A 927,093-nucleotide genomic window follows, 5' to 3' on the forward strand; every position below is an offset into this window, starting at 1 on the left:
CATAGCGACCTGTTTCAATGTCCGTCTTTAACTACTACCAGGTCTGAGACCCAGATGAAGCAGCCCACTTAAAGCTCAGCTTATATGACTGACTCACTGTCAGGGACATCTTAGGGATTTCAGGGGCCCCAGGCCAAATATAATATAGTGCCCCCTACACAGAGCAACTCTGAATTTATTAACCATTTTTTGTTCATCCACACCCTCTACAACTATGGTCAGTCCATTGGAAACCCTCTTCCTAGGCCATCTTCCATCTGGGTCCAACCCTGGAACAATCAATCTCTATCTGTATGGCAACATGGAAGCAGAAAGACTATATTTGTGAACAAGATAGCTACATGTGGACTGGTGCCTCACTTTTGGGCATGCATATACTGTTCCACACCTTGACACTTGACCTGCCCTCTGACCCTACATTTGAGAAGCGATCTCCAGCTGCACTGCACCGCTAAAGCAGGCGGTTAGTGATTCAACTAAGCCTGCTGTGCACAATGTGTAGTAGTGTAGCTGCCTCTCTGCACCGTTCCGGCATACAGTGGTGATCAGTGCCTTTGTTTGCTGCACTGTCTGACCTGGATGCGACTGGTATTCGGAGGCAGTAGGAATAGGCTGTGATCACACCAGTCTGGCAGCAGCTCTACATGGTCAATGCAAGCACAAAGGGAGCACACATTGTCAATTTCCACTGCACATTGTGGAATATGTCGCATAAAGGCAAAGACCTATGCAGTTAAACTGGGGCTATGAACTCTAAATGGTTAAAGTGCTTGCTGAATCTAACCAGAATCAGCGTGGGTTAGCAAAAAATTGGAAGTAAGCTAACTTATTATTTGAAAACTCTAAACAGTTTGGGACTGCTACAAAAGCTTAACAAGGGGATCCTTGGACAGTGGGGCTCTGGGCTAGAGCCCTCTTTGCCTATGCCTTAAACTCCGCTACTCATTGTCTCTGTAAATGTTTGCGATGTGACGCGCTACAGATTCTACAGTCGGATGAGTAGCACTATAGAATAAATGTGTGAGAGGGGCTAGGAAGAGAAAAGGTGCGCCACTGAAGGGTGGCAGTGAGGAAGAAAGAATTCAATTTGTGGGACGTCAACACATATTGTCCATCCCTTCATATGGGCTTGAACGGCTATACCAAGAGCTACAAAACAGGTTAAAAAATCCTTAGATCATGCGTATATTGTTAATGTTCTTCGAACAGAGTCGCTTGTGTAGTGATTTTTTTTTTAGATAGTAGTAGCTACAAGTGTGAGATGCAAACAGCACAGACTGGCCACAGGGGGGCGTCTGGGAGTCACGTGAACTCGGCGGAATTCCCCACACTTTTGAGAAACTTCTGTACACGTCTTTCGAGCAGAGAGGACTGCGGGAAGGGCTGGTACATTCTGTGTAGCCTACACGGAGGAGGAGGGCGGGTAGTTCTCGGGTTACAGTTTGTGCAGCAGCTACACAGCACGTTTCACAACACTTTGACACTGGCAGTTCCCACACACCAGGGTCGGTGGGGACAGGCAGTCTGGCTGGTGTGCTGCTGCAGGCAGCAGCGAGGAGGAGGGGCGAAGAAGTAAACACAGCCCCCGGTCCCTCACCTGGAAGCCCAGGAGCCCTCCCGGCGGCGGCAGCAGGGCGGCTGGTTGGCTGTGCGCCTCCACATGTGCTTCGCCTGCTGGTGTGCCTGGCTAGCTCTTCAACTGCACACACAGAGGGCATTTTGCAGAGGCTCGTCGGGCAGGGGAGTGTTCGCATATAACGCTGCTTCTTCGCGTGTTTTTATTGCTTTTGCGTGGCTCAGAAGGCTGTCTTGGTGGAGGCTGGGGGAGCCAGAGTGGGACGCGAGTGCTGGCTCTTGCAACAGGTTGCAGTTGAGACACCGGCGGCTGACGGGCTGTGGAGACTTTTTATGATGATCCTGGCAGCAGGGGGTGGCCGAGACCCTCCGAGCTTCTAACAAGACAGAGCACCAGTGTCCTCTGAGGGTATGCAGCCCAGCACACGCCGCAGATAGGACCCAAAGGCAGCGCCTCGGGCAAGAGGGGAAACGTTCCGGCGCCAACATGAGCGACAGCAGCGAGGGCATTACCTTCTCCGTGCCCACGTCCCTGCTGCTCGCTATCCCGCCGAAGGAGGAGTCGGGGCAGCCGCACCGAGGCGCCCCCCTGAAGACCCCGGCGGCTGGAAGTCTCTGGCAGGAGGTGGAGGAGGGTGGCGGCGGGCACGGGCAGACCGGGTGTCCGGCCCCGCTCCGGTCCAAGCCTGGCTACAGGGACACCACCGTGGTGTACGTGATGAAGGAGGCCAGCGCCGGGGTGCAGGCCTGCGAGGGCGCCGCGCTGGAGAGCCTGCGGGAGGCGTGCGAGGGGGCTGGCGTCCGCCTGGAGATGCTGCCCTTCGGCAAGCTTGACTTCGGGGAGACCAGCGTGCTGGACCGCTTCTACAATGCAGGTGAGACATAGGCCCGCCGGCGGGCGTGCCACCTAACTACTGCGAATCTTACCTACCCTGCAAGCCACCGTGGCCCTTAGATTCCGTGCCTACCATTCTATCCACATGGGTATCGATGGTGCAGCGGCACCGAGACTCGGGACCCTAGGGCCCACCTTTCCATGATTGTTATTGTATTTTATCACACAGCCAGTAATCAGGTGGCCTGTCTCAGTACATGCACGGGGCCCTTAGCACCTTACACATTGTCCAGCCTGTTAGCCACACTTCTGCACTGCTAACCAGCCACCACTTCCCTTATCTGCCATGCTAGCCTCTGCCAGCCTGCAGCCGTACTGCCCCTTATGTATGCTTACAACCAAGCTTCCCTGACTCTTGTCCTGCACCCTGTGCCCTAACTAGCCTGTTAGCTACTGTGTCACGACCCCGCCTCCTGGTTCCCGCTAATCACTTGCCATGCTTCGCTCACCTTGCCGGATACCCTACCCTGCACAGCCTAAGATTTCAAAGGCTGCCTCCACGCTGGTTCAGCATGCTCTGCAGCGTGTGCCATGCGTCGCATCACCTCTGTCCTGCTGCACGTAGTGCCACTTGTTTAGTTACCATAACTAGCATGCTCTTTGACCCACTCGCTGCCTGCAGTTTGTTTAGCCTGCGCTCCGCCGTGACCTGCAGCTTGCTTAGCCTGTGCTTCACCCCTTCTGGCTGCTAGCATGGCATTCACCGCAGCGTGCATCATTCTTCCTGTCACATACAATGTTCTACGGATACGCTCTGCCCGTCCCACCACCTACTTACCACCTACTTACCACCGACACAGTCAACAGGGCGCTAGCTACCGTTTTCGTGGTTGAGAGAAACGAATACCTGCAACACAGGAGCTATCCCTGGAGGGCGGTGTGCCCCACTTCCTGCAGGGGAGCTCAGATAGCGCGGTTCCTGCAGACCTCTCAGGGTTCCGCGACAGTCCCATTACTTATTCCCTTACGAGTTGGCAGGGGTGTAGCAATGGCCTTTTCAGCCTTATTATGTTTTAAAATAAAGATAAAGACGAGCTCATATTTATAGATACTCTCTTTCACGTGTCCTTAAGAGCCTGGTCATTTTTGTCATATGTGGCATATGCTTGCATGATAATGACAACAGTAGTGCATTGCGTGCGGCCTGCTGAGGCCAGAACATTCGGAGTGTGCTGTGCCGGTAGAGTCGGCGTTGTCTTGGCAATGGCCTCGCTATGCACAGTGGCTGACAGCTAGCATGCGTGCAACATGACTACAGTCTATCGTACTGGGTCATCGGGGGTCACCGTGGAGTATTTGGGGGAGGGACGTGAAGAGAGTACTATTCTGGCACAATGGTCATTCTGTTCACAGTGGCTGTGCAAACCCTACTTTATCTTGTCTGCATGCTTATAGTATCTGAGGTGGGGGAGGAGATGTGGAATAACGGCCATAGCTGCCAACTTTGGGTCTGAGGAACCAGGTTCGAGCCACGGTGTCTGCTGGGCATCCTGCGATTCTGGGTAAAAGACTTAATTTTCCTGCGCCAAAAAAATCTGACCTTGTGTAATGAAGCTTGATGATCATGTATAGCGCAGGGCCACGTATGGACTTTGCAAAACTGCAAACAATAATAATATAGGTGTCCAAAAGTGCTGAATTAATCATCTATACAAAACAATATCTCTCGCTATCTTTCACTCTACAGGGGGGGAACCAGCGCGCCTCCCGTTCATTACATAATGGGCCTAGTAAGCTGCCTTTTGCATAAGGCTGAGGATAATGAATGGAATGTTACATTACATTTGAAAAATAAAGGAATGTTTCGGTACTCAACTATATTGGAATTCTTAGTTGGAAAAATGCTTTTGTGGAAAGAGCCTGCTGTTGTGTTACTACTGGGATAATACCCCCCAAATTCTGACTGGCCCAATTCGCAATCGGGAGGCAATACTGCACCAGTGAAAATCCAACCTTTGTATTGTTGATAGAGGTATTACGCCACTAATAGGAATGAGGGCCTAAGTGTGCTGGCGTGGTGTTAGTGGAGGGTGGAAGGGGATAGGGTGTCCACACTTGTGATGATACAACCCTCATGTTGTGTCACTAGGTACTAGAGTGAACTCCAAACAGAAGCAACTGCAAGGTGTTTTAGTGCAAAAATCAATGCGCATGTGTAATACAGTACTGCAGATTAAGAGCCAACTCCGTATTATACCGTGGATTTTGCACCTGCTTTTTTAACAAACTTTCAGACTCATGGTAAAATCAATAACAAATGTAAAAATCCTGATCTAATGCAAAACACAGTTTGTACCAGATCGTCTTTGTTTCGCCTCAATGTGTACGTCAGGCACAAAATGCGCTGATACCCGTAAATTGTTTAGGTGCGTTTGTGCCTTTTTCTTACATTTGGCTGTACATACTGCACTTGGTGTGCAGAGTCAAGCACCCACAAAAGTTATCTAAAAAGCACCTTAGCTAAACTGCAGGTCTTAACCAAATGCGGGCTGATTGCTTGGCATGATTTTTTTGTCTAGAGCTTCTCTGTTTTGGATGCAGTCTCCTAAAACCTATTTAAAAAAAAAAAAACTGAAATAAAAGAAGATCAAACATTTATCTTGAGGGCTCTGTGGTTATTGTCATAGCAATGTTTTTAGATGTGTTGGAGCTGATGGTTGGATAGGTCTAAAATAACTGGTTTTACTTCACTGATGCGTTAACACCAAATGCAGGTACCTTTTGATACAGGTCGAGAGGCTATGATGAATGTTACATTAGAATCTCCTTAGGACCACCTGTACACTAATACGCCCTTGCAGCGCGCACCCTACATTTTTTCTATTCTCGCTTGTATTCATTCTTTTAGGTATTACAAGTCACTAGATGTACCAAACCTATCCTCTTGCACCAGGGGGGGTTTAAAACGATCGTTTTCTTTGTGTACTGGAAACAGGGAAGCACTTAGATGTAGATGAAATGTGTACACTATGGAGGAAATCCTTACCCTGCGTGGTAATGATTCCATTCTAGTATTAAGCACCTACATCTTTCTTGTGTCAAATGCTACCAGAATATTCATAATTTCAGTATGTCAAGATTTGCCATATTTGTATTGGTACTTATTTACTTAGATTGTATAAAAATGATAGCCCCACACCGGTAGATCCTCAGCAGAAAATAACCCTTGAGAGCAAATGTGACTAGAACACTGTCAGTCTGTTTTGATGCTGCCAACACCCATATATTTGAAAATAAATGTAATGAACCTTCTTGGAACATAAAGGGTGCAGATCTGGATCTAGCAATGGAGTGTAAATCTTTAGGATTAGCTTTGACTGCTCAACCGAGTTTGAGCTACTCTTAGTAGTGCAGCAGAGCGTAAGTCAAAGTAGGCAATGAAGGAGTTGTTGCGGCTGAGCAAAGAATTTGGAGACCTTACAGCCATTCTTTTTATGGTGGCCTACAGGAAAAAACACTATTGGCGTAGTGAATAAATGCCTGGTCAGGAGGCACCCAGATGAAACACTCGTGTGGCGGGTTAATGCCGGACGAGTGCTTGGTCTTCCCAGTTGAGCGGCATGACTGTCACAAGACAAGATGGATGTAGATCCCTTTACCATGATTATTCAGAAATTATATAGTTCTTTAAAATCAGTTAATGATGAAGCGATGGCAGTGCACTATTTAGAGCTTGCTTTGTAGATAACATAATGTCACATGCTGGCTTTTTCGTCTTAAATTCAGCCCACACTCTCAACATAGTGACTGACTATGGGTACAAATCGATCTTCTTAACTTCTTTTCCGTATCAGTTGAGGAATATGATTAGAATATTTTAGTGTTTACGTGCTCGCTACCACATACACACCTATGGTTCTGTCAATAGACTGCTTTAACTGTGCCCCACTGAGTATCTATCACTGTGTGAAATCAGAAAAAATTGTAAGTAATAATGAGACCATATTAATAACCTGTATATAAAAGGTATGTATGACTGTTAATACAAGTCTCATTGTGGTTGCTTAAAGGCTTGAAAAAGGTCCTGGCCTGTGCCTTTAGGGGGCAAAACACGTGTTGGCTGCTCACTCACAGATGCTTGCTAGAGACACTCTCAAGAATTAATGTGTCATATTCTATCAATGGCATTTTTACTGTTTATTGTGCTCGCAGACATAAATGTTCAGGCTAAAATAGTTGGCCGAAATAAATGTTACTTGAGTGAAGGCATTGTAAATACTTCAGAATACCTAGTCAGTCGGTGAAAGATGAAAGGAGGTTGAGAATGTGTTTTTCAGGGGCTGGAATGTGAGCCTAGAATGATGTTGGCATTGGCCAACTGCTTCACCACAGACTTGCAGAAAGTCGTTGTGAAATACCTTTAAAAAACCTTTGATGTGACGTTTTAGCATTTAGGCTGAGTCAGATGCCAGCCGAGCTGCATGTGAGTTTCAGGCTAAGAATCAAGTGGGTGAGTTAGTGTACCTATGCTTGTCCTGGCCAAAACCTGGAGGACCCTTGATATCTATCCATGAAAAGGTGTGTACAGTGCAAGACCTCAGCAATGTAAAAGAGAAATGTCAAGTATATGGCGGAGTAATAAGACAGCAGAAGTATGGAATATGTAACACTTGGTGCTCTTGTACAGTGAGCAAAGATCATGTACCAATAAATGGGGAAGTGTCGTGGATTTGTTGCTTTACATTCTTGGCATATAATACTGTAAAGCTGAACGATGTACATTATCTAACAGATGTGCTAGGTAATCTAGGCATCTGACGTTTGCTCCTCTGTTTCTGCATAATAATTTCTTTGTGGAAAGTGACTCAGAATCGAGACTCTGCATGCAAGACCTGTGTTAAAAATTGGATTTCTAAGTGGCAGAGGAATGCGCCCTTTCCAAGTAGGGATTAAAATCCTAGTAAGGGTAAGTCGGTTACACTCCCTATATTAACCTGTGCTCACTCTCTGGTAGTTTGACATAGAGCAGTCAGATTTAACTTGAGGCAATGTGTAAAGTGTTTGTGCAACACACACAGTAACGCAATAAAAACATCACAAAAAGTACTCCACACCAGTTTAGAAAATATTTATCTGAGCAAAACAAGACCAAAATGATAAAAATCCAATCAGTAGAAGTTGAGATATTACACTTTAAAGATTACATCAGAAATAGTGCTTAGAAGTCACTAGCTGTCAAAAGGTTACTTAGGGGCAGGAGGGACCGGGGTAAATCCAGTGTTCAGACTGACTGCGGTGGAGTGTAGAACCCAAGCAGTGTCTGCTAAAACAGTACCTTTAATGGAGCAAAGTGTTGATGTCGAGGGCACGATGTGTCTTTTACGATCCTCGCAGTCGGGTCCCACGTTGGTGTCCAACTCAGTTGAAGTGAATGAGATGTCGCCGAGTAGAGCATCATGATGCGTCAGTTTTTGCAGAAATCAGGTGAAAAACTCTCTTCTGCGGCCCTGAGCTAGAAGGGCCACCTCAAGCAGAGGTAGGACTCACAGATGGCAGAGTAGAGCAGTACCAGGAGAGTTGCAGGGCGTCTTTGATGTTTCTGAGACTGCGGAGATCAGGGGGCAAGCCAACAAGCCCTCGGAGAATCTTGGGTTAAATGATGTAGAGAACAGGTCCAGTCCTTCTCACTGCAGACAAGAAGCAGCAGGCCAACACAGCAAAGCGAGTAGCAAAGTGGCAGACCCTCTACAGCACAGCACTTAGTAAGCCATAGGTCAACAAAGCAATGCAGTTGCAGAGTGGCAGTTTCTCCTAGCAGCACAGCAGTCCTTCTTCCTGGCAGAGTGTCCTTGGTTCCAGCAGAGTTCTTTCTGATTTTGTGGGGTTTGGATTCCAGCACTCTTACCCAAATGTGCCTTTGAAGTGGGGGAGATGCCAAAGAAGCTTTTGAAAATCACAAGGAAGAAAACCTTCTAAAAGTGGCATTTTCAGACTTACAATTTAAAATCTGACTTCATTATAAGTTGTGATTTTAAATTGTGAGTCCAGAGACTCCAGAATCCAAATTTCTATTGTTCCCAACTGGAAGTTAAACTTAAAAGATGCTTCAGGGTAACCCCAATGTTAACCTATATAAGAGATAGGCCTTGCTTTATTGAAAAACACATTTAGCAGTTTTCACTGCCAGGAAAAAGTACATGTCCAATGTTCAAAATACACTGCACCCTGCCCTCTGGACTAACTAGGGGCTTCCGTAGGGATGATTTATATGTAATAAAAAGGAAGGTTTGGCCCTGGCATGTGGGTGCACTTGCCATGTTCAAATAGCAGTTTAAAACTGCACTCACAGGGTCTGTAGTGGCAGGCCTGAGACATGTTTGAATGGCTCCTGTAGTGGGTGGCACAATCAGTGCTGGAGGCCCACTAGTAGCATTTAATTTACAGGCCCTGGCCACACAAAGTGCACCTTATTCAGGATTAACAAGTAAATTCAAGATGCCAATTGTGGATAAGCTATTGTTATCATGTTTTAGAGTGCAGAGCACCTGCACTTAAGCACTGGTCAGCAGTGGTAAAGTGTCAAGAATCCTGAAATCAAGGTTGGAAAACGAGGAGGAGGAAGGCAAAAAGTCTGGGACTGACCCTGCAGAAAGGGCCATTTCCCACAGCCTGTAATTCCAATCTGTACAAACTCAGAATGGCACAGTATTGTCCGGAATTGGGAAGTCCAGTCCCACCGCGCCTTGCTACTCATAATCAGCCATGTAGGGTAAAACCGTGTGCTTTAGGGAAGGGCCACTGATGCAGGCGCACCTGGCGCTGACCTGGGGAAGGGGGATAAAATAACTCAGTTTTAAGCACTTGCTTCAGAGTTCCTTTCATATCCAGCAGTTTTCAGGCAACAGTTGTGTAGGAGGCTGGCCTGGGTTGTAGTGGGGTACCTTGGGAACTTATACCAGGTCCAGTTATCCCTTATTAGTGAAGTAGTAGTGTTCTAGCAGCTTAGGCTTATAGAGGTAGCTATAGTAGAGCAGCTTAGGCTGAACTAGGAGGCATGCAAAGCTCCTGCAATACCACTACCGTTAACCAGTACTTATACACAAGTAAAGACAATACTCAGTGTTACCAAAAATAAAGGTATTTATTTGGGTGACACAGTACCAAAAATATCTTAGAGACAATACTCCTTCTGGAGGTAAGTATTATACACAATATATACACTAGACACCAAAATTAGACAAGTAATTAGTCATAGGATTGTGCAAACAATAGGAAATGCTATAGAATGCAGTGGGAGAAAATAGGTCTAGGGGCAGCACAAACCATATACTAAGAAAGTGTAATGCAAATCAAAAATTTCCCCGTAGACAAGTGTAGTGTGTGCAGAATCTCTGGGAGAGTAAGAATTCAGTAAAGGTAAGTAAATTACCCCACCCCAGAGCCCAGAAAAGCAGGAGTAAAGTACTTCAAGTTTCCTTAGGACACACTACAACTCATGATAGGGATTATTGCAGTAACCTACCAAGTCTGCAAACAACAACAGCTGGATTCCTGGACCAGACCTGCAAAAGAAGGGGACCAAGACCAGAAGTCAAAAAAAGTTCCAGGAAGGACCTGAGCCCCTGCCAACCCAGAAGAGGGCGCAAAACAAGAGTCCCTGGTTGGACGAAGACTGCAGGAATGTACCCTAGGAAGATGCCAGCGGGTTCCTGCGTGATGCAAAAGATGTCCCACATCGTGAAGATGGATGAAGACGTAATTTGTGTTTGAATTCGCCAATAAGCCTTGGTTACGACAAATGTGCGTTTTGCATCAAAATGGCGCTGGCTAGACCCAGGCGGGACTTGGGGGCCTCAACTCTGTGTGAGGAGGAAGAGGGGGCTCTCAGCACTTTAGAGAGCCCTCAGGGTGCCAGGCAGCACCCACGGGAGTCCCAGGACACAGGGACAAAGGAGGTGCAAAACGTGGTTAGTGCAGCACTACAAAGAAAGGTCCTACGCCGCCCGAGGTCAACTCAGCGAGTTGAGCGTCGCAGGATAGAGTGCTGGGGACCTGGGCCAGGCTGTGCACAAAGGAATTTTGAAAATAGTGTACAGATGCCTCAGGAGGTGAAGAAGATAGGGTGCACAGGGGTACTGTCGCTCTCAGGGAAGGCAAGGACTTAACTCCTCCAAATTGTGTCAGCAGGACCTCAGGACAGTCTGTGTCAATGGGTTCCACACTCTGTGCTTCTAGGAGCACGCTCGTCACTGTGAGAGGAGTCCAGGAGTACCGGTCGTCCACTTGGAAGGTGCGTGCATGAGCAGGGGAGTGACTCCGTCTCACCATGTTAGATTTCTTCGGTCCTTCTGGTGCAGGGTGAAGACAGGGAATCCCCAGAACGTGCACACCATGGAAACTGTTGCAGTTGCTGGCTGGATCTGAAGTTGCAGAAGAAAAGTATCCATTGTGGATACTTTGTTGCTGTTACAGTGGTTCCTGGAGCAGGCTGCCAATTGATCCAAGGTCAGAGGGTGAAGTAGTAGTTGCAGAGGATTCCTGCTGGAAACTTGCAAGTACAATCTGAAGCGAACCTACAGGAGAGACCCTAAATAGTCATGAGAGGGGGATTGGCTACCTTATCCTGTAAGGACCTATCAGGAGGGGTCTCTGATGTCACCTGCTGGCACTGGCCACTCGGAGCCCTCCAGAGTGCCCCCACACCTTGCGAAGCAAAATGGCTGAAGTCTGGGACACACTGGAGGAGCTCTGGGTACCACCCCTTGGGTGGTGATGGAGAGGGGAGAGGTCACTCCCCTTTCCTTTGATTAGTTTTGCACCAAAGCAGGGGACAAGGGGTCCCTGAACTGGTGTAGACTGGCTTATGCAAGGAGGGCACCATCTGTGCCCTTCAAAGCATTTCCAGAGGCTGGGGGAGGCTACCCATCCCCAGCCTGTAACACCTAATTCTAAAGGGAGAGGGTGTAACACCCTGCTCTCAGAGGAAATGCTTTGTTCTGCCTTCCTGGGACTGAGCTGCTCCGACCCCAGGAGGCAGAACCCTGTCTTTGAGATGGCAGCAGCTGTAGCTGCAGTGCAAGCCTCAGAGAGCTGGTTTGGCAGTACTGGGGGTCCATAGTGGAGGCCCCAGGATGCATGGAATTGGCTCTCCGATACCAGATTTGAAATGGGGGGACATTTCCATGAACTTAGACACCTTATATGGCCATATTCGGAGTTACAATTGTGAAGCTACATGTAGGTATTGACCTATATGCGGTGCACGCGTGTTATGGCGTCCGCGCACTCGCAAAGTCTGGGGAAATTGCCCTGAACTATGTGGGGGCACCTTTGCTAGTGGAAGGGTGCCCTCACACTTAGTAACTTTGCACCTAACCTTTACCAAGTGAAGGTTCGACATATAGGTGACTTATAAGTTACTTGCGTGCAGTGAAAATGGCAGTGAAATAGTGTGTGCACTATTTCACGCAGGCTGCAACGGCAGGCCTGTGGGAGGGTTTGTCTGAGCTCCTTGTGGTTGGCAAAAGAAATGCTGCAGCCCATAAGGGTCTCTTGGAACCCCAATGCCCTGGGTATCTAGGTACTAGGGACTTATATGGGGGGGGTCCAGTGTGCCAATTGAAATTGGTAAATGAAGTCACTAGCCTACAGTGACAAATTTAAAAGCAGAGAGAGCGTAAGCACTGAGGTTCTGATTAGCAGAGCCTCAGTGACACAGTCAAGCACTATACAGACGTACACATTAGGCCATAAACTATGAGCACTGTGGTCCTGACCATCAGGATCCCAGTGACGCAGGCAAAAACATACTGACATACAGGTAAAAATGGGGGTAACATGCCAAGAAAGATGATTCTTTCCTACAACAGTAAAATGTCAAGATAGCCCTGGTGATTAATGTTCCCACTGGAGAGAGATTAGAGATCTGTTTAGTGGCAAATTGTTCACATAATGTAGCACAGAGGGTTATTGTGCCTTCTGCAAAGAACGTGTAACATGCAGATCACAGATTTGAGTGAACTATGAGTAGCACTATTAAAAAAAAATAAAGAAATGTATGCCAGAGTGAGGCTATGGAGCAATTGGGGTGGCGGGCAATGTTGGGGGTGTTAATGAGGGATCTCAAGAAGGAGGTCATTGTGGATGCCAACAAAGATTGTCGCACTGAGTGCCAGAAGCGCTACAGAGGGCCCTGGGGCAGAGTATGGGCATCACCTGTGTCCTACTGTAAGCACTCCCAGTGGTCTCTAGTTTGACTGTTGTGGGCTGCTGCTTGCGGGAAGTCCGCAGTTCAATGCTCTTCTGCCATAATCACCTATTCCTATGAGGCTGAGCCTGGGCGACAATGAGGGAGGAGGGAAGGTGATTACGTGCATCTTACGCGAAGTACAAGAGTACTTATTAGCAGGTTTTTGTTGGACAAGGCGGTTCAGTAGTACATTTGGTCAATTGGTTTTATGTTGCACAAAAGTACCACAAGGTTTGCTCTGCTGGGTGTGTCTATAATGATGATGGTGACGACACCACAGATTGAGGCAGTAAACATTTGGTGTTTTCACTCTGTAAGTAGTGTCTATTTTATCAACTTTAACATTATGGTTCCCCTGCGGGAAAGTGAGCCTGTGACCAGCAAATGGAGGAGGGTGAGTGAGGACTGGGAAGGTGATCTGGTTGTCACAGTGGATTGGTTTAATGGATCGATTGAAGTGTCCGATGTTCTGGGAACTGTTTTACTGCGGGGCGCAGGTAGGAATTTTCTTGTTGAACTGAATGGCTGAAGAAGTGTTAGTATGGGGCTTTTCAGTAGTTCATTGAGGACTATTTCATGGAATCCGGGGGCATTAAGGGGCCTCTGACCCCCCAGTTGTAGCAATGTAGGCCTTTTGCCACTGGTGCCCGGGGTCTCAATACCATGGTTACCACAAACTGAAGACCAAGCACACTATATAAGCACTGTACAGGGTATTGGCAAACACAGCTGTCCAGTGCTCCCTCAGTGAGTTGATGTGGGTTGGAAACTCAGAACGCATTAACAGTCATAATAATCCTCAAGAAACCGTTGGTCATTTTTCTTTTAAAAAGGAAAAGTAGGTAAAATGCATAAGGATAAATACTAGGTGTAAAATTATAAATCTACACAAAATACAGTTGGCACAACAGTATGTGAAATAGTCAACAAGTTCAGTGCGGATACCATTTGCAACCCTCTCACATGCATGGAGGCCTCACAGAACAGCCAGGGTGCAAATCACAGGCCTAAAAAGTTATCATGGGGTAACTAACTTTATCTATGTTGTGTGCTGACTTTATTTGCGAGGTGGTTTGTGGCAATTTTTGTGGACGCAAGCTCTGACACAAAAGACTAGTAATATCATTATAAAGGCCCGTTGCAACACGTATGACATTCCATATGGCATTCGGTGAGACCTACTAGTTTGATCAGAACATTCACAAGGTAAAAGAAAGTCCTACTGATTTTGACAGGGACATGTCAGTGATTGACATCAGCGTACATACAGGCTTTGTCATAAGCATTGGGTTTCCTTCTTGAGTGATGAAGCAGGCATTCAGGCAAGCCTAAAAGTCTGTTAAAATATTAATGAAAAATCTCGCTGAGCAACAACAAAACTTTAGTCAGACTTGAAGATACTTTGTTATGGGATCCAGGAATCCTCAGATGATCTCCCTTTATTTATCCGGTTGCCTGAAAACCCTCCACAGACAGGTCAGTTTTCCCCAGGCCTCCACAAAAGTTAGACGGTATGGAGGATAATTTTTTACAGAGGCGCTTTCTCCATCCTGGAAGACTTACGCCAGAGAACTTCTCCCTGTCGCAGAGCAGTCTGTGGCATGCCTCTAACTTCCTTGTGGTAGCTCTTGCTGGGCTAGTGTTACCTCTGTGCTTGAGTGGGAGCTCTGGGTTTTTTGGGGGCAAAGTAGGGAATCAGCAAGGAATCCACATGAAAAAGGTAATTAAAAGGCACATAACTCCGCTCCAACCCACCACATCCATGTGGTTTGGAGCGTTTTGCTTCATGCAGAAGTCTTACTCTCTTTTTTTAATTTAAAGCAAAGCAGGACAGACAAATCATTAGAAAAACCACAGTTAATCATTGTTCTAAACAGCAGAAGAAAGCCCCTATTATGCTTAATCACTCTTTACTCTCTTAGGAGTCACTGTATATGGTGACAGCTTCTTTCTTTTTCCTGGACCACTGTGACTGCTCTTTTTAGACTACGCCCTCCTGCAGTGCAAACTTTAAGATTTTTTTTCTTCATGGTAAATCAGCCTAATTCCTTAAGCAAGGTTAAGATGTAAGTCAATTTTAAAGGTCCTTAGGCATCAGGCTGGTGGGTTAAAGAATCTTCTTGGGATGCAGTCCAGCAGTCGGTGCTTGATTTGTGAAATAAATAGTGCCAGTGCCTAATGTTCTGTTGTGGCGGCCCTGTTAAAAATTGGTAGACCAACTATCAAGGCTGCAGTCTCGAATTCGCCGATTTAATCCACTACCATACACTGCTTTCTCCCCATTTGACAGTGTTTATGCCTTTCCCTTCCTACTCCTTTCCTGTTTGTTTGGTTTTTTTAATCTCTCTTGCTTGTGGTCACTATCTGATGTAGACAAATCAGTGCTGGTCCCCAAAAAACAGTGCTGGTGTGCTTTCTGTCTCAAATGAATCACTGCCAGCAGTTCTCTTTCTCCAGGATGGTAACTGCTCCTTCTTCAGCTCACGTTCATCATCTTGTCCAGGAAGCCAGCAATCAGGGTTCCTGGCTGTGAAGCTCAAATATTTTTCATTCACACTGAAGTGTGAGCCTGAACACTGCTGAATATGAATGTTTGTAGGTAGTATTTCTACAACACAAATGTAGCCAAAAGACTGTGAAAGACCAGCATAGAGTCAATGGATGAGACGATTAAAAGCTGGGTTGGATGATAAATGCATTGCGATGTAGTGTTCTTTAAAGAGTGAGCCTTCAACACTTTCACGAATGGGAACAGCATTCAAATGGTCCTGATGGATACAGGATTGTTGTTCTATCTCCTGGCTGCACTGATGGTTTTAATTTTTGACACTTCTTTGGCTGCAGTCTGATGGTGTCCTGGTTGCAAGTGATCTGAGATCCACCAGAGATGCTGAGCTTGTGTGCAAGATATGAAGGGATGTGATAGTAAATTGTGAGAGCTTTGTAAATGCTGCAGCTAGGTTTGAAGATGGTGCGCAGGCCAGCAAGGGAAGCCAATGTAGTTCCATCACAGTGGGGGTGATGTGATCATATTTCTTCAGGCCCTGGATGAGTCGTGGTGCAGCATGTAGGATTCCCCTATGGGATACTATTATGGAGTCGACAAGGCAATAGAGTAGGGCATTACCGCCATTCAGTAGCAAGAGTATAAGGGGCTTGGCAAGAAATTCTGAAGTTGTTTTCTGGAAGAAATGGTTTGGCTTTCTGTAGAAGAGACGTTGGTACCAGGCTATGTTTGTATTTTGTCAGTGTGTTTCCTTAGGGTGAGGTTGGTGTCCAGGTGGATCCAAGGGACTTGATATTTGGTAAAAGTTGGGATTCAAAGCCATCAAGCTTCATGTTATTGAGCCAGGTTTGTACTGTATCTTTGTTGTTCACAAATAACAGGAATTCTGTCATGGTAAAGCACAATAGAGACCTGCTATGTTCAACCTAACTCATGCCCGCTACATGCAGAGTGTACACACACACACACACACACACACACACACACTCACTCACTCCCTCTCCCTCATATATTTTCCCAGTTCTTCTCGTGAGTGTGACCGCAGTGGAGAAGTACATAACACAGCAGTGTTCCAAATACCAGACATCAAGAAGCAAAGAACTGGGAGTGGAGTGTTCATTGGCCAGAACCCACTTTCTTACAAAGATCTCTGAAGGTCATTAAGTCATTTGACTATCGAGATGGGGTCGTTCTAAATGCGGGTGGCTGCTGTTCCTGAAAATGGTCTCTAATAGATACAGTTTTGTTTCATTGATAGGTGTGTGCCTAGTTGTGGAGACTTTGTGGTTTGTTAAAGTTGACCAGAGTTAGTTTGTACACAAAGTATGTTGATTTCTTGATCCTAGTGTAATGTGGATGATGCATGTGTATTCAAAGTCAACCTGGAATATATTGGTGAGCTTCCCAGTTGGAAAAGTTCGAGGGTGATATTTCTAGGACTGGCATTTGGATACTACGTTCGCCATTTGAAGTGTGAGAAGCTTACAGTTTAAAATCTAGGAATTGAGGGAACCAGCATTCCGATTTAGAGGGGTCAAGGCCTTGTGATACTGAAAGGACTTTGCAGGGCTGGAGGCTTCAGTTTGCTCGTACCTTTAATGTTCCAAAATGGAATCCTGTTGTCTTTTTGGTGTGAAGGGGTGAGGGAGAGATTTGGTTCATAGAATTCTTGACTGTAGTCCTGTGGAAGAAGCAAGGACAGGGCGTGTAACTTTCGCTGCAGGTATACTGTTATCTTGGGTTGTAATTAGAAATTATTTTTAACACAGCAAGTAGGAAAACGCCCTTCTGGGGATGGCTTCCACATGAGTTCAGTGAGGGAATGTCATGGTGTCTCCAGGTCTAGATAGGCCTTTTATTTGACTGGGCATTTCCCCTATGGCTTGGAGCTGGTTTAAAAAGCCCAGGACCGCTCTTGGTGCCCCTGTCACCTTCCACAGCTGCCACAGTATAATTGCAGCAGGCAGAGGAGGCTTCAGGAGAGAGGGAGGAAGAAAAATAGGGAGGGGAAGGTAGAGAGAAAGCAATGAAAATGAGAGAAGACGAAGAGAGAGAGAGAGAGAAAAAAAAGCGGGCTAGTTTGAGGATTTTTGCAGGTACTGCATTTGGTTCTCCAGTCCGGACTTGAGTGTCTCTTTCCCCATCAGTGACACCCCATGCTGAACTCCTTGCAATGCACGGGGTTTCCTCTCTTGACTGCTCTTTGTACCCCAGATGATCTTTTCAGTGAATGGCATGTGCTCTGTTTGAATCATCTCCTTGTTCAGGGTTCTTTGGAATATGTTTTGCTTCTGTTTTTCTGTACTTCTCTAGCCCTTCTTTCTTTCCTGCACGAGATCACTACTACTTTGATTCTGGGGAGCAGCCTTCCTGGCCATTGCTGCCCCGCAATAGAAATAAATATGATTGCATCCTTGTGGCCCGATGTATCCACCCCCTTCCTGCTGTGCTGTCTACTGCAACACTAATACAATTGTAACAGATTCTGTAATGATCTTTGTAGGAGGCTGGCCTGGTTTGTAGTGGGTACCTAAGGTACTTACACCAGGTCCAGTTTTCCCTTGTTAGTGAAATGTAGGCAGTGTCTAGCAGCTTAGGCTGTTTTGGGGTAGCTGTAGCAGAGCAGCCAAGGCTAAACTAGGAGACATGCAAAGCTCCTGCAATACCACTATAGTTACAAGGTACTTGTACACAATAAAATACCATACTCAGTGTTACCAAAAATAAAGGTACTTTATTTTAGTGACACAAGGCCAAAAAATCTTGGAGGCAATACTCCTTCTGGAGGTATTATACACAATATTTACCCTAGTAATCAAACTCATGTAAGTAATCAGTCATAGAATAGTGCAAACAGTAGAAAATAAAATAGATTGCAGTAGGCCTAGGGGCAGCACAAACCATATACTAAAATAGTGGAATGCGAATGTTGAATTTCCCCCCCTAGGCAATTCTAGTGTGTAGAGGGACGCTGGGAGTGTAAGAAAACACCAAAGGTAAGTAAAGTACCCCACCCGGAGCCCAGGAAAGCAGGAGTAAAGTATAGCAAGTTTCCACAGAACACACTACAAGTTGTGATGAAGAATTATGCAAGACTGCAAGCAACCAACAAATGGATTCCTGGACCTGAAGACCTGTGGAGAGAGGAGACCAAGTCCAGAAGTTGAAAATAAAGTCCAGGAAGAACAGGAGCCCCTGCCCACATGGAAGAAGTTGCAAAAGTTGATTCTCCGGTTGGAAGAAATGCACCAAAGAAGATAGCTGCGTGTTCCTGCTTAGTGCAAGAGATGTCCCACGTTGAGTTGTTGAATGCAGGCTGTTTGCATTGCTGGATCCGCCATCAAGCCTTGGTTCACGCAAGTACGCGGTTTGCATCAAAGAGGAGCTGCCTGGACCCAGGAGAGACCTGGGGGTCTCAACGAGGACTGATGAGACAGAGGGGGCTCTCAGCACTTGAAAGAGCCCTCAGAAGACCAGGCAGCACCGACGGGAGTCCCAGAACACAGGAACAAAGGAGTTGCAAAATGCTGTCGTTGCAGCAATACACTAGAGGATCCAACGCCGCCAGAGAAGAACTCGGAGAGATGTGCATCGCAGGATGGAGTGCTGGGGACCTGGGCTATGCTGTGCACGAAGAACTTTTGGAGGAAGTGCACAGAAGCCCAAGGAGATGCAGAAGACGCGGTGCTCGGGGAGGCAAGCACTTATCTCCACCAAATTTGGACAGCTGGACCTTTGGATAGTCTGGGTCACTTCAGTTCACCACCTGTGTTCCAGGGATCACGCTCGTCAACAGAAGAGGAGTCCGAGAGTACAGGTTGGCATCTCTGAGAGGCGCCTGCTGAAGCAGGAAAATGACTCCGTCACTCCACAGGAGATTCATTCAGTTCTTCTGGTGCAGGGTGAAGACAGGCAGTCCTTAGAGCGTGCACACCTTGGAAACTGTTGCAGTTGCTGGCTGGATCTAAAGTTGCAGGTCACAGTCCTGGATACTTTGTTGCCGTTACAGCAGTTCCTGCAGCAGTCTGTAGTTGATCTGACGTTTAATAGCTGAAGCAGAGGATGCAGAGGAGTCATGGAGGAATCTTGCAAACTGAATCTAAGGAAACACCCAGAGGAGAGACCCTAAATAGCCCTGAGAGGGGGATTGGCTACCTACCCAAGTATACACCAATCAGGAGCAGTCTCTGATGTCACCTGCTGGCACTTGCCACTCGGAGGTCTCCAGAGCGTCCCCACACCTTGGAACCTCTGGGATGGTGATGGAAAGGGGAGTGGTTACTTCCCTTTCCTTTGTCCAGTTATACGCATAAGCAGGGACTGGTGGTCCCTGAACAGGTGTAGACTGGATTATGCAAGGAGGGCACAGTTTGTGCCCCTAAAAGCATTTCCAGAGGCTCTGAGAGGATACCTCTCCCATGCCTGTAACACCTATTTCCAATGGGAGAGGGTGTAACACCCATCTCCTAAAGGAAATGCATTGTTCTGCCTTCCTGGGATTGAGCTGCTCAATCCCCAGGAGGGCAGAAACCGGTCTGTGAGGTGGCAGCAGCTGGGGCTGCAGTGGAAACCTCAGAGAGCTGGTTTGGCAGTACTCGGGGTCCATGGTGGAGCCCCCAGGGTGCATGGAATTGCCCCCCCATATACCAGATTTGGATTGGGGGTTCAGTTCCACAGTCCTAGACACCTCACATGGCCATATTCGAAGTTACCATTGTGAAGCTACATATATGTATTGACATATAGTGCACGCTTATAATGGTGTCCCCGCACTCACGAAGTCCGGGGAATTGGCCCGGGACAACGTGGAGTTACCTTTGTTAGTGCAAGGGTACCCTCACACACGGTAACTTTGCACCTAGCCTTCAGTAAGTGAAGGATAGACGTATAGGTGACTTATAAGTTACCTGGTGCAGTGAAAAATTGCTGTGAAATAGTGTGTGCAGTATTTCACTCAGGCTGCAGTGGCAGTCATGAAGAAAGGTTTGTATGAGCTCCTTATGGGTGACAAAAGAAATGCTGTAGCCCGTAAGGATCTCCTGGAAACCCAATGCCCTGTCTACCTAGGTACCATAAACTAGGGACTAGGGGGTCCAGTGTGCCAATCAGAATTGGAATATGGAATCACTAAACTATAGTGACAGATTTGGTACACAGAGAGAGCTTGGGCACTGGAGTTCTGGTTAGCAGAAGTCCAGTGACACAGTCAAGCATGCTTATAACACTTATAGGCCACAAACTATGAGCACTGGGGTCCTGGCTAGCAGGATCCCATTGAGTCAGTAAAAGCACACTGTCTAACACTGACAAACAGGTCAAAAATGGGGGTAACCATGCTAGAAAGAGGCTACTTACTCACAATCTTAATGTGTTTTTTTAAGGCTTGCATTGTTTAGAACGAGGTAACCTACAACTGGCAAATAAACGATGCCCATGTAATTTTTGCTATGTGCTGACACAAACTTACGTTATCACCTCAATATTTACGTGGATTATAGGTCGTGTTCCTATTGTGTTTGTGCTCCTCAAATACGAATTTGGCGAATGCAACGAATGCTCAATGTCATGTTGACCATGGCACTTAAAATATGACTGTATTTACAGTTTCATAGCTTGGGACTATGAGCATTTTCCGATGACGTCATTCATGCCACTTCCGTTAGGCATTCTGTGCCACCTTCCAAAGATAGCCTTGCTATAAAAATGGAAAAATTGCCACGTCCTCCGAGCTCAAGCTGAGATTGGTGGCTGTGGGGGCACCGGGCCAGGCTTGCTGTTGTGTCTGGCTCGTCCCTGCTGTAAAAACGCAACTTTGGAAGACCTTTTACTCTCCACCCATAAACTGCTAGTCTGAAACTTTAACGGAAATTGGACGCGCATTTTATTTAAAATATTTGCATTGATTTGTGGGTTTTAAATAATCCGATGTTTTAAGAAGGGGCATAGTTGCCATTAATGCAGCGGGTACAGTGGCGTTCGGGCCCGATGCTCTCCCTTCTTGGAATTGTTTTTATTTCCTAACAAAGCGCTAATTTGTTTTCTCACTAAAAGTAATCTAGACTATGGGCCTTGTGGTGTCTTAGTTGACATATTTTCATTTCCTAGCCGCTGTGGCTAAAAACAAGGTACAGGAAATAATAGCAGGACCGATTCGTATATTTTTGTAGCGTAAGTTTCTAGAAAGCAGTTTGAAACCCCGTCAGTTCGTCATGTGATTCACCAGTGTTTTGGCTAAGGTAACAGCATCACGTTTGTTCTTGTTGAGCGCCGAGAAGGTTATGACCGGTCAAACTCTTGAAATAACGAACTACGTCATTTCTACAGGCACGAGCACGGCACATCTGTTTGAATACCTTCTGCTAGAATGTGTTTTCCAAGAAATGTTGTATGCAAAATGACGCAACTTTTCCCGTTCGGAGCATGACGTTAATAACAATATCGGTGTCCTGATGCAGGGCTGGCCCGGGACAGATTTTATGCGTGGGCACCAAAAATAAAAGTTGCCACCATTAGCGAATCAGACACCTAAACAAATGTGCCGCTCATTCGGAAATAACCCTTTTATATAAACTTGTTAAGACACGTTGCATAGTTTTTTTTAGGTTTTCCATGCAACCTATGGACGACTGCTTATATGTGTTGTTGCTGCGGACAGTGTTTGTGTTAATATCAAGGAAATCAACAGTTAATAAAAACCGACCAAGGTGGCCATAAAACAGACACACAAACCGCTAAAAACAGCTCACACACTGACCTGTCAGACCAGCCGTACGGGCACTACCTGCCTGCCTCGTGGAGCTCCACTCTGCCCTGGTGCCAGTAAGACCCACTTACCGAGCGTGGCTGGGGAGCCTGCACGGACCACTGTACCATTTGGTACTGATACTCATTGGTGCAAAAGGGCAGCCAAAGAAAATGCATTCTTAATTGTTACATGAAGGTAAATCCAAGTTGGGGGGGGGGGGGGAGGTAGGTCCTTATTGGCCCTGACCCACCTCGTTATGGGGAGTAGGTGCCAAATTGCAAAATCGCTTTCTTTGAGAGAGAACCATTCGTTTGGTGGCGATGGTTGACCCTACTTTATACAAATATATCTGTGCAAGATATGGACGGGCATAGTGCGTACTATGTTTACTTAATGGCGTTGTGTTTCTTTATACATAATTAAAAAAAAAATACAGAAAGTCCGAAACCCATGAATGTGGACACTAAATATTGTCAGAACAACAGAGGTTTCTATTTGAACAGTATGCATGTTAACCACAACAGGCAAATGGGGGGATTCACGGCCATGACACAATACCCATTAATTATACTTTTTAACACCAATGTTTGTGCAAAGGCAAGTGAAGATTGTACTTTAGCCTGATAGCGCCTATTGTGAACTCACTAGTGGCATGTTAAAGTGACGTGTCAACATTTGTAAAATCAAATAGCAGCGGTATCCTGCCATTCCAAAAAATGAAAGCACGTGCTCTGTGAAAGTTACCATTTAAATTTAAAACCCCCAGATGTCTGGACGTGTAAGGCTGGAGCAGCTGTACATTGTTGAAGTCGCAGGTGGGCATGGGGCTTGTAACAACACGACCTTCTGCATGATGTCTGCTTTCAAAGCATTAGTTGTGGTCAGCGAGCTCCGGAGAAAGGCACTCATTTCTAAGCTCAGTCTGTGCCCCAGGCGGCCTCTGCGTGTTTTTCACATAGGACTGAATGTCCCGAGTGTGTGTGTCGTTTCAGATAACCAGCATTCCAGGGATCCCCTCGAGGTCATTCTTTTGGTTTACGCATTGATGTCATACTTGAAATGCTTCATTTCAGTGCAAAGGCGGGGGATTCCTTCACAGAAGTTGCTTCATGGGCTTTCTCGTGGTGAAGAGCCTGGTTAGAAGTTTGAAGTACAGGGCAGTCCACCACAAACGCAGCAGGATACTCTGTCCTTCAAACTATCAGTCCACCCCCTCCATTTGGAATTAGGCAAACGCCAGGTTTCTGCTAGTGGTGCCCATGCGGGCTCTGGCATTGGAAGCCTTGTATCCATGGCTGCTAGAGTAGGGGCCATCCTGTAACAACAACTGCTTGCCCGCACTGTTTACAACAGTATTCGGGACCATCCGGGAAACCTTATGGAACTTAAAAGAAAAAGCACACTAATGCCCAGTCCTAAATCAGGCCATTAGTATTTTTACAGCAGCTAAGACACCATTACGACAAAAAATAAAATGTTCTGCACCAGCGATTTGATTTAATTTACTTGGTGTTCTGAATACAAAGGTAAACTTGCTGCGTTTGAGGAATATTTCTTACCCATGTAAGTGCCCCTCGAACCCCCCCCCCCCCCCCCCCCCCCAAAGTTCCTATTTACAAATTTAACCTTATAGGTACACCAGGATTTTGAAAGCTGTTTATCATGTAGCACTTACTTGACTTTGGACTTTTAAATATGAACCATATTTTAGATTTGCAGTTAAAAATTGTTTTAGTTTGAAAAAACATTAGTAAGGCTTATTAAAAAATAACCTGGGAAGAATTATGTAATTTTCATACAGTCTGCTGTTCCAAAGGCCTCACAAACCTTAACAGAATTCTCAGCAAATTGGAAAAATACACTGTTAAAAAAGCCAACGAAACAGGTCTGTTGCCTCCTTTTGGTGGAAAGTTTGAGAAGCTTTTGAAACTAACGAGGGGAAGGTCTCTCCTTTCGTTTTCCCGTCTGAGGAATCAGAATTATTTGAGATCTTACCTAAAACCAGTTGTTAGAAAAATAATAATATGGTTTAGGTTTCTACTTTTACTTTTTGGGATAAGGGCAGGTTGGAATGTTCTAATAACTCTTTTATGCAAATGTTGCTGATTTTGTGGCTACAGGGCCGAATCTCCAACGCACCTAATTTGTTCTTCTCCCAAGTTAACACAGCGTAGAAATATTTTACAACTTTGGTTTGTATTTCTGCGACTTTTGACCATTAATGAAGCCAGTCGTAAATGCTTCCTGGGTGAATCATTCAACTGATTGATAGACTTATGAAATTCTTAGTCTTAGCCGTGATAGAATTGGAAAACGTGAGGTGACCTTGCATGCTGTGCACTCAGATGCTTATGAATAATTTTACTGAAAGGCTACATGATATTTTAAATGGTAAATTGATTTGGTTTTCTATTTGTATAGTATATATTTTAATTTATTTATTAAGATCTTTTAAAATATTCTAATCGGAGCTTTACACCGATTTTAATCAACCACCAATAAAGAATATATATATATATATATATATATATACACACACACACACACATATATAGTTCTCTCTCTGTACATATATATTTTTATATATATATACCTATATATTTATGTGTAAAAATATGTATATAGTGAGAGAGCACAAGAGAGATAAATCTGTCACATTTGAGGTGAGCAGATTGGGTCTCTGGTGTTGTAGGGTTCTCTATATGGGAGCTGCTCTTAGACTAAACTTAGGAACTAACTAGATGTCTCCCCTTTGTGTGTGTGTGTGTCTGTCTGTCTGTCTGTCTGTGTATATAAAATCATATGCAGTATATATACATATTCGTTGCTAAGGCCCTCATTACTAGTTAAAGGCTAAATTCTAATCCCTGTGCAAGCCAGAGTTTTCACAGAGATCATAATTACGAGCTGAGTGATAATGATATTTACCAAGTGTGGTAAATACCCACCCTCTTCCACCCAACTCCTAATGGGGGCTGTGTTTTTTGCTTGCTAGCTATATGTAGATATCCCTTCCCTGTGAAATGTAGCCCCACTCTCGGAGGAGTTGAGAGGCTTTCAGACAGGTGAGACGATAATCTTCAGCTGTGAAAGTCCATTATTTACAGTCACCATCACATTTTACATTACCTGCATAGGTAATAAGGCACCCATTTACATCTGCATTGCACACGGCGGAGAGGCTGATCCAGCTGACGCTTTATGACTTTATCATTCTTCAGGCGTGATTTTGAGTTTGGCGACCGGATACTCCATCACAAATATGGTGGGATACCAGTCTGTCTAATACTAGTTCATTATAGCCAGAAGCATTTGTAATACGGTGGAGGGGGCATTTGTCCCATTTTGGCAGGACTATTCTATCCACCAAACTTAGATAAGGCTCTTAAGTCCTTTTAGCCACCTCTTGCAGCCCAACCTCCCATGATTCACGCCCTTCTTCTGTATCCATAACAGAGTGCGCTTCTAATTACCCACTCAGCCTGACCCTTGTCTCAGAACAACTCATATCATTGCCCAAATGCTATGAACACATCAGTTTCATACACGTAGCTTTGTTACTCCCTGTGAGATTGGCATACCTGTAAAAATAAGGACAAGGTTGAGTATAAGAGGGCTTCCTTTGACATCCATCCAGTAAATAATGGATGTGTCCACGAAAACATGGCAATCAGTGATGAAACATGTAATATATTTCCATTAGATTAAAATGGAAACAAACATTAATAAAGCCAGTAGGCCCGACTTTAATACTGACATGCATGTGAACGTAAGCAAACACAGGCGCCGTTTGCATGATTTTACCAGTGCTGGACTGGGAACCCAAAGCAGCCCTGGCAAATGTTGTTAGACCAGCCCCTGTACGTTGTGTAGTGAGTGAGCGAAGTGAGCTCGACCACTACACGGGGAGTTAGGGGTTTTTAACGATGCCAAGCAAATTTGTGGCAAAATGGGGGCATTCTACAACACATTATTCTTTATATATTCAACTGTATCAGCATTAAAAGCATAGTAAATGATGACCTTACAGTGCACCAGGTCACAGCCATCTTTGTGGAGGGGCCTTCAATGATTCCTCACTATCACCCTCCGACAGTGCGCCCTCACCTTTACATAGCCCCTGTCTTACATGTAGTTCCTTTGTTTTATAGTGCCTGCCATACCAGTGTAGAGTGTTGAAGCGCTTTATATCTCACTCACTCTCACACACGCACACACATACACAGACAAACACACACATAGAGGTAATGGATAATAGGTGTATAAATCATTGTATAGAAAATGTTACATAAGACAAAGGGTTATCCGTACTGGTAGGCATGTTTTTCAGTTTTTCAGAGTGCTTTTTCTGGGTAAACACAAACTCTGGATTAAAAACGTATAACAGTGGCTGAGGTTGGCTTAACTAATAAGAATTTATTTCTACCCAAACCTTTTTTTGTAACTGGAGTATAATGAAAACCGGGGGGAAAAACACAACTTTCTATCCTTGAATGCAGCTCCTTGCTGGTAGTTTATAGCTTAGTATGCAGTAACCCATCAGCTATGTACACAAAGTACAGCTCTGTGATCTGTCTGGTACAGTTTGTTGCAGCAGTCACACTAATCCTCTGCACTACCCTAGATGAGTCAAAACTGCCACTAGACAAAACTCTGATTTCTCCACAGCAGGAAGATTAACCACCAGAGGTAGCCTGACTTTTTTTATTGTTGCTTAAAATCGCTGGCTATACAAGGAGCTCTGCAGTGGCTGCTTTAAAAACCATAAACTATTTCACATGGAGGCTGGAAACCAAAATGAGTGCATTTTGCTGGCCTGCTTATTTTGAAACTAGGACAGATATTGCTGCACTTCCTCAAAACGGGCCCCCAGTAACAAAACATTCCCCTCACCCTTCAAGCCTCCCAGGGAAACACCCAGTGCCCGGTACAGCTCGTTCGGCCTTGGGTTTTACCATTCCAAAGTCAGTCCTGTTAGCTTGGGAAGTGCCTGGTTTGTTTTGCTTAGCAAGTGCTAACGATGCTGGGGAAAATGGAGGGGCAAGGTATTCACCGGTAAAACCCACAGCAGTGCATAAGGCCCGTTTGACCTTGAATCGAGTGATGTGGTGGAATGAAGCACTCCAGACAATGACACATTAGTAGGTCTTCCAGGAGGGGCATGCAGGGTGCCCACAACATCGTTATGTTTCAGAATGAGAGAGCATAGGTGGGTGAATGGGCCTGCATGCAGGGCTTATGGCTGAAGTCTGAAGGCCTTGCCCCCCTTGAAACATCCACACCCATGTCGTAGTGGAGGTTCTCCAGGCATTCTGGAATGCTTAAGCATACTCAGTGCACCATCACAGCATACCTTCACACGAGGACTCCACTCACTTGTGGTAGGACTCGATTGGGCTGGGAGTATTGTTGTGCAGTCCCACCTGTAATACCCGGAAGCGCTCTCCAGCGCACACACCTCCACAAACAACAAGCATTGGCAAAGCCATTAGACCCGACACTGACTGACAGCGTTATGGCTTTTTCAGTGCCTATTTTGTAATTTCATTTAAACTTTATTGTTGGGGGAGCGGCTGGCCTATTGTCAAGATGTATAAAAAAAATAAAAAATGTATAAAAGCAAAAATATGTTTTGGCCCCGAAAGCACTTATTGCTATAAGAGTCCCTGGCAATGTAGGGAACTTTTTTTGTGTTTGAATGTTTTCTTGTGAAAGAGCAGATAGTCTTCTCTCATACTGAAGTTAGCCAGTGGCTGAAGTAGGCCGACCCACTGCACCAAGCTGTAAGCTGCAGCGGTTGGGAGGAAAATGTGAATGAAAAAAAAGCCGACCTTCATTTGAAGCCGAACTTATAGGGGCTTTCAGCCAGCAAATCCGAGCAGGGGTTTGCTGGTTGAAAGCCCCTATAAGTTTGATTTTATATACATATGTATGTATAATTTCAATAAAACGAAAAGGTCTTGGATAATGCCAGACCTAATATTTTTATTATTCCACTAAGAAATGCATGGAAATTATAATCTGCAACATGGTGATAAAAATGATACCTTGATAACGGCTCTTGGAGGGTTTAACACCACAGACGAATTTGTTAGGCTTGTAATATGCGGAGGGAATGCACGGGAACATGAGAGCACTGACATTGACACTGGATTTTTCGATTTTGCCCTGCTGACCCCATTTGCCTCTAGAGCCCAGAATCTGCAAACAGTTTAAAATAAAGTTGCAGTTTCTTAAAATTGAAAAGCTAAGCTTGTCTCAAAATCATTTGAAAGACACATAACACCATGTGTCAATTAAGTGAAGTAAGGCCTCGGTGTTCCAAATTGCTAAAAAAATTGCCATTTCTTGTGTATTGGGAGCACTCCAGCTGAGAAAATTATATCTTGCCTAAATGCTGAAGATCTTCGCACTATTTCTGAAGGATAAGGTGCATAAACAGTACAGTTTTAAAAAGGCCAGGCGCACTCTGGCAGTACTTGGAAGTAATCCCGGTGATACCCTGGGGAGATTGGCTCATCTGTGTTTGGTAATACTATAAAATGTATTTACAGTCAGCAATATCACAACTTCTGAAAACATTTTTTTTTTAAATAGGCACATTTGGTGCGCTCCCCCTTTCAGACAGATAGAATAGCTGTTTTTTTTTTTACTACATAACAGACAAGTGCAAAGTTTACGAAAATAAATTGAGATTGTAGTTATTTTACCAGTAAAATCCTATATGGCTTTTGCCCCAGAGAATCTCGGTTCACAAATTCAAAAGGTAGTCACAGAAAATCAAGATCTGTTCACAAGAGTTAAGAGAACCGCATGTTAAAGGATGCGTCTAATGTCTTAAAGCTTTCAAAAATATGTAGCAAGGTTAACATGATGCTGGCTTAATATATCCCTTTTCATTTCTATTTTTTCTTTACAAAAACACAACCTACTAGAGTAGTTAAAAACACAGAGTTCAAACCTTTCCTGCCGGAGTAGGGAACTCTGTGTGCATACAGCCAAGAGAATCTAAAAATGTGACACTTCAGACAGACTCTTTGACAGATCTAGGGACTATATCTAACATGCACTACTGGGTCCCAACAATATTGGTGGGACTTCTGTACACATCCTTCTGTGTCTGACAATTAGTTCGTTTCTCGGAAAGATTCTTGTGAAGCACTTGGCTTGACCTTAGTCCGTGAAGATTCAGCATAGTTTATTCAGAAATGTTTTGGAATGTAAGTTGTGATGTTGCATGTTACCACTCTATTTCTAGCATGTAACCTGGCCAGCCAATGTCTAATAACTCAGCATTCAGTCCTTAACTCTTACACGTTGTTTATCCAGTGTAGCTGCCATGTTTAGCAAATCTTTTTTCCCATCTATTGATTGCAAGATTTCCTGCATGGCCTGCAAAGTGACCGCAAGCGCCGTGGCCCCCAAGGCTTGTGGATCGTGGTCCTGAGATGTCTCAGGATTGTGGTGTGGGCTGGCATTTTTTTGTTTGTTTTTGTTATCAAATGTGATACGGGACTGGGTTTTGCCCGTCTTTCCCATCATCAGTTGTGTGGAAGGTAGGCTTTCCAGCTCCTCGTTGTTCTTTTGCCGTTCAGAAGACGGCGATCTACAGTTGTATACCGGCAAGATGAATGCACTCTCGGAAACATCTTTGGGTTGCTTGATTGTCTAGTCTCTTAGCAGCGTGGGGGGGAGGTGGGGAATGTGGGCATGCAGACGTCGTGCTGGATTCTCAACTCAGTGCATCTTGCAGTCATACTGTATAAGCTATCTGCCAGTCCCTTTATATATAGAGTTTTAAGGCCTGGATGTAAGTGCGCACTGCACAATATTGTTTCCCATTTTTGTCCTAGCTGCCCGTTGCTCAGTGCTGTTGTCCCCTCTTGCAGTGTATGCGTATGGCACAGCTCAGTAGGCCGCAAGCCTCGTCCCAGGTTTCTTCCTCGTCAGCGGCTCGCTGTCCCTGCACTGTCTTGTACTGATGAGTACACTTTGTTTCAAGTGCACTTTGTCAGCTGGACAGTAACATTGATTCGCCTCTCATGCTCTCCTCAGCCTCGTGTGCTATTATTGGGAGTCTGCCCATCCGTCGCTCCATATACGCACCACCTCCTACTTTGGGGTCAGCCCATCCACCATGAGGCTCTCCATATGCATTCATGTAAGTACTCCGCAGAGGATTTGCCGCCTACTCACCAGATACATCTTCTTGTCATCCGCCGCTCAGGCGAGCGCGGGAGAAGGCCAAGTAGACCAACAGCCCACACCGCTGTCCTCTCCCCAGCACCTCGCGGCGAATTGCGGGCCAATGCGCAACGCAGCCCCTAGCCCAGGGATGGTGTTTTTCTCTGCTCTTGTCCCCAGCAAGCCAGCAACCTCCAAGCCACCGATTAACCCTTCTGCTGCCGTACGCCCACCCCAGGTCCCCTCAGATCCTCAGTAGCCGTTACGAGGCTTTACATTTCGCCAATGGCCGCATCCCTCTCTCCACTCACAGGTGCCATTTTGAGCTCCAGCAGCCAGCTCCGCGCCTTTCTGCGCTAAGTATTGTTTCTGCCTTCTTTTGCCAATGTCGGTCAGATGGCAGTACGCTGTTACCTTTCATTTTGCAGCTGCTTCGTTTGTTGTGATATTTGCTCACTGATGTGTCGGATTATTGGAGGATTATGTGCCCCAGCCGGCAGAGCTGCACTGCTGTGCGGCCATTTCACTTTGGGCTCTCTCCAGTCCTTAATTCTTTAACTCGTCCATGTCCGTGTATATTAACATGCTGCGATACCACTGGCATTCTGGGTTTGAGGCTTTCTCTCTTGTGGGCTCTGGGCACTCGTCAGTAATCATCTCCAGCCAGGAAAAATCAATCAATCTGGCAATAATGCACCACGGCCCACCATGGTGCTAGGGTCTGTAGGCTCCACCAGTCTTATGTGCCTCTAACTTTTCACCTTGCACTATGCTTTGTAGGGTCAATGTCAGAGATACCAATGCAATTATCTTTGTTGGGGGTAGCCAAGGAATGTTACTCTGCATACTGCACTGGCTAACTAGACACTCTTCCCTAAAAGATATCAAACCAGAGAAGGTTTTCAAATATATGCACAGCTTCATTGCAACTACTGCTGGGTGGTTTGCAGCTTGGAACTTTCGGTTGATCAGAGGCATGTTAATGAAGGCACCCTGGTCTTAGTTGCACAGTTTCAAGCTTCAGCTCCCATAATTAGGTCTGCGTAGGGGGACCATGGTATAAGTTCGTCTAAAAATGACATCTATGCTGATCACTTACAAACCATGTTTCCATACTCAACAGGGGAGAAAAGTAAATACTGAAAGGGTAAGGAGACTTTATATTATGTAACAACGTTCCTTTAAACTTTGCATCAAAGAGCGTGTCAGTAAAGTAAACATCCTAGAATGGAAATGAGAAAGATCTGGTAGAAACAACAAACTGTCTAACGCAAAGTCTTGCAAGATAAAGAGAAGAGGTCTTCAGGTGAAGTGTGTCCCTCTTTCTTCAAACCTTCTGTTCAGTAGAAGGAAAATTGTTCTCAACTTTTTTTATCGTCTAACACGTTTTCATATTCTTTGATGATAGTGTGCTTATTATCATGAAGTATCCCCTGAGTCAATTGTAGCAGTTTCCATTTTTCAATTGTAAAAGTAATGTTTACTGGGAGCATATTAACATCGTTGTTAACAATAAAACTATGGTTTACCTTCATAGCATCTCGCAATGTGAGTCTAGGTAAATAGGATTCCACTAGCTAAAATCTATCATCCTAAATTAGATGACTGCAGGCCACATTATCTCTTCTGAGCTAGCTCCAGTAATGACCAGGTTTGAAGGTGTCTTCGGGAGGCATCCTTACTGTTACCTGCTTGCTGTGGTTAAGCAGGTGACAGTTTGAAAACCATTGTGCCAGCATAGGACAACAGACTGCCGAAAATAATAACTGATAAGCAAGAGAATATACCCCCTGTTTCATCCAGTGAGCCAAATACTGCTAATATTTTGGCAGCCTAAAGGCATGGTCATATTAAAGTAGATTAGAAATTAAACAGAAAATTAAAACGGAGCAGATGTGCATAATGGTTACATATGTTCTTTGGGTAGGGATCAGATCCACTTTGAATTTAAAGCAAAATCATGCCCTGATATTCTTTTCATACATTCAACCAAACACTTTTAGCATGAATTTTGGGATGGAAAGTGGACAATAGCAATGTCTTTGTTGGGCTATTAAAGTGGACCCCACTTTGACACATTTGATCTATTTCCTATGGCATAAGTCTTTAAGTCTAAAATCTTCTGAAAGAGGTGAGACGAAGAAGCATTGCAGTTTTTTAAACATTGTTTCTGATCCATGTTCTACAGGACTGACCAGTCACTGAAAAATGTGACAAAGGTTTGGGGTTTTCTTTAATATAATCATGGCCGGTAGGTAAAAGTTGGTCTAATATATAAAAACGTGTTTGCATTTACGTGAATTTTGAAAGATAATTAACATATTCTGTTATTGGTGATAAAGAGGAATACAGATCTCCTTCCAGGAATGTCCACTTCAAGGAACTGAACACAATTTAGGCAGACATTACACGTTAATACTTGTAAGATGACTCCCAAGGACATTGGGGTAAATCTTAGAAACTGGTGGTGTCACAGTTATATGCAGGAGCAGCTAGTGCTTCAGACCCCAAACCTGGTGTGTTTGAGTCGGAGTATACACAGCTGACTCCCAGTTAACTCTGAAATGTGAATCTTTGTTTGTCCAGCAGGCAGTTACTTTGGTCCTTTGAATAACCGGAATATCCGTCTTTCACATCTATCACCCATGTAGATGTTCTTCTTGAAAGGATTTGAGTCTCTCTCTAGACCAATAGCTCTTAGCTTGGGATCTGCAGCCCCTACCCCTGGGGTCCATGACCGTTTAGAAAACGGAATAGTAGCAGAATAATAAGGTGTGTATATATACAAAAAAAGTAACATTTGAAAAATGTAAAATGTTTGGTGAATGTGAAGGAATTTGAAATTGGAGGCTAAAATGAAGTTGATTCCCTGAGGTTGATTCATGGAGCAGGGTAAGCAAGGCAAACTAGTCTAGATATTTGGGGTCTTACCTGTAGCACTAGTATGTGTCGACAAAGAAAAGGGCACGTATCAAGATTAAAAAAAAAAGACAGTGTCTTAGCTAAAGTCTAGCATATTGCTTTGTATTTTAGAAATAACATCACATTTTGAAAAGCTCCACCTTTCCCATTAAAATGTCGATTTTTGTTAAATCGAGTTTGTGAGTTCAATAAAATATTCCACAGTTTGATTAATAAAGACTTGTTTCTGTATTGTTTTGAGGTTCAAATCATGGAAATTGCTTAGGCGGAGGTCTCCAGCTCCCAGTAGTGATTGAGTAAGGGTTCACAAAAATCAAAAGGTTAAGAACCATTGCCTATTAGACAATAGGCCCTCTGTGTTGACCCTGGCAAGGGAGGCAACAGTTTTTTTCTCCTTGCATTCCCTTCATTGTACAGGCAGGGTCCAAGGCTGGTAAACCTAAATGGTTTTGTGGTAGTGGCTGCCTAATTTGGGCATGGCCAGGCAGAGACTGAGAATATTGCTAGCCAATGATGGGTCTTCCCCACTCTGAGCTGGTGGTGGCACCTTCTGTCGCCCTTCCTGGGCCTAGGGAACCCCAGAGATTGCAAGGGGACACCCTGAGTCCTGGGGTAAAAAAGAGATAAATCACATTACCCGCTTCCCTGCATATCCCTTACTGTTAGGGTCTCCTACGAAGTATGCAAACAACTGCTTGAAAAAGAGAAATTAAAGGGATTCTCCTTGTATTGGTGCCTGGGAATTTAATCTCAAGGAATTAGAATTATTTATTTTATATTATTGGAAGTTCAGAATATGAACACTGGTGTGCTCCTTAATGGTCTTGTGCTTGGGCAGCAACTCTGTCACATGATGTGTTGTGGCACTCTAATTGTGCCTCCCCGTGTGTCTTTAAAGATGAAGGGGGTATTCTTTTCTCTACTAGAGGTCTGGAGTGAGGCTACATTATTTAAAGATGTACTCTCTGAGAATTGGGCTGTAGTGCCAGAATCATGGCACTGTGCCATATCATTATTGAGGTATACTCAGTTGTTCTAAATTTCACACTTTGTAAAGTATTTATTTTTTAGTTTAAATAAAACAAAGGTGCCTGCCTTTTATATTCGAGGACTCTCGGCACGAGCATGGTCTAGGCTAATGGATTTTCACTTGAGGGGGGCTTTGTAAACCAGATCCCAAGTATAGGAAGACTGAATCCATACAGATTTTTCAGGGTATCCTCAGCCAATACATGTGTATAGATTGAAACTAAATTAAAGTCAATTAGATAGCCACTGATTATCTTGGAAATGTGACCAGGATCCTGCCCTCCTGTAAATATGTCAAACTAGTCTTGCTGTCAGTACTTGATGACCTGTGGATCTTGATGAGTAGTGGTTGTGTCGGGCTTTGGTTTTATTGTCCCTGTCTGTGGCCTTTTGTATCATCAGTCATACTATCTTACTACAAAGCCTGACAGAAGCAGGTTTTGCAGGAATGGTATTGGTGTAGTTAAAATCATTTCTTGAAGATAAATCTGTCAGTCAGTCAACATAACTACCTTCACCTCCCAACCCCCAAAAAAACATCTGTAGGTCCCCACATGTTTTCATTGTTCCACTTTCTTTATAACATATATAGATATTTAGCTGCTGGGCAAAATCGTCTTCGCAGTGTATATGTATGTTTACATTACTGTTTAGGTTTGGCCTATCTAAACAGCGTAGAGGAAAATGTCTAGTTAATAAAGATCTTCCGGGGTGCCCAACCTTAATTAGGTTTTGGATGGCCAATTTTTTTTTTAAACTGAAGCCTGCTAAAGGTGAAATTCGTATAACCACCAAGGGTTCCAAGAGCCTGCTAAATCCATGCAAAACCTGGGCTTCCATCTGGATAGATTCGTTCTTGCTTCCTGCAAATGACATATCTAAAACAGCTGCTTCAGTTGATCAGTTCTAAATGGACCCTCTTTGTGGTAAGTGCCCTAATTCGATCAACTAAACAAGAGAAGGAAAAACACCATTTGTTTGGAACCTCGAGCCAAGCTTTTATGCAGGTTTTAGGGCAAAATAACACAGCTATGCTCGTTACCGGCCATCACAGAAGAGAACGTCTTACTGCCACCTTTAGGTCTCTGCTTTGTCATCGGTTAGGCAGCAAATAGTATTCAAGGCTATGATAATAGTGCATAATGTTGTATGTTTTCATACACCTCAGTTGTGTGTGTCCACATTTAGCAGACATATCCAAATTTGGTGCCTCTACTAAGTTAACCAGGCACTACTATGACAGGCGAGACCACAAATAGAACATTTTCAGGGACTGGGTAAAACAGTGGGACGCTCTGTCACTTCCTTGTAGTGCATGCCTCTTCCATTTTGCAGTAAAGAAAACTGATTGAAATTTAGACCGCTTTTTGAAGCATTGCTTTTTAATAGATGTGCTATTAACTCATAACTGCTTATATTTTTGTAGTCCTCTTTTTTTCTTCTTGGTTATGTTCGTTAGCACAAAGCAGCATTGTATTGTGTGCCAAGCAGTATTCGACTTATAAACGTATTTGTTGGGATGGAAAAGGTCCTCTGGAGGGTGTGTTCTCGAGCCCTTAATACTCCTGGTAGAGAGAGACTGGTGTTTTTTGGAGGAAGCATATAACAATCAAGCAGTTGGTCCGAGGGCCCACTGTGACAAGGAATGCAACCTAGAGCTGGACTCTGTGATGTGGGGGGGCACACCATGTAAGTGCCTGCCTTCTATGAGAGTGACTTTCGTTGGCCCATCAGGCAATGGAGGACTTACTGGTGGCAGCAAAAGATTATATCTGCAGGAAAGTTACTGGTGGCAGCAAAAGATTATATCTGCAGGAAAGGCATAGACCGAGTTGCCCGCTTTTTAAATTATTGCTGCCCCTTGCAGCTGGGTCCTTTGATTCACCCTATAAGGGGCATGGGCAATGCATGTATGTTTAGCCCGTGTGTCATAGAATGAGCATGTGCTATGCTTGACTGGCAGTGCAGGAATCCATTTTGGATCACCTGTGCAAAAGCATCACATATAATGGAGGCACGGACAGTGCCTATCAGGCAGTAGTGTGAATTGCACAGCTTCTCCAAAGAATTAGTTCAGTCCTTTGATGTGGACCAGGCACTAGGGAGTGGAGTATAGTGTACAGGGCGTCAATTTCCTGCTGCAGTCTTCCCCAGAAGTATTGCTCCCAATGGGTCAGTAGATAGCTGCGTAAGGATGCTTCTCCCTCTTTTGTGCCTTTTTGTTTTGTGTTCCTCCAGGAGTGTGCTCCTAACCAGACCCCTCCTTCCTTTTGACGCTAAGGGACATAGACTGTGGTTTGAACAGTCGGGAATGGGGATGGGTGGGGGGGGGGTAGAGAGAGAAATATTTACAAAATCAGGAACCACCCAGACGAGTCCCAGGGATCGGCTGTGATCTCCACAATCTCTTTCCGCAGATGTTTTATAAGTATGGACAGATCCAACCCCCCACCCTGTTGGACATTATATACATTTATCACAAATCAGGAGTCTCACAAAAGTGGTTAATGAGATACAAATTTTAGCTCCAAGGTTGGGGTCCCTGACTGCCAACTCTACATGTTCGATCCGGGAACAAGACCTTGAAAATTATGCATTCTGATATGAAGAGCAGCCTTGGAACTACCTTGTGATGGAAGGAACCCACCGCCTGTTGGAGAGGAGCAGTGGAGTCATCCATGTTTAAAACAAAGGTTGGTTAGAAGAGGAGGAATGTGATGAGGTGGACATGAGGAGCAGAGTGTTGGCTCATTGAAGCCAAGCCTTGTGGCACTAGTCCCCTTGTAGTGTTCCCAGAGTGAAGCAGCGCACTCTCTAAAGATGCAGAAGTGCCTCTGATGGCTTGGCACTGAGCAACATTTTGATTATGATGTGCATTTTCATAAAAACCTACATTTCATATAACCTAACATGTCAAGCAGGCTAAAAAAAAATGTTATTAAAGTGTAATCAGTGAGGATTCTAATTTTAAAATCATCCAAGATTAATATTTGACTCCTGCACCCAAACTATGACCTCTGAGTCCATTGCGCAAAACAGCAGAGCTTAGGCAGTTGGTGCACCCGTCTTCATCCCAAGTTTGTTCAAATTAACAGTGCTTAATTTGTAATATAACTGCAGGTGACCAATATTTTGTTTAGAAGGCCACAGCCAGCGTTCTTGACGGTCAGGTGCCAAACACCACTACTACATAGTCCTAATTCCACTCCAGGCCTCTTTAATCCACCACCAGACACTCTCTGCCACTGCATTTTACTCTTTCCGGTTTCATTTCAGGTTGAGCATAGCAGTGCGCAAGCGCTGCTTTTCTGACGTGTTGGTATGTATCTGGGCTTTTAACCACGCCCCCCACATGCCCATCACTTTCATTCGTTCATGGGCTTCCCTTTCAAAAATCCCTTATTATCATTGGTAAATGCTATACGTTTGTCCTTCCTTGGGGCGGTTTTGTTACCGCCTTGGCCATTGACCCTGTTACATGGATAATTGCACTTTTGCCGATAACTTTGACTGCAAGCAAACTTCTTTTTCCTTTTGTGTCGCTCCTTCGTGCACACGCTTGTGGCGGCTGCGGCGCATTGAATCGGATCGTTTATGTCAACTGTTATACTTTTTATTTTCAGTTTGTGTGTCAAGAAAAGTCCAGTTAGGAATTTACAACGCTAATAGCTCTAACTCGAGCAAACATGAGATCCATTGCATTGCAAATGCTTGTGATCCCTACTTTCTCCTTTTATCATTTTTTTTCTCCATTTTTGTCTTCTTTCTCACTGTAAACCAATGGGAGCAGCACCTCCTCTCAGCTGGCCAAGTCTAATGGAGTGACCGCGCTGCATCCTCAAGGTAGAGTGTTACCAGGGTTGTTAAGGACGCAGGAATTCTGTCTTATACCAGGGCAATTCGTGAAACATAACAATACCTTATCCACTTTGGTGGTTAAAAGAATACGAACCCGAGGACAGAAAGGCTAAATTGTTCCGGACAGTCTTGGGAAGCTTAATAAGGCGAAGCACTGACTTCTGTCCTACCACAAGGACCTGGGAGTAACTTCAGGGCAGAATTATTCCTCTCTTTAGCTGTGTGATGGGGATACAATAAGGCCCTGCGCCAGTAAAACCAGTGACGGAACCATGATTTACTCATTTTAATTAGATGTTTTATTGAGTACTGACTTTTTACCCCACACCACCTCCCTGAGTAAGCTTTGTGCTAACATGCCAGATAAAGCTTCAAGTGCAGCTCAGCTAGTGACCGTCAAAGCAGGGCTGTACTGGAACACTTTCTCTCGCTGGTTGTTTCTGCATCAGTGACTGCTCGGACTTGCAGCCTGACCATGCAGAACTGAGTTCAGCTAGGGACACAGTGGCGGGAAGTGCCAGGGACCCCGGTAGAATGCACGTGGGAGATGCAGCTTCCTGAGGCTTCGCCAGCGGGATGACCCCGAGCGAGGTAATTCGGCATATACATAAGTACTACATTTTGTTTTTGCAGCAGAGGAAGATGAGCTGTGATGAGGAAAACGAGCATTTGCAATGCAATGGGTCTCGCGTTTGCTCGAGTTAGAGCCAATAGTCTTGTAAATTCCTAACTGGACTTTTCTTCCCACATAAATTGAAAAAAAAAAAAGTAAAACAGTTGACATAAGCGAGCCGATTCGAAGTGCCACGGCCGCCAAGAGCATGAGTGCGAAGGAGAGACACAAAAGGAAAAATAAGTTCACTCGCAGTCAAACTTATCAGCAAAAGTAAAATCCATGTAACAAGGTTGATGCCCAAGGCTGTAACAAAACTGCCCCAAGGAGGGACAAACAATTTATTGACCAATGATCACAAAGGAATTTTTTAAAGCAAGCCCATGAACGAGTGATGGTGATGGGCATGCGGTGGGCATAGTTAAAAGCCCACGGATAGATCAGAACATGTCTGAGTGCTTGCGCGCTCAACCTAAAAACAACTGTTTAAAAAATTGTTCAATAGATGAGACCATCTCACTGTTAAGGTCTTTTAAAGCCTCCCATGGGACAGTCAGGTGGTATTTGGAAGATGCTCACTTGCAACTAACATAGGCTAGATTGAATTTTAACTTTGGAATGACTGTGTTCTATCTATTTTAGCCTCCTCGGAGGTCAGTGCCTCCCGGACGTAGGTATATTTCCAAGTGCCCCCTCAAAAGATGGAGGTAGGGCTAAAATTCCACTCAAATATTCGAGGACCCACTAATTTACTCACCAGTGCCGGCTTTAGGGCAGGGCGACTGGTGATGCTGCACTGGGTGCCAAGCTCTAGGGTGCTGCATTTTGAAATATTTTACAGGGTTAAAGGCACAACGAGATCTTTGTGTACCCAGTAATATTAAGGGGATATTATCAATGTTAAGATGACTCTGGCAATCAACTTACCTACTGGCTAGACTTCTGTTTTGTCTAGTCACAGTTCTGTCTCGTTATATAGTAGCAGGAAAGGCTAATGTGGCTGCTGCAAAGCACCAGTATAACACGCAAATCTCAAATGTCTATTTTATGCAGATAGCACAGTGGGTTATTGCTTTTGTCAGAGAGATCCTTTGTTGCTTGCAGTCTATAAACTGCAATCCATCTCATATACCAAAGTGAGCTACGAAACGGAGTTGGATAGAAACTGGAAGACATAGGATTAGTACCTTATTTTTTTTGTCAATCTGCCGTTATCAAGTAAGTTGGCTGAAAAAAAGTTTCATTTGTGTAATAATAAATTTGTATAAGTTCAGACAACTTCAATCACTGCGTTTTGTTTTGACTCCGAGTTTGTGCTTCTCTATGCCAAGCACTCCACATATGTCTACCGGTATGAATAATATGTGACTCCTACACCTTGTAGGTGTCATGTTTTATATAACATTCCTCATACATTTATTTACACACTTGTGTGACTCAATGCCTCTGAATGTGTGGGTGATCTAAAGTGCCCGACACCTTTCCCTGGTAAGAGCAGCCCTATAAAAGCAATCAAATGTGAGAGTTGGCTATGAAGAGATGAGTGGCACCACTAGAGGGTGACAGTGAGGGAATCCGTAGAGAAAGAGGGCATGGAGTGGTGGGGCAACACAGAGTGTCACACTGGGTGTCACCAGTGCTAAAGACGGCCCTGCTACTCGTTACAGTCTTGAATGTTTTGGAAATGGCATTTTCACGTGTCCTTGCTGTGGTGTTGTCAAGCGTAGGGGCAAAAGGTACAGGCAGGTTGGTATGCATGAGTCTGCATGCCCATTTAGCTGTCTTGAAGCATTGGCATTCAAGTGGCTTGAACATATTAAACACTATATTACATACAGAAAGGTTCTGATTGCCCCGGGGTTTCACTGGTCAGTGTCTAAATATAGATATAAGGGTGGCCGGCCTACTCATTGTATTCGGTTGCACACAATATTATTACTGCTATTCCGCACCGATACGAGGCTTTGGTAATGAAGCATTGATGTTATGATCTAAACATACATAATTGCACTGAGCAGACATTTTGAATCGTTGCCTTGGGCAGTAATTACATTTATTGAAGAAGACTCCAGTGTGGGTGTACAGTTATGTATGAGAAAAGGTGTTCGGACGGATTCTTTACTTTTTAATAAGTAATTGTAGATTGAACATTGTAGTATTGTATTTTATTTTTTCATCCATTCACTTTCTTTTTCATTGTTCCTTAGAATCCCCCTAACTTTTTAAGGCTCTTGCGTCACTCTCGTTAGCAGTTTCTACCCAGAGCTCTGACTTGCTCTGCTCTGTTATTCACAACAGTCTAAGCCAAGAGGGTCCAATGAAGGACCAGACGAGGCCAACACTTGCCAGTTTTTATGATTAATAGTCTTTGTAAAATTCTTCTAGTTAAACATCTTGTACATTTATCGAATGTCTAGATCCTGAAATTTTGGCATGAATCATGCTGTCCTTGAACTACGTTCCGCACCCTTCCAGACCTGGCAACTCACCGGGTGCCACTTATGTGCCACACAGCATCACTAAGCCAACAGGAAAATTGCTGTTATCACTTGGTGAGCAGTAAAAGGGAACTGGAAAACCCGTTCCCATAATTTGTTTCACTATTATGCTACCTGATTACATTTAAGGTTATACATCCTCACAAGGGCATGGGAGGGGACTACATCAGACTTTCTGCTAGGTGAGACTAGGGGACAGTCAACATTTTTGCTGAGTCAGGGGAAAGTGCAACTCCATAATGGACATAAATGCTATGTCGTGATACTAGTAGCATATTGTGTGCTACACAAATGCCAGTGACAACTAAATGTATGGTCGCGGGCTCTAGAGGTCTGCTTCCATGTGGTGTGTGAGAGAGCTGGACTCTTACTCTGGGCTGCAGGTCTAGTGATCATAACTAAGCAAGGATTGGCAAAGCCACTAGGTGTCAGCTACATGAGAGCTATTGCCTTTGGCAGTGTCTTTTACCCAGGTTGTACAACAATGTGGAGTAGAGTAGAGTAGAGTAGAGTAGAGTGGAATGGCATGGCATAGAATTGTGTGGAATGGCGTTGAGTGGAGTGACTTGGAGTAGAGTAGAGGGAAGTGAAATAGATTAGAGTGCTTGTAGAGTGGCTTGGCATAAAGATGAGTAAAGTAGAGTGGCATAGAGTGGCATGAGGTAGATTAGAGTAGGGTGGAGTGGCGTAGGGTGGAGTTGCTTACAGTGGAATGGCATAGTGGCGTTGAGTGGCGTAGAGTAGCATAGAGCAGCATGGAGTGGGGTAGAGTGCCATAGTGGAGTGTCATGGCACAGAGTGGAGTGGCATAGAGTGGAGATTAAGAGTGGACTGGCATAAAGTGCAGTGGCATAGAGTAAAGTGGTGCAGAGTAGAGCACATAGTAGAGTTGAGTGCAGGTGTGTAAAAATTAGTGTGACGCTGAAGCTATCAATTGGTACATTATTGACGGGCTGTAAGACCATTGAATGTAAACAAAATGGGGGTTATTACAACTTTGGAGGAGGTGTTAATCCGTCCCAAAAGTGACGGTAAAGGGACGGATATACCACCAGCCGTATTACGAGTCCATTATATCCTATGGAACTCGTAATACGGCTGGTGGTATATCCGTCACATTTGGGACGGATTAACACCTCCTCCAAAGTTGTAATAACCCCCTATGTCTCGCAGACAGTGCATGCTCTGTTTATGCAAAACCTAAAAAAACACGTTTCACCACTATGTTGACATTACCAGACTTGTTTTCTCCCAGTGACCCTTGGGTGCATGGGCAAGGCAGTTATTTAACTGGATTCCTGGCAGCAAAGTTGTTTGTGAGAAGCGATAGTCACGCCAGCAGGAGAATAGCTATGTTTCGGACAAAATAAGGAAGTAAAAATGTTTCCTTGTTTACAGTAAACTTACTACTTTGGCTAAATGAAAATTCTTGTCATCATATTGTATTGTGTCATATTTTAATTGCTTTTATAAAGCAGTCACTACCTCTGACGAGGTGAAGAAGTGCTTTACACCAGGCAGTAGGCTCCACTTCACTTTGCAAAGTCGCTGTCTGAGGGACATTTCCGGTGCCATTTATTTTCTGAGTTATTGAAGAAGCAGTTTGACAGTATCTCAGAATCGATCCAGGATGAGGATATGTGGGCAGGCCAACAACAATACTCCAGGCCAGTCCTTTACAATATTTGCAATTGGGAAGTTTTTATGTGCTACCTTTTAGGTGACCTAGAGTAGGATCCAAAGAGTATGTACTGCAGCACTGAACCATGGCGTAAAAGTATCTGTTATCAGTGAATCTACCACGTGGAAGAAAAAAATGAGGGTTCTAAGTGATCTTGGGTAATGCCATCACAAATTTTGGTGAGCAGATGTGAGAATAGATAGGTGAATTGCTTTATTGGAGATCCTAAGTAGTGTCCCCCCCAATAACATGGAAAGATATAGCGTTTTCGCTGTTGACTGAATTGACCATGGGAGCAGCAGTATGACTATTATCAGTGGTGTAAGAAAGGCCTCCGCAGCCCCTGCTGTGCCAGGGGCCCTCTTGCTCCAGGAAGCCCCCTCAGCATAGTACACTGTGCCTGGGTGGCAGGCCCCTGACTGTGTCCAGGGAGGAGGTAGCCCCTTCAAGGTACTTTGCAGGATGCCCCTCCTCATGTTTCGTTACACCCCTGACTACCATCCTGACTCATGACTGTTCATGCTCCTCTGGAAGCTGGCTATAGTACCTGCGGTATTGACGTATCTGCAAGGCAGGTCCAAGGAAGATCATCTGGTGCTGAGAACCAATTAATAAGTTGCCCATGATAGTCTATAAGGCAGAGATGATTCAGATGAATGCTTATGGACCATTTAATAGTTCATGGGCTAGTAAAGCAGTGCTAGACTTGCATCCATCTTGAGGGATGCGAATAGTGAGGAGTCAGTTCCTATTGGGACATTAAAAAACCAAAAACACAGCCATTAAGCCTTTAATCTATGCCCACATTGGCTTTAAAAAGTACAACACAATTTGGTAGTGATCCTGCAGTTTTTTCAATACTGTATTGTTGGAGGGAGAGGGCTTAAACTGATTAGTTTTTAGTTGGTTTGGATCAGGAAACGAAGTCTGCTGCTCATTGAGGTTTTGATGATGGGGCTGAGTATTGTGTTAGGCCATGATTTGGAATGGAAAGTTTGCCTTGAAGATGGATGCCATCTTGTGATTACTTGAAAAAACACTGCCGTTGCTCTAATGTAGGATACTGTATCATAGGAAGCTATTGTGTTGACAATATTCTCCTCCCAATGGTCAGTTCAGGTTAGGCTGGCTTACATAATTTATTGCTCAATATATAGACTGGTCGTTATTGCATAATTAAATGGCATTTAGAATAATTCAGACGAATTGAGGATTATTAATTATCAATTGATTGTGGTTAGTGATATCAATACAGACAAAAGTCTTAAGTTCAAGGTTGACACATGAACAGGTTAAAACTGTACACCTTACATCTACACAGACAAAATGAGTAAAATGAAAAAAGGAATTGTAATTTCGCAAATGTACATTCATAACTTTAATTCATCAGTAATGATCTGAGCTTCAACTCAACTATTTTAAATGTATTTTAATCAGTTACGTTAAAGACATGTTTGGATTTCATTTAGAGCTGTTCCACCATGTGAATATAAGGACGTAATGTAAAAGGGAAGCTATCCCTTTGAACAATACCGCCTTAGTGATACCGCTTGTTGGGAGCTGTACTCGATTGAGTTATCGAGCCTGCCTGAAGCTTGGCACCCTCTCAGTAAGGCCTCCTCACGAGCCCGAATTCGAACGGGACACAGCCCAGGCTGAATGATACCCTTCCTAAACACAGCTGCGATCGAGGGCCAGGAAACACCTCTAGGTACCAGGGATTTCACTTGGGGTGGGGTCGGCCCCCTAGGAAAACGGACCGCCCGTGGGCAGGGCGACCCCCTGTGGGGGCAATACTTTTTTTAGTTGTATGGTTTCCCTGGGGGCCATTTCAACCCCTAAGGAAACCATACAACTACTAAAAAATATATATATATATATATATATCTATAGATTTATATATATATATCTATAGATTTATATATATATTATATCTATAGATTTATATATATATATTATATCTATAGATTTATATATATATATCTCTATAGATATATATAGATCACTTTTGTCAATGCATGTGTGGTTTCCTGGGGCTGCAATCGGCCCCCAGGAAAACCAGACCCACATATAAAAGTGATCTATATATAAATATATATATATATATATATATATATATATATATATTTGCCACCAGTTGTCTTGCAGTTGCAGCTTGCGTCTTCAATGCAATGCATATACTTCAACTGACGCATTTCAACTGTAGCTTTTAGGCAGCAATAAAAAAGTCAAGTAAGTCTTGTGATTATGTTTCTGCTACAAAAGGATCAGACTTTTGTCTAGTGGCAGTTTTAGTGCCATAAAGAAGCGCAGAAGGTTTATATGCCTACTGCAAAGAGCAAATCTCTATTTTATGTAAATAGCTGAGTACAATAGTAAAGTCAGCCATTACTTGCGCTATAATACAAATGAAATGTATGTGCGGGGTGGGGGGGGCTATGGAGAGATGGAGGGCACTTTTGCTGGGTGGTAATGAGGGAATTCAGGGAGGAGGACATGGGAGTGGGAGCACCAATAATGATTGTTGGACTGGGCGCAGGAGGTGCTTAAGACTGTGACGAATGGTATGTGACAAGGTGTTTTTTGAGTGTCTTGAAAGAACGTGCTGATTGAGGGAAGAAGCGCAGGTAGGGTGGTCTCTACTGTTGCACGTATCACAAACACACACCAGCAATTTTGTGACTGTCTATGTAGGCTAGTGTTTTAGAGCAACAGTTTAGCCAATAGCAGAGATGGCATCTTGATGGATGACTGCTGCTGACGCCGTCACTCGGATTATAGAGGACAGCTCTGACATAGGATCAGAGACTGAGACAGCAGATACTGAGACAGAATCTGAGGGATAGGACATTGTTTTTAGTCGGGGAGTCCCACTGAATAACTCCTCTTCCAGTTAATTATGAGGGAGGTGATGAGGACAGTCCTGCTGTCCCTTCGCAAGCACAGTCTGTGCAACGGGGCAATAGTGAGTTAGCCCAACCCAGAGAGCAGGTGAATGCGGCCGCAAGCGCAGAGAGGGTGCTCTCTTGGGAGCTCCCCAATTTAGTTCAGCCCCACATTCCACCGCCCAAATCGTATTGTGGAGACATCAAAATTATCTATCACAAAACAAACTGGTTTTGTAAGGCAGGCACCTGTGTTTTTGGTCCTGGTTCGGCGGCCATATAGGGAAACATACTAAACCCAAACATTTCTGGAAACTAGACATCTGGGGGAGTCCACAGAGGTGTGACTTGTGTGGATACCCCAAAGTTTTCTTACACAGAATACCCTGCAAAGCTGAAATGTTGAATAGCAACTTTTTATTTTTCTTGCATTTCTGTCACACAAACTACAGGAATATGCTGGGATCCACACAGTTCCTACCACCCAGTAATTCCTCACCTTTCCCGATAAAAACACTACCCCGCTTGAGTGCCTATACCTAGTGCCTGCGTCAGGAATGGATCACCCCAGGGTCAACAGTTGCCTCATGTAAGGACCAACATTGACCGTTGTGTGATCTATTCCTGTCGCAGGCACTAGGCATACCTACACAAGTGAGGTACCATTTTTATTGGGAGACTTGGGGGAATGCTGGGTGGAAGGAAATGTGTGGCCCCTCTCAGATTCCTGAACTTTCTGTTACCAAAATGTGAGGAAAAGGTGTTTTTTTTCCCCAAATATTGAGGTTTGCAAAGGATTCTGGGTAACAGAACCTGGTGAGAGACCCACAAGTCTTCCCATCTTGGATTCCCCTAGGTGTCTAGTTTTAAAAAATGCACAGGTTTGGTAGGTTTCTGTAGGTGCCGGCTGAGCTAGAGGCCAAAATCCACAGCTAGGCACTTTGCAAAAACCAGCTCTGTTTTCTTTAGGAAAATGTGATGTGTCCACATTGTGTTTTGTGGCATTTCCTGTTGCAAGTTCTAGGCCTACCCACACAAGTGAAGATACCATTTTTACCGGGAGACTTGGGGGAACGCTGGGTGGAAGGAAATTTGTGGCTCCTCTCAGATTCCAGAACTTTCTGTCACCGAAATGTGAGGAAAAAGTGTTTTTTGGCCACATTTTGAGGTTTGCAAAGGATTCTGGGTAACAGAACCTGGTGAGAGCCCCACAAGTCAGCCCATCCTGGATTCCCCAGGGTGTCTCGTTTTCAAAAATACACAGGTTTGGTAGGTTTCCCTAGGTGCCGGCTGAGCTAGAGGCCAAAATCTACAGCTAGGCACTTTGCAAAAAAATTCAAAGATTTCAATGTAAAAATGTGATGTGTCCATGTTGCCTTTCCTGTGACGAGCATTAGGCCTACTCATGCAAGTGAGATACCATTTGCAGGTACCCAGCAGCTAAGAGGTTAATTCCATTATGAAACATCATTGTGATAAAATGTCTTATCTGTTCATGTAGTTTTGGCTTCCTGTCTTCAGTTTTTCTGAAGCATTCTTCAAGATTAACCGCTCAATATACAGACTAGTCCTTAGTGCATAATTTAATGTCATTTAAAATAATTCAGGCGAATTAAGGATTATTATTTATCAAATGTGGTTAGTAATATCACTGCAGACAAAAGTCTTTTAAGTTCAAGGTTGAGAATTGAACAGGTTAAAACTGCACACCTTAGGTACACGCAGACAAAATAAAATGAAAAAAGGAAAATGTAAAATCATAGCTAATTTATAAGTGCGGATCTGAACTTCAAAAAGTACATAAACAGGTACAACTCAACTATTTAAAATGCATTATCAGTTGGGTTCCTGTCTTCAGTTTTGCTGATTTTCAAAGGAACAATGGTCTCTTAGAAGAAAACCTTTTTGAAATTAAATACAACATAGAGCTACAATGAGGTCTATGAGAAATAAACAGTAAAAAAAAATACATTTTTATTTTAAAAATAAATAAAAGCAATATAGTGGGAAATCAAAGCAACTTTAGAAAGCAAAACCCAATTGTAGGTACTCGGGCATATCACGTGACCCCAAAGTATATACATACAACCGAAGTCACAACTATACAGTACTGTTGCTCCTATCATTTCATACATTTCTCTTTGAGAGTCAAAGTACTATTGTTGGCTACTTTTCAATCCCCTTTACATGAATATTGGGATCATCATTAAGACATGACATTTATGCCTGAGGTATACACACAGGTGGTTAAATAACAAAAGACCAGCACGCCCGCAAGCAGTAGGGCACTGCTGCCTCAGAACCCAGAAGCATGCGTATAGTAGACCCATCCAGCAATACAGGAACCAGTGGGGGTGCTGATTTTCTTTATTCAACCTCTGTTTTACTGGTTGCCATGACCATATCTGGGGGCATGTATTGTTGTTCTGGCTTCATTCGTATTCCAAGCAATAGTGCTTGATTATGTTCCCGCTGATGGACAAGTCAGGGCTCGCTATATAAGAATTGCTGAATTGAAGAGATTTTTGTGTAACCGATGCCCGGATACAGACCAAATTGGGTCTTCATTATTTAAATGAATTATACACATATTTCAGACTATATCAACATTTGGAAAGCACAAATGCAGCAAATCTTTTTGTAATTCTGAAATGTGGTGGAAACAAATACTTTAATACAATGAAAACAAACCAATACACCAGATGATGGCAATTTCTCTGCATTATCAAATTATCATATGGGATAAGTAAAACAGTATGTCTGCAAAAGAAATGGTTCTATTCAATTGAAAATGTGTTGTCTGTAATGGCAGTGTGCTACCACACAATATGTACTTCATTCTACGGCACTCCACTATACTCTACTCTATGCCATCCACTCTAGAACACTCTACTTCACTATATGCTACTCCACTCTACCCCTCTCCATGATGCTCCACTATACCCTACTCTACGCCACTCCACAACACTTTACTCCACTCTGCCTACTCCACTCTATGATGCTACACTCTATTCTTTCAATCTACGCCACTCTCCAACACTCTACTCCATAACACTCTATTCCACTCTCCAATACGCTACTCCATTCTACAACACTCAACTCCACTTCTCTCCACTCCACAATACTCCACTCTGTGCCACTGCACTTTATCCTACTTTACGCCACTTCACTGTGTGCCTTTCCACTCTATAGCGTTCCACTCTGTCACTCCACTCGACGATATTCCACTGGATGATACTCCACTGGACGTCACTCTGCAACACTTTAAGCCACTCCGCTCTATCGCACCCTACACCAGTCCAGGACACTCTATTCCACTCTGCCTTGCTCCGCCTCTCCACTCTTTGCCACTGCACCCCACTTAATCCTACTCTACGCCACTTCACTATATGCCACTCCACAGCACTCTAGTCCCCTCACAACACTCTACTCCACTCTACCACATTCCACCCTGTCACTCCACTTGACAATACTCCATTGAACGCTATTCCACGACACTCTAAGCCATTCCGCTCAATCGTACCCTGCTACAGTCCATGACACTCTATTCCATTCTGCCCCTCTACACCTCTCCAATCTGACGTGCTACGCCACTCCACTCTTCACCACTCCACTCTAAACCACTCCACTTTATTCCACTCCAGTCTACGACACTCTACAACATTCAACTCTGTGGCATTCTACGCCACCCTATAATACGCTGCTACACTCTACTCTATTCTACTCTAGGCCACTCCATTCTACCACACTCTACTCCATTCCAGTCTCCAACACTCTGCTTCACTCTATGCCATGCCACACCACTCTATACCACTCCACCCTAGGTCACTCCACGGCACTCTATACCACTCCACTGTATGACACGCCACACCACTCTGTACCACTCCACTTTACACCACTCCAGTCTATGTCAACCTACTCGGCTCCACACCACTCTACAACAATCCATTCTATGCCACTCTACTCCATTCTGTGACACGCTAGTCCACTCAATGCCACTCCACTCTTCCACAGTGTGCTCCATTCCAATCTTACATATGCTACTTCACTCTACACCAATCCAGTCTATGACACTCTACTCTACGCCACTCCGCTCTACCACACTCCACTCCATGCCACTCTCCTCTATACCACTAACTTTTAGCCATTCTTATTAGCAACCCTGCTGGTGGACAACATGGCTACAACAGATTAACAAAGCCAGTAGCTCTCGCATAGGCTTGTTGATTGAAAATAAATCAATGACTGATTGAAGGTAGTTGGTGAGGTGTCAGTATGCTGATATACGTGTCTGAGTTCAGTGTCCATATACCACCAGGATTTTAATGTCTACGCTTTTGTGAGGAATATGCATGCATAAGTGCACTTTTGTCATGATCCAACAGATTTTTTTTCACCATTCCCGGATGGTGGACGCTCATCTTGCAGTGGTAAATTTAAAAAAAAAATGAAATGTCTGAAAGCACATTTTCAAAAAGGGCCAGCCTAGTAGACATTTCAGCTACCAACATCCTCTAAAAATTATTATTTTTTTTTTTTTTAAACACAAGAGGTAGGGTAGCAACATAAACGTGGGGAGTTGAAGGGTTCAAGTAAAAGCGGCCAACAGGGCAGGGAGGGATTTCGAGACAAAGGATAATTACAAAAACAAATGCTAAGCTTGACAGGGAAGCACAGGGAAGCAGCTGACAAGCCCAGGGGTAGGAGAGAAACACAGAAAGCACAGAGGGGTGGGGTCTAAAAGGGGGATAAATAACCTGAGAGAAAGTTAAAAAATCATATTTGTTTCTAATACAAGCCATTAAATGAAAGGGGAGGTAAAGAAGTTATTCTCCAGGGGAGGGACAAACAAAAGAAGGGGAAGGAAAGTGTCAAACAGCAAGCAAGAACATTAGATTGACAATAAAATCAAATGTTAACAAGCATTGGGCTGACCAAGAGCCCACTGCAAGTATTTTTATTGTCCACAACAGGTATTGTGACAACCAACTAAAGCCAACTCTTAAAAATAGGTGCTTGCAATGGCCACGCCTGTTGGTTTAACTAATGCTTGTTCAGTATTCCCTATCTGAAGTTTGTTTTCATTTTACCTCATGCACATTGCAGTACTTTGGGGAGAGTAGAACGGGCTCTTTGCAGCTGCTTTAGAGAAGTCTAATGCTATATTTATAAGCTCACTACGTATCAGGTAACGGCAGAGCTGGACATGAGATTGCATTTGTCCTGTGAAGCGGGAGACTCCAAGTTGTTGCTGATGGAGGCAGCTTTTGGCGCCTCCATAATTGAGTGTCAGCACTTTTCACTTGATGAAACTTCCAGGCAGGTTAATGAAGTGTTCAGTTGTGCTCTCTGAGGTCCAGCTGCTACTGCCTGTGTGGCATCGGAGCGGCCAGGAATTCATTTCACGTAAATAAGGTGAGGCATTACATGTAGCTGAATGACGAATGTGTAATTCCGTATTTGTGACTAGGCAATTTTCCACACGTCTTCTCTGACACACAAGTACAAAACACCGTTTTTATTTTTAGTTAGTGCAAAGGTAATTTTGCAGAGGCTAGTCAATGCAAATACGGAGCAAAAATGCTGAGTCACTGGCGTGATGCATATATTACACTAATTGTACTCTAAAGGTGCTTGCTAAAAAGGCCTTTCCACATTAAACGAGCATGGCAGTGCCCTGCTTTTCTGACACTACTGCAAAGAATCTAGAAAATACTCTTCCACCGAAAACTGGGATACTGGTGTTATAATAGTAAATTATTCTATCTGTTTGCGGCTAGTAATTTGAGCAAGGGTGACTGCAGGCCACACATGCACACTCACTCACACCCTTGTATTCACACACAAGTACATACTCTTTCACAGCACACACAAATACACATGCATTCATACATACACACATGCACCAAATATTTTTTTTTAACTTAGTGAATGCAGAAGAGACTTGATGGTGGGAAGGAAGCCTCAGTGGTTCCTGACTGACTGCCACCTCCTCTCACTGGCCGACCTAGAGGAGGTGGGATAGGGTCAGTTAGAGTTGCTGACTCAACTCCGTGACGGTTAAAACTGAAGCAACCTGGACCGAGGCTATCAGTCACTCTTCCATTGGCCATAAAAAGGAGGATGCATCAGCCACCAAGGTTCAGTTCAGGCAGCCAGGTGTCTGTGCATTTAGCGCAAGTATAGCACCTCGCTGCCTGGCCTGATTATGAAGTGCGCCTGCCAGGCTGACCTTTGCTCATCCTGACAGACACACTTCATATTTGGAATGCGGCAGAGGGGTCTCTACCCGTAAGGACCTGCTTTCGCTGATCTGTCCTTGAAAATTTGGACATATTTATAGGCCGCCCAGCAATGTTCAAAGGGAAACATGGAATTACGCTTTATTGTGGAAAGCACAGACATAGTGGGAGCGGAGTGGTTAAAACATTGGCCCAGAGATGAGCATCTTGATTGGAAGAGGAATTTTCATGCCAGGGCCTCAGTAACTTATAGCTGTGCATACCAGTTTTAAAACCGTTGCTATCCTCAGTAGTACAATTGCCAAAACAAACACCAGCAAAGTCAGTAGTCCTGGCTTGCGGTTTGTGCTGCGTCAAAACTTGAAAATCCTGCTGCCATTAATAGTGATTAATCAAAAACTCCAGGAGTAGCGAAAGTGACCACTTAGGCTCTTTTTTTTTTTTTTTTTTTTTTACCTCCGTGACATCACGGGAAATAACATCATGTGCCCTCGGACCCTCAATTCCAGGAAATAGTACCACAACACGTGATGACATCCTATCCATTCACATCGTTAAACCCTAGTGTATACCTCAAAGAGAATAAGTACTGATAATCAGAAGGAGATGCACAAAAAAACAGTTGGGGTCAGGCCCACTACTTCTAAAGTATGGGGATTATAAATTGCATGTGAACCATGTTGTTGGTGTGATTTACTCCTTATCATTGTTAATACCTTTTGACTTATAATTACTTGTAAGGAACTATCGCACTTGTGAGCATAGAAGTGACGGTTCGGTTCAACATGTCTCTACCTAAACAGAGTTACCATGTATAAATATGACATAATAATGAAGTAATACTATCACGAAATGTGCCTATTACCTCACATTATTTGCCTCTTCTTGCTGAATAATTAAGCCGACTAATTTGGTTTTCTCTGCCGCAACATTCCGATGGCACTGACTATATCGTTCTGCATCTGGCAGTAACAACTTGCTTTCAGAAACGTACGTATTCGAGGTATAGCAAATGAAAAGAGGGGACGTACAACAGATTAAAACGGCCTCTGCAAATTTTACATGACCAACTAGATTATAATCTGAGCCTTGGTTATTCTAGTCTCGCCTGAACAGAGCACAGTGGACTTCCTGGTCGCATTCCCTGCCGCTGCCAACAGTGTGCTATTTGGTAAATCCAGAATGAATTAATCAGCATGGGTACAGTGCCTCACGATTAGCTTCATTTTGAAAATGTTCTGTTCCTAATAATGAATTTGAAAAACAAAAACTGTTAAAGAGCAATTGAAATGAAAGTTCAAGTAGTAAAAAAGAGAAACAAAAATACAATAGCTGCCTCCACTTTATAGATATGGTAATGCACCCCATTAGCTTTGATACCAAAGCTCTGAGGATTGTTTGAATTTTCCTCAACAATATTTTTTTCGCTATAAATTTAGTTAGATTAGTAGCCAACTAGGTGCATGTTGGACATGGCCCTTCCTAAGGGATTTCCCTGAAACTTTTAGCTTTTTCCTCACAGTTTTTTGCTGACTTGTTGTGTGGCCTTAAGACTCTGGGCACTTTCTCACTGTACTGCAGTGGGAAAGTGTGTGCATCCTTCCTACACATGCCAGGAAGGGGCGCTTATGTGATTGGTTCAGGTGCTGTACCTGTAAAAAGGTACACCACATTCTAGGAGTGGGCACTGCCCTGGCTACTAATGGGACATTGCAGTGAGTGTGCTACCCACCAGAGTAGCCTGTCAAGCATGTATCCAGGCTGACCAGGCAGGCCTGTGGAGGCACAGTTGCGCTTGTGACCTGGTTGTCACTTCTAACCCCGTAGCTAATCCTGAGATGGCCCTTCACTACCCCTAGAGCACACCCTGAAGGGCAGGTGGGAGACGAAAGGCTGGGCAGGTACGCATGGGTGTCCCATGCCCTGGTAGTGAAGAGCCCCCATGTGGGTTTTCCTTACATATGGGATCGGCTCTTCCCATAGGTTTTGCTGATTCTCAATCCTGTGGCTTTAGGGTCCTGGGCACTTACTCACAAGTATAGTGTGAAAGTGTGTGTGCCTTTCCTCCTTATGTTAAAGTGGCGCAGACCACTGTGTGCGCACGTGCTCACTGGTGGTTCAGATATGGACTGAGCCTGTCATAGCAGGCGTGGGTTCTTAAACATGAGTCCACCCTGTTACAGCAGGCCTGCGTGTGCGCACTTGCACCTATGGTGCTCTTAAATATGTGTCCAGCATGCCAATGAAGGCTTGTTTGCACGGAATGGCAAGTATGCCCAGATAATGAAGAATACTCGTGTGTTTTCACTACCTATGAGAGTTGCTCTGCCCATAGGTTAATATGGGAGACGTTTACAATTACTCCTAGTTGCAATAGTGGGTTGCAGCGGAGCAGACTCATAATGTTTACTATTGTTGGATTTGCCTTGACAAACCCCTTCCTATGATAAAGGTGGTTTTGTCAATAATAACTTAGATATACCACTACCAGAAATTGGACATTTATGTGCTCTAAAACACTTTTGTGTGCCTTTGAAATTCAACTCTAATCCACACTGGAGGCTGGGGGAGCACATCTTTGCATTCCCCACTGACCGCTATAAACCTTGGGCACACAACTGGAACGGCAGACCTCTGCCATTTAAGGGCCTGTCAGGATAGGAGGAAGAGGTTTTGACACTGGCCTCTGGAGCCAGATCATGGCCCCACAAAAGATTATGATCTGCATTCCACAGCCCCTTGACTGAAATTTAGGGGAGATATCTGTGGATCAGAGGGAAACTCTTTGAACCTCCCTCAACTTCAGAGGCACACTTCATTATAACTACTGGTGCAGAAAACTAGAGATACGCTTATGGGGACGTAGGACCGGAGATACTGGACTGCGTAGTCCACACTGCCAGAGGAATCTGTTGTGCACGAGGAGTAATTACTGCCCTTGGAAAGGACTGCGCACCCTTCCTGAATAATAGCTGGCCAGGGCTGACTGCCTGTTGCTGTGTGGCACCCTGAAGGTTGCTTGTTGGCTTGCCCCCTGTTCTCTGGTGAAGGTTTCAGGGACATCAAAGACCACCTGTGAGGAACCTACACCTTCTATCTATGACAACTGGAGAGCGGTGCCCTCTTAAGTGCCCACACCAACTGCTGGATCCCACATGGTAGTAGCGGTGTGAGTGTGGAAACAAGTATTGTGCCTGGAGACCAGATTGCCTGGTGTGGAGCCCCAAGGAACAGCTTGCATTTAAGGAGGGTGGCCCTGCATCGTAGGGCCTCTACACACATTAGTGTCTTGTTGACAGTGAGCGGATTCACCAGTTGCGGGATTCCGCGTGGCCCGATTAATAGTTCGTTGTGCATTTTTCTCATGCGTCATGCTGAATGCATGCTCATTGCATGCGGTGTCCGATTTACAGGTTGGGATCCTCAGAGGGGGGCATACCTGTAGGAGTGCTGCATTCCACCAAGGGCAGCTCCTTCGCAGTGGCGAAGGAGCGTCGCCCCCTTGGGTAACAGCCAGGAGCTTTAAATAAAACAATATTCAATTATCGTTTTATTTTACAGCTGCTGGCTCAGCCGGCACTAATCGCAGGGAGAGGCGGGGCTGGGCTTCGGGAGGGGGGGGTGGAGTGGAGACTGTGCACTTTAAGTGCACATGTATGTTTGGCTGGTTGTCTCAGGCCGTCCAAACACACATGCGCACTTAGGATCTCTAACCTGGCTGTGTAGAAAGCTGGGTTGGAGAAACTGCACAGACTCCAATGCTCTGTCTGAGCAGCAGGCCAAGCTGCACAGACCAATCCTGGTGCTGCTCTAATGCTAGGTTTAGCATGAAAGCAGCACCAGGATTGCTGGGGAGCCTGTGGTGGTGTCCCAGTGAATGCTGGAACATCAGAAGAGAAGAGGAGTGTGAGGGGGCCGTGAAGGTAAGGCTTTTTTTTTGTTGTTTTTTTTAAATATAAAAAAATATTATATTATTTTTCCCTCCCCTCCCCCCATCTCCATACCCACCTCTCCCGTTGAACTTTGCGGCAGCTGCTGCTGCATTCTACCCCATGTGGTACCACAGAACTTGTGTCTGAATGTATGACCGGAATTGTGTGGTTCGACTCAAGTCATCGCGCACCAGACATGCCTCATTTCCAGAAAGGTATGGAAGTGGAAACTCTGTTTGTGTGATTGGAAATGTCTGGTGCAACTCAACTAAATGTGATCCGGACGTTGTGCCTCATTTCCAGGGCAGTACGGAATTGGTAACTCTTTATTTGTGTGACCAAAATTATCTGGTGCAGCTCAAGTAATCGCGCACCAGACTTTGTACCTCATTTCCAGGGAGGCGCGGGGAGCGAATTTGTGTTCCATAGTGCCCAGATTGCCTGGGAGCGACTTGGTTCAACGAGTGTCCTAAGGGGTGCCTCCTCCTTCCTAGAGGCTCCCCTGCTTCATCCCTCATTCATGGACTGCTCCTTTTGTTGCCCTTAGTGCAGCGGACCAACTGCCATCTCCTCACCCAGCCTTGACAACTTATTACCTTGTTACCATGTTGTATTGATGGAGCGGTTCTGTGTGGGGGTAGTATGTGAGCGGACTACAGAACGCTTCTGAGAGGGGTCAGCAGCAGGTCCCAAGATGTGGTGAAAACCCCATTCCCCCTGCCCTCCACCTCCCAAACTGTGCCTCACAGAACTAGGCAAGTGTCTGTCGACATTGTGAGGTGACCTTTGATTGAACTTCCCGAGCTGTGGCCAGACCTCTGTTTGTTGAAGGCCCCCTGAATCCGCCTGTTATCTCTCCTCCCACCTTTTTCCCTGTGACTCTGAATAAGTGTGACTCCGGTCAGGATTGGTCTATTGTCTGGGGAGGGAAAGGTTTCCTTCAACTCCAGTCCATGGGGGGTGGGTAGTTGAGATTTTGCTGAAGGGTTGAGGAGGGTTTGGGCCACGGGGTCTGCGAGTACAATGTCTGCTGACCTGCCGGATATCCGTGCACTGCATTAGGGTGCTGTGTGTGTGTGTGAGTGCATGTGATATGAACCTGTTTGAAATCCGGAGCACAAGGTATCAGTGCTGTGTGATTGTGTGGGAGTGGCTGCCTGTGCTTTATAACAGTGGTGTTGCCTTACACGTTGATTCTTGCCAAAAGTGTATTACGTGCGATATTGGTTTTACCTGTACGACCTCCGGCCCACAACACTATTAAAAAGTGTTGGAATTACCTATGTGTACATATTACCGCTATTGTTGTGATCCGAAGTGCACTCTATAATTGTGTGAGATTGAATTAAAATAACTGTTCGGGTGGGTCTTGTGCTGACAATATTTTTTACCCCATGAGGTTGATGGGGGCTAAAGTAGGATCTTTCCCAAAGTGTACATATTACTGATCTCCTTTTAACTCGGTTGGGCCCCGTAATGCTAGTGATACTTCCAAATGTGATTTATACCCAGAGATCCATGATGTGCATGTTGTTTTAACTAATGTGTGTTGAATACAAACTTTATGTGAACTCTCTTTTGTGACACTCCGTATATTTTTTGTGTGCTAGTGCTGTGCCAATGCTTTACACATTGCCTCTGTGATAAGCCTGACTGCTCAGTGCTAAGTTACCCAAGGGTGAGCACAGGTTATTTTGTGTGTAATCAGCCACCGCTGACCGGGGCGGTAAGTTCTGCCTGGCTAGGGCCTTGCCTCAGCCAACTGGAGTGTGCCACCTCCAACCGTGAAATTGAACAACCAGCTGGTAATGCATAGATACGATTTGCATGCCTAGTTCTTTAGAGCACATTCGAGGCACCCGTATTTGCATTGATATTTTCTCTATTGAGATTTTCACATGCAGCTTTTCCAGTTGGAATAAGCTCCCAATAAGAACAATTATAATCATTTGTTTTGATTACATAGCGCACTTCTGCCTTTTCTAAGCTCTGTACTTCCACTTCAGTAATGCTCAATCGCCCATCTTAAAAGGAAGGATGATTGAGTCAGCTTCGAATTGGGCTAACCCACCTCAAACACAGCTGGACTACACAGTGAGGAATCGAACACCTTTTTATACTTGGGTATAAGCATGAAATGTCCACTGAACAATAACATCTACTTAAAATAATAATAATAAGGCTTGGGGCACATTTGAGACGAGGTATGCTTTTAAGTGATGTGTGGGAAAAATGACTTACAAGTGCACCAGAAAAAGGAACGACCTCAAAGCAAAGAGGTATGCATAGAAGAAAGAGTACGTAATTGTGAGGTAATTAGAGGCCACATCTAAACTGCAAAAGTCTGTCATTCTTCCATTATCCCTTGAAATTGTAGAGCTTAGTAATTACTGTCAAAGCTGGAAAATCCAGTTCAACACAATTTAACCAAAAGTTGTTCATCTAGTTTTAACATTCAAAATAAGCGCCTTAGGCATCCACTGTGTCTAAAAACAGACTGTGATCATATTATGTTTAGAAGGATTATTTTTGCATTTTTGTTTTCTATGGCAGTAAACCGCCTCTTCTTCGCTCCATCTAATTGTTAGGCACACAGAAGCCCCATCCCACCCTGCTCCTCAAAACAGAAAACAGAAAACATAACACATAAACATAAGGCCTATAAAAGCACAACAAAATGACACACAATATCGTATTACTTCACCAGATCCTCCACCAAACAGGTCACTGTGTCGCTCATCATATGCATCACATAACAGCTACGCATATCCCATATACAGCGCTACAGTCAAGTCCAAACCACACCACAACTGGTGACAACATGTTTTACAAATCAAACTACAACTTACAATAGCATCACAACCCCGTGTGACATATCACCCATCACAGCCTCATCCCAACTACATGGCCATTGGCATAGTCAACAGGCATACCCACCAGATCACAGGACACAATCCAACCAGAAATCATATCTCTCTATACTGCTTCACACCATGACATTACAATGGACAACATCCCATAACCACCCACCCATGTGACGGCATATCTCGCAAGTCAATGCACCAGTCCACACTGACACACCGTAAGCTGTAATGAAAAAGCACCATGTTAGTGTCTTATCTCCTCTTCACGTTTAAGTGCATCGCGTTTGGGCCTCAGCAAGCTTGAGGGTCAGCCATTAAGCCCAGCTGAAGCTCAAAGAATGACACCCCCTACTAAATGCTGCAACTCTCTCTCATTCTGATTTGCAGGGACGATAGAGGGGAACATGTTTTTCTGTCTGTTTTGTTTCTATTATTATGGCGTCATTTTTGGATAGCTGGTAGTTAAATGAAGATTCTGTCGCTGCAAGGGATTTTTAAAGTGAAATCCGCAACCTTGAATTATTTTACTGAGTGAGGCTTAAAGGTTTTATCCATACATCAGGTTAAGTTTCAATCACCTCAGAATTAAGGTGTGCACTTACAAAAGCCAGATCTGCGGTATGTCACACCTAGTTCAATAATAATTTTATGATAGATGCCGGAAGGTGTTTTTTGATTGTTAATGAAATGGCACAGAAACTCTGCAGACTGAATCATCAATATTTTCCTTCCATTTGTCATCAATATAGAACTTTCAAAAGAGGAGGAATGGTTGCCATTTTTGCTAGAACCTGTTTTAAATTCAGACTCTTCATGGAATTCTTTCTTGCGGAGCAGTTAAACACATTTATGTAAAGTGGAAAATCCCATCACTGTTAAATTGCACCTGGTTTCATAATCATCTGCTGCCAGGCTCAAACTAATAATTCTCACATAATCTTTTCAATTATCTTGCATGTGTCGGACAAGCCATCAGTCTGCAAGTATCACTGGGAACTTTAATTTCTGTAGGGACCCTAACTGAGCTTAGCCTAGAGGTAAGTTATTCAATATGGCTCATTTTATGGGGCTTTAACAATTATCTAAAAATGAAATACACATATAGAGACAAATTCGGCCTATAACTGTTGTAAAAACATCAATATCTTAGATTGTGAAACTTTGCCCTAAGTTGATCTGGCCCTTCTATTCTAATTCATCCCCGCTAAACAAATAAGTCTCCTGGACCCGGAAAGAATTTAGATACAAACAAGACTGAAAACGTGTAAAGAACCAGTGTGTCCCTGGCTGCCTCTCTACTACTTTTGAATATTTGAACAAATGGTGTTGAATCTCAGCTGAGCTTGTTTTCCAAGGTATGCGGAGATGCTCTAAAGAATCTGGCACCATACCAACATATGAGGAAAGGGAGACACCGAAAGAGTTACTATACTGTAGAACTGTAAAACATGAAACTAAAAGATGCAGTCTACAAAACAATAGCACACACATTCTTTAAAAGAGGATAAAGGGGAGTATAGGACCCAAACTGTAGGAAAGAGCCCCTTTTGGTATGCTTAACTCCCCCCTACATTTTGCCTAATATTGATGCTGACTTGACTGAGAGTGTGCTGGAATCCTGCTAACCAGTCCCTAGCACCAGTGTTCTTTCCCTAAAGCTGTACCATTGTTCCCACGATTGGCACACAGCTAAGTCCCTTGTAAAAGTACTGTGGTGCCAAGGGCTCTGTGACCTGGGAGAGTCCCTAAGGGCTGCAGCATGTATTATGCCATCATAAGGGACCAAGCACATGCACACTGCCATTGCAGCTTGTGTGTGCTGGTTGGGAGGAAAAAGGTAAAGTCCAAATGGCATCCCTCTCGGGATGCCATGCTCACCAACCACTGCCAGTTGCATAGGTACCTCACCCCTCTAGCAGGCCTTACAGCCCTAAGGCAGGGTGCACTATGCCGCAGATGAGGGCATATCTTCATGAGCAATATGCCCCTACAGTGTCTAAGTCCATTCTTAGACATTGTAAGTGCAGTGTGGCCATATAAAGTACATGGGCTGGGAGTTTGTCATTACGAACTCCACAGCTCCATGATGGCTTCACTGAATACTGTGGCATTTGGTATCAAACTTCTCAACACAATAAACCCACACTGATTCCAGTGTTGGGTTTATTGTACAATGCACCCAGAAGGTATCTTAGAGATGTATTTTAGCCAAACTTCTAGTGCAGGACTGACCAGTCTGTGCCAGCCTGCCACTTCCAGACAGGTTTCAGACCTCATAGGGTGAGAGCCTTTGCTTCTCTTTTACACCTCCCCCTGCAGGAACTGTAATACCTGGCGGTAAGACTCAAAGGCTCAGGCGTCCTGTTGCAGTGCCCCAGGGCACCCCAGCTAGTACAGAAGCCAGTCCACCAGACAAAGCTCCACTTTTGGTGGCAAGTCGGTGGAAAAATTAGGAAAACAGGCAGAGTGACAAGTTCATCTGGGACCACCCCTAAGGTGTCCTCCCTCCCTGCAGAATTCTCCATCTTGGTTTGGAGGATAGGGACCAGTAGGGTTAGTTCTTTGTCCCCCTCTCCAAGGGGAGTGGACACCGGAAGGGTGTAGTCATCCTCGGGGACAATAGCCACCGGCTACTGCCCCCAGACCCATGTAACACCCCTAAATCCTGAATTTAAGGACACCCCTGAACCCAGCTCCCCAGATTCCTGGGGACCTCAAGAAGACAACAAAGAGAAAGGAGGCCTGCTACGCTTACCCCCAGCAGAGAAGACTGCAGACACCAACTGATTTGGCCCCAGCCTTTGCGGCCTGTCTCCAACTACTGAAGCCCGTGCTACAAAAAGGCGATGCATCCTGCAGGACAAGCGACCTCTTACAATCCCCAAGAGGACTGCCTGTCCACCATAGGACCAAGATTCTCCTGAGGACAGCAACCCTGTCCACAAAGAAACTCCAGAACCGCCCCGGATCCGTGAGCTCTGACAACTCTGCACCCGATGCCCATTGCCCTTGTCCAGATGGCCCAGCGGTCTAGAACAGGTCCCAAGGCAATTCTGACCTAGTGTCCACCCTGGATTGGCCTCTCCTGACCAACACAACTACGCCTGCAGGCTAAATTCAGAGGACCCCCTGTGTGTAAAGGATCCAGACAAAGAAACTCCATGCCAAAAGCTACCCTGCACCCGCAGCCCCCTGGCCTTGGGGAACCCAACATCCGGTGCAGCAGTGTGCAGCAGTGTGCAGCAGGCGGCCCTCCTCCTTGTCCAGCCTGAACCGAGTTCCTGGACCCAGCATTCGGCCTACTTGTGACCCTTGGGGGTCCCCCTATTCAAAAGCATTGGGAGCCCGACACTAAGTTTGCACCCTGCACCTGGCCGCCTCTGTGCCGCTGAGAGTGTGTGTTTGGTGCTGACCTCTGCCGCCCCAGTGCTCTCCAAACCCCCCAGGTCTGCCCTGCCAAGACGCGGGTACTTACCTGCTGGTAGATCTGATTGCGGGTGCCCCCAGTCTCCATAGGAACGCAATTTAAATCTTACAGCAACTTTGATCTCTGCACCCGGTCGGCCCCGTGTTGCTAGTGATTGGTGTTTGGGGTTAACTTGAACCAAGTCTTGTACTTACCTCGAAACTGTACTAACTTTTCTTCCCCCAGAACTGTGTGTGAAAATTGCACTGTCAACTTTTAAAACAGAATATTGTGATTTACTTGACAACTGTTTAATTTGCCAAATTGAAAAGTGGTGTTGATACATATGCTTATTACTTACTCGTAAATGTACTTCCTTGCAAACAGAATCTTGTAGTTCAAAAAATAAAATAATAAAATATATTTTTGCTTATATAAAAACAATTGGCCTGGAGTTAGTCATTGAGTGTGTACTTCATTTATTGCCTGTTTGTGTAGAACAAATGCTTTGCACTTCCCTCTGATAAACCTATCTGCTCGACCGCATTACCACAAAAGAGAGCATTAGTATTATCTACTTCAGCTTCTCTAAAGCCTCTGGGAACCTCTGGACTCTATGCACACTAAATATCATTTTGATACATTATATATAGAGCCAGCTTCCTACACAAACTAAAATATATCATAAAATCTTGGAAGTTAAGAAGCATTTTTTCTGACAACAAGAAATTCTGGATGGTCATGGGTCATATAAACCTGAAAGGAGTTTGTGACTCAATTTGCACAGATGTTCAGGAGAAAATTCAAAGTATTAGATAAAAAACTCCAGGCAACTGATAAATCTGGAACAACTTTATCACAGTGTTCTTACCAAACTTTTCAACTTTCTTCCAGTTACTATTGACAAAATACACAATTTAATTACAAGAGTAAAATAATCAGATCCATCCATATTTTAAGGATTTTGTGATCCCTGGGTCGAATGTATTTTGGGGGCCACTTTTTGGAACAGCTTTGAATGTGTGATACAATTTGATTTCTCTCATGCCCTCTTTGGCCAGGTCACTGACAGTGCATAGGCACACTCATCAAAATTCTAAATATGTTTACATCTAATATTCAGGGAAAGTGACTTATGTTTTCAATATTGTAACACAGTGGCAGCTCACTAATTTTACTGCAAATAATCTCTGTGACACCCTCCCATTTTTCATATATCATGTCCTGTTTTGATCTAAAAATCTTTTTTTTGGAAGTTGCATGAAACATAAACACAACATTTCTCTGCAAAATGTTTGTAATAGGCTCTCACACATCACCCACATCAAACACAATATAGGAAAATTGTATTTAAAACAATCAGTTTAAAACTATTCAAGGTCATCAATGCAAGACTCTTGGCAGAACAGAGTAGGTTCTATCAGGGGCCCACCTGAAAGGCTGGGGCCCTGGGCCAGAACCCACTTTGCCCATGCCTTAAGACGTCTCTGCATCCATCCTTGACTTGATTCCATTCCATGATTTATTTGAGCGTAGTTATAACACTGAATATAGTTTGTCTTACCAGGAAGAAATGGTTCCAAACACCTTAAACAGAACATTATGAAATCCCTATTAAATGAGCCCTTCCTAAGGCCCCAGTAACTGCCAAATTGCTGGGCTCACCGCCTTATGTAAAATTCTGGAAAAGATCACCACAAAACAATTACAGTTCTATGTGAAAACACAACTTAAATTGAATAACAGTCAGTCCGAAATATGGAACAGAAACAGCCTTGGTCGAAGTAGTTAATAAGCTACCTTGGGTCATTGATAAGGGCAACTTCAATCTTTCATATCTTCTGCCTCCCATGTAGAGTGTGGAGTCTTGCAGGGGTCCCTGTTATCACCACGCTTATTCAGAATCTATCTGAAACCAATCACTTATGTTCTGAGCAGTGCTTTAAATGGAAAAATAGAAGTGCAGGTACTCTGTACCAGAGTACCTGCTTGTTTCTGAGAAGTGCCGGTACTCTCCAATTAAAAGTATTGCGTTTTTCTTGAGATATGCCGGTACTCTCCCTCTCAAAATAAAAAAGTGCCGGTACTCAGTACCGGAGAGTACCGGCCCATTTAAAGCACTGGTTCTGAGGAGACATAGACTAGAGTTCTAGTTTTGTACCGATGATACACAGATTCATGCTTGGGAAAAGTAACCAACAAACTGACCAGGTCCATCATTGTCTGGGTGAAATTGAGTCATGGGTGAAAAATAACTGTCTGCACCATAATAGTAGCAAAACTTAAATTGTACTAGTTGGTGATAAAGTTTGACTACTAAACAAAGGCTAATAGGAAATACAAAGGCCTGGATTAGCAAATGTAGACCTTGTTGCTCCACTGGTCAAAAATGTGTTAAGAGCAGTATCACGATATGCAACCCCCCCACCTGGCCTACCTGGACCCAGTTGGTAATTGTGCCAATCTATAAAAAGGGGTGTAAATCTGAGCCTAGCCATTATAGACCCATCTCGTTGCTGGATTCAACCTTTAAAATAGTGGGCAGGATCGTGCGGGCCAGATTCGAAGGGTGGGCAGGGAAAAATACCATTATTTGTGATGTACAGGATGGCTTCCATAAAGAACTTGGGACTGTGGGTAGCAATGCCTGAATTTACACCTTCTGGTGAGCAAATACACTAGAGCTAAAAATGAGCCTTTTTATATGGCTGTAACGGGTCTCTCATTCACTTTTGACTCAGTGAATCGATCTATGGGCTTCCGTCAGACCCGGCGTGGACAAGCCATTAATTGATTTCCTGCATCAACTGTATGGTGATACGAAGGTCAGAGTACGTCAGGCAAGGTGAATGCAATGAATTATTTGATGTTAGTAGAGGCATTAGGCAAGGGTCCATCCTCACACCCTTTCTGTTCACACTGTATATTAACAAGTTAGAAAGCTTTTTGATGGGCAGGCTCGAGACATTTCACAGGTACAAGGCCGCCCCCTTCCGATCCTACCTTTATGCTGATGACGCAGTTCTGACGGCATGGACAGGAAATGCCCTCCAGTGTTTGATTCTTTTTTTCCCACTTTATGGGAGTATTGGTATGCCTAACTTTTGAGAATCCAGAGTCTATTTGGGGAATAACTAAAGACCACACTACCATGGTCTGCAAGGTGAGAAAAGAGGTTATCAATAGAAGTACATGGTAGTTCACGGTCCTCTAGTCCCTGGACTTTTTTTTTTTTTACTAGATTTCGGTTGAACCCTATTAATTATTTATATACTTTTAACAATAATAATTCTTCTTATAGGCAAATATCTCCATGCCCATGTGATAACTTTACAGAGAACAGTGTACACTTCATTTAGTTTTTTTCCAGCAATTGTTTGGCTGTGCTTAGGAAACGATATATTATATTGCTGTTAAAACCTTTACATTTTGTACAACGTAGGCTGGCTTTGATGTTTTTACAAAAACTGAGTTCTTGCCATACTTGGTGCACCATCGTTAATTTTTACTGCAAGACAAGAAAATAAAGAAGAAGGGTATTGCATTGTAGCACAGGGCTCTATTGTTTTATTTATATGTGTTTATTGTGATGTTGTTACTATTAGGAGATGGAAGTAATTTTTAGGAGATGTATGTTTTTACTGTACTTTTTAGTACTGTAACATTGATTCTGATATTAGGTGCGGGGCAGGGGAGTCAAATATGCATGCACTGGATAAGATATTGTAAAATGAATTATGTACCTTGTAGTTGTTAAAATGCTGATTTTAATTATGTACGTGATGCTTATGGCTTTTATGGGTTAGTAAACTGAATAATGTTTGATTTGATTACTTAACACCAACATCAACCCTGCGGACCCCTCCCTTGTTCAGACAGAAGACTAAAAATTGTAGGGTGCTGGACAGCACCCTCTCGATGGAATCTAAAGTTGGAGGTAAGTTGAATAACATTATATTCCACTTAAGATGTTCAGAAAAATGTCCTTTAATTTCTTCCATCTAAATTTGATGAGATGGTAATTGGGTCAGGTGTCACGGCTATAGTTCACTAAGGCAATACCCTGTATACCGGACTCACCAAAGATAATCTTGCACAGATTTAGAAAGCACGTCATCAGATCGCTCACCTGGCAGCAGGTCTGAGAAGAAGGACCATGTTTCCTCACCATGGAAAGCCTTCCACTTGATCCCTGTAGAGGCAAGGATGAAATATAGTTATTAGATTTATTTACAGATGTATAGAAAGTGTAACCCCACAATACCTAATTGATAAAATAAAATTTTAGAACTCAGCAATCTAAGGTGTAAAGTTTCTAAAAATAATAATAATTTCAGCTTATCTCAGTAGGTAGTTGCCGGCCTGGGATATTTAGTTGTTATGTCAGAGGTGGAACAACAAGCCTGATTTCATTATTCAGGAAGCAGACTTTAACGTAAAAAAATCTTTAAGAACCATATATTCTAAGTTCTCCTATGATAGGTAATATAGATGGTGGTCACTCATAAAAACTTAGCAGTGGGAAGTGCATAGAAAATCTACTGCATGATAATACTAAAAATGATAATGGTCATAACAGTAATGACAAGAATCAGTTAGTAAACAATAACACTTTTTGTGAGAAAATGGGTGACTTATATGGCAAGGTTCGGCCCTTGTGGTACAGTACACTTGCATTTGTCTTCTTGGGTCCAGTCGGAGTTATTTGCTCAGCCCACAGCTCAATCCTTTCGTAGCTATGGCACAGAGCAGCAAGGCTTAGCAAGGGATTAATGTGTAAGGATTTTTAAGAGGACCAAGTAACAAAATAAGAAAGTCACCAAATGAGAGAGACACAACAAACATTTATGACGATAGAGCATATTTTTATGAATTTTTAGAGTCCTTGATGACTAAAATTTACCAGGGGCTTCCGGGGATATGAATATGAATTTTTAAAGCTTTCAAAAACTTTATCATCAAGTGAAAACAAGCATTGGCAAGTCAAAACTTTGCAAACTTTTGAAAACCTTGTCAAAGTTTGGTACACTGAGTTTGGTAACTGACCTGGGTTGGGTGACCAAATCCACAAGGATTGAGGTCTAGGAGTCTAGAAAGTAAACTTTAGACAGTTAACTGGCCACCAGAGTGTCTCAGAAGCACGTTCCAAACATTGCAGGACAACCTCCATTGACTTCTATGGAGTGGTCCTGAGGAATACAAGCTTAAGGATGCTCTATGAAAGCTCCAGATGTTGTGTGGTCCATGGGGGTAAAGTCCGGCTGAGTCCTCGGCCTACAGGTAAGTGGCGGTGACTTTAGCCACGGATCTTAGGGTACCACGATGTCCTCTATGCATGGGTCAAAGGGCTGCTGGTGCAGACCGTTCGTTCGTGCAACACAGCGGTTCTGGTGCAAACCTTTGGTGGAGGCTAGTGCCTTTGTAGTCCAGCAAATTCGGCTTCTGCCAGCTCTCCCAGGTGCAGCAGATTTGGATGCAGACTTTGCCTGTCTCGGATTCCTTTGCTGGTGCACTTAGCGATTGGTAGCATCCAAACTTCAGTGAGGGCTACTACTTAGCCGTTTTCGGCTCTTTGCAGTCTTGTGTCCATGGAGCAGGTTCCAGGGGATCAGCCACCAGATCCATGGAGCCTCTGCTGTGGATTGGGGCCGGAAATCAAATCCTCGGGTGCCAGGGGTGCCACTTGTATCCCAGTAATGTGCTCTGAGAAGACAATGCGGTCACTAGCCAAAGGACAGTAGGCCCCTGGTGACACAGGTCCGGCGATGTGTGGCATATGGCTATCCCAAAGTGCACTTTGCATGCCGCAACCAACATGGCTGAGGTCTTCTTCAAGTGTGAGGACCTTGGTAGCCCACTCCTGGGCTACCACGGGCAGCACAACCAGTGCTGCGATGCTTGTGTGGACAGATAGCCTTACGTGCCATTGGTACCTGGGTACCATATACCTAATAAGTAATCAGCACATGCCAATTGGGGGTATCCAATTACATATACCATTTGAAAAGGGGAAAGAACACTGTCACTGAGGTCTGGACAGCAGGCCTCAGTGCACTCTCAGAGTGAAAACCAGCAAGCTACTAGTCCAAAAAAGGGGCAATAAGTTGGGGAAAACGAGCAAAAAGACAGATTTCTTACCCTTTTCATTACCCACACAATTTGGGTGATATTAATCTTCCCTGTGAGTGGAAGCCGCAGAACACTATTGCTGGCCCCAAGGGGCTGCACTGCTCCCCACTGCCATCCGTGGAGTAAAATTATACATAACTAGATTAATCAATCTGCCTGCTAATGCAGAAACCCTCCTCTGCTCCTTGCATTGCGAAGCCAGAGAACTTATTCAAAGAAACTGTGGTTGAAAAATGTAAGATTAAAGAATGTGAAGTAAAATAAAGTTGATGTTATGGTTTGCTAAGGTAATGATTAAGTCTCTTTTTGCACTGGGGAATATTGGTGAGTAGAAAAGTCTGCCTTGCGAGGGCGATGCCACCCTCTATGCTGGCAGCCCGCGATTCACAGATGGCCTACTCTAGCTGAGCAGGTCATCGGTGTTTTGGAGCAGCTTTTTCCGTTGTCACTTGTAAGACTGTGTAAGGTGGACCTAGAACAACTCTTAGGAATGGATTACTGGTGATCTTTAAATTACAAGCGTCCTGATGCCCACTTTGATAATACTCTGAATATGAGGCATCACATTAATGTATACGCAGGGCTCCCTATATCCCCCAAAAGCAAAATGAAAGAAGTCGGTGGGTTATTGGGTAAAATATTGAGAAAATTATAAATACATTTATTTAGTAGCATATGTTGTAAGGGAATTCTTTTAGAGGTGTACGCAGTTTTCAAGACTGGTAAGAATGTTTCTTAGAATTCGCTTTCTTTGAAGCCCCACACTCGGCTCTAGTCAACTTGAGCCGAAGGGTTTTTTCGTCGCCATGAAATAACGCACTTCAGAATGAAAGCCTTTGCCAACAACCCTCTCCAGAACAGTGCACACTGCAGTTCCTAACGCGAGTAATCAGGTTATATCCACTAAGAGTGTTTTGCAAAAGGTTTACGTCCCAAACTTCAAAACTGCGTCTTACAGACGTTGGGGGAGGGAAGGAGCCATGCCAGTGTTTCCCACCCTGTGGTCTGGGGACCCCTGGGTGTCCGCGAAGCCTCCTTAGGGGGTCCGCGGCTGCTTAGAAATTTTCCTAATTTTAACAGATTAGGTCCCCAGCATTCAGTAATGACACACTGGTGGGTCCCCAGATTCCAAAAATGATTCTGTGGGGGTCCCCGGATTCCAGTACTAATAAAGTGGGGGTCCATAGAGGTCAAAAGGTTGGGAACCACTGAGCCATGCCATTTGGTTTATGCGCTCGGGGGAAGGTATTGTTTAGTTTAATAGACAAAAGCCCAGAAAACCTAGACAGCGCAATCACAACAAAAGCACTTGCATACCTATCGCGTTAAATACGCATTTATACAAATGTACATTATATGAAACAACTTTGACATGACATTTACAGTTCAGCACTACTGAATGCGTATTATGCAGCTACATTCCTAAAGCTCCATCCATGTCTTTGTCCTTTCTTCGCACAAGGAAACATTTCATTCTATGTACAAAGGCATTTTGTAATGGTCTAAGGGTGTAATATGTCTTTTTCACCCGAACGCCAGCAGAAAAGATCTCAATAAGAAATGCTCAGCGTTGCATTTTACCCGTCACCACATACGCTCAGCCTAATATTATCTCACTGGAATTATGCAATTCTGCGTCTGTGGTGTTTTCTGCTTAATTATGGATTTGCTCATAATCCATCATCTGCAGTGTAATTTTCAGATTTTAGAAAACAAAATAGTTTCCAGCTCAAACAGATCAAAAGTTAGGAAAAACACAGCAAGGAGTGCTACAGCTTTGCAATAAGACCTACTCAAAAGTTGACTGGTCACCTTTCAATCGACTATTGTCACCTCTTAATTGCCTATTGTTACTAATTAAGTGGAACCTCTGCCCAGATAGTGTTAATATGTGTAAAGAAATAATGCAGTAATACTATCACAAAATCTGTCACCAAATAATTTGCGTTTTCCTACTTCATAATTTAGCCAACCATCCGCCATAATTTGGTCCTCGGGGTGGCATAATTCCAATGGTTATACCACGGCTTTATATTTTGCAGCCCCATACTGGTTGTATAACTTTTCAGAAAGGTAATAGCACCAACCGACGGTCTGGATCCGTAGTTTGCAAAAACATGAATGATTCTGATGCTGCAAAACAACACACGTTACCGGAGATATTGATTTCTTCCGAAACCGATATTGTGCATCATTATTTCTGTGTACTTCCACAACACCGTTAAAGACAGGTGGCTTGGCTAGAGGTATGACAACGGAGGCATGTCGCATAATGTAGCCGCTGAGATCCTTTTATTGCGTACGGAATAGCATGAAAGTGGAGTGAAAAGATGCTCTCTTCTGTATCTTTGAAAGGTTGGTGCTTTTAAGCTACCAAGATCAGATTGTTATCCGCAGTTATTCATCCTGATGGAGAGCCATAATTATGCAGAGTCCCGAAGCGTCAGCGATTGATATGCCAGAGGGGATTTGCATAAAAGGAGTGAGATGATGAGGTCAAATATAATGGCCTAGAAAGAGTGCGAGGCTTTTCACTCTAGAATTCAGTGCTCCTCTGGCATTTGATACATCATGAAATAACTGCATGTTCATGAGGAAATGGATTAATAAGGCAATGTGATTTTTTAGCTGATTTGGATGTACTTTGCTGGCCTTCTACCACACTGAAACTAACACACGCCTACCCTCAAATGCACAACAAATAATGCTGTAACATTTTGAGTTACTTAACGTTATTATGGTACGATAGCAACATGTCTTGCATAATATAGTCTGAGTTTTGAGCACAGCACAATCCAAGACCCAGTCCTTCAGCCAGTCTCCCGAGAATGCACTCCTGGTCAGGTTTGAGCTACTTAGAACCATGCTTGTTTCGAAGATTTATAAACCTGGTTGCTTAATGTTATGTTGCACTTACTACCTATCATTTGCATAGCATGTGTCTATAACTCGTGTGTTCATTCAGCTTGCCTTTCTTGCCCTGTTGGTGGGTGGGTGCCTGCTTACCTAGTTAACATAGGTATGGACCACTTTGCTGGTGCTAAATTCAAGTTTCTTGAAAATACTGCATATTTCTTTGCAGTCACTGGTCCTGAAGGCAGTCAGTCGTGTGCAGTACTCTTGTGTGTCCAGCCACGTGTACATTGTATTGAAATTGCAATTATATTGTCCTTACTGTCCTTAAGAAGGCATTGAAGCACTTTATGCCACTTAGTAAAGGCATCCTACACACCCCAGTATGCTCCATCAAAGGCCTGAAGAAATATGACATTATCCTCACCTTGATGGAACTCCACTTGCTCCCTTTGCCCCACCTTCAACGCCTGCTGCATCATGCAGGAGGCCATCCAGACCAATTCAATCAGGCAGGCTGCACCCAGCCCCACTGTGCATGGCCTCTGGCCAGGCTGGGCACCCAACACCACACTAAGCACAGCCTTCAGCCATGGGCAGCAGTGGGTTGGCTGCATGACTTGGCTTATGGTCAAGCCCTGTGCCGAACCTCACACTGGCACACACTCCCCTGCTGTTCATAACTTTACCATGTGCAGTGTTGGTTTGGCCTGGCATCCAGCTCACCTCAGGCAGCCAATTGCGGCCTGCAAAGTGGCGTTTGACCACAGCGTTTGGTCTATGACCATGTCCTTCTTTCTTTTTTGTTCTCGGTACCGTCAGTACGTAACTGAGGGGCTCACTGAGTATGGCGCTACTGGGTGCTGGTGACGCTTTTTTTCAGTCCCTCATTATTCTGAATGCACTGAGCTACAACGGGGGTACCTGACTGGGGAATGCGACCCGAAATATATATATATTTTACATTTTGACTTGGGGGCAGGAGGGGTCTCTTTGGGAACACTGCACATGGCCCTGATGGTCAGGGTGTGCCCACCCTGCCCTCTTATGTGGCCTTTGGATTTTTTCTATTTTTCAGAATTCTAGACCCTATTCTATGGAAACTCTGCCCTAACTATAACTACACACCGGCGACTGCCACTATGTGATATATTTTGGGGAGTGGGCTGTGCTGCAAGATTTGAAGAGGGTGGGCTTTTTCGTTGCTGCGTCAATGCAAAACGGATCTGGTATTAAAACATTTCCTCGGCTGTCTGACTGCCGGTCCAGGCCTCCCTTCATCATCTATATCGTTCGTTTTTTTCGGACTAAAATATTCCTGGGCTGAATTCTTTGTATATGCTTCTTAACAGGTATGGTTCAAAGGTCTTAGATTAAAACTGTGAAATGTGTACTTTATTCATTGAAACGTTTCTAACATCAATAGACAAGAGTAAAGGTTTGCCCTGCGGTTAAAGCGGATCAAAAGCCTGCCTTGTAAGCGTTGGCTGGTCACTTAATTAAGAAATTGCAGCTCTTTTAAAACAAATAAAGTCCTGCCCGCGCTATAAAAAGAACTGCTAAATAAATATAGGTAAATAAAACAGGTCATTAAATCGTAATAAACTCGAAGTAGCCAGAAAGAAATCGACGGATAACTTTTTTTGTGGTTTTGTCAAATTGTCATGGTTGCCCTTCGATTCCCAGGAGCGTCCATCATGGAGCTGCTGCGTTCCTCACTACGTATTATCTAAATCATCTTTGAGGCTGAAAGACAAGCCAATCGGCACACTGAGGTGGGAGTGCATTTAGCGATGGTGAAGGCAGAGCTCAACAGTTCTCGTCTTGCAAAGTCTGTAGAATATACAGTCGTTGAGCTCTGGTTGGCAGCTCTTGGCCTTAAATGCAGCCTTGTGATATACATATGTTGACATCAGACATTTGGCAGTCGCAGAAACCCTTTGGAAATTTTTCCGCCACTGTACTGGTAAGAAGTTGTGTTTGGGTTGCATGGAGCATTTATTTTTATAATCGGACATTTTTTCCGAGTAAAGTATGCTGCATACCAGAGATAGACGAGGCAGCCCTATACATGTCTTTACAAGGAAAGATGATTGTAAAAATATACTCCCTTCATGACTTTGTTTGTGGTTTGTATAACTGAAGTATGTTGGTCTTGAAACTGCAGTAGAATGCAGTTGATCACAGGCGAGTAGCTCCCTCCCACACACAGCCTGGCTTTTTAGGTATCGCTTAAAAATAGTTTAGCTGCCTGTGTTGAGAGACCTCTTGTGTACTTTACCAAGAACATATCGGGCTTAAAACTAGGCACCTCCTTTACCGTAGGTTGTCTTTCTTGTTTCCCTTATTTGCTTTCTTCTGATTTGATGTCTTTACTTGCGTTTCTCCCTCCTCCACAGCATGTATACTTTAGCCATCCTTCCATTACTCACATTCAGGGACTTGTTTCTTTGTTTTCCTTAAGCACTCCATGACAGTGTGTGTTTTTTCTTCTCTCGCTTGTGAGCTGCTTCCCCCTTAAATACCTGCTCCTAGGGACCCCTACTCTCCTGCGCTCTTTGTTGTTCCCCTGTGCCCACATCCCCACCCCTTTCTCATTCTTTCTCCCAGTCAGGATTTTCTTTGCTTTTTTCCCTCCTCCTCCCCATGCCTCACGCTCCCCCACATGCTCCTCTGTTGCCGCCCCATGTATTCCATCCTAATGAACTTTTTTTTTTCACTTTTTTTTTTCAATGGCCAGCAGCTGCCATTTTCAGCGTGGTTGCTCAGTTTTCAAAAAAGAGATTTGCTGCAGCTGAAAACTCCTTTTCTTATTTTCACTAAATAAGAGAATGAATAAAATGGTGCCCATATCATTCTATATTCGTATATAATTCATCCCCATCCACACATATTAAGAATCATAATTCCGTCAGCAGTGCACATTCACGTCATTGGTCTTTTTCGCTTTTCTTTCTTTCTTTTTTAAAATGTTCTTTGGTATTGCTCTACAGCAACGGCAAAACACTGGCAAACCCAAAAGGTCAAAGAGTCGCAACCTATTGGTCTTGCCAGTGCTTGCTGAAATTAGCTATGAGGGCCATGAAATTAGAATGCAGAACATTTGAACTTCTTGCATCCGCACATTTAAATTGCTTTGCAAATTGCATCAAATTTGTTATGCAGGGTTTACATTCACTAGCCCTTAATTCTGCATTTTTTATGTCACATGACAGAAACTTTATTTTTGGACAGAGCAGGTTTTGTTCATTAGCTTGGATTATCATCCAGTGCAGACTCCTTCTCATATGCTGATATATTCAATGGAGGCCCGACACACTCTAGGCCCTCCAGTCAGTACCCTCCTCTGTATGCTCCTTGTATGGTGCAGAGGATAGGGGTCACTCATATGAGGGTAGAGACAACTACACCTCTAAGTCGAGTTGGATTTTAAAATACGATGAGTGTTTCCTCCAAAAGCTCGGATATGGTACTTCCAAAAGTTTGATTATACCATTATAAAGTCGGCTTTACTGGTTGAAACAAGACCAAAGATCTTCTCAGATCGGTATCTTTTAGTATTATTCTTTTATTGCTTTTCATAGTAACATAGATAAGCCAGCACGTTACACCCTGTCAAGGTGTGCAAGCCTAGGGCTTTTTCAAGGCAAAAAAAATTAATAACATTAATCATATTTGTAATATGAACAATATTCTACATAGTAAGAGAAAAGTTATTTTCAGAGAGGAAGACCCTGTGACTTTGTGAATGAGATTTATACCATCCATACCACTGTGAAAATCAGTGCCGAAAAAGAAGCAAAGAACCAGAAAAAAGAAAAGATCCTGTTTATTTTGAAAAATGAGGGTTTGGAAGACAATAGAAAAGAAGTTAGATGTGCTAAAGCTATTTTCGCTATGCAGCTCATAGTGCACTGGCAGGAAATACAGTCATAAAATGTCTTAAACATCGTGCCAAACACAAAGTGGGCCCAAAGGTAGTCAATCAACTGACACCTCATCAAATTAACAGGGCCCTGAGTTCCGATAGTCATGATCTCCTTGCTGTTCCCAGAATCAAGAGACCTAGAAGCGGAGGTTGGTCATTTACTTATCTTGAACCCAAGTTCTGGAACTCCTTGCCTAACAACCTGAGAAGGGAAAACAATTTCATGAGTTTCAGGAAGCAGTTAAAAACTTAACTTTTCCCATAACCAGTTTTTCTCTCCTCACTTTAGCAAATACCACCAATAATGGGAATCCTGAACGCACTTTATAAATCTGAGAATAGAATAGAAAAATCTAATATTTACCTGTGTTAATTATAAATAAATGCAAAAGGTCTCTGTGGTCACTGAAGAAAATTAGAATTTCCCATATATTAACTTAGGGAGGAGAAAGGTTAACTAGGGGTACAGTTTCAGAATAATGTTATTGGGGATGAAACTAATGTATAAATTTCATACAGACTCCATATGTTTAAAGGGCGGTATACTGCTGACCATGCCAAACTTCTTTGCATGTAGTTTAAAGACTAAAATTAAAATTATTGCTAGTTACAGACTGAAGAAAGATCTAACGCATTGGTCTACCCTGCCATCGTCTATTAGACGGAGGAGCCCTGTTTAAAATGGTAGCTCTTCCCTAGCTATTATATGTCTTGCAGAACACATCCCATACATTACCAAAAATCTTCTTCACCTGAATGGACTCCTTGCTGAGAACGATTTTATGGGTGAGGGACAACCCCAGATAGTACTAAAAATCCTCCAGCACTCTAAATTTGAAGGCAGCATCGCTTTCCCCAAAGTTAGGAAATACTTTGAAGGCATACAGGTTGGGTTGGTGAATGACTGGGTGTATGCAGATACCGCCGAGCCGGGATTTTGGGTTGACAGATAGGGGATGGTTGAACATAGCTACATGCATATCCTATATGGAAGCAGACTAAGTGAAAAGGCATGTCCGATAACAGTTGTGGTCTTCAAAATGTGGCGGAAAATGCTCAGAGAAATGAACTAGGATACACAACTTATGCGTATGACTCCACTCTGGGATTGTCCCAGAGTGCCCTGCAAGGTTTCCAGGGTTGGGACAGGATAGGCGTAACCACACTAGAAGACATATGGGAAGCCAATGGAGAGGTCCATTTCACCTCCTGCAAGAAGAGTATCAAATGCCTTCTACAAAATGACTCAAGTATAGAGAGCTGAGGCATGCCTTTATACACAGTATCACCGAAGAAGAGGAGACCCAAGAAGGATCCCCACTAGAGAACAGGCTGCAAGATGGGCAGATTAACCGAAAACAGATAACCCTGATTTATGGAACACTAATGCGAAATACCCAGGGAGACCTAGCACACCTCAAAGATAGATGGGAGCAAGACATTAGAGAAATTGAGGAAGAGGATTGGTGGGACGCTTTGAGCTTCCCAGCTGACGTGGTGATAAAGGCTAGCTATAGACGTATTCAACTGAAGCTCTTACACAGGGTGTCCTATACTAGAATGTAGCTACACAAGATTGGAAAGGCAAAGGATGCTCTTTGCTTTTAACACCGTGAGTTGGAAGGTCCCTTAATCCACACATGGTGGCACTGCCCCCGCATACGCCCTTTCTGGGACCGAGTGACAGAAGCGCTGGAAGGAGCATTGGAAGTACTATAGAGCGGACGCCAGGCCTAGCCCCATTGGGTAGAAGACCATCGTTGGAGCTCATCAGATACCAAAAAAATACTGTTGAACCTGAGCCTCTTAGTAGACAAAGAGACATTGCCCAGAAGTGGGGAAGTAAGAGGACACCCTCCTTCCTGCAATGGGAGGAAGAAATTAATTACTGTAAAATTGTTGAACACGTGGTCTACAAGGGTAGGGGCTGTGAAAAGCAATTTACTAAGCTCTGAGACGCATGTGACCTGGGGGTATATATACAGATGCCAGGCGAATAGAGCTGCATCATCAACAATAGCACAGCTGGATAGTGAGTGTGGCGTGGGTTGAAGCTGGTAATTAACGGTAGATGGGATGGCCTGTGAATGTTTATTTGTTACTGTTTATAATAAATGCAAAAACATTTTTTATATATAGATATATATGTATGTATGTATATCTTGCACATATTGCAAGTTTTCGATTTGCTCATTATAAGACTGTGTCCAATGTTCACACGCTCTGCTGGATACTGCTGGCCATTGCCCAGCAAGCCATGACAGATTCATTGGGCGTAGTGCTACATTACATATCAGTTATAGCATGTGAATACACTTTTTGCAGTATAATGCAGTTACAAATGTTGTAACACATTGTAAGACTGGGTTATATGCTGATGCATAGGGCAGGTTGCCTCGAAATACACGTTCACTCCTGCCCATTCTATTACATGATAGCACAATGAAAGACCTAGCTTCTTGTAATTTGATATAGATATCATATAGATTTCAGTGTTTATAAGTGCATAATAAGTGGTTAGATCGGGTATCGGCATGCAGGGCGAACTGTCAAGTAACCTCCCACATAGTTATATTGGTAGAGGCAAAAGTAGATAAATGAACTCCTTGCAGATCGATGCAAGTTAACATGTTTAGTGGCCCATGAATGGGCTGAATCTAGAGTCCTCATCTGCTGAGTGGTACTTGCTCTCTCACTTTCTGTCTGTGCCTCCAACTCTGCCTGTCTTTCTCCGTGTCTCTGGCTGTTCCCCATCTTTTGCTATTTCTTCTGCCTCGATAATAGGACTCTGGGCCCAGTCAAAATTTGCATATTTCACTTAATGCAAATTTGACATTTTATTTCATTATGTGATTGCGCTATTATGGTGCTTGTGGTGCCCGGCTTGTTGAAAAGCCACTCCTGAGCACCTGACCAAAGCGGTGACTCCAGATGTCAGTTGGCTGACCCCCCTGGTCCAGCACCAGGGTCATAAAAGCTGGAGTAGCCTCTTCTGGCTAGTCACTTGCCATAGTCAATGTGCAGCCATAAAGACCTTCACCCTCCATAAGTTGTACCTGTAACTGCCAGGACCGACAGTCACCTGAGTGTGCACAGGAGAGACTAGTTTGAGCAGAAAATGTCCAGCAGGAATGTTAAAACCACCTCACAGGGACATTTTTTAATTCAACCAATTTCCTGCTGGTGTCTTGCAAGTCTTTTTTATGCAAGAAATGCCTTTCAACTTTCATTCAAGATACCATGATATAAAATTTCACATAATTTTTTCCCCACAACTACAGGGGTTTCACAAGAATTATTTGCAGTTTTGGCCCATTTCAAAATATATGCAATCCTTAAAACTGATATGACACAGCAAGACAAAGTGAACCACAGGGCACTGGCAATAACAGTGCCAACGTTCCTCTTAAATAACAAACAACCAGTTAGAACAAGTTTCGGTTACACACACAGACTGTTCACACAGCAGCTGTGTAGGATCCCTCACATGCAAGACCGGTTCAGCACAAGCGGAAGCTGTTAAGTCTTCCGTCATGCACACATGGAACAATTGCCACACAAACATCATCAGAAAACACACCACTCCTGTTTAAAACTGGTTAGTTTTCTGTTTGACATTTTCTTACCAATTCTGTAAAATATACAGTTACTATGACCACCATCGTTACTTGCTATTGCCACCATTATTTGTGTGCTATCAGCAATAGAACAAGCACTGAAACTGAAAAAAGGAAGCCTCGCTTGTTGGCGGAGCTAGTGTTTGTTTTCCAAGCACTACTCGCACTTCGGGCAGAAAATGCAGAATAACTCTGACTCCCAAACACACAATTTAGCCAAGCAGTCAGGGAAAACCAGACACCAAGTATGCACAGAACACCCAAGTTTTTTTTTTTTAGCATTTTCTTTGCCTGCCTGCCTGCCGTAGGTAGTGTTCCAACTATTCTTGTTAACCTGAAAAGGACAAAAATGTTTGGGGGTTAACTTTGTTAATTAACAAATTTCACTGTGGATTTTAACATACAATAATATTGTAGGGACATTTCACCCAACTGCTAACCCACCAAACTTACAAGGATCTGTATGAAAAAACTACCAATAAGCTTTACACAAGTAAGTTGCTCCATCTACTATAGGGATCTTCAGAAGCCACCTCCACTCTGGGTGCTACAGTGTATATAAAAACCCTGGTGCTAAATCCATCCAAACTTCTGACTCCCTATTTTCCAGTATGTTTTAACACGTTTCTTAATGATATAATACAAGTAAAAAAAACAATATCGATCATTGTATACATTTCTGACATTTGTGCAGATATTGAAAACTCAGTAGATTTTCTGACTCTGTGATTGCAAGAATTTTGCACTTATCTGTATTTGCATGCCTTTATGTGAAGAAAGTCATAATTAAAAGGTAGCTGAATAATTCAGCGCAGTAAGCCACTCACAAAACAGCAGCGTCAATCTGCATTCAAAGCAATCTGTGTGCCATGTTGGCTGTGAGAAGCAATGCGAGATAATCCCAGGCCTCACTCTTGTAATTCCACTACAATAGTTTTACTCTAGAGACATCAGATTGCCTATTCTGTGTACATTCCTTTCCCGTCATAGGCAAATGCCCGTTTACCTATTTATTCACCCGCCTTCGCTGCCACGCTGGATCTGGGATGATGTACTGGTTAATTATTGAACGTGCACTTAAGATTCACCCACTCGGTACAGGTTAAACTCTGTGAAAGGCTTTGTGTTCCTTTACTAAGAAGTGATTACATAAGATACCTATCTATTTCTGTCCAGGATTCATCATGTCTGAAGGTCATGTGCAGCTTTCAATGTGCCTTTCCTTTAGGCTCAATATTGTTCTGAAAGCCTGTGATAGAAATGCTGCTGCATTTGACTCTTGAGAAGAAACTCAGTGTCTGTATCACACAGTGCCATGATATGGAAATGGAAGAAGGCTGCACGCCCCTGCATTTATGAAGCTTAACGTTTTTCATCGGATACCCTTTCTTCTAGATCTCTTTTTTCTGGTGCACGTGCCAGTATTAGAGTGTCTTATGCACTTAATTTTATTGGTGCATTGATTCACTTGAGCTCACGAATGAGACCGCCATTCAAAAGATCCTGTGAACATAATATTTCACCACTCCGGTCCTCTGACCCCCCTGGACTTCTAAAGTTTTAGATTTTGTTTCCATTCTTGTGACCTTGTCTTCGGTGTTGGTGCAAGATAAAAAGTACCAGAGAGCAGATGATGGAGCATATTGTGATGGATATTCTAATCGGGCCTACTAGTTTTGATGATGGCTCCCCCCTATAGTACCATGTGTACACTGGTGGAAAAGGCTGTTGAGTCCTTTTGAGCACATCTTTATTAAATCACACATATTCCTTTCCAATCTCTCAGAAATACTCTTACACCTGGGAAAGTAGGTTTCTGGGTAGTTGACAAAATGTTCTGCATCTGCAGTCTGGCCCATCAGGTGTGATGTCTTGGTGCAGGGAGATCTACATGGTCTGCATTAAGAGTATCTTGACCTACCTGGGGTTGGACAACTTGGAGAGGATCTGCTTTTTGTAGTTCATGTGCTTCGTTTTGGAGTAAAAAGTTGTCTTACGTTTGAAGACTGAGACCTTGTATGACAGCTGGGGACATAGTTTTATGGTGTCTTCAGAAGATGCTCCTGCCCAAGGGGACAGCCAGAGGCAGGATTATGATCATAACAACTGTGACTAATCTGGCAATCCGGAAGCCTCCTATGCCCTTTTCGTTGTCTTGGATGGTGTCATTGATGTTGCCTGTTCATTAAAGCCCCTGGCAAATAAAAAAACAAAATCAACAATAGCCTATCATAAGAATATTAAATATTCATCAATTCAATATATTTTATGAATCTCAACATTGTACTTAAACGGTCATACAGTGATATTGAGTAAAAAAGTGTATAAACAAAAACAAAGGGGTTTATTGACTAATATGACTAATGAACGTAGTGGGTGAACAGAATAAATCTCAGACCACAAACATAGACTCTTCATCAAAATGTTTGTTTTATCAAACGGCGATGTCGATGGCCTATCAACCCTATCTATATTACTCCCAGGGCAATTAACAGAACAAACAATTTTTGAGTCCAAGCATCAGTATCCTACAAACAATTTACTATCAATGTCTGCCCAGGGAAGTTCGGTAGCGCAGAACGGAATGATTAAAGACTTAATTAGGTGAAGAGAAGCTGAATACTAGTGTGCCAGCCACTACGTAACCCGAGAATCATGGTAAACACACATTAAGGGTGAAAATGTAATGAAGGTGTCCCAAAAAAGTTGAACAACACAGGTGACCATACTTAAACAGGGGAAGGACTTAATTGTCTACACACTCAGTGGGAGAGATGCTGAATACCAATGTGTGAGCATATCACATTGTAACCTAAAATGTATGGGAAAGACACGAAATTGGCAGAGAAAAAAGGAGTGACAAAGGAGTGCAAATGGAATACCGACAGCATTGCCAGAAGAATGTAATTCATGATGCACAGACTTGCACTAAGAAGTTGACCCAATAGATACTTAATTCTTCCCGAGTGTAAGTTCGATATTCATAAATATTGCTTTAATGAATATTAAATATGTACTCTTATGATGAGCTTGTTGATACGCGATTATGAAAACAATCATAGAAACATTGCACAGAAGACACACAATCGGCCTGAGCACATACAAAAGGTTGTCTGTTTTGAGGCCTATGTTCTTGACCTCGCTGCAAAGGTATCCCAGACACCTTTATGTAAGGGCTGAGAAATGGGTCCCCAGACATTGACACTGCCACCGACCACCATGATCTATCTCTTGTCATTCTTAAAGTTCAGACAGTGATTACTCATCTAGCATCTGTTCTCCACAAGTTTCTAGAGAAAATGGTTCCCTGTGATACGTGGTTACACATCGATTAGTAGAGATTCTAATTGCCCCTAGCAAGCGTGTAAATGTAGAAGTTCAGGATCGAGATGAGGCAAGACAGAGGCTGGATACAGGCATTTAACAGGCTGGTCAAAAGAGGTGAGCTCTGAGGATCACCACATATCACGTACCATAGGAGTTAGAAAAGTGACTTACTGGAAGTGATCTGTCAGTGGGGCTGAAACCAGCCCAAGCTAGATCCCTATCCATCGAGTTTAAACCTCTCTGCAGGATCTAGTGAGAACCACGATTTAGTCCTACTCAATGAAACTGTAAAATAAGAGGAATTATCTAGGCCACGAGGAGAGGAGTAGGTATTTTGCGACATTGTTACAGAGGCAAGCTCCAGGTCCTGACCTGAACCGTCCTCATGTGTTCGTGTGCTGTCACTTCAGAAAGTAAGAGGAACATTGAACAGGTTCACACTAAAGGCTTTCTACTTCAGCTAGAAAGGCCCACTTCTTAAGTGTGAGCATAGAAGAAGGCTGTTATTGCTTGATCACAAAAAGTACTCCTCACTTTTTTCAAGAGATAACAGTTTAAAGAAACGACCTGCTGAAAAGATTTAAAGAGCATGTGCTCTACAGCTGATGAACTGTCTGGAGGTTGGAACACAACCTGATTCTAGAGGGGTGCAGAAGTATTACATTGTTCCAGGTTGGACGTGCTCCATGGTATTTGCAAATTTGCATCATATGTGGCGTGTTGAAGCATTTGTATATAATGTGCTTAGGCCATTACAGTGGGTTAGAAAATCTTAAAAGGAAGAACGAGTTGCTGGGAGTTAAATGTGGGGGCTCCAACCCTTTCTGTAATAAGGGCAACTTGTGTTTAATGAAATGTACCCTAAGCTACTAATATTAGTGATGCAGTAATGACAACCCCACCCAAGGTTGTCAGCAGTGCTCATATCAGTGCCTCAGGAAGGATGATAGTAGTAAAATTAATATGTTCATTTTAATCAATTTGGAATGCCTCTACAAGGGTAATACATAACAGCCATAGCTGCAGTACCCCTGGCAGCAAGGTGATAATAGGGTAATAAGTCTTTCCAATGCTATGTAATCTATCACTCAAATTATACCTTTAAATACATTTTAAAAATTCATTCACTTTTCTCCAAGAATCAGCTCATGAGACCATACTTTTAAATTTTGGTATACATATGTTATTGCAGCCAAACAAAAGCTTCTAATTTGATATGCTGTGCTGCACGCAAGAACGTTACGTGCAGGGAGCTGGAGAGCTCCCGGTAGCTTAGGAGGTACTTGTTGGAGATGCCAGATATAAATAAAGGTGGGGCGGAGTAACAGTATCCAGAATGAGGTGCATCAGTCCTCTGGGCAACCGTGGCTGTGTGTAAATTTATAGAAGCGTCTAGCCACCAGTCAACCGATGACGAGTTAAGTGTGGGGCAGGCATCAGAGGTGCATGAAGAAGGTACATTGCCCTAGGAAGTACTGTCATTTTCATCAAGTTCACACATGTAGTGACAGTGGTAGTGTCACCACCTCCGTAAATGCCTGTGCATTTCAAAAGCACATTAATACAGCTCTTTATCTGATATTCCGTCTGGTTATACCAAGTAGGCAATGTTTTTGGTTTTCACAGTGGTGCAGTGATTCTATCAGGGCTCAGGCTGTAGCCGTCTTTAAAGCACCTCAAGTTAATGCAGATCTTTCAGGGAGCAAGTATTTTCAGCATTTCCTTTGCTCTGTCGTTAATCCTAGGCTCAATGATAGGCTTAGATGGATGGGCTTCTAAATGGTCTGAGTGCCTAATTACAGGTTGCACTGTGCAGGTGTGCTATAATGTTCAGTTCTGGAATTATTGATTCCATGCAGTAATTGCACTGCCTACACGGCACAGTTCCCGGATTTGGGTCTAACTTGGACTTGAAATTACCTGGTTCTTTTCTGCAAGAGCACTCCCATGTACTACGTGCTCGGAGAAGCTACTAAATAGAAGCAAGAGGACTGGCTTTTCCAGCTGGTAAAATCAGCCTTGGTGTTACCACGCCCTCTAAATTTAGATGCAGAAACAGAGTCCCTTGTGGTCATGTGGAGTGATATTTTTTTTCTGCCCACTTCATAATCGGGCCCTATGAGGCACATCATCCGCCCTGCAAACCCGCCATACTTGCAGAGTTGCTTACTAAACAAGGATTGAATTCCTGCGGAAAATATTTTGTTCCACTGCTCCAATCTCTCCTCCTGAATACCTGATTAGCTCCTTTGGAGGTGTTACACTGCCGTTACAGGTTAGGAGTAAATCCTGATTCGGTTGAAAACTCTACTCTTGGTCAAATAAGAGTTTCCAGGGGCAATTCCATATTTCCCAGCCCATCCTAAGAGTCTGGGTGGCATACAGGGATATTCCTTCATCCCAAAGTAACAGTCCCCACAGTTTTGCAAATTCTAGGAACAAAAGACAGGATTGGTATTCCTAGCTTCCTTGTATTAAGGGCCGTCACTTCATAGAACAAGCAGTTGTTGTCATTGCCCGGACATACCATTTAAAACTGTCAGTTTGTGTTTTTGAGGGTAGAATTTGGGGGCACAGCTAATAAAAGCCTAGGTTTTGGAGTAGCAAAGGAAACGGGTCGGATGGCAACTTATAAAATTTTCGCCAAAGTCCAACAAAAACCTGTCTTCCCTATGAATTGGAGAAATAGAAGGATGTTGGGGAGGTTTAAGGAAAATTATTCTCCTGTATTCCAATCTAAAAACAATTTTTATATTCCATTGAAGACGCAACAGTTGTAATTGCAGAAGATCTAGATTGGTGTTAGGTTTTCAAAAACAGCTTGTGTACTCTTCTTAGGAGGATCTCCCTGATCATCCAGTCGAATAGGTTACACTAAGAAATAAAGAGACAGTTTCGAGGCAACCCTGTGGCCGGATATAGATCCTAGCTGAACACAATTCAGTTTAACGTGAATTTTGATCGTGGTTTTGTAGCTTGGAGCAGTGATACTAAGCTACAGAGAGATAGGTGACTGAGACACAGAAAGAAGTATCGCAGGGTCTGGGCGTGTGTTGTTGTTAGGGCATGTGTTGTTTTAACTTAATCTCCAGACACTTCTACGGGTTTGTAATGAAAGACTGCGAGTGCGACATTTGCATTGGAAATATTCAAAGAGAAGCTCCTAAGCTCTCGCAATGTGCAACCAGCTCTTAGCTGTTGATTAAGGTTAGAATGTGCCCGAGGTCGAAGAAAACTCAAACTTGCGTTACTTGAACCTGTGACGGCTCTTCCGGGAAATGTAATTTGAATATGCAGATATAGAAAAACTTGCATGGCTAAAATCTTTGGGCCACCTGATTTTGTAGTTACTCCTACAGTGGAGCAACGTTTTTACTTTGGCCGTTTTCAGAGGGATTCACAAAGCATATCAGGAAGTTTAAGTGAATGTTTAAAATTTGCACATACTGGATTTCTACATTTGTGGCAATTCTGCATGTAGAAATGTGATGCTTTTGCACATTTCACCTTTTTCAGGAGGGGACATTGGGATTACCCTTGATTGGAAAACTCCTTTCACTGCACCCCCATCAAATGCATTCCCCCATTCCAGTCCCACCCTGGAACACAATTACTCCCTCGATGCAAATTTTTGTCCATGGATAGGAAGCTACCTACAAGGGATTTGTGAGTATCCACAAGCTTAGTGTGTGGGTGTTCGTCTGCATTGGTAGGGTGGCCAACACAGAAGCTTACACAATCCGTCCCGAACTTAAACATTTGAATGTTATAATACTGAGCATATTTTATAAGCTTTATTTGATCATGGGCCCCTGCACAATTAAAAAAAGCGCCTGGCTTGTTTTTACAGTTAAATATTAGTTGGAGAACAGAACAGCTGTCTCCAACCTTATGGAAGCAACAGAAAAATGGCTAAGACGAACTGCTGAGAAGAAGGGCTTTAGCTATGCCCAAGTGTTGACTCCCTAATATACCAGTTTTGATTGGGCCGAAGGTGTGTACCTTTACTGAAAAAGAATGCTTTTGTGGCATTTTTTTGCCTTGTGGGGAAGCTTATGCTCTATACTGCAGGACTAGGTGGTTTGATGACCAGCCAAGCATTACAGCTATAGGTCTGATGTATTTGTTATTAAACATCATGACAAAAATCAGTTGGAATGACTCACTTAGTGTGAGAAACAAATGTTAAAGTGAGTAGATGTTCAAGGATGGATTGTTATATTTTTGTGCGACAGCCTGTAGACAAGGAATTACATGTATTATCATAGCTTACTACAGTAGACAAGGATTTTGTTGTTTGTTTTCCCATCTGGTTTCCTACTGTGACATACCCTGTGGGTAGAAGATTTGCATTTTGAGAATCCAGCCTGCAAAAATTCACTCACCAACTCACTATGGGGAGTCCATTTTTATCAGGGTGTGCTAGTTTGTAGGCCCATTGGCCTGTTCTGGTAGGAGAGCTGGGGCTAGCAAAGAAAAGGTGTTCTGTTCATTCAGAAAGTGAACGTGCAGTAAAAATGCTTTCAAATTTTGTTTTTATCTTGTCAAATTTGTTGTGCTTTCAAAGACCAAGATCAAATGTCATGTCCAATGAACTCCCATTGCCACTGGACTGAGCCGTTCCTGCTGTGGGCACTAGGCTAAGCCACACAAGTGGGGTCATGTATTTATTGGGACATGCGAGGGGATGATAGATGGTAGGAATTTTCTGGATCCTTGCTGACTCCTGAGGTTTACATCCCAGAAATACAAGGAAAGTTTTTGGCAAAGTTAGACGTTTGCAAGAAATAGTGGGTAGAAAAAAGTCATGGGATCCATGCATGAGAGAATAACTATAAGGGGGTTCCCTAAAAAGATGCAAGTTGCTCATTCAGGGAAAAATGTGTGTAGAAAATACTACAACGTGAGCTACAATAATAATATATCTGAAGATATAATGAACCTCAGAAGTAAATCCCTGTAGGGACTGATACATACATTATGATAAATTCAAGTCAATCAATAAGTAGTGATACCAGACTGCTAAACAAAGACGAATAATAACAGGGGAAAAAGGAACAAAGTCACAATAAGGAAAACTTTAATTAAATAATGTAAATAAACAAATAATCAGGAAATATGGAAAATATCGGAATACAAAAAACAGAAAATCTAATTCAAGCACACCACATTCAGACTAAACAACAATAGAAAATATAATGAAATGAGAAGAAATACAAATACAACAATATTAGTACAATAATTCATAAGGAATAGAGAATATACAAACACAGAGGAACAATACTCAATAACTGATAAATATATATATATAATAGTCTAATACAAAAATAATCTATATTTAAAAGAGAACGGGTCAGAGTGGCGTCGCTACAGCAAGAATGTGGTGGGGGAACCGACGGCCATACCTCCCTGGACTCCTCCAGGTACCTAGTCTGGGTTTGGTAGGTTTCCTTGGGTGGCCGCCAAGCCCAGTCCGTACCTACCCCATGCTGATTTATCCACATTGCTTTTGGAGCCTTTATTGTTGTGGGCACTAGACTTACCCACATAAGTGAGGGTAGTGTTTTTATAGGGCTAAGAGAGTTTAGCTGGATGTTAACAATTATGTGGATCCCTGTTTATTCCGGAAGTTTATGTCACAGGAATACATAAAAAATGCCCAATTTTAAGCAAAGTTTAAGGTTTGTAGAGCTTCATGGATAAGAAAACTTTGAGGGATCCATGCAGTAAACAGGACTCCCTTCATTATCTAGGTTTCAGAAATGTCTGGGTTTGGTAGGTGTCACCGTGGGGCGACCAAACCAAGCCCAAAAGGTACAGCCATTCAGCATGGAAAGTGGGACGATATTCAAATTTAGCACCTTTCTGCAGGCTCATATTTAAAAACAATGCTCGAAAGAAGCAAAATTTCCTCTATCCTGTCATACAGATGTGAATGTATTAGTCCCCCGAGGAGCAGAAAGACTGAGTCTTTTGGCGATGCAGGTGGAGCTTGATGTCAGCCTGAGCCGGACCCCTAGCATTATTTACTTTAAAAAAATAATAATAATGTTGCTGGCATTCAGGAAGCTTTTATCCCCCACCTTCCTATGGGGCAATTTGGGATAAATCTTGTGGGGGTCCAGAAAAGACTTTGGTACATGTGGGTTAGGGGCTCTGGCCGAAGCCTGAGTTGGCCGTCCATACCCATGTTTATAATTAAAAAGCCTCCCTGGCATCTAGTGGGCTTTCTGACCCCCTTCTTGCAAGGAAGATTGGAGGTAAATCCCTCCCGTCTGCCACTTGGGAGGCAGAAAGAGTTTTGTGGCCTTATGGAGGAGGAGCAGTTGTCCATTGTAAGGGTGGCTGCTCCTTACCTAAAAAAAAAATGTAATCCCTGAAATTTAGTGGGCTTTTTTCTCTCCCCCGAGCAGATTGGAGGTAAAACCCTCCTATCGACGCAAGGGGGAGGGTGGAGGACTATTGTTATTAAAGTCGAAGGGGAGCAGCAGCTCATTGTGAGAGGAGCTACTCCCCACCTCAAAAAAGTAATCCCTTGCATCAAGTGGGCATTCTGCACCCTCAAGGCACAATTTAGGCAAAACCCTCCTATCTTTTTTGGCCTAGTGCGGGGGGGAGCACTGGCTCAATGCCAGCCCCCCCTCTTAAATCAATAATCCTGGTGTCTAATGGGCTTTCTGTCCCCTCGGTGGCAGATTAGCAGTAAAATCCTCCGTCCTGCATCTAGGGTGCTGTGGGGTGGAGTCAATTAAGAAATCCGTTGCCGAAGGGATGGTAGGAGCACTAGATTATTGCCGCTGGAGGTACCACCCTCAAAACCTACTCGCTGGTTTCTAGGGGGTGGATCCCTGCTTGCAGATCGCCCTCCTGCAGCGATCCCCAAGAAGGGATCCACTAGGAAGAGAGAGACACTATTGGAAATGGGAGATTTCCACTTTCCAACGGTCCCTCCCCCTTGAAAATCAATGCTCTTTGGGCTGATATATACCCTGAGCACCGATAAAGTGAAATGAGCCGGTTGTCTCATTTCACTTTCAGTGATATGATGACGGCACGCAATGGGCGCTGATCGTCATTCCACAACAAAACAAAAAGGCTCAGGCTGCTGGGGAGGCTCTTCTGCAGCAGCCCTACCTCAAAGTTAATAAAGGGAAACCATATGGTGCGAGCACCAGAGGGTCCTTTAAAGCCCTCTCCAGTATCAGCCAGTGGCCAAAAGATGCACTGGGGAGGGAGTGCTGCCGATGGCTGACAGCTGCATTAAATAGGATAGAGTAGTCTTTCACCACAACTGCTATGGGCTTTAATGCTGCTATTTTTTAAAGCTTAGCTTTGCCCATTACTTATCATTGCTTGGTTTCCATGTCACTCTCGTTTCCTTGCTTCTTGGTCATTGCCTCCTTCTCACCTTAGGCCTACTCCTGGGGAGCATGGACTAAGTACAGTTTCCTCTCTGCAGCTAGAGTCCTTCCACAGGTCGCAGACCCCTAAAGGCCCTCTTTTATTTAAAAATCAACAACTTTTTAACATGCACCCTTATAGAGATAGAGTGCATGAGTCTGCAATCAGCCTCTTTCCTCCCGTTGTTACTGCTCCCTCCCTCATGTTGCTCTCACCCCTCCCTCATGTTGCTCTCACCCCTCTCTCCTACCACTGTTGTTGTTACTTCCCCCTCCCCTCCCATTGTTCGTTGTTTGTAAGCTGTCCTCTTCCTGCTATCCATTGGTTGCAACTGCTCCTGCTGTTTGTTTGAAACCCACCCCCACTCTCCTCCTGCTTTCCGTTGTTTGTAAACCCACACCCCACCCTCCTTCTACAGGCTGTTGTTTGTAAAACTACCCCAACCCTCCTCCATTTATCCATTGTTTGGAAACCCATGGGCTGTTTGTAAAAACCCTCACTACCCTCCTCCCACTGTCTGTTGTTTGTAAACCCACTACCGCCCTCCTCCTGTTGTTTTTAAACAGACCGCTGTCCTCCTCCTACTCTTATTTGTAACCCTACCCTCGCCTTCCTCCCCGTGTCTGGTGTTTGTAACCCACTTTTCTCCCTCATTGTTTGCCCCATGCCCGTGCTGGTTTTACACACATTGCACAATATCAGGGGCTTCTTAAAGGGGGCAAAAGTGCTATGATGCTGTGAACTCACACTGTTGTACAACATCTAAAAAAAAAAATAAAAAAAAATTGACAAAGCCAATCAATCTTGCATAGGCAAAACCTACTGGCTTTGTCAATGCTTGTTAAATGAGATTCCATGTACATTTTTGAGCCTCCGCTGAAATTCAGAATGACCCCTGCCCCATTGATCAGCAGCAACTGCTTTGGATGCGCAAGGATCCAGGCTTCGTATGAGCTAACTTTTGGATCTTGTTACCGAAGATATCTTGTTGATTCCTTTTGTGTTTATTCATCTATATGTAACATTTGTAGTAATTTAAAGCCAGCCCAGTGTTGCACTCTTGGTTGTATCTCCCAAAGCCTGGGTTTACCAGTTCTAGTCTTCTAGACCAGGGCAGATAAAAGATTCTAGACCAGTGATTCCCAACCTGTGGTCTGGGGACCTCTGAGGGTCCACAAAGCCTCCTCAGGGGGTCCGTGACTGCTTAGAAAATTAAATAATCTTAACGGATTAGCTCCGCAGCTTTATGTAATGACTCAGTGGGGGGGTCCCTGGATTCCATTACTGATTCAGTGGAGGGTCCCCTGGTTCCAGTTATGATAAAGTGGGGGTCTACAGAAGTCAAAAGTTTGGGAACCACTGTTCTAGACAATTATCCACAGCCAAACCCTTGATCCTAGATTTAAGGGCCTACTTTGCTACTCTACTGCTGAACTTACTAGTAAGAAGAAAGACTGTCTAGCTGACAGTGTCAGGTGGAAGTGGACATAAATGTAAAGGGTGAGACAAGGGTGCCCTGGTAGCCATTACATCTTGATGCATAAAGTTAGTGGGGATCACTCATGCAAGGAAAGCAGGAATTTAAGGGTGAAGGAGGCACAGTACCATTTTGCAGCAATGATTACATGAACTGATGTAAGACGATATGTCAGATTTTATTTGAATGGGTCAAATGGTCTTTTTGTCATCTTGGTCGGTCTTCCTCCTTGCCAATAAGATACAGTGGTACCTAGTGCTTGATGAAAAGCTTACTCCATCTGTTAATGGCACGAGGTTCAAAGGGTATTTATTTCAAAGGACGTCTATGCTTATTACACTAGCAACCGTGTTACATCTGTGACCGCAACAGCCGAGAATTTCTCCTTCACATTTTTGTGTTGCAGAAGTGAAGTAGAATGGGTTTGTGACATGTTTGTGCTAACCCTCTGGGCCACCGGGACACAAGCTGCACCTCTCTGAGACTTTACAAGACCATGAGTGCACAGTTTGAACATTTAGAGAGGGCAGGTCCAGTCGTTTGGGCTGCATTTTCTTTTTGTGGCTGATTCCTGCCTGTAATGGTACAGACAGGCTAAACACAATTGACTGGACCAGTTAACAATTACCATTGGTTCAGAGAGATTCTGGCATTTCAAACCATCACATTTGTATTGTCTCTGCATATCAGGCATATTTTTAGAGCACCAAGGGCCAGATGTAGCAAACACTTTGCGACTCGCAAACGACGAAAATCGCCGTTTGCAAGTCGCAAATGCGTGTTTGCTATGTAGAAATGCATTTTGCGAGTCGGAACCGACTCGCAAAATGCATTTCCGAGTCGCAAATAGGAAGGGTTGTTCCCTTCCTATTTGCGAGTCGCAGTGGTATGCAATTCCATGGACTCGCAGTTACCATCCACTTGAAGTGGATGGTAACCCACTCGCAAACGGGAAGGGGTCCCTTCCCCTTTGTGACTGGACCTAAAAATAATTTTTCAGAGCAGGCAGTGGTCCAGTGGACCACTACCTGCCCTGAAAAATACCGAAACAAAAGGTTTTGGTTTATTTTTCAAAGTGCAGCTCGTTTTCCTTTAAGGAAAACGGGTTGCACTTTGGAAAAAAAAAAACTGCTTTATTTAAAAGCAGTCACGGACATGGAGGTCTGCTGTTCCCAGCAGGCCTCCATCCCAGTGAGTGCCCTGATTCGCTATGGGGTCGCAAATTGCAACCCACCTCATTAATATTAATGAGGTGGGTCTTTGCGACCCCATAGCGACTCGCAGAAGGTGTCTGCGACACCTTTCTGCATCCCAAATTGCGACTCGCAATTTGCGAGTCGCAGGGACTCGCAAATTGCAAGTCGCAATTTGGGAGTTTCCTACATCTGGCCCCAAGTTCGCTGTCGGTAGGTTGTTCACAACCAGTTTGCTTGAAGCCGGGCCAAAAACTATGCTGCCAAAAATTCCACATTTCATCTCCTTAGTAACTTTTTCTCGTGGGCTGATGACCTTTTGTGTAAGCTTTCCTTTTCACGAAATGAATTCCAATTTGTCTATCGTTCCCTATCAACAGTGATGTCCCTCTCCCACCACACCTAGATTCTTTCATCATTTGTGTTTACAGAGTAGTCTGTGAGATAACATCTGGCAGTAAGTCATTCATTTATCGTTATTGATTAGTTTTGTAAAGTGCTTCCAACCTTCAATGGACATCTAAGCAAAAGTAGGTAATGACCTTCAAGTGTTTTTAGGTTTCAAGTGATAGGGGACAGTGGAAGGGGATCACACGCATATCATTGCCCTAATCTTAATAGGTCGTGCTACTGCTAAGTTAATACAGTAGTCTAATAACTAAGAGAGAGGGCTTGAACAGATAGCACACTTCCTATTTCACAAACTGCTTTCCCCGAAACAACAGAATGATTCACAGTTCTATGCAGGGACCAAAGACTGGAAAGTGCATAGATTCTGATAATTACAAGAAAGAGGTTTAGATACTTGACCTTTGTCTTCTTTGAACCATACCAGAAACAAAGTTTGTGTTCCTGGATGTAGGATGCGTAATGCCTATTGTTTCTGCCAATGCTCTTTGCTAACTTAGAACACTGCTTCTCAGTGAAGCATCTTATCCTTTTAATGGACTAATAATAAGTGATCAATCAAAATGAAATTACAATATGATTGAAAGGTAGATGCTTGTTTTATTTTAATCACGGCGGCTCCTCCCAACATAACTCTGTTTGCTAGCATTCCATCATGCAATGCTCAAGTTTTTTTTTTTTTTTTATTACAAAAAAAGGGTGTTGCTGGATGACGGCATTGCTTAATACCGAGGGTACCTACTTTTGATTTTGATTCCACCCCATGCCTCTTTCTTCTATCTCATACGCTTCCTTTCTCTTTATTTCACTCTTGATCTGATCTCGATCTTTTGATGAAAAAATAAATGAGTGCCTATGCGATGATTCCTCTTAATCAGTCTTCCTGTTCTGCTGTTTCCTTTTTCTTGCCTTGGCATGTGTTACTTTTTCCTCTTCGTTTCCCTGTACTTAGTATGCTGCTCAGCAAGTTCAGGCAGCTTCTGCTGTTCCATTCATACCAAAATAGCTGCAATTTTCGATTTCAGTTTCTGGAGTGACTAGGCGGCGCATCCCCGTGGCTGCCAAAAATCATTCGGGTTACTATTTGCTCGCTCTCCGGTGTAATTTCAGCAGACACTGCAGAAGTTTCTATCGGTGGAGATAGCTATTGACAGCAAAAGACACAGTGCGCGTTTTTGCAGCAACTACTGCTCACGGTTTGTATTTTAGTTATGAAATCATGCTCACTTAAAATAAGTGGGCTTGATTAATCATGCGTGGGGAGGGTCTACAAATTTAGGGTGGAAGAGTTGCTATTTAGGTGTTTAAATTATATAAAAATAGTAAATTGTAAATATATATATATATATATATATATATATATATATATATATATATATATATATATATATATATATATATATATAATTTCAAATCTGTAGGGTGCCTGGGGCTAGGTGGCCTCGTCCTCGCACATGGTTCCCCGTGTGCCGGGTACGAGACCAGCTGGTCCTGCACCCGGCCCACACCCCCGTCAGGGATGGAAGGGGAATCACTTCCACTCACACCCCTCCTGTGACGTTTGATGACATCAGCACACTTTTGCGTGCTGACCTCATCAGAGGTCACCTCCCATTGTGCTGGAAGCATGCTAAGCATTTCTCTTCCGCTCGGGAGGAGGGGACAGGCAGAGGCATAAAAGGAAAGTAAAGGCCTTTCCTTTCGTGTCTCTGCAAGCATTTCTGCAGCCCGATCACAATGCGATTGGGCTGCAGAAATGCCCACTAGGCACCAGGGAATTTCTTTTTTCTTTTTTCTTTTTTGGTTTGTGTGTTGAGACATAAGGGTAGCAGCCCCTTGGGCAAGTGCTGCTCCCCAGGGGGGCAAATAATTATTAGACCTTTTCTGCCCCCCCTGGGGGCAGAGCCAGCCTATGTTGATTGGGCCGATCTGCCCCCCAGGTGGGGCAAAAGCCACTAGACACCAGGGATTTTTTTTTTTTATTGTTTTCTTTTATAAGGGGAGCAACCTCTTAGGTAAGGGTCGCTCCCCAGGGGCCAGTAATTTTATTAGGCCTATTCTGCCCCCAGGGGCAGATCGGCCTATATTTATTAGGACGATCTTCTCCCAGGGTGGCAGAAGTCACTAGACACCAGAGATTTTTTTTAATGACATAGGCATAAATAGAGCGACCCCTTTGGCAAGGGTCGCTCCCTGGGGGCAATTTATTTATTAGGCCTTTTCTGCCCCCAGTGGCAGATCGGCTTATATTGATTAGGCTAATCTACATTGATAAGGGGAGCAAATAGTTTTTAGGCCAGTCTCCCCCCCCCCCCCCCCCCCACTCCCTGATCAGCCTATTGTTATTAGGCTATTTCTGCCCCCCTTTGGGGCAGAAACCACTAGACACCAGGGATTTCTTTTTTTTGCACCAATTTCATGCAAGGGGAGCGACCCCTTAGGCAAGGGTTGCTCCCCTGGCGGGTGAATTTATTTTAGGCCTTTTCTGCCCCCTATTTTTGTAAGGCTCATCTGCCCCCAGGGGGTCAGAAACCCCACCAGACACCAAGGAAGATTTATTTTTTTTTTTAAACGAGGGTGGGCCATACCCCCACCCCAAATAAATGGGGACAAAGTTGTTCTGCCCACCAGTGGGCAAATGGGGCAATTACCCCAGATCCACTCCCTGGAGGGGGGGTCGAAAGCCTACTAGATGCCAGGGAATTTAAAAAAAAAAAAAGTGGGCTGGTGGCTACCAACCACTATGGGCATGGTTATGCCCCACCCCAACTGAAGGGGGTAACTGTCTTTCAGCTCTCCCCTGCACGCTAAAACATGTTATCCCACGGCAAGCAAGAGGACATTTGATTATTTTGGCTTTCAGTTTTACATTTGGGCCCTGAGAGCTTGGCTAACTCTCAAAATCGTCCCGCTTGGAATGGTGAGGGCTGCTATTTTTGGACGCTGCCATGTAGAAAAATCCACAAGAGCAAGACACACCTGAAAACTAAACATCTGGGTGAGTCCAGGGTGGTGTACTTCACATGCACCCCACACCAGTTTCTTACCTTCAATGCCCTGCAAAACTCAAATTTTGCTGGAAATCACACATTTCCCCCACATTTTTGTGATGGAACCTTCCGGAATCTGCAGGAATCCACAAAATTCCTGCCACCCAGCATTGTCACATCTATACCGATAAAAATTCTGCCCCACTTGTCTAAAATATATATTTTTTTAAACTGCCCTTTTGAATTCTCTTTGGTTCCCCCTCAATTTCGACATGTTTTTGGCCCACCTACACAAGTGAGGTATCATTTTTACCGGGAGACTGAGGGGAACATTAGGTGGTAGGTAATTTGTCCCGGTGCAGTGATCCCACACAGAAATGTGGGAAAAATGTGATTTTCTTATGCAAAATTTGAGCTTTGTTGAGGATTCTGGGTAAGAAAACACTGGGGGATCCACGCAAGTCATACCTCCCTGGACTCCCTCAGGTGTCTAGTTTTTAGAAATGTTTGGGTTTGGTAGGTTTCCCTATATGGCTGCTGAGCCCAGGACCAAAAACGCAGGCGCCCTCCCCCCACCAACCACACCCCTGCAAAAACAGGTAGTTTAGTATTTGATCATTTTGATGTGTCCAGATAGTGTTTTGGGGCATTTCCTTTTGTAGGTACTAGACCTACCCACACAAGTGAGGTACCATTTTTATTGGGAGACTTGGGGGAATGTTGGGTGGAAGGAAATCTGTGTCTCCTCTCAGATTCCAGAACTTTCTGTCACCAAAATGTGAGGAAAGGGTGCTTTTTGGCCCAATTTTAAGGTTTGCAAAGTATTCTGGGTAACAGAACCTCGTGAGAGCCCCACAAGTCACCCCATCTTGGATTCCCCATGGTATCTAGTTTTCCAAAACGCACAGGTTTGGTAGGTTTCCTTAGGTGCCGGCTGAGCTAGAGGCCAAAATCCACAGCTTGGCACTTTGCAAAAAACAGCTCTTTTGTTTGGGAAAATGTGATGTGTCCACGTTGTGTTTTGGGGCACTTCCTGTTGTGGGCGCTAGGCCTACCCACACAAGTGAGGTACCATTTTTATTGTGAGATGTGGGGGAATGGTGGGTGGAAGGAAATTTGTGGCTCCTCTTAGATTCCAGAACTTTCTGTCACCAAAATGTGAGGAAAATAACCTGGTGAGAGCCCCATAAGTCACCCCATCCTGGCTTCCCCTAGGTGTCTAGTTTTCAAGAATGCACAGGTTTGGTAGGTTTTCCTAAGTGCTGGCTAAGCTCGAGATCAAACTCCACAGCTAGGCACTTCCCAAAAAACACGCCAGTTTTTTATGTAAAAATGTGATGTGTCCATGTTGCGATTCCTGTGGCAGGCATTAGGCCTACCCATGCAAGTGAGGTACCATTTTTATTACCGGGAGACTTGGGGGAACACAGAATAGCTAAACAAGTGTTATTGCCTCTGGTCTTTCTCTACATTTTTTCCTTCCAAATGTAAGCCAGTGTGTAAAAAAGACGTCTATTTGAGAAATGCCCTGTAATTCACATGCTAGTATGGGCACCCCGGAATTCAGAGATGTGCAAATAACCACTGCTTCTCAACACCTTATCTTGTGCCCATTTTGGAAATACAAAGGTTTCCTTGATACCTATTTTTCACTCTTTAAATTTCAGCAAATTAATAGCTGTATACCCGGTTTACAATGAAAATCCATTGCAGAGTGCAGCTCATTTATTGGCTCTGGGTACCTTGGGTTCTTGATGAACCTACAAGCTCTATATATCCCCGCAACCAGAAGAGTCCAGCAGACGTAACGGTATATTGCTTTAAAGCATCCGACATCACAGGAAAAAGTTACAGAGCAAAACGTGGAGAAAATGGCTGTTTTTTTTCACCTCAATTTCAATATTTTTTTATTTCAGCTGTTATTTTCTGTAGGAAAACCTTGTAGGATCTACACAAATGACCCCTTGCTGAATTCAGATGTGTATCTACTTTTCAGAAATGTTTTGCTTTCCAGAATCCAGCATTGGTTTCACACCCATTTCTGTCACTAACTGGAAGGAGGATAAAAGCACAAAATACAGTAAAAATGGGGTATGTCCCAGTAAAATGCCAAACTTGTGTTGAAAAATGTGGCTTTCTGATTCAAGTCTGCCTGTTCCTAAAAGCTAGGAAGATGGAGATTTTAGCACCACAAATGCTTTGTTGATGCCATGTTCAGGGGAAAAACCACAAGCCTTCTGCAGCCCTTTTTTCCAATTTAAAAAAAAAAAAAAAAGGCGCACTTTTTTGGCTCATTTCTTGGTCTCCTCCAGGGGAACCCACATAGTCTTGGTACCTCTAGAATCTCGAGGATGTTGGAAAAAAAGGACACAAATTTGTCATGGGTAGCTTATGTGGACAACAAGTTATGAGGGCCTAAGCGCGAACTGCACTGAATAACCAAAAAAAGGCCTGCCACCTGAGGGGGAAAAAGGCCTGGCAACGAAGAGGTTCAATGAGTTTTCTTTTCATGTTTTAAGAGTAGGAAGTGGTTAGTTGGGCCACTGTCTGCTCTTAAAAATGACCTTTACAGCCATTCCCAAAGGGAAAGGGGTCCCTTGGGTACTCCTTCCCATTTGCAAATGGGTTACCACCTACTTGAGTTAGGCAGTAAAATGCGAATGTTTAGCAACCGCGTTATGGTCGCAAAACATTCATACTTACCAGTGCTATTCGGTATTAGGAAGGGATGCCTTATACAAGCGCCTTCTAAATACCAACTCGCAAACCCAATTTGAGATTCAGTAATAGTTTGCTCAATAGCAAATTGGGCTTTTGTACATGCCAAAGAGGTTTTTAGCGGCCGCAAGCGGCTCAGTTATGCAATTCGGACCGTTTGCACTACTAAAAAGTTTTGTACATCTGGCCCATAGTCTCTACTTTCTCAACACATGTCTTCCAGATAAGTTTGTTGTAGTATGTCTACATGGAGAGTGAGCTGAAAAGAAAATTGAATTACTGAGTTACTGTCTTGATGAAAATAAAAGTGCACAAAAGCGTAATACACCCTTTCTAAAATAAAGTGAAAAAGTCTGAGAACTGTTAATAAAAATCTAAGAACTGGGTTTGCAACAGTTTACTTTTTTTTATAAAACAGAAAATAACTGTTACTATGTTTGAGGGGTAAAGAGTCTGTTCCGTTGGTTTTCTGCACTTTTTTGTGTTGTATATTATCAGATGGTTAGGGCTGCAACGGGGCATACATTGAAGAAAATATGGAGACACGTTGACCCTTAATATTATGAGACACGGATTTTAATATGTTGAAACCTGATTTTCAACTCAAAAACTGATAGGTAAGTTTGAAAGATGGTTAGTTTAGGACTAGGTGCATGAAAAAATAAAATTAATAGTGTGCAATAGATTAATACGTGTAGGGGCATGTTCCAGGATGTAATATTGGCATCAGGAGTGTGTACACATTCCACTGTTGCAAAGATCTTCCTTCCCTAGGGCTATCTGAGTCATGAATAGGAAGGCTTTATGACCGATTAATCCACCCCTTAGAAGATGAAACCCCTTGGCAATACCAAGGTAAACTCACTCATTTTATTACCCCACAGCATGTGCTTCTAAATCGACTGTCACAGCAGCAGGGATCAAATAGGACAAAACTATACAAAGATATCTAAATGTAGACTGGCTTGGATCGAGCTAGGTCGAGTTTACCCTAACAGTGTGGTACTAGGAGATGTGTCCAAAACGCTTTAGCTACGAATAGGGCTATTTGCCGTGCCCCTTGCTGCATGTTATTAATGTAATGCGCCTGTGGAAATGTAAGGGTTCGATCCAGAAAGCTTTGAGTACATAAAGTACACCTCCTTGGAATTAAAAAAATAAATAAGTATGATTTATAATTTCTCACAATTGGGACTGATGCAGTTTTGGAATCGGAGACGGCACAGACGAAAGTGAAATATTTGTTATTCACGAAGATTTCCCAGGGTTGTACATTTAGGGTCAGTGGCGGGAAATGCGGCATTCTAAGGCGGATGACCATACTGAATGCCCTCTGTGGAAATGTTCGGACAATTAACTGCTGTTGGGCCTTTTTTGAGGGTGCAGTAAGAAAGTGTACTTCCCGTTGTTTCAGAGGATCTCTGGGAAGATGTTTCCCATAGAGAAAAACAACTGAAAAAATGTTCACCTATATGTTTTTGCCTTGTGTACGTTCGATGAAAATGTCACAACGCATAAAGTTCACTTGACTAAACATGGTGGTCAGGAGTTTGCAAGATAATCAATTATCTGTGTAGACTTACTCACCTTCAGTAAAGTATTCTGAATCTGATTAAAATGTTGTGTGTTCGGTCCTGAATGATTACATTTCATGAAAGTACTAAGTTGTTGAACATTAGCTTTTACTGTAGTTGAGTCAACTAATGAAGTTATTTCTCTTGAGTAAGTACTTAATATTTATTGATAACTGTTATAATTATTTATATTCCATTATATTCAATGTCCATTATCTCCATTGTCCTTCTGCCCCTCCCCTTTCGTGATTAGGCTCTTCCCGAAGCAGGTGTTCCCACCCCTCATCTAGTTCATTAGACCTGAGATTTTTGTTGCAGGAATACTTCGATTGTCGCTAGAAAATATCCTGTCCTGGCTTTTTCTTCTGACTGATTTCCCCTTTTTATCTACCCTATGTGATATAGATAGCTAAACACAGACATGCTACAGCAGTTTACTATTTCCACGTTGCTATGTTGGTCTACACCCATGGTCCTCTACTGCTTTTTGCATCATCAGTTCTGCCACTTCTCCTACAGACTTCCTGCTGCCTTTAAGTGCCTCAAAGCACACTTCGGCCATTCTGTTTTCTTGTGATTCATTTGACTGTGTTCCTTTAATTCTAAACCTGACAGTCCATTGTTGACTTCTTCTGGGAATCTGTTTCAGATATTGTGTTTTATATGGTACCTCCCCCCACAAGTTTACTGTTTATTTTGCCTGCCTAACCCATAGAAACATGGTATCTTGTTCACATATATTCTCCAAGCATCCATTGGGCGGGGGGTCCTTTTTATCCATCCTTATCTTCAATTCTGTGCTTCTCCTGTAGCTGCTCATTTTCTCCCTACCTTTTGTTATTCACGTTGACCACTGCATTTTACTAAGATTCAAATGTTTTTGAGGTGTTAATGCTCCTTTTCCGTTAATATTAAATGGATTTGAGATCCTGCATGCACAGGCCGGTTACACTGGAGGTAGTACAATGGATTTCTAATCAGGTCAGACAGTTTGGTTAATCTGTTCAAGTTAATTGATAAAACACCTGTGTGGCTCGTACTGATGTACAAAAAAAAACATTCAGCTGAGGCACAAACACCTTCAAACAAGAGTGAAAAAATCTTTCCTGAAGCACGCCTTGCTCCTTCTATGTGATCCTATACGTGTACAACATCTCTGCCTTAACAGCTGTCTACTGTCTTTGCATTATACCCAGAGGTCTAGCAATCAGTGGTGCAATGACACTGGGACCCAGACAACTTAAGGGTCAATTAAACTCTGATTATTATGTATTTTGCTATGTGAGGGGCAGTCGGGCCCGCTTGCTTGCATTGAGCCCCCCACCTTCCACCCCAGCACTCTTGCTACCCCACTGGCTCAAGAGATGCGAGTAAAGTGTGTATGCACTGACCACAACTGCTGTAGCCCAGGATTGTTTTTTCTTTTATGTTTTTCAGCCCAACAAGACCACAAAGTCCTTGCCTGTGAAATCACTCTACTTGGCTCGGTTGCGAGATGACAGAAACAAAATTCATGTGGCAGCAGAGATTTTTATTGATTTACTCTTTTACAGTTTTGCATATGTAGAAATAGGTGGAAGCTGAACCTAAGTAATCACCTGAAACCCAATATTTTGCAACCCAAAAATATACTTAAGTATTTCAGCTTAAGTTGATGTATTGGTTAGAGACTATACTCCTCATTGAAGTAACACAATTTAGCAGAGTTAAACAGAATATAATTTAGCATCATAAAAGATTGAGGAAAAGAAGGAAAGAAGAAGAGGAAAAATGGATTTTAGTACAGAAATAGCTAAAATGCGATAGAGAGAAAATATGCATGAAATGTCATAAAAACTCAAATTGCAGAACTGAAATGAAATAAATGCAAAATCATAGAATAAATTAACGCCTGGTTAACAGAATCTAGGTAAGCCTCCTAAGCATCAAACTAATAAAGAGCATTGAAACATAAACTTTCCAGGAGCAGCAGTCCTATTTACAGCTGTAAAATCCAACAGGACCCCAAAAGTACCAACCTAATGAAGCTTAAGACTAAACTTGAACAGGTGAAGGTCAACAGTCTTTATACACAAATACCACTTTCTATAAATGTATTCTGCAAATTCAGCATAATATGATCATGGTTAGGAACAACTACGTAGTTTTCTAATATATTAGCCCTAACCCATTGCTTAAAATGAGAAAAATCTTCCATCTTCCCTCTCAGCAACTGATCTCTTGAAATGTTCAGCACAACAGTGGCTCTCCAACAGTGGCTCATTGAATTAGCACATACACAATAACACTTCCATCGGAAATCCTGGAAAATGATACTTTGGGTACACAGAAAAATCTTAATTCACAATACAGGCTTTCTAACAACTTAGTACATCATGTTTACTTGATTCACTTGGTGCTCTGTGGAGACGAGGGGAACTATGACTTAAAGCAGGACACTGATTGGGAGGGGAATGAGCAAGATGAAGTTGAACAGAATATCAGAAACTACATCCATTTTAAAAATAATTTGCCTTGCCCGAAAACGTGACATATCTATTGATCTTATTATTTACTCTTTTAAATGATCGAGGTAATTAGTTTCAGGTGCAACTTCATTAGATAATTACTTACAACTCAATGCAATATTAAAACCTTAATAAAAGGAAATAATTTTCATCTCAAATTTGCTCATATTGTATATTTTCAATAAACAATTTAACATAGGTTTGCAGTCTCTGGTGCTTCGTGCTTGTTAATGTTCAGGCCTGACCTCGGGCTCAACTTGTCGTGCAGAATCAGGGGCAGAATTCTTATGCAACTTCACCGTTCAGAAAAGACAGTCAATTATGATTTTTTTAGGTTCTTTGTCTATCCCTGCTTAAGTGAATTTTATGCACATGCTTGCAGTTTCAGGGGGTAACAGAAGTTTTAAAGCATGGACAAAGTGAGCAACTGACAAGGGACCCCACCTTGTATGGGGGCCCTGGAAAGGTAAATATTATCTCTCTTCAGCTCACATCTGTCTATTTGTATAGCTGACTTTTCTCTCTGCCTACCTCTACTTATGTCAGATTGCACAGCTCATATTATGGATGTTTGGGGGTCATCGAATGTTCTGCTTCAGACTGAGAGGGAACACAGTGAAAGGAACGCAAAGAGTGCAGCACTCAGTCTGAGTAATGCATTTATTATGGCACCTTACAAGTTTCATACACTGAAAGAATAACTTGAGCTTTTATTTCAAATGCAGTAACACACATGCAATTCTAAAAATAATCAGAGCAGTAGAATAATGATGAACACAGAAACTAAGAAAATGCATTACTTCCACAATGGATATGATATATGTAGACCAAGTTGTACCCTGCTTAACCATAAACATTCTCATTCTGGTACATCATTATCTCCCTTACTCCCACCATGTTATGTTCCCATCATTGGTGAGAAAGAGCGAAAAGAAGTTCACAAGTTGTGCGGGGAAAAATACCTGTGCCACTAAATTGAAGCTAAGCTAAGCACAAATTGGAGTCAGTGGTCAATATGGAGCAGGTGGTTATATACAGATAGCATTACACTCCACCCTTTGACCAGTGACTCTTATAACATACTGGTCTAAAATTAACTCTTTTTGGTTTAAACATTGTAAGCAGGTTAGGTATGCATTGTACACAGCAACCTAGTGTTATTATAATACAAATCACTACAAGTATCCAGCCTAAAACATTGCGTAACTGGGACTGGATGGATTTAGAGTGGTCTGACAAATTGAAGCAGCACAGACCTTCAAATGCCGAGCAACCATGATCGTTCTTTAATAGTAAATAATCAATAGCGGCTCTGTTTTGCAATGGAGCTTTTCCAGTACCTCGTATATCTAGCAATAATTGAGCTAAAGCGATAGAAGTATGATTGATATTCTTAACCATTAAACATGCTAATTTGTTAATAACTTGAGTATTATAAACAGCTAATCCTCTAACTCATACAATGGAAAGACTTAAGCTTATATATATTCTGATTAGATAATAATTGAATTTCAGCATCGCATTACTCGCTAAATGGAACTGTTGCTCTTGGATAGCGAGGATGTACAGACTGAAACAACTTGAGTCCTAATCATGTAAAGGTACACAGTCTACCAGTTATATAAGCAGGAATGTTTGTAAAGGTGGTATTTCCACAAGAGAATAACCATCCTACTGGCAATTTGACATGCTTGATGTGACTAGCAGCAGTCGTTAGGTGGAGACAGGACATGTCATAAGTGATCATTTTGCAATGTTTATTGGTTCAGTAGTGACACAGCTTGTTGTTCCCATGGTATGGGAGACGCTGTTGTTACCTCTAGGCGCAGCTGAGCACATTTTCTGATATTGTGAGAGGTGCATGACATCGCCAGTAGTAATCGCCTGGGTTAAATTATCTAATTTTTCATCAGCTGTTTCTTGGCAAAACCTACAGTACTCTTAGGGACTAAAATGGGTGAAAACATTACTTTCCTGGACATCTCTATCTTTGTTGGTAACGAATATCTCTAATAAAACTTTTGCAGGCATTGGGTTTGCCACCAGACAGGTGGATATGACGTCCACCGTACTTTGCAGAGCTCCCATGCAAAAGTCCGATCTGTTGACTCGTGCCAGATGTGTCCAGACATTTTGGGTCAAGTGCAGTAAAGGTGTCGATCAGCATGATCGATCAATCATTTCAGAGCTGGGGGTTTTCGGACTCACCTGATCCCACATGCACATGCCCAAAAGGAGACCACGTAGCACAGCTAGCACACAGAAACCTCGTAGTATGATCTGTAAATAGACAAGTATCTCAATTCTCACAAAATAATGTTTGTCAGCTGGTATGCATTCCTACTTTTGGTTTCCCAGATTCATGACTGGCAGTATGGGGTCCTGGCCTTTCGCTATGATTTCTGCTGGTTCAGGAGGACGATTTGGGGATTCTACCCACACCTTAGCTCCACAGTTTTTGTCAGTTTAATCAAAACCTCCCTCCCCAAGTACTGTAAGAAGGGCTGGGGCAGTCCCCTTTTTCAGGATTCCTACATACACTGGGATAATCACAATCTGTCCAATTTGGTCTCCAGATTGTATTATCAAGTCAGTGTCTGCATTATCCAGGAGAATGATTTTAATTTCTCCTTGCTAATCTGCATTGATCACTCCCTCCAAAACTTGAATATCTTTGAGTGCCAACCCAGATCTGAGAGCATTCGATCCGAAATGCTCCGGGGGAATCTGTATTCCAACACCTATATCACAGAGTTACATGTCTTTTGGTTTCAATGTGTAAGCTTTTAAATCAAGTAGATCAAGACCTGCAGATTTGTGTGGCTCGGTAAGGAGCTAGGACTCTTGGTCTTATTTCCCAATACATGATAGTTTTGGTCTCCACATAGGGTTGTGTCTGTAATGCTAGAGTTAACATTCTCATCAATTGAGTCTCTGCATTTGTTAGTGGCCTGTTGTTCAAAATTTGAGGGGTTTAATTTAAATGCACTCTCCAGTTTTTCAAAGTTCTAGCTGATAGTTTTTGTAATTGGGCTTTCAGGAAGCTGTTCATTCTCTACATCAGTCCTACAGCTTGTGGATAGTAAGGAATGTGATCAATCTCCTCCATAGTGTTGTAAACAATAGTCTTGTACCAATTTCCCTTTGAAATGTGACCCACTGTCACTCTGGACTTGGAGTGGGACTCAATAATATAACATTAACAAGTCCAGAGTCTCGATAATGTTATATTGAGGGGCAAATTTACAAGGGACTGCAGTCAGGTAACCAGAATAAGTGTCCACTACTGTGCAAGCTTATTGACACCTGAGACTAATCTGTAGTGGCCCAATGTAATCAATTTGCCATATCTGTCCCCTTAATTCCTTCCAACCAACTGACCTTTAACTGTTTGCGGGAGAGATCTCTGTTGTGTGTGTTGACAACTAAGACATTGCATGATCACAGTTTTTATCACGTCTAGGGGAATGTGCATCCCTCTAATCTCTGCCCACCTGTAAGTGGCTTTCTCTCCCAGGTGTCCACATTTTTGGTGCGCCCACTCAGCCAGCCCCACCAAGTCAGAATCTGGTGTCGCTACTTCTGCCTCTGAGATTTTGGATCTTATCTGCAAGGGGATTGAACCAACGTTCTAGTGAATCAGTCAGACAGTGGGCATCTGCATGATACACAGTAACTGTACTTTGCTCTAGCATTTCCCATAGTTCTCAGCTCTTTGCCTCACATCGTCTTAGAATGTATGTGCAGTTATGTGCATGCCATATGGGAATCCAGGTGGCTAACCCATTGGGGTAGACCAAGAATCATTGTAAATGTGACAAGTCCCAGGTAATTCTTGTTTCAGTGCTTGATACACAGCGTACAATTCTGCATATTGATTATTCTCCCCTTCTCCTGTAGTAGTTAACTTGGTGACTGGGTTATATGACACTGCTTTCCAATGTCTTTTAGCCCCCACATACTTGGCTGAACCATCGGTAAACCATACATGCTTCCTATTCTCAGGGGGCAAGGGCTCAAACGGCTCACCCCACCTCACTGGTGACTCTCTTATTTGCGTTACCTCCTGCACCCTCTCCTCACCCCGTACAGGGGCTTGTGATGCCTGTTCATATAGAGTGGCTGTCCCTGCTGGTCCCACTCGGGCCCTATCCTGTATGTACCATTTTCAGCGTATGATAAAAGCTTTTTGTTTGTGTCCTATACAGTGAGTTTTAGGTGAGCACATCACCCACTGCATTATTAGAATCTCAGGTCTCAGAATCACATTATGACCTAGGGTAATTTGCTCAGTATCCACTAGAGCCCAGTAACAAGCAAGTAGCTGTTTTTCAAAGGGAGTATATCGTTCTCCAGCATCAGGTAGCTTTTTAGCCCAGAAACCCTTCCCTGTTTTTGCCACATGCTCCACTTGGCATATTGCCCCTGACTGGTTGGTTACATGCAACTCAATGTCTCCTTTCTGTACTGGCCACAAGTCTAAAGCCTGTTGAATCACCTCCTTTGCCAAGTCAAATGCACACTGCTGCTGTTCACCCCATTCAAACTCATGTTTCTTTCATGTCATGGCCAAATTTTGACTCAAGCATATGCTGTCTCCAAAAAAAAAAACATTTCAATAAATCGCTGTCTCTCCTGCTCAGAGTGGGGAGTAGAAAACTCTAAAAAATATTTTCTTTTGCTTGCGGCAACGCCTCTCTATGTCCCTGATTCCACTGAATTCCTAGACACTTGACATTTTGAGAGGTCTTTGTGTCTTGTCTGGATTAATCACCCACCCTTTTCTCCGCAAGAGTTCCACAACCTGCTCCAACTGAGTCTGCACCTGTTCTTGTGTCTCTCCTTGAATCATCAATGTAAGGGGTCAGTTGCACCCCTGGAATGACAGATAATTTATCTAGGTGCTCTACCACCAGCCGGTGACAGATGGTGGGGCTATCAATCAATCAATCAATCAATCATAGTATTTATAAAGCGCGCTATGTACCCGTCAGGGTTTCGAGGCGCTGGGGGGGGGGGGGGGAGAGAGCGCTGCAGATTTAGCGGTAAAAGAGCCAGGTCTTGAGGAGCCTTCTGAATGCGAGGAGGTCCTGGGTCTGGCGAAGAGATGTGGGGAGAGAGTTCCAGGTCTTGGCGGCGAGGAAGGAGAAGGATCTGCCGCCGGATGTCTTGCGCTGGATTCGGGGTACGAGGGCGAGGTTGGCGGATCGGAGTTGACGTGTTGGAGTGTAGAAGTTAAGTCTGGTGTTGAGGTAGGAGGGTCCGGTGTTGTGAAGTGCCTTGTGAGCGTGGGTCAGGAGTTTAAAGGTGATCCTCTTGTCTACCGGGAGCCAGTGGAGTTCCTTTAGGTCAGGGGAGATGTGACTTCGGTGGGGTATGTCGAGGATCAGTCGGGCGGAGGCATTTTGGATACGTTGGAGTCGTTTGATGTCTTTGGTTGGGATGCCTGTGTAGAGTGCGTTGCCGTAGTCAAGTCTGCTGCTGACGAGGGCCTGGGTCACCGTCTTTCTGGTTTCTGTTGGAATCCACTTGAAGATTCTGTGGAGCATTCGAAGGGTGTTGAAACAGGAGGAGGAGACGGCGCTGACCTGTTTGGACATGGTGAGGGCGGAGTCCAGGATGAAGCCGAGGTTTCTTGCGTGGCTGGCAGGGGTGGGCGGGGGTCCGAGGACGGAGGGCCACCATGAGTCGTTCCAGGCCGAGGGAGTGCGCCCGAGGATGAGGACTTCCATCTTGTCGGAGTTGAGTTTCAGGCGACTGTTGTTCATCCAATCGGCGATGGATTTTAGTCCCTCGTGGAGGTTTGTTTTGGCGGTGAGCGGGTCTTTGGTCAGGGAGAGGACGAGCTGGGTGTCGTCGGCGTAGGAGATGATGCTGAGATGATGTTGGCGGGCCAGTTGAGCGAGGGGGGCCATGTAGACGTTGAACAACGTAGGGCTGAGGGAGGATCCTTGGGGTACGCCGCAGATGAGGTTGGTGGCTTTGGAGCGGAAAGGGGAGAGACGGACTCTCTGCGTTCTGTCGGAGAGGAAGGATGAGATCCAGTGGAGGGCTTTGTCTTGGATGCCGGCTTCCTGGAGGCGGGTCAGTAGGGTGCGGTGGCAGACGGTGTCAAAGGCGGCTGATAGGTCGAGGAGGATGAGGGCTGAGGTTTCGTCGTTGTCCATTTGATGTCTGATGTCATCTGTGGCGGCGAGGAGAGCAGTCTCAGTGCTATGTATATACCCCATAGGAAAAGATAGCATCTTAAATAGTCAGCCACAATGTCAGAAAGCAAATTGTTCCTGACATTCAGGGGCCTATGGTATTGAAAAGAAAGCATTAGCAATATCAATGGTTGCATACCAGGTCGCTCTGTTTTTCTATTCTTTCAATCAAAGTGATGGCGTCGGGAACCGCAGCAATCAAATGGGTTGTGTATTTATTGAGCTCACTGTAATCAACTGTCATTCTATAGCACCCATCAGGTCGAGGAACGGGCTGCAGAGGATTATTCCATTTAGTAGTTGAAGGTATCACACTAGCTTCAATTAATTCTTGTATAGTTTTACTTATTTCATCATGCCCTCCTGGAATGTGGTATTGCTTTAGGTGAATTACCTTAGTTGCTGGGGGCTCTTTCAGCGGAGGTGTCTTCAGATGGCTCACCCTCATGGCTGTGACTGAAATGTATCTCTTTGATTTAAATTGATAACAACCATCGTCCAAATATAAAGCCATCCCCTTTAGAATGTCAATTCCCAGTATATGTTCTAGGAGGGGCACAATCAAAACATTATATATTCTCTTTTTTGGTGTTCTTCCTACTTTCATCGATAGTCTGCACGACAGGGGGTTGTTTTCCACCCAGCCCTATGATGGTGTACTGCTAACTGGTAAACATTTTAGGATTTCTGTAAATTAAAGAGGCCTCCGCTCCGGTGTCAACTAATGCTTGGATTCTTTGAACATTTTTGTGTTTCCAGTGTATTTCTAAATTAACATGGAGTCTGTTATCTTTACAAGCCCATCCCTGTACCAGAGCTTGGCCTGTTTCCTAATCTGATTTAAACCTGTCAACTTTTGCCCAATCAGGTCTGGATATATGCTTTCATATCTGCGAGTAGATTCTCCTCCTTCTCAGTTTTCAACAGTTAACCACTCGCAGTCCAAATCTTCCTCCTCTTTCCCTTGTGAAAAAACATTATTTTCCCTTTCTTTTCCATTTTCCTGCATCTGTGGCTGGCTCTGATTCACTTGTTTATTATCCTGCTTGTTTACCTTTCTACTGCCCTCTTTTCGGTCCAGCCCTCTCTTGCGGTACATCTCCCACAAGCTTTAGTATCAATTCCATCAATCTGCTCCTTGCTGACACCATCCTTCAGTAATGCCATAAACATGTCTCTCCTAGCTATTATCTGTACGACCCTCAGACCTTGAGGCTCTCTCAGGTTTATTCCAATCTCCAACCTCTCCTAGCTCGCAAACTGCCTCCAGAACATCTTTTATTCTCTGCCCTGTCTGATTAATCTGGAGAGTCATTATTACTTGCTTTTGAAGCTGGAGGAGCAAGACAAATTATTCTATTTCATACTGAAATTGTCAGTGGAGCATTTAACAAATTTTGAGCTTCATCCAAGAATAGCAGTTTTCATACTTTCTTTAATTCTTTGCATGGCGCATTTCTCAACATATACCAAGGATTATCATTTGGCAGTCAATGAGATTCAGTATAATATTTTTGATTACATCTGATGACTGCCAATTGTAACAAATATATTCACTCCTTGATTCTCATAACTCCTAAGTTGTACTTGTATTAGGGGGTCAGAGCTAAGAGTACAAAACTTCTTTGAATCCCCCCGATCTAGGGCCACTGCAGAGGCACTAGTGTCAAACAACCTTACCATCCACGCAAGTACTGCTTCCCCAGATTTCTGTTTGAATCTGTCTATATCATTAACTTCTTGCTCAGTGTATTCTTCTAGAGAGTGCCTTTCAATTCCTGCTGGATTCTGTAGAGTGCCCACTCTTGTTTTTGTCTAAAAATTGGCTGTGCGCAAACCACTTTCGGCTCGCCTGGCTCAAACTGGCCGCAACCTTTTTAACCTCTTCATCAATGGAAGTTGAAAAATCTGTACTCTCCAAAATATTCATATCCCATTCTTCAGGATTCCAGTCAAACCCAGCTTTAACAATTGCTAAATGAACTTTCTTTTTTATTTTATCCCTTCGTTTTCCGATATCTGTTTTGAGCTACTTGTAACAGCTGCCTTTCCTGTGACAGACTGATAGGTATCGGCTTTACCTAGCAATAGCTTATTCTGACAAGACAGCACAGTTACATTGTTTCAACAAGTTGTCTCTCTAATTGCTGGTTTTCATGTTCCAGCTGCTTACATTTTTCATGCATTTTTCTACAAGCAGAAAGCAAAATCCACCACTTCTGCCTAAAACAGATAAATCACAGCCCTGTTCAAGATGTACTTTTTGTAAACACATTAGTGCAATCTTGTGCTCAGCTTCACAAAAACAATTAATCCCAACATTCAACGACCACTCGTTCCCAAGAACATTATAAGGTACTTTGATCCACCCTGGAATCTCACATGAAACTTGGGAAATTGCTTGTGAGGCTTCTTTTGACTTCTTGCCAAACATTTTTCACTTACAAATCTTAAATTTTTTGACCTTCCCCCTTCGTACAGCTCGACTACGCCAATTTGTTTTGCTTCAGACTGAGCGGGAACCCAGTGAAAGGAATGCAAAGAATGCAGCACTCTTAGTCTGAATAATGAATTTATTAGGCACGTCCCAATTTTCATACACAGAAAGGTGAGCTTTTATTTCAAGTGCAGTAACACAAGTTTTTCTAAAAATAATCACAGCAGTAGAATAATAATGATCACAGAAACAATAAAATGCAATACTTCACCAATGGATATTCTATATATATATATATATATATACTACGTATTCATGCATGCACAACGGAAAGCTAAAAATAAGAAAAATGCATCACCATTGGGCTTGACACCGACATCATCCCTTTGTCTGCGAACTTTAGGTCGTGGGACCCTGGATAACCGAAAAGAGGGAGAATGCCCAAAATGGGATAATTTTCTGAGCAAGGGCATCCCTTCTTTCTAGCCATCAAATTTCCCCCACCTTATATACTTTAACCCCTTCGCTGCCAGGCCTTTTCCCCCTCCTGTGCCGGGCCTTTTTTTGCCTATTTGGGGCAGTTCGCGCTTAGGCCCTCATAACTTTTTGTCCACATAAGCTAACCAAGCCAAATTTGCGTCCTTTTTTTCCAACATCCTAGGGATTCTAGAGGTACCCAGACTTTGTGGGTTCCCTTGAAGGAGGCCAAGAAATTGGCCAAAATACAGTGAAAATTTCGTTTTTTTCAAAAAAATTGGAAAAAGTGGCTGCAGAAGAAGGCTTGTGGTTTTTCCCCTGAAAATGGCATCAACAAAGGGTTTGCGGTGCTAAACTCAGCAGCTTCCCAGCTTTCAGGAACAGGCAGACTTGAATCAGAAAACCCAATTTTTCAACACAATTTTGGCATTTTACTGGGGCATACCCCATTTGTGCAATTTTTTGTGCTTTCAGCCTCCTTCCAGTCAGTGACAGGAATGGTCATGAAACCAATGCTGGATCCCAGAAACCTAAACATTTCTGAAAAGTAGACATAATTCTGAATTCAGCAAGGGGTCATTTGTGTAGATCCTACAAGGGTTTCCTACAGAAAATAACAGCTGAAAAAGAAAAATATTGAAATTGAGGTGAAAAAACCATCAATTTTTCTCTACGTTTTACTCTGTAACTTTTCTCTGCAATGTCAGATTATCGAAAGCAATATACCGTTACGTCTGCTGGACTCCTCTGGTTGCGGGGATATATAGGGTTTGTAGGTTCATCAAGAACCCGAGGAACCCAGAGCCAATAAATGAGCTGCACCCTGCAGTGCGTTTTCATTCTATACCGGGTATACAGCAATTCATTTGCTGAAATATAAGGAGTAAAAAATTGCTATCAAGAAAACCTTTGCATTTCCAAAAAGGGCACAAGATAAGGTGTTGAGGAGCAGTGGTTATTTGCACATCTCTGAATTCCGGGGTGACCATAGTAGCACGTGAATTACAGGGAATTTCTCAAATAGATGTCTTTTTTACACACACTCCTATATTTGGAAGGAAAAAATGTAGAGAAAGACAAGGGGCAATAGTACTTGTTTTGCTAATCTATGTTCCCCCAAGTCTCCCGATTAAAAATGGTACCTCACTTGTGTGGGTAGGCCTAGCACCCGCGACAGGATATGCCCCAAAACACAACGTGGACACATCACAGAAAACAGAGCTGTTTTTAGCAAAGTGACTACCTGTAGATTTTGGCCTCTAGCTCAGCCGCCACCTAGGGAAACCTACCAAACCTGTGCATTTCTGAAAACTAGAGACCTAGGGGAATCCAAGGAGGGGTGACTTGCGGGGCTCGGACCAGGTTCTGTTACCCAGAATCCTTTGCAAATCTCAAAATTTGGCTAAAAAAACACATGTTCCTCACCTTTCTGTGGCAGAAAGTCCTGGAATCTGAGAGGAGCCACAAATTTCCTTCCACCCAGCGTTCCCCCACGTCTCCCGATAAAAATGATACCTCACTTGTGTGGGTAGGCCTAGCGCCCGCGTCAGGATATGCCCCAAAACACAACGTGGACATATCACAGAAAACAGAGCTGTTTTTAGCAAAGTGACTACCTGTAGATTTTGGCCTCTAGCTCAGCCGCCACCTAGGGAAACCTACCAAACCTGTGCATTTCTGAAAACTAGAGACCTAGGGGAATCCAAGGAGGGGTGACTTGCGGGGCTCGGACCAGGTTCTGTTACCCAGAATCCTTTGCAAACCTCAAAATTTGGCTAAAAAAACACATGTTCCTCACATTTCTGTGGCAGAAAGTTCTGGAATCTGAGAGGAGCCACAAATTTCCTTCCACCCAGCGTTCCCCCACGTCTCCCGATCAAAATGATACCTCACTTGTGTGGGTAGGCCTAGCGCCCGCGACAGGATATGCCCCCAAACACAACGTGGACATATCACAGAAAACAGAGCTGTTTTTAGCAAAGTGACTACCTGTAGATTTTGGCCTCTAGCTCAGCCGCCACCTAGGGAAACCTACCAAACCTGTGCATTTCTGAAAACTAGAGACCTAGGGGAATCCAAGGAGGGGTGACTTGCGGGGCTCGGACCAGGTTCTGTTACCCAGAATCCTTTGCAAACCTCAAAATTTGGCTAAAAAAACACATGTTCCTCACATTTCTGTGGCAGAAAGTTCTGGAATCTGAGAGGAACCACAAATTTCCTTCCACCCAGCGTTCCCCCACGTCTCCCGATAAAAATGATACCTCACTTGTGTGGGTAGGCCTAGCGCCCGCGACAGGATATGCCCCAAAACACAACGTGGACATATCACAGAAAACAGAGCTGTTTTTAGCAAAGTGACTACCTGTAGATTTTGGCCTCTGGCTCAGCCGCCACCTAGGGAAACCTACCAAACCTGTGCATTTCTGAAAACTAGAGACCTAGGGGAATCCAAGGAGGGGTGACTTGCGGGGCTCGGACCAGGTTCTGTTACCCAGAATCCTTTGCAAATCTCAAAATTTGGCTAAAAAAACACATGTTCCTCACATTTCTGTGGCAGAAAGTTCTGGAATCTGAGAGGAGCCACAAATTTCCTTCCACCCAGCGTTCCCCCACGTCTCCCGATAAAAATGATACCTCATTTGTGTGGGTAGGCCTAGCGCCCGCGACAGGATATGCCCCAAAACACAACGTGGACATATCACAGAAAACAGAGCTGTTTTTAGCAAAGTGACTACCTGTAGATTTTGGCCTCTAGCTCAGCCGGCACCTAGGGAAACCTACCAAACCTGTGCATTTCTGAAAACTAGAGACCTAGGGGAATCCAAGGAGGGGTGACTTGTGTGGCTCGGACCAGGTTCTGTTACCCAGAATCCTTTGCAAACCTCAAAATTTGGCTAAAAAAACACATGTTCCTCACATTTCTGTGGCAGAAAGTTCTGGAATCTGAGAGGAGCCACAAATTTCCTTCCACCCAGCGTTCCCCCACGTCTCCCGATCAAAATGATACCTCACTTGTGTGGGTAGGCTTAGCGCCCGCGACAGGATATGCCCTAAAACACAACGTGGACACATCACAGAAAACAGAGCTGTTTTTAGCAAAGTGACTACCTGGAGATTTTGGCCTCTAGCTCAGCCGCCACCTAGGGAAACCTACCAAACCTGTACATTTCTGAAAACTAGAGACCTAGGGGAATCCAAGGAGGGGTGACTTGTGTGGCTCGGACCAGGTTCTGTTACCCAGAATCCTTTGCAAACCTCAAAATTTGGCTAAAAAAACACATGTCCCCCACATTTCTGTGGCAGAAAGTTCTGGAATCTGAGAGGAGCTACAAATTTCCTTCCACCCAGCGTTCCCCCAAGTCTCCCGATAAAAATGATACCTCACTTGCGTGGGTAGGCCTAGCGCCGGCGACAGGAAACACCCCAAAGCGCAACGTGGACACATCCTAAATTTTGGGAAAAAACAGAGGTGTTTTTTGCGAAGTGCCTACCTGTAGATTTTGGCCTCTAGCTCAGCCGGCACCTAGGGAAACCTACCAAACCTGTGCAGTTCTGAAAACTAGAGACCTAGGGGAATCCAAGGAGGGGTGACTTGCGGGGCTCGGACCAGGTTCTGTTACCCAGAATCCTTTGCAAACCTCAAAATTTGGCTAAAAAAACACATGTTCCTCACATTTCTGTGGCAGAAAGTTCTGGAATCTGAGAGGAGCCACAAATTTCCTTCCACCCAGCGTTCCCCCACGTCTCCCGATAAAAATGATACCTCACTTGTGTGGGTAGGCCTAGCGCCCGCGACAGGATATGCCCCAAAACACAACGTGGACACATCACAGAAAACAGAGCTGTTTTTAGCAAAGTGACTACCTGGAGATTTTGGCCTCTAGCTCAGCCGCCACATAGGGAAACCTACCAAACCTGTACATTTCTGAAAACTAGAGACCTAGGGGAATCCAAGGAGGGGTGACTTGTGTGGCTCGGACCAGGTTCTGTTACCCAGAATCCTTTGCAAACCTCAAAATTTGGCTAAAAAAAACACATGTCCCTCACATTTCTGTGGCAAAGTTCTGGAATCTGAGAGGAGCTACAAATTTCCTTCCACCCAGCGTTCCCCCAAGTCTCCCGATAAAAATGATACCTCACTTGCGTGGGTAGGCCTAGCGCCGGCGACAGGAAACACCCCAAAGCGCAACGTGGACACATCCTAAATTTTGGAAAAAAACAGAGGTGTTTTTTGCGAAGTGCCTACCTGTAGATTTTGGCCTCTAGCTCAGCCGGCACCTAGGGAAACCTACCAAACCTGTGCATTTCTGAAAACTAGAGACCTAGGGGAATCCAAGGAGGGGTGACTTGCGGGGCTCGGACCAGGTTCTGTTACCCAGAATCCCTTGCAAACCTCAAAATTTGGCTAAAAATACACATGTTACTCACATTTCTGTGGCAGAAAGTTCTGGAATCTGAGAGGAGCCACAAATTTCCTTCTACCCAGCGTTCCCCCTAGTCTCCCGATAAAAATGATACCTCACTTGTGTGGGTAGGACTAGCGCCCACGAAAGGAAAGGGCCCAAAACACAACGTGGACACATCACATTTTTTTATAAAAAGCAGTGCCTACCTGTGGATTTTGGCCTGTAGCTCAGCCGACACCTGAGGAAACCTAGCAAACCAGTGCATTTTTGAAAACTAGAAACCCAGGGGAATCCAAGATGGGGTGACTTGCGGGGCTCTGACCAGGTTATGTTACCCAGAATCCTTTGCAAACATCACAATTTGGCCCAAAAAACACTTTTTCCTCTCATTTCGGTGACAGAAAGTTCTGGAATCTGAGAGGAGCCACAAATTTCCTTCCACCCAGCGTTCCCCTAAGTCTCTCGATAAAAATGGTACATCACTTCTGTGGGTAGGCCTAGCGCCCACAAAAGGAAATGGCCCAAAACACAACGTGGACACAACATATTTTTTCACAGAAAACAGAGGTGTTTTTTGCAAGGTGCCTACCTGTGGTGTTTGGCCTGTAGCTCAGCCGGCCCCAGGGGGGGGGCAGAAATGGCCTAAAATAAATTTGCCCCCCCAACACCCACCCCCCCCCCGGAGCGACCCTTGCCTACGGGGTCGCTCCCCCTGCGTGACATTGGCGCCAAAAAACAAATCCCCGGTGCCTAGTGGTTTCTGCCCCCTTGGGGGCAGGTTGACCTAAACTCAGCCAATTGCCCCCAAGGGGGGCAGAAATGGCCTAAATACAATTTGTCCCCAAGGGGAGCGACTTTTGTCTGATGGGTCGCTCCCCATCTCTAAAAAAAAAAAAAAAAAAGAAAAAAAAAAAGAAAAAAAAAAAAATTTCCCCTGGCGCCTAGAGGTTTCTGCCCCCCGGGGGGGCAGAAATGGCCTAAAATAAATTTGCCCCCCCAACACTCCCCCCCCCGGGAGCGACCCTTGCCTACGGGGTCGCTCCCCCTGCGTGACATTGGCGCCAAAAAACAAATCCCCGGTGCCTAGTGGTTTCTGCCCCCTTGGGGGCAGATTGACCTAAAATTGGCCAATCTGCCCCCAGGGGGGCAGAAATGGTCTAAATACAATTTGCCCCCCCAGGGGAGCGACCCTTGCCTGATGGGTCGCTCCCCATCTCTAAAAAAAGAAACAACAAAAAAAAAAAAACACAAAAAAAAAATTGCCCTGGTGCCTAGAGTGTTCTGCCCCCCCCCCCCCCCCCCGGGGGCAGTTCAGCCTAATAATAGGCCGATCTGTCCCCCGGGGGGGGAGAAATGGCCTAAAATAAATTTGCCCCCCCAACCCCCCCCCCCGGGAGCGACCCTTGCCTACGGGGTCGCTCCCCCTGCGTGACATTGGTGCCAAAAAACAAATCCCCGGTGCCTAGTGGTTTCTGCCCCCTTGGGGGCAGATTGACCTAAAATTGGCCAATCTGCCCCCAGGGGGGCAGAAATGGTCTAAATACAATTTGCCCCCCCAGGGGAGCGACCCTTGCCTGATGGGTCGCTCCCCATCTCTAAAAAAAGAAACAACAACAAAAAAAACCACAAAAAAAAAATTGCCCTGGCGCCTAGAGTGTTCTGCCCCCCCCCGGGGGCAGTTCGGCCTAATAATAGGCCGATCTGTCCCCCGGGGGGGCAGAAATGGCCTAAAATAAATTTGCCCCCCGAACCCCCATCCCCCCCCCCGGGAGCGACCCTTGCCTACGGGGTCGCTCCCCCTGCGTGACATTGGCGCCAAAAAACAAATCCCCGGTGCCTAGTGGTTTCTGCCCCCTTGGGGGCAGATTGACCTAAAATTGGCCAATCTGCCCCCAGGGGGGCAGAAATGGTCTAAATACAATTTGCCCCCCCAGGGGAGCGACCCTTGCCTGATGGGTCGCTCCCCATCTCTAAAAAAAGAAACAACAAAAAAAAAAAAACACAAAAAAAAAATTGCCCTGGTGCCTAGAGTGTTCTGCCCCCCTCCCCCCGGGGGCAGTTCGGCCTAATAATAGGCCGATCTGTCCCCCGGGGGGGGCAGAAATGGCCTAAAATAAATTTGCCCCCCTAACCCCCACCCCCCCCGGGAGCGACCCTTGCCTACGGGGTCGCTCCCCCTGCGTGACATTGGTGCCAAAAAACAAATCCCCGGTGCCTAGTGGTTTCTGCCCCCTTGGGGGCAGATTGACCTCAAATTGGTCAATCTGCCCCCAGGGGGGCAGAAATGGTCTAAATACAATTTGCCCCCCCAGGGGAGCGACCCTTGCCTGATGGGTCGCTCCCCATCTCTAAAAAAAGAAACAACAACAAAAAAAAACACAAAAAAAAAATTGCCCTGGCGCCTAGAGGTTTCTTCCCCCCCTGGGGGCAGATCGGCCTAATAATAGGCCGATCTGCCCCCAGGGGGGGCAGAAAAGGCCTTCCCAAAAAATTGCCCCCCCTGGGAGCGACCCTTGCCAAAGGGGTCGCTTTGTTGCGTGACATTCGCGCGCAAAAACAAACTCCCTGGTGTCTAATGGTTTCTGCCCCCCTTGGGGGCAGATTGGCCTTATCAAAATAGGCCAATCTGCCCCCAAGGGGGGCAGAAATGGCCTAAATATATATTGCCCCGTAGGGGAGCGACCCTTGCCTAAGGGATCGCTCCCCACCTAAAAAAAAAGAATTCATCACAAAAAAAAAAAAAAAAAAAAATTTTTCCCTGGTGCCTAGAGGTTTCTGCCCCCCCTGGGGGCAGATCGGCCTAATAATAGGCCAATCTGCCCCCAGGGGGGGCAGAAAAGGCCTTCCTAAAAAAATGCCCCCCTGGTAGCGACCCTTGCCCAAGGGGTCGCTCCCTTTTGCCAATTTCAAGAAGAAAAAAAAAAATCCCTGGTGTCTAGTGGGGTTTCAAAAGCCGGATTGCAAGCAATCCGGCTTTTGAAACCTGTGAGAGACTTCAAAGGGAAGGAAATACATTTCCTTCCCTTTGAAGCCTCTCGGGGCCTCCCCCATGGGATTGAAAAAGAAATGCAAAAGCATTTCTTTTTCAATCGCGCTGGAAGCTCTGCTTCCAGCGCGATGGGGGAGACCCTGTGACTAATCAGCGCGCACTCGCGCGCTGACGTCACAGGGGGGGTTGGGGGGGTCGGGGGTGGGAGGGGAAGGGCTTCCCCTTCCATCCCTGACTTGGGGGGGTGGGGGGGGAACCCCACAGAGGGAGCGAGAGCGCTCCCTCTGGGCTCTGTGCACAGGACGTAATGGTTACGTCCTGGGCACAGCAGCACTGTGCCTCAGGACGTAACCATTACGTCCTGGGCACAGAAGGGGTTAAACAAAACTTAAGAGGAGGGTTCTAGAAACCTCCCTCCTATCGAGTAAGTTGTTGTTCAAATGCCGGCCGTACCAGATCAGTGTTGAAAGAACATGCTATAGACTGGCCAGATCCCAAAGTGCACTTCCAAGACCAAGCTGTACTCTGCTTAACTATAAACACTCTCAGCCTGGTACATCCTTATCTCCCTTACCTCCCCATGTTATGTCCCTGACCTTGGTGAAAAAGAGCAAAAAACATGTTCACTAGCTCCACGTGGAAAGAAAACATGTGCCACTAATGTGATGGCGTTTGAGGCTATGCACAAAATGGAGTCAGTGGTTAAGATCGAGCCAGTGGTTAAATACAGATAGCATTTCATCACAAAGACATATTTAGACTTTTTTTTTCAAAACCTGTTAACAAAAATGTGTTTGGCATCATGCAGGGTATATAGTTAGCACAAAACATGGTAATATGATTCAAAGTTCTTGTGAATGGGGTCCCCAAAATATGACTTGCACTTGACCCTAAGAATACCCATGGCTACACTTAGGGATAACTCTTGCTTCCAAAACGTTGTAGTGCAAAATAGGGTAAATGGGAAAATAATACAGTGTGACTGACCTCCTACACTTGGAGAAACGAAATTGGCAGGTAGTAAATGCTAAAATTATAAATGTCGAATTACCCTAGTGCGACATTTATTTTGTATCAATTTTATATATTGTTTAAGAAATGCAGAAGAAAGTTGTACAGCTCCGTTCTTAGAGGATTTTTTTTTTGTTACTTTGAAATGCAGTGAATTCAGTTGTTGATGCTGATTTTGGTCTGTGTTTTGATGTTAGTATGTTTAATGTTTTAAAAAAATATTTTTATTCATTTTGTGTTACAGTATAACAGCAAAATAAAATATCATGTATCATCTCAACGTTTGTGTGAAAGAAAAAAAAACATAAAATGTTGGTGGGGGTCCTAGGTGGAGGCCAGGAGACAAGAGGCTCAGACCAACATCTGGCAGACACACTCCCTCCGGTGTCTTAAAAGGATTACTGTGCAGGGGGAGCCATCCATAATTTCTAGGGGCAATCACTGGTGGTGTAGGGAGAAGGGGAGTTTAGGCAGAGGGGCCCTGTTGCTTGTACATCCAGCCTGGTCACACTACTGGACAGCTGAGGTGGTGCAGCATTGTCTGCGGCTGGTGTGTCGGAGTCTTGAGTCGTCACCTAGGTCCTTGCCCTGATTACCCAACCTGTCAAATATGTTACCCCATAGCTCAAGATCATGCTCTGCATTGTTATCAGTGCGGACTTTCCAAAGTCTACATTTTTCCACTGCTACCCATTCCAGGAAGTTGGCGAGCGATTTAGACTCAGTTGGAGGGGTTTGACTAGCTCAACGTATGCCTATGCGCCATCTCGCTAGTACTAGTCCCAACTGTGCAGATCTATACCGCATTTTTATTTTACCCTTCTTGGCATGAGGCAGCAGTCCCAGTAGGCAGAGTCGGACCATTAGTTCTACAGTCACCCTTGTCTCTCTACGCACCTCCTATACTACCTCACCCCAGAACTCCTGTGTCTGCATGCAGTCCCATGCGACATGTCCAAAATCTGCCGGGAGTGTCCCACATTGAGGACAACCCACAAATGCATTGAATCAATCCTACGTAGGCGCCTTGGCATCAAATAAGCTTTGTGTAATAAAAATGTACCAATTTGAATCATGCATTTCTGGCTAGGTCACTGATTTATGCCAGTGCTCTTTCATTCTCCATCCGTGAAAAGGGTCTCCCACTCCCCATCCCATGCGGTGTAACTGGGTGCAACACTCGTCTGCCTATCGCTATTGAGGGCAGCATTTTGCTGGGATGTAATGCCTTTGGAGGAGGTGGGATCTAGGGTCACCTGCAGGACTTGGGATGCACCCGGCTCATCGGGGAATGATGTCCAGATCTCGCGGGTCGTGCAAGATATGCTTGCGTACTGCAAAAATTGTCATTGATCTATGTTGTAGTGCGTTTCAACCACCCACGCCGGGCGTCTTCATCCACACATGAGCAGCTTGGGAAGCTCCGACAGTACGGTGGAGTTAGATAGCAATGTCTTCTCCCAGTTAGGCCCGTCATCACACTATAGAGCAGCATCCTGCAACAGTCCTGCCATGTAGAATAGTTTGAGGCCCAGGAAACCGAGTCTGCCCACTCCAGGATACAATTTCAGCATCTCGAGGCAGAGCTTGCACCTTTTCCATGCCCATACCAGAGTTTCCAACAACCCATTAATCTGCCACAACAGCGTGGTCTGCAGCACACAGAACAAATTTTGTATCACTTAAAGGCAGTGGGGTGAGAGGACCATTTTACTTAGGGTCATCCTGCCTATCACTGACAGTGACAGCGTGATCCAGAACTGAGCAGAGGCTGTGAGGCCGTCCAGCACCCTTTCCATGGTCAAAGCAGTACTGTAGGTGGGATCGTGCAATATTTGCATACACAGATAATGGAAACTCTGTGTCTCTCATGCTAAACCTACCTGAGGGAGATCAAATGCATCCACTTTAGCTAACCTCACCAGGGGGAACAGCACTATCTCATGGCGATCAACTCAGAGCCCCAATGCCGTTCCAAAATCTGCTGTTAGTCTTTAAAGAGGAGGCACTGAGCGTTCTGGGTCCGTCACATGAATTAGCGTACATAGACACAACATGTGTCTCATCTCCCACCCGCATGTCCCAGTCTCTTAGTTCGGCTCTGAGGGGTACCGCCAGTGGCTCCATAGCAAGAGTGAACAGGGGCAGCAACAGTGGGCAGCTCTGTTGCATACCCCTCTCTAGATGGAAGGAATGGGACACCTCATTATCCATGCGCACCCTCACACTTGGCACCATATACAGAAGGTGCATCCACATCAGGAATTCCTCAACAAAGTGTTTTATTATATTATCATAATTTGGAACCTAACATGAATTGGATTGAGTTTAAGAAATGACAAGTAGCCAGTAATACTTTCAGAGATCTTTTCAGATTATCCGCTAAAGTCTGCCTTTGGTCTCCATGGCATTTATGTGGTTCTCAGGAGTTGTTTTTTTTAGCAGAGGCCTTGTACAGATGTTGGCTGTTATGGTCAGAGCCTGGTAAGCTTTTCTCTTGTTTCTGACTCAGACATCTCAAATGTGAAGATAGAAATGCCTACACCAGTTGTAGCTACTGGCAGTCACTTTGGGTGTACCATTCACTGTTTGTAGCTCATCATCACACAGGGATATTCTAGAATGCTATCTTTGGTCATTATTAGTAATGATGCACTAAGTAAAAAGAATTGTTTTCAACTACACTGGGTGGTGCTTTGGTGTGGAACTGATGCACATATTTTGGATACTTATTAACCTTTTCAGCACTTAAGAGGAACACAGGCTCTCACTTATGAAAGTCCTGTGTCCAGAGAAACCCAGCAATGCAGCGGAGTTTAAGACCTTGTGATTTCTGAGTGAAATCAACATGCCATGCCAGTGGCATTTCTTACACAATGTGTAACTAAAGAATTATATGTATGTATAAACAATTATTATAAGAGTTGTTTCCCCCATGTGAAGTAACTGTTACATTCAATGTGTGAAGCAATAAAAAGTGTTTATTTCCTGTCAATTTTGCTGTATTGTGGTAATAAACAGTGCTGTTCCCCCACTATAGTAATAAATGTGTGAATGCAGCCCTGTTACATTTTTAATATAATATGTCCCGAGGGATAGGGTCTCTGGGACCTTATAAAGCTCAGGGAGGCGTGCCATGCTGCCCCCTCTCCCTTTTCATGTAAGTCATAGTCCTGGGGAATGGGATCTCCATGGCCTTTTTTTATGGCTTGGGGAAGTAGCGGGGCTTTTTAGGGCCACACGGCCCCTGTTCCTAAGTTATTAAAGGCCCCAGGGAGCCCAATCCTGGAGCAGTAATCATTAAGAAAGAGAAGGGGGGTGCACTGCGCCCTCACCACCAGCCCTTAAAGGCCCAGGGGATCAAACCCCACGGACTTTGAAATTTGCATGTTAAGGGAGGGGAGGCACACAGCCCCCCTCCTAGAGTCTCCATAGGCCCCAAGGAGCCCGCCTCTGGGACCGAAATTAGTTTATATGGAGATGGGTGCATCTCAGCATGGGGATTTCCCCCCCACCCCCCACCCAAATCACATATGCAAAGACTAGTAAAAAAAAAAAACAACAACAAAAAAAACACCTTTTTGTAAAGCTTCTTGGAGACATTTCAAACGGGGCCAAAGCTATTAGCAACACAAAAAACGAGTTTCCCATTGAACAGCAGACCTATCTGTTACTACCTAGCGGCGTCTATATAAATATATATAGATAGATAGATAGATAGATAGATAGATATGTTGTGTTCCACGTAGTCCTTGCAGACCTATGTTGGACAACCCTGACATCTGGCTGTTTGACATATTTGTACTGCATATGTTGAGTGCAGGGGAAGAACAATTGATATTATACTGGTTAAATAATATAGCATCTAGACCAACAGAGACCATGAAAGATTCAACTAAAAATAACTGATTATTTTCCCCGTCTCAGAGGTAGGTGTACAAAAATCTGAAGGTCTCCAATGGGACCTTTTAGAAACCATTGGTAAATAGAAGTGCTTGATTTGTAAAAGAAAGAGTGTCAGTTACCGTAACTCCAGTCAAAAGCCCTTGGTGGGTGCAATTAATCGTTGCCGTGCTGAACACCAAGGCTGATAGTCTTAAATCCACCATATTCCTCTTTAATCAGCTACAAGACACTCCCTGTTCCTTTAGCTCACTCTTGCAGGTTCTTGCTTTCTTCCTTTGTTATGGTTTTGCAGTCTTTCTCTTCTTCCGTCTTTCCGATTTTTGCGTTTTTCCCTCTCTTGCCCTCAGTCAATATCTGATGAAAAAAATAGGTGCCTTTGGCCCCTCTGGCTCAAAATAAGCACTGGTAAATAGACATCTGAAAATTCCACCAACGACCAGGTTGCAATGGTTTGTTAAAAACAAGCTGTGAACTGAAGTGTTGCCTCTAGTGAAATGCAGTTCTGTAGTAACCCTCCTCAGGTGTGGAGTCTCAAACAGAGGCTACTGAGGTTGAAGTGTAGCTTGATGTAAGATTCAAACAGAATGATGAATAACTGATATCCAAGGCAGTAACTCAAGGGACAGGTTTCTTGTTACACTTAATTGCACTGGATTATGTCTCATGACCCGAGGAAGAGTTTTACCATACGTAATACAAGTCGACCACTCCCACGTCAACAGAAGGTGTAGTGCTGTGGACTCGGACCCTTAATACCCAGATGCTCTGGTGTAGAATGACCCTGTTTATATTTTCATAATAAAAACAAAATTCAAAAAATGTTATTTGAAAATTGGTCATCTCTGCCCAAGTTGAAGGAAACCCTTCTTTATATTGGTTTTCCTCCATAAAACGCCCTTTTCAGGGTCAAGCCTGCAATTGCTTGCTCGTTTCTCGCTTGTGAGACTTTATTGTGTACAGTAAAGGGCTTGGAGCTCGTCGGTTGCCTTTTTACCATTTGTTGGCTTGTGTGGCACTGATTGATTCAACTTAATCAGTGCCTGTTCGCTGCTCCCGACAAGATTGAGGTACTATTTTATTCTTTTTAACTTCTAGCTCCCTGCAAACAGGCGGTTTGTGACTGGCAAAAAGGTGCCCATCAGGACAAACAAAATTGCTTAGGTTTATGTTTTATAGCAAACTTCCTTTTGTTTTGCCAAGTCGTCTTTTATTGTTTTGCACTCTTTTTTTTTTTTTTTGCCTGTGGGTTCTGTTCTCAAAAGATGACAATTATCTTGTGGTAAATATTGCAAATCAGCGTTGTTTCCTTATTATGTATAATACTTGAAATGAGGCTTTAACCCAAAATCATGCAGTACACCCCAATCTGCCCCACTACAATCCACACACGTCACCCTAATCAACTCCAATCCACTCCAACCCAATCTAATATTCCCCACTCCAATCCAAAACAACCTACACAACTCCAAACCAATCTGCTCTACTCTAATCCAAAACAATCTGCCCCACTCCAATCCAAAACAATATGCCCCAGTCCTATCTACCACAATCCAATCTGCTCCACTCCCAATCCAAAACAATATGCCCCACTCCAATCCAAAACAATTTGCCACATTCCACTCTAGTCCAAAACAATCTACCCCACTCCAATCCAAAACAATCTGCCCCACTGCGACACAAAACAATCTGCCCAACTCCACTCCAAAACAATCTGGCCTAATCCAACCTGCCCACTCCAGTCTGTCCCGCTCCAGTCTACCCCACTCCAGTCAAAAACAATACGCCCCACTCCAAACCGATCCACCTCACCCTAATCCAGTCCACACCACTCCAATACAATTCACCCTGCACCAACCCAATCCACCCCACTCTAATCCACCCTAATACAATGTGCTCCATTTCAACCTGCCCCACTCCAACCAGACTCTGCCCTACTCCAATCCCAGTCAACTCCTTCCAATCCAAAACAATATGCCCCACTTCAATTCACTGCACCCCAATCCAAACCATCCCACTCCACCACGGTCCATCCCAATACAATCCACCCACCCCCAATCCAGCCGAATTCAGTCTACCCCAATCCATTCCAATCCACTTCACCTCAATCCACTCCACCTCACCCCAGTCCACCACACTTAAGTCCAGTCCACCTTATTCCAATCCAATCCACCCACTCCAATCAAGTCCACTTCTACCCAATCCACCTCACTCCAGTCCACCCACACCACACCAATCCATCCCACTCCAATCCACTTGCATCCACCCCACTCCAGTCTACATTAATCTATCCTATTCCAGTCCAGTCCAATTCACCCCACTCCAACCCACCTTGAACTTCCCCATCCTGCACCAATCCACTCCATACCAATCAACCCACAAAATCCAGTCCACCCAACTCCAATCCACCACACTCAATCCAATCTTCCCCACTTAATCAAGTCCACTTCACTCCTGTCCGATCCACCTCTGTCCAATCCACCCCACTCCAGTCCGCCCCACCAGGCCAATCCAATCTACTTCACACCAATCCAATCCACCTCACACCAATCCAATCCTTCTCACACCAATCCTATCCACCCCACTCCAATGCCCCCATTCTACCCCAATCCACACCACCCATCCCAGTTCAGTCCACTGCGTGCCAATCTAATCCATCCAGCCTAACCCACTCTAATCCACCCTGCTCAAATGTAATCCAACACACTCCACTCCAATCCACCACAGTAACCCAATCTACCTCACTTCAGCCGACCACACCCTAATCCAATCCACCCCACCCCATTTCAGTCCACTCCACTGCAATCCAGTCCACCCCACCACATTCACTTAAATCCACCACATTCTATCCCAGTCCACTCCACCCCATCCCTGTTCAGTGCACCCCACTCCAATCCAACCCATCCAGCACACCCCACTCAAATCCACTCCACTTTACTCTAATACAATTCACCCCAATGCAATCTACCCCACACTCCAATCCAGTAAATCCAATCCACCCCTCTCCGTTCCAGTCCAGTCTAATCCACCCCTTCCTACCCACTCCATGCCTTCCTAGCCCTGTCACTCCAATCCAAACCACCCACTCCAATCCAGTCTAGTCCACCCTACCTTAATTCACCCCAATCCAGTCCACATCACCCCATTTCAATCCACTTCACCCCATTTCAGTCCAACCCACCCTACTATCTAAATCCACTCCCATTCACTTCACCCTATTCTACCCCATTCCATTCTAAAACACACACTGCCACTGAACTCCACTCCCCTCTATTCAATTCTGCAACGCTCTACACCCCCACTCCACTTGGACATTCCACACCACTGACTTTTAGCCATGGTGATCAGCAACCACACTGGTGTACAAAAAGGCAAAACACATTGCCAAAGACAATGTGTAGGCGAGACCTATTGGTTTTGCAAGTGCTTGGTATCGTGCATCTTGTGCTAATGGGGCATTGTGAGATCGACCTATTGCTTGCTGCCTGCCGTTCACCCTGGTCGGAATTCTGAAATGTTGACGAGTGTGAACCTGCCTTGCACAGGTCTCCATTTAGTGCACCTTGAGGGTGTAGATCTGTTGAATGCTCCTAGACTGACATCTAAGAAAATGAAATAAAGACGAATATCTCCTAACTCTAAAGGAAGCTAGAATTAGTGTGCCAATCTAAAGGAATTGTGACATTTTTCATATCACGAAGGAGTGCATTTTAGGGACCAGTTTTCGTTAAACACCGACAAGTGTTGTATTTACACAGATATTTTGTGTTTCCTATGCAACAGCTTAGTGGACTCACATTCCAAACTGTAATTCCTTGCTGTCTTTAATTGGTAGGGCGTTTTCTTAAATAAAAACACGAAAATTGTGTGTGTTTTCGGTTATTCTATAGGGACTTCCGTGTGGGAGATAGGACCATAGGTCTGTTTTTTCGGTAAACGCGGCCAAATTATGTTTTTTTTCCGATTGTACAATGATTATTGAAACGTGCTCTTTGTATTTTGCGACAGATACAACAATGTAAATAAGGTACGGCGATTGTGTGTTAACGCCTTCTGAGCTCTCGTTGTTTCTCAGGCCCCTGCATGTGTATAACACTTTTACAAGTTTTCTTGTCACATAGCAGGGCTTGTTGTCCCGATTTTTTTACATTTGGATAAACAGAACCACGTCTCACACATTGCAAAGCAAAAAAAAAAAAAAAAAAAAAGAACTGGACAGGATAAACTGCTCATGCATAGGCCTGGGAAGCTTGAGAGGCTTACTAAATCCAGCGTCTTCCTCAGATGTCACTGAAAATATACGACTGGTGTGGAATTTAATAAAATATCTACTTGTCATATATTTGTAGTCACATTTCCCGCTCCGCATGTACATTTAAACTTAAATATGTACACAATAACATATACTTGCGCAAATCTGCTAGCTCCTACATGGTTATGTTTAGGATAACACTCAATCAGTTGAATCCTCTTTTGAGCTTTGGAAATGCTTCCCAGAACTGGACCACAGTTGAGATCGCCAGCCCATTAAGTAAAAAAAAGAAAAACTTGCAATGGATTTCAGTGAAAACCTGCATATGTGCAGTTAATTGTCAAACCCCGACTGCTTTACCAGTGTTAATGACCAGATCCAGTCTTACCGAAACCTGTACTATCTGGCATAGTTTTGGATTGGACATAGATTGTTTGGCCACTTTTATAATAATTGTGTAACCTCTGCCTTGTCGCATTATAGGAAAATCATTCGGAAGTGCCATACGCACTCAGAAACTGCAGCTGTTGGAGCATAACTACTTTGTTGCAAAACTCAGTAACCTTAGCCGTGGTGTAGAAAGTTACCAGAAAGTTGGATTGATGTTTTCGGTAACCACCAAAGCCCTTACACACGACCCGCAGATTAACCCGTAGCAGCCAGCTAATGTAATCAGATCGCGCGCTCTCTCCGACTCCTCCTTACTCTGTCACCCTGCTAAACGCTGCGACTCATGACACGCGACCAGTGTGGTCACTCATTCACGACACATCGCTTCCCAGACAGTGTAGAAGCAACGCCAAGGGGTAGCTGTCCCATAGTGCACTTCGGCGCCTCGCAGAAGCATGAGCCAGCGCACAAATCCAATTACAATACAGTGGCCCATCGACAGCCTAGAGATGCTCTTTTATCTCATCATTTTCCACGTCCCTGTGCAACTGCTCATTATTTCTGTTCCGTTTAGTTACAGATAAGGGATTTCCCCAGTTTGACACTTATGAGTCACACATTGCTAGTAAGTTACATCATTCTTAGCAAACTGCTGTGAAATATTTAGCTCCCTGTACACATCAGTGAAGCCCTGAACGGGTGACTTGATCTCTCATCTGAATGGTATGCAGTTCAGCAGTGTCTGATTTTCAATAACGTGAGGTATTTTCCACAGCGCTTCCTTTCTGCCATGCTAGGGCTGTGTTGTTTAATTCCAACCCGAGACAGACCAAACAAAGCAACTCTTACGCAGTAGCATATTTTACATTCTAATCTGCTGAATGGCTGTTTCGGTGGGGAACGCAGGTTTTCCACTCCTTTCGAGGTGGGGTGCTGCGAAACCATCAGCGGACCAATGCACAAATGTTTTTTGCGCATTCAATGTCGACTTGGGTGCGCAAAAGGCCATTTGCAAGGCTAAATTCACAATCTTGATGTGCACAATCGGGAATAGTGTAGTTTTCAAACTCGCGGTGGGCCTCATTTGCGAGTGTGGAACTTCCAGCAGTTTGGAGCGATTCCTGTGGCCACAAATTTAGGGGCAAGGGTGGGTTTTGGGCATTCATGGGTCGGTCCACCTATCAGAGTAGGGGAGCACCTAAAAACCTGTAAGCTGATGATGGAATAAACACAACCCTTTGCCACCTTAGAGGCACCCATTTATTCCAGTCAGGAGCTGGAGTGAATGTATTACCAGAATGAGAATGGGGAGGGAGCAAGCTTCCATTTATTGTAGCACAGGGTGTGGGGTTTCTCCATGGTGAAAATGTTTTTCCAGTGGAGAAATAAATAAAAAAAAAATGCAGCAGGTACACCTGTTTGACTGTAAAATGTACAATACAAACAGAATTTCAGTCTCCTGGAATGGAATTCTACAGTTGGCATAGATTTCCTGGGGAATACATTTGCTTCAGAGGTCTGAGTGAAATAGGGGCGCAATGTCACAACATTCCAAGCTAGACACTTTTGGATCCGGCACAAATATTTGCGCAGTTTGTATGATTTAGTATGCTTTATATTTCATTATCTTACATAAGGCTGATTCTTTTAGTGTTCAGTAATGGGCACCTGAGTATTAAAATGTTAATAAACTTGGCAGAATTCAGGGTACAGCTTCAAAATTCTGCTTTTGCAGGGTTGAACGTCTATGAGAAAGACTTCCAACGTAGGCCTCATTTAGGTCTTGACAGATCAAAATACTCTGTCACAAACGTGACGGATATCAGTCCGCCGTATTACGATCCCATTATCTCCAATGGGGATCATAATACCCTGGACGGGATATCCCTCACGTTTACGACAAAGTATTTCCCTTCGCCAAGACGTAAATCAGGCCCTTAGTCATTTTTGGGGGATCATTTTTTGTTTGGTGGACATGGGCGGTAGAGGCAATGCCTCGTCTAGCCCAATCACAACTGGACTGTTGAATGTAAAGTGTACCTCCTCCCACAAAGCATCTCCTGCATCCATGACAGGAGCCAGTTGGAGAGAAGAGCTCAGTAGTAGACACAGCAGACTCAGATAGGACGTTGGAAGGGCTACCTGAAAACTTTGTTTGATTTGTCACAAGAATCGAGTGAAAGTGTTGTTTGACAGTCTTTGAGTATACAGTGAAATGAGGCCACATTCCTGGAACAAGGAGTTCAGGTCTGTTGTTGCACTGATCACTATTGCCCTGAGATTTTACTCACTTTGCAGTTTTCTTAGGTTGTGTTTGGCTAATACAAATGAGTTTTTAGTGTATTTTAAAAAATGTGCCCTGTGAACTTGCCTGCCAATTGTTGGGGGGTCTGTGATGACTGGTTGCACTGTAGCGTGGGTTTTATATTTTTTTCTGGCTGCTGTGAAGAGTAAATGTACAGGATACTGGCCCACATCCCGTTCTACTATGGCTCTGCAAACTGGGCCAGGTACACACTTTCTGGCTTTGACACTCAGGGATGTGCGGACAAGCAGTCAAATAATTTTCACTGAGGTAGTGTGTTTGGGGGTTGGGTGTAATGGCTCAGAATTAAAACAATCAGACAAATATAGTGTCTTGCACTCCGGCCCACTGCTTGCCTTAGTAAAAGTAGAAGTACTTTATATTCATAGCAAAACTGAATACTTTGACAGGAATGGGGGTTCCATACAGGATTCTGCCAAGGGAAAAGCGCCCGCCCTGAAGTGGGGGGGCGCGGGCCGTTAGGGGTTGGGGCCTCCAAGGCCCTGGGGCACTCCCCCCCCCCCTTTTTGTCTGGTCAGCCCCTCCAGCCGGGGGTACGCGGAATCGGGCGCGTTTCCGCCCTGGCGCCTCACGAGGTGTTGAGGGCGGAAGTAGACAGGGGGGGGCGTGTCGTGGGATCGATGTTGGTTGCTGGGGCTGGTTCCGGCCGCTGCATACCGGTGGGGGGCTATTTAAGAGCCCCCCAAAGAAGGCTAGTCCTTCTTTACCTGGGTGCGACGGCCGGGACCTGCGCGGCGACCCGCGATTGTAGCTGGAGGTGGCGTTTGTCTTCGAAATTGGAAGTTATTCATTCTTCGCCCGATGTCCTCTTCACCTGATCAGGCCGTTTGGTTACTCGCGCAAGGAGCGGAAAGCGGCGTCTGGCGTGGTGAGTACATAGAATTGGAAACGCCGTGATTCCTATCGTAATGTGTTTGCTATTGCGATCGTAATAACTTTTGGCGCGTTGCTTTATTTACTGCGGAGCGCGCGTTGTCGAGTGCAGTAAGGGTGGGGGCCGTCGCGTATTGCAGAACACCGTAATTACAGCTTTTAAGAAGTATAGCGGCCCCCCTGTTGTAGACTGCGCGGTTTGTTGGAGCGGGGAGCGCGGGTTTGAGCTCTGCGTTCGCTCCGCATACTGGGATTCGGGCAAGTCCCTGCTTTATGCAGCGCTGAGTTGGCAGCGGGGAGCGCGGGTTCGTGTATCGGCGTTCGCTCCGCAGACTGTAATTACGGGCAAGTCCCGGCTTTAGACAGCGCTGAATTTGGGGCGGTGGAGCGCGGGTTCGGGGCTACGCGCTCGCTCCACATACTGTGATTCCTGGCAAGTCCCGGGTGACGGGGAGAGAGTGTTTGGGTGTATTTTAGGCAGGTCACCTGGCGTGTGGAGTGCGCAAAAGCAGCTGGTGCCCGGGCGCATTTTTTAAATAATTTAGTTGTGTGTTCAACTTGACACGTTTTTTTATTTGGCTTACGGCACAGGTGCGGCCAAGAAAAATCACGATTGCCTTTCCGTGTTTTGACTGTTTGTTGTATTTTGCTTGATTTTACAGGCCTCTTGTCAAAAAAAAAAAAAAAAAAAATTACAGGTAAATCGTTCCACTGGTACCTGACTATAATTGGCATACCTATTGGCCAGCATGCCTCCTAAGAGAACTAGTGCACAAAAAGGGCCAGGTCGAGACCCCGAGTTGTCTCAACTCCTAAGATTGGTATTACAGAAATTGGGGAGCGAGGACTCAAGTGAGGTCACTGGGTCCCCTGAGGAAGAGGGGGGTAGTGTTGGGGGGAAAACGCCCTAAGCAATCCCATGTGGCCCCTGGCGCTGCCTTCCCGCCAGTTAAGCGCAGAAAGAATGGGAAGGCGCTGGTGCCGGCATCCATCAACCTAACGCCTCCCACAGCTGTTAGCGTGCCTGTACAGATTACCCTTCCTGATACCCCGGCCCCGCCTACAGGGCCACCCCCTGTGCCTCCCGCAGCTATCACGGGCATTGCGTCTCCGCTGAGCATGGGCATGGAGGGGGTTCTAGCGGATATCCGCAAATCCTTAGCAGCACTGGCGCCCACAGCTCAGCCCGGGGCATCGCCCACTCCACCCCCAGGGTTAGTCGCTCCCGCGTCATCAGGTCCCCCGCCGGTGTGCGTGCCCGAACAACAGGTGCAGGAACAGAACCCTACAAGGTTGGCACTCTTAGAGGTAGCTAAGTTACTGGCTGGTATTAATGCTCCCTCTCCCACGGTACCGCCACTTGCAGCGCCATGGGGGTTAGGTGACCCTTGGCAGAAGGCTGTATCAGACCTAAAGCGTCAGGTGGATTTGCTGGTGGCAGCGCATACTTCTCCCCCTCTGCAGCCTGCAAGCAGTAGCTCGAGCGCCGCCCCGGCTCCGAGCGCTGGTCTCCCTTCTCCCCCTGGGGCTCAAATCGTCTTGCCCAGCACCAGCAAGGTTCCGGATCAGGTCAACCCTACTAAGGAGGGGACTACAGACTCGTTACTATCCAGACCAGGTAAGCTGGCAGCTAACGTTAGTGCTGAAGTTAAGGAGAAGATATGGAAGGGGGAATTTGTGGACATTTTTTCATTGATAAGGGCAAAAAGAAGGGAGGTGGAAGTGAAGGAGAAAGAAACTAAGTCATCCTTCTATGGGGAAAGAAAGCCCAAAGTTGAGGAGAGCATCACAAATTGGCTGTTTGGTTTCAACGTTTTTATGTCCGTTCTGTTGGAGAAAAAACCAGAGTTGGGCACCTCCTTGATTTATTACGCTAATAAGATTATGAAAGCTCAACATACATATGGGGGGACGGCATGGTTAGAATACAATAGAGATTTTCGTTGGGCTAAGGTTGAGGACCCATCCATCGGGTAGGATCAGACTGAGGTGAATGTCTGGCTCAAATGCGTTAACAACAAGGGATCAGGGAAGCTGCCCTTTCGGCCTCAGCTGTCAGGTGAGAAGAAAGGGTCATGCTGGGCTTTCAACAGGAAGATGTGTACACGTCCCACCGGAACCTGCAAATTCAGGCATAATTGTTCCTTTTGCGGTCACCCCTCCCACCCTGAAACAAAGTGTATCAAGAAATCAAAAGAGCGGGGGAAAGACTCTGTCAAATCATCAAATTGAACACCCCCTGCCTACCCCGGTTAGATCAGAGGTGTTATGCGCATGGTTGCAGGCTTACCCCTTATTGTATTCAGCACTGATACTTCTTCACAGATTTTCCTCCGGTTTCCGGATTCCCACCCCTAACGTTTCCCCCGTAAGTCACTGTAGGAACTTAATATCTGCTTTCCAGAACACTGCAGTGGTGGCCAAAAAATGTTGCCGGTCCTTTCAAACGCCCACCGCTAGCGGGTTTTGTGTGTTCACCATTGGGAGTAGTGCCTAAGAAAGAGCCAGGACAATTCAGGCTGATTCACAATTTGTCTGCCCCTCGGGGGGTCGTCGGTCAACGATGCCATTGATCCCCAGCTTTGCTTGGTACGCTATGCATCGGTGGACAACGCCATAGATAAAGTGAGGGCATTGGGCCGGGGGCCTTTGTTGGCAAAAACAGACATTGAATCGGCCTTCCGCCTGCTTCCCGTCCACCCCGCCGATTACCACCTTTTGGGTTTCCAATTCCGAGGTGAATATTTTTATGACCAATGCATGCCTATGGGTTGTAGTGTATCGTGCAGCTATTTTGAGCAATTCAGCTCCTTTCTTCAGTGGGTTTTCTCTATGCGTACTGGTCACCGCGAGATCATCCATTACCTGGACGACTTCCTGGTTCTGGGTCCCCCGAGCTCTGATAGGTGCAGATGGGTCCTGCAGGCATTGATTACTTTGTTCGAAGAATTTGGGGTACCTTTGGCACCGGAAAAAACGGTCGGCCCTTCTACCTGCATCACTTTTCTGGGAATTGAAATCGACTCAATGGCAGGGGAATGTCGCTTGCCCGGGGATAAGTTACTGGCTTTTAAAGAGTCCATCCGGGCCATGTTGTCCCAAGAGAAGGTGACCCTGCACCAGTTACAGGTTTTAGTGGGTCAGCTGAATTTTGCTCTGAGAATCATCCCCATGGGCCGCCCCTTTTCCAGGTCAATAGCTCGCTCAATGGCGGGACTGAAGGAAAAACATCACCACACTCGATTGTCTAGAGAAGTTAGGGACGACTTAAGATTATGGGACCTGTTTCTCAGGACTTTCAATGGATCTGTCATTTGGCCTCATAAAGCGATTCCCAGCCCCACGCTGGGCCTTTACACTGACTCCGCAGGGAGCATTGGTTTAGGCGCCATTCTGGGCACGTTATGGTGCAGAGCTGATTGGCCTGAAGAATGAGCTGGTTGGGGGTGGACCAAGAATATAGCCTTTCTGGAATTGTTTCCAATAGTGGTTGCTGTCAACATCTGGACGGAAGAGTTAAGAAACAGGGTGGTAGTCTTTTGGTCTGACAACATGGCGGTGGTAGAGGTTATTAACCGCCAAGGGGCATCCTGCCCTTTGGTATTACGCCTGTTGAAACACCTGATTCTAGCTTGCCTTCAGCATAACATTACGTTCAAGGCGAAACATGTTCCTGGAGTCCATAACAATGCAGCTGATGCACTGTCTCGCTCATTAATGCAGGATTTTATGCGGTATCACCCTCCGGCGAGGGAGAAGATGACGGAGTTCCCAGAATCTCTGTGGAAGATTGGTGTCCCACTCTCCCCGACCTAGTAGCATTGTCCCTGGCGCCACGCACCAAAACAGCTTACGAGAACAGTTTTTTCCTTTACAGGTGAATTTTGCACTCTCAGCGTATTGCGGATACATTTTCTGAGGCAGCAGTGGGGGTATTTCTGCAACATTTGCGGAATACAGGGCGCCCGGTGTCTTGCGCGAAGGCCCACTTGGCGGCGATACGTTTCTTTGCAAAAATCCGCAGTGTGGAAGGGCCACTGAATACGTTTTCTTCAAGACAGGCCCTGGTTGGTTGGGCCAGGAATTCCCCGGGTAGCACAGATGCTAGGCGCCCCGTTACCACCCCTCTGTTGGAAAAACTAGTAAAGGCACTCCAAGTAATCTGCTCTTCCCCGGCGGAGGCGGCGCTCTTCTCCACGGCATTCGCTTTGGCTTCCTGCGGGGCTTTTCGCGTTAGCGAGTTGGTGGGTTCTTCCAAGGGGGACGATCTTGGGGGTTTGCAGCAGAGCGACGTGCTGGTAGGCGCCGGGTCACTATCCATAACACTGCGCAAATCAAAGACGGACCAGCTCAGGAAAGGGATGTGCATCACACTATATGCAGCACCTGGCTCCCCCGTCTGCCCTGTGACACTTACAAACAGTTATCTGGCAGTCCGTCCGATGACAGGCTCTCCGGCCTTGTTCGTCCACCCTGGGGGGGGAATGCCTTTCACGCTACCAATTCTCGGAAGTTTTTAAGTTAGCCCTGAAAGCAAGTGGAGTGGACCCAGAAGGGTACTCGTCACATTCATTTAGAATTGGGGCAGCCACGGTAGCGGCGGCAGCGGGCCTTTCAGCAACCGTGGTAAAAGCCATAGGTCGTTGGTCTTCGGAGTGTTACAAGCGATACATCAGGCCAGAATTGGTGTAATGGTAATTCAGATGCTTGTTGGTGATGTCTCACGCTCCTATCTTTTTCTTTCAGTTCAATGTCTCAACGCGTGGTCTGGGTTTTGGGGCACTCATTTATTCGTCGGGCGGCGTACCGGTTGCAACAGCTCCGTGGGTCGAAGCCGGCAGACATGCAGAACATAGCATTTCGCTGGTGCGGCGTTGGTGGAGGAGGCATCACGCAATTACAGCATCTGGTCGATCTGGCGAGAGGATGTGGGGGACTGCAGTCTCCGGATCTAATCATCATTCACTTGGGGGGCAACGATTTGGTCCATTTAGGCCAGAAGGCCCTGAGGGAGACGGTATTCCTGGAAATCACCAGGGTAGCAAAGCAATTCCCAGGGGCAGCATTTGCCTGGTCCCACATGGTGCCTCGTCGTAAATGGGGACCGGGGATAAGATCTAGGACCATCAATGTGTCAGTATGCCGGCTTAATGGCGAGATGGCAAAACTGTGCCCAGGACCAGGGCGCCTATGGAACATCCCCCACAAACTGTTGAAGGGTGCCCACATGTTTCATAAGGACCAGGTGCATCTGTCTGATCAGGGAACTGATCAGTTTATCCGTGACATATGGGGTTTTGCCCGCAGCCTCTTTTTGGGGGGGGAGGGCGAAGGACTTTTTGGGCCCTGGTCACCCTTGTGGCGGAAATTGAGATATAAATGTGACTAGAAACAATAGATGGGGGTCCCCAAGGTGGGGCCCTCGGGAGGACATCTGGGATGGGATCCTGAAGTTCTGAGCCAACCAGCGGATGGATACACCAGATCAGGGGGTAAGAGACCTCAGATCGCTGGGGGGAACACAGGGCTTCAGCTCTTAGCTCCTCCCATTACACCCCAGGGCTGATTGGTGGTTGGAGGGGGGGGCGGAACCCTAAGCAGGAGGACAATGTACGGTGTAGTCAGGGCAACCGCCCCTCCTACGGATACAGGTGAGGCACAGGTCACCTACGTGGTCCAATGGTGGTTCAGGACAGGAAGGGATCCTGTCAGGTTGAATTACGGTCACAATAAATTCTCGTTAGCATGTAAATAAAATTGTTTGCTGAAATTATTAATTTTGCTACACTTGCTATGAACAGTTGTACGTGTTGAGTTATGATATGTTTTAATATATGTCTTTGAAAATAAAGATAACCTCTTCCAACGATAACAATCTTGTCGCTCCGTGTATTCCTGGCGGGGGGAGCATGGGCCGTTAGGGGGCCTCCGGACCCTAGGGAAAAGCGCCTGCCCCGAAGAGGGGGGGGCGCGGCCCGTTAGGGGTCGGGGCCTCCAAGGCCCTGGGGCACATCCCCCCTCCCCCTTTTTGTCTGGTCGGCCCCTCCCGCCGGGGGTACGCGGAATCGGCCGTGTTTCCACCCTGGCGCCTCGCGAGGTGTTGAGGGCGGAAGTAGACAGGGGGAGCGCGTCGTGGGACCGACGTTGGTTGCTGGGGCTGGTTCCGGCCGCCGCATACCGGTGGGGGGCTATTTAAAAGCCCCCCAAAGAAGGCTAGTCCTTCTTTACCTGCGTGCGACGGCCGGGACCTGCGCGGCAACCCGCGATTGTCCCACCCACCCTCTCCTGTATATTAGCAGTTGGAAGTAAGGTTTGGAAATTGAGATATAAATGTGACTAGAAACAATAGGAGGGGGTCCCCAAGGTGGGGCCCCCGGGAGGACATCTGGGATGGGATCCTGAAGTTCTGAGCCAACCAGCGGATGGATACACCAGATCAGGGGGTAAGAGACCTCAGATCGCTGGGGGGAACATAGGTCTTCAGCTCTTAACTCCTCCCATTACACCCCAGGGCTGATTGGTGGTTGGAGGGGGGGCGGAACCCTAAGCAGGAGGACAAGGTACAGTGTAGTCAGGGTAACCGCCCCTCCTACGGATACAGGTGAGGCACAGGTCACCTGTGTGGTCCAATGGTGGTTCAGGACAGGAAGGGATCCTGTCAGGTTGATTTACGGTCACAATAAATTCTCGTTAGCATGTAAATAAAAATGTTTGCTGAAATGATTAATTTTGCTACACTTGCTATGAACAGTTGTACGTGTTGAGTTATGGTATGTTTTAATATGTCTTTGAAAATAAAGATAACCTCTTCCAACGATAACAATCTTGTCGCTCTGTGTATTCCTGGCGGGGGGAGCATGGGCTGTTTTGGGGACCTCCGGACCCTAGTATCACTGTGGGGCTTTAGCCACGTTCTATAGTTCCCACACCAACTATAGCGGTCTTGCAGCATAGAAAAGATCATAGGAAGGAATCAGGCAGTTGTGAGCTCAGTTAGGATGTGCGAACATCTACTGTGTTCGGTAATCCATAAGTCAGTTTCTAAAATACACTTTTCATTTAAAAGATAAGAGTGAAAACTAAATTACACCATTTTCCGACTAAGAACGGGTGAAGCCAAGTCACATTTCTGCGAAGGAGGGAACGTTTAATTATAGAATGCAGTTGGTTCAAATGGAACATTTGGACTGCCCCAAGAGGCCCATTTGGGCTGATTATCTGTCCAGTCCATGCCCAATAATTGGTTTGTTTACTGCACTGCATACACTAGGAGCTACCCTTACTGTCTTCTTTAGCCAGACCACATGCTTATCCCACACTGCAAAATTTCCATGTGCACGCCATTGAAAATTATTACAGGGAAGTTTGTCTAGGTGGCTGGGATAGGTAGGTAAGGGTCAGGGAAAGCTCTGTCTAGCTAGCTATTGTCTACCATATTCTATTTTCTGTGCATAAAGACCTCCAGGAAATTTTTCATCCAGGTCACAAAGTAAGTGACAGGAAATGCATCTTTTGTACTAAAGGAAGTGTGGTTTTATATATGGGAATTAGAGAGCTGTGACTTTTGAGTCAAAGGACGCTACTTTGTACAGGGAAATAAAAAGTAGCTTCCTGTCTTGAAGCTGCAATGAACTCAAATGTCATAATGGGCCATTTCTGATCTGAGTAATTCAAAAAAGTGATGAGTGGAATTCTTGAATTAATCTCACCCACTGTTAATTAGTCTGAGCTACATCCCAGTCCATCTTTTTCTTACCCACCATACCACCTTACAATATAAAATGAGCCTTGACCCTGCTCCAGTAGAAACAATCCAACCCACACTGCCAAGCAAGGTCCTCTTTGAACACAAGCAACTCAAGACCAGCTCATACCATACTGGGGCTCTTTGGTCAGGTGCAGCTTGGTATCAGTGACTCAGTGTGCATGGTCCCACATTTGGGCCATATGCATTGCCCCGAGGAATAGAAAAAAGTGATAAATGCTTGAATTAATCTCAGCCACTAGTAACTCCTCAGGCCGTACTCAGTGGTTTCTGTCCACCGTGCCACCTCAGATGAGACCCAGCAGTATGCAAATCAGCCTTTATCCTGTTCAGTTAGTAACACTCCACTGTGAACTGAAGGTCCTCTTGGAACTGGATTACAAACAATCTAAGCAGGTTTCTGTCTAATTGGACCTCTTTAATCAGGTGCATCTTGGTCCCTGTGGCACAGTACCCTTGCCTGAGAATATCCGTTACAGTATTTTTTTTTAAACTATTTTATTGTGATTTTAATATAACCACCCCAAGGAGGAGCAAACGTAAAGCATTTACCAATGATAACAAGGGATTTTTGAAAGGCAAGCCCACGAACCAGTAATAATGCTGGGTGTGCGGTGGACGTGGTTAAAAGCCCAAAGATAGATTACAGCAGGTCAGAGCTCATGTGCGCTCGACCTAAAAATGCACGTGATCTTTAGGATGCTGCACCTTCATTACTCACCTGGAACCCGGTGGCCAGTGCCAACTGTTAGCCACATGTCCACCTCAGCGAGGCTGCCAAATGGAAACGGCCGTGTACCCTCCACCGGAACAAAACTCGCACATAACTTAGTCATCAACCGACAGCATTTAAACATGTTTGCCTTGGCCTTCGTTCTAATCTGCCATGAAGTTCTATTAAAAAATGACACCCTAGCTCAGCGCGCATCGTCGAGATCATGTTTGCACAGCTCGTTAAATGATTCACTCGCAGGAGTGGGGTTGCAACAGGCCGGTGCCTCGTGGCCTTGATTACCGACGACTCGGCGTTCACGCGCAGCGAAGCAACGGTAACTGCGTAAGTGGTTTAGCGCCTCTCCTGCAGTCGGACAGCATTAGCCCAATTTAGGGTGTTATTACTGGACGCGGGAGCTACCGACCTCTCAGTGGGCGTTGTTACGGAAAGTCCATCTCGGTCCTCGCCGTCGACGCTAATGTGCCCGCTGCAAAGCACACGGCTTACTCGTGAATCTCAGGTTTGTATTTAATGTAGATAGCATAGCGGGTTACTCCTTCTAACACAGATATCCGTTTGTTACTTGCAGTTTATAAACTGCAATCCTAATATAGCACGAAGAGCTACGCATTAACGAGCTGCATGAAAACTCCTAGCCATAGGTTTAGATCCTTTTTGTTTTTTATCAATCTTTTGTCGTTCTGAGGTTGCTAAAAAAAAGTTTCCTTTGAGTAGTAATACATTCATAGTAGTGCAGACTGCTACAACCATTGTTACGTTTTTCATTCTAAATTTACGTTTCTCCAGACCAAGCACTCGTAACATATACCTACCAGTATGAATGTGACTCCTTCGTCTTGTAGTCCTTGTTTTATGTAACATTTCCCATACATTGATTTATACACTTGAAGGGTTCATTGATTCTGAATAACGTGTGTGCTGTGTGAAGCGCCGTACATTGGGATAGTTCGCATTGAAGGGCAGTAATGCAGGCATCCTCGGAGAAGGAGGTAATGGGGGGCAACGAAGGCTGTCGTACTGGAGGCCACTAACGTGCAAGCCGGCAATGCCCAATGCCCAATGCTGTTTCAGCGTGCCCAGTACTGTGGTACCGCTGTGACACCCGTGACAGAGTAGGGCCAATGACCAATGTTTGACCCCTGTAGGTGTCTCTGGTGGAACCTGCGGTTTGATGGCTTGCTGCCTGTGGGGACAGCTTGCTCCCTGGGTTTGGTGTAATAACAATTCATCTTCAGTACTTGGAGGGAGCTATTAGCAGAGGTGAAGGTTTGGTCTTCTCCTGAAAAATAAGATCCTTTGTTGTGAAATACAGGTCGGAGTGAGAGAGTACTGTTGCTGCCTCTGGATATTATTGCAATATTTTCAACGACCACATCAGTAACTGGTGCTTACCAAACCTGATGCTTAAAGATGTTTTCGCATTTATGTTCAACCTACAAGTAAAGTAACCCTTTTCACTAGTGTAAAACCAGTTCTGCCACCTACAAAATAGGGGTTTATGCTCGCAAATAGATTTTCTCACATATTCTTTGTAGAATTGATCAGCAGTAACGCAGCCCCATTGCCATTGGCTGGAGTTGTGTGCCCCTTGCACACTGGCTGATGCAGGCACACTGCAGTACCCTAGGCAAAGAAGCGGGTGTATTCCTGCAGAAATGCAGTGGTTCTAATGGTACTCTTTGTGACGGGGTCCAGTTTCTGATACCCTCAAATAGTATTTTCACGAGCACAGTTAAAGACAAATAATTCCTCATCAGCATTATTTCTGAGCCTGTACTTTATTAATGCTGAGCAGATTTCAGGGGTATTGGTTTTAATGGGCACGGTAATTCTGCTTGCCATTGGTATAAATTGAAATGGGCTTTTATAATACATGAGCGCCTGCAGTCTCTTAATTAAAGCGTGCCTCTGATTTTCTTCTTACAGGCAACTTGTGACGTCTCTAGTCACCTGTAATAAAGAACTAACATAGCTGTTCAACTGTAATACATTATTACAGCTTAGCTCTGACATCATAATGCCTGCTGCCAGTGGCCAAGATGAAAGGCACGAGATGAAGCATTATTAAAGATGCAGTTTAAGCAGCAAAAACAAAAACTGGCATTTTCTAATTGAACGATGGTCAGCAGAAATGAGGCATTCATTGCAGAATATGTATCTTTATGCATGCATTAGAAAATTATAGAAAAAAATCTGTTTTCCTATGCATGCATGTTTCGTCTTTAAACAAAGTTTAATTTTGTAGTACCAATTCTAATTTTATTCATCAGATCAGCAAACATCCTATTTCATATGAAAGAGCAACACCCCAAGAAGTTTAAGCAGCGTGGAGGAAGTTTGATGAAATGATAATGCATTACAAGAATTAAACTACTGTCGGACTTACATTAAAAAAATATTGCAAGGCACCTCAGAGTGCCCAGACCATATAAAGAAACTCTGCCTTTGGCCTTATTACTCTAGATGGTCACAAGACTCTTTGGTGCCTTGCTGTATCTGTATAGCGGACAGCATGGGGTATTTTATCCCACCTATAGCAGAACCCAACATATCTGATAGGTACATTACAATTCAGCGAATATTTATAAATGCATATAGCAATTAAGAAGGAAGATGTCTGAAAAGGAACATATTTTAGATTGATCTCCGTGTGCCCTAGAGATGCCCACCCATCGAGCCAGCCTCAAGGGGCGTCATCGTTCACCAAATCCGAGTGAAAGCCTCCTTCACAGGGTATTTAGCATCCACAGGCACCGGGAGCGCCACCTAGAAACTAGGGTGGAGGAACCGGTAAAGGGAGAAGGCACCGGAGGGGAGGAGAGAACATTACAGGAAGGGACATTTCAGCACGTGTTTAAGGGGACACTACTCTGTCTGGAAACAGAGTGTGGGTCTGAAACAATTAAAAAGGTGTGTGAATTATTCTGGGGCCGGTTACTAGAGAGATGCTGTATATATGGGTGTGCCGGAGTAGAGGTGATGCAGTGTTTTCAAATGCTATTAGTATGCTGGGGCGCTGTGTAGAGCGTTTCCTTTATGGTGTTTGTAGGTTAAGGGTGGTGTGCTGGTAGGATTGCTTGCTAGTTGTCATTTGCTCATGAGGGGTGCTGGTTTGGTTTTCTGCTCATAGGGCTGCTGTTTGTATGGTGTGATTTGTAAAACATGCTCTTTGAGGTGTGGGTTCTCCATCCTAGCTGAAGATTTCTGCTAGGAAGGGGTGTAGCGTGACCAGTGGATACACTGCGGGGTCTGCTTCTGAGTGTGCTCGATCCTCTAGCCTGAGGTGCGCTCTCCTCCTCCCTTAGACTTAGTCACACGGTGTTGGTTTCCAAGCCTGCACTCGAGAGAGAGAGAGCAGTGCTCTTCAGATGAAACCACTGACCCTCTCTCTTCTATTGTAATTCTATTTATATAGCTCCTACTACCCCTGACGAGGCGTTGAAGCGCTTTTTGGTGAGAACTTCGCTGTTCCATACTATTGTATTCAGATTGTGGCAGGTAGCTTTTGGGAGTGTTTGTGGCCACTTGTGTGGGTTTTTTTTTAGGGATAAGGAAGTATTTATATTGGAGGATGCTTGCGGGAATCGAAGTGGACATTTGTTAGATGCCTACCAGATGCTTTGACCCCATTAGGTCGTTGCCCCTAACCTTGCCCCCCTTCTTCTGTTTCCGCCTTGTGCCCCCCCCCCCCCCTCGGGTCGGGCCGGAAACAGGGGGCAGGGTGTTTGTTTTGCGGGGAGACCGCTTCCAGTCCCTCCCCACCGTTCTTTGTTTGCGCGCCCATCCGGCGCGCTTTTTGCTCCGGGGCCTCGGCGTGGTTTCTGCTCCGGGCCCCTCGAGATCCCTCTGGTCACGGGCCTTCGCCCAAAGTGTCATTTGATTTATGTCGAACAGTGGACATTCTTCTGCCAGGAGCAGCTTTATAGATGCATGTGGAACACTATGGGCACCACAGATATACATTGCACGTGGTATGCTCCTTGACACACACTTCCTGCTTTCTTATGTGTTTTACTTGTAGCTTAAATTGGATTTCGGTTGTTTTTGAAAATGCTGTACAGTGCACTGAAGTCTCGTGGAGTGATACTCTTGCTGAAGCAACAAAACATACAAAAACATTATACTAAGATGAAGCAGCTTACAAAGTTTGCTTCTTTTAACAGAAAAGTACACCCAATGCCCTGCAGCTGATGTTTCAATCAGCAGGCTGAGAGATGAAGGAAGGCAAATCTCACCATAGAAAGTGCATCCAATGTCTCATGCTGCAGAACAGGTTTGGTTTGATTCATTATCACGCTCCCTGCCTTTGTGCTTGGTGATGTTTCTCACAGCCAGTAGCACTGGGCTGGCCCTAAGCTGCAAATCCCACAATAGAAGCACAATGAGGTGTGAGATCTCTGCACCTGGCTTTCATTAACCTTTCTGAAGCAGAAATTATGGACAGACAAATGGTCGGCCTGGTCTAAAAACTTCATCATCCAACAGAAACTACAGTCCTACCCTTCCATTTACCAAATAACAGTGTTCATGAAGAAGCAATCACCACCCCCTTGCTAACACGGTTCATGGAATTGAAAAATGTAGCCCCTTCTACAGCTTTCTTACTTCATTGTGTGGGTCTGTACTCTTCAGTTAGAGGAATAAACTCTTACTTGCACACTTCTTTATCCATTATTACACATCACGCTGCATCCCATAATCCGATTCCAGCATTTCAGTGGTCATCACTCAACATGGAAACACTTCCCACATAGAATCCAAAGCAGAGACGACACCATATCTCCTCACACCATACTCAGTGTACCGTGCTACCTCTGTTGCCAACTGCTTCAGCACCTCACATAGGGATATTAAGCGCTATGTAAAATTTAAAATGCAAAGCAATACAATACATTCAAGGGAGAGGGAAGCTCCATCATCTGACAGGGTTGTGAATGTTATCACCAGTTTTCATATGTTAGACTTTCTGTTTTTATTTGCAGCTTTAACACTTTGAAGTGGCAAACTGAAGATAATCTCTCCAAGGCTCTCAAATACTTGGGGACTGATTCATAAATGTTGCATACATCCATGTCTTGTAGGCTTATGTTTATGATTTATTTAGGCACACACTTTTCTAGGGATTCACAAAATTCCGCTGAATACTTGTAGGAATTAAAGCCAATTGTAGATATCATGGAGTTTACTTAATGCCCTGTACTTATTCCTGAGGTCGTGTGGTTAAAAGGCAACATTTTCTATAAATGGAAAATATTTCCTTGTAAGGAAATGGATTGTCTAGAACCCCTTAATATTGTAGGGGTGTTCCAATGAATAAGGATACCTCACACTATGATCTATTCCACAAGACTCTGCTAGGTGGTATCAGGTAACCTCAGTTGGGACTCCACCCTGAATATGATAATATATGAAGCACCAACTGGCATGGTGCCACCAGTTCCTATTTTTCTACGTCTCATGAACACAGGCCCACATCTCTCTCTCAGTTCCTCATCTCTCTCTTAGTTTCTCGTTGACTGAATTACTCAGAACGTTTACAACAACTAGTTCCAATGTCTCTTTTAAAAAGTTCTCAGTTTAAACCCTGTCGCAGATGTTTGCAAGAAGATGTCCTTTCTGAATCCACATGACATCTGCATGTGATGTCTAGCTTCAGGACATGATGCCACAACTTGAGACTCCTCTGCCTCCATGCATCAGAAGGCCATCAGCGAGCCTGAGACCAAGTTGTTTTTAACCAACGCCTGCAGGGTGATGCTCAATCATTTTCCCATTCTTGCAGGTAAAACATCCGTTGGGGAACATTCTCCTAAAAGATCTGCCCTTAAAAACCACAAAAAGCTCCACAGAAGGAGAAGATTTGGAGACTGATAGACTCCTTCCCAGTTATAAACTGCTGCTCGTTTGTACCTGGATTTACAAAATGAAAGTGGCGTGGACACTTAACAAGAAAAGGACATTCCATATCCTTCTGGCACACCGTTAGAGGAGACTCCCTAATTTAAAACTCTGGTACAAAAAACAGATGGCGTCTTGAAACTGACCTTGCCATCTGTAGAGGGGGAAGTTTAACACTTTGACAGAGATCATGCCCCCCCGCCCTCATTTGTGGAGTCCTTGCAGATATTTAATGAGGCTTTCTCTGATCCGGACATGGCTGCACGGAAAAAGCCCTTCTCAGGCCAAGGGGGCCCATTGGCAGATAATCATAGGCCAAAGAGCTGCCTCTGGGAGACCAACACTTTTTGTCCTCTGACCCTCACAAAGTTTTGTTTGTTCAAGGTCCATTGAAGAAAAATATGCCTTTCTTCTGGCATCTCCTGACAGTTGAATAAAGATGATGCTATGGACAGCAATCTTTCATTCCGTTAGTCTTGTCCTCAGCACTATGAATGTAACCTGCTTTTTGGCTGATATGTTCATGACCTGTGGAACGGACACACTTTCCGTTTTTGGAGTTGGATGTTTACCTTGCTGAGTACAACGAAGTGTTTCCTCTGCAGAAAGCCTTCAGGGTTTTCAAGACAGATGGAGGTTTGAGTCAAGTCCTGGATCTCCATCTTGCAGTACTAGATTAAGATGCTGTTCCTAAGTCAATTTATTCTGGCCCTTAAGGAAAGGGATTGGTTGGTGTTCCTTGATCTCGTGTTTTTTTTTTTTGTAATAATTTTCACAGTTGTCCCCCACCTGAACACAGTGGATGATAACTCTCCTCCAGAGTTTGAGGTTTTCGATAACACCCACAAGTATCACCTCTTAGTCAGACAAAGATTACACTTCATAGGAGTGGTGTTTGACACACATTGCATAAGCTATTTTCCTTCTTCTCAGAAAATCATGGATATTCACAAGATGATTCCACTGTTTCTGACTTAGACATGGGTCCCAGGTCTGTGAGTTTTATGCCTGCTTGGACCATATGACCTCGCGCATCCTTTTGGTGTGTCTCCAGTATGAAGGGAGCCTCTCAAGTCAGCTGTAGATCCTCGGTCGGTACATCAGAACTGCACGGTTGGATGTTAGGTACTGGAAGACTGTGACTTCAGTGAAAAAAGAGCACGGTTTCACAATTTCTTGTTTTTGTATTATAATAATTCGGGTAGACAGAGCAGTGTGAATGCAGTTTGTCTGGAAATGAGTTATGTATTGCACCGGAGGCCATATGTCAATAAGAATAAAGTTGAAAAAAAAAATCTAGTTTAGTGTGAACCTTCCTAAAATGGGTGGAAAAAACACCCAACGCTGATCCACTGAAAGTTGACTGAGGTGAAACACCCTGTCGAAGCCTGAACATAACACACAAGAGTCCATTGCCCCTGAAGGTACAGTGTGGGACTACTCCTGATTTTCTTGTGCATACACCGAAATCCCAGCCTTGGGAACAATTGGTTCAAATCATTGGAAAGTATGAACCACTAGTTGTGTTTGAGTTTTTAAGTTCTATGGTCCCCACTGGATGGGAGACTGGCCATAACAAAGCTAGATATAGGCTAGCCCTTGAGATGTGGACTAAGGGGTCAAATGCTGATATATTTTGAACCATTTTACGGATTTACTTGCAGTTAAAGGCTCCTGAAGCGGCTTAGTGTCAATGAGACGTATCTCTGACTTCCTCGGACCAGATGATGGAATGGAGGAGGGTCCTTGAGATTTCCCTGCAGCAGGGATTGGGTCAGGGGCAAAGTACCCTCACTGTTGAAATGTGAATGTCCCCAGCATGGTTTTCAGAGATGTACAGTTCTGCCCGATGTAACTGAACTTTAGTTTTCATTGATAGCCTGCTTTTTTGTGTGACAATAATGCACATGCATTGTAGTCTGAGTGAAGAGTTTGAAGGCCCAAAGTGTGGCTCAGCGACCTGGAGGGACGAACCAAGTGTGCAGGGGCTACTGTCTGTGTCCTGGGACGTATTCATGAAGTGGTGGTGGCAGCATATTTTTTTCTGATCTGTAATTTAGGACAGGTCTCTTTCCTGTCCTTGAAGAATTAGATGCCTACTGACCTTACATGTCAGCTTCTATGAAGTTACTAAACCCTGAGATGAGCTTGGTTAGAAATGGGGTCTCCAGTTGGCAGTGGTTTGCACTTTGTCCAAGTAGGGACCCTCACTCTAGTCAAGGTAAAGGAGTCACACAGCTAAGATAACCCCTTCGCGCCCCCTTGGTAGTTTGGCACGAGCAGTTCGGCTTATCTCAGAGGCAATGTGTAAAGTATGTGTGTGTTCACACACACACACACACACACACACACACACACACACACACACACACACACACACACACACACACACACACACACACACACACACACACACACACACACACACACACACACACACACACACACACACACACACACACACACACACACACCCCACCACCCCCCAAAAAAAAAACAACAATATACACAAGTAAAGATATGAATTTTGAAAGATGAAATGTAGTATAGCGCTTAGAAACTGAATAGCTCCAACTGGGGCTCTCAAAACGGCTTGATAGAGTTGCTTCCAACAGTCTGGCCCCAACTGCGAGGGAACACGGACCAGCTATGGAGTCGTATAGACCCCAGTTACACTATCTTGGGAAACAAAGACGTTGCACGGTGTCAGGCAGGTGAGGCGTTGCTAGAACTGCTGCAGTGTCAGTTCCTTACTGCCACCAGGGAGGTGAGGCGTCTGTTTCTTACTGTTAGGCAGGGAGGTGAGGCATCGGTTCCTTACGGTTGCAGGGGAGGTCATGCGGCATTGGCGGTGAGGCGTCCATCCTTTACGCCCAGGTGGCGATCAACGAATATAGCAGGTCAAGACGCGAGGCGTTGACTTTGTGTTGTCACAATTACGCCACAAGTGCACCAGCGGAGTCAGAGTTGGGTGTCACGGACGCTGGTGACACGCACTCTGGACTCAAGCTATGGCAGATCTTCAAAGGCACAGTGGCGTTGGGGCCTGCGCTGTAGGTCGTGGTCGTTGCACTCAGGAGGGTCCACGACTCCGGTGCAGGCAGCGGCGCTAGGTCCGAAGCTGCTTAGGACGTTGATGTACCAGTTTCTTCCTGGTGGCACCAGGGCTCACTCAGTCGGGCCAAGGAAATTGATTTGGCACCACTTGGAAAGTCAGGACTCTTAGCAAGTGACCCTTGGTCCTGGCAGATGAACTTCTATCAGTAAAACAGTGCTTATGTAGCTATATTATGTTATTCAAGAAGACCTCTGAACGCACAAGGCATGGCAGGAATAAAAGCGTATCCCTTGAATGTGCACAAAGCATGAATATGTACTGCACAGTATTCTCTCTTGTAAGTATGTGCAAGATTCCAAAACCAATCCAGAATGCGAATGCACACATGCTGCAACATACATTACCCCCTACATGGACAACCACATCGCGTAGACCAACGAGAATCGAAAGAATGTTTATCTTTCCCGAGGCCATCTTGCATGTATTAATCTTGTGGCACCAACAGAGCAAAACCTTTAAAGGCCAGTGGTATCTGACTGAAAAGAAGCTTCGAATTTGTGCTGCTGTGTTCTTGTTTGGATCCGTCTTTTTTTCATTTGTGAAAAAACACCTGTTTCACTGGGGCAAACAATCTGTTGAGGCCTGGGGAAACTTTAGTTAAGTTGTGTTCCCCTTTGACCTGAAAAAAAGTTATAAACCTAAGCATACTGTGTGCCCTGTAAAATTTCAGGTAGATCACTGTTAATTTGAAAATATTAAGTAAGTTAGAAAAAGGAGAGGTTAAATAACCCCTCAGAATAGAGTGTAGCAAATTGAGGGCCCCATTCTAGTCCAAGTGCTGTAAAGTGGTATGGTTTTATTCTGCTACTCTTACCACACCCCCTGCCCTTCGAATGAGTGAATAAAAACTGAAATATAGTAAAATAACCTTCGCCACATCAGCCATGTACACTAAACTATGCCGATATCACTGGGACAAAAAAAATAGCCCCAGGCACCAAAATAAAAGTAGCCCCCATTAGCGAACCACATAGCTAAAACAATATCCCACTTTTGCAAACCAGGCCAGTTTTAAACCTGTAAGGACACCTTGAATGGGTTTGCATGGGTATTGTGCAAGGTATGTGAAATTGTACTAATTCTTGTTTGTTGCAGGTAATGTTCATTGTAAAATCAGGGAAATCAACAGTTAAAAAATGGCCCACCTGACCTTAAAACAGGCTCACGAACTACTAAAAACGGGCCCACACACTGATCTAAGCTTTCCATGGCAACATTTTATTAGAGGAAAGTGGGTGATTTAAAAACAAAAAAGAAATCGGGAGAATATATTTTCCCCATTTTCTCCTATTGAAGCACAGATAACTTCAGGAGGGATATGACTAAAGTAAAGCCATTTTTAGCTTCAAAAATTGGGAGTATCCGCTCTGAATCGGATCTGTTGGCGTGTATGCTGAGATCAGGCACTGTGTGATTCCCTAGTGGGCTAGTCTCACTCTGCCTATAGGGCCTTATTGCACACAGGCATGGATCGTGTTCTAAAACATGCATCTCTTGTTTTCCTTGTCAGAATATTTTTACTTCATACGTAGGCTTCTTATACTGAATGTTGCCTCTGTTAGAGGTGCTTGATGTTTGGCCTTGGCTGTGTGGCACTGAGTGGTAGTACAATGCAACACTGTCAAACTTGGCGAGCAGTAGGCTAACTCGAAGTTCTCGCATCAAATTCTTTGGTTTCTACGGTCCCCTTCTTTCCAGACTCTCTGCAAGTGCTGTGAAATAAACAACATTCCTTGGCTTCACACGCCAGACTTAATGTAGTAAAAAACATATTCGCAGTAATTTGCTGTATTTCTTTTTATGATTCTAGCAGTGTTATAATGTGATGCCCCAGCCAGGCTGGGCTGTAGACTTTAGAACTGAGGAACCTGTTTGAGGCCCAGCATTGGCTCAATATCCTGTGATTTTGGACAAATCACTAAATCTCCCCACTCTTAAAAAGAAATATGAATGTGTCCTTGTGTGTTGTAACTGGTGCCCTTGTAAAGTGCTACAATACCTCAGGGTCTAGTTTGCGCATTATAACAACTGCATACATGAATACGTTTTAGAGCAGGCAAGTGGGAGATTAAAAAAATATAGTCTGAAGAATGTATTTTCCCAATTGACTTATAATGAACCAGAGGCAAAATGTCTGAATTGGGTCTGTTGGTGTGTATGGTGACAGACAATCAGCATTTCATTTTTGGCAGAGTAATAACATAATGCAAACAAAAACGGAGAGAAACTGTTTTTGTATGTGCTATGTAAAACTGCCAAAAATAAAATGTTGTGGCCTGTCACATGCTCTAATCTCACCCTCCAAGAATTATTTACCAAGTGTTAACTTTTCATGACAGAGGTAATTGTTAGAGGGAGATGGGAGAGTGCGTGACAGGCATCAGCATTTCACTTTTCCATTGTTTCCAGCAGATCCATTATTCAGCATTCCCAATCGGGTTTTTGCCTGCTAGGTTCGGGAGGCGGGAGACTAGTCTTAAATCTTTAGTCTTCCACCTGAATCGGGAGGGTTGGCCTTTATGCAATTGCAATCAAAAACTCATGTGAAATGCGATGGCATTTTGCTATTCATGTGGGCTCATGAAGCTCATTTTCCTATCACAGTGATTCTAAGCAAGCACTTCAAATGCTCATTAGGTGATGTCAACTTATGATGTTGAAAGGCCGCTTATGTTCCTACTGAATAGTGCTTTGTACAGCCCACACTCTTTAGTTTATTGTTTTATTTAATATGTTGTGCAGGTATACCTGCCTGTAATTGGGTGAGTGAGACAAATCGAGGTGGGAGTTTTCGTCCCATGGTTGCTTGGCAAAATCTGATAGACCCAGCTTTTGGAATGATATGGTTAATTTCTGGATTTTTGATGCTATTGAAAAAATTAGATTACAGCTAAAGGAGAACCATTTTTTAGATTAGTACAGTAGTATAATTTCTTCATTCTTAGTTGTAATGGAAGTGACACCACACTCCCTTTGACCCCAAGAGCGGGTCAGTGTGAGCCTGTTTTGTAATTCAATCTTTATTGAAAATGTAGATTGCAACACTTACTGAAACAAGCACACATAACAGACTATTAACCAAAGCTAAAAGTATGGGAACTGTGATCCTGAGTGCAATAGGGCGGTGTCAGTGAACATGGGGGTGGGATCAAAGGCATAGTTAAACAGAACAAAATATTCTGAAACAACTTTTTGGGCTTTTATCTTCAGGGAACTGCATATATAATAACACAACCTTAAATGAAAAATAAATGCAAGTTGAACTAATCAGCGACGGATGCACTGTTTTACATTATGAAAGCTCAGTTGGTTAATGCTATTACTGCAAATGCTTCCGAAATGTAGATCTAATTAATATGCAGACCATACCTAGTGCAAACATGTCCATTAAAAGCATGCTTTCTGAGATTGCTACACCCTTAATATAGCTCTCAAACAGAATAAATCTTTGTCATTACCAAGTTTTCAAGTTTCTTCATCAATTAAATACAATTCTGGCTTGCAAGGAGTCAGTTACATGAGCACATTTACATTTCCTTTAGGCTGCAGCTCCCTAGGAGAGAAGGCATATTTGTTGATTAGCTGTCACTCTCAAGGCTTCACAATACTGGAGTTTCCCTCATTTCCACTTCAGCTGTGCCATCTCTAATATTGGAATTCCCCATCCGGGATGATTTTCATTTAACATAAATGAGGGCACCAGTTTTTCTGCAAATTAAAAAAAAAAAAGGTATATGCACGCCATGCCCCTCTGAGTCAGCCCACGTCAACATCTGGGCAAACCCTGGGGTTTTTAAAACAGACCACAGGGGTCACAACAGGTTGGGACTGGGACAAAAAGTAGGCTTGGCACCAAAATAAAAGGACCTCCATTAGCGAAACAGATAGCCCAAAAAGTGGGCCCACATTTGGAACTCAGGCTAGTTTGGAACCTGTAAAAAGACACTGTATGGGAATTTTGCAAGGAATGGGAGACTGCATACATTTATATTTGCTGACGGCAATGTTTGTGCTAATAGGTAAATCAACAGTAAAACATAGCCCACCAGGCCATAAAACGGACCCACTGCAAAAAAAATAATAAAGTAATGACCCACACACTGATCTGCCACACCAGCCCATCGGGCACTGCCTGATTGCCCTGTATGCGAGTCCTACCATGATCACAAGAAGAAGCATCCTGTCAGTGATTCTTCTGCCTAACCTCCTCTGAATCAGGGGTATAAAATTTACAGGAGGGTCACGCCTTCACTGGGTTTTCAGAATAGTCATTTTTGATATACAGTATAAGCAGCTTTATCGGTTTCATCCTCATTTTTCTTTCCACTTTGCTGACAACAAAGCAGTGCGCATGACAGCCAATTCGACCTAAACGAGCAGCTATGATGCAGTAAACTTAACAGATTGATAAGCAGCTTGCACAATCTAAGAAGTCTGTACACACTTTTTAGGGGTCAATAGCATTGCAATATATTGGACACCATAACTGCACACACAGCTGGATGGCTTCCACCACAGGAGCACGTGGGAAACTGATTACATTTGTAGGCTGTCAGGATAATTAATTTATAACACAGAAACAATCTTTGCTTAAATTAATACATCATCATTTTGCACACAGTGCATTACATGAATCAACTTATGACTATTAATGGCTTTCAGGCTAGTCATTGACTATGTTAATACATTCCATTGAAATTGATTGCTTGCAAAATTAATTTCTATGGAAATCCTGAAAATGTGCCATTGATTTGGCATTTCTTAACCTACACTAGGTACCACTGCTGTAGATGTTACAGTGTGCTAGTTGCATTTTTCTCCCTCTCATTCTGCCTTTGGTACAGCTGCCTAGTGGTATTGGCAGTTTAGGTCATTTTCAATATGGTTCTTGGGATTTTCAGTCATAGAGTGGAATCTGATGATTCTAGTTATGAAAGGCACATTAGCCACTTTACACGTAGTACTCTGTTATTTGCTCATAATAAGGAATTTAATGACAACTAGACATAACTGAGCGAAAAATCCGCCAGGTACTTTCCAGGGGGAATCCCTAAAGTTTTGTTACGCCACTGCCCAGGTTCCCCAGGATAAACATCGATGCTCCAACTCTAAATTAGACCTTGCAGCAGCAGTGTCATGGAAGTTGACTGTGGGGACCAATAAGTTAAAGAATGTTCTTCTGAGTAGTGCTGTTTATAACCATTCTTAGTTCAATTTTAAAATTTTGAAGTCAGTCCTGCAATTCATTTTGTAATCACACACAAGAACCACTTCTCTTCTTCCTTACCTAAAAGAATAGTAGGATGTATAGTTTTAAATGATGGCAGTAAATGCTAGTTAATTAGCTTCACCATCTTACAGATGCAGACGTCCAATAGCAACTAATCCAAGTAAGTAATGCATTTTTTGTGCTTTGAATGGTGCTTCCTAAGGGGTGCAGTAAAAACAATTATGGGAAAAGTAGACTGCAAAAATGTTGCCTTTTCAAAATATAGAACGAAAAAAATGTGGGTACAAAAACATTTCAAAATGTTTTGCTCTACATAGCAAAGATAAGTGTACAAGGACCAGGTGTAACGGTGAATCCTTCTGCTAAAGAAGAGAGGAGCATTTACATTGAGATAGGGAAGAGGGTGGTGGACAAGTGTGGATTTTTTTTTTATTCAGTGAAGGGTGTTGTTAAGCAATAGTAAGAGTGTGAGAAATTAGTTTGTTTGTTGACTGAGGTGAGCCCTGGTCAAGCAGCAACCACAATCCTTGCCACGGTGAGGCACAAGCCAAACCTAAATGAACATGTGCTCATCCCTCTGGTAGCTTAGCACAGAGCAGTCAGGTTTAACTTAGAGGCAATGTGCAAAGTATTTGTACAGCTCTTCAAACAGTACTAAAGTGAAACACCATACAAACAAGATCTGAGAGCAAGTTAAAAAATGCAATTTCCTTTGATCAATAAAACAAGAGCAACATGACAAAATTCCAATCCGTAGAACCAGAGATATGCAATTTTAAAGATTTATGTGAAATTACCACCAAGAAGCCCAAACACAAACTGGAAATCTGGTCACTCCAGACTGGGACAAAGTCACAAGTACAGGCTGACCACGATGAAGCATGGGCCAGCTACAGGGACCCAATTAGGCCTGCTGAATACAGTGCCTTAAATCCTGGTTTGCATAGCTTAGCTAGGATCTGATGTGTTGCACAGCTGACTCTATGCGTCAGTTTCGAGATGCATCAAGGCTGTGATGCCAGGTCCTGCGTTGTCATTGAGGATCCTATGGACGGAGCTTGTGATGTGAAGTCCGGCGTTAAGGGTGTGGTGCTTAGTCGAGTTGATGGGTTGGTTGCGAGGTGCTGCGAGGCTGCAAGGCAGAGTCTGGCAGTGTAGTCGAGGCTGCTGTTAATGAGAGATGCTAGTGCCTTTGCTAACAATGCGTCACACAGCAGCAATTCTGAAGGTGAAGCGGGCAACAGTGGCGATGCAGGTCTTTGCGATTGGTCTAATCCATGTAGCAGCAGAAATGTGTCAGTTCTGCTCTTGGTTGTGTCAGGCAGCAGAGGAGATGCTTCAGTTCTGCTGGATCTACAGAGGCTGGCAGAGCACCTAAAGCCCACTTCTAAAGATCCAGGACTGGGGTGGCACCACTTGGCAGGCTAGACTCCCAGGTGACAGAGTCCTGGTGCAGATGCAAGGTTGTAGGAGGCCTGCTATGCCTGAGGCTTCAGATCAGGAGAGCGGAAAACTAACCCTTGGAGTCACTCGGATTCAGGGTTCAAGAGATAGAGGTTCAGTGTTTCACACCCAAGCAAGAGGGCAGCAGGCATGAGGTCAGCACAGCAGGTCCATGGTTCCTTCGAGCAGCAACCCAGCAGAGTGGCAGTCCTTGCAGCAGCACAACAGTCCTTCTTCCTGGCATAGTATCCACAGGTCCAGAAGTGTACTGATGTGGCGGTGTCTGAGGTCCAGTACTTACACCAAGTTGTGCCTTTGAAGTGGGGAGAAGCTTCTAAAAGCATCCTTTGAAGTGCACAGGTGCCCTGCCTACCTGGCCGTGGCTCCATGCTAACTACAGGAGGTATGCAGCCTTTGGAGAGAGGACACAGCCTAGTCAACTGTAAGTGGGGCTAGGCCTGACTGCTCCCTACCATCCTGTCAGTGATGGCCCAATCAGTCACACCTAAGCTCCCCATTGTGTGTGGCTCTATATGATGCACACACAAAGCCCAGCTGTCCCCACACACTCATGTGACCTTGAGACAGACTCCAGGCACAAGTGGCTAAGGCAAGAAAATGCAACTTTCCAGAAGTGGCATTTTCAGAATTGTAATCTAAAATCTGACTTCACCCCAATTTAGGATTTTAAATTGTGATTCCAGATACACCAAACCTAAAGTAGTTACCTGTTCCTATTTAGAAATAACACATAAAATAATAAGGAAATTCCAGTGTTATTCCTTGGGAGAGGAAGCCCTTCAAGTAGGGAACGAAATTAAATGTTTTGCACTACCAGGACATGTGAAACTTAGAAGTACACGCCCCACATTTTAAACACACTGCGCTCTGCCATTGGACTGTCAAGGGCCTACCCTAGGAGTGACTTATAAGTATTAAAAAGGAAGGTTTGGGCTTAGAAAAAGGTTTATTTTGCCAGGTCGAAATGTCAGTTTAAAATGGCACACACAACTAGCTGCATGGCAGGCCTGAGCAAGACAGATTTAAAGTTCTACTTAGGTGGGTGGCACAACCTGCAGGCCTACAAATAGCATTTATATTTAAAGGCCCTGGGTACAGGTAGTGCCTCTTCAATAGAGGCTTAAAAATAAATTAAATATGCCAATTTGCTGTTAGCCAATTCAACATGTTTTAAGGAAAAGGCACAAGCATTTTAGCACGGGTTAGCAGTTGTAAAGTGTAAAGTCAGCAAAAACAGGAGGTATGAAGGAAACGTGTTAAGAGAGAATTGACGCAAAGTATGCCAGGTCTAACAAAGGGGTTACAGACTTTCCAACTCACACTCTGCCACCGTTTCACATGACATTAATTCTCATCACAGGTCACCATGCTGGAAACCTCTAGAGAGAGCAGGTTTCTAGTTAATTGTTTCAGTGCTCTGCACAGCATATGTTTATTAGGGGTTATGAAACTTTCCCAGGACTTCAGCAACAGCCTTAGAGCCCTTGTTTTGTTGGTGTTGGGGTGGAAGGAGGGAACTTAATGTACCCCAGGCTGTGCCCTGTACATGGCCACACCTATGCCAAGGCCCCACACACTTCTCCCACTGTGAAAAGTTTGCTTAGTTTGGCAGGTCAGGGGTTCGTAGCGTTCAGGGATTGGTGGTGTTAAAGGGGAGTTAGGGACTTTTCTGATTCAGGGGAGGGTAGCTTTAAGGAATAGAAAGGGTTTTTTGGGGGTTCAGGGAAGGGCGGCAGTAGGTGGGGCTCCTAGTTTTTGGTGTTTAGGGGAACTAAGGGTTATTAGGTAGAGTTAACTTCTAGAAAATGTAATAAAAGATACTGCTAAAATTAAATATATATCTGGAATTGTCTTGGTAATAAATGACAAGACACTATTACCTCAACAATTTCAAAACGTCTTTAATGTAATTGACATTTTAAAAGTTGAAAATATATCATACAACCCTTGTTAAATGGGGTGACATCAAACATGTTCATGTTAAGGACTGTTGCAGGTAAACACAAACAGCTTTTTTGTGATTGCCTCCTCTAAAAATTAATTTAGCCCCTTTGCTGTTATATTTAAAATGATTATTTTATCTGTGCTTCTGTACTCTGGAGGGGCTTAAACTAGAATGCCTTATGATTAAGATGACTCCTCTTCCTATAACTGGAGTTAGCAACTGGTATTCCAATTGAATATGCAAAACTCTCAACATCTTTTCAACAGCAGGAGATAGAATTCAAAATATACTGTGTCATCTTCAAAGCAATCAGCTTAAGAAACCAATTAAGTCAGTGAAAATTGACAGTCCTTACATGGAATGGTCACACATGCACCACTTTATCACGGCTAAGATCTGAAATGATATGTGTTTAAAGGAAAGGCCAGAAAAGAAGCCCAACTCATACACAACCAACAAACGCTGGAGCAAATTTCCTGGCATTCCGAATAGCTTGTTCCTCCACAAATAACGAAGGAGCTAAAACCATTGGTTCACCCAGTTCTTGACTCAAGAATATTTATCCACTCAAGACTTTTGCCACCTTCACATTGCGACGCTTTAGTACATCCGGTATGAGTGTCATAGTGGCCGGATATCAGTCAGTGCCCTCTCTCCCCTTAATGTTTCTGTCTGTGCTTTGTATAATGTGCAGTGTGTTTTGTTGGGAGTTTCGTTTGTCCACCTTTGTTTTGTCCAATGCTCTGTTGCCCATTGAGACCAGGCTCCTGCTTTGAATATAGGATAACTTAAGTCAAAGCACCTCGAGAAAAAGAATAGCTGGTTATTTTATTCAACAAAGTATGCCGTGTGTTCAGCCACATATACTGAATAAGCATTTGAAATTGAGCTTCAATATTAAGGGCAATAATCCTTGAGAATCAGCATCCGTTAAGTGAACAGGCTCAGTACAGTCGGCAGCTATCTTGGCTACACATATTAAATTAAATTGCAGAAGTTATTTTACAATTTAGATTTGGAAATGTAATATATTTGATTGTAGTAAGTTCTGAATATTAAGATTTAAAGCCAGGAGCTATTTTGATGTCACTATATTAGGAGTGAAAGGAATGTCTGTTGAAACGGCAAGAACCCAAACGACCCGAAATGCCTATACATAGCACTGTTTAGTACAACCCTTTAGCTATTCCAGATTGCCGTCATATTACTGAGCAGCAGCCTAAAAATCTTTAATTGTGCGCGTTTCGCCAATGAAGATCCGAGTCTCTGTCTAATAGTAATGATTTATTTTCTGGGACAATGAATTGGTGAAGGCATCATTTGTTAGTCACCTTGGTGTCCGTTTTTCCACCTAAACATGCTGAAGTTGAAGGATGAATCTTACGACTTGCCCTGCACAGGGTGGAGGTAGCCTTTGACTGTTACGGCTTTGAATCATTTAGTCCTGAAATATAAATACTTCCCCTTGAAGCTCTCTTGCTTCCCATCAGAGCTGAATATCCTACCACGTTTTCCTTTTCTGTCATGCAATTTTGCATTTACTTTAACATATTCTCTACTTACTTTTGAAGCTGCACATCAGTTGAAATCTGGGCATGGTTCTAAAACAGGTTCTGGATCTATGACTGTATCTCGTCCCACTGCTCTGCTTAGGATGTTTTTTATATGTGACTGATTACCCACCCATTTCAAAGCTCACCTTGATTTTTGAGATATACTTTTTGTGTGGATGAATGTTTTCATGAATCTTGAGAAGGTACCTACTGCATTAGCATTTAATAGAATATTGAAGTAATTCATTTATATATAAAATTAGCAAAGCACATAATTGTGTAATTGCATCCTTGTGCCAGAAGCCTCTTGAAATCCTTCTTAGTTAGTAAAACTGAAGCTAAAAGAGCCACGTTTTTAAAGCGTTTCAGAAATGTGAGCAGTGGGTGATTAAAGGAGGTTCAGTAGTAAGTGAAGTGCAAAGGTTAGCGACCTGTGAAGAGAAGGCTCGGCCACCGTAGCGCACCTCCCAAGCCTTAGGAACCACTAAGAAGTGAGCACTGGCACAGCACAAGTGTCGCTCTTTGGAGTACCAGTTAAAACGTTGCCATATAGAGCAAGGGCCTTCATTTTATAGTACCTTGAGTCCTTTGCAAAGGCTCTTAGGGATAGAACGCACTTGAATCTGGAGGTAGTGCAGCCTTTTAAATGTCCAGAGATAGAAGACTTGTGTAGACGTTTCAGGAGAGGACGAGCTGCTGTTTTTTTTTTTTTTTTTTTTTAATCAACTAGAGAGACTATGCTAAAGATGATGGAAGCCTCAAGTAAAGAGCATTGGCATAGTCAAGACGTGAGCCAACAACAGCTTGCGGAATGTTAAAATGGGCGTGCCCAGGCAAGAATGGAACCATTTTATTCAGAGCCTTCAGATGGAAGAACCATAAAGTGAAAACCTTAGCCTCTTCAAGTTTAACCGATAATTTGTCATCAGAGTCGACTCCCACATTATTTTACTGTTTGGGAGTGGATAGGACTCTGGCCCAAAGTATCCGGCACTCAGATGGATGACCAGAGTGAGGGAGGGTCTCCCAATACACCACCTCTGTTTTGTCTATGCTTAGTTTCAAACAGTCGTAACTCACCCAGTTACAAAAAGCTTTAAAATAGCTGTGATCCATTCCCAAATAGCTTTAGGAAATGCTGGGTGCCCCCATCTTAGCTCATGCAAGACATATTCAAGGCTCTTATAAGCCTGAATAAAGGAGCCACATGTAGCTTGAAGAATATGGACCTTAAAGTACCCTGAGGCACACCACAAGACAGTTTGTAATCAGGGAATCTTTTTGACGCCTGTCTCCAGTTTAGTAAGGAGGAGGAAATCTAACTAAGTGCCCTTAATCAGATCTCCCATGCAGCGTGTCTGAAAGTAGTGCATGGGGCACAGTAGTAAAGGCCTCAGAAATATCAGAAAAGATTTGAGGGCAGTTTACTTTCCTAATCCAGAATCATACGAAACTCATTGTGAGTGGCTGCTAAGACCTCCTCAGTACAAAAGTATGGTCGAAGTTCTTCTTGAGCAGAGCCTGGTAATTCGCTATAATAAAAGAGGAACTTTGAGCTTTGACTTCTCTCTCTGCTATTTTTGCATTAAATACTATATGATTGATAGGTTTACAATTACTTATAGTGGTGGTATTCATCACAGTCCTATATTGTATGGATGAGATTTTTATATATATATATATATATATATATATATATATATATATATATATAGAGAGAGAGAGAGAGAGATGTAGAAATTGTTAAGTATATGTGGCTATTGTACACCTTACTTAATCTTAGAATTAAAGAATATGATAAATCGTGGTGACATTTACTAATCTCCAACCACCAACATTTAGCCTCTGCTCCTAGTACAAATATCTCGGAAGCATGAATATCCCTAATAATGTAGGGATTATACCATCCAGCGCTGGGTATTAAACCTTTATAGAGTCACTCTGAGTTCTACAAGCGCCGGAGTTAATGCACTTGGCTCTTCTAGTGATTATCACTTACAAGCAGTCAAAGTGCTGTTTCAGTAAGTATAAACTGAAAGTGCAATACAGCTATGCTATTTGTTGCAAATTTACTTAAGGAAGGTTGACAGTTAGCTGTGCTTCACGGAATGTATTATTTCTTTAAATAAGGCAGCTGGTGTCCATCTGTCTGCTATTTTATCTTCTTTAGGCACTTCTGTTCCAGGATATATTCGTTTTTTTTGCCACACATTATTCGAGCCCCTTTCTATTTTTCGGGGGGGGGGGGGGGGGGGGGGATCAAAACATGTTCCAGTGTTCCCCCATGCCAGATTAATCAATATTTAATCTCTTATTGTGATGAGCGTGTGTAGGGTTTAATACGGGGTGTGAAGCATTTTATGAGGATGAAGTTCAAGACGATATTGCTTTACATTGAGCATTATCTTAAAAAACAAACAAACACGCATCTCATGTACATTTAGCTTTGTTGTTAGATTATCTCAACTCTGCATTGTTACATGCCCAACCATACCTTACATGCTTATTTTATTGAACCTTTGCATTTCATGCTGCAAATGCTGCATGTTCTGCTTGTACTTGTGCTTGTATGGATTTCCAAATCCATAGTCTATAAGATTATTAGCAACAACTACTGAAATGTGGCTCTGATGGCACAACACGTGTGACAGCTGCTTCATAAAATCCACGTCTGTCGTGTGCAGGTAGATATTCGTTTTACTAAATGAAATATTAGTTGACCTCTCCCTTTTAGACTTGCTAGCCGGTTCCACTGTGGATGGAGATTTGTTTTATAAATCTGTTAATATCCACACAGTTACCCCACCAAAAACAGAAAGTAAGCTTTAGCATGAAGATCTGTGGGTTTCACTCCATCACGAGGTTTCCCTCACTTCTGGACTCTCCAAAGCAGGGATAGTAGGGTAAAAGTACTTTAGTTGCCTCATTGGCAGCAGACCATTAGAATTAAGTACAGGCTTCTAATCTCCACTGCCCCTCCCAAGAGCACAGAAATCCTGCACACAGATTTTCAACCTCATTCTCCCCAGGTATCCGACTGGTCTCTCCACTCTAAAATGTGCTACGGTTCCTGATGTCCTCCTCTACGCCACGTACTTTGTTTCACAGTTATGGAGTTCCTCCTATGTGTTTGGGGCTGTCCTCGGCCCTCTGAACCATTGGTTCATCAATAGGTGTAATCCTCTCAATGAGTCTCACTGGACGTTTGTTGTGTTTGGTATAATTGCTGTGGTCTCTGTGGCCATATAGGGTTAATCCTTCTTATAATACACAACTTGGCTAGATGAAGCTACCACTTTGCACTAATGCTACGCACAACCTTTAAATGACTTCTAGTTCTCTCTTAGGACAGTCCCGGACAGGTAGTGCTATTAAAAAAACAAAACTAACACTAACCAGAAATCTTTTAGTTAAACTTGTCATCTGCCCTTTTAAATATTATAGATGTTCTCAATTTTCCAGTACTATTTTGCTATCCCACAACAATCCTCAGTAATACCATTACACCTTTCAGGTACGCACTCAGTTTCAATTAGGAGAATAGCATCTTTGCTTTACTGTGACTATAGGATATTTACATGGAGAGTTTGTCGGCCCACTCGAACCATTGTCTAACTAAGCTGTGATTGAAGTCATTCTGCTATTTCACAGGGAGCCCACCCTCACACAAAGTAATTCCTTTCAGTGCAAGGGTCTACTATGATGATGTGGGTCTTTGGGGACTAAAATAGTTTTGTTGCTAGCGTTTGCCTTTATTTTATATTTGTGAGGCCCCCTAGCTACTCGTGCATTACAATTTTAGAACACAAAAATAAAAAAAAACAAGCATTAACTAAGCCCAAAAGCTGGCAGCCAGTGGAAGCTCTTTTGACTTTTCCAAGCTTGTTGTTATAGGCTTTGCTTGTGGCCATGGAGAAAAGCAGACTGGCACGCCCCGGAGTGAGGATAAAAATGGAACAGTGTTCAACTGAAGTATCGTGGTACTGCACGCTCATTCCTGTTTGCTTAATGAGCTTTGAATTGTGCACACCAAACATGCCAGTAAACTAAATAAATGCATTTATATAAAAAATCACAATAATGGCAACATATTAGGAAAATCATTTCTTTATTCTTCGTTAGTTTTACTTGAAGAGGATGATGATTCATAAAGCAGCTTAGATACAGCAAGGGTTGTATGTAAAGTTGAGGTATTCAGCCAACATATGTTTCCCCTCATATAGCGTGTGTTAACAAAATCATCATGAAAGCATGATATTCTAGGAATCTTTAAAACAATTATTATATTCATATGTACATAAGCCCTAAAGAAGTAAGAGAGTAAAGGAGGTTGTTGGCTAGAAAGCAAAACCTGTACCCATACCTTATGTGGATTAACGTGTTAAAGCATGGGCATGTGTAAATGATAAGGCTATAGGTGGGTCTGAGTAAAATGAGGAACATATGGGGGTGTATAATAGGACATGAAGCCCAGTAAAGAGTCAAATGTGGAGCTAGGAGCAGGTCTGATAAAAGCAAACTATGAGGTGGAGTATTGAGGTTGGGCCCAAGCAGAAAACGGGAAGAGTGAGCTAATGTAGTATTGTTTAAAGAAAAAATACACATCCTGAATATACCGCACCATTGTGTGTAGAAAGTTTATTTACCGTGGTTGCCTTACATTGTCAGGTGTGCTAGTCAGTAGCGCAAGTTGCAGCAGGGGAAGAGGACACTGGAGAAGAATAAAGTGGTAAGCATAATGTATCCATTAGCCTGGAGCAGAAAATTTGCTGCTCAGTTCAGGTCATCTCAGGACATCTTACCTCATGCTATCTAAGAACAGAAAAGGCGTTGTGTTTGTTGTGCTGTGGGGTTTGCCTGGGTTCTGTTTGTGATAATACATTAATGTTCCTGGATCCTGCATTTAAATTTAAGACTGCAAGTGGTACCCCTGAGGTACATTTGCTGCAGAGACAAACAAACATTGGTAAATGCACTAGGTGTCGGCTAGGTGATTAATAATAAGCTGTTTTTTGTTGTAAGTTGTAGCTTGGTGAGGAGGTGCGCAATATAAATTACTGAAACTCTGTGAAAGTGCTAAGACTTGTTTATTGAGAAAGACAATAGATTGTGCTGTTACTGGTGCTACTATAAACCAGGGAGATCAGGTAAAGGGCGGAGGACAAAGAGAAAAAAACATTTCCCCAGACAAGTACGCTTGAAATGGGTGCAGCTATGGAGAGATTAGGTAAAGGGCAGTGGAAAAAACGAACAACACAGAGAGGGGCATCAGGAATATGAACAAACAACACAAAAGAAACTAGTCGGTAGAAAAACAATATTGAGGCTTGTGGTAGTATCTGATATGGGTCGTAAGGAAATGTAGGGTAACGGATAACACAGTGGGGATTTCTTCACGCATAGCACATTACACAAAATACTTTTGCAATGTGCATGTTGTGTCAGCGATCTGCATCTGAGGGGAAAAACATCAAACTATCAAATATGCTTGCGAGATAGGCAGTTTCATATAATAATCTAGTTTGCAGAGAGGTGACAGATTCACCCAAAACATTTTGATTAGTATGAATCATAGTATATGTAGAACCTGCTGTTCCATATCTGAGAAAGTGCTGGTAAGGAATCAACAAGAGTGAGCTTGGCCAGGAAAAGAGAAGGCACCATAATTGCACTTACAGAGAATCAGAATCTTCCCATTGACGCTCAGAAGCATGCTTTTGTGAAGCATGCTTTTGTGAAGAGAATCAGGGATCACATTTGTAGAGGGAGCCTCATGAGAGGGCAACATGTAAAATCAGGCAGATCTCACCTTGTGCCAAGCATGCTGTGTCTGATAAGAAACTCATGCCGGGGATGGTGTGATTATAATGGGGACTACTGTATTCGGTCCTTGTGCAATGCACCGCTGGTATGTTGTGCAGATGAAACACCCCCCCCCCCTCCCCCCGAGTGCTATCCTGCTGCGTTGGTCAGAAGATGGTGGTGTCAGAGCTTTGGAAAGCTGGGCTGCACCACTGCAGTCACAGCATTCCCGGGATCTGAAAAGGAGCAAGGGACCACCATTGTGCAGGTGCTTTGGGCACAGACAGACACATGCTCAGAGCACAGACATGTGACGGCTGCACAGGCTCAGAGCCACTGCTACTAATCGCGCATGCTCAGTGCACAGACATTGCTGACACGCCAGCGATAGAAACGTGAAGGGGAAAATATCTTAAAAGTACGTCCAGTATGAGATTTGTACGCATGTGTGGAACAAGGATACCACCATACAGAGCAGGCTCAGAAACATAAAGGGAATGATCTGCGCATGTTACATGCGCAGAGTACAGATGAAAGCGACTAAAGGAAGTTCCACCCACCAACGTGTATGAAAAGGAGTACTTGGGCCACAGGGCACTGATAAGAGAAGCACAGAAGGTAGAACAGGCTACAACCAATAGAAACTGAGAAAAAGTTAATAGGCAAGCACACAGACCAATAAGAAGTGAAGGCGGTATGTAAGCCCTTTAAAAATGAATTAAATACAACAGATTTCATAAGCACAGCGCAAGCGCTTTGCAGGTGAAACCTAAAAATGAGTTAGCCCTCATATGTACTGTTGCAGATAAGCCAATGGCTTATGCTGTAGTCCTTTCCTTTATTGTCTTAGATTTGTAATTTTACTTAATCAAAGTTTTCAAACAGAGCAGTGATGGTAGGTATGTGGGCTTGCAGACAAATTCTGGTCCTTTGATTCTTGCTGTATCTAAACTGCTATATGAATCATCACCCTGCACAATTAAGTAGAAAGAACAATAGAAAAAAAGTGTTCTGAAGAAGATTAAAGAACTTCTTTCTGTTCTAATTGTTGCGGCTATTACGATACTATTTGTACTAGAAATAGCTTTATTCAGTTTGGGCATGTAAGGTGTACGTTGTGTGTTTGCAGTCCAAAGCTCAGCGATCAATCTATGTTTTGCTGAATAGTGGGTTGAACCTGGTGCACAGGAGGATGGTATAGGTGACACCTTACTTATTATTGTACTTATTATTGGTTTATGATTGGCTTATTTGGGAGTCTAGAGACCGTACAGCCCACTCCAAATACAGCATTCTTCTTATGTGCCTGAAGTGGCTTCGTTCAAGTAATGTGTTTTCCTTTGAGGCTCAATACCACACGCCTGCCGTCCCTAACCTATTTTAAGGGAATGGGTTAGAGTCGAATACGTTTGGTGGGATGTTTTTACCAGGTCAGTTGATAAAAGTGAAATCTGTTCCTCTATTACCAGTTAGTGGAACAGTAAATTGTTTACGTGATAACTTGACTCTGGCATTCTGTCAAAAACAACGTTTGTACTTGAAAGCAATTATAAGAATTTGAAAAACAAAGATTAGAATGTCAAAGATCGCTTAGTTGATTTGGCACATACGAAAGAATGAAGAGTCTGAAAAGAAATAATTTAGGGAAATATGAAGCTACACAGTTGTTTTAAGGATGTGTACGGTAACTGATTTGCTGATTAGAGATGTGCCTTTTACTTTATTATTTTTTATGTCAAGTCCCTATTGTCTGTTCTTATTATTATTGTCCTTATGTATGTTTTTATAGGTAATTACGTTTTTGTGGGTTAGTCTAGTATCACTTCATTTATTATTTCTAGTTAGTTAAAACTACTGACATATCAAAATTCTGTGACTAAAAATACAGTTTCTTCGTTGGGTTTGATTTATGCTTGGCAAAGTGTCTTAAAACACAATTGTTACTATTGACCAAATTAATGCTACTCAGTTTGCAAACTGCAAAAAGATGGAAATCTGAGTTGGTCTTGCAGGGCTTTTATCTTATGATGTGCAGATAAATGCATGTCTTAGCACAATAGTTCAACTCATAAGTCAATCAGTACGGCGATCATATACCATCCATCCGAAAAAAGAAGTCTTTAAAGTTGATGCATAAATGTTGTTTATGATGATCAAACCTTACATTGATTGCTGTATTAAGTTGACAATGTGATAGCCACTGTTGTGACTATCTAATGAGGATACAAAACAACAGCAAGAATTTATAGAGCGCAACAGATGCTCCGAAGAGTGTCTCAGCGCTATAAAAGAGAGCAATCAAGAGTAGTGTCTGCAAGTTTTATAAATCTTGTCTTCAAGGGTTACCAGCTGAAGCTAACCTCTGCTAGCAGGTGATAATCACCTTTTCTATAACACTTGGGAAGAAAAGGAGGCTGAAGCAAACCCTGTGTCTGTCTCAGGTTAACTATCACGAACACATCATGACACGGCGGTTGAATCATATGAGACTATGGGGGTTATTACAACTTTGGAGGAGGTGTTAATCCGTCCAAAAAGTGACGGTAAAGTGACGGATATACCACCAGCCGTATTACGAGTTCCATAGGATATAATGGACTCGTAATACGGCTGGTGGTATATCCGTCACTTCACCGTCACTTTTGGGACGGATTAACACCTCCTCCAAAGTTGTAATAACCCCCTATGTCTTATCTTTAGCACACATTTCCAAGAAGCACTTTCCACCCCTGGAATCTGCCTAGTAAATTGCATTGCAATTCTTATAATTGGATGAGGTGGGCTCACTCACACAGTGTGACATGCTTCATTACTGGCCACCTCACCCCCACCCTGGTAAGATAATACTACGAGGGTGGACTCAACCTCAAGGGGAACTACCTTGAAGGTGTTCTTATAGATTACCTGTCTGGATATTTCTCTGGGATCCAGTTACTTGATTAAAAAAATACCTTGGGATAATCCACACTGGTTCCATTATTTGGTGGTATCCTGGTATGGATAAAAGTACTAATAAAAAGTATTTATTCGGGACAGTAAGGGGTATCATGGCATGTCTAGCTGTATCCTGGGGTATGGTAGGAATCTGGAGGGCATTATCCGTGCTGAATGTGTGACATTAGGAGCCACCGACACAGACAATAGGGCAAGGTGCCCACCTGGCTTAGGGGTACCTACTTTGACCTATTAAGGGAAGGTAGGCCTTTTTTACTCATACTCTCCAATGGCAGTAGAAGAGGGATCCTATTACCCAGATGAATACCTGAGACCTAGTATAGGCTTTGTCGAAGGGCAGAAGCATGTCTGAACTATAGGGGTACACACCGACCATAATACCCCTTACTGCCCCGAATTAATACTTTTTATTAGTATTTTTATGCATACCAGGATACCACCAAATAATGGAACCCTTCTGGTGTATCCCTGGGTATTTTTAGTCAATTATCTAGATCACAGATAAATATCCAGACAATTAATTTATAATAACTTCCTCAAGGTAGTTCCGTTTGAGGTGGAGTCCACCCTGGTAGTATTATCTTACTATGGTAGGTTGAGGTGGCTGATGATGAAGCATGTCACATTACGTGAGTGAGCCCACCTCATCCAATTCTTGGAATTGCCCTGAGATTGACTAGGCAAGTTCCAGGGGTGGATAGTACTTCTTGGAGATGAGTGCTAAATATGGGACATAGTACCCTATGATTTAATCGTAACGTCATGTTGTGTTTGTGATAATCACCTTTTCCCACTGGGTACCCTCATTCGTCTCTGAGTGAACCATCCACAGCTATGCTTGCTCTCCCTACCGTCACTCATCTATACTGACCTTTCTCTGCTAAAGTGTTGTAATGCTCATGTTGAGGAGTGGGTGATCATGTGTGGAGCTTGTCTGGTCTTTTTTAAGTTCTAAAGTTATTCCTAGGTCTCTTAAGATCATGGGTTTATGGAGAGAAACAATTCATCTGGGAAAGCAGTGCTACTGAACGATAATACCTGTTGGTTTCTGTTTGAGATTTTGTAGGCAGAATTAACAGAGCTGGTTTAACGCAACTATTACCTGCTAAACCCCATTTCCCACACTGTCATGCTTATCTCAAAACGCAATTAAAACACCAGCTGTAACAGATCCGGTGAGGATGATTTCAGCTGACCCATGTGGTGACACAGCAGCCAAGGGAACATTAGTAATCCCATTTCCCACATGAAAATTGTTTTTGTTTTGTCGTAGTTAGGCTGAGAAAGTGGGACATCTAACATTTTTAAAGTTTGTTTGCGTGTTGTTTGCAGTATATTTGGGTCTCTGGAAAAGGCCACAAGGACGGCCAACACTAAATTCAAAATTCAATTCTTTAAACGTTTTCTCAACCCTCTACTCGTGGGGTTTAGGACTCCCAGTTGACAACATTCTTCCCGACAGTCCTCAGAAATCTGCACAGTGCTCTGTAGAGTGCTTTCAGGTGATGCGTTGATGTAATTCGCACAGAGGATGACCAAATCTTGGTAAACTATTTACACTATTTACTTTACATTGTCATTGTACATTAAGTCTGCCTGTACTGTGTCTGAGGATGGGAGAACATGCCACTGATCTCTAGCCCTCTTATATATGTGCCCAAGCCCACCAGTGGTCTGGGACGTGGACGTAGTTTCCTACATTTGCAAGTGATCTGGATTAATGAAGTGGCCTCACAGTGGTAACATTGCCCAAGATTATATTTTTTTGTGAAGCGCAATTGGAGAAACCTACCTACCTGAGAAAATGCAGTGAATGGAAAAAGTAATCTTTACCAAAGTAAGACACTTCCAAAGAATCAAGAACTTTGAAGGGCAGAGGCCGGGTGGAGACTAAGGAGGGATTCTTGGTGTCACATTGGGCATTATATCTTGGCCCTGTGGTCTGTAAGTTTACATGAATATTTTAAACCAGAAGCACCTCTAAGTACACCATGATGCGCAACCTTAGCTCAAACCACGACTTGTCCCCGTGGTGCAGGTGCAGGTGCAGGTGTAAAACCCCAGGCTTTCCCATAATGGTCCCTACTGATATGCCCATGGAGTGACCATTCACTCTATCTTGCAGGAGGGCCTCTCAAGTTTCGTGCCACTGAAATGTACCCCCTTGAGCCAAAAGGGTCACTCAGTTTGTTTCGATTATTAGTAATCGGTGAACCCCACTACCATTTTTGTGTTAATTCGTTTGCTATGTAGTAAAGGCCTCTGAGGCAGGCAATATGCGGCATTTCGACACTTTATGAATCTCCTAAGTAAATGCACACATAAACGCATGACATTGACCTTTGTGTTTAGGCCCATTTTATCAATTTTTATACATAAATAAAAACAGCCTTTTGGGATTTTTCGATTGCTAATTTATTTCTCTCATTCGGCCTAATCAATGCCTATGAAAAGTTGTATTCTTGACAGGTGGCCATATTGTTTCCCAAATATAACCACCCCTATGCATGTGACCAAAATTGATGTGGAAAACATGCTCTTAGCATGATATATTTATATAATTATATATATACTCTTCTCTCTCTCTCTCTCTCTCCCTCTCTCTCTCTCTTCAAGAATGTGCAAACTATGCAATCAATCCAGTCCAAGTGGACTATTTTAGTATGTTTTCTGTGCCTAATCAAACTTTCATAAATTAACTTAACTGCATGAAATAATCAAAGTCATAGTGGATATTCCGCCCCAGTGGGCTAGTAATGCATTCCATGTAAGGTTGCTTGAAGGAGATGAGAAAAGATTACTGTTCATGAATGACCATAATATTTTTTTAATTGCACCCAAACCAAATAAAATGGAGCATACCTTTTAGCAAGGTACTACGCGCTGTGAGAAGCTGCAGTAATGGTAAGTTGTTACTTAAGAGACAGTCGTTATAAGTAGATGGGACAGTGGTTCCCACTCAGCTGTACACCAACCCCACTCTGGACCGGACGGCATAACGCAAACTACCCCAGGAAGGGAGACAGAACATATTTTATTTTGTAATATATTACGTGTTCTATTTGTAATATATTGCCTGTTTTGGTTGTAATATTTATGCTGAGGCATAGGGTGTAACCTGACCTTACCATTAAGTGTGGATAGGGACTGTGACTCACAGCTGCTCTAAATAATATGAGTTATTATGCCACATTTACTTTCACTATTTTCACCGACATGGCATACATTTTTGTGTGTGTGTATATGTGTATGTGATGTGCATATTTGTTTTCTTTTTTTCCCTAATGCTGATAGAACTGGAAATTGACATATCACTACTTGTAGTCATACATCTTTATGCTGTTTTGGTCTGATTATGCATGATAATGAAACAGCATATGTGTGCTAACTTCGTATAGTTTTAAGTGAAATTTTCCTGCTGTCGTCCTTCAGATATTGCTGTGGTGGAGATGAGTGATGCTTTCAGACAACCTTCCCTCTTCTACCACCTCGGGGTGAGGGAAAGTTTCAGCCGTGCCAACAACATCATCCTGTACTGTGACACCAATTCTGAATCTCTGCAGTCCCTCAAGGTGAGCAAATCCATTGTTGTTTGACGTTCTGCACCACTGTGATCTGATTGTCCGTTTCTTTCAGTCTCAAATGGTATTTTATACCATATTGTGCATTTAGTTGTCGGATGACCACATGCCATTAGAGACACCATATCCTAAAGCATTGTAATCCATAGCTTTAATCAAATTGGTTTCATTGAAGTGAACCAGGAGTGTAATTCCCAGAATACACTGCGTTCTCAAATAAATGCCCAGGACTGGAAAATGGTGACCTTCCTGACATGCGGGCATCTGGCAACAGTAGGAACACTAAACTGCACATGGAATCCATTGTTACTCTCTTGACCGCTGCACGTGCCTCCTTTATTGTGCTAAAGGAAGGCACACTGACTATAGGTTAAAACGGGAGCTATTATTTCTTAACCCCAGAAGATGGCTGTGCTTTTAATGCTCTGACATTTTATGGTTTATATTCCAAGAGCTTAAAAAAACAGGTATAACAGTATGTTAAAAAAAAAAAATACACCTATCACGAGTAAGTGATCCTCTGATGGAGGGTCTTGGATGCAAGTTTCCCCCTTTAATAAAGGGTTGACAACTGATTATATTATGCATCTCACGAATGTTCCATTGTTCATTATTCAGAAAGCCTAATATGGAGAAGATTTTCCGATTCTGTTTAGTAACAGATTTACTTCAGAAACAAGGAGGTGAATTATGAGAAAATTCCAGCACTGCTGCTTATAAGAAATCAACTTACGAAGATGCAGGCTTTGTGATTTTGTGGTAGAGCACGATAGAGTACAGTATTATATGTGTGCATTGGCATAGCTTACACAAGCATGCACATACATATAGAGAAGCAAAACACCTTCAAACATCCATGTACACACAGATCAATGCCCTAGATATCCGTCTTGTTCCCTCCAGCCAGCAGCAAGAGGAACATCAAATCCTCAAAGTGAGACAGCTCGTGGTCTCCTTGATTTTTCCGGTATATGTGACAGGCATTGAAGCCTAGCTGAAGGGAGGTGGTCTAATTCAGGTACAGAACACCACAGTTATCACACGTGTAAATGTCCGGTCGCAGTGGTTGGGTGCACAACACTTTTAACAATAAGCAGTACACAATAAACAAAACAATTAAGATAGTAGTTCTGTAAAAACAAAGCCCACCTTGCAGTTCACATTCTATAGTGTTAACAAACAACTGCACAGTCCTGCAGTGAAAAAAACAGTAATACAGCATTGCGGTTATAGAACCATTAAAAGGGTTAAGCAACGTTGGCAAACAATACAATGATCATGGCCAGTTCACTGCAAAATGGAGGATTTATAGTTCACTGGCTCCAGAAAGGTAAGCCTACGTTTTTGGATTAAGGGTTGGTTAAGAGCGAGGGTTGCCTCGCAAAGTGGATATCGTGCTACCAAGTGCTGTGAAAGCTCCGTAACATTGGCTCCTTACGCTAACATATCATTTTTTCTCTTTTCAATCACCTTTATTGATTTCTCAAGGTCTTACATTAAATCATTTACAGAGCTCTGCTACAGTAGCATCTGTCCATAAACAAAACTGCAGTAACTCAATTACTTTGTCATTCAAAAACTTAACATTCCCATGTCTGTTCCTCTGATTAACATAAGAACAAACAGTTCTATATAACTAGAACTTTACTCAGTACCATTAACCTGTAGAGACTAGATTCCTCAAAGTCCTATGGTTATATATTGGAATGAGGTTGTGTGTATTGGAAGGTCAGGACATTAAGATACACACTTATTGATTTATGTGGAGAATACCGGTCCAGCTAATCTAGATCAGCTGTGGACCACCAGTGAATCATTACTGGAAGCCAGGGACCCCCATCTAACAAATTCATATGATTCAAATCTCAAAATAATACACAAAAATACAAAAACAAATACAGACGTTGTGGAATAGTTTATTTAATTCACAACAAAAAAGGGAATTCTCGAATCAAAATTTTAATTTTAATGGGATACTTGGAGCTTTTCAAAATTTAGTTTTATTTTTGTTATTCTAGATGAGAAAGTGATATGCTAGACAACAGCATATCACTGATGTTTTTGCTACTAATGCATGCTCTCTTTTTGTCAGCGCATACCCATGTTGTTTCAATTGAGGACCCCGGTAGCCCATAGGAGATTATTTTTGCTGTACTTGATCTAACCACACGATTCAGGATAATAATACTAAAGTAATTTTTAGCTTCTAGTTTCAAATTTTGTCACATTTACAGGGCCAATGTTGCTTTTTTATGTATATAAACTTTATTAAACAGCCGTAGGTGCTTCAGACCTCCAGGGGTTCATGGACCCAGGATAAGAAGCACTGACGTAGAAGGTTTCTGACCAGCTAATGGAATATGGGTACGCTGTATCTTATGTAAACACCTAGAGTCCACACTGGCCGGGTCACCTGGGATTCACGGTGGCTTGTCATCTTTGCTGTCGCCAAATAGGACAATTGCCCATCCCAAACCATTTACACACTGTTGGGTGTTTCCTTAGTCCTCTTTACTCTTCTCTTTGTAGTGCAGTACTTTTGGCTTCTGCCCATTGGAGTATGTAGTGCTGCTTTTTCTTACGTAGCGGTGGGTGAGTGGGAGCCTGAATTGACATTGATATGGCTTTCAATGTTATAAGAAGGGCCAGGTCTAAGAATTTAGACCCTGCCTTGTGCACTTTAGGATGGCCATTGTGTTCCGGTAGATTAGCTAATGTTTTAGTATTTTGTGATTTTTGGGCATTCCCATATCTTGTGTAAGAACTCTGCTTGCACTTCATGGCATCTCAGGCGTTCACCGGGGGTCTCTGGGTACATTTTAACGAACTTGCTAGGGCTCAATATGCCGCGCATAGACAATTAAAATAAATGTGTTTGCATCTGCCGTTGTGTGACACTTTCACGTGGCTAGGCAAGGGCTTGCTTCCATTTATTGCCTCCCAATTTACTCCCAGTGTTAGTCGCCCTTTTCTCCTGAAGGGAGGTTAGAGAAATTACATTACCCTGTGAAAGTGAACTCAGACCAAGAAAAGGTAGTAGTTATCCTTGTCCACTGCACAAACCTAGCTAAATCAATTAATTTCACAAATCGGTGATCACTCCCCCTAGTTCCACTGCCCTAAAACTTCCTTTCCCAACAAAATTTTAAACTGACATATGCAAGAGGTATAGGAGTTCTCCTCTCACATGTTAGTTCACAATGTAGTAGAGGTGCCCTCTATAGCCTACCATCAGCTATAGTGCATATTACTTGTGCCAGTGCGTGTATTTGTAGTTTGTCTGTAATCTCCCTTTTTATGTTAAGAATTATGTCTCGTGTAGCCTATTTTCCTCTGCCCTCACCTGAAATGGAGTTAGTGCACCAACCCTGATCAAGTCTCACAGAACTGTAATTCCCACTCTCTTCCACTGAATCAATCATTTTGCTGTAAAGTATCCTTACTGTTTAGGTGTGCCAGTCAGATATATCACTGAGTATACAGCAAGTTTTGGTGCAGTAAGAAGGTGTGCTCCCTAGGCAGAGATACCACTCTGCACACTTTCACTTGTATCAGTAGGATTCCTTCGCAGTCTTCCTCTTGTGTTGGTCGAGGGTTAGAGAGGCCTTTAGGGTGATGAGCCAAAGTCCGCATTAGAAGGTCAGATCTGCAGAGATGGGAGACTATGGGCAACAATCTGCTCCATGGTGAGAAAGCACCAAAATCAGGGGCCATGCAGGTCTCTGCTCAAGGGTGTTATTTTCCCACAGACTGGAGCAGCTTAGGTATCCAAGTTGTTGCAGTTGGGCAGAGACCCACTGTTGATCAGTCAGTTCATCCTCCAATTTCAAATGCCCGATCAGTCTGGCTGGAGTGTAGATTCCATCCTCAGGGAGAAGGCTGAGAAGGTTCCTCAGAACATAATGCAAAGATCACTGTGTACATGCTGTGTGCCAGGTATACTCTACAGCTTCAGGGGTTGCTCTGGTAGTAACTCTTCTATGTTTCCACAGACAGCTCTGGAAAAAGTAGATGAAGATGTACTCAGCGATGGTTTAATCCTTTTTGGGGACCTACTTATCCTTTGATTTTCAATTGACATCACTGAAAAGTAATTATTCAGGAGATGCTCTTCCTGACAGAGACCTAGCTAGCCTCCTAACCCCCCCCCCATCACCCTCCATCACAACAGCCATTCCTCCGGGCTGCAGTATATCCCACCAGGACAGACCGAAAAAGCCAGGAGTAGCACTTGCTGTCATCACCTGCACCACCTCCACTGATGAGAACACAACCTTTATGGATTCAGCAAACAAATCACGATTAAAGGCACCTTGGCTTGCCAATCTCCTAGGCCACCCACCACCTTCAGCAATCTTCTGACAGACTTCCTCACCCCTGTTGCCATCAACTCGAACAACTTCATCTTACTAGGCGACCTCAACTTCCATCTCAACGACCAAAAAGATCTTAACTCGACTGCCCTGTTCGAGATCCTGGGACTTACCCAGAGCGTCCAAGGCTCTACCCACAATGCAGGACACACCCTGGACCACATCTTCACAGCCAGCAATAAGGTCAAGTTCAGCCACCCCCATCCCATTCTCCGAACTTGGACAGATCACTCCACATTCCCCTTCTTCATTGACGCACTGCATCCCCCATCCCTCCCTCCCCCAACAGCCAAGACCACTAACAACCTCAGGCCTCAGGCGTAGCTGGAGCATGATAAAGGACACAGACTGGACCAACACCCTCAATGCCTACCAACCAAACCTCATCGGCGACCTGCATGCCAACATCAAAGCCTTCATCAACTGGATCACCACTGGTGCAGGCACCCTAGCCCCCTGAAAAACGTCCGACAATCAAGAACCAACACACAATCCAACTGGGTCACCGAAGACTTTAGAAACTCCAAACGCTTCTACAAACAGCTGGAGGGAAATTGAAGAACCAGCTGGGATACTATCGCAAGAAACACAAGTCCGCACTCAGGAAGTACTACGCCTGACTCATCAAAGCTAGAAAACCAGCCCTAGAACTGAGACTGAAAACCAGCTCCAAAAACTGCTAGGAGCTCTTCAGTATCGTCAAATAATTCTCCAACCCCAGCTGCCACCAACTCTATTACCCCGTTGCAAAATCTCTGCAACAACCTTTCTGACTTCTTTCACAATAAAATCTTCAAGCTCTACAGCAACTTCGACCCTGAACACAAGACACAAGAACTCATCAACCAGCTTCCCACTAATACTAGATTGGACCACCAGATCACAAACTGGAAACCTCAAGACATCGCTAAAATCATGAGAACAATGCATTCTGACCCCCTCCCCCCCCACAACTACAACCTAGGAGGAACTCTGATCAGCTCCCACCTCGCCACCATCAACACCTCCATCCAAACTGGAATGTTCCCGGACAACTGGAAAATAATAGCGCTCCTGAAAAAACCCACGCCACAACTAAAAATGTTTGGCAGCTACAGACCCATCTAACTCCTGCCCTTCCAATCGAAAATCATGGAGAAAGCTAGCAACAAACAACCCTCCACAAAAAATGAAAGACCTGGCTATTCAGCTAGGAGCCTGACCAGCCTACTTATCTACTACAGCGCCCGGATACCCCTTGGGTGATAAGAGCGCAATACAAATCCACATAACGTAACAGCTAGTGGTAGTTTTACAACTTAGGCATCAGTAGTGTTGGGGGAGTTATACCATATTTACATGTTGCGATTATTGGTATAAGTTTTTGGAAAATATTTTCTCATAATGCGCTTCAATGCCCCAAACATACAAAAACAATGAACACAAAAGACTTTTCCATGGTGAGTCCTATAGGCAGTGTCCCTAAATGTGTATGTGCACCCAAAAACTAAACATATATGTTGCCAGCAACCATGGCTTGCTAGAACTTGAGAGGCTAACTCACTAAAAAGCAACGGATGAGTGGAACAACTGAAGGTTAGTGGATGACAAAAAAAAAAAACACAAAAATTAAATCAGTCGTTTAAACAATGAGTCTACATTGAGTAAAATAGCTTTCAATGCCCAAATCAGTAATTGCAAGTAATCCAGTATTTGAAGTAAAATGTCTTGAATTAAATAAGTGCACAGGGAGATAAGCTTCAATGTCGAGGCACACATAAAAATTTCATCATAACTTACATATAAACCACATAATCAGAGTTCTTCTAATATTAAAATATTACAACCTATTATACATTTTTTTTATTTATTTTATTTTCACATTTTGATAAAATCAATACAATGAGCATGCCAATATGGCAAAGCATGGCATAACGGCTGGGCAAAAAAAGCAGAGAAACTCATATTCACAGTACACAAGGTTGTCAAGTGAAACATCAGAAATACTGAGTTATAAACGTACAATGAGATCGTAATACCTCACAAATCAGGATTATACAAAACACAAGGCAGCAGGCTATATTTCCATGTACCTACCTCCTATCACTTAGCGTATACTAAAGATTCAATTGTAATCACTAATTTACTGACGTGTGCACTTGTTCCAACACCTGCTGCCAAGGTGCAAGCTCGCCAGGTAAAACACTTCATTCGTTATGCCCCCCCTTTTTTCGTTTCTTTTTGACGTTCAGAAACTTCTTCATGCATCTTGCATGGACTGTCTGAGGTCAGGAAAAATAATGTATGCATCCCTTCTTGATGAACCTCTTTTGCCTCGCGGGCCATTCAGAGCACCTGGTCTCTGTCCCTATAGTTGAGAAATGTAACAATGATGGGCCTGGGAGGGGCTCCAGGGACCGGCGCCAGAGACCTATGCACCCTCTCGATTACAAATGACTAGGAGAACTTCTCAGTTTCAAATAACGTCAGGAGCAATTTTTCAAAATAGTCGTCAGTGCGCCTCGGTGCTGTTGTTTCAGGAACACCTAATATAAATATCTCAGTTCTCCTAGACCAGTCTTCCAAATTGTTTTTTTTTTTTTATTGAACTTTGCGCAGCTCTCCTTTCACCTCCTTTGAAGTTGTTGCATGTGCACATCTTCGACATTGGAGATACACTGTTCAGCATTCGTTAGGCGCTTGTGTAGTTTTTCCATGCGGTCCTTCATGTCGTCCAGGCATCTGTTCAAGTAACCAGTTTACAGCTATGGCGGGGAGACTGGTTCGCATTTCAAGTAGGATCCATTTAATGTCCTCTCTTAATGTCTCACCCTACGTCCCCCCCCCCTTCACCTTTCTCCCCTGGCAACTGATCTGCGAACAGTGCTACCAGGTGCAATTGCCTTTTAGATTGTCATGTAAGGCGCTGTTGCTTGACGTCTTTTTTTTGCCCATTTTTCAATGAGGGTATCAGGTGTTTAATAGTAAGCACGCTGGGCTGAGCAAGGCTAGTGGCACAGCAGAACAAGCCTAGGAGATATCCAGCAATGAAGTCTCCACTTATGGTGCAAGTGATGTTTCAGCCAGTGTCTTACCTCCAGCAGCAATCCTCTAGTGTCAACAGTTGTCACGCCTGTGTTGTACAGGTGCTTCTCGGCAGGCGGAGGAGACATGCAGTGGTAGGCTGAGGTCAGGCCGCAATCCCACTTGGGTGCCAGCGTGCTCCCTCGGCCGTATCTGGCACTTCCGGCACCTCCAACAGTCCCCCCGGTAGCATTCCGGCAGTCCAACTCAGCTCAGCACAGCCCACTGCCCCACAGGTGAGGACGTCGGCCCATGCTGCCTCTTAAGCCCGGGTCCCCAGGTGGCACAGGCCCATGCAGGCAGTCCTCCTCCAGGTCTCGCTCGCCAGGCGTAGTGGTGGGCCTTGGCTGTGTCCGCTTCGATCATTTTAAGTCCTGTGGCTGGCCGATGTCATACGCCAGACTGGGATTACATTCAGGATGGTTGCTCGGTTTGGCTTGGTCAGCTATACCATTGGCATTCCATTTCACTATTGTGTACCTCTCATCCTTTCATTCCTAGCTCCAGGCGAGTGTGTGTGTGTGTGTGTGTGTGACTGTGCAAGGCAGTGGCATCTCATGGTCCTGCATTTGTCGCTAAGTGGTTGAGTCACAAACCGTCCTGCCTTCAATCTAAGGGCAACCTTCTCAACACTTTGTCATTACAGGACCAGGTATCCTATTTCCCCATCAACCATTTCTCAACCTAGCTTCACATTGCAACTATGAACCTGTCAGCTGTAATTAAATACAAATGAATAATAAAGCATTATCATCATTGCTTAAACTTATGGCATTGAAGGCAATTTTTGTGAAGTTCAAGGTAGCGAGGACAAGGGAGGGTATTCTTGTTTCTGTAGTACTCTATCTTACATCTCTCCTCTGGCCTTTTGCATCAGTGTGGATGCCTTAAGTACGTCCAAGACTTTAGGAAGCAGTAGAATAAATTGTGTACATAATACACCAGGGCAAGTAGCCTTTCACCTGGTAGATACAACATTTATTTTCACAGTTTCATGAACCAGTGTTGTCTGCAGTCATCTGTTTTACCACAGCTGTCTAGCTGCACTAGCTTCAGAGTTCTCTGAATCTAAATCTGTAGAGGGGTGAACAGTCTTCCTCCCTTCTTTCTGGCAAACCCCATTGTATCTGGATCAGCTGAAAAGTCACTACACGGGTATCTTTTTCTGATTGCATTGCTGTTTTTTTCTTCTTATTTCTAATTCTACACCTATGTATTGGCTTTCACCACTGCCATTGGGTGTTGCATCGCTTTGCACTCCCTCGCTGGCATCTTTCGCTGTGTTGAAAAAAGAAAAAAAAAAGAATTTTGGTTTTACTGGAAATAAAAACCTGTATTCAAGGCACATACTACAGAACTTCTTCATCACCAGGTAGTAGTTTAGTTCATTTTGCACAGCCACTGTGTACTCTGGAAAATGTGATCAAGATTGATTTTATGTTACATATGGCCAATAAGCTTTGATCTTTGAAGGAGGTGATCTCAATCTTTGTAATTCAGAAGCCTCACTATTGTGGGTTGTGGTATGGACCCTCAAGGTGGTGGAGGAGTTAGTGCTGTGCATGGTTATTTGATGAAACAAAAGGTTGACAAGCATTTAGTAGCCACTGCTCTAGAATGCCAGTCATCAAAAAAACAATTTCTTGAATAAGCCCTCAGGTTTCCCAGGGAAGCAGACAATCTGGGTGTTATTTCTCCTAGGCTGCCACTCTGCGTCTTCATCCCTGTCATCAAGGAAAGGCACCATCTCTTAAAGGTCTTACAACTGTTTGCATAGTTACATGGCCCCTAGTTCCATTGTGGCCACCTTTGATTGTGTATCAGTCACTTTGTCTTGGCTTCTAGTTTGTGAAAGTCTGCTCTGGTGAGATTCATCTCAATAGTGACAACGTTGATCTAGTTTGGGCCACCCATGTCCGTTGGTTAGCTTGGAGTAGGCGATAAGACTTGTCCTCAGTGCTCGTCCTTGTGTGGTCTCACACTACTCATCTCCATAAGTGACCTCGTTTGGAAGTATTGTATTCAACTGAGAAGGAGCTGCACTGTGATTAGTGGCAGCAGACCTTGCGTTTCAGGATCACCCAGTGATCATTGCAGACTTGAAGTACAACAGTTGAATCCCAGGCTAAGTCTTTGTCGCAACTGCATAGCAAGGGCCAAAGTACTTGAAAAATAATGCTCATAGCTTGGGTCTTTGGATGTACCGCTCTACTAAAACCATCTGATTGATCCTGAAGTAATTTATCCATTATAATAAAGTGACTGACATCCCCTATTGGGCAGAAGAGAGCTAGATTTCAAGTAATACAGAGAAAATGGCTGGAGTATTTCAAAGGGTATATGTCTTCCCAGCATGAGTATTGAACATTTTGTTGCAATCCACAGGCTCATCCTCAATTAAGCAACACACAATCCATAAAGAAAACCTGAGAGGATGGGTAAAGAATAGGCCCCCAAAAATAAAGTAAATAAAAAAGAACGGTTCACCCGGCCTCAGCTCTAGTGCATTGTTTAGTACAGTCTTCAGAAATCCCAGTTCTGCTCCATTACATCTGCTGTGTGGCTATCTGCGTATCCCACATGTTGTGTAGCCCTCCTTACCCAATCTTGTGCTTGTGACCGAACTTTGGTCTCACCACTAGAGCTTTGCAACACTCCAGCTGGTTTTGTCCTGCCTTCCATGGATACATCTATTTTCACTTATTGTGGTGACTACTGTTTCCACCTGCACTGCCAAGAGGTCTGCCAGAGGTCTCTGGGGCAGTTCTCAGTAGTTGGTGACTTGAACCATTCACCAGGCCAAAGTTCCAAGTCTCAATTAGTTGCCCTGCTTTCACTTTTTTCCCCTTCTAGACCAAAGAGGCTTCGTCTTCTTTTAAATAGTTAATGCAGCACTCCAGCCAGGGAACTCCAACACCAGATCTTCTCCAGAGTCCCCAGCACAGGCATTCGGGCATTCAGCTGCTCCGACCGGCAGTCCGACTTTCTGGATTTCCACTCCATAGGCGCTGGAAGTGGGGGTGCTACGGCACCTCCTAAAGTAAGTATTCTGCAATTCAGACGGTGAATCGACAATAAAGATACATTTAAAAAAAATAATCTTGTCACATTTTAGAGAGCCTTCAAAGACAGAGGTCAAATGTCTTCTGACAAATTGTTGCTTATTCTTTGAATAAGGAGACTGGTGTTTACTTTTCTTTCTCTGACTTAAAAGAAAGATGATTTTGTGAAGTGAAAAATGTGGCAATCTTGCTGCCGTTCAGGGAGTGTGAATGAAAAGGCTGTAGGCTGTCAATTCTTATCTAACACAGCAAAATTTACACATGTGTAGGTAAACTGTGCATTTATATGCGCAAAATATTGCAGCAGTTCATAAAACGCAATTGAAGGACATTTTAGAAGGATGAAAACAAATCACTTTTCCTGGTGATGTGGAAATGATAAATATTTACTGTCACAGTTTGCGTGCTACATAGTTTTATAAATAAAACTACTTGTCACTGCAAATTTAGTGGCCATTTCAATGGACCAAGTGTTGTCTGTAAATGACAGTGTGCTTCCACACAATGGTGTAGTAATATATTTGCTACAGTTTGCTCGAAAAAGCACCAAAGCCTACAAAACAGACTTGACACTCTCCTGCTGAATGAACATGACTCTTTTGCTACACTTGGTCTTTGTGTGACACTTTTCACACTCCCTATGACTTCAGTGATGTAACAATGATGGCAGCCCCCCCCAAACTGAAAATCGTTAAGCAACACTATTCCACTCCTATGATTAGAGAACTGTTACTGCTCCATCAGCTTGCAGGATCACTGTAAAATGTTGGCCTTCACAGGAGCGGTTAAGAAACATCTCTTCACATTGTTGTAGCAGATCCGGCTTATCAATAGATTTTTACCATGACGTAAAGTACAGAAGGCTTCTAGTCCACCATCTAGTGTGTCCCGAAATGGTGAGTTTGCTTCACTATTATGACATTACACTTTTAGCTTTCGTGTGCACAGCGCTTGTGCTGTGCTTGAGAAATTGCTTGTAAGGAGATTTTTTTTTTTAAGTAGCTTAGAGCCCTCCCATTACTTTTCTTTACTTACTGGAGGTTGGCTCCCACGTCACTCTTGTTTCCTTGCTTCTATTTTGACAGTGCCTCTTCCCTTCGGAGCTTTGTGTGTGCTTATACCTGGAACATGGACCAAGTACTGCTTCCTGTCTGTGCCTGACCACATACAAAGGTACTTTTTTATTTTGTAGTGTAGCTGTCCATCAGAGTGGACGTTTTGCAGCCTCTTTCTGTAGAGACCCAGACCTCGAAGCCATGGTGTCAGTTTATGAACTGTCCTGTATTTAGGCTGCTCTTATCCTCCACAACGACAATGTGCCTGTCACTGTGAGCCCCCAGGAACCGCAGTGCACAACATGGGAGAGCACACGTTGTGGATCAGTCGGTGTATTTTTACTGCACAATTATAAACCCAATGAGTCACAAAAGTGCAACCTGGCCGGGCTTCTCTTAATTTATCAGCAGTTCTTTTTCCACTTTCGAGGTGGGCGCTGTAGTGTTCTCTTGTCTTTGAGAATTGCATAATGATAAACCAACCTGATAATCCCAATAATTCTTCACAAATGTGAGCCTCTTAAGTACATGTGTAAGTAGCACCTCTGGTTCTGCAGAACCAACTCGACCCGAAGGTGTTGAAGTGCTTTAACAGGAGCACCAGTTGTCAGCAGCTCTGGCTGTAACACCACATCCTCTTGCCCTGAAATCTCTCCTTCAGGTTGTACCCTAATTCCAACCCCTCCCGTTCAGGGCCAGCTAATATTTCAGGCACTCCTTAAATTCCTGTAAAAGGCTGCACACTCAAGCACTCCTTTGGGGTTCAGTCAGTGCAAAAGGTAAGTGTTTTTAAAATATTTTCACTGCTGCTTTTATCTCTCAGTGCAGCCATTACTTGAGGCATAGTATTAATTTATAGCATAATTAATGTGTAATATACAGCATTACCTGAACTGAGTAGGGGAGCAAAAATCGAACTCGTCAGTATTGAAATCAGGTGAATAGAAGACTATGGTCCCCATCCATGAAGAAAGTCAGGAAACTTCTGGAATTCGTAAACATTTACAAGAGTACCCCTGAACATGTGGAAAATAGTTTTCCTTTTGAGGAAAGCCCTTCACCTACAGTCCCACCAAATCTCAGGTATAAGTTCCCCTCTCCACTGTGGAATGGGGTTTACATCAGCCTTGTGCTGGAGTTTAATTCTGACCCATTGGTGGAAAGGGAATGGATTAGAGTTTGGGAATACCCCCAAAAGTACAAGTTTGTGAACGTTTCTAAACTCCCAAAGTAACCCCTGCTTTGTATATTCATTTTAAGTTTTCTGAATGTTTATAATGTGAAATAAAGTATTTCTTTGTCAGCATCAGATAACTATTTTTGTCTTACTTGAAACAATCAAACTATTTCTTGACTAAATTGCTGTACTGTAATACATGATTTCCAGACATGGTATAATTTAACACATTTCTTGATTTTCCATAATCTTGTGAAACACACCTTTACGTGTACCCCTACTAGAATACTTGGGTCCTCTGCTGGAGAGCTTGGAAATGGTAAACTAGTGTCTTCAGAAAGTCTTGTTTGATGTTTACTAGTGAACATTTCTAAAGATACTTTGTACTCTCTGAGGATAGATTGATTACCAGCTTGCTTGATAAAGAATTTATATCAGACACTGCGAAGGTCACGAACTGCTTGGCCCATCCCAGGGTCTGCACACAACTTTAGAGTATATTATAACTTCTGCAGGATATTAGCTGTTGAAACCAAGTTTAGACACGGTTCCCATGTCTGATATAGATGCTTTACATTTTTATTAAACCTTTAAATGAGTCTTTCTTCCAATTAGATGTTCTGTTCTACTTCATCTGGTAAATTGTGACCCAATTCTAAGCACTATACCTTGCTGCCCTTTTCGTTAAAACATTGTGTGTTTGGAGCCACAGAGGCGGAAGACAACTAATGCTACTGTGAAAATATTATGTTTTAGCCTTTCGAAGTTTAGATATTTTATAGTTGAATGTATACATGTAGTTAACTAGGAGTAAGTTTGCAGTCAGTTCATCATCTAATATATATGTCAGCATATTTTTGGAGGTGCTTGAGAGGCTGTGTGTTGGAAGGTTTGGGGATAAAGGTGTTGACACGCCGGGTAGTTCCAGAGAGAGAGGAATGAGGAATACTCGGGTCATTCCTGGCTGGGTACGATCTGTCTCAGGGTCCCCCATCCTGTCCCTTTAGAGAGTGCATGTTGCCTGCAGTCCCTCTCCTTAACCCCTGCTGCTCCCCTCTGTGATATCATACCTCCTCCAGCCGTCTGATCTTTTTAACCCACCCTCCATTATTTTTAAAACATCCCCCCTACCTTTCTCTTTAAGCCATCCCACAGCTTTTACAGTATACTCTGTCAGTGGCGTAACAAAGGTCCCTGCAGCCCCTGCGGTGCAGAGGTCCCCTGAGCACCAAGGGGCCCCCTCAGCATAGCACCTGACCTGAGTGAGTCCATAGGGGCCCCCTCCATGTTCTTTGCAGGGAGGCCTCCCCCAGTTTCGTTACACCACTGTATTATGTGAGGCACATGAAAGGTATATGAACCTTTTTTTATTTTGCTTCATTCAGGAAAACATCCCACTTAATAAGAATTAAGATATGTGCGAAGCTTTGGCTCGCTGTAATATAAAAAAAAAAATCTCACTCCATGCCATTGGTTTAGGCACTGGCTGTGTTGTTGCATTTCATACAAGATTTTCCTCCACAGCTGTTGAATCTAGCTCTGTCCCATGTATGCTCTGAAGGCATTTGGCCCGTACACCGGTGCTATACCACCTTCACACACACGATCATTTGACACTCAGATGGGCTCATCTGCCTTTACACACCTGCACACACAGTCACTTCATGTGACACCCAGGTGGGCTCTGCCGTCTTTTTATACACACAAGCACAAAATCAGTTCATGTGACGTGCTGCTGCTCTTACACACACACACACACACACCCCCCATGTACTCCCCCCACCCCTCCTCCCCCTCTCCTTCAGGCTGCATGTATGTTTGGCCGGCCGTCTCAGGTCGTCCAAACACACATGCGCACAGGGCTCTCTCCAGCCCAGCAACACAGTTACTGGGCTGGAGAGAGCCTGCACAGGCTCCCAGTCTGCCTGGGAGCGCCCTGGCTGGGCGCTCCCAGCTAATCCTGATGCTGCTCTTAGCAGCGCCAGGATTGGCTGCAGGGCAGGCTGGGAGCCCGTACCTACAGGCTGTCAGCAGAGGAGAGGAGAGGAGCAACGTTGTCGTGAAGACGGCAGCAGCACAGATAAGTGTTATTTTTAATTATTTTTAATTTAACCCAACCTTCCTCCCCTGTTAATCTCCCCTCAATCCCCCGCGTGCCGCACCGCCCCTTCTGCGTCGCATGAGCCACGACTGATCTCACACTCTCTCTCTCACTCTTCATGTGACACCCAGGCAGGGACTACCACATTTGCATGCACGCACTCAACTACTTCATGTGGCACCGTGGCTTAAAGTCTAGGACAAAAGCACCCAACATTGACCTCGTCATAGCTTTTCTTTAAAAAAAAAAAAAAAAAACTTTGTTCGCAGTGCTGTGCAGTCTGTCTGAAAATAACATAGGCAACCCCAGTAGATATTACATAGACAAAACCTATTGGATTTGTCAATGCTCGTTTTAGACTTGCAGGTTTGAAACATCAAGTTAAACCTACTCTTTCATTTTTTTTTTTCAAGTTAATGCTTGAAGATGTAGGTTGCATAGCAACTGGTCTAAGAATGCTTGGTCTGTAGCGCAATGGTAAACCTTAACACACCAAAACATAATGTGCTTTGAAAATAATATGTCGGCCTTGTCCTAGTCTTTAGCTGAAAAAGTTAGCACTTCGTTGTTTTTTTAGAAGAAACTCTGAGATGTTTATATTTTTAACATTTGTTTTGTGATAACATTTACTTCGTTAAGGAAGTACCTCAGAAATAAATGATATTTGATGAACCTGCCGCTCGGTACTGATATGACTAGGTCTCATTTCCGTTCCTGTTATTCAAAGACACCAAAAAGGGAGTTTCCCATGGGTAAGCATTTGCATGACTGACTTTATCGTTCCCTTATGTGGTTTATGTATGTATATGTATAAATGTATATATATATATATATATATATATATATATATATATTCTAATTTAGACATAATTAATCTTTTTGAGCCTTTGAGGCAAGACTACCTAAACCTTTACATATGTTTTAGTATAAAATATGTCACATCAGGCAATTATGACTGTTTAGAAAAAGATGTGATGCAATAATCTGTAAAAAGTTCTTGCATCACATCACAGAATAAATATGGAATTAAATATCCCCTTCTGTACATTAGAAGAACATTGCAAGGCACAGAGGAGTTTGGTGACCATATAGGGGCACAAGGCCGCAGGCTGAATGCCTTTATTAGTCCTAGAACTCTGAGGGGACTTGCAATATCCTTATTATGTATAGTTAAAAGGCCATTGTATCCCACATAATATTTGGTCTTTGCTTCCTCCTTTTGGAAACACAACAAATGGCCAACAAGTCGCCATGTGTTGTGTGATGGTCTTCTGGTCCTGTCACTTTAGCCTGCGGCAGTTTGCTTGTCCCAGAATGTAATCCGCTTTAGGCTACAAAGCCAGGCATTGCTGCTGGTACAGCATGTTGTGGGGCCCATTAAAAGCTATGCTCGGGAGGCCTACAGGAATTGGCAGCTCTGGCCTGTCCAAAACACAGTCCATTATTTTAAGGGGTGAAAAGTAGAGGATTAAACAAACAAGTTCCTTTAGCCCTAGCACGTGAAAAAAAAATCATTTTTCTTTCTTAGATGAAGCAGCTCTGTGCCGACCTGCAGGCAGCCTTAGTCAACAAGCATTCCTTCCCGGAGACAGTGAGGGAAGTTGGAATGCAGCCCTTACTTAGCACTGTCTCTGTGAAGTGACACTGTGGCTACACACAGCAGTGTTTGTGCTCACACGCGCCAGCTTCCTTCAAACTAAGCGAAGGTCGCTGTGCCCCTTGAGCACTGTGACTGCACAAGTCACTTGTACTAGCTTATTACAAGCAAATGGGTGCATAATTTTCTTATTAGAAGCGTGTTACAACTTCTGAACACACCTATCATTAGAGTATAAGATACCGCATATTATAGGGAGATTACGAGCTCTCACTTGTTATGAAGAAGTTAAGGTTGTTGTGAGGCTCGTCTAGAACCAAGCCCTTGGAACTAATGCTCCAGGCACCACAATCAAGTGACTATTTCAGGAGAAGTATGGAGGTAGCGTCTTCTCAGCATGCCGAAAAACTGATGGCAACCTTCCTAGCCGCTTCTATTGTCATATATTACAAGATCGCGAGTCAGTTCCCTGGGGGCCGTATTCAAATTTAAATGGCTATCTTCCACCATTCTTAATATGTATTTCAGTCTGTTAGTCACAACCCTGGCAAAGAGAAAACATACAGAATGTGTGGTACAAAACTGTTACAGAACTTGAAGGCAGATTCACAAGAATATCACAACTTCTATTCCGATCAATTCAAATATGACTATGTTATCCACTTCACGTTTCTACCTACCAGTCAGCGCCCAGTGCCCTAATGCTTTGTTTCTCTGAAATTTTGCAAAAATAGCGGATATGTGTCCTTGTGATGACACATGCATCTGTGCATTGTTCACTGCCGCAGTGTGGAAAGTTCCCACGCTGCTCCTCTACGCCGTCCAGCTTTTTATTTACGCCAGTGCTTAATTTGTAAATAAAAACGTGCCCGGTGTCCAAATCCCTCCTCTTAAACACGCGGCTGATGCAATTAAATATGGGAACACGGATTACTAAAGCAGGTAAACATGAAGCCATCCAGGGCCTCTTCAATCCATTTAAAGCCACTCCCTGCCCCCTCAGCTCACTCTAGCAGTTTTTTGCTTTCTCCCATTATGACGCTTTCTCTTCCTCCGTCTTTGCCATATGTATGGCAAAAATAAGTGCCGGTGCTCAGCACCGGAAACAGCAAGCACAAATTAAGCAGTGATTTACACATTGGAGCCCCTGCATCACTGCTCACATTTAAAAAGATGAAGATTCTACTGTCATTCTGGTTACCTCATAAACACAATCACGGTCCCGCTCCCTATGAGTAGTTCTCGGGAGAGCGTATACTTGTGTCACTTCCAATCTTGTAAAGGTGCATGGAGGTTGTGGATTCTCCATGGTGAACAGGAAATGAATCTTTTCTGTTAGTCTTTCTCTGCAAGCTATCCAAGACTCACTCATTTTACAATCGTCCCGTTTTCAAACTTTCGCCTTTGCCTTAAGAAGAATACTAGAGGGTGTTACCGGAATGTGAAACTTGTCAAAGTGCTTACAGTCCTCGCCTAAAACTCTGATGTTGGTTCCAGTTTGGTCGACGCTTTTGTGGTTTCATGTAACCCCGGTTTGATCTTGTCAGTACCTTCAGTAGGGCTTTCATGACCTTGGCTTCTGCTGCACGATTGGTATCTGATGTTACCATTTTTGCATGTTCTTCCTCTCTTGAGGCTTAGGTCATGCAAGTAAATAAATCTTCTGTGCTAGTTTTATTTTTTCCAAACCTTTAGTCAGCCTTGTGGGCATGTTATGCCCTTTCTAAGAAGCAGCTCTGCACATTTTAAATAAGGATCGAAGTGCACCGACAGCAGTGCTCTTCCACGGCAGTGCACCCTCTGCGTTGTGGGTGTTTGGACCTCCTTCCGGTCAGACTGCATTGCTCCCTCTGCTTGTATATGGCTCTCTTTTCTGGCTTATTGCTGCCTGCTATTGCCAGACGTAGCATACGACCTGCTACAAGTTCACAGCACAGTGCGTCGAGAGCATAGTCAGTGCCATCTTGCGTCTCAGTGATCCAGAAATAGAGGTACCACAGTGGTTGCTGCAGGTCCTGCTTCCAGCTAATGGAGCACAGCCAGTTTCGACTTTTACTGCCACAGAACAGGGCCCAGTTCTTTGCTTCTGCACAGAGCCAGTTCCAGTGCTGCCACTAGGGTGGCAGGGGAAGGAGGTTTAAGAGAGCCTGTGCCCAGGCACATTCGTCCTGGCCCCCTCAGCATCCCCACCCACATGGTTCTCCCGCATCTTGATCTTTATTCCTAAATGTGCTGCTATTTGGTCTCACTGTTAGTTTATTTTTTTTCTCTATAATCAGTGTGCAAGTTGGCAAGGCTCAGGTTGGCTCTGGACCGTTCTGTCTACACAGCTGACAGCGGACAGTTAGAGCATTGGTCACGGGATGCACCCAGGCCACATGGGAATTCTGGAAAGCTTTGTTTTCCCAGAGTATTTGCCTCTGCAAACCCCCCATGCACACATGTGAACCCACCCAGCTCTCGCAATACTCTGTGACTGAAGGACAGGTTGGCTACAACGGCACCACCACAAAGAACATAAGAGGAGACCCTAGCCTCTACAGACCATTCAGAATGTAACCAGTATTGCAATGGCTCAGTGCTGGGAGGGGCCGTGGATTCTGGCAAGACAACCAGGTAGGTCAAGGGTGCAGCCACCACCTTGAGCTTTAGGCTAAGTCTTGTGCTTCATTAGCAGAGATTAGAGTGGATATCAACCAGGAAGTTCGGGCTGCTGCAAATCTCAAGGGGAGAGGCAGTGGGAGGGTTGGGGATAAGGGGACAGGGACAGAGGGAACCCCCCACCCCCGAAAAACGTATATTATTGCCATCTCCTGCCACCTCGCACTCCTCTTCCCTCCATGTGGCTCCCCAGCAATCCTGGCACTGCTTACATGCTGAACATAGCATGTAAGCGGCGTCAAGATTAGTCTGACTGGCAGTCACTGCAGCTCAGACACAATCCTGGGGTCTGTGTAGTTTCTCCAGCCCAGGTGCATATACAGCTTGGTTGGAGAAACCTAAGTGTGCATGTGCATTTGGCCAGCTTCAGACGGCTGACCAAACACACATGCGCACTTAGTGCGCTCTCCTCTCCTCCCACCTCCCATGACCCAGCCCGCCCCTCCCCTGTACTGCTAGCTGAGCCAGCAGATGAAAAAATTGATAGTGGAAGTATCTTTTTATTTTTCATCTCCAGGCTTTTGACCAGGAGGGCGACGGTCCTTCACCATAGCAAAGAAGCCGTCCATGGCTGTTAAACTGTATACCCTTTGTTGCAGTCACAACTGAGGTATCCACACACTTTGTAATGTATATTATCTATACATGTAAGTGTATTCATAGTTTGGTAATGGTTCCCTAAGAGCAAGCAAAGAAAGCACTTTTGTTTGTATAAGCCAGAATTTTGGAACAGAAAAGGGAGATTCACAAATGTAATTGCATGTGATAGCCAAAACTCATTCTTGTTCCATATAGGGTTTCAGGAAAGGGGCACCATCTTTTTATCTTCTGTAGGTTTCCAACCATCACCGGTAGTCCCTGTCATGTTTGTAAGGGTGTGCATCTTTCCCATTTAGGTTGAGTGTAGAGATGTTGCCACCTATTGCACTCCTACCGAGTGCATTCAGTGGGGAATGCCCTTGTCAGATAGGTATGCATGTGTGAGTGCCTACTTTGCCATCTTCAAGTTCTTGAGTTTGTTGTACAATATTGTGTGGCACATTTAATACAGTGTTGGGTCATCACTTTTACATTGTTTGTACCTATAATACTTACATTACATTCTTATACCTTGGGATCAGTAGCTTTGTTTTTAAATAGGTATCATATGTGCATCAACATGAAATACGTTGCTACTCCATATGACACTAAGATGCACATTATGTCACGGTGCATCACAGTATGACATGATGCAGCCAGGTATGAAATACAGGGCTCTAGCATGAGACAGCGCTCACAGCTGAGATGTGGTTGCTGTAGCTCTACTTAAAATAATTAACATGATCAATATATAGGATTGGAGCTATCAGAGCCTTCATAAGACTGAGTCCAAGCCAAATAAAACAAACTTACTTGAGACAGAGTCCAAATTAAACCTTATAAGTTTTTTCAAAATGAAGATCAGTAGAGAACACAATGCAAAAAGTGGTTAGTAATTCAATAACAATCAATAGTTCAAACATAAATTTAAATCAAATAATGTGAGAGGTTCAATGTAAGGTCATCATCTAAAGAAAGCAAATAACCAAAACTAAGTAACGTTACGCAGTAGGACTGAAATGGAGTCTGTCTCCAAAGACAGCCAAGAAAGAACTATGTGTACATCAACTAACAGACTAGCATAGAGTCGGCACATTTAGAAAGGCAAAGAAAGTCTTGACTAGCAGTTTGTCTTATGAAAAAGCACAGAAGGAGCTAAAACGTCTACAGAAGTTTTTTTTAAACACAAACTTAATTGCATTTCTAAATAGTAGGCATTACAGAAGAATGATTTTTAAGTAGCGAATCAGTACAAATAGTTAGAGTCAATGGTATATGAATAGAGTGTGGCATACAGGTCCATTCTCAGTTGAGCCAATGTCAAAAGGCAAACAAAGGTTCAACAACATAATCCACTCCCCATGTGGATCCCAAACCATGACAAGAACCCTTGATGTGTCACCTAGGAGCCGCTGCTCAGAACAGGGAGGGGTAAGTGTACGTGCAAGTGTGACGCAGTCCAGATATGGACCTTTTTGAACCAGTGGATATAGAGCTTCTGCAGAACACAAACCCCCTAGGGTAGATCGGTGCCAGACCAGTGTGGACAACCCCACTATGAGTCCGTTTTTCCCCATGAATTGGGCTCTTGTGCCTTAAAGACTTCCAACCAGTGCTTAATTTGTGCTTGTTGTTTCCGGTGCTGAGCACCAGCACTTATTTTTGAAGGCTGGGGCTTATTCTTCTACTTCAAGCATTTACTGCGAGCAAAAGACACATATGGGACAGACGGAGGATGGGAAAACGAAAAAGCGTCACAAAGGGAGAAAGTAGAAAGCTGCAGTAGTAAGCTGAAGGGGCAGGGAGTGGCTTTATATGGATTGAAGAGGCCCGAGATGGCTCTAAGATTACGCTGCCTCAGTATTCCATGTTCACACATTTAATTGCAGCAGCCGCGTTTTTAAGAGGAGGGCTTTGGGCACCAGCACCTTTTTATTTACAATTAAGCACTGCTTCCAACAGTATATCCCGTTCCATAGAGACTTGCGATTTACGGAGCCCCCTATACTCCTCCCAACGTCTACATCATTTTTTTTAAGGTTTCAGAGTACAGAAGTCGCACACTTGACATAGCACGACTTGATACCTCAACAAATTTTACGAGTCCCCAGGCCAGTCAGTATTCAAATACATCAGATATGTTCAATTAGATAGATTTAGAAACGCTGGCTTCTACTGCATATTAATGACTCAGGTGTGCATAGGAAATGAGGCAAATTACATGACGTTGATATAATACAGAAATACATGATAGTTCAACTATTGAATGCTGTCTAGGATAGACTCAAGCAAAGAACATTGATAGTCACAAAGACAGGACAATCCGCGACATCGCTTCTTTGAGGAAAAAGCACATTCATACAATTTATTTATAGAGAGGATGGAATAGGCTTCTATTTTGCGGTTTTTCTGAAATGAAAAAGCAGACAGCAAACGCATGCGGAAAAACTTGTTACAATTCTTTCCAATATCCCAGTTTTCTACATATCTCAGTGTTTCCCAGTTTCTACCAGTCATGCCTTGTCTCACGAGACTGATCCTTATTACACAGCGCAGCCCAGCAGCCATGTTGAACAGTTTGATGGTTGATGGAGAGGTGTGATATTGTGTATTCTGTGTGTGTTTTCTGTCAATTCCTGGTGGTTCTGATCCCCCCCCCTTGCAACTAACTAATCAATAAAAGAAGCAAATGGAGCATGACATTAATGAAATACTTAATGCTCGTGTGTCATGCGTGGTTTCTTCTCCTTGCCTGGGTAGGAGGTGGGGGGCAGCAGCATTCATTCTTCCCATAGTAAGGGAATGGATCCCAAGCCATACATAGGTCTCAGTGCTGGTATTTCTGTTTCCCTTAAGTGGGAGGATTTCTTATTTCTTATTCTGTTCTTAATAAATACCTGGTACATAGGAGCTAAGGACAAGCATGCAGCAATCAGTATTATTGTTGGTTAATTACGGGAAGTACCCTCTGCCTCCCATTGCTTGGACATAGAAGCTTATTCCATCTGCATTTTAAAGAGCTCAGGGGCCACTTCTCTTTAAGTTGTGACCCTGACCTCTTTGAGCACACCCTGAGTTCTTATTGACCAAACTCTATATTTATTAAATCACACCTGCAAAGCAGTGAATGTTTTAGGTAATACATGTCTAGCTGACAATTTCAGTGGCTAGTGTGTTAAATATCTTAGCGTGCTGAGTCACAGTACTTATTGTTGACTCTTCATTGTGTTATGTGCCAGGTGGAACAAAGTTGTTTGGTGCATGTAATAAGATGATTCCGTTTGTGGAATGTAATGGTCTAGAAAGGTCTTGAATACTGGCAAAATCCATATACCCAAACACGTTCACAGTCTTCACATTTGTCCTCCACCCTCAATGTTATCTTTAGCCCCTTGTGTTACCCCCAAAAAATCACTTTTTAATACCTAACTGGCCCTTTCTGGTCATTATCTCAGCTCTCCCCCAAACCCTTTTAGGTCGAGTCTAGAAGCGAGCGCAAGCTGTATGGTTGCAAAACAACTATTGCATCTTTCCAAAATCTTGCAGTGGGTTTCAAACCCACCTGTTACTTACCGCTGGTTGGCGTTAGTGTCACCAGGGCCACTGCAATCATGCGGCAGGAGAGGGCCAAATTATGTAGCAGGGTTGAGTAAATCATGCTGCTAGCAAATGCAAATTATGCTGCATAATGCAGCACATTTTGTAATAGTATTGCTCCAATATTATGTCATTTTTAGGTCGAGCGTTAGCATTCGGCCTGCTGTATACTAAAGTATACAACAGAGTGTGTTCCAGTGTTTTGATTTGTTAGTTGCAGTGTCCTTCAAAAATCCTTGCTTGCTAGTGGTCAGTTCTGCCTCTTTGTCCTGCCTTTTTTCACTTTGGGAGCAGCACAAAGTACTGTGTAATTACGCTATGTGCTGTTTATCTCTTCTGTAAGAGACTTTTTTTTGGCATTTGCCTTTTTCACCTCAACAGTGTGGGTGCTGGTTCACTCCCTTCTCCCCACCAGCTCCCTCTGCAAACATAATAAAAACAGAGGGGGGCTTTTCCAGGGCCAGCTCACCCTTGCTCTCTTCCTTTTGTTATTTTCAGTCTGTGTGGCAATAAAAGCCCAGTCAGTAATTTACAATGCTATGAGCTGTAACTCGAGCAAACATGAGACTATTGCATTCCAAATGCTTGTTAGACTTGGTAACCTTCTGGTCATTTGGCTGCACCTCAATAGGCCCATTTTAACACCCAAGTTAGCAACAAGCAACAGAAAGGTAATCATTCCCAGCTTTGCAAAGGGCCTTCCACTGTGTGGCAACACTTGTTGCAGCATTTATAGTAACATTTGAACCGTTTGAGATAGAAACAAAATATTTTTTTGTTAAAAGTCTACAGAGTATGTGGCAGATGATGGATTAAGTGGCAAATCTATAATTATGTGAAAATCACTGCAGCCGCACAATCGCATAATTCTAGTGGGCCTGATTGTCTCTCTAATTTGCTTGCTTGCTTATTCAATAACTTGCTTCGTCCATCCTGTGCTTAACCCTTCTCTGGGGCATAGCATCTTTACTTGTGTCCTTCCATTGATTCTGTTAATTAATGCGTTTTTTCTTTATGCTTAACTACCCCACAAGAGTGCACATGTTCTTCAGATGTCTCCCTCGTGCTTCCCTCTCCCTCTACATGTAGCCCTCTCTCAGCCATCTGCTTTTCTCCCCATGCACTGCACTCTCTTATATCCTTCTGCTTTAGCACTCTGCGAGTGCCCGTGTTTTCCAGCTGTCTCTCTTATGTGCTTTTTCTCTTCCATTCTCTGGTTGGTGTTGCACTGTCTCCCCTGCGCACTTCTGTGGGGTTATCTCCTTCTTGTCTACCCTCTGTCCTCCATCTGCTGCTTCCCCCCCCAATACTCACACCCCCAACACCCAAACATTTGCGCTTTTGTGGTAAAAAAAATAATTACTGATAAATGCTGTGTCCTCCAATTTGGATTGGTAGACAAACAAATAAAGTAAAAGGCTCCTGCTTTGTTCTGCTGCAATTGGCAAAGATAATAGGTCTCAAAGGCACGATTTTCGGCCATTTGCCAGTGCTTATTTTCGTACATTTTGTTAGCTAATTACTCTCTTTTTTTTTTAACCTTTAGGTCAATAGAGCAGAAACCAGACTTATGTGGGGGCCTCGGTCAGCCCTGCCTTTGCCAGCACTTGTATTTGTGTCCTTGCCAATAATGTCAATTGTGTGCTATGCATGTATGCATTGGTATGCAGTGCAAGCCTAACTGGGAAGCAATGAAGCCTAGTACGTTACATCTGGGAGCTCGGAGAGAGTTCATCAAGTGCGGATTATACAAATAAAATTCACACGTTACACTTTTTAGGCACAGTGAAAATAAGTGATTGCCAGAATCGCCAAATCCTGGGCCTAGGTCTGAGGCCAGGATTCAAACCTGTATCTCAGGTTCCAAGGTCGGCAGCTCAGGCCACTTCTCTTCCGCTTGTAAAGCTATTATAATTACTGTAAGGAAATGCCTCCTTGGCATGGTTGCCCCCTGACTTTTTGCCTTTGCTGATGCTATGTTTACAATTGAAAGTGTGCTGAGGCCTGCTAACCAGGCCCCAGCACCAGTGTTCTTTCCCTAACCTGTACCTTTGTATCCACAATTGGCAGACCCTGGCATCCAGATAAGTCCCTTGTAACTGGTACTTCTAGTACCAAGGGCCCTGATGCCAAGGAAGGTCTCTAAGGGCTGCAGCATGTCTTATGCCACCCTGGAGACCTCTCACTCAGCACAGACACACTGCTTGCCAGCTTGTGTGTGCTAGTGAGGACAAAACGAGTAAGTCGACATGGCACTCCCCTCAGGGTGCCGTGCCAGCCTCTCACTGCCTATGCAGTATAGGTAAGACACCCCTCTAGCAGGCCTTACAGCCCTAAGGCAGGGTGCACTATACCATAGGTGAGGGTACCAGTGCATGAGCATGGTACCCCTACAGTGTCTAAACAAAACCTTAGACATTGTAAGTGCAGGGTAGCCATAAGAGTATATGGTCTGGGAGTTTGTCAAACACGAACTCCACAGCACCATAATGGCTACACTGAAAACTGGGAAGTTTGGTATCAAACTTCTCAGCACAATAAATGCACACTGATGCCAGTGTACATTTTTATACACCCCAGAGGGCACCTTAGAGGTGCCCCCTGAAACTTAACCGACTGTCTGTGTAGGCTGACTAGTTCCAGCAGCCTGCCACACCAGAGACATGTTGCTGGCCCCATGGGGAGAGTGCCTTTGTCACTCTGAGACCAGTAACAAAGCCTGCACTGGGTGGAGATGCTAACACCTCCCCCAGGCAGGAGCTGTGACACCTGGCGGTGAGCCTCAAAGGCTCACCCCTTTGTCACAGCCCAGCAGGGCACTCCAGCTTAGTGGAGTTGCCCGCCCCCTCCGGCCACGGCCCCCACTTTTGGCGGCAAGGCTGGGGGGAACAAAGAAAGCAACAAGGAGGAGTCACTGGCCAGTCAGGACAGCCCCTAAGGTGTCCTGAGCTGAGGTGACTCTGACTTTTAGAAATCCTCCATCTTGCAGATGGAGGATTCCCCCAATAGGGTTAGGATTGTGACCCCGTCCCCTTGGGAGGAGGCACAACGAGGGTGTACCCACCCTCAGGGCTAGTAGCCATTGGCTACTAACCCCCCAGACCTAAACACGCCCTTAAATTTAGTATTTAAGGGCTGCCCTGAACCCTAGAAAATTAGATTCCTGCAACTACAAGAAGAAGGACTGCCTAGCTGAAAACCCCTGCAGAGGAAGACCAGAAGACGACAACTGCCTTGGCTCCAGAAACTCACCGGCCTGTCTCCTGCCTTCCAAAGATCCTGCTCCAGCGACGCCTTCCAAAGGGACCAGCGACCTCGACATCCTCTGAGGACTGCCCCTGCTTCGAAAAGACAAGAAACTCCCGAGGACAGCGGACCTGCTCCAAGAAAGGCTGCAACTTTGTTTCCAGCAGCCTTGAAAGAACCCTGCAAGCTCCCCGCAAGAAGCGTGAGACTTGCAACACTGCACCCGGCGACCCCGACTCGGCTGGTGGAGATCCAACACCTCAGGAGGGACCCCAGGACTACTCTGATACTGTGAGTACCAAAACCTGTCCCCCCTGAGCCCCCACAGCGCCGCCTGCAGAGGGAATCCCGAGGCTTCCCCTGACCGCGACTCTTTGAATCCAAAGTCCCGACGCCTGGGAGAGACCCTGCACCCGCAGCCCCCAGGACCTGAAGGACCGGACTTTCACTGGAGAAGTGACCCCCAGGAGTCCCTCTCCCTTGCCCAAGTGGAGGTTTCCCCGAGGAACCCCCCCCTTGCCTGCCTTTAGCGCTGAAGAGATCCCGAGATCTACCATAGACTAACACTACGAACCCGACGCTTGTTTCTACACTGCACCCGGCCGCCCCCGCGCTGCTGAGGGTGAAATTTCTGTGTGGGCTTGTGTCCCCCCCAGTGCCCTACAAAACCCCCCTGGTCTGCCCTCCGAAGACGCGGGTACTTACCTGCAAGCAGACCGGAACCGGGGCACCCCCTTCTCTCCATTCTAGCCTATGTGTTTTGGGCACCACTTTGAACTCTGCACCTGACCGGCCCTGAGCTGCTGGTGTGGTGACTTTGGGGTTGCTCTGAACCCCCAACGGTGGGCTACCTTGGACCAAGAACTGAACCCTGTAAGTGTCTTACTTACCTGGTAAAACTAACAAAAACTTACCTCCCCCAGGAACTGTGAAAATTGCACTAAGTGTCCACTTTTAAAACAGCTATTTGTCAATAACTTGAAAAGTATACATGCAATTTTTATGATTTAAAGTTCCTAAAGTACTTACCTGCAATACCTTTCAAATGAGATATTACATGTAGAATTTGAACCTGTGGTTCTTAAAATAAACTAAGAAAAGATATTTTTCTATACAAAAACCTATTGGCTGGATTTGTCTCTGAGTGTGTGTACCTCATTTATTGTCTATGTGTATGTACAACAAATGCTTAACACTACTCCTTGGATAAGCCTACTGCTCGACCACACTACCACAAAATAGAGCATTAGTATTATCTCTTTTTACCACTATTTTACCTCTAAGGGGAACCCTTGGACTCTGTGCATGCTATTCCTTACTTTGAAATAGCACATACAGAGCCAACTTCCTACATTGGTGGATCAGCGGTGGGGTACAAGACTTTGCATTTGCTGGACTACTCAGCCAATACCTGATCACACGACAAATTCCAAAATTGTCATTAGAAATTGATTTTTGCAATTTGAAAAGTTTTCTAAATTCTTAAAAGACCTGCTAGGGCCTTGTGTTAGATCCTGTTTAGCATTTCTTTTAGAGTTTAAAAGTTTGTAAAAGTTTGAATTAGATTCTAGAACCAGTTGTAGATTCTTAAAAAGTATTCCAACTTTTAGAAGCAAAATGTCTAGCACAGATGTGACTGTGGTGGAACTCGACACCACACCTTACCTCCATCTTAAGATGAGGGAGCTAAGGTCACTCTGTAAAATAAAGAAAATAACAATGGGCCCCAAACCTACCAAAATACAGCTCCAGGAGCTTTTGGCAGAGTTTGAAAAGGCCAACCCCTCTGAGGGTGGCAACTCAGAGGAAGAGGATAGTGATTTGGAGGAAAATTCCCCCCTACCAATCCTATCTAGGGAGAACAGGGTCCCTCAAACCCTGACTCCAAAAATAATAGTCAGAGATGCTGGTTCCCTCACAGGAGAGACCAACTCCTCTGAAATCACTGAGGATAGCCCCAGTGAAGAGGACATCCAGTTAGCCAGGATGGCCAAAAGATTGGCTTTGGAAAGACAGATCCTAGCCATAGAGAGGGAAAGACAAGAGATGGGCCTAGGACCCATCAATGGTGGCAGCAACATAAATCGGGTCAGAGATTCTCCTGACATGTTGAAAATCCCTAAAGGGATTGTAACTAAATATGAAGATGGTGATGACATCACCAAATGGTTCACAGCTTTTGAGAGGGCTTGTGTAACCAGAAAAGTGAACAGATCTCACTGGGGTGCTCTCCTTTGGGAAATGTTCACAGGAAAGTGTAGGGATAGACTCCTCACACTCTCTGGACAAGATGCAGAATCTTATGACCTCATGAAGGGTACCCTGATTGAGGGCTTTGGATTCTCCACTGAGGAGTATAGGATTAGATTCAGGGGGGCTCAAAAATCCTCGAGCCAGACCTGGGTTGACTTTGTAGACTACTCAGTAAAAACACTAGATGGTTGGATTCAAGGCAGTGGTGTAAGTAATTATGATGGGCTGTACAATTTATTTGTAAAAGAACACCTGTTAAGTAATTGTTTCAATGATAAACTGCATCAGCATCTGGTAGACCTAGGACCAATTTCTCCCCAAGAATTGGGAAAGAAGGCGGACCATTGGGTCAAGACTAGGGTGTCCAAAACTTCCACAGGGGGTGACCAAAAGAAAGGGGTCACAAAACCTCCCCAGGGGAAAGGTGGTGAGACAGCCAAAAATAAAAATAGTCAAGAGTCTTCTAAAGGCCCCCAAAAACCTGCACAGGAGGGTGGGCCCAGAGCCTCTTCACAAACCAATCCTGGGTACAAGGGTAAAAACTTTGATCCCAAAAAGGCCTGGTGTCGAAACTGTAGTCAGTCTGGACACCAAACTGGAGACAAGGCCTGTCCCAAGAAAGGTTCCACTCCAAACTCCCATCCAGGTAACACTGGTATGGCTAGTCTCCAAGTGGGATCAACAGTGTGCCCAGAGCAAATCAGGGTCCACACTGAAGCTACTCTAGTTTCTGAGGGTGGGGTGGATTTAGCCACACTAGCTGTCTGGCCGCCTAACATGCAAAAATACAGACAGCAACTCTTAATTAATGGGACTAGAATAGAGGGCCTGAGGGATACAGGTGCCAGTGTCACCATGGTGACAGAGAAACTGGTTTCCCCTGGCCAATACCTGACTGGAAAAACTTACACAGTCACCAACGCTGACAATCAGAGAAAAGTACATCCCATGGCAATGGTTACTTTAGAATGGGGAGGGGTCAATGGCCTGAAACAGGTGGTGGTCTCCTCAAATATCCCAGTGGACTGTCTGCTTGGAAATGACCTGGAGTCCTCAGCATGGGCTGAGGTAGAACTAAAAACCCATGCAGCAATGCTGGGTATCCCTGAACTGGTGTGTGTGAAAACAAGAGCACAATGCAAGGCACAGGGTGAAAAAGTAGAGCTGGAGTCTGGAAAAATAGCCCAGCCTACCAAGAGAACAGGAAAGTCAGTTGGGAAACCAACTGCAACACAGCAAAAGAAAGGGAACCTCTCTTCTCAGGAAGAAGTTCTGCCCTCTGAGGGAACTGAGCCTTTGGAGCTTGAACCTTATCAGGTTGAGCTCTTAGGCCCAGGGGGACCCTCAAGGGAGGAGCTGTGTAAGGGACAAGAAACCTGTCCCTCTCTTGAAGGCCTTAGGCAGCAAGCTGCTGAAGAGTCCAAAGGCAAGAAAAATGGAACACATAGGGTCTATTGGGAAGATGGACTCCTGTATACTGAGGCCAGAGACCCCAAACCTGGTGCCACTAGGAGAGTGGTAGTGCCTCAGCTGTTCAGAGAGTTCATCCTAACATTGGCCCATGACATTCCCCTTGCTGGACATTTGGGACAAACCAAGACGTGGGAGAGGTTAGTCAACCACTTCTACTGGCCCAATATGTCCAACATGGTTAAGGAGTTTTGCCTCTCCTGCCCCACCTGTCAAGCCAGTGGTAAGACAGGTGGGCATCCAAGGGCCCCCCTCATCCCACTTCCAGTGGTGGGGGTTCCCTTTGAAAGAGTGGGTGTGGACATAGTTGGTACACTAGAACCTCCCACAGCCTCAGGAAATATGTATATCCTGGTAGTAGTGGATCATGCTACCAGGTATCCTGAAGCTATTCCCCTTAGGTCGACTACTGCCCCTGCAGTAGCCAAGGCCCTCATTGGTATCTTTACCAGAGTGGGTTTCCCTAAGGAGGTGGTGTCTGACAGAGGTACCAACTTCATGTCAGCATACCTAAAACACATGTGGAATGAGTGTGGAGTGACTTATAAATTCACTACACCATACCATCCACAAACTAATGGCTTAGTTGAGAGATTCAACAAGACATTAAAGGGCATGATCATGGGGCTCCCAGAAAAACTCAAAAGGAGATGGGATGTCCTCCTGCCATGTCTGCTTTTCGCTTACAGGGAGGTACCACAGAAGGGAGTAGGATTCTCACCCTTTGAACTTCTGTTTGGTCATCCTGTAAGGGGACCACTTGCTCTTGTTAAAGAAGGCTGGGAGAGACCTCTCCATGAGCCTAAACAGGACATAGTGGACTATGTACTTGGCCTTCGCTCTAGAATGGCAGAGTACATGGAAAAGGCAACCAAAAACCTTGAGGCCAGCCAACAGCTCCAGAAGTTTTGGTATGACCAAAAGGCTGCACTGGTTGAGTTCCAACCAGGGCAGAAAGTCTGGGTTCTGGAGCCTGTGGCTCCCAGGGCACTCCAGGACAAATGGAGTGGCCCTTACCCAGTGCTAGAAAGGAAGAGTCAGGTCACCTACCTGGTGGACCTGGGCACAAGCCGGAGCCCCAAGAGGGTGATCCATGTGAACCGCCTTAAGCTCTTCCATGACAGGGCTGATGTGAATCTGTTGATGGTAACAGATGAGGATCAGGAGGCAGAGAGTGAACCTCTCCCTGATCTTCTGTCATCAGACCCAAAAGATGGCACAGTAGATGGAGTGATCTACTCAGACACCCTCTCTGGCCAACAGCAAGCTGATTGTAGGAGAGTCTTACAACAGTTTCCTGAACTCTTCTCCTTAACCCCTGGTCAGACACACCTGTGTACCCATGATGTGGACACAGGAGACAGCATGCCTGTCAAAAACAAAATCTTTAGACAGTCTGACCATGTTAAGGAAAGCATCAAGGTGGAAGTCCACAAGATGCTGGAATTGGGAGTAATTGAGCGCTCTGACAGCCCCTGGGCTAGCTCAGTGGTCTTAGTCCCCAAACCTCACACCAAAGATGGAAAGAAAGAGATGAGGTTTTGTGTGGACTACAGAGGGCTCAATTCTGTCACCAAGACAGATGCTCATCCAATTCCAAGAGCTGATGAGCTCATAGACAAATTAGGTGCTGCCAAATTCTTAAGTACCTTTGACTTGACAGCAGGGTACTGGCAAATAAAAATGGCACCTGGAGCAAAAGAGAAAACAGCATTCTCCACACCTGATGGGCATTATCAGTTTACTGTTATGCCCTTTGGTTTAAAGAATGCCCCTGCCACCTTCCAAAGGTTGGTGAATCAAGTCCTTGCTGGCTTGGAGTCCTTTAGCACAGCTTATCTTGATGATATTGCTGTCTTTAGCTCCACCTGGCAGGATCACCTGGTCCACCTGAAGAAGGTTTTGAAGGCTCTGCAATCTGCAGGCCTCTCTATCAAGGCATCCAAATGCCAGATAGGGCAGGGAACTGTGGTTTACTTGGGCCACCTTGTAGTGGAGGCCAAGTTCAGCCACTCCAACCCAAGATCCAGACTATTCTGGACTGGGTAGCTCCAAAAACCCAGACTCAAGTCAGGGCATTCCTTGGCTTGACTGGGTATTACAGGAGGTTTGTGAAGGGATATGGATCCATTGTGACAGCCCTCACTGAACTCACCTCCAAGAAAATGCCCAAGAAAGTGAACTGGACTGTGGAATGCCAACAGGCCTTTGACACCCTGAGACAAGCATTGTGCTCAGCACCAGTTCTAAAAGCTCCAGATTATTCTAAGCAGTTCATTGTGCAGACTGATGCCTCTGAACATGGGATAGGGGCAGTTTTGTCCCAAACAAATGATGATGGCCTTGACCAGCCTGTTGCTTTCATTAGCAGGAGGTTACTCCCCAGGGAGCAGCGTTGGAGTGCCATTGAGAGGGAGGCCTTTGCTGTGGTTTGGTCCCTGAAGAAGCTGAGACCATACCTCTTTGGGACTCACTTCCTAGTTCAAACTGACCACAGACCTCTCAAATGGCTGATGCAAATGAAAGGTGAAAATCCTAAACTGTTGAGGTGGTCCATCTCCCTACAGGGAATGGACTTTATAGTGGAACACAGACCTGGGACTGCCCATGCCAATGCAGATGGCCTTTCCAGGTTCTTCCACTTAGAAAATGAAGACTCTCTTGGGAAAGGTTAGTCTCATCCTCTTTCGTTTGGGGGGGGGGTTGTGTAAGGAAATGCCTCCTTGGCATGGTTGCCCCCTGACTTTTTGCCTTTGCTGATGCTATGTTTACAATTGAAAGTGTGCTGAGGCCTGCTAACCAGGCCCCAGCACCAGTGTTCTTTCCCTAACCTGTACTTTTGTATCCACAATTGGCAGACCCTGGCATCCAGATAAGTCCCTTGTAACTGGTACTTCTAGTACCAAGGGCCCTGATGCCAAGGAAGGTCTCTAAGGGCTGCAGCATGTCTTATGCCACCCTGGAGACCTCTCACTCAGCACAGACACACTGCTTGCCAGCTTGTGTGTGCTAGTGAGGACAAAACGAGTAAGTCGACATGGCACTCCCCTCAGGGTGCCATGCCAGCCTCTCACTGCCTATGCAGTATAGGTAAGACACCCCTCTAGCAGGCCTTACAGCCCTAAGGCAGGGTGCACTATACCATAGGTGAGGGTACCAGTGCATGAGCATGGTACCCCTACAGTGTCTAAACAAAACCTTAGACATTGTAAGTGCAGGGTAGCCATAAGAGTATATGGTCTGGGAGTTTGTCAAACACGAACTCCACAGCACCATAATGGCTACACTGAAAACTGGGAAGTTTGGTATCAAACTTCTCAGCACAATAAATGCACACTGATGCCAGTGTACATTTTTATACACCCCAGAGGGCACCTTAGAGGTGCCCCCTGAAACTTAACCGACTGTCTGTGTAGGCTGACTAGTTCCAGCAGCCTGCCACACCAGAGACATGTTGCTGGCCCCATGGGGAGAGTGCCTTTGTCACTCTGAGACCAGTAACAAAGCCTGCACTGGGTGGAGATGCTAACACCTCCCCCAGGCAGGAGCTGTGACACCTGGCGGTGAGCCTCAAAGGCTCACCCCTTTGTCACAGCCCAGCAGGGCACTCCAGCTTAGTGGAGTTGCCCGCCCCCTCCGGCCACGGCCCCCACTTTTGCCGGCAAGGCTGGGGGGAACAAAGAAAGCAACAAGGAGGAGTCACTGGCCAGTCAGGACAGCCCCTAAGGTGTCCTGAGCTGAGGTGACTCTGACTTTTAGAAATCCTCCATCTTGCAGATGGAGGATTCCCCCAATAGGGTTAGGATTGTGACCCCGTCCCCTTGGGAGGAGGCACAACGAGGGTGTACCCACCCTCAGGGCTAGTAGCCATTGGCTACTAACCCCCCAGACCTAAACACGCCCTTAAATTTAGTATTTAAGGGCTGCCCTGAACCCTAGAAAATTAGATTCCTGCAACTACAAGAAGAAGGACTGCCTAGCTGAAAACCCCTGCAGAGGAAGACCAGAAGACGACAACTGCCTTGGCTCCAGAAACTCACCGGCCTGTCTCCTGCCTTCCAAAGATCCTGCTCCAGCGACGCCTTCCAAAGGGACCAGCGACCTCGACATCCTCTGAGGACTGCCCCTGCTTCGAAAAGACAAGAAACTCCCGAGGACAGCGGACCTGCTCCAAGAAAGGCTGCAACTTTGTTTCCAGCAGCCTTGAAAGAACCCTGCAAGCTCCCCGCAAGAAGCGTGAGACTTGCAACACTGCACCCGGCGACCCCGACTCGGCTGGTGGAGATCCAACACCTCAGGAGGGACCCCAGGACTACTCTGATACTGTGAGTACCAAAACCTGTCCCCCCTGAGCCCCCACAGCGCCGCCTGCAGAGGGAATCCCGAGGCTTCCCCTGACCGCGACTCTTTGAATCCAAAGTCCCGACGCCTGGGAGAGACCCTGCACCCGCAGCCCCCAGGACCTGAAGGACCGGACTTTCACTGGAGAAGTGACCCCCAGGAGTCCCTCTCCCTTGCCCAAGTGGAGGTTTCCCCGAGGAACCCCCCCCTTGCCTGCCTTTAGCGCTGAAGAGATCCCGAGATCTCCCATAGACTAACACTACGAACCCGACGCTTGTTTCTACACTGCACCCGGCCGCCCCCGCGCTGCTGAGGGTGAAATTTCTGTGTGGGCTTGTGTCCCCCCCGGTGCCCTACAAAACCCCCCTGGTCTGCCCTCCGAAGACGCGGGTACTTACCTGCAAGCAGACCGGAACCGGGGCACCCCCTTCTCTCCATTCTAGCCTATGTGTTTTGGGCACCACTTTGAACTCTGCACCTGACCGGCCCTGAGCTGCTGGTGTGGTGACTTTGGGGTTGCTCTGAACCCCCAACGGTGGGCTACCTTGGACCAAGAACTGAACCCTGTAAGTGTCTTACTTACCTGGTAAAACTAACAAAAACTTACCTCCCCCAGGAACTGTGAAAATTGCACTGTGTCCACTTTTAAAACAGCTATTTGTCAATAACTTGAAAAGTATACATGCAATTTTTATGATTTAAAGTTCCTAAAGTACTTACCTGCAATACCTTTCAAATGAGATATTACATGTAGAATTTGAACCTGTGGTTCTTAAAATAAACTAAGAAAATATATTTTTCTATACAAAAACCTATTGGCTGGATTTGTCTCTGAGTGTGTGTACCTCATTTATTGTCTATGTGTATGTACAACAAATGCTTAACACTACTCCTTGAATAAGCCTACTGCTCGACCACACTACCACAAAATAGAGCATTAGTATTATCTCTTTTTACCACTATTTTACCTCTAAGGGGAACCCTTGGACTCTGTGCATGCTATTCCTTACTTTGAAATAGCACATACAGAGCCAACTTCCTACAATTACATATTCTTAATTTGGGAAAAGAAATCCGCTTTAAAACGTTTACATGTGGTCAAAAACTACAGGTGCACGCAAATTGGTGTCTTTACTTAAACGTGTATTTTTTATTTTACAGGAAATTATTTGCCAGAAGAACAATGTAAGTACTGTTGTTTCTTTGTATTTTGCTCTTTAAAATGATCTCATTTGTAGTGCGTTTTGTGTATCTTTTGTTTGTATTCCCTCTCCTCTCCTCATCGATGGAGCAGATTCACACGGGAAAGTCTCAGCATAAGTCCCCCGCTCAGACTGGCTTGACTCCAGGCAGCTGACTTCACAAGCGTCATGTCAGACATTGTGCCAGATGCACTAGAGGCGCTTCAGACTTAGAACTGGCCAGTCGCATAGACTGTGGTTACAAAGCCAAGTTCCCCAAGCACATGACCTCAGGGAAGTGCACGAATATAAAAGGAAGAAATGGCCTGGGATTTATTATGCTAAGCATTGCCTGGCCATTCAACTCTGGTCCCAAAAGCCATCACTAAATACTTTGTGTGACCTCAAATACCACAGCCAAATTGTCACAACAGTTTCGACTTGCAAAAGCGCGAATTAGCTAAAAGGCTTCAAGTTTTCTGTTTTTACTATTTTGTTTTTGCCATTAAGGACACACACACACCTATCTTTTTCCTTGTCTGTATGTAAAATGAAAAACTGCAAAAGACCGGATACACCTTAATTTTAGTATATTTCTATTTTCATGCAAGACCGCATAATGACCGCATGGGGTGGGGGGAGGAGAATTTCCCGATGAACATTAAATAGCTGTAGGTGTACTACAGTGCTGATGTGTTCATGTGAGTATATCGTTTTATTTCACATGACTACTTTGGCACTAAAACCCACCTGTACATTTACCTGTAACATGCAGTTGTAAAAATACTAGATTCAAATTACTTTTGTCACTGACCGAAAACAAATATGGATAAATATCTTAAAAAGGTAAATATAGATGCATACAGACCGAAATATAAAAAATGAAGCAAAAAAATAATAATAAAAACGAGAGCCCTGGTCCTGACCATTGAGAATAAAAACCTCTCCCAGGGCTTCACCATCATGTACGTTCACGTGTGGAAGGAGTTATAGATCCAGCAGCAGATGAAGGCATTTGGGACCATGAGATTTCTGTGTGAGGATGAAGGCCCGCATCCTTCCTAAGGTATTGAAAAGGCGATGAGAGCCACTATAATTCGTAATGCATAGTAGGTCAATACTGTTTGCTGATGTTGTGCAGCATAGTCCAATACATACATAAATAAAAGGCCTGATAATAATAATAGTGGCTATGTCATTGCTTAGGCTTGCCCATGCATGATGACATGTGCATGCGTTATCACACATGCATGTGTCTACAAAATGATGCAGGATCAGTAATTTAAAAAACAATTACATTTCAGTAGCACCAAACCGATTTTAGTGAGGCGCTGGCTCTGACAGCAATTTGCTGCCTTACTCTACGAAAAAAAAAAGAAACTTAAAAGGGCTGCGGGGTATAGATGGGGAACAATGGCGGGTGCGGGAAGCAGTGCTAAGTGGGTGGCGGAAGGAGGGGAAAAGCAACATGAGGAATGAGGGAAAAGCAAGTGGGGGAGAAAGGAACATAGAGCAACCTGGTAGGAAAGTTTGGAGCCGGGATCAGCACCTTACGAAAGAGAGAACAACACAGTGTGGAGGTAGGAGGGGTTTGGTAGGGGAGATATACACAAGTGAGAGGGAGCAACCCAGGCTATTTGGCAGGAGAGAAGCACATGTGAGAAAGGGTTTGAGAACACATGCATTCTCATGGAATGTTTAACCAAAAAGCAAAAGTATTTCCATAAAAGTGAGCAGTGGAAGGATACAAGTCGTCCAATCAAAAAGATGACAAAGAGGCTATGCTCCAGGTAGGAACAATCGCAAGAAGAGGAAGGCAATCAGTTTGAATAAGCAGCAAGCAAATAAGAGACAATAAAGCCAATGAAAGGGTAGACTGAAGTCCACTGTACGTTTTCGGTATGCGAACAAAAGGTAGGATGGCTCTGTCTGGTAGGCAAGAACGTAAAATAGGCACAACAATATTTAGCTCATAATTTATTGCAAACATTTATTTTAAGCAGTTGAATGTAAGTCGGTTTCAAAACCAGCAATAGAGTAGATGGTTTGGTAACACACAGAGGATTTCCTTCTATTTTGTTCTAGGATCCAGCCATGTAATCATTAAACATACTAATCTAAATGCCACTTTAGACTTGACTATTGCAATTTTTTCAGTAGAAAAAAAGTTCTGAACAAATTGATCTTAAAAACGAGACTTTCTTGATCCAGCGGCAGATGCAATACTGGTCTATTATTTGCCTGTCTGCATTCCCAAGCAGGATACAGCAACACCCCTACTAAATTGTAATCCATGTTATAGTTAAGTAGTCATGGCATTTATATACTATACGTGAGTTGTAATGTCACAAATCGACCAGAAAGTATAGATGTATTTCAGGCTTCCACATACTGTACAATATGTATTGGCCACATTTGAAGAATATGCATTTAACATTTTCCCCAAAAATACGACCACCTAAAGTTGCTATTCATCCATAATTTGTGTGGTTCTATAAATAACTGTAACTAAGGACTTTATTTGGATTTCAGACATTGGATTGTTACCATACAATTCCTTAAATTTACCTTTTTGCGGGAATTCAAAAGTTTTTTTTTTTGTATTAAGTTGGTTAGTGATTGATATTAGTAAAAAAACTGTAATTTTCCTTAAAGTCTTTGCGCTTTATTTTAATATAGTTTAACAGTTGCGTGTAAGCTGCCTGGGCACCTTTTCTTAGCACCACTGGGTATAGAGAGTTGCTTTCCATCTGTTCCTGTGGCCAGTGGTCCTTTTTTAAAGTACCTGCATTGACCCCATATCTCTACCCTGGTATCAGATGCTATGGTCTGTGACTTGTGTCCAAGTGACATCTAGGGAACAGGAGCAAACTAGAGATATCCATGGTATCACTCTAAAATCTGAGAAGAAAATCCCTCTTTTTTACAGTAACATTTTTATGTAGAAGTCTCCTTTCTAGTCGACATTAAGGAAAAGTTAGTTTTTCGGCTGACGTTGAAAAATTGATGTACAATGTTTGTTTATGTAAAAATGTTTGTGTACATGGTTGCGAATTTGCGCCTTATAGTTTTAAGTTATTCATTATTTTGTGATCTTTTTATAATCGTTTATTTTGTGTGCAGTTTAACATCACTTTCTTAGTTTGAAATATCTTAATTATTCTTTGTTTACTAGAACAGGATATTTTGCTCTTTACTCAGGTCTTGGGTGAAAATGTATTTTCCTTTCATGCCCCTCCATATGTTTTGTGGAAAAGTGGGTTTCTCTTTTAGAGTTAGGAGCCAAACCCTATTCAGAGGGGGTTACTATGGGTCTGTTATGGCGTTTATTCGGTTAAACCCCAGTTTATTTTCTCACTGCTATTAATCAGAGCAGTAAATAACTTGTTTTTTAAAGATGTGTTGTTGATAAATAAAGTGTATGGGTCCTTGCGTCAGTGACATACATCGTTTCTTTCTATACAGCGCTTTGAAAGTTATTTTGTATTGTTTTTCTTTCATCTCTGATTTAATTGGACGTTTTGTATGCTTTCGGCTCAATTTTTTTTAAAATTAAATATTGCATAATATACCTCCTAACCTTTTGAAAAGTGTTAACACAATTCAAGAACATCCAGAAAGTATTAAACATTTGGGTGACTTGGTCGATTGGTACATCTCTATTGTCTGAATGCAAGCACCAGTCAACGCAGCATTGCTACTATCAGCTGAGCCAAGGCTTGAGTGGGAATGCAGAGAAGCTGTTGTAATAATTTCCCTTTGGAAGTTCCTCCCTAATGAATTTGACCCTTCAACTATCTCAAGGTCAAGGAAGGCCTGCTAAAATTTCTAAATCCTGATCGGTATATTATTTGAAACTGCATTTTTTGGAATTCTTTGACCTCCATTGCACTCCTGTGATTCAGAGAATTTCCTACTCCTTAATTTGTTGAAATTAAAGCAGGGGTCCTCATTTTTTTCTAGCCCGTGCTAGCAAATGCCTAGTATGCCGATTGCGAAGGGTGCCTATTGTTGATTCCACCTCATACTTCTTTTTCCACTAACCAGTACCTTTTGCCTCGTCATCATTCTTTCTGGTTCTTTTGCTATCTCTGCAACCACACTTTGTTACTGTTTCCCTATGCATGCCTTTCTCTCTCTTAACAATGGAAATCAAGTACCAAAAATGAGCGCTGGTACTCACCACATGCAAACGCCAGAACAACAAAATCACTGTTGTTTTTTTTCTATAAATGTTACCTTGGAGCCCACCACCACCCAGGCTATCAGCATTTCCCTCTAAATTTAACACTGGTTGTCGAGTTTAATGTTTTTGTATCTGAGCCACCAAGATGAGCAAGTGCTAGCAATACAGAACTATAGATGGGTAACTGGGAATAACAAGGATGTTTTTCACCAGTGGGCTCTGAGAGACATCAAATGGACATTGAGAATGAAACTTGAGTTATCTATGTTGTAACTCAGGACCTTGAGGTGAAAAACAACTCTATTATTCACTTTTTACCCATCTAGAAGTTTATGTTGTATATGCACCACCCCTAAAATTATCTGTCCCTGCTTTCAACATTAATATATAGACAGAGTAATGCAGGAGCCTTAAGTAACGTTAAAAAAAAAAGTCTGGCCATCTGCTGCTCACTCCCACTGGACCCAAGATACCATAACAAACTAAATAAGAAATACCAGGACTCCTGCCACCCACCCAGACCAACTTCTACATGTACCCACCTGCCACATCCCCCTGCTTAAACAAGGAAATCAATTCTTGGCCCTCAGCTACCCGCACCACGCGTCTCTTTAAACCCTCCCCTTCCACTCACACTGGAAAATAATTGTCTGACTCCCTGCAACACACCTCACAACCCTCTGCGCCTTCCCAACCCCTTCCAGCCCGGAGCTGTGGTCCCCACTTTCACACTGAGAGGAGAGCTGGCACCACACTGACAGCAGCTCTGTGAGCACCACTTACTAGTGCTTCTTATTTTCTTCTCTAAGTGTGCGTCTGCAGAGACCAGTTCTGACAGAGGAGAAGGAGGCTGGTGCACGCATAGCTCCACTTATGTTATACCATCTCCCTCAGGTCTTTTGAGGTGCAGGAGAAGGATGAGGCTCACCTTCTTCCACGGCACTTTGGTCTCTGGAGACCCTGGCAAGAGGAAATAAGTGCATCCCCTGGTGACGTCCCAAGAATGGGTAACCGCTTTGGTTAACTGCTGTTGTGGTATCAATGCAGTGAATAACCGGATTTCAGTCTGGTTGTTGACGATAAAGGCTTCTTAAGGAGGCCACATAAGCTAAAGTTTGGGATCTTATCTTGCATCTAAAATGCATCAATTGCTTCCTGATTCTTTCACGGAGTTGCACACATGTACTGCAGCCGATAGGCTACCTTAAAAATAAATATTTACAACGCTGTTAAAATCACTGTCATCTAAGTTACCAGCAATATATGCTAGTTACCCAGTCACAGTGAACTAAAAGGACATCTATGCCTTCATTGCCTACGGCCTCTTCCAAGTGAGTTAAAATGTGAGCCTTTGACACTTTTGAGCAGTGAACATCTATTGCTCATTAGACAGCTTCCATGTGACCACGGACTTCCATAGGACCTTGGGAAATGCCTGATAACTGATTGAGCCTGATTTGCTTAGATATTTAGTCTACTACTTTCTGTAACTAGAAATTGTTTTCCATCCTTTAAGGCCTGATTGAACATCTCAAAGTCTTTGCAGTTGTTTCAGTGGTGCTTTGACAGATTGTCTAAGCCTAACTCCAGTATTTTTTTTTTTACAGCAAAGGTTTGGTTTACTACTTTTTAGAAAGTATTCTGAATGCCTGTAGTGTTATATATATATCTTATTATGTATTCTGATAAAGAAAGCATAGTTGGAAATGACAGATGAATGAGTAAATGGTATGCTCGGTGTAGACTGTTTCCCCCCCCCCTTTTTTAGGTCTGGCTTGACACCACAGCTGTCACTAGCCCTTTAGTGATCAACCTAAGAAAATACTATTAGGAGTATTACAGAGAAGGGTCTTGGCTCCTTCCACATGTTTATAGACAGGCATACATGTTTTGATTGGGCAGGGCGTGTGTGCTTACACACAAAAAGTGCTTACCCTTCTTGAGGTGTTTTCCATTTGTTTATCACATTGTGTGAGCCACAGCTCTTTATCAAGTCTAGCTATTGTGTTACAACAGAGCTTGACCTTTAGGTCAGACACACACCACTGGAATTATATATGTCTCCTAGATAATCAGGTAAATATGGGGTTTGTTCTTCTCTGCCAGCCCATCAGATAGGAGGGCAGCCAGGAAGAATGTGTTGCTGTGATGCAGTCCCAGCCAACCCTCCCTTCCCTTTCCATCGTCATCTTTGGAGACACCTTAACATGGCAAAGCTTGGTGTTTTTTCTTTCTAATTCATAGTTATGGGCTGGGAAGATTTTATTTAAGCTCCTAGGCTCCTAAAAGTCAATTTTATTATTAATTGTAATGTATTGTTATTTTTTTAAAACATTTCATTGCTAATATTACATTTAATTTAAAAAGTAATATTTTAATATTAAATTCATTTACTTATCCATTATTCTGTCATTTTTTTATTTTCCTACTCTGAATCCTATGAACCTTTTAATTCACCTTAATTCTACTGCTCCCCTGAACCATAAAAAACATTGCTTTCCTTTAAAAGTACCACTCCCGGAACACTAAACACCACTTACAGCCTTGAACGCTACCATTCTCTGAACCCTAAATACCCGTACTACCCCTTAATGCTACATATCCAAGAGCCCCTTATTACCTTAATGCTACCCTTCCCTCAACCCTAAAAATGACCTACTGCGTCTTAACACTAACCTTCCTTGAACCTTAAAACTCGTTACTACCCTTAAGGCTGCCTTTCTGTGAACTCTAGATACCCCTACTACTGCTTAGCCCTCCCCTTCTTTGAACCCTAACAACATTTTACTACAACTTAATGCTACCATTAAAAACCTCTTATAATCCGTCGATGCTACCTTTCCCTGATCCCTCTAAACATGTTACTATGTCCTAATGCTACCTAACCTTGAATCCTAAGTATCCCTTACTCCCCCTTACTACTACTTATTCCCAAACCATAGAAACCCTTACTATCCCTTAACACTACCCATTCATTAGCCCTAAAGAATTTGCAGTCCCCCATAAAGCCACTTCTCTCTAAACCATAAAAACTATTTACTACCCCTTGACTCTACTCTTGCCTGGACACTGAAAACCCCTTGCTGTACTGCTTGGTGCTACCCATCTCTGAATTGCAAAAGTCCCTAAGTACTCTTAACTCTACCCTTACCTGAACCCTAAAAAACTCTTTGCTACCCCTTAACACTACCCTTCCCTGCATCCTAAGAATCCATTACTTATCCTAAACACTATCTTTCCTGAACCCCAACAACTCATTACTTCCCTGTAACACTACACTACCCTTCCCTAAATTAAAAAAAAAAAACCTTTCTACCCCTTATACTACCCTTTCTTGAGTCCTATAGGGCCTCATATTGCTACCCTTGCCTGGATCCAGCAGTTTCTTTACTACCCCTTAACTCTTCCCATCCTTGAACCCTAATCTCTAAATATCTCTTAACCCAACCCCTCCTTGAATCCTTAAAAGCCCTACTGCCTCTTAATGCTAAACTTCCTTGAACCTTAAAACCCCTTAATACCCCTTCATGCGACCATTTCCTGATCCCTACAAGCTCCTTTCTACCCGCCAACGCTGTCCTTCCCTGAACTTCAAACTCTAAAAAAATATATATATATATTACAACCCCTTAAATCTATCCCCCCTTAACCCTTAAATCCCCTTACACCAGCCGTTGCCTAAGCCATAAAAACCCCACACTAGTGCTTAACTCTACGCTTCCCTGAACACCCCTTGCTATCCTCGATCATGCGCCTTTCCTTAACCAATTTAAAATCAAATTACTGATTATGTGGGAATTCTTAATTTCAAAGCCAAACCTCAAGAGTCTCACTTGTAATCCCTGATAGTTCTGTTGCCTCCTTCCTCCCACAACTATCAATTCCCTGGGTATTGGAAACTCTCAGGAGGAGTAATTGGGTGATATCGAGGACGTCATTTTAAGGCCCTTAGTGGTGTTCAGTAACACAGAAAAGCTTACCCCTTCAAAGAGTTGGAAGAACATTTTAGGGCATCAGTGGAAGAACTTTTTCACACTACCTTCTGCAGTGGTGTGAGAAGTGAGCTCCACCCCGCTAATGGAGTCGTTTACGGAATGTTGGATGTTTACTGTTACACCACAATTTGATAATACTATTGCCACAACCCGTTCTCCTGACATTTCGTCAACTTTTGAAATAAATGTGCAAGAGCTCTTTAAATATCTTTTTTTCACAATTATTGTTTATGCAGCAGCATCTTTTTGCTTGTTCTGCTACTAATATCATGGAATGCAGTACGTTTGTCTTAATACAAAAATAATTTTAAATGCACTGAAAACCACTTTTATATTAATTTCACTCGCTTTGCTACATTCGCCCACAACCTTTAGCTGACACTCAAAGTAGTATGTCCTTGAGACAAAAATACACCAAATATTAGTTCCTGAATATTATAAATTGTTCTTAAAAATACCTTATTTAGGTAAGATAAAGGTTTCTTTTTAGATCTGACTTGACAGTGCAGCTGTTTGGCTGACATATATTTTTAGCAATTGTTTAAAATATGCATGGTGTGGGCTTTTGCTTGGTTCCACCCAGGGTAATAATTACTTTCTCACCCTAAGCTATCATCCAGCGATGCATCATTCTGGCTTCTAGGAAGAGCTTTCTTTATTACTGCATGAGAGATTATTCTAAATATGAAAAATAAACAAAAATATCCTGTTTATCATTCTCATTTTCCCACTAAATTGGTTCTACAAGTGTAAGCCATATTTTTGCTACTTTTTCACAGCATTGGCAAAGCCAGCAGGGCAGGTTTAAATGTGATAAACCCAGTCTGAGCTTAAATGACGCGAAGACGCATTTGTGAATGCCTATGTTAAAGTCAGCACTGTTGCCTTTGTCAGTGCTTGTTTACTATCCTCTGCACTCTGAGTTAAAAAAAAATGGTAAGGGCCAATAATTAGTGAAGTAATGTAAGAAACGTAATTAAATGTAAGCAATATAAGTAAATATAATTTAATGTAAATAATGTAGTGGAATGTAAGTAAACGGAAGCAGGCAGTGTAAGCGAGCAGCCTATGTTGGGTTTTTCAGTGATATTCAAGGAGCCCGTTGCAGTCGCCAACAGATGCAAGTTGTTAAGTGTGGTGTTAAGGGGTTAACATGTCGTTTGTTCTGTGCTGATAAGCACGAGCTATTCGGAGCACGTGCCTCGCACCGAATCAAAATGAAACTTGCAAAAGTGCGCTGTCATGCCCGCGTGTATGGTGGTGGCCGCTCATTGTCATGCGCGCCATGTCTGAGGTTACGAAAAGATCTGCGGAGTGAAGAATGTGCTACGCACCGACGAGATCTGGAGACATGATATGCCAGGGAGCCATTTGTCTTTCCCTCCGTGGATCGTTGTAGACGAGTGAAAGAATGTTAGAAAAACAAACAAGTGTGCAATGTGTTTAATTGTTGATTATTTAGCAAAGATGAGAGAGGCAATAATGCTGACAGGCGATTATTGAGTCCCATTTTATGAGATCTGGAAAGTGGACTGATGTACAGCTACTTGAGGCTGCAAATCAACATACTTATAGGAACGGTGAGCCAGTGGTCTGACATGGTCCTAAGAGCTAAAGCATGAGCTCAGTCTACAAAACGGTATTCTTTTGCGTTATTTACATAGTGCTTACTACCCGTTTGAAGCATTGAAACATTTGCTTACAAGGACAGCAAGTAGGGTGTGTGTTTAGAATTGTGTGTTGTTCCATGTCATGTGTGATGACCACCGAGTTGCAATTATCATGTTATGTGATGCTTTGGTTAACAGTGTGGTGGGTGAATAGGTGTGATAGATGCACTGTTTTAAGGAATTTGGCAGCTTTGAGCAGCTCCGCTGGCCTTTTATGGAATGTTTTATGCTCACGGTCTACTTAGATGGTTATTCAAGTACAAGAGGTTCAGGTTGGTGTCAGCACTAGGTGATCTCGAGCTATTAGTTAGTGGCTGAGTATCGAAAGATGACATTTTCCCCTTAAATTAACTAAATGTAAGAGGACTCAGTCATTTCTTCCATTTAGATTGGGTAAAAAAGTGGGTATCTCTTGAATTCTCACAAGCGAGCTAATATGTAGGGGTTTTCTTTGAGGCCTTTTGATCCTTTCAGTGAGATTTTTCTTTTTATGACAACGTTCCTATTTTTTAATTTTTGATTGTCATATTGCCAGTTAGTCAAAAGGCTCCCCTGTATTTATACTTCCTAATTGAATGCCCCTGTCTAACATTATATTGCCCCTTAATTCTTTGGGCCCTACCGTACGTCCAATCCTACTTTCTGTGTCTTATTGACTCAGCGACCAGGGAACTAGGCCAAATCCTGGTACATTTATTAGGTTTACAAAGTTTATTCGGGCTATACATAGGGTTCTACAAAGACTTTTAATCCTGAAGCTTGGAGGCTATTATGGTGGCTTATTGCTGGATAACGTTCAGAGCTAATAACAGCTTTGTACTTCCTAGTCCCATGTTGCTGCATCACGAAGTAGAAATATTCCTCAAGATAATGCAACACTATTTAGTGACCGAAACCCATGCAACATTATAGGATATACAGCTGCTTCCACTGCTTATATGCTTACGTTGCCTCCTCACCACAAGGTTAGAACTTGAAAATGATCTTTCCATGGTACGCCACCAACCACTCTACTGCGCCTTAACTCATCCCCTCACTGGCAACCCCTCACCACAAACTCTTCTGCAGCCAAGTCATCAGTACCACAGCCGACTGACTTGTCACACAGCACAGCTATCCATATGTGCTCACTGTCCTTGCCGGCAGCTTGGGCTGCACAGAGGGAGCGGAATCCGGAGTCAGATGGAGGCTGCCCCAATGAGGTTCCAGTGTGGCAGAGAGCGCCTCAGCTCGTCAGTGGGAGAACTGAGTCAAGGGTATTCAGCTGCTTCTAGTTTTTGGGGCGTCAATGCTTCTCATAATCCTCACTTTTTCCTCAAGCTCCTTGATTCACCACATCAGATGTCCATCACAGTTTCTTCCATTTGAGAAGAAAAATCTGTTCTGACGTTAAAAGCTTCAAAGGAGACAAGTTAGAAATGGGGATTTGTGCCAAAGAGTGCCCAACTTTGTTCCCAAAGCAGCTCTCCTGTGAAGGTTTATGAACAGGATTAGTTGGAGTGAGAAGTGTTCTTTGTTACAACCATCCTATATCTCAGTGTCTTTTTGAGATGTAATGAAGTGGTCATAGTATGCAGCTAGTTGTGATCTGCAGTGGTGGGCTGGGTTAGAGTACTCAGATTGACCAGCACTATTTTTGCAAATCAATTTTATTTTTCAATTTCTTTTCAGTAGGTGAAGCTGGAGGCCCATAGCAAGTCTATTGTATGTGAGTGCAAGAGGATTAAGCAATATAAGGGAGTTAATGTGAAGCCTGTATGAGATACAATTGGTTGCCAACCATTATATAATAGCTATGCTAGCTATAGCTCAAGCCCTTTTAACTTACCTGGGTAGAGAAGGTAGTCTGCTGGTTGGGCTGTTCCATATCTGTGGGCTGTAAGCGTAGATTGTAGTTCAAAATGTGATTTTTTTTTTCCCCAAGGTTTTATTCCAAGATTATAGAATGATGTAGTTATCTTGGAAAGGACAATGTTTTCATTTGCCTTCTGATGTGTGTATGCTCCATAATGCTTTGAATCTTTGGCCAGTAGTCCGTTCAAGAGCTTGGCAGCTTACACTGAGAAAGGCGTGCTTCCTGTAAATTTCTTTAAAGTAAGGTGGTTTGGTGATCTGTGGTGCAGGGCTGGAGTAAACTGAACTTTTTTTGTGTTGCCTGAATTTAACTTGTGGGTTCAGTGATCCTTGTCCTTTGGTGGCTCTGTGGATAATGTGGACAACGCAGAGTGTCTTGAATATTGCTCTTCTAGATTTAGGTAGCCAGAGGATTGAATGCACACATCCTCTTGGGTAAAGGCAGAGAAAGTGTCTTGTGCCCGTGTCTTGTGATACAGTGTCTTCACTGTGAAGAGGTTGCTCTTTGGAACCTCGTTGACATGTAGTATCAAGGAAAAGTTTAAATTCATGGTAGATATATCATGACTGCTAGACATATTTTCACTTTCTTGTTCTGCGTTTAATTTAAACAGAAAGTTAGAAAAGCTCACATTACACATTTTATTCATGTTCATACTTTCTTACAAGAGCTGCAATTCGTTTTTGAGAATGCTGTTTGTCTTTTTCTTTTTCCGAGCTGCATAATGGAGCGGCAGAGGGTGTCTCCTTAGCTGATCCTTCAATTGGGCCCCATAGCTTGGCCAGAGTCACAACTTTGACCTTCGCCAGCCTTGGCTAGCCCATCCATAGCACAAATATCATAATGGCCAAAGTGTTGTCTTGTGTAAACAGGCATGGTAGTTCCCTGAGCAGGAAGATTCATTAGATTTAGTATGTGTGAGACCCAGGGGGTGGGGGTTAGTAATTGGGTAGGGTGAAGGGGACAGGGGAGACAGGATCAAATGGTACCATTTGCTGTCATTTAGGTTGTTTGCCAGCGGTGTCCTGAGGTCCGTCCTACTATCGCTCGGCAAACTGGGCCAAGCGCAACCTTCCTGCACCACTCCAGAGTCACAAGGTAAGCAGCCAAAGGCTTCTCAGTGTGATAGTGCAGAGACTCAGACCTCAACAGTCAGACAGTAGACGCAATAAACCACTGTCCAGCCCAGTGCTCATCTTTTCAATAAAAGAAAGTACCTTAATATTACATCAATATGGGATATTACACAATTAGATAGGGGTACAACTGCAAGGTTAAATTATTTAATCTATGGAATATCAAACTGCTAAATCTTTCTTGTTTTGCGGTGTATCCCAAAATCTATGATGAGATCCCCCCAAGTTTAGTTAAGGGAAAATTAGGCGCAGGTGCAAGTTTCACTAAGCGACCACCGCCCCCGTAACTTGTAGGTCAATAGTAAGGCAAAATCTCAGAGATAAGGACACTTTCCTATCGTCGCTTTCCTTGCTTTGCATTACAAACTTTGTCTTCGGTGTCTTTGCCTGCTGGTTACCTGATCAGCTGAAAAATGGTTTGGCTAGCTCTGGAAGGTGCTCTTGTTGGCTTGCACCGTCACTGTCTTCCTTAGCTTCTTCTAGGTGCTAGTAAGATCCACAACTTCTCCAGCAAGTTCCACAGACTGCAGGTGATTTTCTGTCACCGCTGGGAGACTGGCTGTCATTCAGAAACCACTGGTCTGATAGCAGCTCTTCAAGTACTCTGGTAGGAAGAACGTGGAACTGGGAAAAAGTGGGGTGTTTTTGGTCCCACTTGCATTCTCATTTTTCAGACAGGGGATGTTGATCCGCTATTTAAGGCCCTGTAACCAGTTAGGAGATGTTCTCATGCAAATGTTATTTTCTGGCTGTAGTGCAGAGACAGTCTGATGCAAGGTGATGCCTCTCACATCATTTTGTGATGTAATCTGTACATGCAGGAGTATCTGAAACATGGACCCAAAAAAGTGTGAAGACTGTGCAGCTGACTGACATCATCCTTCCTGCAGTAGCAATCAGAAACAGACGAAAGGACAGGGCCTGGCTAGAAACTTCCTCATCTTGAACAACGGAATCTTCTGACTCATCCACTCTCCCTACCACCCACCAAATGGCAGTGCTCAGGGAAATCTAATAATCAATCTATTGCTAAAAGGTCCTGATAGAAATTTTAAGGGCAGCCCTGTATCCATCTTTCCTTCTGTTGTCTGATTCTCCACCTTCTCGCTTTAGGGATGCAAGTAATACACTGTCATTGCCCAGGGCAATCTGTATCCATCCTCCATTGAGTGCCTCGGTAAGTTGGGGGCCATCTAAAGTGGATCCCACTGTTCCCATTAAACATACATTTCATACAGTCTCACTGTCATGTATGTCCCACATCCTCACGGTGTATACACACACAGACTGTTAGCGCAAGTGTCTGGGTGCTGCACTGAAGCAGAACTTTTACATAATTGGGTTCAATAGGCTACTTCCTTTCTGATGCAGAAAAAAGGTCTGGCCAGGACCATTAATTCTCAAACATCGGTACACTGCCACCACTGCTTCTTGTCAACATCCCAGGACATGGACAATATAGTTGTTTGTCAATGTAAGAGGCACGCCTCTCTAGGCCAGAGAACCACTTCTTGACCGTGGTATTATGCCACAGCACTCATGCTAGATTAGCATGTTATCTAATGCTGTATCTTTTTACTGTGCAGGGGACAATCGCATTCCAACAAAATGGTTAGAGGTGTGAATTAAGTCATGACGTTTTAACTTGTGTATATTTGACATTCATCATGTGCACTGAACTTTGAGTCCACAGTGGATTGAACATGGCGAAGATAATACCAAGATGTTCCATTCTTTCAGTTTCAAATTTGTAACTGTGAAAGGCCTGTGGAAAAAACAGGGAAAGTGCCACTGCGTTCTTTGTGGTTTCCCTCGTGATTTGTGTGACATATGAATTTATGACAGGCTTTTGTGCCATCACTTGAGAAACGACTAGCAAAGATGAATAGCACAACTTTCTTGACTAAAGAGAATTGTACTGGTAAGCATGTGTGTGAGATTACGGACTAATAATTTAGAACAGGATGGCCCTGCCAGCATCATAAATACAGTCTGACTAAGCCAAAACACAGTTCTTACAGAATCTCTGTTGAACGAACCTTTGTAGTCTTGGCACAAGGAGCAGTCAAGCCTTAGAGAAATGCATGTTATGTTGAAGCACTACCAACAATTTTAAAGTAAAGAACAAATTACAATAAAAATTCCCAAACGAATTTACAAAAATTGAGAAACGATTAGTAAGTGGCACCAAACAAATAAAATCTAATAAGGAAAGCCACCAATAGTATTTTTTAAGTTTTAGGACAACACATAGACAAAGTAAAGCACACTTGAAAAATATCAGGAGTTGATGGGGATCCAGGTACAATTCAAGGTTGATCCTGATGGAATGGAAGTCAGACACACGTAGGAAATTACCCCAGCTTAAAAAAATTCCTTGGAACTGAGCTCAAAATCTTCCAGCTGGGCAAGATCCAAGCTGAACCTGGTGAGGGTCCATCAAAGTCATATACATCATTGTTGTTCAACTCCTGCTGAAGCTGATTGTTTTGCCACAAAACGCTTTGGGCTGATTAAGGCAGGATTTCATAGCTGCCAAGTTCAGTTTGCCACTGGAATAGATTTAAAGCCTCACCCCTGTCAAATGTTTTACTTAGTAACGCAGTGACTTTTTTTTTTAGCTCTCAAAGTCCTCAGTAGGGCAAGGCTGCAAGCTCTACGTGGGCATGGCTCCATGATGCAGGACTCTTTTACAATGTGGTCCTGCTAAACCAGGTCTCAATATGGCAAAAAACTACGAGCAGTACAAAATGAGTTTCCTTTTCTGCCTTGAGTGCATCTGCCGTGGGCAAGTCTCAGCTCCTTAACCCACCCACTGGAAATGAAAAAAAATGACTAGCTACCAATTTTCTTCAACTACTGGGCACATTTTGTCAGGTCACTCCTGCAGCTCCCATGTCCTCTAGTGAGGCCAGTACCCATCCATCAGAGCTTTTTGTGTCAGGCCAACAGGAGGTGAGCCACTCAACTTTGGAGAGCAGTTACAGTCTCTGGGTGCCTGCAGGAGTTATGTATCCTTCTGTTCTTTACTTTCTTGCAGGGTCTTCTTTATTAAGATGTTGTCTCTCATCATCTAGGAAAGCCCAGAAGAGGTGCCTGTGAGGTGCCAGTCTTATCCTTTGCAGTTGCCGGTGACTGGAGAATTTTTCCAAATCAATTTTGTCTACTCTTTTACACATTGCCCTTTTTGTTTGTAAGACATCCTATTCTCTCTACTTAAAAATTCTCAGAATCCCCAAAACCAAAATTGCTAAACCTCTCTCCCGTCACAGGGTTTTTTGGCTTTCTCTTAGCCACTCTGCTTTTCAGAGGTGTTTTATTCCCACTGCAAGGGTTAAGAACTGGTTCTGTACCACTACTGGTAATGGAGACAGAAAGTCAAGGGACAAGTCAATGAATAGAAGCAGACTTTGTTAGCCCTATGTAGCATCTCAGCCAAAAGAGTCAGTGGAAAGGCTTTAATTTGTTCTGCCAACTATTCTTATTCCCATCTAACATGACTAATAGCTGTGAAGTGTCCTGTTAAGGACCACATTCTTGCCTTCATTGGCCAAAAGGTCAGGCCACTGTCCTCTGGAGAGTAGGAATGTTAATGCCAGCCTGGAATGTGTAGAGATGAGATGAGTCGCAAAACCGGTTCTAAGCCTGTTTTAACTCAGGCAGCGCAAAGTACATTTTCATAAAGTTACTTTTTCACTAAAGGAATCAAAAATATACTGTTGGTTTCGATTTTCAGAGCTAAGAAGAAAATAACTTTGAGTCATTTTGGTAGCATTTTCCATAGTGAAGATATAAAATGCAGATTTGTGTTTATACCAAGGCCTGTTTGTGAAAAATCTTGCTTGAAGTAGGCAGTAAAATGGTCTTTAAAAAACACAACTAAATATTAGGAATATCTAATGTACTAAGCACACAGCTGTTTAGGCTTAGAGGGGGGCACACTTTAGAGGAGACTTATTGTTGTATCAAACTAGGTTTTCCTACATGGCAAAGCAAGTTTTTCCAGTGTGTCACTGAAAAGCACTGCTCTTAAATTGTAACCTAGCAGGCACACATTGGTGCTGCTGGCAGCCATTTACATTTGTCCTATATATGATGTAAATACACACAGCAGACCACATATGACATTTACCTTCAGTGCTATTTGTGTATTTTCTGTGCCATTTAACATGACACTACAGTAAAGGTACACCGCAGTGTTACAGCCTAAAGATTCATAATACCAGTAACAAAATCAACCATTTGCAAAGTGATAGGTCTCATGTTAACTTGAGTTAGGGCTATTGGCATTGTAAATTTATTACTGGACTTCTTTCGACACATTAATTGACCAACTCTGCCGCATATTTTGGTCTTTTCTGCCATATAATTCTAGTGGCTCTGCATGTAACTAAAGGGCTTAGTAGGCCTACTGGAATATTTTTTCAAACAAGGCCCTTAAAACACAAACTACTCCCAGGCGCAAGACAAACGTTCCAGCCTTAAAAGAGCTTACAAATACACTGAATGGTGGGATGGGTTATTATTTTGGGATCCCCACTAACCTAGTGTGGGGACCTACAGATGATCTAGACAGAAAGAGCACGCGCTGGTGAACATATCTTGAAGGTGGTATTATTGTTCTAGGGCCACCACAGACTGAGGTATTAGGGAAAATGTTTTGAAAAAAGAAGGCCCTGCAAAGCATTATAGGGTGAGTTCCTGAGTGCTGCAAATATTGTAGTATGTTGACTGTAATGTTCAAAACAGCCCCTATAGGACACCATAATAAAAATAGAATTTATAAGAAATTATCATGTAACCATATAGCTAGCCTCTAGCGGGCATTACCACATGAAAACCAAATGGCAGAAAATAATGCAGTGCATGCATATATTTAGCCCCTAGAGGGCATAGTTCATTACACATTTTCATTGCTGGCAGGCCTACTGCAACGATATTACAAACAAGGCCCTTAAAACTTTAACAACTCTCAGCTGTAAAAAAAAAAAAAAAAAAAAAAAAATCCAATCATGAGAGAGCTTAAAAAGACACTGAATGTTGGGAGGGGTCATTATTTTAGGTCCCCACTAACCTAGTGTGGGGAACCCCAGATGACATAGACAGAAAGAGTGTGTTGCGTTGAACGTTCTGATCATGGTCCAACTGATCTAGGACCACCACAGGCTGAGTTATGGGCAAAACTATTTTGTAAGAGAATGCTTGCAAAGCATTATGGGGCGAATTTCCCGAGTGCAGTGAATATTGTTGTATCGGCTCTCCCACTGTGTCGGGAGAACCGCTTTGACGATTCTGTAAAGCATTTATCAATTGCAAGTGTTTTTGTGAAAGCTGTAGAACGTGAAAGGGAGAGCAGAAGGAAATGACTGATTGGGTAACAGTGTAAACAATGTAACCAGTGCATAAATACCACCAATGGAGTTCACACTGCTGTTCGTGCTCTGAGCACCATGGCCGCCATGGAGCAGGAAGTGGAGAGACAAAATAAAAAAATAGTTTGTCCATGCTAAAGTATATCGGCAATCGTGCAATAATCCATGTAACAGGGTCAGTCTGCAAGGCGGTAACAAAACCACCCCAAGGCGGGACAAACGTAAAGCATTTACCAATGACATCAAGGAATTCTTGAGAGGCAAGCCCACGAACGAGTGAAAGTGATGGGTGTGTGTAAAAGTGCACGGAATACTCACAAAAGGTCGAAATGCGCTTACGCGCTCGACCTAAAAAGGTTCCAGACAAAGATTCAAAAATCCGGGATGTCAACACAGGAAAGGTGGATTTTATACAAAAAAGCAATAACTGTAGTTAGTTATGTTTATGTTGTGGTCATTACACCACCCCTTTTCCGAGCGTGTGTCTTGAACAATAAAGAAAGCCACATCCTGTGCATACCTGCACTTGTTCTTCCTGCTGGTGTTGCAAGTTGTTTTCACAGAGATCTGAAAAGTGAAGTACAACCACCAGCTAATTACATTTGTAATTTATGGGCCTATCTCTCACAGCTCTTCCCCCACCATACTGCTGTGTGATTAGTCTGAAACCAAGAGAAGAGCACCTCCTTGGTCAGTCATGCCTGGCACCAAAATGTTTCCCACAAACGATCATAATAAATAAAACACTGCCAATCATACAGTACCCCTTTATCAGAGCTTGCTGCCAGTCCAATAATACACTTCTGTGCCACACAAAGGGGCATGGAGAGCAATATTAAGCTAAAATACAACACATTAAGCACATTTTTGTTACCATGCGTGTCCCAAATTAATTTTATTCTATTAAGTCTTTATTGCATATCTAATAAAACCCATTACAAACCGGGTCAAATAGATTAAGCTGTTTAAGAATATTAAATGAAAGTCTGAATAAAATGCAATAATTGGTATGTCAGTCCTAAAGTTTTGTCCAAAGAGAAAACTTGGAATGAAAAAAATGTAAGTGTGCCTGAATTAGTTTAAAATACAGCATTTTTGTTAACTGATGAATCGTCTGGTCAAGCAAGATGTCGGTGATTGTGAATGTGAACGCATTATTCCTTTGGTTCTGTTCCTTCCTTTATGAGGTACAAATCACACAAGTTATCTACCTGCACTTTGCGGAAATGGAAATTATTGTAATAATGGTAATGTGGAATTGTTGTGTCTTCAGTCTAAAATATTCTAAGTCCCAGGCCCCTCACCTGTGCTCATGCAGCTTATTCAAAACTTGGGCCCATTACCTTAAACTTTCTTTCTCCCCTCTGGCATTGAAGCGAGGGCCGTTGACTTTATTTTGGGTTAGTAAATGGGAGTGTAGTGTTGCCCTTGGTCACTCGTGAACACTGATGTGGTGGCGCCTTTGACCAGATGCTTTTTGCATCAACATGGAGGCAACCTGAAACCAACAAACGCAAGAATCTATTTCAAGGATGGTGACTTTGGAAATGCCGTAGCCTCCAATTCCCCCTTCAATTTCTGGCACTGCTTTCACTACCCAAGCTTTCTTATGCAATCATTAGCTGCTTTTTGTCCCCATTAATTTAAAGCTAGTTTTGGTGGATCCAGATTTCCATGACTCTTTTGTCGTCAACATTTTGAAGAAGAATCACTGGCTTTCATGTTAGTGGGAAGGTAGCAGTTATTTATAGTCTGCAAAAAGCTAACATCAAAACAATCAGACTAACAATTGACCTTAATTAAAATACATACTAAAAGTAAAAAACAGAAAAATGATTGTTTGCATTACTTGGTTGTACACTTCTGTAGTTCTAAAAGTTGTACGCCCTTGTCAATTAATCTGTAGTGTAATGTTTAATAGCCATTATTCATTACTGGCTATGTTTTTGTGTTATGATATCTATTTATTGTTATCCTCCAAGACTTCGTACCAGCTCTGTATGTCTAGACATTTGTTGTCAACTCGATTCTGCAACTTTGTTTTGGTGATTGTGCTTGTAGCTGCAGTTTGTAACCAAATTATAGGGTGCACCACTCAACAAAATAACAGTTGAGCCCTGTCAATTTATCTTTGTTTGCCTTACTCTATATCAGGATGTGCTAAACTGTTTTGCTCAGACTTCTACATGCTTTTCCCTCAGGTTTACATATTTGTAGCCCTTAGCTGAAAACACTTAACATGGAGTCAGAACCCCTTCCAGAGGGCCACCAGACATGCAAGGGCTACTGGGCCCAACAGTGGGACTTGAGGACTTTTACTTCTGATGTCCAGGGACCCGATTTACTATGCATTCTGACTCACTTTGCTAAGTAACCCATCTGCACTTTGACTCTCAGGGTTTGCACGGTCTGAGGAGTTGGAAAGAGTGTGGGGATGTAGGTGTGGGTATAGTTCTAAATAACATGGGCTCACAACTCGGAATGCGCACAGTATTATCAATAAATCATTGTCCAACCAAATACTCACTATCATGGATAAAGAGAAGTCTTTTACTTTCTGCCGCTACCCACACAAAGGAAAAGTACAACATACACAACAACTACACAGTTCACACTTGAGGATAGGGCTCTTGTGTTTCAATGGAGATTCCCTGTCCCACTCCATCCTCGCATTAGCGATAGTGGTTCTTCCCTATTCGCTATTGGTAACGGTCAGGATATGCCTTACTAGCAGTCTGAAATCTGAGTGAACGTCAACAGCATTCTAGCTCTGCAGCACTTCTAGCAGCATGTGCCCCCAGGTCCTGTATGCCCGACAGGGAAGCGTTCAGAGTTCCAGTGTGCTCTCCATCTGTAAGGCAGCTACACTAGTCGGGTGCAGGATCTCTCTCTAGCGGTTGTGCTCCACTGGGCACTAGAGGTTTGCTGCAACTTGTTCTTAGTTTTTGAAGGGGGAGGGACTATGACGAACCTGTCCTGGGTTCCTCTTCTGGGTGGCAATGGTCTTATGTTGTCAGTTCTCCAGCAGGGTAGGACCAAGTCATAGAGGTCCTCCCCTCCCCAGTGTGTGCATCACATAGCATACAGTAATGCAGCAATCCACAAATCTGTCTGGGGGGATTTCTCTACCTCCTGTCCATGTTTCACTGTGCAGGCCTGGGTCTCCCAAAATGGAACCCAATGTCCACCATGTATTGTAGCATCCACCGGCACACATACACTCAGTACATGTGTACAGCATACTTGCATTACATAGCACTGTATCCTCCATGTAGTGTACCACTCAAAGGCACACATACATCCAGCATATGCATTCAGCCTGCACACACTGTCTAGCACTGTATCCCTTGTATATTGTCCCACTCCCAGGTACACATACACCCAGCATAAGCTTTCAACATGCGCATGATCTACAGTACTACATCGTTCATGTGTTGTGCCATTCACAGGTACAAGTACGCCCAGCATATGCATGTAACATGCACACATTGCATAGTACTACATCGACGTTACTCAAAGTACGGCCCGCGGGCCGCCAGCGGCCCCACGGACCGACCTTGGTGGCCCGCGGAGACGTACAACAAACACCATATGATAATGGCCTCAGTATGTAAACATAGAGGAGGGCCGCGGGAGCAGTCGCTTCTTAGCGCATGCTCCCGCGGCCCTCCTCTATAATTACGTACGGCGGCCATTATTTATGGAGTTTCCGTGACGATCCTGGAAGCCAAAGCCCCATAAAAGTCAGCGCTTGCAGCTAACTTTTACGGGGCTTTGTCATCTGCTTACTCTCACCGGCTCCACGTCTGCTGCCCGCCTGCCTGCCGTTCTACATTTATGGCATCTTTACAGTGCTTTGAGTCAGGTAAGGCTCTTTGGTTATTTATTTATTTGTTTTTAATGTAGTGTGTGTGTTACTGGGGTAGGGGTGAGAGTAGATTGCGCTGTGTTTGTGCGCTGTGTGTGTGTGTTACTGGGGTAGGGGTGAGAGCAGATGGCGCTGTGTGTGTTACTGGGGTAGGGGTGAGAGCAGATTGCGCTGTGTGTGCGCGCTGTGTGTGTGTTACTGGGGTAGGGGTGAGAGTAGATGGCGCTGTGTGTGTTACTGGGTTAGGGGTGAGTGCAGTCGGCACTGTGTGTGTGCACGCTGTGTGTGTGTTACTGGGGTAGGGGTGAGAGCAGATGGCGCTGTGTGTGTGCGCTGTGTGTGTGTTACTGGGGTAGGGGTGAGAGCAGATGGCACTGTGTGCAGATGGCGCTGTGTGTGTTACTGGGGTAGGGGTGAGAGCAGATGGCGCTGTGTGTGTTACTGGGGTAGGGGTGAGAGCAGTTGGCGCTGTTTGTGTGCGCGCTGTGTGTGTTTTACTGGGGTAGGGGTGAGAGCAGATGGCGCTGTGTGTGTGCGCTGTGTGTGTGTTACTGGGGTAGGGGGTGAGAGCAGATGGCGCTGTGTGCAGATGGCGCTGTGTGCGTTACTGGGGTAGGGGTGAGAGCAGATGGCGCTGTGTGTGTTACTGGATTCAAAATGCAGCATTGTTTAGCAATGTTTTGAAAAAGGGGGCGGGTGGTTGTTCCCCCTCTAAGCCGCCCCTCCCCCCCCCCCGCTGTCACTTCAGTGCGGCCCTCGGCCTCAAACCATACTGCAATTTTGGCCCCTGAGAAAAAGTTTGTGAGTACCCATGTACTACATGATCCTTGTACTGTAACCTTCCCAGGTGAACGCACACCCAGCTCAGACACATCCCCCTTGCAGTGTGCAGCACTTTACTCCAAGCTGATGTAGCCAAAGGGTGAATTAACCCCACAGCAATGGAACTTTTAAAAGTGAGTGAGCATATAGGCCTCACTCCAGTTACACTGGTTAAAAAGGACCTGTTCGCGCATACTGATCGTTACACAGTAGGCTGCCACCACTGCGCTCATGCTGCTTAACTCCTGGTAAAGGCAGTAGTCTTACACCACTGTGAAAGTAGCTCTTTGGGCGCCCCTCCTGGACGATATAGGCCCAGAAGTACTACAATGAGTGGGCCTGGTGATCACTGTTGGTTGGGAGAGCATTCTGTTGCGGTGTACCTTAAAAGAATTGATAGATGTGCGGAGGCGGGTGTCTTCTGGGGAACAGAGATTCTATGGGCGATGTGGTCGAGGGAATGTACCAAAAATGGAAATACCTTCTCCATACATTTCATGTGCGGGGACATACTACGAGATTCTCCACAGCTTAGAGCCATAGCTCTTATTTACCCTTTTTACTTTAATCACTTGGGTAAACTGTCTCCTCTTATATGTGGACATTAGGTGGTAAAACAAATGTGATGCAAAAGCTTATAGTGACTTCAGCTGACTTACACTTGGTCTAGCTGGACTTCAGTATGGGTTTGGGTGTTTGAGGTCAAGGGAACCGGTCTTTGCTGAGAGTGTTCTCGGATCAGGCTTTACAAGGATGGTTGGCTGTCCTTGGTTTCTTGGCAACAGGGTTTCCATATTGCACAAAGGAAAAAAATGAACATTATTAGACACATGGTGTTCATCATTGATAAATGATAAGGGGAGCTAAAGTTACTCTAAACTGTACATAATGTTATTTTACCAATGACGCTCTCTTATGTATTATCTTGTCATGTCTTATGCTCCCAAGTTATTGCTTTCAGGTTACAGTTGGCAATTATTTTCATCTGGTAATTCCAGTGGTGGATGGTGATCTTTGAAAGTTTTGGTGCATAATGTTTCTTAGGAGTTCACCCTCTTGTTTTCAAAATTCTCTTTGAGTGTTCTCCTTATGTTAAGAATTTAACTCCAGCGTGCAAGTACCAGCATTTTGTCATTTGCAGCCCGTTATGGGAAAGATTACATACAATATACCAGTATTAAAACTGTGCCATCATTACCGTCCATATACTATGGCTGAACCGTATGTCAAAAAATACCTGCAGTATTTCAGAGCCAGCATTATATCATGGTTTGCTTGACCTGACCCAGTCCATCGCTTCTGTATGTCTAGGCTTCCCTCTCTATGGCCAAGGGTTACCTCCAGAATGCCAGCACGAGGATTTTCCCATCGGTGTCCCTATATGCCAAATATTACTTCCAATGTTACAGCATCTGCCTTTTGGCAATGGTGCCACCGCCATACTCAAACTGCCCCCAGGGGACCATTGCCAGCATGTTGTCGTGGGAATTTCCTTCAGTATGCCAACACCAGTATTTTCTAAGAATGGCTTATGGCAAGAATTACTTCTAATATGTCGGGGACCCAGAAATGACCTCCAGTATACAAGTGGCAGCAGGTTACTTTGGGTGCCACCATAAGCCCAGCATTACATTGAGTATGCCGTAGCCAATTACATACTCACAAGCATAAAACATGCAGACAGCACAAACTTACACTCTTTCACTCTATTCATACTCCCTCCCTCATTTGCTGTCTTTACTTCTCACTCACTTTAACTTATACTCTCACAATTACTCATTCCCACTCAGTCACTTCTACTCACACACAACCCACTGGTTGGCTCTGTCACTTACAAACATACCTACCACACTCATTGACTCTCACTCAGAACTCCCAATGTCTCTGGTCCCTGGTGAAGCTGCACCTGCTGCATCATGGATAGCTACACCCCTGACTCACTTCCACTTCCTCTCACAAACTCCCCTCATTCCCTCAAATCTTAGTCACATTTCTTCACTCACTCCCATGCACTCACATTCACGTATTCATACTCAAACTCTCTCTCACTGAATCTCATTCACTGTCACTTCTAGCTTCACTCTGTGTCGCTTGAGGAAGTTGGAATATTTTTGGAAGCATCGGAAACTGAAAATGTATGGCATCGACCATTACGTTTACCAGTGGCTGACACTAGCAATAACAGTATGCCATTGAATTGTTTCACTAAGGCCATGTGCAGCGGTGTGATAAACTTAACAATTACTCCCTTAATCTGTATAGTTTGATTTCATCACTTATCTTTTCCCCTGTAGAAGTTGTGGATGATCTTAGGAAAAATAACACACCATAGATCAATACCACTCTAATTAAAAGGCGAGTTATGTAGACCAGTGGCGCATTCTGCATTCCAGGCCTAATGAGGGGTTTCGTCTTTAATTTGAATCCTCTGCTAGTCTCCCCCTAACACCTATTACAAAAGGCCAAATTATAAACTCAATTATGTTACTTCTACAACTGTTGGCTTGTACTGAGAGTCCATCTCTCACAGCGTTATACAAAAACGTTTTTATTTCCTTTGTTGGATCACAAATCTTGCAGTAACCACACCTGTGATGGTATGGCCATTAATGGGCGGTATACAGCACATTGACCTCTGATCTTGCCTTGTCCCTTCCCAACAAAAAACAAAAATAAATAATACTCCTATAACCGAATACTCTAGCTAGGCCTTGCAGTCCATGAGCAGCAGTCTTAGATAAGGTGAACAATGTAGCAGAAATTTACTTATGACTTTTTCTGCCCTCATGGACTCCCATCACGTTTGAGTACATTCCCCCAAAGCCTCGCTAACAAGTCCTTTCAAGGATTTTCTGTCAAATCTTTTGTTAACTACCAACCTGAACTAGCTGCCCAAATTCTCTTGCATGGATATCTTCAAAACATTTGTAATTATTCAGTTAACAATAGCATTTTAATCAGAAGTTTTCCATAATAAACGGTGGTACCTATAGCTATGGGGTTGAGGTGTTTCACATAAACTACAAAGAGCCGCAGTTAGGTGTATATAAATTCTATTAGTAGCGTGTGTAACACTGAAGAAGACATACACATAAGTACGTAACTACATGTTTGAAATTACGTAAGCAAATATGCAAGTCGGGCAGTATTTACTGAAATCTTCCCAGCTGCAATAAATAAACTTTCAATCCAGTGTTTTTTCTAAATACAGTTATTTGTCAAACAGTTAAAGAAAAACGTATTACAGTCATGCGCAAAATGTGCCAACATCGTCAAATACAGTAGCCAAAGCATAGTATGTGGTGTGCCAGGGGCAAGACATCTCTCTGTACAAACAATACACTTGGTAGTAAAGGGTATGATTTCAAGAACACAATACATTCGACTCTGGTCTGAATTGTGGTGTGGTGGCAACGAGGTCATGAAGTGTCATCTTGGAGTCTATTGCGATGCCTAACCCAGAGTATGTTCTCCACCAGCCCCAAATTTTAGCAAACTTGCGTGGACAACCTCTGCTACGGTAGACCACCTTTTCCACTGTCATATAGATCCATGCCCCATAATAGCCACTTTTTGTGCCCCCCCAGTGTTTGGCCATGTCTCTCTTTGCCACTACCAGGCCCAGTGTGCTAAGTAGGAGTTTATGTCGAGGGATGTCTGTGTCATTTGGGATCCCCAGCAGCACAAACTTTTGCTCAAGCTGAAGGGTGACCTTTAGTATAGCTGTTAGTTCCTTAATAATAAGCTTCCAGTAGTCCTGAATTTGGGGACACTCCCATAATGTATGTATAAAGGAACTATTTACTTCCGAACAGCGCAGGCAGTTTGGCATGGGGGCCCTTCCCATAATATGTAGCCGGTGGCGATCATAGTATGCCCGGTGTAGAATTTTTTATTGGATCAGGCACAGAAGTGATTTAACGGCTACCTGACGAGGGTGCATCAGCGCTGCCTCCCAGTCTTCATCCTTAAGCTCCCCTACATCCTGTCCCCATCTTTCCCAAAGCCTTCCCAGCATGTTAGGCATGTCATTGTTTAGTGTTTTATATATGTATGAGATTGCACCGTTACCTAGGTCTTCAATCAGTAGCTGCCCTTCCAGTGGGGCATATTCTGGGATCTCAGTATCTTTGAGCCTCTCAGTTTGTCTTTCGTGGCACAGCTTCGCATATTTCAATTATTGGGGCGGGTGTAAGTTGTTTTGCTGCTGCGCCGAAGAGAAGGGCATGATGGCCCCGTTAATCGAGGATCTCTCCTACCGTAGAGATGCCTATTGTGACCCATAGTTCAAAGTCTCTCAGTTTTGACAATTCTCTCAACCATGTTCCTTTCCACAAGGGAGTCCTCCTAGTGATCTTAAGTGCCCAACTAAGGGTCTTCGTAGCTTTGGTCCAGGCCGCAAGCGCTACTTGTGTGGCTGGGGGGAGGGGGCACTAGAGCCCTGGCCATCATACATACAGGGAGTGCAGAATTATTAGGCAAATGAGTATTTTGACCACATCATCCTCTTTATGCATGTTGTCTTACTCCAAGCTGTATAGGCTCGAAAGCCTACTACCAATTAAGCATATTAGGTGATGTGCATCTCTGTAATGAGAAGGGGTGTGGTCTAATGACATCAACACCCTATATCAGGTGTGCATAATTATTAGGCAACTTCCTTTCCTTTGGCAAAATGGGTCAAAAGAAGGACTTGACAGGCTCAGAAAAGTAAAAAATAGTGAGATATCTTGCAGAGGGATGCAGCACTCTTAAAATTGCAAAGCTTCTGAAGCGTCATCATCGAACAATCAAGCGTTTCATTCAAAATAGTCAACAGGGTCGCAAGAAGCGTGTGGAAAAACCAAGGCGCAAAATAACTGCCCATGAACTGAGAAAAGTCAAGCGTGCAGCTGCCACGATGCCACTTGCCACCAGTTTGGCCATATTTCAGAGCTGCAATATCACTGGAGTGCCCAAAAGCACAAGGTGTGCAATACTCAGAGACATGGCCAAGGTAAGAAAGGCTGAAAGACGACCACCACTGAACAAGACACACAAGCTGAAACGTCAAGACTGGGCCAAGAAATATCTCAAGACTGATTTTTCTAAGGTTTTATGGACTGATGAAATGAGAGTGAGTCTTGATGGGCCAGATGGATGGGCCCGTGGCTGGATTGGTAAAGGGCAGAGAGCTCCAGTCCGACTCAGACGCCAGCAAGGTGGAGGTGGAGTACTGGTTTGGGCTGGTATCATCAAAGATGAGCTTGTGGGGCCTTTTCGGGTTGAGGATGGAGTCAAGCTCAACTCCCAGTCCTACTGCCAGTTCCTGGAAGACACCTTCTTCAAGCAGTGGTACAGGAAGAAGTCTGCATCCTTCAAGAAAAACATGATTTTCATGCAGGACAATGCTCCATCACACGCGTCCAAGTACTCCACAGCGTGGCTGGCAAGAAAGGGTATAAAAGAAGGAAATCTAATGACATGGCCTCCTTGTTCACCTGATCTGAACCCCATTGAGAACCTGTGGTCCATCATCAAATGTGAGATTTACAAGGAGGGAAAACAGTACACCTCTCTGAACAGTGTCTGGGAGGCTGTGGTTGCTGCTGCACGCAATGTTGATGGTGAACAGATCAAAACACTGACAGAATCCATGGATGGCAGGCTTTTGAGTGTCCTTGCAAAGAAAGGTGGCTATATTGGTCACTGATTTGTTTTTGTTTTGTTTTTGAATGTCAGAAATGTATATTTGTGAATGTTGAGATGTTATATTGGTTTCACTGGTAATAATAAATAATTGAAATGGGTATATATTTTTTTTTTTGTTAAGTTGCCTAATAATTATGCACAGTAATAGTCACCTGCACACATAGATATCCTCCTAACATAGCTAAAACTAAAAACAAACTAAAAACTACTTCCAAAAATATTCAGCTTTGATATTAATGAGTTTTTTGGGTTCATTGAGAACATGGTTGTTGTTCAATAATAAAATTAATCCTCAAAAATACAACTTGCCTAATAATCCTGCACTCCCTGTATAGTAAGTGGGATTTTCGTCCCAGGAGTTTTCCTTTGAGGCAAAAAGTTGGGTGATCTTGTGCGGTATACATCCAGTCATTGGGGGTCAGCAGTGGGGTATGCAGTTCTCGTGTGGTTCTCGTGGGGCATACAGTATAGATTTGTCCCAGTTGATTCTGTATACCGAGCAGGTCCCGTATTCCTGTAGGGTCTGAACGAGCAGTGGGATAGTATTTGTGGGGTCTGTTATGTAGGGAAGTATGTCTGCGTAAAATAATATCTTTTCCTCCTCCACATCTATTTAGGAAATCTGAATCCATGTATTCCGGGATTTTGTCACACTGTACAGGACAATGGCTGCAGCGTGAGGGCAAACAGGAAGAGCAACAATGGGCATCTCTGCCTGGTGCCCCTACTAAGTAGAAATTCAGTCAAGGTCCGGCCATTTACCCTGACAACCGAAACAGGGTTGTGGTGTAAGAGTGCGATCCATTTTCTAAACTGCGCGCCAATCCGAACCTGCACAGCATCTCCTCCAAAAAGGGCCAGTGGACTGCATCAAACGCTCTTTCAGCGTTGATGGACAGAAAGATGTGTGGTGGGTTTCAGGTCTGCACCGTGGTAAGCCAATTGTGCTTTTGCTGGAGGTTAAGTCAAGTTGACCTATCTGGCATAAAGCCTGATTGGTTATGGTTATTCAGAGGGGAAATAACCTGCAAAAAATGCGTGGGTAGGACCGTAGTGAGAAGTTTTGTTTCTATGTTTAGCAGGGAGATCGGACGATAGGACTCGCACTTGTCTCTCTGCATCCCCTCCTTGTGTAGTGTTACTATGATTGCATTCTGGGGGGGGTTCTCCCGTCTCTTTCCATTCCTGGAACAGATCCAGTAGGTGTGGCCCTAGTAGTTTCATGTATTTCTTATGAAATTCAGGGGGAGGGTGTTCGGCCCCGGTGTTTTCCCAATGTGTAATTTTGCGATCGCAGCCTGTATCTCGGACAGCATTAAATCTTGTTCTCAGGATTCTCTCGACAGTTCTCCTAGGCAGGGGTAAGGTATTGTCTGCAGATATCGTGCAATCACGTCAGGTCCATTTAATGGATGAGCCTTATAGAACTGTTCATAGTAGCGAAAAAAGTCTGCTGTAATTTGAGCATCACGGTCATAGGTTACCCGTGTGTCAGTCCGGATCACCTGTACCCATCTAGTTTCTTGCTCTCTCCTACTGAGCCAGGCCAGCAATCTACCGTCCTAGTCCCCTCATTCATAAAACTGGGGTAATGACGCCAGCATGAGGGTTTGGGTTCCTTGTCCTTAGACATGATTTGGTGTCTGTTCTTTATTGCAGCGTAGGGTGCTCCCTGGGCAGCACCCTCATGAGTGGTCTGCCGCATCGATAGCTAGCGGCCTGTGTGTCCAGCAGTCCATGGTTCAAATCCTGTAGGGTGTTGCCCCATGTACCACTCCATCATAAATAGGGTCTCAGTCTGTCAGCTCTAGGTCCAGTACCGTGTGCAGTTCCAAGACAGAGTCCTTAGAGTCTCTCCCCATGACAACCTCGGGTGGGGTGAAAAGGTGGGAGTGGGTGGGGCCGAAGGAGTTCCCCTCGTGAAGTTTCTCCAAAGTCAGGGTGAGGGGGGCCCGTAATCGGCACGTTGTGGTGGTGTAGCTTGTCAAGAAGGGGGGGGGGGTGTTTTCTCAAAGGTAGAGCCGATTAGGGCTTCAGATCAGCCAGAATATAGAGGGCTCAGTCAGGCGGCGTTACTTTCAGGGACGCTCGCTGATGACCCCCCTCAAATGGGTGCCGTCAATGTTTGGGGAATCTAGTGGAGGGGGGGCTTACCCTCTCTCGGTGTTGAGAATGGTGGGAAGCGGCGGTGCGACTCTGAGGCCGTAAGACAGTTAATGCACTACTCCCCCCAGCCGAGTTAGCGGTCTCACAGATAACCCATAGTCTCCATAGGGGGTGGGGTTCAGCATTGCAAACATTCTCCCACTTGTGGGTTTTCCAACACCCGATCATTTAGCAGCACACCACACGTGTTGAGCCCCAGTCGTAGCAGCCCCGGGCCCGCAGCCCCCGGTGACTTAGCCACCAAGCAAACAGGTCTGTGCAGGAGTCTGGGAGGCCAAAGGAGTAAGCATCAGCAGGGCCCGGGGACCATAGGCACCGTTTCTGCCTCCATGGGCTCGGGCCCCTGGTCGGACCCATCTCAGTTGTGTTGTCAGCTCCTTGTCCTCCAGGACAGTCCGTGGGCTAGTCGCTGCTTTCCCCCTCCGACAGGGCAGGCAGATGTGTTCTGATCCTTTCTGGTCTTTAGTACTGTGGGAGCAGGCGTATCACCACCCACAGATCTCCTCGTATGTCCGTGAGCTCAGACGTCACTATTTTCCTCCCACATCTCGTGTAGGCCTCTGACTTCGGTGGTCACTTTTTCTCTGTTGCTGGACCTCGTTTTGACCTCCCGAACATTTGCTGTGTTAGGGCAGCAGCTGGGAGGGTGTCAATTATGAGCGGATGGCAGGATATCAGCAGGACTAAGAACAGGCTGCAGGAGCATCCCGCAAACACATCTAGGCAGCCATCTTGCTGGCCATGCCCGACTTTCAATGCAGTCTTGAACTCCTGGTTTCAAAGGGCTACCTAATTGCTTTGCTTGAGGTTAGGGAGTTTCTTTGGGTAAGACCTTGACAGTGGAATTTGTGGATCACATGCTGTTTTAGAAGAATATTTTTCTTGATTGATCTTAACTAGTAACATACATGGGTTAAAAGTGGAATTTTGGGTAGAACTTACTTGTGGAAAACAAACATACTTCACACTTGCAAAACATCTTCAAGCAAATTATGTTAATTTAAAACTTGTTGGTACACACTAAAAACATATTTTTGTAAGGATTGAAGATAAAGTACAGAACTGTCAAAAAGGTACATGAGTAATTGCAACCAATCACGAGATACAAAGCTGTGGATTGCAAGACTCATTAGACTGAGTTATAAGCAAAGGATAGTTTACTGTGCATTATTATGGAGGCGGTCCATCAAGTCTTACATGTCCTACTGTGTTTTCTAAGACAAGCCGTAGTGCAATTTGTTGCAGCTGTTGTCTAGAACTCTGGGTCAATATAAGCAAATTCCTCATACCGGAATTCTCTATACTTTTGGTGCAAATTCCCTGACTTCCGAGCCTGTATTTTTAAATACAAAATTCAACACGAGGTACTCTTTTACTGGCGCTCCTACTGCCCTTGGAAAATTCTACAAAAATAACACAAGATCATTACCTTTTATTTATGTGTCATTGCAGGAAACCTGCCTTTTCGGCATAGTCACCCCGAATTTTTCACCTTTGCTGAGCCCTATTTTGATTGCTTGCTTTAGAACTTGTGCACTTTACCCATGCTAACAAGTAGTAAAGTGCCTGTGCTCCCATTTTAAACTGGGTTGAATTGGCCTTTTCCTAATTACTACATTTGACTTTCCTGTAAGTCTCTAATAAATGGTGTGCAAAGTGTACCTAGGGCCTCTAATGGGAAGTGCCACTAGTGGACTGCAGTACATGTTGTGCCATCCACTACAGTGTCAGGGCTAACATGGATTTAGACCTACCCTGTGTAGTCTAACCGCTGGAGACCTTTTGACAGCTAAAAACCTCTTAAGTATTAGTAAATTACCCCATGAAAGCCGTGTAGCCTACAAGGTAGGATGCATGGTATTTAAAAGTGGAACATGGAGAAATTATATTACCATGCCCCTACAGGGACAAGCCCTAAAAGCTATTTTTGCTGTGACAGACCTAGCTGAATTATGTAGAAAAACTGATACAGATGCAAATACTAATAATGTATCTCGAAAATGGGACCAGCTAGAAATACAAATAATAGTTATTAAAAACTCCAATTCAGTGGGAAAGTTAGATGTTTAATAAATACTAAGGGAAAGTAAGTTTTACCTGCCTAAACTGTCACTTTTTCATATTGTTTGCTCCTGGAAAATGCCTCCCTGGAGCAAACAGACTGACTGGGCAAAGATGACTCCTCTGCTCCCTAGAGAATATACAAGGTGGGGGATGTAGGCCTCCTTTTTATACTAAAGTGTAAAATTTTGTATGACAAGGATGTTGAACCATAGGTATGTTGAGAGGGAGAGAACAAGAGGCCAGGACAATTCTCATGGATCCTCTCTCATTGCAGAAGGTTCCTGCTTTTTCTACTACCATACATCAGCCCCTGGGTTTCTTGTGGGTGTAGCTGGCTTCTAACTGAATCTTAGTGTTGCATGTTTGAGGATACTAGGATGCCATAGTACACTACTCCCCACACACCCTCAGCCATCAGAGCCTACGTTTTGTCTGGCAGACGACTCCACGAACTCGGATTTGCCCTGGCACATTGCATTTTGGGCTTGTTTGCAGTAAGGCAAACAGGAACTACTGAAAAAGTGGATAGGGTTGCCCCGTGACCTTTTAACCCATTGGTTTGGGCATGCCCAGGAGACTTTCCCGCCCTCTAGCTAGTACCATGCTTAAATGTGGCACCTTCAAGCACCCAAAAAAAAAAAAATGTCTGGGCCTACATGTTAAAGGCTGTTTCCCCCTCAGGCAGGGTCCATCTCTGCCCCCTTCTTAAACACTCTCCTGCTTTCACCTTAGTGCCTTTAAATGTTTTGGGCCACTGCCGTTGTTTATGCCCTTCAGTATGTGTGCCAGGCACATTCACCTCTTTAACAGTTAACCACCTTCCCTTACCTTCCCATGTCCACACTCTATACTTTACGTTTTCCCTAAGACGGCACATGCACTATTGCTTGTAAGAGATTTTGTTCACTTGCAGGGTACTAAGAAACCTCATTGCTCACCATTGGTTGGCTTCATCGTCACTCTCGTTTTCTTGCTTCTCTTTGGTCAATGAGTGCTGGCTTCACTGGAGCATTGGCCCAAGTACTGCTTCCCTTCCCCAGTGTACTTCCACTGCTTACTGCTTTCAGAGGTACTTTTTTTCCTTTTACTTGTACCCCTTCCTCTCTCCCCGCTCCAGCATTTTTGCTTGCCTTGCCCCTTATCCTTCTCCTGTACTGTTGCTTGACTGGTCCACCCCATCCTCAGTTGTTTCTTGCCCTATCCACCCCAGTCCCTTCCACTTCATTGGAGTGTCCCCTACTGCCCAGTCACAAAATAAAAGCACCCATAAGCATTGTCAGTGGGTTTGGAGGTATTACAGAGATGCGTACCGCGATGCACTACCTGCTCTACATTGTCCTTCTGATGCAGTATTGATGCGGGGCCAATACAGCTAGCTTCAGCTTGGACGGAACATAATGAGACTTTTTCTTTATGAAGTCTGAGAATAATCCCATGCTAAGAAAATGGATCACTGCCCCTGGGATCGGCACTTGGCACATCTTTTCGCTTTTATTGTAACTTTCAGCCAAGCTGCGCAGCAGGTCTGCTGTTGAACAACATGATTAGGAGAAACTGACAAAGCCAATAGCTCTCCCATAGGTAAGACTTATTGACTTTACCAGTGTGCCAAGGCAGCTCAGAGAAGAAGTAAATTCACGGGCCACGAGCAATGTGCTAAATGTTTGAACAACATAGGAAGCAGCAGATATATATTTCAGCTCACACCAGCTCCTCCTGTGGAGATGGGCAACCAAGAGGTGCTCTGGCCAAGCGATACTTAAAGATAACGGGGTAAAGGCTCAAATGAACGTTTTCACTAACGGAGTAAAGCAATTTTCTACCTAGGCAGAGTGTTCACTTAGAGGAAAAAATATGTACTGAAGTAACTTTGCTGCAGAAGAAGAAACTTTAACGAAAAACTTCTCTTTTGAGAAATATACTACTTTGTTAATGAATTTGAAAGTACGTTTTACCGCTTTTCAGTGCAACAAAGACATTATTTCAGCAGGGCAAACAAGGGCAATATAGACAGCCAGAACATCAATAGTTACAACTGATCTGTTTCTGTACGTTGGCTTCTGGGTAAATTCTCCTAGCTCATTACATGAATTGGGTTGAGAAATATTTAGATGCTGGTGTTAGATCGCTTGCATGGTTCCATACTGGTCATGTGAAGAATTGTAGATCTTTTGATGGTCATGTGAAGAATTGTAGATCTTTTGATGCAGTGACACATGTATTGTCTGCTGCGAAAGTGTTACTCCTGCCTCTGGTTGGGTGAAGGAGATTTACATACAGGGAAGGTTTGGCCCAGGGCAGACGGCAAGGATAAGACTTGCAGCGCCAACATTGTCGACTTGATACTTACAATTATAGCCTCTCAATCGCCCCACACGTCTTCCTTAAACAAATGGGGAATTCACATTTTTCTTCTGCAGTAAACTGAACAAAATTCATCACTTCCAGATCGGGAAATGTTAGCAACTTAAGATGGCCAAATCGTTAGGCAGAGTGGCTGATCGTGATGCGCCTCAATGAGAGACTTGCTGTTTCACATTAGAGGTACAGTGCAAAACTATTTGTGCAACGTTGTCTGGATAAGCTTGTCATCGGGGTGAAAAAAAATCCGCTAGCACATTTGTACTTTTGATGATCAACACGGTCACAAACTGCATGCATCAGCCACTTTCGAAGGCAAAAAGGTGAGTAATTCTCTTACTCTGTAGCCTCTAAGTCGAAAGTGAAAACGTGGAACCTTTATTCAAAAACTAACTCAGTTTCCCTTTAATCACACTTCCTGATTGAGAAATTGAGGGTTCCTCAGGCCCTTGTGCCCTTATATTACCATGATAGAAGCAGTGCATCACGAAAGGGAGAGGGCATTGCAGATTGTAAGGGACATAGGGGATGCAATATGTTTTCATGTGCGCTTCACATACGCCAAAAGCACGAGGAAAATATAGGTCTTGATAACAGCCCAAGTGAGAGACTGAGAAAAATAATTTATAGTGCTGTTCCCTCGTAATGTGAAGAGAATTTGATAAAAACACTGCTTTTTGTATAAGTGAAGCAGTTCCTAGAAAGAAATTGAACCAGAGTCAAAGGGCAATGTGAAAGGAAGTTCTGACAGTGGCGGCTGATGACTTTTCAAAGTAGTGGGGCATAAAAACTTAAGGGGCAAGGTTGATTTAGGAATGGAAACCATCTGATTTAAGGGAGGCTCGGAGGAGGTTCTCATGTGGAGAACAATTTGAAAGAAAGATGGGCAAATGTTGCATTTTAAAAGCTTATTTCGTTACAGAATTTGTTGAAAAGCAATAAGAATCTAAATCACATGTAGAAGAGCACATGACAACTGACTTGCCACTTAGTTCATTAATATTCACAGAGCCATCACGCTGCAATCGCCTGCTGCAGGCGGGATGTTTAAATCTTAAGCTTGAGTTGGAGTTGACCTCCCAAGGTGTGTGGCAGTTGTTTCGGCGGTGAACAAAAAGGCAGCGATGAAGGGCTGTGGGGGATGATTCCTGAGCAGCAGATGTAGTGTAACCTGCTATGAACACCTCAACAAAGCTATGCCTACAGTACCTTACAGCTATGTGGGATTTAAAGCAGGCCACTCCATCAGTGGATACAGCAGTAGTCAGCATGTCCTTAAGTGTGCGTTGGGCCCACGCTGACCACTTACTATGGTAACACGGCTCCCTCCCATCGCCGACATGCCGTGAATGCTGAGCTCTAGCTCCGACTGATTTCCGGGAGAAACTCATCATCCACGGGAGCAGCACTATCTTGTCAGCACCAGGCCAGCAGCATTAGCTGCAGGGCACTTTAACAGCACCCCAAGAAATCTGATCACAATCACTGGATGAGCTCCTCCTTCCCCAGGACCTGAGGAGTGTTTATGGGGCCCGAGCTCCTACAGCGGCCTGCGTCTTACTCAGTGTGTGGGACTGAGTTCCGAGAAGCAAAGGGCGGTGCACCTTATTGCAAGGGTCACCCTTCTGTGGGTCCTGTTGCTCTAGCGCAGGGCTCCTCACTCCTCGCTGGACTCTCCTGCACTCCCCACTAGGCGCTTTCACTCCTCCCTGCTTGGCCTCTGGTCTCCACATCTTTAGTGCTCTCCTCTAGCACCCCATTGTCTCTCTCCATAGCCGTCCTTACTCTCCTCCTGACCCTGCTGCATTCATCCTTCAGGCATCTTCTCACGTGGTTCTGTTACACCGCTTCCTAGGCCCTTCGCTTGTACCTGGCTCCTGCTGTACCTCCTCCCGGCCTCAGGGCACGTTCCACAGGGACCTTCACTTTCCTCATCACCCTGCTGCCCTCTCTCCTGGTGCCGTCCTTCTCCCCCATGGCCTTGGTGCACTATCCCCGGGGCGCACGGCACGCAGCACAGCATTGTTACCTAAGCTCGCCGGGATAAACGGGCCGCTCTGCTTTGCACGGTTTCCCCAGAAATTAGGTTCAGGTTTTCAGCTCTGCAGCCAGAAGTGGTTTGGCACAAAAAAAACCTCAGACATGTATGCATGCCAACATTTCAGAAGAGGAAAGCTTGGAGATTTGAAAAACAAATCGGGAGAATGTATTTCTCCAATTGGCTATTCTATATTGTGTTTCTTTCGAGCCAGCACTGTAGCTAAGAGCCCAGGCCAGGGCTCAAGGCGAGGATTGTTGCTACGTAAGTAGAAAAGACCTGGAGGTTTCTGGCCTTTTCGGATCATTTGTATGTCTGTAGAAGTTGGAGTGCGTGTTGCAGCTAGTTTGCGTTGTAAGGACAGAGAAAAACGTAAAAAGGGAGACAGTGTGTGTTTTGGGCTAAATAAATAGCCATTCACCAGGGCCTGGAAACACATTCTTGTTTCGAGAGGACACAAAAAACACCCAGGCTTTCTTCAACCTCTCGTGGAGGAAGTGAAGCAGGGGACTCCGCAAGTAACACAGACATGACCAATCCGTGTGGTGCTCTCATGCTCTTTTCAGCAGTAAACAGAATGAGAGCAGTGCAAGGATTGGTGTGAACAGGTGAGGCCAGGGTTCCAAAAGAGACTGGGAGAGCTGTGCTGTGTTTCCCCTGGCTCCTTAATGTGGGTTCAAGAAGCCTAAAGTGTACATGTCAGATTGGGCACAGTAGGACACCTGCGCTTATTAGCTGCTGACTGCCAATCAGCAGCAATGTGTGTGGGGGGCTTGCCACAGGGTTGGGGAGCAACGCCCCAACGCCCCAATGGAGAAACCGCCCCAGAGTTCTTGGTGCCAACAGCGGAAATAGAACCCAATCTCGTGGACCACCACACTCTTTTCCAGGTTCAGTGGACACTCTGGCACCCAACCCCACTTTCATTACATTGAGTTCTGCATTAAATTGTTGAATGAGGCGTATCATGCCGCTGCTGCTCTCATAGTTTCTGTCAAAAGTGGGGGAAAAAAAGGATGCCAAATGTTATAAGCACGTTTATTAACATCAACAGAAACATCATGTAAACACAACAGTTTCTCCCACGACTCTTCACTTCACGTCATGATTAAGCACTACCTGCAGTCTGCCCAACATGACTTGAGCACACCACCGAGCCTCATACAGGACATCAAGCGATTTAGTGCTGTGTAGTTTCCTCACGTTTTAGGGTGCTTAATGAAAGCCTTAAATTAGCATATGTCTGTTTTTAGCACAAATCCACATTTTGGTAACCAGTTTGTCTCTGCTCTCCTCCTCCCTTGTGAAAGCTTGACAAGAAGACTGGCATGGATGGTCTCTACTTTTGTTCATTCGAATTCTAATTTTTCAACTTCAGCTTTTGCCCCTCACTTCCTTCGACCCCGTTTACTACCAATGACAACAGTTTAAGATACAATTTGTGCCTTGTACTTGAGCTGGACTTCGGAAAAGGTCTATAACTTGGTCCCAGTTAGAGCAGAAGTTGTCCTCCTCTTGAACTGTGTCCATTGCCTGCTCAAGATTGACTACCAGAGGCTGCCTAACTCCCCACAGGAATGGACTTGGACTAATTTTATTTTGGCAAATTTTTCGGTTAACATGGATCCCAGTTCACTTTTGGATTTGAGGTCCCTGAGAGCTTACAATGTGTGTGTTTTCAGACATTTTTGGGAGATTCACAGCTGTGAGCTCAATTCCTTTGAGTGTTCTCCCTTTTGCACTCCTGGCCTCCGAAAAACTAAGACAGTGGGCAGGCATGGCGTGCCGTACCAATGTACATTTCCTTCTGGCACTTTTTATTCCATTTACTGTAGAAATTAAACAAAGACGTAGTAAGAGATCCACTGCTTCCAGAAGATGAACAAACACTCACAAACCCCCTTCCGTAGCATTGTCGGTAGAGATCTATGTAATCTGAACTGTAGTAAACTAGTGAGAAAAGCAGTATAAAACTGTTGGGCCATATGTCAGCCTCAACAGTTACTAGGCGTATGTGCTGTTCCTTAATGTAACTACCATTCGTTTCCTGCATGCGATTTAAGACTAATCTTTGTGAATCAGACGCCACTCAGCCCATACTCTGTCTCCCCAAACTAGCTATGCCTTCTACCACTATTCCTAAATTCTTCTCTTCACCAGAATCCCGCTGAACTGTTTTTGCTCCTGCAGGGTAGTTTGTGGTGCTGTTAAGAAGCAACCTGTTGTTGGCAATGGAGAATGTTTTAGGACCTAGAATAATGTCGGTGGCGCTGCCATCCCGACCATGTCTCCCTTCACCACTCGGGAATGAAGGGACCCTCCTGGAACCCTCACTTTTCTGCTGTATTGCATGGAGTGTACTATATAAATGACATTTATTCGTCAAGGGTGTCCGTTAGCCTTCATCCTTACACCTGTGAGGCAGGTAACCGGTGAATACAAAGCAGGGAATTCTCTGGTACAACACAAGTTGTGCAGAATTTACTGCATGTATATCTTTTCCAGGTTCCAGATGTAGTTTTGTCTTTGTTGTAAAACTATGATGAACATATCTCATTGTGGACTAATTTCAGGGCCCAAACTTGTTTAGTGTCACTTACTTTTCACGATCTGGAGCCAGGCAGATGGTTTCTACATTTAAATCTATTTGAAGCAGGGGATTTTATAGTCCTTGCAATCACTGCGTTAAACCCAAGCCTCAATCAAAGAGTAATGTATTTCTTGCTCAAAATCAGTCCTGGTTTCCTGGCATTCTATCCAATGAAAAAGCCACTTGATTGCCTAGTGATGGATACTGGAATCGACGTTCTTCTTCCTGAAGTGTATCTAAAGTCCAGCTGCCTCAGATAAATGAGCATCATTTATTTTTCGAGCTTCCTCTCTCCCTTTCACAAGACCTTCTGAAACTCAGTTTCTTTTCCTTCTTCATCAAAACTGCGCCCTCTTGAAACATTGAGTTTAAGATTTTAGGCTGGTTCTGACCAAGGTGCAGCAAAAAACGAAGTACATATTAGGATTTATTTTTTTAACTTCCCTAGTATAACGTTTATCAGTCGCAAATAAACAAAAGAAAGAGTCAAGCGACATTGTATTGTGTACTATTGCCATCATACTATTAGTTCATTTATATTTGAACTACCAATATAGTCATTTAGAGGTTGGTGGATGTGGGCTCCTCACCAGAAAACTGCAGTTTCCTCATCGTTCAATATTGTGGTTCACCTGCCCCAATTGGAGGTGCACCTCAGCCATCTATGCCAGGGGAAACCTTTGGCCCCATGGCTAACTCCCTGTTTAGGGAGAGGCAACAGTCAATGAAAATTCCTGCCTGGACCTGCCATGCAAAGCCCCGGTGGGAAAACAAGCAATGGGGCTTCTCAGACACAAACTGACACTTTGTGAGTTTATTTGAGGAAAACCAAAACATAATGCCGAGCAGGCAAAACAAATAAGGCTGTTTGTCCTCATCTCTCATATAACACTTCCCGTTTCTCTGATTGGTATTCACATATATGTGGCATCAATTGCCATTTTTATGGCAATGTAGCATATTGTTGGTCTGCCTTTCCGGTTCTGGGAAGGCCATCATTCAGAATCAAACTTTGATGGGGTCTGTTGTTTTGTTTGTGTTTGGTTGTGTTAGTTTAGATGGGAGTTTGCCAGTGTGTATATTCGAAATGGTTTGTGAGTTAGTGTGATCAACGTAGATCTTTTTGGGGTTAGGATTGATGTGTTGTAGCACTTTGCTTTTTTCTGTTAATCGAGGGAAATTAATTGTCTTCTGCTCAACCAGGATATAGCTAATTGTAGGTTTGGATTTTTATAGAGCAGTTGACACACAGGCCGATAGCTTACAATACACACAGACTATGCCTTAGTCCACCCCTTTTAACCATTGGCTTTCTTCAACCAGCCTCTGACAGCCATTGGCTTTAAGCTTTATCACAAACTGGCTCAAACAGTCAAGTATTCGTTTCTCATCTAATACTGTTGTCTGTTCGGGTGTATCCTTCTGCCTCCACTCGAGTGTTTGCATTGAACTGGATGACGGACTGCTTTACAGTTCTAACCCTCTCTATCCACCCCTGCAGGCCTCCCTCCTGCGTGACTTGCCATGTTCCTCTCCTTTTCTTCCTTTCTATTTCCTTGTACCCCTTCCTTCTTCCTCTGTGTGCTCCTTATTTGCCTCTCTGATCTACCTCCAGCCCCTCCCCTCTATCCCTCTGCCCTCCTCGCCCCCCCATCGACTGCTCGTTTGTATCTCTCTCCTCTCCCTCTGTCTGGGGACTCCTGGATTTCCCTGCCCTCCACCCTGTTGGGTCTCCTTCCTTCCCCTCCCTCTATATGCTCCTTTTTCACTCTGCCCTCCACCCTTTGGCATCTCCCTCCAGCCACTCCTCCCACTGCTCGCTTCTTGTGCCCCACACCTGCCCTTTCCCGCCACGCATCTTCGTATAAACGCCAACAAAACTGGTTATTTGCATTTCATGGGAGCGAATTGCAGGCCATGCTGAAGGCTTCCCATGCGTTCAATATCATACTTTTCTGTTTCTTTGTTAAAAGAAGTTCCAGAGGAACAAGGGAATGTTTGTTATATTCTTTACTTTCTTTCTCTGCCATCGGAACTGAAGTCGCACTATAATGGAAGCTACACTATCATCTAACCTTTATTTGAAATAGGCAGAAACAGGACTATTTCGAAGGGAAGGGAGAATTTAATGCAGTCCACATTTCGTTTTTCAACTTGGCTTTAATGTGTGTTAGTACATTAAACCCAGACCTGCTGGCTTTGGCACTGCTTGTTATATTAGTTTCGCGAGCCAGGTCAATGTCCTGTGATTAATTATTGCGCATATGTGGGTGTGTAATGTTTATGATAATATGAGCTGAATGTTTACAGGGTGTTTGTGTGATGTCATGAAAGTGCATTGATTTGGCCATGCTTTGCCATCTGTAGGGTGACATGTTGTGTGCTTGATGGTGATTGGATACTGTCTTACCTGTGCAGTTTGACCATGACCGTTCATATACGAGTTTGGAATGATGGTGTGTGTTATTGTTGGCCTTAAAGTGCTGTTGGATGGTCAAAGAAAGGCCACTTATGACCGATGCTGATTTAGTGTTGGTTTTCGAATTGGACGGTGAGGGAAGTCAGATTAAAGCTGGTTATTCTCAAATCAAAGAGCTCCTTTTGTTCATTAGTGTGTTGTTGGGTGGTGCTTTCTGATTGAGTTGTCAACCTTGAAAGTCCTTCGGGAGAAAAGCACGAGTAGAGTCAGTGCAATTTTCACAGCCACAGACCTAGAAGTCCCAAGGCAGTCATATGATTAATCTTAAGGCATGAATATGAACTCGATAATAACAACAGATACATGCTAGGTTACTGCATTTTGATAGTATCCTCAGTCTGTAACATGTCACTCTAATCCTTTCCTAACCTGGGCATCCTTTTAATAAAGTTGGTGTGCGGGTATTAGAGAAGGAGCGAGAGAGAGAGATGGAGCCAGTGTGTGTGTGAGCGGATTAAAATGAAAGGTTGCCTGTTAGAAGAACACATGACCGGTATATAAACATAAAAATGGTGTGTATTCTGCCATTGATATGGCCAATCGGTGCCAATTAACATTTAGATTACAGGAATTCCATTACAGATTGGAGGCTGGCTGTGTTGTGGGCTTCTATAATTATCTGGTAGCGTGAGTATATTTGATATTTTTCTGTTGATAAAGGTATTTGTTTGTTTGATGTGGTCTTGTTTTGAAGCTTAAATGTGGTTTGACTTGCATGTTGGCCAGCAGGTGTGTATTGATGTAAAGTATCTGGAAATAGTGGAAAATTCAGCGGAGTCCTGATATGTGGATTGTCATTGGTAGGTGGTCTGAGATCTGTTTAGATATATAGGATTGTATGATGGTGAGTGTTGATAGTATGGTTGAATGATGTTTGTGCACATTGATAGCCACCTAAATGGTCTGTCTCTGCAGTTTTGTGCGTGTTTATTGATGAGTTCTACTGTGTAGTACACTTGTTTGTAAGTTCTTGTCTGTTTCTTATTGGAAAGTACTTTGGAAGGTGTTGACAGGGGGCTAGATGGAATGTCTGTGTTGCTTGTTCCGAGTTCTGCATAATTTGTTCTGTCAGAGGTCATTTTAGTGTTGAGTGCTGTGGCATAAAGGCAGGCTTTTACGGCATTACTGAGCTGTGATGGACATGTGGGTTATGTTCTGTTGTTGTTGCACTCTTGAGCTAACATGTGACACTTAGTCCATTGATCAGTGTCCTGGTACTCTCTCCTCCCCAAGTAATCTTTCTCTACTTTCTTATCTCCTCGGACTTTGGTTCTCTTCTGCCTGCTTCCCTCTTCCCCTTTCCTCTAAGTCGTTCATGCATACCTCCCTGTCCCATCACCGTTGTATGTTGGTCTCTAGTTCGCTGTCCATAGTACCAATATCTCTCCTGCCTCTAGAAGCATCTCTGTTGTCCCACGTGTTATCATTTTTCTCTCTGTCTTCCTCACCATGCTTTCCCTCTTTCATAGTGTTGTTCCGCCCTCTTACATTACCTTCTTTTTCTAGCCCTCTTACAAGTGCATCGATGACTCTCTCCCTCTCTCTCTCTCTCTATATATATATATATATATATATATATATATATATATATATATATATATATATATATATATATATATAATTTATTTAACTGGTGCCTCTGCCGTTGTCCTTCCTTCATTCATTCTTTTTGTCATCATTCTCATCTACGATTTCTCTCTTTCTTCAGTCTGTCTCTTCTTAGTCTTCTTTGTCTCTGTGCTCTACTATGAATTTTCTCAACGTAGTTTCCCTTTCATGTCTCCCTCCATGATACATTAGGGTCTGCTGTCATGTTTAGTATATCATATTAGTCTGTGATGTAAACCCTGGAAGCCTTTGAAACAGTTAGCCCAGGACTGCTGAAGATGCTGTGATTTCGCTGTAATGACAGATGTTGCCCTATAGAAATTCACAAAATCTGCAACAACTGCATATTTTCTGATTCCTTCATTTTCCTTTAGTTTTTAATGGATTTATTTTGTAATAAGTATAAAATTACAAAAATCTATGAGCAAGTTTCATATGTTTCTTGTACCAGAATACATTAAAAGCATACAAGGAGATACAGTATGGGGTTAGAAGAATACAGAGGAAAACACAAGAAGTGTCGTGGAATGGTAGTAGTCAGAAGGGATTAGAAACATTGATAAAATGTTATGAGGAAGTAAAAAAATAAAATAAGCACATGAGAGAGAATAAAATAGAAGGGGTTACAGAGGTTCAGAAGGAGAAAAAAGTGGTGAATTTAATCGCCAACATCAAGGAAAGTAACAGTTTCACATCAGTTTTTTTCCACGATCGCCTGGTTTGACAAATCTGAGATCCAGTTTTCAGTAGTTGTTTTTTGTTCAGCTTTCCAGTTGTTCAAGGTATTTTTGGGCTTTGAGATCCAAAGCTTGGTATTCTAGTCTGTGTTATCAAGATGGCATAGGTTAGTGAGAATGATGGAGGGTAGCGGTGAGTAAAAGTTGCTCTTTGTGATTAGCAATAAACATGAATTAATTTCTGCCCACCAGCTGGATTTACAGGTTATTTCCCCTCATGAAAATACGAACTTGTGAGCAACAGTCTCCCATGGCATCTATTTTCCCTTTCTCAAGAAATTATTGACTTTGCTAAACATATCCCTTTAACTTCCCCAATACAAGCATTTTTTAGATTTTTTTTTGGACTTCTTTCAGTGCCTCAGTCTTTTAATAAAGTATTGCTGATCAAATATTTGTTCTACGTCATGGATTTACTAATCAATGGCTTTTTGCAAGTCCGTTCGTACCAATAGCTGTTTGCTTACATTTGGCTAGTGTATTACTTTGTTTCCTTTCTGATAGTTTTCACGGAGTTATTTGAGTTCCCTTTTTTATTACAGTGATATTTTCTTTGCAATGCTGTCATCACAGGTGCCACTGTTCAGTATCACTTCTAATTCCTAACATTTGTGTTACACATTTGTGATTACTTTTGTAAATCCCCATTTCCTTTTGATCCATTTAATTTCTTTGTCCATGTCTCTTAATCCTTCATGTAGACTTGGCATTTTTATTTTTCGAGGGATCAGTTTGTTGGACAATTTAAACTGATAACCTTTTTTTATAGATGCACAAGTCTTTTGTTCATATTTTCCCTGTTAACATTGTCACTGTTGTCAAGCCTTCAGCTAGTAGCCACGGTGATGACTCAAAAGCAGCAAGTAGGCGCCTGTTCATTGTCTGTGGGACACTCTAGTTTGGCAGGGGTCTACCCTGCCACATTGCTACGGGGCTTCCAGCAGAGGAGTCTGTTCAAGCTCGAACTGTTTCCTTCATACCGTATTTATCTTTTCTCGGTTTTCCCTTCAGTGCTGTGAGCAAGTGTTTATTTTCACCACCAAACTGAGGTTGGTTGTTTTCCACTGTTAGGTAGACTTGGGGACAGCTGCAACAATAGTTGCTCAAATTGTCTTTTAATATCATTTCTGGTTCTAGTGAGATGTCTGGGATTGCCTTAAGTATAATATTAGGAACAGTGGTCCCTATGGGAAACAATAAAAACCCTGTTTTCGCTGAACAGATTGCTGTGACGAGAAGCCGTTTGGAATACCCAATTGTGGATGTTGGCCATGCACAGACTTTAAGTCCCGAGCCTTCTCCTCTGACGACTGACCTAATTTGGGAAACTCTGCATTCTTTATGATGGAGACTATTCCGTTGACACATGCCTCTTCATAACTGACAGTCTAGTCTGGGACACGCCGCTCTCCCTGTTGTTCAGCTCTCCACACGGTTTTCCCTACGGTGAAGGGAGAATTGCTCTGCCTCGAGCTGCTGCTATCCTCAGTCCTGGTGATGATCCTTTCAATTTGATGGGATTGAAACGTCGTCAACATCTGACATTAGACCCATGTTGATTTTCTCACAGCTATGTATATGTGCAGTGCCAATAAGTGATGGTACATAAATTATAAGGCACCAACGTATAACTGTTTGAGCACCAAGTACCTCTGCATCTTACTGGAATTCATATTTTGATGTACTTATTCATTTATATATATATATTTATATTTTTGAACAATATAAAGAGTTTGTGAAAAAGGAAAGAATTCTCTTCTTTTTTTTGTTTTTTTTGTTTACCCATAGAGACCTCTGTTTTGAATGATATGCTATATGCCAAGTCCCTACGGTATCTTGGATTTTCCCTTGTCTTGTATAATTCACTGAGATTGCCTTAAGAGCTTGATTCCTATAGCTATTTGTATGCTTAAAGTATCATTTTTCCAGAAAGTGGTTTTATATTTTTTAAAAGATGTATTTATTTGAAGAGTTTAATACAAGTAAATTCCCATCAGTTGGGTGTAGGTGTTCTATCACGGAATTGCTCTGAAAGGCTGTGCATATCCCTGAAGGTACTTGTTGTTGATTATTCACAAACGTTATCTCCGCCCACTCCAGAAATGTTTCAAAATGTGCTCTTGCTGAGACTAACCTTTTCAGGGTGGAAATAGGCATGGAAGCTGGTGTATGGGAAAGGATTTACCCGGGATGAAAAAATCTATCCCCTTGTGGAGATAAAAAATGCACGTATGTGAAGACATTTTTGCACGTGCTGGTAAAGTAACTGTGCCATTGCTCATGATGAAAGCCATTCAAATAGTCACAGCAACCACTTGTCGGTCACACACTCCTTTTAGTGACATCACCATCCTCGGATTAGTCATCTGTGAGTGATTCCAGTTTGCAGTTTTGGAATTAAACATGTAAATTACATATCGTATGAAGCTGTGTGGCATATATATACACAAGAGGCCTGGCTCTCTCAGCTCACTGGGGCTACACAAATGAGCCATTGTTATCATCTGTTCGAGAAACCTGTTTTAGAGCGAATATGCTCATAATCGATCTACTGAGTCCACTTTGTCTCTTGAAAGAATAAAGTATTAACTACACAGTGACGGGCAAAGGTATCATTGTTGTTCTGAATTCTCACTCTAAAATTTGTTTCATTGACCTCCACAAGATAACTATGAATACAATTGTCTTATCCAGGTGGCTGGTTGACACCTGTTCGGTATAAGTCAATAAGGACGCTCAATGAAGGACCACACGCCAATTATGAATAAATTTAGCTTTACTATAATTTCAGGTAAATGCAGGCATTTAGCACATTAACAATAGTGAAATAAGAATGGCAATGAAAAGCATCTATTCATATATATGTACACTACAGATAGTATCTATGTATACGAATCAGCAAAGAGTTCATTGACAGAATAAGAATAGTAAATAAAAAAAACATCTATATAAATGTTTATATATATAAGTACACTACAAAGAGCATCTATGCATACATCTGAGTAAAGAGTTAATTGACAGATATAAACTTGGAATAACTGTATACCAACATGTGATACACTATGATGTTCAGGGAGCAGAATATTAACGAGTTGAATACTTCAGATAAGCTTTGATTTACTGCACACAAAAATGCACATTTCAATTACTGTGGCAGACTCACACTACGATGTTCAGCAAGGCAGGAAAAAACTATAAACAAGCTGAATTTCTCAGATTATAAACACAGTGCAAATATAATAATCAATCATAATAATAGAGCATAGAAAAAAAAGCCTTTCATCCCTGGGTGGAACTTAACTTAGTCCACGAATGCTGGGAAGCCCTCTACCGCCCGCTTGGACCTCTCTCCCCCTCGAGCGTCACGGTCTTGGAACAGCAAAACAGGGAGGCAGCTCTGGGTCTGAAGATGACAGTTTCATAACTCCATCTGCGAGCTTCAAAATTCCCTCACCCACCTTTCAGTGTTTAAATAACCTGAAGCTTGGATTCTACCCCCTTCCAGTATTTTCTAGCTATGTTATCAGTATATGTCTCTTGCCTGCCTTGCCATTCCCTGGCCATTGTTTTCATTCCATCTTTTACTCTGGTCTCGTTCTCAAGGTTGAGACTGACTCTCCTTTACAGCCTGTTTCTCACACATGCAGCTGCGAATAAGTTTATCTACGGAATGTCAGAAGAAAACAAGCTTGAAAGCGAACATCGTGAATTTCTTCCACGTTGTTCTGGCTTCGGCAGGCATCACGCTCGTCTACACTGTTCAAGCTAATTAACCCTTTGCGTTACAATGTCTTCCGCATCTTTCCCTACTACTACACTGATCAACAATAAAGCAAGATGTCTTAACCTGTAGTTAGTTTAGGATCAATCAACATTCTTTAGATAAAGCTTAGAAATGATATAAGTCTTGCATTGTCTTACTTTCGTTTGTATCATGCTCGTTTGTAGATTTCTGTTTTATTTTCGGTATTACATAATTTTTTATTCTTTTTTTATTCCAATATTGAGATACTGAAGAGTGGAGTATGATGATAATTTAGGATGGGCCTTCCAATCAGTTAAATCCATTCAGCCTCACGCTTGCCATTAACATCAGTCCTAGGGCTTATGTGAGCTATTGCATATCAGAGCACAACAATCGCTGCCATCTTTCCTCACCCTGTATTTAGTGGTACTTTATATTCAGCTGATCTAATCACAGTTGCGGTGTGTTTCGCTCATTCACTCATTTGCTCAGTTTTACTTGCAGTCTCCATGTCAAAGTCCAGGTCCTTTCTAGAAGATCCTGATGGTTCACTTGGGTTCTATTAATCTCAGCATCCACTCTCCACTCGCAGTCTTACTACGCGGTAAGGACTTGACTTAACCGCTGCAACTCATGCCATTGTGAGCATGGGACCCCTCTCAGGAACGAGCTGACAGAGGTACCCCAGCATTTAATTTGTAAAAGAAAAAGTGCCGGCTCAAAGTTTTCCTCAGAAGTCCATGGCCGGCACTACTGTGGATTTGGGTCTAGACACCAAGGCTGCGTAGTCTTGATTCCATTTAATGCCTCTTTCATCCACTACCAGGCTCGCCCTGCCCTTTATCTCACTCTTGCAGGTTCTTGCTTTCTCCCTTTTGTCACATATTTTCTGACCTTCTGTTTGGGTGATTTTCATGGTCTTGCTCTGGGTAAAAATCTGATGAGAAACAATAAGTGCCGGTCCTCAAAAATGAGGGTCGGCGGGCCCCACCTGCATCCACCAGCTCAAAATCATCACTGTCCACACATATTACTCTGAAGGTTAAGTCCTACCCTGAGTGTCTTTTTTCAAAAGCATCCTCAGAAAAACTGGAACAACAAAACTCTTAGCCTCTAACACACGTGGGAGCAAGCTGAAACCTTACATTCTCCCACTTAACTTCTGTAGGTCACACTTAGTTTCGGGTCAGCATCAGCCTAATATTGTAGGCTGACATATGAGTTCCTCAGCCTTGGATTCCACTTGCATGTTCTCCAAGTGAGCGCATAAAATCACACGTACTTGCAAACAGAAGGAATCTAAATCCCTGGTTAAATGTCTTCTCAAACAGTACAGATCTTCAAAGTGGCGACTCCTGGTCCTTCCTGGGCCTGGGCAGCACCCTTTTTCTTCAACCGCGACTTTTGCAGCTAGCAAGGCTTGTTTGCGGTCTTTCTCCAAAGAAACAATGCTGCATCCTCCAGCACTCCGTGGGACATCTCCTGCACAAAGGAGAAGTTCCTGGCACCTTTCATTGTTGCAGAATCTTCAGCTTCTTCCATCCGGAGGCAGCCATTTTGCACCTTCTTCCGGGGTTTAATGGGCTCCTGCCCCCTGGACACTTTCGTGACTCTTGGACTTGGTCTCCTTCATTTACAGGTCCTCAGGTCCAGGAATCAGTCTTAAGTGCTTTGCAGTCTGTTGTGGTCTTTGCAGAATCTCCTATCATGACTTTAGTGTGTTTCTGGGGAAGTAGTATCACTTTACTCCTACTTTTCAGGGTCTTGGGGTGGGGTATCTTGGACACCCTTAGTGTTTTCTTACACTCCCAGCGACCCTCTACACACTACACTAGGCCAGGGGTCCCTAAGTGGTTCGCATTCCACTTTTAGTATATGGTTTGTGTTGCCTGTAGGCCTATTGCATCCTATTGTATTCAACAGTGTTTGCACTACTATTTTAACTGTTTACTTACCTGATTTTGGTTTGTGTGTATATTTTGTGTATTTTACTTACCTCCTAAGGGAGTATATCCTCTAAGATATTTTTGGCACATTGTCACTAAAATAAAGTACTTTATTTTTAGTAACTCTGAGTATTGTGTTTCTTATGATATAGTACCTATATGATATAAGGTGGTATAGTAGGAGCTTTGCATGTCTCCTAGTTCAACCTAAGCTGCTCTGCTATAGCTACCTCTATCAGCCTGAGCTGCTAGAACACTACTAATCTACTAATAAGGGATAACTGGACCTGGCACAAGGTGTAAGTACCATAAGGTACCCACTATAAGCCAGGCCAGCCTCCTACACTACGCCACTGATGAAAAGATTTATTGCATGATCCAGTTGTCATCTGTTTGTAATGTGAGCTCAGATTAAAATTAAAAAAGCAGTAACACAATACAGCTTCTCTTATGTCCGCAGATGTGCACTGGAAATTATAGCTTCGTGCCTTACATGATTACGCCGCACAACAAGGTGTACTGTTGTGACAGCAGCTTTATGAAGGGCTTGACCGAGCTAATGCAACCCAATTTTGAGTTACTTCTGGGACCGATCTGCTTACCTCTTTCAGATCGCTTCACTCAGATCATAAGGGAAGCGCAGGCTACTTCAAGGTAAGACTTCATTGGGCACTCAAGTAAAAATGTGAATTTTACTGTGTGCTTTTAGAAGCAGTCTTCGTTTAAAAAAATGTGCTTTACATACCCATATATGATCCCTTTGGTTGTTATCCTGCTTGATGAACACCTGGTGCTGGATACGGATAGTTATGAAGCATAGAGTACTTTGAAAATAATCATTTCCCGTTCCCTTTGCTGACAAACCTATTTCAGACTTTAAAAAAAATCTGATGGAATCATTGCACTTCTTTGAGCCACTTCTGTGGGCTATCTATTGATATAGTTTCTGCATATATTTAGTAGGAGCAATGCTTTTATTAGTTTTAGATGCACTATATACCCTACATTACATACCGGTAAATTTGTCGACATTGTAAGTAAAATATCGATCATGGCCATGTTGGGTATACATCAAGTGTTGCACATGAGCTTCCAGTTGCGTAATCTACATGCATATTCTAATCTATACTATATATGTTTTTTTTTACTTTGTTTATTGGCTTTTCCAAAAACATTACATCTCATGGTCAATATTCATATGGTGTAATACTAGTTTCATCCACAGAATCAGTATTATTAGCTCCCGGCTGGCTTTGCAGTGGGTCCAGGCCCATGGCATGCAATTGCAGTAATTCAGGATCAATCATATAACATGTATACGCCCGCACCTCATAACTTATAAGAAGCATATCAGAGAACAAAGATACCTCAGTGTCCCATCTTAACTAATCAGAACTCTAAACAAAACTCTAAAATAGCGCCTGTGGGTCTTATCCTTATGGGAGCTCTTATGGTATTTTGTGTTGGGGGGAGGTACCAGTATGGGAACCATCACCTAAGGCAGTGTAGTCTCTAGTATTAGAGGGTGTCCACGCAAGCTGATTGTGATGAGTATTCAAAGTCCACGCGCATGGCTCACACACCTGACTACAACGTGCAAACTGTGAGCACCACTCATTTGTCACTGCCACCTGTTGCGCAAATGTGTACCTGTAGGGTGTCTACTAGGTGTGTCCCTCTCTAGGATCTTGTCTACTCAGGGGTCAGGCCTAGGTCTCTCAAGGGTGCCCGCACCATAACTTCTGTCTCTCAGTCCTTATTCTGCTCCCATGACTCCCACATCTCCAGCACCTTAGACCACAGAGAGACAAAGGGGCGCATAAGCACCCCCCATGCTTCCTCCCTTCTCAATGAGCGTGTCTCCACCTGTGCCCACTTAGTCACGTCTCGCCACCAGTCCTTTTGTGTCGGGCCCACAGGGGATTTCCAGGCCATGGCTATCCGGTGTCTGGCTAACACCAATGCCAGGTCCAGGACTCTGTTGCCAACCTTCTTAGAGGTTGGCCTAGGGATCAATCCCAACAGGCAGAGAGCGGCCAGTCGTCAACTGTCGATTCAAAGCGTCCCCCAGTAATTCTAAACTATACTATATAACTGTAAGTATAACTTTATTACCTAGGTCAACATACAGGTGGGATGGGCATCGTTGTGTTATCACAACATAAATGGATGGAAAAATCAGTACTATATGCAGCACATTCATGAACCATGTGAACGTCCCTATATGATGTTTTATTGGAAAATGTTTTTAAGAAATTTCAAGGAAAGCAAATTTCATGGGGAAAGTTCGGATTAGGAGGCACACGGGGCAGCATTTCAAGAAGATTCATACTTGCATTTAGAAACTAGAACCCTACAGTAAGAATGCACAATAGTATTTGAAAGTTGACTCTTCCTTGTAATGTGTTCGTTTCCTGTATACTCTATTTTTCCCCATGAATAATAGCGTTTCTTTGGGTGTTGCTTTTTCGTTTTCTTTACTGTTAAGTCCAGATATTCCCTAGGAAGTGTCATGTTCTACTTGGCAGAGCTACAGAAGACATGGTCCGCTTTGAGAAATTATATAAAGTTGTTTGTACTTTAGGTACTTTACAGCTTTGTTTCTTCGTCAGTGCAGTAATAACTGATGACAGTACCTCAGGTCAGCCAGACCTACTCGTTGGTAATATGAAACATTTATCCTTCTCAAACATCTTGTGAGATTGTCCTTTAAAGCACTGGCCCTACATTAGCTGACCGCCTGATGGCTACCTATTCACGGAAGTCACCTTATTATCAGCAGCGCGAAAGGTAAAGCATTGATGGAGAAACCGATTAATGATTGTTGGTGTGTCTCATTTGATCGTCACTCAGATTATGCAATCGAATGATGAAATTCCTCTGTGTGCACCTTGCCCTAATTATTGTCATCATCAGTTATTTGTGAGTCTGGCTCTATGTGGTAACAGTTTGTTGCAAACTCTGGGTTGGGCCTGCATCCTCCTCACCCTCCTCTGCTGCTGACTGATGGCTGTTGGTACTGTCAAGGCCTGAGGAGTACGGCTGCGTGAGTGACAGGTTTTAAATATGAAGTAGCATGTCGGTGCCTTTAACACTTGCGCTCAGCCAGTTTATAGATTTTTCAGGGTAAACAGTGAGAGGTAGAATAGGCTCTGGGGTGCTTCTGTCGAGGGTCTGATGAAGGGGCTAGTCTTGTCAAACTTTATGACACCCTCTATTAGTGCACACCCTCGTTAAGGCAAACTCATATACGAGGCATCTAACATGAAGTACCAAAACGTAGAGTTAAATGCTTTTGTAGTATCCCACTTGTGTGACAGATCACAGCCCACTTGCATCAATCCCGTCTTCCAGTTTTAAAGAATAACACAGATTTCATCAACTGACTTCTTCCATATGTTCCACCCACATCTTATCAGTCTGAGTACCTCGATATAAATCCTTTACCGTCTCGTCAAAGTACGACTGTCTTCAAAATAAAAAGCATTTTTAAAGGGATCTCAAAGTTGAGTCGACTGCTTGAGTTCTTTTGGAGTGGCATGCACTGGCTGAGATACTTGAAGGATGGGCATCCTTCACCCTCTAGGTTCACCTCTGTATCCACTAAGAAATGGTGGAATTAACAGTGAACTATTTTTACTAAAAGATAAAATAAATTATATTAATAATAATTGGCTGGTCACAACAGCGATAAGCAACGTATTTAACATAAGTGGTCTCAAAAACGATCCCCTTTGAAAGGGCTGAAGAATGGCCTAAGTAAGGTATCTTAAGAGAAAGAGTAGAAGGCCAGGACTTACCTGGGAATTTTAGGAATTATTGTTTTCTATTAAAGATAATGCTGTCGCTGGACTCAAAAACAACTAGCCAAGAAAACATACTAGCTTTTAATTAACGAATTTCACTGTTGTCAAAAGACCCTATATTTTACTGTCGTCATATTCCGTTATCTGTTCATTAGCCTCATTCTCACAAACGTAAGGCCGTGAAAGAAGTGCCATTTCCAAATGCATGCAGGAAATGCCAACATTCACTTACTTTTGCCATTTCCTAAATATATTCAGAAATTGTAAGACCGACAAAGATTTATTTCCCTTAAGTTAAAAAGGTGAAGTGGTTCGAGCGATAAATGTGATTGTTGTAAAGTATTGGGCCTTTAGGCATTGTTGTGGATCATCTAAGTATGACCATGCTAATATGAATTCTTAATTATGAAATGAAATTCTAAATAAAAACAATCCAAATTACAATTTTGACAGCACTTTCCCATCCCCTGTGTTGATTTTCAGGACCAGGGTTGCTGGGGAGAGCTTGATTATTTATTCTCTGTTCTAGACCTTATATGTTTTGATATAGACCTCTTCAACACCAGGCTGCGTTACAGATGAATAGGGAGAAAAATCCATTGAACATGTCCTCCTTCTGGGATGCTAGTGCATTCACTCCAATGGTTGCATCCAAAGCACAAAGTGTTGAAAGTACAACTCATGATGATCAACTGCAATCCTGTTGGTCAGGTCGGTTGTAGGTCATTGACTTCTTGTACTCATCCCAGTTTTTCATATCCTTCACAACTGAGCAATAACCTTATATGTGCGAAGATTCAGGTGCTCCAATCAGCCGTTCGATGTTCTCCCTTGACAGCTTTATTTGTATAGAGTTGGCACATTGAATGTTTAACCCCTTAGCTCCTGGGGCGTCTGCTGACCTTTGTGCCGAACAATTTCTCCAAAGATTGCATTGGTGAGTTTTACCTACTTTGGAGGACCACATACATGACATTTGTGCCTCAAGCCCACAATGTATTTATAAACCGTAACAGCATATATTGGCTCTACCTTTTGAGTACCTACCTGCCACTGTAGATCTGTATCAGCAATAGAGATCTCTGATCCTGTCATTGTCAGTTAAGTATCTGGGAGTTTCTTAGGACGTGTCAAATTTAGTGTGTGATCACATGAATGTGTGTTTTTATTTTGGATACCATGCAGACTTTGAAAGTGGGTAATGTAATTATTATAAAACTAAACTGTGTTTTAAGTGTTGATAAACACACATTCAAATTAGTGCTTATTATTTTTTCTGTTCTTTATTTAGCCAGTTTTTCCAAGAGGCCATTCTCAGCGACATCCGTAAAGCACGGAATCTATACACTGGTACAGATCTAGCCGATGAGCTGTCCCGGATACGACAGCGCATGGATAACATTGAAGTGCTATCTGCAGACATTGTCATCAATTTGATTCTCTCCTACCGTGATATTCAGGTACGGGCAAACACAGACTTGATAGCAAAGGCAAATCATATTTGCATATATCCCTGAACTACTTGATTCAAATGGAATGGTTTACATAGTACACAGTCCAACCTTTGCAATCAATCCAATTCGGCGAAGTCCTGTGGAACCTTAGAGCAAAAGTCCTGATTGTTTTAATTTTATATTTTAATTTGGGTCGAATGCAGTGCTCTTTATAAATTCTTTAAGATGACCATTGAGTAATTTGGGAGTCACTCTTTAATAGCGTTTACTAGATGTCCCAGGATACTGCTGCAAGACGGAATGCATTTTTAAGCCCAGAGAACGCAAATGTGGGGTATTGTAAGAGAAATTAATAAATATGTATTCATAGTTTTTTGCGAGTCTTTAACAGTTTTTGAAAATACATTTCAGCCATTGCTTAAGTACACTGTACAGAACCATGAGTTTGTTGTTGATTGCTGTTTATGGGCAATCCGCGTATTAATCTGTGACACATTAAATTGGGCAGTGTCGTCCCTTTTAAGGACAAAACATTTATAAATAAAGCTAAATAAGTAAGAACGCTGGACTCGGGCACCAGATAAGGGGGCAGGTTACATGACAAACAGCTTCATAAATATAGACTCAAAAATAGATTGCAAAAATAAAGATCGTGCTAAAATATTGACTTGTTAAATATTCCCAAATTCAGCCAAAGGAAATTGGCACCTATAGTTGGAATGTTAGTTACTTTGATTACTAGTGTACCTCCAGCTCTTGATTGTTTTGGGACCAGTACACTGTATTGAGGTTAAAATAAATCCATGTTGATATTTTGGTAGGGTATATATGTTTCTGTGATCCCTATGCAGTGCCCAATATGGGGATTTTATTTTTGTAGTATGTAGTTAGGAAATCTATATTTTCTCTACAGACTGGAGGGCCAGCAAATAACAGGGAGATCAGAGCCAGTGGTCTGGTTTGGCTCTAAAAGCCCGTGCACAACTTAAGCCTTGAAAATATTCAGCATGGAAATCGAGCCACAAATATGAAAAAAATATCTTTAAAAAATTCAGAAAAGTGATTTCTTTATCACATGGAAACTTTTCACCCTAGTATACCAGATCATATCACCGCGTAGAGAGGTATGTATTAAAACGAAAAGCTTTTGAGCATGAAACTAGAAATATTCAAGCTCTCCACCAAGATGACAGTCTCACTAGTGAACCAAGAAGCAAGTCTTTTGTCATACACACCTTATCTGTGGCCTAGATCCTTATTAACTTGAAGCAACATTATAGTCTATTAAATAAAACGTAAGAGACTTTTATTCAGGTTTTTATTCAGCGCAATCCTGAATTCACATATTTAAAAATGGTCTTTTAAGAGATGATGAAGACAAGTATTGGCAAAGCCAATAGGTCTGGCATATGCAAGAGCTGTTGGCTTTGCCAGTGTGTTTTGGTTATGTTGTACTCCAGAGTGCCTGCTGTTCAGCATGTCTAAAAGTTAGTGGTGTAGAGGAGTGCCATAGGGTGGAGTGCTATAGAGTGGAGTGCCGTGGAGTGGTACAGAGTGGACTAGAGTTAAGGGGAGGAGATTATCCTAGAATGGAGTAGAGTAGAGTGGAGTGGAGTGGAATAGTGTTGTGGAATGGTGTACAGTTATGTAAAGAGTGGAGGGGAGTAGTGTGTCATAGAGTGGAGTGAAGTGGTGAAGAGACAGTTGTTTAGAGTGGAGTAAAGTGTCGCAGAGTGGCATGGAAAGGAGTAGAGTGTTGAGTGGAATGTTAAAGTGGAGTAGAGTGGTGTGGCGTAGAGTTGAGTAGTGTAGAATGGTGTAAAGTATTGGGCAGTGGCATAAAGTTGAGTGACAGAGTAAAATGTCATGGAGTAGGGTGGAGGGGCATATAGTGAAGTACATTCATAAGACAGTGTGTAGTGGCATAGTGTGTCGTGGAATGTCTTGGAGTAGAGTGGAGTGGCATAGAGTGTCATGGAGTGGCATAAAGTGGCGAACAGGGGAGTGGTGGAGAGTGGAATATTGGAGTGGAGTAGAAAGGAGTGGCATAGAATGGAATAGAGTGTTAGTGGAGGAGAGTGGTTTTGAGTGGATGGGAGTGTCGTGGAGTGGCATAGAAGGAGTGGCATAGAGGGGATTGTGTAGAGTTGAGTAGAGCATGGTAGAGTGGATTAGTGTAGGGTGGAGTAGTGTTGTAGTGTGGTGTGACATAGAGTGGTGTAGAGTAGAGAGGTCTACATTGGAGTAGGGTGTATAGAATAAGGTGTTGTGGAATGAGGTAGAGTGGAGTGTCGTAGAGTGTCATAGAGTGGAGTGTCAGTAGAATGGAGTGGCACAGAGTGTCGTAGAGTGGCATAGAGAAGACTGTCATGGGGGTGTTGAGTATCATAGAGTGTTGTGGAGTAGAGTGGAGGGGCATAGAGTGGAGAAAAGTGGAGGAAAGTGTTGTGGGGTGGTGTAGAGTGGCAGGGTGTGAGCGGAGTGGAGTATAGGGGTAGAGTGAAGTAAAGAGTCATGGAGTTGCGCAAAGTGACTTAAAAGGCCATACACTTTCGTAGCGTGGAGTGGAGGAGAGTGGTGTACTATTGAGTACAGTAGAATACCATAGAGTGGAGGGAAGTGGAGTGGCATATCAAGGAGTGCATGACATAGTGCAGAGTGGCGTAGTGCAGAGTGGCAAAACGTGGAGTGGCATAGAGTGAAATGGCATGGACTGTCGTAGAGTAGAGTGGAGTGTCGTAAAGTGGCCTAGAGTGAGGTGCTGTAGAGTTGAGTGTCACAGAGTGGACAGAGTGGAGTGCTATAGAGTGAAGTGTTGTAGTATGGAGTGTCACAGCGTGGACTGTTGTGGAGTGGAGTGACGTGAAGTGTCGTAGAGTGGAGTAGCGACATTTTGAATATGCATGGTGTGGTAGCCCGATGCCATTACAGACAACACATTTTCAGTTGAAATGACTATTACATTTGTACATTCAGTTTTACAGATAAAACTACACAGGACGCAAACAATAATGTGTGGCAATGGCATCACTAAGTTTACTGATTGTTTTGATAATATTAAATTATTTGTTTTCACCACACTTCAGAAATATTAAAAACGTGCTTTAGTTGTGCTTTCCTAATTCTGATATTTTCACAATTCATTAACAGACATTTAAATGTTGTTGTGTGCTAAAATAAAACATTTCCTTTCCCATTCTTAGTATCCAGCAAAATTGGCAATAAATCTTTTGACTTTGAAGTTAGTGAAAGGAAACATCACACCCCTTCAGAAGACAGTGTCTGACATTTGACCTCTGTCTTTGAATGTACACTAGCTATTTAAACAGGCTATGCTCCATGGAGGGGACAAAGGCATGCTGGACAGCCTAAAACAAATAAAGCCAGCAAATATAAAGCAAGCAAATGGAGAAGATCTGTGAATGTCCCCAAGAAGTCTTTTTGCAAACAGACAGGCTTCGACCAAAAAAAAAAGAGGCTCAGTGACATAAAGTGTTTGCTAGGGATCGTGCAGTTTGGTTAAGTGGGGAGCCGGCTTTTCTGGTTTTGCATTGCACAATTTTGCCACTAGGCCAGTGTCTCTTTCTCTGCCACTTTTTTTTAACATCACAGGTCACTGCTTGATTTGTAATTATTTCCTTGTGCGTGAGGTCGGTGCGTGGGTGGCAGGCAGAAGCCAAGTGAAAGTTCGGCTTGTTTTGGGCTCGATGGTCCAAGAGGACCTTGAGCTGAGCCATGGACAGGAAACTTCCTCGAGCTCTCAGTGGCTCGCCCACCCCTCATTTTTACATTCTATTGAGGCGTTCTTTGTCAGACAGTGTGCTGATAATGATACCCTCGCCTTTTCATAAACTGAATGATATTTTGTTTCCTTTGATAGAGAATCAAAGCAACTAAATATGCGTGATGAGTCGGAGGCGAGTCATATTCCTTAACAATTGATTTTTTTCCCCATAAACACAACCACAAACTCCAACGCAGCAATTTTGAAAACGTCATTAGGTTCTCATAACCATCCTCATCGCATTTTACATTTACCCATGTTTTTTGCCTTATGTACCTGATTACATTTTTCAAAGGGTGGGCTTTCCTCTGAGCCTTTTTTTGAAACCTCAGGGTTCCTTCTCTCCTCCCAATGGTCCCATTTTCTTTTTTTACCTCTAAAATGTTTTGTTACAAGCTCAGCTGCCCCAAACAACAGACTGCTTCGGAACCCCGTTGATTGACTTCCAATGTCCTTATTGCTAGAAGGGAGTCAATTACGCTTTTCGTTATAAATTTTTTCCACTTTGGAGGTTGTTTTTTCACCCACTTCGTGGCAATTGTGCTCTTGTTATGCCAGTGATTTTGTGTGCATCAGTCTTCGATGTGCTTTATGCCTTTGCTGCTCAAGTCCACCAGATCAGTTGTATTACATGCAGTGATTTAGGGCCAGATGTAGCAAAGTATTTGCACGTCGCAAACAGCGAAAATCGCCGTTTGCGAGGTGCAAATGCCTCTTTGCTATGCAGAAATGCATATTGCGAGTCGGTACCGACTCGCAATATGCATTTCCGACTCGCAAATAGGAAGGGGTGTTCCCTTCCTATTTGCGAGTCTGAGTCGCAAATGGCATCGCAGTTACCATCCACTTCAAGTGGATGGTAACCCACTCGCAAATTGGAAGGGGTCCCCATGGGACCCCTTCCAGTTTGTGACTGGACCCCCAAATATTTTTTCAGGGCAGGGAGTGGTCCAAGGGACCACTCCCTGCCCTGAAAAAATACCGAAACTAAAGGTTTCGTTTTTTTTTTTAAGTGCAGCTCGTTTTCCTGTAAGGAAAACGGGCTACACTTAAAAAAAAAAAAAAAATGCTTTATTTAAAAGCAGTCACGAACATGGAGGTCTGCTGACGACAGCAGGCCTCCATGTTTGCGAGTGCCTATACTCGCTATGGGGCTGCAATTTGCGACCCACCTCATGAATATTCATGAGGTGGGTCATTGCGACCCCATAGCGAGTTGCAGTCGGTGTCTGAGACACCGTACTGCATACCAATTTGCGAGGTGCAAAGTGCGAGTCGCATGGACTCGCACTTTGCACCTCGCAAATTTTAAATTTGCTACATCTGGCCCTTAATGTGTTAAATAAATATATATAGGGCTCAAGATACCGCTAATGGCACAGCTGCAAGCTTGTTCCACCCACCTCTGAAATTGATGCAAAATGCTAGTACTAATGCTTTGTGTAATCTCAGCTATAACTATTCCCTCTATATTGGATTGTTAAACTGATACGCTCTAATGAAAATATGCAGCCAGCATGGCAAGCCTATTGAGTGTCATTACAGTGTCAATGTTAGAAATAAGGTGCCAGTGCCAAGCACCGGCACAAATTAAGCACTGGTTAAATGCAAAACAGCCAGCACAAATGGACCCTTGCTTGCTAGGCAACTGCAAAGCTGAGCATTGTGGATCTGTGAGTATTCTACTGACCCCAAGAAGCTTTGGGTGAACTACCAAAAGCAAATCACATCCATTTTTATTCCCAACCCACTTTCACAGCACCTGCCGAGAATCTATGGGAGGTTCATGGTAACTAGCAAAAGGTCAACTTCTTACTGACCTAATTTCCTAATTTGGAACATTGGAAGGCAAAATAGATTTAAAAAAAGCAAGGGTCAGGCAGAGAGTAAAAAGGACTGTTTATTGAAGTACATCTCAGCAGATTCAATGAAGTCATTTGGTTACTGTTATAATGCTTTTCTCCAGTCACCTAAGGCATTTCCCTAATGTCTTCAGTGCCCACTGGGCCAAAAGGAATGTTTGCAGTTTGGTCATTTGGAAGATGCTGTAAGTTTAGATGTTCATAAAACATACCAGTGATAGTGATAACACTGGAGGTGATTAATGATTTTCCATGGGGTTATTACCCTAACAGGGAACCAGAGACATGCATTCTAGTTCATGGATAGAACACCTAGCAAGGTCCTACTGTGAAGTGGATCCCATCCCCAGAACATGGCGTACATCATGGCAAGTACTGTTCCAGTAGGGATTTCGCAGAATGAAGTGGGGTAGAACTGGATCACTGATAGAAGAAAGCAACACATAAAAGGCAGCATTACCTCATGTCCTTCCAGACTGTGGGTTCGCCAACTTAGAATCCAGCCAGGCAATTTTGCTGCCAGTACAATGACATGTTAGTCCCCAGTGCCCTAATTCCAGATAATTAAGCTTTAGATTTAATAGTGGTAATCAAGTCAGTGATGGACCAAAAACAGTAATTCCCCAATGAAGTAAGACTCCACTGGAGTGCAGATCCTGAATCTCCCCTTCCATGATTAATGTAGGTAGTTTTAAAATTATTGATGTGTGGCTGTCCAAAGCTATAGGGAGAGGGGTAGATGACAAGTAGATGGGCTTAATCTGGAGCAGAACATTATTCTGAAATTCCGTAGGCTGTTCTTCTTAATGTAGCAACTTGTAAGAGGCTCATTGCTCCATGCACCAGTTAACCTTTATCCCTAGAATGCATTTGATTCTGTGAACTGGCTTATCTTTGGACTTGGAAATATTTAATCTAGATGCAGAGTTTATTTATTGGGCCTCACTGCTGTATTAAGTGTCCACAGCTTGGATCAAGATAAATTATACCAGTCCCTAAAACTAATTGGTATAGTAAAGCATCTCCTCGGGTTCTCCGGAATATGTCTGCTGTGAAGGAGTGGTAGTTGCCTATGAGTACTAAGTTGCCACCTTGTAGGCTGATGACATTTTGCCTTATGTTAGGAAAGACTTTTCCCCCCGCAAACGCTAGAGCAAATACTGACATTTAGTATTGTTTTAGCCTCCAAATTAATTGATCTAAGACATTTTTGTAGCCTTTGGATGATGCAGACCAGTTCAGCATCATTCATAGATCTGAAAAAGCAGTCTCTAGTCACTGGCTATTATCTCAACAATCACAATGCTTCCTACATGAAGCTTATAGTCAACAAACAAAACCTAGCCCCTTCCCCCCCCACATTTCTCAAATGTTAGAATTATCCCAATCAGATCCTTCCTAAGCATTCTCATTGAGAGGGCAACCTGCATGTACCCATATAGTTTTTGAGGAAATAACACACTTCTCAATTACCCAACAAGTTCTGCTGCAGAACAAATTATTCTTTAGTCCCCATCTTGAACACCCTCAAAACATCTACTGTCTTTGCTAGAGCTTTGGCTGGTGATACAGGACACAACCCCACATTACTATATACACCAGGTCATCTTGAAGAACAAGGCATCATGCTGGACTCGATCTTGTCATATACTACCGAGAGATCTCAGATAATTTCCTTACCTCTGGTACTGTCCTTACCTGTCCTCTCTGACGCAGGTATATCTCATGGCATCACCATCATATTACTTCTCTTCTGGACGTCCGCTTGCTTCTCAAAGACATAATTAAATCCTTCAAATTCTCTCCTGCTACATTGACAATGATGTCACATCACTAAACCTCAAACTAGAAAAGCCTTCAGGCCTAACACTCTAGGTTCCTTGTCTTTAGCACCAAATCAATCCGTGTCACACAGCCACTGTAAGCTCATCTGTTAAAAACAGATATCCTTACTGGTGGAAACTGCTCCAGGCGACAACACTGCAATATTGTCCTGTAGGCTTGGATTGTACCCTTCCAACCCCCAAAGCTATCACCCAAGTGAGGACCTTTGGGTGATCACAGCAGTGACAGCTCTCCTTTTCCCTAGGTAAACCAAAGGGTTAATCTTCACCTTGAGGACCTTCTGTTTCTTCTTCTTCCCATATCTTGAGTCTCCCCTACAGTGTACAGACAGTGCCTGTCCATAGCGCACTACATCATATTTGTAAGGCTGTTGCAATAAAGGTACTATAGGCAGCTGTGATCACATTACCTTTCAAGCATCAAGTGCATCCCTTTCAGGGTTCTCTTCATTACATATCTAGCCATCCATGGTGCTTGCTTATGCACTGGGCTTTATACAACACAACATGCTGATAAGGAATTACCCTCTTATCAAGACTAGCACCTCTTTTAACCATCTCCAGAGTCAGGAAATCCGGCACCAGTGGAACCTGCCTCTCAGCACAGACACATTCTAGAACTCCCTGAAAGCAAGAATCATAAACCTTCCTAAACTCATGGAGTTCTGAAGTGCAGAAAACACCCATTTATTCCCAGCTGAGCCGGTCTTTCCACACAACTGACCATCCCACCTGACTGCCCTTTTATCCTCTAACCAGGAGAAGTCGCAACACAGGCATCACCAGTAGCCTGACATCCAAACCACCTGCCTTGAGCCCAGCTGAAGAGGGTTAAGAAGCAACAAGCATGACAATATCTACCTCACACTCCTCTGCATTACTGGCCTGCTTAGGGACAATGCTAGAGGCTTAAATATTGGAAAGATAAGGATATTCATCCAGTTGATATTTTGGATTTACTTCGTTCCCCATCTTACCTGATGCTTCTCTGAACCTCTTTGAAACACTGTTTGGACAGTTATTTTAAATAGAATACAGCACAACTATGCTCCACAACATCATGGTTAGTAAGCAGCTCACCTGTTATTGATGTATACTACCAAATTTGACTATTTATGTACATGGTATTTTGTCCTTGTCAATTGGTGAATCGCCTGCAATGTAGTGTGACACACACAATTTTCTTCTTTTTTGATTATTTTGTCTGTAGTGTTTTTCTCTATACACCAAATAATGAATAAAGTGGGACAAATAAATTCAATTATCTATTCGAGTGATCTCTTTAGACTGCACTCACCTGGTGTGTGGCTATCAACAGAGAATGTGACATAGCATAACACTTATGTGTGCAGGCAATGCACGTCACCTAGAAAAACCCTGTACTGTAAGGCATAATAGTTGAAGAATTACTTTTTATTGCAGTGATAAAAATGTACTACATTGATAACAATTTATAATGTAAAATAATTAAACATCAGTAAGTTTGACATGTCACACATTTTTAAATTGATTGGCTATAGCAAACACTATTGATTCTTTTACATGACTTTTTAATATTCGTAGCGCCTCCCAATCGTGCTTTACACCCTCGAGTTTGCAAACAGCAGTTATCCACTTCTTACGTACCTATGTGTAATTAGGGCAAAATAACAAGAAATGTTCTGCCGTTTCTCTTACCAGCGGGCAGAAGGGGCAGGACTCTAGGGCGCAGGCTGATTTGTCCCATTTGGATGTGAATACTCTTGAAGGGAATACACGTATCTAAACTTGACATATGGGCATTTTGCTAGGGGCGCGTAAATTTCTGTCCCCATATACTTCAAAATTAGGAGTACATTTGAAGCTCAAGAACTGCCCTGTTAAACTTCCATCACTCTGGTCAGACCAAGTCCGTAGTAAAAGTTTTCCCCAAATGCTTTTTTCAGTTTCTGTTTAATACGCAAGGCACCCTAAGCGGCTGCAGCCGGCGGGTTCCAAATTTCTTCCTATTACAGGAAATTAGATCTGCTAGTGAATCCCTAAAGGGAATCACCTCCAAGGTAGACCAAACCCAGTACAGGAAAGGACAAGTTGGATAGGGTTTAAAGTTAAATATAATCTCAGTGGAACTAAGGGTATGCCCACTGGCAGGTTAATCAGGCCCCTTATAATTTTATTGTACGTAGATGTGAGGACAGGGGCATCCGCATACCCTCATATCTCAGCCCCATAGCTGGAAGCTGTCACTGCAATGACTTTATATATTTTGAGGGCCGGAGACACCACACCACCTGCGGTAGCCTTGTGTTTCCTTCCAGTGTGCACTGCACTTTGGTTAAGGGCTATTGTACTCTTTTCTGTTTGATGACCCCAGGTCATATTGTCTGACAGTCTTATTCCTAGGTAGTCAAATTGTTTGACCTGATCTTTCGGGGAGCCCTTGATCGCCATTGTAGCTCTAAAGGACCTATGTGGGTTTATTCCTATATATTTCCTTTTTGATTAATTTACTACCAGTCCCCTCTCTTTACAAAAAGCGCAAAGGTGTCCAGTTCCGCCTTGGGGCCCATAGGAGTTCTTGAAATAAGAAGAGCAGCATCCGCAAACATTAAAATTGGGACTGGTACTCCTACTAATTTAGGTGCATCATACCTGCACTTACATAACAATTTAACTACCCCTTAATATAAAGACTAAAATGTGTTAGGGCTCATATGCATCCCTGCTTTACACCCGGTTTGATGGGGAGTCTACCAGTTAGGTCACTGCCCCTATTCCACCTCACCATTGTGTTGGTGTTAGAGTGAAGGATTCTAAGGATCCAAAGGAGGTCACCAGGAATCCCAAAGGCATCCAGTATCCTCCTTAGATTATCTCTCTGAACCAGGTCAAATGCCGACCTCAGAGCTACAAAGGCAACGTACAAGTGATCCCTCTTCGGGGTGTCATACTTCCAGAACATCACCATGAATCGAAAGACCTGATCGATGGTACTGACTTTTCTTCCTAATGCCTTCCTATGTATCCTCTAAGATATTATTTTCAATAGCCCAAGTTTGTAATCTTGCCAGGACCTGCTTACGAAAGATTTTTTGGCTAATGTCCAACAGGCTTATGGGTGTATAATTAGAAAGTGAATATAACATTTCCTAGCTTTCATAAAGGCAAGATTCAATGATAATATGGACTCAGAGGCGAGGATTATGCACAACATTCTATCCTTTAATACTTCCAACCGTGTCTAACAACAAACTATCTTTCCCATGATACCACTGTGAAGGAAAAACAGAAAACAACATATCATCCATCAGATATCAGAGCCATAATCCATGTAAGCAAATGTCCCCGAGGCACTTCCTCTCTCTCTAGTGAGACCTGAAGAATCAACAGGATTCACTCGCCTTCGTTGCAGTCTGTACCTGGGCAACGAAAACCCCCCATAAATGAATGATTTGTTGTTAAACAAAAACCCCCATAAGCAGCAAACAACATTACCATACATTTATAACCATAAAAAATTGAACTTGTAGGGCATAATAACCACATGAGATACATGAATGTGTAGCCGCAACACAAATCAATGACGTTTACTCACAAGTAATAGAATATCCCTTAATTTTCTGTCAGAAAAAGCCATCTAGGGGTAGGCGAAAAGGAGGTCAGATGGGAGGGGATACTCCTCGCTTCCGTGTCCTTAATAGGATTGAAACTTTCCTTTACGAAAGCTAGGAAATTTTACATTCTGTGTCAGGACTGGAGGTGAGGAGTATGCTCGTTCAGAGCTTATCCACCGCCAGAGACGCCATGTCAACCACTGGTCTAAAATAAAACTGTTTAGACGTAGAGTCTGAAGACCAATCCACCTCATTTATAATGTCCTCTAGTCTAGCCCCTAGGGAAAACACTTTTGAAGCCCTTGCCCTTCTCACGAAGTAGGCCACCAAATTGTGACACCTCAGTGCCCACATCATGCATGACACAGCAGAGCCAGCGAGCAATGGAGGGGAATTAGATGGCATTGAAAGGTTTTATTAGTGATATTAATAACTGTCTCTCTTCTGGGGGACGGAACGCTTCCGTCAGGTTTCCATATACTTTGAGACACCTAAACACACAGAGCTTAGGATGCAAATCGAAAGCCGGGTAAGAGATTGTCCTAGAATCTGCTTTGGTTCTCCTAGAAATATGGAACAGGACCCCTTGTGGAGTGAATACCCTACTCGAGGCCAGTTTTGCAGATAAATCCTTGCACAAAAGGTATTGGTTCCTTTACCATGATTGAAAAAGGATCAGTACCACATTGACATCCCAGAGGGCTTAGTACATGGGTTCTGTAGTTAGAGACAACAGGATGCCTCTCAGCAACTTACAAACCAAGGGGTATTCCCCCACAGGAGCCCCTTGCACTGGTCAGTGGCCTGCAGAGACAGCTGAGCAATATGAACTAATCACCCTGTATGCTAAATATTATGATACCAAGGATGCCATGAAATTCAAGATTGGAACAGTTTCGCACCCCATGGGATCTGCTTGGTGTTGCACGCACGAATGTACCCCTCTGGACCACACTGACTTGTATAGTTTGGTGGTCCCCTCTGCCTAGGCCCTGGCCAACATTCTTTCAGCCTCCTGTGAAAGGCCCGGCACTCGCCATCTCTCCCAGTAATCCACCATGCCATGAGAGGCAGAGATGGACTTGGAGGACTAGCAGATGGCAATAGTCTAGGGAGTTCCAAAGAATATCTGGCGCTTAGGGAAGATAGATTGGAAAATCCCAGGAAAGTTCCAGAAGAGCCGGAAACCACACTTGCAATCTCCATAATGGCCTGATAAACACTACGTCAGCCTGTTGCCTCCTGAATTAGATAGACAGTCTCATTAGCATGACGAAGGGAGGAAAGGCATAAACCTCTCCTTCAACCAGCCCTGCATGAACGCATCCATCTCTAGAGCTTGGGAATCCGACTCCCAGCTGAAGTATCTTGGAAGCTAATGGTCCAAGCGGGGAGCAAAAAGGTCTATTGAAAAAGGGCCCCAACAACTGTTTAATTGAGAGAAAACTAGAGGATCCACTTGCCACAAACCCATGTCTGGCCATTCCTGTGAGCACCAATCCGCAATTTGGTTGGACACTCCTTGAAGATGTTCTGCCGTGACTGATACGTTGTTGTTGAGGCAATATGTCCAGACTTCTTTGGCTAGGTCCGACAGGACCTTTGACTTGGAACCCCTAAGATGGTTTATATAGCGCACTGCTGAGACGCTGTCCATCTTTAGTAACACCTAGCAGCTCACCTTCTCCTTGGTCCAGCATTGGACTGCGAAAGAGCCCACCATGAGCTCCAAGCAATTGATGTTGAGAGATCGTTCTTCCATGGACCATTTTCCTCCTATGAATGACTCTCCACACTGAGCTCCCCAATTGGATTTGCTGGCATCTGATTCGATAATGAGATCTGGATCTGAGCAGAATATGGCTCTGACGTCCTAGACCTCCATGTGGGAAAAACCACCATCTAATTTCTTTCTTGACTTCTTCCATTAGAGGGACATGCTCCGAGTACTGGAGACCTTTGCTCAAGTGGAACGCCTTGAGCCTCTGAAGGGCCCTGTAATGTAATGACCCTAGAAAAATCGCTGGATTTGAGGTTGCGAGAAGCTCCACTGTCCTTTCCAGCTGGCATAAAGAGGTCGAGGGCTTGGAGAGAATCTTTTTCAACTCTCTGTGGATTTTTGCCATCTTCCTGGAATGCAAGCTAAGACTCCTGTCCGTTGAGTTGATGACAAAACCCAGGAAGGTGATCTGCCTAGAAGGGACCAAAACACATCTCTTGATATTGATGAGGAAGCCCAGATTCTCTAAGAGATTGATGGTCAGTTGCAGCTGATCCCGTATCTTGGCCGGGCATTGGTGCATGAGAAGGACATCATCCAAATATATTAGATGAAGCCATTGAGCCCTCAGGCCTTTGACCACCAGTTTCAAGACCTTAGTGAAACAGCAAGGGGCCGAGGATAGACTGAAGGTAAGGGTTTTTAATTTGTAGATGGATCTGCGCCATTGGAATTGTAAGATGTGTCAGTGCGGAGGAAAAATGGGGACCGTTAATTACGCATCCTGAGGTCTAAGTGCCCCTTCCAATAGTCCGGACACAACAGATCCCGGAGGAGTTGTATCCCCTCCATTCTGAAATGGCAGTAGATCAGCCAACCGTTGAACTCCGGCAGGTTGATGACAAGATGATATCTGCCATCCTGTTTCTCTACCAGGAAGAGGTTCCTGAGAAATCCCCAGGAACTGAGTAGAGATGAGCTAATAGCTTCCTTGCAGAGCAGATCATCCACCTTCTGATCTATTAGAGACCTTTGAGCTTCAGAGAATGCTAGAGGATGTGGGAGCGAGTGCTGAACTGGGGAACCTTAGAATTCTATTTGGAATCTGTGCACCATTTGAAGTACCCAGGTGTCCATGGTAGTGACCTGCCAGGTGTGCAAAATGAGCCAGACGACCCCCTACTTGAATACATGAATGGAAATTGACACTCACCGGACAGAGATTCCTGGAATTGGCCCCTGGAGGAGCCTTTGGTGCCTCGTCCTCGTTGACCCCTTCTGGTAGGTAAGAAGTCTCCTAGTCGGGACTGTTTATGGCCTTTATGGAAACCTTGTATCCTTGGAGGGCCTTTGTAGTAGAAACGGCTGGCCGAGCGCCCCCTACCACAGCTGGCTTGAACAAAAAGGTATGGATGGAACACTTTCTTTATGGAGGTCTGCGCTTTACTTAGAGAGGTGAAAGAAGCAACAAACCGTGCAAAGTTCCCACACAAAGGGTTCCCCTAACAGGCTTCCTTGAGCCACCATGCCCGCCTAAGTAGAGACAAGGTTCTCCAATTTCGAGTCCACCTTGTTTAGAAGGAACCGGCTCTGTTCTGTATAGAGTTCACATTTGGTGTTGCCGAGGAAGATAATGGTGCGCTGAGCCCATCCTGAGATAGATTCAGGGGACAGTGTGTTGCCTGAGGCTTTAGCCTCCACTGCCAATTCCAAAGTTTTTGTAAGGGGACCTACGATGTCAGAAGGTCATCCTGACAGGCCTGCCATGACCTGTCTATGCCCTTCTTGGGGTCGCGGATACATTTCTGAAGAAAGATAGCCATATGGGTGTCGATTTCTGGGGTGGCAGATACTTTGCCAGCAAGGAAGGGCCTTGGCCATTCAACCTGGAACTTAGCATGAACCTTTGTCTCCAGAGCTTTCCTGAGCTGATTGGAGATGTATTTGCCCACCTTGTCCGAGGGGAACCATTCTGTGGACCTGGGGTGAACCAGCTCTTTGTGGCCCAGCATTTCGGAGAGATCCCCCGCACCTTAGGAATATGAGGGGGCAAGCATAGCAAGAGGTGTGGGTTGGGAAGGACCAGCCTCATCTGCGGAAACCACAAGGGACTCATCATCAACTGAGGGAAAGGGGGCAGGAGTGAGTCCCTGGGCGATTAAAGTATCAGCTGAGGTTTCTATGCATAACTGAGCAGGGCATGCTAAAAACACCTTTTTAAGCTGGTCAAAGGCTGGCAGATCCACCCAGGTTTCCAACTTGCATTTGAGGGGTCGTTGTACTTGTTGTTCGAGCCCCAGCAAGGGAGCCTTTGTGAAAGGGCTCTTGAGCTACATTAAGTAGAACGGGGCAGGAGTAGGCCATTTCCAGCAGGGGCCGCTTTAGAGGTTCAATGGCAGAGGCTATCCCTTGATGGATGTGAAGCATCCATTGCCTGACAGAATTCCTCATCTATGGGCAGGACCAAAATGGTCTCCTCCTCCAGATATTCCCTGTCTTCCTGGGTTTGCATAATTACCAGGGGTAAAGTACTTCCCACTTAGTAACCAGCAGTGAGTTTCAAAATTACGGGGGGAAGCCTGTTTGTACAGGAGGGGAGAAAAACCCACAATTTTCAAGCCTTGCAGGCCATTTTTATACTGGTAGCTGGCCAGGTAGAAATTTGGGTGTGCAGAGCACTAGTATTAGATAATGTGGGTCAAGAATAGGCTGTGCACTCCTTCATATCAAATGGGTAATTACTGCCTAAGCCACAGCCCCTGAACTCCCTTAGTTCGTTGCGCGCCGAGTTATGCCTCATTAATATGCATGGACCGCAATCCAGTTCCCCTCCTTGCACCGACCCGTATCGGGCGCCCACCGCTTCCTTTTAAGTATTATTGACACTGTCGGTGCAGGGCGTCAGGCTTCCAGGCAGCTCGGGTGGCTGGTGGCAGGAAGGCTTTCGACTGGGAGGCGGTCACTCTGCAATTGCCAGAGACCCGCTCCTGTAGCCGAGAGTTGCGCGCACAGCGTGCCGATTACCTGCCCTACCAGCCTTACCGTAGGATGCACTCCCCCGATGAAAACCAGTAGCAAATTGAGTGGAAAAAGAATGCGCTCCCACGACTAATACCTGTATATGGATGGAAAAAGCTTATGCTCACATTTCCAGATGCATTGAAAAACAATAAAGCAAAAGGACACTTATCCCTGCTGCAAGCAGGAGCGAGAGAGGAAGTGCCTCAGGGGATATTTGCTTATATAGACTATGGCTCCAATATCTGATTGGATGATATGTTATGTTCTGTCTTTTCTTCCAAGTGGTATCATGGGAAAGATAGTTTGTTTTTGAACACTGCTGGAAGTATTAAAGGATAGAAAGTTGAGCATAATCCTCACCTCTGGTCCTGATGTAGAATCCCTAATTCACTTTTTGAAAATTAGAAACATAAAAGCTCCATGCCAAGTAGGAGGAATTGTATTTTCCTTCATAAAGGCAATACTCAATAAGTTGAGATAAGGGACCCACACTTCAGGGTGTGACAAAAAAAGATCGCCAAGGATGCCATCCAATCTGGGAGTCTTTTGTTTCTTCATTAATTTTAAGGCATCCGCCGTTTCAGTCAAAGTAAAATAAAATAAGAACTCCCTCTCAGCATTATCTCCTCTTGCTCTTGTGGGTGTGCCTTCTCCATAATCACAACTTATTCCTCTTCTTGACCCCCCCCCCCCCCAGCTATACAGGGTGTTAATGTGGATGACCCACTAATCTGGCAGTACTGCCACCTCTAAGTGATTGTTGATTACCTTAGTACCTGCAGCAACTAACTTCCAAAAGGTCCTTGGGTTCTCATATTCAAGGGCATTAGTAAACACAGCCCAGTGAGCTAGCTCACAACACCTTTCGGCTTTAGTCAAGATAGTCTTGTAGTTTTTCCTAGCAGTAGCTATTTCTGTCTTGCCGTCCTTCTTTATGATGTTCAAAAGGTGAGTTTTGCGCTTGACACACAGACTTATAATGACTCTTCCATGCCTTACTTTTTCAATCAAAGGCCTCAACTGATCCACTGATTGGCAATGTACTGTAATAATTTATGTCTTACTTATAGTTGGAATACATGGCAAAGATACATTTTCCACAAATAACTCCTATAGTTGTGCTTATAAAGCTGGGTCCGTCAAAACATCGGCCCATTTAACATTTCTCCTATTATTGACTGTTTCATCAGGGGTATGAGAGATAAAAGGTAATAGATTTAAGCTAAAGATAGAAATTGTAGATTTGGCACACAGTGCTTGATGATAACTATCCGATCTTGGGACAATAACCATACTGCAACCTCTTGTAAAAGTTGGGTAGGAGGGAAATCTGAGTTGGTGTTGTCAGTAACAATTCTCAGTCACTGCTCTACAATTAAGTCACCCAGCTGTGTGCCACTGCAGTTCCTTTGGTTGGAAACAGCTCAGGCATCCTTGATCTAACTAATGCATCAAAGGATTCCAATAAATGATCTACATTTGTGAGTTCGTCCGTAAGTCTTGTGTTACAATCTCCTGCAGTGTGCTTTTAAACATTTCTAAATAGATGATCCAAAATATCTGAGAGGTAGCCCACTGTGTGAGATTAATATTGGGAGGGACTCATCTAACCTAGATATTAACAATAGCAATCCGTCTCCCCCCATGAGAATTTTTTAATTTTATTACCAGCCCCAACAGGTCACTACTCTTTGGAACTACTTTCACTCTATGGAAGAAATCCAGCCTGAGCCAAATCAACAGGCCTCCTGAGGCTCTTCCCGGCATAGATGGTACTGCTTTAGATCAGAATGTAATAAAGCCACTTCTGTATACTGTCTATACCGCCAGGTCTCCTTTAAAAGGACAGTATGGTGCTGGTCAATAAAATACCCCCACTTGTGGTCTGAAAGCTTAGCTCTGACCTCCACTAAGTTCCAAGATAGTAGTCTAAGAATCTTTTTGACTTCCTCTTCCTTATCTTCACTTAACCTTCTTGGGGTGCAAGGCTGACCTTCCAGTTCAACTCCATTTTGCCTATCACACATATGGTTACCATGCATTCCCTCTGTTTTGTTTTATCTAACAACTAAATCTTGTGCTGGTCCATATGAAGTAACAGAACTTCCCTGTAATAGTACACTGGTAGCTGTCATATCCACCAGACACTCTTGAAGCCAGTCCATCTCAGACAAGTTGGAACACTCAGCTGGGTTGAAAGAACCTTGTTGAGGCCCAAGAGGTTGGCAGATCACTGCCTCCATCGGCACTCTTGTAAGTATTGAGGCATTGAGCTTGAGTTTAATTTGCTACTTTATTTTGAGTCTGAACTTCGGCTCCATTACAATTAAGGCGTTTGCCATATTATGGCTCTTAAGCTTCAGCCCTATATAGTCAAATTACAGGTCGTCACTACACCGTACGACAAGCATAATGTCATCCCTAATTATAGATTTGCACCCTCTTGTGTATTGTAACCAGTGAATTGGTTATTTACACTAATCAGTCAACTAATTCGATAACACCCACTAATCAATGTACATGAACCCTCCTATGATCTTACACATCGAATACTCTCCCACGTCCAGCACGGAAAGAAACAGAACCATCCAGATTTCAAAGAACACCTTACTAAAAGGCCCCCATTTACAGTCCTTTCTCAGCCTGTGTGTTCAGCAGCCCACAATGCTCAAAGTCTGGTAAGTCTTCAAAAATTGAGTACTAGCTCCCGCGTCATGGATGGGGTAACCACAGCATGTTTTAAGAAACAACTCTACCCGGATCAGTTAGCTCTTGCCCAAGACGATGATACAAATGACAGGGCCAAGGGGGTAGCCCTGCCTCTTCCTGTTGCTGATGGGCGCAGGACAGGCACACCTTTTGCCCGGGCTGTGCCCAGGTGCGACCGGCATCCATCCCCCACTGCAGGGTGATGTGACACGCTGTATAGGGCTAAACACTGCCCAGGTGCAGCAAGTGCCAGAGACCGCCTCCTGGGGCCCTGGCAGTTATGGGAGATGTAGTTACGCAAACAAGAGTCTCAGTGAAGAACCACACTGCAGGGTGATGTGACGCGGTTTATAGCGCCAAACACTACCTAGGTGCAGCAAGTGCCAGAGACCGCCTCCTTGGGACCTGGCAGTTATGAGAGATGTAGTCCTGCAAACATGAGTCTCAGTACAAGGTAAGTGACTTAAGAACTGTACTTTGATACATGTACAACTCTTGAACGATCACTTGCCCATTTGTTTAGCCAACAACTTCATTAACCTCATCACCTTACTTACAGTTGTTTTTCACCTTATAACTCAATGCAGTAGCTGAAATGACTTAGCAATATTTTTTTGAATTGTTCTTTAATTGTTGTTTGCTCGATGGATTACATCTACACAGAACAAGCGGCCGACTCATTCCTGTTCAAAGAGAAAACAGCAAGTTGCAAGTAACATATCCCTGTCTTCCACATAGCGACAAGTGGACATAACTGTCCTTCCTCAGGTGTACCATGCATATCCTCGGGAAGTGAGAGGATCTCAAAAGGAGAACTGCCCCCTGGACATTTCCCAATCCGGATTCCGCAGCAACAACCACAGCACCGAAACTGCCCTTATTGTCGCCACCGACGACATCAGAACCATACTGGACTGCGGCGAAACCGCGGACCTCATCCTCCTGGACCTCTTGGCCGCGTTTGACACAGTCTGCCACCACACCCTACGCTCATGCCTCAGCAATGCTGAAATACATGACAGAGCCCTGGACTGGGTCACCTCCTTTCTCACTGGCAGAACCCAGAGAGTCCGCTTCCCTCCATTCTGCTCGGAGGCCACCGAAATCATCTGCGGCGTACCCCAGGGTTCGTCCCTCAGCCCGACCCTCTTCAACGTCTACATGGCCTGCTCGCTAACATCGCCTGATCCCACAACCTCAACATCATCTCATATGCTGATGACACCTAGCTGATCCTCTCCCTCACCAAGGACTCAGCCAAGACCTACCTCCACAAAGGAATGAAGGCCATCGCCGAATGGATGAAGAACAGCTGCCTCAAATTCAATCGGGACAAGACGGAAGTCCTTATCTTTGGCTTCACCCCCTCCGCATGGGATGACTCGTGTTGGCCTGCCACTCTCGGAACCGCTCCGACCACGCACGCAACCTAGGATACCTCTTGGACATGTCCACGACCCAGCAAGTCAATGCCATCTCCTCCTCCTGCTTCAACACCCTCTGCGTACTCCGAAAGATCTACAAATGGATATCCAAGCAGCAAACTGGACTACGGCAATTCCCTCTACGCAGGAACCACGGCCAAACTCCAGAAGAGGCTGTAACGCATCCAGAACACCTCCGCACGCCTCATCCTGGGCATCCCCCGCCACTGCCACATTACAGACCACCTAAAAAACCTGAACTGGCTCCTAGTCAACAAGAGAATCATCTTCAAACTCCTCACCCACGCTCACACAGCACTGCACAACACCGGACCAGAATACCTCAACAAACGACTCTCCTTCTACACCCCGACCCGGCATCTCCGCTCCGCTGACCTCGCAACTGTCCCACGTGTCCGCAGAACTACAACTGGCGGTAGATAATTTTCACACTTCGCTGCCAAAATGTGGAACACTCTTCCCACCCACCTGCACCAGACCAAAGACCTCCTTACCTTCAGGAAACTTCTCAAGACCTGGCTGTTTGAGCAGTAGCAGCACCTTCCCCCACCTTCTCCCTCCTCAGTGCCTTGAGACCCTCACGGTTGAACAGTGCGCTTTGCAAATCCCTGATTGATTGATTGGAAACAAACTGTATATATCAAAAACAATTGAACTACTTACCCTGTCTTTGCCTTATAGAGTGCATAGCACACACTTGATCCACTCCGAGTTGTGAACTCCAGCTATGCCCATGTCTCCCCAAACCTCCCACCATGGTGGAACCACCCATCTTCAAAGAGTTGCAATGCTAGTGGCACATGCAGCCTTTCACACCCGACAGTGCAGCACCCTGGGGTTGGGGGGAAGGCAGGAGTTTATGCTGTGCCTCACGTAATTAGTGCCGTCAGTGGACGTTCGTCTAATATTGTTATGCTGTGCACCTGTCCCGCTCGCTGACATGAAGAGTATGTGGTTGTCTGTTATGGTTTTGCTCATTACCGTAGGTCAGAGAGCCAAAGTGAAATTGGTGGGGGTTCCGAGGCCTTCATCGCAGTGCAGCATTAACATAGGAGCAGCGCCAAATCTATCATGCAACATTCCAACCTGTTCTTTTTGTTCCTTGGCATCCTGAATGTGGGGTTATTTCCCTGAGCACAAGGTCATAGATGTGTGTCAGTACTCCGTTTAGGCCCCTAGAATGCTAGAAAGAACCCACCTCGTCCCCCACCGATGGCATACTAATGGTGAGCCTGGAAACAGCTGGCTTATGCGCCTCAGTTAAAGATATGTTAGGTTTAAATAATTATACTGCTGCAAGAGCTTACATCTGGAGTTTCGAGAGATGTGCTTAGTATATTTCTTGGTTTTTGCCCATTGCTTGTCTGATACCTCAGGTTGGAAACACTGGGCCTCTTTAGTACTCACATCGACCAGGACCTCACCAATCGGGCCTGAGAGAAATACAGGACCAAGTGCCCGTCCATCCACTACCATGCGTCAGCAAACAGTGAAGCACCACATTAGTCAGTGGCTTCCATGGGTCCAATATGGCGGTCAGGGCATGCTCCATTGCACCATGTGCAATAAACTTTCCCAGCCCAAGACCAAAGTTGTCCATTAATTGTGGGCATGTGCGCAGCCTACCCTTCTCACACAGGTCATCTATACGCTCAATGCCAACCACCATCCATGATCGGCTGTTGATTGTGGTGACGCTTACTCTGGTGGCTGTTAGCGACCATAGTGGGAGTGAGGCGGAGTATCGAATTGGGTCACCTTTGGCGCACAGATATTTAGCCCCGCAGTCTCTTGCAACAGTGTAGATTCTTAGAAGCTGTGCCGGAGATGGCCTTGCACTGAAAAGCCACTCCACAAATCTGTCATGCCCTAGCACACACACACACACATACAAATGTTTTACATTCTGAACTGTTGGGATTCTATATGCACCACATTGGCCACTGAACTTGTGCTGCTGAGTAGTATGCTACTGTGTAGTACCACTCATAGTTGGAGGCCCAAGTCCTCCCTCAACAAGTGGGAGCTGCATCTTGTGGAGCACTGCCCCTCTGTCCTGCTCCCAGATAAGGTTGACAGTAGTGTGTGCAGTTCCTTGAAGAAGGTGCAATATAATTGGGCTGCAAGCATGGAAAACAGATACAGCCGTCACAGGAGGAAGAGAGTTTTGACGATGGCTACCCAGCCGGGGCCAGAGGGAGTGCACACCAAAAAGGTATGAACTGCTTCAATGATGCCAGCACTCTTCCCATGTTATGTCATACTAAGTCATTGTTGTTGTGGTAAATATGCACCCAAGGTACTTGAATGCATCACCCGGCAACATCAGCCTGGTGCCAATAGTCAAGAACCCCGTTCCATGCCAGCCGCTTCCTGAGGGAGAAGAGGCAGGACTTAGACCAGTTACGTTTGAGACCCAAGCAGTCCTTAAAACTGTTCAGAGCTTCCAAAAGGCCTGGCAGTGAAATGCTGTGGCTTGGCAACTACACCACTGTGTTGTCCCCTTATAGCAATAGCATATGGTGGTCATTTCCGTGGGGAATACCCCATACAGGAGTTCTTCAATTCAAAAAGCATGCTAACAGCTTAATCGCCAGAGCAAAGTTGATGGGAGATAGTGGACATCCTAGGTTTGTGCCAGGCGCTATTTCAAATTCTATGGAGATTACCTGCCCAATCTGCACCCTTCCCAAGGGTTTTGTGTGCAACAGTCTGTCCCAACGCAAATATTCTGGGCCCAATCCCATGTGTTTATCACCAAGCACAAGTAGGGCCAGCTGAGTGTGTTGAAAGATTTTTTCGATGCCGAAGGACACTGCAACTTCATTGCCTAACCGTGTACCCACCACGTTCATCAGGGTGAACAATTTTGATCGGTCGCGGGGGTATGCCCCGTGGGGAGGGTGACCGGGCTCCCTGCGGCCACATTTAACAGATAAATAGTTTTCAGGTCTTGGAGCACAACCAAGGATAGCCAGTTCTCTGTAAATAGGCCAGTGCTGTGGCCTCCTTTCGCTCTGGCACCCACAACTATGCACACTTTATTGCTCCTTGAGCGAACTTCTGCATCTTCAGCACGGAGTTGAAGGGTAAGTATCTTGTCATGGATTTCCTTAACTTAACCATGTAGTTTTTGTACCATTAAAACGAATTGCATCGAGAGTGGATTCAGCAACTATCCACTGTTTTCCTGTAGTCCTCTCCCAAGAGGCCGACATCCAGGGCCAAAGCATCAATTTTAGCTTCCAAAGTAGATTTTGCATCTTCTATGGCATGCAGGATGACGTTGAATTTGCTTGACCGGGATTCCAATGTCATCTCCACATGACTGAGTTATGTGGTAACACCGCCTCCCCTGCAGAGCCTCAGGATGGTTCACCAGTGTAGATTTGATCTGCTTGCTCTTGCTCAGTGTGCCAATTGGAGTATTGTGGCAGGAACTTCTCAAGAGACCCTTTCACTGGAAAATTGTATTGGTATTGTTGGGGTAACTTACCCCTCCCCCACTTGACCAGGCACACCCCCACCACACCTGCCCAGTAGAGAGACCTCTCCCAGTGGCGATCAGAGCCCCAGAGAAACTTACACATAGGCCGCCACTGTATCTGACTATGAGGGGGGAGATTTTGGCCTCCATGCAGACTGGGAGTGGCCCTTCCAGGAATGGGCCAAGAGGGCCCCCACAGGAGCCACAGGCGGTGAGCCCGGCAGGGCTGTAAAATATTCACCAGTGAAGCCACAGCTGACTTTTACAGATGATGGTGGGCGGGGCCGTACCTGCTTTGAGACTCTGCAGCCAGACTCCTGCTTTCCTCTCACTGCAGCAGCACCTCAAGTCGTGACCCCAGGTTGGGACGAGGTCTCCCTCTTTGAGATGGCCTCAATCAACCCCCGCCAGCTCTAGCACATCAGACAATGTAGGGACACCCATAGTTAAAGGTGAGTGCCAGAAACGATTGCCATCTGTTCCCACACCATCTGGAAAGCACTGGATTGGCTGGCAGTTCCCTGGCAGGTAGAGAACCAGGATAGATGGATAGGGCCCAGTAGAGCACGCTGGAGCCTCAGAGCAGCACACCTGACCTTGCTTCCATCTTGGCGATTTCCCTGAGTTGGCACTATTACACATCAAATTAAATAGTTGAATCCTGTATTGGTACTACATGAGACAAATAAAGAGAAAAGGATTGTCTCTCAGGCCTGCTTACGCAAGATACATAATTGCAGTTTGTTGAAGTGGCCTTGCTCCATTGAATTGTATATCTGTGAGTAGAGTAACCGAAAGAAAAAACTTTCTAGCTTTTCTCTCGCAGGGAGATTAAAATCCAGATAAGGCTCCCTGTTTCTTATCTGGCTTCTGTGAAACAGCCCTAGTTCAGCTCTCTAAGTACTGGTCAAATTGTGACTTGTTCAATTCAGTCAATTCACGCAGTAAATCTAAACAGTTGCTTTTCAAATAATCTCATTAATTATGTGCCTGGGATATAACACTTGGACATGCATATGACCTAAAACATTTGCTTGTTGCTTTTACCTTAAGTGAACCCTTTGCCTCTCTTTTCAATTGCACCAAGGGAAAAAATCTTTTTATCTGCCAGTGTGAAAAATGCAATTATTCCATACTAAAGCTGAATCCCAGGATAAGGGGGTAGACCCACAGAATTAAGTAGTCTGTGAATATATTTCACAGACCATCCAGATTTCAATTCATTTGTCCGAAAGAGGCTGCTATCCATATAAAAGAATTGTCTCGACCTTGCTTCAGAATGTGGATAGTGCTTCACCGTTGGCTTCCTTCTCAAATTAAGCCACTGATGTCCTACCACACTTGGACAGCTCTGTTGTAGTTTACTTAGCTATTCCTTCCAACTAAAGGAAACATATAGATACATATTAAAATAAGAGCATTCCTTTTATCTGTTGGATTTTGATGTTAACAAGCAGGTAAACCAGTGCTTAATTTGTGTCGTATTTGGCACCGTCACTCACTTGTAAATGCCAGTCTGTATTAATTAGACTCCACCACATGGGGGCACTTTCTGTGTATTTGTTAGCAGAGTTCATTAGTTGGGCATTTAAATATTTAACATGAGAAAGCTAGGACATAAACGCAATTTAAAGTAACATCTGGTTAGGACCAGCTGCAGTGACTGTGGGAAGCACCTTTGTTCTGGATACTTGCTTTCCTACAAATTAAACACTTTATTTTTGCCTGAGTAAATAACATTGCTTCCACATGGGCATATTGACAAATGGAAAGTGTTGACTGTTTCAGGTTATGTGTTCAGTAGTCTTTGAAGACCAATCTGGGTGGCAGCCATCAGTGTATTGGGGCTTAACACTTACTGGATTGAAATCCAAGGTCGAGCAGACTACAAAGTAGTAAAGATCCAAAGTAGATGTTCAGGGGAAGCCAGAATGCCCCAAATACTTGGGAATTGAAGTGTGGCACATAGGGAAGGAATATTTAATGCACAGCATGGGCAGTTGTCCAGGGCTGAAAACGTCTGTGGTCTGGAATTCATTGTTCTCATCAGTAATGAGTTTGGTATTGCTGGCCAAAATGGTCTTTTTGCCAAGGTGCCTCTTCTCCATTCCAGGAGCAATGAATCCAGTACTACACAGTTGTTTAAAGAGGTCAGTTAGTGATTTAGTTATCATAGGCAGCAAAGCCAAGTAGGCTTAGGCCTGAAACAGTGAAGCTTTCCAGAGAAAAAAGGTGACTTTGGTGCTGCAAGACTTTGAATGTGGCCTGGGGTTTAGTGATCTCCAACTGGGAGAGAAAACTGCTTAAAGACTCGCGTATTCAAAGAGAATTTTGACAATGCTTGGTGGTATTCACTGGAGCTATCAATTTATAAAAGTGTTGAAGGATTTGTAAAAGATTTCCCTTTGCACAGGGCATGCAGTTGTGGTGCCAAGGGAGGTGGCTGCAGTAACAGACCCTAACAATGGTGCTCAGCTTGGCCTCTGGAGATAAGAAGGTTGCATCCATATATTTCATGCAGAGGAGCGATAAGGGGGTGAGTCGCTTAAAGCTAGAGATCAGTGGAAGATAACTATGCTCTGGGCATTCTGTGGAACAGAATGCCTACAGTTTAAGAAAAGCTCAGTTCTAGATCAATGTATTTACTTACATAGAGCATATCTCACTCTTGCTGAAGAGAGTAATCTGGGAGTGCCCCTTACTGTTAGAACAATGCAGGCGTCTTGCAAGTGGCATGGTCTTGCATGTTAGTACAGAGGATTTGGACACACGTTCTAGCTAAACTGTGACCAATAACTGGCCAGCAGGTCAATAATTCCAAAGAACTGCTTGTTTAGAAATATACCTAAACCTTAAAGGTGGAAAATGCAGATTACATTTACAACACTAAGAGTAATCTTGGTGAAAAGGCGCATTGTTATATGCAGGTGGAAACTAAGGGAGCCACAGTTGAGCAATTTGTTGAAAGACATACTAGATAACGAAAAGTCATAAGAAGCTTAGGATCAGACTTAGCAGAGTGGACAACGATGATTTAGCAAGGTACAAGACTGCCCTGGAACTGAAGTATCAAGTGTTGCTTGACAGGGATAAAGCAAGGCTGTGAAATGATGCAGTTGATCTGATTCGGTTGTTGTGATGGCATGGAGGGGAAAAACTGAAGGGAGATCTGTCTAACTGATCCCTTCTTACCAATGTACATTGGACTCACCTCTAGGAATGTGCAGTCACAATGGTTAAGTAGGGGTGGCTGTATGATACATGGAAGTTTACACTTCCTGTCATGTGATGTAATGATATGCTGTCAACCTGAGCTTAACATTGCTCCTGTAACGTCTTAGGTATTGCTTCTCTAACATTGCATTTTTCATATAGTCACATGTTTGAATCCTTCCCTGTCATCAGGCTCGGAATCCGTGGAAAAAATAAAGACCAGACAACAGTGCCTGAACAACAGATTAAAAGCATATCCACCTCATTTGAAGCATCCTGAACTTAAGTCAGCTCTCCTTCTCCTCCCCCAAGAGGCCATCGTAGCTCAGATTTCTACTGCATTTCAGGTGTGAGGGAGTCTCCAGACAGAGCTGTGCTCTACCCTTTCAGTGACCTCTCAAAATTGATATTTTTTTGGTCTACTCTAGGACTGATCAAGAACTGTTTCCTGCTTCTACAGCACCAAGTGGTTTTTAGTGAAACAGTTTTTTGTAGTTTTTTGCTTGGGAGGGGGGATGGGTTTGGGGGGAGGGGAAGGAGACACTTTGGCTCTTTGACCAATGGTCATGGCCGCGATGGCTGACAGAGTGAAATCGCTCTTCAAATCCTGTTAACTTTGTGGGCACAGAAAGATTTACACTGATCTGCATTCTCAGTTTATCTGCTGTGGTTATGCTGACCTTAGAACACCACCATACAAGAAAAAGACTATAGGTGGTACATCCTTCTCCGTTCAAGCAGCCAAACTATGGAATTCATTACCCCCAACTATAAGAGCCACAGATAACTATCTTGTCTTCAGAAAACTACTCAAGAGTTGGCTCTTTCGTTCATAACCACCGTATTCAAACAGCTATGGACTGCATATGCCTATGTTGATAAATATTTTGTATCTGATTATATGTATATTCTAGTTATATATAGTTCTTTAGAAAATATGTATCACTACTATGTCATAACAATAAACTACACACATACTCTTTAAACCTGTTTAATGTATATTTACTCAAGGTTTAAATATGTATATTTATGTACATATATGTGTGCGTTTGTGTTTGTATACATATAAATATATATATATATTTATGTGTGTGTATGTTATTCTATGCTTAAAATGTTCATAGGTCATTGCATAGCTCCTAGATAAGTTGTTACATTAGTTACTTATGAATCCCTGCTCTCATTTTATATCACACTCTGTCTACCCATCACCATATGTCTTGTCTCTATCAATCTATCCTCCATTCCCACTCCGACTCATTCCAAATCCATTCTACTACTTTCATCTCCTAAATAACTCTGCCTAAGTTCTTCCCTCCTCTTCCACATCTAACTTACCTAAACCTCACTTTACTACCATGATCTCCCAAACAACCCTACTAAATTCTCCCTCATTTATCTCACCGTTAACTCATCCAAAACCCCTCCTGCTACTATGATCTCCCTAACTCTTTCCACAGACTCTTCCCTCTTTCATCCCAGGCCTAAATCCTATTAGTGTAAACTCCCAATTAATACTTCTGGATACTTCCCTCCTCCACCCCTCCATTACTCCAGTCAATCCAACTAACAAACTCACATATCTGCGGCTCAAATTAACTCATATTAATGCTAAAGCTGTACTCATATTTCCCTATACTAATCTACCACTAATTCCTTTTGGGTTCCGGAGTAGCGTGCTACTCGCCAAAAAGCGCTTTGATGCCTCGTCAGGGGTAGTAAGTGCTATATAAATACTATTGCAATACAATACAATGTTTGTGTAACTCCAGCTGCTTATTTTGATGTTGCCAACTTCCACGGATTTACTACCATTAAGTGATGGAAAGGTCAAAAATGTAAAGTCATCAGAACATGCAGCCCTGTCTAAAAATGCCTGCTGTTCTAATCCTAGGACACTGGCCTTGGCTGCTCTTAACTTTACTCTTACCCTGGTTTGCTAAAGAAGCTGCATAATTAGAAGTAAAGTGACTCATCTCCATCCCACTACCGACGCTTTATTTACAACCCACTAGATCAACTTTATTGAAGACTGACCTGTAGTCTATGAAACACAGTGCCTTGTAGAGCATACAACCCTTCATTCGGAAGCATGTATAGGTAAAGCCAATTAACTGTTTCTGCTAAGCCTTGATCTCAAGGTTTGTTTGCATTATTCTACCACATATCTTTTCTTCACCCCTAAACGAGCTATCATCCAATAACTTAGCAGATTAACAATGGAGCACCATTTACAAGAAGCCTCTGAAAACTGAACATGCTGCCATAAATGTCTCTCTTCTGCTTATGAGTGCTCATTGCAGGGAAATAGACCAGAAGAGCTCAAAAGCTAGTTCTCGTTTTAATTCTTTAAACGGCAGATGTAAATCAGCTTGTTGACCTTCTGTTCACACTAATTACAGGCTTCCATGTATTGTATTGAAAATATTTACCAACTGTCTATTGTTATTGGAGGGTAGGTCTGAAAGCGATCTGGTATGATTGAAAAAGTTAGAAAGTAATCCCTACGTCTTTGTCAGTATCAGTTGTTCTTAATAATGCACACGTACCCCACAGATTTCTTGGCTCTGGCAGTAGGTAGAGATCTTGCTATTAAGACGAGGATGCCTCTGTGAAAAGCCAGGTGTTAAGAGATCTTGTAAAAGAGGACCGGTCCCTCTCAGCCCAAAGTGGGTTCCACAGTGAGGGGCCACACACGGAAAAGCTGTGCCACCCCCTCCTGTTTTTCTTTTACCATGACTAGATACTAAGAGAGGATGGAAGCAGAGCTTAATGCATGGGAAGGTACATACCTACACTGTGACGTATTTTAAAGGTTATAAAAAGAAATTTAAATTACATTCTGACCGGCAGCCAGTGCAGATGTTTAAGCAGAGGTGTTACATGAGATCTTTTGGGACCTTAGGAATTATCCAGGCCCCTGTCTGCAGTCTGTGCAAGGAAGAAAGTAAACCAGATTACAAAGAGCTGGCGCAATCCACCCTAGACTCACTCAGCGTCTGCACTACTGTTTAAGGGGTGTCTGATGGAAGAAAATGGTCCTAGATTTCTATAAATGTCCTAGAAATTACCCAGAGATCTGGGGTTTCAGTGTCAACCTATTATCAGTAATGGCTCTCAGACATTTTGCTGTGTCCTAAGGCAGTGGTTCCCAACCTTTTGATTTCTGTGGACCCCCATTTTATCAATACTGGAGCCCGGGGACCCCCACTGAATCATTATTGGAACACAGGGACCCCCGAGGAGTCATTACTGATAGCTGGGACCTAATATTATTAAATGTTTTAAGCAGCCACGGACCCCCTGAGGAGGCTTCGCGGACCCCCAGGGGTCCCCGGCCCACGGGTTGGGAACCACTGTCCTAAGGGATGGGCAGGCACCCATTTTATAAGGCTGCTATAAATCTTTTCTGAGGTATAGTTTGCTGTAAATTACAACAACCTTGTTCTTTCCTGCATTCACTACAGGCTGTTGTTGCCCATCCAGTTCCAAATATAGCACATCTCATTTTGAAATATCGAGTTGCGACAAAAGATGAGCATCCAGACGCAGTAAGACTAGCAAATTCTTTGTATACATATAGAGTTTGCTGTGTTTAAATGCAAGTTCCTTAACCAAGTGTTGAGCCTAAATATTAAAGAGCTGCAAAGATAAAAATACGCCGTACATAACTCCACAGTAGACTGTCTATCTCTTAGCCACAAAAGATAATGATTGTACCGCTGGTGAGCTGCCTGACAAGGATCAACCATAGATCCCCGGTCTCTAGCTGCTTCCACACAGTCTAAGAAGATCTTATTGTTGACTGTATCGAATGCTGCCAACAAATCAAGTATCACCGTTCCATGGAGCTACCAGAGATGATAAGCTTGGTGAAATTGGAGCTGGGGGATGAACTAGTGTAGAAAAAATGCGCTCAAACCTTGACCATAGCAAGCGCCCACAGGCAGGTTGGTTCCAACTAGCAAAACAGTGGAAGGGGTTCTGTGACTCTGGTGTATGTAACCAGATAATTGCATGCTCAATAGAGTTGTAAGACTAGGGCTTGTCTATTAGACTTGAGAACTTTCCTGAGTGAAGTGGGTAGTCGATCAAATGTTAAGGGCTAACATTGCTTTGTTTCCTCTGTGACAGCTAATGTCGTAAAGACGCACCCATCTCAATAGCTGGGGGTTTGAGAATGCTTGATTCATTCTCCCCATTCCTCCACTCCAAAAGCAATGTTTGTTGCAGAGTAGGGCTGAAGCATGTTAAAGTCCGACCCATTTACAGGGTTGTCTCTGTAGTTGGGTGTTTGGGGTGTGACAGCCCTCAAATTCATTCTTGGCTTGGTAGTTGGGTCTGGGGATCCTGAGTCCGGGTCTGTTATTTCTGTGTCAGTTTTCTCAGGCTGAGCCAAGAATGAAAGACACTACAATGACCTTTGATGTAAACAAGAGAGAGAGGGAGATAGATACCCATGTTCTGATCAATTTCAAATTGTGAAGCAAGATAACCTAGAATCAATAGTGACTTCTCAGCTTCTCTTTTTTTCCATTATCACATAGGCACACTTAAAATACTTGAGTTCAGGATTTGGGCTATACAAGCATCTCTTATGTTTGGTGTAATGACTATAACATTGCTCTATCGAAAATACGAATCTAGGCCAGTTTTAGGGTTCACATGGCTACCTACTTGCCTCTTCGTTCACTAGTGGCATTGTCATTGGGGGAGAGCCCAAAATGGAAATGTTCTAAAAACTACATCTTTTAATAAATATATGTCAATGCAGTGATATAATACAATGGAGTAGGGTGAAACGCTTCCGCATGTTAAATACCCTTTTTTGAATTTTGAAGAGATTGTGTCATATTTTCATAATCTGCTTGTTGCCTCATATATATGCCAAAGTTTTGTATGGCTCAGCTTGTAAACGGACTTGTAGAGGCGAGCTAGACCCATGGATTGACCAGTTCACCCATTTGCTAGTTAAGCTTAGTACGTCACCAGTCACTTGATAAAATGATTTGTAAAAGTCGTGGAATAGAAACATGGGTCACTGCTCACAGGCAACAACTTAACAACTCTACCAGCTAGGCTTCTTGAAGAAGGAGAGTGCATGGAGTGAAAATACATTTAATTTAACGTATCCCATGGCAAGGACCCCAGGCCGTTCTGGTGTATGTGAACATAGTTACAAGTTCTTAGCGAGCACTACCAAACCAGGTACGACAGGCAGGGATATGGCTTCTTGCGGGGGTGTTTTGGGTGCGACACCTGGCAAATGCATTCTTAGCTGGGTAGTTGGGTCTGGGGGCCCCAGTTGGGTCTGCTATGTCTGTGTGGATTTTTTTCTTCATTCTCATTTCTCTAAGAGGTTTTAACTTGTTCATGTTTTTGGAATGGATCTTAAATATATATATTGGTTGGTTTATCAAAAAGAGAAGTAAATCTGCACCCTTGGAAATACTTCTTGATTGTGTTCAGATTTACTACTTTTGGGAATTCACAAACTTTGGCAGTAGTAGACTTGGAAAGCTATGCCACTTTCAAGTTTCCAAGCATACTACTGGCAATCAAACACCCAAAAGATGATGTGATGAGTGCTTGCAAATAGTCTAACCAGTGGCAATCGATTAGAGTAGCATTTAAGCCCATTGTTTTTCGCATTGTTTTTCGCCCACTGTGCCACTTTACCAAGAGGATCCCCCCTAATGCAAATCAGTACTGACCCTGTTCCTAATGGAAACATTCCATTCCCAAACATTGGACATTTCACCTCCTCACCCTTGTGCCTACTTCTTCTTTTGTTCGGTCATTTGAGATTCACTCTAGGGACCCAAAGAACACCATTGATTACAGCTACGTCCCTGCCCACTGATTGTTGAAAACTGCAGGGGGTGAAGGAGGAACAGCTCTGTTTTAATGTAGAGCCAAACATTAAAGCTTAGAAAAATAAATAGCTTGATTTTACTTGAAACCTTCTGTCCTACCAAGTTCTTTTGCATTCCATTACGCCTCCTACTTGCCTCCTACTGCCTTCCTTTTGAATTAATGACCAAGCACTGACTCTTAAGAAAAATTAACATTTTGCACCATAATTACAAGACTGTTTTCTCTTTTTTGTCTGTTATATGTGTGAATAGGAGTACGACTCCATCGTGAAGCTCGTGGAGACTTTGGAAAAGCTTCCGACATTTGACTTGGCAAGCCATCACCACGTGAAGTTTCATTATGCCTTTGCGTTGAATTGGTAAGGGTTCTTTCAGATTTTCAGACACGCAGTCGGTGGCCATCACCAGGGCCTTAAGGCATTTCTGCATGAATCTGGGGATTTGACTGGAGGTTGTGGCATATATCGCTTCTTTTTCTAAGAATATATATTTTTTAATATATGTTTATTTTATTGCATTACTTATGAGCTCATTTATTGTAATCACTAAAATTTTCATAAATCACTTTGTACATTTACAAATTTCAATATTTAGATAAAGGGGAAGGGAGAGTCTGGTAGTGGATTCAAGAGGCATGAAGTGTATCCAAGACTATGCAGCCTTTCGGGCCAATATTTGATGGCACTGGCCTCAGGTTTCTGAGAAGAGCTTTAGGCACCACACTCATTCTTTTACAAATTAATCTCTGCAACCAGCTACTATCGAGCCTGGGTAACTTCTGTTCCACACACGTGTTCCAGAATATACGTCATTAAAACGCAATTAGTATTTAGTATTAGTATTTGAGATAAAAGAAGGCAATTTTGTGATATTGAGTTGTTCCCTGAAGGGCACTGCAGAGTCATTTATTTTTAAAACTGTGTTTAAAGATGATTGTGTGCTTTCACATAGGAAACGTACCAGTGTTTCACTTCATGTAAAGGGATTTTACTGTTACTCTTCCAAATCTAACAAGCATTTGAAAAGTCAGTAGGTCTCGTCTATGAGACCTATAGGTTTTGGGATGTTTTGTAGCCATGTTTACAGCGAGCGGATGCTTTGTGATGTGGCCAAAACTAATTTGAAAACGTGCTATGACTAGGCCGAGGCTACTTCCTTTTTATTTTTAAAAGTGCTTTAGCACTGTGTTGAGCAAAGATTCCACGCTCTTCTTTGTCAAAGGTACATTTATTCATATAAATTGCCTGAAGGATGTTACACCTCTCCATTCCTCACCCTGAACCTCCATCCTGCATGACCCCAGGTTCCACATCCGGAACCTCATGTCATCCCATTCCATACAACACCCCACAACACACTAGTTGCAGTATCGTCATTTTTTAATATAATCTTTAGCCACGCCACACTGCTATACAGCAGCCACACTGCTATACAAGCAGGCTACAACTCATTGTCAAAGTCAGACATGCCCATGCTGTACAGCATGAACAAAAGGCATTGGCAAAACCAATTGACTTTGACTATGCCTGTTAGGTCTCGCCACAACACCCCTGTGATTCTGAACAAATCAGTTAACCTCTTGATGCATGAAAAAGAAAAAAAATTACATTTGGCAAAAATCCTGTCACATCAAGAAATAAATTGCACCCATGTCCATGTCTTAGTGAAAATATATTTGGGAGCAGATAACCTCTGTTGTCACAACGAAAGCAGATAACATCTACTGTCACAATAAACGTCCATTGCAAAGAAGGGAGGAGCTTCTTTGAGGTGTGTGTGGCATTGTAAAACATAGCTATAGATCAGTACATACTTGGCCCATGCTCCAGCCAAAAGGCGAGGACAATTAGAAAGCAGCAAATAAGAATGCCAGTAAATATAACAAATGTTGAGCAATTAGCGGGCTGCAAGCCCCTTGTATACAGTATCCCTCGCAAGCGAGAGCACATGGACTGTCACAGGTGAGACCTAAAACCCCTGATATTCACCATTTATGGTGCATTGCATAACCATAACATTTTTTACTGAACATGTTTTGATTATATTTGACATTACAAGTCAGACAAACTTGCCTAACAAAACCTGAGGACTGTTTGAAACTGATTGATTGAGTGCCCAGCAAGCTCTGGATGCAAAGCCTGCACTTAACCATTATATATCGAACACCCGTACGTACCCCTTTAGAGGAGTCATCAAAAATGAAGTGCAAATCTAGTTTGTTGACATGAGGGATTCTGACTTTATAATCCATCTGCTCAGTTAAACAAAGGGTTATCTATTAGCATTAGCCTTTACCTTTAGGCCTAGCATGGTGTGCTTTTCTGCAGGCACAATTTGGAAATCTCCTTCCCTCTGCCCCACTGGAGATAACTTCATTGTCTCCTCTTCTTGAGGTGAGATGGGGACCTCAGGGAAAAGGCTGGTCGATTATGAGTGGTGCATGCTTTACTAGGACCGTAATACAATGTTGGTATTTGGCCTTTGGGTATTTCCTGCTGGCAGGAGTTAGTGCCTATCATCGCTTTTGATTATGTAATAGTTTGATATCTTCCTCCCTTTCAGTGACATAACCACGTGTCATGTAAGGCTGCTATTCTCTGAAGACTAAACCCATGCCCTGTGCAGATGAGCATTTTTTTCCCCTGGATCTCCAAGCTGCAGGGCAATTGTATGCTAAACAAGGTATTCTGTCACCCCTTTCCCCAGAATATCCTGGTTAATTCCACACCTAATATATGACATGGCACAAACTTAGCTGTAAGTACCATTGTCTTCACTTTAGTATAAAAGTCAACAAGCATTGGCAAAGCCATTAGGTCTTGCCTATGTGAGAACTATTGGCTTTACCTATTTTATTTAGCCATGTTGCAAATGGCCGAAAGCAAAGATAAAAAGCTATATGACACAGCTAGCCTTCACTGCTTTATAGCAGGTTTTTTTTCTTACAGCTATGCTGCACTGAAGCCACCCCTGCTGTATAATCTGTACTATAACGTTCCTGTTGAGCTATAGTCCGGGTACCACAAGTGCACTTCTGATATCTGCATGCAGCCCCCTGTTTAAAACGGGCACTCATTTATTTACAGGTTAATCAACGTGAAAGAAAGCACGTAACTAGGGTATTGTGCAGAGTTAACTTTTGGGCCACCTTCTTTTTTAAAGATATCCTGCCATAAACATTTAAAATATGAAAAAGACCCTTCAAAAATTTCAAAAATATATTTTATTCACATGCAGAACTGTTTCATCTTAGTAGTAGTAGTACATCAGACTAGATCAGTGCAAGTATGTTTTTTTACGGAATAGTTTTTTAAACATGAATTTTGAAACGCTCATGCTTCCAGCACTCTGTCAATTCCAATAGTGAACTAACAGGCAAGTCATTTGTATGCTCTATGGGTGGGAAGTGAGCTCTGATCCACTTGCGGAGTTAATGGAGTTTTGGCACTCTGCACTCCGCTTGGAGCGCTGAGTTTGGCCAAAAACTCTGTTAGGCCCGGCCGGCAGCGGAGCTGAGCTCACCGCTTGTGCACTGCAGCCAAGTTATGGGCCACACAGTGCAAGTGCAGACAGTCTGCACTTAGCTGTGTGGCTCATAACTGGACTACACTGTGCGCACTGAGCCCAAAGATGTTAGCAGCGGCCGGGCATGGTCCTGCTACTAACTGCTAGAGTGCTAGTGAGGGGCTGCAGTGGCGCCAGCACCAGATCCAGGGACCTCTCTCCTTTCACTGTCCTCAGCTGCCGGGAGCAGGTGGGCAGAGGGACACAGAGAGCCAGACTGCTGGAAAGTGGCAGCAGGAACCTTGGAGTCAACCTGGACTGACCCTGGTAAGACCCTCATTTCGCTTTCTCTTCTATGTGCACACGGGGGCCATCACTGGGCATGGACAGTATTTGCGTATGACGGAGTTGGAGGGGTCTGCATTAGAAAAAAAGGAAACTTGCAGTCAGAGCTCCACTTAAAAAGAACCTGTCTCCCCAGAGTCTCTGGGAAAGAATGTGGTATTATGGGTTACGGTGCTGAAGCCAGCCGGTAGAGCAGGAGACCGGGGAGCATTAGTTGCTGAATGGTAGTCCCGGAAGCCCCCGCCAGATAGAGATGTTTATAGCCTGAGAGAGTGCCTTAGAGCCCAGTGGCAAACCAGGCTAAGCACTTTATGAAAATACCAGTCTGTTGGTGGTGAGCTGGTTTGCTGATGCTAGTGCTGGGCCCTATAGAAATGGTGGTCTGAGTCTGTGTGTAAGTGCAGATGAAGCGATTGCAAGGCTTGTGCAAGACAGGTGTTGTGTTTGGCCCTCCAAAGCAAGTTTGAGAAGCAGGGCAGTTGGTGAAGGTAAGTGTCATGCAAGTGTGGTTAAGAGTAAGAGCAGCAGGCTCCAGGCTGGTGGGATGTGTCAGCACAAGAGGACTGAAACAGCAGCTTTCGCTGCTGCTTTGGCATACTTGGCCTGGATGCGCCCGATCTTGGAAGCGCTAAGCAGGGTCGGGCCTAGTAGTACTGCTAACCATTTTAGAACATTCAAATGTTGGAGAAGTTTTTGTGCAGTGGACATCTTGAAAGTACGTATTTCAAGATCGTAATATACGTAATGATAAAGAACAAGCATTGCCAAAGCCAGTAGGTTTCCCCTATGTGAAATCTATTGTCTTTGTCAATGTTTTTGTACATGTTGCAGATGGCTATAATAAAGATGTGAAGCAATTAAAGAACTGTCGACTTGGGGAACTGGGTTCAAGTCTCGACGTCGGCTCAGCATCCTATGATCTGGCCAGAATATGTAATCCCCCAGTGCCATAAAAAAGCGTCTTTGTGCAATATGACTGGTGCTCTTATAAAACACTGAAATACTTTAAATCACTTTTAAGTGCATTTTATTAAAGCTACACGTACTGTGAAAAAAGGTGATCTGTACACCCTTAAGGTGTGCCAGTGTCCTAGGTGAGAAGAAGAGGAAACCTGCGAAAGGGAGAGAGGAAGGGTCCAGAAGCACAGCGGCAACACTCACACTGCATCATAGGGGGCACTGTGATGGCCAGTGGTTGCTAGGGAGTGGGGAGGTATTGGCCATAGCAGGTTCTGAGTTGGGGTAGTAGTAAAATATAGCAATCATCTGTATTCAGTGGGTTTTCTAGACTTTTTGGCCCTGTGCCACTGCACCTTTCAAATCATGACCCTAGTGCCTGCAAGGTAATTGCACTTGTGACTGCTTGTTTAGTAGTAAAATAGAACAATAATCTGTGTTCAGTGGGTTTCCTAGATCTGTGGCCCCTGTGCCACTGCACCTGCTGCACCATTCAAATTATAACCCAAGTGGCTGCAGGGTAATTGCACTTTTGACTGCTTGTTTGGTAGTAAGATATAGCAATAATCTGTGTTCAGTGGGTTTCCTAGATCTGTGGCCCCTGTGCCACTGCACCTGCTGCACCATTCAAATTATAACCCAAGTGGCTGCAGGGTAATTGCACTTGTGACTGCTTGTTTAGTAGTAAAATATAGCAATAATCCGTGTTCAGTGGGTTTCCTAGATCTTTGGCCCCAGTGCCACTGCACCTGTTGCACCATTCAAATCATGCCCCCTAGTGCTTGCAAGGTAATTGCACCTGTGACAGTTTGTTTAGTAGTAAACTGTAGCAATAATCGGTGTTCAGTGGGTTTCCTAGACCTTTTGACCCCTGTGCCACTGCTGAGGTGGTTAGGAAAGTACTCAATGAGTTTATTGGCGCTACCTATGCTTAATTCCAAATATGACTAGCTCCTAAGGTGCACTGGTCAGGGTGAATACCTTCAAAAGACCCTGTCTATCAGCAAATATTTGCTGATAAGCCTGCAGTTTAATATTCACCGGGCACACATCAAACCAGTCACTAACACTAAGTAAGATTACAAATTAAAGAACATTGTTGCAACATTTAATAACATATTTATTATATTTGTTTAACAAATCAAATGTATGCCCAACTGGCATCCGCTCAAGTCCTGTGAGTACAAATAGAGTCCAGTAAAAATTCATTAGTTGCTAATTCAATCCATATCAAATTAATTCCACAATGAATCTGCACCAAATAATACTAGGATGTTCCTCAGTCCAGCCTAAGATATTCGTCAGTCCAGCAAACACGTGTTTCGTCAGGGATATCTCCCATTAGACTTCATCAGGGCTGTAATAATATATAACACAACAATCATTAGGTTCAGAATAGAAACTAATTGTGTTATTGGTATCAATAAACATGCGGTGTTACGTGGGTATTAGTTGAATAATGTCAAGCTGGTTGTAAATAGATTCTGCATAAGTGCTATTTCATACTTGCATGTTATTTGAAAATAGTAACAAAGTATGTATATTGAAGTGGTTATGTGTCCAACATCTGAAAGCATTAAATGTGAATAGTGCTCAAATCAATCAGGTGACCCAATCTTAACAAAGCAGTGCAAAGTCTTTTTATCCCCACACATATCCATGTGAATAGCGCCCAATAAATTCAACAAGACTGGCCTGAATACATCAAATGGTTACTTTTTTCCAAGTAAGCTTCTCTGATTAACATGAATTATTGATTCTAATTAGATTGGCCCAAAGTATCAAAGTATACACCAATGTCTGTAGTCCAGCTGTCTAAATTCTAAGAAATGTTAAATGTAATTATCCTAAATATTATTATCATTGTCTCATTTATCTTAGTTATTCATTCTTATGCTAATCGGTTTTACCACTATTACGTTAAGTGAGATTGCTGGCCGAAAGCAATAACTAAAAGATGATCTTTTAAAATGCTCAAAATAATTATGCCCCCATCTGGTTCAGGACCGTTGTTAATAATCCTAAATTTATATCATGGCACTGTCGCTGTCACTCATACAAACCACTGCCGTGTTCACACTTTATAGTGGAAATCGCCATGAGTACGCTTGTTCCCTAGGTGCGTTATGCACACCACGTTATGTCTCGAAGTTAGGCTCGCTTTGCGTGACCACTATTTATACCCGGTCTTTGTATTGCTCTCAATAACCATGTGCCCCTTCAAGTCAGAACCAACAGGATTAATCTCGTATTCGTATCGAGACTCCCTCACCTACCTGCTATGACTGCTCCCGTTCTTCTCTATTTAGATGTGATCCGATGCGAGTATGCTCATCAACTGGGCGCGTACCGCACCCGAAGTTAAATAGCCGATTTACCGCGTAACACGCGGGTTTCATGTCCCATTTGTCCTACTTTAGTTTCTCTCTCTGTTTCTACCGTATGAAAATAGAGATAGGACTACAATCCGATGCCTATTCTCTATATGTTAAGGCATTTAACTTCCTATTAAATCGATATGATCATTAAATAACTCAAGCGTCTTACTCATAGTTGTAATACTGATATTTAAAAAACAGAAATGGGTAAATCCTACTGTTAGGTAATTCCGTGAAGTAAAAACTGGGCAGAATTAGTTCTGGAATTATTGCTCATGTTCTTATGTGATTATTTAGTTGCGCATTCTACTTCAAATCAGACATTTTGGCTAAGCACAGTGATGTGCAATAGTATTACCAATGAGACAATGGTAGGCCATCTACATATTGAACATCCTGTCTATAAGTATTAATGTCTTAGTCACATGCCTATTGTAACATTAGCTCGTTTGTAGTCATATGTGTACGCCGTCGGCTTTAAAATATGAGACCGTGTGAACACGAATACCAAATGGTTACTTACTATTCACATAATAATAAAGATCTTGAGTCATGTTCCAAGAAAATATTCCAATTCATGGTGTGTATTCAAACCCACCTCTACCGCCTGTGATTTCATAATCCATAATGATTCTCTGCGTCTCAACTGAAGCTCCCTATTACCACCCCTGGGGTCCACAGGAATATGTTCTAAACCAAAAGAATTGATGGTTTTACTTGAGTACATTGATTATTACAAGACAATATATGTTGTACTATTGGATATCTCTCATCCATTTGTTTTAACGCCCTCAAATGTTCACCAATTCCTATTCTTAATGGACGTATTGTGCTACCTACATAAATGCGTTCACATTTGCATTTGATAATATAGACAACATATTTTGTATCACAAGTCATATGTGATTTTAATTGATAAACAATTCCACAATTCCACCCCTGTCAACATATTCTGTGATGCCATGGCAAGCCCATTTACAACACCACAATGTCCACTATTGTAAAAGCCTAAGTTCTTAGTTGTGAGCCAGTTGTCTGTTTTTAAGTCTTGGATAGGTCTGACACAGTAGATTCTTCAAAGATCTTCCTCTTCTATATGTAAGTAGCGGACCTGACGATAAAAAATTGTCCATCATGTTGTCCTGTTTTAGAATATTCCAATATTGTCTCATCCTCTTCTGCATAATAAGTGCACTCTCATTGAAGTCTGTAATCAATCGTACCTTCTTAGTGTCTTCATCCCTAGATTTTGATCGTGGTAATAAAGTCTCTGTTCTGTTAATTTGATATGGATTGGATTAGCAACTAATGAATTTTTACTGGACTCTATTTGTACTCACAGGACTTGAACGGATGCCAGTTGGGCATACATTTGATTTTTTAAACAAATACGTTATTAAGTGTTGCAACAATGTTCTTTAACTTGTAAACTTACTTAGTGTTAGTGACTGGTTTGATGTGTGCCTGGTGAATATTACCCTGTGCCACTGCACCTGCTGCACCCTTCAAATCATGACCCTAGTGCCGGCAAGGACAAATGAGGAAATTGTTTATATCCTGTCATGTGTTCAGAAAAAGGCACAGTTGCAGACGGAATACATAATTATTTTATAGCTAAACATATGCACAAAAGTTTTCTTTAAAAGTGCCTTTAAACGTATCAAGCACACCGATGTCTTCAATAAAGCTTTTACTTTAAGTGAAAACCAAGCATTGTTAAATTGCATTACAATGTGGCTGGCTGTTTCCTTGGAAAAGATCTTATCCTGTGCTTGACAGTGAATGGGCCATAAACAGCGTAAATTGCCCAAGATCACCCTATGCTAGACTGAAGCCAGAGCTGAAATGCAGTTTTGTACTTTGTTCCTAAAAAAGCAGTTTCACAAATTAAGTGGACTCACCAAAGATGAATTTTGCAAAGAAGTCTCTGCAAAAATTAAAAAACATATATTTCATTCACTTGCAGAACTGTTTCATCTCTAGTAGTACTAGTACATCAGAATAAATAAGTGCGGTCCGCAAGTACCCTCTTCAACTTTGCATGTGCCCACCCCCCCCCAATCCTATTGAAAAAAGGCAAACACGTATTTACAAGTTAATCGACATGAAATAAAGCAAGTAACAAAGATATCCTCAACACTTCTGGCAATCTTCGCTAGTAAAGACATTTTGCAAAAAACTTGTTAAATTTGAAAAATTCTCTGGAAAAATTACAAAAGTGTATTTTATTGGCATGCAGAACTGTTTAATCTTTGTAGTACTAATACATCAGACTAAATCAGTGTAAGTTTTTTTTGGTAAGTAATAGTTTTCAAACATTATTTTAGAAACGTTAATGCTTCCACCCAACCTGACTATGCCAGTAGTGGACTTCATGCCCCAAGAAACAAAGGCAAATATTTTGTGCAGCTGAAGAAGGAGATACCTTTTGAGATGGCCTTGTCTAAAATAAAATAAATAAGGGCACAAGCAGGCTCCATGGAGAAAGTATCCTGCATTCTTATTTCCTGTAAACGCTCTGTTTGAAGTCCGTCAAAAGCAAAAATAAAAGCAAGGCTCCCTAAACACACAGCCAGACTCCTTCAACACACAGTTTGACCTTGGTCTTTAAACGCCCAGCAAATGTGACGAGAAAAGAACACAATTTACAGGCCTGTTCATTACAGAAAACGAGTTCATTGAAGAATAGTGTAAAATTGCTTTGGTATGGGGACGCACAAACTAGATCTGGGGAGCCTAAAGCGAATGAAGCCAACAAATGGAAAGCCAGAAACCATGAGTTACAGAGAAAACAACAATCAACTGACAGATGCATTCCCAGGTCAACTTTCTGAAACTCCCCAAGATGACTTTTGCATACCACACAACTGAGCTGCCTGGAAGGCTGTTACCTAAAAACAGCACCTTGTGCATTCTGCGGTTCTTTTTTTTCTTTAGAAAGTAGCACAGGCTCCCAGAATTTCATCACTCAGCTACCAATAGCAAACCTTCATATACTTAAGTACTCGTCTGGCAGTAAAATAACTGTCTCTGAACCGTTAGAAACCATGGAAGTTAATTCACCAAAATTCAAGCGGTAGCAGAAGTCTTCCCCAAATAGGTTTACGTTGACCCCTTGTTCCGCGCTTAGTGACTCAGCAATTTGCTGCTGAAGTAAAAATAGAGAGGGTGGAAGCTGAGAAAAGTTAATATCACTTTTTAAATCTCTTTACTTTTTTGGTCAACCCTTCTAGACAGCATAGCTGTCTGGTTCAAAAAGGCCTATTATTTGCTTAACAGGAACTTACAATGGGCTTGAAGGCTGCCCATGGCTTACCAATGGATGGCTTTGTCATTCTCATTTGCTTGCATCTCATTTGAAAGCTTGTCTCGCCCATCATGTTTGTCCTTCCACTGGAGCACATACTCTTTAATTGTGTCCTTCCACTACTTGCATTTTGGGAACTACTTTTTTCTTTTTTTTCTCAAGGACTCCATAGGAGAGTGCATGTGTTTTCCAATTGTCTACCTCTTGTGCTTCTCATTGCCAGCTCTCCATGTTGGTCTCTCTCATCTGTTCTTTCCCTCTGCCTGCCCAGTTTCGTTATTTTGCTGGTCTGCTTCTTGCCCCTCCTCGCTGCATGTTGCTCTTGCACTCTTGTGTGCTTGTACCCATCCCACACCCACTCCCCGGTGCTTCCCGACTCAACTGCTTTTATCTTCACTCTGCAGTTCTATTTTTTTTTTAAAGTTATACTTAAAACATGTTTTTGCATTACAACTTGATTTATTTACTGATCCTTTCATTTTTTTAAATGTATTTATTTGACCTTTGGGGAAAACAGGCTCTCACGTCACTATGGAAGCGTGCACGCATGGCTACATGCATACCTGCCTAATTACACATGTGCTTATGTTGTTTGCATGCACATGCATGCAGAATGATGCATCTACCAGCTGCAGTGTCCTCATGCTTTTTCCCCACTTGTTCATGGTGTAAGGCAAGACCTATTGGCTTTGCGAGTGCTATTTGTTCCAGTTGCTGCATTTATGACATCTGAGACCAGGGTAGGAAGGCCAGGGGTACCAGTGAACATGCCCGGGCGGGATAGAAGCAGCTACACCGTGGTTTGCCCAAACTGACGATCAGTAAAAAAAAAAATAAACTGATTTGGAATTCAACGTAACAATTATTGAAGCCAAAATCGTACACTGTTTTCTGTTCTGTATCTTAATGAGAGAGAAATTACACCGCAATATGTCCTTCTGTACTTTTTTGAGTCTCTGCCTACCAGGCAGTACAGCGGTCTGGTTTGCTAAAGGCATTTGAGAACTTACAGAAAGTTGACCTGGGAATACATTCCGTTGTGACAATCCTCCTAGATATTGGGGCTAAGAAAGAGGTATTTTCTAGCACATGACAACATTACATGAACTGTGTAAATATTTCAAAATATATCCGAATCAGGAACACAAATGAAGCACATTTTTTGTTATTTCTGAAATGTGTTGGAAACAAATACCTTAATATTATCAAGGCAAATCATTACCCTAGGTGATGCAATTTCTACACATTTTCGTTTGTGCACTGTATGGTAAAACTGGGTGTCTGTGCAAATATAATGGTCATTTCAATTGAAAATGTGCTGTCTTTAACGGCAGTGTGCTACCACACCATGTATACTCTGCTCTATTCCACTCCACTTTTCTCTGCACCATTCCACTCCACACCACTGCACTCTACTCTACATCACTCCACTTTACACCACTCCACACCACTGCTCTCTACTCTACTCCACTCCATGTTACGCCACTGCAGTCTATGGAACTTCACACTACGCCTCTATTCTACCCTGTACCACCCTACGCCAATGCTCTCTTCGCCACTGCACTCTATTCCAGTCTAAGCCACACCAATCTACTCTGCACAACTGCACTCTATGCCACTCTACTTTACACCACTCTTCAACACTGCCCTCTATGCCATTGCAATCTGTGCCAGTACACTTTACGCCAATGCACTTTACACTGTAACACTCAACTTTATGCCCCTGCACTCTACTCCAGTCCATTGTATCACACTCTAATCTACTCTGCACCCTACACCACTTTGCTTTACGCCATTACACTTTATGCCCTCTACGCAGCTGCACTCTACCGTGCACCCTTCCACTCTGTCACTTCACTCTACTCTGAAACAATCTCCTCTTTGCAACTGCACTCTGCACTACTCCACTGCGCACCACCCCATGCCATTGCACTCTATGCCACTCTACTCTTAACCACTGCACTCTACAGCAGTGCACACTACACAACTGCACACTGTCACTGCACTGTACCTGCATTACTTTACTCTATGCCACTCTACTCTACACCATTACACTCAGACACTACAACACTACTGTCCACCACTGAACTCTATGCCACTCTTCTCTGCAATACTCAACTCTATGCCACTACACTATATGGCACTATTTGTTACTCTGCACCACTCTATACTGCTCTCTTTTGCACCACTCTCTGCCATGCACTGTATGCCACTCAACTCTACTCTGCACTCTATGCACATCACTCTGCCACTTGACTCTACCCTGCGCCACTGCACTCTGCATCACTTAACTCTGTCATTCCACTCTGCACCACTGTATGCCACTCTACTCTGCGCCACTTCACTCTACTGTGCGTCACTCTAATCCATGCCACTGCATTCTACAACGTTGCATTGTATGCCCCTGAATTCAGTGCCATTACACTCAATGCCACTGCACTATACGCCACTGTACTCTGCAACACTATACACCAATCCACTGTACTCTGTGCCACTCTAGTGTATGCCACTCGACTCTACTCCACACTATGCTACTCCAGTATACAACACTCACTGCCACTGTGCTCTACAACACTTAGCTCCACTCTTCGCCATTCCACTCTACGACACACCCAGCAACTCTCCTCTATGCCACTAATTTTTTGCGATGATGAATAGCAGCCATGCTGGTGTACAACATGGCTAAAACACATTGGCAAAGCGAATAGCTCTTTTCAGAGGTGAGACGTATTGGCTTTTCTAGTGCTTGTCAAATGTGCCACTGCAGTAAGATTTGAAGAGCAACAGGACATCTTGCAGCGCCGTCTCCTCAGGCGATTCCTATTGCTAACCACGTTTTCTGTTGAAAATGCAGAACACAGTTGAATAATCATAAAAAAATTATTTTGTTCTGAATTTTGAATCAACACAAACAGGAAAGACATCCAAGTGAGTTACTCATCTGGGTGCATTTACTTTCTTGCCTTACTTTTATTTACACTTGCTACCCTGATGGCTTAACCCTTATTGGAACATAGTACTTCATATTCTTTAATGGGTTTATTTTGGCATTTTGCAATTTTTTTTTAAACCTTTCCTGTGACAGTGTGCCTTGTGGGAAAGTGACATAGTAACAAAGTTAGACGTTTATGCCCATGGCATAGAACACTTTCAACCTTGTCCATCTCCCTGTGCTATTTCTGAAATAATTCTATGCCTGCCACATTTTGGAAAACGTCGGCGTGACAACGGTCTCAAAGTACTTCCTATCCGTTCTTTATTACAGCATTGTATCTTTGCTGCCGAGGCATAGATTGGTAAACCACTGACTAGAGTACATAGAAAAGGTGTGGGCCTTTCACAGGCACTATCGCCTGGAGCTGGAATGTTGGGAGCAAGCCACCCAATCACAAAGCTCTCTTTGCCTCCATGTCTAACGTTCCCGACCCGCAGTGGGATCAATCTGTCCCTGGCATCTCTCATCCTCTGTCTCAGGTGGGCAAATAGTGAACACTTCAACAGCTGCCTCTCACTCAAATATTTGTAGGAGATGGCTCCATTCTCCTACAGCGCCCCATCAGACTCTTTTCAAGTACTTCCGGGTCACAAACAAATGTCTAGTCTTCTCTCCATGCCTTTGCGTGGGCAGCCCAATCAGGCACAGAAAAACAACAAATAAACATTTACTATTTTTCTTTGGCTGATTAGGCAGCCATTTGAAAAGCCTTGGAAGCGGGCAGCTTTCTCAGCATGAGCGCATGTTAGCCCACGGCAGCAGAGGAAGCTACTAGCTCGTGTTGGGGAAGAAGGACGCCATATCGCCTTATTGTGTGTAGAAGGCCGCTTTATTGGAAACAGGTGCACTTACAACCATCAATTTTACCCTTGGCCTAGCGCCTCATAAAACTAATACCTCACTATACATCGAGTTATCCTATCATACCTCCCCTTCCCCCTCCCTTTGCATACCACATGGCCTCTAATTAACCTTTCATTGTACTGTATCATTGCTAAAGTCCATTGTCATATCCATAGTCTCCTGCTGCTTCGTACCCATTGAGCGTGCAAATCCGCAAAAAACCCTGAATGTCTGCCACATGCTGTCTGAGTTGTCCTGCTGCCGTCCAGTCCTTTTCCACCTGCCAATGCCTTGTCGGTTCTGCCGTCCCCCCCCCGTACTCATAGCCCTGTGCACTGTTTCAGTTCCCGCCACCAGAAAAAGGAACTACCTCCTTTTTCTGCCCCACCCCCACAAAAGTAGGAGGGTGTCACCACGAAAAAATACTTCATCTCACCGTTCGCCTAACAGAGCTTTCAAGACTTCCCTCACCTGGAGCAGGTACAACTCCATACCCATGAAGGATAGGTGTACTCCGTCGTCCCTAAAAAAACTCACGATCCTCAAAACGAAGATCCTCATGCTCCAACACCAAAATACCATAGGACTTGCAAAAAACCTTCATCTCTTTATTAATCTTACGCCGAGCCTTCTCAATGGCTCCTGGCTTGTGTGCCCCTCTCCAAATCCTACGCGGTCCAAATCAAATGACAACCGTACCATTGTCTCCGTATTTCCAGCAAGTCGGCCTCCATGGCTTTCAGCACATCCAAACCCGTCCTTTCAACCAAATCATTCTCACCCAAATGGATTAACAAAACATCAGGGCAAGACCCCCGCCCTTTTTCCGCCTGCAAGGTCCGCAATAATTGATCCCATCGCATTGCCTCTTTCCCGCACCAACGCACCCTATAACGCTCTGTGTCCAACCCTAAATTAACCCCCATGGCTGTGCGCCCTGCTTGTCATTGTTCCCACTTCACAAAAGAATGTCCGAAGAACCAAGTGTAGAGGAAAGGTGTCTATTGACCAGACACCGAACCTGCAGCAGGAGAAAAATATGTTAATATTCATTCTCCACACCAGGACCCCCACATCTCACATACCGCTTAAACGCATCTGATCTCCACATCCCCAACTTCATAATTCGCCCTGTCCGCCAGCCCCGTAACCCAGCCTCAGTCGCCATGCCAATACGAAAAGAATGCGTACCAAAGCGGGATGCATCCTGCCCCAAATAACGCAAACTTGCTCGCAGCACTGCTAAAAGCTGGCGCGCCGTTGTCCTACTCCCATTGTGATGCTGGAACACCTCCGCTCCCCCATGCCATCCCCGTCTTAGCGCTCTACCCAGACTTACCGGGCACAACTCCGACACAGGATACCGTGGCAACACCACATGAGTACCCAAACCGACCTGATCTGTCTTCGAACTCCGAAGCCTCAGAAGTACCGAAGACTCCTGAAATTCCACGTCAGCCCAACGCAAACCAGGCTTGTGTCCCAACCCCAAAAGCTCTGACACCCTGAACGCCCCGAAAAACAACCAAGACATCAGCGTCTTGAAGAGGAGAGATTCTTGCACGTCATAACACACCGTTTCGAGACTATTCACGACTCTTCTTAAGAGCCTCAATGAAATGGGCTGTCTCCCGTTGCCTCTTTGTCCTGCCTCTTTTTCCCATCCATCAAGAATCCGCTGGCCGAGTTCACCAGCGGATGGGGCGTACCCCCAAAATAATTTTCCCCAGAACGCAACGCCCGCTAACTTCCCTGCAATTGTTATCCACGACTGGCGTCTCTCAACCAGCGCCATGATAAAGCGCACCACGTCCTCCACTCTCCCTTGTTCATCTGCATGCTACCTCGCCCCTGACTGCCTGAACTCCCTCCAGGCCCGCACATACGCGTGTCTAGTAGATGGAGCAAGAGAATTCAAAACAAACCTGAACATCCTCTCTTTCCCACCAACCATAAAGCCACTGGCATCCTCGTTCTGGACAAGATCTCGCCCGTAACGAGCCCATGGAATCGGTCCCACTGTGAACGAGACAAAGCATCAGCAATGTCATTGTTCACACCCGGCACATGTCTCGCCTTAAATCGAATATCGTGACGCAGGCAATGCAACACAACAACGCGCAGCAACCGCAGTAACTGCGGATCGCGAGCCGACTGCCTGTTCACTACCTGCACCACCGCTAGGTTGTCCACTCTGAAAAGCACTCTTTTATGTTCCAACAACGACCCAAAATTACTGCTGCGACCACTAATGGGAACAATTCCAGGAATGCTATGCTCCTCCCCCCTCCCGTCCATAACGCCGGCCACGTCTCCGCACAGAACTTCCCTTGCCAACACAAGTAAAAAACCTGAAGCCCCCGCTGCATCTGAAAAAATCTTCACATCCCACTCCATTATTTGCCAAGACCGTAAGGGAATACCATTGAACTGCTCCAGAAAAACGCACCACATCCCCACATCCTCAAATCCTCTTTCACACCCACTTTAAGCTGAATGTGATGGTGTGGCAACTGCTTCCCAGCCAGGGAAAGTGCCAAACGCCTGCAAAAAGTCCGACCCGCCCGCACAACCCGGCACGCAAAATTCAGATGCCCGAGCAATACCTGCACCTCTCTCACCGTAACCTTATTTTTTTTTGTACCATCTGTGAAATCGTCAGAATCATACTCCTTTGTTTGTCCAGTGGCAACCTAGCATCATACTGGTATCCAACTCGATGCCCAAAAAAGTCAATACCGTAGCAAGTCCAACTGTTTTTTCGGTGGCCAGGGGCACACCCAGGTCCCCCATAAGGTCTTGGAACTGCCGCAAAGTGACCGCACAATGCTCCGATTCCGCCTGTGCCACGAAAAAGAAATCATCTAGATAATGCGTAACCTCCTTATGTCCCGTGACGCAAGAAAAGATCCACTACAAGCAAGTACTGAAACGCTCAAATAAAGAGCAAAAAATGGAACAACCCATCGGCAACATCTTATCCACATACCAGCGCCCTTGAAATTGAATCCCCAGCAGCTCAAAATCATCTGTGTGCACCGGTGACAGGCGAAAAGCAGACTTAATATCTGTCTTAGCCATCATGGCCTTCTCACCAAAAACTTCCACCAAGCCAATCGCGATGTCCACTGATGCATAGGATACCCTGGTCAAGTGCTCCGGAATGAAATCATTGACCGATCCCCCTTCCGGCCACGAGAGGTGATGAATAAGCCGAAACTGACCAGCCTCTTTTTTTGGGACCACATCAATCGGAGAAACAATAAGTTTATCCAAAGGCCCCTCATCAAACGGACCCTCCATCCTACCTTCAGCAATTTCCATATCCAACTTCTCCTGCACCAATGCCGCCCTGCCCGCGATCGATTTTAGGTTGTCCGCCCAGCAACGCACCCACGGACCCATGTACTGCAACCGAAAACCTTCAGCAAAACCACTCAACAACAAACTCGCCATGTCTACATCATCGTATTGTGCCAGCCAAAAACGCAGCCTGTCCAGCCTAACCGGCGTACGAGCTCTTTCCCAGCGCACCCTGAGCACCTCGGTATCTGCTTGCTGCTTGGTTCGCGGAGCTGGCATACCGCGAGCATTCGTGCCGAAATTTGCAATATTCCCTTGTACACAGCCCTTTGTTGTAATCCCAACAAGCCCCTGACTTGACATTCCCTGAGGTCCCCGTTCCTGTGGTGCCATTAGCCGCTGTCCCTGCCGCACCCTGGGTGGGGCGATCCCGAAAGGGCCGGTAGTTGATGGGGAGGCCACTAGCCGTAAAAACCGTCTTGCCGAATTTAGCGGGACCCATAGTATGCTGCCATAAGTCAGCATCAATTTCGCCCCACAAAACAGAGTCGTCCGCTGCTAAAAGCGCTCGAAACTCCTCATCATACTGTACTCACGCGTAGCCGTCATAATTCAAGTGGGCCTTCCTAATAACGTCCATGTATTTCAGCAGCCCTTTCTGGGAAGCGCTCGCAATAGACACTGGCATAAATCAAAAATGCCGCCATCCAATTTTCAATAGTTGCCGGTATCCTTGGCCGCTTAGCCAACTCATAGTCTTCTTCCTTCGACCCTTCTTTAGAGAGCACCTCTCTATGCAGTAACTTTAGCATTTCAACATACTCTCCGCGCCAAATCTTCTCCTTTGTTGCCAACATCAGATGCGACCCCAGTGGCTTAGCTGTACCCATGTAGGGAAGCTTTTTACCCTTTTCCCCTCCTGTACCAGTACCTGGGTCCGCTTTTTTGTCCTCCTTCTCCCACAGAGGCGCACTCAGACCCCCCGTCTCACCAGGCCCCACACCTACATCCGACACATAAACCCCTTTATGCAGGCACTCCTATCCCTCTTCCACTTTTGCCTCCACTGAAACCACAGGGGCAGGCCTCTTACCTGACAACAAGGGCCGGTGCCGCTCCTGAGTCACTCACCCTTTTCGAGTCCGTCTGTCCATCGTCATTGTGGTGTCCTGAAATGACTGAACAACATTAGACACCCCCCCTCACACCACCATTCATCCTCTGCACTCTCCCTCAACTCTCCTTCCTCCATGCTGTCCTCGTCACCCTGAAGATCATCCAACCGTGGGACAGGCTCCACAGGCAGGACGTCCCCCAAATCCCTTGCCCGTGCGTTACCCATCTTACCTCCGGGGTGCACCACCACCTTACCCCATGAGGCACCTCTCCGTAACAGTGGTTCCGAGGTAGGTCGCCGCTCCTCCACGGGTGCGTCACCAGGGGGCGCAAAACCCACTCTGCCTCGCCGTCCCCGCGGAGCAGCCATACCTCCACCAACCTCAGTATTCGCTGTCCTCCTCCCCGCCATCCGGCTAGCGGCTCGTGGCCCCGCCTTCACTTCGTCCTGGGGTGTACGGGCCGCCCCTGCCCATCCCAGGTCCTGCTGCCCTGCCTCGTCGCCCTGTCGTGAAATTCCCGTTGCCCCGGTTAGTCCTTCGCCGCGTACCGCCTGGCGCCCCGTACCTGCCTGTACCCTAACTTTCTTACCCTCCTCTGACCTAAAGGGCCCCACGTCACGTAGTGCCTGCTTCTGAAGGCACTTACCTTTTCCATGAGTGCGGAGGGGAGGACGTACCTTTAGCATAATACTGTCCTCCACCTCCACTTGCTCATCCTCCTCACTCCCCTCCCACAAAAATGGAGTATTAGCCTGAGCCCTCCAACTATCCCCAGAGCCCTCCCCCCTTCCCCAAGAACCATCCTCCGACTCTCCCTCCTGTACCTCTTACTCCAACTCCTGCCACTGGGAGCCATCATCCTCAAAATCTAACATGAGCCCTTCTGGGCTGCTGGCCGGTGAAACCAGCTCCTCTGAAAAATCCCGAATGAACAAGGCCCCACCCCATTCCCCTCCCTCCCGCCCCCTGCACTGGTGCCCTCCATGGGGCTGTCCTCCCCAGAAGAACTGTGCCCATTACCTTGCCCGATCACTCCCTACTCCTTATGGAGTGGCCTACTCCGCCCCTGCCACACCTCAACTGTGTAAATGGCGCCTGCCGCGGCAGCCGAGGGATCCTCACCCCGTCCCGCGCCAATCCGCTGAACGTCCGTGCCTTCCTTTTTCCTAGGGGACTCACCTTCTTCACTCCGGTCACGTGGCGCGGAGGCAAGCATGCCATGACGGCTGCCCCCACACCGCTCGCCGCCTTCCTCACGGGCCGAGCAGCCGCTGCTGCACCTGGCCTCACTAAATCCAAGCGGCCGGCCTCCTCCAGCAAGCGGAGCGCATGCTGTACCTTAGCTTCCGCTGCCATAACTCTGCAGGAGAAGAGGCACTCTGGAACGAGAACTCCGGCCGACGCCGCACCAGAACCCAGGCAACGACTCTGCACGCAGAAAACGGGTAACACGAAACGGCGCTCGCCTTCCTTCCTAACTCACTCTCCTTCTTTATTTATTTATTTTTAACAACCCTAAAAGACCAACTAGCAAACTTCTAGCGACTAAAACACCTAACTCGAAACTACCACAAAAACTGCTCCAACCTACAAAAAGCTGCTCCGACCTACCCGGGGCTTAATGTAAAATGCCGCCTAGGGCACAAAATGGCTCCCTACTAATACCTCCCGCCATAGCCCAAAGTGCCTAAACGGCGCCCAGGGCTATTCCACTTCCCCAAACACCCCGGGGGTGGGGGGGGGAATAAGCCGTAAATCGGCCATCCCTCCCTGGGACCTCCTTCTGTACAGTTCAAGGAGCAAATAGCTTGAGAGCAAAAGACGGCTATCTTGGCACACTGACAGTGGAGGCGGGATACATACCTTACGGTGTTGACATGTTTTGCACACATTGGTTAACAGGTATGGGTTACAGGCTCATGTCCTAAAGGAAGTATACGGCGGGACCTAGCTCGGAACGTGATGACGTGGACTTGTGTGTGTTTGTCTGTTCATCTAAAGCTTGATGCACTGGAAGTCTACATACGTCTTACTGAGTGGCAGCTATGTTGAGTGGAGCAGGAGTGGGGAGATGGTCTTTGTATAACAGTGCATCATCTTCATGCACAGAATAGGACCAAAACAATTTGCTTCAGCTGGCAGGTGAAATCACATCTCCCTGGGTTAGTTTAGACCGAGGGAGCTCTTTGGAGCCTTAACTATGTAAGACAGCATTGGATCCCAAAGGAGCAGTAGCAAGGAGTTATGTTTAGAAGTGTTGATGTGCAGTAAATACCGTGAATTGTAACAAGTGCAACCAGTTAGCGCGGTTTCCAGGCAGTGCTTAATTTGTGCTTGGTGTTTCCGATACGGAGCACCGGCACTTGTTTTTGAGGACCGGTGCTTAATTTTCTGCCTCAAGCATTTACTGCGAGCAAAAGACTCATATGGGAAAGGAGGAAGAAAAAAACGAAAAAGCGTCACAAAGGGAAAAAAGTAGAAAGCTGCAAGAGTGGGCTGAAGGGGCAGGAAGTGGCTGTAAATGGATTGAAGAGGTCCGAAGTGGCCCGAAGTGGCTTCAGGATTACAGTGCCTCAGTATTCCGTGTTCGCACATTTAATTGCAGCAGCTTAAGAGGAGGGCTTTGAGCACCGGCACGTTTTTATTTACAAATTAAGCACTGCTTCCAGGCTGGCCTCTGGATGGTTGCGGTTTATGTTCTATTTTTTTAATAAATGGGGTCAGATAGTGCATTGCCTTTTACAGTACATTTACCATACACATTTGCTAAAAACCTCATTGGCTCTGAAAGAGCAGTCATTTAATATTCTAGTCATTTTGCAGTGTATCAAACAAGCTTGACCTTTCCCTTGATTCTTGTTGGCTTGCTTTCCCTAAGATAATTTTGAGAAAATAACAAAATGGTGTATTTTGTTGGAAAACAATCTAAAAAGCTGTAAGTGATGCAGGCTTTTTATAAAATATATTTTCAAATGACCTATGCTACACCCCAGCACATATTTTAACATCACTTTCTTAGATTATTCAACCCTGTTTATAATGCAAAATTTCCTTGGGAAAGTCCCTGTGGGAAACTAAAATTAGACACATTTTACAGTCTTTTAGACAGTGTAGTTAGACAGATGATGAGCTATACTAACCTTACAGATAATGGTTTCTTTCAGAAGTAGTGATTATTAGTCCAATATCTGCTTTAAATATATTTTTGGAAAGGCAATCATTTGTCTTCAAAGGTGAATATGTACCTTTATAAAATGCATTCTTTTTGTTATCACATCCACATTTTTCATGTTGGACAAATACATTTAAAAAAAAACAAAAGTATATATTGGAATTTTCACTGCTAACATGAGTAGGTTATGCCTACTATCACCATCTTATGCCATGGATGCCTGTGGTCTGCCAAAAATTACCACAGTTGAATTATCGACAGGGGTACACCAGTGGTGGATGATAAAATCCAATTTATGAGCACAATAGACAATTACCATCTCTGTGCTAAGGTCAGCACCATTACCGCAGGCAAGCCCTTAATACACACACTTGCCACCATTGTTCCAGAGCCAACTTTATAGCAGTTGTGGGTCATGTGTCAGGGCCAGCAGTTTGCCAGAGTTGGCCAACATGTAACTGTGGATGCCTACAGTACATCAAGAAGGACCTTCAGTATGGCAAAGCCAACACATTCAAACATATACATGCATGCACTGTCGTACGAGCACTCACACCATAGACTAACACAGATACATACACACCAGTATCTGAACCACATATGTATTTTTAATGACATTGTGGTGGCTTGCTTCATAAGTCCTGTTTTAGCAGCATTACCCCTTTCCCTCAGTCTTCCCTTCCAACCACCTTTAGTTGCATTTGCTGAAACATGGCAAGCACTGTGTCACATGTACAATGTGATTGACACTGCCGCTTGTGACTGGACCTTGCGTTATCAATCACACTAAATCTTCTGGCAGACACAGCTGTTGGTGAAGAAGGTGTAGCATACCATGGTCCGTTAGAGAGGTGTGGTACTTGTTTACAGGACCCTCCTTGTTTGACCCTCCTCTTAAACATGACATTGTCAATCATCACTGTAACATACACTACACATGCATGTCAACTTGGCCAAGTATGGAATGCCACCCAAACAGACATGCACATCCTTGGTGCGGTATTCCTCCAAATATTTTGTCTTCACTCCCTAAACATGGCTGAATTAGTTTTTGTTGGCATTTGACCTCTGTGCACTTTACTCCTGCTAACTAGTGCTAAAGTGCATGACCGCTCACCTTAAAACATGATAAAACTGGTCTACCCCTAATTGGCACATTTAATTTACTTGTAAGTTTCTGCTGTATGCTACTGCATGTACCCAAGGCCTTCAAGTTAAATGCTTCTTGAGGGCAGCAGCACTCGTTTTGCTACCCACTAAACTAGTCTTTTAAACCTGTCTCAGGCCTGCCACTGCACCCTGTTGTGCAGTTTTAAAACGGACATATCACGCTGGCAAAATAACCTTTTTCCAAGCCTAAACCTTCCTTTTTCATTACTTATAATTAACTAAGGTAGGCCCTAAAACCTCAAAGGGAAGGGTGCATAGTTGCATAGTGCTTAAAAAGTAGGACATGTGGGTTTTAATGTTTACTTGTCCTGACAGTGAAAAAGTACTAAAATAATTTTTCACTTTTGGAAGGCCTATCTCTTCTGTGGGATAACACTGGGTTACCTTATTTAATTAAATAAGTGTTAACTTCAGATAGGGAGCCAATAGATATATGCTGTTTACACTCCAATGAATTCTAATTTTTAACCCACTTTAATGGTGAAATCAAATTTTAAGTTACTGTTCTGACATTGACACTTTCAGAAGGTTGTCATTTTCTTGTCCCATCCAACTGTGCCTTTCGGCCATTGTCCTGGTTCACATGGCTATGAATGCCTCAGCTGTTGGGAGTTGTGTATTGCTTCCAGACAGTGAGACAAATGGGCTAAGGTGCCGATAAGATGGGCCATCCTGATACGGTGGCTTGGGAGGGGCTGTACCCAGCCTCACTTACACTTCAAAGAGCTTTGCTACAGCACACACAAAAGAACCCAATACTGGCCTGCCTGCCTTTTATCACCTTACATAGTTTAGAGCCTGGGCCAAGGGAAGCTAATGAACTGACCACAACTAATTTTGGGGTAGTACAAGAGAGTCCCCCACAGAAAGGCTGGCACCAGGTATAAAATAGGATCTTCAAAACCACTCTTCAGAACACTCCTTGACCTGTGGAAGATGCAGAAGAAGGACTTTAATACTGCTAGAAAGACAGCCCTTTTGCTTGAAGGACTGCCTGTCTGTCTGAAGAAGGAAAACTGGACCTGCTTGCCTTTATCCCAGGCCATCCAGATTGACGTAAAGGGTCAGTTGGCTGACCTGTATGAGCTACAGTGACACAACAAGCTTCCAGAGGCCTCCCTCTGACTGACTGGCAAACACTGGACCTGCTTGAGCCCTGCTGCTGTCATCTTCTGGAATGAGTCCTGATCCCCAGGAGGTGCCCCCAGGTCCTGGACTCTTATCTGACATCATTGAGAGGCCCCCCCCCCAAATAAAAAGGTAAAAAAACTGAAGTGTGTGCTCCTCCTGACTCTGAACGGTCCAGATCGCGCCAAGACTCTGAAGCCAGTGACCACCGCCAGCTCACCTTGCCAGCGACTGTCCGCAATACTCGACTGTCCGCAATGCTTTGCGAAGTGAAACCTGCACTTGCGCTGACAGTGACCATCCGCAAATATCTACCATCACAAGGCTCCAGTGACAACGAGCTGTTCGCCCTACAGCCGTGACCATCTTCGACACTCGACTTGCTCTTCACACTGATCATCGCCTCCTCCAATGAGAATTTAACCTTTGTGCCGAACTTGAGCATGTAACTCTTCAGGGGACGTAACCTTGTCCTTGTAACTGTCCTGCGCTCCATCGTTGTTGTCCGAAACTTGTGACTTCCCCCCAGTCTGGTGTGACCAAATAACTGCGAGTTTCGCTTTTTGCTTCTAGGAGCAGTTTCCACTTTAATCTTTAAAATTCTACCAAATTGAAATGCCAGTAGCTGCAGTGCAGTGGAAACTAGAAGTACTGTACCATCGACATTTAAGGGATGAAAAAACAATTGCAGAAATTTAGGAATTCGAGATCCAACTGTATCGTAACTTCACTGTGCAATGAACTCCTCAGACACTGTGCAGTAGATGCACAATGCACTGAGAGCAACTTACTTAAAGATCCTCAACATTAGCAGCAAGAGAAGAATGCCACTATTTCATGTGTTTTCATGGATGAATACCCCCCCTTATCCAATACATTGCTCTTGAAACCTGCTGTTTAGAGACTTTTTCCCGAATATGGGATGGTATAGTTCCACATTCACTCCAACAACAATCCTATTAAAAATACTTGATTGAAAGTATCTAGAATTATGACTCTATCTCACGAAATATTCTGTGTTTTTAATGAGTTTGTGCTGTCCTCAACAACAAAGATATATGTTCATTATGTCAGTATTGTACTTGAACATTTGTTAACTATAGTTAAAAAAAGAAATGCAAAAATGTATGCGTGAATACTGGGTGAATCCCAGATCTTGCTATTCACAATATATTAACAAAGTTCCTACACTCACCATTTAATAAAACATTACAGATCTCATTCACCCTGCGATTTGAAGCAGTAATATTCTTGATTACCTGGGTATGTTTTTCACAGGATCATGATTATGGGCAGTAAGGGCCACTAGCAAAATTTCCTGTAACGATTTTATGCATTTGACTCATCATCCCGCTTAGATTGGATGCAGCTAGTACCTAAAGTGCAGAATACATTGGATATTCTGACGCATGGACCCCACTACACCGTTCTGTGAATGCTGAATTTATTAATTAACATTTTTATATATTATGGGTTAAGAATTTGCATAGAATTAGGCTAACGGAGAAAATAATGTGAGACTTGGAAAATGTGCCCGCTTGAGTGGCCGCTATGAAATACGTAATGCATTTATTCAATGCATTATATTATTAGCTGAAGTGCATGCATTAAGAAAATCGTGATAGTATGTCATGTTAATGATTTACATTATGTGTTTAGCTTTATTAATTATAGGCCTTAAGTTAGCGCAGTTAGGGCTTAGTCTTCACAGCTTCATATTAATCTGCAATGTTTAATAAAATTGTGGGAATGTATGTCCAGAGAAATCAATGCATTTATTATCCATACTGTGTTGACCAAACAATAGCAGATGTCTTTGACTTTCTCATGAGAACTGCTTGCTAGAATGTCTTGTATTAGAAGTCGCACCTTTGTTTAGTTTGATGCGTGAGACAGTGATTTTCCCAGGAACCAGCAATGGATGCACTGACTGGAGTACGAATTGCTACAAGACGGTTACCTGACAAGTCTGACGATGTGAACAGGAGAAGAGGAATCAATCATCGACATGTGAAAGAGAGTTTAGTTATATCTTAGATTTGGGTTTCTATTTCTATTGGACTAATTGTAAACGTATGATTTTCTGACCAATGACAAGGTGGAAAGTTCTTTAGGACATTTTAACTTAGCCCGACTGTACAGAGGGAGGAGACTTTCATTCTATTCTGATTTTTCCCTGTAGTGGTTCTGTTTGAGGAGCTGAACAGTTCCTGATGACTTTATTTCTATCTTTGACTTTATACCTTACATTTTCTAATGCTGAATGCTGATCCCTTAGATATTGTTTCTTAAATGGTTCAGATAGCTTAGAGTCCCTGTCTCTGAACGATCCCCTTTCACTGCCCGTTGCTGAAGCTGACCGAACAGATGTCCAACTGACGAAGATAATCGCAGCTTGCTGATCCATATGAGGAGAGGTATGGCAAAATGCTATTGTCCTTGTTGTAGGTTTTAATCTTTGTTTCTAGGTACCAACCGCTATTTTGATAGAGCCGTAGTTAGATGTTTTTCCAAATTAATTTTAACAAAAAATTTTGCATGAAGCCCAAACATGCTATTGTAATCAGAAGGCTAGTTAGGGAGTCCTAGAAATGGTAACAATTTGCTCTTAACAAATAATTGATGTTGTTCAACTGTTGCATCTAAATGTATGTCATTTCTATTACGCAGATATTCTTGCTATTCATTTGTACTGTGACTCGAGTGCTTAATTGCTAATGATTTAGTTAAGTTGAGATTCTTTAGAAGATTTGGTCAACCTGTGTTATTCGTGTATGTTTACCATTTGGTTTTGAGACTAATTTATGTGACATTAGCATTGTTAATATTAGGAAATAAACTTTGAAATGTTTACATAAAGGTGTAGTTATTCGTGGCCAAATGGGTCATGGTGTGTAAAGATCACTGACTCCAAAGAGTATTTGATGATGCTTATTGATTATGATGTGATTGCATTGTATTAAGGACTTATGGTGGAACCACTCTCAGCGTAGTCAAAAGGTCTGTCGAACCTCTAACGCGTCCCCTTATAAATTAACAGTAAATGGCCAAATAAGGACAGACGCGCTAACAGTTCCAATTATACAAGAGATATCAGAGCCGTTTTACAGAGACACAGCTTTATATGCAGCATATAGTTCTGAAACTGACACACCAGGTCATCTGATCCCCTGAGACCTATTAGCTTGCATGCTATTGAATACTGAGGACAAGGCACTTTTGGATAGAATAAAAACAGAACATTTTCTTTAGAGTGAGTAGGTTATTAGGTGTAATATTACTCTTGCTGCTTTTGTAATAATACGCCAGTGTAATCGGATCAGCGTGGGAAGTACAAAAGTAATAAAATGATCCAAAGTTGCAGAACATATCCAAGCAACTGGAAGCATTGAATGGAAAAATTGGTATTTTGTATTATTTGATCAGGAAGGATTCAGTAAATCTTAAGATGTTTTCTACAAATTTGGCCACAATTTTTTAGGGAAGACCAGGAAACCATGTTTGGCATTTCAGAAATTGTGTACAAAAATCCTCCGGATGCATGTTTGTATAGGTGAGAATACATTGCTGACCCCTTATTTGGTTTATTCGCAGTACTCGATTATGGATTACTTGTTACTATTTTATGGAAATTCTTTTCATAAGAAGTTGGAATGCAGATTTTTGGACTGAATAACGTGGCATGATAATGGCTGGTTTAGTATTCTTGTGCCATTATGCAGTTTACTACCACATGTTCCTTTGTCACGATGATAGTACGTGTTCCGTAGCTGCATCAGTTTCAAACATTGTGCATGAGAATTTAAGTTGTAAATAGGAATAGAATCAACAGATTATAAACGCATTGAATTGAGGCTTTGCAGACATTTAGGAACACTGATGGAATAATTTATTCACGAATGTACTGGTAGCCCCGACTCTGCTAACGGCGATTTAGACCAGGAATATGGACCGGTGTCAGCAGGCAAAAGAGACAATCTACAGAGTGAAAGGGGCCTAAAGAAATCCAACAAGATATGGAAAGCACGGGTTAATTATAGAGAGACCATACCAGAGGTGGGAGGGGCGTGGGGGGCACCCATAGGGCATCCACACAGTCCTGGCCACCTCCGAACTTGATGTGTTAGAAAAAAATGGGCCTAGAAGTCGGGAATGCGGGGATCGGTGTCAGACCGCTGTATCATATGCGTTTTCCCCATTTAAGGGACCAGTTGTAGAAAAAAAGGTGCTGGTAATTCGAATGGCAATCTCTGTAATGAAGAGCTTTCTGTGTTAGAGGTATTGATTGTGCCCTCTCTATGAAGTCCAATTCGTTGTTCATGAACTGAAAACAAGCACACCGAGGACTACGAAGGAGACTTTACTTGCTGACTGTCACATTTGTTGGAGTGGTGTCAATGGCAAAGGAAGACAATGTTAAACAAAAATTGGCAAAACCACGAGCTTTAGCTGGCAGTCGTTAGGCTTTGCCAAAATGTTTTTTTGTGCGAATCTTTATTTGTTATGGTAGCTGCCAGGACCCTTTCAATTGATAAAAAAAACATTGGCTAAAAGCAACACTAATTTTTGGTCTCAGAAAGTACACATTGCCACAGTAGGTCCCTGGCACAGAAGGGGACTGCTTTGTAAGTGGACTTGCTCCTTGTGAAACGGTGGAATGCTATCACTGACAGTTCAAGTTAGCCAGTGGCTGAAGTGAGCCTATGTTACATGCCGTAGTGGGCGAAAAAAAGCTGCAAAACTTTATGGTTGAAATACCATCATACAAAAATATTATTATAAAAATACTGAAAAATTTAAAGTTGACACTAACGAATCAACAGTATAACTAGAATGAGCAAAGCTAATAGATCTGCCTTGGCAAGCTGGCGTGGTATAGCTTTTTATTTTTAGTTGCAAGCATTTATCACTAAAATAAAAAAGTAGAAAAGAAAGAATGCTGCCTAAATGTGGCAGCTGCAGGCTTGCATTAAAATGTTAAAATAAAAAATAATAATAATCACAGCATAGAATTTTTAACAAAAAATAATGTTGGTGCTTCCTAGCTGGCACATGTACTTAAAACTGATTTAGAAACCCTTTTCCGTTTTAATGCACATCACAGGAAAGTATGATTCTTATTGGCATATAGAAAAGGTACTGTTGGCTTTGAATTACTGTTACCCGAAGCAATGTGTGCCAACGCATAATGGGTCCTAATAACCTCTGCCTAAAGGCATAGTTTAAACACAAGGTTAATTAAAGTAGGATTTAAAAAGGAAAGGAGAAAAAAACATTGGCAGAGTTAAGTATTGTCCCACCAGCCTGGGCACTGAAGTGTTCTTTCTGGCGGATGGGCACATGGAAAGACAAAATGTCATTACGTAGACTATTAAAAAAACACAGGCTGAAGGAGGCTGACCCCTTGCTTTGTGGTGTATGTCATGGTGCAAGTCAACAAAATATAAATTACATTTGAATGGGACCAGTGGACCAAGGGGGCTGATCAAAAACCATTGTATGGTTATTTCCTTAAATTTTGTAATGATTTTTTTAAATATAGGATGCTGTTGATATAGCTAAAGCTGTCTACTGGCTATACCTAAAAACAGCCAAATAGGCAATCATAGACCCTGAAAACAACGGAGAGCATAGCATGTTGTTTCCTGGTTGTACCCAGATACCTGTTGCCGTCAACTGTGCTGCACAGAGGGAGCGGAAGAAAGTGCTATTGAAGCACTGACCTAAAGGGCAGCACATCAGAGATGCAGAAGTGTTCCGCCAATGACTGCCTCCATTTCATGTGTCTGACCACCCTATTCTAATCCAGGATCGGTTGGTGATGGAAATAGTGTACCATAAGGAGACTACTTTATTAACATAATATCGATTATATTGTGCAGTCAGCGGTTCGGGTGTTGCACCAGGGTAAAACTGTCAGTATTTTACTGCTGTTCCTCTAAATCTTTCCAGCAGTAACTAGCTCACATGGCTTTTCCCAAATCCGCATTTGTGGCATTTCACAAAATGCATTTTCACGCATCTGGAAGCTAGCATCCACACGGCCTGGACAGTTGTCAAGTATGTTTTTTGAATGTCCTTGTGTGTATCACCTGTACAACTAATGCAACCCTTTCCAAATCCAAAGAACATGTTTTCCAGAACATACAGTTAATTCAATGTGTGGAAGTCCTATATGATGCCAAAGTATTATTTCCTGTGTTCCCTTCCTTGAATCGAACTATAATGCAATGCTGCTGTGGTAGTGTTGAATCCCAATTCAAATGGCACCATATCACCTTGTCAGTACTTTTTCCTATGATTGGCACACACCGAGGTAATGCAAGTGATGTACTAGCATATAATACACACTTGGTCTGGAGTGGCATGCGCACTTGGCACCATCAATGTATACATAATATTTTGCAGAACAGATAACTCATGAAAAGACCATCAAGCAAAATCAGGTTGTTTGAACCTCAAGCTCCCAATCTTTGCTCATTCTGCTTAGATTTTGATAAGAGTAGAGTCTGACCTCCGATGTTCTGATCATACTTTAATTTAGAGTATGCAGGTTATGCAAGTTTTGTTGCTGTTATTTGTTCTGAAACTGTATGCTTGGAGTCTAAGGGAAGCACTCACCAATTGTGAGTCAAGACATGTATCTTGGCTGCAAACACTGACCCATCCTTGTTTTTATATTGCAGGAGAAACCTTCCTGGGGACAGACAAAAAGCTCTTGATGTCATGATGCCTCTGGTACAATATGAAGACCAAGTGCCTTCGGATATGTACTGTCTTGTTGGACGTATCTATAGAGATATGTTTTTTGATTCTGGCTTCACGGACACAGAGAGTAGAGACAAAGGTGCTACCTGGTAATGAATAAAACATTTACTTTGTGTATATTTTAATGGTTCATGGTCTCAAATAAGCTGACTCATGTTGGTTGTGCCGGGCTTATAAATTACTAATAATACTGACATGTTTAATGGAGAAAATGTCCAATGTGAAATCTACACCCTCCCTGAATAAGATTCCATATTTTCTCTATTTTTAAATGTCTCTTTTTATGTTTGCTTATGTGATATAGTTGTTAATTGATGCTATTTTGATGAGTATGCATTTTTTTCAAGATATATGTGAATTGTTAGTTTATAGTTCTGTGTGGTTCTCTATTTGTTTTCAAAATTGATAAGTAGACTTTCAAACATAATAGCCTTTGAGATCGATTGGCTTTGCCAGTGGTTTTAGCAATGCTGTACAGGATCCCTGATGCTGTGCAGCATAGCTTTTAAAAGGGGAAAACAAATCAGCATTTCCAGCTGGTTGCGTCACTTTTTATAGGGAAGCCTCCTTTTCCACGCAGTATTTACCACGCAAATGCCTTTATCACGCATGCCTTTACCACACGAGGCAAATATAGTTTAAGTATATATATATATATATATATATATATATATATATATGTGTGTGTATGTATTTCTGATTTTAGGTGGGTAGTGGTATAGGGGACTAAGGCTACGTTTAGGGTTTAGGTGTGGGTAAGGGTATAGTGTGTTAAGGGTACTTTTAGGGTTTAGGTATAATCGTATAAGGTGGTAAGAGTATTCTCAGGGTTTGGAGTGGATAAGAGTATAAGGTGGTAACTGTATTTTTAGGCTTCTGGGGTGGCAAGTGTATAGGGTGGTAGGAATATTTTTAGGGTTTACAGGTGGGTAGAGGATCATGGAGGTATTTGAAGGGTGAGAGGTGGGTAGGCATATACGGTTATAAGGTTATTTTTAGGGTTTAGGCTTAGGCAGGGGACTAGGGTCGTAAACATTTTTTAAGGTTTAGGGGTTGGTATGGGAATAGGGTAATAAAGGTAATTTAAAAAAGGGAGAGTCACTTAATAAAGTAAAAACATGCATTTATAATTTAATTTAAAAAAATAAAAATAAAATGAATTTAGTATATATATCAGGCCTCAAAAAATCATAAAATTGTTACTAGACCTGCAAGTCAAGTAGGTTGAATAATCTACTTGACCTAACTGTGATGTAATTGGCCCAAAATCAAGTCTCAAATTGTGTGATACTAGGCAAATATTTTATTTTACAGTTACCTTTTCCTTCATTCTCACATATGAGTGCACCTTCAAATATTTGAGTTCAGCATTTCTGCTGTACAAAAAACGTCTTTTGTTTGGTTAAATAGACTAAACGTTTGCTCTATGTATAATAAGAATCTCGCCCACATATAGGGTACATATGATCGGTGACTTGTCTTAGTTTACTAATAGCATTGCCATCAGTGCAGAAGTATTTCCTAGGTTATGTTTAGACACTCACTTTTAATAAATATATTACCAAAGCATGATGTGGTAGCACACTGTCATTTACGGACAGTAAATTTCCAAGAAATGTCCACAAACCTCACTAATTTGCAGCTTTACTGATAAAACTATGTAGTGTATTAATAATCTGTGAAAACTGGGTTTGAGGAAACATATTTATCATTTGCACTTCACTGAGTAAAGTATTACTTGTTCTCATCCTATTAAATATTTTTTCATCACACTGAAGAACAGAAATGGGCTTTCACAGCCACTGGCATGTATTTTAAAATGTTTGTACAGTTGACTTCGTTATTTAAATGTTGTGTGCTAGAAAACACCACACAGCCTTTCATTTCACACCTTACAAAATCCTGGAACTCTGCTGTCAGAATGAAAAAAGACAAACTGACTTTTGACCTCTATCTCTGAACACAAAGCAAATGTAGCAAGAACTAGATTTAAATATGTCTTTTTTTATTTTAACTGAACAGAACACTTATCTTTGTCAACTCGCCAGAAAGGGCGAGTAGAAGCTAAAAATAACTCGATTTGATAAAACATTACTCGCCATAGCGAGTGTTCCAGTAGATTTCTCAAAGTATATATATATATATATATAACGAAGAACAATTCCTGTAGTTCTTTCTGACTCCACCACCCGAAGCCAGTGCACGATTACGGGCACAGGACCCGTAAATAATTATAAAATAAACTGAATAATCAGACTTTGGCACTCCAAACAACTTGAATGTTTACTTCAGGCTGTTACAGTCTTTCAGTGAAAACAAAATGTCGACTTGCGATGGCTGCGTGTTTCAACCATTGCGGTTTTCTTCATTAGCCCAGATCATTAAAGAGGCCCCCTCTCCCTTAGAAAATATTCCCTTTGTTTTCCTAGTCATGGAAAACAGATAATTGTATAAAAGAAATACCATGAAAACCCAACCAAAAACATCACAATAAACCAAAATCCTATGTATTATACAGGTATCTAAATCAATATCATATACATTTCAAAATTCTGTTTTCAAAGTTCAATTCTAAAATGAATTTAGATTTTTTAACAAAATATACTAAACTGCATGGCATAATAGTCATCACAATTTCTGGCCAAGTGGCCATTTTTTAACCATCTAACATTTGATATCTTCTAAATACACTCCATCAAATTCAGATCTTATTTGTAAGTATTCTCAGGAGTACAGGACAACAATCGAATGCAAGGTTTAAGTAATCCCAAAACCCCCAACCAAACTAACATTAGGATAATCCAATCTACGATTCCAATAAAAATGAAGTGTGACACTATTTGCATATTAAAGCAAAATACAAACGCTGTGGGAAACTGGAATGGCATGGGCAGCAAAAAAACAATGGATTAAACCCAGATCTGTGACTGGGGGTGAATGTTTGACAATGTTCAGCATTCCGTCCATCACTTGTTGTTTTGCATTTGTCGCCCTAAGTGGGAAGGGTATGCCCAGACGTGGGTCCCGTGCTTCCCATGCCACTGGATTCAAGCTAGCCTGGCTGATGAGGGGTGAAACCCCGAAACCGGTCCCAGGATGCTTGTTTCCAGTCCAGGGAAGACCTGGCCTAGCAGTTCGGGCTGGACTGTTCCCATGGGGAACAGGGTCAAGACTGATTTGCATATGGCTGGGTCCAAACTGGAATGGCATGGGCAGCAAAAAAACAATGGATTAAACCCAGATCTGTGACTGGGGGTGAATGTTTGACAATGTTCAGCATTCCGTCCATCACTTGTTGTTTTGCATTTGTCGCCCTAAGTGGGAAGGGTATGCCCAGACGTGGGTCCCGTGCTTCCCATGCCACTGGATTCAAGCTAGCCTGGCTGATGAGGGGTGAAACCCCGAAACCGGTCCCAGGATGCTTGTTTCCAGTCCAGGGAAGACCTGGCCTAGCAGTTCGGGCTGGACTGTTCCCATGGGGAACAGGGTCAAGACTGATTTGCATATGGCTGGGTCCAAACTGGAATGGCATGGGCAGCAAAAAAACAATGGATTAAACCCAGATCTGTGACTGGGGGTGAATGTTTGACAATGTTCAGCATTCCGTCCATCACTTGTTGTTTTGCATTTGTCGCCCTAAGTGGGAAGGGTATGCCCAGACGTGGGTCCCGTGCTTCCCATGCCACTGGATTCAAGCTAGCCTGGCTGATGAGGGGTGAAACCACGAAACCGGTCCCAGGATGCTTGTTTCCAGTCCAGGGAAGACCTGGCCTAGCAGTTCGGGCTGGACTGTTCCCATGGGGAACAGGGTCAAGACTGATTTGCATATGGCTGGGTCCAAACTGGAATGGCATGGGCAGCAAAAAAACAATGGATTAAACCCAGATCTGTGACTGGGGGTGAATGTTTGACAATGTTCAGCATTCCGTCCATCACTTGTTGTTTTACTATTTGCATATTATGAGGATTAACCTATATGAACATAAAGTTCCTCATCCTTGTTCAAACCCCACAGATGTCTGCTGTTGAGTTGAATTATGTACTCGAATTCCATTCTTGTCAGGATCTGATCCCTATCACCCCTTCTTGGAGTTAGCTGCACCCTGTCAGTCCCAAAAAATGAAATTTTTTCAATTTTCCCTTCATGTACCAAATTACAGTGGCGGGCCACCGGATAAGATACATCATTGTTTTTGATGGCACGCCAATGTTCCAAAATACGTTTCTTCATAGGAAAAATTGTGCTTCCCACGTATCCAAGCCCACATGGGCAGGTGGTCACATAAATAGCAAAATCGGAATTACAATTCAATAATTTTTTTATCTTGACTTCCTGTCCTGTGGGTAATAGGTGTGTTTTGCAATTCACATTTAGTTTGCTGATGTTACCAAGTATTTTTCTACACACTAGTCCAGTTTCAGCTAGTATACAACCTTACTTTGCTGAGCAAAGCAGAACATGAAGGCACACTTAGCTAGCTGCTGCTTTGGTGCATGATTTCCATACTATGAGGGGTCTGTTTCCTTCAAGGTTGGGAGGATCCACCTCCAACTCTGAGTGGTCCCTGTTGCTTGTCAAGCTCGAGATGATTATGTTGTTTTTGCCTCCAGACCAGAATGTATAATTTGGTAACTGATTACACAGATAAGATTTGCCAGATGGCTGGCTTTCACATGTGAAGTAGGGATGGGAGAACTCACTGATACCCTGAGGCTATTAGACCATCCTAAGCGCCACCTCCTTTCTTTTCCGGTATGTATTTTTTATGTGTATGACTAGGAAGATGAGAGTAATGATTTCAGATGCTCTTTTGTGTCTGATCTCGAAGAAACCTGATCTCACTAACTGTGGGTTACCCAGACCACTTGGCTAGGTAGCCTGGCCGTAACCTGTGTGAGCTGTGGCCTTATGGTATGGCAGGTGGGCACATGTGCGTACATTGGCACACTCTCCCATGTCAAAGGACCCAGCAAAGGGATATCCCTCAACCTGCCCCATTAGCCCTCTCCATATACCATACTAGTGTATGGTAGGTAGCAAGAGAGTAAACTTGACCAGCCATGCCCCAACCTGTGCTTGCAGTGTTATGTGAATATGGGTATCTGGGCATGCCCAGAGCTAACGTGGCCGTCATATTTAGCATATTGTGTAATTTATTCAATACTGCATGAGGAGCCCCCTAGAAAAGGGTATTACAATAATCAAGCCAACTAAGAATAATAGCCTGAACCACTAACCATTGAACAGCAACGGCATAATTTTCCTGAGAACCCTCAACAGTTAAAAAGAGGAAGAAGTTAAGTGATTAACCTGCTTCATCAGCGTCAGATTCCAGTCCAACAGAAACCAAGGTATTTCACAAATTGATTTGGGAGAAGAGGATAAGATCCAATCGGGGGCCACAGCGTGGAAGGTAAAAGTCTGGGCAGCCTAAATGGAGCCATACACAAAACCTCCGTTTTGTCAGTATCAAAATTCAGACCATCGAAGTGGAGCCAAGATGTATATATGGGTAACTAAGGGGCCCATTGGCCAAAGTTCTGAAGGATAACATGAAGGGAGCGAGATATGCCGCTTGGTGTCTGTCCTCTAGAGACCTACTTTGTTGAAGGGCTGTTCCACCAATCTCCCTAAGCCTGGTAAGGAGAATGGAGTGGGAAACGGTGTTAAATGTCACAGACATATCAAAAAGAACTAAAACTACCAGGTCCACTCAATCAACCTCCAATCATCTAAAACTGTTGCCAATGCATAATCAGTGCTGTGAGCTTGACCAAAGCCAAATTGTACCTGCTTGAGGATATGGTGATGTTCCAAATAATCTGAAACCTGTGAATTCACATATTTCTTCAAGATCTTGACCCCAAAAGGAAGAAGCTAGTTGGAATGATTGTTGGCGAGAACAGATTGATATTCTGCTTTTTAAAACTGGGGACAAATAGTGCTGGTTTCCACTCTATTGATATCCAGGCAATGCTCATAGAATTGTTGCTCACTTCCAAAGGAGGCTTTGTCAAGGCTGACATTCCCTCCTCCTAGAGCTTTGAAGGGATAAGGTCCAAGAGAGAACCTGACTTAATCATAGCTGTAATAAAGGTACATTGTTCCAGGGACAATATTTCAAAGTGTTCCAACCAATGTTCCCTCTAATTACTTTTCTCTGTGGGCAGCAAAAAATGTTGGTGTGCACCCTTTTCTTAGGCGTGGGCATCACCAAGTATCAGGTGACCCACAATAAGAGTCGTTATTTGTTTTTTGGAGCAGGATATGCATTGAAGATTTAAAAAAAACAATTTATGAGCAACATCGAATACATTCTCCGTAAATGCAGTCAAAAATAAGAACACCTTAATGGAATCACCCTCATGATCAGTGTCATTCAGCATGTCATGTATCTTCTGTTGCCTATTTTTCAATGTTCAGCCCGGGCATCTCCTCAGTCTCATTAAAAGCTCTCAATATTAGGCAATGGTCCTTAATTCTAGCTTGAAAATGTAGCAGATAATGTAGCCACATTACTTCGTGCTTAGCTCACATGTTTGATAATGGGAGGGGCATAGTCCAACTCACTGTCCTTCGTCTGGACACGAGGCCTCAGTTGACTTCTTTGACTTTAGCAGGGACCTTCAAAGGTACCCTAAGAACTCTGACTTATTGCTCCCCTCTGCACCACAAATCAATGCAGAGGATAAGGTTTACAAAATGCAACCCTCATCCCTCCAGAAAATCCTCCCACTACTCCATTTTGTACCGAATGGAGCTCAAGCAAGCCCCAGCCTTGGCATTCCTTCAGTACTATCAGGACAACCGGAATTTCATGATTCAGTTGCATTTGTTACTTAATTATGGTTACAATACTCTAGCAACTTGATATCGGTAATAGACTAGTGAAGGGATTGAATGTTATGTTTAGAATAATATCTGGGATCATCAGTTGTTGGATGAATGGAGATGGGGACACAAGCTGCCTACTCCCTGCTACTTGTAAAGAATAAAAAATAAGAATTTGAACTTTTAACTAGATGGTTTATTCTTTCTGTGTACATGTCACATACTGTCGCCACATAATACACCTTCTGCTTCATAGTTGCTAGATGTGAGGAGAAATACGTTGGTTTCTAGCTTATACAAATCAAAGGTTGCTAAAAAGGCTTGATCGCAGTATCCTTATCTACACAAAAACTTTAGAGAAACTCATCAATAAGCTGCAGAGTTTACTGCATAAATCAGGCTATTAGACTGTGCGTGAAAGGTGAAGTTCAAGGTCACCTGTACAATTGCTACTGGGACATGGACCTACAATACCCCTGCAGAATGGCCTCCCATATCTTTCCAGGCAGGAACTTACACTTGCCATCTGCACCTGGCATCTGCACATCTAATCCACACACAAACCTTCAGACATAGGTATGCAGAGGCCAAAACTCTGGAATGCCTAGAACTCAAATCTGAGAAATAAATCGAACCACATACTGTTCAGGATTCATCTAAAACTACTTTTGGGCAAAAATTCGCTCCAGTAGGAAGGATGTCCTTGCAAGGGGATAAGGTCAAAATACGGTAGACTTGTTGTCATTTGTGCTTGCTTACACAATTTGCCGCTCCCTCCCGCCTCCCAGTTGCTCCTCCCTCCCCCCTCCCTTCTTAATGGCTGGTGCTGCGCGTCCGCGCCGGAGGCGCGCCAGAGGCAAGCCTGTCTGCGCCCGTCCGCGCCTGGACCGCGCCCAGCGCCACCCCCCTGTTCCTCACGCCCCCCGCATCCCCACCTTTCGCTACTCGGCCAGCGAACTCCTCGCCCTCAACCCTGGCCCCTCCACAGAATGCTTCCAGGCCACCCCGAAGCACACCAAAGGACCTTTTTCCTGCCGCACCTGCAACTTCACCTGCAACAGAACAACGAAGTCTGCAACAACCAACACAAACCACCTGCACTGCATCCTCCTTAACACACGCTCCGCACGAAAGCACGCCATCGAGCTCTGGGACCTGCTCGACAACACCGCCCCAGATGTAGCCTTCCTAACCGAAACCTGGTGGAACGACTCCTCGGCCCCAGACATCGCCATCGCTGACGGCTACAAGATCAGCAGAAGAGATCGCACCAACGGAATCGGCGGACGAATAGCCATCGCCCACAAATCCACCCTCAAGATCCACACCCACACGGACGACACCCTCAAGACAGCCGAACACCTCCACTTCCAGATCCACATGGACCCTAACACTACCCTCAGAGGAACCCTCATATACCGTCCTCCAGGACCAAGAGCCCCCTTCAGCGACACCATCTCTGACCTCGCAAGCACCCACGCCCTCGCCTCCTCAGACTACATCCTCCTGGGAGACCTCAACTTCCACCTGGAGAACAACAATGACGCCAACACCGCATCACTGACCACCAACCTCTCCAACCTCGGACTCCGTCAACTGGTCAACACACCCACCCACATCGCCGGCCACACCCTTGACCCACTCTTCACTGCAAGCAACCACATCTCTTTCAGCCACACCTCCGAACTCCACTGGACCGACCACCACTGCGTCCATTTCACCTTCAAGAAAAACACCGAACACCACAGCACCCCACTACCGCCTCACCGCCGCTGGGGAAAAGTCACCGAAGACCAACTAGCCAGCACCCTCGACAAAAACCCACCACCCGACCCCACCGACCCGGACTCCGCCGCCATCAACCTCCAACAATGGATCCTCAACTGCGCCAACACCCTAGCACCACTCAAGAGACCCACCGTCAACCAAGAAAAGAAAAAACCAGCCTGGTTCACAGACGAACTGACCACCTCCAAACGCACCCGCCAGAAACTCAAGAAAAAATTGATCCTCGAGCGCACACCCGACTGCGAACACCACCAACTGATCCGACTCGCCAAACGCTCCCACTTCACAGAACGCTTTAACAACAACGCACACGACTGCAAGGAACTCTTCTGCATCGTGCAGGAGCTCTCCAACCCCAACGCCAACGTCAACGACGTCCCACCATCCCAGAAACTCTGCGACGATCTCTCCACCTTCTTCTACCAGAAAATCGCAGCCATCCACGACAGCTTCAACACCGCACCTCCGCCTGACCCCACCCCCAACAACTCCTCCCACGCCGACCGCCTCACCACCTGGACCCACGTAGACGACGCCGAAACACTAAAGACCATGAACTCCATCCACTCAGGATCTCCCTCTGACCCCTGCCCACATCACGTCTTCAACAAAGCCGACGTCACCATCGCCCACAAACTCCGCAAGATCATCAACCTTTCCTTCAACACCGCTACCTTCCCGGACAGCTGGAAGCACGCAGAAATCCAACCCCTCCTCAAGAAACCTAAGGCTGACCTCAACGATCTCAAAAACTTCCGACCGATCTCCCTCCTCCCTTTCCCAGCGAAAGTTATCGAGAAGATTGTCAACGCACAGCTCTCCCACCACCTCGAAGACAACTCCATCCTAGACCCTTCCCAATCCGGTTTCAGACGCAACCACAGCACAGAGACTGCACTCCTCGCCGCCACAGATGACATCAGACAACAAATGGACAACGGCGAAACTTCAGCCCTCATCCTCCTAGACCACTCCGCTGCCTTCGACACGGTCTGCCACCGCACCCTACTAAATCGCCTCAACGAAGCCGGTATCCAAGACAAAGCCCTCAACTGGATCTCCTCTTTTCTCTCCGGCAGAACCCAGAGAGTCCGACTCTCACCCTTCTGCTCCAAAGCCACCAACCTCATCTGCGGCGTCCCCCAAGGCTCCTCGCTAAGCCCAACGCTGTTCAACGTCTACATGGCCCCCCTCGCACAACTGGCCCGTCAGCACGACCTCAGCATCCTCTCCTACGCCGACGACACCCAGCTCGTCCTCTCCCTGACCAAAGATCCTCACACCGCCAAAGCCAACCTCCACGAGGGACTGAAATCCATCGCCGAATGGATGAGCAACAGCCGCCTGAAACTAAACTCCGACAAGACGGAAGTCCTCATCCTCGGCCGCTCCCCCTCGGCCTGGAACGACTCTTGGTGGCCCACCGCCCTGGGCCTCCCATGCACCCCAGCCAGCCACGCACGAAACCTCGGCTTCATCCTCGACTCCGCTCTCACCATGTCCAAACAGGTCAACGCAGTCTCCTCCTCCTGTTTCAACACCCACCGCATGCTCCGCAGAATCTTCAAGTGGATTCCAAAAGGAACCAGAAAGACGGTGACCCAAGCCCTCGTCAGTAGCAGACTCGACTACGGCAACGCACTCTACACAGGCATCCCAACTAAAGACATCCAACGACTCCAACGCAACCAGAACGCATCCGCCCGCCTGATCCTCGACATACCCCGCCGATGTCACATCTCCCACCACCTGAAGGACCTCCACTGGCTCCCCGTGGACAAGAGGATCACCTTTAAACTCCTCACCCACGCACACAAGGCACTACACGACACCGGACCCACCTACCTGAACACCAGACTCAACTTCTACGTTCCCTCACGCCAACTACGCTCTGCCAACCTTGCCCTCGCCATTGTCCCCCGAATCCAGCGCAAGACCTCTGGCGGCAGATCCTTCTCCTACCTCGCCGCCAAGACCTGGAACTCACTCCCGACCTCACTACGCCAGACCCAGGACCTCCTCTCCTTCAGGAGACTCCTCAAGACATGGCTCTTCGAACTATAGCAGCTACCTCCCCCCCTCCCCCCAGCGCCTCGAAACCCTAACGGGTACATAGCGCGCTTTATAAATCTAATGATTGATTGATTGATTGATTGCATGTGCAGCAGAGGCTACAATAGGGCATGATAGATGAGAAGCTAAATACCGCACATTGAGCTAAACTGGTGCATTGCAGTAATGCAAGCTGGTCCAGAATAGATGCAGAATTAACGGTAGGCACAGAAATATAGTTCTCTGCAGATCTTTCTAAGATGCCATGTTTCCATTACATCATTACACTAACAATAATTTCAGAATTTTAATATTAGTGTCAATCTTTCTTTATTAAACAGAAAAAATGCATTTCGGGCAGGGGTGCTACTTTTTAGTGGTCTTGTAACAGTGAAATATTACGACTCTTTAAACATCAGCTAAGTGATTTAGAAGCTTTGTCGTAGGTCTTTATTGCAGAGGACTGCACTGTGAGGCTGTAAGTTCTTGGTGGAACAAATCACTACTGAGGGTGCTGTACTCTTGCCTGTCACTAGAGGTTACATTTGAAGCTTCTGTTTCAGCAATTCATTCAGTGCAGGAGTAAAGCCCCCACGTAACTCAGAAATGGGTTGTTCCATTGATGTCATAGTGCCAAATCTAAACAAGGGAAATATGGGATGGTGTAGTGTATAGCAAGACAGCATTATTACCGACAAGAATATGCTTTGAGTTATTTCTGTGTTCTGGCTCGGATTTGCAGCAGAACTGCTTAACTCTGACATCTGGCCTTCATGGGAAGCTGACTGTTTCACAAAACAATTGAGTGCATTTACATATGATCAGTGCAGGTGTGTTTGAGCAGCAAGGCCAATGCCATTTAACAACCACAAAGGAAGCGGCAGGCCAGTCACTGAACAAGCTGCTGGTTTAAAAATTGTAGTGGTTTTACTATGGAATCATTTTAAATGCAGAAACAATCTGTGAAGACACACGTGCACCAGTAGTAAATAAAAACGTTTGTGTATCAGCCCCCAGAATAATATTGTAAACTTGCAAAGGGCTATGCAAAGGTGTCATATGCCTTGGTACAGGCAAGAAAAAAGGGCCCCTGACTCCCTGACTGCAGGTTGGTGATTGAAATACAACAATCTGGGTTCAGTGGATCTGTAGGCCTCCGGGTCTAGTGCCTCTACACCTGCTGCACCATTGATAGCTACACCCCTGGAGCTGTAAGCGCCTAGACATCTGCATCCCACCGTTTTTACATTCTTGCCTCAACAATTCTGTTTAACTTGCAATCCGGTCTACTTGGGAATGAAGAGAAACTGTTTTTCTGGAGTGTGTTTTGTCTTTGAAGCTAAAAAATAGTAGGCGTGTCAGGTTTATACTTTTGACTTTTATATGCGTGTGCGCGTGGAACATTTTACTGCGCAGAATTAGGTGGGAATCTGGGTGGGCGTGCAGGCGCTCAGGCTAAAGGGAATGTAAGATCCAACCAAGAAATCCCAGTTCCTTCCTTCATATCAACAGGCATACCAGGAGCCCCCAGCAGACAACCACTTAAATTGGCAGCAGACGCCTCCTCCAAGTTAGATTAGACACTTTTTTCAAGAAGCCAAGTGAGGGACAGATGAACCTAGTTTTGTCTTCATGTACAAAGAGAGTTGATCTGCAAGCTCCTGCCGATGCTCAATCGAGGAAGACACACAACTGGATGAAATAATTGATCTCACTAATTTAAACATTTCCTTAGAGGAATGTTCAGCAGCAATAATGTGTTTACCCTAGAATTCTGCTTTAGCTGAGGCAGACAATTTTTTGTAGTTCTTCAGCACTTGCTTTATTTCCAATATACCCTTTATAATCCACACGCCAGACTCTCTCAAGTTTTTTGCCTCATATAAGGCAATGGTGTACCACGAGGCAGAAGGTTCGGTGCGGTTTGGATTAAGCCAAAGTATGGTAGTTAGGGGGTCTCTCACCCTCTCCAGCTGACAAATGTGTTTGGTAATGGAGAGTTTACACCAAAGCCTTTTAACAGAGGTATCCTGGAACTATGTTTCCCCATGGAATTTCTCAGACAAGGCTTTAAGATAAATTTGATAAGATAGTGATCTGTCCAGGCCTGTAGCATGGTTTCCACTCCTCCCACTAACTTAGTCGGTCTAAAGATCAATTCCAAAGTATGGCCTTTAAGATGTGTGGGGCAGGATATTTTATGATATAGCTCTACTAACACCAGACCATCAATAAATAAGTGAACAATAGTTTGTGAAAGACGGAGAGCTCATTCAATATATTAAAATGCCCCCACACAGAATTTACAGTGGGGGCAAGACAAAGGCACAATTAAATCAAGAAAAGAACAAAAAAAAAGTTTGGGATGTCCCTGGGGAATGGTAACAGGCTAGCCCACTGAACAACATGGTAGAGGTGGAGGAAATTAAAAATCCTACTAACTCAGCTAAAGGAAAATCAGTGACAGAGTTTTTTAACAGAGTAATCAGAACTAATGATTTCAGTTACCGCCCCACCTCATTGAAAAAGAACAGGCATGATGGAGCAACTGAAAACTTGGTGCTAAATCCTGGTGGCTATATCAAGGGCAGATGATTCAAAGAACCAAAGTAGCTCCTCAAACGCCCCATAATATGAAGCTCAAAGATCTCAATGCATGTTCATCTGTTGAGCAGGAGTTAATCAAGGCCCACTTCTTGTGGTCTGTTGTGTTTTTTTACAATGTTTCTCAGAGACACAGCATGGGAGGTGCTGTTAACCTGATGCGCAGCACCCTTATGTGCTGGGTCCACCTTCAAAACAAATGGTGATGGGGTAGAGTAACCTTCATGGTGCCCTCTTTTAAAAACATAAAAACTCTTCAATCAACCACATTATCAGGTGGAAAAGGAACAAAGGCAGAAACTTCTCCCAGAGTAATTTCCCCCAGCTGCCTCTTCCCAGTAGTCAGTAAGGCTTGTCTAGAATAACTTGAGCAGTCATTTCAGTAATCAAAAAGGCATCATGGCTCGCGCGGACTACAGGCAGAGCATGAACAGTTGCAGACAGGTTTGCCTTTGGTGTGACCATGCCTTTAGTCTGCTTATGTAGCCACAAGTCTGTCTGCACGCTGCACTTTACAGCAGCAGAGTAAACAAACAAATACACCGTGAAAACAAGATGATGTCCACAAGTGTCCACGCGACAAGAGTAAAAATGATGCCCAGAACAAGCCAGCACAGTCTGTTCCAGTGATCACAAAAAATATATTAGCTTCTTCCTGTTTTAAAAAGTATTACCAAGCACAGAGCTTTAACACACAACATATACCATCATACCCCCGCCTTGAGCCTATTGTGGCCCCACGGACCCCATTCCCTGGGGCCTGTGTTCTTTACAGTGGGTTCCCTGGTGCACATCCAGGACACCCACGAAACTGCAAGATGGGTTGAGTTGCGTTTATACGCAGTGAATAATGGGGTTGCAATTTCTAATTTCTTGACTAAACTGTTAGCTGCGTATTTGAGTGAGGTTTGGTTTCTTAATGTTTTTTTTATTCTTTTCAACACACCTAACTATAAGGTCACTTTAACAGTTGTAATATACATATATATTTTCACTAAAAAAACAAAGGTTAAAAGGATGTTATAGTTAGGTTCAGATTTTACACGCATAAACCCATAGAAATTCAGCTGTTATTGTTAGTTATTTCAAGTAACTATAACTTGGGCCCTAAAGTAACTATAACTTGCCCTTCACCATACACAGTTTTCTCATCAGTAATTTTACTCCAAGTGTTACAGTGATCTTATTAATGATGTCAAAGACGATGTCATGAGTGATGGAGGGCCAGATGTACCATCACGGCCCATTGCGATTTGGTAATAGCGATTTTTAAGAAATCGCTATTACCGACTCGCAAAGGGCCATGAATCACATTTGCGAATCGGTAATAGCGATTTTTAAAAAATCGCAAATGCTATTACTGAATCGCAAATTGCGATACCGGCCCCATTCGCAGCTATGGGCCCGTTGGCCCATAGCTGCGAATATTTTGCATTTCCAAAATTGCGATTTCTGAACCAGAAATCACAATTTTGGAAATGCAAAAGGCCAAGGTGCTGGGGGCCTAAGGCCCCCTCTCCTGCACCCCCAAAAAAAATTTTCAACATGTAAGGTACAAACATGCCAAAAGGGCATGTGTGCTTTACATGTTGAAGTTAAAAATGCAGTTTTACTGCATTTTTAAATTTTGCACCAGGTTGCCACCTGGTTGCAAAGCATGGTATTTTGCAAGTGCAAAATGGCATTTTTGGAAAAATCGCAATTTGCGATTTTTTTTCCAGAATAGCCTTGCGACCTGGAAATTGCGAATCGCAAATTGCGACTCGCAATTTCCAGGTCGCAACGCAAGAAATCGCTATTTTAGCAATTTCTTAGTTGTGGTCTGCGAATGCATGAAATGCATCGCAGATCACGGTTTTGCACTCGCAAACGGCCGATTTTACTGTTTGCGAGTGCAAAATAATTTCATACATCTGGCCCGTAATGCCTTGGGTAATTAGCAGTGCATGGCAAGGGTGCAAGTTATAGTTAACTTAGGGCACGAATTATAATTACTTGAAATAACTTTAACTATAATAGCTGAATTTCTATAGTTTTGTACGTGTAAAATCTAAACCTAACTATAATGTCCCTGTAACCTTTGTTTTTTAGAGAATTTCTAAGGTTTTTTTAAATTTTATTTCCTAACTATAACATCTCTGTTACCTTTTGTTTTTCCAGTGAATTTTCAAGTTTTTTTTGTTTAACGTTAAGTAAGGTGCCCATTGCAGTGCACGTTGGGAGGGTTAGAGGCAGGGCCTGGCTCCCTAATTTCCTTATTTACGGCATGATACTCAATGGAAAATACTTTCAGTTTTCCACCTCGATTCCATCAAGATGGCATTTGGATGTGCAATACTTTTTGGTAGCACTCTAGTTGTACATTAGAATACTGTAAGCTGCTGATCGTCAGGGAGTCAACCAGCATTCTGCTGCTGGTGTTGAAAGTGCATGTTTCAGTCTGCTTGTCAGAATGTTTTATTGAAATAGAAGATAAAGATATTTGAGAACTCACTTAAAACATGCTAATTTTTCTACAGCGCTAACCATAATTTCTTTGTTTCTAAATTAAATGTTTTACAGTTTGATTCAATCAAGATGGCTCCAGGTGTGCCACACCTTTGTCATAAGTAAGACTGTTAGCGCACTAGTTGTTGTTTAGAACACTTCTGGGACCCTGCAGTAGAACACTGGAATCAACTGACAGGCTGCTTCTGTTGGAAGTACATGTTTTACTGAGAATGTCAGACTTCAATCTCATAAGGCTGAAAAAGATTGTGTGAATTTACAGATAATATGCTCTAATTTTAGGTTCTGGAGCACTTTCCATAACCTCCATGGGAAAATCATGAGAAAACGCTACTCTCCCAAACATGATTCATGAAATCCCAGCTGGGTAAAATCACCACCTTAGAACACACCACAATTCCTAAAATTAGAAAGGTACCATCAACAAATTATTTTTATTGTAACTAAAATTTGTTATCACCCTTTTTATGCTGTCCTTTTTATGACCCTCAAAACTTGCAATTCACGCATTTCAATGGGGTGCTGTCATGTATATTGGTCTCAAGATAGCTGCAATCAATTTCTGGGTCAAATACTGACAGCCAATCAGATCTCACCATGAGATCTGTGCTTGGGTTTCACCCAGATATAAACTTTTCTTTTCCCTTTAATATCTCAAAAGCTACTGAACTAATTTACACCAAATTACTAAACGCACAATCTGATGAACAAAATTGCGATTCTTATAGGTTTACTGAATAAAGAATCTGAATTTTATTAAAGGCAAGGAGGCTCGCATTATACATTTCCTTTTATGCATTACCTTTTATTCACTAACTTCTGAGCAGCACCTTTAAAAGCTTACAATAGAATGAACACACATCACAATGGAATATAATTTTGAGTCCCATAAGCGTAACTTGCCCACCGTTTTCGCCCTCCTTTGTCTTCTCCTTGTCAACTTGGGAAATCTGTTGTATATCTTTAACCACAAGAATCAATCTGAATTTTAAAAATATTCTATTATAATACTTCCATTATAAATTACAAAATAAAAATATTTGAGAAATTTACTAAAATGTATATAAATGTCATTAAAAATCATGATACACAAATCACATATGCAGTTATAACCATCTTACAGCTAAGTACATTATATAGCTTACCCCACCTTGGTTGGTTGGGTGGGTGGGATGCTAGCCTCCTTGTCCTTAATAAAATTCAAATTCTTTGTTCAGTAAACCTGTAAGAATCACAGTTTTATGTCAAGACAGGCTAGCATCATGCATGTTTAAAGTTGTGTAAAGCACATTTTGAAACATGCTCAACTTCCTTGAAATAAAACTTCCTGAATGTCTCTGTGTTTGACTAATCCACTGCTTTCAAAATGTCTTCCAAATGACCCTCCATGAAACATCTTACTTATCATAGCACCTCTTATAGAATGTGCTGTAAATCTGTTCAGATCCACCCTAGCATCACTCATAACTGTCTTAACCCATCTAGCAATAGTTGCATTTGCCACATGTTTAAATGTTTTCTCATATGAAATTAATAATGGAGTATCTCCTGTTATCTGACCCTCTAACTTCAAACTCTTGCCACCATCGCACCACACAGAATTTCAGGTCATCAAATCTTGGATAGAAAATTGATTCAGACTTTGACTTGGTTTGTTTATATACTTGGAACATCACTCCTGGTTGAAAAAAATCTATGAAGTATTTCTAAAGCTCCCACATCAGAAATTCCAAAACGAAATTAAACATAACAAAGTCACCAACTTCATGGATAACTCCTTAATTTCTAAAAACCTGTTGTCAGGACAGGAACTTAAAAAGTGTAAAACTGAATCAACATCCCACACTGACTGATATTTTGCTTTTGGAGGCCTCCTCAGTCGAATTACTTTCATAACTTTACACACTAATCGATTCCTCCCAATTGTTCATCCTTGCTGCCATTGTGGACCTATAGCCATTGACTGTTCTATAAGAGAGGCCTTTTTCAAAAAGTTCCGCCCAAACATGTGCCACCTCTAGCTCATCAACTTTCACAGGATCGAAAGCCCTCTGTAAGCACCAACATGCCCAGACTCTCTATGCTCCCCTATACTTCTTCCTGGTGCCCATGAATCATGTAGTAATCCCAAAGCTGTTCCAGAAAGACCTTTGAGTCTTCCGGAAAACCTGATATCTTCCATACTAGAAGGTTCATACAGCGTGCATCCACAAATGGTTGTTAATTTCCTTCTGCCCTGACAAGATGACCTCTGCATGAGTATTTGTACAGCCATTTCCATAACTATTGGTGGAAACCAAACCAGAGTTTTCCAAAAAGCAGTGACTAGAACCAAACAACATCTGTCTCCTCACCTGAACTAATACCCTGTGTACCATGGAGAAAGGAGGGAATGCGTAACCTTTCATTGCTGACTAATCCTGAGTGAATGCGTCTATTGCGACAGCACCCGGGTCTGGTCTTCAATTGAGTTAACTCTGTAACTGATAAGTTACCCTTGAGGCAAACAGATTCACCTCCATAGGCCCTAAAAACATCTGAATCCTCATGAACAAATTTTCCTCTAGTTTTCAGTCACTGAAATCCCTTAAATTCAGCAAGTACCAATCTGCCTTCACATTGCGTATCCCAGGAAAATATTCTGCCTTCAATCCTATTTGGTGCTCAAAACAAAACTCTCAGATTTATTTAGCCAAGTCTGTCAACCTCCTGGACCTGCTGCCTCCCAACTTGTTTATATATGTTACTGCTGTCACATTGTCTATTTTTAGTAATACCGAATTCCCCATTCAAAACTTCTTGAAACTCCGAATTGGAAACAAACCCACTTGCATCTCCAGAAAATGTATTTGTTCTGTCCTCTCTGACCAACTACATTTTCCACCTGTCTTTTGGTCTAAACAAGCTGCACCCCAGCCTAGTCAACGGGATCCAGATGCATTCCAAGCCTCTAAATTTTCCTTCCACCATCTCAACTCTACTTGCGCTTCCTCTGACATGGTCACTTTATCTCCGTACATAGACCCTTTCTCAGACCTGTTGCCTTCAAACGTTGAAGAATGCTGTAATGAAAGGGCCCCGGAAATACTGCTTGAATGGGTGATGACAACAGACCTATTACATGAGCCAAGTCCTTCAGCTTCACATTCTCCTTTCTCAACATTACTTTTACCTCCTCTCTTATCTTTATTACTTTCTTGCCTGGTAGTTGTAACTGACTTATCTCCATATGCACCATAAATGCCCAAAATTATATTCTTCTTGTCGGATCTAAAATGGATTTGTCTGAGTTTATTATGAAACCCAAATTCTGGAACAAATCCATCACCAGTTTTAACTTTTGTTGTAATTCTGATTAATTATCCACAAATGTTGTAAATAAACAATCAACCGTACTCCTCTTTCTCATAAAATAACCCACAGTTGGTCTCACAACTTTTGTGAAACACCATACAGCCAACGATAAGCCGAAAGGAAGGCAAATAATTTTTCCAACGTAAGTGCAAACATTTCTGATTTTCCTCTGCCATTGGAACTGTGAAACAGACACCTGTGATATCCAAATTTCACATCCAGTCCAAATCCTGAAGAACATCTCATAGTAAATGTATGCCTTCCATTTTGAAATGATGGAATGTCACAAACTGATTAAACTCCTTCAGGTTTACAACAAGTCTCCAGCCCTTGTCTTTCTTTTCCTCTACGAATAAAGTGCTTCCAAAACTTTTTTCTGCTTCTATTTCTACAATTGCTCTTTTTTCTCACATACATGCTATTTCTTTCTGTACAGTGTTTTCCAAATCTGTTTGAAATACCAGTTCTTTTAGCTGTTGCAATTGGAAAGGTTCTTGATCAAATTCTATATGGTAACCCTATATTGTTTGTGAAACCCACACATCTTGGGTTATCTTCTCCCATTCTTCCCTGAAAAACTTAAATCTTCCTCCCATCCTTGTGGGAATAAAAGTGGAAATAATCTTTGTACTCACCTTGTCCTTGTGCTTGGGTATCATTCTATCCTCTACCTCCATTCGATCTACCTCCTCCTCTCTCTCTATCGGGATAGAATTGAGACCCATATACTTGGTTTCTTGTATACTGCATTTGATATTGGGCTCTGCTGTAACCACGGCTAGAAGGGTGCCCTCCGTGCCTACCCTGCCATAAAAAGTATTGTCGTTAAAGACTCTCCTCAAAGAATATTTTGCCTTGTCCAGACTAGTAAAGGTCTGGACATATTTGGTTAGGGATTTAACCATCCCTTCTCCAAATAGGAGACCTCTTGCATCATCTGAAATCTTTCTTTGATACATCACATAATTTTGGGTTAATGCTCATTAGCACTCAGTAACCTGGCATCCGTGTTCCATAGGAAACATATTGCTCATTGACATCAATCTCACAATTCAATAATTTCTAAATATGTGCCCTTAATTAGAGCATCTTCTATAGAGTCAAATATATTTAATACCTTGTCTTGGAATTGTTTCAAAGATTTCTCAAATCATTTTCTGGGATCTTTCCCCAGTTTAAACAAATAAGTGATCAAATCAGGGTCCAAATTAGATGTAATTATTACCTTTTCATCAATAATTGGACATGAGCATTCAGCTCTTATTACATTTCTTTTGTCTTTCTCTAAAGGTTTTCGCAATCTTGATCAATTTGGTCTGTAACATGTTCCAAGGGCTCCTGGATGACGAATATCTTTAGGATCAAATAATTTTTCCCCAAATGGGTCAATCACCGGATTCTCCTTTTTTTATTTTAGGTTTCACTGTAACCTCTTCCTCAACATCTAAATCATCTTTATATTTTAAATCGAGAATAAATTAATCCAAATCTGACTTTTAACTAAATTATCCCAGTTCATCTAGTGAATCACATTTATCTTCAGTATGTAACTGACCTTTAATCATGTCGTGTTGGACACCTTTTTTGTTTGAACCGCTTAGGGTTCCACTCTTACTATGCCTTTCATTCATGTGCATATGCTTTTTTTTTTTTTTTTAATTAATTTTCCACCTGGACCCCAGTTTAGATCATCGTCTTCTGATATTAAATAATATTCTTCTTCCTCTAAATTTCTCTTTACCCTATTTTTGTTCAATACCTGTTGAACTGTTTCTTGAACTACACACTGCAGTTCTTCATTCAGATTTTTTTCTTATAATTTATTCCTGAGAACTATTTTTTGTATTAAGCTCACTCATACTTCTAGATTTGAATTAACTTAGTATTTTTCACAATTATTGATGCTACTATTTATAGTGTTTTAATTAATATATTTTCAGTTTTTATCAGCTCTTTCAAAGTTTCCTTTGTGAGAGACAAAAAATGCGGATGCCATCATTACGAAAAACTGACCTCCGATCGCAACGACTACAACTTTTCTCTTGGAAACGATCTTAGACCTCGAATTCCTATAGAAAGCATAGGCTTTTTTGAAAAACAAGTCAATTTTCTTTAAAAAAAAAATGGTACATCGCACAGCGTGCACCATATGCCCTATCGCCTCTCAAAAATGGCCCAATAGTGTTAAAGATGTCTACTTGACTTGCTCCATTCCATACTACTGTCACGAGGCGATAAAATGTGTGCTCAGGATTCACGTTCTCTGTAACGGTAAAATCTTTATCGTTATTGTAAACATCCTAAATCTAAGGTCTAGATTACAAAAAGATTCCAGAATATTTTACTTCCTTACCTCATTTTTATCATTCAAAACAAAAAAAGAAAATCTATCACAAGCTTTATATTTTACCGGATATTTAAACTAAATCTGAACAATATCAAATATATAGAACATTAAAGCACTAAGATAGTAAGTACTAAGATACATTACCCATAAACTGGGTTAAAAAGATGACTATACATCCACGCAAAAAAAGATGGATTTACCATACCATAAATTTATATTTAACATTAAACATAAGAGTACTTATCTGCTCAGAAGCAGCGAACAAAAGAGGGAGAAAATGGTGTACAAGTTATGTTTATGGGACTCAGAATTCTATCCCATTGTGATTTGTGTTCATTCTATTGAAAGCTTTTAAAGGTGCTCCTCAAAAGTTAGTGAATAAAAGGTAATGCATAATGCTAGCCTCCTGTTTCGACATCAAATCTAGCTTTCTGCCAAATATGGTGTAATTCCATCCAGCAGTTCTGGCTGTAGTTGTGTTTAAAGCTCCTATTGAAATTAAAATGGGAAACACACTTTTCTGACTCCCCCCCCCCCCCCCTTTTTCACTGCCCCTGCTTGACAGATCACCCCAAAACTTTCCGTGTGAAGCAAGAATCACTGGCACACATTTTTTGGGGAAAATGTTGTGATATTCGTCAAAGAACGCCAAAGATATGGGCAAGTCAAAAAATGCTTTTACTATTGAAACATGGTCCTAACTATAACTACCTGCTGGCGACTTCCAGTAGGCAATAAATAATAGCTATATATAATATATATAGGTGTGTATACACATAGCATATATGTATACGCCCACACATGCACTAACATGTAACATATATATATATATATATATATATGTTCAATGGCATGTGTGGCTGTAGATACACATGCTTTGCATAAGTCCGCCATCTAGTGTTGGACTTGGAGTGTTGCAAGTTGTTTTTGTTCAAAGAATCTTTTCGAGTCATGAGTCCTCCTCTCGGTGATGCTGCGCATGGGCATTGAGTTCTTTGTTAGATTGTTTTCTCTCCTCCATCTGGTTTGGACATGTTTCCTCTCGCTCCGGTATTCCTCGACTCGGTCTATCTCGAACTCTTCTCTTCCGTCTTGCTTTCAGTGACGTTATAGTATTTTGATCGAGTTTTTCCAAACTTAATGTACTCAAACCGAATTTCTGCTTCAGGAGTCGATTTACCGCATTGGGGGGCGTTGGCACCCTTCTTGGGCCTACTCCTTCACGTTCTGTCAAAAAGTGGGCTGATGGAACGGATTCCATTCAGGTTCTGTCCTCGATGTCATTCCATATTTCCACACACTGATCAACACCTGGTGTGTAACTTGCACCTGTTCCCAGAACATAAAGAAGAGAACTGCGACGCCCGTAGATCTTTTCAATCTAAGAAGACTGTCCGGAACCAAAGAGTGCGTCAGTTGGAGATGGCGTTGCAAACACCCAATGACAATCCCGACATTTTGAGAGAGGAACATGCACAGGAGTAAATTGGACATCAGGCAGCCCTCTCTATTCGAGATTCTGAGTTGGACGTTGAATCTGACATGGAGAGTCACCCACTCATCGCAGCACAACATGTGAGTACACCAGCCCCAACTTTACATCTAAAGACTTTGAAAAAACATCTAAACTGGTCGTCGGTCCACCACTGCCTAGGAGCCATGGTCGCATCCAAATGTTACATTCGGATGCCCTGCCCTCCGGCTCGGCACCAACATTTGTCAAGGCCAAGATGTCGTTGACATCGACCACAGATTCAACAACATCCCACACAGTCTTGGGATCGAGCTAAATTTTCGATCCGAGCATTCCTGCTCTGAGAAAAAAAGCCATCAACATCAGTTTCGGAGCCAACGCTTTCCGTTTGAGAAAAGGCTTCCATTCCAAAAACTTTGGTACCGAGGAAGGTAGCTTCCAAAGACTCCACTCTTTCATCTGGAGCAGTTTCGCCAGTAGAGGCAATTCTGGAAGTCATGGACGCTCGTCAGCACCAGCTCTACATACAAAAGGGAACTAGGAAAATAATTGCATCCCCCCCTGTTCCTATTAAAATAAAACTAACTTTCCAAGAGACATTGAACATTGCTCCTCCTCCTAAAATAGTTTCCAAGGATAAAGACAGGGCTCCAGTTCACCCTCCGCCTTCTCCACCTCACTCTCCTGTACTTCCTCTTACTCCACCACCACCACAATCTCCTGCCACAGTTCTCTCCAGAAGGGTCACCACCACGTGGAGATGACTTAGGTGAAATTCCACAGAACGTAGATCCATGGGATTTATATGACCCAGATCCCATATTCCCTAATGACCCTGATTTGTACCCAGCACGGCCTTCAACCCCTGAAGATACAACAGCATACAATCAGGTTATTGCACTGGGAGCTGCATGCTATAATGTTCACATGCACACTAACCCGATTGAAGTGGATTTCCTCTTTGATACATTGACCAACACTCACAAAGAGAGTCTGTTCCTCCCCATTTATCCAGATTCGCTTAGACATACCACAGACATCTTTAAAGAACCTGTTAGGGCAAGGGTGATTACCCCAAGGGTCGACAAAAAGTACGAGGCAGCACCCTCAGCCCCTATATTTATCAGATCACAAGTACCTCCTGACTCTACAGTTGCAAGCACACCACGGAAACGTGCTTATAGTCAATCCACAGAAGAAGCTCCTCTTCCTGATAAGGAGAGCAAAAAACTTGATGCAGCTGGAAAAAGAGTAGCTGCGCAGGCTGCTAATCATTGATGAATTGCTAATTCACAGGCACTTTTGGCAAGATACGATAGGGCCCAGTAAGATGAGATGGAAGTACTGCTTCAGTACTTTCCAGAGGAACATCAGAAAAGGGGACAGATAGTCTCAGAAGGACAAGCCATCTCCAGCAGCTCTATTAGATGTGCCATTAATGCAGCGGATTGTGGTGTAAACACCAATGTTATTATGAGAAGGCAGGCTTGACTGAGATGCTCAGGCTTCAAGCCAGAAATACAACAGGCAGTTTTCGGCATACCTTTTGATAAAGAATACTTGTTTGGTCCATAGGTTGACGCCACCATAGAGAAGTTAAAAAAAGATTCAGAGACAGCTAAATCTATGGGAGCCCTACTAACTACACAAAGTAGGGGTACTTTTCATAGGCCACAATTTAGGGGGAGGTTCAAAACATCATCCACTGAGCCTTCCACCTCAAGACCAAATAGGGAACACACTTTTACAACAGAGGTTCCTTCAGAGGTTCTTACAGTGGCGCAAATAATAAAGGCAGCGGTAAGGCATCCACCTCTAGAGGTTCTGCCTCAAACACACACCAGTAACTGCCTACAGATTCCTTAGTACCCACCTCTCCAGTAAGAGGAAGATTAGCACATTTATATCCCCACTGGTCCAGTATCACAACAGATCAATGGGTTCTATCAATTATCCAACATAGTTACTGTCCAGAATTCATTTCTACTTAACCAAATATTTCCCCTTGTGCTCACAAACTTTCACACAACCATTTCATTCTTTTGAAAGAAGAGGTACAAGCTCTTCTCAATGGGGCTGTAGAACCAGTCCCCCTGTCTCAACATAGGTTAGGAATATATTCCCTATACTACCTTAAACCAAAGAAAGATGAGTCACTAAGACCGATTTTTGGATCTCAGACTTCTCAACCTATACATCCTCTCAGCATTTCCATATGGTCACACTTAAAGATGTTATTCTCCTACTACAGCAAGGCGATTTCATGAGAGCCTTAGATCTCAAAGATGCTTATTTTCACATTCCCGTACATCCAGCACATAGCAAATAACTCAGATTTGTAATTGTAGCAAAACACCATCAATTCAAAGTCTTACCATTCGGGGTAGCAACCGCTCCCAGGGATTCACAAAATGTCTAGCAGTAGTTGTCACATTCCTCAGAAGACAACATAGTCATGTCTTCCAATTCTTGGACAACTGGCTCAACACAGCCAGTACCATCCAAAAATCTCAGAATCATACTCAGTAAACAGTAGACCTTCTACACGCTCTGGGATTTACAATAATTTTCTCAAATCCCATCTCCAACCCTCACAGATACAGCCTTTTGCAGGAGCAATTCTTATTACTAACTCAGGGCTGTCATATCCATACCCAGCCTGGATTCAAGCTTTCCAGACTCTTCTGTCTCAATTACAGGGGAACCACACTTTCACAGTGAGACTGGTGTTGCAACTATTAGAGATGATGGCTTCCTGCATTGCCATCATTTCTCATGGCCGACTACACATGTGTCCATTACAGTAGTGCCTATCTCGTTAATGGTCTCAGTCACAGGGTAATCTCCAGAATCTAGTGTTGTTGGACAGCCAGGCTCACCGCTCTCCGCAATGGTGGAATCCCACCAACCTTTCCATGGGATGGTCCTTTCAAGACCCTGTGCCTCAGAGCACTCTCTCTATAGATGCATCAAAGATAGGTTGGCAAGCTCACCTTAACAACTTTACAATACAAGGCAGATGGGATCCCAGTCAGCAAACTTATCACATTAACTACTTGGAGTTACTAGCAGTCTTTCTAGCGCTCAAAGCATTTCTACCACAGCTCTCTCACAAAGTGGTTCTAGTTCATACTGACAACATGACAACCATGTGTTAGCTGCAAAAACAGTGGGGGGCACACTTGTCTCAATTGTCCCTTCTTGCTCAGACAATTTGGAAGTGGGTAATTCACCATCACATTCACTTACTGGCAGAATATCTCCCAGGAATGGACAACTAGTTTGCAGACCTCTAAAGCAGGATACAGCAACAAGCCCACGAATGGGAACTTCACCCACAAGTACTTCACCAACACTTTTACCTGTGGGGAACACCAGAAATAGACAGCTTCACCACCACAGAAAATCCCAAATGCCAAAACTTTGTGTCCAGATACCCACACTCTCAATCCAAGGGCAATGCTCTATGGATGAATTGGTCAGGGATATTTGCTTATGCTTTTCTGCCTCTCCCACTCATTCAATTTCTGGTTCGCAAACTGAGACAAACATCACTCACCATGATCCTTGTAGCTCCCTCATGGGCACGTCAGCCTTGGTACACAACACTGTTGCATCTGTGTTTGGTTCCCCTCCACAAGCTTCCCAACATACCAGACCTTCTGACTCGAAAACAAGGTCAAATTAGACATCCACACCCCAAAACACTCTATCTTGTGATATGGCTCCTGAAGTCATAGAGTTTGATTATTTACAACTCCCCTCTGAATGTAAGGACATTGTTAGAAAAGCACTTAAACCTACAACTAGACAGTGTTGTGCTGCAAAATGGAAACGTTTTGTTTGCTGTTATTAACCTAAAAACATTGATCCATGTAAAACATCATTACAAGACATTGGGGGTGATTATGACCTTGGCGGACGGCGGACGACCAGAAAAAAAGGTGCTTCTATGTCTTTTATAGGAAACATTCCAATAGCAGATATTTGTAAAGCTGCTACTTGGTTTACACCACACACATTCACTTAGCACTATTGTGTAGATGTTTTAGCTCGCTGACAAGCAAATGTTGGCCAGGCAGTGTTCAGGACACTTTTTCAGGCTACCCCAACTCCTACAGGCTGGCCACCACTTACTTGGAGGGTACTGCTTTAGTCTATGCAAAGCATGTGTATCTACAGCCACTCGTCATCGAATGGAAAATGTTACTTACCCAGTAGACATCTGTTCTTGGCATGAAGTGCTGTAGATTCACATGTGCCCGCCCTCCTTCCTGGAAGCCTGTGGATGTTGCAGTAGAATTAATTTACTATATATATATATAGCAAGCCAAGGGTTTCGACGCGCCTAACAGCTGGTGCAAGGCAGGAGAGTTGGCTTAACTCTCGAAATATGTAAAAAACAAAAGAATTGATTGCCACGCACTCCGCTCAGCCACAGAATAAATTTAAGTGATTTATTCGGTGCAAAAGAAAAAGAACAACGCGTTTCGACTATACAGTCTTCTTCTTAGTTAGTTAGAACTAAGAAGAAGTCTTTATAGTCGAAACGCGTTGTTCTTTTTCTTTTGCACCGAATAAATCACTTAAATTTATTCTGTGGCTGAGTGGAGTGCGTGGCAATCAATTCTTTTGTTTTTTATATATATATATATATATATATATATATATATATATATATATATATATATATATATATATACACACTCCTTAACTCACCCACCTGCGGGGGGACCCGCATCACCAACAGAACAAAAACAACTTGCAACACTCCGAGGCCAACACTAAATGGCAGGCTTATGCAAAGCATGTGAATCTACAGCAGTACAGGCCATGAACAGATGTCTACTGGGTAAGTAACATTTTCCTTTTTTAAACGCAATGCCATTTCAGGCTTAGAGCATCACACAAATTATGTAAAAAAGGAAGCAGAAACCTCTTGATAGTTCGCAAGTTTAGATGAAAAGCAGCTCCTTTACATGGAGCATCCTGCGTTATATGAGGCATTCCTACAACACCACCAACACTCTGAATCTGCTCACCTCAAATGTCTGTTTTTCTAGCACAGTTTTTAAGCATAGGATTAGCACAGTGCCAGCCATGTCGAGCTAGAGAGTGACAAGCCCTTTTGCCATTTTTACAGCAAAGTCTGTAAGCCTTAGGATTAGCAAATTCCATCCACACCAAGCTGAGAAGTGACGAAAACCTTTTACCACTCCAGATACAGCATTACAGCTTTGGATCAGTAAAAAGCCATCTAAGCCAACCTAAAATTAATAAAATAAAAAACAACCCTTGACACAAATGTTTCGCTCTAGTTAGAGCTCATCAGAGAGGTATAACTTTGTCCAGACACGAGGGAGCACCCAGGAGAAGTCTAGACTATACCCTTTCAGGCTTAGGATACCACATACATCATGCAAAGAAGGAAGCCGGGAACTCTGGGTAGTTCCCAGGTTTAGGTGGAGAGCATCTCTTTTTTATGGAACATCCTATAGCACCACTGACACTCTGAATCTGCCCATCTCAAATGTCTGTAGCAGAGTTTCTAAGCAATTATTTTTTGTATATATGTGTGTGTGTGTGTATATATAATATATATATTCACTGAAAAAAACAAAGGTTACAGGGACTTTATAGTTAGGTTCTGAATTTCCTTGCTCAAAAGCATAGAAATTCAGGAGTTATGGTCAACTCAAGTAACTATAACTGGCGCCCTAAGGTAACTAAAACTTGCACCCCGAACATGCACAGTTTTCTCATCAATAATTGTATTGTAAATATTGCAGCAATAATATCAATGATGCCATAGAAGGTGTCATCAATCATGTAATAAGTGGAGTAATAGCTGTACATGGCAAAGACGCACGGTATAGTTACCTTAATGTGTGAGTTATAGTTACTTGAGTTAACCGTAACTATGCTGAATTTCTGTGGTTTTGTGTGAGGAAATTCAGAACCTAACTAGAACGTCCCTGTAACCTTTGATTTTTTCAGTGAATTGCTATATTTGTATTTATTTTTTAAGCAGGCACAGATGTAAATACAACCAGTGCTGCGCACCGCCTGTAGGTAATATATATATATATATATATATATATATATATATATATATATATATATATATACACACACACACACACACACACACACACACACACACACATCAGTATACCATAACCAGCGTAGTTGTGATCAAGTGACACTCCTGATGTAGTTATTCTCAGTGTAGTTTAATGTGACTGAATTACAACTGTACAGCTCTCACATATCAGGTTTGGTTATTTACTGCACTTATGTCTCATCTCTACCGTAAAATTACTACCTCTTAGTAGTAAAAGCATACTCTAGTGTGGACTATTTATCTTCCTTTTAATATTCGTAGTCAAGTAATTAAAAGGACACATCAGATCATATTTGCATGCCAAAGAAGGGGCTAATGTACATATGTTCGATTGTGTGCACACAGGAAATGCAGATGTAGGTTGTTTTTGTAAATAATGATCTTTTAGGAGCCGATGAACAGCAGGCGTTGCTTTGGTGTGTATTTATCTGTACAGATTGTGATATGAGCAGCGAAGTAGGAAAGCTGTAGAGAAGAAATCCCAATTTAATTAGAGTGTGTTGAAGCCTCACAGCTTGCGCTGAGTCTTAAGCAGCATTCTCGATGCCTCCCCTCTTGTTTAATATTGTATTTGAGTCTGTAAATATTAACTTCATTAGTATGGCTGCCCTTGCTTGTTTCACGGAATCGCACAGCACGTTGGAAAGCAAAGACTGTGCTGCACACTCCAGAGTGTGCCCATGGTGCCGCTCAGGACATTTGGTGTGGTAAAACACAGTACTTCTGTGAGCCTTCCTGAGGTGCGGTATCTAGGACACACACCCAGTTATACTTCACTGCAGAATACTGGGGGCATTTCAAATTAAAATGTGTAAAATGGCGTCTGAGCAAACGCTGGGTGACATGTTTATTCAGACGGCCATGGTGAGATCAACTAATCCCCACCACATAAAAGAAAAAATCAGTAGGCGCCTCTGTCAGGTGACGGTGTGCTTTAGATCCCATTTTAAGATCTGCCCAAAGTAATAAAAGGATTAATACTGATGTAACCAAGAGTTGTTTTTTGCAAGAAAAAGGCACACACCCTCATCACATTTGCCACTGCTGTATTTCGAACGACAACATTTGATAATACATGATACCGCTATACAGAACATGGACACAGCATATCCCTTCCTACACCACACTACACACATACACTGAAACGCACACACTGAAGCACACACAGTGTCATCTTCCACCAAAGGCAGACTTGAAGCTCATCTCTCTTTACTACATATTCCACACTATGATACAGAATTCAATTTTTCCTCCATTGAGCAATCTTGATTTATATCACTCACATCACCCTAGCCTGCAGAGTAGCCTTCCCCACAGATTTTAATATATCGGTCCCTAAAAGTGACACAGAAACACAGGTCCATTGTAGAATACAAAAAGCTGGCATGGCCCCAGGCTCTACTGACGTATTCTGTCACAGACAGGAATGCAAACGGAAGTTGGTCACCATAGACCATGTACAAATAAGTGGAACATAAATCAAACTGCACAAATAGCTGAAGGATTCCAGACTCTGTTCGACAGCTGACTGAATAGATTCAGGGAAAATATGTCAGCACAGATATCTGAAGTTCTCTTTGTTGATGTGATTCTGTTTCTGTTAAGTTATGGCTCATGTGAGAGCATTTGTAATGTCTGGGCATGGGTTGAGATGCTGTTGGCATTGGCAGCTTGTGTTCCGAGAGGTATCCTCCTGGGTCCTATGACTTTATCTCAATAAACTGTAACCTACATCGAACTGGATTTGTCTTCCTACTACTTACTGACGTGTTGAACGCAAGAATCTGCAGACCATCCTACAAAGCAAAGAAAAAAAAAACATGACAACCAGAGGTACAGACCTAAATTCCTTATTTGGAGTTTGGCAGGTGGGGTACTCCATCTCAAACTTGGTGGATGTCCTGTGCACATTATTATAAGTGCATATAGCCTATGAAACGTATAAAATGGTAGATGGCATATCCATCACATTTTGACAGACTATCTAATCTGCTAAACTCTAAATAATGGCCTTCATCTTGTTTTATGGACCACGTGCTAGATAACCAGCACCATCTTCGCTACAGCTGCTGCTTCAGAGACTATAACCCATAAAAAACATTTGTCTTATTTCATAAGATTGTACACACTGACACACACTGAAAAGGAAAATAAAGAGAGCCCTATTTAGTGTAAGGCAATTGTCATTCACACGGCCCACAGCAACCATCGTCAGAGGATCCACAACAAACAATTCTCATTCCACAATCATGTCCCAAAAGAGAGCATAAAGGCATAAACATAGATGCAGTAGAAATATGTGGGAGTGTAGGGCACCACATTCATGCCTATTCAGATACTAAATACTTTAGTTCACTGTAAAGACATGTTTAACATTAAAATATACATGTTCTACTTTCAAATACCATGCATCCTGCCATAGGGGCAATAAGGCCTCTACGGATAGAGAGAGATATAGATTTTTAGGATTTTTAAAGGTAATTCATGCCTTATTCCAACACCTAACTACATGGTCATTTTTACCTTTGTCTTCTTCATGTGAATATGTACATTTGTGTATTCATTTATCTATACTAGGTGGCAACTTTGCGATGTGGCTGTACTTCTGATGAAGTTATGCTTATTGTAGTTTACTGTGAAGTACAGATGTACTATCCTCACATTTTGTGTTTATTTATTTACTGCACTTAAGTCTGCTCGCTACACTAAAACCACCACCTCTTACCCAGGAATACGGACCATGTTCTAGTGTAGATTACCGCTTTGTTTGTTTACATTTGTACTTATGTAGCAAAACGAAATATAAAATCATATTTGCATGCTGAAAATGCTTCTAATATACATGTTTGATTGTCTGCACATGCGAGATGCAGACATAACTATTCTAAATTACGAGTTCCTTTGATCTGACGAACAGCTGGCGTTGCTTTGATGTTTATCTGTGCAGCTTGTGATATGAGCAGCGAGTAGTGTCGCTGTAGAGAAGAAATCCCTATTTAATTAGTGTGTTGAAGCCTCACAGCTTGTGCTGAGTCTTAAGCAGCATCCTTGATGCCCCCTTTCTGTTGAATAGTGTATTTTTTTCCTGTAAATATTAACTTCATTAGTATGGCTGCTCTTGCTTGTTTCGTGGAGCTGCACAGCACGTTAGAAAGCAAGAAGCGCGCTGCACACTCCATGGTGTACATATGTTCCCATTCGGGACCTTTGCTGTGATAAAACACAGTACTTATGTGAGCCTTTCTCGAATGCGGTATCTAGGACTCGCACCACTTGGTCTGCCTTACTCTCGCATGACTTAGATGGGAGTACGAGGGGTGCCTAGATAGTCAATTGTGTAAAATGGCACCTGCGCAAATGCTGGGTGACATGGTTATTCAGAGGGGCATGGTGACATAAAATAACCCCACCTTATTGAAGGAAACTCAATAGGCGCCCGTGTCAGCTGACGGTGTACTTAGGTTGTCATTTTGAGCTCTGTCCACGGTGCCATACGATAGTACCTTAACGAGAAGTTTAGCACGGATGTACCCAGAATTTGATACATTGTAAAAAAAACGGCAACACTCAGTCGTAACAGTCCCGTTCGAAAAGACCAGGCTGGGTCTGTAAGATCTCGGCACTGCCTCCTGTAAACAAGGGAACACAAGCAGCAGACAGAACCCCGAATGCGTTAATATTCTCGCAGCCTATTGGCCCCTGGCGAGGTATGAGCAAACCTACCCGTCTGTAACTCATGTGGTGGGGTTCATACACTAGAACTGTGGTTCTCAAAAGTTTTTATGCCACGATCCAAACGCCCCCATAACCCCCTCCCCCCCCCCCCCCTTTGTGGAGGAAAAAAAAATCTCCGGGGCCCCCTAAGAATTGTTCACAATTATTCAGTTAAGTTGGCAATGTTTAAATATGTCTACACTTAAGTAAACATTGCAGTTAAGTTCTATTACCTTTTTTAAAATGCAATAAGTGTTTTCCTGCTTAAAAAAAGCAGTGTTCTCTCCATAATGTCCTTTTTGACCAGAGCCTGGCAGCCCCCCTGGGATTACCCGAGGCCACCCTAGGGGGTCCGCCCGCCAGTTTGAAGACCCCTGCACAAGAGGAAGCGTAGGAACCCCGTAATTCGCCGCCTCCCCGCGTTAAAATGTAATTTAAAGTGACAAAAAAAACTATTGTGTCTAGACTCTAGAACAAAAGTGCCTGTACTAGAGGTGGGGATTTACTTCAGTGATTAAGAATTGTGACTAGAAAGACGGACGAGGTGGTTGAATAGTGTTAGTTGAGCCTGAAGCTGTGTGTGATCTTGCACAGCCCACAGACCGACTATGGCTGCAGTACTAAATAAGTGAACTGTCTGCCCTGTCCGGGCTTGGTTGAGTGCATGACGGTGCCAAGTAGAGTTAATATCCTTGATCGCTGCCAAAAGATGCAGGAGCCTGAAAGCTGTGCCAATCGGAAGGAAGCAGCCAACCCAACAGTGAGTGGCAAAAGCCCTGACGCCCTGTCTGGTGTTCCCGCTTCAGTTTACATTGCAGTAGCCTCTAAATCTGCCGAACTATACTCGATTTTCCTGCAACCGCGACGCAAGAGTCCAAAAAGAACCCGCAACTATTGATTTAGAAAACAACCCTTGCTCTTTTGTATTTACTAATGGCTGCTGCTACTCGAATGCACAATGGAGGCAACTTGCTGTTCTTGTTTGGGTGTTGCTTTCTTTACATGGTCTGGAACTGAAACTGAAGGAGGACGATGTGGTTTAAGCCCACACAATGAAACCGAAACACTTTTCCAGAGATGCTGAGTCATGGTGCAAGTAATCTTAGACAAACTGTTGAAGAGCATTGTTGTACTGTTAGGACACAGATTAAATGGCACCGTGGCAAGGTTGGGTTTCGGCTGACACTGGCAGAGTTGTCAACTGGCTTATTCAGCCAACACCACAAAGCATGCCGTTACTTATAAGTTTATTGGTTGGGAGGTATGAAACTACAGGTTCCAGCTTGCTTACTGATGTGAGCTGAAAATTCAAGGCTTAAAAAAAAACCCTTGTGACATAGGGAAGCTGGTTTATGTGACTTCTGTTTTCCAGGTAAGCGATTTCTTATAACTAGGGATGTGCAAAGTAGCAAAGCAGGCTGCTTTACATCAAGTAAATTGATGAATTTTGGCGAAATTTAAACAAAAAAGAGGAGGGGCTGAAGAGGAAAAAAGATTTCCTGCCCGGCTACAGAAATGATCCTGCTACCACTCAGGGTCACGAGCGTGCCACCGAGTAGCCACTAGCCGTATCATTAGAATGCCTTGGGTCCCGGGCTCCCTACATCCCATTCCATGCTGGCAGAAATTCTTGGGTGGGTCTCTTGCAACAGGAGTAGGAAGTACTGAAAACTATTGCGTTTGCGCACTGCCACTCAGAGCGAAGTTGGTATAGCCTTGTCTAGGTCTCGCCTGCAGGCAGCTTTAGTGATTGTTGTTAAAGACTATTATATCAAATACATTCAAATGTATACATATGGGAGGGCTTTGAGTTAGCCGTGCTCTTGATTAGATTACGTTCTTGTCTGCCTCATTTCTCTGCTTATTCAGTGGCTTTCCTCCTATTCTTTTTGTCTTGGATGTGGAGCATTATTCTGATTGGATGGCGTGTGTCCTTCGTCTGCTTACACTCAAGAAACTATGTTTTCCTTTTAGCACTCCATAGGTGTTCATGTGTTTTCTTGCTGTCCTCCCCCTGTCCTCAACTCATGCTTTACGGTTGCTCTCCCACCCCAGCTCATCAGTTGCTTACCCCACTCCTCCCTGTCCTGCTTGGCTTGCCTCCCATCACTTGCTCCCCACAACCCCTCCATGGTCCCCACATGTGCTCGTCAGTGGCGTTTATTACTCCTTGCACACTCCCACTCTATTGCAACCCACACACACTCTTATTTCAAGTATTTTGTTTTCACTTATTAGGCTGACCCAACAGCTTCAACTGACTACTCTTTTATGTGAAGGATCTTTCACACCCCCTTCAATATTTTGATTTACTTCTCCAAGATTAGTTTCACAATTTTGGAACAGTGTATTGAAAAAAGGTCACTACTTGATGTATGTGCATGTATGCATGGCGACAAATGTCTGTGCATATGTCAATTCGTTGCAGCTGTTGTACTGTCATGATGCATAAGCCTGCATGCATAATAATGCATTTGCACTGACACATTATCAGACTTGATTTGCTTTTTGGCTATGCTGATTTGCATCAGCAAAAAGAATTGGCCTCTGCTAAAAAAGTAAACATTGGCAAAGCCAATAGCACTTGTTTTGTAAAACCAGAATGATTTATTTTGCCAACCCTTGTTGGGTCCGCCTTTATGAATAGTGCTTGCTGCATTCATTAATTGCAGAACATTTTTGAGATTTAGGAACAAGGAGATTTGGTGTGCTGCATTTCAGTGACAGCTACATGATTGGTTGAGAGGGAGTTAAATGCCAGCACTGAGCTTCAAATAGAGTTCACCTTATTCAGAAATATAATGTTACATCTGATGTTTTCATTGATTTCTGATGCCTTTAAAGACTAATTGGAGTCAGTCCTTTGCTGTAGCAGTCTGTCTGTGGTTTACGAGCCTAAGTACCCCACTGGCAGGTAATAAGCTATATGTCCCCTTATCATTCATGTCCTATTTGAAACAATTTATTGCATGGGGCAGTTGTCTGCAAGTGAAATTTATAGATAGGCTTAGTAGTTTTCATTGCAAACCTGCCTGGAGTTCTTGAGAGTCACGTTATTGTTTAGACTGTAGAGAACAAAGCAGAAAGTTGTAAATGTGTCTTGCAGCAACATTTTCTACATAGTAACTCAATTAAATAAGCCAAAAAAGCCAAACAAAAACAAGACACGTCGTCAGCATCTTAAATGGCAAATGTATGCATTTTAATTTCAGGCCCATTTGCCAATGTATCGTTATCCTCATGAGTGTAGCTGCTAGGTGGCCCATATCATATGTAAAAACGTCGGCCAGTTTGCAGCTTTTAATCAACTAAAATTGGTTTGACTTGTGGGTTTATTTTAACAGTTTTAGCCATGGTTTTCAAAAAACTGTCTGAATGTCTCGTGCATGACGTAGTGCCACATTACATCTTTGTGACATTGATAAGTAATTGTATTTAAGTTAAGTAAGCTCTGTGTTTTGTGAGATCAGATCAGTGATGATCTGTTAATGGCATTTCTCTGAAGAATTAAAGATATACAGAACTGCATCCCAGTATTTCTTAAAACCCATTAAATAAGTGCATGACCTGTAGTAGGCGTTGTGACATTATGTAATAAGCAAAAGAAACAACGATCCTCTACATTAAAGCGCCATTGTTTAGAAAAAGAAGATGGGAAAAGTGACCTAAGCTAACCGGCTGAGGACAAACAGAACATAATGAAGTTCTTACAAGCCACTTGCATCTAAAGGACATGCTCGTTGTTTGGCATGGCCTGTTTTAGCAAAGTCCCCTCTGCCATTGTAATTGACAGAAGCCAGTTGAAAGTAAAGTTAGGAACACCACACTTGCCTTTATGTTTAATTATTTATAAAAACAGGATTCCAACACATTATATTTTGAAAAAATGCCCTTCTTTTCACAAATATCATGATTGATTGCTAAACCAGCTATTTTTGCTGACTCTTTCAAATTATTACTAATTGGAAAATTAAATGGAAGAGTAGCACTTTGTAGATTTAAATTCTTTGTGAAATTATGAACATTCAGTAGAAAATGTCAAAATGAGTATCTTAAGTAACCATATCAGTAAACAGATATTTTGAAGTTGCTACCCCAGTTTCTCTTAAACACTGCGAATACCTTAAGAGGTACCAACCTTTTTTCAATTGTATACCTTTAAGTACAAATTAATGTCTCAAAGCCTGTGGAGAAACAGATTGCTGCAACCCAATAGATTTACTTCAGATTACGTCTTTGAGACTCTGACATTTCTGAGCAATTATTCAGCACATAGTCCGATGCGGAAAGACGGATTTATAGAATTTTATTTTCGTATGTCTTCTTCAATGATTTAGCAAATTCTTCCACCCACAACTTTTATATGTGTTATATATTTTCTATTACATAGTAGCTATGACATATTTGTGGAAACCCACACACCAAGATACTTCCAGATGAACTTTAGGATTATGGAATTGGTTTTAGAAAAAATACTTTTCTCGTGGGCATAGATCTGTGAAGATAATTGAATCCTCAGTATTGTTTGCTTAGTACTTTGAATGTTTTGCATTCAAAATAACAACTCTGCAATTTATAGAGCTATGGTCTTCCCTAACTAGGCCTCAACTCCTTGGTTTTCAAAGTTGCCATGTTTTCTTCCATATTTTTCATTTCTCATTGACACCACATGCATAATGTGCACGTAAGCTTGGTGATGATATGCTGTTCTGATGAAATCTTCGAGTTAATTTGTACTATTCCAACATCTCTTCCTGTTCTGTCCCAGTAGGCCTATTCAGTTATGAAACTTCCATTCTTTTTGTGTAACAAGCCTTGTCATGTTACATTTGATGACATGAGATCAGAGAGGAATTAATTATTGTTCATTCAGGGAATAGTGTTAGGATGGTGGCATGTGTTCACATTGTATATGTATTGTGATTCGTTAAACCTTCCTCACTTTATGCTGCCTGAGCAATATACTTTGGTTTCTATTGTGAATTTTGTGATTAAAAGCCAGGAATCCTGGGGGAAACCAGATTTTTGCCTTGAGCCTCTGGGAATGCTGCCAGATTTGTTATCATATTGATTTGCTGCATACCTTGAACTTATACTTCTTTTTAGGTTTCCACTGTGAGTCTTTCTCTTCCTTACTACCATACAGCTAACAGAGCCACATGGTAGTATGAAAGCGAAAGACTCGCAGTTTAAACAAATCAAACTTGATGGGGTTTACAATTTACATCCTAACATTGCAAAAACCTAACAAGTTTGTTTTATTGGCACTGCTATTCTGTCTCTTTCATACTACCGCACGGCTCCATTCTAAAGACATGTTACATTTAGAAGAGAGCCGTACCGTAGTCAGTATGAAAAAGAAAGAATCACAGTGCACATAAATTAACCTTGTTAGGTTTTTGCAATGTTATGTTGTAAATTGTAAAACCCATCACGTTTATTTGGTTCCAGTCAGTGCATAATTTGTAAATAAAAACGTGCCGGTGCTGAAAGCTCTCCTCTCAAACATGTGGCTGCTGCAATTAAATGTGCAAGCACAGAATACTGAGGCAGCGTAATCCTAAAACCCTTTTAGACCTCTTTAATCCATTTACAGTTTCTACCGGCCCCTTCAGCTCACTCTTACAGCTTCTGATTTCTCCCAATGTGGGGCTTTTCCATCCTTCTGTCCTTCCCATATGTGTCTTTTGATCGCAATACATGCCTGATGCAGAAAACTAAGTGCCAGCTCTCAAAAATAAGTGCTGGTGCCCCCCACCGGAAACCACTATCTCAAATTAAGCAGTGCTTCCACTGCAAGTATTTCTCTTTCATACTACCCAACAAAGCTGCTCGATGATATGGAAGAGAAAGACTTACAGTGGAAACACTGCAGAAATCGAACAAGTTTAATTTATTTGCATTGTGATTCTCTCTTTCATACTACCATACGGCTCCATTCTAAACACGGTATGTTTAGAACAGAGCTGTACGGTAGTATGAAAAATAAAGAATTGCAGTGCAAATAAATCAAACTTGTTAGGTTTTTGTAATGCACAATTCTGGCCTCCAGTAACCCATGTGGGAATGCCATGTGGGGGTGTTATGGAAGTCACACCTGTCTGCGTCTGGAAGGGCTTGGACCATTGATTGATGTCTTGCCTAATAAATAATGAGCGTGTCCACTTAGGCAGGGCCAGGCACAATCAGCACAATGATAAAGTGTTATTGCTGTCCATATTCTTCGGCTTCTCAGGAAAAGCAGGTCATCATGAAATACAAACATGCTAACATTTAAGAGGAAAGTGGGAAGTTTTGAAACAAGAATTGGGAGAATGTATTTCTCCCATTGAGGCCATATTCAGGTCTATTGTGTGTGGGACTTACAAGTGTGGGTGGTGCTGCAGGATCCGATATCAAAAACCACACTAGGCTTTTTTTATTTTAACCTGCCAGGAGAATGGGGAAAGCACTATGGCAGGCAGAAAGTGTGGGTCACAAATGTTGTGCACTGGCCTGCAGCATCAGGTTACTGGCAGTGCGTACTCCATGTCACTCAAGACAAGTCCCTGTCACAGAAGCCCTTTATCGGCTTCGTCCCAGTTAATTTCAGGGAGAAAAATTGAAGTGCTCCTGATGCCTGGCTTACATTGCCCCACCTGTTAAAAAAAAAAGTGACATAACGGGGAGCCGCGGTCAATGGCCAGTAGGCCAAGAGAGCCAAAGGTCAAAAAAGTTTGAGAACGACTGGATTAGTGCATTAACGTGATTTTAGTGGGTATCTACTGGAATTCATACACAGAGTCTCTAAGTGCTAACGCCTTTTCTGGGTGGATGCTATCCCGCCCCACAGTGTCTCTGAGGGTCAGTAAGCAATAAAAACTAGAGACTGCCTTTTAAGTAGCTGCGCATATTCCAGGATCAAAACGCTGCAGTGAGATTTGCGTTGCGGATTAAGAAATGTGCTTAGATGTACAGGAGTGTGTGAGAGCCAGAAGGGCGTTGAAACTTGTATTGAAGTTATGATTTTACTATTTTCTGAAGATACTTTAGTCTATGCTTGTTTTAAGTGTAATGTCAGTTGTTGTACTACATATATATATATATATATATATATATATATATGTTCGGTGGCATGTGTAGCTGCAGATACACATGCAGTGCATATCTCGCCATCTAGTGTTGGGCTCCGAGCATTACAAGTTCTTTTTCTTCGAAGAAGTGTTTTCGAGTCACGAGATCGAGTGACTCCTCTTCGGTTCCATTGCACATGGGCATCAACTCCATTGTTAGATTGTTTTCTTTCCACCGTCTGGTTCGGACCGTTTTCCTCTCGCTCTGAGATTTCGATTCGGAAAACGTTGAAAACACTTTGTTTTCATCAGTATTGTATCGATCGGGTTTCCATCTTCCATCCTCACTTCAGTACCGTCGGAGAAGTCAACCCTACTCGCCCTTCAGGGCGCACATGCGCCCATCTTGGGCCTATTTGGGCCGACTGCGTGGAAGACTCATGGATCGGACTCCATTCCGGTTCAGTCCTCGGTGCCACACAAAATATCCTTATACAGACCAACACCTCGTCTGTAACCTTTGCCTTTCCCCAGATCATTGGGAAGAAAATTGTGAGGCCTGTCGATCCTTCCGTTCTAAAAAGACTCTTCGAGACAGGAGGGCATGAAGACTCAAGATGGCTTCCAGAAGCACCGAGCATCTCGACGTGGAGGAGAAAGAAATCATGCAAACGGCAGTCTCCGTTTGAGGTTCCGACTCTGAACAGGAATCCGAGGAAGACAGACCGGTCACGGCGGGACAACATGTGAGTACGCATGCCCAAGTACCCTCACAAAAGCAAAAGCATAAGGCCTTGGGTACGCCACTGGTAGAAGGCCATGGCTCGGCCCGAAAAAAGACTACAAGAGACCAAACTACCAGTTTGGCTCCGAAAAAGGCCACGCCTCCCAAAACATCGGAGGGAAAAAAAGGCTCTGTGTTCGACTCTGGGAAACACAATTTTTCAGAGTCGAATATTCGAAAATCACTTTCAGAGCTTAGAGCATCAACCGCCTCATCTTTTTCAATACCGAAAAAGTCAGCTTCGGAGCCGAAAAGGCCAGTATACACAGAGGCGCATGGACTTTCAAAGAGACTGAAAGAAAGCCACAAAACCTTGGAGTATCAAGTACAATCAATACTTGAAGTTATGGACGAAAGGCAAGCCACGATTCACATACATAAAGAAACAGGCAGGATCCTATCAGCACCTCCTCTAAAAAAGAGAAAGCTAGCCTTTCAGGAGGAATTGGACACTATGCAGCCTCCAGCAAAAGTGCCAAAGCAGAAGGAGAAACCACCACCTCCTCAATCTTCTTCTCCTCATTCTCCTCCTCACTCTCCACACCTGCCTCCCTCTCCTCCTACTAGTCCTACACCAGTGAAGTCACCCACACACTCTTTTGACTCACAACAGGACATTGTAGATCCATGGGATCTTTATGATCCAGATCCCATTCCTAGCAATGACCCAGACAGCTATCCCTCTAAACCTTCACCACCTGAGGATAGCACTGTGTACAATCAGGTTCTAGCTAGGGCTGCAGCACACCATGGGGTCACTGCATACTGAACCACTAGAAGAGGAATTTTGTTTAATACCCTATCCTCAACTCACTCAAAATACCAATGCCTTCCCATGCTCCCAGGAATGTTAAAACATGCCGATCAAATATTCAGTAAGCCGGTTAAGGCGCGTATAATAACGCCCAGGATAGAGAAAAAGTATAAACTTCCACCCTCTGATCCTGATTAGATAACACATCAAGTACCTCCAGATTCGGTAGTAGTTAGTGCTGCCAGAAAAAAAGCAAACTCCCAGTCATCAGGAGATGCTCCCCCACCTGATGAAGAGAGCAGAAAAATTTGATGCTGCAGGAATAAGAGTTGCATCCCAGGCAGCGAATCAATGGAGAATAGCTAACTCACAAGCACTGTTAGCTTGTTATGACAGGTCCCATTGGAACGAGATGCAAGACATATTCCAGCATCTGCTCAAAGAACACCAGAAGAGGGCACAACAAGTAGTGGAAGAAGGACAAGCCATTACAAATAATCAAATTTGATCTGCTCTAGATGCAGCAGACACTGCTGCTAGAAGTGTCAATACTGCAGTGACAATAAGTAGCATGTATCGCTCAGGTATTTCGGTTTTAAACCCAAAATACATCAGGCTGTGCTAAATATGCCATTCAATAAAAAACAACTTTTTGGCCCTGAGGTTGATACAGCCATAGAAAAATTACGCAAAGATTCGGACATGGCAAAGGCAATGGCTGCACTATACTCCACACCATACAGGGAATCCTTTCGGAAACCTCAGTTTCGAGGTGGATTTAGACCACAGACAACAGAGGCATCCACATCTCAAGCAAAACTAACCTACCAACCACAATACCAACAAGGTGGTTTTAGGGGCACGTATAGAGGGCAGTACCCCAAAAGTAGAGGGAAATTTCAGACCTCTAAGCAACCGCCACAGCTCCCTAAGCAGTGAGTTGTCTCATCCCCTTCCACTCCACACACCTCCTGTGGGGGGAAGACTACAACAGTTCCACACAAATTAGCAAAAAATTACCACAGACAATTGGGTACGATCAATTATTCGCAATGGCTATTGCCTAGAATTGATACGCACTCCTCCAAACATACCACCAAGGTCACACAATCAATCAATCAATCAAAGAGACTTATAGAGCACGCTACTCACCCGTGAGGGTCTCAAGGCGCTGGGGGGTGGGGTGGGGGAGGGGACGGGAGATCACTGTTCGAAAAGCCAGGTTTTAAGGCTCTTCCTGAAGAGTAGGAGGTCCTGGGTCTTGCGGAGGTGGGTGGGGAGGGAGTTCCAGGCTTTGGGGGCCAGATAGGAGAAAGATCTGCCTCCAGTGGTGGTGTGTTTGATGCAGGGAACTGTGGCAAGAGAGAGGTCGGCGGAGCGGAGGTGGCGTGTGGGAGTGTGGAAGGTCACTCTTTCGTTAAGGTAGGTTGGGCCGGTGTTGTGGAGGGATTTGTGTGCGTGGATGAGGATCTTAAAGGTGATCCTTTTGTCTATGGGGAGCCAGTGGAGGGATTTGAGGTGTGGTGAGATGTGTTCATGGCGGGGGAGGTCGAGGATGAGGCGTGCTGCTGAGTTCTGGATTCGCTGTAGTTTGCGCTTGCGCTTGAGTTTGAGTGTGGTGCTGGCGTAGAGGGCGTTGCCGTAGTCTAGCCTGCTGCTGATGAGTGCGTGGGTGACTGTCTTTCTGGTCTCTGTGGGGATCCATTTGAATGTTTTTTTTCAGTGTGCGGAGTGTGTTAAAACATGAGGAGGTGATGACGTTGATTTGTTGGGCCATTGAGAGGCAGGGATCCAGGATGATGCCGAGGTTGCGTGCGTGGTTTGCGGGGGTGGGTGCGGGGCCTAACGTGGTGGGCCACCAGGAGGAGTCCCAAGTGTTTTTGTGTGGGCCAAAAATGATTATCTCGGTTTTGTTGGAGTTGAGTTTGAACACAGAACACATCAGTCTATTGCAGGAAGAAGTCCTATCTCTATTAGTCAAACAAGCAATAGAATCAGTACCACAATCTCAAATAGGAACAGGAGTTCACTCACTATATTTCCTGATTCCCAAAAAAGATGGCACCCTCAGGCCAATATTAGATCTCAGGACCCTCAATCTTTACATTCTGTCATGGTAACTCTACAAGATGTTATTCCACTACTCCAAAAACACAATTTCATGGCAACATTAGACCTCAGAGAGGAGTACTTTCATATACCCATCCATCCTATACACAGAAAATATCTCAGGTTTGTCATTCAAGGAAAGCACTATCAATTCAAAGTGTTACCCTTTGGAATAACAACAGCTCCAAGTGTATTCACAAAGTGCCTAGCAGTAGTCGCAGCCTACCTAAGAAGACGACATATGCATGTCTTTCCATATGATTGGCTAATAAAATCAAACAGTCATACGCAGTGCAAAAACCATACGGATTACGTAATAAAACCTTGCACACACTAGGGTTCTCAATAAATTACCAAAAGTCACATCTACAACCAGCACAAACATAACAGTATTTGGGTGCTATACTAAATACTCAAAAGGCAATAGCATGTCCAAATATGCAAAGAATACAACAAGCATTCCAAAATAGTCACACAAATTCAGACAAATCAACGATACACTGTCAGATTTATCATGAAGATTTTAGGAATGATGGCATCATGTATTGCAATTGTTCCACACGCAAGACTAAACATGCGGCCCTTCCAACAGTGCCTTGCACAACAATGGTCACAAGAACACGGTCAACTTCAAAATCTAGTGTTGATAGACCACCAAACATGCATGTTCCTTCAATGTTGCAATTCCACAAATCTAAGAAAAGGGCAGCCATTTTAAGACCCTGTGCCTCAAACCATAATTACAACAGATGCATCAATGATTGGTTGGAGAGCTCACCTAAACAATCACAACATTCAAGAACAATGGGATGCCAAACACTTACAGCTACACATAAATCACTTAGAGTTGTTAGCTGTCTTCCTAGCACTCAAAGCTTTTCAGCCTCTTCTCACACAGAAAAATGGCCTTATCAAAAAAGACAACATGACAACCATGTATTACCTAAACAAACAAGGAGGGACACATTTGTCCCAACTCTCCCTTCTAGCCCCCAAAATTTGGAAATGAGCAAGCCACAACCAAATACACCTGTTAGCACAATACATCCCAGGGATACACAACCAATTGGCCGATATCCTCAGCAGAAATCACCAACAAAAACACAAGTGGGAGATTCACCCCCAAGTACTTCAAAAATACTTTCAACAATGGGGAACACCAAACATAGATCTGTTTGCCACAAGCGAAAACGTAAAATGCCAAAACTTCGCATCCAGACACCCACATCCCCTATCCAAGGGCAATGCTCTATGGATCAATTGGTCAGGGATATTTGCTTACGCTTTTCCCCCTCTCCCACTCATTCCGTTTCCAGTCAACAAGTTGCGTCAAACCTCACCCAACATGATACTCATAGCACCCACATGGGCACGTCAACCGTGGTACACAACATTGTTAGATCTGTCAGTAATACCACACTCCAAACTCCCAGACCGACCAGATCTGTTGACACAAAACAAAGGTCAAATTAGGCACCGAATCCCAAAACACTCAATCTAGCAATTTGGCTCCTGAGGTCATAGAGTTTGGATATTTACAACTCCCATCAGAATGTATGGAGGTTATTAAGCAAGCAAAAAACCCTGCTACTAGACAGTGTTATGCAAACAAATGGAAAAGATTTGTCTATTAGGGTCAATCTAAACATATCAACCCTCTTACAGCATCAATACAAGATATTGCATGCTATTTACTTCATTTACAAAAATCTAATTTAGCATTCTCTTCCATTAAAATTAATCTAATTGCAATTTTAGCATATTTACAAAATGTACAGCACAGCTCCTTATTTAGAGTTCCTGTTATTAAAGCTTTCATGGAAGGCTTAAAACGCATCATTCCACCCAGGACACCTCCGGTCCCCTCTTGGAATTTAAACATGGTGCTTACACGACTTATGGGCCCACCATTCGAACCCATGCACTCTTGTCAAATGCAATTTTTAGTATGAAAGGTTGCCTTCCTAGTGGCAATTACATCTTTAAGGAGAGTAAGTGAAATTCAAGCCTTCACTATTGAAGAACCATTCTTCCAAGTACACAAGCATAAAGTTGTACTAAAAACAAACCCCAAATTTCTTCCAAAGGTTGTATCGACTTTTCATATAAATCAACAGTGGAACTACTAGTCTTCTTCCCACAGCCAGATTCTGTAGCAGAAAGAGCTCTACATACATTAGACATTAAAAGAGCTCTAATGTACTATATAGACTGAACAAAACCTTTCAGAAAGACTAAACAACTGTTTGTAGCCTTCCAGAAACCCCATACAAGTAACCCCATATCAAAACAAGGGTTAGCAAGATGGATTGTAAGATGCATCCAAACATGCTACGTTAAAGCCAAAAGACAACTCTTAGTTACTCCTAAAGCACATTCTACAAGGAAAAAAGGTGCTGCAATGGCTTTTTTAGGTAATATACCAATGGCTGGAAAATGCAAAGCAGCTACTTGGTCAACACCACATACATTCACTAAACACTACTGTGTAGGTGTTTTATCAAGACAAGAAGCCACAGTAGGCCAAGCTGTACTCAGAACATTATTTCAAACAACTTCAACTCCTACATGCTAACCACCGCTATTTTTATGGGAGGACAAACTGCTTTGTAGTCTGTGCACAGCATGTGTATCTGTAGCTACACATGCCACCGAACAGAAAATGTCAATTACCCAGTGTACATCTGTTCGTGGCATGTTCCGCTGCAAATTCACATGCACCCTCCCACCTCCCCGGGAGCCTGTGGTCGTTTAAGTTACATACATACATACATATGTACAAATGTTTTTATGTGTATATATATATATATATATATATATATATATATTTGCATTAGCATGGACATATCTTTACTTTTACCTATATACTCTATCACTCCTACCTTACCCTTTGCGGGAAAACAGTCTAACAATGGAGTCGATCCCCATGCGCCTTTATCAACCTGCGGGATGCCATTTTGGCCCCCTTTATATACCCTGTATGTTTGGCTATACTTAGTTCACTTCAAGCAACACCATGCATTGAAATCTAATGTGTAAATCTAATTCCGAATACATCATAAATAAATAGATACATGATTCCATAAATCTCGGAACCACATTGTATAAATACCATATAAGAAATGAACAATATCTGAATGGAATATTAATCATCAATTGAAATTATATAGTTCATGCTGAAACATGGAGGTGACAGGGAGAAACATTTGAGAAAATTTGAATCCATATACATATTGGCATTAGATTCAAGAGAACCAATGGGGTTAAATTTAAGTGAAGAGTTATATATACATTTGAGCTAAGATGTTTATGTTTATTTTCATTTTTACTTTCATTTGTATTTTCATTTTTCATTTTTTATTTTTCAATAGTTGTTTGTATTTGGTGATGGGAAAAGCTCAGAATTATTTCTGTAACACTAAACACACTTTAACTTTATGTTTGTACTTTTAGGGATACTTGACTATGGTAGTACCATCTGGTTTGCCATACTTTAATGATGTCGAGATAGATCCTTTAGATGTTTCAGCATGAACTATATAATTTCAATTGATGATTGATTAATATTCCATTCAGATATTGTTCATTTCTTATATGGTATTTATGCAATGTGGTTCCGAGATTTATGGAATCATGTATCTATTTATTTATGATGTATTCGGAATTAGATTTACGCATTAGATTTCAATGCATGGTGTTGCTTTAAGTGAACTAAGTATAGCCAAACATACAGGGTATATAAAGGGGGCCAAAATGGCGGCCCGCAGGTTGATAAAGGCAGTCAAGCCGAAACGCGTTCCTGTTTTGTGTAAATAAACCTTTGGTTTGCCAATCGCGGAGTGCTGGTTGCCTTAATGATTTTTAAGGTATCGTGTTTTATGTAAGACGCGGTGGTGCGCGTCCCATTCCAGCACCACTGGCGTTTAGGTGCAGAGAGGGAATTGCCAAATGAAGTGTTGAGATATATATATATATATATTTATATATATATATATATATATATATATATATATATATATATCGATGCAATGACAGAAAGAAGCAGTAAAATAACAGTTCATGGCACACTATGCTAAACACAGATTTTGAGATTGTTTTTTAAGTGGCGCCCTTAATTATATAGGCCACGCCCCCACGCAGGTTTACAGAAACTATTTATTGTCTTACTAGTGAGGGGGCTGTTTAATGGAACAACTTGCTTTATGGGGCAACAGGTATTTTTTGTTCTCATGTTACCCACATAAAATCTAAAGTTATTTGTTCAAATTTGACAGTTGATTTACAGTGTGTATTGACTCCTAGACTATGGCTATAGACCCAGCTAGGGTGACCACCTTGCACTGAGGCAAATTCTGGACAGGACTGTAAAAGAATTAAGGACAAAGGGTCAAAAATCAGGACAAACATTCGGGACAAAGGGTCAAAATTCAGGACAAAAATTCAGGACAAAGGGTCAAAATTCAGGACAAAAATTAAAGTACAAACGCCAGTTTTACAGACACACCAAAGAGAAGCATTTATTTACTCTTTTTCAGCATAGCTCTATTTATTCACTGTGGTGTTTTTGTGATTGCCTTCTGGTATGCTACATTCAGGTGTCACATTACATCCCTGTTTAGTAGTAAATGAATGCCCTTCAGCACTGTGTCAAGGCCATTACCCCTACCCAAATCTACCCAATCTTTCTTGAAGAGAAAGAAACCTAAAAATTTTGATTATGTTTCTGAACATTTAAAAACCCCTGGCAAAAAGTTTGGGAAACATTAGGGTAATTGACCTTATGCTGGTTTAAACAAATTGAACAAAAATATCTGGCTCACCCCAATCGGCCATGGACTTTCAACCAAAATAAATGTAAGGAAGTAGGGCAGATGGTGTGGGCGACCGTCTCACACCTAATGTCAGGATGTGAGGTACCCACAACTTGTCTGTAGTCTCACAGAACTAAAGTGTATGTCTGGGACTCTACATTTATCTCAGAAATTGGAGTCCGGAAAACCAATCAAAGATAATAAAAGAGGAGGATGAAATTGAGATCAAAGGAGAGATCCACAGCAAGTGATTCAAAGCGTTGTTGCTAATAACTGGGTAAATAAGGAAGAAAAGAACAAGGTGGGAGAGTTCCTAAAATCAGACAAGATGGGTCCACCAAGACTATCGCAAGGTATTGGGTAACTGGGGAGTTGTCTCTGCACACAGGAGAGAAACGGAAGAGGCACTCTCAAGTGGTTGAACAAGCAACACTGATCCTCCTTGGCAAACTATTCTGTTGCAATGGTCCGCTGTTCGTGCTTGTGAAGGGTAAGCAGGGGCCAGACCCCTTCCAAGGTTGTGCAAGGCAATTGCCCGCTTTGTCCATATCTTTAAATGGTTTTTAAATTGAGCAAAAGCCAAACTAGTGATCTGGGTTATCCCTAAGTTTCAAATACATATAGACACTTCAAAATATTTGAGATGTAAATTACACAAACAAAAAGTAACAATGTTAAAATGTAATTAGTGTTTCTTTAACATATGGCACTGTTTTCCCATTTATATACAATTAGATCTCAAATTGAACTGGGAACCAGTTACCTTTTCATACCTAGTGATTAATATCTTCCATTCTCCCATTGATTTGCAGGATGGAAATCTCGGCAAAGCATCATGGTCCCTCCAAAGTCAGTTTGCATTTTGGTCTTCTCTTCTGCTTTCTGTAGTGGGCCTCGTGGCACTAGAGAAGATGGTGTGCTACCCCAATGATAGTATTATTTTGCAAACCTTAACCTGCTCGTCCTTCATTCCTTCTTCAAACATGCCACACATCTGATTTGGTTGCTGCGGTGCCGTTGGGTAGCTCTTTACACTGAAAGCTACCTGTGACTAGGGGGAATTAGGTCCTGCACTATCTTACCCAAGCCTTCCCACTCGCAGAGGATGAATGTGCTCAGAACAACTCCATCAGTGGCATGCTGCAGGTGTCTTAAAGCTGGGGGATTTGTTTCTGAACAGCAAGCTACTAAATTTCAAAACCCTTGTGGCAGACTGCCACTTTCACCCAGGTCACCTCCTTATATACAACCACCTCAAATAATCATTAAATGCCCTATTTCATGCCTGCCGCCTAGCACTAACCCTATAAGAGGTGTGCCAGAAGCTCTACACCATAGGAACTTGTGGCAAATTGATAGAATTGTTGTATGGGACCTTTTCTGCAACATGGAAGCCACTCCAGGTCTTCTCGTCATACTACCTGGGTGATTGATGTGGCCAAACCTCTGCAAGATACGAACTGGACTAAAATACTGGACTTTCCCCACAAACTATCCCATGGCTGTCACTTTAAGTACATTCATAGAGCTTCCTTGGGAATGCGTTCCTCCCGTTGCTTGCCGTTGGCCTTGTGCTTTGTAACTCACATTTTGTTGCTTTCAATTTCCTGGCTTTATTTGTTTTAGGCTAATTAGCTTGAGTTTGTCCCTCCCTTGCCTAAACCTTATTTATAGTTTCCTTCCAAGTGTTCCTTTTCTGTAAACAGGCATGTAGATCTTGTTCTTATCACATTTGCTGTGCATTCAGAGAAAAAAGTCAAATGTCAGGCTATATCTTCGGTGGCAACTTAGTGTTTACTTTTCTTTCTCTGAGTTCTAAGTGAGAGGATTTATGGGACAATCCTGCTGGATACTGGGGTTAAGAAAGAGTTTTTTTTCTATCACATAACAATATGTAAATAAACTTCAGAAAATATCAGAATTAGAAGAACAAATGAAGCACATTTTTGTTAATTCTGACCTGTGCTGGCAACAGACACCTTTATAGGATTAAAACAAATCATTGCATTAGGTGATGCAATTTCCACACATCATCGTCAGTGCACAGTATAGTTTGATTAGCAAAACTGTCTGTGCAAATGTAATGATCATTTCAATCTATGTCACTCTATGGCACTGCTCCACTCTGCATTACTGCACTCTCTGCCACTCAATTTCATGCCACTCTACTCCACTCTGTGCTACTGTATCCCATGCCACTCAATGCCACTGCATTCTGCGCCAATGCACGCTAAACAGTTGCACTGTATGCCACTGCCCTCTACTCTGCACCACTGTACTCTGCTCCACCGCTCTCTGTGCCACTCTACTCCATTCTACATCACTGCACTGACACTGTACTCTGCCACTGTACTGTACACCAGTCTACTCCGTACTACTGCATTCTATGCCACTGCACTCTATGCCACTCTACTCTACATAACTTCACTCTATACAACTGCAATCTACAGTACTAGAATCTACACTACTCCACTATACACCACTGCACTCTCTGCCACGCGAGTCTACGCTGCACTCTATGCCACTGTACCACTCTACACTACTGCACTCCTTGCCACTCTATTGTATGCCACTCTACTCTGCCCCACGCCACTCCATTCTATTGCAATCTAAACCACCAAATTCTATGCAAATGCACTCTAAACAGCTGCACTGTACCCTGCACCACTACCCCACTGCTCCTATGCCACTGTACTCCACACCACTATGCCACTAACTTTCAGCCATGAACAACAGCCACTCTGGTGTATAACTTTGCTAAAACACATTGAGCCAATGACTCTTGAGTAGACAAGACCTATTGGCTTTGCCAATGTTTGTTAGTACTAGGAGGTACCGAGGTCCCTGAAAGAACTGTGAATATGTAAGTCCTTATTTTAAACATGCACTTGACACCTCGTCAGGTGTACTAAGCTCTATATAAATACATTTATATTATAATATAGGTTGCCACAAAATGCACAAATACATTTTGGTTAAATAAAAAAAAGTACTTATCAATTACAGATTTGAATAATATACAGTTTATACCTAGTACTAACATTTTTTATAACACTCAATTAAAACCACACACTCCACAGCTCACCTTCGAACACCATTACAGTACCCCTCTAAAAGAAAATATCTTTGCCATCAGAAAGCTTCAAGTGACTCATTTGATTAAAGTAAATGCAGGTTTTCAAGCCCCCTTGCATTTGCAGATTTACCAGTTGCACACATTTGCATTTTTTGAGGGAAGGAGACACTGGCAAGAAGGGCTTTTCTTATCTGTCTGCCCTTCCTTCCCTCAGAGCACATGAGACTCCCTGCCCTTCAGTCCAGCTGGGGAAACTGATCTGCCCATAATTTCGCCCTGCCTCGTTGTTCTTTTGGTGAAAGGCTAGAATTACGGACAAATGCCTTCCATTAGGATGGCAGGGTGAAATTACCGGAAGTCTGTGAAATTTAGGGATGGGTGGTGACCGTAACCCAGACATTTATGTATTGGAACGCTTCTTGCTTGCGACAAAAAATGTGCCATTACAGAGTTTTCAGTTCCCGGAATTAGCTGCAGTTTTATATCAAGCAGTCAGGCAGCTTTAGTCCTTGTTGCATCAGACGTTGCTGGGTTTTTCCCGCTCATGCTTACTTCCGAGCTAGCATCTTGCTCGGTGTGCTCCAGTAGTAAAAGGGTCTTCAGACTTCCCTGGCATTCGAGTTTACAAATACTCGACACCACCCCCTCTTGCATACAAAAAATGTAGTAGGCATTAGTTTGGTTTATGTAAACTGTCCTCACAATCACCCCAGGAACCCCCCGGATCACCCCCTTCCCAAACACCCTCTATGCAGTCGTCTCAGAAATATGAATCGGTGCGCGGCACTTTCTAGTTCTCCGTCTGCATTGTTTACCCACAAACGGAACAGACTTCAGCTCACTATTTCCAGTTTGGGGGCAGCACCTACTTGTTCTCAGACTGACAAATACTGCACAATTACCCCGGCCCCTATACAAAAGGTGTCTGCCACACATTCTGGGCTGCATCTACAAGCTCTGCATACTTACCTATGCAATATCAGATAGAGTGCATTTCGGGCTCACTTTTGCTCCTCGTATTCTGACCTCTCTTACAAGCTTTTCCATTATGTGTACTTTTACAGGGATCCCCCTTTTCTACTATTTGAATTTGTTTTATTTAGTGATTTTCGTTCTGATTTGAAGCAGATGATCACTGCCCATGCTGATGAGTTTGGTTACCCAATCTGGTCATGCTCACCCCAGTTTTGGCAGGAGGATGTACTCACTCTACTGATAATTGTTACTTATAGAGCGCAAATACTCATCCTCAGAGGAATATCACAGCACTATATTGCTGCAGGCCCTAATAACTAGGGTACTTGTCTTAATCCAAGACGAGCCAGGTTTTTAGGTTCTTCTGAATCTAACATAGTCAGTGGTTAGATGGAGATCCATGGGCATTAGGTTCCAGTGGCATAATGAATCTTGAAGGGTCACCCCCTGCAAAGTACATGGAGGGGGGCTTCTACTTTTGCTGCAGGCGTCCTGGAGCTTGCCCCTGCACCGCAGGGAGTGTGGTGCCTTTTGGTACGCCACTGTCCAGTGGGCATCTGCCAGATGGGTGAATGAGCGACTACTCATTCTCGTTTTTAGGGCGAGCCTAGGCAGCGCCCATTCTCTGTCTGCAAGACCTGCTGTCTTCAGTAAAGGACTTTCAGGCTCCTTGCCATAGGTTGACTGCAGTCTCGCTCTTCTGTGCTGCCACCCAACTGGTTCATGCAGCCAATACCTCACTTCCGTTCATGCCTGAGGAGCACCGGCCAAGAACAGTTTCCTTACGCCTTGATTGTTTTTCTGTTTGGAGGAAATCTTTTTTTAATTGTTTCCTGCCTCGGCTCATGTTCTGTCAGTAAATGTTTGTTTTTACACAAGCTATTCTACGTTTCCCGTTCACTTGTTTTCTTTGATGGGTGCTTTTCTTCTTGTTGCTTTCACCCCATCCTGCAAGCATTTACATTCACCAAAGGTAGTTTAACCACTGCCAGTAGTGATCGCATTTGTCATTTTATTTACTGCAATTTGTTAATTTGAATTGTTCCGGGGAATTCAACCATTGTATCACATTTATATATATTTTTTCTGTCATTGTTTAATTCGATTTGTGTGATGCAGCATGTTTTTTGTAGGCACAGGGAGAGCCGAAGCAGGGACTCAAACCCAGTTTCCGAGTCCCATAGTCATCAGCTCTGTAACTTATGCCACACCCTCTCAGACCGTGTGATCTCTGTAACCAGTCTTATTTCTCCATCAGCATCCTTTTTTTAACCTAGACCCAGTGAAACACAGTTGAGCATGCTAATTTGCATCAATAGTGATATTCAGGATAGACGCTTAGATTGGTGGGATAATGATTCTGAGGCTAATATGGAGAACTTGTTTTTTCAGCCAGCACATTACACTTGTCACCCCTCCCTCATAACCTATTGCCAGTTTTCCGGTTCTCCAGCATTGTAAAATCATACGAATGGCAATAGCGCTATGCAAATATCATCACTCCACTGCATACCAAGAACACAAAAGTAAAGAACATTGTCATTTTCAAAGTTTGTAGGCTTGCTTTTCAGAAATCCTCTGATGTCTTTGGCAGTTGCTTTACTTTTGTTCCACCTTGGTGCAGATTTGTTCTTGCCTTACAGACTGACCCTGTTACATGGATAATTACACAATTACCAATATACTTCAGCGTGGGTGAACTATTTTTTTCTTTTGTCTCTCCCCTTTGTGCTCCATGGCAGCCATGGCCCTCACAGCACCAAAAGCACAAAGTCCATTGGCGGTGTTGGAGTGCTGGCCACATTGTTCACATTGGTACCTAATCAGAATAATTTATTTTGGCTCCCTTCATGCTCAATAGCTTTGTGAAAAACATTTATAATTGAAAAATGCTTTACTAAAAACACACAAATTCACAGTGCAGCTTTCCCAGCACAGCTGGATAGTCGATACTACAATATTCACTGCACTCTGGAAAAGTCACCCCAAAATGCTTTGCAAGCATTCTTTTTCAACATATTTTTGCCCATAACTCAGCCTGTGGTGGTACTAGGACAATGGAACCACGACCAAAACATTCAGCATGATGCACTCTATCTGGGTCCCCTCACTATGTTAGTGGGAACCTCCAAATAATAAACTCTCCCTCTGTTCAGTCCCTTTTTAAACTCTTATGGATGGAACGTTTGTTTTACAGCTTGGAGTAGTTTGTGTTCTAAGGGCTTTAGTATTGTGGTAGGCCTAAAAATGTGTAAGGCACTATGCCCTCTGGGGGCTAAAGTTATGGTTGCACTACATTACTTTGTGCCATTCTAGTTCCATGTGATTATGCCCTTTAGGGGCAGATTATATGGTTAAATGACCATGTTTCTTACAAGTGACATTTTTACTGTGGTGTTCTCTTGAGGCTGTTCTGAGCATTTCAGTCAACATACTGCTTATTATTTGCTGCACTCAGTCGTCCCCTCGTGCTTTGCAGGGCATTCTTTTACAAAACATTTTTGCTCATAACACAGCCTGTGGTTGTCCTAAGACAATAGGACTATCTGGAAACGTTCACCACAACCTGCTCTTTCTGTCTGGACCACCTCTGGGCCCCCACACTAGGTTAGTGGGGACCCCAAAATAATAACCCCTACCTCCATTCAGTGTCTTTTTAACCTCTCTCATGGCTGGAACTTTTGTCTCATAGGTGACAGTAGTTTGTGTTTTAAGGGTCTTGTTTGTAATATCATTGCAGTAGGCCTGCTAGCCCTGAAAATGTGTATTGCACTAGGCTCTCTAAAGGCTAAATATTTGGTTGCACTGCAGTACTTTCAGTAATTTTCTTTTCATGTGGTTATGCCCTCTAGGGGCTAACTATATGGTAACATGACCATGTTTCTCACAAATGCTATTTTCACTGTGGTGTTCTCTAGGGGCTGTTCTGAGCATTACATTCTAATACCAAACGTTTATTTATGATAAAGGTTTTTATTGGGTTTATATTATAATTGTATATGTTTTATTAATCTCTCCTTATTGCAGTAATGACCATGATGCAGGCCAATTTAACATCCTTAGTACGCTATGACTGTTTGAACACTCTTGATATGTTTGGGTTACCCTTCTAGTTTATTTCTCTCGTTACTCCATGGCTGTCTTGTGTTGAAAATTGTGTTAGCCAGTCAGCAACTCTGATGGGGTGGGGGTGCTGAAAGTGGTATTCTATTGGAATTATCATAACAGATTTAAATTAGGATGCTAAATTGCAACATTTTCATTTTTGCCTGCAGATAGAGGAAGAAGGGAAGTGGAAGTGCTTTAGTTATATGCAGGGCCACTGGAATTAATTTACAACACCAATAGCTCTAACTCAAGCAAATGCGAGACCCATTGCATTGCAAATGCCTGTTCTCCTAACTGCTGTAAAATGAAAAAGTTATCTATGATGGTTTTGCTCTGATTCCTGTATGTTCAATGGGAATTAAAGTAAGGGGCTCAACCAAGTCATGGAGGTGTAGTAGATGATATGAGGCAAAAGTGGTCCGCCTTATGTTTAAACGCTTATTTATGTGATAATTCTCATGCTTCAAGCTGCAGTCCCTAGTGTCAGTAGGGGCTATCAGACTGCCCTTCTGAAAAACTGGTACCATCCAAGACAGTAGATAAGCTTGAAATGCACAAACCACTCTGAGCCAGAGATTGTGTTTTTTGGTGAGTGCAGACCAAAGGAATGTTGTTTGGTATTTGGGCACCTAAGGAATCCGCTTCAGAAGTTAATATTACAATGCACTACAAGTAATTTTTTACTATATTTTTTAGTCGAGTTAATCCAAAAGGTGAGTCATGCTTTTCATGTGAAAGCACATCTTACAGTACTTTTCCCACCATAGAGAGAATACTGATACTGGATCAAGTTAACCTCAATACCTTTCATGTTGCATGCTTATTCATTTGCCCTGTTCCTTCGTAACACATTTCCAAAATGTCCGAGTGTTCCCTTTCTTGGAGGCTTTAACGGTTGACCTTTTTAAGTCTGGTGGTATTAAGCATCTTTGGTCATGGACTTGAAGAAAATGGGCTCCTGGGTCCACATCCTTCATATACGACTTGCTTTTGGTCAGAAACCTTCCACTATACTTGTTTGAAGGGTCTTTTACATTTTAGATCAGCCTACAAATGGATTAGGCACAGACAATATTGCTTATCTCCTGTCAGTGGTCACATTCTGGGAACTACTTTTTTCTTTCATCACTCCATGAAAGTGCATGTGTATTCTAAATCGGTCCATCATCGTGAGCTGCTTCTCCCTTTTGCGAACACCCATTCGTACCCTCCGATTCCTTCAGCAACTCTGGCATTCCATAGCATTGGACAGTGGTTCTGAGTAAAAGTTTGGGCACCATCACTTATTCCTTTACCAGTTAAGCACTGGGGCACAGCATAGGCCAAAAGTCACCTTCTCAACCTAAGTGGACAACAGCAGCTTCCTTGTGCTCTGCCAAGTGTTTAATTTATTCATTCATTTTCATCAGGGTTATGGGTATGTCGCAACCTCCACCCTCCATGTAGTCAGACCCCATGTGCTTGGCTGTGAATGTGAAGTAGCAGTTAAACTTCTAATGGTGACACCCTGGTTGGATGCTCATGTACCGCTCCTCTCTGTAATAATAAAAATCCAGGTTGAAAGACAAGATGTCCTAACAGCTTGTGCTACAGACACAAGTGTCTCTTTTCATTGTTCCAACCCAGCTTATTGGCAAAGCCTTCTTTGCAGCATCTGTTCAGTGAAGACAATAGCACTGCACAGTAGCTCCTCGCAAGTATTTTAACACTCGTTCTAATTTGTTTAAAGCAGTGCTTTAAATGGGCCGGTACTCTCCGGTACTGAGTACCGGCACTTTTTTATTTTGTGAGGGAGAGTACCGGCATATCTCAAGAAAAACGTAATACTTTTAATTGGAGAGTACCGGAACTTCTCAGAAACAAGCAGGTACTCTGGTACAGAGTACCTGCACTTATATTTTTCCATTTAAAGCACTGGTTTAAAGTAGAATAGCACAGTGTTCAGTGCCCCATGACATTAAATTATTCTACTTAGTATTGACGCTAAAAGGGGCTTTTAAATGCAGACATATTGTCCCCTGGATTACATGTATGAGACTAAGGTACGAGTTCGAGCGATCTTCCTTTGCTTAACCCCTTCGCTGCCAGGCCTTTTCCCCCTCAGGTGCCAGGCATTTTGTGGGCTGTTTGGGGGCAGTTTAAGCTTAGGCCCTCATAACTTTTTGTCCACATAAGCTACCCACGCCAAATTTGCGTCCTTTTTTACCAACATCCTAGGGCTACCAGAGTTACCCAGAGTTTGTGGTTTCCCCTGAAAGAGACCAAGTAATTAGCCAAAATACAGCAAAAAATCGTTGTTTTTTTTGTTTTTTTTAAAGTGAAAAAGTGCTGCAGAAGAAAGCTTGTGTTTTTTCCCTGAAAATGGCATCAACAAAAAGGGTGTGTGGTGCTAAAATCACCATCTTCCCAGCGTCCAGGAACAGGCAAGCCTTGAATCAGAAAACCACCTTTTTTAACACAATTGTGGCATTTTACTAGAACATATCCCATTTTTACTATTTTTTTTGTGCTTTCAGCCTCCTTACGGTTAGTGACAGAATTGGGTGTGAAACCAGTGCTGGATCCCGGACAGCTAAACATTTCTGAACAATAGACAAAGGGCCAGATGTATCAAGAAGGCCTTTTGCGAGTCGGAAATAGCAATTTTTAAGAAATCGCTATTTCTGATTAGCAAAATGCAATGTATCACATTTGCGATTCGGTATTAGCGATTTCTTAAAAATCGCGAATGCTATTACCGAATCGCAAATTGCGATACCGGCCCCATTCGCACCTACGGGCCTGTAGGCCCATATTTGCACATTTTTTGCATTTCCAAAATTGCCATTTCTTAACTGGAAATCACAATTTTGGAAATGCAAAACCCCAGGGTGCTGGGGGCCTAAGGCCCCCTCTGCTGCACCCCAAAACGTTTTTTAGGACATGTAAGGTGCACACATGCCAAAAGGACATGTGTGCTTTACATGTACATTTAAAAAATGCATTATAAATGCATTTTTAAAATTTGCACATGGTTACCACCAAGTTCAACTTGGTGGTAAATAGCGATTCTTTAATGCCCAATTCACATTAAGGAATTGCTTCTTACATGTGCTTAGAAATCGCAAATAAGGAATCCTTATTTGCGATTTCTTATTTAGAGAGTCGCAATTTGCGACTCTCTAAACAGGGTTGCAATTTTAAGGAATCGCTATTTTAGCGATTCCTTAAAATTGCTTTCAGAATGCCTTTAATACATTCTGAAATGGCTTTTTGCATTCACAAACGGGCATTCGCACCGTTTGTGAATGCAAAAAGCTTTTATACATCTGGCCCAAAATTCTGAATTTAACAAGGGGTCCTTTGTGTAGATCCTTTAAGGTTTTCCTACAGAAAATAACAGTTGAAAAAAAAAGGTATTGAAATTGAGGTAAAAAAACAGCCATTTCTCTCCACGTTTTACTCTAACTTTTTCCTGCGATGTCAGATTTTCAAAAGCAATATACCCTTAAATATGCTGGACTCTTCTGGTTGCGGGGATATATAGTGCTTGTAGGTTCATCAAGAACCCTAGGTACCCAAAGCCAATAAATGAGGTGCACTGTGAAATGGGTTTTCATTGTGTACTGGGTATACAGCAATTTATTTGGTAAAATATAAAGAGTCAAAAATAGGTATCAAGAAAGCCTTTATATTTCCAAAATGGGCACATGATGAGGTGTTGAGAAGCAGTGGTTATTTGCACATCATCTCTGACTTCCTTGGTCCCCATACTAGCATGTGAATTACAGCGCATTTCTCAAACAGACTCCTTTTTTACACGCTGTCTTACATTTGGAACGAAAAAATGTTGAGAAAGCATGTGGCAATAACACGTGTTCTTCTATTCTGTGTTCTTCCAGGTTCCCCGATTAAAATGGCACCTCACTTGTGTGAGTAGGCCTAATGCCCGCGACAAGAAACGCAACATAGAAACATCACATTTTTACATTGAAATCAGATGTGTTTTTTGGAATGTGCCTAGCTGTGGATTTTGGCCTCTAGCTCAGCCAGCACCTTATAAAACCTAGCAAACCTGGACATTTACGAAAACTAGACATATAGGGGAATTCAGAATGGAGTGACTTGTGGGGCTCTCACCAGGTTCTGTTACCTAGAATCCTTTGCAAACCTCAAAATTTGGCAAAAAACACTTTTTCCTCACATTTTGGTGATGGAAAGTTCTGGAATCTAAGAGGAGCCACAAATTTCCTTCCACCCAGCATTCCCCCTAGTCTCCCGATCAAAATGGTACCTCACTTTTGTGGGTAGGCCTAGTGCCCGTGACAGGAAATGCCCCAAAACGCAGCATGGACACATCACATTTTCCCAAAGAAAACGGACCTGTTTTTTGCAAAGTGCTTAACTGTGGCTTTTGGCCTCCAGTTTAGCTACCACCTAGGAAAACCTAGCAATCCTGGACATTTCTGAAAACTAGACATCTAGAGGAATTCAGAATGGGGTGACTTGTGGGGCTCGCACTGGGTTCTGTTATCCAGAATCCTTTGCAAACCACAAAATTTGGCAAAAAAACAAATTTTCCTCACATTTTGGTGATGAAAAGTTCTGGAATCTAAGAGGAACCACAAATTTCCTTCCACCCAGCATTCATCTAGGGAACCCTACCAAACCCAGACATTTTGAAAACTAGACACCAGGTGGAGTCCAGAGAGGCGTGACTTGCATGGATTCCCCAATATTTTCTTACCACCCTCCCCCCCTCCCCAGAAAAAGAGGTAGTTTTGTAAAAGATCATGTTGATGTATCCACATCCTCTGTGAAGTTCCAAACACTAAAATTGTGAAAAGAAACACACTTAGGTTATGCTAAAGAACCCTCACCCACCAACCAAGTTGGTGGCATGCTTCATCATCGGGTTTCCACCTGGGACACCTAGCATGTCACGGGTGTGCTTCGACGCCTGATTACAGTGGAGCAGGTTTTGTCATTTTTACCACACATACTGGTTGGATTTGACACAAGGATGAGTGATGGTTCAGTAGATCAAATTTTATAACTAGATATTTCACAAAAATGAAATGCACTGTTAATAACTGAAAGGCCAAAAAACTGAACCATTGACTCACAGCTCGTGAGCTATAAAGCCACGTCAAGGTACCAACCGCTTTACAGACCATTCACACACCTTTTGTACATGACATGCACAGTGCCATTCAAAGGCCTATCACTTTCATACACCCACATTGCTTGATACAGCAATCACACCAGCTGATGAGTGTGTAGAATGGCATTTGGCTAGCAGTGTGTTGCAGTGGCCAATAGCAAGTCACTATTTACACTGCCAGCCAAGTGCCACTCCACGCACACCACCAGCCAAGCGCCACCCCACGCACATTGCCAGCCAAGCGCCACTTCACGCACACCTCCAGCCAAGCACCACTTCACGCACACCTCCAGCCAAGCGCCACTCCACGCACACCTCTAGCCAAGCGCCACTCCATGCACACCGCCATAACTTTTTTTTTAAACAACAAAGAAACCTCTAATTATAAATAAGTACAAATCTTCAAGTGTGAAAGCTCTAACTGTATACATGACAGCAATCCCAACCGTGAAACTGAACATATCAAAATATAAAACAGGCAGTTTACGCTCCCGGGAATTCCCAGTAATTCGTCTGGGTGTGGTAACCCCTGAAATAGCCAGCCACACACAGCCTAGGCTTTGAAGGACAATCCGGGAGGTACATCCGGGTCTCCCTCCAGATACCTCTTCGGGCACAGACTCCACATTTGTTAGTGGGCAAGTCTTTCAATGTAGCCACATTCTCCACCACTGCTACTCTAGGAACTCTTGCCTGTTCCACCACAGTAAGACTATCTATCACTGACTCCTGAAATTTAAGCAAAGTTCATCCTTGTCTCAGGGGAACTTTCCTTGAACACAGTAAATGCATTAAAAGTTGCTAGATTTAAACAAATGGATGGCCAACTTTTTATACTGAATGTAAGATTACGAACAGCACTGTGAGGTTCCAACCTCTGATCTACTCTATCAACATCACCCATGTGCTTATTGTAGTCCAAAATGCCAACAGGATTGCACACTTCTGCAACCTGACCCCAAACAGTCACAGGGGAAGTACGGATAGTAGTTAGCATGTACACATCCCTCCCTGCAAATGTCAGAGCTAGCAGCTCATTATTACGCAAGGCACTGCACTGTCCCCTCTCACGTTTTTTACAGACAAGCTCCCTTGGATAGCCTTTGCGGTTATAACAGATTGTGCCACAAGCAAGTGTCCACTCTCAACAATTCCCTGAACAACTGCACTCCACTGTAGAAGTTATCTACGTACAGATGGTGACCTTTGATAAACAGTTGTCTACAAAGTTCCCACTCAATTTTCTCACTAACTCCAAAACTGGGCGGACAACCAGGGGGCCAATCCTGGAATCCCTACCAGTGTAAACCTTGAAATTATACACATCCTGTACTATTTTCAGATTGCACATACATCTTAATTCCATACCATGCCTTCTTGCCAGGAATGCACTGCTTAAAAACCAAACGCCCCTTGAGAAGGACCAAAGACTTGTCTACAGATATTTCTTTCGCTGGAACATAGACCTCTGAAAACCGATCTACAAAATGATCAAGGACCGGCCTAATCTTAAAAAATTGGTCACAATCAGGGTGATCTCATGGCAAGGCAAAAGCATTGTCAACAAAATGCAGCATCCGAAGAAGCAAATACTGATTACGAGTCACGGTTGCCGGAAATAGAGCATTTGCCATCAAGGGACTAGTAGACCAATAACAAGCCAGTGACGGCTTCCTTATTAACCCCATCAAAAAAGTAAAACCCAGTAACGTTTTGAACTCTTCCAGATTTGTGGGAATCCACGGGGTAGCTCTAAACTGAGGCCTGAGTCTGGCAGCGTTGTCCCTCAAATACTGCTCCGCATACAAATAAGTCTGCTCAACAATCTCCTCCAAAAATACATCATCCATAAACAACTGAAAGAAATTGACAGGCAAAATGTTTTTAGTATTCACTCTACACCCTGGGAGACGAGTAAAGGAAGGCAACTGTGGCTGCTCCATTTTTAGGGCAACCCAGAGTTCAGGTCTTTCAATGGGAAACCTTTCAGCCCCAGGCTGCTGCACTATTGGCACATCAGTGTCCTCCTCCAAAACAGTCCCTTCATCTGCACTGAGAGTGGCTTCCTCATCAGAAGATTGGTCTCGGACAGAATATTCACTGCCAGAATCTCTCACTTCCTCCTCTGCCTCAGATGCAGAGTCAGTCTCATAATCCTGGTCAGAAGATGACTCAAAGCATGCCAACAACCTGTTGAGCGGTCACTCTGTGGCTAGCCATGATCCTTTCTAAGAAGTGTAACTTGACAGATGCGCCAACAACAACCAGAACAGTCTAAAATAAGTAATAAACAAAGTGTAGCTTTATCACAAAGAGTTATGTATTCAAAATCTATACCACTCACGTGCCTGAAAAAGCTAGACTCAGCAGCAACTACTCTGCACAGACTTAGCAATCACCAATCATATCCCACTAAAAAGAGAAAAGAAAAGCAAATCAGACATAAGACAACACAAATATGATTGTGCACAAATCTAAGGACAATTTCACACACAGTCCTGCATTTTAGTACACCACCTACAAACATGTCATTCATGCATGGCAACAATACTCTTTTGGAGTCGATTGTTTTTATGTACATAAAACATGCAACTAAGCAAAACGCATTCCAACCACGGCCAAAACCACATGAAGCCATAGCAAAGGAAGCAAAAGATTTGAACTAGAACAAAAAGGAGAAATAAAGTGTGTTAATCACAAATGCAAATACTTCGCCAGTTGACAAACACCCCGCCACCAAGCATTTAGAAATGTTCCCTGGTGTCCAAGTGGATTTCGCCCCCCTTAGGGCCAGATGGGCCTACAAAAATTAGGCCGATCTGCTCCAAAGGGGGGCAGAAATGGCCAACAGTTGTATTCCCCACTCGGGGGTGACCTTTGCCCAAAGGGCCCCCCCACACAAAAACAAAAAACGTTAAAAGAAATCACTGGTGTCTTCTGCCCCCCAAAGGGGCAGATGGGCCTAAATAAAATAGGTTGATCTGCTTCCAAGAGGGGCAGATGGGCCTAAAAAATAGGCTGATATGTCCCCAAGAGGGGCTGAAACGGCCAACAGTGATATGTCCCCTTTGGGGGGCCGACCCTTGCCAAAGGGGGTGCCCCCCCCCAACAAAACAAAGAAAAACAAAGAAAAAAACATCACTGGCGTCTTGGTGGCTTCTGCCCCCCTTGGGGGCAAATGGGCCTAAAATAAATAGGCCGCTCTGCCCTCAAGCGTCACTAATATGCCCCTTTTGGGGGTGTGACCCTTGCCCAAGAGGTGCCCCCAAGACACAAAAAATACACACATGCACACACAACACAATCCTTGGAGCCTAGTGGGTTTCAACCACCCCCCCCCCCCCCCGGGGTGATATTGGCCGAAGACATGGCCGATTTAGCCCCGGAGGAGCCGAAACATACAAAACAAATCTTGCCCCCAGGGCAGCAAACCTTGCCCAAGGGGTCGGTCCCCTAAAACATTATTCTAAACGTAACCCCTGGTTCCTAGAGGATTTTGTACACCCCCACCCCACTGGGGTGCAGATCGGCTGAAAAAACAGTCAATCTAGTCCCAAGGAGGTGAGGTGGTGGGGCAAAACACGGATACAATAAAGCCCCCAGGGGAGTGACCCTTGCCTAAGAGGTCACTCCCACAAAAAACCATCCCTGATGCCTAGTGATGGATTCCTTGCCCGCAATCGTGGAGCAGGAATCCATTGAAAACAGGCACGGGGAAAGGAAAAACTCTCTCCTTTCCCCCTGTGTCTATTCACGCCCTTGCACTGTGCACATGCTAACATCATCAGATTGTTGGGGGGGGGTCGCGGTGGAAGGGGAAGCGATTCCCCTTCCATCCCTGACAGGGGGGTTGTGGGTGGGAGGCCGTCTGCTGGGCCGGGTGCAGTGGGAGCTGGTCTTGTCCTCAGCACACGGGAAATGTGGCTGAAGACGAGACCAGCTCGTACCTGGCACCCCTAGGGGTTAAGCCATCTGTACCTTATTCTTGTTCACACAGAGCTATGACGGGAAAGCCTTCCTTGTTCCTAGTGTTTTCTGTTTCATTATCATTTATGAAACCTGGTATATAGTTTTTTCCCCATACCATAATTGCCTGTGAGAAAACGCACAGAAAAGGAAAACATTTTGTCCCTTCTGTTGTTTATTATGTGTTGTTTCAGATTTTCCAGTTATTTCATCACCCTCCACTACTACACCTACTGTGTGAAACTCCATCAGAGCTGCAACTAACAGCAGCACATAGCAGCAGCAGTGAACATTATTATACTAAGCCTGCTCACAAGCTACAAGTGCTTACTGATCCGCATTCCTTGGTATATTCACTACTTGACACACTTGAAGTTTGACAGTCACAGCCTAGAGGAGCTCAACTCCACAGCAATATCTGAAGTGTGGGTATTTTACCCGTTTGTATTACACAGAGGTGGAACCTTGGGCTTTTCCCTGCTGAAGGAGCTCTTCATATTTCTTGTTCACAATGTGCTGTGATAGCAAAGCCCAGTGAACGGCTATGTACAGAGATATGTCTTGCCGGGAACGCATCAGCCTAATTTTTGATTGGCATTTACTACAATCCCAGCTACTAGTCCCTAGAAACGAAAACTGAAGGATCCATCTCCAGCCACAACCTTGCAGCAGAGTGCAGGACTCATGTGGCCGTGTTACTGGTGAGCAGGGGTCCACTGTGTCCAGTTGGTATTTGAACTGGCACAGCCAGTAGGTTTGGCTTTAGCATTCTAAGACTCTTCATGGCTCTGTGCAACCTGCCTCTTTCTGTGTCTCCTGTGTAGAGCTTGGCGAACCAACAAATTACCAGGAGAGCCGAGCCAAGGATCGGCTTTGCATCTACGAACCCTTGCAAGAGCCAAACCATTTAATATTTTTAATGAAAATCCTGCAACAAACATCATGTTAGAATATGATAAAGTGTATTCAGAACTCAAAAAAGTGTATTTCGGTAACACATGGAAATGTTTCACCTCAGTCTGTAGTTTTTTTGTTCAAGTGTTAGAAGGCATGGTCTTGGTTGCCGCTGCTTCTACCCTTTTTTTTTTTGTACCTTAAACGCCGGACTCTGAGTAGCTGTGCCGTATGCATGAGCAATACTAATTCTGTGAGATTATTTGAAAAGTCTTTAAGCATGAACTGGCAAACATTCCTGTCTACACCCTTATGATGACATTTACTCGTGACCTGAGAGGCACGTCAGGGGTCATGTGTACGGTATATGTGGCCCAGATTCGTATCATACATAGATGCTGCAACATTTCACCCTACTAAATCAAACACTAGAGTTTTCTGCGCAGTAAACATCCTGAACTCGCATATTTGAAGATGCTCTTGTCTGTGATAATGAACGTGGACAGTGAAATAAAGTATTTTGCTTAAAATCACACAGTTTGATCAAGGAGGCAAACCAGAATTGATTCCAGATTTTCCAGACTCTGCAATTCATCCGCTAAATGGGTGTATCTTTCTGACATGAAAGGTTAATGTTTTGTCTTTATTTCTTAAAGGATGAGATTAGAGCAGGTGGGAGGCAGAATCCACTTTTTGTGGCAGATTTACATAGCTTAATACTTGCAAAAGGGCATAACATTCACAGGCTACTTTATATTTATTTTTCAGCACAGTGGGATTTTCTGAGATTCACAGAATGCTGAGGCCAGGATTTAAACCTTGTTCCTCATGTTACATGGTCAACAGCCGTAGCCACTAGGCCACATCAACTGTTGTGAAAGCTCAGCTCGTTTTGAGCTAGAGGTTCCAAGAGTTCCTCAAGCTGAGCCAGAGCTAGGCAGCTGGCTCAAGCCTGGCTTGAGCTTTCAGTGGCTCGCCCATCTCTACACCTATGGCTGCACCCCTCCTTTTTTTAATTACCAAAGCTTGAGTTGATAATAGGGCACAGGTGTTAGGCACAGACAATGACATAGAAAACTTTGGGAGAGCAGCGCTTGGAAAGGCTCCAGCGGGGGGGGGGAGCAGAGCTGAGTCAGTGAGCAGCCATCAATGGGCGGGACCACCTACAGAGATCAAGCACCCAAAAGCACTCACTTTATAAACATTGTAGCACTCCTGCAGCGCAGAAGACATTTTTGGGAGAGCAGTGCTTGGAAGGGCTCCAGCAGGGGCCTAAGCTGAGTCAGAGAGCGGCCCTCAGGAAGCGGGACTGCCCATGGAGATCAAGCGTGGGATGTGCCCGGGTGAAGCCTGGGCAAGTGCGGGCCTATCTGTGCTCATCGGCGCCTGGTTGTGTCCGGGCTGGGCCCACCCTCTGACGTAGTGCCCCCAGGGGAGGTGCTGCTTCAGCTACTTATTTTTGTCCATAATGCTACTCTTGTTGACTGGGTGTCCTGTTTGTTTACACTGTGCCTCTCTAGTATCCTATTTTCAGTACTTCGCCTCTCGGTACTCAGGATGCATTGAGCAGTAAAATAAACAAAAAACAATATGGGCAAAAGAAAAGCTTCCTGTGGCTCTGTTGCCCTGAAGCTCCCCCCTCCCCCCCTTTTACAACAAGCATTGATAAGATGCTGCAGCGCAGTGGGGATCATTTAAACAGCCATTGTCTTAACAGAGAGGAGGCTCTCTCGGGGCAGGTGCGACCTTGTCCTCCGAGGGCCCCCTACTTTACTGCCCCACCAGTATTAATACAGCAGTTGAACTTCATGATGACATTGACTCCTAAACAGAAATCCTTTGCTCTAAAGCTGGTCCTTTTGCTTCTGTGCCACGCCCTCAGGATTGTATTCGACCCTCTAAGTCAGCTAAATAGTCCAGAGGTCGCCTTCTGACTAGAGCGACCGCTAGTGTGGACAATCCTCGACCAGTTTGTGCTTCCCAGGACCCTATCTGTTCAGGTCGGGAGTAGGCCTTGCCCACTCTACCATTGGTAAATGATCTAATGGAGGCTTGTTTAATGAAGGTCAAAGATAATGCAGTATTTAAACTCTTACCGAAATTGGTTCGATTGGCACCTATCAAAAAGGGGATCAGTGACATCAAGCTAACACACTGTAAAATACTCAAGTCTCCTAATCCAGCCTTGGAGGGTACCCATGATAACATCTCAACTCGGTTGGCTAAACTAGCCCATGAAGGATCAACTGTCTCGCAGTGTATGGCTTTGGATACCCGGCACGCTGCAGCTGCATCTAACATCGCAGGTCAGTCAGAAGTTACCAGCCCTCAAACAATTGTCCATGTTGCTGCTGAGTCTGGGGATTAATCGAACTGCTTAGGGGGCGGTGTGGGCAATTCACAGTCATTGGTAAAACTGTCTGACTCCTTTCAGAAACAACCTGTTATTGCTCTTCCCCCTGCAGCTTGCCCTTACATGCTCATTTTAACACACGTACCTTGCCTGCATAAGGACCAGAGGGAGGATCATAAAGAGCTCACTAATAAATGCCTGATTAGTCTGGCTCAGCACAGAATTTTCCTCTTTCAAAGTCCAGCAAAATCCTTCTCACTCATAGGGTGGGCTGGTTGGGGCAAGGGCCGGTGGATCGACAGGCGAATTGCTTTGTGGTCAACTTTAGAACCCCTTATATACTGCAAAGCCTACTTATTAGCACCACTAGGGGCTTAAGCGCAAAAACCTCTTGAGTTGCTATCACAAGGATATTTTTGTAAACCAGGCTATCCCTGGAGGCATACTCCAAGCACATATAAAAGTCAAACACACCCAGGTCCGGTGTTTCCAGATGACTTCAATGCTCAATCCAGTCAAATAGGCACATTTGGAATTCCTGCATTTAACAGTTTTGATGTACTGCAGGGAGTTGTCTGGCTTATTATCCCAAGAGCCCCTCCTGTAAGAGTAAGTCCCAGAGCTCTAGGGGTAGGAGGTAGGGGAGCTGCAACAAACAAAGCAGGTGGTAGGGGCAAAATAGGTAATGAGTCCGCATTGCAGGAAGCACAAAGACTCTGCAAGAAGATGGCACCCTCCCTTAGGGACACAGACTATTGCAGAAATAAATATGGACATGGGGCTGGCATATCCCAGACCTTTGAGTAGACTTGAGGTCATAGTGGCTCAGGGATTGGGTAAACAGAGTGTTCCAATTGAGCCTATACAGAATGACTCCAGGTCTTTAAACCCCCGAGTATCAGTGGCAACCCCTCCACAAGATCACCCTCCCACCATTGGGACTATGCCATTCTCTTCCATTCCTTCCGTTCCGTGTGCTGATTTTATTATTAAGTCTCCTGTCACCCATGTTCGACTGCTCTCATGGAATGTCTCGGGCTAGCCTCAAACGCTGAGTCCCCGGAATAGGAGTGAGTTTATAGATACACATTTGATCTGCCTTTCTCAAGAAACTTGGTCTTCCAAGTTAGTTCACCATTCTAGCTATGCTAACTTTAGCAAAGTAGCTGTCTCAGAAGGTAGAGGCAGACCCTCGGGGAGCTTAGTAACTTGGGTGAGCACTGCACTTAATTGTAAGGCACAATAAATAAGGATACCCTTGTTGGATAACCCGTGTGTACTGCTAGTTTTTCCATCCCTGTGTGTTTATATCTAAAATGTTTACTTGAGACCAGGGGAGGAGTTTGAGGGGGGCTAATAGTGACTGCCCAGTGATTGAGCTATTTAATACACAAATGGCTACTGTCCTAGTTGGATTGCTTGCGGGTGAGAATTTTAACTGTCAATTTGAACCCATGAACGCTTGTGCAATTGAATTCACACAGGATGAGGATCAAGTTTAGTCTGTCCCTCCCTTGGGAATTCCCAAGAAGTGATCCACTCTGGCACTACAAATTAATGCTTTAACAACGAACCAGGGACTGCAGGCAGGGAATGGTAGGACTCAGTCTGATAGAGAAGGAATGCATACATTCAGCCATATCTCAGGCAGCCGTCTCATTGACTGTCTCCTGTTGGATGTAAGGGCCTGGCCATTTATAAAAGATACAGTAGTACTCAATAGAAAGCACAGGGATCACAATGGACTTGTTCTTGCTTTTGAGCTTCCCGCAGGGACTGAGAGGCTGTGTTGATGAGCCCTTTGACCGCAGGTTGCAAACTTCTAGCAATAAGCATAGTGTCAAGTGGTTTACTATGGCTAGCTCTAAGGAGCATATCCGGAAAATATACAAGCTTGTCGTGTGCTGCATAGAGGAGCTCCAGACACTGGACTAGGATACGGATCGGGGAGCATCTAGACCAGCTGTGTACTTGACATAATGAACTTTTTGCACTGCTAACAGATCACTTTTATGTGGCCACAAAAAGGTCTTTTAGGAGAAGGCCCCCCAAGTCTTGGTATAATAAGGCCTGCAAGCTAGCCAGGATTCCCTTCATGTCTGCCATACAATGCCAAAATAAGGGGGTAATAAAAGAGATGAGGGAAGCATACAAGAGGTCCATCAAAACTGCAATAAAAGAATGGGAAATGGAGAAATGGGAAAGTCTGCTTGACGCAGTAAGGGAGGGTGATTAGCGTGCCCTTTAGAATCTGCTCTCAACGGGAAGTAACAAAGGATTCTGCCCAATTGAGGTGAATGTCCCTGCTGCAGACTGGGTTGCCCACTTTTCCAGCCTATATGCTGTAAACTGTGCTGAGAGCATCCTTCTACCTGCCTGGAAGGCTGGAAAGCAAGCTGTTGGGCCAGTAAAAGGGCCACCAAGAAACCTGTGGCACTTTCGTTGGCTGAAGTGAGATCGGCGATCTCCAAGATAGCCCCTAATAAAGCTCCAGGACTTGACAAAATCTCAGGAGAGTTGTTCTGGGGAGAGGGTAAAGTTTGGAGCCCCTATTTTTCAATTCTATTTAATTCTGTCCTGCTAGGGGCACCCACACAGCCAACATGGGCAGGGGCTGAGATAGTTCCAATTCACAAGAAAGGTTCCTCAGTAGACCCACGTAATTATCGGCCAATTAGCCTGATTGACTGCTCACAAAAGGTGTTTAGTAGAATCCTTCTTGAACAGTTACTGGCCTAGATTTCTGATAAGAGGTATTATTCATTTAGCAGGCAGGTTTCGTGGAATGTACTAGCCCAGTGGACCAAGTCTTTAGACTTCAGCTTATTTTCTGGAAAACAGTGATATTGGGAGGTGGCCGACTCTGTCGCATTCGTTCAGCATTTGATTTGGTCCGTAGGCAAACACTCTGGTGTGTTTTGTCTAATATGGGGGTCACTAGTGACCTTCTGGCAACTGTAGAAAGAATACACAGTCATAATTATGCCTATGTCCGCTGGGGTAAGTTGGGTGAAATTACAGAACCATTCCCTCTTAGCAGAGGAGTAAGGCAGAGTTGTGTCGCTGCCCCAACCCTTTGTGCCTTCTATGTTAATGATTGAATATAATTTCTGACTCAATATGAAGGAGATGCGTCTTGTTTAGCTAACATTAGGGCTCTGCACCCGATGTTCACAGATGACACCTTACTGTTATCAAAGTCACCAATGGTGTTGCAGAAAATCCTAAACTGCTTTGTGAATTTCTGCGGTCTGAGAGGTTTAGAAATAAATGTGGTCAAAATGAAATATATGGTTTTGAATCCTTGCCCCTCCACAAACCCAAACCCAAAGATCCTAAGGGTTCCGAAGGAACAAGTGCACATATTTGAGTATCTTCAGCTGACACTCACAGAGCAGCTACATTGGAGATGTGACATAGATAAGTGTAGTCTTAAATTGATGCAAAACACACAATGGCAATGATCAGAATGCTGAAAAAGTCACATTTTTACCCGACATCCCCAGTGATTTAAATTTACAAACAGCAGTGGTTAGAATCAGCCCTCTGGAGCAGAGTTGTGGGGCCACAAGGATATGGGCACATTGCTAGTTGTGGGGAGCTGTTTCCTACGACAGCTGACACGACTGCCAACTAGCACACCCTTACTCCCCCTAGGGTTTAATATGGGTCTTAGGCCAATTTCCGAGGTGGTTGGAGTCAGGCCTGTTCTTTATTGGAAATTTACCTGGTCCACACCAGAGCTCATGTCTTATCGTGAGGGGCTGAAGGAAGTTTTGGGCATTCCGGGCTCAGGTAGTCTCCCTTCGACCAAGTATGTAAAAGACACCCTGGTGAAGATTGGGCTGCAGCAATCTTTGGGACAATCCCCTGGGATTCTCCCCAATTAGTAAATCTTTCCTGAAGGTGAAGTATAGGTAACGTTTTGTGTCGCAACCACTGGTGCATGCTTCACGAGGCACCTTTACAGATTAAGGTGGTCATTCTGACCATGGCGGTCTTTGACCGCCAGGGCGGAGGACCGCGGGAGCACCGCCGACAGGCCGGCGGTGCTCCAATGGGGATTCCGACCGCGGCGGTAAAGCCGCGGTCGGACCGGCACCACTGGCGGGGTCCCGCCAGTGTACCGCGGCCCCATTGAATCCTCCGCGGCGGCGCAGCTTGCTGCACCACCGCGGGGATTCCGACCCCCCCTACCGCCATCCAGATCCCGGCGGTCGGACCGCCGAGATCCGGATGGCGGTAGGGGGGGTCGCGGGGCCCCTGGGGGCCCCTGCAGTGCCCATGCCACTGGCATGGGCACTGCAGGGGCCCCCGTAAGAGGGCCCCCTACATGTATTTCACTGTCTGCTGCGCAGACAGTGAAATACGCGACGGGTGCAACTGCACCCGTCGCACAGCTTCCACTCCGCCGGCTCGATTCCGAGCCGGCTTCATCGTGGAAGCCTCTTTCCCGCTGGGCTGGCTGGCGGTCTGAAGGCGACCGCCCGCCAGCCCAGCGGGAAAGTCAGAATTACCGCCGCGGTCTTTCGACCGCGGAACGGTAACCTGACGGCGGGACTTTGGCGGGCGGCCTCCGCCGCCCCCCAAGGTCAGAATGAGGGCCCAAGTCCTCTTATTTAAGGATGATTTTACATTTGAGCATTTCCTTGACGAGATTGCGCCCCCTCATGCCAGGAAGTTGTATTTGCAATTTAGGTATAGTACGCTACCTCTTGCACCTTTTACTGCTAAATGGGGTAGCACGCCCACGAAAGCAAGGAGTGCATGCCCTATTTCTGGGGCAACAGAGGAAACTAAAGGGCATATTTTGTTCTTCTGCCCTGCCTATCAGACGGGCATAAGAAAATGGCTTGTACCGGTTTGCTGTAACCTTGGAGTGAAGAAATTTGCATAAGCTCTGAGAACTTCAAAATCAGAAACTAAACAGAGCCCAGTCTTCGCTGTGTCTCGCTGTCTGCTATCTATGTGGAGAATGAGCCAAAAGTCATACCTAAGGCATCATCCAGCTGTGCAAAGATTGGGAAATTGTGTCTAAATTTTGTAGCAATTTCATAAACTGTTTTATATGTTAATTATATTTTATCATAAGATTTAATTGTGAAGTATCATATTTACGCTTTTATGGCAGAATTGCCGAAATAAAGTGTTTTTTAATTGAATTGTTTGAAAAAGCGAATGGGTACCAAAAGTGCGACCTAGTCCTGTTGCTTGTTTAAATAGTAAAACATTATTGCATTCCCTTGCACTTACTATTTCGATAAAACTAATTAACCACTAGTTGTTAAAGCTCCCATATAATGACTGTAATGCAAACCCTGGCTGTATGAATAAAGCTGCACTCCCCCAGCAGGCAGTTCAGTAACACCAGGACGATTTATATGTCTGGTATGGAGCACTCCTGGGTATAATCGGCCCTTTAAGTGTGCTTCATGGGACTGGCCTATATTTTGTTTTTTAAGCACATACAGGTTCCAACTGAGACATTAAACAGGCCTGGGCACTAAAATAATAAGTGCCCCACATCAGTGAATCCGATAGCTAAAAGAGTGACCCACATTTGCAAAAAGGAATTGTTTTGAACTTGCCAAAACATGCTTTATGTGTGTTTTGCAATTCATGGAAGACTGTATGAATTTGTGTTTTCTGCAGGCAGTATTTGTTGTAATATCAAGGACATTAATAGTAAAACCAGCTCAGCAGACCATAGAACAGAGTCACAAACAGCCCAAAAAAAGAGCCACATGCTGAGACTGTCCTTTCTAGCACTGCTAGATTGCCCTATAGGCCACTCCGACCCTGAGCACCCGGCCAAGGAGCAAACATCTGCAATGTCTAGTCACTTAATCATCTCTAGCTTCTGCCCCTCCCAACTGAAGAAAGGGGTGATAAGTCCCTCTTGTCACCAAGACCCTCTCATGTGCATAAATGGCCACATTCATTATACTAAAAGTAAAAGCAATTCATTATGCTAAAAGTGAAAAGAAAATCTAGTGCTTCTGTTAAAACCATTGGACAGAAGTTTATAAAACTGAAATGTCATTAATAAACTGCCCTAAAGTAGTGCAGTGGGACAGAAGGCAGGGAAACGAAATGACCAATGGAGGATTGTGAAAATGAAATACATTAAACTATTGTTATTACCATGATGGCTGTTTTTCACCAGTGGATTTGCTTCGGAAATTAAAGAGAAGATTTGCCTTTCTATTTTTCGTTTTTCTAGAGGCTGGAAGAGTCCAATATAACTTTGATTAAGTGAATAAATAACCATATGCACATGTGTGAGTGAATCTCATTTTGAAGTTGTTACTCCTTTTACATGTCCACGCTCAGCTAACCATACAATTTTCGCCTTCTCTTTTACTTCGCAGATGTAATTGTTTCACTTTTTTGATGAATGTCACCAATATTGCCCCATTGGTTGGGCTACATGGTTAAACCAGGGCACAAAATAGGCCGGGTACCAAAACAAAATTGGCCCCTACTAGCGAATCAGATAGCTAAAAAAGTGACCCACATTTGCTAAAATGAGCATTTTGTTTAGTTGTAAAGACACCCTGTATTAGTATTTTGCAAGGTATGGGATACTGCATTGTTTGTTCTAAAATCTGGAAAGTAAGATCGGCCCACCAGGCCATAAATTAGGCCCACAATCAGCCGGAAATTCAGTTTGCTAATTCACCTGTCCGCCAGCCCTTCGGGCAGTCCGGTCCTCTTGGACTGTTATGTACCGCGGCTTCTGCGTTGTGTGCTTTTGGGAGCGGTGCTCGGTGACGGTAATCGCGGTGCCAGGCTGGGCGGTGTATTTTGGCCGCAGGGCTCCGTATTGTTTTCTAGTTACACACACAACAGCGTGGTTGCTTGTGTGGGAACCGCATGGCGGCCCGCTGTTCAAATATTCATCGGGTGCAGCGTATTGTGTGGCACGGCTGACGCGCCTGTCAGTTTATCCGCACGCAAACTTTCTAAATATAGATCTGTAGGGGGTGGAGTTTACTGCATTGTTTAGAAAAAATGCCTCTTCTGACATAACACTTTGATAACTAATGAATGATTCAACCAAGATAGTTGACATATTGACATATCCAGGCTGAAATACACTCGTAACCTAATTCCGTTTCTTCCAGGTACAAGAAGTCGTTTGAGTCTGAGCCAACTTTACAGTCCGGAATTAATTATGCCGTGTTCCTGATGGCAGCCGGTCACCAGTTCGAGACATCCTTTGAGCTGCGGAAAGTTGGTAAATATAACTCTGTTTGGCATGTCGCGAAAACAAGCAAGTGAAGGTGTAGGATTTACCACCAAAGCTGTCTCTGTCTAAAATAAATTGCTGAAGTTGTGATGCCTGTGTACCCGTTTCTTTAAAAACGAGGTGATTCCAGGCATTATATTTTCGCTTCAAATTAGTTTTTGTGGACTGGGTCTCACCTTACAGACAGCTGTTAAGCAGACCTATCGTTTTCAGTATACACAGGGTCAGCCCCTTTCCCTCCTTCAGATTTCAGTGACTTTCTGACTTTCCTCTCTATTCAAGTGTATGTCGTGCCAGGAACGTTTGGGTCTCACAGTGTTCTGATTGGTTGACTTGTATTCTTCCACTGCTGTCCTTGTTTGGATTCAGGGCTTTTTTTATTTTTCTATAACCACTCCAAGTGAGTACGTTTATTTTCTTCTTCTCTCCCTTCCTCCCCCACACCGCCCCCCCCCCACTGCTTCCCACTTCACTTTTCTCCACCCCGTGCTTCACTTTCTGTGTTGCTTCTCTGTGCCCTCACAGCTCGTATCCTAGCGCTCCTTGTTGCTTCTTCACTCACCCCCCCCCCCACCCGCTCGTTCCATTGCTTCCCCGTCCCTCCCCAGCTTGCGTTTTTTTGGATTTCCTTCCCTACCATCGCCTTCCCTCCCCACCCCAATTCAGTACCTTTTCCTTGTTATTTCACATTTTTTCTTTAACATTTGGGCACACACTGCAATTTCAGCTGGCTTACATCTTACAATGATTTTTTTTCGCATTTTAAGGTGGATGATTGTAAGTTCGCAGACAGGCAATAGGCGCCTATGAAGGAGTTTTTATTATTTCACATAGGTGTCCATTTTAAGGTGATGCATTAGCATCATCTCAAAATGGGCAAATATCCATTGTAAAATATCATGAATGTAATAATTTCTTTAAAATTATCATACCAGTTGTATTAATACAGGGGAGGCTCCTGTAAGTGGCATTTTCTTCCTGTCTGTCTTGCCAGTGGCATAACTAGGGTGCCATCATCCCTCGTGTAAGAAAGGAAATTCATAAATACCAACTCACTCTTTGCCACAGTGTAACACACAATATTGTGTCCCCTCACACGGTCTCCCAATGAGGAGCCAATATCACATGGTGGCTGGGAAAACGAGCTTACAACCACTGTGAACAGTGGTTTTCAGCTCGTTTTTGGAGGCTTTTAACTGCCGACGTCCATTAATGGGTGTGAAAACACCCCAGGACATCGTCAGCAGCCTCAGCATGCTATTGTTTTATTTTTTTATTTTTAGAGGTGGGGACGTGGGGCCGGGGTGGGGATAAAAGTGCCTCTTAGGTGCTTAGCACAAGGCCAGGCCCCTTCCAAGGCCCTGTCCCCTCCTCACACTGAGATTTTTGGTGAAGTTGGCAGGTCTGGAAATTGTGGAAATGACTGCTATTTGAGCAATGAAGTACAGCAATATTTCATGTTGGGTGAGTCTCTCAGGCCTCTGGGCCCAGCCCGACTGCACCTGCTGCGACATTGATAGCTATAGTCAGGCGTCCTGCCTCCTCCTTCAACACAATCGACTGTCATCTACATTATCTCTTTCTGCATAACGAGACATTGAATACCTGGTAAGTGGCAGTGCTGCTTATCAGGCATTCAGTGCCCGACCATGCATTATCTTTCCTCCCTTCGCTGTATTACATTAAAGAAGCACATTATAATAATGCAGCAAGGGCCTTCTACTGAATATTTCAATAAAATTGAAGTATGCAGAAAAGTAATGGATGAAATGCTTGAATTAATCTCAGTCACGGGTAATTACTCAGGCCGCTTCCCAATCCATCGTTATTTTGCACACCATGCCTCCTCATTTTGGACTCTGCTATATGCGAAGCAGTCTTGACTTTGCTCCTGTGGGAACAGTCCAGTCATAAATGCCAGGCCTCAGGTAATTACTAGTAGCTAAGATAATGTAAACCATTTCATCCATCACTTTTTTATATACTTTAATTCAATTGACGGTCCGTGTAACAACTCAATATTGTCTTGTACTGCATGTTATATTATACTGTCCTAGACATACATACTCACTCACTCTGTCCAACTCTCTCCTACATGTCACACACAAACATAGACACATTCAAAAGTACTCTTTAAAGAGAGACCGTATATGATGTAAACAGTCAGAATCTGAGATACCTGTTTTAAAAGAGGAAATCGGCTTTCTATTATGCCAATTCGAAGGAGTTAGAAGTGTGCTAATAATTTACAGAATGAAGACATTTTTACCTAAATACTGAACAAATAGGCATTGGGAAAGCCAGAGGCATAACTGTTACTATAATGGAAAGACCTACTGGCTTTGACAATGGTTGTTTTTAGAGTGACAGAATAGGAATATGATTCTACCACCATCCCGGCTTTCTAGGCATACTCATTTAGACACTTTTTGAAATGCAACTGATTATCCACTGGGCTACAAGGTTCACATTAATGGCTATACGAGGTGTACAATGTGCCTTTGTATATACTCTTTTTCTCCTATTTGACTCCACCTGAAAAGCATTATATTAAGATGGGGAATCCCTCACCTAAACTTCTTAAAAATGGTAGTACTTGTAGGACATTCCTATCCTATTTGAATACTTAATTTTTTTTAATTTAAAATTAGATTCAAACTTAGGTTGTGAAAACCCCTTGGAAAAGATTGTGCTATCCTCAAAAGTATAAATTATTAAGTGTTTCCCAACATTTCCGGAGGTCACTACTCAATATTACACTGGAAATTCCATGTACTCACCCTCATGCCTAAACATCTGACTGTTAAAGACAGGGACCCCTAGTGTATCTTCTGCAGGTGTTAATGACTTTTCACCAGTAAGTATTTGTAGATTCTGATTCTTCGATTAAGGAGCTGTCATTTGCGCTTAAAGAAAATGCTTTTTTACTAACAAAAAGTTTTATGAATCTGTCTGTGGGTGTTGGCTAAAGTTTAGAGGAAGGGGAGTTGCATATCTTTGAAATAAACATCTTTGTGGTGTTCCATGGTTTTACTTAGTATTAAAAACCATGGCTGTCTCTTTCATAGTGTAAATTCTCTTGACTTAAACGTGTTTTTTTGACATCTCATCTCTCAGGCACTCTCTAACACTCTCAAAGCTTAGCAGAGTGTGATAAAAGGTTTACTTGCTGCTAGTATTTATTACTGACACTTTAAAAATATGTCTTCATTGCTAAATATTTAAGTGCATGGTTTCAAAATGTTATTATACTTATTAAGTGTTCTTGTTAAAGGACTAGAAATGCTCTACAAGTACATATACCAATTTATTTTATATAGCGCCTACTGCCCCTGACGAGGCGTTAAAAATATTTGTATTCCTAGAATAGTACTAGGGTTAAAGGAAAGGGAATGTTTTTTTTTTTGGAGGGGTGGGGGGGCTTAACAGTGGCACAAAACCAAACCTAAAAAAGATCACGATTTCAAAAGGTAATGTAGTGCCTTCAGATAATGCTACACTGCTGCTGAATTAGCTTGTCCTCAACTCTTATCCCGGCCATCACCCGTGAATTGTGGAAATTAGCTGTGAGAAAGACAGTGAGTATGTTTGAGTGAGTTTTAGGTGGGGTGTGGGTGTCTGAGGCTGTATCTGGGGGTGTCTGTTGCTGTGTAACTGTGTAGCTCTCATTGTATAAATGCGTGTGCTTGCATCAGTCTTCGAAAAATGTACTCCACCACTGACTATGGCACCATTGACTGGGTTATGAGATTTTAGCAGGTCGAGCTATTTTTAGACCTACTGCTCCTTTCTGGCAAGTGAACTTGAGCTGGAAAGGAACAGGTGTTCTGTTAATTCAGAAACCAATGAGTAAAGAAGATGCCTTTAAATCTTGTTTTATCTTGACACATTTATTGTCTGTTCAAGGACAGAGGTCAAATGTCAGTTTTTCTATTTACTAAGTGCTGCTTGTCTTACCCTGAAAAATTGTGTTTACTTTTTTCTCTTACTAAAGTTTAGAAGATTTTGTAAAATTACCTTTCTGGTGATCATGGTGAAACAAAAGGCTTTAGGATGTCAGTTTTTTATAACACATTTAAATAGCTTGTAAGTAAATAGTGCAACTATTTCAAAATATATCAGGAATTACAAATTAACTTTTTTGTAATTCAGAAGTATGATGCAAAGATTTAAGTAGCAGCAAAACCAATCAGAACACTTTACTTGGTGATGCCCAAATGAGAAATATTTGCAGAAACTCGATTTCCAAACATTACTGTTTGTACATTATATAGTTTTATCAGTAAAACCACGTCGGTCGCTTGGACATGTTGTGGCTATTGTAATGTAAAATGTGCTGATTAGAAATGAGGATATGCTACCGCTTTGTGCTTTAGTTGTATATTCGTTAAAAGTGATAGTTTTGAACCTTGATTAGAGAGTGTCTTGCCCCACCCAAATGACAATGCTGCCAATGAACTGAGAGCAAGGCCAATGGAATTATGCAGCAGTAGAGGTCCAAAATATATGGCAGGGTTGAGTAAATTATGTGGCAAAAAAGGCAAATTCTGTGGCATAATGCAGTACATTTTGCAATAATATTACTTCATTATTTAGTCATTTTTAAACTTGGTAACACAACTGGTAATTGTGTGCACCTCATTAGTACTAATTTAACACCCAAATATGGCAATAAGCAACAGAAAGGGCCTTGCAAAGGGCCTTTCGCTGCAGGCAAGACATGTTGTCACTTATTTAGTAACCTTTGAACCATTTGAAGTAGAAACAACATTTTTTTGTTAAAATCTGTTGATTATGCAGCAGATAATGGATTGTGTGGCAAATGCGGCAAATCTACAAATAAGCAAAAATTGCACAGCCACACAATCGCATAATTCCACTGGCCCTGATTGAGAGGCAAGACAGGGGTCATGTGCATCCTATATGCATCTAGATTTGTATTATGTATGGAACAAACATTTAGGCCCCCATTTTGAGTTTAGCGGGCGGCAGAGGCCACCCGCTAAACTCTTTCGGTCGGAAGACCGTCACTCCGGTTTTCTGCCCGCTGACCCTATTAAGAGATTTCCACTGGCCCAGCGGAAAACTCAACACAACATTGCGGCTGGTTCAATTACGAGGCGGCGTCAATGTTGCAGTGCACTGGGTGCGACAGCACCAGTCTCGCTTTTCACTGCCCGTAATTCAGGCAGTGAAAAGCGCAACAGGGCTGTCCGTGGGAGCCCCTGCACTGCCCAGGCAAAGTGCATGGGCAGTGCAGTGGCCCCCAGCGCCCCGTCTCCGCCAGCCTTTGCAAGGCGGTGGAACCGCCATGCAAAAGCCAGCGGAGAGGGGACTCGTAATCCCCAGCGCTGCCCTGGCGGATTAAGATCGCCAGTTTGTCGACTGGAGGCTCCGCCAGGGTCATAATGTGGAGGCCAGACTGCTGCTTTGGCGGCGGTCCAACCTCCAGTACACCCTGGCTCATGACCACCAGGGTCGTAATTTGGGGCTTAGTCTATTGAACAGGAGTTTTTGGTACAGCAGACATGCTGCATTAACACATTTAAAAGTGCCATCATATGTGATAATGGAGAAAATAGCGGCTCCGTTAATTAAAATATTTGCCCAGATTATGTAATTTGAAACCAGTTTACAATTAGGTTGAGTAGATTATTTAAGTCCCTAAAACTACAGGTCTAGTAACATTGTATTTTTTTAGGCCTGTGCATGCCTCAATGTGTGATGATGTGGTGGGATGTCCATAGGGGTGTGTGTGGGATGAGGATGGTATATTGGTGGAATGCTGATGGGGTATTCATGGGACACCTTGGTATGTGCACAGGCAGCAGATGCCTACATGGACAAGTGATGATGTGTGGGCAAGCAATATCATGCAGCAGTTGTGTCTGTCTGTGTGTTTGTGTGTGTGTATGGGGGGGTTCTTGTGATGGATCTAATCGTGAGATTGGATCTGATCGTGTGTCTGAGTATTTGTACAAGTGTTTGCTAATGTTTGTGGTTGTCTAATGATTTGTGATGGTGTCTGATGTTTGTAGGGGTTTGATGTGTGGGGCTCTGCATTATGGGTGTATATGGCATAGGGTGGTGTGTGTAGCCATTTGATGGTATGTGTGTGGCTGTATGATGGTGCATGAGCACCTGAGGGTGTTTGTGCGAATCTAATGATGTATATCCTGTTGTGGCGTGGGGTTTGCAGTCATCTATGTGTGGGTGCCTGATTATTTTCTGGTGTTCTTAAATGATCTTGTGCCTCAGTATTTGATCAGGTGAGAGTCTATAATTGCAGGTGTTGGGGCATGAACATTTTTATTTTTATTTGTCAAAGTGATTGCAAACACCACGAGAGTAATGGCAGTCGTTTCTGAAGTTCAACATTTTTTATGGCAGTGCTTTAAGTCGTCAGCTTTTCAGAATTTTTTTTTCTAATTCCATCCGTCTGTTCAATAACATTCTGTGCCGGTTTTTCACCCTCCCACCTTGGGAAAGGAGAGGGGTCCATTCGTAATTTGTAATCATATCTGCTTTGGCCATGGGCAGAAGAGCATGTTTTAAACCTTCCTAAGCCAGAGGGGAGTATGTTTTCCTATGGATAAGGAGAGACTACATCACACCATCCTTATGTTAGCCAACGTCCGGGTTTAAAATAAAAATTAAAAAAAAGACGAGGAAATGCTTTTTTTTTTTTTTTTTTTTTTTTAGTTTCCCCTGATCTGTGCTTCTGGAAAATGGATTTGATAAACTTAGAGGGCTAGGCCTGAGTATATACAATCAGGGCCACCTTCAGGCTTATCAAACAGAAAATCCTATGCAGACCATGGTGCAACAGGTCACGGTTGTTCAAGATACATTGATGCTGGTCCCCAATGACATACAGACTAGATCAGACATCAAACGAGAGAGGAAACATTTATGGATTTATGTCACGGGGGCGACTGTTTGGTTGGACTTTTGAGAATTTGTCAGATGCCCTGGACATCGACATTCCCATAACTGCACACTTTGTCGATACTAAATGACATAGACCTCCTCTGACATAGGTTAAATCCCTGAACGTTTGGGTTCATGGTAGCAAAAAAACATCACGAGGGAGTGAGAGAATTGAGTTGAATCGGCGAAGGGGAATGGATCACTGCATGGAGGCAGAAAAAGTGGTATAAGAGGGATGTGGTCCCTAACAAAGTATAAACAAATTTGGGTTCTGTGGAGTGATCATCTGGGCCTACCACTTGGGACACCAGTAGGATATGCACAAATTTGAAATATAGGATGGGGGAGGGTTCACGTAAAATGGAGTGATGTGACATCTGCAGTCTTGGGGTGTCAGACTAGATGCAGCACCACCAATGAGATGATGCCCACCTGCATTATCTGTATGTTTTGTTTAACGAAAAATAAAATAAAACAAATCTTTAAAATAAGTGTTCAAAATTACCAGATTCTGTGCTGTGCCCTGTTATGGTCTCAGACGGGTAAGCAAGCACCCAGTAATTTGTAACGAAGAACGTATTGATTTGATTTAGAAGTCACACATTTTTCAATGCATAGTTTTTGAACTCTAAATGTTTTCACACCAACAGCTGGTGCAGAAATCTGAGGGCTGGGGTGGATTAGTCTCGAGCCTTATAGTTCTGTTAATAAGATAGGTGAATCTTGCACACCACAGAAGTGGTGACGCATTCATTCCGGTAGTTCAGGGTAAACGGTTTTTGTAGCCATTGTGGCTTTTAACCAAGGAAATGCCAGGAAAAAAAAAGAAAAAAATATCTATTACAACAGTTTTAGTTGAGTTGAAAAATTCTGTTTCATTACTGCCTGCAACATTATAATCAGTTCTGTTGGTTCTCTTACTACCGTTCTGTTGTGATAGTCAAAGAAGCCTGCATAAAACAACGATTTGTGCGCCGTGATGTATTTTGAGATTTTTAAGTGAATGTATCAAATATTGGACGCAGTTAATTAGTGCGAACTCGCTTTGTGCAGGGATATACGTTCCTTTGTGAAATTTTTGCAACTCTCTAGGTCATAAATATTCCCATCCAAAGTGGTTATGTGGGATTAATTTAAACACCGGTGAAACAGCGTGTAGACGCCAAATATTGTGTTTCTGCTCTGAAAGGGGAGCGCTAGCACGTTAGTACCGGTATGAATCATGGCTGATATCCCATATACTGATGTCCTAGACATGGATCTCCTTCTTGAAGCCCTCCAAACCTTTTTCTTCTGTTACTTCAGTTTATTTTAGCCGTTGGTGAATTGCAAGGTTCAGGGTAAATTACTGGTCGTTTAAGCAACGGGGCCTGTGCGGCCATCTTTGACTAGAGTGTGTCTGCTCTTGTCCCAGCTAATGTTGTGTAATTAACAGAATTAAACAAATGTAACTGTTTACATCACATAAGTATAAGGCCTGTTTTGATAAGTTTCTTAAATGCTTCTTTCAGGTGCTTGAGTTTCATTTAATAGGGTAGTTCACAGTATGCTCTTGGATTCCTCAGTGCAGCATTTCCCAGACTGGGGGTTGGGACTCACTGGTTGTCTCAAGCGATCTTTTTATGGATTGCAAACGTCCTGGTATATATCACATGAACGCTTGAGCATCATTTGTAACTCACTCCTTTTCCGTCCTCACTGTCCAATTACATTGTTTGCAACGTAAGTGCAATATGACACCAGCTGATAGGTGCACTCAGGTCCCCAGCCATGTGTGTGCTCTCAGCATTTCCCTATTTAATTCATGTTACAGCCAATTAGCCACCGTTCCTGTTCTTGTTGGTGATGGAGAGATGTGAAGCCATGGAAATAAGTCAGTAGTAAATCTGCTGTATTTTCAACATTAGGACACCTAGGACTGGGATAGAGTAAGTTACAAATCAAGCACAAGCTTTAAATGTGACTGGCTCTGAATCAGCCCTTTTATGCTTTTAACAGGACTGGCTTGCAAGTTATTACATTAAATTGTCTAGATAGCCCAGCCCCCTCTGGCCCTGAAGCGCGGCATGTGCAGATGACCAGAGAAAGACATTGCAGGCTGCAGGGGTCAAGGCAATTGTTATGCAAAACAACAGTAAACAAGATGCAGCAAATTAATCAAGGTCAGAAATATCCGTGTATCATCTTTCGAAGGAGCTCAATTTCAGCTTTCAGAGATTAGCAGCAAACTAAACCCATATTTTATTGTCTGTAACACAAGCCGGAGAAAGTCTATGGGGCTCAAGTCTGCTTATGTTCCACCACACTGCATTATTGTGCCACAGGGCAAATCCTTGACAAAGCAAACTACTGCCCCAGGCACCAGCCAGCAGAGGGGTCGTTATTGCAGGCAACATATCTTTCTTTACAGATAAAAATTGCCCTCCTCATGGCCATTAAAACTAGGTGGGTCACGAAATATTGCTATTTTAAAAATTGAGTCCTGGTTTTGAAAGTCTGGGAATCACTGCCTTGGTGCTTTGATAGTTTTCAGTAGTTCATTTATGCAAATGTACAAGTGGTCCGATATAAACCTCTCTTGCAGCGTCTTTGCCAATCACGGCCCTGCCCTGGCAGTGAGCAGGAATATGCCTACACCAGGTCCAGCCATCACCAGCCACTAATAGACGCCAGTGCTACTGCTTCAGGCCTGCCTCCGCCCACTACCCAACCCATATTTGGAGTGAATGGCAGTGTTGCAAAAACTTGAGCCTGATGTCAAGAAGTTGTTAAAAAGGAAGAAACAATACCACTTACAAAAACGCCCTTTAAAGTACTGATCTTTTACTAACATTACTCTTGGGCAGACTCATTCACTGATAATTTTAATAGTTTGTGACAAAAGAAGTGTTTACGCTCAAGCAAGTTTTTCATGTAGGACCTGTGACGCCATTCTCCCTGCTCGGCCATTCACACCAACATTTGATTTACTCTCGTTTAAAATATATATTTCTTTCTGAAGTGGCCTACGGGGCAATCTGGCTGTGCCAATTGGGCCAGTCTGATAGGTGTGTGGGCTTGGTTTGTGTGGACATTTTTGTGGTGGTGCACCAGATTTGCTGCTGAATGAGGGGCTACTGTTGTGTGCATCTTCACGTAATGTGTAGGATGCAGCAGCAGACCGAGCTGTGCAGGCCACGCTAGATTGCAGTGGGCCCACAATGCAGCGCTGGGTGGGTGTCTCACATTGTACGGAAGAATCTTCATAATGTCCTATCAGGTGTGCTGTGGCAGGCAGTTCAGTTCTAATTCGAAAAAAAAACTGCTACCACCTGACCCACCGTAGTTCCTACAAAAATAAGTTCCCCAAGTTACCCTCCCTCCAGCTCTACGCTTCCTCCAGTTACACAAGCGCAGAATGCTTTTTTCCCCTGCAATCCTATTATTCAGACTCCCACTTCAATTCAAACCCCTTACTTCCCCACCAGCCAGCTTTACTTCTTTTTTCCCCCCTCAATCATCCACCCCCCCACCCCCACCCCCCACACAGCTTTTTAGTCTCTTTTTACAAACCCTGGTATTCCCTATCCCACTTTACTCCCATGTTTTACTTTTTTAACAAACCTCTTTTTCTTATTCACATCTCCGCAGTCCTGTACACATGCACCTTATTTGCCTCCCTCACACCTCTGTCATGCTGTTCTATAAAATGTAAGTTACCTTTTCCACTAAAACGTTATATTTTCGTGGTGAAGGTATTTTGTTAAATTTTCTCTAAAATAAAATTTTGACAGAATGTTTCGGTCAGCCCGACTTTCTTAATTTTAGAAATTAATCAAAGTGACTGATTACCTCGGTAGGAACACATCATGTTGGCTTGCCACTGAATTCGTACTGGAGATTCACTTGGAAAAAGAAATATCTCGACCTAATGGCAGTTTGAGTTCAACCCCCGACTATTATTTATGCAGTTATCTGTTTGCCACATTTTATAATCCCTCATAAGGGCAATTTTTCCTTTCATGCAGCTCAGGTCAGTGAATTTAGTACCATTAAATTGGGCAATCGTAACACCTGCTATTTATAGTGCTTAGAATCGGAAGCAGTGTTGGGTAAAGCACTGTATGAAAAACTAGCTATTATTTTCATTGTCTCTTTACAAATCGGTGCCGGCGATCCATCTTTTACAACCGCTTTAGCAATAGGTCACATCTAGGTATTTTGTTACACATCCAATATTGATTCCATCAGTGCCTAAGGATTGTCCCGCCATTTCTTGTAAGTCCATAAGACAATGCATTTATCCTCTCTTTGTCCAACATACCTAGGGCAATACATGTGCCTTATTTTGTGCAGGATCTGATGATTTTTCCTACTATTGGGATTTTGCTTAGGTAACCTCTGTGGGTATCTTAATGATCTGTGTCATAATTTTAACATCCACTCGCATTCCATTGCTTTGGAGAAAATAGGTGTGAAAACAGTTAAAAAGATTATTTTAGGCAGGCCTTTCAGTACCCGCCCTTCCAAGAAATTGGGACCATATAGCAAATGTTTATTTACTGTGTAGGAGGCTTTTCCAAGCAAGTAATATATTTTGAGAACAAACACCACACCCACTGTTGGATGTAAACTTGTTACCGTAAGGTTCCATGTTGGTTCTTGGGGACCATGAGAAAAAGTTTCACTCTGGCAGGATTTCCCCCAATAGTTGACTAAGGAACCGAGGGTGGTTCTGATAGCTAACACCTTTGACATTCAGAAAAAGAAATAACGAATGAAGAGGCAATACTGTTGACAATACTGTTAACAAATGTAGGGGTGAGTCTTGACTTACTAGAGTTATAACCAGTCCCACTCAGAAATGATTAATGCATATACCATTCACAAAAAAAAAAAAAATGGTGTTGATCATCTGGGGTCAGACTTCAGTAGTACTTACACTGGATAGGTAACCAAAGATAAGGTCTGACACAACCTCCTTTGCATAGCTCGGTCTGTGTTCTTCTCAACTCACAGCCACCTCACATAAATCTCCATCTTTAAGTCATGATCTAGTTCTAGCTTGTTGGAAATCTGCATTTTCTTCGTGGTCACCCTGTATTTTCCCCTTTTGCTGAATCCTATATTTTTACTTGCTTTAGAAATCTAAGCACTCTAGCCCTACTTACCAGTGGTAAAGTACCCGTGCCTGCGCTCCAGTGTGGCCAGCCTCAAATTGGAGTGGCCTGTTCCATAGTCATGGTCTAGGGAGGCCTTTAACTATTATTGGCACTTTATGCCTCTTGGCGCTATTCCTACCTAAAACATCAAAAATTCATATCTCCGGTCCCTTTATTGGATTTGTGTCATTTTGTTGATTACATTTTACTCCACTTTTCAAATTGGTTTTGATTTTTAATTGTTTGTCATTTTGACTTTATTTTTTATTTTGGTACTACATAAATATTTTACACATTGTTCTAAGTTAAGCCTTTCTGCTCTGTGTCATAGCTATGAGGGTATGAGCTCATGTTAATTTAGTGACCTTGAGGGTTCACCCTGACAAAGTTGTGTGATTATTTCACCAACACCGAATGTTTTTTAAATAATCACAACCTTTTGTGATTGTTTCACCAACACCAAATAATAATGTGATTTCTTACATAGCTTTTGTTTATTCACGTTTCTCTGTCGTTTATCATCTTCTTTTGTCCTCAGCACTACTTTGGTGCAGGAGGACTTCCACATTACTAAACCACTCTGGATGAAACTTTTGTCTTACTGTACTGACTTCCCGTGGTCATGTAACTCTTTCCCAAAGGTCATTTTATTGTACCAGGCACAGTCCCTCTTCTTGTCCTCATTAAAAGCAATTGACTTCCCAAGACACCATTTGGCAGCTTCAGTGGTCAGTGTATCTTTTGTCATGCCCTACTCTTAACTATAGTTCTCTCTTTTGGCCTTGTTTTCAAGTGCTTGCTTGGTTAGAGAAAGTATTCAGAGTTTCACATTGGTATTACTTACTTGTGTTACCAGACAGGATATGGACCTACCCCAGTAGCATCTATCTTTTGTTGTGGGACTGTTTCTCCCTGCTTTCTTCCTTTCTGCGTCCCAGGTATAACATCGTTTTTCATTTCCCAGGGATAACCCCGCAATTTTCTGCCAAATTCAGCACCAGAGTTGAGCAGTGCTTCTTTGTGAGGCTTATAGTCTGGTTCCAGATATTCTCATGCTTCGACTAGGCAAATCCAAAATTGAAATTGCCCTCACTTGGGAGTGCAGGGCACATTAAAACATTTTTATGGGGAATGGCTTTTGAATTCAGGACATAAACCTAAGGTGTTTCCTTTAAAGTTTAATGGCACAGTAGATTGGTGTGCAAGACTGGTGCACCTTCTATCCAAATTGTGTAAATATAATGTTGATTAACAGAAAAAGTAAGAGCTGATTGTTCATCTAATTTTCCTTGTCTAGTTGAGCGGAATCAGACCTATTGAAAGTAATGGAACAAGGTAAAATCTTGCATGAGGTTAGTAGACTTATCAGAGTTGGATGAACAACATATCATGGTATTGGCTCCAGAATGTCTGGTTTACTGGAGTTAGACCAGAACTGTCTCTGGACGGTGGTGATGTTATTATTAGAAAGGATCAGATGGTTTCACCTTATTCTGCAAGGGATAAGACTATTAGGTTTGCCCAGAGAGTCCTCTACTAAGGAAATGATTGGGGCACCTTACTGGTGACCAAAAATCGATAGTGGCATTGTAGATTTTTATTTAAAAAAGTTGTGGTTGTTGTCAGAGTTCAGGCAAGCTGATGAAATTGTGTAAGTTATCCCATGAACAGTCTGTTTATTCCAAAGACCATTGACAAGAGGTAGTGATTCATATTTTGAGTCTTTGGATTTTGCAAAGGGATTAAAAATATGTTAGTTACTATAGATAATTTCTCCAAGTGTGTTGAATGCAAATTGTTATTTGACGCAATGACCAATAGATTCATTGAAGATTTAGAAAAGATGTTTCGCAGAGATGATTTTTTGATTACAAATGCCATGGATAATGCGGTACAGTTTTATTCATGTGGGATGAAACTATTTTTAAAAATTAGAGGATTTAGACATGGGGGAACTATATAATACTGACCTTGCATGTACAGCCCATTTAAAAGTTTTCAAATAACGTAATTGTGGAACCTGTATAGTTAGCTGGATCGTCCGGGTTCAATGTGGTTGAAAAGCTCAAAGGCAGGGTTTGGGGGTATCATTTCTTGCCTCTTAGTTCCACTGGAACCTCTCGCTTTGAACAAGTGAAAGGGAGGAAACCCACCAATTAAAGTTATCATGGGTGAGTGGAAAGCAAATCCAAGTTGGTATCGAGCTTGAGAAGGTTGTATGATCAAGCCGGAAGTATTGTGGAAAAAAGGTTAAGGCAAGGTTATGGATTACCTTGTGTGGAAAAATGCTAAATTGAAAAGAAAAGAGTGGCTAAGGTTGGAGTCCTTTTTAAGGTCAAGTTGCCCTGTTTTGTTGAAAGAGTTGTTTGAAATTTGCAGGTACCAGCCAAGTAAAATGAATAGGGGAAACCACTGTTAGGTTGAGAATAGTTTGTTTAAAAGGGTGGTGAAAATGGATCAGAGATGTGTTTATCAGACGGTTGTTTGAGGTTTTGTAGAGTCAAGTATTGAGCAAAGTTCAGTGGGTGATTTTTGGAATCCGTGCTGATTTTAGTGTTGAGTCCTGGCCAGCTAATACTTCTACTTCTAAGAACAGCTAATTCTATTTAGTTTTAGTGTGGGTGGGCAAGAGTTGTCGGAAGATAATGACGATAGTGACTTGCACACTGAAATTTCCCCTCAAATTTCCGCTGTCTACATTGTCCGTGTTGCTTGCTTTCTGCCCCCACACCTATTCCATTGCTCTCCCTGCTGGCTTATTTTTTGCTGTCAAATTCTAACCTTCCAACCCCGCTTCTCTGTTGCTCCTCTGCCCCCTTCTCGACACTTAGAATCATAGAATCTATCCCCTGACCCCACCTGCACCTCAGTTGATCGCCTTCCCCTCCCCTATGCTGCTCTCTGGCTCCTCCCTGTCACCCATACCTTACTTAATATGAGCTTTTACTTGCATTTTGTTTTTCCATTTACAGCTCCGAGGTAGGCTTCTGTCAATATGGGATGGTTAATAAAAAACAAAACGGCAGCCAAATCATGCCATATGTGTGCACATGCAATGTGGTGCTTGCATGATTTTATGTCACCATGCATAGGCATGCCTTTTCTATGGCCTAATCATGCATAGACTTTATGGAGCATTTTTTTCTTTCTTTTTTTTTTTTTAGCCAATGTTGTTCAGCGTTGGAAAAAAAACATTTCCTTCTGGAGAACAACATCGGCAGAAGACGTTGGTAAAGCCACTTGGTCACCATTGCGTTTTAAAGGTGAAACCGATTGGCTTTGCTACTGCTTGTTTACTGAGTTGACCATATATGTCAAGTGCGAGTTTTGTGTTACCCACTTTGCTGTCCATCTCTGTTTAGTGTTATGCAGAGACGTTCATCCTTACCCCGCTCTCCGTTGCTCATAACCGGGGCCTGCATCCTCCCCTGCTTAATTGTTGAGTTGTGTTCCCAGTCGCCATCGTTTTAGGTTTGTTTTAGTTGAAACCAGGCTGCGTTCATTGTGTTGAGCCAAGACAACTACTCTCACTTCGCCACAAAATTCCGCAAGCTAGAGTTTGTCTACTTGATGTGACGTGCTAGTTTCGCCGTTCTTATGGTTGGCGTATTATGTAGAAGTTCTCAGTTAGCCCTAAATGAAAACTGGCATTTATCAATAATGTTTAGCTCTGTCTTGCCCCGGTTTACCCCATCATTTATCGGTGAAGTAAAAATTCACATTTCATGTGCTGCAAGATGTGGAGTGTGTATAGTTTTTTTGTTCAGCACATAGGGTGTTTGCTTTGTGTTTACTTGTAGCGAAAGATTTTACATCGTAACCCTGCGTGTGAACCAGAAATGTGAAACACATTGTTGTGTATCGGACGCGTGTGTTAACTTGAGTTTACACCGCTGGGACGAGGGTAAGTGTGCCCGTGTGTTCCTGGGAGGGTCACCCTCCATTTTGACAAGACCAGACATGGGATCCTACTTACTTTACCGTTCTCCAAAGAAGCCTCGTTTCCTGTGAATTGTCATAGCAGAGCATGAGTCACAGATGATCTGGGCACTTTCTGCAAACATCTGTGTATATCATGCATCTGCATATTTCTCCGACTGGTCCGAAAAACGGTTTCCTGCCAGCTGGGATATGCGCAGAACAGAATTTGTAGCTTTTTTTTTCTTCAAACAATAAGCTCATATTGTTCTTCAGAGTGCGACACCCCTCTAGTTTAAAACATGTCTGTGATTGTTAAACAACTTTGGGAGAGGTGCCTAACGGAGACGATGACGCCTCCGGTGGCAAGGCCTTCAAAACAGTCCTTTCATAACGCATGTTTCACAGTATTCTGGCCACTTCCTTAGCCAATGTGGGCCATATAGTCGCACAGGACACGAACCCTGAAATGTAACGCAAACCTTTTATGAATGTCCAGTGAGAACAGGGACGGAGCTACAATTGGTGCAGAAGGTGCAGTGGCACCGGGTCCCAGAGCCACGAGGGCCCTTTGAATCCTAAAAACTGCCGTATTAAACAATGCATACCGCAACAGTCAAAGGGCCCTGCCCTCTTCCTTCCGTGCACCGGGTCCCATGGCATCCTTGCTACGCTACTGAGTGAAAACAGGAAGCAACCCCAGATTGCAGTGTACCTCTTGACTTCTACGGACCCCAATAATTCACAACTGGAAACCAGACACCTCCGCCCCCAAGCCTCTTCTACAATTTAAACCTTAAAAATAATGGACAAAAATACACAAATAAGTTTCTACTGTTTGAACTAAACACATCTACTTTCCTCTGCAATCTCATGTGTAAATATGAGAATGACCACACACGGGTGTAAAAACTTGGTTGCATCCTCAAATCAGGAGGCGATCTTGGGAAATCATGGGTCTCCGAAGTGGTGCGACAGAGTCAGTAACTGGATTAACGTTAACCTTGCGGAGACCAGGACAGCAATCCATCTTGGTAGAGACAGCGCTGGATGCCATGCAGAGTCTTTGTGTCAAAAGCTGACCAAGACAGTCATTGTATAAAAGCCATATGACCATGGTCAAATTACCGGAAGATCCTAGTTTTCTGTTACCCCAGGGCACTTTGGTATTACAGAAAGGGTCCAAAGGGACCGCAGATAGTTGTGATTCCCTGCTCTAATACTGATAGCACCAGTGCTATAGTGTGGGGGCATTTCCTAATTTGCATGGGACATGCAAATGAGGGAAATACTTTGCTTCTACACCTGCGCCTGATTATTATTGAGATAGGCGCAGAGGCAAAGAAGTTGTCAGCAGATGCACTGACTGTGCACCACAAAGAGGGAGTGCACAGTGTGTCCCTGTCCCCCAAGGGCAGCCCCCTGGAGGAAGTAAAGGGGTCCCATGAATCTTGTGAATTCACCCCTCTAGGTCACTACCGTCACTCATTGTACCTACCTGTAAGGGGACCTCTGACCCCGCCATGAAGTGCAGACTGGGTGCCATCAGCATTGCTAAAGAGAGAGCAGGGCCTTCAAGGAGCAGCTCTGCTTTTTTCTGATGAGCTGCCCACAGGCAGCTGTGAGTCTGCAGCTGCCCTGGGGCAGCACATTGATTAAAATTGGGTGCATTACTCTGGCTTGAACCCAACGCACCTTGTTAAAGGTGTGCTGATGTGCATATCAGGGCATCGCACCCTTTCCATCCTAAGTGCTGATTGTGCCAGAACACATGCTGGCTACTCAAACGTGGTATTCAACTGAAAAGTGCAGGTACAACGCTATTCCATTACAAGAAGTGTAGGTGCTTGGCATTCCAAAGCGTCTTAACTTGTAAATGAGCCCGAAAAGGCCCGTTGTGCAGTCTACCTAAGTATATGTGACTAAATCACTGGGCGCGTAAAGCACTGTCTCTCTAAGGGTGAAGATGCGTATGATTTTCTAGAACATCCTTGCAGCTTAAAAAGTGTTTTTAGTCAGAACAGGATTGCTCGATCAGTTTGGAGCGTGCTTGAATAGGGACAGTGACCTTGCACATTCACATTTGACTGTCTTTAACTATATATATTTTTTTAATTTTCAGTCTCCGGTGGGAGTGCCGACATCTCCCGTTAGATTTGTTACCTATGCAACAGTTCTCTCACCATGCGGCAGTTACAAGACGTGGAAGCAGGGGGCGGCAGGAGTGCTCACTTCATGGATGACACTTTTAAGGACTGTATTTTGTGCTCTCAGTAGCGTTGGGAGCTGTTTTGTTCGGGTTGAAAGTGCAGCAGCAGCCCCCCCAACTCACCTTGCTGAGAGCACCAGAGTGACTGCTGCACTGTTCGCCCCAGGGGCATTTGTTTCTGTAAGATACACTGTTGCCCATTAGTTTCAGGCAGTGATTCCCAGTTTGGAGTGTAGTGGCTGCCAGTTGAACTCCTTTCACAGTGGGTGCCACATTTCGTTTGTATCCCATCTCCATTACAAGGCGTGTCCGGGGAGCTGTTCTCATACATTCTTGTTAGCCAAAGAATGGTTTGCAGAATCCAGTCTTGAGAAACTGGCTCTGTGGCGTGCGCATTACTGGCCTGGCCTCTCGCGCTACCCCTAGTCTCTCGCCCATCTCTTCCTCGTGATCTTATTACTATGAGAAGTCAACGGGTAAAGGAAAAGAGGAGCTAGAGTGTGGTCTGGAGCATCTTGTTGCCCCACAAAGAACAACCGATAGCTGCAGCCTAGGTGCTATACTGGAAGTCCCACTAAGGCCATTGAAATCATGCAGCAGGAGAGGATCAAATTATGCGGCAGGGTTGAGTAAATTATGTGGCAAGAAAAGGCAAATTATGCGGTATAATGCAGCACATTTTGTAATAGTATCACTTTATTATTTCATATTTTTTTTAACTTGGTAATACTGTCTAATGCACTTCATCAGCACCTGTTTAGCATTCAAATATAGCAATAAGCATCAGAGAGTTGACCAGCCCAGCTTTGCCAAAGGGCCTTTTATTGAACAGCAAAGCATTGCTGCATTTTTAGTAACTTTGGAACGTTTGAGCTATAAACACAGTTTTTTTGGTAGAATCTGCAGATTATGTGGCAGATAAGGGAGTACGTGGCAACTGCAGAAAATCTATAATTATGTGAAAATCACCGCAGCCACAATCCGATAATTCCAGCGACCCTGAGTACTAATAAGGGACGGCAACAACTAGTCATTTACTGGCTTTTACCTAATCAGCTTTGCTTGCGTCAGAGAGCTGCATTCTATTTACAAAGTAAAAGTAAATAAAAACAACTTCCACCCAGATCCACTAGAACGGCCAAGCTAGGCCAGATATCAAGCTCAAGCCATTTGGGTTCTCAATTGAGCTCTTTCATCAAAAGGACTGATTCTTTACCTCCAGGGATAGTCACTGAATTGAGTTAAACTTTTTCAGTGCACTACTCTTTAACGTTTGATTAGATCTCTCTTGAGGTGAACTCAGAGGATCCAGGAAAGTTTGACAAGTCTACCCGTCTATGAGACACCAAGAAAGCTGCCACCTTAGGCTAACCAGAAGATTCCCATTGTCCCTCTTCTACCTCTCTACAAATTAGCGGTAAAGATGTTCAAAACCTCTCCAGTGAATCATACCCCAAGATTATGATTTAAAAAAAGGTGCAGTTGCACCTAGTCTGGCTAGGATTTCATGGGTTTGGATCAGTTTTAACTCTTCAGGAAACGCTATGCACTATCTAATCTTTGACCATTCAAGCCTTCAGAAAGATGTACGCTAAGCTTTTTAACTAAATCTCAAACACTCTCAAACAGTGAACACTGGCGCAATCTCCAAGAACACAATGTAGGCATAAACTCTATCCTGGGATGGGGTAAAGATAACAATAACATTAAAAGCTGAGACTGGCCCTATTTCCATGCTCAGTAACAATGCCGAGGTGCACCTCCTCCATTGTGATTCAACAGCTAATCCTCAGATTCTTCAAGTACTCCATCACCAACATATACAGGGAGTGCAGAATTATTAGGCAAATGAGTATTTTGACCACATCATCCTCTTTATGCATGTTGTCTTACTCCAAGCTGTATAGGCTCGAAAGCCTACTACCAATTAAGCATATTAGGTGATGTGCATCTCTGTAATGAGAAGGGTGTGGTCTAATGACATCAACACCCTATATCAGGTGTGCATAATTATTAGGCAACTTCCTTTCCTTTGGCAAAATGGGTCAAAAGAAGGACTTGACAGGCTCAGAAAAGTAAAAAATAGTGAGATATCTTGCAGAGGGATGCAGCACTCTTAAAATTGCAAAGCTTCTGAAGCGTGATCATCGAACAATCAAGCGTTTCATTCAAAATAGTCAACAGGGTCGCAAGAAGCGTGTGGAAAAACCAAGGCGCAAAATAACTGCCCATGAACTGAGAAAAGTCAAGCGTGCAGCTGCCACGATGCCACTTGCCACCAGTTTGGCCATATTTCAGAGCTGCAACATCACTGGAGTGCCCAAAAGCACAAGGTGTGCAATACTCAGAGACATGGCCAAGGTAAGAAAGGCTGAAAGACGACCACCACTGAACAAGACACACAAGCTGAAACGTCAAGACTGGGCCAAGAAATATCTCAAGACTGATTTTTCTAAGGTTTTATGGACTGATGAAATGAGAGTGAGTCTTGATGGGCCAGATGGATGGGCCCGTGGCTGGATTGGTAAAGGGCACAGCGCTCCAGTCCGACTCAGACGCCAGCAAGGTGGAGGTGGAGTACTGGTTTGGGCTGGTATCATCAAAGATGAGCTTGTGGGGCCTTTTCGGGTTGAGGATGGAGTCAAGCTCAACTCCCAGTCCTACTGCCAGTTCCTGGAAGACACCTTCTTCAAGCAGTGGTACAGGAAGAAGTCTGCATCCTTCAAGAAAAACATGATTTTCATGCAGGACAATGCTCCATCACACGCGTCCAAGTACTCCACAGCTTGGCTGGCAAGAAAGGGTATAAAAGAAGGAAATCTAATGACATGGCCTCCTTGTTCACCTGATCTGAACCCCATTGAGAACCTGTGGTCCATCATCAAATGTGAGATTTACAAGGAGGGAAAACAGTACACCTCTCTGAACAGTGTCTGGGAGGCTGTGGTTGCTGCTGCACGCAATGTTGATGGTGAACAGATCAAAACACTGACAGAATCCATGGATGGCAGGCTTTTGAGTGTCCTTGCAAAGAAAGGTGGCTATATTGGTCACTGATTTGTTTTTGTTTTGTTTTTGAATGTCAGAAATGTATATTTGTGAATGTTGAGATGTTATATTGGTTTCACTGGTAATAATAAATAATTGAAATGGGTATATATTTTTTTTTGTTAAGTTGCCTAATAATTATGCACAGTAATAGTCACCTGCACACACAGATATCCCCCTAACATAGCTAAAACTAAAAACAAACTAAAAACTACTTCCAAAAATATTCAGCTTTGATATTAATGAGTTTTTTGGGTTCATTGAGAACATGGTTGTTGTTCAATAATAAAATTAATCCTCAAAAATACAACTTGCCTAATAATTCTGCACTCCCTGTAGAGATCAAGACCTCTCAAGCCCATATGTTGATGTCTATTCATCTCAAGATTGATAATATTATTCGCAAAATGGAAAGCTGCTCAGGTCGCATGGCTGAATTAGAGACTCAAATCTCTGAAATTTAAGATGCCTATCCACAAAGCATAACGTAGACCTCAGCGCTTTCCAAGCAAATAATTCCCCTCAAATTCAATCTTGTAGAACTTGAAAATAACTCTTGGATATCTAATCTTCGCATTGTGGGAGTTTCTGAAGGCAAAAGAGACAGAGAAAACATTATCACATTTGTCACAATGTTGGTGAAAAACTCAGTGATCAATAGTAGTCCGAGGATCTTAAAACAGCTAGGGCATACAGTGTTCCATTTAATAAACCCAGATCAGGTTCATGGCCCTAAACCCTTCTTGATTCATTTTGTGGACTGCAGAATTAAAGAGTTTGTGGCTTTTTTTTCAGGTTTTCAACAAAAATGTAATATGTCTCCATGAGTACCATGTCTCTATCTATTATGACATTTGTTATGAGTTATCAAGAAGACAATGGGAGCTTAAACAGATGATGAGCCAGATCAAGAGTAAGGGTGGACAGGCACAATTTATACAACCAACAAAGCTTAAAGTGATTTGGGCTAACCAATTTCATGTTCTGTCCAACATCCATTCAGCAAAAGACCTGCTTTATGAGATGAAACATGCCAAGATATTGCATTAACAATTAGGTATGTGACTGTCCCTGGGTGGAGCTCTTAATCCTCGGAGAATAATAATTCCAAGGCACCTATTGCTGTTCATGGGTTTGAGGTGTACTTACTATAGCAGTGGTTTCACACCCATCATGGAGTGGTTTGGGGAGGTCATATTCAGGGTCACGGTGTGTTGTTTCAGAAGGGAGGGGTGGATGATCCAACAAAGGGGCCAAAGAAAAATGTTATGGAGTAAAGATTTAAGAGGTTGATATGTTTAAGGGTGGATATATAAGCTGTGGTAGCACCAGTTTTACATATTAATGTCAGTGGTTTTCATAATGGAGGCCAGTGAAATGTAATTTCACAGTGGTTGTAGACTGTAAATCCTACATCGGTTTTATTGCAAAAAGTTCATTTAGGGTGTAGCAAGGATAACTCCCTTAAAGCTTTAAGGTTCTAGCCTGTTTTTCATGGCATCATGTGGGTTAATTATTATGATTAATAAATATGCAGGTGTTAACGTGTTAGAACAGCCCCTGCATGGGTCATATAATAGAGGGATCTTTGTTCCCCTTATCATGGGTCCTTATGTGCTAATATTGCTTCCCATTATGGCCCAATCAGGAATGAGCCATTTCTTACCTTTCTGTCAAATTAATTACTCTAATCCTGCTAGTACTGAAACTAAAAAAACATGCTTTAGCTGTGTTTCACCAAATTACTGCCACGCAGTGTCTTATTGACCGGTGGTGTAGATCAACCCACACGGAAAAGTCTTTTAATGTGTTTTGGAAAGATTTAAACCAGCTTAGCGGATGTACTATTTTCTAGTCTCAGCCACTGTACTAGGTGGCAAAGTTTCCAACCATGCATTAGTGGCACCTGATGAGCCTTGACACAATGGTCCATTTAATTAGATGGAGATTAGAGAAACCACTGACCAACGAACAAAGAATCATATTCTAATTGAAGGCCGAGATAATAGAATTCTTTGTTCTTAATCAGAATACTACTATTCATATTCCTTGTTTGAAAAGGATTATAGGCTACTATTTGAGGCATCCTCATATCTTTCAAAGCATTCAGATGTAACACTGAAACAGTTAAAACCAGAAAAAAAAACCAGCTCATAGTCCAGTTAGCAAGGGATTTTGCTTAGACTCCAGCAACCGAAAATATGTATTATCAAGACTCCCTAAAAAAATTGCACAACTATTGTTTTTTTAGAGACATTAATAGTTAATGAAAACACAGCTCAGGCCTCTGTTTATGAAGAAGGGGAAAAAAACGGTTCATTTTTGGCAGGGTCTGGTAAAGAGAAGGCTAATCATATACTTTATTCACAGCAATCAAAGATCCCACAAATAGTATAGTTACCCAGCAGCAGTAGACCATTTTAGCTCAAACAATCTATGAGAAGGGTATCCTGTCCATCAGCTTGAAAACTGCCTGAACTCGAGTTAAAGAAAGTAATATCTCAGTTAAGCCAATAGAAATACTTTGCAGTGTAGACTGTTTTGACTCAAAATGTTGCATTATATTTTATTCTCAATTGATCTCCCCTCTAACTAGTCTATTTAATCTGGTGTTATTAAGCTAGTCTTTGCCACTCTCATTTGGCAAGGGTATGATTGTTTGTTTTCTTAAGCCTGGTGAAGATCCATTCGAACTGGGTTCGTATCACCGTGTTTATCTTTTAAATGCAGATTATAACGTATTGTCAAAAGTTATAGTTAGTCGGCTGCTAAAACTATTGCTTTCTTTATTCCAGCAGTACCATACTGAATGTGTCCAGCTGCAAATACTTATTTCCTTGCAGAAGCATCAGATATTTTTCAACTAATAAAATTCTCACTACTGACTTTCTACTAGATGTGCTAAGAAAAAAAACCTTTGACTCGGTACTGTCAGGCTCTTTAAATCCCAAAGAAGCTCTACTATAAGTCCCTAGTTATATCTGAGAATCGAGCTAGGCTTTTTAAAGTACCAAGGATCCCATCACTCCATTTTGAGATCCCTCTCACTGAGATAAAAGTGTTTCTCGCAGCTTTTGACAGCAGGTTGGGCCTCACTGGGCAGAAGGGAAATTGGGGCAACAAAAATAAAATACCTCCCTTCATTTCCAACGAGGCTTTGGCTGTTTCTGCTTGGCTTGCAGATTATTAAACATTGGTCCGCAACTGAGATCACACAATCACAAAGTATTATGGACCCCCCCTTTTTTTCAATTTCTTTTTTAGCACTAGATCCCATAAATACGCGTTAGTTTTTTTATTAGAAAAAATGCCTAAAGAGGTTGAATCAGAAATAAGTCAAATCAAATCTAAATGGGCTAACTTTAAAGTCGGTATGCAGGAAAAGAGAGATTGGGATAACATTAATACTATCACTTAATCATCACTGCATAGCATTCATTTTCATGGAGGGTGTTATGTTCTTTACAAAATGGATACTTTATTACACACCGTGTGACCTCCATAAATGTTCCTCCACTATCTGTTTCAAATATCAAATACGTAGCTATCTTGTAAATAAATGGGGATTGGCAGCATGTATTTGTTACCTGTCCTGTGATTGCATAATTTTGGCCTGACATTTTCCTCTCTCTTGGTGTAAAGTTTAAGGTTTATTTAATGCCATCTCCCAAAGCCAAATACACTGGCTGGCCTAAGGATCAACTGTTGGTGAATATTCACAAATTAACCATGTTTTTATTGCATTATTCATTACATACTCTTTAATAATTACTTATTAGAGAGCCCCTTTACAACCAAATTGTGATAAATGGATACACAATCTTCAGAAAGTTGAGCAGGAACAGTATTTTTATTTTCTCAACGTAAATCTAAAGAGACACATTTTAAATCCTGGGGATGTTTATTAGTGTAAGGATATTTATATAAAAACGTCAATGTCTGTCATTGGACTCAAGGTGACGGTATTTTCAGGGTTTTTGTTCTTTATATTTTCTGCTTTATCCAATAATAAATTAAAATGCATATGCTTATTTTTAAATGTTTCTTTATTAGTTGAATTAATACATATAATCAAATACATTGGACAGTCAGTACAGTGGACTTAAATTATTATTGTTACTTGATAAATCTATTTTCCTTTAAGGATGAACCATCTGTATGGAGTTATTTTGTTCAAAATGGTTATGATTATTGACAGAAAATAATGAGTCCATAGACCCCCTAAATAGGCTCAGCGGACCTCCTGGGGTTCACTGACTTCAGGGATGGAATTGCTTGTGCAGATTAACCAGATGGCAGCTTTGATATGTTTTCATCACTGGGGAACAGAAGAACTTCAGATGCAGTTTGATTGTTTAGCAGAGGAACTGATATGCTTATAGATTATTTCTAGGTATGGCGTTAACGTTAAACAAGACGTTTTAATTTTACTAAAATTATTTTTATAATATACACACATAGAGGTGATTTCAGATGGTCCTCTTTGTCTGTTGGTATTTTATTGTCATTCATCCTTTTGTTGCGCTTGCTACAACATACAGCTTAGGAAAGTGGGTCAGCCAGCTTCAGCCATTGCCTAACTTCACTCTGAGTGATGTCATTCTGCCCTCTTAAAAGGAGCTCAGCTGCACACAAAGTAACTCATTATAAACCCAGGGGCTTATATGGCAATGTGTGTTTTTTTCTTGAACCAAAAAATATTTTTGCATTTAGCCAATGTTTTTTTTAATTTTTTTTATAGAGTGATGAGGATTTGGCTGGTTTCCACAATGCTAAATTTTTTGCAAAAACCTTGGCAAAGCAAAATAGGCATTTACAATGCCAAAAGGCTCGGTGGCCAACAACAGACCAACATTTTTTGCCAGTGCTTGTTTTTAATTGTTGTATCCTCTCACTGTTTTGTATTATTTTCCAAGGAGAGGCTCAACAGAAAGCCTTCAGTAGAGGAAGCAAAAAAAGTCTGAAAACTCTCAAAAGTAAAACGTTTCACATGAGAGTGAGTAGAATGTGGAAAGCCTCATATTATCCGTATCTTTACACATTTTTCAAACTGCAAATACAAGGGGCCACTAAAATTAGTTTTATTTAATAATCTTATTTCTGGGAAAACCTGTTCAATAAAGGTATTGGAGTGCTATAAATAGGGCAACTAGAATTATGAGATTATGTGGCAGTTTTTTTTTCTGCATAATCATAGACTACATTTGCCACTTCATCTAATGTATAATCTACATATTTTAACAAAAATACGTTTATTTCTTGCTCTTTCGGATCAAAAGTTACAAAAAAAGTGACAACACAGTGGAAGCCCCCCTGCAAAGGTTGAATGTTCATGTTTCAGTAGTTTTATTTCTGTATTTGTTAAACTGGTACTAATGAGAAGGGGTAGCCAATGAACTCTGCTCCGCTCGTGGAGTTTGCAGTTTTTTTCCCACTCCGCGTAGAGTGTGGAGTTCAGAAAAACTCTGCGTAATGGAGTGAAGTTTTTTCTGTGCGGTGAGTTGACGAGCGGAACCAAGGGAAATCTTACTCAAAACCACATCCCGGCGAGATTTCTCAACGCGAGCGATCGTAGTATGGTTGCGTTGAGAAACCTCTGTTCGCTTTGAGGTGGCTGCCCCTCAAGTAGAAAATCAACTTGATACGGCAAAAAAGAAGCAGAGCCCTCTTCTGCTGCGCACAAAGCCGTTTGCGCTGATTTTGTAGCACAGGACAAACACCTGCCACTAAAAATCAGCGCAAACGGCGCAACCAGATGCACTCTGCCACTTGCGGAACTGCGTGTAGGGCAGTGGAGTTTTTTGGGCACTTTGTGGAGCTCCGCATAGCGCAACTCTGCAAACTCCGTCCAGGCCTACTAATGAGCTAAACTCTTAGCCCAGACATTATTACCATATGTCAAAATGACAGCATAATGAATCCAGTACTATCATAAAAAGTGTCAATTTACACCGCACAATTTTCCTTTTCTTGGCGCATAATTTAGTCAACTATGTTGCGTAAATTGATCCTCTGTCGCATAATTCTGGTACCACTGTTCTTCCAAAGATTCAAATATGCTTAGTTTCTAGAAGTTCAACATCTGGGGGGTTTGTGTTGCCCGAGCAGCTCATTTTCAAAATAAATTTGTTGGCCAAAAGTAGAATGATATAACGATAAGCTGCGACAGAAAACAGGAAGGATGCCCTGTGCTGGCAGGAAACATGGTATTACTAGTGTCAGCTGCAAACAATGTTTTCTCAGGCCATTTCTCTTCATGTTATAAATAGCCGTAAGGTGAAGGATGTGAAATTTGAAAATGTGGCGCGTGAAGGTGTCTGGCCGGAGCTCGGCCTGAATTGAAGTAACGAAGCAAATATAGTGTCGACTGTTCTCGGCGCTAGTTAAAAAAATGTTGTTTGTTAAAATCAGTTGGCGAGTTACAAACTGAAAAGAAATTTGGATTTTAAATCTTCTCAGGAGCAAAATTAGAACTAGCGGACGTCTGCCCCGCAAGGGGGAAAAGCCTCAAAGAAATGTAAGTGTTGAAATGTCTGGTTTAAAATAAAATCGTAACGAGAGAAACCATATGTTGTTTTTAATGACACGTCCTGCTCCTCGTTATTGTTTCTGGGAATTTTAATCCTGTCGACTGTTTTCCCAAATGCTGTGTTGTCGACTTAAGAATGTTACTCAGATAAAACAAATAACTAGTATACGAGTGACAAAGAAAAATGTCCATCTTTGGACAGCATTTACCGCTGTCATGCGATGGGAGAGTGTCGAAGAACTACCCCTGTGCCCTCACATCACCTGGTCTTAACCTTGGGTGCGTAGCCACAGTTTGTCCATGGATGTGTAAACAGAGCCTCTGGTGCCACTCTGTCCCCTACTGAAGGGGCAGCTCTTAGGACCCAAGGTTTGGAAGTTGTCAGCTGAACACTTTGGCAGATCTTTGAGAGATCACTTGTCTCCCCTCACACACCACGCACCACCCAGATAAGGCCAGCAGCATCGTAGTCTTGTCCATGGTGAGATGAGCTCGCCTCTTCTGGCACATATATGAATTCTTTGACTGTACTGGTGGGACTATATTTTCAGAGGGAAATCATACCATTAAATGTGGTACCTGCAGAGGTAATGTACTCCATCTCTGGGTCTTCACAGCCAGTGGAGCATACCACTTAGCTGCCCCACAACCTTTCTGCTCTATGTAATGCACACCACCAAGAGGGAATGTCGGTAACTGACTGGTTGTAGTCTCTCTTTCTTTTTGAAATAATTCTCGATGTCTCTAAATGCATGACTGTTTTGAACGTAGAGATGAATCTCTACAAACCCGGGTACAAAAAGGCTTTATTACTTTTGGGCAGAGGAAGGCCCTCAGTATGGCTTAGGACAACATGCTCCATGCTACATTCCGTTTATAATAGCAAGCTGTAGGCTTTGTGGCCAGCCACCTCAGCACACACAACAATCATGTATGTATAAGGGGGGCATTGGTGACACTGGTTGACAGCCAGAGCTGGGCTATGTAGTGTGGAGTGACATACCAGGCCTAGCTCCTGAAAGTGCATGGCTACTGTCTGTACACAAGACTATAGGGGAGAGACAGTGGATATGGATGATAGTGGCAAGGCAGACAGTTTTACCTGCTCCTTCTTGAGAGAGACGACTGCAGGCCTGTCCCGCATATTTGAAATGGTCTGCTCGTTCCTGGCAACTAGGTCCTTCACCTATCAGTATTCACCATGGATTGGTCTATACGTATCTGCTTGTGTAGAAGATGATAGTGGAGTGTGTGGAACAGCTGTGATCATAGTCACTCCAGAATTCTATTTTGTGTTTCCTACATACAAGTGGAACCTGTGATAAATGTTTGCAGAGAACGCCAAGACAGCATAAACACATTTCAGGGCTCCTTTAGGATCTTCGAGGTATCCATTGTAGTTGGTCAGACGTTTGGGTGCGGAAGAGAGTTTACTGCAGCTTAGAGAGTTCCCCATGCTCTTTCCTGGCACATTGTTCTCTGTAATGGCTATTCCCAACCACCACAAGTTAATAAATGGGGTAGTAAGGGTGAACTACAACAGGCCCCCAAACACAAACCTACCCGTAGGGGTGGGAAGAAACACAGTGGGAGACACAAGGGAGGGCGTGACCACTCGCTCCATTGCCAGGACACAGAGAACTTGAAGTGTTGCAATGTTTCCTCACTACCCTCACCCATGACTGATTCGGTACAGGTTATTAATCTGTCCAAATTGATATTGACTAATGATGAAATAAATGTTCTACAAAAAGGTTTGGGATTCTGTCCTGTCTTTAGACCAGATTTTACAGATATCCATATAGATTTATTTAAATACATACTTAGACTCAAATTGAAAAAAAAAATCTCAATAAAGTTACACATAATAAAGCACCTAATCTCATTCAATGCACTTGTAATAGATCTATAAGTGATACACGTTACATCCAGACTGTTCTATCTCTTGATCCCACTACTCCTGCTGGAGTGAGCATGGAGGAATTACTCTCTCATTTGAATATTCAATCTAAATTGGACCTTGACAGTGGTCTTAAACCTAAATCGACCTTTGTTCCCATACTACCTCCTGACAATAATATTGATGTCTTTTATAAAGCTGTAAGTACTGATCTGTTTGAATTAGAGGACAAACTTAGGACACAGACCTGTAGAATGAGAAACAATCTTAACCACAATGAGGTCCTGGCCCTACAGAGACTCTCCATGTGTACTGCCATCATTATTAGAGAAGCTGATAAAGGGGGCAATGTGGTGATTATGAATAGATCGGACTATGTGTGCGAGATTGAAAGACAGCTAAGTGACACTACAGCCTACTCCTATTTACCAGAGAACCCCCTACATAAAGTTGTTGACCTGATTGAACAAAGACTGATGCATTGGAAGAATATGTGTCTCATCTCTGACCAAGAATTTAGATTTTTGTTTAACAGTACACCTAGGGCACCGTGTATTTATATCCTGCCTAAAGTTCACAAATCTGGACTGTTCCCACCTGGTAGGCCCATCATCTCTGGAATAGGCTCACCTACTGAACAAATTTTGGAATTTATTGACTCATTCTTACAACCCCTGGTACGAAATCTACCAGCATATATACAGGACTCTAGAGACTTACTGTGTCAGTTGGAGGACATTGACTGGTCAGAGGAGTATATTGTTGTAACTTTGGATGTCAGTTCATTATACACTTCCATTCCGTTGGCAAAGGGTTTGGAAATGCTTGCCATTACACTTGCAGACCGTGATGCTACCCTATATGAACATACTCAAATGCTTTTAGATCTCACTAAGCTATTTCTAGACAATAACTGTGTTTTTACACAATGGACGTTGGTACCAGCAATGCCAGGGGGTAGCTATGGGTACAAAGTTCTCACCTTCCTATGCCAACCTTTATATGGGTCAATTTGAAAAACGCCATCTTTGGTCCAACTGCCCCAATCAGATTACCCAACATATTTTATTTTGGGGCAGATATATTGATGATATCTTTATGATTTGGACAGGCGGCATCCCTGACCTGAAAATTTTGATTGACCATCTGAACACCAATGACTTCAATCTTTCCTCCACTTACAAAAGCAACAGCACCCAAATCGAATTCCTTGATCTCTTTCTTTATGTGACCGGGAATAAGATTTCATCTAGATTATATAGGAAACCCACAGCTTGTAATTCTATTCTCCACGCAAATAGCGCACATCCCAAATCTCAGATCCAGGCTATACCTTATGGTGAAATGATTCGGATACGCCGCAACTGCAGTGACGATAACATTTTCTCAGAAGAACTTGGAGACCTGGCACAACATTTTCGTGCTAGAGGATATTCGGAAGATCTAATTTCAAAGGCCAACAAACGTATTACATTGAAACCTCGTCAATCTTTACTTATCAGAGGCCGTACCAAAGGCACACAGTCTGCCAGGAAGAAAGGAATCATTCCTTTCGTTACTAAGTTCAGCCCCGCTAGCATGCTAGTGTATCGGATAATAAAAAAACACTGGCATATTTTATTACTAGATACGGGCTTGACTTCTGTGATCAATAAATGCCATCTATTAAACACAGCAGAGGTAAAACGCTGAGAAACCTTCTATGTCCTAGTTTTCTAACACCATTGACTAAGACATCACAGCCTACTTGGCTCCCTGACAAACTTATTGGTTTTTATAAATGTGATTGTTGTGTGTCTTGCTCTATGGCTCTTAACAAAACCACATCCTTTTCTTACAATAGTGATCTCTCTTACCACATTAGACACTTCATGAACTGTAATACCAAATATACTGTTTATTGTATTATTTGTGTGTGTGGATTAATATATGTGGGCAGTACCATTCGTCCACTAAAGGAGCGAATACAAGAACACATTAGAGCGATTAGGAACCATACTTCAACCTACCCTCTTGCTACTCACTTCAACTTTCTACACGGGGAAAATTACATTTTGAACATCAGATTCCATGGAATTGCCCATGTGGATCTCTCTCCCAGATTTGGCAACAGGACTAAAGACTTACGCAGATGTGAGGCCAAATGGATAATAAAACTTCTGACTGTAGAGCTGGGCCTCAACATGGACCGAGAATTACATGTCTTCCTTAGTTAGCTGTATTGGAACCTGTTTCCTCGTACCTTACTTTGTTTTCTTACATCCCCGGGCTATTTAAGATTTATTGCCCAACCGTGTTTATGTAGTAGTAATATTTTTGCTGTTAGAACTTATAAGTGTTTGTACTCTGATTTGAATTCCACATTCACTTATTATTTTCTTATATTGTCTATGTTCTTTTTCCAATTCGAGATGTTGTACTCCTACCCATATTACTCTGTTTGCTTATAATGGTTCTTACTGTTTGGTTCTGTTGTGTTTGTGGTATTACACATGTATCTCCTATATTATATGCATATTATTTATTATGGATCTATGCAACCTTTTTGGGTTTTCTGTTTCTTCTCTCCCAGTGTCACCAGACTGTCTGCCCTGCTTTATTTTACTTTTTGGTTTGGGGTCTTCGTTTTAATCTTGGACTTGCATGTGTTCAACGTTTGTTACTAGTACGATGGTGGCTTTATGTATTGAATTTTATGATTTCTTCATGTGCTTTTTGCTATGGCACCCACATTCACCTGTACTTACACACTATTTTCCTTTTTGTAGCTTGCATCTGATTTAGGCGTTGTTTTCATTACCTCTTTAGTTGTACTATATCATCCACTTCATCCAGTTCGGCAATTCAAGATGGCCGCCACGCAGCCTGGTGTTTTTTGTTGACTTTGTCCCCGTCTACTACTTCCACTGTCCTATGTCGATCTCTATGGATCCTCTTTCTCGCGCGTATTTATATTTCGCGCTATTCGTGATGCATAGATTGTTTGTCGGCACGTCATTTAGTACTCGGGATCGCTGTTTCTCTACAGTGAGTTTGGAATTTGGATTGGCATATTATACTCCGTATGGAGTTCCCTTTCTGATACGGGTTTTTTAGACACATGGGGCGCCCTGAGGGGAGTTTTTTCGTTACATTTATTCCCTCTTTTGCTAATACTATGGCGTTCACCTCGTACTCATTGATCTCTGACTAGCTCATCACGGCCTCTGCCTTTGCTTTGTTTTCCCCTATTTAATAATTGGGAGGACAGAAACTGCCGTCACTTGCCATAACTGTATCCTTTATTACATTAGAATTATTTCAGACCTCTACTTGCTTACTACAATCTTTGTGTGTTCTCTACTTTGGGGATACTTAATTTGGCTCAATCGATTTACACTCATATTTTTTGGCCTTTTTGTGATTAGTAAGTTATTTTGACTCTGTCAACGTTATCCCTTGCTTATTTGGAATTTTTAGAGGCACATATAATTTTTCTACATCCTCAGCACAATTAGGTATTACACTTTAGTTATCTTTTATTTTACTTTCATAAATAATACATTTTTCTCTTAGGCACGGCTTTTAGCTATGATTTTTTATTTTCTTTTAGAACTTGTTCCTGGACTTATCATGGTCCATGATATTGACACACCTGTACTTATCTTGGAGTTTTTCGTGCGATAGGACTTTCGGATTTGGACTAGCCCGATTTCAGATATTTTCGGATCTTGAGGGTTTTTTGGGGGTTTTAGTATCGTCTTTGTACGGTGTGGTACATCTGGTCTTGCTTTTTTTTGTAGTCATTATATGTAACCATTGGTGCTTGTATTATTTATTTTTCCTACATTTCCAGACGCATGGACTCGTATTACTTTTTTGATTGATTTATTGACTTTGTCGTGCCAGTATTACGCCCAAATAGGTACAAACATTTTTTGTAACTACCGTTTCACTTTTGGCTGGTTTTCTTTGGACTCTTCAACTCATTTGGACTATTTGTTTTCTTGACTTCTGCCTATGGAGTTACACTGGGTTTCATTGCATGTTCCCTAACTTCACTTATTTCCTTATCTCCGTTCATGTCCAGCATTATGTCATTATTATCCTTTTCGCCGGGTCTTCGTTTGGCACACTACATACGGTGTATCTTTGACAGCTCTCTGTGACTTTTGGTTGTTTGGCCATGTCCTGTAGTCTCACATGGTTGCTTATTCCTTTGGGATATTTTCCTTTTCTCATGTTGGTTACACTGAGGTCATTGACTAAACAAAAAATTATTTTATCATTTAAACACTACTATTTGTTCATGTAGATGTGTGTATCAGTTGTTACGTAAACGGTATTACATATTATGTACATATGTGCTTTTCTACAGCCTTGAAAAAGTCACCAGCGTGACGAAACACGTGTTGGCTGTGTCTGCAGTGAAGTACTTTGTGTACCCCAAATACAACACTCCTGACAATAAAGACATCACCTGTAAAGAATTTTGATTTGGACATCATTGTATTGTTTGTCCCATCTATCCAATGGAAACTAGACATCACATGTTGTAACTAGACTTGTGTTTTACTAAAATTTGATTGTGTGCGGTGTTCTATCCTTGCTTATCTTCACAAGTTAATAAATAGTTAAGTGGGTTAGCCTTCCTTTCTTTAATAACCTTGTTTTGGGTGTCTCCTGACAGGAGGCTCCTATGTTCTCCCCACCGTCCCTGTTTTCGTGCTCTGGATTGGGTAGGTGTGAATAGCTTGTGAATGGCTTTTGTGCCATTTGTACAGGGAGAAAAAAGGAATCACAGTATGCTAGGAAAGTCAGTCCCCCAGAGCTTCCCCACTTGCTTCCAAGTTTATCTTCTGTGGACCTGGAAGATTTTTTCTGTTATTCAGTTTTATATCTATCTAGATAATTGGCATCAGCTGACGAGCGGCACCATATTACGGTGAGAACCAGTCCAGTCTCAAAACTCATTCTCCCCTCTGTACCTATGCCCATGGCTGTGCACTGTGTTCAAAAGTGTTTCGACTATGTTTGCTCTACACAAATACCCAAAGCATATCCATATACATATTATTCTTATTTCTTCTCATAAGGTCCTGTTTTGTGGGAGTCGGTGGTCTTGCAGACTGCAGAGCACAAAGAGAGACCACCTCTGCCTTTCTTTGTACTTTTCTTTTACTTAGGATATGTATAGGCTTGAAAAAGAATGCTTTTTGTTTTAAAAATAATTAGTTCATTTGTTCTTGTGTAGAGGATATAAAGAAAAATTGATGGAAACTGTAATTTACTGGATAATTTTTAATACAGCGCGGCATAGGAATCACTGAAAAAAATTGATTAGATAAGTTGTCAAAATAGGTACGACTTGAATGTCGTAAATACAAAATAGAATACAATTGTTGCAGATGTAAATGTTGTAGTGTTGTACATCCAGTGGCTTCAAATCTGAAGGCTGTTTCTTCCCCAGAGATATTCCCTAGTCATGGGCGGCAAAATGTTCTCTGCAAGGTTCCCAGTTAATCTGAAATTTTGGAGGGCACCATACGCCTTCACACAGCACCATTTCTCCCTTTTCACTATCAATATGCTTACTTTTTATATTCACATCTTTGGGGGAAGTAGCCTGTACCACAACGGCTGAACCTTTCGCTGCAGCTACAACGCGCCCATTACATTGATTGCGCCTTTACCACGCATTAATCTGACGTGCCTGTTGTTAAAACAACATGCTTTAGGGAAAGCAGCTGTGGATTTTAAAGTGCACTACTATTTTGCAGACTGGAGTTGGAATAGTAAATTATACCGCTCCAAAGTCCAGCACTTTTCCTAAGGCATGTCGTTGTAACCTTAAATGTGGTAAAGAAATGCGTGGTAAAGATACATTTATAGTAAAGACTGCGGAGTAACGGCTTGCATGGTAAAACCATGCATTGTTCCGACATGGAACCGTCTTAGGGAATGCCTATGATTGTAAACTGTGGCATCAAAGAGCCAATTCTATTCCCAAGACCTTAGCAGGTGTATTGCTTGCTTTAATCCAGAATGTTTGAATGAAGCAACTGTCCCATAACATGTGGGGTAAGTGCCTTCCCTAATACTGCAGTACTTATCCCATTTTATGCAGTCTGTTTTTTTAAATAATATGCTGTATGTAGTTTCTTCATTTGGATGAGATACAAGCCTGCTCAATGCTTAAGTCTCTGAGGAGCATTAGTGCCGCCTTTCCAAAATAACTTCTAGGTTTCCTAGATCATATTCCACCCTGAAGGTCAAGTAAGCAATGACGCACTTTAATTACATGGGTCTTCAATATGGCCTTTTTGACCATCTTTTCTGTCACAGACTTATTTTCCAGAGGGCTATCCTTGAGTATAATTGACAGTTAAGCAAGTAAGCTGCCTTGACCCCTGAGAGTTGTGCATAGCCGTAGGCCTGGGTTGCACTTCCTTCACTGAGAGAACATAGAGGAAAGCCAGTTCTTGGTTGAAGTGGGAAGACAGGCAACTGCTGAATACATGGAGGTGTGCCGTGATGAATGAGATCACCAGGTGAAAGTTGTTCTTGTCACAGTATGGTGGCAGCTTAGGCTGGAGGGATCAGTTCTTGACTTTGAGTTTAATGTCAGTGGGCTCTTCTCACCCACCCTCTTGAATTAACTGGGTAGTGTGTCATCCAATCCCTTGCCATTCACCACAGAGCCTTTGGCAGTGGAGACCGTTTCTAGGCCAATCGTATGTTAAAGGCTTACAGTACAAAAATACCAGAGGAAAACTGTATAATGCTCAAAAGACTTACTTGTGTAAGTTGTGTGACTTTCTGATTAGTTTGGCGAGTTTCACAGCTCTGTATGTCAGGAGCCATTACATCATTGTAGGGAGTGTAGTTCTCCTTTTTCTTCACTGCCAAGTCCTAATATCCACACCTCATGGATTTCAGTCATAGGTAAGCAAGTGCTGCATTTAGCTTTTTCAGATGCCTTCTCTTTCCCACCTGGTCTCTGGATGAGCGGTTAAGAAATACACATGGAAAACACATTACATTACCGGATCGCTCCAAAGACCAGAGGTTTTGCTCTGACCATTTCATCCTATGAAAAACACGATCAGCATGTCCCATCCTTTCAGGAAACATCACCTATTGTTACTGGTCTTAATTTAGTGCAGTGATTCTCCTGGATGTGGTCATGATTTTGAAAGAGGGCTGACTTTGCCCAACCAATCATCTTGACATCCCTGCGTTAGGTTTTGAACTGCAAATGGTCAATGCGACCGAACAAACAAGCACAGGGGGCTTCAAACCAGTCAGCATTTTATTCCCTCTTTCCAACCTGCATTTACAATTCGTATCTTACTTGAAACCCATGTTGGTGGATGAAATGTTGCATTCCAGACAGATTTTCAGTGAGCTGAGAGTTCTGCATACTATTCAAAAGTCAGAGCTCTCACCTCCATTAAAAAGCATCCTTTGGTCATTCATATGAATTTCGAGTTCATCGGTGCTGTCATTGTAACAAATCAATGCATGGCCTTTGATATACCTGAGAGCACCCTGGCTATTATGAGACCATATCTAACTTTCTGTGATCACCAGACAGTTTGAGGATATTAGTAGTAGTTAGCTTTGTGAGTGGCGGCATTGTGTATTTCCGTGTAAATCCAAGCCACAAATGAAATGCATTGTACATTTACATTCAGTGGTTTGACAAAGAAAATGGTGTGCCCCAGCAGTAACAGAACAGTTATAACCACTTTCATACACAGCTTCAGCCTTGGATGTACACAGTGAAGCTATAAGACTTTAGGTGGTGGCTACCATGGTAGCTCAGACAAGCCATGGCCCTTGAACAGAGTATAGCCTATTTCTGTCCTTCCCTGTGTTTCTAGTAATGGGTGTGTGTTTGTGAACCGATAGCACCATTACCTTCATCTGTGTACGGTGGTAGCACATTACCACTACCACTATCTTTGCTTGCTGCCTGTTTAGACTGTTAGCACCTCACATTATATCTGGCATTACTATCCAGCTTATGAAATTCAGGAACTGTGCCTTCATGGAATATACGAAAAGGGTCTTACTGTTTAGCTCACATGGTATACCACAAGCCGACCTCTTATCGCTGATATTCTTTAACTTGAATTGTATGCAGTATGAAGCCTAAATACAGTTAAAATATTAATATGTGGACATCGTTGTCCTGGGTGCCCACCTGTGATAAAAGGGCCAAAATACATTTTTAAGTCAACAATAGCACTCACGCTCATTCACTCTAAGACCGTTTGCTAGGTTCAGTGTCCCGAGTATATTTTCCATTCACCCACCATTGGCAGAAGAGAATGTCTAACATCCCCTATAAACTCCGCTCACACCATTGACTCAGTGAATGTCAATATTTAGCATTTCATCCTTGGACCTTAGTCAGAAACCAAGCACAGTTTTAGTAAGAACTCAGCAGTTTGTCTTTATCCTTCCTAAGATGTGGCCACCAGAGCTGACAAAGTTCTCTAGACGCGTTTTCGCTGGTATGCACAGCCAGGCTGGCTCATTATTCCTAGAGATTTTCGCTATGCTCCTCTCTGTGACCTATACTTAACATTTGTATTTCCCTTCCACCAACTCCCACAATACTTATGTCTTTCAGATCGTCAAATGTCATTGAGACCTGATCCCCTTTTCAATTTTAACATTTAAAATCTTAACTCCGATCTTTACTGCCTCGATAGGGTGCATACAACCACAAATAATCATAAGTTAAGACAGTAGAGGTGTGCTGCATAGTAATAAAGCACATGTGGTGTTAAGAAAGTAGCAGGAACTCCCTACTCCTCCATTTAATCAGATCTTGAAAGTCTCCCTCTGCATGAATTAAGGGCGATATGCATATTCCCTGCTTCTTTGCCAGTCTTCCCACATACTTCACATCTCCAATCTGGCTGACTGCCAGGGTCCTCTCCTTTTCTAATACCTGGTATCCCCAATTTAACATTACTTATATGACTAATCTACCCAGACTTGTGCTTTCCTTCCACTTCTGTTCAAAATATTACCTTGTCTCATTCAGCCTTTTTGTAGAGTCCTGCCTTCTTTCCGTCTCCTTAAGGTTTTTGATACGAGCTGCTCCTAAACAGTCCTTTTTCTTATGCTTTCCATCTGAAGTTGGAGTGTATTGCTGTTACTGATCACATTCACCATCTGTTGCTCAGTCCTTTAACCTGTGGGTTTACAAGACACTTTCTTAAAAGTGCACATCCAAAGAGCTTTAGATACCTGCAGTTGCAGTCTCTGATAATCACATTCGCTGTTGAGTTTTTAGTTCTGTGGTGGTTGTTTTTGTGGCTGGACTCAAAGTTTATCTTTATTTCATGGTACAGGAGTGAAGCTCAGCAGCCTGCTTGGTAAAAAGGGGAACTTGGAAAACATTCAGAGTTACTGGGACGTAGGATTCTTCCTGGGAGCCAGTGTCCTTGCCAATGACCACATGAAAGTAATCCAAGCATCAGAAAAACTCTTCAAGCTGAAAGCCCCCGCCTGGTGAGTAACAACTAATGCTCTGTGTTCCACTTCTCAAATCTTGTAGGCACAGAATTCTTACTGTTGTACATTGGTGGCACATAATCTTATAAATAGGTTGTTTACGCATATCTGTTTCCCTCATGAAATAACTTTTTTTTCTATTTTATTGAGTTCTCCGAGGAACGCTTCAAACGCACTGCAATTGAAAGGCAAATTGGTCTTAAAACCATAAGATAGAACCAAAAGGAACATTATTCACAGCTATGGGAGAGTTAAAGATGCAAGGGCGTCTAAAAATACTGAATCCTCAGGTGGGCAGTGTGACCCATATCAGATTTCACTGGATTCCCGTGGATTACTTTAGGTTAGACAAGTCAAGACCTGTCCAGCCGATACCAATCCCTCAAAGAAAAACAAGATATGAGATGAATAAATGTGCAGTTGAGCATCCAAGGAATTACTCTGTATGGGTAAATCTTAATACCTCGTCGTTTAGCGGTTGGTGTATTCTCAGTCTTTTTCGAACATGTTCTCTTTTTATTTATTGTGTTTGTTCACTTCTAAAGCCCACTTTAACCCTAAGGTGTCACAGCTGTAGGAACCACTAGAAACCCATGCATGGCTCTAAGAAACCAAGCTCGACCTGACCAAAGACAAAAAAACAACCAAATGACTAACACAATTAAAAGTGAATGTCATTCTTTAAATCTCTGAAAAAGTGACTGTGACATTCGTAAAGTTTAGTTCATTCATTGTTTGCTACAACATGAGCCAGTACAAGCACCACTTGGCTTCTGATAGGGTAAAATGTATTTCACTTGCCAGTCTACTGGCCATGTTGTGAATCAACAGAGGAGTCGTTATATCATATTCAGGAAGGGTGAGGTACGGGGTAATTTGTTTCTCCATGTTACTAAGAAAACAAGCCACAGTGGCCTTAGAATTCGACAGCGGATAAAGAAAAGGCACGCTGTTTCATAATGAACACTTCCACGTCTTTCACATGTCTCACTGGCCCCTTAGTGGAATTCCTGCATTTTCCCATGTTTTTCACCCCCTACCTGCGTCCAATGTGCTACTAATTCTATTTGTTTCTCAGGTGCTGCCTGCCGTCCTTGCATTGTGATTTTCGCCTTACTCATAGACTTGTGGAATAGCTGTAATTCTTGGTCCCGTGGACGCTGCCATCAGCGTAGTTACAGCTGCACATGCCAGCACCAGCACTACCAAGGAAGCCAAGTTCAGCAAGTTTAATGTACTACCAAAGACACAGAAGTTTGGTTTCTCCCATTAAATGGGTCGCCGTACCTTAATAGGATGTGACAAGTCGCAAGCATCTCGCATTGTCCTAAAGACTGTGCGAATCATATCAGGGCCGTGTGTTTCTTAAAAGCATTGTATATAGAATGATTGGTTGGTAACCAAGCTCAAGGAGAACTTTTGTCACGTCATTGCATCAGATTTTGCAACGTTGTGGTTTCCAGCTCTGCTCACGCTGTCTGTTGCATATTACTCCACTCAATTCTGCTGCTGACTTAAGGTGCATAATTCTGCAGCATTGAAAGCCTTAAGCTCCCACTTCTGCAATGTTCTGTAGTCGCTCTTGAATGCCTCTGCGGTCACCTCGATGTGGACATAATCAAAGTGGGTGATAACAACACACTGTGTGTACAAAGTTCTTTGGTATCTGGCCAGAAAGATAAGATTTATTGTACATGTATCATTTGTAGAAAGAACTCCGGCATCATCTAGCCTCCTGCAGGGCACAGGAGTTATGATTCATTTTCAAAAGAGAAGTCGCAAATTTCTGGAGCCATCACAGACCAAAGCTCACATCCGCCTGAGGAAAAAAGCTGTGAAAAATCCCTTCTGCTTTTCCACTTCTTGCTAACGTGCCTAGCGCTGTTTATTATTCTGTGAACTTGTGAGGCAGCAGGGGCGACACATGCTAATTTGACAAGGTTCTATAAGCAGATGCTTCTACCCAAGTAACTGTTTCCAGTTTGCTATGCAGTGGTGTCAATGTACTGTCCTTTACCTTTCCTCCACCAGCAGATTGTCCTCCTGTTTCATATTCTCATTTTGTCTACTTTACCCCCTACTTGCAACTTCTTTTGTGTCCACTTTTTTGTAGACTCTTTCTTGTTGCTTGCACTCTGTGCTGCACCTTTGTCTTGTATCCAATAGTGTTGCCATTATCCAAAGGACGTGTCGACTATACCCACGTCCTGTGGATAGTGGTCAGGCTGACCAGAACTGTTTGGGATTAGTTTGTGTAATAGTCATTTCATCAATACATCTGTTATCTAGGGTTACGAAGAGTCAGAGTAGAATGAGATACCGAGCTAAGGGCCAGTTGTATGAAAGCATTTTGCATTCGCAAACGGTGCGCATGCCCGTTTGCGAATGCAAAATGCCAGTTCAGAATGTATGAAATACATTCTGAACGCAATTTTAAGGAATCGCTAAGATAGCGATTCCTTAAAATTGCGACCCTGTTTAGAGAGTTGCAAATTCCGACTCTGTAAATTAGAAATTGCAAACAAGGATTCCTTATTTGCGATTTCTTAGCACATGTATGAAGCAATTCCTAAATGCGATTTTGGCATTTAGGAATCGCTAATTACCACCAAGTTGAACTTGGTGGTAACCATGTGCAAAATTTAAAAATGCATTCAAAATGCATTTTTAAATTGTACATGTAAAGCACACCAGCCCTTTTGGCATGTGTGCACCTTACATGTCCCCCCCAAAAAATTTGGGGTGCAGCAGAGGGGACCTTAGCCCCCCAGCACCCTGGGGTTTTGCATTTCCAAAATTGCGATTTCTGGTTCAGAAATCGCAATTTTGGAAATGCAAAAAATTCGCAGATATGGGCCAACATGCCCATAGCTGTGAATGGGGCCGGTATCGCAATTTGCGATACGGTAATAGCATTTGCAATTTTTAAGAAATCGCTATTACCGATTCGCAAATGGGATACATGGCACTTTGCGATTCGGAAATAGCGATTTCTTAAAAATCGCTATTTCCGAATCGCAAAGGGCGGTGATGATACATCTGGCACATCATGTCTTTGAACTGAAAATGTCATTGAAAAGCCTGTGACAGAAGAATCATTGTTAGAAAACAGGCTGCTAGACACTACCTTGATAATCACGGATGATATCTGTGACTGACAGCACCCTAATAAATGACACATGCATGGACCTGATCAAATTGTGAAATAGATAAGATCAGAATGTCGGCACAATAGAAGATGATATATGGCAGGAGGCCTTACGTTTCTCCAAGAAGTGTTGATCAAGATTAGTGTCAGTCTAGTTCAGCTTAAGATTCTGCTCACGGTATACTACTCCAGAGATCAAATGCATACATTTGGGACAGCCAAAGACTATAAATGTATGAAGGGATGTGGGCCATGGACACATTTTTCTACACCTTATTGCAGTGTTGACTTATTAAATCTCTTAGACAGGTGACTGTGGTGAATTGTAGCAAGTGAATGGTAGAGCCCTGGAAATGTGATCTTCAATAATACGAACAGGTACCAAAAGCCCTAGTGAGTCAAGGTCTTATTTTAGCAATAAGTGATATAGTCAGAAAATGGGACAGACCCATACTCCATGAGAGGGTCCATGGTGTCGAGACATACACCCTGAGATCATCCACTTGGTAGACCCACACACCCTGAGAGGGTTCTCTGTCGAAGGAGGTAGGCCCAGTAATGTGCAATGTACAAGGTGGAGAGCGGGTATCGTATTTCTCAAAGCCATGTGGCCAACTGCCCCTTCCTTCTCCCCCCCTGCAATTACAGCAAGCTTGATCGTCACCTGGAAACATTCCTCACACATCGCAACTCTCATATTGAGAATAGCACCTGCAAATTAAATTCCACTTTAATTTTGCCTCTCGCAACTAGATGCAGCCATCTTGAAAGTAGAAATTCGTAATTGTGGCCCAAATTACGTTTGGACCTTGCCATGGTTACCATGGTTGTCCCACCATACTCTTCACAGCACATGCAATGTATTTTGTTTTGACAGTCCGGCTCATTCCCCCTCATTCGAATACTTCACAAGCTTCCCTCAAAGGTATTTACATTTTTGTGCAACAACACTTTTATCATAGAATCATTGAAAACAAGATTAATAGTATCAATTTGCGAGAAACTCAAGATCCATGATCCCAAAATCTTAACACCCGTAGAAGAAAAAAGAAATCTTTAGACTCATCTTGGAGCATCTATTGTTTGGGGCTAATTAGAATCACATTCTGAATCTCATTCAGGGAGGTTCACAGGGCGACTGTCCATGACAGACTAGATATTCAATCTCCAATACGTCATCTACAAATTCTCCACCAAGAGACACGTGTCCCTGTTTGCAGCCTTCCTTGCTTTCTCAAATGCCTTTGATCATCTGTTCAATAGGCGAATTCTTTGGTCCAAATTCCAAAATGGATAGTATTGGCCTGATTCAGCAGTCATAATTTAGAATCAAAAGTATAAGACAGCATGGTTATTGAAGGCACACTAACACAGCAAATTCAAAAGTTATGACCTGGGGAACAAGAACAAAGGAGGAGCTTAACAGTAAGTTAGTTATGAACAACCAGACTCTAAAAGCAACAAATACCTTTAAACGGCTTGGCCAACCAGGGCCAAGTGTGCTGCAAAGAGAATAGTTCAGTTTATTAAAGAGCATGGCAAGGTGGATTCAAGGATCATCAGTTGAGCTGAGCTGGCAAAAATAGGTGGCATCTTATGCCACTGAACAGAGGCCTGAGGCACCTCAGTCAATCGGTCATCAGTAGGCTACCTGGAATAAAGCCTCTAGAAAAAGATATTTGACCTCCCTTATTCTACATCCACTGCCTCTGAAGAGACTTATGCTACACATACATTGGGCACAAAGTCACACATGCACCAGTGGCGTCTGGTAATTTTAGGAGGGAGGTGGGCAGGCGGAAAGCAGACTCACACTCATACTTATTCATTCACACACGCACGCACTCACATCCATTCACAACACACACACACGCGCTCTCTTTCTTTCTTTCTTTCTTTCTTTCTTTCTTTCTTTCTTTCTTTCTTTCTTTCTTTCTTTCTTTCTTTCTTTCTTTCTTTCTTTCTTTCTTTCTTTCTTTCCCATAGGAACTGTGACCTCTTCAGCCCAGCAAAGTTCAGCTCTGGCAGCCAGGAGTTTGTGCAAATCACGCATGTCTCGCTCCTGGCTGCCTGAGCTGAACATGAAGAGTATCTGTCAGGCTGTCCTTTGCTCAGCCTGACAGACACACTTCATGAGAGGCAAAAGTTGGGGGGGGGCATTATGGCCACTCTGCCCTAAAGGACGGGCCACGGCTGACATGCACCTCTATTTTACTCCATCAAAATTAAATTTGGGCAACTAATCCTTGAATTGGAAGCCCTTGGAAAGAGACTATTGTATAAAAAAAAACAAAAAAAAGTCAGTGTCCCACTGGTGAAAAAAAGCTTGCTGAAATGAAAATGGAATGTACAGTGGATCATTAAGCATACACAAACCCTACTAAAAAGCAGGTCACAAACCTACTTAAAGAACCCTAAATGTAAGACGAACCCCAAAATTTGAAATAGAGCTCAAATAAAAAAGAATATTCCATGGCCCGAAATTTTCTCCACCACGCTGTAGGCTGTTTTGTTTCTAAGGAGATATGATTACTAAAAAAAAGGTTGTTCTTGATGGCTGTCAGCAACACCCTGCTCGTGACACACATCTAGTTGATAAACATCAGGTTGGTTCAAAAGCATTAGCCTTCCTATAAACCCTTTCCTTCAGAGTGTCCATCAACCAAGGATGCTAATCTGAAAAAAGGTGGACTAAGGGTAGTACATCATCGGATCTCTCCCCCCACAGGTTATGAAGTGTTTTTGTTTCTGGTTAGATCCTGTGAGGGCACCAAACCATCAAGAAAATAGGCCCGTGTGCTGACGTACATCCAGTTTGTAGTTTTTGTTCATGTTCAGTCCCAGGTGAGAACTGATCTTTTAATAATGCCATGGGTGCTACTGTCCGTAAAAGGCCTGCCCGATGTCTACAGATAAGGGTGGAAGAGATACTGGAGTACATGGAATCCTAACACTTTGGACGAGCCCCCATCTCCTTCAAAAAATGCCCAAGCTGGGAAAAAGATACTCATAAGAAGATGTTGCATTGGGCCTAGCCTCACCACCCTGACCATTGAGTACATGGTTAACAGAGTAAGTCCATCGTCGAATGCCCCTGAGCCACTTCTTAGGAAACCATCCTTATAATTGTATAGAAAGAGCTATGTCTTTAAGGAAATCCAAATATAACAAAATGAAAATGTTTGTGAAGCAAGTAGTCTATAGGAATTCCTTCTTTGTCAAGTACATTTCATCTACGCAGTAGGAAAAATGTCAACCTAAGTAACTATTAAAATCTCACCAGAAACATGCAAAACAAAAGCATATTGAATTGTCAACAAATCAGTGAGGGTTACCTGGCCCATCTTTATTGTGAAACCCATGAGAACGCTGCAGGCTGTTTTGTTTCACCCAAGCATCCCATCTGCTCCTAAGTAAACTGAAATCTGTATTGAACTCTGGAGGAGAATAAGAAATAACCAGTTGAAATTGAACGCTACATTACTGATTTGTCCTGTAATTCCTAATTTCCTAGAGGAACCTGAAGTAATGAACTGTAATCCCTGGTAATTCCTGTCCCCTCTTCTTCCCAAAGAATGAACAGGACCTGTGGTATCAAAATTCAAGGGACATGGAAATACCACCTGACAATCAGGGACACTCATAGTGGCCTCTTGTTGTACTTTTATAATGAAAAACAAAGTATGCTGTAGTGAGTATTCTTGAAGCAGTTCATGTAACACCTCTGCAGTGTTATTTCATACCAGAGGTTTTGAAGGCAGTATGGCCATGCAGGATTTAACTACGGCTTCTTGATTGATTTATGCCAATCAGGAAGAGGGGTAAGGGCCAGATGTATCAAAGGGTTTTGCCTATTCTGTGTATATTGGAAAATGTGTTCGTAGATATGGCCATAAGTATGCATACATACTGTACTATAATGTTTCATAAGGCGAATGATTCCAAAGAGCAAGGATTAGCTTAGCATGAAAATAAAAGTGTTGAAGTCTTCCATCAGTTGCTAGAGATAATTGTTCCAGTGAGAAGCCAGTATTGGTGAGGGCGTTCAGATTCTATTCACCTCTGCTTAAAGCCTACATCTCTGTAGTCTTTTTATTTTTCTCATCTTCCCGTGGGCCAACCTGTTGTATATTTTTGTTTGTGTATACATGTATGTTGTCTGGTATTGCATGTGTGTTTGTATATTTGTTGTGCATGGGTGCCTGTGTGGGCATATTTGCCTGTTTCTGTTGTTTGGGACCCACAGGGGCATTGAAGTCTGTTGGTCTTTGAATGGGTGTATTTCTTTTGCTGTGTGCATGGATGCCTTCATGTTCTTTGGTCTGTGTGCATTATATGTCTGTTGGCATGTTGTTCGGCAGTCGCGTGTGTGCTGTATATGTCCTCTCTGTTCTGCCTGCGTTAGCACATGCTGCATAAAAGCTAACCTTATTGGCTCTTACTTGGCTTGTTTACTAAGGCCTTCCTCCTGCCCGTTCTATGGCAGTGGCCCAGGAAGTGTTGAGGAGATAAAGTTACTTACCTGCCACACTCCTAACAAGGATTGTCATGCCCAGTATGTGTGAGCTTTCATGGGGAAAGTGTTCGGTAATATTTGGGCAACTGTGTGTGTGTTGCCCACCAGTGTCCTAGAAAGAAAATCTCAGAGTGATACAGTATCTGGGGCTACAACAATGTGGAAGATGGGAGTAGGGTCCCTTGTGTTGAAAAGGCTTCATTAGTAGAGTTAAGCTGTACCCTCTAAGAACAGTATTAGAAAAAATGAGTTAGAGGATGAAGGTTGCATTGTAAGATGTGAACTTAACTGGAATACGCAGCAAAATATTGCATAGTAGATACATTTGGCAGACAGTTTTTTTATTGCATCTTTAAGAGAGTTAAATTCATACACAATTTTACCTTGTGAACAAAAAAGCCTAAGTCCAACAACAAGTTTATTTGACAGCAGAGTGTAAACAAATGAATGTGGAAAGATGATTCGTGAATAGCACTATCTCTTTGTTAAGCTAAGACATCCAAAAAGTATGATCTTTATAAATTAAAAAGCCACAAATTAGCATGTAAGCTGTCATACAAAGTAAATGCACGAATGAACTCACAATAGGTCTTAAGACACATATTGCAGCTGCCCGCTATCCAAAGGACTAAGTGATGCAACATCATTAATGGATACTGATATAGAACAATGTAACCATCCTCAGTTTAAATAGCAAAGCCAATTCTAGCTGCGATTGAGGACTGTGGGAAGTGCGTAAATTGTGAATGCTGTCCTGACATCAAACCTATTAATTCCTTATCTAGGAGTTGAGTGAGGACTGGTATAGTAGATGGGGACTGTTATTTTCTCATTTTAATAGTCATGTAATAGAAAGCGCATAACACAAAATTCTTCACAGAGGGTCAAGTTGTTCTAATGAAATCCGGCTTACGCTTTACTATTTCCGGGGGGCGTGGATAAGCGCCAGCCAAGATGGCCACCACTTAGTGGAGCACCGCAGTTAATCTTTACAGTCCCCCAAATATCCGCTTAAGCATCCAAATCGCACGCTGGGAGCGGGTATCCGGCTGCATTTGCAAGCGGCTGAGTGGCTAATTCTGGGGCCGCTGGGTGCCGAGCCCTGTGCGCCTACGAGGGCACCTTCTGTGTGACCTGCGGCCTGGTGGCGGTGCACGGCCGTGGGAGGCCTGACACCTGTGTGTTGGGCCCGGAGGTGTTGGAGGAGGTGGGGTGCCCGATTGGGGCTCCCTGGGGAGTCGGACTGGGCTGCAGATTGAGAACGGCCGCGCAGCCAGCTCTGCGGCCTGAGACAGGCGTGGGGCGGGCTGTCATTCCACCTTGTCACATGATTGGAGCGTGAGGAGCCAGAGACGGCAGTAAGTGGTGCAGGGTGGATGGACTGGTGGAAGCCTGCCTCCCTGGTGGAAGCCTGCCTCCTGTGTGGGGCCTGGGGCAAGGAAGGCTGGAGTGAGTGACACGGCCTGGTTTGTTCTGTGGTCGGGCCCCTCTAATCCCCCCCCCTCCACTCAGCATTCATGAAGGGGCTTCGACGGTCGGGCCTCTGACCCCTCCTCCTCCTCCCCTCAAGAGGAGGAATAAGACTGGACCCCGGTGGACCAATGCGCGGCGCGGGCTGCCCCCCACTACGGCTTTGGATTTGGGATCACTCCTGACCCGAGGGCGGGTGGGGCCCTGGCTGCTTGCTAGTTGGCGCTCACCCAGCATGGTCAGGAACAAAGGGCAGCTCTCGCAACAGACCAACAAAATGGACAAAAATGCTGTTCCAAGACAGTCAGGGTGACAGGACAGGATCCCCCACGTGAGCCCTCCCTGAGCGTAATCATGGCTGCTATTCACGAACTGAAGGGATCTCTGGAACCCAGGCTTGACGCAGTGGCAGTGGATGTGGCCCTTCTGCGAGCCGATCTCATAAAAGTCTCTGAAAAGGTCACGACTGCGTAGACAGATATTGCCTGTCTACAATCTACACCCAAGAAACTCGAGGACCAATTACGGTTCCTCACTACGGAACACGAGCAATTGGCGGCGCATATGGAGGGTCAGAAGGGAAGGGTGTGGAGAAATAATATCAGAGTTTTTAGGGTGCCAGAGGGAGTTGAGGGCCCAAGTGTTGAGCTTTTGATGGAAACCCTGATCGCCGACTATCTTCACCCCAAGAGACTATCCACGATCTTTACAGTGGAGCGTGCGCACAGGGCCCCGGTCCCTCTTCTGCGTCCAGGACAGTCATTGCTCACATCTTTAATTTTAGGGAGCGTGATGCCATCCTACTGGCTGCTAGATCCCAGGGGGACCTAGAGTATGAGAATGCCACTGTTCGCTTCTTCCAGGACTTTACATTGAAGGTCCAAAGGCAGCGCCAATGTTTTTGTGAGGTCAAAAAAGCTCTGCGGGACCGTGAACGTAATTACATGGTGCTCTTCCTGGCGCGGCTGAGGGTAATCGCTGATGGCAAGACATGGCACTTCGCCGCGCCGAAGGAGGTCTGGGAGTGGCTGGAGGGGTGAAGAGCTGTGGGCCGTGTGGATAATCAGTGCGACAGAGGGGGGCCTGGTAGGAGGAAGAAGATGGCCTCTCCGACACGGCAACAAGAGATGGGGCTGGGACAGGTGGGAGCTCCAGCATCATAGTGGACAGGGGAGCTGGTGGCGAGTTTGGTGCCTAATTAGAACTGGTGGGCAAACCAACATACGAAGCACAGTAATGTACAATGGGGGATTGATTTTAATTGATTGTCTACATACTAAATGGTGGAGGTCATCAATGATGGCGCTGGCCCACACGAGCAAGAGTTAGAAATGTTTTGGGCAACAGGCACTCCACTGTTTGGGGGGTGGGCAGTTTAAAGCCCGCTATGCAGGGTTGCAGGGTGGGGGGAGTTATCATCAGGAGATTGTTGACCTACAGTTCATGGTTATACCTTGTTATTATGCTATTGCACAGCACTGCGATGTTATGGGACATCACTCGGGGTGGGGAGCCACATGTGGGAATACAGAACTGGGGGACATTCAATGGTAGAACTAAGTACTCGCACCCTTAGGGTCATGACATGGAATGTCAATGGTCTGGGCAGTCACATCAAACGGACTATAGTCCTTCAGTTTTTGCGCAGACATGGCCCTGATCTCGTTTTATTGCAGGAAACGCATCTGAAAGGGAATTATTACAAGGCTCTGAACAGGTTTGGGTATCAGCTGGTTGCTCATGGGGGCTACACAGCGGGGTCCACTGGAGTGAGTATCCTTCTAAAAAAAACAATACCATTCCTTCTGACATGCACCTGGTGGGACACACTGGGACGTTATGTGGCAGTCTCGGGGATCTGGAAAGGGCACACTTTGAACATTTGTTCCGTATATGCTCCGCTAAGACTTCAGAGGGCTACCGTGGCGGACCTGGGCGCTTTTTTGCTTGATTTCCCGACATGTCTCCTATTCTGGGAGGGGATATAAATCTGGTGGCAGACCCAGGGGTAGATAGAGTTTCACATGCAAGGACACCCAATGCCTCAGCGACCCTGAAGTCCTTTATGGACTTATTTGGCCTGGCGGATTTGTGAAGGGAGCAGAATCCAGGGAAAAGGCAGTTCACTTATTCCTCGATCCCCCATGGTGGCTCATCGAGGCTTGACTATTTATTCATGACCTGGACTCATGTGGGCAGGTTCTGAGAGGCTGTGCATTACCCGGGAGGTATCTCCGACCATTCCCCTGTGGGAGTTACTGTGCTGGGTTCTTCACAGTCATACTCACAGCGGCCTCAACTGGATCCCTGGAATTTAAGAGATAAATCCTTTGTTGACAGGGTGAGGGCGAGGGCGAGGGCGAGGGCGACCCAATACTTTGAGAATCTGGGTTCGGTGGACTCTGCATGCATATTGTGGGAAGCCTTAAAACAGTAATAATGGGTTATGCACAAGACAAGATCGGGGGCAAGAAAAAGGAACAGCATTTGCAGGCCACGGAACTTGAGTGAAAAATCGTAGCCTTGGAGGCCCGCTGTCAGGCAGAGGGAGGAGAAGAGGATGGTCTCCCCCCAACCATCTGCGCCTCAAACGATACAAGCTGCGCACTCTGGTCGAACAACATGGTAGGGCATATGTTCTGGCATCTCTGCGATGACTTTATGATGTAGGTAACAAAGCCAACAAATTATTTGCATGGTTGAACAAGAGAGACCGAGAGCGTTCTTGGGTCAGGGCGGTACTGACTGAGGAGGGGATCACATGCGAATCTAACAAGTCCATAGCAGAGGCCTTTGCTGCCTATTATGAGGAGGTCTATACCTCGGTGACTCGGAAGACGGGGCTCTCGGAGATGGAGAGCGGGGAGTTAGATGTTGAGCTGACGGAAGAAGTTGTCGCCGCAGTGCTGCAGGGGCTTCATTCGGACAAGGCGTCAGTGCCCAATGGACTCTCGGCGGAGTTATTTAAATGCCTGGAGAGTAAAGTGGCTAAACACTTGTTGTCCATGTTCCAGGAGGCACGGGAGGAGGGATTGCTGCCCCAGGATCAGAGGACCGCACCTGTCGTGCTGATCTCGAAGAAGGGTTGACCCCACGGAGAGATGTGCTGCTTCTTAAAGGCCCAACTCCCTTCTTAATACGGAGGTCAAGGTTCTGGGGCTAGACTACACGCAATTATTGCTAAATTGGTCCACTCAGACCAATCCGACTTCATGCCGTCCAGATCCACGCGTCTGAACTTGCGGAGACTATACAGGGTCTTGCACATGATGGAAGGCCAGCATAAGGAACAGACGGCGCTCCTGTCTCTCGATGCCCGGATGGCTTTCGACAGTGTGGAATGGCTTTATATTTTTGAGATCCTCAGAAGGTTCGGAGTGGGTCTTCGGTTCTTGTCCTGGATTAGACTGCTGTATCAGGAACCGGTTGCCCGGGTGTGGGTCAATGCTATGTTGTCGTGGCCCTTTCCCCTACACAGGGGCACCCGGCAGGTGTGCCCGCTCTCTCCCATTTTGTTCGCCCTGGCACTCGAGCCCTTGGAGGAGTGGATCTGGCAGGATCTGCTGATTCGGGATATAGACTTGGGTGCAACATGGGAGGAACGTATCTCCCTGTACGCGGACAACATTCTGCTATATGTCACACAGCCCCGGCGGTCCATCAACAGGATAATGCAGGTCTTTTGCATCTTTCGGGACCACTCCGGTTACCAGATTAACTGGGATAAATCGCTGGTCTTTCCCCCCTGTCATGCCCCCGGCTGCAGCATGCCGGTCTGTGTGGAGGGTTTCAAATACCTTGGGATATATGTCACTAAGAATCAGGAGCGCTTTCTACAAAAAATCCTCCAACCGCAGCTTGATAGATTCCACGGGGATGTGGCCCATTGGAGGACGTTACCTCTTTCTTTCATGGGTAAAGCAGCCCTCTCCAAAATGATGGCACTGCCCCGTCTTCTATATGTCTTCGAGAACACTCCCTATAAGATACCAGCAGAGGTGTTCCGGAGTTTGGACCAGGATATCAGACTACTGTTGTGGCATGGTGGCTGTTCGGGTGTAGCATTGTCAAAACTGAAGCTTGGGGTGTATCAGAGTGGGCTGGCAATCCCAGATCCCCTTCACTATTACTGGGCAACTCAATTGGTCAGTGTTAATGATTGGGCCTTTGCGGACCAGGGGGACCTGCCGTTTCGGGTTGACAGACAGATGTTGGGCGGGAGGGATATGAGCCTGCCCTTTGAGCCTGCCCTTTATGCCCACACGAGTTCGTAATCACTGCCGGCACACACTGCAACAGTGGTGAAGGCTCGGCATGACGCTCTCCCTTATTTGGGATGGGATCAACCTTGACAGCGTGGTCTCCACTGTGGAGTAGCGACCTGCTCGGGGACATAAAGACCTTGTGTGGATTCTGCCAGTGGTCTCTTCCGGGACTCGAACACCTGGGGGATGTCTGGAGGGGTCAGGCACTCGTGACGCTTGAAGTCCTACAACAAGGATATGCGATGGCAGGAACGGAACAGTTCAGGTACCTGCAGCTGTGGCATGCACTGAGTTGGTATGTCCTGGAGTATGAGCAGTTGCTGGAAGCAGCTCCTCTGGAGGACCTCCTTTTAACAGAACCGCTGGAGACGAAGGCCATATATCTATTATACAAGAAACTGTTGAATAATTCCCCAGACCCGATGACAGCCTTACGGGACAAATGGGAGGCTGATCTGGGTGCATTAAATAACGAGGACTAGGGGAGGCGAGATGGGATTCCCAGGGTTGTGGCGATCAAAGCACGGTTTAAATTGATCCAGCTCCGCATTCTACACAGGAGGGCATACTATTCCAGGGTGCTGTTGCATAAGATGGGTAGGGCATAGACCGCGCAGTGCTTGCAATGCTGTGTTTCGGAGGGCACCTTCTGCCACATTCTATGGACTTGCCCAGCGTTTAAGACTTACCGGCAGGGGGTGGCTGGGGAAGCAGCCCGGGTGCTGGGAAGGGTGGTCCCGCTGGATCCCAAGCTGCTCCTACTGAATATAGTGGGGGAGGAACACTAGCCGAAACAGCAGGCTAAATGGTTGGCCATAGCAGCAATAGTAGCTAAACGCAATATAGCGCAGTCGTGGGTTACCGAGTCCCCGTCTAGTCTTCAAGAATGGTGGACAGACCTAGACTGGTGTCGTAGTGCAGAAAAAGTTATCTATGAGAGTAGGGAGTGCCCAGGAAAATGGATGAACATTTGGGAAGGGTGGAGGGCTTACAGGGACAGGGAGTAACCTCTGTTAGCAATGCCCTGGTGGGTGGAATGGCACCGAGCTGGGTATACCACTACATGCTACCTGGGGGATGTTTGATTGCGATGTTATATTTCAACACCTGATTAGTACTGTACTCCTACTCTATGTTGTTGATAAATGTTCTTTTATGGTCGTATGATACATGGCTCAATGGCTGTTTTTTCGTTCAATAAAAAGATTAAAAAACAAAAGAAACTTTAACAGGCACGCTGATCTTACTAATTCCAGTCATTGAAATAGTAATTTAAGTATTTAATGCCAATCCTGACATGTTTACTGCATAACTCAACAATGAACACCTCTGTCCTTGCCGCCGCTTCAATATTACCTCTATCCTAAGTGAATAAGCCATGGACAAAGGAAATCCCTGATGATCCACTGTGAGTCCAAATTCATGGGCCCAGTCTGCTGTTGATGCTGTTGTTCCTATTCTAAAACTGTGAACTTAAGCTTCACAGCAAATTGTTGCTTCAGCCAGGTCACCAGAGTGATGAGGTACTATTACTTCTGTAGTGCTTCTCAGCTTTGCTTAGAGAGTGCTGCCTTGAACACGGTGAGTGACTTCACCGTGCTTCCTACCTCATTCAAAGCGCTGCCTTCTTTTGCAAGCACTCTATGGACATGATGCTTCCGGCGATGCTTAGACCATATAATAACTAATCCTACTTGACTAATTGAACACGTTTGTTCATGGGAACAGTACTGCCACCATTTCTGGAATCACCGCAGGAATTAGGATGACGTCTCCGGTGCTGTGAATGATGGCACATTGAGTGATTTTTCTCTCCTGTTATATTCTCATTACTCCTGAGACTATGGTAAGCTTGAAACAGTAATTTGATGTGCTCGCAGGTACCCCTCTATTATAAGCACCTGTTTAAATGGTACAGCCAGGTACAGTCATCAAGTTATTTTAGATATCCATGTAATAGCTTAAAAGTTATGGAAGATGTTTGTTTAACTTTCAACTCACCATGTAATATATCTCACTGGTTCATTCTAGGTACATCAAGTCTGCTGTAGAGGTTATTTTGATGCATCAACATTTTAAGAAGCAAAGCCCTGAACAGCATTTTGCAAAACAGGAACTTGTGGACTTCTGGATGGACTTCCTAGTTGAATCCACGAAGACCGATGTTGCTGTAGTTCGCTTCCCAGTAAGTGATTTACATTTTTTTTTTTTTAGGTCTTCCACTGTGTAGTTTCCCTGTCCTAAACCATCCAAATTCCTATAACTCTAGCAGTTGAGCAGCTACCAATTATGCATGTGTATGTAAACACGTGAAAAACAAAGACCTATCTACATTGGATTTTGTTTGCAGCGCATACACATTTATTATTTTGTTTGCATTCTTATTTTCTGACTGCATGGCAGCTTTTTCTGTGGAGCCATTCTCTTGAATATATTCCCTTCTTACGGCAAACCTTTAGTTTTAAAAACACAACAGCGAATGCAGAGGAGCAAACGTGCCACAAGGTCTGCAGCACTGGAATGTCGATTGCTTTATTGGTAAAGGACCTTTGAACCATGCCCGTTCGTTGATTAGGTTTGTTCTCCAACCAGTGAGGAGTTGCATATACTTGGCCTTCTGTATTTGCGCTTAATCAAAGTTTCCCAAAGTTTAATTTTCTCATTCTGTTCAGGTTTCTCCTATATTTAATGTGGGTTACACTTTCTTTCACTCAGCTGACAAATAGTCGGTGTCACACTATGCAGTGAATTATTTTGCTGCTCTACTTAGTACAAAGGCTTTATCCAGAGGGCACATGGATTGAAAACCCCACTTTGAAAACTTTCCTCTTCTATTATTCTCGGTTGAGTGATGGCTTTGTTGCCTGCACTTGCTGTCTTTTCTCGGAGGAAGCAGTGCTACCCTCTTCAGCATTACACCTATTTTTTGTAAGAGGCATCCAAGCTTGGCCAACCTATCAGGGTACAGGTAGCATCGGAGTACCGGGCTAGCTATTACTGCCCATCTGGTTGGAGACAATCTGCCAAACACAACTCCTGAAAGCATACTCACCGTAGGGAACCAATTTCACAAGCTCACGCAGCTGACTGCCGGCCACTTATTAAATACAAGGACATCTTAAGAACTTCGGGGGCCGTGGGTCAAACGTATTTCAGAGGCCCCTGTTCAGAACAGTTTTGAATTTATGATCCAATTTCAGATTGTTCATGTCCTCTTTTGCCAGGTCACTTAAGGTGCACAGGCACACATGTGTAAATTCTAAATGTCTTTACCTCGATTCAGGGACAGTGAGTGTGTTTTCAGTATATTTAACACAGCAGCAGCTCACTAATATTACTGCAAATAATCTTTGTGACACACTCCTATTTCTCATATGTCATCGTATTATGGATGTTGTATGACGCATAAACACAACATTTTTCTGTACAGTATCTATAATATACTCGCATCACCCACCTTAAAATAAATTAAAGGAAAACGGTATTTAAAGCAATCTGTTTAAGAATTTTTTCAAGGTTGCCAGGGCAAGCCTGTGTGCAGAACGGAGCTGGATCTATCTGCCCCAGCTCCCCCACCCCAGTAACACTGGGGCCCTGGGCCAGAGCCCACTGTGCCCATGCCTTGAAACGTCTCTGATTAAATATACTTGACCATTTTTCAGTCCTGCTTACCGGGTCCTGGTACGAAGTTGTCTAGGGTGATAGCTCAAGTAACTAAACGTCCACATACAGCCATCATTTCTCTGATGCACGTTGTCTGCTGATGTCCCAGAAGTACCTGTTGGTTCATCCACATCTTGTTATCTATAGGGATAGACATTAAATCCTTGGCCAAATTCTCCCTAATGAATATGACAACAGCTGCCTAATAATTCACCTCAGGAGGCTAAAGTGTCTATTACAAATATTGAACTGGAAGGTGGTCAAATAATGCCTCTTTTACCAGTAACTGTGCTTTGAAAACGAATACTTTCGGTGGTAGCACATTGGTCCTGTATATAAAACTCACAACTCGTAAGCACTTTGTAAAAAATGTGATTGATGCCTCTGAGTGTCACTTACGAAAGGCAAGTTTACGTCAAGAAACTGCTTAATTTAGCCTCCATTTTATAGTAACACCAACTCCACAATAAACAAGCATTTGCAATGCAACGGGTCTCGCATTATGTCGAGTTAGAGCTATTAGCGTTGTAAACTCCTAACCGGATTTTTCTTGCCACATTAAATGAAAAAAAAAAAAAAAGATTGTGATCACACTGTGTAAAAAACAGCGCGATCGCGCTGCGAAATAAAGAGAAAAAGTAGTTCAGAAACCTTACGGAAAACATGGAGCCTCGTATGTTTCCAGTAGTTTACTGGTGCTTTCGAGGAGGGCTAAACACCGGAAAAGGTATGACGTATGCATGCCTTTCACGAATGAAAAACAAGCGTATTTTAAAAGGCAAGCCCAGGAACCAATGAAAGTGACTGACGTAACATGGGCATGCTTAAAATCCCTCTAAAGAGAGATTAGAAGAGGGACGGAGCGCTTTGTGCTCGCCTCTAAAAAAGGGCAAGGTAAGGCACAGGGACCGGTTTGCCAAATTTGCCTTCTTTCACTTGTCTGTGCTCATCTGTTGCTGTGCCTTAGTTGGTCTCAGTCTTTCTGATCATCCAGCTCATAAAGCAAGAACTTATTTCATTTGTAAACGTGTATTTCCACCTGTCTTACAGGTTTTAATTTTGGAACCAACAAAGATTTACCAACCGTCCTACCTCTCAATCAACAGTGATGCTGACGTGAAGACAGTCTCCATATGGCACGTGTACCCTGATGACAAGGTAAACCAAAAGTCAGGAGGTAATTCAGCAAGGCTCCTTGATTTGTTTTGTACATCATGGTCACCACATGGTAAAAAGGACTCTCTGTCGGGGCTGAAGATAAAGAAACAAGCATCATTTACTTCACAGTGCTAAATAACTTTTGCTCTTAACAAGGCTGTTATTGTACTCGGTTCAGTTGGTGTCCACTTCCTTTTAATTCGGTTCTTGCAGATAATGAAAAGTCCCGTACGAAATGCACGTTTCTAATCTGTTGGAAATGCATTTTTGATGGGGTAACTTTCATGTCACAAGACATGACAAAATGGCTGACCCTATACTCTCATCATTCACTATAAAATACACAGGCAGCATTATAAATTCGCTTTCTACCAACCAAGCACAACCGAGTGCCAATTTGCTTGTCCTCTAAAAACTCCTCCAGGTCTTTTAGGGATGTGAGGCAACATCTAAATCAATGCAGTACTAACTGTATTTCGATGGTTGACAGTTTTTAGCCATAAATTAGGATATAAAGGGGGTGGGCCCATATACCTCCAGGAATTGATTTTGTGACCCACAGGTAAGGTAAGCTCCCCTGTGTCTGTCCCACTTCAGGAAAAGAGACTACCAAATAACCTTGGGACGCGTTGAACAAAGGCTGTGACCCACCACACAAGAGTTGAACCCGGTCATCTTGTCCTCACACCCTTAGCCATATTCCATTAACAAGGTGAAGTGAGTTCATTAGAAGGACAGCCCTCCTCTTTGGTCTTTTGCAAGACTTGTTGGTTTTGGTAGGCTGCATGCATGTAATACCAATTTTACTTAATAGTGCTGTATAAAATGAGGTTTTTATTGTGTTTCTGTTGAAAATCACTTGGAACCAACCTATGTGTATGGCTTCTGGAAAGCCTAATTACATAATTACATTTTTTTTCCCCCAGACTCCTCGTTCTGCATGTCTTAACACAGGTCTTGTGTTTGGAGAAAGCCAGTTCGCCCTCTAAGTTGTCACTGTTTAGGTCATGCAATTCTTATTCATACTTCCTGAAGTGTCATATTTGCATTTGTTTGACCCGGGTGTGGGCCCGCAGTCAGGGAAACCACATAATCATCATTGTTTAAAACATGGAGATTAAAATTGCAGAGAATGAAAGCATTGTGTTGAGAGACCGGTACTTCTGCCAAACGACACCACTTTATTTTTAAATGCAAAATGAATACTTAAAGAATGCATTGATTTCATTCTAATTGCCGCTCAGCTGTGCTTTCGGCCCTTTTTACGTCGATATTTTAAGTTGAGTACAATAGAAACATTGGCAGAATATAATAAGGAAATTGGGGATTATAAATGATTTATGTCTGAAACTTACTTGAGTCATCATTGTGCCTTTGTTACAATGAAGGCAAAATACAGAACAATGAGTCATGCAGTTGTCGGTTCCTTGAATATATCGTTTTCTTCGTACTTCCAGGAGCCTAGCTTCATAAATGTGCGTTTCTGATAAATAGTTGGGTCCAGGTGCCCTCAGTCGGGTATGGTGAGATGTATGTTGGATTTCACCAGGAATTTTTACATACACAGATAAAAATGCACACACACTCTCCCTCTCTGTTTTGAAAGTCTTAAAAAATGTAGGTTATTATTCAAAATATTGTGTTTTCTCTCCTAGTGCTCCTACCAATCCGCATTCCTCTCCCTTTTCACTGCCACTTAGGCCCCTCTCATGCACCCTGCTCGTCTTATAATGTATTTAAACATTATGTGTCAGCTTGATTGTCACAGTCTGAAGCTCACACACTCCCAATCCCACTGACCAAGCTACGCCCGTGTACTCCCTTATCTCGAAAATGGAATCCATGTCCTTTTATTGGTTATGCAATCAACTCATAGCAGGTGCATGGTGCGATCTAGAAAGAAGTCAGTAAAATCTTGCATACAAGCCAATCTATCCAAACGGCAATGTGGTAGCCACAGTGCAGTCCTTGTGGGGTGCGAGAAAGGCACATAGACGTGAAATTATACACCCAGATAGTTGACCACTTATACCATATTGTAAATGTGATGGTACATCTGTTGTGCTTGTACTCAGAAATATTAACAAAGAAATACACAGAGAGGTAGGGATAATTAGCCATCAGTAGCAAAGACTAATCAGAGCTTATTGATCAGGACAGCGGCTTATTCTGTTGTAAAAAACCCAAGTTATAGTGCCGAGCCACAGGGTAGATTGTTCTAAATTAAACATGAAGAAACACAAATATTGAAATGTTGGTGTAGATGGCCTGCGTCTTCCATTATTGGCCCTCTGCACTCTTTTGTGTTCAATGGAGCCCTCAACATTACAACAGTCCACTGTATAATAAAGAGGTTATAGACATTATTGCCTTGCAGAGAAGGGCTGGGAGGCTATTAGCAACCCCTAACTCAAAACAGAAAGAGCAGTGGGAACAGGTGTTTTCTCACCTCAATCATAGGGGAAAATAAACTGTTCCCATCTCCCATGGCGCTCATTCCGCATGCCTCTCCAAAGCAGATGTTTCCAGCATAGCTCTCTAGTGTCCTCTTTCGCTTTCTTAAAGGGGAGTGTAAACCTGATTGCTACAGAGAAGTAGTAAAAATAAACAAAGTTCGTTCGTTAGGTCAAAGCCTACTAGACCGCACAGCTCTCTGGTTTGCTAGAGGCTACTTGGGGGAAAGCTTCCCTTGAAATTTGTCATTGGATTTGTGTTTTGTAATTTACAGTTGCATAATTTTATTTGCTGGCTCTATCTGTTTTAGGCTGTCCTGCTTGGGTTAGTCCCTCCCGTGTGTAATGTATTGATGCTCTGCACAAAAGGACCGTTGTGGTTCTGGGCGGAGTCTTACACAGGAACCAGGTGATATTCGAGGTGATGTCCACATGTGGTTCTGGGAGATATGACGTAAGGTGTATGTGAATGGATGTTGGTGAATAAAGACATGTTGAACTGCAGCTCCAGTGTGTGGTGTAATCTATTGACATGCTTTAGTGCAGGGGAAGATGCTACAATTGGCGATGAGCAGGGGATTGCGAGCCCGTGGAAAACAAGACTGCTCCCCCTGAGAGTTTGCAATGGTACAGCAAACTGCTTGTGCGTGCCACGTGTTCCCAGAATCAGGGCAAAGCAGTCTGTGACAGGGGAGGTTGTCAGTGAGACCTACCCTGACCCAAACAGAACATAGAACAACTCTTCAGATCAAGCAAGAAAACAACCATAACACCAGTAAGGTGCTAGAAACAGAAAACCTAGTTACATTCAGGGACTACTGAAGTATATTCAGCACAGGCCTCTGCACACAGCTGTGCTTGCAGAGGTTGTTGGTGTCATCCTACACAGCGGGATCAGCTGAACGACACGTGCTAAGACAATGGCGGCAGAAGGGGGTGCAAAAGGCAACGCAGCTGTGTTCTTCAAGCCACCACTGCCATTCAACACATCCAAGAAACAGAAAATTTGTGCCAGGTGGTCTGCGTTTATTGAAGCATTTGATGACTTCATAAAGTGCTAGATGAGGTAGATAACAAAATCATGAAATATTTGAAAAACGTTCCAGGTGATGGAGTAAAAGAAGCACTAAAGGAAGTTTCTAATGAAACATTGTACTGAAAGGTGAAAGAATCTCCGGAGCCAGGTTAAAGCGAATGCCGAATGTTGATCATAAAAGGTATATCTTCAACCATGCACAAAAATAGACTGGTGAAACGATGGATGAGTTTGTTGAAAGACTTGACACACTTATTAAACATTGCAAGTTCTGTGACTTTACCAGTAAAGAAGCCAGGCACCTCAGAATAATTAATGGCTGTCCTTCAAATCCTTTTAGAAGGTGCATGTTGAGAGACACTCAGTCTAGAGAAAATGCTGATGGCCGTGAAAACAGAGGAACGAGCAGAACAACAAGCTGCTGACATGGAAGCTGGGACAGCACACAGTGAATCGATGCTGATCATGAAAAGCAAGAATAAGCACCAAACAGATTCACGTAAGTCGACGTAGTTGAAGAAGACAAAATTCTGCTTCTGATGTAGATTGTTGTTTCCCCATGGAGGCAAACTTTCAGCCTTAGGACAAATCTGCGAGGTTGTGGGAAAGAGAACCACTTCATAACTGTGTGTCAAGCTGAGGAAAAATCAAGTGTGTCACAAAGCAGGGATGTGGAATTCCTATCGCCCAACGCCCGGGACATATTGTTTGGGGTCAAGGGCAACAAGTTGTCATCTTTATTTTGTCCTTGAGACAAGTAGGCCCAACCCCCTGCAGCACAAACCCTCTGGCTGCCAGTTTACAGAGAAAGGAACTGTCTGCATTTGAGGTAATATGTGTGTCTATATGTTAATGCTGTTCAAACTGGTATTTACGGTTCATTACTGAAAAGCCTTCATTAGTAGGGTGAGCGCTGTAAATAAATGTTTTATGGTCACACTGCAGCACTGACAGTGGTTCTCGTAAAAAAAAAAAAAAGTGTACATACATGTTTGAAGAGTTTAACAATGTGAGGCTAAATATAATGCTCACAGAATGCTCTCTGATTAGATACTAATGTTTGCAGGAGCTTGTAAGCAAGAGTGGTGATTCTTTGCTTTCAAAATAAAATGTTCAGAAAAAAATGCAAGTTGGAAAAGAAAGTTTTGCTACCATGAAGTTTTAGGTGATATTTCTTTCAAGCGTCATTTAGAAAAATGTTTTGATGAATGCTAGTATTTCCCAAAAAATATTCCTAATGGAAAATGAGTGGAACCATTTTCAACAAGATTATGGGAAGCATGAAAATAAACAAGCACTGGCAAAACCAAACGATCTGCCATTTTTTGAGTCTTTTGGTTTAGTCAGTGCATGTCTTGTTTTGACATGGCTTTTGTAACCCTCTAATGTTGTGGTAGCTGCCAGGGCCCACCATTGTAACAAACAATGGCAAAAATACATTTATAAATTTTTTGGTCTCAAAAAGCACCCATTGCCACCAATGGCGTACCAAAGGCCAGCAGGCCCCGGACAAGGGGCCTCCTGAGAACAGCACCTGCCCCAAGGGAGTCTGGAGGGGGTGGAGGGTCCCTTCATGTTCTTTGCAGGGGGGCCACCTCCAGTTTTGTTACACCACTGATTGCCACAGTAGTTCCTGGCACTGAACAAAAATACTTTGTGTGCCAATATGCTCCTTGTGGAAGAGCAGGATGTGATCACTCAAAGCAAAGCCAACGGATAGAGAGAGAAATCAAAGTTTAATAAAAAACAAAATGTCTTTGTTAATGCCAGACCTAATTAGGGACCCAATTCATAAAGAAAGTCACAAAAGTACACCCATGGTAAATGTCTTTGAATTAGTGGCTTTTATGAATTCACAAGAACTTACCGAAGAAGACCAAGAAATTGTACTCCTAGAAAATATTTGTGAACTGTATTTTAGCACGAGCAAATATGCATGTGTAGATTTGCTCATGTGAAAATCTATTGAGCGTTTACAAGTTCATTTTCCCTCCAACTACCATTTTTCCCAAGCCTGGATGAACTTCGACTTCTGACATTGTCACAAGTAAGTTTTCAACCTTTCTGATTATGGGAAACGATTAGAGAAGAGCTGGTGAACATCCTTAACACATGCACATTAGTAGTTTTGCAGACTCAATGACATTCCAGCCCTGGAACTAATGCTTACTGCTTCCTCCAGTCCCAGTATGTAGATTTTCGGGATAGGTGGAAAAATAAGGAAATTGCTATAGTAGGGATTGAAATTGCAAGTATTCAAGCCCTACTATATGAGTAGCCCTGGCATAATCCGATAGGCTATTATCAGAGCTCTTACATAATGAGATTGCTGCTATAATGTGTCACTGCACTGCATGGCACCAAAGGGACAAGTAGATTGTTTTACAGGATAAGTAGATTTAAGAAGCAACCTGTCCCAAGGGCAAGTAGATATTTTTTAAATTCCACACCCCTGCACAAAGGAAAGAACAAATGGATGTGAGAACGTACCAGAAGTAGTCTTGCCACGCCCACAAAACCAAAAAGCAGCATCAGCTACGCCAAGTGGAGACTAGGCAAAATCAGTCATGGGCCAGTTTGTCTTACAAAGGTTCCTCACTGTCTCTATCAAGTACAAGTGGAGAAGATGGGTGTGCGCTGATGCTGTCACCAAAAAGCGGTGTGCACATGTGGGACTAGTTGCCTGTGAAGACCGAAGTAAAAAAATGGCTCACCAGGCACAGTGCCAAACTTCTTTCGGACTCTGTCCCAAGATTACATTGAAGGTGAACAGTCACCCAACATCCCTTATCATCGACAGTGGGGAGTCAATTAATGTCATGCCTGTGAAAAAATTCAACAGTCTCACACCTGTGCCATGCTTTACTCCTTCAGACATGAAAACATAGAGCTGGGCAGCTTCCAGACTTTTTCAAAGCCAAGGGTCGTTCACAGCTGTAGTGCAACACAAAACAACTTCAGTATGAGCAACCATTCATGTTGTACAAGGAACGTCCTCTAGTGCATGTTGGCTCAGTTTTTCCAGAGCAGCTTACATGGGGTTTATATCTCTCAGCTATAATCTCTGTGATCAACGTGAGATTCTGAGCCAATTCCCATCGTCATTTCATGGTTTGGGAAAACTCAAGAAGATAAAAGTACAACTTCACATCAGCAAAGATGTTCGTTCAGGTGCACCGTAGAGTTGCTTTCCATCTGCAAGAAGCTGAAGAGAAAGAGTTAGCAACACTTTTGAAATATGACATCATTAAACATTCCACAGAAAGCATGCCATGGGTTTCGCCCATAGTAGTTCCGCCAAAAAAGGACAGCAGTGGAGCAATGCACATTTGTGTTGCTATGCGCCAATCAAACAGAGCTATTGAGAGGGAGAGACAACCTGGTCCCCATATAGCAGACATGATCATGCAACTGGATGGAGCTAAAGTGTTTTCCCGTTTTGCCCTAAAGCAAGGGTACAACTAACTTGAGTTAGAAGAAAAATGCAGGTATATTACCACTTGTTCCACTTATGTTGGTTTGTTATGATACAAGAGACTGAGTTTTGGAGTATCTTCAGCTACTGAGATATTTCAGGATGTTGTCTGCAGAGTAATACAACACAATTTAGTGGCAACAAGCTGGTCTTTGGGAGAAACCAAAGAGAAAACAATGAAGCCCACACACAGGTGCGCAAGTTACTTGCTGATGCAGATCTCATTCTGAATGCAGCAAAATGTGAATTTCACAAAATCAAACTTAAGATTTTTGGGCACATATTCTGTGAAGTGAGAATGACTCCAGATCCAGACAAGGTGCAAGCACTATCATCCACTTGACACCACTCCCCCCAAAAGATGTTGCCATCCTGCTATCCTTTCTAGGCATGGCCAGTTACTGCTCAAGATACATTCAAAATGTTGCCAAAGTGTGCACCCCACTGAGAGATTTGACAAGGTGAAATGTTCCATTTCAGTGGGCTCCTCAATGCGATCAGAGTTTCAAAGTAATAAAACGGGATTGAGAACGCATCTGAAATGGCCTACTTCAACCACTAGCTGCATACCGAGGTAACAGTAGATGCGAGCCAGGTAGGGCTGGGTCGATCCTTGTTCAACACAACAGCCATCCGAATGCTCAGAGACACATTGTGGCTTATGCCAGTTGAAGCATTTCTGAAACCGAACATGCCTACACCCAGCCGGAGAAGAAGAGTCTGGCTGTGGTGTGGACTTGCGAACATTTTCATGTATTCCTCTAAGGGAAAAGATTTACTGTTTTACTGTCATCATGGACCACCAGACGTTATTCACCATTATTAGTAATCGGAAGGCCAAGATGCATCCTCACATCAAAAGGTGGGGGTTGAGGCAGGCAAGAATACAACTATGAGATTGTATACAAACCAGGGAAGGATTAGAACCCATCAGATTACTTTTCATGAGCACCACTACATCATCCAAGCTCAATATCCAGGGGGCCAAGGACTTTATTGTGAAGTCCAGCACACCAGCGGCTCTATCTGTAAATCAAATTATTGCTTCAACCAACACTGATCCCAACATGACTATTGTATTTAAAAATAAATAAATAAAGGAAAACTAATTGAGACACAAGCATGGAAATAAAGCACAGAGCCATTTTTTGGGTGATTCTAAATTTCAAAAGTTCAAAAACGTACAGGATGAGTTAGCCATCACACAAAGGCATAATACAGAAAGGCTCGAGAATCATCATACCTCAGAGCCTCTGGCAACAGGTCATTGAGTTGTCCAGGAAGGACATTGTGATATTGTAGCCACCAAATAGCCATTGAGAGACAGTGTGGTTCCCTCGATTAGATGAGTGAGTATAAAGGGAATTGAAAGCATAGCACATCTGCAGTTGCCAGTTCCCCAATGTGATGCAGCACACAGTGACTGTGTCTGAATTTCCTACTCATGCCTGTTGGAAAGTTGCAGTTGAATTCTTCGATCATTAGGAAATGGACAGAATCTCATGGTAATCATATACAAATAGTCCTGTTTTCTGTTGGTGAAAACACTATCCTCGACAACTCATGATAAAGTCATAGAAACACTTGATGACATCTTTGCAAAGTGGGGTATCCCAGAGACCCTCAAATCCAATAATGGCTCACCCTTCAACAGAAAAGTGTTGAAAGAGTTTCTTATATGACTCCGCATCAAACACCAAAAGAGTACACTACTACGGCCTCAAGCCAGTGGTGTAGTTGAAAGATTCAACAAGCGTCCATTGAAGAAATCTGTTTGAACCAAGCTATGTGCCAATCAATCATCTTGTCAGTCCACAATGGGTGAAAGCCCAGCTACCTTTTTGTTTGCGAGAGCCATCAGAACAAAACTACCTCAGTGGACATCAGATCGATCAGTGAATGCTGACAAACTTTGACGCCTACGCTGCTCATAAGAGCAAAATGAAAGCATATGCAGTTCAATAACAACACACCCAGGAAATAGTCTTTAGCAAAGGGTACTGGGTACTGGTAAAACTAAGACAGAAATAAAAGACTGACACTCCTTTCGCCACTGACCCTTTACAAGTGGTGACTTGCAAGGGACACGTGGTGACAGCACATCGTCGTGGAAAGTCCATCACTTGGGACACATCACACTTTAAACACCTACCTCAACACTTGCTCCTGCAACTATGCTGAAGGTGACCGTACCTGCAGGTCCAGCTCCTGAGCTTGAACCTCTACCACTGTTGCCAGATACAGGTGGATCGCAATCACCTCAGATCACCTGAGCCAGCCACCCAGTGCGAGCTTTGTGCAGACTGAGGAGATGTGATTTTAAATAATGCCGGCCACCTTTTTATTCAACAAAGGATATGTAGCGTGTTGATGCTATGCGCACTAGGACCGTTGTGGTTCTGGACGGACTCTGAAACAGTAACCATGTGATATTTGGGGAGGTGTCAGGGTCTGGGTCTGGGAGATATGATGAAAGGTGTGTGTGAAAGGATGTTGGAGAATAAAGACCTGTTCAACCACTTGTGCAGTCACGGCTAGCAGGAGTTACAGGGGGCGGGGCAGCACGGGGAGGGGGAATATTAATAAAATTAAAAAATACATTAAAAAAACTTACCTCTACACCGCACCACTGTTCCTCTGTCTTCTCAGCAGCAGGCAGGCACAGGCTCCCAGCCTGCCCTGCGGCCAATCCTGACGCTGCTCAAAGCAGCGTTAGGGTTGGCTGGGAGCACACAACCCGGACGCTCCTAGGCAAACTGGGAGCCTGTGCCTGCTCTCTCCATCCCGGCAACACAGTTGCCGGGCTGGAGAGAGCTCAGTGCACACATGTGTTTGGCCAATCTGAAACAAACGGCCAAACAGTGTACTCCCCTCAGTTCTCGTCATCCCCAGTGCCCCGCCCCTTTAACAAAGAAAGGATAATAAACTTATTTTATGGCGGCTCCTCCGCCATGGCGGAGGAGCCGCCACTACACAGCTTCTGTGTGTGGTGTAATCTTTTGGCATGCTTCAGGGCTGGGGAAGACGCTACACTACGAGTGCTCACTTTCTGTAAAAAGGCCTTTAAGTTATCTTTTCACATTTGCTGTTCATTCAAAGACAGAGGTCAAATGTCAGGCTGTGCCTTCAGAGGGAGCTTGATATCTTTTCTTTTTCTGACTTCAAAGTGAGAGGATTTATGTGACCGTCTTGCTGGGGTTGTGAAAGGAAAGGCTTTTCTCTAGAGCACATCAAAATGTAGATGTTTGTGAATGAACTGTGCAAATATTTCAGAATATATTGCATTTGGAAAGCACAAATGAAGCACATTTTCTGTAATTCTTAGGTGTGGTGCAAAGAAGTATTTTAATGCTACCAAAACAAACCAATGAACTTAGTGATGCCATTTCCACACATTGTCTGTGCACTGCATAGTTGTATCAGTAAAACTGTATTCTGTGCAAATGTTATGGTCATCTCAGTTGAGAATCTGTTGTCTGTAATGCAGTGCGCTATGACACCATGCATACTTCACACTGCACTACTTCACTCTAGGCCACTCCATGCCACCCTACTCCACTCTGCGCCACTCCACTCTGCGCTACTCCACACACTCCATGACACTCCACAACACTCCACTCGAATCTACTACATCCCCTCCACTCTGACATGCCCCACCACTCTATACAACATGCCATTCTGACATACCACTTCACTGTACGACATGACCCTCCATGCCATGCCACTGTGCACCATGGCACTCTGTGACTCTTCGCAATGACACTCCACTCTACGACACCCTACTCAATCTATGCCACTCCACTCTGACAATCTACTTCACTCTACCCTACTCTTCTGTATCACCACTCACTCATGCCCCTTTATGCCGTGCCACTCCACTCTGTGATGCTATGTCACTCCGTGACGCTCTACGCCACCCCACTCTACAAAACACTATGCCACCCTATGCCCCTCCACTCTATTCCCTCCATGACACTCTACACCACAACACTTTAAGCCATCCTACCTCTCTCTACGCCCCTCTACTCTACACCCCTCCACTCTACGATACTCTGCTCCCTCCATGACACTCTACTCCACCATGACACTTTACTCCACTTTATGCCACCCCACTCTGCGACAGTCTACGTCACTTTACTCGACTGTACTCATCTCCATCTACACCACTCCACTCTGCGACAGTCTACTCTAGTCTGCGCACTCTACTCGACTGTACTCTACTGTATACAACTCCATTTACGCCACACCACAACACTCTACTCCTTTCTGCATCACTCTACGCATTCTATGCCAGTCCAGTCTACAACACTCTGTGCCACTCCACAACACCCTGGGCCACTCCAATCTGACACGCACTGCTCTCTATGATGCTCTACCTCACTCCACAACACTCCACTCAGTTCGAGTCTGCGCCACTCCACGCTGCTCTCCTCTACACCACTAACTTTTAGCCATGCTGAACAGCAGTCACACTGGTACACCACATGACTAAAGCTCAATGGCAAAGCAATAATTCTTGCAAAGGCGACACCTATTGGCTTTGATAATGCTTGTTATACTTTTAAGTTGTTGCTTGGGCTTCCCTCTGAGCAAAGCAAGTGAAGTAGGCAGTGCATCTGAAATGTTTGCTTCAGAATAGAAGGCTGAAGGAGCATTGCAGGAGAATGAAGTCATTTTTTTCACCCTAGTTTCAGGTGAGAGCCAGCATCTGATTTCAATGCGATCCCTATTTTCGCTATTGTTTGCCCTTTACCGCATGGCAAGGGGGTGCTGTGGGGATAGGCTTGAGGTCCACACCACGCTGGTGGACATGGAACGGGATGCCGACATTTGTCCATTTACTACCATGTAATGGTAACTGTAGCTTGCAAAGAGAGCATTCTAATTGGTGGCCAGCTCACTACAGTCCATTGAAGTTACTAATAGTTATTTCTTTTCTGGCACTAATCCCCCTTCAGAATAATTGAGCTTAGCTTAGTCTGCACAAGAGACTTAATAATGTTTACCTCTGGGGGCATGTTCAGATACTTCGAAAATTCTTAGTAAGTAGTTGAACACAGCATCTCCTAGCAGTGAAAACTTGAACTTCTCCAAGAGGTGGATTTATTTTAACCCTCTATACGTGTGCATTCTAATCTCTCAAATGATGTTGCTTATCAATGAAATCCATTCTATATCCAGTGGCTAAATTGGTTGAGGTTTTGCCTCTCTTGGAAGCAGGGTGTGACCACACTAGGTCCTTTATCACAGTTTTCCCCTCCCGTCCTATCTTACAACTTGAAAATGTTCTTTTAGAGGTTAGTGGAGCTGCTGTGACAGTTGTTTGGAGTCTCTTCCACTTTCAAGTATTATGTACAAATTGTATTTTTTACTCCGTATGTGCAGTCTATGACTGAGCAGTAGGAATAGGACACTCATCAAAATGATTCTTAATTAGTATTGTACTTATATGGTACATTTCACCCAGATGTGGCCAAGTCGTGTTCACCATAGCACCTTGTGTTTAAATACTTTGTTTTATTAAAACTGTCTTTTTCACAGCACTCTGAAACCCTTACGGCCCACTTTGTGTTACTCAAAACTATGTAAATAAATGAAATAGGATCACAATTCAATTCTAATTGTTATCTTGCCTGCCTTTATTGATGCTCGGTATTGCTGTAACAGCTGTGCACCATCAACAATTCTGTTCCAATACTTCTTTAGGATTTTTCATTTGCCACTGTTTGTTGCTGTGCTGTAGCACATTACTGTCACCTAGCAGCCACTTTCGAGCAATGCTTAATTTGATGCAGTTGTTTCCTGTGTTAGGCCTCAGCACTTAATTGTAAACACCGGCACCTACAACACTTTACTATATTGTAGCTCTGTTCGTCTAATTTAGAGATGAGCACAGCAACAGTTGTATATTGATTCAATATTCTTTAAAAAGTACTAATCAGCATTTTTGTAGCCCTAGAGTAGACTGAATTGTCACACTTGTAAGAGTGCGATGGTTAGTAGTTGTGCGGGTACCATCATTGTCAGCTCTAGCAGGGGCAATGAGTGGTGCAAGCTGCAGTGGCCTCCTGATGATGGTACAAATTCTGCACTGCTTTAGAGGTCTTGTTTGCACTGAATATGTACAATGTGTGGAGGGCACACTGTACCTGCAGAGGTATCTAGAATCATACGCAGAGGGAGATGTAGATAAATAATGGTCTGATGGCATACTGTTAAGTTGAGTAAGAATACAAGGTCCTGTGGTGGAAATGAACCAGTTACTGTGGAGTTTGAGATGATAAGCACGTTTGGGACTCAGCAAGAGTTGATAATGCTCTTTAGAAAAACAACAACCCCATGCAATATGTCGTAAGTAAGTAGATTAGAAGTGGGGTAGTAAGCTGTGCAGAAACTGCGATTAAAGTCCAGCCAGTGGCTTTACGTATACACCGTAATCACATCCTTAAAATTGTTGTTCTGAAAATCTTAAACTAAGTAGCTATTTTCTAAGAAATTGTCTAGGACATGTTAACTGTAATCATCTCTGTAGTAGGATCCACACTTAACAGTAAGTCCCTATACTCAAATAACTGTCTTCCTGTGGGCATCTACTTTCTGTGAACAAACGTTTTGTTACCTCCTTTGTTGCTTCACGTTTCAGGCTTTGCTCTAGCTGTTGGATAAAGCTACATTTTGTAAACATATGGGTTGTCATTAAGAGAGGTAGCACTCAGACAAGGCAGCCTATGGAAAGGGGCAGCAGTGGCCTTGAGGAAACCTCCCTGCTGTAGTTCGGATCCATTCTCACAGCCAAATCCTCTCATATTTGGAATGAGTATCGCACAGCAGCAACAGGTGATAAAATGTAATACTATTAAATGCTAGAGGTGAATTGTGATCCGCCTGTGGCGGTGACAGGATCAAAGGTAGACCATATTCAATGAAGAGGTGGCTATTGCGCAACACCGGGTGACACTGGCATCACAGTGAATCAAATGTCAGATATCATCCTGGTAATTAGTGACCCACTTCCTCGTGATAGTACCATAAGGTGGAGTTTAAGAGAGACTAAATTAAGTTAAGTTAAATGGACAGATGCAAAGGCTCCAAATCCAGACTGCTGAACTCTGCCTGCATCTGAAGGTGGTGACACATGATTTTGGTTATACCATCATGCATTACAGGAGAGACATAATAATGTAATCGACAATACTTATATTGTGTGCCTTAGTGTTACTAATGTAAAGTGGAGCATCTAAATGGTATTGAAGATGCATTCACCGTAGAGGACTAGTAATTCTTATGTGTGTGTGTTCTAATGTGTGACCTTAACATACTGAATCATGATATTTATGCACATTTATACTCCTGTATTTAGATTAGGTATTAGGATAAAACTGCATATAACCATGTTTCATTTATAATTCTTTTTTCATTTATAATTGCAAGATGCATGTATAATCATGTATTTCAAATGTGCATTGGATGCCATTTTAAGTTAGCATAACCAAGTACCTGAAATATTCATTCTTTTTTAAATTTTCTTTGTGTGTGTGTGTGCAACCTTCAGCATGGAGTTTTGCTCGTGTCGCGAAATTCTTTATTTGCAGATACATCTGTGCGAGACCACAGTTAATGAAAGGCATATTATGTATCTGAAATAGTAGAGTACATGAGGAAACAAACTGAGAAGAAACGACTCCTGTTTGTGTACCAGACACCAAGAGACATTCAGTTTTGTCCTGGTGTTCGATTCGTGGGATGAGAACCTGATGGGAGCTGCCAATTTCAAATGTGCAAGGAAGGAAGATGGAAAACTACTGGTGTTGATGACTTGAGTTTCTCGAAAGTTCTATAGGTTTAATGGTACATTTGAAATTGTTTAGGAGAAAACTGAATCATGTGTTTGACAATTTCAAGGGTAATCCCAGTCGTCATGAAAATTATGACAAATTCCCAAAATAATGCACAAGATTGAATTATATTTATTTCAATACAGGTGAATCCTCAAATTAGACCATTAAAACCTCCCAGTATAAATCAGCCAACACATGTTTCACCCATCCTGGCATGGAAGCTTTGGGCTTTTTCAACACAAAATGAAGATGTATGGAGTTCTGAAACTTTGCAAACACTCACCCCCAGTCACAAATCTTGGGTCACCTGCTGAAAGCTACTGGAGATGGACTAATGGTGCATCTCCAGAAGTCCAGTCAGGTTTTTGCTCTGGTTGAAGATGTGGGCGAAGGTTGATACACCCATCATACACTGCAATGGGTATGAACATTTCTCACTGCTCATGGTCGGTGTTATTGGCACCGTTATAACTAATCTGGTCTTGCCAATCAATTCAGTATGGATATCTCATTAAAGGCAAAATCATTTTAAAACATGGGCTAAGTGGGCAGTTCCCTAGAGCCCTTGCCTTCCCAGGAGCACTTGGGGGAAGTGGACCTTCTCTAGGTCTCAGTTCTGTCTATTTATGTATGCAAACCTTCCTCTAATTCTGTCTGTGTTTGCCCATTATCATGTTATTTATGTTTTTGGGATACTGGGCAAGGAATATTTCATTTTGTTTCATACACAATTTTTTGTTTGTCTTAACTTATTGTCAATAAGATTAGCAAGCATGTTCCTCCTTATACAGGGCAGGCTTGTTTAAACTGTTTTTGACTGACCCCATTTCTTTACAGGTTTGCTTGGCATCTCCCTGGCTTGAGTTAGCAGAAAATGGATAATAGAATTCAAAGTCGTTCCCAACAGGGGCCTCAAAAGTATGTTGTGCTTTGAGCCCCAAACATTCCCAAGAAAACACTGGTTATAGGTTGAAGGCCTGGCAAGTAAAATCACATCACTGACTCTCAGCCTTTTCATTTTAAAACAAACATACGTGTGTAGTCAGTTAACATAATCACACTGTTAACTGAATACTTGGATTGAAGAAGCATCATTTGTCATATCACTCGGGATATTGAACAGCACAAATTGTATCTAGCAGCAGCAAAGACAATGCAATTTTCCTTTTTGTTATCAGAGCTGGGGTCTCATTCCTTTTTTTCGTGGTTTCCATGGAAACACTCTTTTTATCTCTGATTGGTAATAAAGTAGATTTACAACCCATGAGTAAGAAATAATTGAGCAAAACTGTATCTGAGAGACCATGAGCACACAAATGTTTTAATTTTGCCTATCCCATATCATCTTGGCCCCCACGGTTCTCAGGAGGAGAGGTGTTGAAATATCAAGCCCTTTGGCCTGTGTAAGCAGTCTCCGCATTGGAAAGAGGGGATGGCGTTTGGGAATGCACATCATCTGAAGTAGCACCATTGGTGCCTGCCATTTTGAATTCTTCAATGCACAGAGGAATCATCTTTTAGCCATCAGAGATTTCAGAGGTTAATCATTTTAGAATTTTATGCTGAACATGTTTTTTTTTTAATCTCTTGAAGTGCAGGCAGCGTTGCCTTTAAGTTAATGTTCTTGTCTATTCAGAATTCACCCCTACGTCAACCCCATGGTGACTTTCACCCCCATATCTTCGGTTACTACTCTAATGACTTGTGGTTCCATTGTAAGCGACCACCAGTCAGCAAAGGGCCTGTTCTTGACTGATAACTCCGCTCTCCAGTGATCTCCCTCTAGAGATGATCGGAGTTTTGGGAGCTACCTCATTATTGTTTGCATGCTTATAGCTTCACTTACCTTCATTTGTCAGCACTGTGCATTATCCATTTATAACTGTATATTTAGCGCTGTGATGTCACTTATGGCCAAGTCGTATTCAAGAGCGAACGTAAATCCAAATGTATGTAACATGCACATCTCTATTTGTTCTGATTTCAAAACATGCAAAACGTTGCCACAGGATAGCAGTCCTAGATCACACCACCATGTGAGTTTAACTGCAGTGGTGTAATTGAGACATTTTGTTGGCACCAAAATGTCGACTAACAGATTAGGAACATCAAGGATTCTAAGGTATGTACGACTATGGAATTAATTATTATACAATTCAGAGAGAAAATTGAAAATGAATTGCACACAGATGATGAAGTTGCTAGTTACTTAGAATTCTTAGAAGAATCCATAGGCTTCATTCCATCTTGGGTGGTCTGATGGCAAGAATGCTGGGGTTGCAGCAGCCAAAAGATCAATATGTTGGCGGTCAACCAACAGCCTTATTAAGAGATACACAGCTCAGACCACAAAAACACAGCCAATGTCCCGAAACCGCCAGGACACAGGCGGACGGAAAAAAGGCAGTTAGACCACCAGCACCGCCAGCCCTACACAACTCAACCGATCTAATTACAATCCACAAATCACTGTGCGAACCACGGTGGTCTGAACTCACATCAGTCAGAACACCACATTGGATAATTTGAATACCCCACACCTGACACACATTCACACACCCGACATACAACCTACATTCCTTTGAAACCAGAACCCACATTCCTTTGCAACCAGAATGCCATTCACAGCCAGACACTACAGGGGTGTGGAATTTAATAAAATATCTACTGGGCATGGGACAGGTTGCTTCTTAAATCTACTTTTCCTGTAAAAAAAATCTACTTGTCCCTTTGGTGCCATGTAGTGCGGTGACAAATTATGGCAGCAATCTCATCATGTAAGAGCTCTGATAATAGCCTCTCTGATTGTGCCAGGGCTAATAATATAGTAGGGCTTGAATACTTGGAATTTCAATCCCTACTATAGCAATTTCCTTATTTTGCTACCTTTCCGTAGATCTACATACTGGGGCTGGAGGAAGCAGTAAGCAATAGTTTCAGAGTTAGAATTCCATTGAGTCTGCAAATCTACTAACTTGCATTTTTTAAGGATTTTCACTAGCTCTTCTCTAATCTTTTCCCAAAATGAGAAAGGTTGAAAATTTACTCCTGACAATGTCAGAAGAAGAAGTTCTTCCAGGGTTGAGAAAAAAGGTGGTTGGGGGGAAAGTGAACTTGTAAACGCTCAATAGATTTTCACATGAGCAAATATACACATGCATATTTGCTCGTGCTAAAATATAGTTCACAAACATTTTCTAGGAGTATGATTTCCTAGTCTACTTCTGTAAGTTCTTGTGAATTCATAAAAGCCACTAATTCAAAGACTTATACCACGGTTTCACTTTTGTGACTTTCTTTAAGAGTTGGGTCCCTAATTAGGACTGACATTAATAAAGACATTTGTTTTTATTAAACTTAGATTTCTTTCTCTATCAGCTGGCTTTGCTGTGAGTGATCGCATTCTGCTCTTCCACAAGGAGCATATTGGCACACAAAGTAGTTTTGTTCAGTGCCAGGAACTACTGTGGTAAGCAGTGGTGTAACAAAACCGGAGGGCCCCCCCTACAAAGAACATGGATGGACCCCCACCCCCTCCAGACTCCTTCAGGGCAGGTGCTGTTCTCAGGGGATCCCCTGGAGGGGGGCTGCGGGGCCTTTGTTAAGCCACTGGTGACAATGGGTGCTTTTTGAGGCCCAAAAACTTTTTTTTGCTTTTTGCCATTGTTTGTTACAATGGTGAGGATCTGGCAGCTCCCACAACAATAAAGGTTTCCAAAAGCAATGTCAAAACAAGACACGCATTGATGAAACCAAAAGACTCTAAAAATAAATGTCAGATTGTTTGGCTTTACCAGTGCTTGTTTATTTTCATGCTTCCCATAATCTTGTTGAAAATTGATCCACTGATTTTCCATTAGGAATATTTTTTGGAAATAACAGCATGCAACCACACAGTTTTGTCTTGCATGTTCACTCATCACCTTTTTTCACCCCCAATGACAAAACCATTTACCACCCCTGCCCAAATCTCCAAATACCCCTCAATGCCATGCCACATGTCAAGTAAACTCACCTTGGGCCACAGTGTTTGAGAAGGGCATGTGAAGTCCTGGGAACTGACAGCACTACAGCTCCCAGAAGCCACTGTTCCAACATTAGCAAAACCAGAACCTTGCACTAAATTTGAAATGTCTTGTGTGTGAAAATAACAATCTAATTAAACCGACCTGAATGGTCCACCATTTAACAGTTAATGGCAGTGACAGCTATGCAAATGCCCACTACCAGTACCATTACAAGCAAATCACAGGGTCAGCTGTGTCCCATACATGATCTGGACTCAAAGAAAACATCCCTAACAACGTCAAATACTCACCTGGGGGGATGAGGGGTGTGTTACCTAAATGGCAAACTGGACGCACTTGCAGTACATCCAGATGGAGGCCCGGGGCAAATTGTAACACCAATTTTGTGTGCCGGCTCTAACACCATTGTGCATTGTTCAGCTTTTAGTTGGCTCAATAATACCATACACCTTACTATGAGAGAAATGTACATTGTCATGTCTTCACTCAGACAAGATATGGAGGTATTTGCAGCCATTTAAAGACCGGCATACTCCAAGAGCATGGTGAATGCTGTATGGAGTAGCAAATCTCTGTGTCCCACATTGCACTAACCCAGATTAAGTAACAGCTGTCATTGTCATGTCAGGGGATCATGTAAAGGCAGTGTGTGCATCTTGCATACCTTATTTAGTTGTCTAATTTATATATCACTTGTTGCACCACTTACACAAACTGTGAGTTCCGCTTCTCCTGCAGGTAACCTTGCCATCCCCAACATGGAGAGGATACCAGAAACAGACACTACCCCTCTGGATGAAGGCACCAGTGAGGAAAAGAGCCCTGGATGTCTGAACACTGAGTACAAAGCTGGCCCATCAGGGACTCCTGGTCAGTGAACAACTGTCAGTCTCACCCTGCCCACAACTACTCCTCCCAGCCCTCTTGCAACTACATCACAGGCAACCATTCTCCCCCAAACCTGTGTCCCAAGGGCAGTCTCTTCCATCGGGTGCCCCCGTACAGGTACCTGAATCTCCTAGTGTCACCCCTGACAATGATGGTCGTGCCACCAGTGGGAGTGGGCACACTGTGACGGGGACACAGGTACGTGGGGGGATGGTGTGGGCCAGAGGATGGGGGCTCCAAGGGACACAACTGACCAGGAGATCATCTCCCAAGTCTTGTGAGCCTACCAAAATTCCCAAGGCATGATGTGCCAGGAACTGACCATGATGGAGGAGATCAGACAGGTGCAGAGGGACAACCACCAGGACGCCATGCAGCAGTGGCACGCCCAAAATGCCATCCTGGCTTCCATTGCTGGGGTGCTGAGGGACATCAACACTACCGTGAGTAGCTTTGGCACCCAACATCAGCCCTCTTCCACTAGCCATGAGACATCAGGCCCCTCGACATCTGTGGCTGCTAGTGGAATTGAGGCCCTGCCAGGGGAAGGTAATGCCTAAGACACCCCACCCACTGTAGCAGAAGAACCCCACCCCCGCAAACATGGACGTCCACCCAGACATCCAGGAGGACCAGATGCCAAGACTAAACCCTCTACCAGGAAGTGAACCTCTCCTCATTGGTTCCGCTTGTGTGAGACTGATACGCCCTGTTGACTGTTCTGATACCTTGCTCTATTTTCCTATTACGCAAGGACACTGGACTTGTGTTTCCAAATGGTGTAGCAGCTACCCTGATGATTTCATTCACCATGACTGAACCCTTCACTGTTAACTTAATTTCATTTCTGTTTCAGTTCACTCATTTTGTTGTTCATGCCCCAAAAAATACCAATAAATCACATGTCCTGTGTAAGTGTGATGTATTAACCATATACAACTGTGATGTATGACAAATATTGTACCAAAATGTTCCTCTCCAATATTATACCTTTGTTATGGTCATCACACGTACTGGACAACCAGGATACATATTGAATTGGGATTGTAACTTACACATGACACAAGTCACCTGTATTGTACATCTCCACATATTATTTGGAGAATGGCAATCAGCACATTGTGAAGTCATGCTGTGGACTTCAGTTTTGCAGCTTAGGTGTCATTCACTATCAACCCACAGAATACATAATTTGGGGGCATGTCAGTCTATTACCATCCCAGAAGGCAGACAGGTTGATTCAATGTATCATCAGTTAAAGCCTTATCACATACCCATACCTTATCCTCCCAAGTGACCATACCCAGTGAAACAGACGGACCTCAGTACTAATCTCCCCAGTCATGGGACCCTCCACTTACCATGGTCAGGTATCTGTAGGCTTGCCACTCACCTATGTCAGTCTTCAGACACATGCACATTGGACTGTAGGGAGGAAACACACTGACAGCTATGCACAAGTTAGGTCACATACAACACAAACCATAATGAGATTAAGACAAAGGTAGAATGTCTGGATACCACATTATGAAATGGTAGACACAATGGACATACATGTCGCCATTTGAGCCACCTCCAATACCACGCTGGCCTATTTTGTGGAAAAGGGCACTTCCAAACCACTGTCCTGACAGTATGAGCATAGAATATACACACCACAAATCTCATGCAAAACAGTACCTGGTCTAATCCACGTCCACTCCTCATGTCCGTCTGCGAATCCCATCCTGATGTGACACTGTTTGACAATGCCAAATAAGGATGAGCCAAACAGCCAATCTGCAAATCTGTGATTGAGAAAGATAAGGTATAGGCCAGAGTGGAACACAAACATCTTATTGTCTATTCATAACTACCAATGTGACTTTGATTGTGCATTTTCTAAACAATAAACTTATGTACATAACAGTTCTGTACACCACTCGAAGGAACATTCAGCATGCATATCTGAGTCATGGGCTTTGGACCCACTCAAGACCATGCTGATGGTGATAAAAAGAACATCACATGCCATGCATAACCTCAACAATACCCCCAAAGAATCTCTATTTTAACATCACATACCTTGAGTCAGTTGAAGCACTGACTGATGACATCTGCCCTGATGTCTCTAGCATCATCCTCACCATGCTCATCCTCACTTGGCATATCAGCATTTCCACCTACAGGATCTGCTGGCTCCCCCTCATCTGGCATGAATGATATGTGACGTCTCAGGGCAAGGTTGTGGAGCATGCAGCAGGCAACAATTATTTTACATACCTTGTAGGGGTGAGTAGAGGAGGGCTTCCTCCAGATTTGTCTGTGCAGTGAAATCTTGCCTTCAGGAGCCCAAAATTGTGCTCCATGACATGCCTTATCCTTCCTTGGGCCTCATTGAAGCGGACCTCCCCTGGCGTGGTTGGGTATCTCATAGGTGTCAATAACCAAGGATGGTTTGGTAGACAGATTCCCCTGTAAGGTATAGTGACACCAATCCAAACTTTAATCATGGACATTCATTTATATGGTAGCAGGAAAAAAGGTACAGCCACACATGACATACATAACCTGCAGTGGAATATTGCTGTTCCGCATGGTGAAGGGATCATGAACTGATCCTGGATACCTTGCACAAACTTGTGAAAGGTAGAGGTCAACCAAACAGACCACTTGGACGTTTATGGAGTAGAGGTTTTTCCTGTTCCTATATATCCGTTCATTTGCACTTGGGGCAACCATGGCTACATGGGTGCCATCTATAGCTCTAACCACATGTGGAATGTGTCCCAAAGCATAGAAATCTGCCTTCACATGGGCCAAATCCTCACGTTGGAGAAATCTGATGTAGGTTTCCAGGTGTTTTGATAATTCAAACAGTACAGCCTTCAAAACCAGACTGAACATGGGCTGAGACATCCCTGCAGTTAGGGCCACTGTATTCTGAAAGGACCCAGCAGCCAGGAAGTGCAGCACTGACATGACTTGAATGATGGGGGGTTTGCTATGGGGATTGCAAATGGCAAGCATCAGATCTGGCTCCAACTGACGACAGAGATCAATGATTGTATGCCTATCCAGGCAATATATTTAAACTACATGTTGCGCCTCCATGGTCTGCAGGTCTACTAGTGGACGGTACAGTGGAGGTTGTCTTGCTCTCCTCAGGCCAGGGTAACTGTGTGGGACAACACCAGAATGTATGTGAATGACTCAATCTATTCATAATAAGTATGACCACAAAAACATCACGCATATATCTAAATCATGTCACATGAAACAGTGAATATGTGGTATTCAGCTCATAGCGAGCCAAAATATAAAAGTGTACCAGATTCTGCCTCCCTGCGGCCCCGCCCCCGTGATTCCATTCGCCGGACCGCTCCCGCCACCCAGCTGCTCCTCCCTCCCGGCTCCTTACTTAAGGGGACCGTAGGGGACCACAGAGTGTGACCGCTCAGCCCTCCACAGGGCTTGGTCGCCCCACTCACTGCTGCCGCTCCTGCCTGCCTTTGCCGCCTCCTGCCTGCAGATTCCTTCGCTCGCTGCTCCTGGGATTTCCCGCCGCTGCCTCCCTGCGGCCCCGCCCCCCGTGATTCCATTCGCCGGACCGCTCCCGCCACCCAGCTGCTCCTCCCTCCCGGCTCCTTACTTAAGGGGACCGTAGGGGACCACAGAGTGTGACCGCTCAGCCCTCCACAGGGCTTGGTCGCCCCACTCACTGCTGCCGCTCCTGCCTGCCTTTGCCGCCTCCTGCCTGCAGATTCCTTCGCTCGCTGCTCCTGGGATTTCCCGCCGCTGCCTCCCTGCGGCCCCGCCCCCCGTGATTCCATTCGCCGGACCGCTCCCGCCACCCAGCTGCTCCTCCCTCCCGGCTCCTTACTTAAGGGGACCGTAGGGGACCACAGAGTGTGACCGCTCAGCCCTCCACAGGGCTTGGTCGCCCCACTCACTGCTGCCGCTCCTGCCTGCCTTTGCCGCCTCCTGCCTGCAGATTCCTTCGCTCGCTGCTCCTGGGATTTCCCGCCGCTGCCTCCCTGCGGCCCCGCCCCCCGTGATTCCATTCGCCGGACCGCTCCCGCCACCCAGCTGCTCCTCCCTCCCGGCTCCTTACTTAAGGGGACCGTAGGGGACCACAGAGTGTGACCGCTCAGCCCTCCACAGGGCTTGGTCGCCCCACTCACTGCTGCCGCTCCTGCCTGCCTTTGCCGCCTCCTGCCTGCAGATTCCTTCGCTCGCTGCTCCTGGGATTTCCCGCCGCTGCCTCCCTGCGGCCCCGCCCCCCGTGATTCCATTCGCCGGACCGCTCCCGCCACCCAGCTGCTCCTCCCTCCCGGCTCCTTACTTAAGGGGACCGTAGGGGACCACAGAGTGTGACCGCTCAGCCCTCCACAGGGCTTGGTCGCCCCACTCACTGCTGCCGCTCCTGCCTGCCTTTGCCGCCTCCTGCCTGCAGATTCCTTCGCTCGCTGCTCCTGGGATTTCCCGCCGCTGCCTCCCTGCGGCCCCGCCCCCGTGATTCCATTCGCAGGACCGCTCCCGCCACCCAGCTGCTCCTCCCTCCCGGCTCCTTACTTAAGGGGACCGTAGGGGACCACAGAGTGTGACCGCTCAGCCCTCCACAGGGCTTGGTCGCCCCACTCACTGCTGCCGCTCCTGCCTGCCTTTGCCGCCTCCTGCCTGCAGATTCCTTCGCTCGCTGCTCCTGGGATTTCCCGCCGCTGCCTCCCTGCGGCCCCGCCCCCCGTGATTCCATTCGCCGGACCGCTCCCGCCACCCAGCTGCTCCTCCCTCCCGGCTCCTTACTTATGACGCCCCCAGAGCGACCGCGCAGCGGACGCGTGCAGCGGGAGCACCGACTGAGCGCCGAAGGTGCGCCAAAGGTAAGCCCGTCTGCGCCCGTCCGCGCCTGGACCGCGCCCAGCGCCAGACCCCCTGGTCCTCGCCCTCGCCAGCACACCCTGCACAGCTACGATGCCAGAACCCTCCACGCACTCAACGCCGGCCGAAACACCGCCTGCTACCGAGCCACCCCGAGACGCACTCACGGACCCTTCACCTGCCTGACCTGCCGCTTCACCAGCCTACGACCCAACACTGCACCTACTAAACCGAGCCCCAGCAACAAACACCTGATGTGCATCCTGCTCAACACCCGCTCCGTTCACAGGCATGCCGTCGAACTCTGGAACCTCCTCGACTCGACAGCACCAGACATCGCCTTCCTGACGGAAACCTGGATGAACGCCTCCTCAGCACCCGACGTCGCCATCGCCGTCCCAGAAGGCTACAAAATCACCAGGAGGGACCGCGTCAACCAGACAGGAGGAGGCATCGCCATCATCCACAAGAACACCATCCGCATCACGACCAACTCCGATGACACCTTCCCCTCCGCCGAACACATCCACTTCCAGATACACACCAACCCCAAGACCACGCTCAGAGGCACCCTCATCTACAGACCACCGGGACCACGCACACAGTTCAGCGAAGACATCACAGACTTCGTCAGCCCCCACGCCATCAATTCCACCGACTACATCCTCCTGGGGGACCTCAACTTCCACCTGGAGGACGACAAGGACCGCAACACCACTGCTCTACTGGCCAACCTGGCCAACCTCGGACTCAAGCAACTGGTAACCACCCCTACCCACCACGCCGGCCACACGCTTGACCCAGTCTTCTCATCCAGCAAATATGTCACCTTCAGCCACTCCACCAATCTCCAGTGGACTGACCACAGCTGCGTCCACTTCAGCTTCAGTAAAACGACGACCCACCACCACCCTCAACAAACCCCCCGCAGGAGCTGGAACAAGATCACCGGCGACCAGCTCACCACCTTCCTCAGCCAGAACCCCCCCACCAGCTCAACGGACCCCAACGAAGCCGCCAACAACCTCACACAGTGGATCACCAACTGCGCAGATGCCCTCGCACCACTGAAGAAGAACCCCCCCAGCAGACGCAGCAGCAAGAAAGCCTCCTGGTTCACCGACGAGCTCATCACCTCCAAGAAGAACTGCCGCTCCCTGGAGAACACCTGGCGCACCAACCAGACCACAGACAACATGACGGCCCTCAAACACGCCACCCGCAAACACCACCAACTGATCCGCGCCACAAAGAAGACAGCCTTCAAGGAACGACTGGACAACAACACCCACAACAGCAAGGAACTCTTCAGCATCGTCAAAGAGCTCTCCAACCCCGACGCCGGAAACAATGACATCACTCCCTCGCAAGACCTCTGCGACTCCCTCGCAGCCTTCTTCCACGACAAGATCGCCAACATTCACAACAGCTTCGGCCCACCAACCACAAACCCCACCACCGAACCGATGCCCCCCACCGCCACCCTCCGCACCTGGACCCCAGTCAGCACCGAAGACACAACACGCACAATGAACACCATCCACTCCGGATCCCCTACGGACCCCTGCCCACACCACATCTTCAACACGGCCGACCACATCATCGCACCCCACCTCCGTGACATCGTCAACGCCTCCTTCAACACCGCCACCTTCCCGGAGTGCTGGAAACACGCCGAGATCAGTGCCCTGCTGAAGAAACCAACTGCAGACCCCTCCGACCTCAAGAACTACCGCCCCATCTCGCTCCTCCCGTTTCCTGCCAAAGTCATCGAGAAGACCGTCAACAGACAGCTAGCTGCCTTCCTCGAGACCAACGGATCCCTCGACCACTCGCAATCCGGCTTCCGAGCCAACCACAGCACGGAGACCGCCCTCATCGCAGCCACAGACGACATCAGATCCCTAATGGACAATGGGGAAACTGCGGCCCTCATCCTCCTGGACCTCTCCGCAGCGTTCGACACTGTCTGCCACCGCACCCTGGTACAGCGCCTGAACAACACCGGCATCCAGGAGAAGGCCCTGGAGTGGATCACCTCATTCCTCGCCGGAAGAACCCAGAGAGTCCGCCTCCCCCCGTTCCGGTCAGCGGCCACCGAAGTCATCTGCGGAGTTCCACAAGGGTCATCGCTCAGCCCCACCCTCTTCAACGTCTATATGAGCCCCCTCGCAACCATCGCACGTCAACACAACCTCAAGATCATCACCTACGCCGACGACACCCAGCTGATCCTCTCCCTCACCAGCGACCCGGACGCTGCCAGAGCCAGCCTACACGAAGGGATGAAAGACGTCGCCGAATGGATGAAGAACAGCCGCCTGAAACTGAACTCAGACAAGACGGAGGTCCTCATCCTGGGATCATCACCATCCGCCTGGGACGACTCCTGGTGGCCCCCCGCCCTGGGAGCCACCCCCAAGCCAACGGACCACGCTCGCAACCTAGGCTTCATCCTGGACTCCTCCCTCTCGATGACCAGACAAGTCAACGCCGTCTCATCTTCATGCTTCAACACCCTGCGCATGCTTCGAAAGATCTTCCGGTGGATCCCCACCGAGACCAGGAAGACGGTCACCCAGGCCCTCGTCACCAGTCGGCTGGACTACGGGAACGCCCTCTACGCCGGCACCGCTGCCAAACTACAGAAGAAACTCCAACGGATCCAGAACGCCTCAGCACGACTCATCCTGGACATCCCCCGACACAGCCACATCTCCGAACACCTGAGAGACCTGCACTGGCTCCCCGTCAACAAAAGAATCACGTTCCGACTCCTCACCCATGCACACAAGGCCCTCCACGACCTGGGCCCCAAGTTCCTCAACAGCCGCCTGACCTTCCACAAGCCCACCCGCCAGCTCCGCTCCGCCAGCCTCGCTCTCGCCACCGTCCCCCGCATCCGCAGAACCACCGCCGGAGGAAGATCCTTCTCCTACCTGGCTGCCAAGACATGGAACTCCCTCCCCATCCACCTCCGGACAACGCAAGACCATCTCGCCTTCAGGAAGCAACTCAAGACCTGGCTGTTCGAGCAGTAGCGTTCCCCCCCCCCCAGCGCCTTGAGACCCTCCGGGTGAGCAGTGCGCTATACAAATGCCTTTGATTGATTGATTCAAATCCCCCTAAACCCTTGCATGTACTCTCCATGGAGATACATGTCACTGAAAGTTACATAAACCCTCTAGACGTGCAACATGCAACACATATTTGTTGCACCTATACCCTCTTCAGATTGTAATTGGTATGGTGACAACACTGTTTCATGCACATAACCCAAAATAGCTAATTTCACTTCCTCTACTAATGACATGCATAATAATACTTGTAAACAGTAAGTCTGCACTTCATACATTGTCATAGATATGAGTTTTCAGTAAATGACGCAACTTTCATTACTACATCATACATATCTGAGCCCTAAAATGGCTGCTGCCTGACCTCCTGTACTGGACATCAGGAAGTGACCTGACTCCGTCGGCGGATATCGTCATGGCGGTAGGCGGTTACAACCACTGTGGACATTGCCATTGGAATACATTGCTGCTTTGGCGGACTTGGGCCAATAGCCATGTCCGCCGGCAGTGACAGTCCTGTACGTGGCGGACGTTACCTCCATCTTCTGCACAGTCCCTCACTTGACTCCTGACACTGCTGCCAGCAAGTCCTCCACGACCTGAGCTGCTGTGTACTGCCTCTGGGAGCAATCATGCCATGTCCTGCAAGTAATAGGGCCCCTGCCTTCTCTCTGGAAGAGCTGGACAAGTTTGTGGAGGATGCCGTACCCCTGTATGGACAGCTATATGGACATCAGAGGAGCAGGTGAGTCCAATGCAATACCAAGGGGTGAAAAGTAGAGTGTATGATGAAGTAGATAAAATGTGCATGAATGAGGGATTGAGCTGTCATGTGTGGGTAGATGGTTATGTGCACATGTGCATAGAAAGACTGTTACCCTTGATACATGGTTAGTGTATGATGTACAGGGAGTGCAGAATTATTAGGCAAGTTGTATTTTTGAGGATTAATTTTATTATTGAACAACAACCATGTTCTCAATGAACCCAAAAAACTCATTAATATCAAAACTGAATATTTTTGGAAGTAGTTTTTAGTTTGTTTTTAGTTTTAGCTATGTTAGGGGGATATCTGTGTGTGCAGGTGACTATCACTGTGCATAATTATTAGGCAACTTAACAAAAAAAAATATATACCCATTTCAATTATTTATCATTACCAGTGAAACCAATATAACATCTCAACATTCACAAATATACATTTCTGACATTCAAAAACAAAACAAAAACAAATCAGTGACCAATATAGCCACCTTTCTTTGCAAGGACACTCAAAAGCCTGCCATCCATGGATTCTGTCAGTGTTTTGATCTGTTCACCATCAACATTGCGTGCAGCAGCAACCACAGCCTCCCAGACACTGTTCAGAGAGGTGTACTGTTTTCCCTCCTTGTAAATCTCACATTTGATGATGGACCACAGGTTCTCAATGGGGTTCAGATCAGGTGAACAAGGAGGCCATGTCATTAGATTTCCTTCTTGTATACCCTTTCTTGCCAGCCACGCTGTGGAGTACTTGGACGCGTGTGATGGAGCATTGTCCTGCATGAAAATCATGTTTTTCTTGAAGGATGCAGACTTCTTCCTGTACCACTGCTTGAAGAAGGTGTCTTCCAGGAACTGGCAGTAGGACTGGGAGTTGAGCTTGACTCCATCCTCAACCCGAAAAGGCCCCACAAGCTCATCTTTGATGATACCAGCCCAAACCAGTACTCCACCTCCACCTTGCTGGCGTCTGAGTCGGACTGGAGCTCTCTGCCCTTTACCAATCCAGCCACGGGCCCATCCATCTGGCCCATCAAGACTCACTCTCATTTCATCAGTCCATAAAACCTTAGAAAAATCAGTCTTGAGATATTTCTTGGCCCAGTCTTGACGTTTCAGCTTGTGTGTCTTGTTCAGTGGTGGTCGTCTTTCAGCCTTTCTTACCTTGGCCATGTCTCTGAGTATTGCACACCTTGTGCTTTTGGGCACTCCAGTGATGTTGCAGCTCTGAAATATGGCCAAACTGGTGGCAAGTGGCATTGTGGCAGCTGCACGCTTGACTTTTCTCAGTTCATGGGCAGTTATTTTGCGCCTTGGTTTTTCCACACGCTTCTTGCGACCCTGTTGACTATTTTGAATGAAACGCTTGATTGTTCGATGATCACGCTTCAGAAGCTTTGCAATTTTAAGAGTGCTGCATCCCTCTGCAAGATATCTCACTATTTTTGACTTTTCTGAGCCTGTCAAGTCCTTCTTTTGACCCATTTTGCCAAAGGAAAGGAAGTTGCCTAATAATTATGCACACCTGATATAGGGTGTTGATGTCATTAGACCACACCCCTTCTCATTACAGAGATGCACATCACCTAATATGCTTAATTGGTAGTAGGCTTTCGAGCCTATACAGCTTGGAGTAAGACAACATGCATAAAGAGGATGATGTGGTCAAAATACTCATTTGCCTAATAATTCTGCACTCCCTGTGTATACCCTGATCCACATATGTACATTACAGCATTTACATCAATGTTGATGTGACAAATAGCTGTAGAGATGTACTATTTTAAGGACATACTTGTGGTATGATCCTATGTTTCTAGCCAAAACCCGGTACTGGGTATGGAAAACGCCTTGAACAACAACTCCCGCACAACGATTATGTCTACAGCGCAAGCGTAACCACGCTTGCCGGAACAACGACTGCATTTTTCTCTGCCTTAACCATGCATGTGCTGAACTACGCATATGCGTGGTTAAGGCACAGAAAAAGGTAGAGTGGATCGGGAGAGGAAAGGTAAGTGGGGTTGGGGGTCGTTTTTAGGGTTTGGGGTGGATTAAGGGCTTGATGCAGGGGTGGGAGAGTCGGGGTAGTTTGGTTTTTAGGGGCTGGGGTGGGGGGGATCAGGGTAGTTTGGTTTTTAGGGGGCAAGGGTCGGGGGATCGGGGTAGTTTGTTTTTTCGGGGTGGGGGTTGGGGGATCGGGGTAGTTTGTTTTTTAGGGGCAGGGGCAGTTGTTTTTAGGTGGGGTGTCGGGGTTGGGGAAGGTTTTAGGGCTCAGGGTTGGTGGGGGTGTCAGGATAGTTTTGTTTTTCGGGGCGGGGTGGGGGTGTCGGGGTAGTTTTGTTTTTAGTTGGGGCATCGGGGTAGTTTTGTTTTTAGGAGTTGGGGGGTCAGGGTAGTTTGGTTTTTAGGGGCTGGGGTGGGGGGATCGGGGTAGTTTGGTTTTTAGGGGTGGGGGATTGGGGTAGTTTGGTTTTTAGGGTTGGGGTTGGGGTAGTTTGTTTTTTAGGGGCAGGGTCAGTTGTTTTTAGGCTGGGTGTTGGGGTTGGGGAAGGTTTTAGGGCTCAGGGTGGGTGGGGGGGAGTTGGGGTAGCTTTTCTTTTAGTGGGGGCATCGGGTAGTTTTGTTTTTAGGGACGGGTGGGTGTTCGGGGTAGTTTTGTTTTTAGGAGTGGGGGTCAGGGTAGTTTGGTTTTTAGGGGTGGGGGTCGGTTGTTTTTAGGGCTGGTGGGGGGATCAGGGAAGGTTTGAAGGTTTTAGGGCTCAGAGTAGGTGGGGGTATCGGGTAGTTTTGTTTTTAGGAGTGCGGGGTCGGGGTAGTTTGTTTTTTAGGGGCTGGGGTGGGGGGATTGGAGTAGTTTGGTTTTTAGGGGCGGGGGTTGGTTGTTTTTAGGGCTGGTGGCGGGGTCGAGGAAGGTTTTGGGGCTCAGGGGCTGGGGCTATCTGGGTAGTTTAGTTTTTAGTGGTGGGGGTCGGGGTAGTTTGGATTTTTAGGGGGAGGGATGGGGGTCGGTGGTTTTTAGGGCAGGTGCGGGGGTCAGGGAAGGTTTTAGAGCTCAGGGTGGGTGGGGGGGTCGGGGTAGTTTGGTTTTTAAGGGTGGGGGTTGGTTGTTTTCAGGGCAGATTGGGGAAGGTTTTAGGGCTCAAGGTGGGTGGGAGTATCGGGATAGTTTCGTTTTTAGGGGTGGGGGTTGGGGTAGTTTTGTTGTTAGGGGCAGGTGGGAGGGGGTCGGGGTAGTTTTGTTGTTAGTGGCAGGGGTGAGGGGGTCAGGTAGTTTTGTTGTTAGTGGCAGGGGTGAGGGGGTCAGGTAGTTTTGTTGTTAGGGGTGAGGGGGTTGGGTTGTTCTGTTTTTAGGGGTGGGTGGTGTCGGGTAGTTTTGTTTTTAGTGGGAGGGTCGGGGAAGTTTTGTTTTTTGGAGTGGGGGTCAGGGTAGTTTGGTGTTTAGGGGTGGGGGTCGGTTGTTTTTTAGGGCTGGTTGGGGGTCGGGAAAGATTTTAGGGCTCAGGGTGAGTGGGGGTATCTGGGTAGTTTTGTTTTTAGGGGTGCGGGGTCAGGGTAGTTTGGTTTTTAGGGGCCGGGTTGGGGGTCAGCGTAGTTTGGTTTTTAGGGGCGGGGTCTGTTTTTAGGGCTGAAGGTTTTAGGGCTCAGGGTGGGTGGGGGTGTTGGGGTAGTTTTGATTTTAGGGTTGGGGGTCGGGGTAGTTTGGATTTTTAGGGGGTGGGGTAGGGGGTTGGTGGTTTTTAGGGCGGGTGGTGGGGTGAGGGAAGGTTTTAGGGCTCAGGGTGGGTGGGGGTATCAGAGTTGTTTTGTTTGTAAGGGTGGGGGGTCGGGGTAGTTTGGTTTCTAAGGGCGGGCCGTTTGTTTTTAGGGCGGGTCGGGGAAGGTTTTAGGGCTTAAGGTGGGTGGGAGTATCGGGATAGTTTTGTTTTTGTTTTTAGGGGTGGGGATTGGGGTAGTTTTGTGAGGGGCAGGGGTAAGGGGGTCGGTGTAGTTTTGTTGTTAGGGGCAGGCGTGAGGGGGTCGGGTAGTTTTGTTAGGGGCAGGGGTGAGGGGGTCAGGGTAGTTTTGTTGTTAGGGGCAGGGGTGAGGGGGTCGGGTTTTGTTTTTAGGGGCAGGGGTGAGGGGGTCGCGTAGTTTTGTTTTTGGGGCAGGGGTAAGGGGGTCGCGTAGTTTTGTTTTCAGGGGTGAGGGGGGTCGGGTAGTTTTGTTTTTTAGGGGTGGGCAGGTCGGAGTAGTTTGTTTATTAGGGGTGGGGGTCGGGGATCAAGGTCGTTTGGTTTTTAGGGGCAGAGTGGGGGGTTGTTTTTTTTAGAACTGCTGGGAGGGTTGGGGAAGGTTTTAGGGCTCAGGGTGGGTGGAGGTGGTATTGGGGTAGTTTTGTTTTTAGGGGTGGGGTCGGGAAGTTTTGTTTTTAGGGGCGGGGTGGGGGGGTCAGGGTAGTTTGGTTTTTAGGGGTATGTGGGGGGGTCAGTTGTTTTTAGGGTGGTTGGGAGGTGGTCGGGGAAGGTTTTAGGGCTCAGGGTGGGTGAGGGGTGTTGAGGTAGTTTTAGTATTAGGGGTGGGGTACTTCTGGGCCTTAGAGGGGGTGGCATGCTAGAACCACGCCTGCTGTTCCCACACATGCCTTTACTAGGCATGCTTTTACAACGAAAAATCATTGTACAGGCATGCATGGTAAAGGCATTTGTGGTAACAATGCAGTTGTTGTTCTGATTGTGTTGTTCAGGCATGCATGGTTCCCGCATTCTTTGTTCCATCATACATTCTCTGAGTATGCATGTGGTATGCCTGACTCCACTTCACACATGACCTGACTGCAGAAGGTGACTTGTAAAAGAGTTTGAATTGTGAGAAAGGTATGTTTGACTAACTTGGTTGTTCACAATACTTGTTTTGGGATAGAGCACGTGTACATGACTTTCTCCTTTTGTCTGTGTCATCCATGCAGGTCAACCCCGTCAGAAAAAGGGAATCTGGCGTGCCATCGCCAAGAGAATGCGGACCCTGGGGGTCCACAGCCAGCGGAACATCCACTGTAGAAAGCAGTAGGACCACCCAGGACACTGGGCCTGTAAGACCACTGAGGCCCAGCTGGGGATGTCCTCCCAAGGATGAAGGGGTGCCCGTCAGACCTTGACCCCGCTAAAGGCCCCCATATTGGCGGTGGCCTAGCCTGAGTTGAATCGGCATTTGAGGGCAGCACAGAAGCCACAAGGGGATGAGAACTGACTGCTCATTTACATTCCTCCACAAGGTCAGTGTATGATGTGAAAGACTCTAAGATGTGACATTGGTAAGGGCAAAAGGTAATATGTCGCCTAGGTACAGCTAGATGTAGAGTCCTCAAGATTGGTACATAGGTTTGCACTTTGTATTGTGTATAGGAATATATTACTCACCTATGTCATCCCTTCTGTACAGTAGCATTTGATGATGCACATATGACTGTGACAAATGTGTGCCACTATATTGCTCTTAATACCCTGCTGGTTGTTCCTTGCCACCAACAGATCCATACTCCCAAAATCCTGATTGTAAGTTGTCCTGGTTTTTGCCCTCTATCCATTCAAATGCCCCTTGATCCATCTCTACGCGCAACACTGAGTCTGACAAGTTGAGTACATGTCTACTATTCCTGAGGTTTCCAAAGAGTGTCAACTTATTGTGAGGCTGTGATCTCAATTTGACATTTCACATGCCACAATTGCTGCACTTACTCAGATCTGTTAGGAGGTGTCCCGATTGGTAAGTGAGGGCTAACCATTGGCAGATATAATGTTTCATCAGAATAGACACCCTGCATGTACTAAACAATTACACTATAATTAGACTCCTAGTGCAACCCATATCATTGATATGAGGGCTCAGAATATTAGTACCATATGCATGTTCTTTGGATGGTAAGTGGCTACACAGCAATTTCCAATGTGTTGTGGGCATGCTAAATAGGGCACAACATCTTGGTACAATCTAAACTGGTTTTTACCAACATCATATGTACAGTGTTAGGTTCAGACATATATCAACATTTTGATGCAACTTCCACAAACTTACTTTTGCGGATATGCTTTGAAGAGTTTTGGTATGGAATCCTATAGTTTGTACTGACTGAATTGTGTTGCAGGTGTGGTATTTCACCTTCACATGTTGTTGGAATGGTATTTTGTAGTCAGTCATTTGACTTGCCTCAAGGTGTATGTCTCTATCATGTTAGGCTCAGAAGTGTGTTGTGGCATTTTAATGTTCATATACAGATGTAAGAGTGTTCATGTCTGAAGTGTGGATAGTGATGTTACCACTTGATTAATGGGCTATTGATGATGCCACTCATCATGATTAGTTGTACTGTATGTGTCCTTCATGCACATGACGGGTGTACATTGTACTTAAGGTGTTGATATGGTACCTGGTTTTGTCTGTGGGTAAATCCTTTGGGCTAAGTTTGCCCCTATAAGTGTACTTCTCTTTGTTTACAGGTGGAGAATGACTTAGATCAGTAGCTCCACAAAGTATGTATCATCCTCACCTACATGACTAATGGGACATGTGTTACTGACATGTTTATACTCTATCATACTCCAATGTTTGAAAAGGCAGGTATAGTTGTTGCATGTTTTCAAAATGTCATTTGTGAAGGTTGTGGACTGTGTGACATGAAATGGTTTTGGCTTGTATGCAACATGCTATCTTGTGTTTGGCACATGATGTGGTTCCTTTCCTACTACATGATATCATCAAAAAATGTAGGTATGTGTGGATTTTGTGTAAATGATATGCTGAGCTTAATGTTACCACTATTTCCCATTGCTTGGTTGTTGGTTGACTATGTTGTCGTGGCTAGGGACTCAGATTCATGTTGGCAAGTCAGGTTGTCATGGATTGGTTATTGTGATTACTCTACTGGTATGATCGTTTAGTAGGTGTACGATAGGTGGTTTAGCTGGTGTGTGACATTGTTGTAATGTAGGGGTGCAGGTGGTATCTAGTTGTGACAGGATGTTGGCACTAACCTGGTTCTACCTGGGGGTATAGGTCAAGTGGTTCTAATGTGATTGATGCGTACAGTGTGATGTTAGTGTTTGAAACAAATATGATGGCCCTACCTCTCTTTCTGCTTTTGAACATCAGCATCGGCAGGCGTGGGAGACTGGGCACAGCAGAGTGGAGAAGCTGCTGGCCACAGGACCTCAAGGCACGATACCACCAACACTGAGGCACCCAGTGGCCCGGAGGGCAAGGAGAGTGCCACGGGGAGGCAGGATCCAGTTCATCATCACCAGAATCCTCCTCCAGTGGACACTCCGCGGTGGCAGACCCATATGGGACCACCCCAGCACCATCTCTCTCTGCCACCCCCCTTTCCGCCACCGCCCTCCCTGTAGCTCCCCACCCAGTTGGCTGTGCGCACACACCCACATGGGTGGGCATCTCCTTTGCTGCAGGAACCTCTTCCCCAGCCCCTGTTAGCCCTGCTGCCCTCAGTGAGGAGGGTATTGTCCTCCTGAGCTCCATCTCTGTGGGTCGGTCATCCATCCTGAATGCCACCCAGGGACTGGCAACTCAAAGTCCACAGAGTAAGCGGTCCTAGAGAGCATTCACGTTGCACTGGTTAGCCTACAGGGATGCTTTCAGGCTCTGGCCTCCACACTGAGGGCAGCCAGTGATCTTTTGTCTACCATCCCCCTTCCTCCTTCCCCTTCCCTTCCCAATCCTAAAACCCTCTTCCCAGACCCAGCCAAAGCACACAAAACAGACAAGCATGCATTTACCTCAACATCCAAGGGTAGCTTAGACAGATATGAGCACCACAAGACACACCACCGGCATGCACACAAGCAACATTCAGATGCACACACACAGCAACAGTTTCAACCTGCCCTGACACCCCCAGCATCACAGACAGCACACCTGACACATCTGCAGACAGCACACCAACAGTCATAGATCCAGCCATTACACCTATCCTACCACCAGACAGCACTACAACAGACCCTCAGACATCCACCCCAGTCACCACACCTGCAGACACCACAACCACTGACAATCCTACATGCAGCATATGCACCATACCTGCAGTCACCACCCCAACAGACAGTCACCCACCTACCATGGCATCCCCCAGCACCTCCACCTCCCCTCATCCCAAGACACACAAACATCCACACTCGCCCAGCCAACAGATATCCAGCACCCACAAGTAGACCTCGCACAAACCTGCACCCAGGACATCCACAACAATACCTCTTACAACCACTTCCTCTCCCTCCACACCCTTTTGCTATGACCATCGCTATGTGTCAAAAAAGGCTCTCCTTTCGGAGTTTGTCCTTTTCTCTACTCATCTCCCACCTTGGGACCCCTAAACGTTTTGTTTCCCTCCCCAAGTATGTCCCTTCCACCCACAATGCTTCCCTTGCCCCTCCCCCTGCCAAGAAGTCTACCCCCCAAAAAAGCCAACCCTCCCCTAAGCCTAAACCTACCCCCCTCCCATGCCACATCCCAAAGGCCCCCTCCCAAACCTAATCCCAACCCATGTGATATGTGTGTGTGTTGGCTGTAGTGTGTGTACTGTGTCTATGCAGGTGTGTGTGTGTGGCTGTATGTAAGTGAGCGTGTTAGTGTGTAGTAGCTTGTGGTTGTCGCCCTCGCACCCCCTCCCCAAAGTTATATTGTATGAGTGTACATACATTGAAATATACAACAGTTACAGATAAGTATGTGTGCTTAAGTTGCTGTTGTCGGTGAAGATTCCATTGTCTTTGTGAGAGCAGGAGCAGCAGGATCACGTCTAGTTCTGGTTCCATGGCAGCTCCGGACGAGTATGGCTTCCTGAAGGTGAGTGTTACCTTTTATGCAGTTCATTTCCGCCTGGGTTTCCGTGGTGGCGTTGGAAACCCTGGCGATGTGCTGCCTCGTAATCTGTCCGGCGGTATCAGGGTATCTGCCAGCCTGCATGTGCCTTACGTTGTCTGTTGCGGTCTGACTGCAGTGGCAGTGCTTTGGCTGTATTCTGTTTCCGAATACCGCCATGGCCATAATTTGGCGGTCTTCTCTGCACGCCTGTTGGTGGTATGTCAAAAATGATTGATTTTTGCCTTGAAACACCACAAGAGCTATTGCAAGCTGTTGCATCGTACAATAGTTAAATTGGACACAAATAGGGAACCAATTTATCAGTGATTTGTGAGTAGTTATACTGTACACTTATTAAGGCTCTTTGCTTTCTCCCCGTGAATGCACCCTTTCTAGGTCTTCACAGCCAAAGACTACTTCAGTAAAGTATCGCTCCAGGCGCCATTATCCAGTTAGAGAGAGCCTTCTTTGCCACTGCTCAAAAAAGTGTCATTCACATTTTGAAGAACAAACTTTAGCTTCTGAAGACTCCTCCTTTTCAGGCTACATTAAAAAAAAATACTTAGGTTGCAATTTGTGCGGGCACAAAGAAAACACCCTGATACTTCTTTATGCGAATTGCTGTTGCTTCCATGTGATTGGCTGTATACTCCTCTGACTAAAACAGCCATCTTTCAAAGGTGCATTTCCCTAAGTACAACATTACCATCCTTATGAGAAAAGATGGCATGCTCTTACAAACTTCAGGTGTCAAAAAGTCTGACTTTTCGCAATTTGGATAAGTATCAGTAATGGTTATTATACTGTCAAAGGATTTACCATATTGGTTTGGCTTCCAGTCCGAATGCGGCACGGATAGGTGTCACACATCATGTTTTTAGGAATGTACCCGTATTACTACATGTTCTGAGTAACATCACACAAATCAGCCTAGCTCATCTGTTGGGGAGATCTTAAAGGATTCCAGTCTGGCCTTTCCTCTGAGACTGTGCCCCAACTCCTTCTGGTATGTGGTTACAAAGAAAGGGAGAACACTGCCTACACTCCAGCAACAAGGTCCATTCCCAATGCATCCTGGTAAATGCAGTCGAATAGTAGTCGTTCAGTAAGTAATAAAGTATTTTGCCTCCGTAGGCGCAGCAAGTGCTGTATATCTCTGTACACATGTTTCTGGGCATAGCTCGTCATCAGCAGGGAGCAGCAGGGTATAGGGGCTTGCTTGAAATGCCGCCAAATGTCTTTCTGGGTTTATGTACCACTCATGGCGCACAGGTGCCTCCCAAGGCTATTCAGCCGTAGCTCAAGGTAGCCGTTTTAAAGACAAAGTTACAAAGAAAGGGAGAACCCTGCCTACACTCCAGCAACAAAGTCCAACCCCAATGCATCATGGTAAATGTATTTGAGTAGTAGTCCGTTCAGAAAGTAATAATCGTTCGGTGGCATGTGTAGCTGCAGATACACATGCTGTGCATAGTCCGCCGTCTGGTGTTGGGCTCGGAGTGTTACAAGTTGTTTTTCTTCGAAGAAGTCTTTTCGAGTCACGAGACCGAGGGACTCCTCCCACCTCGGTTCCATTGCGCATGGGCGTCGACTCCATCTTAGATTGTTTTCTTTCCGCCGTCGGGTTCGGACGTGTTCCTTTTCGCTCCGTGTTTCGGGTCGGAAAGTTAGTCAGAATCTCGGAAACTACGTCGGTATTGTTTCGTTCGGTATCGGGGTAGTTAGAACCAATCGACACCGAATCTTGAAGAGCTTCGGGAGCCCTTCGGGGTAACTTCGGGCATCCGTCGGGGCCTGGTCGGCCCGACCGCGTGCAACATCGAGACTGATGGAACGGACCCCGTTCCGATTCTGTCCTAAATGCCATAATAAGTATCCTTATACGGATCAACATTTGGTCTGTAACTTGTGCCTGTCCCCCGAGCACAAGGAGGATATGTGCAAAGCCTGTCGCGTGTTTCGGTCGAGGAAAGCGCTCAGAGACCGAAGAGCCAGGAGGTTGCAGATGGCGTCCACGCCGACAGGACAACAACGGTTCGAGGAGGAGGAAGAAGAATCTTTCTCCATCCACGAGTCGGATTCCGAAGAATTCGACGTCGAAGAACAACCAACCGTGAGTAAGACGTCGAAACAAACATCACACGAAAAGACTGACAAAGCCCAGGGGACGCCACCGCCAACAGGCCATGGCTTAACCCGGAAAGTAGGTGACCGTCCAACGGCACTGAAAAAGGGCGAGCTGCTGTCGAAGTCGTCCGACTCCGGTCGAGATACAGGCACGCAGCACTCTCGGGACCGAGAGAGTGACGCAGACAAAATTCGGCACCGACACAGCGGCTCCGAAGTTGGTCGGCACCGAGAGGGCACGACGCCGAAAAGACAAAAGATCTTGTCGGAGCCGAAAAAATCAAGGGACACGGTTTCAGTGCCGAAACGCCTGGCAACCGAACCGAAAACTGGTTCCTACTCAGAGGAACAGGGACTGTCCTCTCAACTAAAAAAACACAGATTTGAGGAGGAATTACAACCAACTCAGCCAGATCACATGCAAAAGCGGATCTTTATTCAAAAGGATACAGGGAAGATTGGCACTCTTCCCCCAATCAAAAGGAAAAGGAAACTTGACTTCCAGCAAGGAGACAAGCAACCACAAGCGAAGGTGGTAAAGAAGGTAACTCCACCACCCTCTCCACCACCATCAACTCATGCATCACCGGCACAAACTCCACCATTAACACACTCACCAGCTCATACCACAATGATCAGGATGCATGGGACCTCTACGACGCTCCAGTATCGGACAATAGCCCAGAGTCGTACCCAACTAAACCGTCACCACCTGAGGACAGTACATCATATGCACAGGTGGTAGCTAGGGCAGCCGAATTCCATAATGTCTCGCTACATTCGGAGCCTATTGAGGATGACTTCCTCTTTAACACCCTGTCCTCCACCCATAGCCATTATCAAAGCCTTCCCACGCTTCCAGGAATGCTAAGGCACTCGAAACAAATATTTCAAGAGCCAGTTAAAAGCAGAGCCATAACTCCAAGGGTGGAGAAAAAATACAAGGCTCCGCCCACAGACCCTGTCTTTCTTACATCACAACTGACACCAGAGTCAGTAGTTGTGGGGGCAGCTCGTAAAAGAGCCAACTCGCATACATCAGGCGACGCACCACCTCCGGACAAGGAGAGCCGCAAATTTGATGCAGCGGGAAAAAGGGTTGCAGCACAAGCGGCAAATCAGTGGCGCATCGCCAACTCGCAAGCACTCCTGGCGAGATACGACAGGGCTCATTGGGATGAGATGCAACATCTCATCGAACACCTCCCCAAAGAGTTCCAGAAACGAGCGCAACAGGTGGTGGAAGAGGGACAAAGTATCTCGAACAATCAGATACGGTCTTCCATGGATGCAGCGGATACAGCTGCAAGGACAATAAATACTTCAGTCACCATAAGGAGGCACGCATGGCTGCGCACATCTGGGTTCAAACCCGAAATACAACAGGCTGTGCTCAATATGCCGTTTAATGAACAGCAATTGTTTGGGCCGGAGGTCGACACTGCAATTGAAAAATTAAAAAAGGACACCGATACAGCCAAAGCCATGGGCGCACTCTACTCCCCGCAGGGCATAGGCACATTTGGCACATTTCGTAAAACAACTTTTAGGGGAGGGTTTCGAGGTCAACCCACAGAAACCAGCACCTCACAAACAAGACCACCAACCTACCAGGGACAATATCAAAGGGGAGGTTTTCGGGGACAATACAGAGGGGGCCAATTCCCAAGAAACCGGGGAAAATTTCAAGGTCCCAAAACCCCTCAAAATAAACAGTGACTCACAAGTCACACAACCCCTTCACACAACACCAGTGGGGGGAAGACTAAGCCAGTTCTACACATCTTGGGAGGAAATAACAACAGACACTTGGGTCTTAGCAATTATCCAACATGGTTATTGCATAGAATTTCTCCAACTCCCTCCAAACCATCCCACCGAAAACACACAATATGTCAAAACAGCATATAGACCTTCTAGGACTAGAAGTTCAGGCATTGCTGCAAAAGGACGCAATAGAACTGGTACCACGTCATCAAAAGAACACAGGAGTTTACTCACTGTACTTTCTAATACCAAAAAAAGACAAAACTCTAAGACCAATACTAGATCTCAGAACACTAAACACCTACATCAAATCAGACCACTTTCACATGGTCACATTACAAGACGTAATCCCACTGCTCAAACAGCAAGACTACATGACAACATTAGATCTAAAAGATGCGTATTTCCATATACCGATACATCCTTCGCACAGGAAATACCTAAGGTTCGTATTCAAAGGAATACATTACCAGTTCAAAGTGTTGCCATTCGGAATAACAACTGCGCCAAGAGTCTTTACAAAATGCCTGGCAGTAGTAGCTGCACATATCAGAAGGCAGCAAATACATGTGTTCCCATACCTAGACGATTGGTTAATCAAAACCAATACGCTAAAACGGTGTTCACAACATACAAAATATGTCATAGAAACCCTACACAACCTAGGTTTCTCACTCAACTACGCAAAGTCACACCTGCAGCCGTGTCAAACACAGCAATACTTAGGAGCAACAATCAACACAGCAAAAGGGATTGCTACTCCAAGTCCACAAAGAGTACAAACATTTCACAATGTAATACAAACCTTGTATCCAAAACAAAGAGTACAAGTCAAAATAATACTGAAACTACTAGGCATGAAGTCTTCATGCATAGCCATTGTCCCAAACTCAAGATTGCACATGCGGCCCTTACAACAGTGCCTAGCATCACAGTGGTCACAGGCACAGGGTCAACTTCTAGATCTGGTGTTGGTAGACCGCCAAACATACATCTTGCTTCTATGGTGGAACAGTACAAATTTAAACAAAGGGCGGCCTTTCCAAGACCCAGTGCCAACATACGTTATAACAACGGATGCTTCCATGACAGGGTGGGGAGCACACCTCAATCAACACAGCATCCAAGGACAATGGGACATACATCAAAGAAAGTTTCACATAAATCACTTAGAACTGTTAGCAGTATTTCTAGCGTTGAAAGCATTCCAACCCATGATAACCCACAAATACATTCTTGTCAAAACAGACAACATGACGACAATGTATTATTTAAACAAACGGGGGGGGGACACTCGACACAGTTGTGTCTCCTAACACAAAAAATATGGCATTGGGCAATTCACAACCATATTCGCCTAATAGCACAATTTATTCCAGGGATCCAGAACCAACTAGCAGACAATCTCTCTCGGGATCACCAACAAATCCACGAATGGGAAATTCACCCCCAAATACTGAACACTTACTTTCAAATTTGGGGAACACCTCAAATAGATCTCTTTGCAACAAAAGAAAACGCAAAATGCCAAAACTTCGCATCCAGGTACCCACACAGGTACTCCCAAGGCAATGCTCTATGGATGAATTGGTCAGGGATATTTGCGTACGCTTTTCCCCCTCTCCCTCTCCTTCCATATCTAGTAAACAGATTGAGTCAAAACAAACTCAAACTCATACTAATAGCACCAACATGGGTAAGACAACCTTGGTATACAACACTACTAGACCTGTCAGTAGTACCTCATGTCAAACTACCCAACAGACCAGATCTGTTAACACAACACAAACAACAGATCAGGCATCCAAACCCAGCATCGCTGAATCTAGCAATTTGGCTCCTGAAATCCTAGAATTTGGACACTTAGACCTCACACAAGAATGTATGGAGGTCATAAAACAAGCTAGAAAACCTTCCACTAGACACTGCCATGCAAGTAAATGGAAAAGATTTGTTTATTACTGCCATAATGAGCAAATTCATCCGTTGCATGTGTCTCCAAAAGATGTAGTAGGATATTTACTACATTTGCAAAAATCCAATCTAGCTTTCTCTTCCATAAAGATACATTGCGCCGCAATATCTGCTTACCTGCAGATTACTCATTCAACTTCCCTGTTTAGAATACCTGTCATTAAAGCGTTTATGGAAGGCCTAAAGAGAATTATACCACCAAGAACACCACCTGTTCCTTCATGGAACCTCAACATTGTCTTAACAAGGCTCATGGGTCCACCTTTATAACCCATGCATTCTTGTGAAATGCAATACTTAACGTGGAAAGTTGCATTTCTCATTGCCATCGCATCTCTAAGAAGAGTAAGTGAAATACAGGCGTTTACCATACAAGAACCATTTATTCAAATACACAAGAATAAAGTAGTTCTAAGAACAAATCCAAAATTCTTACCAAAGGTTATCTCACCATTCCACTTAAATCAAACAGTAGAATTACCAGTGTTCTTCCCACAGCCAGATTCAATAGCTGAAAGAGCACTACATACATTAGACATCAAAAGATCACTAATGTACTACATTGACAGAACAAAAGTAATTAGAAAGACAAAACAACTATTTATTGCCTTTCAAAAACCTCATACAGGAAATCCAATTTCAAAACAAGGTATTGCCAGATGGATAGTTAGGTGCATCCAAACCTGCTATCTTAAAGCAAAGAGAGAGCTGCCTATTACACCAAAGGCACACTCAACCAGAAAAAAAGGTGCTACTATGACCTTTCTAGGAAATATTCCAATGAACGAAATATGTAAGGCAGCAACATGGTCTACGCCTCATACATTTACTAAACACTACTGTGTAGATGTGTTATCTGCACAACAAGCCACAGTAGGACAAGCCGTACTAAGAACTTTATTTCAAACTACTTCCACTCCTACAGGCTGAACCACCGCTTTTGGGGAGATAACTGCTTACTAGTCTATGCACAGCATGTGTATCTGCAGCTACACATGCCACCGAACGGAAAATGTCACTTACCCAGTGTACATCTGTTCGTGGCATTAGTCGCTGCAGATTCACATGCGCCCACCCGCCTCCCCGGGAGCCTGTAGCCGTTTGGAAGTATATCTTCAACATTTGTACATTTGTAAATATATTACTTTAACCTTCATTTGGTACATACGTATTCATTCCATTGCATGGGCACTATTACTAGCATACACAACTCCTACCTCACCCTCTGCGGGGAAAACAATCTAAGATGGAGTCGACGCCCATGCGCAATGGAACCGAGGTGGGAGGAGTCCCTCGGTCTCGTGACTCGAAAAGACTTCTTCGAAGAAAAACAACTTGTAACACTCCGAGCCCAACACCAGACGGCGGACTATGCACAGCATGTGAATCTGCAGCGACTAATGCCACGAACAGATGTACACTGGGTAAGTGACATTTTCCTTTCACCTCCATAGGCGCAGCAAGTGCTGTATATCCCTGTACACATGTTTCTGGGTTTAGCCCGTCATCAGAAGGGAGCAGCCTGGGTTAGGGCCTTCTGGTATGTGACCCGTCAGGAGAAGGAGTACAGCAAATTTCAGTAGTCTGGTGTACAAAGATCAATGAAAGGTGGATTTTTTTTTTTTTTTGTCCACTCCTCCATGGTATAGCTTGATTCATTTGAGTGGTTTTCTCAACCGGCTTCTTACATGCTTATGATTTCGATTCAGCCTTCACGGGCTGCTGCTCAGTCTGCTCACATTTGTGTAATTTGTGATTCTTAATGGTGTTCTGAGACCCAGGGCTCCAAGGCTGGTTGCAGTGTAAGCCTCCATCATGGTCTGGTAATGTGCTTGCCAAAGTATGTGATTGATAAAGAGAACTAGGAGCTCCAGGGTTGCGAAGAGAATTACAGTGAAGGAAGATGAATTGAGACTGCAATTCTCTTGATGGCCCCCATTAGCGGGATCATTTCCTCTGCAATAGCACAGGCATTAACTTGCATCCACAAGTGAAAACCCACATTAAGTACAGACAGAAACATCATTGACACCAAAATACAACATGCTAAGCTAGCTCTATATGCTCCTGCAGGCTAATATGTGGGTAATCTACCATCAGTATGTACAATAATACCAGTGTACATGTCTGCACTTGGTTGCAAGCATAGCTGCACAGTTCACGAAAAACTTGACTTCATTTAGTTCTCCAGCTTCTTAATATATTGCTTTTAATTTCGAAGAATATTTTATCATGTTGTTTCAGCAGCATACCATCATCATCTGTTGAGCAATAAGTAATTCCACCAAATCTCTGTCATGGTTCACTAACACAGTATTGTGGGAAAAAATGTTATCATCAAAAATATTGTTAACCACAAAATCATGCTCCAATCCTTATAATGGTAAGTACAAAAATATTGTACAAATTATATATATATATAGTTAACTCCAATATCGTCTAGAAACAGACAAAATATAGTTTTTTTTAATGAGTTTAAAGTCGTAAATGTCAAATATTTGAATCTATATATTTCATATAATAATAATGTAAATTAAATATAATCAACATAAATATATATAATGAAGCATAAGTGATAAAAAATATTTTCCACATTATATTAATTTTCTTTTGTGTTGAATGTCTTACTGTGGAGATATATATATATATATCTATATAATTAATACACATAGTTTGTTATATTTAATATTTTACATGTATTAATATGAGAAATATATGTATATATTCATAGTAAATCTGAAATATTAAAAAAATTAATATAGTTTAAAATACAAAAAATGTATTGATTGCTAATGTGTGTATGCATATATATATATATATATTTATATATATATGTGTATGTATATATATATATATATATATATATATATATATATATATACACACACAAAATACATTATAAAGCCTTAAAAAAGCTAAACAATTGAATAAAACAAAATATACTAATCAATGTAGGCATTTAATAAAATCTTAAAAACACATTTATTAAAAATACTATAAACATTAAAATAATATTAGAAATAAAAAATATATAAAGTATAAAAAGATAAAACAATTAGGGGGTCATTCCGACCCTGGCGGTAAAAACCGCCAGGGTCGCGGATGACGGAAGCACCGCCAACAGGCTGGCGGTGCTTCCTGGGCCATTCTGACCGCGGCGGTAAAGCCGCGGTCAGAAAACCGGGTCCGGTGGTTTCCCGCCAGATTTCCCCCGGTTGCCCAAATCCACCATGGCGGCGCTGGAAGCAGCGCCGCCATGAGGATTCTGACCCCCTTCCCGCCACCCTGTTTCTGGTGGTTTTTACCGCCAGGAACAGGATGGCGGGAACGGGTGTCCTGGGGCCCCTGGGGGCCCCTGCACTGCCCATGCCATGGGCATGGCATGGGCAGTGCAGGGGCCCCGTAACAGGGTCCCAGCCTGCTTTTCACTGTCTGCCTAGCAGACAGTGAAAAGCGCGACGGGTGCTACTGCACCCGTCGCACACCAGCAACACCGCCGGCTCCATGTTGCAGGCCCCTTTCCCGCTGGGCCGGCGGGCGCTAACTTGGCTAGCGCCCGCCGGCCCAGCAGGAAAGTTGAAATGGCCCCAGCGGTCTTTTGACCGCGGAGCGGCCATATGGCGGTTACCGCATGGCGGGCGGCTACCGCCGCCAGCCGCAGTTAGAATGAGGGCCTTAGTGTTATAAAATCTATTTAACCAATATTATGAAAACTATTGGAGTCTAAGAATACTCAATATTCTATGCTAACTCTAGTTTTTGCAACAGTAGGGAAAATGTTAAACTTCAGAGAGGTTAGATTTACTGTTCCCACTCCAGTGACTTCAATGATAGGGAATGTGTTATACTTCAGAGGAGATAGATTTACTATTTCTACTCCAGTCAGTGCAACAGTAGGGAAAGCATTTGACTTCAGAAGGGTGATATTTACCATTCCTACTTCAATCCAAGGAACATTTGGTAAAATGTTGGACTACGAAGGGGTGAAATTCACTCTTACCACTCCAGTCGCTGCCACAGTAGAGAAAGTGTTGGACTTTGGATGGTTAACATTCACTATTCCCACTCCAGTCTCAGCAACAGTAGGGAAAGCGTTTAATTTCTAAGGGGTTAAATTTACTATTCTGACTCCTTATAGGGCAACAGTAGGGAAAGTGTTGAACTGCGAAGAGGTTAATTACTATTCCTACCACAGTCTAAACAAGAGTAGGGAAAGTACTTCACTTTCGAATACAGAACATATATGAGGAAACCCATGTAGGTAAAAAAGAAGTTACAGTCTTAATTTTAAAAAAAAAGAACATAAAAATGTATATATTTTTTTAAAAAACTAAAAACAATGAATTTGCAGAATTTCTATTTAAAAAATCAGTTAATAAATAATTGTAACTTAATTATTTATTCATTAACTTCCCACCTGGTACTGCAAACCTAGCAGCCTGCATATAAAATAAAAAATATAAAAAAATCTATTCAATACCTTACATATTTAAAACAAATTAAATAATTAACAGTTAATTGTAATTATTACCTAATTTGCTGCCCAGCCTATACCCCTACAAACCTGCCATCCCAAAACTGAAATAAAATGAAAAGAAAAAAGTATTCCACATTTTACATATTTAAAATTCAATTAAATATTTAACAATGAATAATAACTTGTTAATTATTTCTTAAATAACTTACCATCCTAAACTCCTACAAACCTAGCAACCTGCAAATAACATTTAACAAAAATAAATCAGTATTACATAAAATACATAATAAATATCAATAATATAATTGAATAAAATGTATGTAATGATTCTTAATAATCTTTACCTAATTAACTCGTACCCAATCTCCCTACAAACCCAAAAGCTTGCTACAACACTATAAATTACTATTAAAAAATAATAAATTCTAAGTCACTTAAGATTCTAAGCTATATTTGAAAAACAATGAATACATTTTATATAAACAATAGTAAATAGAAATAATATATCAACTAAAAGAATAAAATATTTAAAATATATATTTTTATACTCTATATTTTAAAACTATGTTAAAAACGTACATTTTATTCAAAACAATATTACCTCAAAAAACGATATTCTTGCCTACAATATTTGTGCATCACAATATTTGTGTGTCACAATAATAATTTTCTGATATTTCTGTCTCCCGATATTTTTTAATTGATATTTTGTCCAAACACCCTTGGTCATTCCAAGTACCACTAAAAACAAGGCTAGTTCTTAAAGTGATTTGAAAAAGATAGGCGCCTCTGAAAGAGGCATGACCTAAGAAGTGTACCTAGGAAGCCTGTACAAGAGACGCCGTCAGTGTAACTGAGGGTATGGCCTAATAACTGTGAAATGGAATCTTGTGCTTGCCAAATTCATAAAGAGCATTTTGCTGGACAGGAGACAAAACTTGCAGGTGAAAAGATATTTGAAACAGTTTATATGGCACCATTATTCTGATAGATTCTTACAACCATAGCTTCCTCACTTTAAAATAACTCCCAGGTGCCACACTGGATCCAGAGTCATTTCGTAGCACTGCTTCTGCACTCCACTTGGAGATGCCTTGCCGCTCCACACTGGCTGTGCACAACACCGAAAGTGACAGGGCTGGTGCTTATCCTGTCTGCTCTGGACCCAGGTGACTGGATGGGGTCCTGGACTTCCAGGATGTATATTTTCAGATACCCTTTTGGCAGACCCCCCATAGGCATTATCTGTAGTACAAGGTGGGTCAGGATCGTTTTCTGTTTACTGTGCTCCCCTTCAGCTTCACCAGTACCACTCAGGTGATCACAAAAGAGATGGTGATGGCTGCTGCCCATCTTCTGAGGTTGGGAGTCCCTCTAGTCCTGTACCTTGACACCTGGCTGCTGAAGGCGGACTTGCCACAGTCCGTCATGGACCACCTCTGGACAATGGCGGAACTCTGTACACTATTCGGCTTCACTATACACGAGCTGAAGTCCCACCTGACTCCTTTCTCAGAGGCTTCCGTACACTGGGGCAATCCTGGACATGGTGTAGTTCAGAGCTGTTCCTCCACAGTAGCAAGTTCTGGACATTCAGGCTATGATCCTGATGTTTCAGGCTCATTGCTGGATTACTGCTACAGTGGCTCTGAGGCTTCTTAACCTCTTGGCCTTATGCATCCCCTGTGCTGCTCTGCAGTGGGACTTGAAACTCCAGTAGGTCCAGCATTAAGGTTGCTGTTGTGACACCATTTAAGTTTCAGAGAAGACAGCTGAGGATCTGCTGTGGTGTCTGTTTGAACGTAGTTAGTCCTGTGATAGGCCCCTCTCACTTCCCCACTCGGAACTGATAATTGTGACTGACACATCACTGCTGGGCTGGGGAAAACATCTGGGGTGACTGGAGATCAGAGGACTGTGGTCTCTGACAGAAGACCAGCTACACATCAGTCTGCTGGGGCTGCTCGCCATTCATTTAGCTCTGAAGGCCTTCCTGCCATCCATCAGAAGTAAGCTGGTGCAGGTTCTCACAACACCACTGTGCTGTGTTACTACAACAAACCGTGGAGTAGGGTCGTGGTTCAATGTCAGGAGGCATTGTGTCTCTGGTTTGTTGGAGGGCCTGGCAGCTTCCTAATCACAAATATCTAGCAGAGTCCCTGAATGTCAGAGTGGGCAAACTGAGCTGATGTCGCTGGAAGATCACCAGTAGCATCTGCATCCCAGAGTGTCACAGGGCATCTTCCAACAGTGGCAGAACCCTGGCTAAATCTTTTCGCGACCACTGACACGCAGTGTCTGTAATTTTCAGTGTTGGAGTTAGAACAAGCAGTATAGCTGGAATGGAACGAGGAACTCCTGTATATCTTCTCACTTGTACCTCTCCTGCCCCAAGTTCTGAAGAAGATCACAAACGTCCAGGTCTAGGTTATCCTAGTGACTCCTGATTGGGTCAGAACAGTGCGGTGCCTGGTACCTGGAAATCATGGTGATGAGTATTTGTCCTATGACCAGTCTGTCACTTCACAAGGACCTTCTGTCTTGGGAACACCTCACACGTGAATCTGCACAATCTATACTTCCATTTGTTGTGACTGAGCAGTGGCAATTGAGTGCATTATATTTGCATCCTGAAGTAGTGGATATCATCCTTCTCCCAGGCGGCATGCCACAAAATCCATTTGTGACTGGCAGTGGGACAAATTTGTAACCTGGTGTGGTTGACCCAACCATCCTTGTTCAATTCACCTGACGTGGGGCCTGATTTAGAGTTTTGCTGATGGGTTTGTCAGTCACAAACGTGATATATATCCCGTCCGCCGTATTATGTTGTCCATAGGCTATTAAGGCATTGTAATACGGCAGACGGGATAGTGTTACGTTTCTGATGGAATAGCCCCATCCACCAAACTCCAAATCAGGCCCTTGGTCTTTACATTTCTCATGTAAACTCCTTCCACTCACTCCTCTCTGTGTCTCCTGACCTTGAAGAAGGTCTTTATCATTGCTATTATGTCCACTCTCCATTTGAGAGAACTACAGACACTTTTAGTGCAGCTGCCCTGCACTACCTTTTTCCTTTACAAATTGGTGCTAAGGAGTTTGGCAGCCTTCTTTCCAAAAATTGTATGAAACTCCCTTCCACATTTGGCAATCTATCATTCTGGCAGCCTGTTTTGCTTCCCATCACCCCTCAAAAGAAAAAGAGAGGTTCCTTCAGTTGGAACCCAATGAGGTTTTAATGTTTTACATCGATGAGCCAACGGACCATTTTATTAGGTTCTCTGGTAAGGGAAGGCGGTGAAAAGACATCCTTGTTGAGTTGGCTAGTCCTCTGTATTAAGATCCGCTATGCACTGACCAAGAAACTGCCTTGAGCAGGTCTGAGAGCCCATTCCACTAAGGCTAAGGCTGATTCCACACCATTGGCACTGGGAGTTCCTGAGCTTGACATCTGCCAAGCTGAGCCATGGGTGTCCATGCATATGTTCACGGAGCACTACTGCCTTGAAAACCAGGTCCAGCTGGAAGGACATTTTGACAGCTTGTTCCTGCAAAACATTTTGGTCTGAGCTCGCTCCACAGATCCTTCACCTTGGGGAGGCACTGCTTTGGTATCTATTCAGAGGTGAGTAATCTACGGTTAGAAGTGTCCATCAGAGAAACAATTTGCTTAACTTTGGTAATGCTCTTCTGGTGGATGCTCTAGCTAGCCGCAGGTTTCGCACCTCCTCCCACCTCACCGTTCTTTGGAGTGGCCTCTTTTTAACTTCTGTAAAGGTCCCTAGTTAGTATTCAGCACACTGTTACCAACTATTGTTCACACTCTGCATATGAGGTTGCAGAAAGAGAAAGGTAAGAAACGGATATCAGTGCCCAGGGGTGGCACTTATATAGGGCTCCACCTTGTCGTTTTTGAGGCAGTGTGGGGCCAGCGCAGAGCCAATAACACCACTTAGAGGCATAGGAAAGCACCGCTCAGAGAAAGTCTCCAGATCCAGTCTGGTGCCTGGGGCATTATCTAAGGTAAGGAATCTGGGGTTACATAGGGTATCTGCCAGAAGGAGAATTATCAAAGGTAAATAACTTTGTTCTCTTGAATCATAAGCAATAATACGCTTCCGAGGGTAAATTTAGAATGAAAAAGGGTATTCACTTAGAATGAAATAGTATCTTATTTTCTGGAAACACCGCTGTTAAGCAACAGTATGCATCCCCCCGCTTCATTCCAACTTCACAAAACGCACTCCTGGGGACATTGCGTCTGTGCTCCTGCATGTTTACAGGCACAGTATTGGTTCGCTAGAGTACTGAATAACACTTCAAAACTCCATCACTAATGAGGTGCATCACAGTTGTTTAATTTGACTGGACATGCAAGTTATGTTGTTTATCAGCTTTCAATCAAGAGCAGGTCATCAGTGTCTTAGAGTGGTGAAGGTTCAAGGAATTTCCCATCTTTGACTGTTAATTTGGAGTGACAGGGATCTGATAAAAATGCATTTTGCCAAATGAAGGTTGTCATTCTTCCAAAGAAACATTATTCAGGCATTTGTTGAAAAATAAAACGCAATATTTCAGGACTATGGAGTAATAAAGTAAGAGGTTTTTTTTTTTTAGCAACTGGGTCTGTGGGGCTCTTTCTTGCTATCAAATGCCAAAGTGTAAACTGACATTTTTAAGCTCATCCATAGCGAGAACACAGACATTCTATACATACAATCTTTAATAAGAATGTAGATCTTGTACCTGGTTAAATACAATATTTTCCTCTGATGTTGGCCACAAACCCAGCAGTATGTATGCCAGATTATGGGCCTGATTTAAATATTGTCGGAGGGATTACCCCATCACAACGGTGATGCATATCCCGTCTGCCAAAATCTAAATCCCATTATACCCAGTGGAATTTAGATTTTGGCGGACGGGATATCTGACACGTTGTGACAGACCAGTCCCTCCACCAAAATCTAAATCAGACCCTTAGTCACACCAGTGCGAAAATACAGTCAAAGTGAGTTGTTAATGGCTAGATTGATGCTTTTAGCATCCAGCGTTTAACTTTTAAATAAATAAATGTCGGTGCTTCAAATGTTTCATATCTGGTGGCGGCAGGCCCTTTCCCCTCCACTCCCAGGCACTCTTAACATATACATACACCTGCTAGAAGGTATTGGAGTGTGATGCTTCTCGGTGTCACATAGCTTTAGGCCTCATTTTCCCCAGCCTCAAGTGTAACTCACGTAGCCCGCTCCACGCTGCCCACTGGTAGTGGGCCTGACTTCGAGGGGCCAGCCTCCATGAGCTTGCCTCATCTGTACAGGCCGAATCAGTATGAAGCAAACCGTGTGAGAGTGCCCGGAACAAGTTCTGGACCCTTGGAAAGTGTGCAACTATGACCCAACGGCAACCATAGGAGCAAATTAAATGTTAGCATCAAAAATAGGGTTTATTCTGCAGGTCTCCACTACTTCAGCCTAGTGTTTAGCATTATACATACAATGTGTGACACCTTTAGCCAGTCCTTACTTTGTCGCCAGCCAACCATAATAACCGCATTAAAAAGTAAAATGAAATATCACTCTCCTAAGATTAAAACATAGCCACCACTTGGTTAGTTATGTTAGATCGTCATTGTATGTGTATAAAATAAAAAGTTTTCTTCTGCATTGGCACCACTGCATTAGAACCTTAGCAGATAGCACACCAAACTCCCATGTTACATCAGCCCCCAAACACCACCAAATGCCTAAATTATACAAAATAATAGTACACCAGAGTCCCCAGTACGCTAAAGCTCCCTGACTATTTAAGTACTAATACATATCATGTCACACCAAAGCTTATAACCGGGCTGTTAGCCATACAGCACTGTATAGCAACTCACCGTAGCACCAAAAAGCCATTATATCATGCATCTTCTCAAATCACACCCTAGAGCGAGACACCCCTCCCTTAACACTCCACCTGCTGACTGCACACTGCCCACTCTTTCTCACATTTATCTATGCATACAAACTCACATGTAAAGGACAATCTTTCAGATATAAACAAACCTTGGTAAAGCCAATTGGTATGGTTTTTGCTAGGAAAGGTGTTTTGGAATAGACATTTGTTGTGTGTAAGAACCCGAAACAAATGTAGTGTTGAAGGAATACGTTTATTCTCTCGTAAAACGGCACACGTCCCAGGTCGACTCACTTTCTTCATGGAACGTACTCCTGTGGCAGCATTCCAAACCCTAAGTTCTATAGGTAAGGCTCTTAATAATAGCAACTCATAACACATCTTCCCCCTTAACAAAACTAAACATAATAGAGTATAATTTAATCAAACATCTAAACAGAGGCTAAAAATTAAACTAAGGAAACAGTTCAAATAGAACATTCTCTAACTCAGTACAAAATATTAATGCAAACATGCAGTACCCTTCCCTTAACAAAAAAAAAAACTGTTAAGTCACTTTTCATTCAATTCAAAATATAATCATGCAAATATGCAGGAACAGCAGTATTCCTCGCATTGCATACCCTCCCAGTGACAGACCTAGTACCAATTGGATCAGGCGCTTTACCCTGGTCATCCTTAGTGGCTTCCCCAGATGGACCAGCATCCAGACCAGGGGATAACCGATTTTTTTTTAATGCATGAGATGGGAATCTCCTGCTTCATGATTATAAAACCCAAGGTTGACTCCAGTTACCCCGGTTCGACCATCCTCACTCAAACCATCCTCCAACCATCATGCATTCTCAGCTTCAGAAACTTCACCATGCGGCATTATTACAGTTGTACCAGAACCACAGTCATGTTCTCTTCTGACTAAAGCTGTTTCTGTTTTATTCCACCACTTGTCATTCTCAATCAGTATGGCATGATTAGAAACTTTTACCATCCATGTGGCAGAGAACAACTTGGAACCTAACTTCTTTTGTCTTTGAGGTCTCCTAATCTTCACCAGATCACCAACCTGGAAGACAATCCCCTTAACATTTTTAAGAGCATGATAACTCTCTATATCTCTCTTTTGTTCTTTTATCACCCTGCTTCGTATCTCCTGCTTCAGTCTTGCTTAATACCCATGCAGGAGACAAATACAAGAAGCATGCTTGCCTTTCAACAATACAAAAGGTGAAACTCCTGTGGATGAATGCAGAGTATTGCAGTAGCTCCACGACCTGTCTTGAACTGCTTTAGATACATATACCCCAGCTGCGAACACTAACTGAACAGTTTCTTTCAACACTTGGTTAACTCTTTAACCATTCCCTTGCCTTCTGAACTATACAGTGCAACGATGAGATGTTTGATACAATGATTATTGATTCATTGTTTTATGGCATTGGATTTAAATTGCACTCTATTGTCTGTTACAATAACCTGAGGATAACCCTCTCTTTCAGATAAAGATGACAAAAATCCTAATACTGCCTCAGTACTGGGTTCATTTATGAACTTGCACTCCACCCACTTAGAGTAGTAATTCACAAATACTAAAGCATGTCTCATACAGACTGGTAAATCAAACATAGGACTTTGTTGTCCATGGCAAGCCACAAATAGAAATCACACACCCTTTTCTTTGTGTCAGTTATGCCAACATGACCTTGATGGGCATGCTCAACCAGACACTTTCTTAAACATCTGGGGGAATTAGTCTGTTGCCACACAACACCAACTTATCTTCAAAAGATAGTTCATTTTTGATCTTGTGAAAATATTTAATTGCCTCACTTATGTTCCCTTCCTGTGGCCATTAGTGATAAACCAGCTTAACAAGTTTTGACAATCGTCTTTTTCAGTACATTCCTTCCATTCCTTACACAAAATAGTTTTATTGGAAATTTTCACACCGTTCACTCTTCTGACCACACACTCAACCTTATCATCCATAATTTCTTCCACAGCCATAGGACACCTTGACAGATAATCCGCCCTAGCTTTCTTTGCACCTGGAATATATTGTACATCAAAGTTGAAGTCATACTTTCTTGAAAGTAGCCCAACTAAACAAGGACTGGCTTACTCAAATTCTTCTCAGATAGCAAAGGCACTAAAGGTTTATGGTCTGTAATGAGAGAAAAACTGCATACCCACAGATATGTGGAAAAATGCCTGGTTGCCCACATGCAGGCCAATACCTCGCGTTCAATCGTGCTGTAATTGCACTCCGTCGTGGACTGGCGTCTGGAAGCACAAGATTCAGTGCCTTCTTTTCCTTCTTTCAATTGTGATAGTACTGCCCCAGCCTAATTCTGATAACATCAACTTTCACTATTGACTTGGCATCATCTTTGAATGGAGCTAAAGCAGGTGCATCTACAATTAATTGTTTAAGTACCTTATGCTTCATTTTCCTCAGACCCCCATATATATTCAGCCCCCTTGCGTAACATTCGCCTTAGGACTTCAGTTAGTATTGCAAAATTCAATCTGAATCTGAAATATTATTCACATAACCCTAAGAAGGATCTTAATTGGTATTTATCTGTAGGCTCCAGGCTCTGTCTTATAGTATCAACCATATTTAACTTGGGTTTAATACCTGCCTTAGACGAAATGTGTCCCAAGTACTCCACTTCAGGAGCCATGAAGTAGCATTTTTCTCTTTATACTATTAAACATTGACTTTTGTGTGTGTTTAAAATATTGTTCAGAACGTCAAAATGTTCTTCCTCATTGCTTGTGAATATCAGGATGTTGTCCTGATATCCGAGAACCTATTTATTTTCACCCCAAATTTTAAACATTAGTTGCAGCCGAGGCTAAGCTGAAAAGTAGTCTTAGGAACCTGTAGGCACCAAAAGGTGCATTAAAAGTAGTTAATGGTCTAGAATTGTGACACAGTTCAATTTAGTGGTATGCAACTCTAGGGTCAATGGTAGAAAAAACTTTAGCATATCCGACTTGTGCTAACATTTCCTGGATTTTGGGGAGAGGAAAACAATCTACTAAAATGCTGTTGTTAAGGTCCACACAGAGTCTCATATCCCCATTCTTCTTCTTGGCAACTGCAATGGGGGACACCCACTCTTAGGCATTGAAGGGCTCAATGACTTTTTCAGAACATAACTTGTCAATGTGATCCTTTAACTGACCGCTGATACTTAAAGGAACACTTCTCATTTTGTGCTCGACTGGCACAGCATTTAAAAAAATAAAATAACTTAATGCTTGAACCTTTTTACCAACCCAAGTCTACCTTCAAACAAAGACTCATGCTTCTCAAGCAATTCTGTTAAACTCTGAGGTTGAGTTAAAAGACCTTCCTGTGTTTTGTGGTGTTTAAGGTTTGTACCGCCTGATCTACTAGAGAAATGGGATATCTGGTGTAAGTACCATGTAAGTGTTTCTTGATCTCTCCACCCCAAAATATTGTAGCCTTTTACTGTAACTTACATTTTTGTGGAGATGGACCTCCCTTTAAATGACAATTCATCCATGAAATAGCCCATCAAATCAATACTATGCTCCCCAAAAGCTATGGTGGGTATAGCAGGTGGCAACTACCTACTCTGAATGGTACAATGTGTCAGTAATAATAGTGAGGGTGATCCTGAATCCAATGTAACCTTCAATGTAATCTTTAATGTACTAATTTCACAAATGGGATCACCACTTTCAACATTTCCTTGTGGATTCTTAATCATCTTAACGGATAAAACAAGCCTGGTGTCTAATTCTTATGGAGCACGAGAATCCTCTTCTAACAACCCCACTTTTTGTGTGCCCTTGCAAACTTTTGCGAAATGACCCCTTTTTTTATTTTTCAAAAACTGTTTATTTGACGCGGGCCAATTTTTAGCATTGGCTAGATGGTTGCTAGAACCACATCTAAAGCATGAGTTGCAATTTCCACTAGGTCTCCCTCCCTCCCTTTGTATCTTTATCAAGAGAATTTTGAGTCTTAATTTTAAGTATGATTGCATGCACCTGTTCTGTACAAGTTTGTTCCTTTCCTTTGTTCAATTCTTTTGAGGCTTGAGTTGACCTTTCAATTTCTCTAGCTATTTCTCTTGTTTCCTGCAAATTGAGATTACAACAACATAATTTCTGATGGCTGCGTCTGTTCCTGAAATAATTATCCAGGTTTCCAGCAATGTCACATGTTGAGGCTAATACTCCTTATGCCACTAAGAAATTATCAATAGTCTGACATTGGGATTGTGTTTTACTAAATTAGTCTGTGTCTTTCTGCTATAATACTTGTATTATTCTTGAAGTGAGCTTTTATTCTATTAATAGCTTCTGTATAAGCATCTCATTCTATGTCAAGAGGTTGGGGAACTGTATGTAAATGGCCAAAAATACTTCAACCTTCCGCACCTAGTCATTTATAAGGCAGAGCAAATTTTCTTCTTGTATTAAATTTATCTACATCAATAGCAAATAGATAGCTGTCAAAATGTTTGAACCAATAGATCCATTTGTACTTGTGGACACCTGTTTCTGTTAAAAATGGCGGAGGAATATTAGCGTTTTGCATATCGTAAAAATTCTTGAACAAGAAAAGTAGCAACCAATACTAGCTTAATTTATAATACCTCTTCCTTCTATTATACACTAAATGACACAAAATGTTCACAATGGTACTATGTGACTGGAAACGCAGGGATTGAAGTGTTATAACGGACAATGACTACATAAAATAAAAAAATATACCCATCGCTGAGAACAGGCAACTAATCCAATCAATTATGCACAGGAACTTTGATGAAAAGGCATGCCTATTATCGAAATGATAAGCAGGTAATTTGGCAAATAATATTAAGGGTGTGCTTATCGCCGACGATAAGACTATAATCCAATTCAGAAACTATGATGGCAATAAGTTCAACACTATGAGACTTAATGATAATTTATTACATCCCAAAATATGGCCACCACGTGTGTATAGACATAATTTCAGCAGGCAATAGGGCTTGCAGGGTTCTTCTACAGCATGTGACTTGATGCTGAAAAAGAACGCTAAAAGCAGCCATGACTCGTGCCCTGTTCCTCGACTCTATGTGGCAACGGCAACCTCGTTGAGGCCAAAGCAAAGGTCCTCAATGGACTTGCGCTGGCCTCAACACACAAATCTCTGCTCGCGTCTGGTTGAGTGAAAATCAGCGCGTCTCACACCGGCAGCGACAATATGATGGCACGCGTTAAAACTGGTACAACAATAATGAAATGTGCGCTGTTTCTTAATCTGCTGAGCAAACAGTATGCCACTCACGCCCTGCGCCAAACTTGCCTTAAAGTTACTCAACTGCCATCTCAAGTAGCAGAGTTCTAGATGCTTGTTGCCAAAATGTGTTGTGTGTAGCGACACAAAACTAATGTACAGCACACGTCCTCTCCAGTCATTTGTCCCCAGGTCAACTCACCGTCTTACTGGAACGGACGTGGCGACATACCAAACCCAAAGTTCTATACCTAAGGCTCTAATTAGTAGCAACTCATAACAACGTCTTTGTCTGTTGCCTCCAGCTGTCTTCGAAAGAAAATTTAATAATGAAGCAAAATCTTGGGTTAAAACAATAAGGAAGCTGGGAGTAGTGCCCCCATACAGAACAGACTTCTTATGCAGATGTCAGCTGCCCAGGGCCCTGGAAATCTTAAGGATTTCAGGGGCCCTGGGCCAAACTTATTTTGTGGGCCCTGAATCGTAGCAGCTTTGAATTTATGGTCTAATTTCAGCTCCTTCATGCCCTCTTTGGCCAGGTCACTCACAGTGCACAGGTACATTGGTCTAAATTCTATGTGTATTTATATCTACTATTCAGGGATAGTGAAATGTGTTTCCAATATTTTAATACAGCTGCAGTTCACTAATATTACTGCAAATCTTCTTTGTGACCGCTCCAATTTCATTTCTCATATGTGAGGTCCTGTTTTGATCTAAAAGAAACTGTTTATATGGATGTTGCATGGTGTTGAAAAACGAACATTTCCCTGCCAAATGTATGTAATAGATTCTTATACATCACACACATTAAAATAAATTAAATTGATATTTAAAACAATCTGTTAAGAAATATTTAAGGTCAGCAGGGCATGCTCTGCAGAACAGAACTGGCTCTATCAAGGGCCCTCTGAAAGGATAGAGTGTTAGTCAGTAAATAAAGTTTATCTTTTAAGGTATGAACTTCAAAAGCATATAAGAGCAAAATATTGCATAGTAAATACTTTTGTCAAAGGGCTAGATTTTCCCTCCATCCTTAAGAAAGCCAATTTGTGTATGCACATCAGTGGCGGCTCCTCCATGTGGGCGGAGGAGCACCCCCCCCAACCTCCCGCCTGCAGCGGCATCTGCAAAACCTTTTAAAGAAAAGAATAGTAAACTATGTTTATTATCGTTTTCTTTGAAAGGGGCGTTGCCACAGGGGTGACGTGCACTGCGGTGGAGTACTCAGCACTCCCCCTTCACAGCGCACGTGTGTTCGGCCGGTCGTGTCGGGCCAGCCAAACACACATGCGCTGTAGGCTTTCTCCAGCCCAGCAACATAGTTGCTGGGCTGGAGAGAGCCTGCACAGGCTCCCAGTCTGCCTGGGAGCTCCCTGGCTGGGCGCTCCCAGCCAATCCTGATGCTGCTCTGAGCAGTGTCAGGGTTGGCGCAGGACATGCTGGGAGCCTGTGCCTGCAGAGGAGCGTTGAGGGACAAGGAGCGGCGAAGGAGACAAGGTTTTTTTTTGGGTGGTTTTAAAATTAAATTTACAGTTTATTCCCTCCCTCCTCCCCCCTCCAGCGCCTCAGCCCCTTCTGCGAGCCGCTACTGATGCACATCTTTACTTCTTGAACAAAAGAAAGCTGTTAAATACTATATATTATCAGAACAATGAAAAACAAATTAATAAGAATGGTCTATTAGTGAAGAATAGTATGTCTTTATGACAGGCTGAGGCTCTCAAACTATTAACACTTCTTTAACAAACATAAACCAGCAATAAAAATGTCAGCAAAGTAAAAATAAACAGAAGCTACTGGATTTGGTCTAGCTCAGGGACTACTTAATACCCTATCACCAAAACCTAGTAGGAATGCAAAAGAGCCAATACAAGAAATGGGAAACCATGCTAAATTTACTTTATATATGTTTTGTGCAGTAACATTTAAGCTAACATTTAAGACTGGCATATGGGATTTTCTGTAGTAATGGTGTTGTGTGTCCCTGACCTACAAATCTCTCCTTGTGTCTTACAGAAAGGGATTCATGAGTGGAATTTCAGCGCGTCCTCTATCCGGGGTGTAAGGCAAGTTTTCATCTGTATCCTTAATTTCTTGCATGTGTAATGTATTTCTCATGCAGGCTGATCTCTTTCTTAAGTGGGTACGGTCTGTCAGGTTAGTAGACCCAGCAATAAGATTGTGGCTCATGGAGCAGATTCTGGAGGTGGCCCACATGAAAAGGAAATGTCACAAAGTTCTTTAGGAAACAGATATTTGAGTAGCATTCAAAATATAGAGTTTGAATAGTAGCGCATGAAGTGGTAAAGAATAAAAAAAAAATATAATAATCTAATGAATCAGTCCACAGAGAGAGCAAATACTTTATAAAGCACTAGCCATGACTAACGTCAAGATGAATACTCCACAGGGCTAAGTCAAGAATGACTAAATGGCTGAATTAAGCTGTTTGACTAAATTAAGTGATTGAAAGGGGCGGCCCAAAAGCCCTCTCCATGTATTGCTAACAGTAGGTCTTTGTGATAGCTGTGCTGTCAAAACCCAGATCGAAAAAGGAGTTTCAGGGTGCATGATTTAAATAAGATGGAGCCAAGATAAGGGTAACATTAGCAAACAAGTTTTTGCCGCTTAGAGGGGTATATAGCCTGACAGTATGATGAAGGGAATAAGGTAAGGTCACATCCTTTCCTGTTAAAAAAAAAACAAATAATGAAAAGCTGTGTTTAGCAGTTCCGGGCTGTTGAAAGTGGGTGCTTAGATATTTTTGATTTAGAATCGTGAACCCAGCTGTGGAACTAGGGGCTCTAGTTATGGAGCAATAACTCAAATATGCATTTAAAGGATTGGCAAGAGGTGAAACACCAGACAGTGACAGACAGCCATCTGAATTATGTTAAATGCATCTGGAACTACAACTTCCACACCTGCTAGAAATATGCCAAACTGCTAATGAACATGGATATTTGCCCCCCAAAACCAAAGAGGCAATCATGGTAGCTATTCCTAACACCAGACAGCGACTTGTTAGATGCTGTGAAATGCCGAACTTTATCATTGATAATTTTGGATTGAAAGACACTAGCAAAATCTTAATGTTTCACCTAACAGTAGCATCTGTCCAAGCGTAAGGAACTGTTCCATACATTAGCAAATCATTGACACCAACACCTTTGTCTGCATTTTTCCATCAACTTGCATAGTCATTTGACTCTTTAAGATGAGACTGGAAATGTGATTTAAAAATTAAAGGCGCTGCATAAAACTTGTACATCCAAAAAAGACTCCTTGAATCAGAACGGATAAGTCATTTAGATCGCCTGGCTGGTGCAAAAAGTGACGAGGCTAGGATGCCTATTGTCCTCTCCCCTTTATGCACTGGGGAGAGAGCCACTGGCTTCACTGATGAGGACTGAAATCATAAATAGAGGCATACAATTACATGGATACATAGTTTACATTTCACTTTGAATTTACAGAGAAAGTCTAATAAATACATCTGTCTGCAGATTCCTCATCTTATGAATACTCCTCGTCCTCAGGCTGGTCTGGAAAACATTTTCCTAGCAATAACTCTCCAGCTCTGCCCGGTTTCACCATGCGGCTCGAGCTTTGCCTCTACCACTAGATGTGACATCACTGGAGTATGCTCGGCAACAACCAGCACGCTTGCATCAGTTCCCTGTTTTATTGTTCTTCATCAGTGTGGTCCAGATCTGGCACCCAGAGTCTCACTGACAAATTCCTCAGCTTCAGTCTGTGACTAGGTCATCTGTTGTCTTTAGGTATTGCAGAAGGTGACGCTATGCTAGATGTCCCTTTCAGGCCTCCATTACATCTGGGATAGGGTTGAAATATGGCAACACAGCCTGCAACTTGCACGTCCTTGCACCCAAATTCTGTTAGAAAGCTGGGCCAAAATATTTTTTGCTACTGCCTGAAATGTGTCTCACCAGCAGACTGCCTTTCCCAGTGTTAAGTCACCTTCCATGGAATGTTCTCTTAAGAGATCTTCGCTCAAAAAACACCAAAAGTGCCACTGAAAGAGAAGGTGGCTTCTCCCTTGAGGAAGAGGTCCTATTCTTGACACCATTTGATGTTTTGTGCCATTCCCAAGCACTGAACTCTTCCTCAGCGCCCTGGGACCTACTTTAAACTGTCTAAAAAGATGAGAACTGAGTTTTCCTGGCCTTTTGCCGCAGAGGTTGAGGCCTTTTAGCAAGTGAATGGTGGGTCTTTTTTGAGGGCAGCTGTGCAAACCAATGGATTCCCCAAGAGATTGGGAGATTCATTCCAGCAGTTTTGGCAGCTCCAGCGTCTCTGACTCGTAACACCTCAAGACAATACCCCTCCACGGATTTTAGCCCCAGCATCTATGGCAAAATTGACAGTGGGTAGTGCACTTTCCCTCATTCACCAAGCCCTCCTTCTGTGCCAGTTTCAAAGCTATTGATAACAAGCATGAAGCAGACTCTATCGCTGGCCAAGGAGTCAGTAGCGGAGAGAATCACCAGTTTGGCAGAGGGAAATGTCAAAGCTAGTTTTAGGACTAAACCCTATTTATTGTTAGAACTTGCCGATGTCCCAAGGTTCTGCTTTGGATATTCTGCTTGGAGGTTTATAGTTCCAATCCAACATCATGGGCTTTTGAGGATAATGGCTATAGTTGCACAAAGGATGATGCCCCAGAAGTGGATTACAACTTGCCAGCTTACAAAAATGATGCCGGCATCTTTTTGCACTTACCAGATGACAGTGTCCAAAATACCTTTATCAGCAGGAGACACTTCCTACTTTTCTGGCCCTGATTTGAACTAGATGTTATCTTTTACAGTAGTCTTTCAGAAGGCGAGGAAGGCCTTGGAATCGAATTAGCCTTCTGCAGAAGTGATGTCCAACATCCTGAAATAAATCTTGCAAAGTTCTACAACTGTTGCAGAGCCTTGTATCAGTTCAGGGAGGCTCCCTTAGTTGCTATAATGGCAGCATGTTAGAAACCGTTTCTGGGTCCAGCAGTCCACAGGTAGAGCATCCAATCTCATAAGCCAATTCTGTATAATCTGCATTTTTTGTTTTCACATCCATCCCTGGAGAGACTGGATTTTTGGGAGACATTAAGTCTACATTTGTGGGCATGTCCTTAGATGATAAGCAGCTCTTCGGAGAGTAGGCCAACTCCTTCTTTAGACATTTCAAGCTCATGTTGTGTAGCCCTCATAATATTAGCTGTCTCAGCTCGCCCAATCACAATAGCCACTGTATTGGCTTGAAAGATGGGGCACATCCACTAGGTGTCATCAGTAGCAGCAGATCCAGTCTCCACCATCCTCTGTGGTCTCTGCTGCCTTCAACCCCTCCAATTTCTCCAGGTAAATACATGTTCTGGTGGGTGTAGGGTCTCCCACTGTATCACTTGTTGGGATGTTATTTCAGTAGATTCTAGATAATACAGCTGGTCCACCTTGACTCTGCCTCCGACCCCAGACCACTCCTTTCCTTCAGAGCATGCTAGCAGACTCCTGCCTTGATTCTGAAGATGGCTTGCTGGACAGATGTGCCATATAAGGGTGCTTCCGGAAAAGAGGGCATGAGAGTTTATTCCCTTTACATCTTGGTCCCCAAAAAGGGTGCAGACTTGAGAATCTTGGATCTCTGCCTTGCCTTCTGAATCTGGTTACACAACAGGAACCGTTCAAGATGCTGTCCCTGAGTCTGGTCATGTTAAACATGAACCTGGGAGATTGGTTTATGTCCCTGGACCTCTAGGATGCCTATTTTCATCTTTTGATTCTCTCCGTTCACAGGTGTTACTTAAGGTTCACACTGGAGTCACAACAGGACAGCACTTTCAATTTGCAGTCCTCTCATTCAGACTAACTACAACCCACATGTCATGACAGAGTTGCCAGTGGTCATGGCAACTGCGCTGCAGGAGTTGCGAGTCCATGTATTTCCCTATTTGGATGACTGGCAGGTGAAGGTGGACTCCTCAATGCTGATCCATGAGCAACTCCAGTGGTTGATGTTTTTATTTCATGATCTGTGCTCTATCATCAACCCCCAAGTCTCACATCATTCCCACATCGAGGCTCAGCTTTATTGAGGTTGTGCTCGAGACAACCTTTCTGAAGGCCTTTCCTCCTACTCTTAGGGTGCTCAGCCAATGATTCCAGTGAGTCTGAGTCATGCTCCAGTCCCAGTCAGACGGTTCTGTGCCTGCTGGGCCTTGTGGCTTTGTGCATAATGTTGGTTTCTCATGCCAGGTTGTGGATGAGAGCCACCAGCGGTGTCTGAGGCTGCAGTGGCTGCAGCACCAAGGAAGTGTCTTGGCTCAGTGACTGGTCTGGTCTTCAAGAATGCACCAGGATCAGCACTGGTGGATGGGCCCTTTAAACCTTCTAAAGGGGTGCCTAATCAGCATTCCACAAGCTCAGGCTACTATGGTCATTAATCTCTCCTTGCTGAGCTATGTTGCTCATCTGGGTGACATGACACAGTAGGATCATTGGTCCATGGCAGAGCAGCTCCTGCACAAAATTGTGCTCAAAATGTCAGCTGGCTTTGCCATGATGGTCTTTTTTCATTCCATCCTAGGAGACAACCTCCAAATTCTGTCAGACAACACCACTACTGTCTTTTCCATCAACAAACAGGGCAGTGTGGATCCAATTCTAGGAGGAGATTCACCTGCGGACACTGGGGCTGTGACGTGGGGCTTACAGTTGCAGGCCATTTCGTAGACTCCCTCAGTGTGAGATAAGATGCCTTTGATTGGCTGACCCTGGTTGACCAGTAATAGGAGCTACACTCCCAAGTGATGAAGGAGATCTTCTCCAGATTGAAGTTTCCATTCATAGATAGATTTACCAAAGTCTGAAACAGGAAGTGCTCTCAGTTTAGTGCCATATACTTCTCGCATGAGGATTCTATCTGGGTTGCCTTTAGGTTAAGCTGGTCTCAGGGCAGTGCTTAGGTTGAGCCTTTGGTTGCCAGTAGGGGCCACCAACGCACATTTTTATGGATCAGCTCTTATTTTTCCTCCCTCGCTAAAGATTTCCAGAGAACAAAGAGAGGGAAAACACACAAAAGAGTAAAAAGAAGAACGAGAGACTGAAAAACTGTCACAACGAGAGGAAGCAGGAGCCTGCAAGAACGAGATAAAGGGGCAGGAAATTTCTGATAGTGAACTAGAGGCATGAGTTGGATTCCAGACTAAGCAGCCTTGGTATTTGGTGATGTCATGTAATAGTGCCTGGTTACAGCTGCTAAGCAGAGCATTGTGTACCAGTGCTTATTCTTTTACAAATTAGGAGCTGTCTCAGGGCCTTCTGTACACGTTCCACCCAATCCCACTCTGTTCCAGAGTGCTGTAGAATGTGTAGAAGGATCAGACACAGCTCATCCTAACCTTTCTGTCGACTCTGCACTCAGCCAAAAATGTCAATTCACCAAATTGCCAGGTGTAGCAGAAACGACATTGCACGTCCATCACACGCCCTTTGTCCTCACGCATGTGCTTACACACACACACTCACACACACTCCTCTCCAGCCACACCGCCTCCATCACACTTTACAGAGGGGTCTCCTCTTTCAGCCTCTCCTAAGGCAGCCCTAACAGACAATAAGGCAGGGCCCCCCTATGGACCCTTGAGAGATAATAAAGTAGACCCACTGGGGGTTCATAACTTAGACCATTATCTCATCAGAGCTTCTCCACCTGCCTTTCCCTCAGTGACACAACTGAGTACCACAAGGTGATTCAGTCAGCAGCCACATACCACAAAGTGGGTATGCGTGTAATACATGAAGAAGAAAATATTTCCATGGAAACACTGTTCAAATTGGAGCAGTCAGTCCACTTTCTCCCAATGCTAGAGGTGTTGGTAAAGGCTTCCACAGAGCTCCATGTCAAGGCTTGAGTAGAAAGCTCCCATCCCCCCAACTGGGTGGAAAATCAATTCAAATCCTCCCCCAGTCATCCGTTATATATTAGAGGGTAGGCACACTAGATTCCCTAGTAGTTTACAGTGCCTGCAAACCTGCCTCCATCCAAGCCTCTGGCAATGCACCTCCTCTTGCTACAGAGTGAAAAAAATATAAACACTGTGGGCAAGAGGGTGGCGGTGTGGCTTTCTTATTGTGATAGGATAAGCCACAATGGGAGGGATATGAGGAACTTCTTTAAACACCACCCGGACCAGCAGCATTGTTTGTGCATTGGATGCCCCCAACACGGACACAAGGGAAGTCAAACCAGGGTCATACTTCAGTGTCTCACCTGGCTCTGTATCTTTAGGTTTAAATCCAAGGTGCAGTAGTATTTGATCAACCTTCTGTTTGACAGGAAACACATTTTTTTCAGGCCACAGGTAGATGAAATGCTGGTAAAGATCAATTAAAAAAACAGACAGCCAAGCCCATGGGACTTTCCAGGCTGAAACCTTTAGGGGCTCCTTTCGAAGGTACCAACCCTGAGGTGAGTCCAAAACTGCCACCAACAGCCCCACTCATATCAAATGTAGCGCACAGTTATACGTCTTTTGGGAATGGTGGCATCTTACATATCAATAGTTCTCTGTGCTAGGTTGCACATGCCGCCCTTGCAAGAGTGTTTTACAATCCAGTGGTCACAAGCCCACAGTCAGTAGGAAGATCTATTGTTTGTTCAGGCCAAGGCGCACCATTCTCTGCAGTGGTAGTTTCCCCTCAGCCTGGTGCAAGGCAGACCAAGTTCTGACTAAGACCTTTACCATGGATGCTTCTCACACGGGCTGGAGCATGCATCTCTCACAGTGCACTTTTCAGGTCAACTGAGAACCAGGACTGCTTCATCAATTTCCGGAAACTGCTAGCCATCCAGCAGGCCCTCAAAGCCTTTCTTGCCCTGTTTTTCGGAAAAGAGGCCCTGGTCAGAATAGATAACACGACAGCCATGTGTTACCTTCAGAATTAGTGTGCCACACACTCCCCTTAGCTCTCTCACCTAGCCCAGCTCATCTGGCATTGAGGTTGTGCTATAACAGTCACCTCCTGGCAGAGCATCTACTAAGGAAGCCAACAATTTTTGTGCATCAACAAGTCCACAAGTGGGAACGACAACGCCAGATCCTCCCCAGATATTTGCAGCATATGGCAGTCCACACGTACATCTCTTTGTTAACCTTGAAAATGCAAAATGCCCAAACTTTGCCACCAGATACACACACCCACTGTCCACGGGCAATCTACAACAAAGGAATTGGAAAGGGATATTTGGCTGCCCTTTACCACCTCCCCTGCTTCCATTCATGGTCAAGAAAGTAAGGCAACCATCTCTAGCTCTAATGTTAGTGGCAGCTCCAAAGTACGCTAGGCAGCCTTGGTTTCCCACTCTTCTGGAGCTATCAGATAGCCCTCACAAAAGGCTTCTATTCAGGCTGGACCTTCTCACATAGAGACATGGTCAAGTCAGGTATTTTGGTCTTGGACAGTTCACAGTTCAACCTTGCGATTTGCCACTGAGATCCTAGAATCCGAATGCCTTCTGCCTTCCTCAGGAATATATGTCAGTCAGGAAGGAGGCCATAAGGCCTTCATCAAGCTCATGCTATGCAGCTAAGTGGAAGAGATGTGTCCATTACTGCAATTTCAACGAGTCTGTTCCTTAAAACCATACAGGGCAGGAATTTTTTATCTGCCTTCTGTAACCCAAGAAGGCAGGCTTGTCCTACAGTTCCATTCTCCTCCACCTAACTGCAGTTGCTGCTTACATGCAGAATAGAAAGCACACATCCTTGTTCAGGATACCAGTGGTTAAAGCATTTATAGAGGGACTAAAAGGAGGCATAACCCCCAGTGTACCCCATGCTTCCATCTGTAACCTCCACATATTACTTACAGACTTTTGGATCAATCTTTGAGACTATGCACTCATGTCTTCTGCAGTTCCTTTCCTGAAAAGGAGCCTTCCAGGTGGCTATCATCTCACTTGGGCACATTAGCAAGCTGTAAGTCTTTACCATTCAGGAACCTTTCATATAGGTTGACATGGATAGGGTGGTTCTTAGAACCAACCGTAAGTATCTCCATAAAGTAGTGTCACCCCTCTATCTTAACCAAATGATAAAAATTCAGGTCTTCTTTCTGCAGCCTGATTCTGTGGCCGAAAGAGCATTGCACACTTTAGAAGTTGAGCAGTCCCTCGTACTGCACAGATAGGACCAAATAATTCCACAAGTCAGACCAGATCTTTGTCTCCTTTGCTAAACCTTGCAAAGAGCAGCCTCTCTCCAAGGCTGGCATAGCTAAGTGGATTGTCATATTCATTCAGACTTGTTACCTCAAGGGGAAGAGCGTCTTCTGCACCCCTCCTAGTGCACATTCTACTCGCAAGACGGGAGATACTTTTGCCGTTCTAGGGAACATCCTCTTAGCCAATATTTGCATGTGGTCAACACTACAATGTTTACTGAGCATTATACTGTAGATATTTTTGCCTGTCATCAAGCTTTAGTTGCCCAGTGTAAAGGGCATTATTCCACTCATCTGCATCATAGATATGCTAAGTATCACAGCTTGTAAAGTACAGCTACACAGTCCATGCTAAGCTGTTGTATCTACAGCCACACATGCTTCAAATGGAAAAATGCTACTTACACAGTAGGCATCTGCTCGTAGCATGTAGTGCTGTAGATATGCATCACCCACTGTCCTCCACGGATGTGTGTGCATTTGACTGATCTTTTTATAATCACTAGATTTACTGTATGCACCGTACTTTTCATTCACACTCCATACCACCTTCCACCTGCAATGTGGAAAACATTCTAATATGGAGTTGGTACCCTTGCCCAGTGTATACTGAGAAGAGGAGTTGCACCACATCTCATGACTCTAGAGACTTCTTTGAAGAAAAACAACTTGCAAACCTCCGAGGCTAACACTAGATGGCAGGATAATGCTAAGCAGGTGAATCTACAACAGTACACACTACAAACAGATGCCTAGAGGGTAAGAAGCATTTTCCTTACTACATACACAAGCATCGCAAGCACAGATCAGACATTAGCATGTCATGCAGCTTTTGAAAAATGTGACCCAAATTAAGCAGTGCCATGCACAGATGTTTAATCCTGTTTTATGGGAGGTGTTAGAATCAATCAGCCCTGATAACAGAAAGCCATGGTGGTAACAATTTGAATCCACCTTGGAAAATGTGAATTTGAAAAACCTTTGGGAAATGACAGAGCCAAAACTTGTTAAAAAAAATCACTAGCAAATCCATAAAATCTATCTCTTGCACAGTGGCAGTGCCTGCATAAGTCAAGGGTGGGGGGCGGCGCGGTCTGGAAGGAGACAAGGTAAAAATAACAAAAAAAAAGCACTTACCTTGCCTCTGTCCCTGCCGCCTTGCGCTCCTCTTTTTCTGGTGTCCCAGCATTCACTGCTGGGACACCAGCACAGGCTCCCCATCAATCCTGGCACTGCTTTCATACAAAACCTAGCATGAAAGCAGCGCCAGGTTGGTCTGAGCAGCAGTTACTGGGGTCTGTGCAGTTTCTCAGCTGGGCTGGAGAAACCTAAGTGTGCATGTGTCTTTGGCTGACCCCAGACAGCCGGCCAAATGCACATGCGAACGTAGGTACACCCTCCCCTCCTCCCCTTCCTACCTCCTGTGGCCCAGCCCCACCCTGCACTGCTGACTGTGCCAGAAGCAGAAAAAAAAAATTATAGTAAAGTATAGTATAGTAAACTATAATTTTATTTTTCTGCTTCTGGCACAGCAAGTGGGGCGACGCTCTTTCACCCTAGCGAAGGAGCTGCCGCTATTCTTGCATCAAGTAAAATCTGAGCTGTGCAAAATATTCAGCGCTTGGAAGGTCATTAACTCCTTCAAATTCAGTCACTGGCAACCCTATCTTTAAAAATACCTTCATGCGCACATTAAGTTCAAACTAACCGGGTACAGATTTGGCAAGCACTTCAGTAAAGATCTACTCCCACCATGGGCAAAACCTGTAGAAAACAACAACCGTAGACCTTGTAATTACAAATATGAGTCAGGCTTACACATATTATGTGTTTGTCCATTACTTGCTGAGGAATGAACGGGACACATCTGTGCATCGCTGGCTGTTTGAATGGAATCCATCTACACTTAAACATAAGATTCATTACATTAATGGCCTTCGCTGAAATGAAATTCCAAGAGAAGCAGGCAATCGGACCTTCACTGGTTACGGGCACACCAGAGACATGATCATTAACACAGCCAATAAGCCACAAGTGAAGGATGAGAGAATGATAACCTGTGCTGTGCTGCAGAGGTGTCTCTAGTTACCATGGTATTTTTGGCCAGACTGTTGCACCCTCTTATTGGGCAGAGAACGAAATAACCTCCACAGAAGCATGAACAACATTAATAAACTATACATTTTTGTCAACAAAAAATAATCCTAGCACATACACAGGACCCTCTAATGTTGGCCACTCTTACTGCACATGATAATTTTATATAGTTGCCCTTTTTTTCATTAACCAGATAGAAGTATTTTTATGCATGTTGTTTTAATGATCTTTTGATGCATTTTCTATTTGACAGATTTATAATTGTTACGGCCTCCGTGTAGATGAGGCAACATACCTTTAGGATCACACTGGTTAGGTTTGTGCATCAGTGTGATCCATATTATAGAAAGGGGGGGCTGTGCAAGTGTCTGCGGCCCTCTCTGTAATCCCAGAGTGCCCCAGAGAACAGAAGGCGTGTACACGCCATTACACCTCCAGGGCACTTTATGCAATACGACTCCTGTTAGCATTAATTTAACAAAAATGCTAATTTGTAATTTTTTTTTTTTTTTTTTTTTACAAAAAGCCAACTTGTGTTTGAAGCTGACAAGCAATACTATGTATTGTAGTCTTGAGCTGATAATAGACTTTATAATAGATTGATTTAAGAGTTGATCATACGAGCCTGAATTTAGATTTAGAAGATTTTATAATTATATATGTTTTGAGAGACTTTTTTTTCCAGTTTTGTTCAGGCAGCAATTGCAAGCCACTATTCACTAAACAGTATCTGGTTCGCGTACTTTGTAGCCTCCGTCAAAGCAGTCCTGACAGACCGACGCATTCCAAGAGCCATATTCTAGATCCAGATGATTACAAGTCACAGCAGAATATTTTGACAAATGTGATCATTTTACCATTATATGAGAAGGAAATTATAGTTTTGCAGTCAGTGTTGTAGTATCAGAGCCCCCCAAATGTAAATAAGTCTCTCCAATTGTGGTGTATTATCCTTACTGGCTATGTACGTTTGAGTCATATTTATCTAAATAAATTAGCAGATTTACAAAGTAGAAAGCTTGCATAGGAAAATGTGAGTGCCCGTGAGTACCCTTTAATTTGGTACAATAATTGAATACATAAAACATTTTTATAATGACTATAGTGTTAAGCACAACTAATAATCAAGTCCCAAAAACCTCATTAGCTATTTTAATATGGCTCAGAAAGTTTGACATAAAACTTAATGTCAATATTCTATATATAATGTATAGCTGACCTAAAACTGTAGAAACCTGAAATGAATTGAAAGAAAGTAGAGTAAAATAAAAACATTTTTGAGAGAAATAGGGTTGGGCATCTTCTCTAGGAACTAGCTGTGAATACATTTGGTAATCTCCATAAGGAACCTCTGAAAGTTTTGGAAAATTATTAGTAGCTGAAGTAGATCAAATAATGCTGGGTTAGTATGTCCTGTTGGTGAGTTCCTGTGGATTGTACGTTTGACTAATCAAGCTGATTTTGTAGGTTCTCCTCTTCATATTTTGGGTGATGAGCTGTACTCATCTGATGGGGAATTATTACCGTTGGTGACCCATTAGAATATGATTTGCAGATATTTTACCGCAGGACAAACATCAACACACTCTGAACACCAGTGTTTGCCCCGCAATGATTGCCATTCTTATTTTATTTTATTTTTAAGGGGAGTGCCGTCCTGTGCCCCCTCTGCCCTCCCCACTCTACCTACAGGTATTTTGCCACCTACAACTGCAGCACTGCAGCACTGTTGAATTAAGCCCTTCAGTGCAGGCAGCAAAATGTTGTTCGGCATAATTAACACAGGCTAAAGTCTTCATACCGTGGTGGTAATCTTTTTAATAAGCTTATCAATATCCTTGTGTGTACTTACGTTATTATGTAGCCTGGTGGTCTATGCAATTGGTTAAATGTTTTCTGTTGAGTAACTCTCGTAAACGCAATACCAGATAATCGAGGTGGAGCTATGATTAGGTTAATGTAGGAAAGTACCATCTTGCCTGGCATGTTACCCCCATATTTCACTGTATATATGTTGTTTTAGTCTATGTGTCACTGAGACCCTGCCAGGCCGGGCCCCAGTGCTCATAAGTATGTGCCCTGTATGTGTTCCCTGTGTGATGCCTAACTTTCTCACTGAGGCTCTGCTAACCAGAACCTCAGTGGTTATGCTCTCTCTGCTTTCCAAATTTGTCACTAACAGGCTAGTGACTAAATTTACCAATTTACATTAGCATACTGGTACACCCATATAATTCCCTAGTATATGGTACTGAGGTACCCAGGGTATTGGGGTTCCAGGAGATCTCCATGGGCTGCAGCATTTCTTTTGCCACACATAGGGAGCTGTGACAATTCTTACACAGGCCTGCCAGTGCAGCCTGAGTGAAATAACGTCCACGTTATTTCACAGCCATTTACCACTGCACTTAAGTAACTTATAAATCACCTATATGTCTAACCTTCACCTGGTGAAGGTTGGGTGCAAAGTAACTTAGTGTGAGGGCACCCTGGCCCAAGCCAAGGTGCCCCCACATCGTTCAGGGCAAATTCCCCAGACTTTGTGAGTGTGGGGTCACCATTACACGCGTGCACTGTACATAGGTCACTACCTATGTACAGCGTCACAATGGTAACTCTGAACATGGCCATGTAACATGTCTAAGATCATGGAATCGTCCCCCCAATGCCATTCTGGCTTTGGGGGGACAATTCCATGATCCCCCGCGTCTCTAGCACAGAACCCTGGTACTGCCAAACTGCCTTTCCGGGGTCTCCACTGCAGCTGCTGCTGCTGCTGCTGCTGCCAACCCCTCAGACAGGTTTCTGCCCTCCTGGGGTCCAGACGGCCCTGGCCCAGGAAGGCAGAACAAAGGACTTCGTCTGAGAGAGGGTGTAACACCCTCTCCCTTTGGAAATAGGTGTGAAGGCTGGGGAGGAGTAGCCTCCCCCAGCCTCTGGAAATGCTCTGATGGGCACAGATGGTGCCCATCTCTGCATAAGCCAGTCTACACCGGTTCAGGGATCCCCCAGCCCTGCTCTGGCGCGAAACTGGACAAAGGAAAGGGGAGTGACCACTCCCCTGACCTGCACCTCCCAGGGGAGGTGCCCAGAGCTCCTCCAGTGTGTCCCAGACCTCTGCCATCTTGGAAACAGAGGTGTTTGTGGCACACTGGACTGCTCTGAGTGGCCAGTGCGTGACGTCAGAGGCTCCTTCTGATAGGCCCTTACCTCTCTTGGTTGCCAATCCTCCTTCCTAGGTAGCCAAACCTCCTTTTCTGCCTATTTAGGGTCTCAGGTTTGGGGATCTCACCAGATAACGAATGCAAGAGCTCACCAGAGTTCCTCTGCACCTCCCTCTTCACCTTTTGCCAAAGGATCGACCGCTTACTGCTCAGGACGCCTGCAAAACCGCAACAAAGTAGCAAGACGACTACTAGCAACCTTGTATCGCTTCATCCTGCCGGCTTTCTCGACTGTTTCCAGGTAGTGCATGCTCTGGGAGTAGCCTGCCTCCTTTCTGAACCAGGAGCTCTGAAGAAATCTCCAGTGGGTCGACGGAATCTTCCCCCTGCAACCGCAGGCAACAAAAGACTGCATCACCGGTCCTCTGGGTCCCCTCTCAGCACGACGAGCGTGGTCCCTGGAACTCAGCAACTCTGTCCAAGTGACTCCCACAGTCCAGTGACTCTTCAGTCCAAGTTTGGTGGAGGTAAGTCCTTGCCTTCCTACGCTAGACTGCATTGCTGGGTGATTTGCAGCTGCTCCGGCTCCTGTGCACTCTTCCAGGATTTCCTTTGTGCACAGCCAAGCCTGGGTCCCCGACACTCTAACCTGCAGTGCACAACCTTCTGAGTTGTCCTCCAGCATTGTGGGACTCCCTTTTGTGACTTCGGATGGACCCCGGTTCTCTTTTTTTCTAAGTGCCTGTTCAGGTACTTCTGCGGGTGCTGCCTGTTTCTGTGAGGGCTCCCTGACTTGCTGGGTGCCCCCTCTGTCTCCTCATCCGAGTGGCGACATCCTGGTCCCTCCTGGGCCACAGCAGCATCCAAAAGCCCTAAACGCGACCCTTGCAGCTAGCAAGGCTTGTTGGCGGTCTTTCTGCGTGGGAACACCTCTGCAAGCTTCTTCACGACGTGGGACATCCATCCTCCAAAGGAGAAGTTCCTAGTCCTCATCGTTCTTGCAGAACACCAAGCTTCTTCCACCCGGTGGCAGCTTCCTTGCACCCTCAGCTGGCATTTCTTGGGCTCCTGCCCACTCTCGACACTGTCGCGACTCTTGGACTTGGTCTCCTTGTCCTACAGGTACTCAGGTCCGGAAATCCACTGTTGTTGCACTGCTGGTGTTTGTTCTCCTTGCAGAATCCCCCTATCACGACTTCTGTGCTCTCTGGGGGTAGTAGGTGCACTTTACACCTACCTTTCAGGGTCTTGGGGTGGGCTATTTTTCTAACCCTCACTGTTTTCTTACAGTCCCAGCGACCCTCTACAAGCTCACATAGGTTTGGGGTCCATACTTCCTATTGCTATTATCTGCATAATTTTGGTTTGTGTACATATATCTTGTGTATATAACTTATCCTCATACTGAGGGTACTCACTGAGATACTTTTGGCATATTGTCATAAAAATAAAGTACCTTTATTTTTAGTATATCTGTGTATTGTGTTTTCTTATGATATTGTGCATATGACACCAGTGGTATAGTAGGAGCTTTACACGTCTCTTAGTTCAGACTAAGCTGCTTTGCATCGCTACTTTCTATCAGTCTAAGCTGCTAGAAACACCTCCTCTACACTAATAAGGGATAACTGGCCTGGCACAAGGTGTAAGTACCTCTGGTACCCATTACAAGCCAGGCCAGCCTCCTACAGTTAATCCAAAAGAAATTAGACCAGGATAGCCGATTTAATTACTGTTTATTTTCTACTGTAGATAGTTTAGGGAAGTATTACACAAAGATCGGGTTAAATCAGTAACAAAACAAGGACAGATGATAATAATAAATGTATTTATTTTGTCAAAGGAGGGTTTCATTGGCAGCACAGTGTCGTTGCCCATGGCTTTGCCGATTGGGCTACAGCCCGAATGTCAATGAAACTTGTTAGACAAGGCTAAGGTCTTCGACTTGGATATCCCAGACGGACGATTGATGATCCTACAGTCAGTCCATCTAAACAGGGTACAACTGAAGTTGGATTCCACTGAGCGGCTGTCCGAGTGTTTGCAAATAATAAATAACACATTAAACGAGGCTGTGTGTTGGCTTCTGCCCCTTTTGGGATGAACTTGTAGAATAAAATCAGTTTTGTTTCCTATAAATATATAGATAACATTTATTTAACAGTCATTTTTAATTCTAAATTAAACTGGAACAATCACCTAAATATATCAAAGCAAAATCTATGTCGGTGATGAGAGATGTATCAACATTTGACAGCACCTGGAGTGGGTTGTCTACTCCCCTGCGTAAAATATATAAAGCCACAATGATCCTGTTAATTTTACGTTGCAGGATTTAACACAGGAAAAAAACGATTGGTCCATATTTAGAAGAATTTATTCTAAACTAGTTATGAGGTCCTAATTTAAATGCCATGTTGAACGCATTACGTTTGAAGTTGATTCTCAAAGCTTGCTAGAATGCAGTTCATGCTCATTTTCCTAGATTTTGTATCCCAGTGAGGGGAGGCAATCAGAATAAATCTACAACAATCTGTTGGCATACTCTTTTAAGGCGAGGACGTTTTAATAATGCGTTACTCAAATAACTATCCCATTTGTAACGTGCAACACCCTGAGCACAAAAATATTTTACCTGTTACAAATACTTAAAGAAAGGATATTTGGCTTTGACTGAAATGTATGGGAGGTGACATGGTTCTATGTTCATGTAACGTTCTACTCTACCAGTTGCAGAGATACTAAGAGGTTCGATTTGGGATGAATCCAGGAGGGCACATTCAAGAGCTTCTGGCTTAGGGAAGAGAGAATAAAGGTGGTACATACGATGTGATTCATGCAAGTTAGCTATTTTATATATTATCATGGATTGTCCCTGCTATGCAATATAAAGCTGCAAGATTATGGGCATTGTATAAACAGGGCTAACCCTTACACCAACATAGAACAAGGGTTCCAACCAAAATATCGAAATGTGTGTTACGTTGATCTCATTGTTTGGAACTATATACAAAAATTATACTATGATCCCCCACTTAATTTGAAGTGAATCATTACATGCACCGATTCAGTTGTGTAAAATATAAAAGCAGAAGCCTCATTTGATATGTTTGTAATTAGTATTCTATTTAAACATCAGACAATGTGTAATCCCACCTAACATAAATAATAGTGCAGAAAGCACAGAGTTCAAAGTGACACGGACAATTTCTCAAATACAATAGATTCAAAGAAAGGACCCAGTGTTGATATAGTGCAATATGGAATTCATCCATAAGTCATGGGATGCAGCAAATGTAATTACGAACAACCCCAGGTGCACTGTTGACGTTTCAACCTATATACTATAAACTAGCAGATCTGTTCAGAACAAGATGCCATCTGTCTAAACACCCATTTGCTAAATAAATATTTGATCAAAAGCATAGCTGGCGGAGCAGGCGAAACCAATGCCACATGTAGCCTGTAAATCCGATGATACACAGGGCTCTGCGTGTTGGCCCTGGACTCTTCGTTCTCTACGATGAATACATGCAACAACTACAGGGGTGTCCATTTTCACATTATGCCCAGTGAAATAGCAGGCCCAAGCACTGCAGGTGGGGGATTGGATAATAAGACTGTACACACTGGAGGAATATACACCTCTCTACCATTGTTAATTCCTCAATTCGGAAGGTACAGGTTGTTTCCGGCATCCATGTCAGTCCCTTTCATCTTAACATCTACTTCATTATTTGCATGTCTAAGGGCTAAATGCAAGGTTCAGCATCATGACTTTAGCACACAATCTAGATTTTCGTGGAAAGACAAGTATATTTAGCCATTTGGACGCCTGGAAACCTATTTCCTGACCCCTCTGAATAATAAGTTCACAATGTTTATGGTGATGCCAGAATACACGCCTCTTGGTCTTGTTTTATTGTGTCTTTCCTTGTTCAAAGCTAGGTTTGCACATCTCTCCCTGCATGCATGGCAAACCTGTCCACGCTTTTGTCCAGCTGCCAGTCTGTCTGGCTTGGTCTCCGTACCCAGGGGACCAAAGGCGGGCGAGAGGGCTAGGCAGCAGCAGATGCTTGTATAGGACTGTAGGCTCTAGGCTACTTCTGGGAGTTCCAATAGCACATAGGAAACATACCTTCTTCTGCTCCTACTGTCAAGGAACAGTCTGTGCCTTGCACTGGTCACGACCATGTTTCACGTAAGAGGTTAAGGTTCCATTAGGGAGCATTTATTGACATAACCAATGTAGACCGTAGCCTTACATATCTAGATTGTAACCAACAAATTGTATATAGGGGTGAAGAAAAAACAAAGTGATAAAAAGGCAATTAGATAATAATGATTCAAGAAACAGATCATCATATACAGATATTTACTCTGATTCATCATATCTTAGTAAGTCATTTGTTCTGATGTCACTTTCTTAGAGCAGTCTAGTCTTCGGTTTTCAACCTTTTTTCGTAATTTCTTTAAGTACACTTAGATTGCATCGATAAGTGAACTTGGGAGGGGCAGATTTGACATATAAATATCTAACTAACCTACATCTAGGCCTCGCCAAGTCCTAACAGTAGATAAATATAACCTAGTTTGACAAGCATCATACACAAATTTCACTTTATCACCCTTGCATTTGGAATCACCTATAGTCAAGGTCAGGCACAATTTCATACGTGTATACTGACAACTTGCAAATCCATATGCTAATTATGGACGAAAGCTGGTCTGGAAGCAGCCCAACGTAATGATCAAAGCTTAGGTGGCTGTTCATTGTAAGGTAATGGCAGGGTTTGTCCATTATTCTGCTAAACCGGTACTGTCAAGAACTGGGTACTTATTCTAAATTCACTTCACATGCTGAATGATTAACCAACTTACCCCTCCAGTTAAATCGTACCCTGAAAACCCAATTTGTCTTATGGTTACAAAACTCCCTTCTTTTCTGGCCCAACCTCAAGGAGGTAATCTGGTAATATTCTATAGTGCACCTAAGCTGCCTTTGATGACATGCTGACACTACACAAATACATACAAGGAGCACACCAATATTTCTTCTAGATGTGCAGCTGTTCTTCTTTGTCAGCACCTTCATCTATGGATAACTTACATAAGCTATTTAGTTCCCTAATATCACAGGCCGCACTTATCATACCATCCATTCGAGCTTTCATTCATAAACTCGTCCCTGTCACCTATTAAATATTAATCTCGGTCCACTTAAATTACATTGTACTGGCAAACATTCTTCTTACTCACCCCATCACTAATCTTTTCCTATGTTGACTCATAGATTAAATTCTTACTCTGTTCATCTACTTCCTGTTTCTTTATTGAGTCAGTAAATGAAGACTGCTGTCCTTGCTGCCTGCACATATCCTTGTCTCTCTCTCCAACACCACAACCAATCGAGCTTTCTATCCAACAACAGTGACTCAAGGGGCCGTATTACAGAAAGTGCTCCAAGGGCGCAGCAGTCCTTTGCGTGCCCGGGGCCACTTTGTTATTACAGAAGGGGCCACAGACTCTTGTGGGCCCCTTCTGTAATACTCATTGTACCTGCCAGGAAGCTGATCTCTTTCCCCTCTTGAAAGTGCTGGGAGGTTGCTGCCTGCACCTTGAAATACGGAGCAGCGTTTAAACAGCTGTAAGGAGTCATCACGGCTTAATTTATGCAGAAGTTTCAACCAAGTAAACATACTTTTCCTCATGAGTAGATGGCTTTTTATTAGTGAAAATCAGATTTGTACAAATCAGAGTATGATTTTTTTCGATTACAAATGCAACTCTCTATGCACTTAGGTCTTCCATAGAAAAGGGCCACCTATTGGCTACCGTAGAAAAGGGCCACCCATTGTACTTGAAGGATATGCATTGAGCCTGAAGGATGAATAAAATTAGAATATTCATGAGACACGGCTGTCTAAACCTAGGTAACTTCTGGATATCACTTGTGTAAGTGTAAAAATGTAATACACAGGATCTGATAACAGAGGTTGCTCTAGCAATATAGGCAGTAAAGAGAATGAGAGAGAGAGTTGAACACTTAAAGAGCATTATACAGCAGAAGATGTGGTTCATAACCGAAAGTAGGATCAGCCACCTTACAATGCAGATAGATGCTGATTAGATGAGGCGAAATCTACAAAATTCCGCATTCTTAATTTGCACAGGCTGCAAAGTAGTTATGGGTCAATTGTGGCTTAAGCAGATGAAAGATCAGTGAACATATCATATCACCTTCAGTTACAAGGGACACCGATGTAGCATTCTTTTCCAAAAGTAGATATCCCACTTGAATTTAACTCAGTTGACAGGCTTTCCTCTACGTTTTTCACAGAATTTCGCAGAGCAAAAATTAGTCTAATTTTGAAGGATTCCTCGGGCGACGTAGTTGAGAACTCTCCCTTGACACAGGCTCTAAATTTGCTAACTTGCAATTCCCTTTGTTTTTGATACAGTATTTCAAAGTTTGAAGAAAGGTGCTGTTTTCTCTATGTGCTGCACAACTCCGATGATTTCCAGATATATTTCTGCACGGAGCTTCACTGCAAAAAGTAGGTGTCGGCCTCAAATTCGATGTAAACATGTTATGTCATGTTATGCTATGTTATTGCCCTGTGACTGCTATTTGCTCAAATGCATCCTATAATATTGTAGTTCTGGTGTATGTATTCACTGTACATGGTTGCACATTATAATGGGTGTCAATCGTCTTGTGTATCTTGCTTGTGCTATGTACTTGATACTGTAATTTGCCCACTTAATCTTAATCCAGTCGCCTCTCTATACGATGTAGTGTGCATAGTTGCTGTTATATACATTACTGCCTTAACAATAGTGTGAAAACTGGGTAGGGATTTTGATTGTCATTTACTGAAATTTAGGTTAACTTAACCTCCAGGTTTCTCTTTGCTTTTTATGAGTCCTGGTCATAAATTGTAGGTGGACACTATGCCCCTAACCCCTCGGTGTGCCTTTTTTGCTCCTTTTATCCGTTTTCACACTGCTTGTATTCACAATTATTTTTATAGCAAAGACCTAGGTGGAGAGCTGCAGAGCCTTTTGTCGGCGGAGGTCTAACACTAGATGTAATTAGTGGAAACTGTAGAGGACTATACACCTAGCTGTAGCGGTGAAGTGAATGCCATCACCCAGCTGTGTGTAACCATTAGCAGTGGGAGAGAAAAAACCTATTTGAAGATCTTTGTCTTTGGTGCCTTTCTAAACCACAAGAACTAGTTAGTGAGGGTGAATGGCTGTTAGATGGTGTTCAACATTCTGGGTGTGTAGATGGGGGAGTCTACCTCCTTTTTTGTTTTCTCTTCCTCTATTTCTTTATTGCTAATCTTGTGACTCGTTGTCACCATAACTAACCAGTTTTGCAAGCAGGATTTTCATTACTTCTTTGCACGTGAGATTATTGTGCTTTGTTATTCTGCTTTGGAAAAAGGTACAGCTTACCTTTAGTCAATTCTCTTTAATTACTTGTACATCCTTCTCATTAAGCCAAACATCCGTGTTCTGTGCATATAGTTTAGATTTTTGTGGAGTGCTTCATTTTAGCCGGTGGTTGCTAGTAGGGCCCACGGGGCACTCATTTTTTGGGACTGGCACTTATGTTTCCTCATTAGGCTTTGATCTAGATCAATTGGGGAAAAAAGCACAAGAGGCGGAAAGAAGGCCAAGCAGAAAGATGGAAAAAACGTGACAAAGGGAGAAAGTGGGGGGAGTGAAAAAGAACCCGGACAAGTGAGATGAAGTGAAAGGGAGTTTCCGGTGGTGGATTAAAGAAGCATGAGGTGAAATTAAGATTTATCTACCTTGCTATTTGGCATCTCGACCTTCAATAGTGCTGGCCATGGGCTTCTAAGCAAAACATTGGCACCAGCACTTGTTCTTTTACACAGAAAGTGCTGCGTACCCCAAAGCAAATGTATTTATCTAAATAGATTGAGTGGGCAAGCATTTAAAATTCCCCTATCACTAACCAAGGCATCCCTAGGCTCAATGAGACTCCTAATCCAACCTTTAATCAAAGAACTGTTCACTAAGCGAGTAGGGTAAGAGTTCTGAAAATGAATAGATAGATAATTCAAAGACATTCACCTAGCAAGGAGCAGTATCTTTGCCTTTTTTGTAATCAAATTTTACCAGAGTTACTAAGAAGAAGGAGTGCAGGACTTTAGGTGGTAGGTAGGGCGTATTTGAACTTAATATATTATTTAAGAGATACTCCTGAAAATATCCGTCTGCAGCAGTGAGATGTTTATGATGGTGACTTGCCTTATTGTTAGCCAGTTCATTGGTCAAAGATTTCCCATTGCAGCCTAAAATAAACAAGATCCATTTGGAATCAAACTATTTACCCTGATATTTTGAGAAATGTTGCCCACTGCAAGTATTCCAGCAGCGTGGACTTAAACCGCTCTCAATGCGCATTTCTACCATCCTCACATGACCTGCTTCCTCAGTCTCCAGGAATACATTTTTTGCCCCTTAAATTAAATGTGTAGGTGGAAATGGGGGAAAGAGGGTCACAAGTTCTATCACTGACTGTTTCAAGCAATCTTAAATCAGTTTGTGAATGAACAATATTATTTTGCAGGAACATTTTCAGAGGAGAATCTCTGATACTTCCCCAAACAACTTTGAAAACAGTCAGTAATTTATTTTAAAACACTTATTCTCCAAATGTTTTATAGACCAATAGCAGTGTTCTAAAATCACACTCCACTTCCAGTGGAGCGGAACTGCCAGCAGTTATCCTTATGGAGTGGATTTCTGATGTATAAAATAGCACAAGTGGGGACAAAAGGAGTCCATCAGCGTATTCATCAGCGCAACTTATTTAAGTTGCACCAATTCTTGGTCTTTTGAATGAACATCAGCTTCCTCTAGATGGAGTCATGGCCACCTCTAATAGTCTCTCCCCTGATCCATTAAATCAACCATCTGGTGCGAGATAGTAGTAGTCTTGATTGTGATCTGTATCACTAACAGGAGCGTCTCCTCGGCAATGGTGAAGGAGCATTGCCCCTCTGGCTACAAGCCAACAGCTGAAAAATAAAACAATATTTTATCATCGGGTTTTTTTCAGCTTCTGGCTGAACCAGCATGTGTAGGGAGAGCTGGGCCATGGGAGATGGGAGGAGGAGTGGAGTGCACTAGTTGCACGTCAGTTTGGCCGGCCATCTTAGGCCGGCCAAACTGCCATGTACACTTAGGTTTCTATAAACTGGCTGTGTTTCACAGCTGGGTTGGAGAAACAGCAGACTCTAGTGCACTGTCTGAATGGCAGACCAAGCCACTCAGACAATAGTGGCTCTGCTCTCATGCTAGGTTTAACATGAGAGGCTGTGCCAGGATTGCGCGGGGACCATGTGCTGGTGTCCCAGGGACTGCTGGAATACCATCCCCATCAGGAGAGAAGAGGAGCGAGGTGGGCCAGCGACAGGACCAGAACGTTTTTTTGTTTTTTTAAACTTTGTTAAGCACACCTCCATCTCCTTTTGGATTTGTGGCAGCCGTCAATGATCACCAAGAACATATGTACTCTGTACAGGTACAGATTCAATGTGTGCCCCTTAAACATTAGCACTGGTGCCCTAAAATCACCAACCATGACATTTGATCAGTTTACCAGGCTATTACTGAAGGGACAGGAATGAGGTGCTGTTCTCCGGTCTTTTTTAGGGCCACGATACACAGACCCTTTGGCTGAGTACGGACACTGGGAGGGCGACCAGTTAGCTACATGTCACTGGTACACCACTTTTTCATCTCTCAGCTTTCCTCTGAGAAATCATTATCATCAAATATTTTTGTCCATTTGCTTCAATTCAGATGAGCCAAGACTATAACTCTCATATTGCACTATTTGTTAAATGAAAGCCCAGGACTAGAAAAGAAGTGTGATTGTGAAATGGAACATCTAGTCACCACCATGCATAAAGCAAAAGCAAGCCCTACATCCCGCCCAAGGAGAAGTGGTGACTCAGTCGCCACTTAGTGTACAATGAAAAAAGAAAAAGGTAGTTTAAAGAAATATATAACCTCCTTTATTCATCTGTTGTGATAAATAGTATAGGGACTACACAATATCCTTCTTGGATTTTCTTTATACAGTTTTCACCAGTGGGTCTCACAATTTTAATAAAATGTGCCATTTTACACATCCTTTTGAAAGTATGTTCGGGGATGGTCAATCACCCAATGAAATTTTGGAAAGATCGAGTATATGATGCATTTTAATGCATTTTATTACTTGTGTTATCAGGATAGACGTTTCAAAGAAAAAATTGCAGAAGCAGTAGTTTCCCCACACTAGGCTGTAATTATGTCATGTGCCAGTAGCCACCTTTTATCAGTCTGTAGCCCCAGTCATTGATGAGCTCTTCAGCGTAATAAATATCACTTGTTGTCCATCATCAGCCAGCAGCCCCTCAGTAGTACAGAATCACCAGCATTAGTCTCCTTACCACTTTCAGACCCCTACCAGCTGCCTTCTCAACACCATTTGCAACCACCATGCAGTAGCTCTCTTTCCCCCATTCTCTCTCCTGACTTTAGCTAGTGGTCTTTCTGCAGTCTCTTTCAGCTTTGTAAGTCCCCTCCGTCCACCACATCTCTGATGCTAAGCCCCATCTGACACGTTAGTAGGTAAGGCGCTGGTCCCAGGCAGAGCCGGACTGATGTAGCAGGCATCAAGCGTTTTCCCAGGGGGTTGGAAGGGTGGGGCTGGTTTAGCAGCTATGGGTACTGGTTTTGAGACTGGGGCCCGGTTTTGTAGAGATGCTGCAATATCGACCCCCAGTAATAAAAACAGAAGTGCTTCGCATTTGCACTCCTACCAAATCCCCAGCTAACACCCCCCGCACTCTGGTCTGTCAAAATTGCTTTGGCTGCTTCGCGTTCCCAGTCCGGCCATGGTCGCAGGGCTTGCTATGCTGTTTCACTCTGTAGTCTGGAACCGGCAGTGATCTTTACAGGCCTCCAGCCTGGATTGCGGGCATGAGATAAAGGCCGACACAGTCGACTGTCTGAACAGTGCCAACCTGGCAACATTGTGCAGACTGCAGCTGATGCCAGTGTTCTCATGCTGCCCAAGTTTTGCCAGCCTCCAAGTCCAGTTACTCCTGCAATTATTTCGCCTGCCATACTGTCTCAACTCTACATTTCCTTGGCATTCAGTTTAATTCCCTATTTATTGACTCAGTATCAGCCCTTTTGAATGTTGTTTTAAACACTGAGGCAAAAATAAGCATCGGTTGTTTTTGTGACCTTTGTATTTATACAGTTATCACCTTTGTCAAGCAGAGCTTCTTGACCTTCATTAGTTTTCCCCTTTCCACCTCTGTGCATAGAAATGCTCTTCTCGCTTCCCCTGGCGCCACTTGCAAGTGTTACCTTGTTTCTTTTTTTGGTTACAAACTGCTCCCTTCCGAAGCAGTGTATTTCCCATACTTCGGTCTTAACTACAAACAGGCGTCCTTTGGGTGATGCCTTCTTTGCACCTGCACAAAGCTTACTTGCTTCTCCAACTGCTGCTTTTTTTTTCTTAGTGGAGCAGACAGTGCAGTCTTTGAAACAGAACCCGAAAAACCACAACCATGCTGTGCTCTGCTTGCTGCAAGAGTATTATGTCATGGGACATTTTCCACAAATGTTATCAGATATCAACATCCGGTTGGCCATGTCAACTTCCTAGTTATGTTATGTTGATGATTTCATTTATTTCCTAACAACTAGCGTTCTTGTACCACTAAGTATTTATGGATCAAATCTGTTTATTGATTTTTCAATTATAAAACATTGCATATAAACCACATCTCAGTGTGCCAATGGCTCATAGTTAGCTTACTTCATGCTAAACAATAAGAAAGAAAAACAAAAAATATTAAATACAAAATACAACTATATTTCCCCACGGCTGGCTATTAGTGCAAAAATCAAACAATCTCAGGCTCCTTTACAATATGGTCCTGGTCCTATATGTACCTCTCCTTAAAAGTTTGCTCCCTGCACTCAAGTCAAATTCAGAACCCTCAAATAGGTTGGGCATGTCAGTTCAGAAAACTCCCCGGATAGAATACGCAAGTATGGTTGCCAGAGTTCTTTAAAATCGCCGCTCCGCTGCTGAGAAGTCAGGGTGAGCTTTTCCATAGCGAGGATAAACCAGAGCTTGTGTAGCCATGAAACCGTTGTCGGGATCTGTACAGACCCCCACACGGATAGCAACAATTGTATTGCGGCATTTAAAGCTAAAGCCATCTGTCGTCCTCTCAATGACCTCAGGGGAAAAGTGAGAGGGTTGGGAAGGCCAAGCAAGATGTATGCAGGGAATCTGAGTGTCAAAAGCCATGTCAACAGTGTCTATTATGTACTTCCAGTAGCGGTGTAGTTTGGGACAGTGCCATAATAAATGCACAAGTGACAAGTGACGAGGGGCGTGACCAAGCTGCCAAACATGGCAGATGCGAGCTTTTAGAGCGCTGTCAACGGCCCCTCGGCACCCCACAGAGGTGAATCGGCGCTGCGGCCACAAAGGCCGCGCTGGAAACTGGAGCCCTGGGCCTCGGCGCTAGAGAAGCGAGAAACTCATTAAATATGTACAAAAGTGGCCTTGCGACTCCGCGAGTCACACCCGACCCCTGAACCGCGAACTGGAGCGGCTGCAAGAAGGAGGCGACGCGTGCCACGGGACCCCTCCAACTACACGGACTCCGTCCGGAGCCCGGGAGTAAGATCGGGCCCTGGGGATCTGGGGTGCTGGACCTGCCGGCGGTGGATTCCCTGGCGCCCTACAACAACTGGATAGCGCTACGCCCTCGATGGTCAGAAGAAGAAGAAGAAACCGAAGCGACCCTTTACCTACGCGGGCCGCACCCGGACCCTAAGCCGCGAGTCGAAGCGGCTCGCGATCGCGAGGACATCGCTCGAGGGCCCGAGATCAGAGCGGAGCGACAAGGTGATAAAGAACGGAAACCTGAGAGCCTGCAGCAGGGCAATGACATTCCGCCCCGAGGACCGCACTGGAGGCGAGTGATTCGAATGCTTGAGGAACCGGTGGCCCACTAGGATAAAGAGGCTCCCGGGCCGGCTTTGCGACCACGTGGGCCGTGACCGGTCTAAGAGACACAGTGGTTTCCAGGTGAGAAGCGGCTTGCGCCGAGTGAATGAACGTGTCCGCACGGGCTGCGATCTGATGTTTGGAGTCGGAACGGGGCACCCGGGGAAGAGGGGACACTTGGGGCGGCCTGGGCGTCCTGGGCCTGGGCTGCGGACCCCCCCCCGAACTGCGCATGAGAGGCAGATACAAGCTTGGGCAACCCGTGAGGACGAGCGTCCCATCACAACACCACCATATAAAAGGACCAGACCGTGAAGCAAGCCAAGCCAAAAGGCGAAAACAAGCAATGCAGTTTTGGGCCAAAACATGGGCCTAAAACCCCCCCTGGAGACCAGTGAAATTGACATAGAGGGGAGAGGCAACACCCACCTGGCAATCAAGTAGGAAAAAAGAACAATCGGCTTACCCGTGCCCTATGCTGCCAACACCTTGCGCAAAAAGAAGACACCCCCCCGGGCACCCGGGCGCCTCAAAGTGATAAACAAGCAAAACCTCCTGTGAAATCAAGGGAGTCATTCGATCTCCACTCGCATTAACACCAAAACACAGCCGCCTTATTCAGACCGCGCAACCACATAAAACACCAACTGCAAACAATCGGGTCCCCAGGTGATCATACAGAGTGAACCACCTAACCGGGCTGCTCGTGCTGTCGCAGGGGGGCTGTCATCCTCTAGACAAGCGGGCCCGTCCATGCCCTTCCAGCATCCGGTGTACAGAAACTCCATCAAAGATCACAGTGCAAACTAACGAACATGGACGCGCAAACTTTACGCTGGAAATGTCACAAACTGCGACTCCTTACTAGGTAAGCCACCAGGGAAGAATATTATCACGGAGCGGTGGAGGCGTGACTCGGAACAGAACTGTGTGATCCCGTTGGCAAACTACTTAACTAACCCCCCCTTGCCAGCCTAGATGAAACTAAACTAGAGCGCAAAGCTTGTACGGTGTCTGACAAAACGGTCATCAACGACCTGAGACTAAGCAGAACCTTCATTCCTCCCTCCTCAACTAAACGGGACCATGGCCGGAACGGGCTGACTGCGCTCGGGAGCAGGAACTGGGAAAATACAAGACTCACCAAACCAAGACAGCCAAAAACTTGACGCAGTGCTGGCAGCGGTGGAACGCATTGGAGACTCACTGGAACGCGCCCGTACGTCACTGGAAGCCAAAATTGATAAAGTAGCGGGTGACCTTGTCCTTCTCCACGCAGACCATCGCAATCTCACAGATAGAACCAAAGAGATTGAGGCCACAGTAAACGAACTAATGCCCACGACTACCCAATTGAAGACAGGACTGGAAGACATGCAGGACAGGGTCACAGCACTAGAACGCCGAGTCAAAGACGCAGAAGGCCGCTCCAGAAGAAACAACATCCGGGAAGTGAATCTACCAGAAGGCATTGAAGACCGTGACCCTGTGACCTACTCCGAGAGCTGGCTGCGGGGATTGGTACCGGAGGGCGAACTAACTCCTTTCTTCTCTGTGGAACGCGCGCATCGCATCCCGGCCCGACCAAGGCCGCCGGGCAACACTCCACGCCCATTCATCATTCGCCTACTCCAATACGCAGATAGGGACATCATACTAAGAGCGGTGAGAGCCGGCCCACCCCCCCAAATAGACAACCTGACGATCTTGCTATTTCCTAATTATACCTTAGCGGTACAAAGAGATAGAGCCTCCTACTTGCCCTTGAAGCGCAAGCTGCGCTCCCTAGACCTGACTTACTCTCTGTTATTTCCCGCCAAGCTACGTGTTGTGGCAGGAGGAAAAACACACTTCTTCTCCACCCCGGAGGCAGTATGGGAATGGCTTGAGACATCTGGGCTGTCACCTGGTGGAGTGTCAGAACGAGCAGAACCACCACCTAGACCCAGGCGTAGCCGCATCAGGAGGGATCGGAGGAGAAACACGATCCGCACTGACTTAACGAAATGTGCTCCAGACTTAGAACAACTAATTCAGGAGAGAAGAGAAGCGATTCACACAGCAGCAACGATAAGTGCATCACCCCTAACTTCGGGATCCGACACAGAACTTTTTCAACCAAACAGTGACCGCCCCCTCACGCCGGATCAGCTACTGGAGCCAGATCATGCGGGAGGCCCCTCCGTAACACCGGCAACTGCTGACGAAGTTTTTTAAAAAGGGGGGAAAAAAAGAAACTTAGGACAATGCTTAGAAATTATGCACAGCAGGAGTCACCAAGCCAATGATACTCGTACTGGCGTAATCTAAGAGATGTGAGACATTTGACCTACTCCCTGAACACACACAATAGCCAATAACCAGTAATATAAGCGTCGGGTCCCTGGCCTCCGGCCCCTGGACACTAGACTCGGAGGATGGGGAGCCCCCCCCTTACACACCCTCTATCTTCTCACTTTTATCTGCCACATCCGGACCAGATAAGGTGCACGTCTGAGACAATCCCCCCTCTCCTCTTTTTGGTCTAATATTGACCTACCCCCAAGCTCCTACCAGTGGAGACAAATAATGTTCAGGTGTGTGTTGACACATTGTCGTTTCTGTTGGTTAGTTTGGGCGGTGACCTGCTGTCTATCTGCTCCAATGGCATTAGTTATGTTTTGGTCTTGCCGGCCGACACTTACTGAATCCTTTACACCTAGCGGAAATAGGGAAAATAATGACGAGTTCCGACTCGAAAGGACAGGGCAGGGAGTTATATCAGACAGTCCAGAGTTTCCAGTATGGCCACATACACAACAATCACCTGGAACGTGAGAGGTATTCACACCCCCAAACAGCGATACGCTATTTACCCTATCTCAAACGTCACTCTGTTCACATAGCTCTCCTACAGGAGACACACATAATGAGCCTCGAGATCCCCCGACTGCGCCGGCGCTGGAGAGGACAATTATATGCGACAGGGCACTCAGCATACGCTAAAGGTGTGCTAATTTGGATTAGAGCTGGCACCCCCTTTAAGGTAGAGGAGCAGATCGTAGACCCACAGGGCAGATTTGTACTAGTTAGAGGAAAACTAGCAGGTCATATGGTTGTACTGGGATCAATATACGCCCCAAACACAGACCAAACCACTTTCCTTCACGGGCTTTCCCACCAATTGGCGGGTTGGAGTGGCCTTCCATGGCTTCTCGGAGGGGACTACAATAGTGTAATTGATGTGACAATGGACCGCTCCTACCCCCCGCTGCCTACATCGCCAGTGGTAGCGGCCTCAAAGGGCCTGGTGAACTGGACCCAACAATGGCAACTGGTAGATGTGTGGAGAGAGCGACATAAGATGGACAGGGTTTACTCCTTTACTCTGCAACACACTCCCTGCACGTACGCCTAGACAGAATACTCTGCACCATGAATCTCGCCATGATAGTGGTGGATTCGGAATACCTAGGGCGCACGCACTCTGATCACAATCCCCTAATTGCACGTTTGTGCTGGGGTTCCCCCCGCGTGGCTATTCCTACATGGAGGTTGAGGCCGGAGTTGCTGGAAGATTCCGCTTTCCGAGCATCGTTAAGCCTTGTAATCCCAGAATTTTTCTAACAAAATGACGGCACAGCCTCGTCGGGTTTGATAGAATGGGACGCATTTAAGGTCTTCATACGAGGACACTGTCTGGGCACTCAATGCAGCCTGCGCCGCTCTGTTCAATGGGAACTGACCAAAATAGAGCGGGATCTAATACAACCAGAGAGGGAAGCAACCAACAACCAGCCTGATCACTCGAGATTGCCAGCAATGCGCGATGAGCATCTATCACTACTAGAGCGTCTGCGTTGTTTGAATTACTCCGCACACTCTGCAAGAACTCACACATCTGCTGATAAGGCAGGCAAGGTCCTGGCCTGGCTGATTTGACAGGAGTACGAGAGGAAACCAATATTGGAAATCCTCTCACAAACAGGGGAGCTACTATACACGCCACAGGAGATACAAACTGAATTTGCAAGGCACTACGAGGCACTTTATGCCTCGAGGGCAACCTCTGACAACGACTCCAGCTTAGAATTCCTCACCGGAGTAGTACTACCATACATAGAGTATGAACAAGCCGAAGCCCTTGAAGCGCCCCTAGACCTCGAAGAAATTCGATCTAGTATCCGCAAGCTTGCATCTGGCAAAACCGTCAGGCCCAGACGGACTCCCAGTCGACTTTTATAAAGCCTTCGCGGTGCAGCTGGCACCCAAATTACTTGAACTCTACAAGACAGCTGAGCGAGAAGGCTATCTTTCAGCCACTCAGAGAGAGGCACTGCTGGTCTCCCTTCCTAAACCTGGAGGTAACCCAGTAGACGTGGGTTCATATAGACCATTGGCAATGTTGAATACCGATTATAAAATATTAGCTAAATTACTGGCGACGCCTGATACACTCGGACCAGAATGGATTCGTCCCGACCAGAGATACCTCCCACAACATTAGAAGATTATTCCGAGTTATGCAATATGCGAAACGGGACTGGCCACGAGCGGGCTGTCTTGTTTTAGACCTGGAAAAGGCCTTTGACTCCTTGGAATGGCCCTATCTTTTCGGAGTCCTTCGACAATTCGGTGCGGGACCATTCTTCACTCGCTTGACTAAGTTATTATATACTAGACCACTAATCCGAGTGAAACTGGGGTCTGAAATATCGGAACCAATTCGAGTAGGCAGGGGTACGAGGCAGGGTTGCCCCCTTTCACCACTGCTGTTCTCACTCGCTATGGTGCCCCTGGCAATAGCCATGCGCAGAGCGGGGGATGGCTGGGGTATTCCGTTAGGGGATGATACACACATAATCTCACTATATGCTGACGACCTTCTTTTATACTTCCGAGACATTACGCGAATCCTTCCTGAGGCTGGTTTACTTCTACAACAATTCGCCCTTTCATCTGGCCTGAGAGTCAACTGGTCTAAATCCTGCCTCTTCCCATTCGACCCGGGACTCCGTGACCCGGGACTTATTATTGCCAGAAATCCCATCCCATGGCAACCCCATACATTCAGATACTTGGGTATTCGAATATACCACCGTGAGGAAGACATATTTGAGGGCAACCTTGTAAGAGCCGTGTCCTCGGTTAAATCCCAAATGGTCTTCTGGAAAACACTACCGTTGTCAGTAGCAGGCAGGATAGCACTCCTGAAAATGGTGGTCCTGCCCCGACTTCTATACTTCTTCACTAATCTTCCGCACTATGTTCCTCCTGGTTTCTTCAGGGCTCTGGAGACGGGACTAGGGGAATTCATTTGGAACAATGGCCGCTGTAGGGTTGCCTTAAAGAAACTGTACCTGCCACCAGATGAGGGCGGACTAGCAGTTCCTAACCTGGAACAATACTACCTAGCGGCTCAACTTCAATGGATAGCCAGATGGTTGGCAGATCTTCAGAGTGTAGACACGGCATCAGAGAGCAGACCCTGGACACTCCCACAGATACAACATTTATTTCACCCACTCACACAGACACAAACACCCTCTTTCTTCTCAACTCTTTCTTAGGGTGGCTCACAAATGCTTTCGTTGCTCACTTCGCCTTACAAATACACAGCTTCCCTTTGTACCGGCCTTGGTGTTATTAGGCACACCAAGAGGTTCCAGAATCACGTCAGAATCCGAACTGCACGCATGGCACGAAATAGAAATAGACACACTGGGAGACCTGTACGAAGACTCCCAACTGCTCCCCTTTGCCAGGCTTCAAGAAATGGGGCTACCACCAGGCCAATTCTTATTGCATCGCTTCCTGATAGAGGCAATGAGAACCAAATGGGGCGACATCTCTGTGGCCCCTCCCACTCACTTATTGATTCAATACTTACAGGTGGTGGACCGAGGGCATCATTTAATTAACTGGCTAGCAGATGCTTTGAGATCCCAAACTGCTCTTGACAGCGAAGCGCTACATATGGCATGGGAAACAGACTCAGGTGTGTCAATCACAATACCACGATGGAAAGCTGCCCTTTCAGGCCACCTTAACATGCCTCGCAATTCCCGATTCCGCTTAATCCAATACTACATATTGAATAGAGCATACCTCACACCGGCTCGAGTGAATAGATACTTTGCTCGCACAGATGCAGCCTGCCCCAGATGCCAGGAAATCGGAGCAGATCTGCTACACATGCTCTGGTCCTGTCCTACCTTGAGCTCCTACTGGAGAGCAGTAAATGAAAGCCTATCCGACTGTATAGCACTACAAATACCCTTTACATGGGAAGCGTGCATATTAGGTTTATTTCCCAGAAGCAAGCAACATAGAGCAGAAGTACGCTTCGCCAACCTGGGACTTATAGTAGCAAAGCGATTAGTGACCCGCAGATGGAAATCACCTGACCCGCCACCGACACAGGCCTGGAAACGATCTCTCGAGGTGTGGGCGGGAGCTGAAGGCACAGCACTGGCGCGGGAAGAGGTTTTGGGGTTGAGACAGTTTCTATTGTCTGCTAGCTGGGAGGGAATGTTACTGCGGCTGCGTGATGAGGGAATGCACACATCAGAAGAGGGAGTGGAGTAATGTAGGTGGACGTCCCCCTGGCAAGAAAACACAATGCATGGGGGAACTGAATAAGTAAAGTTAGCCAGATATACCCTGTCACTGGAATTAAAAATGTCAATGCCTGCTTAACCTGATACCTGACCCAACCCTCCTATTAATAAACTGTCCTGCAACAATGTAATCCCATTCCGACTGGAAATAATCACATAAGTGTATTCTACATAAGTGTCCATTGCCGGCAATTGTTGAATGTTAATCTTTTTCTCCCTTATTGTTCTGCCCCTTCCCCCTTACTCTCAAATTAGCATTTATACATAGCTCATGATCCCTTTCCTTTTCTCCTCTTTGTACCTAATCAGACTACTCCAATTGAACACACATACTAGAAATAACTTTAAACCAACATACACTACACGAGCATGCTGATAAACATCAGAAACCCTATGGGGCTCTCACTCCTGCAAATCTATAAAGGGTTGACAAAGTTAAAACACAACAAGTAACAGGTACAACATGGTACGATAACTTTGGATGTCATAACAACGGAAATGTATAACAGAATAACTGCAAATGTATATCAAGTGATATGTTGCAGCAATGCATAATATATACAATGCTAGCTATGTAACGATTTAAGAACACATGCTATATTGTATGAAGCGTAAACAAATGTAGAAACATGAAGCAAAGTAAAGATGAAAAATACCAATAAACAAATTTGTGAAAAAAATAAATGCACAAGCGACCCCCCTCCCCCGCACCCCCTCCAGCAAAGACTACCACTAAGTATTTAATGCTTCAATCTTGTATTGTAGTTTTGAGGTTGAAAATGGTACCCCACTTACAGTGTTATATACTTGTTCCGCTACGCAGTTAATCCACTTTCCATGAATGTTTTGTGTGCATTCATATATAAAGCTGGCATGTGCTATCAGTGGATTTAAAAAGTGCTATGTAACCCCTTATCTGACAACAAGTAGTAAAATTAACACTGAGACTATAAAGCTGCAATGTTTTAACAAATGTTTACGTGGAATTTAGTATGAAAAGTGCTAAACATTTAGCAACCAGAAATTAATAGGTACTGTCTAAGTCTGCCAAAATTCGTCCTTCTGTCAGAGTTTTGAGCACAGGCTAATCGATTTGTGCATCTTTTAAGTGATATGTTTTAGAACATTTCAAAGCCTTCAGTACTGGACTCGAACATAATGTCTGTCACAATGGGTTTATTTTCTTTTCCTCATCACATTTTTAATTTCATAAAATATGGCCTTTAAATGACCAAGAATTGAAAACTCATTGTGATGTTTTCACCCTCCACTACAATGTCTTTTCATCACTCATATGGAAATTCATCTTTTTACAACAGTTTAAAATACATAGTATTTATATTACCTACAAGGATTATTGTTTATCTGATAAGTGATCGACAATGCATTTCAACTACAAATACATTAAAATCATATTCAGTGATACATATTTTAGGAAAGATGAATCAATCAAAGTCCCAGCTAAGGCTTCATAAGTGTTGTACTCCATAAATTGAGCCCAAAATGCATTGGCATAATAGAACAACCTGACTAAAAGAAAAAGGAGGCGTGGACAAGAGTCCTTTCCCCCAGCGGGATAGATTATTTACCTAAAAAACTGCCACCTGTTGTGATTGAAACATGTTCTGTGATGTCATTGCATCATACAAAACTCCAGTCCTTGAATGCTTAAATGTTCTAAGCTTGCTAGTTGATGCTGTGGTAAGCTGGTAGCCTAGGCGTTGTTTTGTGACTACAATAAATGTGATGCTTCTTTTGGAAAAAAATGTCTTTGAATCTTCATTTCAATTAGGTGATGGTCACCCAGTTCCTTAGGGGTACACGGAGTTTGGTCCAGCAAACGTGCAAAAATCTGAACACTTATTTGAGACTCCATACATTTTAGATTTGAATCAAAGTTGCTCTGGCGAGCGGTTCTATTTTCACCCAGTGTTCACCATGTTTATCTTGTTGATCCAATTTTGGTCTATCAGTCCGTTCACCGTACTCATCACTTTGGATGCCACCTCTTTGTTGTACAGATTCATAACTCAAGCCTACCTGGTACATGAGTGAAACATGAGGGACAACACCAATCAGTTTAGGGGACGCTGGACTCACTGTCCTAGACTGCACATTCTTCTTTGCCCCCATAGGAGGAGAGGCTCTTCAGGAGTGCTATGTTAGGAGCGCATTTCTCTCACAGTGTGGGACACCACCAATCAGTCTGGGGGACGCTGGACTTGCTGCACAGACTGCACCTTTTTTCTTTACCCCAAGGATCAGGAATGGCTCTTCAGGAGCGTTACTTTAGGGGTGTATTTCTCTCGAGCGTGGGAAACCACCAATTAGTTGGGGAACGCTAGACTTGCTGTCCCAGACTGCACCTTGTTCTTTCCCATAAGGAGGAGGAGGAGGGTCCTTGCAGGAGCACTATTTTAGGCGTGCATTTTGCACGGACGTTGCCCATCAAAACCAGTCACAGACTGGAGGAGGCTGGGCTGGGGCACCCCTCTTTGTCCCTAGATTTTATACCCAAGAACAAGCAAAATTCACTGGGGCAATGTCTAAGTGGAAGGCAGCCATGATATCTGTAGGTAACAAAACTGTTTCAACTCTTTCAATTACATCTTCTTTGTCTAGCTCTGTTGTGGCAATAAATAAAGAGATGTCTGTTGAGGAAATTTTTGGAGTCAGCCAAAATAATATAATCAAGTGTGTTTCTAGCCTTCCTGCACTTTCTAAACCTTGTGTACTTGACAGACCTTTAATATTTGACTCCACCAATTCCTACGTTGCCTCCAACTCCCCTCCAGCTAGGAAAAAAAATTAGAATGTTCAAGGAAGAAGATAATTCCAAAGCCTGTCTCTCAAAGGCCCAAACAAGGGGCAAAACAGGTGAACAATGTAGGTCCCGACCTATGAACAAAATATTTTAATATGTGTCTGGACTCCAACCCTGAACTTCTTTCTAAATAGTATGCATCAATTGAGGGTTTACTTAAGGCTTTACTTAATCCTATTCATCAGAGACTGAGTAACAGCAAATCCTCCTTAACTCAGGTCAGTGTTGAGCTGTTGGGTTTGAAATCTTATCTCGTGAAGGCATGTGAGGTGAAAGGGGGTAAGCCAGTTGGCACACTCTAGAAGTATGCTACTGAAGGTTCCATTGGTCTGGGTAGGGTAGGCGTGGCTTCTTTACAGGGCAGAGCTATGGTGGAGGGGAGTGCTTCTACACAGTCCTCCCATTCTGCTTCTCAAAGAATAACATCTACTTCTAATGTAATAGGGCATTCTGGGCAGGGTGATAGTAAAGCAGTTGGGTTTGGAAAAAAAAAATAGAAAGAGGTGGTTTTGTAACAGAAACAGCTCCACCTCCAATGGTCCTTAAAGAGCCAGTCTCCTTAATTTCACCTTTCGTCCACGCAGCACCATGTTTGACTTGCTAACTTAAAGAATTCCCTGTCAAATGATAACGTATAAGATACGAAACAAGCCTCCATTTTGACACAGAACTCATTTTAGAATTTGCCGTTACACAGCATCTCAAAATCTGCTACACCTCAACGATATTCTACGAAGTTGCACGACTATGATACTTTAAGGTGCACACATTTAGGTCTCCAAGGAGATTGTATGAATATTTATATTTGTTGTTCTCAATGCCAACACTAAGTGTCTGCATTAGCATCTGTTGTATATATGCACATTTGTACCTATTGCAAATACCAAGAGATTTACAAAGGAGTTCAGGAAACATTTATGCCAAAGTTGCCTAAATCTGACATCAATAATATCCTATTGGGATTGGGTTTCATGTTTTATACCTGCTCCAAATTGATTTCTATGGATGTTCATTTCTGTTGCAGATTCTACGAACTAGTTAATAGTATAACTGAAGAAATTGGCAAAAACGCAGAAGACGGAGAATGTGAGGGAGAGACAATGGAGGTAATAAGAAGCAGGTCTTTATGTAAAAAGTTTGTTGTGAGATTAGATGATTTAAGTGCAGTGAAGACTAAAAACTAGCTTCAACTTTCAGGAATGAATGCTCAATGTGTAAAAAAAAAAAATGGGTGATTGTTTTCTTAGGGAGAGTGAGCGGTAGAGACAGTATAAAACCATGGCAAAACTCTATTTCTAGAAAAGAATACCTTATTTAAAACCTATGGCCATGACTAAATGTTCAGTTCAGTGGATGCAGCCTCATGTATGAGCAGTATATCCTGTAATTAATATAAACCAACGTTTCCATATTGTAGCTAATTGTTGCATCTTGCTTCACATATTGTGACTGATGTTATTCAGAAGGCCTTCCTAATCCAAAAATACCTTACTTCCTTCTGCCCTGCTCTGAACCCCTTTCTCAGAACAAGTACAGCTACTGAGCCCCATTAAACCCCAGGTGGTGTGTCTAATCATTTCTGCCACTGTATTCCACTAGAAGACATTTTGCCAGACTTTTCCATGGGGTTCCAGGCTGGACATATCTGTATAAAGATAGCCGTTGGTTTCTCAGTACAGCACAGTATGTTTCTCCAGATTACGAAGATGAATCCTCAACTTTGCCAGGTCACCCACAGTTACTTCACAAACGTTGATCCTTTTTACAAAACAGAAAAAAGTCTTCTATTTGTGTCAAACTGCCTCTCCCTGAGTAGTTTATGAAACACCTCAGCAATTTAATTTGTGAATCAAATCTGTTTTATTGGTTTAGTTTCAAGCAAAAGAACTTGCTACTGAATCACCTGCAGGCTGGAGGCCAGCAGAGGAAGTAAACAAATGCAAACATCTCCCCCCCCACCCACCACTATCTTGGCCCCCTTGTTGATCGTATCCACGGTACCACATTTACATCTGCACAGCTTCTCACTAGCTATTGCCATGTGTCTCTTTTGATGTTCCCCCTCTCACCAAGGGCCCATCCTCAGGTTCAGGTGCCACTGAGGGTGTCAGGTGTAGCAGCTTAACCTCTTGCTGCTGGGCCTCTCCCTCCTCTCCTCCCCCCCCACCCCAATGCTGAGCCCTTTTTTGGCTATTTGGGGTAGTTCAAGCTTAGGCCTTCATAAGCTATCCACGCCAAATTTGCGTCCTTTTTTTCCAACATCCTAGGAAAGGTACCCAGAGTTTCTGCGTTCCCCTGGAGGAGACCAAGAAATTATCCAAAATACACCTAACATTTTGTTTTGTTTTTAAAAATGGAAAAAAAAAAGGGCTGCCGGAAAAGGCTTGTGGTTTTTTCCCCCTGAAAATGGCACCAACAAAGGATTTACGGTGCTAAAATCACCATCTTCCCAGCTTTCAGGAACAGGCAGAGTGGAATCAGCAAAAATACATTTTTCAACACAATTATGGCATTTTATTGGGACATACTTAATTTTTACTATTTTTGGTGCTTTCATCCTCCTTCCAGTTAGTGACAGGAATGGGTGTGAAACCAACACTGAATCCCGGAAAGCGAAGTATTTCTGAAAAGTAGACACAATTCTGAATTCAGCAAGGGGTCATTTGTGTAGATCCTACAAGTTTTCCTACAGAAAATAACAGCTGAAATAAATAAATATTGAAATTGAGCTGAAAAAAAACAGCCATTTTTTACAACGTTTTACTCTGTAACTTTTTCCTGCAATGTCAGATTTTTTAAAGCCATATACCGTTACGTGTGCTGGACTCTTCTAGTTGCAGGGATATATAGGGCTTGTAGGTTCATCAAGATCCCTAGGTACCCGGAGCCAATAAATGAGCTGCACCTTGCAATGGGTTTTCATTCTATACCGGGTATACAGCAATTCATTTGCTGAAAAATAAAGAGTGAAAAATAGGTATAAAGAAAACCTTTGTTTTTCCAAAATGGGCATAAGATAAGGTATTGAGCAGCAGTGGTTATTGCCCATCTCTGAATTCCGGGGTGCCAATACTAGCATGTGAATTACAGGCCATTTCTCAAATAGACGTCTTTTTTACACACTGTCTTACATTTGGAAGGAAAAAATGTAGAGAAAGACAAGGGGCAATAACACTTGTTGTGCTATTCGATGTTCCCCCAAGTCCCCCGATACAAATGGTACCTAACTTGCATGGGTAGGCCTAATGCTCGCGACAGGAAAGGCAACATGGACACATCACATTTTTACATTGAAATCTGATGGGTTTTTTCAAAGTGCCTAGCTGTGGATTTTGGCCTTTAGCTCAGCTGGCACCTAGGGAAACCTAGCAAACCTGCACAGTTTTGAAAACTAGAGATCTAGGGGAATCCAAGATGGGGTGACTTGTGGGGCTCTGATCAGGTTCTGTTACCCAGAATACTTTGCAAACCTCAAAATATGGCCAAAAAAACACTTTTTCCTCACATTTTGGTGACAGAAAGTTCTGGAATCTGAGAGGAGCCACAAATTTTCTTCCACCCAGCATTCCCTCAAGTCTCCCTATAAAAATGGTACCTCACTTGTGTGGGTAGGCCTAGTGCCCGCGACACGAATAGATCACACAACGGTCAATGTTGGTACTTACATGAGGCAACTGTTGACCCTGGGGTGATCCATTCCTTACTCAGGCACTAGGTGTAGGCACTCAAGTGGGGTAGTGTTTTTATCAGGACAGGTGAGGAATCACTGGGTGGTAGGAATTTTGTGGATCACAGCATATTCCTGTAGTTTGTGTGACAGAAATGCAAGAAAAATAGAGTTTTTATTCAACATTTCAGCTTTGCAGGATATTCTGGGTAAGAAAACTTTGGGGAATCCACACAAGTCACACCTCTGTGGACTCCCCCAGATGTCTAGTTTCCAGAACTGTTTGTGGTTAGTATGTTTCCCTATATAGCCGCCGAACCTAGGACCAAAAACACAGGTGCCTGCCTTACAAAACCAGTTTGTTTTGTGATAGTTAATTTTGATGTCTCCACAATACAATTTGGGCAGTGGAATTTGGGGCTGAACTAAATTGGGGAGCTCCCAAGAGAGCACCCTCTCTGTGCTTCCCCCCACATTCACCTGCTCTTTGGGTTGGGCTAACCCACTATTGCCCTGTTGCACAGACTGTGCTTGCAAAGGGACAACAGAACTGTCCTCATCACCTCCCTCACAATTTACTGGAAGGAGTTATCCAATGGGACTCCTCCAACTGAAAAATCACTCCCAGAGTCTGCGCCATTGTCCTATCCCTCAGATGCTGTCTCAGTATCTGCTGTCTCAGTCTCTGATCCTATGTCAGAGCTGTCCTCTATAACCCGAGTGACGTCAGCAGCAGTCATCCATCAAAATGGCATCTCTGCTATTGGCTAAACTGTTGTTCTAAAACACTAGCCTACATAGACAGTCACAAAATTGCTGGTGTGTGTTTGTGATACGTGCAACAGTAGAGACCACCTTACCTGCGCTTCTTCCCTCAATCAGCACGTTCTTTCAAGACACTCAAACACCTTGTCACATACCATTCGTCACAGTCTTTAGCACCTCCTGCGCCCAGTCCAACAATCATTATTGGTGCTCCCACTCCCATGTCCTCCTCCTCGGATTCCCTCATTACCACTCAGCAAACGTGCTCTTCATCTCTCCATAGCCACCCCCCACCCCGCACATACATTTCATTTGTATTATAGCGCAGGTAGTGGCTGACTTTACTAATGTACTCAGCTATTTACATAAAATACAGATCTGCTCTTTGTAGTAGTCATATAAACCTGTGCTTCTTTATGGCGCTTAAACTGCCACTAGTCAAAAGTCTGATCCTTTTGTAGCAGAAACATAATCACAAGACTTACTTGACTTTTTTATTGCTGCCTAAAAGCTACAGTTGAAATGTGTCAGTTGAAGTATGTGCACTGCTTTGAAGACGCAAGCTGCAACTGCAAGACAACTGGTGGCAAATATATATATATATATCTATATGTATGATATAGATATATATATATAGATATATATATAGATATATATAGATCACTTTTATTTGTGGGTCTGGTTTTCCAGGGGGCCGATCGCAGCCCCCAAGGAAACCACACATGCACTGACAAAAGTGATCTCTCTCATATATATATATATATATATATATATATATCTACATGGATATATCTATAGATCTATATATATAGATATATCTATCTACATGGATTTATATATCTATATATAAATATAGATATATATTTGCCAGTGGCTGACGCCCGCACTTAATGGGTTAAGATATTTGGGCCATGTCAGTTCGTTGAGCTTCTGTGTCAGCAGTTGTATGAAAGGGGCACACAGCTCCTGGTATGCATCTAGTTTATGTTCAACAGTTAACGTTAGCCTCTCCGTACCCAAGATATGTCATAGCTGATAGTGCCACAATGTATAGTCTGGAAGTTTGTCTAAACCCATAGTGCTAGGATCGTCTGGTGTGCTGCGCCCAAAGCTAGAGCTATGAGTTTGCCCCTCTGTGATTTTAGAGGGTACGTGAGAGGGTTAGGCAGCCCTAGGAGTGTGTAGGTGGGAAAGCAGGAGAACTGTATATCAAAGGGGTTGTCTGTGTCCTTAAGGATCTTTTACAGTTTTTAATTTGTTGAGGAAAAGTAGCATCTAGGCAGGGACTCTCTCATTTTAGACAGCTTTAGCCATGCTCAGTCTAACTGGTCTTTTATAACAACTTTCTTCATGAATGGTACCTACCTAAATGTGGGGCCAGAGGGATGTATATTTTCAAAGGTGTCTGCAGTCCTGCCTCTTGAGAATAGACTATAAGAATTTTAGACTGTTCATCTACACATGTGCCATGCTGTATTGGAAAAACCCAGCGTCTTTTGAATTATATAGTGAAGCACAGTGATACCACACATCTGTGCCATATCATCGTGGGCTGCACACGTTGTGCAACAGGCATTACATGTTCCTCAGTTTGAGGCTTCAACAGTCATAAGAGGACCTGCTAATGTCTAGAAGATCTCAGGAGAGTATAAAGAGTAGGGTGAGTTTGGTGATTCGGTTATGGAGGCAGTGAGGGTTGGGTGATGAGTCTTATGGATTTCTTTCCCATGAAGAACTCCTTATGTTTTCAGATTTCCTTAATAGAATTTCAATCACGCAATCACTTTCAATCAGAAGCAGAAAGGAGTGCAGTGGTTTCAAAAAGTTTAGTTAGAAGACCAGGTTGCTCCTCTGGATGTTCCCACAAGGAGGCACTTGTCTCAAAATGGCACTGTAATGGTGTGCGGTAAGTGAAATTTATCTACCAGAAAGTGCATGTCAAGTTCAATAGAAGTAGTATGTCATACCCAGAAAAAGCTTGGTCAGTCGCTGAAGTAGCAGGAACGTGAGTGACAAATTAGCTGTGTGCTAGCGGGCCAGTACGTTGGGGTTATATTGAACATAGCTATTTTTGCTTGTAGCAGATGCACTTGCTTTATACCACCAGACCTATTCAGATGTGCAGCAAGCATGGGAGTAGTCATAACAGCTGCCACGCCTTTTGCAGCATGGTAGCTTGATAATACAAGGTCGGATGGCACTCTGAGTCACCAGTTGGTAGGGGTGAAAGTCCAAGCACTGCAATTTTTTCTGAGGTATTTGTGCATACACTGACCCTCAAGTTGGCTTTTCTGTAGCTGTCATGACAATGATGCAAGCCCAGAGACTCATGTATGGGTTAGTGGTTGATCCAGATTTGAGTATCAGAACAATACACATATTTCAGGGAGTGTGGCTGCTCATTGCGCCTTGTAGAGCTTTAGAACCTAAGATAATGGAGCCACACTGTTCCTTTTGTCTCTTCTAAAGTCATGCTGTTCTTGTAAGCTGTCTATCAAATCACAGTTTTGTTCTTATTTTTTATGAAAATATGTCAAGTACAGCTTCCTCTCTGTCTGCATCGTTTCTTACTTCTCCTAAAGCGGCAGGTCCTTGGCCACTTACTTAACTGGTAGCCAGAATAGTTTTTGCTTTTGTAGTTATTGGGCAGCTCTTCTGTAACCTCTGTCAGTGCAGCAGTGAGTTCTCAAAAAAGAGAATGAAATGTGTTCAAGAATGCTGAAAGGCAATTTGATTATCTTGTTTCATCTGTTTCCAGTTCGATTATGAATATGACGAAAATGGAGACCGAGCAATTTTGGGAAAAGGAACTCATGGTGTTGTATATGCAGGAAGAGACCTAAGTAACCAAGTCAGGATTGCGATTAAAGAAGTTCCAGAGAGAGATAACCGGTAAGTGAGCCAGGCATGAGTTATTGATCCGCTGTGCATGTGGGAAAAATAATGTAAAAAACTTTGGAGGTGATTTTTTTTCCTTTGGCACTTGTGAGGTATTTATCCCATGGAGCCACCTCACTGATAATTGGACCTAGAAATTGTAGAACTTAGAAAATAAAATGTGCTTTTCTTTTGTGTTGAAGATATGGTAAGTACATATCTCCTGATACTGGGAGTGGTGTTGCAAGAAACAAAAACAACACTTCAACTGGTTAACTTTTATCTCGTTGTGGACTCTGTGACAACTAGAAATCTGGGAGAGGTATATGTATGTGGTATTTCTATAGCTTGAACCTAGCCAAAAGTCAATGAAGGGCTGTACATAGTCACGGCAAGCTTAAAGTCGGTGAGTAAACACAAATTCTGAACTTGAAGGGTGAGGCACAGGAGCTGCAGCAGCAGAAAGATGAAGAAATGGTGCCTCACCTATGAGGTTTGGGAAACAAATATTAATGCCAAGAGCAGACAAAATCATCAGAATGCTCAATGACATGTTGGGTTATTGTCTCGTTGAAAAGGAGTAATGGAAGTGTGGAGCACAGTTGCGACATCTAGGGTGGTGTTGTGATGCTATTTTATGCACCACATCAGTGCTTAAGGTGTGTGAGGGCTTCTTTTTGCCCTCTTGAATGCATGTATTAAGTCAAAAATATATTGGGGTTAATGTAGTTCTGTCCGTGGTGCTCCAAAACACAGAGGCAATTATTGCCTCGTGTTTCCGAGCTGTGTTGTCAGCAAAAAAAATGCATTAAACTTGGAGATATTTCAAGTTGTGTGATTGTATATGCTTCAGACACCAAAAACAACATTAGCCTGTCCGTAGCATTCGGTGTGTCTACAGTGTAGGAAGACGATACATCAAGGCATTCTTTCTTTCAGTATGCAAAAACTTAACCGACGATGTTGAATTGCAAGCAGCTGGTTCTCAACAGGCCATCCTTTTTTAAATCCCCAGGAGATGTTTATTGCCTGTTCTTCTTTTATCAAGACCTGTAAGTGTCACATCATTCTCAGGATAAGAATTTTCTAATCAATATCAATCACACTGTTTATTGTGGACTCTGTAAAAGTTTGTTCTCTTGCGAAAACGTATAGCTTTTGTAAAGTTCTTTATCTGGCATTCCTTCGGCTTCACAGAGCACTTTGGCAGTAGTAAGTTCCATCCTTGTGCGTACCTTTTGTGTTTTCTTGCTCTCTGCCTTGTGTGATCCTTCCCTTCTCTAATACCCTCTAGTCTATACTCTGTGTTGCCCCCCACCTCTCTCCCAGCTTGTCTGTAGAGGTACAGCAACAGGTACATTTTTACCTGGAGATGACCAGAGAGCAGACTTCGAGGGTTGTTTTGTTTTGTTACCCATGTTCCTTATAGGGTATAAAAGTTCACGCCTTGGCACACAAAGGCTTTCAAGGCACTGGAAGAGGGGAAGGCTGCAGCACATATGATCACCTCAGGAGCTATATATCATTAGAAGGAAGCATTGATCATAGATACCAAAGCTTATGTAATATGCAATGCTACTACAGTGCATAAAGAGTCAGGCTGACTAATTTTGTTTCTTCTAAATGCTCTAGTGACCTGCTTGAGGTTTTGTGAGAATGCTGAAAAGTTGAAATACGAATATTTCCATTCTGGGATATTATGTTGACTGTTAAGAGTCTCTTTCCCAGGAGAAATAGTCGCTGTGAAGCCGTCTTAGCCAGGCCAGGGGAATGAGTGAGTGTTGTCGATGGTCAGGCTTATTGTCATCATTTGTCATTTTAAATGCTTTTAAAACCGACAAAACAGTGGAGTTGTAGCTGGAAGCATAGGAGCTCTAAGAAGGGAAGAGCTGAAGATGTGCTGATGATATGGAAATCGTGACACAAATCTATGGTTGAAGATATGTGCAGAGCCTCAAATATGGCACCTGGTGAAAGAAGACAAAAATGGTAATGTGGAATCATTGAATTTTGATATTGGTGCAAATTTGAACTCAGGGTTTGAAATGTGAGAAAGAGTTGGCAATTTATTTTAGGAATGCTGGTGACTTGTTGAAGAGAGGTTGGAATAATGGAGAAAACCAATTTAGCTATTCAAAATAAATTAAAGAGTAGAAGTGGTCAAAGGTAATGATGAATATGAATGTGCTGTACAACAAAGGAAAAGCAAAAGCATGTATGTTGGCATAGGGAAAAACTGACGCACAGGTTATGAAGGAAGAGCTTTATTTAAGAAGTAACACTTACGTAGATGCATGTAAATGTCCTTAGCCACCCCTTTCTAGCAAGAACAAGGAATGAGTATTCCAGTAATGAAAGATGAGCTATCTTGCTGGCAAGATACCACAAATCCCTCTCTTAATGAGTTTCAGTAAGAGATGAAATTAAGAGGAAATAAGCAAGGAATACTGATAACAATACAATAATGCTCTGCTATTTTACAATAGCTGGAAATAACAGAAGGAGCTGCTTTAAGAAAGCAATGGCTAATTTCCTTGCATAGTTTAATCCTCTGTGGCATACTCTTTCATCCTTGAAGACTTCGTCTAGAATCTAGCCATCCTTATCATTTCTACATTTTCACCTACATGGTCACTAAGCTTTCTCTCCACCAATCTTTCACCAACATGGATTTATTCCATGTTTACCATCTTCGACCTCAACAGGTATGTCACCTTTCACCTGTGGTCTTCATCCCGCATTACCCTTACCACACAGGTGGGTTAAAGCAAAGGGAGGTTTTAAGGGTAAATTTAGGGTTAAGGGGAGGGTAGAGGTAAAGGGGCTTTAGAGATGAGAACAGCTGTCATGCACAGTGTTAAGAGATATTTAACAAAAACAACAGTGTCGGCCTCAACGCGTTTTAGGTGGAGGCCAGCCTATATATGTTCGGTGGCATGTGTAGCTGCAGATACACATGCTGTGCATTATCCTGCCATCTAGTGTTGGGCTCGGAGTGTTACAAGTTGTTTTTCTTCGAAGAAGTCTTTTCGAGTCACAAGACCGAGTGACTCCTCCCTTTCGGCTCCATTGCGCATGGGCGTCAACTCCATCTTAGATTGTTTTCTTTCCACCATCGGGTTCGGACGTGTTCCCCTTCGCTCCGTATTTCGAATCTGGAAAGTTAGCTAAATTATAGAAAATTCGACGGTATTGTTCTCGTTCGGTACCGGGTTAGTGTTATTGTATCGGCACCGACAGCAAGAGCGCTCTGGCGGCCCTTCGGGGCTTCCGTTCTTCACCAGGGCCTGGTCGGCCCGACTACACCCATCGTCGAAGACTAATGGACCGGACCCCCTTCCGCTTCTGTCCGAAGTATCCCTATACAGACCAGCACCTGGTCTGTAATCTGTGTTTATCACCGGAACACAGGGAGGATACTTGCGAGGCTTGTCGAGCGTTTCGATCAAAAAAGACCCTACGAGATCGACGAGCAAGAAGACTGCAAATGGCGTCGACACCGAGAGAGCAACTCGACGTCGGAGAGGAGGAAAGCATTTCCATCCAGGGATCGGACTCGGACGAATCCGAAAGTGGCCGAACCTCGACGGTGCAGCGAACAGTGAGTAAACCTGCCCCGTCCAAAACTCACACAAAGATCTTTAAGGCCAAGGGGATGCCACCGCCAACAGGCCATGGCTTAACCCATCGAAAAGAAGGTGACCAAACATCGGCACCAAAAAAGGCCAGGGATTTGCCGAAGACTTCCGACTCCGGTCGAGATTCCGGCACCGAACGCTCTCGACACCGAGAGTTCGACTCACCCAAGGTGAAACAAATATTATCGGAACCGAAAAAGACTACATCTGAAACCTCGGTACCGATAAAAGCGGCTTCGGAGCCGAAAAGAAGCTCTTACACAGACGAGCAAGGACTTTCCAGCCAAATGAAGGAAAGACATAGATTTGAGCAGGAATTAAGTATGGACGAACCGGACCATACACAAAGGAGGTTGCATATCCAGAAAGAGACTGGAAAAATACAAACTCTGCCTCCAATCAAGTCTAAAAGGAAACTGTCATTTCAGGAGACAGAAATGCAGCCTAAGGCGAAGGTGGTTAGAGACAAATCCCCAACACCAAGGTTTTCACCACAACCGTCCCTACCAGATTCACCACAACTGTCTCCAGTGGGAACACCTCCAATGCAGTCACCTACACATACAGGGATGACACAGGATGATGCTGATGCATGGGACTTATATGATGCACCAGTATCGGATAACAGTCCGGATTGTTATCCAACAAAGCCATCACCTCCAGAGGACAGTACTGCAGGTATACGCAGGTACTATCCATGGCAGCTACGTTCCGCAACGTAGCAATGCACTCCGAACCAATAGAGGATGATTTCGTATTAAACACCTTAGCATCCACCCACGCTTCGTATCAGAGTCTGCCAATGCTCCCGGGTATGCTCAAACACGCAAAACAAGTATTCCAGGAGCCAGGTAAAGGAAGGGCTATCACGCCTAGGGTTGAGAAGAAGTACAAGTCTCCCCCAACGGATCCTGTGTTTATAACACAACAACTTACACCAGACTCAGTGGTTGTAGGAGCAGCAAGAAAGAGAGCAAACTATCAATCGTCAGGAGACGCTCCACCGCCTGACAAAGAGAGCAGAAAGTTTGACGCAGCGGGCAAACGAGTGGCAGCACAAGCAGCCAATCAATGGCGGATTGCCAATTCGCAAGCCCTACTTGCTCGCTACGACAGGGCACACTGGGACGAGCTGCAACACATTATACAGCACTTGCCTAAAGAACACCAGAAACGTGCCCAGCAAGTTGTGGAAGAAGGACAGGCCATATCCAACAACCAGATAAGGTCCGCATTAGACTCGGTAGACACGGCTGCATGAACGGTCAACACGGCGGTAACCATTCGCAGGCAAGGATGGTTAAGAAGCTCTGGATTCAAGCCAGAGATCCAACAAGCGGTGTTGAACATGCCATTTAACCAAGAACAATTGTTTGGGCCGGAAGTGGACACAGCAATTGAAAAGTTTAAAAAAAAGACACGGACACGGCCAAAGCCATGGGCGCACTCTACTCCCCACAAGTCAGAGGCACCTTTAGGAAACCACAATTCAGAGGAGGTTTTCGACAGCAAACACCAGAGCCTTCCACCTCTCAAACCAGACCCACCCATCAGGCACAATATCAGGGGAGGGTTTTCGTGGTTCCTATAGAGGACAATTCCCAAGGGGAAGGGGAAAGTTCCAGGCAACCAAAACAAGCCAGACCAAGCAGTGACTTCAATGTCACAAAACCCCAACACTTATCACCAGTGGGGGGGGAGGCTAACCGCATATTATCAAAACTGGACACATATTACCACAGACGCATGGGTCCTATCAATTATCCAACATGGTTATTGCATAGAATTCACAAATTTCCCTCCAGATGTGCCACCAAGAGCACACAATATGTCCAAACAACACTTAGACCTATTACAAATAGAAGTGCAAGCATTATTACAAAAACAAGCAATAGAGCTAGTACCCAACCTTCAGAAAGGAACAGGCGTCTTCATTATATTTCCTAATTCCGAAAAAGGACAAAACATTAAGACCTATCTTAGATCTCAGAACACTAAGGGGGTCATTCCGACCCCGGCGGTCAAGGACCGCCGGGGCCGGGGATGCTGGAGCACCGCCAACAGGCTGGCGTTGCCCCGCAGGGCATTCTGACCGCGGCGGTTTGGCCGCGGTCAGACAAGGAAAACCGGCTGTCTCCTGCCGGTTTTCCGCTGCCCTGGGAATCCCCCATGGCGGCGCAGCTTGCTGCGCCGCCATGGGGGATTCCGACCCCCTCACCGCCATCCTGTTCCTGGCGGCTCCGACCACCAGGAACAGGATGGCGGTGAGGGGTGTCATGGGGCCCCTGGGGGCCCCTGCAGTGCCCATGCCAATGGCATGGGCAGTGCAGGGGCCCCCGTAAGAGGGCCCCACTTTGTATTTCAGTGTCTGCTTTGCAGACACTGAAATACGCGATGGGTGCCACTGCACCCGTCGCACATACCCACTCCGCCGGCTCCATTCGGAGCCGGCTTCCTCGTGGGGAGGGGTTTCCCGCTGGGCTGGCGGGCGGCCTTTTGGCGGTCGCCCGCCAGCCCAGCGGGAAAGCCAGAATGGCCTCCGCGGTCTTTCGACCGCGGAGCGGCCATTTGGCGGCTCCCGCCGCCCACGGGGGTCAGAATGACCCCCTAAATCTCTTCATCAAATCAGACCACTTCCACATGGTAACACTTCAAGACGTGGTTCCCTTACTTAAAAAGGGGGACTACATGTCAACATTAAATCTCAAGGATGCGTATTTCCACATACCCATCCATCCATCTCACATAAAATACTTAAGGTTTGTAATAAAAGGCGTACACTATCAATTCAAAGGGCTACCGTTCGGGATAACAACGGCCCCAAGAGTGTTCACCAAATGCCTAGCAGTAGTAGCCGCTCACATTAGGAGACAGCACGTATTCCCATATTTAGACGACTGGCTAATAAAAACCAACACTCAACAACAGTGTCTTCTTCACACGCAATACATCATAGAAACTCTACACAAACTAGGGTTCTCTATAAATTACCAGAAATCAACTCTGCAACCATCCCAAATACAACAATATTTGGGAGTAACACTCAACACACAAAGAGCAATTGCCACTCCAAGTCCACAAAGAGTCCAAGCGTTCCAAAATGTAACATCAAGCATACAGTCAAACCAACACTACCCAGTAAGGTTTGTAATGAAACTACTAGGCATGATGTCTTCATGCATAGCCATTGTCCCAAATGAAAGATTACACATGAGGCCCTTACAACAGTGCCTACCAAAACAATGGACACAAGCACAGGGTCAACTTCAAGATCTAGTGTTGATAGACCGCCAATCACACTTCTCGCTACAATGGTGGAACCCTATAAATTTAAACAAAGGGTGGCCATTCCAAGACCCAATGCCTCAAGCTGTTATCACAACAGATGCTTCCATGCTGGGGTGGGGAGCACACCTCAACAAGCACAGCATACAGGGTCAATGGGACAATCAGAAAAAACAACTTCACATAAATCATTTGGAACTGCTAGCAGTGTTTCTAGCATTAAAAGCATTTCAACCACTGGTAGCCCACAAACACATCCTTGTCAAAACCGACAACATGACAACAATGTATTATCTCAACAAACAAGGGGGGGGACACTCATCACAACTGTGTCTCTTAGCACAAAAGATTTGGCATTGGGCAATTCACAATCACATTCGCCTGATAGAACAATACATACCAGGCATTCAGAATCAGTTAGCCGACAATCTCAGTCGAGATCACCAACAAACTCACGAATGGGAAATACATCCCCAGATCCTACAGGATCACGTCCTCCGCTCGGGAACACCGAACATAGACCTATTTGCAACAAAAGAAAACACAAAATGCCAAAACTTCGTGTCCAGGTACCCACACCCTCAATCCAAGGGCAATCAAATCAAATCAAATCATTAACATTTATAAAGCGCGCTACTCACCCGTGCGGGTCTCAAGGCGCTAGGTGGGAGGGGGGGGGTTACTGCTGCTTGAAAAGCCAGGTCTTGAGGAGTCTCCGGAATGCGGAGTGGTCCTGGGTGGTCCTGAGGCTGGTGGGGAGGGTGTTCCAGGTCTTGGCTGCCAGGTAGGAGAAGGACCTCCCACCCGCCGTGGAGCGGCAGATGCGAGGGACGGCAGCGAGCGCGAGGCCAGAGGAACGGAGGAGACGGGTGGGGGCGTAGAAGCTGAGGCGACGGTTGAGGTATTCCGGTCCCTTGTTGTGGAGGGCTTTGTGTGCGTGGGTGAGAAGTCGGAAGGTGATCCTTTTGCTGACTGGGAGCCAATGCAGGTGTCTCAGGTGTGCGGAGATGTGGCTGTTGCGGGGTACGTCGAGGATGAGGCGGGCCGAGGCGTTTTGAATACGTTGCAGGCGTTTTTGGAGTTTAGTGGTGGTCCCAGCATAGAGGGTGTTGCCGTAGTCCAGGCGGCTCGTGACGAGGGCGTGGGTCACGGTTTTTCTGGTGTCGGCGGGGATCCAGCGGAAGATCTTGCGGAGCATGCGGAGGGTGAGGAAGCAGGCGGAGAACACGGCGTTGACTTGTTTGGTCATGGTGAGAAGAGGGTCCAAGATGAAGCCGAGGTTGCGGGTGTGGTCTGAGGGGGTCGGTGCGGTGCCAAGGGCCGTGGGCCACCAGGAATCGTCCCATGTGGTCGGGGTGTTGCCGAGGATGAGGACTTCCGTTTTGTCCGAGTTCAGCTTTAGGCGGCTGAGCCTCATCCAATCTGCGACGTCCTTCATGCCATCTTGTAGGTTGGTCTTAGCGCTGGCGGGGTCCTTGGTGAGGGAGAGTATAAGTTGGATGTCGTCGGCGTAGGAGGTGATGATGATGATGTGCTTGCGTACGATGTCGGCGAGGGGGCTCATGTAGACATTGAAGAGTGTCGGGCTGAGCGAGGAGCCTTGAGGTACGCCGCAGATGATCTCGGTGGGGTCTGAGCGAAAAGGTGGGAGGTAAACTCTTTGAGAGCGGTTTGAGAGGAAGGAGGCGATCCAGTCCAGGGCCTGGCCTTGGATCCCGGTGGAGCGGAGGCGGGTTATTAGGGTGCGGTGACAGACGGTGTCGAAGGCAGCCGAGAGGTCGAGGAGGATGAGGCCGACTGTTTCACCGTTGTCCATCAGGGTTATGATGTCGTCTGTGACTGAGATATGAGGGCGGTTTCAGTGCTGTGGTTGGTTCGGAATCCGGTTTGTGAAGGGTCGAGAAGGTTGTTGTCTTCCAGGAAGTTGGTAAGCTGTTTGTTGACGGTCTTCTCTATTACCTTGGCAGGGAAGGGGAGGAGCGAGATGGGGCGGAAGTTTTTCAGGTCACTTGGGTCAGCCGTAGGTTTCTTTAGTAGGGCTTTGACTTCGGCGTGTTTCCAGCTTTCGGGGAAGGTAGCAGAAGAAAATGAAGAGTTGATGATGGCCTGGAGGTGCGGGGCGATAATGTTGTCGGCTTTATTGAAGATGAAGTGAGGGCAGGGGTCCGATGGGGCGCCGGAGTGGATAGAGTTCATGGTAGTTTTGGTTTCTTCAGTGTTGATGTGGGTCCAGGCGTTGAGGGTGATGGCCGGGGGTGTGGGTTCGGTGATGCTTGGTTGGGTCTGGTGTCCGAAGCTGTCGTGGAGGTCGGTGATCTTGCGATGGAAGAAGGTGGCGAGGGAGTTGCACAGGTCTTGTGAGGGCGTGACGGCGTTGGCGTTGGGGGTGGAGAACTCTTTAACGATGCTGAAAAGTTCTCTGCTGTTGTGGCTGTTTTTGTCCAGTCTGTCGGTGAAGAAATTCCTTTTGGCTGCGCGGATCAGGTGGTGGTGTTCGCGGGTCGCGTTCTTGAGGGCGGTCATGTTGTCAGCGGTGTGGTCCTTTCGCCAGGTTCTCTCAAGGGCTCGACAGGTTTTCTTCGATTCCTTAAGGGTGTCAGAGAACCAGAGAGGTTTTTTGGTGTTGGCCTGTCGATGCGTGCGTCTGAGGGGTGCAAGGTTGTCTGCGCAGTTGGTGATCCAGTTCGTGAGGCTGAGGGCTGCGTCGTTGGGGTCGTCGGTGGTGAGGGTGGGTTGGTTGATGGTGAGCGCGGAGAAGAGCTGTTCTAAGGGGATTTTGTTCCACTGTCGACGAGGAATGGGTTGAGTGCGGAGGTGGCGGGTCTCTCGTCGGTCCAGTGTAGAGCGGAGGCGTGGCTGAAGGAGACGTGTTTGCTGACGGAGAAGATGGGGTCAAGCGTGTGTCCGGCGATGTGGGTGGCGGTGTTCACCAGTTGCTTGAGGCTGAGGTTTGCGAGGTTGTTGAGCAGAGCGGTGGTGTTGGGGTCGTTGTTCTGTTCCAGATGGAAGTTGAGGTCGCCTAGGAGGATGTAGTCCGGCGAGGCGAGGGCGTGCGGGGAGACGAAGTCGGCGATGGAGTCGCTGAAAGGGGCGCGCGGTCCGGGGGGACGGTAGACGAGGGATCCTCTGAGGGTGGTCCTGGGGTCGGTGCGAATCTGGAAATGCAGGTGTTCAGCGGCGAGGGGGGTGTCTTCGGTGGAGGTGGTGACGCTGATGGAGTCTTTGAAGACGATGGCGATTCCTCCTCCTACTTGGTTGGTGCGGTCTTTCCTGGAAATCTTGTAGGCTTCGGGGATGGCAGTGGCGATGTCAGGGGCCGAGGAGGCGTTCATCCAGGTCTCCGTGATGAAGGCGACATCCGGTGCTGTGGAGTCCAGGAGGTCCCAGAGTTCAACAGCGTGCTTGTGGATGGATCGAGCGTTGACCAGGATGCACTTGAGGTGGTTGTTGGCGGGTGGGCTGGTGGTCGTGGTAGTTGCGTGGTGGAAGATGCGTTTGCAGGAGTGGCAGGTGAAGGGTCCATGGGTGCGTTTGGGGTGCGCTTGGAAGCAGGTGTTGGAGCGCCCTGGGTTGAGGGCGTGGAGGGTGGTGGAGTCGTAGCGGAGCAGCGGGGTTTGGGAGAGCTGGGGACCAGGGGTCGTGGCGCTGGGCGCGGGCCAGGCGCGGATGGGCGCAGACGGGCTTGCCTCTGGCGCGGCCGCTGCGCAGTCGCGCAGCGGCCGCCATAAGAGGGAGGAGGGAGGGGAGGGGTCAGCTGGGGGCGAATGGGAGCTGGGGGGCGGGGGCGTGCAGGAGGTGGCAGCGGGAAAGCGGAAGGGAAGGGGGGACAGGTAGAGGGAGAAGAGCTGGGGGAGGGGGGTTTAAGGGTGGTGGGGGGTGAGTTTTAGGAAGTTTAGGAGTTTAGGGGGAGAGATAGGAGTAAGGTTGGGAAGCTAGGGGAGGGGGGGTTGTAGAGGTGGGTGAAGGTGAGAGGTAGAGAGAAAGGATAGGAAGATAGGGGTGGTAACGGAGGGGGTGGCGAGTGGGGGGGGAGATAGAGAAATAGGTAGATAGGAGGAGGAGGTGGTGAGTGAGGGAGATAGATAGTGAGATAGAGAGATAGGTAGATTGGTAGATAGGAGGAGGGAGGGAGGCAGATAGCGAACGGGGTAGATAGGGGTGATACAGAGGGGGAGGCGAGTGAGGGAGAGAGATGAGACAGGAGCAGGAGGGCAGGCGCGGGGAGAGCAGAAGACGGAGGACGAAGAAGCAGAAGAACAGAAGATGAAGAGCAGAAGACAGAAGAGAAGACAGAAGACAGAAGACGAAGAACAGAAGACAGAAGACCACAGAAGAAGGTACAGGAGACGAAGAGCAGAAGACAGAAGACTACAGAAGAAGCTAAAGAAGAAGAGGAGCGCAGAAGACAGAGAAATACAGATGAAGGTGAAGAAAAGGAGCACAGAAGAGTACAGATGAAGGTGAAGAAGAGGAGCGCAGAAGACAGAAGGATACAGATGAAGAAGGAGAAGAGGAGCGGAGAGCGGCAGAGGAAGGAGCCAAGAAGAGGGACAGAGAAGAAGAGGCACACGTGGGTCGCGGTGCAGAGGAGAGGCTGAGAAGCACACAGATGAAGAGAGAAGATGGGGAGCAGGAGCGAAAGAAGAGTACAGAAGAAGATTACAGAAGAGGAGCGAGGAGGAAGAACAGAGAAGGAGAAAAGAAGCAGGAGAGAGGGTGAGTAGTGCGGGGCAGGGCGAGGGGCTGGGAGGTGGGGGGTACTTACTGCGAGGTGGCTGGGCGGTCTCAGGAACCTGGAGGAGCTGCAGCGGCAGGGGCAGCGACCTACCCTTGGGTCAAGGGTCGCTACCACTGTCGCGCAGCGGCTGCCATAAGAGGGAGGGGGGGAGGGGTCAGCTGGGGGCGAATGGGAGCTGGGGGGGCGGGGCGTGCAGGAGGTGGTGGCGGGAAAGCGGAAGGGAGGGGGGGACAGGTAGAGGGAGAAGAGCTGGGGGAGCGGGGTTTAAGGGTGGTGGGGGTGAGTTTTAGGAAGTTTAGGAGTTTAGGGGGAGAGATAGGAGTAAGGTTGGAAAGCTAGGGGAGGGGGGGTTGTAGAGGTGGGTGAAGGTGAGAGGTAGAGAGAAAGGATAGGAAGATACGGGTGGTAACGGAGGGGGTGGCGAGTGGGGGGGAAAGATAGAGAAATAGGTAGATAGGAGGAGGTGGTGAGTGAGGGAGATAGTGAGATAGAGAGATAGGTAGATTGGTAGATAGGGGGAGTGAGGGAGGCAGATAGCGAACAGGGTAGATAGGGGTGATACAGAGGGGGAGGCGAGTGGGGGAGAGAGATGAGACAGGAGCAGGAGGGCAGGCACAGGGAGAGCAGAAGACGGAGGACGAAGAAGCAGAAGAGCAGAAGACAGAAGATGAAGAGCAGAAGACAGAAGATGAAGAGCAGAAGACAGAAGATGAAGAAGAGAAGACAGAAGACGAAGAACAGAAGACAGAAGACCACAGAAGAAGGTACAGGAGACGAAGAGCAGAAGACAGAAGACTACAGAAGAAGCTAAAGAAGAAGAGGAGCGCAGAAGACAGAGAAATACAGATGAAGGTGAAGAAAAGGAGCACAGAAGAGTACAGATGAAGGTGAAGAAGAGGAGCGCAGAAGACAGAAGGATACAGATGAAGAAGGAGAAGAGGGGCGGCGAGCGGCAGAGGAAGGAGCCAAGAAGAGGGACAGAGAAGAAGAGGCACACGCGGGTCGCGGTGCAGAGGAGAGGCTGAGAAGCACACAGATGAAGAGAGAAGATGGGGAGCAGGAGCGAAAGAAGAGTACAGAAGAAGATTACAGAAGAGGAGCGAGGAGGAAGAACAGAGAAGGAGAAAAGAAGCAGGAGAGAGGGTGAGTAGTGCGGGGCAGGGCGAGGGGCTGGGCGGTGGGGGGTACTTACTGCGAGGTGGCTGGGCGGTCTCAGGAACCTGGAGGAGCTGGAGGAGCTGCAGCGGCAGGGGCAGCGACCTACCCTTGGGTCAAGGGTCGCTACCACTGTCGCGCAGCGGCTGCCATAAGAGGGAGGGGGGGTAGGGGTCAGCTGGGGGCGAATGGGAGCTGGGGGGCGGGGCGTGCAGGAGGTGGCGGCGGGAAAGCGGAAGGGAGGGGGGGACAGGTAGAGGGAGAAGAGCTGGGGGAGCGGAGTTTAAGGGTGGTGGGGGTGAGTTTTAGGAAGTTTAGGAGTTTAGGGGGAGAGATAGGAGTAAGGTTGGAAAGCTAGGGGAGGGGGGGTTGTAGAGGTGGGTGAAGGTGAGAGGTAGAGAGAAAGGATAGGAAGATAGGGGTGGTAACGGAGGGGGTGGCGAGTGGGGGGGAAGATAGAGAAATAGGTAGATAGGAGGAGGTGGTGAGTGAGGGAGATAGTGAGATAGAGAGATAGGTAGATTGGTAGATAGGGGGAGTGAGGGAGGCAGATAGCGAACGGGGTAGATAGGGGTGATACAGAGGGGGAGGCGAGTGGGGGAGAGAGATGAGACAGGAGCAGGAGGGCAGGCACAGGGAGAGCAGAAGACGGAGGACGAAGAAGCAGAAGAGCAGAAGACAGAAGATGAAGAGCAGAAGACAGAAGATGAAGAGCAGAAGACAGAAGATGAAGAGCAGAAGACAGAAGATGAAGAGCAGAAGACAGAAGATGAAGAAGAGAAGACAGAAGACGAAGAACAGAAGACAGAAGACCACAGAAGAAGGTACAGGAGACGAAGAGCAGAAGACAGAAGACTACAGAAGAAGCTAAAGAAGAAGAGGAGCGCAGAAGACAGAGAAATACAGATGAAGGTGAAGAAAAGGAGCACAGAAGAGTACAGATGAAGGTGAAGAAGAGGAGCGCAGAAGACAGAAGGAAACAGATGTAGAAGGAGAAGAGGGGCGGCGAGCGGCAGAGGAAGGAGCCAAGAAGAGGGACAGAGAAGAAGAGGCACACGCGGGTCGCGGTGCAGATGAGAGGCTGAGAAGCACACAGATGAAGAGAGAAGACGGGGAGCAGGAGCGAAAGAAGAGTACAGAAGAAGATTACAGAAGAGGAGCGAGGAGGAAGAACAGAGAAGGAGAAAAGAAGCAGGAGAGAGGGTGAGTAGCGCGGGGCAGGGCGAGGGGCTGGGAGGTGGGGGGTACTTACTGCGAGGTGGCTGGGCGGTCTCAGGAACCTGGAGAAGCTGCAGCGGCAGGGGGAGCGACCTACCCTTGGGTCAAGGGTCGCTACCACTGTCGTGCAGCGGCTGCCATAAGAGGGAGGAGGGGGGGGAGGGGTCAGCTGGGGGCGAATGGGAGCTGGGGGGCGGGGGCGTGCAGGAGGTGGCGGCGGGAAAGCGGAAGGGAGGGGGGACAGGTAGAGGGAGAAGAGCTGGGGAGGGGGGTTTAAGGGTGGTGGGGGGTGAGTTTTAGGAAGTTTAGGAGTTTAGGGGGAGAGATAGGAGTAAGGTTAACTATGGATCAGTTGGTCAGGGATATTTGCTTACGCTTTTCCCCCTCTGCCACTCATTCCTTATCTGGTCAACAAACTAAGTCAAAACATACTCAAACTAATACTCATAGCACCAACCTGGGCTCGCCAACCATGGTACGCAACACTGTTGGACTTATTAGTAGTACCCCACATCAAATTACCAAACATTCCAGATCTGTTAACACAACACAAACAACAGATCAGACACCCGAATCCAGCATCGCTCAATCTAGCAATCTGGCTCCTGAAGTCTTAGAATCCGGACATTTAAATCTTACACAAGAGTGTATGGAGGTCATTAAACAAGCCAGGAAACCTACAACAAGACATTGTTACGCAAACAAATGGAAAATATTTGTTTGCTACGGCCACAATAATCAGATCCAACCACTACATGCCTCCACAAAAGACATTGTAAGCTACTTATTACACTTACAGAAGTCTAATCTAGCATTCTCTTCCATTAAAATCCATCTCAAAGCAATATCTGCCTATCTGCAGATTACACATACAACATCACTTTTTAGAATCCCATTCATTAAAGCATTTATGGAGGGACTAAAAAGAATCAGACCCCCAAGGACACCACCAGTACCTTCGTGGAACCTTAATATTGTATTAACACGACTCATGGGCCCACCATTCGAACCCATGCATTCTTGTGAAATGCAATATCTGACTTGGAAAGTAGCCTTTCTAATAGCTATCACATCACTTAGAAGAGTAAGTGAGATACAAGCATTTACTATTCAAGAACCCTTTATACAAAAACATTAACATAAAGTGGTTCTCTGTACAAATCCAAAATTCTAACCAAAGGTCATATCACCATTCCACCTAAACCAAACTGTGGAACTCCCAGTCTTCTTTCCGCAACCAGACTCAGTAGCCAAAAGAGCCTTACATACATTGGACATAAAAAGAGCACTAATGTATTACATTGACAGAACAAAACAATTTCATAAAACAAAACAATTGTTTGTAGCCTTCCAAAAACCTCATACAGGTAATCCTATATCCAAACAAGGCATCGCCAGATGGATAGTTAAATGTATTCAAACTTGCTATATTAAAGCAGAAAGAGAATTACCTATTACACCAAGAGCACATTCCACTAGGAAAAAAGGCGCCACAATGGCTTTTCTTGGGAATATACCTATGACAGAAATTTGTAAGGCAGCCACCTGGTCTACGCCTCATACATTTACTAAGCATTACTGTGTAGATGTGTTAGCAACGCAACAAGCCACAGTAGGACAGGCTGTATTAAGAACATTATTTCAGAGAACTTCAACTCCTACAGGCTAAAAAACAGCTTTTTAGGGAGATTACTGCTTGTTAGTCTATGTACAGCATGTGTATCTGCAGCTACACATGCCACCGAATGGAAAATGTCACTTACCCCCAGTGTACATCTGTTCGTGGTATGAGACGCTGCAGATTCACATGCGCCCTCCCACCTCCCCGGTAGCCTGTAGCCGTTCTTAGTTGAATGAAAATTGTAAATATGTAAATAAATATTCTCTTGATACACATTAAGTACATACATAACTACTCCATTGCATTGGCACCTCTAGTATACTCACAACTCCTACCTCACCCTCTGCGGGGAAAACAATCTAAGATGGAGTCGACGCCCATGCGCAATGGAGCCGAAAGGGAGGAGTCACTCGGTCTTGTGACTCGAAAAAACTTCTTCAAAGAAAAACAACTTGTAACACTCCGAGCCGAACACTAGATGGCAGGATAATACACAGCATGTGAATCTGCAGCGTCTCATGCCACGAACAGATGTACACTGGGTAAGTGACATTTTCCATATATATGTTCGTTGGCATGTGTAGCTGCAGATACACATACCATGCAGAGCTCTTCCGACATCTAGTGTTGGCCTTGGATTGTTACAAGTTATTTTTCTTCAAAGAAGTGTTTTTGGAGTCACAGGATTGAGTGACTCCTCCTCTCAGTTACAGCGCGCATGGGCATCGACTCCATTGTTAGATTGTTTTCTTTCCGCTGTCGTGTTCGGACGTGTTTCCTCTCGCTCCAAGATTTCGAATTGGAAAACATTGGAAAACGTATTTAATTGTCGCGTCTTCCACCTAGCCTTGAACTGATAGTACTGTCGGAATCTAGATTTCGCCCTTCTGGGCGCGTGCGCCCGACTCGGGTCTGTTCGGGCCTTCCGTGTGGAAGCCTGATGGATCGGACTTCATTTGATTCTGCCCTCGGTGCCACGCAAAGCTTTCCTGTATAGACCAACACCTGGTTTGTAATTGGTGCCTTTCTCCGGACCACCGAGAAGAGGATTGAGAGGCCTGTCGATCGTTTCAATCCAAGAAGATCTTGAGAGATCGGAGAGCCCGAAGATTAGAAATGGTGTCGAAAAGTACAGAGCATCTCGACGTCATGGAAGAAGAACAGGCGCAGACAGCAGTCTCCATCCGAGAAACCGGCTCCGAGCAGGAATCTTAAGAAGATAGGCCTATCACTGCTGGCCAGCACATGGGGACGTCTGCCCCTACACCCACATATAAAAGAAGTACAGAAGTCCTTGGGTACACCACTGCTGGAAGGCCATGGCTGGGCCTGAAAAAAGAAAGTCGTCAACCGACCTTGGGGTTCGGCGCCGGAAAAGGACACTCCTCCGTCCACTTCGTAGTCGAGTAAGGCGGTTAAAAGATCCGCCTCAAACTCCATTAAGCGTCCTCACTCCTTGGAGTCGAAGATTCGACGCCCTGCTTCGGAGCAGAAACAGCCGACTTAATTTTCGGGACCGAAAAAGATTCAGACTTCGGAACCGAAAAAAAGCCTCTTACACAGAAGTACAAGGACATTCGAGCCGACTTAAACAAACCTCGAAGACGAAGCAAGAATCGTACAGGCCTTCTGATGAGGACACTGATATTCAGCCTATATTGGAGGTCATGGATGAAAGACAATCCAGGATCCATATACAAAAAGAGACTGGCAGAATTTTTACCGCACCTCCTTTGAAAACTAAAAGAAAGCTGGCCTTTCAAGAGGAATTAGATTGTGTTCAACCACCAGCTAAAGTCCAAAAGCAAAAGGAGAAATCAGCACCTGTCCCTACTTCTCCTCCTCATTCTCCAGAGCTTTCTTTTTCACCTCCACACAATAGTCCACCACCATTGCCTTCTCCAACACACTCACAATACTCTCATGGAGATACAGTGGATCCTTGGGATCTATATGACCCGGATCCTATACCAGATAATGATCCTGACCTATACCCCTCCAAGCCTTCACCAGAGGACACTACTGCCTACACTCAGGTCATTTCTAGGACATCTGCTTATCATGGGGGTGCTTATGCATACTGAGCCCCTAGAGGAGGATTTCTTGTTCATCACTCTGTCTTCCACTAACTCTAGATACCAGTGCCTTCCCAAGTGGCCTGGAATGGCCAAACATGCAGACCAAATTTTAGTGAGCCGGTCAAAGCTTGAGTAATTACTTCCAGAATTGACAAAAAATACAAACCTGCTCCTACAGACCCAGACTACATCACACACCAAGTTCCTCCGGACTCAGTAGTGGTGAGTGCAGCTAGGAAAAGAGCTAACTGCCTATCCTCAGGGGATGCTCCTCTACCTAATAAGGAGAGTAGGAAGTTTGATGCTGTTGGCAAGAGAGTAGCCACGCACGCGGCCTACCAATGGCGAATTGAGAATTCGCAAGAACTTCTTGCCAGATATGATAGAGCCCACTGGGATGAGATGCAAGAAATCATATAGCACCTCCCAAAAGAGCATCAAAAGAGAGCATGTCGTAGTTTGGACTCTTGCTCTAGGCAAGACTGCTGGTTTAAGGATGACAGTACTTTTGTTTGTAGGCAACTATGCCTATCCTACAACAAGTCGCAACTGTCGCCCCAACCCTTGCGGCTCACTAGCAGCACCTCACCAAAAACTCAAATAGTAAAAGGTGATTTGTGGCAGCTGTTACGCATGGACTCAAGAGTATGACATCTCAGGGAGTGTTGTGGTTAAACGGAGATTACCCCTTTCTCACAGATATACCATGTCTCATCCAACACAGGCAATAAAGAAGATGCAGTAAAGTTTCAATAGTTTTTATTTAACACAACTGCAATTTGCAATAAGTTGCATGGGCTGCAATGATTAGGATAATGAACAGTGCAAGAAACAGAATTGTAAAGGCAAGAGTCATTATTACAAAGACCCCCACCATCTTGCAATAACATGAAAAGACATAAAGTGTGTAATATGTCCTCATACTCTATCATGATAGGCCTAACCTCCTACCTAAAGGAGAGCTGGGTATGTTAAACCTAATCTGCCAATGCCATGTCCATGAGAGGCGCCCCCAACCCTCGTTACCTTTGAATGAGGTCTCTATCTCCGACTCCGTAGGGACACGAAGACTGGGTCAGCGTCAAGACGATGTACAGCATCGATATCAGCGATGGTGGTGATGCCCTCTGGTCAGGATCCCTCTGATTCTCTGTCTAAAGTGTGATGTATTTATACAGATCTACTTGGACCCCTGACGTAGGTGTGTTCCCAAACAATAGATAACAGGCATGCTTGGGGCAGCAATTAATATAAACAATTCCCTTGAAAGCATGGAGAGGGAAAGTCCCTAAGTGTGAACACCTACTGTTTGTTTGTCTTTGTTACTTGATCTTGACACCTTAACGCAGTGGCACTGATAATGCAAATCATAACAAGTGGCCTAACTATAAACAAGGCAGCCATCTTAGAAGAATTAAATAATTAAATGGGCTAAAACAGAGCAAGCTAAGTAGGTTAAAAGTCACTAGGTGACGGGGGCACGAGTCTGCAAGCCAAAAAGCCAAAGGCTAAGCTATCTCCTGTTATCCCAAACTAGGATTCACTACAAGCACAACAAGATGTAGAAGAGGGACAGAGCATAAGTAACAACCAGATAAGGTCTGCAGTTGATGCTGCTGATACAGCCTCAAGGAGTGTAAATACTCCCATTACAATAAGAAGGCATGCATGATTACGCTCTTCTGGTTTTAAACCAGAAATTCAACAGGCAGTACATAACATGCCTTTTGATAAACACTTATTTGGGCCTGAGTTCGATATAATCATAGAAAAGCTGAGGAAAGACTCAGATACTGCCAAAGCAATGGTAGCATTATATACAACACCGTATAGAGGCTCCTTTCACAGGTCACAGTTTAGGGGAGGTTTCAAACAACAAACCTCTGAAGCTTCTACCTCCCAGGAAAAGCAGGGACAACAACAACAGCAGCAACAATATCAAAGAGGGGGATGTTTAGAGGGTCTTATAGGGGACAATATTTTAGAAACAGAGGCAAGTTCCAAGCCTCAAAACAAGCCACTACACCATCCAAACAGTGACTTCTTTCCTACCTCTCCACCACACACATCTCCTACAGCAATTCCACTTGCATTGGCAAAATATCACCACAGACAATTCGGTGTTATCAATTATCTGCAATGGCTATTGCCTAGAATTAATCTCCACCCCTCCAAACATTCCACCACATTACCACAAATTGTCCCAGAACACAACATTCTGTTGAAACAGGAGGTACAATCTCTACTACTAAAACAAGCAATAGAATTGGTCCCCCATTCTCAGCAAGGAACAGAAGTATACTCACTATACTTCCTCATTCCCAAAAAAGATGGCACTCTAAGGCCTATCCTAGACCTCAGGACTCTCAACGTATACATCCTGTCAGAACATTTTCACATGGTAACTCTTCAGGATGTCATTCCACTACTACAGAAACAAGATTACATGACTGCTTTAGACCTCAAAGATGCATATTTCCAGAGGCCCATCCACCCAGCTCACAGAAAATACCTCAGGTTTGTCATACCAGTTCAAAGTTTTGCCATTCAGCATAACATCAGCTCCAAGAGTGTTCACAAAATGCCTAGCAGTAGTAGCAGCCTACTTAAGAAGGCAACACATTCACGTCTTTCCATATCTAGACGATTGGCTAATAAAATCAAGCAATTTTACACAATGCCAACAACACACCCAGTATGTAATAGAAACCCTACATACACTAGGGTTCACTCTAAATTACCAGCAATCTCACCTTCAACCAGGAGAGGTACAACCTTACCTAGGTGCTGTTCTAAATACTCAAAAAGCCCTAGCATATCCAAATACACAAAGGATACAGGCTTCCCAAAATCTCATACCACACATACGGCCAAATCAACAATACACTGTAAGATTTATCATGAAAATTCTAGGGATGATGGCATCTTGCATAGCCATAGTTCTACATGCAAGACTAAACATGAGGCCTTTACAACAATGCCTCTCACAACAATGGTCTCAGGCACACGGTCAGCTTCAAGATCTAGTGTTGATAGACCGCCAAACCCACACGTCCCTTCAATGGGGGAATCTCAGCAATCTAATGAAGGGGTGGTCATTTCAAGACCATGTGCCTCAGACCATAATAACAACAGACGCATCAAGGATAGGTTGGGGAGCTCATCTCAACAATCATACCATTCAAGGGGAATAGGATCCCAAACGGAAACAATTTCTCATAAACCACCTAGAATTATTTGGCTGTGTTTCTTGCCCTAAAAGCGTTTCAACCCCTTCTCAAACACAAGACTGTTCTGATAAAAACAGACAACATGGCAACCATGTATTACCTCAAAAAACAGGGCAGGACACATTCATCTCAACTGTCCCTGCTAGCCCAGACAATATGTAAATGGGCAATTCACAATCACATTCATCTGTATGCAGAATACATTCCAGGAATACACAATCAGCTAGCGGATCTCCTAAGCAGGAATCGCCAACAAACTCACGAATGGGAGATTCACTCCCAAGTACTTCAAAAGTCCTTTCAAAAGTCGGGAACACTAGAAATAGACCTATTCGCAACATGCGAAAACGCGAAATGCCAAAACTTTGCATCCAGATACCCACATCCCCTATCCAAGGGCAATGCTCTTTGGATCAATTGGTCAGGGATATTTGCTTACCTTTTCCCCTTCTCCCACTCCTTCCCTTTCTGGCCAGCAAACTACGTCAGACATCTCTGACCATGATACTCACAGCCACAACATGGGCACGTCAACATTGGTACACAACACTCCTAGACCTGTCTGTAGTACCTCATTCTAGACTCCCAAACAGACCAGATTTGTTAACACAAAACAAAGGTCAAATCAGGCACCCAAACCTCAATGCTCTTAATTTAGCGATTTGGCTCCTGAAGTCATAGAATTTGGTTACCTAAAACTTCCATCAGAATGTATGGAAGCGCTTAAGCAAGCACGTAAACCTACTACCAGACAATGTTATGCTAACAAATGGAAAGGATTTGTTAGCTACTGTCAATCTAAAAACACTGATCCACTTACAGCATCTATATAAGATATTGTATGCTACCTACTTCATTTGCAAAAATCAAATTTAGCTTTCTCATCCATCAAAATCCACCTTACTGCAATATCTGCATACTTACAAACTATCAAACACACTTCTTTATTCAGAGTTCCTGTTATTAAAGCCTTCATGGAAGGATTAAGACGCATTATTCCACCTAGAACACCACCTGTTCCTTCTTGGAATCTCAATATCGTACTTCCCAGACTCATGGGCCCACCTTTTGAACCCATGCACTCTTGTCAAATTCAATTTTTAACATGGAAGGTTGCCTTCCTTGTAGCTATTACTTAATTACGAAGAGTTAGTGAAATACAAGTGTTCACTCTTGAGTAACCTCTTTTCCAAGTTCATAAACATAAAGTTGTACTTAGGACAAATCCAACATTTCTACCAAAAGTAGTATCTCCTTTTCACATCAACCAAACAGTGGAATTGCCAGCCTTCTTTCCACAGCCAGACTCAGTTGCAGAAAGAGCTCTTCATACTCTAGATCTCAAAAGAGCTCTTATGTACTATATAGGTAGAACTAAAGACTTTAGGAAAACAAAACAACTTCTCGTTGCTTTTCAACAACCACATAAAGGCAATCCTATATCTAAACAAGGCTTAGCAAGATGGATTGTTAGATGCATACAAAAATGCTACATCAAAGCAAAAATACAACTTTTGATCACTCCTAGAGCACATTCTGCAAGGAAGAAAGGTGTGTCAATGGCATTTTTAGGAAACATACCTATGGCTGATATATGTAAAGCTGCCACATGGTCTACTCCTCATACATTTACAAAACACTATTGTGTTGATGTTTTCTCACAGCAACAGGCCACTGTAGGCCAGGCTGACTTAAGAACACTATTTCAAACAACTTCAACTCCTACAGGCTAGCCATCGCTATTTTTGGGGCAGACTAATTGCTTTGTAGTGTATGTGTAGCATGTGCATCTGCAGCTACACATGCTATCAAATGGAAATTGTCTCTTACCCAGTATACATCTGTTCGTAGCATGTAGTGCTGCAGATTCACATACTCCCTCCCCCCTCCCCGTAAGCCTGTAGTTGTTTAAGGTTATCATTTGTACATATGTAGATACATTTACACTTGCATGGACATCTCTTTATATTCGTATACTCTGTCACTCCTTCCTTCACCCTTTGTGGGAAAACAATCTAACAATGGAGTCGATGCCCCCGCGCATTGTAACCGAGAGGAGGACTCACTCGATCCTGTGACTCTGAAAACACTTCTTCGAAGAAAAACAACTTGTAACACTCTGAGCCCAACACTAGATGTCGGAAAAGCTATGCATAGCATGTGAATCTGCAGGCAGTGCCAGGTATACATGGTATTACAATACATTGCATTGTAAAGGTCAACAGGTTGTAATTTGTAATGACTGCTGGTTAAAAACCCACGTAACATTTGATATTCACCTCAGCAACTTTTTGTCCAATTCGTACAAGTTGCCATTAGTCGAAAAATCAAGGACACCGTTATCTCCTCCATCTGCTTGTTTTAACTCAAATCCAATCTATAAAATTATCCTTCCCAATCACATCATCCATGTGTTTTCTTGCCATCCTCGGACATTATCTCATGACTGGACCTGTGCATCAAATCTTCTCCCAATACATCACAAGGCTTCCTTCCGCTCATTAGCTAAAACTGAGTTTTCTCCCTTATCCCTTACAGGGTGGTGCGATAAGACTGGACCAATTTCCTCAAAGCCTCACCCCAATCACAGTCCTTTACACAGGACACCGAGATACCATAATACAACAATAATCTAGGTTAACTAGTATTGTAGTTTGAATTGTCTTGTATATCCTAAACTGCCTAAATGAGATGACCTTTTTGTGAAAGGTAATGAGCTAGACATTTGTCACGTATTCTGCTTTATTTTACCTGTAGAATAGCTGCCTGGCTGTGAGTTTCTAATCAGTGGATGCAAAGAACATTTATTTTTTACAGGATCATATGAATATCTGTGTACAAAAACATCAAGAAACAAGCATTCATAAAGCTTATAGGTTTGAATTTAATTAGCAAAAGCATCCCAATACAAGCATTCACAATTGCTGTTTGCATGTGCTACAGTATTAATAAGAGCCCTGTTGGTTTTTACTTTGTTTTTTTGTCTGTCATAATTTTCGTGCAGTCCCCCACAAGAATACTTGCCAGGCTTTTTATTTAAAAAAAACTTGGAACCTTATTTAGTAGAAGAGATTGGCAAGAACTGCCTTATATGTTCACTCTACTAGTTCAGTTTTCCAAACTTCAAAATCTGAATTTGTATGCAATGGATGTGACTATGAGGAGAGGGTTTGTGTCCCCAAAACGGATCTCCCAGCCAGCAACTGCTCTCGTGTAGTTATAGTCAAGAAGAGGCAACACAGAAGCAGTGGAGTCAGGGGCCAAAACCCACAAAGATATGTCAGGTGCCCATACATTCAAATCTGAAAGTAGCAGAATGGCCTGATGTGTAGTCAACAATTAACTAGGCCATTGAGACAGAGTAGTAGGCTTCCCTTTATAATTCACTTTCCCAGGCAGGGTTTTCGGAAAACCGACTTGGCAGTAACTGTTTGTTGTTTTACAGTCCTCCCTAATATTGTACCCTCTTCAGCAATTAAGCTTTTAAAACATTGATGGCCTCATTATGATTCTGGTGGTCCTGGGACCGCCAGACTCATGATGGAGGTCAGACCGCAGCAAAAGCAGTGGTCCGCCAGCCATATTATGACCGTGGCAGACCCGCCATGGTCCGACTGCCAGCACCGCCAGGTTGACAAGTCGACTGCCTGGCGGTCTCGGCGCTGCAAGCAGCACTGCCCTTCGGATTATGAGTCCCCTCCTGCCAACCATGCACCGGCTAGCGGAAAGGGAGTGTTGAGGGACCCGTGGGGCCTCGATGCGCTTTTCACTGCCCGAATTACAGGCAGTGAAAAGTGCGACAAGTGCTGTTGCACCTGACACACCGCAACATTGTCATCTGTTGTGGTGAGTTTTCCACCGGCCCAGGGGTAAACTCGTAGTAGGGCCTGCGGAGGGACGGCTGTATAGGTGGTCATCCCGACGAGGGACTTTGGCGGGTGGCCCTCAGTGCCTTCTGTAACTGTTATTCAAAACATGCCAACCCCCCTCCCCCCATGCCCTCCCGCCTGCCTACAGTGTGTGTGCAGCCCAGGTGCCCTGTGCTGCATCTGTTCTGAAGCCATTCCTTGGTGAAGCTCTGCTCTATCAACACTGAAGTCACCATGTTGAGGCCTCACTAGAAGCTTAACCGAATAGAATGAAACTGCCTTGCTTGTGAATCCTATTGCATTGGGGAATCACTTTATTTAAAAAAAATTCTATTGGCATTTCAACAAACATTTCGCAGCAAATCCTTACAATTTAAAGTCTATTTCGAGTTAATCGTGATCTTTGTACAGTATTACCGCCCTTTATAAGGGTGTCCAACCATTATTTTTGTCCTAGGAAGCATAATGCCACAATTTAACAACAATATTCAAACTGCATTGAAGAATCACTTACTTAACACATTGAGATCCCCATTTTAAATGATGGGGTTAGTCTGAGAAATCAATGGGATTTGTTGGCTGGCCTGTTTGAACAATTGCTCACAATGTATCCTTGTTGTTCTGCCTCCACATCAGTACTTTGTTTCACTGATTCGCTTACGCTGTGGAGGTTGTCCCATGTGCACCAGAGTTCTGCCCTGCCATTCTTGCCTCCAAAATGTATATAAGCATGCAAAAACAATCCTCTGTAATTGATATGCTCCCTACAAGGATAATTAGCTCTGCTGCCGTGAGATTCTGAAAAGAGGCTGATCAGCGCTGAAAGCCCATCGCTGTAATCTCTTCTTTTTTTTTTGTGCCTTTTTTAGGTCTGTCATGTTAGCTCTGTCAGTAAGCTAAAGTTGCCTCCGGTCAGACCCAAAAAGTATTCAATATTGGCAAAGCTTATTACAAGGTTTGGTGTGCTGCCGCTGACACGCCACTGGAGGTGTGCCAGTGGTTTCATTTAGATAATAACAGTGCGAGAATAACTCTCAATCGGGGATTCAAAACGCACATTTATTTAATTGCATTTGGTGCATATCACTAAATTAAACCTTGCTGTTCTTTATGAGGACGTCTGTCAAAATGGCTGTTAGAAAGCACTAGGCAATTGCTTTTCCACTTTTGTGGTGGCTAGAAACCCATTAAAACACATTTTCTAGAAGTATTTATGTTTATATGTAATTTTAAACTCTTAGCTCTGGTTCATACTCATTTTAGCTTTACGGGATGCCATTAAGGGCTCTGTTTTACAGATTTTTGCAGCAAGGAGACCCTACAGAAGTAACAACTGTACTAATAGCAGTGATTATGCAAATACATTGTGAGCAGGTGCTGCATACACAATGAAAAACTTGCTTTTTTTTCTCCATATTCTATGGCAACTGTAAAACTGCATTATGTGTTAAACATGTGTATATCTGACGGTGCGGGAGAGCAGATGCTCTTGTTCAGGTGTTTTTGGAAGGTATTCTGGAGAAATCGTTTATAGGAACCAAGAAAAAATAGAACCAACTCGAATCAATGGGTTACAAGTGTCTAACTTTGAGGACAACTCTTTCTCAGATTTTGCTCTGAAAATAGAGGCCCGGCTGAGCCTATATTGTCAAACAGTATAAAAGGAGGATTCACTAAAAATGCACACCTATATTGAACTGCTCTTTCTGATTGCCTTTGAGTCCCGAGCTGATGAGCAGCCATCAACACATATCCCAGAGCAGGTAAATAAACTATGAGAATCTCTGAGCCTTCAACGTGTCACAAAACCAGTGGAGGAATTGGGCATCTGTAGGCTAACCTCATTGTTCCATAATATAAGAATCTCCCCCAATAGTTTTTCTATTAAGAGGCCTATACCCCTGCCATGTTGACCATCCCACATGCCACGCTCATTAGTGACACTGGCACACACCGGATAATCGTGCTCCAAGGTGCCATATTAAAAGGACTGTATTCTACTACTGAAGTTTGTCCTTAGCCTCTGTTCCTCATACGGTGCATGAGAAAACCCCACCTTAGACCTTGTAATGCCATCTTTGGTCATGAATGCACTATCAGCACAACACCACTAAGTATCAGTGTGAACCTTAAATATTTACATTGTCATCCCTTGTTGGACCCCGATGCTCAATGTAAGGGTTGAGACCATTTTAAGGGCATTCAAGCTAGACCTTAAATCTTTATGTGGTTTGACACGTCCTCCTTCTCCTCTATCCTGGGATTCGTGCCTCTTGTAGAGCATACATTATCAACACTACCTGGGCTCTAATGTGTTATTGTAACAGCAGCATTTGTCTTGTGTAATGAACTCCCCCTTTTCTGGCAAACACTAGCTTTCTGGTGCAATAGGTCACTACTTTACACAACCTCAGTGGAGCATTTCTGCTCTGATTCCTTAGCAAATAAATAGTAATCTGGACTAAGCTGATGTTTTTTTCTAGTTTGTTACCACACTGTCATGATCTCCTAGAGCAATTGGTAGGACAGTTAAGTCTCATTTCCTTCAGGGAAAAAAGTTATTTTTAGCAAAAACTTGTATTTACAGATAGTTAGTAAACTGGATCTCTGGCACGGAAATTCCTTTCTGTCTTCTCTATTTTCACTATTTTCTCCCATTGAGAAATGCCAATGTTTCTAGAACGTAGCTTATCTGTAACCACAACTGGTATAACTGAACTCCTCTAAAGCATTACATGTAGAGTAGTGAGTACAAAGGTACTCAAAAAGGCAGTCTTTAAATCACACCTTCTCGAACAGACGAGGGTTGCCAAATGTACGGATGGCGTCTTTATTCAAATATAACTTACATGGTCCTGAGTTACACAATTTGACACTCAAACATTAGGTTCTAGGAAAGCTGCAAAAAAAACTTCGAAGAATTTTAGAGGATTAGCATCTACATGACTCTTGGATTGAGACTTGTGATCGATTAAATTACATCTGTGGTGAGGAACCCTTTCACTAGCTAATGTAGTTAGTGTGTTCTCCTAGAAAAAGCACTTTCAATGATCCACCTGTTTGAATTGCCTGATATGTAGTCCTGGAATGTTATAACTCTCTTTAGCAAATATACATTTTTTAAGCAGGCCAATTTATAAGGAGGAATGTATTAAAAACACCCTACGGATATCATCATGAAGGCAAAGTCCACCCTATTCTTGCACCATCTTCAGAATATGTTATCTGCTATCACGTTAGGCTTAATTAGTCGTGACCAATATGTTTTAAAATAACTATTTATAGTTTAAGAAAATACATATATGTATTTGAGCGCACAAATATTGCTAACACTATGGCAAATTAAACTTTATGCTGCACATTTTGTATTCAGAGAGGACTTCTCCATCAAATGACCTTCCCTTCTGATGTCCTGTGTCGCTGCAGATTATAAGCTTGGCTTCTGTGAATTTTACTGCCCTTGGTTATTGTGAGTGGACGGAATGATAGACATGTAGACTCAGAGCAACCATTGCTGAGTGAAGCCAGAGAGACCCCCTTGGATAGTGCTCGGTTAGCAAAATACTTGCATCAACTTGTCATGAATATTGTTGCATAGCACCAAAGTATTATCAAGAACCATTTCAGCACATACCTTTCTCATCAGAAAAGGTTTCAATGTTGCATTTGTTTCTATACCTATTAAGGGCTAGGTTCCCTTCCTCTGTCACTCTCAATTCCTGAGTTTCATCTCATTACTTTTTCATGATAGCACCTGGTTATCCACCTGCACCGGGTCATTCATAATACTTTTATGGAGAATTTTATGATATATTCACTCAAAACAAATGTTTGTATTCAGAATATAACACCCCACCTTGAAAATTAAGACAAAATTACTAAGTGTTGTATGCAATAATCCATGGTTCTGTTTGTGTGTCTCCTGATTTGTTTCTCTCCTTTGATTGTGGTTGAATACATCTGGTGTCAGGACAGGGTACCTGTCTCCAAGCCATTGTTTCTGAAGCTTCCCAGAGTCTGTTGACAATTGTGTCTGGTCGTGTTCTACTTCAATTTGAAGAAAATCTCGTGGTGCTTTCTGACCAAGGAAAGGTATAAAAGAATGACATGATCAACATGAACATGCCCTGCCCAATGCTAATGACAAACACAAGTACAGAGACAGGTTGAAGGGCCTGCTGGAAGAGCAAAATTGAATTGAAGCAGCTATTGATTAGAGAGACCTGCCAAAGGAATATATAGTGGTTGTATGGAAAAAAATATAAATCTGGTGAATTTGATGATGTTGGAGAAAAGTGAGTAAATGTGGCATGATTTTGAAAGTGACACTGAGCCAAAGATCAGGTAAAAATGATAGTTTCCCTTGGTAGCCGTGATAGGCTGTTTGTTGCATCAAATGATATCAGAGAGACACTCAGTTAAATGCACTCTATAATGAACAGCCAGGTGCCAATTACTAGTAATTATTCTGTAGTAACCCAACATTATTAAAATGCAGATATCCTCTTTTATTGCATGAGGTAGTTGTGGTGCTAATGCCTCATGTCAGCCATCAGACCAGACTTAAATCACTTTGATATATTTGGATATGATGATTAACTGTGGTTGCTATATTTAGCAGACTACTTCAACTCCCTCTTGGTAAACAGGAATTGGCCAGAATCATGGAACCAACAGAAATATTCTCAGTTTTTAAAAAGATAATTAAGTGTGCTCAAGAGCACCAACTTTCTTCTAATCTGCTGTGAAATTGTTTGGTTGACACCAGTATTGAAACCTGTATTTTAGATGAGGATATCGTATTCCTGGCACCACCTCCTGACATGATTTAGGAAAAGGGTGAAGCACTATTGTTCCTGAATGCGCTCCGAGCCTAATATTGACAAATAGGTTAAGATGAAGAAATTAATTTTAGTTCTTTTTGTAGCTCTCTGAGAGGTTTTTTAATTCTGAATACTTAAAGAAGGAATGGGTACATTATCAGCATTGTTCAGCTTCTAGAAGATGTGAATGAGGGCACACGCTCAGTGGTTTGCTTTGGGTGAAACGGCAAAATGACTGAATACTTTAAAGTTGAAAGTGGGGTCAAGCAGGCGTGCCATGCCCCATCACATTTAATTTGGCCATTAACAATCGGGACCATATCCCTGTGACCATTACATACCCGATTCCCCCCTTACTCTTTACATTTGATGCTGTGCTTTTTGGCTCAAACTGAGATTTCCAACAAGCCTTATGTAATAGCCTCATGCAGCTAGATGGATTTGGTCATCAGCACAGACAAAGTAAAAGCAGTAACATTTTAAAAGATCCCCACGGTGTTACATACCGTGAGCAAGGGATAGAGAATAGAGACAGTGGCACTTTTTTTTTAATTGAGCAAATATAAACCGTGATGATTAAACAGAGCGAAAACATTGAAAAGAGATTGACAATGTTGGGTAGCTGGAACAGACTTGCAAATAAAAAATAAAGAGCAAGGAAAATCCCTTACAACTGTACGGCATTAATAACATTTTTTTCCTGAATTAATATTCTTAGCCAACATTTGATCTTATAACAAAGCAGTACTAATTGTAACATCCTATAATACCATATCTGAGTGTTCTATTTCGAAAATCGGTCCTCAAAGGCCTTTAAACTTAGAGTGCGCCTATTCGTTGTGCATAAAGTTTTTCCTTAAAGCGCACAGCTTTCATTTTCGCCTCCCAAGCCATATAAGATGGGGGAATAGGCAATTTCCAGGCTTGTAAAATTAAAGATTTGGCAATCAGTGATGCTAAAAATATAATCTGTTTCACCCGAATAGTTAACTCAGAGTGACAATAGTTACCAAACAGGGCTTCCGTAGCATCAGGAATGAGTACAAACTTCACCTCTGCGCTAATCCACTGGAAAATTCGATCCCAAAACTGTATACGCTTGGGACATATAAAGCATAAATGAAGCCCATCCCCCTGATTATTGGTGCATCGTGGACAGAAACCTGAAGTGGCTGGGTATGCTTTTTTGATTTGTGCTGGAGTGAGATATAACATCCATTTTGAAATTAAAGCCATTCTCTTGAAATTTGCCCCCCTTATTGCCTTATAAGATATTCAATGTTTGTAAATCTACTTTGCACCTAGTGGTGTTTTCTATCTTTGTCAGAAAACAAGGGACTACTTGTGATCCTCCCTGGGACATCAGAATCCGATACCAAATGCCTATCTGCTACTGGTTCCCACGAAACGCCTGAGAAATTAGTGGACAAGATAAGTCAACTAGTGGGATGTGTGGAAGCAGAAAATGCAAAATCTGGAGATAGGAAAATTAGAGAATGTCTGGGATAGGTACTCCACCCTGGCATTGTGCCCAGGTTTTAATTTAATTACCAATTAAAAAATCAGAGAAGCCAGTAAACCCCAGTTTTACCCATTGATTACCATGGGATGGAATCACTTTTAGCCCCATCTTCCCTTAGTCAACAAGCGATACTGCTGGATGAAAAATGGGGACTTGATATTTCTCTAGAAATTGCAAAAGCCTAGCACAGATGAAAGCAGAGACTTTGTATCTGGTAAGTTTGGGCTGTCGCGGAAACTTAGGAAATGGTGCAAGCTGGCAGCTGTGTTCTGCTAGCATAGATTTCAAGTAAAGGTTTAGATTGGGAGATGAAGCTGCTCTAGTGCCCCAGTCCATAAAAACAGTTTCAATAATACATCCTAAAATGCAGTAGAGATAGTCCTTCCTCTTCGACAGAGAGAGATAAAACTTCAAGCTGCGCCCGTTGTTTTCTGTTGGCCCATATAAATTGCCGAATTATCATATCTAGATCCTCGAAGAATTTTTGAGGGATTTTCATATTCAAAGTAGAAAAAACGAATAAAAAAGAGGAAGGATCATTTTGACCAATGCCACACATCCGATGATTGACAAAGAAGAAGCTTGCCATTTCTGTAATAACTGTTGAGCTTTCTTAAAAGTAGATACATCATTTCTCGGACCTTTTTGGCAAAAAGTATGCGATACATTTATACCTAAATAAATATCTAATGGGACGAGGGAGATGGAACTGGGCTCGCATATCCAAAGGAAAAATATTATCGGTGGTATTGAATAACAGAGTTTCCGATTTAGCGTGGTTAATTCTATATCCCCCCAGATCTGAAAAGATCTTTATTTTTTCAAAAGCTCTATTGATATTTGCAGTCTCTTCTGAAAGATATAAAATCATAACATCAGCAAACAGTTTCAATTTGGGCACCTGCAGAACAGGAGGGAGAGTAGAATTATCTTGATGCAATGCCGCAGCTAGAGGCTCAATAAATAGCGCAAAAAGCACTAGAGAAAGGGAGCATCCCTGACGCATGCCTTGATGAATTTGTAAGGTTTCAGCTAACCGCGTGTTAACGAGAATTTTGGCTTGGGCCTTTCAGTAAATATTTCCCAATACTTTGCTAAGATCCTAAAAAGCACCTCCCTTTGTACTAAATCAAAGGCTTTCTCTGCGTCCAGCAATATAATGGCAGCCGGTTTATTATTATGAGAAGAATAATCAATCGCCTGGATTAGGATATTAGTATTTGTCGCTAGCAGCCTACCTTGCAGAAAGCCACACTGATCTTCATGTATTAAGTCTTGTGCTACTATGGCTAGTCTTTGCGCCCGGATCTTTGCTAGAAACTTATTATCGAAATTAAGTAAAGTAATTGGGCGATAGGAATCAGGTTGTTGAGGTGGCCTATCTTTTTTTAGAAAGCTAATAACGGCGGCCCTTGTAAAAGATGCTGGTATCGCTACCCCTTCAAGAATATTATTAAAAAGAGAAACTAAGCACCCAGCTAATTGGCCTACCAGAGCTTTGTAGACTTCAGCCGGGAGGCCATCATTCCCACAAGCCTTCCCATTCAATGAGGCCATAATTGCCTCTTTATCTTCAAAAAGTGAGATAGGAGATATAAGTTTTGCCTTCGATGTCTCGTCTAATACTGGTATGTTCAATGCATCAAGGTATTGAGTAATCTGCTGAACATTGGTTGGAAGAGAGGAAGTATACATTTCTGAATAATGAGATAGAAAAACCCTTCCTATATCTTCAGGGTGATTGACGAGAATACCTTGGCCCTCATCAAAAATAGTTTTAATAGTGACTATGTTGGATTTTATTTTTTTCACAGACCTGGCCAAAAATATGCTTTCATGTTCTCTTTCTTCATAGCATCTCTGCAAACTTGTATGTTGATTAGCTATCTCACTAGATAAAAAGGAATCCCTTAACTTGGCCTGTGCCGCACTCAATCTTATGGCTGCCTCTGGATTATGGGAGGTTGTCCACAGGGTTCTTGATTAAGAACCTGTTGGAGATCTTTTACCTTTTCCTTACCAGCCTTGACCGTATAAGCTTTGTAGGCTATTGTTTGCGGCACTTACTGTGTATTTCTATATACCCTCTGTTTAAAAAAATTAGTAGATGCCTCAAATTGAGAATAAAAGCCATTTTTCATCTATGTTTCAGTTGTTTAACTTTGAAGGTTCTAATTTGAATGTAACACTAAGAGGCCATCATTGTAAAGCAGTCCCTGCTGCTCACCGTGGGGCAGAGTTATGAGGGCCAACTCTTAACTAAAGCTGACATATCTTTTCCTCATAAGATTATTGCAAAATCCACCTTGATTAGAGTTGAAAAGATGATATGGAAGAGTAATGATCAGTATTGCTGCTATTGTATTGTTTTTAGGCTTTTAAGCTTGTCATATTTGTATCATTATACGTTCTGTAATTGTAAATACTTGTATTATTGAACCTGGATTGTTTGTGGTTGACATGGCTTTAGGGATGCAATAAAGTAAATTATAGGGGCCCACCAGATTGAAATAATATAGCTATTGTCCACTGATAGATCCTATGGCATGGTTGAGTAGATCCTGTTAAGGATCTGAGAAACGTATTATGTATGAATATGCGTGGCAAATAGTTATAATTTATTTGACTCTGCCACAGTGCACGGTGGTTCATTGCTCAGCTCGGGATGAGTATGTGGTTTTCATGCAGTCTGTTGTGCATGGTGATGCGGTAAATTTGAATTGAATTCCTCCTCTTTGATCTGTATGTTGGCGAGAGGATATGAGTGAGGTGTTGAAGAGGCAAATGCATATGCATCCTTATCGGTTGGAACCATGAAGTGGATGTGATGGTGCAGTAGGATGTTTCTAATATTATTATATATATATATATATATATATATATATATACATATACTAAAAAAGAACGCAAATCAGTCAGCCCCCAACACAGCAGGCTGTAACAGGGTCGCAAACCCTATATAATCAATAAATTACTTCTTGAAAAGAAGAAAATGTTACAGCCACTCGTGTCACTATCAAAAAAATAAATTTAATATGGCAGAACAATCAAAACAGCAAAACCATAACTCTTTCTCTAACGCGTTTCAGGTGACATGGCTCCCTTGTTCACAGAAACATCTTCAGCCCCATTTCTCTCTCCATTTTACATGCTAGCCAAAACATCAACATAAAAAACGGACTAAATTTCCTTTATACACTGATGGAGAATAATCACCAGTGCAGTATGAATATGTTAAAAATATTAGTCAAGTATGCTTGGAAGGATCAAGCAAAATTGAGTGAAAAGATTGAAGCAATAACTAAGGAATTGAAGGACATGTGTACTGCAGAAGTCTTTGAAAAAGAAATGGAGAAGTGTAATGATAAATTACACAAAACAGAAGATCTATTAAAGGCGAAGAAACAACAGAAATTTTTAAGAGATCTTAAAGATTATGAGAAAGGACAGATTCTCACCTTTGGAAGAAAATATGAAATGATTAGGAACAGGTCAAAAGAAGGCTTTTGGAATATGAGAACTGGGAGTGATAGGAATTTGGTATCAGGAGAGGAAACAAAAAAAACACAATCAGAAGTGAGTCGAGAAGTACAGGATAGTGAGGAAAGTGAGAGTGATATTTCTACTCAATCTGATAGCAGTGGAGTAAAAGACAATGTTTTAAAGGAGTTCGACCAGGGAAGATCTTTTGGAAGAATATTTTCAAGAATATATATATATATATATATATATATATAAATGGTGCAGGATGATCTGTGAATTTAATTGGCATGGGTGCACTTAGGTGGTGAGTGTTTTAACAGCTACAAGGCTTCAAACCATGTTGTTTGCATGTCCATCCAAGGTGTAGGTTATGATGTGAAAATCACTTGGAATGGGTGTACTGTTGAAATCATCAATGCTTAGCCAGCTGTATGGCTTTGGTCCTTGCTATATGCACTCTGGTGTTGGGGAAGGGGGTTGATTTAATGTGACTGCTCCTGGTGAGCAAGTTGTAGATATAACTTGATATACATGAGAATGGTGCGTTATCAGCCCTACTAAATGAGGACATTGTAACTGTGAAAGTTTTTTCGGTGGCCTACTGCGATTTTGCACTTGATTACAAATTTGCAGTGAACTCTCCTGAAGACATAATCCTACAATGCTTAAGGTAAGCAGAAGGCATGTTTTATACAACCATGATGAGATATTTAACCCCTTCTCTGCCAGGCCTTTTCCCCCTCCTGTGCCGAGCCTTTTTTTGGCGCAGTTTGCGCTTAGGCCCTCATAACTTTTTGTTCACATCAGCTACCCACGCCAAATTTGCATCCTTTTTTTCCAACATCCAACAACATTTTTTGACAGAAAACAGAGGTGTTTTTTGCAAAGTGCCTACCTGTAGATTTTGGCGTCTAGCTCAGCCGGCACCTAGGGAAACATACCAAACCTGTGCATTTTTGAAAACTAGAGACCTAGGGGAATTCAAGATGGGCTGACTTGTGGGGCTCTGACCAGGTTCTGTTACCCAGAATCCTTTGCAAACCTTAAAATTTGGCTAAAAAAACACATTTTCCTCCCATTTCGGTGACAGAAAGTTCTGGAATCTGAGAGGAGCCACAAATTTCCTCCCACCCAGCGTTCCCTCAAGTCTCCCGATAAAAATGGTACCTCACTTGTGTCGGTAGGCCTAGCGCCCACAAAAGGAAATGGCCCAAAACACAACATGGACACATCAAATTTTTTCACAGAAAACAGTGCCTACCTGTGGATTTTGGACTCTAGCTCAGCCGGCACCTGGGGAAACCTAGCAAACCAGCACATTTCTGAAAACTAGACACCTAGGGGAATCCAAGATGGATTGACTTGTGGGGCTCTGACCAGGTTCTGTTACCCAGAATCCTTTGCAAACCTCAAAATGTGGCCAAAAAAAACGCTTTTTCCTCTCATTTCGGTGACAGAAAGTTCTGGAATCTGAGAGGAGCCACAAATGTCCTTCCACCCAGCGTTCCCCCAAGTCTCCCGATAAAAATGGTACCTCACTTTTGTGGGTGGGTCTAGCGCCCACGAAAGGAAATGGCCCAAAACACAACGTGGACACATCACATTTTTTCACAGAAAACAGAGGTGTTTTTTGCAAAGTGCCTACCTATGGATTTTGGCCTCTAGCTCAGCCAGCCCCAGGGGGGGGCAGAAAGGGCATAAAATAAATTTGCCCCCTCACCACCCCCCAAACCCCCCCCCCCGGGAAGCAACCCTTGCCTACGGGGTCGCTCCCCTTGCGTGACGGAGCAAAAAAAAAGATCCCCAGTGCCTAGTGGTTTCTGCCCCCCTTGGGGGCAGATTCACCTAAAATCAGCGATTTGCCCCCAAGAGGGGCAGAAATGGTCTAAATACAATTTGCCCCTCCAGGGGAGCGACCCTTGCCTAAGGGGTCGCTCCCCATCTAAAAAAAAAAAAAGAAAACCAACCAAAAAAAAAAAAAAACACAAAAAAAAATTCGCCCTGGCGCCTAGAGGTTTCTGCCCTCCCCGGGGGCAGATCGCCTAATAACAATAGGCCGATCTGCCTAAAATAAATTTGCCCCCCCACAGGGTCGCTCCCCTTGCATGACGGTGCAAAAAAAAAAAAGATCCCTGGTGCCTAGTGGTTTAAAATCGGCCGATCTGCCCCCAAAGCAGGCAGAAATGGCCTAAATAAAATTTGCCCCTCCAGGGGAGCGACCCTTCTCTAAAAAAACAAAAAAAACAACAAAAGAAAGCACACATTTTTTTTTAGCCCTGGCGCCTAGAGGTTTCTGCCCCCCCGGGGGCAGATTGGCCTAATAACAATAGGCCGATTTGCCCCCAGTGGGGGCAGAAATGGCCTAAAATAACCCCCACCGGGGAGCGACCCTTGCCTACGGGGTCGCTCCCCTTGCCTGACGGCGCAAAAAAAAAATCCCTGGTTGACCTAAAAACGGCCGATCTGCCCCCAAAGCGGGCAGACATGGCCTAAATAAAATTTGCCCCTCCAGGGGAGCGACCCTTGCCTAAGGGGACGCTCCCCATTTGTAAAACAACGACAACAACAAAAATCCCCAGTGCCTAGTGGTTTCTGCTCCCCTTGGGGGCAGATCGGCCTAATTAAAATAGGCTGATCTGCCCCCCTGGGGGGCAGAAATGGCCTAAAATAAATTTGCCCCTCAGGGGAACGACCCATGCCTAAGCGACCCGCTCCACTTACGTGAAATTCACCAAAAAATAACCTCCCTGTTGTCTAGTGGTTTCTGTCCCCCCTTGGGGGCAAATTGGCCTCATAAAAATAGGCCAATCTGCCCCCAAGGGGGGCAGAAATGGCCTAAATATAATTTGCCCCCCATGGGAGCGACCCTTGCCTAAGGGGTCGCTCCCCACCTCTAAAACAAAAAACTAAACAAAAACAAAACAAAAAAAAAATTATCCCTGGTGCCTAGAGGTTTCGGCCTAATAATAGGCCGATCTGCCCCCAGGGGGGGCAGAAAAGACCTTTAAAAAAATGCCCCCCCTGGGAGCGACCCTTTCCCAAGGGGTCGCACCCTTATGTCTATTTCATTTTTTTTAAAACATCCGTGGTGTCTAGTGGGCATTTTGACAGCCGGATTGCTTTCAATCCGGCTGCCAAAACACAGAGAGAGACTTCAAAGGGAAGGAAATACATTTCCTTCCCTTTGAAGCCTCTCTCGGCCTCCCCCACGTGATCAGAAGAGAAATGCAAAGCATTTCTCTTCCGATCGTGCTGGGAGCTGAGCTTCCAGCGCGATGGGAGGAGGCTCTGTGACAATCAGCGCTTGCTCGCGTTCTGACGTCACAGGGAGGGTGGGGGGGGGTCGGGTGGAAGGGGAAGGGCTTCCCCTTCCATCCCTGACTTGGGGGGGTGGGGAGGAACCCCAGAGAGGGAGCGCTAAAGCTCCCTCTGGGCTGTGTGCCCAGGACGTAATGGTTACGTCCTGGGCACAGCAGCACTGTGCCGCAGGACGTAACCATTACGTCCGCGACACAGAAGGGGTTAAAAGGTGCTTTTTTTTTAATCAGCCAAGCCTATACCAGAGCTGTAGGAATGATTTGCCCTGATTTATAATTCCATTTTCCTTCTACTAGTCCTAATGTTTATGGTGTGGTTTGACAGTGCAGCTGTCACCACACAGTTATGTGAGAATCACCAAGAGTGTGGCTTTGGCTCCGCCCACATGTTGGGAGCCAGGGGTATATGTTTTTATTTGGCAGAAGATGTGTGCTTCCACAAAAAAAAGTTCTTGCCCTTCCTACAGCTGTGACCATTTTCTTTATTTATCCAGCTGCCTGAGCTTGAACTTTCAAGGGAACACACATGACATTGCGATGCTAGTAAAATGTCTTAGATGTCTAGCTAATTAATGTTGTTTTTCTCTGGCAGCAGCACACAGACTGGAGGAGGGCAGTCATTCACCACCATGGAGTTTTAGGTCTCACATGACAGTGCAACTGTCACCTGACTTTATAACCTACACCAATATTATTCTACAATTCTTTGCTTCCACACAAATACATATCCATTTGCATGCTATTTGTTTGTAATGCTTCACATCACATTCCTTTCAAGCCAGGCCTTTTGGCATTGCCCATGCTTGCTGTTGATTGAAGCAGTTTACATTGTTCCAGCCTTACTCTGGTCTGCCTAATCTGCAACTTCTTTGTCCTTGTGACCTTTGTAAAGGAGAGCAGCTCCAACCTTTCCAGACCCTCAGTAGCTTCTGTTTGTTGTTGCAAGCAATATTAGATTTAACAAGCAGAGGGCTGCTTTTTTCAATATCTTTTTACAATATTTTGTTCAGCAATACTGTGACAAATACATTTTAGGAGATACATACACACTGATCGAGATGGGATATTCCAGACTCAGTCTGGGATCTGCAGCTCGCCTCAAAGGGTTTAATTTTAATCCTGTTTAAACAGGGAAGACACTGTGTCCTGGCCCAAACACAAATCAACGGCTAAACTCGAGACAGCAAAACTACAAACACAAAATGCCTCATGACTGGAATTTGGCCTCCAATACAGGCAAAGATTATTCCAGAGAGCTGGCAGCCATACCGAGGCATCTGTGCATGCTGCAACAATTGTAAATCAGTTATATCATCTAAATATGAATACGCATGTTTTGGAAAATCATCTACAGTTTTACAAGTCCTTGATTACACTTATCCTAACATATTTCAATTATAGAAGAGAAAAGTCTGGTGATGAACTCATAACATGAGAAAGGTGGTGGATAGCGCCTAATGACCTGGAAGAGTTAATTCTAGTAGACAACTAGCAGCATTACCTACAGCATTGTCTTGCTTACTTATGAATTGAATTTTTCAGAGTTTTTTTATTTGACTATAGTTTTTGCTTTTGTGTAGAATCTTCCAGTGTCAGAGTTGAAGCATCTGTGATGTCATCAGTGACATGTTGGTTGCAGGTGGCGTGAAGAGAAAGAGTTGGGAGTGAAAGTTGGAGGAAAGAGGAGTGTCAAGATACTAGGAATGAGTAGACAAGAGCTGCAGTTCTAAAGGTAACCCTGTTAAGGAGCCTTTGTTGAGGTAGTCCAAGAGTAACTCATAGTTAAGAGTTGCCTGTAGATTTCTCTCAGGCTTATCCTGAGGATGATTCAGGTTGCAGACAGAATAAATGGGTTTCTGCGAAACAACCTGCCTTTCTCTGTATTATTGCTGATAGACAAGAGATGGGCTCAGAGGTAGCCAGTGTGTTCTGCAGAGTCCCAGGATTCCAAAATATAGCGACATTAAACCTGACACCTTGTGGTGGTAGCCTCTCAAATTTGTTGCCTTCACCCCTCCTGTTTTTCTGAATTTGTTTTTGTTGACTTTAGGACTCTGTGCACTTTAGCACTGCTAACTAGTGCTAAAGTGTGTGTGCGCTGTCTCTTAAACATAGTACAATTGGCCTATACCTAATTGGCACATTTAATCTACTTGTAAGTCCATAGTACGTGGTACTCCATGTACCAGGGACCTGTACAATAAATTATACTAGTGGGCCTGCAGCACCCATGTGCCACCAACTAAAGTAGCCTTTTAAAACACGTCTCAGACCTGCCACATTAGCCTGTAGTGTAATTTTAAACTGCCTTTTCAACTCAGCAAAATAAACTTCTGCCAGGCCTAAACCTTTATTCTTAATACATATGTCGCCCCTAAGGTAGGCCCTCAAGGCAGGGTGCATTGTATTTAAAAGCAGGACATGTGGGTTTAAGTTTCACATGTGCTGGTACTGAGAAAATCCTAAAGTCTTTTTTCGCTATTGCAGGGCTTCTGTCTAATAAAATATTACCCTTCAACAGTTAATAAGTCATAACGTAAGTTTGGGAGCAGATAAGAAAATGATGTTTACATTCAAATGAATTGTAATTTAAAACTCTGTTTAATGGTAAAGTTGAATTTTAAAGCACAATTCTGAAAATTCCATTTTTAGAAAGTTGGCATTTTCTAGTTATAACCATGTCTACCTTCTGACAGTATTCTGGGTTACATGACTGAGCTTAACTTATCTGTTGGTCTTTGTGCATTCTTCAAAGACAGTGACTCAAAGGTGGGACAAGATGTTGGCAGGATGGGACATCCTGCCAGGATAGTTGGGGCGCAGTTGTACCCTGCCCCACTTCAGTTTCAAAGGGCTGCCTTCAGCACACACTTGGCACCAGTCTTTTATCACCCTGTACTGCTTGGAGCCTTGACAGGGGAAGGGAAGAACTTTCAAGATCCAGAGGTGGAGGTAGTTTAGGGAGTCCCCCTACTTCAAAGGCTGGCATCAAGTATAAATATTGGACCTCTTGAGCCACTCATCATATCACTTCTGGACCTGTGAAAGACACAGAAGGAGGACTGCTCTGCTGCCCTGCTGCCTTGCTGCTGGAAGAACTTCTCTGTTGCCTCAGTAAGGACCTGCTCCTTGAACTCGGGACCATCAGAGCAACTTCAAGCTCTAGTTGGCCTCCTGTGTAAGCTACATGGACGTAACAAGCTCAAGAGACGTGTCCTGCATCTGCCCGGCTAACCATACCCAAATGGACCTGCCTGTGCTCTGCAGCAGGCCTCTGCTGGAGTGATTCCAGTTTTCCAAGAGATGCCCTCCAGGTCCCGGACCGAAGGCTGGCATCAGAGTGTGCTCCTCCTTGCGCAAATTAAACATCCCTCAAAACCTGATGCAGTACGGCGCAGCTTGATGCTGGACCTCCTTTCATAGCATCTCGCAGCTCCTGTTCAGCGGCCTCATCGGAACTGACACAGCGCAACACAACTTTATGCAGGATCTCACATTGCAGAACCTCACAACTTCTGATCGGCAGCCTCATCGGAGCCAACACAGCACGAGTGAACTCGACACAGGACCTCGCATCGTAGCATCTCACAGCTCTTGATCGGTGGCCTCATAGGAACCAGTGCAACTCGACACAGCACCTCGCAGTTCATAACCGCTGACCTCATCAAAACAAATGCAGCTCAACTCAGCGGGATACAGGACTTTGCATCTCAGATCTACAAAGTACATTGATCAGCAGACTGAACTCAGTCCTATACCCAGCCTGAACGTCTGACTTTTTCTTGGTCCGGCACAACCATATAACCACAGTTGGCGCTTGGCACTTCTTGGTGCTACTGTTACTTAAGACTTAGAAATACTTCCAGTTCTACTGATAGGATTTTTGTCATTCTGGTAACAAAGTTTACTTTGTTTATAGATTTATGAGAGATTTTTCTTGTGTCTTGTTTTAATTTTGTTACTGTTTGTTTGCTGCAAAAAAAACAATTACATTACCCTTAAGTTAAGCCTGACTTCTTTTTTGCTAAGCTACCAGAGGATTAAGCACAGGTTAATTTAGGAACTTGTTATGGTTCACCTGATAAGGATTGTGGTTGTTGCTTGACTCGGATTTCTTTTTCTCTCTCTTTCTTTTTCTCTCTCTTTCTTTTTCTCTCTCTCTCTCTCTCTCTCTCTCTCTCTCTCACACACACACACACACACACACTTAAGTTGTCTCTTAAGGTTTAATAAACAGAAGAAAGTGTGTGACCTCAGAGTTAATATAAATTACATATCAAATTGCATATTGTTTTCAGCAATTATTTATTTACACATCTTGAATTTTATGGGCAAATCAATGTTGTGAGATTGGGATTTAATCAGGCAAAATGGAGGCAATATATGTAAATACAATTTAAGCTGGATCCCAGAGTTAAACCTAGAGTTGCATTACGTTTGATATCCATATTTGAGTGTATTTGGCATTTCCTAAGAGTTTAGGTCGAATTAGTCTCATAAACTTTTGAGAGAGTGTATATCTGCTAATTTGTGATAATAATTGTAATAAAATGAAATGTGATCATAGTGCCTAAAAGCAGTTACGGAAATAAATAAAGGGACTGGCTGCTTTGGCATAGCCAGAGGTGAAATTCAGTTATCGTTTAATCCTCTATTTAGTGATGTTGAGATTTTTGAAGTGCAGACTGTCTCTTAGCATTAGCCCCGGCCTAAGCAACTAAAAAACATTGTAAGTGAGGAGATGTTCCATGCATGAAATGTGTTGGCAGTAAATCCTTTCCTGTGGTCTGTCTATGAGAACAATGTATTCTTCTGTAATTTAAGTTATATTTGCTTCATACTCCCTACGATGAGTGGATGAGTAGCATTTTGCTTTTTTGGGCATGCCTGGTTGGAAAGTAGTTGATTCTTCGAATAGACGATGTGAGCTGTGTTTTGCTGTTGTGAATGATGACTATAGTTGTGCTTATCTAATGGTACATGTGGCTGCACCTAATCAGGTAACAGATTAAAAACAAGTGACAGATAGACACTTCAGTTTATAGGGACGTGATGAGTTTAGTTGAAAGGCGGAAAGAATGCAGTTTGGTCAAAGTGGGATGTGTGTTGATGTTGAGCTAGGTTGGTAGACGCTTCACTTACAGATTTGCTTCAGACATGTACCTGGGGATATGCATTGAGCAGGGCAAAGGAGAGTGAAAGATGGCTGGATATGGGTACATGACTGTTGCCCATGCCTGTCATCCTTGAGGGAGATTCATGCACGCTACAGGGCTGGTTAGTGGAACTCTTCATCATTTGTTGGGAAAAAGTATTAGCCTCTGTAAATACTTTTTTCTATTAAACAATAACAATTCCGTGGATACCATACGCAGATTTATGTTTAATGAGTATTTATTTTCCAAAGTAGTGCTACGATTCTGATGAGGGTGTCTGAAGGACTGAGCTTGGGATACAACAAGGAGTTTTGTGCTAAACAGAGTTCCTGTCAAGGTGAAGATTTCATATGGTATCAGGCTGACACTTCTGCATTTTTCATGGAGAGAAATTTGTTTGAGATATAAATATATATATATCTATATATTTATATATATAGATATGTAGATATATATATATATATATATATATATATATATATATATATATATATATTTTTTCACTGAAAAAACAAAGGTTACAGGGACATTATAGTTAGGTTCACATTTTACCCATCCAAAACCATAGAAATTCAGCAGTTATAGTTATAGTTTCTTCAGATAAGTATGACTACAACTGCTGAATTTCTATTGTTTTGTGTAGTTAAAATGTGAACCTAACCATGTCCCTGTAACCTTTGTGTTTTTTCAGTGAATTTCTGTGTATTTTTTTTATGTTAAGTAGTATATAATTACCATATGTTTATACAACCATCACCGCCGCATACGGCCTTTGGCCAGGCCCTTCAGCAAACCATCTGACATGCTTCCATTCCCACACTGCGCCCAGCCTTTGGTCATGTGTATTGGGGTATGGTGTGTGAGTTTGTTTTGTTCCCATTGGGCTATGGATCTGCAGATCCATCACAGATTTAGACTGGGGGGTCACGCTGGCAAAGCTATAGATCTACGGATCGAACCAAAAAAAATTGGCCAATTTTTTGCCCATGAGAGTTGCTCCTCAGAGACCTCCTCCATGTGTCCTATGGGATCAGAATACCTCTATCCTGACCCTTTATGTACATTTTTATTTATCTTTTCTCATCAGGGGCCCAGGCAAGAAACACAATTGCGGCTGCAATTTTCCTTTCAGGTTGTGGCCAGCCAATCAGGCCATTGCTATTTGCCTGGATTCGCTGGTACCTGCGGATCCTCTGTGGGTATCCGCGGATCCGCAAAGAATTTGTCTCCCTAGATATCTATATTTTATTTCCTTCAATTACTCTGAAACTACTGAACAGATTTACGCCATATTACGAAAAGCACTCTTTCTGGACCAAGATCTAACTTCATGCCAAATTTGGTGTAAATCCTTTCAGTGGTTCAGGTTATAGTTTATAAAAAAAATGCAAAATTCCCAAAGACCTTGCATGGGAAAAATGTGTTTTGGACCCCCCGTACCTCCATCCCCCCACTTGACGAATCACCCCAAAACTTTCCACACAGCAGCTAAAGTGAGTGGCAAACTAGTTTTGAAACTTTTGTGCAAATTCATCAAACAGTAGAAACCCACACTATCGTCTACACATAGAGCTTTCCATCGAGGAATATTTTATGCATAATGCTGTGCCCACGGTGTCACCTGTCACACTGGGGGAGGCCCTGTAACCCACACTGCGGGATGGATATTAGTTATTGTACAGGGGAGCGATGGCTCAGAGTACTCGATTTAGTACATATTGAAACCCAAATGGCAGAGTTAGACAAGCAGTGTCACCGCACAGGTAGGCATTTGGCTCAAAGGCAACTAGGTCTTTTGCAGCATCAGTACCAACAGATAATGGTATATGAGGGTTAACTTCCTGGCGGGCGGCTCATAGTCAAATTTATTAATGGAGGGGACAAATAAAGTAAAATGTTTCATAGACTATGCCTGGGTGTTTCCTACCCGAACCCCCTCTTCCAATGGTCCGGGACTCTTGTGGCACGCTGCTAACTGATTGGCAGGAGATAGCAAGCAGCTTTGCTGCCAACCTTCAAAGTGTTTAAGTTAGGAGTGAAATCCTGTTCTGGGAAAAGACTGTGGATTTTGTGCAGGCCCTGCCTCTTAGAAAGCTAACTGTGACCGAGCGTGATTCACTGGATTGTGCCCTCACTGGGGAGATACTCTTGTCGGCGCTGGTGGGATTAAACGCTTGGGAAGGCCCCAGGCCCTAAAAGGTTTCCTTCCGAGTTTTATAAAGCCTACATGCCCAAACTATGAGATAACATGTTGGGGGTGATTCACTTTGCGATCCATACCTCCACCATCCCTCCCGATTGGTGGCACGCATAAATCATAGTCTTCCCCTGGCCTAGTTGGCCTGCAGGTGAACACTCTTCGTACTGCCCCAATTTCTTTGTTGAACTTTTAAGTAAAGATCCTGGCAAAGGTGCTCACAAATAGATTGGTGCCTCTGATCCCAGAGTTGGTACATCTGGATCAGACGAGGTTTATGCCTCGTCGCACCACTCTCCATAATATCTGGCACCCATATAACGCATTAGCGCTTCCTGACAAATTGGAGGGTCCAGCAGTAATTCTCCTGGTCGACATTGACAAAGCTTTTGATTCCGTGAGCTGGGAGTATTTGTTTATCCTCTTTCAGCATCTCAACTTAGGCCCCAGATTGCTTTCTTATCTTAGGCTACTCTATACCGATTTAACAGTGTCAGTTCAGGTGGGTGGTGCTCTGTCGGCTCCATTTCTGATACAGCGGGGGACAAGGCAGTGTTGTCCCTTGCCCCCCACTGTTTGCTCTTGCCATAGAGACCTTGGCAGTCTGGGTGCGGATGGACGCACAGGTGCACATGCTAAATGGGGAATGGGACTATCAGACAGAATCGCACTATATGCAGATGATGATCTCTTCTTCCTCAGGTCACCTGATGAATCGGGACCTTGGGTGCCTCATATCCTACATAGTTTTCGGGAAGACCTCAGATCTCCGTATTGATATGTCACGGTCCACTGTTAATCAGCTGGTGCCTGCCCACATGATTTCCACTGCATGTCAGGCATACGGGTAGCTTTGTCGGGATTCAAATATTTGGGCGTGTTTGTAACCCCTGATGCAAGCTTGGCGCGGTTGTGTAGTCTGGAGTCAGTCCTGACTCTCCTACAGGAGTATATCCAAGTTTGGTCTGTCCTGCCTCTGTCTTTGACTGAGCAGTTCCAAATGGTATCGCTGCCCTGGCTCCTTTATCAGCTACAGATCTTACCCTACGAGGTCCTGTGTCAGTGGTTTTGTAGACTGAACTCCATCCTTGTGTTTCTTTGGGATGGGGGACCCTCCGTATACCCTAATCAAATGATTTCAGTCTACATAAGGCAGAAGAATCCCCATCATGGGTATCAAATCACATTACTACGCAGCCTATCTCCTCATAATCAATGATTGGTGGTATGGTCTCCAGGACAATCCCACCTATATGTCAGAGAGGTTGTCGATGAGAGATACCTCTATTCTTTCCTATTTATACAAAGACGATGATAGGGGCTCACTTCCCTGGGAAACAAGGGTCGTATTTAATCTCTGGTATTCCTCTCTCCGGTGGATGGGTTGGTGGGGAAGATTGATGGAATGGACGCCGCTGTAGAAGGGGCGCGTACTTAACCAAGTGACAGCACTAGAAGGCTTCCATATATGGGACCGAATTGGGATCTCTACCCTAGGAGATGTAGTGCATGGAACAGCACTGAAATCGTTCCAGGCTCTACAGATAGAATATCAGCTACACAGCAGCCAATTTCATAGATACCTTCAGCTTCGCCATGCTTTAACCCCTTACATTACTGCTCTGACAGACCTCTACGAATTTAATCCTTAAGAGGGCAAACTCCTTATGGGTGATCTGGGGGATCATAAATGCGCCAAGATCTTCTGTACACTTATTTCAAACCAACCGGACACATTTTCAGCTCTTTGGACTGCATGGGAGACGGGCATAGAGAACGAAGAGTGGACGGAGATACTGGTAGTGCTTTGAGCTGCTCAGGTTGATCCAATTTAAATACCCCCACAGGGTTTATTTTACACGTCATAGACTCTGGCGTATGGGTTTGATTGCCTCCCCAAACTGTCTCCGGTTTGGTATTGGAGAGGACAACTTCATTCACACTTTGTGGAGCGTCCTGAGTTGCATGGATTCTGGCGCAAAATTTCTCCTGGTCGATTCTAATGGACCCCAAGTTGACACTTCTTCCTCTCTCCGATGGCTTGGGAGGCAACAAATACTGACTATCCTTACTATTTTTGGCCTAATCCTGACTAAGCGCGACAGCACAAGAGTGGTGGACTGAGAATTCCCCACTCCTGGCAGTTTGGAAGAAGGGACTTGACCATTGTGTGGAGTTTGAAACAGCAGTTTGAGTGTAGGCGTTGCACCCAGAAACACCCTAAGATATGGCAGAGGTGTGCAGACTACAGAGGCATAGTGTTGGAATCTCACCAATCCGGAGTACAGATGATCCAGGATGAAATCCAGACCTTTGAGGGGTAGGGACAAGCTGGGAAGGCAGTGTGCAGATGGCCTGCACCTCAAAGTTGCTGAGTTTCATTGTTGACTGTGGAGTGTGCGGTGGGCCGAGGTATATACGTGCAGGGCTTTACTTTTTTCCTTACAATGTCACTAATCATTGCATGGCTGTGTATTGACCCATCTGGCCTCACTTTGTTTGTACAGATCCCAAAATAAAGAAAATGTTATAAGAAACAATGCCATCTACGTTTGCTTTATTTCTTTTCTTTTTGGGGGGGAGTGGGGGGTAAGTGAGACTGAAGAGTTTGCCTGCCTTTTATGAGACATAGCTAGAGCTATTTTGGCCATGTGCAGAAACATACATTTGATGTTGCTGAGGTACAAGTAATCATTGGTTAGGAAACAGTTTAAACACCAATCTTAAATAGTATCCTATTTGAAATGCCTGAGAGTATCCAATGTGACATTTCTTGCAATGTTAAGCAAAAGTAATAAATATGTCATAAAACAACTTGGGAACTAGTCCAGTTTACAATCCAGACTTCAGTTGATATTTTGTCTTTAAAAAGGTACACTAAGTAACAGCTTCAGAAAATTGGTGCAAACAACTCAATGAGTAATATGTAAATTAGCCCAGAATGATCTATATATTTTTATGGTGTTGTATGAGATTGTTTGGGACGTATCCACATTTCTGCGTACTTTATATTTATCAGGTGTCCTCTCTAGAAGCGACAGTCCTGATGTTCGGGTCAGCTTGACAGGGTATCTATCACTTACCTATGTGTTCACAATACAAAAAGGAGGTTAAAGACACAGTATTGAAAGGAGGATTTGTTCTCTGTCTACATGTTAATCTTCCTCTTTACAAGGTTCTTATTTGGGCAGAACATGTGTACTTCCACTGAAAGAGTTATTGTAATCACTTTTTGTCTTGCTTACTATAGCTGCCTTGAGTTTATGATGATAATCTAGTTATCAAGCCCATAGTCCTGATTGGTTCATTGGGAAAGTTATGCCTGATGCAGCCGACCTAATCTGTTTATTATTAAAAGGTACAACAAAGGCATTCGGCCTAACATAATTATTGTGACAAGCACAAGGTAAACTAATATGCCCATTCAGAGTGGATTGTTATAAGACTGTGACACCTCAAACGCCTTAGAGGTATTTTTTCTTCACATCATCCTGGTTTTAGCTTCACGTTTAGGCCTTAAATTTCATATCTGTATTGAGGCAAAGCCCATTTTAAGATTTAATGGTAGGCAATAATGCTGACCCCAAAGGTGGCCTAACCCCCTCTAGGGCCTTTTTCAATTCTTATTTGTTTAGGTGCAGTCTTCTACTTCATCAAGTAGGAATGTGTACGCTGTACTCCGATTCTGGTTTTAACAAGGGACGTGTGAAGTATTTCTCTTGTGAGCTTTCCATAATTGACATAAATGTTGACTCACCACCTGTAGGTCACAACGCTGGCTGTATCTGGGTTTTCACATACAAATAAGGACTTTGTATTTCAATTTCAGGTTGGTCTGAGAAAACAAATATTACTAACATCGATCCAGTTTCAAAGTTGCAAAGAAAATGGGTCTAAAGTTAATTTACGACAAAACGACATATCCCATTTCCAGACTAATAAGCACTCAAGAGCAAATATTGCCAATTAACAGATAAATACTAGGCCAGGCCATAGATGTAGGAAAAGCAGGAACTGCCCAAACTATGGGTTTGCCAGTTATCAGGATCTAAGCTATCATTCACTCATCTTATGGAAATTTTGCACACCCGAGTTTTAATTTATTTTTTATTTGAATTGTCCCCTAAAATAGCTCTAAGTTTCGTTTTTTGATTCACCAAGGTCCCATGGCCTAAGTGGGTTCTGATAATTTTCAACTGCAACATGGTTGCAAAGTGTGAATCCAAAGGTATGGAGGCCCAAGGATAAAGGTCAGGGCAGTATATTGAAGCCACAGTTATCCGCCTGTCTCTTCGCTTTTGGACATCCCTTTCTCCTCAGTCTCCAGTCACCCACCCTCACAGTGCCAGTATAGCTCTATGAGTCTTGGCATAATACTGACGTATGGTTCAAATGTATAAAATATTTTGTCCAGTTTCTCATTGTTTTGTGAAGCTCCAGTAATGATCTCCCTATTAACCAGTACTGCTTTCGCAGTGCATAAGTCTACACCATGTTTTTTCTACTTGTTCTCTCATACTGCAGATGGTGCAAAGAAATGTAAGTTTACCCTGCAAAAGCCATTAGCTGCTTGTGATTATTGGAAACTCCTCTGCTCAGTTTTATTTATGTGCACAAAAGCGCTTTAATTAGGTTGAATAAATTCTGTAAGTGTTAACATATTGGCATACTAATTAATTTACACAAGGGCATATTCTTAGGTCCCTTTGTGCTTCAAGCATCAGTCTTTATAGGTACATCCTGTGGGCCATGGTTATTAAGCTGCACCTTTTTCCTAGGTACTCTCAGCCGCTGCATGAAGAGATAGCCCTCCACAAGCATCTGAAGCACAAGAACATTGTCCAGTATCTGGGCTCTATTAGTGAGAATGGGTTTATCAAGATTTTCATGGAACAGGTACCTGGGGGTAAGTTATTTTTCTGTTTGTGTTTGTTTTTATTCATAGGACTTTGCACAAACTAACAACGCAAACACCATATTTTATGCTGGAAGATATCTTGGAGCTTTTATGCTTAAACCACCTTCATGCCTATATACAGATTTAAGCGTAGTGACGTGACAAACTTGTTGTGGCACAGTTTTTCCAACTTGTTTTCCAACCTCCTGCCTAATGGGTTGGTATTACTAAAGCAAACCCCTGTATCTTAGTCTGACTTTCTTCTGGAGTGGGTTCTAGAACTGCATGCCTCTCTGGGGCCTGGGATCACACCTCACCACCTTCCCCACCAATATCATCAGGTAACAGTGTTGAATCCCTGCAGGAGTCCAGCTTGGACCCTTCACCTAATGAAAAGAAGATGCTTGTTGTTTCTTTGTCTTTTCTTAATTATTAAGGGATCCAGATGAATATGTAGTCAGCAGCTCTGACTATTGGTGACACCCCTCCCCTCCCTTTTTTAGGGAGGTTTTCGTGCTTGTGTTCGAATTCAGTAGCAAATGTTGATGCAGAGGGATTTTTGTAATATACAGATGAAGGAGTTAGAAATTGGTTAGGTGTGTTAGTACACTTCCTCTTCAATCGTTCAAAGCCCCAGGACCTACCTGTTTTTCCTGAAGCAATTTACCATGCTTATTTGACTTAATTCTCTTACACTAAATTCTCCCCTTCGTGTTCCATTTTTCATCTCACATGTATTTTGTTTCCTAAGGGACCTAGGCAGGTTTGTGAAGTGAAGCTGTGGCACTCCTAGTCAAAAAGTAGCTCACAGACACCAATTGTTATGTTATATTTTGCTAATTGTATTCATTCAGCAAGTCATAGGTGCAGACGTGCTGAGGTCTTGGTTAAATATTGTTTTACAAGGTAAAGCTTACCAACTTATCAGGCCAATAGACCTCAGGCCAATATCAGCACCTCAGGCCAATAGACCTTTGAGGTAAGATGAGATTAACCAGGAGCTGTACATCATTTCAATAAACATCATATTTTCAAGTGTTTTCTTCAGTCAGTGAGAGTTGATGTGAGTTTAAAAGTTTTTTTTATCAGTCTTTTTAGTAGCACATTTTCATTGAAATCAGCAGATCATCAATCACATTCATAATCAATTATAAAATAAGCATTCAGAATATCAGAATAAGTGCATTAAGCTCACTCCACAAAGTAAAGCATTTCTGTTCGAAGATTTAGGATGTGTTTGTAGAGGAACAGGAAGAATAAAACGTCAGCCAGAACCCATAAAGAGTTCCAAATCGATAGGTTAAATCATAAAGCTTCAAAGTCAAATATCAGTTATCAATCAAAACTTTCCATAAAGAGAGAGTCTAGAGATCTGTAGTCTCAAAACAGCAGAGATTTGGGGGAGGGAAAGCGATGAGTCTGGAGAGTCTGACCTATCCTAGGAGCACACATTATTATTAACAATACAGTCTAAGCCTTTGCAACATGTTTCTCCTTCTTTCTCCAGTCAGCCAATCAGCTTTCAGTGTCTTAATTGGAATAGGAACATTTTGTCTTCTCATTAGGCAGACAGTAGCCCACAGACAGCAAAGTGTAAGTAAATATTTGTTTACAACTACTTTATATAAATCCACGGGGGTTCTTATCATCTGCTTTCCTTAAAAAAATGCAATTTCATGTTTACGTTTTACATCACTGCACTGCACCACAAACTACATACTCATTTTCTTTACTAGGTGTTTGCATGATTAGAAACATTTTGCAGAGTTAAACTAAAATATTTGAGTATAGTTATTGTACTCTATGAAAAGTATGCCTTTGGGAAGGTCAGAACTAACTTATTTTACATTGTCATCACTTTCACAACATGTCAGCTTGTAAGAAATAAAACATTTCACATTCTTGACCTAGATCAGGTTTGCAAGAAACTGCTACTTTAGCAATTCAAGTCTAATACTTGTAAATGTGGCAGCCTACTGTATTTCTTCAAATTTAAAGCATTACGTTTTCGTCAAAGGCCTACATATTAATTATACATGTTATTACATTAATTTTCAATACTTTTAAAATGCTCCAAAAGGGACAGTGCTTTTTGGTGCTGTAGAAAAAAAGCAACCCAACAACCGTAGAGGAATAATATATTAAAAATTAAAAGAGAAAAGAGAAGCTGTCAATAAAGAAATGAGGAACTGCTACAACTGTGGTCCAAAAAGTAGCCTCAACTAAACGAGATTAAGGGACTAAATGCAAGAGAAGAAAAGATCTTCCACCCAAACAAATGCTACTACCCAGGACTATCCTACAGTGTAATATTTTGGGGTGCTTGTGTTTCATACTGAATAAAATCTAATTGTGAGCAAATTTAAGAGAGGCTATTGTGTCACTATGCAAGACCTTAGCATTCAGGGTAAAACATCTACTTTCCCCAATAGGCTGAGTGCTATACCTAAAATGTTAATACTACATGTATAATTATATTTTGTGCTGCCCTACTAGTTATATTGAACAGGGCCTTTTTTAAAGATCTGCAGAGTATTTTATTGGGGCGTGTATAGATCACAGATAGAAAAAGAGTTGTAGTGCAGAAAACGCAAAGACGTATGCATAAAAAGGGCATAAGTGACCTGAAGTATGAAATTTATTATATTGCAGCCCGGTTACAATGGCTGATGAAATGGTTTGATCATAGCTCCAGTGCCCAGAGGGAGGACATGCAGGCGGGATTGCGCACAAATACAGGAATAGACTGGAGGTTGGGAAAGCCCTACCACACATCCTGTGCTATTGAAGGTGGCCAAATACTGCTGGAATAGATTTGTGATGAGATTCGATGGTGAGGTACCATAGTCCCCTAATTTGCCTCTGTAGACCCTCCCCAGGTTACGGGTCATAGCAAGCTCCCATGATGAACTAGTACGGACAGAGGCAGACTTTGATACAGTGGGCAATCTTTATGAACACAGATTGCTCCGCACATTTAATAACGCCAGCGGGGTGTTCGTTATAGGGAGGACAGTATATTTGACATATAAAACATTAGTTGGGGCTGCTGTACAGATATGGAGTCAGGGCACAGTTGTACCACAGAAATGTGAGGGTGCTGCACTTCATGTTGACACATGGGTGTCATTAAAGGACAATAAAATTACTATCTACTCCCTAGCTACATAAGTAATGACCCAGAACTAAAAGCTGAATGGGAACTAAATATAAATCACAAGCAAAAAACAGACAGTCGCTAGAAAATGCTGACTAAAATACCTGCATTTATATTATCTGCACTTGACATACCGCTCCCTGAAAAGGATAAGGAAGGTGTATGAAGGGGAAGATGAAAGCTGCCGGAGATGCAAATGCTGATTTCTACCACATGGCATGTGAATGCCCAGTGATCACACAATATTGGCTGGAGGTTAATAGGAAAGTGGCTGAACTAAGTGAGCTAGAAACACTTCCAGGCATATGTGAGCAGACAAAAAACTCTAAGCACACTTATTAGTTAATTATTCTCGCTTTAGTGCTGACGGAAGGGCGCATTGCCATCTTATTGAAGGCATCGTCAGGCCAGCTCTTGAAAACATGGCTAAAGTATTTAAAGAAGTGGTCCAGTGCTGTAATAGATACACTCACTAAATGTATCAGAATGACGCTTTCGGAACAGAATATATGAACATGATAAAAGCGGTCATGGAGGCAAAAACAGATGAGCCCCCACCTTTAAGTCTGATATATGAGAAGAAGTTGTTCAGGATATATATGTGTATAGTCCACACAGGTAATAACCACAAGATACCACATATATGCATACATGAGGGGCCACGCACTCACAGTAACATAGGATGTCAGCTAGCTACTAAGCACAAATACTGAGCCGTAAGACATGACATACTTAAATGCCCCTTTTTCGACAACTGAGACGAAAATAAGAGCAGATCTTGCCTAGATGCAAGACCAGACCGCTTCTTTTCTGGTTGATGCTGTTATTGTTGTGTAACTTAGCTCTATAATGCATGTGATTAAAGGTACACAGGTACACATAGTTATCAAGGATTTTAGAATGTAAACAAGATTGAGAATATCCTGGAAATTCAATAAAAACTAGTCTTAAAAATGTGTGCAGTATAGTAAAATCACACTAAGAGGCCTTGTGACTATTAAAGTTGTTTCCTGTGTAAAATCCTTGTAACATGCAATCGTTGAGGCACTTCACTGTTTTCTCATGTCAATTTTATGGTAATACTATGGAGTTTGACCTTTGCACAGTTGTAATGAAGGTGTGTTAGTAGAGTCATTATAAATAACATGCTATACCATGGCATCATTGTATGTCTGCTCTATATCAGTCATTTGGGCTGGAAACACAACCGGTAGGCCCAAACATCTTAATTGGAAGGTCCTGTACACGAAGCCTCGGTAACAGTGTTGTTTTTTTGTCCTTTTAGGTAGTCTCTCTGCCCTTCTGCGATCAAAGTGGGGACCACTGAAAGACAACGAGCACACTATTGGCTTTTACACCAAGCAGATTCTCGAAGGCCTGAAATACCTTCATGACAACCAAATTGTGCACCGTGACATTAAGGTAGTTGAAGTCTTAAAAGTAGTTTGTAAGAGAGAACAGTATTACCTTACAAGATCCTTCTCTGTCAGCATAAAACAGTAATACACTGGAATGCAAGCCTAAGGGTTTGGGGTATATGGTTTAAATGTAGGCCTACATGGAACTCGGCAAAATGACCCAAAAAAATTGCCACGCTACGCATAGTTCTGCAAGCGATAGAGTGCATTAGTTCAAGCAGTTTGCTCTGATTTATAGTGCTGGTGTTTGTCCTGCGCTGAAAAAACAGAACGAACTGCACCACATGCTGATCAAAAGGGCGCTGCTTCTTTTCTGTTGCTCAATTAGATTTTTTACTCGAGCAGCAGGTTCCTCATTGCAAACAGAAGATTTCTTAGCGCAGGTGGTAGCGACTGTCCGTGTTGAGAAATCTCGCTGGTAGGTTGTCTGGAGTAAGATTTTCCTCACCCACGCTCACCAACTTAATGTTGGTGAGCACGAACAAGGAAGAAACTCAGCTCCGTGGAGATTTTTGAAACTCCGCGCTCTAAGTGGAGTGGGAAGAACTCCGCAAGCGGGGTTCACTGCCCACCCCTAGTTTAATGGCATTTGAAACTCCCAAGATTAGACTGCAGCCTATCTTCCAATCTATCAAACAGTTACAAGGTAGGATACATTTGTAACCCGTTTAAACAGATCTTCATTAATCTTTCCAAAAATATTCTAGAGCGCTTTGAATTTACTGGGCAAGTTGATGGACATCATTTTGGGGTTGCCAGGGGCCGCAGCTGCGACTCCCAGTTTGCTCCTTGCAAACCCTGGCACTGTCTTGGCGACCCCTGGCATTAGAGGTGGAAAAATCAGTGCCAGGAACACAAATGCTGCTTGTCCTTATGGACATTGGTTAAGGCTCCAATTTCTTGGTTTCAAATATTTTTTTATTACATTAATAGTGAAAATAATTATATATTATTCACTATTAGTGTTATAGAAATGGAGTACAGTTAGCTGGAATAGGACTCTCCTTGGTAGCTGAGGTAATTAAAAAAAACAAAAAAAAAACACATTTACATGTATATTGTGCATGCTTGCGAGTGAGAGTGTGTTTATGTAAAAGTGTGCGTATGCATGTGTGTGTGTTTGAAAGTGAAGTTGAAATGGCATGTGATGTCACTTCCACTACCCCTGGCATTTTGGTGAATTGACATCCATGAGTAAGTTGACTGGAAATGTGTCAAGAAAGTACAAGGTTATTTAGAGAGTGCGCTCTTAAAATACACCCGACTTAATTTCAGCTGTGAGAATATTAGTTTGTGAGTTTACTACACTTGCTGAACAGAAAATTCAATGTATTTTCCAGAAAGGTGTAACTGTTGGTTCTGCAGGTTTTCTGGAGAAAAACAAATACCGTTTACCCCTGTCACGAAAAAGATATTTTGGCAGCGGTGAGGTTCTCATGCAGCCAATTATGTTTCGAGATTTCAACCTATTTCAGTTTTCCAGATTCGGGTCTCAAACTAGCTTTGAAATGTTTTGACTAAATATAATTCCTTGCTCTGTGTCCAATGACACTTAAAAAAATCATGTAATTATAAAAAGTTAAGCCTTCAAGGCATGTACTACATTTGTCCAAAGTAGGATACGTAGTGCAACATGAGGAGCATTTTTCACCATGCTTGCAAATAGTGTAAAAAAACATTCTGCGTGTGCCAGTATTTAAGAACTTTCAAACATGTAGCCGAAACGCACCATAATGTACTTGATCACCAGTAATAAAATGGAAAGTTAAAGAAGACATTTTTAAAATAGCTCCACTTTGCCGCTATCCTGGTTTATTTAGAACACAAAGCTATAGCTTCCTTAACACTGAACATGGCGAGCTCCATCACTGCCATTACAGGGACCTAGAACATTCTGTGAAGCATTATGCTTGTGGTTGAGAAAATGTTTTCAAGAGTCTCGTAGTGCCATTGTTAGACCTCCCTGGGTCAACATCATGTCTGTAGGATCAACATCCTAGGTGTCCAGTGTTTGGGTTTTAGAGCATGTTTGACATTCCCAGAATGTGATGTTTCATACATAAAGGATATTTTCCGATTTAAGGTCTCTTTCAGCAGTGAACGCACAATGTCAGCAGTTTTGCGCGTTAGTCTTCCCAAGGTGGCAATCACACAGAGATGCTTTTCATCTTGAGTGGAACTCAGGCCCCTTGTACGCCTTTCTGCCCATACCACTCCTGTCCAGAGTCCTCAAGAAGATCAAGAATGACCGGGGACAAGTAATCCTTGTGGCTCAGGACTCTGCACGGAGTGTAGTATACCAAGCTGCTGACCATGTCCATTGATCCTCCGATCAGACTGCCCCTTTGGGGGGATCGTCTGCTGCATCAACAGGGGAAGGTTCGGCACCTAGACCTCTCCACTGTCTGACTTCTTGTGTGGAGATTGAGCAGCAACAGTTGGTAGCTTTTGACCTATTTCCAAAGTCTGTAACAATCTTGGCTGACAGGCGTCCCTCCACCAAAATGGTATACGCCCGTTGTTGGAAAAAAGTTGTGGCATGGTGTACAAATGAATCTGTTGACCCCCTTTCTGCCCCTCTCCCTGAGGTTCTGTTATTTATTCTTTCCCTGGTCCAGCAGGACTCTGCTATGGGCACTCTTAAAGATTATTTGTCTTTTTAAGTCCCCTGTTCTACATAGGTTCCTCAAAGGTCTTTACACATCTCTTTCGTCCATCCCCATGCTTCACACTAAGGCCTCCTTTCTGCCAAAAGTGATTACACACTTTTATGTAGGCCAACCCATCACCTTGCCTACTTTTTACTCACCCCCCATCCTTCTAATGAAGGGGAGTGACTCCACCTCATGGACCCAAAAAGAGCATTGGCAGTCTACCTTGATCATACAAAAGAGTTCTGAGTGGATGACCAACTCTTTGTAGCTTATGTGGCTGTGAAGAAAGGTCGGGCAGTGCAGAAATGAACCATCTCCAGATGGGTCGAACTGTACATTAAGATCTGCTGGGCACTGGCCAAAAAGCAACCCCCTGAAGGTTTGCATGCTCATTCTTCCTGAGCTAAAGCTGCACCCACTGTGTTAGCATGCGGAGTTCTAGTCCTCGGCATCTGTCAGGCGACAGTGTGGGTTTCTCTGCACAAGTTTACCAAACACTACTGCCTGGACAGTCTGATCCGTAGGGACGGGCACTTTTCCCTTTTTGGTCATGCAGGACTTTCTAGTATGAACTTGGTTTGCAGACCCACCTGCGGTGATGGTTTTGCTTGGTAATGTATTCAAAGGTAAGGAATCTGCAGCTAGAAGTCTCTATCAGATGAACAAGTTACTTACCTTTGGTAATGCCTTATCTGGTAGAGACAGTATCTAGCTGCAGATTCCTTACTGAGCCACCCATATCCCTGCTTTCCGAACTGATTTCTAGGGACAGGGAGTCCCCTTCAGGGCCTTAGTTTTGATGCACCACTTTCTTAATGGCTCTGTGCTTCTAGCGTGGAAAGTCATGAAAAGAAACAGACAGCACTTGAGGGTGGTACCTTTATAGGAACTGCAACATCATGTCCGGCGTGGACGACGCCGATGACGGATGCTGAGCCAATCAATGCCACAAAACATCACACAGAGGTATTGCTCATGAAAATCTTCCCGATCGATTCTGACTCGTGGGAAGAATTCAAAGGTAAGGAATCTGCAGCTAGATATTGTCTCTAACAGATAAGGCGTTACCGAAAGTAAGTAACTTGTTTGACAAGCAGAAATAACATGTTTATTTTTTTGCACTCCTTAGATAGAGAATCTTCCTGCACGTTTCTACACATTCCAAACTAGTGTAGGTTTTTTTTTTTTTCTAAACTGACTTCTATTGGACTGTTTCTAATGTCTGTTTGCAATAAATAACTAACAGGTTTTTGATGTGTTTAATTTTGCACTAGATGTTTTCTTTTTATTCCTAATGTTTGCACACATGTTCACACTTTGGAGAAGTGGAGATGTGTGGCACAATGGTTAGAGAGGCAGACCCTGATCAGAGATCTAGCCCAGGACCAGGGTTCAATTCCCGCCTCAGCGGTTCTTTGGCTCAATTTCCCTGGACAGGATATTTCTCGCCTCAGTGCCTAATCTAATTCATGGGTCACACTCTGCAACTCTGGGCAATAGCTTGCTTAATCTCCACAACGGCCCCAACAGCGCTGGGATGCCTGGCTTCACCTTGGGGGTTGCCCAGGAGAGGGCACCTCACAGGGAAAAGCCAGGAGGGGTTCCACAGCGGTATGCGTTCAGCACCTCGATATCTTAGGGTCGGAGTGCGCTTTACAAGTACGAATTTACATTACATTTACATTTTTTACATTTACATTACATTACATTTACACATTACATTACTTTCATATGAAAGAGCTATGCACCAAGGTTTGAAGTAGATTGTTCAAAAGGTGATGGTGTGACCAGGTACTCTATGCGATAAAGTACCCCCTAGCACTCATGATAAGGATAATGCAAGTCACCTAACAGCTCCATACCCTTATAAAAGAGCTCTGCCTTCTGCCTTGTTTCTCTATATGGTTATTCCTCCCCAGCAATATTTTCAGCAAAAGGCCATGCTAGTGGAGATATATTGTTAGTTTACTGAGAAGTGACATGAATTGGAATCCCAGGGTGTTTGTCCATTCGTGTAAATTATGTCTTTGTGTAAAATAATCCCTGACCAGGATGACAGGTGTGCCACATTCAGACATTTTACTGGTAAATGTGTATATCCACTGGGGAGGTCTTATGATGCCTTAGTTACTTCTGTGCTTTCTTTTATACATAATATCAGTATTGCTGAAGATTGTTTTTTGATTATTGCCTTGGGAATTTTAATACAAAAATCTTGAACCCTGCTAGTGCAACCCTTGGAAATTCTGAGTAGAAAGAAGTTTGATGCATCCCTGAGGCTATTTTTCTGGGAAACAATTTGACAAGATGAAAGGGGTATAAGTTTTTTTTTTTTTTTAGAGAGCTTGAGATCTAATGTATATATGGCTCTAAATGGTATGTTCCCTCAGGATTCACCAGCTTCCTTCTCCTTTCATTCTTCTCGAGGGCACTCATTAATTCATTATATGGTGGTATCTTATCAAACACTTGGAGCTTGTACCCATTTTGAGGTATTGAAGTGGTCATGGTGTAAATTCGGTATTCATGAATTTGAAGTTCAAGGTGTTTGATTCTTGGAATTTCATAAAGGGTGCTGTAGTTTATAATAAAATATGGGTTTATCTTTTAATCTAGTAATAACTCTCTGAATCTGGCCTCTATTGTTGGCCCATCTGATTCCTCCACAGATAACACAATCTTTTGGTTTGAAAAGCAGTTGTCTTTATTTCATACTTTTGGGAGTAAAGTTGGAAGCATTAGAGCTAAGCTACTAGTGGCCATCCGTAGGGCGCTAAAAAAAGCTGAATCATTAGATTAATTCCTTGGTAAGGTTACAGTTTAAATCGCCATTAGTATCTAGGCAAACGGAAATTCATCAGCTGAAGCATGTAAGAACTAGTTTGAAGATGTCAGAACGCAGGAAGGAGGAGGACCAGAAATGGATTAAAATGAGAGAAACTGCCTATTCCTGCAGTTCACGCAGATATTGGGCTTTAATTTCCCAATACAGCGACTCTAGAGTTAAAGCTGAGTCTATCCCCATTTCTGATGAAGAGTGGACTCAGTATGTTTTACAATTATATGCTTCTGATTCTAGCAGTGATGTTCAGTGAGACCAAACTGGACAGACAAATTAATTTAACATTATGAAGAAATATTAGTACAATACTTCTATCATGAATTACATAGTCCGAGTTGACACATAATATATGAAAATACAGATTCAGGAAGCAATTATCTCTGAATATGTTTGGTCTGCCCTCAGTAAGGAGTTGAGGGTATGATTAAGGGTGCAAGGTCGTCAGGGGCAGTGGGCCCAGATGAGCTCCCAATAGCTCTTATTAGGCAAGAAACTTCTGCTCAGGCTCTGTTTCTGTGTGCCTTGTTTGAATATTGCTATCAGAACAGGGTCATTCCGACCTCAGGGAAGGGAAGTATTGTTGCATCCTTATTCAAAAAAATGACCAAAACCTCCCCTGCCAGTTATAAGCAGATTGCCCTCTTGGATGTGATTGGGAAACTGTTTGCCAAAAGTATTCTTCTTCATCTTCAGGAATGGGCCTTCGGTAGCAACCTCGTTCCTGCTGAATGGGCAGGTTTTTGTAGAAACTGTGGTACCTTAGATAATATTTTGGTTCTCCAAATATTAATTGAAAAATTATTTAGATTCTGCCTTCATTGATTTCTCCACAGCATTCGATAGGGTTGACCGTGGGACGCTGTGGAGGAAATTGTCTGCATTGGGGATTCCGGTTCACCTTCTCACGCTAATTATTGCCCTGCACTCTCCTACCCGGAGTCTGGTCCTGATGGGAGGGAATTACGAATTACGATTTATCTACCAAAGTGGAAACACAAAGTGGTCTGAAGCAAGGGTGCTTATTGGCACCCCTCCTTTTCTCTCTCTACATTCATGACTTACCCAGTAGAGTTGGAGAAGTGAAAGGGGATATGCTAAATTGGAAGTAATGAATGTTAGTTGTTTACTTTATGACGTTATTTTTGATTTAACCCCAATAGGATTGCAGAGGCTTCTTGTTGCACTAAGAATTTTTGCTGACAAACATTTTCAGAAAATAAATCTCTTTAAGAGAAACTTTTTTGGTTTTAGGTCCTGTGGGTGCAGAGTCAGGAAAGGTCTTTGTTGGTCTTTGGGAAATGATAGGTTAGAAGTGGTGAAATTTTATCCTTATCCATACCTTGGCAGCATTTTCTCTAGTAATTGTTTAAGTAATTATTATATTAGTCAGTGTAGAAACAAGGTATTGTCCCAGGCATCAGTTTTTGGTAGACAGTATTAGTGCTGTGGGCAAAGGCACTTTGACCATGTTTTTGCGGTTTATAAGATTAAAATCCACCCTCTTTGGGCTATGTCTGTGAAGTAATGGAGGAGCAGTATTGGTCCTTTTTCGAGAAGGTGGAAGTGCGTATCTGCCACCAAATTTTTTATCTGAATCAGCTGGCTGTCCTTTCCGCCCTCTGGCTTGAGTTTGGGCTCTTCTCTACAACTGTGTTTGTTATGGCAGCTGTTTTGAGGTGGTGGAACAATCTTCAGAATAGTGATTCGGACTCCACCCGTGCGCTTTCAAACTTGAAATCTTCTACAATTTGAAGGAAGAGTGCTCTTTTCTCAAATTGCTTGAAAGCTCTGGATATGTTTGATATTGGCCAGAACGATATGGCACCTCTGATTAAGTATCTATTAAAAAAAAAAAATATGAAAAAACTATGTATGAAGTGAGTCAGAAAAGGGATATTTTGCTTTGTGCTTAGCATGCACGGAACAATATCGTTGTGGAGAGCAGTATTTTAAAAAAATTAAAAAATAACTCTACGTAGTATGGGATCTCCTCCATGGTGAGCGTAGAATAATCTTATTATTAAGGTTGAATTTGCTTCTATTACGAGTTGTTATTGGTGTTTAGCAGGGTATACAAGATCTAAATCACATGATATTCATGTGTACCTCTCTTTATACACTACATCGTCAATTGTTAAGACCATTATTTATAAAGTATGGTATAACTTCAGTGGCGGAAGCTCATCAATGTTAATTTGCCCCTTGCACTGAAACAGATTGCACAATAATTTTCAAGTTCTTTCAATATTTTTAAAATTGCGTTCATATAATTGCTTCCTGAATCAGTATTTTCGTATATTATGTGTCAACTCAGACTATGTAATTCATGATAGAAGTTTTGTACTAGTATTTCTTCATAATGTTATATGAATTTGTCTGTCCAATTTGGTACTGTATTAGGACACTAGTTTATTGTGCTGCTCAAGACTTTTTTGTTTATTGAATTAATCCCTCGCACTTGCACTTTAAGTGCATTTTATTTGCACTTGGGGTTTTATTGTAAAGCATGGTACTAGTGAGCATGACCTTTTCAGTATTTCATAATTTGTATTATGTGTATTGTTGTTTTTTTTATAATTTTTTGTATTTATGTTGGGTTCGCTGGGAGTGCCAACGCATAACAAAATACTTGATGCTTGATATGCTTATGGAACTCCTCAGTGACTTGCAATATCCTTAGAATTTACAGCAGGGGTATTTTATTCCAAATATTATAAAGCTTGTTCTTTCATGACTTAATTAGTTGCTTGTTCCTATGTTGGACTTTCCTCTTATGCACTGCTTCTTTTTTTTTTAAATCAATATTTCAGTTATCTCTCCATATCTTTTTTTGTTTTTCTTTTCTCTTGATTCTCATTGGCTTAATATCCCAATCCGATTTCAATTTCCCTTTCTGTGTTCTGTATTTAAATGTGTACACCAACTTCTTCACCTCAGCTTTCAGTTTGAGCCAAGGAAACACAGACTTAAGTCCTCCTATGAGTGCAGAATATGGATATGGACCCTTGTTGTAATCATACTGGCTCTCTTGTAAGCAGGAGGTCAAGTAGCCAGTCACGTAGGTTAAGGATGTAGATTTAAGAAGAAGTCTCTTAGGTTACAGGTAAATAGGTAATTGCCACACCAGGAGCAGCATTGTTACTGTTAAGCTCACTCTCGCCAACTGAAACTCTTGCCAACAAAGGCACCTATCAGCATTATAGCAACATTGGGGCATAACACAGCTCCTCCCCTCAGTGAAATACATGAAAATACACCAGGAGGTAAGATGAAAATTACAAAAATCAATAAGTTCTGTAAATATTCAAACAGATAAATCATCAAGCAAGAAAAATACAGTTACACTCGTAAATTAACATACAGATAAATGCATTGTAGGACCAGGGACAAACATCCTTTACTGCACCCACTAAACCTTAACCCGTTAGGAAGGACTCATACTGCATCAAGGTGCAACACACGATACCCACGTTATGCTGCATTACACATGGAGGACCAATGCAACATTAAGGTGCAACACACATGCCCCCACAACCTGTCCTTACCCTTAGGATAGACTGTGGCAACATCAGGGTGCAACACACAACAACCACCCTAAACTGCATATCTTATGCAGGCTAAAGGGTATACCCCCTTCTGCTTATCTTTAACCGGACAAGGGGGACATAACCATTTCACTCCACACTCATCTGAACACAAAAGGCATCTTGTGAAATTAACAACGAGTGTCTTTTAACCCTTACAATCGGTCTCTTTCAACCCTCGCTCATCCCAGCACACAGGGCATCTTGTGAAAATAACAATGGGTGTGTTTCAACCCTCACAATGTGTCGCTTTCAACCCTCACTCATCCTAACAAACAGGGCATTGTGTGAAAATACCAATGGGTGTCCTTCCACCCTTGCAAATGGGTCTCTTTCAACCCTCACTCATCCCAACACACAGGGCATATTAGGAAAATAGCAATGGGTTTCTTTCACCCCAGACTCATCCAACCTCCTGCACACCCTACAAGAGCACACATGGAAAAGTACACAACATTTGAACTAATTGTATACCTCAAGTAAGGAAAGCAACCATACTTGCTCTTAGAATTATACAACCAACAGACCTTAGCATACCATTTCACAAAATTTGAATGGCATTGTGTACACTTCCCTCAGTGCATTAAAATAAATACAATTCAGCATAGCATAAAAGATTATTCACTGGCAGTGAGTTCAAAATCCTCCCAACCGGTTAGCAACACCTCACCCGAACTCACATAGCACAATGCCAGTTGCCACAAAATTACAGTCTCTCCACTACCTTAATGGTTGCTCAAGTAGTCACTGGCACTGCCGAGGCCTAATTCCTTTTCATCAGGAATAGCATCCACTCTTAAAGCAACACTAAAGGCCACTGGATGCACCTCCCAGAAAGCTAAAAGATGTTACAAATGCTCCAGTTAAAAAGATAGTGACTGCATGTTGCCCCCGTACAGAGTAACCACATCCTGGTCTTTCAAACAATGCAGACATAAAGCGCATGTTCAAGCCTTTAATTCTACTTACACACATGGTCAAACGAGATCCGATGGCTGCTGTGCACACTAAAATCTTTATTCAGCTTCTGAAGCACGTTGTACTCAACTTCCCATTTCCTTGTTTCCCGCTTCCTGTTGACACAGTAGTGCGCGTTCAAGCCTCTGGGCTTTTACATCCATTAGTCACCTGCAACGTGTACATCTTATGTGTCTGGAATGTTGAACAGCCTTGGGGGTCCTCGCTATCTCATTAGATACTTCCTATACAACGGTAAGGGGAAGCGCGCTCTCCCACCCCTCAGGGACCCGCAAATGCCTTAGTGGACAACACATTGCGCTGGCCTCATTAAACCAAATAATACTGTGGTTCACCAGTCTTGTGCTCGCAAACGCCTGCCCGGTAAAGACTCAACAAGGGTCAGTCTCACCTACCGGTATCTCTTTACATGCTGCCGGTTCACTCCTCATGGCAAGTTTTTCTAAAGCAACTGAAAAAGTTTACAACAGTCACATTCAATCTGTGTACTTCGGTCAAAAGCTCTTACTCTTCTTTTGACGGTAGGCTTTTTTGTTCCTTCAGTCTCCATATGCATGGTTTAATTTCTAAATCGTTGCCATTGTTGTAATCATGATGATTCCCGTGTAAGCAGGTGGCCAGTCACGTAAGTTAAAGATGTAGATGTATTAGGAGGAAGTGTCTTAGGTTACAGGTAAATACCTCACCCGGAGCAGCATCCTTTCTGTTCAGCCCACTCTCTCCAACTGACACTCTTACCAGCACAGGCACCAGCCAACATTCCATCACATCACAGACACTTACTTACAGCATCTAACTGAGATCCTTGGATAGGATGCATTATTACAACATCAGGTCATAACAGCCCCATCATTCAGTAGATTCAATCCAAACTAGCTGGTGAAATCTACCAACCACGTTCAGTGTCAGGTGGATACATGGTACATCTATCAAGAGTTGACCTATATACACAACTTGCTGATGGTTGCATTTGTGAGCTCTTGTTAGGATGACTTGAGTGAGTATTGACTCGGGCTGCACATAATTCTCGTTTGCATGCAGTGAATGGGTCCTGCAGTAGTAGTATTTGTTTGCTAGAGTAATTCACAGATTTATGTACCACTTAGCAGCAGTATTTGACCACAATTGCAGGACCCATCTATGAAACACAGTAAAAGATGCAACATGCCGAGGCCACCACATGCATCTTGCAAACACTGGTTACTAAAATTGTATGATCAATACTAAGAGCATCTTCAAATTACGGATTTTTACCAACATCCATAGTTTGTGTACACCGGATCAGGGCTTTAATCTATTTGAAGGATCCATAAACTTAATTCAGTACGCTGCTGTTGGTGTCCTGGACTATTTGTTGGATGTTCTTACGTTGTATGTATTGAGGTGTACAAGGATCTGGCCCATTTCAGATGAATGGCCCGGAAAGTCAGTTAGTGTGATGGAGCCCTGGCAGCATTTCCATACCTCGTTCAGTAATATTGTCATTTATTGCTTCTCCAGAGATAGTGTGGCAAACCTAGTTTATAGAACATAAACACATTTATAAGAGTAACGTTTGTGTTGCATTGTAATTAATTCAGTTACACTAAAGCTGTTTGTTGATAGTATTTGACTCACAATATGGGTCATTAAAACAAACCTAGACATGTAAGTGTTTGCTAATCACGCTGAAATCTTGACTAAGAAGAGATTTTGAGACCTACATTTTCATGATCATACACATTTTTTAGAGTGTCAATGGCCAGCTTGGGCCTGATAGAAACACAACATTTTCTTTTTCTTTTGCTAAATGTAAGTCATTTCTGAATAAGTGTATCAGGAGATTAATGTGCATGACTTAGCAACCTTACCTTCCCCAAGAGTGACCCAGAGTCAATTTGAGATTCGAACGTACTTAAACAACTGCTTCAAAAAAGTCCCTAAAGTGATTTAAAAACATGCATTTGCAAAGTCAGTAGGTCTGGTGTTTGCTCCCAGCCCTTTGATATTTTATTTGTGTTTTATCACGGTTTTTCTAAAACTATATTATTCATGAAGGTGTTGGGCCCTCATCATTCTGAATAAAAGAACTTTCTAAAGACATAAATGTTGCTTTTGCCATAGGACTCCCGTGCACTGAAGGGAACTAATTTGTGTGTGGATTCGCTCCTTGTGAAACAGCCGTAAGCCAGAACTTGTAGTGAAATTAGCCAATGGATGAAATGGGCCATCACATTGCCTCATGACGCAAGCTGGACTGGGTGTAAGAAAAAAGTGACTAACATAACCATAGACTAATGGATGAAGTCTGAATGAAAACCCCTGTAAGTAATTATGCTATACACGTAATAATTCTACTAAAATCAAAAGGTCTTGGCCATCAGACTTAAAAAAGCCAATTGATTGCCTGCTTCGTGCCTTTAAGGAAGAAAGAAAGAAATGAATAAAGGCAGTAAGAAAGTAAGGCAGGACGGAAAAGAAAGAGCAAGGTAAGGAAGAAAGAGAAATGTACGAAAGAAAAGGGAAGGCAGGACGGAAAGAAAGAGGAAGAAAATAAAGAAGGCAAGAAAGAGAGAGGAAAGAAAGAAAGGAAGGCAAGAAAGAGAAAGGAAAGAAGTAAAGGAAGGAGAAGACAAGAAAGATAAAAGTAAGAAGGAAAGAAAAAGGAACTAAAGAAGGAAATCGAAAGGCAAAAAAAGGAGAAAAGAAAGAAGGAAAGTAAGAATGAAATAACAGCAGAGAAAGGAAACAATGAAAGAAAAAGGAATGAAAAAGAAGGAAAGAAAAGTAAAAAAGCAAAGACTAAAGGAAGGCATGAAGGAAAGACGTATTAGATTAAGGAAAAAATAAATAGGGAAACAAGAAAGAAGAAAGAAAGAAGGAATGACAGACAGCGGTGCAAAGACAGAGAACCCTCATGAGCTTGTATTCAAAGTTCAAGTGAGCTGCTGGTATGGTTTAAAAAAAAAGAAACAGTCAGATAAACAAAGGAACAAAGGCCACTTAAAAAGAAATTTACAAAAGCGGGAGTCAGAAACTGATAAAACTGAACTGTGCCCTGTGCTCACATCTGTTGGAAAGTGTCCTCCTCTCCCGTCAGTCTCTACATACAAAGGCAATACTAAAGTAATAATAAAGTAAAAACACTTGCACTGAAGGGAAAGTGTGGATTTTCTCCTTGTGAAAGGGCTAAATGCAGTCACTGAAAGTAAAGTTAGGCAATGGCTGACATAGGCTGACCCATTGCCCAAAACTATATGGTGCAATGGGCAGAAAAAAAATGTGAATGACACAGCAACAGAACAATGGGTGAAGAGTGGTGGCCGAAAGACCCTTTAACTAAGTACATTTTTCACATAATTTCAGTAAAATCAAAGTGTCATGGCTAACGTCAGACGTATTGAGTCCAGAAATGTCTGTAAGATGAACTGCATGCTGAGAAAGCAACAGGCGTTTGCTTGGCAAATATTCCTTATGTCATCGTTTGATATCATTATGATAATAAAATTAGGGAATAGGACCACTTCACCCTGTTTACAAATGAAGACAATGCACGATTTCCCGACTTCAAATAGCTTTTCATTACCAATTTCTGTGTGTTTTGGGTTTAAAAAACATCCCCATGGAACTAACTGAGCCCAGAGCAGTGCTCAGCAATCTGTAACACCAAGACAAACATAACTGAAAAGATGTGTTTCTTGCAGTTCTTTTGCAAAAAAAATGCCTTAGTCTGAAAAAAATGTTTTTTATTGTGTGGTTATAGACAAGGTCTTAGCTATTATTACAGCGGCCCTTTGTCTTTTAAAGTAAACCGTACACAAAGGTGGTTTCAGATTTTGACCTTCCTTCTTATCTGGAGTGCATTAATTTAATACATGTGTCTAAATAGGTGAGTTTGCATTTATGTTATTTTGTGCTCAGTCAAGCAACATGCATGGCTTTAATATGATAATTTGTTTCCACTGTTTTATAAAAAAAAATGGGATGATATAAAAAAAACGTGTTTTTTCTTTAGGGGGATAATGTATTAATAAATACATACAGTGGAGTACTGAAAATCTCGGATTTTGGAACTTCTAAGAGGCTTGCAGGAATCAACCCATGCACTGAAACCTTCACAGGTATGTTCTTACGAGACATAGAAGTACCGACAAGCACAAATTAAGATTTTACGAACACATATCTGCATAAGATGTGCTCATGAACATAGAAGTGTGCTTTTATTCATAGTGGGGGTGTCGACCTCGATTTCTGGGTTTCAATGAGGGGTCAATACACAGCAAAAAATGGCTGTCATTCAACCCGTCAAAATATTTCACCTATGCACTCACCAGGCGACACAAACCGAATAAACATTTCATTTCCTTTTCTGTTTTGGCACCAGGACAGTGCCTTTCATAAGAAATACGAACACCTCCTGCTACTCTTGAAGTAAAATACGCCCTTTGTGAAATACTTCACTGCTTCCTACATGTTGGGTTACTTTAGCTTTTAGATCCCCGTTAAAATTGAATAGGAGCAGGACCACCTTGAAAGCTATCTCAGAATGCTCTAGAGCTACCTGTAGTGCTTATGTACTGCTTTGCCTGCTGTTCATCCCCTACATGTCTCAGTCGTCCCTTCATATTTTCCCACCTACCAGAATAGACTGGAATGGTACTGTGGACTTGCATTTCACAGTAGTGAATTGTTGTGGATGTTGTTATAGCTTTATATGCAGGAGTATAATCAAACAGTGCATTAATTTTACACTGCATTAAGACCAGAGTTCAAAGATTATAGGCGCTGCATGTCCCCCAATGTATTTTGCTGCCTTAGTTACTTGCATCCTGTAGTAGCTTACTGAGTTACTTGCATCCTTTAGTAGCTTGCTGAGGCCTTGGTCTTCTCTTAGGAGCTGAATTCTGCACATTCAGGAATTCTTTCATGTTCCAGTACATTATTAATCTGTAATTTGCAATAAGTGTCACCAATCTAAAATGTCCACTAACTATTCCACTACTCAGGGTCTCAACAAATTCAGTTACTTAAAGGTCATATATCCTCTTTGGAACAATTTTCTAGATTTTCTTGGCTTCAAGACCGAGCTAGGATACTTTTTGATTGGAAATACATTCCTGACCCCATGATTCTCTGTTTTCTCCTCTGGCATTATCGCCAATATCTTTCACACTATTTTGGATATTTTTAAAGTGACAACTTTTTCACAGATTTAAAATGAGAGCAAGTTGAATCCTAGGAACCTGTCTTCATTCCCTGAGGATCATCTGCTGGGGCCGTCTACTCCTATCCAGAAGAGGAAGATACTGAGTCCTTATCATTTGACACAGTAGTTTATTAGCAGAATCCAGTCACCCTCTCACAGTTCCGTTACAAATTCAGGGAGAGCAGCCACATTTGATCTGAAAGGGGCCACTGGTCTGGCTGTCAATTAAGAGACTGAGTGTGAACTTCTTGTCAGTGGCTAGTTAGCAGACAAGAATATTGCCTCCTTTCCAGCTCAGTCTGTCCATTTATTCAAAACTGCAGCATCTCTCCAGAACTGTTTTGGTGCTTTGACCAAATTTCTAGAAATGAGGCATGCCATTTCCTCTGCAATTTCACCTATGGAAAGAGAAGGCCACACGTGTGAATTAATGCCCTTAATGGTTCCACATTTTCCACTACTACAACAAAAAGTTTGAAATCGGTTTTATAAAATGTATAGGTCTTTAGTGTGTCTTGTAGGTTCTCATTAGGGTAATCAGTCTACTAGATTCGGGCAATAGGATCGCCTGGAGTGTGGGTACTGAGTACAGTTCCACACTGGGTGACACCTGTCTTTAACTTAGATAAAAGCAGGTGATAGCAATAACAAGGATAATAAAAAGCAATAGGAGCAGGCATGTGATTAAAGGTGTAAAACACAAAAAACAGTCCTGTTACATGTCGTATTGCAACTTCTGCCATTTTTTTCTTTTTAAATTGTGCTTTCTGTTCTGGAAGTTTCTCTTCTTTTTTTAACAGAAACTTCTGAAGAGCGTTGTGAGTCCTTTCTTGGTTACACATACTTGGTCTGCTGATCTGACTGCCCACCTCTCTCACTTTGTTTTTCCGATGAGTCCTGAAAGGAGCGAGATTAGTGTGTATCAGTATACTGATATCTGTCAGTCGTTTTTATATTATCCCTATTTCTTAGGTGATATCCATTTTGTGGGGTTCTCCGAATGCGGAGATTCTCCCCTTTCTATTTTAGGTGTTTGTTGTTTTTTTATCCCAGCGTTTTTTAGAACCCTCAGGTGTTTGTTTGGCAGCATCCTTATTGGATCTACCTTGTACTTGTGGCTTAGTCGGTGTAGCTCCCAGACTATCTCGACCTATGCTGGAATATGTTTCAGTGATAATCTTTGGCAGCTCACGTTCTTGATCCTGTACCGAAACGTCATGGAGCCGCATGCGCACTGTCAGTGCAACTGCTTCCCCTTTAATGTTACTTAATATGATTGAAGATACAGTGGCAAAATTACTGAATAATTGCATCCCCAAATCTAGGGCAGGGGCTGCCCCGTATTAATCTTGAATTTGTTTCAACACCTCAGAAAGATTGCCAAGCATTGGCGTACTGTGTGCGGTTGTGTAGAGCGCAGTAAATACCGTGCCCCATGCATTGCAGTTCTCAGTTGTGGGATCCATCCTGAAAGGCCAGAACATTGTCAAAATTCTATTTTTATCCTGATGTCCTGTATGGGGAAAGACTGCTTCCAGTGCATTTATTTTTTGAGCTAACCAAAACGGAATCTCCTCCCATTTGGCAGGTACTTTACCCATGATCAAATGTACAGTTGCAGGATTAATGCCATGTGTTTGCACTGGAGAAGCTAGTGCTGGTTTTGTGTTTAATGTTTGCATTACAAATTGTACTAAGAATCTATATATTGTTATGATCTCTGTATATAAGCGGCGGACCTTACCTACCGCCAAGCCTGCTGCATCAGGATGTGGTGTATATGTGACCAATAAAGGCGAGGTCAGGCCAGCATTACTCAACGGACCTAACCTAACAGGTAAAATTATATGGGGTAGGGTGCCATCAAGCCAATTATTGTGGTCTTGATAAGATAAGGGTATTTCCAAATATGCAAAAGCTCTGTATTGTGCAGGTGGTTTTACAGGTGTATAGTTATGAAATGTATTTGTGTTCCCATCTACTGATGGAAAGGTGATCCAAGAATAAAAAATGTGTGTTCTGTAGGCTGCATGGACTTCTACAACAAATGTAACTAGACCTCCCTGGGCCGTTAAGCACACTTGCCAATAAATGTGCAGTAAGGGGGCCTCTCATATTCACTGCTATTGCAACCCGTTGAGGGTTCGCCATGTTACTGATTTTTGCGTTCAGAGATAAGGATACCAACTGGGGATCAATCCTTTCATGGTTCAAGCTTGAACAACCTACAGCTCCAGGATAGGTCCCACTTACCTAGCTGAGGAGGAAATCTTCAATACCACGGACATCTCCGTATATAGTATCAAGGTGTCTTTAGCCTTCAGTAAGACAGAGATACTTAGGAGGATCTGATTTTTCGTGCCTGACCAAATATTGGTGGCACCATGTCACGTAGGTTCTCATAAGGGTAATGAGGTTACTGGATTTTAGAGGTAGGATCGCCTGGAGAGACTACAATTCCACACTGGGTGACACCTGTCGGCCTAATCCAGGCTTTCCGGCTAACTAGCAGCGCCCCATCTCCGACCTAGATGATTCTGGCAATCGGGCTCATGGTTAGATAGACTCACCAGAGAATCGTGGTACATCAGATCGCATCCCTTTCTTTCAGTTACCAAGATCTCACTCAGGCAAAGACAGCGGAGGCAGAATAGATTTAAATAAGCATTTCTTAAAATATCTGCATCTTAGATGAAAGCAGGTGCATAGCAATAACGTGGATAATAACAAAACAATAGGAGCAGGCATGTGACTAAAAGTGTAAAACACAAAAACAGTCTTACCATGCTGTCTAAACAGGAGAGTGGATTTATAGCCCCTCACCTACACTAAGCATGAGCACAACATACTAAGCCTAATCTGCCTTCGGATTTCCTCCTGGGAGAACATCATCCATCATACCTGAAGAAGAGGCCTGAGGTCTAAATAGACACCGTACCTATCTGGTTCAGGGCGCGGCCATCTAAGCGAGTAACTGTAGTGAAGCTTACAGTAATCAGCATGTAGTTGTGATTCTCTGGCTGGAATCTCCCTCTGATGTGTCTGGAACTAAAGGGTGTTTTTATAATAAAACCGCTGACATTCTGAGAAATGGTCCCCACGTATGAGTGTGTTTCTGTGTGCCGGAGACACAGCATACCACATTTGTCGGCAAACCTATCAGACAGTACCATTGGAAAAAGCACAAAGTGAACTACATGTCCTACTAAGAAAGTGATATTTTCCTAGGTGAAAGAACAAAGAGATAGAGAAAATAAAACAGCGCCACAAATGTAGCTATTGCTAGAAAAATAAAGCAATGCTGAATAAAATGAAAGCGGGTTAAAGTGCACAGCTGTAGGCCTAGTTAGCTAAGACAACGTGTTCAGAACATGGCTAAAATAAGCTACACAATAAGTGTGCACAAGAGACAAAGGCCAGCAGTCAGCTTACTTTTACCCTGTTTACATTACAGTGATCAGTGTGTCTTTTTCTGATTCATTGTGAGTTCACTAATGGTGGGTACATTCTTCTGCACATGTGCAGAAGAGAATGAATTGTTCCATAGACTGCCAAGAGGTCAGACAGTACACGTTCACCAGGTCCATTCTCATCAAGTAGGGCTTGCAGATGATCCCAGGTGGCAATAACGAATGGAACTGTCCCACAAAGACAAAAGGCTGTGCATTCTGAAGTATTTGTTGAGTTACTGGAAAACACTCTTACAATTAGCATACTTAAGAAGAGTCAGTTGGCATTAATTTGGAAGTTGGAATCAAGGCAAGTTTTCTTTAGAAGTAGCCTTATCTTCAATGCTTGAGGTCTATGGGATTAACACCAATGTTAAAGGAGGAGTTCAACATGACTCACCAAGCTAGAGAGATTGAGGGAATGGCCAGAATTTACTGTATGAACAAGGATCCACTGGGGATACTGAGTATAGGGAGCTGGTGGTACTGGGACAGAGGGGTGTTGTTGAGTTTTGTGGCAAAATCTGATCAATGAACTGGTTTTCGAGACAGTGTGATTTGGTAGTGCATCACAAAAAAACTGTGAGGAAACCAATAACTAAATGGTTGTTTCCTAGGTATGTCATTTTTGGGGGAGCCTCATGACGTTTTGGGACAGGCAGTCTGCATCGTTTAGGCAGATTACATAACAGTTCATTTTTCGTTTCCTAACTACATTCAGTAGAAATTCAGATGCTACTTATTTATTTATATGCCTGCTTATAAATTGGGACCAGGTAGTTCCTTCATATACGCTTGAAGATTTCATTCTTTGATTTGAGGTCAAAGAATATATTGGTGTATCCTTTTCACCACATTGTCTCATTACTGATATGGTGTAGCTTAAATGACACCAAGAAGTGCAGAGGATCCAAGATTTATTCAGAAGTGATCAGGCAAAGCAAAAGCAGGCTAGAGCTATATTCATTTCAGAATGGGTGAGAAAGAAGATGAGGTGGAAAGAAGTGTGTTCTGCCTTGGCCATACAGAGACAGTGGAGAGCAGGCCCCACTGTGGGAAGGCAGTGGGTAAGGGGAAGGAATGAAACAGGTTCAAGCAGAATGGCACGTGGAATGATTTACGTTGAAGAAGGGAACAGAAGGGCTACCAGTTGAGAATGGTGGAAATGGTCAGAGGGCAGTTGTGAAAAGAAGGGTGGATTAGTGGAATTGTGTAACAAGAATTACCAGGAAGTATTAATGTTGTCGAGCCATAAAATTACGTAAGCAGTTCACAAAGGGGGAATATGCACAAAGTTGAGGATGGATGGTTGAAAAAGTCTGCTTGAAAGGTTTGGAGGAGTTTGAGTAGCTCTGGGGTGACTGTGTAGATGTGAGAAATGAAAATGGTATTGTGCAGCATACATGGATGGAGGAGGGAGAGAAGGAGCAAAAGATCAGAATGATGGAGAGGTTTGGAACAACGGGAGACTTCATTGGGGGCTGGTCCAAAAAGTAGATGGTTTGGGTACAGTGGGTGTGACAGAGTTTAGGATGGTAAGAGAAAGAGATGAAGCTGTAAAGTTTTGTGGGAGGGGTGGGTGAGGTGAGGATTGGGCTAGCTAGGGACCAAAGTGGAGGAGGAGGGACATGACCGGAGGTAAGCATAAGAAGAGTAGGGATGACTGGTCAAGGATAGAGCCAGTGGAAGAGTATGAGGGGATATGAGTTGGGAAGGGTTACTTATAAGTGAATTGTCATGTATTAGGTGGATGAGACAAAGGGATGAGGACATAGATAAAGTAACAATAGGCTTGTTGGAAGAGTGAACAGTGGGAACTGAACTAGAGTACAGAAAGAAGATGTGCAGATATATGGCTGCAAGATTGTATGGAAGCGTATTTGAGCACATTTCACCACCAGTATTTCATTGATCTTAAGGTCATAAATCGGTCAGCTGCACCCAGATGTAAATTAGAAACAATATATAGATGAGACTTAGATCATTATTAAGGACGCCACAGGAAGAGGTAAAGATAGTGTCCGGATGCAGAAAATAAGTTGTAGTTGACATCTAAATGCAGAATAGTACAATATGTGGATAAGATAAAGATAGAGTGAAACAACTACAGAATGGATGCCTGTTGCAGCACTAGTTGGATCCAGGAGATATATATACCTATAGAGGGAAATCTTCAAGAAGAAGACTAATTTGCTGGTGTTACATAGAAACAACAAAACAAGCTCAAGGTCTCACTCAGATAAAGCTTAAAAACCTTTAGGCATCTGGCTGTGAGATACACGAACTCAAAGGTAGTCTCAGTAATACAATAATTCATATATTGCACCCAGGAAAAGGTCTACAACTACACCAGTATAATCCAGGTGCAGGACATGGTGAGTTCACATGTATCACCCAGATGCAGGAAAAACATATCACAGTGTTTTGGACAGCTCCCAGTCAGTGGGTAGCTTCTTGGAGCAGGGTATGATATTTCACCGGTAGCACCATAATGGAGAGTAGAAGCATTTAAAAAGTGGATGCCTGATCTGAAATAAAGCGCTTCACAAATAGAACCTATGTAAACAGAGAGCTAAGTGTCAGATGCAGATAAAAAAAATCTGATACCACAATTGTGGAAGAAATGGGGACTGCCAGGGCACTGGTAGCACTGGTCACTGGCAGCACCTGTATGGAGAAACGACGCTTCAAATTTAGCTCAAGCTGCAGAATAACAAGTTGCAGTTAGTACACAGAACACAATAGAACAATTCACAGACAGTACCTGGACGTGGACTATGACATTTCACAAGATGCACCCAGGTACAGAATATGGGAATCTCCCGGTAGCAGTAAGATGCAGAATAAAGAGGTTTCAGGTACCCAGTTATTGCGTGTGCAATTCTTAAGCAACACCAGGTGAGGAATAAATAGCTGCCTGTTACCTTCAAAATTCAGAGTACGAACAGTTTACAAGTACTAACCAGATACAGAATAATTCACTTGAACGATTATACTATGGTGTATAATAAATAAAGCTGCCCACATGTCGCAGCCAGATGCAGAAAAGGAACAGTTTGCCACCTAAACACAAACATAGAAGGAGCCTAATAACACGAGTAATGCCTAGAACAAGGTTAATGGCTCTTCATGGGTAAAGCCCAAATAAGCCTCAAGTTAGTATTGCCAAAGAGAAGAACACTATCGTAAGAATAGCCCAGATGCAGAGTAAATAGATTCTGAGCATCAGTCCTGTCATTTATGAATAGGTGTATTTCCTTACGGTAGAGATTATGGAGGAAGTATTAGGAGGCACAAAACAAAATACATTGTTAATTGGTAGATTTTTGGTGTTAAATATGAAAAGCCTGATCGTGTCTGCAAACCAGCTGGCCCAGAGGCCTAACCTTATCTTACCAAGATAGGAAAGGACGTTCCCACCTCTGGAAAAGTCAGGTGCTGCAGACATGATCCATGTCCACAACTCTAGTACTACTTCATCCTGGCGTTTCTGGGATGTGCTTAGCATGATCGTCCCCCATTCCCGAAGTAATTCTGTTAGTAACACTCATGATATGATTCCGCCAGTGTAATGTAAAGATAGAAGCACAATGGGAAGGTCACTGTTCTCTCTCTCGTTCATTTGTAGTTCAGCGGCTTTGTGGGAACTAAAGGCGGGTCTGTCTAGTGGGGCAGTCCTCACCGTTCTCTAGGTTCTCTGGCTTCGTCCCTCAGTTAATGACGCTAGGCTTTTAGTCGGAAGAAGAAAGTAATCTCTACATTGTTACTCTGGCAGTTTTCCTAACCATAAATGTGCATTGTCTGTTTCTCCTGGCAATTATTTTTGGTGCACACCAACAGCGCCACAATAATATTTGTTAAAACATTGCATTGGAGCATTCATTTTAACCACTTCTGCTGTTTACTCTCCATTGACTGAGTTCTACACAGCAGAGTAGCCGAATGTGGAGGTGGACTTACTCGGCAGGCTCAGTGATGACTAAAGCTCATAACATGAACCCCAGGATTCCCATTTAACTCTATCACACCCCGGACTTGGCTAATGTTAATGTCTTTGCCATATCATGATCTTAACACTCCTTATGTGATGACGTGCTGTGGATCTTCATTCTTTCTGCACCTTCCTGGAAGGGGGTTTGTGTTCCCAAGCACAGAAGAACGATTTTAACCCTTGGTTGAAACCTTTAGCCTATAACCAAACGAACCTACCAGATAACACCATTATGACTATTCAGGACCTCCGGAAATATTCCAGTGGTTCTACATACAATATACATCTAGTGGATTTTTTGTTTTAACTGTAGCGGTGAATGTTAAATCCCACTTGTGATACGCTAATGTTTGTTTGTTCATTTGGCCATTCACTAAGATGGTTATCGCCGGTGATTTATGTAAGAGTCATCTGGTTGAAGCTGGGCCTAGTGATGCAATACAAATGATACATTTTCTGATCCTTATTAGCCAAGCCAGTATCCCTTTGATAGTTTCTGCTGCATTATATTCTGCCTGTGACAGAGTTTCGAGAAGACGTTATTTGAACATTTTGCGATCATTTTACAATTGATTTTGAGCAGTCGTTGATGATGCAGTATGTACCTCTTCAACTGTACCTTCATTTGCTTTCAATTTACCTCGATTAAGTTGCAACGCTGTTAACACCAAGTACATTTTGTCTTCTTTTATACACTATAAGCTTCTGGGACACAAGGAAGGTTATATACAACCACTCACAAAAGCAATACTTTTTCACATGATACAGAGCACAAACTTAGCTGAAAGATCTGTTCAAGCAAATTCTTATCCCAAATTAAGGGACCCTTCTTCAAAGAACTACCAGCAACCGAAGAACTTGTTGCTTCTGTTGTGAATATGCAAAAAGACAAGTATCACCCAGTAGTTTTGCCATCATCACTCCATTAAAATGTATTCAGGCGTTTGCTTAAGTCTCCCTAAGGACTACTGGACCATGTATGGCAACACATTTTACTTGTTTTTCCTTGAGTTTTCTGAGCCCAGGATTCTGTGACACGTTAAAAAATATGATTAAAAAATGCCGACATCTACCACAATACCACTAAACAGTTGCATGCTACTAGAGGGCACACACCTGGTCAAGTTAACTCATGGCAATTCCCTTCCAAATCAATCTATATATCTGGATAGTTTAAAGAAGCAACGGAGCTTCAGATGCCAATTCGGCTACTCAGTTATGTGTTTTTATTACTTAATAAGAAAGACCCACAACCTTCCCACTTGCATAATAACCCTAATATTAATAGGAACAGGGGAATAAAGCACAAACTTTGGCTAATTCCGAAGAAATGTTTCTGATTTTGTGGCTCCGGATTTGAACTGCAGCTGAAAAACCTTTTGCAGTTGATTCATCAGCTAGATGCAAAGGAAAATCGTCATTTTTGAACCGCTCCCTAATCTTTTATCTCTACGACCCTTACGACCTTTATCTCTACGACCCATATAAACTCATCTGGGTTGCAACAATACTTTTTCCGACAACATTTATATTAGGCCCAAGTACAGTTTGGTAGGTATTGATGGGAAAAGGGGTAATTCCATATACTCACACGTGCTGAAAGCATAATGTTGTGTTTAGATTGCGGTCTGAAATTTCTAATAATGCTATCCTCAAGTGATTTGGATTCTGCCATTAATCAAAATGCATGAAATACATTATTACATTTGTATGCCAGAGATGATTTGTAAAATGCAAGGTCGTAGATGATTAGACAAAAACAGAAACTTACAAATTGGCACTTCTTGTTACATGAACTGTCAATGGCTATGGTGACCTTGATTAATTTGGATTGGAAAAGACGCACTTTCATAGACTAGTCTTACTTTTTAGTCATGGGGTTGCTAAATGCCCATTAACTGCACAAACTTCTTCATCTTGGAAGTTATTTTTAGTTCTCCAATTAAAAACACTGCCATCAGATTTATCACTGGTCTCAACAATGTCTCTTGTTGTCCACAAATGTTACTAAGGTAATGTGGACAGTAATATGCCTGTTCTCTTTCATCTTTTTATATTTTTATCCACCAGAGCTCTTTGCTATTTGAGAAATGTTATTATGAGTTTAAATGTATTTAAGGTAAATAAAGTTGCCTCTGTAATCCACTCAGCTGCCTTGCACACAGTTGACCATCTCGCCCTCATACGCACCCTAGAGTATCAAATTAGATTCACTTACAATGTGCTTCACTGGTTCTCCTACTTTTCCAGCCAACACCAGTTTGTTCACATGGACACCTACAGGTCCCAAAAGATCCTCGTGCTGTCATCCTCAAACCCTGTGTGGAGCCATTTGGTACTCAACTAACAGATAACGCATCAAGATTCATCAATATGTCAATGATATACACTTCAGCTTTTAAATTCTCCTCTTCAGAAGGTGAATCCAATGCCCCAAAAACTACATGCGCATCATCCAGACCTGGATGTCCAGCACCTACCTGAAGCTCCACCCAACCAAGATATAATTCATGCTATTTCCCAAGAAAAGCAAACGAGAAAGAGTTCAAACATGGCTCAGTGACATCAAGCAACCCTGCTCAACTGAGGCTGTTCTGCTAGCTTTTCTGGATCTGTTCAGGATGGATCCTGCATCTTTTGGGCCAGTTCGAAAAGGGAGCACCTGCTGTGGGTTAGGGACTCCAGCCACTGTTTCCCCAATGCCTCCCAACACTACACCTCCACATACTGCAGCCCCAGTGCTGGAAAAAGCAGTCATAATCTGATAAGGCACCACCCCCATTCGCTTGGAGACTCCCTCAGTGCCATTGCGAACAAAGCCAACTATGATGCTGATAAGCCAGAATACATTATCCTTGTTGCAAGAGAAAAGTTAAGGCAAACCTTAATATTGAATTGTTGGCAAGCAGCTCCCTAGAGCTTAGAGATGTGCCCATATTGGTGAGGTTTTGGATTCCGACACGAGTGATCTGGGCACTTCACCAGATAGGTGTGCCCCTTACTCTTCCAACTCTGCTTCAGAGAAAGCTTCCTCTTTTATGATTATGGTATGTAAAGCAGCAGAAGCCATGGAAATGCCCTTGCCCTTTCCGGACGTATAGTGTAGCATTTTGTCTGAGCTCTTGTAACTCCCCCTCATCAGTGACAGGAACCCTTGCTTCCCTTCCCTTTAGTGAGGCCTTCCTGGATCCTCTCATGGCTGTGTGGGAGAAAGCCTTTTTGGGCCTAGCAGTTCACTGAAAACCACCAGGCATCATAGGCATGCTCTGAGGGACTCTTAGGGGGTCATTCTGACCCCGGCAGGCGGCGGGAGCCGCCCGCCTGGAGGGAACCGCCGAAAGACCGCACCGCGGTCAAAAGACCGCGGCGGCCATTCTGGCTTTCCTGCTGGGCCGGCGGGCGACAGCCAGAAGGCCGCCCGCCGGCCCAGCGGGAAACCCCCCTCAACAATGAAGCCGGCTCCGAATGGTGCACATGCTGTTTAATGGAAAGCAGCTGTTTGTAGAAAAAGCTAAATCCTTCCTGGAACACTTTAAGAACAGTACCAACACAGCTCACGCTCTAGGCCTGTTCTTTCCAGTGCTGCAAGTCATCCAACAACATACAAAGTATTGTGACTTCTCAAGGGCAGTTAGTGCCAGGTGGACATCATTTTCAGTCTATTTAGACAACCCCAAATATATTGTGCTCCTTTTGGGTCGGGGTGGAGCCCTCTCTTCCACTATCCTGATATCTTCTTTGAGTAAATTCACTTCAATTTATATTGTATCCATTTTGTCCTCAGATAATATTCTAGACACTTGAATAGCTTGCAGGATCTTTGCATATGACAGCTGATGTGCTATGTTGTTGATTAGCCCCCACCCCCGAATGTTTGCCCCAACCAGGTTTTGTGGTGTATTGGTTAATCTTGGTGCATTACTTTGTGTTAGCTACTGCTCTTCTCCATGATAGCTCTGTTGCATTTTTGACAATAGATTTCTTCCTTCAGGATGTAAAATACTGGTGTCTTGACCCTAACAGTCAGGCACCAAAGACAGCTGTTGACCAACTGTGTGGGCCGATAAATATTGTGCTTTACTTCAAGAATAGGATATGTCTAAGCATTTGTAGCCACCGTCAAATGATCCTCTTCTCCGGGGTCATCTGTTGCTTCTGGTGGTGTTTTAGATCACAGTTTGTACTTCTAACAAGCACTCTCATGGAGATTCACCCCGGCAGTGGTAGCCTGCAAATGCCCTCTCATTTATTTCCTCACATTTTCAAGTTCCACTCTTTCAATGTTGGTGTGAAATTGTGAGCATCTAGGCTATGTTCCATTTTGACTGCTAACATGCCTCTTCCTCTCTGAGTTCTGACCATCTAGGAGGTCTGTTAGTATTTTCATATTGCTTATGGAAGAGTGCCTCTATTTTGACTGTTGGTGCCAACCTGCGGTTGACAAGACTTTATATGGCGCATGTGTAAGCATCCTTTTCAATGTGCGATCCAACTTCCATATGGAGAGTGTCCAAAGTTCCACTCATGTGACCTCCCTGCCTTTCTTTGGTGTTACATCATGCTTCTAGCTCAGCTCTTAGATTATCACCCTTAGGTGTATGTATGAATGAGTGGGTTTCGATGCTTACAAGTTTTTTTTGTTTTTGTTTTTTTGTTTTTTCTTTTTAACTGGGCCCTCTCCCCTCTGCTTTCTCTTCTTGATAGAGTGGTTTCAAGGTTCCTCAAATATTAAATAGCACTGTTGTGTGCAACTGCTGCATTGTGTGATTATTGTTTCATGCCTGCCATGTCTTAATGTAGGGATTCAAGTCAATCTAGAAGTATGGAGCTGTGCTTTTTCTATGTTTATCATGCCTGTGTGTGTTCCTTCATTTAATCTGGAAGGGCTGTCTCCCTCCATCACTGGTTGTTTCGCCTTAGTTTTGGTGGACCTTAAACCAGGTCTGCAATGTGAGCCTTACTACCGCTGTCTTTGTTTTCTGCTCCTGACCCATTGCACAGGCTCTGCTTTTCAGCCTGATGGTCTTGGTTTCTGGATTCCCACTACCTCCGTGCAGCTGTCTTTAGATCCTAGAGTCAGCCTGGTAAATCCTGAGTCTCAATTTCATCAGTGAGTCTGACCTTGGTGCCTCTGCAGGTTTTGGCTACCATACCTGCTGCATTGCCTCTGTAGTGCAGACATGAATGGCTTTTCCACCCAGCATCTAGTAGTTCTTCAAGGTTGCATCCTGATGTGATATGTCAGAAGTCAACCATGCCTTTCTTCCGGACTCATAAGTTGCCATCTCATTGTTGCATTCTGCATTCGTGCCCTCAGTTTGGGTGGGGCTTCCTCTTTCACTGTCACTCATTCTTTGCTTCATCTGGGTATGTACAATGATTTTTTTCTATTTGGTGCAAATAATGTTGCAACAGTTTATAGAGCGTACTCCTTTTTAAGTCCGGTAGTAGTCACAACTTTTGGATTTTACTAAATGTATATGTATAATATACTTAAAGTGTCTTTCAGCCTGTTTTCTTCATCCATTGGTCTATTGTTGTATCATTCACATTTGTCTGCCTCCCTCTACGCCTGGAATGGGAGTTGGTCTTCCCACTTCAGCCATTGGCTAACTGCACTGAGAGTGACAGCATTCTTCCCTTTCACAAAGAGTATATCCACACAGAAAGTAGTTCCCTTAAGTGCTACGGAGTGTCAATGTGTACTTTTTGAGGTAAACATATTATTATTAATATTTTTGTTTACTTTAAGTGGATTTTTTTTGTACATGAGAAAATAAACTATGTTTATTATCCCCTCGTTGTGAAAAGGCTGGGCATCTGGGATGAGGAGCAGTGAGGGGGAGTGCAAACACACATGCACGGTAGGTTCACTCCAGCCCAGCAACACAGTTGCTGTGCTGGAGAGAGCCTAAACGGGCTCCCAGTCTGCGTGGGAGCACCCTGGCTGGGCGCTCCCAGCCAATCTTGACGCTGCTCTGAGCAGCGTCAGGATTGGCCGCAAGGCAGGCTGGGAGCCTGTGCCTGTGTGCAGCCAGCAAGGAAGATGAGCGTGGGATGGCGTTGAAAAGGTAAGTGTTCTTTTTTTTTTAATGTATTTTATTTTAATACATTTTAGATATCCCGCCACAACCACCCTGCTCTTTATGGACGAAGCGAGCCGCGACTGCGAGCCAGACCCTTGGCTCGGCTCTGGCTCGGATCTCATGGTTAACTTGTTGACTCACCCACCTCTAACAACACATTTCCAGTGAGAGCTCAGTTAAGGGTATGGCTGTGCTTTATGAAACTGTGCACAATCAGAGCCATAAAAACGGTTGACAGGTAAATCATGAAACAAACATCATGTAAAAAAAAACATGATAGTATCTGTGAAGTTAAAAAGGGTATTTGTTTTAACATGCTGACATGTTTCACCTTAATACATTACGTTTTATTTTTTATTTTTGTACAACACCCTAAAAGAAGGCACTGTAATATAAAATATTTGACAAGGAGCACACAGTTTGGTCAACAGGAGAAGCCGAGATTAGTCTAGGTAATCTGGTATCTCATTATGCACTTCTACTAGATTGCCACCTCTTTCTTTCCTATTAGTACCAAAGGCTTATGCCTTGTTCTTATACCTTGGCACATAATGGTAATGAGTGGGTGGGAGGTAAGATGCCACATTAAAGATCAGCTTGTTTTGGCCTTGAGTTTCCAAGGGGATCTCGAGCCAGAACCAGGCCTCTGGCTCGAGTCTTTAGTGGCTTGTGAGCCTCTGTTTTCCGTCAGTTCTATAGTTTCTTTAGAATGAAAGCAAATATTCACCCTTGAGGTGAAAAAAATTATTTTACTTGAAGGGCTCTTGGGCGGAGGTTGTCACCGTGACTCATTACCTGACCTGTACAATTGTAAACCAAGAGGCTTCACAGGCAACTCTTCTATTCAGTTCCGTGTTATGTTTCTTCTATTTGCATTATTAGCAGATGGGCTTACACGCACGCTGAATCGTCGCATGACGCACAAAAACACGAGCCTCGCTGCTGCATATCTAATAACCAACTAGTGCTTTCCAAACAGCAATCACCATTTTTTTTTCTTTCAGTTACAGGATGGATAGATAATGTGCCTAATTTCTGGACCCGATATTTTAACAGCGAAATAAGCAAATTATACACTAACATTTAATTTAATTGACATTCAAAGATTTAACTCATACAGTGGGACTTGATTGACACTAGTTATAAGACAAGACAACTCAGGTAGCCAGAAAGTGTTACATTATTGGGTGATCACTAATATGTTATTAAAAGACTTTCATTATCTACTTGCAAACTCAGTACCTCTATTTATTTTGGTGCCAAGCAATAATCAAATCATGCCATGTGCAAGCTTATCAATACGTTACAGAAGTGCTTCTTCTATTCAGACACATCGCAACGTCAGTCACGATTTAAGAGCGCTCTGTCTACCATTATTGTTAGCAAAAAACAAAAAAAACGTTATTATTTTGTGGAGCTATCTTTCCCCATATGGTTGCTTAACAGAGCAGAGGAAGAGAAAAGATTTCCCCGGGGTTTATGTAATAATACAACAATGGCCCCGTGAGACTCGTTCAGAAGTGGTACCTTCTTATGAGATGTAGAAGGAACCCAGAGTTACTGAGACTTATTCATTTTACCAAAATTAACTACAAAGAAGACAAAACACAGGACTTATAAAGATTGCATCTTGTAATGTTTTGACTCCAATCAATTGTAACAATCACCAAAAGAATAAATCATAGTGCAGACGACTCAGTGCTCTGATGGTGATTATCTATACAAAGGACATGGATAAAAAACAGTGTACATTTGCCAATGGTTGTATGCATTGATTGATAAAATTAATTACAGGGTTTGCATATGTCAGTCCCTTGAAGTTAAATTCCATGTAACACCATGGGGACGGTTCATCGACGTTTTGACCCTTTGTGTCTGTTAGAGTCTCTTAAGAATGTAGTTTTTTGATTACCAGGCCTATCACAATCAAATGTTTCAGTTCCAGGGTGTATTCTTTAAGACTCAGTACTAATCCTCTTTGTTCCAAAAGTGGCAAAGCTGATCCGATACAGATCAAACAAGTACCAATATTGTAGCGAATTCGCCCAATTATCACTTCAATTTATTCTTCAACAAGACAGCGGTGAAGCTAATCTCATTCCGTTCAACACCAATAAAGTGTGGAGAGACAGAAGGTAGTCTGAAAGGATCTATTGATAAAAGGAAAAAAATGATCTGTGAATCAGAGCAAACCAGACCGAGAGCAAGCTTCCTATAAAATGGCACAAATGTGTAAGTTTTGAGTAAGAACATCTGATTAATTATTTTAAAGAACACACTAAAGTAGGTGTCTAGCCTGAGCGCATGAGAATGGGTGAAACAACTTTCGATTAGTGATAAAATATGTAAACATTTTTAGCTGAGCAAGCAATGTTTTATTCTCACACCTCAGGGGCCTAGAGGTAAGGCAGTTCAACGTCAGAGACAGGCACTTTCTGTGGCCAGTGTTAGCATAAGCAAGAAAACTTGGGGAAGCAGGATACAGTAACGCTAATAAGAGTTAATACGATTTTATGTTTTCACAACTTTATCAACTTATATTGAAAACAATAATTAATAACAGAAGACGGGAGCTGAGAAATAACCTACTCTCAACCTACAACATAGAGACCAAAAAGTAATCCCACATTAGAGTAAACTGTTATGGCACCTACAGTAGAAATTCCTTCTGATTTGGCAACTGTGAGAGTATTTCTGCTTTAAATTTTACTTGCAATTGGAAAGTCTCACATTTTTGCTACCATCAGACCCCCACAAAAGCCAAAAGTTATTTTCTCCAGTTGGCTGTGTCTTTACTTAAAACGTATTCAAATATATATAACGATCCATTGCAAGTTTCTTCCCATAATCATGTTATCCTAAAGAAGACATCAACCTGAAACTGAGAAACCATAGATCAACCACAAAACACACGTAAAGTTACTGTTTCCAGCAGCAGTTATTTCTCAACAGCAACAAAAATAATATTTTAGAGACATCAGTAATCTCACACCCTCCCAACACAAATGAAGATACTGGAATATTAGAACTAAACAAGACCAAAAAAGAATACAAAAAATCAGTAAATAAAAGTTAATTAAAATAACTACAGGTGCACCAAAAGTTAAAGAATAAAAATAAGTAGAATTGAAGAACGGTGGCAAAGTAAATGTGTAGAAGTAAACTAAAACAGCTCACACCACCAACGTGGGGCCCGTCAGCCACCATTACAACTTGCATATTAGTCTTAAGAGTTCCACCATGGTTAGTGCTGTGATAGAAAATAGTAGCCTTTACTTCGGCATATAGGATTATGTTCTGGGTTAGGGTTGGGATCAGATTTAGTGTTATGGCTGCGGTTGAGAGGAGGTTTATACCACATGGTTCCAAATGACATCATAAACAACGCAAGCTTTATTATTGTCTGTTTGGTATCACTGGGAACCACTAGGTGAAAAATAACTCCATTGATATCGTGAAGTGTTGATGCTGAAGCAGAATGCACCGTGCTTAAGGACTCTTAATCAAACACCTTGCCTAAAATCATCTCATTTAATGCTATATTGCGTCATCCAGTAAGATGCCAACGTTAGAGGGATCCACCTCAGGGCAGACTCAACAATCAGGTCCGCAGGGCATCTCTCCCAGGGCAGTATAAGTCGTTCATTGGGCTGTGGGCACACTGGCCCGTGCACAGATGGCTTTGGGTAGGTACAAGCCCTGCACTTTTCAGAGCTGAGTATTTATGGTGCAAGAGAAAAGTGTCAATTACAGGCAACATATGCACTAATTAATGCAGTGTGAGCCAGAAGGCCGACGTCCACTTTAGCACACTTGTTCTACAGTGCTTGCTCCGCAGTCTGCTGCTGAGTGTGTTCTTTAAGCGGGCCTCACACATGTGATGACACCTCAGAATATCGGTAAACTCGTGGATAAAGCCTGAGGTCTGTACACACTAACATAGTGCCAATCAGCTCAACAGAATAAGAGTTGATCCCTGTACTTTAGGTTCCTGCCGAACTTAGTCATGGGTAGCAGACATCTTCCATCTGGCCAACTCGTCGTTAAACAGTGTCATGGCGTCAACAAAGCCTCATTCATATATTCAAGTGTTTTTATTAGCAAACCCAACTGAAGAGTGGTCAGCCCTCGCTAGCCAGAATCAAACCCACAGATAATAAAATCTTCGCCCTTGAACAACAACATGGACCATTAAAAACATTTTATCTACTTGGTAGAAAGAGGTTCAGCAAATGCTTTAAAGGCGTTATATCATAACAGACAGCTTGGGTGTAAAGACATATTGTGCAATCATTCATCCAAAAGCCCATGTAATATCTTAAATCACTAGATCCAGTGCTTGAAATGGAAAAAATAAAGTGCCGGTACTCTGTGCCAGAGTACCTGCTTGTTTCCGAGAAGTGCCGGTACTCTGCAATTAAAAGTATTACATTTTTCCTGAGATGTGCCGGTACTCACCCTCTCAAAATAAAAAAGTGCCGGTACTCAGTACCGGACAGTACCGGCCCATTTAAAGCACTAGTCTAGATCTTAACCTGTCATCTGGAGACCCCTAGGGAGCCACAGTGCCTACTTACAAAGTTAAATAATATTACCAGATTAATAAAGTGTATATAAATAAAGATGCAAAATCTTAAACTGAAAAATGTAAAACATTCCGTAAACGTGAGACTGGTGTTCTCAGATTGATTCATGGGAGCCGTGCAAATGCAGCAAATAGAATATAGTATGGAAAACAGATGGCCTCAGTTGAATTTTGAAAAACCCTAAACGTCCCATTAAATTGAATTTTTTTTTTTTTTTAATTCAATAAAATATTTCATCACTAGTATGTTTAATATTTGTTTTTTTCTGTACTTTTTGGTATTGCTTTGGTGTTCAAATCATCAATATTGCTTAAACCCGGGTAGTCGGCTTCCACTAATGACTAGTGGGGTCTGCAGATTCCAATAATGAGTCAGTGTGAGACCCCAGATTCCAGTAATAAGTGTGGGTTCACAGAAGTCGAAAAGTTAAGAACCATTGCCTTAAGTTGTGCACATAGCTCTCCTATTTCTTTTATACCTTTCATCATGTTTTTTTAAAGTGTTTTGGGCATGGCAAAAGAGAGCAACAAATGCTGATATTTAATTATTCACATGGTCATATTAATGATCTTCACTTTGCCCTGTGTCAAGCTGTGTGCAAAGGTTTTTTTCATCTGGTTTAACAGCTGGCAGCTGCTAAATTATGAATTGTTTTGAAGCTGGTTGTCAATTAGAACTTTTTACAAGAGATATATTTATTTGCAAAAAATATGCTGTTAAAAGCGTATACATATAATTAAAATCTTGTGTTAATTTAAACAAATAGGAGGCACGCTGACCTCAGGCAAATTAGTCCCACACATGACTTATATCAAGAAAGAATTGGCTTTAGGCATGACACACTGACATCCCCGCCGAGATAGCCTAGTATTCTTAAAATAGGCATTGGATGTTTTTGCAACAATTTACACACCAAGTGGGTCCCAAACATAGAGTTACAGGCATTATCATCAATGTTAAAACCTTAAGGTTTCACGTGGTTTTATCGTGAATTGGACACTTTTCCTGTATCTTGCTACACAAACCCAAAAAGGGTCGTAGTACACCGAGACTGTTTACAGTCTTTTGCCAGTACTTTTTTGCTTACTCCCTTCACTATAGTGTGTGGAAATGTTACAGTCAAAATTCAACAGTCTTCAATTTATGACACTTCCTGTTCCAACTTTTCTAAATGTGGAAGGCTGCCTTTGTCTCTGTTTTATGTTTCTGTTTGCCAAGTGCTTCATTACTGTGGTTGTGTGGGTTAGTGGCTCCTGCCTGTTTTTTTTATTTTACATGCATGGCAGAGCAAAAGAGGGTGAAATGCTAAAGTTCTGAGTTTGCTTTATTCATTCCAAAACATTTCTGAAAACAATAAGAGACTCCTTCCTCTATGTGTAAGCACCAGTTTTACATTTTGGTGAAGAAGAGCAGAAAGCAAGTATCAATCGTTGGATACAGACTTTAGCTTTCTGACCTAAGTACTGGGCCATCTGATGCTTTCTTTGGTTGGTCTGTTAGCAACACATTTAGCCTTAATTTGCTCTATGAGTGTATGTGCATTTCAGAAGTTGCATCACTGCGTGCTCCCCAGTCTAGTGTTCCCTTAAAAAGGTTTATTAAATGGGGCTTGTTTGCAGAAAGTTGCATCAGAGACATCATAGTTCTGATTACAGACTTAATTGTGGTACATTTTAGATCAGAATGTAGGGCCCCAAAGAACCATAGAAAAGTTAAATTTTATTTCGGAGCACTCTTTTCAACATAGAAAAATAAAACATTCCTTAAAAGCACCAAAACCCAAGTTTTCAGATTATCTGTATCATCAATACAAAGATAATGTGTTTTACTTTCCTTCCATTTGTATGTTGGTTGGTGTTGTGCCCACGTGGTCCATGTAATTCTTAACACATTTATCATAGTTTGGGTTTTTAGCTAACAGAATTTTTCATTACGGAGTTTGTAGTTTTGCGTTTGTCATTATGAGGATGAACGTAAAGATCCCTCCATCGAAAATAGTGTTGTCCAAAAACTGGCTGGCTGAAGGTGTCAATTTATGTTTGACTTTTAATGAAGCATTACAAAAATAGTGGCAACCAACCGTGTCATGACAGATTAGGCGGAAAGTTACACAGAGTTAATAGCACTTATGTTGTCTTGTACACATGCAATTGTATATACTTCAAGCAATCTTCTTAATAATGTGGAGGGTGATTCAAGGTCTGTATGATAATCACTACATTACACATGTGGATACACCACACTCCCTTATCCATGCCAGTTTGTACAATGTTTTATGTATACTCAACGGCTGGGTCTCACCACCACTCAGCTATGTGCTTTTCCGACATCTCCTCTTCTTTCTTTAGCAGATAGCCGCCAAGGAGACACCAGACATTTTTATGCCAGGAGGTTAGAGGTAGAAGGCTGCAAATGTATCAGCAGTATTATTACTGTACATTAGATGATGTCAAATTTCTTTGATTGTTTGAATTGGGCCCTGTCCCAACAGCACCCTAAAGTGACATGTCTATGAACCAAGACAGAACGGACTTTAACATATTGTATATCCTGAAAGTCCCTTAAGCAGGAGGGGATGTACTACAACAGCCGTAATATATGCCACAGTGGTGAATATAGTGGCTAGTTTGTTGAGATTCCAGGGCATAGCTATGCATCACCCCGCACAAACTGAGCTTAACTTGCGTGTTTTAGAAGCTATGTAAGAATTTATAATTGGAATGGTCTTTGTTTGCTATTTAATGAGAACGTTTTGGTCTGCATGCTGCAATACTTGCAATGTCCATTAATGAACTGGGAAGTCAAGTCAACATGCCACAATCACCTGGCTTAAGATGTTTGCACAGTTTTGCATTATGTTGCGCCACTGTATATGCATTGAATAGATGTGAAGAGAGCATGCCTTTGTAGTTCCAGTGGTTATGTCAGAAAGCAAGCCTGAAGTGCATTGCCAAGCTAATGGTATAGAAAAACATCAAGAGGATATGTGTTCCCAATGCAGTAGACCAAGTAAAGGTCAGAAGGACTCCTTCAGGAGGTACATCTCTGATGTGAGTCCCAGTTTTGTCAGTAGAAGCTACAGTTTAGGTTCTAGTGTGAGTGGGATGATTGGGTTTTTAATAGGAGAAATTCTGAGGAATGTAGTGCTGTGAGTCTGCCTGTTACAGAAAGGCAATGCCAGGCCCAGTTCATACAGGCGACTGCATTATGTATCATCGAGGTCTGGGAAGAAGGGTGGCAACCATTAGGATTTCTCTGCTTAATCTTGGTTGCTTACTCATCCAGATCAGTTTGATCAATAGCAGTAATGCCCAATGAAAGCCTGCGTCAGGGGTTTGGGAGTACTGATGAAACTATACAAATGTTTAGGTTAAATCACCATTTTAATAAGCACTATGTCTGCTTCTATCAGCAGAGAGTGTGAAAGCCAAGATCTTGAATTCTGTTTTAGAGGGAACTAAAATTGCCCCTAATCCCTTTTTCAACATCCCATTGTGTCTGGATGTGCCTCTCCCCCGCAGAGGGAATTCGAGTTTAAACTGTACTGTGCTAGTGTTAGTGCAAACTTTTCCGATTTATGCCAGTTTGCATACAGTTATGATAGTTTACAAAATCCAGTAATTTTCCTAATCATCAGGTCAAAACTTTGCCCTGTATTGTTTACATATCATACAATGCCACCTGCATAAAGGGATCGGAACATACTCCTTTTCCCAAAAAGTGAGCAGTTTTGTGAGTGATACTCCCTGACGATGCGCTCTGGTGGCTCCGGTCTGTAGAAGAACATTGCAGTGATAATGAACAGCCCTGGAAAGTCCTCCTTGTGATCGTCATTGGCTGTGGCCTTTTGTGCTTACGCTGGCTTATTGTGACGTGGTGGTGTGTACAGCAGTGATATCTACCCTATGATAACCTTACCCAGACCTACTCTTTTGAGTACAATACATAGAAATCACTATTAAAGGGAACCAAAGGCTTTCTCTGCATTTACAACAATCATTTGCAATGCAATAGGTCTCGCATTTGCTTGAATTAGAACTACTGGGGTTGTAAATGCATAACTGGACTTTTCTTGCCACATAAATTGGTCAACCCTTTTGAATAATTTAGTCCTCTCTGCCTGATAATTCCAGTGGCCCTGCATATAACTAAAGTATTTCCATTTACCAACAATGTGACTCAGAAGCAGTATCCTAGAAAGAAGCTGAGTGAGGAGAAGAGAAGTAAGAAGAGACAGTTAAAATGTTTATCTAACAGAAACGTTGCTGGGATAGCTGGGATTTCAGTATTTTTCGTGTTTTAGGCTTTCTCCCATTTTTAGTCACATAAGGGCATTTCAGAAGACTGACGCAAGAGCAGCAAATTTGTGCCCTCCACAGAAGTATTTCCGTTACATGGAACCCCTTGTTGCTAATTTCAGTCTGTGATGGTCACCGATCTATGGTATAGCACTTTGGAGTCAGCACCCCCTAGTGGACACAGCACAATACCTTAAACTTTAGATGCTATACCATTAGTAGCCAATACCAGTTTCACAGAGATAGTTGGTTGTGCTCAAGTATTGGTTATTTTCATTTAAAAAAATTACCATTGCTTTATTTTTTGCAGTTTTATGTATCATGAACTCCGCAAATGTGCACAGCAGCTCTTTACATGAACAGGAGATTGCGCTACACAAGGTCAGATCAATTGCTGTGCTTGTTTTAGGCACGGGAAGATTAAGTGATTTGCCCAGAATTACAGGCTGTTGAAGTGACACAGGGACTGGAGCCAGAGTTCCAAAGTCTAGTTCGGAAGAAGCAGGAGGCAGGATTAAGACATTATGTAATTTGATCACTGCAGTATGACGTGACTTCCGGGTGTGATCGTCTGAGCACCAAACATTTAACCCCTTCACTGCCAGGCCTTTTCCCCTCAGGTGCCAGGCCTTTTTTTGTCTTTTTGGGGCAGTTCGTGCTTAGGCCCTCATACCTTTTTGTCCACAAAAGCTACCCATGCCAAATTTGCGTCCCTTTTTTCCAACATCCTAGGGATTCTAGAGGTACTCAAACTTTGTGGGTTCCCCTGAAGGAGATCAAGAAATTAGCCAAAATACAGTGACATTTTCTATTTAAAAACAAAAATGGGAAAAACGGCTACAGAAGAAGGCCTGTGTTTTTATCCCTGAAAATGGCATCAACAAAAGGTTTGAGGTGCTAAAATCACCAGCTTCCCAAGTTTCAGGAACAGGCAGACTTGAATCAGAAAACCCAATTTTTCAACACAATTTAGGCATTTTACTGCGACATACCCCATATTTACTATTTTTTGTGCTTTCAGCCTCCTTCCAGTTAGTCATAGAAATGGGTGTGAAACCAATGCTGGATCCCAGTAAGTTAAACATTTCTGAAAAGTAGACAAAATTCTGAATTCAGCAAGGGGTAATTTGTGTAGATCCTACAAGGGTTTCCTACAGAAAATAACAGCTGAAATAAAGAAATATTGAAATTGGGGTGAAAAAAACTCAAATTTTTCTCAACGTTTTACTCTGTAACTTTTTCCTGCAATGTCAGATTTTTAAAGCAATATACTGTTACGTCTGCTGAACTCTTCTGGTTGCGAGGATATATAGAGCTTGTAGGTTCCTCAAGAACCCTAGGTACCCAGAGCCAATAAATGAGCTACACCTTGCAATGGGTTTTCATTCTATACCGGGTATACAGCAATTCATTTACTGAAATATAAAGAGCGAAAAATAGGTATCAAGAAAATCTTTGTATTTCCAAAATGGGCACAAGATAAGGTGTTGAGAAGCAGTGGTTATTTGCACATCTCTGAATTCTGGGGTGCCCATACTAGCATGTGAATTACAGGGCATTTCTCAAATAAATGTCTTTTTTACACACTGTCTTACACTTGGAAGGAAAAAATGTAGAGAAAGACAAAGGGCAATAACACTTGTTTTGCTATTATGTGTTCCCCCAAGACTCCCGATAAAAATGGTACCTCTTGCGTGGGTAGGCCTAATGCTCGCGACAGGAAACGCAACATGGACACATCACATTTTTACATTGAAATCTGACATGTTTTTTGCAGAGTGCCTAGCTGTAGATTTTGGCCTCTAGCTCAGCCGGCACCTAGGGAAAGCTACCAAACCTGCACATTTTTAAAAACTAGACACCGAGGGGAATCCAAGATGGGGTGACTTGTGAGGCTCTCACCAGGTTCTGTTACCCAGAATCCATTGCAAACGTCAACATTTGGCTAAAACATTTTCCTCACATTTCGGTGACAAAAAGTTCTGGCGCCTGAGAGGAGCCACAAATTTCCTTCCACCCAGCATTCCCTCAAGTCTCCTGATAAAAATAATACCTCACCTGTGTGAGTGGCCCAGGTGCCTGAAACAGAAAAAAGCCAAAAACCTGTAAAGATTGAGGGGATGGCACAGCGAGTTGATAAGCACATATTTTTCTTTTATACATCTTTAGGCTGACTGTGCTTTGGGGACCCACACAAGTGAGGCATCATTTTACTTGGGAGACTGACGGGACCGATGGGTGGTAGGAAATGTGTGCCGGAGCGGTGATCCTACAAATAAAAGTGAGGAAAATAAGCTTTTTTAAGCAAATTTTGAGGTTTGCAGACGAGTCTGGTAAGAAAATGTTGGGGGATCCAGGCAAGCTACACCTCCCTGGACTCCTTGGGGTATCAAGTTTAAAAAAATGTCTGGGTTTGGTAGATTTCCCTAGATGAAGGCTGCACCCGGGACCAAAAACATAGGTACCCCCCCTCCCCAAACACAGGTGGTTTTGCAATAGATCATTTTGATGTGTCCACGTACTTCTGTGATGTTCCAAACCCTAAAATTGTGAAAAGAAACGCACTTAGGTTATGTTAAAAAAGACCCCTCACCCACCAACCAAGTTGGTCGCATGCTTCATTATTGAGGTCCCGCCCGAGACACCTAGCGTGTCACGGGTGTGCTGCGATGCCTGATTACAGCGGAGCAGGTTTTGTCATTTTTAGCACACATACTGGTTGGATTTAGCACGAGTGTGAGTGGTGGATCAGTAGATCAAATTTTATTAACAAGAGATTTCACAAAAGGTAAATGCACTGTTAATAACTGAAAGGCCAAAAAACTGAAACAATGACTCAGCTCGTGAGCTGTAAAGCCAAGTCAAGGCACCAACCGCTTCACATTCCATTCACACACCTTTCATACATGACATGCACAAGACCATTCACGCCAGCAGCCGCGCGCCCAGCACATTACAACACTTGCATCAACAAACAGCGCCATTGAATGGCCCATCACTTTCGTACGCCCACATGCCTGATACAGCAATCACACCAGCTGATGGGAGTGTGCAGACTCGCGTTTGGCTGGCACTCCCAGCCAAGCGCCACCCCAAGCACATTGCTGGCCAAGCGCCACCGCACGCACACCGCCAGCCAAGCGCCACTCCACGCACACCGCCAGCCAAGCGCCACCCCACGCACACCGCCAGCCAAGCGCCACCCCACGCACACCGCCAGCCAAGCGCCACCCCACGCACACCGCCAGCCAAGCGCCACCCCACGCACACCGCCAGCCAAGCGCCACCCCACGCACACTGCCAGCCAAGCGCCACTCCATCACACTGCCAGCCAAGCGCCACTCCATCACACCGCCAGCCAAGCGCCACCCCATGCACACCACCATCACTTTTTTGTTTGTTTTTAAACAACAAAGAAACCACTAATGATAAGTACAAAACTACAAACACAAAATCTCTAACTGAATACATCACAGTACTGCCAACAGTGGAACTGAACATATGAAAATATAAAACAGGCTGTTTACGCTCACGGTATTTCCCAAAACTTTTTTTGGGTGTGGTAACTCCTGAAACAGCCTGACACAGCCCAGGCTTTGAAGGACAGTCCGGGCAGCACATCCAGCTTTCCCCTCGGATACCTCTTCAGGCACTAACCCTACATTTCTTAGCGGGAAAGTCTGTTTTGGCAGTGGGAGGAATCTGATCAGGAACGTGGCGATCTTTCAATTTAGCCACATCCTGCACAACTGCTACTCTAGGAACTCTTGCATGATCCACCATAACAAGGCTTTCTATCACTGACTCCTGAAATTTAACAAATTTCGTCTCTGACTCAGGGGAACAATCCTAAAACACTATAAAAGCTTTCAAAGTTGCCAGATTGAACAAATGGACGGACAACTTTTTATACCACACGTAAGACTTAAGAACAGCAGTGTAGGGTTATAACCTCTGACCTACTCTATCAACACCACCCATGTGCTTATTGTAATCTAAAATGAACACAGGTTTGCGCACTTCAGCAACTTGACCCCAAACAACCACAGGTGAAGTACTCTCATCATGGATGATAGTTAGCATGTACACATCCCTCCTGTCCACAAATTTCAGAGCTAGCAGCTCATCATTCCACAAGGCACTGCACTGTCCCCTCTCAAGTTTTTTTACATACAAGCTCCCCTGGATAGCCTTTCCGGTTAGAGCGGATTGTGCCACAAGCAACAGTGTCCACTTTGAACAACTCCTTGAACAACTGAACTCCAGTGTAGAAGATATCTACATACAAATGGTGACCTTTGTTAAACAGTCGTCTACCAAGTTCCCACACAATTTTCTCGCTAACTCCAAAAGTGGGCGGACGACCAGGGGGGTCAATACTGGAATCCCTACCAGTGTAGACCCAGAAATTATAAACATATCCTGTACTACTTTCTGACAGCATATACAATTTAATTCCATACCGTGCCCTCTTGCTGGGAATGTACTGCCTACAAACCAAACGACTCTTGAACAGGACCAAAGACTCGTCCACACTTATTTCTTTGCCTCGCACATAGACCTCTGAAAACTGATCTACAAAATGATCAAGGACAAGCCTAATCTTAAAAAGACGGTCACAATCGGGGTGATCTTGTGGCAAGGCTAAAGCATTGTCGACAAAATGCAGCATCTGAAAAAGAAGCAAATACCGATTACGAGTCTTCGTTGCAGGAAATATAGCCTTTGCCATCAAGGGACTAGTAGACCAATAAGAAGCCAGTGAAGGCTTCCTTATCAACCCCATCAAAAAAGTCAAACCCAAGAACTTTTTCATCTCTTCCAAATTTGTGGGAATCCAATGGGTAGCTCTATACTGAGGCCTAAGTCTGGCAGCGTTGTCCCTCAAATACTGCTCCGCATAAAATTAGTCTGCTCAACAATCTCTTCCAAAAATACATCGTCCATAAACAACTCAAAAAAATTGATAGGCAAAAAGTTTTCTGTATTCACTCTACACCCTGGGAGACTAGTAAAGGCAGACAACTGTGGCTGCTCCATGTTTGGGGCAACCCAGATGTCAGGTCTTCCAATGAGAAGCCTTTCAGCCGCTGGCTGCTGCACCATTGGCACATCAATGTCCTCCTCGAAAACAGGCCCTTCATCTGCACTGAGAGTGGCTTCTTCATCAGAAGATTCCTCTCGGACAGAAAACTCACTCCCAGATTCTCTCTCTTCCTCTTCTGCCTCAGATGCAGAGTCCATCTCATAATCATGGTCAGAATACGACTCAAAAAGCATGCCAACAACCTGCTGACCAGTCACTCTGCTGCTAGCCATGATCCTTTCTAAGAAGTGTAAAGTGACAAGTGCGCCAACAACAACCAGCACACTCTAAAATAAATAATAAACAAAGTGTGGCTTTATTACAAAGAGTTATGTATTCAAAAACTATACCACTCACTTGCCTGAAAAAGCTAGACTCATCAGCAACTAATCTGCACAGACTCAGAAATCACCAATGATATCCCACTAAAAAGTAAAAAGAAAAGCATATTAGACATAAGACAACACAAATATTGTGCACATATCTAAGGACAATTTCACACACAATCCTGCATTTACTACACTACCTACAAACATGTAATTCATGCATGGCAACAGTACTCCTTTTGAGTAAATTTTCTTACCTAAAACATGCAACTACGCAAACTGCAGGTCAAACACTGCCAAAACGAGCCACAACAAAAGAAGCAAAACCTTTGAACTAGAACAAAAAAGAGAAATAAACTGTTATAATCACAAATGCAAACAGTTCGCTAGTTGAGAAACACCCCGCCACCAAACAGTTACAACTTTTCCCTGGTGTCTAGTGGTCTCCAGGAAAGATGGGCCTAAGAAAATACCAGGCTGATCTGCCCCAAACAGCGTAAAGTATTATGCCCCCCTGCACATAAAACACACACAAAAAGAAAATCCCGGGTGCCTAGTAGATTCTGCCCGCCTTGGGGACAGATGGGCCAAAAAAAGAAGGCCGTTCTGCCCCCAAGAGGGGCAGAACTGCCTGAAAGTGTTTCTCCCCCTTTGGGGGGCGACCCTTGCCCAAGGGGACGCCCCCCTCCCAACAAAAAAACAAATAAAAACACATCCCTGGTGCCATTGTGGCTTCTACCCCTGAGGGAGCAGATTGGCTGAAAAATAATTAGCCGATCTGCCCCCGGGGGGGAGGGCAGAAACAGCATCTGAGATTATGCCCCCTTGGGAGGAGCGGCCCTTGCCCAAGGGGCTGCCCCTGCACAAAAAAACTCATATACACACGCATAATCCCTGGTGCCTAGTGGATTCTGCCTCCCTTGGGGGCAGATGGGCCAAAGAAACAAGGCCAGTCTCTCCCGAAGGGGAGCAGAACTACCTAAAAGTGTTTGTTCCCCCTTTGGGGGGCGACCCTTGCCCAAGGGGCCATGCCCCTGCACACAAAAAAAAAAAAAAAATACACCCCTTGTGCCATCGTGGCTTCTACCTCCCCAGGGGCAGATCGGCTGAAAAATAATTAGCCGATCTGCCCCCAGGGGTGTCAGAAACAACGTATAACATTATGCCCCCTTGAGGAAGCGGCCATTGCCCAAGGGGCCGCCCCCACCCCCGCACACAAAAAAACAAATCCCTGGTGCCATTGTGGCTTCTACCCCTAAGGGAGCAGATCGGCTGAAAAATAATTAGCCGATCTGCCCCTGGAAGGGGGGGGGCAGAAACAGAGTATAAGATTATGCCCCCTTGGGGGAGCGGCCTTTGCTGAAGGGGCCGCCCCCACCCCCCACACAAAAAACTCACACACACACATAATCCCTAGTGTTAGTGGATTCTGCCCCTCCTTGGAGGCAGATGGGCCAAAAAAACAAGGGTGATCTGCCCCCGAGGGGAGCAGAACTACCTAAAAGTGTTTGTCCCCCTTTGGGGGGGTGCGGCGACCCTTGCCCAAGGGGCCAGACCCCCTGCACAAAAAAAAAAAAACACATCCCTGGTGCCATTGTGGCTTCTACCCCCCGGGGGAGAGATCGGCTGAAAAATAATTAACTGATCTGTCCCCTGCGGGGGGGTGCAGAAATGGCATATAACATTATGCCCCCTTTGGGGAGCGGCCCTTGCCGAAGGGCCTCCCCCGCACAACACACACACGCACATAAAACAAATTCCCCGGTGCCTAGTGGGCATTCCTGCTGCCCGATCACATGTCAATCGGGCAGCATGAATGCTAAAAGAGGCATTGAGGGAAAGGGAAACCCTTTCCTTTCCAATGATGCTTCTTTTGTATCAGTCCCCTCCTGGCCGGAGAAGAAACTTAACTTCTTCTCGGTGGACACGCAGGAAGCAAATGGCTTCCTGCGCATCCGGCGGCCTCTAATGATGTCAGCGCGAGATTGCGCACTGATGTCATTAGATAGTGACGAGAGGAGGCGGGAGTGGAAGGGGACGCGATTCCCCTTCCAGCCCTGCAGGGGTGGGGTGGGAGGGAGGCCCTCGGGGGAGTGCCAGTGCTTCCCCGAGGGCCGGGTGCAGGACTTAACGGTTACGTCCTGTGCACATGAGGATACCATCTTAAGGCTAATGTCAAAAATGTTTATAAGAAAAGAAACTGAAAATAAAAAATAAAACAGTTGACATAAGCGATCCGATTCAAAGCGCCGCCGTTAGCGTGAAGTGCAAAGAGCAAGACAAAAGGAAAAAGAAGTTCGCTCGCAGCCGAAGTTATCGGCAAAAGTGCAATTATCCATGTAACAGGGGCAATAGACAAGGCGGTAATAAAACCGCCCCAAAGAGAGACAAACGTAAAGCAGTTACCAACGAAAACAAAGGGACTTTTGAAAGACAAGCCTATGAACGAGTGATAGTGATAGGCGTGCAGTGGGCTTGGTTAAAAGCCCAGATACATACCAACTTGTCGGAAAAGCAGCGCATGCGCGCTGCTATTCTAGACCTAAAAATGACTACCAAACCTTGACCATTAGCCATATTATGCAGAATTGCAAACCCCTGGCCACTTTGCCGGTGTGTACTTGTATGTTAGTTGTATGTGTGCCACTAAGTGCTGCCTGTATGCATCGGTGCCAGGATTTGTGTGGGCAGTATGTGCCTCAAATACTATGCCTACCTTGCACTGGTTGCTTATTTCCTTGTATATTCTACTGCACAAAACACAAACTAATTGACTTTTTGACTCCTGTTTGTATCGCAGATGGAGGCAAATTTTACTTATGCATTGCAACAAAGTCAGAAATATTCCTCAACTTTTTCTCAGTTGTTGACAGTCATAATAGATGACATCCATGGAAGCTTAGTACATTTTTAAAGTTACATAAAAATAATTAGTTAAAGGTGTTTTACATATGTTACTGCCTTAAAAAAATGCATGCCGTCATTCACCCTTTGTAATGTGTTTTTTTCAGGTACTCTACAATACATGGCACCAGAAATCATAGACAAAGGACCAAGAGGTTATGAGAAGCCAGCAGACATCTGGTCTTTGGGGTGCACTATCATTGAGATGGCCACGGGGAAACCACCATTTTATGAGCTAGGAGAACCACAAGCAGCCATGTTTAAAGTGAGACTATTTTATTTTTCTTTCTTAAAATGTAAATAGTAGAAGAGATTACAGTCTAGTAAAATTGTTGCTGGTTATAGACAGCACTTCTCTTGTGCACTTAAGACTCGTCTAATGTCCCTGATGTCATCCACACCAGAAGGTGCTTTCATAGCACTATGCACCTCAAGTACCGAAGATAAATGAGAGCCACTCTTTCTGCAAAAAAAAGAATCGTTTTTGAACCAAGTAACCACAATAGGTTAATTGTAACAATCTGTCACCAGTGTTGGTATCGTTTATAGGGCCACATTCTTGCCAGAAACCAAGCCCCACATCGGTGGCTAAATATCTCCAAACAGTTTTTCTTTTTTAAGTTGACTAAAATCAATGGGCAATTTTTGAAAGTGATCCCTGTGATGTCAGAGTCCTAGCTCCAAATCTATAGTTTCACTTTCCTTTTGTTAGGGGGAACAGGATGCCAAAATGCCTCAATTGTAGGGACATGCACAAAACACAAACACGCCTCAATTCTAATGTAATTAATAAGAACAGGATGCCAAAATATGTCAAATCTAAGGACAAAGTTTGAGGGTACTTGTGATTCAAACGAAGATACACTGTAAGATGTTCCTTTATGTTTGCATTTCCAGCATTGGATCTTCGGAATACTCAGCGGTTTAATCTAGTAGGGTACGGAGCAATGAAGGAATTGTTGATGAGTAATGCGTATTTTATGGTTTAGAGTCTGTTTTTTTGGACACTGATGAATAAATTAAGGCACCTGTTCTAGCATGACCAATCAACCAACACTCTTCTCAGAATATATGCGCAGGGATTCATGTGGTTGGATTTGATTACTTATTCCGTATAATTTACGAATGAACACTGCAGTAGCAATTTTATCTTCTGGTATAGGGACTGGGAGTTCCTGGCAGCAATTGGCTGAATTTTATTATAACACTATTATGCAAAAGTAAGTGCTCACTGGGTGTTGCTTTTCTTTTTTCCTTGAAATTGCAAGTGAAAGTCGCACACTTTTGTTTTGCCTATCTGTAAGCCTATGTTGTGTATACACAGTTCTTACTACTTCTGTATAAAAGGTATTCAACAAATTCTCTGTGGATCCTGAGATATGATTAAAGATTATGTGGAGAATTAGTAGTAGGGCAAAGGGAAAATCAAAAATTCTACTGTCTTCAGATAGTTTCCCCCTGCAACAGCAAAAGGATTTGGACTCAAAATAGTCTGGTTGATCTGAAAAGCAGGCACAAATTTAAGCCCCAGAAACTGAATGTGCTCGAAGAATTTCCATTTATTTTTAAAAACAATGTAAGATAAATATGTCAACAAACATAGTGGTAATCTCTTATTACCTCTTGTAGTCAACAAACTACATTTCAAGATGAAAACTCATTAAGAAAACCAACCATTTTGCTCAGTGACAATGTTTAGTTTATAATAACATGCACAAACTTGCTTGGGAGAACCTAATTACAAATGTTGATCAGACTTTTAACTGTAAGAGGTAACCATTGAACACAACTGAAGTTTAATGAAGTTCAAAATTAGCAAAGCATACCAGAAAGAAGGGGAACTTTCTATTTCATACTATTATCAAGCCATATTGTTTAACCCATTAATGGGATTAAATTTTGCAAACATGATGCCTTGCACTTACTCTGCAACCCTTCGAGCCATCCGTTTTCTGCCCAGTGACGGGGAGAGAGTTGTGTATGAACTGGGTTGATCCATTTGGAAAAAATGCATGTTCAGCCCTCTCTTGTTTGGGTCACAGGAGAATCAGTCGATATCGGGAGGCTGGTGAGGTTTCTCCATAGATGATGGCAGTCAGGTTTGAGTTTTAGGATCATCTAGGTATGACATTTAAGTAGTTAGTATTGTGATTGTAAGTATTGTTTATGTGCAGTCCCTTTATACTTTCGGGAGGAGTGGGATGAGGACACAAGGCTTCAGTACAGTAGGATCTCAGGTATTAGCCTACGTACAGAAGGGTTTTCTGAATAAGGATGGCGCATACTTTTTTTTGAAAATGTAGAGGTGGCTGAGGATTCCCGATTTGGTTACAAGGCATTCTGGAGTCAGTAAATTGGTTCTTCTAAATGTTCCTCTGGTCTGACCCTTCTTGGTTTTACTTGCCATTCTATGTTTAACGTATTGGAACGCATGAACACTGGATATAGTGAGGGTACCTTTGAAGGGTGTTTGGTGCAATGTACTTCTACGTTTTTAGTTTAGTTGAAAACCAAATCAAAAAAAGGATACACATCATATAACACTCCAGCTCAAGGAATAAGTTGAGTTGAGAATGTCTGATACCATCTAATTAAACTTCAGTTCACATTCATCCATAAATGGAAAGTCTTACCATCTGAAAACAACATGACAGGGTGCTTTATAATGTGGTATAGTTTTCCTGTGGTCATTACTGTAGATATGAATTCATGCTAATAAACACAGGATATTTTATGGTGAGTACTTGCAGTAGGAATCCAATTTCTCATTTTTAATATTTAGGTGGGGATGTTTAAAATACACCCTGAAATTCCAGAATCTATGTCTGCTGAAGCCAAGGCTTTTCTGCTGCGCTGCTTTGAGCCAGATCCTGTGAAGCGAGCATCTGCTGCAGAGCTGCTTAGTGACGAGTTCCTAACTGTGTCAAGCAGGAAAAGAAAGTCACAGTTGAAGCTCTCAGGTAAGGACATGAAGCCTACACTGATATTGTTTAATATGAGTAAAAAGATGCAAAGAGAGGAAAATAGCAAATGTAATCAAGACACAAGAGAAAACCAAGATTTTTCCTAATAATTCTAAATGATTACATCATTGTGCCTGCTAAAACAATCCCATGCCCTGCTTCTTGTCTTTACACATAGTTATCTACCCAGTTGATGAGGCTTTCTGTATCATGAATACCTAATTCCCTAACCAAGCCCTCTTTGTAACACTATTTATGAACTAATGTTTCATTTTGGAAAATCCTCACACCTGTACTTTACAGGTGTCTCCAGTGTCCTTAATGCCACCATGTAGCATTTGTCAGACAAAAAGAAATCCCCTCACCTATGTACTTGTGGTTCACGCTGATCTGACTGTATGTCTTCTTTGTCGTACCTTACCTTCTAATCAACTTAGCACAATTTCCATTGTATGCTGACAGTCTGGTTTGATTTAACATGGGATCCATCCTCTAGGCGTCTACTTTGAACTCATGAGACAAATTGATCTCATTGGAGATGAGTCTCTTTAGTACTGAGGTGTGAGATCATATGTTATGTGTATTTGTGAAGCACACTATCATTAGCATATGAACGAAGTGAGTGAATTTTCCCATAAAAAACACCACCTCCCCTCCCATCTTAATCAGCTTGAGGTTCTTGTGAGCTGTGAAATCTTGTTTTACATCAGTGCAAACTGCTAACACTAAAATCAGCCTGCATCATACTTCTTGATTAGTGAAGATTCCATGTGCATTCCGTTTTTAGTATATCTCCAAAGGCTAATTAACCCAGTGCCAAATGTGAGTGTGATTTAGTGAGAGACAGAATTGAAGAAAGCACTCGAAACAATCGGTAGAGAACACGGTCAGATGCACCCACCTGACTTGGGAGGCACTTTTCCAGGCCCTTAAACAGCCTTTCGGAGCTATAAACATGTGAATTGTGGGCAGCTTTTTTACAGCTCCTGTGGCCTTACAGAAGTATGACTACTGTCTAACTTTTTCACCAGTGTTTAAGATTCACAAGGCTAATTTGTGACTGACACATCTTACAGACTTGTGAGTAACACTATCCTTGAGGTGTCCTTGCAGCTTGGTATTATTGTCTCAGAGGGTCTGACTTGTGATTGTACCACTTGAGCTGATCCTGGTGAGGGTGTGGCATTGACAGAGTTTTTCTCAGGCCCACCAGTCTATCAGAGAGCACCTACTTACAGTGTGATTGGCTCTTCCCATGCACTTCTGGCTTCTTTCAGTCGCCAGCTTCTTACTCGTATGTCTAACCACTTGATCTCGTCTTTGGATTTCATCATGGGTTTAATCCTTTTAGAAAAGAGCTTCAAAGAGATAACTTGTGGGTCTTCAAATGTGTGAACATTTGGGGGATTAAGGAGGGTATCTACCGCTCAAAATATCCTGACATTTTCCATTAGGAATACATCAGCAGTCTGTGTCTTCTATTAGCACCTGTTGGACCTGGCCCTTTTTGTAAGGTTATCCCCAAAGTTTTTGCCTTATGCTCATATTTGTACTGACCTGACTTTGGGCACTTTACCACAGCTAACCAGTACCAAAGTGCATATGCTCTGCATAAAATGTGTTGGCGATTGATTTATCCATGATTGCCATATTTGATTTACTAGTAAGTCCCCTGTAAAGTGCACTATGTGTGCCCAGGGCCGGTAAATCAAATGCTACTAGTGGGCCTGTAGCACTGATTGTGCCACCTACATGAGTTAGGTAGCCTTGTAAACATGTTTCAGGCCTGCCACTGCAGTGTCTGTGTGTCCAGTTTTAACCTGCCATCTCAACCTGGCAACTGCACCCACTTGCCAGGCCCCAAGTTTCCCTTTTGCTACATGTACGTGACTCCTAAAGTAGGCTCAAGGCAGCCCCATGGGCAGGGTGCAGTGTATGTAAAAGGTAGGACATGTACTGGTGTATTTTACATGCCCTGATAGTGAAATATTGCTAAATACAGTTTTCACTATTGCAAGGCCTATCTCTCCCATAGAGTAACATGGGGATTGCCGTGAAATTCTTTTTAAGTGTAATTTCCCATTGGGAGCAGCTAGAGGTAGAGAGTTTGAGGTCTATGAACTCACACTTTAAAAATACATCTTTTGGTGAAGTTGCTTTTTGAATTGTAAGTTTGCAAATGCCACTTTCAGAAAGTGGGCATTTCCTTGCTTAGCCATTATGTTCCTCTAGCTGTCTGCTGAATATTCGTCTGGGTCAGGATGACAGTTGGGCTGTTTGTGCACTCACTCTAGACAGTCACACAAAGGGAGCTGAGGTGTGCCCTGCATATCATGATGGCCCATCACCAGGCTAATGGGTCTTCCTGGGCTAGAGTGGTGTCAGGAGCTGACACGCACCCGAGTAGTGCTGTGCCTGTCTTCACACAAAGCACTTTCCAACTTCCTGGAGTGTGTCTGGGGCCAGGGCAGGGAAAGGCAGGGTCTTGTGCACTACAAAGACTTCTCTTTGAAGTTTGCCTACTTCAAAGACAGAGATGGGGATAAGTACTGGACCTCTGGTATCACAAAGTTAGAACACTTCTGGACTGAGGACATTCTGCCAGGAGAAGAACTGGATGCTGTAGGAAGGATTGCCACTCTGCCTGTTACTTTGTTGTGCTGACTGGCTGCTTGCTGCTTCTGTCCTGGGAGTAGAAGGACTGGACTTTGCTGTCTATAGCCTGCTTTCCAAGGTTCTCCAAGGGCTCGACCTGAGCTTACCTCCTATTAAGAAGTCTCAGGGCCATCAGAGACTTCACCTGACAGCACCGGAACTCTCTTGCTGACAGTCCTTACTTGCCAAGTGTCAATTCCAGTTCCTAGGTCCTTGGAAGTGAGCTCTGATGCAACCAAGACGAAACCAAGCACATCGACTCCAGAGCGACTTTGGATCTGGTGCCGCTGTCTGACTCCATGCCGCTTCCTGCACCGGAGCAATGGTCCCCGCTGAATGAAACGACCTGCAACACAGGCCCGATGCTGCCGCAGTGCCTTCAAAGTCCCACCACAGCGTGAGTCCCCAGTGCCATGTCCCTGACATCTGGGGCTCCCGTCTCCGCTGCAGCATCTGTGGCCCCGTGGTGTGGTCGTGACACCACAAAATTAACGCCTCACATGTTGACCTGCTGAATTCATCGACCCCGCCTTGTCGTAAGAAACCGCCACCTCGCCACCGACGCCTCATCACCTCCCCTGCAACTGTAAGGAAATGACACCTCATCTACCCTTTCAAGCAGTAAGGAACCAACACCTCACCTCCTCGGTAGCAGTAAGGAACCAACTCTGCCCCTGCCCCAGCAACGCCGCATCTCCCAGACTCCCAGCAACATCTTTGTTTCCTCATTGTTTTCTAAATTACTGTACCTGGGGTCTGAGCAACTCCATGACTGCCCGCACTGCCTCGATAGGGGCGTTGGACTGTTGGGAACGACTCAGTCAAGACACTGTGATAGCTCCAGTTGGAGCTATTGTGTTTCTAAACTCTTTACTAAGATTTACTCTTTGAAAATGTGTATCTTTACTTGTGTATATTGGATTGTTGTTGTTTTGCTCTTGTTTTACTTAGATAAATATTGGCTATTTTGCTAAGCTTGTGTGGATTACTTTTGTGGTGTTTTCACTCTGTGCGTGTGTGTGTGTGTGTGTGTGTATACACACAAATACTTCACACATTGCCTCTGAGATAAGCCTGACTGCTTGAGCCAAGCTGCCAAGGGGGTGAACTGGGGTAATCTTAGCTGTGAGGGTCCCTACTTGGACAGGGTGCAAACCATTGCCAACTAGAGACCCCATTTCTAACAGCATCGTTCAGTATTTTCTATTAATCATGGGCGAAAAGTCACTAATCCAGAAAATCTAGTATTTGATCATTTAAGCACGGTTTAGGGGTCTGGACAGGGGTGTAAATAGTGTTACAATTATAGTGATTTTAATGGTTAAGGATACTCTAGAGGTAGTAGTTAGTGATATGGTTTAGGTGTGAGTTAAAATTGTGGTTATGTTGAGGATTATTGTTTGGGTTACAGGTATGCATAAAGGTTAGGTTATTGTTACAGGATTCATTTGTTTATTCTTGTTTTCCTTATAATGTTGTTTTATAATTGTCCATGCAATTCAAAGTACATTGTTACTCCATAATCGCTTCTCCATACATGCCTTTATAATTTTTTCATTCACCATGTTAGGGCTTCTGCTTGCAGAATGAATTACTGAGTGTATGTTATGGTAAGATTGCACGCATGTGTCAAAATTAGGTAGACAAATGTCCTCTTTTAGAGAGGCTACTTCATGCTATGTCATCATGCACATGGTTTCCAGTTGTGTGCTTTTCACCTTCAAACATTTGCTGCCAGGTGTTTTGGTCTCATCGAGCATTAAAGCAAACCAAGACCACTGAACCCAGCACCCAGAATGCATTAGCTGGCAACAAGAATTCATAGGACTAGAAACAGTATCCATGACAACAATGAATGCGGTGGCCTTGCTATCCTGTATGTAAGCTCTTGTTGGTCCCCTTAGGTGTCAGTGAATGACGTGGCAAAGAAGTGGGTGGATAACCTTCCACTGACATCTAAGTCACCCCTGCAGTCTGTGTGTGTGTGTGTGTACTAGGGAAGATTCCATCCTATTACTACAAAGTGTTATACCTACCATTTTTGTGCCATTGAAAAACCATAGATATATACATTTTCGGAAGGCAGTGCTAGCGCGCCTGGTCCTTAGTAAGTAAACTTACAAGGAGACGCGTAAAGGCCGATTAACTTTTTCGATCACATGGAGTATCCTGATCACGTAGTGACCAGTGGCATCAATAATCAATGTAAATAATCAGTAACCACTAAGAGAATCATTAATAAATCAACAATTAAAACCAATAATCTCATAATAACCATGACTCAATAAAGCGTTAACAATTTTTATTTCCCTATTAATTACAATTCTAATGCATTTGGTTAACTCAAACTTTATTTAGTCAGTTCAAAGTTAATTTATTAACAACCACCAATAACACAATCTAATCAAGATTTGAGAAAACATATGATCGAATGCTTCTACATAAGCCAAGAAAGATGAATATAGCAACATTAATAGCAGAGTTCAGCAAACCATTCCGTCAATCATTCGTCACTGTCAACTCACCCAAAGGACCCTTAACTAACCCAGATTGGCATTAGCACGTGGGACTACATGCAAAACAATTGAGAAAACATGAATTCGGAAAAACATCTAAGTACGAGAAAAACTATGAAACAGCGCAGTTGGTACCTAGAAGAAAAGGCACAAAGTTAATCAGTCACATTGTCATAGCTACCTATCCACAGAATGGATCAGCAACAAAGTCAGTCTTCGTCTTCAGGTCATCAATAAATCAGCAACGCATCAGGCTCCCGAGCATGAGCCCAACAACAGAATCTCAAACCGCGTATCCTTACGTCATCCGCATCTCCTGCATCTCTCCCTAATTCTGAATTCTTAGCCCCTTGCCATGACTTTTTATTAGAGTTTTCCAGTCCATCCCCCTAATTCCTAATTGGTCAGTCAATCGGCAGATATGACTCTAACCTATAATATTAATTTTTCAAATCTTTGAGTTCTAATATTTCTTCTTTCACAGTACACGGATTGGTCCACTGTACGATGTCTTCATCATCCGGGTCTTCAGGTATCGAAAGTGTTGCATGTTCCTCTTCAGTCTGTGCTCCTCCCATTGTTCAAGTCCTGGGAAAGTACATTTAGCCTACTCTACACATAATTGTATCAAATGGACTTCATCATCTGCTGTCCGTCGGTACATTGCAGAAAATTCTAGCTAAGCAACTTTAACATGGGGTGGCTCAAGGCCAGGTCATGCACCAGCTTCTCTGCAGCACGCTAGAAATTCAGCTCTTGTATGAGGCCTGGAAGAAGACCAGGCCATAGCTTCTGCTAAGTTCATTCTACAAATTAATGCAAACATAGGTTATACATTTCAATATGACACATTACTAAATTTTTCTTATATATTTTCATTATTTCACACAATTTTAGTACATTTTCGTATAAGTGGCTGCCACTCCCCGTGGTCACAATTTCAAACGTGCACATTATTTTCTCTACGATTCATTTTCTCTACGGCTTTTTCGTTAATTAAAACACATAAACATTTATTAATAATTTCCAATTAGCATATCTGCTGCAACAGTCCCTCCTCTGATGACTAAATATGTCATCACACCTTTTTTATCAACATTTCATAATTCTGTCTCAGCTGTATTTTGCCTTCTTCCCTATAAATTATTCCCCTGTTTCATTCTTCCCTCCTCTGATTGTTTTGGATCTTTTCAATTTTATCCGTTGACTTAATTTATATGTACCCCATAGTCTTAATATGCAAGCAATCACAATTAAAATTCCTTGTATGAATTTTAATAATACCCCATTCCAGATTTGACTAAGCCAGTTGCCCACTGAAGCAAATCCTTGTCCAACCTTTTCCCAAACACCAGGTTCTTTCAAATCCTTACTGGAATTAATTAAGTTAGTGAGTAAGTCTCTTATCTCCTTATCATTGTTCGGTATATATGAACAGCAATGCCTAGCATTAATCATTTTACAAACTCCGCCGTCTTTCGCTAAAAGAATGTCTAAAGCAAGCCTATTTTGAAGTGTCATAGCTCTATCCGCAGCTAATTCAGTATCTAACAGGAGTATTGCCCCTGTAAAATTTGTCAGCATGTTATCCCCAATAGTAGGCAATTTTCATATCTTGATTGAATTTAAAATGACTCATACTGAAGGAATCACTGCACCAAAAATATCTCCCATGATTGCAGAAGAAGTTTCCCTCCTCTGTCGCTTATGATGTAATTCAGTCAATTTCGGAAATTTCTTTAAGTCATCTATCTGAGAAATTTTAGGGAAAACCATCCCCAAATAACATGTCCCACACCATCCTTTAGGAAGACGGTAATAAGCATTAAGTCCACAAATATAGTAGATTCCAGGAATCGCAGGGTCCTGACCCTTCAGCATAAAAGTCCATTTACTCTGAAACAAAAACACATGCCTACATTTACTTGTTCCCACAAATAAAGTGTCAGTGCATGATTTTGGCCTATATATACAAAGCTTCCCTACGTGTAATGCATCTAAGGCTAATTTCCCTTGCATTTTGATTGCAGTGCAAGCATAATCATTTTTATAGGTCCTTTTCTTTAACCCTTTTTCTAATTTCTCTCTCAATGCCTTTCTCCTATCATCAGTATACCCTATAAAGCTCTTTTCTAAAGGTGTGAGCAAGCATGTCAAGTTGTTTCTGTGCGCATCTGTGGTTCCAAAAGTTAGTGTTGGTTCAAAGAATCCTCTAACTAGTATTATACCATGTTCTTTAGCCACCTTAATCAGGTATCTAATAATAGGAACAAATGAAAACACTACGTCATAATTTGAGTAAAAATACTGTATATACTCTTGGTTATAGAATCTTGTTAGCAGCAAACTACAGCTTATTCCATAGGAAGACTATGGTATGTAACTCCTTCCTCTACTGATGAAGGAATTTGCGTACACACAAGACAATTCCTCGCATCCATTGTCTCAACATATTCACTCAACAACCGATAGAAAACGTTAGAGGAAAGTTCTCCTTAAATATTATTATAATCATGCAAGTATTTTTCATCTAGCTTAAACCTCTCTAAAACTGTCAGTGTAGCAGTTTCAGAAGCAGAAATAATAGTAGCTCTATTCATATCATGAACAGACATTCCCACAATCACTATTCCACACATAATTGCCAATCCAACACTCATGTATCTACAGCATCTCATTTTTCTATCTTGATTATTTAGCTCAGCCATGATCTGTAAAGAATCAGAAAGCAGAGGTAACTCTTAGATAAAGTGCAGTAAAAATAAAAAATTAAGGAAAATTTATTTTCTCACAGTTCAATCTCACATCCAGGAACCCCTTTTCCTTTGTCAAGATCGATTAGCAGCTTGTCACATCCGGTTTTCAATTGTCATATCAGGCTATCAATGTCTTTTTCGGTTTTATCTTCAGAAGTCTCTTTCTTAAGTTTTTCAGAATAGCTCAACAATTCAGCTTCTTGATCACCTTCAGGTTACAACAAAATACTGACTCGGAACTTCTCGATTAAAACAAAAAGACATAAACTTGTGTTGCCATTCATTGGTAGCTGCATATGCCCATTCAGGACCTGCGTATCGTCGACTTGCTATTCTTTCTTTTCAACCTTCGGTCACCACTTAATCCTCCTTCACTTAATTCTTTCTTTCTTCTAGTGTCCACTTCTTCTTTTATTGTTTCATTTATAACCAGTTCCTTTTTCTTCCCAATCTGCAATTCAGGCCAGTAATCTCCCTTTCTTGTTCCTTCCGTCAATATTCTTCTCAAGATTGGACTCTTCTCCTTTTCTTTTTCTATGGTGTTTTCTCTTGCTGGACCTGTAACGGGCTCAGGAGGAGTCGAATCACCTTGACTTTGATTCGTCTCGACTCTTTCACCCTCTTGGTCTGGCACTTGCTCTGCCTGCTTTTCAGCGCCATCTGCTTCTGGGAGAACCCCTGCTGAGCCAGGTTCTCCTACTGTATCCGTCAAGATGGACTGTTGCACACCCTCCTGCAATTCTTCAGTCTTGTCTTCTACACGGGTGATGGAACCATCTTCCACAAGCTCGGGTTAAATTTCAGGCTCGGTTGGCTCCCTTTCAGGCTCAGCTGCTGCGCCCTGTTTCACTGTTGTTGGTGCTCTCAACAACACTTCTTCGTGCTCTGATGGACATACCATTCTGTTTGTATGGCTTGCGTGTATCCAGTTCGGGAGTCCTGCACATTTCACAAAAGTCATAGTTGTTAGCACCACCTGGTAGGGACCTCTCCAATGTGGTTCCAGACAGGTCTTGCATACGTGCTTTTTAACAACGACCCAATCTCCGGCTCTCAGTTTGTGACCTGGATCGTGGATGGGTGGCAGGGTGGTGGCTTGCACCTGCTGAGAAAAAGAGCAAACCACATCATCCACACCCTGCAGTAGTCCAACATCATATCATCTGTAATATTGACAAGTGCATTGGCTGGAACTGCTGGTAATCTCATTGCTCTGCCCATGAGGATTTCATGGGGCGACAGCCCTGTCTTCCTGTCAGGTGTGTTTCTCATTGACATCAACACCAAAGGCAATGCATCTGGCCACTTCAGATTCGTAGCTGCACACATCTTGGCAATTCTTGATTTCAAGGTACCATTCGTTTGTTCCACTAGTCCTGATGCTTTAGGGCGATAGCTACAATGCAACTTTTGTTCGATGTTTAGTGCTGCACATAGAGTTTAATCACCTCATTATTGAAGTGAGTTGCCCTATCTGATTCTAAAGAGATCGGAAACCCGAAACGTGGTATCAACTCCCTAAGCAACAGCTTTGCTACTGTGAGACTGTCATTTCTTCTTCTGGGATATGCTTCAATTCAGTGACTAAAGACACACATGATCACCAACACGTACTTCAAACCTACACACACAGGCATTTCAATGAAATCCAGTTGCATTCTGCTAAATGGACCTCCTGCTCTTCCAATGTGGCTCAAATTCACCGCTGTTCCCTTCCCCAAGTTTAGTTGCTGACAAACTATACAGCCATGACATACTGTCTCTGCTGTCTGCTTGAATTTATGATTAAACCATTCAATTGTGAACAATCTAACCCTTGCATCCCTTCCATTATGTGCCTGACCATGATAATAGCGGGCAATTTGCAACAGTAAACTATTGGGCAGGACCATCTGACCCTCCTCAGAAACCCAAATTTCATCAGGACTTTGAACACATTTTAACTTAACCCAGAGACGTTTTTCTTTCTTGTCAACATTATCCTGCAGCGTTTTCAACTCTTCCAGAGTATCAGTCACCTTCAATGCAAAACTTATACAGGTATTGTCTCCTTTGGGCATTAATTCCCATTTGTCTTTAAACGATATACAGTTCAGTGCGCAAAACCCTGCGACTTGATCCGCATATCTATTTCCCAGTGAGATGTAGTCCTGTGCCTTTGGATATGCACTGCATTTTACCACGGCAATTTCTTCAGGTAACTGAATTTCATACAGCCTCTTTTATCTTGTCGCCATTTCTTATTTGTGTAACAGTAGAGGTTAAAAGACCCCTTTGCGACCACAATTGACCAAAATCAAGAACAATTTCAAATCCATATTGACCGTCAGTATAGATTGTGACTCAATCTTGCAGAGACATGGCATGCCCTAGTAAGAGATACCAGTTCTGCTACTTCTGCAGCATATACACCTCGAAGCCAAGAAGCTTCTAATGTACCTTTGATTGTGCATACAGCATATTCTGCTCTCAATGTTCCTGTACCATCTCTGAGACATGAACCATCGACAAAGACAATTTGGTCATTTTCTTCTGATCGTGTATCTCTGATATCAGGCCTTGGTTTTGTACACAATTCAGTCACCTCAAGACAATCATGCTCGATGTCTTCCTCTTTTTCAATTTCAACAGTATCACTTGGAAGTAATGTTGCTGGGTTCAACACTGTACATCTTTTCAATGTTTCATTTGGAGCACCTAATATGCTTGTCTCATACCTTGTCAGTCTTGCACCAGTCAAATACTATGTTTTCGTCCTTGTTAGTAAAATCTCAACCGAATGTGGTACCATTACCGTCAAAGGGTATCCCATCACTACTCCCTCACATTGCGAAAGACTTTGACCAACTGCGGCAACTGCACGCAGACAACCTGGTAAAGCTGCTGCGACTGGGTCCAAGGTAGCTGAAAAAAAGGCTACTGGGCGAAAAGCAACTCCATGGACCTGTGTCAAAACAGACAAAGAACAAGTATTACGTTCATGACAAAACAATGTGAATGGCTTTGTGTAATCAGGCATTCCCAACGCTGGAGCTCTGCACAAACTCTCTCTCAACACAGTGGACGCTTTCATCTGATCCTCATCTAATGTAATCGGGTCTGTAACTTCCTTATGTGTCAGTTGCTGCAATGGTTTGGCAATCTCAGCAAAATTTGGAATGTACTATCGACAATACCCTACCATTCCCAGAAACAATCTAACATCTCTTTGTCAATTTGGAGAACTTCTCTGCAGTATCATTGTAATCCTTTCTCTGGAGGTTCTCCTTGACCCTTTCTCAATCTGGTGTCCCAAGTATTTCACTGATTTCTGACAATACTGTAATTTCAAAGGTGACACCTTATGTCTGAATTTTCCCAAATGGTTCAACAGGGCAATCGAGTCATATTTACACTCGTTCCTTGTCCTGGATGCAATCAGTAAGTCATCAATGTACTGCACTAGAGTCGATTGGTATGGTAGTTCCAATGACTCCAAATTCTTTTTCAGGATCTGATTGAACAGAGACGGTGATTCCGTATACCCTTATGGAAGTCTGCACCAGCTGTAGACTCTGTCTAGGAATTTGAAACTAAAAAGCAACTGACTATCCTCATGAAGAGGCACAGAAAAGAAAGCTTGTGACAAGTCAACCACTGTGAGCCACTCATCATCACAAGGAATCTGAAACAGTATCACTGCTGGGTTCGGTACTACAGGACAACACTTGACCACCATGTCGTTCACTTTTTGCAAGTCCTGCAAACTGCTCACTTTCCCACATGGCTTCTTTAAGCCCATTATCGGTGAATTACATGGACTGTTCAACACTTCTTTCAAAACCCTTTGTTTTAGAAAATCTCTAATTATCTGCGCCACTTTCATAAGGACATCTTGTGCCATGTTATACTGTTGAAGCTGCGGAAACACTACATTCAGTTTCAAAGTGATCTTAATCGGTTCCACTCCCTTGATCAGTCCTACTTTGTTACCTGTTAGGTCCCACATGTTTTCCTGTACTGTTCCCTGCAAGTCTGCATGCAATTCTTTCCCAGTAAACATCGGGAAAAACTCAATCAAGGGGTATTCCTCATTAACATTTTCATTTGCCATTTCAGTAGTCTGTTCTTCCTCATCGTCACTATTAGTCTAAACCTCTATTCCAGCAGTCAAACAACTAATAGAGCATTTTGTCTTACACAGTAGGTCTCTTCCCAGTAGGGAAACCGGACTTGAGTCACAGACTACAAACCTATGCAGTCCCTGGTAATTGCCAATTTCAACCTGTACCGGATCTGTAATTGGATTTGTCAACTGTCTGTTTTCTACTCCCACAACCTGAACTGTTCTGCCTGAAAGAGGTAAGTTTGGAACTTCCGCACTTCTCACGGTAGAGAGTGTAACTCCTGTGTCCACTAAGAATGAGACTCTGTAACCCATCACTTTTCCATTCACAAAAGGTCCTCTCTGATCTACTTCTAAGGACGCTGCAAGCATACATGGTCCTTCATCTGAACTGTCACTCATCCAATCATCGTTTATTTCATTCTCACTATGTAATGGGAATTGGTGCACTGTGTTATTACTTTTGTCTTGTCTCTGACCTGTGACATATGGATTAATCATCATCTGTTATTGATCCATCAGGGCTTGAGGTATCTGCATTTGCTGTCTAGGTACCATGGGGACCTGCTGCTACATTGGTTGCAACTGTGTCAGTTGTGCACGCGACACTTAAACCTGCGGCATGGGTTGGAAATTCTGCACGTGGTTCTGAACATTCCAATTAAGTCCCCTCATTCTTGGGACTTTTACAGTTTGAAATGTATTGACATCACCACCTTGCTGAACAACACAATCCTGTACCATCAACGGGCACTCCCACTTCAAGTGTCACACGTTTCCGCACAGTTGACATGGTAACATATTTTTCATCCCCTGCATATCATTCTGGACCACTACAGTACTCAAATCCGGACTACGAGTCATGTTGACTCCACGACCCCTACCTCTCATCTGAGGTTGTAACATGACAGTTCCCTGCTGCGGCATCTGTTGCACCAAAGCTCCTTGCACTCCTGTTTGAGCTGCTTTAATTTGCATTACCATCGCTTTCTTCAGCTTTTTCTGCTTCAACTCAATTTCATCACTGCAGTATTTTGCATACTGCAACACCTCTTCAATCGCCTTCGCTTGCCAACAAATCAAATAACTCTTAATTATCTGCCCTATTTCTGGTCTCAATCCTTCGATGAACCTGAACACAAAGTGCAACGTGTCTTTTGGCTCAATTGCTTCCTTACCACTGTACTCCTTGAATACTTTCAACAATCTCTCATAATAGGAATGTATCAACTCTTTAGTTTCTTGCACTGTCCTGTCAAGTCTCTGCCAATCAATATTTTTAGGAGAAATTCTCGTTTTCAGAAACTCAATCACCTAATAATAATGTTTCATCACTTCAGGTGATGGTGCACCTGTAACTCTATCCCTTTCTGGTTCACTCGTCGGCCAATCGACTGCTTGCTTGCACTCAACCCACAAATCAGCTGGAACCATCATTTCCTGCAATGTATTCAAGTCTTTCCACAGACATTTAGGAAGCTTCACAAATCTATCTGTCTGCTGGTACCACTCAACCGGTTTCTCCCTTAGTTTCGGGTAATCATTTGTGAATGACAGTATGCCACTTCTGTGCCATGGGACATGAACAAACTGTCCCCCTGGAATTTCCCTCATCGGTAGTATCTTTACTGGATCTTTTTCTTTCTGAACACCTTCTGACCTATCCTGTGAATCTCGTTTCCATTTATCCTTCTTCTTTCCCATCTGCCTTCCCACTTATCTAATGCTCCCCAAATCTAAGCACTCTGTAATAATTCTTTTAGATGCACTTTCATCCCTGCTGACCTCATGTGCTCGAAATCCTTTGCCTCAAAATCTAACCTGTAACTTCTTTACACATGTTTGGTTTTCTCAATCTCTAGGTCATGTTTGTCTGCCAGATCTGCCAAATTCTGATGTATCTTGCTTACCTCCTTTGTAATCCTTGGACACAAGTACCTCAACTCTTCCTCTGTGTAGGATTCCAATCTGTTCACTCCCATCGTTCCGTCAACAAGCAATGTTATTTCTGTAGCTAATCTTACACGATTTATCTACTCTTCACCCTTGGATGTATTTCGAGGAGTACTCAAACTATCCAACCACTCACTCAATTGCTGTGCTGTCAATCCCTGTTATGAGATGTTACTCGCATTCGGCAACGGTACCTGTTGTACCACTGCACTTGGAGTCTGCGGTGTCAAAAGCTTCAAGCTCTGACTTGCACTTGGGCCATTTACTCCATCTGGAAGCGCAACAAGTGGACTAGGATCCATTAAAGGTCTAGATCCATCAAAGGTCTGACCCACAGATGATACTATCTGCACATGATCACTCACTCTCCTTCTCACAAGGTTCTGTGACATTTCACCCTGCTCTCCTGCAATTGATTTCTTCTGCGTAAACAATGGTACCACTGGACCAACAGTAATCGGTAGGGATATTGCATCTGGTGCTGTTCTGACACTTGCATTTTGTGGGAGAGCCGCTACTATAGTCTGATTCATCACTGGTGTTACATCTGACTGTGTCCCTAGCGTAAACTTCGGCAAACCCTGTGGCTGTGCCTAAGGCAACAACATTGGAGTCGTTCAGTCTGAACTAACATTGGCCTCAGAACTACTTGCTCCGACGGCACCACTAAGTTCGAAGTCGTCTCAAGAATTGGTACATCTGGATACATTTTCTGTATCAATGGTGGGTGCATCTGCGTTTGGACCACAGAAGTAGTCACTGCATTTGGAGTACTCTGCACTATTCCTCGTACCTGACCATTATCTGTCTGCACTGGTCCCACTGTCCCCGATGCTTGTGCTGGAGCAGCTAGGGCAAAGCTAGTACTTGAACCCCCTACATGCGTCGCATATGGCGGAGGTTGATCCCTCAACAATTGTGTAATAAGATCCTCAACGTCTGAATCTTCTTCTTCTATAAGTCTTTTTCTTCTTCTTTGTCCCTGAACTCTTATCACTCTTAGCAGCATCTTCTTTTTCTGATTCATCTTCCTCTGTGATTGCAGGAAACAACTTAACACCCTGTAATGTCTCTGTTCTCCACTTTTTCTGTTCCCAGTCCCACCTTGCTTCTGCCAAGGACTTTTCTACCTTACTTATTATCCTCTGAAATTTCATTTCTTGTTGTTGTCTGGCTACCAGCTCCTAAACCGCTAAAGCCTCAAACTGTGCTGGCCTCGGTAATGGCTTTGTCTCATATAATGTCATTCGCAATTCATCCAAAACTCTCAAATTAAACTTTCCATGCTCTGGAAACGCTAAAGCTCCTAATTTCTCTGTCATCTTGCACCACTGCTTCAACCAAAGACATGGCGCAACACCTCGCTCCTCTATCACAATATATGCCGGAGAATTTTCCAGTGGGGTCGGCTTCCCCGCTGTCATCTTAATGTAAGAATCACCCTTCATTGCACTTCTGAACGCTTTGAAAAACATAATCTTCTCTGTTGTATTTATTTCGATTCAATAAGGAAATGACTTTTACTCCCAAGATTCTTTTCACCCGCTTACTCAACCAATTGCCTCTTACGAACGGCTGCCAATCCGCATGCGACTCTTCTTACTAACCAACCTATCCCAGCGTTGCACACTCTGACGTCACACTCACACACTGCGGCTGACAAAGTCTTGCGTCTTGTCTTTTCAAACCTCAACTCACAGGAAACTAATGCAAAATTATTGCGAGCACTTTAACCAAAAACCAATAACCGAAAACAAACCTGCTGGTTTACTACAGGAAGGTACACAATCGCTTCAGAGACCTTACAGATTTTCACTGATGCTACTATCGCTCATGTAGCTGTTCCTCTTTCTCCGTCTCCCACATTCGCAAGGAAAATTCGACCCACAAATTTCACTCTCAACTGATCAGTGGGTCTGTCCTGGTGCACATAGGACTCCCAAATCTCAGTCGAAAATTTCTCTTAATCACTTAACTCACACATCGACTTGTTGACCACGCCCGATCAACCTACTAAAGCAGACAGATTACAACATATGACCAAGTGTCTCCTACACTTGTCAATATAATCCGGAGTCTTAGACCACGCAGGGTCCGTACATCACCAACAACCATGTGGACAATTTATGGGCACAAAGCTCCACACACACATGAAGTTTGACCTCCCTACTCTTATACTGCGGAGTATGCACACTCCTACTAAACCTCAACTGGAGTACGCAAACTCCCTACTTTATCTCCCATACGTCACAATTCACATGCGATGTGCTTAAGCCTTTGCAAGCGCAACGTACCACTTTCACACTATCACAAGTACGCCAAGAGCATGCCCATCTTTTTAGCGGGATTCAGGATCTGGGAAAGTCATTTCTGGGCTTCAGGGGACATCATCTTTGCTGCAATTGCCGTTTCAGAAAAAACAAAATTCAAACTTCATAAAATGAACAACTAACCCTAACTTAAACTACCACCATAACCACTAATCACCACATAACCAGTTCTCCAAGGAAACTAACCATCAAGCTGTTACCAAAAACTGCTAGCGCGCCTGGTCCTTAGTAAGTAAACTTACAAGGGGACGCGTAAAGGCCGAGGAACCTTTTTGATCGCATGGAGTATCCTGATCACGTAGTGACCAGTGGCATCAATAACCAATGCAATTAATCAGTAACCACTAAGAGAATCATTAATAAATCAACAATTATAACCAATAATCTCATAATAACCACGACTCAATAAAGCATTAACAATTTTTTTTTTCCCATTGATTACAATTCTAATGCATTTGGTTAACTCAAACTTTATTTAGTCAGTTCAAAGTTAATTTGTTAACAACCACCAATAACACAATCTAATGAAGATTTGAGAAAACACATGATCAAATGCGTCTACCTAAGTCAATAAAGATGAATATAGCAACATTCCAGAGTTCAGCAAACTAGTCCTTCAATCATTTCACACTGTCAAGTCACCCAAAGGACCCTTAACTAACCCAGATTGGCATTAGCATGTGGGACTTCATGCAAAACAATTTAGAAAACATGAGTTTGGAAAAACATCTAACTACGAGAAAAACTATAAAACAGCGCTGTTGGTACCTAGAAGAAAAGGCACAAAGTTAATCAGTCACATTGTCACGGCTACCTATCAACAGAATGGATCAGCAACAAAGTCAATCTTTGTCTTCAGGTCATCAATAGATCAGCAACGCATCAAACTCTCAAGCATGAGCCCAACAACAGAATCTCGAACCGCGTCTCCTGACGTCATCATCATCTCCTGCATCTCTTTTTAATTCTGAATTCTTAGCCGCTTGTCATGACTTTTTATTAGAGTTTTCCAGTCCATCCCCCTAATTCCTAAATGGTCAGTCAATCGGCAGATATGACTCTAACCTATAATATTAATTTTTCAAATCTTTGAGTTCTAATATTTCTTCTTTCACAGTACACGGATTGGTCCACTGTACGATGTCTTCATCATCCGGGTCTTCAGGTATCGAAAGTGTTGCATGTTCCTCTTCAGTCAGTGCTCCCATTGTTCAAGTCCTGGGAAAGTACATTTAGCCTACTCTACACATAATTGTATCAAATTGACTTCATCATCTCCTGTACGTCGGTACATTGCAGAAAATTCTAGCTAAGCAACTTTAACATGGGGTGGCTCAAGGCCAGGTCATGCACCAGCTTCTCTGCAGCACGCTAGAAATTCAGCTCTTGTGTGAGGCCTGGAAGAAGACCAGGCCATAGCTTCTGCTAAGTTAATTCTACAAATTAATGCAAACGTAGGTTATACATTTCAATATGACATATTACGACATTATTCTTATATTTTTTCATTATTTCACACAATTTTAGTTATTTTAGTACAACTTTGTATAAGTGGCTGCCACTCCCCGTGGTCACAATTTCAAACGTGCACATTATTTTCTCTATGAACTTTTCATTAATTAAAACACATAAACATTTATTAATAATTTCTAATTAGCATGTCTGGACAGGATCTGTTTTCTGAGGGTGTGATTAGCTAGGCAGGTAAAGAGAAGTGCCTAAAGTCTGCCTGCTTCTGTTAGAATGTTTCAGTGTGTGAGTCCACAGAGGAGGCTTCAGAAAGAGATCCTGAAATGATACTGAAGCTTTTGGGCACCACAGTGCTATTTTTTAAACAGGGGCCTTGCCTAGAAGTATTTCCTCCATGGCTTTGTGAGGCCCTATTGTCAGAAAAGTCCCTGATGAGAGTCCATTACCCACTTAAGATGAGTGATTCCACATGAGCGATTCCATGATGATGATTTACATTTATGCTGGCGGACCTCACTGGAACTCGTCCCCACAGTATCTAAACCTGATCCTGCAACTTTTCCACTGTGTGTGAGTGCCTGTACTGAATCAACCAGTAAATGAGCTCGGCATCCAGTGAGGAAACCATGCTTCTTTTAGAGTCAGTGGTTGAGGTGGACAGCTCGGGAAGGGTCAAAGCCCCACAGGGATACTAGATACATTGTGTTAAACAATATCTTTCTCCCGAGGGCTGAGGGAAACAACTCATCAATGAAGCCTCGCTCACTATCATCGTCCCTCAGGCAGGACACATACTTTACACCATCTCCCATCCCCACTAAGGAAGAAAGCGAGAGCATTCTACCCTGTGAGTCTTTAAGCTTAAGTGTGTTGGAAAGGTAGCAAGGACTATGTTCATTGTCATTTGAGAAGAACAGACTTGAGAAGGTTTGGAATACAAAGCTAAATGAGATCCTTCACCACTTGCGTCCTTCAGTGTCAGGCCCACCAAATAATTAACTACTCTGCAGTGCTCCCTCAGATAACATGAATTCACCCTTTAAAGTGAGATATTTTACATGATAATAGAAATCTTCTGTTAAATATAGTCTTGTGGATTAGCTTTCTACGTTAATGAACCATTATTCATCAAATTCACAAGTATAAATGTCAGTGCACGTTTTACCAGCTCACTAATGTGATATTTGTTTGCCTTTTCTTCCACAGCTCTTACTTCTGGGTCAAATGGTGAGTTTCAGAATTATTTTTTGGTGTTAGTGCTCTGCTTCTTTAATAGGAATCTCGTCTGCTCCTAGCAATAGTTGCTTCATGCATTTTTCAAATGTTATTCTTTTAATATAGATATCCTATTTCTAATTGGTTGCTTTGCAAATTTTGCAGTTTCTCCCCAAAAGTCTCTGCTGCCTGATGGTCTGTGTTTTTTTATTTTTCATGAAAGTGGTTTTAGTAATTTGGCCCTGTCTTCATATTAAAGCTAGTTCCACCTATGTTAGGTATTGTGCGCTGTTGCTCCAAACATGAGATGAATGGGCAATTTTGAGCACGTCAGAGTCAGGGGCTTCCATAATTATGTGGTAGGTCCAGTGTTGCAAGTGTCATCTGTTAAGTAAAATAATCAGGTTAACTAGAAAGAAGAAACTTGAGGAGGTTAACATACAGCACAGCTAGGCAAGCAACTGTAAACACTCAGGAAACACTCAAGGCCTCCGCCGCCCACCAAACTCTTTAAGTTGGAAGACCGCCAGTTCGGTCTTCCGCCCGCTGGCCCTATTATGAGTTTCCTGCTGGGGCAGTGGATGTAAATAGAGTTTCCACCTGCTGGCCCAGCGGGAAACTACCCACAACATTGATGCCGGCTCGTAATTGAGCCGGCAGCAATGTTGCGGTGCATCGGGGTGTGACAGCACCTGTTGTGCTTTTCACTGCCTGTAGTTCAGGCAGTGAAAAATATGACGGGGCTGCCTATGGGGTCCCCTGCACTGCCCATGCCACGTGCATGCAAAAGGTGGCAGACACGAGAGTCGTAATCCCCAGGGCAGCACTGGTTGCAGCGCGGCCCTGGCGGATTGAGCCCGCCGACACCGTCAGGCCGTCGGGCCGGTGAAAAAGTGGCAGTGCCGGTGGTCGGACAGTGGCGCTTTCACCACGGTCACAATGTGGTTGTCGGACTACCGCATTGGCGGCAGTCCGACCGCCACCGCGAGTCTGGCAGTCCTAGAACTGACAGACTCGTAATGAGGGCCTCAGTCTTCTCACCTTCAAACCAGCAAATCCATAACTTGATAGTAACCAATTGCTCATCTACCATCAAAACATGGATGACTGTGAACTCAGCAGTCTTATCCCTTACAAAAGTACCTTTCAGACCAAGGCCCTTTTAACATCGATTTCCTTTCATGGTACTCTATATGTATTTGAATATCTCTTGAGTTATACTTTCTTTTTAATTTCAAAGAAAGGCTATTCCTCGTCCTCTTTAATGGAGAGAGCACTTCAGTTTGTAGGGGATTAGCATCTTATTTTGCACTGTTCCCAGAAACCACTCTGTGGGTTGACTCCAGCAAGTTTTTAGAGGTCACCCAGAGAAACCAAGGTTCTCTCCAACTATACAAGCATTATGCAGTATTTGAATATTGAGGCTCGCCTCTGTGCTTTAGAGCTTTGGTATAAAGAGAAACAAATTATACAATAGAATATTTAAGTGACAAAATAATAAAAGGTACATATAAACCTAAAAATTATCCCAGGTCTCTTTGTAAATAAGGCTTTCGGAGCTTTCTTTTAGGAAAAACACTTTGTTTTAGGTGTCTGTCATCATGTTTGTCCTGCCTCTTGGTATTTTTAAAGTTCAACCGTACTAGCAAGATGCATTTCCCAGTTATCTGTAAGTGAGCACTTGGAACTAGTTGATGCCAACAGAGGGGGCCGTCTCCTCTTTCATCCTTCCCTTAAGACTGCTACAGCACATTCATTGAACAGATAGTGTATTGCCTGGAAAGGTAAAAGGATACCTTAAGCATGTGCCTTGCACTACATCCTGTATTCTGCTTCTTATCTCCTAAATGAAGGAATCAAACCTCTTTGCCAAGGAACCCAGTTTTACCACACACAAGCATTTATTTCACTAATACAAACTGAATAAATACAGTATCGGGAAACAAGACAAAAAAGCAATTGCTTTTGTTTTAAAGCACAGAGTAGGTTAGTGAAAGTAAATGTTTCTGATGGAACATTATAGCTGCAGATTCCCCACTTTAGAATACTCCCCAGACTTCAGACTGAATTCAGAAACTTTTCTTAAGCAGTGCTTCCACGTGCCGCTCGGTGGTGCGGTGCAGCGCTGCATTGGCTCTGTAAGGCCACACGTGATGGAGCAGAGCCCCATATAAATACTAACCCTGCATGTTGATGTCCGTTCTTTTCTTTCTGCATCTTTGGATGCAGATCCGAAGTTCCACTTCCAATTTGGTGGTTTTTCAATGACCTCTAAATTCAATTCCAGTGTAATAGGGAATAATGTTACCACCTAAAACTAGAGGTTTAAAATCATACCACGACTGCTGATGTCAGTAATGGACCCATGCATGGTGTCTCTCCTGTGTCTGTCTCGACCAGTGAATTGAAATTGTATGTTAAAAGTGCTCCCATGCTCCCAATGTGGGACCAGGAGGCAAAGCTTTACGTCGCTGAACACACTAAACCATTGCAGCCTTCGCGCATGTCCTGCTCCAAGTCATGAATATGGACTCAGCCACACTACTGAGACTGTTCCAGAGGGCGATCAGCTTCGGACTCGAAGACTTTTGGTAAGTCCAAGACCTTTGCAGGGGCCCTTTCATGTCTACGCAGGTACTGGCGCCACAGGCCGAACAAGAGGAGCCACTGCTTATTTTGATGTCAGACACTCAACCGACTCGATCTTGACCGATGTCGCACTACCACATGACATAAGTGCAACCAGTTGTCATACATCCTGACTCTGACCCGGTACCTTTACCAGGATGGACACAGCAGCCTAGGCTCCATTATCTTTCTGGCTTTGATGCTGAACAAGGGGCACACCAGGATGAGAATCATGATCGTGGGGCTTGAGATAGCTTTGTCCTGCCTCATTATACAGGTGATAACTTCTGTTTGGATTTATAAGAGACCAGTGAGCTTGACACCTCCCCTGAGGCAGGGTTTTACTCGCTACTTGGGCTTCCATGGCAGAAAAGGCCTCCTTTGCAATGGTTGTTCAGCGAGCAGCTAATGTCCTAGATTTACAGCTTTCCTCACTTGAGATCAAACCAAATGTCCTCACAGAAATGTTAAAGCCTGAGCCAGCCATGTCTCAGCCTTTGCTCACCTAAAATGAGGTCCTTCCTGATACCTTGATGGCCACTTGGTCAATACCCTGTTCCCGTCCACTGGTGAATAGGCAAGTGGTCAGGCATCACAGACCACCACCTGGCGATCCTGATGATCTTACTAAGCAACCTATTCCATTGAGCATTGTGGTCCAGGCTTAAGCTGGTAAAGTGAATCCAAATTCACTCCCCACGACTTATCTACAAAGATACTTCTGATTGCCTGAGAAGAGCAGTTTGTTCCAGTGATGTGTTTCCCCAAGACACGTTGCTGCTCTTCACAGGATTTTCTGGAGCTGTATAAACCTTTTTCATCAATATACCTTTAATGTCTCTCAGTGGAAATGCAGATTCTGCATTTGAGTACTATAAGGAAAGTAGAGCACAGCATGCTCCTTGGGTCTGTTGAACCCCGCCAAGCCGTTCCCATACAAATTCAAAAAGTTCAGAGGTTTTTGTTGAGGTTTGGAATAAGGGCAAAGACTGTCTCCTCAACATGTTCAACAGTCACCTCTGTCCTTTCAAAGTTGTAGATGTGAGTTTGACTTGCATTGTTCAGACCAGCAGGGGCATCAGATCCCTATTCCCCCGTCATTGCTGTGACAGCCATTAAAATGCATTAGTTTTTCTTTAGTGGTGAATGGCTATCCAGGGTGGAGAAGGATCCTGTCTTTCCTCCCCTGATAGTGATTGTTCACGTCACACCTGGGTTTTACAAATCATTCAGCATGGCAGTGCCCTGCCTTTTCTGTTTGCCCAGTCAAACATTCTACCCAGGTAAAAGAGAATTTCAGAAGAGCATATGTCAGGAGGTGCAAGCATTACTCTCCAGGGGTGCTATCAAGAGAGTACCTGACTTGGAAAGAGGAGAGGATTGTTACTTTCATTATTATTCTCTTGTGCCAAAAAAGGATGGGGTTCTGTGGCTCATTTTGGACTTCTGAATGTCTTTCTATGGAAGGACAAATTCAGACTACTCGTGGTGGCCCAGATCTTGTCTCACTGGACCCCAGCAATTGGATGATGTCCTTAGAGCTGCAGGACCCCGATTTTCATATACCCATCTTGCAGTCCCACAAATGATACCTGCTGTTCAAGGTGGACCTGGAGCATTTTCAGTTCGCTGAGCTAATTCGACCTCACCAGTGCCCCTCGGGTTTTCATGAATGTGATGGTGGTGGTCACGGCCCATGCCAGTCTTCTCTTACTTCTGCGACTACCTGTTGAGGATGGGCTTGTTTCATTCAGTCATAGACCACCTCCAGATTATGGTGAACCTCCAGACATTGGTGACATTCTATATGAGCAAGCCACAGTCACAACAGAATCCTTCACCGAGGCTTTTGTTCAGTGGCGCTGTCTTGGACACAGTGCAGTTCTCGGCCTTCCCTCTACCGCAGCGAGCCCACCACATTCAGGTTCTGACCAGACTTTCAACCCTGTGACTTCCTTTCACATAGGGCAATCTTTAACCCTGTCTGCATTCTTTGCTCCTCTTCAGCGAACAAAAGATGAGGAGAGGCTCTGTCAGCTGGATCCCAAAAGGGCTTCACATTTTTATATTTATTGTACCAAAGAACACTGCGTCGATAATAAAATGTTTGAAGGGGCTTCTCCAGAGTGAAGAAAGGGAAGGCTCTTCAAAACAGGACCCTATCGAGGAGGATAGTCCTCAGCATCATGATCTGCTTTGCACCTGCCAAGAAGCAGTCCCCAGAAGGTCTGAGAGCCCATTTCACCAGAGCTAAAGCTGTTAACCCTGTGTTGGCTCATGGAGTGCTTGCCCATGACATTTGCAGGACATTTTTGCTGAGAGTCCACTCCATATAACCTTCACCTGGAGAAGTACTGATTTGCTGTTAAATCTGTAGTGAATAATCTGTAGTTAGAAGTAAGCATCAGAAGACCAAGTTGCTTGCCTTCAGTAATGCCCGTTCTGGACAATACTCTGTCTAACCACGGATTCCACACCCCATCCTGTGGAGTGGCCTCTTTTTAACATCTCAAAAGGTCTTAAGTTACAGATCAGCACACTTTTACTAGCAATTGTTCACACCTGAGGGCAGGGAATAGGAAATGAGAAACTGAGGCCAGCATACAGGTTTGGTGCTTATCTACCTTGTCATTTCAGGGGTGGCATGGAGTCACACAGTGCCACCTAGTGGCATTCAGGAGCACTGCTGAAGTAAGGCTTCTGGATTCAGTCTGGCACCTGGGGAGTTTTCTAAGGTGAGAAGTCTGTGGTTAGCTAGAATATCTACCAGAAAGAGCATTGCACAAGGTGAGTAACTTTTTCTTTAAGGAGATTGGAAACATTTGTATGGAGCGTCTAGAAAGGGTGTGGCTTAAAGACCAAAACTTAGGAACACTTTTAAAGTGTGTGGCCAAATATGTGCGAACTATAATCTCTGCTTTACAAATTCCAAAATAGAAACGTGCCTTATAGTGTGAATAACTGAATTTCCAAAATGTGGGTCTCAGGTTTTTAGTAGTTTGAAATGCTGTTTTACCATGCCTGGCGGATACCTAAGGACTGTCAAGCCGATATATCAATGTTTGAGAGTTGTCTACAGATTAAGGCCCTCATTTTAACATCACCGGTGCATACTGCCTACTTCTGTGGTGACGGCTGCAAACATACTGCCACCCTGGCTACCTTATGAGCACTGCCTGACTTCCACCACAATAAGGGCAGAAATCCGGCAGTGTTCATGGTGGTGGGCAGTGGTAAGCTGGCGCTTCTACCACCAGCACCGCCACGCCATTAGAATGCTGCCAGCCGTACTGTGACAAGTAATACGGCCTGGCGGTGTTCTGGTGGCGGGGAGCTGCTGGCGGTAGCAGTGCCCCTTCCTGTTGCCTGCCGGAAGACCTCCTCGCCTAAGGTAAGTCTGGCTTCAGACAGGATAGGGGGTGGGAGGGTGGAGGGTGTTGTGTGTCTGAGTGTGTGTATGCGTCTGTGTGTGTTTGCATGGGTGTATCCGTGTGAGTGAATGCGTGAAAGAATGGTGAAGTGAGTGCTTGTCTGCATGTCAATGTGATTGTGTGTAGGAATATGTGTGAGTATGTCTGGGAATATTTGTGAATGTCAGTGTGTGAATTAATGTGTGTTTGTCTAAGTCAATGGGTGTATGCCTGGTGCGTGTGGGTGTCTGTGCGTGTATGTGGTGAAAGGGGTGTGTGGTGTGAGGGGTGGTGTGACTTGTGGGGGTGAGGCGAGGGGGCGTGATGTGTGTGGCTGTGGAGGGGCGGGGTCAGGTGTGTGGGGTGAGAGAGTGGATTGGAGGGGGTGGGGAGGTGAGTGCATGGAGGAGGGTGGAGAGGGGTCAGGTGAGTGTTGGGGGAGCTGCCTAGGGAAAGGAATTCCCTGTCACCGGTAGGACCTACCGCCCATGGTATTCGTGACGTTGCTAACCTCACAAAAACCATGGTGGTAGGCTGGCTTATAATGCCATGGGAGGTACTATATCAGCCGCTGGGCTAGAGAAAGATATCTTCAGCCCGGTGGCTCATACTGCCATGGCAGTATGAGTGGAGAAGTGGCGGGTTGGCTGCAGCCAATCCGCCAATCTCATAATGTGTCAGAATACACCACCAGCCTGTTGGCGGTGATACTGCCACATTAACCCTGGCGGTCAAAAGACCACCAGGGTTTAAATGAGGGCTTAAATGTTGCATTCATTCTTATTAGTTATTGAATACTAATACTAACAACTAATGATACAATTATTGCAAAAATAATGAAATGTGCAGATTTAGAATTTGAATATGATTTCAGGTGTTTAAATGCAGTTGTGTTGTGCCTGGTATGAAGAAAGGATTGCAAGGTGGGGCAGAAAATTACTTTGACTCAGAAGAGCAAGGAGGCAATAATTAGGACAAGGAGAGATGCATAGTGGGGCGTGTATACTCTGGCATGCACACTGGGACAGAGAAACAATGGACATGCCCACTTGGATTAGGTAACACTTGGCTTCCACTAGGGCAGGCAAAGACTGGAATGCACAGAGGCCCAGGGAGAAGCATGGACATGGGAAAAAGGAGCACTGACATACTGAAATAAGAAATCACAGACATAAATAGTGGTGTATGGAGGCACACTGGGGCAGGGAGGCAGCAAGACTCTGACGTCACACTGAGGCACTGGGTTGAGTCCTCGAGGCATGAACAGTTAAGTTAGGCAGGGTGACGGAGACTTTAGGGCAGGGGTACTAGGACAGAGAGTAGAAGTCACTGCGTCAAGGTTGCAAGAACACTGCGGAGTGACACAAAGCACTGAGCCAAGCAGACAAAGTTCAAGAGAGGCTCAGTCACTGTGAGGGGGTCATCTGGACTCCAGAGAAGGATGACTCTGTTCATGGGGCATGATGGTACTGACACCGGGACGGGGTCCCGCGCTAACATGGATAATGGGGCAGAAAGACACTGACATGCACATTGTGAAACGGGGACACTGATGCACACTCGGGCTGGGAAACACTGGCAAGACAGGGACTCGCTTGGTCTGGGAAGACATTGAAGTGCACATGGGTGGGTGCTGGAAGACACCTGGAACCACTGATTTGGGGGCAAGGACACGTTCTGGAACAAGGTGAAGCAGACAAGGAGACACTTCTGCACGTTGTGCCTAAAGACCCAATCACTGGCACAGGAAAAAATGACGGTGATATGAGCACAGAACCTGGGTCAGGGAGACGCAGGGGCTTGGGACACACACAGTTGTGAAACTGGTTAGGAAGATATTGACAGGAAGTAGGGCAGGAAGACCGTGGTATTCACACTGGGGTAGTAGGCAATCACTAGGAGAGGAGGAGATGCAGATAGGACGTGCAGGCACAGGGTGAGACAGAAACAGTGACACACGCACACTGGGACAATGAAACACCGACAAATACAGTGAAACGCGGGGGCACTGACATTCACACAGACTGATGAAGTCTGTGAGAAACGGGGACAGGGGGCACAGTGAATCAAAGCCATGCACAACTGGATGGGGAAGACTGGCACATGCAGCGGAGCATGGAGACGCTTATACAGTGTGGGACATACTCAGTGGGACAAAAACATGTATTCCCCGGGGTCAATAAGACATGGTCACAGAGAGGCCCGGACACTGGTTCCGGGAGACTCGACACTGTTATCGGATGTGCAGATTGGCACGGGATGGAGAAATGGGCCTGGACAGATAAAGGCCAAGGAGATATGGACAGTCAACGGGAGAGGGACGCATTGACACTCGACAGCAAAGTGAGATAGACTGAATAGGACTGAGACACACAGGCACTTGGACTGAGAGACACAGTCCTGGGCACTTTGAAGGTTCTTGCTGTACACGTCAGGTCGCATCAAACATCACGGCTCGTTACATTTAGGTGTTTTTAGGAGTAATACCCGAGGTTTGTTAGAAGAAAAATATTTTTGCACACCCCTAAAAACACAAATGTAAACGCCGCTGCAATGGGATGCTCTCAGTCCAAGCAGCTTATTTGTAAAGATTTTCCCTTGAAATCGGAAATATTTTTGTTTGTTTGATTTTAGAAATGTTCGGAAAACTGAAAAAAATAATGGGAATACAGATGCACAACACTGAAATAAAGTTTCTCTTTAATCGCGCATTTCCTTTCCCAAGTTGTTGACATAGCCCCATCCTGTGGCAGTTTTTAAAAATGCTTCAGAGACTAATTTTCAGTCCTCCAATATTTCTTCCGCTTGGCTTTAGTGTACGTGCCCAGGCACCTTCAGTTTAATTTTGTTGGCGAACTAAGATGTGCATTGAGATCATAAACTCCCTTTCAGTGAGAGAACACAATTGGATGTGTTTCTGCACAAGCACAAGCACAAGGCGTATGTTTAAGCATCTTTACCTCCGCTTCTTGCCACAGGTGCATAGGTTCGAGGAAGGTAGTTCGGTCTTAGAAGAAAGAGATGAAATCCACAAGGCCAATGTAGATCAAACACTAAGTGGTCGTAAGTGGTCATTGTGGGTGTTGCAGTCCATCCCCCTCTTTTTAACTTCTTTGTGATGGTGATGTGAACGCCAGCTTCAGAAAAACCTTTACAGGTTCTTCACCCCTCAAAATAAGGCCAAAGCAGAGAGCATTTTTCCTAGTGTATGGCATGTATACAGGTTCAAGAGTGTCTCTTTAAGGAGGGCGGTGGGTAAAGTGCTAGGGGAACATTTCAGTCAGCAACCAAATACAACATGCCTCGTGTACACGAGCCCAGAACAAAGAGGCTTGTTTGACCCGAAAACCCTTCCCTCTCCATCTTTGACAAAGGGTATTGTGCTCCCCACTCTGTTAAGCAATATATATATATATATATATATATATATATATATATATATATATATATATATATATATATATATATATATATATATATATATATATAATTTCTCTTGTGCGTGGAATTATCCCACAGTTCTCCTCCCCATGTCCCAAAATGCTTGTATTTCGTTGTCTCAGCCACTGCCTGGAGACCTTGGTAACAAGGGACTTGAAGCATAACTCCCACACGTGGATCACTCCAGTCTCCTTTTCTATAGACTAGTGTTCTCTTTAGCAAAAACCTTACCCAGATACAGTGCCACAGATTATGGGCTGTAAAGGCCGCAATTTTATTAAGCATGCATTATTATCACAACAAACATTACTTGTCAAAATTAGTGAGGTATTGGAAAACCAAAATTAGTCATAAATTGTGGCCAACAAGGCCGAAAATCATTCACAGGTGACAGGCCATCTTAAATCATACATTGCTTTTAGGTCATAACTCAAAAGGTGACATATCTCAGTCCAGTCCTGACCTCTGCTTGGGCTGTTTTCTGGCACTTTCCTTGTTAGGCAATCATGCATGCCGCTTGGGAGGGGGATGTCTTTGGCATATTATTAGTTTGTCCTTGTTTGTGAGGGGGGGGTAACCTCATGCTTTGCTTAGGCCCACCTCACTACCATGTTTGTGTCTGTGCCCTGCTGTCTGTCCAGCGGGTCTGGGCTGCGAGTGCCGTGCTCCGCTTACTCCCCTGTCGGCCCCATTCTTCCACAGGTGAGTGGCCCCTATTTTGGCCTTCCGCCTTACTAGGTGAGCCGTATTGCCAACAATTGTCCCCCTTCCTTTCTGCCAGCATTGCGACAACTGCTGACCTCCTGGGATGGGTGGGTTTTGCTGGCTCGTTCGCGCTGTCCCCACGACTTACAGTATGCCCTAAAGGGGGAGAGGGGCAGCTCTTCTTATACTCTCAGTGCACACCCAGATCCCATGCCCCTGCCCCCTATTGGGGGATTCAAACATATACTCTTCCCCCCATTGGCCCCTGCACCTTTGCACCACACTTGGCGCTCCATTTTTTTTTTTTTTTTTTAAGAAGTTGCATGGGGGGGGGGGGGGGGGGGGCGCAGAAGGTGAGAAGGTCCTTTGAAGTGGCCGTTGACCGGCCACCAAACTGGTCCTTTAGGGTCCCAGGTGTCCGTTAAGGTGCCAGCCCTTAATGCCCCCCTTCGGGGTCAGCCTCTGACCCAGATTCTGTAGGCAGCGGGGTCGGACAGCTTTGCTTATTCATAGATAGAGCTCAATTCCTAGTTGCACCAACCTCCATATTCTGCCATCCTCCACCTTGCTGCCCCTACATCATGCTGCACTGTCCTCAAGTGCCTCGGTTTCGATGTTCCTTCCAGGAGCTCTGTCTGCTTTTTCGATCACACTGCCCCCTCCCATTCCTCTCAGCTCTACCTAGCTGCATCTATGCTTCCCACCACTCTCTTCCATGTCTGTGTCCCTCCTCTTTGCTCCGCTGTCGCTTGCCTGCCTCTTCTTCTGATCCCTCCTACACCCAGATGTCTATAGTCCATCCTTTTGTGTCTCTGCGGCAACATATATCCCCCTGTGTCCTGCCTGTTCGGATTCGTTTATGGTCTAGTTTTCCCAGTTCTTAACCTGGGTCAGTACATTTTTTTATAAAGTTAGCTGATTAATGAAGTACAAATATATTTTAAAAAATGAAGATTTTTAATACGCTCTGTATGTGCGTACAGATTTAAAATTGAGAGTTACAAATTAAGTTGATTTTCTTTAGAATAATTAGCGGGAGCAGCACACAATTACAGCAAAACAAATATAATATGGGCGATTGTTGACCTCAATTAAAGGTCTGTCATGCACAACAAAAACAAGAGCACATGATAAGAGTAAAAAGGACAAAGTAAAATGCGAGCGTTCAGCATATCAAGATTTTGAAAAGTTCTAACCTTACCATTAACATTTTCATTTTAGTGTATTTTGTGTTTAATAATTAAATATTTCAAAATGTGTCCATAAGTTTGATGTATACATTTTTCTGCATTGTTATCAGTTTCAAACCCTAGACATTGCTTAGGCTGGGGTTCCACTAGTGATTCTTTTGCATTTCACTGAGAGCCACAAGATTAACAACTGCTGGTTTAGTTGTTGCCTAGGAGCACAGTAGGTTCCAAGACCTGGAAGTGACATATTTTATTCTCTCGTGTCTGCTGTTTCTCTACCAGTTCCTTCTTATAGGAAGATTTCCTCTACTAGTTTCAGTGTATCATTCCAACTGGCCAGTGTTATAAGCTCTCCTGGTTTCTAGTCTCACTCCATGAAACAAAAACTAAGAATATAATAAACCTACCTGCCACTCATTAGAGGGTTTCTTGGCGTTAGTCTATAATGATCTAGTAAATAAATAAAGGGTCTTCTCTATAACGCAGGCCTTGTTTTTGGCAGTGGGTGGAGTTTCTTTACTCCAGCCTACATATTGCAACCTTGTTATAAGATTACAACTCCTACTTTTTCAAGCCTTTCTGAGGTCTTGGAGAGGGGAAATACTGACGTTACTCACCAAACCTGTATCCCTCACCCTGCTGATCCACAGACTTTTCTGCTGGGCGTACACTACTCAATAGGGGCAACATTTTAGGTATAACAATCCTAAACCGCTTTCCCCCACAAATTGACCTTTGATCTGCAAAATGTTATATACTAGGGCTACACAACTGCTCCATTGGGGCAGGAATGATGGTGACAAAACAAGGTCATACAAATGAGAAGACTCTCTCTTGATGCATTAACAGAATGGGTGCTTGTTGCATCCTTCAACTCTGTTCTTGAGGGCTCCCTGCAGGGTGTCTTTAAACTACCTGGATCTAACTAGCATATAAGCAAAGTGAGTGCTGGATCTCTGCATGACAAGACCAAGTCATGGCACCCCTAAAAGGGGCTCCTTCTTGTAGCACCCAGTTCATCAAGGCTGCGGTTGGGTTTGCGGTGTTGGGGGCCCTAGGCCCTCGTGCTACTAATAAAGGTGACATGGGCACAGCATAGTGGGTTCATACAACTGTCCCAGGGCTCGTGCACCCAGCCCCTTTTATTAGCAGGGTCACCTGACTGGTGATGCCTGTGATGAATGGGTTTGGGGTGAGTTTGAAGCCAGATATCAGCAGAGTGGCAGGTAGACACACTAGAATGTGTTCAGCACGACACTACAGGGTTTATATTCAGAATTCTCTTAGTGGAGACCAGTAGATACCGGCAAACGGAGAGTGAATTCCACAAAAAAGTAATATGCAAAGTTGGTACAGGAGACGCAGCTCATCGGAGCAACTCACAACTCGGCTCAACTGCACATGTTATTTTTTGGGTAACCCTACCCTGATGAAGGGTAGAGAGGGCTTCTTTTCACTCTGTTCATGTCTCTGGACTCCTTGAGTTAGCTACGCCCACATGGGCAAGTTCTGCAGTATGGCACCAGCACTTCAGTAAGATGTCAAACTTAGTTCCAGTGTTGAGGAAACGGGCAGTACGTATGTCCATATGAAAGCACAACAGCCAGATCTATGTACATCTGTGTCGAGGTAGGTCTTCTATAGGCTGGAGTGGAGTCACTTAATATTTGCAGACGTAGCAACTGGCCAGTAGCAGCCTTCAGTTAAGAAGTGCCAGGCCATCCTTCCTGAAGTGGGTTTGTGGGAAAAGCAGGTTTTTCCCTAGTCCTAGAATACGCTGTTCTTATTTTAATGATAATTTCTGAAAAATAATGCACATAATGCTAGCAATCATCATCAATCGTTAAAAACAAATGAACTGCAAAGCGTCCCCTTTACCAGACTTAATTGGGATTTGGAGGCCCCAAAGCATCACCCATGATTGCAGCCACTCTACCAAAAACCTATTGACTCCTTACACCCAGGGGCATAACAGAGACGCCTGAAGCCATTGTGGTGTGTCAGGTGCCCACTATTCTCTCTTAAGCCTCTGAATATCTGTGAGATATGGAAGTATTAGGGCCCCTCATCTAATTCTGCAGTGGAATCCCATTATTTTGCCTTACATCAGTACTGCCACCAAGCAGGACCTGTGCAAAGAGGCACCTACCCCCTTGAAGCGACATTGTGGGCAGAACAATTGAGTATCTCCCCAGTTCCTAGGACACACTAAGAGAAACGCAGGGGTAGAAGAAAAATGGCAGTGGTGTAACAGCTATTCAGGTTGTCAAGGACTGGCGTTCTTACAAATCCAGTCTTTCTAAGCAGTACATGAGAGGGACTGCCTTGTCAGTGGACACATGCATCCACTCCAGGGATCTGTGTTTGACCTCCTGGTTACAGGTTCAAATCCAGGTGGGTCCTCTCAGCCTTTCATCATTGTGAGGTTAATAAAATGAGTATCATTGAGATTGATAGTACTAATAATCTGTTATTCAGTGCCAGGTGGCACCTTTTGACGAACGTGCGCTTTACAAATACATGTTATGTTAAATTGTTATTCAGCTAACATACCTGTTCTTTGGTCCTTCCTGTAAACTGGACAAGATGGGGAAGAGCACTACAGAACTCAGAGCCACAGTATAACCTCGCCAAGGTTCTAGAGAGCTCTCCCTGATGCACGTCCAAAGCACCACTTGTGAGAATTAATGATGAGGGAATTGCAGAGTCTTCTCTTCACTGCGGGTTAGAAGCAGAACTAAAAGTGAACGGAGGCGGAGTCCGTTTCAGTATTTTAGACTGATGGTCGTTTCAAGCAAACTTTTTTTGCAACACACTAGGAATGGGCACAAGTAGGTTTTGTTTCTTCAGATGTCGTTACCCCTGTGCTCTTAATCCTAAGGCTCTTGCATTTGCAAATACCCACACCTCGACTAAGGAGCTAACGTGTTACACATAGGGGGTGTATAGTAGGGAGGGCCTTAGGTAAATGAGAGTATCATCCATGTATTTTTGTCATAGGGCTACCGTTAAATAAGTTGGTCCATTTTCTTCAAGTTGGCAGTGGGCATGCATAGGTATAAGTACAGAAGTTGTTACCGAATTGTAATTACTTTTTTCTAGCTAACCACGTAAATTGACAGAACTGTTGACATGCCCATAAACAATATGTTGACATTGTTTAGCTTTATTTCAAAACTGAAACAATGAATGAGAGCTTTAATTTGTTTAAACTTGTGTATTTTGTTATTGCTTCCTCCCAAGCAGAATATCTTCGCAGTATATCATTGCCCGTTCCAGTTATGGTGGAAGATACCAGCAGTAGTAGTGAATATGGCTCAGTTTCACCAGACACAGACCTGAGAGATCCATTCACCTTCAAAACACGCGCCAAATCCTGTGTTGAAAGGGATACAAAATTGCACCGGGCACTTTTCTTAGGGTAAATATTTACTACTTTTTATGATGTCCATAAGTGATATGGTTTAAATAAACTGCATTTATTCTTGATCACTGCAAACTTTCATGGAACCCATGAGTATGACATCTCCACAGAATCCCTGATGAGAACTTTGAAGATCATAGTGCACCACCTTCACCCGAAGAAAAGGACTCTGGCTTCTTCTTGCTCAGGAAAGACAGTGAAAGAAGAGCCACTTTGCACAGGATTCTGACAGAGGACCAAGAAAAGGTGGTGAGAAACCTAATGGAAGCCCTTGTTCAGGTAAAATTACCCACCTCCCCCTTTTTACATAAATAATTATAGCAATGGATTGGAGTTGGAACTGAATTGTGTAAGGGTTTGTAGAATAGTTGTTGGAAGTAAGTAATTTGATTTCTGGAAGTTAAACCAGTGTTCATTATGTTTCCTCTGTTTACTCAGTTTGTACAAGTGAATAGCATACCTTTAGTCTAAACCAATGAGCTGTGATTCTTTTGCAAAGTACAACACACAGATTTCCATACTTGAGTAAAAATACACTCTCAGAAAATATATTTTTTGCAAAATGTGTAGCTGTAGATGTGCGTGTTCTGCATACTCTTAGCATCTAGTGCTGGGCTTTGATATGTGCAAGTTGTTTTTCTTCGAAGAAGTCTTTTGAGTCACAAAATGTGTCCTTAGTGGACAAGGACACCTCCTCCTTCCATTTTGTTTCCACCATCGAGTTCATGCAAACACAGAAATCACCCTGATCTGTTGTGACTTTTACATGTTTTCAGGCCGATGCAGGTGGATTTTGACAACAACACATCAGAAAAACAGTCTGCACCTCAACAACTTCTCTATCACATTACTTCACCGGACGCCTTAGAAGGACCAATGACTATCAAACAATCCCCCGGATATTGTGGTCCCCCTGAGCCCTTCATGGACCTCATACCTTCGCAACAGGGGTAATGGAACTGATGCCCCCAGTGCACTGCTAAATGCTTGTGGTCAGATCATCATGTCTGCAACGTGTACCTTTCCCCTGACCATGAGGACACCTCATGTGAGTTGTGCCTCGCCTTCCACTCAGGGAAGACCCTAAGGTACTGAAGGACAGGCCACTGGACACACTGTAAGATGTACTGTCAGGCTTCCACCAAAACTCCAGTCATCTTCAGAGAACAAGATCTCTTCAGTGCTGAAGGAGGCAAAGGTTAGTCCATCCATGATCCTGGCGTTCCAGGAGACACCCATTCCAAAGACAGTCTCCCCAGAGCACGAGGAAGAAGAGGATGTCAAGTCAATACCAGAGATCAATGGGGCTCGAATAAAGACTATTCTCAGAATGGTAAGTACACCACTCTGCTTCAACATCGATGCAATTGAGTTGGAGTCACATAAAAAGTATCAGATCAAGGTATATCACTGCTCCTGTTTAAGTCTAGTATCAAGCCCAAAGGACAGACACGAAAGACTGCCACCTTACAGGCCTCCACCACCTTTGGTCATCAGCAGGCACTGGAATTTGGCTTTGCAGCTGACAAAAGCTCTGCCCAATGTTGTCGTACCTCACTGATTTTCAAGCCCTACCCAATCCAAGGACGCTTCTCCAGATTCAAACTTGAAGTCCTGCAGTATTTCCTCAATCTCCCATTCAAAAGGGTGCATCTCTCTGGCCCCCAAGGTGACAAGATGCTTCAGAAAATATAAGAAGGACACCAGGACGGTTGGAGTATACAGCGTTTCCTCTCTCACTTTGAGGGCCTGATTTAGATTTCAGTGGATAGGTTACTCTGTCACGAAGGTGATGGATAGCCCTTCTGCGGAAATATAAATCCCATAGCATATAATGGAATTTATATTTCAGTGGATGGGCTGTCCGTCACCATTGTGATGGAGTAACCTGTCCACAGAATTCTAAATCATGCCCTTAGTCTTTTTTTTATGGAGGTTAATCCTGAAGCTATATCTAACAAAGTTGCATTGAAATCACACTCCTGACAGCGCCGGAGGTCTTGGAAGACCAGATATTTTCTCAACAAAGTCATGACTTTGGAGCAACGTAGGTCACTTCTAAGGATCCCAGGGCCTCTGGAACATTAGGGACCAGGACTGTTTCCAGCAAAAGCCACACACAGGGTTCAGTTCAGGTCCAGTTGATATTAATTAACTGACTTAACTTGCACCTTCTCACACAAAGGTGATGTCAGATCACACACCCAGGCCCCAAACAGTCCATCGTAGCAATTGGGTACCTTGGGTCTTAGGATTTATGTAAGAAAGGGGAAACTACAGCTTTCTTTTGTAATAAATAACACCTGCAAAGCAGCCTCGTGGTGAACACCACAAACGTTTAGCAAGCACTACTGTGTGGACAGTCTTGAAGACTTTGTTCCAGACATCGACAACATCCACACACACTAGTCACTCTTTTGAAGGGTCCTGTTTTCCAGTCTTTGCATAGCATGTGCATCTACATCTATACACACTTCAAACAGAAAAATGCATCCATTCTTAGTGTGTAGTGATGTAGATTTACAGGTGTCAGCTCTTCTAACCTCACTCAAGACTCCATTCTCATTCTCACCCGCTGTGGAAAAACAATCTGTCAGTGACCATAGGCATTGTCCATTAAGGAATGGGTCACAGCACATATGGTGACTCAAAAAACTTCTTTGATGAAAAACAACTTGTAAAGGCCGAGCCCATCTATGGATGACAGGAATATGCGGACCACATTAATCTATATCATCACTCACTATCAACAGATGCTTAAGTGGTAAGTGACCCTTTATTTCTCTATGGTAGTCACTCTCTGCTACAGTTTTTCCTTATTGATTTGTGTTTGTGTTGATTTCATCCTGTGACTATTTTCATTCATTTTAGTCCCTAATTTGCCTCGGAGCTTGTGGTAGCAGCATCTATCTGGTGTTTTGTCCCCCTGTCACCACTGACAATTATGACACCTCTGTCATGTGTTTAACACCAGATTAGGAGTCAGCTCAACTCTCCCTCTGTAATCCTTATTAAATGTAAAACATTAAGTCTCCAAGAGATAAAAGTAAAGAACCCCCAAGTGAGATGGGGGAAGGGTTGCTTTGTTTTCTTGCAGTCCACCTTGTTTCTCCTAAAGGACACTGTATGATGTATGAACTGGCTCCTCAATTACCAACTTTAGGGATGGTCTACTCTCCTTCCTCGCTCACCAGTTCCTTCTGCACATTGACCTCTTGCACTGATAACACTGGAATGTGCTGCACCTCTTTGGTGCTTTTGTGAATGCTTGAAGGCCCCTCCAACTTACTAGTCAGTACAGTGATGCTTTCTCTATGAGTAATACGTTTCCAGGCCTCAACTGAACGATTGGGTGGATTATGGAATTTAAGCTTGGTTGGGAGTATTGTGAATGTATTACATTTTACAGATAATATAGTGTTTTACTCTTGTTTTATATAGGAATTTTATTTCAATTTTGTCATGTTGTTTTATGTATCAGCCTTGCATGTGGGCCTCTTCGGAGTTCCAACTCATGAATTAAATTAAATGAATTGAATTGAACTGTATGATTGGGTGGTTCACCGACTACCTCTTCGCTCCATCCATTCTGAACGTCGTACGCTTGTACTGTCTGGGACATTTAATTTAGATGTCAAATCATTTCTTGGTCAGCTAACTAGCATTAAGGACAAATCCGTTTTGGGTCTGTCTAGCCCTAAATGACTGAACATGTCCTATCTCACAGCTGGTACCACTGCTCACCTTCCTTTTCCGACTTTAGTTGTGCCTTCATTCAGATTATTTTTTTTTTACCTCTGCTTCCTATATGTCTTAATGTGTGTCCTGCGGTATACAAATTCCACCTAAATGGGTTCACATTCCCATCACTATTTTTTTTTATTAAAGAATCCGATTAACACACCTATCATTTAATTTGTTTCTATTTTTTTGCCCAATGGGATATAAGATCTGTTTGTGATAAAGGTACGTCCACTCTCAACCTCAGTTTTTGACTTAGTCTACATGATCTCTTCAGTATAAACAAAAAACTTGCTGCTATCGCCTCTTCATCATTCCTTTATGTCCCTTTTTCTGTAAACAATACAAAGGGCAAAAGGATGCCATTGACATTCTGCTGGCTTGTTTCTAGGTCAAACTTGCCCTCTATCTACTTCTTCGCTTTCCTCCGCCTTTTTTCATTCTGGGAATTTTAATTTGCGTCTTTCAATGACTCACCATTTTTGCAGAAATCATTAATTCCTGCCATCTCTCATTGGACACAAATAAACTTCTGGGTCATCCATTTGCCTTACATTCTGTGTCTGTCCATCTTTCTCTGTACCATCCTTTTACACACTCATCTTTTTTTCTTTATTTATTCAATTTTTCCACACATTACCATTCCTGTCCTCTGCAGTTTTTGATAATGGGACCCAAGAACTTTTCCCTAATCTATCTCCTCCTCTTTACCTCCCCGTGACACATTCTCGTTTCATAATCGTGCTTGTCCTATATATTCTCCAGAACTGTTACTAAGTGCTTTGAATACCCTTAGCCGTGGCTGGCTTCCGTCCTCTTTTCCATTTATAATTGATTGTCCTCTACTCTCAGCTGCTCTCTACTCCCAACCCCACGTGTACCGCTCTGGATCACTCCTCTTGGTTTCCTTTTACTGCATTGAACTTCCAACTGTTTTACCTCCCGATCAACCTTATTGCTTCTTTTGCTTCCGCCTCCCTCTTTGGTACTATTTCCAGTCCTTATTTTTGACGACATTTGCTAATATTTTTATATCAGAACTCACATCCTTCCTAACCATGGCTGTCTTCGAGGCTGCTTCTCTTTTCTTAGTCACAGACACTTTAATCCACTTTTCTCTCGTCCTCCTCACATAACCGTATTTTTTGCCCTTCCTTCGCCATTTCCCTGATTCCTTTGCCCATGCTTCCATTTTCCTTTTCATGAAAGGTCCCCTCGATGAATTTGCTTCCTATTTATCTCTGCTTATCTCTCTTAGCTTTCTCAACTCCTGGACTCTACTGCTTTTTTCCAACCACCTTCAGTCAAACGAGCCCCCCATTTCTCCTTTCACCTCTTCAGTTGCTCTTCTCTGTTACTTGTTTTCTTTGTGTTTCTTGCTTTTGCTGCTGATGCCCCTAAAAAAGCGTGACCTAGGAGAATCTTTTAACGCCGGTCCTTATATCACCCTAACTGCTTCTCCTTGCAAGTTTTTCTCAGTCTTATATTTTATACTGGTTCACTCTAGTAGTCTGACCACACTTTTCGCTTTACTATGTCTTGCACTGCCCTCTGTTAGTTGACCTCTCACCTTTGATACAGCTTCTCTTGTTTTGCGGTCTCTCCCTTCATCCCTTTTACACTATGGTGTTGCACAAGGATCATTTTCTCTATTTTCCATTTACACTGCCTACCTGTGTTAATCGTTTCTCATGTTGACCGTAGTGCCAAATGTATGTTGAAGAATATTTAATTTCTATTATTTCATTATTATTTTTGAATCTTCCTTTCTTCCTCAACAACTGCATATGGTTTTGTACTATTGGTTCATCCAGTACTCGTGGCGATAGAGGACAAAATGCACTTAAAATTTTATTATTTCTTGCTATCTGCTTTGATGTGTCTAAAAATTGGTCTTTCATTTTACCAGTCAAGACACACTGTGTCCACTGTAATAGTCACCTAATTAAACGCTGTGACTTCATTATCGACGTTCCTCTGGAATTTATGTAAATAACAATTAGATGTAGCAAGCACCTGTGTCCATATGTTTTTTGTGTTACATAACCAGCGCGTTCGATAAGTTGACGAACGTCTAGTTTCATGTATATTGACTTTGTATATTTCATACTTTTTGACTGTCACCATAGATGAGTTGTTTTTTACCTCCACAACTACCTGGCATTTTTTACTCTAGGGTAGCAAGTTGCTTACCCCTCACTGCATTATGTGAACTTCAGCATATAGGTAGTAACCCTCTGCCTATATTTGTAGGATTTATATATCCTTGCTACATCTAATTGTTATTTACATAAATAACTCTGTGTTCTGTTGTACATTCTCCCTGCAGTTTCTTTTTGCGCTCGACCAAAGGTCCGTGTGACCCTATGAAGCGCTTTTCCCTAATTGGGTTGGTAAGTTTAATATGACTTGGAAGCATACAGTTTTTATTTTTCACTTTTATTCACGAGCACTACTCAGCACGATTACCCACCATCACTCTTTCCCTTCCTTGACATTACTCAAGGTCTATTTTAAATAACCCGTGTACCTTTATTTTCTAGGGCGACGGTTAAGACAAATTTCCTTCCTCTTTTTGATGTGAGTGACTGGATACCTTTATGATAATTTCAGAACATATTTCCAGACCTCCTCTTTTTTCTATCTAGGAGATACTTATTGCTGTTTACTGGTCCTGATGAAGTATCACTGGATCCGTATGGACCACCAGGATGCGAAACATGTTGACCCACGATAGGGATGGTCCCCCCACCCTTTCTTTGATCAGTTTGATACAGAGTGACTGAACATTATTTCGGTTTCACTTCTGTGACCATTTTTTAACCTTGGCCCCTGTTTCTTTGCATTGGACTAATAAAGTCGTTATCCTGTGCTGATTCAGTGAGTCAATTTTAATCACCCGGTTTTTTTGATCTCCTTCTTTACGCTTTCCCACATCTGGGGTCACGGCTTCACTACTACAAAAGATCTCCGGCAAAGAGCCCTCCCTTTCGGGGTGGTGCCCGTCAGACATTGCACTGCCGGTCTGACGAGGAGCAGCTCCGATGATGAAGCATGACATCCCTTGGGATGTGTGAGGTGCCTTGCTCCTAAAATTTAGGACCCCCACTAAGGTATCCTTTATTTGTCTCACACACATTTGGAACAGTGTATTAAATATTTTTGATGTACTACTTGGGAGGATATACACTGGACCAGAATACCTCCCCATCACCCTTATTTTTTTATTTTTTTTAACTCTGTATACTGGACTAGTGGTTTATGAAACTTCTAAAATAATATAATTTATATATGTAATAACAGCATTTGCTTACTACAACACAACGAAGTATCAAGAACGTGGCAGGAAAGCACTGCATAAAAACAAGCTATTTGTACTATTATTGTTATTGTTTTTAATAACAGTTTCTAGGATATGTTGTTCTAGCCTCAAGGCATGTGTACTCTCATTAATTCAACAGGGAGCTGAGGAGACCCGGCTGAAATGGGAGCACATCACAACATTGGTGGCCAGTCTGCGAGAGTTTGTCAGGTCGACCGATCGCAAAATCATCGCAACCACTCTTTCCAAACTGAAGCTGGAGCTAGATTTTGACAGCCACGCGATAAGTCAGGTGCAGGTGGTCCTATTTGGATTTCAGGACGCGGTAAGGACTACTTTCAATAGATACAGGTTTCTATAGCACAAAGTAAAACATTCCACACATTCTGTTTGGACACAATAATTTTTGTGAGTTGAGTGGACAATTTTCAGATTATAAAGTGCCCAATTCGCAAACGTATTTTTCAAAGGTTAAAAAACCTATGTGTTGTAGGTTTCTGCCTAGGATTTTGTGTAGGTGTACGAATAAGTACAACTTTCCATCATTTAAAACATGATCTGGAGTGTACAAGAAAATCTGGGCAACTGTTTGACTTCCATGCGCATGTTATTCCTCCAGTGGTTCCCTTGGTCATTGTGTGCATCGCAGACAGCTCCCTTGAGCCACCATGCAGAAATCTGTACTTTCACAAATTGTTACCACTGAACATGTTCCAAGCTGTAGTTTATCGATCTCTGGCTCTGTTTCCACATGTTGTGGATTATTTACAAGTGGTCCTGAAGAATTGACTTATTTATGGTGCAAATTCCCTACAGTATTAAAAATAACTATTATTAAACCCCTCAGGCGAGTATGTTTAATTGTGGCAAACAGTCACCATATGTTGAAATTACCGTACTCTGCCAAATCCTTTTACAGGCGCTGAAATTGCTTCTGTAGACCTATGTGGATTCGCTTAACATTCAGCATGATCTTTTAAATTGGCTCCACCCAATAAAGGTAGTGGTTGTGTTCTTCCTGCTCGATTTTAGAGCTGCTGCCTTCATGAGGGACCATACACTATTGTGCACTGACTTGAGCAGATTGGGGTCTGCCATCTGAAACTCGTATTACTAAAATATTTTCTGTCATACATCATCTAAATCACCACAGTAAGATGCAGTTCTCCTGGTCTTCACTTTATATCTGCTTTTTTAAATTAAAACTGGTAACACACTTTGATATTCATCTGTATAATTATACGGATGATACACAGTGGGTCTTACAACTGAAAGCCCAGTTGAATCAAGAGTCAACTGAGTATTCAATAGCTAGAGAGAAGTGAATGCATTTAAATTAAACAGGTCAAAGACCAAGATTTTGTCTTTGGTGTTGACATGCACAATCTAAGAAAGAGAGAAAATTGGCCATTGAGCTCACATAGTGCTCTGACCCTGTGAGGCAAGTTTGAAACCAGGAGATATTGATTCACTCAGATCGTTCTGTTAGTCCCTAAGGTAATGAAGTGACGAGAACAATTGTTTTGAATGTGAAATTGCTGCATAAGATTGTCTGCCTTGATTTTTTGCAAACAGTTCAGTCAGGTTTGGCGAACGTGATCTTGCATTTGCACTAGGTAAAGAGCATTTACTTTCATGTCTGGATATTTTTTTAATACCCAGATTCAGTATTCACAGCACACTTAACCGATTCTGCATTAGAGTCAAATAGAACTTAATTCCCCCACTTTCGACTTCTTCCATTGGCTTCTGGTTCATCAGTGGGTTATCTTCAAGTCCTGTACGACTCATAAAGCAGTCTTTGGCCTCATCCCAATGTGTCTTAGTCACAGCAAGCTGATGTTCATCCTCCCCTTTCTCTCGCCCACTCAACCTGTGCTTTTCCACCGTGAGATTGCTATGGCTCCTGACCTTCAAAGGGCAGAGATGTGGATGTGCATTATTTCTCTAGGCAACTGCTATATAGCAAAACTTGTTCTATCAGAAATACTGATAGGAATTATTCTTTTGTTCAGGCAAAATCTGAAAACGTTATGATTACTTCACCTCTTCATAGCCTTCAAATAACCCAACCTTAAATTACTTTTCTGTCAAAATATTTTCCCGTCTGGAAAAATCCCTTACCCTACACCCTCGTGGGATCTAGGGATGTTCCCTTCCCTGCTTGTTGCAAATGCTATTATTCCTAGCATGTTGTACGAGTAGTAACTATATGCGTAACAAACTGGTAAATGTGTGTGGGTGTTCACTGCATTTTGCTCAGCCAATGCCACTTTTCCCACTACTACCCATGAGCTGAGTAAAGTGGATAATTCGCCATGCTGCCTAAGTGTTTTTAGAACTATTTTCCATGTACATCTGTAGATATTTGTAGATCGTTATTCTTTAAAATAGGATCTTTGAATTTATGCCGCCTTTTTGCCGCTACTAATTCAATTTATGTACATCGAGTCCAAGTATGATTTTGCCTTCCTTAGAAGCAAGCAAAGCTTTAAATCCTGCCAAATTTCTTGCAGGAATTGTGTGGGGCTTAGCATTACAAACATGGCATCATTCCGGAATAAAGAACAACTTAGTAAACCTGCAAAAGAAACATAAATATTTCATCACAGTTTTGTGGCCAATTTGGAAATTTTCCTATGACTAATAGAAGTGTATTCAAAGAAAAAGAGTGCATAAGCACCGAGGAAACATGGGAAAGGCACATGCTCAAGTTTATGAATCACTTTAAAACAAGTGTTATAAAAGCCATATAAATATGTTAACGGTAACATATGTAAACTATAGCCTAACTTCCACATATTTAATATTAAATGAGCTGCATGGCACAGGGAAGAAGGACTAGAAGCCAATGAATGAGTGAAGTTTGTCTCAGGATCTCTCACTTTATTTGGATGTTGGCCAGTGAAAGCATTTGCCAGTCTCAATTTTTGGCCTACTGTGAACATGTACTAGGAAATATCTCTGGCAGGAGTGAGGAATGGCCACAACACTTCAGCATAGTTCAGGACAAGGCAATTGCAGAACACACTATTCATTTGTGCTTTCTTAGTGCAGTGTGGAGCTGGTATTAAACATGCTGTTTTGGGGATGAAGACTGAGTACTGCAGCGCCGTAAGAGAAACCACAAAGGAACATTGCATTTCAGACCACCTCCATTATTCTCTGTTGATATAGATATATATACATTGCTAGGAACGGTCTACTCGTAGCGCTTCAACTAATACGGACTCAGTTGCAATGAACGTCTCTTGGTGCTTTATGGAGATAGTCTGATCAGTATTTAAGAGAGCCTTGAATGAGTTTGGAGAGTTCACTCTAAGTTGAAAGCCTTTCTGATAACTTCACCCATAAATTAAAACTGCTCCATTTCATGTCTGCAACCATCAGCAGGCCGCTTGATGATTTCAAAGGAGCCCGGGGCAGAATCTGCTCATGGGGAATCTGCTGTTCTTAGCTACTGGTCTCCCAGTGAGGTCTACAGGGCAAATAGATAGGAAAGATGTACAATCCTTGGTACTCACTGCCCATTTCTCAGTCCTCCAACTACCTTACAGAACTCACTGTCACATTAGAGACACAACCGTTTGCAGATTTATGATTTGAAATGTGCATTTCTATTCTTTCCAGTCTGGTCTTGACCAATAATTGATGTTTAGTTATTACTACAAGAGTTTGAATTTACCCATGTTTTGTAACTGAGATATGCATATGTCTTGTTCTAACTCTTTATTGTCCATAAATGAAATGTGTGTCCCTTCTTTTGTATCTTGCATAGAAAAATGCAGTAGAAGAATTATTTAAAAACAGTTAATATATTATCAGACTAGTAAACTAAGCTAAACTTAAAAAGGTGGACTTAATTTTTGTGACATCAGTTCGGTAAGTCACCTCTTGTATATATTTCTATAGCGCAGACCTAACTAACTGGTAGTGGAACACTGTACATGGTCAAAGACAAATGTTTAAATTTATCATCTGGAAAACCAAAATATGTACATATTCAGAGGCTTTCAGTGGATACGGCCCTTTCAGTCTTTACAACATTGAAAGTTCTGCTGGAATTGCGAGGTTGGAGATTTTCACACCCTTTACCTTAAATAAAATACCTCTCTTAAGAAGTTGCTTTATGTATCAGTATGACTCAAATGCAATTCAATTCAAAGACGCAAGAATAATTCACTCTCTTTGTTGTTTTGCAGAAAAGGTTAATGTTGTCTTTGTGGTGAATTTTAGGGTCTGACTTAGATATTGGCAGATGGGTTACTCTGTCACAATGGTGATGGATATCCCATCCGCTAAAATTTTAAACCTATTTTTTCCTATGGAATTTAGATTTTGGCAGACAGGATATCAGTCACTGTTTCTGATGGAGTAACCCATCTGCAAGTATCTATATCAGGCCCTTGGTTATTTTTAGTCTATAGGTTTTTATCTGTTATCACCTTGTGGCTCTACTTTACTAGCTGTTAGAATAGAACTTTGTGCACCTGTAATACGTGTGCATGCTTCATGATACGCATCATATCTTCATCCCTGCTCATGCGTGTGTCCTCAGTTTCCTTTTACGAAAAACGCACATCAATCCAACTTTCTCGCCAGGCAGGTGGGTCACAGGTTATGGACATTTCTAGTCTGTTAGCTTTAATTGCAATATGCATTCTTCTGGTTATGAAGGCAAAATATCTTGTTGCATTGACCAGTGAAGGTGGAACTGGCCCTCTTTCAAGGCAGATGATTGGAGCACAGTTTCCAAGAGAGTAGAATAAGATCTTCAGTGGTGCATGTAAAAAGAGAATCTGTTGAGGAAAATCATTCGGGCTGTCTGATCACTGTATTCAGTTGTTTGTCTGTCAGGGTTGGGCCCGTGCCTCTAAGAATTATCTCCAATACCTGAGTCCAATGTAAGTGAAATTGCTTCATCTAGCTATTGTAATGCTTTGGTCCATTTGTTTGGCATTTTTTTTGTGCTCTTTTTTTCCTCTGCGGCCGAAGTAAAGCTGTTAAGCTCAAGTGTAAGTTGTCATTGGCTTGCCGACTGATGCATTTCAAATGCCTTTTTGATTTTTGCATCATTTACTAAAGAGGCATCTGTATTCATGGAAAGGAGTGTCCAGTAGGTAGTAAATAGTATTGTATACCGCTACAAAGCAGCAAATAAAATTCCACCTGAAAACATTATTTTCCTTTACAATACCTGGCATGGTGAGATTTTTGTCCCCAATTAAGAGACTTTAGGCAGTCAAACATATTTTTGCAAAACTTTGTTACAACTCTAAAGCTCGGGCAAAAACATTGGTAGTAACTTCCGTAGATTATTTCATTTTTAAGTCGTGAATTCTTTCTAGCGAGTGTCTTAGGGCCGCCGTAGCTGTGATCCTGAGGGATCTGTGTAACCTTTGCTCATTACTCTCCAAATTTAAAGAATCTTCAGAAAAACTAAATTTTCCTCCAGAGCCATGCCAGACATGTCATTATTAACTCTCTAACTTCCATCAGTGCTAGAGGTAGTCAAGTTAAAGCTCATAACCTTCTAAAAATGCTAAAAGATAATCGTGATACTTTATCTTAAAGGGCCTAATCCCCGAGTGCCTTCTAAAAACTGCAATCATATCTATCGGTGCTCTGTTGTTTTCGCTGGTCCATTAGGTAATCGTGGAAGTGGGTGCGTTATTTCACTGCATGCAGTGATCCATTTTGCACTACGTAATAGTGTTTTTTTTTATTTAATACATACAGTGATCCTTTGTGCATTATGTCATAGTGATTGTGTAATTTCATACATGCAGTGCTCCTTTGCGCACTACGTCATACTGTCTGTGTTATTCACCACATGCAATACTTCTCTGTGTATTTTGTAATAGTGGCTTTGTAATTTCACATAAACAGTGCTCCTTTGTGCTTTTTTTATAGTGACTGTTATTTCACTACATGCTGTGCACCTTTGTGCTTTTGTTATAGTGACTGTGTTATTTCACTACATGCTGTGCTTCTTTTGCTTGTGTAATAGTGACTGTGTTATTTCACTACATGCAGTGCTCCTTTTGCATGTGTAGTAGTGACTGTGTTATTTCACTACATGCTGTGCTCCTTTTGCTTGTGTAATAGTGACTGTGTTATTTCAGTACATGCTGTGCTCCTTTTGCTTGTGTAATAGTGACTGTGTTATTTCACTACATGCAGTGCTCCTTTTTGCATTATGTAGCTGTGTTGTGTGTAGATTTTATTTGGCGAGTAGATACTGTGATTGGTACACTAATTTCACGTTCCTTAGGAATGTTTTTTCCTAACTTCACCTTCCTATGGGAAATGTTCCACTTTTTCCAACATAACTAATTGTTAGTTGTAAACGTCTTCCGCAACTCTTAGTGCAAAGGAACTCGAATGATGTACATATTGTATTATCTTCCAGGTCAACAAGGTCCTTAGAAACCATAACATTAAACCACATTGGATGTTTGCGCTGGACAGCATAATCCGCAAGGCTGTGCAGACTGCCATTACCATTCTAGTGCCAGGTGAGTTTTACTGCCCAGGAAACACACGAAGCGTGCTCGCAGTACACCTTTATGATCGTAGGCTGTACTAGGCACAGCCCAGGTCTGCATGGCCATGTTTGATCACAAAATAACTCAATTTTGTTTTAGAAGTTTAATGATCTACAGTGACATCACAAGACAATACAAAACCAAACAGTTTATAAGTTCTTGTATTTGTTTCGAGCTTCAAAAAAGGAACAAGTATATTACTGTACTTTTTTCAAGGTGGCAGAGATTAACCAATGTTGAACAGCGTGTTGGACAGTTACAGATTGTATTAGCAAATCATATATAAACAGGGGCGTAGTAAGTCCCTGCTCCAGCAGCTGCTGCGGGGGGGGGGGGGTTTATGCGCCTCTCATCTTCAAATTGGCAGATAAGAGATCATAATTAACTAAAAGAAAGAAAGGTGCGTTGCTAGAAAAGGGAGAGAAAGATAGTTGAGTGGATGCAAAAGAGGGTGAAAGTATGGATGGATGAGTGGGTTAAGGTATGGGTGGATGAATGGGTAAACAGATGGATGTGTGAAAGGATGGGTGGATGAGTGGATGGGTGTGTGAAAGGATAGATGTGTGAAAGAATGGATGAGTGGGTGAAAGGATGGGTAGATGAGTGGGTGAAGTTGAAATGTGGATGAGATGATGGGTGGGCGAGTGAGTGAAGGGATGTGTAGATGGGCAGATGAAAGGATGGCGTAGTAAATGGAAATCTGAGATGGATGGGTAGGTATATGGATGGATGGCAAACTAAATGGAAATGTGAGAGGATGAGTGGTCGGGTGAAAGGATGGCAGAGTAATTAGAAATCTGAGATTATGAATGAATGGATGTGCACATGGAGCAATTGATGGTTGAAAAGCGTTATTTATGGATGGGTAAGTCAAATGATGTTCATATGAGTGGATGGGTTTACGGATGGATGCATGCATAGATGTTTAATGTGTGAACGCATGGATGAATAGAATGGCTAATGTATGGATGAAATAGTGAAAGACTGAATGATGGATAAAATAATCAATGGATGGCAGAATGAATGATATCAGCAGTTAGATGAAAGGTGAAGTAATGATGGATAGATGCTTGGCTAGAAGTGACAAGGGAGCTCTTCTCTGGAGGTCCGGACTTACTTGCATCACGTACTTGGCGCCATCAGAGCATTGGTTCTAAGTGTGTGTGTGGGGGGGGGTATTTTAATTTTCTGGCTACACCCCTGTATATAAACATTGTAATATTAAAAAGCGTCTTGGAAACCCTCTATGGTGTCACACGTGTCCTTCCATTTTATCTCTCTGATACCCTGAGTGTCGAAACACACCATGATCACCCTTTTTAGTTATGTTCTTTTGACTTTCATCAGAATGGAATTATGGTTTAGGAGTGCGCTGCTCATGTCATGAATATTAGTGACCTATGAATGTAGTACAGTTTTCCAGTAGGCTGCATTCTTATATACAGCTTGAGATGAAGCATTGGAACTAGTGCGGAGAAGCCAAATGGCTACCTGTAGGTAGTTTCTCTCTGTACGCCTGGCCAAAGGAGTTGAACTCATTGACTTAACATTTCAGTGCCATGGTTTGCCTCGTCACAAGAACCCACTAATAGTATCCAGGCTATACAACCATCCACAATGCAAATATGTTCCAGAGCTGGTGATACTGAATCGGCCAATGTGGTTCAGACTCTTATTCTATAAGAAAAGTATTCTTGATCTCTAATATCTTTGACCCCGTTTGACAAATCTGTAGAGAATTTGGCAAAAGTATCTCTGTAAAAGAGTTTGAACATGATCAAGGAGGGATTTTTTTTTTATAGTTGTGGGGAATGGCCACAAAAGGGTGCTTCCCATGCAAAATCTTGTTTGAGAGTCCGAATAATATAGAGACATCAGAAAATACATTTTGCTATGGTAGTCATATTGAATTCCATGCAGCAAAATTGGATTTTCTGGGAAATGTTTATTATTTTAGTTCCGCGAGCCATTGCAGTTCGTGAAGCACAAGCCACTTCGTAAATCTGGTTCTGTAAAGACTTTCTGTGTGGCCATGTTGGACTAGTGGGCATACCTCACCTGCAGTGAGGGCTATTAACAAACTAATAGAACCCGCCCCAGCCCACACACCCGAAACACATTTGGCAAAAGGTCCTCCAAAAGTAATCTCTGGTTTAACACCTCTTTATGTAAATAGTTAAATCTTATACCAGATTGAGCTAGACTTGGCAGTAACATCCCTCTCTCCTTTGCGCATAACCTTTACCCTCACAGTAACCCTAGCCTGGCACTGATGCCAATATGTGCTCTGCACAGGGTTTGGCCAAGGGCCTTGCTTTCTCTCCATTTGGTTCACATCATTGTACTAATGCAGACATTCATCAAATACTTCTTTTAACAGTGGCCCTTATGACGAATCGGCACAAAAAGTTTCAGAAACCAAATTACCTGCGTTTTATCTTGGAAAGATAAGTGGAGATTGTACCATGCAATGAGACCAGAGGGTACAGGTATGAGTCAAGCCCCTGGCGCTCAGAGGGCACGAGTAGTGGACAAGACGCTTGACCATAGGCTGAGCACGGTTTCTACCCTTTCCCACCACTTGAAGAGATCAGGGAACCGGGTGTCGCTGAAGCATATGTAGTTTGGGGGGCAATGGAACTTGTACAGGCCATTCCCACTGGGTGACACCTTCAGAATGCTGGGATGTGGCTGTTGGGTACAACTGCACATGATGTCTTTTGGGAACAGGGGCGCAATACATCCTTACAAATTCAAAACAAATCATGGAATAAAACGTTTGTTAAGGGGAGTTATGGTTGGCTGCTTAGATATTTACTAATTTATCTCTGATGATGCTCGTATCTTGTGAGTAGAGCTGCAGCAGCTTTCTTTTCTGCGTATACTTCGGTGACATCTTGTGGCGGACAATGGCCTTATCGGAATTAATCACTAAGTAGTCTCTGTTAATACATCTATTCAGTAATAATACAAATTCCTTATTAGAAAGAGTTCTTCAAGGACATCTGTCTTCTGACTGTGGTGTGCCCACATGTTTTTACCAGAGATGTTTTTGTCATTTGTCATGCCACCTGGGATGTCATGTTCCTCCTTGCCAAGATTCCAAGGTCCATGTTTGATGTGCTGCCCCACTCCTGTTATTTTGTTTTAATGCTGGAGCATGTAGTTGTTTTTATTTCATTTTCATTATAAACGTAACTACAAGTCCCAGAATAAAATAAAAAAAACTGGACTGGAGCAGCACGTCACTCATAGGCCTTGGAATCTTGGCAGCTGTGTATGTTGTGAAGTCACTTGCAGTGCATTGGCACATGCGCAGTTTGTCCTAATGCAGGCAAATCTTTTTTTTTCTCAGGATTTTATGTTAGTACAGCCACTATCATGCTATAGGAGCAAAAGGAATCAAAGACTTAATAAGAGCTGTGCTTGAGCAGCCACACACCCCAGATGGAGGGTTCCACAAAGCTAAACTGGTTTCAGTAAGGAATGCAAAGCTCACCATTGGTTCCAGCGGCTACGTGGCAATGCAAGTCCCGTAGAAAATGTGGCTGGTGTAGTGTGGCATAAGCCAGCCAAACTAAGACCTGTTAAAGAAATTACAAACGTAATGGTATGCACCACGTTTAGTAAAGGAAATAAAGAAGAAAATTGAATAAAAGGTTCAAATGTTTTTAAAAAAACTAAACCATAAATAATCACAGATTCAAAAAGAGGAAACCAGAAAAGGCTTGTATCAAAAGTGTTCTCTAAAGTGCAGCAGTGTTCCAGCAATATTCACATTGTTCCTTGAATAACCACTATGGAGCCTCTGCTCATGTGTGGTCGTGGAAGCTGGCCAGGTTGACGGGCATTGGTTTCCTGGAAGCTACCAGCAGCCTTTCTGTGCTGATGTTGCTGGCTTTTATGTGTGTAGGCTTTTACTACACAAGTACCAGTAGCAGCTTCTAAGTGTTTGTGCAAGTGCCCAAAAAGATGCACGCTTTTTGTTATTTTAAGACTGATCCTAAAGACCTCAGTCCTCAAGAAATCGGCTTTGAGGGACTCCACATCACCAAAGAAGTCTTTGGAGCCCTTCCAGCAGCACACCAGTGATCTAGGACCGTGAGAAGTTGTGCACAGTCTTCTCTTATGCAGGACATTTTTTGCCTTTCCGGCTCATCAGAGGCAATGCTTCCAAGGAGGCAGCCATCTGTTCCTAGCAGTGTTGGTCCAAATATCCCAGTGAACCAGATAGTCTCTTTCACAGTTGAAAAAGGTTCCCACAGTATACATTCTCTTTGTAACTGCACTGTTGAGATTGATCTTGTTCGGTAATGGCCCGAGCATCCTCCCAGCCACCCTTCACAATTTATAATCCAACATGGTGGAGACAGTCCTATGATTAAGAATCCTTCATTTGGCCTGCCAGTTCTATCCTCCTCTGACCAATTCAATTCAAACCACTTCAAACTTTAAATCCTATCTCCATCTGCTTCCACTGTCCCAGGGTGTCACATAGAGCTGTAGAGGCAGAGTCTGAAAGTGATCCTTTCTTGTAATAAGGAATGGGATTATGGACCTGTTAATGGGTAGAGCTCCAGCAGTGAGCACAGATCAATCTTTTCCATCCATTCATGATATTGTGTGCTCCAGTTGAAGCTGCTTACCTGTCAGGTGGCCCAGAGGTGTGCTAAGAGGTGTGAAGGGTTCGGAGTCCTCCACTTGCAAGCGTGAGTCTCATTAATTCACTTTGTTGACTCAGGCACTCCGTAATCCATGTGTCGTAAATACTGAAACTAAAGTCGGATAGTATAAAGAGGTGTTTCACATCAGAAATAAGAAAACACATCTTCTTGGTTGTCAGGAGCTTTTATTTTGGATGACGCTGTGTTATTTAACTCAGATCCTTTGTTTTGGCCCATCGCTATCAAGATTCTGAGACACAGCTAATAGGTTCAGTCATGGGTTCATTGCTTTATTCCTGCTCCCACAGAGCGGAGCAAGGCATATACGATTCCTATGTCAACATTACAGCCTTTTACCTTTCAGATGCCACTCATTGTATCATCCGACCGATTGCATGCATGCATGTCCTTTCTTGACCACCCAGACAGCCTGAGCCTCCTCTTACCTACAAAGCAGAGGGTGAAATTTATATGCCTAATTGGTCGCATTCTCCAACCTCTATACTCTGCAGTAGCCTTTTATTAAATTCTTCCTTCTGACCTTCTCCTTCTCTTAAGCCCCTAGTTGAAGAACTGTATTCTGTGCCCACGCCTGTCCTTATGCCAGCCTTCCCACAGGCCATGCAGCACGGGCCTTCCACATCTGACCCTCTGTGGGCACAAGCAGTTAGGCTTATCTCACAGGCAATGTGTAAAGTATTTGTACACACACACACACACAGTTTAGAAAAATAGCCAATATTTATCTGAGTAAAACAAGACTAGAACGACAAAAACCCAACATTCACAAGCAAAGATACAAATTTTTAAAGATTAAATTTCAGTAAAACACTTAGAAACACAATAGCCTCAAGTGGAGCTATCACAATGTCTTTGACAGAGTCATTCCCAAAAGAGCAACGCCACTCGCAAGAGAGTGAGGGGCGGTCACGGAGTCGCACAGATCCCAGGTACAGTACCTTTGGAAAACAAGAAAACAAAGACGTTGCATGGAAACGGGGAGGTGAGGCATCGCTGAAGCCAGTACGCCTCTGTGGGTACTGACACCTCCCCACCCTCTGTAGCGTGAACTTTCTTAGTGTAGGTAATTGTTGTCTCCATTCTGCAGGTATAAGCTTCCAAGTGTCTATTGCACTATGTTTGTTTTTAGCTGACCCTTCCTGACACTGACCCTTCTTGTGGTCAGTTGTGGTTCTGGGCCTGAAGCCCTGATAGGGATCCACTCTCTTGGGATGAAATAGGGTATAAAAATGCATCTCATTTTTTGCAGAGCATGTGTTGATTGGAAATGCTAAAAAGGTTACATTCACTGTGGAAAGATTCAAAACAATACCAAAAAGCGCAAGGTAGTGCACTGTGCAGATCTAAATTCTCACAGGACCATATACATGACGTCCCTGCAACTGGCTTGTTTTCAAGGAAGTTTAAGATTATTTTATTGCAGTGTGTACTAACTCACGTTAGTAGAGAACCGTAACGTCCCTTTGTTCATCTTCTTCTGCACATCATCACTTTAATGATGCATTATATTAACGTATCAAGGGTTTTCCTTGGCTTGAATTATACTTCAACTTTGGACAGTCGGGTAACTTGCTTCATGTTAACACAACTTGGGTTATCTAGACATGTAACCAGTAAACGCTGTATTTATTATCAGTGCTAACTTTACATAAAATGGTCTGTGATCAGTTTATGGTAGCATTGGAACAGTTACTGCAACTACTGTAAAATGTAGCCCATTTTCAGGTGTCACTCTGAACATGTTTTTATGTGTTACACATTCGATTTAATTTGATAGCCAAAGCATTCTCAGTCTAACATGGATTACTGTTTACCTCCAATAAATCCCACACTGGACACATCCGTGTAAAATCAGCAGGTAGTATCTTGATGCTTTCCCTCCAGTTGAAGGTCTGCCTCTTATCAGTGGTATTGCAAATGAAACACTACCAAGTACAGTTACTTTGAGTTGCTTTTGTTTCCAGTAGTTTGGGCTTCTCTGCCCACTCCGAACACTGCCATATATCATCAGCAGATAAATACCAAGCATGTACCCCGATTTAATATCGTCTTCATATGGAAGTGGAATATGAAATTCCACAACAAGTGGAGACATGAGACTGTAGATATCAAATAAAAAAAGCTGATTTTCATTGCTTGTTCTTGAATAGATTTAACATTGAGTATTTATAGTACATTTCTGTGTATCTAGAAATTATTGACAGGCTGACACTTAGTTGTTTTAGATATTGTAAAATTATAACTGCAATTTCACAGAATCAAAAAGTCCACTTCATAGTCCCAACCTTTGTGTATCTTTCTTCGTCTAGAATTGAGGCCACATTTTAGTCTTGCATCGGAAAGTGATCCAGCAGACCAAGATGACATGGAGGTGGAAGACCATGATGATCGTGGAGTGGCACAGACTGTTCTCAGGCCGATCACCATCAGTGAAGACACCGTGCACACTTCTGGCGTGAGCACCATGAGCTCCACTGTGTCCCACGACTCTCAGACTGCCCAGAGGTCTCTGAATGTGCAGCTGGGGAGGATGAAAATAGAGACAAACAGGTAAATTACAATTCTCAGGGGCTGTGATCTACATTCACTTACATTCTGTCCGATAGCTATCTCTTATTTGGAACTGGTGGAACGCCTCCTCCCTGTAGCACCACCTTAAGTAAACATCAAATTCATTCAGGCATAGGGCCACATCTTGCAACCATTCTTTGCTACATCCCTACCGCACCTTAGCATTGACTATTTGTCATGCTATTGTGCGCAGCTACCATCTTAGTTTTCTGAAGACTGTTTTTGATTTTCAAGCCTTGCTTAAATATTTTTCATGATTTTGCATAGCCAGAAACTACTTACCTTTCTTTTTTTTTTTACTTTTACGTCACTTAAAAAATCCACACTGGCTGACACTGGTGCCCAGATGACGTACAGTTATACCTGTGGAGCTCTTCTGAAGAAAATGTTTCTAACAAGGGCTGGACATAAAAAGAGAAGCTAAGTAGATGATGTAGATGACTATGAATCACCGCAGACAAAATGGCGGAATAACAGCTATCTCTACTCATTGTCAAAAATGATGAAGAATTAATGTGGCACAGCATCCTGTAAGAAATCATTACTGTTGCCACAACTGTGCCTTCGGACTTTCTCCACTCCTAGTGTTTATTTTCTGTATGTGCACATGACACCCTGTGGCCTCTTAAAGTTAGCATCCTTCTACCTAGTTTCATCTCCTGCTTACGTATGCTCTCCTGTTCCCTCTTCTAGCCTTCTCCTTCCTCATTAACTTAGAGCAGACGTCTAGATTCACCTCCTTTACGCTTAAAAAATATGGTATTACTCACCCCCCAACGCATTACATCATGATAATGAATATTACGAAAAAATATGGGCCTAAACGTACTACCTTGATCTTGTCATTCCTGCGCTGCTCACATTGTCTGTGTTGCTCTTCTCAAATCATTGTACATGCATAACTTTCAGACTTGTACATAAGCTCGTCAGCTGAAAACCCCTGTATGTAGTGTTTTGCGGTTTACAGCGTTCCTGCAAGGAAAGTCGCGTATTTAAAACAAAATACTAAATGTTCATGGGGCTAGGTAACTTGGATGCATATGTGATTATGTGATATGAGTGTGTACGTCATGGCCACTCCAAAAAATATTCACATTATAATTCCACTTATTATGGCCAACATAATGCTTTATAATTTGTAGAAATTTAGAGTCTCTTAGTATTGGCAAATACAAGTAGTATGTTGCAGTGGCGGCTGGTGAAGTTTGTGAGTGGTGGGGCTATTCTTGGTCAGGGTGAGGGAGGCAGACGTTAGAGGTGCAGGGCATGTTTTCTTGGGTGGTTTGTCGCCAATTCCTGTGCCAATCTTATTTAAGATATATGGAAACTTAACTCCTCTAATTCACCTCATTAGAAATCTCCATTTCTTAAAATGCTCCTGAAGTGGTGGCAAGAGCAGATGTCAGCACGCTACATAACGCCAAAATCAATAAATAAATAATAAGGTGGTGATTTGATGACAGCCTTTTGGATTTAGATGACTTTCCAATAATAACTGAAGTTTATGGGAAGAAATCTTGTGAAAACTGTGTTCCTTGCCAATCACAAACCCTTCCTCTATCACATGTACAGTGCTTTTCAGCCTAGATTTCACAAATCATACAAACGTTAAGGTAGGAATTGAGCAGTCTGACATAAAAAAATGTGTTTTTGAGATGCTTCTCAGATTCATGTTCCCAAGGGTCCTACTGACAGAGCTGCTGTCCCCGAGCTCTGAATAAAGTGTATTCAAAGCTCCCTTTAAGCTCCTCAGTGCGGGCTTTATGACTGAAGCTCTACTGCTTCTTGCGCGGCTGCCTTCCTTGTTACCAACCCCGACAAGGATATATGATGAGTCGCAGGACTGATGGAAAAAGGCTCTTGTCCCATTTACAGCAACCTGCCAGGTACGTCCATTTTAGACTGGTTATTCTTTTTTGATAATGCACTTAGCATCATCACAGCAGCACAGACAACAAACAAACCACATTACGCACTTATGTCTTGCTTTTCCGGTATCAACGTGCTATTTAAAATAAAATAATGGATGTAACATTTTCTTAGACAAGAGAAGAAGAAAAAAAAAAAACTGACTACAACACTTTATGTTGAGCAACTGTGGATGTATGTGATATTTTTTTAGCAAATACTCTTCAATTCACCTGTTATACATAACTCATGCTTCTGAAGCAAAACTGGCTAGAAAAGCTGAAAAGCGTAAGAGGTCTAAGTATCATGAAGGACAGCGCTGGCGCGGAGCTGAGTGGTTGTCTTTAGGAGCTCGCACTAAAACACGTGCATTTAAATCAGAAATGCTCTGAGATAGTGCATGACCTCCAGACAGCAAAGCTTGGATACAGAGAGAGGCGATCACTACTCACTGTGTCCATGCTGCGGTGTCTATAGTTTATTCATAAACTTGCCAGTGCAGAAAAGCAGGGGCACAGCTCTGCTCTGGACCAGCGCAAGAGTTCATGATACAGACTGTGAAGAATAAAGGAGAACGTTTTTACTACCAATTGTGACCATATGTGTATATTTAAAAATCACTCCGCTTAAAAAACAGACATAAAAATGCAGTCAAATTTATGTATGGGTGCAAAGATCAACTAGGTGAGTGGTTTATGTTTTACCACGTCCAGTCTTTGAAACGCATAGTGTTTCACTTTTCAGTTCTGCCCTGGGAATTATTGTGACTTAGTGTGTCTCTGTTCATGTTAACTATTGCAGTATCAATAATGTAGGCATATCCAAGGCAGTTTTACAGAAGTTGCAAGAGATTCAGAACTCCACAGCCATTCTGCTGAGGTTGAGAATGGTAGACAACATTGCTCCTGCATTTGGCTTTCATTTCAAGAGCAAGTCACAATAACAGCATTGTGACTTTAACACAGGCTCTGTCTTTGCAGGGGTAACTGAAGACTTTAAAACATGACATATGTCTGTAGCAGCGAAGTCGAGCCACGAGGCGACGCCGACTCTGACTCCTTCATGACATGAACTCAGTACTTTAAATCAAAGCCTTGCCCTTTGCTCCCCACTCGCCACAAGTCTAGTTCTAATACCGAAGTAACACACCAGAGTGAAAATGCCATCCAGCTCCAGCATTAACTTACACGAGGGAAGCAAGTTGACTCTGCACAGTATGTCTTAAGTCCTAATGACAAACTGTCAGACTCGATTTCCTGGCTTCCTGCTTGCAGCCTTTACCACACCCTTTCCCAACTTGTCACAAGGTGTGTCCCATCCCAGACCCTGTGAAAAGTTGGGAAAGGGTGAGGTGAAAATGCTCTCCCTCTCTGATTGACGTGGAGACTTAGCACTACAGGGCTTTGGTTTGAAACGCCCAGGGCTAACTTTACCCCCATGTCATCAGAGGGTGGAGACTGGCCCTCGATGCTAGGCCTTTGCCAAGCTGATGACCTCACAGGCATGAGGGCTGTGAGAGTGTCAGCCCGGCAAATACTCTAGACTTTTGGGCCCACCTAGGGGAGCAAGTTTAGGGAAAACGCCATGACACATTAGTGTCATCATCACAGCAAGTACAACAGGCCCGAGTTCAAGAGGAAGCATTAAAAAATAAAAAAAAATGCAGATTTATTATTGCTTTCTTTTTTATGGTAAATGTAAAGAGGGCGGAGCCCTGGCGCCCTTGCACAGAAGCCGCTGATTGTATGTTGCTCTGGTGTAAGCAGTCAGAGCAAATGTGCAGCACTGAAAATAAATGCATTTGTTTCGTTCTTTTCTCTGGTACAGTGCACTTTATTTCACTACTTATTGCTGCTATACACTATTCTGGTGCGTAAAAAGTGCCTGGTGAGTGATATATGTGTTTTTTACCTTCTGAGGCTGTAGATGAATATGCTCTGCGTACTTCTGCTACCTACTGTTGAGCTCTGAATTTTGCATCTTGTTTGCTTTGATGTTTTTTTCCAGTCACAATATCTATGGTGACTCCTACCCAGATCCACAGTGCACCAGGACAAAGCCTCCACCTTAGATTATTTTCTTCTGCCATTGGGTCCGGTCGTTAAAGTGACAGCTCTAGGACGGCAATATCTTTCGCCAGGTACTTAGGGGTCAGTCATTGGAACTTCGACTCAGGCAACCAAAAAGCAATTGCTCACCTCTCCACTGTCAGCTGCAAGTACTACTTTTTGACAATCAAGCTTTTTCGATGCACCACGCCTATGGGTTTCAAACCATACTGCCATGGGAGACCCATACTTATGACCAGTGTCAATGGGACAACAAGGAACTTCCGTTTATAATCCAGAGAATGACTGCTGAGGAGTGTTATGGAATACTCACCTTTCCCATTCTGCCCTAGGTGCAACACTAAGTACCTTTAATCAGATCAGCATGGGGTGTGTAACCTGTGCATGTTCCCCAGAAAGTCGAGATCTCTTACACTACCTGAAAGGCATTACTGTGCAAGAAGCTACCTTGGGACTGAAGGGGAGAGGCTCTGCAATCTCTGGTCATACCACCCCAAGGTTGGCACCAGACAAACCATGAACACGACACCCTGAATCGGGCGAGGAACAGCTTATGCTACAACTGCCATACATTCTGGATTCAAGGCAGAAGAAAATATACATCCACCTCCCCATGGGGAAGATCTTCACGATGCTCCCTTTACACCAGTATGGATGCACCATTGAAGACCCCTAAGAAAAGGAAACATGACTTCAAGGAAGAGCTCTCCTTTCAGCTAGCTGCCTTTCCCATTCAAGGAAGGGTTAGAGATAAGACCATCAGCCTACCTTCACTGTACCCTACCTCCAGAAGCCCTTATCTTAACCCAGCATTCAAGCCCTTGCACCCCTCCATAATCTGACTCCCCACATTCCACTGCAAAGTAAGCCCATACAAACTCTGATCGGGAATGCCAATACCATCCTAAGAACACATACTATGAGACCCTACTGGCCAAAAACGGGGAGTCTGCCCCCTTCCTACTGGCCAGGCAGGGGGAGGACTTTTGGGAAGACTACCAAATGACTCAACTTAGACCTTAGCCCACCAAACCTCCTCCTCACCCCTCCCGCCCAGATGACACTACTATGTATCTTGCAGTAATCCAGAGGGGTGCACACCACCACAACATTAAGATGCATGTGGTGGGTAGGGGGGAGCACACTGCCTTGCATACCAGCACATCGTTCACCCAAATGCATTGTGGTAAATGCAGTGCATGATAACACTCACTTTAGTTAAAAAATCTTTAGTATTCACCATTGTTGAGGCACCCAGTGCAAAATAGCACTTTAAATTTGTGTGTGCTGGCAATGCTGAACACTCTTTTCAGGATGCCGTGCCACTTCCATATGGCCACCCTGCAGAACCTGCATCTCACTGCTCCAACAAGGGAACTTCATGGTGGCGCTCAGTTTAAAAGAGCCGTACTTCCACATCCCCATGCATCCAGCCCACCATTGGTACCTGCACATTGTGATAAGTGTAGAATACTACAAGGGAAAAGTTCTTCCTTTCGGAGTCCGGCACCAAAAGCGTCTCTCTGCCCTGAAAATCATCCTCCAAGGGCTCCAGCTTACCTTAGAGATGCCTTGTGGAATATAAGGCCTAGCTGGCTCTGTTTCTAGGGTCCATTCTAAACAATGTTAGAGGGAAGGCATACCCCAATCAAGAAAGGGTGATTGTATTCCAAAAGATGATGCCTCTTTTCCATACAGGCTAACCTCTCACTGTAACAACAGTAATAAGATTGCTTGGGATTATGATTTCATGTATCATAATTGTGCCATATGCCAAACTACCCATCTGCAGAAAGCACACTCATTTATGATGGAAAAGCCACAGCTTATTCATGAGAGCATGACTACAGATGCCTCACTCTTGGGATGGGAAGCATACCTAAACCACATGACTGTTCAGGGCCCCACAATAACAGGGACACCATATCAACTACCTGAAGCTGTTGTCTGTTCACCACCTCTCCCAAAAATGTGAAATGTAAAACGTTTGCGAAACATTTGCCACTAGGTCCCACGCCCATGTTCCATGGGTACGGCAGTGTGGATGGCCTGCTCTGGAACATTTGCTTATACTTTTCAGCCTCTCGCCTTCATCCCTTATGATTTGAGGCAAGTGTCCATTGCATCAACGTGGGCCCAAGTGACTCTCGCACTACATGCTCCTCAAGTTGTTGGTGAAGAAAAGGCCATTAAGGTCTTAGCTTCTCACTCAGCTTCAGGATTAGCTCTGGTATCCATACTCCAAGCAACTTAATCCAGCGATCTGTTCGTTGAGGCCTAGACTATGGTTACCTCAACTCTACTTGGAGTGTCTGCAAATCCTGCATGATGGGCGCATACCCACCACACACCTGTTATACAGACAAGTGAAAACAATTTGTCTACTACTGCCTTGATAAGCACATAGATGCTCTTAAAACATCTGTGCAAGATATGTGCTGTCTTTTACATTTTCAAAAAGCAGGATCTTTCATTTGTTCACATTTAGCTGCAGTCACAGCACGCATGCAAAACAAAGAGCATATGTCCCTTTTCCAAATCCTTGTTTTTAAAGCCTCAGGCCTTAAGAGAATCATACATCCAAGAATATCTCCAACACCAGTTTGGAACCTGCATGCATGGCTTATGGTCCCATCTTTTGATCTTTGACCTCCAGTTCTTTATCTTACAAGGTGAACATTTTACTGGCCATCACCTCTTTGTGAGAGGGTCAGTGATTTACAGGCATTAACCATAGAGGAACCCGTCATGTAGGTCCATAAGGGTAGGGTAGTCCTTAGAGGTAACCTTACATTGCCTAAATTGGTCTCTCTGTTTTACATCAGCCAGGTTGCTTGTCTTCGCCTGCAGCCAGACTCTGACGGAGAGGGCAATACACTCATATTAGATGTTAAGATGGCACCTGTACCCTATTGCAAGAACCAGGTCATCTGCAAAACAAAGGAATTCTTTGTAGCCTGTCCTAAACCACATTTGAGACGCGCTACACTCAGAAGCAGACACTGCTAGGTGGATTGTCAAATGCCTTCAATCCTATACCGCCAAAGCTAAGCACAAAATGCCTGTGGCCCAAAAAGCACATTCTTCACTTAAGATTGGTTCACTATGGCCTTTCTTGGGAAACATCCCTTGACAAGATCTTTGCAAAGCTACCACTTGGCCAACACTACACATGTTTACACCACTTTTTGGATATTCAAGCCCACAAGCAGGCTACTGTCGACAAGACTGTTTACAATACCTTGGTCCAAATATCTGCATCATCTGCTCACTAGCCACTGCTTCGAGAAAAAAACTGCTCTAGAGTTTGTGTAGTGCGTTTTTATCTTCAGCCACACATGCTACGATCAGAAAATGTTACTTATCCTGTAACCATCTGTTCATAGGGGGTAGTGCTGTAGATTCACATGCCCACACCCTTCTCCCTGAAAACCAGTGATGATGACAAATGTTTTTCAACTTTAGGTTCTACAATGCTATCTTTGTCTTTGACACTATGCTCCACTAACATCACTCACATGCTGAGCAGAAAACAGCCCAATGTTGGGGTCTTTGTTTGAAATGCATTATGGACTGAGGGTGGAGACACAGCAGAACATGTGATGAAAACAACTTTGAAGCAAAACAACTTGCAAATGTCCTGACCCAACACTAGATTGCAGGAGTATGTAGAGTATGACACAATACGAATAGATGGTTACAGGGTAGTATTTTCTTTGGAATAAATGGAGGTAATGAGTTATGTTCCATTTTTTTCTACATATTTGTGGTAGGTTGGTGTATGCATCAAAGGCCAGATTTAAGCTATATTTGCTCTGCACCAGATAGCTCTCTCTAACTTATTTCAGGTTACTTCTACCTATTTTGGGGGCTACAAAGGAGATAGCCAGGGAATAGACAGTTGACTTTGATTATAGATGGGCATGACCCCTAAGTAATAGACATCCAGCACTGAGTATTTTTCCAGAACACAGCTGTCTTTGTGCTTCCACTTCTAGAAAGATAATTATTTTCATATTGAATTTGGATCTATCTGGTACTCAATAGGAACCAAGAAAGGACATGTTCAGTAATAGTCTAAATGTCAACAAACTCTCACCAGCCACCTTGAGTTTTTTGGTCACACCCACCCTAATTCCAATATCACAATCTACGTGTATTTTGACTGTGAGTTTAAGATGATGTGTGTCAGTTCCTTCTTGAGCTATGGCTTCATCTTATTATTGAATTATCCAGTGCACCATCAGATTAATAGGAAATACCTTCTGTTTTCAATCAGGACAGGTGAGAAGAGAAAACATGCAGATTGAAGTCCTGCAGGATCTAGGCTTTCCAGCACCAAAATTAGTACGAAGCCTTATTTAGTCAAACCTTTAAAGAGATTGCCTATCTCTCTAGAAAACCTAGCTTAAAGAAAGTACAAGAATTATTGGTTTAGATTCATAACCTCTCCCAAGACATTCGAGTAACATGCCTTGCTTCTGCTACTGTAACCTTCTCCACTAAATCATTGCATTCCATGTCTTCTGCAGAAGGTAGCAGTGTTGCTCTGCTGGTGCTTCCTCCCATGAATCAGTCATTATCTGTGGGCTCACGTTCCAGTTAGCACATTTAGTGGCTGGAAGTGAAATTTGACCCAGAGTTTTCCTTTGCCCAAGCCAATGTACTTACTTATCCAGATTGTGTTCCACCACATGCATTTCTTAGATGAAAATTTCCATTGAGATCCATGCACACAGGATTTCCTGGGTTTGATCCACAGAGACTTCACTGTTACAACTCCATCTGTACAAAGTTTTCATCAATAATTGTATGTCAACAAAAGAAGAACCAGAGTCGGGCATCTCACACCATCATCAAACTCATTTAAGACCATATAACCTACAGACTGAAGCTCAAAATGCTTTACATAGAAAGTATTCTGAGATATTTCTCCAAGGCATCTGACATCATCAGCTAGCCAGCCACCTTAGGCTGGCTTTTCTGAATCTCCTTGCTATCCATGTGGCCTTTTACAAGCATTTTAGGAGAGCTATAATTCAACAACCAAGTATCTAGACTCTGGATTTTTTTCTTCTCCATCTCATACTTAAAGTTGTCCACCTGAGGTTCCACATAGGGTTGATCCCCCACATGTTCCTTTGCTCCTCCCATCAGAGTTAACTTGCAGACTCACACCAGTGCCCTAACTGTGGTAGTTCTTAATTCTTGAAGACCTTTCACACAAATCGTTTACTCTATTTCACCATCCTGTCTTTTAAAACACATTAAGTCCAGGTGACATAAGAAAGAAGATCCATGTTTCCTAGCCAAGGCAGACTTTTGGTCCTACCACCACACATTGTCCTGAACAGCGAGAGAACCACCCATAATGTTTGGAGTTTAATATTCTAGGTGCATCCTACCTTAGACATACCCCCCTTACTGCAAATTTCTGAAACCCATGTATGTACTGCTTGCGCCACAGATATTTGTTGCTTCATTGTAAGACCTTGTGTGTCCTATTATTGTTCAAATTATTGAGCTTAATTTTACTCCTTTGTCTTGTCTCCTGCTTTAGAGGGCAAAGGCTACTTTTCCTTAAATTATTAACCTTATAAAATCTTGCTTCCGAAGAACTTGCTTTTGAAACCCTAGCCCTGAATCATTAAATGTCAGTGCCTTCCATGTAACAAATAAGTATTTCCAAAATGTGAACAAAACACTTAGGTTCTGCCCTTCAAAATACCCACAAACCTTTTACGTTTTACGTTTCTCTGCTGTATATGTGATGCCTTGGCAGGCTACACAAACAAACTGCAGCCGTCTAAGCCCAGTACTAGATCGCAGGAGTATGTAGAGCATGTGAATCTATATTATTATATGCTAGGAATAGATGCTCACAGGGTAACATTTTCCTTCAACGACTCAGGTTTGCATGGAGCTAATGCGGGGACGCCACATCGTTATTTGTAAACATTAATTTCAGTATATCATTTATTTTTTGGTCACACCCCATGAATTAATGATCAATAGGCGCCTAGTCATGCTTAAAAAAAGACAATACAGCTTCACAGGGACATTAGTAAGAGAATATACTTTAAATTAACTTTTAATCAATGCATTTTTACGCAGTTTCCCAAGTCTTAACCAAATGGGCTTCCATTTAATCTCTTCTGGCAAAGAGTTCAAGATCTCTTGACCCTGAATGATACACCGACATTCCTCCTTCCAATGAAGTTTGGTTGCTGGAATTTTGAGAAAGACCTTACTCCCCGACCTCCACAAGCACGATGTCTGGTGTCTTATCAGTTTTTTGTGCAGATAAACTTGACCATTTCCATTATGGTGTTTAAATGCCATCCATGTTTGTTTAAATGCGACACATTTGGCTACACAGAGCAAATGGAAGAAATTGAGCCATGATGGAATTAAACTTCCCAGTTTTAGGACTAATGTTGCTGCCAAGCATCATCTGCAGCCTTCTAGAAGTGGATGTTGATTTTATGGTGTCACCATCTCCAGTCATTTCTACTGTAATTGGTTTTAATGGTTATAAAAACTGGAGTGTATGAGACAGTGCAAGTACAACCTGTCCTCACAACTATTGTACTGTGAACTTGTATGTTTTCTCCTGTTACAAGTATTCACCCACCATCCCTTCAGGTTTGCTGATTGTCCAGTAAGAAATTACTGCTGCTTCTGATGATGAATATGAGGGGCATAGAAAATGCTTGAACATGCAGAGTGAACTGCATAGAGCTAAGACATTGTAATTAGACTATAATAAGTAGTTTCCCACCATAGTGTTCCACTGGCCTATCAGCTGCAGCAGTACTGAAAGTTAGTAATAAAAGGAGCAGCCAGCACCGATCCCTTTCATTGAGTCATCGTCAGACTTGAATGATTTGATGGCCTCCTTGTGTGACTGTGGTGCTGAGATGAATCCTGCTTTGATGCAGAGACATCTATGGACACCTGTATCCCTCCTCCTCTGTGTCAAGCTCTTATTGTATATAGGGCCTACTCCTCAGATGTCCTCTGATTGTTCTCCAGTGGGACTCATCTTCTTAAGAGTATAGATGTGCTTTAAAATGGTTGCATGAGTTGTAGAATATGGGAGTGGGGCCGTAACAGCGGGAACAAGTTGGTGGCTGTAGCTACTCCTTTCCCCTTTGCTCTTCTCCCCCTTTTTCCAAATGAACTGGCCCATCCATCACTATATTTAATCTACAGGTATTGGCAGAGCACAGGCAGCCGATGGGGGCACAGTGGGGCTATCAGCCCCAAGCCTACATATCAGCCCCAGGCTTCGTCTTCCAAATATATGTTTATTCATCACAATGCAAAAATGTTCTCATCTTTCTGCCTGCCACCAGGACAAGCTGTTGGGAGGAAGGGGACACGAAAGACCATACATACTATGCCAGTCACAGTGTGTGATTTGTGTAGAATACAATAAATACAAATTATCTCCTGCAAGCTGTAGCATGCTTTAAAATGTTATCAATCAATCAGTGTTTATAAAGTGCAGCTACTCACCTGTTAGGGTCTCAAGGCTTGGGGAGGGGGTGTAGCGTGTACCGGAGGTGGATTTAGAAGAGCCATGTCTTCAGTTCCTTCGTGAAGCTGGGGAGGGAGGTGGTTTGTCTGATGTGGATGGGTAGGCTGTTCCAGCCGGTGACTGCGAGATAGGAGAAGGAGCATCCTCCTGTTCTGGTTTTCCTGATGTGGGGTACTTCTGAGCAAGAGAGCTGGGCTCGAGCTTAGGGCCCTGTGGGATACGTGGAAGCTGAGTCACTGGTTAAGGTATGCTGGTCCGGTGTTGTGGAGGGCTTTGTGTGCGTAGATGAGGATTTTGAAAGTGATTCTTTTCTCTATGGGGAGCCAGGGCAAAGTACGTAGGTGTTGCGAGATGTGGCTGTGTCGGGGTAGGTCGAAGATCAATCTGGCGGTGGCGTTCTGAATGTTTTGCTGTTTGCAGGTGAGTTTTTTGTTGATTCTGTAGTCCAGTCTGCTGGTGATGGGGGAGTGTGTGACAGTCTTTCTATGTTCTAGGGGGATCCATTTAAAGGTCTTGTGTAGGAGGTGGAGGGTGTGGAAGCAAGTGGAGGTGACTGAGTTGATGTGATGGTTCATACTGAGGTCGGGGTCCAGGATGATTCCGAGGTTGCGGGCTTGGCTGACAAGGGTGAGCGGGTTTCTGAGGGTGGGTGGCCACCAGGAGTCGCTCCATGCGTTGGGTTGAGGTTCCCAGGATGAGTATTTCGGTCTTGTTTGTGTTGAGTTGATATACATTTTTGGCTAGTGTTTGCACTTCACAGTACATATAAAACTATTCTTGTACACTTCTTAAGTCTGGCTTTGGCATTTATGAACAAGGGGCTTGCAGTTTATTACAGCAGCAAAAATCTTTGTTTAGGTTTCGTGTAGCACACAAAGTATGTTGCTATCCCTTCAGCAGGAAATCACTGAGCTGAAATGTGCATGATGTCAGTGAAAAGTAAAAAAAAAAAAACATGGTTTGCATATCAGTAGTTACACACCGCTGCCTAATTTGGTACAGGTATTATTTAGAAATGATCCTTGCAAGGATTTCCAATCTGCAGAACTACTGTGAAGGACCTTTTGAGCTTTCACCTCTTTTTGTGGACCAGCAAAGTAATCCTTAGCATTGGTGTGCTTCTTCATCTGTAGGCTGCTCGAAGCATTGGTGCAGAAGGAGAAAGAATTCCAAGTCCTTCTACATCAAGCGATTGAAGAAAAAGACCAGGAGATCCAGTTGCTGAAACTTAGGACGCAGCCAATTGGTAAATATACACATGGCTCTTACATTGCTGCTTAGATGGTACAGGCTACCGCTCATGGCTAAGCATTGACTTAACAGTACTCATTGTGCTTTTTGGCCTCTTAAACAACGGTATAAATGTTTGGACTGATATCTTTTCCCTCTGTTGCCATTTCATGCAAAGATTTGCGCTTCAAAATAGCTAGAACAAGTGTAGGATTTTTCCACTGTTCCAATAATAAAAATCTCATTACTCATTTATCAATTGTGACCTATATGTGAGATTTGATTTGGATCATTAAACTCAAACACACTTTACTAATTAGTACCCAGTCATTTATTCCAATTCCTCAGTTTATTCAAGGATGCTTTCCTGGAACACTCTAAACATGACAGTTTTTTCCCCATTTAAAATGGACAGTATTTCTAAGTAGATGCGTGAAGGTATAGCTTTTATTTCTACACGGAGTACATTTCCCCTAATTGGGATAAAAACTCTTTGGCTAATCACTGATCATCTTTGAAAACATAATCTAGTCAGTTACTTAAATATATTCCATTAATATGATTTTCATTAGCTGCATCTTCAATAATTACATACAAATGGCAATTGCATAAGCCCAATTTGCTGTAATGACATAATACAAATGTAATTGCTCATTCGATTTCAAACATTTAGGCCAAATGATTGTAGATACACTGCCGTGCTAATCATTCTTTTTCCTCACATTTCGGTGCTGCAAAGTTCTGGAATCTGAGGGGAGCCACAAACTTCCTTCTACCCAGCGTTCCCCCACTTCTGCCAGTAAAAATGATACCTCACTTGTGTGGGGAGACCTAGTGCCTGCAACAGGAAATGCCCCAAAACACTATGTGGACATATCAAAATTATCAAATACAAAACTACCTGTTTTTGCGGGGGGTGTGGCACCTGCGTTTTTGGCCCTGGGCTCAGCAGCCATCTAGGGAAACCCATCAAACCCAAACATTTCTGAAAACTAGACACCCGAAGGATTCAAGGGAGGTGTGACTTGCGTGGATCCCCCAGTGTTTTCTTACCCAGAATCCTCAGCAAACCTCAAATTTAACTAAAAACAAAATCACATTTTCCTCACATTTCTGTGAGGGATAACCGCACCTGCACAAATTTCCTACCATCCAAAGTTCTCCTCAGTCTCCTGGTAAAAATTATACCTCATTTGTGTAGGTGGGCCCAAAAGCCTGTGAACAGGTAGGAGCCAAAAACCTGTTGAAGATTAGGGGGAACTAAAGCGGGTCCAAAACGGCAGTTTGGAAAGAAAAACGTTTTTAGACTGACAAGTGGGCAGAATTTTTATCGGTATAGATGTGATAATGCTGGGTGGTAGGAATTTTGTGGATTCCTGCAGATTCTGGAAGGTTCCATCACAAAAATGTGGGAAAAATGGGTGATTTCAAGCAAAGTTGGAGGTTTGGAGGGAATTGTGGGTAAGAAAATGGTGCAGGATGCATGTGAAGCACACCACCCTGGATTCACCCAGATGTGTCTAGGTCTCGTAGATTTTTCTATATGGCAGCGTTCCAAAGTCCAAAAAGTGCAGCCCTCAACATTCCAAATGAGGCGATTTTGAGAATTAGACAAGCTCTCAAGGCCCAAATGTAAAACCAAAGCCCAAAATAATCAAATGTCCTCTTGCTTGCTGTGGGTTGAGATGTTTTAGTGTACGGGGGGAGCTGAAAGACTGTTACCCTCTTCAGTTGGGCTGGGGCCATAACCATGCCCATACTAGTTGGTAGCCACCACCCTACTATATATATATATATATATATATATATATATATATATATATATATATATATATATATACTTTTTTTTTTATTCCCTGGAATCTAGTAGGCTTTCTGCCCCCATGGGGAGTGGATTGGGGGTAATTGCCCCATCTGCCATGGGTGGGCAGAACAACCTTATTCCCATTTATCCCCCCCTCTTTTTCTGAAAAAAAATAATCTTACCTGGTCTCTGGTGGGCTTTCTTCCCTCCTTTGGGGCGGATTAGCCTTACAAAAATAGGCCGATCGGCCCCCAAGTGAGGCAGAAATTGGCAAGAGTAATGTGCCCCCATGGGTAGCAACCCTTGCCCAAGGGGCTGCCCCTCAAACAAACACACACGCACCAATCCCTGGTGCCTAAGTGGTTTCTGCCCCCCATAGGGGCGGATGGGCCTAATAGAAATAGGCCAAAAAATAAATTTACCCCCTAGTGGAGCGACCCTTGCCTAAGGAGTCACTCCCCATCTGTAATAAAAAAATATATACAATCCCTGGTGCCTAGTGGTTTCTGCCCCCCTTGGGGGCAAGTCGGCGTAATAAAAATAGGCCCATCTGCCCCTAAGGTGGGCAGAAATGGCCTAAAATAAATTTGCCACCCAGGGGAGCAACCCTTGCCTAAAGGGTTGGTCCCCTTGCATGAAATTGATGCAAAAAAATGTATACCTGGAGTCTAGTGGTTTCTGACCAATTTGGGGGGGGGAGTTTGGCCTAAGAAAAATAGGCTGCTCTGTCCCCAAGGGGGACAGAAATGCCCTAAAATAAATTTGCCCCCCAGGGCAGCAACCCTTGCCTGAGGGGTTGCTCCCCTTACGTGAAACTGACGTAAAAATAAAATCCCTGGTGCCTTAGTGGTTTCTGCCCCCCTAGGGGGCAGATTGGCCTTCAAAAATAGGCCGATCTGCCCCCCAAGGTGTGCAGAAATGACCTAAAATAAAATTGCCTCCCAGGGGAGCGACCCATGCCTTGAATTATCAGACATCCTCAGGGGTGGGGGGGGCATTGGCGTGTCAAGCGGGTTCAAGGTGGAAGGGGAAGCGATTCCCCTTCCATCCATGACCTGGAGCAACCGTGGCCGAGGGCTAGACCAGCTCGTCCAGGGCACCCAGGGGTTAAAATAACAAAGGTTAAAGTAATGTTATAGTTAGATGAATATGTCAGTGACAATATCAACTTTTTTAAACTTAAAAAAATAAAGTAATTCACCAGTTATGGTTAGTAGAGGTAACTGTAAACCCCATGCACTGCTTATGACCTTGCATATACATCACTCATGATGTGCTCTTTGACATCATTTATGACATCACTGATCATGGTAACAATTTTTATATGGGCATCTTTATTCAGTAAACTATAAATTGCTTCAAGTGTATAATTTCTATCTTGTGCCCCAGTCATCTCCCATTTGCTGTTGGGAGTTAGAAGAAGGGCAAGAGGTGCAATCTCTCAGAAGTAAATTGATAAGTGAGAGACTGATTGCTTTCTGTTTAGTACCGTGGATGCAGGCGTGGTTCTAGGGGCGTAAGAGGGCTGTCCATGGCTATACCTGATTCATGTTCATATAGACCAGATGTCTCCTACCTTTTCTGTAACAAGCTACTTATGTTCAATGAAAATCATCCTGAGCTACAGATATTAGACTTGTAATAATCATGACACCCTTAGCAAAATTTTATTCAGGGCCGCCATATGCAAGATTATGAGCAGTGATCACCCCAGCTAATCAGGCAGTGTTGCCAGCAGTGATATAAAAGGCTCTGTCAATGTGAGCTGGAGTGATATTGATTCCAAGGTAACAATATTGGTAATAAGCCTCCCCAGCGCCGTATGATTAAACTGTCAAATATCACCTTTAAATATATTTTGGAAATTCAGTTATTCTAGTCCAGTCATCAGCTACCGAGTTCTGAAAACAGACAAATATTCATCTCAAATACATGCTTTTCAATTTTTATACATATATTATTTATCCAAGCAAAGCTTCTAATTTAGTAGGCTGGGCTGCAGACAAGAGAGCTACTTGTAGGTAGCTAGAGAACTACTAAGAGCTCACGAGCTACAAGTTGGAGAATCATGATATAGCCACTAGACTAAATGAGTAACTTTGTCCCTCACCATGTGACATTGGCTATGCAGAGGGAGTGCGTGAGCAGGCTCTGCAATGCTACATGTTTAATTTCTTCATTTTCTGTTTATTTTTTGCCCTTGTTGATCTCTGCCATTCTGCCTTCTTCTGTATAGGAAAGGGCTGCCATAAATAGAATGTGTTATTTTTTCTAAGGTAAATCAGCTTTATTAAAATCAAAATACATATGGGTTACATACGAACAATACAAGATATCTCTCACAATGATGATATAATTTTAAAAGGAATTGTAAAAGCTGTTTAACATTTTAAAAGTATAAAATGGGGAAGAAACAATGAAAACGGAACAAGACCAATTACAATGAGAAAGATACATTGGATCTTCAACAGCTAAATAAAAGAAAAAAGTAATAATCAATAAAGCATACATTTAAGCTAAATTAAAATCCACTCAAGAACAGAGAAAATAAAGAATTCATGGTGGCGTACAATTTTCAGATAATGTACAATTTGTAGAATCACAGGCAACAGCATTAAGATAATCAGTCAAAGGTAACCAATACAAATCTCTATTTATGGAAGGGCAGCATAAAGATGTAAAAGCAATATCTAGTCTATGGTAGTGGCAAACATTATTCCACCAAGCCTTATAGGAAATGTTGGATGAATTTTTCCAATTAAAAGTAATTTGTTGAAAGGCTAAAGCTAACATGAGATCCAACAACTTTAAATTATCATCATCTGAAACAATGTCAGCAGAGAGACTACCTAGAAAAAGCACCAAGGGAGATAATTGGGTTCACAACTGAAAAATGCAGCTAAGCTGACACCAAACATTTCTCCAAAAAGAGACAGTAGGAGGACATTCAAAGAAGATATGCATAAGATCTCCCTTTGGGCTATCGCAGGACCAGCAATTTGAAGTGGAGGATACAGAAAATGTTGCTATAGTAGAAGGGGTAAAATAAAGTCTGTGATAAAGAAAGAAAAGTGACTGTGTGGTAGAAGCTGATCTAGATATTTTATAAGATCGATGCCACACCTTATTCCAAAAGGAAACAGTCCAGGTACATCCCAAATCCAATTCCCATTGAGATTCAATTTTAGATTTAGGACGCGTCAAAACAGGGACTGAAAAAGTTTATAGATATTTGATGCCTTAGGATACGAGATAAGAAAGGAGGACAAAGAAAAGTGTATTTCCGAAGAAGAAGGCGAAGGCAAGGAAAAAAGTACATCAAGAGTAATATTAATAAGAAGAAGATATTTAGGCATAAATGAATTGGGACAATGAAATAGAAGTTGGAATTGTGAAAAAGAAAGTGAAGTATCATTGGAGAATAAATCCTTGACCCACGCTATATTTCTTTGTCGCCAGGATTTCCAAAATAAAGGTTTTTTATTAATAGTGATAAGCCAATTATGCCAAATGGGGGAATTCATAAAAGAGGAATGAGAGTCAGATGGAGGTAAATAGTGAGAACGCAGAAGAGCACAAGTATGTCTATGAAGCAGAGAGGAGATAAGGGAAATAATATAGGAAAAGGATACCACCTCAGTAGGGGAAAAAGGCAAAAAAAAACTAACATTCAATATCCAACCATAAGGGAGTGAACCTAGAAACTGACAGGGAAACCCACCTAGAAGCTTGACGTGAACAAAAGGATTAGTGATACAATTTGAAATCGGGAAAATTGACTCCTCCCTCCTGTTTAGAATGACGAAGATGACTAAGAGAAATTCTAGATTTCTTATTGTTCCAGAGGAATTTAGACAATCTGGAGTCCATTTGTGTAAAAAAGGTGCCAGGTAAAGGAAGCAGAATCATGGATAGGATATATAGAATGTTAGGAGAAATCATCATTTTAATAGAATCGAGACGACCCCACCAAGATAAAAATAAGGGATTCCATGCCAGAATCGATCTATCAACTTTATCTAAAGCATCTGAAATATTTACTTCAATGGACTTTTTAATGGATGAGGTGAACCAAATACCTAAATATTTAATCTTGGAACAATCCCAGTGAAAACCAGTAATATCAAATGATGCTCTAAAACAAAATTTTGTTCAGTTTTATCCGTATTTATCTTATAACCTGAAATCAAAGAAAAATCCTCAATTTCCCGAAGTAGAAACAGAATCGAGAGCTCAGGGTTTGAGATATATAAAAGTATATCATCAACATATGCTGTTAATTTAAAATGTTTCTCGCCATACTGGAAACCTTCAATGTTAATGTTATTTCTAATACTGGATAGAAAGGGCTCTAGAGCTAGAATAAATGGGAGTGGAGAGAGTGGACACCCTTGACGTACACCTCGGCGTAATACAAAATATCTGGCCAATTTCCCATTTACCAGTATCAATGCCATTGGGGATTGATAAAGCAAAGAGATAAATGAAATGAGGCCCTAAACCATGCCAGGCTAAAGCTTTTAAAAGAAAAGACCAGCCTAACCGGTCAAATGCTTTCTCAGCATCTATGGAAATTGTCGCTAAAGAATACAACAGAGCGGGAGCTTTGCTGAGTACATTAAAGAATGTTCTAGAATTGTCAGAAGCAAGTCTACCTTTGACAAAACCTGTTTGTTCCTTACTTACCAGCGCAGGTAAAAGGGTATCAAGACATAGGGCTAATAATTTAGCAAAGATTTTATAATCTGTATTGAGAAGAGAGATTGGTCTAAAAGTTTACAGAAAGTATGATCCTTACCGTCCTTTGGAATTAGGCAAATCGAAGCTTCCTGAAATGTGCCTCCTGTACAACCAAAGCCCATGAAGAATTGAAAAAGCTGAAAACGTTTGGGAAGTAACATGTCAGAAAAATGTAAAAAAAAATCCACTGTAAATCCTTCCGGACCAGGAGTTTTACCTTTTTTTTTTTAGAGATTAAAGGGCTTTAAAAATTTCTAACAAAGTAATATCTGCTTCAAGTGAAGTACCATCAACCAATGTCTTATTAGGATTTGGAATATTCTTTAAATAATCATCAATCTGTAAGGGGGTCGGGACTGACTCAGGAGTATAAAGTGTCTGGTAATAATTAACAAATTCAGCAAAAATATCTTCATCCTTAAAAAAGGACTCACCAGTATCTGAAACTATAGACTTCACACTAGGGCGTTGCTTTCGAACTTTTAAATAATTAGCCAAAAGCCTCCCTGCTCTATTTTGACCTCCATAATAATGGGCATTACTACGTAGAAGAAAAGAGAAAGCATTATCTGTTGAGATTTTGTTAAATTGCAATTTTACCTGAATAAGATCTTGTATATTAAAATTGGAGGAGGAAGAATAATATTGATGTTCTAACTGTTTAATTTTGAGAAGCAGTGCTTGATGTTGGGCATTAAAAGTTTTCTTTTTATTAGAGACAAAATATATTATATGACCACGAGCCGCAGCCTTAAACGAATCCCATGACAATTGTGGAGAAATGTGAGAATCTTCATTAAATCGAAAAAATGTGTCCGCAAAGGCAACTAAGGAAGTGGAAAATTTAGAGTCAAGTAACAAAGAATTATTAAATCACCACCTATTGGATTTGGGATGCACCAGGAGCAAGTCAAAATCTGTAATGACTAGAGCATGATCAGATATTACCATAGGTTCAATGGAGGAGTTAATAAGATTTTGGGATAATGATTTAGAAACAAAAATATGGTCAAGTCTAGATAAGGAGCCATGTGGTGGAGAATAAAACGAAAAATCCCTATTATCAGGATTGCAGGTTCTCCATGAGTCAATTAAATTACATTGTGAGAAAAATGCCTTAAATTGTTTATGCATTTTATGGGGAGAAAAGTTAATTACAGATTGCCTATCTATAAAGGGATCAAGAAATTGATTGCAATCCCCTCCAATAAGAAGAAATTCATCATTATAATGCAAACATTGTTTAGTAATATTAGGCCTGAAAAGATAATCTGAATTATTAGGATCATAAATATTACCAGTAGTCATAGTAATCCCATTAATACTGAGGCTCACAAAGATCCATCTACCATCAGAATCCGAGTCGTGCCAAATAACATTAACTGATAATTTTTTATGGCATAGCACAATTACACCATTTTTCTTTGTAGATGAAGGTGAAGTAAAAGCATTGCCCACTCAACCTTTTTTAAGTTTGAGCTTCAGAATCCGTCAAATGGGTCTCTTGTAGAAGAACCAAGTCTGGATTATGTTTAGATAAGTGGGATAAAATTCTCTGCCTTTTAGTTGGGTTAATAAATCCTTTGACATTCCAAGAAATAACTGAATTTACGTCACATAACCCTATATATACACAAAATGCCTTGTACCATAAATAACTGAAAGTACATATAAGGGAAAGGAAAACAGAAAAAACAAAAAGAGAGAAGAGTAAAGGGAAAACAGCAGGAAAAAGGATGGAAAATATTCAAGAAAAAAAGAAGAGACAGTACATGTCAAATAAAGACGACTGCAAAAACATACCTGAGATGAATGAACAATAGGGGAGGGGTGGTGACAGCACAGACTGAATACGGCACAGCAAGGGAATGGAATGCAGCAACGGACAAAGGTTACGAGCAAAAATAATGATTATAGAACACCAGGAACCTGTGAAAAGAAAACAATACATTAACAAAAAGGGTCTTTAGTCACGTCAATATAATATACTGTCTAAACTGCATATGAAGGACCATCAATTATATCGCAGTAGTAATGAAAGGGCATAATAAATTAAGAAACGTATATAGTCAACATGTAGAAGGGCCAGCTGTTTCCATAGAATTTGTAGAGTGTGGTCTTTAAAAATCGTGAAGAACTGCAGGAGTGGTATATGAAGTGGTCTTGTTTTGACATGTCACTTTCAACAAACACGGATGGAATAATCCAAAACGAGCTCCCAAGTCACGAAGCTGTGGACGAAGATCCAAAAACTCTTTCCTCCTGTTAGCTGTAGCTTTGGACACGTCCTGTGAGATGAAGATTTTACTTCCCTGCCAAGAATTCTCAATAAATCAGTAAATTCAAGAAAGAAAATAATCATGCCTCTTGGCTTAGATGTGGAGGAATACGGAGAACGATGACCAATGCGGTGCGCTCTTTGGATGTTCAATACTGTAGAAGATGGTAGGCCCACCAACTGTGGAAAGAATGAGGCAAAAAATGAAATTGGGTCACTCCCTTCAAGACCCTCCGGTAATCCATAAAGGCGAAGATTATTGCGTCTATTTCTGTTTTCCAAATCCTCCGCAAGTGTCTTCAAAGTTGCAACTTCCTTCTTCAAACTAATAATTTTATGTGTTTCATCCTGCACGTTGCTTACTCTTTGTTCCAAAGCAAAGACTCTCACTTCCGTTTGAGACCACTTAGAATCTAGATTTTGTATCCGAGAATTCGTTTATTCAATAAAAGGACGCAATGCGCGTATTTCGTCAAGCACAATTTTAAGAGAAATCGGCTAGGGAGATTTTACTGGTGAAGGTGGGTCCTGTTTGACCCTCTTATGAGTAGTTGTAGAAATATTCTGAGAAACTTTAGGCGAAGAAGAAGATGAGGAAGACATCTTTGACATGGAAGAAAAAGACGCTGCAGCAGAAGTGCCCAATTGTAAAAACTGCGAAAGTTTGTCAGCTGAGGAGGACTGATGCAACAGAGATTTTATTTTCTTTAGTTTGCCCAAATAAAAGCCTTCAATAAGGAAACGAGTGACACAGGAACTCCAAAAATATGTTAAAGAGACAGCAAAAATAAATTACCAGGCTTGCGCAAAAAAAAATCTGCAAGCCGAATCATCAAATATTCAAAGAAGTATAATGTAATGGTGAGCAAAATTTGTCAAAATGGCCACACTCATGAGGAGAAATAAAAAAACATAATTAAAGAGTCAGAAAATAAGCTAGGGAGCCCTAAAAACAATGAAAATGCTCGCCAAAACATCCCATAGCTGTTATTGTAGACGCGTCATTAAAAAGAGGACAAAAAACGGCTCCAGCGGTAAAAACTCTCCCGCTGGTGCGCAGAGCTCCCTAATTAGGCGGCTATCTTGGTCCGTGCTCTAAAAAGCCTGAATGCTCCCATGATGGAATTATTTTGTAATTAATGCTATGTGATACATACAGTGGAGTTTTGAGAGGAGTCTTGATATAATTAGTGATTGTTACATAATACTGTAGGACTTAATAGTCATAAAGCTGACCGGTCAACCACGATTATGAGATATCTGATGAGGCAGGTTTATTTCTGAGAAATGGAGTCATGCCAAATGTGTCATTTGCTAGAATGGTCTGGATTTCTGTTAGATACTTGGACTGACCTCAGCATTGAGAGGAGTTAGCTTGAAGTAAGGATTTTCGACGTTTAGTCTGTGCGTAGCTGCCTCCCACCTCTTGTTTTAACAGGGTATAAAATGGGGTGAGCCACACTCTTATGCATCCACTTGTCTGCTCTGATAGTTTGCTTCATGGGGTCTTCAAGAACAGCCTAGTTGTATGTCAGAATATCAACTACAAATATATTGTACTACAAAAATATCATAGCTAAAACATCATTAATGTGTGTTTATAGTGTTTCAAGGAACCCGTTTTAAATATGTTCACTTTAATATCCTATAAAGTTCATATTTACCCCATTCCATCCTGCATAGGTTACATCCTACAGTTACACATAAACACTAGAGATGTGCATTTGATGAGGCTGGTTTCAGGCTTATGTTTTGGGCATGCCCAACAATTGAATATTACTGGAAGCAAATGACGAGCACAATAACCGCTATTATTAATAGGACGGTCCCCTTGGTCAGTGTCCAGGAAAGCTGTTACTAGGTTTGTCGACCTTGCTCTTGTGTAAGCAAAGAGAATGATTGAATTGAAATGGAAAGCCACACCCACCCGAACTATTAATTTTTGACATTCAGTCATGCAGAAATTTGAGAGGCTGAAACTATATTATTGTACTTATAAGAAAGAAAATGCCTTAGACTGGAGGAATGAGGTACAGATTAAGCTCGGCACAATCGATAAAGATGATACACTAGCATCAGAAAAAATTTAAGTACATAATGGGTGATGCGCTCTGTATTTCTTTGCAAGTTTCCAAATGGATTGGTGAAGGTTTAGGGTATACATATGTGCTAACTTGTAGCATGCCAGGTGCATGTTTGATGTATAAGAGAGGACTTCCCAGTATCATAAATAATACGTGGCTTGCACCTAGAATATACTGTTGTCTTTATGGTTCAAGCATTTAATCCATTCCTTTTTTGTATATGTTAGTTTTTTGCCTCAAGTGGGACAGACATGCCAAGACGTGGGTCCCGTGCACACTGTGTCACTAGAATCAAGCTATACCTGACTGATTAACACTAAGTAGGGTGAAACTGTTACTGAGTTGCTTGTGTTCCAGTTCAGGGTGGACCTCACTTGGCATTTCAGGCTGGAAACAGCCCGTTCCCTTTGGAGCAGGGTCCAAATACTGATTTGATTATAGGTAGGTCCTAACTGAGGTGGCATGGTGTGCAAAATAACGGCAGGTTGGGATGCAGCATTGAGTAATTACTAGTGGCTGAGATTAATTCAAGCATTCCATCCATCACATTTGTATACTTTAGTAAGTATTTTTACATCGTAAGTTCGATCTGAATACTTTATTATTGGCTGGGCAATCAGACACTTGTGACATATTTCCAAATTGTACACAATAAGCATAATCTGACTACAATGTGATTTGAACTAAGGAAAGGTTTATATCAATGTAATGCCAATATACCTTAGCAGTTAATAGACTTTGATTAAAACATGCAACAAGCATGTGTCAATGTACAACTATGTAATAAGTCAATAATATGGTCAACATTGTCATAATATAAAAATTCTCAACTCCACATATTCTTACCTTGATAATATATGTATATTGTAAAGGTACATAGGTGTAAAGTTAAGATTAGTAAATCTATATAGACATATATGGATACATCTAAAAGATATTTCTTTGTGAATAATTTTGTAGCCAACAATTAGCAGCTGCTGTTCCTTTGGTATACCAAATTTACAGCAACTCTTCATGGTTTTTTCAGATGAGTTTTAATATTCGTAAAAATTTTTTCTTTAACTAGATATTCCTTGTGTGTCCGTGTGCCACTTTGAGCCATCCACGACTGGAGCTGAAGACCCTGAGCTGATTGACTGGCTGAAGGACCACAATGCAGATGAAGATACAATAAACAGAGTACGTCATGGTGTTCTTTATGGCATACTGACTTCTCATTTTAAGGCTCTAAGGGTGGAGTGGGGGGTTGAATATACAGGAAAGTTCCAGATAATTTGGTGTTTCCTGCACATTTATTTCGAAAGTCAGCTAAGCCAACTCAAAAGCCAGATTACATAGAGGGTGATGGTCACTTAAATGCATGTGGGTAAAAGACAGAATCCAATGTACAGGATCCACAACTTGATTTGTGCAAAAAGGAGGCACCACATTGTCAACTCAAATTTGTTTTTTAGTGTTTTATTAATTCGTTTTTTTAAGTGCAAACATAATTTGGCCCCATTAATTTGTCCAGAAGTCTGCCTTTATAGAAAATACTTGACAATCTGACTTTTTTCAACAGTCTTAATTTCCTTTGTTCACACTTTTTGGATCTTGGCTCAAACTCCCCTCTTTCCGGGTAGCAGTATCCTTTATAAATATTATTCATTCATTAATTCTTGAATTCAGTAATATTGCAACTTTATCACCAGCACAAGGTTTGCAATTTCATGTTGCTTTATGAGTCCTTAAAATTCTCACGTCGGATGCATTTTTAATAATCTTCTTTCCATTATATGATTTATTTTTTATTCCATAGTGCCGCTTTCTGGCCCAGCCTTTAATCACTGTGTTTAATTGGTCTTCTGTTTCTTGGTAAATTTAGTTTCTCAGCAAAAATGATGTAGGTGTCCTCAGGAGCGTGAAAAGCTTCATGTCAGCGTATTGCTTGCTATTCTGAAATTACCACTTAGTAAATCAGAGGAAAAATGCACTTCAGATTTAAAGTGCAACAACTATGCAGAAAAGCCACCACACGATCTGATGTTGTTTTCCTTCACCTTGAGAAACTCTTAGGCTAAGAATCCTTTTTTAAGGCGTACGTTAATAAAACATCTTCTCTTCACTCCATACAAACAACAGAGAAGGGTCCTAGGAAGCTGCATGTACACAAACCACTGATGGCGACTGTGAACAAGGTCTGTTGAGCTGCACACACTAGTTGCAATATTGCCCATTGAAATATCAGACATTTCCACACATAACAATAAAACCCAGTAAAGATTAGGGACCGTTTGTGAGCAGGTATAAAGAGAAAACTGAAGAAACAAAGCTGAAACCATGAGAGCAATAACGGGGGGGGGGGTAAGAAAATAAGCGGTAGAGCAACGCAGAAGAAGTAGAGACAGTTGTGCGGCACAAAGCAGATATAGTGATTACCACAGCAAGACTGTTAACCCAGAGCACTTGCTTTACGTGCTTGCCTTCCCCTGACTGGGATGCCTGGGTCACAGTTGGACTGCAGCTATTTGCCCCCAATGTTATTTAAAGAATTAACCAATCGCATTGAGTAACGTCCGGCAACATCGCCGATATTATTAGCCAATATTCACACATAAACCTATTTTATCTATCGGGGCACTGTGTAATAATTTACTGTAGAAGGTAGGTCAGGGCTACCTAGCGGAATCTCAGCACAGCTTGGATGAAAGGACACACTGAGTGCCATTTTTACATCATACATCTTGGTGACATCCGGCAACTAACGTTTTTAGTTGAGACCCTGGACTTTCAGTGGGATTAGGAATAACTGCCACTTCTAGATGCCAGATTTCATTACCCCGTCTGTCAGCCACGAGTGGGAAATATAGCAGAAAGAAATGTGATATGAGAGGGGATATGTATGATAAGATCATTGAATGAGAATGTAATTATGACTCAGAGAGAAGCTTCTGAACAGGGGCAAGAAGGAGATTAAAGCTGAGCGTGCAAGACGTAGAATAAGCAAAGAAGGATGAAAAGAGAGCAGTAGATTTTGGGGTTCACTCTGAGCAGAAGAGTGAAGTGGATCAGTGTGGGGCAAATTACTAGGTACTTCAGTTTGCAGCTAGGCATGTATTACCTTATCCCTCTTGTTCATCACAATGCCTTCTTGAATGAGCACAACTCTTATCATACAGTCAGCTTTGCTTTCTTAAAAAATTCTAAATAAAAATGTAGTCCTTTAGAACTCCTCCCCTTTAAAAGGACCTCTGCCTTCTGGATGACGGACATTTTGATAGCTGGAAGAAAGTTCTATAAGGTCAAGAAAATATATGCATCTCATCTAGTACTTAATGGTTTCCTCTGAAAGGCATTCCCATCTGTCCCTTTCCATTGCTTAACACGTGTTTCTACCTGTGCAGTTGCGGGTCATATTAGCAAATGTGTAGACTCTCCTTTGCTTTGCAATCATAGGCTTCCTTGTCTATCTGGGACCCTAAAAAGAGTAAGGCTCTACACAGCAGGCCTTCCGGCTGGGTGGCCATTAGGGCTCATGACCATAGCTGGTATGGTCCCAGTGTTCTATGTCTGCCAGCATGTGCAGAGAGCCCTATGTTGGGCAGTTTCTGGCCAAAATCTCTCTCACTTCAAGTGAGAACTGGCATGCCAGTAGCATCAGGGAGGTTGGAGTCCACACTCTCTGAGTACAGCCCAAAACAAAGTAACATCTGATAGACTTCCTGTTCACTTGCATTGTGGGTTAGGCCCTTATTCCTTTACCTGCAACACTTAGAACTGTGGCAATCACAGAGTAGGTAGGAAAGTAGCAGAACTGTGTTATTATCTGCACTTGGGTGGATCTAGAAGTCTGAACCCTAGAAAGGCTGAGTACCACTGAGCATAGATTGAATCACTGTCAGCGGCGGCCATGAACAAACTTCATACAGAGGTGCATCATAGCCATAGTTCAGTAAGTCTAGAAGCGGAGTGGAATACATTCACACAACTTCATTAAACATGCCATGAAAGCTTCTACAACAGGATACTGGTATTTTTGCCAAGCACTTTCCCAATTACAAGGAAGAATCAACTGTGCCATGCAGGAAGGGCATGTGGAAGACCCCTGCATCTAAAACTCAAAGAAATAAAGAAGCTTAACTTGATCACTACTCTATGGATCTTTTTCTGATCCATTGGAACGAATAGATTTAACTGGAATGTACATTTTGAAGGTAGATCTGTAAAGATCATTCATCACCTCTGTACTGTCTTGGATGTTCCTGTGCAGGCTGTACCAGCTCAAGGAACACGTTTCTTAAAAATGTACAAGCAGAATAATTTTACTACATGGCTTCTACATTAGAATCTGAAGGAAATACTACTTAGGGTTTGAAAGTATATGGAGTCTGCATTATCTCAACACTTAGCCAAGCTTTACACTTTGGCAGTCTTTAAAAGCATAAGGCTAACAGGGATAGTAAATGTGAGAATTGCTTTCTTATACTTAACTGGGTAATAAATGTTGTAACTGAGCTTGCAGCTCCTCCTGACCTTTTAGCAAGTGGATTGATGGCATCATTAAGTGATCGTACTCTGCTGCCAGTTCTAAACTGCATTCTGGAGGGAAAATAACCTTCATGTGTTAAACAGTACTCAGTAGTATAGGAGGGCATATGTTACACCTGTAATCTAGAGGGCACAGAATGGCGGGGTACTTTTCTGTTCAGCCCCCTCCGTCTTCTAGATAACCTTACTATCCAGTAGCACCATCTGGCCTTGAAAGTCATGGAACTTGATCTTAACGGAATGGCTTCTTATGAAAAAAGCTGTTCGTTTCATGGTGTTAGGTGTTGAAGAGGAAAGTGGCAAAGGACAAGAAAATCTTGGTTTCAGTTTGTGAGGAGAAGCAGTACTTTCAGTGTAGGTTCCACTGGGAGGCCCAAGTTATTCAAATTAAAGGGGGTATTTTTGTAGCAAGCCAAGTGTGGGAATGAGTCCTCCTCTGCTTGTAGCTGCAGTAATGTGAATTCTCAAGTTCCAAATGCATGAATTGTTCACCATCACTGACGAGAAATGACAATTTAATTGGGTGCCATATTTCACATTTTCTTCACTCCCCCAAAAAACTTTGGCCACATCAATGAGTCCTTAGGAATCACATAAATAATGCAAAATGGAGTCCAGTGAGTACCCCAGCATACTGCAGGTCATACTTATGTCCTTATCTTCCAAACCAGCCCAGAAAGTAATTCAGGACGTATGTGACAAAGATGTGATCAGAGCCCTTCTACCAGCGGGGAGGACAATGCAATACTAATCCATAGGATTTCCCATCATGGAGCGAAATAGTAAGTTGCAAACAGAATGTCGCTGATGACAGAACATGATCAGGTAGAAACTTTGCTCTAAAAGACGATGCTTCAGAAAGTAATACCAGGCTGAAGTCCTCTCTGATTTATCAGAAGGTTATTGACAAGAGTACTTGGCTTCTTCTTTTGGCAATTACTTTGGTATGACTCCATCGCCACACATTAACCTTCTGCTCTGGCACTTGGCTCCAGATTCAGTGGGTTTTTCCTTTACCTGCTAGTATCACACATGGTACAATTAGCTCTCACATTGATGGCTCTAAGAAATACAAGGTTGGAGGGAGCACACTGTCTTCCATCCCAACACATTTCACCCCATTGCATTTCTGGTACATGCAGTACGCTTACTACAGAGCTTGTGTAGTTCACATTTGCTGCAGATACTGCCGTTAGCTCTGGACACATGTTTCTAGGCTTAGCCTTTCATCAGTACAGAGCGGAAGTAGTAGAGAATGGAGAAAAGTCATCTGGAGTTGCTGAAATGCTGTCCGAGTGTTCACAGCTCACAGTACGACTCCACAGGCACACAGGTGCATCCCAGGTGAGCTTGTCAGCTCTTTGGGTCAATGGAGCCTTTTTAGCACAAGGGGGGGAGAAAGCATACCACCTTTCATCTCAGCACAGCTCACCCTAAGAAAGAACATGATTTTGTGGGAGACCCCTAAAGAGCCCTGGATGTAGAGGGGCCTTGTGCCTAGAAACCTGCCCTGAGGACCGAGGAGACTGTACAATAGACCAGGAGCAGCTTTTCCAGCCTTAAGAAACCTTTTGGGGCTCAGATATTTTTTTCGATCTCAGAAGGTCTAGATCAAGATGCTAAAGTTACTCCCAAAAAGAATGTAGCTGGCAAGACATATTGTCTGACACACTCAGGACTTTTACTTCAAAAAAGGGCATCAGAAAAACCTTCTGGTGATAGGTCATAGCCTCTTGAAGCCATTCTGCTGGACGATTTTAAGAGCCAAAGAATTGGTTAAATCTAAAGGTAAACTTTGAAACTGTTGTAGTGCAACAGAAGGATCCTTGCTGGCTTCTGCATCCTGCCTTACCCTGCTAGAGGATTTTTAGAACCTGAAAAGTAAAGCTTTGTCCTGTGTGGCCAATACCTATATTGAAGCTGACCAGAAATCGTACATACACCCTTGTTTACTGCAAACATAGACACTTGGTGCTTTGTGTTTCTTGGTGCCTCTGCCAGAAGAATTTTAAAACACATATCTCTGGTCCTCATTTTCAAATTGTAGCCATTTGTTATATTGTTTTGCTCATTTAATTTTTCTTGTCTTATTTAATTGTTTTGAGAATTTTATTCTTATCTTTAATAATGTTTTGTATTGCTTGAACTTAACCAGCATTTCTCTGGGTATTTGCCTCTGCTTATGAGGTTGCTACCAGGGCTGAACAGAGATTAACCTAGAACTCCCAAATAATTAGTCCCTTTTGTGGCAGCGGCTAGTTGTTTTAAAAAAAGCTACCAGTGGGATTCATCTTGTCCCGAACTGTCCTTCAGATGGTGCTGCTGATGTCAGCTTGATGGGATGGACGATGATCCTTTCAAATAGAAATGCTCAAGGAGGCCCTGGAAGCTTATGTCAAAGTGTCTGGCTTTAAGGTTATTCTTAATAATTCAGAAAAACCTATGATAAGGATCCCTGCTGCCTCCACAGTGGCAATTCTGAAGACCACACCTCTACTGGGTGGAGACGTAGAATACTTAGAAATCTACATTACACCTTCGCCTGCCCATAATCACTCTAGAATCACCCACACAATTACTAGCAATCTGCATAAATGGAAGGGGCTCTTCCTGTCCTGGTTGGGGTAGAGTATTGGATGTCAAGCAAAATATTCTGCCACGCTTACTGTAAGTTTTTCAGGCATTACTGGTGGTAATCCCACGGAAAGCTCACGAATGCCCTTCAAAAAGAAATAGATGCCTTCTTATGGAATGGGAAATGTGTGTGGGTGTCCCGAAGGGTCCTGCAAGCCAACAGATGCTCTAAGTGGGTGGGGGAAGGGGGTGCTGTTTGGACTCCTAGATATCACTAAACATTATCAGGCAGCCCAACTGTGCTTATTCTTTGAATGGTCCTTATATGAGACGGAACATCACTGGATCCACATGAATTCAGCAGTGATGAACTGGGTGTCATGGGCCGTATCTTGGTTGAGCAGACAGGCTAGGTGACCAGTCTGCTGCTCTCTGAGATTCTGAAGCCCATACTGCGGGTATGGGGCTCCCTCATGAGGACCACAACCCTTCCAACCTTCCCCTCTCCCAATACACTGTGATGGACATGCAGGACTTTACCCTGCATCTGATCGTAGGAGATTTCAGACAATGGGAGGAGAAGGAGTTGCACAATGCTTGGGTACTTGTTTCAGGGAGGGGATATCAAGCCTTTCCTCCAGTGCAAACAGGAGTACAGCCTTCGGGAAACTGACTGGCTCCACCCAGACTCCAAAGCCGTTGCTATGTGTCTCCTAATGGTGTGGGAGTGGGTGGTTGCTACATATAGCAGACCAAGGGATCTTATCTCTAATATATATGTTAAATTGTTGAGGGTGAGCCTTGTCATAGAGCAGCTGTATATGAGCAATTGGCACTCAGCCCTAGCGAGGCAGATCGCAATGCCCCAGTGGGAGAAGCTATAAGGGAAATATTACCTCATTGTGTAAAAGTGTTCAGAACCATGAAACCATGTACAAAATAATAACTGGCTGGTATGTGACGCTGGTGAAGCTACAACATATCTGTGACTATGCCCAAGAGGGAGCGGCCAGATGGGAGTTCTGGAAGGAACTTCTTAGCCATATATGTGATTGGAAACCCATTGTGCTTAAACTTGGCAATGCTGATCCTCAACATAAGACCATCTGAGGTCAAAATGATATCAATAAGGGCTTGGCTTTTAATAACAAATATGTCTCTTGTGGCCTAACAATTGGTCGTCCTCAAGTGGAAAACCAACCAGATACCCTCCATGTCGGGATGGGCTAATAGACTATGGCCACTATTGGTGGTGGAAAAACTGCCTTTGGGATTACAAGAAATTGGGTATAAGTGTGATGAGGTATGGGAACTTTGACTGAACTACTTAACAGCAAAGGATTTTTGACTCCTGCAGAGCGCCTTTTGGACTTTGTGGTATTGCCAGCCATTATTGTGGACTCCTTGTGACTGAAAGGGGGAATAAGGAGTGCATAGTGGGGGGTTATCGCAGCTAAATAAGAAACGGGATGAAGAAAGTGATGTGGTCTGGGCTGTCAGTGTTGGTTGTGCTGTGATAATCTGAAAACCTAATAAAACCTATTTGAAAGAAATAGAAATGTTCTTGGTTTGTTGACAGTGATGGTGGATCTGCATTCTTCTAACTAATAGAGTCAGGGGGATTTGGGAAGACGCCCTTGTGTTTGGTCATTTGCTTGAGTGTAGTAGGAACAGACAGTTACTAAGACATACATAAGCCAACTGTGGGAGAAGAAATGCCATCCCTGGGCTGACATGGCATGTCTTGATAGGCAACAGAGCAAAGGGTTGTGAAATAAGGACACTGGCACAAAGTGATAACGAATAACCTTTTAGGTTTAATTCAAACACCTCATTCACAACAAACCTAGAGCTAAGTTACTCCAGTCAAACGCAAGCAGGTCCAGGAACAAACCACATTCCATAATGGAGCCCTTCCTTACAGCATTACAATTCTCTCTTGGTTCTGCAGGTTTCAGGTATGGAGAATTTCAGACCAGATACTCTACTGCTTCCCATCCTATGTAAATTATCACAGGAATCCTGGTTTGTTACAGACACTCACACTCAGATGTATAACTTCATAGCCTATTTGTCAGATCTGAAGACTGTTGATGCCTGTTTGTACTGCACTACTACTCGGAGCCATTAGCCAGTTTCAGATCTTTCCACCTCTCTCTGAATAAGATGGTATGGGCTGAAACGTGATAGCCAGAGACTGAATGATGATTGGATGAACGTTTTGAGGTTGTGTTGTGAATTAGACATGTGCTACTACAGTGGTTGATTTGTAAATGGATCAGATGCTTGAGCCAGTGAGAGATACAACTAGTCTGGGTTACTGATATTACTGCTGTCTGAGAGCCAGTTGGTGCTGAGCATTCTGTTCTGCAGTTCTTTAATGGCGTGAAGTCTGAGTATTTTAACATCTGAACTGGGGTCAGTGCCTCAAGATGTATATTATAAGCAGCCGTAAAATTTCATGCAGGGAAAAGTTCGAGGTTGGAGACAAAAGATGAAAGTGTTAATGATAAACTGGCATTTCTTCTGAGATCAATTCCACCCAACTCATAAATAAAACACCTCCGTCCGATTAATCTTGTGCCCCTGATGATACTTGTGCCTATATTCCACATTGTTATGGTGCACTCGTACCTTCTTCCTGTTATGACTCATCATGCAAGCAGAAGACTCACTTTACACAGTGCGACACCAGGTGCTAAACATAGTGAAGCAGCAGATGAGTTTGTGCTATGTTATCATAGAGACATTGCCGTATCCTGATTTTCAGTCATAAATGTCAAACAATGATTGTATCCACTCTTTGCATCTTTAGTGATATAATCACATTTATTCAGGTGGACGTGTCTCCAAGAGTATCATAGAGAGACGTACGTTTTGTATTTACATTGTTATTACCTTCTGGTTTAAGTATGCACCTTGTAGTGAATGAGATGGAATGAAATGTTTTAAAAATGACACATTAGATATGTTTAATTTTCCATTTCAGGATTAAGTTCTTAAAATGGGTTATCACGTAGGAACATGACGTGTTTTTGTTTAACTAATATGTTCCAAGACATGCAGTGTAAAAGGAACTGTCAGTGTGTTTAGGCATCAGTAGGCCCTAGGCCTTTTTCAAGGAAAAGTGACAGGCATGAATGAGACCTAGCCATGATCTGACATTAGAAATCCATGAAGAATATTATGCCACACCTAATAAATTGTACATTGTTAGCATGTGGATTTGTTCCTGTCGTATGTCAGTCCTGGAAGTCATTGTATTATAGAGTATTGACATATTCTCCTCTATTTGGGTCCCTAACCTTGAAGGAGAAGTTAGCAGTGTTCTTTCCCAGGTATGATGAAGTCCATCATAAATGCCATCTGCATCCCTTGTTACATTCTCTTTAGTGGAGATTCCAGATCTTGTGTTCTTCCACATTTTTCAGTCCACCATTTATCTGTAACAGCCCCATTTCCTTATATGCTCTACACTTCAGGAAGCCATTATTTGCTGGCATCTAATTCTCATGCTTCTCCTTTCTAATCCAATAAATGAAGAGTTATGCTCAGAATCTTATGTTTGGGTTCCCAACACCTTCTCAGGGGGTCCATGACTGCTTAGAAAATTTAATATTCACAGATTAATAAAGTGTATATAAATAAAGAGGCAAACAAAAAATTGAAAATGTTAAAACGTTCTGTAAATGTGTAGGAATTTGAAATTGGAGGCTAAAAATTAAGTTTATATCCTCAGATTGATTCGTAGAAGCAGGGCAAGTACATCAAACAGAATATAGTCTGTACAATAGCTGGCCTAAATTGGATTTAGAAGATCTCAAAACTTTCCATTAAAATTACCATTTTGTTTTTTTTATATATTTGGGAATTAAATATTTCAGCATTTGTTTATTTTTGAATGATTGTGTTTATATTTTCTGTATTATTTAGCAGTTTAAATCAACTAAATAGCTTAGGCCAATGTCCCCTGCTTCCAGTAATCAATCGGTGTGGGCCCCCGGATGCCAACAGTGATTCAGTGGCATCCTCAGATTCCATTAATGATTAAGTTGGGGTCCGCAAATGTCAACATTTTAAGAACCATTGTGTTAAGCTACCAAACGACACTTCCCATATGCCAAATACCCTTCAAATCACTAAAGTAGAGTTTCTTACCAGGAGACGTACTACAGATAGGGCACATTGTCCCTATTTGTACCACAATTCAACTTTAACCAGGTGCAAACAGGGACAGTTTGCCCTATTACATATAATTCATAGCGCTAAGGGCAACCTCAAACTTATGCCTTGGGGGCAACACATCAGTGAAAGTTGCGCGACTATATGAGGCGACCACTCAGTCTTTCATAGTGCATTCTGATTTGAACACCGTATTTAGTAAATAGCTTACCCAGTTTGCCTTTAGAACTACACACACACAACGTGTGGGAAGGTTTTTCTACAAAGCTTTATGTTAACAGGTATTGTACACATTGGTGCAGAACCTAAAGCTTTGCTGTGGCATTTTGAATGTGAAACCAGGAAGATGGTATGCACATATCTCAAATGTGTCGAAGGCCCAAACCCTACATGCTTCACCACTCGGTTCTGATTTTATTAAGCTATCCAAAAGTAATATTTTGGCTATAGCTGAATTGGTGACTGTTGGAACTGGAAATGAAATAGAATCTTATTGGGATATCTGTTGCAGAGCTATTAACTTGAGAGAAACTTAGCTTATTTAGCCCCCACTTCCATTCCCTCCTCTTGGCACCAAATTACCAAGCAGTGAAGGCTACACAAGTATGAACAAAAACGTCATGCGCAACTGCCTAGCCATATTGAGAAATACCTTTATATATTGAAGGTGATGATAGTTCACTGCCTTTCATCATTAGCCATGTGCCAGTCCCGTGCTAAATCAGTTTATGGTCGTTCTTATTCAAGATACTAAGGGATGTGCTAAATGATATATAATGCTTTATGTCAAAGATTGCCTAAAATATCCCTGACATCTAAACTAGGAGCTAACAAATGCTGAAAGTATACTGATCATGTACACCTTACAGGTGGAAGTAGTAGCATGTAATTGATAAAGTGAGCTCACAGAACTGAACTCCATTTAGTACATGAAGACATTTTCCTGCAAACACCTTTGTCTTAAACTCAAATTTCAACAACTTTCTGTGGTGACATGTCTCCTTTTGGCGTTTATGCGAGTAATTTTGGTATTACATTTGATTAAGTATGTTTAAATGTTACATCCATTAATTTGTTTTCCTGTTTGTTTAGTTTTTAGATGAGGAGTACAGGTTAACAGATGTTCTTCATTACATCACACGGGAGGATTTGAAAAGCCTAAGAATAAGGTCTGCCTTTGCAAGTTTTTTATTTGTTGATTTTTTTTTTTTGGCATTTTTTTATTAAATTAGCTTTTCAAGAGGGAAGGCTTTGTTGGTTTTGTTTTGAACATCCCTTCTTTAGTTTGTCACTGAAAGTGAAAAGTGTATGTTTCGTTTTTGTATATGCGCAAGTGTGAGAGAGTTTAAGGTTTTGCTTATAATGCAGTTGCAAGTCTTGTGTTGTGCATTTGTGAGTTTGTCTTGTATTTCTCTAAGAAGAACTTTCGTTCTATAACTCAAAAATATTATATTTTATTCAAGCAAAATATTTTATTTTCCCAGTTAATCCTCTATGTATAGCACTATTCTGTGTATTCAGTGCCAGTTCATTTAACATCATACATCAATGGTCTCATTTTAACCACTTTGTTCTGATGTGCACTTTGCGTACAGTGTTTCTTTTTGTAAATATGTATTGCTTAACGTTTGTATGTTGCACACGAAAATTGCATTCAGAATCTTGCCTTGTACACTCCTCTTCATTTAGTCGCACTTTAGTTTGCTTGTCGGTTGTGCTTTGTCTTACATTTTAATTGTTAATTGTGAATTGTCTCCCTCTTTATCTGTTTTACTTTCTTGTACTTATTCCACCAGGTCTATTTTTGTTTGCTTCTGTAGGCATTTTAGGCAATTCCCCCTTAGATAAGGAAGCCTGCAGTTACAAAGGGCAATTCTTTATTACCAGTGAGATCCCATCCATGGTCAACACATGGTTAGGCAAATTCTGATTGAATGTATTTTTATGCGTTGCCGGTCATCTTTTTCATTGGTAGCATTTTGTTTGAAGTCTCTGCCCCTCCTGGGACCAGTTGGTCCCCTTATTGAAATTACTATTATTGCTTGTCGCCAGGTTGATGGCACAAGACTGCTGACATAAGTTTTTTAAACTGTTGAAGAACTTATCGTTCATGACATAGCGTTTGTTTGTGCATCAACTGTGATTCTCACACACAAAGCCCTTTTGTAGCCACAAATATCACAGGGTTTGCAACTGCAAACAGGCTTTTTCTAATGTACTAAACCCATTTTGCCATTTCGAAAAGCCTCTCTGGATGTTAAAAGAGCTGTTGGCAACTCATTCCCTAGCACCATTAGGGGAACAATGGGTGATCAGCGCACACGCTCCTATTTCAAGTCCACAGTGAAATGTTTCTAGGATATTTTAGTGCAGTCTCAAACCGATGAAAAAATACTGACACCTTAAAGTAGGTCATAACTCATTCACAACGAGAGGAGCAGTTCTCATCTTGGAAATATTGGATATTTCGGGATAGCTGACTGTGGTCTAAGGCTCCACTGCCTACCCCACCCCAATGTCTTCCCAAACAGGAAACTCGTTTAAAGCTGTTTCAGTTCTTTAAAGAAACACAGACTGCTTTAAAATAAATGTTTGCCATTTGGAAGGAGAACGCAAGGATTGGGGCCTACTGTCCTTTGCAAGCCACCATTCCTGTGTACCTAGCCAGTCGCAAATAGTGATGAGTCTAATTAATATTAACTAACAAGCCCAGACTCTCTGCACTGGGCCTCGGGCGTTTCCCCAAGAGGCTGGAAATGCTGAAGCCACTTTAGAAGCACTGCAGAAGTTTTAAAAGCACTGCTCAGTTCCTTCTATACCCAACAGTTTTCAGGTAGCAATAAATGTGCCAAAATAACTCTAGTGATTAATGTACCTGATGGAGAGAGATCCGGTTTTGTTTAGTGGCCGTTTTAACATACCTAAGGTAGCACAGAGGATTAATATGCCTGCTGCACAGACCATGTATTATGCAGATCACAGAACGGTCTTTCTTGTGCAATGCTCAGTGGGATACTGCTTTTGTCACAGAGCTCCTTTTGTTACTGTGCAGTTCACAAGTTTCAATCATAATTTAGCACAGTGACCTATGAACTGCCATCAAAGAGCTGCAAGCAAACTGCATGGTACATGTTAGAAAGTTAGGTTTTTGCCAATCTTTGATTATTCTAATTTAGCTACAAATGGTTTGGGTAGACATAAATAGATATTAGTAAAGAGTCCCCCCCCTCCTCATCCCTCCCCCCCCCCAAAAAAAAAACCAACCCATTGTAGTGGTCAGGCTCGCTGCCTGTGTAGCCAATGGGAGCTGGTCTGATAAAATTTGCCAGGGTTCCCAGTTCCACCTTTGTTCACTAAGCAGACCCTCTACAGCTGTACTGTTTTTTACCCAATCCTTTAGTGCATAGGTCACATCACCAAAGTACAAGCAAGTCACACAAAGTCAGTTATCAATTTGCACCCACTTCTCAAATTTAGCAATTATGAATAGTTTCCACTCACCCTAACATACAGTAGTAGCTATCAAATCCTTTGTGTTCACAAGTTGGAAGCGCCTTATTAAGTTGGTTATAACTATTAATAACATTTATTTTTACCGAACATTTTGGGTATTTAGCTTCACTCTGATGATGAGCAGTGTTCACATATTGCTGTACAAGTTAGATTACAACAATTAACAACTTAAAAGCAATCTAATGTCTGAATACACTCATAAGTTAATTATCATTGTCTTTTCTTGCAGAGGGGGGATGCTCTGCACGTTGTGGAAGGCGATCTCTGACTACAGGGAAAAAACATCTTGATAACGGCTTGATCCCATTTCTTACCCCGAAGAGGAAAACTGCAGTCCCGAATTGCTACCTACTCCTCATCAAGACTGTGACACTTTACTCTAGTACTTGTTTACGAGTGCGGAAGACACTGCACGCCCCACTTTGTGCTCAGCCCCATCAGTCGGATGGATTCTGTAAACAGTGAATTCAAATGTCTTTAAATGTGTTTTAAATACAGTTTTTTTTTTAACGTGACAGATATTTCTAATGAAGTAATCATATGTGAAATGTATACAGAGGTGATGTACAAATAAATGTGATTGTTCTAAGCAATTATGCAAACTAAAATGTGATAACTTTTATGAGGCAGCATTTTGTTTAATGCATCTTTATATAACATATTGTAGATGTTCCTCATTACTTTTATATGTATAATATAAATCTTATAATGTGTTTTATCGTTCTCACATATGTATAATTTACTTTTTATATTTACTGGTCCAATGAAAGTGTGGCAGTGTGAAATTTTAATTCTAAGGGTCCTTTTACAAGGGTTCTACGAGTTGCACATTTGGAGAACCCACATAGAGTGCATCTTATGTACCCACATTTCTTGGACTGTAGTGCATTGTTTTCTTTTATTTATGTATTACTGAACTGTACCAGTTGCATTTACCTGAACTGTACGAATGTTGGCTTGTTCTAAAGCTATCCATTGAGTCAAAACACATTCTTAGAATTAAACGATGACACAAAAAGTCCATAATTAAATGGCTGTCTGGTGTTTTATTCTTAGAACAGTTGTGGTGCCCTTGATTTGATGTATTCTTGATTCATAATCAAGGTTCAAAATGGATTGTTTTTACATCCCCTTTGAGTCTGTCCAGATTAAAAATGGATTCTTTTTTTACTTCCCCTTTAGGAGTCTGTCCAGTCAGTTTCAGAATTGCTTTAGCAGTTCAGAACCTCTTAGACCATTTATTTATGGTCAACTTTAACATGGCCATGATTGCACTTCTATTAAATATAAGTTTGGGCAAATGTAATGGAAATTATTCTCTGTGTCCATACAGATAGGCACCCATGTGCACTGTATATTCTTCCATCGCTATTTCAAGAAAGGCAGTGAGTTTGAAATCCCATATTTCACTAGAATGATGGTGCAAGTATGAATTGTTTTCCATATTTCGCACACATTAGAACATGTTTACTCATTATTGATTTCAAACACTGGATAGACTACTCAGTCTGATCTACTTCACGCTGCTAATTGGTCAGAATGAATCTTCATAAGAAAAATATCACATTCTGATCTAAATAATTGATAGGTTTTCCTGCTAATGTAAAACAGTGTAGCTCACCCTTTAGTTCACTGTATAAATAAACGTTTTTTCTGTTTACAAAAAAAAACATTTTTTATGCTAATCACCAAAATAAACATGTTATATAAAAATAAATCATGGGTTTCGTTCAACAAAGCAGTCATGAAGTTCTGACAACGTTTAAAAATCATTCAAACAAAGTGAGAGCAAAAGGTTAGGAAACCTAGTTGTGTCCTTCCTGACACAACTGTAAACACCTATGGGCAACTATGTTTAAAGAGGAGGTCCTGAAGGAAATCCAACAACTTTTGGAGTAGACTCCTCACCCACTGTGAATAGTGGCATGCTTCATCATCAGCGCCTACCAACACCCGGGTAGGGTAATTCCGCCAGAACAGACTCAACCGGGAATGGGAGTTCTTATTTAAATCGCTACTGGGTTATTAGCACAGATCCAGAGCAACAAGCAGTAAACAAATCTCAGTGTATACCCAAAGGAATTTGCTTTATTATTTGAGCACCACAGATATGGTTAAAAAAAGGCTAACAGGAAGCTTCTGAAGATTAATTGACTCAATTACCCCATGTTTCGGCCTTTGTTTAAAGCCTATACAGGTCTGGGGTGTTATTTAGGGCTATATGCATCCCTGCATGTCTACTGATGCAAATCGTGCCTAGAAATGAGGCCTAGGGCACTCACCTTATATAAGGTTCCAACTGGAAAATTGTATTCATGGGTGATTTGGGAGACATGCAAGTCGGGCGGGAGGCACGCTCCTATAGCTACACACTCATCAAGGTAGTCTTGTCTGCTTTTGAACCTGTTGATGCCCCTCCATGACGCCCCCGAAACTGCTTGCTTCTCTGGATCTCTGATTCAAATATAGTAATGATGTATATAAGTACTCCCGATCCCCAGTTGAGTCTGCCCTGGTGGTATTACCGTTCCAGGGTGTGGGTAGACGCTGATGTTGAAGCATGCTACTATTCACACTCGGTGAGGTGTCTACTCTAAAATCTTTTGGATTTCCTTCAGGCTCTTTCTAAACCTAGTTGCCCATAAGTGTTTACAAAATTAAAAAATCTCCCAGCTTTTGGCCTCATTTATTATTGTGTCACCAGAACACTATCGCTGACCCTTAACGTAAACTACAAAAGTTAATTTATCTGTATGTCACTTAAAACATTCTTTAAGTCTGTCTTGCAGGCAGTGCAACCACTTAACCAAGCAAACCCAGAGTTGGTGTTGCATAGTGTCCCTTTCACACGTGGTAGCTAAACATTCATAACTCTCACTCCTACGTTTGCTGCTGATTGCATCATCACACATCACTGATGACATAAAAAGTACTTTAATATCATTGATCGTAGCACATCATCATTGTTAAGGTGCCAAGAAGGTGGAGTGCTGAAGTCTGGGCCCTATCCTACATCAAGCATCTGCTGAGCGTGACATGGCACAAATCCAGTAAGCTTTATGGGAAGGATTGCTGAATGCAAAACCTTATTTTAAGTCCAGAATCCATTTGCACCTTCAAAGAATGGTCGAGCAGACTGTGAGTGAAAGTGTACTGAGTACAGGCCTATATCCAGAGCACACTTGACATGGCCAAAAACTTTGCCCAGTCAGCTCTTGTACTAGGGGTTTTTCAGTGCAGGTCCTGAATAGACATAAGGCCCAGTACCATACGCCTGCTAAGCTTCGCTAAGGGCCATGGTAATTTGGCTTGAAAGTATAAGGACAGTGCAGGACGTACCGAATGCCAGGCCCTTAAATCAAAGCACACTGGAAATAGTTGAAGCATTTACCATTTGTTTCTTAAGAAAGGGGCATTTGGAAGTAGACCCTGTGCCTGGAGCATGCTGGCAAGAATAAAATATGTCTGAAAGACATGCCCTGCACCCAGACAGTTAGACATAGACAAAGCAGCCACCAGTCTTCCAGGCCCCTTCTCATTTAGCACAGGGCATGGACAAAGACCAGTACCTTTGTCCACAGCCTGCGATGCACGACCATAAGTTCAGCGCAGAGGACTGTGAGCTACAATGTTCAGGAGTAACTTCAGTGATGTCGTCAATATCAAAACTGATATGTGACATGACCTATCAAGTCCTTGTTGATTTTGTCGTGGTCAGTGAAGTTGTGAGGTCATAAGCAGTGCATTGGATTGTGGATATTAAGTTGCATAGCTATCTGAATTGATGAATCACTAGAATTTTTAGTAGTTGTATTGTAACTCCATGGTATGACAAAAGCACTGCCTAACCAAGAGTCCACTGTGCCTCCAGAATCAAATGTGCACTGTTTCTGGCCATGAACAATGGACTCTAGGCATTGAGTGTTCAGACTTTTACTTTTGTTGCTAGAGAGCTGGAATGCTTCATAAACGGCTCTTTCTTGAAATATGGCTCCCCAGTTTTTTTTTATTTATTTTTTATTTCACAAACTTTGTATCATTATTTGCAACTCATAAATGCCCAAATTCTCTTCAGGTTCAGCCTCTACTGAATAGACAATCCAGTATTGCTCTGTTATTTTGGGAAAGGACCATTCTATCCACAAAGTCCTTGCTCATGTCCTCTATGTTGCTGCTACTTTTTCTCTTTTCTGGTACCTCTATTCCATCACTTTTAGCCAACTTTATCACTTTGAGACAACTTTAGGGTGGCATACGGTTTCACTTAAATGACCAACAATACATTATGGACCTGATTACGAGTTTGGCAGTCTTACGGCCACCACACTCACGGTGGCAGTCTGGACCGCTTCCGATGCAGAGGTCCAACTGCCCCATAACAACCCTGACAGTCGGATTGCCAGGGAACGGCCACCTCTGCCAGGATCTTTGGTCCCGGCGGTCTGTCAGTGGCAGAGATCCTATTCCAACAAGGCAGCACTGCCATGGGATTATGACCTCACTCTGCACCAACCTATTCATGGCAGTAAAACCACCATGAAAAGGCTGGCGGAGAACAGGTGCAGAGGTCCCCCTGCAGAGCACCCTCGCATTGTTCACTGTCTGCTTTGCTGGTGCACCCTGTTCGCTACAGCATTGCCGCCGGTTCGATTACTTAGGTTTTCGCCTGCCAACCTAGTGGGAAACCCTTAACTCTGGCAGGGAAGTCGCCGCGTAGGCAGCAGCCACACTTTCGCGAGTTTGGCGGACAGAGTTTTCCGTCCGCCAAACTCAAAATAACCCCAATGTCTTTTTAAGATGGAAAGCAATGTTTACTTTTTTGATACATTAGAAAGCTGTGATTTGCAACAGTTTTCAAGAAGAATTTAAACAATTCTTTCCTCAGCCGGGATCAGCATGTGACACTTTCTCTACATCATAATCATTCCCAATTGGTAAGTCCTGTGCACATACAATCTAAGATGGATCCATAGCTATAGGCTTGCACTCACCGGTCTCCTGACAGTGAGCTTGCGGCTGACAACGAGATCTTTCACCAGTGTTTTTAACCTTCTATGCTGGCAAACTTTCTTTTCCTTCTATTGTTCTATTTCCCTGGTAACCCTTTGGAGTATGGTATTATTGAAGGAGTAGTTCCATATCTGACTTCGCGCCTCACACCTACCCAATACTTCAGTCACGGAGGCAGCCTCTTTTCCAAGAAAGGACGTGTTGGTGAGTAGGTCAGCCCATCTTGCTTCTCCTTCAGAGACAGCTGAATTTTTCATTAAAACGAGTCTGCAGCGCCTTTTTATTTTATACTTTAAAGCAGAAACATTGTTTCTCCCTCCTATTTTTAACATTTTATTTCAAGTATTAATTTTATGCACTAATCATTTTACTAATAACTAAGGGCCTGATTTAGATATTGGCCGTCAAGTTATTCTGTCACAAAGATGGGGGCTTATGCTGTCTGAAATCTAAATTCTATTGGAGACAGAGGGGATATCCCTCACTGTTGTGACTGAGTAACGCGTCCACCGGTATCTATATCGTGCCCTGATTATCAACACTTCAATAGAACTTTTATTTTCAGATACCATACACATGTCAGAGGAGGCTATACCTACAAATACTAATAAATAGAAACAAGTGAACTTTCCTCCACCCCTTAGATCTAAGGTTGTTGAATCCCAACAGCAGTCTTGCAGACAAATTCTAGAACAAATCCAAACAATATTAGGCAATACTGACATCACCATTCCTGACATTAACCATTGTCCCAGAGACATTGCTGATTTGTCCATGAAAGTCTCTGCTAAAGAGATCAAATCCAGAGATAACCAATTTAAATTTGATCATACGGGACCGCTAATTTCAACTGTACCATTTTTGGCTAAGCTAATTTATGATCGAGAAAATCACAATGGTTAGCATAACCTCCAAACTTCAATCTTCTTGAGAATGTTGAAGGCCAAAAGTGTTGTATTTATTTGAAAAATCTTTCACCTAAACTGATGGAATATCAAATTTACTGAGCGATTCTAAATTGATAAAACCCATCGAATGAACTCACCCAGGAAAGCGTATGAAACTAAATTAAGACAAGTTATATTTAAAATGTTACATCATTATAATCTTGTCATGATAAGCTATACATGATAAACTGTCATTAATGGTTGATGACAATAAAATGTACTTTCACCAAGACTTTGCTAAGGAAATGATTGCCACCCATGAACAATTTGTCTCTCTTCGAGCTAGACTTAAACATCATGGCTACAAGTAAGGCTTGTTTGTCCCATTGAATATGAGAATTTAGAAAGATGGCATCACCAAATCATTTAGCTCTCCAAAGGATCTAACTAACTTTCTTGATCAACACTATCCTATTAGCATGAAGGAACAAGAGACTAAATACCTATGATTAATATAACTTGGACTTAACATATCTTAATTTATATATCATTTTAATTGAGGCCAACTTGTGATGCTGTGTAACTGTCTTGAGATTGCCACATTGGGTGTCACCAATTTTGAGTATTTTTAAAATATTTGTGTTGCTTCTTGTTTGTCTTAATCTGTTTTTAAAAAAAATAATACTAAGCAATTTTTCATTTATGTCTCTTTTCTGTCTGATGTCACCTGTCTTTTTTAATTCTCCTCATGCACTCTACATATCAACTTGAAATTGTTTTGTTAGAGGTTTTAGACATCCAGTTAAGCACAAGAAAATATGTAAATAGTTTTCTAGACCAAAAGCAGATATTTATCTAATGAAAGATACACATGTTAATAATACAGTTCTGTCTTCTAAGGTTAAAGGGTGGATTGGTAGTTTTGGTCCTTTGCAAGCACATAGGAAAAGGAATGGAGTACCCATTCCTTTTTCCAAGAAACTTCCAAAATTCAACTTTTTTCCAAAAATACTGAGACAAATCGTAACTGTGTTTATTTCAAAGTTCAGATTGATAAAAGTATTTTGCATCTAATCAGTAGTTTTGATCCCACAGCAGATGGACACAACTTTCTTGCAAGATATTACAACTGAATGTATCAAAGCAGATAATGTCCCGTTATTAGTTGGTGGAGAATTGAATCTCATTTGCGATTTATTATTAACTAGACTGTCTTCAACAAAGTTCAATCCACCTAAATCTTTTTCTGTCTTGAAATCTTTTTTAAAACCACATAAATGCCAGATACTAAGAGACTCCATTTCCCTTCCCAACAAAAGTTCACATTTTTCAAATCCCCCTTCCTCACATTCTTATTTATTATCTTCCAGGAATTTGTGCAACCAAATATCCTCTCCCAAAATTCAACCGATTGATATTTCTTACCATGCCATGAGTTCTTTCCTAATTAAGTTAGGCAAAATCCTAATTGCTCAATTTTGTTGGAAACTGAATGTTAATACTATCCTCAAGGATAACAAGAATAAAGGATTGCAGTCTATAACACACTTTTTGACCCTTTCAAAAATAAAAGTGTGAGGGGAACGAGGAGGCAGAGGTAGAATGCTTACCTGTTACTCTGTTGACTCCGCTGGCCCTGTCTCTAAACCTTCTACCTTGGACAAAAGACACTGAGAAAAAGAGAGAGAGGACTAAGAACAAATGAAAAAAGAAGCATAGAAACAGAAAAGGGACATCTGCTCTCTTCATGGAGGAAGGAACCGGAGGAAGTTGTCAACAGAGGGTGGAAGTTAGGTAGTAAAGGGGAAACAAAAAAAGGACAAGACAAGGAGAGGCAGGTCCCAAGACAAGAAGAGAGACATGGAGTGGTGAGCCTGATTGAAGACGCGAAAGAAAAGTCCGGGATTGCAGAGAAAGCGAGAGAGGACTATAAATATCAGATGGCAAGTTGTACAGCCACCATGCCTCCCGGAGAGCAGAAGGACCTGAGAGAGACCCGGCTTTAGCCATGCTTAACAGGGAGTGTGGCTTACACAAGTTACCAGTCGCATATGCAAATGGAGGAAGAAGCCTGCATGTGGGGGTGAAGGGTATCCAGAGGCTGTGGTGCTCTCAGAGGAAGCAAAACAAACCTTTAGTTCCTAAGCAAATTTCATTAGGTAACAATGCTTACTCTTTATCATGGTTTAATGCAATCATACGTAAACAAATAATACATTGATCAAGATAAATGTAATTATGTCAAAGGTGCTGCAGTGAATTGTGGAACAACTGAAGACAAGTGCACAATAAGTGATATAAAAATATAATGAAATAAAATGTAGAAGAGTCTGCACTTGGTCATTTGAGAAGGTAATTAATAAATCACAGAAAAAATTGCTATTCTCCTAGTGACTAATGCTGTTGAGGCATGATTTGAGGACAAAAGATATGACTGAGGAGAATTGTGGATGTTGAGTATGGAGCACTGCAACATGCAGGCCAAATAGGCAAATAGAGAGTTAAACGTACAAAGGAGACAAATGGAGAAACTCATTAGTCTGGAAGACAGATACCAAAGAAAGATCATTTGTCTCATAGGTTTGCCAGAAGGAGTTGAAACACATACCCTGAAGTAATTTCTGAACGTCTTTATACCATCAGTGTGTTGAAGGCCCAGTAGGGCATATAGAACACCAAGCCCTACAGTTATTTTTTTGGTAAAGATGTCCTCAGCCACTTCATGGAGGTGGTGGGTTAAAATTTAAAACCAGAATCTATGACTATTTGTTTGGCCTAGAGAATCATTAACATGCCGAAAGTAGACTAAAGACTAATTACCAGTATGTTCTAAGTCGCACAACAACTCCTTATGCTGAGATAGATGCCCCAGCCAAAAATGTATCAGTGGGTATATAGTTCTGAATGCTGCTCGCCATAGAAAAGCTGATGTGGGAGCTCAGCTATATGAACTATACATTTGATAACCAGTGGCACACACTGGTGAAATACTTAATAGCCAAGGACTCGGCTTATGGCTGTTCTAGATCTCTGAGATCCCTTCAACTAATAACTGTATGTTGTAAATCTATTTTTCAAAGTAAAAGAAACCGCCAAACTAATTTCTGTATACCAGAGAGTTATTTATGTCTATACTTGACTACAGAGATACATTAATGCTCTATTTAAATGTTTGTACCTTGCAAGTTTAATAAACTTTCATTGATAAAAAATAACTGTTTCTAAATTGTTTTGGGATGTTCCTTGTGTTGTTTTGACTTTATTAATGCTTTGGTACTGCGTAAATACTTTACACGCTGCCTCAATGTTAAGTGGGTTGAGCTCTGGTTAATTTAGTGACTTTAATGATCCAACCTGGGGTCATGGCTTTTCTGGACGACATACTCATTTGTAGGTTTTGCCTGCACGGTGCTTGCTAGCACACTGCTTGTGAAGTCTTTTGTTAGGAAAAAAAAAATCTTAAAAGGGGTTTAGAACTCTCCCCTTAACATACCATAGTTTATTACATGGATTTTGGATCGCATATGGTATCTTAACCAACTGGTGACAGTAGAAACCATCAACAAACAATTCCAAACAACATGTAAATCCAAAAACTAGTCTAATAAGAAAATACCATTCACTCTCAAGAAGGTTAGTTTGTTTTTTCCCTATTAATTTCAATTCTAATCACAACCTTTATTCAACGAATCCATGATTAATCAAACTTTATTAGCAACATGAGCAATGTTTTTGTCAAGATTTTATTAATGAACAAAATAACATCAAACTAAATAGGCAATTTTTGTAACATTGATTAATTCAGCAATGCAAGTCAGTCAGTCAAGTCAAAGTCACCCTTTAGTCACCCTTTTCATCCTACTTAACTGATTAGCATCAGCATGTGGGTCTTCATGGGAAAAACAATTTAGTCAAAAATCATTAATTTGGAAAACAAATCTATCTAAGAGAGAAAACATGTTATAACAGCGCAGTTGGTGCTGAGAAAGAAAAAGCACACGTTAGTCAGTCAAGTTATAGCTACCTATCCAAGACAGATCAGCAACAAGTCAGTCTTCATCTCCAGGTCATCAGTCATCAGCAAGGCTCGGGCTCACAGGAAGCAAGCCCAAGTTTCAGCACTTCGGACAGAGTCTCCTGATGTCATCAACTTTCGCCTCTCTGCTCTGATTTTTCCTCTCATGTCATGACTTTTTATTAGGGTCTCTCAGTCCGTCAAGCAATTTGCCAATTGGTCAACCTTATCAGGGGTTATGACTCTAACCTATAGTTTTTGTTTACCACTTGTCTATGTTATTTTGAGAGTCAAGTTCCATTAACATGATTAGTCCTTCTGTCGATGAGAACATCATCCGGCTCTTTAGGTAACAAAATTGTTGCCCCAAGCTTTTAGTCAGTAGCTCCATTGTTCAACTCCTTGGAAAGTACATTTAGCCTACTTGTCAGAGTCACCAGATCATCGGGGTCTGTGCACATTCCCAACACGTCCACCACTGAACAGCTCCAAGACTCTGATAGATAAATCACAGAGACTGAGAGAGTTCAAGAGGGGAAGAGGGGATTAGGAAGGGAACAGCTGGGAAGGAGACCTGTAGTAAGAAAAAGGTTAGAACACACAATATGAAAATTATATCTCCTGAAATCAATACTAGACTATGATTCTAAGCCTAGTCACTCTGAAAACATGAACAATCTAAGAGTTAAGTTTAAAATGACTAAGTTTCAAGATGGCCGAATACCTGTTGGGAAATCCAGATGAATTAAATGAAAACTTTCTTATTCAAGTACTTTCCTTTACATGAGAATCAGAAAAAACATTCTGACTAAATTTTAAACCAGTCATATAAATCCTGTTTTGAGAATGTATACTAGGACCATACAATATTGCATCTAGAAACACTGGCCTTCTGTGTACTCTTAAAATGTTTCAACACAAAGTGTGCATATTGCAGATATATATATATATATATATATATATATATATATGTATAACACCATAAAAGGATTGTGCACCATGAATAACAACATGGATTCAGGAAACAAATCATAGAAATTATCAACTCGAATATTACATAATAAATATCTTCGAATAGTAGCATACAATAAACAACATGAATTAAACTTGAGGAGAGAATCGTGCGTCTTGCCAATTCGAGTGTTACCATGTAAAATACCAAGAAATGGTAGCACGCAATGAATATCAAAGTCAAATCATCATTAATCGAATCAAGCGTCTTGCCGATTCGTAAAACACAATGTAAATGTCAAGGAATAACAGCTCACAATAAATCACAAGATCAAAGTACAATGAAACGAATCGCGCTTCTTTTGCCGATTCTTAAGCCACCATGTAAAATGTCAAGAAATGGTAGCGCGCAATGAACAACAAAGTTAAATGCTCATGAAACAAGTTGTGCGTCTTGCCAGTTAGTAATACATCATGTAAATGTCAAGAAATAGTAGCGCGTAATGGACAACAATGTTTAAACACCATAAAACGAATTGCGCGTCTTGCCAATTCTTAAGCCACCATGTAAATGTCAAGAAATGGTAGCGCGCAATGAAGAACAAAGTCAAACCTTTATGAAATAAATCGCGCGTCTTGCCTATTTGTAAACTACCATATAAATGTCAAGAAATGGTAGCGCGCAAGTAATCTGTTACTCATTTAAGAATTTAAACCAAGAATATGAAAATTCTAAATAACGGTGTTGGGACAGTCCAACCACCGTCTTACCGCCTGGAACAATGATCACCAATGAAGGATTAGGGCAGAAGACTGGAAGATCCAAATAGGCTGCCGGGACAGGAGCTCAGGAAGAAGCTGCTGCTCTGCACCGGGACCTCTGAATAGTGAGCACTGGGAGTTGGGCTGGCTCTCTTTTATAGAGTCTTGGCCCAGCCCTGAACCACGCCCAGGCATGTTGCAGGGAAAGTCTCTGGAAGGCCCTGGAAAGGGGCCACACCCTAACACACTCTGAAAACCTGCAGCAATACATTGCAAAGGAACAGTATTTGTAAGCATATTAAAAATAAGTTTTCAAGATTGAACTCTGCAATGCAAAAGGTTAAACTACAACATATCAGCACAATGCATAAATTACTTTGTTTTGAGAGTGCTGGGTTTTTGCATTTTTGTCGCCAATAGAGCGCGTACTGCTCTGTTGTTGACACTACTCTACACATAATTGTATCAATTTGTTCTGATCGTCTCCTGTCCGCTGGTGAGTTTGCAGATTTCTCTAGCGCAGAGCTCATCACTGAACTCTGTACAGTTCAAGGTTCTTTTCTCCAGTTTCAGTCCTTGGTAGTTCATCTCGTCTCCACCTTTTAAGCAAGCAAGGCCCAGCGCCGGCCAGGCCTCTAGTTTGGCTAAGTTAAGAACACAAAGCATCCTAAACATAGATTATCTCATTAATTATGACATATTAATACAATAATTTTTATAAATTCCACATTATTTTAGTACTGTTAACCACTCCCCCGTGGGCACATTTTGCACATTACATGTTATTTTCAATTACTAGCTTAAATTGTCATTATTTCTTATTAGTATGTATACGCACATCATTAAGATATTCTCATATTAGCATATAACAGTCCCTCCTCTGATGACTAAATATGTCATCACACCTTTCTTCTGTCAATCATTACAAATTACTTTCAGTTACATTTTGATCTCTTCTGTTACTATTTTCCCTATAAATTCTTCTTTTGGGCGGTTCTTTCCTCCTCTGATTATTTTTAGCTCTTTTTAAATGAATTTTGTGCCATAATTTACATGCCCTCCATAATCCTAATAAAATAATGATCACAATTAATATTCATTGAACAATTTTCCACAATATCCCACCCTAAATTTGACTAAACCAATTGCCTGGTGTGACAAATCCATTTCCTACTTTTTCCCAAACACCTGTTTCTTTCAGCTCCTTCAAATCCTTACTGGCATTATTTAAATTAGTAAGCAATTATTTTACTTCTTTCTCATTTGCAGGTATGTATGAACAACTGTGCCTTTCATTAATCATTTTGCAGACTCCTCCGTCTTTCACCAATATTATGTCTGAAGCAGGCCTGTTTTGAAGCATCATAGCTCTGTCCGCAGCTAATTCAGTGTTTAGTAAAAGAATAGCTGCTGTACATTTAGTTAACATATTATCTACTATAGTTGACAACTTTTGATTCTTGTTTGCATTTAATATAACTCCTACTGAAGGAATTACTGCTCCAAAAATATCCCCTACTATTGCAGTGGCGGTTTCTCTTCTTTGTTTCACTTGATGTAACTCAGTCATTTTCGGTATCTTTTTCAAATCATCTATTTGATAAATTTTAGGTAACACTATTCCCAAGTAACATGTCCCATACCATCCCTTAGAGAGACGGTAATAAGCTTTAAGTCCACAAATATAATAGATACCAGGAATCACAGGGTCGGCACCGTTCCACATGAACATCCATTTACTCTGAAACAAAAACACATACCTACATTCACTCGTTCCCACAAATAAAGTGTCAGTGCGTGACTTTGGCCTACATATACAAAGCTTCCCTACATGTAATGCATCTAGAGCTAAATTCACCTTGTGTTTTAATAGCAGTGTAAGCATCATCATTTTTTAAAGTCCTTTTCTCTAATCCTTTTTCTAATTTTTCTTTTAATGCTTTTCTCCTGTCACCAGTATGCCCAATAAAGCTCTTTTCCATGGGAGTTAATAAGCAAGTCAAATTGTTACGAGGTGCATAAGCCGTGCCAAATGTTAGTATAGGTTCAAAGAATCCTCTAACTAATACTATATCATGATCCTTAGCTACCTTACTCAAATATCTAATTATAGAAACAAAGAAAAACACCAGGTCATAATTTGAATAAAAGTACTGAATATACTCTTGATTATAGAAGCGAGTTAGTAACAGACTACAAGTTATACCGTAAGTGAGAGGTAAACTATAATACGTAACTCCTTCTTCCACAGAGGAAGGTATTTGCGAACACACAAGACAACCCTTTGCATCCATCGTTTCCACATATTCACTTAATAAATGATAAGACGTTAGAAGACAACTCCCCTCTAGCATTAGTATAATCATGCAAATATTGCTCATTTAGCTTAAATTTCTCTATAGCTGTTAGTGTAATAGTTTCATGAACAGACGTAGCCTTTGCCTCTCTCACCTCATGAATTGAGATTCCCACAATCATCATTATAAACAATATTTCACACGCAATCGCCATTCCTACATTCAAACATCTACAATACTTAATATGCATAACATTATTATCTAGACTAGCCATGATCTGTAAAAAATCAGAAAGCAGAGTTTCAACTCTTAATTAATATGCAACAAAAAATCAAGAATCAAAATCAAAAATATACTTCTTTTCTTCACACTTCAACTTCACACAACAGGACCCCTTCACTCCCTTTGTCAAAAATCAATTAGCAGCTGGTCATCTCCAGGGTTCAAGTGTCATATCAGGCTATCAATGTCTTTTTCGGTAAATCAGTAATCTCAATCTTGTTTCCTTATTCAACAACACAGTCTATCGTTTCTCTCCTTCAAGTTGCATCAAAATGCTGGTTTGGAACTTCTCTATCAAAACAAAAGGACATAAACTTGTTCTGCCAATCACTTGTTGTGGCTTATGCCCACTCTGGTCCCACATATTTTCGACTTGCCACTCTTTCTTTTCAACCTCCTTTCCCCTGTCAGTTCTCATTGCTTAATTGAGCTTTCTTTGTGGTGTCTTGTTCTTCCTCTATTGTTTCATTTATTACCAAGTCCATTTTCTTACCTATTTGAGACTCAGGCGAATGATCTCCTTTTCTTACTCCTTCTGTTAACAATCTCCTCAAGATCAGACTTTTCTCTTTCAATTTGTCTGATGTGCCCTCTCTTGATGGGCCTGCAACAGTTTCAGGAGGAGTCAGATCACTTTTGCTTTGACCTGCCTCAACTCTTTCCCCCACAGGTCCTGGCACTTGATCTTCTTGCATTTCAACACTCTTTGTTTTTGTGAGAACCTCTCCTGTGCATGGATCCCTTCTTACTCCTGCTGCATCGAATTCTCGATTTGCTTATGGATTTTCCACACCCTTGTCTCTTACTGGGGTGATTGATCCTTCTTCTGCCAGTTCTGGGTCCACTTCCGGCTCAACCTGTTCTGGCTCTGGTTCAGGTAGAATTATTTGTTTTGCTGCTGCTGGCGTCCTCAGCAACACCTCTTCATGATCCTGAGGACTCACCACCTTTTTTGTATGGCTTGCATGTATCCAGTTAGGCAATCCTGCACACTTCACAGCTATGGTAGTCGTCAACACCACTTGACATGGACCTCTCCAACGGGGCTCTAGGCAGGTTTTTCGCACATGTTTTTTTTATCACGACCCAGTCTCCGGCTCTCAGGTTGTGACCTGGGTCATGGATAGGTGGCAGGGTAACAGCTTGTACCAGGTGAGTAAAAGATCGAACCACATCAGCTAGACCCTTGCAGTAGTCCAACACCATATCATCTGTAATATTGACTAGAGCATTGGCTGGTATTGCTGGCAGTCTCATTGCTTTCCCCATAAGAATCTTGTGTGGGGACAATCCTGTTTTCCTGTCAGGTACATTTCTCATTGACATCAACATTAAAGGCAATGCATCTGGCCATTTCAGATTTGTGGCAGCACACATTTTGGCAATTCTTGATTTCAGGGTACCATTCATTTGTTTTACCAATCCTGATGCCTCTGGACGATAGCTGCAATGTAGCTTCTGTTCAATGTTCAGTGCTGCACATAGGAGTTTAATCACTTCGTTATTGAAGTGCGTTCCCCTATCTGATTCTAAAGAGATCGGGAATCCGAATCTTGGTATCAGTTCTCTAAGGAGTAGTTTTGCGACTTCTACGTGTGGGATATGCTTCAGTACAATGACTAGACACACACACAATCATCAACACATACTTCAGTCCACCGCAGGCATCTCAATGAAATCCAATTGCATTCTACTGAATGGTCCTCCTGCTCTTCCAATGTGGCTCAAATTTACCACTGTCCCACGTTTAATTGCTGACAGATCACACATCTATGACACGCTGCCTCAGCTGCTTGCCTAAATTTCGGTTTGAACCAATCAACTTTGAACAATCTAATCATGGCATCCCTTCCAATGTGTGCCTGTCCACGGTAATACCGAGCCACCTGAGACAACAGACAATTCAGTAACACCATCTGGCCCTTCTCAGATACCCAGATCTCATCTGGTCTTTGTACACATTTCAGCTTGATCCACAATTTCTTCTCCTTTTTGTCTGTATTTTCTTGCAATGTTTTTAATTTCTCTAGAGTTTCAATTAATTTTAAAGTGAAATTTGCACAATTGGTCTCTTTTTCTTGCATTAGTTCCCACTTATCCTTGAACGATATACAGTTCAGGGTGCAAACTCTTGCTACGTGATCCCCATATCCATTTCCCAAGGAATTGCAGTCTGGTGTTTTCTGGTGTGCACTGCATTTTACTACAGCAATTTCTTCAGGTAACTGTATTGCGTACAATACATATTTTATTCTGTCACCATTTCGTACTGGGGTTCCACTGGAGGTCATGAACCCTCTTTGTGACTACAATTGACCAAAATTATGAACAATTTCAAATCCATATTGGCTATCTGTGTATATTGTCACTCTCAGCCTGGTAGAGACATAACAAGCTCTAGTAAGACCTACCAAGTCTGCCACTTGTGCTGAATATACCCAGGAAGCCAAGATGCTTCTACGGTCCCTGTAATGGTACATACAGCATATCCTGCTCTCAATGTGCCTGTTCCATCTCTGAGGCATGAACCATCAACAAAAACAATTTGATCATTTTCTCCCAGTCGGGTGTCTCTAATATCGGGTCTAGGCTTTGTGCAAAGATCTGTTACCTCAAGATAATCATGCTCTATATCTTCCTCCTTTTCAATTTCAACAGTATCACCTGGCAGTAACGTTGCTGGATTAAACACTGTACATCTTTTCAAAGTAACATTTGGAGCTCCCAATATGCTTGTCTCATACCTTGTCAGTCGGGCCCCCGTCAAGTGTTTTTGTTCTTGTCAGCAAAATTTCAACTGGATGTGGCACCATTTCAACTGAATGTGGCACCATTACCATCACTGGGTATCCCATGACCACCCCTTCACATTGGGAAAGACTCAGACCAACTGCGGCTACTGCTCGCAGGCAACCTGGTAAAGCTGCTGCAACAAGGTCCAAGGTAGCTGAAAAGTAGGGTACTGGGCGATAAGTACCTCCATGGACCTGTGTCAAGACAGACAGAGAACAAGCATCACGTTCATGACAAAACAGTGTGAAAGGCTTTGTGTAATCAGGCATTCCCAATGCTGGAGCTCTCACAAACTCTCTCTCAATTCAGTGAAAGCCCTCATCTGATCTTCATCTAGGGTAATGGGGTCTGTAACTCCCTTGTGTGTCAACTGTTGCAATGGCTTGGCAATTTCAGCAAAATTCTGAATCCATTGTCTACAGTATCCTACCATTCCCAGGAACATGCGCGCATCCTTCTGGGAAGTCGGTGGATTTCTCTGCAGAATAATTGTAATCCTTTCTCTGTAAATTCTCCTCAGCCCTTTCTCAATTTGATGACCCAAATATTTGACAAACTTCTGACAATATTGCAACTTTGCAGGTGAGACCTTGTGACCAAAGTCTCCCAAATGATTCAACAGGGCAATCGAATCATGTTTACACTCGTCCCTCATTCTGAATGCAAAAAATAAATCATCAATGTACTGTACAAGAGTCGATTGGCAAGGTAATTCCAGTGATTCCAGGTTATTTTTCAGAATCTCATTAAACAAGGATGGTGACTCCGTCTACCCTTGAGGAAGCCTGCACCAGCTGTAGACTTTATCTAAGAATTTGAAACTGAAAAGAAACTGACTATCCTCATGAAGTGGCACTGAAAAGAAAGCTTGTGACAGATCGACTACTGTGAACCACTGTGCCTCGCATGGAATCTGAAACAGTATCACTGCCAGATTGGGCACAATCGGACAACACTTAACCACCATGTCATTCACTTTTCGCAAATCCTGCACAACTCGCAACTTTCCCACGAGGCTTTTTCAATCCCATTATCAGTGAATTACATGGACTGCTCAACACCTCTTTTAGAACACCCTGTTTCAGGAAATCCCCAATTATTTGCGCCACTTTCATCATCACGTCTTGCGGCATATTATACTGTGGAACTTTCGGAAATTTACCATTTGTCTTCAATGTGATTGTAATTGGTTCCACTCCCTTGATCAAACCAACTTCTTTCCCTGTCAAATCCCAGACTCTCTCTTTCACTGTTCCCTGTAAATGTGCATGCAACTCTTTCATTGTGAACATTCGTAAAATCTCGCTCAAAGGGTACTCTTTAAATGGATCATGAAGAACCATGGCTGATGCATGCTCTTCTTCGTCGTCACTGTTAGTCTGGACTTCTATCCCTGCATCTGTACAATTTATGGAACATTTGGTTATGCACAATAAGTCTCTGCCTAACAAGGATACGGGACTTGAGTCGCAGACCACAAATCTATGCAATCCTGTATAATTTCCAATTTCGATCTGCACTGGTTCTGAGATAGGATTTGTTAACTGCCTATTCTCCACTCCCACAACCTGCACTGTTCTTCCGGAAAGGGGTAAATCTGGTACTTCCACACTCCTCACTGTGGAGCATGTAGCTCCAGTGTCAACCAAGAATGAGACCTTATGTCCCATTACCTTTCCCTTCACAAAAGGCCCTCTCTGATCTACCTCAAAGGATGCTGCAAGAATACAAGCTCCTTCATCTGAACTGTCACTCATCCATTCATCGTTTATTTCATCCTCACTGTGAAATGGGAATTAGTGTACTTTATTGTTACTTTTATTTGACCTCTGACCATTGACCTGTTGAGTAAGCATAACTTGTTGCCGCTCAATCGGGGCTCGGGGTATGTGCATTTGCTGTCTAGGCACCATAGGAATCTGCTGCTGTACTGGTGCTAAGGAAGTAAATTTTGCTTGGGGCACCTGCATCTGTTGTGCAGGCAAAAAGTTTTGACCTCGGGTTTGGACATTCAGAACTTTGCTCCTCGTTCTGGGGATTCTCACTGTCTGGACTGAACTGACATCACCTTACTGAACCATTCTTTCCTGTACCATCACGCCCGCTTCCAGTGTCCCACGTTTCTGCACAGGGGACATGGCAACATCCTTTTCATGCCCTGCATGTCATTTTGAACAACAGCCGAAATCAGATCCGGACCACGCATCACATACATACCACGTCATCTACCCCTCACTTGAGGCTGAAACGCAATAGCTCTCTGTTGCGACGGCATCAGCAGCACTAAAGCTCCTTGCACTCCTGATTGTGCTGCCTTAATCTGCATCACCATTGCCTTCTCCTTCAATTTCTTTAGCTTTAATTCAATCTCAACACTACAATGTTTAGCATACTGCAGCACCTCATCAATCAGCTTTGCCTGCCAACAAATCAATGCCACAAGAGGACTAAATCCCACAGGAGACTTACGCTCACTCAGACAAGTACTTGAGGATGATGTTGATTGCACTGAGTCTCCAATTCCCCTTCTCCCCAAGTTCTGTGATGTTTCAATCTGTCCCCCTGCCTCTGTCTTCTTCTGGGCATACAGGGTTACCGCTGGACCAACAGTAATCAGTAGCGATATTGCATCTGGAGCTGCTATGGAACCTGCACTTTGTGTAAGTGGTAGTCCCATCACCTGATTCATAACTGGTGCAAGATCCACTGATATCCCTGTTAATTGGTTAAACCTCAACATATTCTGTATCTGTGCTGGTGGCAATAACATTGGAGTCGGGTCAGTCTGAACTAGCATTGGCTGTGGATGCACCTGCTCCCTGGGCACCACAATATTTGAAACAGTCTCAGGAGTTGGAACGTCCAGGTAAATTCTCGGACTGAAGGTGTAGGTACCTCCACTTGAGCTTCAGCTCTTGTTCCCGTAACTGGTGTACTCTGCACTGCCCCTGGTATCTGTCCTCCTTCTGCTCGTACAGTGCCCGCGGCTCCCTGGGATGTCCCAGGAGTAGCAGGAGGGGCTGTAGCACTAGTCCCTGGACCCCCTGCATTAGTTGTCACAGGTGGAAGTCTTTCTCTCAGTAACTGCGTGATATAATCCTCAACCTCAGAATCGTCTTCATCTACATAGGACATTTTTCTTTTCTTCTTTTCCTCGCTCTCCCCTTCCTTGCTACCATCCCCCTTGTCTGAATCATCGCCTTCTGTGATTGCAGGGAACATCTTAATCTCCTTCATGGTTGCCATTCTCCATCTCTTTTGTTCCCAATCCCACCTAGCCTCAGCCAGTGACTTTTCTATCTTCTTTATCCTTCTGTTGGTTTTTAGCTCATGCTGCTGTCTGGCCACTAGCTCCCAAACTGCTAAAGCCTCAAACTGTGCCGGTCTCGGTACTGGTCTCATGTCAAACAATGATAATCGCAACTGATCCAAAACCCTCAAATTAAACGTTCTATGCTCTGGAAATGCTAAAATTCCTTGATTTTTAGTCAATGCTCTCCATTGCTTTATCCAAAGACACAAAGCTATGCCCTTCTCTGTCATTACGAGATGTGCTGGACTATCCTCCGGGGGGGTTGGTTCCCCTACTCAAGCCTTAATGTAAGATTCACCCTTCATTGCACTCCTTAATGCCTTGAAAAACTTAAATTTGCCTGTGTTATGTACTACAAATTCAATAAATGAAAATTACTTTTACTCCTGAGACTCCCTTCACCCGTTCGCTCAACCAATTGCCTCTTATGGACGGCTGCCAATCCAATCAATGCTCTTCTCAGTAACCGACCTATCCCAGCACGGCACACACTGACGTCACACTGACACACAGCGGCTGACAAAGTCTTATGGCTTTGCCTCCCTTAACTCAACTTCATTCAACTAATGCAACTATTTTGCAAGCGCCTTCACCAAATAATAACTAAAACAAACCTGCTGGTTTACTACAGGAAGGGACACAGTCGCTTCAGGGACCTTACAGATTTTCACTAAAAGGCACTCTCTAGGACCTTAGCTATTCTTCTTTCTCTGTCCCCCACGGCCGCAAGTAAAATTTGACCCGCAAATTTTACTCTCAGCTGATCTTTGGGTCTGTCCTGGTGCACATAGGACTCGCCAAATTTCAGTTGATGTTTCTTTTATTCTCCTAACATTCACTCTGACTTGTTGACCACGCCCGATTAACCTACTAAACCAGACAGATCACAACATATACCCAAGTGTCTCCTACACTTGTCATTATTCTCCGGAGTCCTAGACCACGCAGGATCCATATATCACCAACAACCACGTGGACAATTGTTTAGTACAAAGCGCCACACACATATGAAGTTCGACGACTTCCCTGCTCTCACACTTTATGGAGTACGCCCACTCCAACTAACCCTAAACTGGAGTACTCAAACTCCCTACCTTTTACCTTACATACATCACAATACACCTGTGATCTGCTTAAGCCTGTGCAAGGGCAGTCTACTACTCTCATACTATTCTAAAATACGCCGGGAACATACTCAATCTTACCAGCGGGATCCAGGATCTGGGAAAGTCATTTCTGGGTTTAATGGAACATCATCTTTGCTACCATTGTCATTTTAGAAAAACAAAATTCAAACCTCATAAAATCAAACAACTGTACTCAACTTTTACACTACTACCATAACCACTACTCACCACTTAACTAGTTCCCTAAGGAAACTAACCATCAAGCTACTACCAAAAACTGCTAGCGCGCCTTGTCCTTAGTAAGTAAACTTGCAAGGAGACGCGTATAGGTCGATGAATCTTTTGGATCGCATAGAGTATCCTAGCCAAGTGGTGACAGTAGAAACCATCTAAAAACAATTCCAAACAACATGTAAGTCCAAAAACTAGTCTAATAAGAAAATACATTTCACTCTCAAGAAGGTTAGTTCGTTTTTTTCCCTATTAATTTCAATTCTAATCATAACCTTTATTCAACAAATCCATGATTAACCAAACTTTATTAGCAACATGAGCAATGATTTAATCAAGATTGTATTAATGAACAAAACAACATCAAACTAAATTGTCAATTTATATAACATTGATTAATTCAGCAATGCAAGTCAGTCAGTCAAGTCAAAGTCACCATTTAGTCACCCTTTTCATCCTACCTAACTCTGATTAGCATCAGCATGTGGGTCTTCATGCGAAACACAATTTAGTCAAAAATCATTAATTTGGAGAAAATCTATCTAAGAGAGAAAACATGTTTTAACAGCGCAGTTTGTACCTAGACAGAAAAAGCACACATTAGTCAGTCAAGTTATAGCTACCTATCCAAGACAGATCAGCAATGAGTCAGTCTTCATCTCCAAGTCATCAGTCATCAGCAAGACTCTGGCTCACAGGAAGTAAGCCCACGTTTCAGCACTTTGGACAGCGTCTCCTGACGTCATCAACTTTCGCCTCTCTGCTCTGATTTTTCCTCTCATGTCATGACTTTTTATTAGGGTCTCTCAGTCCGTCAAGCAATTTGCTAATTGGTCAACCTTATCAGGGGTTATGACTCTAACCTATAGTTTTTGTTTACCACTTGTCTATGTTATTTTGAGAGTCAAGTTCCATTAACATGATTGGGCCTTCTGTTGATGAGAACATCATCCGGCTCTTCAGGTAACAAAATTGTTGCCCCCAGCTCTTAGTCAGTATACTTCAATCATAGTTTAGGAAGAAAATCCGTATATTTATACATATGATTTCTTCTTGGTTTTCTTGTTTAAAATTAATATTGTAAAGGAAAAAAAAATCTGCCATGTCTTTACAGAGAAAATAATGCCCAAGTGTAGTGGCGTTACTGGGAGGAGGGTAGCTGGACAGGTGGGAGCTGAGCCCCATCTGTAACTGTTATGGTACCCCAACCATTTGTGCCCCACCGCCGACACTTTCCTCTCTGTCTGGGAACAGCGATGTGATTCCTGTATTCCGCTCCAATTTTTCTTTGTCTTTCATTCTCTAAGAGGACTTGTTTTTTTCAAGACTGTTGTGTTGATTTAGTTTTTTCATACATAACATTACTCATGTATAGCGCTTACTGTGAAAATAAACACCTCTATGAACTTTGTGAGATCAGGCTTTGGATGGGTGTTTTAAATGGGCCGAGATTGAGATAGTGGAGTTGAGGCCAAAGGCACTTTGAATTTCGCAGTGTCCCTCAACGGCTCATAAATCAGGGTGGGGTTCAGAATGCGTGCTCATCCAGTCCTTGGCGCCTCGGCAGAGCGCATAGAGCACTGGCCAAGTACGCCAATCGTGATTCAGTGCACAAATTTGTGAAGAGGTTGTAGAGGTGAGTGAGAGCCTTGTGTGTGAGGGCCTTTTGTCATGAGGGACGGTGAAGCGAAGGTGATGCAAGAAGTACTCAGGGGTGACAAGAGGAAAGGGCTGTAGTGCGAGATATGCAGATGGTAGGTTCCAGAAAAATGTCAACATTCCGATGACCTCTGTCTCTTCCACAGAATGTTTAATTCATAATCTGCTTAAAATGTTTAGGTGGCTTTGTATGTGTGGCCCTCCCCAGTTTTATCTGTGCCCTCCAACCCCCAAAAAATTAGTTCTACAGACCCCACTGGTCACGTGGCGACCCTAGCACCAACTGAATGGTGAGCGCTGCACTATACGCAGGGCCAGTAGAATTGTGCGATTCTGTGGTGAGTTTGCATAATAATGGATTTGCCACATAATCTGTCAAGTGCCGCATATTATGCAGATTTAAACAAAAAAAATTCTAGGCAAACCCATCAAAAGTTATAAACAATATGGCGTTTCGGAAGGGTTTTCGCAAAGGCTGGTCATCTTTCATTTCCCTAATCGCTGTATTTGGGTCATAAAGTGGTACTAATTTAGGCGAACTCTTTTCAAAGACACTGTTACCAGCTGTAACAAGCATTGGCAAAGTCAATAGGATTCCCCTATGCGAAATCTATTAGCTTTGTCATTTTTCAACATGTTGTTCGACAGTTGAGCTGCTGAGGAACATGGCTTACATTTTTTTTTTTAAATAGCGATAGCGTTTTTATTTACTTCAAGCCGAGACCCACAGCAGCTCTACAGTCGCGCAGCATGTAAAAAAAAATCATTTACAAAGCTAATCTGTTGGCTTTGTCAATACTTGTTTTATCATCCTATGAAGAATACAGTTCCAAAATGGTTATAGTCTTGAAGGCGCTGCAAGATATTGAGATTATACTACAGATAGGCAAATGCCTTTGCAGCAAAGTAGAGTAATTTGGTCATGGCTTAACCGATGGTGGGCTTAAAACTAAAGATTTGTTGCTTAAAGCGATAAACGGGGCAACAAGGAAACATTTGGCATCATGTTATTGGTTAATGTGAGTACCACTCCTGTTCTGTTGTTTGGTTTTGTGAGCACCAAAAGTAACGTTAATAATTATCTCATATTTTTTTATTTGATTTAACATATAAAATGTATTAACATGGAAATTGATGTGAGACTCAGAATGTGCCTACTTGTTTGGCCACCATTGTATATGGAGTTATTCACAAATAATGTACTAAGGCCCTTATTTATACTTTTTAGCGCCGTATTAACGCCGCTTTTTGATGCAAAAATGGTGCAAACTTACAAAATACAATTGTATTTTGCAAGTTTGCGCCGCTTTGGCGTAAAAAAATGACGCAAACGCAGTGCTAAAAAAGTATAAATATGGGCCTAAGAGTTTTATACATTTAAAATGCATTGCTCTGTTACATTTACAGCTGAATGATATGAACTTTACTTGTGCTAACTAAAAGGCCTCAAGTTAGCAAGGCCACAGCTAAAACTGAATGTCTGCCAAATACTGAAAGATGCAACATTAGTAAAATGATCTAATGTCCACTGTATAACAAATCCTTTGTTTGAGTCTCAAACTTGTCTAAAACCTGTATTAATAAAATGTATTTCTTTTGAGGAAATAAATGTAACCTGAAAAGTTTCCACATCTCTGTAACTGTTGACTCAAAGCTTATTGGGAATGTGATGAACAAAGGGCCTACTTATAATGAACGGGAGGATCTTCAAGTTAATTCTTATTGTATCAACTGGATATATGCAAATGGGGAAGAACCAATCATGAACATGTGAACGTCTATATACTATTTCTCTGATATGTAGTAAAATTGTAATTGGACAATCTTTCATCGCCAGATGCTTCTCACCAATGACAAGCTTGTGACAACTTCAACTTAACCGCATAGTTCTTAGAGTTCTGGGCTATTATTCCGATGCCATAGGTCATTGATGCTGAGCCATTATTCTGAGATTCATTCATCTGTCACTTTGACATTTTGTCACTTTGACACTTGCTAGCCTGTCTACTGATGTTCTGGTACTTTATTATTTTAGAGTTTATTTCTTATGCTCCATGCAATGATGCTGGTGCTTACTTTAGCACCCAATGCTTAGAGCCTGTAGCACTTTACTGCTTGCCTTAGATAATTAACCAGATAGGTTTGGAGAACTTAGAGTCCAAATTCTGAACCGTACTCCTTTTCTTTCCCAAATTTCCCTCTGTCCTGATGCTGATGCCCTCCTGATGAAGTTAGCACTGCCTGCTGATCCCTAAGGACAGGTATTATTGTGTGTAGAATATGTATTGTCGATTTGTCTTTTGTTTTCTAGGTACCAAATGCTGCTTTTGATGGAGCCATAGCTAGATGTTTTCTAAATTTGTGTTAGTAAGACTTTTGCATGCAGCTCAACATGCTAATGCTAATCTGGTGTTAGTGAGGTGTTTTCGCTGTTCATTTGTCTTTGCCAATGAACTGACAACATTCAATTGCTGACCAAATGTACATTATTACCATTGCTCAATTATTATAACTATTGATTTGTACTGTCGCTTTTGAAGGCCTCGTTGTTACTGCTTTGATAAAATTAAGATTCTTTAGGTCAGACCGTGCTGTTTCTGTATCTTTATGATTTGGTTTTGAGACTAATCTACGTGATCGTAGCATTGTTAATATAAGGAAATAAATGTTTTAACTGATACTCAAACATGTGGTTATCCGTGGCCAAATGGGTCATGCTGCATACAGTTACTGACTTTAATGAACTGTATTGTTTAAATTGGAGATATTCATGTGATGTGTTGGTATGATCATCTTAAACGAGTCAAAAGGTCCATCGGCCTAAGGGTGTGATTCCCTATTAGTTGTCATTACTAAACAGACAAGGTCAGACGCTCTCACAAGATTTGGTAGCAGAGTTTGGTGGTTATGTCTCTTTAAGAGCATATCATACATTGGCTAATTTTGATTAAGATTTTTTTTTTTGTATTTCATTATGCAAAATAGAGAGGAGATGTGCCCCTAAACACCCAAGGTGACTGTACCCGGTCCTTGGAGTTTGTCTATGCTTGTTTGAAGATGTTCTCAGCGTTCTATTGATAAAGTGGATCAAGTAGATTATGCGCTTGCACAGCGTTTGCAAATTGCAGGTGAATTGAGTTGTTTGTGAGAGTTTAGGGAGTTTGTGTACTCCAAATGATGTTGTAGAAGGAGTGTGCGTAGGTTGAAGTGTGAGTAGGGAAGTCGGCAAACTTCACATGTGTGTGGCGCCGTGTGCTCAAAATTTGTCCACGTGGTTGTTCGTATACGGGCCCTGTGAGGTTTTGTTGAAGTGCTCGCAAAATTTTGCATTAGTTTTGTGGTTCTGGGTGTAGGGAGGACAAGCTGCAAGACTTTGGCAGCCGCTGTGCGTGTCAGTGTGATGTAATTGAAGCCGCGCTGGGATAGGATGTTTAGTGAGAAGGGTCGTGCACGGATTGGTGGACAACCGTGAAGGGTAATTGGTTGAGAAGGTAGGTGAAGAGGATTGTGGGATTAAAAGTCACTTCCTGATTAATGAATTTTAACATAAATTTGTGAGAATGAAGTTTTTCAAAGCTTTAAAAAGCGCACTTAGGGGAGATGAGTATATTCTGGGTAGAGCAGGAGAAATTTGTCTGCCAGAAGCTACTCCAGCATATATTGTAATTGAGGAGAAAGGTACCATAGCATGACTTTGGTTAAAACATTGGTGCAAAATCACAGAAAAGGAAGGGAGCTTAGCATTTCCTGAAAATTAAACCTTTAATTTGAGAATTTTAGAGAATTTGAGACAAGTAATGTATGATTTAAAACCTCCTCCGAGACCACCTCTGTTCAAAGCATTAGCGATCTGGGAGCTAGTAGCCAGACAACAACAGTTGAAATTTGAGAGAAGAATGAGAAGGACAGAGAAAACACTAGCGGAAGCTAAGTGGTATAATAAACAGAATTACTAGAGATTTAGATACTTTACAGGGAATTAGAATGTTTCCTGCAATATCGCAGGACAGAAAGAAACAAAGAAGCAAGGAAAGCTTCTAGAAAATCAAGCAGGAGCCCATCTGAGGATGCAGAGCACAAATCAAAAGAGACTAGGAAGTCTTTGACACCTGATGAGGACTTGGATGATTGTGAGTTTATTTTACAGTTATTGAGAAATCGTCCTCCACCGTATGTGGCACAAGAGAGCAGTCTCAGTACTAGTGTGAACCTCTCTGCACCGACACCGGTTAACATGTCACAGAGGTCTATGCAAAGTAATCGTAACATGACTGAGAGTTCAGTACATGGTAATCCTAACGTGACACAGTGCTTAGTACAGACTAGTCTTCACTTAGTGCAGGTACATGCAGAGGAGTTTTAACCTGCCTACTGTGTCTGCAGTACAAAATCAGATGCCACAGCTGAATGTTCCTAGGGTTTATCCAGATGTGCCTATTGTGGATGCACCAGCTAACTTAGTGGTGCCAACAGGACAGGTGTATTAGAAACTAATGTTGGTTCAGCCAGAGCTAACTCTACTTTTACTGCCTCAAATGCAGCCACAAACGATTCCAAAATACACTCCTATACCAGGGACACAGACAGGCATGTTTGTATTGATGAGCCAGAACACAGGAGTGATGCAGACTCAGAACGTAACTGTTAGACCAAGTCCGGATGCATTGTCTGTACCGGTCACTATTGGTTCAGTGATACCATTGTTTGCTCAGGGAAACAACAGTACAAATGGACAGGGAATCCTGGGTCAGAGTGTAGTGGTAGGAGGACTCAATGAAAATGCCCGGATAGTCTCTCCTGTGGGACAGACTTTAGATGGAACAGAGTCGTTGTTAGATTTGAGCCCTTTCAGAGTTCCTCCGAAAACTGAAGCAGGGTCACACATCGGATACAGTTTGAAGTTAATGACACCTCAAACTCCAAACTTGATTGTACAAAAGTTACCAGGTACTCAGCCTAACAACATCTAACTGCAGGGTCTGACAGCTCAACAAGTAACTGAGTGGTTAGAAACGTTGAATAGCCCTCATGATGTTTCTGGTGGAAGGAAATATCTAGACTATATTAGACTTGCAATGGAAGCAGGTGAACTTGTTGAAGGAACAATGGGTGTAAATCGACTTGTGTCCTACACTGAAGCAGAATTGCGATATTTCTGGCCGAAAATTACTAAAGAAGCGGGTGAGGTACATCGAAGGATAGCAGACTTATCAGAGAAATAGGACATAGAAATTTAGAAAACTAAATATTTGAAGTGGATTTACATTTTAGAGTTTGATACCAAAGATTTTGAACACACGAGAACTACAGGAATGAAAATGCATCTTAAAGAATTACTTCAAAGCATTCAGACATGGAGAGCATTAGAAAAGTGGGAAGGCAGATGGGTAAAGAAGTGAGAGAAAAGGAAGAACAATTCTGACATCCCCCTGCAAACATGCAGCAGAATGGGAATCCGGTGAAAATTCTGCTAATGAGAGAAATTCCAGGATGGAATTTTGTACATGTCTCTGGAGCAGACGTGACATACTGTCAATCACAAATGTTTACACCAGGCTGAGGTAGAAACCAGTAGAGTGGTATCAGCAGACAGACAGGTTTGTAAAACTTACAAAGTGCCTGTGGGAAGACCTGAATACTCTTTTAGAGAAAGTAGTTCCAGCAGACTTATGGATTGAATGCAAAAGGAGCGTACATTGGCCAACAGGGGAGCAGCCAAGAGATCCAGCAACAGGTGCACCATCCCCTGAAGTAATGAAATCTTACTATAAAGTAATTGAGTTTTTGAAAACGAGAATTTCGCCCAAGAATATTGATTGGCAGCGCATAGACAGGACAGCTGAGCAAGCGAAAGAGTCAACTCACACATACTATGAGAGATTGTTGCAGGCCTTACAGTGGTACAGAAACAATGGAGCAGAAAGACATGATTCATTTTGTGTTCAGATTCATTGAAGTCCCTACTGGGAAGGGATTTATTGTGCACAACAAGATGCTTGATTACTTGTTCAGATGATGGCATTGAGATTCAGACAAACAGTGATGACGGAGATGACCCGATACTTACTGTTAATAATGTAACAGTGAATGGGGAACTTCCTCCGATCAGTATCTTTCCAGTTTTTGCTGTGAAAGATCTTCCTTCCGATTTACAGCAAACTGTCATGCCAAAGGTATGGGATCTTTCAGGAAAATACATTGGCTTGATAAAAGGTGTTGAGCCAGTTAGAGTCGCAGTTAAGCCTAATGCAGTTTTTCCCCAGACTCCACAATACCACATGCCAAAGGAGGCAATTGATAGTGTGATACCGATAACTGCTGAATTCGCGGATAAAGGAATTTTAAAAGAAGTGTTGAGCAGCCTGTGTAATTCACCAATAATGGGACTGCGTAATCCCTGTGGGAAAATGCGAATTGTTCAGAATTTGAGGAAAATAAATGACACTGTGGTTAAATGTTGCCCAGTAGTGCCAAACCCAGCTGTGATTATGTTTCAAATCCCATGCAATGCTGAATGGTTCACTGTAGTGGACCTGTGTCAAGCATTCTTTTCTGTGCCTCTTCATGAGGACAGCAGATATCTCTTCTGTTTCAAATTCTTTGACGGAGTTTACTGTTGGTGTAGAATTCCACAAGGGTTCTCTGTCACCATCCGTTTCCAACCAGATCTTGAAAAATAATTTAGAATGATTAGTGACGCCTTACCAATCAACATTGGTATAGTACATTGATGCTCTACTAATTGCGTCCAAAACAAGAGAAGGGTGCAAATACGATTGTGTTGCTGAACTACTTGGGAGATAATGGTCATAAAGTGTCCCCGGCTTAATTGCAGTACTGTCAAAAAGAAGTGAAATATTTGGGTCATTTGATTGAGAAAGGGATCAGGAACATTTCCAGAGAAAGGGTTGCAACCATATTGCAAATGCCAGCCCCAACTACCCAGAAAGATGTGAGAATGTTTTTGGGAATGGTGAGCTACTGCCACCAATGGATCCTGAATTTTTCAGTCATTTTAAAGCCCTTGGAGAAATTGACTCACAAGGATGTTTCCGATCCTTTAGTGCTAGATCAAGCCTGTATGAAAGCATTTACTGATTTAAAAGAGAGTTTGTGCCACGCTCCAACTTTGGGTATGCCTGATTACACAAAACCCTTTCTGCTGTTTTGTCATGAACATGAAGCATGTTCTTTGCCTGTTTTGACTCAAACTCATGGTGGTGTGAATCGCCCAGTGGCAAATTTTTCAGCCACTTTGGATACGGTCACAGCAGCTTTACCAGGTTGTTTGTGATCCGTTGCAGCAGTTGAGCAGAGTCTCATTCAGAGTGAGAGCATTGTTATGGGATATCCCCTTACTATAATGGTTCCCCATTCTATTGAGGTCTTGCTCAGAAGATCCAAAACTCAGTATCTGACCAGGCGAAGGCTGACCAGGTACAAGACTGCCATCCTAGGATCTCCTAATGTGACCATTAAGAGATGTACAGTGGTTAACCCAGCAACTTTGCTTGCAAATGAGAATATTAACATTGATAAAATTGATGACACTGAGCATGACTGTTTGGAAATAACTCAATTGTGCACAAAACCAAGAGACGATATTAGAGATACTTGTTTGGAAGAAAATTACCAAATTATCCTTGATGGTTCCTGCCTGAGAGACAATACGGGCACATTGAGAGCAGGATATGCAGTGTGTACTATCACTGGCATACTGGAAGCTTCATGGCTTCAAGGAGTATTTTCTGCACAGGTGGCAGAATTGGTGGCCCTTACTAGAGCATGCCATATTTCAACCCAACTGAGAGTTACTATTTACACAGACAGTCAATATGGATTCGGCATTGTGCATGACTTTGGCCAATTGTGGTCACAGAGAGATTTCCTGACCTCTTCTGGCTCACCAGTAAGAAACAGGGAAAGACTACATGAACTGTTACAAGCAATTCAATTTCCAGAGAAAAGATTGCTGTGGTGAAATGCAGTGCACATCAGAGATCACAGAATTAAGTGTCAATAGGAAATGGATATGCGGATCAAGTCGCAAGGTTTTGCGCCTTAAACGGCATATCATTCAAAGGAGAGTGAGAATTGTTACCTGAGAATGATGAGATCTATACAAATTACCCAATAGACATTATAGAAATGTTAGAGGAGTCAAAAACCTTACAGGATAATGTCCCTAAGGAAGAGCACAGATACTGGCTAAAATTGAAGTGCATGGAAAGGGATGACAATGTTTGGGTCTGAGGTGAGGGAAAAGTGGTGTTGCCAAATAGTCTGATGACTTAAATGGCTAAATACTATCATGGTCAGCCTCATGTGGGAAGGGATGCGATGGTCAGAACTTTGAAACAGTTCTGGATTCATCCGAAGTTTAGACAGGTTGCCGAGCAATTTACCACAGGTGTGTCATCTGCCCGCAGATGAATGTGGGGAAAGGAACAGTGGTCAATATGGGTCATATTAGTATGGTTGGAGGACCATCCAGCATAATGCAAATGGATTTAATTGAGAAGCCTGTGTGTGGCGGTTTGAAATATGTGTTGGTGATTGTGTGCATCTTTAGTCACTGGATGGAGGCTTATTCCACATGAAGAAATCATAGTAGCAAAGTTATTGCTTAGGGAATTAGGGCCAGATGTAGCAAATTCCCAAATTGCGACTTGCAATTTGCGAGTCCCTGCGACTCGCAAATTGCAAGTCGCAATTTGGGATGCAGAAAGGTGTCTCAGACACCTTCTGCGAGTCGCTATGGGGTCGCAAAGACCCACCTCATTAATATTAATGAGGTGGGTCGCAATTTGCGACCCCATAGCGATTCAGGGCACTCACGGGGATGGAGGCCTGCTGTAGTCAGCAGACCTCCATGTCCGTGACTGCTTTTAAATAAAACAGGTTTTTTTTTTCAAAGTGCAACCCGTTTTCCTTAAAGGAAAACGAGCTGCACTTTGAAAAATAAACCTAAACCTTTCGTTTCGGTATTTTTCAGGGCAGGCAGTGGTCCATTGGACCACTGCCTGCTCTGAAAAATAATTTTTTATGCCAGACACAAAGGGGAAGGGGTCCCATGCGGACCCCTTCCCTTTTGCGACTGGGTTACCATCCACTTCAAGTGCGCAATCGTGGTCGCAAATGAAATTGCATACCAGCGCGACTCGCAAATAGGAAGGGAACACCCCTTCCTATTTGCGACTCGGAAATGCATTTTGCGAGTCGGTTCCGACTCGCAAAATAAATTTCACATAGCAAAGTGGCTTTAGCGACTCGCAAACGGCGATTTTCGCCGTTTCCGAGTCGCTAAAGCTTTGCTACATCTGGCCCTTAATTCCATGTTTTGGTTTCCCGGTCTATTTAGGATCAGATATGGGAAGCCACTTTAACAATGAAGTGATCAATCTGCTATGTTCAGTTTTAAACATTGAGCAGAAACTGTACTGTCGTAACCGCCTATAAGCCTCAGGACTTGTAGAACAGATTAATAGTACCTTGAAATCGAGAACGGCAAAAATGTGTGCATCCACAAATCTGAAATGGCCTGATGCATTACCGCTAGTTCTGATGTCAATGGGAAGCACACCCAACAAGAAAATAGGATTGTTGCCCCACAAAATCCTCATGGGAAGATCCATGAGATTGCCAGCTGTCCCTGCAAATGCTCTTGTGAACATTACAGATGATATGGTATTGGACTACTGCAAAGGTCTAGCTGATGTGGTTCACTCTTTCTCTCATCAGGTGGAAGCTACCATCCAGTGCAATCATCTCAAGACCAAGGACACAACCTGAGAGCAGGTGACTGGGTTGTGATCCGAAAGCACATGAGTAAATCGCGTTCGGAGCCTCAGTGGAAAGGTCCCTACCAGCTGGGATTAATCACTACCACAGCTTTGAAGTGTGCTGGACTTCCGCACTGGATTCACGCTAGTCACACTCAGAAGGTAAACAAACCAACTGAACAGAAAGAGGAGTTGTTGAGATTACCAACAGTGTCCAAACGTACTCAAAGGCAAAAAAGAAGAAGAACCAAACTGGAAACCTTACCAGGGCACCCCCCAGCTGACTGGCCCTCTCCTGTGATAGGCAAAGTGGAATGAATACTGGAAGATGAGAATGAGCCAACCTAAAGTTGAACAATAGAAGAACCTAACCAAAGGAGGGCGCTTTCAGAAGCAGACGGTCAGGAAAAACAGACTAAACAAACAACTAGCCCCAGCTGGAAAGGAGTTAAAGCAGATCAAAGCCAAAAAGATTTGACTCCTCCTGAACCGGTTGTGAGAATGTTGAAAGAAAATAACTTTTGTCCAATACTGAAAAGAGCATTGACAGGAAAACCACTGAAGGGTAACAAGTGGCCAGAGTCAAGGTCAAAGAAGATAATCTCAGTACCACTAATCCGGGAGGAAGTTGATACCACCAGAAAAGGAGATTAGAGCGATGGTGAATTAAGTGATGATCGAAAGCTGCAAAGAAAAAGAGTTGCGAATCGAAGATACTCAGGTCCTGATTGGGCATATGTAATTACCAACGAATGGCAAGAAGAATTTTTGAATTTTTGTTTTGATCGAGACATTCCAGGTCAATATTTTGGCACATGAAGAAGGTTGATGAACTAAATTGTTGAAAACTGCAAGAAAAAAGTAGAGAAAAGAGACTGTTGAAAATATTAACTGAAAAGACTTTGATAACCTGGTTTGACAAGCTGCTACCTGATTTTTGACAAGCTGCTAAACTGATTTTGAAACTTTACCGATTTTCAACAAAGAAGGATCCTGAAAGTGAGATTGAAAGCTGTAAATAATTGCTAAAGAAGATTGAAGATAGTTTTTTTAATGTTTTCTGCATAGCTATGATATTTTAAAATGTTCTCTACTTTCTAATTCTTGGTACCATGGGTAACAATAACCAACAGGGCAATAGAAATAGATGCTGAAAATACATGGGTATTGGTTTGGCGATTGTTTGTGTAATAGTGTGCCTGATATTGATTGTAGGTGTAACAGCTGTTGATAAGATTGAGGCCAAACATACCATAGCTGCAGAAATAACTATTGTGCTCTCAAAGGCAACTACTACACTTTCAGAAATGGATAGGTTTAGATTAGATGAGAAATATTTGCATGTAGATGATACACAAAGAGAACTTTCTTCTAACATTTTCTATTGCTCATTCCGTGAGTATGTTTACACAATAGATCCGAGAGAGTGTTTTGTTTGTACACACATTCCTGCCTCTGTCGAGGAGGGAGTAACTTATCATAGTCTGCCATTCACTTACAATATAAGTTGTAGTCTTTTACTAACAAGATTTTATAACCAAGAGTATATCCAATATTTCTACTCTAACTACGATATAGTGTTTTCTTTTGTTCCTATAATTAGGTACTTAAGTAGAATAGGTAAGGATAATGACATAGTATTAGTGAGAGAATTCTTTGAGCCTACATCAACATTTGAAATTGAATTGACGCACACTAATAACCTGACATGCTTGCTTACACCTGCAGAAAAGAGCTTCTTAGATCACACAGATGATAGGGGAAGGGCAATAAAGGCAAAAATAAATAAGGGATTAGTTCTATGAAGACCTGGCATTGACTATGCATTTACTGACTTCACTAAGCAAGGGAGCTTAGCTTTAGATGCAAAACATGTAGGTAAGCTTTGTATATATAGGCCACCATCTTATTTCGATAAAATACATGTGGGAACGAGTGAATGGAGACATGTGTTTTTGTTTCAGAGAAAATGGACGTTTATGCCAAATCTTTCGCTCTGTGTTGCCCCGTTATCCAAGTTTAAAAATCTGTTCAAGATGGCCACGAGTTGTAAGAAAATGGGGGTCATTACAACCTCAGTGGTCTTTTTACAAGACCGCCGAGGGACCGCCGTGCTGAAGACCGACAGTGCAGGCGGTTTTCCGCTCGGCGCATTATGACTGCTGGCAGCCCTCCGTCCTTTTCCGGATGGAGAGCCGCCAGCAGCCATACTGGCGGTCGGCGGGGAAGTGGAGGTTGCTTCACCTCCACTGCCACGTCAACAGAACACCGCCCACCGACTCACGTTCTGTGATTCGGCGTGGCGGTGTTCTTTTGACAGGGTGCTGGCGGCGGAGCGGCCCCCAGGATCCCGTCCCCTCCTGGAGGATCAACGGACCAGGTAAGTTGATCGTCCGTTAGGAGAGGGGCGTGGGGGGTGTTGTGTGTTCTGTGTGTGCATGGGGGAGTGCGTGTGAGTAAGTAGAGGGGGTGTGTGAGTGCATGTATGCATGTGGGGGTGTTGTGTGTTTGGAAATGTGTGCGTGTCTGTATGTATGTCTGTATGGATGTGTGCATGTATGTCTGAATGTGGGTGTGTGTGTATGACTGTGTGTGTGGCTGTTGGCATGTTTGTTGGTGTGCGTGCGGGTATGTGTGTTGGTGGTGCCTGGGTGCGTGTCGGTTGTGAATCTGTAATGTGATGTTGGGGGTAGGGAGGAGGATCCTGCCACCTTTTTGGAGTGGCAGGAGGGTGGGGGGTGTCGGGGAAGGACTCGGGGTGGGGGTGGGGGGTGGGGGAGACCCCTCTCAGTGCTAGGGAAGGAATTCCCTGGCACTGATAGTGCTTACTGCCATGGATTTCATGGCGGTTCCCAACCCCATGAAATCCATGGCCGTAAGCCGGGTCATGATACCGCCGACGGTCTTGTGACGGCTGCCGGGCTGGAGACCCAAGTCTCCAGCCCAGCAGTCGTCTCCGCCCTGGCTGTTGGTTCGGAGAAGTGGCGGTAACCGCCATGGTCATGATTCCATTTTGTTTACCGCCAGCCTTTTGGCGGTAAGACCACTGCTTCTCCGAATACCGCCAATGAGGGCCAATATTTCCAATAGTTAGGATGGCTGCTGCCTCGACGAGTAATAATTTTATACTCCTTTTGTTTTAAAGGAAGTACTGTTTATATAAGGCAACGAGAGATACAAAGTTTAAATAGGAGACAGTCCGGTGTTCTAACACTAGAAGCCGACTCCGCTTAAGAAAAGAGTGTGTTATACAATAAGTTGCCAATAGTTAAGATGGCGCCTCTGTTATGACCAAAAGGTATATATTTCCCTTCTTTAAAATGGCCGATGCTACAGCTGAACCCAATAGTAACAGGAACACGTTTAGCGCGTGTGAGGGATGGCTTGTAGGACAACTTGCATACTTTCCTAGAAAACGACAAAAAAAGAAAGAAGTACGTTTTTAAGAGCATTTGACCCGCATTTTGTAAAACACTTTACTAGGTAACATTCATGACCCTGAACTTCATTGCCGGATAGCTAAAAATCCGTTTTTTTTCTACTTCACTTTTAGATACATAGAGGCTGCTTGTTTGGATGGTCCTGGATTCAGTACTGCAAGGCAGTGACAAATTTTTGAATAATCACGATGATGTTAGTTGCGTTATCTCTATTTCTTCTTTCTTCTAAGTGAACCAAATCACATTTTTAATCCTGCACAAGTAGATTGAGAGCATGTTAATCACAAAGACTAACGATACCACTTAATGGTTAAATACATCATGGATAATTCGTCACGGTGAAGGATTTTTCTAGTAATGATATTCAAATAATTTTCAAGAAATTCAAATTAAGTTATGTATATTAATTACATTTGTAGGTCTTTATCTTTCCGTGAGTCATGAAGAGGCCCATATGTGAAGGGGCCGAAACACATTGACCTTATGATAGGGAGGTTGCAATAAATATTTATTTAATAGATTATAATTAGGGCACACATCTCTTTGTTAATAAGGAGTAAAGGAAACAAAGATTTGGGATGTGATAGCCGATGCAACCATCTCAGATATGTGGATTTAAGTTTTAATGTTTGCAGACAACCACATTACTTCTAAACTTGGAGAATGATGAAGACAGTTTTGTATATGTCTTTGTATGTAATTTTGTTGTAAAATTTCAGCGTTATATATTTTGTTGCATGTATGTCATTTTGTTTTTTTATGTCCAAAAATGAAGTAAATAATATTGTTGTCATTAAATTACACTTCCAATGATCAATTCAGAAGCTCATTGTGTGTAAATCAGCATCTAGATTTGTTCTTACTATTGCACCAATTCTTATTTACAGATTGTTCTTATTCTACCCAGGTATAGTAGGGTTATTACGGTAGACCCCTCTTTTTTTCATATTATTGAGTTACACCTTGTTAGGTGTGGGGAGTTGTGATTCAATTCCTTTGGATTGTTCCATCCTCTTCTTGTAAGTAGAGGATAAACGCGTAATTTATATTTAGGATAATAACCAAAGTGGTATTACTGCATATTCGTGTACATTTGTGGCTAATGATGTCTGAACCTCATATGGTGAGTTATTCAGAAGCCCAAATTACGACAAAACTATTAGAATATCTTTCTCTATTGAGTGGCGACCAAATTCCAAATGAATCATCAAGATTAAAACAATTGAAAAAGAAAAATGTTAGAACCCAACTTCATGCACAGGTATTATTTGAACACCTTAAAAACAACACAATACCATTAGGATTACAAGTTAAAAATATACTGTCAAATTTATTTTTTACAAAACTTATTTATCCCAATTCAGTGGAGTTGGAACTAAGGCCCGTATTTATACTTTTTTAGCGCCGCATTTGCGCCGCTTTTTGACGCAAAAGCAACGCAAACTTACAAAATCCAATTGTATTTTGTTAGTTTGCGCCGCTTTTGCGTCAAAAAGCGGCGCAAATGCGGCGCTAAAAAAGTATAAATACGGGCCTAAGTGTTCTAGAGGTTGGTTAGCTCTATCTGTAGAGACAGCACTAAGGGTAGTGAAGCTGAATTAAAAGAAATTGAAGAATTGGAACAAGAAATTCTGAATGATAACACTATCAAGGATGTAAAATGACTCCTAGAAAGTGTGAGCAAGACGATTACAGAATTAAAAAACCATACAGTTAATCAAAAAATTACTAAAGTTGCGAGAGACATCAGAAATCACAATTTAACAAATACTTACCATACTTAAAAGAATATTTTTATAAAAACAATAATCCAAGTACTTTGAATCTCCAATACCAAACTAGATCCCGGAAGAGATTTATTACTTTTTCAGCTACATCTTCGGATTCCGAGCAGGAAAATCAGGGACAATCTCCTCCAACCCACAATACCCAGGGGCTCAACCTTTTTTCGGCAGAGGTGGCTGCCGGGGAAGGGGAGGGGGGATCCCGAGAAGTCAATATCAAGAACAAGGGATCTTCCGAACACGACGAAGAACATTCAGATGCTAGATAATAATAAAGACTTTATCCCTATATATAATTTGTCTACTTTTTCCCTTACTCCTTCAGAAATCCCAATAATGAATAAAGGACTGTCTTTTGTACCTTTAAAAAAACCAAAATCCAGTAAATAGCAAGATTGAAGTTTTGAGATTTCTACGTAAACTCAGACTAAAAACTTACTTTACTGACTGCCCGACAGACATAGATGAGAATAGCAGTGGTTTTAGACCAAAATCATCTTTCTATCCAAAGAAAAATGATATGCCAAAGGAAAAAAACAGTCTTTGAAGATGTAGTACTGAGGGAAATAGATGATCTTAATACTAAAAAGATTTTCTGTAAACAGAATTGCACTAAGGCAGAAAAAGAGGCAATTCAGAGTTTTGCAAACAATCAGGATATTATTATCAGACCAGCTGATAAAGGCAGTGGCATGGTCATATGGAATAAAAACCGATATGATCAAGAAGTGATGAGGCATTTAAACAATACAGATCACTATTGTGTTATTCATGGAGATGTTTCTAAGGATTTGCAACATAAAACTGAGTCTATCTCAGGAGAGGCTTTCAATAAGCAATGGATATGGAAAAAGGAATTTGAGTTTCTCAACCAAAATGATGGAAGGACTCCTCGCTTTTATATTCTACCAAAAATCTATAACAACTTGTAGATTCCCCCGGGGAGACCAATTGTCTCAGCGTGTGGGTCTATTTTAGAGCCCTTAGCCCAATTTGTGGATACTTTTTAAAAACCTTTTGTGACTCAAACATAGGCATATGTCCGGGATTCGATGGACAGTCTTAATAACATAGAAAATGTACCATTCGATGAAGATAAACAAATTTTGGTGACCTTTGATGTAGAAGCTTTCTACACAAATATTCCCCAAGATGAGGCAATCGAGGTTGTTTGACAGGTGTTAGAATCACAACCACTTCCCACTAAGACTCCCACTGAATTCCTAATTACTTTAGTTACCCTCTGCCTTAAAAATAATTTTTTTATGTATAAAGAGACCTTCTATTTACAAATAAAGGGAGTAGCCATGAGTTGCAATGTTGCACCGGAGATAGCGAACCTTGTCATGGATTATTTTGAAAACAAAAGTGGGTGTATGCGATTTCCAATCCCTTTAGAAACAACATTATAAAATGGTTTAAATATATTGACGACATACTAATGATTTGGGAAGGAGAGAGAGAAGTGCTGTCCTCCTTTCGTGATTGGTTCAACCAATGTACATTAGATTTCAAATTCACACTGAATTGTGATATTAAGAAAATTAACTTTTTAGATTTATGGATATTAGCCAAAGAAGGCCATTTAGAAGTAAGTCTATACAAAAAAGCCGACCGACCGTAACACTTTGTTTTTCGAGCGGTCATCCGAGAACATTAAAAGAAAACTTACCCTATGGCCAATTCCTATGAATTAGAAGAAATTGCAGTCACAAGGAAAACTATTTAGAGAATGTACTTGAGGTTATGAATAAATTGGTGAACAGGGGATACCCGAAAAAATTAGTTAGAATTGCTTTTTAAAGAGCCTGGTACACACCCAGAGAGTCACTTTTAACTCCTAAACAAAGGAAAAAAGACACTCCCCTAACTTGTGTGATGACCTATTGCCCTAAAGCAAACAAAATAAGATCATTCATTGAAAGAAACTGGAGAATACTGTGCAGATTAAGAATTGAGAAACCTTTATTTTCTTTAAAAAAAGCTCAAAATCTGCGGAACCTTTGGGTAAAAGCAACCTTTACTACAGATAAGAAATAAGATTTGAGAATGATGCTACAATTGCCCCATTTACAAGGTCATTATAGATGTAAGAATTGTATAGCTTGTGAATTTATGAATGATACTAACAAAATAAATTTAAACGGACAAGTACATCGACAAATATGCTTCTCTAACTGCAACACTAAGAACGTGATCAATTGTATCAAGTGCCCGTGTGAACTGGTGTATATTGGACAAACATCAGAAGCAGTAAAGACTAGAATCCTACAACACAGATCAAGATTTAAATGTGTAATCAGAGGCGCACCATTGGTGGAACATTAAGAAGAACTAAATCATAAACCAGATGAGATCTGGTGGACAGTTTTGCAAGTGATACACCCTACTAAAGATGGACAATTATTAAATAAAAAATTGATCACTATGGAGGCAAGACTTATTGAGAAATATGGAACAGCAAGACAAGTCCTGAATGATCAGGATGAATTATGGTCTTTAATTTAAAATGATGGCATCATGTTGGCAAAAAACGATATATTGATCAGTATGAATCAGTACACGCATTTGGATATGAAAACATGTAAGCCTGACCTCCAGAGAATTTTGATACTATGGGTTTAATAGAAATATACATATGCCTCAGCAATTGTACAGTATTTTATGAGGTATACAGACTTAGGCTATTTACGTCATGTTAGAGAAGGTACCAAGGAATTAATGGATAGTTCTACATGTCAATAACTCGTTATTTCTAAGACCTTTTTAACAAAAGTTGTTGTTAAAGAAAGTAATGAGTGGTTATAGAGATATTTTCCCTTGTAGAGAATAATGAGTTAAAGAAATAGCTGAAGAAACAAATGACAAACAGCTCAGATGGCTGGTAATGATATTATTGAAAAGTTTCTTTCCCCCTTTTGATCTTTTTCTTTTCCTTTTTGTGAATATGTCTGCCATAATAGTAACAATCGGTGTTCTCGAGGTAAATTCTCCTCTAAGTTTTGGCGAATTTAATTTGATAGTACTCAGTAGTGTTAAAAACAATATCACGGTTTACATGATTATGTAAAAAATACTGATATGATAAGGCATTGAGACAATTAAATCTTTTGCTCCGTGTTGCCCCATTATCCAAGTTTAAAAATCTGTTCAAGATGGCCACGAGTTGTAAGATAATATTTCCAATAGTTAAGATGGCCGCCGCCTCGACGATTATTAATTTTACACTCCTTTTGTTTTGAAGGAAGTACTGTTAATATAAGGCAACAAGAGGTACAATGTTTAAATAGGAGACAGTACGGTGTTCTAACACTAGAACCCGACTCCGCTTAAGAAAACAGTGTGTTATAAAATAAGTTGCCAATAGTGAAGATGGCCGCCTCTGTTATGACCAAAAGGTATATATTTTCCTTCTTTAAAATGGATGCCGCTACAGCTGAAACCAATAGTAACAGGATCGGATTTAGGGCGTGTGAGGGAGGGCTTGTAGAGCAACTTGCAGTCTTTCTTACAAAATGACAAAAAAAGAAAGAAGTACGTTTTTAAGAGCATTTGACCTGCTTTTTGTAAAACGCTTTACTAGGTAACATTCTTGACCCTGAACTTCATTGCCGGATAGCTATAAATCCATGTTTTTTCTACTTCACTTTTAGATAAATAGAGGCTGCTTGTTTGGATGGTCCTGGATTCAGTACTGTAAGGCAGTGACAAATTTGGAAATAATCACAATGATGTTAGTTGTGTTATCTCTATTTCTTCTTTCTTCTAAGGAAACCAAATCACATTTTTAATCATGATTTTTTTACTTCACAAGTAGATTGAAAGCATGTTAATCACAAAGACTAACGATACCACATAATGGTTAAATACATTATGGATAATTTGTCATGGTGAATGAATTTTCTAGTAATAATTTTCAAATAATTTTCAAGAAATTTGAATTAAGTTATGTATATTAATTACATTTATAGGTCTTTATCTCTCCATGAGTCCTGAAGAGGCCCATATGTGAAGGAGCCGAAACGCGTCGACCTGGTGATAGGGAGGTTGCAAGAAATATTTATTTAATAGATTATGAGTAGAGCACATATCTCTTTGTTAATAAGGAGTAAAGGAAACAAAGATTTGGGATGTTTTAGCCGATGCAACCATCTCAGATATGTGGATTTAAGTTTTAATGTGTGCAGACAACCACATTACATCTAAACACAGTTTTGTATATGTCTTTGTATGTAATTTTGTTGTAAAATTTCAGCATTATATATTTTGATGCATGTATGTCATTTTGGTTTTTTATGTCCAAAAATGAAGTAAATAATATTGTTGTAATTAAATTATACTTCCAATGATCAGTTCAGAAGCTCATTGTGTGTAGATCAGCACCTAGATTTGTCCCTACTATTGCACCAATTCTTGTTTACAGAATGGTCAGGATCCAGCAGTGCCTGGAGTCTATTACATCTGTGGGAAAAATGTATATTTCCATCTTACTAGAGGATGGTATGGCACATGTTATTTGGGAATAGTTTTCCCGAATATATACCAACTTGAAGACTTGAGTAAATTTTCTAATATGACTGAATTACAACATAAGAGGCAAAAGCGAGAATCAGTTTCTGGCATTATTGGAGACATATTTGGAGCAATAATTCCTTTAGTGGGAGTTATTCTGAATTCCATTAAAATTCGACAGATGTCTACTATTGTGGATAACATGCTGACAGATTTTTCAAGAGCCATTATCCTAATGGATACAGAGATGGCTCCAGTAAGAGCTTTGACTCTTCAGAACTGCCTTGTATTAGACATCCTGTTAGCAAAAGAAGGCGGAGTTTGTAATTTGCTTGGTCCGTGACATTGTTCATACATACCAGACAACAGTAAAGCAATTAGAGACTTTATTAACAATCTAACAAAAGATTAATCTGTTTTGAAAAAACTAACTGAACTCACTGTTTGGAAGAAAGCTGGCAAAGGAATGGCTACTAGGGGAAATTGGCTTGGCAACCTGGGAAAAGGAATGTTTATAAAGATAATACAAGGGATTTTGATTATTGTGAATTGTCTTATTGGAATATGGAGAATACTTAAATGGTATAATATGATTCAGAAGAAGAGATTGAAAAAGAATCGGAGGAGGGAGGAAATGAGAATGGAAAGATTGTTTAGGGAAAATTCAAGGGGAAAAAGAATGCATAATGTGTAACAAAATAAATTCATTTATTCAAAATGAAGGTGTGATGACATATTTAGTCATCAGAGGACAGATTTTGAGCGCTGAAATTAAGGTTAATAATTCTCATATATTTTTTAATTTGATTTAACATATAAAATGTATTAACATGGAAATTAACATGTGACTCATAATGTGTTTAAAAAAAAAAAATGATTTAAATTTTTTCATTTTTTTGTCCTCATTCATCCCCGCATTCTAAGCCACCTCTTTATCCGTACACTCTTCTCACCATCTCGATAAGAGAGAGGCCCAATCCAGGGGGCACCATTATAACTCCCAGTCAGCTCTATCAAACAAGAGAACTTGGAGAGCGGTGAATAATCATTGGACCATCATTAAACAACATATTTCAAATAGCTTTCCCCTAATTTAATAGGGGCGTCCACGATTCCACATTTGTCCTAGTGCTTCGCATGTTCAAGTCCAAGTTTGACACGGGAAAAGCTGCGTTAAGCCAATCCAAATACACCGGAGGGGTGTCTTTCATCCAATTTTGACAAATTTCACTTCTACCCAACAAAATTACATAAAGCAAAAATTTAAGTTTAACATTACTCATACTGCTCCTTATGCCCTCCTCCTATAACTGCCCAAATATTATCAAAGTTAGAGATGCAATAATTTCCCAACCCAACATAACTGATACTGTATTACAAACTTCCTCCAAAATAAACAAATTCTAGGACAAACCCAAAACATATGAACATCATTTGCTCCTACACAACCACATTTTAAACATTTGATCACTTCTCCTTTCTTAATCTTAGAAAGCTCATCCGGCGAAATATAGGCTCTATGTAAAGTATGAAGGTGATTCTTCCTCAGTGAGGCTAGCTTCACTACTTCGTAAAGAACCGACACAGATTTCTTCCACCATCCACAAACCTTATCCCTGGGCATAAGATTACCCCAAAGATCAATGGGAAGTATAAAGTTCCCGTCTAATATTTCTATTATTTCCCAGTACCAAACCGCCAACTTCTTTGAAGAGACAGAGAACTCTAGAAAAGAATCCTCCAATAAATTTACTACCCCCAGACCCCTTTAATTCCTCTTACCCACTCTTTCATCTGCAAAAACTTCAGCCTAGACAGGGATCCGCCCGTTATCCCTACTAACTCCTCCCGTGAGAGCAAAATTCCATCCTGTGATAGATCACCCCAAATGTCTACCCCGCCTTTTTAAGTGGTAGCACTAAAACATCTTTAAAGCACTCTGGAGTACCCAGGGAGTCCCAAATAGGCGCATGGTAGCTATAATAGGAGACTCCGACTCGTCGTCTCAGCTGATACCAACTCTTCGCCAGCCCTTGCAGGACTTTCAACTAAATCTTTTTAAAGAACTTAGGATCGCCAAATTTAAAAAGGAAATGCCTTGAGACCCCTTTAACACTTGAGACCATCGCCTTATACATCACACCCACTGCTGAAGCATCTGGACATGAAAACAACATCCTTGAATTCTTAAATAAAAAAGCCCAAGCATAAAATGCCAAATCTGGCAGTGCCAACCCTCCCTTTTCCCTTCTTCTACGTACTTTCCTCCAAGATATCCTTGACCCCTTTGAACTCCAAATAAAACCATTTATCGCCTGCTGCATTTTATCCAGATACCCTTTATGCATTATGAGAGGGATAGCTGAGAACACAAAGTTCCATTTAGGCAAAATAAACATTTTAATCAAGTTAACTCTCCCAAGTATCGTCAAATGGAGATGTGCCCATTTCTGCAGTATACCTTTACACTCTGCTAACAGTTTTCGTAAATTCCTTTCAACTAAGTCCTTAAGGTCGTGAGTCACTAGAATACCTAAATACAGTACTTCCTGCTTGCCCCGTATCGACCCTACCTCTATATTCCATAGCATAGTTTAGTTTTTTCCCACATTAACCCGATATCCAGATATGCTTCCAAATTGTTCAGCCAATTTTATAACTGTATTGAAGGCCGATGATAAATCATTAGTGTATGTCAAAAGATCATCTGCATGTAAGGATATTTTTTTCCCCAACCATTACAGCAAAAAGGGGGGATGAGTCTATTCTGCCTAATCTTTCTGGCAAATGGTTCAATGTACAGGTTAAACAGGACAGGAGACAGTGGACAGCCCTGCCTAGTACCTCTAGAGATTGTAATAGACCCTGTAAGATTCCAGTTTACCAGAACCTTAGCCAAAGGAGCTGTATATATCTGATCAATAACCCCACAGAATTTAGCCCCTAAATTGGCCCGCCTTAAAATTGATTTTAAATAATTCCAATTTACCTGATCAAATGCTTTCATTGCATCTAAAATAATAATTGCCAAAGGGGACCCAAAGAATGTAGCCAATCTATTGCCCCGATCAAATCAAATGTCAGCTCATGCAAATATCTACCTTTAGAAAAGCCTTTCTGATCTGGGTGAACCAAATTGTTAACTACCTTACTCAATCTATCCGCTAAAATTTTAGCTAATAATTTATAATTGCTATTCAACCGCGATATAGGCCTATACGAATCACATTTTACCAGGTTTTTATCCGGTTTCAAAATCAATTAAATAATAGCCTCATTCCACGAAAGCTGTATGCTACAACCATTCTCGAAAATTCCCCTGAACAGTTCTGTCAGGGCTGGGATAATCGAGTCCCCTAATGCCTTATATTCTTCCACTGGAATGCCGTCTGGGCCCGGGGCCGTCCCATTCTTACTGCTATTCAGAACTCTCCTAATTTCTTCTGGCAGTATTGGGGCATTCAATACTTCCTTCTCCTGCAGTGAGATACATGGAGATATATCAGACCCCAGCCAATCCGCCACCATATCCTCTCCCACCTCCAACTCCTCTATGTGCAACTATGCAAAAAAAGAATTGAAAGGCAAATTCAATAGCGTTATTATCCATTACTTTTTCCCCTGACTGCTCCACTTCAATCTCCTTAATATGATTCCTCACTCGATCTGCTTTACACTTCCAAGTTAAAAGCTTCCCAGTGTTTTCCCCATACTCAAAATGAGCCAGTTTACTTGCCTCCCATCTCTTTAAAATTCTGCCCTGTAATACATTCTCCAACTGTTTTCTCAACCCATCGAAACTAGCCCTCAACATTTCTTATTCAAACAAGTTTATTTAATTTCTAAACAACTTATGCTTATAATATGAAATATTTGTTATCTTCCCCCTTATAACAGCCTTGAAAGTGTCCCATACCACCGACAATGGAGCGGACCCTACATTTACACTAAAGAAAAACTCAGATTCCTTGCGTAATTGTATTACCACTTCCTGGTCCAACAATAAAGAGCGATCAATGGTCCATCTATTACTAATTGTCCTCTGCAGGAAAGCCATATCTAAGACGACCGCAGAATGGTCAGATAAGTGAGAGGGCAGATATACTACCTTCTCCACAACCTCTCTCAGACGTATATCTAGCAAAAATAATCAATTCGGGAGGCGTGTCTATATTTCTTATTAAAAAAGGAAAAGTCCCTGTTGTTTCCACTCTCTGCCTCCAAATGTCACACACACAACCCAAATTCTTTCATCATCCTCCTTAAATATTGTTGCGATTTGGGAGTGCCTAACGACTTACAGTTATCCCTATCCAGCTTATTGTCTAGCACAACATTAAAATCACCCATCATAATAACCGGGTCCGAGAATTCAAGGAGCTGAGAAAAAAGCCGTCTTATAGGTTCTGTGTCATCACAATTGGGGCCATAGTACCCCACTAAGACCAAGTTTTGATCATTAAGTTGTACTTTAACTACAACCCAATGCCCTGCTGAGTCTGATCTTACCTCCAATATTACTAAGTTTACTAGATGTAACCGTTTAAACAAACTAGCCACACCCTTAGTATGATAGTTGAGCTCGGTGCATACAAACGCTTTAACCCACCTCAGCTTTTTTATTAAGCTCATACACTCAGCTTTTGCTAAGTGGGTTTCTTGCAAAACCAAAATTTGTGCAGTTGAGTCACGCAAATACTGCAATATTCTATATCTTCTTCCTCTAGTTCTCAGACCATTAACATTCCAAGAGAGAATTTGCCACATTGTTTCCCTTGTCCCCTGGCCTCTCCCCCTACTAGCTATCTCTCAAGTGTTTTTTTTCCCTCCCCATACTATCCATCCCCACACCTCCCACCCCCTACCTACCCCACCCGTGGAGAACCCACCCAATATAGAGACCGTTGTTGGTCCCATTTTTAGAACGCCCCTGCATTCCTGGGTGTATTTAACTAAAAGAACATCAGACTCCACTAATTTACGGTCTGCCCACTCTTAACCACTGCCAATAATTAATCTGCTTCAGTTATATCCCTAATATTGTACATTTTATTATTGTACATAACCCGGAGAAAGGCTGGGAATTTTAACTGAGCCGAAACCCCTAAACTCTTGAATACCTCCAGGCGCTTTCCCAATTCCCACTGCCTATCCATGGTAAATCTAGACAGATCAGACCTAATCTCAAATACAACATCATTTACTCTTAGAGATTTTTGTTTTAGCGCCCTAGGCAGAATCTTCTCTTTCATCTCATACGTTAAAAAGTTTATCAAAATTCTCCAAGGTTTACTACTGTTCATCCGTGTCCTAAAAGGGTCCCGGTGAACTCTCTGAATGTCTTTTCCAATTTCCTCATTGCTCGCCTCAAGCCCCACTGAAGATTTAATAAGGGAGACCACAAAGGCTTTAAGATCATTACCTTCCGCACCTTCTGGAACTTTCAAAAGCCTTAAGTTATTTCTTCTTGAATAATTCTCCAATTGCTCTATCCTATTTTGTAGCACCTGCTCATTTCCTTTCAATGCATGAATCTTATCCTTATGTTGGCTCAATTCCTCCTTCATACCGCCCATAGCATCTTCGAGGGCCTGGGTTCTCTCCATCAGGCCATCAATCTTTCTTTCCAGAACCCCGCAAACCTCTCTTATCTCCCTTTGATTTGTTTCCGAATTTGTGAAGCCTCTCTTTACATCCTCAGAAATAGAAAGGATCACAGCCTCAAGCAAAGGACCGTGGGACTAAAGCGGCTTCCACTACTAACGGTAGCGAAGGGTCTTGTGACTGTGAGACCGCCGGGGTTAAACTCCGAACTTGAGGGGCGCCAAGCTGTTCCTTACCGGACTGCGCAGGGGGAGATATCTTTCCCAACACGTATTCCTCCTTGTTCCCTCCATTAGCTTGGGAGGGCAAAACCGTGTTATTATCGATCAACCCCCTGCCCTTGCCAGAGGAGTCAATAAGCTGTAAGTCAGAAGCCTCCATCACCGCTTTGGCCTGACCGGGCGTAAATTTAACCACCTCAGGCCTAACCTTAAAATACCATCTCAGGGAAGGGATAAGCTTACTTCTACCTTTAAGCTTATTTTCCCCTTCTTTCCTTAAGGAACTCCTTCTTCCCTCAAATATTTTTTCTGTATTCTTCTCCCTGCCTGAGCCCCCCTTATATTCCACTTCAGAATTAACTTTATCAGCCAAGAGCTGACCAACTTCTTCTGCACTCATAGTACCAGAGGGGGGTGTCACAGTCCCCACCCGCTCTGTCTTACCGTTCTTCCAGCTGCCCTGGCCTCTGTCCCCCCTTCCGCTCCGGGAACGCTCTGAATCGGAGCTCCTAGCTTCGACTGCTTCACCCAGGCAGCCTCACTAGTGCTGCCGCTGCCACTGTTCCCCGAAGGAGAATCAGCGCCGCTCCTCTGCGCATCCGGCGCAGCTCCAGCGCGGCACGCCACCACTGTGCAGCCCCAGCTGCCTTCCTCCTCTCTTCCGGGTTCTGCGGAGCATACATCCCCAAGTCAATCATGCATCACGGCAGCACCGTCTCTTCGCAGCACCCAGGAACCGGAAGTCGTCCTAGCACACTGCTACAACGGCGCAGACCGCCATGTTCTCTCCTCCCCCGTTCCATGTGACTCATAATGTGCTTACTTGATTGGCCACCATTGTAAACGGAGTTGTTCACAAAAAATGTATTACTACGTATTAAGAGTTTTATATGTTTAAAATGCATTGCTCTATTATGCTTGTAGCTGAATAATATTAACTTTACTTGTGCTAACTAAAAGGCCTCAAGTTAGCAAGGCCACAGCTGAAACGTATTGTCTGCCAAATACTGAAAGATTCAGTGTTAGTAAAATTATCTCTTGTCCGCTGTATAACAAATCCTTTGTTTGAGTCTCAAACTTGTCTAAAACTTATATTAATAAAATGTATTTATTTTTAGGAAATAATCGTAACCTGAAAAGTTTCTACATCTCTGTAACTGTTGACTTGAAGCATATTGGAAATGTGATGAACAAAGGGTCTACTGATAATGAACAGAAGGATCTTGATTTCCTATTGCATGCAGACAAATGGAAAAGAACCAATCATTAACATGTGAACGTCTACCTAATATCTCTGATATGTAGTAAAATTGTAATTGGACAATCTTTCCTCGAAATATGCTTCTGACCAATGACAAGCATGGGACAACTTCAACATAACCGCACAGTTCTTAGAGTTCTGGGCTATTATTGTGATTCCATGGGTCATTGATGCTGAGCCATTATTCTGAGATTCAGTCATCCATCACTTTGACATTCTGTCACTTTGACACTTGCCTGCCTGTCTACTGATGTTCTGGTACTTTATTATTTTTTAGTTTTATGCTCCATGCAATGATGCTGGTGTTTACTTTAGCACCCATTGCTTAGAGCCTGTAGCGATTCACTGCTTGCCTTAGATTATTAACCTGATGGGTTTGGAGAACTTAGAGTCCCAATTCTTTGCCTCCTCCTTTTTTTCCCACATTTCCATCTGCCCTGATGCTGATGTCCTCCTGATGAAGTTAGTGCTGCTTGCTGATCCCTAAGGACAGGTATTATTGTGTGTAGAATATTTATTGTTGATTTGTCTCTTGTTTTCTAGGTACCAACTGCTGCTTTTGATGGAGCCATAGCTAGATGTTTTCTAAATGTGTGTTACTCAGACTTTTGCATGAAGCTCAACATGCTAATGCTAATCTGGTGTTAGTGAGATGTTTTCTCTATTCAGTTGTCTTTGCCAATGAACTGACAACATTCAATTGTTGATCAAATGTACGTTATTAACATTGCTCAATTATTATTACTATTGATTTGTACTGTTGCTTTTGAAGGCATCGTTGTTACTGCTTTGATAAAACTAAGATTCTTTAGGTCAGACCGTGCTGTTTCTGTATCTTTATGATTTGGTTTTGAGACTAATCTACGTGATCTTAGTATTGTTAATATAGGGAAATAAATGTTTTAACTGATACTAAAAGGTGTGGTTATTTGTGGCCAAATGGGTCATGCTGTGTACAGTTACTGACTCAAATGAATTGTATTGTTTAATTTGGTAATATTTGTGTGATGTGATGATATGATCATCTTAAACGAGTCAAAAGGTCCATCGGCCTAAGGGCGCGACTCCTTATTAGTTGTCATAACTAAACAGATAAGGCCAGAGGCGCTCACAAGATTATCCCATACCAGAATTAGGTGAACCTTAAGGAACAGGTCACATTTACTTGGACCAGCAGATGACAGATGATTTCGAACAAATAAAACAAAGGATCAGTGATGTTTCCTCTTTACCCACTTTTGTTAAGAATGCTGATTGTACCGTCACTGTAGAAGCCGGCAGCATAGGCGCTTTTGTAGTGCTGTGCTTACACAAAAAATAGAGGAAAGGTTGCTACACTTGCTTTCGTAACAGGAACTTTATCTGTGTTTGAGCAAGATACTCTACCATACAAAGAGTGACACTGAGGGCTAGATTCACAAAGGTGCATGGCAACGCAATGCAGTACCCAAAGGTGCAGTAATGGGTTGTGTGATAGGGAGGGAGCAGGAGAGCAACACATCTACAGAGATATGGCTCTCTCCTCCCCTCTCCCTAGTGCTGGTGCAGATTTTAGCTGCCATGTGCCACGCACACACCCTTGCACTGTGGTGCAAGGGTGTGTGCGTGAGTCTAGCATGGGTTTTGTACTGGAAGGATAGCCTTAGACTTCATGTAAAACTTTTCCTACTTTTTATGTGTCCTGCATAGTGCAGCCGCATGCATATTCGGTAAAGAAAGAAGAAATAAAAACATTTATCCTTTTAACACCTCCTTTCAAATGGCATTAGCTTTTGGGGCAAAACCATGTCTACTATTGTTTTTAGCTAGAGTTTTGCATCAATAGGCATGGGTAGTTGCATAGGATCGCTCATGTAACACCCCCTTAGTGCTAAGTAACTCAAAGCAGTGCTCTGCGCTACTTTGCATTACTTTTAGGGGGCTTTTGAGCGCAAAACAGGTTTTGCACTGGAAAGTAAATTAAGAACAAAGCATTTTATGCTGGTTTGCGTCACTTTTGTGATGCTAACCCAGCGCAGAATGTCTGTAGGTCTACCCCACAGTTGTTTGTGGCCAACTGAGTACCTCAATATTTCTCTTCAGAGCATGCAGTTTCTTATTAAAACCTTTAAAAAGCCCATTGATATTTTCTTCTGCACATTTTTTTGTGTGTTTATAATCTACAGTAATCAGATTAAATCATAAATCTAGGAGTTTAATTTAAATGTTGAGTACATGACAGGCACGCTTAATACCAGAGCTGATTTTCTGATGGAATGCCTACCACAGATCAGACTGCAGATCTATTGCTATTTAGTGATAAAGACAGTGTTGTTGCTTTGGTGTTTTAATGCTGTCAATTTAGTGGGAAGTGTAAAAAAATTAGTGAATAAAGCACATGAGAGAGGACAAAACATTGAATTAATTCAGAAAATATATTAAGCACATTGCCCATGGAAGGTTCTTTGGATGTTTGCAAGTATTATTTTAAGATGAAAGATAAATTGTCCTGTGAGGGTGAAGTATTGATAACAGTTGAAAGGTCTTGTTCCTTGATGTTATAACGCTGGAGATCATTAGAATGGTAAGTCGGCACACCACTAGAATAACCTCTGGAGAGCAAGGATGGCCGATGATGAAGCATCACACTGGGGAGGGGTGAAGCCATAGCTAGAGTGTCTATAGCAGCATTTAGCTATTCCTAAAACAAGAATCTAAACATTTTGTCATTGAGACTATTTTTCTAAATTGGTTAAATGAAGATATATTAGAGAACCCAACACTGATAGTGACATTGATTTCCTAAATCACTGGATTTTAAGAGTGCGATATCATGACCAACACCACTTATAATGGGGTGGAATTCAACTTTAATAGATTGGTTTTCAAGCAATGCCTGTGGAACACAAATGAGGGACGCACTGTTACGTGACATGCAGGCATGAAGTTGTTAATGTTCTACCAGAGTTGCAGGTGAAGTGTGAGACAAGATATAGATTGGAACTACTACCATGTATTCAGGGAAAGGTAGAGAGTGGTTGCGTGGTTATGAAGGCCGGGGAGTTTAGCTCTTTACATCCAAATCATTGTCCTCTTGGGTACACATAACATGGAGGTTGTGAGACACCTTATGAAGAGTTCAGTAGCAACATAGAGAGGTAGGTTCATGATATGCTGAGTAGTTGGAAGGAAGATGTCTCAGCTGCAGTTCACATGGGAAAACATCAAAGTCACACAGTTCAAGGTGTATCCAGAAATGGATGGGGGAGGAGTTTTAGAAAGTGGATGTTAATTCTTTATATTTTCCAAGTAATTCTGGTAGAACATCAGTACAAGGGCAACCTGCATCACATCATGATATCACCTGCAGGACTAACATGCATGGTTTGGAGCTATAGGAAGCACATACGTTGATGGTCCACAATAGTTCTCAGGACACGGACTGAAAAAGGTTTGGGTAATCAGGCATGGTGAGAAATATTAAGGTAATATCTTGGAATGTTAAGGGCCTACATGATTACATCAAACAGTACCACAGACATCATAGACGAGAATCACATTCCTAGAGGAAATTCATCTAGTGGACAAGGAAGCTGACATATTTAACACAAAATGGAGAGGGCAGTTATATTCTTCTATTTTGGCAATGTATGCATGGTAGGTGTCCGTTTTGGTGGCTCCTCGAATACTGTTCCAATACTGAGCGTCACATGCTAATGTGAAGGGCAGATACATCCTGATAGATGGGCTCCTAGTTGGGATGGAGACAAGCATGGTAAACAAATAAGCTTGTAACAATGATGGAAGAACTTTTTTCTAGACTGTGCTTGATATACCAGCACCGTATGTATGGATCCTCTTTCTTTTGGCAGGAGATTTCCATTGCATACTCGACTGGTTAAACAAACTGGGTTTTTGATTAAGATGGTTGAAGACCCTTCTCAAGCAACAACCACAGTCCCAGAAAGGATGAACCAAAACAGTCACTAAACTAACATATGCTTAACCGTCTGGTAGCTTGGCACAAAAGCACTCAGGATTAACGTAGATGCGCTTTGTAGAATATTTATGCAGCACACAAACAGTAATAAAGTGAGAACATAGCACAAGAAACAACCTAAACCAAACTGTACAAATAGAGAAAATCTTAATTAATAACATGATACCAGAACAACAAAAATCAGTAGAACTGGAGACATTGAATTTTAAAGGTTTAGATATAAACAGCACCAAAAGATGCAAAGCTCCAACTGAGGATATCTGTCGTGTGAGATCAGGCAAAGCCAAAAGTTAAGACTAACTGCAATGGAATGCAGATCAGCTACACAAGATGAATTGGGTCCAGTCTATGCTTACCTTTGGACTCAAAAGACTTTTCGAAGAAAGGTTTCTGGTCAGGTCAATTTATGCGGGACACAACAGCCGTTGATGTCCAAGGGTGAGGCATTGTTGCGGGGGAGCTGTTAGATTTCTAGATTCAGACTCTGTCTCGTTTTTGTGAGTCAAAAATCTCCTGCAGGACAAAGCTGCAGGGTGTAGCCAACAAGGACTGCACAAGGCCAGATACTTTTGGTGAGAGGACCCGCTGCTGTGGAGGACGTACCGGGAGCTACTGTGGAGTCAGGTCAACAGTTGATGTACTATGGGCAGATCGACGAGCACGTAGGACCAGCCGTGGCTGCTGCCAGGAAGGGGTTGGGGCCAAGGGGGGCAGCGGATCAGAGGGTGCTGGGGGGGCAGTAAAAATACAAACCAAAAAAACGTACCTGCCCCTCTGTGATCGGCTGCTCCAGCCGCCTCTCGTCTTCTTCCCTCCCCATCCAATCCCAACGCTTCTCTCATGCTGTTACACAGCATGAAAGAAGTGCTGCATTTGGCCTGTGCCGTCAGAAATGCAGCTTAGGGAAGGAGTGAGGCACTGTGAGCCCGGATGGCTGGGCAAACTGATATGCGCACTTAGAAGCACACCACTACTCCTCCTACACTTGTTGACGTGGAAGAGGCTGACCTTGCCCCACCCTACGAAAGCAGAAAAATAAAGGGATGATAAAATGCTTTTACTATCCCTTTATTTTTCTGCTTTCAGCAGCGCTCCTCTGCCATATCGGAGGGCCTCCACTGGGTGAGACTCACTCTTTTATTGGTTCTCAGGCCACTTTTTGGAGGAAGAATTTCTAAGTCCCAACTTCTAGGGTTAGGTGCAACACCTTCAGGACCACCATCAAGGGTCCATAACTGAAGGGGCACTACTTAGGTAGGGGGGGTCAGCAGGACTCACTCCAGCAGAGGCCAGGTGCAGGATTCAGTGACTTTGGAGCTTCTGATGTAGCTCACACAGGAGGCTATGCAGCTAGCCCTTGGAGTCACTTTGGGAATTCTGGGTTCAAGCATGAAGGTAGGCCTCAAGCACCATAGTAGTCCTTTGAGGGTAGAAGGCAAGCCTCAATCAGCAGGACAGTCCTCTGGTAGCCTCAAGCAGCAGGGCAGTCCTCTGATAGCCCTCAGAGGTAAAAGGCATGCTTCAAGCAGAAAAGTCATCTGGGTGTCCAAGGCAGTCCTTCTGAGTTCCTCCACAGGTCCAGAGGTATATCGATGAGTGGATCAGGAGGTTCAATAGTTATACCTGGTGCCAGCCTTTGAGTTGTGGGAACTCTCAATACTACACTCACTTCTGCCTCTGTAAGGTTCTTCCATTCCTCCACCACAACAGCAAGTAGACTGGAGTTGAAAAAGACTGGTGTCAGGTACCTTTGTGTGTGTCCTGGAGGCAGCTCTTATAAATGTAAGTAGGACAGGGAACAGCTCCACTCTATCGTGGCAGGATGGCCCATCCTGACAACACTCAGTCCCCCCTTTGTCTCACTGTCTGAGAGGAATACACAAAGGCCAACTGGCAAACTATTCACAGTCAAATGATCCTGGACACAGGCAGCAGGCACTGAATGGTTAGGAGAAGCAAATGCTTGTGACTTAAAATCCAACTGTACCACTAAAGGGGGGTTTATATTGCAGTGCATTTTAAGTCCAAACTTGACATCCCTGTTTCCAATCAAATATTAGCACTTTTTCAATGTAATCAGGTAACCCAATGTTTATCCTGATGAAGAGACAGATGTAACACTAATGAAAAACAAATGTAGGAATTTTTTTACTATCAGGACATGTAAAACTTGAAAACACGTCCTACTTTTTAAATGTAATGCACCCTGCCGTTTTAGCTGTTTAGGGACTGCTTAGGGGAAACTTATATGTAATAAACTGCAAGGTTTAGGCCTGACAAAGGGTTTATTTTGCCAGTTAAATTGGCATTTTTTAAAATACACTACAGGCTAGAGTGGCAGGCCTTAGACGCAATTTAAAGGTCTACTCAAGTGGGTGGCACAATGAGCGCTTCATGCCCACTTGTAGCATTTAATTTATGCCCTGGGTACATGTAGCACTATGTACTAGGCAATATGCCAACCCAGTGTAAGTCAATAGTACCAATTTATAAGGAGGGAGCAAAATCATTTCAGCACTGGTTTGTAGTGGTGAAGGGCACATAGTCCTAATGCCAATGAAAAAAAATTAAAACAACAGGAGGGTTAAAGTCAAAACATTTGGGGGTGGCCCTACAGAGAGGGCCAAGTTCAATAACATGAACACAGGCAGGTCATGCCTGTGATAACTCAAAATAATAGAAATGACAGAGGTGATTTCCTGGATGAACTCCATGGACACCTGGAGGTCGTTAGACCTCACAGCAAAGAAATCTACATTTTTCTCACAAATACACAATACAGACAGCAGATTGGACAGGATTTTAGTATCACACCCAGTGGGAGGAAATATACAAACAGAGGAACAGTGGAACATTTGGATAGGTTCCCTCAGATAACGTACTACTATTGTCAACTTATGCTTGTGCCTGATGTAATCCAGCTATTGCCACATGACCCCTTAGTCTGGAGGCCCTTAAGGACACCACTTTTCCAGAGTTTATTAAAGCTGTAATAGAGAGATTTGTTTAAGTGAATTGGGGCACAACCTCACCAAAGAGAATTAATAGGATGCATTGAAGGTTGTCCTGCAAGGGGAGTACCGGAATAATGGAACAAGGCACCAATTACAAACAGATCTACAATGCCAAGGGGAGTGGTTAATACATTTCCAGACAGATCAAAGCAAGCCACGTATAGTTAGGGAGATGCTTAATGTAAAGAGGGAGGGCGTGGCTATTCGCTGTGCAAGATGACCACCCCGACATTTCCCACCCAGGACCCATCAGAGCAGCAGACAGGGGAGTGCTGATGTGACCCCGGATCTCCCCACCAGAATCTGAGCCCCCAGGAGGTGTAGGGGGGTCCTGTGGACAGAGCTGGTGATCTTAGTTGCTGTGTCTTATCAAAATGGCAGTGGCCACCATGATATAGTGTGAATCATCCCCCTTTCAAAGGATGCTGCTTGGAGCTGTGGCGTGGTGGCTGAGGAGGACCCATATCAGGTCAATTACAGCACAGAGGAGGGCAGCCTCAGTGAGACTGAAATCACCTCTGGGGGTGTGCTGGGCTGTAGTGGAAGGCAGAGGAATGAGAGCTTACCCTCTCCCATGTGCAGGGCAGAGGCAGCTGCCTGGTGGGAGAGCAGACTGCAGCGGAACCTCTGGGCCCAGTTGGGGGACTGCTGGAATTAGACTGGCAGCAGAGGGCTCAGCGTGCGAGGCAGTTTGGAGGGTGCGCTGGGCCTGGGGAGCACGTGCATTGACTACCACTATCGAGCAGATGGGTCCCGGACACTAGGGAGGCACCATGATGACTTGTCCAAGGGCCCCCTCATTCCTTGACAGGTACTCCTCTGGGGAACAGTGAGCTTTTCGATTAAGGCATTGGATGAGTGGTTACACCGATAGCTGCTAAGGACCCAAGTGACATCTCACTGAATATGGGTCAGGCGCCTTCTGCCACTGGCCTTGTGAGTGACCACTGCTGTCACAAGGGTATCCCAACCTCGGTATGAACTAGTTTTACGCCAGTGTCTGGATTGTGGTTATGAGGGGGCAACTGTGGCTTACCATGCCCTGCTGTCGGGCCTCACCTGGAATATGGGTCTGACCCTCCTATTCCCTCTCTATATGTAGAGAGCCCACAGTGGGCTCCAGGTCTGGCTTGGAGTCCACCCCACCGCAGGATGAACTACCAGAATGGGTAGCGAAGGGCACTGGGGGGCTCAGTGCTGGGGTGGCTGCAGACATCAAACTAGTGCAGATCCTGGAGACCATCGACAAATCCAACAACTTCCTGGAGCCAAGGACTGAATTGCTCGTGGTGGATCCTCCGTGATGATCATTAGTGGCAACTGAGGTGGCCTCTGTGGCAGTTCCGCCTCACTTGAATGCCCTAGAGACACAGGTACATGACCTCACTAAGAAAATAGATACCCTTGAGAGATGAGCGGAGGACGCCAAAGACAGTGGTCGGTGGAATAATGTGCAAATAGTTGGCCTTCCAGAAAAAGGTGGAAGGCCAGGACATGACTCACTACTTGGAGAACTGCTTTGAGATGACAGTGGCCCCACAGCTATTGCCAAACATATTTGCTCTGGAGAGAGTCCACCGGGTACCAGCTCAGCTGCCGCCCCCGGGGGGCCTACCACACCCAGTGGGAGCACGCCTGCTGCCCTATCATAACTGGGATCTTATTCTGCAATGTTTCAATGTGCAGGTGCAGCATCGTAGAGCCGCCTTCACCAAAGTGCAAAGGGCACTCAGGGAGGTGATTGGTCTCTATAAGCTGATTCCAGCCTGACGTAAACTCACCGTGGACTACAACACCTTCTTCGTTCGCTCTGTGCCAGCCTGGGAGTGGCTTGAAATACATAGGGCAGGTATTGACACTGCTCCCTGGCGTAGACCCCTACCACCAAGGAGGAGGAGGTACAGGTGTTGTAATGGTCCATGGGTGGTCAGGCCCTCGGAGGCTGAAGCACTCAAGACTGCCAACGCGTTCATTACACTGTGACAATCGAACACTAGTGGAGGTACATCTGGATTGAGCTGGATCGTTACAGACTCAAAGGATGAGCGAGATGTTGACCCCACCCCACTGGTGATCACTCCATGCTTGGCGAACAACCTCTAGGATACTGCACACACGGCTGGGCACATGAAAGCACCTACGTTTTATGCATTGACTCACTGCTAGGTGCCGGCGGCTTGCATCCAGGGACGGTACACTGATGAGCAGACATTGTTTGGCTCCCTGGAGTAATCACTGACTGTGTGTTGCTGTACCCAGTCACTAGCTCTGCAAGAATTTGTGTTAATCTGTAATGCAGTGGCGTGGGGTGGTGGGTTGGCGGCTGATAGCCGTTGGCCGAGCAAAGTACAAACCACCCCCTAATAACTCTTTCCTGATGGTGAAGTTCATTGTGCATGCTTGCACTGTTGACAACTGTTTTTGTATGGTTATTTGGTTTTGGACGGATGGCAGTTGCACACTGTCCTGGGAACTGGGAGTTGGGAATGTTTGACTCAAGTAACCGGGCACAAAATGCGATGCACTGGACTTGTAATCTGTTGGGTGGCATTTCTGCTTTACTGGGGGTGCACAGAGGGTAATGGGAGAAATTCTGATGCATCATATTGTCACACCTTACACTCTCCTTAATTGGAATGTGCAGGGTATGGGATCTGATGCAAACCTATACAGATTCCTGTCCTATTTGCAGTGCAGAAAGGTGGATGTAGCTGTCCTGCAAGAGACACACCTAACTAGTGGGTAGGTCTATGCTCTGCAGCAGAGATGGAGGGGTTAGGTGTATGCCAAGACCTTTTTGTCTTATGCCATGGTGCAATGGTGTGGATTTTGCCAGGGATGCCCTTGGACATCATGTTCGAACATATTGAAAGAGCAAGGAGGTACATCTTCATTAGGGAACATCTAAAGTGAGCTCAGTTAGGCCCGTATTTATACTTTTTTTGCGCCGCATTTCCGTCGTTTTTTGACGCAAAAACTGCGCAAACTTGCAAAATGCCATTGTATTTTGTAGGTTTGCGCCATTTTGCGTCAAAAAACGGCGCAAATGCGGCGCTAAAAAAAGTAAAAATACGGGCCTTAGTGTTTTGTAGTACATATGCACCAAGCATTAACCAAACACAGTTCTACGACTCCCTGGCCCCATTGCTGGCACTCGCACCAGAAGTACCGATGCTCCTGGGAGGTGACTATAACACTGTAGCATACCCGACCCTCTACCCCACCCTTTCAGGACTTTCCAACTGTTAGACTTGCGGCTGAATTCCGAGGTTGTGGTTCCCACTGTGGCTTATTGGACTCTTACCTGCAGGAATATATTCCAAACTATAACTTGAATGTCCATCTGGACAGCTAGTAGTATAGTGCTGCAGTCAATGGTCCCTGGAGTTGTTCTCATGCTCTCTGACCTCAAACCAGTGATCCTTGACATGGCATTTGGGGAGACGTATCTCGGTGATACCAATATGGAGAGTGACAGTCTTATCTCTCTTAGAGCCTACCTTCAGAGAACCTCTACAATCTCTTATCAGAAACTATTTTGACAACAATATGGCACAAGGGGGAATGTGACCACTCACTGGGAGGCGTTCAAGGTAGGGGTCAGAGGATTCTGCATTGGGCAGTCGATGGAACTGCATAGGTCACTGACTGACTAGCTGAAAAGACTTTAAAATGATCTGGCAGGCATTGAACTCGCCTTGCCTACTGATCCAGGGGCACCCCCTTAACTGTTGGAGCACAGGGTACAGATTGTGGTAGTTACTGGGCAATTGTACTGTCTGAATTGGAGAAACTCCGTGTACAACTTGCATGCAGAGGGAGGGCGAGCAAGTAGGTTGCTGGCCTGGCTGGCCCAAGAGGACCGACACAGTCATGCCACCACCTGCATTAGTCATAGCCAGAGTCAGGTCGAGTCCTCACAGAATGAGATACTAGACGTCTTTACATCTTACTGTTGGGGTTTGTAAGGGGCATGCTGGAACCCTCTGTTGTAGTCCTGAATGCCAGGGGAGAGCACAGCTCCTGTTCCTGGAGACTGAGGATCAGGAGACTCTGGAGTGTCCTATTCTAGAGGAAGGAATCAGGGCCGCCATAGCGGACCTAGCGGGGGGTGGGGACCCCGACACTGGTGGTCTTCCTACTGAGGTTTATCAAACTTATGCTAGAGACTTTAAACCCTATACTTGCCGCACTCTATGCCCACTTGTTGAAAATGGGACACCTGCCGGCTACCACTCGGCAGGCTACTATTGTTCCGGTGACCAAGCTGGCAGGGTATCACTCAAAGGTGGGGACATATTGCCCATTATTGATGTGAAACATAGACTACAAGATACTTAGTAAAACATTGGCAGGACAGTTGCATGACCATCTGGCCACTCTTGTGCATAGTGACCAGAATGGTTTCATTCCGCAGCACATCTCATACAACATCTATAGATTGTTTTGCCTACTGGATGAAACACCAGAGGAATATACCCAAGGTGCCCTGGCTCTGTCTGTAAATTTGCAGAAAGCTTTCTACACACTGGGCAGGTCTTACTAGCAAGAGGTCATGAGGAGGATGAACCTGGACCCTCACTGGTGCTGGTGGGTAGCCCTTTTGTATGCTGATGCACGGTCATGTGTTAAGGTGGGAAGCAACATCTCCAAATCCTTTTGGGTGTTTTGGGAAATGCACCAAGGTTACCCCAATTCCCTTGCTCTTTGCATTGGCAGTGGAATCTTTTGCCAGTATAATGATGATTGAAGGCATCTCCTGGGGTATACCATTGCAGCTAAGGTGCATAATCAATCAAACGATCAGATTTGTAGAGCGCTTCTTGCCACCTGTGAGAGTATCCAGGCGCTGGCAGGGTCCAGTTGATTAGTCGAATAGCCAGGTCTTCAGGGACTTTTGGAACTCTGGAAGAGATGGGGAAGTCCAGAGATGAAAGGGTAGCTTGTTTCATGTCTTCACTGCTGGTAGGAAAAGGAGCGACCTCTACATCCGCTAGGTAGAATGCAGGGGTGAGGGTTAGAGAAAGGAAAACAGAGCAGAGGTGTCTGGTGGGCTGATGGAAATTCAGGCCATGGTTCAAGTAGGCAGATCCCCAGTTGTGTAGGGCCTTGTATGCCTGGTCAGTAGCTTGATCTGGCACCCTATCTGTCCAGGAAACAATTGAGTTCCCTGAGGTAGGGGGTGACGTAAGTCCATCTAGGGAGATCCAGAGAGATCTAGCTGCAGCATTCTGTATGGCCTGTAGTAGTCAGAGGAGGTGAGTTGCCATCCCTGCTGAGAGAGAGTTGTCGTAGTGCAGCTGGCTGGAGATGAGGGCCTGGGTGAGGGTGTGTGTTGAACATATAGGGTCCATGTATTTGATACGTTGACCTAGCTGCAACATTCTGACTTGGGTATGCCATGGTGCACATCTGGATTGGAGTATTTGGGTGAAGCCTCGAGTCTGACAACTAACTGGGAAAAAACATATGCCTTCCTCTTGTTCCTGGTCTCGATTAACGTGCCCGTTCCATTTCAGACCGGCACAGCCAATGAATACCAACTCAGCTGAAGTATTTTGAGAAGCATATGTTTCATGGTGAGGAGGAAATGAACAAAGCTAATCTTAGGGCTACTCTGCAGGTGCCTAGGAGCAACATTACATTTTGGTGCTCTCCTAGGTTTCCCATTGTGGCAAGAGTTGCTTTTACCAAGATGGTGGTTCTTCTATGAGTCCTGTATTACTTTACCAATGTCTCGATCTGGATCCCCATGTTTGGTTTAAGGCCCATGATACTGTACTCCAGGAATTAGCTTGAGACAGAAGGCAGAATCATGTGTCCCTTGCCACCTTGCACAGGCCTACCAGAAGGGGTGGCTTAGGTGCCCTTGACATGGAATTGTACCTCATGTCAGTGCATTCGCAGTGGCTGGTCAGATGGCTCCGGATCTAGGAGGTTACGGTGAGTCTCAGCGCAGTAGTGCACTTGTGGCCTGACTGTTCGGAATTACCACAGTGGGTTCCCCACCATCACAACTTTTGGCCTTTGCAATGAGAAGTTGGAGGCCTTTGGCAACAAGATTGCACCATCTGGTGCTCTATGCCCTGGCAATTCTGCTGGTGGTACTTCCTACCTGCAGAGTGGGATACTTCATGGAGCACCGTTTGGAGCAGCACCTTGGGGTCGGTATAGAAACTGTAGGGGACTGCTACAGCGAGGGCACTTTATGTACACTAGACTCCATGATAGAGAAGAATAGTCTCCCTGGCACTCAGTTCTCCACGTATGGTGAGATGGTGAGATGAGTGTGGCCATGCAGAGTCTGCGGCGTGGTGGCCAGACAGAGCCCAGACACAACAGTTCCTACTGGTCCTTCTGACCTTTGGAGATGGGTGCAAGCTGGTTTTGTGGCTCTAGAAATCAGTGCTAGAAATGGACACGGATGACCTCCCATATAGACATGAGTGGTAGGAGGCAGCCCTGAGCAGGAGGCTCCAGGACAGGAAGTGGATGCTGGCTATGGAACAAGTCCACAAGGTCTCACGTAACACGTAATACAAATAAATCATATGCATACCACCTATCTGACCCCCACAGAATAAATATTATGCAGCCAACAGACCACATGCAGTGTTCTAAAGGTGCCCTGAATTACGCTGGGTTTCTACATATGTTAGAAGATTGCCCTGAGGTTAGGCGATTCTGGAGCACAGTGATATCTGATGTGGAGTGCATGCTCGGTAAGAGGAATGTTGGATTGGGGAAAAGAAAACAATAGTGAATCAGGTATGTGCGTCTAACAATGCATGCTGGGCAGAGAGGAAGTGGTCAGCATGCTGGGAAGAAAGAAGGCAAGTATAAAGTACACCAAGTGCAAGGGTTCGGTTTTGTTCTAAGGATATCGGTAAGTGGTGGGCAGGTAATGTACATGCAAGCAAATAAACATTAAGCGCATAATGCACTGTATGCGGCCATGCCCGAAACCCCCTCGGGGTCTCAGGCCCTGCCGCATCTGCCTTTATGGCAGAACTTGAAATAAGGGAAGCGGCGAGTGCCGCGACCCTTAGACCGGCTCCTAGGAGCCTCCATGGCTCTCGCTCAAGCCGCGGCATCCCCCGCGACCCGAGCGTCGGCCGCGGCGTTTACCGCGACCCGAGCGCCGGCCTCGGCGCTCTCCGCGACCCGGGCGCCGGCCGCGGCGAAACTAACGTGCCACGCCGCGGCAACCTGAGCCCGCGGCCGCGGCGAGCGCCGCGGCGAGTGCCGCGGCATAACAGTATGCCCCCCCCCGAGGCCCCGGGTTTTTGAGGGAAGAGCCGAAAAAAGCGGCGGATCAATAGAGGAGCATGAACTGAAGAGGCATCCTCCCAGGAACACTCACTCATAGGGTATCCCTTCCAATGAATAAGATATTGGAGGCGCCCATGGAAAAACCGAGAGTCACAGATCTCTTGAACTTCGTACTCAGGCACATTGTCAACCAACAGAGGAGGGGGACAGGGTAACTGCCTATGAAAAGGATCAGGACGATAAGGTTTCAGTTGCGAGACATGGAACACCGGGTGGATCTTCCACGTCCGAGGTAGGCGAAGACGCACAGACACTGGGTTGATTTTCTTGAGAATTAGAAAGGTACCATAAAAGCGGGGTTTGAATTTGTTTTGAGTGAGTCGGAGAGGTAGGAATCTAGAGGAGAGCCAGACTTTATCATGGACCTGATATGGAGGAGCCGCACAGCGTCTCCTATCTGCTATTTTCTTCATGCGGGACTTGGTGGACACAAGGTTGGAATGGATAATTCGTTGTATACCCCGTAGCTGTCGAACGTAGGAGGAGATGGCAGGAAGATTGGAGTTATCTCTCAGGGGAGTTGGGAAAGCCCTGGGATGGAAACCGTAGGAGCCATAGAAAGGAGAGACCTTTGAGGCACTGTGTAGGGAATTGTTATAGGAGAATTCTGCAAGCGGTAAGTAGGGAGCCCAATTAGTTTGTGTAGCATTGCAGAAGCTACGTAAGTACTGTTCGAGACCCTGATTGAGTCGTTCCGTTTGTCCATTGGTTTGAGGGTGGAACCCGGATGATAAGGCCACCTTGATCCCCAAGGTCTTACAGAATTGATTCCAGAATCGGGAGATATATTGAGGACCCCTGTCCGATATAATGACTTGGGGTAACCCATGTAGCCTGAAGATTTCTTGAGTAAAGATCTGCGCTAATTCTTTTGCTGTTGGTAACTTTCTTAAGGCCATGAAATGGGCCATCTTGGTGAAGGAGTCCACAGTTACCATTATGACGTGGTTTCCCATTGAGGAAGGTAATGCGCACATAAAATCAGTGGATATGGTATGCCACGGGCCTGGGGGAACAGGTAATGGGCGAAGTAATCCCACAGGTCTGGTTCGGGGTGTCTTGGCTTGAGCACATGTAGGACAGGATAACACATATGCCTCAGTGTCCGCCTTGAGAGTAGGCCACCAGAAGGAGCGAAGCAAAAGATCTTGAGTGGCTTTCATTCCTCGATGACCTGCGATAGGGGAATCATGGCACATACGTAAGGCTTCGGTTTGCACTGTTTTAGTGGGTAAAAACAGGGCCTTATCATGATAATAATAGTCATGATCTGTGTGCAGCTGCGGACGTAACTTATTTAGTTCTGTTTCGTGTAGACGGGCATATTCGGACTTGACTTGATCTAAAAAAAGTCTGTGCTACCCCTATGATCTTATTGTTGTCAAATAAGTTTTGAACAGTGGAATCACCGCACTCAGGATAACGTCGGGACAAGGCATCCGCCAGGATGTTCTGAGAACCCGGGATGTAGGTGATATAGAAGTCATATTGGCTGAAGAAGAAGGCCCATCGAGCCTGCCGGCTATTTTGACACTGAAAGTTTCTTAAGCACTGTAGATTTCTGTGATCGGTCCGGGCTTCAAAGGGTTCCTTTGATCCCATCAAAAAGTGTCTCCATTCTGTGCACGCGACTTTCAAGGCGAGTAATTCGCGTTCTAGCACGGAATAGTTTCGCTCAGAATCAGATAGAATGTGTGATAGATAAAATACAGGGTGTTCTAGATCATCATCGTCTTGTTTTTGCAACAAGGCAGCCCCAATGGCTCTTTCTGAGGCGTCTGTGACAACAATGAATTGTTTGCTGGTGTCTGGGTGTCGGAGAATAGGGGCTTGAATAAAGGCTTTCTTTAATTCCTGAAAGGCTGACTCTGCGCCTGGTGTCCAACAAAAACCTTTCTTTAGATGTTCTTTTTTAAGGGTTTGAGTAATGTAGCTGGTTCTCTGGGCAAAGTCTGCTATGAACTGTCGGTAGAAGTTGGCTAGTCCCAGAAAACATTGAGTCTCCTTGATGGAAGAAGGAGATGGCTAATTCAATATAGCCTGTACCTTGTCTGAGTCCATGGCAACTCCGGTTTGGTTTATGCAGTATCCCAAGTATTTTACTTCTAACTGATCAAACTCGCATTTTTCAGGTTTGCAGAACAAATGATGTTGTCGGAGTCTCTCTAAGACTTGGCGAACGTGCTTGGAATGTTCTTCTGGATGAACCGAATAGATTAGGATATCGTCAAGATACACCACCACTGTTTGTTGCAAAAGATCAGAAAAGATAGAATCCATGAATCTTTGAAAGATGGACGGGGCATTAGTGAGTCCGAATGGCATTACTCTATATTCGTAGTGACCAAAAGGGGTTCTAAAGGCGGTCTTCCACTCATCACCTTCTCTTATTCTTAGTAGATGATAGGCTCCTCGGAGATCCAGCTTGGTGAATCTCTTGGCTCCTCTGACTGCTTCTATTGTAAGATGTCCTTTATGAGGGGTAACGGATACCGGTCTTTAATAGTGATCCTGTTTAATCCCCTGAAATCGATACAAGGACGCAAATCTTTGGTTTTCTTTGGTACAAAGAAAAGAGGAGCCCCGGCGGGTGAAGAGGAGGGAGTAATCAACCCACTTTGTAGGTTCTCATCTAGGTACTCCTTCAAAACCTGTTTCTCTGGTTCTGTGAGAGAGTACATCCGCCCAAAAGGAACCACCGTGTCTGGTTCTAAAGGGATGGCACAGTCGTATTCTCTGTGGGGTGGCAGTTCAGGCTTTTCTGGCTTCTGGAACACATCGGCATAATCCTGGTAATGTCTGGGAACTCCCTGTAGGACATTAATGGATCCTCCCACCTGAGAAGGTGCTGTTGAGAGACTTTTTGGGGACCAATAATCCCCGGCGGAATAGCAGTGGTGTTGACAAAACTGGGAGGACAACGAAATGGTTTTTGTTTCCCAGTTGATGTAAGGATTGTGCCGTGTAAGCCATGGAATTCCCAGGATCATGACATGGTGTGGTGATGAAATTAAGTCAAACGAAAGATTTTCTTGGTGTTTTCCAAACTGTAAACAGAAGGTAGGGGTGGTATATTGTACAGGTCCAGAGGCCAGGAGTGACCCATCTACGGTATGTACCTGTTCTGGTACTTCCTTGGGTATTTGTGTTATCTGTCGTTCTATGGCCCAGGTTTCATCTAAATAGAAGCCACTGGCTCCGCAGTCTAATAAGGCCAAGGTTCTTTCTTCCCGACCATCAGTTAAATGGAGGATAACTGGTAAGAGAAAAAGAGCGGTTCCTTCCTCCCTGGAAGAGCAAATAGAAGGTATATCACGATATCCCGTCCTCACCCTTCTTACTGAGGACGGGAGTTGGCGTTTCCCAAGGGCTTGGTTGGACGAATGGGGCAAGCGCGAATTAGGTGACCAGCTGCACCACAATATAGACAAAGCCCCTTCCTTCGTCTATGTTCCCTTTCACTGGCGGATAAAGGTCCTTGAGCCGTGTCAATCTGCATGGGCTCTTCCTCGGTATTCCCTTTGGGTTCAGGATGGACTTCCTCGGTACGATGAGAGAAGGAGCGAGATGGTACTGAGTGAGATGGCAAACGACTCTTCTTTTTCTCCATTCTTCGTTCATTCAACCGATATTCTATCGTCAGTGCCTGGTCCATTAATCCTTTGAGGTTTTCTATTCTAGCAGAGTGCACTAGTTCATCTTTAATGTCCTCTCTGAGACCTCTACGGAAGAGTGTCACCAAGGTACGTTCCACCCAGGTTGTTTCTGCTGCTAATTGTCTGAAACGGGTGATGTATTGTAATACATCTTGACTCCCTTGTTGGACTTCGCAAAGAGCCTCTTCTGCTGATGCCTCGAGTCCAGGGCGTTCGAACATCTGTTTAAAAGTAGTGATAAAGGTGGAATAATTAGATAGACAGGGATCGTTTCTGGTTACTAGAGGTGTGGCCCAAGCCAAGGCTGGCCCTGATAAGGCACTAATCAAATACCCCACCTTGGTCTTATCTTGTGCAAATTGCGAGGGGCGAAAGGCAAAATACACCGTCAAGGCATCCAGGAATTCTTTTAATTTGGTAGGATCCCCGGAAAAACGAGGTGTAGTGGCAGCTACTGCAGGGACATCTGTGGTCCTGGAGGCAAAGGCTTGTCGATAAACAGTATTTTCAGTACGTAACTGCTGGAGTTCTTGCGCCTGTTGTTGTATCGTCACCAGCAGGTCCTGGTTAGTAGGTTCCGTGCTTGCCACTGGTTTATCCATAGTACCAGGCTGCAACTGGAGTTTTGGGCGTTGCAATCTGTCACGGTTTACAATGGTCTTACCGTCGAAGCTGAGAGGCGTAGGGGAATGGCCCTTGTTCCGGCGGGTTCTGCTCTGGCTGAGGTAGGGGCGACCCCTTCCGGTAGCCACGGTGCTGTTTGGTATGAGCGAACCACTACAGTCCGTGCCCTCCAGAAGGAGTCCCAGAGGAAAAACCCCAGTAGGGTAAAAACCTCCACAGGAACTCCCTGAAACGAAAGGAGGACACCAGGGCGTTAGAACCGAAGATCAGGAAGACTGGAAAACAAGGCAGGTCAAGAACACACAGGATTTGCAGGAGGAAATCAATCAGAGCGTGACTACCACCAAGGAGTGTTGCAACGCAATGGACAAGCAGTTGAGATCCCCTTATATACCCCTAAACAGGAAGTAGGAAACAGGAAGTAGAAATACCACCATCTTGGATTGGGGAAAAGAAAACAATAGTGAATCAGGTATGTGCGTCTAACAATGCATGCTGGGCAGAGAGGAAGTGGTCAGCATGCTGGGAAGAAAGAAGGCAAGTATAAAGTACACCAAGTGCAAGGGTTCGGTTTTGTTCTAAGGATATCGGTAAGTGGTGGGCAGGTAATGTACATGCAAGCAAATAAACGTTAAGCGCATAATGCGCTGTATGCGGCCATGCCCGAAACCCCCTCGGGGTCTCAGGCCCTGCCGCGTCTGCCTTTATGGCAGAACTTGAAATAAGGGAAGCGGCGAGTGCCGCGACCCTTAGACCGGCTCCTAGGAGCCTCCATGGCTCTCGCTCGAGCCGCGGCATCCCCCGCGACCCGAGCGTCGGCCGCGGCGTTTACCGCGACCCGAGCGCCGGCCTCGGCGCTCTCCGCGACCCGGGCGCCGGCCGCGGCGAAACTAACGTGCCGCGCCGCGGCGAGCGGCGCGGCATAACAGGGCATGATCGGTGGATAGGTCAAATTCCCTTCCCTCTAAGTAGTACCTGAGGCTTTCAGTGGCCCATTTCATGGCTAGTGCTTCTTTTTCTGCTATCACTTGATTGCGTTCTTGGGAAAAAAGAGTTTCTGACTGATATGGCACAGGTTTCTCCCTACCTTCCTGATCCATTTGAGATAATATGGCCTGACATGTCTGTTTGGAGGATGAACTTCAGTCTGGGGAACTGAAGAAAAGAATCAGAGGTCTTTTAACCTCTGGAATGACTCAAGAAGTATGGGAGAAGGATGTCTCAGGTCCCTATCTGCTTTTTTGTTTTGTTTTGACAATAGGTTGGTTAATGGGGAAGCCCAGTGTGAAAATTGTGTAATGAACCAGTGATAACACCCCACCAGACCAAGAATTGTCCTCAAATCTTTTGACATCCTGAGTGAATGGGACATTGAAAGGGAAACTAGACAATGCTAGCATCTGGTGCGTGAGAGATAAGGATGATGTTTGCACTGCTCAAACTTGGTGCAAACTCAAATCTTTGTTATGTCCACTGACATGGACCGTTATCTTCAACTGAGATTAAAATCACCTATTGAGCAGTATATGAATGACAGTGAAGCAGAATTTGACCCACAAAAAAGAAAGAGAAGAGGAATTTTACAAACCATAAAGGTTTATTACAAAATTAGTAAAGTATCAATCTCAAATTGATTTAGTAAAGGCTCAATAGTCATCTGAATACAGACTACATGCGTATAATCCAGGCAAGGCATTTGGGCAAATGCAAGCACACATTAGTAAAGACAGCATATGTAAGCAGGATAAATGTACATCCCATGAAGGGAAACTCCCTAATGCTAAGCTAAGGTTGTGGATAAGTAGGACATATTTAAAGCAGCTGGTGTCATCCAACATAGCAACATTCACCCCCAGTTAAAATCTTGGTTTAATCCATCATTATTGTGTTTGCCACATCATCCCAGTTTTGGGCCAGCCATATGCAAATCAGTCTTGTCTAAGTTGCCAGGTTATGCCCAGACATGAGTTCTTTGCTCACTGTGCCGCTGGATTCAAGCTAGCCTGGCTGATGAGGGGTAATACCAAAAACTGGTCCCAGGATGCTTGTTTCCGGTCCAGGGAAGACCTGGCCATGCAGTTCGGGCTGGACGGTTTCCATGGGGAGCAGGGTCAAGACTGATTTGCATATGGCTAGGTCCAAACTGGGGTGGCATGGTGAGCAAAAGAACAATGGATTCAAACCAGATCTGTGACTGGGGGTGAGTGTTTGAAAAGTTACAGCACTCATTCATCATCCTTTTGTGTTGCTAAAGACATCAAATACAACATCAAACGTAGAACCAAATGAAGGTTCTAATCAAGAAAATGAGAAATAAATTTACTTTAGAACAATGGTTGCCAAACTTTTTTAGAACCAGGACCCACGTTTTAGAACAACAAACGTTTGCAACCCATCTTGCTTTAATGAACTTGAGACAGGGGTTTCTTTATTGAAACCAAAGCATCGTGTGGTAGCGCACTATCATATACAGACAGCACACTTTCCGTTGAGATGGCTACTAAATTTGCACAGGCATAAAGTTTTAAGTATAACATCATATTGCAGAAAATGATAATGAGTGGCAATTGGGTTTCAGTGAATATTTATCATTTGTGCACCACCAAGTAAAGTCTCTTGATTTGTTTTGATCCTATTAAAATCTTTGTTTCCATCACACTTTGGAATCACAATAAAATCTGTTTCATTTTTGCTTCCCTAGCTCTTGAGTGTGTACAGTTCATTTACAGGTATTTATAGTTTGTTGTGTGTTCCAAAAGAAAGACATCTGATAGTCTTTCTTTTCATACTCCTGTACTCCAGCAAGATTGTCACATAGTTCACTCTACTTTTGTTTCTCTGACTACAAAGTAAAAGGTGTTTGTAAACACCAATCCGCCAGAATGTATGCATTTTGAACCTCTACTCTTTGAACCTCTACCTTCTACACACATACTCCATCCTACCTGTAGTACATTCTTAACCCATTGTTTCAAATGATAAAACATAGCTGCCCTTCCTTTTCCATACATGAGGTACTTTGAAGTGTGCCGATGACATCTCAATCATCAAGGGTTTAACTACCAAAGCTCTCATTAATTCTACCCAGTGCTTAGTTTTGAGTGAGGATGTTTTTAATTAAGATGGAGAGCTTCTTCCTGACTCCTTTTACGGCTGTTTCAAATTGGGACATGATCAAGAGCTTGGCAACAGGGATAATCAACACATTCTTACTTTTAGTGAGGTAGATGGAGATGTTCTTAGGCCTCTGGGTCAGGTGAAAGGTATGGAGTTGGGATGTGTCCCCCAACACTAGGCTTTAGCTTCCAGCTTCTGTGGTGCAATGAAAGCTCTTCTGCACCTAGTGAAACGTGATCAAGGCATGAGGCAATGTTAAATTGGTTCTCAGGATTTCTTTCCATTCAGAAATGTATTGGTGTATCATTGATGTACATATGGAAATTTGCTCAGTGTTGTTTGAGACACTGTGCCAGTGGGTGCGTGTGAATAATGAACATCAGAGAAGTGAGTGGTGATCCTGAGGAATACAACATTACAACACATGGAAGAACATTCCACTGAACTGATCTGTATTTTTCGGCTACCATTAGAGATAAAGGACTGGATCCAAGCTAGGACTATTGTCTGTGTTGAATGTTCCAGTGTTTCAAGAAGGTTTCGATGATTTACCCTCTCAAAGTGAGTAGAGAGACTGAAGTGTAGTAAGGAAGATTTTTTTCATTTACCTATGGAAAGGAGGAGGGTTTCTCAGATGTTCTACATGCAGACTCTGTGCCCCACTTGGTTCTGAATTCTGATTGGTACTTGTGGCAAAAGATTATTGTAATCACTGTGGTTGATTGTAATAACTGACCTGACACCATACTGTAGGTTGCTCACACTTGAGATATATTAAGTTTGCATAATCAACCGTCCTCCCAGCTCTCCCTCTGTGTCACGTCCCGAGCTCGCGTTCAGTTCCCGAGCTCTCCACTTCAAGCGTGAGACGCGAGTCCAGAACGCTATGGGCACAATATCACTACATTATCCCCTTTCCTTATAAAACAGCATCATATTTAAACACTTTACATAACTCTTCAAACAAGCAGATTAACAAAAGCAAAAATAAAATAAAATAAAATGAAAGAATAGAAACACTGAAGAAAAATAAAAGCACAAATGATAACACAACTACCATATTGCATAAAAAATGTAACACAATAGTTGAATTCAGAAAGTCAACGGTATCTCAAAGGTTTCACCCTTAGTCTGCCACTTCTGCGTGTGTAATGCTCAGGATCAAATTTCCCAACATCTCTAGGATTTGTTTTCCCTGCAACGGTTTCACTATGAAATGAATTGCCCTGACACACAGTAGATTGATCTGAATCACACATTTTGTTAGTTGTAATGAGGAGTCTTCACTGGTGATAAAAGTAAGTCTTATTTATTAATAAAATAAGGCCGCCGCGATGTCACAGCCACTGCCTCAACTGGCCTCCCAGCTCTCCCTCTGCGTCACGTCCCGAGCTCGCGTTCGGTTCTCGAGCTCTCAGCTACAAGCGCGAGACGCGAGTCCAGAACGCTACGGGCACAATGTCACTACATTATCCTCTTTCCTTATAAAACAGCATCATATTTAAACACTTTACATAACTCTTCAAACAAGCAGACTTACAAAAGAACAAAAGCAAAAAGAAAAGAAAAGAATAGAAACACTGAAGAAAAATAAAAGCACAAATGATAACACAACATAATGAACTCTTTACATGCTTGATATCTCCTTCAGATAAAAATTCTCTGAACTCTTGACTAACAAATTGCACACCATTGTCAGACACAATAGCCGAAGAGAACCCTTCACGTAGAAACACATCTCTCAAAAATTCAATTATATTTTTTGATGAAGGATCACTTATAAATTTGATTTCAGGCCACTTAGAATAATAGTCAATTAAGACTACAGCAAACCTCAAATAAGCCGGTAAGGCATTAAAAGGACCAATAAGATCAATTCCCAGTTTTTCCCAAGGTCTAGAGTGTAGTTCAATAGGTTGTAAGGGTGGAGTCCTCACTTTGAACCCCTTTTCACAGCTATTGCATATCACACATCCCTCCACACAAACATCAACACAATTGTCCATTGCAGGCCACCAAAATGTTTCACGTAATCTGCGTTTAGTAAGTGTCCTGCCTAAATGACCCTCATGCGCGGCAGTAACTATTCTTTTCCTCAAGCTCTCTAGGGGAACAAACCTCTCACCCCTCATCAGAACATCGTCTTCAACTGTCATTTCACCTGATACTTTGACAAAAGTTTGGAACTGAATCGGAACATTTCTTTCTTTGGGCCATCCTCCTTTTACAAATTTTATAATATGAGTCAACACCAAATCTTTTGCCAATTCCCTCTTCCACTCACATTCACTATTCGCACACATATCCTCTAGATCAACAGCTGCTATAAAACAGTTGTCAACATCATCCTCCTCCTCATCCTCACCAACACCAGCTTCTTCAAGTGCAGGGAACCTAGATAAAAAAATCTGCTCTGACAGTCTTGTTGCCTGGTACATAACAGACTTCAAAATTATACTGTAATAATTTTATGACAAATCTAGTAATACGAGATGTTAACTCTCTGACCTTGTCTCTAGTCAAAATAGATACAAGAGGACTATGATCTGTGCACAACATGAACTTGTTTCCCCACACGTATGGATGAAATTTCCTTATAGCCCACCAACATGCCAACAGTTCCTTTTCAATTACAGAAAAGTTCAATTCAGACCCTCTCAAAACTCTTGATGGATAACACAACGTATTTTCCACACCTTCTTTTGCTTGAGTCAATACAGCACCCACACCAAAACTGCTGGCGTCTACAGTAATAATGCATTGTACATCTGGATCAAAAGGTTTTTAAATTCTTGGTCCAACTAATTGCGACTTGACCCACTCAAAAGCCTCCTGACAACCCTTGCTCCAATCAAACACAACATCTTTCTTCAATAAATTAGTCAAAGCCTTAGTTTTAACAGCATAATCACTCATGAAGCGTGAATAGAACTCACACATACCAATGAAGGACTTCAACCCTGTTTTGTCAGACGGTGGAGACGCATCCATATTTGCCTTGACCAATCCTGGTTTGGGTTCAATACCTTGTTCAGAAACAACATGTCCTAAATACTCAACTCTATTGCCCAAAAATTGGCATTTTTCACTTCTGAGAACCACTCCTCTTTCCTGCATGATCCTTAACACTTTTCTCACAATGTGATCATGTTCATCTTTGAATGCTGCATGGATCAAAACATCATCTTGAAACACAGCTACCCCCTTTATGTCCTTCAACATCTGAGACATAACCCGTTGAAAAACAGCAGCTGCAGACGGCAACCCAAAAGGCATCCTACAATACTGAAATGTACCTAAAGGTGAAATAAAAGCAGTAAGATGTCTTGAAGCTGGATCTAAAACAATCTGATGGTATGCCGCAGCTATATCCAATTTGGAAAACCATTTTGATTCACCAATAGTGGCTAACATTTCAGTAATTTTGGGTAAGGGATGAGAATCTACCCAAATGTGTTTGTTCAAACTGCATAGATCAACAAAGATTCTCAAATCGCCATTTTTCTTCCTTGCAACAACCAAGGGGGACAACCATAAAGAGGATTCTATAGGTTCTATGATACCCTTCATACATAAATCGTTCAACTCCTTTTCTAGTTTGTCTCTCACACTGAATGGTACACTCCTGAACTTATGTTTCACTGGAATGGCTCCCTCCTTGACTTTTATCACATGAGTAAACCCCTCAATGGTACCCATTTTCCTGAAAATATTAAAGGGAAATCCTCAACCAGACTGGCTCTATAATCACTTGATTCTACAACAGATACCTGTTCCTTAGTTCCTGGCCTCAAGACCATTTGAAACAAACCCTGATGAAACCACCCTAATATGTTTAGTCCTTTTATTGCCACATAAATTTTGCCAAAAATGTTCCTTCCCTCAAATTCAAACACATCTTCAAAATACCCTGCTAACTCGATCTTCATCCCTTCATAAGACACAGGTGCTCTGTCAGGCGCATAGAGAGTCCTCTTTACAAAGTTCTTGAGTAATCATCGTGATGCGGGCCCAAGAGGCTACTAAAAGCTTGACCACCTTGTCACCCACACCAATTTCAACATAAGGATCTATACACATAGCAGGGTCACCAGTCACTACCTGATCCTCTGTAACACTCATTACCATGTCCCTAAACTCTTCTTGAATTCTATCTACATCACTATCAACTACCTCTGAGACATTTGCTACCCCTGAACTGTTAGTATACCTTCCTGAACCCTGTTGAGAACCAGTAATTATGGTGCCACTCTGGCATACTTTGGCAAAGTCTGGATTCCAACTCCTTCACCGACAATTTGGATGTCTCAATGATCTTTGCCAGTCGCAATGTCTCATCAAGTGATGGATTACTCATAGAAAGAAGCTTCTGCAGGATAGTCTTATCAGTGCATTTTGCAATGAATGGGTCCCTGACCAGCTGATCACTGAAAGCCTGAAATTGACAGTCTGCAGCAAGTTTTCTTAAAGCTGACACAAAAGTATCCACATCTTCACCAAGATTTTGTTCTCTTTTGAAAAACTTGTGTCTGATAACCACTAAACTTCATTGTACGTCAAACCTCAGTTCCAATTTTTTCACTGTTTCTGTATACTCATCAATCTCTTCTCCTTCATTAAACACCAAGGCAGGAAGATGCTTAAAAACGGATCTCCCCTCGAATCCTAGAGAATGCAGTAAAATATATTTTTTCCTTTCAGGATCGAAACGCGATGCACCAATTGCTCCAAGGTACATTTGAAACGCATCAAATCAATTTTTCCAAACAATTGGTGGATTGCCAGGTGTCTCCAAAAAAGGTGGTGATGGATTCACAGACTGCATTCTGATCCAGATTTCAAATGCTGAAGATATGTAATGTACTGAGTTTGTAGCGCATTAACTGTTGAACCTCAGTAACAATTTATCACTATGGGGGTTATTCCAACTTTGGAGGAGGTGTTAATGGTGGTGGGGGTGGTGAGTGCACGTGAGCGGTGTGTGCTGATGGGCATGCTGGTGATGGAAGTAGTGGATGAACATGTAGTGCATGCAGGTGTGAGTGGAGACGAGACAGGGAGGAGGGAGGAGGAGGACGTGGAGGAGGGGGACACAGTGAAGGCAGTGGATGTTGGTGTGTCTGCATAGGGATGGTGCTTGTGTGAGTGCCAGTGGGATGTGTGGTGCTTATGTTTGCCATGTCCACTCTTGTGTGTTGATGAGTGTGCATGCTGGTCAGATGGTGTGCTTGGGATAGGCTGAGGTACAGGGGATTGGGTCTGGGTGGAGGAAGTTGGAAGGGGAAGGCTGGACACAGGGACAGTGGCTGCCATCAGTGCTGAGGCCAAAGCCTGAAATGTTCTCTGTTGGGCCGCCTGGCCAGAATGAATGCCCTCCAGGTATGCATTTGTTTGCTGCAAATGCCTCTCAACACCCTGGATGGCATTCAAAATGGTAGATTGCCCAACAGTGAGGGAAAGTGACGGATTTACCACCAGCCGTATTACGAGTCCATTATATCCTATGGAACTCGTAATACGGCTGGTGGTATATCCGTCACTTTACCGTCACTTTTGGGACGGATTAACACCTCCTCCAAAGTTGGAATAACCCCCTATGTCTTCTTTTTCTGTGCTAACACCATGCTGCACACAGTATAAGCCAGAGTATGATAAAAATTTAAGTCAAGCCTATGTCTTACTGGGCGGCATTTCAGTGCTTTCTCAATTTCTAGCTTGTGAATGTTGTGGAGGTGGTTAGTGAAATGGTACTGGGATGTTGGAGGCGAGGCAGAATCATGGATGCTGGTCATTTTGGACCCAAATAACTCCAGTAGGCTTTAGCTGTGCTGTTTTGTTGTACAAGGGTTGTTTTTTAGTGTGTCTGGTTTAGATAGTTTTTGATAGATACTGATTACATCCCTCTTTTGCTTGGATGCCTTGTTAATGTGTTTCATGCTGTATTATTTTATTAATCTATTGATATGTCTTTAATATCCTGGTTTAATCCTACGGCCTCCACATTTTCAACAAAGTGATTTGCTGATTTGGACTCCATTCAATTGTACAATATATAGGTGTTTCCCATGATAATGATTCATAAGACTTCAGCATGAAGTAGGGGGTCAAATTTTGAAATTCATAAAAAAATGCTGAACGAGCTGTTGCAGCTAATTGCATAGCTAGTGGCTGTGAAGCTGTAGTAGGAAGACATAAGCGTATAATTCTGGCTGGGTGCACCATGACTACATCTCTTAGAGTCTGGCTATGATGTATTATCTTATGGTCTGGAGTGAGGAGGTTGGTGAGGGTGATGGTTGCACTTTTATTGATCTAAGTCTCTGTGGAGCTGACTATGTTGCAATTGATTTGAGAGAAATATTGTGGGTATTCAAAGAGTGCTTCTGGGTAATGTGGTATTGATGAGACATACATTTATGTGATGTGAGGACTAAAGTCAGCTTGAGAGTGGGACTCAGCCATGTGTCAAGTCTTTGCTGACTGTCAGGTACTGTGAGTGGTTCAGCGTGACCCACATTATTGGTTTGAGGTGATGTAAAGGGGTAGTCCAGTTGACGTTGGCCAGGGGCTTAGAGCATGTTCCCTTGGAGTCTGTGGGATAGATAAGTAGAGAATGTGCTGATGAGTATAGGTAACTATGTATTTTCAGCCACTTATATTGAGAGTGGAAGCATGGAGGGAGAAACGCTGATCTGTGTCTTTGATGTAGTGTGTCTAAAGGGAGGCTGCGATGGAAAGGTTTTGGAGTAACAGTGATGCTTTCTTTAACCTTTCTTTTGTTTTAGGGAATTTCTCTTACAAGGCCTCTAATACTTCCTTGGATTTATGTGGTAAGCACTTTTAGGAGTGCTCTGTCATGCTTGGGCTGTGAAGACTAAGGCCCTCATTACAACCCTGGCTGTAAATCCCGCTTTCCGCCATGCTGAAGACCGCCAACATACCGTTGCGGCGGCGGAATTCTGCTACAGGTATTACGACCCACATCTCGGAATCCGCCACAATACAGACACCCACACAAGTCCGCCACACCAAAGCTCAGTGATAAACTGGCGATACCAAAACCTACACCGTCACGCCAACAAGAATACGCCCAGACTATCACGACCCACGAATCAACGTGGCGGTCCTACAACCGCGGTAATCCATTGGCGGTACACACCGCCGTCCTCAAAATACACACACATTTACAAAACACACCTACATTGGACAATTCAAAATACACACACCTGATACACATACACACACCACCCACACACCCACAACACTATAAAACACCTACTCACATTACCCACAAACCCTTACAATGACTTTTTTGGAAGAAGCCCAGAGAGAGAGATTAGCAAACACAGCACCAGCATCCACAGACACACAACACCATCACCCATACAACATTCACGCATCTAAAACAACATACACCAATACATCCCCCACACATCACAACAGACAGCACCTCCCACATCACCCACACCACATCATGGCACCTCAAAGACACCCCAGGTTTTCAGAGGAGGTCAATGTCATGGTGGAGGAAATCATCCGGGTAGAGCCACAGCTTTTCGGATCACAGGTGCAGCACACCTCCATTGCTAGGGAGATGGAGCTATGGCGGAGAATCGTCGACAGGGTCAACGCAGTGGGACAGCATCCAAGAACACGGGATGACATCAGGAAGAGGTGGAACAACCTACAGGGGAAGGTGCGTTCAGTGGTATCCAGACACCAGATTGCTGTACAGAGGACTGGCGGTGGACCTCCACCTCCTCCCCCACAACTAACAACATGGGAGGAGCAAGTCTTGGCAATACTGCATCCTGAGGGCCTTGCAGGAGTAGCAGGAGGACTGGACTCTGGTAAGTCACATCTTTATTACCATATCCCCCACACCCCACCTGCATGCCATCACATACCCCCACCCTTACCCTCACTCCCATGACTCCATCATCTCACATATGTCCCAATATCACAACCCACACATCTCAACACCAAGGCCGTGCATGCAACACCTATGCATGGACCACCATCACCAAAGCATGTCCAGTACAGATACCCACACAGACCCCAAACCAATTGTCACAAAAGGGCAAACACAATTATGCAAGCATAGGAGTAGAGGGTACCTCACCCAGTGCACAAGATGACACACACAGATACTAAAACTATGCATTTACACCCCAACAGGACCCATACCCAACGTCACCAGACAAGAGGTGCAAGACATATCCAGTCCCCCCACAGAAGAGGCCCACGGTAATGACAGCAGCTCTGCGCACCTGAATCAAGATGACCAGCCCGGCCTCTGGACAGTCGGTTCCCCTGCCACTGTCACTAGCCACCACAGATCCTCCCCCCTCAGGAAACACCAGTACAGCACCCACCCAGCGGGCCCATCCTTCTGTCCGCAGGACACGTCAATCAGCAGTGTGTCCACCACTACAGGGAACCCAGGCAAACCCACCAACCCAAGACAATCAGGGAGCTGGGGTCAGTGGCAGTGGGCACACGGTTCAGGGGACAGAGGCACAGGATAACAGGGAAGCTGGGAGGACTGCTGTGAGACAGGGGGTGGACAGGCCCAGGGAACCCACTCTCCACGAGGCACTCTCCAACATCATGGGAGCATACTACCATTCCCAGGAGACCATGGGCATGGTACTGGCCAAGTTTCAGGAGACCCAGGCCCATATTTATACTTTTTGACGCAAAACTGCGCCAACGCAGTTTTACGTCAAAAAAATTAGCGCCGGCTAACGCCATTCTGAAGCGCCATGCGGGTGCCGTATTTATTGAATGACGTTAGCCGGCGTTAGCCGCCGGCGCTGTCTGGTGTGCGTTAAAAAAAACGACGTACACCAGGCAGCGCCGGCGTAGGGGGAAAATGGCGTATGGGCGTCCCGAAATGGTGCAAGTCAGGCTGAGGCAAAAAAATCGCCACAACCCGATTTGCGCCATTTTTTTACGACGCCCATCCCCCATTGAAATGACTCCTGTCTTAGCAAAGACAGGAGTCATGCCCCCTTGCCCAATGGCCATGCCCAGGGGACTTCTGTCCCCTGGGCATGGTCATTGGGCATAGTGGCATGTAGGGGGGCACAAATCAGGCCCCCCTATGCCACAAAAGAAAAAAAAAAAATACTTACCTGGACTTACCTTAATGTCCCTGGGGTGGGTCCCTCCATCCTTGGGTGTCCTCCTGGGGTGGGCAAGGGTGGCAGGGGGTGTCCCTGGGGGCAGGGGAGGGCACCTCTGGGCTTATTCTGAGCCCACAGGTCCCTTAACGCCTGCCCTGACCCAGGCGCTAAAATCCGGCGCAAATGCAGGTTTTTTAGACCCGCCCACTCCCGGGCGTCATTTTTGCCTGGGAGTATAAATCCGACGCAATAGCATCGGAGTCATTTTTTAAGACGGGAACGCCTACCTTGCATATCATTAACGCAAGGAAGGTGTTCACGCAAAAAAATGACGCTAACTCCATGAACTTTGGCGCTAGACACGTCTAACGCCAAAGTATAAATATGGAGTTAGTTTTGCGTCAAATTTGCGTCGAAAAAAACGACGCAAATTCGGCGCAAACGGAGTATAAATATGCCCCCCAGTGGCTGCAGGAGGAAAACTACCTGGGGATCAGGGAGGACTTGAAGTCCATTAACACCACCCTGGTCACCATTGCAGGGGTGCTGGCAGACCTTGTCAACACCATGAGGGACACGGTGGGACACAAAAGGGCCCCTGACACTAGCCTGGACGATGAACAGCCCTCCACCTCCACCGGAACTAGTGGACAGGAGGCACCGTCACAGGACCAACAGGCCACCAGCACCCCACCCCCTGCAGAAGGAGAACCACCCCGCAAACGTGAGATCCAGGAACAAGACAGAGAACATTGCCAAGACCCCCGCCAGGAAATAAGACCCCCCTGAATGTCACACTTCGGTCTCACTTTGTCACCCTGTCCACCTTAAACAGCCATTGCTCCCCTTCCTATGCCCCATTGGACAATGCACCTGTGAGACCAAGAGACTGGACTCTGCCATAGACATTCCTCCACCATCACCCCAGCCCATTTCACACGCCCCAGTACACGCAAATGTACAGTCCTCCAGACAAACAGGTGAGTAAACTGTGTGCATGGTGGATGGCACATGATTGTATGGAGTGTCGTGGATGGAAGAGACGGGGGGGCAGACCAGCATGTGAGGATGGTGTGTGTATGTATGTCTGGGCCAGGGTGGGAGGTTTGTGGGCAATGTGTAAGAAGAACTGTACGGACGAGTAACATCCATTATAACTTCACTTTTCCTCTAGGTCAACGCCCACCAGAAGAAGGGTATTTGGCGTGCCATCGCCAAGGAAGTGCAGACCCTGGGGGTCTACCATAGACGGAGCACCCACTGCCGGAAAAGATGGGAGGACCTGCGCCACTGGAGCAAGAAGACGGCGGAGGCCCAGCTGGGGATGGCCTCCCAACTCAGAAGGGTTGCCTGTCGCACCATGACCTCCCTGATGTACCGGATCCTGGCGGTGGCATATCCGGAGTTCGATGGGCGCTTGGGGGCATCACGGCAGCCACAAGGGGGTGAGTACACTCTCATTCAGCTGACTCTGTTTACATTATGAGGTGTCTGGGTGGGGGAGGTGGGCTGTGGGTTCCCCTAGGCCAGGGCAGACGTGCAAAGGTAGATCCATTGATATGAAGCCTCATTCCCTGTCCAACCCCAAAGGTGGTATTTGCCCTCTACACCTAGTCAGGCTCCTATGGCTTCCAGCTGTGCATCAAATGGGTCTAGGCAGAGTTCCCCAGGGGCATGTGCTTTTCCCCTGCCCTGTCAGTGCATGGCTTAGTGCATAGAGTTGCTCCCTTGTGTGTTGTGTCCGCCAACAGTAGTGGTGTTGCATGCATTGACCATGTGTCGCCTCTGTCCCCCCCCCCTTTTGTTTTGTCACCCTGTCCTTGCATGCATTAGCATCATCTGGCGGAGGAGCAGTGGCACCGGAGCAGGAGGGAGCTGCATCCCACATGGCCCTGGAGGGAACAGTAACTGAGTCAGAAGGCACCAGTGGGACCGAGGGCGAGGGGAGCTCCACGACGGGGACAGGAGCAGACACCAGCAACAGCGACTCCTCCTCTGATGGGAGCTCCCTTGCGGTGGCGGGCACCTCTGTGCCCACCGCATCAACAGGTACAGCCCCCATCCCCCCTACCAGCACCGCCCTCCCAGCAGCCCCTCATCGAGTTTCCTGTGCCCGCTCACCCAGGAGGGTGGGCATCTCTTTCGCCTCAGGCACCTCAGCCCCTGCCCCAGTCAGCCCTGCTGCCCTCAGTGAGGAGGATATTGACCTCCTGATATCCCTCACTGTTGGGCAATCTACCATTTTGAATGCCATCCAGGGTGTTGAGAGGCATTTGCAGCAAACAAATGCATACCTGGAGGGCATTCATTCTGGCCAGGCGGCCCAACAGAGAACATTTCAGGCTTTGGCCTCAGCACTGATGGCAGCCACTGTCCCTGTGTCCAGCCTTCCCCTTCCAACTTCCTCCACCCAGACCCAATCCCCTGTACCTCAACCTATCCCAAGCACACCATCTGACCAGCATGCACACTCATCAACACACAAGAGTGGACATGGCAAACATAAGCACCACACATCCCACTGGCACTCACACAAGCACCATCCCTATGCAGACACACCAACATCCACTGCCTTCACTGTGTCCCCCTCCTCCACGTCCTCCTCCTCCCTCCTCCCTGTCTCGTCTCCACTCACACCTGCATGCACTACATCTTCATCCACTACTTCCATCACCAGCATGCCCATCAGCACACACCGCTCACGTGCACTCACCACCCCCACCACCATTCACACATCCCCTGTGTCCTCTCCCAGTGTGTCTGTGAGCCCTCCTCCCAAACTACACAAACACAGGCACACACCCACCCACCTCACAACAGCCTCCGGCACATGCACCTTTACCCAAATTTAGCAAACGTACACCTCCTACAACCACTACCTCCTCCTGCACTCCCAAACCCCCTCCATCTTCCTGTCCACGTGTGTCTAAGAAACATTTCCTGGCTAACACTGACCTCTTCCCTACACCTCCTCCCCCGTCCTTCCCCTGGGACCAGGCTGTCCAGGTCCTAACCCAGCACCTCAGCCACCAAATCCTCCAGCACAGTGGTCTCAGCAAGTCCAGTCACATCGCAGGCGCCACCCATCAGGGCTGCCAGTGTGCCACCTAGCGAGGCCAAGGAGCAGGCCATTCCACCACCTGCCACGGTGAAGAAGGTGCCCACATGCCGGAGGGAGAAGCCGCACCTACCAGCAAGCAAGGGCTCCTCCAAGCCAAAAGGGGACAGTGGCAAGGCACCAGCACCAACATCGAAGGTGGGGAAGGGACACAAGCCGAAGAGCAGGTCAGGACAGGGCACGGAGGCTCTGGCTGAAGGACCAGATTCACCCCTTCTGTCAACCAGAACAGCAACCTGTACGGCGGTGGACACCGCCACCTGCACCGCCACCTGCACTGCCACCAGCACCGCCACCTGCACGTCTGCTGCCTCACCAACAATCCCCAGCATCATCCCCAGTGGGCAGCCATCCGAAGCTGCAGGAGACGTCTTGCTGTGTCCCTCAACAGGTGCAGACACATGCACCACTGCCAGCACCTCCGCCACAGACACCGCCGCAACCACCGCCACCAGCCCCGCAATGTGCTCAGACAGTGCCACCACAGCTGACATGGCAATCATCCCCAGTGGGCAGCCGTCCGAGGCTGCAGGAGACGTCCTGGACCCTGCCCAGCGTACATGAGGCATGACTCCCAGCACTGTTTGTTCCAGCAGGTGCCAGGCGAAGTCGCAGCAGGGTGGAGTGTGTCTCTGCCTCCATGGAGTATCATGCTACCTGTTCCCAGGCAATCTCGTGGCACATACACCCAGGTGAGGGAATGGGACCTGCCACACTGCATGTGAAGCACTGTGAGCACAAAGCCCCCTCCAGAACCAATGGAGATTCACATCCACTACCCCAGTCCTTGGCAGGATGAAGCACTCTGGGCACAAAGCCCCCTCCAGAACCAGTGGAGATTCACATCCACTACCCCAGTCTTTGGCAGGATGAAGCACTCTGGGCATAAAGCCCCCTCCAGAACCAGTGGAGATTCACATCCACTACCCCAGTCCTTGGCAGGATGAAGCACTCTGGGCACAAAGCCCCCTCCAGAACCATTGGAGAAAGGCATCCACTACCTCAGTCCTTGGAAGGATGAAGCACTCTGGGCACAAAGCCCCCTCCAGAACCAGTGGAGAAAGGCATCCACTACCTCAGTCCTTGGCAGGATGAAGCACTCTGGGCACAAAGCCCCCTCCAGAACCAGTGGAGATTCACATCCACTACCTCAGTCCTTGGCAGGATGAAGCACTCTGGGCACAAAGACCCCTCCAGAACCAGTGGAGAAAGGCATCCACTTGAGAGACTGTGGCACTCCCCAGGATAAAGCAGTGGGCAACTCACCCAGTAGAGAGACTTGAGAGACTGTGGCTTTGCACTCCTCCGGATAAAGCAGTGGGCAACCCACCCACTGGAGAGACTTGAGACACTGTGGCTTTGCACTACCGAGGATATAGCAGTGGGCAAACCACCCACTTGAGAGACTTGTGAGACTGTGGCTTTGCACTCCCCAGAACCAATCAGTGGGCTTGGAGCCCCCTCATGGAGAAGTGGCGTCGTCCGTTCATCCGGCTGAGGTGCCCCCCTTCCCATGAGGTGCCTGTTTATCTTCCATCTGATGCCCCTGCAGTGTTCTCTCCATTTTGAGTCAGGTATCTTGTGTGGGCCTTGCCCATGCATTTTGGGGCACTGATCCACGGACAATGATTTCATTAATATTCGGACTTGTGTAGTTGGTGTACATATTTGTATATACTGATTTTTGATTTTGGCCTGTCTGATATTTAATTTATTACACTTGTTACAATAATTTCCTTTTGTCCTTGCGTTCCTCCAGGGGGTGACGGGGTGTATATGTAATGTTGTGCATGTATTTGTGTGTATGGGGTTGTGGGTGAGGGTGGGGATGGGGTTGTTGCGTGTTGAGTGTGTGTGTCACTCTCTTTTCCCTCCCCCCTCCCCTGTGTGCTAGATGCAGTACTCACCATGGTCGTCGCCGGCGTCTTTGCTGCTCCTGATACAAGAGGAGGTAGACCAGCATGGGCAGGACCTGTAGTTCGGGCTCCATGGCGTCCTGGTTGTTTGTAAAGTGTTGAAAGGTGAGTGGTTTCCGTTCCAAGTCCTGTTTCTGCCGTGCTTTTGATGTCATTGGTACCACCCTGGAAAAGGTGGCGGATAGGCGTGTTGTAACCTTGTGTTCTGCCTGTCTGTTGGCAGTTACCGCCGCAGTGTTTGTTTCTACCACCGTGGCGGTCGGAGTGTTAAAGTGGCTGCCTATGTTGGCGGTTTCCGCCATGGTCGTGATTCCATTTTTTTTCCGATGGCTTGTAGCCGGTATTGCCGCTGCTTTAACACCGACCGCCAGGGTTGTAATGAGGGCCTAAGTCAATTTTGGCTTCCATATCTTTGGGTTTGTGCAAGCATCTTTGTAACTGTCATAATCCAGTTCTTGTTACCCATGGATTGATCAATATATATTACAGAAGTCCCAAAATGAACAAGTGGTGCTGAAGAGAATGACCAAATTTCTGCAAAATTAAATGTTACAACTAAAACCTGGTTGTAACTCCAGATACATTTGTACATTCTTATCACAACTTTGGGGAAACCTGGCAGGGCTCAAAGGGTGCCTGAAATAATAATACGCCACAGTAAAGACACAAACAAGTGACATCTCCCAGCCTTGTTTACATCAGAAAGAGACTACTTAGTATTTGCTGCATTGCTTCTTTAGCAAATGCCGACAAGTCACCAGAAGCAAAGGCAAATTTATTTGTGTCAAGTGACACAGCATGAAAGGAAAGTCCTTGGGTCTTTGGATTATGAATTTGTAAGGTCAAATCAATCAGTGCAATCACAGGTTGTATTCAGAGCAAACATCTGAGGGAGGTTATATGTGCTTTTTTAGCTTGCATTGTAGTGAAAAGCAGAGGAAAATTGTAATGCCTACTTAACTAAAGTATATGCGGGATGATTTCAGACGGCACTTTGTTCTATTTCTTTTCTCTCGCTGACCCTACTAGTATGGCTCAATTGTAAAAGATCAGATGTATTCACTGACACTCAGTCACGGCTTGTGGGGCCTAGAAGGGTGAGTGGGTGGCGCACAGAGGAAGGGAGGGGGGATTACATTAAAAATAATTAAAGAAATACACTTACCTCCTCCGCCTTGCACCCCTCCATCCACTCCTCCTGTAGCTGCTGCAGGCACAGGCTCCCAGCCTGCCCTGTACCAATCATGACGCTGCTCAAAGCAGAATCAGGACTGGCTGGGAGTGCCCAGGCAGGGCGCTCCCAGGCAGCCTGGGAGCCTTTGCAGGCTCTCTCCAGCCCAGCAACAATATTGCTGGGCTGGAGAGAGCCCTATGCGCATGTGTGTTTGGCCGGCCCGAGAGGAGCGGCCAAACACACATGCGCAACGAGGGAGTGTTTGCTCGTCACCCCCATGGCACAGACCCTTTTCCCCGAAAACTATAGTAAACAATGTTTTGGGGGAAAAGTTTTGCAGCTGCAGCTGCTGGTGGGGGTGCGACACTCCTCCACCCTTATGGATGAGCCGCCTCTGCTTACACACATATACATATTAATAGTCACGTTTCTACCTGATCAGTATTTTGTTGTAGGACTAGTCCACACCATCATACCCACTTATATATTTAAGTAGGAAAGTGTACTAAATCTTCCTGTCCTTTTTCTCTGCTGAACACTTCTGGTGTTTTTACTCTACGGACTGCGAAATCATTAACTGGTTTCTGTGCTTATATTTCACTTATGGTGTATAAATTGATTGAATCCAGTTTCTCAGCCACAAGTGTATGCACAACGTGCCTGTTCTTAGCTTAAAAGAGCTGCAGATGGCTGTTTTCCCTTTGCACGTCCTCACAGGTATCTGCAGAGGAGGAAAATGGGGGGTGGGGAAGGCTGTAAAGCAACTACCAGAACTGGGATATGAGAGAGGGAAAGATATATTTGCAGTCTGTCCTCCATTAAAGCCTCAGACCTTAGGTCACCGAACCAGTTTAGGTGAGAGCACCCTTGTTATTCAATGGGGGGGAACCAATTTATATTGGCCACAAAAGGGCAGCTCAGGATTTCAACATTACTAGTGTAAAGGTTCAAAAAAGCTTGAACTGTTCAGTCATAATATAGGGTGTTTAGCATAAATGAGAGGCTGTCGAACACTAAAGGTGTGTCTACACTATAGTAGTTTGTTCCTTCCCCAACCTCTGTTAGGTGGTATGCTTGTTGGTGTTTCAGAGAGAAGCGTTGGATTGGATTGGACTGGAGACAGGCATCAATCTGATGTATGTTGTTTACTTGAGAGGCTGGGAAACACAGACCCTCTGAAATCATAGGGGTGCGTTGTGTGGGATTCAATAGCTCCTGTTGCCAGACATTAACACAGTTGAAAGCCTACAAAGAATCAGATAGGCAGACACACAAACTTGTGTGGTGCAGGATTTGGAAGTGGATCAAGTATACTCATCTGTGGGTGGAAGTGTGATCCATCCTGATCAAGATTTGTGTGTTTTGTTCTATGAACCGTTCAGTGTCAGGTGAACCCCCACTTGGCTCACGCATCCACTCAAGAGACTCAAGGACTCTTATTATTGTAGTGTCTTGCATGATTTAGAACAGAACCTTTTTGGCTCAGTGAGGACTCCGTATCAATGTGTGATGTAATCGCTAGAATAGAATGTATGAAAACTTGGTTTAGAATGTTGAAGTTCACTGGTACACACAGAGGAATAAAGATGTGTAATTTACAGCTCTGTGCGTGGCCTAGGTATTTAGCGGGTACTGGGCTGGGGAAGACAGTAAATTATGAAGCAGATCATTGAAAATGGTCTGGCACTGGACTTTGTGAAGTTTAGTTTTTGGAACTGGAAAGTAACCAACAAACCTAACAAACTCACTATGAACTGGTATCCAGAAAGGGGACGTTTGTACCTGACATGTTGAGGTGGTGTGTCCCCAAACCTTTTTGCTTTTCCTGATAGTTTTTGCTGATTCCCCCCTAGTGGCCTTTGGGCCCTGGACCCTTTCCCGCTGTAAATACAGTGTGGAAGCGCAGACGCGCCTTCCCATCTATGTTGGAAAATGGCGCTGGCTTAGGTGTGCGCATTTGCACGTGTGGTGCTTTAAACATGTGTGCGCTCTTGCACCTATGGTGCATTAAACATGTGTCCAACCTGCCAATGCAGGCTTGTTTGTGCACAAGAACGCATATTCCCAGAGAGTGAAGAATACCCATGAGTGTTTTCATAGGGGAGCTCCTCTGCCCGTAGGTGACCAAGGGAGAAGTTTTACAGTTACACCTAGCTTCAACAGTAGATTGCAGCAGAGCAGCCTCATGTTGTTTACTATCATTGGATTTGTCTTGACAAACCCCTTTCTATGGTAAAGGTGTTTTTGTTAATAATCACGGAGAAATGCCACTTCTAGAAAGTGGACATTGCTTTACCCTCAAACACTCTGTGTACCTTTTAATTCAACTTGAGTCCACACTGGGGGATGGAGGAGCACATCTGTGCATTCCCCAGCAACAACTTTAAAACTTGGGAACAGAAGTGGAATAAAGGCCTCTGCCATTTGTGGGCGTAGCTGGATAGATTGGAGGGAGAGGTTCTAACACTTGGCGTCTCAGAGCCAGATCATGGCCCCTCTTAAGATTAAGATCTGCATTCCACAGCCCAATGGCAGACAGGACTGAAATTTATGGGAGGTATCTGTGGTCCAAAGCGAAACCCTCTGAACCCCACCCCTCCAACTTCAAAGGCAGTATAACTACTGGTGCCCTACAGCAGCAAAGTAGAGATACACTTGCAGGAATATGGTGCACATTGCCAGAAGAATCTGTTGTGCTCAAGGAGTAATTACTGCCCTAGGAAGGGACCGTGCACCCTTCCTGCACCGTGGCTGGCCTGGGAAAATTAGTTGCTACTCTGTGGCACTCTGAAGTGTACTCTCCACAGGCTTGTTGGCTTGCCCCCTTTCCTTTAGTGGAGGTCTCAGAGACATCAAAGGCCTCCAGCAAGGCATCTACACCTTCTACCTGTGTCATCTGGAGAGCGGTGCCCTCTTAAGTGCCTACATCATCTGATGGACATCACCTGGTAGCAGCGGTGTGGCCGTGGAAATAAGTGTTGCGCCTCGAGACCGAATTTGCCTGGTGCAGAACCTTTCAAGTGTTGCCCACATTCAAGGAGTGTAGTTCCTCATCGTGGGGCCACGACACGCATACGTGTCTGGTTGGTAGAGAGTGGATTCAACAGCTGCAGGACCTTACGTGGCCCGACTTTGTCGAGCATGCAGGATTTCTGTTGTACGACACTCGACTGCATGCTCATTGTATGCAGAGTCTGACTCACTGGTTGCGACCCTCGGAGGTGGGGGCGTACCTGGAGCAGTATTGCATTCTACCTCGTGCAGCACCACTGAACTTGTTTCTCAGTGTGTGACCAGATTTGTCTGGTGTGACTCAAGTCATCAAGAACCAGATGTTGTGCCTCATTCCAGGGAGGTACGGCTTTCATAAATTTTCGTGTGTGATCAGATTTGTCTAGTGCGACTCAAGTCCTCGTGCACCAGATGCTGTGCCTCATTCCAGGGAGATATGGCACTGGTAACTTTTTGTTCATGCCTGGGACTCTCTGGTGCAACTCAAGTCATTGTGCACCAGAAGTCGTGCCTCATTTTAGGGAGGTGAGGCATTGGTAACTTTTTCTGTGTGCCCAGAATAGTCTGATGTGACTCAAGTCATTGTGCATGAGATGTTGTGCCTCATTCCAGGAAGGTGCGGCTTGGGTAACACTTTGTGTGCAACCAGAACTGTCCGGGGTAACTCAAGTCATCACACCCCAGACATTGTGCCTTCTACCAAGGAGGTGCGGATTTGGTAACTATCTGTTTATTGGAGTGCCAGGCTGGGCGCCATTGTAAACAGCGTGTGTCCGAGAGTGACCCTCCCTGTGCTTGGTAGACAGGGGCCCGTGCCAGAAGACACTGTGGCAAGACCACTGAGTGAACTCCCTGAGTGGTGGCTAGATCTCCATTTGTCGAATATTGCCTTTTTCTTTTTGCTTTCCCCACCTTTGCCCCAGGATCCTGAATAAGTATGATTCTGGCCGCAAGTGGCATAGTATCTGGGTGGAAAAGGGGCTATCATCTCCAGCTTGTGAGGGGGATGGGTAGTAGGAACTGGTTGGAGGGAGGTTTGGACCCAAGGGAGGTCAGAGAATATGGTGACCACTAGCCTTCAGGATATCAGTACACCGCATTAGGATGCTTTGGGCGAATGTGAGCGAGTGCATGTTATACCAGCCTGCCTGATATCTGTGGCACCACATAACAGTGCAGAGTAAGTGAGTGGGAGTGACCACCTGTGTTTGACACTGCACTGCAGTGTGGCATACACTTTGTTTCTAGGTCCGAGGACTATCACGGTTGACATTGGGTTTTATCTGTGCAGCCTAGGCTGCGGAACTATCTAAAAGTGCTGCAGTTATCTCAATGTACTCATTGTTGCTATCATTGTGAGCCGAGGTGCATCCTGGAATTGTGTGACATTGAATTGATAAAATCACTAAGGTGGGTCTCATGCTGACAGTGTGTTGTCACTGCATGAGGGTGCTGGGAGGGAAAGTATTACTTTTCTCAAGTGTACATACTGCTAATGTTGGTTTAACACAGTGGAGCCTAGTACTGCTAGTGAGATTTCTAAATGTGATTTATGTCCAGATTTACATGATGATCATGTTGTGTTAATTAATGTGTGTTAGATACAAACCTTAAGTTACATATACGTTGTGTGATGTCAATTCTGTGATTCTCAGTGTATTTGTTGCGTGGCAGTTCTGTACCACTGCTTTACACATTATCCCTGTTCTAAGCCTGACTGCTCTGTGCCAAGGGTGAGCGCAGGTTATACAGTGAGTGTAATCATCCACCCCTGAAGGGAGTGGTAGGTTCTGCTTGTCTAGGGCCATGCCTCAGCCAACCAGAACATGCTGCCTCCAGCATTTGGTGGTTCAGTTTGGGGATAGGACAGTGAGTTAGTTGGGGAGGGGTGACCTATTTTTTCCTATATATCTCTATTTCTACTTCCACTAGTTTGCTACCATGTCTGAGGGCCTACCTGAGGTAGAGTTTGAGCTGGCTGACCAGGACACCTACACGGTGACCAAGCTCAAGGAGGTCTGCCAGGCAAAAGGGGTGGCTTACATGGCAAGAGCCAAGAAGGAAGAGTTGCAGGATCCCTTGAGGACCTGGGTGGAGGCCCACCTGAGGGGGAAGTAGGCAATGGAGAAGGGTTGGAGAATGGGAAAGAGTCAGAACAGGGCCAAGGGAGCCCTGAGGAACAACCTATCAAGGGGGAGGGCCCTCTTTTTCCAGATCTGGGGAGCCCTCCGAGACCTGGCAGCAGTATATCCTCAAGCAGCCTGTCCCAGACGAACTGGAGGACAGGAGGGAAGAAAGAAAGCTAAAATTAGAGCTTGCCAGGACTGCCAAGGAGCAGGCCCCAGCCCTCGCGAAATTAGAAAAAAGAAATTCCTGGCCAGACTGGACAAAGAGCAATCTCTAGCTGGGAAGAAACTAGCCATGGAAGAAAAAAAGATGACCCGTGAGCTTAGCTTCAGAGATTTTGGGCCTCATTACAACCCTGGCGGTCAAAGACCGCCAGGGCTGTTTTGGAGGTTGTACCGCCAACAGGCTGGCGGTACAAACTCGTGGATTACGACCGCGGCGGAAGCGCCACAGTCGCACCGCCAGGACTGGTGGTTTTCGCCACAGTGGTCCCGGTGGTTTTAATCCAGCGCTGCCCAGGGGATTACGAGTCCCCTTCCCGCCAGCCTTTTCATGGCAGTAGGAACCGCCATGGAAAGGCTGGCGGGAAGGGGAGTCGCAGGGCCCCTGGGGGCCCCTGCACTGCCCATGCATCTGGCATGGGCAGTGCAGGGCCCCCCAGGCACAGCCCCACACTGCTTTTCACTGTCTGCACAGCAGACAGTAAAAAGCACAACAGGTGCAGCTGCACCCATCGCACAGCCGCAACACCGCCGGCTCCATTTGGAGCCGGCTCCCATGTTGTGGCCCACATCCCAGCTGGGCCAGCGGGCGTAAACTCTGTCATAATGGGCACTGCGGGAGTGCGGCCGCACAGTGGTTACAACGGCGACACAAATTGGCGGCGGCGGTTGCCGCCCGCCAATGTTGTAATGAGGCCCTTGGACATTAGAGTCCTACAAATAGGGTCTAACAACTATAATGGTGGCCGTGCCCCTGCAGTGTCTAACAGTGAGAGTAGAGGTCGAATTCCTAATGATATGGTGCAGGACTATCAAGTGGGGGATGATAATGACAAATGGTTGGTGGTTTATAAGGTGGCTTTGAAGGTACACAAGGCACCTGAAAAGAGCTGGGGTGGTGTATTATGATGCATGCCCCCATAGGGAGGGATACCCTCATTACCTTGGGTGTGGGGGACCAGACAACCTACACTGCCATCAAGAATGAATTGGTTAATAACTTTGGACTGACTCAGGAGAAATATCACCAGAGGTATAGGGCCAGCCGCAAACTGACCACCCAAAAATGGGTTGACTTCTTAGAGTGCATGGGTGACTTCTTAGAGTGCACGAGTAAGGCACTGAAGGGATGGGTGCTGGGCAATAAGTTAAATGATTATGAGGGATTGTACAACCTAATCTTGAGAGAACACCTCCTCAAGACCTGCTTTACCGACCTACACCAACACCTGTAGACAGCAAGCTGATGGATTGCCAAAAGCTTGATGAGGAAGTGGATCTCTGGGCCAGCACCCGAGTGTCCAAAATATCACTGGGAGAAACACCCAAAAGGGGGGCAGGGTCCCTCCCAAAAGAAAGAGGGGGTGACAAGAAGAAGGAATATTCTACTAGCTACCAAACACATCCCCTGGGGAAAGGGTTGGCCCGAGTCCCCAATACGGTCCTTTAAAAAAACATTCCCTGAACAAAAGTCCACCATCCAGACCTCCCAGGTGCTACGAGTGTTACAGGTACATAAACTACAAGGGAGATCTTAAATGTCCAAAGCAAGTGCCCCACCTACAGGAGGGAAGGCTCCTGGGGTGGCAAGCATGGTGATGGGGTGTTGGGAGCCCCTGGTAATGGGAGGGAAGTTAGTGGTGTTACCCTAGTGTCCATGGGTGACGGTTAAATGGTTCCCTGGATTAAAGTGCCTGCTAACACAGCAAAGTATGGGCAGAGGGTCACCATCAATGGACAGGGGCTGAAGGCTCTGAGGGATACAGTGGTCAGCATGACTATGGTAATCAGTCAGCTGGTCACCCCAAAGCAGGTCACCCACCAAGCCACCCACCATATAGTGGTGGCTGACACACAAGAGTGTGTTTCCCGGTGACCCAGGTGCCAATAGAGTGGGACAGGGGGTGTCGGGCCTATTGAAGGTCCCTGTCCAGGGGTCCCGAAGAGCCCTGGTGGTCGCCCAGTGTTATCCGGCCTTCCTACTGGAACTGGCCCGTGACACTCCCTTGGCAGGACATTTGGTCCGGGACAAGACCTTTGCATTGCTTTCTCCCCACTTTTATTTGCCCTGGCTCAGTGTCTTCAGATGCATTCTGCAGGACCTGTGTGCCCTGCCAGGCTACTGGCAAGGTGGGGCCAAAACCTAAAGCCCCACTTCAACCATTGCCTATCGTTGACACCCCCTTTGAAAGGAAGGGCATCAGCATAGTGGGGCCTATAGATCCCCAACAGCCATGACCGCACCTGCAGAGGCAAAGGCCCTGATGGGATTTTTACCTGAGTGGGATTCCCCAAGGAAGTGGTGTCTGACAGCGGCACAAATTTCATGTTGGCTTACATGCAAGCCATGTAGAAGGAGTGTGAGGTGACATATAAGTTCTCCACCCCGTACCACCCCTAAACCAATGGTCTTGTTGAGAGATTCAATAAGATCCTGAAAGGAATGCTCAGAGGCCTGCCAGAGGACCTGAGGAAAAAGTGGTATGTCCTTTCACTGTCCCTGTTGTTTGCCTACTGGGAGGTCCCTCAGGAGGAAGTTGGTTCAGGCCTTTTGAGCTTCTATTTTAGCACCTCAGGGGACCTCTGATTTTGATCAAGGAGGGCTGGGAGCAGACTCCCAAGGAAAACTCCCAAGGATGTAGTAAGCTACATGCTGGTCTTCTGGAACCAAATGCCTCCCACAACTTAGAGGCCAGCCAGGATGTCATGAAAGAGTGGTATGACAAGAATGCCACTCCTGTGGAGTTGACACCTGAACAGAAAGTGTGGATGCTGGAAACTGTAGGGCCGGGGGCCCTACTGGACCTGGCCCTATGAGGTGATTGAGATAAAAGGGACGACCACCTAGCTGGTGGATCTCAAGAGCCCAAGGCAGTCCCTCCGGGTACCACACATCAGTCACCTCAAGCCACACTTCGAGAGGTCTGAGATCACCATGCTAATGGTGAGGGATACAGATGAGGAGGAGGAGGAGAAGGAGAGTGAACCACTCCCAGACCTCCTGACCTCTGAGGAGAGGGATGGGTCAGTGGAAGGAGCCATCCTGTCTCCCACCATGACTCTCGACCAGCAGAGGGACTGTCACAGAGTGTTGGGGAAGTCCTCCTCGCTGTTCTCTCTTTTTTCGGGGTCGACCTAAATGTGTATCCATGAGGTGGACACAGGTGACAACCTCCCTGTCAAGAGCAAATCTTTTAGGGTGTTGGACAAGGTGAAGTCTAGCATCAAGGCAGAGGTGTTCTAAGATGCTAGAGCTGGGGGGGTCATATAACCCTCTAACAGCCGGTGGTTATGGTACCAAAAGCCGCCCTGGTGAGCACCACACCTGAACTAAGGTTCTATGTAGATCATAAGGGGCTGTACTCGGTGTCTCGAATGGATGCCTATCCAATTCACCAGGCAGATGAATAGATTGAAAAATTGGGCGCAGCCCGGTACTTAAATATCTTCGATCTTACCTCCAGGTACAGGCAGATCGGCCTCATATAGGATGCCATAGAAAAAACAGCTTTCTGCACTCCGGACAGGCATTACCAATTATGGGTTAGGCTCTTTGGCCTCAATAATGCCCCCACCACCTTCTAGAGACTGGTGAACCAGGCCCTTGCCAGTATGGAGGCCTTCTCAGCTACTTACCTGGATGACATTAACACTGAAGACTGGACTGGGAACCTGTCTAGTAGCTTAAGCATACCCAGAAAGACCAGAAATACTGGCTAACATGAATACACACACCAAAGACACAACAACATGAATTCTGAAGTTTGGAAGCTATGAATTGTGCCTGCATGCACAAAATGAGTGACTCTCATCCAGCCACTCCAGCATGACTGAAGGCTAGAGGCAGATAAGAGCTGGCAATCTGTTAAGAGGAGAGTATCTTTTAGAATTACTTCACCTCAGCCAAGCCTCCTGCTAATTTACACTTCATCCCAAAATCTTCAAAACGTCTCAATATTCCAAATAGCTCTGGCTATCCATGGCATATCTAGAGCTCTGAAGGAGTACAATTAGGTTATTTGTATCCAAGAGTTGCTTAGCAGATGTAAGCCTGAGCCAGAATTTCCAGTGCCATGCTATGACTTTCATCTGAGTATGTATTTTTCAAAACCCATTTCTCGTTGTTAGATTTATGTGTGTACATTTGAGATAAGATCTGTGGGAATGCTGTGTGTGCTTTCATTCAGTGTAATATGCTATTGTAGGAAAGTACCATCTTGCCTGGCATGTTACCCCCAAATTTCACTGTATATATGTTGTTTTAGTTGTATGTGTCACTGGGACCCTGCCAGCCAGGGCCCCAGTGCTCATAAGTGTGCCCTGGATGTGTTACCTGTGTTATGACTAACTGTCTCACTGAGGCTCTGCTAATCAGAACCCCAGTGGTTATGCTCTCTCATTTCTTTCCAAATTGTCACTAACAGGCTAGTGACCAATTTTACCAATTCACATTGGCATACTGGAACACCCTTATAATTCCTTAGTATATGGTACTGAGGTACCCAGGGTATTGGGGTTTCCAGGAGATCCCTATGGGCTGCAGCATTTCTTTTGCCACCCATAGGGAGCTCTGACAATTCTTACACAGGCCTGCCACTGCAGCCTGAGTGAAATAACGTCCACGTTATTTCACAGCCATTTACCACTGCACTTAAGTAACTTATAAGTCACCTATATGTCTAACCTTTACCTGGTAAAGGTTGGGTGCTAAGTTACTTGGTGTGTGGGCACCCTGGCACTAGCCAAGGTGCCCCCACATTGTTCAGGGCAAATTCCCCGGACTTTGTGAGTGCGGGGACACCATTACACGCGTGCACTATACATATGTATAGCTTCACAATGGTAACTCCGAATATGGCCATGTAACATGTCTAAGATCATGGAATTGCCCCCCCAATGCCATCCTGGTATTGGGGAGACAATCCCATGATTCCCCGGGTCTCTAGCACAGACCCGGGTACTGCCAAACTACCTTTCCCGGGGTTTCACTGCAGCTGCTGCTGCTGCCAACCCCTCAGACAGGTTTCTGCCCTCCTGGGGTCCAGCCAGGCCTGGCCCAGGAAGGCAGAACAAAGGACTTCCTCAGAGAGAGGGTGTTACACCCTCTCCCTTTGGAAAAAGTTGTCAGGGCTGGGGAGGAGTAGCCTCCCCCAGCCTCTGGAAATGCTTTGAAGGGCACAGATGGTGCCCATCTCTGCATAAGCCAGTCTGCACCGGTTCAGGGATCCCTCAGCCCTGCTCTGGCGCGAAACTGGACAAAGGAAAGGGGAGTGACCACTCCCCTGACCTGAACCTCCCCTGGGAGGTGCCCAGAGCTCCTCCAGTGTGCTCCAGACCTCTGCCATCTTGGAAACAGAGGTGCTGCTGGCACACTGGACTGCTCTGAGTGGCCAGTGCAAGCAGGTGACGTCAGAGACTCCTTCTGATAGGCTCCTTCAGGTGTTGCCGGCCTTGTCCTCTCTCCTAGGTAGCCAAACCTCCTTTTCTGGCTATTTAGGGTCTCTGCTTTGGGGAATTCCTTAGATAACGAATGCAAGAGCTCATCAGAGTTCCTCTGCATCTCTCTCTTCACCTTCTGCCAAGGAATCGACTGCTGACCACGCTGGAAGCCTGCAAAACTGCAACAAAGTAGCAAAGACGACTACTGCGACCTTGTAACGCTGATCCTGCCGCCTTCTCAACTGTTTTCCTGGTGGTGCATGCTGCGGGGGTAGTCTGCCTCCTCTCTGCACTAGAAGCTCCGAAGAAATCTCCTGTGGGTCGACGGAATCTTCCCCCTGCAACCGCAGGCACCAAAGAACTGCATCACAGGTCCTCTGGGTCTCCTCTCAGCACGACGAGCGAGGTCCCTTGAACTCAGCAACTCTGTCCAAGTGACTCCCACAGTCCAGTGACTCTTCAGTCCAAGTTTGGTGGAGGTAAGTCCTTGCCACCCCACGCTAGACCGCATTGCTGGGAACCACGTGTTTTGTAGCTACTCCGGCTCCTGTGCACTCTTCCAGGATTTCCTTTGTGCACAGCCAAGCCTGGGTCCCTGGCACTCTAACCTGCAGTGCACGACCTCCTGAGTTGTCCTCCGGCGTCGTGGGACCCTCTTTTGTGACTTCGGGTGAGCTCCGGTTCACTCCACTACGTAGTGCCTGTTCCGGCACTTCTGCGGGTGCTGCTTGCTTCTGAGAGGGCTCCTTGTCTTGCTGGGCGCCCCCTCTGTCCCCTCACGCAATTGGCGATATCCTGGTCCCTCCTGGGCCACAGCAGCATCCAAAAACCCTAACCGTGACCCTTGCAGCTAGCAAGGCTTGTTTGCGGTCTTTCTGCACGGAAACACCTCTGCACGACTCGTCACGACGTGGGACATCCATCCTCCAAAGGGGAAGTTTCTAGCCCTTGTCGTTCTTGCAGAATCCACAGCTTCTACCATCCGGTGGCAGCTTCTTTGCACCCACAGCTGGCATTTCCTGGGCACCTGCCCACTCCCGACTTGATCGTGACTTTTGGACTTGGTCCCCTTGTTCCACAGGTACTCTCGTCAGGAAATCCATTGTTGTTGCATTGCTGGTGTTGGTCTTCCTTGCAGAATTCCCCTATCACGACTTCTGTGCTTTTTGGGGAACTTAGGTGCACTTTGCACCCACTTTTCAGGGTCTTGGGGTGGGCTATTTTTCTAACCCTCACTGTTTCCTTACAGTCCCAGCGACACTCTACAAGGTCACATAGGTTTGGGGTCCATTTGTGGTTCGCATTCCACATCTAGAGTATATGGTTTGTGTTGCCCCTATCCCTATGTGCCCCCATTGCATTTTATTGTGACTATACATTGTTTGCACTGTTTTCTATTGCTATTACTGCATATTTTGGTATTGTGTACATATATCTTGTGTATATTTGCTATCCTCATACTGAGGGTACTCACTGAGATACTTTGGCATATTGTCATAAAAATAAAGTACCTTTATTTTTAGTATATCTGTGTATTATGTTTTCTTATGATATTGTGTAAGTGACACTAGTGGTACTGTAGGAGCTTCACTCGTCTCCTAGTTCAGCCTAAGCTGCTCTGCTAAGCTACCTTTTCTATCAGCCTAAGCTGCTAGACACCCCTCTACACTAATAAGGGATACCTGGGCCTGGTGCAAGGTGTAAGTACCCCTTGGTACCCACTACAAGTCAGTCCAGCCTCCTACATTGGTTGTGCAGCGGTGGGATAAGTACTTTGCAACTACTTACCACTTTGTCATATTGTACTTTTCATAAGAGAAAAATATACAAAACAAGTTCAGTGTATGTACACCTAACCAAAAAGTTTTGCTTTTCTCCCCTCACTTCTTTACTAAGTGCTGAAAAGCACCTCTAAACTTTCAAAAAGTTCTTAAAAAGTTTGAAAAAAATGTTTCTGTTCTTTAAAAAGTTCTGAAACTTTTTCTTTCTTTTTCTGTCCCTTAAACTCTTGTCTATCATGTCTGGTACAGGCCAAACTCTTGATCTGTCCAGCATAGCTTATGACAACCTTAGCTGGAAGGAAGCAAGGAATCTCTGCATAGATAGAGGTTTAAGGGTAGGGAAGAATCCCTCAAGACAACTGTTGGTTAATATGCTCATTGAACAAGATAAGACCTTAGTTGGCACTTCTGGTGAGAAATTAGCTGATGGTTCCCACTCTGATTCTGGGGCACCCCTAGCAAAAGATTTGGGAGGGAATCTTTCCAACCTGCCCCTTAGCAGGCCACCTAGCATAGCTGGCACTGATGTGAATTCACATCACAGTAATAGAGTTGTTTCTCATCACAGTAGAAGTGTTACTTCTGTAGGCCAGAATGTTAGTGTGCCATCTGTTAGGGCCAGGTCTCCCTCTGTTCATTCACACCATTCTTCTGGTTCAAGACATGCCCAACCCACCCACCCTGATGACAGAGTGTTAGAAAGGGAGCTCAATAGATTGAGAGTGGAAGAATCCAGTCTGAAGCTCAAGAAGCAACAGCTGGATTTAGATAGGCAGTCCTTTGATTTAGAAAGAGAAAGACAGAGGTTGGGGTTAGGACCCCATGGTGGCAGCAGCAGTATTCCAAATAGTCATCCTGCAAAAGAGCATGATTCTAGGAATCTGTATAAGATAGTTCCCCCTTACAAGGAGGGGGATGACATTAACAAGTGGTTTGCTGCACCTGAGAGGGCCTGTGTTGTTCAGGAGGTCCCTCAAAGGCAGTGGGCTGCTATCCTATGGCTATCTTTGAGTGGAAAGGGTAGGGATAGGCTCCTTACTGTGAAGGAAAGTGATGCCAATAATTGTACAGTTCTTAAGAATGCACTCCTAGATGGTTATGGCTTAACCACTGAACAGTACAGGATGAAGTTCAGAGAAACCAAAAAGGAGTCTTCACAAGACTGGGTAGACTTTGTTGACCATTCAGTGAAGGCATTGGAGGGGTGGTTACATGGCAGTAAAGTTTCTGACTATGAAAGCCTGTATAACTTAATCCTGAGAGAGCATATTCTTAATAATTGTTTGTCTGATTTGTTACACCAGTACCTGGTAGACTCTGATCTGACCTCTCCCCAAGAATTGGGAAAGAAGGCAGACAAATGGGTCAGAACAAGGGTGAACAGAAAAGTTCATACAGGGGGTGACAAGGATGGCAAGAAGAAGGATGGTAAGTCTTCTGACAAGGGTGGGGACAAATGTAAAAATGAGTCTTCATCAGGCCCACAAAAACACTCTGGTGGGGGTGGTGGGCCCAAATCCTCTTCAAATCAAAACAAAGAAAAGAAACCATGGTGCTATTTATGTAAAATAAAAGGCCATTGGACAACAGATCCCAGTTGTCCAAAGAAAAGCACCAAGCCTCCTACCACTAAAACCCCTGCTGCTACACCTAGTGCCCCTAGTAATAGCAGTGGTGGTGGGAGCAAACCTACTAATAGCCTATTCAAGGGAGTAGCTGGGCTCACTTTTGGTAACTTAGTTGGGGTTGGTCTTGTTAGGGAGACCACAGAGGCTGGGTTAGTCTCTGAGGGGGCTATTGATTTAGCCACCTTGGTTGCTTGTCCCCTTAATATGGATAAGTACAAGCAACTACCCCTAATAAATGGTGTTGAGGTTCAGGCCTACAGGGACACAGGTGCCAGTGTTACCATGGTAATAGAGAAACTGGTCCACCCTGAACAACACCTACTTGGTCACCAGTACCAAGTAACTGATGCTCATAACGACACACTTAGCCACCCCATGGCTGTTGTAAATCTCAACTGGGGGGGGGGGGGGAGGGTTACTGGTCCAAAGAAAGTTGTGGTTGCCTCAGATTTACCTGTAGACTGTCTACTAGGGAATGATTTGGAGACATCAGCTTGGTCAGATGTGGAGTTGGAGGCTCATGCAGCAATGCTGGGCATTCCAGGGCATATTTTTGCTTTACCCAGGGCTCAGGCCAAAAAGCAAAAAGGACAGGGTGACTTGGATCCTGGAAGAATGGACCAAGTGCTCCCTAAAGCTAGGGTTAGTAAAGGTAAATCACTACCTACTATCCCTCCCTCTACAGTGAATTCAACTTCTGAGGAAGTAGAATTTCCACCCTGTGCAGAACCTACACCAGAGGAGCTGGAAGCAGACACTGCTGAGCTCTTGGGTGAAGGGGGGCCTGCCAGGGAGGAGCTGAGTGTGGCACAGCATACCTGTCCCACACTAGAGGGTCTAAGGCAGCAAGCTGTCAAACAAGCAAATGGAGATGTCAGTGACTCTCACAGAGTTTACTGGGAGGACAACCTTTTGTATACTGAAGCAAGGGATCCAAAACCTGGAACTGCCAGGAGATTGGTGGTTCCTCAGGAATACAGAACGTTCCTCCTAACTCTAGCCCACGACATTCCCTTAGCTAGACATTTGGGGCAAATGAAAACTTGGGACAGGCTTGTCCCCTTGTTTCATTGGCCTAGAATGTCAGAGGACACAAAGGAATTTTGTAAGTCCTGTGAAACCTGTCAAGCCAGTGGCAAAACAGGTGGCACTCCAAAGGCACCCCTTAGTCCACTGCCTGTGGTTGGGGTTCCCTTTGAAAGGGTAGGGGTTGACATAGTTGGCCCCCTTGACCCTCCTACTGCTTCAGGCAATAGGTTTATCTTGGTGGTAGTGGACCATGCCACCAGATATCCTGACGCAATTCCTCTAAGGACCACTACAGCTCCTGCAGTGGCAAAAGCCCTCCTGGGAATCTTTTCCAGGGTGGGCTTCCCAAAAGAGGTGGTATCAGACAGGGGAAGCAATTTCATGTCTGCTTACTTAAAGGCCATGTGGAAGGAATGTGGTGTGACATATAAGTTCACCACACCCTATCATCCACAAACAAATGGACTGGTGGAGAGATTTAACAAAACTCTCAAAGGTATGATAATGGGACTCCCTGAAAAACTCCGCAGGAGATGGGATATCCTGTTACCTTGCCTCCTTTTTGCTTAAAGGAAGGTACCCCAAAAAGGAGTGGGCTTCAGCCCCTTTGAACTCCTATTTGGACACCCTGTAAGAGGTCCTCTAACACTTGTTAAAGAGGGTTGGGAACAACCTTTAAAAGCTCCAAAGCAAGACATAGTGGACTATGTACTTGGCCTAAGATCTAGGATGGCTGAGTACATGAAAAAGGCCAGTAAAAACCTTCAGGCCAGCCAAGAGCTCCAAAAGCAATGGCATGACCAGAAGGCTGTTTTGGTTCAGTACCAACCAGGACAGAAAGTGTAGGTCTTGGAGCCTGTGGCCCCAAGAGCACTCCAAGACAAATGGAGTGGACCCCACATAATTGTTGAAAAAAAGGGAGAAGTCACCTACTTAGTTGACTTAGGCACTGCCAGGAGTCCCCTTAGGGTGCTCCATGTCAATCGCCTGAAACCCTACTATGACAGGGCTGATCTCACCCTGCTCATGGCAACAGATGAGGGACAGGAAGAAGAGAGTGACCCTCTCCCTGATCTCTTTTCTTCCACAGAACAAGATGCTCTAGAGAAGGTGTAGTTTTGGCAGATTGTCTTACTGCTGAGCAGAAAGACCACTGCATAAATCTCCTGGGTCAGTTTTCTGAACTCTTCTCTACTGTGTCATGCACCACTTCTTCGTGTGAGCACACTATAGATACTGGAGACAGCTTGCCTGTCAAAAGTAAGATCTATAGGCAGCCTGACCATATCAGAGACTACATAAAGCAAGAAGTGCAGAAAATGCTTGAACTGGGAGTGGTTGAGCACTCTGAAAGTCCATGGGCCTCTCCTGTGGTACTTGTATCAAAACCTCATTCCAAGGATGGAAAGAAGGAAATGCGGTTTTGTGTAGACTATAGAGGTCTCAACCAGGTAACCAAAACTGATGCTCACCCTATACCCAGGGCAGATGAGCTAATAGATACACTGGCATCTGCCAAGTATCTAAGCACCTTTGATTTGACAGCAGGGTATTGGCAGATCAAGTTATCAGAGGATGCAAAAGCAAAAACTGCATTTTCAACCATTGGAGGCCATTACCAATTCACAGTAATGCCTTTTGGATTGAAAAATGCACCTGCCACTTTTCAAAGGTTGGTGAACACAGTCCTGCAAGGGCTGGAAGCTTTTAGTGCAGCATATCTAGATGATATAGCTGTCTTTAGCTCCAGCTGGGATGATCACCTGGTCCACCTATGGAAAGTTTTGGAGGCCCAGCAGAAGGCAGGCCTCACTATCAAGGCTTCAAAGTGCCAGATAGGGCAGGGGAAAGTGGTTTATCTGGGACACCCGGTAGGTGGAGAACAGATTGCACCACTTCAGGGGAAAATCCAAACTATTATAGATTGGGTTCCCCCTACAACTCAGACTCAGGTGAGAGCCTTTTCTAGGCCTCACTGGGTACTACAGGAGGTTCATAAAGAACTATGGCTCCATTGCAGCCCCTCTTAATGACCTCACATCTAAGAAAACGCCTAAGAAGGTATTATGGACAGCAAACTGTCAGAAAGCTTTTGAGGAGCTGAAGCAGGCCATGTGCTCTGCACCTGTCCTGAAAAGCCCCTGTTACTCCAAAAAATTCATTGTCCAAACTGATGCATCTGAATTAGGGGTAGGGGCAGTCTTATCATAACTTAATTCTGAGGGCCAGGATCAACCTGTTGCTTTTATCAGCAGGAGGTTGACCCCTAGAGAAAAGCATTGGTCTGCCATAGAGAGGGAGGCATTTGCTGTGGTGTGGGCACTGAAGAAGTTGAGGCCATACCTGTTTGGCACTCACTTCATTGTTCAGACAGACCACAAACCTCTACTTCGGCTAAAACAAATGAAAGGTGAAAACCCTAAATTGTTGAGGTGGTCCTTATCCCTACAGGGAATGGATTATACAGTGGAACATAGACCTGGGAGTACCCACTCCAATGCAGATGGACTCTCCAGATATTTCCACTTAGACAATGAAGACTCATCAGGTCATGGCTAGTCTTATTGTCCTTCATTTGGGGGGGGGGGTTGTGTAGGAAAGTACCATCTTGCCTGGCATGTTACCCCCATATTTCACTGTATATATGTTGTTTTAGTTGTATGTGTCTCTGGGACCCTGCCAGCCAGGGCCCCAGTGCTCATAAGTGTGCCCTGAATGTGTTACCTGTGTTATGACTAACTGTCTCACTGAGGCTCTGCTAATCAGAACCCCAGTGGTTATGCTCTCTCATTTCTTTCCAAATTGTCACTAACAGGCTAGTGACCAATTTTACCAATTCACATTGGCATACTGGAACACCCTTATAATTCCCTAGTATATGGTACTGAGGTACCCAGGGTATTGGGGTTCCAGGAGATCCCTATGGGCTGCAGCATTTCTTTTGCCACCCATAGGGAGCTCAGACAATTCTTACACAGGCCTGCCACTGCAGCCTGAGTGAAATAACGTCCACGTTATTTCACAGCCATTTACCACTGCACTTAAGTAACTTATAAGTCACCTATATGTCTAACCTTTACCTGGTAAAGGTTGGGTGCTAAGTTACTTAGTGTGTGGGCACCCTGGCACTAGCCAAGGTGCCCCCACATTGTTCAGGGCAAATTCCCCGGACTTTGTGAGTGCGGGGACACCATTACACGCGTGCACTATACATAGGTCACTACCTATGTATAGCTTCACAATGGTAACTCCGAATGTGGCCATGTAACATGTCTAAGATCATGGAATTGCCCCCCCAATGCCATCCTGGTATTGGGGAGACAATCCCATGATTCCCTGGGTCTCTAGCACAGACCCGAGTACTGCCAAACTACCTTTCCCGGGGTTTCACTGCAGCTGCTGCTGCTGCTGCCAACCATTCAGACATGTTTCTGCCCTCCTGGGGTCCAGCCAGGCCTGGCCCAGGAAGGCAGAACAAAGGACTCCTCAGATAGAGGGTGTTACACCCTCTCCCTTTGGAAAAAGGTGTCAGGGCTGGGGAGGAGTAGCCTCCCCCAGCCTCTGGAAATGCTTTGATGGGCAGAGATGGTGCCCATCTCTGCATAAGCCAGTCTGCACCAGTTCAGGGATCCCTCAGCCCTGCTCTGGCGCGAAACTGGACAAAGGAAAGGGGAGTGACCACTCCCCTGACCTGCACCTCCCCTGGGAGGTGCCCAGAGCTCCTCCAGTGTGCTCCAGACCTCTGCCATCTGGGAAACAGAAGTGCTGCTGGCACACTGGACTGCTCTGAGTGGCCAGTGCCAGCAGGTGACGTCAGAGACTCCTTCTGATAGGCTCCTTCAGGTGTTGCTAGCCTATCCTCTCTCCTAGGTAGCCAAACCTCCTTTTCTGGCTATTTAGGGTCTCTGCTTTGGGGAATTCCTTAGATAACGAATGCAAGAGCTCATCAGAGTTCCTCTGCATCTCTCTCTTCACCTTCTGCCAAGGAATCGACTGCTGACCGCGCTGGAAGCCTGCAAAACTGCAACAAAGTAGCAAAGACGACTACTGCGGCCTTGTAACGCTGATCCTGCCGCCTTCTCGACTGTTTTCCTGGTGGTGCATGCTGTGGGGGTAGTCTGCCTCCTCTCTGCACTAGAAGCTCCGAAGAAATCTCCCGTGGGTCGACGGAATCTTCCCCCTGCAACCGCAGGCACCAAAGAACTGCATCACCGGTCCTCTGGGTCTCCTCTCAGCACGACGAGCGAGGTCCCTTGAACTCAGCAACTCTGTCCAAGTGACTCCCACAGTCCAGTGACTCCTCAGTTCAAGTTTGGTGGAGGTAAGTCCTTGCCTCCCCATGCTAGACTGCATTGCTGGGAACCGCGTGTTTTGCAGCTACTCCGGCTCCTGTGCACTCTTCCAGGATTTCCTTTGTGCACAGCCAAGCCTGGGTCCCCGGCACTCTAACCTGCAGTGCACGACCTCCTGAGTTGTCCTCCGGCATCGTGGGACCCTCTTTTGTGACTTCAGGTGAGCTCCGGTTCACTCCACTTTGTAGTGCCTGTTCTGGCACTTCTGCGGGTGCTGCTTGCTTCTGAGAGGGCTACTTGTCTTGCTGGGCGCCCCCTCTGTCCCCTCACGCAATTGGCGACATCCTGGTCCCTCCTGGGCCACAGCAGCATCCAAAAACCCTAGCCGCAACCCTTGCAGCTAGCAAGGCTTGTTTGCGGTCTTTCTGCACGGAAACACCTCTGCTCGACTCTTCACGACGTGGGACATCCATCCTCCAAAGGGGAAGTTTCTAGCCCTTGTCGTTCTTGCAGAATCCACAGCTTCTACCATACGGTGTCAGCTTCTTTGCACCCACAGCTGGCATTTCCTGGGCATCGTCCCACTCCCGACTTGATTGTGACTTTTGGACTTGGTCCCCTTGTTCCACAGGTACTCTCGTCAGGAAATCCATCGTTGTTGCATTGCTGGTGTTGGTCTTCCTTGCAGAATTCCCCTATCACGACTTCTGTGTTCTTTGGGGAACTTAGGTGCACTTTGCACCCACTTTTCAGGGTCTTGGGGTGGGCTATTTTTCTAACCCTCACTGTTTCCTTACAGTCCCAGCGACCCTCTACAAGGTCACATAGGTTTGGGGTCCATTCGTGGTTCGCATTCCACTTCTAGAGTATATGGTTTGTGTTGCCCCTATCCCTATGTGCCCCCATTGCATTCTATTGTGACTATACATTGTTTGCACTGTTTTCTATTGCTATTACTGCATATTTTGGTATTGTGTACATATATCTTGTGTATATTTGCTATCCTCATACTGAGGGTACTCACTGAGATACTTTGGCATATTGTCATAAAAATAAAGTACCTTTATCTTTAGTATATCTGTGTATTGTGTTTTCTTATGATATTGTGCAAGTGACACTAGTGGTACTGTAGGAGCTTCACTCGTCTCCTAGTTCAGCCTAAGCTGCTCTGCTAAGCTACCTTTTCTATCAGCCTAAGCTGCTAGACACCCCTCTACACTAATAAGGGATACCTGGGCCTGGTGCAAGGTGTAAGTACCCCTTGGTACCCACTACAAGCCAGTCCAGCCTCCTACAGCTATGCCGTGTCATTTTGAGGCTGGTGGTGATAGACAGTTGTGTGACAGCTGGTCAGAGAGAAGTTGAGTCTGAGAGACCTTGGAAGGAGGAAACTGTTTACCCTGAGTTCTGAAAAGCCACAGTCCTGAATTATTTAATGGATTTGGGTTTGCCAGGTCCTCACTTCTGTGTGGTGATGAGGGTGGCAGATGACCCCCTACTATCATAGTGTTGCAGCTACAGAAGCAGCATCCCAGTTTACTGCCACTGATGAAAGGTTTACCCCTGGATGCTGACAAGAATGTGGCAGGTAGGACTGACAAATTTGAGAGAGTGGGTGAGAGCAATTTTGTCCCTACAGTTGTCTGTAGTACATAGCATCCCAGTAAAAAGCTAGCTGGAGTCAATTGCTACTTGTATGTGTTGCTCTGTTTAAACAAAATGGGAATATCAGTGTCTATTTAGATGTCTCACGGAACTTCGTGTTGACGGTCATCATGGCGGCTGAGTCCTGGCACAAACAAGCCTGCACGCTGTTGCAAAGAGTGAAAACTTCAGGATTTTCACCTTTACACTCTGATACTAACCAAGGGACTAGGATCTGGGGTTTACCTCTTGGGGACCAGGTATCACTCCAGGCAGAGTCCAACAGCAGGATTCAGGCAGGTCCAGTTGGTGCTGGGCAGTTGGAGGGAGACCTCTGGAAGCTTTTTGTGTCCCTTTAGCTCATAGAGGAGGCTAGCCAGCTAGCCCTTGGAGTCACTCTGGTGGTCCTGGGTTCAATGGAGCAGGTCCATTCTTCCTTTCTCAGACAGCAGTGTAGCAAGGCAGTCCTAGCAGTAGGGGAACATGGCATTCATTCTTCTGAATCTTTCATAGGTCCAGGAGTGATCTGATTTGGGGGTTTGAGAGTGCCACATTTTATCCCCAATGCCAGCTTTGGTGTGGGGAGGCTACCCTTAGCCACCTCCCAACCTAGTTCGGTCCAGTTCCCCTGTCCTTTGGCTCCTAAATGTCTGGGGTGACAAAAGCAAGGGCAGGCCTGGTGTCAGGTTTCTTTGTGTGTGTGCTGCAGGCATGGTCCTTTGAAGTGTAATCAGGGTCGAGTCCAACTCCCCCAGTCATCCAGCCAGGGTGGCTTATCCTGTCCACACCCAAGCCCTTTGTCCCCATGCCTGGAAGGAATCAACAACCCATCACATGAGAGAATGCCACAGTCATGTGACCCTACTTACTGGCAGAAAGGCATAGTTGGTTTGATTACAAATATGCCAACTTTCTAAAAGAGGAGTTTTCAGAATTGTAACTTACAATCCGACTTAACCATTGAAGGGAACATTACAATTACATGGGTTCAAAAGAGTCCAAGAAGTATTTCTCTATCTACTCCCAATCTGAAGCTAGTTATTAAATGTAATAAAGTAGCCCAATGTTACCCTAAGGAAGACATAGCCTTAACACAATGAAAAAAGACATTAGGAGTTTTTCACTACCAGGACATGTACAACCTAAAACCACAAGTCCTACTTTTTAAATACCGTGAACCATTCCCTAGGATCTTTAGGGTCTATCTTAGGGGTGACTTATAAATATTTTAAAAAAAGGTTTGGGCCCGGCCAAAGGTTTATTTTGCCAGGTCAAATTACAGTTTAAAGCTGCACTACAATTGGAAGTAGCAGACCTAAGACATGTTTAAAATGCTACTTCAGTAGTACCATCTACTGGGGACTTACAAGTAAATTAACTATGCCAATTAGGTGTAGGCCACTTTTACCACCATGATTTGGGGAACAGCACATACACTTTGGCACTGGATAGCAGTAGTAAAGATCACAGAGTCCTAAAACCAACAAAAACTAATTCAGCACACAGGACGATTGAAGGAAACTCTTTTCTTCAGTCAAATGACAATGATTAGCTGAATGTTGTTTTTCTACTGTGGGCATGAGTTGTATGTTGTAGGTTGCTCCATTACTCTAAGGAAGTACCTTGCTCTGTTCTTGCTTTCAAGATAACTTGAAAGGATCGGGCTGATAAGTATAACGTCCGATCTGGGACTATTCCTATTCTGCCTAGTCATTTGAGAGTGCCTGCTAAGTAATTAATATGTTTACTGTTGTCGCCATGGCCTTTGGTTAAAGGAAAGTTTTCAGCTGTATGAAAAACATAGGGGTTATTCACAAAGGTAAATGTACACAGGAGTAAACCTACATGTGTGTGTTCATTCTTACATGTGATAGTAAATTTACTACTTTTCCTTCCGCGCCCTTTGCGGAACCTTCGCACACTTTGCTGAACCTCCAAACTCTGGGCAGAAACCTGTGCAATTGGGTCCTTCTGTAGGAAAAACATAGGAGTTATTTATGAATAACCCTTACGTTTTTCATACAGCAGCTTTATGACTCTGTCAATGGATGGGTGAGGAGGCCAGCACTTTGGAGGATATTACAAAGAAGTGGCAAGATGAGAGGAGGCAGATGCTGGAGAAGTTCTCAAGGATTGATGTCCCAAGTTCTTCCTGGAGGACCAAGAGGATCCTGTCTCCATCTCAACCCCCTTAACGAGGCTGCCCTCTCCACAATGCATCCATGTCTGCTGTATGGGTTGCCTCTTTTTGATTACACTAATGTGGTGTAAGGTAAGATCCTAAACCCCACCTCACTAAATGCTAAACTGAAATTATTCACCTATATCTGTCCTTCACTCGTACCAGCATTGTTAGGAACACATAACTTATACACCCCCTTTAGGGGTTCCTTCTCCCCGGTTATGGAAGACGACTACACTCGATGGACTATATGATAGCTTTTATTCAGTATAAATTGTCAGTCTAGTCACTTGTGCTCAGTTTATGTTTGTTTTTCTTTCTTCTTCCTTTCTAGTTTCTTTTCTCATCATTTTCCTCTTTCTGGTGGTCGAATAATGTTGTTCTTGTTTTCTCTTTCGTTCTTTTTAGGGTTGTCCGTCGATGAAGAACCGCGACGTCATGGGATCCAAGAGAAAAAACGGGAGAAACAGAAAATAACGGTAAGTGGACTTTCCTTTTCTCTCTATGTTTGTTAGAGGGCAGGGAGTGCGGGGATAAACCACCAAGCGAGTGCAAACAGAGCCCAGTGTACAAAACTAAAAAAAAAATTTAAGTGATATTTTAAAAGAATTGAACGTTCTGGTGCAAAGTCAGAGCGAGACACCAATCAATAGATATGGTGTACACAGTTCACTTGCATTCACCAGAATGTTCGACCGTCTTTTGTGGAGCCCCAGTGTGCGCAAATAAAAAAAAACAGAAAAAAAAAAAAAAACTTCTTCCCCTCCTGGAGATTGGTTCCCCTAAACAATCCCTCTGCCAACAGTATCCCAAGGGATTTATAAAGCAGGCACGTACCTGCATGAGCCATGTCCCTGGCTGGCTCTGGTGCTTGTCCGGTCTCTCAGAGTTGGTGCTTCCCTGAGAAATTGTCATAGTCGGCAATGCCTCTCTTCTGTTCCTCTCTGATGTCCTGCACTCATTTTATTTCCTGTCGTCAGCTTTCTCTTCCTCCGCTTCCTGGGACATGCCATCTTCTTCACATTCAGGTTTTCTCAACTTCTGAGTGTTGGAAGGTGCCCCCGGGACACCGTTCTACGTGTCCGGGGTATCGTAGAGAATCAGGGTAGCGCTGGACCTGTTACACCCCCTCAAAAACAACATCTAACACAAGTCCTATACATTCCTATGTTGGCTACATATATTTTTATACTGTTAGACCTGTCAGCCACAGGGTAGTCTTCCCCCAAACGTTTTGTCTTTCTCCTCCATTTTTTTTGATCTCGGTCTTACTGGCCTTAGGGATCTGTGCACTTTACCACTGCTAACCAGTGCTAAAGTGTGTTTGCTTACTCCTCAACACATGGTAACATTGGCTTTTCCACAATTGGCATATCAAATCTACTTGTAAGTGCATAGTAAAGTAGTACTCTTTGTACTCAGAGCATGTAAATTAAATGCTTCTAGTGGGCCTGCAGCACTGATTGTGCCACACACCTAAGTAGCCCTTTAAACATGTCTCAGGTCTGCCATTGCAGTCTGTGGGGGTCATTCCGACCCTTGCGGTCCATGACCGCCAGGGCCGGGGACCGCAGAAGCACCGCCATCAGGCTGGCGGTGCTTCCTGGGCCATTCTGACTGCGGCGGTAAAGCCACGGTCAGAAAAGGGAAACCGGCGGTTTCCCGCCGGTTTACCCCTGGCCCAGGGAATCCTCCACACCATGGGGATTCCGACCCCCTTCCCGCCATTCTGTTCCTGGTGGTTTTTACCGCCAGGAATAGGATGGCGGGAACGGGTGTGGTGGGGCCCCTGGGGGCCCCGGCACTGCCCATGCCAGTGGCATGGGCAGTGCAGAGGCCCCATAACAGGGCCCCATAATGATTTTCAGTGTCTGCTTTGCAGACACTGAAAATCGCGACGGGTGCCACTGCACCCATCGCACCCCTACAACTCCGCCGGCTCCATTCGGAGCCGGCTTCATTGTTGAGGGGGGTTTCCCGCTGGGCCGGCGGGCGGCCTTCTGGCGGTCGCCCGCCGGCCCAGCGGGAAAGCCAGAATGGCCGCCGCGGTCTTTTGACCGCGGTGCGGTCATTCGGCGGTTCCCTCCAGGCGGGCGGCTCCCGCCGCCCACCGGGGTCAGAATGACCCCCTGTGTGTGCAGTTTAAAACTGCCATTTTGACCTGGCAAAACAAACCTTTTACTTTTAACAAAGGTATCCTACCACGCTATAATCAATATTTCGAGAATTAAGGCTTAGTCCCGTTCTTCCAATGGAAATATTACCTCTTTTTGTTTGTTGTGGGCCCTCACACACCCTTTTGGTGTCATACTTCATCATCTGGTCACGCCCTGATCCCTATAAACCAGGGTGGGCTTACCCATCTTTCAGGGAGCACTTTAGACACAGGTTCAAATCTAACAAGGAGAATACATAAAAATACCTAGTGGTTACCTCAGCATACCTTTATTTTGGGTCCCACTGTTAAGATTAGAAGTGGCTAAAAATTGGGTCAGGTAGGGAGTGGTTACTGTTCCTATACCCTTTTGAAGAGTTGACATGTTTCAACCTCACGGTGTCCCGGGCTCTCATCAGGGCTGATAATCAATCTCTGTTCTCAGAAAATTACTGCCACGGTTTCAAGTACCCCAATTTCTTACATATACACTATTTTCGTACAGCAACTCTTTCAAGTGCATTGGTTGCTACTGCGGAGACAGGAGTTATTGCAACTGCAGCAGGGCAACTCACAATGTAGGTCTTGCAGCGCAACCCAGCTATACACACAGGTATGGCATTGTTAAAAATTTGTCCTTTCTGTATGGTTATCCCGACTAGTTATGAATTTTTGCTGAAATCTATTTTGCTGCCTAAAGTAGTCTGTGCACTTTGTCCCTGCTAACCAGTGGTAAATTGGCTGCACTAGATCCTTCAACATGGTAAAATTGGTTTACACCTGTGGGAAGCTGGCTCTTTATATACTATCTCAAAGTAAGAGATAGTGTGCACAGAGTTCAAGGGTTCCCCTTAGAGGTAAGATAGTGGCAAAATTAGATAATTCTAATGCTCTATTTGGTGGTAGTGTGGTCGAGCAGTAGGCTTATCAGAGGATAGTGTTAAGCATTTGTTGTACATACACAGGCAATAAATGAGGAACACACACTCAAAGACTTACTCCAGGCCAACAGGTTTTTACATCGAAAAATATTTTTTCTTGGTTTATTTTAGGAACCACAGGTTCAAGATTTGAAGTAAACACATAAAATGCAAGGTACTTCGCACAGGTAAGTTAGGAACATTGAATAAAAGCAATATCATATACAGTCTTTGTTAAAATGGCAATAAGCTATTTTCAAAGTGGACACAGTGCATATAATCAACATTTCCTGGGGGAGGTAAGTAAAGATTAGTTTGTGAGGTAAGTAAGACACTTACAAGTCTCAGTTCCTGGGCATAGGCAGCCCACCGTTGGGCGTTCAAGGCAACCCCAAAGTTACCACACCAGCAGCTCAGGGCCGGTCAGGTGCTGAGGTCAAAGAGGTGCCCAAAACACATATGCGCCTATGGAGAACAGGGGGTGCTCCAATTCCAGTGTGCCAGCAGGTAAGTCCCCGCGTCCTCGGGGGCAGACCAGGGGGGTTTTGTAGAGCACTCGGGGGACACAAGTAGGCACACAAGACACACCCTCAGCGTCATGGGGCGGCTGGGTGCAGTGTGCAAAGCAGGCGTCGCGTTTTAGATAGGGAACAATGAAGAGACCCGAGGGTCACTCTAGCGGTGCAGGCAGGCACGGGGGGCTTCTCGCGATAGCCACCACCTGGGATAGCCAGAGGGTCGCCTGGGGGTCACTCCTGCACTGAGGTTCGGTTCCTTCAGGTCCTCGGGGCTGGGGGTTGCAGTGCTTGGTCCAGGCGCCGGGTCCCTTGTTACAGGCAGTCACGGTCAGGGGGAGCCTCTGGATTCTCTCTGCAGGCGTCGCTGCAGGGGTCCAGGGGGGTAGTCTCGGGCTACTCACGGGGTCGCAGTCGCTGAGGAGTCCTCTCTGTGGTGTTGGTTCTCTGGATCTCGAGCCCGGGGCATCGGGTGCAGAGTGTGAAGTCTCACGCTTCCGGCGGGAAGAGTGAGTTCTTTAAAAGTGGCTTCTTTGTTGCAAAGAAGTTGCTGTTGTTGAGCAGAGCCGCTGCTCACGGGAGTTTCTTGGTCCTTTAGTCCAGGGCAGTCCTCTGAGGCTTCAGAGGTGGCTGGTCCCTGTTGGATGCATCTCGGGTTGCAGGTTTTCGAAGTTGGAGACAGGCCGGTAGGGCTGGGGCCAAAGCAGTTGTCGTCGTCGATCTTCTCTGCAGGCTTGTAGGTCAGCAGTCCTTCTTGTTTCTTCAGGTTGCAGGAAACTAGTTTCCTAGCTTATGGGGTGCCTCTAAATACTAAATTTAGGGGTGTGTTTAGGTCTGGGAGGGCAGTAGCCAATGGCTACTGTTCTTGAGGGTGGCTATACCCTCTTTGTGCCTCCTCCCTGAGGGGAGGGTAGCACATCCCTAATCCTATTGTGGGAATCCTCCAAAACTAAGATGGAGGATTTCTAAAGGCAGGGTCCCCTCAGCTCAGGACACCTTAGGGGCTGTCCTGACTGGAGGGTGACTCCTTGTTTATCTTATTATCTCCTCCAGCATTGCCTCCAAAAGTGGGGGCAGTGGCTGGAGGGGCGGGCACCTCCACTAGCTGGGATGCCCTGGGGCACTGTAACAAAAGGGGTGAGCCTTTAATGCTCACCACCAGGTGTTACAATTCCTGCAGGGGGAGGTGTGAAGCAGTACAGGCTTTGTTCCTGGCCACAGAGTGTCAAAGGGACTCTCCCCATGTGGCCAGCAACATGTCTGGTGTGTGGCAGGCTGGCAGAAACTGGTCCGCCTACACTAGAAGTCGGATTGGTATTCAGGGGGCATCTCTAAGATGCCCTCCGGGTGTATGTTACAATAAATTGCACACTGGCATCAGTGTGCATGTATTGTGCTAAGAAGTTTGATACCAAACTTCCCAGATTTCAGTGTAGCCATTATGGAACTGTGGAGTTTGTGATTGACAAACTCACAGACCATATACTCTTATGGCTACCATGCACTTATAATGTCTAAGGTTTTGCTTAGACACTGTAGGGCCATAGTGCTCATGCACATATGCCCTCACCTGTGGTATAGTGCACCCTACTTTAGGGCTGTAAGGCATGCTAGAGGGGTGACTTACCTATGCCACAGGCAGTGTGAGGTTGGCATGGCACTCTGCATGGAGTGCCATGTCGACTTAGTCTTTTTCTCCCCACCAGCACACACAAGCTGTGAGGCAGTGTGCATGTGCTGAGTGAGGGGTCCCCATGGAGGCATAAGACATGCTGCAGCCCTTAGAGACCTTCCCTGGCATCAGGGCCCTTGGCACCAGGGGTACCAGTTACAAGGGACTTATCTGAGTGCCAGGGCTGTGCGAATTGTGGAAGCAAAGGTACAGTTTAGGGAAAGAACACTGGTGCTGGTGCCCGGCTAGCAGGGTCCCAGCAACCTTTCAATCAAAACTTAGCATCAGCAAAGGCAAAAAGTTAGGGGGTAACCATGCCAAGGAGGCATTTCCTTACAACACCTGATCGTCTTTATTAACTTACTTATAAGTCATTGGCATATGGTACCAAGGTATGCCCAGGGCCTGTAAGTTAAAGGTCTCAAATGGGCTGAAGAGCTCATTGTGCCATCCATTACAGTGACAATGTAAACGTGACTGCAGGCCCACCACCAGTCGCCTGGCTGTGTAGATTTTAACTGCAAATTTGATGTGCCATAATGATAGGCCTAGCATCCCTTTTAAATATTTAGGTCACCCCTAAGTAGGTCTTACTGCCCATAAAGGTAGGGAGCATCAAAGAATAACATGTAAATGTTTAATGTCAAACATGCCCTTGCATTGAAAATGCCAAAAATTGACTGTTCAATAGGAAAATACTGGGATGTAATATTAAATACTAATCCTGCATTACAGGAATGGGACTGGATAGAAAAATAATTAAGAAACTATTTTATTAGCTGTTAAAAATCTAATTCAATAGTGGAGTCAGATTTCTTCTAAATATTACAGAAAAAAAAATACTTTTGCCCTGGCTGAAGCCTCTGGTGAACTCTCTAGGCACTATACATGAAGTATAAGTTGGTCCAATACCATGTACAGTGTTCTCATAAATTATGGGCCTCATTACGGCCCTGGTGGCTGGCGGTAAGCTGGCGGTAAACCGCCAACAGGTTGGCGGTGTTACTCCAGCTATTATGACCATGGCACAATAGCCACGGCCATACCGCCGTCCCCTCTACTATACCCGCCAGGCTGCCCTGGGGATTATGAGTCCCCAACCGCTAGCCTGGCCACAGCGGTAAACACCGCCATGGAAAGGCTGGAGGTAAGGGGGACTTGGGGTGCCACTGGGGGCCCCTGCACTGCCCATGCACTTGGCATTGGCAGTGCAGGGGCCCCCAGGCATAGCCCCGTCGCACATTTCGCAGTGAAATGCGCGACAGTTGCTACTGCACCCGCTGCACATCAGCATTGACACCGGCTCTATTACGAGCCGGCAGCAATGTTGATGTGACTTTTCCACTGGGCCAGCAGACGGTAACAGTGTTACCGTCCGCTGGGCCAGCGGAAAAGTCATAATAGGGAGCCAGAAATACCGCTGGCACTGGTGGTATTCTGTCTCCCGCAGCCTCGGCAGTCTTTTTGAAAGACCGCGGAGGTTATAATGAGGGCCAATGTCATTTCAAATGTCATGATTCTTTTTACAAATGCTATAATTTAACATGCTGTAAGAATATGCTATATGAAAAGGTATAAACAGTGCTCAGGAAAGCTGTGAGTTATAGTTTCACAACACTATGTACGGAGGTGCGCGAGCTGTAGTAAGTTTCGAGTGGGGTGCAAATTCTAACTAAGTTCTAACTATAACTTCTGAATTTCTAATATTTCTGTAGTTTAAAGTGGTTTTGCATCAAAATGATAATTTGTTTCATAACTATAACTAATCTTAAACATAATTTTTACATTGTGTGTGTATATATATATATATGTATATATATATATATATATATATATATATATATATATATATATGTTACCTGTGGCAACTAGGTAGTCATAGTAGGATCTAGTTTCTATAGAAAGAGGGTTTTTTGTTTTTCTAATAACTTTGGTGCAGTTTGTTGAATCTTCACGACGTTTTCCAAGAAAATAAGATGCTCACCTCAGCTGCTGTCTGGAATGTTTTGAGGTGATCTGTTAAGCGGGGGCTGCGAAAAAGGGGGCCCCCAAAAAATGTTTTCCCTATTCATTTGTGTATAGGGATTTTGAACAGCAATAGTACCAAAACCACTGGACGAAATTACACCAAATTTGACAGAAAGGTAGCTCTTGGGCCCTAAGATGACTATAACTCGCACCCTCACCATGCACTGCTAATTACCTCAGATATGCCAGCACTCATGAAAACTTCTATAATGTCCTTAAAACTATAAATGAAACATTAGCAGTAAAAACTTTTAAGAAAACGTTGTGCGTGGCAAGGGTGTGAGTTATAGTTACTTGAAAGAAATCTAACTAACACTGCTGAATTTCTGTGGGTTCTATATGAGTAAATTCAGAACCTAACTATAACGTCCGTGTAACCTTTGCTTTTTTCATTGAATATATATATTAATATATATATATATTCCAAGGTCAGTGTCCTTTCTTTCTTTTCATGCACGTGGTGATTTGGTCTTGTCACAGTACAGGTGTGGTATATTTAGAGTAGTTGGAGAATGAGTGATACTACTGATATGACCAAGGCTCATGCCAAAATGCATAGTGGGTTCCTCAGCAAAATAAAGGACTGCTGATACCTTATTATAACGTAAGGGCCATGGATATATATATCACCACGTGCATGAAAAGAAAGAAAGGACACTGACCTTGGATTGGTTCTTCCTACACAATACATCTCTTCATAATGTAAAATACAAAAGATTCAAATTGGATTTGGACATACCATCATCATTAATATTATAAGTAAAACAGTACTGAAAAATATATTATAATTTAACTTCATCCTTGGTATGCCCTTTACCCTTTAAATCCAATCATAATGTTGTAACTCATTTCACATATTATTTCCGACACACTCCCGAAGGAGAACACAGGAGGACTTGTGAAACCACCATCTATTGGTCTTCCCCAGTGGGTAAACTATCTTGTCCTTACTCCAACCAGATCTAAAATTAAAATTAAATGTTTTTGTTAAAACCATTACTCTATATTTATTACAAAAACCCACAAGTTCTTGAGGTAAGAAATCATATGACATATCAGTTCATGTAAGAACATGCAACTCTTTGTCCACATTCAACCCATTTGGTTCCTGGCTATCCATTTCTAAAATGAGTTTAGCTTCAAGTCTCTGAAGAATGTATTCCCTATCTCCACCCCTAATGGCTTTTGGTACAAGTATCAGACCACTATATCTCAATAATGTCTCATTATTAGCATGCACTTGGGCAAACTGTTTATCAACTGAGTAAGAAGTGTCTACATTCTTGATGGCCATCAGATGCTGCAAGATTCTTTTATGTAAGGGAAGAGTTGTATTCCCTATATACTTCTTTTGGCAGGGGCTAATCAACATATTCACAACATAACTGGTTTTACATGGTATTCTTTCTCTTCTCAGTACATTGCTTCTGCACATAGTATCATATTTCTCACAGTTTGCACCCTGTTTGCTTGCTTTGCACTGCATGCACTTCATAAATCCATTCTTTGGTTATAACCAACTCAATCTCTTTCGCATTTCTTTTATGTCACTCTTCACCAAATGATTTCTCATCGATCTTGCTCTCCTGTAACTCAACAAAGGGCATTTGGTAACCAAGTGACCTATCACCAGATCACTACGCACCAACTGCCAATCTTTGTTTAAGGCTGTTCTGATCTTGTAATGTTGGTAGTTATAAGCGGTAATACATCTATGCTCCATAAAACTAGCTCCCTCCTTTTTACCACCCCTAGTTCTTTTTCCTCCAAATAGGCTGCCTCCCTTTTACAAGCTTTGGCTCTCACAGAGGCTCGATGTTAGATCCTTCTAGGGTATCCTCTTTGTTTAAACCGTGTATGCATTTCTTTTTCAATTTTCCTCATGCACCTCCTCTGTGCTGCAAACCCATGGCCCATTATAACTCTCTAAATGGATGCCCATAATAAGAGGACCAGGATGAGAACTATGCACATGAAGAATAATGTTGCCAGCTGCGGGTTTTCTAAATACTGCTGTTATCATTTGGTTGACTTCAATCTTCACACAGACATCCAAGAATTCCATCTCTTTCTCACTTACTCAACTCAAGTTCAAGTTGAACTCAAGTTCAAACCATTCTCATCTATTGTACTCAAAAGCTCTGCAGCAGATGTCCGTCTCCCCCCGATACTGAGGATCTCCAATCACCTGCTCCTCCCACCAGCCCATATGCAAATTAGTATATATGGGGGCGAAGCAGGTGCCCATCGCCGGCACCCATTTTTGCACAAAAATCTCATTATTGAACATAAAAATGTAACTTTTCAAACAGTACTCAATCATGGTAAGAAGCATTTGATTATGCTTAAAAAACTTAAAAGGTCTCATTCTCAAAAAATGCTAAACTGCCCTAAAAACATTCATATGGTTTATGCTAATTTACAGCGAGGTTACATCCAGTGAGTTCAATAACAAGTCTCTATCCCAACCTACATCGAATATTCTGTGCAAAAAATCTGAGGTATCCTTTATGAAGGCAAGCTGCTTACAGTTGAATTCAAGAATGTATTTATGTATTTAGAAACCTTCCCAAAATTACCTCCTTCTGCAGAAAGTATAGGTCTACCCAGTGGATCACTGTAGTCATTATGAATTTTAGGTATAAGGTAAACTATAGACATCCTAGGGAAATCCTGTTTCAAGAATTTTAAACTATCATCATTAATCAGAAGCTCTTCAATCCATTCTCACAATAAATCATCAAACCTGGTCTTTCTATTCCAATACTCCTCCATCAATATCCTTTTGTAGCATCTAGTGCCATTTAAATGACTATATGCCTCTCTGAAATACATCTCCTTAAGCTACAAGACTACATTGCTCCTGTTATCGGATGACCTCACCACTAGAGTCTCACTTTTGCTCAATTTCTCACTAGTACTTCTATACAGCTGCTCTTTTGCACCAGGCCTAAATCTATTTTACAACTCTTTAGTCTGAATAGTCTTAAATTCTTGAATCAGGACATAGAGGAAGTGTCAATACTATTGTGCGGGGTTTGTGGAACAAATGTAGACTTCAATTTCAAACCTGAACCTCCTTCTGCATCTGTAGTCACATTGTTAAGTCTCTAAAGACCATTTCAGTACATTCCGGTTGGTCTCTCCCAACTCCATACACCAGTTCTACCATAGCTAACAGAGATTCTACATCAGATGCCAACAAAGCATTAAGAAGACAAAGGATGGGTCACTGGAACAAGACAAAGCAGGACATACCAATGAGCGAAACTCTGAGCTTGAGTCGGATGAGTCTGGAAGATCTGGTTTGAGTTATGATGGGGTGCGTATCTCAGTTGTAGATTAACTTTGTTTTTTACGGATAGACCAAAGAACCAACCACAGGCCAAGACAAATGGGCAAAAGACAAAAAGAAGAATACGGGCAGCCCCCACTTAGTTAACATGAATAGCCCTGGGTAGATGGCGGTCCCTTGGGCTGCAGGGGAGCCATGCGCCCCTCCGACATACAGAATGTATTTTTCTCTGCGGAGGTGGTGGTCCCCAGGCTGCGGGGTACGTGCCGCCCCTGTATTCATTGAGAATTAAGCCCCGGGGAGGTACCCACACACTTTATATTGCCCCAGGGAGGTGGAGGTGGTGATCCCCAGGGCTGCGAGGGGGCCGCACAGCTTTCTGCAATCATAGTGAACTAAGCCCAAGGGAGGTGGAGGTCCCCAGGGCACAAGTGGGCCCAGCCGGCCCGCCCTCATACCAATGATAAGCACGAGTGATGTAGTGGTACCTGGGGCACAAAAATGCCCTAGAAGGGGGGCCTTGTGCACCCCCTCCTTTATTTTAGCATGCATCCGGGACCTTAATGCGGATTTGCGACCCATTCACAAATTTGTGGCATAACGTTTTTTTTTTTTATTACTTTCTTTGCCCTGGTGGGGTCCTTGTGGGACCCTAGCAGCAGAGCTACGGGGTCAGGGTGACCCTACGCTGCCCCTTATCTTATTTTTACCTTTTTTCTTGGACTTGGTCGCAGCTGAGTCCCAAGATGGCTACCAACAGTTCCTGGTTGAAGTGTTGGCAGCCAATCAGAGCTCTGCAGATCTCTGCACGACCTTGTCATTATTTGTGATTCCTTTGTGCCTCTAGATATCTATACTTCTTCTTTTTTAATATTTCAAAAATAGTGAGTTGATTTACACCAAACAACATAAAGGCTTTTTTCTGGACCAAAAGCAACCTTTCTTCCAAATCTGGTGTTATTCTGTCCAGCAGTTCAGGCTGTAGTTGTGTTCAAAATCCCTATTGGAATCATAATAGAAAATTTAATTTTTTTCACCTCCCCTCTTTTTTTTCAACCCCCCCCTTGACGGATCACCCTGAAACTTCCCATGTATAACAAGATTCTTGGGAACACTTTGTTTGGGTACTTTTATGAAGATTCGTCAAACGCCGCCAAAGATATAGGCAAACCAAAAAACTATTTTTCTATGGAAACATGATCCTAACTATAACTACTGGCGACCACCAGAAGGGGTGTGTGTGTGTGTGTGTGTATATATATATATATATATATATTAGATTTTATAAGAAGTAAAAGCATTTTGTTGAAACAATAAAGTTCCATGGGAAGGGGCCAAAATGAAAACGGAGTCTTAAACTAAATGGAAAATGCTAAATTAGAGGGAGTTGGGCAAATAATAAAAACATGTCAGGGAACATCAATGGAACCAGTCTATATAAATAGAGGAATAGTCCATAAATAGTCCAAAATCAAGAATCCTCTATTCCAAAATATAATCAAGCCATTCCCAAACTCTAAGTCAGAGGTGGAATTGGAATCATGATTTTGTCTGGGGGGAAAAGTACCTGCCTATCCTCACTTTCTGTCTTCACCGTAACAATACTGGAAGTCCTTTTCTGACGTAGATGCATATGGCTGGCCTTGGCAGGACTAGACACCCCAGAGAAAGAAGAAAACACAGGGGGTGCACAGGAAACTGGTATGCCAGACAAACTGAGAGATGGGACAACAGGAGGTTATAATGTGCTGGGGAGGCAGATGAACATGAGGCCTGCTATCAAGAAGGTCATGAAACCACATAGCGTTTGAAGTGGTTCCGTGACCCGCTGGATCTTTCCAGCTAAGTTCAAGATACCCAGAGACATTGCTCTATGAACCTCTCCGGTCCTCCTTGACAGCAGAAAAGGACTCATTTTATGGGGGAAGGGAGTGGGCTGCACACAAGGGTGGAGTGTGTGGGGGCATTCCAAGTGCAGCACTTGGGATGTCCTGCCAGATTTGGGGACAGTGCAGCATTCCTCAGCTTGGCTCCTGACCTTCATAAAACTGTGGTTACATTTTGATGACCCCCTCAAAGATTATGTTTAAGTCAGCATCAGGGAATGGGGGCCTTCTCATCATGTCCCTTAACCATTATGGAGGTAACATTAGTGCAAAACAGTAGGATGGAGGAGGATCATATTGGGGTGTTGTGTTGAAAAGAGGACGTCTCAGAATGACCACAAAATAGCCAACTTTATCATCTTGTGTGTCGTCTCCAGTTTGTTGCAGTTAGTGGAGACTCTACACTTAGGGCAGAGGCTGTATCAGGGAGGGGTCATTTAACATGCACCAAAAGTACTTAAATATTGATGTAACAAAAAATAACAGGGATTGTTTGTGTACCTAATGCATGAGTGTTAAGGAAGGATTTTAGTATGTTTGCCCTAAAACACGAGTGTAGTATATAAGATTTTGAGATTATGGGGGTCATTCTGACCCCGGGGGTCTAAGACCGCCGGGGCCAGGGTCGGCGGGAGCACCGCCGACAGGCCGTCGGTGCCCCGCAGGGCATTCTGACCGCGGCAGTTCAGCCGCGGCCAGAAAGGGTAAACCGGCGGTCTCCCGCCGGTTTACCGCTGCCCTTAGAATCCCCCATGGCGGCGCAGCTTGCTGCGCCGCCATGGGGGATTCTGACACCCCCTACCGCCATCCTGTTCCTGGCGGTTCGCCCGCCAGGAACAGGATGGCGGTAGGGGGTGCCGCGGGGCCCCTGGGGGCCCCTGCCATGCCCATGCCAATGGCATGGGCACGGCAGGGGCCCCCGTAAGAGGGCCCCACAAAGTATTTCAGAGTCTGCCTAGCAGACAATGAAATACGCGACGGGAGCAACTGCACCCGTCGCACCTTCCCACTCCGCCGGCTCAATTCTGAGCCGGCATCCTAGTGGGAAGGTTGATTTGCCCTGGGCTGGCGGGCGGCCTTTTGGCGGCCGCCCGCCAGCCCAGGGCAAATGTCAGAATCACTGCAGCGGTCTTTCGACCGCGGTGCGGTGTTCTGACGGCGGTACCTTGGCGGACGGCCTCCGCCGTCCGCCAAGGTTAGAATTAGGGCCTATGTGTTGTTAATGATGAGTTAGAATATTATAGAAAATGAAGAGTCAACTATTGTTGAACTAGAGCATAGCATGTTAGTGACTACATTATATGAAATAAGCAGAGTTGAGTCGGGATGATATATATGAACCCTGAGTTAGGTGTCCAGCATTCATCATTGACAGTAGTCTGCCCAACCACATAAATGCAGAGCAAGAGAAAACTGGGATTGCATAAATCACCCTTCAGAACCCAGGTTCTGAGTATATTAATAAACAATGGTTCTCTGAAGGAAAATATTAAACCTGTGCTACTGAATCAACAAAGATATAATGCGTGATTGATTCGGTGTGCAGCTCAATTTTCTCATGTCATTGTCCCATTCATTTCTATAACGCTGTCCTTAATAGTTGTGTCCTAGACTTTAGAACATACAAATAAAGATTTTTTGTCTCTAATAGGCATGTGTGATAGTTTTCTTATGCCAGCTTACCCTTGGTTTCTGTGTAACAGTAGTCCCACATGCACCGTGAAGGTATATTTTCTATCTTGTGTGGAAATAATTAGCACTGCTACATATGTTGGCAGTGAATACAGTCAAAGAGATTTTGACAAGGCAGACTATGGAAGAAGTACCCACATGGTTCAAAGTTTGTCATTTAAAAAAATATTGTTATGAGAAGGGCCTTGAAGTTCAGCTCATTGAAGGCTGTGAGTCTTTTACATTCTGGAAAATGTTGCTGCAAAATCCTTGTACGCTCCTTGGCATCTAGATCGAGACACAGCTGTCTCACACCACACACATACAAGCAGAAGCACTGGGTCGCCACAAGAAGGTGAACGTCTCATGCAGGTAGGTCTGTCAGCTCAGGGGCACTTGTTCTTTGTCTCAAAAGCAGGGAAAGTATGCATCCTATACAGGTACAAAACCCCTGCAAACACATTACTACCCTGCACTTGATTGAAAAATGTAACAGGTCTGTACTGAAAGGTATTTCAGACAATTATGCATGTCAAAATCCACCAAGGCACATCGAGAAAGTGACTCCACTTGCACTTCTTTCGCTGCTGCTTCTATCTCCCACACTATGGAATGTTTCTGGCATCAGAAGGCATGTGTCACTTCTAAAGAATCTACAGGTGTCATTGTAGAAAGACGTCTTTGGTGGGGGAATCTTCCACAAGTAAAACCAACAAGTCATAATTTCCTAGCAATCAGGACACACCACCCATCTTTGCCACTGTGTGAGAAATGTGGCTGTGTGCTCCAGTTCACCCTCATTATCCAGATCAACCTCAACATGCGTGTCACTGACAAGAGAAGCCAGTCTGCTCAATGAGTAGTAATGTTTAAACTGAATAAGATTGTGAACTGTCAGAGTCTTTGCTCAACATTGGTATCAATGGAGCTTTGACCCCTTTCCTGGAGGACATTGGTGCTACCATTAGTGTTATGACAGATGCAGATTTTGCCAAACTACCTCACAAATCTGACTTAATGCCAACCAACGTGTGCAATTAAGTGTACGGATACAAAAGACCTCTAAGATGTCTGGTTGTCTTTCACTCTTCAGTCATTTCTGAATTGTTCTCTTTTGATGTTGACTTATACTCCATTGAGGCTGCTGCCTGCACTTGGTGACTTCTGAGCTTCAAATCAGTGATCAAAATGTCATTCTTGCTAGTTCTGTGTTGAATCATAGACAAAGTATCAACTGAGGAAAATGTTGAGGAGGAGTTTTTTCCAGGCTTGCTACAGGGAGTAGGCATACCGAAGAACAGACAAATCTGAGTACACATTGATGAAACCGTTGAGCTTGTTTCCCAATACTTCCATTGTTTACTGTACAGCATTCAGACACAAGTCAAATAAAATATTGAAAAGTTTCTAATGCGAGACATGACTAAAACCTATAGAAGGACCAGCTCCGTGGGTCTCGTTGATAGTTTGTGTCCCCAAATGACAAGCTGAGGCAAAGATCCTCAGATGTGTAGGTATGCATCAACCATACTTAAGTTATTCAACGTGAAAGATAGCTGGAGCAGATGATCCAAACCATGATTCACCAATTACAAGAAGTCCTTACATTTTCCAACCTGGAATTATATAACGTTTATCACTGACTTGAATTTGAAGAATTTTGACATCCTACCCTTTTGCCAACCACAGTGGCCCCTTTGGAGATAAATGCTTCAGCTTTTATATTTCATCCGAGGTATTCCAAGAGGAAATTTGACACACCTTCCAAGTAATACAAAAGTGCTTAAGTTATAGTGATGACAGTTTGGTTTTCAGCAAAATGTAGAAATGACGACACTGATCAAAGTCATGAAGCCCTTGATGCCAGGGACATCTTAAGGATGTTGGTTTCCCCAGGCCAAACAGATTCTGGGGGCCCCAGTTCATAATAGGTTTGAATTTATGGTCCAGTTTCAGATGTTCCTTGCCCTCTTGCGCCAAGTCACTGACAGTGCACAGGCACACTCGTCCAAATTCTATTCAGGGGATAGTGACTGGTGTTTTCAATATTGCAACACAGTAGCAGCTCATGAATACTACTGCATATAATCTCTGTGATGCCATGAGTTTCTCATATGTGAGGTCCTGTTTTGATATAAAAGAGACTTGTTATGGTTGTTACATGAAACATAAAAACGTTTGTTTGGAAAATGTTTGTAAAAATGCTCAAACATCACCCGCATTAAAAAATTAAAGAAAGACGGTATTTAAACAATTGTTTAAGAACTATTAAAGGTCATCAATCAGGGTAAGACTCTCTGCAGAACAGATGTGGATCTATAAGGGTGTTCCCCTGAAAGGCAGGGACCCTGGGCCAGAGCCCACTTTTCCCATGCCTTAAAATATCTCTGCTCGATGTGGCTAATCCTAACCTCAACAGGGCAAAATGCAATTCTAAAAAGACTGCCCTAAAATTCACGGAATATTTTCTCGCAAGAAGCCATGAACCCTGACTCCTTCTTGCACTGGCCCTTGCTAGTGCAGGTGTTTTAATAAAAATTATTAATGAGTGCTCATGTATTCTGAATAATAAGTTTGTGTAGAAAATATAAGAACGTAGAAAAATTATGCACGCATTTGAAAATGTGATTATGAAGAGTGGCCGCCAATGTTCACAAAGTGTACTTACTAATGAATTAATATTGTGAAATGTTGGATATATGTTTGACTAATGTAGTAGTATGTCATATGAAGGGTTATGCATTATGCTTTACCTTTATTAATTGTAGGCCTTAACTTAGCGAATGTCTTGGCCTAGTTTGCCAGGCCTCATGTTAAAGCTGTATTTCTGAAACGTTAATAAATGGCTGTCCTAGAGAGTTAAACTGTGATTTTCCATTTTGCATTATGCACTCATAGCTGAGAAACCTTTCTCATGAGACTCGACTGCTAGAAGATTCAGTTCCTATTAATGTAACATTTTGTGTGTAATGTGTGTGATACTGACTTTCTCAGGAGAAGAATAATGGAGATACTGACTGGAGTGGAAGCTGCAACAATATTGTTACCTGACAAGCCAGATGATGAGGACATTGCTAGACAACCAATCAACGACATGTAAACGGCGTAATAGTAGAATTCATAGATTTGGGATTTTAGTTTTATTGGATAAAGTGTGAACATGCGATTAACTGACCAATAGGAATTTGGGAGATAGTCTTAAGAGATCTAACATAGCTGGACTGCGCAGAGATAGAGACACACATTCAAGCTTTTGCCATTGCACCATTTTTCTATTTTTCTGGAGGGTTTACCTCTATTCTTTCGAGTTGTCTAAAGACTTTTCGTTTTCCCAACTTTGATGCTGAATCCTGATGCCTTGCTGATTGACTGCGGTCCTGAGGACGAAGACTGACTCTGCCTACTGATCCACACTGAGGATAGGTATAATGAAATAGACTGTTGATTATTATGCATATATGTGTTTTCTTTCTAGGTACCAACTGCATTGTTTTGATAGGGCCATAGTTACATGTTTTTTTCAAATTTGTGTTACTAAATTGTTTGCTCACTAATGAAATCATGCTGATAGGGATTAATGCTTGATGAATTTCTCTGCTAAACTTAATGTATGTGATTACTTTGATGCAGTTGACTGTGTTACTGATTTGCACTGTGACCTTAAAATGTGTTGTAGTTTAAACTTTGAGTAGATTACGTTTCGGACAGCCAGTATTGTTTTGTATGTTTCATTTGACTTTGAGATTAATCTACATGACCTTAGCATTGTTACTATAGGAAATAAATATTCTAATTTTCACTAAAGGTGTGGTTATTCATGACTGAAAGGTCATTGCGCGTGATAATTACTGACTACATTGATTATTGATGTTATTGATTGTTGTTGATTATTGACTATTGTGTATTGGGTATTCATTATGTACAGCAGCTTTGGTAAGAACATCTTACTTGCAAGTCAAAAGGTTCATCGACCTATTTGCGTCCCCTTGTAAGTTTACTTATTGTGGTCAGACACGCTAACAACCCCCACCTGCAAATGTATCATTTTTCCATTCATTTTTATGATTGTCCAGTTACTGCTCTCTGTACATCCCTAGTCTGCATCAGTCAGTGCACTTATGTAAGACCTCATTTTTTTTTTAAAGGATGTATTTTTCACATGGTTCAAGAAATGCCAATGTTATTGAGACCATCTGTTCAAACTCAGAGGTTGAAACTTTTGCTAACTTCAACTCCTCTGAACATCCTAAACTTCTGGTTGATGCAAGACCTATTGTTTTGAGGGCAATTTGGGTGCCGAGAGACACTGACCCTAAAGCCCCACATCAGGTTGCTGCATATGCCAGCTGCAGCCTGAGGGACCCTGGACAAGCCTATTCACAAGGATAAAAGGAGAGCCTTGTTGTGCATGGCCCGTTTTATATTTCCACCCATTCCTATATAGCAAATCTCAACATTATCAAAAACCATTAGGTTGTGGTCGTTATATTTTGAAATCTCAAAGGTAAGATGCCACAGCGAGCAGAAAAGTGGTGGCCTTTATTTACCAGTGTACAAATTCAAGGTACTCAATCACCCTGGTAAAGACAAAAATCCTGCTGACTTTGTCTCCAGATTTCTCCTTTCCACTGCTGATGCCCACTTCTCGGTGGGGGAGGAACACTTTCAATAAGTCATCAGGTAGTCATATCTCTGGCCAAGAAAATGGGATATCAACCAAGTTCACTCAATGACCTGCCCTTTGCACTGTGGCTGATCGTCTTGATACATAAAGCTGAAAAGATCTAGAAGGCACACATTAAATACATTTATCTCTCACTTCCCTAAAAGACCCCATGTCATCTTGACAGGTTCAAAGTGATTTTACCTAGCATTGCAGTAGACGTATACTGAAAGGAACGTGTTTGATTATCCCTTGCTTACTTCAAGCCACATGATTGAATAGGCCCACAAAGGCCATACAGGTATTGTGGTCGCTATGAGACTGTTGCGCCAAAAAGCCTGGTTCTCATTTTTCAATGAACTAGTGGAGAAAACAAGGGGTGAATGTTATGTGTGCCTGAATCTTGGAAAGGACAGCTCTCCAGAACCTTTATATATGTCACAAATTCAGAGTGTTTGGAATGACGATGCAATTTATTTCATTGGTTGTGTTTTCACAGAGCAAAACACATTTTAGCCAATGTTGAATGTTCACATTGCTGAGGCCATGGCTGCTCCCACCACTGTGACCGATGTGTTGAAACCAGGACTCAACAAGATTTTCTCCACATCCAGCACCCCAACTACAATGAAGTCAGAAAATAGTCCTCTAATCTCTGGTGCAGAATTTAAGGCCTTTGCTGCAAAAATAGGCTTCAACACCAAAAGATGACATTGCTCTGGCCTCAAGCCAATGGTGACCACCCTAAAAAAAAGTACTTCAGATTACCGAGACCGCATAGGACAGTTAGCACTTTTTTTTGTACAGATTTCGGGGCCCATGAAGCACTATCTGATTAATCAAATTTGACAACTAAGGCATGTCAACATATCATTACATTCAATAAACGTGAAGCACATTAGGCTTCAGAATAAATATGGAGAACGATTATGTTTCAAACCTTTAAGGTTATTAAAGGTTAAAGATTTACAGAAGGTAAAAATCAGAGTAGTATTGATTTATCAAAGTATGAACACATCAAAAAATATCAAGTTCAGAGCAAGTCAATGTCATATAAGTCAAATGCCAAGCCAGCATGAGGTTGCCTCAAAAGAAAAGGCAAAGGAAAATCATTTATCTAACTTTGGAAAGATCTCTAAAATCTCCTAATCAGTTCTGCTCTAAATTGCATCAAGAAACGTTCTGGCCAGCAAATCTACTACGCACTTACTTAAATCACAGAAATCTAACATTTAATGCACCTACACACAATTCTCATGAGACAGTCCAGTCAGGTTAAAGTAAGATGGAAACAATGAAATGCTTGTCAGCTTCTCAGAACTCATCATTATACAAGCTTCTCCGATCGTCCTTCAAACTTATAATATCTGTAATAAGATGAGGAACAGGGACCAGCCTGTACTCTGCAGGTGCTTTTGTGACAGTGCTACTCATTACAACATTATGTGGTTTTCACAAAGAAAAGAAAACATTTCTTCAAATGGACAAGAAGGGTAAGCATGGCTCCAGCTTCACCTAGAAATAAAATGTTCATGTGTAACATAGCAAGATGGCAACCAACTTTAGCCATTTTAAAATGCAAGCCAACATTAATCATGGTAAATCTATATGAAATAAACATGATTTCTATTCTACAAATAGCAATTTTGTACCTATGTGTCAATGTCATTTTATAGAAGTATTTAAGAATAAGAGCCTCACCAGTACCATCTCCAAATTTCTATGCCAAACACTGTGTGACTATAAAGACAAAAGGTCAGTCAAAAACAATTTTGGCAGAAAAAGTCCACATCTTGTAGAGGAACCTGATCCACGGATGCAACTTTAAGTTCAACCCTAAAATGCTGCTTTAAAGGTAAAAAATGAGACTGCATAGTAACATGCGACCCTTGATCAAGATAGAAGAAGCTGCTGTTTTGTCCGATTCCAGATTGCAGAGGAGACTGAGAATGCAGACATTACTCGCCCCTTTTCTGTCCGCTCAGGTTAATCCATAGACGTGACTTATTGTATACAGCAGCGGTCCTTAACCTTTTGACTTCTCTGGACCCCGACTGATCATTTCAGGAATCTGGGGACGACCATTCAGTCATTCATTATTGGAAGACTCAGACCCCGGGCCTAAGCAATTTCTATGATTTGGACTTCAAAACCATGCACAAAAATGCAAAAACATGTACACCCCAAGCAAATGCTTGAATATTTGAATAATTTGTGTAATTCATAATCAAATACAGAAAACTTTTTCAAATTGTCAATATAAATTCCTTATTCGTATATGCTTTGCTAATTGTAATTGATTAATTGTGATATTATTTAATTTTGTAAAACAGTTGTGGGCCCCCTGAGTAGGCCTTGTGGACCCCTAGGGGCCACTGCTATACATAAGCCACTTGTATACATGATTTCTAACCATCCATTTCTATCATCACTTCTTATCTGGACAGAGTCCTAAGTCCACATTAGCACTGTTCTCATCCATTAAGAACCTTCTACATGAGTCAAAGCTTCAAAAAGCCCCAGGCCTGAATACCAAGATGCGGTGAAACACATGTTTTTTTTTTATTGTTCTGTCTTCAAAGGAACAAGCACCACAAAAAAAAGAAAAAAGAAAAGGAATAGAAGCAATCCTCCAAATCGAATAACCTCACTTTATTTTTCAAAGTATAAACGTGGTTAAAAGCATTTATGAATGAATTTCTGGGAGCTCTAAGATTATTGAAGAAAAACAATAATGAAGTGCCTGATTAAATAATCCTAATAAGAAACAAAGCTGAGGCCCACATTTATACTTGGCTTGTGCTGAATTAGCATCATTTTTTTACACTAATTGAGCGCAAACCGAACTCCATAGTTATACTTTGGCACTAGAATGTCTAGCGCCAAAGTTATGGAATTAACGTTGGTTTCTGGATGTGAAAACCGACCTTGCGTCAATGAGATGCCAGGTAGGCGTTCCCATCCCGAAAAGGATGATATGGCCTTTGTGCCATATCTACTCACCCGTGCTAAAATCCAGCATGGAGGAATGGGGGCCTTAAATAATGACGCTTTGCTTGCTTACCGCCATTATTTAACACCTGGGTATGGGAAGGCATAAGGAGACCTGTAGGTATATTTCCATTGTCAGCGACCATGGAAATTGCCCACAGGTGCCCTTCCCTGGCCCCAGGAACACCCCCACCCACAACAGTAGGGCACTGAAGGATGGGAGACCCATCCCAGGTAAGTTCCGGTAAGTATATATATATTTTTTTTATCCAACACCGCTCAGGGGCCCTGACTTGGGGCTCCCTGCATGGCGCTGGCCCCAGTTGCCATGCCCAGGGGACATCTCTCCCCTGGGCATGGCCATTGGGGTGGTGGGCATGTCTCCTGTCTTTAGTAGGACAGGAGCCATGTCCATGGGGGTTGTGCGCCAGAAAATGGCGATACACTGCTTAGAGGCAATTTTTCTGCCTTTGAACAGTCTAGCGCCATAATTCGGCGCACAAGCCCCAGTTTCCCCTATGCCTCCCCAGCCCTGTTAGCATCCTTTCCAAGGACGCTGACAGGGCATTAGCGCCAGCTAGTGCCATTCCATAAATATGGTGCCCAGCCGGCGTCTTGGAATGGCGCTAGCCGGAGCTATACTTTTTCAATCAAAACTGCGGTAACGCAGTTTTGCGTGAAAAAGTATACATATGCCCCCCAGTGTAATAATCAACGATGCTAAGCACTCTATGACTGTTCTAACTGTAACCCTGAAAAGTAGTAGGCCCCACTCTCATCCAGAGTGCAACTGATACCACATGAATTGATTGGACAAAGAAAAGGCTCTGTAGGTATAGTACACTTTGCAGGGACTTGCAAGTTCCCATTAAATATGCGTTACAGTTGAGGATCATTATGGGTTTATACCTGGGAGGAGTACTGTCATGAACCTATGGCAGCTTACACATGTCCTCCATGAGGTCGAATGCCAACATGAAGAGATTGCACTGGTGGCGGTCGGTCTGGCAAAAGCGTTCAACACGGTAGACTGGAAATACTTGATTCAGGTGCTGCACATTATGGGTCTTGGAACCCGCTTTTGCCTGTGGGTTCAGCTACTTTATACTGATCTGAGTGCTAGGGTGCAAGTGGGGTATTACTGTGAGGAGGCATGGACACTGACCCGTGGAACCCAACAAGGCTGCCCATTGTTGCACTCCTGTTTGCACTCACTTTAGAGCCACTAGCTATTTTGGCATTTAGGGAGTTTTGGGATTAGGGTGTAGTGATTGGAGACACTCGACATATCATTTTGCTACATCTGGATAATGCCCTGTTTTATCTCTCCTCACCCCAGGCTCCAATACCTAAATTATTACAGTTGCTGCAGGTTTTCGGAAATTTCTCTGGGCTCCGCCTGAACCGCAGTAAATCCCTGCTTTTCCCACTGGTCTCCCTTGCGGGCATACCAGTGGATCGTCTACCGATGCGTAACCCACGCTGAGAATTAGCATTTCAGATATCTGGGGATTCAGATAGCGCACTCCCACTCACAACGACTATGGCTGAATATGGAAAGGATCTTGGAGGAGCTGAGGTCTTCCGTGGCCTGTTGGAATACTTTGTCACTATCCTTAATTGGTAGAATAGCAATAGCCAAAAGAGTCCTACTACCTAGGAGGCTGTATGTACTGCAGACCTTGCTCTGCCTCCTTCCACCAAGCATTTTCAAACAGTTCAACACCATCCTTGTTTCTCTCCTTTGGGCTGGTTGTCGCAGAATGCTGGCACTCATAATGTTGACCAAAGGATAGGAGGATGGCAGGCTGGAAGTCCAGCACCTTGACCTGTATTATTATGCAGCACACCTTCAACACATGCTTGACTGAGGCGAGAATTGGGAGAAACACCTACTAGCTGGTAGCGCCAAGGAAGGAAGATTGCCAGCACTATTGATGGAGGGTGCAGAGGTCTCACAGGGCTTGCCCTACATAGTTCGACAAACAGCTTTACTATGGCACCTATATGTGCATTCTGTATTGAAAAGGGAGCCATTCCATTGAGATCAGTCGATTTGGACACTAAAGCCAGTCAGACAGATAGTGGAGCATGTCATATCAGGCATGGCAGGTGGGAGGGTGCACTCACTTGGGTGACCTATGCCCCGGGTGACACTTATATCCTTTGAGGGGGCACACCAGGAATTTGCCCTTGGTACTGGTCATTTTCTGCACCATGCAGCCCTGACAGAAATGGCAGAGAGGTTTGGCCATCATATCCTGCTGCACCCAGCCTCTCACACACACTTGGTACCCTCATAAGCTGCGGGTCGAGTCGCCACATAATAACACAGCTGTACAGAGCTATGCGTGCAGATGCAATGGGACGTCCACCCCATGCCTCCATGGCTTGGGACCTAGATTTGGACAAACTGTTGGATGATGGGGACTGGGAGCAAGTAAATGAGCTAACCCACACTGTTTCCTGTAATGCCAAATTTATATTAGTGCACTAAAAATTCCTCCACAAGACATACATTACCCCTAGGGACATGCACTGCATAGACCCAACACTCTCTGACAGATGCCTGTGGTGTGGTGCCAATGGGGCAGGTTTTATGCATTTTGCTTGGCAGTGCTGGTTAGTGCAGGAATTCTGGAAATAGGTGGTAGTCGACATTTCTAGAACAACGCGATTGCCTATGATACACTCTCCTCAATGCTGCCTACTAGGTAACATAAAGCGGCCTAAAAGTCGGAAGATGCCATACTTCTCGTTCTCTGAGGGCTCTCTTTCCAGGTGCGACCCTCTGCGCACCTCTGATCTTGTGCTCTCAGTCTCTCACTTTTGTGTGTGCATTCTTGTGAGCTGGTGCCAGGCCAGGCAGTGGTGGGGCTAGTAGACAGTCTCTCTCTGCAGGTGTCCTCTGCTGACGCTTTGCATGCCCGTTCTTCTCGCTTGAAGTGGTGGTAGTTCACCATTAGGAGGCGTGCAGTGCTGTCTTCTTGATTGCTGTGGTGGCAGACAGCCGCTCGGGGTGCACAACGCTCACACCTCTGCCATCAGGGATCTTCCTTTCATTCTTAATCAACCTTTTCAGGGGGAAACAGAACTCAGGTATTTTTATGTTGCGCCCATGTGTTACTTGCGTACGGGGGTGTTCCGCTCCCTGTGCGGCACTGACGTGAAATATCATGACCCCACCGCGACGGGGAATTGGTATAGTCCTGACGTAAGATGCAGGAGAAAATAAAGGAACCCGCGGCTTGGGGCCCAGTGTAATTCAAAGCCTTGATCGTGTGTGGCGTGTCTGTAATTCCTTAGCTTAGTAGAGGCCTCTGAAATAACTGTGAAAACACAACAAAAGTGGCAAAGAGGTACGGAAACAAACCTCGCTCCTTCTGCGGCTGACGCTGTGTCCGAAGTGCAGCTACTGCAGGCGGGGGGCGTGTGTTGGGCAGCTGGGTCGGCTGTCGGAACGATAACAGTTATTTCGTTCCGCCCTGTGCGCTGACAAGTCTGCGCGCCCGAGGTCCCCCACGGGCAGCGCATGCGGTGCAGCAGTGACAACAGACTAAGATAATAAAGAGGAAACGCGCTCGATGATTACGGTATCCTGAAGTTGAAAGGAAACTACTGGCAGAGGCACCGGCCGTTTATTTCATTTCATTTCATAGCGCAAGGAGCGCAACGAAGAACCAGTGACAGCCGACTAAGCTTTTCAAAACATGGTGATTCAGAGATTGGCACCGGCACGACCGGCACATGCAGTGTGAAGGGGGAAAGAGTCTCAAAGAAACAGTTGGACAGTAAGGTGGGAAGGATAATTCCCAGGAGGTCGGTGGTGAACCAAGGTCAGAGACACCACAGAAAGCAAAAGAGGTGAAGAATCTGAAACACGTTATTTTTCATTAAACAATTACAAAGAAGACAAGTAAACCAGGCACTCACGTGGCAATCAGGCGCAAAAGGGTGGTCCTCCATCTTGCAATTTTTTTTTTTTAAACTTTTCAGTTGTTTTCTGATCATTCAGTCACTGGTACTGACGCTACGACATTATGGCCTCTTTCCCGGCTTTAGAACCTTTCATAGCAGAAGGGCCCCTGTCTGCCCATGAGGCCAAATGGAAATTGTGGGTGAAGCGTTTGGAAAATTATTTTGATTCCCACAGAAAACGACCCATGCTCCTGCATTTGGGTGGGCCCGCAATCCTCAAAGTCAGCAAGTCAGTAGTTGAAGAGGGCCTCGTTTCTCGTACCAGACACTAAAACATGCAATCACAGTGTATTTTGAGCCATTAGCGAATCCTGACTATGAACGGTTCCTCCTCAGGCAGGAGAGGCAAGTCCCGGAAGAGTCAGTTGATGTATTTTATGCCAAACTTAGGGATTTGGCCAGCACGTGCACGCTGCCAGACCCAGGAGATGAGATTCGTGCACAGTTTATTCAAGGGTGTCACTCCACCAAACTGAGGGAACATATTTTGCAAGTACTTGGCATGTCAATGGCCGACATGTTAACAATGGGGCGGTCTAAGGAATTATCCCGTGTGCGGGTGGCTGTCGCGCCGCTGCACGCGGCATGAGCTTAACATTCGGCTCGGGCCGCAACAAGCGTTTCCCAGACGTGGTGCGCCCCCAGTCTGATGTGTGCTTTCCGAGGCCTCAAATTGAGCATGGGGCCTCGCTCTTTTGCTGTGCACCGCGTTTTCAGGCATTTCTGACCCCCACTCACCTGTTCTTTTCTTCTCTTTTTTCTTTTCTTCTTTTCTTGGACATCTGGTTGTGCCTTCCTTTATGTTTTTTCCCCCTTCCCATGCTACCTTTCTCTTCCCAGCATTCCTTGTTCCCTATTCTCTATGGTTCCTAGTCCATTCTGTTCTATGTACTTTTCCCTATCTAAGATGGTGTCCTTTTACTAACTGTTGGTCGTTTCCTGTTTGTTGGTATTTGAGGGCTGTGATTCTTTCTCTCCTTGTGCTGCAACACTTTCTGTTTGGATGGTGTCTTCGCTCCTGCTTCCTCATATTCTTGTGCTGTTTCTCAACAGTTCAGAATACTTTTTCCTGTATTTGTTCTTGTTGATATCTCTTCCTTTTTGTTCCTGTTTTAGGAACATATCTTTGTGGAGGTATTTCCCCTTTTTGTTTTTTTTTTCCTCTGGTGCTACTTCTGAGGGACACCGCCTGCTCTTGGCGTTCCCATTGCCTGCAGCACCATGGCTTCCAGAAAGAGTCGCCCCTACTTGGGCCAAGGCCGAACATTCAAGAACAGGATCCAAGCCACTCGCTCTGCGGCCTCCAGGGTAAAGCAGCACGTAAGTTGTGACAGATTGCAGCGCCCAATACTCCCAACGTCGTCTAACATCATGGATGATACAGTGGCGGCTGCTGCAGATCCTGATCAATCTCTTGTGGTATCCATTCAGCAACAGGCTCAAGAACTGCAACAATTACGCAACGGGAATGCTGCTTTACGACATGCTTTGGCCTTTCGCAGTGCCGATGTTCCGGCCGTCTCCACCTCTACTCCTCGTTTCTCCAGTGAACCAACTAAGCTGCGAGAGTTCCTCGATGCATTAACTGTGTATTTCGCCTTCCGACCTACCCAATTCTCCCACGACAAGACAAAGGTGGGATATCTTATCAGTGCCTTATCCGGTCCTGCCTTGGCCTGGGCAACCCCGATGGTATCCTCCAATGACCCAGTATAATCAGACTATCCTGCCTTCGTGAGTCGGTTTAAACAGATGTTCAGTCGTCCAGGATTGGAGGCCTCTGCGGAAGAAGCCTTATGTGACATCCAACAAGGCTCACAATATGTCGTCCAATATATTACCCGCTTTTAACAGCTAGCGGCTGAGACCACTTGGGTGGAACGAACTCTGGTGACTTTATTTCGTAGATGACTTAAAGAAGAAATCAAAGACGAGTTAGTACACTCCACCCGAGTTGAAGATCTTCGTGGTCTGATGGATCAGGCTCTTTCCATCGAATACCGTCTCCAAGAGCGAGGTATAGAGAAGAGAAAGAGTAGAGGATCGTCTCAGCCAAGCACTTCACGTGTCTTTATGCATCGTCCCGAGGAACCTCGTCCTCCCGCCAGAGATGCCAAAGGCGAACCTATGCCGGTGGATACCACTCGAGGACCACTTTCCGTTAGCGAGCGGGAAGACAGACGTAGGAAGGGATTATGCCTGTATTGTGGTGCTGCTGGCCACATGCTCCGTACCTGCCCCGTTCGTCCTCAAAGGCCATCGGGAAACGCCACTTCCCGTCCTCTGTAAGAAGGCAGGGGACGAGATCATCAGCTTCACCTTCCATCAGTTCCTTCAAGGACAATGCCACTACTTTGTTTATGTTACCTGTGACGTTACATTTACCGGATGGCGGTCAAGAGGGAACACTGGCTTTACTTGATTGTGGTGCCAGTGGCATATATATGGATAAGATTTGGGCCACGACTCAACAAATACCAACACAACCCAAAGAAACCCCAGAACAAGTTCACACAGTGGATGGGTCTTTAATATCCTCTGGTCAAGTTGATACCACCACCATGACACTGAGTTTACAATTTGGAAACCATCAAGAACACATGTCTTTTGATCTAATATCATCCCCCAGTCATACTTTCATTTTGGGAATTCCGTGGTTCATAAGACATAACCCTTATGTAAATTGGGAAACCCGGACTATTTCCCTGTCCTCCCAGATTTGTCATGAGAACGGCTTTGCTTCAGACACTTATTGGTCACCCAAGAGGTTGATGCCTACTGAAAGTATTACTGGATGTTCCATCAATGCAGTTCAAGGAGTTCCTGATCACTATCTAGAATTTCAAGATGTGGTCCAAAAACCAACCAGACCTGTGTTACCCCCACATCGAGATTACGATTGTGCTGTTCCCTTGGAACCCGGAGCTATCGTTCCCTTTGGGAGGATATATTCACTCACGGAACCTGAAAGAGAAGTTCTAAAGGAATATCTGCAAGAAAACTTACATAGCGGTCTTATTGTACCATCGTCCTCTCCGGCTGGGGCTCCTCTCTTTTTTGTACCCAAGAAAACAAAGGATGTTCGTCCCTGCCTGGATTTTCGTGGGCTAAATAAAATAACTATAAAGGACCGTTATCCTTTGCCTCTCATTAAGGATATACCAGAGGCAGTCAGGGGGGCTCAACGATTTACCAAACTGGATCTTCGTGGAGCCTACCACCTTTTGCGTATTAAAGAAGGAGACGAGTGGAAGACTGCTTTCCGGACCCCATTTGGTCATTAAGAGTACAGAGTTATGCCTTTTGGTCTTACTAATGCCCCCTCCATTTTCCAGAGATTTATGGATTCAGTATTCTCTGATCTCTTGAACCATACGGTCGTCATCTATTTAGATGATATCCTTATTTATTCTAAATGTCCTGAACTTTATTCCTCTCACGTTAAACAGGTCCTCCAAAGACTCCGGGAACATCAATTGTCCTGTAAACCCGAAAAGTGTGAGTTTGACAAGACTGAAGTCAAATATTTGGGATATAACCTTTGTGCCACTGGCATAGCTATGGACCAAGAAAAGGCACAAGCCATTCTAGATTGGCCTTCTCCTTCCTCTATAAAGGAAACACAATGGCCCATATATATACTTTTTTAGCGCCGCATCTGCGCCGCTTTTTGACGCAAAATCAGCGCAAACTTACAAAATGACATTGTATTTTGTAAGTTTGTGCCGTTTTTGCGTCAAAAAACTGCGCAAATGCAGCGCTAAAAAAGTATAAATATGGGCCAATGTTTTTTAGGATTGTCTAATTTTTATCGGCAGTTTATCTTGGACTTTGCAGAACAAACCAGCCACATAACACAAACATTAAAAAAGGAAAATCTAAAGAAAGGCTTCGTCTGGACCAAGGCGGCTGAACAAGCTTTTCAGAGTCTAAAAAAGGCCGTCACTCAGGCACCGATATTGAGGCACCCAGATACCAACAAACAATTTATTGTTGTTACAGATGCTTCCGAAAGAGCCATCGGAGCTGCCTTACTCCAACAGCAAGAATATGACGGTCTTGAACATCCTGTGTTCTATTTGTCCCATGTACTTTCGGCGTCAGAACAACATTACTGAGTACTTGAAAGGGAGTTGTTAGCCCTGAAAACAGCCTGCCTTGAGTGGAGACAGTTTTTTATGGGTTCCAAAGAGCCCTTCGAGGTACAAACAGACCATCGCAATCTACAATGTTTGCGTAACTTTTTATGCCAGAACAGTTGTCAGGCTCGTTGGGCCTTCTTCTTCAGTATGACTTTTACGTCACTTATATTCCTGAATCCCAAAACATTCTGGCTGATGCCCTATCTCGCCGTTATCCAGATTGTACTTCTATCCCATCACAGTATCTCCTTGAGCCCAGTAAAATCATCGGAGTAGCTCAGTCTTTCCTGGATGAGGTACAACTGGAATACTCCAATCTGACTGATCAAGAAATAAAGAAACTGAACATATGTAAGATGCAAGGATATTATTATTATAAGAACTTGTTGTTTCTCCCTACTAATGGAGTCGGAGAAAAGGCACTACAAATGTGCCATGATTCACCGGTTGCTGGTCATAGAGGCATTAAGGCCACACAAGAACTAGTCTTGTGCTCTTTCTGGTGGCCTACCTGGAAATCAGATGTCGAAAGATACGTTCAGGCTTGTCCCATATGTGCTCAAGTAAAGATTCCACGTACCAGATCTGCAGGATTACTACAACCATTACCTGTTCCACCGGTTCCCTGGCACACCATTTCTACTGATTTTATGTGTTCATTACCTCCATCAGCAGGAAACCGGGTTATCATGGTCACCATAGATTCCTTTACTAAGATGGCTCACTTCACTGCTCTGAAAATACTACCTAATTCCCAAGAACTAAGTCAGCTATTTATCCAACATATTTTCCATCTCCATGGACTTCCACACAGCATTGTATCTGACAGGGGACCTCAGTACATCTCCCGGTTTTGGAAACATTTTTGTAAGACACTAAATATCAACATAGCACTCTCATTGGGTTTCCATCCTCAAACCAATGGACAGACTGAGCGTCTCAACCAAGGATTGGAGCAGTACCTTCGCTGCTTTTGTAATTCTACTCAGAGCAACTGGAACACTTACCTCCCTATTGCTGAATTGTCCTACAATAACTTTTTCCATAGTGCGTCCAAGGTCACTCCTTTTTTCTGTTCTTATGGCTATCATCCTACCTCTTTGCCTACTACTCCTCAGTCTACCTCTTCTCTTCCTGCTGTTACTTCATTCTCCAGGCGATTTTTACAGATTTATAGATTGATTCGCTCTAACTTGTTGAACACCAAGAGATACATAAAGAGAATAGCAGACAAGAAACGGAGGGATGCTCCAGAATATCACCTTCAGGATAAAGTCTGGCTTTCATCTAAATTTCTACCTTTACGCCTTTCTCAGAATAAGTTCACACCTCGTTACTATGGTCCTTTCCGAATCCTTCAGCTGATCAATCCCGTTGCTGTCCGTCTTCACTTGCCTCGTACCTGGAGGATTCACCCGGTCTTTCATGTTTCTCAGCTAAAACCCTATGTACCTGATCCTTACTCTCGTCAGTTTCCCTGTCCTCCTCCTGTGTTAGTGGATGATGTACCTGAATATGAGGTACAGGAGATTTGTGATTCTCGTATCTTTCACAAACGTCTTCAGTACTTGATTCATTGGAAGGGTTACCCTCTCAGTGAATGCTCTTGGGAAGATGCATCTTCTGTTCACGCACCTCTTCTGATTCATCATTTTCACTGCTTGTTTCCACACAAACCTGGGCCTTCGGGGGGGCCAACTGTCGCGCCGCTGCATGCGGCACGAGCCGAACATTCGGCTCGGGCCGCAACACGCGTTTCCCAGACGCAGCGCACCCCCAGTCTGCTGTGTGCTTTCCGAGGCCCCAGATTGGGCATGGGGCCTCGCTCTTTTGCGTGCATCGCGTTTTCAGGCATTTCTGACCCCCACTCACCTGTTCTTTTCTTCTCTTTTTTCTTTTCTTCTTTTCTTGGACATCTGGTTGTGCCTTCCTTTATGCTTTTTCCCCCTTCCCATGCTACCTTTCTCTTCCCAGCATTCCTTGTTCCCTATTCTCTATGGTTCCTAGTCCATTCTGTTCTATGTACTTTTCCCTATCTAAGATGGTGTCCTTTTACTTCCTGTTGGTCGTTTCCTGTTTGTTGGTATTTAAGGGCTGTGATTCCTTCTCTCCTTGCGCTGCAACACTTTCTGTTTGGATGGTGTCTTCGCTCCTGCTTCCTTATATTCTTGTGCTGGTTCTCGACAGCTCGGAATACTTTTTCCTGTATTTGCTCTTGTTGATATCTCTTCCTTTTTGTTCCTGTTTTAGGAACATATCTTTGTGGAGGTTTTTTCCCCTTTTTTGTTTTTTTTTCCCTCTGGTGCTACTTCTGAGGGCCACGGCCTGCTCTTGGCGTTCCCACGGCCTGCAGCACCCTGGCTTCCAGAAAGAGTCACCCCTACTTGGGCCAAGGCCGAACATTCAAGAACAGGATCCACGCCACTCGCTCTGCGGCCTCCAAGGTAAAGCAGCACATAAGTCGTGACAGCGGCACACATGGAGTCGGCACTTACAAAAACGATCAAAGCAGAGCCCATCAATGCAATTACCGCAGGAGTGAAAACAAAAAAGAAAGACAGAAACAAGTTTGCAAGCATCAGTCGCACCACTTACATGTGTGGTGGGGTGTATCCACATCAAAGCAAGTGTCCTGCAGTGGGAAAACAGTGCACGAACTGCCAACGTCTAAATCATTTTGCAAAAGTTTGCCGTTCGACAACCAGCAAAAGTCAAAGGGACCAAAGACAGTACATGTTGCAAAAACAATCCATCTTCAAGAAGATGCACCCGACATGGATGATGATGAACCCGAGGGGACTGTATATGTCATTCACACCCCCCAATCAGGCAATCCAGCGCAGAAGAGAATCCCAAAGTGCAAAGTGGAGGTTGCTGGCCATCAGGTAGTGGCCCTCATTGACACAGGAGCCTCAATAAATATCTTGGCTCAATTCACGTTCCAACAGCTACCGACTCGCCCCCCCTTGACGCCCAACCATGGTACAAGTATTTGCGTTTGGGTCAACAAAACCAATTCCATTAGCTAGGGTGATCACGACAGACATCACACATGAGACAATCACTACCCATGCCAAAATATATGTTGCCAAAGTGGGCACAGGAATGCTGTTAAGCTGTCGTACTGCCGAAGAGCTTCAACTGGTGGCATTTGCTTTTAGCATACACCTGGGGGCTCTTGAGACGTTGGAAGAGGAGTACGCAGATGTGTTCAAGGGCATACCTTGTTTGAAAGAACGTCTGGTGAAGCTACACATAGACAAGTCCATCAAACCAGTGGTGTTGAAACACAGACGCATAGCATTTCACCTACGCCCTCAAGTGGAAGTTGAACTCAAAAAGTTAGAAGAGGCAGACATCATTGAGCAGGTGAAAGGACCAACCCCTTGGGTTTCACCCATTGTGGTCACTCGCAAGCCAAAACAACCAGCAGAAGTGCGAATTTGTGTTGATATGCGGCTAACTAACATGGCCATTCGGAGAGAATGTCATCAAGTGCCTACGGTGGACGACATTGTAGTGGAGGTCAGCGGATCACGTTGGTTTTCCAAAATGGATCTTCAGGCTAGATATCATCAACTAATTTTGGCACCTGAGTCCAGAGTGATAACAACCTTCTCTACACATGTGGGGCTCAGACGATACAAAGGCCTGAATTTTAGCATTGCCAGTGCAGCTGAAGTATTCCAGCACACGATACAAGGGGTACTGGCCGGACTTGAAGGTGTCATTAATGTGAGCGATGATATATTGGTGCATGCTCCCACCGTCGAAGTACACCTAAAAAGACTCTGCGCCACATTCCAAAGACTGCACCAAAGTGGACTGACCCTACACAGGGAGAAATGTGAGTTTCTCAAACAGGACATTGCGTTTTTTTGGCTACTATTTGTTGGGAAACGGGTTATTGGTAAGGGCAGGTAGGTACCTACATCTAGCAATAGGCCACTAACCTCCACTAAGGTCCAGTTAGGTCTCAGTAAATTAAACCCAGCTCAACCCTTGGTAGCTTGGCAACGAGTGTCAGGGCTTAACTTAGGAGACAGAGTATAAAGCATTCAAATATCACAAAACAGTATTTAAATAAAACACAGGAAACAGTTTAAAAATCCACAACCAATTTATAAGAATAGATTATATTTTTATCTTTAAAATGACACCAAACGAATAAAATCAGATAAGGGGAACCGGAGATATGAATTTTTAAAGAATTATTTTTTTTAGCGCCTAGAAACAAAAAGTGCCAATCGGGTCATCTGGTTGGACCTCGACCAGGGCAAAGTCAAAGTTTAAGGCCGACCGCGATGGAGTCCTGCTCGGCTATTGGCCGCGGGAGGCCTCGGTTAAAAGTTTACCTTCACACTTAGGGGGTGATTTTAACCTTGGCGGATGGCGGAGGCCGTCCGCCAAGGTACCGCCGTGAAATGACCGCACCGCGGTCAAAAGACCGCGGCGGCCATTTAAACATTTCCTCTGGGCCGGCGGGCGCTCTCCGAAAGAGCGCCCGCCGGCCCAGAGGAAATGCCCCTGCAACGAGGACGCCGGCTCAGAATTGAGCCGGCGTAGTTGCAGGGGTGCGACGGGTGCAGTTGCACCCGTCGCGTATTTCAGTGTCTGCAAGGCAGACACTGAAATACTTTGCGGGGCCCTCTTACAGGGGCCCCTGCGGCACCCCCTACCGCCATCCTGTTCATGGCGGGTTTCCCGCCATGAACAGGATGGCGGTAGGGGCTGTCAGAATCCTCATGGCGGCGGAGCGCGCTCCGCCGCCATGAAGGATTCCCCCGAGCAGCGGTAAGTCGGCGGGAGCCCGCCGACTTGCCGCTTCTGACCGCGGCTGGACCGCCGCGGTCAGAATGCTCGTGGGAGCACCGCCAGCCTGTTGGCGGTGCTCCCGTGGTCGGTGGCCCTGGCGGCCACCGGCCGCCAGGGTCAGAATGACCCCCTTAGTCTCTTTTTCGAGGATTTTCTTCAGCGGGACAAACCTGCCAGTCCAATTCGACCTCCTGGAGCCCTTCTCCGGATACGCGTCGCGGGAATCCTCGGTGGAGATTTTTACCTTCGGACTTAGTCATTTTTTCGAGGTGAAAATCCTTCGACCGGGGTAAACCTGGATCTTGATCCGACATCCATGGAGCCCTCTTCGGATACGCTGGCTGGGAGGTCCCGGTCAACTTTTTATCTTCGGACTTAGTCTCTTTTTCAGAGATTTTCTTTACCGGGACGAACCAGCAAATCAGTCCGGGTCGCGGTTGAGGCATGCCGGCTAGAGTTGCCGCGGCGTGTCGGTCCCTCTATGGAGATTTTTTTCAAAAGTTCTCCAAACTTCTGGGGCTTCTCCCAGATGTCCTTTTAAGGTTCATTTGAGGTCCACTGCTCACCCCAAGGGTCCGAAGTTCTGAGATGGTCCTTGGGGGGTGCAGACTACAACTCCCAGAATGCACCCGGCGCAAACTCCTTTTTGGCCACTGGGCAGTGGCCAGCTGGTTGATTTCTTCAGGAGTTGGTGCAGGGGACTCTGGTTAGCAATTTTTCACCTGTAGCAAACAGGGAGTCCCTCCTTGAACCAGTTGAAGCCAGGAAAAGTCCTTCTTGTTGTGAAGCCCAAGTGTGCAGCTGGTGCAGTCCTTCTGAGTGCAGGTTCCAGGTGCAGGCCAGGGGCCCAGCAGGGCAGTCCTTCTTCTTCTGTAGTTCTTCCTTGTTGGATGTGGTAGGGAACTGAGGTGTGGGTGCAGGGCAGGTCTGCCAGTTTTATCCTTGCTCCTGGGTGAAAAGCGGGGGGGTCCTGGTTCTCCAATCAGGTGCAGGGTCCTTCCCCCTATGATGACCACTTCCTGGGAAGTGTGGCAAAAATCAATCCCAGGAGGCAACATTCTCCAAAAATCCATCATGGCTGAATCTGATTTTTGGAGGTTACATCTGGCTGAGCCCACCCACTGGTGTGGCTAAAAATCATAAACACATCCCTCTCCTGCCCTCTCCTAATCTAATCAAGGGGCACCTCGTTGTCTGGGGTTGCAGGATGTGGGGGTGTTGCTGGTTGCTCCAAATTTCCTTCTCTGCCTTTGAAGACCAGTTTGGCAGCCCTCCCCCTTCCTGCCTCACCATCTGCTGAGGGGAGATTCCCTCTCACAGGCACATTCCTTTGTGTGAAGCCAGGCCACTTCACACCTCATCAAGGCAGCCTGGCCAGGCTGCTAGAGGTTGGCCAATCAGAGCACAGCAGCAAAAACAATGCAGGGCTGAAATTGGCAACTTTTCAGGGAAAGTTTAAAACTCTTTACCTGAACAAGTTATATTAAATCCCACAAAAGTTGTGGGATTTATTACAACAATTAATTTGATACCAAACTCTTGGTATCCATCATTTAGGGGGACTTTAAAAATTAAAATAAAGTCTCCCCATTCTAGCCTATGAAGGCCATTTACTACAATGAGGGGAAAAATGAATTTGGCTGTTTTTACCTCACCAGGGCTTATAAAATTATTTTTATAAGCTCGCTGCTTATAGTTACATGGCACCCAGCCCTAGGGGCACATAGGGCACACCTTAGGGGTGACTTATATGTAAAAATAAGGTAGTTTAAGACTTTGGAACTACTTTTACTTCCAAAGTCGAATTTGCATATAACTTTAATTTAAAAGCAGGCCTGCCTTTAAAATTAAACTGGGCACCTCAGCAGTGCACCTATGGCGGCACTACCTATGCTGTGGTCCCTAGACCTACATGCCCTACCATATACTAGGGACTTATAGGTAGGTTAACTTAGCCAATTATAATTAGCCTAATTTGCATATTGATTTTACACAGAGCACAGGCCCTGGGACTGGTTAGCAGTACCCAGGGCACCATCAGTGTCAGGAAAACACCAACAAAAAGTGGAAAATGGGGGCAAAAAGTTAGGGGGCCTCTGCAATAGCCCTGTTTTCTCACACTACACCCCCCCCCCCCAGCCCACACGCCCAGGAGACTCAGCCCAACCCTGGGAGAGTCTTCCTGGCTTGTTAGGCGAGGAAGACAGTGATGAAAACTGTCTGTCCCTTTGCAGGGCCTACTCTGCCTTATATCCTCCTGTCATGGTCACTCCCTCTGGGATTGAACACACCCCAACAGTGAAAGGACCCATCTCAAACTGAAACGTCCCTCTAGGGGGGTCTTCCTCCTCTCTCTCTGCCAACTTGGGTAGTGAGGTGCCCACCTCCCCTACTCCTAACTTTGCTAGGGCAACACCTAGCTTACCCAAAAAGGCCACCCAACACTTGAGCAACCCCACCATGACCAACAGGGTCAGGGGGCCTACTTTGCTTTTGGCCCTGGGGTCTGCCTCCCAGGCCAAGTGCAGTGCTGCCAGGAAGGCTAGCACCCAGCAGAGGCTACTGACAGCTATCAGTACTCAGAACCACACCCTAAGCTCTCCACTGACAGGTGGCTGAGCTGCTTTAGGGGCAACTGTGGGGTCCTGGCACCCCTCTTGCTCTCTAGAGTAGAGGCTACCACCTCCTGTGGCAGACACCCTCCTTCCACTCTCCCTTCAGTCAGTGCAGGGGCAACACCCTGCATCTGGACAGCTTCCTGACTACTCAGGACTTCCTTGGGGTCAGGTGAGGCCTCACCAGTGCCAACTCTGGGCTCCCCCCTACTGGGGCAGAGGGCCTATGGCTCCCTGGAACTCTCTTTAAGAGTGGACTACCCTTCCTTTCCTTCTTTCCTTTTCTGGGGGACCCATGTCTCCTAACTGTAGGGACTGACTCCCCAGGACTTTGGGTTGGGGGGGGCACCTTGGGCGACAGCCCCATCTGGGACCAGACTCACCTCTGGGAGGTCATTGCCCAGGATACAATCTAGGGGGAGGTCAGCACTGACTACCCCCTAAACCAGTCAAGGATACCCTCCCTCTCTAGGGGCACTATGGCTACAGGTTTGGAGGTGATCTCCCCTGTGGCTATCCTGACTTTCCCCTTCTCTCCTAGGACATACATGTCTGGGGTCACTAACCATAGTGTGACTGGCACAGGTGTCTCTCATGCCAGTGGGGTCTGAATAGGGTGGAAATACCTACTGCCACCCTCAGGGATCACCAGCTTACCATCTGGTCCTGTCTCCCAGCTCAATGCTAGGAGGACTTCTTCATCTGAGGAGTCCTCCTCCATGGCTACACTGGACAGCCCAGTGCTAACCACCTTCTTTGGACAGGCTGCATCTCTTCTGAAGTGACCTGTCTGCTGACAGTCAAAGCAAGCCTTACTGTCCAAGAGCTTTTTTAACCCTGGGTCTCCCTGCCTCTGCTTGTCAGAGTGGGAGTGGGATTTACTCTCCTCCTTCTTAGGGTTCTGGGGTACAGAGGGAGTCTCTGTGGTGGGCTTACCACCTCCCTCCTTAGGTTTTTGTGGACCTGGCCCCCCCTTCTTGGAGTCTCCTCCCTGGGACTTGACAACCACCCTTGTTCTCAACCACTCATCAGCTGCCTCCCCTAGCTCTCTAGGGTTGGTCAGCTTAGAGTCCACTAGATGCTGGCGTAACCTTTCTTGGGTACAATTGGTCAAGATGTGCTCTCTTATGATCAGATTGTATAACCCCTCATAAGCATTTACTTTGTTACCAATAATCCAGCCCTCTAGTGCCTTAAGTGAGGTGTCTACAAAGTCAACCCAAGCCTGGGTACTGACCTTCTGGGTGTCCCTGAACTTCATTCTATACTGCTCTGGGGTCAGACCAAACTTCTTGGCTAAGCACCTCTTCATACTAGGGTATGAATCTGCCTCCTCCCCCCTTAAGGTCAGAAGCCTATCCCTCCCTGAGTTGGGGACCAACTCCCATAAAAGTGAACCCCAGTATTGAGGCCTAACCCTTCTCATTTGGAGTGCCCTCTCAAAGGCCTCCAACCACTTGTCTATATCATGCCCCTCTACATAAGCAGGAACCACCCCCTTGGGTAATCTGGGGCAAAAAAAAACACCCATGGACACTTCAACTCCTCTGTCGCTGCCACCATCTCTTTTCTGTCTCTTTGCCCACTTTTTCTTTTCTAGGGCCAGCTTCTCTGCCTCCAAAGCTATGAATGCTAGCTGGGCCTCCAGCTCTCTTTCTCTGAGGGACAGGTTCTCTCCTCCTGAAGGGACCCCCTTCCCCCAACTAGCTCTGGGTCTGCCCCTAGTGACTGTATGTAATGAGGACCGGTCTTCCTCATCCTCACTTAGGCTCAGATGCCCTCCCTCCCCTGAGTGGTTAGAGCTAGCATCCTCCCCTACTTCTCCCTCCTCTGGAGCTTCCTCTGGGTCTACCTCTTGGGCCTCAGCCCACGCTGTCAGGGATTTGATCAGGACATGCTTCCTGAGGTCAGTGGTTGCAGGCAACCCTCTTTCAGTACACAACCCCCTCAGCTGGACTACTGTCAGTGTGGGTAGGCTAGCCAGATCAAGCTCCATGGTTCCCTAGTTTTGTGTCAACAAAAACTTTTTGCAAAAATTGGAAACAAGAATTTAGAAAAATCAAACAAATTCAATAATTGAAATGAATCCAAATTAAAAATTAAAAACAATTTTTGCACTAGGACAATTTAAAGGATTCTTAATTTGTTTTACTTAAAACTGTAACGTGATACTGTACAGGATCCCACCACTGCTCACCAAAAATGTTGGAAAATGGGTTATTGGTAAGGGCAGGTAGGTACCTACACCTAGCAATAGGCCACTAACCTCCACTAAGGTCCAGTTAGGTCTCAGTAAATTAAACCCAGCTCAGCCCTTGGTAGCTTGGCAATGAGCGTCAAGGCTTAACTTAGGAGACAGAGTGTAAAGCATTCAAATATCACAAAACATTATTTAAATAAAACACAGGAACAGTTTAAAAATCCAAAACCAATTTATAAAAATAGATTATATTTTTATCTTTAAAATGACACCAAAACTAATAAAATCAAGTAAGGGGAACCGGAGATATGAATTTTTAAAGAAATATTATTTTTTAGCGCCTAGAAACAAAAAGCGCCAATCGGGTCATCTGGTTGCACCTCGACCAGGGCAAAGTCAAAGTTTAAGGCCGACCGCGATGGAGCCCTGCCCTGCTCGGCTACAGGCCGCGCGAGGCCTCAGTTAAAAGTTTACCTTCACACTTAGGGGGTCATTACAACATTGGCGGTAAAAGCCGCTTACCGCCGTTCAGAAGACTGCCAATACACCGCCGCGGCTGCGGAAATCCGCCACAGCTATTAGGACCCACATCTCGGAATCCGCTGGAATTCAGACGCCCACACAAGTCCGCCACACCAAAGGTCAGTGATAAACTGGCCAAAACAAATCCTCCACCGTCACGCCAACAGAAACATGCCCATGCTATTACGACCCACGAATCCACGCAGCGGTCTTTCAACTGCGGTATTCCATTGGCGGTACACACCGCCGCGCTCAAAATACACACACATCTCCAAAACACCGCCACATTGGACAATTCAAACTACACACACCTGAGACACATACAAACACCACTCCCACACACCCAACACAATATAAAACACACACCCACATCACCCACAAACCCCTACGACCAAAAATTAGAGACGAAGGCGAGAGAGAGAGAGCACAGCAATAGACAACCCCACCACACAGAGGCACACGACACCATCACCCACACAACATCCACGCACAAAACACCCCACACCACTACACATCACCACACTCATCACCACATACACCACCCCACACATTACCTACACCACCCCATGGCACGCCAAAGACACCCCAGGTTTTCGGAGGAGGAGCTCAGGGTCATGGTGGAGGAAATCGTACGGGTAGAGCCACAGTTATTTGGATCACAGATGCAGCACACCTCTATAGCTAGGAAGATGGAGCTATGGCGAAGAATCGTGGACAGGGTCAACGCAGTGGGACAGCATCCAAGAAATCGGGAGGACATCAGGAAGAGGTGGAACGACCTACGGGGGAAGGTGCGTTCTGTGGTCTCCAGGCACAACATCGCGGTTCAGCGGACTGGCGGCGGACCCCCACCTCCTCCCCCACAACTAACAACATGGGAGGAGCAGGTCTTGACCATTATGCATCCTGAGGGCCTCGGAGGAGTCAGTGGAGGAATTGACACTGGTAAGTCAAATCTTAATTATCATATCCCCCACCCTACCTGCATGCTATCACACACCCCCACTCTCACCCCCTCCCCTATCACTCCAACTCCTCACTAATGTACTAATAACACAAACCACCCATCCCAACACCAAGCCCTGCATGACACAATAAAGCATGGACACCCATCACTAAAGCATGCCCACTGCACATACCCATAACAACCCCTAACCATCACCACACAAGCCCCCACACAGTAATGTTAGCACTGGGGTACACGTTCACCCACCCATTGCACACCATGACACACACAGATGCAATAATCATGCTTTTATGCCTCTGCAGGACCACTACCTAACTTCACCAGACAGGAGGGTCCACACATCTCTACTTCACCCACAGAAGAGGCCCACAGTGATGACAGCAGCTCTGGCCAACTGGATCCAGATGACCAGCCCGGACCATCGTGGGCCTCGGGACAGTCGGTTCCCCTCGCACAGGCACAGCCCAACACTGACCTTCCACCCTCTGGTAACACCTGCACAGCACCCACCCAGCAGGCCCATACCTCCGTCCCCAGGGCACGTCAATCAGCTGTGTGTCCACCACTACAGGGAACCCAGGATAACCCACCATCCCAACAACAACAGGGACCTGGGGGCAATGGTAGTGGGCACACGGTCCAGGGGACGGAGGCACAGGAACACAGGGGAACGGGGAGGGCTTCTGTACAACAGAGGGTGGACAGGCCAAGGGAACCCACTCTCCATGAGGCCCTCTCCTCCATCATGGGAGCATACCACCACTCCCAGGAGATGATGGCTACGGTCCTGGCCAAGTTTCAGGAGACCCAGCGCCTGCAGGAGGAACAGTATTTGGGGTTCAGGGAGGAACTCAGAACCATCAGCTCTGCACTGGGCACCATCATAGGGGTGCTGATGGACATACGGAACACCATGAGGGACACCGTGGCACTCCAAGGGGCCCCTGACACTAGCCTGGACAATGAACTGCCCACCACCTCCGCCGGCGCTAGTGGACAGGACGCCCCACCACAGGACCACCACACCAGCACCCCACCCCCTGCAGACAGAGAACCACCACGCAAGCGGTCCCTGAGATCCAGGAACAGGACAGAGCACGATGGCAAGACCCCCGCCAAGAAATGAGACCACCCTGATTGTCATCACACTGTCCCACTTTGTAACCCTGTCCATATTGGAACTGCCCCAGCTCCACTTCCTATGCCCATATGGGCAGTGCACCTGTGAGACTAATAGACTGGACTCTGCCATGGACATTCCTCCACCATCACCCATCACCATTTTGCCACCCCCTCCAATAATTAGCACTTTAATAAACACCCTTGAACCACAAAACAATCTGGAGTCAGTCTGTGATTTTGAAAATGTGTATTAGCTATGACAATGACAAAATCCGTTTGAAAATGTTATGTCAACGTACCTATGTCACACATCACAAGTCCATGAAGGATGGAAGCAGATGACACACGTTGGTAACCACACCTGTGAAACCGTAATGGAAATGTACAACTCAGTTACCAAATACTGCTTCAAATTGACAGACAGGATAGAGGTAGAAGTGTGAAAGTAAATGTACTAGTAAATAAAGTGTTCTCACCTGTGTGTCACTGGAAGTATTGCTGTATGACTGAGTCCCTGTTGTCAGTGTCTTCTTCCTCTGCTTCCTCCTCATAACTGTCCACAGGCTCCACAGCTGCCACAACACCGTCATCTGGACAATCCTCCTGCAGAAAAGGCACCTGGCGTCGCAAAGCAAGATTGTGAAGCATAGAGCAGGCGATGATGATCTGGCACACCTTCCTTGGTGAGTAGAATAGGGAACCACCTGTCATATGGAGGCACTACCCTCCTAGTCCGCCCATGGGCCTCATTGTAGCGTTCCTCTGCCCTGGGATTCCTCACTGGGGTCAATAGCCATGATAGGTTGGGATAACCAGAGTCCCCTAATAGCCACATCTGGTGCCTCTGGAGTTGACCCATCACATAAGGGATGCTGCTATTCCGCAGGATGTAGGCGTCATGCACTGAGCCAGGGAACATAGCATTTTCCTGTGAGATGTAGTGGTCTGCCAAACATACCATCTGTACATTCATCGAATGATAACTCTTCTGGTTCCTGTACACCTATTCACTCCTGTGGGGGGGGGAACCAGAGCTACATGGGTCCCATCAATGGCACCTATGATGTTAGGGATATGTCCCAGGGTATAGAAGTAACCTTTAACTGTAGCCAAATCCTCAACCTGAGGGAAAACGATGTAGCTCCTCATGTGTTTCAGCAGGGCAGACAACACTCTGGACAACACGTTGGAAAACATAGGCTGGGACATCCCTGATGCCATGGCCACTGTTGTTTGAAATGACCCACTTGCTAGGAAATGGAGCACTGATAGCACCTGCACTTGAGGGGGGATTCCTGTGGGATGGCGGATTGGTGACATAAGGTCTGGCTCCAACTGGGTACACAGTTCCTGGATTGTGGCACGGTCAAACCTGTAGGTGATGATTAAATTTCACTCCTACATTGTCAACAGGTCCACCAGCGGTCGGTACACCGGAGGATTCCGCCATCTCCTCACAGGTCCCAGCTGACGGTGCCTAGGAAGGACAACAGCGACCACAGAGTCAAGCAATTCAGAGGTATGTACCCTCAGCTACACAGAACACGAAACAAAATCCAAAAAGTTGTCTGTATGTGTGTTGAGTCCAGGCCTAGGTATGTGTGACGCAGTTGAAAATGAAGCCATGTGGGCCCCTGAAATGGCGGATGCCTGACCTGTAAAGTGTGACAATGGGATGTGAGGTAACTGCACTGGCGTTCTACACCGTCGCGGTAGGCAGTCGTAGACCGCGGCGCAATGCTGCATTGGTTAACATTGGACCCTATGGGTCCCAGGAGCCAATGACGAAGTGCGCCGGCGGTGATGATACGCACCGCCGTGGACGTCATCACCGCGGACGTGGCCGCCATTTTCTATCTGTTCAAACACTCGATACCTGATCTTCGACAGGAGAGGACCTACAGTGCAAGTGCTGCTGTGACCTCAGTCTGGAAGAGACAATGGCACGTGCATCTGGGGAAAGGGCCCCTGCCTTCACTGCACAGGAGTTGGAGAAGCTCGTGGACGGGGTCCTCCCTCAGTACACGCTACTCTACGGTCCTCCAGACCAACAGGTGAGTACATAGGGTGCAAGTTGTATGGGCTGTGCCTGGGCGGAGAGGGCTGTATGCAAGAAGGAAGGGGGCAGAGTTCTGCGAGCATGAAGGAGTGTGAATGCATGTGCCACATGGCAAGGGCAGGGATGTGGGCCACTCACTTCGACGGTGCAGTTGGTAATGACTTCTCTTCTTCCCCTGTACATGTCATGTAGGTCAGCGCCCACCAGAAGAAGGATATTTGGCGTGCCATCGCCAAGGACGTCCGGTGCCTGGGGGTCCACCAGAGACGGTGCACCCACTGCCATAAAAGATGGGAGGACATTCGCTGCTGGAGCAAGAAGACGGCGGAGGCTCAGCTGGGGATGGCCTCCCAACGTGGGAGGGGTGCCCGTCGCACCATGACCCCCCTGATGTTCCGGATCCTAGTGGTGGCCTACCCTGAGTTGAATGGGCGCATGAGGGCATCACAGCAGACACAAGGGGGTGAGTACACTCTCATTCTGCTGACTTTGCGCGCAGTGGAGGGGTCTGGGTGGGGGATGGCGGCTGTGGGTTTCCCCAGGCCAGGGCGAGTTCCGTAGGCTAGGCCCCTCCGTAATGCAGGCCATGTGCCACTCCACCCCACCTCTGTAGAGTGCCAAGTACAGGTATACATGTCCCTGTGTCATCTATGTGTGCAGATGTCCACCATAGCCGTGTAGGCCATATCCCAGGAACTGCATCTGTAGAGCCCAAGAGCGCGGCGTAGTGCAGGGGGCTGCTGTGTCTGTATTGTCCGCCAACGGTAAAACACCAGCAAAAAGTGGAAAATGGGGGCAAAAAGTTAGGGGGCCTCTGCAATAGCCCTGTTTTCTCACACTATTTCTCAGAGAAAGGGCTGCGGCCTGATCCAGGGAAAGTAGCGGACATTCAATCAGCAGCTGCTCCCACGTCTGTGTCCGGTGTTCCTAGTTTTTTAGGGATGGTCACTTACTGCGGTAAGTTCATTCAAAACCTAACATCCCTCACTGCTCCACTGAGGGAACTCACGAAAGTTCACACCATGTGGGAATGGAACTCAGCTCATGAGGCTGCTTTTCAGGCGACAAAACAAGCATTGTCAGCCGACACCACCCTGGTATATTTTGACTCAACCAAAGACACTGAAATATCAGTAGATGCTAGCCGAGTGGGGCTGGGAGCTGTTCTATCTCAGAAGGGTGGTGACGGAGAGTGGGCACCAGTGGCTTATGCTAGCAGGGCTTTAACAGCCACGAAGCAGCGTTATTTGCACATAGAAAAAGAAGCACTAGCTGTCCATTGGAGTTGTCGCCATTTTCATTTATACATATATAGTCATTCCTTTGTAGTACATACTGACCATAAACCACTGATCCCTTTGTTCACCAAAGTGTGTCCCAAGCACCACCCCAGATAGAGAAGTGGATTCTCCAATTGCAGGAGTATCAGTTGTCCGTCGTATATCAACCAGGTGCACAAAATCCAGCTAATTACCTGTCAAGGCATGCTAGGCCCTAGAAGAAGAGGAGGTGGAGGACGTGGAAGAGTACATGTGGTTGGTGGTGAAGCGGTCAAGACCTCTTCCGATGTCAATCAAAGACATTCAGGAAGCTACACGCGAGGATGCAACTCTCCAGCTGGTGATATCCTGTGTTCAAGATGGGAGGTGGCATCAGCTAAAGCACAATCTATCTCGCAGGACAGCTGAGGTGAGTGCCACGTTATCGTCACTATACTGTGTTAGACAGGAGCTGGCGGTATCATCAGAAGAATGCCTATTGCAGGGCAATCGTTTGGTCATCCCAGAGGCGCTGCAACAGAGGACCATTGACCTGTCTCACGCTACTCATCAGGGCGGGGTCAAAACGAAAGCACGATTGAGAAGTAAGGTATGGTTCCCCGGGCTGGATGCCAAGGTTGAACAAACCATACAGCAATGTCTCATGTGCCAAACACTTGGCCCAGCTGACCCGCCGGCGCCCATTATCACGGAGCCCATTCCGTCAAGTCCTTGGCATAGGGCCAGTGCAAATTTAGGCAGTTTCGCTGATGGTTGCCACATGTTGGTAGTCATAGATGACTTTTCAAAATACCCTGAGGTGGAGGTAGTGGAATCCACCACCACTGAACGAAACGTGCCCTGCCTAGAGAAGATTATGGCCACCCATGGGATCGTGCAGGAACAGAGGACAGACAATGGTCCTCCTTTCTCTAGTCATGAGTTTGAGTCATATTTGGCATCCCATGCCATCTGTCATCGAAAGATCACTCCTCAGTGGCCTCAAGCCAACGGGGAAGCCGAAAGATTCATGAGAACCTTGAATAAGGTTTTGAGAATTGCAGTGGCGCAAGGCAAAAATTTGGAATGTGCTCTGTTTGAGTTCTTGTGGAAATACAGGTTGACTCTTCATATTACGACTGGGGTGGTTCCCAGTGTGGCGAGTATGCCGAGGGGAGTGAGAGACGCCATTCCCCACGTAACTGCTCCCAGCGGGATCAATGACCAAGTCGCCACCGACTCCAATCCCAACAGGGACAAAGTGATTGAATGTCTCAGAAGAGGCGAGCGTGTCTCCATGATCTACGAGTAGGAGATTTGGTCTTGGTGAAAAATGGGCATCCAGGGGGTAAGTTCAAACTCCAGTTTGAGGCTGCTCCATGGACAATTGTCAAGGTAAAAGGCACTTTGGTTACCTTCAAAAAAGGTCCTGAAATGCTGACTAGGAACGTCTCATTCTTCAGGCAATATTATCAACCGGCAGGGAAGTCAGTATCTCCTGAGATGCCTGTGGTGTCAGGATTAGACAACTAAGGGGGAGAAGAATGTCTCTCTGAAACTGGGGGCCTACCCTCTGACTCAGTGGTCGTCCCCAATGGGTCACAGACACCGTTAAGTACCCCTTTTAGAGCTGAGGGTGTGGATCAGGGTGAGGTCGTGACCCCTAGTCTTCCCTCAGGCACCCCTGTAATGGACGTTGTGACCAGGAGAGGCATGGAACGCTACAATCTCCATCTTCAGCCTTCTGCCAATTCTAAACAAAAGGACTATGGGCCTCATTACAACCCTGGTGGCTGGCGGTAAGCTGGTGGTAACACCGCCAACAGGCTGGCGGTGTTACTCCAGCTATTATGACCGTGGTGCTATAGCCACAGCCATACCGCCGGCCCCTCCACTATACCGCCAGGCTTTCGCCTGGCGGTCATAATCCCCAGGGCAGCGGTGCAAGCACCGCTGCCCTGGGTATTATGAGTCCCCTACCGCCAGCCTGGCCATGGAGGTAAACACCGCCATGGAAAGGCTGGCTGTAAGGGGGACTTGGAGTGCCCACGGGGGCCCCTACACTGGCCATGCACTTGGCACGGGGAGTTGCAGGGGCCCCCAGCCATAGCCCCATCGCGCATTTCACTGCCCGATTTTCGGGCAGTGAATTGCGCGATGAGTGCTACTGCCCCCGCTGCACATCATCATTGCCGCCGGCTCTATTACGAGCCAGCAGCAATGTTGATGTGACTTTTCCGCTGGGCCAGCAGACGGTAACACTGTTACCGTCCGCTGGCCCAGCTTAAAAGTCATAATAGGGAGACAGAAATACCGCCGGCACTAGTGGTATTCTGTCTCCCGCAGCCTCGGCGGTCTTTTTGAGACCGCCGAGGTTGTAATGAGGGCCTATGTGTGTAAATAGACCGCTACAGTAATCTACACTCACGGACAAGTTGTCTGTTTTGTTTTTTCTTTCAGTTATGCTCTCCACATTACATGTCGAGGTTATAATCATCTGCCATTTGTTCCATGTATATGTGCCCATTTGGGTGTTTTTGAATGTTATTTAAGGTTAAGGAGGAGTGTTATGTTGCGCCCATGTGTTATTTGCGTGAGGGGTGTGTTCCACTCCCTGCACAGCACTGACGTGAAATATCACGACCCCGCCGTGACGGGGAATTGGTATAGTCCTGACGTAAGATGCAGGAGAAAATAAAGGAACCCGCGGCTTGGCGCCAAGGGCGATTCAAACCCTTGATCGTGTGTGGCGTGTCTGTAATTCCTTAGCTCAGTAGAGGCCTCTGAAATAACTGTGAAAACACAACAGGTAATACTTACAGGCTCATGAACAGGGCCTTGTGTGGGTTGACACCCACCTCTGCTGCTGTGCTCCCTTTTTTTTTACTAGGGCATGGCCTTCTTAGGCTTTGCTGCTTTGGGCTGGGCTGCCTTTGATTTCACTGCCTTTGCTGGACTGTTCTTGTGGCAGCATTCTTGGCTGGGGCATCTTTGGGCTTCTGGGTTATTTGGGGGTTCACAGTCTCTCCCCTCCAGCACTGACAGGCAGCCAACTGGGGTGTGTGTCACTCTGTTGGCCAGTCTCTTTAGTTACGTCTGGCCGTCCTGGGCAGGCAACCTTTCATTCTCTGCCGCTATGTCAACCGCTGTCCTTTCTTCTTGGCTTGTGGCAGTTCACCACCAGGGGGCTCACAATGTCTGTTAGCCGATCTGTAAGCTTGTGTGCAGAGGCCACTCCTCTCGTGGGCTGCTGCACTGCCCTGATGAAGGTATGCGGGACGGAGGGACATTAGGCTATTTATTTGTGTCGGCCTGGATTTTGCAGAAGCGGTTGATTTTGCTGGGGCCAGTTTACTTTGCAGTCTTTACTAAGCCCTGGTGCAGTGAGCTTCCGCTAGGTGGGGCTGTGTTCCCCCTCATACTTTGCAGACAAAACACAGCTCTTGATCATCCTGGTTGCTTTGGGTGACTCTTTCTCTCTAGCAATGGCAGTCTCTCGCCAATCACAGGCTGCGTGGGGACTGGAGCTGCAGACAGGCTCGCACTGTAGGGCAGATCATCCCCTCCCAGCTCTGGTCGGGGCTGTCACCTTCTAGTCCCTCAGTAGGTGGTGATGCCACTTCACATTTAGGCCACGGCTGCTTTCATAGTGCTGGAGGCCATGCTTTTCTTTAACCCCTTCACTGCCAGGCCTTTTTTTGCCAATTTGGAATAGTTCTCGCTCAGGCTCTCATAACTTTTTGTCCACATAAGCTACCCACGCCAAATGTGTGTCCTTTTTTTCCAACATCCTAGGGATTCTAGACGTACCCAGACTTTGTGGGTTCCCCTGAAGGAGGCCAAGAAATTAGCCAAAATACAGTGAAACTTTCGTTTTTTTCAAACAAATGGGAAAAAGGGGCTGCAGAAGAAGGCTTGTGGTTTTTTCCATGAAAATGGCATCAACAAAAGGTTTGTGGTGCTAAAATCACCAGCTTCCCAGCTTTCAGGAACAGGCAATCTTGAATAAGAAAACCCAATTTGTCAACACAACATTTCGGAAAAGTAGACAAAATCCTGAATTCAGCAAGGGGTAATTTGTGTAGACCCTACAAGGGTTTCCTACAGAAAATAACAACTGAAAAAAAAATTGAAATTGAGGTGAAAAAAAACAGCGATTTGTCTCTATGTTTTACTCTGTAACTTTTTCCTGCAATGTACCCAGAGACAATAAATGAACTGCACCCTGCAGTGGGTTTTCATTCTATAGCGGGTATACAGCAATTCATTTGCTGAAATATAAAGAGTGAAAAATAGCTATCAAGAAAACCTTTTTATTTCCAAAATGGGCACAAGATAAGGTGTTGAGGCGCAGTGGTTATTTGCACATCTCTGAATTCCGGGGTACCCATACTAGCATGTGAATTACAGGGCATTTCTCAAATAGATGTCTTTTTTACACACTCTCTTATATTTGGAAGGAACAAATGTGGAGAAAGACAAGGGGCAATAACACTTGTTTTGCTATTCTATGTTCCCCCAAGTCTCCCGATAAAAATGGTACCTCACTTGTGTGGGTAGGCCTAGCGCCCGCGACAGGAAATGCCCCAAAACACAACGTGGACACATCCCATTTTTCTACAGAAAACAGAGGTGTTTTTTGCAAAGTGCCTACTTGTAGATTTTGGCCTCTAGCTCAAACCTACCAAACCTGTGCATTTTTGAAAACTAGAGACCTAGGGGAATCCAAGATGGGATGACTTGTGGGGCTCTGACCAGGTTCTGTTACCCAGAATCCTTTGCAAACCTCAAAATTTGGCTAAAAAAAACACGTTTTCCTCACATTTAGGTGACAGAAAGTTCTGGAATCTGAGAGGAGCCACAAATTTCCTTCTACCCAGCATTCCCCCAAGTCTCCCGATAAAAATGATACCTCACTTGTGTGGATAGGCCTAGCACCCGCAACAGCAAATGCCCCAAAACACAACTTGGACACATCCCATTTTTTGACAGAAAACAGAGGTGTTTTTTGCAAAGTGCCTACCTGTAGATTTTGGCCTCTAACTCAGCCGGCATCTGGGGAAACCTACCAAACCTGTGCATTTTTGAAAGCTACAGACCTTGGGGAATCCAAGATGGGGTGACTTGTGGTGCTCTCACCAGGTTCTGTTACCCAGAATCCTTTGCATACCTCAACATTTGGCTAAAAAAACACGTTTTCCTCACATTTCGGTGACAGAAAGTTCTGGAATCTGAGAGGAGCCACAAATTTCCTTCCACCCAGTGTTCCCCCAAGTCTCCCGATAAAAATGATACTTCACTTGTGTGGGTAGGCCAAGCGACCAGGACAGGAAATGCCCCAAAACACAACGTGGACACATCCCATTTTTTGACAGAAAACAGAGGTGTTTTTTGCAAAGTGCCTACCTGTAGATTTTGGCCTCTAGCTCAGCCGGCACCTAGGGAAACCTACCAAACCTGTGCATTCTTGAAAACTAGAGACCTAAGGAATCCAAGATGGGGTGACTTGTGGGGCTCTGACCAGGTTCTGTTACCCAGAATTCTTTGCAAACCTCAAAATTTGGCTAAAAAGATATGTTTTCCTCACATTTCGGTGACAGAAAGTTCTGGAATCTGGGAGGAGCCACAAATTTCCTCCCACCCAGCATTCCCCCAAGTCTCCCGATAAAAATGATACCTCACTTGTGTGGGTAGGCATAACGCCCGTGACAGGAAATGCCCCAAAGCACAACGTGGACACATCCCATTTTTTGACAGAAAACAGGTGTTTTTTGCAAAGTGCCTACCTGTAGAATTTGGTCTCTAGCTCAGCCGGCACCTAGGGAAACCTACCAAACCTGTGCATTTCTTAAAACTAGAGACCTAGGGGAATCCAAGATGGGGTGACTTGTGGGGCTCTGACCAGGTTCTGTTACCTAGAATCCGTTGCAAACTTCAACATTTGGCTAAAAAAACACGTTTCCTCACATTTCGGTGACAAAAAGTTCTGGAATCTGAGAGGAGCCACAAATTTCCTTCCACCCAGCGTTCCCCCAAGTCTCCCGATAAAGATGATACCTCACTTGTGTGGGTGGGCCAGGTGCCTGCAACAGAAAAAGGCCACAAACTTGTTGAGATTATGGGGATAGCACAGCGAGTTGATAAGCACATATTCTTATTTTATACATCTTTAGGCTGACTCTGCTTTGAGGACCCACACATGTGAGGTGTCATTTTACTTGGGAGACTGAGGGGAATGCTGGGGAGTAGGAATTTTGTGCTGGAGCGGTGATCGTACAAGCGAAAGTCAGGAAAATATACTTTTTTAAGCAAATTTTGAGGTTTGTAGAGGAGTCTGGGTAAGAAAATGTTGGGGGATCCACGCAAGCCACACCTCCCTGGACTCCTTGGGGTGTCTAGTTTTAAAAAATATCTGGGATTGGTAGGTTTCCCTAGATGAAGGGCGCACCCAAGACCAAAAACATAGGTGCCCCCTCCCCCCAAACACAGGTAGTTTTGTAATATATCATTTTGATGTGTCCACATACATCTGTGATGTGCCAAACACTAAAATTGTGAAAAGAAATGCACTTAGGTTATGTGAAAAAGACCCTCACCCACCAACCAAGTTGGTGGCATGCTTCATCATCGGGTTCCCACCTGAGACACCTAGCGTGTCACAAGTGTGCTGCAACGCCTGATTACAGCGGAGTAGGTTTTTTATTTTTACCACACATACTGGTTGGATTTGGCATGAGGGTGAGTGATGGTTCAGTAGGTCAAATTCTATTAACAAGAGATTTCACAAAAGTGAAATGCACTGGTAATAACTGAAAGGCCAAAAAACTGAACCAATGACTCACAGCTCGTGAGCTGTAAAGCCACGGCAAGGCACCAACCGCTTTACAGTCCATTCACACACCTTTCATACATGACATGCACAAGACCATTCACACCACCAGCCACGGGCCCAGCACATTACAACACTTGAATCGACAGACAGCGCCAGTCAAGGGCCCATCACTTTCATACACCCACACACCAGCTGATGAATGTGTGGACTGGCGTTTGGCTGACACCGCTAGCCAAGCGCCACCCCACCCATACTGCCAGCCAAGCGCCACCCCAAGCACATCGCCAGCAAAGCGCCACCCCAAGCACACCGCCAGCCAAGCGCCACACCACCCATACTGCCAGCCAAGCGCCACCCCACGCACACCGCCAGCCAAGCGCCACCCCAAGCACACCGCCAGCCAAGCGCTACCCCAAGCACATCGCCAGCCAAGTGCCACACCACCCATACCGCCAACCAAGCGCCACCCACGCACACCGCCAGCCAAGCGTCACCCCATGCACACCGCCATCACTTTTTTTTGTTTATAAACAACAAAGAAACCACTAACTAATTATAAAATAAGTAAAAAACTACAAACACAAAAGCTCTAAATAAATACATGACAGTAATGCCAACTGTGAAACTGAACATGGGAAAAAATATTAAAACAGGCAGTTTACGCTCACGGTATTTCCCCAACATTTTTCCTAGTGTGGTAACTTCTAAAACAGCCGGGCACACACAGCCCAGGCTTTGAAGGGCATTCGGGGCAGTACATCCGGCTCTCCCTCCGGATTGCTCTCCAGGCACATACTCTACATTTCTTTGTGGGCAAGTCTTTTTTGGGAGTGGGAGGAATGTGTTCTGGAAAGTGGCGATCTTTCAATCTAGCGACTTCCTCCACCACTTCTACTCTAGGAACTCTTGCCCGTTCCACCACAATAAGGCTCTCTATCACTGACTCCTGAAATTTAACAAATGTCATCCTTGACTCAGGTGAACAATCCTTGAACACAATAAAAGCATTAAAAGTTGCCAAATTAAATAAATGTAGGGCCAACTTTTTATACCACACGTAAGACTTACGAAGAGCAGTGTAAGGTTCCCTCCTCTGATCTACTCTATCAACACCACCCATGTGCCTATTGTAGTCTAAAATGCACGCAGGTTTGCGGACTTCCGCAACCTGACCCCAAACAGTCACAGGGGAAGTACTCTCATCATGGATGGTAGATAGCATATACACATCCCTCCTGTCTGAATATTTCAGAGCTAGCAGCTCATTATTCCGCAAGGCACTTCACTGTCCCCTCTCAAGTTTTTTACAGACAAGCTTCCTTGGATAGCTTTTCTGGTTAGAACGGATTGTGCCACAAGCAACAGTGTCCACTCTAAACAACTCCTTGAACAACTGCACTCCAGTGTAGAAATTATCTACGTACAAATGGTGACCTTTGTTAAACAGTTGTCTACCAAGTTCCCACACAATTTTTTGATAACTCCAAAAGCGGCCGGACAACCAGAAGGGTCAATACTGGAATCCCTACCAGTGTAGACCCGAAAATTATACACATATCCTGCACTGCTTTCTGATAGCATATACAATTTAATCCCATACCGTGCCCTCTTACTAGGAATGTACTGCTTAAAAACTAAACACCCCTTGAAAAGGACCAAAGACTCATCCACACTTATCTCTTTGCCTGGAACATAGATCTCTGAAAACCGATCTACAAAATAATCAAGGACAGGCCTAATCTTAAAAAGACGGTCACAATCAGGGTGATCTTGTGGCAAGGCTAAAGCATTGTCTACAAAATGCAGCATACGAAGAAGAAGCAAATAGCGATTACCTGTCATAGTTGCATGAAATATAGCCGTTGCCATCAAGGGACTAGTAGACCAATAAGAAGCCAGTGACGGCTTCCTGATCAACCCCATCAAAAAAGTCAAACCTAAAAACTTTTTCATCTCTTCCAGATATGTGGGAACCCACTGAGTAGCTCTAGACTGAGGCCTAAGTCCGGCAGCGTTGTCCCTCAAATATTGCTCTGCATACAAATTAGTCTGCTCCACAATCTCTTCCAAAAATACATTGTCCATAAACAAGTGAAAGAAATGGACAGGCAAAAAGTTTTCCGTATTGACTCTACACCCTGGGAGACCAGTAAATGCAGGTAACTGTGGCTGATCAATGTTTGGGGAAATCCAGGTGTCAGGTCTTCTAATGGGAAACCCTTCAGCCCCAGGCTGCTGCACTCTTGGCACATCAATGTCCTCCTCTAAAACAGGCCCTTCATCTGCACTGAGAGTAGCTTCCTCATCAGAAGAATACTCTCGGACAGAAAACTCACTGCCAGAATCTCTCACTTCCTCCTCTGCCTCAGATGCAGAGTCAGTCTCATAATCATGGTCTGAAGACGACTCAAAGAGCATGTCAACAACCTGCTGAGCGGTCACTCTGCGGCTAGCCATGATCCTCACTAACAACAAATGGATTGCCAACAACAACTAGCACTAAAATAAGTAATAAACAAAGTGTAGCTTTATCACAAAGAGTTATGTACTAAAAACTATACCACTCACTTGCCTGAAAAAACTACTCACCAGCAAGTACTTTGCACAGACACAGCAATCACCAATGATATCCCACTAAAAAGAAAAAAGAAAAAAGCAAATTAGACATATGACAACACAAATATCATTGTGCTCAAATCTAAGGACAATTTCACACACAATACTGCATTTAGTACACCACCTACAAACATATTCATGCATGTCAACAATACTCCTTTGGAGTAAATTGCTTTCACTTACCTAAAACATGCAACTATGCAAACCGCAGGACAACTACTGCCAAAACCGCAAGGATCCACAGCAAAGGAAGCAAAAGCTTTGAACTAGAAAAAAAAGAAAAAATAAACTGTTATAATCACAAATACAAATACTTCGCCAGTTGACAAACACCCCGCCACCAAGAACTTAGAAATTGTCCCTGGTGCCTAAGTGGCTTCTGCCCCACTAGGAGGCAGATGGGCCTAAAAAAAAATAGGCTGATCTGCCCCCAAGTGGGGCAGAAATGGCCAACAGCTCTGTACCCTGTTTGGGGGGTGGCCTTGCCAAAGGGGGCGAATGGGGTGCCCCCAGCACAAAAAAAACAAAGGGAACCAAAAAAAAAATCTCTGACATCTTGGGGGCAGATGGGCCTAATAAAAATAGGCTGATCTGCCTCCAAGGTGGGCAGAAATGGCCATCACTAACGTGCCCCCTTTGGGGGGCGACCCTTGCCAAAGGTGCCGCCCCCCACACAAAACACACACACACACAGGACCCCTGGTGCCCAAGTGGATTCTGCCCCCCTGGGGGGCAGATGGGCGTAAAAAAAATTGCCCGATCTGCCCCCAAGGGGGGGGGGGGGGGGGCAGAAATGGCCAACAGCTCTGTGCCCCCTTTAGGGGGCAACCCTTGCAAAAGGGGGCACCCCCAGCACTAAACAAAAAAAGGTGAACAAAATAAAAATCCCTGCCGTATTGGTGGTATCTACTCACCTTGGGGGCAGATGGGCCTACAAAAATAGGCCCATTTGCCCCCAAGGGAGGCAGAGATGGCCAATACGAAATTTCCCGCCTTTGGGGGGGCGACCCTTGCCCAAGGGGTGCCCCCAAATGCACAAAACAAACACCACACAATCCTTGCCGCCTAGTGGGTTTCGACCCCCCCGGGGGCCAGATCGGCCAAAAACATGGCTGATCTAGCCCGAGGGGGGCCGAAACATATATCGCTGCCCAAAAACAAAGAAAATAATTTCCCTGGTGTCTAGTGATTTTCACCCCCCCCACACCCCCCCTCCTTGGGGCAGATCGGCCGAAAAATCGGCCGATCTGCCCCCGGGGGGGCCAAAATAGGAAAAAAAATTAGCCCCTAATGGGAGCGACCATAGCCCAAGGGGTCGCTCCCCAAAAAATGTGCCCAACATTATTTTCCTGGTGTCTAGTGGTTTTCGGCCCCCCCTGGGGGCAGATCGGTTGAAAAATCAGCCGATCTGCCCCCAGGTGGGGCCTAAATAGGGAAAAAAATTAGCCCCCAATGGGCACGACCCTTGCCCAAGGGGTCGCTCCCAAAACTAACAATAAAAAGAAATCCCTGGTGCCTAGTGGGGATTCCTGCTCCACTATCGTGGGCCCCGCCTACGATCGTTGAGCAGGAATCCACTGAAAACAGGCACAGGGGGAAAAGAAAAACCCTTTCCTTTCCCCCCATGTCTGTTCCCCCCCCCCCCCAAACCCCCAAAGAGGGAAGGACTCACCTGCGAGTCCTCTCTCGCCGACGCGCTGGAAGCAAATGGCTTCCAGCGCGTCCCTCGGCAATACTTGATGACGTCGGTGCGCTGTGAGCGTGCTGACATCATCGGATTGCCGAGGGGGGGTCGGGGGTGGAAGGGGAAGAGATTCCCCTTCCATCCACGACCGGGGGGTGTGGGTGGGGGGGCCCATGGGGGGAGCGCTAGCGTTTCCCCCATGGGCCGGGTGCCTTAGACGAGATCATCTCGTCCAAGGCACCGTACCGGTTAAGGACTCTATAGGTACAGTCTCTCTCTGCTCATGTGGGTACTGCAGGGGCGGAGGAGGCTTCTCTCCTCTTGCAGGAGGGTTGGCAGCGTGGAGGAGCCTTGAGCGCGGTGCTAGCTGCAAC

The 927,093-nt window shown here is 43.7% G+C and overlaps 1 protein-coding gene across 2 annotated transcripts; it reads left to right on the plus strand.

Annotated features, from left to right (window-relative positions):
- The first annotated feature begins 1,388 nt into the window (after window positions 1-1,388).
- On the plus strand, window positions 1,389-760,799 carry MAP3K5 (mitogen-activated protein kinase kinase kinase 5). 2 transcript variants are annotated; one of them, XM_069234653.1, is made up of 30 exons: window positions 1,389-2,450; window positions 171,315-171,454; window positions 207,200-207,223; window positions 258,009-258,202; window positions 262,646-262,814; window positions 295,615-295,721; window positions 326,269-326,439; window positions 401,300-401,412; window positions 440,450-440,609; window positions 456,043-456,196; window positions 458,725-458,832; window positions 519,640-519,689; window positions 539,575-539,670; window positions 556,633-556,714; window positions 562,799-562,932; window positions 613,026-613,153; window positions 617,587-617,723; window positions 631,772-631,877; window positions 663,796-663,953; window positions 666,471-666,648; window positions 685,643-685,663; window positions 700,272-700,446; window positions 700,560-700,728; window positions 707,652-707,837; window positions 713,925-714,030; window positions 721,055-721,295; window positions 733,970-734,082; window positions 746,039-746,151; window positions 757,348-757,424; window positions 759,998-760,799. In XM_069234653.1, exons 1-30 carry the CDS (start codon window positions 2,063-2,065, stop codon window positions 760,056-760,058), a joined length of 4,059 nt encoding a protein of 1,352 aa, XP_069090754.1. In that variant the 5' UTR covers window positions 1,389-2,062; the 3' UTR covers window positions 760,059-760,799. The 2 variants fall into 2 exon arrangements, with proteins under 2 accessions (XP_069090754.1, XP_069090753.1); XM_069234652.1 differs by having other exon boundaries at window positions 1,422-2,450; window positions 700,269-700,446.
- The last annotated feature ends 166,294 nt before the right edge of the window (window positions 760,800-927,093 follow it).

The sequence above is a fragment of the Pleurodeles waltl genome, chromosome 5, assembly GCF_031143425.1.
Source record: "Pleurodeles waltl isolate 20211129_DDA chromosome 5, aPleWal1.hap1.20221129, whole genome shotgun sequence".
NCBI lineage: Eukaryota > Metazoa > Chordata > Amphibia > Caudata > Salamandridae > Pleurodeles > Pleurodeles waltl.

Bases quoted from the DNA above. Each gene is read 5' to 3' on its own strand.
- MAP3K5 (XM_069234652.1), top strand. From the start codon at position 2,063: ATGAGCGACAGCAGCGAGGGCATTACCTTCTCCGTGCCCACGTCCCTG. The intron at 401,413-440,449 runs GTAAATATAACT...TTCATGGTACAG, and splicing joins CTTTGAGCTGCGGAAAGTTG to GAGTGAAGCTCAGCAGCCTG. The intron at 663,954-666,470 runs GTGAGACTATTT...TTTAATATTTAG, and splicing joins CACAAGCAGCCATGTTTAAA to GTGGGGATGTTTAAAATACA.